The sequence below is a fragment of the Aythya ferina genome (genome assembly GCF_964211825.1).
Source record: "Aythya ferina genome assembly, chromosome: 6".
In the NCBI taxonomy this organism is placed as follows: domain Eukaryota; kingdom Metazoa; phylum Chordata; class Aves; order Anseriformes; family Anatidae; genus Aythya; species Aythya ferina.
Genome location: NC_140303.1, coordinates 14,706,314 through 15,843,949, shown reverse-complemented (window position 1 = coordinate 15,843,949; position 1,137,636 = coordinate 14,706,314). Strand labels below are relative to the sequence as shown.

Below are 1,137,636 nucleotides of genomic sequence, written 5' to 3'. Positions count from 1 at the left end.
TGGCTTCCCTGATTGTTGCTAAACTGCACTGAAAGCCCCTCATCCCACCAGTGCAGGATCCGTCTTAGAGCTTCAATCATGAGCAGCTCCCTCCAGCAAGGGAGACTGAGCAACAATAATAAAGCATTCTCAGTTTCTTTCTGCCACTCTTCTGAAAAACAGCAATGGAGCTGAACAGCCACAGCCAAACTCGTAATAAGGTTTTAATTCCCTTTTATGTGGGGATACACTGATACCAGGACTGGTGTAAGAAGGCAATTGAGTGGAAAGGGGTTGGCTTGTGTGGGCATGGAGAGTGTTCACGGTAGGCTACCCTGCGATTCGTTTGTATAGAGCATGATTCAATATGCAGTGGATGGATAGATGCTAACTGAACAAAGATGTCCGAACCCTTCTGTGCTCAGAGTAATTCGTGCTGTCTGTCATCTAAGGGCCAGATGCTTCCTCTGGACCCCTTGGGCAAAGGAGCTGGTCACGGGCTATGAAGAGCACGGTCTGGCAGCTCCCCAGATAAAGTATCTAGTCATTTGCTGCCCTGCAGCAGCTGGGGGGCTGTGGCAGCAGCCAGGGACTTGGTACTCCACCTATTGCTATTAGGCAGATAAAGCGGTTTAATTGTGTATCTGCAGGGCACTCTCCTGTTGTTTCTCTGTTTTCTCCCCATTAACCCTCTTCTGAGCACACCTGACCCCTTTGTCGTGGAGCTGAATGGTCCCACTACGTCTAAGCCTCCCAAGACAGCTTTTGGCAGCAAATTTAGGCCAGACATTTTCCTGTCTCTCTACAGTATTTTTTCTCCTGCCATTCTTCTCATCTCATGTGCAAACCCTCCCGGGAAAGGCCTGCAGAAGTTAAGAGGGATGAAACCAATAAGAGTCTACAGAAGTGTAATACTACTCTATTCTGGAATTGAAACGGAGAGCGCTGTCTTCTGCAACCTTTTTGAGCCATGCTACCGGATTATGTTCTTTGACAAAGATGTTAATTGTATTCTATTCTATAGGATGTTCAGAATGTAAAGAAAGGTTATCATTTTCTCTTAAATTCTCCAGGGCTTTTCCACAGAAAACGACATCACAGACGATATAATGCAGTCACCACATGAAGTATGCCCATGTCTCTTTTGTTAGGTACCTTTTTTATTTTTTGTATGAATTATTTATTACTCATTAATACCGGAGGAAGTGAATTGTGCTCCTGAACATGACCAAGAGAATGACAGAGGCAACGTGGCAATAATTACAGGAGTGTGTGAGCTCTCTAAATGCCTGTAAAAATGATTTAGTTGGTTGTAGAGGGGGAAAAAAAAGGATGTTTAATGCCTGTTTTTGTAGGAAGCTTGATGCCCAGGTGATGAGTGCCAAATAAATACCATATAGACCATTTTAAACAGTCCGTAAACCTCATCTTATGTACTCATACTGAGAGCAATACACAAACAGCACAATGCTCTTTGACATACTGACATCTGCTCCTAAAAGTTGAAGTGTTTGGCTGGATGAAATAACCATTGCATCTATAGATGAGGAGTTGAGCTGCCCACCAGATCCTTGGCAAATCCCTTGTGAAATGAGAAAGAGCTCTCAAGGCATCGTACTCTTTTGCGTGTCCAGAGTGTGCTGCCCCTGCAGAAAATCAAAGCCTCAGCCCATAGGTAGGGCTTCATGATCTACTTTCCTTCTGTGGTCCTCAAAGACTTTTAATGTGCCTTGGGTACTGCTAGAAAGCTTAGACCTAACAGCTTTTCATGCATTAGGGATACAATACACTCAGCACACCCGTCCTAATTACATCTTGACCTTTTCTGGCAGGTTACCCCAATAGACGAGCATCAATGAATTTAGTAGTAGACTCCGTCCTTTTAAAATAATCCAGTGTCTTCATTTCTCTTCTGTAAGCTGTTTTACATTTTTTGGCCCCATCTCTTTATGGCTGTTAGGATAATTAGTTGCTAAAATAAGTCCTTCTTAAAAATGCAGGAGTAAAACAACTGAGCACTCTAAAATAGGTGCATTTTGTGAAGCTGTCACTGAACAGAAGATGTGGCTGATCATCTGAGTGACATGAACAGACAAAAGGGTTATAGGGGGGTTATTTTCCACAGACAAAGAGCAGAAGTCCTTGCACTCTGAATAGCTCTTGTTTTAGAATAAGGCACCAGAGATAGAGGGTGAAGGGGAGTTTGATCCAGGTAGGTGGATCTACACAGCAATCCCCGTTGACTTTCTGTGGGGGTTGTAGAGGGGTCTTCCCACTTTGCCCATGTTATGCTTAGTTTCCCTTTACAACACACCAGCAGCAATCAGTAGACAGCTACTGGTGCTCCTGGCACCAGTGGGAAGTGGAAAAAAGAAGAGTGCTGTGTATGTAAGTGCACGTGTGTGCACAGATGATTTGCTCTGTGACAGTGACTGCAATGGACTTGGCTCCGAAGGAGCACTCCCTGAAGAGTGGCTGCAGGATTGCTGTAAGCCTTAATGGCATAATATGTTTAAAAAAAATGCACAGCCACACATTTGCATATTTATCTTGTACCATTAAAGGCACAGACAGCAAGTGTCAGCGGCAGAAATGAGGAGAGGGGAGACTGAAAGATTTTGCCACTGATGCTTAAACCTTCCAAGGAACCACAGTGAAAAAAGCCCCTGTGCTGTTTCCCCCTACAGCCCTGTGCTCCTGTCTGCACCGGCGCTGTCTGATCTTGAAATAGTTTTAAAATGTCTCAGGAACAGACTCAATTTCGACATTGCTGGTGCCGCTTCAATGGGAGGCCAGTTCCTGTTTTATACGGCGCTGTGTAGGTCTGCTGCTGAGCGCAGAGGAAATTAATGTCTCAACTCACCATAACATGAGGTTTTGTCATGCGTGCAAATATTTTACTTAGTGGGGTGGAAATAAAAGAAATTTTTGTCCCCCTTCCCCTTCACCCCTGAACCTCAGTTTACTTCTTTTTGTGTTTCTAATTCCAATTGGAAGCATGAAGTACAAAAAAAAAAAAAATCCAAAAAAGGCATTTTGCCATAATCCAAGTTGTTGTTTTTTCTGGTTTACAAATGCTTCTTTTGGGACTTTATCCAAACTGCAAGCCTTGGTGAGGGTCAATTTTATTCAGCACTCAAAACCTGATAGCAAAATTTTCCCCCAAATCAGGAGGGTGCTGTTAAAAACACGGATGTTTAAAAGTAATGCGCACTTAAGGTTCTTCTCTTTAGGTTTATAATTTTTCAGTTCTGTTGGATGACAGGTTTTCAGCCTTTCCAACCCCATCAAAAGGAACAGACAGCATTTTTTAAGAGAAAGCTAAAGATTCCCACAGACCCAGAGTTCAGAGCTTAAAGAAAACAATCACCAAATATGGCAAGGAACCATGAGCTGGAGATGTTGAAACATCATTATTATTATCTGCTCATTCTGTCTTTCCCAACAGGCTTCACACCAAACAAAGAGCAGAGAAAATGCTCTCACCTAGGACAGGATGAATAAGCCGGTTACATTTTAAGAAGTGCCAGGCACCCGCAGCTCTGGTATCAGTGGGAAATGCAGGTGCTCTGAGAATAAGATCCTGTCATCAGGTTTTTTTCTGCTGTTGACTTGCTTTCTTGTTCTCTGCTCAGGTGGGACACAGTCCTGCTCCGTTTCTGTGCAGTGAGACTAATGGAGACTCAAGGCTGTTCTCTGCCAACTTGATCTGAGGGCTTGGATGGGGTCCTTCAGCCTCTTGCATGCACCTACTCCCTGAGTGATGTGGATTTGGCTTAAATACCACTTTGCTTGCTTTTCCCAGTGTATTTCCCACAGTGTGGGAGGATGCATGTGCCTAGGCCTTGCCCCGCCATGGAGCTGATATTTGCCTGGCTAAACGTCTATGCAGAGGAGTGCAGGCCTCATTTAATTTCCTGCCATGACCTTACTGAACACAGCAGTGTGGTGGGAGGTTCAGCAGCGGAGTGCCTGACTCTGCAGTCAGTGGACAGTTGCCCAAGTAGGTGTGTAAAGTGGACCCCACCAAAAGTTTTTTTGGTGAACTCAGTGCCATCAAGTTGCTTTTTCTGACCTCAAACCCCAAGTCTAACTGGCTCTCTCTGAAGTCTCTTGATCTCAGTTTTTCCATGCATGGGTTGCCCTATATGGTCCGGTGGGAGAACAGCTTCAGAGTGCAGCATCTCTCTCCCTTGGCTGTGTGCAGTGCCAGTGGCACTGCTTCTCCGCCTGACGTGCCTGAAAGCTTTCCTTAGCTGTCAGGTGCTGAGCAGGGACTCCTGCCGGTGTGCATGGCAGACAAGTGACTTTGAGTCAGCTGATAGGAGGCCATGCTACCAGTCACCACAAGTGTGCTTCTGCTGGAGCAGGGAGAGGATTGAAGAAAGCCAAAATGGAAAGCGTATAAGGAAAGCAACAGGAATCCGAATGACCACTGACAGAGATGCATATATTCCCATGCTAGGAAATGGGGGTGAGGAGACTACCTTTTTCTTTCCTAGAGCTGCCCTTTTAATACATCCTCGGTAGCTTCACAAGTTGCAAACACCTGTGAACTAGCAAGGGCTGAAAAGAAGCATGGATTTCTCTCCCTGCTGGTCCTGCATTGATTGCAATTAAGGAGGAGGAACTGTAGGTAAGGCTTGTATGAGTGCATATCCTCCCCAGTCCAGATGAGTTCTTGCTGTTTGATTATTTTTTTTCCTGTCACTTCCTTCTGCTTGTTAAAGGTGCCAATTGTATAATTTTGCGCTATGATTTGAGAACACTATTCACACCCATGGTAGTGATGTTCCACTTCATTGGGCTGCACAGCTTTTAATTTCAAGTTAATACAGTATAGAGGTTTTATGTCCAACATTCTAAATGCCACGGCATGTTGATGAAAAGAAATTACATTGATGAAACAGTTAGGCAGTGATTAATATGATCCATAACTCAGAGTGATGTAACAGCCCTAGCTTTCTCTCCTACACAAAGTGATGTCCAATTACTTGCTATTGATCAGATATTGCATTGCACCAAATGGGATGCCAGCATCAATTCATTTCATCATATTGAATTTCAGCCAATATCAATGGATATTTGGCACATGTTTTGCTGAAACATTTGTCTGCCATCACAGAGCTGATGAACAGGTTGGCAGGTTTTGTTTGTGAAAGGGTGGGGAGGAGACAGAGAAGGAAGAGAAAAGAAATGCACTAATTCTGCTGGTGAATTTCTCCCCATGCCCAGCACTGACAGCACAGGAATGCCTCCCTGCATGTCCACATTTGTTTCACACAAGTGGCTGCATGCCCCTTTCAGGCGTGTTAACATTCTGTGCTGCTCAGTGCTTATTTTTTATTGATAATCAAGTGAATAATTAAAGCCCAACAGCTACGTAAAAAACACATAAATCATATGTGAGTAATGCTCCTCTGCTCAGGCGTAGCTCCTGTTGTAAATGATGGCCTAGAAATCCATGATTCATGCCAGCATGTATCATTTCCTCACACCATGTTTGTCTGTAGGACACTTTGGGTGCCAGCCAAAGCTCAGGAGTGTAGGATGGAGATACATGGGGTGGTCTTCAGATGTCTCTTTCAGCTCACTTTCCCATGGAGTTACGGTCTTGGTTTTGTGTCTCTTCTGGGCTGTTGAGGTGCTGTACTCCCAACAGACATGCTGTTAGCTCTGAGCTTCCCTTTGCCTTATTTTTAATGTGGGTTTTGCTGTTGTGGGGTGTTTTTTGTGTTTTTCTTTTGGTTTTGTTTTTGTGTGTGTGGTTTTTTGGACCTGCTGTTATTAGTTCACTTCTAACATTTCTTTTACTCTTGTTTGAAAGAAAACCCTCAGGTGGGAGTGCCCATCCTGATTAACCTCTCTGGCTAAGACCACCAGTCGTGTGACTGCCACATGGAGTACTGCTAGGCCAAATGTAACAACATCTGCCATGCATTCAACAACTTCCTTTTGGATTCCTCGCACTCTATTTTCACTTTCAGCTCTAAGCAGGAGTGAGATATGTTCTGCTGTCTCTCAGATGCCAAAGCACTGGGAATGTGCCATCCTTCCACTGCGAGCTGGGCGGGCTTAGGAGGCTGACAAATTAAGCCAAGAACTAGAATAGGAGTGGAGACGAGCTGTCCACAGCTTATTTCTGTTGACCCTCAAGGCACCTTTCTCCGGAGACCTTTCCACATCCTTGAAAAATACAGGAGATGCAAAATTACCAATTATGGAGCTGTAGCTCTGCAAATATTTACATATCTGCTCAATTTTATGCACTTGAACAGTCCTTGGGGCTGTTTGAGGGTGTAAAATTAAGCATACGTGGAATTTTTTCCAGGCTCCAGCTTTCTACCTTACAGACCAGATGGCATCTCTTGGAAAGCTTTGTGGAACATTATATATAGAAACAATTCCATTTGTTATTCTAATTATTTGTTTGCTGAGCACTGACAGCATAGTTGATACGTTGCAGATGTTGAGAAATGGCTCTCTTTTCCAAGGAGTTTGTGACTTCGGTCAAAAGTGGCTACAGGGACTTGAGGAGGACAGCCTACCTGAACTGCTTGCTTGACAACCTGTTTGATTTTTACATGATGGCCTTATTTTCTTTGTGATACTCCACTGAATTCCACGGTAGCCAACTACAGAGCCTGTGGCAAGATTGCAGTGTGTCCTGGGGACACAGCAGCTTGATCATGGTACTCAAACTGGAGATTGAGTATAAACAGAAAAAAAAAAAGGCTGAGATTGCCAAGAGAAAGGTAGATTAAGTAAGAGAAAATATGAATTTCTTTTAATTCTGCGAGCCCTTACATTTTTCTTAATCAGTTCTAGTGTTTAGCAATAGTTAACTGGTAGGAGTAGAATAATAACCACAGCTGTCCACTCAGTATTGAACTTCTAAGAACCAAAATACTTTCTGTTCTTACCCTTTTTTTTAGAATATTTTTTCCAAACCTAGTTTCAAGCCTGTGAACAAATTATTACTCGGCATGTGGCTGGAGGGAGAAATATTCTTCTGCAATAATTCAGTGGATAAAGAATTTAAGAGACGATCCCCCTGGCAAATGCTTGTTGTATTGTAGAGAGTATTCACCTGATGAATCAGTCTGATCCTTGCACTTGGGCTGCATCACACAGAGACGGTTTTTCAGAGGACTAATTTTCATCAGTTCCCCTCTGAAACCAGACCCCTTTGCAGTATTTTAGAATAGGTACACAGAAGGCAGAGCTACTCCAAATCAGGAGACACTTGTGATTTTGTAGGTTCATATATTTGTGTAATGAAAAGTATTCCCTCTCTTTCAAATCAAAAGCCAGATGAAATTCCTCAATTATTCATAAGTTGCACAAATTCATCATGATTCTTCAATATAGAGCTCTCAGGATTAGACTGGGAACCTAAACACCTCAAAACCCTTACTTGCCAGTTTCTCTCTTGAAGAGTTTCTACCTGTGATGTAAGATTGTCAGCTTTAGTCAAAAGAAAGAGGAAAATCTGGATTTTATTTATTATTTATTTATTTTGCAATACTTCTATTTTACTTATTCCTGCTTTTTACTTCTTGTTTTATGCTAAGAAAGCAGTATTCATTTATTTATTTATTTATTTATTTATTTATTTATTCTCTGTTGGCAGCAAACAGGTAAAAGAATGAAGGAGAATAAATGCAGCCACTGATTACTCTTATCAGACTTTCAAAAGATAATGAAATGTAAAACCTTTAAAACTCAATTAACGTGATGAAAATACCCCTACAAATCTCTGAAACAAACTTTGAACAAATGCACATGTAGAACTCCAGGTCTTCATTTTTTTGTACCTCTAGGTTCATTTTCAAGTGTGGCTGAGCAAATACACAAGATACACACTGGAAACTGCCCATGCACTTCATATTGCAATGTTGCAGCTTCGGCTGCTTGGTTAAAGTGATGCTCAGGTCTCACCTGTGTGGCACGAGAAGCCGTGTAGGTGGCTGTCCAACAGGCTGGGCGCTGTGCGTCTCGGAGATCGGGCTGACTTAACGGGAGGGTTGGAGCTCAAGGAAAACATAACATTGCTGATGTAGGTCCTGAAAAAGAATGGGTCAGCTCCTCCCCTGAATTTAAATGGCTTTAAAACTAGAAATTAATTACAGAACCACAGCATCCCAGCAACAGGTGAGGTCAGCAGGCAGCTCTGGAGATGCCCAGTCCCACCCTGCTCAAAGCAGGGACAGCTGGAGCAGGTCCCTCAGGGCCGTGTCTGGCTGGGTTCTGAATATCTCCACAGCCTCTTTGGGCACCCTGTGCCTGCACTCAGTCATGGTCACAGTAAAACTAGAATTATAATCTTATATTTAAATGAAATTTCTTGAGTTTCAGTTTGTGCCCATTGCTTCCTGTCCCGTCACTGACCACAGGAGTCTGGCTCTGTCTTCTTTCTCCCCACACCCTCGGGAATTTAGACACCCTGAGAACCCCGAAGTCTTTTCTTCTCCAGGCTAAATAACCCCAGCTCTCTGAGCCTCTTCTCATGGGGCAGACACTCCAGTCCCTTTACCCCATTTGTGTCCCTTTGCTGGGCTCGCTCCAGTGTGCCCACGTCTGCCTGGGCACAGCACTCAGCTGTGGGCTCACCAGTGCTGAGCAGAGAGGAAGGATCACCTCCCTCGGCCTGTTGGAGATACTTCTCCTAATCAGCCTCTGGTTTTCAAACTAGATACCAGTTCTTGTTTTCAAGCTTTGTTCCGTAAGTGTGAAGGATAAATTGGGAAAAAAGGCAAGCAAGCAAGCAAGCAAACAAACAAACAAATAAAAAAGCCTGCAGCAGAAAGTGCAAGCAGAGAATGTCAGCCAAGGCACTGCATCTCGAGGCCGGGGCCCTGAGAAGAAATATCACACTGCCACGTTACTTGTTACAGCTTAAAGAGCTGGCACTGCAGCTGCTGGTGTTCAGCCTCCATGTCTCTGGTTGCACCAGGTCTTCTGCAGGGAAGCGTCGGGCACTCAGGGCACAGCTGGCGTCAGCTCTGCTGCCTCCTGGCTTCTCCGTGCACTTCAAGCTTTCCCATAGCCTACAGAGTGAGTGTCCAGAGGCATTTTGTTGGCTCCTCTGGTATTTCAGCCTTTGTCTCTTGCTCTAGGCTGGCATAAGGGAATCAGGGTTTGGACTGAAGCTGTAAGTGGAAGCATGTATGTGGGTGTGCTGAGGAGAAATCGAGGGGAGGGATGTCACGATGTCTTGCACTTAAAAGGGAAATACTCAAATAATGAAGCAATGTGGGAGCAGAAAGTGGGGAGAACTGGGGAAACAAAATGATTTAGCTGGCATATGATCCGTTGTGGCAAGAAACTTCATGATTTCAAAAGGCTTCCCAGTATTTAATAGAAATGCAGTAATAGGCTTAAGTGGAGAAAGGCATAAGGATAGGCATCATGTGATAGCTGTGATAAGAGAGATGTGTAATTGAGCTGGAGTGGAGGTGAAGGCTCTCCCCGCACGTACAGCGATATTACATTCTTTTCCACTTGGATGCCCTCTGCAAGCACACTAATCCATGGATCTGGAGAAGGATAATCTACCAACATCCAATTTTCTGGGATTTTTTTTTTTTTTTTTCCTGGATGAACCAATTTGTTCACTGAAAGGTGCAGGTGTTAACTCTTTCCTGGCTGAATGGACCTCCAGGATTAAAAGTGAGTTGGTCCACAAGAAGTAAGCAAGCTTGTGCTTCCACCTGTCTTCCCGGTGGCATGGAGAGGTTCCCCAAGTTAGGGAGGACTTTCAAGATGGAAGATGTTAAATCACCACTGCAATTAAAATGTAGGTAAAGCCACGAGCTCAGGCTCTCAGAATTAGCTGAAGCTAAGAGAGAGGATTAAGCTAAAATGTTTTGACTGTGATCCATGCTCAGATCTATTCCCTGGAGGTCACATACAGAATTCTGGGCAAAGCCCAATTCTAACAGATATTCCTCACTCGTACAAGATGAATGCATTTCTTTTTCCAACCACAAATGCCTTGAAGCTGGGATAAAAAAGGCTATTGTGCTTGGCTAGTGCTCATTCCTCCTGGTGCTGACAAAGCCCCATTGTTCTCCCCAGGAGGAGGAGGAGGAGGAAGGCCAGGGAGCAGGGTGTGGCCAGCACAGCCTCACAGAGAGCTTTGAGGGTTGTTTGCATCCAGTCACTCCTTCGCAAGCCACAATGAAAATTTTGCAGCTGCTATTGTCGTGAGGAGAGTTTGGACGGTCGCTGGTGTGTTGGTGCATTCTGCATCCTTACAGGGTGTGCTGGGAACAGTTCTGTCATTGTAACATGGCTCGTGTGCTCAGTGGGGGGATCCATGCGGCGGTGTTGCCTGTGCAAGCAGGGGCGTGGATCAGTGACTGGGTTCTTTCCGTCCCTGCAGTCACATCCATGCAGATGGCATCTGCTTGGCATGAGGAAAAAGCAGCCTCAGGGGTGTTTCTGCCTCTGGCCAGGCCTCACGGAGGACTGCTCAAGGCCGGTGTGGAAATCTGTCGGGTGTTTGTATGGCAACAGTTTGCACATCTCCGTCAGGAGCCTCAGGCCTCCGTGTGTGTGTGCAGACAAGGTTTAGCCCTCAGTAAATCTCACCCTCAGCCAGGCCGGGCTGCCGTTTGGCCCAGCTGCAGGCCTGAGAGACACGGCCACCCCTCGAGCGAAGGGCAGCCCTCGTGGGTTGGCTTCCTCTGCTGACCTCTATCTCTAGCACTGCTGGGGTTCATTTCGTCATGAGTGACAGTCTCCCGGAACCTAATTGCTCATTAAAATCTCATGTAGCAAGTTTCTCCCCAAGGAAAAGTAGCATTTTTATAACTCTTCCCATACAAACACCCCCCCCCCCTCCTGTTTTGCTGGTGTCTGGCTGGGTGTTCCCCTTGCAGGCTGACCCTGGCCGCAGATGAAAGGGAACGTCGGATGGGAGGTAATGAGTCCAGCTTCCTCCCATGAAGCCAGGCAGAGCAGTTCCGTAGTGGTTTGCAAAAGGGCCATCATCTGAGTTCCTGGAGCAAGGAGGTTGACTTGCACCACCAAGGGGCCTGTCTCCCCCCCGCCGGGGCTGTGCTTTGCCCCCTCCAGCTGTCGGAGGACAGACGCTGTGCCCCCGCTCCCTGCACGCCTCCTCCCGGCTTCCTCTGCAGAGGGTGGGCTGGGTCTTCTCTGTGCCTGGCTGGCTCCTGGTCTCCCCTGTCTCTCAGCAGAACTGTCCCCCCTCCTGCCATAGCAGGGCCAAACTGATGTTTTCCCACCGACTCTTGGATCCCTGCTTTATGGTGGATCACTCTTTGGCCCAGAGATTCTCCCCGTTTTGGTCCACAGCTCTGTGTGAGGTCCCCAGCCCAGAGAAGTGGTCCTCTCACCCCTGGAGGAGGACAGTCTGCTGCCTCGGAGGCCAAGCAGTTTGCTCGGATAAGTGATAAACCACACAGGCATTGATGCTGCCACTTGGAGCCATTAAGAGCGTTACAGAGGGAACAAATGGTGGAAAGGGCCAAGTCATGTTTGTGGAATATTTTCTTTGCAATAAAGAGTGGTCCCAGCCCTCTGCTGCATGCCTGCTTTCTCCTGGCTGGGAAGGGAAAGGGCAGGCTGAAATTTCTCATCTTAATCTGTCCCTTGGCTTGATCATGTGCTAGCTTTTGCTGGGGGAGCAGCTCACATTTCTTTGCCAGCCCACAAGTTCCTCAAGGCTCCTAGCTCTGCTCATTTTTAATTAAATGTCTCATTTACCAGCATGCTTACTTGATGGCTTTGTGTCCCACACAGCTTACTGCTCATTCCCCACCTCCAGCTCTGCAGAGGGGATACATGCACATCAGTTTGTTTAATGTAGGATCCTAGCTAGAGGTATTACTGTCAGATCAGACAGATGGACACAAGAATGCATTTACCTCCCTCTGTCTGTGCTACCCTGCCTGGCTCGGGAGGGCAGAGGCAGCTGCTGATGAAAGAAGGAGACAGGCTTCCTTTATTATTCCATCAGGGCAGGAGACAGAGAGCACTTGACATGAAAGAGCATCCCTTGGGGTGGCCGCGGTGGGCCGGGCTGTCACCGTCTTGCTTTCCAAGAGGATGCCCATTGCCTTGCTGAGGCAGCATCCCCAGTGAGCGGAGGAACGGAGAGCAGTAATAGGGTTGGTGGTTGCTGTAGAAATTGATGAAGTAATAGGCTTAGCCTGCTGTTTCCTTTCTCATCGTTTCCATACTTGTTTGTTAGGGTGGATGGCAGCATGCCTGCAGGCGCCGGGGGCTTTCTTGCAATGCGAGCGTGGCCGTACCTGGCAGCATCTGGAAGGGCACGGTGGTTGCGGCTGCAATTCTGTATCTTTAAATGCCAGAGCTTTCAGGAGAAGGAGTAGGGGTCAGGAGCCTGATGTTGGATTTAAAAAATTAAAATTAAAATTAAAATTAAAAAAAAAAAAAAAAAAAGCAAAAATCAGTACTGAAATCGAAGGATTTAGCCCAGATTTGCACTGCTTGTCTGAGATCAAAATATGGACATTTGTTCTAAATAAAAAAATATCAGCCTCTCTTTCTGGTAAGCCAGCCAGCTGGTTAAAATTGCACAAACACATTGCAATCAAAACATATCTCCGTAGCTGTGATTTTTCCCCGTGGCCATGACGGGATGTCACCTCTAAGGGGCAGTGTGTGTGTGCATTACAAGGCAGGGATCAGACGGGCAGAGATAACATACTGCTGAGATCATTCTGCAGTGGCAAGTTGTTTTTCTGGCTGAGAAACAAGACATAATATATAAAGTTGCTTTAAGGACAAGAATAACAAACATGCTGCATAAATAATGTAAAGCAAGAAGAAAGTCCAGCACTGTTTAGAATATTTTATGAGGAATTTATTGCTGTTAATTGAAGGGGAGAGATTGATCACTGAGGAATCGAGCTCATTACTTAACAAAACCTGGATAAATGGTGTGTCACTTTTCCGTTCTGCTTAGCATTCTCCTCCCGAAGCCTTTCTGTTTATGGAAAGAAAAAAAAAAAAAAAAAGTATTTCAAACCAGATACGAAGTGACGCCCCAGGTTCCCTCCCCTATTCCCACATAAATGCATTATAAAATAGAGACAGGCAGGCTGTAATTCTCTCTCCTTCCTTTTCTTTTCCTGCTCCCCGACATTTTGAGATGCATTTTGAACCTCAGCAGATAATAAACAAGGGGGCAAGCAGATACAAACAAGAACTGGAGGGGTGGAGGAGCCCTCTGTGCTGTGCCCATGCTCCGCTCTCCAGGGCTTCCCGTGGCTGCGTGCGGCAGAGCGGGGCTGCCAGGCACAGCGAGCAGCAGGCTGCCACGCTGCTCCCAGCGCCCAGGAGCCCTGCCAGCCAGAGACCCGGCACCGGGGGCACCTCCCTGCAAGTCTCAGGGCCCGATCTGCACCCCCAGGACAGTTCTGATAACAAGGATGCCTACGTGAGGTGCCTCCAAAGGTCCTTGCTGTTAATTTGGTAGGGGAAGAAGCAGGGGGAGGTGAAAAGGCAGCACATTATGCTTTTTTTCCTTTTTTTTTCTTTTTTCTGCTTTCAATTTAGATGTATTCTCCAGGCTTTGAATAGGTGCCTGTAATGAGCTGGCTGAAAACAGAAATATTACCGGAATTAAAATAAGATGAGACTCACTTGGACATGCCCAGGGATGCTGATTACACCCAACCACCGCAGCCACCCTCTGCTGCCTGTGTAATATTCATTTTCCAATTGTCAGCACCAGGCCAGGGAAATTAAAGGGCATTGTGTAGGTATTAGAGCCTAACCTTGCTTTGTACATGTGGAAATGTGTGTGTGTGGGGGGGGGTCAGCTGAGAATTGCTGATCCCAGTCTCAGCAGCCACAGAGACAAGCGAGGGGGCTCCATCACCCAGCGGACCCCTGTGTGGGGCCTGGGCAGCACCGGGCTGGAGATGTTCAGAAGTGGGGCTGATACGCCGTGTCTGCCCTCAGCTGCAGAGATAATCAGCCCTAGACTGGAGCTACACAGGTCTGCATATGGCCCTGGGTAAGCATTACATGATCTGATTTCGTAGAAGCAAGATAATTTCCAAATAAATCTTCATTTTCCCAGCTGTGTTCAACAAAATATCCCTGAATCTCAAATCGTCTCAGTTAGGTCTGTTTTTCCTAGTGAAACACTTTGATTTTGTCTTCAGCATGACGTTTTTATTTTTGGATTTCCATTTTATTTTGATCTTGTTTACACTGCGTATAGCTCAGCAAAACTGCTCAAATCCAAACTGTTTCAACCCAAAGCAAGATTTCTTCCAGTCTTCAGTTCACCAATGTTTCACACCTAATGTCAGCCTGAAAATATTTTCGCCCCATGTTTTTCACCATGTAGTGTCATTGCTAACTCATCAAAGTTCAACTGTGGTTTCAGTGAGCCCCTCCCTCCTCCACTGCCCAGTCACCAAAGCCCAACAAACTCTTTGCAGGGCTCAGGTTTTATAAGATCCTCTGTCTGGACATCTACCAGCAGGGCTCCCAGCGCTATGCAGGGCACCACGTAGCAAAGAGAAGTGGATTTTCCTTTTAAATGGCAGGGGATCATTCTTCTTTACATTTGTCAGTTATAGTTCATTAGCATCAGCTTGTTAAAACGTTCAGGAGATGACTGTCTATTTGTCTGGATGAAAATATGTAAAGTTTAGTCACGGGCAAATTACTGAGGTTTTCGTTTCCTTTTAAAAATAAAAAAATAAAAAAAATCTATGGGACTGTGATGAAACTCAGGCCTAATTAAGTATGGGATTTTTTAATACTTTCCTTGGTTATTGCAAAGGAAATTCAAGGGTCGTAAGGGAGCGCAGCCAATTAAGAAGAAATCAAAGTCTTGGGTACTTTTTCTACAATATTCTCCTATCTCATTTCTGCAAAATGTTCCTACAAACCTAAGGAAAATCCTTGCGTCTGAGCGGGCAGCACATGGCTGGCTTTCTTCCTTGGGCCTTCAATGGCTTCTGAAGGACCCAGGGTGGAAGCTGCCCCACAGAAGGTGCCAAGTGTCACCTGCTGGGTCCCTCTGAACCTCGTGGCTGGGTTGAGGTAGGGGAGCCTGTGTCTGGGTAGGAAGACAACACATCCCCCTGCCTTGTGCTGGCTTCTACGTGCCACAGGTGGACCCAGCACTGAGGAGTCCACGGGGACTGCTCCACCTGTGCTAGGGAGCCGTCCTCCAGGCACCTCAGGATCCTCCGACGGCCTGTTTGTCCTCATGCCTGTCCCTTTCCACTGACTGCACACAGATCCCCAAAACAGCAGCCCGGGGCGTCTGGCAGACTGAATCTCTCACAGATTTTTTGAGCATAGATGCCGCATCAGGCAGCTAAGTTTGTCTTCAGCCTCACAGTTGGCTGTGCGAATTCAGCCCCAGCTGCTTGGTGATGGAAGCACAACACTGACATTTTCCTGTGTTTTTTAGAAATCGGCTTAGTCAAATGGTTACAAAGAATTTGAACTTTGGAAAGCGAACTCTTTTTTTTTTTTTTTTTTTCTGGGGGCCCAGTGCTAGAGAAGACAGGTGATGCATGATATGGCATTAGGCTCTTCATTTGCCGCGCGCTGCAGAGATTAGATTAAGCTGCTTGGACCGTACGTGTGGCTGAGCCAAAGCACTGCCAGGAGGAATCCTGTCCCGTCTGCTTCAGCGACAGGGGCACGCCACCTCTCCTCAGGAGCCCTGGTGGTGCCCAGGGTCGGGCTGGTCATGGTGCCAGCGGTGGGTCAGCGTGCGTGCCTCTCTATTTGTGTGTCTCTGCGTGTCCCTCGGGCCATTTGTCTCACGTCTGGCAGGATGGCCCTTCCGTGTCCTCGTGCATTTGCAGACAGTGACACAGAGCTGTGATATTCCCTTCCTCCACCTCCTCTCCGTGTTGAAATTGAGAGAATTGTAACAGAGTGGTTTCCAGCAGAGAACAGGAATCAAGAGCAAGGACTGAACCCTCACATGTATTCATGACCACGCACACTTTTATGGACCCAATAGTACTGTCAAGCATTTCATGGGGCTTTCTATCAAGGACACTATATAACAATAAGTTGTATTGTACTGCTCTTTCAGTGAATATATGAGGTAATTGGTGTGCAGTTCCCTAGACTAATACTGGAAGACAGGCACCTGTAGACAGAGAAAATGAAGTTTAAAAATCTCTTTGCTGACTGCGTTTCCCCGTCTGTGAGAGCAAAGCACAGCCAGTAGCAGCCGTAGGTCACTTGTTCTTAACCCTCTGCTGCCTCCCTGCCTTAGGAGGATGGAGCTGAGGGCGGGTTTCCTATAGGAGTGGAGCTTCTTCGTTCAGCTCCTCTGGGCACGGTGTAAATCCCTCTTGAACCCAGCCCTTGGTGCAGTGCCTGGCTGGGGGCTCGCCTGCTGCTGAAGCGCTGGGTAGGGCCGTGGCTAGGAGGAAGGCAGTATATTTTCTCCTCACTTTGTGAGCCATCACAGAGCCGTTTCTCTGAGATGCTGAGTCCCAAGCATCAGGAACGTGATTAGGTTGAGTCATGCTTTCATATAGATTTCTTTATTATTATTTCTAACATTTACCCACTTTGCTGTGCACAGTAATATTTATGGGGAGCATGGCCATCCATCCATAAATCCTGCTGGTGCTGTGCCTAGGGACAACCGCTTGCTAGGCAGCAGGACTTTACAAACGTAGTCAGTGTATTCAAGCCCACCCATGGTGATTTATCTCTGACTTAATCTCGGCAGGAGGAGGCCGTGCTGGCAATGCTGCCGTGCCCGCGGCGGCTGAATAGCAGCTTACAGTGCTAGCAGCACCGTGTGCCATGGTAAGCTGTGCTCAAGGCAATCTGCCACCCATTGCTGCCGGGGCTGGTTGTGGATTCAGATCACCTACCCAGGCATGGGAATGTGAACTGGCACGTCACTGGAGGCCCCAGAACTTTATTTCCACCACACTGTGTGTGTGCACCAGCGAGTGAGAGAGTGCCATCCGCTGCCCAAGTGGTAGAGCAGGTGCAAAGCACAAAGAAAAGTGACTTGGAGAGGAGACGTGTGATTCACAGGGGTTTTTCCCTCAATACAGCAATGAAAAAACAGTGGCAGGATTTTCAAAAAAATGTGCTGAGAAAAAAAGAAAGGTTTCTGTGGACGTTACCCATTGGGTCTACCACTTCATGGCAGAGCAAGAGTCTTTAGGCTGTGAATGCTCTGAAGGCAAGGACCATCTTTGTAGCCCTTGTCTGTGTAGCACAAACAAGAAAGGAAAATGGTGAGGCAGCCTGATCTGTCTTCCTGGGTGCTGCTCTAAAGCAAACGCTACCGATAGGCTAGGTAAAATAGGAAGCAGAAGCAGGTATGGTTGTCAGTCTGCTTTTCTATAACAAGGTCGTGTAGCTACCCACTAGCAGTATCGCAACTGTGTTGTCATAAGGCAAATTATGTAAATGGTATTTGGCATTTTTAAGATGGCTGCAGCGTTATGGGCTAAACAGCTCCGTACGCCCTATTGACCGTCATACCCTTCCATGTTATTGTTTAAGCGTGTCTGAAGACAAATGTTTTGTATTAATTTTAATTTCCCTTAAATTGTGTTATTTCATGCTATCGAGCAAATTAATCCACTGAATCAAGGACAATTCTTTCTGTTGGGCAGCTCATCTTGCTCATTATTCATTTCTGAAGGAGCAAAAATGCTTTATGTAATGCCATTCTTCTACTTGCAGCGTGCCCTGTAAATATGAGGCTTTTTTTTCTTCAGTCATTGTGAGCAGCTAGGTTGGGAGCTGGCTGGAAGCTGCCCTTGTAGCAATAGAAAGTACTGAATTGGTTTAACCCAAACCTGTAAGGAATCTAGGGCCCTTGTTGCTGGGAAGTTTGCCCTGGGATTGCTCTGGGGACGAGGAAGCAAGCACATCACCTTCTAGCATACGCCCAGGAGCCGCACGTTGCCTGCACTGAACTTCACAAGCATTTTCTCAGCAGAATAAAACCAAATCCAAAATGTGTTGCCGGGCAGAACAGCTGCTCTGAGGAGCTGTGATGTTCTGGGAGGCCTGGCTGCTTCCCCGGGGGTCTGGGAGCCCAGTTACCACAGAGCCAAACCTTTTAACCTGGGTGTTTGGGGAAACAACCTGGCACGTCTGGCTGCAAAATACCAGCATGGATTATTGTTGGCTATTGCAATATCCACTACAGTGTGCACTTTCTGGACACCTTTCGGTGTCCCAGTGTAGGTCACACTCCTGGTGTTCCCACTGGCTTCTCCCGAAGCACAGGGTGAGGGGACTGCGGGGTGGATTTGGCCTCGTGCACCGCAGCCCTGCCAGGGAAAGGACTCGGGGCAGGGAGGCCAGGAGCTGGGCTGGCCGTATCCCACAGCCCAGTAACGTATGGCAGATGGTGGCACAGGGCAGGGGGGACATCCCACGGATAGGAAAAGTGCCCAGAGGCTGGGGGTTGCCCGTGGACGCTGCAGCCCCGCAGACGTTTGTGCGTGTCACTCCTGAAGGGCTCCTCAGGCCTGGGGCTCTTGGCTGGGGGCTGGCAGAAGGCCCCTCCTGAGAGGGAGGGAGGCCCAGCTGAGATTAAGCTGCGCTGCTTCTCCTGGAGGTAGAAAGTCTTTGGAAGAGCTAACCTAATTTCTTACCCTTTCCCCCCTTTTTTCTTTTTTCTTCTTTTTTTCCCTTTTTTTGTTTAAGTGAGACAGGATTGCATTTTCATCCTTGTAGACTAATCTTGCTCATTCAAAATTGTTCATTCAACAGGAAAGTAAACAGCTCTCTGAGCTGTACTTCTCTCCCCCACTTCCTTGGCAAGAGAGACCTGTAAAAGAAGAAGATAAATAACATGTCAAACATGGTCTGGAGAGGCTTCAGCTGAGCAGTTTCTGGCTTCCCCTGCCTGTCCTCCAGCTGTTGTGCCCCTTGTAACTTCAGTGGCTGCACACAGGCTCAGCCTGGCTGTGGTTTCATTCAGCTGGATCAATGCTTCCAAATATTTCTCTGATTTAACAGTTTCTGCCCAGGCTGAGGCTTCAAACCTCTCCTTACACAGACTGGGAAAAAACATGTAATGACTATTTCACCTCTCTGCAATGAATGGACAGTTAATATGTGTAGGGAGAAGATTTCAGGCAAGGTGCTGGGTCAGAAACCCTTTCTGTGTGTGCAGGGGTCCCACGTGTCAGCTTTGCATGTACCTCATCGTAAACCTCCATCGCTGGGCTTCCCCGGGAAGGCAGACCTCATGCTCAAACAGCATTAATCACGTTTTTATGTGATGACTGCCAGAGCTCCTCCACGAATCTGCCCTGAAAATGCCTTTATGAAGGAAAATTACATTCAAACAAAGCTGAAAGGTATCTGCTTTCACCAGAAATTTCCTGTTATTTGTCAAAAAGAAGCACATGAACAAATCCCAAATGGCTGGGTTCTGAAAGCGCGGTGCCCTGCACCAAACCTGCTGTTCTCTACCTTGCCCCGTGCAGGGTCTGGCTCCCGCGTGGAGCAGAGCCACGTCCCCAGAGCAGGGGCAGCCAGAAAGGTGGCAGAGCACCGCCAGGCTCGGGATACAGCCAAGGTGCCAAAGGGCCAGGGAAGGAGGGGAACAGGAGGTATTTAAGCTGCAAATGCCAGAGAGGTATTTCAGAACGCATATACATGGGGGTTGGATTTCTGCCAAAAACCTGAAACTTCTCTGAAACAGATAAAGGGCAAGGTTGTTAAAAACTTCCACAGGAAAAAAAAAGATTGATTCCAGTCATCTGTAATGACTAAGCTAAATGATGGGTATGTTCTGATAACCTAATTACAGTTTAGAAAACGGATTGCGTGTTCTGATCAGGTGCTCTGCTATGCACACCTCAAACACAAAGTATTAGAAATCACCTGCAGTTTCTAAATTCCCAGGGATCCTCAAATGAGAGGCACTGGGGGTGTGATACAAGATGTGGGTCTTGAGCTGGAGCTCTGAGTAAATCTGCCCATCTGTGATCTTCCAGAGCTGTTTACTCCTTGGTGTCAGCCCTGTACAATAATATTTGGTGACTCTTTTCCCTGCCTCCTCCCATGAGAAATGTCCTTCCATAATTGCAGTGACTAAAGATTTGAGGTCATCTTTTTAAGAGTGGCACAAGAGATGTAGCTTCTCCACAAACTCCACGATCACAAATAATAACAGCTTGGTGTGTAAAGTTGTAGGATTCCAGTTAACATCCTCCTCTCAGGCATTCGGTGAATCTCATCAGTTATGATGTGCTGCTGTCAGTAAAGCAGGTAACTCCATTCATAGCAGCTGAAGCTCATACACGTGGGGGAAGCGAAATAGCAGAACCAACATTAGCTGGGAGCAAAGACGTTGCCAGAAATGTAAAAAGGAAGCAAATTTCAGTCAGGGAGCATTTCAGCATTTCAGTAAGGGAGCAAAACAGGACAGTTACAGTAAATTGTGTCATGAATGGCAATCAAGCATTTAAAGGGAAGACAAGGCAGCTTTCCTTTTTTTCCATTTTTTTCTTTTTTTCCTTTTTTCTTAAGTAAAGTAAAATCTGTCTAAAGTATAATCTGTTTCTAGCTGGCAGCTGTGAGGGAGAAAGATTTTTAAAAACTCATGTTGATTAAATTAAAAGCTTAATTTTTGGAGAAGCATTTGATATGCAACCACTTGCACTTGAAGAAATTTCCATTTCATAAGAACAAAACACAATCCTTCCCACAATTGGTTTATGGATTGATTACAGTACATCAAAAAGAAGCAAGTAGATTGATTCATAGCTGTTTGCATGCGTGTGTTTACAAGCCACTTAGTGCATGTGCAAGCTGTTTGATTTATAATAATGCGCTGATAGAATTAACTGTGTGCAAGATGCTCTGCAAGACAGGGACCCAACCCAAACAGTTTATGGAATAAATAACCCGGCACTGGAGAGAGGATGCAGTACTCTGGGATATATTGTGGCTGACTGGGACAGTTTTCTGTGTGTTTCCCTTAAGCTATAATGTCTGGAACTTCTTTTTTAAAGGGGACTCTTCAATGGTGTGATTTGTTTGTGCTGCTCAGGAGGCAGGCTGGGTGCTCTCTGGAAGTTGTGCTTTCAGAGGTGTGGGTTAGAAGGCTGGCGATTTAAGAGCAGAGGAAGAGGCAAGGTTGAAGGCTTGGAGGCAAATGCAAAAGGAGTCACAACTGAGGTGGAAGAAGGTGGCATGGCTGGTGAACTGCACAGATTAAATAAACAACTCGGGCATGATAAGTGATGCTAATATGGACAGAGCATTCCTACGGCAAGATGTGGGTTGCTTCATAAACGGGATTCTTTTAGAAAGCTGGCGCATAGATATAGCTGCTGGGAAGGTCACGTATACACAAACCAAGACTGCAGGTTATATTTGCAGTTTGGGACCAAATACTAGAAAGCAGAAAGTCTGGAAAGGAGGTAGGGGCTATTTTGGGTGGATGAACGAATGTGAACTACTGTGAAGCTGGGGCTACGAGGGCTGATGCAATCCTTGGGCAAGTAAGCAAAGGGATTAGTAGGGCTCGGGAGGGAATCACATCACTTCTTGATACAGGATTTCTGAGAGATCTGCTGGACTCTGTGTCCATGCTCTTTCTCAGACATCCAGAAAAGATGCAAAAAAAATGGAATAGCAGTACAAAAACAACTGGAAAAAGTATTTGCAGTCCTGCCAATTCTGCTTCTCAATGAGAGACTTAAAAAGCTGTTTCAGGCCTTTCCCTGCTTATCCAAAAGGTTAAGAAGCAATTTGATTGAGACCTACATGTATAAGCATTATTTGGGAAAAAAAAAATCTGATGCTAGTCTTCCATCTGGGAAAGAAACCCCAGCAGAAAGGAAGACAAACAGACAAGGTACCCGGAAAACTAGATTCCCCTGTACCAGCTGCTCTGCAGGAGCTGTTTGTCCCCTCTCTGTAAGCGTGTGTTTATCCCTCTTTCCCTGGAAGCCAGGCTCCCCTAATAAATCACCTCACCATTATTGCAGATAGCTGCAGGTAAGAGCCTGAATGGGGATGATTACCACAGGGAAGCTGACCTGTAGTAATTTTTTCCCTTGAGGTGAACTGTTCAAATGTTAAAGTCCATGGAGAGGTCCAAGGGCTGTCAGCTGAGGCTAGACACATTTGGATGAAAGATATGATGCATTTATTTTTAACGGGGAGGGTTAAATCTTTAGGTCAAGCTATCTAGGGATGTAGTATGTTCTCCAGTAGCTGCAGTCTTTTAATCAAGACTAGGTGTCTTTGTAAAAGACACGCTCATCGCTCAAACAGAAGTTACAGGTTCGACACAGAAATTCCTGGATGAAATTCTGTGGCCTGTTAGGCTAAATGATCATAATGAACCTTCCCTGGCCTTTCACTCTACTAATCTGTGAAAAATGAACAGAGGATTGAGAGGCAACCAGGAGCTGTGCAGTTCAGATCGTGGAAAGCAAGGACAAGAAGATTAAATTTGGTCAAAAGGTACGAAGAAGTTACAGAGGCGCTTGCCAGTGCAGTGGGCAGAGAGCTGGGTTTGGTCATGGCAAATCGGGGCACACGGGAGGCAGGCTTGGGAGAGCCTGGGAAGCTCAAAGAGAGCAAAGAGTGAGCAAAGGAGACGTACTGATGCAAGTGGCAGAGACGGTGCGGTGGAGAGACAGGCAGAAAATACACCCCCAGCGAAGGAAGTGACACTGCCGACCTAGGGGATTAGGCTGGAGAGCGATGAGCTGGTTCTGACAGCAAAGGGAAGAGAGACCGATCTGGGAAGAAGGGCGAGGTGAGACGGCCTGGGGGGAGTGTGCAGAGACAGAAAGTCTGAGCTGAGGAGGAGGGGGGAGAGCAGGAGAGAAGGCCTCGGAAGGGTTTTGCTTAGGACAGCTCCAGAAGTCAGCAGAGCATGCGCCTCCATTCAGACCGCACACACTTGACTTTTCTGGCAGGATTACCTGATGGCAGGATTACCTGATGGCATTAAACCCATGCTACCCAGGAAAAATACAGGAAAAGGCGTTCACATGATCTAAAAGCAGCGCGTTCATTTTTAACCGCTCCGTGACCAAAAATAAATTGTACAGTCATCCAACTCCAAAATACCAGACCGAAGGCAGAATAGTTAGAACTCAGCAAGTTAGGTAATTTTGCACTGAATATAAATGAGACGTACAAGATAAATGACATTTAGTGACATTAATTAACTGATTAAATTAAACCTGATATTTTAATCAGAATTTGTTTATGCAGAGCTCTGGATAAAAAGAAATGGAGTTTAACCTAGTTACTTTTAAAATTCCAGTTACCATAACAACTTCTTGTGATATCAATTAAAGGTGGTCTTTCCTTTATAGTATTTTTAGAACTTGAGTTACCATAACAACAGAATGCTGCTTCATTTGCAAAGAGTTAAAGTATGTTGTTGTTCTTTAGGAAACAATCAAAATAAAGTGGGATGCCAGGAATTAATACCCCAGAATGGCTGCGCAAACAGCATTTTTCAAACACCTCACTCGTGGCACGAGAGGCTGATGGATCTTCTCCGGTGTGACAGGCTCAAGATGTTCCTTGGTTGCTCAAATCAGAAAGAGATTATTTATCAATTGGGGAAGAGCGGGGCTGTCAGGCACCAGAGGTATTATGAGCTGTCAGATCTGCGAGGAAAAACAAAGCAATAGGAAATAAATTCACCTGGCCCTCAAGTGCTTCCGGAGGGCCAGCAGGAGAGCCTCTCAGAGCTGAGGCGCTGACCCCATGCCTTCTCCCCGGAGATCCCCGGTGGGGAAAGAAAAACGCTGGCAGATCATTTCAAGGACTTTCTCTCCACTGTGCCGACCCCCCAGAGGTTAGTGCGAGCATCCTTCTATTCTAGCTCCGGCTGCTCATCATCTCCTGTGAGGGGGTTTCCCATGTGCAGGGGCAACACCTGCTGAAAGAAAGAGAACAGACTTGGTCTGAACTGCCTGCAGAGGGGCCTGGATGATGTTAGTCTCTTGGCCCAGCCCCACAAGAACCTCCGTGAGACAAAAGCATGAGTAAGGTACAAGCCAGATGAGTGGCGCTGGTCAGGAAGCACAAAGGACACCACAAATACACGCACTTGTGTATTTGTGTACGTTCACCACAAAGCTAGCTCAGGGCTTACACCTGTACCACTGGGGTCCCAAGACTGACTTTAATGTAACAACTGCTCTGAATTGCCTCCAGAGGGGACAGAACAGTAACTAGAAATAATGGCAAGTGCTGAGCCTACACACTGCTGTTTGCTTGCACCTTCCCCTGGCCACTGTCAGCTGTTGGGGGGTGTCATCTGCAGGGGCTGTGCAGGTGGAGCTTTCCTCTTCTTGCAGAGGTGGATCTTGGGGATCCCGTTTACTTGTGTGTAGAGCAAGGAGTGGCCTCTGGACACCTAGAAGGCCTTGAATCTGCAAAGAAAGTGCCTTGCAGCAAACAGCAGCCCATGAAGCACAGGAGTAAGATGTTTCTTGCCTCCTAGGCATTGCTATTCAGCAGAGGACACGGCAACACAAATGCAACTCCCCTTACATTACCTGGGCCTTCCAGTAGATATGCGGGCTCAAAGATGCTGCAGGCTGTTACCAAACTGGAAAACACAGCCCAGTGTGTGAATGCACAGACTGCTGCCCCCTGAGCTGCACACCGACTGCAGAGGAAAAGGAGAATCGTACTGGATTTCTGCTATTTCAGCTGTAGCCACCTTGCATTGTTGTGCAGTGACCCTTTGTCCAGGCGAAGCTGTGCAGGCAACAGCCTGAAAGTAGGAGAGGCAAGCCTGCATTCCTCATTTGATTGCTGTCCTCTTCCCTAATGAGGTTTTAAGAGGAAGAGGAGGAAGGCACACAGGGGAATTTGCATGCACTCATGTGTCTGGGGCTTATTTAATTAAAAGACAATATAAATGTCAGCTGCTGCAGGTTGCAGTCTGGAGCACCTTCCGCCACCCCCATCTGCCCTCCTTCCCCCTGTCAAAGCAAATAGAAAAATAAGCTGGGGGATGGAGGGGATCCCAGCACTGCTGCAAAATGCCAGCTTGGCTGACTTCTGCTGGGCTGGCTAGGAGGGACTCGAGGCCGAATCCTCCTCCCAAGCCAAGTCAGAGTGCCTGCCTGTTGCAGACGTGACCTGGGGGCAGCCTCTTCTCGGGGAAGCTTCCTCCTCCCAGCGGCAGCCACCACGAGGCCGCCCCAGCTGCCCCTCACTGCTGCTCTCATGCAGTTGCCACCTCCGTGGCCCTGCTGGGGTGGCATCTGTGAAGGCTCCTGGCCCGTTTGGGCCAAGATGTGCTGCCTTGGGAAAGGCCTTCACGTGTTACACCGGGACCAGCTCATCTTCCCCATGCGGCTGAAGATGTGCTCGCACGGCCTGGTGGAGCTTTGTGTGCGGGGTGTTGTCAGCAGGAAGGGGGCCCCGAGGAGCTGGGGCCATGGTGGGGCCGTGCTGCTGCATGAACTCGCCCAGAGAGGTTGCCTACGAGCTCCTGAGGGAACCCAAGTTTGTAAAAGGGCAGGAGGAAAGCTTCATATCCACCTCCTCGCCTCTGACATCGCCTTGTGTTAGCCCCCAGGCTGGGCCGCACTGAACATATGGCACTACCTGCCATTTTATTGCTTGAGCAGAACCTGAAGAAATGTGTCATCTCGGGTTTCTTTTACCTGCGAGTTCCCCTTTCCATCAAGCCTGCGACCTGGGTACCTTGTGCTGTGGGGAAGGTGCTGTGAGAAAGGCTGAGGGCGGGCTGTAAGTGCCAGAAGCAACGAGATCGTGTCCCGGCACTCCCCAAAGCTCCTGGAGTCCCAGCGTAGGCCCTGTGATCCCAAGGCTCCCCTTTTTGTCCGAGTACACTGCTCCTATTTGAATGGCAGCCATCCTGCCCGTGGCAGGCAGGGTTTGCATATGCTGGGGCTGGTGCGTGGTTTTACTGGGCTCACGAGCAGTGCTTCAGAGCGAGCTGGCTGCGAGCAGGGCTTCCCTCTGCGGGGCTGTATGCGGCCTGTGCCAGCTCCTTCCCCAGCCTCCACACAGAGCCGGGCACTTGGGGATCCTGGCTCCCGGCAGCTGCAGTCGCTGGCAGTGAGCGTGGCAAATGTGGCCGTGGTAAATGGCCGAGGCTGTGCACAGAACAGAGTGCACAGAGTAGGGTTAACACAGAACGTTAATTTGTGTGAATCCCTCCTGTACAGCGTCCTGCGAGGTGCTAAGCTCCATAGTTTCTGTGTTTCTTTCCTTTTGCACCCTCACATTGGCTCCAAGGAAAGCTGGCCGTATGGAGACAGTGGATTGTTTTACTACTGCAAAAAGGAAAATCATGAGAAGAGGGAAATAAATGTATTGACAAGTGAGACAAATAAATGTTCCTCTTGCCTGCACTATATAGAGGTGTTTGACATACCAAATTATGACATAACTGTAGGAGTAATGGTTGCAGCTGTTGCCTTTGTAAAATGATCTGCAAACCCACATGCTAATAAGTAAGACAACATGCCTAAGTCATTTTATACCGTGCCAGAAGACTAATCCCATGCCATGCATGCACAGTGCCAAAAGTGGTCATATCACAGCAGTAGGATCAGTCCTGGAATAATCACATCCTTAGGAAAAAATCCTCTGTGTAATACAATGAAATCCCACTTAAACAAGTCAACCTCGTGAATCTATTAGAGCAGCATCCCCAGAGTACTGCTACCGTGGTGTGCTTCTAGCACAAACTGAAACGCTGGTGTGTGAAAATGAAGACAGGACCAGAATATTTACTCAGGTGAAAATAGGCTGCTTTGGGGAATCCTAGTGAGGAGAGAGACAGAAGATCTGCAACTGTCATAATGAGGATATTGAAACTTAAAAACAGGTACACAGCCAACCTGTCAGCCCAGCTTTGCGCCCCTAATCCATATAGAACTCCCCTTCTCTTCTGCAGGAATCTTCTTTGAGCTAGATGCAGGATCATCCCCCTAATCTAAAGAAGTTCAAGCCCTTGCTGCATTTTTCAATTCATACATTCATCCTGAATAGGAGCAGGATGTCAGAAAGTCCCGAGGCAGCTTTGCAAATCGCATCCTTTAGACCTACATAGTCTGGATTGCTTTTTCCCCTGAGTACTTTGCATTAGCTCTAAACACCACCTTTGAAAAAATACTTTTGACAACTTCTTTCTAAATATCACCACATGTGTAGATCTGAGAAATACATGAAAGCTGCCTATTTATTGAGTAATGAGACCAGCCTAGCTAATTCAGCTGCGCAATACAGACAGATGCTATTTTCCTAATACCTGGCGCTTAATAATTGCAGTATGTTAGGGCACATCTAAGCTTCCAAATCACAGCAGGTTTTTGTATAGCCATGCAGAGCATTGTTCAAGTTTATCTATTCCTTGCTTTTCTTCCCCAGAATGGTATTTATTACATCCATTTGCTGTCACAAAGCATAGGAGGAAGTTTATAAACAAGCCTGCAGCACGTTGGTCAGACATCCTCAGGGTGTCTTAAACAGCTGCTGAGCTTTCCACTTGCAAGGAAAGCTGGGGATTTGAATTGGCTAGGGCCAGACCATTTGTGTGACACCTCTGCTTTCCTTGGCAGGGGGAAAGCATGACCTTGAATAAAGTTTCCTCGGCAGACAAGCATGCAGCCACCAGTACTTGGAGACCTGTCCTTTGCTCTGCCTGCTGCCAGCCTCTTGGGTACCAGTTAGCGCTTGGTATTTCTGCTGTGGGGCAGCAGCAATGAAAGAGGATTTTGCCATCACAGTACTGTGCTCTCTTCTCCCATTCCTCTCCAGTTTCAGGCTGTGCAATCAACAGTGTGCGGTGGTGGAGGAGACACAGTTAGGGACTCTCAAATATCCTGGGACCTTATACTGATGGTCCTCGCCTTTGTTTCCTTTCCCTCTGGTGCTCTTCAGTCCTGATCATCACAATACAAACTATACAGATCTGGACAGATCTCTGAGGCCGGTGCCTTAGTAGGTCTGGGCATTTTTCTGCCCTGAGTACAGCCTCTGTATCCATGACTTATCTGCAGGAATTTCATGGCAAATTCACTCCAATTCAGTGAACAGTTAGGGGACGAGTACAATTCTCTCTCTCTCTCATTTTCCCCCCGGTACATTTATTGGTCACCAGACGCTGCCAGCCTGTCCCAGGAGGTGCACACAGGGTATGAAGACAGGTGAGTCACGTTTCCAAGGGAAGGAGCATGGAAGGCAGGTGCATTCCCATGGAGGTTCAGCACACAAGGTTTTCAGACAGGGTTTGATAACACGTTATAAAGCAACAGGTGGTTTGGGACAAAACATTTTGGTTTTTGACTGTAGATACTTTAACATGGAAGGGAGAATTGGCCAGTAGAAGGGAGAATGAGCCAACTCTAGCATCCTGAAGCTGAGCTCCTGCAAACTCAACAGAGAGAGGTTGGCCTCTTCTGGAAGAGGACCTGGGGCTGAGAGGAGCAGAGCCTCCCTGAGTCCCCTGGGAGGTCTGAGCCTCTCCCAGCTGAGATCAGCTTTGCAAGAGCAAACCAGCCATGGTGAATGCCCTGGAGTTGTTCAGGCAAAGCTCTTCCCAGAAACTCCTTTACTCTGCCAGGAGCTACTTTTCTGGGAGATTGGTGGGGTGATGAGCCACAGCCCTCCCATTGCAGCGGGGATGGTGCTCCATATCACAAGATACTGTTTCGGATAAACGGCTCCCTACCATTTACCACCACCTCTGCTGGAACAAGATGGTCCTTAAAGAAAAAAATAGACATTGATGACATCTTAAACAGACCCATTTATGAGGGATTATTATTCATGCTTGTGAGGCCAGAGAAACTGCTTTGCCTCACCACCCTTTCCTCTCCTTCTTGCCTATGCAAAAGCGAAGGCAGGTTCCCCGCCCAGGCAGACACGACATATTTGCCCAGTGAGTCACACAAATTCTTTTTTTGCCCAATCAGCTCCCGAATAATCTATACAGCTGTGTAGAGTATGGTGCTTTCAGGCCTCTTGCTAGTCCTGCTGTAGAGATGATACTGCTATTCCAGAAATTCCCCCGAACAGATGGCCTCTGCAGACCAGAAGTCCTATAAATGCATTGGAAGTATGCTAATCGGTTTTGCATGCAGTAAATAGAATTTATTCAGGATGGAACATTTTGTGGTTTAGTCACTGAAAACAGCTTGAAATTATTTATTGGAGAAGATTTTTGTTTAGGAGCCAGAACAATGGCTGAGAAAGATTGGATCATTTTCCAAAGCGAATAAATCTACCCATGTGGATTTTTTTTCTTCCTATCCCTCTTTCCGTCATTACTCATTTTTTCTGTCACTTTGTCCTGTTGTCTTGATTTACCATAGCTTTTCCCAAAGCAAATTTGCTAAGAGAATGTCAGCTAATTAATTATTGTTTCAGCATCATTTTTATTCTAGACCTTTGACCTCTTGGCAGCTCTGCAAAGCATTCAGATGCATTCCACATTTGCCTAGTAAATATTTCTTTCACACAATAAATTGAGAAACAAGGGAATGAGCGCATTGTCTTAAAAAATAGGGTAGAGGGGAGATAGGGAGATGGAACACACAGGCCGAAGTTGCTAATCCGATCAATGCACTAAGTCCCATGGTAAAATAGAGTGGCAGGTTCTGTACTTACTGCGTGGTAGAAAGGGACATGTCAAGAGATATTACTCTACTGGTTTTTATAAGTCACTTTCTTCTATTGGCTTTTATTCCTCGGTTCCCCATGTGAGTGCACACGCTCCCTGGAGCGGTGCCATTTATCTTTGCCCAGGTGAGGAGGGATCTTGCCTTGTGCAGCGGTGCCAGGTAGGAGCAGCTGCCACTCCGGGACAAAGGGGGCAGTGCCAGCACAGGGCATGGGGGGAATCAGTCTGCAGTCACGGCAATGCCAGGGCCAGGAAAGAGAGGGCAATCCAGCCACAGGCCTCCTCGGAGTCTCGGGACTATCCCCAGGTGGCTGAGCAGCGCTTTATGTCCCTGACCCAGTTTAATAAGCGAGGCACCTCTCAAAGCCTCCAGTGATCTGAATAAGGCACTGTACAATGGAGAGCGGGAGGCACCAAGTAGTGACATTGATGTCTGGCTGAATGCAGCCCCGCAGGCCGAGTCCCAATTTCTTTCTTAAACTGAATTTGTGCCTTGGCTGCATTTTACCCAGATTCATGGCTTGGTGCCACTCCAGCTCTCCTCCAGCTGCTGTTCCTGTACCCATCCTCATACTGGCAAGCAGGTGCCTGGCCCTGTTCTGCCAGACCATCCCGGATCAGTATGATCATTTCTTCAGAGGGATTTTTTAGCCAGATTGATTAATTCGACTAGATCTAATTTCAGAAGCTCCTCAGAAATCTGGTGAGGCTGGGACCATCTAACTTGCCCATTTGCAGTAGGCCCTATGCCCTTGAAGTGTCTCCAGCACTCCCTGGCAAGCTGCAGGCATCTTCTGCTTTTATTTTTTTGCTGGAGACTGTGGAGGGGGGGAAGCACAAGAATGCAAAACAAGGTTTCACAAGCTGTGGTCGCAGTGGTCAGGTGGTATGTGGAGAACAGTCCCTCAGCCAAAGCACAGGGCCCCGAGCCAAGCTTTCTGGATCTTTTTTGTCAGTTCTCCTACACATTTCCTGAAGGACTTTGAAGAAATCATTTAAACTAAATTGGTCATTTGCATCCAAAAGAACAACTGAAGTAGCTTGATTTTCAGAGGTGCTGAAAGCTTGCAGCTTCCGTTAGAACAGAAAGGTTGTGTGTGTGTTTTTATCCGCCAGGCAGTGCCTGCCCTCTGAGCCCCAGTTCTCATATGGTCTTCATCTCTCTTTGCCTTGCTTTCCACATCTGTAGACGGGGGAGAGCAACAGCGAACTCAGAGGGCTCAGAGAGAGTTAACTTGGTAATGTTTGCAAAGTGCTCTGAGATCTCAGATGGAAGGCACTATATAAATGCAAAGTATTATTTTATGAAGATCAGTTAGTAGCACTTCATCATTTCAAATGGCACCAATTATACACAATGTACAGTGATATATACACTCTATTTTCATAAAGTGCTGCTGCGTTTGATTCAAACTTATTTGCAGTCTGATAACTACACAGATATTAATAATGCCAGAAAGAAGAGAGTTTGGCATAGTTTATCATTTGTAAAATTATTTTCCTGAGCATTATTTTGTACGCACAGACTGCCAGATTCACTGGCCCGTGCGCTGGCCTGTGCACAGCATACGTGTCCTGTTCTGGTGACACAAAGCAGCTGTAAAGTCTCGTGCCTGCTTTGTGTCACCAAAGGAGGGATGAAATAGCCAAAACATACTTGCCAGTGAATCTGGCTCTGGACATGTTCAGTCTGTAAACGGTGATAGGTGAGATTTTGTTGTGTCCTTTTAAGCAGCCTAATTCTTCCTTGAAGAAGTAACTAAAGCTTTCTGTAATACAGAGCCTCAACAGACACTTCAAATTAAGACCATGCATATCATCTCCTATCCATTTTCAGTATACAATAGCATCATTTACCCAGCTCCAATAAAAATTTCTAGGGATGCCACCCACCCCTCCCTCACACACACACAAAACAAACACTGTTCCTGAAGCTTTGCCAGGCCTTTCTTTTTCAGACTGTGCATATGGCATCACTAAAAAAAGCTACTAAATCATATGGCTAAACTCAGAAGCGATGTGCAGTTGTGTATGACCAACATTAATTTATCTGACAAAACACTAGAAGGCAAGCCATGAGTTTTCTTTCATCTCTGTATCTCCACCTCTGTGAGCTGCATCTCTATTCCCCCATAGTATTTGTAGCCTTTGCAGTTTTTTGGGAAGATTTACAGTATTTGGTGCTTTTTCTCTTTGTCCCTTAGTTGGCACACTGCAGAGAAAAGAACCTCAGGCATCGTGGTTGTCAATGACAACTTGCAAACTTGAGCTAATGTGTCTCAGTGACTACCGAACGGACATAGGTAGGCCTCCCTAACCTGAATTTAATCACGTAGACACATCTGGTGTGGTCTCTGCTCTTCTCACAGCCTTTAAAACAGGGTTGAACAGCACCTGGTGGTAGGTGAACCAATCCTGCAAGTCACCTGTCAGATTGTCCTATGGTCAGGAGCCACTAGACCTACCCCTATGCCTAAAAGAGCAGGGAGGTGTCCTGGATGGGCTCCAGGGAAGGGGACAAGTCCCACTACTCCATCGCTCCATCTCAATTCTTTGCTGGCCCAGCAGTGCCTGCTGGCTGGCTTTTAACTAGACCAGGGGTTCAGGTGGCCGGGCACATTGTGGCTGTGCTCTGGCCTCGCTGCAGGTGGGAGCTGCCCCTCAGTGCTCTAAAACCTGCATGTAGTGGTTGAACCTCTGCCTGCTGGGGCTGCTGGCAGTGCAGTGTGCCTGGGCCATGGGCAGCGGCTGTGGTTGCATTGGAGGAGGGAGGTGACGTGCCTGAGAGGGTCCCAGTGTCCTGCAATGTCACACACGGCTTTTGCAATGGGGCACTGTGTCTGCTAGTGCAGGAGGCAGTGAGGAGATGATGATCATATGTCTCTGCTGGAAGTCTTTGACTCTGTGTTCTTAAGGAGGCAGACAGCAAGCACAGAGGGCATCGGCACCCTGCTGATCGGAATTTGCAGTTCGCTTGAGCTCCGTTTCAAAAAGCCTTTCATTTGAGTACATAACATATCAACTAACTTCCCCACTACCTCACAAGCGATTTAAGGAAAACCACTCACAGCTCTGCGGCCTCTCACAGTGGTCCAGACAGTCCTGGGCTTCAGAAAATATCGGAGAATATACGAAGCAATTATATTTTCAAATCAATTTATTTTCATCAGGTTCTCTCTTCATCTGAGAGCTGCACTCTTTGTGAGCATGATCTATGTGAGGACAGCTGAATAATTTAAGTTATTGATGGAAGTGCATGTAGGATAAAGATTTTTGGTCTTCCCATTTTTTTATTGTCCATATTTCACTCCACCCATGTCAGGGCAGAAGGTTTAGGTGTTTGATGGCAAGAAAATTGTTTTATTTATCTTATAGTTGAGAGTGAGACTCTTCTAACAATGTAACTACAAAAATAATCTCAGCAAAAGATCTGGAGCAGAAGGTTTTTATGCACAATTGCACAGCATGGGAAAATGTTTGAATCACAGAACTAAAGGCTGTCTATTGACACAGAGAAGGAGAAGCGACATTCAAGGCACAAAACAAGAGCAAATTGCACTGTGGCAGGTGCAGGCTGTGCATGAGAAGCGAGTGGGCTATGGGTTGAGATGGACACTTCTAAAAACCTGATGAATTCATCTGTGATTCCACTTCCAGGGGTAAATCTGCCATAGTTGTGGGGAATGGCACAGGCAGTTGCAGCTTTTCCAAAGAGGCCACCTTGGCTTGCTCCAGGCTATGGCGCCGGTGGTGCTGCTGGCTGCAGGCACCCCCGCAGAAGCGGTGGCATTGTCCAAAGGGCAGGCGGCTGCCATGGCATTTGGAGATGCTCAGCATCTTCTCATTCCTTGCTATAGAAAAAGGAGTCCCCAGCTCAGGTGTGAAATCATTTCAGTCCCCAAGTGCACAGGCATCTTTTTATGTCTTTTTTTTTTTTTTTTTTTTTTTTTTTTTTTTTTACTATGCATGTGCTGCATCTCTAAGCATTACAATCCAACGGTGTCTGAGCAAAAGTGTTTCAGAAGGGGGAGGGAACAATGTGGAAGGTTCATTCTTCAGGGTTCAGGTTCATTCTTCCCCTCTGGTGACCCTAAGATATAACTCAGAGGTAGATAACAAACGTATAACCTTAGCTTAGATTTTAATGGGTATATCTCCACACAGAAAAATTCACCATGCCGAACAGTCACTTCCTTGAAAGAGGCCCGGTGTGGAAAACTGGGATATTACAACACACAAAATAATGGAATAAAAATGCCTGCGCCGTGTTTGCTTGTTACACGCTTTGATCAAGCCAATCCTATTAGTCTGCTTCCAATCTTTTAATGAAGCTCCCGTGTGCAGACTTTTAGCAGGAGGTACTTGATGAATTTCAAAACGGAGATCTTTTGGTGGGGCAGGGCTCAGAAGCAGAGGCCTTTCGCACTGAATTAAAGCAGTAATGCCCGTGGGACATACAGAAGCAACAATTCATATTTTTCTCTCTACCTGGCGTTGGCTGTAAAAGGATGCAGCCGCACAGGGTCAGCTGCAAACAGCTGCATGAGATCAAGATGTAAGGAGGCTCCAGCTGCTTGTGCCTGCCCTTCAGCTGGGGGTCAGCAACCAGGGAGCAGAGGACTGGAGGTTATGCAGAAAGACGTCATCTCCTGCTCCACTTCCATCCTCACCCCGCTAACACCCTGCCAGCTCAGTGTGTCTGAATTCCACCCCCGCGCGAGTAATTTCGGCAGCACAGTTAAAATAATTGGCTGGTGACTATGCAAAACGAGGGAAAACTCAACGGGCTTGAGGTGAAGATTTTTATCCAACTCTGATTTTTATCTGAAAAGCTGAATGTGGAACTCGGAAGGAGCTATAAGCAGGCTGGGGTGCCAGGGTAGGTGCTTCGGCCTTTGGTTTCTCAGCAACTGCATGCAGCATCTTTAGCAGCCAGGCGGATGACCTCGCCAGAAATGTTCTCTGTTCAGGTGAAAGCTTGGCTTCCAGGCTTAACTACTGAGTAAACAGGAACCAGAGGGAACAACTTCCTTATTTATTTAAAGCACCTGCAGGACTTAGAAACAAAATGAATCACGGCAAGCCATTTGGTGGACCGGGAACAGAATTAGAATGCACTCAGCTCGTTTCTCAGGCTTTTAATGCTTTTCTTCTTTAATTGGACTGACTGTGGCTTCACCTCATTTGAATAAAGCTTCAGATGTGTTTGGATTTATTCTAGCTTGAATGATGCAATGTGATATTCCTGGGATTCGGAGAGGACTGTGGGATTCTCATAGGTATTTTAAGCTGAATTTTAATGGGAAAGGTGACATGGATTGTCACACAAATGGAAATTGCCATGGCTACCGGCAGTGCTAATCCAGTGCCTTGACTGACTAATCCTGGCCTCATTGTGCTCGGTAAAGAACTAAGCAAAGATTTCTGCAGGTTGGTTGGTTTTCCAACTATGATACCAGCAGCTATCTAACCCGATACAGCTTGAGGAATTTGCATGGATAATAGGCATGGATTGAACAGCGTCCCAGAAAGCTACTTTTATAAATAATGCCTTTTGAAGATCACTAACAGAGTGCAGCACAGGGCTAGCTCATCTGAGCCCTGGGATGAAATGGAGATCTTATGCTCTCCTCTTTCATACAAGAGCTCAGGGACTAGATCAACATACCAATTACTGCAGGAGGTATTGCATCTACTATCAAGTTAATGAAATTAAACAAGCCCCTGGAGTCAGCCGACATAACTCCTGATTTTGCTGCTTCATTAGAGGATTTTTTATTCAGATCCTGCTCCTGTAGCTCCACAAGATCCTGAGTTCAGGAGTTACCAGCCAAGGAGCCATTTTGGAGATTTTGGAGAAGGTGCAGGTTCACCCTGAAATCGAAGCAGCTGAAAGGCATTGCAGGTGCTCCCTCAAGTTGCATGGCTAGGTCCTGGACAGTGCTCCATGTGAGCAAGCGAAGAGAAGAAAATGATGAGCAGGGCAGGGAGCTCAGCAAGCAGCAACGAAACCACTGCTGTGCAGAGGCCAAGCAGCTTGTCCTTAGCAGCAGGAGGGAGGCCAAAGCTGGCTCTGCAAGGCTCAGAAGTCCATTTGCATTCTGCCAGTCAACTTTCAAACTGGTGTTTCCTCAAGGAGACAGTGCCTGCAACTGTATTCTCCTGAACTCCAGGTTGTGAAAGAAGGCCAGAACAAGCCCTGTGTGTTCCCAGAGTCCCTCCGGGGCTGCAGGAAGGCTGTCACAAAAGTGTTTGCCCAGTTGCCTTGGCCCTTTGCGCTGGGATTAATTTCACAAGGACCTTGAGACTCCTTTAGTTTCAGCTCTCGCAGTTATGCATACTGCTGAGCACTGGCTCTGTCAGAGATGTCCTCTGCTCTCCCCACAGTCTCTCAATTTGTGTGATTTCCATTTCCCCCTTTCACTTTAAAGGACAGTACCCGTGTGCAGACTGCAAATGAACGGGAACACATCAACGTCACAGGCAGGGAGCGTTCCTACACAAAATAAAATCTTTCACTTTGAGTGAGTGCAAAACACCATTCTGTAAAACACATTCCTTACCAAAGTGCTCCCTGCTTTGCCAGCCATTCCTCAAATAACCCTTCCTGCATAGCAAATGTGGAATGTTGTTGAGGAATTGCAACGTATTCAGGAGCTCCCCAAATTCTGGCAAGATGTGAAGGGAAAATGAAATCCAAATGCTTCCTTCCCATTTCTGGTTTCTAACAGAGCCTTTTGCATGCTCTCTTGTTCTTACCCAAATGCTGCTAATATTCTTCTCCTGAACAAGAGTGACCAGGTATCACTGCAACACACACAACACATTCTTTAAGTCTTCCGAAAAATGTAAATGAAGTGTGGGGATGAGTGATTACGATCTCCATGTGCTGATTCCTCATTAACAGATGAAGGCTCTTCCAGGTCCACAGAAAACCTGTTCTCTGTGGGACTCCTAAAACGTTGGCAAAAGTAATTAATGAAACTGTATGCTGTCTCAGTTTTTTAAACCCAGTCCAGCATGTTAATCCCAAAGTTAACTTTAACCCACACCAGCTTCCTCCATCCTCATATATCTCTTCTGGCTGCTGCCATGGTGGTTGGAAAACAGTCTGGCTGCAAACTCAGCTGATTTGGGCTATTGCCATGTAGATGAATGTGAGGAGGTGCACTTGGAAGCCATCCTCATCTTTTTGCAAATGTCCAGCATTTCAATGCAGAAAAATAATGGTGTATTTAATTCATGGGCTTGTTTCTTTATTTTTTCCAGAACACGAGGACAATGAAACTGTCCTGAGGCTGTCTACACAAGTCATGCAGGGATAGCAGGCCAGCGGACAGACATGTAAGCTACTGAAGTGACACTCAGAGGTAAGTGCTGAGCATCTGCCCAGGTGCAGAGCTGACACAGGCTGCCTCTCTGTTCAACACATTTCTCAATGGCACTTTCATTCCTCTATATCCCTTTTTTGCTAGCCCGAGGAGAGCCATCTCTGTGCTCAACTCCTGTCAGAAAAGATGAGCTATACTGCTGATTATTTGCTGCTGGGAAAGTCATTCTAGTGAACTGTAAGAGAAATCATCTGCCCAGGAGTGCTGTCGACTGCAGAAATGCACAGATCTAAAACAAAGACCCCTCCCCGCCTTGGCCAGATCTGCTGGTTTGGGACTGTAGGTGATTTCAAAGGGGCTTAAGGGTGAGAGTTCCAGTACCCATGGAAGATAAATTGGAACTGGGTGCCTAATAGTGTTATACTTTATGAAACTCGCAGCCAGCATATGGAGGTCTGTGCTTTGTCAGAATTATGCCACCAATATACTTTTGTATGGACATGTGAAATACTTGACCATAGCTGCCCAGACTATCCCTCTTACCTACCTCCTGTGCAACTCCCCAGAATTTAATCAATCCCCAGACCAGCCTGTGTGAGAAATGAGTAGACAGTCACGGAAGACCTCTGTTGTTGCATCTGGATTGCAGTCAGTCTAATATGAACGCCAGTTTTGCAGAATACTGCTGTTTGGTCCTGCCTGTGAAATACCACTTGTGGCATTGGCTCAGTGAGAGGGGACTTGGATGATACTTTAAAGAAGTGGCAGGAGGATTTGCCCCGAGGTGTGAACAGTGCTCTCGGCTCAAAACAGAGACTTTATCATCTGTTCTGAGCATATGATGCAAGACCCCTTTTAAAGCCAAGGAGACAAAATAGGAGGGCGGGATATGAAGTGGAATAGTAAACAGGTATCCAGCCCCTGAGGCCAGAACAGATGGACACCCTCCCCAAAACAGGAGCCAACACTATTTGGTGGTTCAGAGAGCAGCTAAACACAGCCTGCTTGCTTGTGATATCTTGGATTCCCAGGGACACCATGAAGCACAGATATTTTAAGAAGAGCCACTTTAAAGTGGTCCTTCTCACTTTTTACAGTGATTCTCTGCCTGCACTGAAGTCAATGTGGGCTTGATTTTGGTATTTTTGATTTCTTGACTTTTTTGTATGCCATTCCTGACAATATGGCTCAGACTTGTTTTTCAAAGTGAGGGCTTGATTTTTCTGAGTGCTCCTAGCTCTTGTTGACTTCAAGTGGAGATGTCGCCGCTCATCTCTTTTGAAAATCAGGTCCATCTTATGTGAGCATGTGGTTCTTTTTATTTGTCGCAAAACTAAAAAGAAGTTTTGATAGAAAACAAGCTTTATATCTTCTCTTTCATACAGACAACATGTAGAACTGCCCTTGGGGCTTTGAATATATTTACATCCTTTCACAATTAACCCTAATGGGACAAATATGGCATTTTTTCTTCTCTGAGCAGAAACACTCAAAGCTGCAAAACATCCCCTGTTTAAATAGATCTCATTATATCAGCTACACCAAATCTCTCCTCTTTATATACAGAGGATTAGACTTCTTTTCTCTGTCATGCAACATTAAAATAGGAAGGCATACACAAGGCTGACATGGATTTGACAAAAAATTAATGATTTGTACATCACTTTAATGCTTTAAATCTGCAATTCATGTATGCTAATTAGGTCATAATGGGGCTGTTTGAGAACAGAACTGTCATCAGGCTGCTCTGGCGGCTTCTGGGAGCAGAGATACAGCCCTGCCTTCCACTGGTTGGCTCCTGGAGTCTGTGCTGTAACCTGGCAGATCTATGACACCATTTTTTTCTTGCACAATTGTTTCCTGGATGTGGTGCTTTAATCTATCAGAGTTATGATGGCATATCTCAAATAGCGAGCTCCTGGATCCTGCAATACATCCTGGTGGAAATGGCATACAGGCGCTATATCTCAGTGATTGATTCCTTGATTTTAAACTGTCACACTCTATCTCATAGGGCAGCTGTCAGCTTCCCAGATGCATGAAGTTATATTTATGCAGCATGCTATGAAAAAAAAAATATATAGTGATTTTATTTACAGATAAGTAAGGTTGTAAAACTTAGGAAAAACAAAAGGGGATTCAAAAACATGCCTATATTTTATTTTTTAGCTGAAAAGCCTGGCATATCTCTCTGTTGCAGGAGAACAAAACTGCTCCCTCGTTCAGAGATCTCTTTAGTTTTGCACCAGTGGTGCAAAGACAAAAGCTGTCACAACAGAGCGAGGGAAAGCCAGAAAGCACCTTCACAAATGGGACAACGGGAAGCAGCACATCTTGCAAAATGATAACAGTGGAGAGTATTGTGCTGTGTGATAACACAAGCTGCTGTCTTTGCTGACAGCTGTTCTTTACAGGTTCTAGCAAAGCCCAAAGCTGCTTTGCAGTTTGTAGAAGGGTATTTTGTATGGAAAGTTCAAAAAGCAGTAACAGAGGAGAAAGTTCTGCCTTCCTGTGAGTTTCTTCAAGGGGAGTGTTACAGGTGTCATGGGGCTGATCCAAGCTGCCTGAGGGCAGCTTGAACTTTCAGTCAGCTCTGGATCATAAAGGAGCAGTTTCAAGAGGCATATCGCATTCTTTGTTCTAGAAAACTGGAAGGAAGGCTAAGTAGAGGTGAATGCTTAAGAGTAAGGGATTTGAACAATGATTCTGCAAGGAAATCTGACAGAAATAATTTGTTAAAAAAAAGTGAGAAGCAACAGGCCAAGGTAGCAACTGGATTCTTCTGCCTGTGGTACCCCTCTTTTTGACTTCTCTTTGTCACGTTGGCTTCAGTCTTGTTCTCTTGTTTCCTCTCTCTCTGTACACACGTGCTCACAGACACACACATGGACATCCATTCACTCACATTGATGGTCAGAGCTGTACTTGTGGTCAGTGTGCATCTTCTATTGCTCATAAAAGCCTGTCCCATTAGGGCATCTACAAGTCAGATCTTTTCTTGGCCTAGGTATCTCTACAGTACTTCGTATATGTGGGGTGTTCTCATCACATTAAGAGTAATAAAGGTATTCCTAATCCTTTTCTTAATAGCTATTTTTAAGAAATATAAAAGCTCATTTTCTTTTGCACTTGGCATGGTCAAATGTAGGACAGGAAGCCCTCTTACAGCATGGCTCTTCCATTGTACTAGGAAAGCACATTCAAAGCATATCTTCAAGGCAAAGCAGCCAGTTCATAATCTGACTTTTCGTGCAGAGTCAACAACCCAAATGAAAATATAGAAGGTCTGCTGGGAGGCATGCCTTGCCCATTCAGTAGGCAGAGTGCCAGGGTACATGCTGGATGATCTGAAAAATGCTGGCTTGGCAAATCTTGGAGCAGTCGCCCATTCTGACCACTCTGCAACACTTCTGTGCAGAATGGTAATGTAGACAGTCTGGACTACAGAATAGCTGTAGGTTTTGCACTGTGCCTCAGAGTCCCAACAGAGATTAAAGCTCTCCTGTGGTTGGTGCTGCATACTCATCGCATCGTAAGAGATAATCCCCCTCCCAAAGCTTACAGTCAAACAGACAAGACAGATGAAAGACGGGAAGTAGAAGAGGCACACAGAAGTGAAGTGATTTGCCTGAGGTCACACAGCAGGTCGGTGACAGAGCCAAGTATAAGAAGCCTTGCTACTTCTTGCCAGCATGATGTCCATTGCCTAAAGCTAGTGTACAGAATTTCTCTCAGGCTGAAATGCTCTCAGTCTTCTGCAGAGCTACTGCCAGCAGCAGAGTGCTGCTGTGCTGTGGAACCGTAGATGTTACTTTTCTGCAACGCCTTCGTGAAGCTTGAGCACAGGGCACCACAGTGTGCGTCTGTTCGGCTGCCCTGATTTTGCCTCATCGCTGATCTGACAACCCTATTGTCATACCAAGGGGTAAGCACAGTCCTGGTACGGGACAGGCTCTGCCTGCACAAAGTTCTCTGAAGGGTTGAGTCATCACTACTAGACACAGCATTTGCCAAGCATGAGGTGTAATTCCTGTTTCCTTCCCCCTTATCTGGACTAGCTATGTTTTATTGGTTGGCAAAATGTCTTTCTCATTGTGTTTTTCTTTAGTACTTATTCATGATGCAAAGAATATCTTTCCTTTGCATAGGGAGGCCAGAGACCGCATATGAACTTGAAATATGTTTGTGTAGGGCCATCTTTCAAGAGCTTATAGTTAAGACGCTCTGCCACTGCTAATCCAGGTCAGAATTGGCTTCCCTGCTGGGGTAAAATAAATCAAACCAAATGCCTCTGCAGCCTCACAGGTATAATTTAGCACAACATCGGGCAGGGCAGAGACAACCTGTCTAATGACTTCTCCAGCTTTCACTAGCTTTCCTGAATGAAGTCTGCTCCTGTCAGTACAAGCAGCTGGAGCCAGGCCAAAGGAAGCAACAGGGAATCCAGATAGAAGGCATTTGTAACAAGTATAGTTCAGATTGCCTTTGACTAGTAAGCTGAGGTTTTATGCATATCATCACTGATTTGATGTCTGGACCTTCTCATTCTTGCTTACAAGCTGCATGTGGTGTGGTGCACCAGAGCGGTGCAGCAATAAGAACTGACTACATGGAAAGTACGAGATGTGAGAGCAGATAATGAGATTAAGAGGGGGCAGTATGTGTTTAGGAGTAGTCCTAACTTGAGGAGTGGTGTATATGCAATCTTTAGTTTGTGTTTTGTTTGCTTTAGATGGAAATTCCCTCCAGAGTCTCCCACTGTAGCACAGTAGGAACTTGTCAACGAGCACATTAATGTGGGATCGATTTTTCCAGCAGTCCTTGTCCTGCTCATCATTTTGTGTGTAAACACACTGAGAGATAAAAACCCCACCTTCCCAGCATAAGGTAGCAGCTCTTTCTACAGGGACTCAGTGGTATTTGGTGAAGTTCACCACAAAGGACAGGAAATCCATTGCTAAAGAGGCAGGGTATGAAAATACTGGATCAGTTGCACATCATTTGTTCCCAGCATCATCACTGATGTCCTCAGAGCCACCAGTGTCACATTCCTTGTGGCAAAAGCTGAAGCCAACACTTCTGAGAATTACTCTGATGCTTGGTATCCAACTGGCGATGCCCTGGGTCTGTGTCCAACAGGTACCAAACACCCACAGCTGCAGGAGCTCTCCCAGCAGCAGCTGCCCAGCACCTGAGACACCCACGCCGAGTCTCACTTTGCCCTCACTCAGCTCCTGAACTTCCTGGGGGCCCAACTCCAGCTCTTTTAGAAATGCCTTCCCCTGCTCAAGGAAACTGAGGGCCTTTTAATACGTCTGACACTCTGCTTTCTTCTTCAATTTAGCTGCCTCCCATTTCTACACCTCTGTCAAACAGCCTCCTCCATATGCATGTTGCCTGTCATCTTACTCAGAAAATGCAACTATAAAGCATAATTAGTATTAATGATGTGAGAGATTGAGTTTCTTATTTGTATTAATTGCTGATTAATGCTTTAAATGTCTCTAGCACTTACAAGGATTTTAAATTAGAAGTATTCCTTTCTGTAGTGTCTTCTCGGAGGGGGGCTCTTACTGACTGGCACCGACTCACCCAGAGCGTGCCGTGAGGTTGTTTATATGTTCAGGTCTGTTACTGCAGAACAGGGAAAACACTGACGGAGCTCGCTTAAGGGGGAAGAATTACTTCACAGCTAGTGCTGCACTGAGCTGTGTGTTTGGATTTTAAATAAAAAATATTGCTGTGGAGCTGGAAGGGTCTTGTGTGAGCCCCTTGTTAGCACTGCCAGTCCGACAGGCTGGTGCAGGAGGATCTCAGCGTTTGCTATATCTAGGGAGCAGTGAGCTGGGGGTAAGGAAGTCAGTGTTCTTTTCTATGCTGAAAGAACTTCTATAAACCAATCTGTAGGCTACCAGCGAGCAGCCCCTGGCTCTGCTTTGACAGCAGGAGGTTAGCACAGCTTTCCTATATGTAGCTTTGATATATTGTTTAAGCATTTAACTTTGCCGTGTGTGTCAGTCTTATGAACCGGTGGACCCCAGTTTCTAAGGCCAGCCCTGTGGATAGCAATGACTGCTAAGGAGCCCAGCCAGCGACCTCCTTGGGAAGCAGAAGCAGCCACAGAGACCATCAGCACAAGAAATGTCTGCTTTTTCAAAACCTGGGCCATACATATGAATTAGATCTGTAGGATAAGGATTCTGGCTGGGGGGTATGCGTGTGTATTGATGCAGCTATTCTGCAGGAACGCTTTCCTGAGGAGAAAGGGGAATGTGCTGCCCATCAAAGGTGCCTCTTGCTTGAATTCATCCACAGGAGAGGTTGTATTGACATAACTATTTCAAGGAGAGCAACCAGTGTGAAAGACTTAGACTGGCTAGGCCTGTACCTACACACAGCACTCGTATCTTCTGTGCAGGTATCTGATGGCATTGCTTCCAGTGCTGCTTTGCACTTTAATTCAGTTTCTGCATTTCGATACCAGTGTGCGGGTCTCAGCTGGAAGAAGTAAATACTCTTATTCATGTTTGCTCAGCTGGGCTGGTTTAAGAGGTTATCACCTCCCAGTTGTTTGTTATTACACCGCAGCAGTTCACAGCAGAGTTGGCAGAAAGGAACGTGTGCTGTCAGACCACCAAGGTCAGGGCTGCGTGACACTGCTGGACCAAGAAATTAAATGGCAGAGGCAGAGATTGGCGTTCCCTTCCAGCTGTTCCAGAGTTCTTATCAGAGCCCTACATCCCATCTGGAGGGGGGCTGAGCTTAGGAAAACAAGTTTGAAATTTCCGTGGAGTCTTAGGGTGAGAATGCATTTAGTGGCTGTACCCCAGAAGGAGGGCGAGAGCCTGCAGGAAGGGGCAGTCTCTCTTCTGCTCCCAGCCAGGGCAGGAGGCATGCGTGAGGGCAGGAGCCATTTCAGGCAGCCATTACCACATAGTTTTATGTTATTCGTATAAAAGGAGCTGTGACGTGCAGGGATGGGCCTTCCCCAGGCTAGGGGCACCTTTATACATTTACCTTCCCATAGGTGAATGATTCCTAGTTTGGGGTAGGGCAGAGGGCACAGCCTGGCTGTTTTTATGTGCTAAAGCTGGCTACTGTGAAACCACTGTCCTGCACCCTCTGGGTTAACACAGAGGAGGAAGGTGCAGGGGGAGTTTAACTCTGAGGATGCAAGTGTAATGCAGAGCATCACCTGCATGCCCAAGTGCTGCAGTCTCACTGGCAATCAGGGGTCTCATGAGCTTTCATATAGAGCGTATTGCATTGAACCAAACATTCAGGTTTTGTTTTGAAAGCTTGCATGACCTTTAATTTAGCTCCCCAGTGACATGTCAGTGTCTGTGTCAGATTTGTGGCCTTTCTGGAAAGACACTGAACTCTGATTTCAGTTAATCTAAAAAGAGTTTGCTCTTTTGATCTGATTCGGGCCACTCATGTCAAAAGAGACGTCCCTGCTACTGGAAGTTGTGTGTAGTTCGTTTCAGCCCTAGAACAGCCTGGTTCTGGCTGGCCTGCAGGGGAGGAGGCCCCCCGGGAGGGCAAGTGCCAGGGGTGCCCTTAGGGGGCTGCCAGAGCCATTTCTGGGCTAGGCCGCGCTCCTGGCAGGCCTCCGGCCTGGGCTGTCTGCTGCAGCCTTGGGATGCCACATGGCCCCTTCCTTCTTGCTCTTACGGTTCTTCACAGGGACTAAAATCATACATTTTCCAACCCATTTAACTTTTTACTTCACAGAATGTTTTAAAATAGTGGGATTTTGGCAGGCTCACAGTTTTTAAGTTCTATAAATGAATCGTCCTATTTTTAAAGGCTTTTGAGCTATCCAAACATGACAAATGGACCAAAACCCACAGGCGTGCATGATGTTTAATGACAGGAGCAGCACTCTGTGTGCACCCTTGACTGTTTTAAGACAGTTAAGATCCCAAAGTTCACTATATTGGGTCAAGTCTGGTCTTTCCCTCACAGCCATGGGGCAGCAGCTCTCCCCTGCCCCCACCTTGAGGATGGGCCCGAGGTGGCTGCTGCACCCTGCAGCAGAGATGCTGCGGCCCCACCACTCCTCTGTGTGGCCAGAGCATGTCAGCCGCTCAGAGAAGGCTCTGGTCTGCGCATCCCAGACTGAGGCTCTGGGATGGGCTGCACAGCCTCCCCCAGAGATGGTCACGTTCCTGCACTCCAGGTTGGGTTCATGCAAGCTGCGCACTGGTCCATAGGCCCTTGGCAGTGCACATGGGTTAAAACACCCATTAATGTGCACAGAATTATGAGGGATGTGGGGTTGGTTGGGGTCTTTAGTCACATACTTGTCTCACCACTTGGCAGCAAGGATAAAACGCACATTTGCAATGAAGTGGGGGCTTTTTAGCAGCGTGTCTTGAGCTGTTAAGCTGACTGTCATCTGAACCCTTTGACCTCCTCTATGACAGCTAAGGGATGGAATAATTTCCAGTGTTTTCCTAAGAGGTCCTGCATATCATACAAACAGTTGGGGTTATACCACCAGAAGGAGTGTGTGCAAATCTTCACTGAAAGATAGGCTTCGTTATAGTGAGCGTGTGACCGAGAACAGACCAGGGATGGATTACATGCCCTGATGAGGACAGGCTAACATGGGCCACAGTGGCCCCAAAAACAAGCAAGCAGTGGGATTGTGCTTCTGCAGCTGTGCCCTCCCCAGAAGCACTGAATATTTCTGCTCAGGGCCTGAGGGCCCTCTGCAGCAATGCATGTCTTGAGCTGTGATTGCAGGGAAGAGTCAGGAATGGAGAGAGACTGTGGTGCTGTTTACCTTTGAAGTGACCTGCCTGAGGGGTGGGAATTTGTTTGGGCTTTCTTCTTCCCTGAGTACCTGTACAAGCATCTTTCTTTTCATGCACTGATAGCATTAATGTGGCAGCCTCCTCCACCTGCAGCACGTGGGAGGTTTGTTTGTAGAGCAGCTAGACTACATCAGATTCTATCTTAGGTTCACCACATCATGGGACATTTGCTCCAGTTCTCTTCTGCTCTCCTCCCTTCCCCTGTACAAACATGCATTAAGAGGATCCTTGTGCTGTTGCAGGAGATATTCTGACCATATCACGAGGACGCTATGCATTTTGCCCTGGCTTGCTGGCAATGTTTTACTTTCTTTGAAGAAAGCCTCCTTTTAGCAGTGACAAGCTGCTAAAAGTGTTTCTGCTGGACTGATTTCATCCAGGAGCTATGAGAGGACACTGGAGGACACTCTGCAATATCCCAGTTGAGCCATTGTTTGCGTGGTGTTGACACCATCAGCTAGTGTAAAGAAAGCAGGAAATTCCACACCTAGCACTGGAAAATAAAGAACTTGGATGACAATTTTCTGGCCATTTAAGAACAGATTTGTGATCTTTTTTATTTTTCAAACGAGAGCTGGTAGCTGGGGACTTGTTTTTCTTTTTCATTACAACTATTCGGTAGCTACTTTCTTTTCATTGAGCATGTGCATGTGCATGTTTTATAGGAACAGCAAGCAGGGCTTCCCATGGGCCCATTTCTTCGGTCCTTCGTTTTGCAATGTGATTAGACTTCACGTTCTGCAATGAATTCCTCAAAACATGCCCAGTCTGTGCAATGCTGACTTCATCAGGATTCTACATTTTCATTGGCAAGCCCAGTGCAGCCTGCCCACCAGCTTAGTGCGGCTATTGCAGAGGAAGAGGAGAGGAAATGCCAACCAGTCCAAACACAGAATATTGAAAAGGTCAACATAGTAGAGCATGCTGCTATGATTCATAGGGACTTTAAGAGTCTAATATTTCATCTCATGACAAAGATTGTAATGAGAACTGAAAATGGCACAACATTAATTCATCTTTGTGACAAACACCATAATGAGAGTGGAAGTGTACAAGCTTCAAACATTCGTGTTAGTGGTCTGTGGTCCTTGTTCTGTAACAGGACACAAAACCCAACTGCTCACTTAGAAAGCTAAAGCCAACAAAACTTCTACAGCTACTCTGAACAGCCCTAGTACATGTTGTGATGCTAGTGCAAGCAGAGAGGCACAAGCCTACCAAAAGCAGGAAAATGTGGATGGACTGGGCATCCAAATCTGTTGGGGGTTGCCCAAGCACATGCAGCACACAAGCACGCAGTTGGTTGGCTACCATGGCATGTCCACGCAGAGCTGTGTGTGTGTATTTGTACAGTTGTATAACAAACATGCTCTTTGCACAGGCTTATTTCTACAATGGTAGAAACTCCCTGTAGATACTGGGAGTTGGCTGGAGACAAAGAAGATAGGCTAGATGTTAGCAATAAGTTCCTTATTTTCTGCCTCTGACTGGTCCTTTTAAAATGGAGGGGGAGAGATGCGGGTGTTCAAAAAGTACTTCCACTTACTAGATATTTAGTCTGCATTTTCCACGTTATTGTAGGGTCAGGGCAGGTTGAGCAAAGCGTGAATTGCAAGGTGTTTTTTTTTTCCTTTGTGTTGGTTTGCTTTAAAAAAAAAAGAAGGAAGGAAAGAAATGGCAAATGGACAGTGGCAGCAGTTGTTGAAAATGCTCAAATCCATTAAATAAACAGGCATGGATTCTGTATTATGGTGATACAAGAGGCTATGGTTTCATACATCACTTACTGGCCCTGTGCACAACCTCTGGCTTCAGCTGCACCATGGTGAGCCGTTCGTCTGGGTAGAGGGCCCCTGAAGGTCCCCCACAAGGCTTCCAAGTGACCCATCACCTTGTGTACCTCAGCCTGAGGCTGCCCATCCTGATCCCCTCCCCTGAAGAGGCTCAGTCGTGATGAAGTGCCACGCACCCCATGCTTGGGATGCTTTCAGAGGGCTGGCCCAAACCGCAGGAGGGTCTTGTTGATCGCCTTTTCCCTTCTTTTCCCCCATGCTTGCAGTTGCAGAACTTCCTTCAGGCGATGGAAGCAATTTACTTGCTTAAGTAACATTAGGAAAGTATTTAACGTATATTTAGCAGTGTCACAGTGCAATTTAGCAGCTGGAAACACAGAGCAAATCAGCACCATGTGACATACCAGCTCTTAATGGGCCATCCCCAAGTGCTCCGTGGAGCGTAGTTTAAGAATCCGTGTCTTATTCCATTTTTAAAGAAATCCATATTAATAAAGTACTCCATCTCTCTCACACACATGCATACAAATCCAGGGAGATGTGTGTTTCACATCGCAAACTATATAAACAGAAGATGTGTTAGCCACTAATGAAGTGGAGCTCTGGGAAGGACAGCAGCAGCTGTTTAAAAGCACACAGTCACACTACACAGCATGCTGGAGTGGGAAGTGAAGAGAAATATTGTATCAGGTTGTAACTACAGGAGGAATTTAGATAAGCAGAAGGAATTTAGAAAAGCAGAATGTGATCATCCACACTGAAATTTAATTAGACCTCCAGAGCTTCCACCCTCTTACAAAAGGTGTCACAGGATTGCCAGCAAAGGCGAGCAGTTACTATTCTTCTGCTTGGCAATGTACAAACACGCAAGATGATACAATTTATATCCTGAAGAGTTAACAGTTTAAAGCCCCCAATTAGGGTGTCAGGAAGGAAAGTGGAACAGAGACAAGTGGGGAGAGGTGGGCTGGGAGGAGGGAAGAGCGTGTGTGGTTAACTGATGGCTCTGGCCTTACAGAGTCTGTCTGCAAAGCTTGCAAATGTGCGTGTGTGTTTGCAGGGACAGAGCTTCCTTCAAAGCCGGCTTGTGAAAGATGAGCTAAAACGGGGAGGGAAGAGAAGGTCAGAGAACGGTGGAGAACAAACACGTATATATGAAATGTAAGTTTTCGGGGATTTTGGAGGCTGAAGTTATCTGAAAAAATGTATCACGTTAAAGAGGCAACAGTCCCATGGCTGCTGAATCCTGCCCCAAGCAAAGGAGCAGAAGCAGGCAGAAGGGTGGAAATCAGGACTCAGCCAAAGTGAACTGGAGGTGAATAGAGATCTTCAGTCACATATCCACTTATTTGTAATTTCCCTTAAATGTTCCACTTACAGATGGATTATATTTTCTAACACCACGCTGAAACTTCAGCAGCTCCAGGATTTAGCTTTCCTTGGAGGTCTGATGCTCAAGTTGGGGCAAATGTGGTATGAAGTCAAAATATTTGAGGTTGAAAACCTGGCCCTCACTGAAGCTGGTTTTAAAGCTCTCTGACTTCATTGAAGGCCAGGTTTCACCACTGGTTCTTTTATGAGCCATTTTAAACTTCTGTGACATTTTAAACTGATTATTTTGCAATTGGTTTCTGAGCATCTCTTTCATGCTGGAATGTCACATTAATTCATTCTTAATTGATCCATACGCTTCCAATTTTCCTAATCCAAACAAGTCTAAAACTTGAGTAGTCTAGATAGTATCTTAAAGTTTATTACTGAAGATATAGTTTCTGTGTTTAAAATTCCCTTACAGAAGTAAGAAACAGCAGCTTTTCGTTAAAAAAAAAAGAAAAAAAAAGAAAAAAAAAAAAAGTCTTGACAGAAAGGTATGTTTGCTGGATTGTACTGTTTTTCCAAAGCCAGTTATTTTAACTCTGGTTATTTAAACTGCATTTGATCCCAGAGGATGTAAAGATGACTAAGACACCATGGTTACTTGATTTCTGCAAGCTGTAGTTGCTTGCCAAAATGCAGTTGGAAGGATTGCTATTTAGCAAAACTATTGTTAAATGCTGGGGTCTTCTTTTTTTCTCTCCTGAACAATCTCAAATATGTCCATAGTGATTAAGAATATTCAGGCTCCTACTGCATGGCAGATATATAAAATTATAATTTATATTCTCATTTGAAATTAAGTTTTAGTGGAAAATGCCTATCAATCTTACTTAGAGAAAAGAAAGATTTTTTTCTACAGCTTTATAACTGTTACAATATGCAGATATGTTTTACTTCTCATTCTAGGGAAATAGGGCTTAAAATGTAGAGGGTGTTTTGAATTTACAGTCTCTGAAAGGATAAGCTCACGGCTTATTTTGTGTCAGTAATGAACAGAAAAAATTGCTTCTCATACTTCCATTTGGCACTTATTTTGTATTTTCTGCAATTAAAGTGGGGTTATAGTCAAAGCGACTCTAAAAATGACACATTTATCCTCTCACAGAGACTCCTGTATCAAATTTCCTCTGATTATAAATCAAGAGATGATTTCTCTAGCTGTCAGCACTGCAAATTCATCTTGGGATCTCAAACTGCAAGCTGCATTCTTTACACTTATTGCACCATCACTCGTAACAAAGAGCCGGGAATATAGATGTGATTGACTGTGCAAGACTCAAAGTATAATCCAGCTCTCTCCCCCGTGGCATAGCTGGGGGCACACCAGCACGGGAAAGGGTCTGGCATAGCCGGGAGCTGATGTTCACCCACGCTGTTCTTCTGTAGGCATCCTGATGTAGCCCCAGGATAAGCTGTCTGGGCTGGGCAGCTCTGAAGGCACACAACATCTACCGAATGCGCTGGGTGGTGATGCAGCCTACCCTGTAAAACACGGCTCTTCATCAAAACGCTCACAAAAGGGAAGTCCAGGCTTTGGTTGCAGTTCAGCTCTGTCTTGCCTTTAAACAGAAAAAAAAAAAGAGATCCCAGCATCTGTTTTGCTGGTTCTCACGCTTCTAAGCACCTGCCTGGCTTTTCTTTTTTGGCTGTGTTCAGTTAGAGATCTCCTGTTGCTTGGCTTTGCCTGGCAAAACAGAGCTGCCCTTGTTGGTGCTGCAGGCACAGTTGTGGCATAGCAGCAGCATGGCACAGGGCAGCAGCCTGGGACTGTTCCCAAGTGCAGAAAATGCCTTCCCTTTGCTAGTGTGATTTACACGAGTGGAGGTGTACCTCTCTTGCTCCTTGTCATTTGCTTTCTCCCTTTTCCTGCACCATCAGCACCATGGAGGGTTGCGCCCCACGCTGCCTGTCCCCCCCAGGGCCACCCTGAGCTCTGTGCAGTGGGGTTAGCCTCGTTTCCAAGACGTGGGGGTCACTGATGTCCTTGCAGGCTGCTGCCATTCCCAAGGAGCTCTGCCCACAGGCACGTGAGTCAGAGCCCAGGGATGTGGGCTGCAGGCCACCCACATGGTTTCTCCAAACTTGCAGTCCACAGCACAGTGAACTCCGACTGGCTGAGAGACCAGCAACTGTGTTGTGTCAAGCCTATTTATCACCAGCTCTGGGTGTGGGAGTCATTTAGCTTCACGTTTTATGTAGCAATTCAGTGTGCTGCCATCTCACCGGCCCGCTGAGACATCTTGAAGCTAATTATGCTCATTCATTATGTACATACTGCCATGAATATCTCCTTCGTGCTAGAACAAGGGTAGTGCAAACTTAGTTGGCAAGTGAAATACAAAAATGGTTATTGTTGCAGGAGTGCTGGCACGGGAGAGAGATGTTAACCTGCATATGGACTTAATAATAAATGAAATGTTTGACAGAGAAAAATGAATTGGCGATGTTCTTCCATCTTTCTAAGAAACTGACAGTGTATCCCTACAGCCATGGAGTCCACAAGCTGACAGATACAAAGAGGTTTTGTGAGCAAACTAATATAGACAGTGTCAGTCTGCCATTAATTCCGGCGTTCCTTTTCTGAGCAGTTTGTAAAATCTAATCAATGGGGCATTTTTCAAAAATCTATGAAAATTGTGAGCCTGTAATTGTGCCTTCCTAAAATAATAACTGGGAATCTGGCAAGGGAAGGTGAAAGCTGCACAATGTGCCTTTCTTGCTGCTGCTGCTGGAATGTGTCTTGCAAGCACAAGCTTTTCCCATTACGCAATAGTCCCATGCAGAATCCTGAGTGATACAATGCTCGTAGGAGAAACTGCAAACTTCACTTCCACTTTCCCTTCTCGATTCCCACAATACATATAACAGTAATAAAAAGTTAGTACAATGACTGACTTTCTCTTTGCCTTTTCCCCACATAGTTTGACTGTTTATTTACATGTTTTCCTTTTATCTGAAATTGTATGGCAGGCTCCGCACATCTGAAGATGGGCTGGTTCCAGCCTCCCCATGCTTGAACTGCCTCTTGAACTTTCTCTGATTACATCATTATGTATAATGATACATTATTAGTGCCATCAAGGCATGCAGAGTTGGTCACAGTGCTTACACTCTAAATCTGACAGAAGCAAAAAAGAGGGCAATAGTTTAAATAAAGGGGGAAGTGGAGATGACATTGAGGAGGAAATTGATTGCAGAAAGCTTTATGAAATGAGCACTTAGATGAAAGAGGGCTCTGGAGGAGAGAAAAGAGCCTGTTGGACTGGAAGTTGGGGCTGTTCCAAAATGAGGCCCCTATTCAAGAAAACATTTCACTTCAGGGTAGTGTGTAAGCATGAAGTCAGATATTTGCTGGACACATAGACGTTAGGGAGGCATTTATATAAAGGCATGATGAGTTGGAAGAATCAATAGGAATGGAAGTACAGGAGAACAAGGAGGCCTCACAGCTCGTGTTCAACAGGACCAAAGTCAGCAGAGTAATGTGGTGCACGAGGGGGAGATTGGGGGTGGTCAGACCAGAGGTGCAGAAAAAAATGGCTATTTCAGTGAGAGGACTTGGAGGGAGAGGTGATCTCTTCTACTAAATAAGTCAGTATATTGCTGGGGAGGGGGCAGGTGAACTTCTGAGTCCACAAACTTTTCTCCAAGGCTTTAGAGGCACTGTCTGGAGACCTGGCCAAGAAAAAGATGCAACCAAGCGCCTTTTCCACTCTCACAGATTTTGAACTCTTCACTTCCTTATATAAATGACTTCTTGATCACATCAAGGTGCAGAGCATGGACTTGAACATGACGCTTTGGTGCTCCAGAGGGATGGATGAACTAGCCACGGGTCAGAAAGAGAGGAGTGATACCAGCAATGTCTTCACCTACAAACACAAACACACCAGTATTAAGAGATCTTGAAAATCCAAAGCCCCTCATTTGATTTCGCATGTTTCTGCTTAGCTGAACTGGAGCTTTCCAGACAGCCTTATTGTGTTGTATGGAGGAACAAACAGGAGGAACACAACTTGGAGAAAAACACAGCTGAACATTTGGAGGAAGGGAGCAGGGTGGGTAGGAACAAAGGAGATGAGAACAGGGATCACCTGATGGGCATACAGCTAATTTAAGATAAAGGAGACAATCTGCTCTTGTTTCCTTTGCCATACATTTATAGTTTGACAGTGGAGTCTGAATACACAACATCTGCCATACTAGCATTAACTGTTATATTTTTATCTGTCTTGTGACTGCTGTATAATAGGAGGTTTATTTGATTTTTAAAAAGATGGGTGACCTGGAAGGAGAGAGTAGGCTGTCAGCTAGACACAGGACTCTCGGTTGGCAGTGAAGGCCTCGATATTCTTGACTGTAACAGATAGTGCCGGCTTCAAGGGCCATGTAGCATAAATATGTAGGAAAAGTGCCTGTGAGTAAAGCCTTTCCTCCACAGAAAAAATAGCATTTAAAACTTCTATCAACCTTTCATTTGACTGAGATAGAGCACAGTGAGAGAAAACATCTTTATCCCAATTTCTGGTCCGATCAGAGTATATTGCTCACGTGTGTGCGTGGTTCCTGTGGTATATCTTGCTCAAGGTGCAGGAACGTGGTTGAACAGCCTTGTATTACATATGACACATTATTTTATCTGAATATTCTACTGAATACAGGTAACTAGGGGGTAGTCTCATCACATAAAAATCATCAGCTTTTGTAAAGCTGGCTTTAACACACCACTGTGTAATGGCATCTTCACCTGGTATTGCTGACCTGCAGGAGTGGTTAGCTGTGCACGCCTAACCCTACCCCTGCTGAAGGAACATCACCTTGCCTGAGCGGTGCAAAGCCCTGCAACTCCCCGTACCCTTCTTTCAACCTCCATCAGGTCAACCTACCAGCGTGTGCACTGAGCCCTGGTGGGTGGTAAGCTGTAATGCCACGGTTTAACCTCTTTGTCCTTTCTGCTTAAACCTTGTCATAAAGTTTTCCTGACAAGTAGAAGGTGTCTCAACAGCAGTGGGATGTAGAACAGAGTTAAAGGAAAGAAACAATAGGCTTGTGAATAAACTGTTAGTGAGGTGTGAGTTGCTACATCTTTGCCTGCCTGATTTGAGTCATTCTGCATGGTAAAAATAAAACAGGTATTTATTTCAGGCTGCATCTTACAGCTACCTACCTTGGCTGTCAGAAGTCATACATAAAAATATCCTTTTTTCCAGAGAGAGCCATTCATCACTCAACCAGTAAATATTACTTACTCCATTGATTATGCTGTGATTATATTTTCTCTTTAAATGGCTGTTCGAATTGGGTATAAAAGACCCATTTGTTTCTACTATACATAGTCTCTGTCTTTAAATGCTTCATTGTTTTGAATTAGTCATTGCAGTTTGCACAGCTGAAATGCCAAATGTGATGAGTTTCTGAGCAAAGTCTGGGATCTGTGCCTTTCTCCCCTTTACTCTTGGGCCTTCCAGGACAGCCTCCAAATCCTTTCCAAAGAGTTTTAAAGTTATTACTACCACCTCTTGTACAGAACTGCAACTTGACTTTCTAAGGCACCAGAAATCCTGAAGTAATTCTCCACAAGAAAAAGGCCTTGGCTCAAGGGAAGCAATTTTTATCAAGTAAATAAGGCGTTGGGAGACCTGGGTCCCAGGCATGGCTCTACCCTGCCTTGCTTTCTTGCAGCATTTCGTGAGCTGTCAGCTGAGCATAGTGGAGCCCCACATACAGTGCTTTAAAATGTGCAGGTGGCAGTGAAAGCTCCCCCCATCTCACCTGCTGCTCCAGATCCTGGTGCTCACTCTAGGTATATATTGCCAAGCAAAGAACTGCCTATAAACATCATGTAGCTCATGAAGATTATCAACCCGCAGAGAACCTGGCATGTGGTTAATTAATTAGGCTGAATCCTAATTAAATAAGGGGCATCCTCAGTGATTCTGTCCAGAGCCAGCTCAGATGGAGCCTGGCACGGCCGCACTGGTGCAGCCTGAGAGCTGAGCTTGCTGCCTGCCTTCACACAACACCGTGACCACAGGCGAGGAAGCACCAAAACATTGGGAGCAATCCCGAGCACATTCCCTGTTTTTTGTACTACCTGGGTGTCCCCACAGAGCAGCACGCTGCCTGAGCGTAGGACTGGCAGCCCAGCACGAAGACTGTGCACTGCTTTGTTCCTTGGCCACCTCTGTTCTTCCAAGACCCCTCTCTAGTTCTCTCTTCTACTGCTCTTCCAGTACAAAGTTCTTCCTCCAGCCAGCCGATGTTTTACCGAGTCTTTTGAGGATGCTCTCAATATCCTGCAGACCAGCAGGAGACTTTCCAGCTGCAGGCAGCCTTGGAGACCCTTGCTGCACACCAGCCTTCCCATCACTACACTTATCCTCGGCAGCCCAGAGGCTTTTGACAGAACTGGAGCTTGTCTTGCAAATGGCCAGTCCATGTGGGAAGAGGTTATTCAGGCCACAGAAGGGTAGGAGACCATCCTCCAGCTTCGCTTCCTTCCTTTAGATCTACCTCAAAGACCTTTCTTAGGCAGGTTGCTGTGTGAGGAGTCAATTCTAGCAAGGCTGTCTTTGGAAATTCAAGTTTCTCAAGCTTGGAGAGAGGGAAGAAAGGTTTAACGCTTTCTGAACATCCGAGCTCTTATCTGATATATGTGCATGTGAACAATAGACCTGTAGTTACCTCAAAAACACAGCGTGTTGTAGGTTAACTGGTGAGCTCCTGTAAAGCAGTTTCAATGGCTCTTTGAGGCAAGTGATCTGTGCCATTTTATTAAAAGACAAACATGCACAGTATTCTGTTACAGATAGGCTACGTCATGGCTGTAAGTGAAAAAAAACACATTGAGCTTAAAATAAAATCTTCAAAGGTACGAGAAAAACATTAAATGAGATAATCTGAGGCTCTGAAGCTATACTGAGATCCACTTATCCATTATCTTCAAATTAGGAACCACCTGTTCTCCATAACGTCTGTTTGTATGAATGAGGAACTCTGAGTTTAATTAAGTTGCCTGTGTGGGTGGAACAGGCTTCCCAACAGCAGTGGGATTATTAATGGACATCTATATTCGAGTTCTTTGCATTTTTGAGAGGCTAATTACAATGTAAATTTAGGTTTAAATTATTGCTTTGCTCTGGATGGGAGTTGTCATTTATTATTAGGGTGTTTTTTTCCAGATCCCAAGAAAACATTGGTTTGACTGTATAGGCACTCCAGTCTCTTATTTTTTCCTAATTTACACTTTTTGCTCATGGTTCAATGTGCTATAAAATATTCCCCCATCTCTAGTTTCATTATTTTTATAGCTTTTCATTTTATTTCTGCCCTGCAACTTTCTAAGGTTTTGAGAAAATGAAAGGCATGATTTTCAAAAAGAGGCCTGAAGCTGAAATCTGGAAACTTGTCTTCAGAAAATCGCCCACTGACTTCCTGCTACTTTAACGTTTTAGCTGCTAGTTTATTGCATGTAGCTGGTGACGTCTGCAGCATAAATCCAAGTGCACTGGGTGCTGGACCGTGTTCTGCCGTAATGAACCCAGAATAATTCAGATCTCCAGCTCTTGTGTTCGCTGTTTGGCTCTTATATATGCCTTCAGTTGTGAAAAATGGGTTTTTGAGTAGCCTGGGCACCCTGAGCCCCGCACTCCAGGAGCTCTGCCTACGCTGCCATCCGTAGCTCAGCTGCACCCTCTGTGTGGCCTGCCCTCCAAACCACAGGAGGGATAGTGGTGGCCCACATGCTGAGACGAGGTGGTGCATGATGTACTGCTCCCTGCTTCCTCACTGAAGGAAATTTGGCCAGGAGCAGGTCCGAAGAGCGAGTCCAAGAGCTGCAGGCAGTGAGATTGGTCAGGGAAGGCTCGCGCCTTGTGCTGTGGGCACAGTGCGCCCACACCGCCTTCACGGGGAGAGGAACAGAAAGGCAATGACCTGGCACACCCAGCGGGACACTGCTTGACCTGTCTCTGCAGTGATGTGGGAAAGCAGTTGGCTGAACATCTGCATGGCTTTAATGTGGCATTTTGTGCGTTGTGGTTTCTTACGTGAAGCAGCACCACAGGGAGGGAGCTGCGGCCGCCTGCGTTGGCCACAGGGTCAGCGTGAGGCTAGTAGGAAACAGGAACATCTGACTCCTCACAGGCTGCATTAAAGGCCTCTCTGCCTTGGCACTGATGGATAAGCTAAAGTTTACAGCCAGGAACAACAGGAAAAGATGCAGTATCTGGTCACATCTGAAAGACCTGCAGAGCTGGTAACTCAATTGTAGGCAATGAGCACTTCACTCGCATCGCTGCTGATAGAATTCAATTAAAAGCTATTAGCATAACAAGCGTACAAGGGTTGCCAAAGTGCAAGGGAGCTACAAAGCATCTGCCCAGGGCTGGGGGGGACTGATTTGACAATTTTGATCTTTCCTGCTCCATCCTTATTTAGCAGAGAACAGTGACAAAGTGCTGATCTGCCCTGTGGCATTTTGCTTTACCTTTTTCTTAAGTGAGAACTTCCTCACAGAGACTTCTGAGGCCACCATCCATAATCTGTTTGCCTTAAGGTGCTCTTGAAAGAAAAGCAGCACTATATAGCTCTTGTTATGAAAGTGGCACGGTTCATGTATTGCTGGGGGAAGGTACCCGCAGCAGGAGTTGTTTGATTGTGTGGGAGGTCGGATTAGGTATTTGTTAAGCCTCCTTGGCCTTATACTTGGTGACTCTGTACAATTTCTTTTCAGAGCATTGAAAATCAAACACGGCTGTGAATTAGAGTCAGTCCCTTCCTTCTCTAGTAGTCCCTGAAGCAAAATTCTCGTGGATATTGAGAAACCCTTCTAAGAGCCCCGACGAAGCAAGGGACATAGGAGCACCGTGTCTCAGGAGGACTTGCTGCTCCCCGTGGGCTGGCTGCCTTTTGGCTGCCTCGCTCCCTGCTGTCACACTCCTGGTGCTGGTGCCGCTGTGCCCTGACCATCAGTGGGGCTGCTCTTCCCCCCGCCACGGCTGGGGCTGGCCTTGGGAGCCTGCAGCTGCCACAGGCTACGGGGGTAAAAGGGTCTGCCCTGACCCTGGGGTCTGCTCCCACCCCTTCTGGGACTGGGGCTTTTGAGGTAGAAGACTGGAAAGAAGCGGTAGTTAGGCATCTTGAAATGCTTAGGAAGGTAACCAGTAACAGTTAAATGGTTAAAAGCTTAAACAAAACTGGTGCAAAAATAACCAAAGAGTTGAAAAGTGTGATTATCTCAGGGTGGGATTATTATCATTACTATTATTGTTGTTGTTGTTACTTTGCATGGCTGGTGGAGGCCTCTTATTTTGTCCTAATTTGGACAAAAATGGCTAGACAAGTGACAGCACTTTTGTAGCCGAGTCTCTGGGCCAGGCCACCTCAGTGCAGGAGAGGTGCTGTGCCCCAGGTGTGTCCCCAAGGTGCCCCTCTGCTCCTGGGGACAGTAATACTTAGCGATGCCACAAAGCCATCGTGTCCCTCATTAAGTTCGTTATGAGTTCCTGAGGTGAAAGCTTGTATACAAATACAAAATATGATTCATATTTATTTTATTCCACAGTCCAGCTAGGGTCACGTTCTGTGAAATGGCAGAAAACAATATGAGATTTTCATTTTAACTATTTTTTCCTTCTGTCTGTTTTTCATATGTACAATAAGGTTTCATTCCTTGCTCTGTAGCTGTGCAGTCGTTCCCTTCTGTGTTATTAAAACTGAGAAGGAATGCCTCTAGGTGAAAAGAGACTTATTAGTGTGTTAGGTCTTGCTCTCAGGAATAGATCCTGATGTATGTGTTACAATTTGGGAATGATATTAACTCAAATTTCCTTAGTAGAACGAGAAGGTGCATGTAAATTTCAGAAAAATAACTGTGATTAAGCAAAATAAAACTAGTTTGTTTTATCTACGCTCTCTTTGAAGCAGAAATAGCAGTAATGTTATTAAATTATCCGAAGCCCATAGGTTAATATAAACTGTTCCCAGACTGCAGCATTTTGGAGAGAATTATTAAAGAAGCAGTTGGTGTTATTCTGCACTGAGCACATCCAGCTTCGTGCACATGCAGCTCAATTCAACATAATGCCATAGTTTATTTAGGAACAGCTTTACAGGCTCACTTTGCAGTCTTAAGGCTAAGACCTGACCCCAGATAGATCAAAATGTACCAGTTATTCGCAGTTTGGCCTGGGTTAAATATTTGGGGTTAGGAGAGGAGGGGACAACATTATTTCATGCAGAGCACTGCAAAAGGCTGCGTATCATCACATTTTCTCATGCTTTTGCATTTGAAGTTTTTATTTGATTATCTTGTTGTGGGGTGGAGTCAAGTGAATATGTTTTCAATTTTGGAAGGAATTATTACAATCTGAAGTGGATTTTGTAAGCTTCTTGGCATCAATAAGCATAAGTGATTGTGTTTTTGAACCCAAGACTCGTAAGGGCAGCCATAACATGTCATGCCTCCCTCTCCACACATCCCCCAGGTTCTGCCTGTGGAATATTCTGAGGTAGCCAAAAGATGCACAAGGAGAAGTGGCTTTGTTTTGAATAAATGTGGTTCAAATGGTGCTGAATAAAAGAGGCACACAGATGCAGGGTTTGTTCCTCTAGGCTAATGCTTTCAGACTTAGTTACGTACTCACATTCACATATTTTAGTCCCTGAATCTAATCCAATTTTCTGAAGAAGATACAGCATTCTCAGCAACTCTGTAGCCATGACAAAGAATCAGGATGCTGATTTCGACAGCTAAATTTGCACCTGTAAATTTATCGGAACACTGTAACTGTAGAAAATGATGAGCTCAAAAAACGTCTTCCTGATTAGTGCCACAGGAATAATTGATTTTTTTTTTTTCATTTTGTCAGCCATTTTTTAAATTGGTTTAGATGAGACTTATTGTCCCGCTGAACAAAATTACTTCCTTTCCCTTCCCCAAAATTTTGTTTAGTTCAATTATTAAAAAAAAATCTGTAAAAAGAGGAGACAAAGACTGAGTTTCAGAAAAGTGTTTGAGGATGCAGTCTTGTTGTTATTCTCTTTTTCAGTAGCTCGGTGTCTAAGAACACTTCTCTGAATGTCAAGAGACGGGTTCGTATCCTCACTGAGAACTGGTAAACTTGAAGCAGGAACCTTGTTCAGGTGAATTGCTAACTAAGCTTTAAGCACTTGCAATATGAACACAGTCCCTTCTGAGGGAAACTGCAGCTGCTCTCTGTACCTGGGACTGCTGAAGCGTTTCATGTGGGGGAGCGCAGGCTCTGGGTTAGAGGAGCCTGGAGCTTGAGCTGTCTGGGTTTCAGCTCTTCTCCTGAAGAGTATTTGTTCAATTGAGTATATTTAAAGGTATCACTGGAAAAAGGACTACTCAGGCAAATTATCTCCTCCAACAGCAGTTCCTTCCATGGGGTGCAGGACTTGTGGTGTCCAAGGTTTTCTGGCAAAGAAGGGGATCCACACTGCATCATTTGTACTCTTTGAAAAAGGGGGGACAAAACTGCATCCTTTCCTCGTCCTGAGCTGTCCTTCTCTTCTCTGCTCTCATCAGGAATTATTTGTGGTGCACTTCATGTTAACTTGCAAAACTAAAAATAACTAGATGTTGTGAAGGTGAAATTACACTTTCAGCTATTTTACAGTTTGTTAGCAAAATTGTTAACACCCCTCTGTTCTGCTATTCTCTGCTGCTCCTTGCTGCATTTGACTAACAGATCGCCCCTTTTGCCAGAACACCCTGCAGCCGGTTGTCACACCAGTGCATATTTACCAGCTATCTTAGCGTGCCCTTGGAAGGATGAGCAGTGGGTATAGCAGTATCTTGGCATGAATATTAGATGTTTAGGTTTTCGCATGTGCTGTTTTAGGGAATGCATAAAGGCTCCTACCCGCACCTTGAAATAGTTAAGAAGTGGCATGAGGACATGTAAAAAATCTAATTGAAGAAGAGAAAGAATTTGTAGCCCAGCAGCATCATAGTGCGACAAGTCTGCTGTGTAACAATGGAAAATGGTCAGAAGGAAAGTGAGGCAGGAGGAAGAACCATCCATTTGGAAGAACCAAAGAATAAACTGAAAGCAAAATATCCAGATTCAACTTGACGATTACAGTAAGGCAGCAGCACAAAGCTAACCCTCCTTGAGCCCTTGTAGTTGACACTGCACCTACAAAAAGCTAGCAAATGTGCTAAAGCTGAGGACACCGTGGCTGTGAGGAGCAGCTGCCACACAAAGAGGTCCCTGTGCTGTCCCTTCATGCTGCCATTGCCAAGGGGTGAGGAATCACAGGAGATGGGGACTGAAGCCTGCAGTGTTGCATGCTTGCAACTGCCACAGGGATTTTTAAATGCAAAGCAAACAAAAACCACACAGGCTACGTTGAATGTAAGTTTGAAATGGCTGAGCACAACCAAGAAAACCCCTAGATGCATCTGCACCTTGTTGACAAGCCTTGTGTGGCACACAACTGCTTTGAATGCAGACAGTCGTTCCATGTTCACTAACAACACTGTTTGATGTGGCCCTGATCTGAGAAAGCCATTAAGCCCATCTTTAAGTATGTGCATAACAATCTTAAACAAAGAGGCTTTCTTTCTGAATCTGGGTCACTCGTGGAGATACATCTAACAGGAATTATTAAACACATCGCTGAAACCCGTGCTCGCAAAACTAGAGTGTGTTGAGACACACGTACACATCGAGACCCTCTAGCGGGGTGGTGAGGCCACGCACCAACCTTTGCTCTCCAGGGCAGAAGGCAGCAGTCCTGCCATTGAATTATTGACCACGTTGGCAGCCTGAAAGAGAGGCAGAGCACTACCACATCGGGTAAAATAAGCGTGGCTGGAAACAGTCTTCTTGCGGGGCTGCATGCCCCGTGCAGCGGCACTTACCTTGCCAGGGGAGCAAACCCAGCTGTTCTCTGCACGCCACACAAGCTATTCGTTTCACTTAGGTATTTTCTCCTTGAATAAGCAGGACAAAAGGGATGAGATATGCTGAATCATTTAGGGAAAAAATGTCGCTGTCAAGTGCATTATCATCAGCTAAGCGAGGCCCTGGAGGCCAGAACCTCAGCCTGTAAATTATATATGCTGAACGCCTGTGCTTTTACAGTTCTGTTGAGGCAAAGCCTGCACGGTGTGTTGCAGGGCTGTTAAAGAAAACATGCAAGCAAGGTTATATCGTAGCTGGTGTTTGCCCAGTGGTTCCACCTCATCCTTGGGAGTAACAGGTGTCCTAGACACACCGAGTCCCCAGCAGGGAGGGGGCGCCCAGAGCCTGGCTTCAGAGCTGCTGGCAGAGCTACCTGCAGGGTCACTCAGCTGCTGAAACGCTGAGCCATATAAAAGTGGGATTGGGAACTGCAAACCTCCTAGGAGAGTGCACACCCAGCCTGTGAGAGGGAACAGATGCATTCTCCAGAGGTGGGTGTCACTCTTGCTTGAGCTACTCACTTCTCTGATGTTTCCTCTGTTTACCATCTACTATTTTCTTCAGATTTTACTTTCAAAGTTACCTGTGCCCATTAGCAGATGGTTGCCTTTCTGGCTTATTTGTCCTTCCAGGAGGTGTTTTGAGTTAAGTTTTAAGTGAAAACACCCCTGTGTTTGGCTTAACACCTGACACTGCCTGGGTTACTTCACATTTGACTGTGATACTAGCAAACTTGTGCAAGTCATTTTCTTATTGGAAATTGCCCCCTGCAATTGCACTTGACCCACGGGATTATATCACAAGCCAGCTATTCTCCACTGAACTACATCATTCTAACCCAAAACTTCAGGTATTAAATTAACAGTTTCTTACCCAGGTAATTTTAGAGGAGTAAAGTTTTGAGATTTGGGTGTGCATCACCTATTCCTCTAGCACCTAAGACTTATGGTACCGTGCCTATACTCTAACAGAGGGAACCAGAGCAGAGCCGAATGTGTACGCACAAGGGTTTGACATGCCTGAGCTTCTGACCCATAGGTAACATCACGGCCTTTGCAGCAGCAAACCTTGCAGTCTGCTCCAGGGCTGGGATAATGAGCTGCCCCTTCGCTCTGAGCACTGGCATGATGGAGTCTCCTTTTGAAAACTGTATTGATTTCATTGGGAGCTTTGACAGAGTATGGGTGTTGAAGGGCTGCCAGATTTGGCTGTTAATCTTCAGGACTGCTTCTTTCTGCTTGGCTGAGCATATGCCTAATTTTTGCTGTCGCCTGTGTGAAGGATTTCGGAACTGTCAATATCTTTGTTGATTCATGTAGCACTGAACACACTGGGAGCAAGGTATGCAGTTGGGTCACTCCTGACGGGCTCCTGCATTTAAGCTGGAGTAATTTAGAAGTCACCACCTTCTGTCCCACCACTAGTGCCTCTTACCTTAGGAATACAAACTGCAAAATCTCTGGGGCACCCCCTCCTCTGCTGCTGGTGCTGCAGGCACTCTGTGGCGTGGTGGCTGCTTGAGGCCCTCCCAGGTGGCAGCAACACCGTGGGGCCCAAACTGCGAGGGTGCCAAGTGGCCACCGCTGATCTCGGTCCCACTGGTGGTGGTCCCACCACCCCTGGAAACCAACCCCGTGTTTGAAAGAGGCAGGGCGACCTGCATAGGAAGGTTTTTTGGAAACCATTTTGTGTGTCTGTCCTTGTAAATTTACCATGGGTGCTCCATTCTGTTGAGGATGGGTCATTTCTGCAAATGGTCTGGTGCTTACACTGCCATGGCCTCTGCTGGGTGCCTGTAAGGACTGCCAAGTGCTCCGGCAGAACTATAATGTTCATCAAGTGTGTAAGGCAAAGAGAGGATTTGAGGGGGTGATTCCTTTATATTTGTTTATTTTATTAAGGCGTGCCTGGCATTTTTGTCACAACTGTGGCTGACAAAGCATTTTCTGGTCACGTTGCTTCAAGACAGCACAGAAGATTAATGTTTGGAATATGCTAAGCTCTTGAAAAAATGTAAAGATAATATCAGAAAAGTAATTCAACATGTCCCCGAAGCTCTTAACCACAAGCGATGACATTCTAATCTTTGGGGAAACACAGGACAGCGCTGGCAGCCTTGCGGGGTGGTGGGAGCGTGGCGCAGTGCGGAGGGCGCAGAACCAAGGCAGCACTCGCAGCAGGATTGCTGCGCTCGCACGGCGCTCTCCACAAAGCACAACATCCGTCAGCGCAGCCAAGAAAGCGCTTTCAGGTGATGCACTGGATACCAGCAAGCTGTGGGATGTGTTCCTAGCTCAGAAGCTTCACCCTGACCCCAGGGCATGTGCATCCTGTTCCCACATCTGTGGGTACGGGCACGTGGGCTGTCTTCTGGTGCTTGTGCGCTGCTTACCTTGCAGGCTCTTTGGGACCTGGAAGCGTGCCCCACAGACAGAAGCAGAGAGGTGCTGTATTTGCATAAGTGCTAATTGTGCCGGGCTCACGCTTAGGTGCCCGACTCTCTTTGGCATGCAGACATGCAGGGAAGGAACCTGTTTGTGCGTGGTTCGCCTGGCAAGGGGGGAGTGCGGCAGGGCTCCAGCACAGCCCTTCCTGCTGCTCTCTCGTGGGCCCCGCTCTGCTGCAGCGCTGCTGTAAGGGCCTGAAGGGACACCACGTAGACAGCACCGAGGTCAATAAAGCAGGTTTTCCTGAGAAAAACTGCTTTTCTCTCTTTTACACTGGAGTGTGCTATGGAGGTGAAACAGTTGCAAGAAACATCTTCAAAGTCAAGAGGCCCTACAAACAAAGCCGCCGCTTTCTGTTGTGACAGAGCAGTTTGTGCTGTCCTTGCTGATACTGGTGAGAGTCCGGCCAGAGGAAAGGCTGTAGGAAGACTGGCCCCAGGGCCTGTGCTTTTCAGGGCTGAGGAAGGAGGGCTAAGCAAGGCCAGCAGAGTGGAGCTGAAGGGTCCTTGCCCAGAGGAGAGGTGCCCTTTGTATCTGCAGCCCTTCTGGGAACTGCTGCCTCAAGTACAGGGCAGGTGCGAAGGGGAGCACGGGGGTTGCTTAGCTTCTGAACAGCCAAGCTTTACACTGACGAATACATTACAGTGAGTGAGGAGTGAGTCTCATTCACTTTTACTGCAGGAGCAAAGCTGGAGAAGGGCCAGAAGGGCCAGGGAGCGGAGGCACAAATACCGGCAGAGAGGTGGCAGCCAAAGCACTGCTGCTGCTGGTGGTGTTCCGTTATGCTGCTCCACAGCAAGGCCTTTAGCTGTCATCCAGGCATGCATAAATAAAGCAGCTTATTTATAAATCTCCACTTAGCACAGTCTGTCTGATTTTCTTGAAATGCTGACTCTTGAAACAAATGCACACCTGTGCAAAAAAAAAAAAAAAAAAAAAAAAAAAAAAAAAGAAAAGCCCCAACCCAAGCAAAAAACGTTAAAACTTCTAAGCTGAACAAGATGACCATGAGCAACAGAAAATGTCCTAAAATTCCAACTAAAAGGAAATCTGCTCTTTAGGATTCTGAGCCTTTACTTCACATTAAAAACTTATGGTTTAGGAAGTCTCTGGCCCTGATGCTTGTTTCTTCAGAGAAAGCTGAAATGTTTGTATGTAAGTTGACTCCATCTGCTGGGCTTTATGCATGGCATTAAATTTCATGATGTTCAGTTTTGCCCACTTGCAGTTTCATCTCCAGTTGAGTTTGCCAGCCAGCGAGGGAGAAGTTTACGTGAGCTGTGAGGTTAGGACCATAAAACTGACTAACTCAAGGAAAGAAAGTAACCTGGCAATATTTCAAATATACCCGCTGGATCAGGAGTACTATATACCATCAATCGCAAAAGAATACTTCATTTTCAAAGCTATCCCCGTGGTTTCATAAGCTTTTGCCTCGACCAGAAATACAAGAAGCAATAAAAGAAGACGTGCTTCTAAATGCTATAATAGATCCGGAGGGAGCCCAGATGGGGCAGATGATTACAGCACTGAACTCCCCCCTATGGAAATGGACAATTTTGAATATTTTCCTTCAAAATTTAGCAATGAGGTTACAGCTCCCGAGACCGCATAGTGCTGACCAGTACTACTTTTCTGGCCTGGCTTTCTTTAGGAATTTCAATAAAAATACCAAATTGGTAGTAGTACCTTTCTTACGGAGACTCTTGGGGCTTTGGGTCCCAAATTGTTTGCAACCTATGTGTGTCAGGACAACTCTGTGGTTAAGCCCCTCTTCCCAAGGATCTTCCTGAGAACAAAGCATCCTGTGAGGAAAAGAGTTAAGTCTGTTAAAGCCTTGTAGTGTTTCAGCCATCAAACTGGAAATTCTTTATAAAAAGAGAGCAGCCTGATTTACAATCTTCAAGTGGGTGGTTTTAAATTATTCAAAATGTTGTATTACAAATCCAGCTGAGTCAATTCTAATTTCAACAAAAAATTCAAAGGACCATAAATTATCTGACTGGCATTATATGATTACCTCAAAAATCTTAATGATTAAAAAACATGTTTCCCTGTAAAATTGTCAGATAAATTAGGGAAACCTAAATCATTTCCATAACACGTTTCAGTTGGTGCAGCAGACATTCAGAACTGAAAAAAAAAAAAACACCTCATAGACAGGTTCTTTATCTTTAGGATTTTGCAGCACCCAAAATGTAAAATGCCTCTAGTTCTTTTCACGTATCGCTTCTAAATCTGTAATCACTGCGCTCTGTTTGTGTGCTTAAGCGCTGCTCGTCAACAGCCTTTTTCTCCGCCTGGCTGCTAAAAAATGTTTGTTTGCAGTTGCCCTTGTGCTCCGAACTGCGCCGTTCCCCATGCATAGCTTCCTATGCAGGGAGGCAGAGCATTAATACCCTGTTCAGGTAATACAGAGAACACAGTGACACATCGGCATAATTAAATAATGTCATCAGTCTCTGAAGTGTACTCCCTACGGTGATGCACCGCATGAGAAACCTCCTAATACGACACCTACGGGTTTCTTCCACAAAACTGACTCTACTGTAATGTATTCCATTAGGAGAGCTGAAGTTTAATGGGGAAATCATTATTTTATTATATTGGTATTTCATGGGTAACGTGGTATGAAGTTTCTGCCCACTGGATCTTGTTACACTCAATCCCAGCTCAATTACGGAGCTGCCTCCTCTCGGAGACGGCCTTGCCACGGAGGTGCACTCCACGGCGGTCCAGCCTCGTCAGCGTCAGGAGTTCTGCTGGTCTCTGACAAACACAGGTTTTGTAGCTCAGAAGCTCTTCACAGCCCTTTTCTGGAGCCTCTACAGTTTTTCACAGCTGTTTTGGAGTGTGGGCACCCAAAGCAGGGATCCAGTAGCGGCGTCTCTAGAATTCAATCACACCTGCCTCTGACAGTCCATCCCATTGCCATCGCCCTGAGCGTTTCTCCCACCACAGCCCGCAGAAATATCACAGAATCATTAAGGTTGGAAAAGACCTTACAGATCATCTGGTCCAACCATCACCCTGCTAAGTCCCCATCCTGAGGAAGGTGGCATGGAGAGGGCCTCTGCACAGCTGCGGCTCCGGGCAGGGGATGGCGCGTACCACACCGGTTGTGGCAGCAGGGCAAGTCTTTGGCTCTGCTATCTGCTGCCCTTGTCAGATGCTCCATATGAACTTGCTCATGGCGGATCTGAACACATCTGTGGTGCTGCTGTCTCAGAAAATGAGGGGAAAAGCCATCCCGAAAGCCAGGATGAAGGACAGTTGTCCGAGGGTGCCGTCCACTGCTGAGCTTAGCAGCTTCTCCTGGGCTCGTTCCTTGCCAAGTTGTATTGCTGCCTTCTGACCTCCTGGCCTCCTGCCCTTCCTGCTACATTACACACGAGCTTTCGGTTCCCTGCCTTTTATTTTATCACTTCTTGCAGTCAGGCATGCTTTATTTTACCGTTCCTCACTTCAGCTCCTTGCCTCTCCTTTACTATTTATTTGTCCACCCGGCGCTGTCTCATGGCTGTGGTATTTGGGCACCAGGCACCTCGAGCAAAGTGCCTGCTTCATTGGCTCGCGCTGCTCTCAGTTATGCTGGTTGCCTGGTAACAGCTCTTATAACTCAAGTTGCAAAATTTTCGCTGAAAAAAAAAGATCCCCGTGCTTCCCAACAGCCTCAGCTGGAGCAGGGCTGTGAGCAGGGCTGGAATTTTCCAGGCTCTGGGGCTCTCCCTGATCTCTTGCTGTCCGTGTGGAAAGCTGCAGCAAAACCCAGGCAGCCTCCTTAAGGCCTGCAGGGGGGATGCAGCAAACCACAGGCATCCCCACTGCCTTCACGCTGCCTCCTTGCTGCATTCACATGAACACAAATTATCACCTGAGCCCACAGCTGGCTGGCTCATGGCTGGTGGGCGTTCAAGGCTCGCCACGTGGCAGCGGAGGGCTTGTCTCTCTTTGCCTCTGCCAGGGGTTTCCACCCTGCAGGATTTGGTTTTGAAGCTAAAAGATGTTTCTAATTACTGGCCGGGGAGCTGGGAGGCTGTGTGATTTTAGTCGTGCCGAGGAGGGGAGGCAGAGGGTGCTGGTGGGTGCGCGCCCTACTCGCTACCTGGGGTGAAACCCCTCTGGCTGCGTGCATCGGAGCAGTGCAGGTAGCTCCACCTGGGCCTCAGCTTCCCATGTGCAGGCCCCCCCCTGCTCTCTGCCTTCATGGGTTGGGAAATCAGACCCAGGGCAGGGGGATGAGAACATCATTCGGCTGCCAGGAGCAGCAGCTTTGACTCAGAAGGCCGGGTGTCAAGGCGCGCTGAGCAGCAGCAGGGCGGCAGCTCCTGGGCGCACCCTTGTCCATTGGCTCCCACCAGCCCCTGCTGGGATGCCTCCCTTGCAGCCACAGCAAAACCCATCTGAGCTCCACCCCAAATGACTCCCTGATGCCGCAATACCTTATAAAACCCCAGTCTCCCTGCAAAGTGCTGAGCAGGGAGATGTTCAGCCCCTTGCCAAAAGCACCCAGAACCCCGCAGTTCATGTGAGCATCCAACTCGCTGCAGGACCAGAACGCTAACTGCTGCAGGAAACTGGGTGGAAACAGCTGAGACATGAATTGTTAACCTTATAATGAAGAATCCATACTCTAGAAATCACAGTGAAAGAGAGAAAGATTTCATGGGCTAGCTGCAGTAAAAATAACATTTTGTGCTTCGTTGCATTAATTGAAAAGCATCTAAAAACACCAATAACGTAATTTCATAGCATTAATAATGATTATTCAGTGTTCAAAGTTATTTAGTGATGAATCCAAATACAAACAAAATTAGTATGACCAGATCATAATTTATTTTTAAAAAATTGAATGAGCTGTTGAAACAGCAAGCAAAAGAAATCAGCATGTGTTTGTTTGTTTGTTTGCTTTTTTCCTTATGGAATTAGTGGGTGTATTTTATTCCCAAAGCCTAGCAGAGGACAAAAAGAACATTTTGCTATCCATTTGATACAAGTTCTGGAGGGGTGAGAAGATCTCCTTAATGCCAACATGAATGCTTTCCCTCCGTGTCTATAAATACGTGCACAGGCAGCAGCAAAGACACTTAGATGTAGAGCTGAGTGATATGGGTTAGTGCAGGGCTGGTTAGTGTTAGGTCAGAGGTTGGACTCGGTGATCTTGGAGGCCTCTTCCAACCTAGATGATTCTGTGATTCTGTGTGAAGGACGGTGTGTGTAGGCTCTAGCTGCTGAGCATCTTGGGGTAACGTTCTTAGCACAAGGAAGGAACCACTGAGATTTTCAAGCCTCAAGAAAAACCAAATGTAGCCGCTTTGGAGAAGTGGCAGATATGCAGTGGTGCTTCTGACTTTGGTCAGTGTGGCTGGGCTGGGGATTTCTGCAAACCACGCTCTTCCTGCGTGAGATGAAAGAAAAAAAACATGCGGGAGCATGATGCGAATGGATAAAAGTAAAGAATATTTGCTTAAATTGCCACGTTCCTAAATTATTTCTTATATAAAACTAATAAAACTTAATCACATGTAAGATTTTATTTTCGATCCTTATTGATCTCTGCAATGTGTGTAAACATGTTGGGGCAAAATAATTACAGCTGAAAAATATTATTTATTATTAAACAGTGTGTCTTATTTTAAATATCAATATTATGGCCTCTGGCATTAGTTTTACATCGACTAGAACTGTAAGTGCTTTTTTTTTTTTTTTTTTAATATATGGATCCAGTACTTGGTAAATACTTAACATTCACTACACAAATACAGTCTTGGTTTATTTTCTGAAAATCCCTTCAGCTGTGCATTTAGCTAACGAACACTGTTTGCACTTCATCCCCAAATTTCAGATTCCCCTTTCTCTTCCTGATGAAATGATAGCAAAGGGAAAAATTGTTAGCCTCAAATGTCAGATCTAATGAAACAGATGATAGATTTGTTTTGGGGAGCGTTGCTGTTCTCTTTTTTCTCCTCCCAGCTGTTTGGGTTTGGTCCCTCGCCTCCTCTGTTGTGTGCCAGCGCCTGAGCTGGCTGCCTTACACGCTGCAGGAGCTGACTCGGGGCAGGTTTGTCCTCGGGAGCCGCGTGGTGAGTCAGCGGTGTGGGAACCTCTTCAAAGAACATTTTGGAAGAGCCTGTGACAAAGGCGGTTCCCATTTCAAGCCAGTGACTTCAGTAGGAAATGATTTTCTTTGCTAGTGAAGGAGAGGTCGGTTTGTTACTGGAACCACGGGGAAAACTGCCAGCATTCACTTACAGCTGTGGGCCTGTCGCTGTGTCCTGGGTACGTGTGAGTCCCAGGGGTGCCACAGTCACACAGTGGGCTTAAGTGTGGAGAGGGTGAGGGCACACGGGGGCAGAGGAGAGGGCTGGCATTGCCCCTTGGTGCTGCATCCAGGCAGCGCTGGGCACCCAGCGGGCGGTCGGGGCATGGAGAGCCGTGGCAGCGAGGGGAAGGCAGAGGAGGCTGGGCAGGGCGCCAGGCACTCCATGTGGGGCTGGGGAGTGTTTTTCTCTTTGCCACACAGCCGAGCTGAGGTGGCCTGAGTTTGTTGCTCTAGCTGGCGGAAAGTTGAGAGATCCCTTAGGAGGAAGGGTGTGACAAAATGAGCGGGGCTCCTGCACGGAGGCTGGCGAGGTGTGACCAGCAGGCACGTATTAATGAGAGGGAAGCTGAGCTCTCGGCCGCTCCACCTGTGAATTCCCACCGAAGGCAGCATGAGAAGGCGTAAATGACAGGAGTATCTGCAAGCCACTCACAGTTTAATTATTGTCAAAAAGCTTCGAGATTTTGGGTGGCTGAGGAGTTATGCAGTCTGCGTGTATATCGCCAGAGCAAAATCCTATTAGAAACAGATGAAACTACAGGGAGGTGATAGCTGCGCTACGGCATAGAGCCCTATTCAGAGACTGATGTAATGTATTTTTCCACTGCAGGGCAGGAGCGAAACTTTGAGCTATTGTTTAAAGAAAGAAACTCTGGCCCTCAAGGCTGCGGTAGGAAAGATAGTTTTAAAAAGATCATTAAAGCAAAATCCCTCTTGAAGACTTTGATGTCTATTGATGCAAGCTGCTATTTGTACTCCTACTGAAGACAGATCTGAAAGACTCTGCAATTACTAATAAATCGCCTGCAATATTGAGCAATTACCAACAATGCAATCATAAAACAGTGCAATAACTAAATAATTATACACTTGTTAGGAGAATACATTATTGGGCACCTTGGAAAGAAAGGGAAAGGAGGTGTGAATACAAAAGACAGGATATTGGATACCACACAAATAGCAACAAAATACACTCCGCTGCCAGAATGCTGAATAGCTGCACATGCTTAGGGCCAACTCCCAGCCCTAGAAAAAAATCAGGGGAAGTTTTAACTATTCACAGGAAATTTTTTAACAGGATAGTTAGTCTCATTCAAAACGCTGAGCGCGATGGCTGGGAAAGGTCTTTTCGGGCAGAAAGGAAGAGGAGGGAAGAAGTACAGGGGGTGGGAAGCTGAGGGCTCACCAGGAGAACCTGCGTGTGGTGTGCGAGAGTAAGGACACTGCTCTTGTTTGGACTGCACCCTGAATGAATTTGGGATCATTCCAGAAACATCTGGAGAAGACATCAGCATGAATGAAGTGCCTCTTGGAAAGAAAGGTGTGTGTCAGCTACCACGAGTCAGGCTGATACGCCGCTGGCTCGGCTCGCTGGTGTTCAGCCGTTGCCGTAGGTGTGAACGCTGGAACGCAGTGGAAAGGAATGAGGATTTTGAAATACTGTTGGGAAATGCTGTGAAGTGTTGTAGAAACAGAAAGAACACCGTGTGCTGTATACACTGAAGAAGAATATCTGTTGTTGAGGAGGTCAAGAAATCGTAGCCGGAGGCTTTTGGATATGTGCAAGGATTAGGGACCATCTGGAAAAAGGATCATGCGAGGAGCTTCCCACTAAGGAAAGGCGGGGTGGGGTGTTCAGCGTGCCTGACCCAGATAGCTTCGCAGGCACCCTGTACATAAGCAGAGCACAGTTCATGGAGCAGTCCAGAAACTCTGATATTCCTGCAGAGCACAATGCAATTACGGGAACATTAAGTAATCGTGCTCAGTAGTGGTGGCAAGGGGTGAGGGGAAGACAGAAAGGAGCAGCCCGGCACTAGGAGGTGAGGCAAGCCTCCAGTAAGCACGGGTTTGTGCTCCCGCCCTCCCAGACAAAGGAGAGGAGGAGGGCTCTGCTCCAGTCCTCCCGCTGGCATCCCTTTTAAGCAAATCCTTTGTGGTCAAGGGAGGGGAACAGCCACTTACACACCACGCTCCTTCAGCTGCTGAAGGTCATGCAGCTGGCAGCAGGCACAGCATCTCTTTCCACCGAATCCTCTCCCTCCCTGCCGTGTTGCCAGAGAGATTGATTTGTGATCTCAGCCCCTCCTTGAGTCCTCCCCAGGCTGTGCTGGCCTGGGAGCCCACATCTTTTCCATGTTTAGAGCAAATCCTTCAGCTTCGGGGGAATGAAAGGGTAAAAAATGTTCTGTAGCTTCATATTACTGGATAGTATAAAATAGCCTGGGAGGAAGAAAGAGAGAAGTCGAAAGAAAGTAAACAGAAAACAGAATTGGTGAGAACCTATTTCAAAAACTGCACCTTCAGCTGTGATGTAAATAGTCCTTTCCTGACTTTCATGCTAAAATAAGCATTTTAAAATTGCGTATATTAATTAATGTTATATATACTGGCCAGGTTAAAGCAAATATAGATTTGCTGTTAGCAACCGCAAGCAACGGCTGCAAACAGAACAACTAATGAAACCCACGTATGAATAAAACAAAATGAAAGGAGTCAGTGCTAGGAGCTAGAAGTAAACAAAATCTGGAAACGACATACTGTTAAATAGAAACCAGCGGTGGCCCTTGAAGACTCGAGTTTTTCTCTCTCAGATAATCAAAGGCCATATTGTGCCTTTAGGCACAGCTCTGAGCAAGGAGAGATGAATAAATTGCCTTGCCACAGGAGTAGCCGTAGGGCAGGAGGAGCAGAGAGCCAGCGCAACGTCCCAGCTCCCAGATCAGAGCCGATGTGGCGCTGCGTGCTGCAGCCGCTGCGGGCACCCACGGGAGCCAGCAGCCGGCCCCTGGGGAAGGGTGAGAGTCCCCGGCCTCATGGCCCAGAAGGCGAACCACCGCTGTGGAGCTGCCATGCAGCATCAGAGCATGGCGTGGACACGGGCTCTGAAATACCTAAGACGCTGTGCTCTGTAACAGAACTAACGTCACACAGCCTGGGATCTGAGCCTGAATCTCCCCGGTGAGTGGTGCACTAAGAGGGCAGGACCTGTGGATTCCTCTCTAGTTCAAGAGTTAGATTACTCCAGTACAACTGCTAATGATTAAGTTAGAAAAAGTTAAGCTTGCCTGATTTTCAGGGCAGTCTGTGTGCTTCTGCATAACCTCAATTTATGATACTCCCCATTTGTGCGTTGAGCTACCTGGAGAAGAGCAAGATCATCATGGAGGGGTGGCTCATCCCAAATCCTAGGTAGTGGTACAGCGCTGACATTATCACAGAGTTAGCAAAGAAACCTTCAGTTTGTAGCTTAGCCTTACTTGGGAGCTTCAGAGAGCCCCAGGGCTGAGCAAGCTTTCTGTCAGCGCAAGGTCTGGTAACAAGATCGCTCTTCCACGAGGTGCTGTGTCTTTCCATGCTGTGGTGGAGCAGAAGGGCAGCCTGTTCCCTGCCGATGTATCGGGGAAACATCCTGCTGTCCTGGCCCCAAGGATGGTCCTGGCCAAGGTGTATCACAAATGAAACAAGAATGAAACCCTGGCAGAGTGATAAGCATGGCCTTGGTCACGGTCATGGACCACGAAACCACACTTCACACAAAATGAAACTGAGCTTGGAGTGAAGCAGACATTGGCAGCCAAAGCCAGAATTATACCATGAGTAAGATTTTTTAGATATGTGAACAGAAATATAAAAGAAATCTGGGGTTGAATCCACCTATACTTTAAAGTCAGCTTCAAAAGGCTTTTCTCTCTCTCTAAGTCCCAGAGATTGTATCACAGAGGTGTTTACCAAACCTTGTGGCTGAGGACCATTTTAGAGAAATCTCTAAACATGTAACTCGTGTACATAAATCTCCCCTGGGGCTCTATTTAGATTTCCCTTCCCCTCTGGATTTCTCTGAACATGCCTTTGGTGTTTTTTGAGGGACTAATTTCTGCACCTGCCAAACTTTTAAGAATGTTAAGATCCCTTTAGACCTGTTTAGCTGGAGCCATCTCCTCCCCACACTGTAAACAGAGCTTGTTATCAACAGCTCTTACCCTTCATTAACCGTACATAACTCATTATCCGACTATAAGCAAAACATTCCTTTGCACCCTGCAGGGTGGGGTTTGGCCTCAGTGCCCAGCTCTCATGCACTCGGCTGCTTCTCATAGAGGCACGTGGATATTGACAGGCATACACGATGCCAGTATGGCACGGAAGGAGGCATACGTATGGTAGCAATTTAATATTTGTAGCAATAAATGACTGTATAAGAAGGCTCTCGGGAGAAGCAGAGCCTAGCGGGCTGCCCTGGCTGAGGAGGGAGTGCTGCAAGCCCACCCTTAGCTTCGGCAGTGTGGCAGTGGGGAGTGGGGCCCTTTCCCATCCAAAGAGGGCCGGGGAGGTGTGATCCCACCTAGACTAAGTGGAGCCAGACTTCTCTCACCTGGTTCCACACTTTTATTTTGCTGCTGCAGGAGACGTAGTACTGGTGTACAGGCACACACTTCTTTTAGGTCCTTGCAGAACGTAGATATTAAAAAAAGTTCTTTGTTGAGCTAAATCAATACAGTTACATGAGCAGAAAGAAGATATAGGGTAAACTAAGGGTGGCAGCACGAATGGAAACTCAGAATTGTCTTGCTTTGCAAGTCTATATCACAGTTCCTTTATTTATTATTTCAACTTTAAATTAGGTTCAATTTAAACTTTTGCAAGAATGTGATTTCATATAGCTTGTAAATAGATTTTTTAAAATTGTATTTTTTAAAATTCTACTGCAGTTGCCAAGAACACTTGTTAGTTTGCTTTCCCTTTATTCACCAACATTGTACCATTGAGACTTGGCAGCGAAAGTGGTTTTATTGATTTTCATTATCCAGGCTAGGAGAAATGCAAAATATAAACAGCAGGAATTATGACCTTTTTTGCTTTTAGTAATTGAAGGGTTTACTGGTAACAACATTCAGTAAGTAGCAAACAAATATATTCTACTGCATTAACAGAAAAAGTTTGAAAAATCACAAATCAGATCTCCAGAGGTTATGCGACTGATTTAAACGATAACACTTTTTTTTTTTTTTTTTTTTTCCTCCTCATCTGGTTCAGCTTTATCCCCAAATCCATTCCAGTTGGCAGTCCAGGAACAAAAGATGATGCCTGTAATAACACCCTTTTTAGCACGTTTGGAATGTAACTGAGCTCCGGCTGACTCCATCCCATTTATGTGGTTTATTAACAGTAGAAGAGGGGCCTAACCAATAATGCTGTACGAGCATCTTCTTTGGCAGCCATGGCTACAGGTGCCAAATGGTTAAATGCCTAACGGGTGATAGTGCAGGAAAGAGGCACTGCTCAGAGCCAAAAAATTAAAGGTCAAAACTTGTGTTGTCTTGTTAGCAGCCAAACTTCCATTGTGTTTCCAGGCGAGTTGCTTTACCAGTCCGTGTCTGCTGGCACAGCGCTTGCAAATCTTCACTGACATTTGCTGGCTGTTTGGGTAAACAAACTTTTTTAGGTAAAGTCTCGAAGACACCAAAGCAAAGCACCAATTATCCTTACTGCAATTTCCAGCTGGAACACGGAACCTGCAAGGGCCGCTCAGCTTAGAAAGACGTGAACTGGGAAGCCTTGAATTCAAGTGTTCTGGCTGCTGCTGGGCCAGTGTGGTACCGGTGTGGGAAGGGGCAGGAGGGGGCAGAGCTGCTGGTTGGAGGTGTGAGGGGAGAGCACTCGCTGTGGTGTAGTTCCCCATGGGGACTCAGGAGCTGGGGGCTGAGGGGAGGGAGCCAGAGGGATCCCAGAGGAATCGGCTGCAGTACAGAGCAATGCAAACAGCACAGTAGGTTGGCCAGGGCAGTCGTTTGGGTTAATGCACTAAACACAACAGCTTACTGTGGTTGGTGGATGTGGAGGTTTTGTCCATTCCCCATCCTGTTCCCAGCCATGTGGCCCTGTCCTCGCCCTCAGACCTGCTCTGGGATGTTGCACATCCATGCCTGAGTGGCCTCGGCTTGCCCATAAAGCAGAAAACAACCTTTTCCTTTGTTCTTTGCTAACTTTCTACCAGACTGATGAGCTGAAGTGGCTCATGGAGCTATCCAAGAGGCATCAGGTGGGAAAGGGCAGTAGAAGGGGAGGAAGACAACAGTAGCGTCCTTCAGTGACAATAGGCTGTTAAATCACATCACCCCCTCTCAGGAAGCTGATACATGGATGTTATGAGTGTATTTCATGGATATGTGTACGCATTTATGCATGACACTCTTGTAGCTAGGCCGCCTGCCAAGCCCTGTAAGCCGGCATAAACCAAAAGGAAAAGTCAGCCGTCGCGCTGTGCCATGCCCTCCCTTGGGCCAGCGCACGCGTTAAGCCCCATTACAGAACTGCGGGCTGGTTTCTACTGATTTTCTGCTTTCTGCAGAACTGATCTGGCTGAAAGCTAATCTGGCAAAAAATTAATTTTCACAGGAATCAGTTTGCCACAGCATCTCGTTGCACAGACCTGCAACTGTGCGTGCTGGCACGTGAAAGGGAGTGGATGGGAAGAAACAGCTGGGGCGGGCAGGGAGCAGAGGTCCCTTGCAGGGCGCAGCTTTCCGCCCGCTCACAGCATTAGTTGGGTGAGGAGCTCCTCAGAGCACAATACGGTTTGGATTTCTGTAAAGAGCTAAGCAGGCAGCTCCTCCTGGATGTTCAGCAGTACAGTGCAAACAAGACCCCATTATTAGTTCTAAAAGTTGGCACATTGCACCTTAAGTAAGTGTAACTGGGCATAAGGAGGATGTGGATGATCCGTTTCTTAGAAGGTACATGTGCCTGACGAGAAGAGGTGTGTGTGGCTCTGAAGCTGCTTTGCTGTTTGGAAGCCTTAAGCTCTCAAATGTTCTTGGGGTGTTTTTTTTTTTCCAGGGAATATTTTATTGTAGTTGTTTTCATAATTCCTGACGATCCCATGCATGAACAAATGATGTAGAAAACTAATAAGACACAATTACGTTCAGCTCTCTTCAACCTCTTGGAACTCAGGCTGTAGTTTTTCAAGACGTATGTTGTGGGAACTCCAGCTGAATGCTCTTGTCCTCCCGTACTTTCCTTCACAGCTATACCAACGTGGCAGATCTTCTTGCCATGCTGTTAGCTGCACTGGGGGAACTTACTTTTGGAAAAAGTGCTGCAACTTCCTTGCCCAGCTCCAGAAGAAAAAAAAAAACACATGACAGCTCTCTGATAAAGCAAAGGTTTTATTTTCTGACAGTTGTGCAGGCTTAACGCCCAGAGATATTACAGGTAAACCCTTGCTATGTAGGTGGTAATTGTTACCTGCTGGCTTCAAAGACTTTCAGATTGTTTCAGAGTAAACAAACATGTTAAGCACCCACAACACAATCATGTCTTATTTGCAATACCGTGCATATCTTCAGACAGTAAATACACTGGTGGGTGATTCCTCTGCAACCTCTCCTCCCTCCCTGCTGACGTGTGATAATTAAATACAATCTCAGTTTCTGTGAGATGCTCAGTACGCACATGTAAAGAAAACCTCTTCTCCTCTTCTGAGATAATTTACAGGCCCTTATGGTGTCACCATGGACACTGAAACCTGCTGCTTAGGCTTTGGCTATGGAGTTGGGCCTGCAATTATTTAATTTTTCCAGACATCCCAGCCGGTCTCAGACGAGGCACTATCCCTATCAACAAGCCCTATCCACCTCCAGCTGCAGTGCTTATCACACGCACCTTTCTGAGCTTGAGGACAAGAAGCCAGATCATGTTTTTCCCTGAATGTGTCACACCTTGCTCGTAAACAGAGCTGGGGGTGGCAGGGAGGGAGAGCGAAGCCTTTACTGCCCCAGTCAATCATTAATCTCGAAGCCAAGCCCTGTAAGCGCTGGGAACCCAGGCTACCTGCTGGCACGTCACAGCCGAGACGAGGAGCTCCTGCAGCTCCTGCTGCCTCCTGCTCAGCTCCAGGCTGCTGCCTGGGACCTCTCCTCCTCGTCACTTGCTCCAGAGCAAAGAAATGTGCAAGCACCCATTGCCCCCTGCCCCAGCTGCCCCTCCAGCTCCATTGCTCTGAATGCAGCTGGCAGAACCACTCTGAGCTGCGCCATGCCTCCCCTTTACCCCCTGCCCCCCCCCCCCCCTTTTTTTTTTTTTTCCTGGGGATTATTTCCCCAGCCTGGCTTGTTTCTGGCCTGCTTCATTGCCTCACTGACTTTTTTTTTTTTTTTCCCCCCTGAAGAAGCAGAATCATTCCTCTTCCTCTGCATTGCCTCTTCGCACTACAGAAGCAGTAATTCCTGCCTCAGACCACGCCGGGGGCACATCCGCGCACTGGCACGTGCAGGCACAGGCACAGGTCCGGCCGTGCCAGGCTCCTTCCCCGCGGTGTGCCCAGGCCCGGCCGGGCTCCCGAGGGGCCGGAGAGCCCCGCTCAGCGCCGCAGCGCTCCCGGCCCGCCGCGGCCTCCCCGGGCCCGTTCCGCTGGCGGCGCACGGCGGGGCGGGGACGGCGGCGGGCGGGCGGCGCCTCCTGGCCTGTCCCGGCCCTCCGGTGCCGTCCCCCGGTGCCGTCCCGTCCCGTGGCGCCTCGGCGGAAGGAGCCCGGCGGCCGCGGCCTCGCTCCCGGCGCTGCCCGCGCGCGGCCGCGGGGCTCGGCGCGCACCTGCCGGCACGCCCCCGCCGCGGGGACGCGCAGCGGGACGGGGCCGGGGCCGGGGCCGGGGCTGGGGACAGGGGCAGGGCCAGGGCCAGGGCCGGGCGGCGGCACCTGCGGCGGGCCGGGCCGGGCCGGGCCGTGCCGGGGAGCGGAGCCGTGCGGGGCCGGGCAGGGCAGGGCATGGCGGCGCGCTGAGATGAAAGTGACCGTGTGCTTCGGGCGGACCGGCATCGTGGTGCCCTGCAAGGACGGGCAGCTCCGCGTGCGCGACCTCACGCAGCAGGCCCTGCAGCGCTACCGCCGGGCGCAGGAGAAGGTGAGCACGGGGCGGCGGGGGGCAGCGCCCGGGGGCGGCTCGGCTCGGCTCGGCTCGGCTCGGCTCGGCGCTGCTGGGGCCTGGCGGAGGCCTGGCGAGGCCGCGCACCCTGCTCCCGGGGCGTCCCTGCTGCCCCGGCACGGGGCTGGCAGCCGGGCTCCCCTCCTGCCCCGCAGCGCCGGGAGCCAGGCGCCAGCCGTGTGCCACAGCCGGCACCCGCACGGGGGGGGCTCCGGGGTGGCCCCGGGGCCGTGGCCACCCTCACAGGGCTCCCCAGCGAGTGTCCTGCCTAACCGGCCCTGGCACACATAGGGCAGGAGGGACATGTTTTTATATTCAAAATGTTTTCCCTATCAAATGTTGCATGTGTGTGATAACTGCAGAACGCCCTGAGGTTTCTTGGTGCTGTGCTGGCCCTCAGTCAGCGTGACCTTTTGCGCCGACGCGTGGTTCAGAGCCCCAAAACTGCCAAATTGTGTCCTCTCAAGGATGGGGCTCAGCACAGCCAAGTGCGTTGGTAGCGGAGAACTTGGACGTGTAAAACTTGGTTTCAGCCCGTACTTGTGATGACCCTGGAGTTAGTCTGGGGGGTGATGGTAGCCAGAAGGTGACCTGAGAGGCTTTTGTCTAAATACATCATACACCTTTCCTTCCCGCCTCACTTTTTCTTCAGACTCCTTCAGAGAGGACTGACGGGGTCTCTGCCTTTTGGGTCAGGCCCTGCCTGTTCTAGAGGGCTCAGGAAGCAGCTTATAGGGGAAAAGTCCCAATAGCCAGAGAGAGGTTCAGATAAACACCAGACCTATGCAAAACTAATTGTCCTGTAACGCGTCTTAAGGTTTTGTACCCAGTTTGCTATCAGGTGATAGTTCCAGATAATGATTTTTATGCTAAGCATTCATCTTCTATGCCTCGTTCAGGTGGTGTGAGGTCTGAAACATCCGGCCTTCTATGTAGCAAAGTGAGAGAGGGTTCACGTTTCTGATCTTGTATTTCTTGTCTTTCCAAATGAAACTTCCAGGCTTTATCCTGATGGTTCCCTACTCTGCGTCATAGATGGACCCAGTACGGGCTGCGGGCCAGTTTGTTCAGAAATGGCTGGTCACGCTGGGGAATGGTGTTCACAGCTTGCACGAGAGCTGGTAAAGAGGCAAGGAGGGCAGAAGCAACCTGAGGACCTGAAAAATACCGAACAGGTTTTCATTCAGGTCACTTAAAGTTTGATGACTTGTGGACCCTACCTCCCTCTTGATTGAAGGAAATTTACAAAGTTTGTTTTCAGGGCTTTGATTAATTGCTTTTCAGTTTACATGGTCTGCAGTGGAATTAGCCACAAAGATACGGAGACAAATTTCATCTTGTCAAACGTATTTGGAGTTGGTGCTCTTTCCAGAGGAGAAAATTTGGGGTTGGATAAGTAGATCAGAAGTCACAAGCAGTACAGAAGTCACAAGCAGTTCATTTTATTACCTTGTGGAGTGTTTCTGTCCAATCTAGCATGGCTGTCTTGCCATTTTTTTTTTCTAGCTTGTTTTAAAATTAACTTTTTTTTTTTTTTTTTTTTTTTTTACATAAACATAGACTGCCATAGAGAATGGGATTATTTCAAGATAATCAACAACTAAAATCTGTTGTGTGGTGTGGGTGCATAAACAGGTTTATGTGAAAGATAACTGAATATTTGTTTTTCTTTTCAAAATATTTAGAATGTTTGGAATACTTCCTGTGGCAGAATACTGCTGTTGCTGTTGGCACATTAAGTGTGCTTTATGTAACTTTTTTTCTGAAGCATTAACAACTTCTAAAAAACAAAGTGGAAAATGTTATTGTTAAAGTGCCCAAGCATTTGGGGAAGGCAGGAAAATTGATGCAAGGAACATCTTTGATAGTTGCAGAATGGAAAATGAAAAGGTAGCTAGGATACAAGCTTTGGGAATTTTTTCTTAGTTACAACACTGTCAAATACCCCAAAAAACATGTGTGAGAAGCTTTGTAATTCAAGGGTTCTTCTGGAAGCAGAGTTTTGCCATTACAGAGCAGTCATTTGATGGATTTCTAGTGTCTGGTAAAGGGGAAGACGTGAGATTAGAATATTAATTCATGTATAGTGTAAGATATTTGGGCTTCTGTTGTGTGTAATACTAGCAAAATTTTTAGTGGTTTACAGTACTTAGTGACTCTTTAAACCTACATTTGTAATGAGGGGAAAGTCGATGCAACAAATGGCCAAGTCTCACATTTCCATGAGACTTTTGGTAAATAGCTGAGAACTCTGCAGGCAGTCGCTTATTGCAGCCTGCTGCGTTTTCTCTGCACATTTGTTTTGGTTTCTTGGCTGGGCTGCATTGGTGAGGATTGGTCATGAAAGCTCGAGTGCTGTCATTAAAACAACAAAATACAGGGCTGTGGCTTCAGCTGAAGAATCAGACTGGGATTATTTTTTTGGGAGATTAGCAGTGAATTGTCAGGAGCACTGTTTGTTGTAGTGCTGAGTGGGCAGACGTGACTTTCTGGAGTGTTCAAAGAATTATTAAGGTTGAAAAAGACCTTCAAGACCATCTGGTCCAACCACCACAGGTTCAAATACCTGCCTGTTGCTGGGACCCACTGTCCGTGTGACAGTGTCAGCGAAGAGAGTCCTGTGCTCTGGGATTCTGTGTTGTGAATTGTCTTGGGTGGTTAAACAAATGTTTTGTTAATCAGCTTCTTTGTGAGAACTGTTAATAAATTTTCAGATAAGTGACTGGCATCTCAGAAAGTTATTTGTGTTTCAGTGAAGTGAAGTTTGATGGAATTCTGTCAGGATCTGCTTCTTCTGTTTGGTAACGTGTGATAAGGCTTCCTGCTGGCAGGTAGATTCACTCAGTAGAATTGATTCCTTGTTGTCAGCCTTTAGTCCTTTACTGTTTCTTGTAACTTGGTATTTTGGTGCCTTGGGGAGCGTTTGCTTGTTATCTGTATTTAGGATTCTTTGCGTGAGTGAGATTGGAGGTGCTGCACACGGCAGGAGGTGAGGTGTGTCGGCTGCTCTGCGGCTGTGAGGCACGGCCCTTGGATGCAAAGCAAGGTGCCTCCTCGATTGTTTTTCAGTGAATTGAGAGACCTTTTGTCTTCTGTTTTTCCCTGAGTATATGGATGAGAGGGAGAAAGAGATTTTGGGTCAGGTCTGAAGAATTACCTAAGCTCTCGTGTTTTCTGGGTCTGTGCGGTCCTGTTAACAGCAACTCCACGGTGCTTCCAAGGCTAAATGCAGCATTGTGATCATGCTTCTCCCCTCTGAGACCCCACTCCCCAAAGCAGGGGACAGTACTTGAGCTGCCAGCCTTGTAGTGAGGCCCTTGGTTCAGCTGGAGATGCTCGCTCCGGCGGCGTGTTAAAAGAGAACTAACAGCTGGTGGTACAGAAAGTGCCCAAAGAGAATGGCCCTGAGCCTAGGAAGTGACATTCACAAGGACTTTTGTTTAGCCTGAAGTGAAACTTGGAGCCCATGGAGAAATGTCTGACAGCAGCAACAACAACAAAGCTCGCTGGTCCAGATGTTCTTTATCCCTCTGGAGGAGCTGGGGATGGAGCAGTGGTGGTTATCGCCTGCCCAGGAATGTCCTCGTGTTTGGTGCTTACCTAGCGGCTTGCTTGGCGTGACTGCTGTGGCTATTGGAAGTCTGTTCTTAGAAGCCAGTTGAATGGGTGGGACAGGGAAACATGTAAAAAGTTAATAAATGCTGCAATTTTCCATTTACATACAGCTTACGATGTGCAGATTAAGCTGCAGTTCAATTCTCGAGTGGGTCATTTTCGGTGTCTGAGGGCCTCCTGTTGGGACTGCTGACACAGACGAGCACGTGTGATTTGGGCTGTCTCGCCTGGACTCGGTCCCCAGTTGTGATGGGCATTGCAGCTTGCATTTCCACTGGTCAGAAGGTACAAAAGCCAGCAGGTGGCTCTGCAATGGTAATGGTAACTTGAATTGGTGGTTGGACTGAGTGGGAAGCAGGAACAGTAGTGGCCAGGCTGATTTGAGTTGGGTGTGTTTCTGATGGGAGGGAGAACAGCGGGCTGCTGGGTTGTACTGGCCACCTTCCCCAGGTGAGAGGCATTGAGAGGGCTAAAGCTGCAGCTCGACTGTCTGTATCAGATTCTAATTCAGACTGAAAAAATAGATCTTTCCCCTTCTTTCCAGTCTTGTCTGCCCCATAACATGATAGTTTTCTAGAATTGTGTATTGCTGTTGTAAATCAGCCAGCAAGCAGAAGGAGCAGTAAATGTTCTTCAGTTCCCCTGAAAACAGTGGGGGGAGAGGGAGAGGGAAACAACAAGTTTTGACTCAAAATTTTATGCTTACAAAAAATGTTTGAAAAAACATAACAGATTTCTTCAGAAGATACCAAGTATAGCAGGGAAATTTTGAAAGAAGTCCATTGTTAGGAAGGCTTTTGTGTTTTGTGCAAATCATGAGTACTTAGTCCTTCCTAAAGAGAGAGTCATGCAACTGTGTTTCTGTGGCACTGTTGTCATGAACCTGGTCCTTATTTTTTCTTTTTTCTTTTTTCTTTTCTTTCTTTTCCATCCTGGTTCATTTTAGCAAGTTTCCTATCTTATGCTCTAATGGAGCAAGTCCCTAATCTTAGTTTTACCAAAACGATGGGTAAAGTAAGCTCTGGTTTAAGTACTTTCACTAAGGAATATTCTTAACAATTCATTGCCACGTTTGCCTAAGTATTTCTATATAAGATACGGTATGGTAGCAAATTTTTAAGTTGTCTTGGAAACTGATGCATTTCAGTGAACAGTTCATTATCACTTCTGCATTCACCTTTCAGGTTTGGCCACTATGACGGCATGCTAAAAAGCAGTATAGAAGTTGTAGGAGTTCATGGGCAACTGACTCATGTAACTGGAAAAGAAGGGAAAGAGACAAAGTATCTCAGAAAGTGTTTATATGAAACAAATTGTTATTGGCTTAATCATACTGGTGATACTTCATTGATGCTGGAAATAGCTTCAAAGTGGCGGAATTTGTGAGTTTCTTAAAGAGTTTTTGTTTCAGTTCTATTGGTAACTTGTAACTCTCTGTAATCATGCAGGAGATACTCACCACATTTTTTTTTCCTTGGCTTTTCCTCTCTTGGTGATTTCATTGTCCTAGCATGATTGTGGTTTCTCTCTCTCTCTCTCTTTTTTTTTTTTTTTGGCACACCAAATTAGGTCGAGTTGTTAAAGTAGTTCCAAGGGACCAGGTGAAACCAAGGGCACTAGTTTCCTCAAATCAGCATGTTCGTGGGCTGTGCAGTCAATGTGGTGGTTGTACAAAGCCTTCTAATTAAGGCATAGTTCAAATGAGAAGTTTCACAGTGGGTATTTGTGTGAGTATTTCCAAAGGGGCGGCTTCACAGGAACAGAGATGCTCTTTAGCTAGAACTTGCTTTTAAAGTTGTTATTAAAGCAATTGTTTTCCTAGACTGTTAATTTCTCTCTGTCCTCCGAATTTACAAGCTGAGAAATGAGTTCAGTAGTTCAGTTCCTCCACACGTGTAGTTCTGATCAGTTGTCAGAGAAGCTCTGTTAAGAAGCGTGCTTGTCCTTCAAGCTGTATAAATACTTTATGCTGTGAGAAGCAAGTTGAGAGTTTATTGTTGAATACCTTGCACACATGAATTGTATGTGTTTTACGTGTGCATGTTACATATGTGCTAGGAGGCAGAACTGTATACAAGCTGCTGACAGTGGCTTTTTCTTTGGTCTGAAGTGAGTTGAATTTGTATAGTGATCCTGAAAACTGGAGAGTTAAAAGTGCCTGCTTTTTCTATCACTTCTGCATAAAATGCTACGAAGTCTGCTTCTGTACTGTTTCATAGCTACTAGTGTCGATGTAATGAGTTTTTGGTAGGTTTCCAGTCTCCTTTTCTCTTTTGAACAGGTGTTTATAATCCAAACAAAAACTGTTGTTGGACTGGAAGTCAGACTTATGCAAAACGTCTTATGTACTTATGTAACTTGAAAAATTAGTTGTTGTATCTCTCTCTCTCTCTTTTTTTTTTTTTTTTTTTTTTTTTTTTTTTTTTTTTTTACAAAGCAGACTACTGCCAGCAACCTGTGCTTTTGGCTGAACATCGTTACCTGATGTTAATGATGTTAATGGGCTTCAAGGGAAAAGCTTGGTTGAAGGGTAGAGCTGGATAAAGCTAGTGGAAATTCGGTAGGCAAACTGAGAATAGCTGATCATGGAAATATTGCAGGTCAGGCATCAATCTACACGATAGTACAGAGTTTTCATTTTTGTTTCCTGGAACATATTTATCAAGTTCTGAGTACCCTTCAGTTGATCTCATTTGAGACAGCGAAGACTTTCTAATAACTGGGTGTGCAAACAGTCACGGAAGGAGCTGTCGAAGAGCAGTACAAAGTTCTCGGTAGTGGCTGATTCCTGTTCCTCTGCCCACGTGAACACAAGCTCTGCATGCTCTTGTACAATTGTTAAGAATTTCAAACCCCAAATGGTGTTTTTCATCTATTTATTTCCAGCTCGGGAAGCAGCATGCAGTATGACGGTTTAATGTTCAAAAAATTCCCTCCTGGCATAGGACAGAACTGAGAGATGCTTTTGCTCGCTGCATAAAATGCTGCTTTCGTTTTTTCAAAGTATTTGAAAACAGGGGGTTGTGTTCTGTTGGTGTTTTCTTTTAAAAAAAAAATCTATTTTTTGTAATAGATATAGTTGTTATCTTTTTATCTTTATAGTTTTTATGCTTCATGTTATGTGACTGTGTTTTCCTCCTCAGCTGTTCGGTGTGGGGTCGCTTGGGTTGCACCACACTGTGCAGCCTCGCGTCCTGCCGCTGAAGCAGCGATTTCCTCCCCCATTGAGCATGACATTCTTCAGGCTTTCTTAATGACACTAATGTCATAACTGCAGCATTCCTAGGCATGAAGGCTTATTGCTTCGTTATTGAAATCCCTCCAGCTCCCTGTTAGGATGCCTGTGTTTGTTCCTTAACAAATGAGATGATGCTAACGGGCTTGAGCTTAGTATTGTTGAAAACAGGTTCTGCTTTGTATTTTTATATTTCACTCCTGAGTTTTAATAAAGATGCACCCATTTGATGTTGGGGAGCTGGCTAACAGCTGTGATGGATTCCTGTGAGTGATCTCTCGATAGAAACAGACTTGTAGATGCCGCTGACCAGACAGTGCCCTAAATATGTTGGTAAACTGAGCAAGCTGCTTCATGAGAAGGTTTTAGAAAATGGGCTTGACACGAGACCTTATGGAAAGAAGAATGTAGTATGTTACCTAGCATCTCCCCTAATAAAAGTGGTGTTTGTTCTCCTCACGTGGTGTTGGGGTAGTTGTGTGAGATGTATCATCAGTAATTTATTTCTTCTACAGTATTGCTTCAAAAACTTCCACGTACAGCAAACTTCCTGTTATGTGAAATTACTGATTGCACTGGATAGGACTTCTTTGGATCGTTACCCTTACTTTAAAGAAGAAATATGTAAGACTTGTTTCTATAAATTATTTTTCTCATGCCTACTGATTGTGCTATAGATACCTCCATTAAACGAACCATTGCAATGTTTTAATCTGTCATCCAAATTTGTCTCACTATCTAGTGTAAACCTGTAATTTTTGTGCCACCGGTATATCCCTTCAGAGTCATGTCTTCGCTTTGTTGTGGCAGGTGCCATAGCACTCCTCCCGTGCTCCGACTTGCTCTTGGGGGTGCTCCGGAGTCGGGAGGTTCAGCCATGCTCTTCTCTGGTTTCGTGGGTGTGCTTTGGCAGCAGGTACTGAAGTAGGAGGCCTCACTGTGGCGAGGCTTTTCTTTGATTGCTGTATCTATGGAAAAGAAAACTACAGCCTGTAATAAGGATCCTGTTTATCTGAGTGGTACACGGGGAGGAAGATGGATGGCTGTAGGCGTGCGGAGTTAGATCTGACAGGTAGAGGCTGACAGCTGGCTGTTTGGACTTTTTTTTTTCTGGCTTGGGATTGCCTTTAGAGGTGAGGCTCCAGTGAGCCAAAAGGTTTTGCAGTGCAGCTTATCTGATGGAATGCTTTCCAGATTCCCGACAAAACACTAGTTACTGGAGGGTGCATGCTAAAAGATCACCCAATTATTTAACTTTTTACAGATGCAATAATTTCTCACTCGACAGAGCTACATAGAACATTTAGTCTAAAACAGAATTTGATGCATCCAGACAAGCTTCAAGACTTTAGTTCTTGGAAAACTGTGTGGCTTTCTGTCCAGAAGCTGAACAGCTTCTCTCTTCATCGCTCTTTTTTAAATTCTTGTAAGACCTTCAGGTTGTTACAGAGAACGTTGTTTCATTCTCTTCAGTGCATCAACATCTGAGCTGATCTTTATTATCAAATATATCCAAGTCACACATTCTCTGTGAAGAGAGAAGATTTTGTTATATGATCACGTCCTATTTCTTTTAAGGCCGTCAGTATGCAGGTCAACTGAGAACAGTTCCAGCTCCAAAGGAGTCAGAATCCAGCCTGTCTCTCTTTGGATCATTGAAGAGGACTAAGCCATGTTTTCTGATGTCCATGATCCTGTCATTCATCCTGATGAATTAACCCTGTACATGTTGGATTTGTCCGGTGTCCAAACTCTGGAGTGGATCTTGAGCACCCATTTGTAGACTGTCCTACAGTTGAGGATTATTTCTTTTAATATGGGTATGGATTTATGCTTTCTGTGTGAAAGGTAGCAGTGGGGATTAAGTAGTGTTTTTGCAGTTCCCTGAAACTTAGCATGAATGGGGTTCTGTCCTTCCCGTAAGCAAAGAGATGATCTTAAGCTGCTCCAGAAGGTGGCTGGGTGAAAAGATGTCTAGGCTGCTACGTGATGCTACTAACTGAGTGAGGAATTGGCTCAATAATACTTAGTGTGTTACAAAGCTTTGCACCGATGTTCTCTGCTGCCTACTTTTTTTGTTTCTGAGCACAAGCCAAAAGTAGGACCAGACTGCCAACTTGAAGATTTTGCTGTTAGTGGGAGTGTTGGCTGTCGACTGCTTTTGATGCAGGCCTTTTGGAAGTGGTGGGTTCTAGGAGTAAGGAAGGCAGCATGTCACCTGGATAAGAAACTTCCTCAGCCATATTTTATCATATTAGCCATATTTTGGCATATTAGCATATGCTGGCTAACCCTGCAATTCCTGCCTGGAGGTCAGCGGCAGAATCTTTCCTGTGGATTCCTGGCTGAGCAGCTATTTAAATTCTCTCTACTAGCTTTAATGTAAGCCTAACTTAAGGTTCTCTGTAAGGCTTTTTAAAATTCTTATCTTGTTCAATAAGGATTTGGATTGAGGATTCTCTGATCTTGGGTTTCTTGTTGTCTTTCTCCTAGATGCTAAACACCGTGAAGAGAGAACAGGAGTATAGTAGTGCTGAAGTAGAGGAAGCAATAAACAATGCTATTTATGGCTGCATTTAGACATTTAGTTTTAAAAGTAGAAGTAACTTGCGGGTTCCACAAATCTGATTAAGGTGAGGTTGCAGTTTTACAGCAGTTTAACCTTGGTTGCGTTTTTTTTTTTTTTTTTTTTTATGTGTAGGAAAGCCTATGCAGCTATGTAACGAAAACTGTTTCTTGGTTGCTGTCCAGGATGAAATCAAAATTATCTGAGGCAGGATAGTAAGACAGGGGAGTTGGGAGAGAGAAAAATGAAAAAGGGATAAGGTCTTTATTTAAAAGCCCTGTTGCAACTGCTGTCCAGAGGAGGATGAAAGCTAAGGTAGTGACATCAGCTTTGAGGGCTGGGGTGAAAATAGTAATTTCAGACTTAATTGAGAAACATGGGGATTTTATTTTTTGAAAAAAATGTGTTAAAGTAGTTAGTGAGACAAGTGGGTAACTTCGTCTGCTGATATTCTAGCCTCTGTCGTATTATATCTGTAGTAACTTAGATGAACATACTGAATCTCATGTACATTTTTTTAAGCTTCTGGTTTTAAAATAACCTTCCTGTCTTGCATTCACTGCTTAAGTTACTTTAATGAAGTTCTTTCTTATCAGTTATCCTCCTTTGTCTTGAACTGTGAGTTAGTCCAGATGAAAGCCTGTATGGAACCCAGAAGCGATGCAGAAGGTTTTTTTCGCTCAGTAAAGTCTCCAGAGGGCTTGCATGGGAAAAAATGTCAGTAATTGTTTAAGCCTGCAGGAAAAAGAGACAAATACATTATTGCATCAATCAAATATGAACTCTTTATGAAAATGCAGTTTAACTCCAAACCTCTTGTGTTGAGTTAAAAAGTTATTGGCTCTAATAATGATTTTTGCTAACGTATAATTTTTCTTGCTAATAAAATAAGTAAGTACTGTGAGGGGTTGTCAACAATCTATTGGATTACTTTTACAAGCTGTTTTTCTAAACTTGAGGAAATACCTGGTTTGTTTTAATCTGCCAGAAACATGTCGTGCTTTGCTTTGACTGATTGACTTCAATTGCATGTTCTTTAGGTTACTCGCTCTGCTGAGATTTTCTACAGAAGTTATCTTTGTATCCCCCTCTGGATCCAACCCATTACCTTTCTGTCCTGTCGGACAGGTTACAGCAGTATGCTGACATCAAATCACATTATCAGCATATTTTCCAGAAGTTGGGTACTGTGTTTAGTCAGTCGGTATGCACCTTTTTAACGAATATGACAGTGTTTTTTTGCTGATGTTGGAAACTTGGCTGTCCTCTTCTGCTTCTGGTACCTCAACCTGCTCTTTAACTGCCCCAAAACCAGGAGATTGGGAAGGAGACTGCTTGCTTGAGTTGAATTTACCCAGGTCTTGCATGGGGTAGAAAGACCGGCTGAGATTTTTCAAGGACTGAAGGGAGTTAACATGCTCAGCTCCCACACAATTATGCTTATGTGAAAAACCCAACTGCTGCCAAGTCACAATTAATTTTCCTCTGCTGCTTGTGCTGAATGTATTCTGAACAACTGTTTCAGGAGTTCCTGGCATTATAATATAGAAAACGAAAACTCCCTGAGGAGTTGGAAACCTGAAATGGTTGTGTTGGGCAAGAAAAGCGGAAAGTTCATTGACATTTTGCCATTGTGCATGGAGAAGGACCAGCGTGTTTGTAGTAGTATTTGTAAGGCAGGGTTTGTTTAGATGGCAGTGAAAAGGAAGAGATCTCCTTTTAGGAACAGGGAGGAGATTCAAGCATTGAGGTCTATCCTGTCAGTGATCAGTGACAGCTCTTCTGTGTTAGGTAAGAAGACTAGCACTCGAAAACCCAAAGAAGTCTTCTGTATTTATTTTTTCAGGAACAGTAATTTGAATAGCTCTCATTCAAAGTTAGTGGGAGACACTAACTTTACTTGAAAAACTCTCATAAAAAGCACTCCACTGGCTTTCCAAATAACAACATTCAGAATTAATTTTTGCTTAAAATACTTGACATGGCTTGGAAATGCATGAAAAAAACACTCATGGACTGTGCCTTTTAAGTATATTGCTTCTGAGTTTTTTTCCCCTCATAATTACTTTTTTTTTTTTTTTTATAATCCACTATTTTTTTCCAAAACTGTCAAGAGAACAGAATTGCTTTAAACTGTTATCCTTTTCATGTACTTGTACTTGATATGAGGTAGATCAGATGGGAGTATACCAGTGTTGACCCCTTAATCATTGAGTCTGGAAACATGTTGGCTTAGGCCAGCTCCCATCTAAATTAATTTTGTCAGTTTGGGGGGAGTAATTACAGCAAATCAGACACTGAAAAGAGTAGGTGATTTGCTTTTGTACTTGCAATGTACCTTTTACTATTGGACCTTTCATGTAGCATTGAAAAATGTATTGCTAACGTTGGACTACGTCTTCTTGATCTCCTCATCCCAGTCTCTGATATCTTGTAGTTTTTTTTATTTTTTGCTGCAGCAACATTTAACTCTACCACTTAGCTCTGAATATAGACTGAAGACCCACTTTGGTTATTTTTAAATATATGTTTTATACAGCATGGATTTTGCAGTTGCCTGTGTTGCCAACCTATCATTTCTTGTCTGGAGGAACAATGTATATTCATTGCTGTATTTGTTTTATTAAATAAGCAATATTCAAAGAGACTAGGACAACTAGGTAGGTCTGTTCTGGTAAGTTCAGATGTTTCATCTGTAACATACATCTGGCAGCATACACACATTGTTTATCTTGGTGTGACAGAGCCATCTTTTGCATTCGAAGGAAGTGGAGAGGTCTGGCTTATTGTTCATAATGCGGTTTATTAATGGCTGTGGATATGAAAAGAGCATCTTGCTAAATGGAAGTCTTGGTCAACCTCTGACTCTTGTCTTAAAGGTTTGAGAATAGACAATATGAAAAAATACCAGCTTCTTTCCAGATGGCTGAATGCTTGATGTGTCTTTATGTTTAGCTGTCATTCAAATGTGAATGCTGTGGTGATTATAAGTGTCTTCCATTTTTCTGGTTTGAAATGTTCCCTTTTATGCATTGTGTGTGTACAGATTAACTGTTTGGCTTATCAATGGGGATTTTAGAGCAATAAACCCCAACTTCATGGTATAGCAAAATCCAGGATGTTAGTGTTCATAGCTGACTCGAGAGTGCAGGTCTCAGCTCCACGTAACACGTTGTATACAGGAATTGTTTAGAAATAGGTCGTAGTGGACTATTAGCATTCTTTAAATGTTGCTTCAATTCTGAAACATCTTGCACGCTGCAAGTTTTATACTGTTTAGTAAAACAAAATCTGCAGTCTGGGGGAAAAATGAGTTCTAGGAAGCACGAGGAAAGGGATTTCTTAAAATTGTGAAGAAGAACAAAAGCTAGATTTTGTTATTAAGCTATGAATGTGAAGCACATTATATAAAGTTTTAAGCAACGGTGGGTTAATGCTCAAAGATACAGACCACAATTTAATAATTAGATTGTTAAATAATGCTGTAATCTTGCTAAAAATTAATGAATTTTCAGACTTCTAGTATTGCTTTTATGTTGTGGAGCCTAACTCTGTTAAGGATGTGCGTAGTGTAAGAAATACCTCTAATAATGCAGCCAAAGCTGTTCGTGTTCATCTCAACATGGTTGTGATGTGTGTGCAAATAGAGCATTTGATCAAGTTTTCTTACAGGCTGTTGTCATTTGAAGTTTCTCTTTGCGGGGTTGTATTGGCTGGGCTAAAACTGTGTAAGGAAGGCTTTGTGTGCACACTCCCCAGCCCAGCTCAGGAAAGGCCATCCTGGTCAGAAGGGTGGAGAAAGGAGCCGCAGAACAGTAACTGGGTTATGTGTTGTTCTTCATGTTTGAGCTGAAAGTCTTTTCACCACCTTTGGAGAGGCCTTCCTTCTCTTTCCTTGTAAATCTCTAACGATGTCCCATCCCAACTCCTTTGTGGTTCTGTTTTCCTGCAGGTATATGAGGGAGAAAGGATGCCTTTTTGCACTTCAGGATAAGGGAAGGGAATAACGCTTCTGTACACAAGCAGTATTGAGTTCCTATGAAAGAGTGAATAACCTCATTCTGTTCTTTGTTGTCTTCTATCTAGCCAATATCCACTTCCTTTATGGCTTAAGATTTTGATGACGTGTTAATTCTGGGATATCCTGTATTTTACTCAGGTGAAGATGGAAGTTGATCTCAAGAATGAGAGAGTTGTCTTTGTTTGAGTTTCATCTGGTTCCATCACTCAGCTCCGCCAATACCCTTTCAGATAGAGATGGTTTGGTCTATTCACAGAGTGTTTTCTGCATCTCAAAAAACAAAACCTAAAACCCATCAACCAGTAACATAACAAAAATATAAGAGAGATTATGTAATAATTCCCACTGCGTAATGTTATGTTGCTAGATATTTTTATTACTCTTTGAAATTCCTGCACACTTTTTTTCAAATGCTAGCCAGAACCAGTAAAGCTGACTAATCTTTTCAGAATTTGGCAGTGCTTGCCTGTCCTTTGTGCCGTGAGAACATTCCTCAGTCAGTCATTTTTGCTACTGAGAAGTAAAGGGAGAGGGGAGGCTGGTTAATTTAGCATTTCAAATGACAACAAACTGGCAGGTAACAGCTTCATTTAGTACAGACCTTGTTCCAACACCTGTATGGCTGAGAATCCTTTATTTCTGCACAAGCAATTCTAAGTTCTGCTACTTCACCTCCCCCACTTCTTTTATCTTTTTTTGTGTAATGAACAAATGAACTTCTGCCTCGCAGGGACCCAGCTTGCATCTTCAAATACTTCTAATGCTTCTGGTTTTTAAAGCTACCATAGCTGTCTCAGCAGCTTTCCAGCACTGGGGCCTGACATTGTCCCTAATGGCTGTATTTTGGAGCAGGAAGGTCAGTCAGGCCCTAACCCCCACTCCCCAATGTCTGTTTTGTGCAGCATGTAGGTCTGTGCTGCCGCAGTGCCACCCTACTGCTTTCTGGGAAATAGGTGAAATATTTCCGTATCAGGGGAAGAAAAAAGCCCCCCTGCCAATATACATGCTGGCTTCTCACGTGGAAGTATGGATGTACTTCTGTAATTTACTGCTGCTTTTTCCTTGCTTGAGCTTTATCTAAAGCCCAGTTTACATTACAAGGAGTTAGGGGATTTAATCATACCTGCTCTGCATTGTCTTACCAGCATTTGTATTCTGTGGTGTGGGAGTTTGGAGTCTGCTATTGCTCAATCACACGTTTGAAACTCCAGTCACCCCGATAAGCAGTCCTGTGTCAGCTGCAAATACATTAATCACTTCACCAAAGTAAAGCCAAACGGTTGTAAATAAATTTATCTTAGATAGTATCTAGATGCAGGACTGAAGTGGTGGCTGCTCTTTCTGTAGCTGCTGAGCGCTTTATCATTTTTTTTGTTTAGGATCTGGTATACCTCAGTGTAGAGTTAGCAACCAGCTCAGCTGTGTGAATTTACAGCCAGCCCTGAGTTCTTGTTTCTGTAGCTGTGTTGAGTGGTTTGAATTTAAGGTATCTTCAGTTTTAGTTGGCTAAATATCAATGTTGTTTTTCGCTCACTTAACCTGAACGTCACTTTTGAAATACAGTAGATCTGTACGCATGTCTTTCTTATTTTCTTAATAGTTTATTTTGTTTTATTTCTGCGTGAGAAATGGCTGGTAGTTTGAACGAGTAGCCTTCAAGTTTTGTGTGCTCACTTTAAGTTGGATTTTAAGAAATGATTGGGGTCCCTCCACCCTCTGGTATTTTCTTCAAAGAAACAAAATGCCTGACCAAATACTATTTAATTATTGCTAAGGTGCCTGTGGAGGTGTAGCTTATTGGCATAATAATAGCACTTGGAGTAGTTTGGCTAATACTTGACACGGAGAACTTGGGATACAGAAGTTAAAGTATGCGCTTAAAATGTTGTGGTTTTACTTAGAGATGTTTTGTTTTGGAGCTGTGGTGTCAGCTTTTTTAGGGGTGAGCCTTTTGTGCTTTTAGCTTGTTGAAGCAACTTAGTCTAAAGGGCTCAATGAGCCGAAAGGTATTAGTTTATAACTGGATATCTGTTTACATTTCTTATTTACATTCTGGCAGGCTGTCTTTAATTCAAAGCCTGGCACACAGTGCACTTCAGTTTTAGCTGAGACTTTAAGGAGCTTTTTTGTTGTAGTTCTTAGTCCTGCAGTCTGTGTGAACCTCTGCCTAAATGCATGTCTCCAAAGATCTTTGCCTGTTCTGGTTTTGCATACTTGTTCTTCACTGAAGTATGTTTCTTAAGTGTCAAATGTTGGAAGGCAGTGGAAAGGTGTGGGTTTCATGATCCCTCAGCCTTGTAATGTCTTCTCTAAATCGTATTTTATTCAGTGTTCAGATAGTATGGAGGTAGTAAGCCATACTTAGAGACTGGTTATTACTCAGATTCAGTATAAAATCAGAATGCTCTTCTTTTTGAGAGGTTGGATTTATATAGCTGTGCTCTGACCATTGGACTGTTGGGGATTCTGTGCTAGGGATCTCTGCATTTTTTTTTTTTAATTTTTGTTTTTCTTCTCAGGGAAATGTCTCTTCCCCCTCCTCCTTAAGTATTCATCCGTCAGGATAAACTAACTTTCTCTTCTTCCTGCTCTCTAGGGATAGTGGAGTTCACTAGGTGAGAAGAATAACTACCTTTCCTTCCTTGTAAGAAATAAAGACTTTCCATTTTTTGGTACATAGCCCTATTGATTTATCAAAGCATAATCATTTAAAGATGGCTACAGAACAAGGAATCATCTTCACCTTGAGAGACTGCCCAAGCTGGAACCTTGCTGATGTCTAAGTTTGGCTTGCTGTAAAAGGAGGTGGCTACTAGGCTTTTGAAACGCATGTTTTCCTGTCTTCTCAGTAAAAAAGGAATTTATTTATTGTAACCAAAAAAGAATCAGAGAAGGAAGGAGGAAGAAAAAGACCGAGAAACAGTTGAGTTTCATCCATCTAAAATAAAGCTTTGTGTATGGTGGTGTGCTGCAGAAGATAGGAGGAGAAGACAGAAGTGGTTATCAGACCATGCTCATCTCATGCTGTTGTGTTTTGATGCGTAGTTGTAGTGGCATGTAGTCCTATTAATTTCTCAAATAATTATCAGGCAAAGATAGCTAAAGAACTAGAAATATTGCAGTCCCTTGAGTGACTGTTCAGCATAATGACCATTCAGCACGTTAAATATACCTTCCAGTGCTGTGCTGGTGCTGTGTTAGCTGCATTCCGAAAGCTAAAAAGAAGCTATGCCTTCTGGTTGTACGCTGTGTCTGTCTTCACTCAGTGTTCCCTTTTGACTTCAAAGAAAAGCAAGGGAAGGCTTTTCTGCCCTTTCCCAGATGTGCAACAGTTCTTCTGTTAATGGTCTGTGGTGTTCCGCAGACCTCATGCATGAATTGTTTGTTTGTCTTTGTTTGCTTTGCTTTTTCCACTCTGATCCTGAAGAGCCGGCAGACAGCGTGAGCAGACTTCACAAAAACTTCAGGCTGGCTGAGGTGTAAAGCCCAACCTTAGTGACCAAGGTGTCTTGTTGTATCTGTTTCTGTGCTTACCCAGTGTGGTTAGTCTCCATTTTGATGTCAGGTATTTAGCACCTTCAAGAAGGGAAGCTTTTAAAATTGGATATTTAAAGTGACTTTAAGTAAAAATCTTATTTTTCCGTGACTGCCTTACTACTCTGTGATTCCACCCTTTGGCAATATCACATCCAATGATGATATAAATAAAAAGGGTGTGTGTGTGGGTGCAGTTTTCAAAAATAGTCTTGAAAGATGAAGTGAATGAATCTGGACAAAATGTTAATGTATATGGGGGAAAATACATAAAATGGGGCTTTTCATTGGAAGCTTACTTGGAATAGCTTCCTCTGGTATCATCTAAAGGCAGATCTTCTAAAAGACAGGGTAAACAGCGCTGTTTTGTAGGGATGTCTTTGGTTCAGCTCATGTTTGAATGCTTAATTGATTTCTTTTAGGAGTAAACCTCTTCTTTTGTGAAAAAATCCCTAACCTCTCTGAAAATCAATGTGTGTAGTGCAGCTGGAAACAAAGAATCATGGGTGTATTATTTAGAATGACTTTATTTCCCGTGATCTCTAATTTCATTTCCTGTGTTGAAATCAGGGCAGATAAAATAAAACAAGCACAAACAGATTAAGCATATCCTTCTACAATAAACACCTGTGCTAAAAAGCATATTGATCTTGTGAGAGCTTCTTTTTTTTTTTTTTTGTAGTTGAGGTGTATTGAATCCTCATGAAAAGATGGCTCTTCATGTTTGTTTGCAGGTAACTTCTTGCTTTTTTCAAAAATGTACTGATTTAGGGATTGTCCAGTCCTGTATGTTCCTCGTGTGCAGATCCATGTACGCTGTCAGAACAAATTGTAAGTGACAGAGGGACAGTTTGGTACAGGCTCGCTGTTGTATGTGATTAACAGGGGAGGCCTGCTAAGGGGGTATTTTAGATAGGTGGCTGCTCTTGTTATTAGGATGATACCACGCTCAGTAGTATGTGGTAATCTAGTATCCCTTTAATTTTGTCGAGGCAATTGGTCAAAGATTGGGTAAGTGATTATTAGGTGAAAACTCATTCTAAGAGGCCCTAGCAAAGCAGGTGGTGGTGCTTTTACTTCAGCTGTGTACTTCCATGTGTTGCAGGTGTGTGGTGCAGCCTGCCAGCCCAGAAGCACTTGCCCACATAGTTGAGGTGGTCTCCTCTTGCAGCAAGGGGAGCTCGGAGGGGAGGCTTTGCTGTGTTCTGCGGGTGTTACGGCTGTGAGGTGGGTCTGCCCTCCCGAGCAGGGAGCTAAGGGATGTCAGCGCTGTTAAAAGTGATGATGCTGGCAGTACTGTGTTTTTTACTTTCTTGTGTACTCAGTGTCTTTGTGGCTTATGGTAGATTAGTTTCAGGCTGCATGTATGTAGCTGTATCAGCTGAAGTGAAAATGCCTGTCCTGTCTGGGAATGCTGTGGGAAGGGAGGTGAAGTTAAGTTTTGGCAGGAGAGTTGGGAGCTTGTTAGTCAGCCCCACTAAATCTACCGTTAAAATTGAAGAATTTTGCCTTGTTTCACTGCCAAATGCTTAAAAGCAGTTTCTTTCTGAGCAGGCTACCTTCTGTCCTTTCCCTTCTCTCCCCGCTTTAATTTGTGGCTTTGAAGTCAGTCTGTGTAGATCTTGAATGTCACTGACATGAGAGAGTGCGTATCCTGTCACCTGGTAGAGCAATATGAAGAAGTTTTATCTTCTCGCTAGCATCTTACAGCATTTTCACTTCTAGTGCAAGCAGATTTGGTTTTCTTGAAAGCAAAAATTGCTACGGAATATGTGAGGCATCTATTTCTTACCATCTCACTCTTCTGTGATGTGTTTATCTTCCTTATGTTATCTTGAAGGTTTCTGCCACTTCTGAACTTCTAGCTAGAAATTATTACAGATGTCTCATTTAATTTTATTCAGGAGAACTATAGAGCTATGAAAATGAAGTAATTAATTCCAAGTATGAGTTTATTTTCACCAGTGAGACCTGGAAACATGGGTTTGTAAATTATTCTGTTTTGCTATAATACAAACTTTGGCAGTTTCCTGAGCAGTGAGACCCAAGTGTTGCTTTCTCTCTTTTTTTTTTTTTTCTGGAAGTTTGTGAAAAGAAGTCATAATGTATAGTCTTCATCCGGGGGGCTTATTTGGGTCTGGTCAACATTAGGGTGTGCTGAATTCTGTAAATGTCTGGAGTAGACTTAATCTCCTGTGCAGAAAGCTGTTAGTCTTGGCTTTCTATATCAGCTTCTTGTGTTTGCTTTTTTTTTTTTTTTTTTTTTTTTTTTTTTTTTTTTTTTTTAAGATGTCATGTCTGCAACAGATATTATTGCTAGAGAAATTATGTATTATGAATTAGACTCGGTTCTTTTTCTGTGAGAGAGGAGGAGGCGTGATACGTTTTTATTGTTGCTTCTCTGATGTTGCATACCCAGCTTCAAGTGCCTGCCTGTTCTGTTGCTGCCGACATCTGCTCGCTGTTCAGCTCTGGGTCATTCTTGAGAAATCCCTCTGCTGTGACGGAGGAGTATTTAGCAGTCAGCAAATTCAGTATGTATTATGCAAATCTTTACGTCCCGATCAACTGATGATTTTGGGAAGTCTGCCTCTGTATTCGCACAGAGCTGAAACCCCACCTCTGCTACCACGGGTGGTGGTAGCCTAACTGCTGAGGGATGAAACGCTGCCTGAATAGAAGAGATGCTTCAGGCTTGTTAGGAGGTGATGGTGGTGGTAAGCAAACAAAGTGCTAGAGGCTGTTCTAACTTAGTGCTAGGTTTTGGGAAGGAGTTAGAGATAAGTCTGAGGCTGTGACCAAGCTCATACTTCTTGTAACTCTCAAACCACAGCTTGCAGAGCTGACCACTAATGCTTGATGTTAGTTGGCTGTGGATGCTAATGCCTCATGTAGCCTTGGACTGCTTATAGAAATCATAAAGTACTTACGTGTTGGGAGGCGATAGATCACATTGCACTATGCAATGTAAAAATGATTAAATGGTAGTACCCTTCTCTCTCTCATTGACATTAACTGAAAATGAAGTTTTCAGAGAAATGGACTGCCACATTCCTACTCAAATTCATAGGGAGGAAAAAGGAATCAAGATGGTCCTCCGAGTTTTTGATGTCTTAAAAATGCGTATTTAAAAATACATAAATAGGTTTGCCTTAATGATAGAAGGATTGGTCTTTCACTTGAATCTGTTCGTTCTTGACCAAAAACAAATGCATACAAAAATTCTTGAAATTATTTCAAAGTACATGAAGGCCGAAGGAGCTGCATTAGGGGGCAACAGTTCAGTTAGGATTCTGTTGCAATGTGAACATCAAAACCACTTTTTTTTTTTTTTTTTTTTTAATTTATGTCACTTCTGCCTACAGCATACTTGTGCATTCATGTGACCTGGCTTTAATTTATCGTTTGGTAAATATTTGCATAGTAATTCCTAAAGTGTTCTACCACACATAAAGGAAATGATGATAAATAGCTTTTAAGTGGCTTGATGTTAAACACAAACATGACTTGCAGCCCTAAGGTAAAATGTGTGTTAGTGTAACTGTTCAATATTCATTTGGGAAGTGTTGGTAGGAATATACCACGTAACCTGTTCATGGTTTTCCTTTAAATATTTAGATATTCCATATCTTACCTTACTACACTGCATATAACCCTTAAGTTCTTTACACTTATGCTATTAGGATTTTTGGCACCATTTAAAAAAAAAAAAAAAAAATATATATATATATATATATATTTATTTTTTTTTCCCTAAATGACCCTGCTAACATTGAGAGCATTTGGGAGCAAATATGCTGCAAATTTACTTGAATGGATTTCAAGCCAATTGACTTTTCAGTAGTGGATTTCCTCTCCTCCCTATTTTAAGTAGAACACGTGCATGCTGAATACTGCAGTTCTGGAAGGTGGTGCTTAGCAAAGCAGGTATGAGAACATGCGAGGTAGAAAAACTCTGCTTTTGCAGAAGAAATGTCCTATGGTGCGTAATAAGCTGCTCAGTAATTGCTCCTATAGAAGAAAGGGCTATTGTGCAGAACATCCAGAATCAAAGCTAATTAATGAGATAAGTTTCAAATACAGTTTTATTGGTACCTGGGAATTCAGGTCATCCCTTTGATTTGTTAATCTGGACAGCGTTTTTGGAGGCTGCAGACCTTTGTCCTCTGCAGAGCACATGCATGAGAGCTCTTCTGCTTAAGAGCATGTGCTCTGCCAGGTGCATTTAATTGCTGCAAAGTGTCCTTGTAAGAGTGGGGAGTAATTTTTTTTGTTGGGGTGGGAGGGAGGCTTTAGCTGCTTTAATTTATTCAGTCCCTGTTTTTTGTTGTTGTTTGTTTCTTTGAAGTTGTCTGGGAGGAAAGAAACCGATGACATTGATACATAGATTTTAGTTTTGTAGTAGACACTGTATCCTGTGTGTGGTGGTGTTTGGAGTTCATTCCAGGAACAAAAAATGTCCTCTGGCTCCAAGATCTCTTTGGAAAGGGGGAGCATTTTGCTGGTGTGAGGCATTGCTACATCTGTTACTGTGCAGAGTGAATTCCCTCCACCTAGGAGGAAACTGCTACAAGCAGTTACTGTTTGTTTCATCAGACAAGTCTGTCAAAATCAATGCTCTCTCTGCCTCCATAGTTTCCATTTTCTAACTCTCAGGGATGCTGTTCCTGTTAAGATAATAGAAATACGGATGTGAAACTGGGTTACGAAGCGGCATGTATTCAGTGCTGCAGTCAGGCGGTTGCTGTGGCTGGGGGGTCCTTGTGCCCAGAAGGTCAGTGCCTTCACACAGCGTGGGTCTGAGCCGCCATGGGGGGACCAGCACCTAAACTGTGTGTTTTATTTTATTTTTTCTGCTGAGGAGACCATATGCATCTTGTTCTGTTCTAGCGTTTTGGTGAGATTTGTTGTTTCTTTCTTCTAAAGATGTGGCTCCTGAAGCTGCACTTGCTCTGAAGGCTGGCTGAGGAGTGGTGTCTTCTGTTCCTTCAGACTGATCTAGGGACTTCACTCTCTCTTTATAGGGCCTTTGACAAAAACACAAAATTACTGTATTTGTTGTGGCCCAAAGTAAAAAGATTAAGATTTTGTTAAGCGTGATGGAATTTAGGGTGGCTGTTTGTCTTGTTTGGCTTGTTTCTTGCCAACTTGCTGCATTCTACTGGGACAATACAGCTTTTACACTCCTTTTTTTTTCTTTGTTTCTCTTTCAAAGGCACATCTGGGTTGGTGCAGCTACAGAATCACAAGTAGAAGCAAACAGCAAAAGCAAAATATTCCAATCAGCTCTTTGTTTTTGTTTTTTTTTTTTACTTTCATATCAGCTTTATTCCGTGCATAGGACTCTCCAAGTAGCATAATATGTATAACAGGTTTTAATGTATCTTCAGACAAAAATATTAGCCACAGAAGTTCATCTAATTAAGAGGGGTGATTTTCAAGTATGCTGTTTTAGTGTTAATATGTATGAATATTTTTCCTGTTTGTTTAAAGGTTCAGCAGGAACATCTGTAGCTACTGATGCATTCCAGTTTGAGAGAATCTTTTTACTTTGTAGGTTTATTGGTAGGGTCAAGCAGTGCTCTTTCACAAGGTTTCAGCATTAAGTAAATTATTTGATCAAAGTTAACCTGCTTGCTTGCTGCACAGAGATACATTTCTTCTCCCCCTTTTGATCTTAGGAATTTTGTGGTTACAGAAAAAAATAGTTAAACCATGGGCTTAAAAATAAACCACCGAGCTATAGTAGTTGACTGCATTTAATCACTTTGCAGAGATAAAAACATGCAATTTGGTTTTCTAGTTAAATTTCAGATTTTTGAGCACCTGATACGTAGAGTGGGGAAAAAAAAACAGTTATTTCACAAATAGTTGGTTTCAGTGCAAAATGAAATAACTGTAGTTAGGGGTAAATTCCTGATAGAACAGACATGTTACAAATAGAGATGCTCCATATACCTAATTAGGTGGTTGTCATTCAGCCGTGCTGTACTGTACAAATACCTAACCATCAAACAAGTGCGGGGGGTAAAAAGGTTGTGGTTTAACCCTGGCAGGCTGCTAAACCCCACACAGCTGCTTACTCCCCCCTAGTTGTAATGGGGAAGAGAAGTGGAAGGTTAAAACTGTTGTTACCTCAGTGAGTTTTCTCAATTTAAGAGGTAAAGCAGCAGCTGTGTGTGCAACTCTCATCATCCCTTCCGTTCCCCCAGCTTTTTTGCTGTGCACCATGTCACGTGGCATGAAATGTTCCTTTAGGCACTTGGGATCAGCTGTCCTTGTCCCCTCCCAAGCATCTTGTGCTTGCCCACTGGTGAAGCAGTGTGAGAAGCAGAAAAGAATTTGACTCTGTGTAAATGTTGTTCAGCAATAGCTAAAACATTTATGAGTTGCCAACACTGTTTATGTTAAAAATCCAAAACATAGCAACTAAGAAGAAAACTAGCTCTGTCCCAGCCAAAACCAGTACATGTCAGAATTGAAATTGAACTGTGGAAGGTAGGTGGATCAGAACAGGAAAAACGTTCTGTGAGTTCACCAGTGAAGTTGGTTGCAGCATGATGAGCTGACCTTTTGGTATTATTAGGATTCTTGTGTGTTGTGGATTCTGTTGTTTTGCCTGCTGCCTATTAATGATTTAAAAAATAGTCTAATCAAATCGATCCACATCTGTACCTGCAATGGAATTATCTTAATTATCCTTTGTCCATCGATGGCCAAAAGTCATAGAATGGCCATAAATAAATAGGGAGTGGGATGTACGTACTTCTCAGGAACTTCTTTACTAGGGGAACATCCAAACCAGTTATCAGGAACTTGCTAGTCAGGATGCTGAACGAACCTGATCTCCTTCTATGACAGAGTGACGCGCTGGGTGGATGAGGGAAAGGCTGTGGATGTGGTCTACCTTGACTTCAGCAAGGCTTTTGACACCGTCTCCCACAGCATTCTCCTCAAGAAACTGGCTGCTCTTGGCTTGGACTGGCGCACGCTTCGTTGGGTTAGAAACTGGCTGGATAGCCGGGCCCAAAGAGTCGTGGTGAATGGAGCCAAGTCCAGTTGGAGGCCAGTCACTAGTGGCGTCCCCCAGGGCTCGGTGCTGGGGCCGGTCCTCTTTAATACCTTTATCGATGATCTGGACGAGGGCATCGAGTGCACCCTCAGTAAGTTCGCAGATGACACCAAGTTAGGTGCGTGTGTCGATCTGCTTGAGGGGAGGAAAGCTCTGCAGGAGGATCTGGATAGGCTGGACCGATGGGCTGAGGTCAACTGCATGAAGTTCAACAAGGCCAAGTGCCGGGTCCTGCACCTGGGGCGCAATAACCCCAAGCAGAGCTACAGGCTGGGAGAGGAATGGTTGGAGAGCTGCCAGGCAGAGAAGGACCTGGGAGTGATGGTGGATAGTCGGCTGAATATGAGCCAGCAGTGTGCTCAGGTGGCCAAGAAGGCCAACGGCATCCTGGCTTGTATAAGAAGCAGTGTGGCCAGCAGGGCTAGGGAGGTGATCGTCCCCCTGTACTCAGCTCTGGTGAGGCCGCACCTCGAGTACTGTGTTCAGTTTTGGGCCCCTCGCTACAAGAAGGACATGGAAATGCTTGAGCGGGTTCAGAGAAGGGCGACGAAGCTGGTGAGGGGCCTGGAGAACAAGTCCTACGAGGAGCGGCTGAGGGAGCTGGGCTTGTTCAGCCTGGAGAAGAGGAGGCTCAGGGGCGACCTTATCGCTCTCTATGGGTACCTCAAGGGAGGCTGTAGCGAGGTGGGGGTTGGCCTGTTCTCCCACGTGCCTGGTGACAGGACGAGGGGGAATGGGCTTAAGTTGAGCCAGGGGAGTTTTAGGTTAGATGTTAGGAAGAACTTCTTCACTGAAAGGGTTGTGAGGCACTGGAACAGGCTGCCCAGGGAAGTGGTGGAGTCACCATCCCTGGAGGTCTTTAAAAGACGTTTGGATGTAGAGCTTAGGGAAATGGTTTAGTGGGGACTGTTAGCGTTAGGTTGGAGGTTGGACTCGATGACCTTGAGGTCTCTTCCAACCTAGAAAATTCTGTGATTCTGTGATGCTGCATCTATTGCGCTTCACTTTGCTTCTGAGAACAGTGATCTAATAAGACTTGGCAGGAAAGAAGGGATTGAAGATACAGATACAGTAAGTAGAATCACTGAGACTGCATGTTGCACCTCAGCAGTGTTCTTTCTCATTTCTGAAGCCTTTCTTGAGGCTATATGTACATGTTAGTTTCTTGATCCTTAATGTGTATTCTGGCCAGTCTCCATACTATTTGATGGAGGTCTCAGATATGCTTTATGATCTTAACTAAGTATGTTTCCTCTTCAGTGTGCTGTAGAAGATGCCTCGATAAGCATTGAATTGATGCTGGTACCATAGATCAATCAAACGTGTGGCTGTGAGTTGGTGATCTGCCATGTGTTTGTTAAACCCCAGTACCTGTCTCTGGTAGTGCAAGCTCAGATAGAAGTGCCCCTTAGCCTGTCCTTCTGGCAAGTTGTGTCTGCAGTTAGCTGTTACAGTTTGGAGACAGTGGTTACTAAGCTGTGTGCCTGCACCCCTCTGTGTTTCATGTCTGGAGAACAGGCTCTTGAGCAGTACTGTCTGAGCCTTTTGGCTTCAGGGTCAGTGGAAGGATGGCTAAGCTCCCAGTTACTGGAGTGGAGTCGTTAATGGTTGAGGAAAACATTGGTTTCAGAAGACTAATCGCTGTTTATATGATATACAATGCTGCATTGCAATGTGAGAGCATTCACTTCTGGAAACAAATTGGGATTTACTAATTTTTTTTTTTTTTTTGCAACGGCAGCCTGAGCAACCTCTTCAGAGGAGAAAAATGGTGAATGTTTTTATACATGTTTGTGTGTGTATTTTTAAAAAAATAAATATGTTTCAGAAACTGTTAGGAGATGTGTGTGTCCATGCATACATGTATTTGTGTGTGCGCTGATTAGAACTCAAGCTCTCCAACTATCAACTACTCCAAAAAAACAACAAGCAACAAACCCATTAACTACTGTTGCGGAATTGAATTTATGCCACTTCAGCATAGCAGTGATTAAGGATTTATTCTCCATCTTTATGGTAAATAACAAGGTTAGATGGTATGATTTTTTAACAGCACTTAATCAGCATTTGATCTTCAACCAGTTAAACAGAATGATTTCAGTGGAATTTGCTACAATAGAAACAGCAACTGAAAAGACTCAAGGACGGTAAGATTCACCCAAAGCTTACTGCAGGGTCCTGGTGGGTGCCTAAATCCAGTCATGTGCTGCCAGATTACCCCCTGGCATGAGCTACTCACCTGCTTCCTGGTCGGCGTTTGCTGGTGGCCAAGCTCATCCCTTGAGGAGCTGGCCTGGAGGTGCTCCTCTCCTCAGGGTGCCCTGGAGGCATCCCAACTTGGGAAGATGAAGGGTGCCATGGTCCCTGGAGAGCTCAAGGAGCTCTTCACTTGGGACTGCTGTTTGTAGGACCATGAGACAACTCTTTGTGAGTTAAAATTTCCAGGATGGAAAAATACTACAGGCAATTTTTATTTTTTTTTGCATAGAGTTCCGTAAGCAGTGTCTTATGTCTGCAGTTTTCATTTTATCCTTCTTCAATAATTTTCAATTCTAGAACAAGCTTTTACCTTATGATTTAAGAGGGAAGTGGGTGTGAAGGAGATGGGATACAAAACTGCTTCATCTGATGGTGCTAAAAGCATGCAAGGTTAGGTTGAGAATACTCGTCTGTCTCTTACAGGATTCAACTTACTGGGTAAATATTCACCACCTGGAGTACACAGATGGAGGAATCCTGGACCCTGATGATGTGCTGGCAGATGTTGTGGAAGACAAAGATAAGGTAGAGTGAGTGAAAATACCACTGCTTTTTGCTATGTCTTTTCAAATAACTAATGCTACATTCTAATTTCTTGGATCTCCAACAGGTGAGGTGAGTGTTGAATATCCTTAAATTAAACACATCTGCCTATAGGTGCTGTAGCACTGATTCTGGAGTAGAACTGGGGGCAGGGTGAAGGGGAAAGAATGACGAAAACAATGAAGATAATCAGAGGAACCTAGCAGTTGACTTAGGACTTAACCTTTTCAAGCAGTTTTGTGTTTCCTTTTATTGCTATATGAAAACTGTGGTGAAGGAATGAGGGTTTTACAAGACTGTCTTTTTATGCCACTTAAAATGTCTTTGATCTCTTCTTCTGCTTAGAATTAAGTTTCTGAGAATCATTCAAATGTCATGGTTGAATGTGTGACAAAATGAACAGACAAATCCTGTGATGACAAGAGCAGCTGCCCCAACTGTGTTGTATTTCACAAAGAGTTTGTGGTTTGCTACAGGTGTCCTCTCTAGGTAGAGAAATAATAGATGCAGAGGAGTTCATTTTAATGTTTTTGTAGTTATCAGAAAAAAAAATTGCTTGGTAAACTGGTGACTTGTTTCACTGTAAAGAAGAATGGATATAATTTGTAATGCTTTGTGTTGCATAAAATCACAGGGAAAAAATGTTTAGTGACTTGAAACTGAGGGTCTAAATGTGGGATATGCTTATAGCTTCAAACAAATAGCTTTGTCTACCTAAGGTACCATATGCTTGGTGATTTCAAAAATAACTTTGTATGTTGTAAACAGAAATGCTAGTTCTGCATGCTGTTTTTTTGTTTTAATAAAAAGTACGTTGCTTTGGTTACAACTAATGGGATGCTGTTTCTCCGTACCTTAGCAAATTGCCTAAGAGGTGCCTCCATGACATTTTATGGGTGTTAGTACAGGAATTCTTAAAATTAGTGAAGCTGTTTTTTCGTATGTCCAATTAGCATTTCTTGTTTGTCCTTATTATTGAAAGTATACTTGAAATGTACAAAACCTTTTTTGGTTTGGAGGAAACCAGTTGCTTTCTGAGGATTAACACTGCTATACGAGGCAGAAGGCCATCAGCATAATATGTCATAGAATCAAATAATCAGAGTTAATGGAAATGGTTTACTTGTTTGTCTGATCAGTTAATAAAAGCTAACATGTCTACCCTGGATTACCTCTATTTAATACTGACAAATGTTCATGCATTTTTGAGCAGTAGTTTGCAGAATATTTGATATATCATCCAATTTTCTACTTGTTCCCAAGGCCTTACTATACTTTATCAGTGGGTATCGCTATGGTTGAATATTGTTGCTGGAGAAATTTCTACACAACTGTAAACATAAGCATCTTCTATTATAAAAGTGTTAGGTGGGATTCTGAGGTTGGCTTTTTTTTGGGAGGGGAGGATGAGGATGGAAGCAAAACAGGATGTTATTCGTTGGAGTAGACTGGGACAGTTTAGGAATACAGCAAGATCCTCAATTTCCCTTCCTGTGACGTCTCAATGACGTGGTACAAATAAGGGAGATACATTCAAGTGTGTCTATGGGTGATGCATCACTGCTGTCTTTTCTTCAGAAGGCCTTGGTGAAACAGTGATAAGTAAGAGTTACAGAACAGTGGTAGCTGCAATGGCTTTTTTATTAAACCAGAGCAGAAACATGTAATCACATAATGGGACTACTGGTTGAGGGGTCAAACAGTTCTTTCATGAGAGTGAAATTGGGCCATAGTACCTTCAGAGCATGTATATTGAAGTCATTGATACTACCTGCTTCCAGGATTCAGTATGATCAGATAACAAAGAACCAGCCCTATAAAAGGCTTACAAATATTTTTTAATGGTTTTATTGTAGCCTGTTAGCCTTTGAGCCTTGGCCAGTGCTATTCCACACTGAGGATATTGGCTATATTTTAAGCTTTGCAAAAATGGGAGGAGATGTTGAGATCTAATATCTGATATCTAATTTGGTGTTTAAAGTCCATAAATAGATGAAAGAATTTTTGGTATGTGTATCTATGCACTGATTTTCTTTGGTTAGGATTATCTGAATGTGTGATAAATGGAATAGGCTGCAGCTTTGTTGTTGCCTTATTCTTGTCATTCTTTCTTTTGTGTCCAAGACGGGAGTGCAGTCTCTCAGGAAATCAGTCAGTCTATACAAAAATAAGCATTGCACTTAACCTCAGTGCCTTTAAACAAAATTGTTTGGCATTGCTGACCATCAAGCTCCTTTGTAGTGGCAGAGGAAACTAGCTGGTGCTTTTTCTTGAAGCATTAATCTGCTCTAGATCATGGCTTGATAGCAGTAAATTAGCACAGTTTCTGCAAAGGAAAATGTGCTTGCTAATCTGTTGAAATTCTTTCACTTTAGCAACAACACGGCGAATCAGGGAGAGTTATCAGATGTAATTTATTTGGAATTTCAAAAGCTTTTGACAGTTCTTAACAATAGCCTGTTAAGGAGGCACAGCCACTCCGGAGGTGAGCGGCAGAGTGCTGTCATGGGTTGGTAATGACTGAGAGACCAGGAGGGCAGGAGGAATGGTCAGCTTCCAGCGGTGGGAAGCTGTGGTGCTGAGACACCCGCTGGGCCTTATTAGGAGTGGTGGCAGCGTTCTGCAGTTCTACGGATGTTAACTTCATGCTTTCCTCTTGAACTCGAAATTAATTAAAAACTGGATAATAGGCAGTACAGTGGATGAAGTTAATTGCTATCAGTTGCATGGTTATGCATGCTAGAGCAGGTAACTTGTTCCTTGTGCATATAAACTGGTCCTAAATCAGTGTTAGATGTGCTTGGGAACGTGTTGTGGAAGTGCTTTGGCAATTCTTTATGGCAAGAGCCCCTCGTGCTGTCGCTATAATAATCTGTGGCCTGAATGGGATGTCAAAGCTAATGCTGAACAGTTTTAAAACAGTTTGTTTTCACTGAGTTATCTAGCCAAGTGGTTTGTGTCCTGATTGCTCTGTATGGTAGATTAATTCAGATACTCAAATTTTGTCATTTGAATAAAAAGCCTATTTAAACTGTCCAGTTTTAATGTGTTTTAGCTATAAGTGGAGTCCTCTTTGTATGCTGTTCTTAACAGATCTCTCACTTGAAATTCCTTCTTTGCCTGATAAAAATGCTGTAAGAAAATTTCTGTTCCACCAAAAATGAATACAAAATGTTTCCCTTCGTATCATTGTGTATGCTGAGCCTGTGTTTGGCACGTCTGAACTCAAACTTGATGTACTTATCTAGATTTCCCTCTGATTTATTTATGGAGTTATGTTTTCATATATTCATAAACACTTAAGAAGACTAAAAGGATGTAATGGAGCTCTATGTTCATAAGTTAAAACTTGCTCAGTTTACAGGAAAAGAGTTTAAACTGCTAATAACTTCCTATAACAAAGCAGTCCTGCTCTCTGAATGCGTTAAAAAGTGTATTTTCCCTGTAGGGTTCTGTATCTAACCTGACTTACTGAAATCTTTATCTTGATAGGACTAAATACAATAGCTCTGCAGCTATCAGCAGAGCCCTTCTGAAGTAGGATGTGATTGCCTACTGTCAAGGATGGTTTTTTTTCCCCTTTTCCTCCTTGGTAAGACTCCCCATGGAGGTGCAAGTAACATTGATAAAAGTGCAGTATTGTAGCATCTACAATTTGTCCTCCAAAGCCAATGAACTTACTGGAGAAACGATATCCTCACACAGACAGTGATGCTGGCAAAAGATCTAGGCTTGTCAGCCTAGAAGGTACTGCAAGCTTAGCTTCTCTTAAGGCTTACCTGCCTTAGTTAGCAATTCAGTTGGTTTAAGCAGACCATGTGTGAGGGGAAGTGTGGTGGTTTTATTTATTTATTTTTAAGGAATGGAAGGAAAAGAGTATGTGGTGATGATTAGTGTTGTGCTGAGTGGAATAACTAGCAGGCTGTGTGGTCCTAGAAATACTTCTTTTTTTTTTTTTCTTGGACTCTTCCTTGGTTAAATACAGGTGACTTGTATGTTGTTTTTAACAGCTACAAAAGGTTTTGAAGCATGCAGAGCAACATAAATGAAATGCTGACAGTGACATTCAGGTAAAAGATTTTTAGGGATTGTAACTGTCATTTAAATGTTTCTAATGATGATATCAAGTAAATAGTATGAATCAAGTGTAGCTCGAATTATTTTAGCCAAGCTCTTAATGAAATAATAAATAGCAAAATCAATGAACTCTTCCTTCTCAATTCACTACCAGCAGAAATGTGATATTAGGAAAACGTATGCTGGAAGGTCTCCAAATGCTGGAGAAATTGTCTGCTGCTGATTTGAAAACAGTTCCTGAGCTTGCATGCTCCTGCAAAGAATCTGAAGACCTGGCTGAAGCTGTGTTTGTACAGGATGCGAAGTACCTTCCTAAACCTTACTTCAGACAGGGCTGTTCGCATGTAGCTTTAGTTTCACTGAAGAGTTCAGAGCAAGGCCATGTTGTGAATGTGAGGTTGGTTTGGAGTAGTTGCTTCAGCAAAAAGCTTGGATTCAGAGCGGGTATCAACTTCCAGGTTAAACTGTACAAAGGAAACATCTCTGAGTACCTGACAGACATGTTTTCTTTTAGCAGCCCCTGAACTTCTCTGTTTCCAGGTAGATTTAGTTACCGTAAGGGCTGTGTGGTTATAGTACTTATGCAGCATTTATTCTGTGATCCAAGTACGACTCTGGAGACCTTTGTCATTCCAGCTGTGGAGGTGATGGCACACTGTAAGATGTGATGTTATTTCAGTTAAGGTATATGGAAGCTGTTCCACCCCTGGACAGTTTCTTTTCCTGTATACCATCATTTTCTTCTCAAGTGGAAAAGGAAGTTGGAAGTGAAGTAACTTCTGTGTTAAGTAAAGGTGTGGTAGAAGGGTGTCTGAGGTATTGAAGGAAGTGACTTCATTTTACCATTGATCAACCCTCTTGTTGAAGTCAAAATAGCAAGGTGCAGAGACAGTAGCATCTTGATTTAAAAAAAAATAAAAATAAATTAATCAAAGGGCTCTGGAATTCTCAGTGAACTTCTCCTAATGGGGAGCTATGGCATTGCTGCTTTAAAATCAGTAACTGAATCATTGGCAGAGACCCTATTTCAGTTAGTTTCCAGTGGGTCAGTAGAGCCTGAAAATGTTGTGCTTTACCCACTTTTTGTCATGTGGTTTTATGCTGAAACATGTGACCCATACGTATTATGCATACTTAACAGAGAGAAATTTTGTTCAGACTCCAGACCTGCCTAATTGAGCTGTCTAGTATTTTCTCTAGGGTTTTGTAATTTTCTGATAACTGGAATGCAGAATGGAGTTTTTTATTCTTTAGTTTGTTGTACAGCAGTATATTACACTTGTATAGAAAAAACAAAGCAAGCCATGTAAGACTGTTACAGCTGAGAGCTTTGACTTATTGAAGTGTATGTTGCGGTGTATGCTGCTCTACAAGTTGTTGTATATTACTCAACTTTTCCCCAGAGAAGGTTTTGAAAATATATTTCTCTTTGATATAAGGAATGAGTATGTAAGGTATGTATCTGGTAGCACAAAAAGCAACTTTTGGTTTCTTATGATGTGGAAGTAATGTTTTAAGTGCGGAATTGATGCGGGCTAGTCCATGTCGGTGTATTGTAACTCAAATGCTCTGTCTTCCATAAATCTGCACCAAAGAAGGCATGAAATAAAGGGAAAAATTGAAAGATAATTTTTGTTGCTCCTGGACTCAGTTTTTGAGATGCTATGATATTTCATAGATTAATACCATAGCCAAGTTATTGTTTTAATGTATTTGATTTCATGGGCTGTTAAACTGGTTGCAGCAAATACACCTTCCAGAGTTTTGATACTTAGTGCTGCTGGCAGAGCCTTGATTGCGCTCCTGTAAGTTTGAATGCCTTGGTTGAGAGACCTGTTGTCCTGAGGCAGCCAGTTCTTATCTTCAGTTCTTGGCCCTAACAGGGTAAAATAAGGATTAGTACTTCAAAAGCCTGGTATGTTTTAAGGTGGGGAAAAATGAAGTTGCAGAACCTTGGCCAAGCTGGTACGTAAGGGCTGTAGTTCTTTGATTTTGATTTGACTGTGCTTTTTTGAAGTGTAGTTTTCAGGCTGTGGTTAATAATTCTGCCAGAATAAAGGGTAACTAATAATTCATTCTTCTGTCACACCCTAAATTGGTAGAAATGCTACACTTTACTTTGAGTAGCGAAGTAACAACCTCCAAAGCTGTGATAGTGTTCCTAGCTTTGTTATGTTGCAAGTAGGCTGATTCTTTCCTGTAAAAATAACTTGTAATATGATGTTCCAGTTGTATTTTCCTATAGTCAAAGTTTGCTGGGATATGAAATTGTTACCATCAACAGTAATAATTTGACAGTACTTCTTACAAAAATATTCTTAGCTAGTTCTGAGCAATGAAGATACAAACACAAACACTTCTGTGCAGCTTCTGTTCTGTCAAGGGAGTCCGTGTAAGTATTCTTCAGGTGTCCGATAGTTAGCTGAGCATCTCACGTCTACAAGGAGGGGAAGCATCAGAAAAGGGCATATTGTAAAAACCTTTGTGCTTTTGAGTACCTTAAATAGAGAAAAAAGTGAGATGCAGGTCAATCCTACAGGAGAATAGAGTAGCTACCCTTTTGCGTTGACTACAGTGATGGCTTTTCCCCTAATCTTGAGTCACAGGCTTTTCTTAACCTATTGGATTTGTTAGAAAGGACCACATTAATGCTTGCCAAAAAATATTTGAATTCGTATAGGCTTTATGTATGGTTTTATACTTCTGTATATTTTCTATGGTGAATTCTTTCTTTTGAAAGCATGTTGGGGAAGGGGAATAGTCACATTTGGGGGGGGGGATAGGAATGTGGACCTTTATTTACTGACCCTTTGAATTAAAATAGAGTTTTGTTTGCTATTGATGAAATTGTAATCAATCCTGCCAAGCTACAGCCTTTTAAAAATAATAGTAAAAATATATCGAGAGAGGAAAAAAACACACTTCTCAGGAGGAAAAGGTTTTATGCCTTTTTGAGCCAGTGCTTGTTTAGGAAACAAATATTTGACTTCAGTCCTGTGTAGTAGTATGTCATGAATCACCATATATGTGTGTGTATATATATAAATAAAATGATATTTTGATACGAATTAGTCTGTTTATTTTTGAAGTGGGATCTGAACTGTGAGTACCAGGGGTAGAAAATCACTATCACTAGGACTTACTAAGCAACACATTATTTCAATAATGTAGTTTCTTTTAGAACAGAGATTATGAAGCTTTGCATTTTTATGAAATTTGTTTTAATTTCTTGCTGCAGAGGTGCCATGCATTATTCAAGATTATAAAATGATTTGGATTTCAGGAGCATTTGGATTTGCTGATGAGGATTTCAAGCTGTGTAATTATGAAACTGAATCCACATAGGTTGGAAGTTCAGAACTCATTAGTGTAATCATTATAATAACTATTTTTTAAGTGTGATATTATGTTCCAGGGTGTGCAATTACACTATCATGTGCTCCTGGTTACTGGAAACATTCTTGTAATAAACTTCGGGTCTAGTGATATGCTTCAAGGTAAGTTTGTAGGTTTAAGAACAGACACCTGGTCAAATGTTGCTTTGCTTATTAAAGAAAATTCAGTTCTATAGATCTACAGCCATAACACAGTGCCTGTGCATAGATTAACCTCCTGTTTACCCTGGAAAATCATAAGCTTTTACATATTTAGTCCTGTATAGTCATTTTTCTTAAAATGAATATTGTCCTGGCACATATTACAAGGGTTCCTTATTTCAGCTGTAGCTACTTTACAAGTGAAAATGTGCTTTAAAGGCCCTTAACAGATAGACTCCAATACTTCTTTTTCCATTGCAATGTTTGTGTTTTAACATCCTCAACTGTGAACGCTTTCTCTGAACGTTTGTTATCACCAAAGCTTTTCATTTTGCCATAAGTATTCCATTACTTTTCTAGATTAAAGAAATTTAAATGCTGCAGTGGATCTGTGGCGCTAATAGGATTCATGATAGTTTTGGAGTACAGCTGCCTCTCTGAATGCTAGGAAAGGGATTCTCAAGTTAGTCTGTTGTATCTAAGATATGTGCAAAATTGAGGTTTGTGCTTTTCTAATTTGATTTTGTAATGATCCCTCTATTTTATTTGTATTCTGTGTTTTGTGTTTTTTGTAATAGATATTAAAAAGCAATAGATATATACAGCAGGGAGCAGGTTTGGGACCTGGATCGCTTGTGTTTTGGCGAGCATTCAGCTGTACCACTGCAATGCTTTCAATCTGAAGATGTTTTGTCATCTGGGCACTAAGTATTGTAACCAACAGGGGGTAAAACAAGTGAAGCAATTACAGTTTCTGTTCCTCAAACAATGAAAGGAATGGAGGGAGAGAGTTCGTTTTAAGCACATCTGGTCACAAATGAGATGGGCATTTACATATCCTGGCAGAAAAAAGCTCTTTCTCTTTTCATAAGGCTAGCCTGGCTCAAGTTGCTTTTTCCTCCTTAGATTTTTCTTGATGTAACATTTGGAATTCTGTCTATTCATGTTGATGTTTAACACACGTGCTTATATGAACTTGATGATTGGCAAATGAGCGATTAACCTTGCGAAAATAAGGGAGCCTTGTTGTGGCGAGTTATTAGTTCATGCTGCCATTTCTAACCACTGTTTTTTATTTTGTTACATTCTTTTCATGAAATGTGATGGTGATGAGTTACGTGGTGTGCCAAATGGAGTATTTAGAAGCTGTTGAAATTCTTGTTGAAAATAGAAGTTTATATGTATGTACAGACATTGTGTTGTAAAAGAAATTAGGTGTTAAATAAAGTTGAAATAAAATTTCAAATATTAAAACTGTAATTTCTATATTGAATATATTAACACGATACTAGAAATTTACAAGTGTTTGCATTGCTTCTTCCCCCATAATCCATTTCAGGAATATGTGTATTTCCTTGAGAATACACAGTATCTTTGCATTCTGTCAGCATGTACATGTAATTTGTAGCTAATGAATGGTGTGTAAAAGTTGAAAATCAATACTTCAGTATTAGTCTTTGATAATTAGAATTAAGACTTGAATTTGCTTAAGCTGCATATTTTTCCCGTGTAAATGTGGTATCTGCGGTGGTGTTTCGTACCAGTGGAGTTATTACTCATATTCAGAAAAAAATTGTTTGGATGTATTCATAGTTACAAAATTGAAGCTCCTACCTGGAGCTTGTATTCTAAAGATGCTTCAGATAAATGCCATCCATCTGCTTGTGTATCTTATGGAAATGCACAGTAATAGAACAAATGGCAAGGTGTTAAATTTGTAGATGTAAAAAAAGATAATACTTGGCAAACAGGAATTCTAAGAGGTGATTTTTTATTTTTTATTTATTTATTTTTTTTTTAAGAATTAGGGAAGTTGACCTGCATACACTTCAGCTTGTTTAGAGGCATTGTTTGTTATGTGTTCTTGAAAATTGAACTGAAAACAAGGAATAGTCAAAACCTAAGATGAAAATGCATGCAGAGCTAGTCAAGGAAGTCTAAAGATGTGTTGTGCCCTCCCAGAACAGCATGAAAATAGTACATGGTTTTATGCCACTGTTTTTGCCAATTTATATTTTTTCATGTGTGTAATTTCTTATTAGTTAAAAGTAACCAGTTCAAAATCTATGCCTCTCTTGGTACTGTCCCCCTTCCCCCCCCCCCCCCCCCCCCCCCCCTTTTTTGAAATACATTTCATGTCTTTGCTTTTTTTTGAAATAAGAACTAACTTTTTGATGAACTCAAGTTCTACTCTTGTGATTATTTAGCAGGATTTAGTAATTATAGTAATTAGTGTTTTTTTAAAAAAGTACACTTTTTCCAGTGTGTTTTTAACTTTAAGGTATAATTCTCAAGAGGGTAATAAAATACACTATGGTAGATCTTGCAATCAAGTTAATGCAATCAAGTTGCTAATCACTTTTTTTTGGAAGAACCTCCATTAGAGAAGATGAAGACTTGCTCTTTTGCTGAAGAAATGTCTTCATTTGCTGTTGATTGAGGTTCTAAGCTTAAACTGCTAGGTTTAGCTTGACCCAGGTCATATTAGTGGCACTTTCAAGTTATGATTGCTTGCCTTCCTGGGACTACACAGAGATTACTGACTGATAAGAAATCAAAGAACCGGGTTTCAGAGTAGTGAGATTTTCCTGATCTCAATGTTTTACATCTTTAAAATCTGAGGAGTCTTTCATATGGTGCTAATGCATTTTATATTAACACTTCTGAAAAGTTTTCCTTAGATGGCATGTTTCTTAGATCGTTTTATGTTCAGTCTTTAAGGAAGGTTTCCTAAACTTTTTTCATATATCTTAATATCTACCCCATAAGAATCAAAGCTGTAAGTAGAAACTGTATGATCAGGAAATTCCTGTAGCCTGGTGTAGAATAATGCTAACAAGGCGAACAAACAATGCAGCAACAGGAGTTAGGTGTCTTGTCTGCTGTGCCTTCGTGGCATTGAAGTTAAACTGCTGGAGTGGGTACAAAATGCATTTTGTGAAGAACTTTGATAACTGTGGGTGGCAAGTTTAGTTTTGAAATAGCAGATGCATATGAAGTCAAAACTACACACTGGCTTTATTAATAATCTTCATATGGAACTGAAGTTCTTGCTTTTGACCCTGGTTATAGTAACCGTGATGAATAGTTGAGTTGAAGGCTTTTTTTTTTTTTTCTTCAGATAACTGCTTGTTTTTTTAACTTGTATTTAAAGTCCTGTAATTTTTTTCTTCAAAATCAGTTTTGTGTAGCTTGACAGAAGTAGACTAGAAAGTATTCCTCTCCAATGTTCTCTGAAAAGAAAATCTGTGATGCTTTTATTTTTACATTGGCAAGAGTAATGATTATTTGGATCATATTGCATAGGTGACCACTTTCTCTGTTCCAATTTTGCAGTATACTGCAGATGTTGTTTTTATAATCTATATTTTAATGTTTTTGTGAATTATAGAAAATCTGAAGGTGTTTTTCTGACTTCCACAAAAGTGGTATATTTTAATGGAAAAATATTGACACTACCCATCATAATGAGGAGTATCACACTTGACATGTCTTCCCTTTTGCTCCCTGTCTTGAACCCTGAAGCACCAAATTGTTTAAATTAAGAAATTGTATGGGGTGCGTATCTGAGCACAGAATCTAAACTTCTTCTCTCTTGTGTAAACTCAACTTGAAATCCATCATAAGTTTTGATATATTCCGTATTAGAAGTAGCTAGCATTTGTTTTTTCTCCTTTCTCCTTTTAGGAGTTTGTTCTGACATGGCTGTTTAGGACACCAGCACAGATGGAGAACTTCTGTGCTACCTTTCTGCAGAAGTTTAACTAGTATGCAGGTATTTAGGCTGGGAATAGTCCAAGCATGGCTGTAGATGTTGCAGCTTGGATTATTATTTAGGTTTATTTTCAAGAACTGTGTTAATTCCACCAATGGCCTCCTCCATGTCTTCTATAGTATACGAATACCACTTTGTCCTTCTCATTCACCATAACCACACCAGGTTTGCATTTGTAGTGGTTCATCAATAAACTTATTAAATGTTGTACTCACCTTTCCCAGCCACTGCACTTCCAATTTGTAGCAAAAACTTCTTTAGGCCCACATACATGGTTGTGAAGACATTTATTTAAAAAAAAAAGGCATCTATCTCCTCTTGCTGCAGGCCTTGAGATCACCTGATAGTGGTTTTTTTTATATGCAAAGATATATTCTTTTAGCTTTATGGATGCTGTTGTTAAAACCAACTGTGTTAATGTTACGGGTTGAAGTGTTAAATAGGTTTGTTTCCACGATTCTTTGGAAAACCCCAGTAATCAACTCAATTTGGTCCAAAGCACTTTTTGGTTTGATGCCAATTGTTTGGTCAAGTAGGCAGAAAGCTGACTGCTTCCTTTACATGGCAGGGTCAAGCATGCTTAGTATCTTCGGAGGTAAAGCAGCACCCGCATGGGTGTCACACCACACGGGCATGTCACCTGCTGTACCGAAGTCCAAGGAACAGGAGGAAGGACGTACTTTGGCTCTTGGGCAGAACTTGGGAATGTTTACCTGGGTTTTCTTCTGTGCAATGGGGTAGACTTGAATGATGGATTGTGTTTTTCCTGTGAAGCCTTGTGTTGTTTAGTGAATTACTTTAAACTAAGGACGTTGTACCCATTTAATTTAATACTTTATGTAACAAGTAACTTATAATTAATTATAATTTTCACTGGGGGAACTGTTCTGGTGACTGATTTTGTGATTATCAAACTCATGAGTTTCTGCTGACCAGAGAAGGGGATCTTCTGGATATAAATTTTCATATGCTTGTTAAGAAAGATTGTAAACTGTATAAAGGAATATACTGAGGACTTTAGTTTACCTGAGGGGTGTGTTTTTTGTGTCCTTATTGCTATTCAAACCTTTGATCTGTGATCGTGACTGCAGAAAGGGCAAGTCTTTATCATATTGAGTCAGCACTGTGGTATGCCACTTGTATAACGTGAACAGATCTTGTTAATAAAGTGGCACTGCTTTTGCATGTTATTTCTTAAAACTGGACTGTTGGTTCTCTAGAGGGAAGGTTAGCTTCTCTAGTTTGCTGGCTAAATTAAACAAATAACCGGTTATTAACCCTTGCTGAGGAAGGTGCTCGGTTCCAAGGAATCAGATTATTTTGCCTGCTGTTCAGTATGTACTTCTAGGCATTTGTTCAACAATGTACTTGGTGATGGAAGTCTGTTCTTTGCTGTTGTTATTTATAGGAAAAGAGAGTGAATTCAAAACAGCTTGGTTGACTCTAACAACTAGCTCCCAGGAGAGAAATGGCATGAAATGTCCAAGGTGTCTGACTCCTGGAATTAGCAGGGGCACTGTTCCTTTGTGCAGATGCAGTCTGTTGTATGCAGTGGCCATAATCTCTTGGTAATTACAACATGGAGAAGGGTCGTACTGAAATGTACAATGAGTTTTGAGGAAATATCTTGCCCCATGGATTTGTGTGTTTGTCTTTTAAAGGTGCTGGGAGTCTTGCTATTTTCAGTGATTCAGTGGCTTTAGGATGTAATGCAAATAACCCTGGCACTCCTCATTGGGTTTCTGTCAAAGCTTTTAAAAGGCTTTAGGTAATTTTGAGGTGATTCTAATGCAGCTTAAAGTTCTAATCCGTACTTTGAAGTAGAGCAAATTCAAAAGGCTTCTTGTATGTGGCCATAGATTTTTAAGTGTTTTTTTCTGTACTTCAAAAAAATATTACATTGAATATTCAGGTTGATTGAATTACTGGCAGGGACGGAAAACAGAGCCCTGTGGTTATCCAGGAGCAGAGTGCAGCAGCTTGTAATTGTGGATTGAACAACCTGGAATGGAAAGGTGGGAAATAATGCTAGCGTTCCACAGACATAATCACAACTTGATTACTGCCTTGGAAGTGCTTGTTAGCGAGGGGCTTGATGCGTCATTTTAGCAAACAACATGGAGCATAGGTCAAATTTAAATGAAGCAGGTGACTAGTAGTGTTGAACTTTGGCTACACTTTGGAACAAGTGCCTGAGACCAACAGGCAATTCTTGCATTAAGCACAGGAGTGTTAATAATATTTACTTCACACTAATATATATATATGTATATATATTTAAATAGCATATGGCTTTTCCTTTTGCTCTATGATATAGTGTAAGACTATTCCTTATCTTGTCCCTTGTAACCTTCCTATGACTCTACAGAGCAGGGTTGAGGCTTTGAGGGTAATATGATTGTGTTTTTGTAGTTCAGCTCCTAGTTTTTTGCATTTATGAAATTGCATCTTAGGGCAGTTGTTATGGCCCCTCTAATTATTTTTGTTCTGATGACCTGTTGCTGGGGTGTTTTTCTCCACTGCCTCCACGCTGCCCCAACCCAAATCAGGTATACTAATTCTGTATTATGAAGCAGTCTGACAAAATGCAAAAGCTTGCATTTTTGTTCTTAAACTGAAAAAAAAAATCTTCAAGTGCTGGAACAATTTGAAGAAGATAGGCCTAGTTTTTGTGGTAGCATTATAGTATATACCTAACCATGAGCATTCACTTGATGGCAATTCAAGTAATACCTTCATAGTTTGTCTTCTTTTACACTTGTTTCAAACACAAATAAGAAGTAAATTTGTTTGGAGACTTGCAATTAGTCAAATATGTAGTACATTTCAGCTGTGTTGGGCAGTGCCTCTGTTCCTGCGTAACAAATAGCACTATTGAATGAGAGTTTAGGTGTTAGGGTAGGATAGGTGTGGGGGGCTTTTTTATTTGTTTTTGTATTATTATTTACCGTTTCAGTTTCATCTAAACAGAGGTCAGCAGTCAACAAGCCATTTTTCCCGAAGGCAGAACTGTGGTAGAAGAGTTGATCTTCACCTCCTTGGATGTAAAACTGTGGAAAAGATTATGGTACAGCATAAAGGGTTTTGCAACTATGCTGATTAGCTGTGCCACTTCAAAGTTTAGAAAACCTGATGATTGGCCACATGCGGGAGAGGGAAAGCTGATAATTGCAGCATTTGGAACACCAGCTTTTCTTCATTAAAACTAATGAGGATATGAATAATTCTACAGTTTGGGGGTGTTAAAAAGTAATATAAGAGCTGGAAAGAGAGTAGTCTGAAAAGAATATCCTTGTGCTGTGATATTTAATTGATCAATGGCTGTTTCATAAAAAGGAGAAAAAAAACCCACCAAAATCGTATGTGTATGTCAGCAGGCTCTGGGAGAGCTATGTCAAAGGGTTCAGCATGATCGGGATCATTATAAACACTAGCTGTAAGGTAGTGTTTGTGTGTTGCTTGCTTGTCTGCTTTAATTATCATTATTTTGGTAGTAGAACAGGGCTTGAAAGTTAATGTGCACAAATATAGCAGTCCTACCTGTATTGTAACCTCCTAGCAGATGTAGGGGAAAGGAGGGGATGGCAGTGCCCAGTGTGCTGATACTCAGTCCTAGATGCAATCTGCTGTCCCTGTATAGAAACCTAGGCTGTGAAATTCTTTTGGCAATTCAAGGGATGTATGTTTTTTTTTTTTTTTCTGGCTTATTTAATAGAAAAGTAAAAATTAGGGGGAATTCAGTCCCTTCTGAAATTGTCCCAAATGTACAAAGCACGTGAATACCTGCTATTACTTTTTCTGTTGGCTGTCTAATTAGGAATGGTATCAGCTCCGCGGAGAATAGCTGAGAACATAAACATTCTTCAAATATCTTCAAATCATATAAGGTAGAACTAAAGAAGAATAACAAACAGCAGATGAGGTATACTTATTTTGTAGTAACATTTGATTGAATGGTAAACAGTGGGTGTTATTGGGACTTCCAGTACTTGGCTTTTTCCCCAGCATGTTGCATACTCTTAAGGAGGGGGAAACAAAAATCCAGCAGAATTGTACTGTGAACACATAAGTGCTACCATAGCATTGCTGAACGCATTCACTAGGAAACTATGAAAAATAGTGGAAAACAATTGTATCACCTTAACGGAAGACACATTGAGTGGTCTAATACAGAGGTTGAAGGTGATGATCAGTTAAATTCTGATCTATTGATCATAATGCTAATGGAAGCATTTGAAAATAAACACTATTTGTTTTCCTTGGGAGATGAACAGGGGCATCTTTTAGTGATCTTTGTTCTCTGGCTTCTTGTCCCTAGTTGTCAGGGACTGTGTGCTACCCTTCCATCCGAGCCAGCCCCTCTTCCTTCCTTTTAACTTCACTTCCTTTTTATCTGAAGTGGTTAGGTAAGATCTTTTGAATCGGTTGAACTGGCTTGTTTACGACAGTAGCAATAAATAAATAAAATCAGCCAGTGATTTGCTTAGACACCAACAAAACAACCAAAACCCCTTGTCCCAAGCAGTTGAGACCTAACAGAGAAATAAGCAGCTGTGCAAATAATTGGGTCTACTGCTTGCGTTCTTGGCAGCTTCATTTTTAGGCTACCTTCTCCATGCACCTTGGAGCTACAGAGTGAGAATTTCTGGGGAAATCCCTTTTTTAAAATTGTGTTAGCGTTCCAGCTATAGCAAAATCCTTTCACTTATGAAGCCACTGCTGCTTTATTTAAAATGTAGTCTGGGCTGGGGTTCTTGAAACAAGTAGTGGCTTCTGATGTGCCACTTCTTCATAACATCATGTTTAGACAATTGACAAATTAGTGTGGTTTTTTTTTTTTTTTTTGTCTGAAAGCAAGGGGTTGTAGGATTTATTTTTATTTTTATTTTTAATCTGTGGTGTGTTATGTGAGTTATGGCAAAGTTAAGTGTTTTTTCCATATTATTTGCTTTATCAAGATTAGTCTACATTTGCGTGAAATTGTAATCTATAACTGTGGTGGCTTTTTCTTTAATGTATGTAATTTAAGTAGCTAAACAATCTAGCTTTTATGTAAGAATAACGTTTTTTGAGTAGGCTTGAGTAAGCCAATTTCAAGCAAGTTGTTTTGTTGCCATGACCACTTGTATAGTATATAATTTCAGTATACAGTTAGTATGTTATTGTACTGCGTTCTGAATTGAGGAAGCTCTGGGGGTAAGGTGAGGTGTGGGTTTTCAGTCTGCGGCTCAAGGGTTCTGTAAGGTGGATGGACTTTTGAGTACACCAGAACTGGTAATGGGTTTTGGTTTGAGGAGCTGGCCTGCTCCTCCCTTGAACGCCTGGGAACTTGCATGGTTGGTCTTCTGTGGCAGGGATTTCTGCAGCTTAACTGGGCTTGGTCACCTCCCTTGGGTTGTTTTGAAGCTGCCTCCTCCTGGTTGTTCGAATGGCTGTGGTTTCAGAGCTCTCCCTGGTTAAAGGGGAGGGGGGGGGAACAACACAAAACCAAAACACCGGAAAACCAAACCCAATGTTGTATTATGTAATCACTAGTAGTGCTTGCTTAGTTGACCTAGGGAACAATGATTTGCAGAATTTGATTAGATTCAGTGTATTCCATTCATCTTATAACCCTGAGAGCTTTTTTTTAATTATTATTATTTTTGACATTGTGAGTACCTTGCAATTTCCATTTTATGGTTGGGAAAGGGATATGGCAGTAGCCCTGTTCCTTGCACTGCAGCAACAAATGTTGACTGAAATTGTAAGAACTTGTATTTCTTGGCTCATTTAGGGTTTATTGTTATATAAATCATTACAGAGCTGGCCTATACTAGTTGCTCCTCGTTCCTGGGTTAGTTAGTCCTCATGCTTTGAACTACTAGTGTGGAGAGGCTGTTGTTTTTTTGACTGGTCTGTGACTGTTGCTAAATCCCTTTGAGTTGTGCTTTCCAGAGAATGTCCCGGGTTTCTGAATAAGCAAACCATTTTCCTCATTCCTATTCACTTTTTCATGTTAATTCCATTGTTTCCAGCTGTTATCTTGTTATCTTGCAGGAAAAAGAGGATAACTGGTTGGATGAACATACTGCAGGCAAGACAAATTCTTTATTGAAGTCTAAAACAAAATCTGAGAGGCTCTGTTGGAGTGGCAAACAACTATTTATCGAAGATTATGCTGAGATTACCAGGTTTTTCAAGAGATTACAGTGCCAAAATAAAGCAATGTAGCACGTACAGAACGTCTTAAACAATTTTCTTTGGCACTTTGCAAGTGACAGTTTTATTAGACCTTATTACCTGTGCTTTATGGAAGAACGCAGGTATGGAGCTGTAAGAATTGCAAGAGGCAGACAGTATGTGAAAATGGCCAGTTCAGAAGTGTTTGTGGCCACAAAATTTACTGTGTGTGGAGATGGTCAGCTACAAACACAGCTGCAGCACTGTGGATCTGGATTTTGTGAGTGCTCTCCTACAACATCTCTTCATCATGTCAACGTCCTCTTTCATTATGCATGGGGGCATTGTTGATAGTAAGCTGGGGCTCTGGGTTTGTGTTCTGTAAGTAAGTGTTAAACAAGCATTATATGCCGAGTTTCAGCTAGGAAGGGTGCTTCATGAGATTGAAACACATTACCAACAAGAAACAGAGATTTGTTTTTGAACTTGGGGTAACTGGGCACTGCAATCTGTATGTGTTCAAGAAATAATAGCAGATATAAACACTGGGTGTTAATTGTCTTGAAATGGCCATGCCGGTAACCTTGTAAATCTGAGCAGGGCGTCCCCAGGACAGCAGCCCCAAGATGTGCCTCGAGGAGACATGGGGAGGTGGCAGTAGTTTATGGGCGGGAGGTGATGCATGAGCCACTACTTTGGAGTGGCAGGGCCAGGCAGTGGGCTTGGAGCTTGCTCCCCAGGGAGCTTGGCCTTGGGAGCAAGCCAGCTGGAGCTTTGACCGTAGCCTGGAGAATACATCCACCAGTGGTGTGGTAAACCATGCTGTTTGAATCTTTGCTGCCGATACCACCAAGTCACATGTTAAATAGCTTGCACAAAGGGTCGGTGTGACTTCATGGAGCTGCCTGGGGGTTCACAGTCTTCCCCCAAATTTCCCATGCTTTTTGTGCCTTTCCCAAAGGTGCTGTGGAGTTGATAATGCCGGGTCTGACTGGGACACTGTCCTCATCTCTAGAAAATCCCTCCTGCAGTGGGATTTTCTCCTTCAGGTGCTTCTTCCCCAAGAGGTGTGGGTGTGAGGGATAACAGTGCATTATTATTGGGTCTCCAACTGTTCTTCTGGGCAGCGTGCACCGGGACTTGCTGCTGGTCACTGTGTACCAGGTACTGGGATGTCAGCAGTGCTAAATATTGGGGAAAGGTTTTGGCATCTAATCAGAGCACAGATTTCACTGCTAATCAAAGAAGTGTGTTGGTCCGTCACTGTCAGGTCAGTCCCCTCACAAAAAGCAGGGCTGTGGAGGGCTGGGAGGGCTTGCCCTGTGGCTTAGCCCCTCTTACTCTTTTGCAGTTGATTGTTCGTTCTTCATCCTTGTGCCCCCTCCTTTGTAACCCGGTGTCTGGCACTCGGGTGCTAGTGCAACTGCACTTCTTGCCCCCTTTGGTCATTAGCTCACTGTTAGTGATGATGGATTACTTCTGGCGAAGTCATGGTGCATTGTATTAAAGCAGTTTTGTACATGTAGTGTATGCAGAGAAAACTTTCATGAAAGAAGGCTTGACAACCCAGATAAGGGTAGAATAATAATCAGCATGTTGAATGCAGTGACGTTTTAAGCAATTAAATGTTTTCAGGAGAAGTTTGAAAAACTCTTTGGGTTTTTGAAGCCATCTAGCACTTTTTATTTATTTTGGATTATTTCTAATAGCTGGTGTTCTGTTAGCTTGCTCGTGTTGAAGAATTTGTAACAAAGCTATTTATAGTGGGTCTAAGAGACACCTCTTTTAGCTTAATAGAAAAAGCAATTTTTGTACAATTAGATATTGATCTGTTCTTCTCAGTTAATTGCAAAAGATTTTTTTAAATTTGAATTTAGCTGCTTTTTACTATATTCATTAGCTTTCAGTGGCACAAAATGTAAATAACCTTAATGGTTAAATAATATAATCACATATTTCTTATTTTTTTTAGTTAGTGTTAGTGTTTGTAACAAAGTAGTATCTCTTCATTTGTCTACCTGGATGAACATCAGCGTTTGCAGAGCTGCTCAGTGGCCAATGACTTGCAGTACAACTCCTCTGTAACTGTCCCGCTCTGAGCAGGTGCCGTATATTTCAAAGTGGTTGCTTTAGAAAAGTATAGATCTGAATAAACAGAACTAAGGGAGCTTTTAAAATGACAGGAATAGAACATACTTGTATTTGAAAAATACAAATATTTGGAGAAAAGAGTAGAAGCCAGCATATGTAGCTTCTGGGAAGAAGTTTTAAAGGTGAACTTAGGATCCTTTGATCCCCAGATGTGAGAACATATATACACAGTCAGCAGGTCCTTGTTTGTAATGCCCTCAGGCAATGCCCATGGATTCCTTACTTTTGGACAGCTGCTTGTGTAGTGCATTTTACCTTAGCATGTGATCATTTTCCCATAGCTTTTAAAACCACCATTGATTCTTATGGTCTGGGGCAAATGGTGCCCAATTTGACTTTCAAGGTTATTAAGGGCTGAGTCGTCACTGAGTAATTTAGAACTAGTATAAGGCACTGGAGAGATTTTGGGTGGTGAAATAAGAAAGGATGAGGGTAGATTTGAAGAAAAAATTAACTTCTGTCATCTTCATACGTGACTGACAAGTGGAATTCCAAGTGTTGGAGCTTGTTCCCAGTAGCTTAAGCCCTGGTAGTTTAAGACTGTTAAACAGCTGTTAGGGTACCCTTTCCCTTCTCTCAACACTGAGGCAGCTTCAGGAGATTGCATAGGCATATACCTACAAAAATGTAAGGCATGCATAGTTTGATTGTGGAAAAATACGTAATTGAGCTGGTTAGGTTCATGTGGAGTTCGCTATGTACAAATAACATACTTTTTTGATGTTCACAGGCTCCATAGGAAACCCAAAGTATGGATTCATAGCCTTCAAATCAGTCTGTCAGTTTTCTGGCTCAACAAACTTTGGAGCTTTGTCATCATCTTTGTCCCCTTCCCCTTTTCCTTTTTTTCATGCTTAGAACAAAGAATGTGCAAAACCACCCAATTTTGAAGAATGGTGCTCTCTTTTTTGAGCAGTTCTCAAGTTGTTAAATTGTTTTATGGCTTCTGTCATTTGCTTCCTGAATGAATGGTGCTGTGTTGGGTATGGTCAGCATTATTTGGAGGAAAACAAAACGGGGGGGGGGGGGGGGGGGGGGTCCTCTTCTGTCAATATGTTTTTAGTCTGTTTTTTAGTCTGTTTTGTTGGCATCTGAAGGAACAACAAGATTTGATGTGCATCCATTAGCTCTTGTTCCTTCATTTCATTTTCTCAGGTTCCATTTTCTGTGCTGTGCTTATGGGCGGGGGCTGCCTTTTACCAATATAGGCGAGAGACAAACTGAACTAGGTGTTTCTTTTTCTCAGGCGTTATATTTATTTCTGTATGACCCTTTCTTGGGAGAGAAGGGTGGACAGAAGGAAAGGGAGAGAAGAATTTCATTGTCTTACACAAATGAGCTCTAGCACAATTTTGCAGTGTCCTCAGGATAAGTACATAAGTGAACAATTTTAAGTATGTTTTGTGGCTTGCTTTACAAGTCTGGTGAAAAGTGAAATACGTGTTTAAGAAGCTAAATTTTAATTGATATCTACTTGATAGTTCTGAACTACTTCTGTCATTGATTTTACTTTTTAAAACACTGTTTTACAGCCTACTTAAAAATGATTTTCCTACATGTGGGAAATACTGCAGTAATTAAACACATTTGGGTTTATGCATAAATTTTCTAAAATTAACTCTCTCTTTCACACTAATCTTTCTTGTCTTTAATTGGGTTGAAATGTGTGAAAAGGAAAAAGGTTTGATAGGGAACTATTTTTCAAAGAGTCGTTCCACTACTGTGCATATATAAAGGACTTGCCAGATATGCTTGGGCCAAGGAGACAAGGACCCTTCTGTTAAAAGGGAAATATTTCTGTGTTGGTTTCTGCTGCATCATTTTAAAGTAATCTTCTTTTTCCTTGCTGTTTCACTTTAACTCCAGTAGAGGAATTCAGGTGTGCTGCAGTTAGGAACAAAATATCCTTGCACTCAGGGAATTAATGATTTTTAATCAGGAAATTGGGACTATCGTTTTATCCATATTACGGATATTTTTTCTGTTACATTATTTTTACATTTGCTTTTTTGTTTCCCCAGCAGAATTTGCTAAGCTACTCACAAATGGCAATGCTCACTAAACTTGAAAATCTTTAAATGTGTCTAATAAGTAAACCAATGCCTGACAAATTTGCTCAAAAAAGAGAAATTGTTCTGAAACATTTGAAGTTAGGGCACGTTTCAGGGGAAGATGGAGAAGTGTTTAAAATAGATGAAAAATATTGAGGTGTATATCCTGCTGTAGTAGAGTTGGTGTAAATTAGTGGAATAAACAGTTGAGATATTTTTATTGTAACAGTGACTTTTGCTTTATTTATAGCTGAATTCTGACTTGCGCTTTTCTTAGTAGATTTGTTTTCTTTTTGGAAACTCTTTTCTAGTGCTGAGTAAGAATCTAGCTTGTTTCAGGTGTAGGCAAAAAAAACTTTACGCCTAGATCACGCATTTTTGTCTTAGGGAACTTTTTTTAACCTTTTACTCCATTATCTTGATTTTTCAAAGTATGTTTGCTGTTATAATTTTTTTCAGTTAACTTGAAATTTATGAAGCATATCTTGGGATCAGCATTCAGTCTTTCACATACAATAACAAATTTGAGACACATGGTTATGCGTTTTGTATTCAACTTTTCACTTTTGAGTACGTGATTAATCTTTCTTCTTGTCATGTTTCATGTCACAGTAGCACTGTCGTTTTCTCCCTTTGACAGCCTGACACTGTTTAAACATCAGTCTAATTTTGCACATAAGCCAGTTTAAGAGAAGGCAAAAAAATAAAATCACGTGAGGCATGTCACAATAACTTATTTTCAGAAGCAGCAGGCTTGCAGAAGGCACAACTTGCTCTGTTCTGTCTTGATTTCTGCTGACAGCAGGCTGTGGTGTTAAGCACATAACAAAAATCAGGAGTATTTCAGACAACAGAAGCATGGAAGAGTACATATCTTCCTGTGAAATGAAAAGGCAAGGCTTAGTGGACGGATAAGATGGTGGAGCCAATATATGATTGATTTTGTACTAGTATCTGCCTTTTTTAAGGAAAAGGTCAGCTTTGTGCCATGTGTTTTAATAGTGACTGTTTTTCTTAATATGCTACAGTTCTTAGTACAAGACCTACCTGTCACCTTTGCCAATTGAGTTTTCACCTTTGAAATTATGCTTAAAGATGCTCATTTTGCCCTTATTTTTTTGAGTTCATGATAAGCCATACCAAGGTCATGCCATCAGTTATGGATGACTTCTGCTTCCCTTCTATGAAAAATTTTATGTTCTGTTCCTTATTCTTTCAGTCATCTTAGCTACAATTGTATGGCAATTCTTTTCCTTTCTTTCCCTCTGTGAACCAGCATCCCATGACAAAATGGGAAAATAACTGTCTTGTTTTCCTTTTTTAAGCAAGCTGTTCACGAACCTGAAGGCAGTGTAGGTGATGTTTCAAAACTGTAACTTCTATTTAATCTTAATAATGATTTTAATGGGAAATTGTGTGTCACCCCATTCCTAAAGGTGCATGAATGTGTTTAGAAGAAGGATGTCTAGACAATGCATGCAGTATGTAATGCTGCTCTAAAGAGAAGACAGTCCATGATATATTTTATATGGATTCCTGCATCAAGATCTTAGTGAGAACAGGGGGCAGGAGAAGCAGAAAGCCTTCCAGGTATTTTTTTTTTTTTTTTTTTTTGTATAGTAAACTGTGAACTCTTGTTCTGTATATGTTACAGCTGCTTATTTACCACTTGACTAAGGGCGGGAGAGTTCCTTGTGCTGCTGTCGGAGCACTGTGATGTACCAGGTCCTGCACGGCCTGCCCAGGCCTCTCTGTTCCTCCTGCTGTTTGGCTTGGAGTTGTTGGCCTTGCTGTGGATGTCACTGCATACTTCTTGAGCAGGTTTTGGGGCAAATTAATGGGTGTGGATTGTATGAGGCTCTCTTCTAGATGACTGTAGCTTTTTCCCCTCTGCAGTTCTGTTTGTTGAAACCCAAACCACCAGAAAAAATGCTCCAGACTGTCTGTGACGGATGTGTGGCTAATATCTTCTTTGGGACTGAGAAAGCCGTATGGGTGAGGAAATGCCAGATGATCTTCTAGTTCTATAGTTCTTGTGTTAGTTTTCCCATTTGGCTTTTCAGAGCTCACTGAAGTGATATATAAAAATAGTTTTTGTATTCCTTTTAAACAGAATTTGAATTTGAGAGATGGTACTGACCAGCAACTTACATTTGCAGGTCATGCATACATGCGCACCTGGACCTCAGGTAACGTAGTTTAGGGAAACAAGTCAGCCTTTAGCCAAATTGAGCTGCTTAATCCATATGGGACAGTGTGCTCATTGTATTGTGCTGGCTGGAATTCTGCAGCCTTCGAGCAGTAAGTTTGATGCTGAGGAAGTCACTTGAAGGAGGCTATTTCAGAGAAAATGAGGAGGGAATTACCCTACTTTTCCTTTGTAGATTTTGCTAAGATGTCTCTCTTTCTTCCTGTTCCATCAGCTGTTATTTTTTCTAATTCCTTTTAAAGTAGAGCATGGGCACTGTACATCGCCAGCCCTGGAGAACGGAGTGGTTCCTTACAGGACCATTCACTCCTAATGCTTGAGGATGCTTAATGGAAATTGCTTGGGTTGATGCAAATTTTTCCCTACCTTTTCTCTATATGCTCTCCTTTCATCTGCAGGTCAGATGAAGCAAGTGTTGCCGTGGAAAGGAGGGACTTCAAAACTCCTTTGAATTATAAATAAGCTTTTTCTTCTTTCTTTTTATAAGATGCCTCAGTATTCCTTGATCACTCTTCCCCCCCACTCCTTTGGGGTATCGCGTGCTGTTGGCCTGATCCAGTCTTAAGCTGTTGACTCAACGTTTATAGCCCTCTCTGAAAGAGTTGTCAGGAGGCTCTCTTGACCCTTAATTGGAATTTGTTACAAAGGCTGATTTGTATTTTGCTGAACTTGACTTATTTGTGAGAGAGATTCCTTAAATCTTTCAAGGAAAAAAGTGAGCTAATGAAGGTCTTTGATCTCTTCTGTTCTGAAGCTAACTGATATTTGGGTTGCTCATAATTAATTTCATCCTTCAAATTAATTTCTGTGAGCTTTAGAAATTAGCAATGAAGTAGTTCATAGCTTTGGTCTTCTTTAGTAGACATTGGGCTTAAACAACATTTCCCAAAGCTACAATTATGATAGAAGGCAGCATGCTGCCACTGGTGGAAGAGATGATGGAAGAGAACATCTTAAAGGGGCTGCTATTGTCACTCTTGCCTGCTGTTACCTGCTTGGCGTCTGTATCTTCTGGAAACTTGACTGAGCTGTTTGATTGGTCTCTTTCTCTTCATTCCCAGTTAAAGATATTAGCTAGCTTATTACAGCATGTGTCCTAAGAATGCTTAAGATTTTTTTTCTTTTTGCTTATACAGCCTTCATTGATTTAGTTTATAAATGAAGCAACTTCTGAAGAAAGGATGACAAGAGAATTGGATTCATTCAGATTTAAGTCGGTTGTTTCTACTCTACTACAAATCAGCTCTTTGTTCCTGTAGGGCCTTACAGTATTGGCAAAGATTCTGAGAATTCCTTGTCTGCCTCTTTTGTAAGAAAAAATAGAGATATCAGATTTCATGAGACTAGGAAGAAATTGCTGTTTCACTGAGCTTGAATGCAAGTGAATATAAAACTCAGTCTTAACACAAGGATCATGTTTGAAATGGCAAGATGAAACATGTTTTGAAAGCTCTTCCACTTTGCTGTTCTCCTGTGACCTCTCCCACTTGTCTTGAGTCAGTGTCTCAGGCTGCTGGGTGAAGTTGCTTGGTGTTTGTTGCTGTCCCTGAGAAGTGTTTTTTCCATGATGTTTCATTCTCTATTAGCTATTTAAAATAGCTGAACTGTGAATTGTGCTTCTTTCTGTTTAGTTTACCTCTGCACATCCACATAATCTACGTGAGATAGATTTGGATTGCTTATGGTTAAATAAAATTATCCTAAATTTATCATAAAGGAAAGCCTGGTATGAGCTTGTTTGAGACCAAAACTCTTGAAATGGTGGATTTATGAAGTTGACACTTTTGTAAATGGTGCTCAAAAATACTATTGTTGAAGTATCTCCTTCTACAATTGTTTTATGAGACAAAATAGTGGATGGCTTTTTGCATGTTCTATAGGACCTCTCTACTTCAGAAAAAACTGTTGAAAAGCCTGGAATATAAAGAAACATAGTGTGGTGGAAAGGACATGTACTCAAATGTCCTGAAACTGCAGACTTCCTCCGAAAGCATGTTGTCCTATACTTCCTTGTGGAGACAAAGTGAAAGTGAGGTTTGTCTGTTGTACCAGATGGAAATATTTACTATTGAGTGAAGTAGCTAACTATTCATTGAGAAATAATACTGTATATGTAGGGCTTTGATACAGTGTTAGTGTATGAGGAGCAAGAAAAGGGGATATGAGTTTTGTGGATTGTATTGCTGTGAATCTCTTACACACGACTTGCTTTCCTGGTCCATCGCTAGTGTATGTGCTTTCACCTTCTATACCTTATCAGCTGCTTGGCTGCAAAATGTGGGTAACTTGAAAACAAGAGCAGTGGCGTTATTTCATATTTCTCCATTTTTTGTAGTCTCCTGTTTCTGTTGAAAGTAAAAATGCTGGAAGGTTGCATTAACTTTGAGAAGAAGAGACAAAGGGTAGAAGGAATGCTTGATGGTTGTCCTGATGCAGCAGAATGACTAATAATGAAAGAAATAGTTTGTATAATATCTGATCTAAAATAAATGTTTGTGCCCTTTTTGGAGTTATATTGATTATCTGTATTTCAACAGGCCAATGAGTATTGTGGCTGAGATCTGCTGTGTAAGAAAACTAGATAGTACTGCCGTGTGAACAATTCAATAACACTGTCTCTAGGAATAACTTATATATGCAATAAATAACTTCAGAGGAGAACGACAAAGCATCTCAAGTGAATTATGTGTTTTCCTTTGCTTGCTATAAAATGTGTAAAGTGTCTTGTCACAGAACGACCCAGAACGGTGCAGGACCCTTGCACACACCAGGTCATTTCTCAGAACTTCAGATAATGCTTTGGCAGGTGGTAAAGGTGAGCAATTCAGATAGAGCAGTGCAGCAGGACAGAGACTGTGAAGAGATGAATGTAGTTGAAATTGAGAATTTTCTGTATTGGTTTATCAAAGTCTTCTGGATCTTTTTCTCTCTAAGTAGCAAACTAGAAATTATCTATTGAATTGTATTGAAGTACCTAATATTTGCTTTATGTACATCTTCAGACAATAGTAAGAGAGAAGGCAGGCTTATCTTCAAAACAAGCACATTAATGTTACAAACAAAGCTGTCTAAGCAGTGTGTTCCCAGTATAATCATGCAATAAAAATGTGGGCTCGATGTCTAATTTCACAGGCTCTATAGATTGCATTTAATAACGGCTATTTTTGTCATCTGTGGTCTGTAGAGCAAAAAGACTAATGAGGCAGGTAAACCTCCAATATCAGATTCAAAACACAACATGCTTCATAATTCATAAGATATATGATGGTAAAACGCAGCCATTAGATGACATAGTGGGATTATTCCATCTAGGGGAAAGAGAATTTTGGTAGGAGTTGGGAAAACCTCTGTACAAATCAGAGGACAGTTGGTTTGCAGATAGCTGTCAGCAACTCCAGTCTTGGATGACTGGTGATGCATGTAATTTAACCTACAGTTTACGGAAATATTTATGATTCCTCAGACTGCATCATTCCATGTGTGCATGGAAACTGCAAGCTGAGTCAGAGAAGAATCTGGCCAAATTAGACAAGTTGTTTGAAAGTCATACTTCCTACAGGTAAGGGGGAAAACAGAAAGGCAGCTACTTCAGTATCTTAAACATCAGAGTGCACTAAAAGATACTTCTAACAGGAAATCTCATGTATGCACACGGTGTCTGTATCTGGCTTTATTTAACCCTTCTCGTATGACCGCTTAGTCCTCCGAGTTTGGATTATGATTTACAGCTTCTAGAATCACACTAAATCAGAAAAGCATTCCAGAAAACACATTTTTTTTTGCGAGTAACTTCATGGTTTTACATATTTTTTTTTGAATAATTTTTTGGACTTTGTCGTAAAGTTATGAATTGTACTATTTTTGAGGAATGGGGAGAAATTCTTCAGCAAATAAAAATTAAAATAATGTGAAATATATGTGTTGTTAAGTAAGCTACTAGAATTGGGTAGGATCTGTAGATGAAAATAGCTACAGTGCTTAGGGGGAATACTGGAGAAGTGCATGCTTGAGAAAGCCCATCCTTTGTTAGTGTCTTTGCTGCAATGGCTACTAAAATTAATAAGAGCATTTAATGCATTTTTTTCCTTAATTTCAATATGAGCTCTGTTTTTTTCCCTGTCCTTGATTTTGTTGGGTTTGGGATCACTTCAGCAGCTTTTCAGTTGCCAATATGCATTATAGTTAGGTGGTTAGGTGTGCGGTGTGCTCTTTTTGGAAGTTGGAGGAAAAAAATTGCCAGCATCGTTGCAAAGAAACTGTCCTTTATATAGAACCATTTTCTTACAAAAAGTGTGGTTTAATGCTTAATTGCAGTTTGTTACAGAATCATTAAAAACTACTGATTGATTTAAAAGGATGCTATTTCAAGGTTGTATTTTTAAACATTTCTCTTCACAGCTGTGTGCTTCTGCTGTTATCTTTGTGATCTTTACAAGTGTTCAGATGGACCTCTTCTGTGACAATGTAAAAAAAAAAAAAAAAGTTATTGTGGATGTGTGGAAATTGTTTTAATATTCTGCTATAAGTAGGTTAATCAAAAAAAATATACTTGTTTCCCAGATTCTCCAAACATTTAGCAGGAATATTTAACTACTTTTGATACTGTTCTTCCCCTCCCTCGCTAGTTGGCAAAACAAAATATTTTGCTTTATTGTAAAGAAGATGTAATACTATATATTTATGGTTATCCTTTAACAAGGAAAAAAATGTATAAATACTTTGTATTTTTTAAATATCGGAGCAAAAAAATCAACCTCTCAGGGATTTGGGATCACAAGCCTTGTTTTTCTAAAACTCAATGAAACACAGGTCTGTATTTTTCTTTTTTTTTTTTTTGTCATGTAAATGAAAATAGTGGTTAGGTGTTTTCTGCAGGCTTTTAAGTTTGTATTTTGAGGGTTAAATTACTTTTCTATTTTTTATGTTCTATCACTGTAACCACAGTAACCATTTTAACTGTGTTTGATTTAGTCCCAGTAGGCAAGCAAAAATTAATATTTAGAGCAATTCATAGGCAAAGTGAACTTATCTCTTCATCCCAGAGGACTAAAGAAATGAATTAATTATTGTTGGCTTCAAAATTGGTATGGTATTGACAGGTTAAAAAATGTTTTGTTATGTTTTCAGTTTTTTAACTAGCTCTACGTTCTTTCAGTCTAAGAAATAGATTAAAAAAAAATAAATAATAAAAAAAAAAACACACACACACACACACAAGAAATAAAGGAAAAAAATCTACTGCTCATTGAAGCTACTTTTTTTTCTCCTTAAAAACAAAACCAAACCCCACCTCCTATAGAGTTCACTTGGCCTTGACCTGATTGCATTGCGGGATATGAGGGAAGCTGAAGAGGTGATAATATCCAGCAACAAGTAAATGTAGCTTTGCAACAGTTGGCCTTCTTTTTTAAACCTGAAAATTTGGCTTGTTGAATATTAGGCACATCTTTGAGTTGTTGCACACGTGTATTTTCATTGCTTACAGCTCTGCAGTTTTGTTTCTAGGACCAAAAAGCAAAAGTCAGAACATGGTTGACTGGCCATAATTCCCTTTACAGGTATAATATGTACTCTATGTCTCTGCAAGAGTGATCTGCATGCAGGCAGAAGTCTGGCACATATGAAGGTTGAGTGTCTTAAGTGAGAGCTAAGTTCTTAGCGTGTAGAGAAACAAGGGGCCTTGTTTTCTTATCATGGTATCCAATAACGCAAAATTAAGTTTAGTTATGTCCCGAAAATTGGAATTTTGGGAGGTAAAAATTCTTCCGTACTTGCACGAGGTGTTCTGAAAATAAAGGCATCAATTCATCACTAACACTCCAGAATACTATTTCTTACACTATGTGGCCCTAAGATGTTGTTTTGTTAGCCTGAGTGTGTGCGTTAAGCATTTGCTTTCTGAAATGTTTTCTACAATACTTTTGTTTTCTTCCCAAGAAAATATCAGCATATAATCTCTACGAGTGATTAGTGATTATTACTTTTCTGTATTATTCCTGGCATTGTGCAATTAAAAGCAAAATTAGGGAAAAATGGGGGGGGGGGGGGGGGAGGGGGAGATTGAAAATCAAGCTCCCAACACTTGAGCATCAATTCAGAGAGGTACAAGTGCATCGTGTTTGTTTTAATGTGCCTGCTGCCAGCTGTGGCTGGCTGGGGAGCTCATGGAGCTGGGGCTCAGCTGCTGCCAGAATCCAGGGATGCCAGCTGAAGCCACAGATCTATCTGAAAACCTGAAGCTCTTCTGCTTGCTGCTTGGGTACGTAACGAGCATATTCTGGGATTCTGTGCCATACCAGGAACTTGGTCTTAGCCTAATTAATCATTAGAGGTTGTCAGCATACTATGGTGCAGTTTATTATTAGAGACTGCCTGCATTTCAGAGAGTTTGTGACCCTTTCATGAGTAACTATAGAAACCTCAGCAACAGTAGTTATTAGCTTAAATTATGGAGTTGGGTATTTTTTAAGAATATTGGTCTGAGTTGGCGGCTAGTAATTTTGGTGTCTAAAAAGATGAAGGAAGACTATAAAACTAGAGTTCTGGCTACTTGGAGCAACAAGGTGATGAACAGATTATTAGTTTTTCACAAGGTCTCCCATATCTTTCAGAAAGTATGAAATATTTTAGCTTATTATGCAACACCAGAAAGAAAGATAATCTGCGTGTTTTCTGAGGTTATTGTATACTAAACGTCTTACTTCCATGCCCTTTGCAGCTATGATCAGGCTATGGAGAGACCTTCTACTGTTTGCACTTTTTTTTTTTTTTTTTTTTTGCTTAACCAAGGATGCAAGGAAGGGCATAATCTATAGCAGGGGTTGGGATAAAGAGAATGGGGTCTACAAATTGTACTTCAGCTTGTAAAGCATAAATATAAGAGAGGAGTGAAGAATAAACTTAAGTTTTCATCTCATAATGACCATGTGGTGATATTTTAATAGCTGGAAGGTTGGTAAACCTGTGATGGGATGTTGAGTTGGCCAAACTTGTAGGTAGTGGGATTTTTTGTGTGTGTGAATCATGCCAGCTTTTAAAGAGGAATTGGAAATTAAGTTGGAAAAACAGTGCATCTTGAAAGCTCTATTTTTATTATTTGCATGTTTCAAAGTGGACATATCGTTTAGAGTACAGACTTACAGATTTCTCCTAAAAAAATGTCTGCAGTAAGAAAAGGCCAACCTTTCAAAATAATGCTCTTTCACTAGGGGACATGAGCCACGAGCAAAAGAAATTTGATGACATAGCTAAGCCACGTAGTGATCAAACAATTTTATACGTGTTTGTAGCTGGAGAGGTAGTTGGTCGCTCTTCTTGATTAGAGTGAAGCTGTAAGACCAGATGCAGTGTGCAGCTCTTTATTTTAAAAGTTCTTCTCGTCAGGTTGCCAAAACAGATCACTTATAGAAGTGGGTGAATGTTCTCTTTGAGTTTTCTCATACAGCTTGAATAATCTTTTTATACAGTATCGATGCTTTTTTTGCTTGTTCTTATGCCTTCTCGTCCTCCTGGGGTTTAAGGTTACGTCAGAGTTGTGTATGTATGGGAGATGATCTATAGCATTGAGGTGTTGGGTTGTCATTAGAATTGTACAAACAGTATCTTACGGCTTTCTAAAACTTGTTTTAAAAAATCTATCTCTTTGTTATAGCTTATGCTGTGCCTTTGAATCACAGGGCTCACTGACAAAACAGTTGGATCTTATTTGAAACCAGTAGGTGCTTGGTAGGGAACGTTATTGATAAAGTATGTTTTTCTTTAGATATTCTTTCTAAATAACAGAGAAGACCTGAAAGATTTCACTGCTCACCTTGTGTGAGTCTTGGAGGACCAGACTAAGGAACAAGAACAACACCTTGCCTTCTGCAGGCTTCTGTGCAGCACTAGGGCAGCGCCGCGATGCAGAAACAAGGACTGGCTGCAACTGAAGCAGGCTCCTTGGTGGGAGCTGTGACTTCGGTGTTGCTGGCTAGTTATTTGCAGCACTGTAAGTACGGAACAACCATGTCTTCAGCTTTTTCAAAGTGAAAGATTTTGGAATTCAGATGGTAGTGCTTGTTCTCTGAAAACTGCAATATCAATCTAACTTTATTTTTTCAGTGCTGATTTTTCTGATTTGGTGTTGAGGGGGTAGTTCGCAGATGGGATCAATAGTCTTCAAAATAATTTCACCAGTGACTTCATTAGTTCTATTCAAAATGCAGTGGTGAGGGGAGGAAAAGAAAAGAATATCACTAAAGAATAATTAGCAGAATGAAATTGAGTTAGTAGGTGTGACATCCAATTATTTTCTGCCCTGGAGATAAATATCAAGTGAAGGTTGGAAATTGCAGCTTCAGCGTAGCACCTCTGCTTTTCCCAAATCAGACAGTGAGAAGTAGCCATGTTGTACAAAGAAGGAAGATTGTGTTTCAGACCATTGTGCCTGAAACCTGGCTTGGCTAGGAGTGACTTACTGTGATTGCTGCTTTAATAACAGTTTTCATGATACTATTAGTTTGTGGCTGGCTACTTGGCAAATTTTATTTCAGTAGTATTTCTGTTCTGTGTAGCAAAACCATTCAGGGGCGGGTGTTGGTGGAGGAAGGCTGAATGCTGTATCTGTACAACAGCACTGCCAAGCACGCGTGCTATAGAGGGCTGTTTGACTTGCATGTTCCCAGCTGCCGCCCCTGATTCCGAGTTCCTCCTACCCACCCTGCCTGTGTGCTCTGCCTCGCTGGGCCTGCGGCTCTGGGCAGATGGCTTGTGTCTCATGGTGTGACAGGCTGAGCTAGTGTGGCTTTCTTAGCCAAATTCCCTGGTCTGCTGAAGGGGTGACGTGGGCTGGGAAAGCTGGATAGGGTTAGCCTTCAGTGGGTTGGAGGCCCCATCCCATGCTTTGCAGCCAAACTCATGGTTGCTGCCTGACAGATTTTGGCAGGATTTGGTCAGCACTGTGAGCTCAACACAGCCCATCCACAGCCCTCTGCAGTGCGCCAGGCAGGATTTCATCTCCGGAAGGTGAGCACCCATCTTTTTTTTTTTTTTTTTTCTTTAAAAAAAAAAAAAAAAAAAAAAGAATAAAAGAAAAAGCACGCTGTATTTTAGAACCCTAGCAGGCTTTTTTCTAGCCTCTTCTGGGAATGTTGTAGCACTGCCTCAAGTTGATACTACACTTATGTTGTATGCTTATGTTGTACTTGGCGTTTATGCAGTGTTTTTTCTTGATTTTCACTGTTACCTTGGGATATGTTCATATATTTAGTTTTTGCTAACAAAGTGCCCAGATATTTTTTTTATTGTGAGATTACAGGTATCATTTTTTTCCTGTCTTGTTGGTTACTTACTGCAGTCTAATTCATTCTTGGACTTGTGACAATATAAGCTCATGCTCCATTAAGGAAACCTCAACTGTCTGAGTAGTTAGCTGTCAAAAACAATGTCACAAATAAATATGTTTACTTCAATGTAAATTTCTGTTTATGGAAAAACTAAGTGTTACAGGAGAAAAGAGTCATTACTACTTAGTGAATGTTGAACTTTATTAGAAATTGGATATGCTTTGTTGGAAATAGATGAAAAGTACTGTTATGAGGTTTTCATGTCTTGTGAAAACTACCTGTTTCTCCTAAACAAGTTCTCTCACTCCATATTTTTATATTCATGTTGAATTTAATGTTTTCTCCATGTGCTATTTTTCTTTAAACTTCTCCATTACGTGACTTACGTAGCCAGCCCCTTTTTTGGGTGAGAGAAGCATTTTATTGATGTTTGTACAGCTGTAAGAATTTAATGATACTGTGATAAGATGCAGAAGTATTTATATTGGCTTCTTAATGCAGTTCTGGTATTTCTCCTAATACAGCACTCCAGGCTGTGTACTTGACTTGTTATATTAAATGTAGATGTGTGGTGCAGACAAGTGTTTTTTTGGAATGAGGCTGGAGACGATGAAGCTTGGTTCACTTGATTGGAGTGGCACAGACACTGAGATCTGCCGAATAACAGCTCTTGGTTCCAGGCACTGAGACTGCAGAGGTGAAGAGGCCCTGATAGGGTGTTGAGAAAGCTGGCGTCCTTCATTTGAACAAAGAAAGCTTCTAGGGTAATGGAAAATGTAACGCTTCACAGATGCAGTCCTGAAAACTTTAATGAAATTTAAGGAAATGGATTTCATATTTGGTTGGTTAGAGTGATGAAATTTTCAATTCTTACACTTGTCACTTTCCATATCATTAGTTTTAGGGGTCATTAGTTTTGCTAGTAACTATATTAAGTTGTTGTTTATTTCTGAGAAATAAATGCAAATTCATAGGAAGTAATTCTGTAGGACTGTAATAAATGTGAAGGAAGCAGCGATCCATGCTCACAGTTACTGAGACGTTACAGTATCTGGAACTAATGCAAACAGTCTGATGGCAGTGGTACTTTGCAATATTTTTTTCAGGCTTCTACATGTAGCTGGAATAAGTATATAGGAAACTTAGTGTTCACTGTTGCACAGGAAATGAGGTCACTAAAGACTTGTTCTGCTTTGCAAATGAAATTCTATGTGTTTTCCCACCTCTATAATGTATGTACGTTTTCATATGGTGAACTGAATTCTTGTTGGAAGAGGGAACAGTAGGGGTCACGATGACAAAAAATAGCTCTTGGCAATGTTGATGTATTTTAAAATATATTTTGGATACAGAAGAAAAAAGTTCATTTTACTATTCTTGTAGCTTCCTTGATGTTTTTATTTTTTTATTTTTTTTTTGCTGGAATGGGAGCTTGAGCAAGTGGCTTTCCAGCTTCATTCTGTCTCCTGTGTTGTCCGTCCCTCTACTATAGCTCCTCACACATCAGGCATTACAATGAATTCATTCAAATCTATAGTCTTATGAAGACAGGTCTCAGAGGTAACCCAGATTCTGGTTGTAGTAAGAGAATGCGGACTTCATGCTTTCTGATTTGTTCTATTTTTATTTCTTCACACTAGTAAGAGTAATTTCTGCCTTCTTATGCTAATCAGGTACAGGGTTTATAGTGGTCTTATGGTATTAAAGCAACAACAACAAAAAACCCAAACCCAACAAAACAAACTGATGGAGTACCAAAATGGAGCAGTCAAGTGAGAGAGCTGTTTATAATGCCACTACCACTGCTGCCTCCACCTCCCAAAACACCCAAGTTTTCCAAGATCCCAGTGGCTTTCTGGGCTCCTGCCTACACAGGGGACATGACTTTCCCCTGTCACAGCACGGACGTACACAAAGTGAAATCCTGCTGCGGGTGAGAACGTGTGAATCCTGGGGTGAGGAGATAACCCAGCTTTGAAGAGTAGTTGTTCTAGTAGTTGTTGTTAGTCTCTTAGAATCAGCCTTATTAGTGCCACATTTCTCCTTGTAGCCAGTTCCATGTGTAGTCTGAACTCAGAAGAAATGTCGTAGTTTAGGAACTAAGGAATACTTGAAACCAAGTTGCAATTGTCTTTTCTCGTATTTATAACCTCTGGTAAGACTTTGTGGGCTTTCATTTGCGTTGCAATTGTTTGTTTTTAAGCATTTTTCTTAGAAATATCTAGCTTAGTTCAAAGCATAGCTCTTGTGTTTGGATGTAAAATCCATACTCTTCTCCCTTACGTTCCATTTAATTAAGTTGATACAAAGCAACTGTCTTCTGTTTTTTAAAAAATTGCTAATGCTTATAGACTTTAAATGAATTGAGATGTAATCTTAGCTCAAAAAATGCCACTTTTACTAATAAATTGTTACTGGACCTCAGTTTCCAATACTGTAGTTGGTTATATAAAGCCTCAGTTAACTGGTGTTCCTCAAAGGCTAGCCATACTTCTGCAGACTAGTGAAATAGTGTTGTGTTGGGAAAAGAAATACCAGTTGCTTGTCATATTTTTTTTCCCTAATTAGTGTTAATGATTTGGGTAATCCTTAACACGTGCACTCTTTCTAACATAGTTAGGGGTGGGAAGAAAGCCTAACTGATAAGCGTACTTTGATAAAAAGGGAAAAAAGCAAGTTGTATACATGTACATGTGTTGTAATTTGGCTCTTTGCTGTTTTTAATATTCTGGCTGCTTATGCAATACACATCAGTTCTGGCAAGTGAGATACCTTAGACTGTCAATTTGACAAATGGTACATTTTATTTTTTAAAGCATATTTGTAGCTTCATGCTGTCTTTGATTATTTTCTTTTCCATAGTCTAAGATGCTCTTTTAATGTAACTTGAAATTTTGCAATATTCACTGCTATTTTTGTTCAGTTTACCTAAACTTCCCTGCAATGTTTTTATCTCTTAAGAGAAAAAGCTAACTTGACAGCACTGCAAGTAATATTTGAAAGTTTTTTTGTTTGTTCAGTTAGGTTTTAGTGTGCCCTTACAGGATTTTAAAGGAAGTCTGTCAAAATCTGGTCTATTACTTGGCTTCTCACTATGATTGACTGGTTATTAAAACACAAATAGCTGTTAAGATGAATCTTAGAGGTATCTTTGCTTCAGTTGATGAGAGGAGCCTGTTGTTCTGTGGGGAATTGGTATGTAAAATCAATTGTTTTTTTAAGTGTCCATGTTTTGAAATGTTCTTCTGTGTGTCATCAGTCTCCAGGTGCTCTCACCTTGCACGTTCTGACTGTATTTATTGTAAACAGGCTACAGGCTCTGCAATGAAATCCCTCATGGAGGTCCAAGCTTCCAGACACATGATGCTCTTGCCCTGTGGCATTTCTTGCTCTGTGATCACAATATGAAAGGAGAACAATCAAAATTCAGACAAAGCTTTAGCTATCAAAGCTTAGCAAGGGAAGGAGATGTAGAAATTCAAGATATGGTAAATGGCAGACACTGGTTAATACGATTTTTGGAATGTCCCTGAAAATAGGAAATATATTTTAAGAGGTATTTAGCCACTTAAAGCGTGTAAGCACTTCTGTTTTGTCTGATGTCTCACACGTTTAGATCCAGATAGATTTTTTGCTTGTAGCATTATAGAGAGCATATTCAGCTGGGAGACATCTCCCTGTCCCCCAATTATTTTTGTGGTTGCGATCACTTATGCAAGTCTGTGCTGCAATTACAGTTCGATTGCCTTTTACCAGCACCTTCAGCAACAGTCGGGTTACGGCTGCGTTTACCTGTGAGTACGCTGAGAGCTCAGCCAAGCTGGTGCTGAGCACCTCCTGAGCAGGGGCCGTGGTTAATGGCAGCCCGGGCACCTGCTCCTGCCTCGTGCCGCGCTGGATCAGAGCTGCTTGGCTTGGCTGCGGAGCTTGCCAGTGCAGGCAGCAAAACAACACTGCTCCTACAACTGAGAGGGGAAAAAAAAAAACAACTTGGTGGTGTCTTAACTTTTTTTCTAAGCTTGAACACCTGAGGCTGCTCTTCTTGCCGCCTTACCAGTGGCTGCCACGCTCTCTGGTTTCCTGGGAATGCTGTGCCGAAGGTCCTGGGTGGGTGACGTGATGAGGATGTCTGAGTTAGTAAGGGTGCAGCTTACTTGGCAGTGGCAGAAGCTGTCAAAATGTTGGCTTGCAAGTACCCCTAACTGTAGTCCTTATTGCCGAGGTACATATATATATGCTAATTAGTGTTTAAGTATAATACTTTTCCTTATCAAACTCTGAAAGCCATTAAAGTAATGTTAACAAGAAGTGCTTGGGTAGTCTCATCAGTTTGCACCTTCTCCAGTTCAGCCTCCTGGTCATCAATTTCACGTGTATCTCATCATATCCATAACAGAGCTTCGGGAAGCAGTGTCACTAGGAGTGTTCTCACAGTGGAAGGCCAGATAATGTGTTATCTGCTTATACCAGCAGCACAATGTTTTGGCTTCACAGTTGGAGCTTTTCCTTTTTTTTGGTCAGAGGACAATGTCTTTGAATTGCTAGATCCTAAGTTGTTGCACCACTGGCAAACTTAATTACAGTGCAGGATTTTTTTAAAGCTCATTACAATTTTTTTTTTTCCCAAGATTTGCAGTAGTATATCCAATATTCCACTCTGATGTGGAAACATTCTCAGTTTTAATTGCTAAGAATATGCATATTATGCTCTGTTATGTCATCTCAAATCATGTTGCGCCCAGGATAAGGGTGAAAAAGAGTAGCCTATCTTTTTGTAGGTGGTATGGAAAGCTTTGCAGTCAGCCAAAATCCACTGGTGCATACCTTCATTCTGTGGTTTTTGGGGTGTTGGAAGAATTTGGAGAAAATAGCTTTTTGGTACACAAGCAAACTTCACTAATACAAGCCATTTCTATTTCCTCATCTGCTGATAAGTAACCCGATGCTTTGCCGGTGATGCTCTTCCCTTCCCCTGCTGTCCTACTCCCTCTAGATCAGAGTTAACACTTGCATTGAATTAAATGCTTCATTGAAGAGCATGAGTTTAAGACTCAGTGAGATAAAAATTGATTTAGGAAGACCAGCAGTGCTGCTCAGGAGGCAATTGGATTGCAGTGCTGGCGGTTAAGTCCTTTAGTGCTACATGAGAGAGTAAATAGCATTTCAGAGTGGACTTTCTGGTCAGAGCCCTCCTCTAGGCCTGTGTCCTGTCTGGTAGCTGCAGAGGTTTTCGTGTTTTTCACTCATTTAAGTAGATAAATCGGTTTTCGACAACTGGGTTAAACCTTGAAATAAACACCAAGCTCAACAAAGAAATGGTGAACCTTGGTTTCAAAATACATCAGTAGTGCCTTAAAGGGAAGCAAGAGATTAGATTGTGATTTCTACTCAACTTTCTCACATCTCTGTATGTACCTTGAACATTTTAGCCTTTCTCCCCTGAATTCTTACTGAAGTTATGATGCTAATTTTTAGGTTATCTCAGTGCTTCATGCTGCAGAACAGATGACTTTAAAAAATAATACAAAGGTAAACTGTGAAGGGCTGTTTTTGAATCAGGTAAATTAAACTTTGCACAATTGTTAGCAGCTTTGAAAGTCATTCTTAAAGCTTAGTGAGACTCTAAACTGTAGTTGTTATCCAGCAGGCATGTCTGTGTGGCGTTGAGCAGGAGTTCAGCTGTGTTTATTCCAGCAGGAGCACACGTGAGTGAGCCTGGGACTCTTGTAGCTCCTGAATTCATCACCTTGATTTAGCTTTTGCTCATTAGATTTCAGTCAGACACTTCTGTTTGGAGGAGTAGTTCTCAGAATCAGGTAATTTTGGTATGGGTAACATTAAGGCCCCGTGGTGTTGTAGTTTTTCACTTGGGAAATTTAAGCAGGTTTAGCAGTAGCGCTGTAGCTGCAGCTTGCCAGTCATGTTAACAGCAGCCTCAACGTGTGCGTGCAATTTGTCTGTGGCAGGCATTCAGTGGTGGCCTGGTGGTTGGTGTCAGTGATGTAGGTGCTGTTGTGGATCTCCCCACATTGGATGTGTGTCTGTAGGTACTTGGAGAAGGGGTGCTTCATCGAAGCTTTTTTTCAGCTGCAGGAGACTAACAGGGAATTAACGTGAAAGTATTTCCTCACACGTGACGGGAAGGCAGACCCCCAGAGGTGGGCTCTCTCCTCCCTCGCAGATGGGCAGGGGTGTCCCAGCGGCTGCAGCTCTGCATTGCCTGCCCCACTCGGGCAGCGCAGCTCTCCTGCAGAGCCCAACGCTGCTTCTCCAGCGCTGCTGCTTTATTTGAGGTGAAAGGAGCAGACGTAGCCTGACCCGAGCTGTTGCGGTCTTCTCAGAGAGTTAAAGCTGTACAGTGAACCTCATTTGCACTGAAGTTCCTCTGGTTTTAGTGGAGTAACGTTAATAATAAAACAGAGTAATTTTAGAAATTAACTTCCTAATATTCTGCAGTTGTTAGGAATAATGCATAAAGCATAGTGGGGTACGTGGAATTTAAATAAGTCAAGTAATAAAATTTAAGGTGCTGCGTTTCCAGGGGTCATGTTAATTTCATAGGAAATTTAATATCAGAATAACTCACTGTGAAGACTGGAAAGATTTTGAAATTATTACTTGAAAAAGTTTTATGATATGTTGTCAGGGTTGCCAGGAGATTCCTTGCCATGATCAGCATAATTCAGAAGCGTAAATAATGGAACATTTATTTTTTTCATGGCCTTTTAAATTTAGTCAGTATTTAGAGTTATGAAACAGGAGTCAGAACCTCTGGGTGGCTACTTAATTTTTAAATACATTGTCAATGGTAACTGAGAAACAAGAAGTCTAAAAGCTTGTTTCAGATTTATGTGTCTGTGAAATTAAAAGTAGATCAGGTTGTTTTGCCTTTTTTGCTTTAAGAAAAAAAAAGTGTTCTCCTAAATGGGCATAATTGAATTATAACACTTGAGAAAGAGCACAGTTTATTGACAGCTTGTGTAGATAATTATTTTAAATTGTTTGATGGATTGCTGATGGAAGTTTTTTATTTAAAAAAGTGATCCAGGCACCAAACTCAAGATCAAGTGGCTGCTCTTGTGCTCTTGCTTCTTGCTTGATTAATATGAGAGAGAGCAATTGTTCACCAAGCCGATAAATACTTGCTCTAAGTAGTCAACAGACTTTTGTTGTTGTGTTTGTGAGGGTAGCATGACCACGGGATATTGGGGTTTACCTGGGTCACTGTATACAGGCTGCTTTTGGTTTGATGCTGCTTTTAGTTCTAGTTTTAGTTCTAGTCTGCTTTTATTTTTTTATTTTTTTTTTTCAAAAAAAAAAAAAAGAAAGAAAAACAAAAGAAAATAAAGAGCCTGTGATGGTAGTCTGTGGGGATGAACCCGCCACGCTAGAGCAATAGGAATGCCAGGAAATAAAACGTTGATAAGATGCTTGAGAATAGGAGTGCTTGTGCCACTTTCGAGGAGTAGATGATGACATTCCTGTTTTCTGCGGGAGCAAAGTTTGCTTCACTGCGTTTCAGAGGGCATGCTGTGTGCTGTTGGGGACCTCAGACGGTGGGGAAGCTCCAAGCCCTAAAAAAGGGCTTCAGTGACTGAAGCCTTCATCAGCGTGAGACTTAGGCTTAAGAGAGTGAAATTCTTTTTTTAGATAGGTTGAGTAAATGCCTTTTGAAAAAAAGTGATTTGGGCAGATGTAAAAGGAATAATGTTGGATGTCTTAAATTACAGATTTTTTTTTAAACTTTAATTAAAGATTTAATGAAGTTTCCTAAAGCCCTTTAAGAAGGGCTCTTATGCATTTAGGTCTCAAGAAGGATTTCTCCTGATACTGTTGGTTCAATATTAATTGTGCAGCTGGTGACAGGGGAGCAATAACCTCATGGAGGATTTTGCTTTCCAGAGCAGTGGCTCAGCACAGGGTTGCATGTTTGGATGTGGTGATTTGCTGTTACTGCTTGTGTGCAGAGCAGGTCAGGGCGTTGCCTCAAGGGCAGCTGAAGTGGTGGGGACCCTGGGGCTCCACACCGCAGGCCCTGGGCTGCAGAGCAGTCGGCTTAGTGAGCTGTCCCTCTGCAGTGCATGCCAGCAGCTGGAGCTGCTCAGCAGCTGTGGGGCAAGTTGGCTTGCAAAGGGGAGGCGAGGTGATGCTCAACACCCTAAGCTACCTGTACTCACACTTATATCCTCTTGCAATTGCTCTGCAGCATCTAAAACATCCTGTGTATAACTCGTGTCTGCTCAGTGCAAAACTAGACGTGCAGTTCAGTGCTAGCTGAATTTTAGACAGAATTGAAAAGGGGCTCTCTTATTTCAGCCCACTCACAGTGTCTTGCTTTCTTGCATGCAAGAAAAGATGCATCTGGCAATTTTCAAATAGATTTCAACATCCCAACTTTTTCCAACTCAAAACTGCTCTCACAAGTCAGAAACACAAGTTACCATTAGGATGCAGAGGGGTTTTGTGATCTTGGGTCATGAAGAGAATGTACATTTCTGTAGAGGTCCTGCTGCCAGCTGACCCCCATTATTTGTACTGTTCAGTGGAATGGGTTAGTTCATTTTTAACCATGTTGCTTTGAAAGGCTGGAATAGAAGCTGCAATCTTAGAATACAGCACTAAGATCAGTTTTGGAACAATTTGATTAGGTAGACTGTGAATAAAAGGATTTGTGTGTGAAAGGAATTGGAAATTTCAGTTCAGTTGCTCCTATGCAAGTGTTCCCAGTGTGCTTTCTGTCTCCCATTACACTCAACATACTTCTGACAGTCTGACAGAAACACAGCTCAGCAGACAGTGAACCTGAACTGAATTTCTTCATTCTTTAAACCACTGATAAAACAGTGGTTATGAAAATAATAAGCTGGCAACAATGATTGAAAATACAGCATTCAAAATTGCAAATGCTTAGCAGCTGTGAACTCCTTTGAGTTCTGTTGAGCTGCTTTTTTCAGACTTCAGCAGCGCCTTTCACTTGGTGCTGCCGTTAGCTGACAGCACTGTCCCTACAGTTTACATGGTCCTTGTATTCTGTTGTGCAAAGTTTCACTAAAATTCAGCTGTTAAGTTTTGTGATTGCAATTCTTAAAGTAAAAAAGTTATTTTTTGAGCTTCAGTTTTGCTCTAGCAAACAGAGCGTAGTACCTTCTGCAGTGAAGTGACATTAAAAAGTCACTTTTAATATGAAATTGTTTGAACCTGGCAAATTCTTGTAGCACTCTGACCCAGGCACGTTGTTTTTAAAACTGAAGTCTTGAGAATTAACTTGTCGTCAAACGATGATCAGAACAGGGAAAGGTGAAGCTGAAGCAGATCCCCTTCTCACGAATAAGAAATTAACGCCTGGCAGTTGACTTCAATCTAAGTAGAGAATTTCTGGGGATCATTACATTTCCCAGAAGGCCAAGTCAATTTACCTTTGGCTTGTGCCTTAATGTATCAGGGACAAGTAGTAATTTTGCAGACAGACAGGTCCCTGGAGGGCCTATATTCTTAACTGTATAAAAGTTTTAATTATTCCATTTTTAAGTGCTAACTTAAATAAGTTGTGCATATAATTTAATTGCAGTGTGAGCATCCTAGATTAATCTAAATGAAGCAACTAAGTTGCACAAATATTGATTCAGATATCAGAATCAGGGAAATCTTAAAGCACGAGGTGAAGAGTTTCATGTGCTGAAATACTTCGTGGAAAGCATCCAGTTATTGCAGGATGTACCAGGCCTCCTGAGGTTGCACCAGCAGTGACTTGCTGAACAGGGCCTCAGTGTGACAGAATTGTTGAGGGCTGGTAGTGCTAAGCTGCTAAGCTAAGCAATGCTCGTCATTGTCGAAAGTAGTGCTCCAGGAAGGCCTTCAGACACCTTATGGCATTGCTGACAGCTGGATGGAGACTTTGATCCCATGAGTCCAGGGGCAAAGGTTTGGATGGTGACATGGGAAGCTGAGGCAAGCGGCAATGTCGTAGTTTTGGGCCTGTGAAACCCCTGAGGAAAGCTGGCCTAGGCAGTGGCACGGGGTTCTGCCTTAGCCCTTGCTCTATGCAAAGCGTGTTTGCTGGGTAATGTGCTGTACCGGAACGGCTGAGGAGAGGGATCAAAATGCAGCCAGTGTGCACGTTTTGTGGGATTTCCTTAAGCTGTTTTCCTTAGGTTAAAAGCAGTGTTGGAGATGCTTTCCTGCAGAGCACTCTGTGTAACTGCTTCCCAGGGGAGCAGGCGCTGTAAGGAGGTTTAATCAACACCTTCGCTACGGAAAGTGACTTAAAGACACGGTCCTAATCAAAGAATGAGTGGTGGCTACTTGGGCGTGTCCAAAACAGAAGGAATTTCCAAAATCTCTACAAATGAAACGCTAAGCGGCCACCCCTTAAGAGGGTTCTCCCTGTCACTATTCAAGGAAGAAAACTGTAACTGTGTGATGAATTTAAAAAAAAATAAAATAATAAAATAAAATAAAATGCGTTTTTCAGTTTAGTCATTTGGGGATGTTGATACTTTCTTTGACACTATTAATATTACTAAATAGGGATTACATACAATTCCTGATGATTCTTTGTTTCAGTCATGTTATAAATCATCAACACATTTAGGAATAGTGAATTCTTTGGGGAGACTTGATTGCTTTTAAAGCGCACATTGGTTAGCACTGCAGTTACAAGGTAAGAAGAAAAGAACAAAACTTAATCAGCACGCTCGGGCTGCTGCTTCAGTATGACAAATCTCCTTGTCATCACGCTCACTCATTTCCTGTTGGAACAGGTAGACCTTCAAACAGTAGAACAACTGGAAAATGTTTCATCACATGGATAAACTCTGTATAATTTTAGTGTATCGAAAGTGAATTTAACATGTATTATGTATCTTAATACTTCTGGTGCAAAATCCATTTTTGAAATGGACTTCAGGGGACCAAGTGCACAGAGCTGTAGGTTCTAAAACCAAAAACCAAAGTAGTTGGGGCCAGCGGTCTCTAGCAGCCAGTTCTTTGCATTATGAACACAATTCTACCATCACGGTTATTATTAGAACAAAGAAGCCTGGCCAAGTGTGCAGTGCTAGCAAAATCTTATTCCTAAAAAAAAAAAAAAAAAAAAAAAAGTGATATAAACTGGAGCTCTTTAATGTAAGATGGGAATTAGCCAAGTAGGCAAGGGAAGTCCCAAATAGGAGTATTCAGTTAAATGTCTCCGACTAAACAAATAACCAACCCCAACAACAAAAACAAAACCATACAACCAACAAACAGAAAACTGCCCCTGCACCTGGCCTTATGCCTAAGTTGTGTGTCTGTTCAGGTATCTAACTAAAAGCTGTTTTCCATCAGGAGGTACAGGGAGCTGTTCAACAAACATTGCTCAGTAGAAATAAATGTATTTTTAATCGTGGGCGCCAGTTTCCCTCACAACGCTTCAACAAACACGTGTCCTCTCTGCCTTGCCTTGTTCTGCCATCCAATTACTAATCACGGGTTCGCTAAATGGAACCTCTTAAAATAGCGATCGAACTGCCCGGTAACGCATCTCCGCAGCCTAGCTGAGGCGTCCGCTGTGTGAAGCTGTGCTCAATTGTTTTATTTACAGCCTTTGGAGAGCCTTCTCTGGTCCCTCTGAACTTTGCCAGCAACCCTACTGAAATAAATTATCTTGGAGCTGTTTTTCAGTAACTCTCTGCAGTTCAGGCAGTGACCTGAGCAATCAAAAAGAAAGTTATATTTAGGTTTATTTAACAGATTTGTACGTTCCTTTTCAGGCTTGTTTAGAGTTACATATGCATAGCAACTTGTTTGATAAAATTCCAAATTGCACAATTGCTGTATAGAAGAAGCACAGGATGTAAAGAAAAGCTAAAAATCATGGTTAAAGAAGATGAACCTGATTTTTTTGTTCTTGCACTTTTGGAGTCAGGAAACACGTTAGTATACTAATGGTGTATAGTCACAGTCATCATGGGTCCATTATGGCAGATTACCACTTTTTCTTTCCAAGGGCTTCAGTTATGCTCTTGAGTATCTGGAATTTAAGCAGATAAAACTGTTATTTCTCACAAATGAATCAGATGCTTGACAATCAGTTAAAACTTAATTGACGTGGGGGATATGGAGAGTGAACATGGCAGAACTCCAGATTTTTACTGCTGTTAACTTATTCTGCGATTCCTGATGAGCATCTGAGATGAGGAGCCCCCAGAAGGAGCCGGCTGCTGATGCAGACATGAGATAAACTCCTTGCCTTTAGGGAGCTAGAGCAAACCACCCTAGGGCACAGTCTGTGGCAAAGCCAAAAATTTGCTTGCTTCAAGGAGTTCCCTGGTAGCCTTAGGGAGGGTATTAATAGAACCTCTCCGGCTTAACCTTGTTATAAGCCTGTAATGCAGCCTTTATTCGCTCTTTAAAGTCAGGAATTTTAAGCAGATTAACACGGACACTAACACAGTCCAGCGCGAATCAAGATTTATGGTGGTGCTAATGTCCAGTTAATTCTAAAGTAAAAGTTGCTTGTTTCGGTGAATTGCACGTTAAATCTCAACAGTAGTTTCAGTCAAATATTTGTCCTTATGTTTTGGGGAGAGGTGATGACTATATAACTTTGTCTTGATCTTTAGCATTATGAAAATCCTAAAGGTTTTCAATGAACATTCTTTTTTTTTACAATTCAACAATGACAAATTGCCTATTTGATCTATCTTTGAACAATAAATGTTATAGTCTCTGAGGGGTTTTTGGAGTGTGCGGAGGTGCAGGAGAGGAGTCAGCCAGGTGAGCAGAAATGTGAAGACTGGCACATAGCAGTGAGAGAAGGGAGCACTGCTGCAAGATGCCACACAGTGTTGGACAAGAAATTGCTGAACGATATGTTGAAGTGGATGTTTTCTGTGTTGTTTTTTTTTTTGTGTTTTTTTTTTTTTTTGAAGCAAACTGCTGCTCTCACACAAGAGGCAACACACAGGACCTGTAGAGACATCCAGATAGAAGTGTAGCACACCAAAAATGATATCAAATAAAAATAATTATAAACAAAGGGATAATGGTTTATTAAACGATGATGAAGTGGTTTTTTTTTTTCTCTATTCTGATGGTTAGGAAGGGCAAGACTAAATTTGTGATGCCTTTTGCATGGTACACAACTAGCGAATTATGAATTCCTTCTCTGTGTAAGATGATTATTTCAGGGTTTGTTTTCTACAGCTTTTGTTTTCGTTTGTCTTTGCAGTGCAAACCCAGCCAGAGTGTGAGGAGGTTTTAGCATTGCTCCCAGTAGTGACTTGGTCGTTCAGAAAACTTTAGGAAACAAATGATGGTGTGTCTTCCCTTACTTCTCTTGAATATGTTCTACCCATTAGATTTTGCTGTACAGCAGATCTAAATGGACATTTTATTTCTGCTAGTGATGTACATTCATTTTCTTTTTGATGTTAACAGATAAGAGAGAATTATCTTAAAATATCAGATATGATGTGAAATAAATATTGACATTTTAATCAATGTATGATGTTAAATGTTTCTAAGACTAAGCAGAAACATATACTTCCTAAAGCACTGGGAAATTTTTCTGTTACCTTCAGCTTTGTATGGTGACAAGCAGTAGTTTAGCTAATACACATGAAGACACACATGATCTTAGAAGGGAAAAAGGCTGCAAGCCTTGTCTGTAGCTGTCTTTCTAAGGTCCCCCCCAAAAAGGAGATGTTAAAGTATGGAAGGACTTGTATATCTCAGCCAGGTAAGAGTAAGTGATCATCTGGAGGAAGCTACCTGTATCTTTCAGGAGCTAAATGTGGAAGATTAAAAGGAAAATTGTATTTTGATTTACACTATTGAAGACTATGGAAAATAAAACTCAAATGGAGAATTTGAGTTAAGATGTCACAAGTAAATGTGTGGAACCAGGCTATGAACATCTTATGGGGGAGTTTTTCTAGAATTGGCACTACAGAACATGGTCAGAGATTGGAATTTTTTGAACAGTAAATTTTGGTTTCCTCCCTTTTCTGCTCTGTGCAGAGGGTGAAACGAGGTCAGGTTTCCCTGCTGTCTTATTCTGGGATGAGGAACAGCTCTGCTAGCAGTGTGTCATCACTATGCATGGATTAGCAAACACCAGGCTTGGGTCTGAAGCAGGCTATGTTTTTGGTGAATTTTTAGTTCAGCTTCCTTTGGAGGGATGTAGAAGTTGTTCTTATCCGTGTTGAGAACTTCCTCAGAATGAGGTGGAGATGAACTAAACATCTAGGTGCTTTGGGAATCTCTCTGGGACCCTAAAATACTTGTGTGCTTTCTGTAGCACTGCTGAAGTGGTTCTTGGGCAGCGGCCTTGTGATAGCCAAATTTCTGTGCTGGTAAAAGCACCAGCTCCTTGGACACTGGTGAATTCACAACAGATGCCTGGATGGGAGAGTGCTTTATGGTGCTATCAAATCCAGTGGTGTCAACTTCTAGGTATTTGTAAAGATTTTTCTTCTTCTGTTGGACTTAACTAAACTCAGATCTTGAGGCATGCTTCCTCTTCACAAGAAGCATTCATGAGCATGCCTTAGAGACTTGTTATGTCTCCGTTGCACATGCGAGAAGGGGGTTTATTTTTCTCACTAATTTTCAGGCAGAGTTTCTTTCCTGATGCCCTAGAATAAGGCATGAAGCTTTAATGACCCAAGAAGATCTCTCTTCCCCAGCATCCCAGAAGTTTTCCTGTAGTCTGCTCTCCTGCTGTTGTGTGGTGGCGGTATCAGTGTGTCAAAAAAAAACATATAACTACTCCAGCGGGTTGTGCTGCTGCTTTGCAGTGAGCTTTGTGCAGCTCAGCATCACTTCACCAGGTGAGTGAGCTTCCTTTGTCTGTGACCATCTCCTGGCAAGGTGGGAGCTCTGCGTACTGCTATAAAACAATTCAGGGCAAGCTTCAGAGGATAGCTAAATGCTGGAAACTGAGGTGGAAAGTCAGGAAAATCTTTCTGTCTCTAGAAAGTGAAAACTTGTGTGTTGAAGGTTGGCATTGGTTAATAAGGATGTTGATGGCAGGCTCAGCTACTGGTGGGATCTTGGGTTGCCATCCTTCTGTGGTGGCTTTGAAAAGACAAGTTCTGTCATGGGCTTGAATTTTTCTTGCGTGACAGGTACTTTTTCTTGCAGTCACAGCATCTCAGAAACATGGAAAATAACCAGATCATAGTCTCCAAAAGAGATAATGCATGCTAGCATAGACTTGCTATTTATCTGAAGTGTACCAATTTCCAGTGTACTCCTCTTAACATTTTACGCATCATTCTAGCACAATGGTCCAATATTAACAGGTTAACCAGCAATTAAAACCTCTCCACAAGTGGTGGCAGAGATGCTTGGTATTATAGTGTGTGTTACTCCAGTTCTGGGAAGATGCACTGTAGATTTGGGATAGGCTAAGTAAAATGCAAAACACTGCTGGAGATTTGCTTTGCTTAAAGGGACCGAAATACCTAAGTAAAATTGGGAATGTTTTACTGTCTGCTGCTACTCTGATTATTCAGTGTGCTATTGCCAGGGAGGAGCAGGAGGAATACTGGAATCCACTACAGATGCAGGATCCTAAAGAATAGGTGGTCATTAGGAGCTGTAGAAACTCATTTTACTAATAAGGAAAAAAATTAGTGGTTGTCTTGAAGATGTTTGTGTTCTTTAATAGTTCTGTTTTCAAAATTTTAGTATCAATTGTAACATGAGGGCTTACGAAGATTTCCTCAGAAATGTAGTTTGCTCTTAAAAAAAAGAAAATTAAATAAAAAAATTACACATATCAGAATAAACGAAGAGATTTAATTACGTTTATGAATAGTGCCTGAAACTGTTCTGTATTTTGTTTGCTGTGTATTTTGCAAAGTCCAGTTACCTGCAACATGTCCTACTAAGTTACCAGAGTTCTGTTCCCACTTTAGAAAAAAAAAAAAAAAGTTAATCCCGCTTAGTATTTTGTCCTGATGTCATACTGGAACTCTGGAGTTGTAAAATGGGTATGGTTTTCCCTGTATCAGGAAAAAGTATGTACAAGTACGCACTGTGATGACTTTTTGAAGAATCTTTAATAGGAAAACTTAAACAGTTGAAATTATGCTGTTAATTAAATAAGCATCAACATAAATTGAGGGAAAATGTTGACAGAATGTATTTTATAAATATTCTTAAGTATTCAGGTGTTGCGTATGTTTTCACTCCAAAGAGTCAAAGTGGTGTTACTTCAGATGTGGCACAAGTTGCAAATTAGTTCAGTTAGAGAAGTTAATCTTTTTTCACAGAGTGGGGGTTAATGACCAGTTTTTTGTGTTACTAACCTTTTGTCCTGGTCCAAGAGTGTGTATATCTCTTTGTTCAACAGTGTTGGTCAGGTATCCTTCAAAATTGTGTGAGTGACCACCTTGTGGGACCTGTTGGAGTAGCTGCTGCTGCTGCACCTGCTTTGAGAGATCCCTAAGGAACTGGAGGCAGCGCCAGGTCATCTCTTGGCTTCCATTCCAGCACAGCTCTGGGGAAATCTTGGTCTCCTACCTCCAGTGGCAACCCATAGCTATAATGCCTGTGAAACAGTGTGGCAAAGACAAGCATTTTGGATGAAAAAGTAGGAAGTCTTCCATAATCCCCCTGTGTTTCATCTGTTAACAAAGCTCTTGTGCCACTTGTCAGCTACAGAGCTAAGAAAAGGGTGGTCACAGCATAGAGTAGATGTATGTGTACAGAAGTGATTAACTTATTTACCTCTTAAAATGATCACTACTGTGCTGATAGTTGGTATATCTACAGCTGGTATTCTCCCATATAATTGTTTGCGAGAGATGGCTGGGATTTCTTGGGCTTTGGGTTGCAGTTTCTTAGATGTCTCCGTGATTTCCTTCGTGCAGAGCTAGATGGAGCTATAAGATCTTCTGTGAAATAGGTACAGTGCTAGGGACTCTTCTTCCAAGAACTCTTGCTTCTGAATTTCCCTTTGGGCTGGCTGGTTAAAGAGTAAACACGTTGTAAGTCAGGAGTGCTTGCTAACTAAGAGGCAGTGTTTAACCAGTTCCTGGTGAGGAATTGAAAGGTGCCCATGGGCACCCTACTTGAAGAGTGCAAATCTGAATAGGAAATTTGCTCCTCTGGGGGAAGAAGGTGATATTAAAGTAGATGGCAGAGTTACCGTGGCAGCATTGAGCGTAAGACTGTTTCAGAGGTACTGGGATGGATTGTAAATGCAACTGACCTAGCAAATCTGATAACGATTTTGCTGTCATGAAAGGGTTGGGGTAACCTACATGGTTAACTGTCTCCATCATGAATATAGGGAAGAGATGACCACTAGCCAAATCTTACTAGTGCCTGGGTGTGAGCTTACCAAATACATTTTCTCCCATTATTTCCTCGCATTATATTCTTGTCATAACCATATTGTTGCTTTGTCCTGCCAAAGCATGAAATGTAGGGAAATAACATGAGATGCTAAATGTTTTATTTAGTGCTTAAATATGAATCCTGTGTATTTTTAAGACTAAGTTTAATAAAGGTCACCTTTGAAGTAGTTAATTGCAGTAAATTACTGTGTTGGGTACTCTAACCGGATTGCTCAGGTCCTTAGCAGTTCATGTATGCAGATAATCAAGATGGTGAGCACCACAATTTGCTAAGTGGTCAAACACTACTGAAATCAATTAAATATTTTGCATAGTGCTTAAACTCTCAAAATAGCATTCTATTTTTCATTTTTTAATTTTCCTTCTAGCTATCATTTTGACTCTGTTTGGGGCAAGTGTGGACCGTATGCCCTTTGCAAGAAGGGAAGAAAAAAATACCTTCTGCATTCCAAATTTATGTGGTTTGAATATTGCAAAAGATGCTATCTTGACAGGTCCAGAGGCTGAGTTTCTATCTGTAGAAAACAGGCAGAACCCCAGGGAATGGAAGTGCAGAGTTTTCTTCTCCATGCAATGCTCATCTGCCCTGGAAGTGACTATCCTGAATGAGGTAGCTCAGTTTTCAGTCTTCTGTAAGTTCACTACTGGCAGTAGACAATCAGCACTGACATCAATTATTGTCTGTGCTTGTCTGGAAGATTAAATTGTCATTGTTAGTTGCTCAGGAAGATAGGAGTTGCTCTTCTGGATCAGCTGTTCTTGTTTCTTGTTTATTTTTTCTGTGCTCACATGAGTACAGTATTTAATATATTTGCCCCAATGATTCTGCAACACTGTTCACATGTTACAGTCGTGAAATACTGAGCAGGTGGCGCTTAAAAGTTGCGTAAGACTTTCTGTAACAGGACACTGAGTAAGAGGGGATTCTGGGATTCTGTTTTATATCCTGATCCTAATCGAAGTAAGTCACTTTCCCTTGTTTTGGATTAAAGTGTTTGTAGCATTAGGTAGGTAGTGGTTGGTTGGTGTTAGGGTAAACATAGCTTTTACTACGTTTTCATTCTTTAATGGAACAGATGTTCCATTAAACAATCAGATGTTTTCATCTGCATAGGTTTTACATCCCACTTTAGCTTTAGAATCTGTTAGACTTTTAAGTATTTGCAATAGTGAATGGAGTATAAAATGTTTAAAAAACTTTTAAAGAAATACGGCAAGCTTGTCTAACGGTATTCAAACTTTGGAGTATTATAGATTATACAGTATCGCTGTATACTAATTATCTACAAATACCACAACACTGTACAACAGTCCTTCAGTGTTTAAATTTCTCTTGATTGATTTGGATTAATGCTGCTATTTTATGTGTCTTCCTTAGATAGCCAAACCCTGACAATACTGCTAGCTGAAGTGTTAAGCACCAGTTTCCATATTTAAGCATTTCAACATGGACAGCGTGATTTATTTATGTTTTTTTAAGGGAGGGAGAACAGTGGTTTGTGGAAATCCATGTAGTCTTGGGGCACTTCAGTCTTCTGAGCTCTGAGAATTTTCCAGGTGTGGTTACAGGTAGCTGACTTCAGCCAGTGAGTTTTCAAAGCCTGACATAATCATTAAGACTCAGCTTATGACCTCTCGTTCCTCCTTATTGAAGGTGGTTCTGTGATGCCATCCTGTCATAGGAGAGGTATTATAAGGAAGTTCTTATCAAAGAAATACGAGATGGGCTGAGTGTTTAAAAAAGAATAAAGCACTATAGTACTTTTTCCTGTATAAATGAGCACTCTCATCTGAGTAGAAAGCTGTAATTGGTGGGTGCCGACTCTGTCTTGTGTTCATGCCGTGTTCACCTCTGGGTGTAAGAGTGCATGCTGTAAACCTCTACTCCTGCAATTTTCACTGTACCAGCAATTACAATTCATTTGTTTGTAAAGAAAAAAGAAGAGGAAGTTGTATTTAGTAATGCTACAAAACGACATTCTCTTAAGTTAAAAAAAAAAAAAAAAAAAATTGAATAGAATTTCTTCATATGTTGTTTAGGAAAGAGAATACATACAGACCAGTACAGACAGTTGGAGCTGCGGAGTTTGTCATCAGAAGTTGCAAAGGTACAGCTCCACAGTAAAGAGGCTTCGACAAGTGATTGCTTACTAGGTTGTAGTGGGCTTCAGTGTCTTTGGATTTTTTTCCTCAGGCTCTTCTGTTGGGCCTCACAGTTAGGATGAGCAGGCTTCTGTCTGCGCTTAAAAGAGAAGTTACAAACTGTACATTACCTCAACTTTCAGTTACACTGAATGTTGAAGGGAATCCTCAATCTAGTTGAGGCAAAAGTTTTCCAGAATTTCTCTTAGGTTGTTTTTGCTTAGCTTCCTATCGTTAAAATTGTCTCAAGTATAAAAGCTACCTTAATAGGCCCATGGGGCTCTACTTATTTGCTTGTCATCCACACCATAACGATGTTTCCTGGTTTTGTTTCTGTTTTCAAATAGTAAAGCAGAGTTCTTGTGCTTGTATTTTTTTTTTCCCAGTTGCTGAATGATTCATTGCTGCAAAGTCCGCTTTAGCTAGCTTAGAGATGCTAAGCTGCCACTCAGCGATGTTGTTGCAGAGGGCAGATGTGGGAAGCAGGGCACTGGCATAGCACCAGCCTCTGGGGTGGCAGCAACTGCATGCAAGACGGAAGCCCCAGCTGCTCTGTTTTCAAGCAGCATAACTGAGGCAGATGTGTGCTTGGCCACAAAGAGATAAAGACTTTGTAAAGCTATATATCCCCACTTCTTCAGTGATATCCTAAATGGCACTTATCTCAGAGAGAAGAAACATTAAGTGTAGGTTTTCATACACTCGTGATTATTCCGTCCATGTGTTCTGAAGTTTCAGTTTCTTACAAGCTGGTTTCATGCACACTGGAATGAAATTTGTGATACAATGTCAGATTGCTTTCCAAGACATCTTAGAGGAGCACAGCTGGCTGCTGCATTGTCTGAAAAAGCAAAAAGATTGAAATGCTGGTGGGGACTTCGGGGTAGGGCGGTGTACATGTGCAGAATGTTGCTATGAGTGAGTAGTGGGTCTTTTAATATGTATTGATGAAGGAAATGCAACGTATCATTTAAATGAGGTGTTTGAGCTTGTTTTTCTTTAAATAATAGGACTAGAAAATACGAAAACTGGAATTTGTTTGTTGGCTATTTGTTTCCATTATGAAAGAGAAATACTAGAGAAAAAAAAATAAAAATAGATGATCAGCAAAGTGATTTAGTACTGCATAAGTACTCCTGCATTAATGTAGTGATAATGCCCTGTGTGGAACAGGGAAGATGCTCAAAGGAAGAGTTAATGATACTTTATTAGTGGGTAGCTTTTACTTTGTATGCTCCTACTGTCAAGTTTGATTTTGGTTGTGATTATTTGTACTGTGTATTTCTTATGGAGCTGAAAAAAGCTGCAAGTCTTTCTAGTGCATGTGTGGGTACGTGGTCGTTTCTGTCTCAACTCCCATCCTCATGAAATGTTCCGTGATCTACTCCTACCGAAGTTCTCTGGTTTCCGTGATGAATCCCTCCCTTGGTCATGAGACTTAGTTGGTTTTAAATGATACTTAAAAAAGGAAAAATAAGTGTCCTTACTTGCTTTGTAATTTTGCTGGTTGATGGGCTGCACTCTCAGGGTTGGAAGCATTTCTACAGAATCCAAAAATGTGACAAACTTCCTTCAAATCAAAGCTGGAAATGTCATCTCCTAGTATACGTCCCACAGCTGCAGTTTGAAGATAACATCAATTATCGTGAGATATGTACTAATGTGTTCTGGGAGCTGGCAACTCCTTGAGTTAAAAACTTCCTTCTGTCTCTTGTGACACTTTTCTGTGGGAGGGAGGAACTGGGTGGGAATCCTGAAGACTTCCTATCTTTGATGATGAAACACCCTAAAATTTAAAAATAAGAACTTTTTAAATTGCATATGGTTTTTAAAATATCAAATCTTATGCCATACTTATGACTACTGGGCTTGAGCTTCTGGTATTTGGATGCTTGCAGTGCAATCCCTTTTTAGTAACAGTATTATCTAGAAGCATAAAACTTTTGTTCCGGTTTTAGTTTGGTTAAATTCATCTTTTATAAGGGTATTCAGGAGAGGTAAGTGAACGGAGATCGCTTGGAATGGATCAACAGAGTTGTCATAGGTAGGTAATGTTATTTTTCTTGCAGTGCTGTGTCTCTTTCACACTCCAGGAAAAGGATCACGGGCTTGTCAGAAGGCTGAAAGAACTCTCCAGCAGGTGCCCACATGTGCACATAGGCTCTCGTTAACGAAATCCTGATGGGACTATAATGTTCTACAGATAATCTGGGTTTTTGTGTGCTGAGCAGCTTTTCTTACTAATTTTTGAGAGATGGAGTACTAGCAATCTGCCTAGAGGCTGCTGCATGTCGTAAGGCTGGGAGCTTGGGCCCTTCGGCATGGCTCTCGCTGGGCTTCTTGGTTGCCAGTACCAGATGACTTTGAGAAGGATCCTCGCCAGCCATATGCAAAGGCAGGCACAGTGCATGTCTAATTGGACACGTACTGATGTTGAGCAGGGATTTTGGTTTGCAGAGGGAGTGACAAGCCTGTGTGCTCACGATAATCAGTTAAACTGCACAGCGTTTTCTTTGCCTTAATAGGAAAAGATGTAGTGATTGTGTAACACTTCTTATGTGCAGTAGAAATCCCAGCTGGAGATAAATTCTTCTCTGTGTAAAAAGGAAGGGTGTGGGCTATTACCTCCCTTCACCAGACTACTAGCTGCCTTGTCTTGCTGTATAGCTTCCAGCTGAGATTTTTTTTTTTTTTCTTGTGAATGTTCTGCTGCTTTAGTGCAGGGCATTCAGAATGGTGTAAAAATGAAGGCTGGTGTGTTCCTGTAGGACAGTGACTTAAAGGAGATTTTAAGTGTTTAATGTAGCTATAGGATGTCAGTAAAGTTGGATCTTCTTTGCTTCTGTCTCCTCTGAGTAGCTGCTGAAGCGTTCCACGCGTTTATGGAAGACAGCAAAAGGCATGTTTTAAAAGCAATTGAGTGAAACTCATTGTTATTTTCAGAAACCTACGGCTGATGTTTAGCTGCACACCAATTACTTTCCCAAGGGCAGGTTATCTTTAAAATAAATAAATAAATTTGCATAACTCTGTAGGGAATAGGATAACTGATGTAATAATTACTTGGGAGCAGAGCCAGCATCCTGCAATTATTTTAAAGCACATGTGCTGCAATGTCTCTCTATATTGATATGCTTCTTGTGACATCCTTCTTCTGACACATTCAATTAATGTTTTATTATCTTCTTCCTATTTAAAAAATAAAAAAATAAAAATACAAAAACCAGTGACTGAGCTGGAAGCAAAATAGGCTGTTCACTTACTTAACAAGAATAGTTAAGTGGTTCTTTGAACCTTACTGGAAGTATCTTTGCTGAGCGAGTTGACCTCATATCATTCAAGTTATTGATCATACATATGCCTGTGGTTGGCCGAGAGCAAACAGGTTGTGGTGTTTCCTTCAGTGAGAGAGACATAATTAGATGGATGTGATTGATTGGAATTTTCAAATTTGTCAAGGATCCTCATCTGCATTCCCCATGCACGCATGTGCCAGCTACCAGCCCAGAATGGGGCTGTTCCTATTCTTCCCCTTGAAATCATTTTGTTTCAAATGGTCTAAAAAGATGACTGCAAAATAACACCGCTTTTATGGAATCTGTATTTCTGCATGCATTGCATCTCTTGCTGCTTTTCTTTAATGTGTTGTCTGCTCTGACAATACAAATTTCTCTAGCTGTTTAACTTGTTGTATTTGTTTTAGTCCTTTTTAGAGGCAGGTATGTCACAAAGGGAAAAGACGACGAAGCTGTGAAACTGACATCAAGCAGTTTGTGCTGGGTTTGAACTGCCAGCTAAGTGCCTCTAAAAAGTTGGAGGTACCTCACCTGCATGAGGAGATCCAGAACTGCCAGTGAGTAGCTGCTGTGCCACATGTAGGGGACCATAACCATGGACACTCCTTAAAACTGCTTTTGGGCTCTTTTGAAGTGGCTGGTGGCTTGCAGCAGCGCACAGATGAGATTCTGTGGCCAGATGGTTTGTATGCACAGGCTGTCTTTGTCACTGCCGTCAGAAATGAACCTAGTGTGCTGTGTGCACTTGTGCAATGAGTGTGCCCAAAACAATACACAACAGCGTGGCTAGAGGTGCCACACATGTGGAGCTATGCATACGTGTTTGGCTGTAGAGAAGGTGATAACCTCAGCGGGGTGCTGAGAACTTTTTTTGCTTGCTCAGTGAGAGGAGTTTACAACGAGAGCACCGTGACAATTTCAGTACTATGTTGTAGTCGTGGTAATTAATATTTAGCATGGTATCTAGTAATTTTCAGCTTCAGCGCACTTTACAAACATTAATTAATTGTCACAGCACCCCTGTGCAGTAGGTAAATGCCTTCTTTACTGCCACCTTATAGAGCATTCAGGAGCCCTGAGACTTGCAGGCTCGCTGGGTTTGACATACTGATCCGTAGCGTAATGTTTTGAAAAGGTCTTTGCTAAATTAGGAGAGTTTGTTATTAATTGTGGGTAAAAGCAAAGTTGTCACTGCATTATCATTACATCAGCCTCTGCAATACTGTGTTTTGTTTTAGACCCCACCAGTTACATTAGAAAGTGAAAACTAAGAGCCTAGTTATTTTACTTCTTTCAGATGCCGTGCCAGTCTCATCTGATTTCATTGTTATTTTTTTGCTTGTGGGCTGGGAAGATGATTCAGCAGCATTCTGATGGGACTCCTGCAGCAGCCTTGCCCCCGGTGGCCCTCGGAGAGCAGCCGTGCTCCCCTGGGCTGCATCCGGAGCTGCAGCGCACGGCCAAGTCAGGGGCACGGAGCTGTGGGGCTGGTGCAGGAGGAAGGCGTGCGTGCTCTCCGGATGGTTTTGTAAATGCTCCATCACCACCCCGTGCAGAATTTAGGCGGTTTAATGGGATTAGAGGCAGTCATGCGTGAGTGCTGCTCCTGTGTCAGTGCTGGCACGCGGGCCTTGTGGCTGTTCCTAGCTGCCACCTCGTGCTTCCCGCTGCAGCAGCTGACGTAGAAGGTTTGACTGAGAACTTTCAGCTGCTGCTGCAGTGCTTCGCCCCGGTAACTGCTTCTAGTTAGAGCTGCTGACAACTCATGAAAGCATTTGAAAAACATTTTGCTTACAGGAACGATTCTGCTGACATATTTTTCTTCCTATCTTTTTATTACTAGCAAAATTTGCATGAAAACAGGTCTCTGTTTATTAGGAGTTCACAATCGTCAGCTTGACAGCGTAATTAGAGCAGCGTTCAGCCTTCACAATGGAACAAGCTGAAACTCGCTGGGTTTCCCTGTGAACCTGAAACTTCTGGCCCTCTTTAGTGATCTTAAAAACAAATTTGACTTAATCCATACTCTGGAGTGTAGCCAAGGCAAGATTCAAAATGCAGCGTGGTGGACAGTGGAAGGCTTTGTACACTTTGTGCAGGGTAAAGCAGAGTCTAACCATGTAAGCCAGCACTCCCCTATCTCCCCCTGCCTAAGGGGAAACGCCAGGCTGTGCCCACTTGTAATCCTGCCTCTAATGACTAGAAACCTAATCACCCCCACAGCCCTAATTACGATGCCATGGTAGGCAGAGATACTAGGTGAGGAATAAGCAGCAGGAGCAGAGCAACGCTTGAGCAGCAAATGTCTCATTATACTCAAGTGATGGGCATTAAAAATCAAGGAGAGGGGAGACACAGAAACATGGTCCTGAAATACAACCCAGAGTATCAGGATTTTTCTGCATTTATCTATTTTTAATTTTGTGTGAACATCACAGCTCTCCAGGCAATTCAAGCTGTTTTATGCACCGTGCCTGTCCAGCTGTTTGCCTGGGAATCAGGGCATTGAGATGTGGGGTCTGGACTTCACAGCAGACCTGTGAACCTTCTGATTTTATGAAACAGATACTTGATGGTGTGCAACTGGGTTTCATCAGCTCTTGGCTGAAAGCATTTATGAATCCGGACACATAGATTGTCTTCATCTGAACAGTTTCTCTACGGTAATGCTCTTTTGAGGTCTGGGAGTATTTAGGAGTGTTATTCACTCCTGATCTGAATGAATAACAACTGGCTATAGTTTGTTTACTGCTACAGCAATTTGGAAGTGTTTTTGTGTAAAATTAAGAACACAATCTAGTTTAAGTTCAAAGTTTCTGTTGATTGTGTCCTAAGAAGCCAGGGTTAGCTTCTGTGGCTTCTGAATAATTTTCTGGATTTTCATTATCATACTGTATTTACCTTAAGCAGTAGTTAAACCAAACAGATTTTTCTAATATTATTTTTGTTTAAAGTTTTTCTTTGGACATGATGATTCAGATGTGGTAGGTCAAGTGCTTTGAAATCAGTAATAATGCTTTTGGAACAGCACTAATCTATACTTCTAAAAAATAGTTTTCTTCCATTTTATTTTCTTGAATGGCATCAAGTATTCAGTGCAGTAAACATGTTAAATATTTATGGCTCTCTCTATAGATGGTAGGATTTTTCAGCAATACTCTAGAATATTCTTCCTTTCTCCTCCTGCTATGTTTCTGTTTAAAGAAGCAGCTTCTTTAATGTATACAGAACCACTGCTGTACTCACTTCACAGTAAATCAACCAAGTGGAATCTGGTTCACCAAACGAGGTCACTCACCATATGGCTTGGTCCGCATTTTCCCAGGATTTGCATGAGCTGCTGGCCAGATCATTTTTGCTGGCCGGCAACTTTATTTTGCTTTTTTTGTATGGCCACCATAGGCCTTTCTTTACTGTAGGTGAAGTGTGTGATGACCAAAACTCAGATGCTTTCTGCCACAAAATGGTTGTAAATCCAGAGATACATGGTATCAACCCGTGGCCCATCACAGGGAGGTAGTACCCATTCCCACTGGAGTGCAAATTAACTGGTCTTACTGAGACAATATTGTTGTTCTCCTTTGTATAATTACAAAGTACTTAAATTACCTTCTTATGTCATGAGCTTTCCTGTCAGTTCTGGTTAAGTTGTAGATATGGTCATCAGATAAGGGGGAACAAAATGTGTGCCATCGGTACAGGGCAAGCTGTTGCAGCCACATTGGTCAAAAAAGCTCTGTGTGAAGAAAATGATCTGTGTGCATAGTAATTCTGACAGTAGTGCCATGAGAAAAATACCTAGTTGTTAACTCTATCAAAGTGGCTTGTGGAATAACCTATTCCCATGCCAGTGTGGGCTGGTAGGTTGCTAGTGCTGTGTGACTTGTGTCATTGGACTGTTAGGAGAGTCTCAGGGCTAGAACTCACCCCAGGCTTGTTTTCAGTGTCTCAAGCCTGGATGTCCAGGTCCCAAAACTGCTGTATAAATGTTTTTTTTTTTTTTTTTTTTTTTTTTTTCTTTTATTAGGGGGAATACTTTTCATTTGATGGAAGGGAGGAAGGGGGGGGACACAACGACGACAACTTTAAAAAGAATTATCTTATTAAAAAAAAAAACCACTTTTATTTCATGCTCAGAAATATTGATTAACAAAAAATTTAACACTATATTAGAGTGTATTCAAAAACAATTTTACATTTTCTTTAATTTGTATCAGTCCATTTTGGGACAGTATAACGAAATTTTCCTGGACTAGTTTTTGGCACAATATATTAAGATGGAGTGTAGCTTCATTAAATAATAGACCTATAAATAAACTGGAATGCTTTTAACAGCTCTGTAATATATAAAGAATGCCTCAGTGATAGATGCAGTTTATATCTTGGTTTACTAGCTGTAAATGAGATTAATAGAGCTCTAGAAATAATGTTAGTTGGTATTATAGATGAAAGAACTCAAAAGATAACGACTACTTAAAGTTAAATTTCTCTTTATAGGAATACTACAGTAGATAGTGATTAACTATGAAAGAGTTACTGTAATAAAAGTTTGCAGAACTGTAATGTTTACAAAGACATTTTTAATTGCAAGGTTATCTCTGTGTATGTCTTTCTCAAAAGTTCTGTAAGGGTTGACCAGACAAATGGCTGTTACTCAGTGTCCTGCTGTTATCCTAAGGCACTCGGGGTGTTCTCAAATAGTATGCTCTGATTGCCTCTTAGAAGTGAAGCAGAACCACTAACCTCATTTCTCACTCAAGGTTGGTTTTGGTCTATTGTCCTGGGTTATATTCTGATTTGTTGGCCATGACAAAAAAGATGCAGCACTACCTGTATAGTGCTTGTGGTTTGCTCACAGGTCTGTTAAGTCCTGCGGCAGTGGTGCCCAAAGCATTTAAAATTATAATAATAATCCAGCAATATTAAATAGCTATATATCAGCATCATTTCCCTGTGGCTACATTTATTTGATTAGTATTACAGTGGTGTGGCAGGACAATATATCAGGAGTAATCGATCTGATTAGTATGGAGATGATAAAAACACAGATAGCACTGATGTTTAATAGCAGGAGCACCAGGGTTCTGTAAGCATGGGTGTCTGTGTAGGCTGTTTAAAGGTCTCTATAACCAAGACAGCAAATACAGCAGATTTTTGAGCTAAGTTGTTTTTCTGCCAAATTTCAGAAGCAAGTCATGGATAGTTTGACTTTGCTGTGTTGAAGGTGACAGTCAGAGGGGCTGGCACAAGTAGTTTTGTTTTTTGGAATACCCAATTTTTCCCCAAGGCAGATATAAATCGTAGTTTCTTAGGCTGCCTTAGAGCATTGCAATTCAATCAACGTAATAAATATTGTAGTATTGTTATGCATCAAAACAAACACTTCATAATTTTTGTTTTTGATAACAAGATAATCTCCATCTGATATTGAAGTCTTGATCCTTGGGGCTGTGATGGAGAATTACTCCTTTTCTGTTGCTTAACTGGAGAAGGAATGTAAGTAAATAGCAATGGGATATGGATTATTGTCTTTCTGGTACTAGAGTGAACAGAAGAAGATTGCCATGAGGGAAAGCAGAATGCTGTATCACAATTACATAAGGCAGAAAGTAGAATTATTTACTGAGAAGGAAAGGAAGATTAGTTTATGTTTAGTTATGTGGAGTGTTTTACTGGGGTTTTTCCAAGGGAGAAGATGCAGCTGATGCACTCTGTGTCAGGGAATCTGCATTGTGAATTGCTGTCTTCAAGAGTGAATTCAACTTGAAGTGTTGTGTGATAAGCTGGGGGGGAAGGGAAACAATTTTCTTTTGAGTTCTTTCCTTGCTTCAAGTTTCCCCTGCTTCAGAGCTATCCTTGTGCTGCGTCTGTGTCAGCGCAGGCACCGTGACTGCCTCAGGTATGTCCTGAGGAGACCTCCAAGGCTGGGCCTTGCGGCCTCACAGGTTCTTTCTCTTTGGCCTTTTGGGGCTGTAACTTAACCTGCCCTAGGCATAGAGATTGTCTTTGAAGCCAAGTTGCATCATCTTTAGTGCAAAGCTCTGTGTCTACTGCATGCTTTCTCAATTCAAGTCCCTATCTCGTCGCAGACATCTGAGGCAGTGCCTTTGTCGGGCAGCGTGGTCACTCCCCACTGCCATGGGCAGCGCTGGCAGGAGCTGCCTGGCATCTCTGCCCTGTATGCTGGAAGCCTTGCTCTGCTTCTCACAAAGTAGGTGCTTTACAGGAATTGCCAACTGTGGCTTCTGGAAGCAGCTCACTGTCTGCTGATGAAGTTGGATTTGTTCTGCTCCCAGTATTGCCAGTGAATCAATAACCCAAACGAGTAATGTAGACTAAAACTTTGTTCTCAGGATGCTGTAGCAAGGAGAGAGGGTGTAGGAGAGAAGCAGCAGGTCATAAGCTGCAGCACCGGTCCTGACAGCTTTATGAGGTTTTTAAAATTGACAACGATGTGGAAGATGGGGAAAAAGTGATAGTTATGACCAACACTTACGACCCTTATGAATATAAAATTGTTTCATATTAAAGAAGCTTGCTTTCTAACGACTGGTCCTTCTGTGTCCAAGGTCAAGAAGCAGAGCTTCTCAACTGTAAATTTCCCTGTTTCATAGACAAAGAAATGTGTTGCATGGTAGATCAGAAAGAAAGAGAAAGAGCTGTTACACTTTTAAAGGTATGATTTTTAAACTGATTTGCTTGTTTAACTCGATCAGTTGGACAGAAAAGCATTATTCCTTATCTGCTTGGTTTAGCTAGTTCAATTATGTAAAAAAAAAAAAAAAAAAAAAAAAAAAAGGTGGGGGGAGGGAATAACTATTGGGAATTTTCCTATTTTTAATGGGAAACATTTTGGATCAGATCACAAACTAATTTGTGCCAGCCGTCTGGTATCAAATTCAATTTATGAGGGAGGGGAAGAGTTTGATTTACCCACCTGCTTTAATATCATGAAATATATTTCGTAAAATATGGAAAAATATGCACCGACTTGCACCTGTTAACACATGCGGTAGTAACTGCTGATTATAGGTATTGCTGGAGATTAACAACGTGTCAGTATTAGATTTTCAGTTCCATAGCAGAAGTATAAAACAATGTGCATGTAAGCCAAGGAGTTTAATTCATTCATATGAAATGGAAATAGTTGGTTTATAAAATATACACCCTTGTAGAAGAGTCTGTTCCCTCAATGGCTGTTTTCTTTCTTTAGTCTCAGGGAGAAATAATACATTTTATGATGGCCTGATGGGCTAGGTGCCCACACGAAGCTCTCATATTGATGCGACTCAGTGCTGCGTTCAGCAGGTACCTACTGTAATTCTCAGGAGGTTATTTTGGGATCCTGTCTTTACTAGAAAACTTTGGTACTTCCTATATCCCCCCATTCACTTTGGTTATGTTTGTAGCATTTTCCATTTTGAAACACTTGCAACATATCAATAGAAATGTTGGAAGGGGATTATATAGGTCAGCTTCCCTTTTTTTGTGTTGGTTTCAGGCTCGCATATGGACTCTGTCTTGTTGTTGCTTTGCAGTTGGGTTCTCTAGTCTGCAAACTTTTCTGTGTTTTTGGCAGCAAGTGGGTCTTCACATGCACTGTAAGTTGCATTTTTCTTACTGTGCTGTTGTGTTTTTAAGTGCCTTTTTCCAGTTTTCTCTACTTAGATCAACTGGTTAAAACTCAATGATTGTTCAGGAAGGTCATTGCGTTATTTTGCAAAAACTTTTTATTAATCTCCTTCCAAGAATAAATGCTGTAATGCTTGCAGGTATTGATTATAAAGAGGTGGTTACAATAAAGAAAGTAAAAAATGAAACTGAGGACTGTTGGAAAATTAAAAGTTAAAATCTGTGAATGAAAAGTAATTGCCTTTCATGTGGCTCACGAGTTAGAGAAGTAGGGGCTGCTCTACTCAAGCTGTTCTTGAATTTTAACAGTATCCAGAATATTATTAAAGGAGTGATTTTTTTTTTTTTATGTTGTTATTATTTTTAAGAGTACCATATTGCAGTGAGGCATCTCCTGGTTGTTCTGTGATGACTTTTGAGTCAGGTCCCTCTGTATAGCTTGGTCGAGTTTGCTTGCTTTTGCTCTGGTGTGTGTCCATGCTGTCGTGTGGGCTGTCCACATGGTCGCCGCCTGTTCCACAGCCATTTACTGAAGTCTCATGGCACTCACTCAAATACCTTTTTCTAATTTATGAATAACTGAAGGCACACTACATTATGTGATTCCTCGTAGCTTCCCAAGCAGGAGTGCTTCCACGTGTGCCCAGGCTTCTTGCCGCTTCTCGCTGGGTAAGCGGCGCTCAGCGCTGCCAAGTTTCAGCTCATTGTGGGGTTCCAGCACCGGGTTGCATTTCAGTTACTTGGTGCAGATCAATGCACAAAGTGATTTTGTGCATTGACTCTGCTGTTGGTGTTCTCAAACAGATAATGGGGAATAATTACTGCATAACTTCAGGTCCCACATGGAAGTGGAAAGGCGTTTGCGTTGTCCTTATGTTGTTTTATTAAAGTTAGAAGTGAGAAGAGCAGGCTGGTACAACCTGGGAAGCTCTCAGCAGAGTGAGTGGACTCAGGACCAGAGGGGATTTTGTTCCTGCCTTTGAGCATGTGTTCAGATGCCCCAGCAGCAATAAGTAACTGGTGAGTCTGACTTCAGGTTTTTTTTAACAGATCTCAGTAAATTGTTGTAAAACTGCGTACATCTGAGTGCATTTCCAATTTAGTACTCGTTCCAGCATTTGGCTGAATGCTGCATCCATACTTCTTTGCATACTTTTTTGTCCTCACTAAATGCTAGACTTGTGCTGCTGGAAGTGTGTAATTGTTCAGCGCTTACTTCCTCCTCCTTTCTTTAATTTGAGGATTTGTTTTGACAGCTAAAATTCTGGTGGTTTTCTGGTTTTCTGCTGCGGTAGAACCTAAGAACAGATGTCGTAGCAGAATGTTTGTGTCCCCTTTTAAATAGTGAAAATTCTATTTCTCCATTAACTCACAGTTTTCCCACTCAGATATTGTAAATTTTTTAGATGATTGTATAGCATCCCCTATCACAATTTTTGTTGTTCTGCTCCAAGGACTTAATTAAAGCCCAAACACTTTATTATTGTTCAGCAAATAAAAATATATTATTTTCATTAATAAAAAAATATTTCTGGTGATTGATCTAATGCGTGTCTGTATTTTATGTTACTCTGATACATTTTTTTTTTTTTTGGGTTAATATGATCAGTCTTTGTTCCAGAGCAGTTTCTATCCTGCTCAAAGAGCTAATGAAGAACTCCAGACTTGAAACACAGGGTGCATCTGGACTCTCATAGGTCTCAATTTTTATTTATTTATTCATTTTGTTGGCTGGGTTGCTTCTAAACAAACATTTTCTTCGCATGTTTGCTTCTAAGTAATTCTGCTTGGCCCTATTTGTGCGCTAAAATAAAAATCTGAGCATGGGGGAACTTGTGTGTATTCAGTGCTGGCTGCATTAACCACCTTTGCAAGCACTCAGCTCCCTTCTCACTGCAACTTAAAGTGGTGAGTTTATGGTGTGAAATAAGGTGATGTTCTGGGTGGGGTTAGCGGCTCTGAGGCAGGACTCATGGTGGGAGCTAGCATGGTCTCAGGCTTCCTTTAGGTGATTAAAATCAAGATCTTAGAAGATGCAAGTTAAAAACAAATAAAAAAACACAAGCTGGTGGATTGTTACTACTTCGATCTTTTGCTGTGCTCTCACTTGGTTTTAGATTTTGATTTTGGGAACCTATTTTATTTTTCAAATTTAAGTGCCAGGCAAAATAAAATACTAGGACACTGGGTTTTGTTTTTGAGAAGTGATGTTTTGCAGGATGCTTTTTTTTTTTTTTAACTTACAAAATTCATACGGAGTCCACAAAGTAAAAAATCTCACCTCATTATTGCAGGCTCAGTATTTGTTTCTGGAGACAGATGTTGACAGATATTTTTAAAAAAACTTTTCCTAATTCCTCAGACCTCCAGTGAGTTCAGAAAATACAATTTCCTGAAACCCTTGAAATCAGTAACCTGTGACAAAAGAGAAATGTGTAGCTTTACGTAAGTAATACAGATTTGGAGAATACAAATTGACTGCAAAGTGGAATTAGGCTCACTCAGAATATGTAAGCAAAACTTCCTCAGCACTGAAGTGATGAATTGGCATTGCAGGGCAGTCCCTGTGTTTTCCAACAGCATTTAACTGAAAGAAGGCTGGGAGAGCAAATGTGAGTGCCATAGTGGGGGGGTTATTTGACCATTTAATACATCTCACATGTTTTTTGTGGTTTCTCAGGTGCATCATGGATGTGTTCTGACTGTTATCTAAATGGACTGTAACTGATGCTTTGGCCAGTGTTTTTTTTTTATAAAAAATAATAGAGCTTTTCAAAGAATATTTAGGTAACTTCAGGGGTTTCTACAATAATGATTCTGTTTTCTATAAACAACCAGTATTATCCTTTGGATCAAGACATTTGGTAAGATTTTTTAGCTCATAGCAGGGTGCATAGCAACAGCATTGAAAACCAGCTTATCCCAGTATGCAGATGCCCGCTGTCTTCTCCAGAGTGGTTGGTAGGCTGCTGTGTTCATAAGCTAGTAGTTGTTTGTCAATGTTCGTGTTGGCATTTTGACTCCCAAAATAGGATAGCATGTAGTTTGTCATGGACCTGAGCGCTAGCAAGTAAAGTGGAAAGCTGCTACTTTGGGGGGGGGGGGGGAACAAACAACAACAAGAAAAACGCTGTTAAGGTATCAACACCTGATGTACTGCACAAACACAGAGGAAAGCCTGTGAGTTTCAAAGGACGAAAAATAGGCTTCGTGTCCCTTGTGGGGGTCCCTTGTCTCATTCCTGCATGATTCTTCATTTCTTCTTTGAGCTGAGAATCATTGTGTAGGACTTGTTAAAGGACTATTTTACAGGAACCTATGGCAGACAAAACTATGCTTTTGTGCCAAGGATGGCATTTTCTGAAAAGTGTAGTGGGTTTTTGTTTTTGCGGTACTCAAGTCTATTTTTAAAGCAGTTGTTTGTTTTTTTCTATATTTATCTGATGCTGCTCTCTTTACCCTTCTGTGGAACACTGTTATTTTCAGTCTTTTTAATTGCTTCTCGAGAGATAGGGCTTTTTTCTTCCCTCATCAAGAAACTCAGGGAAGTTGCTGTCCCACGATACAGGGAGACTGGAAAGCACAAACTTAGTCAATTACTACAGCGGAGTTACACTGTCGTTCTGATGCGGGCTGACAGAAGCAGAGAAATCAAAAGGTGTTGCTGACACATTGCTCACAGTTCAGTTTTGCCTGGCTTATTTTGCATGCTTACTTTCATAGTGAATGCTGCAACATTGCTTTCTGTTTGAAGTTTAGATGTAACATGAAAAGTGTAGATAGAAAGACTTAAGTTAGAATTTTCTTACCTTTTTTTTTTTTTTCCAGCCAATATTTCACCTTTAATACTAAATATTTGTTTTGGCTGCCATTTTGTCTGTCAATTTGTGTACATGTGCTTTCAATGAAAAATATTTTATAGCAGTCGTTATTTTGCTAATACCTTATTTTATGTAAAGAAATGCTTGCAAACTAGACAAGGTAAACAATTTCTTTTATCATTAGTTTTGCATTAGTGCATTTCTTTTAAGGACTGTCAGGTTTCCTTTATTCAGGAAAATCTAAAAACTTATTTTACTGGAGGTGTTGTAATGGATTTGTTCTCGTTGACTTTTCCATCTCTTTACTTTTTGTTGTAAAGGCATCTGCATTGAAAATGAAAGATTAATCTATGCAGATTAATAACCCTTGATATACTAATGCCAGGCAGAGGGAGTAAAGAGATTGGGGAAGCTGGGGAAATTCGGATTTTTCATGGCCATGGAAGTGTTGGATGTCAAATAAGCACCTCTTTGCTGAGAGTTTGTCATTTCTCCTGCTGCACCGAGCTGGCTGCAGAACCTGCTGCTGGCACGCGAGTGAGGAGCAGGGAATAAGGGGAATAGCTCCAGCTGTGGCAAGTCACCATGTGGGGGAAGCTCACTGATCTTGTTTTTATTATTATTTTTTTCACCTCACAGTGCCTCTTGGTTTCAAACGGCATGCACGGTTACATGTGAGCTCCCTGTAGGCTCAGGGACTCAGGTGCAGCAGCAGGGTGCTGGCACGCTGTGTGGTGGCTCCCAGCCCTGCCTGCCCTTCCCCGGGCCCCTGCAGCTGTTACCTGCATGCACCTCCTGTGCTGCAGCCACGTCCTCACGGTGTCAGCCTGCCCCTGTGCAGGGGCTTCCACAAGCAGCAAGCTAGCACTTGGTAATTTTCCTTCCGAGATGTTTTTCTCGAGTGAGTGATCTGTTTGCTGCTTCAGAGTTCAGCTGTTACCACATCCCGAAAGCCGGAAATCGCTGCTCTGCGCCTTAAGTGCAATTTTGCAAAGACGACATTATGGTACAGTGCTCCTATCCCACTGATTCCACGTGGCATCTTTTAGAGAAGCAGACATCTATTAGCCTCCAAACTTGCCTGAGGCTAAGATGCTTTGGCTCTTTTAATCTTCTGCATAATCAGCAGTGATGGTGCTGAGTGATGGCTTCAGATACACACACAGTCTCCTCACTTTTTTTTCCCCCTTCCCTCATCAGTGGCATCTATTTAATGTCATTGTGACTTGAGGCACTGAGGAGACCTGTGGAAAGGTGGCAGGTGCTGTCAGTGATGGTTGAGGATCTGCTCTGGTCTGGATATTGGATCGGACTCGATCCACAAGGCAAAACAGGGCTGGGATAAATCTACAGTGCTAGGACTTCGGGAATAAAATCTTTGCCTGCAGTTTTGCTGTGACCTTAGATGGAGAGACTATGTAAAGAACTGCAAGGCTCCTTTCCGTGCGTGGTGCCTGTCGCAAGGCAGTCCTGCAGCAGGCTGTAGCCCACGACTGGAGCTCTGACCACAGCTCCTTGGGTGGAGCTCACACAGGCCGAGTGAGGAGGAGAGCTGTGGCTGCACCCTGCATTTCCCTGCGGCTAGCACTATCAGTTCTCAGTTTTTTTTTGGTGTTTCTTATTTTTTTTTTTTTTTTTTTTTTTTTTTTTTTTTTTAGGCAGCTGCTGTTCTGAGTCATCTGTGGCTCCCTGGAAGAAAAGAGCAAAGTATTTGTGGTTCATGAGGGGAATACAGAGAAATTTGTAGCTGTGGTGGCACTAGGGGTAGTGTTGACCCTGTTTGGGGTCCTAGTGGTGCCATGAGTCCTTTCAGGCCTTGGTGGGCCTCAAATGCTGCAAGTCAAGCCTGCGTGCATGTGGATGAGCTTTGGTGCCACCTGTGTACCTCCTCCTCCTCTGTTTTTGTGCTCTTGCATGTTTTTGTGTATGCTGGCAGGTGTGAGATGTGCTGTGTGTGTGAATGGTCTGAGCTCTGCTACACTCCTGCCTTGAATTGCAGTCGTCTTTTTGCTAGACAGTGGTGGCGGTTTTACAAAGCTGTAATTTCTGGTGTTTTTTGCTGTGTTTAATACAGAGGTTATGAGAATTCCCCACATTTAATCAAATTGGTTACGTACTGCGGGTCGTGGTCACCAGCCTGTGCTTATTTAGTCTTACATAAAAATTTTTGGTTTTATGAAGTCTTCAGATTTGGCATTTTGAAATATTTAAGTATTTGTTGCAGTTACTTGAGCATGAGGATTAGAAATGAAAATAAATTACGTAGACTGTAATTCAGTGCTTTGCAGCTGAGCTTAATGTCTGCGCCTCTCTTCAAATTTGAAAAGAGGATAAAGAGCTCGTAAGTTTCTTAACAAGTGAAAAGTACCAGGCAAGCACTGAAAGAGTGAAATAGAAGATTAAAGGATGGAAGGAGAAGGAAGTAAAGAATGGTTAATTCAAGTCTGATCTGTTCATAAGCGTTTGTTCCAGTATTACCATATTGTCTGTGATCTGCTCCTTGTCTCAGCCCTGGGCTAAAGTTACTTTCTTGCAATAGTGAAGATGAAAAGATAATAGGAAAATGTTTTACAAAAATTGTTTTAATTGAGCAGCAGCTGTTCAAATAAGTGATTAAAGCTGGTTATGCTTTGTATCCGGACCAGTTGTGAAATTCTCAGTGGCAGCTGGACTGCAACAATCTGCTCAGTACCTTCTTGCAATTGTAGCTATAGATATTTTAAGAAAGGTATTTTTTTAACATACCTGTTCAGTTAGATGTTTTACTCTGTTTTCTTTGGTTACATACCTTAAAAGCAACAAACGTAAATGCTCTGCTCCAGGGTAAACTACAACAAGTTTAATCGTAAGCCAGGCTTTCATGGCATATTTGTGAGCTGTAATACAGCATTTCCACAGCATAGCAGGTAGTGACAAAATAAAACAGTGTGCATGCTGAAGGAGCGTACTTCTGACATACTTAAAAAGGCATTTAAAAGGTGGGAAGCAGCTTCTCCTTACTTGGCATTATCTTGTGTAGGGATTTACCATGCACTATTTCCTGTAACTTTCCTGCCACGGTTTCATCATTTTTTTTTTTTTTTCCCTGTTCTCTAGTTATACTCTGAGGAGTTCCTGAAGGCCGTATTAACTCCTACATATACAAATTTTGTATTACTGAAGGCTTGAAATTGGCTGAAAACTTGGAATTCGTTTTTAAGATGTTTGATGTAGAGGTCATGTAACAATTCTGTATGTTTTTTTTTTTTATTCTGGTTGTGTTGCCACTGATGCATACTATGCTGCCTTTTAAATTGCCTCTCTCAAGGCATTGTAAAAATCAGATATGAAAAAATTAAAAATTCATTTGCGGTTGTGACCGTGAATGTGACCGACTGAAGGTCGAATGGTTGGTTGCTGAATACACCTCAGCAGCCTGGCCTCTGGCTGCCCCAAGGTCACTTGTGCCCTCCTGGGCATTGGGTGCTGGCATCGCCAGTGCAGGCAGGACATCCTGGCAGCTCACTGGGTCGAGCGTGATGGTGGGAGAGCAAAGCAGGCCTGAAATCGGCAGAGAACCTCAACTGTTGGCTAATACTAAAACCTTACTATTTACTTTTTTTTTTTTTTTCAAAGTGGAAAACACAATACTTACAAATGATAATGAAGGAAATATTCCACTATGGAAATGCTACAGGTTTGGTTTGGTTCTGAAGATGTGGGACATAGGAAAAATAAATGTATATGGTTGCTAGAAAAATCAAAAGTTCTTGAAATAAGTCACTAAGTCTCTAGATGAACACATGGGAAATCAGTTATGCCACTACTGCTGCTCACCTCTCCCCCTTTTAGGCTTTTAAGGAATTCAGATCTTTGTTTTGGTTCTCTGCTTACCTATCCAGCAAGAAGCCTGGAGTTGGAGGACTGGCTCTACAAACACACAAGGGTCACATGTTAAGTTTAGATGGGAATTAGTCCTGCAGAAATTCATGAACAAACCTCCAGCTGGCCTTGCAACACTTAGAATTTGTGGATTTGCAAAGGAGGTGTCAAACAGTAGGTATTTTTGTGTGTGTGAATACTGAATTGTATGTATTGAAGACTAAATACTTGATTGTAGACCAGAGTTTAAGTCCTTTGGTTAAAACAGTCATGGTAAAAGAAACTAATGGTTAGAGGTAACAGCAGCGTGGGGACAGTGTTTGAGTAAGGGCTGCTGCAGGGGCACGGGCTCTGCTCTGCTGGCCTGTCTCTGCTCTTCCTGCCGCCTGACTCCCGGACATGGCGATCACTGAAATACACCTCTGAAAGGCCGCTGTTTCTCTGACCCCTTATGACAACAACAGTCTCATCTGAGAAGACTTCCACTGCTGTATTACTGCTGAGGTGTCAGATGCTGGGTCTGCCTGGCGGTCCAGGGAGAACCTTCTCTAAAGCACTGCAGAGGCCGCTCTGCTCCTGAGTTGCACGATGTCCCTTCCCTTCCCGCTTCTGCCAAGGGATGCTCCTTGGGATTTACTCCCACTCTCAGCCTGCTGTTTCTGCATCTTTTTTTTGATAGATGCAATAGCATCTATTGCACATGAAAATTTCATTTTGCTTTATGTGGCTTCTGAGCGCTCTCAGCCTTACTGTTGTTTTGATACTGCATGTCTGTGGTAAATACAGTAACCACTGCTATAATGTATCCTTGCATTAGTCATGCCTATCAAAGGCTCTGTCCAGTGTGGTTTCATGTAAGAAATTATTGTTAGATTAAATGCAAAAATCTGGTTTTGCTTTTTCCCCTCTTTTGTTTCTTTCTTCCCTCCCACTGTGTGCATTGTATAGGCTTTTTATTTACTCTGCCAGATTGACAAGATTATAAATGAGAGCTGTGTGTGGAAGCCTCTAATTTTTCATAAGTAAATGAATTAATTTATCATAGCTGTTGTGTTTTATTGCTGTCTCCATGCCAGACTGGCCAGCTTCTTTATTCCCCCTTTTACCTTCTAAATACTGAATCCATGTCATTGTGTTTGACAGCTTTCTGATTCCCCTGTCAGATGCAATTTGGTGCTAATCACGTTTTCTTTGCTTAGTGTCAATGATACAGGCCATGCATAATATTCCTGTATGTCCACTTATTTACTTGAAACACAGCTGAAATGTCTTGGGCATTAATCTGATAGAGCTACTACATTGAAATGCAAAAATGATGCTTGAGTAGTAAGATAATGCAGTGTGGCAGATGTGCAGTAGATAACACTGAGGCTAAACTACTGATCTTTACGCAGCTCTGATGCATTTTATTTGTTGGTTTTGCATACCTTTTCATAAAAAAAAGATTGTAATCAGTACTGGTTCATTAGAATGTTGTCATTTATAATTGAGGTCTCTGATCAAAATTTGAGAAGGTATTTATTTATTCTCTTCCCTCATTTTTAAATGCAGGCTATAAATTTATATGTATATATTTAAATTATAGGACACAATTGGTATATGCCTACCTTTAACGTGATTGTTCATATCTTTCATTTACTCGTGGTTTTGAATTTTTTTTTTAACTTTTCTCCAGTACATCTCTGTGGTTTTCAAAGCTGTTAAGTGACTCTTGAATATTTCTGTGAGTTCTGCCAGTTACTGAAAGCTAGAGCATACTGTAGGTGTTTATCTGTTAGTTCCCACAGAGATTGTTCTGCAGCACTTTTGCCTAAACTGAAGTGAAACTGTATTTTCTAATTTGTGTTTTCTCCAGTGACCTGTTAATGCTTTTTTTGTGTTTTGAAATCCCTCTCATACAGCAAAGAAAAGTGACTGTTTCTAGAGGATTTGAAGACCTTGAAACTTAAGTCCCCATAGCACATGTAAAGAATTTGGTCATGCATTTTTATATTAGTATTTACGTATTGAATTATGCATTTTCTTTGGTTTCTGCATTTTTTTGCCCACTCTGAAACTGGTATCTACTGTTCTGCTACTTTATAGGAAGAGTGATGATGGGTTGCGAAAGACCTAACTGCTTTATAAAGGCTGTTGAAATTTGTTCCCTCTTTGTAAAAGTGCACTTAAGTCGGAGATTTGGGAAAGGATGTAGTGTTGATCTGTCACAAAACCGATGATTTTTGAGAAATATATATTTTATGAAAAAATTCAGGCTATTTTATGCTTGTCAGCCATATAGATATTGAAGTGTTTTTTTTTTCTAACACCACCTTCTACATATGAGCCTTGCAGCTGAGTGTCTTTATTTTAGGATGTATATAGATGTCAGAGCTTCCGCAGCTGGAATTGGCAGTTCTGAATTTTCCATCTCTTGGTGTGAGAATTCTGTTCCCAAAGAAAGAAAAACTCCAGGCTGGAATCATGCTTTTTGGAGAGCACATGGATTGTGGTCAGTGATGCTCATAGGTCTCTCTAGACGTGACTGTTCGTTCTCTCAGTAAAGCATTTAATCAAATAATTGAAGCACAACTATCTAAGTATGCGTGGTGGGGTTTCTAATGGTATTTCTTAGAACAGTGCAGTTCTGTGTACTTTTAGGAAGTAGGTCGGTGTCCTTGAAAACTGAAGGTTCACCTGAAAACCTGAATGAAGTCTTCTGATTTCAAATACCTTTCTACTTGTGCAGCATCTGCTTGCTTGTGCATACAGCAGACTGGATCATGATGTTGAAGTAACATTGTCTTCTTAAAAGAGCAGGCTAAAATTTTTTACTGCTCCTTGTAGCAGGGGTGCTGACAGTGGACCACAGGGAGGCTGCAGTGTATGTGATAGTTCTGTAGTGGACCTTCGCTTTAGAGATGTTTCACTGGTTTTGTGGGCAGTCACAGGTAAAGGATTTGATCTAGTGCATCACTTTGCCTATTTGTAAAATTAAGATAAGGATATTGTAAAGCACTTCAACTATTCATGGAAACTGTTGGTAAGAAGGAAAGGTAATTTATGGATATAGAACTAACCGGGGACTTGAGGTTTAATTGCCATGTTTGTCCTGGATATCCTGTACTATCTTGAATAAATAAAACTTAAACGTTAATTTCTGAAATAGGAATGGTAATTCTTTAATTCTTCAAAAGTGTTCATAAAATTTGTATGCTGTGTGTTTTTTTTTAGTTGGTTATTTTTGTGGCCTTCCTTTGTCACTGTCTTAGTTATCAAGTGTGCCATATTGATCACATTAAGTATGCTTGTTCTGTGTGGTTTGTCTGCTGGGAGTCTAGGATATAGCTGCTTTACTTAGTTTCAAGGAACTGCTTTGTAGGTGTTCTGTATTTTTTTAGTTGTTGAAATACAAAATGCATTTATATATATGCAGTATATTAAATATATGCATATATATACATTTAATGTCTCCCACTAATAATATGGAGAAAATCTCCATTTTTTTTGCATCGTTTGCAGTAAGAAACAATCTGAATAATAAAATTATCAAATGCTTCTTATTCTTGTCTGCTAGCAGATATTTTTTAATTCATGCTTCTTCTTAGGATGCTTCAAGTAGTATTTGTGTGCTTTAAATTTGATAGATTATCAGTTTACCATAGCATAAGAGATATCTGTATCTTTATGATGATAGTGGAACCGGAAGGAGGACTTGTAGCAGTTTTGTTTTTAAAAGCATTTTATGTCTTGATTATAGGACAGTTCAATGTACCGCATAATATATAGTGAGTGTGGATATATAATATATATATATAGTGAGTGTGGATATAAATTCTTTAATTTATTATGTTGCTGTTTAGCATTGGAAGATACTGAAAAGGTTCCAAAATAAGGTTGGAGACAGTATGTTCAGCCTTTAGCTTCTGTGCTGAGCCCCCCAGCAGTGATGATGAACTGGGGATGTGAGCAGTTGTGAGGGAATCATGTGAAGTGCCAGGCTTCTCAGAGGGGCTCGCACTGGTCAGCAGCCTCTACGTTTGTAAGATTTGGAAGAAGGTTCCAGTGATGCAGGGGAATCTCCCTTGGTCAGAGACAAAGATGATGTAATTATTATTATTATTATTATTATTATTAATCTATTTATTTATTTTTACAAATTTCCAAGGAAATATTAGTTGAGTCACTTTCTGAATATTGGTAAACCTGCTTGGATGTACAGTGCATATTGAACCAATTCCAGTGATGTTTGAGGGAGACTTATAGACAAATCGAGTTTGTTGACACATCCAAGATGAAGTAATGTAACGCTAGACTCCTGCAGGGACTGGGTCTGTGACTATAACAGTGAGGTGTTGTGAATTTATGGGATTTCTGTTTACGTAGTGCTCATTCAAGAATATGATGTGGATTTGTAAGAAAGAGAATGCAAGTCATATTGACAAATGTGTTTATCACACAGGATCTACCTTTCATTCATCCATGTTCAGCTAGGAGTGAAGTCACCACTAGGGAGGAAAAGTGCTGTTTGTCAGTAATTAAATCAGGTGGCATTGTCCCCCCCCTGTGTGAAATGGCAGTATACTTGGACTATTCCCACAAACATGATCACATAGGTTTATATGCCATCGAGAAGCATGTACAGGATTGTTTTTGTAGTATAGGCACACCTGGGCAGAGACATGAGGATGCTCCAAGTCAGCTGAGGTGGCTGGGATTGCTCCTGCTGGCTTGGCCCTGCTGGAGCCTGATCTAGCTCCTCGCATGCACAAATGTGGTCCTCTTTACTTCTTTCTCTCAGAAGTATTATATTATGGTTTTAAAATGTGTTAAAGGAAACCATCTAGAGGCTTGCTGAAAGTGACTGCCAGGTTTTGGAGGCTTGCTAAAACTGCTGAGGTGTAGGGGTAGCTGTCAGGGGTATCCTACAGGAAGGGATGCCTACCTACCTGGTGCAAAGTGACATTTGGAACGGCGCATTTGGTGCTCTTGGATACAGAAGCTTTCAAAAAGGGACAGGTGTTTAATCACATCAGCAGTTGTTTCCTCTTTTGTTCACTTTTAATGCAGCTGCTAATGGATTTGTTCATTCCCCCCCCCCAACATCAGTTAATGTGAGAATTAGTATCTGATAATGGGGACCAAGAAATTTTTGAATGTTAATGGCATTATGTGTGCTCCTTCTACCCCCTAAATTTGCATTCTAATAGGATTGGAATATTTTAATTGCATCAAAAAAAAACCACACCACACTACCCTTCTGTAAAGAGGATTGTGTGAGTAAACCCTCAGTGACGCACCTTTGGATAAGAAATTTGGTACACCAATTGAGTCCTGAGATCCTTTTTCTTAACTGGAGAGTGAACCAACTCAAGTCTAAGTGATTGTGAAGTAAACAAAAATATATTTAAAGTAATTGGATTTGAATTAAATATATTTCTACATTTATTAAAAAAAACACATTGATTTTCAGTGATTGATCACGACTAAAATGTTGATGTGCAATTAAATATCTTTACATTAAATTTAACACTTTTTATGAAGAGAAAAATGCATTATATGCATATTTATGCAGTGATACTTAGCATACATTTATTCAGTCTTAATTTTTACATTTAGCTTAGGAAATGCTGAGTGACAGTTCTTATTTAGTAGAATATTAATTTCTTCATGGCTTGTGTCAAGCTAGTTTTAGAAATTGGAGTTCAATTAAAGCTGCAGAGAAATAAAATGAATTTTAGTTGAGAAAAAATGGGAAACATTCTGTATATGTATTGGAAAGAGTTTTAGCAAGAGTTGAGCATTTAAAGCTGTATTGAACAGAGGCAGTTTGTAGGTTATGCGTGATGGACTATATCACTGATAGAGTAGATGAGACCAGCAGGAGTCTTTCAGGTGCTGGAGGTACTGGTGCTTAGCTCTTGCATTTAATTTTCTTCATGGGTTGTAAGAAATAAGACTAGCAGGCTTCCTTGCCCTTCAGTTCTCGTCTGATTTTTCATTTTGAACAAACTTACTGTTGAACTGAATAGCTTAGATAAACTGAGATGAAGAGAGTGCTCTGTGCCTAGAAGAGGCAGTGATGGCCGCCAGGAGCACGCCATTTTGTCTCCTCAGGAAGCTCAAGCTCCATGTAGTTTGCTCTAGGCTTTCTCCTCTTTGATAGCTTGAGCTTCCATAAAACAACAACAACAACAACAAGGAATGTGCTACTTGTGAGCAATCCTGTGGGGGTTAGGGAGGGGCTGTGGAACCCTGCATTACCTTACCAATCGCACAGTAGCCTACCTCTCTCCATGCTGTACATTGCAGTTGAAGAGTAGACCAGAAACAATTAGTATAAATGATTATAATCCCGGGAGAGCAGGGTGGCGTGTCCAAAGATGAAAAGCCCTGCTGGGTCAGCAGAAGTTGTGGAGCTTCTTGCCAGCCTGAAAGCAGGGCAGGTGAGCAGAAGCTCAGAGGCTGGCAGGAGCTTCCCTCATGGCTGTGGTGACGTTGGCTTGGAGGCCAGGGAAGAGGATGGGGCTGCCCTCCTTGCCCCTTCCCTGTGCTCAAGGTCAAGAGGCCAAGGACTGGAAAGCACAGCTCTCCAAACATTGTTTTGATTAAAAAGTGTGTAATTTTGCCAGGTAAACAATGCATGTAAGAAATGAGAGAGAAAAAATAGATTTTTACCACAGACTTGGCCCATCATGATGTGCTGTAATGTCTTTGCGTTTGACTTGTGCTAGGCTAACATAACTTAACACTAATTCTAACTTCAAATGCCATTGCGATTGGAAAAAAATAGTCATTTTCTATTCACCCCAGGTGATAAATTACCTCTGTTGTAATGTCCTGTGCAGAAGATACTTGGCAGATTGCCTCTGTCTCTGGGGAGCAGGCGGATTTCTGTTGTGGTCAGCTCCTCATCGTCCCCTTCAGGTGCCTGCCTGCAGCCCCACACCATGGGTCCCCTGTTCAGCTTGTAGACAGAAGATAAAACAGTGAGAGAAGGGACAAGGGAGTGGCTTTTTTTTTTTTTTTTTTTTTTTTTTTCCCCTCTTAAACCTTTCTTGTTCCAATTTGTGTCAGAATGGAGAGTGGGCACCCTGGGGTTTGCCAGCTGTGGCTCCCCTTCATCACTGCAGTCTGTGTGGTTTGTTTGCTTTGTAGCATCTTGGGCATCCAGATCTTTAAATTAAGAGTGAAGTTATTTTGGAGACCTTCCTAAATGGCAGTGTCAAGTTCTGCAGTGTGTGTGCCTGCTGAATTACTAATAGAAATCTATTTGACTTACACTGGGTAGGAACCCAGGAGACTTGATTTCAGTTAAGTGTGAAAAAACACTCTTGGTCTCTTAGAAAGAAAATAATTTGACTGGAGGATAAGGATTCAAGGCAGCATGAATGTGTGTTATCTTGTCTGGAACTTTGTGGACTTTCTTCCCCCTCGGGTTTTGGAAAGCCCTGGAAGCCTTGAAGAGAAGTGTGCTGTTACAGAGGTACGGCTTGCTTGCAGAGTGCTGGAGCTGCAGAAGAAATGGAAACCGTACCTGCAGAGGAGCTGATTCAGTGGGCCACGGATGTCCCTCTCTTAATAGCGTATCATTGTTTTTTACTGGAAGGGAATAAATGTGTTCAAAAATCCTCCATAAATGTTGAGAAAGAATAGAATCAACAGTTCTGTTAGCTTTTTTTTTTTTGCCAACCTCAGGGTTCACGTGTTTCAGACCATTAGAGTAACGGCAGGTAACTAGGCAATGTGGCAGTGAGAAAGGCAAATGTAATTCTGTGATGAATCCATAAGAGAACTAATAACAAAGCTTGGAAAACACAAATTCCCTTTTGAGGGGCCTGGTGAGAACCTTCATGCAAATGGGTAGAGGAATAGCCACATTTATTTTTCTGGGGAAGGCTAAAATACTTGGCTAGTCTTGTGGCTCCAGTTCTAATGGTTTTTCATGATATTCAAGATACTCAAAAATTCCTGACACCTGAAACGCTTTGGGAGAATTTTCTGTTAGCTGAAAGGATTTTACTCCTCTCTCATTGCACTGTTTATTGAGTAGCTTAGCTTATTTTTGAAAGTGGAGCCTGGTATATCATTCAATTTGAGATTTTTTTCATAAAAAATGCTTTGCTTTATGAATAGGTCCCTTTATCATTTGTAATGAAGAGTGGAAAATGAATGAACAAGCTTCTGTGAAAAATCACATTTGAAATTTCTGAGTAATGGTCTGAATAGTCTGAAGTCATTTATTCCCAAGACATATCACTGTTTTGCAGAATATTCAAACTGCTGAAATCAATACTCAACTATGCCCTAAGCATGAAGATGTTAAAACTGAAAACTTCAGATCCCAAGAAAACAGTATTTAGGTTATTTCACCTAGTAATGTTAATTGAATTCAACTCTCTGGTAAAATTTGTTTTGTTTTTTAATTATCTAATAAAGAGTTTGTTTAACTAGTGTAGGTATGAAACCATGCTCAGTATTGTACACTGTATTCAGTATGACAGAGTTTCCTTTTATTTAACGGCTTGTCTTACAGGAGATGGTCTCAGCAAGAAAAGCTTAGATAATTTTATTCATTGTTGGGAGGTCAGACTTTACTCAGGCTATTTATAGTTAAATTCACAAAACTCTTCATCAAATACATGTTTAACAGTATGCTTAACAGGGCATTAAAATTCAGCCTTGGAAGTGAGGAACATGTCGAAATCCATTTGGTGAACAATTATAATGTCATGTACGGAAAGTATGTTTTGGTTTTATATTTTGGATCCTGTATTGCTGTGGAAGGACAAGAACATTCCTAGTGCTGTAATTTTTTGAATGGTGGTTATCTTTTCTTATGTATTTTGTTTAAATAGCCTGTGTTAGTATTTGAATAGCAAGTACCAATGTGTAGATAGTAGAAAGGGGTGTGTGTGTATATATATATGATATATATATATATATATATATATATATATATATATATATATATATATATATATCTGAAATTACGTCTGTTTGCAAGCATGGTTAGGTCCGAGGGATGTATAACATATAGGTATATATACATAGATGTTAATGACTTTGTAAATACGTTTTTCTTGACAGCTGTGCTCTGAATTTTGAGTTGGAAAACCTTGAAATAGTATGTTAAATTTTGCTGTGAATCTTGAACATGATGTCAGCATTTAATTTGTTTATGAAGAAATTAAGAAACTTAACTATGAAATTATGCTGTGGGCAGCTAATGCTTGGGTAAAAAATGACTGAAATGTATAATATGTAGATCATTCTTTTAAGGAGTATAATGAGCAAGGCAGCAGTAGGATGTCTGTTATGAACTGATTGCTGAAATGAGTAATTGTCACTGAAGGGTTTTTTGTTATTGCCAGAGCTGTGACTGTCTCTGGAAATTTTACTTTTAGTTTCATTGTTTTCACAGTAATGGTGCATTAAGATGTCAAGTCAAAATATTTTTTCTAGTCCTTCTGTTCGGATGGTTCATTTGAGAACATATATTTTTGGAACTGCAGTGTTTGGAACCACCACACTTCTTTTAAAGTTTCGGAATGTTTCACAATTTTGTGTTTTATTGATCTTCTGAGAGAGCATAACTTTATAGAAGGCTTATTCTTCGCTTGTGGTAGACTTAAACTGGTTTGTCTGTAATAATTAATAAATAAAATAGAAAAACAGTTATTTTGAGTGAAAGTGGTTGACCTCGCAGTATTTTTTAATGAGTATGGTAACGCAAAGCATGTGAACTAGACAGTTGTTACATAAATTCCAAGGATTTCCATGATGTTCCTGTTGCGCTTACATTAAACTACTCTTTTCTTCCTTCTTCTGTTTGTTTTCCCTTTTCCTCTTAGATGTTAGACATAAAAGTGCCATGACGTTTATGAGCTCATTGTAGGGACGTAGTTGCTCTAGGTCAAGGTCAGCTGCAATACACTGCTGCTGCTCAAGCATGTGGGGTCATGACTCTTAGAAAAATGAGGTCACTGCACGAATGGCAAAATTTTATTTTTTTTCAGAAGAGCGTGTATGTGTTATTACAGTGCACTAGAAACCCCCTGGGACTACTGTTTGACAGGATTAATAACAACAAACCAGTAGAGACTGATAGCATTAGTTTATCATTACAGGCAGACCTTTCCTCATCAAGGTGACAACCAGTTTTGTAAGCTTACTTTTGCCTTTCTGGAGCCTGACACGTAAACTGTCAGAGGCAGGGCAAATAATGCAGTCTAACTAAACTAGGCATCAGTAAGAATAGGACTCTTGGCAGTTGTAAATACTGAAATGTTTTTCTGCACAGACAGAAACACAGTGTGAGAACTGTATGACGTGTGGCAACATCCCAAGATTTATCAAGCCTGTCTATACTAACGAAAGTCATCGTGTGTGTTGTGCTGTACAGATGGTTTTACACTTTCTGATTTGTTTCACAATTCAAGTATTTTGTGCTTTTTTTTTTTTTTTACTCCCAAAGTTCCATTTGCCCATCCCGTAGTGTCCTCTAAAAAGATCAAAGCCGTTTAAAAACAAATTGCTAATTTGTATGCTGTCATTAAGTAACTGTGGCTGAAGCAGAAATTCTTAATTTTTAAACTAATTGATTTCATGGAAGTGACTCGGGTTTAATGGCAAGTGTCATATCTGTAGACAGAAAGCAGGTTTGCAGAAGGGCCTGCACCTAGTAGCCCAGGTGAAAAATAAGCTGAGCAGGAGTCAGCAGCATGTTTTTGCAGCTACGAAGGCTACATACATATTTAGTAGGCTAGCAGAGGTGTGTAGCCGTCAAGTTGAGGAAAGCAGTTCTACTCTATTCAGTACTTGAGACAACAGCGAGGTGGTTGTGTCTGTTTTGTTCTCCTTTGGGCAAGGGAAACACCGGCTTGCTGGAGCGAGCTCAGCATCAGGCCACCAGTGCAGTCTGGGACTGGAACGTATGGCATGTGGGGAGAGGGCGAATGAACAAATTGGGAGCATTTTCTTGCTGTCTACAGCTGGTTCACTGTCTGTAGGGAAGACTCCACCTCACCTTTTTTGAAAGTCCACAGTAAGAAGACAAGGTAATGGGTGTGAAGTTGCCATGAAGGAGACTGATTAGGTATGAGAAACATTTCTGTCTCATGAGTGTTCAAGCACCACAACAAATTGTCCAAAAAATTGAGAGCTCTGTACTTGGAGATGTGCGGAAGAGAGTTGGGCAAGACCCTGAGCAAACTGAGCCAACTTTTAAGTTTGAGCTAAATCATAGCATGGCCCTACTTCCACTGGAAAAATGGACCAGGTGATTTCCAGAGGTCCTTTCCAACCTAAATTGCTCTGTTTGTCCCACTCACTAGAGTGGAATTTAGAAAAAATATCACAGTTCAAGTGCTTATTTACAAATACAGAAATACAGTCTTTAATAGTAGTTACTACATTTTATAGCGCTATTTTAAATGGACTCTCCAAAATTAGCTAGTCCTCTGTAAAGTCTGTACAGGTGAAGGTAGCCAGCTTCAAGGTAACCAGGGAGGAACTAATCAGTTGTGAATTTTCAAGTCCTCATTCCATTTGCTTTTTGCTTGGATAGAGGAGGAATGAAAACAAAGGGCATTTGTTATCTAGCAAAACTCAGAAGCTATTTCACATGAAAACATAATGAGTATGACAGGCTACAAATAGCACTGAACATGAATCTTTTACAGAAGAAAGGAGAAACGTCCTTTGGTGTATTTACTTCAATCAACCCTAATAAGGCTTGTTTTATGTGTTTTATGCATCCGCCATCATAATTATAAATCCTTGACATTTTAGCACTAGCATTTATATCTGCCAGGGAAGCTACCCAGAGTCAACCCTCAAGGAATGTCTGTATTGTTACTATGGATCTCCGTAACAGCTCTCAAGTAGCTACTAAGTGGCTTAAAAAATTACATCTCAGTCATGCTTGAAGGGCTCATCAAACTTTGCCACAAATATCAATGTTAAGTACCCAATCAGCGGCATTGTTTGGAGTGCAGCCACGTGGCCCACGGAGGGGTAGGTTGGACAGGAAGAAGAAAGTGGGTAAGGTCTCATCAATCAGGTAGATGTTCTGCTGTGACCTTTCAAAAAAAAAAAAAAAAAAAAAAAGGAAAAAGCACACAAAAAAACACTGCCTGTTCAGCTACATTGGAATTCCAGAAGACGAAGATATCTTTCAATTTGATCACACACATGCACAGAAAAACCACCAGCTAGACTTCCTGAAAAGCATGCACGGATGGGTTTTCTCAGGCATGATAACTTAATACAGTTTTTCGAACCTTTCCAGACTAGTTGAGGACCTTCCCAAAATAACCATGAATAGCAATGATAGTAAACAAGAAATTACAACAGGCTGTTAAAGAAACTCTTGCAAACTGTGTAGAGCAGAGCCTCCCGGTGTTTGCACCGTGTGCAGTAGGATTCTGTTCTGGCGACGTATAGATGATACTGAAAGAAATCTGGACAGAAGGAGTAGGAAAAGTGTCAGGTGGTCTCTGGAAAGAGACTTTGGTGTATATAGTTCTGGCATGTAGGTAAACAAGATGGGATAATCACCATAGCTTTCCTGTAACGTATCTATAATTTGTTTTCATACGTAGGTGTGAAGGAAGGCTGCCATATGGTGTGTACATGGGTATTTTTCTTTGACAGCCTTTATTTTAAGTTAAAGGAATTCCAAGACATTCTATTTTGCAAGAATACCATTTCAAATACTTATCAGCATATGCCAGAAGAATACCTTGAAAGAACACTGAAGAAAGGCTGTAGAGCTCCAGGAAAGTTTTTAAATTGAAAAAATTAAATAACACTTTTATCCATTTTTGAGGTACTCTGATTACCTTAGTTCTGTCTGTTGTACCATTACTAGACTTTAATCTTTTAACCATTTGAACAGAAGTCTTTCATAAGTAATATATAAAATCTAATTTTACGTTAATGAATTTGTGGAACTCTGTGGAAACTGTCTCCACAGTGCCTTTCTGAAGTTTTTTGTTCACATGGATCTTGTCTTTAGCTAAAGTGTTCTTGTCACCTTGAAGGGTTACTCGGAAGGTAGAAGTCTATCTGTGAGGGAGAACAGCTCCTTTAAAGAACCACAGAAACATCGGTCCTGCTGTAGTGCTCCAGTGTCACGATGCACACATACACATTACACGGGTGTGCTCTCCACAGCATCCATCGCTGTTGAGCGAGACAGCCAGGTGCAGCTACCGCGGCCTTGTGGCCTGCGATGGGCCGAGGAGACAGCCACGTGTTGACAGGAGCTTGCTTTGCGTGGCTGGCAGAGCTGCTTTTCTTCATGGTTTGATTCCCTGAGCTGACTCCCCGTGGGCCCAGAAAGTGTCCCTATTTGTGCGAAGGGGTGGCAGGAGGCAGCGGGTGGTGAAGGAGGCAAGGTGAGCCAGCACGGCCTCTACAAAGAGGTAGGATCTTGAACTTAAGATGGCCTCTGGGAAGAGGTAACTTTGCCTTCATCATGTTGCTGCTGGTGCTTGAATGTCTTTGGGGGCAGGAAGTTGACTGACCTGGCCAAACACGCAACCTTGTTGAAAGAAATGAAGGAAGAATTAAAAATAAATAAAGGGAGGGTGAGAGGAGGGAAGAATCCCTTCTCCTTTCTGCGTTGGCCATATGGAGGCTGTTTTCAGCTGCTGTCAGCTGCAGCCTGCCTCCATCTGTGTGTGTCTGGTGGCTTGCAGGTGCAAACACCTCTGATCTTTTTATTTTTATTTTGAATTTGTGTTTGCTGGCATCAACATGGTACATATAGAAACACCTTGTGTCTTTCTCTTTGTTGTATATGTGCAGGGATATATACGTAATTAAATCCTGGAGATCCCAAATTCAGGGGTCAGAGCGTAAGGTAACATGGTACTGTGGTGAACTTAATTTTCTGCTGTAGCTTGAGCCATCATTTCTCTTTATGTCATGAAGCTTAGTGAAATGGTTGCTGAGCTGTTAATTCACCCCCCTCTGAACGGTTCTTTTGTGGAGATGAGTGCTCTGTGTGAGAAGTCTTTATTAATTGACAAAAAAAAAATAGATTTTTTTCAACATCATTTTATAAGTATCTAATTATCACTCCCATAGGAGTACTGGCTGTCAGAAGTATAGATACAGTTTTAAAAAAATATTAAAAAATACAGTTTTTTTTCTCTTAAATGAGAATTGAGGTCATGAAGTAGCAGTATCAGGGTGGTTAACAAACATGCCTTGAACAAATGGGCAATTTTACTGGCTTTCCTTGTACATAGTGAGAGAAGAAATAGAATCTATGAGTATAGAGAAACTGAGGAAAAGTTTCCATCCAACTTACATCAAAAATTCTGTACGTGTTGAGCATTTAACTCTTCCTAGTGCTTTTGAATGCATTATTCTAGCTATTGAAAGTTGTATCTCATCAGTCACATACTGGTGCTAGCTTATGACTGGGAACTTGTCTTAGCGATTTTATCCTGACAGTAATTGAAAGCTGATTAATTTAATTGCAAGCAAGTTTTTATTTTATCCCTTTTTTCCTAGAACTTCGCGTACGCATGTGGTGTTTGGGATAGGAATGGAAATAGCATTGTCTGTTTTGTAATTCAGCACAGAAAAGCTGGTAAAATACACACTTTTTAACCTTATTAACAGTAATCTAGCTGTCAAAAGTGTAGTTTGAAAAGCGGAATAATTACAAAACCTTTTATTTAACATGGTGCATAGGGCAAGGGAAAGCCAGTTGTTTCAGGCCTACCAGGTAAGCGCTGTAAGGCAAGGTTTGTCAAGTTGTGCGCAGTTTTCTGCATGGCTGCCCGTGTGCGCGGCGTGTGACCAGTGCCAACATTTCATCTCCCAGAGAGCTTTAAATGCAATGTTGCATCAGTTCTCTGCCTCCCAGTGGGCAGCGGTACCCCTGTGTCAAACAGGCTGCTGCTTTGTATTCGGACCCCTTCGCTCAGGAACATAATTTTCCTCCTTGCGTATTTACCCACTTTTTTTTTTTAATAGGAGAGTTGATCTTAACTGAATGTGAGTGTTGCTCTGTGTGTTTGGGAATAAAGTCATTTGTTTTTTTACATAATTTTCTTATACTTTTCTTCAAGTTTCCTAATTGGAATATCAATAAAATATTGAAAGAGCAGTGCCATAGGACACAATTCAAAATTAGAATTTGGCTTTACTAAATTGCATTGTGATAAGTTTGCCATGCTTAGGTTTAATGAAAATGCTAAGAAAATAGCGCCATTTGCTATTGCTACCTTATGTTGTGGCAATGTCAATATAAGTAGGAAGGAGTTCAATAACCAAAAATGACAGAAGTGTTAATTTCAATAATTTATTATCTATGTAGCTGGCAGGTTGTAGAAGTCTAACTCTTTTTAATAGATGTTATAGCAATATGCAATAAAACTACTTGAACTGTACAGAAATATATAGATATCTTCGACTGTAAAAATTGGTATGTTCTTTAAATAAACTATTTAAAAAGATAACAGATGCTGAAGTACAGCAAGCATATAAAACCACAACAGAGGATGTGCATAACTTCTGCAGTTCACAAATGTCTAGAGTACTATCTCAATTTGTGTCAAGAAAAATCAGCTGGCCTACTGAACTCTCAATATTTGTAAATATTGAACTTATATTGCAAATAACGTTATGACAGATTTGTGGGAGACTTCTTAATGCCTCCCAAAGTTCTTTGCTTTGGGAGGGGTTTACAGTCTATTCCAATTAACAAATTTTCCATACTGGAAACAAGAAGTCAATTACAACAATTATTTTTGAATAGCTGATTTACATAACTTTAATTGTATTTATTTCATTTGAAAGACTAAGGCTGATATTTGTAATGGTTTGATTGATTAGTGGTATATTCATACTGTTAGGATTGCTACTGGTAAGGTTCTCCTGCAGCTGTGGTCTTGAGTAGTTCTCTCCTGAATAAACATTTTAGAAAACAAATGGCAGTTTTATTTCCTTGGTGAGGAAAGATGTCAGATCTTTGTTACCACTACATTCAGTACGTACAGTATCTCCTTTCCTCACTCTGTTTAAGTCTAGTTGCAATAATTAATTAATGGTGTGTTCCATACCATTAAGAAATGTTTTCTTTTTTTTTTTTTTAATCTGTCAAAATAGTGCCTGTCTGTGCACTACAGTCACTTGAGGAATGGCAGTAGTAAGAAGCGCTGATGGGCTTCCATAACAGCAGTAACATGGATAGTCATTTTAATAACAAACAAGAGGTACCATGGGTTTTTTTGCCATGGTCACTTGGCGTCTGGGTCCAAATGTGCTATTTTGGCTATATGTAGTTGTGAGACGTAGAGATGGTGTAGTGGTGAATGTGGTGTGAATACCTGGGTGGTTTCCTTGTAATGCAGTAAAAAAGTACAAGGAGTGTAGTCTTTGGTACTGAAATTAATGTTTCCCATAAGCTTTGGACAAATAAAAACTAAATTGTGTGCTCTAAGAGCTATTTGTTTGGCTGTGGAAAGGAAACAGCTTCCATATGAAAAAGGAGAACCAGTTTTCTACCTAATAATTTAAGGGGTTCTGTGCGCCTCTGAAATATGCATTGGTAAATATGAGCTGACACATTTCTAGCAACCAAATTATAAATGAGAGAAAGACCTGAAAATGTCAGTTTCTTTCTTAGAAGCATCCTTCCTTCAGGATTTTTGTTTGCATTTTTTCGTTTCCTTTCCCTCTCATACACTCATTTCTTCCCTTAGGCAAATGAGGTCCTTTAAATGTTTGTCTCTTTGTTTCGGTATGCTGCTTATCACAGGATATAATTTTTGACACATGTCTTGGAAGTGTCAAAGGAGATTTGATCTACTAATATTTTTATAGAGAGAGTGTGTATGTGGCCCTTAAAATAACAGAGAGAGAGAGGCAGCATGGTTAAATCAATCCTTTAGACTTTGTTTCTATATGTGTCTTGACATTGCATAACCAGGTGTACTAGCTAAATAAAACTTTTTTAGTCCTAAGGAGTTCAGAAAAATCAAAACAAATGGATATCTGAAGGTAAAGATAACTTTTATGTGCTTACTAGGCAAAGCACTTGTCGTATGTCAGGAAAGTTGTGCCACATAAGGCATTGGGCAGGAAAAGTGCTGCTGCAGTCATCTCCTGCCCTCCTGGAGGGGGCTCTGGGCTGTCAAGTGTCTCGTTGACTGGGAGCAGCCAGTCTTGTAATTTGTGTAGGTTCATTGGGAAGTCATCCTTTTGTCTTTTAGCCAGCTCCTGGAACTATAACGGCAACAGCAAGCACGCTTGTCTGAGTCACTTGTTGCTGAATCTATCTATATCTAATATACATTATCTGATGACGTTGTATTAGTAGGGATAAAGACAAAAGTCCTTGTAGGCCAGCCTAGCTGGGGAAAAATGATTCTGGTGTTTTTCATCATTTTCACACCATCATTAATGTGAGTTTGGATAGTAGACTTTGCAGCTTGTCCATATTTAATTGTGGCTTTCCTGCTGGCCTGACGTTGTGGAAGAACTGGTCAGTGAGGCCAGCTTTCAGAAGCAAAGTATCTGGTATAAGCTTGCAGGAGGGAACGGGAAGAGGCTATTGATAGATTTATGGTGGGTGCCTACAGGTATGTGTGTGTGTGTACCTTGCACTCTTACAGAGGCGTGGGATTGGGGATTAACAGAGCTTCACCCTCTGTCACTGGGCTGGATAGAACTTGTCCTTGGAACATAATCATTATGTAATTACAAATAAAATCTTTAGCTGCGTACTCCATACAGCTTCCATGGTTGTGCTACCTCTGCCCACTGTGTCAGTCAGTAGGGTTACAATTTTGAAAAACAGAACACGCTCCCACGCACCCACAAGACTTAAACTCTGGTTTGAGTGTTTAAGTATGTTCAACTGTAAATAGTTTGGAACGACATAAGATGCTCCCTAATTGTAGCATGCTAATTCTGAGAAAAACACGCCAACACAGGGCAGTGCTGAAGCATGTACTCAAGTCATATTGGAATCGATCTATTTAAACACAATGTGCTTTCCCGAATCGGTATGCTTATGGTTAGCTGTTCTCAAATAAGATTGTTAGTTTTATACTCCCATAACTGATAATTTTTGCATTAAAAATATAAGAGAAAATTTGGGGAATACTTTAAATATACAAATGGTGTTTTCTTTTGTTTTGATAGCTGATTGCTGTTTATGATGAGGAAGAACCTCACCGTAAGACTGATGGCACCAACGGCAGTCTGGCAGACAGAAGTAGCCCAGACCCTTTTGAGGCAGAGGTAGCGGCTCAGTTGGCAGCCTTTCAACCGATTGGGGGTGAGATTGAAGTGACCCCTTCTGCCCTAAAACTGGGTATGTATATCATGCACGTTTATTTTCCAGTTTTAACCAATACGTATCACTTTTTTCTTCTTTTTTGTTTGTGATATGAAGTATTTATAGATTTTTTTAGCACTCGGTTATTTACCTTATGATTCAGTGAAGATAATTGTAATGACAAAAGTTGTGCTTTTGAACAATTGGTGCTGAATGCTGTAACTGTACATGGTGAATTTGCACCAGAGCTTTGTTATCTTACTCTATGTTAAGCCCATCCATATGGCTGGGATCTTTCTTCTCCTTTCTTTGAGCAGGTAAGTTACTGACAATCCTTCATTATAATTTTCTGAGAGCTCAAGAGATGAAACCTATTCAGTTTTTCTAACAAGAAAATAAATGGAAAAAAAAATACCATTTTTGTTTAAGAATGTTGGTTTAATGAGTGTAAACACCTGTGTACAAACATACATACATTTATTTTTTTTACCTGAGCGTATCCCATGTTTCGGAGGTCCTGGTTGCAAACATTTAATCTCTTTGTTATTGAAGAAGTTGCACAACAGTTCTGTTTGCCTATCTGACTTTCAGGTGAGCAAATTGTGACTGGGAGAGGTTTCTGTTTAATTCCCTCTTAGATGCCCAGGGAAGTGGTGGAGTCACCATCCCTGGAAGTCTTCAAAAGACGTTTAGATGTAGAGCTTAGGGATATGGTTTAGTGGAGGGCTGTTAGCGTTAGGTTGGAGGTTGGACTCGATGACCTTGAGGTCTCTTCCAACCTAGGAAATTCTGTGATTCTGTGAAATTCTGTGATTCTGTAGATCAGAGAGCACTACATGAGGTGCTGCAGCTCTGGTCCCCTGCATTGCTTCAACGGGCCTGGAAGGCCAAGAGTTCAAACGCTGGATTCAAATTAAAAAGAGAGAGTCTTGTAAGTTGGATACAAAGCTGTTTGAATTACTTTCTTGGATTGAGAGTTGGCTAAGCTGTCACCTGGATACTAGATATGGAAACTTTCAAAAACTTCCTGAGGGTGAATCCTCTTCCTGTTGTCTGTAAAGCAGTGTAGTATACTGACAGCCTTTGGCAAATGAATACTGTTCAAGAGAGACTTGTCTGCATTTCACTAGAGCTCGTTGCCCAATTCACCCTTGGCAGTCTTGTAATGATGTGCGATAAAATTTCTGAATGTAAGTGGGTGGCATAAAGATAGAAAAACTACCTCTAGTTGTGCTACTTATGTTGTAGAGGAGTCTGGTTTTGATTTCAGAAACTGAATGTTCAGTTGTCTGTTTATTTGATTTGCAATCTAAAGGAAAAGGCTGATAAAAGAATGAGCTAAAATAAAACTTGTAATGAAGTTCATTGGTTGAGGCTGCATAACGTAACTTCTGATGGAAGTCTGTGCTCATTTTTGTCTGTTGTAGAAAGTATTTTAATCCAAGCTGCATGAAACTTTTTAGATTCAGATTTCTGTTTTAATGGGTCATTTTGGTTCTTTCTATATTCTGGTGAATATAGCAAAATCTCTTTAATGACACGGGTGTTTCTCATATGAAGGTATCTTCGGAGAGGCTTATTCTTGTCATAAGAATTATGTTTTTATCTTCTATGTATCTTCACCGATTTTGTTAGCCATGATGTATGGAAAAGTTTGTGGCTAAAGGTCTGATTTTTGAATGGTTTGTCACATCATTTATTGGTTATTTTGGAACAACATGGTATAATCCATGTTTTTAGCATGTTTTTGAAAGTAGATGTACTAGTAGTAGTACATTGTTTTCCATGTACCTCTGAACTATATTAAAAACAAAAAAACATTAAAAGTAGTTTTTCTACTATGCTGTTGAACACAAGTTGAAGGCTGGAGAGAAGAGGAATTTCAACTTAATGCATTTCTATGTGAAACAGTTAAATGCTAGTGCTCTTGAGCTTACCATTAAGCTACCAGATCATTCAGTTTTCATAGCATTTATGGAATCCCTGCACTATAGAGTCTAGAGATGAAATACAGCATACTAAGAGCAGCCAATTAGGCTTCTACTTCATTTTCAGTGCTATACTGATACACATTTGAAATTAAAATGGGTGCTTGTTTCTTAAAATTGAGAGCATAAATGTAATCTGTTTGTCTTGATGGTTCTCTTCCAGATTTCCATTTACCTAGTGTAAAATAAAATTTTCTACCTGTCAGTCTTGTAAACTTGGTCTGGAGTCTGAAATGTAGTTGTTTTCTCTTCTGGACTTTTCATCACTGATAACAGTTCTTTAAACTTAAATTTTGCCTATATCTCTCCTGTATAAGTCGCTGTAACTTAAATTAAGTTCCTATGTCCATTAGAGGCAAATTGAAATATATGTGAAGAGATAGGAGAATGTGCTTGCATCAATATCATTGATGCATGAACCACAGTAGTCTGGCTGCCTAATTATTGAATTGATTCAACCTTGCTAGCAGATATAAATACTAATAATTTTTAAAAGCTATCTTTATTTCAGGAACAAGAACATGATTAAATATATACATAGTGAGCAAGCAGTGGTACTTTACGTGGTGAAGCTCTTTAAAGTGCTGTCACGTGTTTGGCCTTTTAGAGCGTATTTTTGCAGAAGGCCTTTAGGGATGATATGTAGGAAATCCATTGTTAAATCAATTGACAGATTGTGGAACTATTCTGTCTGTTAGTTTCTGTTGGATGTTTTTGTGTGCTGTGAAACCAGATACATAGTTCTATGTAGAAACAGTGAACATTTAGTGATCTGCTCAGAGAATACTTGGAGCTTGATGAAACATGAAGCATGTGAAACAACTAAGTTTTGTCATTCTCAAGCATGAGAGAATCAGCAAAGATTTTAGAAAAGGCACCTAAGATACTGGCTTCAAATTTTCTTCTTTTTAATGAATTGTTTATTTGATGCAGGTAAGTTAATTGAACGTTACACCTGATCCTAAAACCTGTACTGGCTAGACAGAGATAGCAACCGTGGGGGAAATATGTTTTTATTAGATGGTTACTACTTGCACATTTTTTTGTGACTGATATCCTTTGTGTACTGACCACTCTGACTCAGTCTGAAGTCACATTTTGGATGTCTTTCCATTGAGGGGTCTGGCAGGGCTGATCCCTACGCTGGGATAAGGGCTGGTAACGCTTCCTGGGTGACTTCAGAACTCGGGAAGAAATCCTCACTCTGTCTCAGCTGCTCTGTAGTGGAGGTATTGAAGTAGGCTTGGAGGCACTTTGAACAGCATATATTTGGTTAGTCCTCTTTCAAGCTGGTGTTGAAATGCTGTGTGGTGGATATGCAGACAGTGCATTTTTAAATAGAGAAATATGTATGATTATGCTTTTTTTTAATGTTATGAAAACAGATATGAACTGAAACTATTCATTTGACAAAATGTTGCTTTTGCTTGTATACAGCATACGTGCTGTTTCAAAGTAGGGAAGATTTTTTCTTATATAAGAGCTATTTTGTTCAACTTAATCTTGCGATGTCAGTTTATTGGCAGAGTGTACTGATGTTTGTCAGTACACTGAGTGTAATTCTCTTCTGCACAATTCAGGGAAAATTAACATTTTGTATTTAATTAAAAAAAAAAAAGCATTGTAGAAGCACATGCTGTCTTCTGTGGTTTGAGGCAACACTGTTTATTTCTTTAAGCAAATATAATTTTATTCTTTCTCTGTGCCCAACAGCTGCTCTTACAGCAGTGATATCATGCCTTGCTCTGTGCAGTTTGTCACAGGTGTTGTGAGGATGCCACTGGACTTGATGGATTTTTCTCCTCTGTGGCATTTGGTTTAATCTGGTTTTAAAGAATTGTGATGATCAATTAAAGTCTACTTGTGTTCTTAAAACAAATGGCTTCTGTTCTCAGGCAAGCTAAAGGTTCGAAGATAACTTTTCATTTCAGTCAGAGTGCAGGCTTGGTATATTTTGACCTCATGACTTTAGCTTGGTATTACTTAGTTGTCCTTGATTCATGGAAATGAGCTTTGCACCAGCATAGCTGAAGTTTATCTTTATATTGCAGCAAAAACAATACAGCAATATATTCTATGAAGCATATATATGTGTGTGTGTATGTGTGTGTATATATATATATATATATAAAATATATGAAAAATACCACGTATTTGTTTTACCTGTTTAGAAAACAAACCAGCCTGCCCTTCCTTTCCCTGTACTCAAAAATTTAGTAGCAGTGTAGGTACTAAATTTATGTGCATAGTAGGTTACCAAAGAGGCCCCCCCTTTCTTTCTAATAGCCCCTCTGCCTCTGATTTCCCCAGTGATTTTCTCATCCATTATTCCCTTTGCTTCTACTCCCTTTGCACTTGCTTTAATATATGTTACTTTGGGGTAAGGAATTATTCCCTTGAAAATATGATAAGTAAGGAGAAAAATATTTTCCATCACAAGTTCCACATTTTCCTGAAGTAGCTCGCCAGCCAAAATATTCATTTCCAGCCTTTTATTGCCTCAGGGACGGTTTTGGGGGATGGTGATGAATGGGGCTCAGAATGATGGAATGAATTCTATCACAAAGCTCTATACTGCTTTTTGATACTTGTTTATTCAGTGTCTTTCCTAAGATCTTCCTTATTTTACTGCTTTTGCAATGTTGCTGTTTGTGTGATTATTCGTCTATTATTGTGATGCATAGCTAGCTTCAAAGGTGATACTGCTTAAAAACAAACAGAACAACCCACCTAAGTAAGCTAAATATTTGCAACTGGAGGTTTGGAAAGGATATAGGGTAATATCTTACTGAATAGCTATAGTACAGTCTGCATCAGTACAGCCTGGAACTAGGCAGTACAAAGGAGTGTGAGGGTGTGTGTGTGTATTTATAAATCTCTGTGGTGCTGCATTACGAGGTAAGAGGCAATACAGTGAAATCTATTTAGAGTTGAAAAGGAGCCTACTAAGCTTGGCCGAATGATAGTTGGAAATTATTCAGGGTAAAAATAAGATTTCAAATAAAGGTCTTGAGGTAGACAGTCATCCTTTGTTTCTTACGAAACCAAATAAATACAGTTTTACGCAGTTTTGCATTGTTCATTCACCAATAGTTTTGTTAGCTGTTTGCTTTCATATGAATGTGTTCCAGTATATGGATGAACACATCTTTACAGAAGTTGTCAATAGAAAAATTACAACTAACAGTTAAATGATTCAGCAAGTTTGCCCATTCATTGCCACGTGGCTTTCTCATTGCTTTCTGTTTTATTTACCCTTCTAAGAGCCTCAGTTGATAGTTAATTTTTTTGGCTCCTTACTTTGAAGTGCCACTTGAGATTCTGATTGTTTCTCAAAGCAGAAATCTAGAATTTCAGCCAAGTGGAAAGGAGAGCTGTGTATTTACTTCTCCTGAATGTAGCTGGCAAAAGCTGCACCTCCCTCCCAATATGTTGCAGTTTTCACATGGACACAGTGGATGCTGATTTGTGTTTTGTTTGCTTCGTAACTCACTACTTCATTACGGGGAAGTCAGTTTACTATGGGCATTAAGTAAAAGCAGAATGTTGTGCTCACTAGATTTGAGATGAGGATGAATCTTGTACGGTATTTCTGGTCAACTCTTTTTAGCCTTCCAGCTAAAAGGGAAAAATGACCTTTCGGTGATTGTGTCTGGTCTTAACTTTCCTATAGAAACAGTTATCTTACTGTTTTAAATACTAGGATGGATTAATAAGGAATGATGATTCAGCTTCCTCACCACATAAAAACTAGGAGTACCAAACAAAATGATCATTCAACAGATTAAAAAGAAAAACATCCCCAAGCTACCTCTCTCATGAAGCATTCAGCTCAATTCTGTAATTCAGTGTTATGGGCCAAAAATCAATGAAGTGAAGTAGAATTAGACAAATTCACAGGATGTGGCTCATCGGAGACTTAACATACGGTGGAGTGGATGCCGCTTTGGAAGTCTTTCAACTGTTTATTTATGCAAGCTGGTAGCACACGCCACTTTGTCCTTGCTTGTATGCCCCCTCCCTGAGTATTTGCTACTGACCACAGTGAGGTGTGGGATAACGGGCTGGCCGGGTGCTTGGCCACACCAGGTATTAACTTACCTACGTGTGTTCTTATTGCTCCTCGAAACCTCACCGGACACCTTGAATTGCAGAAGTTTCACTACTTTATCTTAATGTCTTCTTTTAAACTGGCAGGAATAAGTTTGACATTTAAGGCTAAAATTGGTTTACTGTCACCAGAATACAACAGTCTTAATAGGAATTACTTTTGAGGAAAGATTAAAAAAATAGAACGAAATTTTTATTTAGATCACATATATATTTATATCGTATATGTAGAGCACAAGCCATATTTACATATTACAGAAAAGTATATTAATGCCTTAAATTGTTATACTCCTTTCAAGTACCTACCATTAAGATATTCAAAAATACATTTAAATGTTCCACTGCCAGCAATAAAATGCTACCAAAGTGATATTCAGGCTGCACAATTTAGCTGCCAAAGTTTTTAAAGAAAGTCAAGCCATTGAACTGTGGAAAAGTCACTGCCTAAGCACCTGTAACTGATGCTAGCTGAAGTGCTAAACCAGCTTTTGGCAGCATGGCCTCTTTTGCAGGTGCAGAGAGTATTTTCTTTGTGTCAGTTTATTCAACTAGTACAGTTCATTAAGTATTTCATTTGAAGTTGAGAAATGGGTTGGGAATTGAAATAGAAGAAATGCTTATTTTCACCTTTCAATCTGTGAATAAAAATGAGGTGCGAGAGCCTGAGATCTATTAGCTTTAAAATCTTGTAGGATATATTAGCCTAAAATGATTGATTTAAATTCAGATAATATGCTGTTTAAAAAAGCCAGTCTGTTTAGTAAGATGAATGCTTTTTGCTGTGTCCAGCATGTTGTAAGACTAACAAGAAACCATTTTTATTGGCGTTTTTAAGAATATGTAAAGTTTAGTTTCCATTTACATGTGAATGCTATTTGGAAGAGATTACTTTAAAAATAAAATTAAAAAAAAAAAAAAAGGGAAGGAAAACAAGTCATGTGTGCTTAGGGAAGTTATAATATAACAGAAAATAGATTTTTTTGTTTGTTTCCAATGATAACTTAAAAGAGACAAAATGATTGCAGCTGCTCTGATTTTTAATCCCTGTGCCCAAAGCAGGGAGCAGGAGGGTGTGGATCAGCTGCAGGGTGCCCGATGCTGGCGTGGGTCAGACGGGGGCTTCACTAGAGAAGAGCAAGAGGAGCCAGGCCTGTAGTGGTGAGTGCTGGCTTTTGTCAGCAGTGCTGCTGTGCTCTCACAAAGCTCATCAGTCGGCCCAGCAAGGGTAAGAGTTGTGAGTTTTGCTAGAATCCAGGCTGGCAAAACCCACGTCTCCCTGCTGCGGGCAACGTGATTGATCCCTATGCTGGGGGATGCTGCTGCGGCTCCCTCTGCTCTGCCCAGTCTCGTGCCAGTTGTTTCATGAGGCACCATTTCTCATAACAGCAGCTCCAAAGAAATGTCCTTCTGGTCGGTCAACAACTGTAGGAACAGTTCTTGTGTTTTGTAAATAAAATCTGACTTCATTTTTTCCATTGTGTGCAAACAGGGAAAAGCATTCTGTTGAAATCCATGGCACCCAGGAACACCACCCCAAAACATCTGTTTTTATAGACTTTACTGGGTTTTACTTGCAGTTGGCTGCTTTTGTTTTCCTTTGTAAGAAAAAGCACTCTTTCTTTAGAGTGATGGGGAAATACCTTGCTCTGCATTTGCAGATTTAAGTCACTTGTCTCGCTGTTACATCACCGTAGTTTGTTAATCTAATCTTTTATCCATGGGAATTTAAAAAACGCAGTATGTACCTCAGGCAGAACTGATAGCTGTAGGTCTTTGATTTTATTGCTGTTGTGAGCAATTTGAGTTAGTTTTAAACATAAAGTCACACTGTCAGAGCATTATATAGTTAATAACAATCATAATAAAAAAGTGGTGCTGTCCTGTCACAAAGTAGAATGCAGAAGGTAATGTCAGGTACACTTTAAGTACATGGCAGAACCATTACGTGGTGCCTCAGGTGGTGGTAAGCAATAAATCTGAGGGTGACCGAATTTCCTCAGGCTGATGACTTAGAGCTCTCAGAAAGCCCTGACCAGCAGAGCTGTCTGCACGCCTGCTAACGTGAAATGTCTCTGACAAAGAGAAGAAAAATGGTCGTATATTAACCACCTTTCCTGTATTTAAGTATAAATTACTATCCTGCTCGTAATGTTGTGTTGTGAGTTCCTGAATTGTTTGGCAGGGCCAGTTTAAAAGTCATTCTGACTCTACTTAGGCTGTTGTGTGGCAGTGGTTGGCATGTCGGGGATCCTCCAGCCCATAGCTGTCTGTGTTGAAGGGCAATTTCCCACGTATGTCTGTACAGATGTACCACTTACAGTGCTTTGCTTCAAAGCTGGCTTGAAATTTTGTTGAGATTTGTTCAGAAGGAGCTCTAAAAAATATTTTGACACACATTCAGGTGTGAGAAAGTAATTTGTCTGTCTGTCCTGGCGAGTGTAATGTGGAAGCAGGCAGAAGAGTAATTGTCATGGGTATGGCCTTTGGCACCTGACAGCTTGATCCACGTGTGATGGACAGCATTTTTCCCACCCTAATCAGTATTTTTATATGCAGGAGCAGAATTTAAAATTATGACTTTAACTGTGTGGGTGATTGATTGTAAGCTTCTTGCTGCCCACTTACGGTATTTCATCCAAGTGTATCCTTAGTTCTTCTTAAACATAGTTCTTCCCCGCTGGGTGGCTAAACAAATAGACCTCACAGTATTTTAGGGAGTTGCAATGGATGCAGTTATACACACGTGCATATATTGCCTATGTTCCTCAATCTGGCAGCCTACCCAAAAGCCACCTTAGTGTGTTTGCACCCAAAACCATCAAAATCAATTTTTAATATGTAATTTAGACTGCATTATAGATAGCACAGCCTACAGAAAATGCTAGTGGGTGAAAAACTCCAGTTGTCTTTATTGGTTTTCTGAATTTGGCGCTGTGACAGCAGCCTGCAGCCTGAATCCCAGAGAAGAAAAGGGTTTCAGCTAGATGTAAATTGTGCTTTCCTGGGCAAGGAGACTTGAAAGCAAAAGACAATTAAGGAAGGATTGGAATTGTCCTGTTTGTGCTCCTGGTCACTCCGGGTGATACTTTGCTATCTAGATGTAGGCATCAATTTGCTGCCAGAACTCAGAACCTAGAGACCTTGAAGAGTTTGGGGGGACCCCAGGAGGGACAGCTGCAGCTCCAGACACCCCCAACTACACTGGGGTCCTGAACTCCAAACCTTGTGTTATTTGTCTGAGATTGCCCGGTGCCTCTACACCCACAGTTAGGCAGCCACCTTCTAACCTGAAACGCTAACTTTTTTTTGATCCACTGAAGGGTTCAAATGCTGTGAAGTAAGGCAGAAGGCACTCCTGTTCAGGGAAGGTGTTAACATCTCTGTATGGCTTCTTAGTAAAATTAAAAACAAAATAAAATAAGAAAATAGGATTACATCTGGCCTGGAGATGCTTCTTTTGCCATTGTGTTGATGCAAGCTTTCAGTTTTTAATTGTGCACAAATGGCAGAAATTCTCTTCTGTTTTTTCTAATGTAACCAATTTAAGTCTAAGTGTGGTTTCTACCATATGCTTGTTTCAACCATATTTGCAGTTTAAAAAAAAATATTTCCAAAACATAAGAGTTCAGGGAAAATACACTATTAACCATGAATCTGTGTAGATACTAATCTTTGAAGGTGATGCTAGCAAAAGGAAAAAGGGTTGCTCTGCATGGCTTGAAGCTCAGTGGTGCAGAGATTTGCTTAAAGAAGGGAAATGGTGGGACTTTATCCTCAGCTTTGTCAGAGAGGATGCACTGTGAGTAAGGCTGCCCATGCACACACGGTATGTGCTGTGGTGCTGTGCTAGAAGGTACCCTGCAAATTTTGACAAGGAGGGAAGTGCCCCTGATGTAATTGAGGTTAAAAGCTGTTGTCATGAGAATAAAATTTGAGTTTGGCTCGTGTGTTTGAACGTCCGCTGTCTGCGGCTTACTGCTGCAATGCAGCAAGATGAGGATAACTTATTTTTTAAACCAGGTTCCTAAGTTTAAAGTACAAAGTGCTGCTCTGCAGTAAAACAGCGGTGCTTATAAATAGTGTGTGTGTATGATCAACTTGGTATGCAGAAAGGAGAGTGTTTTCTGTGTTTCATCATTCAGGGAAAAGAAATACTTCTTTTGTCTTAGCTCACAATGGTTATTATAAATGTTCAGCCCGAACGCCAGAGCATAGGTAGAATAGTGCAGAAATGCAACACGACAAAAGGAAAGCAATAAGGAAAAGAAAATATTGTTTCTTGAGAAAAGAAAGCAGATGGGGGTATCTCCTAAGTAAACTTCTCTCTAGTGGCTATAATAAATGGCATGAGTGATGGTTTTCCATTACCTTTTGCTCATATCTAAGGAGGGCAGTGACGAACAAATTAAAGGTATATGTATGACGGGCATGGGCCACGTATGTGGTGCGTGTTGTCAGGGTGCTTATCTATGTGTGCAGTTTGTTATTCACTATGCAAATCTTGTGACCAATGTTAGTACTGCCTCTGTCACTGTGCAGCATTGCATGGCCAGCCCGTGGTATGAGCTGGGACTGCACAGGAGTCAAACTGTACATCTCTGATTATGGTCCCTTCCAGTGACCTTCCTGAAAAGAGACTTCTTCAGGGTAACACATAGCAGGTAAACACAACTTTTGCTCCCATGCTATGCTTTGGGCTTTCAGGTTAATAGCCAGTTACTGTGTTTTGATGGGACTCCTGAAAGAATAACCAAATCAGTGTCTGCTTTTGTCCTAGCTTACTTTAATTGCAAGAATGATCTTTTTTATTTATTATTTTGGGTCATGATTAAATATTCCTCACGGTATGTTGGTTATGGTTCTGTGGTCTTTTTACTGAATTGGAAAGAAGATTCTCATGGTCACTGCTGGTGACTGATGTCGCAGAACGGGTATGGCACTGAACTGGTTTTGGAACCATGTTGAGGGTATTTTTAAGGCCTTATTATTTTACATGCTCTATTTATTTCCTGTCTTCTAGTTAAATGCAGGCACTTTAAAAAAACAAAAAACAACTGAGTTACTGTTCATATCTCCCCATGGGAAAAGAAAGAAATGAGAAGAGTGGTTGGGATGATGGCTTTGAGAGTATAAGTAGCAGTGTATTTGAATTTGGAATATGGCTTATTCAGTTGTGAAAGCTGCAAATAAAATGCCAATGCGTCTGGCTTTCTGATAGTTCAGCAAGAGCATTTCTCTGCAGAGTTTATATCAAAAGGATTTGGAGATTACATTATGCTGAATGATACAAGCGTCTCAAGATCTGTTTTCAAACAGTTGTATTGAAGAGTAACTAAAAATTGGATGCAGGTCACCAGACACTGTGTTCATACAGGGAAAGAATGATTTGAAAGAGAAAGAGTAAGTATTTATTGTACTGAAGGAGTATCTTAAAATCCAACACTTTTTGGCTTTAGTTTTTATGTGCAAATAATAAAATGTTTGTGTATCTAACTAAACTGGAACTGCTAAATGGGACTGCTAATGTATCGCTGGACATTATTTGATTAACCTAAAGCTGAGGTATTGCTTTGAGGTTGTTTTTTTTTTCGTTAGTACAGCATGATGGAATCACTTGCTGTATGGGTGTTTGACTTACCCTAATAAAAAAATGAGTATATAATTACATTGATGCTTATAGTTTTTAAAATGTATTATTAAATATAGGTCTGCTGTTTCCCTGTATGAGCACTACTCACCACAGAAGGGGGAAGTATCTATAATGCTCAGTGACACTGCTGATGTATGGTAATCATACTTTATTGCTATACTGATATTAAAGTCACTGTTGTACCACTAAATAATCCATCCTAAAAGGCAAAGATGTGATGAATTACAGACAAAAGAATAAGATACGGTTTCTGCTGAGATTTGGAATGAGTCACATATTAATAGGGCAGAATTGGCATAGATAGGAAGACACAAGGCTCAAAAACCTAAAGCTGTCTAACAGGACTGTAAGAAAATGCAGAGGCATGCTGGACAATGTTTTGCATATTAGGAGAGGCAAGGCTGTATTGAATTGGTGAAGAGTTTTTAAAATAAATAAATAAATAAAAGGTCAGCTGGAACAAGGAAATAGGAACAAACTGGAGTTTGCAGATGAGTGCTGTTGGCCCATATCTGTATTTGCATGGGCAAGGAACTGGTCAATTGTCTTGTTTTGTGGAACCTCTTCCACTGGTGAAGCAGCCCTGGCTTGAAAGGGAGGAGGGGAGCTTCAGTGAACCTCATCTGAGGGGACAGCAGGATTGCAAGCAGTGCACCAGGACTGGAGTTAGAGGGGTCCAGAGTTGTGCACGGGGTTTGTGTCCAGGGAAGCCATTTGTTTAGCTGAACATCATGCAGAAAATGTTATTCGAAGTATTGAAGTCAGAAAATGAATAATGGCATTAAATTGCATGTGTAATTAAAATATTGGTTAAAGATGTGATTCATCTCTGGGGTGTATTGTAGAACAGAGTTATTAAAATTCGACTACCTAAATTTGGAAGGTTTGCGCCATTTTAGAATAGAAATAGATATTTGCACGTGTCTGTAGTGTTGGGCCCAGAAGGATAAAGTGCCAGCAACTAGACAGAGCTCAGGTTTTGATAAGGAAGGAGGAAAAAAGTCCTCATCTGTAAAGAGGCCATTTGCTGAAGTAAAGGGTTAAAGAGGCTTCTGGGTTTTAGCCATTTTAAGGACCAATTCAGGCTGGGCCTTCAACGCTCTTATCACATGGGCTTAGAGGGAAAGCAAACCACGTGGAGAGGAGCAATGTTTGAGTTGAGGGATTTGGTTTCCCTTTGACTACTGGCAACTTCAGACAGCGGCACAAAATGGCCATTTCTTGGGATCGGTCTGTTTCTTCAGAATCTTCTGGTGAAAATGTGCACAGCTTGTTATACCAAGACGAAGATCACTCAGACCAGAAAAACATTTTCACCTTCTGATTTTTGAGCATTCATGCAATGCTAGGACTCAAATTTAAGGCTGTTTTGCTCTTCCTATTGATTTCCTGCGTAAGTGGAGATCAGAGAGATTGCCTGGGTATAAAAACTGTTGCTTATTGTGAGTAAGGGCAAGAACATCAGATGTTCTGGTCATTCCTCAGCATCAGGTGCCTGGATTTGTTCCAATTGTAACTACAGTGAAGACAAAAATTTTGCTGAGATTGAATGTAGTACAGTTGCTGCTGCATGGTTAAGTGTCCCTCTAATGAGGAAACTTTATTGCATGAAACTTCTATTATAGACCCAGCGATTATGGCTGCCATCAGTCCCAGCCACTGTAATTAATATTATAACTGTCAGTTATAATCTTTTTTTCACTTGCAAAATTTGGAAAATCATCTGAGAACAATGTTCTCTGCATTTTTTATTCGCCTAGGGACAAATTATTTTGGAAAGACTTGGAAAAAAAAAGTCATTTTTATTTAATTTTGGATAACATGCGAGTTTCCTTTCTCATGTTACTAAAGGTGTTTCCCCTCTCTCCTCAACTGGAGTTTTTTTTTTATGGCACCAGTGCGTTCTGGTAATGGGACAGCTGTGCCACCACAAGCTGCTGACTGGTCTTTGAGGTTGCTCCCAGGCAGCACACGAATAGGCACGAGTAGCTGGTGAGTCTAATTGGAAATTAGAGTTACCCACTTGTCCTTCAGCTGCCCTTCAACCCAAAAAACAGTGGCTGGTCTGTCATTTACATGCATCTATTTGGGAAGGCAAAGTAGTAATGCTGCTACTTTGTAGTAGTGCAAGAGGCAACTGCGTCTTGTGAGCTCATGGAAATAAAATTTATGACCCTGTGTATTGTCATAGCATTGTTTTCAAAGTGACTTTCCGTACAGGCTGAATGTGGGCTTGTATAATTGGTAGGGGAGAGAGCAGCAGTTGCTCGGTGTGGTTTCTGGAGATACCCAGAGAGAAAGTAAGGACCAGTTGAACTGAGACTGTGAGCCCCCAGTTTTCAGGGCCTATTGCAAAACTGCACAATGAGAGCTGTCCTTAGTGTGAAGTGGAAAGTTTTGGAGTCTGTTCTGGTCTGGTGGAATAGCCACTGCCAGTTGTAGAAACTAGTAATACTAGTCCAGTTCTGCGTGTTTGCAGTCATTCTTGATATCAAGAGTATAGTTTCCATCTCAGAACTTGTTAATACATGTGGTTACCCATAACTGCAAGTCTTTGTTTTTTTCCAAGAACGTGTGTTTTTCTTGTTTGACAGCAGTTTTTGTGTAATTTATCAGGTCACGGATAAAAATCTATATAACAGAGCTTGAAATCATCTAATTTCTGTAGCTCAGCACATCCTAAATAGCACAATTTCATCAAATCCAGTAATTCACCAGATGGGTATTGGCACGGGGAAGTTTGTATTTGACCACTGTACACCTCTCCATTAGACTACCTGGAACTCTTCCTTGTTTTCCTGCAGTACTGTTGACCTGTTGCTGTTTATTTCGTCTCTCAGGCATGCCGCTTCTGGTACGAAGGAGCAGTGATCCAGCTTTGGGCCCCCCTGCTGACTTTCACCCAAGTGCTTCTCATCCCAGTGACCACAGTCTCAAACATGTTACAGCAGTAAGTGTCCACTTCACTCATCTTTTTATTCAAGCAAAAACTGTTCTTACCTGTTGGTACACAGCTGTTTTATAAGCTAAATGTGTTTGGATCTAAAGCAAAGTGCATCATACTCGTTTTCTGTGAAGGAGAGAATTTTCTCTGCATAAAATGGGTGATACGGTCATTTAGATGATATAGTCAATTAACAGTGGTTCACTTTTCTCTGTACGATATTTACATAAAGCTTAATGGCAACATAAGGCACCATTGTGCTTTTAGTAATTGTTTCTTTGTTTGGCATTTTATTGTCCAGTTTATCATTGCTTAGCGGGAAAAAAATGTACTTACTTTTAATATGCATCACCAGTCTTGAACCTCTTTATGCTTCCCTTGCCTTTTTCATGACATTTTTGCCTGCCTTTGTGCTGCTACTATCCTGCATTGTCTCTTCTTTCTCCCATGTCTCTGTTTTACAATCACAGAATCACAGAATCACAGAATTTTTTCTAGGTTGGAAGAGACCTCAAGGTCATCGAGTCCAACCTCCAACCTAACGCTAACAGCCCTCCACTAAACCATATCCCTAAGCTCTACTCTTCCCTTCTGAGGACAAACTCAGGTGCAGCATTGTCACTACTAAGTACAGAAGCAAACCCATAATTGATTGGACATTATTGCAGGCTGTTTCTGATCTTCTGAAAGTGATACTGTGTTGGTGACACTTAGGCCATATTCTTTACTTTGCATTTTTAAGGCCTGAAGCTTTGTGTTTGCATGTGAGGAAAGTGTTCCTTTACTACATGCAGAAAGGTAAAATTGTGTTGAATTTGTAAATGTGTCGGCTGGGATACGTATGTGTATCAAGTAGAACAGAGCTTTTTGGTAGATTTGATATTTGCCTAGAAAGCTCTGCTGGGTCTGCTTCTGCACTGCTTTATGCCAAATGAACACTGGTTTAATTGATGTTGCAGATGCACCTGCATTTTCTTTCCTTGTGAAACTTCTGTTTTTTCCCCTTTCCCTTCCTTGATCCGGTCCCTGTCCCCACTTGTTGGAACTGATCTGTATCACTCCTACTTCCACATGCCCAAACAAAAAGGAAAAAACAAAACCCCAGCTTCCTCATTTGGCATGGGGAGATGTTTCAGCCTCGATCGTAGCTCGTTAATGCTGTAAGAATCCATGAACAGCTGTATTGGCGCATTAGGGAGAAAGGAGGAGCGAAATAGAAAAGTAACTAATGCTGGAGGTGGGAACCAGTTCAGCTGAAGATCTTGCATTTAAGACCATATCTTCCTTTAGTTTCACAAGAACAAGGTAAGTTTAAAAAAAAAAAAAAAAAAAAAAAGTCAGGTGACTTGCATCTAAATGAATCTAAATGACATTTTATGGGTCTCAGTGTTGACTGGAATTCTGAAGACCAACACACGATTTTAGGTCGACTGTTCGTTGTTTCTCTTTGGTCAGCTTTGGGCACATCCAAATGCCTAGTGTGCATCCGGTTCTACAGTGTTATTTACTGTTATTTGCAGAGTGGTGCAATTTAAAAATGCTCTTGACTCTCCAAGTACATTATGGTGTTTTAGGGGCTTCACGTAAATGATGTGCTGTGTCATTTGTCAGAGAGCTGAGAGGTTTTTCTTGAGGTGTATGCTGCCAGCGCTTACATATTCAAGAAATGCTGGCTTAGTCTGATAAATTGAAGTACAAAGAAGAGTTCTGTAATGTTGCAAAAAAGTTTGCAAAGTTGAGAAATTTGTCAAATGAGCATATTAGTGCTGATTCTGGTATTTCATAACTTGAACAAAAACAGACAAAATGGTGAAATCATTTATTTCATTCCAGAAAGTATTTTATGTTATGTTGTTGACTATCAGGGAGAGAAAGACATTTTCTGTTTTGGTTGTTTTTTTTTTTTTTTTTTTTTTTTTTTTTTTTTAATATTAGCAGCAGTAAGCCCTTTTAATGCAATTATATGGGGACTCCAGTTGTATCTGTAGGCTGAAGGCTCCCACTGCTTCACTGAGTTGTATCAGTACACAAGACTCCTCTAGGCCTAAAGGAAACCTCTGTGCCTAAAAGGCAGAGCATCCCTCTGTCAACTATAGGGTTAACAGCAAAAGCTGGACAGCTAGCAAGAGTGAGGAAGGTTCTCAGATTTTGAAATGTTGTGTAAGTGGGGGAAAAAGTCCCAGAAGGTTGAAAGTTTTTATTGTTAAAATGAAAATCTGTTACAGCAAAACACATTACACCAGCTCTTATTTTTGCAACAGTACTATTTCTAAAACTCTCATCGTCAATCATACTGAAATATGCTTTGGCATAATGTATTGGGAAGCATAAAAAGCTTAAATAACTTAAATTAAGTACAGATTGTTTTAAAACACAAGGAAGAATTGATATTTGACAAATGAAAAAACATGGCACAAACAGCTCTGCATTTTGAATATAGCTGTGCTCTTTCACACAAGCTTTAAAGGGGTATTTAGAGAAATTTCTTTTGTTCTGTATATTGCAGCTGAAAAATTAAAACTATTACTACATTTTCTTTGCCACATGTTTTTTTCTAATTAAGCTGCTTGTGAACATTCATATGCAAGTTGGAAGAATCAGAACTATGAGTAGTGTAAACTACCTTCAGTATACACAGTAAAAAATACATATTTGTATTATTTATGCCACTGCTATCTTAGTTTCAAATATAAAATTGTATCTGTGTTCTATAATTCACTTGGTTGTTCTTAGCACTTTGGGAATTTTGGTGTTTGATACCTACAGAACTGTTAGTTTGGTATTATGTAGAAATGCTCGTGGTTATGCTGTCTTACATGATGTGTGTGGATAGTAGGTGGTCAGGTTTTTAAGAGGTGATTGTCATATGAACATCAAGGCAACACTGGTTTGTCTCCAGGTGAGTGCAAGGCAGATGTGCAGTAGAGTAATGCATCAAGTAAATGATGCAGGTCTTATCCTATTGCACAACAGATATGCAATAGCGTAAGAAAACTGCTGCCTGGTCCAGGAGAACTGGATAGACCTGATGAACCATTTGAGCAGTACACAGTATTTGTAGAATCTAATCAGAGTTCATACTCTGTTTTCGGATGTTGTCCTGGTGTATATTCAGAGGAAGGCAGTCTCATGCCATATTACGATTACCAAAAGGAAGTGTCTTTTGAGTGACCAGGGAGCATGAGATGAATTTAAGCCATTCGTTCACGTTTTCCTCTGACACTTGTTTTGTCTTAGCTATAGTTTTAGCCCCAATTTGCAAAATGTTTCTAGATCAGTCAAAATCTGATCGTGAAGTCCAGCATCTGTTCTCTCAGACTGGAAGTCATTTAACAGATGGTACGGAATCTGAGTCTCTCGTTTCATCCAGACCTTCCCTTCCTTATCGTGATAGCTGCCACAGAAAAATCTAGAGACTGTAATCAGGGAAAAAGGGGGATAGCAAAAATCCAAATATGCTATCAAAGAAGAGGTATTTCTTACTGAATTTGTTAATTTACGAAGGCAGCTGTTAACCTCTTCTGACTAGTCACGATCGTAGTGCCCTGGCCAGGCTTTCAGAAATGTGGACTCCCCCCTGCCTCTCCAGAGGGGACTTCAGGGAAGAGCAGTCAGCGTAATGCACTCCTCTGCAAAACTCTGTGCCCAAAGCTTTGCTCTGGCAGTAGCTAAGTATTGGCCCAGCAGCTTTTTGGCTGTGAGTGTCCTGGCTTCAGGCTGTCTGGTTGGCAACAGACGTGAAGCCTTCTCCTGGGGACCCCCCTCAGAGTGAGGCCACGCTGCGGGACTGAGGCGGTCGAAGCCTTTGGGATGGAGGAAGCCTGCTTTTGCCTCCGGCCGTTCCCTCAGCCCTTGCCCAGCGTGCCTCAGGGAGCGGAGCTGGATTTTGGTGCTGGCTGCCCAGGCCCGGCTGGAGGCCACTGCCCAGGCACCGGTCAGGTGCTGATGGGGCGTGCAGTTGGGTTCACCATTGAACTTTCTAGGGAGCAGATCATGTTTTGCTGCTTTTCCTCAGTCTAGTTCGGCAGTACTGAACCGTAGTAATTATTGTGGTCTAATTAAAACATCTGAACTTCCCTTTCTGGAGCTATTACTTTTGTTTGTCTCTGCTCAGGGGCAGACTTCTCCACTCTCTTAAAACTCACGACGGATGAAGTCTTAGCCTGAGTATGGTCCCTTTTAAGTTGATGGGAATTCTGCATTAATTTAGGAGGGATGAGTATTTCACCTCCTCTTGCTAACCTGCTGATTATCATGGGGCTGCCACATTCTGGATGACCTCCTTTTCTTCTATAGTTGCATGTTTCTTCAATAAATACTTGGGTTAACTTGGAGTTAATCAATAGGAATGGCTGATTAAATTGCATTTATCCATACTTAAGGCTACAATGAGATGTAGGATCAATTGAAGAGCTGCTCCAGCAGCTCTGTCCAGTTTCCATTTTTACCTAAAAGTGACTTGAAATTGACCATATTTTATGCATTGTGGACATATAATTTGCAATTTTGTATAAGGTTCATATATAATCAGAACATTTTTATGTTTCAAGCCCTTGTTAAAAAGGGTCGAAACCTGCCCTGGTTCTTCTGGCCATTAATTGTGTTTGTAACGTATTACCCTTTCTGATTAAGAGTCTGCAGATTAGCATAATGTGAGCGTGTGTAGGGATGCAGCTCCACAGCTTGTTCCTTTTGCACGCTGTTTTATGTGCGTATGTAAACATGAAGTCATACCACAATCAGAGCTTGGTTTCGAGGTAAAGATTATCAATAGTACTTTCAAAATGTTTGGGTGTTTCGTGGTAAGTAAAAGCTAAAAATATTGTTTCATCTAATCAGGCTGTTTAAAAGCAAGGCAGGGCACGAATGGTCTCTCTTGGCTCAATGCTGGAGGGCTCAGCGCTGGAGCAGTGGTTGTGGGTTTGTACCTTGATGATGTAATGCCTGAAATCCAATGCTTTTGATGTGTTATAATTAGGCAACAAATAAAGCAGGAGTGGAAACGCATCTTAGGTGTTACAGTGCTTGTCTCAGGGTGGAAGGAAGACTGTTTCACTGAAGTGACGTGGTTTCAGTCAGTCTTTCAGACCAGGGAGGTATTGAAGTTCTAGAAGGCATTCACTTATTTTCTAGTGAAGTTTTCCTATTAATATTTTAGCTCCTGCTCTTGAAATTTCTGCTGTGTAGAACTGAACCCCAGATTTGGGGAGACTGGAAAGAACTTGCTGTCATTCACCTGGGAGGTTCTGAACAGTGCTGGGTTTTGAAAGGCAATCCTGATCTGGGAGAATCCAGTTTTTAAAGCAATTGCCGTGTGCCTGTTTATGCTGCGCGACTTCTCATCAGCGCGAGAGCCAGCCAGCGCATCGCTCTTGATGTCTGATTAGCTGATCAGAGGGACGTCTGCAGCCGGGGAGCTCTGAAGTTGTTGGAGCGAGGCGCTGCACAAACCGGAGCTGCGTGGCAGCCATACGCCACAGCAAACCGCGCCTCCTCGAGCCTTTCATAAATCCCGCTACGCAGCTAGCTGAGGGCTGTCAAATTAACAAAAGCCATTCCTCCCTGAGTCTCTCTGTTGTTTTTCCACCCTGTGCTGCTTTCCCCCCACTGCCTTTGTAGTGTGTGCCGTGGCATTTTGCATCAAAAGGAAATTACTGTACACTGTAGAGGAAAAACTAAGCAATCTAAACGAAATATTTGTAGTGCTTCAGAGCACTGAATTGATCATCTGAAACAGGACAGAAGTGCCCTGTAGTAATTTCCTTTTTGGCGTGCGCAAAGAGGTATGTGCGGGGGAAAAAGACTTCTTTGTGCTTCCTTGCACGGCTTACCCTTCAGAACAAGTGCATTGTTTTACCTGTATTGTGCAAGGTGAGCGGTGGGTGTAATTTACATATTTTTATTTGAGAAGGATAAGTAGACTTTGTGATTTCTTTTAATAAGGCTTAATGATGACTGTTCTGTGACGTTAATATACTATATAAATTATCAGTAATAATGGTACAATCAGTAAAATTTTATTCATTGTTAATGTGTTGCTTTCTAAAGCTTGTTTCCAGTGAGAGGAATGCAGGCTTTTCAGTGAATATTCATGAGAGAAAGTATCTATTATGAAAGCCATCAAAGTTCTCCATCATTCCGGAACTTATGTTAGTAGGGGGTTGAGTTTTGTTTCCTTTTTGAAATAAATTTTGGGCCTAGGCTGTCATTTCAAAGATGCCTGATTGTTTATAAACCTTCCTCCTTTGTCCTCTGCCTTGTGTAGTCAGGTAGATGTGACTGCAGATGATGGAAGATGGCTGTGAGACTTAAACTCTTTCTTTTTCCCACATGGCCTATCTTACAAAGAATGTGGAGAAATTATAGGGTGGGAATAAGAACTGCTGACAAAAAAGGAAAAAAGGTCATGCTTTCAATGCTGCTGACACATATTCATCTCTTATAGCTACATCTTTGGGGTCCTACAAAATACTGTCATTCCATCTGGAACAGCTTTTAGCAGGCAGCTTATGCAACAGGCTCCTTGCACTGAAATTGGAAGGAAACATTAGCAAGTTACTTGTATGTCTGACAGTCAAATTAAAAGTGGAAGATGGCAGTCAACATGGCTCATACATATATATCATTTACTGTCAAGCTCTAGAAACATTTAGCTAAAATAAAATTGGTTCTCAGTCAGCGGCCTATTGAAATACAGACCATTAAATGTATAGATACCATTTTCTCAAAGCATAGTAACCCAGGGGACAAATGGCAATAATGGCAGATATCTTTGATACCTAGTTAGGCCCAAATGTTGCTGTGACATTAAGAAAAAAACTATTTTTTTTATTTTTTTAATACATCATCTTGCAGTGCACAGATCTGTGAGGCTGTGCTCTTGTTCTAGTTAATATTTTTGTATTTCTGAAAATGAGGCCAGTGGCTGTTTCTCTTAGTGTTGATAGTAATTTACACACTTTTTTGGTAGAAGAGGCCCATTAGGTACTGTAAGTACCCATTGGAAAGATGTTATCCAAGGATTTGTTCTTTTCCTGTGTAGATGGTTTCTCAGCTAATCTGAATATACAGATTTTGCAGATCATCATTTTTGAAACATGCAAATTCACAATTCTGCTTTTTTGTTGTTGTTGTTGTTTGTTTGTTTGTTTGTTTTTAATGGCAGTAGGTCCTGATTTACTCCATACTCTTTAAAGCAGTTTCTGACAGTGACAACTGGAATGAAGGGAGGAATATTCTAATGCTTCTGTGTGCTGTGCGCTTTGGGCATTGCGTGTGTTTGGTATGTTGGAGTTGGGAATAGAAAGCTGAGGCCACTGTGAATATCGACTAAAATGGTAAGGGTGATTCAGCGAGATTCAAGATCTAGAATGAGCATCTCAATTTCCTTTTTTTGTCTGATAAAAAGGAAGTGATTCAATCTAGAAGAAATGCTGATGAGTTGCTGCGAAAGCAAATTTTGGTCCCCATTCCTCTGTACGATGAGGAACAACAACTGTCTGTTAGCAAGGCACCCTGGTATGCTGGTGCTGAACACCCAAAGAGGGGCATGCTTGTGGTCTGAGCTGGCACTGTTCTTACGTTGTATCCCAGATTCTAAAGTGTATTTGGAAGTTCAGGGTATTGTTCCCAAGCAATATTATTAAAAACAAGAAACCAAAAAAGTTTGGACTCAAGAGTGATCTTACATAAGAGCAGTTGTTCCCAAAGTTATTTCTTTTTTTTTCCTGCTTGGGAACCAAAAATTTTTAACATACTACTAATAAATACTGCCTTGGTTCAATCCAGGTTTCGGGTAGAACATATGGATCCCCAAGCTTCTGTCTCAATAATGCAAGTAAAACAGCTTTCTTGCTTGCACTAGTCCCAAGGAATGCTCATAATACACTATGTGCTGTGTCTGAGCCGCAGCATGCAGTGCGACTGGGCTGAGAGCACACTGTGGCGTCCCACAGACGCTCTCCTGGTTGGAGAGCCTGCTGTCTCTTTAACAACTGGCTTAAATAAGGCAGCGTGAACTTGGACCTCAAATAAAAGAGCTGCCGAGTTTTTGGTGGCTTGCTTGCTCCATTGAGCTAAGTAGTGGTACATCTGCAATGATTATACATTTAATACCTGTGGAGATAAATTGGCAACTTCCTTTTCCTTTCTTCTGTTTTTTTGGAATTCCCAAGTGTAATCAATTTCACAGTGTACCTGTCAGCTTCATGGAAACAAAAGCAAAGCCCTGCCTTTCAGCTCGCCTCACCTAGGTCTAAGAAACACGGCCAAGGCTTCTCAATTTGGAGTTCAGTTCCAATCCCCTTCTGCTTCTACCCCCCACCATGCCATTCTGCAGGAATCTTTGTCCAGCAGCAGGCTGGGAAGCAGACAGAAGACTGGGACTTTACCCCGTTGTTCGGGGGTAAAGTGGGTTCTGCCGGCAGATCGGCTGAGCACAGGCCAGTTGCTCTTCATTGCATCCTCATTTTAGGATGCCTTTCCGAAGAACCCTGATGAAGTCTCTGCTTCTAATGCAGGAGAGGTGTATTCCAAGGGGAATCTTATAAAACATTTCTATGAGAGGTTGGAAGAATGTTAAAAGGAGGAGAGGCCAGGGAATAGAAACCCACAGATTAAATGGATTTCAAGTCACAAAGAACAAGAAACTCTATTTATCAGCTGGAAGAAAGATATCTCCTATTTGGTTTTAAAAGATGTAGCCAAAGTATGGGTGTTTCATCTAAAAATAAATAATCTAAATAAATCACGTCTCTGAAGTGCTGCAGTCCTGAGATTGCAAACAGATTTGTCACCAAGTTCTTGTATGGATATTCTCTTCAGCCAAAGGATTTCTTAACACTGTTTTGGGTTTAAAAGCACAGGAGTATATTCCTCAGATCTGTGATGCGTTGGCAGTAGCTGCAGAGGCATCAGGTGTTTCTGCGTGCTTCTGCAAAGATGTGCTGTTTCTTAATTATTGGTGGTGTTGAACATTGTTCAGCAGCTATGAAACCGATGGGGCTAATGTACATTATATGGATAAATGTATCTGCATTTCCTTCACAAGAAGTATGTGCCTTCCTGATGCCCTCAGATTTCCATTTGACAGAGTGAATTCAGTAACTCTATCTCCGAGGGAAGAATATTCTACAAAAGATATCCGGAAAATATTGATGATGGAGGCAGTGTGCTGCGCAGTGGGAAGAACAGCTCAAACCAGGAACTGCTTTGCTTCTAGTGGATAAAAATGTGAAAGAGCATATGAGGCATATATTACAAGTCCTCCCCAAGTTCCTACCACAGAGGCTCAGAGGAACAGAGTGAGTCATCAAGAACTGGAAAAGTTTCTACAGTAGAAATACTTTTTAATATTATTTAGAAATTACCCTGTAAACTAGTAAATAGCGGGGCTAATTGTTGGGATAAAAGAAGGTGGCTCCACCACAGTCTTTGGGCTGTTCTGTCCATCTTTGGTTCCCTGTGAAAATGAGAAGCACTCCATGCTGTCATGCAGAAGAGAAGGGAAGTTGCCAGGATTACCCCTTATAGATGTGTCCAAACAGCCAGCAAGAGTCCTTTGTGGTGGATAATTTGTTGTGGTCAGAGTGATAGTCCAGTTAATACATAGCAAGCAACCGTGTTTCTTTTATATTATTTTTTATTTTAAAGCACATGAGAATGTAGCAAGAACCCATCATCAATAGAAGTACTTTCAAGTACCAAGTACTTTCATTTACCATGTTAATAATAGCAAAGCTATCCTTGGGTTTACAAAACACTGAACCAAATGATCACTTAATGCCTGGCTACAATTTTCTGCCTTTTTACCTTTCAATGTCTAGTTTGCGTGGAGTTGTCGTTTTCAAATGGCTGTTTTGAGAGGCACATTGATGACGCTATTCTGTTAATGTCACCAGTCATGCAAACACTGATATTAGCAGGTAAAGCAAGTTCATTAGAACCAGATGCGTGCTCCTGTAAATAAATGTAGATTTTTTTAAAGTATGGCACTGTGCCAACAGATTATAACACTTTTGGGAACTGAATCTGCTGCCAATTATACGTTTATAATACTATAAGAAGTATATAAAACACCAAATTATAGATATTAGTTCCATTAAAATTATTTCTGTACAGCCCAGTGCCAGTTACCTTCTGAGCACAGGTCTAACATGCAAGTTTGAGGTTTACTGTAACATTTGTTAAATTATTCAATATTAATAGTTTATTAGTGATATAATTATCAGGGTGACCACTAAAATAGTTCATTTTTTTCTTCACAATTTGTGAGATTACTTCAGGTCTGGCTTTCTGTTCCACTGCTGCCAGCATTTCATGAATATTTAGAGCTGATTGGCAACTGTGGGTTGCAAATACATCTATTTAGTTTGCAGTGCAAAAAACAAATGAGAAGATTTGACACATGCAATTTATAATCTGTTTCCTTTGCTTTTTAAATAGTTGAAATAATAAATTTAGACTTCTGGTAAATGTATAACATAATGGTACAAATAAGAGTTAGAAAGCAAGTTCATAGCACTCACCAGTTCCTAGGGGAACAAAAATAGTTTTATTCAAGCAGAAGGCAGAGGGATGTCTCTGTGCTGAGCGCACCATGAGCTCTTTTTAGTGGGGAAGCATGTCTATGGAAAGCAATACGAGGTGATGCTACCCACTTACCAGCATATATAGAATGTGTTCATGCAGTGCCCTTTGCTGACAGTGTCTTGTAGGAGAATTAAAATTGCACCCCAGATACATTATTGTGGAAAGAGCAGAAATGAGTTGAATATATTCAGTTCAGATAATGGAAAAGTATCTGTTCAGAGAAGTCAGAATATAACTTGTTATAGTAAAACTTATTTTCCAAAATCACTGAAATTTTAGAAGGGCTTAGCTTCCAAGGCACCTACCGCTGTTTTTTTACAGATAACCATTGGTATCTCTAACCTCCCTCTGAAATACTACGTTTAGTTTTGTGCTTGTCTTGCCTTGACATGTGGGAGTGGGGAGCCTGTTCACAGGCTCAGAGCCCCCCTGGGCTGTCGCTCTGCTGCCCAGCTCCTGCAGGGCTGGGAGGGGGCTGCCGAGGGCAGGCTGGCCGCCCCACCTGGCCCCTTGTGCCAGCACCGCTTCTCAGCCTTGCTGCCAGCCTCCAGGCCCAGCTGCAGGGGGCTGGAGGGGCTCTGCTGCCCTTATGGGAGGCCTCCTGCGGACTCAGCTTCATTCTGTGCTGCGCTTCTGTCCGTTTGGACCCCAGGCAGCCTCAATCCAAATAAGAGATGCTAGCAAACAGAATTGTGCAGCTTCATATTGACGACTTTGCCTCACTTTTGGAGTTGAACTTGCCCGTACGCTGCGACTGGGGAACAGGAGGCTCCTATTGAGGAAGACAAATTGTGTCAGGAGCATTCAGCCTCTAGTCTAATATATTTTTCCTACTGCACATAGCACTTCTGGGTTCATTATAGCTCACTCTCATAAGTCGTCATTTCTGTCTCAGGGCTGTTGTGCTTTCCAATGTAAAGCAGATTGATGCTGGCACATTTTTTCTATTTTAATTTTACAAAGTTGTCACACTGAAACTGTGCCTCATATTGGAAGTGCTTTGAAGTGAAGAGATAAACAAAGAGCTAAAATAAAATTAAAAAAGGAGCGTGAACAACATTTCATCTTGGTGTGCCTTTTTAAAAAAAATAAGCTGAATGGATGTAGTACCCTTGTGCCTCTGTAGTAAGTCTGCAAACATTAGCTGATCAATCTAAATTGAGTTAGTATATATGCAGTAAGCAGAAACAGGTGAAAATAAGGTTATCTGCGCCCAACTCTTTCTATTTGCTATGAACAGTGAGAGATAAACTAGTTTTTAGACCTGATTAGTTTTGTTTATTTTCAGAGAGGGGCAGAAGCAGAACGTGTGCCGTATCTGCTGTAGTTATTAAACCAAGAAACTACATAAAGTCTCTGGCTCAATTGTGACATTTGCAGATAAAGGTGGAAAGCCCTGCTATAAATAAATCTGAAGCAAATCCAGGAGGAAAAACAGCAGCAGTCCTTGGTGCATTTCAGTTTCATATCTATGAAAAATAATCAGCAACAGAAAAACACAAGAATTTTCTGTCCGTTCAATAACACAAAAGTCAACATCTCTGCCGGTGTCAGAAATGCCACCCGGTTTATAATCCAAATTATGGCTTATAGTTTCATTTTCTTGCTTTGTGGACTCTCAAAACTTTTCCAGTGCAGACGGTAAGCTAGCTCTTCAGTAATTTTTTTTTTAGGATCCTCTAAAAGTAGTCAAGGAATTTACAGGAGTTTGTTGACCGCAGATTGAAGGCGTCGTCTGCAGCAATAAACTACAAAATACTGGTGACAAATAATGGTCTCACTGCTAGAGTTCTTGAGTGCACAGTTCTTGCTAATTTTTGATTTAAAGGGGAATGACAACTCTATGTCCCTAGAACAGCTGTGAAAACGTGTAACACATAACAGCTTTTACACTCACATAAAGCTGTTTATACATGCTTAAATCTTTTCAGCACTGAGAAGCACCAGTTGCTCAGAAAAGCATGCTTTCTCTGCAGTGGCAGGGTGCAGTGCAATCCTTTCCTGTGCATCTCAGCCTTACCTGTGCAGTAGGATCCTCTCAGGAGACAGCTAATGTTTTCTTTTACAGAGATGCTCAATCACGTAGCTTTAGTGATTTTTTTTTTTTTTTTTAAATACATAGAACTTAATCAGCTCACAAAATGTTAACAACTTATGGTCTCTACAAGTTAATCAAGAACCCAACAAAGGTGATTCCCCAGTGTCACTTGCCACAGCTCTGAGCCCCTCTAGCTGAGCTGCCTTTTCCCTAGAGGAGGAGTTTGTGGGAAGAAGGTTTTGCCATTAGGTTATCTGGCATTTAGCACTGCTGGTGATCAGCCGTGCCTATTCTGCCTTCCAGAGTGTTGTGAGGATGAATTAAAAATCCTCTGAAGTGCTCAGGTTCATTCCATCAGTCCAAACTTCAAGGTCTGCTCCTGTTTCTGTGTCATCCCTCACTTCAAAGGTATCTGCCCTTTGGCTTTTAAGTTGAGCTGTTATTGTTGGGGCCCATTTGGGTTGCCTGAGGCTATCAGATGTCCAAATAGCTGTAACAACAGAAATAATATTTGCTTTCTTATGGTAAACAGTTCCTGTTTGATTGTTACAAAGACATAAGATGGTTCAGGCTGCAGCAGAAAGAACTGTTCAAACTTTTTTTCAGGTTGTGTTCGGCTCCCCAAGTCCTTGCACTCGTGATTTCCAGACTTGATTGAGCTGGATGGAGCAGCAGGAATTCATGCACATGCATTTCAGTCCAGATCAAGTCTAGCTGCCCCAGATGTTGTTCTGGTTGGGTTTTTCTTTAAGTTCCAGTATTGCTGTTGAAAATTATAACCATTTAAACAGAAAAGGGTTATTTGCTGAGAGAGAATGGCAAATTGAAAGCTTATTTCTCTTTCTATTAGCAGCTGGACTCACGTTGTGCTCACAACGCTGTGCTGTGGACAGCTCACGCTTGAGGGAAAAGCAGTGTTCAAACTGTTTTTGAGCTGGCATTCATCAGCCCAGGCCCCTCTGTTTGTCATCTCCAGGCTCAACTGCTCTGCTGCCATTACACAAGCACAAGCATGTATTATTGCACAGAAGTTTGGAGTAACTTAAAATTGCAGCAGCATGTCACTTTAGCAACACAGATCAGTATTACTCTGTTATTCCACTGTCTTGGTTCATCTATCCAGTACTTCCTATTGAAGTGCTGAGCCCAATTCATTGTCCTTTTATACTGAAATTTAAAGCCCTGTGTGAGATTATGCATAGATACTTGAAAACATGCCATTCCTGCCATGATCCTCTTTTCCGCTGGGAGCTACTTTTGTCAAGGATGTATTGCTTGTGGCTGCAGGGTGTACCATGTTTCAGGGGTCCTAGACTATTAAGGTTTTTTTTCAGAAGCAAGCAGTGAATGCTTTCTTCAGTAGCTTTTGAATTTGGCAAAGTTCTTATCTGAATGCAATGCCTTTCTTCAGAAAGTCTACCTTGTTCTTTCCCTCACAAAGTAACTTACTGGAGCTATTTCTACCTTTTCTTTCTAGAAGAGAAGATAGTGTCTTTACATTTGAGTACATAGAATACATTACAGTGATTTGGAGCCATTAAATATGCAGATTAGTAGTGCTCAATACACAAAAGCTGCAAGCAAAGTCTAACAGCTTGCACTGGATTTTTATAATACAATTATAAAGTCTTCAGAAAAAGCTTATTTTCTGTGTGATAACTTCACTGTACAAACTGTTTTATAAATTTGCTTTTCTAAGTAATAAATTTCAATGAACTTAAGATAAGTCATATTTTCTTTAAAAGCAAGCAAGCAAAAAATAAAACCAATTCTCCATCCCAACTAATGTAGAAATGCTGCTGCTCCTCCAGCATTTCTGGTTGAAGAGCAGTTCTGATTGTAATCAGACCTGGATAATTCATGTTGGTCTTATTCATAAGTAATAATATTTGAAATATTTAACTAGTAAACAAAACTGGTCTGCGCTATGTATGTAAGCTTATTGTAGTGAAGTTTTAAAGCCTAACTTTTCTTAAAAAGTCAAGGAAACTGTAAGTTAAGGATACGCTAATCATTAAATCAATCTGTTGCTGTATGCCTTAGCTCAGAAACATCATAAAGTATCAAAAAGCACCAAGACTTCTTGTCACTCCTTTGTGCACCTGTCATGTTCTTCAGCATGTCACAAGCACAAATCACATTATTAATTCTGACCTCCACTCTCCTATGTAGCATTAAAAACAAAACAAAAAAGTTAGCGGAGTAAAATGAGGAAATCTGAGGAATGGGGTTTGCAGTTTGGGACAAACTACAGGAGACATGTTTCGAAGTCATCAGAGGTTTGCATGGACCTGTAGCTTGCCTGAAAATTTATTTATAGGCTACTTTTACTCATATGTAAAACAGGTTTGTTAGTCACGTTATTTTCAAGAGCACCTTCACTATGTTGGCTCATGAAACAGCTTTTACTATAGTTTGCTTCACCTTCTTCTGTTTTTCACTCATTGTGTGAGACAAACTGACTCAAACATCAACAAAGGAAGGAAACAGCTTAATCCAAGGCAGTTACCAAGCACAGTAGGATTCTGTTATTTGGTGAGCTGTAATAAATGGCAGTCTTGGAGATGGCAATGCAGCTGAAACAAGGGGTTCATAAAGCAAAGCTTTCACATTTTATCTTGCTGAATGTGATTCAATGTCTTTTAAATGTTAAATGACTGCATAAATTCTGAGTTTCTTATCCCAAAAAGGTGAAAGTAAACTTTATCTTATTTTAATAAGGATTCAAAATATTTCTAAAAATCTCAATTAAGTAGAATACTGAAGTGAAAGCCTTGTGTCTGCACACTTGGACAGCATTCCTGTGTCTCACTGTGTTCATTATGCTGTAGAGTATGGAAAGTAGTTTGGGACTTTACTTTGTACTTTGCTGTGTGCACCACACTTTTGGATTTGGAGTCTTGGCAGTAGATTATCCAGGGTCCTTCATATGAAGGAACTGGAAATGAGAGAGCTGTTTTGTCTTGGTGTGTAGTTTCTCTGCTTATCTGAAACCAGCTTGAACATCTTCTGTGGAGAGGTTAGCAAGTGATGGAGCTATATTAGAGCATGCAAGTAGATGCTTGTTACTACCTTCCACTTTGCAGAAACCACTTATATACTGACCATGCCTTGGGGATATTTTGTTTATAGGAAACCAGTGATGTGTAAGGGATAATGTTTATTTAAAAATAGGAATAAATAAAAATCAGGAATTTATTGTGTAAGCCTTTATATGTGTGTGTGTGTGTATATATATATGCGCACACATTAATTCATAATTCACTTTGCTTGTGAGAAAAGTCGGAGAAACAGGCATGTTTGTCCAGGAACACATACAAGAATTAGGAGAGTTAATAGCTTATGCTATTTTTTGTTCCTGTCTTACTAAGAATTATTCACTTATTCATGTCACCTGTCGTGCTCACCTCAGGAGCAGCAATGTGTTCTGACATTTGTCCTTGCAATTAAGCATGTTGCTATCAATCAAAAACTGTAGTGCAGTTAAGCCCATCTATAACTGTAGGAAAAAGCAGTTTTGTCAATAAATACAACTTTGGAGTGTGAAAATGAAGTTAACTTCGTGATTCACTTTTACTTATTTTCTCTAAATAATTTAAAAAGGGATCTCACTGTACAATATTGCTCTCATAATCTGATCAGTAGTACAAAAAAAGTGTTATATCTTGATCTTAATCTATATTGTTTTATTATTACTGTGCTGTTTTATTCCCAGTGAATATGCTAATACATCTTTGAACGTATTTTGTTCACCCTGCTTTCTTTCAGCCATGTGATAAATCCTGTTTTCTTCCACTGCAATTTTTAGTACTGTCAAATTATTTACTAACCAGTGCTGTTATTGCAAGATGTAGTTAATAATTAACATGAATCCAGATCATTTTATGAAAGGTTATTTTCGGATGACTTTTCAAAATCCTAGGAGAGGTTGAAAATACCGTTATGATTCATACGGATTTGTTGGAAATAACAATATACTCTAAGGTGATCTGCCTCTGGTTTAAATTACCTGCTAGGTTTAAGATAAGCCACTGATAGTAATGTCTTGACTCATAGGAGTCAACTCAGATTTATTAATAATATCCACTCATAAATTCAGGGTAACACCACCGTGCCTGTAATTTTAGATCCTAAAATTAGGTTTTGTATACGGTTGCACAGAATTAAAATGCTATGCAGTTGTCTTAATTTCCATTGAGAATTAGGATCAAGATCAAGGGCTTTGTGTAGGGCGGTATGTTTTCTTACATTCAACTTTCAGTTCCTAGAAGAGATTCAGACAACATTTAACCCTTATTCAATTGTTTGGTGCTGTCTAGGTTGAGATGTTCCCATGGTCCTTTCACAATTTCTTAAAGACCTGGTTTTCCTCTGACAAGGTTTTTCTTACAGGTAGGTTTAAAGAATGAAAAATGCTAGGGTTTGCCTGTCAAATAGAGAGCTGGCAAGGCTGATTTGTGTTGGTTTGTTCTTAGGTTGTCGTGATGACTCTTTGTCCTTAGTTTCAGGGCAGGTTTTGTTGAGAATTTGGTTCAGAAAATGCCCAAAGCCAAAGGAAGGTGAGGATTTCCAAGGGAAATCCTGTGTGAATATAAGCTGTGAGACTTCATAGTGTCTCCGTGACCAGACACAATTTTGGATGAACCTCACCTGCAACTTAAAATGATATATACATAAATAAAACTATCTTTGGAGAGTTCAACATCGCTTAGAGTAGGGAGAAAATGGTTAAATATTAGATGGCTGCAGGATGATGCTCAGACTGTTACCAGTAAGCCACTTAGACTGAAGCAAGCTGATAAGTCTTTCATTAACTCAATGCCTGAATGTACTGAAGAGTAAATAAATTTGCAGCCCACAAAGTTAAGGGGGGAATACTTAACTCCCAGCAGGAATGAAAGTGCCTTTAATCTAAACAAGCAATGTAATTTTTAGTACCTTGTGTTCAAGGGCTGCATTCCAAGCTGAGGAAGCTCTGCACTAATCGCAAACTGTGGTTCCCTGGCACGCTGTGGCAGTATCTTGGGAAAACACTGGATGAGTGGGTCTCTGAGAGCATTCAAATCCCTGTCACGCTATAGATTGGGTCTCTCATGGGATCTTGATCTTTGAGTTCTGTGAAGATTTTGGATTTCATGGAGTATGGCGGGTATGTTTTTTGCCAGAGCTTTTTTACAAAACATTTCTTCTGTAAGCTGTTACATTCTTGTTTAGTCTTTATTGTTTTAGATTGCAGCATGAGCTATATTTCAATAACTCTATACTGCACCGTATTTTCAAGAAATTAATTCTTCTCATCTCTTGATTTGCTGGTCAGTCTGTATACTACCATTAGACAAAAGAAGGGATCTTCAAATATAAAATTAGTGCTTAAAGAGGATCATATGGTCAAAACATAAGACATGTCTGGGAGCTTGGTATTCATGGTCTTTCATTGCTAATGTCAGTTCAGTGTTCAGGTTCTGTCAAGGGCGAGCAGTAAAGGATGCACACCTAAGACATCTGGAGAAAAAAAAATTACTCTATATGCTTCTGTTCTTATAGAGCTGTGTTGGTGTTTCGTTAGAAAAGCGTGCTGTTTTTTGATTTTCTTCCGCTTATCACAGCGTGGTTAATAATGTTTGAAACATCTTTGACTGTTTATATTGTTGGCTACTGTGTTGTGCAGACACACCTGTGCATACTGGACTGCAGGTCATGATTTAACTGTTCTACAAAGAAGTCAAAGCTAAAATATTCACCTCCCTCTGTGCCATATCTTGTGCTTTCTCCCCTCCGTGTTCCTCAGGCTCCAGCATTACTTGCACACACACATTCACATTCTGATTGTTCTTTCTCTAGCTCTGCTGTGAAAATGTTCTAAATATTCATAATGTTATGTATATATCATGCTAGGTGGCTGTGTATTATTAGAAAGCCTGTGCTTTTAAGCGCACTGTCATCCATTGTTCAGTAAACACAATTACATTGCCCTATCTTTCATCTCTTCTCTAATGAATCCATGCTAATTGATTAATCAGTGCTGTTGCTTCACTGTGATAATCCCATATGAGGAGCAGCTGTAACATCACTAGCAATTATTAGCATTCGTTGTACGGGGAGGAAACAGACTGTAGCACATGGCCAGTGCCACCAGAGGAGGTGAGCGGTGCCCGGGCTGGGCCCCGTGCTCCTTCTGCAGGCCGCGGGTGCTTGGGGCAGCCTTGGGCACAGCATAGGGTTGTGCTCCCTGGTAGTGTTGTGCTGCTGGAAAAAGGTGTGTCTGAGGAGGAGGTGCAGGCACTGTCGGCAGCTGGGTCTTTTCCAAAGTGTCAGCTGGATGGGCTACTGAAGTGACCATCGTGCTGACTTAATGATGAGAGTGACTTCTAAGGCAAGGTAAAGGGTAGTGTTATACCACGACAGCATTTTACTGACGTTACTGTTTGGTTTCCAAAGCAGTCAGTTAAGTTTTCTGATCTAGGACAGAAGTTAACTTTGGTGTTCTCAGGTTGTGAGCAGTGCTGAGGCAGGTGGATGTAAGGTAATGATTTGGTTTTCCTTGCTGATGCAGAATCAACAGAACTAAGGACTTGTGTCACCAACCTAACCTGTTTCAGGTGATATGTTAAATGCGCAAGATAGCAGTGAAGTAACACACGTGTTCTTTAGTTCAGTCCCTCTACTGATTCTGAAAACTGGCTTGGTTTTTGAATTTTGAAAACTCTCCTTATCCCCTCCCACTGTCACTGGTGGTGGTGGTGAGGGCATATTTTTATTGTTTGACCTACCTTCCTTTTCCTTCTTCTCACTGTTTTTTCCTCTAAATATCAAAATAGGCAATGGCAGCATCATTGAGATCTCCCACATATCCATAACTTTCATTTGGACTGAGAAAGACAGCTAAATTCAATAAGGAATTTACTGCAAGGAATAGAGATGTGAAGCTAGAATGTCATTTATTCATCAAGCTTTTAGATGGAACATGTTCTTTAGCAGCCTTTAAGATAATAATGACGGCACATTGGTGTGGCTGGAGAAAGTTTTGATTGGTACAGAAACTACATTTGTAATTTGTTTCTCTTTTCTGTATTGTGTATATATATATATGTATTTTTTTCAGGTATTCAGAATTAGTGGTTTTATGTGGTGTAAGTAGAATTCTGTTTTGGGGCAAAATGGTGATGTGGAATTATATGCAAGAATGCCTAGATAAGACTTTAAATGTTGACTAAGTAATGCTTTGAAGAAATCATTGCAGTGTATTGTATAGTGTTTTCAAAGATTTAATTTTTTTAAAGGAGTACAAGTAGTTCCTCTTTGTGCAAGTGAGAGGATTAAAAATACAGATATATAGTTTGCAAATCTCTTGTAAATGGATCTGTCAATTCAAGATCTTGGCAGGCTTGAAATAGTGAGTCGGACTAGGGAAGATAATGTGATATTCTCTTGGTCTGAGAAAACTTGCTAGATTTTCTTGCAGAAATGTTTTTTTTTTTTCTTTTTTTTTTTTTCCCCATTTTTGCAATATCATTAATTGCACCATGGCAGTTTCTAACCAAGAGAAGGGATTAATGTGCATTTGTGGTGCTAATTATGAGCACTTCTAAAATGATGCTCGTTGCCATGGGAATGCCCCCAAATAATTTGTACAGTAGCTCAAATGTCCAAAGGTTGTGCACTGTCTTTGAATACATATTCTGTCTCCAAGTGGGTGATACAGAAGAAATTATAAGTTTTTGCTTGGAAACACCTACTTCTTCACTGTCTTGCATTGTTGATAGCACTGCTACATGGTCCCTGTAAATAAGAGAGCCATAGATTTCTGGACAGTAAATACAGCCTTTAATTAAAACAGTAAGAGGTAAATAAAATATTAATATTTTAACATTACACTAGTAGAATTTCAGGGGTTATCTATTTGATTTCTAACAACTAGGCACAAGAGTACTGGTGCTTTAGGTCTGCCAAAATCTTTTAAAAAGTTCTTAGCATGGATGAGCTCAAATTAATAATCTTTCTGAGACACAAATAATAACCTAACTCTCACAGTGACCTGCTAAATGCTGTCCTGTAGTGTCTAGTTGGCTTTCAATGCAGGTAGAGATCTTCTGGTCTTCAAAAGACCATGTAGACACTCAGCAACAGACAAAGGGTATTTAAATCAGCAAAACTGTCTGCCTGGTTTTGCTGCTACTTTGTCCTATGAATATAGTTCCAGTCAGGAAAAATCTCAGCATTGCGTGTAGCTCTTTCTATAGGTACTGGTCAACTGATTTCTATCTGATATTGGGCAGACCCTGACGCTTTCTTGTTGAAGAAAATAGAGGTTCATTTTCTAAACCACTGTAGACCTTATAGAATCCTAATGTGTTTTTAGTCATGAAAAGCCCTATTGAAGCGTTCAGTAACATATATATATATATGTTTGAATGCCCACCCAAGCAAGAGCAATTAAAATCAACATGATAAATGGGAAGAAGGGCTAATAAATAATTATCTGTTATAAAGTTGCCAATGGTCGTATGACTGGCCACATACCTCCATCATTGCAGTAATTATTCCAATACTGACAGCTTCTAAAAGTTGCAAACACTTACCGTATTACTTATGTTTCCAGTAGTTACTTTTTTTACTCTCCTGAAAAATTTCCTTCTACTTCAAGAATTGGTTCTTGGCCAGTAGAGGTGCTAAATCCAAATATTTATCAATATACTATCAATGCTTTTAAAAGCTGCTTTATACTATTTTGGAACATACATTGCGCACACCTCACCCTGGAAATTCTTAAAATGTTGGGCTTAAGTCCAGAGTTTTATGTGCAGGAAAGCTACTTCTGGAGACTTCACTGTGGTAGTTCTCATTTTTCTTTTCCTCTGAGCCTTTCACTGAAGGAAGTACTTACACAGGCACTCTCACTGCGCCTCTTCCTTCCCTTCAGCCATGTAAACCAAATGCCAATAAAGGTGTGAACTCCACTACTGTTGCAGCTAGTGGAAATTTCTTTTTTTCTAACTTGGTGTTAGAGAGACATTTCCCATCCAAGGACCCTTGGAAAGTTTCATGACCAAAATTAAATGCAATAGTTTTGATCTCCAGGCTTAAACCAATCCTTGCTGCTCCTAAAAAGAGGACTTTACTGTTTGTTCATGACCTTAGGAATGAAGTGTTGCTGTTTCCATGTGGTTTCAGGAGGTTCATGAGCTACATTTTTAATGGTTAAGACTGGAAATAAATTGGGTTAAGGAGGACACTTTGGAGGTTGATTTTGGCAAAGTGTGTTTTATGCTGCAAGCTGGGCATTTCCAGAAGAGCTTGTTGGAGGTTAAGAGGTATGAGACTGGTTGGTATCACTTCTGTCCACAGAGAACAGAGGCTCTTCTGGTTTGGTTCCTGCTGACTCCTGTGCTCCTTGGGAGCTGTTTGATATTGACAATATTTTGCCCAGGTACAAGGCTGTTGAGTTTGGACCAGTGGTGATTAGGAGGGTAGAGGATATTGCTTCCCATGATTAACCCCATGAGGTACTCTTCCCTGTTTTCTAGGTGTGAGAGAGACTGCTTACTGTTCCCAGTTTACCCTCCCACTGTTTTGGCAGCAGTTGTTGACTGCTACTTTAAGGTATAAACAACCATTTTGGAAATGGCTATGTATCCTTAAGATGTTCCTGTCCTGCTTTTCACAATGATATGGAGTAAATCACTTGAACTGTGCATGTGGTTCAGTTACACCTAATCTGCCCCAGTGCTAAGTTGCACGGAGTAGGTAGACCTGCCAGGGAGGGAGCTAGCACTGAAGGGCAAACAGTAAGTATGCAGTCCACCAGTACGGATCAGCCGCGAGGATAACCCTCAGCAGAGAGTTGGTAGCAAACACTTTAGTGGAATAATTTTTTAATCTACTCCAGACTGATTCCCAGGAGCACGTCTATTTATGCCCTTGGCTTAAAATATCTTTGCAAGTGCCAAGACCAGCTCACTACAACATTCAAGGCACCCATTGGTAGTTGAGAGGGGAAAATGTTGCTGTTATGGTTCCTCAAACTGTCATGTAATTGCTGAAAGCCAAACTGTATTACAGCTTGTCTTTGCGTTGTGCTAATTAAACATGAATCCACTTGCATATTGTGTTAAAAATATCTGAAGATGTACAGCTGTTCTGATTTTGAAAAATACCTTTACGAGTCCAGCAGAATACATTTCAGTTGACAACACCGAAAGAAGTTGCATGATTCTTATTTTTGTATTTGTTGCCTGCCTAAAAATCATCTTTAGCAAGTGATTAATTGCATTTGCAGATACTGCACAATTGCATCAATTATCCATTTAAAATGAATTTCGTTCTGAATAGTCAAGAGCATGATGTAGATTAATCAGTAAGTGAAAAGGAAGTATTGTAAGCTGTTTAAAAATACTCGTCACGTTTTGTGGAGGCAGAGTGATTTAAATCAAGCAGACCGCTGGAAAAGTAAGGAATACACAGTATCAAATGCTAATATTTTTTCTTTTAGCTTAGCAGCTTTTTATCGGCCTGTTTTGCCTTGGTTTCTGTGCTTGATATAGCAATGATAGTTATGGTGTGGGGATTTTCATGGTTATGAATTTTTAAATTTAGATAAATCAGTTGTGATTATAAATACACTTGTTTAAGTATGACAGCTTGCATGTCTGATCAAAATTTCTTTTTCGGACAAGCTCTGTAATGTCATTTAAGAGCATACTGAACAGCTTACTCAACTTCTATTATCGGTTAGTTTTAAAAGTATTTGTTAGTTATTTCATCACACTTTGAAGCAAAAAAGGAAAGTGATATTTTAAATTTCATCTGATTTTTTTAAAGGAATATTATTATACTAGCTTTTGTGATACCAAACCATTCCGCTTACAAATGCATTTCAGGAAGTGTTTTTGGTTATTATGTGAAGTTGTGTGGGTGAGCAGGTAACTAGGTAAGCAGGTGAAATACGGATACTGACAAAAACTTTGCTTTCCTTTCCAGCGTATGAGTGACTTTGGTTTTGTGTAGCCTACTGAAAGCTGTGGCTTGCTTCATTCTTTGTTTTACAATATGAGGGTGACAGGAGCAGGGTAACAAAAGGCCCGGGTCCCTGTGGGGGAAGCAGGCCTCCGAGCTGGCCGGGAGCCCCACCAGGCTCACAACCTCTGCGGCCTTCCAGCAGGCCGCGGCGGGGCCCAACCAGCCCCGTGTCCATGTGCTGAATGTTACATCAAGAGCTGTGCAACGTGGGTTCAAATAAGGTTAACGTATTTAACCCTGTGCCTGTTTATATTCTTATGGAACAAAACCCAGCATTTACACATGTTCCTTGAGCCAGATGGCTTGGGGTGTTTGCTGTGCAATGTCAGCTGTTGCGTTTGTTGCTGTATGTAAAGGTAAACACCTGTGTAGTGGCTACTAATCAGTTTGGGCATATTTATGAAAGTGCTGATTTTTCAAGCTAAAAATAGTGCTGTGGCTTTTTAAACTCTTTCTGGCTGTCAGAAATGCTCACATGATCCTGAAAGTGCTGCTAAAAATGCTCAGTTTTTAAATATGGAAATCAGGGCTGTCTGTTGTGAGAGCAGTCGATGAGACATTTCCTGCATTTGTAAACTAGCGTCCCTTTCACCCCCAGCTTTCTTTGCCTCCGATTGTTTGTTGTGTTGGTAGGGCCTGAACTGCCACTGAACCTTCTTGGAGGAGGATCCACATTGGCCATGCACGGAGAGCGAGCTCTGCGACCTGCCGCTCTGCTCCGCGACCTTCTGCTGCGGGGTCTGGAGGTCTTTCCTTTGTTTTAAAAGCCTGACCTCCTCTGGGAATACAATACTATGAACTGGAACTTAAGGCATATATTTTCACTTTTAACTTGGCCATTAAAATAAAGTTTGAAATAAAGATATTTTCCCTTGGGATATGCCAGACTTTGAGTGGGTACCATTTGTAATTCTTATTAATAGATCTTATTTATTTCCTTCAATTTTATCGTTAGTGTTTGATGAGTGCTTTATACTCCAAGTATACCCTGCACTCAGGATGTTCTCCAGTTGTTTACACAGAGTTACTGTTTCTCTAAACTTCCCATCTAATTCTGAGATTTGTCTACTGCTGCTTATTGTTTAATAAGAATTCCTTTTCCAAATAGAAAAGGACCTTTTTTTTTTTTTTTTTTTTTTTTTTTTTTTTTTTTTTTCCGGCTACATAGCTTTTCCAAAAGTGATATATCTGCAGTTTGGAATGAGCTGCAAACTTGCATCTTGTCCTAACAATAGTACTGGGAGTCTGTCAGAGAGGTGAATAACAGCCCTTCTATGCCTGCTGGTGGCTCTTGACTATTTCTAAAGATCTGTCATGTTGACAATGTGGTATAGTGTACTCTTGAGTGAATATACAAAATATTGCTATAGGAGACCCTCAGTGAAAAATTTCTTTTGAAGTAACAGATAATGGAAAACTACACTGTAATCACAGTTTAGTTGGAAAGCTGATCAGGTACAGATTTTTTTTTTTTCTAAGACTTGAAAATACACCTTTTCTTAGTTGTGACAATAGCAGGAAAGCAGAGCAATGGCCTGACACAGTGCAGGGCCGGTCAGTGGCCTTGCTGTCAGGCAGCCCTCTGCTGTGTTGGCTGCTCAGGGCTGCTCCCTCTGTTTGAAGTCAAAACAGGAGCTTTGACTGCTTTGAGCTAATTTTGTCTATCCCTTTCTTCTTCTCTAGCCAGAAACCAATACTTTAATCTCTCTGTTCAAAAGTGCCACTCTCATTTTTATTTAAGCTGATAGGTTCCAAGGAGTTTTGAGGTTTTTTTTTTGTTTTGTTTGTTTGTTTGTTTTTGTCAAATGAACATTTTAAAGAGAGGAAAGGGGGGGGGCATGTGTCTGCATTTCTCATACTCTAATCTCAGTATGATGCTCTACTGATTTCAGCATATTTGTTTTGGGAGCTAATACTATCCATGCTGACTGTTAAATTGGGAATATGGTGCACACTTGCAGAGTAGAAAACGTTACTGGCATATACTCTGTTACTCCAACTGTTACACATACACATGTACCTATTTCAAGAACTGTCATGCAATGAATACGGGATACTTTCAAGCATTTGGATTATAGTTGTTTGCAGAGAGCTATTATTTAATAGGATCCCTCTCTTCTGTTCCAGTCCTAATTTGAAAAACATGCTTTTTTTGCAGCCCTAAGAAAAAATGCTTAATTAAAATTATCCTTATGTAAATAAATTAAAAAAATAATAATTATGCCACTTACCTTAGATGCATGTGCCTTCTTGATTTTTCTATTTACCATACCTTTTTGCATTTACTCCTATTTCCTAACTGAAAACTGCAATTCTGTTATATTACACTGGCAGCTGAATGTGAGTAAAGTTTTGGGAGTCAGTGTCATTAATTCTGCTACTACTGAAAAACTGACAATTGATCTTTATTAACAAGATATTAAGAATTTGTGTGTTTTGGATCATTGTCTTCTAATAGCTGTGCATCATTGGCTTGCTATCATTCCGCCTGTTGGGCAGGAGATATCTGTTTAAATTTACTGTGGCTCTAATGAAATGCTGAAGTATAAAAGGAATTTGTCCGTTTGTAGTGATTATTACGTGACTGGAAATCTAATGTCATTCTCAGAGAGCCCGATTATGAATTACTATTATGATTTGTGTTTCTGCGATAAGTTAAGACTTTAAATATATTTAGCTGTGTTTACTGTTTTCAGCATGCCATAATCTGTGGTGTGTGAGCACTGTATGCCTTCAAATAAAAGCTGGGGGTGATGTTCAGGAGGGGAGTATGACACTGAACCCTCCCTGTGGCATTTCTGAAGTCTGTAAAAACTCAGCGGCCCAGCTCAGGAGTAGATAACTACTCTTTTAGGAGCCTTTACCATTGAATGTTAAAGAAAAAAAAAAAAAGCTGTAGTTTAAGTTTTGGACTCCAAACTTCATCCTCTAATTCCTCTCTGAAGCTCTCCCTTATGGAACAGTGGAGATGTGTGGCTGTCAGGCACTTCACAAGGTTGGACCACTTTTTCTAACACAGGAATAAACATGCCCTGAAATATTCCTGACACATTTTAAAGTCTGTCCTTGAAGACCTCTATTGGAGGTCTGATACCCCTCTTAGCTATAACAACCTTATTTTCCAGCTTGCTGACATCTTTTGCAGATCTTACCTTTAGCAGAAAAGAGAACAGTTGGTTGCCATCTTTGTGTAACAACCTTTTACTTATCTTGCAGTGTAGCTGTGCACTTGCCAACATTGTGCTGTGTGACTAAATAAATCTAATTCCAAGTATGACATTAGACTTGTTGATCAAAAATGGGGTTTTAAACGTGTGAATCAGTCAGCAGAAACATGAGATGAGATCATGTTCTGGTATCTATATTTGTCGTTGCTGTGAAATCTCAGTTATCCAAGGAAAGGGGGAAGGAGGACAACTATGGATGTAACCTCGCTGTACCAAAAGCAACAGTACCCAAAAGCCCAGAAATAGAGAAGTAATATAGCATGTGCAGACTTGAGTAGACTGCAAGGGAAGCTTTAAATAGCAAAACTGTTCTGAGGCATGAGTAGCAAGTTCTCACTCATGCGTTGAGCAGCACTGTGTTGCAGCCAATGTCTGAAAGAAAAAGGAGACAGGTTAATTTACAACTCCAAAATCTGCTCATGGTTTGGCTATTTTCAACTTTCCAAAATGAGTACCCTTTGTAGCACCAATGTTTTCTCTGGTTAGCTAAAAAAGGTTAGGTTTGGGAGCTTATAGTTAACGAGGTCTGTCTCCTTCTGGCATCTGCTGCTACCAAGGCTCTGTCTTTTTTTCAAGATGAAGTCAACACATGAAGGCTGTGTGTCAGATTTCTGTTGCTAACTTGCTGCTTGAGGTTGAGTTTGTGATTTATGAGGTTAGTATGGAATATGCTTCATACAACAAGAATTGCTCCTTGACGTGTGGTTCCACTGCAAAGAGGGATTGGAAGAGATGGCATGCACTCAATACCCATTTTTTTCAAATAGTTCTTCCATTAGTGACAGAAGTTACTTTCAGTGAGCTGTACTGGTTTTGCAGTGGAAGCCAACTCTGTTGGCTTGTGCTCTGATTAACATGCAAAGAGAATTGCTGCCAAGATAATAGGTTCAAAGATGTGGTGGTGGTGAGTGAACAAAAGGGGAGGGGAAAGGAGGGACAGAAATCCAGCTTGATTTATAATACAAAAGTTTGCTTGCAAGGCTGGTCATGATTCTTTTCTAAAACAAAAGCAGTCCCCTCTCCCTACAACCTTCTTTCTACTTGTAAATTGGAAATAAGTTCCTCAAATCTTTGAGAGACTGAAGCCACCAAAACTGTAAAGCTGTCTTTCTGGGTAGAGCTGTCCTTTGAGAGAAATTGGAAATGTTAATATACACCGTAAAGCTTTAGTAGAAAATAAAATTGTCTAACTAGTTGGCTTTGTTGTTTGGAATTTATTTGTAATATTTGCTACCATTTGCCTTGACACAACTTGATATGGCAAGTATATACATTGGAAAATTGTACCACTGTAGCAACAAAAAAATGGTGATTAACTTTTGGCTTTATCTAGTTAAGATCAAGCTTTGAACTGAATTCTCTTAGTGTGTTGACAGCTGAAGATTTATGTCTTCCAGCTATATTCCTGTTGCAGAGTTGGCAGAAGTGACCTCTCCAAAGAAGGTCTTTGTTACGGATTTTGCTGTGTTTACATTATTGCTGTGAGGGTTGCAACGAAGTACAGTACATTAAAGCTAATATATCACCTGCTGACAGTGGTCTTATCTCATTGGTACCTCTTTTCCCTTTTCCAGTATGGAAAAAAATGCAAACATGAAGAATCTAAGGATCAGGAAAGGAAAGTTAATAATTTTAAAGAGTGTTAGCGTTAATGTTAGGTCCCTGTGTGCACTGCATTTTTGTGCCTGGCCAAGTCGTTCCGTAATTTCGTTTTCTGTGAAGTTAATGTGAAAATGTCTTTACCAGAGTAAAGCTGCCAAGGGACAGAAAAAGCAGTTTGTTTGAGATTTCGGGGATCTATCATAAGCAAGGAGGTGGCAGGGGAGAAAGCAGTATTGGTAGCTTTTCCACCTCTGTGGAGGCCTTCAGCCTGAAGTGTTCCCTGTCAGCACGGAGCAGCTTTTTAAAGACAGGTGCCCAAGCGTACCGTAGCCTGCCCTATACAAGTTCAGGGTGGCTGGTGGCTAGTTTCATCAATCACTCTGTCTTTTTTGTAATGAGCTGAGAGATTCTGAATGTCCTGTTAGGTTGTGTGAAGTTAAGGGAAGGAAATCTACTGACTATACAGGGCCTTGTTTCAAAATCTCACTCCTCTCTTCCCTGAGGTGGTGGGAAAGGCCTTCTGGCATATTAAACCAGAATGTCAGTAGAAGTGTGGTGAGACTCTGGAGTGAGCAAACAGGACTGTAGATGTCCTCCCGTTTCTGTGAAAGTTGTTGTGTACACTCCATACAAAATGGGCCTTTTGGACCTCCCTGCCAGGGAGGTGAGGTTACTTACTACGCGTTTTCTCTTTCAAGCACTGGCTCAATAATATCCACACAGTCAGTGTTCTGTATGCATAAATACGTGCTTAGTTTCAAAATGTGCTTTGAAATCTCTCAACAGGGTGCTTCCCAGGGATCCTTCGAGGATGGGGAGATGAACCTCAGTGGACCTACAGAAGTGTTGTCATCTCAGAGGACCCGGCTCCCTGTCAGGTAGGAACATCTTCTGTGCGGCCCTGACTTGAGCATGTTTTGTCAATATGCAAGTCAAGACTGACTTCTTCCACCTGCGCCTGTGTTGTGCTCATTATCATCATGATCTCTTCTTCCTCATCCCTTTTCCCATTCTAAAAATTCACTCAGTGCATATACCGAAGAATTTATTTGCACATGGCAATCTTTTACCCTGGTTGGCGAGTATGGAAAGTTTTACTTGTGTTTGCGATATAGTAGGGTATGCAGGAGGTATGCTACTATTGTATATTTAGTGGTTTGCAATTTTGCAAGTATTTAATGTCTCCAGATAGAGGATGTTCTTACGTAGGATGTTATATCTGAAATAAACATTTGTCTGAACCATATAATCCTAAAACAATCGTTTTCTGGTTAAAATGTCACCTCTGTAAGGTTATTACTTCACTATATACTGTAGTAGATTTTATTTCTATGTTTATACACTGTGAAAACTATAGCTAATATTTGCAGTATTTCCCTGTGCATTACCTCACTAGGGTAGTCAGATTGAATGCATCTTTTTCCTCTCTTCATTTACAGCAGACCACAGATGGCTAGTGCTGTTAGAACTGAAGGTGGTAGGGTTCATATTGTTAATTTGGGAAATACCTTTTATTTTGACCAGTCTAAATTTTGAATGGAATTTAAATATATAATCTGGATTGGAAGCCAATATGGTAGAATTTGATAGCGGTATAGCTGAAATTAAGAAGAAACTAGGTGTTCTCAATAAGTTTAATATTTAGTTTTGGGGTTTATTGTTCCTGAAATCACAAGGAAAATCCTGAATGGCTGAACTGAAGTTAAAAACAAAACAAAACAAAAACACAAACACACAAAAAAGCAACACACAAACCTTTAAATAGCTGCCTAAAAAAGCATTTTACATTTGTTACTGCAGCCTGACTTCTTAATATTGGTGTATAGTATCACAAAGTCGGTCATTCAGATCCTCAGTGTTGATAATAAGGAATTGACCTGGCAAATTTACAGTAAAGTGTTTTCTTATTATTAGTCTCCTGTCCCATTATGAGCCTAAATTTTAGTTTTGAGTGGAGATTAAGGTTGTGCTAAAATAACCTTTTTGAGTAGGGAAGGGAATTCAGGTATTCAACACACTTTGTCCAGTGTATTGTGTTTGTTGAGAAACTGTAGTGATATAATAGCATGTTATATAATAAAAGTGTCATATGGGAGATGTGTGTGTGGCAGGTAAGACATCAAAAATAAATTTCCATTTCAATTTTGAGGAAAGCAAATAATCATTTACTTTAATTCTGCAACTTATAGTTGTTTGTCAAAACAGTGTAAAATAAAAACACTGTAGTGAATAATTTCTGCGTGTTGTAATCTTTCAGCACTTATCCTCATAAATACCTGAGAAAAAACAAGTGTTAATATCTCATTTTATACAGATGGGGTTCCAGGAAAGAGGCATGAAGTTATATACCCAAAGCATGTGCGAAAGTCTGTCAGAGCAGGGACTCTGGTTTTCTGGCTCATGCCAGGGTTTTGCTGGAAAGATCACCTTTTCTTTTAGAGCACATAAAATCAGTCTTTTCCATGCAAGAGAATTAATTTCTCAGTCTTGTTCTGTGTGTCATCATTTCATTTCTTTCATGGGAGATTCTTTCACTTTGGTATGGTTGTGCTTCTCAAATTGTCTGTCTACGTTTTTTCCCCTCTGAGTCCTCCTCGTCACCTGCTTTTGTATGCCATTTTGTAGTTTCTTCACTTTTTGGCTGGCACTGATGTGTATTTTTAGAATGGTCTCATCATGGAAAGGAATTGGAGTGCTCTTCCAGCTTTCTTTGCACCTGCCAGGCCTCTAAGTTACATGCTAGCTGATTAGTGTTCATCATGCAGGTATTGAACTTAGCTTAGTTGCTAATGCTTTTTTCTTTTTGGAATTTTGCTCAAGTCGTCTACAGTTTGTTTCACCTGAGGTAATTATTATGCATCACCAAATATATGCACTCATTTGTCTCTTGATCTGTTAATTTGTTATGAGGATTAATCAAGCTCTGCTCATGCTATGCTCATACTTGTTTTTGTCTTTATGCTTTTACTAGTGTGTTTTAGATCATCTAGGTTCTCTTAGGAATCTCTTAGTTCTCTCTTAGGCGTGCACATTAGTGTTCATCAGGTTAACCAAGTTATTGCTTATATTGGAGATTCTTCAGAAGATGGTGGTTGTATTCGTTTGTATTTTGGTGGTGTCATCAGAAACTTTGGCAGTGAGAAAGATGACAAGACCCCTCTGTGTTATATTTCAAATCCTGAAATGGACGGGTCTTCTCTGTTATATCACAAAGCACTCAATAATGAACCTAATCCTGTGGTGTTTTTTTTTTTTTTTTTTTTTTTTTTTTTTTTTTTTTTTGTTTGGTTTGGTTGTTGTTGAACTATGCAAACCCCCTTGGAGGGAGGAGTATGGAAGGAAAAATACAAAGGATATAGATTGGGCACCACTCAGTGACTGAGCATCAAAGTGCTGAACCAGTCAGGGAGCAGAGGAAAGACAAGTCAGAACAATGTATTCCTAAGAACCTTTCTGCGTTGGTTGTAATTTTTTGTGGGTATGTGATTCATCGTAATCTGGATTGAGATTGATGAATTCAAGAAAATCACTGACAAAAAAAAAGAAAATAAAACAAACAAAGAAAAACAATAGCAAAATTGAGAGGAACAGTGTTTCCTTAAATGCAGAATTTCAGTGAAATAGTTATACCAAAATATAACTTGCCTGCAAGTATTGGGGATAAAATGAGCAGGTTGTTGTTGGTTTTGTGTTTGTTTTTTTTTTCACTCCCTAAAAATTATGAAATATGTTAAAGTATTCGCAATACATGAATACATTCACATTCCTTAAACCGTGTAGTTACGGGGAATTCAGAAAACACTGTTCTGGAAAACTTGTTGGCGTTTCTGTGAAATTTACCAGTATTTTAAAAGTTAAAGAATATACATTTTAAGGCAATGATTTTGCTGTTTTATAGCTTTCTCCTTACTGAAGTGAGGAGTTATTTTAAAAACTGTTTTATAGAGGTATTCTCTTTAGGAGGAATTGTTTTATAAAGAAAAAATAATTAATCAACTACTAGAGACTATCCATCTTCCGTACTAGTATCTTAATTTGATTGAATCTAACTAATTATTTGCATTAGAAGCTCTTATTAATAAAATGATGAAAACAGTTATTTCCACCAAAAAAAATGTAAGTAACATCTCGATATATAATTTGGTTCCTTTTATGCTGTTCTTCGTGGAAAATAAACATAATTTGTGCAGGTGTCTGTCTTTTTATATTTCAAAGGTTTTAGGGCCATGAAAGACCACCAAGTCATGATACTGTAAACCTTCATTTAAATAAGTCATGTTAAGTTTAATGATGTTAATGAAACTAATATTTCAGCCTGAGAGCTGCTTCGTGCTATGGAAGAAAAGAAAACCACTATTGTCCCTGGTGCTTTTACCAGAAAATACTCCGTTCTGCCATTGAATTTGATCATTATGACCTATAGCACTTAAATAAAATAGCAGCTAGTCACCTAAGAAAATTATCTGAGGCTTCTCATCAGAGCAGCAGCCTATCTGAGGTCAGTGTCCCTTCTCTAACTGTAGCCAGTAATGGGTATTTCAGAGGGAAGCAAAATAAAGAACATCATGATTAATATTTTATGATTGCGAAACCTGGTCAGTTGAAGTGAAAGGCTTCAGACCCGACTTACTTTATAATTCTCATTCAAGTAGGAAAACTGTTCCATTTGAAGTAAATCGGTTCATTAAATTAAGTAGTTAAAATTAGAAAGTTGCACGTTGGGTAAATGAAATGATGGGCAGCATGGAGGATTTTCAGCTCCTCTATGAAGAAGCTAATAGGAAGGATATTTCCTTGCCTGGATTCTCTAGAAAATATTTCACTGTGGAAGTACTGGGAAACTTTTCAGGGCTGTATCCCTCAGGAGTATGAAAAATTTAATGTGACCTTCTGAGAGATAAACTTTTCTGGAGAAAGACATGAAACATCCTGTTATTAGCAGTTTTTTAAAGGAATAAATACAAGCAGGACTAATTATAATCCTCTTGTAATTTGTGAGGGTGGATTTTTTATTTTGTATTTGCTGGTAAAGATGATGTTCAGAATAAGAGCAGCTAAGTTAATACTATCATTGTATAAAATCTGGCATTTTTCCTTGCTGCCTATTCTAGATGAGGACTTTTAAAGTAACAGTGGGGGTCTCAGTACTCTACAGAAATCAGAGAGAAATGTGTTACAGCCCAAAACCTTTAGTCCTGTAGCACAGTGTACATGGAAATACTGAAACCTTTCTTCTATTTCTTAGTAAAAATGACTGGTTTAAGATACAGCAAACATGTATCTGCTTGGAAGTGGGTGTTTAGCTTAATAGCAGCGGATTAGTTGGAACTCAAAGAGTAATTTATGCATAGATAATTCATTACGTGTTTTCATTATGTTCTCTTTTGCTGTCTTCTCACTTCTTTTTAGCAGAGGTCAGGGTTAGTTCATTGGTTTAAGCACTGTAGATACATAATTAAAGCATAACGGCAGGGTTTTTTCTTCTCTGTATTTTACTTTTTTTTTTTTTTAACCACCTTCTGTGTCTTGCAGTAGTCTAACAACACAGAAGTGGAACAACTTGATTAAAAAACAAAAAAGACAAAAACCTGTGCCTGCAGGCTGTCTGATTTGTCTCTAAACTTATAGACAGCTGATCTTGTGAGAGCTAACAAATTTTAGTAGGGAAAAATCTGTATTGCAGTGACATCTTTACTAGATTAACACATTTTAGATATGAGGAGACAATTGGTTGCCTCCTGAAACTGGGAGATGATTACATTATTTCATAGTAAATATTTAAACTTTTTGTTAGTGTTTTTGTTGTTGTTTTGTTTTTTGTTTTTTTTTCCCCCTGTGTGGAATGGAACAGCTGAAACGTGCCTGACTCCCTTAGAAGCAAGTGAGCCGTTTTGGCTGTGCCTGGAAAGCTCCTTTGCGACCCTTCGCATTCAGTTGTTCTCTCCTCTCCTTGCAGGATGCTCTCCATCACTGGATATTACTCAGACTTGCATCTATGTTTGAGTGTATTCACACTACTTAGTATCTCCAGCTCCAGTTTCTTCTTTAGAGTTTCCAAGTCATTTTCCTCAGAACTTTGAGCATCTGGTTTAAAAGGGGAAGGAAAAAATGGAAAAAGGGGTAGGAGGTGGGAGGAAAATGTGTTTTATGGCAGCTGTAGTTGGGCTGCCTTCTCTGAAAAGATGGGTACAGATACTTCATTACCATCAGCAACTGACTTAATGTGTGAAAGAAGTGCATGGACAGTCATCACCCTCTTTATTTGGATAGATCTCTGTGTGCTTTCTCTTTAAAATTCCCTTTATAACGTGATACCACCCATAGCCTGTGCTCTCTAAAAAATGTGAGCTGCCCTTTTTTGTGGATTGTCTCCTCCCCGAAATGACAGCATCGGCCGGTGGGGCTGGAGGCACGTGTGAGGGACAAGCAGCCAAGAGCAGCTCAGTAACTTCACCTGTGAGTGAGCTCTCTGCATCTGAGTGACATTTGTCAGCTATGCTTATGTTTGCAACGAGGGATATGACATCCTATGCTATTTTGTTTTCAAATACAGCAGCTTGCTAACCTTAAAAATATACAAGGAATTCAGCGATCTATTGAAAGCTTGTTGTTTCGTCATCTTGCTCCTGGGTTGAGTAATTATGTGCAGGTGTTGAATAGGGCTAAAATGGAGAAGAATATGCTATTGGGATGATAAATACTTAATACTCAGGCAGTAGATCCTTGTGACATGCATATGATGACAAGTTTTACCCCATGTAGAAAACTTTTTTCTGAGGTGCTGTCTTCTATATGTTTTTAAAAAAATAAATAAACAGTTGTCTGTAGGTTGCATCTTACTGCATTCTCAAAGAGAAATCCTACCAAAATCTTCCTAGCATTGGTAATTTGGGAAGGTCAAATCCCCTTAGCGAACAAAATCCTACTGCGAAACTGCAAAACATTTACCTGTGGAGAGAGATCCCTTTTAAGCATCTGTGTTTTAGCAGTTGAGATCAGTTCCTCACTATTATTGGGTAGCTGGTAGAGGAGCCTTCAGCTGTCAAAGCTTTCCCTATTGTGTATTTGACAAATTGGTAATACCTGATGCAGTTTTCAGGAGAGGGAGCTATAATATTTGACAGCAAGGGCACTATCAGTGTGAAGAAAGACCAATGGCCACTGAATATGCAGCGCTCCATTTAAATTTTGCTGTCTGTGTTAACAATGGACTGTTGTGTGTGCTCACTACACACACACACACACACACACACACAGACTTTTTCTCTCTTCTCTAAACTGTACTCATCAGCATTTTTAATAATATGCATGGCAAGCCTTCCTGCCAAATGTGATAGACTGTAAAGAATCTGGCAGAAATCAATAAACATCCAGCACTGAAGAATTTACATAGTAAATGACGACAGCTTCTTTAGGTTAAAAATCAATAGTACGGCGTTGACCGTGGCCTTGGATGAAGCAGACAGGTAACACGGGGCAGGTGCCGTCCCTGCTGAGACCACAGATGCGGTTGTGCAGTAGCGGAGGGGAAGGGAGACACCAGCACGCATTCGAAGTAGCTGCAGTGCAGTGTTTCCAGTTGGGGTAAACCCCGCAATTCTGATTAGTTTTGCTGAAATAAACACTTTTTAAAAATTCACTTACTTTGATTGCTGTAAGAACATACCTGTACTTACTGCATTGCAAATGCAGCAGGGACAGGATTTTCTGAGGCAGTGTCTCTGCTCCTGGGGAGCACACTGAGGCATGCTCTGTGCATCTCACCTGTGAACTGATGCTCCTGGCCTCTCATCCCTAGCCTGCAGCTGGACTTCAGGTCTTTGTATGCTGACTTGATAGGCCAAAGTTGGCTTTTCACTTAGTGCAAAATGCATTTGAGATGTATAGGAGAGATTTAAAATACAAATAAGATACAAGTAGGTTACAAGTTTTGGAAGGTAGCTTTTCTTCTTTGGGGATTTGGTTGTTTTTTTTAAACGTGTTGAATATTGCAGAAAAACCATCCAATATCAATATCAAAGCTGTCAACCACAATATGGAAAGCTGCTCTACATTCTCCCCTACCACTTGCTTTCAGTTTTTTAATGTGACTCTGTCAGACTCAGAGTCCCAGCATCTTGGGGTTCCTTGTGCCTGTAGGGTTTAGTAATTAGTATCCTTAAACTTAAAGGTCATCCTGTTCAGTGTTTCATTCACCCATAGACCTATTCCCCAATTCTCTTGCCAGTGTAATTTAAATTGCAAGCCAGTGCAGACCAATATGCTGCTGGAATAAAGCTGTTCTTTTGAGCAGATGAAACCAGTTGGAAGATGGACAGTAGGAGTGGGTGATGTCAATTTTTTCCAAGTCTATAATCTTTGACATTTCTAAATCAAGAAAGCCCAATCCCAGATATTCTGCTTTAGTTATTTATTTTAAACTCTCAGGCCTTCATAGGTATGATATAAAAAAAGTATGTCCTCTAAAGTCTATTAATGTTGTCGGGAAGGGCAGTTTTCTTTTTAGATTTAAATAATAACCACATTTGGGAATGAAAAGTAAGTCAGAGTCGTAGTTTTTTCATTTTGAAGTATAAAGTACCTTTTAGATACACATGTGGTGTCCTCTTGGTCAGGATATTTAGCGCTTTAGTACATTACTTCTAGGATGTCTTTCTGTTTTTAAAAGTAACAAACGATCTGCATGCTACTTGTTTTCAGAATAAAACCAATTTTTCTCAGTGAATAGATTTTAAAAATAAACTTGTATGTTATCTTTGGCCTTGAGCTGACTTACAACTGTAAGTGCATTGATTTCAGATGACAGGTAACCTGTCTGTCATGATCACCCTCAGAAAATTCCTGCTCTATTTTACCGTTGCTGAGGAAGACATCTCTTCACAGGAGTCCTTAAGCAATACAGGGTTATCTGGGGACAACCAGGATTTATTTAAATTTCTCTCTTTACAAATTAAATCCCATTTGCTACTGTTGAATATTTTCTGGACCTTTAGGACTTAAATCCCTTACATGTTTTGGTTCTATACAAGTTCAAAAGATAATACAAGTAGCATTTTAATTATGTTTTTTGTCTACTAAGAGAATTGATGGAAATTGAAGGTGGACCTGAAAGAATAGTTAACTTCCTACATTCCTACGTGTGCATTTTGGAGTTTTTGGGAACAATCCTGAGTGGAATCTAGCTTTTTTTTCTTTTCCCTAGTGAAACTAAAAATAATAATTAAAAAGAGTTTACTAAGACCAAACCAAAAAAAATCGCACCTCATAGAAAGATTTTTGTCAGGACTTCCATGCCTGGCTCATGAAGAATTCAGGGAATTCATGAAAGAAAAATAGCAATACATGCTGATAATGCCTGTGTTATAGTAAAATGGAAATCTTTTATGTCGGGACCAACAGTGGTTTGTTGTTCAGGATTTGTCCGTTTCATTTATGTGGAATACAAATTCATTCCAGTCAGCCTTTTGCGGAGAAAAAAATTATAGAAACCCTCTCAAAACTGTAAAGCTTATTTTCTCATTCCATATTTAACTGAGCAAGATAAGAATCATTGTACCAAGGGCAAGTTGCTTCTGGTTATACAACTGGATAAAAGCTTTTTAAAAACAAAAGTATGACATTATTAGAAAGCAATGGCAGAATTTGTCTAAGATGAGTTGCAGTAATATTTGCTCCCCTTGTTTTAGGTGTACCGTGTGTTTTTCTGTAATGCCCTGTAAAGTTTTTTCTGTAAAGTCTGGTGTAACGAGGGCCTCCCTTCAAGGGTGGTCACAGATTCTGCCCTTACAGCCGTGCCTCTGTGCCTATTCTTGCATCAAATCAAAAGGCCACAGGCCAGGGCAATCAGTCAGTAGATCCCTGCAGAAATTATTGCCCAGGAAAACACCGTTGGGGAAAGGAAGGAGTCGGAGGTGTTTTTCATCTTGCAGAGATGCGCTCTCCAGACCTGTTGTAAGGTGTTTGCAGAAATGTCAGTCTTCTGCTCAACAGCAGCCTGCACTTAGATCAGACTGACTGTCTGTAACTCAGGGCACTATGTGAAGTGGTCGCTCAGTTCAGCACTTACAGAACTAGTAAAATGGCAGGATTGATGTGCAGGTTTAGGCAGAGCTTTTTACAGCTTGACTGGATTAGGCTATTCCTAATGTGAAGGGAAATACCCAGTAGCTTTCCTTTGGCCACTAATCCCGAGCGATGCTGTTCGGTGTGATTTGGGGGGAGGGAGGTGTAACGGGAAATGTAGACGAGCACAGAAGGTAGGAATTCCATGCTGAAATGTAGAACTCGCCCCCTTCTGATCTTTTTTGAAGTTCTAGCCAATTCAAGTGCCTTCCTTTTCAAACTGTGATCACCCAGAATAGAACTAAGGTCACTGCAAGGCTAGCAGTGTAAAATGCTCAATAGGAAAAGAAACGGCACCACGCCATGAAACAGCAAAAAAATTTTTGTTGTATTGTCAGAGATAATACAGAGGTTATTGGTAATGCTTTTTGAGGAAGGAAACTTCCTGAAGAAATGGGCTGAGTTGCAGTTTTATTTATTTATTTTTGCTGTGTCTGAGGTTGTATGCAACACAGGGCAGAAAGCAAGATACTTAAACATAATTCAATTAACTTGCTTATTTGTTTGATGTCTTCAGTGTGTGATCTGCATGTTCTTAATGGGTCCACATGGGGATAATTGACAGAAGCAGCTAATGTGAAACTTAAGTTAAAAAGTTGCTTTTTTCTAGAATATGTAGAATAAAATTTCTTTAATGTAATGAAGTATCCCCTGACTTCAAAGCTTATTTTAAATATTCTGGTTAATTTACTAAAGGATGCACTTAGGAAATTGTCTAGTGTTTGGTGTCTTTCTTTTTCCAAGTACACAAATCCTAATCTAAAGGAAGACTAAAGAAATTGTTAGGCATTTTGAATTTCATCAGATTTTGTACATATTAGTGAGTTCTGAGCTTAATATTGTTTTTATACTTTATGCTATTTGATTAAATCATTTGTTTTTAGGTTAGAATTTGTTTTTAAGGTAGAAAATTATGTGAAGAAGAATATGAGATGTTTTCTTGTGCTCTTTTTTTTAGTGAAATGACAAAAACAGTGGAGATTTCTGGGGAAGGTGGACCCTTGGGAATACATGTAGTGCCCTTTTTTTCATCTTTGAGTGGAAGGTAAGATATTTTCTGCATTGCTCAAGGAGTATTTTAATGAAAGGATTTCAGTTTCAGTTCTATTAAAGTATCTGCTGTATAACCATAAGGAAGAACAAATGCTTAAAAATATATAAAAATTGTTACTTGAGTCTATGACCCTGTCTTCCATTGCCAAAATGTTTACTAGTCTACATGAGTTACATGAGACAATACCAACCAATTTGTTCATATTTGTTCTTTTATTTGTCTCTGTTTTTCTTCTCTGAATGGTAAACTAGACTCTGAGTAGAACAATGTACATGCATTTCTAAGATGTCAGGGTTGGTTGTGTATATATATATATATATATATATATATATATATTTGTTTTGTTTTGTTTTCAGTTGGATTTCTCTGCCTGGGCCCTTCCTTAATGACTTGTCAGACAAGAAAAGTCAAAAAATATATATATCTGATTGCCTGGTCATGCCTCATTTTTTTCAAGCTACCTTTCAGATTTGGTTGCATAGCATTTATAAAATGTGTACTATACCATGAACTTTTCTTTGTCACAATACAATTACTTTAATTATAAATGATTTAACATAGCCTCTTGAGATCACAAAAGCCTATTATAGCAGCATGCTCATATTGATGTACTGTAGTTAAGACTGTGTCAGCATTTTCATTATAACTATTTTCCAAGCTAAGTAACTGGAATGGTAAAAATAAAAATAAATAAATAAAACATCTGGACTGAAATTTGACATGTGAAGGCTTAGCCAGAGAGTTAATTTGACACTGGCAGCCCTGTATAAGAGATGGGAAATTGCCAGTGCCATAAATGACACTATTATATCGTAAAGTGGCTGCCTGTAATACAAAGCCAATTATTGCAAAAGTAAAAATTGTCTAATCCTTAAATGTTTCTTTACTTGTCAACTTTCACGTAGCACAGAGAACACGAAGGATTAGGTTGCCTTGTAAAGGTCTATATCTGTAAATGTTTTCTCAGTGCCATCTGTGGTTGTTAGTGAACCCACATTCCTTCAGAATGTTTATTTGCTAAAGGGGAAAGGAGATAACCATTGGCTGGAAAAATGTCATCACTGTCTCAAGAAAAAAGTTGGTCTTGCATGGGAACTGAAGGACGTCTGAGTTGTGTGAGGCTTTGCAGGCTGCCTCTCTTGAGCAAGGTGCTTGTGTTCATTGCCCAGCACAAAACGCAGACAGTGGTTGTTTGGTTTGGGTATGCCATGAATGTTGGAGTGTGTACACTGTATTTCAAAATGTGATGAAATCACAAGATGTTAAAATCAATTATTTTGTAACTGTAATGCTGTTCTGTATTGAAATTTCGCTGTTTTGGATGTAGCTTTTAAAGACTTTCATAATGAAAAAAAAGAGTTCCTTGGTCTGCATTGTGTACGTTTTATTATGTCTTATCTACAAATGCTCTTGGGGATCCCTCAGAGCACAGTTGTGGGTTGTTGTTTTTTTTTTTTTTTTTTTTATTTTTTTACAAATGTCCCACTTATTTAAACAGTTATTTTGAAATTGTAGTGACCTTTGGCAGAACCATACATCTTCGTAAGAGCACTAGGGTGACTTAAATCACTCTTACCTCTTAAACACTAGACCCAAGCTTAATTAAATAAATTTTAACTCATCAAAGATGAGAAAGTACAGAAGGACATCTTTTATTTCTGTTAATGACAGGGTGCAATTTATGGGGGCACGTTGGCCATGACCAACTTGGTCTGGTATTTCAATTGTAAACAGTTATCTACTAATAAGGTAATGCTGGCTTTAGACCTAGTGCTGCTGCAGAGCAAAATTTTTCTAGAGGTAGTTAAAACATCTTATTAATTTATGAACTCTTATATAGGAATTACAAAACTAATGGAAATATTTTTTCCCTTTCTTCAGCACTTAGATATCGTTAAAAAAGGAAATTAAAATTTAATAGTGCATTAAAACAATGCTAAAATTGAGATTGTATGAAATAATTAATGGAGTCATGAATTTCAGCTGCCATAGCATGTGTAACTCAAGCCACTCAGTTACCAGTGCTCACAGTAGGTTTTAGACAAGTGTGCAAGCTTATAGCGTTACATGAATGCAGCACCTAGGCACAATAGGATTAGGGAAGATTATAGCAACTGACTTAATTTTTAATTTCTTTAATTTCCCTGCTTCTATTGGTTTCTATCTTCCTGTAATTACATTGAATTAGTTCTAAGCATGTGGCTTCTTGATTGCAGCTGGTTGGATGCTTGTCATCAGTAGGGCTGTGGGTCCTCACCTCTGCTTGCCCTTTCAGTTCTTTAGTGAAGGGTAACACAGGCTGCAAGAAAATCCTGATGTGATTTTTTTTTTGGTGAGATGTTTTAAAGACATAACATTCAGTTGGAACCAATTTTTCATTTAAAGTATGTTGCTTTCAACATAAATATCAATTTAAAATCTTACTATAAAGTAAATCTAACATCAGAATGTTACGCGTGAACAATGAATATCGTGTCATTTGAAATGGCTTGCTGTGAATATGTTGAATGGAATTAAATATGAGAGGCAGTCATGAATCTGAGAAAAAAGTGCAAGACTTCTGTTTTGCGATTGGAGTGCTGGCAAAGTTGGAAATTGCACATTAATACTTTATGGAGTATAATCAATAGAAAATGGTCTCTAAAGGTCATCTGTCTGTGCTGATGTGGTATGGAAATTTAGTGGGTAAAACTGGATGATAAAAGGTCTTCACAAACATGCAGTTGTCAGGTTTTTGGGACCTTATATCACTTGATATATCTACGCTAAGCTGTGATTTGCAATACAGATACTCCAGGTAGGTCAGGAATAGCCCAGTGTTCCTAGCAGTTAGCCACACTGGAGTTTTGCTTCACTGAATGCATCATGAGAAGTTTCTGTGCTGTACATCAGTTTTCAAGTTGCAAGTAACTTTTAAATAAATAAATAAATAAATAAAAGACAATAAGCCCAAACCTTAGGTTTTTATGTTCTGCTGCTGTCCGGCAATGTGAATAAATGGCATTGCTGTTGTGTATCACAACAGTGTCTTGAGAACTGAAAAGTTTCACAGACTTCTCAAACATAGAAACTTTGGTTATTTCCGTCTTATTCTATTGCTGGTTTAGTTTATTACAGCCTAGTTAGAACATTACCTTTTAAATCGTTTGTGATTTTCTTCAGAACAATTTAATCTTAGTGTCAGACATGTACTGCTTAAACTATGTTCAATCTTTTATCTGAATGTGGAGATCTAGGTGTTTTCCTTCATTTCTCTAAGTATGACCTACAAGATTTAATGCTTCCAGAAGTTCTAGCATCTGGATTAGCATTAATGTCCAGCAGTTTTTCTTGGTGTTTCTTGAAGTCCACTTCCTGTTAATTGAAGCAAGAACTGGAAATTCTTCCTTTAGATTAAGCACTTCATAACAGTCTATCTCATCTCATCTTATATAAAGCAGAGATAAATGTATATATTTAGTTGGTATAAATTAATACTAGCAGAATAAGGAAAGTTTTCATATTAAAAAATAAAATCTTTTGCCTTTTAGGATGCTGGGACTCTTTATCCGTGGTATTGAAGAAAATAGTAGATCTAGGCGCGATGGGCTTTTCCATGAAAATGAATGCATTGTGAAGATCAACCACGTGGACCTCATAGATAAAACCTTTGCACAGTGAGTGCTGTTTTTACTGGTATTTGTAACTAGACAAGATTTTATACGATGCTGAGTTTATAGAAATGGTTTGTTTAAGTCGATAAATATTTATTTTGGTTAAAATGATGGAAAAAATGATAACTGGCAGAAAGTTTGTGATTTTTTTTCTGAAACCTCTAAAAAGGCGTAAATTTGGGATAAGAATCTTTTTGTAATTGTAGTAAACCCTTTCTGCTTACTTAATTTAAATGACTTCATTTTTTAAACTTATCTTCACTTTCTAATTCTTCTGTTATTTCTCCATATTGTCTTCATATTTTTTTCCTTGTAAGAACTTCAGAGTGAATCAAATTCGCAGCATATTTTTGATGTCCTTTTTCAAAGGAAATTAGATTTTTCTGAGTCTAAAGCTTTTTTAGGACTTAGGTTTTTAGATATACTAGTACTGTCAAACTATGATTAGTGGAGTTAAATGGTAAATCTCACCTTTTATGACTTTTATGAAAAATCTGTTGACATTTATTATCCATCTCAAATTACTTTAAGTAACAGGTTGCTTTGATTGGCTATAAATTAATTTAACATTGTTGCAAGAAAATAGCCTCTCAAATTTCAGATATTTGCTGTAGTAATTAAATAGGAATTTGTTTTTAACTTCTAATCCATATATTTAGACAGCTGAGTGATTGTTTATAATAAAACAAAAACCTATTGAGATCTCAGGGGAGTTGAGGCTTGGCTTAACTTTCTGAACAGTAAGCAAAATGTTCAAGATTTCTAGATAAAAATACATAATTTCAATTTTAGGGATAAATATTGGCAAAACAGGCTTTGCTAAAAAAACCAACATGGTTTGGTAGTAGATACTGCCCTGTTTCTGTGGCTGTGTTTTTTTCCTCCTGATGGATTTTCCAGTTACTGCTTTCTGAATATTTGGTGGTAAATATGTTCTGATCTACCATCGTACCGTGTAGCTGCATTGGCCTTGGACCTGAGGAAAAAACTATGGGCAGTGCAGACTCAGCATCCACAGTACATGCATTTGGGGGCTAGGGGAATATTTTTGGACAAGCTCTAGCCTTTAGGTCCCCATGAATTCTCCTCAGTTACCTTCTAGAATACCTTCTGCATCATCACCCCTGACTGTTGAGAATGGCTAGAAAAAAGCACCTTTCCAGACTGAAGTTAATCTTATGAATATGCCTTTTAGTTTTCATCTGGCAAGATACAATTGTACTAACCTGATAGAAGTCCAAGTTACAAAAATGCAGCAATTCTAAAAGATGTGAAGTACTGTCCTGATGACTACTGACCCAGAAATAGTCAGCAGATTTTCCTTTGATGGCAAAATCTGTTTGCTAACTTCAAATAGACATTTCTTCATAACCTTTGTAAAATCTGTTTTAACACTTAGCAGAGATTGTTACATACTGTCTCCTTCCATTTTCAGCAGAGGCTTTCTAGTACTGCTCCTGGTGATTGCTTCTTCTGCAGCTGTAATAGCAACAACCTACTTTCTGTATTCCCACATTTATAATATTTGTATATATTGGGACTACTGGTCTGCTTTTTCATTTGCTGTTAATCTATTCAATTACATTCTGTTGTGTTGCAAAGCTTCTAGCACCTCTTTTAATTGACTCCCTTATTTCTTTAAAGTATGCGTTTGGGGTCTCCAGAAATGTAAATTTCTCCATCCATTATTTTTTCTCTTTGAAGTGCATCCAGTTATTTTGCCCCTGTAGACTGCATTTAGACTTTCCCAAAGGATGACTTGTGTTATTTCCACTATTTTTTGTTTGTAGGAGATCTTATATTTTCTCTTTCATATATTTAAAATATTCATCTTCTGAAACTGAGTTTTTAAATTATCTTGTAAAATGTAGCCATGTGTGGCCACTTGCAAGGATGGAGATGAGGAATGAGAGAAACCCGGTTAAGACTTTACATCCTTATGCTGTGAGCATGCAGTGATTTTTAAGATCAGGATAAAGTCTGTCCTTGAAAACCTATAACCCCTGCAGACACATTGGGATAGTGCAGTTAAAGTTTCACTGAAACCTAACCCTCAAGGATGATGCTGGAAGAATACCCTCACAACACTCTTCCTGATACCTTACTTCTCTAAGTTTGAGGTTTCCCTTCTGGTCGTGTCTCCTATCAGAGACAACACAATTGCTCTGACTGCTGGTGCATATATGCTCAGTGTAGTCAAGACATTTTTATCTTGCAGAAGTATCCCTTGCATCTGTTGAGACTTTGCTATAACTTCAGCATGTTCATGTTGCCAAAAAAAGCACACCCAAAACAGCCCCTCCCACCCAGGAGCTATAGCTGCAAGGTGGATGTACTATGAAGTATTGTTGGTCTGGGAAAGCACTAGGTGTGCATTCAGGATGGTAACATCTGCAGTGTCTTGTTCACTGTAGCAGTGTAGAAAACTTTGTTTACTTCAGAAGTACATTCAGCATTGACTTTTGTTTCATAACAGAGTATAAATCCAAAGCCAAGGTTTCAGTGAAATACTGACTTTGATGACAGATATGCTCAAGAAAGGTAGGAGGTGTGTAAATTGTTCTCAAAGGACATCATAATTTAGATATGTGGTTTAGTGGTAGGCTTGGCAGTGCTAGGTTAACGGTTGGACTTGATGATCTTAGAGGTCTTTTCCAACCTAAAAGATTCTACGTTTCTATTTAAAAATAAAAGTGGTCATTACTTCTCCCTTTGACTTGGCTTTTGCTAAGTAGAAGTACTTGATTTTTTTTCATTCCCCAAAAGTTCTTCAGGTACTATTTCTGTTTTTATTTAAGTTGCCTTCTGCAATGGGCTTTCAGTCCACTTCAGCTAAACCCTCAGAAGATGAGAAAGGAAAGCACAGAAAGTGTTCTACTTTGTTCTTTCAGAACTCAAGGTTTATAACATATCTTTAACTGATATGACTTGAGTCTACAGGTCGTTCAAAATCCAGGGACGTGTGTTGGAACTGTTGCTTTGGCTACATTGTCTTAATTGCCTTGCAAAGAACCATGAGTCCAAACGTTGTATTGTTATTGTATATCAAGTCAAGGGGAGCAGTTTCATGAAATACTCTGAGTTTCTGGTGCTGTACTTGAACACATCTATAAATACATTGATTAAGTCCAAGTATCTACCTTAGGAAGAAGCTGCTGCTTGAAAGATGCGAGTAATATCTACTTATTTATTCATTTATGTAGAAACACACGAACAGTTGCCTCTTTTGCAGTCATCAGATTTCTTCTGATATCTGTATATCCCATACCTTCATTCTATTTTATTGCATCATTTGCAGCCACCATGTTTCTTGTGAGCATGCCCGTATTTTCTATCCCTTCATTGTCTATTACTGTGAAGTCAGCCATGGGTTGTGTTAGGAATAGTGAAGGAATTTGAGGCATGGTTAGGCTCTAGTGGAAATACTGGAGTCTTGAGCTTGCTCAGGATAGATGTATCCACAAGAGCAATTGTTCGGTAATCAGCGTGCCTCTGTTCCAATGACAAAACGTAGCAGACAAACACTTTGAAAAAGTAGCAAGTTGTAACTTTAGTCTTTTAGAGAGCTTTTGCCCTCAGGAATTCACTACCTGATGCTTTGCATGAAGAATTGTGTTAATTATTTTATTCTGGCTGATACATTTTCCTAGCACCCTAGGAATCCTTACAGGTATTCCGTTCCTTTAACTTGAGGAAATGCTGCAGTATAGAAATCTTATTTCATGCTTACTTTTTAGAGAAGAAACTGTAGATATGAAGGTGATATTTGTCCATGTTTAAGATAAATTTTATTTTATTCTCTGTGAACAACTTTAAACCTTTGCCCATATTTTCTGGTTATGTGAATTTTCATACCTTTCATTTAAAGGGCTCAGGACATCTTCCGTCAGGCAATGAAATTTCAAAGTGTCATCTTGGAAGTCCTTCCTCCATATAATCGAGAACAGTATGAGAAGTCTGCTATTGCTCCCCTTTGTTTTCTGCATAATGAAGAAGAAGTTCCAAAAACAAAGATTCCACCTCCTGTTCATCCAAAACCTGCTCTGAAACCAGTTAATCTTTCTGGACCAGGCAGCTTGGAGGCAGGTGTACAGTCAACGCTACAACAGGCTAAGAGCCCCAACCTCCCACGTCTGAGTAGAAAATCATCTTCACCCTCTCTGTCTCCCCTTATGGGCTTTGGCAATAAAAAAAATGCGAAGAAAATAAAGATAGACTTGAAAAAAGGTGAGTCTTTAGTGATTATATTATTTTTTTTTCTGTATTTTTGTTACTTGAACTGTAAACTAGTGACGTGAAAAGTAGGGGAATGTTAGCAGTAATGTTCTCAACAGACAGCTTTCCTGTCTGTTGGAAGCATTTTTTGGAAGCATGTTACCTTGACTTACTGATTTTAAAATATCTCAGATACTGGTTATGTGGAAGGTATTTGATTGGCAACATGTGATATGAAGAGATACTTCAGCCTTTTCCCAAGTACAGAATAAAAGTGCAAAATTCCTGCTGCTGATCTTTATTAGTTTTTATTTATATTTGCTAATTGAGTAACACTGTTATGACATTTTAAAAAGATGTTTACAAATATACTCTGCATTGTTTCATACTGACCACATCTACCTTTTCCCCTTTTTATTTTCTACAAACCTTATCTTTCCATCTGTATTTATTTAGCTGTTAGTGTCCTGCTTTTTGTGTGTATATACTTAATTGCTTCTCCATGCAGATCTGTCTTTGCATAGAGTAGCAGGTTAGTGCACATCCAGCAAAATGTGTTTTAAGTGTATCCCAATTAGTAGTTGCATTTTCTGTTTAATTTCTGTCTCTGATTTGACTGAGAGTTAAGTCTGATGCTAAAAGTGGCCTTTTAAAAACCTGTCTAACTTTATTCTTATAACATATATTGAATGTAATTAAGCTGTCATTTCTTAATTTTTGTTACGTCTGAACTTAAATCACTCATTTTGACTTCTGGACTCTTCAGCTTTTTGTTAACAAAACCACTTCAGAATTATTGCCAATTTAGATGTAATGCTTTTGATTTTTAAATTGTAATTTATATTTTTAGATATGATAGGACTGTGATACTGTCATTGTATGTCTGAAAACCATTCACTTGGTAGCAATCGTGCTCAGTGAAAAAATATTTTATGGACCTTACTAGTCTTGGATGATTTTGGTGACTTACTGTTAATATTGATTTTACTACCTAATTATTTATTAAAACATTTTTCTATTAACATTTCAGGTTGTTTATTTCCAAATGTAAAATGCCTTCACTAACTGCAGCTTCAGAACACTTGTCCTTTCTTAACAGCATATAGTCAGCAATTTCTGCCTTCAAATCATGTGATACTTTTCACTGTTACATTAAAACTACTGCTAAATTATATTTATGATCATAAAAAAGCAATTCTAATTGCTCTGATTTATTGCATAGACTGTTGACATTAATGTAAAGGCTGGTGATAAAACCATTTGCAGAAAAGGTATTCTCTTTAAAATCAGAGTTCTGGTTTGTCTTGTATTATTGTGGGTTATCCAAAAGTATTTCTGTCTTTAGTTGTTGAAAGATTTGAGCATATGTGTTCTGACATTGATATAATTCTTCTCTAGACCATGCAGAAAATCTGCTCATATTTCCAGCTTTTTGTTTGCTTTCCTTCTCTAAGAGCTAACCCCAATGAGTGTCTGTGATGTATGTTCCTGACTGATTACTTATTTTAATGATCATCACTGGCTTGTTAAAACTTACATTGGGAATTTTTTTGTCTGATGTTCTAGGTCCAGAAGGACTTGGTTTCACTGTTGTTACCAGAGAGTCTTCAGTACACGGTCCTGGTCCTATTTTTGTGAAGAATATTTTACCAAAAGGTGCAGCAGTAAAAGACGGTCGTTTGCAGTCAGGAGACAGAATCCTGGAGGTTAGGATAAATATTTTATTTTCGTTGCTGAGTATCAATCACTGGTTTTAACATACATATGGTACTTCCTATAAATACTACTGATGTATGGAATTAAAATTCCTGACCTTGGTAAAAAGTGTCATGGCTTTTGTTATTTATGCCAGCAAGCTTTTTACGCCACAATTTAGAAAGTTTATTTTTACAGAGGTTCATGGGACGGTAGTAAAAGGGAGATCTGATAACATACTGGTTCTTAAAGCAGATAAACTCATCAGTTGAGAAACAGATCATGTATTGCCTCTTCAGCCATGTCCAAAAGTATGATTAATATCAAAGTGGTTAAGTGCTCATTTTAAGGCAATTTTGCTCAAATTGGTCTTTTTAAAAATTTCAGATAGATTGTGACTTAAAATCTCATTATCTAATGGACTATTTCTACTTACTAACCTCAAAAAGCTCTTAAGGTAAACAGTTTTAATAATACTTAGGTCTTGTTTTTGTACTTTTCATCTTCAAAGTGCTTTACAAACTAATTAAGCCTCACAAACCCCCTGCAAGGTGGGTAAGTACTACAGACCTGCTTTAGCAGATGGTGAAAATGAGGAAAAAAGGTTAAGTGACTTGTGCAGGGTCAGAGGAAGACGGTGTGGGAGCTGTTGTTAATTATCTTTGCTCCCAGTCACTGAATGACACCTGACTTAGGTGAGGGGAAAATGATAAAAGGACATATTCATGGATATGGCATCCTCTTTTCTTTTGTGCCTGGTAGGTGAATGGACGGGACATCACTGGCAGGACCCAAGAAGAGCTTGTAGCTATGCTGAGGAGCACAAAGCAGGGGGAAACGGTCTGTCTGATTGTGGCTCGTCAGGAGGAGGCCTTTCTACCTCGAGAGCTGGTAAACCTTGTGTTTTTTTTTCCTGGAGTGATATTGAAACAATTCCATGTTTTAAAACTGGCTCAGGAAATAGAAATGAACTGATGTTGGCTGAGAAAGCTAGCAAAGGGTAACTCTGTAAGACTTGTATTTCAGAAGTATTTATATTTAATTTTATCCACTTTAGATAGAATTCCATGAAATTTGATTTTCAGCCCAGAAATGACATCATAAGTATAATTCACAAGGGGATATTGTACATGAATTTTGTAACTGTGAGGTCAAGCATGACTGAAAGCGGATCATTCTCTTTGAGAAAAGCAACAAACTTTTAAAACAGTTTAAAGGTCATATAGTGAGTCCTGCAGCTTATCAGTAACAAGCTAGTGGTGGTGGCTGCCCCTGGGAGATGCATCTTCTAATCCAGGTTGCCAAACTGCGGAGTAGTGAGGGGTAATGTTCCATTGTGTTCCTGACAAGTTTTGGAAGCAAGCTTTTTGTTGGCTGTGAGTCTGACTTAATAGCAGAGAATCAGACATGCCAGAGCTTATCTCTAGTGCTTAATTCCCCCCCCTTTTTTTTTAAATGTGAACATGAAACTGTTCTTTTGTGTCTCACGTGGTCATAGGAGGACTACATCAACGTAAAAGTGCTATCTGTTACATATGTGTTTCCCCTCAAAGCTGGTCATCTCTTTGGTTGCCTCTTCCTTATCTTGATTGATGGCTTTACTTGACCTTTCATTAAGAAGTTCTTGGGATAAAGGAAGGACAGCATTTCCTGCTTTTGTCTCTTTTTATCTTCTCTAAAGAGCGCTTTTTTCTTAAAAGGAAAAGCAAAAGGGGGGAAGGAGTCATTTTGCTTTAAGACTGTTAGTCTTCTACAGAAATTCTCCAGTATGTTTTCTCACCAAACATTGCTAATAATTTTCTTCATGTTACCTTGTTATCAGTTGGACCTTGCCTAAGGTAAGCGTGTCCATTGCCTCTGGTAGGATGAGAAGCTGGAGAGGAGTTCAGATTCTGTCCTGTGAGCCCTTCTTTTGTTCATCTGGTGCCTGTTTTTTCTTGTAGTAAAGCAATCTTAACAAAGCTATTTTTGTTTTCCTTTTCCTTTCTGATTGAAGAATTTTTAAGGAGAATAACAGAATATTTTTCAGCCCTGTCGTGGGTTAATTGGGCATTCCTTGTCAGTAGTTTCCAAAGCAGATAAGTCAGATAAGTTTGTCATTGTAAGGCCATGTTTTGGAACGCCTAAGATTTGGAGTCAGTGTCTGTGTAGATCTGAGAGAAATTTCTGAGATTCAAATACTGAATTAGCTGTTAGATTTAGGATTTCTTTTCATATACCACCTCCTATAAATGCAAGCTTTTTTTTTTTTTTTTTTTTTTTGTAAAGGTGACTCTTCAACAGTTTTTTTTTTTGTGTGTGCTTTTAAGTTATAAAACACATTACTTGGAAAGTGTACTTTTTCTAAAGCATGTTTTCTTCTTTTCTCTCCCCTCTTCCCCTAGCATTATACATTATTCTTTTCTGTTGTAGTTCAAATTCTCCTGGGAATCACTGTAAAGTACATGGATATAGCAGGCTGGGAGAATCTAAAAGCAGTTTGTAATTTTTACCTTCCAGAATTGCCTGGTATTAAATTTGGGCCTCCACAGCAAGGATTAACTCCTTTTCAAAAGGTGACTTACTTTTGACTGGCATGATTGAAATCTAGAAATCTAGCCACATTTATCATGTTGGCTTGACCTTCGCTTAGATTGCTTTCTTTGCAAAAGAATGATGCACAGAGTGATGGCCCTAGCAGAAATAGTGATGGTATGTGAATTCTAATACTATTTTGTGTTTCTTGTTATCCAAACCAAATACAATCTAATACAAATGTGAGTTACTAAAATACATTGGATGATTTTATGAAACCAGCCCTTCTAAATTAAAAAGCCTTTTAGCAACATCTGTTTGGTAGCTCATGGCAAAAGTATGGGTTAACATAGCACTAAGCTAGCAGATGTTGATACTAACATGATGCTCGTTAAGATTCATGAGACATCTGAGAGTAGTCCTAGCAAAAATTAAAAATAATAATAATAGTAAAGTTTAGCTTTTTTGTTTGTTTTCAGCCTTAGCCATGATATTACATTAGGCTAATCCTCTGCTAGCTCAAAAGTTACAGTGCTGTTTTGATCAAAGAGAAAAAAGGCAGCATTTCAAATGTTTGTTTTGGGAGGGAGAGGCAGTGGATAATCCAGTATTTTTCAAGGACAGCTGCAACAGCATGCACAGGCTATGTAATATGCATGCAGAGTTTATCTAAATACATGGAAGTTTTGTTAATGCTTGGCAATAATAGGGTAATTGCTTTATATCAGACTTGTTCTTGACTTGAGCAGTTCTCCAGGGACTTGAATGTAATCTGAGGAACTATCTTCTTTAGATTCCTTGTTATCTGTTGTAAGGAGCAGGAGAAGACCGACTAGTAAATCTGCCCACTTCCCACAGTTTCCTCTGGCAAAGATGCCTCTGGTGATTGGACCCACTAGACACTATGCACAAAACTATACTGAGCATATTACTGCACTAGAACTTGGTTCCTACATTGATTTCTGTAAAGAATTTGACAGCTGAATGGGCACAAAGCAAATAATGTAACAAAGTAGTGGAGGATGGCATTTAGTTGTGTGGATCTGTGGTGATATAATATGACTTTACCACATCACAAAGCTGCTGTTTGGTGAGAGCTTGGTCTGGTGAATGCTTTCTCTTCCTTAAGTTAGATGAGAGAAGAGTTTGGGGGTTTCGTTACTGTGATCCATGTTGATGAATTGCTAGGAAGTAGAAAAACAGAGTAACAAACCTGTACCACACCAGAGGAGAGAGGTATGATAGGGGTGAGGATGAATCAGTGTTGCAAACAACATTATTAAATTGTAGAGAATTATGGCTTCAGTTACTCGAGCTCATGCAACATCTGAGAGTTGTACAGTTACATTGTTTGCACATAATGAGGAAATAAAATAGGAAACCCAATCTTTGTAGTGTTGTTACTGCTTAAAAAAAAAAAAAAAAAAAAAAGAATAGGAGGATCTAATGAGATTTTTTTTTTGACTGAAGCAGATCAGTGAAGTAGAATTTGGACCAACCACAGGCTGTCCTCCTTATTATCCAGTTAACCAAATGTTCCTTCTAATTCATGCCAGCTGTTGACAATGTAGCAGCTGAGTAGGGAGCTGATTCCAAAACTCAAGGGAAGATCTTGATTCACTTAATTACAGCAGTCTACAGAGTGGCCAGTGATTAGTGCATTCTGTGAGGTGCATTTGGATTTTAAACTGTTCAACAGTGATTGTTTTCTGAAGGATGGCTAATATTACAGAGAGAAACTGTCTTAATGGGTTTGGATTTTCCAGCTCTTATCAAAGTAAATGGAATACACATCAAACTGTGACTACCATTCCACTGTGTTTTGAAAGTACAGTGTTTTGATCATGTGCATCTTGTTCTTTCTCTGGGAAAAATGTATGATCTGAAGGTGTCATTTCTTTTAATAATGATATAAAGATGACTTCTTCCCTTTCTATTCCTTTATCCCTGTATTGGTAAAACAAGCAAAGCTGCTTGAATGAGAGCAGCTCTGGTGTAACCCATTCTGTGCCATGGTCCTATGCAATTCTTGGAGTCTCATTTTAGAGATACTTTTTAAAAATTCTTTTTCCCTGAGCCTTCAGACCTTTGGATATTGTACACGTAGGCGGAGAAATACCCAGGTGTTGCACTTGCCATAAATAATATAGAACTGAAAATATTTGGGAGCATTTGTTTTCAAAGCGCATACATGGTATAAGTTTTGCATATACCTTACTTGCTTTATAGATAGCTTCAACTTACCAATTTCAGTTGTAATCATAGCTTCTGTAGTTTCTTAGCATATTCCCTGATCCTTGAAGAATAATAGGGGAAAGGGAAAAAAACAGTATTTATACAACAAAAGCCAAAAGAAGAACAATGTATATAATGTAGCTGTTGATCTTTAACTCCAAGTCTCTTTTATACATATATTGTATAGGATTGAAAGAATCATGATGAAAGGCAAGTTCAATTAAGCATTTTTTCCTGCCCACTGTTTGATTAACTTTTATGTTTCAGTGTCCTAGTAATTAATTCCTTCCACTGCCTTGAACTTCTGTGCCTGAAGAACTCGTTTGCCTCAAGTGTTGTCCTTTTTTTTTTTTGTTTTTTAATGTTCAGAGCTTATTTTCTATTACTTCCTTCTAATTGTTTCTTGCCTTTTTATGTGCAGGAAATAATAGATGAGATTTCAGCATAGACTTGAGCAGTTTTGCACCTGTTTTTGTAGGTCAAACCCGTGTTTCTAATGCCTGATAAAACAGAAACGGTCAAATAATTTCAGTCACAAAATGATTCCAACAAGTACCAATTCTTTGTTGTGTTCTCTATTCAAAGGGAAAAAGTCTTTCAAAAACTAGGTCAATATATGTATTTTGGATTTTAATAACACAGAAGATTCAGTCCCTGAATTGTTCTGCATAATGAAGAGAAAGAAATAATGAATGCATATGGCATTTTCCATCTTGAATTACTTTATAAACAATATAGATAAAGTTCTGTGTTTTTTTTTTCCAATAAATTTTTCAGATAAAGTTTTTAATTTGGGGGTTTTAGATTTTATTTATGTAGATTAGTTGAGAAATCGGTGCAGACTGTGTCTGTGAAAATATATCTTTAGAATGCAAAGATTGTGTAGCACAGTCCTCAAAGGTTTTCAGCTTTCATTGATTACGTATCTGAGAACAGATACATAATCTAGTTTATTGTAGTTTACAGTATTGAAAACTATGGACTGAGGTATAGCTGATTATTTACCTTGCTTGTAGTACAAGTCGATAAGAGATGACTATTTAGAAGGAACCACAGCAGAAGGAACTTGACCTTCTTTCCTTTCACAGTGAAAAAGAAGGTGCGACAAGAAGTATCCCTTCATTTTCATTGTTTCTGGTTTCTAGAAGAAGCCAGATATATATTGGCTATCTGGTGCCAATATAGCTACCAACAAAATTTACTGTGCTTTTCATCTAGTGATGAGCTGCAGTGATGTTACTGCATCTGAGTCAACTATTGCCTTCTTTGTCAAGCCCATCAAAATATTATGACCTAGCAGTATTTTGGTTGTCAGATCCCAGTCTTACTATTTCCAACAAATTCAAGGAACCTTAAAAGGGTGGTCTGAAAACTATGGTCCTAGCACTCATTGCCTGCAACAACCTCTGATGCTTGTGGGTAAAGTAAAAAGAGTGGGGGCAAATAAGGAGAGAAAAACATCTTACTACTCATGCCAAGGGGTAATGTATTTGCTTACAGGATTATTGCCCAAGGTATGTAAGTGTTGAGGAATGCTGCCTCAGAGCATTGGGAAAGGAATACTGTTGACTGGATAGCATCAGTCTTAGTAGTGGTATTGTCTGAAATGGCTTGGCAGTTCACTTAAATCTGTGAAATCAGAATTATGTATACATCAGAATAGATGCAAAGAAAATCTGTCTCTTAACAGAAACCGAATCATTATACATCTCAGAATCATTCAACCAGACTTACGGTATTTGCATTTCATAAAAACAAAGTCTTTGGGCAATTCTTAAATCTTACTGGCAACTGCAGTACATTGCCTTTTACAAGGGTCACTGGACTTGTTCCATGTACCATATGAAATTTTTTAAGTGTCTCTGCCTTAGAATCCGTGAAAAAAGTTTTTCTAGGACTGACTTAATGTAAAATCTGTGCATATGGAGTTTGAAGTAGACATAAAAGTATCACACTACTTACTGCTTTGTTTATCAACCCTTTAAACAATAACTAATAAATCAAAATAAATAAATAAGATTTGCACAGCACAGTGTTGTGAACTGTTTGCCTGCAGTATATTCCAAAGGTACACAGTAACAGCAGTGCTAAATTCACCCTGAAAATACAGTGTAGCTTTCCATCTTTGCAAGTGATAAGATTTTCCAGTCTAACCAGCAAGGTAACTTAACTGTATAAGGATCCAGCTCAGTAGGGTGCTTGAGCATATGACTAACTTCACATCTAGGATGGAAATTGGAATTTTCACAATGTGGCGTACCTTGACTGAGGACCAAACTAGTTAATTTTTCTCTCATTTCCTACAGTTATGGAACTTATAATGTTATGTGAAACTGCATTTTTAAGGTTGAAGAGCAGTGCCACATAGAATTACAAAACTGTTTTGCAAGGACAAACCTTTTCCTTGAGTAAAACTTGCCACATGATCTTGAATAGGCATATCAAATGATTTGGAGGATCTCCGTTTTTTGGAGCACCCCGAGACATCAGATAACTAAAATGAAATGCAGCGTATGTGCCTTGGGTGAAGAATTGAATCTAATTTTGTGAGTTTTCAAAGCTCTAATTCTAGAGGGTCTACATAATTCAAAACAGGGCCATTCTATCTAATATGACATAAATGTGTAGTGTATGGCATTAATTTAAAAAGTATCCAAGTACAGCATAATATATCTTCACAGATTTGCTGGTTTTGCTGTGTTTTTTTTTTTTTTTTTTTTTTTTTGTCTTAGGGTGTGCCATTAGTGACCATTTAGTTTTTATTGCAGTGTAGAATGCAGATGATTTTAAAGATCCTGATATGAAAGCATCTGTCTGAAGACAGATACATGCAACACTGACTTCAGTTATTTACTAGATCGTGACAAGATTACAGCAGTGCATTAACTTAGAGTATTATTATCAAAAGCATTACTGGATATCTATGGCAAAATACAGTGTAGATTTTATATTGAGTCAATGAATGAACTGTCAGTGAAGTATTTCTTAATTGTGCCTAAGCTCTTGAAAAGAATAGAGAGAATAGTGCAAGTATCATCTTTTCAAGCTTTTCTGCCACTAACAGTTATGCAGTGCCACAATTTAAATACCGCTCTTTAGCTTTTACAGGTTTTGCAGAAAATAATTGCAAAAGCATGTAAATGTCTTACTTCCTTCATAAGCCTTTGAAAATAACCCTCCTGGGTCTCTTGCCTTTTGCTCTCAGCTCTGAATGGCACTCCAGGGAGTTGGCATCTCTTATCAGAAATGAGCAGCCAGGCAAGGGGCAGCCAGCATATTGAGAGACTATAATAGCATGTTGGTCAAGGGCATCAGACAGGTACTGAAAGGTCTCTTGTTGTGTTAAACAAATGCTATTTCCTTCCTGGCTTAAGTGGGAGCTAATTTTTTTTGTAAGCTTCTCTTTTGGCAAAAGAACAATAGGGATAAATAAGGCAACCTTTCCAGTGAAAGATATGCATTAGATTATCATAAATCCACAGATAAAAAGTGCAGTGGTCAATGAGAACAGGCGTGGTTAAGATTAAATAAAAGGACTAATTGAAAATGGTGTCCCATGGCAGACAGAGGATTGACACAGTATTGAATAGATACAACCAGGGACTAAACAGAAGGGGGAAAAATACAGTTCATAGTACTTTTTTTCAGAGGTTATAGTTCTGTTTGTACTATGACTGTGCAGTTTTTGTGTGTTGTGGGAATAAGAGAAGGCTAAAAGTATATTTTGTCTGTGCTTTAGAACATTGGGAATTGGTTGGAGACGATTACATACCAATAAAATTCTAGGGTGCTTTAGGAATCCATTATTATAGCCTTTTAATTAAGAAATCGGAGACCTGAGGTAGAGATGTGCTTCTAAGAATTAAATAAAATTGTTGGCAGAACATCAGTTAATCAAACGTATCCTAAGATTCCTGAATGAAGGTTTTCTATCTCTGTTGCTGAATGTTTAGTATGTATTATTAGGTTTTCTCCTCTTAAAACTAGCAAAATGTGTTCTCTAACTATTCTCTTACCTTCATGTAAACTCTTCTGAACTTTTCTATCTGTGGTAGTTCAACAAATGTCAGAATTGATTTTACTGAAGTTTCATGCAGATGTCTAGGTAAATGAAAACATTCCTGTCCTGATTTTCTTGGTGAGGAATGGTACCTGTTTAGTTGGTTATCTCCATTCTGTTTAATGGCTGAGTCTGGGCAGCAAGTGGAAAGATTACTTCTTGAACTCCTTTTGACTGCACTGTGGTCTGGGGGAAAAAAATACAAAAACAAACAAACAAACAAAAAAAGCACTGGAGAAAGAGGTGAGACTGTTGTCTTCCCTAAGCAGTCGGGAGCACTCAGGAACTATGTAGCGTGCTGGATGGTGCAGGAACTGGGACTGTGACACAGCAGGGAACACACATGGCCAGGCTGCAGAGGAAAAGGCAGGTGTGTATCAGAGCTTGTTGCAACAGAGGAAGCCATTGAAAGCTGACAGGCTATAATTTAGCAAAGTTGAAGGAAGGATCCCCAGAGCAAGGATAAAGTGAGCAGTGGAGATTGATTTTTCAAGTCTTTTTTACTTTAATCTGTTTCACTCTTAAGTACATTTTATTAATACTTAGGAGTTGAAAATCTCTTTTGCTGTCTACAGTGTACCCATCTTAAAGGAAAAGTACAGGCCAGTCTATCTCAAAGCTTTCTAGCCATCTTGAGGTCTCATCACTTGGCTATCTGGAATTTGATTTTTGTGAAAATTTCTCATTTATAATAGTGTCATTGAGTTACTTGCCTATGTCTACAGCAGGTTTTTTTGGCTGGGATAGAGTTAATTTTCTTCATAGAAGTTCATATGGTGCTGTGTTCTGGGTTTGTGATAAAAACAGTGTTGGTAACACTATGCTTTAGTTGTTGCTGAGCAGTACTTACACACAAGTCAAGTCATTTTCTGCTTCTCGTGTTGCCCCAACAGCGAGCAGGCTGGGGATGCACAGGAAGCTGAGAGGGGACACAGCCAGGACAGCTGACCCCAACTGATCAAAGGGATTTTACATGCCACATGACACAGTGCTCGTCCATAAAAATGAGAGGAAAAGGGAGCAGGGTGTTTGCTGCTGTTGCTTGGGCCTTGTTTGGCTGGTGGTGAACAACTGTGTTTTGCATCATGTGTTTTCTTTTTTGTTTGTTGGTTTGTTTTTCCCTTGGCTTTGTTTTTCTTTGCTGTGGTGTTCTCTTGTTTTTTTTTTCAACCTCTTAAAATGTTTTCCAACATTTGCCCTTCTGATTCTCTTCCCCCATCTGGCTTGGGGGCAGTGCAAGCAGCTGTGTGCTGCTTAGCTGGGTACTGGGATTAAACGAAACACAAAAGCAGGGTATGACTTCAGTGGTATACTATCATGAAATTTCTGAACTACTGAAGTATGATAAATTTGGGGTGGAAAATACATAACATGATTGTTGAGTAGGTAAATTATAACATTAAACTGTAAAAGTCTTTTCCTGGTCCAGAAATATATTTGTGTTGTAGCTCATTTCATTCATTCTGTGTTTGAGTGAATTCAAATTCTAGGATAATCTTGAGGTAAGAAATGTTTCTAATAGAATTTGAGGCTTAGTGTGTTGGAGAGGATTTTCTTTACCAGACCATAACTCAGCTGATGGAGTTTGCTCTGTCGTAAAGTATTGATGTCTTGGGATAATATTTTAGCAACGTCAGGGAAATGGAGGCAGTGGGAATTCAGCTCTGTGAGTCACTAGCAACATTTAATATTCATATCTGCATATCTAGGAACAGGGGCCATCACTCATGAAGTCAGTTGCCCAAATGAAGCAGTTAAGTGATGAGCTGTTAACTTAAGGAAGGCTGGAGCTCTTTTTGGTTATCATTGAAAAGGCACTCCTTTCAAGAGCAAATGAAGACTGTTAATATTAGGATTATAATTGGAAACCATTTAGTGAATATAGGACGAAATAAAACTTTTGATTCCGTTATTCCCTTTTTTCTCCTCCGTTCTTCCTCCTTTTTGTTTCCATCCACATTCTCCCATAAAGAAGAAAGGTTTTTCCATCCTGTATTTGTACCGAAGAGTCTTCAGACATCATGGACTGAATACCCAGGCATTTGCTGTCAGATATCATACAATGAGTAGGGTGTGAAAATTTTACATGAATCAAGACAGTTTACTCACTGTTTTTAGATGTGTCTCTCCTTTCCTGTTACCCATGCCTCTGAAATCATTGAAATGTTATTCACCCTTGCTCATGGGTAACAAACTTTTATAGTACTATTACACAATGTTCAGCATTACTTTAAATCAATGCTAGCTGGATTTTAGGGTAAGGCCAAATATAAGTATTGAAATGGGAGGCTTTAGGATAATTTCTCTGTGTTGAACAAGAAACACGTTGTGAAGGAATTTATGGTAGATGAGCAAATTTTTCAGTAATGGGTAAAAGTAGTAGTTGTTTAAATTTGCTGAAGTTTTTGTATGATAAACATTTCTCAGAGAACCGTAGCAAGGGAAATGGTAGTGAAATGTTATGTATTCCAAATTAGTTTCCTCTGTTTTTCTTAGAATCTGAGTACTGACAAAGATTTACTGTACTTGCCTGGTGTCTTGCTGAATACGTCTTGATGTCTCCACTTTGATAGATGACATGGCCAGGCATGCAGGCAATGATCTTGTAGGTTATTAACAAGAGCTAATGCATGGGATAGTTACATTAAATGAAGTTGGGAACTGTTATAGAACATTGAACAGCTTGTTACTATTTTTCAGTTACTCTGCTTTTAACAATTTATTTTATGAAAATTTAAAACCGAACTCAGTTATGCTGAAAAGCTACATGTAATATTCTCTCACTATGTTTATAGTGGGAGGCTTCAAATCACCACCTCGTCAGTCTTTTTTCCCCAGATAGCAATGGCAAAAGTTTTCTTTGAGACTCACCCAATGTGTCCTGGCCTGCTACTAAAGTGAGGTATTTCTTCATTCAAAAACTGGCTACAAAGAAAAATGAGAAAAATTTTAAAGTGTTTAGAAGATGTCTGTCATTTTTTAAGGCTTTTTATCTCAGGGTTAAACAAGATTCTCATTGCTGTCCTCTGGACTCCATCCAGTTTGTTTCCTGATGCCCTGAGCTGAGCTGAGTGCTGCCACGCAGCCTGTGCCCATGCTGCTGGAAGGGGATGGTGCGTGGCCCCCTGCAGCCGATGCTGCTGCCAGGGCCTGGGGTCAGCCAGGGATGCACAAGTGGTGTATGACAAGCAATAGTACAAATGGGAATGCTCGAATTTGAGTTGATCATCCTAGTCAATACCAGACTCATCTGCCCGGTTTATTTCATATGTTGTCTTGACGGCTGTGTATAGATCTTGTCATCTTTATCTTAATAATATTGTATTAACAAATGCTTGAAGTGCTTAGCCTAAAATTAGCATACATCTTTGAGCTTGAAGTGAAACATTTAAGATGATTCTGAGAAAGAACCTAACAAAAATTATATATGTTTTACTTGACAAAGTAGAACCTGTTGACTTGTGTCACCTCTTCCTCAAAAACTTTTTTGCATAGTAATAGCTTTTTGTGCCAGGGCTTAAATTCAGCCATCCTCATTAAAATCCGATCTGAACGTGACCAAGTTCAGTTTTAGATAAACTGCAAGTTTGTACTGAGGTAACATTATAAAGTAATTGGACAGCTGTGGTGAAGGTAGGCATAGTCATGGAGGGCCTTTACGGCCTGTGGCAACAACCCCCCAACACTGCTCCCATAGTGGTGCTGGGAGTGACCGAAAAGCTGCGTTATATACACAGGAAGGCCAAGAGTCCGGTGTAGGTGTTGTGGATTAAAGCAGAAGAATAGACCTGGAGTTGCCTTGGTCATAATCAGTAGGATTTTAGTGGCAGGCCCTGTCAGGAATATCCTGACAGTTCCCTGACAGGGCATGCTCCAGCACAGGGCTTCTGTGGGCTGTAAGAGAATCTCTGCTCTGCCATGGAGCAGCTCCTTCTCCTCTTCCTCCATTCTCTGACCTTGATGCTTCTCTCACTTTCTGTTTCCTCCTTCACTCTCTGGCCACTATTTTCTTCCCTTTGCCACCATCTTGGGTGAGGTGCTCGGCTGTGCCCTGTGGTGGGTCCATCCTGGAGGCTGTGTCCAGCACAGGGCAACCTCTGGCCTCTTCTCACAGAGGCTGCCCTGTAGCCCCCCACACTACAAACACTTTGCCAGGGACACCTTGTACAGCTCTTCACAAGGTGAATGACAAATTATCAAAGGTCCTTTATTCATCAGGTCTGCTGCAGAATTCCTAATGTGCAGAATTCCTAATTCCTCTTCTAGTAGTGCACCTTGATGGAAGGGATGACCTCTCCTGTTCAGAGGGCAGAAGCCTTTCTTACAAATCTCAGGCAGTGTACAGACCTGTGCCACAGGAAACAGTAGCCCTGTTCTGTTTCTGGCTCTGCACATGGCCTTTAGGCTGCAGGATAGCAGCACACAGGAACTGCTTACTTAGGGGACCAGTAAAATAATACATAAAAGTCTATCCTGAAGGACTGCCAGAGATATCATGTCAGGGACCTTGAGGAGACCTGAGAAGGATTTCCTCTGTCCGCATCCAGGCAGGATGTGCAATTTCAGTAGAGTTCTGATCTAAAAGTTCTAAATCAGCATACGAGCATATGTGTATTTTGGAAAACAAAAGGTAGAGCACTAAAATCTTCCCGCCAAAACCATGAGAAAGTTTAAATGCTTGTTAGTAGGCCAGTAATTTTGTCTTTCTCCTTGCACTGATTGTTCTGAAGAAAGTCAGAGCAAGAATATCTACAAACCATTCTGTATTGTTCACACACATAAGTACAAATTTGTAGTTTTCCAGGGATTGTGTTCAAAATGTGTCTGCATCCACAACTAAAAAACAAAAGTGATGGATCTGTGACATAATTGTCTACTTCTGGTGAGCAAAGACAAAAGAACAGATGAGTAGCACAGGTATCGGAGATGAGCATCAAGACAGTGTCCGTGCTGTCATTTTTATATTTGGCAGTTAGACAAATTGTGTTGACTTAATACCATGTAGTTACATTTCAGGAAGAACATGAGCATGATGTATTTTGGGATTGAGGTTTACAGTCCTAGGTCTCTGGGTCATGTGGTCTAAACAGTAGCTGCTTCTCATCAGTGAAAGGGCATCTGAAACAAATGCAAGTATACTTAGTGGTTACTGTTTTTCTTTGTTGCTGTTGCTTTAAGATTTTAATTTCTGCTCATAATAAACTAAGAATATATGGGATTAATTTGGCTGCTGAGAAAGCATCAGTATTGCTTGCACCTTTGTTGATAATTACATTATACTTGTATGTGTTGCAGCTTAGCCCCTAGAAATGATTCTTCCTCATTAGGTAAAAGGAGGATTGACCCAGCTAATACTTCCATGTGGCCTCTACATGATAGTTGAACAGAAGACTGATGCCTTTGAAAATAGACCGCAGTAATATTTTTCAACTTGTGCTTGTCTGTGTATTCCCTTTTTTATTATTATTATTTTATGCTACTGTTATGAAGAATAGAAAATGTTCAATCAACAAGCAACATAAACTATTCAATTGTCTTAGAGTTACATGGAGAAGGAAGTGTGGAATACAATTTGATGTGATTCATAAGGTCTTTTTACACTAATATCTTCTATGAACACCTTATAGTAGGTTTCTTTTTTTTAGTTTTATTCTATGTAGTGCCAGTACGAATCCTTCAGGCTAGAATTTTTTTTCTTCAATCTTACAATTCTAACTTTAAAAACAACAACAAAAGCAACCAACAACAAACAACCCTACAAAATTGCAGGTACAGTGTACAGTAAAAGAAAGTTCTTTCTGATCTTCCCTAGCTGTGGACACTTCACTTTGCAGTCTTGTAAGCAGTAATCTAATCTAGGAAAAATCTTTAGATCAATCTTTACCAGAGGGGTAAAAAACTTTTGGATGGAGTAAAAGTATGCACAAAGGGAGTTAGTGCAGAATAAGTTATTGCATTTTCAATTCTCACCATCGCTTTTGTTACACCAACTTCCCTCTGTAGACAGTTTTAATGGGGGGATAATTTTTTAAGGATGTAACTCAATTTTCAGAGGGGAATTGAATTTAACAGTACAACTGTCATTACAGTTTGTGAGCTGCATGTAAAGACGGTGAGAGTTTTATGGCTTAAATTTTTAATGCAGCTGTGTTTAGAATAAGTCTTTATTATTCTGCTGCAACATCAGTTTTATATCATGTGAAACTAAGCCATTCTCCTTTATATTTAAACATATTGCTAGCTATTGTTAAAAATAACATTTTTAAGCCGCATCACGTGACCAAATGCCATCTAAATGCATTATTGGTTGTAACACAGTTTCTTTGAGTTACTTTCTGGAAAATAGGACTATTTCTTATTACATGAACCTATGTATACAACTAGTTTATGCATTGTTTCTGTGTCTCCTTTTCACCTGTATTTTCATCCTTATTTTCACCCTTATTTTTTCCATTAGAAAGGAGAGCCAAACTGCAGTGTTCTTTCTCCAGAAACCACAGAACAGCTGACCTTTGAGATTCCTCTGAATGATTCTGGCTCTGCTGGACTTGGTGTGAGCTTAAAAGGCAACAAATCTCGGGAGACTGGAGCTGATCTTGGGATTTTCATCAAGTCCGTTATTCATGGAGGTGCTGCTTTTAAGGTATGGAATAAACAGATCAGACTATGATTTTATTAGAATTCTGGCAGTTGTATGTTCAGTCCTGAATCTGGCTTGATAAGTATTCTGAGAATGAGTAACTTTTTGTCACTCGCTCCTTTAGATGAACGGCAAATCTGATGTTTTTTTCCAAGATTTTGGTGTCATGTGCATGGCAAGGCTTTTCCCAAGGAAAGTAAATGGAAGCAGATGTTGTGGGGCATTTAAATACTGTGGGAAGGGTGGGGAGACTGAAGCTGCGTAGTTAGGAGGGAGAGGCTGCCTCCCAGCTACCCCACAGCTCACAGAAGGGAATAGGAAACTATTCTGCTGCTAAACCGTGCTGCTAGTCTCGGTGACAGTTAGATATCTACATTTATCGTTCAGTCTGCATTGCTTTCGGTTTTCACCAAGTGATACAGGCAGGCACATCAAAGAATGAAAAGAAAAAATCAATTTACAAAAAGTAGTAATTGGCAGTTCTGTGAAGTTAAGAGTTATGTATTTAATTTGTACTGTAAATAAAAACCTAGTTCACCATTTGCTTTCTGTTTTATCCAAAATATTTTAACCATTGTAGTCATTGTGACTTAGCTGAGCCTGGCATCAGTTGCGCAGAAGTTACCAATTGTTCCTGAGATGGACTGAATTGGTAAAGGACAGTATTATGAAGTGTTCTGCTCCCTCTGTGGACTGTACAAAGACTGCTGTACATTTCTGATTGAAAAGTATTTGAGGTACTTTCTAAGTTTTAGGAGATCTGTTGACAGCATTGTTTTTTGTTTTCCAAATAACAATTGGAAAAAGTAACTTTCTTAATTATTTAAAACAGAGAAGTCTTAGTTTCTGGGGCTAGTATAGGTAGCTGTTGTTGATCCATAATGTATTTTTTTCTCTTGTGTTATCTCAGCAATTTCTTGCAGTTCTCTTTTCTGTAAAAATACCTTTTAATTCAGTTTATGTAAATTCCTTTGCTGACATTAGCCTGCTGAGTAAGACAATTCACAGCATTAAAACTTTCATGATCATCTATTTACAGCAGCTGGTAAATAGCAGTAATCAAGGCTTTAGCTTTGATATGAATGTTTAATACTTTCCCGCTCCTATTATTTACCTGTCCTAGTCTCACAGTTATTTCAAAGCTTGGGTCTTCTCAAGTGTAACAGAGTCTGGCACATGCAGTGCAGAACACGGTGGTTAACTTTAGGGTAAGTGACAAGTGAGTAAACTAATCTACTTGGTGTATATCAGAACCGAGTTACGGTGCAATTGGCCAAATTATAGCTACATAAACACAGTTTACATGTGTGTCTGCTGCAGAGTACAACTCGCTTTACCATGAAAATGAGTCTGCTCTTCTTGCTTTCCCAGCTCTGTGTTCCCTGAGTAATTGTCCACAGCAATTGCAATGCCAGCGTGTCACCATGAGCAAACTCGTTGTTTTGACTAGCAAGGTTTGTGGAGCCATGTCTCAGCAGCATTAGTGTGCTCGCTACCATTGCCACGTCAGAGATGCATAACCCAACTCTTTCAAATGTGCTCTGTTTACCACTCTCTGTTCTCCTACTGTTACTCCTGTTAATTTTGGCTTGAGGGGGTCTGCAAACTAATAAAGCAGGGCTTCCTTGCCTCTATCTAGGTAAGTGGGCAGCTGGCAAAGGTGGTCACCATGACTGGAAGAATATTTTGTCTTGTGATAAACTCCAGTCCTTTGACCTACTCCCTATACTCCCTCATAACTTTTTCACCAGTTGAAACTGCTTAGTGATAGGTCTGAGTGGGTGCTCCAGAGCAAATGAGAGAGAGGCTGAGGCTCTAGCTTTAACCCCGCAGTCGTTTTGGCAATGTGTGGGTAATCATGGTTTATTCTTACACATTCAGAAAAAACAGCTTTCTTCTGTCTAATGATCTTTATATAGAGCAAAACATAATCAGTGGGTATTAAGAATTAATACAATTTCTTATATCAATTTTAAAAGTGTGCATACAATTGTGCATAAATATTTAAATGTGTTCTTATTGTCCTTATTTTTAAAAGCCTTCTTGTAACAAGTTTTTAAATACAGAGCCTTTCTTTGCAGCTGGTAGTTGTCCAGAGCATTTTCCAATGTTATTTCATAGTAATTGTCTCTGAAATTAAGTATTATGGATTTAGGCATGTGCATTTGCTTTTCAGTGTATGAAGTATTCTTAGGAAAGTATAATATGGGGAAATCAAAGTGACAGGAAACTCATCTCAGTAAGCGTTATTTCTCAATTCTACATTTAGAGTTTAAAATCTGCTCTAATTTCTGACTTTGTGATACTGTTAGGTGCTAATATAATGATATTGGGGATGGTGGGGAGGGAGCAGCTTTTTCTCTTTGTCCACACAGCCAGCACTTGTTTTCAAAAGAAAATATAATACACAGAAGATGAGCCACATTTTTTTAATTGCTGTAGATGGTCAGTAAATGTATAAAGGTTTTTGATACATTAAATTTCTTTTGCTGAAGTGTGCTTTTTATAATGAAGATTTATTTATAAGATACAGACAATTTTGAATGGCTACAGTTATCAAGCAACAGAATTTCTGAAGAGAGGCCATCATTTTTAGTATTTTTTGTTTTTCTTTTTTTTTGCTTTGTTTTGAAACATTAACAGATTGATCTAGCTCTGATCTATTACTGGTATTGCAAAGCTCAGTAAGGGATTTGTGAAAAATGTAAGGGAAATTTTTGAAGTATTTAATTTTGTACTTTAGGATTTATTTATTGTGTGCTAGTTAAAGATTACAGAAAATACCAACCATTTCTTCAGTCACACTTGCTACAGTAAGCCCCAGTGGCACTACTCTGGCTACAGAACCCAACAAAGTTAAAAATGCCTTAGTATTCTTAATTGCTATTTTAATGCTGTATCCTAAAGGATTCAAATATGGTTACTTTTGCTGATTGACTCATTGTGTCCTGTCTTAACCTCCTTTTGCAATTTTTGAAGTGTCTAGTTTTCATCATCTGTAAGAAAGGGGTTACCAGGGTTCTTTATATATGTAATTATGCAGAGCCTTTCATGTGAGGAAAACAGAATGTTTAAATGAGCTTAAATACATCATCTTTCCCCACAACTTCAGGGGTTTCAGCCTTGGTTCATCTTGAGACATCTTGTCTTTTCACTTGAGATGAATTCTTGATTATTGATTACCTGCTGTCTACTGCAGCTGTAATGCAGCAGAGTCATTTTTAGAAAGAGTGTCTTCAGCATGTGCATCTGTTCCAATCAAACATGGTGTATCTTGAACTTCCTTCAGGCTTCTGAGTGCTAGTGCTGTAAACATTGCTTGTTGTGTGCAGTGGATGGTGACTTGGATAACTCTAATAAAGGCTATCAAGGAGTTCCTTTTGAGAGAAATACCATTGATGTGCTAAGGGAAATAGCTAGGTATGCTTTGATTAAAAATATAACTCTATGAGGAACATAGCTTTATATCTCCCTGCTCTACTGTAAAAGCATGAAAGTCTCGTCTCTGAATATGGTAGCCATGTGATGGTAGGTTTTACCCCTTGCTGTGACTCTTTACACAAACTGCACTCGTTGAATAAGCTAGGGAACAGTAACTTCACGCTTTATTAGAGTAGCTCACTTGCAGTTTCAGAGATGGCATTTGAAAACTGTTTTGCTGAAATGCCAAATGTTGTTTTTCTACTCAGAAGCCACAAAGAAACCTACCTTTCAGAGATGAAAGAAGAAATGTGTTAAAACAACATTTAACTTGTTTTGAGCCAAGCAGATTGTCTTGCAGTTCAGTCTTCTAAACCAGGCCATAACACTAGTGATGTGAAAATCTGTTTGAAAACTGTTTAAACATTGTGTTTTGTTTTTTTGTTGTTGTTGGTTTGTTGTGTTTTTGCTTGTGTTTTTATTATTATTATTATTATTTTTTAAAGCAACAAAAAGTTTTCTGTGAAATACCTTCTACCTGAGCATGTTTGAAAACAGTGTTCAACTGTCTGCCAGTTCTACCTTGTACAGGTGGCTTTGCAAGAGTAGTTTATCAGCATTTATTAACCGTGTATGCCTTTTTTCCCAGATCCTAAAAGTTTAATTTTGAATTTAAGTGGAGCATGTTACAGAGTGTAAAGAACGGAGATGCATCAAAAGTTCAAAGAACTGACTCTATTAAAATGTAAAGAAATAAATACAAAGTTTCATACAAAAGTATTATAAGGGAAATTAAGAACCAGACCAATTCAGAGGTTTCTGAGACTGCAACAATTCCTGTATAGTCACATAGTCAACAAATGGAGCCATGAACAAGGTGCACTTGACCATGTATTTGTATATACTTTAGTAAGAAGCTTTTTGAGATATTTACACTAGTGTTTATCCATGGAAAGGGGATAGTAATTCAGGAGCCTCTGGGGACATGAGGACCTGTAAACTTTCAGTCTTACACAAACTTGCAGAAATTAAAATCCTCTTTCCTCAAACTCCTGTTGCCATGAATGACTCCATTCATTTCAGCAAGTTTTGATAGAACACAAAGGAATTACAACATGTGCAAGTAATAAAGCTTTCTGCTCAATAATGTTAACTCTTCTCTCCCTAAACTTTAGCATATGTGATGGCATCATTTTATATGTAGAGAAAGGGTGGGGTTAACCTATTGACTTTGGTTGTATGTAGATTTATATTGGCATGAAACATTCAGCAGAGGGAGAGGTTTCAGTATCCTTTCCAAATGGTATTGCTGTTTCCTATTCTCCATTCCCATGCTCTTTCCAGAAAAGCTTTATTTCTATTCGTCCTCCTTCATTTCATCTTCCAGTTCTGTCTTTCCATCTTTTTGCTCTTTGTGGTTTATTTTTGATGCTGCTCTGTGCTCCTGTTCTGCAGCTCTGTGGGACCTCTTTCTATTCAGGCTCTGCTGTGGTAATGTTAATGATACTGAGTTCCAATAAAAATATTCCTTCAGCAAGCTGGGTTTGTCACAGCTCCTGTAACTCACTTTAGCACAAATGCCTTAGACTTGGCAGCGATAGCAGAATAGTTAATTGAACATCTTAGTGATAGAAAAAATAGAAATTGAAAAGTATATATATTTTGGATTACTCAAATGCATGAAAAATGTAAACAATACAGATGAGTGCCTTATGCAGAGTGTATAATGTACCTATGATTGAATCAGATTCATTTTAACCTCGGTAATGTTTTTCTGTGCCAGTTCTTCTTTTGCTGTTCTTTCTCCACTGCCCTTCTGTATTGGATTTCTTCAATCTCTTTCTCTTTTTTCTTTGAGGTCTGATGCCAACCTGATAATTGTGAACTTGACAAGCTTTAAAAGAAACTCCTGTCTCTTAATTAAATAGACCTTACTTTCTTGCTAAAGAGGGAAGTCTGCAGCACATGCTTTTATGAAAAGAAATAAACACAGATTATACTGACAATACCAATAGGGCTCCTAAATCACAAAATGGCAATGTCCACAATTTTATTGCATCCACAAATGTCAGTTAGCCTTGGCAATGAAACTGAATGACTTTCTGCAAAGCATAGGCTACTTGATTCAGCTCAACCCCAACTTTGTTATTGGCAGCAGTTAATACATGGAACAATGTTAAAATACATGGAACAACGTTAACTGAAATACAGATACTTAATTCTTAGTGGCCATTCTGAACTGACAACATGGCCTGTACGGTGGCACAGTAATTGTGACAAGATAAATTCTTGTGAGGGTGTAAGACAAATTTCTGGAGCTGTATTTTCTTATCAGGCCCTAGTAACAGATAACAATGCATGTAAAATACACTGCAGTATTCCTTCACAATTGGACTGCAAATACGAATGGCTGTGGTGTGGGTCCTTTTAACTAACCAAAAGCTCCCGTTTTTGTGTTTGTTTTTTTTTTTTTATAATTTTTTTTGGAACTGATACAAATTAAATTGCATATGCAAGAAAAGCAGCAGCATGTGCCTGTACTTCTGCATTTGTAATTGCATTATGAACTCATTCCAAAATGTACTAAATGGAACAAGAACTTGGTCAGTTAATGAGCACAATGATTTTTCTCTTTAAAGACCTGGTACTATGCAGTCTCTTGTTTCTTACATTTCAGAAAGCAACGTCTGATAATCTGCATCTTATTTCCTGTATACAGCACTTCTGCCTAATAATTCTTGATTTTTAAATTTTGTTTGTTTGTTTTTGATTATAGGATGGTCGTTTGCGAGTAAATGATCAGCTTGTTGCAGTAAATGGGGAGTCACTTCTCGGCAAGTCAAATCACGAGGCCATGGAGACACTGAGGCGCTCCATGTCCATGGAGGGGAACATTCGTGGGAGGATCCAGCTAGTAGTTCTTCGGAGACTAGAGGCACAAACAGAGGTGAAGCAATAAATGTATCATTAAATAAATGACTTTGTGGTCTTGGTGTTTTTGCATAGAGGAGATGACCACTAAATTCTTGGTCACAGAGAGCACATCCTGGCAGAATGAATTCCTGTTTTCATGGAGTCAGGATTCACACAGTGCTTCTGCTTGATGTCTCCCGAGTTGCTCTTCCTGTTGAGGCCAGGCTAAAAGTTGCCTCTTATCTTAATTTGCTATTTTGACAAGTTTTAGAACAAAAGAAAATGTGATCCAAAGAAGGATTAGTTAGGATTAATGAGTTGGTGTAGTTTTGACTATGTTACCTCCTCGGGGCAACAGTTCAGATACAGATGATTTTAATTTTTCTGATTCCATTTGTTATCATAATCTCTGCTCTTAATGTGACTTGGATTTTGCTTCACTCTTGCCTTTTCATTTTCATTAGCATTTTTATTCACTCCCCATGTTTGTGTTTATGATTATACTTTTTTTTCTGTCTCACATGTGTGCATGTGCACATACATGCCCTTTCTCCATCTTTTTGTATACACAGATGTGTGTATATATATACTGGCTGCCCAAACTACTCATCCCAGTTTTAATTTTGACACTTGAGTAAATATTTTAATAGGTTTTCAACATCTGTGTGTTCCTTAGAATAAAAATACATACAAATCGAATTGTGGTATGAAAAGTTGTAAAAAAAATCTCATTACAGAATTCTAAGGGATGATTTTAAGCTTTTTATTTAATAAGCATTGCCAAAACATTTTAAAATGTTGAGAATAATCCATTTTTAAGTTTATTCAGATAAAATATAGATGGGGAGGGCCAAGAGGCTTGTAGTACAATTAACTTTTAACGTTTTCCTGATAACAGATCTATCTGATTTACTACCATTATTGATTGAGAATTATATTTAGAAGAATGCTACTGGCTGAACATTATGGTCTTTGTTGGGAGGATGTTTTGCATTGAGGGATGGGCTCTGTCAATTTTACTGGGAAAAATGAAAAACATTCATTAGTAATTCTAGAACATTTTATAGGAAAACGCTTATTTGCTTTCCTTTTCTATGTGGCAGCATTACATTATAAGGAGGAGTTTAAAAGTACATGTTGCATTTATTATGCATTCTTGCAATGTAAGAAGATAGCTCACCTTCAAATAAAGCATGATCTTGCAAGTTTTCTTCATTTAGTAAAAAACAAATTTTTTAAAAAATAAGAATTGCAACACAATTCCAAGCAAAAATCAGACTGACCTAATAAGGCTACTTTTTATAGTTAAGCGTATTGCTTTGTATGTTGTCCAGATGTATGACAAAGGTAAATAATCTCGACTCACCCTATGAAGGACAGATGATGAGGACTTGATTGAATCAAATTCATTTTAGACAGAAATTAATTTTTATAGGCCAGTCTTCAGGTTCAATTGTAATTCCATTTGAGTCTGGACACTGTAGCAGAAACGGGTTGTTACCCAGTCTTTCCCCAAAACAGCTTCCTGAGTACTGCGTCTCAGCTTGGTAGAAGCAGAATATGTTTAGAAATGCATTATTGTTTTTATTGGTCAGGACACTAATGGAGGTCTTCCGTGACAGATATGTTTTATAAGCTGAATACTCTAATTAGGCTGGTTACTGATCAGTTGTTGGGATACTGATTGTGTCGTTTATCAAAGAGCTGGAAAAGCGGATTTGTTGTTGTTAATTTAATGCTCCCTATCCCACTGAGTACAAGTCTTCAGTGTAGTAGTACTTTGGCTGCTGCAAGGCGTAATTTAGCTGGCAGTACACGTGAGAAAGAAGTAAACGTGGACCTTGCAACATAAGAAATCTTAAGTAAACTAAAGAATTTCCAGTAGGGAGAAGGAACATAATTGTCAGTGTGCAGCGGGTGCGTTTCTGTACAAAGCCTTTTCAAAGGGCTCATGCTGTGCTAAAAGGGAGGGGAGAATGTTGTGTATGCTGCCTGTCCACTGAGACCAGATTTGTAGCCGTATTGTCACCATGAGCATCCCAATATTGCTTTGTGTTTTGAGCTGAGGTGCATATTTTGCCGACTTGATTTTTGTGTTTAATTCAGGAGCTTGTAAGGCAGGTTGCAAGTGATTTAGTGCACACCTTTCTTATGCAGTGGTTTGCAGGCAATCACTTGCCAAAGCATTGGCCATCTTATCTCATTGAACAACTAAATGGTATGGGTTAGATCCATGCATTTCTTCTGTAGATGTGGCTATGTAATGTAAGGAATTATACTTACTGTAACATTTGCTGGCATGATGAACAAAAGCCAAAACCAAAACAGACATAAAATACAGAAACTTTAAAGGTTATTCTGAAAACTAGCCATAACATTCTTCTGTGTGAGTTTTCAGTTTTCACTGAATACCAAGTACAGAAACGTCTTTTTGGGTCTGTCCCAGTTGTAGAAACTGTGATTATTTTTTTCTTTTGAACAACTGCTCAGGAGAATAAATTAGGCGATATGGCATGTGTTGGGGGGGGGATGTCTCAAAAGAAAAGCTGACTAGAGGTGTGACAGGAGTTTGTTTAGCTGCTAGCCAGAAGACCTGCATTTGGGAGTTTGGTGTAACTCCTTCCTTGCAAAACTGCTCTAGTGTGTGATCATCGGAACATATGTACTCGATCTCTGAGAGAAGGGAACCAGCTGGCTGGCAGAAAAATACCATTGGCATTGCCCGTGTTCTTGTGTTGACAATGTCACAAGCTGCCCTCCCAGATGGAGAATTTGAATGAAGCCAGTTGTGGGTCATAAAGAAAACACTCTTCATTTTTGTGCATCACTCAGAGATTGTTGGTGCCTAGAGATTGTCTGATTTCATGACCAGCAACAACAGATAGTCATTTTGAAGATGTCTTTTACATTTCACATTTGCAAGTAAGCAATGTACAGCAAACACGTTACGCTGTTTTTGTGTTGTCCATAGTCTGATCTTCTGCATTGTTGAACATTTAATTTTTTTAATACAACATGTGGTTCTGTTTTTTCCTTAGGACCGCCTGGACCAGGGGGCTTTTAAAAAATCAGCATTTGATGGGAGTCACAACTTTGCAGCTGTTTCCCGACGCAATGATACTATTCTTCAGCAATTTGTAACGTGCAGTCCTCAGGAAAGAATACAAGGTGGTCTCTCATATTTTTCTGTATGCTAAAAGAAAGTTATTGTGTTTTGTATTTTTATTTATTTTTTTTTTCCTTGAAATACAAAGGTGCTAGAAAAGCAGTTAATTAGACTAAGTGCACACTTTGAGTCATGAAGATCCAGAGAGGGTGGGAGAGCTGACTCAGAAGTTGTGAATTAGATTCCTGGCACAAATTCCAGTTTAAGTAACAGTTTCTAGCTCGCTGCCCCAACACGTAAGGTTGGATAAAAAACAAATGATGAGTGCAAAATGTATGTTGTCAAAATGTTTATTTTATATATATCTTTAATGAGTACAAAGATTTTTTTATTGAACGCTTAGATTTAAGTCCCATGTTTTTATAAGCTAAATTAATTTATACAAATTGTTAAATTCATAAAGTACATGTGCTACTTTTAGACTAAAAGGTAAAATTTGTTCAAAGGTTAGAAATACTCCCTTAATTTCCAAATTGGATTTACACTAATTAATTGATTTTTAAAAAAGGCAGGATTGTACATTGTGAAAAGAAAACCTACAGGTACGAGCAAATGTAAGCATATAAGAGCATTAAAGATCATTTATTTTCCTGTCTTTTTTCATTTATGACGGCAGACTGTACTATCTGTCCGATTTGTACCTGGCTCAGCAAGGTTTAGATACTACAGATTTAGACTCCAACATTGTAAGAACAGATCTTCTTTAGATCTACATTACGTTTCTCTTGTTGGAGTTAATACTGATTCAGTAGTTAAAGGAAAATAGTGTTATCCTTAGAGCTAGCCTGCCCTGTAGAGTTAACAATTGCCAGAGGATCACAAGATAGTAAACACCTTTAAAGCCATTTGTTAAAAACATATTCACAATTGCTTTGGAGTGATTGATGCAAGTGAATGGCAATGGGTAACCTGTCACTTAAACGAAGTTTAAAACAAAATTTGTGCAAGAGTTGTACTTTCAAATGAGGATTTTCCAACTGTGCTCTGAAAATAAGGATGATTAGTTTGTAGCACATTCATAAATCAATGTTTTCAATAAACATATTTTAGTTAAATAATAACGGTAAGAAAGCGTTATAGCAAACAGGAGATTTATTTTAACGGTCGATGGTGATTGGTTTGCCCAAAGACTCTGAGAACTGCTATTCTGAAGAATTTTAGGAACACTCGGTGCATTTCTGTATGTATACTTTTAAGTTTTTCTTTCAGTATGTGATATTTATAGCATAAGACCTTACTTTACCTGTCAAGCAATGGAAAACATAAATGCACATATGACTGTGCATATTTCTTGTGGAAGCTAAAAAGAAATGGATAGGGACAGAATACTGAGCATTCAGAGTTCAACCTCATTTTTAGTTTTTCAGTCAATAATGATAATTTTTAAAAGAGGAAACTGTGAACAAGACGATCTGTAGATTTGATTTATGGTTATATTTTCCTCAGTAGAAGTTAAGTGAATTTAACAGGTGGAGATAGCAATCTACAAGTTACTTTGAAAAGCTGAGGAAAAAGGAGAAAAAAATGTGACGGCCTCAGAGGAGTGAGTGTGGGATGGAGTAAGGATGCTCTGGAGTGCTGTTGAGGGCTATCATTGGGGTGGGTTGGCATGGCCGGGGCTTCTGAGCCATGGCCTGGGAGCAGTTTGTAACTGGAGTCAAGGGACAATAAACAACAAAGGTTGTTGTGGTGCTACTGGGAACCTACTGGAAGTATCATTGTTCTGAGATCTCTATTAAAGATTTGGCATATAATCAGTAAATTTATTGTGGTCTTGATGGAGAACTGTACAGACACTTTGAGCTGAAAAGTTGTCAAAGGTTGCTGGCAGTAGGATTCTGATCTGAAATGCTTTCGACGAAAGACACTTTGGCCTTATAGTACTCCTTCCTATTGTAGACATATTTCTCAAATTTTGAATTCATACTATTAATTACTGTAGAGCTAATCTTTCTGCTTTCCATATCAGCCTGTTATTTATTTCCAGTCATTGGTTCTTTTTTTTTTCATTGTTTTTTATAAAAGACCTTAATCCTTGAAGGCATCCATAAAGGCAAAGCACTATGCTTATGCCCAACCATCATTTAACTGAGCTGTGAACTTCAGATTCTACATCTGTTAAGGAAATGAATCTCAGACAGGGTGAATTTCTTATACAAGCAAGAGCAGGCCCCAGTTGGGCATTCTCACAGTGTACTGACCAGACTTTGGAGGTGGAGGTCCGATTGGTACAACATCACAAATAACAAAGGTAGAAGAGCTTTTTAATGTAATACTAGATCTAATGCAACAATTTTAATGACACGAGTTGTATTAGGTTTAATAAAATGTCACTTTCTTAATTAATGTTTTCCAATAAATTATTTCTAGTATCATTCACTGCTCCTACCAATAAAACTCATATAAAAGCTCAGCAAAAACACACTGAAGCTTGGCTTGCTAATACTGTTGTCTGTTTTAAGAGCCTTTTTTATTATACATGAGCAAGAAAAACTAATGTCTAGGGAAAAGTGGTTATAGCCAAAACATTACATTTTGTCTTGCCTGTGGATATTTAAATAAAGGGGGAGGGGGTACTGATCTAATATTGAAATGTCAGTGTTTGTTCTATTTTTGCATGAATAATACTTGCTGCCTTCAGGTCCTCACTTCATTTGCTGCCAAGTTGTTGCAGTTTCAGTGGTTGGGTGTGTGGATTTTTTTTTTCTCCTGAGAAAGCCTCTTTGAGAAACGATACTTCAGTGCCAGGAGCATTACATTTCTGGTGCTGAAAGATTACTGGAATGTGTTTCATTAGAGGTTCTTATATATTTCTTATAACCCTTTATTATATACGGTTGTAGAGGAAATGCTGTCATCTCTATAGTTAAGTAGTAGAATAATTGTAAAATATCTCTACTACCAGTGGCTATCAAGTCCTTGTGGTTGTACAAGCATCTGTGTTTTTATACTTGTCATAATGTCAAGTTAGAAAATTAAAAATTTACATTTGAAAGTAATTTTTAGATTTTGTTTGTGAACATTACGTGTATCTTACAAATACTTACTTCCCTGAAATGCTTAATGTCTGAAAATTCGGTGCATTTTGTTAATAGTTTGGCTGTTCCTCTGACCACTTTAGATCTATTAAGATCTTTTCCTGAGGTCTTGAACGTGGGGGCGTTGACTGCCTTTTAGTTTAAGTTCTTTCTTTTTTTTTTGCTCATGTACTAATTTTGCTGGGAGTTAGTCTGCTGTCATCACTCCTGATTCCCTCAGGAAGTCTGATGTTTTTCTGTATGTTCTTATCTACTGCAAGAAAAATGCCAGTGGTAACCAGTCACCAAACACTGTTTGTGAAGAGACATATCAGTTGCTGTGAATCAAAGTTAATAAAACAATATACTCAATACTGTCTCCAACCATGGCCATTGCAGGCTGCTCAGAGAAAAGACAGTAAGACAACAGGGGAGGGTGTAGTGTCATCATGCGTATATTTTCTGCTTTGGGTGGTCAGTGCCTTAGGAACTTCCTAAATCAGAAGTTCTGTCTAGACGACTGTGATTTTGATACCTCCCTGACTTTTAGTCCATTTATTTAACATTTTCTTTTAATTTGGTTTCCAAAACATTGTCATGGCAATGAGATCCATGATTTCATTGCACGGGAAAAACTGCTGCCTTGTGTTTGTCCTGGATATGCTACTTGAGAGTTACACTGGGTGCCATGCTGTGTGTGACATGGTCAGTGAGATTCCTTTTCATAGCACATAGTTTTTATGATTTCATAGACTCCTTTATATCCCTTTTTATTGCTTGTTATTCTAAATTAAATATTTCCACTTCATGTTCCTTGTAGGAATGATTTTACATATTCTAACTATCCTTGCTACCTTTTCAGTAAGTTTCTGAATTATACTACATCCTCTTTCAGAAAGCAAGAATGAAAGAATGAAACTTCAGATGTTATTTAAAAACTAGGCATGCCATTTACTTGCAGGATGAGGTGGAGTGTTTGGACTTATTCTTAAGGCTGCGAATGTTTCTTTGCCTTTTACTTCCCTAAGCATATATTCAAAGAATGATCCAGCCCACTTCTGAGGTATTGTTCCTGAGTGGCAATCGCTAATGTAATAGCCTTTGTGTATGTGTCAAGAGTTTTCTCCTACTCCCATGTGTATCACTTTGCAGTCACTGACATGAATTTCACCTGCATTTTATTTCCTACTTGCTTAATATACTGCAGTGCTTTTGCAGAGCTTTGTAGTTTGCTTATTTTGGGCAAGTCTAAATAATTTTACATGGGTACATTTTTTCATCTTCTGATTTGCTTCATCTTTTAAATCATTTAATTACCTTGTACAGTTCGAGTTTCCCTTTGTTAAATATTCTTTTTACTTTGAGAACTTGCCATTTATTCCTCATGTTTCCTGTCCTTAAATTGCAACCAGAAAAAAATATTTAATTGCAACTATTCAGTGTGCATGTATGTTGGGTAGCATATCCGTTTTCTGTGTCAGGCTGACAATCCTTTTTTTTTTTTTAATATCCCATTGGAACTTTTCATCTCATCCGCTCACCCTCCCTTTATTCTGATGATGATGTTCTCACTTTTCCTGACAAAGGTTTTGAACTATTCCATAGCATTCTGATCCTGAACAGGTTATCCAGCCAATAGGAATTTGCTGTTTTGTAGGATCCTTGAGCTAATAGCATAGTTTTGTTTGTTTTATTTGACTGGTTTGATTCTAGGGAACAACTTCAGTGCACTTACGTAATAAATATAATCTGTTGTTGTCTAGCTTAGTTCTCTCCCTCTAAACCATTTTCCTCTCAAATCACATTAGTACTTTCAGATAGGATTGTGCAAAAAAATCTAGCAACATATACAATGAACAAAACAGGTTGTGAACATACAATGTGTAGGTATTGTTAAATCACTTATCTGCCACTGAAGACTAAGAATGAAGTATCCAAAATTTCACAGAAAAGAAGGAGGGTTGAAGACATGTTCTATGTTAAAAAAAAAAAAAAAACTTAGGGACTCCTTATAAGATCTGACCTGTTATACTGCAAGGCGTGAATTTACAAGACAATAATGAACTGGTTATAGCAAGCACAGCACTCATATTAAATACCTCAGGTATGTAAGTGTTGTTGCTTAGCAAACCACTGAGTGGTTTAATTGAGTAGTTTATGTTTTTCTTGGTTGGAAGTAATTTTCTGGTGTGAACTGAATGTCTTTTCTAGAGGTAAGGAAGGAATTGCCTTAATACCAGGAAATTGAGGATTGTAATTCAGAAAGACCCTCCTTCTTGTCTTGTCAGGAGATAACAGAAATTTTTCTTCTCTCTTCTATACATGAGGGATGGTAAATACTCCCCGTCAAAAGAAATGAAATCAAGAACCTAGAAATAGTGAGGGTGCAGATATACAGTAGAAGTGAAAATTCACTCAAATGGAGTAAAGCAATGCACTCAACTTCACTATAAGCACGAAGTTTCCCTGTATTTGTCTTTAATTATGCATATGCAAATCTGAAAATCAGCTCTTCAGGAAATCTCAAGGGATATATTTTCTGCTTGGTATGATTTTAATTCTAGTTTAGTTAGTTTAGGGATTTGAATAATTTGTGAGTCATTTCAGAATTGCTTAAGGCCTTCCAGTCCAGTCATTGATCAATGAACTGTTGTTAAGTACTTGTTTCTGTGCTTTTTATTTTATTATTTTTTTTTAACACAGACACCCTTTCTTTTTAATTTCAGAGTTGCCAGTGTCTGATCATGGCAGTGGTGAAAATGAAACCCCTCCACCTCTACCACCACATCCCACAGAGGATTTGCTGAACGAAGATTATAATCATAGGTTGGACTTTGTCTATTCTTAATATTTACAGCCCTAATTGATTGTGATAATAGTTCTAATTGATTTTAAAATCACTCGTTATTTTGTAAAATTTTTACCACCATTTTAATAGTCATCTGATCCTTTAATATATATTGATGTTATTCTAGTATTCAGCGCTTTATTCATTTTGGTTGTTCATAAGCTGCGTTATGCCTCCTCTTGAAGATACGTGGGGTTGCAATACCTTGCATGTGTTCAGTAAGACAAAAATAATCCCAAAACATAATCAAAATTTAAAGAAAAAAAGTCAATTAAAAATTATACCAATGGATGCTATACATAGATGCAGTGCCTGAAGTCTCTTAAAGTTTTAAAAGTCCTAGCCAAATTCACTTTGTAGAAAACGAAATCTTGTTATATGGCATGTCAGCCAAAGAAGTTCTTGAGCTTTGAAAATGAAGTTTCAGTAAGTGTGAACATTGAAAAGTGTAAGTGAAAAAGTTACCAATGGACACTTCACAAGTTATAAACGAGTTGGGTAGATTTTTTCAGATAAATGCTACTTTGTCTAATAGTATGGAATTCTCTCAGGTAGCACTGGTTACAAATCAAAATGTTTATTTCAGCCTATCATACTTTTAATACCTAGTATGGAAAATTCAGCATTGAACACTTCACTCATTTTGTGTATGTTCACATTTGTAATAGTCACGTGACTATTTTATTTAAATGAAATGAGGAGAGTATACTTTTCAACTAAAAACATAGGTATACTTCTGTGCTTGTGTGTATGGATGTGATTAAAAACTAGCCTTTAAATGACCAACTGCAAGTAGAATGAAAGAGTACATATATGAGTACATATATTTTATTATGGATGCCTTGAATTATTCTTTTTTATAATAACAGACAGTAATTTTACTATAGTAATTACATACTTTCTGCTCTTGCAGGTGTGTAGGTATGTCATGGTAAACAAACAAAATTCTATATAGATTAATGGAAATTTGTACTGAATTTGCAACTACAGTTGTTTGCTAGAATCAGTTGCCAATTTTTCAACAAGATGGGAGTGAAAACATTCCCTTAAATGATAATGATGTACTAAAATGATAATGTATTTACAGGTCTTTCCTCCCACCTTGACTTTTTTTTTCCCGGTGTTGTATTGGTGTTCCATTCAGAACAAAAGTTCCAAAATTGAATTCCTGTGGAAAGTCATGCAGATTTCACAGAAAATTCATTTTAGTAAGAAAAAAAAAATGGAGGAAATGTTTTGACACTGAAAAATCTGTTGTTATTGTATAGTTCAGAAATAAATCTTTTTAATTTAATCTTTGTTTTCAGAGAAAAGAAAACTGTTTCTTATTGAAAAATGATGTGGAATTTTTCTGATGCATTTCAGTGAGGTGTTTTGACTCCTCAAAGATTAAAGCTATGTTGATTTTCAATCAGGTAGAATTTTTAAATGTTTATATATTTGCCTAACTTGATATAAAATCAAATAAGTAAAAACAAAACCCACGCATTATACCTTAGGATTCTACAGAGTTTTATGGCAGTCTCCATAAAACCTCCAGCATCTGCAGAAGAGGTGGGTAGCTGTATGCTTCTAAAACAGCTTTAGATAGTGGAAGAAGTAGAATTGAAAGAGGTACATGGGTGACATCTTTTCCAGCTTTTTGTAACATGTTATTTGAAAATGTAATGGTTAAATGGAACTAGCAAAACACATACACACAAATCCCTAGCAAGTACTTGTATGTTTCTCCTTTCTTCTGCTAAATGAAATATGAATTGTGTAAAAGCAGCAAATATCACTAAGCATTTACATTTGTATTTGCATCTGCTATGAAGAACAAGTGACTAGAGGTGCTAAGTCTCAGAAATGAAACGTGAGGATCAATGATTGATTTTAAAATGCATGGCTGCAAGCAGTTGGAGGAAGAAAAACATATATATTGCATGTTTTAATTAGATTGCTTGTGATTTGAGCTGGTGCCTAAATATTTTACTTTTTTTTTTTTTTTTCTTTTTCCTGCAGCCCTATCACAAATTCTGCAATGTATTTAACAGATCAGCACATCAACTTCAGATCTTTGACACCAGCCAAGCAGTCTGAATCAATTAATCTGAAAGCCTCAAAAAGCATGGATCTGGGTAAGAAGGGGTGGGGTGACACACAGGTCAGCTTTTTAGCCTCAGCACATCTGCACCATCTCTGTTTCTTGCTTTTGTTTCTTAAACGCAAACATCAGGGAGCATCAGGGAGTAAGTTCTGCAGAGGATCTGCAGTGACGGGGACAATGGTCTGTCTCCTGTAGCATCTAATTGCAAGTACCATTTCTATTAAACTGAATAAAGGTTTATTTCTTTTTTCTTAAGGAACATTCTATCCATTGTATTGAAATCTTAGCTGCAGAAAGGAGGGAGCTTTTGTAAAACAGAAAGAATTGTTGTACAAGTTTTGTGTGTCTAAAAATATAGCAAAACAGCAATAACAGAAGTCATTTTCATATAGAATATAAATGATTACAAAACTGCAGTGGACAAAGGCTAACTTTCCTAAGACAAGCTGTATATGTCTTCATTGACAATGACAAACACACGTGACAAAAATCAAAGCATTGCAGAAAATCTTTACAAATGCTTGAAGAGTGGTAAGGTTATGGTCCCCTCTACCTATCAAAGCTGTGGAGAAAATCCTGCAGGGTGGACAAAACAGAAAGTAAATGGTTCTTTCAATACTGGTAAAACATTGGTGAGTGAAAGATTGAAGGGTTATTGCAGTTGAAAAGTGAGTCATGTTTTGATGGTAGTTCAAGGAAAAGTTCATGAGATTCTTAAGCTGCAAAGAATCAGAAACCAAGTAAGTTTGTCTTCTGCCTTTTAATTCTTCTTTGTGGCACTCATCCTTTATCTTTCTGTTTCAAGTTAAAGTGTTGAGGGAGTAACTTTGAGGGCCGTCATTAGGATGTGTTTCATAACAGATTTCTGTTTTGTTGGACCAGACGTTATAGACAATGAATGGAAACTGTTTAATTTCTTACATAGTTTCAAGGTACCGTTTTGTTGTTGGTATTTTTTTTCCTGAAGTGTTCTGATTTGACCTAATTTTGGTACTGATTTTTGTCTCATTGCTGCAATATTATTTTAATGCATCATAAAATGTAAGCGCTTCTGCAATGGAGTGTTAGGAAACTAAAGCGTTGGATTAATACCTGTTGTATTAACAAATAATAAGAATCCATTTTGAGAAGTTCTTAAGGAAGAAAAAACTTCACATTTAAATTTACTGCATGAACAGACCAGAAATGAGTCCTTTTGCAGTTCTGTTCCACCCTTTTGACAAAGAATGTGTTAGTATATATGTTTTTTCAGAATGGAAATACTGTACATACTCAACAAAGAAATCAGTTTACAAGCTTGAGTCAAAATATATACTTATACAGTCAACTAGAAAAAATATTGTTCAACCTTATGGCCTATTTTTAGAAAGGCTCATTTACAGTTCCCCCTTAAGTCAATAGGATAGAATGTTTGCAAGCAGCAGTGTAAAATTAGGCAATGGGAATGCACTTCAGAGCATGTTCTGAACTACCAGGTAACTTGTACTTCCTTTTCTCCAGATCTGTTCATTTATATTGTAAGTTTCAAAGGAGTATAAACGATCTGCAACTGCTCTTGACGTGCACAACTGATGCTTTAAGAATTACACGATTTACTGAATCAATGGTTAAAAAAAAAAGTGTGTAGATATCCTTAATGTCTACAAAAATAAGTAAAAATGTTGTATGCAGATGGTAACTGTTGAAAATACCTCTTCTGAAATGAAACAAAAAACAAAAGGGGTAATGATTAGAAATGGTAATGTTTTATCCTTCTCGTATATGATGATGTGGGAGAATTGTATGTTCTGAAGGTAGGTTTATTACTTTTTTTTTTTTGGTTCATTTCTGTTTTTCTATTTCATTAAGGAAATGGGCCCAACTGTAATCATGTAATCATTTTCTTATAAGGCTGCTAGTTACTTATTGGGAAAAAAAGACTGAGTAAGAAACCTGAGTTTAGCATTTCAGGAATAAGTTGTTTACCCAATAGAAAAATGAAATTACGACCTTTTGCAGTCCTTCTTTAGTGAGCAGTGAAACACTTCGCTCAACTTTCCACTTTAAGAAAGATTTTAGGCAGAAGCCTATTTAGTCTGGAAAGGTGAAGGGAAAAGAAATATGAAAATATGAGATAACTGCAATATAAATGCTTCTAATGCAAATAAAATTCCAATAATTTGGTATCTAAAACAGTTCTTTCAAATAGAGTATTGGTATAATGCACACTCAAAATAGATTTTTTGGAGAAGGAAAATATATTAGTTTGCTTTTATATTTTTCATATTATTTAACAACAGTCATGACCCATAGTAACTTCTCATTCCAACATTCAGCTAAGTACCCAATATTGATTTCAGTGTGATGTTTGCCAGCACAAAAGGGGTGGGAAGTGCTGCTGTCTTTTTCTTCCAGATCCAGAGATGTGGTTGTGAGAATGACTTGTTGGCTACCACAGAGGAATTTTGTAGCGGATTTGGTAACAAAGGAAGTTTTTGCTATCTGAAAATGGTTTTATAACTGCTAGGCCCCCCTTTTTCTGTTTGTCATGTGATGCTGTGCACTTATTACTTTTCTTTTGTTCTAAAGGTCTCCAATCCCCTTCCAAAATAAATAAAACTAATATGATGAACAGAAAAATAACAGAATTGAAGTCTCAGGGGAGAACTTTGAGACTTTACAAAATGTGACTTAAATTCAGTTTCTTTCCTTTTAAAACAAATTGTCTGAGTTGTATGTCACCACCGATGTGGGAAGACATAGTCAGTCTTTAAGGTTACAAGGTCCAGAAGTCACTTGGGTCTCTCTAGACCAAAATATGATCCTGAACTCTGTAGACAACAGAATTAGTGTAATATGGGGGTATAAATGTGAAATTTGTACTGCTATCCACTTATGAAACATTGTACTTTACCTTGAAATATGTGTATACATGTAATGCATTAGATGCTTAGTTAGGAGATGAAAATTGCATGGATTATACAACAGCATCCTCAGAAGGATCATCAAAGGCAGTTAACAGAAAATTTTTAACACAAGCACTGAGAATCCACATATTGCTACAGACTGGAAACCTCATGACAATATACTAAATTCATTAAATTAGGGGGCTAATGAAATTATATAGTAAGGATCTTTTGGTTTTGATCAGGGTTGATGCATGCACAAGAAGTAAATCCGTTAAGTAAAGACTAGTCTATAATTATACAAATTTACAATGAAAACCCATTTAAAATTGATGTTCATCTTTTCATTTCTATATATTTTAGGCCCAGAAACCTTTGAGTGCTTAATCTGTTTTCCAGTCATATCTGTTTACAAAATAATAATTATTGTAATTGTAAATTGGTACCCTCAGTGAATAGTATCAGGATATAAACAGGGGTGATCAAATAGTGTGCAGTAGAGTTAAGATGTAGCATCAATTTATTGTCATTCCACATCTCAAATCTAACAATGAAAGGGACTTGGCACATGCAGCAAAAGCTGTAGGTTACTCACCAATAGGAAGAAATGGTTTAGTTTATTGACTGTTTGTGTATCTCTGTTGTTGATTATCAGTTGGACAGTAGCAGAAGATATGAACCAGCTGATTGTTCAGGCAGGGTTCTGTGTTGTTATGCATGTGCCGTGAGTTATATGAACCTTAATAGCTAAATTCACAAATCACATGAATCCAAAATCGGCAATGTCTGGAGATGTATTTGAAGAACTTCTATTTGTAGATGAATTAGTTTTCACCTGAATGCAATTTATAAACAAATCAGTGGTATGTGTGTGATACTGTTGTAGTATATCTTTTAAAAATATATATAAACAAAGGATCTGTGGTAGTGTAATAGTAGTGGTAGTTTGATACTTTATTTGGTTTTGTAGGTGTGAGCAGAAAATCCTACATCATCTGTATAGACATCTTTGTACCAGGTATATGAAGGCAGTTGGAATGGTTGCAGTGTGACTGGTTCTGTGCTTTAGCATCCATTATTTAGTCAGCGACCTAAGTCTTTTTAAAATCTACTGCTTCATTCAGGATAATAGGATACAGATAAGTTCCATATCAGCTCTAAGTTCCAGTGTTCTTCCTTGCTGCTGTGTTGAGATAACAACAGCACTTTCTGGATCACTGGCAGAGTTCTTACGTTAGTTCTTATGTTACGTTACCCGTGTCTTATGGTATATCTTTTTCTTTGCCTTGTCTATTTTTATTCTGAACTGGTGACAGAAGAGCACAGCCACATGTTTTCTTTTACTGATCGTGGCACTTGAGATGTCCATTTGGTAGTGTAAATTTATGTTATGGGTGATGGTGTTTGAATATATTAGCAGGGAAAATAAGTGTCCTTTTACCATGATTTCAAGAATATGTGCAGGGCCAGCCAAAGTCTGGCTTGGATTACATGCCTGTACTGATTAGATTTAGGCTGCTTGCCAAGTTTGAACTTGTGCTTATAGCATAGTGTTAAAAACTAGCAAAACAAATGCAGAAATGCTAGAAATACATGTGTCATTGTGCCTTCCCACTCCACAAATAAGTGGTACGCTTTTTTCTGAAACTTAATGGCAGATGAAAATGAAGAAGAAGAAATCAATGGCTTCTATACAAGTCATTGGAAAGATGATTTTCCCTTTCCTTCTATGTGCACACATTTTCCTGTACATTAGCATTGGTTGTCTAGAAAATAACTTCTTTATAACCGCTCATCAGAACCCATTTTCAGTAGTGGTTTTTCTTTCTTTTAACTGTATTTAAAAGGTAATTTATGTGGAAAAAAATAGCAATATGGATTTTTTTCTTGTTGTATTAAAAGAAAGAGGAAAAGAAAAAGAAATGAAAAAAGGTGTTTTATTATTTATCTCTAATACCCTTATTTTCCGTAAATCTTTATGCACAGGAATGATTTAGTCTATGCAGAAATGTACTGTAAAAACTACAGCCATGGGCTTTGTATTCAAACACATGAAAGTGTGGCTTGTTTTAACCTGAAGCAGCATGAAATTGAATCATATGAGTATATAACTATTTTGTTGTGTATCAATTCAGGCTTTGTAGATTTGTATTTAAGGATGTTGTTATAATAACCCATGACCAGTATCCCAAGGTACTACTCAAATCCACCTTTCTTTCCTCATAAAAAGCAAAAACCCATAGATCTTAACTGATTAAGCATTAAAGCCTGAAGAAATGGAAATACCCTTTACTTGATTTTAAATGTGAGTGAAATATTATTTGCTAAAACATAATTAGACATACTCAGAATCACTTAACCTTGGAGCATATTTATTGAAAATATCGGCCAACTTCATTTGTGTATTTAAGAATAATTAGCAAGTGAATATGCAAGAAGTGGTATGGAGTTTTCTGCCAGGAAGCCACTATTTAAGTAAATGCTCATTTCTTTGTTAATGAGGGATGCATTAGATAACAGTACATAGGTTTAAAACACCTTAAAACAAAGAGAAACGAGTGTTTATAGAAGGATGTGGAAAATGCAATCAGTACTATTAGCTGTTACCTTTGCAGTTTTCTATGAACCAGTTCATTCTTATTCTATTCACAATTTTGGATATTGAAATAAATATCTCAAAAGGTAACCAAATGAGAACCAGGCAGAGCTAATGGATATTGCTCTTCAGTTAAAGCACTGATTTCGTTCAAGTGCAATTAAAAGAATGCATTTTGGTAGGTCCTCAAAAGTGGCACGCTGTTTTAAAATTGTTGTGTTGTTAACCAGGTTGTATGTAAGGAACCAACTTCAGATCTGCATTTAGAAGCCAGTTAAGGTCATAGGAACATGAATGTTGAGAAGATGGCTCAGAATTCTAATAGGCTTTTTGGCGCTACTGGACTTTAACAACAATTTAAAAAAACAACTCTTAAAGAGGACTTTTCAGAAAGAAAAATGTCATAGGTTTAGGAAAACCTGCAATGTGTATGGCTGTAATTGTCTTTGGGATCAAGGGCCAGGAGACGTTCTAAAGTTTTTCTAGCTCATGTCATGAACAACTTCATAGTACTGTCAGATTAGATACCTATTTTCCAAGGCTACTCTGCAGAACAAATTTTTAGAAATGAACACAGCACATAGTTTTCTTGGTTTAAATAATTTTCAAATTTCTTCTTGAGGCCTGCAAGTAGGGAATGAATGGAGGGACACAGTGGGACTGAACTGAAAATTAGATTGTTTTATTCTTTGTGACAAGAAAGGCTTTTAGCAAGGTCATTTCTCTTACAAAGTTTTACACCAAATCAGGGGTGATGTGTTTGAGGGGAAGGTGAATTGTGACATAAGAACAGATGAGGACAGGAGGGAATATTAACTTATTTGGCTGGTTTTGTAGAAACCTCTTAGGATTCAAAAAGTTTGCTGTGGAGCTGACTGGGAACATCCCATGAGCTGTGATGGTGGTGGAGCTGGGAAAACGGTAACACGTGGTTGAGGTGGTAATTTCTTACACAGCTTTAGTCTAAGTTTGAAGTAAGTTGATCTGTTAATGTACTTGCACTATTGAAGTATTAGAGGTAGAAAATATCAAATAAGTTAATATTTAGCTGCTATGAGAAAATACAGATGATAAAGAAGTCTTAATCTCAAAATAGTTTTAAGAACACTTCATTTTAAATCTTTCCTGCATCAATATTCTCAATCAGTGAATAATAACAGATTAGGCTAGGAACTTGTGGTTTAACCATAGGAGTGTGGAAGAAGAATAACATATGGGAGATGTGTATTGGGTGAGTTGGATCAGTTTTAGCCCTGTACAGTTTCACTGAAACAGAGGTGAGAGGGAGGTAGTGGTGACATGGATACTGGGGTGGAGTGCACCCTCAGCAAGCCTGTGGATGACACCAAGCTGAGTGGATTTACCTTTGTTACCATGTGAATAAAAGTTATCTTTAATCCTCGTTCAAGTGTTCTGCTAGCTTCGCTGCTGAAATGATCAACACTGAAGTGAACAGGAGCCTATCAAGGACTTTAAATCTTTCAGGAATGCGTAGGTGTTGGATATCCAGGAGACTGCAGAACTGGAGAGATGGGCCCCTTCTGTAAAGTTTTGCCATCGCTAGGGAGGGGAATAGAGAGAATTGTTGAAGGAAAAGATTTTAAGACTGTGCAAGATTTTCCTTCCTACTATGCACAGTTCATTGCTTCAGTAGGTTTTAATAACAGGTCTTTGGTCTTTGTACGCGGTACTACAATGAAACCCCAGAACAGCTAACAGCATTTTCTAAGTGATGGTTGTGAGCCAGGATCTGACACAATCTCTGTGAGTAATTTATGCCACTCCTCGAAGGGGGAATGTTTCACCAAGGAAATAAATATGGCAGGAGAATTATGTCATTGGCAGTGTCTTTGACTAAAATTAATTGCTGATGCAGTGCCTTCATTATGCTGAAAGGGCTGGGTATGGATACAGTGCATTGGAAAAAGCAGTGACCATTTTGTTGCCTTGCTTTATTTTCATGTGTTGTTTATACCACGGAAATTGGCAGATTCTAAAAAGCACAGAAGCATCATTTGTGTATGTGGTTTGGGAATACAGCCCTTCTTAATTGATTAATTGTAAGACATTTTGTAGTGCACTTCATACACACTGATAATGGAAAATTGTTCTCCAGGAAATTCCTTGATGTTTTAGGCGCTTTTTTTTTTTCTTCCCCATTTGTTGTAATTTAAAAATAATAATAAAAAAATCCTTCTTTGCTTCTTTTGTGAGTGCAGAACTGTAGTTGGTCTTCAAACGTATGTCTCAGTTTGTTCAACAGAAATACAATTAACTTCCACACATTTAGAAGACTTTAAGTAGCTATTGGGCAATGTGGCAAATCTAATCATTCAGAAATGAGGCACTGAGTTGAAGACTAGTGCCCTGTATCTTGTGAATAGTAGTGACTCCTTGTTTGGGGAAAAATGATATAATTGCACAGAGATTGTACTGGGAGAAAGGAAGAAAATTGATTGTCACAGATGACAACAGCATTGCTTTGCACTTCTCTAAACAGTAGTTCAGAACAAGTTTGACCTGTAGGTAAACTTGGACAGTATTTAGATGCAAACTGTTTCTGAGGCAGTGCGGAAGATCTGTTGTGTACTAAACCACTGAAAATCCCGCAATTGAAATAAAATTGCTGCACTAGTTATATTGAGTGGGGTACAGAAATGGCAATCAAAAGATTAGGTGGAAGGATGTGGATGTTTTGTGGTTGCTTTTACTGTTGCTAAATACTACGACTTCGTTTCTTAAAGCGAAACAGCATTTGGGAATATTACCATAGACGTTCTAATACAACTGATTATTCCTGACATACAGTTTTTTAACCTTTTGGTTATTGGCATGGGAAAAAAGTATCAGTTGTTTGCTATGAGCTGGAGAGACTTGTTTGTCTTAGTAATACTTCATTTTACATAATCTGTGATTTTGCTAGTCACCCAAATGTCTGTGCTTTTCTTAAATAGCTGTAGAACTTCAGTCACTTTCATTTCAGTAATTACTTCAAGTACTGACAACAAGTATCTAACTGGCTTCTGTGATAAAAATGCAGCTCCTAAATTATAGGTGTTAGTTTTAAAAGAGATAGAATGTTTTATGCTCACAAACACTGAAAACTTCATGAACTAACATACCTGGAGTTTCAGGGATGTTTAAAAATATAACCTATTTGTTTGGGTTACAAGTTAAGGAGAAGGTTCTTTGTGAATGTATTTACTCTCTTGCACTGATCCTTCCAAGATTTTTTTATTTAAATACGTTGCATGCATCAATTCTAGCCTAAGAATACGTAGTCTTTACAGTGTTCCCATAAAAATAGTTGCAGTTGAAATTTTGTTATAAACGTTTTCCTGATATACTGCAGTCTGGCACTGAGCATTCCCAAGTGTGATCCTGTTGAGCTGAAATTGTTCATAGTTAGTTGCAATGTAATTACTTTTTGATGTTGCAACAACAAGTTTTTTGTGTTTTTTTGTTTGTTTGTTTGTTTGTTTGTTTTACTTTAGTGTTAAAGATAGACAGTATATTTTCCCTGTTTAAAATACTTCAGGTGCCTTTCTGCAAAGAAAAAACAACACTAGAATAAACTTAAAGAAATTTCCATCTAGCTGGAACTTTTCTTCCAAAACCAGGAAGGACAGCCAGAGAAGTACTACTTCTGTTGTTACTGAACAATTGCATCAATTTTGAACATCATGCAGGAGAAATATTTTCAAATACCGTTTTGTGGAACAAGAAGTCTTAATGTACTTCCTATATAAAGTCTTCAGTTACAAAATTTTCAACTTACACATACATAAGGTAGTTGAAGGAAATGAGCAATTATCTCCCATTAGCCTTTTCCTTCTTTTCTGTCATCTTTTCTTTGTTCCCAGAGGAAGGGGGATACTAATGAGTGGAAGTCTCATCCAGCAGACCTGTCTGTGCCACTCGTTCAGTCTAATGAACGGTGACCATCCTCAAAGTCACTGCCCAAGGGTAATACCTCCTGAAATGAAAATTACATATGGAAGGCTCACACCACTATATAAATCTTTAATTTTCTTCTTTCCCAATTCTTGTATGTTTAAATGCATAATGCTATCCTTGTTTTCTGGTAAGATTATTTTTCATTTTTTAACCATTTTATTCTTTCTTTGTTCCTCCAGTATTAAAATCTAATGTTTACATCTGAAGGTGGTGTGTAAAGTATGATTAAGTCAGATGGTTTTACCCCTCTTAAAAATATAAAACTTAGTCTCAGGCAGAGCCAATCATCAACATAGTTTAAAAAAATGCTGTGAACATTGGTATCTATTATTTTTCAAGCTCCCATGTAGTATAACATAGCTTACTCCAAGTAATCATTGTGTAATATAGTGGTTGACATTTGGGACTATTCTAATTAAGGTTGCATATCAGTTTTCATTATGATCCCTTGTTTTCACACAATCATAACTTGTCAAAATGTTAACCTTTGGTGGTAAAGTTTTCTGTGACAACTTCGTGTTCTCCTTAGAGGTAAATTTGGGGGAAAAGAGGAACAAAAAAGATTTTGAACTGTCCTTGTAGAAAATCCTTTTCTGGTTTGAGTTACAGGATCAGTTAAACTGCATAGCAAGGATATGAATAGTTACCGTCATTTCCAGGTGCTACAAAAACCCAGAATAAAAGCTAAAGACTAAGAAAAGAAAAAAAAAAAAAAAACTAAGGAAAAGCTAAAAGACTAAGGAATACATAACCACCTTTAATTTTTACTAGCCTCACTGATATTTTGCCTTGCAGTATCTCTGCATAACATGCCAAAGTCTTACTTTCGTCTTACTTTATTTGCATCTGTCTCTCTCAACATCATTAAACTATGTAACTATGTCAATTTTACTGATGAGGAAATGGTTGACAATCAGCTTAGAAAGGTGGAGAGGAGATAAAACAGTCAGGTATTGATTCACAATTCCAGTTGTGGATTCCACGATTCCAGTCCCGAATCTGGTACTGGGTTTGGGCTTTAAAAAAATAAAATTAAAAAAAAATCAGCTTTCCTAAAAGTGAGGCAATATAAAAGAACATTTACTATGATATTTTTCCCAGGAACGGCTTCTAAATGTTAATAACTACTGCACAGCTTTTCCCTGGATAGAAAATAGCATCTCCCTTACCATTACAGATACCCTGTATGCAAAGTTTTTATGGTGACCACTATATAAAGCTTGTGTATGTTCATATTTATAGTGTCGCTGGTATGACTTGACAATTTATTTTATCATATAAAGAAATCACATTTTAAGGCATAATATAAGGGAGTGCTTGGGCAGACAGTGAAGGATAAGCTTTCAAGCCTAACATTCATTTCCTGTGCTTGTTTTATCATCCCTTACATTACATTAGCACCATTTCTTTGCATAGAATTCATTTTAAGAAATAGCGATTGGTTCTTCCACTCAGCCCTCTGGGAAAGTGTTTTAATTATTTTCATGAGATATATGATAATAAACTGAACTACAGAAAAATTACAATTTTTGTTACATTCAGAAATTGTTCGCTAGTCTGCAAACTGTTACTACTGCAAACATCTTTCTTTATAAGATGTGAAATTCTACACAGGAATGATTAGCAAATAGAAATAAATCATAATGTAAAAAAAAAATAAAAATGCAAGCCTTCCAAAAGATCATCTTTTTGGAGACCTCATTGTCTGCAGATGGTCCTGTGAGTCAGTGAGATGTCTTGCAGTTGGGAATGTTTCCACATCTGGATTCTTTTTACCAATTGAAGTCTTTGATCTGAAAATGTTACAACTCTCCTATGCCCCATAATTTGTCTGGCAAGATGAGTTATTTACAAATGCAATTGCTCTTCTGACAACTCAGTTTTGAGTGTGTAAGTGCGGAGGTCCTGATCTGTAATCCACAAGGACCACTGGTAGTTTTTTATTGGTTTCAGTGGGCTTTGATTCAGATATGTGGACTTTGAAGCACCCCAGATGGATTGGGGGGATGGGAAAGAATTTTTACAAATGATTGTAATTTAAAGATTTAGGATGCTGCGCATCTGAAATTATTTGACAGTGTTTCAAAGGCTTGTGAATTTAAATAAGTTTCTGATCTTTGTGTCTTTTCTTTTATTCCCCCAGTGGCAGATGAAAGCAAAGTTGGTTCATTGGCTGGATGCAAATCAGGTAAACTGTTCTTTTATTTTGGAGGAAGAGACAGCAACTTTAAAGTAGTATGGGCAGTAAATGAAATCAGCCTACAGAAACAGTGGGGACTAGCTTTGCAAATTAAGGTATTACTTCGTATGGCCTGACTTCAGCTTGTACAACGATTAATTAGGGATTGCAGTGTGCCAGGCAGTGTATGTAGATGAGTCATTTGCAGGAAGAACTATAACTATTTTTTCAGTAAAGGTGTCAGAAACAGAGAATAAAGGTTCAAATCAGGGCAAGTTCAACATGTCTTGTGGAGTGTGGAGACTTAAGCAATATAAATTTTGAAAAACATAAATATTACTTTTTCTTCTTGCTCTGAGTTTCACTTCTACTACCAGAAACATTGAAGATAATACAAAAAATATTCTACAATTTAAAAAGGTCATAGTTCCTTTCACTGTGTTTGTGTAGTAGATTATTTTAAAACTTTTTAGACCGTCATAACAAAAAATGAGAAAAAAAAGGTTCATACTGCTGTCATTACTGTACCTGCACAAACCACACCATGGTGCTGTACAACTTGCAGTTCTTCTATTATAAAAATTTCAAGGAAACGTCATATAAGACTGCAGTTTTTCACAAGACACAGATAAGCTGACGTGAGAAACCTTGAAAACTTTGTAGAAAACTCAAGTTATTCAGCGATCTCTTCTATTGTTAGAAAGCCCCGAAGTTTCTGGCTGCCCCTTTGCTGCATTATTGCATGTTGCCTTTTTCCACTCCTTTGATAGAACTAAAAAGCTGAATTCATGTGAAGGAAGGTCGAATATGAGATTCCTGGTTGTTTATCGTATTCCTTCTGTATGCAACTGTGTGTCCTCCTTTGGTTCTGTTATCTTGTAGTTCTCTGGTGTGGATTTTCCTTATCTGAGGACCTTTTCCTGAACTTAAAAATCGACAAATTCTTTCTACATTCTTTTGGCTTCTTTCCTTAGTCTGTGAACCTCTTGGCTTCCCTTTCTGAATAAAGGGGTAGTTCATATGCCTTGTAACTCCTGGGGGAAGAAACTTCTTTCAACTTTTTGTTTTGGGAATGTGAAAGCTTCAAAGAAATGATCTTGTCAACTAGGAGAAGCTAAGGGCGTTGCCCTTGTTTTTTTTCCTATGCAGAAAAAAGACTATAAACATGCAATATCATGCAGTTTTCCAAAGATCAGTGGAATTTACTGCTATCAAAGAATATTGGAAGGAAACCTGGTGAGATCACAGCTCTTTGGCAGTCGGTTGTTACAGATATGTTAAGCTTCATATCATTTTTAACAGCATTTGATCTTTCTTCTGCACATTTCTCCGGATCATTGAAAACACTGGCTTCCAAATTTTTCTATTTGCAGACACCTAATAATTTTTAATAATATGAAGATGTAGACCCATGCTTATTGACTTCTAGCTTGTTTGCATTACTTACTCCTCACGGACCTCTTGAATATAGCTAAAATCTTTTTTCAATAGGCTGAAATCAGTGATCACCTTAGCAATAGAGCCAAAGTATCCTACAGTTTGTGACTTTATTTTTTTATTATTCTTTATTATTATTCTCCTTTAGAATAAAAGGAGCTAGCTACTTCTGAGAAGGATAGAGTGTGAATGATTTTCTTGGTTCTGTCCACTTTAAATACTGTTCAAATACTGTTGAAAAGTGTGTGTTATGCCTCCCCTCTCCCCCATGTTCCATTTCCTATCCCTTCAAAATCCAAAATCAAGCTGTACTTTCAACTTTTTTGTTGTTTACCTGATCCCTTTTATATTGTACAGTTTTTGGAATTGTATATCCTACATGTATATGCATGTTGGTGGCATTTTATCACATCGCAGAACTACCGTTTTAATGTTTTTCATTCCTAACAATTTTCCTTGCCTTCCTGTAGGTACCTTTTTTTGTAAGAAAGCTCCAAGGGAGATATTGCAGTTTCTTGTGCTGGGAGCAAAACACTTTATTTCTCATTACATAAAGAAGAGTTTCCATCCCATTCTTGACTTAAGGAAATTAAACATATTTCTCTACAGAATTAATTATCACCTACTGACAATCAATGCAATTATCCCTTCTCTCCTTCGACATGACTTGTTCTATGAAATACACAGTTGAGTAATTCTCTCTAGGGAAATAACCTTTCTGTTCCTTCTGGGGCAGTGGCTCTTGAAGCATTTAGTCTCAGCTTTTGGTTATAGTTACTGCATTCCTTGCATATTACATGTTACTGAGCAGCAGCTCAGGAGTTGGTAGCACATATTAATTTCAAAAAGTGTTATCACAACTCTGCAGAAGACTGAGACATTAAAAGGATCTGTAGTTTAGTCCCATCTTTCTTTCTTTTTATATATTGCACCAACAAGCAGCAGTTCCATATTTTTTTCCCTTAAAAAATAGATCTGATTTTAGAAGCATGTCTGGAGACAGCCTGAACTTGTAAACATTTTCTTTGGGAAGATGGCTGGAGAACTGTTCTTGTATTTCACCTTCACAGAAAGAAGAAATGCAGTAGAAAAGAATCAGTGAATTCTGGTTCCCATAGCTGGCCTGTCCTTTCAGAGGATGAAGACTCCTGCAAAACTCACAGACGTTCTTAGTGTTGTAAACGCTTTCCATATTACTGTTGGCAAATGCACTGGAATGCTGTGTTGGTGTGGCTTACTTCCCCGTACTGGAAGAGACCAGAGTTCAATCAAAGTGTGTGTGGAAGGCATCCTGTCTTCCTGAATCCTGTAAGGAGGATTTTCTTTTCCCCCTTGTAATTTACCTGTGTGCTTAGCAATGGTGAATCTGCATTTCCTACACACAACTCCAGTAATGAGAATGAGAAGCAGGCAAGTGGTGCCTCTTTATTACAAAAGAGAAAACTTACAGAAATGAAAAATCAGTGAATATTAGTTATGTTTTTCATGAACTCTTAGCATTTTAGAAAAGCAATTACAGGACAGCTAGCGAAGGGCAGGATTGTTTTTATGTCACGTGTAACCTGATTTATATCAAATACTGAAAGAGAATACTGAATTCTTCACAGCTATTTTCTTTTCCAAAATTATTTTCTTGTTCTGAATTACTGCTTAGAACACTTTTAATATGTATTGACTGTCTGCTGAGGTCTCTGCTGACACAGCTCTTTCAGATGATGCAGTGCTGGAGAAAAGCTGATGAGTCTTTCTTTATGAGCTCTGACATATTAATTAGCAAAATGGGCAAAAAAGCTTTCCTATTTTTATTTTAATGTCACTAGACCATGCTTTTGGCTCAGATTATATTTGGAGACAGTTCTGAGACAAGATGAGTTGAAGATCTTATTTTCTTGCTGGCTGCTATGCAAGGAACGTGTCACTGGGCTACAGGTTGGTACAGGTATGACTGAATGATGTATGATAGCTCCGTCACCAAGCTGAGTCCTTGGCTACTTTGAATTAATGCTATATGGCAGGGAATAGGGTTAGGATCTGAGTTGGAAAAGGTCCAGTGGGGTATTTTGAAGCATGCATCTGGTCAAATTTTGCCCCTTGTAAATTTTGCTGCCACTGCAGTTACCCTGCTTGTGGTTCAGCCTGTAGGATCGGTGTTCTGGGAAGGAAGGTTTGAGGAGGTGGGTATGTAGCTTAATCCTGCAAGGTCAGGCCTTTGATGAGGGTTGAGTGCCGACTCTCTGGTAGGCTTCTCTGGTAGTCAGTCACTGGTGCTTCGTACAGTAACTGAGCTCTTGTTCAGACGGGATTCAGATTAGGACCGGAGTTTGCTTGGAATAAAGTAGGTTAAGCTCTTGGTGCATCTTTGCATCCTTTAATCACAGAATCACAGAATTTTCTAGGTTGGAAGAGACCTCAAGGTCATCGAGTCCAACCTCCAACCTAACGCTAACAGCCCTCCACTAAACCATATCCCTAAGCTCTACATCTAAACGTCTTTTGAAGACTTCCAAGGATGGTGATTCCACCACTTCCCTGGGCAGCCTGTTCCAGTGCCTCACAACCCTTTCAGTGAAGAAGTTCTTCCTAACATCTAGCCTAAAACTCCCCTGGCTCAACTTAAACCCATTCCCCCTCGTCCTGTCACCAGGCACGTGGGAGAACAGGCCAACCCCCACCTCGCTACAGCCTCCCTTGAGGTACCTAAAAAGAGCGATAAGGTCGCCCCTGAGCCTCCTCTTCTCCAGGCTGAACAAGCCCAGCTAATGACAGGATACATTCTGTACTAGATACATTTTACTGTAGTTTCATTAAGGCTAGGGTGACAATTAAGATGTCATGGTTTAGGACAGCAGTGGTAGAAAAGTTAGGGTTATTGCTAGATCTTATATGACCCACTGGGATTGGGTATGGAAAGTGCAGTGGATTAAGTCCCATCCTTACCTTCAAGAAAGGCTCTTCTGACTGTTGCGAAAGCTGTGGTTGCATTGGTAAATGAAATAAATTTGTGACACTGAGGTTATATCCATACAAGTATAGAACTAAATCTTCCCTTTGGCTTTAAGAGAGGATGATCCCCATCTGTGCTCTGAGCCTCCGTTGCAGGATGGCTCTGGGTTACCACTGAAAACTGTGCCTGATATATTTGAACACCAGAACCATTTTTCAGAAGTGTTTGTAGAAGAGCTGTTATAAAACTTACATACTGTAGATTATTCCATTCTAGTAACCTTAGGTATGCCTTGTCACTGGTAAGTTTGCAAATATAAAAACAACAGGATTTTAAGAACTGGATTTATTTTTCACAGGGACAGGATAGGGTCTGATGCAATCAGGATCTAGCATGCTGGAGATTGTTCTGATAAATGTGTACGTGCTAAGCTAACCTTATTGCTGCAGTTTGAGTTCAGATTTAAAAAGGAAGGCAAAACTGGAGAAATTTTCTTTTTAAACCAGAAGGATCATGCGAAGTTTGAGCTAGTGGGACACAAACAAAATCCAGTGGTTTATGCATACTTACGTTGCACAAAATGATTTCTTTTAACTAAGGATTTTGTTTGGTGCTAGTAATGAGAACAGGAGGGACTACAGAAAGCTGAGTGGATGGGCATGGGCATGTTTGGATAGAATGAGACTAGTGCCACTGCATCAAGTTTGGTTTCTGTTTGGCTTTTGATTTCCAGGTAACACAATTATGTCAGAGTGTCTAAGGAAGTGGCATTCTGCTCTCCTCCTGACAAATCTCATAATTTTATTAAATAAGCCTTCTCACAGCTCTCAATGTCATTACAGCTGAGCTTTCCAAAGGGGGCATTGGGTTTAATACAAAGTTCACAAGGATTTATATAGTAACTACATCAATCCCCACCAGTCAAAAAGACTTGTGCAAATGGCTTAGCTGCCTGGCATATGTAAGTGAAGTGCCTGTGCAGACATGGACCATGCCACTAACTGGAAGTTTGTGGCACATAGAATCTGACAATTGCCTTTGTATTTGTGAGAGGAGAGAAAGGCTGGCTTTAGTTCATTTTGTTTCTCTTTGATAATAAGAGTATGATATATAGCTATCTCAATCATTCTTACAAGTGTGAACGAGGAATAGCCTGCTTTGTGGACCACAGGATACCTTAGCAGGTACAGTAAACCTAACCCACAGGTATTGGTTTGGGTCCTGGAGGCAAGCAAACTCTGGCAGCTCCAGAAGCTGAACAAAGTGATTTTCCCATAATTCAACCAATGTGGAGCTCTGCACTATTTCAGCTTGACTGACACAAAACTAATGCAACTATCTTTCTGTGGTGGTTCAGTGCAGTGGGTTACCCATATCCCATGTTCCTCTAAGATTTGAATCTTTAAGGTATGCATTAAGATTGCTGATCTGTTGCTGGAAATATTTTTCAAAAGAATTTTATTCTTTTATTTTTTCTCTTCATAGATAATTATTTTAGCCTGTATCTGTTATTGGTAGTAATTATGATTATACTGCAAGCAAAGCATTCTTTTGGTCCGTGTATTTCCAAAGTAGTTGTTGGCATCTGAGAATCTGTGTTCATGTCTGCAGCCAAGAAACAAAAAATAAGGTTCCTTTTCCCTGCACATCACTTGCAGAGTTAATGTTTTCTTCTGTACTTATAATTGGTAAGGTCTGAAGTCAAAGATGTTACAGAGAATCTATTATGTAGTTGTGGGTTATAAGTATTTGTTAGAGTTAAAATGCTCAGCTTTTACTCAATTTCTGCCTACTCATCTTTTTTGTCTTCTTTTCAAACACAGTGTGTCTAATGAAACCAGGAAGATAACATTAACATACTTATTACTCTATGCCAAAATGGCTTTACTACCCTTTCTTTAGTGGACCTGATTTTATTTTTATGTTTATGTATATAATGATTTCCGTGTTACAGATTGTTCTGATCTATGTTGGCTAGTGCTGGGAGTGCTGGTGACTCTTAAGAGATAGAATTTGAGAAAACTTTTTCATCTAGTGTATACAGTGTTAGGGATAAAGTATAAATGTTTAGTAGGAAAAATGTTCATTTGTCTGTTGGAACTTTGTGTAGTTTAACCTGTCAGAGATAAGAAAACGTATTGAAATGAGATGAAAACAGCACTGGAATTCTTGTTGAGTTCTTATATTTTCTGATCTAGCAAGAGAAGCTCAAACTGGACACTCCAGATATCAGTCATTTTTAAGAGGCTATTAAAAAGGGGACTGATACAGCAATTTCTCTTTCTCCTATCAAATTGTATGCACTCCTGCTTGAGAAGCTGGATTTTTCATTGACCCAGGAAAAGGAAGGCTGAACACTTCAGTTCTTGTACTTCAAACAATTATTCCAAATTAACAGAATTTGTTGTATCATTGGATTTGAGTCAAGAGCAGTTTGTTATTTGGAACACTTTCCGAATGCCAGGCTGGCTGTCTTTGCAGTCCCTCTTGCCTGCCAGGCCTGTGCGGCTGATAAACAGCTCTAAAGGATAACCTAGTTAGATGGTTTTCTTCTGTGGAAGGAAACAAGCTATCACTTCTTCTCTGAGAGGAATTGTTTTGTGCCCCCAGTAACTCACCAGCTGTAAGTCTTCTTTTGATATTTTTTATTTGTTTTTGAAGACTTTATTAGCTGTGTGATGATGATTGTTGTGACCCCTTTTATGTTAGGTCCTGAGAAAGTCAACTGTTGATACAAAAAATACAAAAGTGAAAAAATCCCTCACTTGAGGGTGCAGTTTGATATTACAGCGTTAATCTAGAAGCTTGCTGATGTCCAAAGAGACTTATTTAGTCACCTTCCCACCTACCTTCAGCTGCCTGGTTCCCATTATTTCGTTTATTCTAGTCCTACAGCTTAGCTGTTGAGAGCATTAAACCAGGCAATAATTAACACAAGAAAGAAAAAGTGGGCTTACCTCCCTGAACCACTCTTCTGAGAGAGGCAAGCTGCCATGCCAGCAGAAGGGGAGCTCTGCAAATGGATGGACATGGGAACTGTGCCCTTCAGAGGCACCTGGCTAGTAGATCACCTTATCTGCCACATTAAGCTATACCCTTAAAAAATTAAAATGCCGAATTTACAGGGATCTAAAAATAAATAAATAAATAAATAAAAACAGAGGTGGTATTTTTTTTACTCACCATGGATACAATTGCTTTCTCAGTGGCAGGAACAGGGAATACAAAATGTCAATAAACCTCTGCAAAAGGAAGAGCATCCCTGCTGTCTCATCTTTGAATTGTAAGAATCAAATCATTTATTCTTTTCAATTTTATGAATTATCTTTGTGTTCTGTGACCGACTCTTAGTGTGCATTGTGTTAAGATACGGCGGAGTAGTGCCCGTTGATCTTTCTTTGAACTGCAGTCATTAAAGTGTATAGATTTGAGCTGCTGCCTGCAGCAACAAACTTACAGGAGAAACCTGTTTCCCCCAATCTGAGATTTAGGATCTAGAGCAGGGCTGAACATAGAACAACTGCAGCAAGGTTACAAAGCCAAGGGTCTGTTATTAGAGGTTTTATAGCATAGCATAGTTGATTTAATGTTTTCCTGTCTCCAAATGAGGAGTCCCATGATACCTTTGTATTCATAAATGCCTGGCCATGTGTTCCTGCCCCTTTCCCCCCGGTGTGAGCATTATTCTTCTCGTAATTCCATGGTGAGCTGTTGTGGGGAGCTTACCTAGCAGAAGAAATAATTCTACAAAAAAAGAACAGTATTCTTCTGGTTTAGCCAAGGGAGCAAGGAGAAGGAAGTTCTGGAGAAGAGAGAGCGATTTCGTAGCTGACTGTTTTTGATCCTGGGATCAGCCTGAGCTGAAGGAAGTTGGCTGGGGTGGGAGGTGGTAGAGAGATGCATCTGAGGGAGAAAGCATGGATGAAAGAAGATTTGCAGTTCTTCAGAGATGTCTTTGTGCTGAAAGAAGAGAAGTGGGGGAACAAGTTTAGTCTTCAAGACAAGAAATAGAGACTCAAACTGAAAGTGAGTTTTCTATATACTAAGAGAAATGTATTTAATGGCCAGCTAAACTTGGTTTTGTGTATTTTTGGCCATGTGTTGTTACTTGCTGGTTAAAGGGCTGTGGCCATCTTCTAGCTGTGTTCAGGCTGCTGTGCTCTGCATCTGGCCCTCCTCTGAGGAGTGAGAGGTGGTTGAGCTGTCCTGGGGAGCAGTTGAATCTGACAAGCAAGGAGAAGCCTTCCTAAGTGCCAGTCAGAGTAAGACAGCGGCTCTGACAGAACGAGGAAAGGTTTTCGTTTGGAACCATTGGGATTGGGTGTGGTGATCCAGGTGATCACAGAAAGCTGCTGGAGCAGAGAAAAAATGACACTGTAAAAGCATAGATTCAGTGGAATCCTTTATTTCACTGCCTCACCCAGCATCTGTACTACAGAAGTGGTGTAAAAAAAAAAAAAAACACAAAACGACAACAAAAAAAGCTAGGTTAAAATCATTTCCATGTTCCCACTTTAAGGACAGAAGTGCGTATACATCTACCTAAAAGTCCTGAACAACTCAAGCTTCTCTGTGAAGGTAGCTTGTGCCCTGAAAACGTACCAAAGACAGGTATTTCAATTTGACCCCCAGGAAATGAAAATTCAGAGTTCCTGTGGTTAGGAACTACACAAAGCACTCCAGCAAATGCATAGCTAGGGAAATGCCAGCTAGAGCTGCAACATAAAGCATTAAACCAAGATACTGGAGAGCAATTTTGGGTGTCAGGAATGCCTCTTTCTTCCACATGGATAAACTTAGAGTGGAAAATCTGCATGGCAGTAATGATGGTCTTTTCTCAGAGGAAAATGCCTGGTCTGGCAGATACCCAAACTGCAGTCTTGAAAAATAAAGAGGTGAAAGATTTAATTTATTTCCATCACATTGTAGCAGTATGAGAACTATGAATTAGCCAGTGTGAATTGTTGACATCTAGGGGTTGCAAAGTAAATAGCCTTTTTTCCTTGGGGAGTATTCCTCATCCCAGGGGCAGAGAAAGGGACAGAAACTTTGTATAATGCGACCTGGGAAATTTAATGCTCCGATGTTATAGTTGCTGTATGATACAGAAGAGGGGGAAGTGACTGTAGGAGGAAAAAAATCCAACACACAAAATTTTTTCCAGCCAAGGTGCTTGTGCATTTGCAGTAGTGCTACCTCCTTTTTTTTTTTTTTTTTCCTCTGCTTTCTGAAGTGATTCTGAACATACTGCTTTGTTAACTGCGGGTGTATTTTAACATTTACACTTCACAGTTGCTATTTCTTCTGCTGGTCCATATTTCTGAGCATTGTTCTGTGCAGAATTCAGTGAAGCAAGTCAAGAGATGATTAAAGAAAACCAACAACAATAAAAACAAAACAAAACAAAACAAAAAAAAACTCAACAAGCAAACAAACAATGCTGTAGTCACATAAAATTAAATAGAGGTGCAGACTTCTAATAACTATAAGGAATGTGTCTATTTACTGTAAGGCCTGATAGTATTATCTTCCTGTGGTCTGTGTCAGCTTGCAGTGGCCTGAAGTGAAGGTATTCTTGCAGAAGTCTGTAGTTGCAAGCTGAAATACTCTGGCAAACAGTGTGGTGCTGGTATAATATAACAGAGGTAGGCTGTTTGGGGCATTCATTCTCTTTCTGAAATCTGGCAATACTTTTCCCTATGACTGTTGGTGCTGAACCTGCCACATTTCGTGTATTAGCTGAAACTTTCTGCTTTAAGTTGTTTTCAACTGTCATATTTCAGGTTGTTTCTGATGTAAGGGTGGGAGAACTTGTAAATACAGTGGATGTGTCTATATGAGCAGTGCTATACCAGGCAGAAATAAAGCCTTCTCTGAAAGCTGAGGTAGTATAACTGTGTTAGGACAGTCTCACAGCATCACTATTCAGCAGAAGTGGTTATTAGAACTGGAGGTATTGGAGTCTGTGGATGCTGGAATATACTCAGGGCGATGATAAGGATTGTTACTAAATTTGAAGTGATTGCAGATGGCAGAATGTAAAACACGAAAGCTGGCGTTAATCCTAATCAAAGAGTAAGAAATGATAAGTTTGAGGAAATGTAAAGCATATGTAAATTTGGTGTGCTTTCTATTCAAACAGTGGAGATTTAAAGTAAAGCACAGCAGCCAGCAAAGCTTCATTATTTAAAATTGTGGGGACCTCTTGTACATTGGTCTTCAAATCAGACAACCTTTTTGGTGATGGCATCTGAAGAGATGGCCCATCAAAGTGCCTATATGACTGACATTTGGCTGGTTTCCTTCATGTAACTCTCTCCTTAGCCCTTAGAATAAAGCTGAAACCAGCAAGTGGATCCATCAGGTCTCCTCCATTGCTGGGATCCTGTAAGGCTCTTCAGTCGTCAGCCCTTTAGCAGCTGGCAGCAAGACTGCGTCCACTTCAGAAGGCAGAATGAGTTGCTTTAGATTACATCTTCTGTAACTGAGGAGGAAGTACAGAGGAAATGTAATGCGCCTGCGTCATGTTTACCACTCTCTGCAGTTATAACTTCCTGCCAGGCCTTTCTCTGGTTTTGTGTTCCTTCAAACACTGTCTGCACTTTTTTCAAGCTTTGTGGTGAAATGATCTGCAGATGTTTAGGAAAGACCTTCAGAGTACTAGGTACTGCGAAATTGGCTGTGATCAGTGTTGGCAGCTACTGTGGTTCTTTTAGTGGCTTGTTGTGACCAAAAAGACCAACAGACACTGACGAATCCCTCATTTTATTAATCCTTTCCCTCCAGGAGCTGGGCTTTTGCAGGGCATAATATTCAGTGCTGGCAGAGAGCATCCTGAAGTCATTGGTGCCAAGGAGTTAATGAATTTGGAAAACTTCCCAGATAATACATCTGGCCCTCTAACTTGCATTTTGGAGTATGAGATGTAGCAAGAAGAGCTGTGAATTAAATGAGCTGTTGGCTGAAGTGGGGTAGGGGACACTTTCTTGTATGGTTAAACTGGCCGACCACAAGTTGAAAATGACATACCCCACAAAAGATTGAACTGTTGTCTTAGTTGGGGGTTGTGGTGTTTGTTTTTATTTTGTAGTACCATGTATTTACCAGTTACCTTACCTTTTGAGGCTTGTATATAGACAGGGAAACATTTATAATTTTCCCCTTTTAGTGATTTTTTTCAATTATTATTTTAATTTCAAACTTCTGTCATGTTGCCATATCAATAAGAGGGATTTTGAAAGTAGCTACCAGTAATTGATATTTCTAGTCCAGCTCGCTTCTGGAATAATATCTAGTATAGTGTTTACCTTCCATAACACTTGAAATTAGGTTGTATTGTATAAAATGAATTGTTGATGCTATTTATTAATGTGCATCTTCATGTAATAAAAGCTGTGCACAGCAATATGGTTCGGAAATTAACTTTGAAGAAAAGAATTACATTGTTATTTGTATGTCTCATAAAATAGCATTATTTTTAGTGGGTCTTTCAGTACAGCAACGCTACTTAGCACTTCCCTGCACAGCACTCCAAAAGTACCCAGAATATCATTTCTGATTAAGTGCCCTACTGGAATTCTTTCTTCTGATATAATAGAAGAGTGGGAGAGTTTTTGCTGTATATATAGTGGCAGCCCAAATAGGAAGTGTTTCACAGAAGAGTAGAAAGCACTTCCTTGAGTTATCTTCAGCTACCAGCTGATGATGGCAATGGCACCATGCTGACCTTTGGAAATACACCACTGCTTACCCCCACCCTTTCTCCACCTGATGTCTCAATAGATGAAATTTCTCATCAGCCTTAATTTTGCCTGTTAAATGTATCACTTGGTGTGGTAACTCATCCTTATATGTGTTTCACATTGAAATCTTCCTTGAACAAATATGATCACAGATGCAGTAGGCTTTCTTTCTTTCTAGTGGAATTACTTCAGTTGTCACAGCTTAGTGTCGTTTCATACATCTTACTGAGGAGCTGAGCTAGCTCAGAAATTTATTTTGTTGTGTCAAAGTAAGTGACCTTGTTTTTAAACTGTTCTTATTTCACTTCGCTCATCATCAGTTATTTATTTTATCAATTTATGTGCTCATCCTTTTCCGTATTGCCACTGACTCCCTGTTTAGTGTCATCAGCAAAAATCGTAGAATTCAAATTGGGACAGAAGATTCAGGAGGTATCTAGACCAGTGTCCTACTCAAAACAGAGTTAGCTATGACCCAGGGTATTCTGGGCTTTCTCCAGAACAAGCCATTAATACATCATCAGCTCGTTGTTGGTCTAGTTATTATTTGGTGAGGGAATCACTAACTTGTGCTTGCACTTCTATTAGGGCTGTTTTTTCTCACCCAATTCTTGGCATTTATTATTACTTGTGGTGGTGTAACTTCCAATCATTTTTACCTGCAGGTAATAAGTACAATGATTGGTATCCCAACCTTATGAGTGCATAGAAGATCACTACTGATAGAAGTCCAAACTTATTTATGGTTGGTGCTCTTTTTAAGAAACTTAAAAGCTGATTTCTTTCCCTATAGGTTGGCACCTGTACCGAGGTTATTCTACATCTGCTTCCCACCCTTTCAGTTTTCATCTTGTGTTAGTTTTCACCTCTCTAGTTCTTCCTGCCTCTTCAAACTTGTTCTTATGTCTAGAGAAACCTATGTAGATCGGGTATCTGTCTGGGAGCAAATCTGTGACCTGAAAGCTTCATCTCCAGCTATCCAAGGACACCAGCAGACTTAGCACAGTTATATTTACATTTCTTTGAGTTCTTCTGGCTATGCTGGTACTAGTTTGCCTAGATTCTTCTGCCTGCTGTTCTGCTTGTGGTTCCCCTTATGCCCCATGGCCAAGAGAGCAGGCAAGTCATAGTCAGTTCCTGGGGACAGCTGCTTGCACAGTGTGTTTAAGTATTAGTTGTTTGTTTGGGAGACCATCTCTCTCTGTCTCTCTCTCTCCTGTTGTCTTGTTGCTCACTTGGTAAGTTGACAGACTGAAAGGAGTAGGACGGAAACATTCTGTTTAAGTGTGAATAGTGGGCTTGGAACAAAGCAGAGAATTCATGGGAGAGAAGCAGATGCTAATTGCCCAAGTTCAGAATAATAGTTCAGAATAATAACTTCCAGCATCAGGACCCTGACTCTTCACCACTGAGAGTGTACACAGGGTTCAGTTCCTTTCCAGTGCTGCAGTCAGGACCTGGAAAATGTGGGGGGAACTGACAGCTAGAATTTGGTGCTAGAAGCTTACATCCATCATTGAAGGCTGATTGTATTTGCAAAGACCACAAACAGAAGCCTCAGTTAACTTGCTGTCAAGTTGTTAAAACTGAGACAGTTTTCAAGCCTTTCTGTGCCGTGGGAGTGGTGCAGTGGGACCAGAACAGAGGATCTATCATTGATTTTTTTTTTATTTTTTTTTTTGGTGCAATTACAATTTTTCCTCCTATCTGCAGTTGGCATAAATTCCTGTATTCAAAAAAGGGCTGGGGTTTCTTTTGGTTGCCAGTTGAAGTACTGCTGTTGACAAACAGAAATGTTATAAAAGAGAAATCCAATATAGTGCGGTTATTCAGATGCCTTTGTTCTTATTGTTTCATAATCTGCCCAGATGCTTACTTCTGGGAGGAGGGGAAAAAAAGACAAAATTGTTTGATAGAAGTTTCCAGAGTTTAACAAATGTACCCACCAGTTTTAATTTTAAAGTACAAAAAAGAATGAGCATTACCTGCAGGACTAAATTGTCAGCGTAAATAGGTTAGTACTTATTACTGAAATATACATCACAAAACAGCTACAAATGATAGTTCACAATCCGAGTTTATAATAAGAGGCCAAATACACAAACAAAAAATCCAAGAAAATTATTTCTTCCAGTTATTCTTTTTCTGCTGACCTGTAGGAAAAATAGGTAAATGATCAGGAAAAACAATTTTGTTCTCCTACTACTCATGGTTTGCTTTTTCTTTTCCCTTTTCATATATAAAGGATTGGTGCAGTGTGCAGTTGGCACTATGTTGTCACCTGTTAACTGTCATGCGTGACACGTCCTATCACAGATTCTGCAATACCATGAGCCATTTCCATTCAAGTGTCATTTGAGGTGGGGGATTTGTCTTCCTTTTTTTTTTTTTTTTTTTCTTTTTTTTTTTTTCTTTTTTTTCTTTTTTCTCCTAAAATAACTTTGATATTTGTTTTTGTTTATGAGAGGAAAAAGTAAGAACATATGGCAAGGGCTGGGAAGAAAGCAAGCTAGTGGGGTGCCAGGGGCTAGAAGAAGATGCTGAGGGTGGGAACACAGGGAGGTTGGGCACATGGCAGGTGAGAAGGTGCAGTGTGGGAAAGGGTGGCATAAGCAAGGGAGGAGGAGGCTAAGGTTGTGCTGATCCTGGATGACCCTGCATCCAGAAACCAAATGGGAGAGAATAGGGTGGCAGCCAGCTAAACAAATTTCCACTTTTCTTAAATAAATTATATATATATAACATATTTTTTATTTTTTTTTTTTGGAAAGATCATCTAGTCCAGTCCACCTGCCAGAACAGGAACACCTAAATCATGTCACACAGTAACATGTCCAGGCAGGTTTTGAAAGTCTCTAGAGAAGGAGATTCCACAACCCCTCTGGGCAGCCTGTTCCAGTGCTCTGTCACCCTCACTGTAATATATATATTTAAAAATTCACCAACTATGTTTAAATAGTGTATGTGTTTGAAAGTGAAGGGTGTCTGAAGTAGGAAATGCTACCTGTCAGGATATGTTAGCAAGGACCGTCTGGCCCTTTTTAGTCTATGCTGATGCTGTGAGACTGTATAATCAAAACCTTATTTGTCCACAAAAACTTTTACTTCTAGAGCACAAGGTGGACCTGCTCAAGTGTAAAGAAGGCTGTTTTGTGTAAAGCTCAACCCTCACCTCATTTACTATTGAAGCTAAGTGTATGGCTGGTTGGTATATCATGGTTGCAGGATATGATGATGATAATGTAGAGGATTTTGGGGGGGGGGGGGTTGGGGGGAAGAAAACAAAACAAAAAACAAAACAAAGTTTCTGTTTTCTATTCATTAAGTACAACTTGAAATATTTTCTGGCCATACCTATATCTCAGAATTGCTGTGGGGAGAAGTCCTTAAACCAAACTGCCAAGATATGGCATGCTCTTCACTTCATTGGTGCCTGACCTGCCTGTGTGCTGATTTGCAGAAAGGCCACATCTTTTTCAGGCTGCAGCCAAAGTCAGCGGTAATAGTGCTCTGAACCCACAAAATACTAGATGCTAAGCACCAGACGAGTGCGTGGAGAGCAAGGAGAACCAGGTCTCAAGCATCTTAAAATGGGAACCTGAATTAATCTTCATCCCTTTGTTTCAGTTCATTGTCCCCGAGACAGACAGTACTCATATGTCATAAAATGACATTATAGAAATAAATTAATTAGTGTTTTGTCTCAAAAAAAGGCACCAAAGCAAAGCACCCTACAGCTGTATAAGGTGTTTCAGGGAAAGATACATGAAGAACTGCTAGACACTGTTGTCAGAGCAGATATTAAAGTGAGTCGAATAAGAAAGGGGGGAAATTGTTGTACATGTGGAAGAAAATGTTAGCAGATCTTTCCTGAAAGAAGGAAGCTGGAGGTCTGTAAATAAAATCATCATCATGTATTTGGTCATAAAAGGAAAGTGTTACACTGCGTGCATAGAGAAAGAAGTTAACAATGGACACTTCTGCTGTGGTATTCTGCAAGCCCAAGCATTTTACTTTGCAGTGCTAATAGTATTCTCTTAAGGTCTTTTTTCTTTGTATATAATTTTAATACATAGTCTGTTGCTGTAACCACTTGAATTAAAATTTCATGAGCCATTTCAGAAAATCAGACATGGAAACGCAAATAAATTATGCATTTTATTTAGTATGTAGTAGATACAGTATTACTGTATGAGTAAACAAATAAAAATGTGTCTTTATTAATATGGCACACTCTGTGCAGAAAGATCCTGCTGCACTCTATAAACCACATATGGTTTAAAGAATCATTTTGACATTAAGTAGCTAATTCTGTGCCTAAACCTCTGGATTTGGAACAATATGGAGTGGTAGTATAAAAAGATTAAGAATCTTAGCTAATGTAAATAAACTGGAGGTCACGAAATACAAGGCACAAGATTGAAGATGAAACCCTAAAGCATGTCACTTTCAGAGGACAAGTACTTAATATCTTATAAAATCTGATCCCTACTTAAATTACCTGCTTTGTCGGGTTTGCTTTTTCTTTTTCTACCCTTCTTCCCCTCATGGAAGAGCCCATAAGTCATCTTTTAAAATTCTGACCTGAGCACTCAGCAGTCAGCACGGTGGTGTGTGTCTGTGATTAGTTTAACTGTCTTTCATACTGCTCCCTGGCCCTGCAAGACACCTGAGCAACAGAGGAATTACATGTAGGCAGTGAATGTTATTAGTGATAAGAGATGCAGATGTGCACTCGATTTGCTTCAAGCCAGAATAACATATTCACCTAACTTCTGTTTGATGAGAAACACCACAGCTTCCTAGCACTGCCTAAGCAGATCAACACAACCCTCTTTCCTTTTTTTGTTTTTCTTTAATGGAGTCCTGGCATGGTTCTGACACCTATTATTATGTTTACCTCTTCATTTCAACTGAGGATGCAGGAATCCCTTACCTAGAGGAAGAGAAGCATAAAAATTATCAATTGCAGAGCTAACTCTGCCCTTGTTTTTTGTTTAGAGTGGTTGCTTACCTTGCAGGTAGTCCCACACATTTCAGTCTTCCTCAGACCTCAGTGACAATAAATGTTTCTGCAAAATTAACTCCTTTTGGATCTACAATTCTTGGAATTACAAACTTTACTTCCTTCCTTCCTCTCTTGTCAGAGCAATTTCCTTATGATTCAAAGTGAAAGAAGAGAATTTACACATTAAGAAAGTTTTTGTAGCTAAAGAAGCAGAAGCAGCAATTCTTTCTCTTGTTTAATGATGAGTTACACTTACAGTAGATGAAGTCTTCACTTGCAGTGTAATCTGCATTAGCAGGAGAGAGTGCCCATTTTGTTAGTGATTTTTAGAAAATGGAAACCAGGAATGAGCGCTCAAGTAAATGGAATCAATAAACAACGAAATGGCCAACAATACTACAACCACTAATACTGAAATGTGCTTTTGTAAATGTGTTTTTGTTATCTTTGGTAGGGAATTATTCTTAAGTTTCAAATAGAATTTCTTATTACCTTCATGCAAATCAATTATCTTTGGTTTTCAGTTAAGGAGTTTAATTGCTTAATCAGACTAACAAAACCTAGTGATTAAAATCTAACAGTCATATGCTGTAAGGCAATATTGATATTAGTTATTACTCAAGGTAGCTGTTTTAGATCAAACTGAATGAACTAAAAGTACGTTTGTAGTGTGCTTTACTATACAGGAATATCATTGTCTTCTCTATGAGATGCGAACACAGATACTGAAGAGTTACATAGTTAGCAATAAGAATGTATTAAAAATTGACAAAATACCAGTTCCAAATCCAGAAGGCTTCTGTGCTAAACAGATGTAAGGGTTGTTTTTTCAATAATCTATTTTGATTAAAAAAAAAAAAAACACAACTAATTCTGTGAACAGCAAGTAAACAAGAAAGGACTATTCTGTCAGAACTGACTTGAAGTAAACAAACTGGAAAAAACAAAACAACAACAACAACAACAAAAAACATTTAAAAGAACATCAGGGAATTCTGTGCTCAGCTCTTTTGTGCTTCTGGTCAGAAAAGGTGAACCGCTAAAGATGAGGAACGAGCTTGACATCAGCTCTGTGGGCTGATGCTTACAACATTCATTTGAAATACTGTACTTCTGCTCTCATTGAACCTGAATTGTTAAGGTGAAATTTGAGTAAATTAATACTGTGTCAAAACATCTGTGTTTTTTTCTGTTTAAAATAGAAAACATCTGAGCCACAGGAGCATAAAGGGAATGAAGCAGGAGATGAGCTATAGTTTACAAAGTGTTGACAAATCATCAATAAATCACTGCAGAAACAAAGGGATCCATAGTCTCTCCACTTAAGAGAGCCAATATTGCAGAAACACAGCTAGACTTGTTCAAAAATTATTAGAGGTACTGATTATTACTCTGTTTTGAGTTGGTGTAACAGCACAGTGAGGTGTTGGCTCATGAATACCAATTCTGTGTGCTTTTGTAGGGCAAGAACTGATAGGAAAAGGAAGCAGTATCTTCTAGCCAAAACATGGATTTTCATATATTAGTATGCATATGCTGTATTTATTTTGTTTTATTTTTTTTTTATGCTATTATAACTCTGGAAGCCTTTCTTCTGTAACACATCTCAAAAAGATAACAGTGGTCATACTGTATCAGACAAAAAGCCTATAAAAAGCCTGCGTCCTTTGTGTGATAACACTAAATGCTAGTGCCTAATAAGAAACACAAAGACATGACACGTTTATACATTATTTCTCTAAGAGTTCTCTCCTTCCTCAAATATTCAGGGACTTAAAGACTGGAGGCAAGAATAGTTTCCATGTATTAGCTAATTTTCAGCGGGTTTTACTTCTCTTGAGGTTTCTTGCTTCATCTTGAACACATGTAAACTCTTAACATCCACATCATGAAAAATTATCTGCGTATGTGTTTGTTATCAAGGATATTGCTACAAAGAGAAATTATGATTGATTACTTGTTGCTTCCTTTTTGTCTTACAGCAAGATACGTGCCCAACTAGTAGCTTTCTGCTCCTTCTTGTGGGACTGTTTCTTTGCAGGGGGGCTAATTAGGCATGTGTTAGCAGAACCGTGGCATTTTTTATTTTAATAACACTAGCCTCGATGTTTTGAAATCTCAATTCAGTTTTCTGGTCGAAAGGAAATTCTTTATTATGTTTCACGATCTAGTATGAGTATTGACATACCCATTAAAGGTCAAGAGAAGATGCTGCTGAGCAGCTCTGATTAACCGTGTGATAATATGCATGAAGTTTTGAGAATTACATAAATATTGAAGTAATTGATTGCTGTAAGCCTATACCCAACCACAGGACGGGTTGTTTTGCGTTATTTTCTTGAGGAAATGGGATGGCATGCATTTAACAGATGAAATGAATTTTCCTCTTAATGCAGATGAAATACTGGTAAACAGTGAGAGAAAGACTAAAGGAGGCAAAAATATTTCAAAAACAAGTAGGATACAGGGCAGAATACAAATGCAACTGTTCACTCTTGATACAGAAGAAACAATAAGTACAATCACATAGATGCTGAAAATTTTTGGAGCAAGGTGACCATCAAACACAAGAACTGTTTTCTCCTATGTTTGGTCAACTTGAAAAAGATAGACCGCAGCACTAGCTGGTGTAAAAAGGCAAAATAACATATTCTGGCATTGCTAGAGAAATCTGGACAAGCTATTTAATATCTTTGAAATTGTTCAAAATGTTTATGTGCTTTGTTCTTATTGTTATAAGACTGGCTTTTATGTCAGCTGCAGCAAAAGCTTATGGTTTCGAGAATATTAGTGATACTGTCATCGTTTAGTTTTAAGAATCCACTGAAGGGTTAGTAAAACAAGTAATAGTATCGTGTTTTTTTTAGTGTATTCTCATAATGCAGCTGAGAATTGACATAATTGTAGTGAGTGAAGTTTTACACTTTTATGTTGTATGGTTTTGTATATCTATAGCCAAGTATATTTTCCTTCATGTGCAAGAAAGATGTGTGATTATGGACAATATTGGATTTTGAAGGCAAGGAGAGATCGATGCGCTATCCTTTCACTATTAAACATGCCAAATACAAAGTTCAAAATGAGATTACTAGAAAGGAAGACATTTATTGTTGCAAACAATTCAAGATTTTAAATGACGTCAACTGCATAATTGCATTAGAATTTGAAAACTTTATACCTGCTAGCTCTCAAACTAGCGTAACAGAAAACAGTTAACTGAAATACATTTTCATCCTTTATTTGTGTGCTGTGTATCTGGTAACATTTCTTCATGTACAGATTTCTTCATTGGTTGATTGATGATGAATGTTAACTCCTACCTTGCACATGAATGTAATTACTTTGTCTCCATGAAGGTGTTTTGACTAGAGGTCAGGCCCTGCTAAAATTAGCTATCATTCTCAAGCAAAATCAGATCTATAATTAAGGGTCTAAAGATGAGTATTTCAGAAATTAGTGTCGCCCCACGTATTTTGGATGGATTCTACCAATCTTGTCCAAAGACCTAGCAAAACATTAGCAGAGGAGAAAAACATTACTTAAAATTAGAAAATGAAAAAAAAGTAAACCAAAACATACTACTTAGCAAATGATCTTTTAAAATGTTTGAATACTTGTTTAATTCTTTCCTTTTTTTTTTTTTTTTTTTTTTTTTAAATAATGCCGTAGAACTAGAAAAAATACAGTGAAAACTTGCTGTAAGATAAAAATAAATTAATTTTGAAAGTCTCTTACTGGCACTGCACTCACCACAGACATGCAAGAAAAGAAAGACTTGGGGAAAACACTGCAACAAACTGTTCCTGTGAGCTGTAGTTTGTAGAGGTGCTCTTGCCTCAGAATGTCCATAAAATAAAGCATGAGGTAATATGCCAAAATTCCTGATAATCTATGATGATGCATCTTTGTACTGTTTATACATTTAAAGCTATTACTTCTTTCAGATTCTTCGAATAAATAAAAACAGAGCTTTCAGAAGAGTAAATATGCTCCATTTGACCAGCATATAAACCCACTCCTTTCTTCTCACTTCTTTAGCAGAACTGGGGGGCAACCAAAGATGGCTATGTGGATTGATAAAATAATATAGAGCTTTTTTTAACCCGTAAATCATTACTTTGAATCTATCTCAGGCTGAACTTAACACTTGACACTTGTGCTGTAACTTATGCAAAGTGAGTGAATACTGGCTGACACTCTGCAGGCAGGTATGTGTAATGCCAACGTACGGTGCCAGAGGAGGGCAATGATCAAAGGAGAGATTATTTGGCTCCTAGGCTTGGACCAATTTGTTAAAAATTGGTCCTGTTCTAGTTCTGTAGTCCCTGTTAATGTGAGCAAGCTTAGGTTCTCATCCTGGAATAACTGCAGGATAGTTGCAATAATAGTTGCAGTTGCTATCTGTTGCTTAGGATACTGTTCTAGGCAAAGATTGTGGTTCAGTATTAGTTTGGGGTATTTCGTTGCAGCACTTTGCTTTGAAGGGATTGCTGTTTGAAATAACTTGAGAGAGCTGCATGATCCTGTAAAATAGCTGCCTGCCTAATTAGCAGATTTTGAAATTTCATCGATGGATCCAACCACCAAGTAGATGAAGTAGATCAAATTGGGGGCTGATGTCTGCAGCTGATACATTGTACTGTGTTAGTTTTCTGATATGGTTGATTAAGTGTCTGATTATCCAAGCACATCCAGATCCACTTGGAGCTTGACTCTGGTTCATGCTACAAGAGTGTACTGAGTCACTGAGCAGTGCTTCCAATAATACTGAGGCTCATCTTAAAGGAAACCTTGATTTTTCCAAGATAAGCCATCTTGGTTTAGTCTGAGTTAAAATGTCATTTGATTGTGCTTAACCTGTATCCAGTGATTTTGATCACAGTGGCATTGCAGTTTCACTGTGGCATTTCCCAGCTGCTGCTTACCATCCTGTCAGGCCTAGGGAAAACTTGGAATTTTTTAGGATACTGCTTTGGCTAACCTCTCTAGAAACATCCCCATTGGTTGCTGAGTGATGGCAATGATACGAATTAGAACAACTCTTTCATCTCATTAGATCCCACATTTCTGCAGCCTGGTACTGTATTATGTTTAGGAGCATGCTGTATCCAATCTCCATTTATTGGGTAAGTGAAAGGGAGAAGGTACTGTGACTTATAGACAGGCAAGGAAAATGGATAAGTTCTGGTAGAAGAATTTCAAGAAAAGTGTATGTGTATTCATTTGGCACTACAATTATATCATATTCTAAGTTTTTCCATGCAGCAGTTCTATTTGCTTTTATAACTTTGCTATTTAAACACATTGTAGCAATGCAAAACTGCATATTGTAAAGATCCTAAGCATAATTCATTAATGCAATAGAGTAACATCTTTAGGATGCTAAAAATTGTTCATGGGCCAACAAGACTTAGAGATACAGAGAGGTTCCCCTTTCCATGGGGGATACTTATGTCTAGTTTTCAAACACAGATTAGAGGAAACAACTTAAATTGATGTCTTATTCATGTTCTTACCACTTTTGTAGTTGTTTTAAATAACCTCTTTATTAAAAGGACACATCATGACATGCATATCTAACAAAGGAGCTGCAGTCATCTAAGGGAAGGGTAGTACCATATATCCCCAAACAAACATAAATTGCGAAGTAGTAAATCAAATAGACTAGGCCGCGGAGTTAATGGCTAAAACTGAAGTGGCATTTTGACTTTATTCTTAAGGAAGGCTGGGATTGTAATCCAGTCATGAGTCTTGTCTGTTAAAACCCAGAAGACTGCCAGATGTCCTTTGGTACACGTCTGTCTCTGCACACTGTAGAACAGCTCAGCAAAACCCTTGGCTGCAGCTGTTTAGAAGGAAAATTTGCTGCCAATTTTTCCATGAATTGGACATGATTTTTCTAAGGATTCACTTTCATAGAAGGAAGCACTAAGAATACTTTTCATGTTTTAAGATCGACAAAATGAATGTTCTCAGTGCTAGAGTTTTATTGTACTGATGTTGTTTCTGCTCACATGATCTGCCTTCTTGAGTTTCGTACTAAACCCTGTATCTTACTTAAACACATAGGCTAAGGAGCATGAGTGACTATTCCTTTGTAGCTTCTGATGTGTGGGTAGATGGGGTCATTGTAATCGCTGAAAATGTGAAAAAGAAATATCATTATATGCTCATGGGCCTATGGGAATGCATATGTATTTCTGCTCCTCTACTTTAGGAGCAAGTTTATGGCCAAATTTACCTAGGTCCAACTAATGTTAGAGGAAATAACCTAGACATGAAAATTAAACTTTCCTTTCTTAAACGCTGTAGTGAAGGACCTAGTTCACAGCCTACTTGTGTGCAAAGATGGAAAAGCTTTATTTCAGTCCTTTTTTTGAGTTATTGGTGAATAAGGGGGGAAAAAAAAAAGCATTATCCAGCTGGCATGCACGTTTCCCACTCGGTTATTTCAGATATGGCAGGAACCCACACAGTCTTTGGGTTTGTTTTCTTCTCAAAGCAATCCCCATCTCTGGAATGAGGCCAAGAAAAGAAGTTCTAGTACAGAGAATAGCTTAAAAAGGAGGGAAGTTGAAGCATGGAAAGTGAAGCTAGATTCAAGTCCCAGTATCACTACAACTATGGGTTTAACTGTTACAAAGCTGTTACATACTGTTATCAAAATTTTAGGTATTCAAGTGATCTTAGTTGTACTGGGAGATAAAAGAGGAACTTCTGTTCAGGGCTGTGGCTGAAAACGTGCGTAATCCTTTCAAATTCAGTATTTCAGAGATTTTGAGTCAGACATAGACTAGATACCCACTTCTTGTAGTCAGAATAAGTTTGACAAAATTTTGTAATTAGAATTCTGTTAAAGAGCTGGACTTTTGCAGACTTTTTCAAAAGTGTTCCAAGATAAAAATTGTTAAACCCAAAGCACTTAAAATAATATGCATGTTTTCATGCATACGGCCTTTGTGTGTGTGTGTGTGTGTGTGCGCGTGCCAATACAGGTAAGTGGATTATGGGTGTATTTGTACCTTTTGTGCAGGTAACCTGCAGGCAACTTGCAGATTATGTGCATTAATTTCTTAAAGTAAAAATTAATCCACATACGGTCTGTCTAAACCTCTTGAAATAAACAGAAGAAATTGTTTTTTATAACTCCTTTGGAAGGTCTATAAATTGTCTATAACTTGAACCAAATGTAACTTCGGAGTAAAAGACGCAAGCTCACTACTTGTTCTATCTGCTTTATTCTGAAGTGCAGTGAGGACTGAACCATTTTGCATTGCTGTGTTACTAGAAAATGCTAGTTGCTGCTGTAGGTGATGCTGGTTTTGTTCAAGATTTATGGATAAAGGGTTATCATTGAGAATGGTCCATTTACCCTGTGTGTGCCTGAGACAGAAAGTCTCAGTCCTCTGAAGCTTTGGTAAATGCGTGGCGGAATCTTCCCAGACGGAGATGTTTGCCTGTTTGTAGTTGGCTAATCCACGAGTGGTTCCCTGATAAGGTTAATGCCCAGTTAATTGCTCCTAGCCTTGACATGTAGTTTAATTGCTACTTGGCCAGCATACGTTTGTTGCTTGCTCTGTGTAGAATTCTAGCGGATGTAGCGATGCAAACCATGGACTGGTTGAGTGCAAACAAAATAAATACAGTATTTTATGTTCTTTTAATTCAGGGCCAAGTGGATTTGGATGAAGTGTTTATTTAGTTTGCTGGCTGCTTCAGATGCTGTGGCATATTGATTCCTTTTATTACTAGCAGCCATTTAACCTGACCCCTCTTAGATCCAGTATTTTAAAAGCCATAAATTTTAACTTTAGTTATGAACAAGGACTGAAATGCTGTGAAAGCCTTTTTATTAGCAGAGCTTTGCCTTACTCCATGTACATGTGTCACCCATGGCAACAATATTTAGAGCATCTTAAATGAGAGTGGCTGTTGGGCAGTTTTGTGGTGGTGGGGTTGGCAATAAAGAGATCACATATATATCTCAAGCATGTAGGATTCACTGATCAGTGTAAGCAGGTACACAAGAGAAATGCCTTTATTAGTAGCAAAAGGAGTCCTCTTTCCAGGTTATTTTGTTAAAATATAGCCTTTTATCCCTACACTTAATGTTGACTGACAATGCAAAGCAAACACAAAAGAAGTTGTATATATTTTTTATTTTTTTTTCTAATTGCAAGTCAAATTGGTGCAGTTGGAACTTATTTTTCTCGCCTTGGCTTTTATTTTACATTAATTATCTAACTTGTTGTAGTAGCCTAAATTAATCCCTGATTGATGCTGTAAGCAATCTTTAACCTGTAGTTTATACGAGTGTTTGTAAAAATATGTGCAGGCAAAAACATGATGCAAAAAAAAATGACATGCCATTTTTTAAAGAAAATCTGAATAAAATGGTTGATATAAGAGGATTTCTGTCTGCGTTCACATATAAATAACTCAAAAAAGCACTTTGAATTAGTGAAGAAAAGTTCTGTGAACTCTCTGCATCCTTATAATTTGTTGTTTCTGATTTAAATCAGTCATTTAAAAAAAAAATCAATTTCAGGCTTGATAATGAAGATTAAATAATAATTCAGCAGACTAGTTCAAAATAAACCTCAGGCTTACTGAAACTGATTTAACATAATCATGAATTTAACGTGAGTATTGGCTTCCTTTCTCCTGTTCAGCTACTGATGAGGTTTCCTCCTCTGTCCCACAGGTCAAATTTAACATTCTAGATCTTAGCCTCATACCATTAAAAGTGACTTTGTTTGAATGGTGCAGGGACTCTCACTTCATGTTAAACTTTGGCCTGGGAACAAAAATGTTGTTTTAGCTTATGGAAGTGTAATTCATATCAATTAATCAGAGAAAGTGTCACATTTCCCAATCGTTTAAAGCAGCATTGAAATCTTTGACCTTATCAGAGGGTGGGTGTGGAAATAGGAGTAAAGCAATCACAAGGCACTGGAATTTTTATTACTTCTCAATTCCAGACTGATCAATTTACAAGGTGCCTGAAATCACGGGAGAATCATATTTACTACAAACTGGACTTTTTCCTGTCTGCATTGCTTTTCCTGTACCTGCTTTCCTCTAGCAGGTTATAACAGCTATATCTAAAATCAATTTGATATACATAAATACCCTTGAGGAGAAAGCTGCTATTTTGTAGAAGGTCAGGTAGCTTAATTTATACTCAGACCTGTCGTAAGGGCAAGTACTTGAGTTTGCACCAGCTAGAGAGAAAATACTAGCCCCTCGGAGGAGCAGGATTTCAAATAACCTAGGAAAACTTTTCTCTGAATGTACAGCTGTCCTGTGAAGTGGAAGGTTATGGGAGAGAGGTTAAACTCATCTAGCCACATAAAGAAAACTACTTCTATAGATAACATCAAACACTTTTTTCTGCAGAGACAGACTTTGCTGCTTTTTGTCCAGTGTTCTGCACTAATATAGCAAACGTGCCGTGTCTTCAACTGCATTTGGTCAAACCTCTTTCTTCTGCTCCTAATCGTTAACAATAGTTATAGTTATACTGTCACATACTGTAACTTGCATTTTTGAGATGCTTAATGCTGTACATATTATTCTTTTTGAAATATTAACATGTTCTTTAGCAGCGTTAGTGTTCGTTACTGATAAGACTGTAGAAAACAGCATCGTGAGCACACCTTTCTAAGCTGGCAGTAGTCATGCATTTATTTTTGTCTCTTGCCTAATGACTGCCTTATTCCAACTATTTCTCGTACAGCTGGCTAAAGTTTAGCATACCTTCCAGGCTCCAAATTGTGAACCGCCATTATTCATAGTTGAAATTGAAGTTTGTGCAAATACGAGCTAAATTGCAATCATTATATGTAGTAAAATAGATTGAAATATCTGTAAATCTCAAGGCTGTAGCTTGCTCTTTTAATCAGAGAACTTGTTAAATTCCCCCATGCTTTGATTTCTCTTTCTTAGATATTTCTGTCAGGAGTGAGGCTGTTCAGCGTTCAGTATTCCTGCTTCTAATTTGAAATGCTTGGTTTGAGGTATAAAATGAGCAAAATGATACATGTTGTCTTTAATATATGAGTGCAAGATAGTGATTTTCTCTTGCTTTTTATCAAGCCCTTCATAATCTTTTCTATGCTACTTGTATAGAGTAGCGTTGAAGAAAAGGCTACAGTATTGTCTGAGGTTAGTCTACAAAAATACCCTCTGAAAGCTCTTCATTTGAAAATCACAAACTAAACGATGTAATGACTTTAAAATTCCTTCTTCCTATATCATTTTCTGCATTGAATCGATTGATAATTGAGGAGCATCTGAATATAAAAATGTGAGTGGAAAAAATCCTTTACAGTTGTGCATACTACCATAAATAAATGAAATGACTTTAAACAAAATGGTTCACAAAGTGAACATGAATTAATTTTAGTCGGTATATGATGTTGCAACCCTGTGGGCAAGAACCATGTCTGTCCACCTGTTTTCTGCTGTGTCATACAGAGATTAGTAATAATGTTGAATGTTTTATATCTCATGTTTATTAAAAGAGAAAGTTGTGATTTTCACTTTATACACCAGTTGTTTTAGGGGTGAATTTTCTTTTTGCCATCCCCTGCTCTGCAGGAGTGATTTAAGTTCAGCAATATTTTAATTTGTATTAAAAGAAACCAACCAAACGTATATGATCAGTGAATTGAAATTGTTTTCAACATATTGTGAACATATGTGTATCAAAGTATTTTAAACTTGCCCTGGTTACTTTTGAGAGAAGATAACATAGGGCTGATGGTAAGGGCAAGCAAGATCAGTTAGGGTACGGGTAGGGCTGAGGTTGGCACAGCTAAGTTTGGTATTGGGAACATTACCAAGGATGCATCCCCAAAGCAGGACAGGGCTTAGGCTGTAGCTGCTGCCTGAGACAGATCCTGTGCCGAGCTGTGCCACAAAGCAAGTCAGCCTTGGTGTTTTGTGAACAGACAGTGGTTTGCCAGCGAAAAGCACGCCCGTGCCATCTCCATTGTCCCAGTACCCAGAAGGCAGAAGCCTCATTGAGCCTCACCATTTTCTCTTCCTTAGTTTCACATGTAGCTCCGTCCTGTGCAGCGCAGTAGGAAACAGGAATGTATGTGTTCAGGCCTCCTGTAAACACAGAGCCAGGCTATCACCTCTTACAGCTCGGCGTTTATGTTAGTTTCTCAGTCGCAGCATAATTTTCCCTTCATTTTTCCTTCACATCTGGTTTTTCCTTCACTGTATACAAAATACAAATATCAAATCAGTATAATTTGTATAAAATTGTTCCTCTAAATATTATTGTTTGGGTATATTGCTGTATTTTCAGTTTCAAGAAGAATCATTGTATAAAAAGTGAAATTAATGATAAATGTATATAATGCATAAAGTTTAGGGTGTCTTAGGAATCGCATTTTCTTTCGGGTGATAACAGCTATGGTGCCTCTTCCATTCCCCTCTCTGCATGGGCCTTTGGGGTGGCTTGCCTTGCCCACAATGCAAGCTTGTTTCCCTTTGATTTTCGTGACTGACATCTTGCTTTCACTGTGTTTCTTTCTGCTGGGCTATAAAAGAGAAACCTGGAAGTATCTGAAACTAATAACAGTAATGAAAGAACAGAACATAAAGTACATATTACATAAAGAAAAAAAAATCTTCAGTAGCCATGTTGACATTGAACAGAAAATTGAGGTGTATGTAATACTTCCTTTCAGTGAAAGGACGATTGCTTAAGGATATTATCTTGGAACCAGCAACTTGTTTTCAGCCAGTCGCAGGCAGATGCTGACATCAGCTGTTGTTTTTTGAAATTCAAAAGAGATGCATAAAATATTGCACCATTTATAAATAAATAAATAAAGTGGAGGCTTTTTAGCATGATGCTGTAGAAAGAAGTAAAATGAGGACTGAAGAAATTTAAAATCCATAAAAAGAAACATTTTTAAGCATAATGAACAATTAAAATATTCCTTGCCTAACGATATTTTTGCATTCAAAATCTGAGTAGGTGCTTGATATTTACACACACATTCATGCATGCACCACCTAGAAATGCCTGTTAATAACTTCTAAAAGATGAGAGAGTCTTTTTTTTTTTTTTCTCGTCCTTTGTTTTTGTTTTGATTTTTACCTGTGAGTAAAATCCATATTTTCGGACTTAGAGCTATCTTGAAGGTCTGCATGAAAAGTCACTGCAGGGGGCACTGGGAGGGAAATTTCCCTAGCTGAGAGTCTGTTTGGTATTTATTTGTTATGGAGTCTTGGGCATTCCTCTGTGCAGTATCCAGTAATAGATGCTGCCTCTGAAAGCACGGGGACTGACTGGTTAGCCTGCTTGTGGAAGCTCCTCAGCTCCTGTCTCTTTAGTTGCACACTAAGGTGTGACTGCTACAGCCTTACGATGAAAGGAAAAGGGAATAAAAGATGAACTGGAAAAATATAAAGTTCCCCCTGAAAACCACGGTGAATATGTCCAAGGATGTAAACTCCTTGACTAAATGTTCTCCTTCTTAATAAGATTGCATCGTTCCTACTGTCATCAATAAGAAAAAAAGTAATCATTTTTCATCTGGATTCAGATGTTTTTTTTATGGGTGGATTTGACAGTGAGAAACTTCCAGTGTTGCCATGTGCAACAGTACAAATTTCAGATTAAATGATTACAGCTTTAGAAAAGGGCAACTAAATGCCTGATATTAATTTGTTACTAAAGGATCTCGGTAGGGTTTTGAATAAATGAGGACACCTTTTAAATGGTAGAACACAGGAAGATCAGAGATGAAATTTCACTTTCTTTGTCAGTGAGGAATATTGTCAATCTTTGCCATTTTATTCTATCTTTTAAGGTAACTCAATATTTGATGATAATCTCGGTGTCAGTGAAGTGACCATAAGCCAATTCTTTTGGGGGCATTAGAAGAAAATGCAATTTTCCAAGGCAGTGTTGTTCTGAACTTACTTGGTAACTAAAGAGTGCTCCATTTAATTTTTTCCTCTTTTAATAGCGAACTGAAAATACTACATGAAAGTCGTCATAAGTGTTCTCTTTACCAAAAAATGGGAAGTTATTGCTATTTATTGCTGAAATTAATTCCTTGGGGATGTTTTCATGTTAGGACAAAATGGCAAAATAAAGGCTGCTTATACAGAGAGAAACATACTTTGCCAGTACCTGTCAGTTTCCCAGGCAATTGTCTAAGGCATGTGTTTGACAGAGAACCTGTTCCTTGTGACCCTGGCTGGATTAGGCAGTATGTGACCTGGTGCCTAAAATCTGTGTCACAGTGAGCAGGCAGCAAAGGCTGGACAGACAGCTTCAGTGCTGGTACATGTCACACGTGAGTGTCACTCCAACACCTCGGATGCTGGCTTGGATTTTCTTAGGATGGCTTTCATACGTTAAGAGTAGCCTTCCAGTCTGAGCACTTGGTTTGGCTCTGTATAAAACACGATCTAACCAGCATTCAACCCAGGACTTTTTTCTTCATTTTTTCCCCAAGCAATGCAGTGTAAGGCCCTAATTTAACGTATACAGCTTGTACTGGGACATGTATATAAACAACTTGCGTGCTGGCTTTTAGCACAGCAGTTTCAGGTAGCTGGATGGTTGCAGCAGCCTGGAAGTGAGCATTGGCTGCCAAACCTCCCCAGGCCACGGGCACTGGCAGATCCCTGAGCCCTGCCGTCTGTCTGTGGCCTGTCACAGTGACGGCACTGTCTGCTTGCAGAGGTGAGGCTGTGCCCCTCACTTCCTCAGATGTGCTGCAGCCTCCTGTGGCTGTGCCCCTGTAGATACCAGTCCTCACAGGCTCTGTGGGTGAGGCACTGGGCACCAGCCTCAGCTCAGGCCTGCGGCCCAACCTGGCTGAGGCTCCCCAGGCCGCTGCAGCCTGCCATGCTCAGCCTGCTTCACTGCTCTGCCCTGTCTGCTGCACAACGCCGCCCCTCAAGGCTGTTTTCTGCCTCAGAACAAGAAAGCATTTTCTCTGCTAATCAGAATGGCTTTCAGTTGGCCACCTTTTACAGCGATTGTGCTTCCCTGGTCTGTTTTCACTTGTTCTCAGGCTGAGATAGGCACCACAGTGCCTTGTGCTGATGCACGCATTTTTAGTGATACTAAGCGTCTCTATGTTGTATGCAAGTCATTGCTCTAGCTCCATTTAGCACTTACTAATTTGGCAATAACGGTAGTCTCCAGAATGGCAATTAGTGAACAGAAGAAAGTTGCTCTGTGTGACCTAGCAACCAGGCTTCCCTTAAACTTGTTTTCTCTTTTCTTTCCCCCTTCTTTTTTCAGCTCCATATCAGTCTGCAGGGAACGGAAGTGTAAATTGCTTTACATAGACACTACTGATGATTCTCTATTTGGTGCCAGTTCTCAGCTTTTTTCCTTTTAAGAATTTGCTCATCACAGTGTTTTAGTTCAGAAATATCTGCGCTCTAGGATTGCTAAAATCACAGCATAGTTTTAACGTATCTGTCTGTCATGTGCTTCTTGAATCTCTTTGGGAGTGACAGTATTTGGACATCTATGTGAAGGTCTTCTCTTCTTATATTGTCCTGTTGCTTATGTTAGTATGACTTTCAAAAGTTGAAAACAAAAGCATTTTGTGCTCTCAAAGACAAGGTATTTTGCAAGGCAAAGTCTCTTTTTAGGTGTTTGTCACATTTACTGCTCTGCCATATAAAAACGAAGTAGGTGCTACAAAGGATTTTAAATTATGCTTTAGTTGTGAATTTCTCTGCTGCTTGGTATGCAAGTATTTTGTGAACTTTTTTTTGGTGTGTTCTACTATCACTGTATTAATACTAATTAACAGTAGTATTTAACAGTAGTATTAACAGTAGTTAATTAGTAATAGTAGTATTTTAATTAATTAAAAGCTAATTAATAATTTAACTTATTAACTAATTAATAAAGTTAATTCATAATAGTAGTATTAACAGTATATAAAAAAAACTAGCGTGGGAGAGTCAAGCATTCAAAGAGAGAAAAGGTCTGGGAGAACTGGGAAAGTACTTGCTCTTTCTTTTTTGCATGAAGTGCTTTCTTATGCCTATAAACAAGGAAAGAGGCAGCAACATCATTCATGTTAAGCTGTACTTTGCTGGAAATGTTCTCTTCTTGAAAAACCTGCTGCATATATTGATAGCACAGCACCAGTTTCAGCTTGAAGAAAAAGGTTGGATGAAGCTATGAGAGAATTTAGTATCTTCTCATAGGAGAAGCATGTTGGAAAATATCAGCCATTCAGACAACCTGAGTTGTTCTAAAAGCCAAAGCTTGTTTTGTAGTGGTGTTTATATTTGTGGGTAATCCGGTAAGGACCTCCGTGAGTCTATTAGCAGTGTCCAGTTGTCAAAGTCTAAAGAAATAACCCCATCCTTACCATTGATGCAGACTTGAAAGTGTCACAGAGAGGGGCTGCTATTGCCCATCACTGTTGTCAGGTCTGCAAATCATGTGCTATTCCCTCCAAGTCTGAACGGGGATTTCTGCAGAAGCTAGGCTTACCTTGATGTTATTTTTAGAACAAATTACATTGATTGCACACTATTTCAAAGGCCCCAACTAATAAAGTACACAATGAAATGTATCTGTCTCACTAGTTTAATTTCACTGTGTGGTTTTAGGTCTAAAAATTTAACTATTTATTTTCCAGACTCTTCCAGCAAGGATTTTGGTCCCACTCTGGGACTGAAGAAGTCCAGTTCTCTTGAGAGTCTTCAGACTGCTGTGGCTGAAGTTAGGAAGAATGAACTCCCTTTTCACAGACCCAGACCTCATGTGGTCCGTGGTCGGGGGTGTAATGAGAGTTTCCGAGCAGCCATTGACAAGTCTTATGATGGACCGGAGGATACAGAAGAGGGTATGTTGCTACTGGTAGTCTTTGAGGGAACCACCTTCATTTAGCATGACTGAGGGCCAACTCAATAAAGCATCTAAGCAAGCAATTTAATCCAATTGAATTTGATTAAATTTAACATGCTGCTTATGTCCTGCTGAAAGGGAGCTGTCTTTGTAGTACTCCATCCAACCTTGACTGGCTTCAGTGTAAAGTCTTCACTGATCTCCTTTGGGGCAGGGGTGTGTTGGAGGAATTAGAACTCAATCCTTAAATAATTGTGTTTTTCAACATCAAGAAGCAGCTGCCTTCTTCAGATTACATTAAAAATCATCTTGCCTGTTTTACAGAGCTGTCTACAATTCCCCCTTCTCCAACTAGGAAATTGTTTCCTGGTATAGACAAGGCAGAGCACCCTGCTGCTTATTCTGTCACCATGGGCTTACGGACCCCACTCTGGAAATAACGTCTTCTTTAGCATGAAGCATAAACTGTGCTTGCATCCTGAGCCCTCAAAGAGAAACAATACAGCTCTTCTCCAACCAGACAGAACAGTTTATGTATTTCTTTTTCAGCCATTAAAGTGGAAAGATTCCAAGAAGTGAATGAAAATCATACTTTTTTACCTAGGTTATTTGTTGAAGTGAGCCCATGATGAAATGTTTTTACCCCAGCATGCCAGTTTTCTTGAGCTGATGGACTAGCCAGGTTTAAAATAGAATAGTGTTTTACCGTGTCAGGATTTTCTTATCAGGATTAATAACTAGAAAACAAGTAACTATAATAATTCTGCATTTAATTTACAATAGAACTTTGCTTGAATTCACTAGATGTGTCTAGTCTGCTTTCTAAATTATTCAATTAAATGCATGTGTGTTGTGAGTCATTTGAGCACCTTGTAGACACAGATGCTGTATTTCATGTGTTTGCGTTGTGGTGGCCCCTAGCTATCCCCATTGCTTCTTTTTCATTTTGTGCAGATGGTTTTTCTGATAAGAGCTCTCACTCTGGTCAAGAAGCTCAGAACATGGAATCTGCCCCTCCAGGGAACCCTGAAATAGAAGATGTAGAAACCAAAGCAAAAAAAGACAAAAAAAGTAGAGAGAAAGAGAAGAAAAAAGAGAAGGGCAAACCTAAAATCAAAGAGAAGAAACGGAAAGAAGAAAATGAAGATCCTGAAAAGAAAAAGAAGAAAGGCTTTGGTGTCATGTTGAGGTATGTCATTTTAAAAAGCAGAACAACCACCCTTGCTCATTGTAACATATGAAACAACTGGTGCTCTCATAAAGTAGTGGAAAAATTATTTCACTTGGACTCAAAATAATGTTTATGTTATTTAAAAAGAAAGCAGTTTATACTTTTACACCAAACTTGTGGCTGAGGCAGAAGACATTTGGCAGACAAAATGTCTTTTTGTGCCTTTGAAATTCATTCCCATATGCCAGAAAAAAAAATCAAGGTTTCAGGCTAAAAACAAGCATGTGTGGGGGGTGGAGGTTTTGCAGGGAATATTTCTGAGTAATACATGACCCGCTCCCACAGTCAGACATTTGCCTCTTATTCCCTTGGTTATCTGGATTCTTCACAAGCTTTGGGGAGAGTAGGAATGCTTGTATTACTGTAAACAGTTTAGTGACATTTGTTGTTGCTGAAAAGTACTAGCTATGACGAAATCTTTGTTTCACAGCTTCAGCCATTGCCTGCAGTGGTCAAGAGTTCACTGTCCTCTCTGCTTGGCAAACAATTGTTTGGATTTTGGATTTCTTCCAAAAAAATTTGGCTTTTGTGGGTGGTTTTGCATCTCTGGAATCATCAGAGACTAGACAATACTTATCTCAGCATTTCCTTACTGCTGCTGGAGACTTTGGTGATACAAGCAGTCTGGTTGCTATCACCCCTGCCTCTGGTACCTGTTTAGTCTGCTGAGTATTAAAGTGGTTTAATTTAAGTAGATCTTTGCAATTAATGTGGAGTATGTGAATGAAATGTAATTATCTCATATATAAAGATGTTATTTGATTGTAGTTACTTCTGACACTAAACATTGTGTTAGCTTTATGACGCTATTAGCTTGATGGTTGGACTTACTGATCTCGAAGGTCTTTTCCAACCTAGATGATTCTGTGATTGGTATTTTCTAGCATGCTGTATTGTAGACAAGCCAGGTGTATACAAAAGCCACAGTCATTGCCTAGACAGAGATGTATTTAACTAATAGTCTATGAAATCCTGCTGTGACATCATTCACTCTGCAATGATCTTTATTAGGACACTGATACATGAACTTGCATTGCAGCTCTCTCTTAATATTTCCTCCGGTGTCGAATAGCTTATGTTTTATACTGTTATGGAAAATTTTAGCTGGTTTGCTTCCATGTATCATCAATAGGAATCTTCAAATTGCCCTAGTGAGTGTTGAACACTGAAGAGAGGTTGTCAAAAATATACAGGCATGCTTATGTGCCAAGTTTGCATGATTCCAGCAGTTGTTCATGTTAGTAAGATAAAGGTGTATGGGTATACCACTCTGCATTCAAATGGAGCTCTTTAGGAATGCTCGAGAGGCACATACTCACACCTGTGCGTTGCACGTGCATTTGTGTTCATACCGTTTAAAGAAATAGGGCTTAACACAGAAATGTAGTCAAAACACTGAATAATTAGGAGGGTAGCTTCAACAACTCTCTTTTTGTGTATGTTAAGCTTTGTCTATTTCCATTCTTCTTAACTCTTTGTAGCAAATAGGACTGGGGGAAGAGGAGAGTGACACAGAGATCTGACAAAAGCATAAGTATTCTGGTTTGTGTGTTGGTAGCGGAATTGATTAAATTTGAAGTACAAGGTCTTTCTTACAGGGGTGACCCAGAAAGAGCAGGGGATGGTATCAGAATCCAAAACAAGAGATTGTAGTTAAAATAAATAAATAAATCTGATAATGATCAATATGCAAAGCTAAGAACAATGGGTTACCATTCTTAGAGATTTACTTTTTCAGAACGTATTTCACATTTTAGCAGTGTGCAATCTTTATACAGCTGTTCTTTTCATGTGTGTTTTTATTTCAGTAGATAGTCTTCCTTGGAAGACAGTGGTGGTTTTTAATATTTATCTGGATGGCAGCACAATTGAGAATTTCTGTCCATTGAAAATCTGTACAAAGCCACAAAGGTGATGGGAACAGGTTATAGAGCACAGAGGCATTGTTTGTAAGAAACAAACGGCTCAGCTGGGAGGTTTTGGGAGGTCCTCTGTTCTTGTCAGTGTTTCTATCCAAAAATTTTCAAAATTGTGTTTGAAAACAAATTCCTTCTTGAGAGGGTAGGAGTCCTAGATGGAACAAGTGCAAACAGCATGGGTTTGCAAAAGAATTGGAGGGACTGTATTACCTACTCAAGCAGAACAAAACCAGGCCAGTCTTTATTCAGGGAAAAACTGCTGTGGGTGATGTGAAAAACAAAAACTGAATATGAATATTTTTTTTAAAGAAAGAATGGCAAAAGAATCAGGGAACTTAGAAGGGATTGAATACTGACTAAGTACTAGATTCAAGAAGTACTTTTCACACTAGAGTTTGCACTGATATGAAGAGTGAGGAGATTGTCAAGAGGACCAGGGAGGAGGAGACTGCAGTAGGAAGGTTTAAATGATCGAGTGTTTTAGCAGCACGGATGGAAAGAAACAGCCAGATTTTTTACAACGTTGTGGAGATGAAACTGGCATGTTTTATTGGTAGAACATCTGTGGAAAGAAAAAAAAGGAGCTGCAGACGACAAAGTTGTGAACTTATGCAGCAGGCAAGGTGACTACTAATTCCTGGTAGTTTAAAAGAAAAGTAGAGAGAAGTATTTAGAAACAGAGATGAGCTCGGTTTTTGACATGCCGAGTTTAAATTGGAAGGGAAACCTGCCATAGGAGGCACTGGAAATGTAAACACCATAAGGGAACAGAAAGCTGAGTGAAGAAGGAAATCTGTAGTGTGCCTGTTGCAGATGCAGTGGTAGCGATACTGTGGTTCCCCATGTGGGACGCTTCACCAAAATGAGGAATAGGGAACAGAGCCCCTGCTATACTGACAGGAGAAAAGAAGTTACTGAAGCAGGTGGCAGAGGTGGCAAAAGGATATATCTGACTGGGACAGTGCAATTCCACGAGTTTTTCAAGCTAGTTGAGTGGCTGCAGCCATGTAATTGATTGATCTTACTGAGCACTGAAGCCCCACACAGATGCATTTGTATTCCGTGTAATTTCTGGACTGCGTTGTTCTGAGCCATGTCAGCTCTGCAGTGCCATATGGATGCATCTAAACAGGAAAACAAGCTTGCTGAACCCGTGTCAGAATTGTATTGAAATATGTAGGAAATGATCATCAGTGGGGGAAGCTCCTGGACCAGGACAGAGAAAGTGTTCCTGAGATGTCACCAGAAAGCTCAGTGCTGATGGAGGAACATACAATTTCTGGCACTTTGGGCAGAATGACTGGCAGTCAGGTGTAAGGGACAAAGGAAATTCCAATTTGAGGCTAAAAGTCGCACACGTATATGATAGAGGTATTGTACTATAATCACTGGGCCATGTTTACAGCTGTACCAAGTTTTATCTTGATAGTATATCCATGTGAATTGGCTTGTTTCTGCCTTTTAATCAATAGCAAAGCAAAACAAGGTATTAAAACCAAACCCAAGTATTTATCTGTAGTACAAGAAAGTGCAAGTGTTGGACTTTAGTCTTTTTGCATCTGAGATTTTTGAACATATTGGAATTGCTACTGCATCAGTTTTTTGCTTTTTTTTTTTTTTTTAATTTAACAACAGAAAATAGCAAAGCTGTTAGCAGTTGCTAACAGATTTCACTTAGTGCCTCATCTGTTGCTCAGCTGCTATTTACTTGTAGTTCCTGGTCTTTTTTTACACATACAAAAAAAAAAAAAGATTAAAAAAAAAAAAAAATTGCTTTCCTGCTAAGCTTTTCCTGGATTGAAGCTTTATTTAGGTGACTGTGATTCAGGGAGACCATCAAGAAATCATGTGTGTATTTTTGTAATCCTTGTTTTTAAAAATGTCCTGTTTTCTGTAGTATGAACTGGAACTCCTGGCTGCTGTATTTTAGTGACTGCTGCTCCTGGAGCAAAGTAGGTAGATATACTGGAGATCTGAAATGCAGATGACACTGATTATCACTGGTTAGTTAAATTTCTATAATACAAAGTACTATTTTACTGCGGTGCAGACTGTATAGTGTTTGTGTTTTCTTGTTTGGTTGGTCCTGATGCATATATTGCTTGCCTTAGGATTGGATCTGCATATGTGCTGTTCAAAGAACAGAAGCTGACTTGATTAACTGTTTGTATGCAACATCAGCTAAGCAAGCATTATTTTACTTTTTGATATTTTCTGGCACATTGCACCATCATAGCTCACTAAAACAACCCAATGCTAGACAACAGACGGCAAAGTAAATTGCTAATGTATATCAGAAAAACAACTACATTAAATACCATCGTTACTGGAGCTGTGACTACATCTACCCTGCAGTCTCAGGAAAAAGTCAGTCTCTAGCATTCATGATGAAACTTGGAACAAAAATAATATTCAATTCTATGCAGATGCATCACAGGAGCAAGGTTATGCAGTACTACATGAAGTTCTTGGTTCACTCCCTTTCTTACACTGGTCTGACTGATTCTTTCAGGGCACGGTGAGTCTTGAGGGGACTGCTGTAGCTCAGATGAGATTCTCTGTGCATCTTTTTGAAGGTGTTTTGTATTTTTATGAGCAACACTATAGTGAAACAACATCTTTCGAGCCTTTGAATAAAGGCAGTCTGTAGTGTTGTTAGTTTAGAGCTGTCAGAGGCCACGTAAGGTGGCTTTGTAAGCTGTTTGGAAGGGTTAATTAACCCCTTGGTGCAGGGTAGTAGAAATCCCTGATGCTGAGCACTAACGCAAAAATGCATTGTCAATTAGCACTAGGAATGCAAAGCCGATCTAACCAAGAGATTAATCTAAAAATAAAAATATTATTCCTCTGTTGACTAGGTGATGAACACTAGATTTTAAATTTGTGATCTGTAGTTATTGCTTTGCTTTGAAATCCTGTCAAAATATTCCTTTCTAACAAAGGTAGGGTTTGAGTTGCTTTCTAAATTAAGTTGAAGAAAGACTGAACCTTTAAATCACCAAGGGAATATGACCTCTGCTGTGTATTGCATTGCTGCTCCATATCCTAATCCCATTGCAGTTGTTACAGTCCTGGCATATAATAAACCTGACTCTATGACTCTCTTACTACCCTTTCCAGATAGCGATTGTAAAAATTCTGGGTAGCCCTTTCCATTTCATGAGTATGAAGTTAAGTCAGCTAAAGGACTGCAGCCACACCAGTGACATTTTTATATTTTTATGGTTAGCTCCCCATAGGCAGAAGCCTGTATGTTGGAGTTTGTTTGTTTTTTTTAATTATTTTTATTTTTTAAAAAACACCCTATGAGCAAGTATTGGGGACTCAAAAGTAAAGAGTTTTTTGCCAAACTGGAGTGTAATGGAAGAACACCTTCTCAGTCTTTCTTTCTAGACGGGATTGAGGGAAAAATTTTGTTGGTTTAAGATATTTCTTGTCAACCTGACTTCACTAGTTCACTGGTGAATGTTTTCAATATTTGTATAGGTGAGAAAATGCATGGCCGTCAAAACCAATGCACATCAACCACAGCTTGCATACACATGCATGTGTGTGTGTACGTGCAAGTGAAGAAAGTAGAAATATGTGCATATCAGATGCATCTTGCTTTTTCTTCTTTAGATATTACACACTTTCTCACATAACAGTTCATCTTAAATTATTTACCTTCCATTTCACAATATGCGCCATGAATATTTTATTTTTTGTCCCTTTAATTTGCCAACTTTCCTTTCAGCTAAGTGCGATTTTAATTTTTCATTCTAGTTGGAAGACAAAAATGACCCTTTTTTCATTATTACTATTACAGGCCTTGTGCTCGGAATGATACTTTTACAACCAGCACCATTGAGCCCGTAATGGTATTGCAGAGTAGATCTCATAATGTACAGATACTGCCTTCCATTAAGTATAGCACTATGACAGCTTATGGAGAAAATTATCTTCTGGTCTTTTTTGCCCTGAGAAGTTAAGCACTGGGGAGGAAAAGTTAACATAATTAATAAGAGCATACAATAATAATGCAATTTGATGGAGAGGGGTAGTGTGTGTTCTTCTGTGTGTGCGTGTGTGTACATGCTCCTACATATGTACAAATATATTTATATATACACATGTATATATTGAGCTGGAAATTAATATGGACATGGATAGACAGAAAATAAAAACACCACAAGACTAGATTAAATTATAATTAATTAGGGTAAAGCTATTTTAGATTTTTGTTTCTCAATAGTGAAACAATCCAAGATGGATCATGCATGCGTATTAGATACACAGCATCAGTTAATGAGGCAAATTAGTTGTTGAGAGGCCTTGACTTCCTCATAAATATTCCCACTTTCCAAATGTATAAATTGGTAAATAAAACTCCTGTTTCCTTGAAAAAACACAAGCGGATGAGTGAGATAAGATGCCTGTTCGATTTAATGTACCTCAAGTTCGTCAAGTGTTTTAAACTAAAAAAGGACAAAGACCTTAATTTGTGTATCCCTTTTCCTTTCCTCCACTGTATTGATTCCTCTTTGGCTGCATTCATAGTCAGACTAAAATAGAGAAAATAAGAGGGTTTTGTACTAAAAATGATCACGTGGACTGCCTACTAAAGACTTATTTGTTTAATTAAGCATCTGTTCTCTTCTTAATATGCATGCATAAATCTCATTAACATTAGATGTATGCAAGTGCAGTGAAGAAGAATAGACCCCTTACTCTCATTACTGAACTTGGATAACGAGATTTATATTTACTTAACAGATCAGAGCAGAAAGTTCCCTCTGACTATTTGAAAGGACTGGAAATTACAAACTGTTTACAAGGAGCATGCTTTTTGTGAAATAGTTGCATGTTCATTTCAAGTTAAAATATCATTATTCAAGCCATTACTAAGGAAAAAAAAAAAAGCAGCATGCTTTGTCTGTAAGGATTAACTATGTGCACTAAATTCTGTGATGTGTCTAATTAAATGCATGCTTGCCTATTCGCTATTGACCTCTGGGCATGCCACACCTACTAAAATAAAAGTAAGCTCCTATTGGAAATACGAGTAGGTCCTTTCTGGAGGTGGCACGTTTCTTCTAAGTGTCTGTCTCCTCTCCCCCAGGACACCACTCTTGGAAGCGGGGGGGGGGGGGAAGTCCTAAAAAGCAAAGTGTATTTGCTCTCATCAACAACACTGTGGCAGTATGTTTTCCCTTCATTCAGTATACATGGCTGTTACCAGTTTTAAAATCCATCTCTTGTCTGGGGATAAAACATGAATACCAGATTTTCCATCTAAGTTATGGTACGTTGGGTATTTCTGTATGTAGTACAGGTGCATCATGGTCAAAGATCCTAGAGGGTTTAAAGTCATGCTACCTGAGCTGCATTTTAACTAATAAATACATATTTTGCTTGGGAATATTGTGTGAAGGGAATTGTGCCTTAAGACAAAAAAAAAAAAAAAAAAAAAAAGCAGTTTTGCTGATTTTGTGGTGCAGTATTTCTTGTAATGTGAACTTGGTAATTTGGGGATCTATGGTGGTGGGGAGACAACAATTAACAGAGAAATTACACAGAAGGGGGCTCCTGACAGATTCCTTAACTACAAAGTGCTGGCAGGTGCCAGTTTAATAGGTATTGCCATTAACAGCCATCTGTAGAGAAAATGAAATGTGCTCATCTCACTGAATTATGATTTATGCCAGACAAAGCAGTCAAACCAAAGTAATATTTATATTATAATTCAGAGTCATTGATTAAATGCACATGGCATCTCAAATCCAGTTGACATTTTAAGTTGAAATGATTGCAGACATGTAGCCATTTATTTAACTATTACTTTAAAAAATGTGTCTCTACTTGTTATTAATAGAAGAAAGTCAGACCTGGCCAATATTTCAATAGGCTGACCTTTTGTTTTGCTGACATATAAAAGGAACAAAGCTCCTTTTGGGGTAGTCACAATTTCAGAAAATATGAAGTATGCTAGGCTCAGAAAAAACTGACCCCTTTGAACCACTCTGCCTCTTTCTTCCCTCTTCTTTTCCACCCAGGATTTTTGAAAGAAAGTGGGCAGGAGATGGTTTAGGAGATAGGAAAACAGCCTGAGGCTGTTTCAAGTGCTCTGCTACTGAGTTCCTGGGTGACACTGGTTACCTCACTTAGCTGCTCTGGGCCTCAGTTATCCTTATACAAAGGTTATCTGTAATGCTTATTTAAAAATAAGGAAAGCCAAAAACATTTCCCTGCTTGGCCTAATCATTGTTTGGTGAAATGTACATAATTTTAAAAACCATTTTAGCTATTTCTGTAAAAGTATAGCAAATAGTTCTATTTTTAAGAAAATTAAAACCAAAAAGTGTAAGCTTTTTGCATGATTCCTCTCACTTCTCCTCTGGTCACTAGGACAATTCCTTCTCTGAGGACTTTTTACTCTTCCCTTTTCCTTTTTTTTTTTTCCAGTGATTCTAATTTTTCTCATTTGTCGATCTTGTACTGCCCAGTCTCTTACTTCCACAGGGCATCTCTCCATTCTCCTTTGACTTTTCCTCATTATTGCTTATAGTCCCATCAATTTTTAGCAAACTTTGGTCTCTTTTCTCTGTGGAAAAAAATACGATGCAAGCTCAGCCTTGTGCTGTTGTGCTGTTAGAAGAACAGTTGAGAGTACTGGGTAGCTCACCCTTCGCCCTCCTTGCCACTGCTAGCACATGAGATACTAAGCAGGGGTTTCGTCCTCCTGCCTCCTATCTCTAGATACTCTTACTTTCAGAAGTGCGGTTCAGAATACAACAGCGCAGAAATAAAGTTGACCTTCTATCTTTTATCCTGATTTTATGCCTTCTTGCTAGAAAAAAATGACTTGTCATTCCAAATTTAAGATGGGCAAATTCATTTTTTTTCTCTGCTAACCCTCCCTCTTTATTTCCTTGCTCTGTCATCATGGCAAATGGTGGCACCTTCCCCCCTTCACAAAAGCCGCTACATGGGATGTCATCTTGCAGTGAACCTTAAACCCTCTCTACGAGGCCGTGTAAAATTTGCTCTCTTCTTACCCATCACACTGAAGACTTGACCCCACAAAAAAAGCAGCAAAGCTTCTTCCTTTTCTGCTTGGACTCCTATCAACTGGTTGCTTCCAGATTTTTTCGGTCTCTGTTGTGGATCAGGTTGCTGGGTCGTTGTTCTGACTGCTCTCGGCTGCCCCTGTCAGCACAGCATGAACTTCATCTCCTTCCTAGTTTGGTCTGTGTTAACAGACCAGTGTGGTAACATATTGCTTTGAGCAACTGTTAACACTTACCAGCCAGCTTGTCTCAGCAGCGCAATTCCTCCTGCAACGTACTGCAGCATGTCTGTGCAGAGAGGAGTTTACATAGCCCTTCAACTTGCCTCCGATTCGTCCCTGCTGTAGAACTTCGATAGCGCGTGTGAATGTTGGCAGGCCTAAACGAGTGAGGAAGTAAGGCTTTCAGATCCCTTCCACCCCAGCTCCTGCTTTCTAGCTCCAGCCACCAGCAGGCGGAAAGAAAAGCTTTTTCCAGCTTCCTGTGCTGCACCATATTTGATTGTCCTGGTCCAACCCCACCCTGTTTTATTGGAATCTTTCAGGAAGCAAATGCAAAGGTGTGGGATTGATCCTTACCCAGCGGTCCCTGCTCATTTCAGCTGCAGTGTTAACTCTGTCTTCTCACTGCTTCCATCCCCTGACGATGCTTTGTTTGTCCCCAGGTTTCTGTCCCTGTTCCTTTTTCTTCGTCTCCCTACCTTGCACTCCACCCTGGGCTCTCTCTTGTCCTTGCTCTTACCCTGCTTACATGGAGCCTCAACTAATAAGCCTAGCAGAGCTCGTTAGCATGGGCTCTGCTGCGTGTGTTGCTTCTCCTCAGTACCTTGTCGTGAGGAGCAACTGCTGATTTCTCAGTGGTCGTGATGCTGCATGACGCTTGACATAGAAGTTAATGATGCTGTTGAGTGCACTCCTCACAAAGTATTTACATTCAAAGAGCACCGCACTGCTTGCTTCCTTCATTCATTTGAAACGACTTCTCTTGGGTCTTGGCTTGGGCCAGGCATGTTTGAGAGAATTTGCTCTTCCTCCTTAGAAGTCTTTGCAAAATTCTTGGTGGTGAAAATCAAGATGTATTCTTCCTTTTCCTTTCTTCTCTTGCAATTTTCCACTTCTGTCCTATTTCTTATTTTTTTTAATTGTTGGGAAGAATGAGTGACCAAAGAATAAAAAGGAACCTCAGCAAATAAAATGTTAAACAAATGCTGACATGATGCAGACTAGCACTGTGTGGGTGGGTGTGTATATATCTATATATATGAGAGACGATGAGATATGTTGCTGTGTAGCCCCTAGTTTAGAACCAGAAAATAAAAATAATCGTCTTACAAGTTGACTCCCAAGGCAAAAATCATCTGTCTCTGTGTGTATATGTAGTGCAAGATAAACAGATCACTAAGTATTTACAATAGTTCCTCAGCATTTAACTTTGTATTAGATTTCAAGTAAGGAACTGGATGCCTGTGCCATTCATTCCCCCCATTCAAAAGCAGTGAATACCTGGCCTCACACTAACCCTAGACAATCAGGTTGGGTGGTAATGTGCAAATAGAATTGTAAAGCTATTTTCTGGTGGTAGAAGGCCACAAGTGTTCTCTGTTATTTTTTTCTAGCCAAAGAACCCCAGTGAGTAATGAGTCAGGCACTGCTCATTCTACCTCTGTCGACTTTTTGTTTAGCTTTTTATCCTCTAATGTGGAAATCTGTATTACAGTAGCTTAGTATAACAGACATCCTCATGTTCTGTTTTTAATTAAAATTAGATTGAGGAAATAAACAATTCAAAGAAGTTAGCTTTCTTTCTTTTTCCCCTCCCTCTAAGTATGTTTTCCATATCCTCTTCTGCATTTGGAGGTGCTTGTTTCCATTCTCGTGCTACTGAATTGTTCAGCCTCCCCAAGAGGCAGTGAGGGAGGACTGTCAAAGAAGCTCGTGTTCATTCATTTAGTCTCCTTAGTGACACACATTTTTAAATTATCGATTTTTGTCTGTTTGTGTCGATGCAGTCTGCACTGTAATTCGTAATATAAGAGGTTTGTCAAAAGGTGAAGATTTTGCAAAACCAAAAATACACTGCTCTTGAGGAAAAACTTTCCACTTTGCAGCAGCAGATCATTTTTACTAGGACTAGAATATAAACAGCAGCATAACTTACTGAATTAAATTAGTCTAAAGAAATCAGCAAATATTTCTTTCCTTTAAAAAGTCAAGTTATTATCATCTCTGAATACCTCAGTTCCATCTTCTTCTTGTTGAATTCCTATTTAGTCTATTTTAGCTTGGTTGGCATTTGTTGCTTCCCAAACCATCATTCATCTGCAACAATGGAGGGTGCTCTAGGCAGGCTCAGGCAGAACTCCAGGAGCTCAGGACTGAAGTGGTTTGGGAAGTAATGTAGAGAAATTGCTGTGTATAGTTCTGCTTTGAATTCTGTCTGCCAGTAGCAGTAGTGTTTTGTTCCTGCGTGGGAGACGCATGCTAATTTCTGTAATTACAAAGTCGAAGTTGTATTTCTGCATCTGTAGTAAATGCTGTTGATGTTTTGTAAGACCATGATGAGACCTGTAAATCTTATGGTGCTAGTTCTCTGTAAACTGCATAATTTGCCTGTGAAGTATGTTATACCCAGTGAGTGGTGAAAACTGATTTGGCATGCAAGCTTGCTAATTCTGAGTGGATAACTGGCGTTAGTCTCCAGTGCTGTAATAAAGCAGATTTGGTTTTATTGCATCCTCCTACATGGAAAGTACTATTAAAAATCTGTGTGGTAGAGATATTTCAGTGCTTTACAAAGACTTGTATGCTTCTGCATGTTAGAGAGTAGGAAGGAAGCCACAATCCTACAAAATGTGCTCTGTCAGTCTAATTAGAAGCACAACAAGTTATAGGCGGTCTGAAGTATACTAACAAAAATACTCCAGTAGAAGTATATTCATTTAATTCGTCCCAAACATTTATCCAGGCTTAAATACCAGCTTCTTCTATCTTGTGGGGGTATTCAGATTGGAGAGAGTGAGTTTAATCTTTTTTGGTTTTAGGCTACAGTTTAAAGAAATTGAAAGATGATGATCCTGTCATGGTGGGGAGAAAGATCACCACCAGCCTCGACCTGCTGTACGAAACTTACACTGTACCATAAAGTACTGTCCGTGCGCTTGTGTGCAGCTGGAAGTGTAGCACAGAAAAAATGACCTTTCACTGGGGAAAATGAAATAAAAAAAAAAATGTTCCCAACAACCCTGGAGTAGAAAATAATCTGAGAACTGAGATTTTGAATAACTAGTTATTTACCTCAGTGGTTTAATAACTTACTGAAGCCTCAGTCCAGCAGATAGCAAAGCAATAAACTACAGTTGCAGTATATACTTTTCTGTCATCTTTGCTCCACATATTTACCTTTGCTATTTTAAACTGTTATTTGTATTCTTGTATTTTTATGGAACTGGTGGATTAGCACATAAATCTTTTAAAGTATTATATAATTAATTTCCAGAATATCGAGTAAACACTGGGTTTCTGTCTTTGTCAAGCTATTTCTGTCTCTATAATGAGAACAGCAAAAGGTTAGAAAAGGAGATGGTAGATTTACATGTGCAAGTACTATAAATACTCTGGGGACAGGAGCAAGGAGGTCCTTACAGCTTACATAAGTTAAAAGGAGCTTCTTTACAGAATGGTCTCATCACATCACTGTGCATCTTATGCATCTTTTCAAGGACACGGAGGGACCCAAACATGCTGAAACATCCCACATCTGGAGAAAAGCATGTTTAACAGAGCATTGTATTCATGGCTTCATCAGATACCATGGCCATTTGTTGATCTTGCCTGTCAGTTTATTGTTTTTCTCAGTCTTTGTTTATTTTGTTTACATTGGCCATTCACTGGGTATCTTGGGAGACAAATTACGTATAATGGATCCAATTTACTGGTCAAACGTTAAGTCAGTCTCATGAGGCTGCTTTCTTGTTGGTTTCTGTTGACTTTGATACCATATTAATCACAGTAGTATTGTAATGTCTTAGAACTTCCTATTGAGATTTTATTCTAATGCTCATGCAGCAGTTCCAGGTAGGTGACAGCTTGGTGAGTTCGTACTGTCATTAACTTGCGCAGGTTTCTTGCATCTTAACTTTAGAAAATGCCAGCCAGATTGAAACTGTGACTGCTGTCTTCTGTAGAGGGAGATCTGTGTCCAGAGGGGCTAATATCTTTTGTCTGGCAGTGTTTAGACCTGCTACATCATAATTTTTCCATTTGGCTTTATGGAAACTTGATGTTGAACATCTAGGTTTCAGTTTAATGATGTAAGGAAATCACCATGCAAGGCAGATGCAGTCTTAAAATAAGCCTACAAATATAAAGGTTAATAAGGAAATCTGTAAATCAGAGATTTCATATACAGCAGTGATCAGAGGAGGAAAAAGAAAAATTAAAAAAAATTAAATTGGTTGCATAAAATGTCATGCCACTTTACAAGCTAAAAGGAGAAGATTGTAAATGAAGCACTGAAGTATGAGATTTTCACTCTGTTTGTAAATATTGAATTTAAATGAGCTTTAAAAAGCAATACCAAAGACACAACCCCTCTGCCCCCAACAAAAACAATGTCTAGTTTGGTTGGTAGCCTTCTCAGGCACCCAATTTCAAAGGCTGACCAAAGAGGAGAGAGACCAAAATAATACATCAGGGAGGAGGAGAAAAGTACAAAACTGGAAAACAAATTGATACAGTGTCTGCATGAAGATAATTAAAGCCATGAGATTTAATTAAAATCACCGAGTGGCTGTTGCTATCAAGAATGAGACAGTGAGGCTTGAACAGAATTCCTCTGAATGTGTACAGGGAGCAGGATAAATAACAATTTTACTACTGGCTATAAACAAGTGTATTCAGCAAAGAACAGCCCAAGCTGTGGGTATATTACAAGGCCTCTGCACACCAAATTTCAAGGATAACCAAATGCTCTGTAAAAGCATCTTGTGATCAATTGTATTGAATGGCACAGACAAGTTTCATTGAATCAACACAGATGGCTATCCATTTGACTGTTCACAGAAAGATCGTTACAGACCTTTAACAGAGCAGTTTCTTCTCGGTATTTGTCCATTCTGGAACTTGGATTCATAATAATCATGTTGGTCTCATGCAAAAAAACAAAACTTTATTAAAGTCAATATGCTGTAGAAGTTCTGAAACAGAACAAAGAAACCCAAGAGAGTACTGTAACAAGCAGGTTTTATAACCTGTGTCTTTCAAAATGCTGCTACCATTTGTGCATTTCAATGACAACAGAAAAGTTCCAGAAGCTCTGACTAAATTTGTCTGACCAGTGATGAGGCTGAGATTAAAAATGTTTATTGTTTTATGGCAGCAGTGGAAGGAATGGGGATCAGCTGCACAAGTGATGAGACCTGATTGCAGAAAATGAAATAGAAATACAAACTGTGGCAGAGCAGAAGGAAGAGTTTTGGGAACCTAAATAACCAACAGTTATTTCAAAACAGTAGAGAGCATCCTGTCTTCCTAAAGGGGGAAAAACAAACAAACAAACAAACAAAAAAAAAAACCCAGACGTTTCAAGGAGATATGGATTGTGTTTAAATCAGAAAAAAAAAAATAAAATAATAATTTAAAAAACAAACAAACAAACAAACAAAAAAAACATAATGGCTTTGTGGCAAAATTTTCCAGGTCCAAGTCAGAGCCTGTGGAAATTGATGGAAGTCTTGTACTGGATGCAACCCACATACATCTATGAGATTGAAGTGCGCCACTCTCAAGTTGTGACTAATGCTTTTTTCCTTTGGGTTGTAAAGGTGTAGGAGAATTAACCCTAGTCCCAGCTCTATGTAGAGTTCAGAGTGATAAATGTGTTTTTCTGACTTCCTGGGGAGAACCTAGCTTGAAACTGAGTGCTCATAAGGTCCAATTCTTCCCTGAATAGTGAACCTAAAAATAGCTTATTGAGTTTCTGTGTTTCTTTCAATAACTCAGTATCAGGTTATATGTAATATTCAGAAATACCCTTCAACTGCTAATCCTGAAAACTGCTATCTAAACATAAAGATATTCCTGTTACTGATTTGTTCTCACTGGTATACTAAGATTTCTGAGACCAAATTCTTCCTTTAGCTGCATCTTTACCATCCCATACTTTTGACTTGTGTTTCATGGGAATAATAGATAGATTTTAGCCTAGCAATTCATGAAAAATAATAAAATTTAGCTTTTTGTCCATTAGTTTTGCTGATTGTTTAGGGGCAAAAGGATTAAAAAGTAGGTGAAACCTGGTTTATTTCCCTAGTTATATATGGTTGATAAATTCCCAGAGGAAGCAAATCTGTGAAGTACTATTTCTGTCATGTAGCAGTCGGTGTTGGGAAAGGAAGGAAACAGGTTTTCTGTTCCTGAGAATTTTAAAATTCATAGGACGTTTTGCCTGATATTATAAAACTCAAATATTTCTCACAGACTAAATCTGAAAAAGAATAAGTTTATGTTAATTGAAAATACCTATTTTTACACATCTTTCACTTTTAGAACCTTTCAGTAGATGGATATTACTCTGAAGAGTCACTTTAGTCAAAATCTTGAACAGTTTATTGTGGAAATACAAAGAACTTGGCAATTTTGAAATTAAAATATCAATTTGTGATGTTACTGTAAAACAAAGAAAAACGGCATACCAAATGAAAATCTGATAACCTCTACAGTCTGCTTGCTTAGTAAAATCCAGTAGCTTAGGAAAGAGAAATGGTCTTTTATAGTACATTAGGAAGAGTACCATGAACCCAAGGTGTAACATCATAAAAAGGTATGCATGATATGACTGAAAAATGTAACCTCTTTTGTAAAGTCATTACTGCTATTAATTCTGAAACTCTAGCCTGTGACGTTACTAGAAGATGGAGCAGACCTAAGAAGAACTTTAAGTGGAAACAACTCCATGATCCAAAAATGTTTGTAATAAGCTTCTGATAAAGCACTGACTCCTAGCTGTGAGGAAGAGATGGACATGGCCAGTCAAGTGCCTGCTGCAGCCCGTAAGGATCTGGTAGGATTTAGTGTGGCATTGAAGTGCTCAGAGGAAAGAAAGAAGCCTGCTCAAAGGAAAACCAAATATCATGAGCTAATAGACTCATAAGAAGGCCACTCAGCAGATTCAGCTGAAAGGTTATAGGATGAAAATGAGTAATAAAAAATAATGGCAACCCTCCAGGAATGGAGCGGGAATGCTAAATGTGAAAATGAAGGCGTATCTTTGCCTGCCTTTGTGTCTCTTACTTAGTTAAAAGTACAGCTGACACTGTGTCTCCTAATGTTAAAGAGGAGAAGAACACTAATTTAAGAGCTCTCCCAGTCGTGCTCTCCGTTCTGGGACCCCCTTGCCCCTGTCCTGGGCTCAGTGCCTTGGGCAAGGGGCAGCAAGGGAAGCTGGCCGCCCACCCTTACCAGTGCCTGGTGCCTGCAGTGCTGCTGCCTTGGGCTGTGCTTGTGGAGAGCGCGCACCTTTAGGAAGTGAGAGCTCACTCCTGGTGTAATGAGGCAGGAGAAGGAAAGGCCTCTTAAAGTGTAGCTTTTTCCAGGCACTACAAAGGAGTCCACCATATAATGCAGGTGAATGAATGAATTGAAGAAATAGTTGGGCATGACATTCAAGGTAATTGTAGAGAGGGCTAAACATAAAATATGTAATCATTTTTTATTCCCCTCCATTGAGCCTCATAGTATCAGTTTCCCATATTTCCTGTGCCAGCCAAAAATATGCTTTCTCCATGGTCTGCCTCTTAGAAATCCTGACGCTGGACTTTCTTTGGTCTTAACTGGTTACGATTGTTGTCCAGATACAGATGCCCTTCTCAGCTTGTTTTCGAAATGAAAGTTGGCATTATGCTTATTATTGTTCAGCTATATATAAAGTGAAACAGACTTTCAAAAATCATTTACAGAAGATTTGCTGTGACTATTGACGTTTTCTGACAACCTAATTTTTCTTGTAGACCTTCTCCTCTCCTCCCACCTCTCCCCACCTCCTGATTTCTACTCTGCAAACAGCAGAAAGGTATTTGGGAAAGTGAAAAGGTTATGAATCAAACTTTTTGAGGTATTTTTTAATTGACCCTGGGTAGACATTTAGATGGAGCTGATAGGTTGCAGATGGTCTGTATTAAAAACTCTCTTTATATTAGATGATGCTGTGTCTTGCATCTAATGATTGAGTAGTCTCCTGTGGAAACATGCATTTACCCATAGTACATAAGGAGCATTTTCAGTTCTGTACATATTTCATCTGTTACTGGATTAACCTGAACAGTCTATGGGTAACCAGATCCCCTGGATGGAAGGACTGATTGGATGCTTGTTTGCTACAGAGATTTTTTTTTAGTACTAAAATTTAACAGGTTTGCTCTGAAATGTGGCCACTGGTATTTCACTTGAAACTCTAGGCTATGCAGACTTAGGAGCCCAGCATATAAAATATAGGCTTTGTTTCATAGTTTGCATCATGCAGTGTATATTGTTTTGGGGCAGGATGTTCTTGTTTGGTTTCTGTTGTTTGTTGGTTTTAGGGTTGTTTTCATGTTAGTTTGTTTTTCATTTTCAATCCTGACTTAAGAATGCAAGAACGGTATTGGGCAAAAGCAACTATGGACATTTGCAGTTGTATTAAAATGTGGTAATGCTGTTAGAGAAAAATGACAGCAAGGAAGTCTAGAGACGCTATTAAATAGTGCTGATATTTCCAGCCTTTGGAATAAAACAATGTGAACTGGGATTGAGTTTCAAGCTAACTTAAAAACTAATTCAATTTGAGGGCTTGGTTACAAGCTGGCCCTTACAATGTAGTTGGGAATCAATAATACTGTTTGACTCCTATTGTATGAAAACATGATCATTTCCTTAAAAAAAAACAAACCAAAAAAAAAACTTCATTTTTAATGTTGTAAGCTTTTAATAGTGAGTGGCTGAATTATCTCTGTAATTCATTACCCTCTCAGCTGTTAGATGAATGGGATATATTATGGTTTGTCATTATTCTCGATGGTGGCATGGAGACTGGGGATTTAAATCGGCTGCCACTGCATGGGCTATAGACATGCTGATGACTTGCTGTGAGATTGCATTTAGTTCCAGGATCTCTGGTGCTTCATAGTATAATGCATTCAGTTGCCATGATGAACAAAAGCTTCTGATGGTTTGTGTAGGTATACTAGGAGCAAAACGGAAGAGAAATAGCAAAGAAAGAAAGTAAGATGCTGTTTTCTTTTACAAGTGACAAGCTAAGTACAGAGAAAAAGTAATAAATTTATGTCAGGAGGGAAACATACAATAGTTGAAATATTATACAGACATCTCTATGTGAGTGTGTGTGGAGATATATAATGTGAAATACAGTATAATCTTAACATTGTTATGTACGTACTTATGACTGCACTGGCTCATTACCCATTGCATCAAGGATGCTCAAGTGTTTATTATGCTATTTACCAAATTATAGCTATTTCCTGAACAGCCGGCCTCTGCTGAATATACTTGTATTCTGTCCATCTTTAATAATGAAGCCTGCACTTTGGGGCAGAAACATAGTCTGGCAATGATCAGCAGGAAATAGGAGAGAAATTGGTAATCTCTTTAGCTTTACTGTTTTATGTTGTTTATTTGCCTCTCCCAAGTATTCGTTTAGGGATCTTGGGCAGCATAGGTCAGGCAGTTGAATTTTAGTGGATATTAAGAAGTGGATTGAAGAGCCAACATATTTCTGTAAGTTTTATACAGAAACTGTAAGTTTTATACAGTGTTTTGTTTTTCAGTCACATCAAAGATTTAGCTAATTTGTCTTGGCAGGAGTGTTGTAATAATTGCGATACAAGATATCAGCATAACATCTGTTAAGCATTGGTTACTTACTGCGACATCTGAATGAGTACATAAGATGGATATACGTAAATGAAACAGTGCTAGAGGTAGAAGGAATCAACGGAGTTCTGCAGTATTCAGGCTGTTCTGCTACCAGGTGAACAGTTTTGGGCTGGTATCTGAGCACAGAAATCCTCCCAAGTGACAGGGACATTACATTGCCCTTAGAGGATGGACTCTGCCATTGCCACCTTGTTGACTGTGAGGGCAGTTGGGTTGGTAACATGTCTAGGCTCTCATCTGGGATGCACATCTATCCCACAGAAGGGCCTGGGCAAATGGGGACCGCCCACCCCTTTCCAAATACCTAGGGTAGTAAGGGCAATGGAGGTGTGTAGTTCAGAATAGGTCAGGAAAAATTTCTGTCACTGGTGGCTGATTGAGTGTAGCTGTCCAGGGTTTTTACTTTCTGCAGACCTTCCTTAAACAGAGTGGGAGGATGATCCTGTCATCTTGTTTACCTCTGCCATTGCTTTACAAAAGCAGCCCAGTGCAGACAATAACCTCATACTCACAACAGGAATTAAGTGGTTAGCAGATTAAGAGACCTAGAGCTGTGGGAAGAGAGACCTACAACAAAACTAAAACACATAGGTTCCTGGTTGTATGTCTAGCCACAGGTTGTTTTACATGGGGGGGGGGGGGATCTTGATCCCCTTTTAATAAGTAGTTGATGGGATTTTAGAGTGCATGAAACAAGTTAATTGTGCTCATGACATCTCTGTTTTTTTTCTCTTTTTAAATTATCTATCTTTCTAGAAATATCTTAGAATAAAGCTCAAAGCCTAAAACTACTTTAAAAATCCATTCCACTTTCCACCATTTATGTGTTATAATTTTTACTTTTTTCCATCTCATTCTTGGACAATACCCAAGTCAGTTGCACATACTGTCTTTCTTGCTTTATAGAGTTACTCCAAAGTTTAACTTTCTCAGTAAAGCAGTGCTTAAGCATAAATCTGCTTTTATTTCATTTTAACTTTCAGAAAAATATCCCCAAAAAGGTTTAAGAAAACAGTTCAGAATATAAATGTTGGTTTATAATTCCTTCAATTATTGAAAAAAATGGTCCAATCAATCTCTAGGTTGGCTTCGTGGCTCAGAATGCCTTAATCTGACAGGAATGCACTATAATCTATGAAAGGAACATCTTAATTTATCACAGAACCCATTACTTCTAAGTTATATTTTGTGCTCTGGATAGCTGTACTTAATTCTTCACAGATAACGTAGATTGAAGTCTTGTTCATGATGCATTTTAGAAAATGGAGTTTGTTTTCTCTTCCAACGAGAAGAGTGGTGTTGTGTTTATTTTTAGTATGGAGGTAGATATGTCACCTTCTAACTTCTTGAAATATGCTTGTGATTTTACAAAACAAATGTTCTCAAGATCTTAACCATCAGCTGTGGAAGCTGGACATTTTGCGGGTGAAATGCAGCTGGAGCTTCTTCAACTTCTGCATTTCCCCCTCCACCACGAAGGTCAGTACTTCATACTTGTTTCTCATGTACTGAAGAGTAGCAGTCTGGATTGGTTTATCGAATACTTGTATTTGAGTTAAAAGTATGCTGAAGACAGACATGTGTTGAGCATTATTCTGTGTGTTTGGAATTTGAAGAACCTCCAAATCTATTTAGGGTTTTGTATGATGAAGAGTTGAATTCTGTTTTAAGGTACTTGAATCTATCCTAGACTTGCTGCCAATTTTTGTTGCTAACAGAGATGCTCTCCAGTGCCTAACTTTTTACATCTGTATTTGATAAGGCTGGCAAATGTCTTTGATTAGGGTGTTTTTTTGGAGTGGCCATTCAGAGGCAACCTTCTTCTGTACTCTGCTGTGTCTCATAAAGAAAGGTTTTTCACATTAGTGAAGCACTTAATTACATTGGAGCAGCATAGTTACTTTGGGTTTTAGACTTATTTGGACTGTAAAAGCAAAACGTAACAAATGCTACCATCTGCTCTTCTCATTCCTCCCCCCCTGCCCCGCCTTTCTCTCTCTGTGCCCCAACAGACTCTATTCCTCCCTTTCATCCTTATTGTCTGATTCAAAATCTTGTCAGGGTACTTAAAGCGTGGAGTAGCTTCAAGGCATGAAGCAGGAGATCAGCGTTTCCCAGACAGGATTCCACACTTGTTCTGTGAATTAAGGATTTCTACAAAGGTTAGCCAGAACTATAACAGCACCCTTTTTTCTCCCTGAAAAGTAAACTTAGCACATCTATCGTGTCTGAGGACTGGAAATTTCTGGCTTCATAGAGGAAAATGTGTCACTGTGGTGTATGTCATCTGACCTAACTATCCTAGAGATTTTTGTTCCATTTATCTCCTACATGCTTTATATAATGAAGGAAGTCTCCGTAGGCATGATCAACCACAGAGAGTGAGTGAAACATAATGGTTTCAATCAAGCTTTCTGCTAACCCAAGTTAGTTGTTACTCTTCAGTCAAAGGTGCTATCTTTCACCTTGGAAACCAGTAATAATTATTCTATTCATTGACATTTGGTAGGTTTTCACTAGCCACTGGTCACAACCTTGTGCTTAAATTTGTAAGAAGCTTTTCTATTTTGAATTCTAATATTTTTTTCCCCTTTCAGAAAAATAACCTCCTTGACCTGAATTTGTGGAGTTTTGTGATGATCTCTGACGTGAATATCTTGATAGGAAATGCTGCAGAGTCCTTTGTGTCAGCCTGGCTCTATTCCACGCATATGTGCAATACAATTCCAGCAAAACTCAGGTTACTGCTTTTCCTGCACAAATCTGTCAGTGGCATGAAAGAGCTACCAAAGAAATTGAAGCAGAAAACCTTAAAACTCATATGTTACCCAGTTTATTGTTTCTAAATTATGTTCAGGAGCCCCTCGTTTCATCTCCAGACAGAACACAAAAATTGGAACTCAGTTAAAAATAATTGAGGGAGGGATGAAGTTAGTTTCCCTGAGCACCCAACCTTGACATTGAGATTGTTTGCCAGAGAGCCAGGAGCACTCAAAGTGGTCGGCTGTTGCAGAGTTAAGGACCCTGGAAGCCCTGGCTTCTCCCAGCAGGCTGCAGCTGCCAGAGTAGCAGCGGTGCTGCCAGCAGCGGAGCAAAGCAAAAAAGAAGAGTTGTTGGGTTTCCTCCTGGCTCCCTTTCACGACTTCCTAGCTGACTGCTTGGGGGCTCTGGACAGCTGTCTTTCAGGGCTTTGGGACCTAGGAGGGTCCGACTGCTGGGCTGCCTGGAGCTGTAGACCCTTAGGGCCAGACTCCTTCACGGTAAGTCGGGCAAGCTGCTGAGAGGCACAGTGGAGGCCTTTCTTTCTTGATGTTAGATTGACATCAGACAGGATTTTTCACTACAACATATCATCTCTGAAAACAGTGCATCAGAATTTTTCCTTCTAGCTTGCAATGGGACTGTGTATCTTACCTTCTTCAGAGAATTTCCCAAAACAAACTGCACTGTATACTAAAAAAGATCATTTAAAGCATATGTATTAAAAAAAAAAAAAAAAAAAAGTAGCAAAGCTTTCTTAGCCACTGCAAAATGTTATGAATTATCTTTGCCCACTAAACATTAATTGCAGGTATATTTTGATTTTTTAGCTTCCTGGATTTCTGGAAGCAGGTTTCATGTAATCCAGGCATGACCCTCAGGGTAAATGCATTTGCAGTTTTAGTTTGATTGTTACTAGTGACAGAATGAAGAAAAGGGTTCTTTCATCTGAACGTGTATGAATAGATACTTCTGCAGTTGTTTTTTTCTTTGCCTGCTTCTGGTGCTGGTGATCTGACAATTACCTGAATGGTCCAGAAGCTCAAAGCAGGGGTGAAGAGAGCCTGGTTTTCTCTTGGGATTTCTTTTTCACGCTGCATCTACCTTTCTCAGATGGGGGAATATCATTAGAGAAATTTGATGTATACATGCATCTGGTTGTCTTATTTATTTATTTTTAAGCTAAGCATAAACTAGAAGACCCATTTTACACTACCTCTGTGGGGAGTGAGAGCATACACTTTAGATCCTACATAATTGTTATTCTTTAGTAAAGAAGTGATAATAAATGCACTGCTTGTTAGAGGATTCGCTTTACTGCAGGCTTGTAGCATTGATCTAGTCAAAGATTCTTCACACTGCAAACAAAACTTGCATATCTGTCATAGCATTACAAGCTCCTTTTGTGTATGTGTGTGGCAATGAACTTGCAAAAGATCTTCCTTTTTATTTGAAGGCTCTTAATTTCCTTTGCTCTATCTGTGATAAAAAGGGACTTGAAATCAAATAGTGTCACTGCTGAGGTTAAAAAATATTTCACTATGAAAAATCTTGTGTGTTAGATGCAAAAGCTCCCAGCACAAAGTAGGATAAATAAGTAATGGTAAAAATATGCGTTTATAACCATAAAACAGCAAGACCTACAAAGTTAGATTTGAGAATATAATCATGACAATGTCAACAAATATGCTGAAGTTGTTTTATGATATGGCTCTTACTGGATGACTTTGTACCCCAGCTGGCTCTAAACTGTAAATTCTTCCATTCTTTGTCCTGTTTGGTTTCCATCCCACACATGCAGGTGTTAGAGTATTACTTTGAAACTAGTTTTAGAGATGACCCTAGTTCATCTCCCTGGAGCTATGCAAAACCCATATAAACAGAATGAGGATGTGTGAGAGGCATTTATAATCATTCTAGGAGGGGTCTAGGGCTCAGTCTGGAGATGGAGTATATGTCTACGGTATGGAAAGCTTAATTGATGGCCTTAAAAAAAAAAAAAAAAAAAAGGCAATGAGTAACCTGGTAAATGGCACAGACTGTTAATTAGATGTCTAAATTTACCAATTGTGTCAGGAAAATTAGGACAGCGGGAACAATATGTCCCTAAGCTGTTCACTAAACAACTGCTGTGCTACTTATTTATATTTATCTGATGAAAAAGTACGTGCTGAAAGGAACACAGGAGGAAATCTATCTCACTACTCTGAAGCTCCCAGATATCTCTCTTTTCACAAGGCCTCTGTGTCCTCACATTCCCTAGTCTGAACCAGTCATTGTAGTACGTGGCCTCAGGAAATACTAAGCTGTAAAGAATTTTGATAGTATGTTCAGGAGGGAGCCATGAGGAAATTTTGAGGCTTAATCCAATGTTCAGTGAGGACAATTTACAAATTCCTGTTCATTTTGTGAGGAATCAGATCAGGCCCACGCTGATGAGAGGAAGAGGGAAGTTAGTATCCTACTTGGGATTCTTATTTAAGTATGTACATATTTAAATAAGCGTGTTTTGCAAAACACTGGGTATTTACATATGGGCATGATTATGTGCATATTTAAATATATTTATAGCTAAATAGGCAAACATGCATACCCAAGAAAAGTGCCAGTTCATCCTCATGTGGCACTCCATTCCCAGGTGGCTGGCTGCCCCGTGCCGCGCTCACGGGAGCTCAGCTGGAGCTGGTCAGAAGCTTCATATGACGCCTCCAGCCATGGAGAAGACCACAGCTCATTTTCTGTTCCTCCTGCTTCTCTTGGCTTATTGTGTTTTGCATCTGTGAGGGTCAGTGCAGCTTATTATTTCCGAAGTCACTACTGACCCTTAATTAGACAGGCAGAAGTAACTCTTTACTTTGCTGAACCAGTCTTTACAATGCTTTACTCCGGTGTACCTGATACTAGGCAGGGCTAGCTAAGTCATAGTAATGGTGTTTTCAAAAAATGGCCATTGCTGAAAAAGAAAATTGGGCAGCACTCTTGCAGCTTCCTTTTTCAATATGTACAGGACCTTATCTTTCACATAGGTTTTTCTGGAAGAGTTCAGACAAGAAGTTATAAGGATTTCTTAAAGTACAAGTAGGCAAGAACAAAAAAAGTAATGACTATACTTTTTTTTTTCTTTTTTTTTTTTTTAAAAAAAACCTTGGCATGCACAATTTGCTCACTGCATGAAACAAGCTCTACTATACAATTAATGTCAGATCAAAATAGTCTTGTTTATTCTGATTTTAGTTCCACTTGTTCCACTACTGACTTATTCATAAAAACAGGAGGGGGGGGGAGTAATCTTTTATCAGTATGCAGACAGCGCAGTTAAAAAATTTGTATAATAGTCTCATATTAGCTAATACAGCTTTAGTAATTTTAGATCTATAGTATATACAAATATATTATAGTTTATATGTATATATACATATAGTTACTTATATAACTGTATAGTATATAGTTATTTATATAGTTAGCTCAAGTTTAGCTTCAGCCATAGTCCAGAAGAACAAGTTCTCAGGGAAGGGTTCTGTTTGCAGCCTACCCCTTTGCTGCTGTACTCCAGCTGAAGCTCTAGGCTTTGTGCATCTCCTAACACTTTAGGCTGTCATATTCTTGAGGTGATTGGGAGTCTTGCTGAACCTTGTTGGGCACAGCAGCTGTGCTGAGTTTTCTTTTTGGCTGTAAATTTATTCTGGGAGAGGCTGACAGGTGCAACAGGGAGGAGGTCAGAACCTCGAGGATCCAGGCAACAAAAGATGTTTCCACCATCCATTCTTGTCCTTTTTCCTGCTTTGTTGGTGAGGCTTCTTCCCAAGTACAGAAGAATCTGTTGTTGTACAGGTCTACCTATTCCCATCCAGAAGTGCCACTGTTGTTTTAGTGAACGTTTCACAAAGATGTTGCAGAAGCTAGAGAACAGCTTACAAAGCTTACAGAGGCATTTGTATAGAACTGACCGACATCTTCTGCAGCTTTGGGGAGGCAAGACTTTCTGCTTTTGGAAATCACCCTATACAAGCAAAATTAAGAAGGGTTAAAAGGGGGGAGGGAAGGGCATGTTTCATACCTGTCTTCAAAAGCCTGTTGAAAGTGTCAAACTCCCGTGTTTTTGGGTGGTCCCAAAGGACCACCCAAAAAACATACCATGTGTCTGAGAGCATTGTCCAAATACTTCTTGAACTCGGTGCTGTGCCCACTGCCTTGAGGAGCCTGTCCCAGTGCCAGACCACCCTCTGGGTGCAGAACCTGTCCCTAACCCCCAGCCTGACCCTGCCCTGTCCCAGCTCCATGCCATTCCCTCGGGTCCTGTCGCTGTCCCCAGAGAGCAGAGCTCAGCGCCTGCCCCTCCGCTCCCCTCGTGAGGGAGCTGCAGGCCGCCATGAGGCCTCCCCTCAGTGTGGGTCCCTTCCAACTCAGGATATTCTGTGATTCTTTGATTCTACAGTTGCTGTGTGCAAGCACAAGGATGTATTGCAATGGCCTGGCTTAGACATGGCAAAGGTTGAGGCGAAACAATATTAATAACAGATTGTGGTTTGGATCTGAGAAAGAAGGGCTCAAAGAACTGAGCTTCTTCCTGGCTATGCAAAGGCCCAGAGGCTAAGGGTGAAGGCTGGTGATAAAAGGTGCTTAAGTAGCATTTACAAGTCATCTTGTGAATACAGGCTGTTGAGTTATTTTTGGGTCCTGATTTGGTGTTATGTATAAGGTTCAGAAAAGGAGGAACACACAATTTTCTCAGAAAGGATTATGATTCAGGAGAGAAAAGGTCTAAGAGTTTAATTTCTGAAACATCAAGGGGATATGATAAGGGTTGGTTCAAAACGTTAGGTCATTAATAGCATAAATGATCTGACTAAGCTTAATCCTGTGCTTAAATTACTATTTAATGATAAGAGAGGCCTTTCCTCATTTATCTTAATGTTTTTCCTTTTTGAAGGGCTATTCTCTTCCGCGTCATGACAAAGTTGCTTTGAGAGTATTTTAAACCATTTTTCCCCGCGTTTGATATTGGAGGAAATAATGCATCTGTGAAATATCTTCTTTTGTTGAAAGGAGACATGGAGTTTCTCTGGTGTGATAACTTGAACAGAACAGGACAAACACAATGTTTGCATTTGTTCCTAGCAGCTGGTCTGTGGAATAGTAAACACTGCATCTACTGGGGGAATTAAAAGTATGGGCTAGAACAAAATAGACCTTTCTCTTTTTGGCCCTGCCTCAGGAAAAAGAACATTCCTTAGCATATGCTGGGATTGGAACCAAAAGGACATGGAAAGCCTATGTTCCATCTCCTAGGCCATGCTCAAATTCAGAAAAGGAACCACTGGAAATAGTAAAAGCAATTTCGTAGGTGGGATGTTTTTCAGGCATCTTTGTGCATTTGGTTTTATCTAGTTGTGCTGATAAGACAGATTAGAATATGGTGTCCAGTACATGTCTTTTAAAAACATAGTTAATACTGAGAAGCACGGTATTTGCAGGTGAAGATATTTAATGCACAGAGGTCAGTGATACACGGGGTATCTATCTCAATACTAGTATTTTTTCTTCCCCAGGCTTCTTCCCTTGCAACAAAAGTCATACAGTTAGTTTGATCTTTTTTCATCCCATGTGGTGGTGTTTTGTTTTTTTTGTTTGTTTGTTTGTTTTTTGTTTTGTTTTGTTTTTGTTTTGTTTTGTTTTTTGTTTGGTTTGGTTTGGTTTGGTTTTATTAAGCCTAAATACTGCATCTGAATTCTTCGTATTCAAAGTGACAAAAAGCAAATATTTTGCAATTTAGTGCAGGAAAACCTGTTGTTTACTTTATTCTCTTGTCTAGGCATTTTACTTCTCAGAATCTACGTTCCAGCTTCTTGGTATTTCTTGAGAAAAAACACAGCTTTTAGGTATCTCCACTTCTCTACCTTTCTACTCTCATTTCATTTCAAACAGTACTAGCCACATTGTATGAGTCAAAGTTACCATCCTCTACATAACGTGAAAGTTCACTCTTTGGAAACTTGTACTTTCTCATATTTATCCAAATTTCAGCCAATCTGTTAAATATTAGCAGTTTTTGATAAAGATTTCTAATAACAGCACTGGTGCATTTACTATTCTGCTTATTTGGACAATACACAAGCTGCTAGAGGAAGTATATCTGACAGCAGAAAAGATGCAGTTGTTAATTCCAGCTGATGTGAGTGGACTTGGGGGAATGTTTTTTCCAGGTGTGCAGCTTTCCAGTTATTGAAATTCAGGACCTTGGATTTGACCACGATTTCTACTTTACATTCCTGTATCCTGTTACCTCTTTTTTCCAACGATCACTGGGCTATATTTGTAGTGATACTTGTCTATTCAGCAGCAGCTGGAAGAGAGACAGAATGGCAATGGCACAACTGAACAGCTATGTTCAAGTGAGAAAGAGGATGGCAGGAAATTGTGTAACTGAAGGGAAAGGGGTAAAAGGGTTTCATTGTCCCACTGGAAGAAGAAAAACAGAATTGAGGCCAGGTAACTGGGTGTCTTAGTTCTAAGAGCATGGCAGAAAAATAGCATCATAGCATTGCAAATTAATAATGCTGCCTCATCTAAAAATCCTGTCCCATCTTCAGTGCAGTTGTCCAGATGCACAATAGTAATACAATACTAGAAGAGTGCAAGGACAACTAAAGAGTATGGGGAAAAAAAATCTGTTTTAAATATTGTATCTAACAAATAGAAATGTATGTTATATAGACATTGTTAGACACTCTTCACTTTTTCTTACAATAGAAGACCAACTATACAGCTAAAGAAATGGAAATGCAGATGGTTAAGTTATTTCACAGTCAGGTCTCTAGTTTGTTTTACAGATGAAATACTTTCAGTTAAACATAATTCATCAACTGTGAGCGCTCGTCTGGTGAAATTTGTGTTCATACTGTTGTGGGGTTTTTTATGCAGTAAATTTTTGGGCCCGAGGCCAAAACATGTTTGTTCAAGAAGTGAAGAGTGACTTCTCCTCCTCCCTGATTGTGAAGGTAGTTTTTAAAGAATGAGTCATCAAGTAAAGAAGTAGCAACAATACATATGATCAGTTGCAGTTAATGATGAATAAGCATAATGCTCATTTTAATGAATAATGATTGCATTCATTTCACAAATCACCAGTAAGCTAAACTTTTTCCTACAAATTATTTGGTGGACAAAGGCTATTAGCTAATGCATTCAGGAAACATTGTGGTTGAATCAGGCACGGTTCGGAAACAAGGTGGTGTTAAGTTCATTTATTGATTATGTGTCCTAGAGTAGTTTTTATCAACACCATTTAGTTATTTATATATACTGTTTTCTACTGGCATCCGCTGTGGCATAAGTTTTGATGAAGTCAGTGACAGACTTCATCTGTGTTCTCCAGTCTCCTATGCAGATAGAGGCTTTGAACTGAACATTTATTTTACCAGTCATAGCAGAGTTCTTTTTTCAGACTAATTTTTTGTGTTGAGATGATACTGTGTAGAATTTGTAGGAGATCTGTGCTCATTTTGGTCACTAGGTAAAATTAGCACCAGTTTTTTTTAGAATTGTGAATAGTTGAGTGCATGAGTATAACATCAGAACCTGGAGCTGTAGGGCAACTGAGAAAAGAAGCCATGCCTTTGTGTGGTGAACAAAGCATCACTGTATCTAAACAAAAAAGCAGATGAAGTTTTTTCCCTACGTTTTCACACAAAAACTAACAGGCTGGTAATACAAACATTAATAACAAGTCTTGTAAAAATTGTGTATGCACATTTGTGACAGGAAATTAGTGTGTGAAAGACAAGGAACGTGCAAAGAGGAAAAAGATTTGGGGAATCTGGACTGTTTATGTTGTTTAATTAACTTTGAGCTACATGGTTATGATAGCCAGCAAAAACAAAAGTACTTCATGGATTTAAAGCATAATTATACCAATTTTCTCTGAACTTATCCAGTAAAATAATATTTCTCTATCTGATTCTTCTAGAATAACTGCTTTTAAGGTTCAAGAAACAGTAGCAATTGCCAGGTCTTCATTAAAACCTTATAAAGAAAGTTTCTGGCGCATAGTACATGAGCAGAAAAGCAGATACAACAGATCTGTGTAGTTCACGCAATTGACTAAAAATTTCATTTGCTCAGTTCTCATATTTATTCTTTATAAAGTGGCAATGAGGAAGGATGTTTATTAAGTTCAATCTAGTTTCCTAGCCTGATAAGAGAGTGTGTTGTGTAGCAGCTGGATGAAACCTTTCCCATCCTGAGCCCCTGTCCTTCAGCTGCCAGAGCTACATCTTGTGAGGGTGATGGAGTCCTTTTGCTTTTTCCTGTTTTTGTTGGTCACTCCATTATTAGTGGAGTCCTGGAGGGTTAGCAATCTTGCTGACTTGTTTTTATATATGTCATATATTTATATATGTCATATATTTAATATATCACGTGGTACTTAGGAACATGGTTTAGTGGTGGACTTGGTGGTGTTTTGTTGATGGTTGGACTTGATGATCTTAAAGGTCTTTTCCTACTTAAATGAGTTTATGACCCTGTGCTCTGGGACTATCTCTGCTGGAAATAACTGGTAACCAGAAGCCACAATATATTGAGAACTGAAAATTTTGTAGATCATTCTTTTCAAAGCATAGAAATAACTGTGACTAATCATTTTACTTTGTAATAACTACTTGCAAAATCCACAAAAAAAATAATGGTAAAAGATCTTGGCAAATGCAGGTGGACGTCCATCTTCCCTGAACATCCCTACTTCCCAGCTCAGGCTCCTGACATTTTGCTTTGTGTCAGTTTTGCTGTACCGAGGAGAACAGGGAAGAGATCCTCTAGAGATTTGTGACACAGGTTTTTGCTTAATTAACTGGTAGAGAAGGCTGCCTGACTGACAGACAGAGCCTCCTCCAGTCCCCAAGTGAGTGGTGTTAATTTTCTGCAACATACTGGGGAACATATTCCCATCAGTGTGTCCACACAAGTCTTATTGATGCTAATGAGAGCTGGGTGCTTGTATCAAAGGCGAAATTGCTGTGTGTGTGCCAGGGTTGCATCCTAAATCAGTGAACAGTGGAATTGAATCGTTCCACTGACACTTTTCTCGTGCTTTGTGTCTTTCAGCAACTCCATTGTTTTTTCTCATGTTGTTATAACTATCCTAAGCCAAATTTTTCCTAAGCAAACCACAGAATAACCTAGTATCAGTTTTGTCAATATGCCACATAAAATGTTTTAAAGCTGGGATTTCTGAGAAAATAGCTGAGGGAATTTTGGCAGACCGTACTGGTTCTTCCTGAACTCAAAGATAGTGGTGAATTTGTTTCCTGTGGACAGCTGTTTGTCTGAAAGCTTCCTTTAGTACACTATGAAAGTGATTCACCCCCCTAATACATCACTAGAAGTCTCTGCTACCATCCAAGACACTTAAAGGAATCACATTTACAGTTCTAATTGATGGCCACTGTTTTGACAGGCAAACAGATTTCTCCTCCCAGTGGCTTCATGGAGTTGGCCTCCAGCAGACCTTACCATTAGCAAAATTCTACAGAAAAGTGTATACAAGCTAATAATAAATTTGTAGGGAAGGATTTTAACCACAAACTACTATGTCTAATTAGTGATGTACAATAGCCAAGGCCAGGGAAGGAAAGTATTATTTATCAGAAGGACTGATTTTGACAGTTTAAAAATGCAAAAGCATCTATTATTTATTATGCTGAAACACATCTTTCAAAATACAGTATATGTAACTCCACTCTTCTTTAATTTTGGCATTGTTTTGAAAGTTACTGCCTTCCAAAAAAAAAAAAGGCAACTGTCATTGAGGCTGCAGGGATGGAATTTGTGATGCTTAAACCTTAAGAGTGCACTGTGTAATCGAAGAACAAGGCTTGTAGAGTTTTCTGGTTGCCTTTACTGCCTCCCTTTCCAATTCAATATCCGTACCTCTCCCTTGGACAAGCCTTCCTTCGAAAGAGGCTGAGTCTTTTCACTGTATACTCTCCTTTAGTTCAGTTTCTTGAGCACTGTGAGCAGTGCAGAGCTCAAATATAGACTAATGCATCCTGCTGGGAAGGAATTGAGACTGTTTTTGGTAGCTCAGCTACTGTAGTGAACTCCGCATGTCTACTGCATATTGCTGCGCTGCGTCTTGGAGGCAAGAGTGCTGTTTCCCAAGACACATTCCTTTCCTTTTCTGCCTCCAGCAAAAATCTCCAGGAAGGGGTATTTCCGTAACAGTGCAGCAGGAGAGCATATGAAAGGAGTATGGAGCAAGGGGTGGGGGGAGAAGGAGTGTGTTGGGAAAGGAAAAGGAAATGAATGAGGAGAAAACTTAAAGGAGATAGGGGGAAATAGAAAAAGGAAAAAGCATCTTACACTGGTAGGAAAACAAGGCAGGTGGATATGTAGCATTACTGTAACTACAGCTCGGAGGAGATTAGCAGAGAAAGATAATAGGATTTCTTAATCTGGGCAAGTTGTTTTTGCCCTTTGTGCCTCAGTTTCTTAGATTTGTAGAATGGGTGTGGTGATACATGCTCAGCATGAATGATGATTAGAGTGTGACTACATTTCCATAGAGAAAGGGACTTCTGTGAAGGTTTAGGTGTTGTCTCAAGCACAACACAGGGGACTCCTCTGTTACTGCTGTTTTTCAAGAGTCAGGCTTTCCTGGAGATCTTGTTGGAACCTGCAATGAGCAGTTTCTCTTCATGAAAGTCAGATAAGCCCCAACAAATCCCCGCTGTGGCACATAAGGAGAGGAAAGCACACGGTGTGGTCGAGGAGGTGAGTACTGCTGTTGTGAGATAATTAGCGAGTCTGACACTTCCAAGTATCATGACTCCGAGTGCAAATGTAGCAGGTTTTCAGTTTTGTTTTGCAAATGTCATGTATTTAATTTGCCTCACAAGTTTTGTATCTGCAGTTCTGAGAATGTCACGGGTCCAAGTGTTTTCCATAGCCAAAAGGGCTGAGCAAACAATTTTCTGGTGTGAATGGAGATTCTCATATAATGTCTCAGCAGCTGAAATGATAAGAAAAGCACCAAGTACCATGAGAATCACGATGCAAGAAAAATGGAAAAATCCTTCCCCTTACAAATATGCATATGCTATACATGCATGTGTAGTTGATACATCAGTGAGTTCTGGGGCTGTATTGCTGGTAATAGGGGAAGAGGCACAAAACAGATGAGGAGGTAGCATGAAAGAGAACAGAAGGAGAAAAAAAAGCCTCTTTCCCTCACTTCAGTTGGTCTTTTCCCTGTCTCATTTACCTGTTAAGGCTGAAGGTGCTGGTGTGACACCGAGGGATGCTGTCTCTCTCTGGACCCTGCAGAATTTCCAAACTCAATCTGAGAAATCCACCGAGTCAGCAAGTAGTCCCAGAGGGGCAGCTGGCAGCGCCTGCAGACTGCACAGGGAGTCTCTGTCTCCTACTTTTTGTCTTATTGACTGAACCTCAGAGGAATAGGTTCAGTCAGAAACTGCATTTATCTTTCTCCTGCATGACAGAGGATAACAAATTCCTGGAAAAATTAATAGCTGTCCTAACTGCCTGCTTCTCGTCTCTTTTCTTCAGTGTGGGGATGAGAAAATGGGAATTAAGAAAGCAGAGTCAGGGGAGAAGACCTTAGTACTCTGTCCTTTTCTTTTTCTCACCATGGCCAAGATATGGGTGTGATTTTCTGTTTCCCCTAGTGTTGGCATTTGCTAACTTCATGTAGAATAGGGTCAGGTATGTTTCTGTGCACTGTTTCTGTGCACTGGGAGAGAATTAGTATTCACTTCAGAAGAAATTACTTTCCTGTAGGGTAGAACAGAGAGGGGAGAAATGGATAATGTTATATGAAAGCAGGGAAAAATAAGAATATATGGGAATAGTTTCTTGGGTGGAGGGTAATTACGCTGCCTGGTGGATAAGCTGGTAGGGCTTGATGGATTGGACAGACTATAAATCAACTTTCCCTTCTTCTGGCCAAGCTGTAAATCATAGCTGTGTTATATTACTGTAGGTGTTTATTTCTCTGTGGAAGTGATGTAGGATGCAGAGTTCTTGTACTAGCGACCACAAATCAGCAACATGGTCGTCAGATGACTGAAGCATCATTTCTTGGACACAGGTGGAAAGCTGTCATTCACTGTAACAAGTTTCCCAGTCAGATAATAATAACAGTGACCCCTCTTAATAAACACTATCTCCAAAACTCATACTACCTCTGCATGTTTTCTAGAAATAAGTTTCTTGAAATATTAATGATGATTCCTCAGGCTGCCTTCTGTTGTCTATTCTTGCATAGTTGCCAGGGAGAGTTGCTCCAGACAGTGGGTTCTGTAGATGTGACTTGTGGTTTTGTAGCAACCACTTGTGAGTCGGGTAGCCCAAGTCTTAGGGTACCATCATGTTCCTCGGTTTTTGTCTCTGGTCACATCATATCCTGCAGAAGTTACATTGGGTCTATGGTAGGGCTGGATAGAGCTACCCCACTGGTAAGGATTTCCTAATACCTAGTTACCAGAAAGAGTTGCAGTACTTCAGCGTGGTCTGGCATCTATATAAATCAGGGGCAAGTTCGACATTTAAACGGTAAGGATGTGGGGCATAAAGGCTTAGCGAAGATGATGGTTAAAAAGATTTCAAGATTTCAGGGTATTTATTTAGATTGCCTGATTTCGTTCTGTGGTTTGTATGCAGAAGAGGAACCTCTTGCATTTCATCCGGCAAACAATCTCCAATCATTTATCTGATACTGAAACACAGATAATATTTGAGACAATGATACTGGCAGTGAAGATTTTCTTTTGTTGCAGTCCATATGGTTGATGCTTTCAGACTAAGCTTTACTGTGTAAGTTAGGGCTTTTGTTTGACATTTCATTTCCAAGTTTCTTCATTTCATCAAAGATTAGATGTTATTTACCTGTGAGGGGTTACAGCAAGCAGTTCTTCAGGTTTGGTGCTGGGAATTCTTTCATTAGCCCTTAAGTCTGTGAACAATGCAATGATCCAGGCATTAATACAGATGTGATTAACTGTCTTTTTTCAGCTTTGTTTGCTTTGTTCTACTGATACCTACAAGTTACATAATAAGTAGTACGGAAGGCTATGCATTAAAGGCAGTTCCCCATTGTAGCAGACTTCTTGGCAAATTCATTTTCATTTTAGCACGACTTTGGTGGGAAAAAAATTGCACTGTTGATTTATTTTGAATGAACTCCTGGAAGGCTTACTAAGTATGCCATGTAGAAAGCTCCATGAAATGCTGAGGGTTAATATACTCTGCTCTTAATTTCAAATTCCAGATAAATACGGTTTCAGCTTTGATCCTATCTGTACTAATTCTTTGTCACTGTACTAATTAATTCAGCATGCTGGAGAAAAGATGCTAATTTGGGCATCAAAGAAATAAACGGGTTGGGGGGAGGTTGTGTTTAATGAGAGTTGTTAGAAAGATAAGTTTTACTCCCATTAGACTGGATCTGGAAGCTCAGTCTAGCTCCAGTAGTTAGCTATAGCAAATTAAAAAAAAAAAAAAAAAAGTACTTAGTTTAACGTTGACATAACAAAATAGGAGCAACAAAATACTGGTGTTAATAATGTGGTTTTCTTTGTATTTGCATTATCTGTATAACCTTCTCTTTTCCAGTTGACCATAACCAGTTAAATGCCGATCACAGCATTAGAATAATGTGGATTATCTCCCAAAGTGATTTGAGGATGGCTAAACATAAGCACAGTCACTGTCATAAAGCTTAGCTAAATTTGTGAAATACAAATAATAATTATAGCGCTGGACATGTTAACAAGTTGTGCCTCTTGAGTCTTGGTTGATATAATAAAACAAAGGTTAGGTTATTTTTCTCTTCCCATACAAGCTAGTTTTGATTGTCTAAGCTTGCACATACCCGCCTTACCTGCTTTTTGGGGTGGTTCGGTGGGAGCCTGATGGAGTGACCACCTGGCTGTTGGGTGGGATGGAAGGGACTCTTTCAACACCACCACAGTGCTGAGATCCGGAGTATAAAGAGGAACAAATGGTCTGGGTGTTGTACACAGCACTGCCCAGCCCCGCAGTGGACTTGCCTGCCTGCCCCTTCCTCTCCTCCTCCCTGGAGGTGGAGGCACTGCCATCACGGTTCACCTGCCTGTGAACCACGAAGCTGTGAGCAGAAGAAGCTGATGTGGCCGTCTCCAGGTCCACCATCTACCAGGGATAGAGAATTGGATGCGGTCAGTGGTGAGTGGGGGTGGCAGTGGGGCAAGGACAAGAGATGCACACATGCCCCTGGCACAGAGCTGCCCTTCCACAAAAGTTTAACTCGTGCCATGAAAGTATGGCCATCTTCTTGGATACTGGTGAAGGTGTGAACAGTGCTGCCCAGCCCTTGCCATGTGTGCTCTGCTCTCAAATTCACAGCCTTTACCCAAACATATTCTCGTCTTTCTGTATTTCTTCAGCTGTTGCAAAGCTCTCGATCCATTAGTATAATACTCAATGGCATGCTTCTGTCCAATAAGTAAACATTTAATAACAAACCTTTTAGATATTTAGAGAGCCACAAAAAATGTAAAAGAAGTATTTCATTAATGTTCCTATTAACATAAATATAAAATGAGCCTGGTCTGTAATCACAAACAAGTGTGACTCACTAAGGATCTTTATGGAAATATTTAATACTCTGTAAAAGTGTATGTATGAAAGTGATTAATCAAAGCACAGCGCTGCTTCTACGGTATTTCTTCTGCTGTAAAGCTGCGTGATAAAATAACTTAAAACACACAGCAGTAGTGGCAGTTAATAAGCTTTTTATAGTCCCTGTGTGGACCTGAAAATCATACCTTATTAGTATCTTTATCTTTCTTGTTCACTCATTCATTCTTACTCACATTTAAATTTAATTTTAAGGGTTATTTCTAGTCTTTCATAAGGGAGCTGCTTTAATAATCTCAGCATTTTTCCCCATTTGCTGTGAAATGACTAGGAGCCAGAGCTTTTGTTATATGTACTTTACAAATCACTCTGTTTTTTTACAGATCATTTCTGGAGATGTCAAGGCTTTATGACATTGTTAGGCTGTGTATCTTGCTTGACTGTGTCATATGCCCTCTTGAATTATTTCCATGCAGATGTTTGCAGTTCCATTATGTACCCTGTTGGCTGCAGTGACACCTACTGATCTAGGGCAACCAAATTAACTAAGAAATCCAAGTTGCTGAATTTAGTCAGCAAGCTGCTTGGGGTTCTACCCAGCAGATGTTTCTCCTCCTTACAAGTCTGGGACTTCACAGACCTGCCTGCTTTTTAATCCTTGAAGCAAATATCAACATGTTTGAGATCTGGAAGCTCCCAGCTCCACGCGGAAATGGTGTTGCCATGACCACAGCTTTAGGTCTTGCATATAAGACGTTTATCCCAAATATAACAGAGCAGGCCTATAGAAGGTTTGTTCCAACTTTTATCCCTTAAAATGGGGATAAAAGCCTTGAAATGAAGCATATGTGTGCTTTTATACGATAGCCAATTGAATGTTAATATGTACTGCAAGATGATGATGTACACTCGGTATTCATTTAATGCTTCTAAGGGGAAAATGTTAGTTATTTGCAGGGCATCCTTTGAAATTCAAAGAAATAGGATAATCCTTCACTGAGCTACAGTATGTTCTCAACTGTTGCATATGGACTTTTCCCGTAAGGATGTATCACTCTGATCACTTAAAGAAAATCCCTTTATACTTTTGTTTCCAGGACTGTGCTCTGAGTAGTTGGAATATTAATTTTCTCAGCTGAAAAGTACGCTAAGGTTATTAGGTTTTCTCTTCTGTAGCAGTACTACCCAGGCATTTGCAGCAGATAGTCAGAGAACAGGGACAGTTGCTCTAACAACCTGGGAAGTTACGAGTTTATTTCTTTTCAGTCATTATGATTAGAAGTGGATTCATTTGGCATAAACTGATTATAGATGTATATAGAATGAGGGGATGCAACCAATCCATTTGTTTCAGGTCTTCCTGTTACGTTTCTCCATTTGCACATAAGGTTTTCAGCATAACAATTCTGAGAGAGATTAACTTAAAAGAGAATTTTGCTGTGTTCAGAATAGCAAACAGAACTTTTAAAAAATTTGTGCCATAAATCTTTTCATCAATGATGAAAATAATGCTTCTGTCAATAGCGTATACTATGGAAGGTAGATTTTAATATATTCCAATTATTTGTTGCCTGGAGAACTGGAAACTTTTAAGTCCTAAAACCATTTAGTTTTCATAGAATTTTAATATGGATTTAATTAATTCTATACTATACTTTTGACAATAGATTTTATCCTGCCCTTGTTCAAGAGAGTAGCGGGCCTCTCACTGATTTCAGTGAGAATAGCATCAAAACCCAGTTGGGCAGCAAACTTTTTTGTTGTTGGTTTTTGTTTCTATTTGTTTGTTGTTTATTCTTCTATAAGCATTAGAGAACCATTAAGCCTGTAATGCACAAAACCATGCAAGATTACAATGGGTGGAAGTTAATTTTATCATCGGAAGCCCATGGCAATTAGAACACATCGGTGAGCAGAAGATAAATTTTAGGACAGGGTGTATAATTTCAGGAAGACGTGATACTTCTTTTCTTTTTTTTTTTTTTTTTTGTGTGTGTGTGTGGCTTAATGCTTTGTGCTCTATATTGGTTTTCTTAAGTGTTAATTTTTTGTTGTTTTTATTCTTTAATGTTTGTGCAAGATTTTTTTGAGCTGAAAACATATTACAATAATAATAAAAAACAATGGATTTTTATGATATAGCAATGTGCACAAGAGGCTAAAAACCTCAACGTTTCCTAGCCTTTAGCTATATGCTGCATACTTAGTGTAACAGGTAAAAATTGTAAGTCTTCACAAATCCCGTGTGAAGCTAAATATAACATGAAAAACAAATAAAACAAAGCAACAACAACAACAAAAATACCCCAAAACAACAGATCAAGTGTTTTCATCAAGACCAACTCACTATTCCTGATTTATAATTACACTGGAATTTGCTAATTTTTAGCTAGAGCAGCTCTACCAATGGACAGCACTATTTTTACTGAGAGTTATGATGCTTGCAGTTGTTACAATCAAAATCGTCACTATTTTATTTAAAATGTATTTTCTTCATAAGGAAGAAATAATACTAGTCTTGAAAAGAAAGCATGCTGAACATTTCTTTTTTTTCATTTCTCTTGAGTATGCAACATATTCAGCTTTAACTCCCTTCAACAGTACAATATGCCCAAGAATACTCTTTTCAGAATCAATACTTACTACAGTCAAATATGAGAATCCACAAAATCATAATTGAAAAATTGTGGGAGAAAAGTAAGCAGACTGAATACAAACAAAGTACCAGACTTGGATTACGACCAAGATGTAAGTGCTAACACAGCCTCCCTTGAGAAAACTGCCATGAGACCTTCACAGCATGTGCAAGTGTTCAAAAGCAGGGTGTTTTCAGGTGCAGCCTGCTGGTGCTCATCCCGAGGAGAGTTGTTGTTTGGCTGTCTGGTTAGGTGCTTTGTTTATCTGACATCTCTGTAGAGAGCAATATATGCAGAGTTTCACCTGGCTTTTCACATGGGTAATGAGCCTTCCTCACTTCATATGTTCTCACTCTTTCTTAACAACCTCTATCTGTCTTGTGTTTCCCAACTGCTGCTTTCACTGCTACCACCACCCTCTGATGGGTTTTATGGCTCCGCAGCCTGGTGGGACTGCTAGAACTTGGAAAGCAGCAGTGGAATCAGTGTGCTGCTCTTGACTCAGGAAAATTAGAAGCATGGAAAGTATCTGCTGTCTTTCTGAAAGCACTGATATAAGAGAGACCATCAGAAAAGAACTGAAGATGGTTTGTAGGAAATGGGGTGTGTGTGTGCATGTATGCATATATATTGATCAGAGGATCCCTGGAAGAATGTAATACGCTAGCTGTCTTGTCACATATAAGAAAAAGGCAAGAGAAAGCTGTGCACTGGGATGTGACTCTTCCTATTCCCCAGCACAGGCAATAGTAGAGCATCTCATGGTAATGCCTGTAGTATTTGCTTTTCTTCTTGTCTGCACCATAAACTACATGTCCGTCTCTTGTGCCCATCATATATACACATATAACCAAATTCTTATTGTCTGGAAGACTTGCTGAAGAGTCTGTCAGAACTTCATTTGACCATAAGCTCATAATTATTGATTTAAATGCACTAAAAATTTGGATTGTTGACTTACAAGCCTGACAAGAAAGATTTCTGCTTTGGTCAGAGCAAAAACCTAAAGTCAATGATTTACAAGTTAACTACATGTACAGTAGTTCAGCTGTTCCACTTGAGGCAGTTTGGGCTGACATGAAAAATAAAAAGGATAAAAGAAAGATCACCAAGACAATACTGCAGACTTACAGAGAAGAGTAAGTAGTGAGAAATCATTACTTTTTTGTACGTACTGTCATTGATTTGCATGAAAGGACACTAACTTACGTGGAAGACACTGATCTTTTATTTACTTACAGAATTGAGAATTTCAAATTGGGGAAGAGGTGAGGAGGTTTTTATACTTTTTGGCCCATAATTCATAAGCATATTTGAGATATGACATAGTTGACCCCAGTATTCTGTCTAGCTCCACCAAAAATGATATGTAGCTCCCTGGTTTAGTCACCTTTTACAGGCTGCATAAAACGGGCTGTTATGTTATGCAACATAACATCTCAGTGCAACATATAAAACAGTGGGACCCCAGAACTGATGGGGGTCTCCGGAGGACTTTCACTGCATAAATGTTAAAGGATAGTGCATCCCCAGGCAGAAAGGAAAACACAAGTGCTTTAAAAAGAGATCTTAAAAGCAGTCTAGTTTTGTACTTTAAAATATATCAAGATTTTATTCTTTCTGAATGCATCATTATTTAAACAAAGAACAAATCTTTAAATTAAGACAAGATATGATTAAGAGATAATAGATACTGGTAAGAGCAGAATATGTGGTCCAGTTTGGGTGCTGGCACCACAGTCACTGCAGATTACTTTCAGAGAGCTGTCCTGTGGTAAGAACAACCTTCTGCTACTTTAAAATGTGCAATAATAGTTTAGTCCTGCAGTGGCTTGCGTTTTGGGTTTGGTGGGGCTTCACTGCTTTCTCTCTCGAGCAGTATGTTTCAAAAGTTCGGGAACCAAATCAGTTCATAACTAGTCCTTCCTATTGCACACAGCCCATTTAAAAATGTACTTCTTTTGCTATGTGGGATCTATGAGTGGTCAAGATAAAAGCTTACAGTGTTGTGATTGCCTAAAATTTCAGTGCTTTATGATAGATAAGTACTGTTTTTTCTTCTGGTAATTACTTCTTCCTGACTCCTTCCTTAATACCTTAAACAGATTTGGAAAGAAAAAGGAAGATAAAAGTGGGAAAACAGATCAGAAGGGGAATCCAAAGCATGATGTACTTAAAGAAGAGGAGCTGGAGAAAATGAAAGATGAACGTGAAAGGTAAGTAAATCATGTCCGCGTTTTTGTTCATCAGATGAAAAACTGATCCAGTACATCAGACATCTTTGGCTTCATCTGGCTGTGCCATAAGATGGTAGTTTTTGGACTTAAGTATGTTCTTTACTGCACAAGAGTTTGCTGGCTAGCCCCATGTTGCAGAAGTATCTAGTCAGCAAGTGTTGAGTAGGCAGGCACAATGGGAAGAAAAGAGGCTCAGCTAGATGCAGTCAGTCTGAAGACTTAGAGGCAGGGGTCTGCTGACATTCAGGGGGTGGGAAAGGGATGCTGGGCAAGACAAGAATCTGAGGTTTGTAGGTACCACTGGGCATGTGTCAGCAGTGAGTTGCAGAATTTCAGAAGTAAGGCTCTGAGACTGAAATACAAGGAACCACTGATGTGAGTAACACCAGTTCTCTTGTTCATAAAAATGCTCCTGTTTCATGCCCAATCTTATCATTTTCATGATTTCTGCAAACAGGGGGAGCTTGCAGTTTTCTCCTTTCACCCATTTCAGCCATTCAGGGTTTGGGGTTAGTCTGTAAGTGCTGACAAGGCTCAGCAAGCTTCTTTCTCCACTTCTCTAACCCAACTCATCCAGGTGTCCTCCATGATATGCCAGTGAGGGTCTTTGCTCCCTTTGGATAGCTGCTGTCAGAAAAGTTAGAGCCCATACTTGCTGGCTTTCAAGAGGCTTCTGCAGTTGCTGCAAGACTTTTCAAGCTGTAGTATTATGGGTTGTCAGTGCACAGGGAAAGCTTTCAGAGGCTTATTTCCCTCAGTGGAAAACGCTGCTCCTGGGTGATGGAAAGGAAGCAGATACAGTTCATTTTGGGAGTTCTGGGTCTTTCCCTGTGGTACAGGCCAGCCTTTGTGGTGCTGATCAGTGCCCAGGGAAAAGATATCCTGCTTTCATTTGAGTCATGCAGTGCACAGTCAGCTGTATGAGTGGAGTGGGAGATGACGGGATGGAGAAAAAGAAATAAATCCAGGCCCTGACCACTGAAGTCTGCTGCTAATATTTATTTGACTCATTTTAAAAGCTAGTATGGTATCCAATTGCCACAGTGCTGCTTCTTGCTGCTACTGGATATGCCTAGCCAGTGTTTGAAGTATTTAGTTCATCCAAGTTAAGTAGTGTCAGGAGAAACTTTGTACCATTTGTTTTAAAATTTCTGTATCACGTCCTTGATTTTGCCAGATTGATGAGTGCCTTTATTTTAAACTGCTGACTCCCAATTTGGATACTGGCAATTTGAGAGGTATGTGTCCTTCATTTTAAAGAAGCCAGTGTCTTTTATTAGGATCCTGGCAAGCTAAGAAGCATGTATTCCATCTGTTAAAGGGCCAGTGTCATTTAGTAAAATGTTGGCAGGCTGCAAGGAATGAACCCTTCTGTCTAGAGGTCTAACATTCCAATTGGACATGAGATAATTGTTCTTAATACTTCTTTAGTGTTGTATTATTTTTTTAAAGTTACAGTCGCTGATTGACAGTAACTTGGTAAGACTGCATTAGAAACTGGCAGCTCAATGTCTTCATCATTCTGGTTTCTCTAGTAATGATTTCAGTTTTGACCTGGAAGAGTTTGTGACTGAAATGGAGAACAGCAGGTGTGTTGAGAAGTGGATGAACCAAGATGATATTTTTAACTCACTTATTTGCCTCTTCTTCTGTAATGCATGAAAATAGAAATATACCCTATTTTCTATCAGGTAATACAGCTTGTATGGCTTAAGGATTAAAATCAAAAAATAAAGAGGGGGGAGAGACGAGGAGTGAATAAAATTTCCTTGCATTATCCCCAAAGCTATGCAACATATGCTGTAAAAGCAGTCAAGTCACTTCAGCTTTCTAAGTGAAATAAGAGCATGGCAGTATATGTTTGCACACGTAAGTACGTCTACAGGCTGACTCCTGAACCCTTCTTGAATCGTAAGATGGAAGAGGCTCCATCTTTCCTGGAGGAAAATTAAATAAGGTTCTCATATATGGGTAAGAACTGTTTGGGAGATAGAGTAAAATCAGTGGAAGGAAACATTACTTGACTTAAATATAATTCAGTCCTTTTGTTTTGTTGTTGACTGTTCAGCTAGTGATGATACTCAGTAAAACACTAGACAAGTTTTATAGCTCTGTCTCAAGATTTAGTGATTGTATAAGGTAATTGAATTCCAAGATTTTAATGCAGATATTGGCAAAGAAAACCTTGTGGCACATCCACACCATAGATCTTCTGCTTCTATGACTTCACTAGCTACAGTTCTGCATACTTGGTTTCATCTTTATAAAACCAACCTTTGCTGAATTTTACTAAAGCATCAGTATGCTTTCAAATCGTGTTTTCAAACGAGTTACGTTAAAACTACTAGGAATGTAATAGTAGAACAAATGGACTACAGAAATGTTGATAGAAATGCAGCTTTTGTCCCTTGATACCCATGAACAAATCCTCTATTTAACAGTTAGAACAAAATACAAATTGCTTTTCTGACATCTAACCTTTTTCAAATTAATTTAAACACATACCTAATTTTACTTTTCCAAGATGGGCTGTCTAAGTAATTTTGTTCAGACACAATCCCAATTACTACAGTTTTAAAGTCAGTTTGTTTGCTTAAACTTCAGTTTTCTTTAATGCTGACTACCTAAATATTTCAGAATCCGTCATATCAACTAATACTTAGGATTTTCAATGGTATCTTTTTCAGAGGGTGAGCTGTCCATTTTGGACACTGGTAGAAGAGGTCAGAGTAGTTGATTTTTGGGCTGGGTGTGACAGGATTAATGATCGAGTGCATCTTAGCAGCTGTGGACCTTGCATGGTTTTGGAGGTTGGTTTTACATGCACTATATGTTTGGCAGATCTCCAAAAAAAAAAAAAAAAAAAAAAAAAAGGACACCAAAAAGAAACAAGAAAAAGAATACCATTTCAAGATATGTTCCAGCTGAGAAATAGTTTTCAGAAGGAAATGCATTTCCAGTTTACAGGAGCAGGTTGTCACTTGGAGTTTTGCAAAGGTGTTAGTTTTTTTGATTGGTGTTGAATAGGTACAATAATATCTCACAGAATTCCAGAGACAGGCCTGCCATAATTCTGTATTTCCTTGTACACAGCCTTTTTCCAGAAATTTTGCAAGATTTACAGACACGCAGAAATGACAGATGTTATCAGTGCATGATTATGGATTGGCTGTGCAGTACAAATTCAGTGACTCTGACAGGAAACATCAGATCTTATGTAGGTGTGCTTGCAGGAACATAAGTCCATCATGCTCAGACTAGGCTGGATTTACTGCTTGCATGGAGAAAGAATTGTACAGTGCATGTGCAACAAGTCTGACACATCCAGAATGTGTTAGATCTAGTAGGCGTGTGCAGACAGAGCATAAAGCACTTACTCTGTAATGCAGATGCTTCCCAAAAGGATTGAACTTGCTGCACATTGGTCCACAGCACAGATTTGCCTGGCAACCTTTTTATGGGCCACCAAGTTTCAGATTTGAACCTTAAAAAGTGAAAAAATTGAGTATTTCTCTAGCCTAGCAATTCTTATTTCCATTCCACATCTTTCAGTTCTCAGTACGACTCTCTGTACTGTACTGCCTTGTAGCTGCAGTTCTCTGAAGCAGCCCTGCATCCTGCACTAAAATGCTGACATCGTTATTATTTCTTACTGCTTGTATTCCCTAACAGTCCCAACCAAGGTGAAGGTCTCATTGTGCTCGTTGCTGTTAGGGAAGCTTGGGCCCAGCCCCAAGCACTTACAGTTGAGGTAGCAGAGACAAAATCTGTCAGGGAAAAAAAAAAAAAAAAGTGTCCCGTGGGTGGGAATATGATGTGCAGGCAGTGCAGCTGCTTATCCAGGTTCCTAAAAAGTCCCTGTCAGACTAGGAATTTGTTCCAGACCTTAGCCCCAGGCCTCCTTTCATTGCAAAGGCAGTGCTTCATTATATGACTGCTACTTCTGCAGGCTTCAAGTGGTTAAAGGGAATTTAGGATGTTAGGCATTCCTCATTTAGTAATGGCTTTATCTGTGTCCAATTGAATATGAAGTCAGCACTCTTCTGAATTTCACAATTTTCTCCTTCTCCCCCTACCTCCCGTAGCTTTCCTTTCTACTGCAGCAATGCAAAACCACTGAAACTTTACCAGAGAAAGTCAGAACTTCAGGGCACAGCTAGTTTAGGAGGAACGACTTAGCTTGTGATACAGTTCTCTGAGGTGGTGGTTTGTCCTTCCTGACACCAGTCAAGTGGTTCATTGGACTGAGGCCCTACTTCAAATAAGCTCAACATTTTGTTCCTGCTTCAAAGACTTTGGCTGTAATAAAACATGTGCTCCAAAGGTCTAGAATCTGCCCATAAAAGGAAAAAGCGAATGCTGTGTCTGAGGTTTATTTTGATCAAGCTGACTCAAATCTGTATTTTTAGTGCATTCTGTATAAATTACTCAGAATCTATCATTTTAACAATAAGATGTTCGCTACATTATTAAACGTTGGAAGGGATCCTGTTTTCTTTCCCTCAAAACAAGATTTCTCTTCCTCCCTTCTTCCCATCTTTTTCCCACTCATTTGGGGTTGCCTTTAAATTTTCTGAAGTTTGAAAATCTTCGTAAAACAAACTAGATAAATATATTAGGCACTTGAGTTTTACACATAATAATTTGTTTGCCTTTCAAATGCAAATAAAGTGACTGTAAATGAAAGAAAACTCTTTTTTTATTTATTTAGGATTATCGTACAGGAATATTCATGCTGAGACCGGAGTCTCTCTTCTAACAGAATAGAACATTTCCTTCACATGTATATATTCCCTTCACATAAATTTTCACAAAATATGGCACTCTGTTGAAAATGGGGTGATTTTGATAAGTAGCATATCATACATTGGTGAATAAGGAGGCTCCCTATGTAAAAAAAAAAAAAAAAAAAAAAAGCAAACTGTACTCTGCACTTGTTCAGAGGATAACTCATTTTGTTCAATCAGTCTGTTTTTTTTTTTTTACTACATATTAGCATTAATTGAGGATTTTTTTTAATAGTATTAAGTTGTCGAGTGGAATGTCAGAGAAGCAGAAAGAACATCTGGCCCTTGCTTTCTGAATGTCTGAACCGAATGCTTAAGTTACAGTGCATCTCAAATTTGGGTAAAATTAAATGGTTTTAGTTTTCATATTAAAGACTGAGTTGCCTTTACTTTTCAGAAACCTTCCAGAAATTGAAGGGAGCTTCTCTTGTCTTATCAGCTCTGGTGCTTGTTGCCTGTTCCCATAGTTTAAAAAATCAATACATATGTTTTTGATATTTGGCAAACTGAGATTTAATTTTGCAGCTGCAAGATCCCTGTACGAAGGGAATGCATCTTACAGAAATAAAATCATTTAGAGACCATTTCTATATGAGAGAATACTTGTGAGTGAAACTCCATTCCATTTCTGTTAGCAGTTGCTTCATTATATTTAATTACAAACAATTTCTACGTTACTGGAAATCAAAATGAAGACAAGAATAGTTACAGCCACGGCAGTGTGGTACGAAAGCCAAATTGTTCTGAGTCAAAAGTTGAAACTCACTGTTACAAAAATGAAAGTACGATTTTTAAATGTGGTACATCTCAGACTGCACTCATACACACAAAAAATGTTATCAACCCCATGTAGTTTTTGTGCTTGCGTTACAGTCTTGCAAAGTCTGAAAGTATTATTATGGCTGTTTATAGTTTATATTGATCTCTAGTAAAATGTTGGTAATTGCTCTTCTCACCATTCCACTCTGTGCTAAACCACATGTTTTTGGGACTCTGAACGTGTGCATCATTATTTATTAAGGGTTAATCCAACACTGCATATCTCTTCATTGAGTATGCCTGACTTTGCAACACAGCTAGGTCCTGTGGTTTAGACAAAATAAAATGTTGGATGTGATCCCAGTTTTAATACTCCCAATTTATTATAACCATTGAACTCTGATCAGATCACGGATTGGATTGGATCCCAGTTTTTTAAATGTTTCAATTTATTGCTGGCTTGCAACCCTGATAAGAATACATATTTGATTAAAGCTTCAGTTTTCAAAAATTCCAGTTAATTACTTTTAGATTCTTATTAGATCATAGTCGTGTAGTATGGTATGTTGAAGTTATGAAAAAGTTAGTGGATGATGTTGCATAGGTCAAGGTCATAGTTTCATTTTTTGCTGACAGTATGAAGTTATCAGATTTCTGTTTATTACTGTGGCAGCACTTGCACTGGACAGGAGGACAGATTAATCCCAACCCATTGATTCTGAATGATTCTCATTTTAGGTCTGCTGCTGCTCTGCATACCAGAACATGTAATAAAAGACTACCACTGAACACTGAGAAACTGATGCATGGTTATGAATAGCTGAGGTAGATGACTCACATTTACCTTTCACAGGTTGTGACGTGGAATCCAGAACCAAATAGCAGTTTGTGAGCTCCTTCAGAGGGCTAATACACAGCTGGAGGGCATTTGTATGAAAATATTAGGATGTGAGTTCTACCTCACAGCCTCAAGTCCTACCTCAGCATTTCGCACTGTGGATGGCAAAATGGCATGTGGAGTTGGTCCTTCTCTTAAACTATCGCAGTACTGTTCCATGTATTGGAGATTGCTGAAAATAACCCTCTCCAGGTATCATAGCCGTGCCCTCTAAGACCCAAAGTCTCATCAAAGTGTCCTTGGTTTGCTCATCTTTGAGGCACTGGTTCCACTTTGCTCTGGAGACCACTTTTCACAAGCTGTGCTACTTGCCCACCGAACCAAGAGGTCCGAGCAGCCCAGTGGCAATGGCCTGGCTCTTGCTTGCGTGGACATGCCAGTGCAGTGCTTTCTGGATGTATGGGAGCTTTATTGCTTGGTGTTTTAAAAAATTAGACTGTAAAACAGAAATACTGTTATTAGAAACTTTTAAAGACCAAATTAATACAGTGAAACTGGCCAGTGTACTAGCCAGCCTGGGTAGTAGAGTGCTTTCTAGGAGACAGACTAATCTGGCTTAGGGATTTCTTAGATGCAGTACAGACCGTAGGTCAGCTCTTGGCCTACCCCAAAATCAATAAGAGCATAAGAATGACTTGGAAGCTGCATTTCGTACCTTGCCCTTCCAATTGTGATTTATAACAATCTATCAGAAGTCCTTGGCAGGCGCTTTGAAGTAAAGCCACAGCACAGAATTCCTGTTCCTGTTTCCAGTGGAAAAAAATGAAAGTACAATTCATGGGGATTCAGTTTGCATTTGTGATTCTCCATAGCAAGCTTAAACCAAAATAACTGAAAAGCTTGAAGTCTTCTCTGCTCGGTCAAAGCTCGGTTTTGCTCTCTAGTCCAAGACTGGTAATTAGGAAAACAACAACAAGAGCAAATGTGAAGCCCAGACTGACAGACGGATATTGTTCCTGTTCTTGAACAGGGAGATTCTGTTCAATAGGTTCCAGGTTTGATGTCATTGAGTGTAGAATAAGGAAACGGGAAATACATCCTATCATGTGGAGCTAGGCCTGCTCCTTCCACTACAAGTATTTAATTCAAATTAAGGCACAGTATGTATGCGGTTGCAGAGGTGGTTTTGCAAAATCATGAGGTCTCACTAGGTGAGTGGGAACTGCACATGGTAGGTACCTGTGCAGAGATGTCCCAAGTATATTGCATTACTACCGTATTATAAATAATTAAATCTACTTTCTTTCCTAAAGGTGGTAGGACAAAGTAATCTCTTGAGGTGCATCTGTTGCACACCTCATTGGCGTGTTGAAGCCTAAAGAGGCCACATTTCTGCTTGGATTTTGATTTCTGGAAAAAAATAATGTGACATAGATTTAAAGACAGCTGGCCTAGGTGTCAGTAGAGGTGTATGACTTAATGATTTGTACAGTTGAAGCTGAACTCTCTGCCAGATCCTGTGTCATCACATCCTCCTTTTGAGTTAATTTTAGATGCTAGATTCAAGGTTCATCAGGAAGTGCTGTGATCCCAGGTCTCAGGTGATCTGTGGGCCACAAATTAGCATTGAACAAAGTTCTGGGCCACATGTGGGTGGGTGAATTCAGAACAGAAGGTAGTGGGTAGGTTCTGGGGTTTCGAAAACATGAACCTGCAGTAAAATTCACGTTATGTGACAGACATTTTATTGGAGCCCAGTAGTGCACCATGACTAGTGTTAGGCATGCAGAGTACTTACCTAATACAGGCTCTGCTGTCCTTCCTCAGGTATGATGTGCAGAATACCTGACCTAGATATTTTTTTACTGAAAAGAACATATCATAGCAGCCTGGGAATCCCTTTAAATCAGCGTAGAGAGCTAGGCCCACAACTTACTTATGGTCTGCAAAGTCCCTGCAGATACAAGGTCTTCTTACAGGAGGAGACTGAAGTTCCTAAAGGCATCAGAACATTTCAGTTGAAAGACACTAAAGAAGGAATTTTGACAAACCTGGAATGATTCCACTATTTAATCCACATTGCTACAAAACAAGGAACATCCTGTTGACAAGAGGCTGAGCAACCTGGTAGTGTAGCCAGCCTTGCTTTTTCAGCAGGAGATGGAACAGGGTGACCTTTAGAGGGTTCCTTCTACCCTATTTTATTTTTTTTAATGAAATTGGCACTTCAGAAAACAACACAGGATAGTTAAAAGCAGAGAAAATTGCATAATGTAGTAAAATACAGAATTTAATGTGATAATTTGCTTTTAGTAATCTGCTGCATTTCACCAAATGTAGAACTAATGTAGAAAAAAAGAGAGCTGCTGAAACTTTCTTAGATTTAGCAGCAAAAGTGAAGTCGTGCTCTCATTGAAGTTCATGAGCAGGAACGCACTGACCTCATTAGAACCAAAATTTTTCTTTACAGGGCAAGATCCTGAGTGACTTGGTGATCACTCCCTGTCACCCCTGAGATAAATGGAAGAACATTGAGCCATCTGTCTTTTCTGTCCAAAGCTCACACTTAGTCATCAGGAAAATTCTTGTTTTGTGGCATGAAACGGCTATGTTTCATCTTCAGTTTGTCATAAACTTAGGCTACATTGACCATAAAATTTCCTTCTTAGTTTTTTCTTTCCCATGTTTCTTTGCTTACAGCCATCAAAGGGCAGCTTTTTCAGTCAATTCAGCATTACATGGAAGGCATAGGATAGTTCTCCAGAATAGGCATTGTTTTGTGTTTAAAACTTGGTGGTTTTGATTGTTGGGCCACTTAATGCTTGTTGCAAGATCTATCTTAGCCCAAGTTAGTCTCTTACTCTTTTAAATTTGTGAGATGCCTTATTTTTTATTTATTTCCAAGACCGTTTCTGTTCTTCTCCCTGCAATTAGTATCTGTAATTGTAAATAAGTTGTTCAAATCCAGCACAATAGAATGAGATAGAATGAAGAAACACTTGCATAGTTTATGGAGAGGTTGTTTTTGACAAATATGCCTCCAGCAGAATGCCCTGAAAGGTAATGCTAAGTTAGATGTTGTTTGGATATCTTTTTTTTTATTATTATTTTATTTAGCTGTAAGACTTGCCTACCTCTAGAGTTTTCCTAGATGATGATTGAAAAAATATAAGTGAGTCTTTTCCTGATAAAAGATGCAGGTTTGAATCAAGTTATTAATGTCATTATAGACCATGCCCATCTGAAAAATGAGTGTGAAATAAAAAAAATTAAAAGCACTATACTGAAATTACTTCCTCAGATATTCAAGTGAAATATATCCATTCCCATCAGTGATTATGGCTTATGAATATCTGAAGGCAGGATGTTTTCAGTCCACTATTATGTAAATGAATGAAAATACAATATTTTAGTTACCAAAATATATTTTGCTAGCAGCTAGAAAGAAATTAAAACATTAAACCCAATGGAAATCTAAGTGACCTCCTGCAGAAATAGGCTGCTTTCCTCTAGTCAACCCGTTACTCAATATATGTATGAATTAGGTAAATGAGAGACAAAAGCAGAAATGTTATGTAAAATCACAGTTGAAGTATTAAGATACTAAATCAGATGTAAATTGAGTAATCATTGCAGTATGTAGATCTCGGGGAGAGTCACATGAGTGGGGAAAAAATCAGTGCAGCAGCTTTTATTCTGCTGTTCACAAGGAAGAACCAAATGAGTGGGAAAATGTTTAGCATCTCAATGATTTCAAAAGACTTAAAGATCAGGTTCTTTTTCAGAGTTTAGGTGCACCTCAAACTACTTGTACACACACTCACCTGCTCTTATTCTGCTCCTCTTTTTGTGAACAGGATAGAAATTCTCCTAAAAGACCTATCGCTCCCTCCCTGTTTCTGTTGCATGTTTTATCTGTTGATATTCTTTATTCTCCCCCAGGAATATCTTTCATTGACTTAGCCAGCATCTTTCTTATTCATATATATGCTTGCTCTTCAACAAAGACTATTGCTTTTAATCTACCTTACAAGAAATGTTGCTGTATTCATCTTAAGTATAGAACAAAGTCCCTGAACCACTCAGTATTTCGCTATTATAAAATACACCATTTGGTCAGCAAGTATATTTTCTGTCCATTAGTTGTGTTTGACTACTTAGATTGGCACCTTGAGGCTTAAACCGTGTCATTCTTTGTATCTGCTCAGTACTAAGCACAGTCAGTGCATGGCTTATTAAAAAAAAAAAAAAGCATCACTCTTGTGCTTTCCCTGAGAAATCAGAAGAAATAGTACCACTTGCCATTTTGGATCCATTGAACAACTTCAGTGCTGTCAATTTTGAGGGCTCTGTGCCCTCAAAAGTAAGAGCAACCTTTCTGCAGCAACACAGATTGGTCACAGGTGCTTACTGGCAACTCTGGGTTGCAAGCTACAGGTTGTGCTAATCAATTTTTTACCTTATCTTGAGATAGAAACAGAGAATACTCCGTAAACTCATAGGTATTTCATACTTGTGTATAAAAACATGGATAAAGCTGAAGCTGTAACAGCTTAGCAGAAAGTACTGGGAAAAGCCATTGCTACTTTAGTAAATAGCTAGCAAAAATTGTACTAAAAGCCACTGCTGATACAAAATGAGGCATCTGGAAGTGGCATGTGTGCCTAGTCCTGCTGGGACTTGACTCTCCTAACTTGCTGCTGAAAGCATGGTCACAACAGGGCTTACACCACCACTTCTAAAGTTGGTGGGCTGGAGCACATTTCACATAGCATCCGCCTCCAGCTCGTGTTCTTGCACCAGTAAGCCAGTATGCAGTGCTCCTGCCCCTGCTTTCCATGGGACTGTCACCACACAAGTGCTTCTGGTGGGGCTTGTGCCGCCAGAAAGCTGTGAGCTTTTTGAGACCCTCTAGAGAAGTGTTTCTTGCCAGACTTCGTGCTGACAGGACATCCCAGAGCTCATGGGTGTGCAAGGGAGACGTTCAAATGCCTCAGTAAAGACTGTGCTTTTTGTCATGGGTATATTTCTGGTTGATTGTTCTTTTCTCCCTCATCCAAAGCTGTTCTGGTGTGAAATGCAGCCTTGCAGAAGTAAAAGCCCATGGTGTCTCCTGGGCTGAGCTCCCCTCCTGTTGTCCTTACACTGTGATCAGATCTAGCGGCTGTTTGTGCCTCCAAGCAGCTTCTTGTGCCTCCTGTTGGGTGGCAGATACCCTGAGCCTTGCATGGGGGTGGCAGGACTGCCCCAAGGCGATAGCTCCTTAGATGGTGACTCCCTGCACATCTCCTTCCAAGCTAGGGCTGGTGTTGGGCCTCCAGAGCTGCAGGCTGGGTTGCATCCAATATGTGCCTGGTTGCACCTTGTTGCAAGCGGTCTTTGATTTCCAAAGTTTTTTATGACCCTGGCCTTCTTTCAGCTACTGTGCTGCTCACACTAAGTCCGGTGTTTTAGTTTTTCCAGAGTTTTTTTTCTGCATGGGTTTTAGAAGGTTCAGCATTTTCTTGTTCCCTGCTCCCAACCCAGCCACCCACCCTGGGAAGCCAAGAGATGAGGAGTATCTGGTGTGGCTTTTTCTGGCCCTCTCATGCCATTCCTGAAAGCATTCCTGGGTGTGCTCCACAAGCCACTTCTGCTCCACTCCTTTTTTTTGGAGTTTTCTTGAGGTGGTCCCAAGCCCTTCCAGCAGCTGCCTTGCTCTTGGTGAGCTGCTGTCTTCTGAGCCAGCTTTTGCCTGTCAGTGTCTCTGTCACTGATGTCAGGCTAAAGCATTTTACATTGTGTTTGTCACAGGCAGCGAATACATATGTGGTCATTGACAGTAGCTCAGCAGAAACACAATAACTTGTTAAGCCACAGTAACTCAATCGTGTGTCTGAGCTCTGAGCTGCAGCTGGAAGGAGCTGCTGGGGCTGTTAACCCTTCTGTGGCTGTTGCACTCCGGCCTTGTGCAGCTTTTCATGCAGTAATACATGCACAGTCAGCATATGGGATTTGTGTGGGTACGTCAGGTAGGAAGGTTGAAAGTAGATGAGGGCATTTACTTGATTTATAGTGCTGGGGGTGTGCTACCGAGTATTACATGAGGTGTCGATAAATGTTTTCAAAATACTGTGTCCCACTTTCAGAAGTATGTGAGGCATATTAGATACTGTCTTCATTTAACTCATTTTCAAATCATGCAACATGTTTTGAAAATGTTGCCTATGGTTTTATTGAGCTTATATATTTTATCAAAGTACTTTTTTCTACTGACATGATTTGCTGTAGAGAAAGGTTCTAGCAATAGCTAGTGGGTCTTGAAAGTGACAGAAAAGATGAAGATAGGATATGTGTTGGATGCTGTTGAGGAAAAGGTAGGTCACAGGAAATAGAAAGGGCATTGCTTGATGCAGCACTTCTGTTGCTTGTTCTCAGACTGCTGGTGTGCAAAGGCTGTGTTTTTACAGAGACACAGCTAAGGGAAGTTGATGTAGTTGTCATGCAGTGATTTAACTGGAGAGCGTGGTGTTCAGGTGGCGGAAGAGAGCAAGCAGGACTGATATGGGATACCCAAAAGGAAATATATTTAACTTCCCTTCATTCTGAGAGGCTTTTTTTTCCCCTTCCCTCATCAGGAAGTTTGTAGAAACTTCAGTGCTACACTAAATTGTTCAGATGGTGACCTGTGCCTCTCCTCATCTCTGGTTTCACTGCCAGCATCGTGGTGCTGAGTGACATTTTATCTTTTGTCACAAGTTTGCACCAGTTGTTTAACCAGACCCATCCTGTGCTTCAAGTCTTGGACTCTCTTGTAATTACTGTTTGTTCATAATAACTGTAAGCTGGTTGCTATGATAATTGTGTTGATTTTGAATGTCTTTCTTTGTGTTTTTGTGGTGGGAAATAAAGATAGTGCTTTTTCAGATGGGAAGAAGTGCAGAGGAAGATGCAGAAATGTAAAACCAATACACTGGGATGCAGCAGAAGTAACCTTCTTAGTAGGGTTGACAGAGAGTTGTAGGAGAGAGAGAAGAAATGCAACATTTATTTTTTCTATATCTCAGTAAAGGATTCCTGTGCACCAACTGGGATGTGCTGCAGAAAAAATGATTGCTTTAAAACTGGGTGAAAACATGATGCTGAAATACAGTGAGCGTATTTAAAACTTCAGAAAAATGCAAAGCAATTTCCAAGGTGAAAAATGTAAGAGAAGGCCTGGAAATCCAGGTAAATAGAGAGAAGGAAAGAATAATCAGTCATCTGGCAGTTTGTTTCCATATATTTGAACATTTGGATTGAAGTGAAAAAGAGATCACAGAGCAAACTTTATAGATTCGTATGGAAGGGTAGAAAAGAAACACAAAATATTAATGCAGTTGTAATAGCTGTGCTGAAAAGATGAAACATTGATCATGAAAAATTTGACATAACCTGGTATTGGCTGGTCAGTATAATATAGAATGGAAATAATTGTTCTTGAGCAGGTTTGGCTTACAATAGTGGAAGCAATTGGAGGTTGCATTCAGAAGAAGTAGAAGAAGGTAGACTTATTTACAGGAACAAAAGAAAATTGTGGTGACCTAATTCCAGCTTTTGTTGTGCAGAATGTACCATTATTGATAGCAGAACAAATTACTCTCGCTGTCAGACATGAAAGCAAAAATCATGTGATGCTGCTGTGCTGCGCACACTTTTGTTTTCAGATAGGTCTTAAGTACCTAGGGGACAGGTGATGTATTGGTCCAAAGAATGTTATGTCTCCTCATTTCTGAGAAACTGTTGGGACTCTTCTTGTGAATGTGTGCCGTGCCTTCCGCACTGGCGTGTGAGAAGACTGTTCCTTGATTGCAAAGTCCTCTTGCTTTTCTGCACTCTGTCATCCCACATGGGCCTATAATAATTCCCCACTGTGTGCCATGAAGCTTGTACCTCTGCTGATATATTCACGTACCAAGGTCTGTGTTAGGCTTTTTAATCGCTAATTGAGGCCAAAGCCCTTCAGTTTTCTGGGCTTTTAAGAATCACAGAATCACAGAATTGTCTAGGTTGGAAGAGACCTCAAGATCATCGAGTCCAACCTCTGACCTAACACTAACAGTCCCCACTAAACCATATCCCTAAGCTCTACATCTAAACATCTTTTGAAGACCTCCAGGGACGGTGACTCCACCACTTCCCTGGGCAGCCTGTTCCAATGCCTCACAACCCTCTCAGTAAAGAAGTTCTTCCTAATATCCAACCTAAAACACTCCTGGCGCAACTTTAGCCCATTCCGCCTCGTCCTGTCACCAGGCACATGGGAGAACAGACCAACCCCCATCTCTCTACAGCCTCCTTTAATGTACCTATAGAGTGCAATAAGGTCGCCCCTGAGCCTCCTCTTCTCCAGGCTGAACAAGCCCAGCTCCCTCAGCCGCTCCTCGTAGGACTTGTTCTCCAGGCCCCTCACCAGCTTCGTTGCCCTTCTCTGGACTCGCTCAAGCACCTCGATGTCCTTCTTGTAGCGAGGGGCCCAAAACTGAACACAGTACTCGAGGTACGGCCTCACCAGAGCCGAGTACAGAGGGACAATCACTTCCCTAGCCCTGCTGGCCACACTGCTTCTTATGCAAGCCAGGATGCTGTTGGCCTTCTTGGCCACCTGAGCACACTGCTGGCTCATATTCAGCTGACTATCAACCAATACTCCCAGGTTCTTCTCTGCCTGGCAGCTCTCGAACCACTTCTCTCCCAGCCTGTAGCTCTGCTTGGGGTTATTGCGCCCCAGGTGCAGGACCCGGCACTTGGCCTTGTTGAACTTCATGCAGTTGACCTCAGCCCATCGGTGCAGCCTATCCAGATTCTCCTGCAGAGCCTTCCTACCCTCGAGCAGATCAACACACGCACCTAACTTGGTGTCATCTGCGAACTTACTGAGGGTGCACTCGATGCCCTCGTCCAGATCATCGATAAAGGTATTAAAGAGGACCGGCCCCAGCACCGAGCCCTGGGGGACGCCACTAGTGACTGGCCTCCAACTGGATTTGACTCCATTCACCACAACTCTTTGGGCCCGGCTATCCAGCCAGTTTCTAACCCAACGAAGCGTGCGCCAGTCCAAGCCAAGAGCAGCCAGTTTCTTGAGGAGAATGCTGTGGGAAACGGTGTCAAAAGCCTTGCTGAAATCAAGGTAGGCCACATCCAGAGCCTTTCCCTCATCCACCAAGCATGTCACTTTGTCATAGAAGGAGATCAGGTTCATCAAGCAGGACCTGCCTTTCATAAACCCATGCTGACTGGGCCTGATCACGTGCTTGCCCTGTAAGTGCTGCGTGATGACACTCAAGATAATCTGCTCCATGAGCTTCCCTGGAAGAAGATTCAAATAATCTTTTTCAAACTTATCTGAAAGGCAGAAACAATCTCAAAGTGCCTTGTGAATTTTAGTAGGTGAAGAGCAGGATAATGAGAAGCAAGGACAGCTACCAGCCAGACAGAGTTATTGAGGAGTGCAGGAGCTAACGGTTATTTGTGTGAATTTTTTAAACAAAAATAGATAGATTTTTACATTTCTGATGTAATCCCATGTGGGACATGTAAAATATTAATCCTTCTGCAAGAGGGTTTCTCTTGAAGTCTCTTTATGTATAAAAGATAGAAATCAGCAATGTAGACCTCCCTCCCTGCTTCACTGATGTCTGAGGCCATATTTGCAGTGAGAATCCACCCCCATCATAGCACAATGAGTGCTCTTGGTGAAGAGCTACCTGGAAAATTTGTTTTTTGCACAAATGTCCCAGGTGATAACTTTGCCACAGATTTCTTTATGTGAATGATGAATGTGGTTTTTTTTGCACATGGGCAGACTGGTTTTCTCCACAAAACTCTGCTGTATAATCTCTCTTTTATCTTTATTCACAAGTCCTTGGAGGATAAAGGCTTCTGCATGCTTTCAGCTGCTCTTTAATTATTACTAATTTGCTAGCGATGGTTTGTGGTTTAGATGGAAATGAATGATGACCACTACTTTTTAGCTTGTTGTCATATATAGCTCCTCCATGATGACTTTTCTCCCCATACTGTTGTCCATTGTTTTATGAAGAAAAGCATGACCGTTACCAAGGTCTATACCACTTTCACTATTAGTTTTACCAAGAATAAGCTGCACATCCCATCATTCTGTGAATTCCATTAAATTCTCACCATCTCAAGAAGTCCTCAGCCAGATGAGCCAGAGCAATTGGCAGTAAAATGGGAGAAGATACACCTTAATAACTGAATTTATCACACATTGATGCCGGGCTGTGCCCTCCATAAGATTCTCCTGAAAAATTTCCCTTGCGGATAAAGCAAGCGTTGTGCAGAATCTGCTACAACTTCAAGATACTGGCATAGCCTGTGTGAGTTTGTACTTGGTGCTAGCACCTGTCATGACCTGAACCATCATTCAAATGCACAACAGGGAGTACGTGTGGCATTGAAACATGAAGTGAAAGAGAAGTAGGGTGAAGGGTATGGAAGGAGGAGGAGATTGTACAGAGTAGAGAAACTCCAGGAAGAAAAAAGGAGGAATTCTTAGGAAGCCTAAGTGTAGAAACCTGAGAGGTGTCAAGGATACACTTGGATTAGAGTTTATTTCTTCTAATTGACCTTTAATCTCTAAGAATAATGCAGTAGATTACATTTAGGCTTTGTGAGACCTTTTAATGAAAAAATAAGAAAAATAAAAGAAAATGAACTAACTGGGCTGGAATCAAGAACTTGAAGAAAAGCAGAAATGGTGTAATAGGAAAATATTACTCTCTCTCCTCTTAGTCCTTATAAGAAAGTATTTCGAGAGAAAAAAGGTGATGTGCTCCACTGAGGAAACATGGAGTGGAGAACAGACATCTCCTCTGTCAACGGCCTTGTATCGTATCATATGCAGGCTCATCCCACTGTAAAGTATGCCTACATTTTAAGCATTAAAAACTTGCCCTTTTATTTGGCACCCTCACTAGATACGTCCTCACATGAATAAGGGAGAGGTCTAACTGAAAAGCCTGCATGGTGCACATTAATGTACTCAGACGTATGTGGAGAAAAGCATGTTGTTCTCATTAGAATTATTTGTGAAGCTATAAATCATTTGAAAAGTAATAAACATTTATTTCGATGATACAATTCTAATGGAACAAAATAAGTGGCATGAATCTCATTCTCCACTTAATAGCAGCTGTCTGCCAGACTGGATCATCAGCACCAAGCTCCTGATGGGCTCTTCTCTTCTTTCAAGGAACTGTTTTCTCCATGTCCATTCAAAACTCTTGAAAACATCTTCATTTTTCACTCTGCAGAGTCCTGAGGCTTAACTGAGGGAACCAGGTCTGCTTACACCCTTTGTACTTACTCTTCTTTGGTACAAATTATACTATTCCTTCTGTGCTGATGCTGTACTTCAGATACAGTAAACAATGAATGTTGGCTTCTTCTGTCAATCACTGCATTTCTGTATCTGTCTTCCATTCTTCATTTTTTCATCCATGCTTCATTATTTTCTCTAAATGCTATTTACTGCATACTGTGATCAGCATTCTGCTTGATCCATCTCACGGCATTTAATTATGCTGTGTTGAAGAGTAGCTGAGCAGTTAGTAGAAGTTGCATGTGCCTTGCTATAGGTTGTTGTTTTTTTTTTTCCTTCAGCATGAATGTTGAATCATTGAATATCAGCTGAGTTTGAAATTTACCTGAATATGTTTTACTATTCCAAAGAGATTACACAATGGCCCTGATTAGCAGCAGCATTTTGTAATACCACTTAAGGCTTTATCACAGTGGAGTACTGCCAGTAATAGTCTTTAATTCACTTATATGCACCAATTCATCTCTGTCAGGTTTCTATTAATTTCTTTGCTGTTTTACTTTTTCCCTATCCTGTATATAGTGAGGCGTGATTTCCCCATCTATTCAGCCAAAATAAAATTAAAAAAATTAAATCTTCAGCAAATGAACTGTGGTCCTTTAATGGAGAAATGGCAGAGTTGTCTTAAATCAATGTTCACATTTAATCCACTTTTCAAAAGTTAGCTTATTTATAAGAATCTGTGTGGGTCAACTGTACAAGGGACAGTAATCATTTTATTGGCTACTTTAGATTAAGTGTTTCAGGACTGGGTGAGGTATATTAACCACAAAGTGGAGAGCAGCTGTAGAATTAAAACCATATGTATGCACAGATATGCATATACACCTCTAAAAAGCCACTATATTCAGCATTGTGTTTTTTTCACCAGAACGATGACCACCTTGGTTACAAAGGTGATTTCCAGAGACAAATGTGTGCACCATTTTGTTTCATCTGGCACCAGTTCACTGCGTAGCGGAAGATCTAAACAGTTGGATTTGGAGCTGGTGCTCCAAATTTACATGATGAATCAGTGTCTGTGGTTGCTGTTGAAGCAGATCCAACTGTATATTTGTTCTTTGTTTTTCATTGTTAGGATTGGTGCAAAGCATCAGGAGTTACGGCAAAAGCAACTGAGAGGCCTGCTTGATTATTCCACTAGTCCTGGAGGACCTGACATTGATGATGATGAGGTGGATCCAAATTATGCTAGAGTGAATCACTTCCGAGAGGCGTATCCAGCAGCGAGCATTTACAGGCCATCATCACCAGCAGTAGCAGAAACCTTTGTGTATCCACGTGATTCTGCTTCAGCACCAATGGAGAGGGAGCACTTGGAAGGATTGTATGCAAAAATAAACAAGCAGCACTACCCACAGACTCCTGGTGACAGGTAACATTGCCACCTGGCATTAGAAACAATAATAGCTTGGCAGAGGGGAGATTGGGGCTGGGCAGGGAGGCTGTTCAGATGCCCCAGGCACCTGTATTTACTGACTTAGAAAGCCATGGATTTCCTCTTAAAACTGTAATTTGCTCTAGCAATGCCCCTAAAGCATCTGAGCAAGACAGCAGTCAAACAGAAATCATTAAAGAAAAGTCCATATTTCACAAACAGAATGAATGAACTGACTTCAGTCCAATTTCTCCCCTGCTGAGAGAGTGCTTTTCCCTTTTTCACTCGGGAAAAGTTCTTAAACTGCAGCAAAAATAATCTCTGGTTTCAGATCCCTTTCGATCTTGCTGATCATCAAATGCCTATTAGTAACAGGTTTTGTATGATAACATGACATATTGCATATGTTTATAGTTTAGTTTTTCCCAGCTGTGTGATATTATGCACTTTCAATTAGGCTGGGGAGAGGACTGGGAATCATGGCATTTTTATGCAGACTGTGAAGTGTGGCTTCACAAGACTGATTGCCTTTCACAGCCTTTCCAATAACCAAGTGGGAAGGAAAGAGCAATTTTTAATCCTTACTGTCAAGGTTCCAGGTTGATAGCACCAAAGAAAGATGGTCAAGTTTTTCCCTGGGTTAAAAAGAAAACAAATTCTGTTGAGGTGATGATTACCCACCATTATGATGGTTTTAAAACTGGATGCTTCTGGAATTTGGGGCTAAAGGAACATAAGTCTTCATTAGTATCACAGTGTTAATGTATTGATGCTGGGTTTTTCAAACCATTATCTGAGTGTGTAGGCATTATAGAGAGGTGCATGTGAAAAGAAGATCTGACAGAGAAAGACACTGGGGACTTGAGGAATTGTTTATGCTTTGAGTTCATGCCCACGTATGGGTAGTGTCTCCCTGTAGCCTCAGTCTCTTCTGTGTGATACCACACTTGTTAATTTTGGAGAAATACACGAGCGCAGATACAGGAGTGTTTTCAGTTTGTGGCATCACAGTGCCTTAAAAATGTGTACTGAGTCCTTGTTATAAATAGTAATAAAATACTTCTGACATAAATCTAAGTGCCTAGCAAGGAATTGGCCGAGTATCTCTCTTTTTCACCTAAATACAGTATGGGAGAGATCTTTCCAAACATAATGGCATTGCTAATTCTCTTCTTCTGTATTGTTAACTCTTCCCCTACTGCATAAGGGTGAAGTGGGTGAAATTAGAAGCAGTGATTGAAGCTTTTTGCCATCTAAAGTGTTTTGCTTTCCTAGAAAAGGCTTGAGGTGATTGTTACTGAAGTCGCATGAACATCTGTATATAGTGAAGGGATCTGAAACCAAGTTCACGCTAGCTCGGAAACCCAGAGCTGAGAATTACCATCAGGAGGGAGTCCAAATTCAGATTCACGGATTTTTCAAAAATAAGTATATACAGATGTAACTCAGCATGGGAGTAAGACGTTGTCATAAAGGTTGCTTCATAATATCAGTTTTAACAGACACTTTATAGCTTAACATTTTAAACATGTCATCAGTTTTGAAGTGTGGTTTAAACATTGTTTTTCCATGCAGCCATGAAGAAATGCCCTAGTCTCTCCCTCTGGCCTCTTTTGTTTGATTGCTTATGTTGTGGCTGTAACTACACTGAATGAACTCTTGACTTGGTATGTGGACATGATCGCAATCCCAACCAAGTCTGGATACAGTGTTGGGGTCCTGGGTTTTACAGTGTATTTATCTGTAATTGCATGTCCTGCCATGATAATTCAGTGAAAAACTAAACAAGAAAAAAAAAAAGTTACCTAATGTCTGACCTGTGATCAGAAGTCATGCTGAGAGGCTGTTCCATCTGTTTTGGTTCTGTACTGAAAGACAAACAGTCCACAACAACTTTGCTTTGTTGAATTTCTGAGGCTTGTAGATAGTGTTTAGCCAGATTAGGAAAAAATAGGAAATATGGGATTCTTATTAGGCTGCCTTTGTTCTTTTTTTAAATCTTTATTTCCTTTGTCTCAGAGACAAAAAGGTTGTTGTTACTCACCAGCAGAAATGTGCCAAACCTGAATAATTTGATGTGAATTTATGCAGTGTGTTGTGAGGTCTCAGCCAGCAGTTGTTGAATGTAGTGGCAACTACACGCAAGGAAATCTTTCTGTGCTAGAGGGAGAGTATTGAAAGGAGAAAAGAGATGTGGAAAGAAAAATCTCTGGGTAACATGTTAATTACAAAAACAAATCTGCTTTCAAGGGTCAAGTATGAAAACTGCCTTGTCTGCCTCAGAATGATGGGAAAGGGTTATAATGGATGCTTATTAACCAAACCGAAGTTATTTTGCATTTGCAGGGTTGAACATTTATCAATGCATTTGTCATGTAATAGCTCATGTTTTGGTCCTGCTAACGCATGCATGCTCTCTCAAAGTTTTGCTATTAATTTTACTTTAGATGGATGGCTTTTTCTCCTGCCTCTGACTCTCCACTTGTAATGTGGTGTGTGGAGATTTGATCAGTGACTAGAGTAAATGCAGCTTGGGGTAGAAGGGGGATTTGAACACAGAGAGAATACTTTATTGCATTTTGGTCTGGAAATTCGTTATGTGTCATTATGATAGAGAATTAAAACTCATTATTTGAAACGGTAAGTTCACTTTTATTTTATTTTTGCAGAAGAATGCATTAGCATAATAAATGGCTTGTAGAATTAGAGGCCATTTGTAAAGAAAGAAGCTTTGTGGTCAGATATGTGCCAATCACCACTCACATACTTACCCACCTTCCCTTTTCTCATCACGAGTCCATTGAGTGTCCCCAGTTTATTCTTCTCAGTAGATTCCCAGTTTAAACTGAGAATCTCCCACAGAGATCCCACTATTGCAGAAAACAAAAGCCTGCAAGTGTATGAAGAATGTTCCTTTAATCATTCTGAAGTATGTCTGCTGCCTCCAAGCACTGCTGCGTAGGGCACACGCAGACCTGGTTCACACTGCTCTTTGCATACTAACATTCCTTTACCTACAATTGCATCTGGCATCTCAGGGATTTTTTTGCGTTGGTTTATTTTGTGGGGTTTGCTTTGTCTTATTTTCAACTGTTGTGTAACGTTCTTCTGCACTGCTTCACAATCGTTGATTTTTATTCCAACGATTACTATATTCAGTGAAATAGATTTAATTTTTTTGTGTATATTTTACTGAAAGCTTTGGGATTCTTAACTAAGAGAGGTGCTATATAAATGTAAATTGTCCTTATTAATGAATATAGCGAAATCATTAGCATGATCAGTGTATTCTGTGAATGTTAAGTTAAAGACGGTTAAAAAAAAGCTAGCAAAATCACACATTTCATTGTAAATCAAGCATTTTTCTGTTTATTTGTAATTAGACACAATTTTCTGTAATGCAAATGCCATCCTAGAGGATGGCGCAGCCTGCACAGGCACCTTGTGCAGCTGGGGAACTCGTGGATCTCTGCTGGAGACGCTGTACGTTTCCTCAGCCTGCAGCAGAGGCTTTGCGGTCTGTGGCCCATATGTTCCCGAAACGAGTGGTAAGTCACATTTCTGAGTTTAGTTATCAAGGCTGTACCATGACAGTGCTAAGTTGCACCATGGCAGAGCCTAGGTGTCAGACCAAAGCCAAAAGAGCATATGTAAAACACTTTTATCACTTAAATGTCAGGCATGTCACATGTTGTAACCCTTTCTCACGTTTTGAATAAGCAATTTCCTCTTTTTTCCTCCCTCGAACATGGTGCTGTCAAGTTTATCCAAACACTCTGAGCACATCTCCTGAAAGGTTCTAGAGACATGCTCAACTTATTTGCTCAGCCCAGAACTATGAAACATTTAAAGTCTGATGCCAAACTCTTTGCCAAGTATAATTCTTCATTTATTTATGTGTCTTATCTTGGGGAATTTCAAAGTGCTGGTCTGACAAAAACGAATACAGTTTTCCTTTGTTTAGCAAGAATACATTCAGAGCTGTATCTTGTTGCAGATTTAAGAAAAAAAAAAAAAAAAAAAAAAAAGAAAAGAAAGAAAGAAATCACTGTTTTATTGCATAGGAGTAGAGTCCAAAGCCCTAGTCTGTTCCAGCTCTCGTTTTTTGGAGATGCTATGTTGGGTCCCACTGTAGAAGATATTATGTGGAAGATCTTATCTCCGTATGGAAGATTGTACAGTGTTAATTAATTAATCAAAAAAAAATGATCTTCCTTATTTCAGAATTAAAATTTCCTCATGGAAAATTTCTTCCACTCTTCTAGCAAAATGCAAAATTGTAAATGAGGAAAACTATCCCTCTGCACAGCCCAACCTGTGCCCCTCACATGCCACCCTCAGAACCGGTCGGAGGCATGGGGGAGAGGCAAGACACACTGAGCAGTCTGTCCCCTGCCCTGGAGAGGATCAAAGACAAATAGTGGTGTGTGGATCCTGAGAAACTAAATGGTAATCATAAGCTGTGTGTAAACTTGAGAGGAAAGTGAAAAGGATCCACAGTTTTGAAATACAACAAATGGAGAATTTTTGTTCTAAAAAGCAGGCTATATGCTCATCTTTTGGGCAGGTGTATAGGTAGCTCTGGCCCTGTTCAAAGTAAGCAAGGCCTTAGGAATCCAGAGCTGCACAGAAAAGGCTTTGTTCCAAAAGTGTAAGTTTGGGTTGTCCAGGTACATCACTTGGCCCTCAGCCTGACACTGAAGGGTTTTTTTGTCAGTACAGGGCACCATGGTCATTGCCTAATGTCCATCTACAGCACCTTCTATCACTGAATGGAAAAAGCAATTCACTGCTAGAGGGGTGGGGGGTCTTTTACTTAGGAAAGGTTACTCTTTAAGGTGGATGTTGTAGAGGCAAGATAGAAGTGGAATGAGGCTCTGTGTTGTAGAGGAACAGAAATGGGATGAGGCTCTGAATGTACTGATAGCACTCAAGAAAAACGACAGTCCAGGTAAAGTTCAAAGCGCTTTTTCCCAGGAAAGATCCCTCACCCAGATCCTTCTGCTGTTGGGACCTCAGCCCTGTTGTTCACTTCTTATGGACACCCCAGATTTCACAGAAATCAGGTGACCCTGAGCATTTTAAAGCACATCTAAACAGAAGGACATTGTCAAACTTGAACCAGAGCAGAGCTGCTACTGCCGTGTAATGTGTGCATGGTTGTTTGAGGCCATGCATTCTTCAGCAGAAATAAATTCTGTCAGGAATAGTCACAAATCTGCCTACATGCATCCTGCCTGCTAGGGTTTGCATTTGGATCACCTCACTTATTGACAGATGTGTAAAATTTTATATACTGCACTCCCACAACTCCCTTGTGACTCCTGCTGCAGATGCTGGTGAGCCTGAGCTTTGGCAGCTGTGTTAAGCATTCATATGCATTCAGGTTTTTTTCCCCTCCAGCCCTGTCTTTTCTTATGTGATATATTATTGCATGGAATTATTTTACATTAATTCTGCCTATTTGTTGGTAATGTCCCATTCTTTCTGTTGTTTGGATGCAAATGCAAAAGATAGATCCCTGGAGAAAGAGCAGGTCTGTTACTGGAAGATGAGACCATACCAGAGGATACAGAGTGAAATGCAGATGGTGTTGTCAGCCTCTTAAATGTACAAATAAAGACAAAATGAGATCGTCCATACAGCTGGAATGAAATCATATGGCCTTGCATGTGTTGCTGCCATAGCGTATTTCCTACTGTGAGCAAGAGATGCTAAATTCTGCCTCATGCAGGATGTTGTTTGACCAAAAGCTCATACTTGCTTCTTTAATCAGCAGTAGAATAATGTGTGTACGTATTAACTTCTCTCTGTGCCCCCTTTTTTTTTTTTTTTTTTTCAACAAAATGCCATTTAATTTTAAATGCTAATATGTGTCTTGTTAATGAAGAAGCCAGAATTGACTATAAGGTTGGTAAGCTCCAAGGAACAGTGAGGAAGATCATTACACTTCTGCTCGGAGATAGCTATTTGCGAACCAGCTGATAATGTGCAAAATTAAGATTTTGTAAGTGGCATTTTAAATGAATGGTTAATGGCTGAAGATTAATTAAACAGTCAGAGTTGTTCAAAAGAGAAGCTGTTAAAATCTTGTTTATAGGCCAGTCACTTGCATACTTAAAGTGCAAACCTTAATGGCATGTGGTATTTCCATTTAGCAGGCAAGAAGTGTAACTAGGATATTTTTCTTGAACAAGGAAACCTACCTTACTGGATATACTGTATAGATAGATGGATGTAACGTTGTGTGCTCTGTTTTCCTCCTAATTAATAGTTGTCTGGTAGCAGTATAGGCAGTGAAATGCAAAATCCTCTGGGATTTCGATAATCCTAAATAAAATTGCTAAATCTTATTTTAATTAAAGTTTAAGGGACATGGTTAAATGTGATGTGGTTCTATTTTCCCACTACTCTCCAAATAGCCTGTTCTACTTCATACACTTTGGGGTTTTCAAAGTGCCCAGCTTTTCATTGCTCCAGGTTGTTTTCTGTCAGAATGAGTCTCCTCAGACCCATCATTAGCCTTGCAGAGTTGCTTCAGCTAAGGGAAGAAAAAAAAAAAAAAAAGTATGTTTTCAGTCAGGTTTATTCTGTACTGCAACTCGGGTTAAATGATGAATGTTAACGCAGTCCCATTTCCCTGACTGAAGAGAAACAACAAGCAGAAGGTCCGTATGTTGCTCACTATTCGGAGGCTTGTTCTTCCAACACGTTGTGATCCAAGAAACTGTTTTTCTTATGTTTTCCCCTTCTCAGCCCGGTTCCCAACTCCTTTTGTTAACTCTCTGCTGGTTTTCCCCTAGCTTCCTGACATAGTTGTTTTGGCTTACCATCTTCTAGCTTCTGGATAAGTAAGAATTTCCAAAGAAAGCCCTGATGACTTAGCCTTGTGCAAGCTTTGCTGTGTAGCCCGATGTGAGGTGAATTTACATTGCTAACCTCAGGGAACTCGCATTCTGTCCAGAACTGTGAGTTTAAAAAAAAAAAAAAAAAAATCCTTTTCCATGGTATTTTTTGAGCTCCTACTCAAATGTAGAAAGAAATGTGCAAAGTGAAAGAAAAAGGTTCTTTCACTGCAGCGATAGTCTTTGCCTAGTAAAACTGATCAGTAGATGAGGGTATGGGATTTAGTCTGTGCATATCGTGTCTTTCCTTGGAGGTGGAAGAGTACTGAGAGTCTTCAGGTGACATCCCACAAGTTCTCATATTTTCTGAAAGTAAGCAGTCAATAATAGGGGATGATGTCCACAGGGGACATCACAGACCCACCAGCATTGCCAGGTTAAATAGCCAGCAGGAACAGTGCAGTAATTTGGGGGCTTTCCAGCATGACTGCTCATGTCCAGGCATAGTGCTTAAACCTGTATGGTGTTCACACAGCTCAACTCTGTAAGGGAAGCCTTACAATGGAAAGTGTAGTGATTTGTAGGCATCCATAAAAATTGTAGGGAATTCTTAATGTTTTCTGAGTAGAATATTTATACTCTGATTTTCCTGCAGTCCCAGTTTAGTTAGAGTTTACACTGGCAGATCTTTAAGATTTTTCTGCTAATCTTAATTCTTTTGTTTCAGTGAAGTGACTTAGCTCTCAAGTTATAAAAGATGTAACAGGGCTGTGGGTCTGACCTCAGAATGAGTCAATGGGAACCTACTTGTGGGAGGTTTGAGGATCTAATAGCAGAATAAGCCAGCTGCTCCTAACAGAGTCCAGGACCTTGCTCCTTGCTTGTGTCAAGATGCTACTGGTGAAAGGTTACCCAAGGACTTAGTAAGCAGCGTTGCTGGCAGCAAGTACAGACAGAAGCATGAACTGCCTTTTGGTCAGCAGAAAACTAAGAATTGATGTTGTTTGAAAAGCTGAAAATCACTCAATATTGTGCTAGCAAAAATATTGGGAGAACTGAAGAGATGTGATGGAAATGGCTTAATAGGCAACAGGATGCAGAATAAAACGAGAATAATTGTGATTACTGTCTGACAGCTGTGCAAAGCATGCAGTCGATGACAATCTCTAAAACATCCTATTTTTCAATACGTGATCACAAACAAGTCCAGTGGTAGAGACAGCAACTCGAGGGGTCAGAGCAAGCCAAGAAATAGTTTGTTTGTCAGCTCAAGCCTTCTGATGTAGTTAGGTTGGTACATACTCTGCACCTCTGTGACTGACTGACTGTCCTTACATCCCTGAAAGGAGCGCTGGCACCATATGGAGCTCACACGTACAGTGGCTGAGGAACAGTCTCTCTGGCAGGCCATGCAGCTACAGATCATTTGTTGACATTGATCAAGGTATCTGTATTGATTCTGGGATGGTCTAAGAGAATTGTGACTATTTTGTGGAGAGTGGTGTTAGACTGTTACAGAAAATGAAACAAGTAACTTGTCTTCAACTAGATTGTGGCCTGCATCTGAAGGAAAGTGAGGTCTTTCATTAGGACAAAGGAACATGAGAAAATGATGTTGCTTCAGATAACCACACCGGTTATCTTTTTTATCACTACCTTGTCCTTGATGCCTGGAGGCCATTTTTTAAAAAGCAGTGGAGAGCAATTGCATGAAAGATTTTATACTCTTCAGTTGCCTGCAAAATAGGTAGCTGCCTTCATTTATTTATTTATTTATTTTATCAAATCAAGCTGAAGGAGAGAAAAAGAAAAAAAACACTTATAATAAAGATGATGATGAAAGAGTATGAAATACTGTTAGAAAGTGCTAAAAATCAAATAGCTTGAACATACCTGTAAAGCAATAAATGTCCTCTTAATTTGTTTTCCCCCCTTCTTGTTCCAGTTCCTTCAGTGGCAGTCAGTCAGTGTGACATTGCATCCATGTCGCACTCCTCTGAATCTGTGCTGTGGGAGATTGCTAGCCCCTTCCCTCCAGTGATTTGGCAGTCGTGAGGAGAAAGAAGCAAGTGTCAGATAGTGTTCTAACATTTCAAACAACATCTTATCGTTCAGTCTCTGATGACCTGTATTTGTGGTTTAATTTCTTCACTCACTTAAAATTTTAATCTTAAATATTTTTTTTTCTGCCTAATAGTATCTTAGGGGCATTTCTTCTGAAACCACTATTAACTAGAATACATCCTTCAGCTCTGGAGTTTATCTGTTGTAAACACTTCTGCCCTTAGGCTTTGATGTCTACTTAGTCCTGGTTATGGTTATTACCTTGTAAATGGGAATTAACTGCAAACGATCATTATGGTATTTACATAAAATGCATGGAAAACAATTACTGTGAGACCAGCCTGTAAGTTAAAGCACGGGACATGGTTCCAGTGGAAGTGCTGTGCATGGTCTAGCAGTAGAAAAGTAAGCAAATGCACCTTCAGAGGGATGCAAACAGGTTAAAGCGTGTTCTGTCGGGGGGAAGGAGGGTGCAACTATCTTCTGTGTCAGAGTTGACATAATGCTAAATTGGCTGAAAGACTGCTTTAATTGAGCACTTGCTTGCCCTAAGTGTGCTGGTAACCAGGGGACCTGGATTGCTTCAGCGCTGCTCTCAGGTAATGATAGAGGAGGCCTTCTGCAGCTCGTCCCTGCTTTGCAGGTCAGCAGGCACTTCTAGCAAGACAGCGAGGTGTGAGCTGGCGGAGGAGCATTAGGGAGCAGCAGCAAAGTAGCAATAAACCTGTTCCTAATCGTTATGGATTGTTAGTACACAGATTACAAGCAAACAGTCTGCAGTCCATCCTTCACCTGAATAAGGTGCTATTTTCTTCCTTTGACATTTTCTGCTGTTACTCATTTGAAAAAAAAAAAAAAAAAAGCAGGAGGCGGTTATATGGTGCAGCTGTGTACAATGGCAATGTTAAAACAGTGGCTGATGTAAAGGGGACTGGGGGGAAGGGATTGATCTTTTCCTCCTTTTCTCTGTAAATACCACTGTCTGCATCAGTGTTGATACTTTGACCTCTTTGCTACAGAGCTTGAAAAGTCTCTTGCACTTAGTGACATGTCCTGGCTCCAGAACCGAACAGGCAGAAGTCTAACTCTCTGTCTTTGAGCGTTGCTGCAAATAGATTATCAATCTAAATATGATAAGTGCTCAAGTATTCCTCCCCAAATTTAAACTCATTAGCCTAAATACTGGTATTTCTTACATGTCTGTGTGGCTTCAGAAATGATTAACAGTATTCCTTCATACCTTTTAGCCTTTTATCTGCATTCTGCCCACTATCTCATTACTATTAGCTATGGCAAATACATCAAATGGCTGAGCAGCTTCATTGTTCTGGTGTTTTTCTTTTAAAGACCGCAGTGCATAGATACATGTTAATTTCCCTTTTGTATTAAAACCTGCCTCTGAGGAATAAGATTGCCAGTATTCAGGTTTTGGCCAGTAAAAATACTGAGGTCTAATATTTTCTGAATGCTTTGTCTCAGTTCATGTTTTTAGTAGTGCAGTGCATTTGTAGCAGAGGTCTGCTTTTCTGTAAGCAAAAACCTCAAATTACTGTCCACTGAATTTAGGAAAATGGTTTTAATATGCTTTCTAAGTGTTTTCTTTATTTCTGGAGTTAAGAGATGATACATTTAGATACCTGCTCTTACAAGTGGGTGGAAATTGAAAATCATGCCAAGAAAAATGCTGTTTCGCATAAAAGTTTCAAAATATGCATTGTTTAGTGTGTGACATAGAAGAGATTATGTAAGGTTTGTGGGCCCTTGTTTAGGAAGAAATCACTCTCGTAGGTCTGTAGCTTTTCTGCTAGCAATACTTACTGCTTACATCTGAAAAGCACTGTATGAACTACTGTTTTCCCCATCAACTTTGAAAGATGTCTAGGAGGCTCTGGGCACTGAGTCAGCACAGTTCCCTTCCACTTTTACACCAGAACTGTGGTTGTGCTCAAGTAACAGCAGAGGATCCCAACCACTCCACTAGTAAAACGTGTCTCTTTTATCAGTTGTCAGGAGACAACTGATCGGTTTATAGGTAACAAATGTGAATTTGTGCTTACTGGGAAGAAATGTAACTGCTTCTGCATTTACATACATACCTACATAAATTTGGTGGCGCACGCTTCATTGCTATAGCTGTTGGAAGTAACACGTGGTAGTCACTGTATATGATAGGATAGCAGCAGTTGCCACAATGCATAAAAGGGATACAAGAACAAATGAAATCATTAATGCTTTTCTATCATATTCTTTCTTATTTCCAATAAGATACCATGCCTGGTACTTAATGGGGCATATCTTTGAAAAAATCAGCAGGTATGATGTTCTGGAAAACATGAAAATCTGCAACCTTGTCTTAGAGGCCAAAGTATTATTTTTTATTTGACATTTTTTTTAAGTACAAATTGTGTCATTGTCACTGTTACATAAGCTAAAAATTGTAAATTTATGTTTCACAATCTGAAAAGAAAAAGATAGCATGTGGATTTGAATCTGCTGTTCAGAAAGAAGACTGATGTGCAAGTCCTCTTTCCATCAAAGTGGCAACATTTCACTTGATTGAGGTGGAAAATCAGAACTGATTCCCATGCCTGGTTCTACCTGAAAGAATGATGAAGTGATGTTTTCTTTTCTGTTTTATACTTATTAGTTTCACAGCCAGATTACTGTAACTTGAGCTTTTTTGCCATACTTCTGCATGACTGTTTTTGTTAACCACTTTTATTACCTTTTAGCCTGGTTTTTGCATCATGCTATTGACAAAATGAGTTTTACATTTTTTTTACCCCAAAGTTTAGAGCATAGAATACAGAAGAAATCCATACAAAAAAAAGTCTGAAACATTAATTGGACTAGACTACAGCATTTAAAGTAACCTATTCTATCGTCCATTTACCTCCCACATGAAATGAAAACTCTATTTTGATCTGAACTGTCACAGATAATTTCTGCACATAAAACACATCCAGAGACAGCTTTCAAATGGAGTTGTCACTTCTTATTTAGCAGGCTGGGGACTCTCTATTGTTGTCAAACCCTCTTTGCAAAAGCATCACTAACACACTGATATGCACAGTTGTATGTAAGAGGAGGAATGGTTGCACAGCCTCCATGAAACAGAAAATTGTATCTAGGTGCTAGAATCCTCTGCAGCTGAACTTACCTACACCTTAGGAGAAAATCCTTTTAGGCTATTTTTAAGAAAATTTTCGTACTATGAGCCGGTGTTGGGAGGGGTTGTGTTTTTAGTATAGTGAGGTTTTAGTGTGAATAGTCATGATTAACATTTAAAAGCTACTAACCATTGTTCTGTTATTTTCCCTGACCTCTGTGGGACCAGAAGTTTGGCTCTAATCTCTTCACAAATTTCAGAAATTCTTCAGCACGTGCAGTGGGAATATCTCTGACTGAGTACAGAGCTGCTGCCTCAGAGTGCATTGCAGCCAGCATGCTGAGGCAGGGCTGTAGTGCGCTGTTTTCCAGACTGCTCTTCTGCTGGTGGCCAGTGTGGCCCTCTGATGGGGTTGGCTGGAAAACCCAGCTATGCCATCGTAGATGACAACAGCTTAGAGGTAGAAGAATAATATTATTGTTCTTTCTGTTCTTACAACATTGTTTGTCCTGAACCATGATGGATTTTCTCAAAAGAAATTTGCCTCCTGGCCTCAGTTGTATTCTGAGAGGTTTATATTATTGGAATATGCAGTTAAATAGCAGTAATTTAAGACTTTATTTATCTCTCAGGGTCACAAAGTAGACTGGTCCTGCACCAGGATTAAGGGGAAAGAATTTGGTTAGTGTGATGAGTTGTCCTTTTTTTGCTGTCTCCAGAGCAGGACTGAAAAGCTTGCACCACTCTTTTCGTTGTGGTAAAGCACAAGTTGCCAGAGTGCTCTTCCCACCTAATCCTGCAACCACAACATAGATAGACTATCTGATGATCTGTCTGATAGGCATGACTTTGCCAAATCCAGACATATACTTGGGAGTGAAATACAGAGACTGAGGGCCTTGCATTTTCTCTATCGGCCCAAGTCCTGCAGGTGCCTTCTGTCCTGCAGCGGGGGGTGCTGAGGAGTCAGACTGGAGGGACTGAAGAGAGAAGCTTCCTGTTGCAAAGCGGGATCTACAGAAACACAAACTAAAAGCTAGAGCACAAATACAGCTGGTCAAAGCCCAGTGCCTGTTTTAAGGACCATATCTTCTGTACTGAAGTGAGATACAGGTTGGAAACTACATTCTGGTTTCTAAGCTGCGTGCCCGCAGATCTGAGGGGGCCTTGCTCGGGGTAGGCCTCAAAGCCTCTCGTGGCGAGGGACGTGATGGCGAGTGGCTTTCTCTGTTCTGCTTTCCCTGGCAAATGTATTATATTCATGAATCAATTTTAATTGCTATCCCACGGGGAGCAGTGAATTAGATGGGAAAAAGGGTAATTTTGTGTAGTAATGGAGAGCATGCTTAAATGTAGAAAAATGAGGGAAAGAAAAATCTTATGGGCACTGTGGCTATGTCAGTGATAATGCGCCTCCATGGGGATTGCAAACAATGGCCAGTGCAGGAAAAATACAGCAGATAAAAGCAATCTCTCCTCCTGCTCCCAAATGTTGGTAGGCCACCTTGCTTTCCTCTCTGCAGGTGGGAAAGGTGTACAGAGCTGGGCTGGATACAAGATATCCTCCTTGCTCCCTCCTTGCTCCAGGAATAGCAGCTGGGATCCCCTTTTGGGCTCAGGTGACATGCTTATAAAGCTATGGATAGAGAAGTGGACGGATATTTTTCCTTCGCTGGCAATAGCAACTTTGGAGGCTGCATTCTCACAGGTATTCTGCATACACTTCTCTTCTTTCAGTTACCTTGCACCGAAGTTGCTTTGTGTGTTCGTATGGTAGCTCTGTCAAGTTGTTAGCTCTTTTAAGTCAGAATGCTAGTATACTGTTTATAGTGACTTCTTACAGAAGTGAAACTCAAAAACTAAAATTGTCTTTGCAGCCTGTATGGTTGTGATATATCTGCCACCTTCCTCAAATGCTAAGTACCACTGCCAGGCATCTTGCTGACCAGTGTTGTTTCCATATTGTCTTGTGTTCCCCACCTGCCTTTACTGTTTCCTTAATTTCTGTTGAGGGGGAACAGAGCTTTCCTTTTATTTTGCATCTGTGCAGGGCCTGTTGCACGGAGAGCCCTGTCTCTGACTGGGGCATTGCAGGGGTGTTTTGTCTGCAAGTATCCCAAAGGTGGTCTTGACAGATTTGAGGCCATCCCAAAAGTATGCAGAGATAAGGAGGATGCCTGTCAGAAGCTGGAGCGAGGCCACTCCAGCCTACAGCATTTAGCCTGGAGCTCACCGCAGATTTTGGGAAGGTCTTGTACCCTCATGTGTTTGCCTGACCTTTTAGAGGCAGACGTGTGCCTGTTTCCCCCGTGCTCCAAACCAGCCAGCTAATGGCCTGCTCCAATCCAAAGAGAACGTGCTTAGGTTAATGTTGATGTGTCCTGCTGAGAGCGCAGTACCATCCAAAAGAACTTCAAAGCCTGTTTTTCTGCAGGTCTGCCTTCAAAACACTATGCAAATATGTCCTGCAGCAATGCCAATTACTGACTCCTGGGAATATATCTCAGCAATGGTCACGCCCTCGTTTCAAAGGCAATATATGGGGCCATTATGTGAGCAAATACAGTGCATGTCAGTGAAAATCCATTGATGATGATGAATTTTGGTTGCTGTTGACTGCAGCCAGATACAGGATGGTGAGTAAGGGGTAAAACATTAACCCTTGAGCTCTGTTTTTTTGTTGGTGGTGGTTGTGTTTTTTTTTCTGTGAACAGGTCAGGGTTTCATAAGAGCTCAAGGAAAATACCAAAAAAAAAAAAAAAAAAGCTGGAGATAAGTCTTAGGAAAGAAACAAAAAAGAAAGAGGCAAGGAAAGCAAAAAGAATTACCAAAAAGAAAAAAAAAATCCACCTTGGGGAGAAAAAATCAAATGAAAAGATTTTTAAAAGAGAAGAAATTAAGAAATGGTAAGAAAAGATTTTAAAAATATGAACAGTGCCAGGAGCTTCTTTGCAGAAGGTTTGTGTAGAGGAGAGTTAATTCAGGTTTGAAAAAGTCCAAGAGTTCTAGGGAAAGCTGAGTTGTTTGATTATTTTGAAACCTTCAAAGAGAAACATTACAGGGAAATTGTAGAAGAAAGTACACTGCTAGAGTTACTCTTGATCTGCTGTAGGGTGTGTATGTTTGTGTTTGAAAACACTGTCATGACACTAAAACAATAGTGACCTGATTTTGATTGATAAATTGAGTTAACCTATATGAATCTGAAACATTTCAAGATTTTATTTTAGTCTCTTCATTTTCGTAAGTTACTTCTGTTCAGATAATATGATACTGCTAGTGTGTCCCCTTCCAATAAAAAATGTAGAGTTACAGAGACATGTTGTCTGTAGATCAAGGTGCTATAAAATTTCCCTTCATTATTACAAATATCCTTTGGTGAAAATACAGGCAGCTCCAGCTCCTCTCATTTCCATAAGTTGTTGTGGCTGCGATGTTTTGTATACTGACAGTGGAAACAGTGCCAGAACCAGCACAGGAATTGAATTGCAAAATATGGATGGATGGTGTTTTCCCTGTGTGCTCCCCTGGTTGATGGCACCAAACAAGGGAGTCTCCCTTGCTAACACACTCCGCCAATACCTGTGGTGAGCTGCAGGCTCCCGGCATACCGAGAGCAGGAGCTGCAGGAGGAGTCCAGCCCTGCCTTGCCCTGCAGCACCTCCCCGGTGAGAGGAACCTTTGCCAGGGCCCCCTGAGAGCTTATTGCAGGGGTGACCCCAGGCCATGTCCTCAGCATCCACGAGGGGTTGTTTTCTGTATTGATTGTGTTACAGAAGAGAGGCTGTGGAAGAAGAGCTTTGTTTCCTCATTCTTGACTCAGAAAGCATTTACCATTAACCACTGTCCCTTCCCCCTCCTCTCCCAGACCTTTACTTCAATATTCACTTGTCAGCCTGGGCCTTGTTCCCCAGGGTGAGATTTCTCCCCGTTCCATAATGAGGAACAGGACCTCCGGCTGCTTCTATGAGTTGCCACCAAAACTGACGTTACAGCTGGGCCCGGCAGCAAGGATGGCAACGTGCAATAGGAACCATCCCACATGAGATTTAGATTAACTGCTCTTCCGTTTGGTTCTTGTAATGCTTCAGCAGCATGATCTGATTTGCTGTATTCACATAATCCATCATTAATTGTCTGACTTCGGAAACTAGGTTCTTCTGTAGCGGGTGGAGAGATGGGCTCCCCTGCGTTCAGAGCGGAGCCTCACGTTCTCAGCTGCAGCTATTTTACTTCATTTATCTGTTTTTCCGCTTTCAGTGTGGTTTATTTTTTCAAGCATTCTGGCAGGAGGAGATGGGACAACAGCAATGCTTCCGTGAGAAATGTTACCGTGGAGGCTTACTTAGGCATAGAGGGAACTGCACAGTAGCCGCTGGCTGCAGACCTCTGGTTTTGGTGGCGACAGAGGAGAGGAGGAGTGGGTGTTGCGGCAGCATGCACTGACTGTCTCCTCCTCCCCTCTGAGGAAGCTGCTGCTGTCACTGCTCAGAGGATGCTTGTGAGGGACAGCTCTTGCACCCACGTGGCTCCATCCATAGTTTCAGCGACGGGAACAGGCTTCATGTTCTCAGCTCTCTCCTTTGGCCCAGCAGCGCAGGAGAGCAGGCAAGAGCGGCTCTCAGGAGCCAGGCTTGTTTCTGGGGCTTGTGGCAGAGAGCAGGGGCAAAGAGTTGCACAGAGGCCGGGCAGCCCACCTGCCTCCATCCCCCTGCACAAGAGGTGCAGCAGCTCTGCACCCCCTCCCTCCCCAGTCCTGGGCCTTCGCTAATTGTCTCCCACAGCCTTAAAACTTCTCGTTATTTCCTGCCCTTTTGCCATTCCCCTCACCCAAGTCTTCTGAAAGCTCCACTGCCTCCCCCTGAAACCTGCTCTATCGTTGCTGAATTGCATTTTACCACCCCACGAATGAGAGCAAAATAAACTACTTTATCCTCCATCATTTGAGCAGCAAAATGCAATTTGCTGGTGTTGCTGCAGATCTTTGAGCCAGCTCTGGTCTGGAGACTTTTATCACTTTGCAATCTAATCTGCTGAATACCTCATGCGTTGGAAGAAAATGTGTTTTTTTAAAGACAAAAAAGGCTGTGTATTTAGCATGCGCAAGCCCATATGTCCTCATGTTTCTCTGTATGTATGTACGTGCATCTATATAAATAAAAAATACATATAACACTTTGAAAGTCCACACCTAACTTGCTAATGTCAGCCATGGTTGATAGACAGCTAAGTCAGACTCTTTTTATAGTCCATTTCTAAAATGAAACCATAAATTTTAAAGCCAGGCTTCATCATTGCAGAGAAAAAGCTTTTGCAGTCTATTGATGAAATATAACATTTGATAGGATTTATGAGGCCCAGATTCGGGAGGATCATTTGCAGAGCACTTAAAGCTGCTTTTTCCTGCCCTTTGCCTTCCCTCCTCCCAAACACACATACCAAAAAAAATCCATTAGTAATGAAAAATTATTAAGGAAGATTTTTCTTGATTCCATACAAATGTCAATTTGAGAGAGAAAAAGAGGCAGAAAACAGTTGCAGGAGGTTCTACAGTAGAGAGATCTCAGTAGAGCCAGGCTGATTGTACGAGAGGAATACTAACTTTTGCTAATAAACACACAGCGTGACTCTTTGCCATAATGCAGTCATCTGTAATGTGTGCCTACATATTTTTAATAGCACTAGATGGATTTTATTTTTTGATCAGATAGAGATACTCACAAACCAGTCACAGAAAGTTAAAAATAAAAACGATACCCAGCTTCTTGGTATCTTGATAAAGTTTCCTTCTGTCTTGTATTACCAGAGTGATAATTTCAGAGGAAAAACATCTTCTGTAACTTGCGATCACAGTATCTGTCAAATGGTAGGAAATGAAGAAAACTGCCAGACAGTGTCAGATTTATTAACAGCTCTAAGAAAACCAAAATTAATGCATTTTCTCGTCTTTGATGGGTTGAAATGTCCATGTGCTGTACTTATCTTAATGGACAAGTGAAGGAAGTAGCACTCATCAATTAAGCCGCTCATTAAGCTGACTACAGCTTAATCTGGAGCACATGCAGGAGTGCTGCGAGCTCACCAGGCTGTGCCTCGGAGGTGGCTGTGGTGTGGTGGTTGTTGGGAGCGCTCACACCTCGGGAGCAAACCGGCTTTGTGCTGCCTTTGGGACCGGGAAGCAGGACTCGGTGCCAGGCACGAGCAGTGCTGGGGGGCGGGCTGGGGGTCAGTCATACAGCCCCCTACTGCTCCACTTGCCGCAGGAGCTGCAGGCCTGACTTCCACTGGAAAAAACATGTTTCTGTCTGCTAATAACCAGGCTTCAACCATTTGGGTTGAAAATGCCTATGTAGGAGGTGTGCTGAAGCCGAATTTCTCTGGAACATGATGACAGCTGTTTTGGGGGGCTGGGAGGGAGGAGGCAAGGGGTTGGTTTGTCTGTGGAAAAGGTAAAAATAAGCAGCGTATGATACTTTCAATAAGAAGCTGTAGTCTTCCCATCCTCTGGAACAGGGCCTTTATATTTAGGAAGGGAACACAGCCTAGTCTTATGCCAGACTGTGCCTTTTGCCACCCCTTGAACGTTGACAATTTGACTAAATTATAAGATTTAGAGTACTTCCCACACACATGATGGAAACTTGGCTGCTGACTTCACCAAAAGCGCTAGTCCTGAGCTGCCAGCGCCTAGACGTGCTTTTCCAGCAGTAGGTTCTCCTGGCTGCAGGGACCAGGGAGGCTCCCGGCGCAGCAGAGAGCACCGAGGTGACCTGGGTATGATCAGTGTCCCCTTGCCATTGTGATCCACCTTAGGGGAGGGAAAGGGAAAGCCGAGGTGAATGCAAAATCCTAAGAAATGCCATGGAGGGGTAGGACAGGAATAGCTGGAGCAGCCCAGGGGATGGGGAGAATAAAAGACATGTATATAGGGAGGAGCTGGATCGGGGCAGTGTGGTTGGCAGTGAGTGTGTGCCTCAGAGTAAAGGGACGTCTTTTCTTGTGAGAGCTTGACCCTGTGAGCTTAATGCTCTGTTAACATGTTATACATGAACATATATACCCTGTTAATGTGTTATATATTGAAGCAGTGCAGAAAGGAAGAAGTGTTGTTGGGTGCCCCAAACCACCTGCAGCCTGATCGGTACTGGCAGACTGCTTTGTGAAAAGCTTCTGGGAGATGGTGCTCAAGGAGTGCTGGAAGGCGAGACGCTGACCTAGATGCATCGGGGAAGGTGCTAGAACAGCCCACGGGACGGGGATGCACTTGTGTGAGAAGCTGGTAAGGGGCCAAGGAAACTGGCATCCTCGGCTGAAGGGTACGAAGGGAAAACTTCGGAACATCAGGGTGAGAACAGAGAATGAGTGCAGCGAGACAAAACACATGTGAGGATTTGTAAGTTGTTTATCTAAACGCACCACTTGAAACCATATGAGCAAATGTAAACAGAGAAAATCAGAAGGTGCAGAACAGTGTTTCCTTTTTATTTGGGAAAAGAGAGAGGAATCATTCGGCAGGGCTAGGGATGGGCCTGAACCAGAACACTTGTTTCAGGGTGTCTGAGACATCCCAACCAAATGCAGAGATGCAGGCTTGCTCTTCCTCTTCCAGGTGAGATGTATGAGGAGGTGATTGTGTGTAGCTTGAAGATTCCATGACTTTGCCTTTTTTCTGTTTTAATTTAACATTTTTCAACCCAATTACTGAAAAGGAACAGTTCTTCACCTTTCATCTTCAACACTCGAAAATCTGCCCCCACCTCTCCGAGTGGAAAAAGGGGAGTCCTTTCAGAGAGGTGCGGTGCAGCTGCAGCCACAAGAGGAAGGAGCAAGAGAAGCTGCGCATGCCTGGAAGTCTGAGAGCTTCCATGGGCTGCAGAATAAAAAGTAATAAAGTTCCACTGCTAATTTAGGCCCTTGAGTGCAGAAATATTTCTCCGAAATACAGTTCAGCTTGTAAAATGTTTAATTCTGTTGATGTGGAGCTTGCGATGAAAGCTAGCTGAAGGGAATGTGCACTCCCCAGCCATCGCAAACGTGAGCAAAAATGCTGCGCTGTGTGGGGGAGAGGTGCCCGTGGAGGGGAGGGAGGTGCTGCTGGGGTAGGCAGGGTGGCCCCGAAGGCAGCAGAACTTTGCAAAATCCATCAACTGCTTCGGCATCTGGCAGGGTTTCTGTTGAGCAATAACCACAAGCTAAATTTGCCATTTATAATTCCTGAGAGAAGCTAGTGGTAACTGTTGTTTTGACTTTTGAGCGTGTTCCTGTGAAACTGCTCAGATCTCAGTTATCAGTTGGAAACACTGCCCTATCAGAGAGCTAAAATGAATTTCCCATCAGGATTGTCCCCGTGATAAGGTCGTTACAAAATTTTTAGCCCCCTTGCACTACTACAGTGTAAGAAATATAATTAACAGTGTTCCTCTTGCACGTCTGTTCAATGCTTCATGTGTCATGCTAGTCTGTATTCAGAGCAAGTGAACTCTGCATCGCTGTAGTGGAGTTAGGGTGTTCCAAGGAGTGCGTATGGCTTCTGCTCCCCTCTGTGAGAAGCTCCGTGTATTGTGAGCGTCATCCTAGCATGCTGAATAGTGCTTTTGTTTGCTGTGCCTTCAGCTCACGGATAGTAAGATACATGCGAAATAATTTAATTTGTTATCTTTGCTTTTCTTTAGCTTGTAGTTAGAATGTAAAATGTTTTCCTTATAAGGCTTCCATGCTTCACCTTGCATGTGCCAGTGGCTTAATAAGAACATCTGCTGTCTTTCTGTAGCAAATCCAATGATTTTTCTATGCACGTATATTCAGTTGTACATATAAATAGAATCCAGGCACTGTTAGATGCGTACGAAAGCGTACGTCAAATTGAAATGGTAACATATGAGGTTTTCTGTAGTTCATTTATGAAGTATCGAGTTAAAAACAAAGCTGTGAAGTAGCCAGAAAACTTTGTATTTCTGCAGCCAAAGGCATATGCTTGTACAGCCTAACCTAATTAGATCTCTGAGATATTCTTAGAATGGTCAGTGTTTCGTGTCTTGTATCATTGTCTGAGAGTTGCTTTTTCATTATAGTTGGGCTTTTACACAGCAGAACGTAGGAGAGCATTGCTCCAGATGTCTGGCTCCTTTTACTGATTTTGTTGCTGTCTACAGCAAAACTTGCATTTTAGCTCTACAGTGTAAATTCCCTTTGAATCTTTGGGTGCCCTTAAACAGTGCAGTAGTGGAGTACGTGTAAATGTCTACAAAGTACGGTGATTGGAGTGGCTAGGTTAAGAGGGCTAAAAAACAGTTCCAGCTGGAGAGCATTCTTGAGGTAAGCTCTAAATACGCTCCAAATTGTCAGCACACTACTCAGGAAAAACACAAGAAACGACTCATCCTCAGTGTGCTTTGCTTCCTTTAATGTGCATAAGGATAGTGTAAATGGAAGCCAGTCAATTTTCAGCAGTTTGTGTAAAATAGTCCCTGGATTTTGCTTCCGTACTTCAGCCTTTGGGAATAAAGACATCACACTGGATTGTTACTCTAAGTATACCTGTGTGTATTTCTGTGAACACGCTATCTGTATTTCAGTAAGTATTGTGTATCTGTCCATTAATATTTATATCGAGCTGAGAGCTTTGGTTCTTGCAATTTTTAATAAACATTGATGGTGTTACTAGTTTATACAGAACATTCAATATGCTCCATCAAAATGGCAGCTCTAATTAGGTTCCTTGAATTAGCTAATGGATTTTGAGAAAGATAGCTTACAAAGCTCTTACAGCTGTCCAAGATATTCCTGCCATGGCAGAAAGACAAAAGGCCGCTGGAAGCTACAGACTTTAAGCTTTAGAAATGCAGCTGACAGTTAAAAAAGATAAATTACATTTGTATTTTTTTTCCCGTAAAGGTCCTAATACTGGATTAATGTTATCCTCCCAGCGATCATTTATTAGAAACACAAACAAACAAAAAAACCTTTGTAGTAAGGATGCGAATTGACTGAGTGCTATGACTTTCCCTGATGCTTTGTAGATGGTATAAATTAATTCATTTATTTATTTTAAAGCATAAACTTTATCAGTAACAGGATTACAGACACAGAGACTTCTGAATTGAGATTTGTACCTTATTTCTACCTGGGCCAGATATTATAAAAATGAACAACGTAGAGGATTAGTTGCTGCCATTCTGGTAATGACAGGAATTTTTTTGTTTGCAACAAAGAACCGAATATAGTCTCTTGTGTGAAACTTGGAGAGGTAATTTCTCAGAGAAAATGGATAGTTACTCCCGGCTTTGTAGTTTCCAACAAAGTGTGTTTTAGAACGTGGACAGCATCATCTGCTGCGAGCAAGTTCTTAGATCTTCAACTCTTCCCTCACAAGGGAGCGCAGAAATTAAGACTGCGGTGAATTGTCACCTTCTCTCCCTCCTGCTTTTGCTTTGTGTGTGCTAAAGGGAATTCCAGAGGGACTCTTGAATGGCTAATTCATTGGAAGTCTGTAAAGTACTTATTATTTCAGCTTTAGCAGTAAGTTTAATAAACTGTAGTGCAAAAAAGCAAGAGTCTGCAAATGAAAAAACCTGGCTGCCAGTCGCAGGCAGGTGTGATAGCCATTAAGGAACAGAGCTACATTTCCACACAAGAGTTTAGCATTCAGCGTTTGCTTTGTTGAATTGTTAGAGCCACAGTAAATGGAGTTGGAGGGCTGAAAATCTGCGCTGTGTGTTGATGTGACCTATCTATTGTAAATATGCCAGCTGCTTTAGATCAGGGAAGTAAAATACCCCCTCCCAAGCCGTGTTGTAATACAAAGTGCCAAAAAAGGCAATTTAAGTACTTTGCCGTGTAAATCCAGAAGAAATTACCTTGGAGAGAAGGCCCTCAATTATGCCTCACACGTGACATCTGCATGATAGATAAAAGGCATAATTGATATCATCTTTAGTGAAGAAACCAGAAACTGTTGCATTGTCTAGAGGCTACTGAAAATACCAGGAAAATCTGTTTTTCATTATTTTCATTGTGTATTGTTTATAGAGAGTTTGGTTGTTGTCAGCAGCCGAGTCCCTAATCTCCCTGCTTTCCTAGCCCTTTGGAGACACGTGCACATCTCGGATCAACAAGACGGCAGTAAACTGGTCACATGCCAGGAGCAGGCATTGTCATTAACCAGCCTGAACTGTAAGGCGTCTTTTTTTATTAGTAGTTAGTCTGGTGATTGCTTTTTTGATGAGGCACAATACACTGAGTAGAAAAGAAAAAAATAATCTTTTCTGTGAAGTAAAGATGACAAACCGGCTGCTAACAAGAAAGTGTCCTTTCCTGTTTTCCTTTTTTTCTTTTTTCTTTCAATTTTTCCCTTCTTTTTTTTTCCTTTCCTTTTTTCTTTTTCCTGTCTTCTTTTTCCTCATGTTTCTGTTGGAGTAGCAAGTACCATTCTGTTGTTACAGTGAAGTTAAGCCTTAATGTGCCCATTTTGTTTCCCTAAAGCAAAGAACTAGGCTATACCTTTATTTCTGTCCAACTGTAGCCAGCTATAAATTATAAAGGGGGGCAAAAGAGATGAAAAGTGACCTGGATTGGAAAGATGGTGCTCATCTGAATGTCTAGGCCATCTGCCATGACAAACAGGAAAAGGTGTTGTATGTCATTTGAAAGGACAGAAAAGGATGCTTTATGTCAAGCCACTGAGAAGTATTGTATAAACAGTTTGGAAAAACTGAAAGTGATACAAATCTGTTGGTCTCAATCCTCAAATAGTTCGGGTGAGGCTTCTGTAAACATATTAGGAGCTATTTGGGGGAAGAAAAGGTTAATGACACTGCTAATTCATATCGTGCAAGGCTCACTCTCCTTCTTTCTTCATAATGAGTCGGTAAGAATATCATCGTCTTTCTCTCCACTAAGCTCCTAATGTCAAGGGGTCAGTAGTGATGTTACAGGGTCAATAGGACTCGATTTACATTCAGACAAATGGTAGTCATGTGCTGCCCTAGGAGTCTTTGACCTTTTGGACATCAGTGGTTGTACTGCTTTTATGTTAGTCTGAAGAACTGAAAGGTGACAGCATATGTTATGCTGAGGGACAGTTATGACTTTGTTAAGTATTGTAAAGCAGATACAGAGTATCGGTAAAACAGACTCGGGAACTTCAGTGTACGAGTTAAATACACTCAAACAGATGTAAGTAGCTTCTTCTGGGTAGTTGGTTTTCCTGCAGTTTATTTGTGATTCCTGGCTTTGTATTTATGTACTTTCAGTTAGGGAGCTACATATCCATCTACATATCCATCTACTGCTTCTCAAGGCGGCCCATCTATGAGGGGCAACCCTGTGTAAGTGGAACTGGGCTCAGCCTTCCTTCCAGCCACTTTGCACAGTTTCCAAATCAAATGTCCTGCTGGGGCCCCTTTTGTGTTGATAAAGTTCCTACTTGCATGTGCAGGGGGTATAGTCCTGCCCAGACCAAGAAAGCAAGCATTGCGGAGACCAGTGAAATGGTGTGCATGGATCCGGTGGCTAGAGAGGTACAGCTCTTAAAGCAGGATTCGCAGACCTCCAAGGTAATATCAGTGGTGCCACTTTCTGACAAGTCTTTTCTTGCAGTATCATTCACCCAAGTGCATATGAAAACAACAAATGTTCATTTCTTCCTAAACTTGCTCTCTCAGTGGCTGGCCGAGATGAAAGCTGAAATACTGTAGGATTATGTTCTTATCATCGATTTTCTTTTTATCGCTTGCCACCATTCCTTCTTACTGCTAAGGTTCAGAAATATCTTCATAAGCAACGTAATACTTTAGAGTAGGAAGACAAGGTCTGGAATTGAAAGAGTAACATACTTGAATATTTCTTTATTATAACTCCAGAATGAAAATTTTATCCTGAATGAAATATTCTCTTACATGCTCCTTTGGACTCCTTTGCATTGTATACCTGTGCAGACCAGTACGTTCCCTGCGGTATGTAACAGCTAGTTTGGGTTTATGGCAAATTGTGAATGGAAGATTGTCCCTTCTCTTGAGTCAGTGAATTAAGTTTTGTTTGTTAATGGAAATTACACTAAAAAACACTTTTTTTTTTTTCCACTTGGAAGCACAAGTAGTTTGTTTAAAGGCTGACAGTCAGCTGGGTGAAATCAGTGTTTGAAGTAAGTGGCTGGCAAAGTGGCCTGTGCAATATTAATGTGTTTAGGAAAACCACTGGAAACAAAATGTTTATTGCCTCTTTAAATGTATGTTTATATACAGCCTTAAGTGGTTCATCTTCGCCTGTACGTGCAACACTTGTTTTTAATTTTGTGCTATCTAGAGAGCTGCAGTTAAGAAGTCATTAATTTAAAAAATGACATTTTCAACCTGAATGATTGAAATCCAGATGAGCTACTCAAAGGAAGAATGGAGGGGAGATTTTATTGTGTAAAATCTGAGCCATACGTATTAAATACTGACGATAATCTTTTGATTCTTTGAAAAAAATAACTTGTCTGTCATATTGCAAATGTTATTGCTGTGGTGCTTGCTCATCCAGCTCTTCAGAGATAAAGAAGAGATAAAATTTCGTGGTCATATTTTGCATAGGATTAGAGATAGCTTGAAGATAACAGCTGTGCCAAAGCACAGTTTACACTTTGTTTTGGGACACCTATGCCAGCTGTATGGTTGGAGTGGCTGTTTCGCAGCGGTTCTCCTTGCGGTCACAGTGGTCAGAGTGAAACCTGTATTGGGACTTAGGCGTGTTCGGGGATAAGGCAGAAAAACATGATTTGGGGCAGTTAATCTCGTTATACAGCCCCAGCAACCCAGGAATGATGAATGTTCAGACTTCTTTTTTCTTTCTTCCAAGCCAGAAGAAAGCTTTGGTTTGTAAGGCTTGTAACTGGCAAAACTACGGAATGGCTGGCAGGAAAGTGCTTTTTCCTCTTTTGATTGTTCTAGTAAGATAACTGCTATTATTGTTGTTGTTATTATTATTATTTCCAGCAAAGGTCCTTGCAGTATGTGCAGCTTATTCAAACAACTGTTGAACTTCTCTTAAGATTGCTTGCTTGTGGCTCGGAAGTTTGGAGAGTTTTTGCTACTGTTTAAAATCAGCATCTCAGTCTTCACCAATCACCTTGTAAAGTTTCTCCAAGTCTTTTTTCCACACCTATGTGTTAGTTTAAAACTTCCACAAAAAGCTTTAGGGTCCATCCCACCACCACCTACTTCTAACTAGTCTCTGTAAGTATAGCACTGTTCTAGGAAATAGTTCTGAAACCAGCCACGAAATGCAAAGTGGATGCTTCTCGTCCAGCTTTCTCATGGTGGTTGAGAAGTCCATGAGCAGGTTAACTGTTGGAGCCTGCAAGCACGCTAGGGAGAATGGCAAATGTGTCATTGCACGCTTCTCTGTCGACCATATACTGCAGGGAGCCATGTCAGAGGAGTGAGTTTTGCATGATACTGTGGATACCATGAGGACTGTAATATTTATGTCTCCTAAAGGAAGGAGCACTACATTAAATGTAAAGCTACTGTAAAAGAAATCCGTCTGCTGTACTTACTAGGCTGGGGAAAAGCTCCAATAAGTCTCCTTAATATAAATTGACTCTGATTGGAGTATTGTTTTTGTATTTCTTCTGTAAGTGCAGGTTCCTTTTCAGTATAAATAGTCATGCATCCCAAACATTTGAACTGGTATTCATTTACCAGCCCTGTCTGAGAACTGCTATCTGATCAAACCAATATTTTTTAATTATGTACTTATAGGCAGATGGGAGAATAGTTTACAGTCAATGTATGATCTTCTCTGCAAATCTTTGAAAATTGTGTTGTGTTTTTTTTTTTTTTAATATTGCCTTATCAGTTTCTTTTTTTTATTACTGATGACTTCATTCTGTTTGAATTCAATGCTTCAGTTTCTTTGGGGTAAACTAATAGATTATGTATGCGATATTTGCACAGTGCTGATTGAATTCATCTGGTGAGCTTGAATGTGGTTCATATATTCACATAATTGTCAGGAGCCAACTTGAAATTCAGAACTGTTTCACGAGCATTGCACAGGGCATCATATTCATCTCACATTACTCAGGAGTGGGTAAAACTTTCATGGTAAGCTAGATATGCAGCTCTTTCAAAAGCCAATGTCTTTTACATTTGTGCCTGTAAACAGTGATGGAGAAAAAAATGAGCCATTGAGCTCTAACTGTTTCCTGAAAAAATGAAGCTGACATTGCACTGATCGTCCCTTTTCTGATCTGTTACCTGCACCTTCCTCACAGATTTCTGATCTTGCTGGCCAATTCTGACCAGATTTGACAGATGATTAGATGTTCAAAGGATGCTAAATCAGGTAATTTTCATGAAAATAAGCAGCCTATTAGAGGGGTCCAGATGAACGCCCTTGCCCGGGAGAAGCACGGCAGCATGAACTCAGTCCCATTATCGGACACCAGAGAACCCACAGGAGAGAAGCACAGGAAATCAGGCTTCACGGAGCTGCTTGTTTCCACAGAGATTATGCTTGTGTTTTCACACTAATCCAGATGGATAACTTTCCATGTGGTGCTATCTTTCATTCAAATGTTCCTACTCATTCTCATGGGGAGGTTTTGTACTTATTAATATGGCATGGCAGAGGTTTGCCAAAGAGTAAGCTGTCAGGCCCAATTTATATACATATATATATATATATATATATATATAACCTCTTCAGCCAAAATACCTGGAGGTAGAAAGGGGTGCAGTGGCTATCAGGCCACTGGTTGCGGATGCTAACACTGTTTGCAAAGAGCAGTAGGGAGCCGGCCCAGCTGGAACCAAACCTGCTGTGTTGTGTGTATTTCAGCATTTCCTTCTCTCAGCTAGTGCTGCTTTGGGTAATGATGCTGGCAAAGCAACAAGGGTAGCATTGCACTTTGGGCCTTATCTGTATTTTAGCAGCCCTAATTAAACTCATTATCTGTAGTCACAAGTGAAGTCAGAGGATTTCACAGGTATTGTATTGCTTGTGAACTGTGGACCAAGCTTCACTGTTCTAAGTGATATCCCCCATTAGGTAGTCCTTAACTTGCGAACTGGAGGTGGTTCTCCACTATTTGACAAGAATCCATGCAAGGAACAGAGGCATTTATCTATGAAAAGAGTCTTGGGGAAAAAAGGAATATACTGTGGGCATGGTTGTTTTTTCAATAATCCACAATGTTTGCGCAAGCTTTCTGCGCTGTCTTGGCAGATCATGAGAAAAACTTCCTCTGGAAGAGGTTGATAAGTCAGCTAGAGAAGCTTGAAACCTCTGGGGTTTTGTAGAGTAGAGGGGCTGGATAGCTTGGGATCCAGGGAAAGCGAGTAATTTGTTTGATTTTTTCATGGAAACATACTGATGCTGCCAGTAAACACTTCCAGTCCTGCATATTCAGTTGCATTTGCACTCTACATAGGATCTCTCGCCATTGGTAATTAACTTTGAACCTAATTTAGCCACCATTCTAGATTGCTATTAGGTATTAGAAACTACCTATTGAACTGATGGTTTTATGTTCAGTCTTCTCTGTGTGCTTTCCTAACTCAGTTTGCTATGCAAATCCTATAAAAGGCTTACCTAGATTCTGGCACACTCATAGTGGACTGCGGTATGACAAGATGCTCCACAGAGCTCATGAATAAGTTTGTGTCTCTATAGCCCTTTGCTGGTGAGGCAGAGTTGAGGTTGCAGATTAAGAAAATATATGAATATGTGCTACACAAACAACAGTGTGAGTTTAGAAGTGGCTACAGATAAATTCTATAACAATTCCCTGTGAAAGTTCGTAAATGCTACTGAGCTATGTGGTCAGTATTTGCCCCAGCCTGGCCAGAGAAGGGCTGGAAATAGGTCTGGAGGAACATTTAATTTATTAATTTTCATGTGCCGGTATTTTATTTTATTAGAATTCCTAGGTGTTTTCAGTTTGTTTGTTTGGTTTTTTTTTTAAGTCCTTTCAGGTATAGTGGCGTGAGCTTCCACAGTTGTGCAAGCCCAGCCGTAAGGTTTTGGAATGTTTATCAGGGTCAAAAAGCACAAAGACGAGCATGTGTTTAACTTGACAAACTAAACTCAGCTACCTTTACTAGGGCAGCTTGAAGCGTAGCCAGCGTAGAAGTGAGTCTTTGTTGGATTGCTGCTTAAATACTACCTTTAAAAAATGGAATCGAGATGTGGTACTTTGCTTTCCCATCTCTTGCCTGCCCTGTATTTTCATAGATGATGTTTTAATTCTTTGTGTAATTGAGAGTAAGGTTGGTTTTTTGTTTGTCAGTTGTTTGGGTTTTTTTTGTTTGTTTGTTTGCTTGTTTGTTTGTTTTGTTTTCTGTTTTTGTTGTGTGGGGTTTTCTTGGAGGTACAACTTTTTTCTTCGCTTCTCTATGAATATAGTCTATTCTTTACCTTGAACAAATGCAATTTTAGGGAAATTCCACATTTAGCGTGGGAGCAAAAGGAAACATTTTTCTGGCAGCTTATCATCATCATCATCATTATTATTAAAATATGATAGCCATTTATAGCTGCTCATAGGAATGTTAAAAGTTTCCTTGTGCTCCCCCATCTGTCTGCATCCATCTGTTGTCTCTTGTCTTGTACTGGAATTGTTAAGTTCTTTGGACAAGGATAGCATTTTTTAAAAATGTGGATCAAGTTCACAATTAGGAGCTGTATTCATACAAGAAGGCAAAAATATTGGTGATGTGAGCCTGTGGGCACTGTGCAAGTCAAGAGTCAAACAGTCACGATCCATTTGTCTCAGGTGTGGGAATTGTGTGTGCTCCCGTGGGTATCTGATACATGTTTAGATGTTTGTGTACATACGAGTGTTATTTACCATTTTTTATTTCTCTCAGTGGCTGTGCAGGTGGTGGGAATGCTGATCGTATCCAGAAGTTACGTAAGGAGTACCATCAGGCCAGGCGAGAGGGCTTACCCTTCTATGAGGACGACGAAGTAAGAACACAGCCGTCTGATTACGACCAGCATTGGGTAGGTCTACAATGTGCTGCAAAGTGTGCTTGCAGCATTCGGGGTTTGCAGAAGGTGTCCATTTGTTTGTATTTTACAGAAAGCTTGTGTCGGCCTAACATGACTTGGGGGGATTTACAGAATTAGAGAAATCCTTAATGCCAGTATCCCCCACCCCCAAAGAAAACACTGGTAACATGAAAACTTGGCTAAAAAATACCCTGCCTGTTCACTGTCTTTGATCTAGGCCCAGGTTTTCTCTCTCCTGAGGTGGTCCAAGATATGCAGTCCTTGCCAAACTTTGTCACATGTGGTAGCATCAAGGCTTTTCAGCAGGATTTATGGTATTCTGGCAGTTCATCCAGTGATTCCCTGGATTAATGACAGCATTAGAACAACAGGCTCTCACTGTGCTTAGCTGCAAAGTGACAGGGAGGAAATACAGGCATGTCTACCCCTGCCTTTCCTTCTGTACGTTGGACAATAGCAATCTGACCGTGACACATCCTCAGTCACCTTTATAAAGTGAAAAATGGAATAACTTATTCCTTCTCTGTCAAAGGGTCTTAAAATATTTTACTGCCATAGTAGAACTGTTACAAATATGCTATTTTCTTGATTTTACACCCAGGAATTGCACTACATAGACACATATTATGTACCCTGCTAAAGAAGAGTAACCTGTGGTAGAACCTGAGATTAAGTCAAGAGTGCTGGATTTTTAATGCAACAGCTGTAATCTATGGGATGACAATTGTGGCACTCAGCTCTACCTGAGCAGACTTCAGAGTTGGACTCTGTCTCTTTAGAAGTAATTATAATCAGCAAGCATTCAAAAAACGTAACTCTGATACGATGCAATTTATGCTAAATTTGAAATTTTAGTTAAAAAAAGAGACAGAATTATGTTAAAAATCTTAAGAATCTAAATGCACCTGAGCTTTGAACTGACGTTTTTAATGTCCTCCAAACTATCAGTGCAAATGTTGAAGTGAAATCTTCAGTGATTGGGGTTATAGTCCAAAAAAATCCTGTGTGAGACTAGATTTTATTGCAATCACAGATACAGAGTGTTTTTACATAAATTAACATTTATATTTGTTCATTAGCCCCAAAAAGTTTTTGTATATATTATTCTCATTCAGGTACCCAAAATTTCACTTTCAGTAAAATAATCTTTCCTTAGAGTTGTTAACTTCAATCTACTGCCTTAAAATTTGTGGCCCAACTTTCCTGTTCTTCTGAATAGCTTTTGTAAACCGAACTGAGAATATTCATCAAATGCTTCTTTCTGCTGAAATTGTATGGTGTGTGAAGTGTTCTGCCAGAGGCCCTAGACTGGCCCAGTGGTACCTCTTCAGCAGCCTGAGGTTTTTTACTTCTTATCTGAAACTGATAGTTTTATTAATCCTCAGAGGAGGCTGATATTTATGGTCCAGTGTTGTTTCCTAAGATTCACAAAGGTTTCTCCCAGGTAATCCTTTTTAAGCCTTTCCTATTAGGTATAATACCGTGAGATTACTGATTTCCAAAGCCTTGCTTTTCCTGTGAGGCAACTTGTCCTTAATCAGAGCTGCTGAAAGGGAGCTCTGAGTATCTCAATCTTGAATTGATAAATAATAGTGGCCAGGATTGTTTCTTTTTGTCCTTCAAATGCAGAATATTTTTAAACATTTTTTGTTGTGAGGAATTGTAGTCTGCTCAAAAATCAGAGTTTACCTTGAGGGCTTTAATACACTGAAGTTTGTTGCTGAAACAGTTGCTCTTGTTGAAGCGGTTTACAAATTTCAAAGACTTCTGGTCTCTTCACTGCAACAATATCATCCATTGATCTACCCAGCCTTGCTTTCACAGGCACGGTCTTTTAGTCTGGAAAATACTGCAGCCATAGCTTGCTCCCTCTTGACTCCTGGCTGAAACACTTGATTCTACTCTGACATATGGTTTTACCCTTAAAATGTATGTTACATCATTCAATTCAAGCAAAAATGAAGGAACAAAATTAGAATCAAAATATTCAAAAGAAAACAAATGTCTCAAAGCATCTTGCCAGAAGAGTCCTCAAGATATTTTACAAGCAATGTCATCTCACCCGCCTCAGGCTGCTGACCCTCAGCAGTACTGTGGTAACACAGATTGAACAGCAGCTGAATTTTTCCACCTTTACTCATCAGTGAAGAGACATCCTGGTGACTAATTGCATAATTGTAAATAAAAACTTACTCTAATCTTCAGGACGGAAGGTCTTTCTTCAAAGAGTCAAGAGACAGCTGAGGAGGAGGAAAACCTTCTGGTATAATTTTTCTTGCTTCGCACAGGAGATAAGATCACCATGGAAGCTGCAGCTGGAAAGGAGATTGTGGGTCTCTGCATATATTTTTAATACTCAATTAGTTCTTCCTATGCTTTTGTCAGTCAGCTGTTTTACCTAAGCCAGCTTCTCTATATGATGTCTTTCTAACATACAGCAGCTGCTGTAATCGCTACTCACCATCTCCTGAAACATGCAGATAAGTTGGGAAGTTACAGAGGATAATCTGAGAAGACACTATCCTGTCACAAATCCACAGCCTCAGAAATGGACACGGGGTCTTGTCCTCCAAAAAGTATCTGAGAACTCATGAGGCGAGTTTCTCTCTGATAAAGCTGACATTGACAAGTGGCCTTTAGCTGACACTGTAATGGGACAGAATTTCTAATAGAAGGGGTATTTCTAACAATCTACTTTTTTTAAAGTGGGATAAATCAAGTTAAAGTGCAGAGCTGGTTGAAAAGCCAGCATTGTAAGGCAAAATGATCTCATGACAGGCAATTGGGATCCATAAATGTTTTAAAAATAAGGTCAAAAATTCATTTTAAATAGGCCCGCTATTCTCTCATCATCCATTCCCCACCCCCTGCATCCATTTTCCAGTCCTCTGCTGTTCTTCTCATCTGTTGCTGGATGAAATTTTTGCTCTTTTGCGCCTTCATTCTGGTCTCCCTTCCCCACAGTCTGTTCTTTTTCCTTTTGTAAGTAACTGAATAATTCAGTTTAGTGTGTCTCCATAAACAGACACATGTATATAGCACTGTCTGTGCTATGGAGCCAGATCCTTTGAAATTCATTTCCAGTTCCTTTGTGTTTTGGTTTCTCACTGAGTTTTGCATCCCTTGGAATCCTCTACACCTGCTCCCGTCCCCCCTTCATTTCAGGTTCACAGCTAGGGTAAATGGTGAGCCCAGCTCTACAGGGTGGATCACAAGGGTTAAAGTAAACCTTGGTCAGAGGGTTAACCTAGTTAACCAAAGAACGGGCTTGTGGTGAGCATAAATACTGTTAAGGAAAAAGAGTGCCAGTTGTTGTCAGTACACTATGGGATTACCCTGAAATTTTCTGACACTCAGGATGTCTGCTGGGAAGCATCAGCTCAAGACAGAGTGCATACGTATTCATGTCCTAGGAGAACATCAGATAGTGAAAGCACTCATGAAAGTGTTCTGTACAAACCTAATCCTAAGGCCATTGGAGCCTACAGAGAGAATAGGTCTATGTGGTATTATCATATAGTGCAGTATCAGTCAGACCCTGAGAGAACCCTATAAGCAATAAGCTGCAAGAACTTAGCCAGTATCCCTAGGAGTTAGAGAGCATTTTCATGGAGCATTTTTTCAGGGCATTAGAGTCGTAGAGTCGTAACAGGTCATAAGAAATACCAAAGGAGCTGTGAAGACGAGCTGTAAATTTAGCATGTATGCTTTTATTTAAAGGCATTTAAATAATGAGAAATTAATCATCTATTTGAGGATTTACTTGGATTGTCTTACAGGCTCTGTACAAATTCAAGTTACTTAATACCAGTTCCTTCCTTCAGAGTGGCAGTAAATTCTTGAAATATTCTGTGTAATATACTTTCAAGAACTATGTGTAGCACAGGCCACATTGCAAATAATTCTTCACCTGTTAGTGACCACATCAGCTTCACTGTACCAAACTTTATGTTAAGTGGCTGTAAGAGCTGCTTTTTTATTTGCAAATGAGGTTTGTAAGTTGGTAAGTAGACTAAAGACATAAGAAAACCTGCTTCTGGATGCTGACTGAACATTTTGAATGAAACAAACCCGTAACGTACTGAGTTTTGTCAGTTCCAAGTCAAGAATATGGAAGAAGAATCATGCCTGTCTGTGTTAAAGGCCAAGTACTTTATTGTGTGTGTGGCAGGGATCCAAGCCTAAAAATCAAACGGGGAAAAAAAAAAAAAGAAGAGGAACGTTAAGAAGTGCATTATTTTTCCATAATGTGTCAAAGGGTTCTACGCTTACTTCAGGATGAGTAAGGAGCTGTTTGTACTTTTCACGATCAATTAATTCCAGGTTCAGGATGTTGCATTTCAAATAGGTTAGGTTCCCAAAACTCACCAGCATTTGTGTTGGACCACAGCTAGAAACCAAAATTCCAACTTCCAGAATAATAGCATTCCTGTCTTCTAGCGCAATGGGAGAAGTGACAATTTTATGTACTTTGTGAAACCATATAGCAGAAACTGCTGTGAATTCCAGACTTTGAGCCCACAGACTGTTAGTCAGTAGAAAACATTGAATTAAAAAAAAAAAAAAGAAAGAAAGAAAAGCAATGACTTACTCTGTGTAGCTGTTTTGAAAGCTGTGGATCAGAAGTATTTGAGTATATGTTATTAAAACATCTTAATTAAGAGAGGATTTAAAGCATTCTACTAGGATGTATGATTAGCTCACCAATCAATAACTTTTTGTGGTCACTACTTACCTCTCTATACTGAAGGTTTCAGATTGGGGTATATTCTAAAAAGCTGTTCTAAGCAAGCAGAGAGATTTTGAAATTTGCAGGCTGGCTTTGGGGGTAGGTTTTGGGGGAAAATTATTTTAGAGAAATCCCTGCCAAACCTCATGTGAAAAATAAACTATTCCAAATGGTACATGCAAGGAGAGCCAAATTCAATTCCATTAATACTAGTAATAAAGAGTGACTCTTATAACTTGCTTGGAGTCATTCCTACTTACACAAAGGTTAAATTTGGCATAGGGAAACTGAACCAGAGGGGAGTCTGAAATGCTCGTGTCTTCATGCTTAATGCTGTGTACACACTTGTTTACCAAGTGAAACAGTTCTGGTGCCATATGTCGTCTTATCAAAGCCCGCCGGTACTCTTTATACCCCACAATATTCTGTGAATCCCAGAAATACATCATGCCATCTATTCCATGAGGTACCTCATCACCACACAGCTGCTTTTTGTTTCATTTAAGTGCAGGGGGGTTATTCTGAGACAGACGGACTCTAAGCTTTGCTCTTTCTTCATAGAAATAGCGGGAGGAACTTGGACAAAAGCAGGTGGTGCTGCCAGGCCGCCTGGCTGTGGCTTTCCACGCAGGCTGGCAGCACTGGGAGGCTGCACATTACCACATGCTCCAGCGGTTGTGTCCCTTGCAGCTAGCAGAGGTTCTTCTGACATTGCCCAAATTGAGAACTTGATTGTGGTATCACAGAGACCATGACAGCTGCCACAGATCATGCTGATATGTTATGAAGGGCCCTAGAGGTTTTCTGTTGTATATATTTTTCCTAATTTGCCAATATGTTTGGGGAGGTAAGAAACAAATCTCTAATTGGTAATTATATTGATGAGGGGAACAAGTAATCCATGCCATGTAGTGTGGTGAACAATTACTGTACTTGTGTGCAGAGCCTTGGCTCCGCAACTTTTATCCTTTGGGCACAGCTGGATGGGCACAGAAATGGGGTTTTCAGAGCTAGGCTTTATACTGGCCTGTGGGTCTGTGCAAAGGCTTTGTTGCAGTTGTGAGCTGCACAACAGCTGGGCCTTTGTGACTTGCTTCATTTATGGCAAGCTTCTGCCAGCATAGGCTGTCATAGTTTTCTGGCTACTTGTTGGTCACTCAGTAGATCCCTGACTGTGTGACCACTTCCCTTGAACGTGTGTGCACGCTGTCAGTCTCTGGCCAGTGTCACATGCTGAAGGTGGAAGAGGATTGAAATTTTAACACTGAGCCTTCGTGAGGGGTTGCTAAAGCTCCTACTTTGCACTTTGCCCTCAGTGATATGTACTTCTCCATGACAGCTCGGTCCCGACCCCTAGCAAGTCAGCACCCCACATACCATGGAATCAAATACAGCTGCTCGTGGGCCTGACTACCAGGGGGAAAAAAAGTACGCTTCCTTTTAAAATTGACCTCCCCTTCCTCGGGCTATTAGTAAGAGGCCTGCTTCAACTTCTGGAAAGAGGCCCCAGTTACAACAACTCTCATTTTCTTAATCATGAGACAAGTCTGTAATGCCATTTAAATTCATGTCTGAAGCTAAGCACATGCTTAAGGTATTTATTAGATTGGGCCTGGAGCCGGGCCTCAGACTTGACCCCTTCATAGGCACAGGCTGAAGGCTTTGCCTTTCCTATCAGGTATCCGGTACATTTATCAAATAGATGCTGACAAGGTTGACTTCTTTTTGAATTCTCACAGCTTAATCTCCCTCGGTTATGTCCTTGTTCAGTATGTTGCTGATTAAAAAGAAATCTCTCCCCTCAAAAATATCGATGATCCAAAGAGTTGCCTAGCTGCTGTTGTCCCAGACAGTATCCTGTAGCCCAAAGATGCTGGTCACTGTCCAGTTCTACCTGCTCGGGGTAATGTCCCACCAAGACAGAGTAGTTTTGACGAAGTATTGTAGCATTTGTCCATTTAACGTAATGGAAAGCAGAATGACCTCAGAGAGGGAAACTGCGGTGGTTGCCCAGAGTGTGCAGAGCAGGGTCAAGCTTGAAAGAAGCCGGGTCAAGCAATACAACTATGTCATTGAGGCTGTTACAGGGTACAGGTCTTTTATTTTTTATAGTTAAGTATGTGACAGAAGCCAGCTGAAATAATGGACTTTCGATTACTTTTGATTTTTGGATTGAGATCTTACATGTAGCACTTCTCATTACTGCAGCATAAGATCTGAGCTGTAGGTCCTGGGTCTTCTGGAGTTTTGTTGAAGTTCCTCACTGCAAAATGCATTAGGAGAACTGCTTGTTAAATTACATCATAGGCACAGTTTCAGCAGCCAGGGTGTCAGTGTTCTGGTTACGTTGTTGTCTCGCAGTTAAAAACACTAAAAAAGTTCAAGATTTCTTCACAGCCAAGGTGTGAAAAGCAATTAGAATGTATCGCTGGGTGCTGGGTATAAGCAATTATCTATGAATATATAAAGGCTCTATTTTTTCTCAACAAACAGGCGACATTGTTATAATTATTTAAAATGAAAAAGAAAGTCACTGACTCAGACATTGAGAGATTGGGCGGATAACTTTATTAGTTCCCAGTCTAGGGTCTGTAGTGCAGATGCTAATCTAATATCAAGATTGCATTAAAATAAAGCACAAAATATGGGAAAGAGAACTCCATTTACCCGGTAAGGCTGGTGCTGTACATGAGTTTGGTTTTTCTGCTCAAGGCTAGTTCTTCTCAACTTTCAGCTTCAACTTTTATTGTTAAAGAACGCTTCGAAAAAAGAATGCTAACCCCCCTTTTTTTCTTGCTTAATATGGGATCCAACTGGAACGCAGTCTTTCCATTGAATGTGCTGAGTTTTGACAAGTTCTGTGAAAGTTAGAAGTCAATTTCGTTTCGTAAACTTTCTTTAATGTTCTTGCTTTGATTAGTAAACTGAATTTGTCAGCAGGAATTTGCTGGTACAAAAGTGTGTCTGATGAAATACCTGCACTGCGCAACCTAATCTGAAGGGTTGGTTTTGATATATATGCATATTTTAGTCTTTTTAAGACAGTTGCTATTCAACTGTATTTATTAACAATAAGAAAGCAAAAGTGATGAATACTGCTGCTTGGTTTTGCTACTCTTTCTCTTCAAACAGCCTGGCTGCTGGGTTTCGTGTCACATTGCTCAATAGTAAGTAGAGCCATTCCAGCTGAACTGTTTGTCATAAGTCCTGTATGATAGGAGCTGCTTAGTCTTTTGTAATCCAGGTGCTACTGGATTATCTGCCTTCAGAGGACAGTGCTGGCTCCAAGGGGATCCTCCTGTTCAGGGCAGATGATATGTGAACAATCCTGTGCCCCAGAATATCACCTATTTCATGAAGTAGTATGTTTATTTCAACATGTGTATTGTGAATGCCTACTACTGAAAAGGAGGACAAATTTTGGTATCTCTTCTAAAATGTGGTCTGGTGACTAATGGTAAGATTTCCCTGTGTGGTCTTCTCATGTGTTTTCTAGATAGGCTGCAAATAATGGTCGTCAAAATTACCATTGCAAATAACGCACTGCTCTATTAGGAAGACAGTGCTGTGCATGACAAGTAATGGTAGTGGCTCTCAAGAAACACGGATTCTGGGGAGGCCTGGCGAGCCTGTATACTTTATACCTTGAGACATCCCAATAAAAGTCAGAGCAGTAGATACCCAAGTTGAAATTATAACTTTGAAGGCATGGTATGACTCAGAACAAGGCAAACAAAGGAGGGTTCTGAGGAGATCTGAGAGTTTCTTTTATTACATTAAGCATGACCATATCGCGTTCTGTTCTGTAGTTTGTAATTTGATGATAACTCCTTCAAGATAAGATAGTTTGAAATACATGCCTGTGCCTTCTATCCCTGGTCTACCATCATCAAACAAAATCATTCTGACAATTTAAATTCAATCTTTCCTGTGGAATGATTATAGGGGAATTTAACAAAATACTATCTGGCGGTCCCCACCAGTGGATCAGTATTAACGTTTACATTTGCATATGAAGCTAATTTTCAAAGTATTTCTCTTAATTTGCTAGGAAGATACCTGTCAAGTTAGCAATTAAACTGTAATTTGGTCACTGAGGTGTTTACACGGATTAATAGATCTCTCCCTTCAGCGTATGCTCCTGAGTTGGAAATAATAGCTATACTGTGTGGTAGCATGACCCCACTTGAGTTTCACACACACATGCACGAAATCAAATTCCATCACATTTTAATGCAAATTTTACCTTTGCAAATGATGGCCTGAAAAGAATGAGTTTCCATGGTAACCTTAGGGGAACACATAACCTGTTTATCATAACTTCTCCATGAAACAAGACAGGGGGTGGGGAATACGCTTTGATGTCAACTGTATTTTTCTGTAGAGATCATTCTTCTCTAGCATGTATAGAGAATTTACCAAAATGCTCCCATACTGTCCTACATAAACTTTTTTCCCTCTCTCAGAAGCAGTTATAGAAAATAATATAGAAGGGCAAGGCAATAGGAGGTATTCAAAACCATTAACTGACCTTTCAGCTGCTGTCTATAGATTGACAACTAGGTCAACGTTTTGAAAAACCAATCACAAATTACTACATATAGAGATCTCTTCCATCACTTTCTCGCTCCTTGCTTTGTCTCCACACTTCACATTTGGCCCTTGGGTATCCCAGCTGCCTTTCAAAGGCACTTTAACTTTTTTGCTTTCTCATTCTTCCACTTCAGTGCTGCAAGTACTGTTTGAGAAATGCATTGAAATATCTCAACTCTCGCATTGTGGGGCTACACCACAGAAAAGGAATGTATTGATTATACTTCATATTCGGTGCTGACTCTCAGAGTGGAGGTGGTAGCTTCTGGAGCTGCCATTAGTGAGGAGTGAGTTTGATGGCTTTGAGCATCTGCAAGGCTGTATTTTTCCTGCAGATGCATAGTAACTCCTGGCTAAAAGAAAGTATGTCTGCAACATTTTTTTAAGGTCATTAGGAGTAAGGAACAGATGTTGAGGTTTTTCAGAATGCTGCTTTGAAGTGCCATTTAGGAGTCAACTGACAGGACTGACCCTATAGGCAGTGATTTTGGGGACTGGAACACAGAAGAACCATTGCCCACAGTTACCCATCTGGTATCCATCTGGTACCAGCAAACAACAGACAGTACCAAATCGCAGAGAAACTGTACCAACTGCTAAATTGGTATCAGCAAGCAAAGAAGGTCGCCACCCAACAGCAGTTGCAAGCAGGAGAAACAATGTCTGTAACATTTACAGACTGGTATCTGAAGATCCGGAGGAACCTGATGCCATAGCATATGGAAAGCAATTCCTCTTTCTAAGCCTGCTTATGCTGATGTTGTTTGCTCAGTATTAATCCAGGTTTGGGATTTTTTTTTGTTAACCATATTGAATTTGTGGCGTGGAGAGCTTTTGTCATAATGCCATTGAAAGAGAGCCTCTCTTTAGTGGCATCTATGTCTAACAGGATTAAGGTGGATTTAATAGCCTGTGCTAGAGGCTAACCATTCAAATTCTAGCGATACTGTTCCAGAGTGGTGTCAAGTCACAATAGAATGAGTTGGGGTTAACTTCTAACTCCGTGACAATTTACTCTGCTCTTTTTCTTTGATGTGAGCTGTTCTTGGGGAGAGGTGTGGCAGGGGTTTTTTTCCCAATTTTATTACCATCTTCCTCTTCTTCCCTTTGTTCATTTTTCCCCTGTCTTCTGTCTTGTCTTCTCTTGCAGCAGTGTGCTGGTTTGTACAGTGGCTAAGTGTTTAGAATGTAATAATACAACAGTGAGAGGTTTACTGCCTCTAGGCGCTACCCCTTCCACTCTTGAGGACCTCCAGCAAGGCATGATTTTATAGACAATGAAAGGCTCTCTCTCCCCTGTGAAGCTGCCTGCCTGCAGGAAGCTTTTCTCTGTCTTTTTCCACTACTTGCTCTGCAATTTAGTTCTGTGCCCTGCTATTTCCCCCTTCCCCTCCCTCTTTCCTTCCCAGACACACATGCACATACCCCCCATGTATGCATTCAGCACCAACACCAGCTGTAGGTAGATGCGGCAAAATGGCATTATCTCGATGTATATGTTAAAAACCTCAAAAATACCCCAAACGTTTTCATTTGCCATCCTCAGCATAAGTGGAAATATTGATCTGTCCCCTGTTTGCTTTCCAGGTTCTGACACTGTCATTTCATTTTCCCTAAAAAGAATACAAGCTCATATCTGTGCTGCACAGAGTGGTCATTACACCCTGGCACTGGTGCCAAGAACTCTGCTGACTTAGCTAGAGAAAGATGCTGAAAGCCCCTGACTTGGAGAGAAAATTCAATTCAATTTACTTCATACAGTGTCTCTCATGAAGTATTTCAAAATGCCTTATATCAGGAGATAACATAATGAGAAAATGCTTTAGAGAACTGGGATTCAGATAGCAAGACAAAATGATACACAACAATGAACTAGAGTAAAAGAAAAGACGACTGTCATTTAAAAGCAGTAATCATCTGGATAAGTAGTCTTGTAAACTAATTACAGTGAGAAGAGAAGCAAAGAATGCAAGACTGGGAGGAACAAGAAGCAGCTTAGTTTCAAACAGAGGCTAAGGCAGAGTTTCCTTTGAGGCAGGGGAGAAGGAGCGGTGCACGGTATTGTAGAACAACTATGAGAGAGCCACTTAATACGTACATGTGAAAACGTTTTTTAATGTATGCTCTATATTGCATCACAAATGTATCTCTGTGAAAAGTTAAATTATTCTGTCTGGTAGCCGGGAAGAAATTAATTGCATTGGCCTGGTTCAGTGGAAGAGCAATTGAAATGCCCCCTTGTAGTTGGAAGAATCAATGCCGGTGCGTGCTGAGTTTTTTTGTTGTTTTGCTGCTTTTAAGTTTTGTGCTGAGCTCAAGGGCCTCTGTTTGCCTCTGCACTCTGAGAATAGGTTTGCAAGTGAGGGTGTCGCAAATCTGGTGCTCATTAAAGACAATTAAGAGGTAAAATTAACCAAAACATATTAGACGACTAATGGAAAAAGAAGCCACCCACAGAGAAGGACACAGGCCAGGAAATGATCTCATTTTGCATGGTCAGAGGAAACCATAGTCCTCCTGCACCAGGGATCAGGGATCACGGAGCTAAGGTTCAGAAAGCAGAATATTATCTTTGTGGGGCTGTGCAGTTTTGGCTTCACCTCCATCTCTGCTATTTTCTCTCTGCTTTCTGTTGTGAGATACAGCAAATGCTGAGAGCTTGTTTTCTACTGAGCTAAGGCAATTGCCATGTTTTTAAACTGTTATGGGAACAGCCTGTTTCCCTTTTAAAGTTCCCATCTGTGTTTGTATTTCCCTCAGTCTATTGCCTTTATAGAGAGTTTTCCTCTCTCTAAATCTAAACCATTAGTTTCACCTCCTTGAACAAGAGGTAGGACATTAGTGAGGAGAACTAAATCCTGAGATAATCAGCCTTGCTTAATTCCAGCATGGAGCACTGCTGTCATCAGTGCTTCTGGTGCTTATTGCATAGGAAGAAGGGGCAATGACTGTAAATATGCACATCTGTGTGTATATGTATATATATATATGTGCGTGTGTGTATAGTGGTAGAAGGGGAACATTTAATTGCCTAGCAATCTTGACTGACCAAGTATTGTTCAGTCCTCATACAACTGATTTTCTAAGTGAAATTTTTCAAAACTACTCACCAGCACAGCCAAGATCATCAGTAACTCTGCAGTGTGTGTCTGTGTTTCTTATGGGGAAGATGAAGGATGGTTTGATTACTGTCTCTTTTTTTCTTTTAGACAAGGATGTTTTTCTCACCCAAGGGAAATGCATTCTAGCAGCATGAACATAACTATTAATCAACACTTAAGCAATAATCAGTGAATGAAAAATGATGACCAGAAACTGAAAATGTACTTGCATAACTATTTTGGCGCTTTTCCTTTGAGATCGTGCCCTTGCATTTTAACATGAACAATTCTTATAAAATTAGTGCTGATATATTCCAAAAGGCAGTGATTTAAAAAGCCAGCACTTATTTTTCATGTTAGAAAAAAAAAAAAAAAAAAAAAACAGTGAATGATACATGAAGATCTGCATAAGTAATGGTACAAAGCTACTCAATAATGTCTGAGATAGATCCTCAATTGATGTGGACCAGTAATACCTTACGGGGTTACTTCAGAAATGTACATGCCAAATTCATCATCACTAGAATGCTGTGTTCAAGTGTGTAAAGACATGCAGAGGATACAGAGATATTGACGTTTTCCCTGTGTATTTTCACCCAAAAAGGAGAGAGAGCCATTGAGAGATGCAGGTGTATGTCAGCTTTGGGAATTCCTCCAAGAAGAATCAAATGCTATTGAAATTAAAACAAACCACTCTCATCAGTATTTAGCATGCTTTCCTGAATCGGGGCCAAGGTATGTGGTAGCACACAGCAGAAACCAAGGCTGTGAGACTCTACTAGGACTGCAGCAATACCTTCCTTCAGCTCTTGAAGATGCTTTTTTGACAGTTAGTTACAGTTCTAATAACATCAAGTGTTTTTTGGAGTAACCTCAATACCAAACCATTGTACCAAATGCTTAGAAGTGAGTGTGCACGTACATGTGCTCAAGGGAAAGAAGGCTCAACATTTCCTATGACTGAGCCCAGAAAACAGAACTTCAGAAGTCTGTGAGATCATGACTTGGGCAGTGAAGTGGCACCCACAGCAATTTGTTGGTTCGCCTTCCAAAATACCCTGTATCCCTGTATTTTCTCTTGACAAAATAACAAAAAAGTTTAAATTAGTTGCCAGACTACCCAAAACAAACTTTCATAGCATCAGACCATGATTTGAGGAGCTCTTAACAACTATACTCCCAAGACATCTGTGAAATGGAGGGGGAACAGAACTACAAGGTTTCCCAGGACCCACAGTGCTGGGAATGCATTGCTTCTTTCCCTAGTTTTGAAAACTATCCTGTGTGGAAATTAAGCATGTAACAGGGAAGCTGAAAGTGTTCTCTGTCCGGTGGAGGCGGGTTTGAGGGTTCCTATGGAACATTTCTTGGTTTGCCGTTGTGGCCACTTAATGAAGGAAAGCACCACTAAGAGTACCGAAAAGAAGCATTAAAGGTGCTGTCTTATATCTAAACAATAGTAAAGCAGTACTGATGGGCTCATATAACATTAGACTCCTCTTTGAGGACTGCTTCTGTCATTAAAATCAATGCAACTTAATTAAAGCAAATTATAGATAGATACATCTATAAATAAGATATTAAAGTGTGCTGCTGAATATGATAATTGCTGCATATTTAGCAATCAGCGTGTGTGTTCTGCTTTTGCCAGGAGGGATTTCTTTCAGTGGAATCAATGGAGCTTTATTAAAAACCATCCAAATTAGAGGGAGAAATGATGAGTGTTATAATAACGCAAAATCACTGTTTCAACTTTCATTGCAAAACCAGGAAAGCAAAATACATCCCTCTTTGTGTATGTAAGGAAAACATCGGGAAAATTCTTTTGAATCGTGAACACTGCTAGAATTTTTAATTTTTACCTTTTGATGCAAAACATAAAAAAGCTGGATGGAGGAAAACATGTTTTCTCTGGAAATGCTGGAGGTCTTGAAGGGGGGGATAATTAGGATATCATAGCAGCAAGCAATTAAGAAGACCCTTTCTATCAACTTCATCCATTTCACATGGAACATGCAGTTCACTGCCTTACATAACCCACCTCTGTTTTAATAGCTTAAAAAAAGTCTTAGTGAGTCAAATCATCCTCTTAAATTCCACTGGAAGTCACTACATCCAGGCAGACTGTTGAAATGCAAAAATAAAATGGATGTATTTTGATACTTCACCTGTGTGTGAAACATTGAGACCAGGGTGGGGAACAAATCCACTTTTACCTCGCAGTTTTTTTCTTCAGTTTTCACTTAATTGAAAACAAAAACCAACTGTGTCTCAGCAGAGGGGAGACCTGAAGGTTAAAGGGCAAATTCCGTTATACCATGGCTCTTTTTGGCATGCTGAATCTCAACCCATGTGATTAGAAACGCTCACAGACAAAAGAAGAGCTTTGAGAACAGAGGTCAAACCAGCATCTGAATCAAGTCCTTTAACAGATGATCACAAGACTATTGAAAAATGTGCTAAGCAATGCGGCGGTACTATGTGCCATGTTTATACACAGGTTTGCAGGCAAAAGGCACTACTGGGTGGGATTTTCAAAGCACTTGGGTGATGGCAGAGCACATGCCTCACTCTGCAGGCTTCCTGGGCTGGATCATGTCTTTTAGTGCTTGTCAGTCATATAACACAGAGCAGTAGTGTCGTGCCATTTTTTATGGAGAGAAAACCAGAATGCACAAGCTCCGGTGATGTTTCTGAACATACACAGTGAATCAGTAAAAAAAAAAAAATAAAAAAAATAAAAAAATAGGGAGTCCCAGCTTCCTTATCCTCATAAGCTTTTCCTGATCTCCTGTAATTTTAGGTAAGTCAGGCATGACTTAAGTGGAGTCAGCAGTATTTTTCCTTGGGTTCACAAAAGTATGGCTAAAATCAGCTCAAGCTGTATGAAGTTATAGTACTGCTACTTATGTAGTAGGCAACACAGACTGCTTCATTGTCTTTCAGATCTTAGTGATGATTGAAATGTTTGGAGGAGGCTTACTGTTCAGAACTGGAGAAAGTGAGGGGTTAAAACGAAAAAAATGAAACGGGCAAAGGAGATGTTTAGCATAAAAATGGAAAATGAATAAACCTTAACAACCCTATGTATTTCTTTTTAAGACTGAAATTCCTGATGCGGAGATACGGTTTTCCTACAGCTGGTTAAGAAGCTTTAAACAAACTTTTTAACAAACCTCTCTCTGCAAAGATGGTCGAAGTTTTCCAACAGAGCCCTGAGTAATACTTGCTGCATATGACAGAGGGATCGATAACTGCAGCCTTCTGAGACAGCCACCCTGAAAATGCCTCTGCTTTATTCTTTTCTTCCTTGTGAGCAATACACAAGGTCTTGGGTCTTCAGCCTGCTGACTTAATTTGGGATGGACCCAGAGCAGGAAGATCGGGTAGCTCAGGTGGGAATATGTGAGAGGAGGTAGAGCCCTGGGTGAAACCACAGTCATGCTGAATGCCAGCTCCACTGCCAGGGGCAAGGAGCTGCTGCTGGTATTCGTTTGTGGAGCTCTAGCTCCCATCTTGAGCTGTGGGCGGGTGCACAAAGAGTTGATTCTGGCTTTGTAAAGCATCATGGACTTTGAACGAGGTCACTGTAGTTGTTCATACTACAGCGGCTGTCCAGCACCAGATGCCTCACTCCATGTGGAAGAGGTAAGGTAGAATATGCTCTTAGCTGCTCCCTTAGCCTAGAATAAATACTCCAGGAGGAAGCCAGTAGAAAGCAGGTGAAGAGAAACAAGGCACAGCATCTCCTGGGAAAAAAAAAAAAAAAAAAAAGATGCAACCCCTTGCACTTTTAAGTGCATGTTTCAAGGTACTCTCAGTCTTTAGGATATGAAGTAAATCTTTTTCTGCTTGTAAAGAATTGTTCTTCTACAAGCCCAGCATAGGCAAGTCCTAAACTTATTTCAAGATACCTGCCTGCAGGTATACTCTACTCACACCATATAATTCATGTGCAAATACTTGAATTACCTAAGACATTTGTTCTCTGGTTTGATCTAAATGTGCATGTTCACTTTTTCTTTTTTCCCTAGGAAATTTTCCTTGGGAGAATTAGCAGGTTTGAGATACTTGCTGTTAGCTTATCGTTTCCTTGTATCAGAAGACTCCTCTGAAGTACCTTGCAGTTAGTGTATTTGACATAGATTGCACTGACACCTGCACAGCTTTTGTCTTGTTTTCTCTTTCTTTATAGTTACTTTTTCTTTCTGTCTGTTTGGGATCTGAATGTGAAATTAAGAATCTACAGTTTTCTGTCTTGAAACAAGCGTGGATTCCATTTGTCCTGGAGATGAGGGGAGCCCCCAGCCTGCTCTCCTTCTCTTCCTTCACATTAGTCCCTTGATGATGCCTGAGGATTCAGATGGCAGCGCACAGTGCCTGCACTGCTCTCCTATCTGCATTCCCCCAGCTGCTGGGGACTGGCAGGATTGTAATTGAAGACACAGAGGTGTCACACTTTTTTTTTCTGAAGTGATGTATTTCTATGACAGAAATCTTGTTTACCAATGGAAAGTACTGGAGAGAGAGATTTGAATAATATTTAAATAATTTTAAAAAAATAAAAAAAAAAACGAAGTAGATGGAAAAAAGCCTTTTTGCCCTACAGAAAAGCTTGACCAGAAAGGCATTACAATATATGGGTGTAATATCTTGCCTATATGTCTCATACCTTGTCTCCAAGTGTGGCCACTGCGGTGTGCTTCAGAGGAGCCAGCGGCACAGCTGCCCAGCAGGCAGTCAGGAGAGCAGCCTGCTGATGCCAAAGTTTCTACCAACTTTGGTATCAAAGATACCAAACCTTTCAGAGAAGGGAAGACTTCTCTTTGAGGCTGGAGCTGACTCGAACCTGTCAGAGACTTTATAGCCGTCTGTTAACCTAGTGCACCTTCTTTGGATTAATTCAAGCGTCCCAGTTATTCAAGGGTTTGGCGGTGATACTTTGCAACAGTAAGTTTGATGAATTGTTTGTTGTTGTTTTTTAGTAAAGATGGCATTTCCTTTCCTCAATTTAGGCATGCTGCTCTTTTAATTGCACTGATGGGATGATGGCTGTTTCTGTGTTTATCTCTCCCCCGTTATTTTTGCATATTCATGTTTTGCTTGTTAGTTATTTGAGGCCGCTCTACGCTAAGATGATTTCTTCTTAATGATGGCTCTTTTTTTAAGTTGATGTAGTTAATTTAAACCCTGAAAAAATACAGATGCGTGTTTCCAATCATTCTTAGTGTTGTGTATTACTGTACATCCGTGAAACATGCATTTAATCTGCCGCTGTGTTCGCTCTGTGCTGACCGGAGAGTTGATCTCAAGCCTCTGGCAGGGCCTCAGCCGAACATCGCGTCTTCCGTCGGCTCCTGCACCTCGCTGGGCACGGCGTGGTCAACATCCCTTTGCCTCAAGTGGATCTGCCAGTTTCTAATCCTTTTTGTTAGGGTTCTTGTTTACTCGCCTAAATATCTGTCAATTATTAAATATGCCATTAAAATCTGCATACCTGTCCTGAGGCCCACTGTGTGCTCCCTGTTTGGGGGAAGGAGGGCAAGTTGGAATATTTTGCTAATTAGTATCTGTAATGACAATTCTTAGCTCGGTTTGTTGTGAAGACAGCAAGGAGCCATTGCTTTGACTCGTTCTGAAGTGCAAATAATTTTGTCCATAATTGTTCCGTTTTCACAACTTCCCTCTTCGTCGGGGCAGTATTTTATTTCAGGCACCATTTTGCTTTGGCTGAGCGACGCTATGTTTTTACTGCTGCGTGGACAGATGGGGAAAGGAAAGGAAAGAAGAAATGGCTGAGTCTTTAATTAGCAATAGAGAGCCGGAGCTTGCTTTTCCAGTGCGTTTGGGGGTTTATACAGGATGGGGAGACTGAGCAGCTCGATGGAACCAAATTAGCAAAATGGTATCCACCGCCAGGGAGTTTCTATGGCAACTGGCTCTCGAGTCGTATATACAAACAGAACTGGCAGGGGGGACCTCCTTCTATTTGGTCTGTAGGAAACCATCAGAAAAGGGGTATTTTCAGGCTGTAAAAAGGCCTTGTGATATAAATATTTCTTACTTTCTGGTGACTGGTAGAAGTTTTGGGATCGCTACTGAGCATTGGCATAATTCTAAATCTGTTCCTGTTCCTGCACATTGACTGGCTCCTGCTATTCATGGTAGGCATGAAAGTAATCACTGTGAAGCTTGCACGGCATCCCGAGTGCACAGTCAGTTACCTGGCACATCATTTAGCTCATAAACATCTTGCCTCTGAACATAATTAATAGCCTATCTACTGCCATGCAGGTAGACTGTATTCTACATGGCTTTTTTGCTGAGCAAACTAAATTACATGTTCAGTTTTTTTTTCCTTCTTCATTCTTCTTCATAAATAGCAGAAATTGGGAGGTTCCTCCCTCACCACTGTACCTGATGAATTAAGGGAAATTACCAACCTGATCAAATTAGCAGTGTGAGAACAGCCAAAGCAGCTCTGACTCGCAGCCTGAGTGCATCTATCTGTGCAAATTCTCTCTACATGTCACTGTTACTGATAGAAAAAATGAATGAATGATCAATTTAGACTGCTGCCCTCCTTTTGAAATGTAGGGCAATTACTGTTACTTTTCACTCATCCAAAGTCAGGCACTGCTAGCGTAGGGGTCATTTCCAATCAGAGGTGGTTATTTCTTGTGGCCATCAGTTCCATGAGGATTCCTTTCTGTTTTGATTCAGATAAAGGGGAATTAGCAGGAGGCCTGTGATAAATATTGCTTTCGCTTAGGAGTGTCTTGGATGCTCAGTGAATGGTAAGGTGCATAATGGTATTTGTCTAGCATAATTCCTGTGCTTTGCTAGGAATTATGCCTCTATTTGCATTGCACTTGTCTTATGTAATGGGTCCATAGTAGAGAGATTGTACATGAAAATGCTGTGTAAAAGGAGATAAGACCTACTACACCTCAGTGCACAACCTGTCCCATTGTAGAAGCTTTTAAATCTCCTCGGTAAAAATGACATATTATACATAAATTACAGGACTAACAGAAATGTACTCTAACCTGTGGAAAGTGCAAAATGTTAATTTTTGTTTGTTTCTCTATAATCAGGCATTTGCAGAAAGCTGCATGTGATTTATTCTTTTCTTTTTAATGAATTGTTAAAAATGTTTGAAAAGGCATTAAATCTTCCTTTCTGCCATTAATCTGTAAAAGAGGAAGGGGATTTTAAATGGCCTCTTAGTATATTGCTTTATAAAACTGCTGATTCTAGCAGCACCGGAATAGGAATACATACTAATGTAGGAAACACTGAATGCAGTCAGAGCCTCCTGCATTTATGGAGGAAAAGACTAATAGCTCCATTTTAACAAGGCTCTTAACACTTTGGGCCATCAGCAGGCATTGAGTGAGTGAAATTGGGAGAGCTCCTGTGTGCTAAAAGCATTGAAGTTCACCATTTTGTACCCCAGTTGGAGCCTTCCTGATAGAATAGTGCTCTCCAGCCAACTCCAGTTGCCATCTTGAAAACAAACCAAGTAGTGAGCTGGCATTTTGACTGAGTACACTAATGCTTCACTTCTGAACTGCCACCAGAGCATGACAAATATGCTTAACTCCCGGTGGGATACTTAGCTTTGCAGTGGTGCTAGGGGAAGTTTCTGGATTTGTGTTAAGGATGAAAGCAATACCTGTTTATATCATGTTTTATACTTGAGCAAAACACACAAGCAAAGGAAAAACAGAAAACTTGGTACTAAAATGCTAGCTTTGACTCAGGGAGTTATGCTGCAGGAATCAGGAGTATGCTTGCTTAATTAGATTAGCTCCTCTTGTTACTGAATTCTAGGAGGAAGGCCAGCCAGGAAAGGCGAGACAGTATCCCAGCTAGCATGCAGACAAGGAGAAGTCTCTGAAGATTGTACCTGTTCTAAACAGCTCTTTGATACAAAAGCCTTTCTTGTTAGCAGTGATAAGATTATGTATAGGATGTGGAGCTTCTTTGAGCTCCTGCCTTTCTTTTGTTGATTTTGGCATGTTGCAGCATCATGTGTTCTCTGCTTATCGTTTCGAGATGCATTGTTAGTAGCTGGGGTGCATAATTGATCTTCATCTCTAATTACTCTTCTCTCCACAGGTTCCTGGAAAAGGTCCAGACGGGAGCTCATACAATCTCCACTTTGAAGGGATGGAAAGGCAGTATGCATCTTTACCCAGGTACAGTGCCGAGCCTCGGACACTCACACCCTCCTTCCAATGAGTAGGGAAATCAGCCTGGCTTCAGCAGGAGACATTATTTTGCAATTTTGTCATGTCATCTTTTGGTGATGATTTAATGCTAACTTTATAACTGTGATAATAATTTGGACTTTTGGTTTTAAAGAAAAAAATCTCTCTCATTGAACACATTAGCAAGAGGCATGATCCACAGGTAGAGAACATGGACATTGGGGAAGCCGTCTCTGTGAGAGTTACAACAGGTCATAGCAAGGCCTAACTGACCAAGTTTATAGTGGCATAACCCTAACTGGCAATAACAGAGTACTGCTGTGGAAAGTCTCTGGTACAGCAGCTACAGCTCCTGAAGTCCTGTGTTGCTGGAAAGACTATCTAAGTAGCGGTCCCATTCGAGCAGAGCATCTCTGTGTTTTAACTGAACACTGTGGAAAAAAGAGCAAATTCTCTGTAGGCTTGCTTTTTTTTTTTTTTTTTTTTTTTAGTCCTTATCAACTCAATGAAGAGTCCTTCTAGACTGAAAACCAGAAAACCAGTGGGGCATAACAAAAAGGAAGCATTTCACAGATTTCAGTCCCATTTCTATGGGAGTTCTAATAGCATAGTATAAGTTTCAGCAACCTAGAAAGAAGAGTGAGAGAACGCTAGAAGAGAGAGTGGGAAGAAAGGAAAAATAGAAAATAGTCCCCCTGTGGAATGAGGCGGCCAGGAAAGACCTTAAGGAGGTTGCACAGTCCACTTCTTGAACCTTCAAGCAAGGTAATTTGTAAAAACAAAGCCAAAACAGCTATTTACAAGCAAGAAGAGATTCTTAGTTGTGATGTAGTGCTGGCATTTAGGAAATCAGTGAAGAATTTCTTTTTGCTTCTTTTTCCCACTGACCTATGCACATTCATAGGTATTACTGCAAAGATTGATAAATATGTAATGCTCTGTTCAATTCCACATGAAAATATAAAGCATCTCTTACTTTGGAAACCAATACAAATTGTTGGATGTTCGTAGGTGTTTTTAATGCATATGGCTTCTAAATCAAAGAATGAGTCTGTAGTCTAGTTACTGTCTTCAAATGTTATTTGTTTTGGAACTTTCTTCTGTGTAGTAACTGGCTTTTCTAACTGGACCCGGCTTTCCAGCAAGGATTCTTGTATGTATTTCCTGACTGGCTGTGGATATTCTTACTGTACGGGTTAAATAGCCATCTTCTTTCAGAGTCCTTCGACACTTGTGTTTCCTGCCATGTTTTAGCAGTGAGTTTTGCAGGTTCTACACAGTTTAATTATACACAACCCCTTTTTTTAAAAATCTATTTTAAACTTAAATTTTGTTGAATATTTCCTTGTGACTTACAAGAATAAATTAGTAAGTGGTGCCCAGTGTAATTCTCTACAGCAATTTTCACATTTCTGTACCATGTCTCCTTTTATTCATCTTCCATCCAAGCTAATCAGCCTTATTTTTCCAATCTTTTTAAAATGGAAATTTCGCAGTGAAGTAACCTCCATCACCCTGAGTTATTTTTGTATCACTAGTATTCCTTTGGAGCGAGGATGACCAGAACTGAGCACAATACTGCAGATGCAGACACGTCTTTGCTTTATGCAGCAGCAAAGTATTCCACATATTCCTTTTGTCCTGTTCCTTTTTAAACCTGTTGGACCCTCAGCACATTCCCTGGGTGAATTGCTTGCTGGGGCACCCTGCATTTTTCAAAGTATGTCTGTGTTAATCAGATCGCGCATCTCACAGTGTTCTTCCCAAAACTTCCATTTAACTTGCTGGAAACACGACTCTCCCAGCTCTTCTGACAGGTTTGAGCATTTAGCTGGCTAGGACTCACTATTTAGGAAGCGATCCAAACATGCAATAAGCTTTTGGAGATCGGTGTGAAAAGAATGTCGTTTTCCTCAGAGCCTGAGAAGATAATGCTGCAGTGAGGTGTGTACTTCAGGTGGATTGTGTGCAACGCCTGACCCAAAGGCTCGCCCCGTCACACGTAGGCCATGTCACTGCCCTGTCCCTAGAGCATTTCCACCCAGGCAGGAGCAGAGCTTTGGGGTAGCACAGCCCTGGATGTGCCTGCAGCCGAGCAATCAGCGGCTGTGTTTTATACTCGCATTTTGTAAGTTTTGCAGTTTCACGTTACTGCAGTAATTAAGCCCTGGCAGTCACAAATGACTAGATCACTACAGTGAAGTCTACATCCAGAAGAAGGGGATGCAGTCTCATTGCCAGCCACTAATGGAAATGAGTGATGTCTTTTGTTCTCATGGCTGACTGCCCAGGCGTATAGAGGAATCCAGGTAAAAGCCACCTATTTGCCAACCAATTCTCTGTGGAGGATCTTGAAAGCTATGGTGACAGGCAGAGGAGAGAGAGAGCAGTAGGTGGTTCTACAGAGGTAGTATTTCCTCAAAGACCACCTTTCTTCTCCCCAGCTTTCTCATAGTCATGGTTTTCTGTCCTTCTTTTGTCCTGTCCTCACCTTGGTCAAACCACTGAGCTGTATTTGGTATGGAGGTAGCATATAAGTGTCTTACGAATTTAGCCTCTTAAGTCCAGTTTAATAAGAGAGAGTTAAGGAGGATCAGCTGAGGGTTGTAGCTGCTGGGAAGCAGTTTCTCTTTGCAATATAGCGTTGAGTCTAGGAGGCTCTGACCTTTGCCTGCCATTCTGGCATGGCACAACGCAAGGGAGTAGAGGAAAGTGCTGAGGCTGCAGCCGGTTTCCCTCGAGGAGGAGGAGGAGGGAACTTGTGCCGTGTGAAGAGCAAGTGGGACTTGCACAGGGAAACACGTCCGCTTACCTGAAGCCAGCAGGAGCCATGCCAGCACGTGTGTGGACATGGACAAATCAAGGAAGAGAGCTTTGATTTTCCTCCCTGCTGGGCAAGAAGAAGAAAAGGATCACCTGCCAAATAGCTTTATGAACGTGTGGTGCCCAAAGGCACCACCCTGTTCAGTGCAAAGGCACAAATCCTGCATGGAGGGGAAGACTGTCAGCAGCATCTGTGCTTATCTGCTGCTGGGTTTGTAAAATCTCAGCATTTAAACAGCATTGCTGCTTTGCCCTTTCGTTTTGTATTTTTCTGGCTTTCTCTGAAGCTGCTAATTTAAGCCTAGATACTATGGGCCCAATTCAGGTGCTGTGAGTCTGTTTTAACTGCGTTTGTGGAATTCAGCTGTGTCGAGTGTGTTTGCCTTTTCTGGATACTTGCAGCAAATCCAGTGTTCCAGTCTCACTGAGCTCAGTGACACCCTTTTTGCCTTTGAGTGTAAGATCTGTTCCTCTGTAAGGTGATGTTTTTAATTAAAAGCTGAAAACAGGAGGCAGCAGCCTTTGGAGGAAGGCTTTGTATGTGCTGGGTTTAATGAGTGGCCAGATGGGTTACCTAGTTAAGTTTCTAGCTAAAATAATGCCAGTCTGTAGACTTTGTTTGGAAATGTCTACAGAGGCAAACATTTGAATTGGATGATAAGTGACTGTGGCAGGAGAGTGGCAGGTCTTCATCTCAGGCTGCATTGTGCTGTTCTGTCTGCAGAAAAGAAGCAAAATGGGAAAGACAGAAAGGAAGGCTTTGCAAGAGAGATACAGTTCTGTGCACTCGGCGCTTATGTGTTGCCCTGGGGCTAAGGCTAAGTAGTGCTGAATAGATTTATTAAGCAATGTTAAATCTTCCTGCTTAGGAGAAGAATGGCTTGAATCTTATACCTCTTAGCCTCCTTTTTTGACAAGAGGAGTGTGGGAGCTAGAAAAAACATTAGTATTTTTGAACTCTTTTTAACAACTGTTTTCTTGGTGTAATCCAGAATATTTTCCTGATGGAACAGATAGAAAGCAGAAGCTGCTCTGTTTGTTGATAGCTGTATTTTTCATAGCTTGCTTTTACATATTACATATAGCTTTCATATTATATATAGCTATACCCATAGCTTGCTTTTGTGGAAGTCTGTCTCAATCTAAATCACAGCCTTGCCAATAGCAACCTTGCTCAGAGGAATCTCGTGCCCCCAGACATACTCTTTGCTGCATTAAGCTGGCTGTGACCAGAAGCAGAGACACTGAGATGGGATACTGATGGCATGATGAGTGCAGATCAGAAAGCTCAGCCATCTTCCTGGTAAGAAGTGCTAATTCCAAAAGAAAGCTAACATTCCAGACTTTCTCTGGAATCCTCAAGTTACTGAAAAATATGTGTTTTGTCAAGAAAACGGGTGCGACTGCACTAAGAACATCACAAAATAATTACCAGGATGGAAAAATGAGTTCAGGCTGCATTTCTGTGGCTGGCAGGAGACCAGTGAGCAAGCTAGCAATTGGCTCATGGGAATATCTGTCTCAAATGTAGCATGCACCTTAAAACTGGGGAACTTGCAAGTCTGTTAAGGAAGCTTTTTAAGGCAGTAGCTAAAAGAAGCCACCCACCATTTCTAAGTTTGAAGCCAGAAAGGGCACCTGTGATCACCTTCTCTGAGCCTTTCCCTATCCTCTACATTTCTGCATCAGACTAAATTTCAATTTTGATCTACAGCATTACTTTAATAAATATACTTAAAAAACATTGAACCTAGAATTAAAATGTCACAGAGTGGAGAATTCATTACACTCTTCAGAGGATAATTATTTTACTATTTGAAAATATTATGCCTTCTTTAAGTCTGAAATTGTCCCATTTCATTTTCTGAGAAAATTACAAGTTTCTGCTAGATTTTAAGAGCCAAGTGGTCTGTAAAATCTCTCCCCTTCAGTAGTCCTATGCAGTGATCATTTATTTTATCTTTTAACCTCCCTTTGAATAAATTAAATAGATTGAGCACTTAAGTCTTTCACTATAGACCATGAAAACAACGTTGACTCAGGGGGCAGGAATCCCCATGCAGTCAAATTATGAGATAGCCTCTAGAGTAGAGTTGAAAACATTTCCAACTGTTTGGATCAAAAGAATTGTTTCTGTAACACCTACGTCATGAAGAGATAAGGATCCTCAAAGAGAAGGAATGGATTACTTAGTGAGTTCCATTAGCTTTTTCTTGCAGTTAAGTGTTCTTGCCTTTACTAACCAAGTTAATTTCAAAATGCACAATTTCTGCAATTTAATTGAATCCCCAAAAACGTCATCATAAAGTGACTTGACACAAATCACCAGGAAAAGTTAATTATCTGTTAAATAAGTCATCATTTGCCATTGTCTAGCAGAATCTGAAAATAATATACTGACAATACTTAAATATGTATATAGTGTATTTGCCTGGTTAACAAAAAGAAATCATAATTTTAGTGCAGACTATAATTAGCTTCAAATCAACTTGTCAGAGCATTCCCAACCTATGGGAATCAACAAACCAAGGAACACAGATGAAAAAGCAAGGCTTCAAGTCAATAATTTAAATCAAAATTCCCTGTTTCTTGGTTTAAATTGCAATTACATTTTCTGCTTTCAATCACTTTCATTTAACTTAGTCAGCCCATTTTGCCAAAAGTCTTTCCCTCTTATTTGGGTACTTCATTTACTTTCATCCTTGACACACAGAAGTATGTTGCACAACATTCTCCCAGCAGCGCAGTCGTGGTTACAGCCACCAGCTGAGTAATGTGGTGGTGTGGTTGGTTTTTTGTTGACCCATCTGCACTGACAAGGGCCATGCAGTAGCAGGGAGGTCTTTGGTAACAGCAACAACATTGCTCTGTCCTGCCAAGTTATCTTCCAGGTGCCTTCCTAGTGCTCAGCAACCTCTTAATACCTGTCTACCTCTCAGTTTCCACTGTTCCACTCTTCAGTTGACTTCATTACATGGCTCTACTCAATTCTCTTTTTCTAATTTTTAGCCCAAAATCATGTTTTGTGGCAGGCAGAGAGTGGCAATGCTGATTGCAGGCTGCAGGAATTGCAGGCAATGCCAGTGCTGCCTTGTAGCACTGTTAAAACTGTAGGGTCAGTCTCCTGTTTCAAAAGAGCATCTGCAGATGTATCATCATAAACGTGGTTTGTTTTTGTTTTCTTAAACTGCAATGGCAGCTAACTAACTTATCATCCTAGTCCAGCATCACCAATGTCACGTTCTGTCAGTGAGAGCACATAACAAGACACACATTATGCAGATACAATGCAAAACTTTAAACTTTTTCTGTATAATATAACAAGGTATATTTTAATAATGCTCTAATTTGCCCCCCAAAGTGGTGGAAAACAGGTAAATATTTTGTAGATTTGGGTTACAGCTGAAAAACGTATGTATCTTCCCATTTCTCATGTTGATTAAAGTCAGGAGATAGGTTTGAGAACCAATTGTGAGTGGTCTTTTTACTTCAGTTTACAATGTGAATTAGTATTTTTTTTAAATATTCACCTGACAGAGCTTCAGAACTAAGACAACTTGATAATTTGAAGTCTTAGCAAAAATTAAATAGGATTGGAACCAAGTAGGGAGCAAAAATGAACGACCCACCTAATTTCATCATCCAATGTCCTATAAAATATAAAAAATGTCCAGTATATTCTACAGTACACTTGATTATTAACTTTCTCTCCTGTTTTAGTCATCTAAAGTAATATCAGTAACTCAGGAATATTTTTAAATATGATTTTTATCTTGACAGCTGTACTTTCATTGAGAATGCAGCAAAATCTTATCTGTCTGCATCTTCCAATGGAGTGATCTCATTATAAATGAAATACGTGAATGGTTTTAGTTGGTTTTTAAGTCCTGGCAGATGAATTTAGAATCAGTTTTAATGGAAATACTGGTCCTACTCAAGGACCTCCAAGATACACTGCAATAAACCAGCCAAGATGAAATACAAGCAAAGAAAAAAAAAAAAAGAGATCATTCTTACATGCTAGAGCACAAGCTTGGGAACCAAGCTGATGTGCTTATTAAAAGATTATCTTAAATCCAATATCAAACAGTTTAAGATTTACTTAACTTTACTTAACTCTGCAAGGTAATAAAACTGATTGCTGTGGAAACTGCCCAGAGCCTCAGAGATGACAGGAAAGTCATTGTATTTCAAGAAGGACAGAGTCCAGATCCAAAGTGGGACACCTGAATTGTGGTAAATGGCACGCAGCAGGGACCTGCAAGTGCTCTGTTGCATCATGCTCTTGCATCTGTTTCGGTTGCTCTGCTGCGTTGTGCCATGCTCCTAATAACACCTCTGTGTCATATGTGATGTCTGAAGGATTTCTTTTGTGCATGGTGTTAAAATATATCTGTCCAAAAACATTTGGGGTTTATAAATAATCTGTGCATATCTTCTACAGGGAGAGTCTCAGACATTAAAAGCCAGTGCAGGTAGGGAGGGATCTACATTATACTGTAGGTGTGGTTCATAAAATGCTCTTGTGTCTGAGGCAACCTAAATTTCTCTTAAGACTAGGAGGAAAGGAAACTGTAAATGAGATCACAAATACAGCAATCCATAGGTGGAATTCAAAAAGGAGGGGATTTGGTTGTTAAACATGCCTCTGGTCTTCTTAACAGAAGGAAATATCAGCTGAAATGAACTGGATGCCTCTATCCAAATTGAGTCTTTATGCTGAAAAAGTATACTTGAGAAAGTCAGAAAGGTCAAGGTTCATGACATCAAATCATGGATTGTGGCTGGCGGGCCACCTCTGTAATTTCCATGGGGATAACTAAAGAAAACTGAGCAAAGAAAATGTCTGCAACAACTGGGATATAGCTTGAAAAGAACACTGAAAGCCAGATGTCCCAGCAGAATACTTTGGAAGTGTAGGAGGAGGCAGATGGGGATGGGTTTTGTCAATTTTTCTAATAAGTCAGTCAACTCCTCGTAGCAAAGAGCCAGTTAATGCAATATGGAATGGTTTAGAAGTCAATTAATATTTTGAAATTAAACAGCCAGCTTGCTTTTTTTTTAATTCTTATTTTAAGGAGATATTAGCTGGAGTAAATTTAAATTTTAAATTGTCACATTTACAAAAAACATGGATCTGATATGGATTTTATTGTACAACCAGGCATAAGACCTCCCACTAAAACTAGGAACACCAAATTCAGCTTAAAAATATGGTAGGGGAAGAAAATATTGCCTGTGAACAAAGGGGCTTGAATTAATATTATAAAGTTTAATGAAGTCGTGGAGACATGACTCAGGAACAGAAAAGAAAGCCGTATTAGCTGTGCTTCCAATGAGCAGAAGAACAAAACAGCTGTTCAGAACAAAATTTTAATGAAAGAAGTAAGTGTCAGTAGAAAATGGTTAGGTTGAGATGAAGGATCTGTGGAAAAAAGATAACTGGATGCAAATTAAAAACAAGGAGATCAAATTAAAAAACAAAAGCATATGTCCCATAGAATGTATCAGCAGAGTGATGTGCTGAGTGAAACCTGGGGAATAAGATGTGTGCTACAAAATGCAAATAACATCCTCTGCATTGTCAGGATGAATATTGAAATGGCTCAGGAGACCAACAGACTGGGAAATTCAGCCGGCTGCTTTATAGGTATGGATATCTGGAATAAAAATGTTGCTGCTTGGGTTGGGTTGTAAGTCAGAACTGATCAAAAAGTTTGGACTCTAGGCTGCAAAAGTTTTGTTTTCGTGAGAAAGGTCCTTGTAAATTAACATAAAGCAACTCCACTGCAGTTTTTGTCGTTGCCTTTCTCTTGATAAATAGGTCTGGAGGTGTGGCTGAAAGACAATTGCCAGCAAACGTGCTTTCAAAACAGCTAGCCGAGGAGAAGCGTAGGAAGCCAACACCATCAGGTGTAAAAATACACGGAGTTTTTGAGGATGTTGGATCAGGATTTTTTGAGCAAGCTTCCTGCAGTTCTCCCACAGCGTTGTGCATAGATGTCCTGTACAGTTTGTCAGAGCTCAGCAAGGTTCCTGCTAACAAGTGGCGGCTTTGCGGTGGCTTCCATCGTTCAGAGGCAGGCTGCATCTAGCTCTCCATAATCCTGCCTGTGTCTCCTCACAGCAAAAAGCGGGAAAGGTTAAAAAGAACAAGGAAGTTGCACTGTCATGGCAAGATCTGAGTTTCTAATAACAAGCCATTAAAAGTACATCAGTTGTAAGTATTCTTGCGTGCACATTGGTAAAGAAGGAAAGGAGATATTGCCAATAAAGTAGGGAAGTGAGTTGTATGTGGACAGTTTTAAAGGCGCACTGTAAGGTAATGATGGGCTGTGCACTCTTAAGGACCCAGATTCAGTTCTGGGCTCTTTTACAAGCACATCGGGAGGAGACACAGTGAGCACCTGGAGTGCCACCCACTGAGCAACGAGAAGACGTGGGGTGAGGAGATCTGAGCCACAGAGGAACTCAGGGGCAGTGCTTTAAACAGCCCTGTAGTTGTTTATGAGTGTTATCCACTGTGAAACCCTGCCTTGTGAGGAGGGAGCTTTTATATAAACCGGTGATTAAAGGAAAGAGCTATCTAATTTGGGATGAAGAGAATCACTGAAGAAGTTAATAGTAAAAACAGTTGCTAGAGCAGCTGTTTCAATACAGCTCATTCAACTGGCAGCCAAACTGCTTCCATCTCATGAGTAGGTGACACATTTAATTTCTCTGCACAGAAGTCTCTTAAATACACATCAAGAGAATATTCTGAATTCCATGTTTTTATCCACTTTCTTTGTCCATATATTCACCTACGGTTTTATTTTGATCTTTAACTCTGGCACTTTAAAAGGTCATGCTATGGGATATGTTCATCCAGGTAGAATAACACCTTATTCTGCAAGAAATTCTGTACACGCTAGTATGAGCCTGATCCAGAATCAGTGCAATCCATGGTTGTGGTTCAGTAGGTTTCAGAAAGCAGTAGGTCTAGACTGAAATGCAGTTGCTCTAAGAGCATATTCCATCATTTCTTTGTTGTCCAGGTCTGTTTGATAGCAATTTGATAAACTGTGGTGTTATTTCTTATACCTAAATGGTATCTTTGTTTTTTGCACATGAACTCTGCAGACCAGTGCTAGCAGTCAAAATCTCTCCATATTTTGGAGGTTCTAGAAAAAGGAGTATATCCTCGCATGCTATTTTCTTCTCTACCCTGTCCCATCTTACCACAGATATATGTGAAGTAGGACTTAAAAATGAATGCAATTCAAGGTCGCTGGAGAGTCACAAACATTCACATCAGTGGCTGTTACAGGCCATTAACTTTGTTAAGAGCCAACATGGAGCTAAAACTCTTGTTGTACCCTGTTAGAGAAAATTAATTCCTGCTTTCTTAGGAATCTTTACTCTCATCTCTGGGCTTGGAAGAGATTGTATTGTTCTAACATTTAATAGTTATGTAAATTAGCTCTAATTTTGTCACTTAGCACCTGTACAAAATTTTCTACTAGAACAGTTCTTTAAAATACAGTGTAAACAAAGTACAAGATGCTCAGGGATGCTGCTCTTTCAATGATGCTTATTTAGGAAACTCTGCATAAGCTATTTACCATAGGTAAAGATGCTCCGGCTGTGCCAGAAGAACACCAGCAATATCTGGTAGGCATGTAGTTGGTGTTAGTACCCAGTTAGAAAGGGAGGTGAGGCGAGGAGTCATGTAAACTGGAAGCCGTTCCTCAAGTCACCGTCTTCTCTCTGTGCGTAGACTGGTTGATATCTCATGCACTTGCACCAGCTGAAAAAACAAAGCAGAACATGCAAACGTCCACTGTATAACATACATGGGAAGCAGGAGGAGGTGAGTGTTAACTTGAACAGAAAGTGCATTATCTGCCATCTTTGTTCCACTCCAGATGTAATTCAGCAAGAAGATTGAATCTGTGTGTTAGATGGTCTGAGACAGCACCTTGGAAATTGGCAGCCAGTTCCAAGCAAGAGAGGAGAGAGAGGGCAGTAAATGTGTGAACAAAGCCCGGCCCAGGTTATCAAGTAAAACCCCAAGCCAACGGGGGTCCTTGAATATTGAGTGGCTGGAGCTTTTCTTCATTTAAAGTAGAAAAATAGCCTTTGTTTTCCAGGTGAAAAGAAGTACTTTGAGAGCAGTCGGTTGTAGATCATGACAAAATCTGGCAAGCAAAACCAATCTCAGCAGGATTTCACAGCTGAAAATCCATATGAATGGCTTATTGCTTGGTGTTAGCATACTGTTGTACATACCCATGTGCCACGAGGTTTTGGTCCCTCATTTAGCATTTTTATTATGAATTTTGACTCCATCTGAGATGCTGTGCTTCAAAGAAAATTAATGCTTCTTTTCTGAGAACAAAGATGTTTTCAGTGTAATAAGAATACATTTTTAGAAGTCCATTTTTATGGTCATGGTGTTGGTTATGGTTTTTCCTTTTGTTTTCTTGATAGCAATATGCTCTTGAACTGAAATCAACCACCAGTAAAACAGTAGCTGGGACAAAACTAATTGAAGAAGGGACATAGAGTCTTTCTTTCAAAGATCCTCATACAGCAAATGTGCACATTAGGAGATTAAAGATCTCCAAAGTGAGCTAGAAGTTTTAAGGACACTGGTAGTCACTCGCAAAGCCCTGTGTGTCCCGTTTCTTATACTGCCTGCCTAACTCAACTTCTGGTCATCCTAATTAGTGTTTTGGAGGTCTCCAAAGGCACTGGGTTTTCTCACTGACTTGGGAATTAGGCTGAATTTAGGCTGCCTGAGCACACCGGTGCTGATTTTGAGCACCTTTCCATGAGGACCACTGCAGTGCAGGGCGTGCTGCCGCCCCTCTGGGCAGGGGAAGCTGGGGGCTGCGAGCTGTGCTGCGGTGCTGCCTGCGCCACGGCACCTGGCACAGAGCACAGAGCTGCACAGCAGAGCGGCTTGCAACGAAAGGGAATTTACAAAAAAAAAAAAAAAAAGCAAATTCAATTAGTCAGTTGAAATTGAGTTGGGGATTACAACTTGGATTTTTAGGCCCAGATCCATCAGAGCACTTAAGCACCTGCTTTACCTTGAATACATTTTGCTTTTCAATAACAAGCATTTGCCTAGCTATCAGAGACCTCCAGGAAACCTGGACTTAAATGTGCATTGTAAAACATGGGGGAAGGATGGGAGACAGTCAGTGGTACTTACATAAATTTCACTTTTTCACTCTCTGAGCTTTCTGTGGTTTAAATAATGCTTCCCTAATGTTGCCTCAATGTACTGTTTTTTGTTAAATATCCTGTAAATAATATCAAAATATCATTATATTTAATGAATAATCTTTTTCTCTGAAGAAACTTGTTACTGATCTTAACATGGGATTTCTTTAGTATTACTGAGTGGAATAAGAACCTTAATGTCATTTTAGTTTGATTTCTTTGTGTGAAGGGCTGACAGCTCTCCCTTCTCCCTCATCACCAAACATCTAAAGAAAGCTCCGTTATTGAGAGATTACTGCACTGGTCCTTGGTCTTGCAGAGATTTCATCAGAAACATTTCATTTTTAATGGACAATGGAAAGTGTTCAGCTGTCCATTATTACACTTCTTTGTACACAGTCTAAAAATATAAATGGAAATTATAATTACATCTGTAATGCTTGGTCCCAGCTGAAATCACTTTAATCCCAATGCAGGGGAAAAAAATCAATAAAGAACCCTTAACCCTGGTCTTTTCCTCCTTAGACATCTCGTTTTCAGTTGTACTAGTTTATACCACAAGTTTTACAAGTTTCTCAAGGAACTTCAGTACACGGAAACCATTTTGCATCCTTAGAATGGTGTTGGTGCTCTCTGCTTTTCTGACGTAGAAACTGGAATGTTCTTGGTTGTTGGTTTATATTGTAGCTGTTTCATGTGATGTGAAATTCCTCCCTTTTACTTTTTCATCATTAAAAAAGAGGGGCCTTTGAAATGTTGCAGAGTTATTTTAAAGAAAATCCCAGTTTACTGGAAGTAGAATTTCACTTGTTTATTAGAGAGGAACCCAAGTCAGCATTAAAAATGAGCATGGAGGTTTAGAAAAGACATCATTCTCAACTCACCACAGTGCCTCTGTCCTATATTGTGCTTTTTTCCTATGGGATTCAAATAGTAGGTCTTTCAAGGTTAAATATCAAGTTCAGGTTTTGTGTTTTTCCCTATCCCCATCTGTGAGCACATGCACATCAAGTGTTTTGTGTTTCTGCACCTTTCTGCAAAGCTGGACTTAATGCTGATAGTGGTTTTGTTTTGAATGTGTTTTGGGGAGGAGAAAGAGGACTACTTTTGTCCTGTAAGTCGTTAATTGTCTACTAATTGCATCTTCCTCTGAAGCATTGGGCTCTGGTAGCAGTCAGAGACATGGTGCATGCACACTCGGCTGCATCGCCCCAGTTGCCACATTACCAATATTCAGAGGTGCAGAATCTGTGTAGTAGAGGTGTGCTGTTCGTCTGGGGGAACGCCTGTTCCTTAGCAGCTGTACCTAAACACCTCCATCTAGGTCATGAGCACTCAAAAAGCAAAAAGTAAATTAATGGTATTGGTCTGTCTTTCCTCTGGATACCTGCAAGGGAGTACCAAAAAGGAAGTTTCCGTGTGAAGTGAGGCATTTCAGCAACTCCCATCTCGTACTCCAGCTATTTAGTTGCTATCTCAGGCTTTCAGACCTTAACTTCCTGACTTCATTCCAGGATACAGATGTCTCATTCTCTGCCTGCCCTCTTCTCCCCTTTCAGATACCATTTTCCTATACAAGAGCCTAAATCCAAAGCTCACTGAAATGCTTCCATTGACATCCAGAGGCTTTGGCTGAGTCTGGATGAGGCCGGGGGACCAAATTTCATGTACCATTAAGTTATTTCCTCTTCTCTGTCTGGTATTTGGGCAGGGCGCAGATCTCTTTCCATCTTCACTTCCCTCTGCAAAGTGCCTTGATGGTTTTTTTATGAACTTGCCACTTCAAATCTATCACATCACACAATCTGAAAATAGGCAGAATGATACTGTAGTAGTGACCTTTATTGTTCATTAGTGAATCAGCAGCCTAGCGTACTGTGGTTTTAAATGAGCTATAAAAACTGGTTATTTTCGATGATGATTCCCTTGATTTGAACATACTAGAGCATAGATAATTGTTTGATTGATTCATTATGTAAAAAATTTGTTTCAAGGTAGAGGGTATTTTTGTTTAATTTAAAAATAAATAAAAAATCCAGCCAAATTGAGACATGCTGTCTTTAGGGATGTCTGGAGTCTTTGCCAGGTTCTTACCACGTTCAAATAGGGAGGTGCCACTTCTCTGTTTCTCTCTAATGGCATACTGGGCCTTACTGGGTGGCACAGGAATAGGTACCCAGGGGTACCTCTCTGACTGCGATGGTGTTTATCATAATCTAAACTGAAACTGCTGGTAGCATTGTGACTTACACATATGACTCTACTGCATATGCTAGTCTTTGCCACATGATGTGTGTATATATTTAAAGGAAACCAAAGCCTATAGCTGGTGGTGCTTTCCAGAGCCTCTCTTTATCTCAGTACTGGCCTGCTTCTGTCTTCCAATTGTTGTGTTGTTAACTTTGTAAGGTATCACTAATTTCCAGCTATTAGCATCAGGGTCCCATTGCTACGGGAGGTGGTGTTTTGGTGCATCCTTAGAGCCTGTTTTTTTGTCCTCTGCTTTGTGCTCCCTCTTCCAGCTTCGTCATCCTGACATCTTCTGTTCTAGGTACATGACTAAGCTGATAGAAGTGTTTCCACGGGCTGTGGTTGCTCTCTCTAGAAGATTGCTGTGCTCCGAGAACTTTGCTGTTGCAAATTTTATCTCGTCATCTGGCATGCAGTATGGTGTGCAGATGGCACAGAAGAAATTTGTTTAGAAGTTGCATATCTCCTGTATTACAAGTGCTGGGGGGATGCATAGATCTGGGATATTGGGGATCGTACCAGTTCCTAAAGATCAAAGGATGCTGCATGCCCAGGGACCACACTGATATGTCCTGGATGCATGATGCTGCCTCAGACAGAAACACATGTGAAAAATCACATAGGTCTGATGGTGTCATGTTATCTTCCCTCTTTGCTGGCATTGCCAGGGGCAGTGCTGCTGGAGAAGAAAGCAAAGAAAAGAACGGTTGCCAGGCCAAGAGAGGAGTAGGACGCAGCTGCTGTTGTTGGATAGGAGAGTGTGCAGAAGGATCTTCAAGGAGGAGAAAGGAGGGGAGCAGTGGGGGCAAAGCAGTGTTACAGTGATGTATTTGGTAGCAGCGGCATGTGTGCATCTCGTACACACACAGCTACTCTGCGGGGCGTGTTGAAGGGGTGGTTGAGGAGCCAAGCAGGCTCACAGCTGTGTCTCACCTCTCTCGAATCTGCTTCTGCCACCAGAATCTGGTGTGCTAAACCCTCCTAATCTGAACAAGTAAACAGCCTGTCCCAGGCTGCCATCCCAGAGAATGGCAAGGATTTTGTAAATAAAGGAAACAATTGAATGATAAGTTCACACTTCAGCACACTGCTTAACAACCTGATAACAGTTAATTACATACAGTATTTTTAAATGCAGCAACAGGGAGATAACTCATGCAGAGATGGAGCACAGACACTTGGGCCTCGCAACTGAAGGTTAACCTCTTACTACCCATGTCCCTAAAGAGGCCAGTGACCTGTATCTCCCAAATCTCCCCAGCTTTGAACATTTGCTGGCCAGCAGCGACTGAGGGACATCCATAGCATTTCCTCAGCCCAGGTGAGTGCAGGGGGCAGAGCTGGAGGAAGCTGTGCTCGGCCCACGCAACTTGCGGGGCCCCACTTGGAAAGAGCAACCTGTGTCCTGCTGAGCAGGACACGCAGGGTGCTAAAACAAGGGATGTCTCCACCACGGGCAGCAGGTAGAGTACATCCCGTCGGCAGGCGCTGTGCTTGCTGCAGCTGCACTGGTGTTAGTGTAACAGTAGAAGCTCCTAAGGAAGAAGCCAGCATAAACACAGCTGGAAGGGGCTGCAGTCGCAGGGCGCTCGCGGCCGTCTTCATGTCTCAGCAGCTGCAGGCAGTGCTACTGCTCTCTGGGCACCGGGTGGGACGTTTCCGTCTCTCCCAGCCCTGTGGGATTCAGGGGTTTGACCCTTGTTATTTAAAGCTCAACCTCAGGACGTACGCTGTCAAGAGCGCCTGCAAAGTTTGTGACTTAATACAAGTCTAATTAACTGATTTGCTTATCCAAATGTGGAGATTTACACACTTTTGTGGAGGCAGCTGTAAAGTTATAACTTCAGCTGTTTATCATGCCCTGAGCCTTTAAATCTCAATTATTAAAGGTGGTGTTTAATGGCTGGCTGGAAAAGGGGTGGTTACCAGAGTGTTAATGGAGTGCTGCAAGCCAGGAAATCTGTAATCTAATGCCTGTATAGAAATGAATGGCTCTAACAAAAGAAAATATAAGGGAAGGGGGCTGGGAGATGGGGAGGCTCTATTTACAGGCTGCTTGTGCTGTTTAGGAGCAAATCAATACATGAGCAGTGGAGGAACAATGGGGATTGAAATACTGCCTGAAGAAACCAATAAGAGCTGCTTGTTTTTAAGGTCCCCCTCTCCCCCCCAAAAGCAGGATCTTTCTTCTTGGATGTTGAGCCTTGCCTTGACTGCGGAGGGGAGAGAAGGGAATGACACTTCCCAGGGAGTTTAACAGAATGTCTGGACCTAGAAACAAAATGAAACGGAGGGAAAAATAACCAGCTACAGTCAGTTTCAAAAATCATTTTCCTTTTTTATTGAAGCATGATTTTACTACCCAGTTTGTGCCATCGGAGGCAGAATTGACAGCCATGCTTCATCATGGCAATGGGAGAAAACGCCGCAAGGAATGCTTTAATTTAAATGAGAGATGCTTTAAAAAAAAATAAGAAAGAAAGAAAGAAAGCCTGAAAGCTTGGTAATAACATTAATAACCAGTTCTTGCGGGTTTTTACTAGCCCACTAAAGATCAGACAGCGTGTTAAGATCCCAGCGGCTGAACAGTAAAGACCCAGGCCCAGGCTATTATTTCTTAGGAAGATTCTTTTAATGACTTCTGTTATTTGTTGAAAAATCATTTTAACAGCACAGCTGAATAATCACCATGCTTTAAATTCATTCCATGTGAAAAATGAGAACAGGATAGAATTTGGTTTTACGTCCCTTTGAAAGCGCTGAACGAAAATGGCACAGATAGGAGCAGTGAATGGATAGGCTACTGGAGGAGGCTTCCCAGGGTGGTGTGTTTGTTTCTTTCTGAAGGGGAATTTGGACTGTGGCAACAGAATTGCTTTTAAATCAAATGAAAATCTCCCAAACCACCACATGACCTTTAATTTTTACCCTGGTAGCCTCTGAAAACAGCATAGATCTGCAGGAGAGCTTAGGGTGAGGTGAAGACATCTGAATTTTTGGTGTTTCTGGCTCTTGTGCTGCTGTACAGGGCCAGTGGTGGGGTCTCGCCTGTCTGTGCCCCTCTCCCTTCCCACTGGACGTCTGCTTTTTGGGACAGTAGCTGGCTCTTCTCCTGGCAGTGTTAGCGAGGTGCCCACATCCACTGGAGTTACTGCACAGTACTGTGGTACAAATATCCCATAAGAGAGACTTCACGTGAGCATTTCACCCAGGTGATGACAGTTCTGCACTTGTTTGGACTTCTCTGTATTAGTTTGTCTGCTTTGAAAGTCAAAATTCAGCTGAGAAACCTAAAGCATTTGCTTCTTCTGCTGGCTTCAGCCCTTTGAAAAGCTTTCTGTCCTCCTGTGCCGCTTGGCCTGCATCATCTTAGAAACGTGACGCAAGAGACCAAAGGCCAAGAACACTTAGTTTATAGCAAGAGCTTTTGGCCTCTGCTGATCTGCAAAACAAAAGACCAAAGGGACCTTAAAATCCCATCCAGGTCTCTCCCCAGCAGAGCACAGGGGTTCCTGAGCAACAAGCGTGCTTGCTTAGCATTGAGAGTAGGTTACCAATGCCAAGAGGTTAATGACTCGCGTGGTATTATGTTGTGTTGAATAATGAGTAACATATGAAATGACACATGTTGTAATGACTCGCTACTTAAAGTACCAATCTACTTAAGACCCCTTTAAGCTCGAAGAGATCACAGAATAGCGATGTCTTGTTCAATAGGTGCTGCTTTATTTTATGCCTCCTGGTAGAGGAGATGTGCCATGCCTGAGAGCATACAAACAAAGCAAGTGGTGAATTGAGTAGGAAGGATTATTGGACTAGTTGTTTTGAATGCTCATTGGGCATTTATAGAGCACCAGCTAACATATTTGGGGCTTGTTGCTGTTGATTTGAGTTTTTTAATCCTGATTATCACAGTTCCTATATTTGTAGGTTGGATTTAGGGAAGGAAAGAAAAGGGAGCTTTGCCTGCAGGATAGGATTATCAGAAGCTGGTCTGAGATCTTCTGTGGAAAACAAACTAATGCTGGAGCACAGGAGCAGCATAAAGTGTTCCATGGCTTTGTTGGCGATGGGAGGCGGTTTAATTAAATGGCAGCCTAAACCATGATGTTAACCAATCTGTGACATAGTCTGGGCCCTTAGGGATTTAGAACAATCAGTTTGTTTGTGTGCAGAATAAACTGTTGGTGCTACCATAAGAAATCTTAGTAATCTTATAGTAAAGTTTCAGACCTGTCAAATTGCCGTTTCCCTTTCTGACAGTTGCTTCTGCAGTCTACTTGTGTGCTTGGAAAGTTGGGACAAAAGTCTGACAAAACTTTACACTTGGCCTCAGATGTAAAGATGACTGGGGCAACTGAATAGCTCCAGTTCCTAATAACTGCCCAGGTAGCTGCTGGGCCCAGCAGCTCAAAGGGTTTGTCCCTCTGCAAATAAAAAAGACTGTTCTCCAGTCACTTTAAGGATAGACTTCAAGTGGAGTAATATAAACTCTACAGTTGCATTCCAGGACTGTGGTGTTTTTGCTGTTTGTTTCTAAATACTCAAAGCCATAGTATTGTAGAGAAAGAAAAACTGCACACGTAAGCTCTTACGTTCAGGCCAGTCAAGACCGCTGCTCAACTTTGCAAACCTGTGTGCAAGGGCAGGGAGTCTGGCCTGCATCTCATCGGAAATGTACTCTTGCTTGAATATCAAACAAACTCGTATGGATCCCTCCTTCTCCAAATCCAAAACAAATACAAGTTCTTTAAAAAGGAGAGAGATCTTTCTTCTCTTTTTTCCACTAGTAATGCAGGTCGTGAAATGATCATTATTTTTATGGGACTGCAAAGCCTATAGAAGTCAAAGCTATGTAATATACATTGCAGAGTGTTCTGCTAATCCCGTCCAACCGCAGTCGTGCCTGGCCCAGGGAAGAGGGTCTGGTAACTGGAAACCTGACACTGAAGGAATTCCAAACACAGTCCTCAAACTAAAAACAGCTCTCTCCACATGGCATGTGCTACATGAGAGCCAGGGATTGTATTCGTTTATGTTATCTGATTTTTTAGCCTTGCGTTGTTGATAAAAGAACAGGAGAAGAAAGCACCTCCACCAGCTCAGCCCATAAATAATCTGTGTGTGGTGTGTTTGAGGTTAGTATGACATTGCTAGACATCTGCCTTGTACTGAGAGGTACAAGCCTCTCTCGCAGACAGGAGCCACAGAGCACTTCCTTGCGCTGCAGATTCCTCCCAGCATTAAGATACCAAATTTGATTTCCTGTGGTTTTTTAAAATGCAAAACCTATCATTGGCTATGGGAAGTATTGGTCTGAAACAGCAAAGAATATTTGTTACAGGAGTATATCACCTATTAAGATGTGGAGACAGACTTTAATGAAGCTCAGAGTCGTGCAGTTATTTTTTTTGTACCCTGCAGGTTTTTTTTTGTATTTTTTAATGAACATGGAATATTAAGCAACAGAATTTCTTATTGCCACAGACTACAAACAGCACAGCAACGCCTTTAATACTGTATCTGGAGAGAGAGGGGCTACGTGGTCTTTTCAGTCAGTTGTTTTTAGTGTACATTGAGAACAGCTTTATAAAGACACAGTAATGTATTTGATACTCTAAGATTGTTTATTTGCATAATTTAATTCTTACATCTGCTCCTTTTTTCTTTAAAAGTAGATCCTCCTGGCTGAGAACAAACAGCTTGCAATCACAATGCCTACAATAGAGTTCTTCAGTGAGAATCTGGACACAGATAGGACCTTGTTGCTTTCTCCTGTTCTTTAATCACAGCCTGAGCTGCCTGATGCCATCACCCAGAGTCTCTCTATGTCTTGCTTAGACATGAAAGAGATTGCAGCCAAATGTGGGCTTTCCATTTGCCACTTAGTCTGTGGCTGTCTTTGAAGTTTATTTCAAGAAGTACTCCCTGACAAAGTAAGAAGGCAGTTTTTCATGTGAGATTATATCCCTTGCAAAATATTCCTGCAGCAGCTAGAAGGAGGCAGTGATGTAAGAAGGGAGCATTCCCTTCCTTGCTTTTTACCAGGTACTAAGAATGTGACCTCTGTGATTCTCCCCATAGAACAGAGGCAAGAAAAACTCTTTTGTCATGATGAAATCCAAACCCCCAACATGATGGGGCACAGCATGAACAGCCAGATCGTCTTTTTGCTTTCCTTTGCTTTGAGATAACCCGAGCATGTGTCTTTGCAGCTTATGTTAAAGGTGACCTGCAAATGGGGGTTAACAATGAAACACAGTAAACCTGAAATGAAATGTGCTCTTTTTTTCCTTTTTTTTTTTTTTTTTTTTAAACATTAGGTATTTAGGCCAGTGTGACAGGTACACTCTACCCTGTGAGACTCTTGGCAACTGAAGAATCACTGAAATGGTGTCTTTTAAAAACAAAAAAAAATGGAACTATAGAGAGCAAAAACTGTTTTGGTTAGTGTTTTTTTAAACATACAGATACCCATTTGACTTCAGTGACTAAATATTATTTTGGGTAAAAGAAGCCCTTCTTATGTATTCTGAATCCTTTCGTTCTGTTTTAAATAATTCCAGAAGCGTTCAAAAATTCTGCAGCAAAGCCAGAATATATTAGGTCTTACATGCTTTGTGCTTGAAAGGTAAATAAAGCAGAGATAGAAAAACAAACTAAACTATTTCAGGCTTTACTTGTCATAGAGAAAAAAAACATGTACTGCTAATTGAATGTCAATCGCCTGCTTTAACTGCTTTACAAACAGGTTACCTGCTTTACTTGGACAAAGCTCCTTTTTGCTCTTAAAGCTCAAAATTAATCGCAGTGCCTACCCCGTCAGTCATGTAGAAGATGAACCCATAGAGCTGCTAACCAGCATGTGAAGCTATATGGCCAAACATGTCTGCAGCTACCTCTGCGTGATCTATGCTTCTGCTTCAGGGGAAGGTGAGATTTCTCTCCCTCATGATAAAATGAACATTTTAAGGGGCACCTTGCGTGTGACATTCTCGAGGGGTGCATTTTCACACTACCCCACTAGCTTTGCCCTTTCTTGAAGCTGGTGCTTCTGCCTGCTTGCCTTCTACTGCTTCCTCGGTCAGCAGCCTCTGCTGTTAGCTAGGCGCACATCACTGATGGATCTTCCACTGGAAGCCAGCAGAGCTGAACTGTCAGCAGAAACACTTTTTGAGCTCTGAGATCAGTTCCCTCCCAGGATGTTGTGTCAACTTCCCCACCTTCTGCCTGCCATTAATTTCACTGGGCCCACAGGTCAAACAACTGACCAAAAATCTGGAAAACAGCTGACGGTCAGAGCAGCTCCTACACAGCATGTCCTCTCAAAGGACACACTCCTGGCCTGGTCCTTTTGAGTGGCTGGACCTGCTTGACCCAATTTGTGGATTTTTGATCAGTCCCCTGGGTCACTGATTTTCCACTTGAGGTTATTGGTTTGACCCCCAAACCATGGGTCACTTGGGAGGTGTGATATGGCCCCATGAACTCTGAACTCATCAGGAGCCTACAAAAACAGCAACGAAGGGGAGAAGAATTTCATTAGGGCCTCCTCAGAGGTGGCAGCGTCTGCCGAGGGGAAAGGCAGGGGTTGTTTTGCTTCTTGCAGAAATAAGCATAGCAGCTACAAGGGGCTGCCAAGTAGAAAGGGCTTGGTTTGAGTTGTTACGGCAATTTCTTTACGGGTAAACAACAGCATATACTTTTACACCATAAGCTATCAAGTGAAAATGCTGTTTTTCCAGAGAAACCCTGCTTTTGCTGCCTGGAGCAGCCCCATCTCCCAGACTCACTCCTAATGGTAACAGCATTTCTATAGTCAGAGCATGGCATCTAGAGATGGTTTTTCTACCTCAGCAAGTTTGACTTTCTGAGGACTAATTTGAAGCACTTGGGGAGGAAAGGGCTGTTTTCTCCTGTATTCGAAGATGTGCCAAATGGAGGTTCATGTCAGAGACTCCCCAGGCTGGTCGTTTGCACTGTGAGCAGCTCCCTGAGAGCAGGCTTCACCAAGCAGGGCTAGTAGGTGGGGAGGAATTAATCTTAAGGAAATAAATCACCTTCAGCATGCAGTGTTGGTCATAAAAGGGAAGCAAAATGTCATTCTTTGTGGATTTGCATGCAAAACACCCACTGGATCACCAGGGGAAGTGAGCTGCAGAGGGTGGTACAGCCACGGGGATATTCTTCATGAAATTTCCCCTGGTCATGATGACTGGAGGCTGCCTTTTGGGCCAAGTTACCAGGGTTTACCCAGCTTTTGCTCATGAGAGAGTTGCAATAGTCATTTATTAGATTCCTGATTATATTAATGCCAAGGCTGCCAAAAAAAATGGCACACCTTCCCATCCTCCCGGGGATTTCCTAAAGGATCCACGTGAAGTGGATTCAAGTCTTGTCTCTCTGCACAACCTCTCCTCCAGCTGCTACCCCCCAGCTCTGAGGAAGATACTCCAGAATGATAGCAGCTCTGGGTATTTCCCAGATAAACTGGTGTGAAAGAGAGCAGCTTGCATATTTATGTAGTTTTTAAGAAAGATTTTGCCCCTCGTTCATGTTCCTCTGCAGTCTGCCTACACAGCAAGAGGTGGTATAACTGTAAGTGAACCGATGGTGGATTTTAGTTTTCTTGCTTAGGTAACAGCAATGAGGACTGTGTGGCACAAGCTCAAGATGCTTGGGTGCATGCCTGAGGTCTCTGGCACATCTTTGCTGCACAATTCTAGGTGAGAGCTGCCTGAATGTGCTGCCTCTGCACAGACTTCCACCCAGAACTGGACTGCCTGAGCTTTCCTGGAAGCAGCCCTGCCGGGAGCCAAGCGGGCTGGCTAGATAGCAAAGCGCATCCCCCTCTTCCTGCTGCATCCAGACCCATCGTGTGAGCTGAGGGATGAGCTGTGCTGAAGGCTCGGGAGATGATGCTGGTGGCTCGGTCCTGTTCTCTGCAGTCATTTTGGTACCAATTAATCTTGATTTTGTTATTCTAGGGTCATTCAATTTTGTAGTTAGATCTCTGTCCAAAAGCTGCCTGGCTTCTTGGTGAATTCTGGATCTGTGTCCAAGCTCGGTCCCATTAATGTGATCCACAAGAATTTGGTTGATTACAGCTGCTGATGAGAACATCTTTAAAATCTAATAACCAGGATCTCGAGTGTTACCCTAATTAAAAGGTGATGGTTGTAGGTTTGACATTTGTTCTTGTTGCTTTGCTGCTTGACACAAAGCAGTTCTTAACATTGCAGAAGCCCTTTTAGATTGGATGTGCGTTATTGTGCACAGAAGAATTAAAAGCTGTGTGTGATGGGACTAACTAGTGAACAAGTCTTGATAGAGAAATACATGGAGCAACTCCTCGGCCTGCTGTGGAAATAAGGCTTCGTTGCAAGGCGTAGGTGTGTGAGCAGAGATAGCAGTTGTCTCAACACATGCGGTTAGGAGTCCTTTCAGTATCTCAGAGGGTGGCTTCAGGCCCTTCAGCACTTTGTCTGGACTGTCTCACAAGGAGAGAGAGGGGGGAAAAAAAGCCAAGAGTGCCTGTCTTTTATAATGTTCTGTTTTTAAAGCAAAAAGTCTCTGGGGAGCATGGGGTCCTAAAAGTCCAGGGCCTGGAATTCTTCCTTTTGCTCTTTCCATTTTAAACAGGAAACATTTGCACTAAGTTATTCCAGGGGGAGAATTGTAGGTTCATTTCAAGGCAGATAATGTTTGTTCATTGCCTATGTCCATGATTTACCCCATGGGCTTAAACGAGTGCAGCAGAAAACCACATGTTTTGTTTTACTTCATGCAAAACAATTTCAATGGAGTCTGGGAGTCCAGATTAAGAAAGGGGAGGTGAGCTTGTAAAATCTCTGTGTGAACAAAAGAGAGGCATTGATGAATTGTGCACACCTGATCTGCTGTACCATGAACGATGACTTTTTTTAATAAATCTATGGAAAGGCTATTTAAACAGTTGATGAGTTTAGTCCCAAACCAACAGAGCAGGTGTAATTGATTTATATTTTCGGCCCCTGTTTTGGGTCAAAGCCCTGCCTTCTTTCTTCAGCTCGCACTTGGAGAGGAGCTTCCTGTGCAGTCAATGGGAGGTTTTGCCTAAGTGCAAAGGCATTTGCAATCAGACTGGCAAAAACTCCTAATTGAGTTGAACTTTTGTGGGTACTCTGGCGACATGTCTGTGAGAACAATTATTTTTGCCATTTCGAAAGTATCACAAGTTAAGCTGTACTAGGAAAAATACCAGTCCTTCATTAGTGCAAATCATGGAATTAAGATGCAGAAAGCTACAGAGAGGGCTCGGTGGCACATCCTCAGGGATGACATGTTCACATGTTGCTTTTCACGTGAACTAGAGCTTGTCAGATCCATACTGATGCAGATAAGTTACAGACAGGTTACAGAGCTGTTGTAACATCGAGCCTTCCAGATCACAGGAGTGTTTTTTTTGAAACCCCATTGGCAGCTTGCCCGTTGCACACAGGTATAGTAGCCTGACATCCCTTGTGTTTCTTCCAGGAGTTCCAGTTTTTCCAACTGTAGTGTTTGGAAAGCTTTACGGTCTGACATGTTAGGAGAAAAAATAGTGGGAAATGGCTTGGAAAGCGTGAATATTTGTGCATGTAAAGCTTATGGGATTTGCAGACTTGCAGACCCAACTCATCTGTTTATCCTCAGGCCAGATAAGATTCAGTCAAACACGCATTGTTTAAAGGAGCTTTGTTTCCATTATGGCAAATGGATCACAGGAGGCTGAGTTTGGGAGCTGAAGGGCTCCAGTGCTCCCCCATTGTAAAAGGGCCGTGATGTGTGCTGGACCCTTCTTCCAGCGTCCTGGGTGTTGCAGACTTCTGTAGCTTGCAGGTGGGAGGGTTGTTATCCTTCAGGAGTTCTTTTGACTCATCTGGACAAGTCATGGTTGAGGTGGCATTTCCTTTCCCAAAGTACACATAGACTGTGAGCACAATAATGTGCCTCTAGGCTTGCAGACTGCCTTTTTATGTGCTTTATTGTGTTTTTCCTCCTCAGGCGTGGACCTGCAGAACCACTGGAATATTTAACAGGACCACGAGTAATATACAAAGAGAGAGATCTTCCCTACTACCAAGGAGGACAGCCCGCTGTCCACCCGTCGAAGGGGAACTACATCCGCGCACCAGACACGAGAGTGGCAGAATTGAGGTACCCCCAGTACTACCCAGCCCCGCCCGTTGCAAACCAGCACAAAGGTCCCCTCCGGCAGGACGTGCCACCTTCCCCTCCTCAGCCCCACCGTGCACCAGCTTATAACGAAATTGTCCGACACCGTGGGACCAGTCCAGACCAGTACCAGTACAGGCAACAGGATCCCAGGCAGAAGAACCCCATGACAGCAGCTGTATAGCCACGCACTGGACTTGCCAGCACAGCCCGGGAGGACTTCTGTTGGACCTCGGCCTTTTAGAGTTGTTCCACACGTGGCTGCCTGTAAGAGTGGCATTAGACCTGGAGTCGTTTGCACTGAGCTGGGCTCAGCAGAGGTGCTTTCTAACAGGCGAACTAAAGCCGCGGGAGGTACGATGTGTTTTGAGTACGTGAGGTACCAGACAGTTGAGTATTTTTTAATTCCTTTTTTAAAATAGAAAGTGGCTGCTGGAAATGAAGCGCAACACTCATTACACCTCAGGGCTATTTACCGAACCCGGCTGCACCTATGCAGCACACAGCTGGCTGCGTAAGGGCAGCGGCGTCACCGGAGTTTACTTCAGAGCACTGTTGCAGAGCCTTTAAGTGAGAACACAGCATGCAGTGCGGACTTCTTGCGGAGCTGGGGATCTTGTGTAATCCATCAGCTGACCAGGGACCTCGTGGGGTTAGCCACCACATTCCAGGCTTGTTCAGACCAGCAGCTCTGCATCTTAAGGATGCTGCAGTCCCAGATTTGTAATCTGGCCGTTGTCTTCCTCTTTCTATTTGATGGTGGCAGCAGTTTATCTTGTAGCCTTCATTATTATTTTTTTTTGCAGTTTGCATAGCAAGATTCTCCTCTTGTTGTACCTGCTGCGCTTGGAGTAAGGCAACAAGTTTTATCCACCATGCTTGAGCAGGCTTGCAGAGGACAAGGCAGCCAGCCATCTGAGAGGTGTGTGTCTGGGTGCATGTGTGTCTGTGAACACTTCTTAGTTACACAACGTGCACTCTTTACATGTAAACCCCAGAGAGCAGATCCTTAGTTGTTCTCAGCAAGTGTCGCTCTCGGATTTTCAGTGGAGCTAGCCTGTAAGAAGTGGCTGCGGAGGTGACCGCGGGCATGGAGTCCCTAACTCCTGTTAAGTTAACATATCAGGTGCTGCTTTGGCTCAGGCAGGGCAGCCCAGTTCCCAGCCCACTGGCCAGGAAGACAGCCAAGTGCCTGCCAGTGGCGTGTGAGTCGATCGAGTGCCTGCGCCCTGCCCTCGCCAGCCTGCTGCCACGGGAAGGCACCTGTCAGAGCAGGGCTGCCCGCAGCCTCCACAGAGAAGCTCAGCCTCAGGCGGTGCCACGTGCCAAACGACTCCAGTTCCTGCAGTCGGGGGCCAGCAGGGAGAGAGGCTTTTTGCAGTGAGAGGTGAGGAAAAAAGCGAGGAAAGGAACAGAAAGAGCTTTGAAACCTTGGGGCCCCGGAGGAAGAGGAGGGAATAGCTGTAAGCGGTGAGTTATTTGTAAGAGTACATGGGAAGAGAGGAGGTAGGAGGTGGGTGGGTGGGGAGCTGGGGGCACACGATGCTGGGGCTCCTGCCCGGCTCTTTGCCCCGTGCAGCCTGAGCTCGCTGTGCACCCAGCCTGCCAGGAGGCCAGAAATACACGATGGCAGCCACAGAGACATAGCTACCTGGCCCAGCAGGGCTGGGGGCCCTCAGAGGTTTATCTCAAGGATGTTGTTGCAGGGAAACCATGCAGTCTTGCCACCTAGCAATATGAAGTCGCCAAGTGCCCTTAATTCCTCAACTTCTGTCTTTTGGGAGTGTTATTAAATAGTTTGGGCTCTTCTCCTCCTCAGGGAGAGACTGTGACCTAAGCCAAGGATTAAGTGCAAGGATTTCTTTGATGTCTTTTTGACACCTTTGGTATGCAGCAGATTAAATCACATAGGTCACTTCTAGGTGTTAAATGTCACAGGAAGATCTATCCTGCCAGGAGTGTGCCCCTTTACTAGAAATCCCTGGGAAAAGGCCTCGTTAGAGTAAGAGATCCGTAAGGCGCATGGGGGGGCGGGTTTGTGTGCTGCTGCCTTCCAGGGGCCACAGCCGCAGCTCGTGGCCGTGAGAGGGTGAGCATTTATCCCTGCCAGCCCATTGTCTGTGTGCTGCCAGCGCCAGGAAGAGTCTGGGAGCATCTGCATCCACCCTGCTGGCCCGTGGGCTCCTGCAGTTGCATTCACACCGACCTCTCCCCACCAGGCAGGCTGGAAGCAGGGGGAGAAGCAGCCTTGGGGTGGTGGGGAGGGGGTGTCTCCCTGGCTCAGAGGCAGGGCTGGGCTCCCCGGGGCAGGGGCAGGCGAGCTCGAGATCCAGTCAGGAGGAAGCATCGGTGGGAGGGAGAGGAATGCAACTGATCATGAAGGAAGTATGTTTGGTTCTTGCTCCATTTCTTTCTGCCCTCTTCCCTAGAAATGTAGGAGGGAAAACCTCTGAGGGAGAGGTTGGATGTAAAGCTGGGTGTCTCTCGGTACCCTCCATAAATAAGGCACATTCCCCAAGGAAACTCTGCCTTGTCGCATACGTGCTGTACGCAGCCTTGTACTCCTCTACAAGAGTTTTAGATGCTGTAGGATACTCAGCCAGGACTTGGCAGCCACAGGGTAGATGCTGGTGTTATGAAGCCCTGCTGAAAGTGAAGCGAAAACAAATTAAAATACTTTCCTTTCCCTGCTTGAAATATAACCCCTGATACATTTGATCCAGCTGTAAAGAAACTAATATGTTTGCGACAGTGGCTTTATCAAGCCAGGCCACAATTAAGAACAGCTCTGAATGTAAGCTACTGCCTTTATAAATCACTCTCAACTAACCCTTCAGATGGCATCGCAGCACAGTGAGCAGAACTTATTTACAGTATTTCAAGAGCCAGGGCCAAATAAAATCTGGATGGAAACAGCTCCTGGGTTATTTATAGCCTTTGAAGGACCTGCGCAATTGTCTCCCCGTAACCTGAATCTTCCCTTAACAGCTCCCCTTGACTGCCTCAGCTCCGCTCGGTTGAGGCGGTCAGATCAAACCAACAACTTCTGAGCTGTTAATCTTACCCAACAGGTTATTAAGCGATGCTTCGGCTGTTAGAGCAGTACAGAGCTTCTTCCTTCCAAAAAAAACATAAAATAGCTACAAGCATAATATATGGATGCATCCTACAGGCGAGGAGCTAAGGAGGAAGAGCAGGCTGTCCTAGCTGGGGGAACAAGACCAAAAAGTATCACAGAGCATCTCCTCAATCTCTGGTGCCATTGTTCTAAGAGAGGATTGCCATTTGCCGGTTTAATATCCGATAGAGGTATGGTATTTTCAAAAGTATGATGTGTAACTACAGTATATATAGTCAGCTTCTCTGCAGTGTAAAATGTATGATTTTAGCACCATATTGTGGAAAAATATGTACCGTGCAGAATTCACGAGGTGCTACAACTGACGGTTGAAAATACACACTTGCAAAAATCCAAAAGAGCCGTTAAGTAACAAGTTGTTCTTTTCCCCATATGTCCATATGTTTGGGAAAATTATGAGTCTGAAATGCTCTTGACACGTAATTGCCTCGCACTCCCTCATCCAAAATGTGCCAGTCCAGCAGCACAGCTCCTGACGTAGGGGGTGTGAAGGGAGGGCTGGGGCTTGCGGCAGGAGCGGCGTGCCATAAGTGTGCGTGTGAAGGGGAGTCAGGGCGAGGGGGAGAGGCACGCTCCTGCCTGAAGCTGGAAGCTTTGATTTCCTGAGCTGGTGCATGCAGCCGGCAGCTCTGGCCCTGGCACGTGGCCAGCCGGGCCCAGCAGTTGAAAGATGAAGATATACGGGGAGAGCCTGTGGATTTTCTGAGTGACCACCCACTAGTGACCCGTGGTCTCGGCCTGGGAGCAGACATTACCACTGTGATATAATATAAGGCAGGAGTCTCTAGGCACCCCTTGACTGCATAAAGAAATAGCAATTGTCCTTTGTGGGGAAAAAGAGGAACTAAGCATTTTAATTTAAAAAAAAAAAAAAAAAAGCTCCTGCCTTGAAGAATTGCGTGCAGCTCTGCATTCCGATTCACTCCAGCTTCCTGAACTAGAAATAGCTTCACATGCTGCCTAATTTTTTTACAGATGAATTGTGCTACCTCCTCCTCCCAGCCGCCACAGGTTTGTTTATCAGAAGGTTAGTGCTGTGAGTGAATCCCACCACCTGCTCTGCCAGGGCCACATCCTGATGCTCTGCTCTGAGCAGGGGCTGCTTTGCACTTTCAAAAGGCCCTACACCTGTGCTCTCTGCCAGTGTTGTTCTGCAGAGTCTCTAAGCCTTAAGTGCAAAGTTAGAAGCACTCTTTACTGTCTGAATTTAAAAACACACTTTTTTAGACACTTCTGTGTTATTTTGGCGGAGAGGAAGGTGTTTATGGTCCTGACAATACCCGTATGGTTAAGCAAAACTGATTTCAGAATCATGTGTGATTGTTTTGCGGGAGAAATTCAACACACAATTTGAGAGTTTTTTTCTAGTACCACATAAAAGATTTTGATCTTTTGTTACATATGGCTATACAAATTTTACCTGTTTTATTTTGCAATAAAATAAAGGCTTTAAGACTATGTATGATTATGTATTTGCATGTTGAGTCTTTCTCTTCTTTGTGTCTACAAAGTCATCCTCACCTCTGGATGTGATTTGATGTTAGAAGACCATGTGCAATCAGGCCGGATCAGAATTGGTAAGGTGACACCAACAGAACAAACCACAGCAGCCGTGTGCTGATTGTAGAAGAAAAAAAATACAATCACCAAGCTTCACTTGATTCATCATTAAATCTGCATTGTCTTCAGTTGTAGAGACGGAGTCCCGATTTTGTAGCCCTGAGAGGTGGAGAGAGAAAGAGAGAGAAGTCCCTTGCCAACTCAACGAATTCAGCTTAGGCAACTGCATGTTCATTGCTAGAGTTCCCCAGGCAGCTTCATCGCAACACCCAGCCCTCGCTGTCAGTGAGGACCGAGCTGTTCTGCGGCCATGTAGCCTGTACCAGGTCCAGCTGGCTGCGGCTGTATTTCAGCGAGATGGCTGCAGCACTATCTTCCCAGAGATTTAGGACTCCTTGAAAGTTTTACACAGGTACTTAACTTGAGGTACGTGGGTCATTTTGCTGAAGCTGATGGCACTACTTCTCATGCTCCAGATTATGCACAAGCATAAATCTTGGTAGGATCAGATCTACGGGTTGTAGAGCATACTGAGAGTCAGGCAAGGGTGTTATGTTTATGTTAGATGATGTAATATTCAAATTAGTACATATTTAAGTGAAACGTCACTAGAATGGGAAGGAAAGAAAAGAATGTAGCATTTATGAGATGCAAATTTTGCTGTGAAGAAAACGAAAGAATAAAGAACAAAGTGGAGGGATAGAAAAGTACAGAAGGTTTACAACACAAGATATGGCTAAGTTAAAATGAAGGTGTGCTGCATTCTAAAACATTTTGAATGCAGATCTTGGCATTTATAGCAAAGACACTGTTCATGGGCAACTCTGGGTCCATTTTAGCCCATATTAAATTATAATTCATGTAGACACCAATTTTAAAAGTTATGGAGTCATGATTTGCATTCATCGCTAAAAACTGGACAGATAAAACACCGATGCCTGAGTTTCTCTATCTGCTCAAGTTATACAAAGTGTCAAAAGATAAACTGAGAGTGTATTAAAAACTGAGAACTCAGTGATCAGAATTTCAGGAAGTGCTCCTCTGGGAGAGACAGGATTGCTCTGGGAATCAGGTAGAAGTGATCAAGGAAGAGTGGGAAATGATGGAGAGGCAACTGGAGCAAAGGAGAAGGGATAAGAAATTAGAATAGGGTGGAATGGGGTGCAGGGGAGAGGGAGCATGTGATGGAGAGGAGAGAGGATTGCCCCTGACGTGCAGTTCACATGCCAACAAGGAAAATGACACTTCCAATAATGACCATTGCTCCCCAGTTCCCGCTTGGGACACCGATCCACTAAGCCCAGCAGGTCAGGAACTCTTTGCAGCACAAAGCTGTCCCTGCCTCGGGGAAGAAACAAAGGGGCAAGAAGGAATTGTAAGGAAACCCATTAACTGGCCCAGGGAGAGAAAGACAACCCTTGCTGCCCCCTCCCCTAGGTTACATCTTGCTACCCAACTCTCCAGCCTGCCTCCCTTCACCTCTCTGGGTATCACTGCCACCACTGCATCCCCTTCCCTCCCAGATTCCCCCCTCTTCTCAGATCCACCCTGAGCTCTCAAGTCCCCCCAGAGCCACATTGACCTTCAAACACAACTTTTGCCTTCACTGCTGAGAAGCCTTGGGCCATCTGTGGCTGTAGGTAACCAACACCAAGAGTTTTCCTGGCACCCGAAAGCGATACAGAGTTGAAGCATGTGGCCTCTGGAACAGGCGTTCCCGTGCAGCATGGGCTGGGGCTGAGCCACTGTTACAGACAGGGACAAATTGCGGTCACTTTCGAATCAGCTGCTTCGTGGGTATAGATTGCAAGAAAGACACAGATTTTTATCTCCACGGTCCTGGTCCTCGTTTTGCTTGTCTAGAGTGAGCCTTTGACGTGTACAAAAGCTGTTCTATTGCTGGCCTGGGGCAAAATTGCTGAACCGGTTTCAGGGGCCAAAAAGGTGATTGTAGTCTTTAAAAACAGAATTAATTCTCCAAACGTTCCCAAAATATGCCTGACAAACTAACCCAAGACAGACGAGTTGGCTGTGCTCACAGAAAAAAAAAAAAAAAAAAAAAGAAAAAAAAACTCAGTTCAGAGGAAACAGCCCTGCTTCGCTTTTCCAGAAGAATATCTGCATCTGAAAGAAAATAATTTATTGGGAAATATGTACAGTAGAGTAAAATTGCAAAATAAGATATTCAATGGGGATTCTATATAAAACCGTGCCCTTTGCCTCCAGCAGGTAATGAATAAAAATGATATAAAGAAGCAATGAACTTTCAATGTTTTATATTTAAAATACATTTTGTGAGGAAAACAATGTGCCATAGAAACAGGACTGAAAGGTTCTCCAAGATAATGCCAGCAACTGCAAGATGTTAGCAGCATTGTCGTGTAAGTTTCAAGGTGTGGGTTTTTAATTTTCTCTTATGAATCACAGAAGCAGTCGTGAAAGCTATCATTAAAATTCATTACAAGAAAAGTAAACTTACATTATAACCAACCCATTCTTCTCCAAATTCTGGGTACTGGTTAGGAAGCACTGTCTGCTTCTCTGCCAAAACCTTACCTACGCAATGAGATTTAATCTCTAGGCTCTGTTAAATCTGAGTTTTCATACATCGCATCCTTCAATCCAGAGTACAAAAAAATAAAAAAATAAATAAACCAATATTGCTAATCTAAATTGCAGCCTAGATTTTCAAACCAGCAAGCTATGATTTTAAGAGACTTCATCTGCCATAATTTTTTCAAGGAGTGAAAAGAGAATAAGTAGATCAAATATGAAGAAAGCAGATTATAAGTAAATAAAAGTAAATAAAGCAGCCCTCATTTCTTCCCTTTCCCCTTCCTGCTAGGTATGTTGCTATACAAATACATACATGCATATATATTTAGGTATTGCTGCTTTTGATCTAAAAAAATATATTTCCAGCCATTCCCTCTCTCCAAAGGAAAGAGGAGTCAGGAGGAACAGCAGTCTATGCACATGAGAAAAACTGGTGAAAACGATGTATGAGTGGATGGATGTACAGAACGGCCAGGACTGAGCCATACTCAGCGAAGCGAGCAGGAGGTGTTCAGACAGAGCAGCGTTTCCATGCGCCACGTGTCAGCCCAGCGCCTGCATCTCTGTAAGTGGCAGTTGGCAGAGGTGGGCTGGGTGTGCAGGGAGGTCCCTGCCCTGCCTGGGGAAGGGATGCAGCAGGTGAGTGCTGCGGGGCAGGCACCAGGGCCATGGCATGGTGGCAGTGTGCTCACTGGCCTGGCCAGGATGGGAAAGGTTGAAACCAAAGCATAAATGAGAGTCAATCCTGAAGCTGCTGTAAGGTGATGTTAAGCAGACTGACAGCCTGCTGGTTATTCAGTATGCAGAGGAAATCAAAGGTGCGCTTAGCATGCCCAGTTGGCAACTCTACATTCAAGTTTGGCCAAATAAGTCACAACTATGGGAATATTAGGTTTGAGTAGGGTATTTGTGTCCATGAGGAGGCACGCATACGCTGAATCATGGAATGCGTCTCTCCTTGCTTTCCTCCTTGTTCCTCGCTTCCATCCCTTACGTGGAAGCAAGTTCCCTGTCATTTTCTTTATGTATAAGAAAAGGACACTGAGGCCTGAGTCCAGAGAGCATTTAACCCAATTATGCTGCCAGGCTGCCCTTCCTGCCCCATCCCTACCTCCTAGCACTTGGTCCCACCCCATCCTCCACGCCTTTTCTCCTTCCCCAGTTGTGTGAGTTTTCATTGCTGTGAGAGGACAAAGATAACAGAGCTGCTATTGGGAAAAAAAAAATCATTTTTCTTCACTGGGCTGTTTTTATCATGGGCTGTATCCCAGCGCAGTCCCCCAAATTGCTTTAATAGCACAACAGAGTGGATAGAGCAGTGATGGGAACAAAGCTGGGAGGGTTAGGATGAGTTGGAAAGTGCTTAGGTTGTCGTTGCTACAAAACAGAAAAGGAAAAGAAAAGCAAGAATGCTAGATCACAGCCAAAGCGCGATGTATTTAGGGGCTTGGATTGGAAAAGCCAAGCACCATCTTCTGCAACGGTTACATTCCTCTGCAAGTTTACTTCTGGCCAAGTTTCCTGTGAGCAGAGGCAGCATTCGCTAAACTTGAATTCCTGAGGCTCTTGCTTGTGGATTTTCTTCTGTGTTCAGCATTAAAAGAGGAGAAAACGTGAGACTTAACTCAGGCTGTGGCTTTTCCCCTTCCTGGTGTGGTGGAGGCACCGAGGAGCCCTGGGACCTGCCATGTGTGGTGACCCATGCAGGTCACCTTGGTGGCCTGGGGACGTGGGTACCAGGGAAGACAGGGCAGTGGTGGGCCCATCTGGGCAGGACACCCTGAGGTTCCCGTCACCTCAGCTCAGGATGGTTCCCAGTTCCTGCTCTCTGTCAGGGAGGAGGTTTGGTCCATCGGTAGCTGTGCTGCTGCTGCCAAGGCCGAGCGGTGGTGGCAGTGCCATCGCTCTGGGCCACAGCCCCACTGGGACTGCCGGCTTCGCACAGGGGAAGGCGCTGCCCAAGGGCTCCTGTGTGAGGAGTAAAGGGGGCAGCAGGGCAGCAACCAGAGCAGCAGGTCACAAAGCACGGCCAGGGTGATCACAGTCAAGGCAGCGGCTCTAGCATGGTGTTTCCTTCAGCATTTTAGGGTGTTTTTGTTCCCCTGGCAGGGGCTGGCTGAGGGATGCCAGCAAATGATTCAAGTCACCCTGCAACGTGGTTTTTGTCAGTCACAGGCTTGGCCGGCAGCAGTGACATTTGGGCAGGGCTCCCTGGGCCCCGGCGGCGCCGGAGGAGCCTGTTTGCCAGCTGAGCTCCGGGGTCCTCCTGGCCCTGCAACCACCAGGAACAAAGGGGGCCCTCGGCCCAACACGGGCAGTGTTTGGGGCGATGTTTTGAGCAGGACGTCTTTTGTTTTGTCTGTTTGGTTCCATGTGTCCTCTTGGATGCTGGTGCCGAACAAGAGTCATTTGTTCTCTCACCAACTTCAACAAGGTTGAGTCCAGCTGGATTTGTGTTTTAGGTGCAGAGAGCCAACAATGCGCCCATCAGCTGCCCCGTCCCAGAGGGCTGGGTGCAGTGCTGCCCCAGGCACACGTGCTCGTCCCCGTGCTTGTCCCCACGCTCCCAGGAGCAGGAGTGAGAAGGTGCTGAGCAAACAGCCCCGCTGCAGCAGGGCCTGGCGACCGAGCCCACCAGGCAGCACGGGGCCCTCAGCTTTGGGGACGTTTTGGTGCTCTGCGTACCCATGGTATTTAGCTGCCAAGTAATGTTTGCTTTAATTTCTTAAACCTTTTTATTTAAAAACAAGCAACAACAAAACACAACACTTCCACTTAGTTCACTCCGTTCCCTGCACCTCTACCTCTCCCTTCTCCCAGTGTCACCTGTAGCCAGAGCCTGGGCTCACAAACCAGAAAGCAGATCGGTGTGAAAACACAAAATGGGCACAAAAAACACCCAGAGGGAGGACAGGCATGTTACTTGTGTCCCAGTGCAGGCTGAGGACAGGGTAATGCTTGGTGCAGGCAACCACATGCTGGGTGGCTGCTCCCTCCATCGGGTCTGTGCACGGGGGGCTCCTGTCACAGCTGGTGACGGAGCAGGGCAGGGGCTCTCTTTGCTTTCACTCCTGCTGCGAGCGCTCTCAAGCTAAGATGTTTTACGTTGTCCTTATCTTCCGAGTACTGAACGTTGTGCTGTGGAGTGTAAACACAGGAAAGGAACAGGACAAAAAAAAAATCCAAAAAATTCAGGCTGGTGCGGTGCAGTCAGGACATTTCTTTTCCTAACAGGATATGGGATCGGAGGAAAAAAACTATGCATCAAATCTCGTGTGTCCAGGGGACAGGGGGCAGCAGGCAGACTAAGCAGGCTGTTGGCTTGGCTGGGAAGCCCACGCCATGCAGCAGCTCAGCAGCAGGTCCCTGCAGCCGTGTGCCCACAGCCGGGGCTGCAGGGTGCAGGGAGGCTCCGCGGGCCTGGCTGTGGCCTGTGAGGGTCTCGGTTCAGTTCAGCACCTCCAGGGACTGGACCAGAGGGTGGGAAACCTTGGCTGCTGCAGTGAGCAGTGGCAGGAAGGGCCAGGGGCTCAGTCCACTGCTCGGCACCAGCCCCCCAACAGGTTTGGGACACCACAGAAAGGCGTTCAGCATTGTAGCTCCTGTCAGAGCCCCTCTGACGTCCGCTCTGTGCAGGCACAAGGGGCTGGCTGCCCCATGCAGCCCCTGAGGCTGGGCTGTGCTGGAGGAGAGGTGGGATCCAGGCTGCCGGGCTGCAGACAAAGCCAGGAAGCTGTTTCTGGTCAGGCATTTCAGGGGAGGGCACGATTTCCACAACAATAAGTGCATCTGATTATTTGATTAAGGGGAAGATGCGGTCCCCGCAAGGAGGGCCTCACACACAAAGGAGGAATAACTCATGTCCCCGCTGAATGGGAAGCGGCTGCTGTGACAGGGCAGAAGGGTGAGTGCAATCTCCTACTGAGGCTTTGATCAGCCAGGGTTAAGCACGGCGGCTGCTAACGTGGCTGAAATCCAACCAGCAGAAGGAGGTTCCTGCTGCAGCATCATGCCAGGCCCCCTCCCAGCCCTCCACTCCTCTTTTCCACAGTCCTTCACCCTCTGTTTGGAGGGACCTTCCCGGGACATCCTGCCACCTGGCCTCCGCTGCCTCTGGCAGGGCCATGTCCGTGCTGAGCCCCCCTGTGCTGAGCATTGCAGCACATCCCTGTATTTCTACCATTTATTCATCCCCATCTCTGTGACAAGCTGGGGAAAGAAGCCCCTTGTGTGCCCATGTCTCACCCCTCTTGCCATGAGGAGAGAGATGGTGAAGTGTAGAGTTGTCAGGACAGAGAGGATCATTTTCCAGTTCTAGCTCTCCTGAGCACTTGCACAGTCTGTTTGTAGTCACCTGAGGTTCTTCCTGTCCCCCGTGTGTCTGAGCCGTCCCCCTTCACCCCAGCAATGAGAGGCCCCTGGGGACATGGCTGCATTTCGAGGGATGATTCTCCTCACTGCTACCAGCTGCTGGTGAGCCTGTGATTAACTGATGGTCCTTGGTGGAGGCAGGACAAAGCGTTCACTGTAGCAGTTTTACAGCTGGCCCTTGCCTTCCCAAGACAGGCAGACCCAAAGCCTTGGCATCCCAATAGCTTGACCCACACAAGCCCTTCCTGCAGGAGAGCCCCAGGGCACAAAGGCACCATGTGGGTACAGAATGGGCTCAAAGATCTGAGCTGCACCCTACTCTCCCTTGGAAGGAGCTACAGTGCATGTAAAAGTAACTTGTATTTGGCCCACGGAATCATAACGCTTGGAAGCAAGAGCAAGAAGGAGATGATTTGGCACTCCACAGGGATTAGAGCTCTCCAAGATCTTTACAAACACAGCACAGTTAACCCTTGCAAGAGAGAGAAACCCTACTCTACATCTGCATGGAGGGGAGCACTGACTGCACATGAAAGTCACTGGCACTCCAAAAGCAAAGTAAGCCCAAAAAATAAGAAAAAAGCAACTTAATTCAAATACATGTCTCTACACAGAGTTGTATTGCATGGGCACAGCTTACAGATCAGCAAACAAGCCCTGAGATTTTGATCCCAGGTTACATCTAGGAATTTATCTAATAGGAAAAAAAATCTTCACCCTTTGATGTGTGTGTGTTCTGTGAGGATTTGTGTGGTCATGCTGTGGAATGCATTGGTCCAGTGAAAGCTTGTGCTTTGCATGCCTCATAGCCTCTCTCACTCCCCAAGCTCTGTGCAGCCAACGCCACGAGGTTTGCCACAGTTCATTTGTCATCCCACCCTCAGTAAATCATCCCAATATCATCTGGCTCAGAGCTCCTAGGAATCTGGACAACCTTGACAGAAGGTATGGATAATGGACTGGGAAATCCAGTGGAAGAGTCTTGGGGAACATGAGACTGTAAGATAGGACGCTTCCCTGATCTGCCTTGAACCTGAGGTCTCCTCCTAAGAGCGCAGCTAGAGAGCATCCCTTTAAATGGACACTACTTCAGAGGTATTGGCTTACCAGTGGCCTGGGTACAACTCCCCATGAAACTTCAACCTGTGATATGCGTGTCGCTAAGAGACAAACAATCCCATCTGCAGCCTGCCCCTTCTAGATGTCAGCTCTGTTTATAGAAAAGAAGGGGGTGGTGAGCGTCTGTTAAAATGTATTACTTCCTGACGTCATTTTTGTGAAGTCATATATTATGGTGGGACTAGTCAGTCAAAACTGTCTAATGGCACAGTGGTCAGTGCTCCTTAACTTCTTCCTCTCAGCGGCTGCTGCAGAGGGACAGAGATGCTAAAAATAACATTTCTGTCCCAAAATATCTTGACTTATTTAAGAGTGTATGTGTAGAGGGAGTGCTAATATTTCACGTGATTCGTGCCCTGTGACATGTGTATCCCTGGGGAAGCAGAGCTCTCTGGAGAGCTGTGGGGAGAGTGGAGGAATAGAAACCATGAGCTCAAGGAACAGGAAAAATTTTGAGGCACAAAAGGAGATGTTTGTGTCGCCTTCCCATAACTGCAGGCTCTGAGGCAATTACCAACAGAATCAATAGGTTCGGCTTAAGCTAATGAAAAAAGCAGGTAAGAAAGATTCCTTCCCCATCCTGCACCCACATTCTCATTTACCTTGGGCAAAAAGCACAATAAAACATGCCTAGATATGAATTCTCCACCAGAAGCAGTATTTTATACCCACTCGCAGAGGGTAAGTGACTTCATGTGGTATACTGCAATGGGAATTCAGGCATGTAATGTAATAACAAGAAAGGATTTTTAGCTTTGTCTCAGGAACCGTGCTAGCTCAGACGTTATAAAAGAATCCCAAACCTTCATGTCCATCTAGGTCTTAAAAAGAGTGAAATACATCTCCTGGTTCTTTATTTTGAAAAATTGCTGCAGGAAACGTGGGCAAACAGCACCTCATATCTGAACTGCACATTACCATCCCTCAGTTCTTTACTAGTGTAATAAAATCCCACAGAGCAACTGCTTAACCAACTTCTTTGCTTAGTAAGCTGTTTGCTAGTCATCTATAGGATGTGGCAGCACAGAGTCCAAGCCTGAACGGGGGCTTCTAGGCAAAACCTCAAGGCAAGCAGGAAAGGAAAAAGGAGAAGTGCTGCCTCTGGGGGTGAAACGGCAACACAACACAACAGACCAGGACAGGGCATGAAAAATACAGTATAGACATAGAGCTGACAGCCATAACGTAACGTGACCCCAGTCACAATGGTATTTGATTAGTAAACGCAAAGGGATTGGGAAACAGCGCTGCTCTTAGGAGAAAGAAATCTTTCACATTCCGATAGTCAAGACCTCAGCTTTGTGGTTTTTTTTTCTGGGAGATGGTATCTTAACGCTGTAGCAGAACAGGCTGTGCTACCAGAGTGTGTAAGTCCCTACACGTCCCTGGACGCAGGATTTCCCCCCGGGGTGCAAGCTGAAGGAGCAGTGGCTTGTGGCAGTCCCAGAGGTCTGTAGCAGGTACCGTGGTGGATTGTGAGCCCTCCTGTGTGCCGGCTGGGCTTGGGGCTGTGGCCATCACACCACAGATGGGGAGAGCTTGCAGATTCGGGTGCTTTTTAGCTTGGCTACTGGGAGCTGGCTTTGGGGAGCTCCGACTTTGTACATTCCTGTGAGTTACAGGCTGAGGCCCTCAGGCTCGTGCTCTCTCTTTCTTTGTGGAATCTCACCGAAGGACAACCAAGTCACACTCTCTGCCACCTCCTCCTCCCAGGGCTGCAGGTGGCTGGGATCATCCTGCACACAAACCCGGTCAGCAGCCAGCAGCTCTGGAGAGGAGCTGAGCATTGCCAGCTATTCACCTCTCCCCAACAGAACCTTTTAGGGCATTAAAATCAGAGGTGCCAGTTTTCCCCTTCCTCCTCCTCACCCCCCTCTCTGTACCACTTGTCTGCATCATTTTATTTCGGCAAAGCTCTATTTTGCTCCTGAAATCCCCCTCTGTCCTGGCATTTCATTTCCCGCAGAGTGAGATAAATAAATAAATAACAGCGGTCAAAAATGCGTGCGCGTAACAAAGCCTGGAGTGCCAGGAAGCAACTGGTGTGCCTGATTTTTCAGTGAAAGTCCAGGTGCAATCTCGGCAGCACGGCTACTGTCTGCCTTTCAAGCAGATGTCTTCATATAAAGCTCCCGCTGCCACCCCGCTCCCTTTGTGTGTCGGTGCAGGGAGGACGGGAGCGGGAGACAATATAAATTAATATCCATTGGAATGACAGCAGCTGGTGCCTTGCATAGCTGCAAACACGTGTCTTAGAAGTAGAGTGATTAGTCGTAAAACTGTAGAGCTGAATGTTTATGCTTGATCAATTACAGGAAAACAATGGATGGGTTTTTTTCCAAGTGGGAGGAGTGAGGGGAGGGAGTCTTCAGCCATGAGATGATTCTCTTCTTTTTTATATAATAATAGCTGCAGAGAACATGGGGCCTGCTTACCGAAGGGACTGGCAAAACAGCAGCTTCTGGAGAACCCACTGATTGCTGGTTCTCCACAGCACTTTTGAGAAACAAGATCTTTTTAGGCTTTAGACTGCAAACTTCTTAACACTTAAGAGGGACAGACTCAGCTGCCCAAGCAAGGAGCATGTGGGAATGAATTAGCCGGAGTTTTATAGCATGTGAGCACGCACCCATTACATCTAGAGGCCTTCAGCTGCAAGAAGTTATTTCATTGTCTTTTGTTTCACAGAACTTCTCCCCTCTGCTCCCCAGCTCAGAAAGAGCAGTCCTGTCAAGAGGAGTATGCCCTCAGTGGCAGTGGAGTGCTGCAAAAGCGTGGCTAGGACTTCACTACCAATTCTTTAGCAACTCTGATTGCAAAAAGAGGCCGTGTCCCTCCCCACATCTGCCAAAAAAAAAAAAAAAGGAAAGAAATTGAGTTACATTTTGCAATAATTCTAATGGAAATGCTAATGGGATGAACAGCAATACGAAGCCAGTGAATGACCCAGCAATTTCATCTGTGCTGGCAACAGATGACCATCTAAACCATGTTCGGGTAATTCTTCCTCTCATTAGCAGCACAATAACTCATACGCACAAATCCATAGGCATTTGCTATAATTTTTTAAAACAGGGCTGGAAATAGAAGTAAGTGCATGCAGTCTGCAAGCGTTACAGCATATGTTGGCTGTAAATCTGTCTGGAAGTGGCCCGATCCTGTTCCTGGGTAAACCAGTGGGAATTTTGCCACTGACTTCAATGGAAGCAGGATAGGATTTTTTGGCCTAATTTTAAAGTGGGTCTTTGTTTTTTTGGAACAAAGTTTTCAGCTTCACAGCTATGTTTCAGTACTTGGCTTGAACTCCAGTCATTTCACCTTTCATGTGTTTAACAGATGGGGCTTCTTTGCTGCTCACCCTCTGCTTGGCATCAGCACTGGAGCAGGGCTCATCTGGGTGACAGCCACCCAGGACCTGGCATGCGTGGGACCCGTGGTTGTGCTGTGGGGCTGAGCTGAGAGGAGATGGGAGCTCACGTTGCCTTCCCCGGACACCCTCGGTCTGAACGTGTTAGAATACTTTGAAGAGAGAAAACCACTGCCTCTGTATTTATCAGCACCATCGGGGGAAAGCGGCCAAAATGTTTGTTAGGAGCAAAGGTGAGTGGTGGCACAAGAGGGCTGAGGAGCCTGGGGGTGTCAGCTCTGCCCTGGGTGGGTCTAGTGGCTCAGTGCTGCATCATGTAACGTGGAGGTTATTTGCAGTCTCTGTGGCTTTCCTAAACCACCTGTAGCCCGCTGAGGTAGCACTGTGTTGGCAAGTATTCCACAGGATATACATACACACTTTCAGCTTAAGTGTGTAAGGCAAAGAGGCTCATACATGGCTATATGTAGCTCCTGCTGCCACAGTAACTTTTGAACCTTGGGGCAATTTCATCAGAAATATAAATCTTCTACAAGGCTTGAGAAAACAGCTGGGGACAGAGGACAGAGCGACTGCGCTCGTGCTATCACAAGAAAAAACTGAGCTCAACCTTTATTATACGGCAGTGGATCCAACCACATGCTAGGCACCTCTAGGAAAGCAGCGTTCATTTGTCCTATTGCTCACAGAGCTAATTGCTTCATTGATATTCATTTTTGGTGGCCGCAGCGTGACGAATCCAGCTCTTTTTTTCTCTTCAAAGAGTGCACTCTCATGCTGCTCCTTTCTGGCATTGTCCCTGCTCCCACCTGGCCTCCTTGCTGAGCACTTTTGGCTCCCCCTTCCTGGCTCTGCCTCTGTGCTGCTCCCCCCAAAGACCCCTGGGCTCCTCTGCCAATTGTCTTCGCACTTTCCCGGGAGACATTTCTTCTCCCTCAGTCTCTGGTAGCAGTGCACCCCCTCTCAGCTGTTGATGGTTTACAACTCATCCATCCACCCCCCATCTGAAATTTCCACCACAACAAAAAACTCAGGAATGAGGCAATTAATATGTATTATTTCAATAGGAGGCTTAAAAACAAAAAGCTTTTGCAACAACTTCCCAGTCAGAACCACGGAGACTATTGTAAGGCAGAAAACCTAAGAAACAGCAGCTGTAAAATATATTTAAAAGCCTTTATTCTTTCCTATCACAATGTGGCAAAAGAGACTAAATACAGCTTTCCATTTGTTTAACTAAAAGCTGCCATTCCTCAGTCTCTTTGATGATAATGATACCCACAGTTACAATCAAACTCCAGCGCACACACGGAAAACTTTGAGCTCTGTACCAACTTTGCACAATGTATTATTAATACTGAGATTTGCGAACCCAAATGCTCTGAGGTGCTGAGAGCAAGGGAAAGCCTGACTGTGCTGGGCTCCTGGTTGATGCTGATAAATGTAGCACACTGTGGAGGAAAAAGAAAAACCTGTAACTGAATATTGTTTGTATTGCAGTAGCCACCAGACCTACTACGCTACGCGTGGGGAGAGACCATTCAGGAGTTCATAATCAAGTAGAGAACTCAGAGAAGGGGTGGGAGAGAAGAAGTATTAGCAGTTCTGTTCTGCTAATGTGGAAATGAAATGCAATACGCTAAAGGACTAGTACTGCCCACAGGCTAACACTGGGTTGGGTCCTGAATCACTTGTCCACCGCAGGAAGACCGAAAGACCCTACTGATTTTCCTAAGCTGCAGCTGGATGGCCGCAAACCCACCCCTCATTTCATGGAGCCTGATAGTGGTTCTTTTAGTGCATTTCTTTACTTCAGCAGATTTTTGGTGTTAAGCCCTAAGTTTAAGCTTCTGAGAGGAACAACCTGAATTTGAGGAGGCCCATGTGCTCCTAAAGCCCTGTGTAGGCAGTTCAGCATGAGAGTGAAAACATTGCCCTGAGGTACAAGCTGCCCAGAAAACAGGCAGCTTCCTGGTTATTTTTCTGTAGGTCCCAATTCCCCCGAGGACCATCCAGTGTAGTTATTTGAGGCATGGGCCTCTGTGCCTCTCGGCAGCCATGCTGTGCCATCCTATTGACTGTGAAGCAAGCTTAGCACCATTGATTTCCATGAGAAGTTTTACTGCAAATCAATGGGATTGCATGTGCAGGATCCTGAGAAGAGAAGGAGGAAACCTCTCGGGAAAAAGGAGCTATGCTGCATTGATAAGGAAGCTGCCCTGGCCCAGAGGGAAACTGTGACTCAGAATGTTTAAGAAAAGGGAAAGGAAGCAGGGAAGAGCTCCTCTGAGACTATGGATTTCTTGGAATATAGGAAGTGACACAAATACGAGGTCTTGAGTTGAGGTGCACGCGTGTGTCAACGGGAAGATTACAAAGACAGTCTTCTGCCTGCTGCATCCAGCAGAGCTGTTCCCAGCAAGATCATAGCTTCGCTATGAAATCTTTCGGTAGGTAAACATGTACATAAGTTCTGTGCCAAATGCACTGTGAAATGTTCCCAAAACACGGGAGTGTTTGTCTGTGATGAAAACATCTCAGCCTTGCTTCTTGCTATCAGCTCGGATCCACTAGATCTGTTCCCTTCCCTGTCCTCGTCTGTCACTTATTAGCAGATACATGCCTTCTTTCTGTTGTGAAATTGCTTTTTTGGGTTACTGAAACATACTTGGTGATGGCAGGTGAAAAGTAGTGATCCCTTAGGCCTTTCAGGGACATCCTCACATAAGTGCTTTGTGTTGAAAACCCATTTCCAAACAACAGGGTATCCAGCAGTATCAGAGGAAAGTTCCTACCTCTGATATTGCACAGGCGTAGTCGTATGGCACTCTCTCCCTCAACAGTTTACAACTTGACTAAATGCAAAAGTAATCCATGGGCTTGTCATCCACGTTGTATCTGGTTCTTGGTTTCTGTCTGCTTTGTCTCTTCAGACTGTAAACTGTTTGAGGGAAGAACTGTCTTTGATTCTGTGTTTGGACAGCAGAAGGGTCCCAGTCCTTGCTGAGCCAGGTACCGTAATACAAATAAGGCACAATAATTTATTTTAAAATGAACATCAAAGAAAATAAAAGATTAAAAGGGAAAGACGACCTTTCATAGCTCAGAGCTTCCCCCCGTGATAGTGCTCCAGAAGAATGTGCTCTCTGCTGGAAGGAGCGTCTAGCCCAGTCGCTGGGAGGGCCGTGCGACGTACCGCCACGGGAGCCAGCACTGGAATGTGCCTGGGCGCAGGGGGAGAGGAGAGGTCAAAAGCTAAAGCATGATAAGCAAAAGAGAAAGCCCTTTAAAATATACACACACATTTTCTTGCCAGGATCTATCGAGCAAAGAGCCAAAGCATGGTAATGGCATTTTGTTTATAGGAAAAAGAAATCGCTTCTGGCCTAAGAATGTCTTTGCCAAGTTTCAGGCAAGGGGGAGTCAAAATGACTTGCTGCTTTAAGAATGCGTGTATTTTTAAGGTGGTGTTTTAATGAGATTGCTGGTGTGTCCCTTTCTAACACTGAGCACACAGCCCTGTAAGCATTTACTCCGGAGCACAACACGGTGTGGAAGCCAGCCCGGCGGAAGTCGATGGCAGCACTTACAGCTAAAGACATCGTGCTGGCTTTGCAGGGCTCAGCCACTTGGGTCACATCCAGACATCAGTGAAGCTGATGGATGAGCTCTCACCAGCTTCAGCAGACTTTAAATGAGGCGCTTGGTTTCTGACTGTAACTGGGTAGGTGTCCACCAATGTGCCCCTCTAATTCGGTCTGTAGAGAAGTTGCTGCTGACCCTTCCTGGAGTGAGGTCCACCTGGAGCTTCTCCAGCATAATGCTGACCAAATGCTGCAGAGACCAAGGATGGTGGGTCATTTTGGGTGCTTTTACCAGGTGAACGTGCAGGGCTTGGGTCACCTCACACTAGCAGGAGGTTATATGACTTTTCGAGACTCTTAACCACACCTTACTGTTTCAGTGGGGTAAGAAAATCAAATCCAGTTCAAAGCCCGCAATAGCGAAGCTAAGCACCAGGGTCTGATGGAGGTACAGAGGGCTCCGTGGTCCCCTCTGCCAGTGAGAAGCTGAGGGGGATTGGGCACTTGCAAGCTGGGAGCCCGTGCCAGGCCGGTGCAGCAGGAGCTTTGATGCAGAGTCTTGTTTCCACAGCACATCACCACGTACAGCCCATGCTTGGCCAGTATCGGATGCCTATCTGCAAGGGAACTGCTGAGTCCAGAAAGAAAACTCACCAGCATCTGCAGAAAAGCTGTCCTTCCTATGAGGAGCCCCTAGCACTGGTGGCAGCATGGAGCAGGGGGACGTCAGAGCGGTGCAGGAACCAGGCAGGTCATTTGTGGGGATGGATGGGGGCAGGATGGATGTCTGTAGGCTTGGGGTTTCACTTTAGGGGTTTCTGCTGCTGTTACCAAAAGACTAGGCCTGTTGGTGTGTTACAGTGGTTCCAGATCTGTCCTCTCCAGCCTGGGTCACGGTGTGACCCCTTCCCCTCTTCCACTTTCCCTCCCAGGTCCATTCACTGTACCAAACAACAGCATGCAATCATCTTGCGGGGCTTATTTCTGCCTAATGTACCCACCCAGTGGGATTTCAGTGAACATTAAAGCGGTAGATGGAGCCTTTAATGAAGTTAACCTGCTGAAACCAGGAGAGCGTTTGGTTGAAGTACACCTGAAAGCCCTGGATTACACAGCAGCTGCTTCAAAAGAAACCCATTCCCTCCTTTCATACCACTGCCGTATTGAGAAATAATACAGCACCTTTATATTCAGTCTAATTTAGTCAGCCTGCCGGAGTCTGAAAGCTTTTTTTTATTAACTCTGGAGATGCAGGGGCTTTCCTGCCCCCGCCGGCACCGCCACCCCCCCGCGCAGGCTGCAGGGAGCAGGCCCCCAGCAGCACACCCGAGCAGCTCCCCGGCCGCGAGGGATCGCTCCCCGCTAATCCAATGATGGATTTTAACTCCATTAGATTTGCTTCCTCCACTCTCTTCCCTGTTTTCTTCCGTTTCTTCATTTTCCCCCCATCCCCTTGTTCTGTCTCTTTGTTTCTTTCGCCACCTCCCTTCTCTGTTCTTCTTTCCCTTTCCCTCATTTTTTTGTGGCTTTTTTTTTTTTTTCCTCCCTTCTCTTCATTTCCCCTTTCCAGGTTGCCTCAGCACTCCCATTTCCCCTGCAGCAGTGCCACTCCCTGGCTCTCCCTGTGGCTCTGCCAGCTGCTGGCACCGTGGCAGAGCATCACTGGCCTGGTGCCCACAGCAGTGCCCGTGCTTCAGGCCACACCACAGCCAGGCAGCAAGAGCACTGGGTGTCCTCTGCATGCCAGCACTGCTCCCTGGGTGCAACATACCTGTGGGCATGAGAGGCAGCAGGAGAAAGCAGCTCCCTGCAGCTGCTGGCAGCTTAGAAAAACGTGGGGGGGTGAGTTAGCGGGAGGCGAGCAGGCTGAGGCAGCTTCTGGGCTCGCCCTCTAGACACAGGTTTTGACCACAGACTAGTAGCCGTGGTATCCCCGTGAAAAATTAACTGGGAAACTTGCTAATTAAGCCACCTCCACGCTGGAAGTTTATGGAGTTGACTGCAACGTGCCAAACTGCTTTCTCCAGGTTGGGGGATTGGCCTGCTTTTGGAATATGGACCGATTCCCAAGTGAATAGTCTGGCTGAACACTAGGGCTAATGGGATCCTAAGGTAATTATTGGCTATTTGTGGCTATAAAATGAGACCTCGTAATCATGCACCTGATAGACTAATAAAAACATTTTATACGATGCACTTAGAGCTTTTTAGCTGAGGAGCTCAAAGCACTTGCGCGGAGGAGGAGAGCTGCAGCCTGCCGAGCTCCTGCAAGGAGGCAGGGAGACAACCCGCGCCGTCTGCCCCCGTGCCCCACACTCCCACTTCCCGGGTATCCTGCCAAAAATGTCCGAGTCCCTGCTCTCCTGCTGACTGACAATACTTAAGGTTTTATCTAGGCTGGGTATCATTTTTCCTCGCTGTCATTCCTAACCCGGTTTCTGTCCTGCCGCATTATTTTTTCTGGAAGGCTGTCAAGTTCTGTACTGGAAATAGTGTGTTTTGACATAAAACTGGGGGAGAGACCCTGTTTGTCCAGCTACTCTGGAGCCCAGAGGAGGGTACAGGAATACATGACGCACTGGGGTTTTATTTTCTTTTAAATCAGGATTGAAAAAGGCTCTAAGGAAAAGCTGGGGGGTTTCCTGCTTTACAGACACCTCCTGATGGTCAGTTCACGGGGTGAGCAGGACTCATTTAGAAAGAGGAAGCTGTGATTGAAAATAAATGAGTCTGTATGATCAATGTTGAAAAACAGCTGCAATTAGAGGGAAGAGAAGAGCAGAAGTGTGCCAGGGAAAACCCTAGGTACGTGGGCCCTCGGGTCAGCAGCAGGGAGCTAGGCAGTGCTTGAGGAGGCAAAGGCTTTCTGCTGGAGGGGAGGAGAGAGATGGGGGAAGTTTCGCTACATCACAGCTCTGACTAACGCGGCTGCACAATTCCTTCCACCAAATTTAATGCAGATGGTACAATAAACACTAGAGTACCGCTATATTACGTATTGTCTCATTCTCAGTGAGTTTTTGTGGATGATTCTGACATACAGATATGGAAAAATGTGGCAGTTCCTGATGGGTTTGGTGACTTTTAAGTCCCCACAGGAGGACCAAATGGAGAGCCACGAGCAGGCAGAGCCACAAGCCCTTCGCAGAAGCGGGGCTTCACCGGCACGGAGAGCTGACGAGGTCCAGCCTTGCTTGGGGCGAGGAGCAATGCCCACAGCAGCAGCTGCCCTGGAAACAGGCGGAGGTAAGTCCAGGATGCATAGCTTCACCTTATGCTCAGTTTCTTCAAGCCCGAGAGAGGATCTGTGTCTTAAATGTTCCCAACAGAAGTATTTTTTGGCCTCTTTTGTACCCGAGCTGGACTAGCAGGTGTCACCAGCGTGGTTGTCATCCTGTCCTGAACACCTGCAGTGGTAAAAACTGCAGGAGCCCTGCCTGGTATTTCAGTTGTGCTTTTCTTTTCCTGACAGCAGCACGTTGTGGAGAGGAGACTTAAGAACTGACACGAAACACATGGCTGGATTTGTGGAGAGCTATTGAGAAGCAGCTGAGAGAAACCTCTGTGAGCAGCAGGTAACTTCATTTCCCATCGCCATATTCTTTCCTAGAGTTCTCTTCTCTTCTTCACTCAGTAGCAGATCAGAGCTGGTAACAGTTCAGGGCTGCGTTTGCGCTCTTATGTTCACCTTAAGCAGGGGAAACACCTGAATGTAAGGCAAGGAAAATTGCCCCTGCGCTGTACGGTGTGTTACAGGGGGCCATCTCTGTCCAGGGCTTGGTAACCTCTTCTTTTGTGTGCACATCCCAAGAGAGCAATGATTCATGCTGTGGATTTATATTGTGCTGCAGTATCTGTGTTATGGTTTGCGAGGGCTATTTATACACACAAAAAATCACACTTTGCTAGCTTGATAGTAGTCTAACTATAAGCAAGTAGTAAATAATAGTTGCATAATTGCATACCAAACTACAATAAATAAGGCAGCAGGCTCAGTTGCCACTGGCTTTGTGTTGACTTCAACAAGTGTTGGAGCACGTTTGAGCCACAGGAGATGCAGAATAAGGTATTGAAACACACAGGAGGAGCAGGGACGCTGTGGCCCTCAGGGTAAGGGCTGCAATATCAGATCTATCTGCCAGGCCAAATCTGTTGCTGTCAGTGAACTTCCACTGGCCTCGGAGGAACTGGGCACACTCATGGTGTGTTTGTGTGTGCTCGACAGGTTGGCATCGTGATTTCATTGACGTGAGCTGGTGATGCTACCCGCAACTGATAGACAGCAGAGTACAAAATAATTAGTCTCATCACCTTCAGTGAATACCAGTGAAATGTTCGTACTTTCCCTCTCACCCACACAACCATGTATTTTGCTTCTGCCACATGTCGGTATTTCTTCACTAATTACCAACTTTAAAGAAGTGAGGTAACGTGGCTTTCATCCCTTTGTCTACTGTAAATCTGGAAGTTACAGCCGACAAGCCAGGGACTGAGTAACAGCACCTTTTCGGTTCGGGGTCCTAGGGCTCGTTTCACCTGCGTGAAGTCCCTTTCTCCTTTGAAGTCCCGGGATGTCACAGTGCCGAGGCGTGCGCCGGGTGCTGTCTCAGCGCTGCGTGCAGCGAAGCACCGTGCAGGGGCTGTGCACCTGCCGGGCACCAACCAAGGCCAACAAACTTCCCGAGCGCTCTCCGGGCTGCTGCGGGCGCTGCTCCGCGCCGGGAGGAGCCCGGCGGGGCCGGTGCGAGCTCGGGGAGCCCCGCTCATCCCGGAGCCTCTGCCCGAGCCCTCCGCCTCGCCGCGGCGCAGAGCAGGGCGCCGCCGGTCCCCGAGGCGCTGCTCGGCGACAATCCTTGTCCTGATGCTCCCCCCTCCGACAGCTGCCGGCTGGCTGCGGCTCGCACCGCCCCGCTCCGCTCCGCTCCTCCGGCGGCTCCCGGCGGCTCCCGGCGGCGGGGGGCCCCGCGGGCTCGGCTCCCCCCGGCCGGAGCCTGCCCGGCCCCGCGGGGGGCTGCGGGGGGCTGCGGGGGGCTCCTGCGGGCGGCGCCGGGGCGGGCGGCGGGTGCGGGCGCCCCGAGGGGGCGGTGCGCGGGCGGGCCGGGGGGGGCCGGGGGGCGGCGCTGCCGCTCGGCGCTGCCAGCCACATGCCGCCCTGCCTGAAAAGGCTGCGAGGCGCCGGCGGGGAGCGAGAGGAGGCGCAGACGGCGCCCCAGCCCGCACCCACACCGACACCGACACCGCCAGCGCCGCCGCCGCGCCCCGGGGGATGCCGAGGCGCCGGCCCCGCGGGTCGCCCTAGGGGACAGGCGCTGCCCCGGCACCGCCCGCAGCCCCGCAGCCCCGCACGGCCGGGGGGAGCCGCCCCCGCCGAGCCCCGAGCGGGGCAGGGAGGCGAAGCCCGGCCCTGCACAGCCTCGGTGGTGCCGGTTGGGTTTTTTTCCTCGGTGCTGGTGCTTTGGTTGCCTTTTTTTTTTTCTTTTTCTTTTTTTTCTTCCCCGCTGTTGTTATTTATTTCTGGCGAAGGATGGATACGTTTCTCCTGGCGTGGGGATTTCTAGCGCTGTGCTTGCCCGGCTCCAGAGGCACGGCGGACACAGGTAAGGCGGGGATGCCCCCGGCCGCACAACTTTCGGGTGCCCGTGCGCGGCCCCGGGAACCGCTCGGGGGCTCGGGGGGATGCGCGCCCGTGGCTCCTGGGGCCGGGCTCGGGGCGCATCGCCCGCAGCCGCCCGGCTCCCCTCGGCCCCGGGAAGTTGCGATGCCGCTCCGTGCGGGGAGCCGCCGCATCCCGGGCACCGCACCCGGCTGCGACGCCGGGAAACTTTGGGTGAGCGGGGCGAGGCGTGTGCCGGGGCGCAGGGAGCCGCGCCGGCAGCGGGAGAGGCTGGCAGAGGGGGGCACCGGCTGCCGGGCCCCCTGCCCGCGGTGGGCACGGACCCACGGCTGTGGCACGGCCGGCCCGGGACCTGGCGGCTCCGAGCCGGGCCGTGCTGTCAGCGGGCAGGGGGATGAAGCCCCGTCCTGGCGCTTGGGCTGCTCCGGCTGGGGGCCAGCCGAGACTGGGCCCTCTGCTCCCTGATTAGCAGGTTTGGGGTCCGGCTACTGGGGGCGGTGGGGTCCCTGCTGGAGCAGGCGCTGGAAGGGAGGGCTGTGCCCACCCGGCCTCCCTCATGGGGCTCCATCTGTGGTCACCACTGCAGGAGCTGCCCGGCAGGACGGTGGTGCCAAGCCGGCAGCTGCCGAGCTGGGTTTCCCTGCCACTAGCCGGACCCACAGGACGTGCCCCAGCCGGCTGTGGGGCACGCAGAGTCCCTATCCATGGTGTGACCCAGGCAGCGTTAGGTGGCAAGGGTCTGTCCATGCCTTCTCCCTGCCCCTCTGCTTTCCCCCTGCCCTAAGCCGCATGGCCACCGCCTCCCCCTTGGAAAGGGAAGTGGGAGAGTCTGCCGCTGAGAAAGTCCCTTTCTTGCAGCAGCGAGGCACAGACGTTCCCGGCACACGCTTCTTGTGCATGGAGTTGCTGGTTGGCATCGCCTCCTTTCCTTACGGCTGTAAGGGAAAGAAGAAAAAAAATCCCATCTTTTGTTCATTTAAGAAAATAAATGAATAAGCATTCAGCAGGGGTAAAGAGAAGGGGTGAAGTCCTCCGAGGCCCCTGCCGAGTGAACCAGCCTTTCCACGTGGTCCCCGTGCCAGAGGCACTGTCTGCTCCCCTGGCGTGGGTGCTGTGCTGAGGCGCTGACCCGGGGCTTGCTCCTGAGGATGCACGGCCAGCCCCGGCTGCGATCCTTGCGGCTGCCGAGCCTGTGCGTGCACGTGTGTGTCGGTGTGACCACCTCCTGCCGTCCTCCCGCAGGCTCAGGAGCAGGACTTCTTGCCAGGAAGGGTTTTCTGAGCGAGCCGACTGTGTCGCCGAGGCCGCTCGGTCGCTGTAAGAAATGTTTATTTGAATGCGGGGTTTTCCCGGCTAAGCGGAGCATCACATGGTGTTCGAGCCAGCAAGGAAGTTGTCTCCCTGCGGCTGACACCAGCAGCTTTTTTGCCTAGACGCTGTTGTTGTGCTTGAAACCTGGTCAAATGACTTGATTGTGAGCCCAGTGAGCAAAGGTATGGGGTAGCGGGACGCGCGCCTCCGTCGGGCGAAGCTCAGCTCCAGTAAATTAGCCAGCCTAGTAAGAAAAACATGCCCGAGGTAGATGGATTTATGTTTCAGTCTGGTGTATCTGAAAGCCTTCCCCCATTACGAAAGTCTGTCTTAAGGTTCCCCGAGGGAGGTTAATAGAGAGGGGAGATGATTTTAATAGACAATAATATGATAATCCGCCTGGAAAAAAACCTTGTGCAATATTTCTACAGCAAGAGATAAACAGTGCAGCTGCCAATTTGTATGTAGCCGAGCAAACCCTGAGATAACCACGGAGGGGAGTGGGTGGGAGACCCTGGAAGATAAATCTGGAGGCTGGATGGCTGTGTGTTTTTCGTCTTCCTTTAAAACGCAATCAAGTCAGAAAGTAACAGGTTTGAGTGACCCGAGTACCGCGCCGCGCAGACGATGTTTATGCAGCTCTGAGCGAAGCTCACTCTTGAAGCCTTCCCAATAGTTTGCCTGAAAGCTGGTATTTTTAGTGGTGGCTTAGGAGCTGTAGCGAGGTGGGGAGGGGGACCAAAACAAATTGCTGCCAAGCAGGCGCACAGCCGCGCACACACAGACACGCGCACCCACCCACACAAGTGTGGTGTAACGCCTTTTGCCCGTTGTGCTGTTAACTCCGCTCTTACGGGGAACAAAAGCTTTTTTAGCCTAGGAATCAGACAGTTGTCAGGAGCATCACTGAAGTGCCTGCTACAAGCTCAGTGGGGGGCTCTGACCCAGGTTAGGATGTTGGATTTTGTTTTCCTAACTTTCCTGCCACAGCGAAATCGCCGTGTGTGGTGCCTGGAGCGACAGGCAGACCCCGTGCACGTCCCAGGGGCTCTGCGGGGCGCTCCCCATCTCCCTGCCCGGCTCCTTCTCCTCCCCACTCACACCGCCGTGGCATTTACCCCATGTTTGCTACCTCGGCGTGGCCCAGAGGTTAAAGTGGGAATGCAACCGGCTCTGCTGGGCCGGAGGAGGCAGCGCTCCCCATCCCAGCGCTGTGCTGCTCCAGGCGGATGGCTCGGTTTCCTCACAGAAACCTCCAGTGCCGCCGGGCTCTAGGACGTGGTGGCCTTGTACCACAGATAGCCCGAGAGGAGAAAGCATCCTTCATGGGGTTTAGGAAGCTGTCAGGTTCAGATAAGGCTGGGATCCTATCCTGTGGGACCCCCAGTTGTATTAATAAGGAAAAATTAATTTTTAAGCACTGGGATGGCTGCCAAATTATATGACCTCTGACAGACCAGCTGTGCTAGGAAAATAAATCGTCTATATCTGAGACCTGTGATCCTATCTGAAATCGAAATAGAAGAAGTCGGCATCTAGCCATGGTGATGGGGGCAGGTTGCAGCAGCCTGAGGGCAGGCTGGAAGCTGCTAAACTTGCTCTCCATTGTGCAGTGAAGTCACCAGCACCGCGTCCCCACGGGGTCTCGGGAATACAGTTGTCTAATCCGGGAAGTGTGGAAAGCCGATGTGCCTGCACACACCCGGGCTGGGGCTGACGGTGCCGGCACAGAGATGCGGGCAGAAGCGGGTCTGAACGTTTCCAGCTCTACCCTCGCTCTGTAACAGCCCTTTGACACGTTTCTAATTATAATACACACACAGACAAAGAGGTAGCTGGGCTATTTTCGAAATCCCTGTCTACACCCTGGTGGAAACCGCAATACTAGCAACAACATAAATCAGGGCTGTTGCTAGCAGTGTTGCACACGGCTTCGCGCTACAGTAGCATGGTTTTAATCATACTCAGAATCAAAGGGTCAGCCTTCCCCTTGCCTGAGCCAAATCGCAATCTCGGAAGGCTGGATCCCGAGCCAGGCTTGATGCCTGTGCAGCGAGGAGACACGAGCACAGACATGGAGGGGAGGTTTGTCAGGACGAGGTCGGCAGGCGCAGGGCCAAGCGCTCGGAATGACAGCTCGGATCTGTGAGCCTTTCTGCCTGCCAGCAGCGCCCTTGGATGACACGGGGGGTGCTAGGGTAACAGTGGGGGGCCAGCCCCCCAGCTGCAGCCTCGGTGGGGCTGCCCGTTCCCAAACAGGGTGGGGAAAGGGGTACAAGCTGATGGGGAAGGCAGAAAGCCAGGCTGCAGTGAGTCGGCATGGAAAATAGCTAGAAGTATTGCTAGCAGCGATGGATGGCTGCAGAGACTTTCTGTCTGAACGTTTCTCACCCTTTCTTCGTACTTAGTGAGTCAAAGGAAACGGGCCCCAGAGATGAGGTGCTGGGCTCCGGGTCCTTGAAACCGGCCCTGATTTCTGCCTGTGCGTGTGAGACAAAGGCAAGGCATCTGCCCCAGCTGTTCTGGCCGGTCACCCCTGGCTGTGAAGTGCTGTTGGTGTGGGGTTTGAATGCCTCTCTCTGCATCTCCCTCCGAGGGAGATGGTGAAACCAAAAGGATGCTGTCGTTTTCTGAAGGACCGAATTTTTAAGGGAATGCCTGTGGGCAGAGGGAGGGAAGAAGCTCCTGCCGCACTGGGCATGTAGACGCAAATGCAAACAAACCCTTACTATCTCCCTCGCTCCTCCTCTGTCTCCACCAGCACACAAGTCTGTACCTTTTCCCTCACATGCACAGCCCCGCTGGTCCCCCCCTGCCTTGCTGCCTGCCACGCGCACTCCTGCATCGTGCCCTTCCCCATGCTCTCCCTTGTGCTCTCCCTCGCGCACCCAGCTGCTCACCACAACTTTCTCCCTCGTGCATGTCCCCAGGCTCGCTCCCGCTTCCCTCTCTTTCTGTTTGACCGCTGAATATGTGCTCAGCAGGAAACAATGTGTTGGAGATGCTCGCCAGAATGTGTAATAACTTCGGTGCTGGTAGCAAGGCTTAGCAGTAGCTGGATTAGAGCAGCTCGTCGGAAAGGCTGAAGCTGCTGCTGCTCAGCAGCGTGCACGGGGGGAGCTGCAGCGGGGCCTCTCACCAGGTGGCTCCAGGGGAGCTGCTTCCTATCCCATCCCGTCCCGTCCCACCCCATCCTGTCCCATCCTGTCCCGTCCCACCCACCTGCCACCGAGGCACTGGGTTTTGCTCTGCGGCTCTGACAGCACCCCTGGGAGGGAGGTGGGGAAGGATTCAAGAGAGGCTCTGCCAGCCACATCGGGAAGAGGCAGACAAACTGGTGGGGAAAGCTTGGGATTTGAGTTTTTGTGAAGAACGAGCCCTGACAGATGGGCTCGGAAGGTGTGAGGGAGCTGGGAGAGCACAGGGAACTATGAGCGATAAGATACACTTTTTTGTTTCTTCTTGGAATTGTCATAATAACAATAGTAGTCAGTAATTCAGAGGCACTGAGCACCTTCCATCAAGCCTGAAGCGCTTTTCAGAGGAATCCTAGGTGAATCTATGGCTCTTTCTTTGATGTGTGGAGTTGGAAATGTCTCTCGTTTTCCTCCGTGGCCCTCGAACCAGTCTGGTTTTGATAGTGTTCACAGGGGTGTCTCAGCGAATTGTTTCATCCTCCTATCGGTTCCCAGTGTAGCCCACAGGTAAGGCGGCAGGCTGCCATGCAGGAAGCCTCTGCTTTGTTTCTGCCCCTTCTCTGAGCCTTCAAGCCTCCCCTGGTCTCCGTTTCCCTGCCTGCAGTCCTGGTGAGGCTCCCTCAGACACTGCCTGATCTGCAGCATGAAGGTCTCCAAAAACTGCCACCTACTCCTGGGGGATGGCAGTGTGTTTCCATGAGATTTCAAACCCCTGGGAATCCAAGATAGAGGCAAGAGGAACAGGCAATGGTTCCTGAAAGTCCAACGTGCAATTATCCCCTCCCTTGTGCATATACACACACGCTCACGCACCTCTTGCATGATTACCGCAGTAGCCAGGAGTTGTAATTCCAGACCCACCAATTACGTTCGTGGGCAAGCCAGGAGAATTGTGTGCTCATCTATATATAAAAACTAACAAAATTAAGCCAGTGGTTCTATTGGAATTGCATTAGCCTGTGATATAAGATGACAAATAACAAAGTTAGTGAAGGTGGCACCATGTAAAACCAGGATATGAAGCCTCGTCAGAGATACAAATGTTTGGGGGAACAAAAAACCAAAACCCTAAAATTACAACATTTGAAGGTCAAGGTTGCCTCAGACTCAAGTCACAAGTGGTACAGACCAATGCCTGCCCCTGGAAAGCAGCTATCCAGAACTGCAGGGCTGGAAATCAGCTGAACTCCAGTGATTTGAAAGCAAATTACCTGGATTTGCCTGCAGGATTTGGCCCTCTAGTTTTCCACAACGGAGCTCGAGTAGGTCTTTATTTCAGGTTTCCATTTAATTCCTCTGTGGATTAACATGGCACAGAAAGTGCAGGTACGAGAAATCTCCAAATCCTGTTCTCTCTCTTCCTCCCTCAAACGCTCTCTTCCTATTTAAAAATAATTTTAAACGATTTTTTTCTGCAAAGGCTCACAGCTAAAATGTTCCATTTGCTGAGCTTTCCGGAGTTCCCCTCTCATTGCTGTCCAGCACTATAAAGTGAATATATTGCATCCTTCCCCAGTTGCCTTAGGAAGTGGTCAAACGGCCGCATTCCTGAACTGATGGATTGGCGCGTTCCTTTCTTGCCTGAGCCCAGACAGTGTTTTTATGAGCCTGTCTCATGACAGGCTTGAGACGCTTTGATTCAAACAGAACCCTAGTTCAGATCACAAAAGCGGTCTTCACGTTCTGCTTTGCTGTGAGGCTGCTTTTAAGGGAAATTCTCCTTAAACTGGTGAAGACCCTGGGCGAAATGTTCAGGGAACTTGCCGTGGCTGTGCGAAATCCCCAGTTGTGGGCATGAGTGTCGCTCGGGGATGAGCTGTGCGTGCAAGTGCCTTGTGTTTTCTGGGTGTGTTTGTCCATTAATTTGTTCAGGAAGCCTTTGAAGCTTTATCTCACAATCCAAAGCAAACATGCTCCTGCTAATATGATCTATGCTACTGGGGATAAAAAAAAAAAAAAAAACTGCTAATCTTATTAGCTTCCTCTGTGCTCCGTCTCTCTCCTTGGCCAATGGCTAAGCTGTACATGTAAATCCAAGAGCTCCCAGTTGTGTCCCAGCCCCTTGTGGACGTTGTGCCCTGGGGTTTGAGGTTCAACCCACACCGTGCTGGGAGCCTGCAGCATCAGCCCGGGGCTGAAGCCCTGGCAATGAGGCAGGGTGGACATTAGCAGCAGTGAACCCCCGCCAGAAGAGATCTGTTTCTTCCATCTGTGCCGGGGTTTGGCAAAGCACATGGATGCACGTGGACCTTGAAAAACTCAGCTTCTGGAAGAGCTGTTTGACTCTAGCACAGTTTGCTGCACAAGAGCCCAAGCCAAGTTCAGCAGTTTTGGGAGCGCTCGGCCCTCCTCGCCTGGCCCCGTATCTCGCAGCGGGGCAGATCTCCCCTGCCCAGCGCTGAATCCCGGCATGTAGAAATCTTCCTTGGTGGGAAGAGACCATGGAGCTGGGTGCAGGGGCTTGTGCAGGGCAGAGCAATCAGTGAGGAGGTCAGAAAGTAATTCCTGGTGATTTGGGGCTCTCAGGACCTCGCTCCCTTGGTGCCCTCGAGGCTGCTCCTTCTGAGCAGCACAGACACTGCTGCTGCTGCCGGCCTCTGGGGCAGCAGGAGCGCCTTGTGTTCTGCACACAGCCCTGAGTTATAGCCCCAAAGTAAACGTAGCCCAGCGGATCAAAACGTGCGATGGTTCCCTGCCAGACGCTGCCGACTCTGAGAGGCTGTAGTGTGTGTGTTTGTTGTGAAACGGGCCTCTCTGGTGATGATTATTTTTGTTACAGGCAGAGTTGGCTTTAGTTTCTGTGTTGCGGGTCCAACAATAACAGCGAGCCCTGCTCTCCTGGGGTGAGGAAAATCCAGTGGGGTTTAATCAGCAGGAAATTCAAGTAGGAGAACACGCTGCTCCCGTCTGAAGGTTTCAGCATACGCTGATGAGCTACAGGGCTGAAAACCCCAAGTGTGGGTGGAGGTTCCTGGGGCCGGGCTGCTAGTTTTGGGTCCCCCTGACCGTTCGTTGCAGCCCTGGGGGGAGCTGGGGGAGGCTTTGTCCAGCAAAGGAGCGGGGGTCTCTGTGGGAGTCTGCCCCCATGAGCGTCTCCCAGTCCTCCCTTTCCGTCCCTATGCCTTGGTGTAGGTTTCCTGTTGGGTTGCTGGGATAACCCAAGCACTTGGTGGGCCATAAGGAAAGAGGGCATCTGAGGATTGCCCATCCCAACCCCTTCCCACTCCCGCACTGATGAAAAGTGTCAACCTCTGTGGCCTCCACACCAGCTGCTGGCCGTGGCCTGGCCATGGGCAGAGCCTCCCCAGCTGCACTGCCCCGCGGGCTGGCAGGGCCCCGGCTTTCCAAGCCCACGTTCACCGACTGAGCAGTGGGGTGTCCCGTGCACCTGGCAGCCTTGGTGAATGCTTCAGAATTCAATTTTAATTTTATTAAGTGAATTCAGGGCTGGTGAAAGCTGCCAGAGTCCATTAGCTGCAGAGCACATCTCACTTCCAAAGCGCACAGCCTGGGCAGTAGCCATGCCACTCGCCTTTTTTCTTACTTTTTTTTTAAATTTTATTTTATTCTTGCATGGATCCAATGCATCAGTTTTAAAAGACAGATTTATATAGAAGCTTGAACCTCTTCTGTGTGCAAAACAGACCTGGTTTTATATACAAAGCCAGTGCTTGGCATGTCTGCCGAGACAAACCCTTTGTCTGTCAGTGGGCGCAGTGATGGATTTTTTTGTTGCAGGTGTTTGTCTGCTAGATACTGTGAATCAATAGAAAAAAAGCCCAACAGAACAATTACAAAGATATTAAAGTCATTTTACCTCTTCAGATAACTCTAAGAAGCCCCTGTTTCCCTGGTACACTGTTGCCCACTGCCTAGCCTGGTGCTGTGCGTGGACGAGATGGAGCTGTACTGAAGTCGCCCTCTTCATTAACGTGGAGCTTCCTGGGGGGGATGAATGAAAGGCTGAAGTCTGCTCCTCTCAGAGAGACACATAAGCTTTCCTTCAGGTGGAAGGGCTTCCCTGCCGCAGAAAGATGGTGACATTTTCCTGGAGGTCTCTAAACACCTGAGGGACGTGGCTGGAGCTCCTGGCTGCTCAGAGGGTTCACCTGCTTGTCCCCTTTTACCCTTGAGACCACAGATGCAGAGAGCTGGGCTCTGGTCCCTCTCCCCCTGGCACCCAAGCACCGAGCTGACCTGAAATCAGGCCGAGCCTGGGGTCTTCCTTACCTCGGTCCCACTGAGCTGTGATAGCTTCCCAGGGCAAGGGGAGAGTTTCTAACATTAGGGTAGGTGAACATTACTGCTTTTCTGCTCCTGATTTCAGCTGTCAGGGAGGAGCCAGAGCAAGCCGGAGCCTGGTACCCTTGTTCACATAGCAGTTCCCCTCCGGCTGGCTGGATTGCAATGGCTCCCGGAGTATTCGTAGTACCCGGCACGAGTGAGGGGCTAGCAGCTTCTGAGCGGTGGGTGATGTTGGTGGTATCAGCCTAGCGGGTAGCATGTGTGTGAAAGCAGGAGAGACGGGGAGGGGATGACGAGGTGTGGAAGGATTGACTGTATTTTCATAGCTTCGAGACTTTGCCCTTTCCAAGAAAAATAATCCGCAGCTTGAATATTTCTCTTTGCTGGAGGGGGTGGACATGTGTGCAAACGAGGTGTGAATTTTTAGGAGAAGGTGTGAAAGTGCGTACATGAGTGAAGTGTGAATTACACGTCTATTTGTACGGCGATGTCAACAAGTCCGTGAGTTTCTTTCTTCCACGTGAATGTGTCTCTCTCCCCCCCTGCCTCCCCCCAAACCCACAGAGACACGTGTGTGGGCAAATATGCCTTGCTGAGAAAAGAGGTTTGTGCAAAACTGTAGGTTTGTAAATGTTTGTGTGTTGAGCAAGCTCTCCTGTGGAACAAAACCAGATGTTTTTTGGTATTCTCAGCTCCTCCGTGGCAGCATTGCAATTTTTTCCCCTCATATTTTTCAGGATTCTTACAGGATTTTTTTAAGAAAAAGAGAAGGCTGCAGAGATGCCTTTGGGTGTGTGAAAAGAAAGTTATTTTAAACAATGACTGTGTTAGAGGGCACCAAAAATATGGAGGAAATGGAGGCAGTGCTTTTTCAGGGCAAAGGAAGCCTGGCTCCTAGGGGGCAGCCAGACCCCGGCAGGACCTTCCTGCTGCTGCTGCACCTTTTTCCAGGAAGTGTCGCCCATGAGGGTCCTGCCTTGCTCCTGCTCCTTGCTGTGGCAGGAGGACAGCTTGGACTGTGTGGGGAGGCTCGTGGTGGGGACAGCATTTCCCCTTTGCCCCTTCCTTCATGGTGCCTGTTTCTGGCTTCTCCTCTGGTGCGGAGGCCCTGGAGCACACTCAAAGGTTTGTGTCCCATGTCTCACCCCATTGCCCAAGGGCAGGGAATGGGGAGCCCGTCTCGGCACAGGATCAGGGTCAGCAGGGCAGCACTGGCCGCTCTGTGTTCCTGGCTGGCTGCTCTGCGGAGGGGCCACAGGCTCTGGCTGTTTCTTTGCCAATTTTGCTGGGCAGGAGGAGGTAGTGCAGTTGTCTGGAGGCAGCTGTGGGGCCATGGTGCTGGGACAGGGCAGTGGCAAAGGAGAGGCACGCAATGGGGGCCCCATGGAGAAAGGGACTTTGTTGGGATTGGTAGTGCGTTATCAATTGACCCTGTGATGCAGATTTTCCTCCCAGCAAGTAATGCAATAATAAATTTGATTTGGAGCGTTCATGAGATTAAATGTTTTTTTGAAGATGAAATCACCCTCCAGGGCCTGTTCTAACCCAAAGCTGGGAGTGCTTCCTCTGCTCACCATGTAATCGTTGCCAGCAATTTGTGGGCTAGCCCCACAAAACCACCACTGCTGATTACCGCAGTCTGCAATTCCAACTGCTCGGCTTGCCTGAAAGGTTTGGGGAGGAGGAGGAGGAGGCCAGCCTGCCAAGATGGGGTCGTGCGGGCAGGCGGAGCTGTTTGGGGAGAGGGAAGCAAGCGCAGAAAGGCTGCGCTCCTGCAGCTGTCCCGAGGGTTGTTCCTGTCCCAACTTGGTGTCTCTCGAGGTGGCTGTGGGAGACTGCCATGGAGCAGCTTGCAAAGGAAGGGATAAAATGAGACAGCTCCAGATGATCTGATATCAATCTGTCTCTTACTTTATGGCTCTGTAATTGCCTAGGCAAGAGCATTTATTTCTCTTTTCTGCTCTGTGTGAAATGTGGTACGTAAGTGTGGCAGAAGGTAGAAGGAGAAAGGAGTCAGTTTCTTGCGTAGAGTAATTTCCCCTTGCCCAGAGATTGATACTGAAATGCTGGCCTGCAGGGACCCGCTGCCCCCAGCTGCTGCCCCCGGCCCGTGTTAATGCCGTGTTCCCTCCATGTCTCTGCAGCTCAGCCGTGCGGGGGCCGCCTGAACTCCAAGGACGCCGGGTACATCACCTCCCCGGGGTACCCCAATGACTACCCCTCCCACCAGAACTGTGAGTGGGTCATCTACGCCCCCGAGGCCAACCAGAAGATCATCCTCAACTTCAACCCTCACTTCGAAATCGAAAAGCATGACTGCAAGTAAGAGCCTTCCTCTTCTTCTCTAGTAAACAGTCATATTCTCCTGCTTTTGTGTGGCAGTACAGGCGTGGTGCTCCCTTGTGTGTGAAAACAAACATCAGCCTGAGCCTCTGTGGTGCTGCGTGTCATTGCCTTTCAGGGGCAGGTGTGCCTTTACCGGCCAGGCAGATGTAAGACGCTTCTTTGGACGCATAGGTTGAGCACACACAGGACTGAACTTGTTGCTTTAGCCTGAAATCACCTAAAAGCAAGAGCTAACTGGCTTTCAGCCTGAGTCTGACTTGAGTTAAGAAGCAGCTTGTTTTCTTCTGTGTTGTGGTGGCTTCGCTTTTAAACCACGCTGGGAGAGCAAAGTAATTTCCTGGTGTGTAATGAGGCAGAGGTACAGCACAGAGAGCCCTGGGGCTGGAGACCCAGGCTCGGGTCACGTGAGGCTGAGAGTTTGGGCTGAGGGTCCGAGTGTTTGGCTGGATCTGATTCTCCACAGTGCTTGCTCTGCTGTGCTTAGTAAACTCGGGTATTGGTTTTGTTTACTCTTCTTTTTCCCCTAAGAAGGGGCTCAGAAACTAGATGTCCAGGAAAAACAATTAGCAGCTAGTAAAGAATAATTAACAGCATCAAAGGGCACCATAAAAGGCTGAGTTAATAACACGGTCTCGGCAGGCGTATAAACCTGTGTGTTTCATCTGGAATCTGCAGCCAGCTGCAGGGATATCCGAGCTGTGAAGGAGCTCGGGGTCTCCTAAAGCGGGCCTGACACAGCAGTCTTGCCAGACACGCTGCTCCTGTTGATTAAAAGGAGGTTATATATGGAGAGGGGGACTCTGGTTGCAAAAAGGACAGAGGGACTGGGGAAGCATTTATGGGGCTGTAGGATCAGTCCTGTGGAGAACAAAGAATTCAGCATGGGTTTGATGATGTACTGAGGGTTATAAAGCATAGAGCTGGATCCTTAGCTACCGTAAATCAGCATAACTCCTCTAACTGTAACGAAGGTGTGCTGATTGATGTCATTGGGGATCTGATCACCCCCTACAGATAAAGCCTGGGCTAATAAGGCTCTGAGCACCATGAACTCTCCATGAAGTCACTCTGTGCGCAAGGAGTTTAGCACTTTGCAGGATCAGGCCTGCATTTAGAGAGGGGAGAAGGCAGAGACAGGCTTAATGTGGGCATAAATGAACACAACAAGGCCTTGGCAGTGCTCGTGAGAATAATGGTTGCTATCAGATTTTATTATTGCTCGTACCGGCTGAGCTGTATAGCCTTCTCAGAGCTAATGCAGTTGTCCCAAATTCATAGTAATAAAAGCTTTATAGGCCTACGTTCTCAGTCTGCAGAGTATGCAGCACAAATCGGGCAGGACAATTTGTGTAGAGCGGGGGCTGAGCTGGGCAGGAGGGTCTCTGCCTCTCCAAGGCCTCAGGCAAGCAAAGCCAGGTCAGCCAGAGAGCCAGAAACCTCCACGGGCACCTGGCTTCTCCTCTACATCTGTGAAGTTGTCGCTTACGGCTCTGAATACTTACGGCAACTTTTGCCACGTTTTGCTGCTTGAGAAAGAGCAGGGCCTGGTCCTGAGCTGCGGGTGCTGCAAGCTGGGAGGGCTGCCCCGACCGCTGGAGCTGTTGTCCCTTTGCTGCTTCCTGCTTTGTTGTGGCAGATCACCCGTCGATACTTTCCTTTTCTATGTGAGCGCACAGGGCAGCCTTGCAGGAGGGTTTGTGAGGAGGCTTTTGGTCCCCAGAGCTCTCCATGGGACGTGCATGGTGAGGAAAGTTTCTCAGGGGCCTGACTCAGCTGAGCAGCAGCATTGCTCTCTAGAAACCAGAATTACCATCAAGCCTCTCTTGAAAGTGAAGTTTGCCTGCATCTCTGTTCCCTCAGCAGCTGGGTGTGTGCAAGTGAAACAGGGCTCAGGGCTCATCCACAGTGCACCTGGGCTTTTGTTGGCCCCCCGATACGAGCTGGGAGCCCAGCAGCGTGCGGGTACCTGCCCCCAGGGCAAGCACCGGGTTTGGTTTGAAAGAACCTGATGGGAACCGTAACTAAATCAGTGAAAGCAATGCGAGAGGAACACTGCCTGAAAGGAACAGATGGGAAGGAGACTTTCTGTTTTTACATGACCTACCAGAGAGAGACAAATCTTAACAGAGTGTAATTGCTCGGACATGAAGCAGTATTAACAGGTGACCGTGCAGTAAATAAATACCATCCGAGTGTCAGAGGGTTTGCTGTGAGGAAGCAAAGGTCTCACTGCAGCTGCGAGTGGGAACCTCAGCAGGAATGGGAGTTCAGCACAAAGGAAACATCGTCTCAAGGCAGAGCCTTTCTTCTGCCATCTGACCTTTGATATAACGCACGCTCACACCAGGATGACAGGCTGATGAACCTGGCTGGCACTCGGTCTCTGGGCAGACGAGGTTCCCCCTGGCCCGGTGTTGGTACCTGGCAGCTCTGAGCGGGAGCAGGGCCAGCCTGTGCTCCGTGCTCCAGCTGCCAGAGGTAAACACCATAACCACTTCCTTTGTTGCTTCTTCCTTCGCCATTTATTTTTCCCTTATTAGGCTAAAGTTTCTTCCTCATCGAGCATAACATTTACATTCCAAAACCCCATCCTAAGGCCTACAAAAATATCTGTGAAAATCTCCTCGCTTTGAATGCGTCCCCTCTGGCCATCCTCCTACCAGCCTCGGGCTTCCCTCCGGGACAGGAGGCGTTTCCTCCTGCACTCTGCACAGCTCCTGGCACCCTGGGGACCTGCAGGGAAAGGTCAGCGACTTCCCCTCGCCGGGCAGCTGGCCGGAAAGCGCCGCAGCTCCGCATCTGGAGCTGCCTGGCTGTCGGAGCCTGCACCGAGCAGGCTGGGCCCGGGTGGGTGCCCGGGGGTGGCAGCGACAGGCGGCTCGCCGGGTGCTGATTATAGCTATTGTTTCTCCAGAGACACATCTGGGCTTTTATTTTTCGGCTGTGTCCAGCTGCGTGAAGAAACTGCACCCCCCTCCCCCCCACCAGCCGTCATCAAAGGAGTAATTGGGTATAATTGAAGCCCCAGAAGATGTTTCTCTATCTCTGTGCTTCATCTGCGCTCTGAGGAAGCGCCTTACTTTGGAAAACACTTCAGATAAAGAAAATTGGCCACCTCCTGCAATTGCAGCCCTTGTGCTCCAGTTGTGGCGGGCCTCCCCTTACAGGGGGGCGTGAGAGGGGCCTGGGACCCCGGCCGCTGCTCACCCTGTCCTGCAGCCCCAGGGACACAGCGTGACAGCACAGCCAAAAAGGAAGCTTGATACTGCGATGAGACACTGCCAAAGTATTCAGAAGTAATTGCAACAGCCTGTCCACTCACCCTTCTTCCTCCCTGCGCTGCGAGCACAGCTGTGACTCAGGCAGTGGGACCTGCGCTGTTGGTGTCTGCTCCACTGGTGGCACCCAGTGGAAAAGAGCACGCTGCTGCTGCCCTGAGAGGTTCTGACTCTGCCTCACGGCATGGCACGGTGGTGGCTGGGTAGCCTTGTGCATGCCAGGGTTTATTTCTGATCCCAGGAGCGACATGAACCATTTTTCCCAGTGGGGCTGTGCCCCAGCTGCCCAGTCCTTTCCAGCTGCCACTTCTCTGTTCAGTCTGTGCTGCTCGCTTGGAAAATCCATGTCAGAAACCTCAGCTCAGCGTGAATCACTGCCTTTACAACCACCTTTTCCATTCCCACGTCCTTCCCACTCCTAGATTTCTCTCTGGACCATTAAAAGCTCCCTCCAGAGACTGGCTGCCGGCTCTGCTGTCCCCAGCTGCACTCGCTGGCTCTGCCGGGGCACTGGGCTGTGCAGAGGCGCGCTGGGTGCCGGGACGTTCCTGCCTGCACGTGGCAGAGGCACGCTCTGCAGACCGCAGCGCACAGGCTTACACTCGCTCTGCGAGCAGCAGACCTTTCGCCTGAGTCATCGCATCTGTGCCAGTGGGGTGTTATTATTTAAAACGAGCCCGACCTCCAGGCAGGCCACGCCACCAGGTCTTGCCGTCGCCCTTTCTGGCAGATCCTTCCCAGCAAGGGATGCTAACTGGGGCCGCTCTTCCCTGCCTGGGCAGGATCTGGGGGAATGCAGCCGCGGCTCGCAGCCCCCTCTGGTGGCACTTGCCAAATGCTGGCGAAGGTCTCTGGAGACAGGGCTTGGGCTCCAAAACCAGGCAGGAGGCTGCGAACTGGGGACAGCTCCAAGCTGCAAAGTCCGATTCTTCTTCCTGTGCTTGGATCCCCATGTCAGGCCCTGGGGGTTTCCAGAAAAAGGAACTGCGGCCATCATTAGGAGGAAATTTGTGCAGTTGTGACTGTGGCCTCATAAAAGCCTGCAATACAGTGATGCTGAGAGAGGAGAACCACATTGAGCATCCTGGTGTGCAGCAGAGATGGGGCAGACGCAGCAGGAGATAGCGCTGCTCCCAGCTCACGGGGCAGAGGGGACCAGGGGGCAACGTCAGAAGGTGCCACGCACCCGGTGCCCATCTTGGGGGGTTCTCCCCCAGGAGATGCTGGCAATAACACACCGGTGCCCTGCCAAAGGTCTGACACATGGGCACAGCGAGGCCCCCAGTGGCAGCATGCCATCACCTGTGCTTCCAGGAGCGGGGCGCTGGGACGCGACGCAGCTCTGTGTCCTTCCTGCAGAGCAGCGCAGGCGCTGGCCCCAGCCCCGTGCCCGTGAGCTGGGGGAGTTCAGGGGGATTCTTCACCAGGCTGCAGTGGGAAGCGACTGGGTCTCCTGCAAGGCTGTGACTTTGCGGAGGGAGGAAGTCAGAGATGAGATGGTAAGGAAAGCATTTGCTTGCTCATATGTTTGTGGCATGGGTAGCCAGAAGCAACATTTCTAACGTACAGGAAATAATTCAGTCTGGGTAACATGACACTGCAGCTCAACTTGTCTTCAAATGAGCTTCTGCTGGTTTTTAACTCCGTGCAGTATCCGCTGTATGCTTCATAATTCCTGTCCAGCCCCAGTCATTTCCCAAAACAAGACAAAAAGAGCGGGCTAGCCTCAGTGACGTTTGACCAGCTCGGGGCGATTCACATCTCTGGACTCTGCTGCCCATCTGCGGAGCTGAGAGGGCTCAGCTCGCTCTGTGGCTCTCCTGAGGGGATCAGGCTGTGTCCAGCCTGTGAGGTGGGCAAGGGCATGCTCTTGGGGTCTCCAATGTCACACTGCTCACCAGCATCCGGTGCGTCCCCTGGGTTTGTAGAGGCTCATCCCAAACAGGTGGCCTCAGGAGCCTAAGTGCCAGTAGGGATCTGAGCCTTCATCACTTTTTTGGCATCATACAGTGGGGTTAGCAGGCACTTGTGTGTCATGGGTTTGCTGTCTGGATGCAGGAATTAGAAGGTTTAGTGGTGTGAGGGGGGACCAGAATGATATTTTAGAAAGCATCCTTTTTGGATAAGAACCAGATGCAAAGCCTGGTAAAGGCAGCAGGAGGTTTTACCTTGATTTCCATAGGAACTGAATTAGGCTTTTAATGAGCAACTGTTTGCCTTAGCTGCACGCAGCCTTTTTCATGGATATCATGCCTATTGTCAGGCTGTAGCAGAGGAGTGACAGACTCACCAGCAGCATCAGGGCTGGGAGTTGTGAGATTTGGGTCCTTCCCCTTCCCTGCTATTGATTTACTGTTCCTGCATTCACAAATCATTTTAAATTCCTCACCCTATAAAGAAGAGGTGCCCACCTGGGCATCTGCAGGCACAAAACCCAATCCAGATAGCAACAGTGCCTTACACATCCCCTGCCAAAGGCTGCCGCGTTGCAGCATCACTCAGGGCCAGGTCAGAGCACCACAAACGACAATTGGTTCCTTCCCAGCCTTTCTGGCTGGGTGTGAATCCTGCAATTAAATATGAATGCGAAATAAAAAGAACAGACTGCGAAGAGCAGACTGAAAACAGAAGAAATTGCTGGCTGCTCTTGGCCGGAGCTCAGCACAGAGCTTGTTTGAAAGACCTGGGAGAGGTGAGGTTTGGTAGGAGGCAAGTTCTCCCTTTTCTTTAAATCAAGCGGCTGCACATTACGGTGACTGGCAATGTAATGATACGTTGCAAAGCACAGCCTGGTGATTCTGGAATTCCTTATAAGTTAATAGCAGTCATGGTCCACTAATCACAGCTAGGATGTTTTAAGCAACTGTCTTTGATATATCAGCTCAGACACCGCGGAAAGGCCTCCTGATGCTGGCCTAGCATGTAGATCATTAGAAAGAGTGGGTGACCTGGTTGTGTGGTTGTTTTTGCGTTGAATCCCAAAGGGTTTGTGGGACCCACGTACAGCATCGCTGAGCAGTCCCAGTCCAGCAGGATAGTGGGGGTTTCGAGGTAGCACCAGGACAGACGTGGAGATACTCGTGTCTCACAAATGGCTATAGAGGCAGAGCCTGAAGTAGTGGGGTCTGACAGCAGAAATCCTATGCCAAGAATTTACTAAACCCTGATACAAATGGCACAGCCAGCGGCAGGGTCTCACTCCCTTCAGAGGCACCGAAGGCAGAGGTGGGTGTGAGGAAAGTGGTGTGGGAGAGCCCCGTGTGGGAGCTGTCGAGGCCGTGCTGCTTGCACGGGAAGCAGCCGATGTGTCAGAAACCCCCCGGGAGCCCGCAGAGCCGGGGGTTGTTGACGGATGTCCAGCGAGAAGGAGGACCCCCCCCGTCGCCTGCTGCCAGCAGGAGATTTTATGCATGTGTTCAGCTTCCTTCCTCTTCTGCGAGCGTTAGTGTGAGGCGTTATTTATGTTGTTATTTTGCAGAGAGAGGGGAAGGTGTAACGCCTGGCTGGCACACGTTGTGCCTTTGGTAATGCTGATGTTTGGCTGATAAGCTGAGCAGGAACAAGGTCTGGGATCTCCATCAGCAGAGGGGACTGACTCCCCATTGATCTCTGCTCACTGCACCTTGTTGAAGTTTTTTGACCCATTTGATTTCTTAGGTTTTCTTTTGTGAAAACCCTCTGATTTTTCTGCCGCTCGGGAGCAAAACATATCTCTGTGTCTTTAAATATGGCAGATGGGGATTTCTTCAGATGTCCAACAACTCAATTGATGGAGACCTCAGGAGACCTCTCCCCTTCCCTGTCCCCCTTCTCAGCCTGTCTTTTCATCTGCAATCTGGAGATGTAAGGGCTATAGTAATAGAGTGTCAGAGGAAGTAATTGATTCATCACACGCCGAGAGAGGAGTCTGTTGCCTTCGGTGTCAATGGAGCTGAACCGCAGCCGGGAAGGGTGAGGGCGGCTTGTAAACACTCCATGGCTGAGCTGGCAGGACAAAGCAGGCGCGCCGCCGAGGGGGTGACACAAAGGGTAGCTTCAAAGCAAAGCTCCCCGAACAAAGCAGCGCCGGGGCCGCGTCTGGGGGAGAAACGGGGACGCTCCCATCAGCTTGCACCCTCATCCGGGCGTTCAGTGTGCTCAGCTCCTCGGCGAGGCTCGGTTCAGCTGCAAGGATTTAGGGGCTGAAGGCGGTGGGAGACACCGCACAGCATGCAAGGTGGGGTCGGGCAGGATTGGTGCGCTGCTTGCCCCAGGCTGCTGTCCTCTGAGCCAGCTCCATGAGGTTTCAGTGGAGGTGCCTGAACAGCAGCGGCTGCAGGCAGCAGGCTCTGCTTCTCAGCCTCCCAGCCCTGAGGCTGGGCTGCGAGCTGGCCCTGTCTGAGATGCTGTGGGGTCAGAAAGCTGTCCCGAGGCGGGCCGGCCGCGGGGAGACCCCTCGTCATTAAGGAGGGATGGAGGTGGCCAGCAGCGGGAAGGGGCTGGTCAGGGCGCAGTTCCTGCAACCTCGTTTCTACCATCGCAGCCTAATGATGTGTTTGTTTCGGGTCTGTGCTGAGAAAAGCCAGTGCAAATGAGAGGTAGGTGGAAAGCCGAGCTGCAAAGCTCCCAGCTGATCCTGGTTATTACCAGCTCCTTCGTTCTTCATGGCGTGTTGTGTCTGAGGCCACGACTGACACCGTGCCAGTGAGGCACAACGGGACTTGGCCCGCTACATCTCCATGGAGGGTGTTGTCCTCGGGGTGGGGGCGGCACAGCAGAGCTCGTGGGCATCCCCTCCTCTTTCTTAGCAGCCACCAGCCAGCCCCGACCTTCATCCCTGTGGCCAACCTGGCCCAGGGCTGGTCCCCATCTAGTACCTGGGCTGTTGGGCACTGCTTGCTGGCATCAGGAGCTGGAGACAGGAGCCTGCTCACCTGCTTCCCCCACTGCCAAGCGAATGTTTGCCCTCTCCCTTCTGCCTGGTCTGCTGCTGTTTGGCAGTAAATTTTCCTCTCGTAGTTGTTATCTTTTATTATTACATTTTTTTTCTTTCTGTTAGTGATCAAGTTGCCTGCGAGTGGTGACAGTAAGATGACACAGAAACCAAAGTCTAATTTTTTCCACAGATGGATTGTAGCAGAAGGAGGAAAGTGCAAATGTAGTTTCTCAAGTGTCCTGCATTTTGGGGGTATGAAAGGGCTGTGAGTTGCTTCAGTTCCCTTGCAGCAGCAACAGAAGGCAGAACGCCATGGGAAGGGGGGCTATTCTTAACACACTTTATATATATTTTATTCGTGGTCTCACCGTGATTTCCCCCCTCCCAAGAAAGACTACTAAAGACATCTTGCAACGAACGACCCCTGTAGCTAAAGATAGAAGGGTGAGGAATTTATAGAGATGGTTTTGGAGACAGAAATAAAATTAAACAGCCATGTGTAACTCCTGAACAACAGCCTGCAGAAAACCCCTAAAGTGCACATTAGCACATCTTGTTTTCTTATATAATGAACGGTTTTCCAGACATGCCCCAGATGAGAGCACTTCTCTACTCCAACGCGCCTTTCCGCAGCGATCTGGCAACACAGCTTGAAGAAGGCAGCCTGAGGATGAGCGGCAACGCGTGGGGAGCCTTTGCTCCCCCGCCTCGGGGGGGGCAGCAGCATGCAGCGTGGTAGGAGCTGAAACTCCCTCCTGAATCAGAACTCGCCACAGGAGCAGTTTACAGATCTGTTTTATTCTTTCCTTTGCAAGCTGTATTTTGGCTACCTTTTTTTTTTTTTTTTTTTTTTTTTTTTTCCCTGCATAACTTAACAGTTACTGCTGAGGCTCTTCCTATCAGTGGTGCTTGTACGGGGGTGAAAACAGTCCAAGGAATAAAAATAGAGGCTATTTGTAGTTTCCATTTTTTGTCTTCAAGACATTTTTGAAGAAGTTTTCCAATCTGTTAGGGTTATTTTCTCTCTCCCTGTCTCTGTCTCTCTCTCTCTTTTTATTTATTTATTTTTTTTATTGGATGACTGGATTTTTCTCATTTCTCAGAAATTCTGGTTAGATTTTTGAGGAGATGAAAGAATCCAAAGCACAGTGGAATGATTACAAAACCCCACAATACTGCGGTTACACAAGACATAATTGGGTGCAACAAATTCAAAACAAACTTCCGAGAAACCCTAAGCAATTATGCACCCCCCAGGCCTGCCTCTCCCTCTGCTGCCACCAGATTTTAATAGTTTTAGTCTCTAAAATCCGGTGAAATCCCTTCAGATGCAGAGCAATGATAGCCTCTTTGTGTCTGTTGTTGCCAGGGGTAGTTACTTATGAGGGCAAAAGCAGGGCAAGCTCTGGGTGCATCTTTTGCCTCAGTATGGGGACAAGCAGCCCCACAAGCTGCAGGCTGAGCCCAGATGCACCTCGTGCCTTCAGCCGCCCAAAGGTCAGAGCAGGGGAGCAATTAACCCTGTCCCAGGATGGGTGCAACGAGTGTTTCCACTGAGAGCACCGGGCATTCATTTAGTTGGCTGAAGCTGGATATGATACAAGCTTTTTAGGTCTGTGCAAATCCGTATCAGGCTCCATGAGGACTGATTCTCTTCTTGCCCCAGGATAAATTAGGAGTGATTACCCTTAAAATGATGAGTTACACAAGTGTAAAACCAGTTCAAGTCAAAGGAGAATCCAATTCATCTGCTGTATTTATAATTAATTACTCTGATTAAGGGCTGGCAGCTAGGATCAAACTTCATTGCTCTTGTTTCATCAGACAGCAGAGGTGTTTGCATCTGCTATTGTGGCTATGAAAAAAAATGCTATTTCAAAGTCCCCAGTAGTTTCTGCAGCAATTTAACCTTTGAAGGGTATGTCCTGCAGTTGCTCGAGATTGTATAAACATCACAGAAAAGTTTTCTCGTCTTTCACAACGTAACCACCCATGAAATGAGGATTTGGTTTGAAGGTGGCATAAGAAAGAGCATGAAGATGGGTGGTGACACAGAAAAATTGACTAAGGCAGCTAGCATGTAATGGACATTAATTCTAGCCGCCTCTTGATTGCAAAACAAGCCCCGTGCTGCTGGTTCACCATTTCTTAACCATATACACCGCAGCTGCTATCTCATTGCTAAGAAGCAGCCTTTTCTTAGAGCACATTTAAAAAAAACTTAAGCTTTTTATAACAATTTCTGAGAAACAAACCAGCTTTTCAAAGGGAACGATTGCATTTACCAGCCGACATTTGTGGCTAAGCAGGTTCTTGCCTTCCCCTAGCTATCCACAGAATATTAATGTCTGCTCAACTTCCCTGGCATTGCAGTTTCTCTTCGTATCCTTAGCAGATGCATTCGAGATATGGCGACATATGGTTCAAGCAGACCAGAGGTCTCGAAGGCTCAAGTCAACACTGGGCATTCCCAAATTTGGGGCTGTTGGCATGCAGTCAGTACCTATTTGTCTCTCCGTCTATCTAGGCCAGACTCCTCTAATATAATATAATCTGTCTAATCAAGGCTGGCTTCTATTCCTGGCTGTGCCGTGAGCTTCCTCTCTGACCTTGGGCTAGCCACTGCTCCTCGCTGCCTCCCCACCTCGCGGGGTCTCGTGAGGATCCCTTCATTAATGTTTGCCAGGTGCAGTCGTGAGCCCCATGGAAATGCCTATAAATAACAGCTCCAAATTAAACATCGGGGAAGTTCAGGTTAGAGCCTTGCAACTCTCTCCCACCCTGGCAAGCCCTGGAACTGGGCTTTAGCTGTGTGTGAGCCCTCACCTCCTGCAAATGATAGCTCTGAGAAAACTGCCAGCCAGGCCAGAGCTTGGTCTGGGAAGCCAGCCCTCCTCAAGCTTTGAAGCAAAGCTTGCCCACATTTGTGTGTTGGGAGGACCGGTGCTATGCCTGTAAACATATAAATGATTTGTCATTCACATTTCTCTCCATCCTAAGCTAACGTCCCTGTAATGCCCTTGAAGCGTGTGTTGGTGAGGAAGGACTTGGCGTCTCCCAGGATGTGGGGCTCAGGGGCAATGGGTTTGTTGATTGTCGTGGAGCAGTCTGGGTCCCAAAACAGTGCTTTTTGCCAAATTGCGTGCCTCGGGAAAGGAGCACCCAGAGGAACGGCGCAGGCTCCGGTGCTGCTCCCCAAGTGGGTCCTGGTGCTCCTGAGCTCACGGGTGGGCGCCTGGGAGCTCTGTGCTGGCCTCAGGGAGCCGTGGAGCACGGCTGAGCAGCCAGGGAGCACATCAGCTATTTCACAACAGAAAGGGACTGAAAAGGTGGAGGTCTCCTCACCACCGCAACTGGGGCTTGTTGGCCTTTGTTGTGCCTCGCAGCCTTTCTGCAGCAAAGTGACTTAGGGAAAATAGAGAGAAAGAAGAGACTGGGAAGCAGGGAGGGCTGACTGGGGGAAAAAGCAAGCGAGCATGAGTAATACACGCATTAGAAGTGCTTTATAATTAGTTTATAAAAGCTCTCTTAACATCAGCAAAGCACTTTCTACTAAAAACCTTTAATAAAAGCGCAGCAATATTTGTAAGCATTGTATGTTTTCCGTTTAATTCTGTTAAACAGCTACAAGAAGAGCGTCTAAGCAATGCATTTCCCTCCTTTCTCAACCCCCCATTGTCTGGGAAGTTAAAAGCACTCCAGCTTCGCCTCCCTGCCTTAAAACTCCCCAGTGAAAAGCACTGCGTTTGAGGTGGTTTCAAACCAACTGGCTGCCCTTCCCACTCATGCAGCAGCCGAAAATACCCTTCTGCTGGAGGAGCAGCCAGCTGCGGTCACCTTCTCTGCGAGAAGACTTGGTTAATCCACTGACCACAGCTGTGGGTTACGGATGCTGCACCCTGCCCTCGCGTATTTACGGTCAGCTCGTGGGAGCAGTGCCTAGACGGGGAGAAGTGGCCATGAAAAGTGACCTTGGAAGTGGCAGCCTGCCCAGCAGAGGGGTCAGCCCGCAAGGATGTTGGTGCACATTGACCGAAGCAAAGGATCCGGTTATATGAGTGAAATGCAGATTGCTGGGTGCTGGTCGAGGCAGTGTGGATGCCTTCGCTGCGTAAATGTGTCCCACCCAGCCGTGCACTACTCTGTAATTATCTGGGAATGAAATGGTTAGAGCAAAAAGCATCCCCAGGGTGGGGTTTTCTTCCTTCCAATTTTTCTTCTTGTTTTTCACACGGGAAGAACGAAGCCTGGAAACGATGCTTATGCCTAACAGAAGCAAAGGCCTGGCCAAACTAGATCTTAACATGGCCAGTGACCCAACGTGAGAAGAATGGGGTTTATCAGCTTGTGTGATGGTGGGCCAAGGCATGGACACGACTGAAGCACATGGTGCCAAAAGAGCCGGTGCCAGGGATTAGCTGGTATTCTCACTGAAGTTTGCGAGTCTCGTGTTTTGGACCGGGTGCCTTTGGTGTTTCATTTTTAAAGCCTAAGGCTTAATCGCAATGTTGGAGAGAAAGGAGGTGCTCCCCCTCCTCTGGGCAGGAGTTATCTCCTGACTGTAATACTCTCCCAGTTCACACTCTGTTTATATGACCTGAAGAAAGAGAGTTTTGCCTTATGAGGAACAGAGGGCTTGGGCCAAGTTTCTTTAGCTAGGAACAAAAACTCTTACGTGTTTATATTCATTTTATATTTGGCAAAAACGATTCCCTGACCTTCTCCTAGGGGCTTTTTTAGTTGTTTGTAACATTTGATTTATTAAGGATTAGCTCCACTAGGAGAAGGCTCGGTTAGATGCTTGGATGAAGCCAAACAGGGTTTAATTCAGAGAGAGGCAAATATTTCCTGATGGTTTACATACTAGATTCATTCTTTTAATTTTCCATTTGCGGATTGCCCAAGAGCAGCTTGCAATATTCCCAAATTGTACGTATTATTGGAAGTTATTCACCCATTCAATAAGCAAATATTTCTTGGTCCAGAATTTGCTTCTGAAATTGCCAGGGCTGCTGCAGCACTGGGTGGTTTGGGAAGCCCCGTGAGGAGCCGTAGGGTGTTTGGTGTTGGCTCCAGCAGAAGCTGTGATCGTTGCAGGCCAGGAGCTGAGGCTGTGGCTGGTGTTTGCGGGTTACAACCCCATGAGGACACAAACAGATGTGTTGCCCTGGGATGCAGCTAGCTAACCTGTGCCTGTGCCATGCAAATGGCAGCTTTTCCAATTCAGTACATTACCTGTGTTTTGCCAACGTTCATATTTTTAACAAATGCATTTTTGCTGCTTATTCACCATTTCACTAGTCGCCAGCAGTCCTGCAGCCCAGACGTGTGCTTCAGCTGTGGAAGGGCTGCACACACAGCGAGATCAAGCAGTTATTTAGAGAACAAAATGTCCCTGCTGTTTGTTCAGCGCTACTTTAAACAAATAGACAAACAAGGAGGAAAAAATTCTACTTAAAAGAAGCACTAACACTGCCCTCTATGTTCTTCTCCCTGGGGAGAGGACGGGAGCAAACCACAGATGATGGACATTAGTGGGGTCACAGGGGGTGCCGCTGGATGGTGTTCGGGTAGTGAGGGGTCAGGAGGTGATGGGGAGCTGCCCAGGGTTAAGAGAGAGCAGGGGAGCAGACCATCAGCTAAGCCAAACACTCTTCCTGTGCCAGTGCCTGGTTTCAGGACCGCTTGGATTTCACCTTGGCCAAGCCGATTGCGTTTGTAACGAAGTTAAGGGCTGGGTGATTAGAGCTAACTCAGTGCTTGGTCCAGCGTAGGCAGGATTTTATCTGCAGGCATTTTGCTTTTGGCTCCCAGCCCGATTCAGTCCCAGAAAGGAGCGAAAGCGAAGCTGTCCGGGCCATCTTTCTTTGTGGAGGAGCACACCGAGTCCCTATGAGTTTGTTTTGAGGTTGTTGCCCGCCAATGTGTGCTGTGCAGATCAGGAACGAGTCACATGAGGATCACTCTGTGTCCTGCGAGCTACTTCTCCTTTCAACTCTAGATTCCCGAGCAGGAGATCTCGTGACAAAGAAGAAAGGCGGATTTCTGGCAGCGAGGAGACGCTGCTTCCCTCCGCAGCCCCGCGAGGAGAGCTGCAGCGTGTTGTTCAAACAGGTTGATACAAAGCGAGTAAGCAGTAGAGGAGAGATGGGCAGTTTCTGTAAATAGCAGCATGCTGGCCAGAGACAGGAGAAGAGGGGCGGGAGAGCGCGGGTGTTAGGAGGCAGCTGAAGAACAAGATGTTCACAGAAAAGCTGTTTGTTTCTTCGCAGCACGCAGAGCCTGATACTACCTTGCCGTTAGTCACGGCCTGGATGAAAATACAAAGGGATCTGTGGGAGTTTCCCCTTCCAGCCAGACTTTGCACCAAGCTTTTGTCTCTGCAGCGGGAGGCAGTTCTTCCAAACGTGCCTGGAGGGCAGGAGGAGCCTTGCCAGGTGGCAAAGGCAGGCAGAGGTTGCAGGAGGGACGCCGGGTCAGGCAGTGGTGAATGTGGTTACCCAGCTCTTCGTGCAGCAGTTCTCACCCACAGAAGACTTTGTTGGCACTTAATAGAAGGGCCTTACTGCCCAAGTGCTAAATAAATATGCTAGCCACACTTGTTAAGGACCAGTGTGGTGTCAGAGAGTGCACAAAGTAACTACCCGCTCGCATTGATTGAACATCGACTATTTCTTTAATGTCTGTGCGTGTTTGGCCAAATCCCACCTGGAGAGTGGAATAAACTGAGCTGTGCTAAGTGGCACAGCGGCACTTACAGAGAGAGGTTAGGGAAGGAGAGCAGCCCGGGAGAGCTGTAGCTGAGGTTCCCCCACACCAGAGACTTGTGACAATACAGGCAAATTGTGTCCTAAATTTTGCAAGTTGTTTCTGAAGTGGATGTGGGCACAGTAAATTGATGATGAGCAAATTGATGAGGAGCAACAGGGAAAGGGCCTTAAATGTAGTCAGCCAGACAAAAGGGAAAAATGTAAGTGTGTGCGTATGTGTGAGTGACGGGGTCCCAGGAACCTGTCTGGAAGATAGTTCTGTGCAACATGCAGATAAAGAAACGTTTTGTGTTTGTCCCCAGCATCCTGCAGCATCTCCCTGGCAGATGGTTTTAATGCCTTTTCACCTGCCTCCACAGGTACGACTTCATCGAGATCCGAGACGGGGACAGCGAAGCAGCAGACCTGCTGGGCAAACACTGTGGGAACATAGCACCTCCTACCATCATCTCTTCTGGCTCCTCTCTCTATATCAAGTTCACCTCGGACTACGCGCGGCAAGGTGCCGGCTTCTCCCTGCGCTATGAGATCTACAAGACAGGTCAGTGTCCCAGTCAATGCCTGTCTCCCAGGCCGTTTGTCACAGTCGTCTTCACAAGGAGATATTGGCCACCTTTTCAATGTGATTTTTAGCATGTTCTCCACAGAAGAAGGGCTTTTTTTTTTTTTCCTTTACTTTAAGCAAGTCTATTCCATCACAGTTCCAAGAAGGTGAAGATGTTAGTTGCACGTGATAGTGCATTTTTGGATCGTAGTGTGGCATCAAAAGCAGGATTCCTTGCTAAATGCCCTCTTGAATTCAAGGACTTAGAAACATCTCTTTTCCTCATGGCATGTGTAAAGCTTGTTAGGGCTAAGTGGGGATTGTCCCTCTGTTAGGAGCGTACGGAGCTCCCCCTCCTGTGGAGCTGCAATTCAGGACTGATTAATGACGCTCTGTTTTCTCTCCCTGGAAGCGGGGTTTGTAGCTGGGGAGGTCTGGCGCTCAGGGGACTGCAGTCAGCTGTGCCGTACGGGGGCCGAGACGGCGCCTTCCCGGGCGGATATGAGAGGAACTATTCATAATTCTGTTTAATACCAAACTATTATTGAGGAAAGTAAAAGCTGCTCAAAGGCCTTTTAATAGTGTTTCTGTCTAAATATTTGTCAGGATTGTGTGTCTGGGAAGGAGGCTTGAGAACATAAAACCCGCTCTGTGTGCGCTGTGTGTGTGCGGGTGAGCGAGGTGTGCCTGGTGCCGAGGGAACGAGAGCATGTTCCGCATGGAGATGCAGGTGCCCACTCTGTGCCCACGTTCTTGTGTTGTGCGTTGGAAGAAAACACACACAGCTTTCACGTCATCGCAGCCAGCAAGAAAAAAATACCCGTGCCTGTTAAGGAATCAGAAAAGAGCACCAGAGGGTGACTTACCAGTGCCCAGGGTTCACGTTGAGGACAGAGGTTCGCAGGCACCACCCAGCGTGGTCACAGGTGGATGTGAATGTGGAGACCTTGCTGCACAGGAACAAGAATAGGATTCCCCAAATTTATTGTGAAATGGTGAGGACGGGGGGTGTCTGGAGGTTCTCGTGATTTAGGAAAGTGCTGTTGGTGATAGCTGCCTGGGCTGCGTAGCCAACCATTGAGCTGATCTGCTGCAGCCACCTGAGGCCACTGCTGTTTGTTAGTGGTGGTTGAGATGTGGACTGGTCCTGGTGGAGTTTAGTGGCTCAGCTGACTGTTGGGATTTGCTGAGGCCAGTTGCCAGCAGGAAAGATGGCAAAGAGTGCCTGTGTTCGGGTGGGAAGACAGCTGACTCTCCTCAGCATCCCTTGCCACTCCCTCCCTGTACACACACACCCGTCTGAGCCCAAAGACTCTGCACTGAGTTGTGCTTGTCCCAGGTCAGGTCCACCTGGGATAGGATGGGGTGGTCCACCTGGCAGAGGTGGCCAGGCCAGGAAGGAAGGGATGGGACAGCTGGCAGGAACACTGCCTGCCAGGGTGGGAGCCAGGAAGCCACCAAATTCATGGGAGAAGGAGATTTTTTTGCTGCTGGCAGGGAGGGAGGGGAAGCAAGGGCTGCTGTGGGAGATGGTCTTGGTTGGAGGCTGGAGATGAGCTTGTGTCCCCTGATGTAGGTCCTGCAGAGCTGCCCCCACAGCTGAAGTCGTGCTGGCACATCCCCAGCCACCATTCCCCTGTTGCCAGCAGCCATCCCTTCCAGAGATAGCCACGCTTTCTTCCAGCCACAGCCCGTGAAATCCAGGCTGGCAAGGCAGGTTTCAGCACAGGGGCAGGGGTGAGTGTGTGATCAGGAGCACTGCAGCCCTCCTCGCCTGCATGGCCCCTGGCCCCGACAGAGCTCCCAGGAGAGTGGTGGCCGTGCTGCTGCAGGGCCACTGCATCCGAGCCAACCTTGCCTTTTGTTTTCAGACACAGGCAGAGGGAAGATTCAGTCTGAGCTGCCAGGGTAGCCAGCAAGGGTGTCATCAGCTTTAAAGGTCATCGGATTGTTATTGTCCAGATGAGTAAAGGCAGCGTTGCAGCAGCTTCTTTCTTCCTTACAGGTGACCTACAAAAACAACACGTTTCAACTGAGCATTTATTTCCACACCTTGTCTAAATTTCCCTTATCACCGTGTGCGAGAGGAGCGATCTGCATACAAACAGCTGCATACCAGCCTCCGAGTCCCCTGATGGGTATCAGTCAGCGGTCTGGGGGCTGACAAAGGAGCCGTCTGCCCTGGCTGGTTCAGGCTCCCTGCTGCTCGCTTTGTGAGTCAGCTTGGCAGAGCTGGCCTGAGCCCTCCATCGCTGGGCATCAAAGTCTCCTCTCAGGCTGGTCGGTGCTGCTGAAGCCAGCAGGACTCCTGTTTATTATCTGCAGCTTCCTTATGAAAAGCTGATCCTTGTTTGCTGCTATCAGCCAAACCGTAGACAAAGATGCCAAATCTGATAAGAGCCCCACACGAGGAAACTTGTTATCGAACACGGTGACATAGTTACGTCTCTCTCCTGTCTCCAGAGGACAGTCCCTGACTCCAAACTCTGGGTTTACTCTTTGATTTTCTCCCCAGCTCGGAGCTTGCCTTAGTTTCTGTTTATCTGTTTGTCTTGTAGCTGTTCAGAATGAAGTACGCCCTTATCCCCATTCACAGCATTATGCTGTGATTTGCGTTTGGCCTCATTTTTTGCCTCTGTGTTTTACCCCACAGGTTCCCACCAGAGAAGCCAGTTGCTTCATTAGGTAATCAATTAAGAGACCCTCCTGAGCAGCTCTCCAGCTAGGCGCTGCATAATGCGGGGCCGGGATCCTGCCATTACTGCAGGCTGCTGGCCTGACTCCTGTAGGTTAATGCAGAATTGAATAACAAGTCTCCCATTAGCCCGGGGAAGGCTCGTGCTGCCTGGAAGAGCCGGAGCAGAAGGGTTTGCAGAGGAGAAGGCGGGTGTCCCAGCTAAACCGAAGCAGAAACCTTTGTTAGCGCCGGGTTGCAGCCGTGGCCGCAAGCCCCTGCAACATCTCCTCTCCCCTCCAATAGCTCCAGGCTGCAGATTTCTGTTGGCCATTGTCCTGCCTCCACAGAGCAGCGGTTTCAAAGTCACCGTGGTATGAATAAGGCACAAATTCCCCTTTCCCCAGCCACCCCGAGGCACCTTGGCTCTCGGAGAGGGGGCACCGAGCTGCGGCAGGGGCCAGCGCGGGGGTCAGTGATAAATAAGAGGCGACATTGTCCGCCCGGCTCGCGATGCGAGGGTCTTCCTGAAGGATAGAAATAACTTGCATTTCTGGTGCGGGCGGCTGAGCCTGTGAGAAAGAGGGCTCTGTTCCCCCTCTCAGCAGAGCCCCCGCCACGGCCCCGGTACCCCCGCCTCGCCCCAGACGTAAGCTGGAGCTGCAGGGCTCAGGGCACCGCAGGCTGACCACGTGCCTCCCGAGGGTTTCCGAGGCTTCCAGCTGACAGTGGAGACATTGGCACTCCCCAGCCCCTCTGGGTCCTTGCGCTGTCTAAATATTTGCGCTTCCGGATTTTCTCAAGAGGAAACTGAGGCATAGATGTCCCTGCCAGAGGGAGAGAGGTTGCAGGAGAGCAGCCCCCGGGGAGAGCTTTCTCCAGAGAGACCGTGTTCCCATTGCTCTTCTCTTGTCCCCTCCCAGGGCAGTCCTCTCCCTGGATGGGAGCTCCTCCATCTGGGCTTTGGGGTGGGGGACCCAGGTCTCCCAGCAGGTCACTGAAGCCCAGCCTGGCTCAGTGTGGCCTCCCAGGGCCACCACCTGGGCATGGGGGACACAGCAGGGGTTGGTTTGGCACATCACAGCCCTGGCTTTGAGTGGCTTTGGATGGGATCTCCCTCCTAGACCCATTTTTGGAGTAATTGGCAAGAGGATCAACAGAGGCACATGGGTTATGTTTCCAGAGCTGTCTGAGGGATTTAGACACATACTGTCCACTCCAGTGAGTGCACAGACTTTATTTCTCCACCCATGGAAAGCTTGGAAAATCACACTCTCCATCCTTGCAGGCAATTCACACAGCTCTTGGGCCACAGAAAATGTCCAGAAGTGAATGCACAACCCATCAAAGATCAAAATGGGGTTTCCACAGCATGTCAAGCTGTCAGGATGAAGCTGCGTTGTTAAGACTGTGTTTTTTTTCCTGCCACTACAGGTTCCGAGGACTGTTCCAGAAACTTCACTGCCTCCAACGGCACTATTGAGTCTCCAGGTTTCCCTGACAAGTATCCACACAACCTGGACTGTGTCTTCACCATCATAGCCAAGCCAAAGACAGAAATCCTCCTCCACTTTCTGCTCTTCGACCTCGAGCATGATCCGCTGCAGGCAGGGGAGGGAGACTGCAAGTACGACTGGCTGGACATCTGGGATGGCATCCCTCAAGGTAAGCTGTGTGGTGCCACGCCAGCATCTTCAGCTTCTCTTAGCGTCTCACAAAGCTCCAAAACTCTGTGGTCTGTTTCTTAAGACCAAAGGTGCCTAACCTTAGGCATGACTGCAGCATTGCCTCCCACTGGGCACACTCCTTGGTTGGCCATGGGAGTGATGTGCTTGCAGAAAGCTGCATGCATTAATCCTGAAACTGCTGCTCTGCTGTAACCGCTGATCTGAAGAGTCCCATGGGACACTCCCAGGTGCCACTGGTCCTCTCTAAGAGAAGGGCAGAGAGTTCATGCGTGCTTATCTCCCTACGCTGTACCAACACTGTGAAATAGAGCAAATTGGAGCGTTTCCCAGCAATTGCAGAGCAATGTTTGCTGCAGTGGATATTTCTGCACAGCACGCTGCCTGGCACTGGGCCAGAGGATGTAAAAAATAACCCATCCCCAAAGCCTTTCTTTCATCCCGATTGGTCCTGCTAAGGCATCCCTGCTGAGAGATGCCAATCTGCTGCTGACCCAGGAACTGGTGGAGAGGCAGGCATTACCTTTGCTGTTCTTTCTTTTGCAGTTGGCCCCTTGATAGGCAGGTACTGTGGCACTAAGATGCCATCGGACATCCGCTCAACCACCGGCATCCTCTCGCTCACCTTCCACACTGACCTAGCGGTGGCTAAAGATGGTTTCTCTGCTCAGTACTACTTGATCCAACAGGAAGTTCCTGAAAGTAAGTTGGGAATGTGGGAGTGTGTCTTGGGTAGTCGTGTTGCCCATTTTACCCAAGTTCTTCCTTTGCAAGAGTGTGGCAGGCAGAAGTGTGTCCAAGGGCTTATTCCCCGCTGGCAATAGTGACAGAGTTATGCTGTCTGCTGTTTCTCACAGAAATGAGATTAAGGAAGAATCACATTCTCAGACCTTTCCTTAACTTTTCCCTTGCTCACAAAGCCTTCACACTGCTTTGGGATAGAATCCCTTGTGTATGTGCTCAGCCCAAAGGATTTAAGGCAAGACTTCAGCCTAGCGGGTTTGGCAGAATCATTAAAACATTAGGGAAAATCTCTACAGTTTTCCCAAAATTTGCAGCCCCAAAGTACAAATTGTAATTTCATGTCTAATTAAGGAATGCCTAAAGCTCCAAGTTCAAACCAAAATTTGTTTTAAATCCCTTACTAAGGGAGATGAACTGAAGTGGTGTGAGGACAAAAAGTTGTGTTTTAAGAATGAAGAGCATTTTGATTCTTTGTGGTAACACTTGCAGCCTAGGAAAGATTCAGTTGGTTTTCCCTTCATATTTTTTCATCAGAGCTACAGTTCTCAATCTCTGTTAGCAGTGAACATGTGATACAACAGAAGAAGCCTTCAGGACACCCTTCAGTCCCAGAGAAAGAGAGGAGGTCTCTGCCCCTAGGCTGAGTCCATGACAGAGAGCAGGGTAGAGAAGGGGTTGTGCAAGGCTGGGGGCAGCTGGGTTACAGTCTCTTGCTCCACAGCTGAGTTAAGGATGTCTCTGCTGAGACTCTGGGAGTTACAGACAAGCACGAGCTCTTCACCGTTACATATTTCCACACTCTGTTGATCTGTTCTTTAATCCCCTTTCTATTCTGTTCTTTAAAAAGTCTGGGAAATAAAACATTAATAAGACACAAAGCTTGAGAAATCAAGCACAAGAACTCTTAAAGGGTTAGGCCTGTTTTGATTCACACTGGTGTAAACTGAAACTTTAATGATACCACTGAGCTCTTAACTTGGCCCATCATTTCCACATGGGGTGGACTTGGCCACACTAAAAACAAACAGTTTGGTGGAGCCCCATTGGCTTACAGCAGCGGCGGGCTTTGTCCCACACAGTATTTCCTATCACTGTTTTCTTTGTTATTGTTTTTATAGGACAGCTGCCATAAAATATATGAGATGTGCAATAAGATTGGTCTAATTGTGACTTTTAAAAGCCTTAGAAGTGAGGAAACACAAATAAAAGCATGCCAGAGCCTTTCATGTCTGTGGCTGGTCAATGCGCATGGGCCTGACCTCCCATATAGCACACGCACACATCCACACACATCCAGGCTCTCACATGCATGCAGAACCATGAGACCTTCCTGCTCTAGGCCTTGACGATCCTTGGCAGCACAGCAGTGAGTGCCCTCCTGTTGTGCCTGCCCACACTCCTTGTCTTGTTGGTGCTCAGTTTTCACCTCCAGCCTTCCAGAACTTCATGGCAAGGGGACCTGGGGCAGCTTGCTGGAGATGGGGAGTGGGAAGGGACAGAACAGTGTGTCAAAACTGTGCAAAGGCAGACAAAATAGAGAAAAGGAGACAGATCTGCACTGTATTAATTTTCCGAGGGCCATGCAAACATAAAGCTGCCCTGTCTTTAATTTTGCAGTGCCATCTGTGAACACGCACAGCGCACAAGATGGTGCAGATCTGCTCATCTTTCCAGGCAGACAGCTTCGCTCGGGGTTAGCAGGGGAGGATAGTTCAGGGCTGCCTTCCACTTGGGAGTGCAATGCAGAGACTGTAAGCTGATCCGTGCGTGTGTGTATGTGTTCCCGCTCCAGACTTCCAGTGCAACGTGCCGCTGGGGATGGAGTCTGGCAGGATCTCCAACATGCAGATCAGTGCCTCTTCCACCTACTCGGATGGGCGATGGACGCCCCAGCAGAGCCGGCTCAACAGCGATGACAACGGCTGGACCCCCAATGTAGACAGCAACAAAGAGTACCTCCAGGTTTGTGTGCTTTCCCCTCCCCTCGCCTCGTCCCACTCCACCAAATGGAGTGTCGTGCTGTTAAACTGACCCTTGACCATAAGGCTTGTTGAATTTTTTATTGCCTGTGTGGCTCACGGGGAGCGAGCAGCAGGGGAGCTGTGGTGTCTCCGTGAAACAAGGCGGGCTGGCTCTCCCATTAGTCTGCACAAGGGCTGGCTCGACCCGCTGTCCTTCTCCCACCCCCCTCCTTCCTGCCCAAAACTTTGATGAACTTTCCAGCGTACTGACAGAATGGAGAGACCTCTGCCACTTACAAGGGCCACTGACTGCAACTGGCCTGAGGACCAATGTCTCCAGGAGGCACGTGGAAAAACAGCTAAAATGATATTTATCTCATCGGAGAGTGAGCGGGCTGAATGTCAGGCAGGGGGTTGTCAGAGCCAAGGCTTTCCCTAGGACCTGGTTAGATCCTCTGTGTCTGTCCGCACGAGGTTTCTGGCTGTCTCATTGCCGTGAGACATTGCTTGCTAAAGGGCACTAGGAACGGGCGGTGGTGAATGTCGCTGCCTCAAGCAGATATCTCATTCTTCATTCATGGCAGTGCTACTAAGCCAGCTCTGCTAACCTTTCTTAACCCACACTGTAAAAAAAAAAAATGCACAAAAGGGAAAACCAGGAGCTGTAGCACTTGCTAATTGGGCATCATGCTTTTATTTTACATGGAAAGTCAGCCCTTGTCTTGTTTCAATGGACATGAGCTTCCAGGTTCTGTGCAGATCCTGTTGCTTGGTCTGAGGCAGGAAGAAGGCTTTGTGGTGGTGCCATGTGGCCAGACATCAGGACAAGTTACTCTTGTCCCATGGTCCTACCTGCAAGCATCCTGCTGAAGTCAGCCTGGGGCTTTTGTGCCTGTTGACATTGGTTCTTACACGCCTGTGTGCCTCCCCAAAATGTTTTCATGGGTCAGGAAAAGTAGCCAGGAGCTAACTGGGCTCTCAGGTGCTCACCACTCTGTCTCTTGTCCCTTTTTCCCCTGGAAAGGTGGACCTCCACTTCCTGACTGTGCTCACAGCCATCGCCACACAGGGTGCCATCTCCAGGGAAACCCAGAACGGGTACTATGTCCGTACCTACAAGCTGGAGGTCAGCACCAACGGGGAGGACTGGATGATGTATCGCCATGGCAAAAACCACAAGGTAAAGGCCTTTTTGTCTCTTTTGTAAGTGCCTTGGTGGGTCTTGCAGTCGATGGGAGGGAAGAGAACAATGATTTTACAGGACTGCAGGATTTAATCTGTGAGGGACCCTTTTACTGATGAGGGCTAAAAGACTGATGATGCTTTGAGCAGAAATAGTCCTTTCTCCTCTGCACAGCAATGAGGAAACACGATTCCTTGGAAAACCTGGCTGCTGTTGCATCTTTCGTGGTGGCGAGAGTATGTTCTTTGACTGCAAATGAAGGAGAAAATGCTTTCACAGCCTGTGTTTTGCCATACAAGATTCATTGAGCTTTTATGGCCGTAGCCCCGTCTGCATGCTGGGTTAACAATCACAAAACCACATGAAACTGTAGTTCAGGAGTTATTGAGGCCTGGAAATGAAAGGGCACAAATCCTAAGAGGGGATCGCACCATCCCAGAGAACAAAATGAACAATAAATAACGAGGAGCAATTCAGGCTGCCAGAGCTCTGGGATCTGCACGAGCAGGCGCGCTCGGCAGTGGTGCATCGAGCCCTGGGAGCTGCTGCGTGCTCTCACCATGGTCCTGGGAGGCTCAGAGGGATGGGAGCAAGGTGGGAGAGGGTGTCTGGCCCTTCCAAGCCCTGTGTGGCCAGGCGAGCCTGGGGCAGTCTGTGCAGGAGCTTTGGTGTGTGGGGAGAGCCAGCCGTGGAGTTAGGGCAGCCGTGGTGCTGGGCTGCTCCTGCTCTGTCACTCACCTTAGTAGTGTGGTTGTCCTCTGGTTAAGGGCACCTTGGAAAAGCCTTTTCCTGCTCTGCTGTGGAGCCACCAGCGCTGCTGCTGCAGCTCAGGTCCTCCCCGCTGCCGTGCCCTGATCTCTGTATGAAACGGGTGGCCGGGGGCCCGCCTGCCTCCCCCCGCATGCACGTCCCAGCAGTTTCTGCTTCCTCAGCACTTCTGTTAAATTAACTGTCCCCTCCCTTTGCTGGCACAGGCGCTGCTGGCATGAACTGCAGTAGCCTGCCTAGTCCAGGATTCATCCAGACATTTCCTTCCCTTCCGGGCCATGCGATTTCCCCTTCCCCACAAGCGATTCAAATTCACTCTGCATCCCAGAACGAGCCCCTGCCATGCTGAGGCCCCTAGCAAGGCTTCATACCTGCAATATTTGGAGCATTTCAGCTCTTCGCGTGCCAGGGAGGTGGTGTTAGTGCTATTTTAGAGGTAGGGAAATGGGGACGCAGGACAGCAGAGCATCCCCTAGGAGAGTCCTCCCCTGGCTCAGGCTGGCTGCGTTGGCGCTTGCTGCCGGATAAATTGCATCCATGGGGTCATGACACACCAGCTCCCCCGGGACAAGCCCCAGGGCTGCAGCTCGTGGCAGAGCTCCTGCCATGCTGTACGGTGGGGCTGTGCTCTCGTGTGGAGGCTCCATGGTCTCCCCTAGGCCGCTGGCTGCAGCAGGCCCTCCTGTGAGCCAGGGCCTCTCTCCTCACCCCGGGCAGACCACAGACACCAGTGAGTGTGAGGTCTCACTGGGGCCGTTGCTGCCAGCCAAGGCAGACAGAGGCTGGCAGTGCTCCAGCTAGCAAGATGAGCTAAACAGTTCAGCCAGGCTGGCGTTCCCAATAGCCACGTGCAAGAAATTCGCCTTTTGGTGTCTAACCGAGGTGGAAATCTGTCCTACAGAGAGATTCTGGTCACTTGTGCCAGGAGACTGCCCATCCTCACGATCCCAGGCCCTTGGTCCTCAGCTGGGGTGGAGCAGGATGGCACACGGCTGCTTTCAGCACCGCCAGAGCAGCGTGCATCAGTCTGCAGAGAGCAGGGCCCTACAGCCTGGCTGGTGCTGACCCAGGGCAGTCCCACAGCCACCATGCCTGGGTTTGGCCCTTGAGCCCTACCAGCTCTTTCCTGCCCTGGTTTCTCTCTTCACAGAAAAAAGAAAGAAAAAAAAAAAAAAAAAGAAAGAAAAAAAAAGGGGGGGGGAGGAAAAATCAAGCCTCTCTTTTTTTGCTCCTTTATTCCAGTCTCGCCTCTTTCCCACATTCTGGCCTCAATTTAGCAGGCACCTCCCCAGGCTGGAACACAAATAATTGCTTTTTGGTGCTGTGCCTACCCCTCTAGTCAGGGACTGCTCTCCCTCCCCGCTGAATGACCAGCCTCAGGCAGCCCAGGCGCTGCTCCTGGGGCCATGGGAAAGCCCCTCGTTCAGGGGCCTGGCCAGGGGGGCTCCGGCCCCATTAATCTCAGCCCTCCCTGTGCGAGGGAAGCTCCCGGCGCCTGCATTGAGCTTGCAGGTACCGCCCTGCGTCAGTGCAGTGCTCTGCACACTGCGGGCTGCAATGGTGGAGTGAGCCATGCCAAGGAGATTTGTCAAGTCTGCCGCAGCTTGATTTGGTGCCACAAGGAGCGGGGAGGGGAGAGGAGGGATGGGGTAGGCAGACAGGGACTCCAGTCCTCTCTACATGCATACACACACACACACATATAGATAAGTGTGTGTATATATATATATGTGCAGATGCACACACACATGCGGGGTGTATCAAACACTGCTCTCAATTCCTGCTGCCTGTGTGGGCCAAAAGCAAAGCTTTGCTGTGCTGTGGGCAGGTCAGCTCACATTTACATCTTCATCAAAGCAAGAGAAAAGCGGTGAGTGCAGGAGGGGTGGGCAGAGGACAACATCTCTGAGCTCCCCTCCTCCTTCCCCTGCTTCCCCTCCCGGCGGTGTCTGGGAGGAGTGGGGCCAGGCTGTTTCCCTGCGAAACATGAGGGCTCACCTTTGGATCCGCAGCTGCTGGCACTCAGGGCGAGGGAAACGGGAAAGGCAGGATGGAGCGGCGGAAAACAAGATTAATATGCACTCACAGCAGACGGGGCTGGCGGGGCTGTTTCCTTGCCGAGCGCTGCCGCGCTCTGGGCTGGGGAGGCAGCGGAGCTGCAGCCGGCAGGAGAGGCACGCCGAGCTCACAGCAAGCTCACGCCAAGCTCACACCTTCCCCGGCCCCCCGCACCCCTGCCGGGCTTCTCCACTACCCCAGCAGCTCACTCCCTGCAAAGCCCAGGCAGTGCTGCTGTCCCAGTCTGGGGGTGGTGCCCAGTCCTTGTTGGGATGTGGGACCAAAGGTGCGGGGCTGTCTTCCCGTGTGTCCCCCTGGGACCAGGCCCCATGCAAACGTTCCCAAGCTTGCAGGGCCCAGGGTCATTGTCCCTGTGTGCTGGCAGCAGTGTCAGCTTGGGTCCTGCTGTGTCACCTGGGGCTTGATGGCCCCCAGAGGTTATCTTCCAGGCACTGACCCTGCAGCTTGTGCTGAGATCTTATCTGGCTCTTGAACCCTAGGAAGGAAAAGAGCACCTGGCAGGATTTGGCCTTTTGTTTCTGGCCATTTTCTTCGGGCAGATTCTGCGGCGAGGACTTTATTGGAAAACAAAGTGCTCATCCGTTCTGATCCACTTCCTTCTTTGCAGGGTCTCGGGTTCCTGCTCCCGTGTGGTCCGAGCTGCTCCAGATTTGTAATTGCAGAGTTCATATTGCAGGGATCGTGCAGTGGGAGGGTTGGGAGGAGCGCTATCCCTGCCTCTGTTTCTGGTGTGAAATGGGAAGAATGCACCTGAAACATTTGCCTTGAGAATCTGAGTCAATGGAGGAGAAGTGGCAGAAAGATCCAGCTGATGCACATTTTCGATTTCTGATTCATTTCGGTACCTTTGTGCTTTTTATCAGCTAACCTTCGTGGGCAGTATTTCAGGTGGATGCAAGGAGGCAGGTTGAGTTGCTGCAAAGAGCTGCAGCAGTATCTCAGCTGTGCATGGAGCTGGGGACATCAAAGGTGTTCAGTGCTGGCAGAGGATGTTGAGGATGACTCTTTGGAGACCTTCATGCCTTCCCTTAGGAGCAGTCCTCTGTCTTTTTAGTTCTTAATGAGGTCTCCTGTGTTTATTCACATGGGGAGAGTGAGAAAAGCTTTCACTCCTGTGGCTTGTTTATCTGGAAAACTCAGGAAAAGCTCCTGTGATCGGCCAGAAGGCCACGAGTGCTTCTGCACAGAGACATCATGGTGCAGTTTGCCCAGAAGCATCCCCTGGTCCCAGCCTGCTTCCGTTGCTTTCGCAGGCAGGACAAAGACATCAGGCTTTGGGAAAGGCAGCCCTGTGCATTCACCCTTGGTGCAGTACCAGGGGAGAATTACAGCCTTGGCTTTTCCAGCACGGCTGCAGCTTTGTATTTCTGAGCCTGATATCTCCTCTGCAGGCTAGTAGAGCGCTGCTCATCATGTCTCTGGTGGCTCCCGGATCTGAGTGGAGTCTCTCAGAGGCACCGTGCTGGCAAGCCCACCCCCGCACGCTGTGCCTTGCCCTGGCCGCTGTGCTTCACTGCCTATTGCCAAGTATCATTTTTCTTTTACCTCCTTGTTCCTGGATTTAATAAATCCCGGACTATCCACCCTCCACTTGAGCCAGAATCCTCCCACCATCAAACATGCCCCATTTTGTGCCTTCCCTATCTAAAGAAAAATAATCTTCCCTACTTTTCTCCTTCATGCTTCTCTGTCTAAATCCTGAAGCCCTAATCCTGTTAGCATGCTCTGTTCCAGGGCTCTGTCTCCACGGGAGTAACATAATCCTGCCATAAATCTAGTGGGTCCAGAGAGACACATACATACGGATGAAGGCAGAGCTGCTGCCATCCTTGGCCTTCTCCTCTGCCTCCCCAAGCCGCTTTCTTTCTTTAGCTCCACAAGAAATTGCGCAGTGGCCAAGCAGCCCTACAAATGCGGCAGGAGAGAGGCTGCCTGCTGTCCCCTCCCCGATGCACTGCCTCTTCGACTTCATGGCCCTTTTTTCCTCCTGCCCTGCTCCGCAGCTGGCACAGCTCCATGCCCACCGGCACTGACGCAGCTTCAGCAGTGCCCCCGTCACCTCGGGGCAGTTGCAAAGTATCCGAAACACGACTTGGGAGCGTGTGTGCACGGATAACCTGCCCAACCCTCCCCTTGCCTGGGCGTCTTCTCCTGCCACTTGCTTTCTGCAGCAAATTAATTAAGCTGCATTGATTATCAATTTAATTGTACATGTCGACCTGCCGACTGGACGAGAAGGGAAGTAACCGTAAAATATGTGGGGACGGGACTGGCGGCTTTTTGATGTGGCGGTGAAAATGAGTTCCCTTGGCTGCTTCTTGGAAGGTGCTTTTAATTTGTTAATGGTTCTCCCATCCGTCTTCTGGCTCCGTCACCCGTCAGCGAGTGCGTGTGCACGCGCGTGCGCGCTCTCTGTTGAGTGTGTGTGTACATATATCCCTAGATTGCAGCCAGGTTTTTTTTTCTGCTGGTGTAAATTAGTGTGACTTCTTCAACTCCGACGGTGGTATGTTGATTTACACCACCCGAAGACTTGGCTCAAAATATGTGCTGAGTGGGAAGGAAAGCAGATAGGATGGGAAGAATAGCAATGTTCTATTTTGGTAAGGGGGAAGAAATCTTTGCTTTCTTGGCGCTCCCGATTTCACACATTTTCCTGCTAGTTCTTCCCATGCCGTGAGTGCTAATTTGAGGCAGGATGAAGAGCCTGTTCGAGTCAACGGGGCTCTCCGCACTGCTCTTGGGCTCTGGGAGCAGCGTTTGCGATGTGGTCAGCCACGGGCTGAGGACCAGGCTCTGGGCAGCAGCGTGCGGAGCTCATGGTGCCTTCTGCCTGGGGAAACAGGTTTAAAGGCCAGGTGTGCAGCAGGGCCCTGCTTTTCTAACAGCGCTGAGCACCTGCCCTCTGGAGAGTGGGCTCCTTTCTGTTGTGCTGAACTGGTTGGAAGCAGTGCCTTGCTGTGACCAGCTGGGGCTTTCCAGAAACAAGGTATGTCGGGGCAGATGCTGCCAAGGCAGCTGATACCGGAGCTGGGAGTCAGGTGGCACTTCTGCCCTCGGAAATTGGGAGTCTGCGGCCATAAGGCCCCGGCAGGGATTTGTGTCGCTTGTGGGACGCGAGCCAGTCAGAGGAAATTACTGGGCCCCAAATCCAAAGCAGAACTGAGGTTGCTCTTCTTGGAAGCAGGTGGTTGGGACTGAGGTCACACAAGAGATGCTTTCAGCAACGCATGTGGTAGTGATAAAATTTTTGGGCTCAGTCCTGCTTCTGCTTTCTGTCAAGCTTGACATTGCAGAAGTCAGCAACAAATTACATTGGTGTAAATTTGGATTCTGGCCCCTGATGCTCGTATGTGCGAATTGAGCTAAAAAAGAACAAAGCTGCAAATATGCGAAACCAAAAAGAGCAGCAAACCTCATCAGTGACTGTTAAACATGCCGGTCCATATGCAACCTTTGGCTCGTGGAGCCTTCAGACTGCTGCCTGCGGGAAGCAGGGGGAGGTTGCCAGGAGCAGGCTCCCTCCAGGCTGCGGCACCCGGGGGTCTGCCAGGGCCACCGCCAGGAGCTGCTCCGGGGACAGGGGCACCTTTGGGCTGACCCGAGGTGCCCCTCTCCGTGCTAAAATTGTGGCACAGGCTCAGACAAACATTTCCTGTCCTCCGGTGTTAGGTTCAGAGGTAAGGTGTTGTGTGTCAGCTTGTGTGTCGACGCAGAGCCGGAGGCTGGGCTGTGGTGTGGAAATGTGTCCTTTCAGCCTGGGCGTGTGTGTGTGTGTGTGTGTGTGTGTGTGTGTGTTCCCACACGTGTACAAGGCGCACACACACACGCCTAGGGAGCATTTCACAGTAACCACTTCTCTTCCAGCCCTCCTGCTGGAAGAAAGGGTATTTGGTGTCTACTGAGCAAGGCAAGGGATGGGAAGTGGGGTCAAACAGGATAAAATAGGATATTAAAAACACATAAACCATGCTGTGTTGCTAAACAGTAGCAGCATGATGCATATTCTCCAGATTAGCATTTCTGCTCAAGTTCACATCGGCTCCAAATCCTAATTACCGGCCAGATTTGCAAGCGAAGCCCTCTGCGGGCGGCTCCCCGGCCCTGACAGCAACGCAGCCGTCCCGGGGCAGGACTGTGCTGTGCAGGGGCAGCCCCGTGAGGCCTGTGGGGCTGCGAGCACCACGTCCTGCTCTGCAGGCACCCCAGTGTGCTGCATCCTCGCAGGAGAGCAGCAACACATGCTGCCTGCAGACCTGGAGCAGTGGGAGACCTATAAAATGCTTCTTAACTCCTCCTCGAGGCGAGAGGCCCACGTGCGGCCTCACCCCTTGTTCTGTCCTGACTCACAGGGATCTGCGGCTGGATTGTTTGACTCCTGCCTCTGACAGGAGATCCGTGCCAGAGACTGCACTCCCTTGCTTCGCTCTGTGATAAACTTAGCGGAAGCTCCTGTGCTTAGCACGGCATCTGCAGGGTAGGAGACTGCAGAAGAGCCCAGCCAACATCTCAGCGCGTCTGGTGCTCCTGGCTGAGATCAGAGGATGCTCCAGCCCTGTCCTGAAAGCCTGAGTGCTTTGAGGGAAAGAGAGGAAGGCGTGCAGCTTCAGTCTGGGAGCGTTAGTGCTCTATGCTGCGGGCAGAAAAAGGGTTGGAAATTGCCCTCAGATTGGGTGTCGCCTCTTCTCCCCTTTTTGTTCCCCCTCGTGGCACCACAGCCTGAAACAGAAGCGCAGCTACCCAGTTCTTGTCCGGCCTATTAGAATAATGGGAGGGAGGGGTGGATCTAACATCCATCTGGTGGTTATTGATTATGGCCATCTGGTAAGACAGCAGCCTTTTCATATCATGTCAGATCATAAACTCTCCCGAAAAGCTGTCTCTGTGTGACGGGCTGCTTGTGCACTGGCGAGCAGGAGAGGGGCTGGGATGTAGCTCAGTGCCTGGGGCAGAGGCAGCACCCTGCCTGCTCCTGCACCGCTCGCACACAGTGCTCCCCGTGGAGCTCGGTGCAATATGTTGGTATGGGCGAGCCCCTCAGCCCATGTGCAGTCCTGCCACCAGCTCAGCTCCTGCTGCCTGCCCTGGGGCTTGCCGTGGCCAGGGGCTGGCCCTGCCCAGAAAGCCTCTCCCCATTTTTCCCTGCTGAGGTTGTTTCAGCTGCTGAGCTGGTTATTTGCTTTGACTGCTGAACTGGTTATATCTTTCCTCCAGGACATAATTGTATTCCTGTCCCCTCTCCCTTGCAGACATTTCAGGCCAACGAGGATGCCACGGAGGTGGTTCTCAACAAGATCCACAGCCCAGTGCTCACGCGTTTTGTGCGCATCCGTCCCCAGACCTGGCACAACGGCATTGCCCTGAGGCTGGAGCTGTATGGGTGCCGCATCACCGGTGAGGATCCCATTTTCCCCTCAGCCATCCCCTCCATCCTTCCAGCAGCCTGTCCCGGGGTGCTCCCGACCCTCAGAGAGGCTGTCACGGCTGCTTGGGGCAGCAGCAGTGTCACTGCAAGTAGCACAGAGGCACCCGGCCCTCTGGTTGTGCTCTGGGGAACCAGGACCCAACCCCTGGAGGCAAGGGTAAAGTGCCTGGTGCTGGTTTAGCACCCTGAGTTTAAACCTGCAGGGAAAACCTCGAGTATTCCCCTCTTCTGCCCTAGCTGCTCATGCCCTCTCCTTCCTTGCAGATTCACCCTGCTCCAACCTGCTGGGGATGCTCTCTGGCCTCATCCCTGACTCGCAGATCTCGGCCTCCTCCATCAGAGGCTACGACTGGTCCCCCAGCATGGCCCGCCTGGTGAGCAGCCGCTCGGGCTGGTTTCCACGTGTCCCCCAAGCCCAGCCAGGGGAGGAGTGGCTGCAGGTGGACCTGGGTGTCCCAAAGAACGTCAAGGGCGTCATTATCCAGGGGGCTCGCGGCGGGGACAGCGTGACCACCACCGAGTCCCGCTCCTTCGTGAAGAAGTTTAAGGTAGCCTACAGCATGAACGGAAAGGACTGGGACTTCATCCAGGACCCCAAAACAATGCAAGCCAAGGTAGGCACTGCTTGGAGCAGCTGAAAAATGAGATATGTTTCTGACTATCTTCAGCCTGATGGTGACTTGGGAAATCAGCTTCCACTCCCTGCACAGTGATCAAGTGACCAGGTTGCATCCCCTGGTCCTGCTCCTAAGCTGCACTAGAGCGTGTAGGTTCCACCTTGCACCAGGGTTGGCAATTCTCTTTCACTTTTTGCTGCAGACCAGGCATGGGGTGTGGACATTACCTTCTGCTCTTGCCAGCCCCTGCAGGTTGGAGCCCACAAGATGGTGTGACAAATTTTGTTTGCCACAAACTAACGGCATATTTTAAGGGGAAAGGTGTTACTGTCTTTTCTTGAATCTCTGGAACAGGAGGATGAATCACAATTTCTCTTTGGGAAATTTGCTATATATGAAGTCCCTTTTACCACACCAATGTGACCCTGAAATTTCCTATATTTCTCCCAGATTATGGGCAACTCCAACAATATGTCTGCTTAGTACTGTGGGGGTGGCAGAGGGCTTGAGGAATAAATGATTTCTCTGCTACTGCCTGCTTTGTTTTTATGCAAACTCATCTGCTTCTGAAAAATTGGGTATGTTTTAATTTTTCCTGATCCTAAAAATGAGTCTTAGAAGGCCTGATGCTATCTATAGCCCTGTGTTTATTCCCCACAGACTTCAGTTCATGCACGCAAGCTGAAAAGTGGCTGTACTTAGACTGCGAGGAAAACTGAGTGTTTGCACTAGCCTAGAACATGCAGTAGCTTCTTTATTTGCCAAAGGACAAATCTGATTTTATTTATACATGAAGTTAGTGGATGTTCCACAAGCTTTCCCAATGTGGCTTGGATCAGAATCTGACCCCTGGATATAAAGCAGAGGCCAAGAGAGATTGTGCAAGTTTCTTACAAACAGCCTCTCTGGTCCCCTTGAACCAAGGAGGAACAGCCCACTTGCTGCTCAGCTGGACGCAATGGCCTGGAGTCAGACAGCTAAACTATTTCAGACTGCGTCTGCATCCTGCTAGAGCCAGACTATCAAGGCTGGTGGAAAGCAAGTGGGATGTGTGCATCGTGCTTTTTTTCTCTCTCTCTGCAGCTTTTCGAAGGCAACATCCACTACGATATCCCTGAAGTCCGGAGGTTTGACCCCGTTCCTGCCCAGTATGTCCGAGTGCACCCAGAGAGGTGGTCCCCAGCAGGAATAGGAATGCGCCTGGAGGTGCTGGGATGCGACTGGACAGGTAGGACACCTGCTCCTCTGCCCACCAGCTCCATCGGGGCAGCATCAGGGGCTACAGCAGCAAGGCATGAGAGTAAGGTTATTTCTCTCCCTGCTGTCCCACCTTCAGGCCATGCTGTGGCAGGGTGACTCCAGCCATGACCGCAGGACTTGCAGAGTGGCTTGAGCCCATTTTTTTTCCTCCATCTTAAAAACAACTCAGGTCTGGGGCTGGTCTTGACTCCAGACATAGTGCAATGTTTGGATCCAAAGAGCCATGTGTGAGATTTGCCCTCACCTCCCTTCTACCCCTTTCAGGTCTTTTATCTGGGTGTTGTATAGGCTTTCCCACACTCAGTGTTAGATAATGTTTGGGCTTTCCAACCTAAATGAATAAGACAAAGAAGTAGGAAGATGAGCAGAGAGACAGAAGGGGTTCAGTGACTACTACAGGTATCTCAAGCTGCCACAACAAGGCTTTGCCATGAAAACAACTGCCCCTCTAATGGAATCCCACGTGGAAATCCTATTGCAAGACAGGGTGGGGATTTAACTCTACAACATGCCTAAGAAGAAGGATATTTGCTCACTTTTGCCCACCTGTTTTTCACAAGTGAAACGTCTTGCAGATGCCATTATTTTTAAAGCAGAGGTGAAAACTGTCTAACACTCACTGGAATGAATAGATGCTGTGCTTCTGACCCTTCTGAGGCTCAGTGATGATTGATTGCTCCATAGTTTCATCCCCAAAAGCCAAAAATGCACCCAACAGTTCATTGTGTCTGATGCTTTTCAGTGCCAGGGGCTAGTGGTCCTTTCTTTTTCTTTTTCTAAGTGTTTTAATAATCTGCTTAAATCTAAATCTGGTGTCCAGATGTCAGTGATAAAGAGGTATGATTTCCATTTTATAAACACATATGTAGAAGGCATTTTCTTATACGAATTCCTGTTCTCAGAAGCTTAAAATATACAGAGCTTTTTTTTCCAACCTGTTGTGTAGTCTTTACTACCCTTTCCTCCTGTGAGGTTCTGTGAGATGCATTGCAAACATTAACAGCAAATCACAGAACACACGTACACACAATTAATAATGATAATTTGTCACCTTTGAAATCAATGGCAAATTTCCCCCTGGACTGGGAAACCATTATAGGCAATCTAAACTTTAAATCAAGATAAAATCTTGTTTTAAACCTTACAGTATCATCTTTGGGAAGGCAAGCACCGTGGTTTCCATGCAAGCAACAGGAGCTGAGCTTCTGCACAGAAGTGCTCAGGCAGCCCCCTCACTGCTGCTTCCTGCAGCTCCCAGGCATCTCCCTGGCCCATTGCTGACCAGCACATCAGAGCACTGCAGCCCTGCTGCAAAGGGAGGCAATTGCACAAGACCTCCAACTATGTCCATGTCAGCCCCTCAGGAGCACTCCCCTGGATTAAAAAAAAAAAAAAAAAAAAAGGAATTTGGCTTCAATTTTTTGTCTTATTTTTAGTCCAAATTTTCTTTTATGGCTGTGTCCACGTTCAGTTTCAATATCAGCAGCAACAGACGATGTTTTTTCCAGGCAGGGTGCTTTATGGTCATTTCCCAGTGTGACTCTCTAATCATTTGCACGTTGTAATGTTTAAAACTCAACTGCCAAGCCATAAATATTCTTAGCTTTATTGATCTACAGGCATTCAGCTTTGTAATCAGAGCAGGGCTTGTAATCTTGTGGATTCACCATGTTATAAAGAACATTTAGATCCCTGATGAAACCTGGGGAGCAGAGATAGCCATGGTTTTATCTGCATGCTAAATGCAGGCTGGCTGCATGCGGCAGCTCCTGACACGGCCAAGATGTACAGCCTTCCTTCAGTGGGAGGACCCAGGCATGTTGCACAACTGGCTGTGAAGACTCAGGCAATTGTACTTGCTTGGAAACAAGATTAAGAGATGGACTAAAACAAGCTGATTTAAAATATTTTCAAGTGAGGGACAAAGCCGATGTATACCCTGCCCAGCTGTTTTCGTTTCCTATCAGCAACAAGCATCTTAATTACTGAGTCAACCAGGTAACTTGGCAGCAACAGGGCTCACAAACTAGTTGGCTAGTAGCTCAAACATTGTGAAGCAATTGGCTTCTTTCAAAGACCTGCCAAATTTTTTCCTCTGAAGAGTGGAGATTGATGAATGTTCACTTGCAGCTGGCTTTCTCTCCTTTGAAGTTCCAAACATCTGGTTTCAATTGTTCAGTGACTTTGCATTTTGATCATCCATTACCACCAGTTGCATTGACGCTTGCTGGGCCAGGGAGAGAGAAAGCAAGCAAGAGAGACCTCTGTTTTTCACTTTCCATTTCACACATCACGTTGTCCTCCCTGCTATTTTCATTATCTCGTGTAACCATCTTGTTGCAGCTCTGCCATGGTAACTGATTTTTCAAGATATATTTCTGCTGCTTGTCCAGGGCAATACAACACTGCTGATTTACATCCTCTCAGCATCTGTGTCCCGTATGGGACTTGGCTTTCAAGGTCCTTCCACATTGTCACATTTCAGCTATAAATCTCAATATACAAGAGCAACAACCTAAAAAATGTACCGGCTTTAAATAACATGCAGCTTTTGATATGTTGCCTTCACCTGCTTCTTCCCTACCCCCTTCTTTTTTATGACATTTTTCTGTGCCTGGCTGCTTGCAATTTGCTTCTTGGTTGTGTTTGGAGTTTTATGGGGCTGTAACAAATTTGAACTTACAAATTAAAAGACTTTGAGGTTGTTTGGCATTTTACTCTGAACAAAAGACAGCCATTGGAAAAAAAAAAAAAAAAGTGGAAAAAAAATGAGTTTATGTGCAACATGTTTAATAACAGGAAAATAAAAGGGGAGAAAGGAGCCTATGGAAAATATTCAGCGTATTTAGCCATTTCCTCCTGCTTCTGGCTTTATTAAATGATATCCTGAAGGGTGCCGACAAAGAAACACAATCACACATAACTGAGCAAAGCCGACTCTTTTTCAAAGTGGAAAGAATAAAGCCTGCTGTACTCCAGTTAACACACCCGTAAAAGGAAAGACTGCTGGAACCTAATGTCGTTTACTGTTGATCTTAATATCCTTCTCTTTCTTGCTTAAATTTCCCCTGACACCTACTTTGAGGTTGTTTCACACGGGCCATGTTGGAGAGAGGGAAATTGGACAGAGATGCTTTAAAAGCGTAGTCAGAAGCCCGGAGTGTGAAACCAGATGCTTTCTGCAGTGAGCCAGAGCGCGCTAGGGGATTCTCTGGGTCCATTTGTGGTTACGTCATTTGTGGGTTTGAGTGACTTGTTTTATAAATTGGCACAATTGGTGGGAATGTTGTGTGTGTTTTTTTCATGTGTCATATGCCTTTATGAAAGGAAAAGATGTTCCGCCTGTGATCTCTGTTATCCAATAATGACAGCCAAAAGGATTGCCAACACCCATGTAGATTAAAAAATGTAGAAAAAAAAGTAGCATGTATGTCTAGAGGAGAGCCTTGTCCAATGGGGACTCTAAATCAAAGGAACTGCCATATGGAAACAGCCAGTTCACACCAAGTTCAAACCATGCTAGAAATTGTAGCATGTGGAAATTTCATGGTACTCTTGTCCTATCTCTTCCTGACATTATAAGAACATGAGAAAAAAAATTGCTTTATTTCCTCCTATCTGTTTTTGTTTGTTTGTTTGTTTTGTTTAGTGTCTATTCCAAACAGCATCTCTGCTCCATTTTTTGCAGACGTGAAGCCCACTGCAGAGACACTTGTGCCCACTTTGAAAAGTGAAGAGACCACCACCCCGTACCCAACTGATGAGGAGGCAACTGAGTGTGGTGATAGCTGTGGAGAAGAGGAGGGTATGTATCAGAGCAGCACATCTTTATATCAATAAATGATGGGTTAAGAGCTAAGCAAACACTGTTATCTTCCCATTTGCTCCTATACATGGGGCTGATTCCTGGAAAGCTTTGAGTAATGTTATTAGCAATAGGTTGAGATCAAAAAAAAAAAAAACAAAAAACAGCCAAGATCTGATAAGTTATATCAAGGAAGGATGCAAGAGCAAGAGAGATAGGAGCTAATTCAGTCCCTAGGGTATGAGATTTGAAGAGCTGCTCTCCCAGCTTCCTTACGTGACCCGAAGTAGCTCACTTAGGGCCCTGTTTAGAGCCACGTCTATACTAGATCCCTTCGGTTGCAAGTCAGAAATTCAGAAAGTGATTCAGGGGAGAGGTTCAGACTGCCTATTATGCAGGGCTCCTTTTACAGAGGTCACAACTGTGGGAGTAAATCACACCACACAGAGAAGGCAGGTGTCCTGAAGACAACCTGTCCTATGAGGATCACCTTGCCTAATGCCAGCTGCTTAAAAATTAGGAGGACAGCCTGAGCTCCTTGTGCAGGCAGCAAAGAGAGAGAAGTACAAACTGCGAGCAGGAGTTTGCCCCTCCCAGTCTTAGATGGCTGTCAGATAGTTCGGTATCTGTGGCACTTGCCTGCCTCTTCTGACTGTAGAAGAGGCTGAATGTTAGTTTAGACCATACGCTATGCTTCAAAAGAGCTGATGCAGCAGGGACACTAATCCTCTGTGCCTCGGATACCTTCCTGTAAAAACAGACATCATATTCTTCTGCTCCTTGCAAGGGTAGTGTGACCATCTAAGCTGGGAAATGTCCAGATTAAGAGGAGAGGGCATGGGAGAGCTGTGCAGGGTTAGATGTAGAGTGCCGTGCACAGGAGATGCACACCCCTGGACACAACAGCAGCATGTGCCCCAGCAACGGGGCTTGGACAGTTACACAAGGACTCCAAGGAAAAATCTCATGCGGAAATGTCCTTTGAGATAGCTTCTAGGACATCTGTCACTGCAGCTTCCAGTCCCAGAGAAAAAAAATAATAATAATGGGTTTTAAAATGTATAAATGAAAAAAGAAGAATAATTAATTGGCCTTTTCATACCTCCTAGCGGGATTCTGCTGTAGTTCAGTTCTGGAAATGCAAGTTGCAGAAGTAGCTCAGAGGGCCTGCTTCTCATTTCTTTGCCTCGATGATGAGCCTGTGCAACCCTGCTACCAGTGAGGCACTTGGGAAGCTGCCGAGAGGAAATTTAGGCCAGTAATAGTCTACGCAGCAAAACAGTTCCTGAACGCAATCCAGTGCAAGAGTGAGCAGAGTATGCTGTGGAGCATGGAACCAGCCTCCATGTCAGCTTCCCTCAGATTTAGCAACAATTTTCTTTCTCATACTCCATAAACAATGAGCGTGTTTCTCTGGACAATCAGATTTATGACAGCCAAACAGAAACAATGCTGCTCTCCAGGGTATGAGATTACATTGAAATAAAGGGATCCATGATCTGCATTGTTTTATTTCAAACTGGGAGCATGTCAAGAAAGCCCTGTGCCCCTCGCAGCAAAGTTCCCTAATGCCTATTGCTCGAGTCACTCACCTCCTTCTGGCTATCGCTCGCTTTGCGAGCACTGTGATTTAAAACTTCCTCTTTACCCAGGAAAAACCCTGTCTATAATTGGTCTCTGACGTGCGTGTCCGCTGAGTGCTTGGGATGATCTCAGACCATCTCTCCAGCCTCCGTGCCTTATGGCTGCTTCCCCTGCTGAAGGAGCCAGCAGCTGCCTCACTGCTACATGCAGCCCCTGGCATGTGCCCTCCTGCCCACGAACTTGTCTCTGCAGGAAGGCTCTCCAGAGCTTTTAAAGCTCTTGACACAGAGGGATTAGCTCTGCTCCTGTTTCACAGATAAAAAGTTAAATGACGCGCCCAAAGACCATGTGGTGAGTCCATAGCAGAGCTAGAAATAGAGGCTGTCTCCTTTCACTCAGAATCCAAAAGCCTGAGCTCATAGTGGCCCCACATTTCCCCTGGTAGCATTTCCACGACAAGGTAGGAAGCAGTGAGTGACAGCTCACCACGTTGACAGACAGCTCCCGTCTGGTGCAAGTGGCTAGATCTGTCACTCAGGAGCTGGGTTTTTGGAGCACTTGAGATTCTCCTTTTGGAGCCAGAGCGGGAACTGATGAGTACAGGGGCACTCAGGAAGTACTCTTCCCTGACATTTAAGAAGGCATTTAATATTTGACCACTCTAGGGGATGAAGAGAAGGTGCTGATTAGAGTCTGGAAGCATTTGGTACTTGCTGTTATATTTGCTTAGTTTGGTGGATTAGCCGCGGGATGTGGTGTGAGCATTTTGATGATGCAGAACTTAAGGCTGATCCCTGGAGCTGACGAAATGTGAGATAGGTTAAAAGCATCAGTGTGAGTGAGATTTCATGCTTTCTTCAGTATTTATGGCTTGCTAGCTATTTTAGTTTGGGGCTGTTTTTTAAATAGCAACCCTTTGTGGGTAGGTCATTTTTTTTTAATTCAAGTTTATTTCGCTTCTATTTCTCTTTGTAAGATTTCCATCTCCCTGCAAACTTCAATTGCAACTTTGATCTCCCTGAAGACCTATGTGGTTGGTCACACGACTTGGCAACGGGGTACACATGGTCTTTTCAGCCTACGAGCACCTGGATTGGCAACTCTGAACCAAGTCTCGAGACCGTGCCTGGTAAGATGATTAATACCATACCAACGTAGGGAAGAGGGAGCTGATGGGCCTTTCTCCATGTGAACAGTATGGCTGATTATTGCACAGCTATTAAGAGTTGTGAAGGCTGTGCAGAGCTGAATGTTTTCTTTTGTGGAAGCTTTCAGATGCTTTGTTTTATGGGTTCATGACTTATTTATAGGACTGTGACTGCTGGCACTGCGCTGTACTAACTATCCTCTTGAGATAGTCTTGAAGCAGACACTGGGCTTTGAATCCCCTGTGACTGTGTAGGCTAGTCCGTGCTTTGTTCCATGTCCTGATCCAAATGTTCTCCATAGGACCCAAAGTTTTTTTGTTTTTTTTTCCCCAGAATGCATTTCTTCTTTTGTTAGAGGTGCATTTCTTCCTCCCATATGTTGCTCAGATTGCATATAGACTTCAGCTATTCTGCTCTCGGGGCTTGCATAGGCTCCCCTAAGTGAAGGATGATGTAAGCCCTAAGAATGCAGAAATATGCCAGCTTCTTGCTGTTTGACTTTTGCTCTTTTTCTCTTCTGTGCTTTGAAAGCAGAAGATTTGCATGTGTGTGGCAGAACCTAATTTATGGAGGACCTCACTGAGATGTGCTGGCATGGAAAGGGGCCTGCCTCTGGCAGTGTGGTTGATAGATCAAGCTCTTCAGCTTCTCATCTCGGAGCTCGCTCTGGGACTAGTGCTCTTTCCTTACCCTCCTTGACTTGGTGGCATGGGTGGCATGAAGGACAGTTGCTGGTTTCCGTATGTTAGTAGCCTGTGTCACTGTACCATCTCTTCTCTGCACTTGTGTTCAGTGCCTTGGCAGCCCGAGGCTCTCCCCAGGAGAGCTGGCTGATCCTACCTGCCTCGGCTCAGCCCTGCGCCCGGTGACTCTGGCGTCAGCCCTCCGCGTGCCCAGGGAGCGGTGTGTGCCACGGGCTCCCCCCTGCTCTCCCCACCCACCCCAGGAAGGTTGGGTCTCGAGATGCAAACATTCAGGCGAACCTGTTAGCCACCTGGCAGAGGCACTGGCCAGATTGGCAGTGCTGCCAGCCAGTTGGAAAGCCGTGCAGCCAACACCTGGTAGGCAGTGCTAAAGAGGAAAATATGTATTCCAGAAACATATGGGAAGAGGAGAATCTGCTACATCTCCACACACAAATCACCCCCACACAAATGCACACATCATTTTTCTCTTCGGCTCCTGAGGTGCCCAGCATTTTTCTAAGAGACACAGTCATGCCCTAAGTGCAGCCTATACAGACATCTGACAAATTCTTTGGCGTGACATAGGGTCACAGTGTCTGCTGTGGAGAAAAACATTTTCATATTTCAAGTGTTTATCTCTTCAGCATTTGAGTGCTTTAGAAGATTAATATCTGGAGATCAGTGGAGCCTCAGGCAACAGGAGAGAACACTTACAGCCAGCCCCAGACTTAATAACCCTCCCCATCTCATTCGCTGTAATAATGTTTAATTAATATAAGCCTCCTGCAAGTAGGATAAAAATTACTTATTTTTATAACTCAGACTCAATTTTTCATTTCATTTCCTCTCCCCCGAGTCTCCCTACAATTAGTTGGCCATAGTTTCTTAGAAGACTGTGTGTGTATGTGCATGCACAGCCCAGGAGAGCCTGATGCTTCCTCAGACATCTCAGCACACGGTTCTGTTTTTCACCCTTCTTCTACCCTTTCTTCTCTTTCTTAGTTAGGAATCGCCAGGCCTCATTGCTGCAGCCAGGAGGACTTTGTCCTGCTGAGTTCAGTGATCCAGCTGGGGGCCGTGTCCTGCAGCAGGAAGCTCCGATGGGCGCGTGCCCGGGAAGTCACGGTCCATACAGGCAGAGGAAGGGGAGGAGGTGGCAGCTCCAGGGAGCTGAGGTGATTTGTCTGTGGCCACTGAGAAGACAGCACCAGAGCAGGAACAAAAGAGTTTCCGAGCCCCCAGTGGGTCACCTCAGCTGGTGGGGAGGTATCCAGCTGCTCACGGCAACCCAGAGCCAGGCTCTGAAGCAGCAGAGGCGTCCCTCGCTCTGGTCACATCCTGAGCAGCTGTGGCTGTGACACCAGCCACAGGCTGAGGCGTGGGTGTTGGCACTGCCAGAGACACCGGCTGGGTGGGTGAGGGATGCAGCCCTGCTTCTGCCCTGCCCACACAACGCAGGGCCGCAGAGGGGCTTGGGTCCTGCTCAGAGAAGTTAAGAGGACGAGACACGAAGGGAAACAACTATTTGCTTTTTTCTTCCCTGCACAGCTTTTAAAAAAAACCTTCGAGAAACATGAAAAAAAGGCAGCTCTAGCCCCTCGGCAGGGACAGAATCGAAGCATTGTTTGGTTCACACTCCCTCATTCTTCTCCTGGCTTTCCCTCACGCTCCCTCCAGCACTTTGTTTCTACTTACAAAATTCATCCGCAGACTCCAGGGAGCAAGGAATGAAAAGCCCTTGTTTGGGGTGGTCTTTTCTTGTGAATTCCCCACCCCAGGGTGAGCAGTTGGGTGAAGGAGAGCAGCTGTGCTTGGTTTAGAGGCAGGGCAGAAGCTAACAGGAACTCAGAGCCGCTGGAGCCCAATTTGCTTTCATTTAAAGGTGCTGGCCCTGGCTGGAGCCCGCGGCTGCTCCACGGTAGCAAGGAAATGTGCTGTGCCTTTAAGAGCCATGTGGGATGTGTTTCTGTTTCTTCTGAAAACGGCAAAACAAAAATTAAAATTAAATGGAAAAAATAATAATGAAAGGAGGAGCCCTGGCTCAGTCTGCATGAGAGAGAGGGGGAAGGAAATGACCATGTTGAAATATCCTCTGTGAGGCGCTTGATTAGAAAAATCTGCTGAGAGACAGGCCTGAATTCCTCAGATATCTCCTGATTTCATTTTATGTGCTGCATGCAATTCCTCCTTGTCTTTGGCGCAGAGAACTTCTTCTCGAGACTGACAAGACACCCACTGCTCTCGTTCCACTATTTTTATTTCCAAGATACTCTTTCAGGCAGCTCTGCATTTCTTTTTTTAGCCCTGTGTTCCTTGGGCTCTTCGCACCGTGGATTAGCTCCACGTCTTCTCGTGCAGGCTCCCGTTACATGTCTGGGGACCCCGTTGGTGAACGTGGACCCAAAGTGCCCAACTCAGCAGAAACCTAGCGTGGTTCCAGCTGTAACCCTGCCCTTTGCAAGCCTGAAAAATACTCTTGCTCCCTTTCCTATGCCCCCGTGAGAGATTGCCAGGATTTTTCCCTCTGCGGATTTTCAGATGCTTCCCATCTGTAAAAGGATTCCCGAGAGCTGCACCTAGCAAGCCTCAGGGAGCAACAAGTTCAGGTTTCAATGAAGGTTCCTGTCTCCTGCTGCACGCAATGGCAATATGCCATTGGTGTCATGACAGAGGTCTTAAGGACCTGAAAATAAATCTGGGTTGGTAAGTTCGGCACCTTAACTCTTCACGGTCTTTGAATTTCACCACAAGGCTTGGTCCTGAAGGCTGTACAGATTGTCAGTCACATCCCTAGCTGGCAGGTGCAGTTGCATTTCTCTCGGTGCTACGCTAATAAGCTACTACTGAAAAGCTGGATTAGGTGTGTTTTGCTCCTTTTTTCCCCTCTCCTTTTCTTGCAGTCATTTTGTAAATACCTCGTGATCCTAGAAAAGCACCGTGGCATCTGCACCTCTAGCACACGCTGCTTCACATCTGACCAGAGCCCTGTGAACCCCGTGTTTTTCAGGCCCTGGAGGCTGTGTGTGAGAGCAGAAGAAACAATTTTAACCTTGTAGCTCTCCCGACATGTAGGTCCCGGGATGGGCTGCAAAAACCCACTGAGAGCGTCTGTTGTGGGCCGTGGCCTTGTTGCCTTTGAGGGCGAGGAATGCTGCTCATTTGGGTTGCAGGCACTGCAGGGAAAGGTTTATTTGTTTCAAAGCGTTTCCAGCAGAGGAATGTTTGCAGAGCTCTGAAGTTTTGTAAGAGCTTATTTTATAAGGAAAACAAATGCTGAGCTGTTTTTAAGCTGACGGTGACCCTTTACCGTTCCTGTGTTTTTCCCATGGGATCTTTCAGAGGGGAGGTTTTATATTTTTCCTGCAATCTATGAGAACTTCTGCCTGAAGGCCTTGATCCTACTCTGCCCAAACCAGCAGAAAGGTTCTTGTGGTGTTAACAGATTGGGACTGGACTGGACTGGGTCTGCACTTACTGTCATGGGGTCTACTCTCAGGGCTTGTGCCCTGGGGACACACTTTGAACTCTTGGGTTAATCTTGTCCCCTTTGAAGCAGGAGGGAGTTTTACAGCATGGGGTGGTGTGAAGGTCAAGCACTTCTGTGCCGTGAGCGAGCAGCTGCATGCTGTGGGAAGGAGACCACATACCTGTTCCTGTTTCTCCCTGCTCGCCTCATGTGGGGTGCAGACTGCATATCAGCAAAGCTATTCAAGGCTCTCCTTCCTCTGGGTTGCAGAGTGAGGACAGCAAACCCTAAAAAGTCATTTTTGCCTTGGCTTTCCCTGTGGTGTGATGGAGCTGGGATGCCCTGGCCTCAAGTCATGGGAGGTTTGATGAGCAGTGGCCGGGCTCTGCCAGTCCCCTGGGCTCAGGCTAGGGCCAAGCTGAGGCCAGGCTTTGGCGCTCTCTTGCCCATTCATGAGAAAAGGGGCATGGCCGCCGTCTGTCCCTGCACTGAAGAAACCATTCCTCTTGAGCTTACCCATTTATTCTTCGCTCACCTTTCTGAGTCCTTAGTCACTTTTTGGACCCAAAAGCCCATGACACATGCTGGCTATGAAACCAAGCTGGAATACTCTGTGAAAAGCAAGAAGCAGTCTCTCAAACCTTAGCATGTACATCTCTCTGGAGCTTCGCAGCCATGCCTTAGCAGCCCGTGAGTCACAGAGCCTGACTCGGAAAAGCATGCGTGAGCGAGCAAGCAGAAAAGCAGGCGAGCAAGCTGTGCTGCACGGCGTACGCGGTGGAAGCGCTCGCTCAGTGGGTTAATGCCTTTAATTGTGCATGCACAAAAGCCGGGCGCAGGTGGGTCCGCGCGCACCCTTTCATGTAGCAGCACGCACGGTGCCTGCCGGGCTGGAGGTGGACGCCGCGTGGCGGTGAGCGGCTCACTTAGCATAAATGTCAGGCTCTAATTGGCATTTGGTTCGTCAGGGACACTGTGCCCTCCCTGCACTCTCCGAGGGAGGTCGTAGGACTCGCAATTGTGCCGCGCTGTAGAGGACACGAGGCTTAATTAAGAGAGAGGATGTAATGGCCTATCCATTAGAAAGGCTCCGACGTGTAGGTTGAGGGCTTGGTTCTGGGCAGGTGTGGGGTTTTATGCCTTTCCCTGAACTGATTTAGAGACTGAAATGGCAAGGACTTGGCAGGCTAATTAACACATAATCAAAATTGAGGGGATTTTCCTGCAGACGCACTGATCTAGTTAATATAAATATTAGTTTTACGGAGGATTGATTTCCCTCCGTAAATGAAAGTCTGTCATTGAGGAGAGGCCTGTCACTGCAATTACAGTGGCAGCCTTTTGAGGTGAATTTGCATGATTTGCCAAAAAAAATAAAAATATAATAAGTACCCAATTTCAATCTGCATATTCATGTGGCTGTCATTCCCTGCTACCAGAGCACCCTGCAGCCACAGGGGGGATCTGAGCTCTTCTGTTCCCCCAGGATGGGTGAGGGCTTCTGCGGCCTCCAGCTCCCAGGGACAGCAGGATCAGGCCCCACTGGGATGTCCCCCTGGTCCAAGGTGGCATTTGTGGCTGTGCAGGGAGCGGGCAGGGCCTGGAGCAAAGATGTAACACAGGGATTTGGCAGACAGGAGGTGGCTGCCGGTGGGCTGCGATGCTGTTACTAAAACACACCCTAAAACAAGCTCTGCAATAAAGAAGAGTGCGGTGACCTTTGGAGGGATGTAAGTGAAGGCAATTCAGCGTGGAGCATCCATAGGAGCAGCAGCTGTAAGTCAGCAATATCCAGTGAGGGGGAAATGCTAGGGGAACCTGCAGCCTGGGTAATTGCTTGTGTACATCCTGCCCAACACGTTTTGCTGGAAAACCTCCAGATGTGCTGCCGAGACCGATGAGGGAGAGCGTGTTTCTCGGGAGAGGGGCTGAGATGTGCAGGACCCAAGCACGCAGGCAGGCTGACCTTGGGGAGGGAGCAGCTGCCGTGTTCGTGGCTGCAGCCTGACCTGAAGTGCAAGGCTTCATCCCCCGCTGCCCCTAATGGCCTCTCAGATGGCTTGCTAGCAGGAGGGGACGGGCACGCCAAGAGGAAACCGCGTTGGCCAGATGGTTTATTTGCAGGGCCCGGCTGGTGATTTATCTGGGACGCTCTGCCATGCACGTACAAGTGCCTCCACCATCGGCTGGCTGGGGATGGTTGCACGTTCACGCTCCTCTGCCTCCTCTACGTCCAGATGAACCCATAAATCTTCCATGAGATTTTCGCAGTAGCCTCAGTTGCAGAAGCAGCAGTAGGTTAAAATGCCTGAGCAGGTTTGCCCTGCCTTCCTCCCAGCCGCATTGTGAGCTGCCAGTGCCACCTGGGTGGGGGCTGCGACGGCCGCGTGAGCTGGAGCACAGGCTGCGCAGCAAAGTTCTGGGAAAGAGATGAAAATGCATTTCTGATCCTGGAAGAATTGATCAGCTAATCATTGCAAGACTCCCTTCAAGCGTTTTAGCAGGGGAAATCAGCCTTTCAGGTGCTTTCTGTGCCAAAGCCTTCCATTTACTGTATCAAACAGCAACTGCTGGAACCTCCAGGCTCCCACGTGCGGTTCCAACAATCAGCTCCACAGAGCCCTGGTTCAGTCAGTCTCAGCAAATTCGTGGGGCTCTTCAGAGGGTCCAACCAGCCATTAGAGCGATCCAGCCATTTCATCTTCAAATGACACAGAAAGTCGTGTCTGCTTCTGCCCAGTTGTCTCCTCCAGAGGCTGTTATCAGGAGCAGGAGAGTGTGGTAACAAACGCAAGTTCAGTTTCATCCCTGGCAGGAGAGATGTGACTGAGGGACAGGCAGGCTCTCGTGCTAAAGCTCTTCTGCCGGCCGGGGTGGTGTGAGGCCAGGCTGAGGCAGTGACACAGGTACCGATCACGAGGGGTTTCCAGCTGCACAGTTAACACAGTCCCCTGTGACCAGCTTTGGGTGCATCTGAGGATGGCTCATGTCCCCCTGCACAATCAGGCTGCCTAGATCCTGGCACCACAAAAGTCAGTCGTGAACACGGAGGATCTGGGTTTGATCATTGTTGAGCCTGGCTGGTGCTTTTAGTAAGGACTTGCCTGTGAGACCCTTTCAGCTGTGAGATAATTGTGTAATCGTAGTTTGATTTGCTCTTCCACCTTGCTTGTTGCTGCTTTTTTCTTGTTGTTGTTGCTTTTTTCTTTGAAGAGGCTTGTAGTGAATTACAGAAAGAGGATTTTAATTCAGGAGACCTTGATGACTTATTATGCCTTATCGCTGCTCAGGCATGGAGTACAGCTCGTTCTTTTTTTTTTTCTTCCTCCACTTGTTTATCTCCCACATCTCCTCCTGCACCACCAGCACTCCGAGGTAAATCACAAGAACACTCCTCCATTAGAGAACGGCATGGTACTTTCTCAAGTGATTCACTCGAGCAGGAGTGGGCAAACATGCTTTCATCTTTTTTTCTGCTAATGTTTGTTGGCATAAAGTGCCAAGTGACCCAAGTGCATTTTGCAGGTGCTGAAAAATAGTGCTGGAAAATGTTTCTCTGTCTTTATGTGGCCGGTCAGAGACAGATTTGTCCTTCATGCAGCAAAATCCCTGAAAGTTCATATGGAGTGGATACGCTTTTGCGGTACTTTGGTCATACATCCCAGGAGCAGAGTGATGGCAAGGCTTTCTGCTCTCTTGCCCTACATTTATTTCAGAAAGCTGTGTGGCTCACGGTGCTTGTTCCAGCCCATCTCTCTGGCAGTGACAAGCGTGCAGCAGGCCGGTGGCTGTGCAGCCACCGACACAGGTCACTCAGGCTGGGATGTCACCCAACTGCTGCGGCGCCAGCGAGGTCAGCTCCAGTTTTCTGGATGGGTTCTCCCTGCCAGTGTTCAGGAGCTGGGCTCTAAGTTCAAGTCTCTCTCTGTTTCAAGTTTTCAAGGTATTTTGGGTGCACTTTCAAGCACTCTCAGCGTCTCAGTTAGACACTGCTCTTCAGCCATTGCCGTGGGCGCTGAAGCAGCGGAGGGAGCAGGGCAAGCAAGAGGCAGGCTGCTGCTCAGAGCTTTGCCCATCAAATGCAGTGGGATAAGGTGTGGGGGAAGGAAGCGACAGACCCTCAGGCATGGCCTGCGGCAGGGGTAACCCTCCACATGCTGGCATTGAGCACCGGTTGCACGAGTAAGCGTGTTCGTCTCTCTGTTGAATGAATGCGAAGTGCAGCAACATCTGTCGTTGGCTTGTTTGCCTGACCTCGTGCTGCAGACGCTGCAGTCAGAGCAACCCAAGGGACCATGCCACACCGTTGATCATGATGGGGAGAGGTCAGGGAAGGATCAGATCAGCTGCATGGTTGGCTTTCAGTCTGTGCCGAGAGGCTTCAGGAGTCCAAGCTTCAAATGGGAAACTCCTGAGGGGGCTTCTCATCAGAGAGGATTGGAAATCACTGATTCCAGACCAAACCAGCCATGCCCGGGTATTTTTATCCGTGGTCCTTTGCTGCTATCTGTATTCAGATCAAGCATCTCCTGAGATATCAAATGTACCAAATCTCCTCCCCGAGGACTGACAAAAAGCATGGCACAATTTTAAAAATGACATTAAAGAAAGTGAATCCCCTGCAGTCTCTCAGCCGCCTTCAAGTCTGCAGCTACCCAGATGTCACCTGTGCTTACTTCACTCACTGGGACTCTGGGCTATGCTTAAGGGCCTGTTTTGTTGCATTATGGAAAAAACAAGAGCCAGGCTTTCATTTTCTCATGGATATCCTCAAAACAAAATTGTCAGCGAGATCCTCGCTGAGGAGGAGTATTTATTGCTGGGGATGAAAAGAGGCAGGAAGGCCATGTCATGAGACCCCATCCCAAGATGAATTTTCAACACTTGTGGTTAGAAAACCCCCCTCCTCAGGTGTGTTCACCGAGCAAATTCTCAGAATAAATGCAACTTCCCCTCCAATGTCATTACCGTGACTTCCGTTCCTCTAAATACTCTTTGATTTCTCCCATGTCAGCATTTGGCTTTCTGCTTTCTGTGGCTGTGGGTCTCCCACCAGCCGGCAGAGGCGGGTGGGGAAGGCATGCTCCTGGCTGCACACACACAGGGTGCTGGTGTGAGACCCCAGTCCTGCAGCACCTCCTGGTCGCGTACCGGGAGCAGGCATGGGAGCCTGCTGAGCAGTGCCAAAGCCACCCAGCAGGAGGTGAGACGCTTGTTGCAAGTGGCCACATGAAATAATATAACTGTGTCTTCTTCCTTGAACAGATGGCAGGAATTACCTGCAGCTGCAGAGCAGTGGAAGGAGGGAAGGCCAGCGTGCCCGGCTCGTCAGCCCCACCATCTATCTGCCCCGCAGCGCCGTCTGCATGGTGTTCCACTACCAGGCATGGGGCAGCAACGGGGTGATGCTGCGGGTCTGGCGGGAGGCCAGCCAGGAGCACAAGGCGCTGTGGGTCATCACGGAGGACCAAGGGGAGGAGTGGAGGGAAGGCCGCATCATCCTGCCCAGCTACGACATGGAGTACCGGGTAAGGGGGCACGGAGCACCGGGTAAGGTGCTCGGGGCAGGTGTGGAGCCAGGCAGCATCTCCAGCATCCTTATTGCAGCGGTGCAGAGACAGGGCCCATTCATCATTAGGGAGTGTGGCTGAGTGGGGCTGTTTGCATTGTGTTTCGTGGGTTACTATAGTAACTAAACGACACTGTTTGTTATTCAGACAGTGCCTGTCTTCTGCACAGACTCGGGCCTTTGTTCAGCCTGTTGCCTTTTATATTCCTCAAATCTCCCACTTTGCAAATATTTTTCCTTCTTCTTTTTTTTTTTTCTTTTTTATTTTGATTCCATTCTGTGCATTTCCCCCCTTTCTGATGGCAGTCAGACAGCCAGACCAGAGGCAGGCATGCTGCACAGGGAGCAAGTCCAGCAAGCAGCCCCTCTGCAGCCTGGGCATGGGAGAAAGGAGGGGAAATGGGGGCTGACGTGGGACCCCCCTGCTCGGATACCTCAGAGCAGCTCAGAGGGCTGGGTGCAGCACTGTGGGTCAGGATCAGGGCCCAATCCTGCATTCAGGAAATCAGTGGGAGAGGATCACGGGCAGCACCCCGCAGAGAGGCAGCGTCCTGGGGTGCCTGTGGTGCAGCTGGACCCTTCCAGGCAGCGCCTGTCTGCCAGGGAGCCTGGGCTGCTGCTGTCACTGATGAGTGAGCATCATCAGCACAGCACCCAGCTCTGTCAAACACGGACAGAAGCACGGGTCTCACGGGCTGGAGGCAGCACTTCCACAACCACCCCAGTGGGGAGCCTTGCTCCGGCCGGCTCCCAGCCCTGACCCAGGGAGGTGCAGCCCTCAGGCCACCCACTCCTCCAAAACGCTGCCTTCCACGGGGGTCAGTGCACTGTGCTTGGGACCAATGGCTCTGACATGCCCTGTGCACAGACACCTGGTTTTGGGGGGAGGTCTTGTCACAGGTAGGCACAAGTCTGGGTGGGGAGAGATCTGTGACATACATAGCCCCGGGAAATTATTTGCACCCTCAGCAGAAGGCAGGGAGATGTACAGCCAAAGCTTTGCACTGGGGCTGCGTGGCTCGTTTGCATGTGTTTGTCTGGCTTTTTAATAAAATACCAGTAAACACAATATGCCTACAGATAAGAATGATGGGCACTGGCTGACTACTTTGTGCATTAAACATGAATATACAGGCATTAGCTAAATAACAGCATCATTATGTAAATAATGCAAGTCTCTCCACTCAGCAGTTCTTAGAGCTAACGACTCTATTTATTTTTGTAAATATATTTTGCCTGTGATTAAGCAGGAATAAATTGACCCTTCTGTAACATTTCAATACTTCTTATGTAACGTTGATGGGAACAGCACTTTACAGTTAATGTAGCTGTGAGTTTCCTGACCTTTCTTAACTTTTTCTGATTGTGGCCTGGTTGTGGGGCCTCTGTTAACACCACAGCCCAAATCTGCTGCTGCTGTAAGTCAGTGTTGTGCCACTTGCATCATTTGTGCAGAAGGGGAGGAGGTGGCCTCCAGTGCTGAACATCGATTCACTGAGCTTTCATTCCACGTGAGAGGCATTTAATTGAGCAAATTGCAAGCTGAGTGCTGCCAGGACAGGTAGCAATCTCCCTGCAAACCCACCCCTGCAGAGCAGCTTTCCCCAGGACAGGAGTGGCAGAGGCAGGGGAAGGAAGCAGGACTGGCCTCAGTTCCCCGCAGGTGTGCAGGGAAGGCCAGGAGCAGATTTCCTGCCCTCTCCCTCGGGAGCTGGAGCCGCTCCCCGTGTCCCAGCTTGACGCTGACATTTCTGTCTCGATTTCCCACAGATAGTGTTTGAGGGATTTATACGGAGCGGCCACTCAGGAGAGCTCGCCCTGGATGACATCCGACTGGGCACCGACATCCCACTGGAGAACTGCATGGGTACGTGCAGGGAGCGCGGGCAGCCGGGGCTGGGCAGCCTGTGCTCACATCAGCCACCACTCCTGTGCCGTTAGTTACTGGCAGTTTCTGCATCTCAGCTGGGGTTTTCCTTGCCCCTGGAAGAAGCGAGGGGGGAAATCAGTCCCTGGGGGACACGAATCTCTGACTGTGTTGGTGTGACAGGCAGGAAGCACATTGCTGCTGTGCAAAGCTGAAAGAGCAGCTGAGGGTTACCAAAGACTGTTCTGTGTGATAAGGACATGCACCAAATTTAAAAGGAAAGTACTGGACAAAAGAAACCAGCTGTCAGTCAATATTACATGCTTAGAGGAGCTGATGAGTTCAAAAGGAGTCTTCTCTAATAAGAAATAAAATAGCAGAGGGGTTTTACAGCGATGCTAACAGAATAACAAAAGACATTCTTGTCCTAGAATTATTCACCATTCCCCAAACCAGGCCAAAAGCCAAGTAGGTTCACTCAGTATGAAAGACAGAGAGGACTTTGAGAGGGAGAGAGGGAGGGAGAGAGGTATTTTAGCAGTTTGGTGCTGGTGGAGCAGTTGCCCTGCCCTGTTCCTCTAGCTGACATATCCACACACACACTCCGATGGCTCTGCTCACCATCTAGTTTGGATGTGCACTTAGAGCCCTCCCAGCTGAGGATGGGACCAGCTGTGTTCAGTCGGTGGGATTCGTGCCGAAAGCTGCCCACAGGAGGGACACCCTGCTCTTCTGCGTACCCTGGGGGAGGCAGGCCTCACTATGAAACCCCTGCAAACTCCACTGAGGGAGGGGAGTGTCCTGGTGCCCCCTACCCTCAGTGGGATGGGTGCTCCCTTCCAAGGTGTGTGTCTCGGGAAAAGAGGCACGGACGACTTGTACCCGGGAAGGGCTGGGCACATCGCTTGCTGCCCTGGGCAGGCAGGTGATGGTGAAGATGGTGCAGGAGCCAGCATTAATAATAGAACAGAGGAGCAGGACTGCCCCGGAGACGCTCTTGAGCACCGTAGGTCCCAGTTCCTTTGATGCTTTGAACTCTGCTGGTCTCCTATCTGCCAAAGGAGCTAATGCTCCATATGTCAAATTCCCCGTATTAAGGCTTGACAGCAGTGTTTTAATCCCTTGCCTTCTATGGCATTAAAGAGAAGCAAGACTGATGATTAACACGAAGAGCATTTCCTATCTGGCTTCTTTTGAGTGCAGCAATTCACCTAGCTCGAGTGTTATTGTATCTCATGATATTGGGCCTCATGAATGTAAAGCTTAATATTTCAAAACAAATGCATTAATAAATTATAAAGTTTCAAGCATTCCCTGTCCTAAAAATAACACCAAACTGCTACATTAAATTATTTCTCCCATTCTAGGAAGTTAAACGGGAATCTTAAAACCAATAAGGATAGTTTGTTTCAGATCATTTCTAACAAAGAGCTTCCACTGCAAACTTTAACATAAATCATGGGTCATTTCCGATGTCACCAAAATAATAATGAAGCAGTAGAGATACATCACTGCTCTCTCTGTCACAGCCATGAGAATAACTGACTCCAGCACAGGCTACTGTTTTTCGGATGTAACCCTGGGAAGTAATCTGATTCCTTTTAAGCGTGAAAGAACTTTAATAAGTCACAATAATTTTTTCCTTTGACAAAAGTGTCCTTCTCATTCTGATCTTGAGTGATGATTTCATAGCACTCAGCAGAGCCAGAGTCTGCTTATGTGACTCACAGGCATAATGCAGAAGTAATCTAAAAATAATCAGAAGTCTATTACTTCTGTGAGAAAGTAATCAGTAATAAGCACTGATTATTGCTTTTCAGATCCAGTAATTTGTAATAGATTACTTGTTCAAAGTATCTTGGAAAAAGAAGAAATCACTTCCTTTGTTTATTGGTACTGTGAGATGGAGAGGAACATGGCATGGGTACTCAGAAATGACACAGTTCCCATGTGAATAATGATGCCAGAGTCGAGACAGAAACCAAACTGTTCTTGGAAATTTTAGGGGGATTCAGAGTTTCATTATTGGGCCAGATTGTCTTCAGATGACTCAGGCGAACCAGCTGAATCCAAATGACCCTCAACCTAACACACTTTTTTGTCTGAAGTCTGTGTCCAAGTCAAAGCTTTCTGCACCCGGTCAGTTCTTGCCCAGGACAGGGTTTCTCCCCAGTGTGGGGCTGGCTAGCACCCCACACTGCTCCCAAGTCTGTGGGGCACAGCCACACACCTGCTCTTTTTGGATGCTGCAGATCAGTGGAGATGTGAACTGTGGCCTTGCCTGTAATATCTCCCTCTCTAATTCTAAATTTTTGTTTTCTTTTGCAGAACCCATCACAGCTTTCCCAGGTGAGAACTTCTACTTTCCAGGTAAAATTGCACTTCTCTTTGTGGTTTCATTCTGCTGGCATGGGCTTTTAAATCAAAGGAAAGTTAAGTGCTTGCTTGTACAATAAGCAAATGTTCTAAGCAGTGAAATGGCAGGTGTGTGCTAAACCTCTTCTGGTGCTACAGCAGGGGGTGGCACCCTCTGGCTCTTGCTGGGTGACAGGGAGCAGGCAAACAGACAAGTCCCACTGTCCTGGGGCTGAGCAATGTCACGAAACCTGCCATCAGGGGTACCTGGCCTCCTGAAGAGCAGCAAAGCCCAAAATGTGAAGGCAGAGGAATAAAGGAAAGTTATCAACTCAGTTAAACAAAAATAGTAGCCAATTAAAAGTGAAATGAGGTGGCAGTGACTTACACATGTGTGGAGGAAGGCTGTTCTCTAGTTCCTGGATGCCCTGGCAGTGGTGATGTTTGAGCTGCTGGTGAAGGATGGTGGGGTCGGCCTGCTTGGAAGGGGAAGGGAATTGGGAGGTGGAAGTGGGAGAGCAAATTGCTGTGAGGAGCTCTGAAGGTGACAGTCAATAAAAGGAAAACAAGGTGAAATGGTGCATTTAATAGCTTAATTCTAGCCTGAAGGATAGAAACTGGCATTTCTCTGATCCAACCTACAGAGTAAGATAAAAGGTGGGTAATTCAGAAAAAATGCTTCACTGTTTGAGCAGTGGGGATGCTGTTTGTCTTGCTCTGGGGTGGGAAAAGCTGTCTACTTTGAGGGAAAGATCAGTTTAGTCTCTTTCCATTTAGTCTCTGTGGGGTTTTTTCCCCTGTTTTGGTTCCTGGATTTTGTTTTCCTTCCTGCCCCTTCACAAATGCATCCGGGGATGGGCTGTGATGAAGAGCAACCTTGGGGCTGCCCTTAACTCTGAACATTGCATTGCCACTTTGGTCAGCGTGCCTTTTGCTTTCACTGGTCACGGCGTCCTCACTCGTTCTGTCCCCTGCTCTGCTGATGGTCTATGCAACATGTCTGGGCTCTGCCCTACAAGCACCTGCATTTCTGTATGGGGGAAGGCTGTGTCGGGCGGGTGTGCGTGCTGGGAGCTGTGGCAGTAGCAGGAAAGCAGGCACCAAGTAATGGAAAGTAGGCACTGAGACCCATGGCAAGGGAGCTGCTCCCTCCCCGGGGCACTGCCAGCGGGGGCACACACACGGGGCTGTGCAGGGCCTGCCTGGGATGGAGTTCCCTTTCCCTGCAGCATCCCACAGAGTGCTGTGCTCTGCTCTCACAGCTACAACAGCCCTGGTGTCACACTGGTGCTGTGCCTGTTGCTGAGCAGTGCTGGCACAGCACCAGGACCCCTCCAAAGCCCCACAGCCAGCAGGCTGGGGGTGGGCAAGAGCTGGGGAGGGAACCTCACTGGGGCAGCTGACCTAAAGCAACCAGAGGGATATTTCGTACTGTGTGGTGTCACACCCAGCAATAAGAGGTGGGGAAGGGGAAGGAGGGAGGGGGGCTCTCGGTATGAAAACGTCTGTCCTCCCAAACAACCACTCTGTGTATTCAGGTCCTGCTTCCCAGGACGTGGCTGAACATCTCTCGTTGATGGGAAGTAGAGAATTTCTTTTTTTCTCTCTCTGTGCTTCCGCATGGCCTTTGCTTGTTTTTTTCCCTCTTCCTTTTCTCTTTAATTAAATCATCCTTACCTCAACCTGTGAGCCTTTTTTTCCTTCCAGCGTACTTTCTTCTCCCCTTCTTCTTCTGAGGAGGGGGAGTGAGAGCGTGGTTGTGGTGGAGTTCAGCTGCCCGGCAGGGTAAAAACACCACAGTCCTTTATTCTGTGTGTTACACTCATAATAACTAGGAATTTGGGCTTGCTCTTTGTTAGGCTGCTTATTTATCCTGCTGCTCAGGCTTGTGGTGTTACTGAAAATCTGCTGCAATGTTCTCAGCTAGAAGCCAAAGCCTCGCAACCATTCCACACTCAAACCACCTCTCCCTGTTCTCCTGGGCCTGGTCTGGGACCTATTTTGCAGACAGCATCCTCACCTTTTGGGGCTTGTGACGTGCATCGTCTTAGTTTGAACCTCCTCCTGTGTCCTGACATGGAGTCTGCCCCAGAGTCCTGCCAACACGTGTTCCTTGGCAGGAGTAGATAGGACAGAGGGATGGAATGAGCAGGGAAAAAGAAAAATGCAGAGGGAAAAGATGAAAATGAACGATGAAGATTGGAGAAAGCATGATAGATACGAATGAGGTGAAGAAAGACACAGATGCCCAATAGACAGAGAGGGCAAAAGGAGGGTAAGAAATCCCTGGCTGTAGGAAAAAAGGAGCTTGAGAGGAAAGCCAGCAAAGGAAGTATTGAGATGGTTCTGTAGCCCCCGCTCCTACAATTACATGTTGAGCTGAAAAAGTCAGGTGCCATTAAAAATAACAAATCCTTGCTCTTGTGGCTCAGGAGCAAAGCTGAAAACATGTACCTTGCAGGCTCCGGGATCACAAAGCAAATAATAAGAGAATTGTGTGGGAGGAATATCTTCCAGCTAGTGGGTCGGGATCTTAGAAGACCAGTCAAGTGTGCTTAAACTGCGCTCCATTTGAGAGTTGATGCATCTCACCCTGAAAGGAAAGGCATAACAAGTGGCTGGCAGCAAGGAGTCAGATAAATAGCAGGCTAAAAATGAGAGACATCTTCCAGGAAGCGTGGAGACAAACCGCAGGGAGAACGCACTTTTGGGACTGGTGATTCTCCCACACGGGGTGTCCCGGAGTCAGGGCAGGGATATCTCCCTGGAGAAATGGCAGGTAGCAATTAGGGGGTTGGGGCCAACACCGGTTCTGATTAGATGAGTTTAACACTTGCTTTCATCTGTGCCATCTGTACAAATTCCAGCTGTGGTGCTTGTCTGCAGCGGTTTATGTCAGTGATTTTGGGAGAGGAACACGAGCTGTGACACGGCAGTGGCTGAGCAGGGCAGGCTGCTCTAGGAGGCTCTCTGGAGAAGATTTTCTGCATGTTTCCCAGGGTGAATTTTGCTGCTGCTTGTTTTGGGTTTTCACATCTGTTGCACAGCTCAGAAATCACCACCCGTAGTCCTCAGTGCCGGGAAGAGGAGGGGTGGCCCTGGCCAGGCTGGAGGTGTGAGCACAGCAGCACACCCACGTAAAACCCTCCAGACTGCAGGGATATTCAGCTGGGTTTCCCCTGACCTGTGTCGCAAGTCATGCCTTCATCAGAGCACCCACTGAGCGGCCAGGAACAGAGAGAGGCATTGCTTTGGTAAGACGAGAGCCCCAGCGAGTGGATGAGGAAGGGCAAGTGTGTGTGTGGCGGAAGGCAAAGGGGAGTGGAAGAATTATTAAGTTACAAAGATGGATTTTTTTTTTCCATCTCCCTGAGCAGAGAACTTTTCCACAGATATAAAAGAAAACTTCCAGCAAGCAGCAGAGCCAGTAAAAACAGAGCAGATAACATCAGCTCTGCGCTGAGTGGACTGGCAGCTATATTTAGTGGCTGACAGCGTAAAGAACAATCGTTAATGTTGGGAATTGGCTTTGTTAAGAGCTGGAGACAAGCGAGTGTGATTCCTTAATGAGTGCAGTTGCTAAATGAACTCTCCAGACGCTGCTATCTCCCCAGCAGGGCCGTGAGGTGCGGAAGCGGGGGCTGAGGCCATGTCCAGCTGCCTTGGTGACCGCAGCACCCCTCGGGCTTGCTCCCAGCGCAGCACTGGGACATCAGGAGCAGGTCAGAGAGGACCAGAGGTCGTCCCAGGCTGGCAGCAGCCTCCAGAGTCCCCGCAGGATCCTTCCCACAAGTGGGATCATCCCGGTGCACCACGCTGCCTCGGGAAGGGTCGGGGGCACAGACTGCGTACCACGGCATGTCTCCCCTCGTGCCCCCACCCGGAACACACCAGCCGTGCGGGAGGTCATGCTCTGCAGCTCTCTCACTGCAGGAAGGTGCGATGTAAGCGCAGGCTGTCACCAAGCGTAAACACGAGCGGCCCCTGCTCCAAGAGTGAACCCGTGGTGCTCCCCCCACCCCGGCGCTGTCAGGCTCTGGCAAGGTGTCGCTGAGCCAGCAGGGATGGTGGTGAGACGTGCACCGACCCGCTGGGGCTGCGTCTGCAGCGGGACACAGCGGCGGGTTGGCAGTGACACTCGGGCTCTGTCCCACGCGCTGGCCCCGACCCTGTCAGGGGCATCCCACACGGCCCCATGCAGTCGGGTGAGGGGGCAGCAGGATGCTCAGAGGGGCTGTGGGGACATGGTGCCTGCGTGCTCCTGTGCTGGGGCAGCAGGCAGAGGGACAGGAGGAGGTGGGGGGCTGCTGCCTCCACCCATCAGCCCACCCATCAGCCAGCACAGCCTGGCCCCCAACACAGCAGGGATAGGGGAGGCTGGGGTGAGACAGGGTGAGGGTGGCGCAGGCTTCTCATGAGACATCCGAATTTCTTGCCTGCAATGACAAATATGTGGGTGGTTCCCAGCCTCCTGCTTTTACAAAGCAGGATTTGTCTTGTCCATGTGGTTTTTCTTTGTTTTGGTTAGGGGTTTTCTTTGGTGGTTTTGTTTACTGTTTTTTTTTTTAGTGGTGTTTTAGCTACACATCTGGGTGCAGTTTTTGTTCTGATTTTCACTCCCTGTGCCCAGGTTTTGGGGAGATGGGGAGTGGAGGAAAGCCTTTTGACTAGCTGAGGAAGCGTTATTTTGCCTGATCTCGTCAGCTAGCAACAGCAGAAAAGCCATCATCGTCCCGCCTGTGCAGCCAGTGGCTGTATAGGGAGGGCAGTCAGATGCCCTTGCTGCTTTCCAAGCCGGGTCCATCCTGCACCATTTTGTTCTTTCCCTTTGCCATCTTCTGAGCCTGCTGAGGAAGCCTGTGCCCTGCAGCAGAGCAAGCCCGAGCCCCTCAGAAAGCTTCCCCGGGGACCCCATTCCCCGTGAAGCAGCGGTAGATGAACGCGGTGCAGAGGTGCGCCTCTCCCGAGGTCCTCACGGCTCGCCCCCGCACGCAGAGCTGGGGAGGTCTGGGCAGTGCGTGCAGCAGGATTAGCGCCCGGCCGCTCTCCAGCCGTGGGCGGTGTGAGCACAAACACCAGCGCTCCCCTCCCCGCGCCTGCCCAGGACGTGCATGCTGCTGCGGGCTGGCAGCGAGGCCCCACACGTCTGAGCACCAGATGTGCGCTGCCGGCCCGTCCCGGCACGACCCGGGCAGCAGCAGCAGCAGCAGCAGCAGTGGCGTGCCCCGGCCTCCCGGCACGCTGCGGGTGCAGGAGGGGCTCACCCTGCCTAGGCTGAGCCTGGGCGCTGCGTCCCCCCGCGCCCTGGAGGCAGCTGCTTTCCCAGCCCTGGCCGGGCAGGTTGTGTTTGCCTGCTTGAGTTTGGTGTCCTGGCTTGCTTGAGCTGCCGAGAGCGTGAGCTGCTCGTGTGGAATGTCGCAGCCCACGCCGTCGCAGGATGTCAGCATGCATCATCGTGCATCATCGTCCCCATCCTTCCCTGCTTTACAAAATTGTAATTAAATGTGAGGCTGTGGACGGGGCACCTAGTGAGAAGCGAGAGCAGGTCTGTGTGCCGAGCACGTTCAGAAAGAGATCTTCCTCCCTGTCTTTGCCATAAGAATAACAAATGTTTCTCCCTGTAATTTCTTTCCCAGTCTCCTGCAGTAACTTCCTTGGCCATCTGAGATTACGCTCTTCCTCCAATTAGGAACGTGATGAGTTTTGTCACTGCTTGACAACATCTGCCATGCGGAGACAAAACCAGGCGGCTGATCTGGGGAAGGCTAAAAAAAAGAGGGAAAAAAACATTTGTTGATGCCAGAAATAACAGTAATAATAGCGTGCATATGGAATTTGCATTGTGAGCCAGGCAGGCTGATTAATTAAAAGGGAAGAAAAGGCGCTTTGACACGCGGCTTGGCAAACACCAGGCTGCACGCCCCGCTGGAGCACGCCCCGCACCCGGAGGTGGCCCCGGGACCTGGTGTTGCTCGGCGCTGTACTCTTGCAAGCATGTGTGTTTCTGTTTGTGCGTCTGCATGCCTCCCACCTAGCAACCCTGTTCTGTGTCTCCTCCCCAGGGGCAACCCTCCTGCCAGGGACCGAGCCCACAGTGGACACGGTGTCAGTGCAGCCCATCCCAGCCTACTGGTATTACGTTATTGCCGCCGGAGGTGCTGTTGTGGTGCTGGTCTCCGTCGCGCTGGCCCTTGTGCTCCACTACCACCGGTTCCGCTATGCGGCCAAGAAGAGCGATCACTCCATCACCTACAAAACCTCCCACTATGCCAACGGGGCCCCCGTGGCCGTGGAGCCCACCCTAACCATAAAACTAGAGCAAGACCCCAGCTCGCGCTGCTGAGAGCCGAACAGGAACGAGAGTGCAAACAAAACACAAAACAGACAGACAGACAGAAACTAAGACTTCAAATACGTTGCCTCAGTTTTGCACTTTTTTCCTTACCTAGCATACGTGTGAACTCTTAGACATCTCTGTCCCTTCTCCGTCCCCCAGCCCTCCCCGAATCTTTTACAAACTTTAAACTAATGCTGCATCTTGGATCGCCAGAAGAGACACACCGCCCCTTCACTTCACAAGTGAACGCTCCCTTTCGATTCCTTTTTGAGGACTGTTGGGGTGTCGGGTGGGTTTTTTTGTTTCGTTTTGTTTGTTTGGGGAGTATTTTTTTGTTGGTAGCCTTGTTTGGTTTGTTTTTTTTTTTCCTTCTCCCAGTAGGCAACCTGCAAGGAGACTTGATGGCGAGCCTGGAAGTGTGTGTGTGGCTCGTGCGCACGTGTGCTCGGTCTGGGTGTGTGTGAGTGTGCATGGGAGTGCGTGCATCTGCCTGACTGACTGAATGTATATTTAGAAACAGCCCCTTTTTAATTTGCTTGTTATTGCTTCTACTTGCACAGGGAATGCTTTTTTTCTTTTTAAAAAAAAAATATTTTATTTTTTATCCCCCCCCTTCCCGCCTCCCCTTGGAAGGACTGGGACAAATTTATGGTTAAAACCCTGATTTGTTTACTTGGGGAAGAGAGCAATGCTTTTTTGTTGCCTTATGTAGCTTTGGCTGGGTTTCTTGTTTGATAGCATTAATGTCTTGGGTGCAAAGTCAGAAGAGAAGGCCAGGCTGGACAGTAGGAATGTCCACCTCAGATGGCTAGAAGAATCCAGAGAGGTTCATAGACGTCCGAACAGTAAGATCTCTCCATCTTATTCTTTCTGCAGCCAACGTGATAACACAGCCATTGTTGGGAAGTGGGGGATGACCCTCCTCTTCCCCCACCCACAAGTGAATCTATTTAAAGTTGCCTTATATCAGAGAAGCTCATATTGAATGTTTAGTTTGTATCTGTTAAAGCCAGCCTTAGGGTAACACATAGACTTCAGCAGGTCTAAGGTGGATGCTAAATACTGTAGTTTCTTGAGAGTTGGAGGCTTATTTATTTTGTAAGTATCCTCGCTCTGGGTGCTGACGGTTTTGCTTTTACACGGGGAAGGGGGAGAGGGCTCCTCCTTGTCTTTCTGCTAGAATCGTTGAAGGGACAAGTATAATTCCCCTTTCTGGGTTTTGGCTTTGTTTTCTTCCTCTGCCCAATTCATAGCTGCTGAATCATAAAAACTGCCAGTTGATTTTCTAGAATGTCAATTAGTTTCGCATCTGCTAATGTTCTGCTTCTTAAAGCATCGGTAACACCTAGCGAGCAAAGCCTAGCGGGTGCACTGGGGGGGCCGGCCATCGCCGCTGCCTCGGTGTGCCCCGACTGTCGAACGGTCCAGCGAACTGTCGTGGAAATGCCTTATGTAAATTACTGAACAATGACATGCAAAAGTGGTTCAAATTGTTAACCTTAATCCGTTTGCAGGCAAAAAAAAATGTACCTCCAGTGAGCGAGGTTCTCCCTCTTGTTGGTGTTCCTTTGTGGTGAGCGATCACGTTTCCTCCCCCTCCTAAACTTGCCAGCACTCCCCACGCCTCCCCTGCCCGTGAATATTGCATAAAGCGAATCCCAGCACGCAGCTCCCTCACTGCCCCTGCCGTCTTGAGCTTCCTCTTGGTCTGGGGAAGACGTGGAGACACTAAGGGTGCTGCTGTGTGTCCGTAGCATCGGCCCTCTTGTGGCGGAGCCCTGTCCCCAGGGGATCTCTGCCGAAGGGGGTGTCACGCTCCCCTCTCACCCCACGCAGCCCGCGTGAGCCCCTCGTGCTGCTTACCGGGTGGGTTTCAGCAGGACCCCTCAGCTGCCCAGGGCCACTTGGGCCAGTGGGTGCTCCCTGAAGCGCGCAGGAGCCCTGACGGGTGGCAGGGACACCGTGCCTGTCCCCACAGAGCTGGCAGAGCCCTGGGGAGCACTGCCACCCAGCTCCCCACGACAGGGCACACCAGTCCCGGCCCTTCCCCGTGAGTCCCATCTCCCTCGGCCAGACCGTCCCCTCGCTCAGAGCAGGTCACCCCGTGGACTTTAGCAAGTGTGCCTCGGCGTGTCAGAGGAGAGTGTGGCACCCTGTCTCTAAAACTGAAATCACCAAAGACAAAACAGGTCACTTCAAGGTTTTTACTCCCAGTTCTCCCCCGCTCCTAGAGCCGTGACATCCCCAGCGTTGCCCAGTTGCCTGTGTGTGAAAAATATCTTGTGGAAATTTGAAACTCTTTGAAGATGTATTGTGTGGAATGTAATAAAATGATGATATTTTTATACAAATATCTGGGGTTTTTCTTCCTTCTCCTTTCTTTGCTAACGAGAATGCTGTTGGTGGGAACAAAACGGTGCTGCAGAAGTTGACATTTTCTGTCAGAGCTTTAGGGCCGCTTCCTTTTGCCGAGTGACGCCCCCGTTGCTGCAGGGCACGGGCCCGCGGCTCCTGGCAGCGCAGCTGCTTCCTGCCCGCCAGCTCGCTGCACTCAGGGCCGGGCCATTAGCAGCGGCTTTTAGATCCATTACGTTTGTAACAGTCCTTGGTGGGAGTTTTGGGCGGCTGGCCTGACGCTTAGGATCGTCTGGGGATTTCGCTAGCGTTGCTTAAGTGCTAAATAGCTTGATGTGACTGTGCAGCTTCTCTTGGCCAGGGCCCCTGGAGACAGGGCATCCCGGGGCAGCTGCGCTGCCGGCTCAGCCCCCGAGCACCACAAATGATGGGTAAGCTGTCACCAAAACTAGTGGTGGTGATTGCAATGCGTTCCTCTTCTGTAAAATCCTTTCTGTGCCTCTACATTTGGTTGGCAGTGTCATGGTGCACAGGTTTGGAAGGAAGCGTGCATCATCCCCTGCCTGCCCTCCAGCCCCGTCCTCAGCCCGTTAAAGAAACCTCTGCTGCAGCACTGCTCCTTCCCATCTTGAGGAGCACCTTCTGCCCCTTCAGAGGAGGCAGCAGCATCACGTTTCATGTGAAATCTGTTTTGCTGCCAGTTTGAGAGTTTATTCTTTCCCTCCTACATTTGTTTTCCTTCTCTCCTACTCTTTACCCTGGCACTGAGCTTAGCTGTGCAGTGAAACTTTGTGGCTTTACTCGGAATTCGGGCCATCAGCAAAAAAATAATTCAGCTGTGATCCCTCGCTTTGGCTGTTCAAACACGAGCAAAGCTGAGGACCCATGCCATTGGGGTGGGGGGTGTAGAGGGACTAGGTTTGGAGGGTTTTTTTCTCTAATTGTACAGCAAAGCCCGTGCACTTGTAATTTGCATTTTGTACACTTCAATGACTGTCCAAGCAAAATTCAAAACAAATATGCACATGCGAAAAGCAGGGAGGGAGAGAGTGGCTGATGGCTTCCCAACAAGGAGGAAAAAAAATCTGTTAAGTAAACAGAAGAAAAGGGAGGAATCGTTCCGGGTTTAATTATTCCTTCTGCGCACCACAGCCAGATTGACCGGGGAGCTGGGTGCTGCTCAGACTGCAGTACATCACGGAAAGAAAAGCAGCTAAAATTAGCACGTTTTGTTTAGAAAAATTAAATGCAACTTCATGTGGCTGGGATGCAAGCTCCTCTGCAGGCAGCTTTGGGCGTGTAGAGGTCTGGGCAGGCATTGGCAAGGTGACGCGTGGCGCAGCGCTGCTTCCCCTGTCTTCCCCTGTCTTCCCCTGTCATCTGCCCAGCCGTGCTTGCCCACCTTCTCTGGGCATGGGAAGCCTGAGGGCAGCGAGGGGCATCTCGGAGCCCCCACAGTGTAGATCTGAGCGTTTTTACTGCGCTGCAGAGGGCCGTGGGTCGAGGAGGAGAGGGTTCTTGTTTGCTTTCCTCAATGCTGAGCTCTAGCCAAAGCACGCTTTTAATTTGAAATTTGGCAGGGAGTTTTGCAAACCCAAAAACGTTCTCTGTTTCTGGAGGGGTGGGGGAGAGAGAAGTGAGGCAGATTTTCAGCTGGAGATGGAGCGGATGGATCTGAAGAGCAGTTCCTGCCCGAGTGCCGGCGCTGCTGCGAGAAGCGCGCTGCCGCCCTCCCTACGCTGCCGAGAGCAGCCGAGTCACAGCGAGGCCCTGGTGGCCGCCCCGCTGTGTCAAAACAAAGCAATGTGTGTTGGAATCGCACTGCTGCCGTGGGGAGAGAAGGGCTGGAAGTGAGCAGAGGGAGAGGAGCGAGGGTGAAGCTCAGGCTCTGTCCACCTGGGCTGGTAGCAGTAGCTTCTGGCTGCGTGGTGGTGGACAGGGCCCTGCCCTAGGATGCAGGGACCTGGCAGGAGGCAGCACTTGGTGGAGAAAGAAACAGTAATTTTTTTCCTAATGGTGGTCATTTGCCTTGGAGGAATGCATCTAAGCTCTTTAAATTGGGACCTGGTGTCCTTGCCCACCTTGCCTGGTGGGAGGCTGCAGACCTCCTCCGCTGGTGTGCCCGCGGCCTGCCCTGGCGTCGTGCCGAGCACAGCAGCTGAGCTCCTAACACACCTTGCCCCGTCCCCCTGCCACTGCCGCTGTTTTCCAAGAGCTGTACATTAAAGCTCCCTAATCTCTGCAAATACTAATTCTCTCCTCTCTCCCCACGTGAGCTTATAGCACTGTGGTACTTAGGGTGCTCCTTGTCTTTGATTAGAATCTCATCTTTCATTTTTCAGGTCCCATAAATTAGCCTGTTAGCTGGCAGTGCTCTCAGATCCAATATATAACAGCCTTTTCTCAGCATCCGGATGTTGCCAGCGACATCGCTAACATCATCTTTTCGGCATGAAGGGCTAGGTGCCCAGCCAGCCTTCAGCACGTGCCTTTCGCTCAGGAGAAAGCTCTCCTCAAGTTTAAATATGAATCCCCTTAACTTTCTTGCCTTTCTCTGGGGTGTTTTTTATTTTCATTTTATTTATTCCTCTACATTTAAAATGCAAAGTGAATTATGCCAGAAACTTGCCCTATAAGACGGTCGCTCTCCACAGCCCAGGGAAATACTTTTCCCATTCAGCCCAGCAGTTTGCAGGGCTTTTCTAGGGACTGCTTTCGGGGGAGGCAGCTTTCATGGCCTGCCGCTTGTGACAATATTGCTGAGATTTGTCACAAAGGAGCCCAATTAATGACAAATACCAAGCTATTTTCTGTGACAGGATATCATCTCCACTAGGAACTGTGCTGCGACCACCGGCTTCAATTCCCACAGACAGCCACGCAGCCAGATCTGATTTTGTTAATGACTCAAGAAACCCCAGGATGGAAAAAGATCAGCCGAGTTATTTTTTTTTCCAGGGGCAGTGCAGAGCCCTGCGTGACACAACACGCAACCCAATAGCAATAACGTGGCATGCAGCAAATGGAAGAATAAGGGTCTACCACCAGCCTGAGGAAAAAGGAGAAAAGGCGAGGGGGAAGAGATCTTTTAAGCAGAAATTGGAGTCATATTAGCATAGGGAATTGAGAAAATTGCTAGGAGAGCAAATAGATTTGGGGCTGGGCTTTTTGTATAAGCATTCTCTTTTTTCAAGTTTTCCCAGTGCTCTTTTCTTTCAGGCTTGAAGAATTGGTGTTCTTTCCTTGATTAACTGATACTTTGTTTTTTCTGGCCTTTCCCTCAACACTACCCTGGGAAATAAAAAAGCACCAAATTGCTAGAGTGTTCTCAGATGAAATTTAGAGGAACTAGAATATGGAAAGGCAAAACACTTCCCACTGCTGCTCCCCTGTACGTGGGGTCCCCTGGCAGACAGCGGTCCAATTTCTGCCTCTGCTGATGTTGACAGGGCCGTGCGGGTGGCGCAGTGGGATGGCAAAATGTCACGGCTTGTCCTCCGGCTGAGGACCTGCGAGGCAGGCGGCTTTGTGTGTGAACTGCTTTGCAAGTTATTTTCCACATGTTCGGCTCTAAATGTTTGCAAGAGGCCCTCAGGCAGTTCTCCCAGCCCTAAGATGTTGCCATCTGGGCCTGTCAGTTCTGGAAGCGTTGAGACATCACGTGAAGTGGCTGCTAAAGTGAGGGCTCACAGAACCTGCGTTGTGCACCTATGTTTCTTCACCAAACTACCTGCAGCGTAGTCGCTTAATTCCTTGACTCACCAGATGCAAAGCTCAACATCAGGAGGGGCAAGTGCTGTGTTTTGTCTGTTCGTGTTGCCAGGTTCACTTGAAAATTCAAAGAAATCCCTTAATCCTTTGAGTGAGGAGGGCAAAGGACACTTCTGCAAGAATGGGTATTTGGGAAGCTACCAGTGCAGGGGATTATTGCTGTCAGTCTCCGGTGGGGAGTCCCCAGTGAACCGAGGCTGACATGCCCTGGGTTGCTGCTGCTTGCCACAGCTTCCAGGACGGCGCCAATACAAGTTAAGGTAAATAAAATGCAGCTTTAGACTTCCAGGGTAGGGAGCTGGTCAGGGATGGGTGAAATACTAGATGGTTCAGTGGATGCGATGCATGTTTTTCCCCTCCAGCTCAAGATGCTGCCACGCTGAAGTGGAGGTGGCGTGGCCACCAGGGTTCCAGAGAGTGAGGTGGGATTTGGGCAGCGTGGCACTCAGCAGAGCCACCCTGCTCTCAGAGCAAACCTGGAAATGTCACCGATAGGGATTGGCCCATACCATTGTCTATGACAGCAAAAAAAAATGCATTTCATGATTCAGGAAGCCTTTCCCAGCCCTAAAGCTCTGTGCAAATACATGCAAGTACTCTTTTATATGGTTTCAAATAATTTCTTCACATATGGCTTTTTAGGAACAAGTTATGTTCTTTGGGTTTAGTTGTTTTTAAGTAATCTCATAAAACTCTTCTTGCTGTTTCCGTACAAGACACAAAATAGCCTTGGTTTTCAACCACAACTATTTCAAGGATGTGACTTCTACTGCTTTCTAGCAGTCCCTGATTTTCTGCATTCCTGATCTGTTGAAGGTGCCTTCTCAGCTGAGCACCCTGAGTCACAGTCGGCTTTGAAAAATCTAAGCAGATCGAAATGAAAGGGCATTTTCTTTTGGAAAACTGAAAAGAAACGTGGTTGCTATACATAGAGATAATGCTAGGAAGACTACACAAAAAAATAGCTTTTTCTCAGATTACAGCATGTGCATTTGGTTACTAGTGCTTGATCTGTGCTGAACAATAAAAAGAAATGTCATCACTAAAAGGAATTTGATCAGAGAGATGTTAACATAAATGCCTAGATGTGGATACCCATTTGCCACTCTCCCCATTTCAACCAGCTTTTGCATTAAAACATGTAATGATGATACATGGCTTCCTCAAATTATTATGAATTTATCTGAAACCCAAAGAGAAACTGGGTCATTGGAGCTCTGTGTCCAGTAAGATGTATGGAGAAAGATGAAAAGTAGAGAGTGCTAAATGGATCTAGCATTAGTGGCAAGTAATGATAGGCACTAAGATCCTATTCAAAGTTATAAGGATAATACCCTTGAGCATGTTAATAGTGAATTATAGCCATTATGTAGGCACCAATGACAATATTTTAGTGCTATTCAGGTTATCTGGTTTCTTTTACTTCATTTTCTTTTTTTTTTTCATCTTAAAAGCTGGTCATTTGGCAGTTGTGAAATGTGATGTAGCAGGAAGGTCCTATTCTCCTGAGTGCACAAACATACTCATTGACTTTGGCCAACGGAGGAAAAGGAAGAGCTCTCCCTCCTTCTGTGAGGAAGAGCCTTGCAGTAGTTTAACTATTGTTTTCTTCTGGCCAGCCCCATAGTCCGATGACCATTGGCGATAATGCCCCCAAAAGGCCTCTTTAAACAAACAGTGCTTCCCATTTTGTTGTTCTAGTGAACTTCCCAAGAATGGAGGATGACTTTCCGATCCCTGAGCAGGACTTTGAAGACAACGACGATACCGGTTGGTACTCAAAAGCCACATGGGCTATTTATCTGGGGGAGCTTGTGTTACAGTATTAGATGCTATGGTTACTCACAAACCTCAGCTTTAATGAGGTTTAGGAGCTAGACCATGCTTGAGAACATGCACTGAAGTGGTGGCTTAGTGTCTGGACAAAGACATCAGTTTTCTTTTCTTGTTTTCCTTTTTCAACAGCAAGCAACCTTGCAAAGTCAATATATTGTATTTGTGTTAGGACAAGTGGAACTGATCTTTCAAGCATTAATTGCTGCTTATGTGGCATTTTGACTTGTAAATGGAGAAAATTAAGTCTGGGATCTGTGACAGGTTGTTGCCATAGTTTTGAACCCATTTGAGCGGCCAGAGTTTCAGTGGGTGTAAAATGCTAGCATGCCATTAACATAGCCTGAGGTGTAAAACAGAATTAGGGAGCTTAACTTGGCATTTAGTTGCTTCATAGTAATTCTGAACCTGGGTTAGAGAGCCCTGCCAAGAGCCATCATATGATCTTGTGAGGCCTTCACAGCTCCAAGTGAGAAATGATTCAAGGTGAAAAAAAAAAAAATGATCCCTGGATAATAAGTGCCCATTCCACTGCAGATTACTTTGGATCGGATAGGAACGACACACTGTTCTCTACTAACTCTCCAGGAACCCCGAAGCTGGACAAAGAAAAAAGCTGGCTCTACACCCTGGATCCGATCCTGGTGACCATCATAGCCATGAGCTCCCTCGGCGTCCTCCTTGGGGCCATCTGTGCCGGTCTGCTGCTCTACTGCACGTGCTCGTACGCAGGGCTGTCCTCGCGGAGCTCCACCACGCTGGAGAACTACAACTTTGAGCTGTACGATGGCATCAAGCACAAGGTCAAGATGAACCACCAGAAGTGCTGCTCAGAGGCCTGAGGGGTGCCCTGGGGATCACCCTTGGCATTGCGCCTGGTGAGGTGGGCTGGCAGGGGGTTACTTTTTTTGCTGTTTTCTATGGGAACTGAATGCCATAATGGGAAACGAGCGGCGTGGGAGGTGCGAGGGGAGGCACTGCTCCCACCGCCAGGTCCCGCCAGCGGGTCGCGCTCCACCAGGACCGAGCGGGCGTCCCAGCAAACCGGACTGTGCCGGGCAAAGGGGCACCAAGACCCTTGTTTGTTGGTTCATCTTCATTTTCTGCTGATGTGAGTGGCTGAGACATGGTGAGGGAGGCTGGTTTTCCTTTTGGATGTGAGAAACTAGTTGTCGATCGTTATTTTCCACTTCCTTTCTCTGATGAGTTGCTGAGAAGGCTGAGGGCTTTCTTCAGCCGCCCTGTCTTTAGAAATGACACACACACACACACATGCACACAGAGACCCTGTCCATTTTAGACCCTGTCCAGATACTGGTTTGGCCGTAGGATTTGTGCACTTCATACAAAACCCAGGAAGCTGCAGTTTCCAGTCCTGCATGTAAGAGCCTGTTGTTACCTTTCACTTTCCTTCTCCTGGCAGGGGGGAGAGATAGGATGCTGGGTTTGGTGTCAATGGTAACAACAGCGCTTTCTAAGTCATTAAGAAATAAAATAGAAAGGAACCCTATGTGTAGAAGCACCTCTTTGAGAGAAGCTGAAGAGCCTTAAAGTGATTTGTGAATAAGAGCCATTTATTAAATCCAAATCTTGGATTGAAACAGCCGAGGCCTTCATCAGGAAGGCCCTTCTTTGAATCTCCCACCCTTCTTGATCCTGCCCTTTTTCCTTTCCTTTTTTCTTTTCCTTTTTTTTTTAAATTTTATTATTATTTTTTATTTTTGTTATAATGAGAAAATTGCAGCAAACAAAAGACAAAGTCTGCCAGGTTCCCTGCGCTCAGGCATTCAGAAGGGGGCTTTGCTGGGGCTTGGACTCGAGGCACGGCACCAAGGCCTCCCACAGGTGCCAGGGAGGGAAGATGAAGGGTAACAGAGGCCAGAGCTGTGCCCACCGCCCCAGGGTGCCCTGCCGTGTGCCCCCTGCTCCCCGGGGCTGCAGGGCACCAGCTGGCACTGCCAGCACCTATGGACCAAATTGCTGCCATCTTCTCATCCCCTTCGGAGTAGAGCGGCACCGCTCCTGGTCAGTAGCAAAAACGTGAAGTTTTATTTCTGAGCTGTGTTTTGTCTTAGTTTAAACAAGTGCCTTAGAAGAAGTATTTTTCCTCCATCTGATGATCAGTGCTGTATCGAACAACAAGTGAGGTCTTCATCCTTCCCCGGCAAGATGCTGTTCTTCATGGCTCGATGCTGGGCGCAGCCTGGCTGGGGAGCCTGGTCCTTCTACTTTCAAGTGGTCTGGCTACATCGTCCACAGCTGACACCTCCCCACCCAGCTGTGCTGTGGAGAGGAATGCTTGGAAAACAAGCTAATGGAGAAAAGGAGTTCAAATGCTGGGCCCCAAACCAATGAATGCCTTCATTTCCAGGTTAGTACAGATGGATCGCCCATATCAGCTTGCACATACTTAAGGAAGAAACTTTTCCAGCATGCTGGATTTGTTTTTTCAAAAGCTCTTCAGAAATACCTGTAACGTCCTGGTTTTACATTTTGCCTAGCATGATATTATGGGTTGGGGATGGATTTTTTTTCTCCTTACTAACTGCGGAGCACTGTAGGTGTGATGTGCTGCAAAGCTCAGTTTACACAGTCCCTGCAAACACATCCTGCAGCAGGCCAGGTGTTCGGGGAGACAAGCAACATCTGGAGGGGAGATGAGCACGGACAGTGCCACAGATGCTCCTTGCTGCTGTGGGAATAGAAACATTTGTCTAGTGTTTCATGAAAAGCTCCATCAGACAGTAAGTTTTTAGGGGGGAAAAAAAGACTTACCCACTCTAAGAAGTATGCATGTTTTACTGGTGAAGCAGATGCTAGCAGCTGTGTCAGCCAGACATCCACATTTCATACTCACACACTGACTCAGACACACACATGGTCCTTTATTTTTTTAATTCACACTGTGTGCCCGACAGGAATGGCAGTAAGCCTATCTCAGATTCTCCTCTCGAGTCACCTTATTTCTTCCGGCATTCTTCATGTACAAATTCCACGAGTGTTTTGCTATGCGGAAGGAATGTGGGCAGTCAGAGGAAATGTACCAGACCATTTCAAAGCTGGATTGCTGCTGCTTGATGGTTTTATCCCCTTCAAATCACAGGAAAGGGGAAGGATGAATGGAAAAGGACCATACAGTAGAAAGTCAACTTAGGCAAACAATAGGTGAAAATATATAAGTAAAAAGGTAACGTTATGGTGTCTAGTAGGCGTACAGAGAGAAGAGTTCGTATATACATATATTCAGAAATAGTGTGTTTGCACACGCACGTGGATTCTCTGTATGTATCGTGTACGTGACTTATTCCGTGGGACTGACTCGTGTTGCTGTATCTCTTGATCCGGGGCAGGAGAGCACGGCTGGTCCTGGCGCTACCTTGGCATGGGCCTGGGGAAGCTGCGCACGGGGCTGGAAGCGGCCGCCCCGCAGGTCCCGCTGGCCCCTGGCAGGTGGTGCAGGGACCACGCGTGCACTTGCTGGGCAGGAGCAGGCCGATAATGCTGCAAAGCCGATACCTCACTTACCTCTGCTGGGTGCTTTACTGTTCTACTACAGAAAACTGTGTTTGATTGTAACTTCAACAGGGAAAAAAAAAAAAAGGTCATCAGTGCATTCAACTCATTGCATCCTCCTCTGCAAATATATTAGGTTTGCTGATCTCAATTCCCTTTGTAAAATTCAGAAGAAGAAAAAAATAAAAAGAAATCAGTGTTAATGCCTTTGCTGAAATGGGCCACTGCCTCCACACCCTTCTGATGGGGAGGACGTGTGGCCAGCAGGCAGGCTGCAGCGCAGAGTGATTTCATTTTGTGGGAAGGTGCTGGGGCTGAGCATGGGAATTAAAGCATTAAGAAATTATATGCAGAAATGGAACTTCTCCAAGGTTTGCAGTTCAAGGTGTTTGACCGTTCACTGGCTGAGCCAGGACTTATGGACTTAAAGAGCTTTTACTGTGATTCTTCGGTGTAAAAAAAAAGAGAAAAAAAAAAAAAAAAAAAAGAAAAAATCAAACTGTGTTTATATGATTTGTATAAAAACCTTTTAAAATTACTATTTAATAAACATTATGGTAGAGATTATGTCTCAGTGGCTTTTTTTTGTTTATGGAAGAAGAACAACAAGAAAACCAAACCGAGAGCTTTGGGCAGCCTGAAACCCCTGGGAAACCACAGCACTGCTGGAGGTGCATGGCCCTGGGCTGCCCATCACCCCGCAGCCACACACATCCTCCCCATGACACGGCCTCTCCTCCCCGGAGCCAGGGAGGGCACGGAGGCTGCTGTTTCTGTAGGAAACACCACATCAGATGTGGTGTGGGCTGCATGTGGGGCTGGGGAGGCTCAAAGCACCCGCTCTGTCCCCGTCTCCTTCCTGCCAGCCTCGGGGCACCTTCCCAAAGCCGTGCTCCCCTCCCAAAGTGCACACACACTAAAGAGGCTCCTAAAGCGACGAAGGGCGGGCGGCTGGCAGCTTCGATGGAGGTGGCAGTGTAGCTGCAGCCCTGACAGCTCCTCCTCACCCGGAATAAAGTGCCGGTGTGCGGATCGGTACCTGGGGGAGCGGCTGTCAGGGATGTCAGTGGGATGCAGCGGCTGATAAGTGACTCAATCAGTGTCAGACCTGTCTTGCCCTAATGCCGCCCGTAAATCTCCCCAACAGGAGATGTGCCTCTGCCAGCACGAGGAGGGGGAGAGCAGGCGGCGGGGAGCCGGGCGGCGCAGGGCTGGGGCTGAAGCCAGAGAGCGGGGCCACAGCTGCTGCCCGGCACCAGGGGCAGGCATGGAGCCGCTCCACACCAATGACATCTCCAAGGGGTTCGGCAGGAGCTGGGATCCCCCATGGGGCCCCGGCTGGCAGGGTGAGGAGGTGCCGGGGGATGTTTTCCACCCACCATGCTTCCAGCACAGGCAGGGGTGCCTGGGGGTGGCAGGAGGTCAGGGAGCTTCATGTGGCACAAGAGCCATCAGCGGCACAGCAGGACGAGGGCTGGCTCACTGCTGGTACTGCTGGTGCAGCCTCGCCTTGAGTACTGTGTGCAGGTTTGGGCACCCCAGTATAAAAAGGACATAAAGTATAAAAGGACATAGTATAAAAAGGAGGGTCCAAGGGTGAGAGAAGATGGTGATAGTTACAGAGGGCAAGATGTGTGAGGAGTGGCTGAGGTCCCTTGGTTTGCTCAGCCCCAAGCAGAGCAGGCTGAGGGGAGGCCTCATGGCGGCCTGCAGCTCCCTCACGAGGGGAGCGGAGGGGCAGGCGCTGAGCTCTGCTCTCTAGTGACCAGCAATAGGACCTGAAGGAATGACATGAAGTTATGACAGGGAAAGTTCAGGGTGGATGTTAAGGAAGGGTTCTTCACCCAGAGGGTGGTCAGGCACTGGCACAGGCTTCTGTTTCACCGTTCTCAGCCTGCTCCAAGAGGGTCCAGCCGCTGCCACATGTCCTCCAGTGCCAATTGCAGCCTCATTCATACCCTCACCCCTGCTCTCCCCCTTCTTTTAGCTGTGCCTTTGCTCTCTGTTTTAGCAGAGAATCTTTTCAAATAATGGCTTGCTGTCTGGACAGCTGGGGGCTTGGCAGTGAGGGGGAGCCATGGGGCTGCACTAATGAGTAGATTCTTAATTAATTAATTGCAGGCAGGTGCAAACAGAGCCTCCTGTCGCCTCGCTCTCCTCTGTCACTGTGAAGAGCTCCGTTGCCTCTCCAAATCTGCCACTTGGGTGTCCAAGGGCACTGAGCAGTACCAGGGGCTGGCCGGGCACTGCCCCTCCAGGTACACAGGACCAAGGCTGGAGCTCCCCTCCCTCCCTGACACGGCTTCTGGCCTCTGCCCCCCGTTCCTGCCAGGCTCCCAGAACAGCAGCAGGCAGCTCCCTGGGCAGGGCTCACACCACAATGTGTGCCTGTGTTGCACAAGCGGCCACCTCGCACGTGAAGGCAGCCGGGGAGGCGGTGAAGGGCCAGCGCTGCTCCCTGGCAGCCGCCACGCGGGGTCCGCTGCCAGTGCCCGCCACACAGCGACGTGTTCGAGGCAGCAAGCGCCCCGTGACTAAAGCAGCTTAATAGGGAAATAACTAATCCTTGATGTGTTGAGAGGGAATGACTCCTCTCGAGGCTCCCGTATCATAACTCGGCTGCACCACTCATATCCGAGATGGAAAGAGCCGAATTAAACACTTGGCCTGGGTGCCAAAAACCCAGGGAAGAAATATTGCCCCGCTGCCTTGCGCTGCTGCAGTGGGTGGAGGACAGCACAACACGCCAGCTCCGCGCTCGGGACTGTTTGCTGCAAAAGGCTTTGCGCACATTTCCTTGGTTAAACGTTCACAAAACCAGAGGAAATGGTTCTCCCAGATGCTGCTGGTAATTTCCTATCGGCTCCCTCCTGGCCCGTGGCACGGGGCTGCTTTGTCACCCCCGCAGGGGAGCTGCCCACCTCGTGCTTAATGACGGCACTGACTGACTGCTGTACAGAGGCTGTCAAGACTTCTAGCACTGTTTCTGCCCTCCTGCTCCCTGGGGCTTATCCAGAGAGCAGCCCTGCCCTGGCTTCCAGCCCATCTCTCTTGGCAGCCCCGGTGTCATGCCCCTGGGCAGCACAGGACCCCTGGGCACAGCGATCCAGAGGCGGCCTGCCTGCCACAGCCCCCAGGGTGGCCACTGCACCCTCACATTTTCAAGGTGACCTACAACGTGCTGAAGGTGCCGGGGTGCCCTGGACACTGCAGCAGTGGTAATCCAGCTCTGCAGCAGCCTGACGGCCTTCCCTGCTGGCCGAGGGGGCTTTGCTGACTTGGGGTGAGAAAAGTTTCTGGGAGCCAAAGCATCCCTACCTCAGAGAGAAATAAGGATGATTTAAGTAGTCTGCTTGTGTCTGTGGTGGAGAGTGAGTCCCCAGCTGACACATCAGAGGGAAAAGCTGTAAGCCACGGCTGCGTTTATTACAGAAGGAAGTTGGGATCTGCAAAGCCAACCTTTTTAAGCACTCCGCGATAGCATTTTAATAAAAAGCACAACAAGTCCACAACAAATCACAGCTTTGAAGAAAAAAAGCGTCAATTCCTGTCAAGTTTTGAAGAATTGTCTGAGCTTGTGGAAAGTGAATTCATGCTACGTTTCCCTCACACTTTGCACTGAGCAAATCCACAGCACAGCCGGGCATGTGGCAAAGCTGCAAACCGTGCCGGGGGCGGGGGGCGCAGCCGCCGATCCAGCCTCTGCAAGTCCTGTGGAAGGATTGAGGCTTAAAGAAAATGAAATTTATGGTCCGAGCATTAAAATATTAAAGGACCTTAGGAACAGCCATGAATCTGATTTGGGGGGGAAAGGCAAGTCTGTCATCAGGCAGAGACAAACGGCTGCGGGACTTGACAACTCACATAAATCTGGCAGAGGAGAAGAAATAAAGCCCAATCAGACTCAAAGAGAGAAAAAAAAATAAAAAAAAGGTGATGAAAAGATTTTAGGGCATAAAGAGTGAGAACCAGAGGGAAAGCTAAAGAAGATAAGGACTTGAAAGCAGAGAAGCCATTACAAAAATAGCAGCAGCAGTAGGGCTGGAGGTAGAGCAGGGAAATGATTAAAAATTGCCAAAAAAGCGCAGATCGCAGGGGTATTTTTGATGATCTCCCCCAGGAGAGCGCAGTAGGTGTCTTACTGCAGAGCGTGCTTGAGCGAGGGGTCAGACAGACAGACGGACAGACAGACGGACAAGATGTTGGGACAGGTGCCAGCCCATCTCTGACTCCCAGTGGCCCCAAGCAGGCACGGCGGGGCGGGACGAGGGCTGCGCCGAGCAGGGACTGCAGCTGGGAGCCGGGAAAGGGTGCGAGGAGTGCCGGCGCTAGGGAACACCGCCCGCGAGCCAGCCCTCCAAACGCTGAACAAAAACCAACCTTCAGCTACATTTCGGAGGAAAACAAGAAGCATCTGGTTCCCTTCGCTGGTGTACATAGCGAGAGAAAAGTTGGCAGTACATTTGATTACCATAAAAGAGAGAGCTATGCACAAAAAGCCACATTAGAGTAACATCGCGCAAAACAAAGTTAAATGTCTGCCTTGTTTTGGACGTGCTCATGGTAGAAATGTGAGCAAAGGTCAGCCCCAATTAACGAGGGCTGCAAATGAACTGGCTGGGCTGGGCCTGGCGCCCTGCCGCGACGTCTCACCCAGCCATTTTTATTTATCGAGTTATTTGTTTGCTTGGACGAGGAGGCATCCTGCAAACAGGGAGGAAGCCAGGCCTGCTGCTTCCAGGGGATGCCTGTCCCCATCCCATGCCCGCCTGGCTGCCCGTCAGCAGGGCGGCTCTTCTGGGGTGGGCAGAGGATGCTTCCCTGTGGGTTTGTGGCACAGAGGGGTTTGTTGCACCCCTTCCTGACACACTGGCAGCAATTTACTGCAGAAGTAGCTAAATATGGGGTTTGGTTTGGTCTGGGGAGGGAGGAGCAGGAAGAGGAGCCCAGCCCTGGCTCGGTGAGGCTCCTGGAAAGGAGAAGCCGTGCTGGCAGCCCTCGTGTTCCTGAATTTGAGCAGGACACAGCTGCTGGCCCGGCTCCTGCAGCAACGCACCCTGAACGGCCGGGGGCTCGGTAGAGGATGGAGCAGCCACAGGCAGAGGCAGCAGCACCAAGCCCTTCCTGCAGCGTGCCCTCGCTGTGCACCGGGGTACATCTGGCCCCAGCCCCACAGGGCCAGGAGCAGGACATGCCAGCGAGGAGCATCCTCACCTGGCCCCGTGCAGGATGAGTGAGTGACGGGCCCCACTCGGGCGGTGTTTCAAAAATAGCCTTTGTTGTTTTCAAAGGAAGAAGTTATCGCCGCTGACTTCGGGATTAGAAATAGTCAGCTGGGTTCAGCGGGTGGTTCTGGAGGACGGGAAGGGCTGCGGTGCCTTGTACTTCTGATACCAGCAGTGTGAAAAGCAGGACACTGCTCAGTGACTTTAAAAATGAACACCTGTGCCTGAGGTTATCAGCCTCGGGATAATGACAAGGTGGTGAAGGCAGCAATGCTGCTTGAATTGAAGAGATTCAGGAGCCTGGCTGGGGAATAAGTTGTGATGATTCCCCCAGATACTCGAGCTGAAGTGCAGATAACTCCGATAAACCACACGGCATGGAGCGAGCCAAGCAGTGACAGTGCCTCATTGCAGCTGCCTGGACAATTTGGCAGGTCAGAACAACATTTTTGCAAGCGTGACCGATTCTCATCCATGTTTTCCTGCGGCACCTGAGGGATGCCCAGAGGAACTGAGGCTGGATGAGGGCGCAGCCGCTGTGCCCGGCCAGGAAGCCGCCCAGTGGCCGGGAACGCCTCTTCCATCACCCCCAGTGTCTGCCAGGCTGAGGTCACCAGCTCTTTTTCCAAAACCAGAGCAACCCTGCAGTCAGACCCAACCATAATCCTGTCCCTGGAAAAAACAAATGTGTCTCTTTTAAATGAGGAGGCTGATTACAAACCACGGCCTCCTGGCTCCCCCATCCCACCCAGATGGGGTCCATGCCAATTCAGCCGGCAGCAGGAGCAGCACGGCAAGCAGCTCGGCCCCCCGAGCCTCCTCCCCGTGCATGTACCTGCAGGGGCTCTGGCCCACCACAGGAACAAAGCCTCCACGGAGGCTCCTTTACAGTGCCCCTTTGTTGCATCACTTTACAGTGGAAATTAATTTAGAAAAAAGCCTTATTAAAAAAAAAAACAAAAAAAAAAACTCACACCTCTTTCTCCTCCAGCACCCTCCCCAAGCAGTGACGGGGGATAATGAACTGCTGGGACTGTCATCCACAGAGCTCTTAATGACAGTATTCGCCATGTGTGAGTGTAGCATCGGCTGTTCTCAAAGCTCTCATTATGAATAGTTTTCAAGCTGTTTTGACTATTATCTGCTACAAAGAGAAACTCACTGCTTGCTGCCTGTTTCCCTCACTGAGGCTGCCCAACGTGAGCTGCGTGGCACAGCAGCACCGCTCCCCTCCCTCTCCTCCACCCATGTGGCACCAAAGAGATGGACAAACGCAAAGGGGACAGACCCACTGCCCACCCCATCCTTCTCAACAAGGGTTTGGGCAAATCCTCAGGGCACTGAGGATTTACCACTGTTTTGGGGACTGTCCACTTTGGGGGCTGGAAGTCCCCACCGCAGGCTCAGCAAGTGGAGGGGGACCCATCCAGGCTTCATCTCCACTACAGAGAGGCCACAAAGATGCACTAACCCATCTGTTCTCCCATCTTTCCCTGGACCCTTTGCCATGAGATGCAGTACTTTGGAGGGGCAGCTGAAATTTTTCTGGCATTAATTTATTTTCGGTCTGCTCACTGTTAACTTCGGGCTTGCTGTGCTTTTTGTGGCTTCTTTTCTTATAGCAAGCTTATTTTCTCTTAAAGCAGGGAGAGAAGCAGCTTGGCACCACAGACACTTTAAAGATGTTTGAACATTTGCGAGAGGAACCGAACACATTTTCTGAATGCTATGAAAACCACCTTGACCACCGATGTCTCAGCAAGAGCCCTCCACACACACACACCTCCAACTCAAGGTCACAAAATGCTTCCATGGTGTCAAGCAACCAGCACTTCAGGTCTGTAACACCACCCAGGGCCATGCAGGGATGTGGGTTGGCTGGGAGATGCCAGCACCCACCACCACTGACCCCGTCCCTGGCAGGGGTCTGGACGCACTGGTCCCAGCAGCGGGTGGCCGTGCATCCCCCCGGGCACCAGCCGGGTTTAGCCGCTGAAGCATGCTGCAATGTGCTGCTCTGCTCCCTGACGAGCAGCTGAAACAAACCTGCAGGAGGCTGAGTCTGTCCAAGAGGCTTTTATTACACCAGCCCTGCCCGTCTCCACACAGGTTACAGCTACCTTGGCAGAAAATTGCAAGCTGTTCCCCTGCGCGGGGCCAAGCCCGAGACGAGTTTCCCAGCCACACTTTGGGACTGTGCTCAGATATTAAGGGGACCAGAGAGTGTCATTACTGCCAGGTGATAAAAACAGCCACTATTTGTGAAGACTGATGGCCTTTGTAAGAGCTCCCAACAGAAGCTCTGCTCTGCACAGTGGATAATAACAGCCGTCGCGGGCTGACATCCCAAAGCAGCTGCATTTTCCAAGGCTACAGAAGTGACTTCAGGATTCCTGGCGCCACGTTTCTCGAGCATCATTTTTTGGCAGTTGCAAAGCCAGGATCAGTTAATATTCTTAGACGATCACAGCTTTAGGATGTCGCCTGCTTTCCCCCCACTCACAGCTCTGCTTTCTGGATTTCCTCCCTGGCCCAGCAAGGCTGAGGTCTCACCATGAGCAGCGGCTGCTCTGCGTGGGAGTCCATCCAGCAGCCAGCAAGCAGCGCTCCCTCTCTACCTTCCCCTGTGACATGCAGAGGAAAGTTTAAGCCTCCTTCTCTGTCAGTAACATAGGTGCCAGATCGCACTGTGACATCGTAAAGGCATGGCTGCATCATGCTGCAGACGTCACCCTACAGCAGTGACACCTGCACCCTCACCGCTCTCCCAGCCCCTTTTCACCACCTCTGGACACTGCAGTTCCCCGGCCACATGGGGACCGTCCCCGGCCGTGTCGCCCTCAGCCACCACACGCCTCCCCAGCCCCCGGCACACCCAGCAGGGACAGGTCCCAGCCATCCCCACACACCAGATGCTGCCCACACCGGGGACAGCTTCAGCTCACGCTCACCACAGGCACCTCGCTGCCAGCATCCAGCCCTGACACCTTTTCATCCAGCTCAAGCGCTTTCTTCTGCGCGGGTTTCCTTGGCTGAGATGAAGACTTTGTGAAGACTGCTGGTTCCTTTCTAACCTTTCAAGGTTCCTTTCGGTATGAAGTTCCCTTCACATCATCCCCAGCAGATGCAGGTAATAAAATCACAGCAGATTTATGACTTTGAGAATCTCATTATGTCTATCTATCCATCAGGAAAAGGAGCTGGTTTTGAAAGAGGCAGGAGATGGATTTTGCTGTTATTATTTATTGTTTAAAAAGGAAAAGAAAAAAAAAAAAAAAAAAAAAAAAACTTAAATCCTTCCCAGCCCCAACTGTGGAAAAGCATTTTCTTAACTTACCAAGAGCAGCTCCCACTTGTGCTGATGCAGGACGTGGCACCGTGACTGTTGGAGAGACAGGAGGCACATGTCTGTGCTCCTCAGCCAAAGTGTCTCCCAGGACCTGCTTCAGCCCCAGCAATGGTGTTGTTGTGGATTGCAATCAGCCCAGGAGGGTTGTGCTGCTGGAAACCCACAAGCGACAAGCCTGGACTGCTTGAGGAAGGATCATGCTGGCCAGTCACTGCTGCTGCCTGCCCATGAAGGTGCTCACATCACTGTGGGGTGGAACGGAGAGAGCCCCATGTGTTGCCTTTGCCCTTGAGGAACCCCAAGGCCACGTTGGCATGCCCAGGTTTTGGCTGTGGGGCCCAGGCAGGCCTCATCCCACGTCCCTCCATGCCAGCACAGACACCATGGCACAACTCCCCCCGGGCAGTGCTTTGCCAAAGGGGTCAAAGGCTGCAAATGTAGGACTGGGTGTCAGGAAAAGACCAGGAGGGACCAAGCACCTTCAGAAGCTGTCACACACCAGGGACAAGGTGACAGCCCCAGCAGCATTGGTCCTGGCTGGCGGGCGCAGCCTCGCGCCGAGCAGCCGCCCTCGGCTCTCTGTGGGACAGCACAGGAGACTCCTTGTCCTGTTCCCATGCTCTCCACCGCTGCTTTCCCAGCTCTCCTCCAGGCATATCCCATCTGCCCCTGCCCACAGGGATTTGGGATTTTGCGCCACGATGCTGGCTGCCTCGCTGCTCAGCAGCAGAAGCTTGTGGGTGGTGTCAGAGAGGGTTAAATAAGTATTTTAGAAGGATCCAGGCTGATGGAGCATGGTAACGGGTCATGTGTTTGCCATGTCCTCTGACCACATCAATAAGGGATTCATCACTACTAAAGTTCCCACTTGGGAAATACATTTTCCAAGCTTCATTCCAGCCAAAAGAAGGCTTTGCAGGCCTATTGTCAACATGATTTGGCAGCTTGCTTGCAAATGCTTGAAGACCTCTCTAGCATCGCTCCCAGCAAAACCCATTCCCAAAGCCCTCAGCAGCCCCTGGTTTCCCAGCCGAGGGGAAAAGGAGCACAAAGGGCCCGGTACAGTGCTGGGTTAGACAGACCCGGGCACGTCAGGGGCAGGGACTGGGTAAGACCGGGATGTAATAGACACCTGGTATCTGCAAAGTCAACAGGAATTTGGTCATCAGCTTGCCACCTTGTTTTCAGCTCCAAAATACTACTGGGGACTAGGGCCTGGGACTAGGGCCTTCAGTCACTCCCTGCTCTGTTTTGTGATGCAGAGCCCCTTTCTCTGAAAACATAATAAATCAGTTTTGATCTTTCCCATCAGCCGCTTTTGCAAACACACGCCCTGCTCGACGTCTCTGTTCATACATCAAAACACTTGGCGAAACAAAGCAGAAACCTGCTCTTCCTGTCAACTAAAAAATTAATTAGGAAAGAGCCCTGATTCTGTGGAAAATAAAAGAAAAAAATAGAAAAAAAAATAGAAAAAAAGACCTCCTTTAGCTCTTTAAGCAAAAAAGGCCATGCAAAGAGTAACCACTGTTGAACAGCCATGGCCATTTTATTTGAAAGGTGATGTGTCTGTAGCTAAAGTTTGACAGCCTGCTTTGAGAACCCTTTCTGTTTCTTACAAAATAAATAAATAAATAAATAAAAACTCTGATTGTAAGGTCTGATTCAGAAAGGAGGAAAAAAAAAATCCAAGAGAAAGAGACAGCAGCTTTGGACAAGACACCATGGGCTCCATTAAACAAAAACAACCTGTCATTTGCATTCACTTGGCAAGTGACTAGACCTGAAGCTGGCTGCACACTTGGTGCCCCACCATCACTTTCCAGGGAGGAGGCTGAAATACTCTTATCCCTGTTCATTAGGCTAAAGCAATTCTCTTAATGCCACTGAACCAGCCAGGGACCAGATCCCACACGTAGCATCATTGGCAGAGTCGCTACACGGACTCCCCCAGCAAGCAGCCAGGGGAATTGATCCTTGCTGCCCTGTCCTTCCACAGCCCCCTCCCACTCCACCCCACTCCCGTGTGGCACCCAGCCCTGCTGGCTCCTTCGGCCTCAGCCGCATGAGGGGCAAGGATGTCTGGGTGCACAGCAGAGCTGAACTCCCCGCTGTGGCCTAGCAGAATGAAGGGTGGTCTCTGTACCACACAGCAGAGGAATCACGGCTTTTTCCAGTAATTGGAAATGTGACGAACCCTTCATTAAATTATTCTCCAGAAATTCGACTTCTGCTAGGCGAGGCTGCCACGCTGCGGCAAGCCCTCGAGGCTGTCGGCCAGCACAGCGCCCTGAGCTCCTTGCGCATCAGCTGAGTAAGTCCTTACTGCTTCCTGGCCTGTGTGTTGGGCCACGATAAGCAGCAATATCGCAGCGCTCAGCGTCGCCCGATAGCACAGCAAATCATTAGCGGTGGGTGAATCACTGCGAAAAGGCTGGCAGCTCCCTCATGCCCTGTGTGAATGCGCTGCTACTGCTGCAGCTGCTGGCGGCTTGGGGCCAGGCTGCGCGTCCCTAAACCGTGACCAGCAGTGTGTGGCCACAGCAGGGTGGCAGGAGGAGGGTGGCCCCAGACAGACAGCGAGCTGCGCCCAAGCTGCACACCCATTCCAAACACCACAGCCAGCAGCCCTGCATCCCACCCACGTGGGGAGTAGAGGAAGGAGCCCCTTCCAGCTCCCCCATGCATTTCCCTTTAGTGTTCTGGCCAGTCATGAAGAAATATATTGCTTCATATATTTTCTTCAGTATTACCAAGTCCAAATCCTTGTGTTTGTCTTCTGCTGGCACAATAACTTAGAAATGTGTTGCTGCAGAGAGCCTCGCCTGCCTGCCAGCATCTCCCGCAGCGGCGCGCCAGCAGCAGGCAGGACTCCTCACAGCTCCTTCACAAGCTGCTGGACCTCACCGAGCTTTCCTAGAGACACAGAGGGGACAGAGCCCCAGCTGAAGTAAACTGCTGTAATCTCATTGCTATTCCCTTGTTGTTGTTGGTTGTTTTTTTTGTTGTTCGTTTGTTTTTATACTGGCCACCAATTTAGCCTGCTCATTCAGCAGCAATGCACAGCCTTTGGCTCCACTGTGTGGAAAAGCTGCCGCTTTCTCCCACCAAGGCAGAAACTGGTGTTACCTCCTCTGCCAGCAGGGACGGGAGGTGATGGCGGGCTGACCCTGCAGCCTGGGAGGGACTGATAGAAAAAGAGAAGTGTGTGAGCAAAAACCCTTCATTGACACAACAGATCTCCTTACTGGGTCGGCCTGATGCTGCATCAGCACGGTCAGATGGTGTGTATAAAGAGATCCCACAGCTGGTTTGGGATAACAGCCTCACCGGGCGGGTTTCGGGCTGCTCTTCTCACCCAGCTGCAGAAGGCCAGCACCAGACATGTCAGCGAGCACCGTAGGCAGGGCTGTGCTTCCCACTGCCAGGAGAAGACTCCCATTTCAGAAAGCACCTCATGGCCTCCACGCTCATTTTCCCTGCTGCCAGAGATAAAGGCTGCCACAGATGTGCTTACAACTTTGATATATGTTTTTTTTTCAAATCATTTGAGAAAGCATCTTGTCAGAGAACAGCTGGAAATGATTGTCCTAAGCACAGTTGGCTCAGCTGGCAGCCTTCAAAATACGGCCATTGTACCAAGAGTTTAACATGGAGAAGTTAATGGTCTGGCAGCGAGGCAGTAGATGGAAAGCCAACGCTGTCCTGGGGTCTTGTGGTCTGAGGTAACCCCACTCCTCATTACTTTGTGTGTGCGTGCTGTGCTGGCTGCAGGCAGGGGCAGCCAAGCAGTGGGGCAGTGGCCGGGGGCAGCCCACAGGGGACAGCTTCTTCCCTTCCTTCAGTTCCTCACAGAGACAGGAAGGCGAGTGCAATCAGCTTGGCGCGGATCTATTTACTATGAGCACATACGAAAGACTCACAACAGATCTCCTCCCCCACCTTTGGCAGGCAGCCTACGTGTTGGCAAGCAAAAGATGTTATCTTAAGGATACGCTGCAATACCCTGAGTCATGCTGGAAGCCTGAATCCGCGAGGAAGCCTGCTGCAGCCAAGGGCCTAGCGCAGGGACGCCATCTTCTTACCTATGGCTTGCGGGGCACACGCTCCGTGCCAGAGCACCGCGGGGCTGACAGACAGCAACACCTCACCACCAGCGGCTGGGAGATACGAGACTCAGGCCCCAGGCTGAGATGACAAGAGCACAGCTCCACCAGAGACCTTTTGCTGATGTCCCTGGCTAAACCACACCGTCCCAGCAGGGCCGCAGGGTGTGTGAGGCGGCTGCGGGGTCAGCCTTGGGCACTGGGTTTGTGGGCTGGGGCACTCACAGAGGAACGAGGCAGCAGAGCGCAGCTGAAGTACATCAGTCGGGGAACTACCGCATGGTTGGGCAACAGAGCATAGTGAGGAATATCAAAAAGCGAGGAATATCTAATGCAAAGCCCAGCATTAGCACAGCACTCAGCTTAGCAACTCCAGGACTCCAAGGAGAGGGAATTCAAGCCCTGAGGCAACTTTAAATGAGGAGAAATTGGCAGCCAAGAGCTTTAGGGGCATTCCCCCATCAGGCAAATTTGGACCTGAGCATCAGAAACCTGAATATTTCCTGGGGGCAAGAGAGGACTCCCTCTCCTGGACTGTAAAGTTTTCTAGACAAGCTGGTATTGGCTCCTACTGTTTCAGTGATGGTCACATTTAGGAGTAGCCAGAGAACAGCACAAGCAGAGCCTCTGCGGGTGATGCTGTATACTGCAAGAGTCCTCAGCAAGCAGCTGAGCCCAGACCACAGAACACGTTTTCATCAAAGAGTGCAGCAGCAAGTCCTCATGCATCCCTGGGCAGACAACTGGAGAAATGGTGCACCACTGAAATGCATTCAGGGGAAAAGGGGCACCCTGATGTGTGCAATGATAGAGCAGTCCCAGTGGGGCAGCATTTTGGGGTGAGATGGACACAAAATATATCACTGTCATCTACAAACTGCCAGATGGAATTAGCAGGTTTTGTGGCAGCTGCTAGCTACTGCACGTAGATGTATAGATTTTCAGGCCAAAGGATCAAATAAAATCATTTAATATGAACTCCTACAAGAACCAGGCCACAGAATCATGAGTCCATAATTTCTGCCTGACGCTGGGCATGTCTTTTAGGAAGATTTTCAATCTGGATGTAAAGATATTGAAGGATGCAGACTCTACAGTCCCTGAATACATTAGCAGATAACCTTAAGCAGTAACAAGGGAGATGTCACTTTTTTTGCCTGTCTTGAGCTTTCAGGCATTGTGTGTTGTTATGCCTTTGTCCTCCAAATTAAACAACCCTCTGCCCCCATAAATCTCATTCCTAAATAAGTATTTCGAGATGATGATCAAGCTGCCTCCTAACCTTTCCTTTGTTACACTAAATTAGTTTAAACTTCCTTCACAGCTCCCTCCAGGGACAGTTTTCCAGGCTCTGAACCTTCTGCTCCCTGCAGCAGCCTCCCCTTGGCTGCCTCCCCTCGCTGCCTCTGCAGCGGGGCTGCCAGCGGCGCCGTGATGAGGCAGGAAGCCGGGGCTGATGAAGTAAATCACGCTGCTGGGCCAGGAAGTGGCTCCTGGTCATATCACTGGTGTTCAGAGGTCTCCAGAAACCACCTTGGCCCAGCACGGACAGGCTAAAGGCCAAACTTTACTCCTCCGGCCCTGGCCTCTGCCCCTCACCGCTGCCGTTACCCCCACGCCAGCCGGCACCAGGCAGCGCTGTGTGCAACCGAGTCTGCAAAGCAAATAATTAACAGCGGTAATTAACCTCTCTGCTTGCTTTTATGCAGTCCCATCAAAACTCTGGGGTGCTTTTGTTTACTTGCTGTGTGACAACAGCTTGATGGATTTATATGAAGAAAATTAATAAATAGGCAGTACCCACGGCAAGAAATAATTGGGAGGACTTAATGCCACTGATTAAATTACCCATTCAGAAACCAAGAGCTCTAGCTAAGCCCCCCTTCCTCTCCCCTGCCTTTCCTCCCGCACCTCTGCACCTGGCGCCCTCGCAGCAGCCCTGCTCGCCCCTCGGCTCTGCACAGCCCTCTCCGTGTCCCCCATCCCCGTGTCCCCCAGCTCTGTGTGCCCCCATTTCCCTGTCCCCCCAGCCCTGTCCCCCAGCTCCATGCCCCCAGTCCCGTCTCCCGTGAGCCCCGAGCTCCCCCTAGCGGGGCCGGCCCCGCCGCTGCCCCCCCCCGATGCCCACCCCGGGCAGCTCCTCCCGGCACCGCCGCGGGTTGCTCGGATCCTGCTGGCTGTGCAGGTGTGGTTCCCACATCTTGCCTGTGTTTTGTTTTCTCTGTATGCCAGGAGAAGGGAAGCACACGGATTTAAGGCGCAGGTGGGGTTTTCAGGCACCGTTCTGCTCTGGAAACGGCAAGGTTTGGGCTTTGCACCCCATTGCCCATGGAGAATTAACACAACACGTCCCTCCCCTCAGAAAAGGAAGGCTAGTTACTTCTGACAGCACTGCATCCCGAGGGCCACACTATTTGCTGTTCCAATGGGGTCCTGAGTGCACACTTTGCATTTACCCCAAAGGGCGAGAGGAGCTGCCCGGGCACTGCTCCACGCTCCAGGTGGCTGCTAATGGGTGGGTCGGGTCTTGGGTCTCCTTCAGGGCTGCGTCTCAGAAGTGGTGGAGTCACCAGCTCTGGAGGTCTTTAAAATAAGTTTAGATGTAGAGCCTAGTGATATGGTTTAGTGGAGGACTTGTTAGTGTTAGGTCAGAGGTCGGACTCGGTGATCTTGGAGGTCTCTTCCAACCTAGATGATTCTGTGATTCTGTCTTCTTCCCCCACTGTCTGATCCACGGTCTGGCTCCTTCCTCTATCCAGAGCTTCAAGAAAACAAGGTTCCAACCTAGAACATGATGAGATTGGTCCTAAAAGTTAAAGAAAACAATGAGAGTTGTGTTTACTTATCCTAAGCCTATGGGGCGAGAGTTTTGGTTTTTCTCTCCAGCCACGAGATCAGCCCCTTTTTCCCTCCCTACGAGAGAACAGAGTTTCTCTCTTGGACCTCAGGGAAGGTCCGGCTGTTGGAAGGACTGATGGCAGAGAAGCCCACCTTGCTGTAGGATGGAGAAGAAATGCAACCAGCCTCTGTGTTTCTCCAGTTTTGTGTTGACATTTCTATTCCGCGTTGCTCCTTATCAGCTCAGGGCCAGCCTGGCCCACAGGCAGCTGATGACATTTTCAGTCATCGGCATTTTTCCAGTTGAGCTGAGATTAAGCCAGAGTCTTCTCATATGGTGGATGGCTGAAAAAGCACTAACAAGGGCCTCGTCCACAGCCGAGACAGTGCTGTGGTTTCACAGTGCTCTCACTACCACACACGTCACATTACAGAGTCGCAGCCACACACAGCACCTGTACCTGGGAAGGGCAGCACCAGCACACAGACCTCCAGCGAGGCAGAGACCTCGGCTTGCTGCTTCCATTGGTGAGTCAGCTGGATCCAGGCATCCCCAGGACATGTCTGTGGTCGCTGCCCATCTCTGAGGGGTGTGTGGGGATCCCCCAGGTCCTCAGCAAGAAAGGACGCACAGAAAGCTGCTCCCAAAGCCACTGGAGGGCAGGTTGAGAGCAAGAGCTGCTTTTCCAGCCAGGACCACGACGCCAGGTGTTTGCACGGTGTGCCTGATGTCCACGGCCAGCACGTCTGCTGAGCAGATTGCAGCTGCTGGTGTGCTTACGATACGCACATGCATGAGGGCACAGGCCTGCGATCCCCAAATACCCGATTGTACTTGCAAATGAAGCCGCACGGTATCTAAGTGCACATAATTTGCAGGTGCCGTCAATTTTCTCCACAGTCTGGTTTTAACTGCAGGCAAAAGAGTTGTCAACAGGAGAGCGCACCTGCGGGTTTGGAGGCTGGCTGAAAAAGCAGCAACAAAGCAGCAACCAAAGGCAGGACCAAGCAAGGCAGCCTGACAGAGCACATGGGAGAGCTGCATCAGCAGGACAGAGCTGATGCTGCTGGCAGAGCTGGACAGGCACAGTCCCCAGAACAACCATGGGACCTGCTTACTTGACAGCCCGCTGACACTGGAAGTGCTGCTGGGGGGTTTGTCTTCTCACCTGAAGGAAAGCCAAGGTGAGAAATACCAAACAGGAGCTTTTTTGTCACAAAGGAGGAAAAGAAATCTATCAGAAAGCAGCACACACATCCTGCAAAGCCTCACTCCCATCAGACTGTCATGGGGAAGTGCCAAGATATGTCCAAAGTGGAAAATAAGACAAGAAGCAGCTTGGAGAGGTTTGTGATGACTGAAAATGAGCTGCACGCTCACAACAGCGGCTGGGAAGGGTGGCATCCAGTGCCACCAGCGGGACTGGTTAAAAAAGTGAAGCTGAAACTTTCTCCCAAGTTCTTGGAGCGTGAACGAAGGGGAGTAGCTGGGGGACCTGTTGCAAACTGATTGAAAACAAGGAAGAGGCTTCCTCTACTTGAAAATAGGATTTTGGCAACCGCAGACAATCGCCTGCATCAGGGCAGTGGCTGGGAAAGGTAAGGATCTGCAGCTGTGCTTCAGAGGCTTGTGGAGTGAAGCAGTTCTGAGGGAAAAATGGGCCGCAGGGGAACCTCGGACTGCAAAGGCCACATCAGCTCCCTGGGTCTCAGGGTGTTGGGAGGGGACCCCGTCTTTCCCTACACACTATAATATTGCAGAGGAGGGAGGAGAGCAGCATGCAGACCTTGGATTTTTGGACTGTGAATGAAAGCCCTTGTAAGAGTTCTTTGCAAGGTAATCCATGGGCTGTCCTCCAGGCAGGTTAGGTGGCTCTTGGACTAGGCAGTGCTGAGGAGGTTCCCCTGCAGTTCACCTTTGATAATGCTCTCTTTAAGATCCTGTTCTTTTCATAAAACTTGGCCATAAAAGTAAGCTTAGTGCAGGAATGGGCAATACAAGTCCACCCGTGGAGATCTCTTTCAGCCCGAGAACCACCACTGCACCTTTCTGCAGAGGAGAGACAATGAAATAGCTCTTTGCAAATATTCAGAATCAGCATTGTAAATCATGTCCTGACACCAAATCTCCATTGGCAGAGGTAAGAAACATCCCAAATAAGAGGTTCTCTCTGGGCAGGACATGATGGATGACAGACAGGGAAGTCTCAAGGAAAAAATGTGTTTGTGGGGACGGCAGGAGCCTTACCCAGTGAGTCTGGAGCTGTCAAAACCCGGGTTGTCAGGATAATTGAAGAAAAGCAATTTCCTAAAGCGTAACGAGCTAGAGCGAAGGAAATGTATTTCCTCAGCACTGGAAGCAGGATATACTGAATTATCACATAGTGGAAGAACCTAGGGAGACATTTTGACACACGTCACTCAGGCATTATAGAGCCGCAGCCTCTTTAGGAAATTAAGTAATGAGGTTGAACAGAAATAAAGGAAAGTGCCTGTTTGGAGAGGATGAAAGGCATCCAGATGTGCATGCGGCCGTGACTGCTTCATATTGTTTGGGACTTTCAGCCCCGGAAACAAAAGAGACAATCCTGATGAAATATGTAAGCCTTCACTTGAATGCTATCAAGACAGAATCAAACCTAATGTTAAAGCACAAATATAAAAAGGAAACGCAAGAGGAAATGAAAAGTGAAAGAGAAACTCCCCTTGAAAAAAGTAATAAAGATATTCCACTTCCCTGTGCTTCCCCTTATCTGCTCCTGCTTGGGGAGCATCAGTTCTGCATGCAGCAGCCTCCGCACAGACCACAGGGAATTTTGTGGGGTGCGGGAAGAGCAGCCAGCTCCGGCACCTCGTCCTGCCCCTCAGCAGCCCCGCCGTGCGCAGGCCCTGCAGGGCATGCACCGGCAGCCCCAGCACAGCGACTCCGGAGCAAACCCAGAGCAGGTCAGAAACCACTTTGTTTTGATTATTAAAAACTCAGGCAGTACATAATTGCATCTCAAAGGGTATTCTAGAAATATATTCTTTGAAATGGGGCTCTGCTGAGTGCCTGACTTCTGCCCTCGTCTAGCTGGTGCCTCCCTCCTCCACTGCAACCCCAGAGCAGCATTTCCCTCATGCATGGACCATGACAGTAAGGTTACTATAAGTGGAGTCCAGTACATCAGTGGAAAGGAACAATCCCTAGATAAATCATTAGCGAATTAACTGCTTGAAAATAGAAGCAGAAAAATTAATTCTATGTTGTTAGCAGCATGGCATCCTTCACACAAAAATAACAGCCACAATCTGATTTTACAACACAGGCCTTGTACAATAATACTTTCCTTTGCCAAGCCATTTTCCCAGAGTAAACGAAAACCTCTGTGAATGCTTATCTTGGTATAAAACCTTGCAAGAAAAATAAACAGAATGATGCCCAAAATGAAAAATAAAACAGGACGTGTTGGTTTTATCATGCTAGAAAACCCATAAAACTCAACAGTCCAAGTGTGAGAGGTTGATGCCGTTTGCTCTGATCAGTGTATCCCTTCCATCAAACACTACCTTCCATGGCAAGTCGGGTCCCAAGCAGCTGCAGGAAAAACCAGAGACAAAACAAGGCTGAATTATGAGTGATACGAATGAGTAGATTTATTTTCATGGCATTCACGACCAAAGTAAAAAGAGTTTTTTTTTTTTCTATTGTTTTGATATACATGTATTTAAGAATTACACACCACAGGCACAAATCTAAATCACAGGGCCACAGAGTAACATGGAGGGGGCCTGATGTTTAACAACATACCCATTCTCCTGCCAGGGAGTCTCACAGCCAGCTGGCTGCCTATGGAGGACAGGGTGGGCAAGGTGGGATGGGAGGGCTGATAAGGCAGCAAGAGGGTCAAAAATACCGTCTGTGCTAGCTCTAGGGACTGCAAAACGGAGCTTTGGACATGAGACCAAAGCAGAGTAGAGAGAACTGTTAGCAAGAGCTGGGCTACACTGAAGCAGGCTCAGCAGAGCAGTGTAAAACCCGCAGGATGCCCATGCCAGGGGCAGTTGGCAGGCAAGTAGGAGGATGCCAAGTACAGTCACTATGAAAGGTGCTGCTTGCTGCTGCATGATGCCTGTGTGATTGCAGCAAAGCAGGGATTGATGATAGCAGGACTGCTGGCTTTAAAAGTATTTGTAATGGGAAACAACGTCTGATAAAGGCATCATCATTTTTGGCATGTCATGACAGGAAATTTGCTACAGGCAGCCAGCTTTGCAAGGCATGCAAAATATCACAGAGGCTTGGGTTAATTTTTCTAAAAGTGCGGGAAAGATGGCTTGTCAAGATCCTCATCTCCATCATCATAGAAGGGATCTAGTCAGACAACATACTTATTTGTACTAGACTGTGACTGATTCTGATTTCATAATTGCGGGTACAAGGAGTAGCTGTGCCAGCCATGGCCATGTACCTGGGCAGCACTGACAGAAACAGCAGAGCTGTACGAGGAGGATAAGGTCTGGCAAGGAACAGCTCTGAGCTCTAAGAATCTAATTTTACTCACCAGACTCTCCACAGCAGCAATTTTAGTTGTAATCTGAGGGAATGGAGGAAACAAAACAAAAACATTATATTGAACGGGCAAAACACTGGGCAAAGAAGGAGGAAAAAAATCAAAAGCTATATTAAACAGCAGGACCCAAGGGAGAGCAGAAGAATGAGATTAATAACAAAGGTAACTGGCTGGATCCACTGAGCAAATGCTGGTTAAGAGAAAAATAATTTCTGCGGGATTAAACAAGGCATTAAACTGGTCGGGGCAGGGAAGAAAAAAAAAAAAAAAAGCCAAGTGCTCTCAGATATAAGTCAAGTGGCTTTACTGACTTTGAACACTCAGCTGGACTGAAAAAGCTCTTTACTAAAGCAGCCGTAGCAAATGCATGCAAATTGCCAAGAGTAAAAATTATAGAAGCCTACACACTTGGGGAGACAGCCTCTGCTGATGCTAATATGTGTTGCTCTGGATTCAGGCAGCAAGTTCAAACATCTGCAGCAACAGGCAGCAGGAATGTGCACAGAGGAACCCAGACGCCTCACGTACCCTGTGTTTAACCTGTTTGCATGCTTCCAGAAAGCAGTACCCCTCAAACCTCTCTCCCCATCCCACTTCAATTCTTCCTAATATGGCGGTGGCAAAGAATATTTTTTATTAGCAAATGGAAAATAAAATCTGGCAAAGGCATGATTTTGAAGACCTACTCAAAACTGGTTGAAAGAGCTTCAAGGGCCCCAGCCTCAGCCAGGTCTCCCAGGGAAGGACCAGTACCAGCACCATCCTGGCCATGGAGAGATAATGGGGAGTTGTCAGTGGGTACCATGGGCTCAGTGTAGAAATGATGACAATATTCACTTTGCAAAATACTTGTGAAGACTTCTAGCATCCATCTACACAAATTTCACGTTCACGGCTGTGGACCAGCTCTGCTGAGGTGGCAGTATTGTAATTGAGACCCACAGCTCAAAATCAAACTTTGGCAGAGTACTTGCCCATATCTGACGTGAATAAGTATCTGTGTTGCTCTCGATGCTTTAGCAGCAGCCGAGTGAAGCAGGGTTGCTCCTATTCCTTCGGCTGGAGTTTGGGCCCAGTGCATCTCCTGATGAGCACTGCCACTCAGTGCATGGAAAGCCACAGTACAAGAAAGGCACTTGGAAAGAAACGCTCCAACACTTCAAGGTGCAAAGGAAAGTTGGGAAAATAGCCTTTATGAAGAGTAGAAGAGCTTTGCAAAGCTGCAGGGAAATGGTCATGGTGCTTTAGACAACTTCCTGCTTGGCGCCATTTCACCTGGCATGGGGCCACTGCCAGGAGTAAGACAACAAACTGTGTGGGCTCTGAAACCAAGGCTTTTGTGCAGTCATGAAGCTCTTTATGGCATGAGCAGTACAACAGGTAACTTTTAGCAGGGAAATGCTGGGATGCATTGATGAGGGATTATAGTTCTGAGACAGAGAAGGGAGAATGCGTCAGACAGGTTAGCCCTACCAAGAGCCTTCTCTCTGGTGTGGAAGGCCTTTGCATGCAAAGGAGGTGCAAAAGGTGAGTGGACATGGAGTTGCTAAGACCATTACACCCTCAGAGGAAACACAAGAGAGCTATGAGAAAATACTGATCAGTATGACAGCATTTATGCCTGTATCAGTGGCCTAACCCCTGTCCGTGTTCTAGGAGGTGTCACAGTACAGAAAGCCCCAAAGATCGGATTTGCAAAAGGCCACCTGTATGGGGGTGTGTGATGGGGTGTCAGTATTCCTCCACCAAGTGTTGCACAGCTTTAAGTTGTACGTTTGAAGAAGCAAGGACGTGAAGCCGGTGTACAAGCTGAGCACAAGCAGGTAGCAGGGCCAGACTAAGCTCTGGTGACAGGACTCCCCTCCCCTCCCCCCAGTGGTGGCTGTCAGCCTCCACAAGTGAGATGTAAAGGGCGAAAAGGACCCACAGCCCCTTTTCCTTCAGGGACATTTTAACACAACACTTCAGTTTTTACCAAGTCTATTCACTGACACCTTCCACAAGCCATAAATTAGCTACAGCAGTAAAAACAAGGCAGCCATTCCTGGGCTGAAGCTCATGGCAGTAAACAAAACAATCACCTCCTAGCCCTTCAAATAAGCATCATACATCTCCAGTTCAGATTTGACAGCTGCAGAGCACCAGCCCTGTGTTTGGGCAGGAGGATCCCGGAGGGAGCGTGGAAGATCGGTCCCATTATTTTCCGCAGATGGGACAACTGCTGTGGCCATGCGGGAAGAGAGAGGCTGTCTTCACCTCTGCAGGAAGCCAGCTCCCACATTTAGTCAAGGTTTCTCCTTCCAATCACTTCACTGAACATGAGAGCAACACTTGCTCTTGTAACAAAACTTGTCACCTGCTTTTCCAGCACAAACTAAATGAGCTTTCCTGAGAAAATAACTGCCAGCTATTGTAAGGCTACTGTTGGAGCTCGAGAAGACTGGCACAATACAATGAAAGATGTACCACATTCTTCCTGAACTGATACTTCAAATAAAATCTATTTGTGTTTTGAAATGCAGCACTAGAGAAATGAGTGCTTGGTTTTGTAAAGTTGCAGGCTGAGAGTCATGCAATCATTTTCTAAGTGTTTCTTTGTTGCTCATGGAAATGTTGGAAGAAAAAAAAGAAGGGAAAAAAAAAAAAAAAAAAACACACTTGTGTGATTCAGTTGGTTTCTGCCTTACTCAGTACAGGAGCCTTTCTCCCCAAACACGTGCTGCAGCACACCTGACCCAAGCACAGGCAGCTCTTTCTCCTGAGAAGTTTTTCCCAGGGAGAAGCCTGTATTTTCCTAACTTCCTCTTTACTTTTCATTGTGGCCCTAAATCTTATATCAAATAGCAACTTTTGCTTTCCTCTTAGAAGCACGTTTTTAGTAACTATTTATTTCCCCATAAGAATCAATTATTCCACTTTTCGCCATTCTGTTGTCTTTTCAAGGGCTACTCCTGTCTCCCACAAAGGCAAGATATTACAGCATAAACCCGTTCAGCCTTTGCTGTGAGACCTTTGCAGCGTATGTTCGCATGGAAGACCACATCATTCACTGTCACCAGTTAACCCTCAGCAAAATGCAGCTCTAATTACACCATCTTGAGTGGCTGGGCCACTTTTTAAAAAACACTGTTTTTTTTCTAAAAAGAAAAGTCACATTACTGAATCCCCTCCTCATCAGTCTCTGTTGATAGTCATTCTGATGACCAGAGCAGCATTAAAGGAGACCGCCTATAAAAACCAGAACCTACAGCATGGTCTCACTGAGGACGTAACTGCTTCTCCCTTGCAAGACAAGTCCAAATGCACTGGGGAAGGAGACTAGCAAAGCAAACATCAGTGGCAGCACATACCCTCATGACAGAAGGAAAAGGAGAAGACTTCACAAAAGAAATACTGTAATGAAGATGCAGCAACCATCTACTTACTGCAAAGCGTCCATGGCACAGTTCTGGTTAAAACAGCACATCCTTTGTGCTCCCATGGAAAAGCTGCTCTTGGAGAGCAGACACTGCACGGGAAGGTTGGTACAGCCAAGGCGGCCGAGCTCATGCCAGGAGCTGCAGCTTCTTCCTCATGCAGAGCCCTGTCAGAAACGTGGCAGTGGGGGTTCCCCATGCTATGCATCCAGGCAGCCTCCACGTGCACCCTTGCCCAGCCATCCTGCCTGGCGCTGAGCCGTCCCCAGTGGCATCTTCAGCACCAAACTGCCCAGTTCCAGTAATGAAGGAGGTGTATACATATTTTTTAAAGTCCTCAAAAACATAACATCATGTGATAGAATTTTGTCTTATATACCCCTTAAATAATATTTCAAGTACAGCTCTGCATCTGACAACAGAAAAAGAGGATTTGCTCCCTGGGTCAGTAATTCAGAGCTAGAAAGCACTATAATTAGAATCAGGAGTGAGACTGAAGACCCCAGTTTGTTTGCAAAACTAATTAGCTAATGTTATTAAAAAGCAACATAGAATAAACCAGAGCACAATCAGACTCTACTGCTACCAAACAAAGGACAGTTGTACTTAAGGTATTTTTCAAAAAAAAAAATACAACAACAGCAACAAAAAACCCACAACAGTTTATGGATTAGATTTCAGCCTGGGCAATATTCATACAACTTGGGAGTTAGTAAAATGGCTTGGAGAAGAGGGTTTCATCATAGAAAACACAGCTACTTCACAGCAAGATTTATTAATACATCCAAAAGAAAGAAAGAAAATCATTTTGTCACACTATATACAGATAATACATACAGTGTTTTATACACATATTACATCAGTTTTTACACAAGAAAAATATACATAAAAATGTAAACTTTTGTATACAAAAACCCTTAAACAAATTAAACAAGGACCAGATAACAAAAGGAGACCAATCTATTATCATTTCTTTTTTTTTTTTTTTTTTTTAAATGGTAATACAGTACATTCATTGAGAAGTATGAGGAACACATGAGCCAACTTTTCCTATTTAAAGGGAAGGTACAAACAGGAGCTCTCCTGCCCGCCCCTGGAGTGCTGTTGGCAAGCGCTCTGGCACCAGGAGCAGCGCCAGGAGCTGCTGTCGCTGCTGGGACTGCACCAAGCGACCGCTCTCCTCAGACACCCCCATGCTCTGCTCTCTCCAAAAGCGGCACACGTCCACAGAAGCAAACACGACTGGGCTTTCTGTGCCCATTAGCTGGTCTTCCAGCTAACGCCGCAGTATGGGATGCAGCCGTGCAAGTTTGTATGTTCCCTTTAAGCAGTCACTAGGTGGATTTAGCTTTGCTGTAGCAAGTTGTTTATTTTTCCCAATGTACGGTATGCTGAACACATGTCGGGGATGAAAGGGAACAAGGAAGGGGTGTAAGAGACTGCTAATCCTTGCTACCATGCAGTTACTTCAAAATCAGTTACGTTTGCAAGCTACAATTCACTGGTTCAATTACACTGCCTCACCTTTTCTTTCCCACTGCAACTTTATGCTTTTAACTCTAGTGGCCAAACAACTGTATGAGGCTCTTTGTTACAAGGCTGTTTCTGATATCAAAGTGTGATCAAGCTACCTTTAAAATGACACCAAACACAAATTTCTCTGAGACAGCCTTAAAAAGAGTGACCATTCCATTCCCTCTAAAGCACTTCAGACTGTCCATTTGCCACCTTCTCTTTCATTAAACCTAGGACAAAGATATTTACTGTTAATTGCAAAAAGGATATTGGTTGGGACTCTGACATCTGTTTTTCTCCACTTGCAGATAAATATTTTGGGGAATTTAAAAACAAAACAAAGCAAATTAAGGAAAACATACACAACAATAAAACCCAAACCCTAAAACCTCAGGCATCAAATAAGAAGGGAACAACTATTTAGTACGATGGTGAAAAAACAGTTGCAGAAACTCTTTGGAAACAACCAACAGATTCCAATGAAGGCTTCTCACATTAAATAAGTTAAAGACTTGTTACAGACATCTTCATAAAAACATCCATCCTCCACAAAGTATGTTAAAATGTAACACAATAGTGATGCACTGGTATTTTTCCTGGAAAGGACAGAAGAAATAAGATCTCCTTAGTGCTATCAGTACTGCTAAATTTAGTAGGTGAACAATGATTAAAGAAGTAATGGGGAAAAGTAATGGGGAAAGCTGTGTAAAAGAAACCATGAATCATTAATTATATTTGGACAACAGGGAGATGGGGCAGAATGTGATTACAGTATGCCTCAGAAAACCCTGAAGGAAATAAATACTTGGGAATTTGTTTTTTCCATTTCTTTCTTACATCCATCTAAGTGATGGTGGAAGTAAGGGCTTGTCTGCTTGTTTTTGTTATTTTCCTTTTTCTTTTTTTTTTCTTTTTTTTTTTTCTTCTTTTTTTTAATAACAACCCTTCTAGTAAAAATTCAAAAGACAATTACAAATGGCTTTAGATAATTAAGTCTCCTTTTTAAAATAAAACTTTGATAACACATTTCTCCATTTCTTCTATATAATGCAGCCTCAGTGAAAATATTTCATAAGGGCCAGCAACTTGCAAAAAGTAAAAAAAAAAAAAATAAAAATAAAAATAAATTGCCAACCAAGGTTCATAACATATACACATGTATATGCAGGACATCTACACTCTATATACATATTTAATATACGTATGCATGAGTATATATCAGGAGAGAACCAACGAGTATGTTCTCCACATACATAAACTGAAATAGCGTAATAAATGTGTGCATATAAATATGTATTATACACACACAGTACACAGACATACCCATACACACGCCCAGACATATGTATCATAGAAATTGTCATGTATGATTGCATGAAAGCTCAGATGGAACAGTACATCAGTTACCTTTTTCTAATAGAAATGCAAGGAAGACAAGAATTCCATGGCTGAATCGTGGCCAAGAAAAATAGTGCCATACCCAGACTGAAAGCGTGGAATGCAGGAAGGGCTTGATGACAGAACTGGAACAGTGCTCTCCATTGAAACCGAAACGTAAGCTAGCTATGAGTTTCAACAGTGCTTACATGTGACTGAGCAGGTTTCTGACAGCTGCTTTCTGCTCAAAGGATCTGGGAACCCAATTTAGCCAGAAAACAGAAAATAAAATACTTAACACAATTTTCTTGCATAAGCAAAATCATTCAATACACAATGAGATGCAAAGTACTAGCATACTAATGGTCAACTCCGCAGCTCATTTTAGAATGTTTAATGATAAAATGTAATGAGCTGTGTTTCTCTTGATATGTTTGACGACACCACCACTGCTCAGAACACAGCACAAGGCTGCCTTCTGATTGCTGCTTTCCTTACGGGAAACACATACTGAGCTCCCTTTTCTCTCTGGGGCTGAAAATTTAAGATCTTTTTCAGAAGGTTTGTTTTTCTAGTTTTGAGTATTCACCTCTAAATTATGGTGCTGGGTTAACCTTTTACTATGCTAGGTAGCTTTGCATCAGTTTTCTAAGAAAAGCTGGTGTTCATCTGCAAATCAATCACAGTCATGGTCAAGCACTATTGAGTATCTGGAAAAATCTGCCTAAGATCAAGCAAGCGCTCAGGGCCCAATTCAGCTGCCACTACAGTCACCAAGAGAATTTCCCTAATGCATAAGAAGAGCTGGATTGGGCCATTAAAGCCAATTACTGCCAGCAAGATAAGCTTTAGGGATACTGGGGTAAAGAGGAGCTGGAATAGAGGCAATGAAGCAGCGAAGCAGAAGAGGTCGGCATTGCAAGAGGCCTCAACACGCATTAATATAAACAGAAGCAAAAACGTACCAAGGAAATTACACTTTGAGGGCTGAGGTAACAAAAAACCAATGGTGACCAAGATCAGACCCATCATGGATGTCATCCAAATCCTTCAGAAGAATTAAGACCACCTTGTTTGGCACAAGTGCTTACCTCTTACGCATAGGCTACACAGATAGTCTCTCTCTTTAGCTCACACACTTATTCATGTTACAACTAATGTGTGTGATACTACATATATTCCATCTACATATCTGTATGCTTGTATATATAGACTTAGATCGATTGCATTCGTATGTATTTATTGTACATCATGAGGGCAAGTCCACATTCAGCAAAGTGCTACCAATATCTCATATACAGATATCTCTCTGTACAGGTATACACAAAAATGGGCCTATTTTTCCCCATAAAGGCATAAAGATTTATGCTGCTAACTCCCATAATACCACCAAACGACGAGAAGGAAAGGCCTCTGACAACTTCCACCTCCCTGCCTGTTCATTCGTACATGCACATGCGCAAGAGAGGAATTGCAGGGGGGAGAGCTGTGTCTGGGGGCATTGACATACTGGGAGGGAGGGGGATGTACAAAAACATTGATGTTCAATTTGCAACTGCACTTCAAAAAAAAACTTTAAAAAAAAAAAAAAAAAAAAGTCTGTGCCATATTGGAAGCTCTGTTTTTCTAAACAGATTTTGAAGTCACCAGGATCACCATCACTAGAAGTGATACTGTATGAATGAATAACAATTAGGTTTTCGTTTTCTCCCGCCTAAATATTGTAACTGATGAACAGTATGAAGAGTAAGCAAAAGCATGAGTTTTTGAGTGAGAACTCCCATAAAGAAATTTTGCTTCTCCAATTATGAGAAAAGCTAAGTGGCCAAAATTAAATTCAGAATTTCACAGCACAAGTGAAACTCCCTGGATTGTAAGTATATATCGCTCTGCAATCCACAACAGCAATTTTTTTTTTTTTTTTTTTTCAAAAATCAATACACACAAAGACCTTCAGGAGAGAAAAGAATCTACTTTGAAAACAAGATGCTTTTACAGAATGGAGATCAGTCCATAAACAGTACCCCTTACAACCTAATTTGAAAACACAAGTACAACTGATTGACCACATTTTCTAAGTCAGACCGTGGGAGATTCGGGTATTAATTTGCAAAAATACAGTAATTCCTCTGTCACACCATCCCACCAAATACAGACCTTCCCATTTGAATTTCTTCTGAAAAATAACACTGAATTCCCCCATCCCTTTTCCTCCCCCATTTATTTTATTTAAAGGCTGTCTTTGGGAACTTGGTATTTTCATGGCATTTTAAACAGGGCTCAATGCAACTCATTTAAAAAACAGTAAAATTGACATGATATCAGAGTTAGCCTTATAACAGAAGATTATGTAGTAGAGAGTTTGAGTTATTTATACAACAGTGAGGACATAATAACCCCCTACTAAATAATCACATTTCTACAATACATTCCATCACCTCTCAACTACTTCTCTCTATACAAAACTAGGACCTACATACAATATACACATTCATATCGCACATACATCCCCCCCAATGCATATTTTTTGTGTGTATATATAATACATACATGCACACAAGCAGTCTAATTCTATTTATAAGTCACAGTGGGAATTCCTTTTGTGAGGAAAGGAGGGGGAAAATTCCTGAATAAGACACTGTAGATTCCTAATGTTCTGACTTTTCAAATTCCAACTCACAGAGCTAACTGGAAATAAATACATTAAAAAAAAAAAAAAAAAAAAAAGGTCTTAAAACTTGGTTCACAACTTCCAGCTACAGTAGTTGGATTTTTTTAATTTGATCTATTTACCCTGTAACTAAATTTCTAATCATAGGTACAAACCACAGATAAATTATTGCAGAATGTAACACTCAAAATAAAATTTAAAAAGAGTTATAGGAACAGTAATATAAGGGTTAAAAAGAGTTCTATGCTTTGTTGATACAGGATACCATTTTATTTTATTTATATATATATATCTATATATAGATATAGATATAGATATCTGCAAGGTAGCAAAGAATAGCTGTACACCTTGACACGGCAAAGATCCAGTGTAAAAAGGTGCTTCACTAGTTTGTTTTTCCAAAAAAGCTTGTATATAATTTTATAGCTATTAAAAACACATATGCAACATAATTCATTACACTCAATACAGCTTTAGTATAAAACTTATAATTTATGAGGTGATGTTAATAGCATAAATTAATATACCATTTCTCTTAAAATCTACAATAAGTATTCTGAAAGCTCATCGGGGAAGGGTATCTTTAAATAAAAAGTTTAAAGCTGAGCGTGATGAAAAAGATTTTGTATGTTGAACTTGAGATGAGAGCCCCGAGAAGAGAAAGAGTCCCTAAGCCAGACACTGGACTAGAAAACTGAACAAGGATTTCTCTTTCTTGCGCTCTCACTTAGATGACGCTCTACCTTAAATTATTATTTACTTTTAAAACTATTTACTTTTTTTTTTTTTTTGTTAACTGCCCTTATTTCCACAAGGAATCCCTGAGACATACCCAAAACTGTACAGTGAAGGTAATCACTGTCAGAGAAACTGGTTCAACCCCTTCTGGTAGGATGTAGGTATTTTGCATGAGAACCGAACTGTCTGTCACTTCAGAATGAATCTGTTTTCACTGGAACCAACTACGTGCTTCGAGACGCAGGTTAGAGTCATTTCAGGGTAAATCAGTCCACTCCAAAGTAGAAGCAAATGACATAGCAGTCAGCTACATTAGAGCAATCTGCACCAAAGTTAAAGTTTTCCAGAGGATATCTGGGGACATCACCTACCCAGAGTTCACTTCAGTGGGCACCGGCTGACAAAGACAGAAATTGGGTAAAACAATAGCGTTGCTGGACCAAGTTCAACGTGCGCACAAAGTTCATACGCATGTACTCTGTATACCTCACTGTGTGTTTGGGGGCCTAGCAAGGGAAAGGAGTATGAAGAATGCATTTTTCTACATCAACTATGTACAGTTTTAAGGTCAAAAGCCTGAATTTCATCCTGTTCACTTCCAAACTGAATTCTGTGAGCCAGGGAAGACTGAAAAGGTGCCAACACTTACTTTAAGGAGACGGAAAAAGAAAGATGCCTCCAACTACTGATGTCCATCTACAGCCAAACCCAATGTCTTCTCTCATGCTTCCACTATGTCACCTTATTCCAAAGTAGCCGGAGAACAAGTATGTGGAAGCAGAATAAAACAAGGAAAAGCAAAGAACTCAACAAGCATGAGACAAGTAGCAGAACAGAAAAGCAAAAAGCTCCCAAGACCAAGTCATTGTTTTTGTGTTTTTTTTTTCCCTTTTTTTTTTTTTTTTAAGAAGTGGCTGAAGACATGAGTGAGAAAATTGTTCCAAGACACTTCTGCAATTCCTCTTTCTTCCCCAAACTTTTCTTTTCCAACAACATTATTGTCTAGTTGTAAAGACAAAAACAAAATATAGCTGATGGAACTAAGGTCTCTCATGACCATGACCTCACCTAAAGTCCAGGTTTAAGCATAGTAAACACAAATGTAGATTTTTTTCGCCACCAACTGTCCTTACTTTTAGTTGGACTTCTTCATGCAGGTTATTAAAAAGAATAACCTAAAATTTTTCTTCATTATTTTCTGCTGATGCACTTCACAAAACAATAGGAATCTGTGAAAAGGTAGATGCTCACTAAAAATGCCTACATGTTCACAGCTAACGTGTTCACTCCTGGGATCAAGGTGGCACCTCAGCATCTAATTCATTACATATCACTCACTGTGTTATGAAAAAAGATCTTACTCACTGCTCTGAGAAATATTTCAGGTCATTCTAGCACCCAAAAATGCGTGCTATGAATTGCTGGAATCTCTCCTCCTTTTCATTTTACAGTCACATTCTCTCAAGACCAAGCCACAGAAGACTTACTGGTTGGCATGACTTATATTGGAGAAGTATCTGAGAATGGGAGAATAAAAAAAAAAGAATGGTGAAGAATGCAGAGGGGAAGGAAACAAAGGACTGGGGAGAGGGGAGATGGGAGATAAGACGAGCAGCCCACAACACCCCAGTACTAAATGTCACCCAAAAGATCAGAACAACCGTATGATAAGACCAGAAAGACCTAAAGATATGGCTGGTGCATTAGCCCGAACTTATTCCTTCATTTAGTACTTCCATCACCATAGGGCCTTGCAAAAGACCTATACTAGGAGGAGACTCCCCTTCACATGTAATGGCAAAAATACAAAAGCAAAGAGAAATATCCCAGCAGGAAAGCTGCCCAGGCACCCACACAAACGCCTCACTGCAGGTTAAATGGTCAGAAAACAACTCCTGTCACTGTCCCTGCCCTCCAGAGTCTGCAAAAAGTCGACACCAGGACCTGGCTCTGCTGCTGCTGAGCTGGTGCTCATCAGCGCTGCTGAGGCCTAAGGGAAATGCAACAGCCATGCTGCTGCAGTGGGGGGAGTAGCTGGGGCTTTGGATGTGGACCAACAGCACATCCTTTTAACCACTAGGGCCAACTTCTCAGTGAAGACACTTTCACAGGGTTTATTTTACTTCTTCTTGAGACCCTGGCAAGCCAATTCAATTCTAGACTGCATTTAGATGTGGTTACAGCAAACTGAAGCTCCAAAGGGAATTTGGCTACCAGTCTGCATGTTCAGCTGCAGGCCCTTTGCCTCGGCCGTGTCCTGGAGCCAGCTGCATCAGACTGTACGTAACAGCTCACACCAGGGCTTCCAAATTTCTGAACTAACAGCTCCTCCCTCTTCAAAAAAAAAAAGCAGCAACTTCCCTTGGCTTCCCTTTCCAGTTATGGATGGCTGTTAATATCTTTTTCCTCGCATTTGTATTTGTGACACCATCTCTGATTTTTACCTAACAGGCTGTAACCTTCAAGGCATTTTTCAATGTCTGCAACTGAGAGGTATGATTGCTCATTCGCTAGCCTGCTGGGTGAAGTGGGACATCTAGCTGTCGCAGTCTTCTCCGCAGGTCAAGAGGCAGACCTACACCTGTACTACCCCTCAGCATTATCAGCATAAATGTTTCACTAACTTCTCTGCCCAAAGATACAGAGAAGCTTGCTACCAACAAGAGAACTAAGCAAGAACCTGAGGGGGACTGGAAGGCAGGAGAGGACAACACAATGCATCTTTTCCATCTTCTTGCATCACAGCAATTACAAGTCCCAAGAACAAATCAACCTTGAGGTATCAAAGTACATACAGCTCCCCTCAAAGTTGGCATGAAATCTCCCTAAGTGAAAGGAAACATCAAAGCATGTCTAACAATGTCTTAGACACCAGGTAAGCATGAGGCTGCTTCTGACCAGCCTCCATACACCATTACATGTCATTCTGTCAGTACTTACACTTTTGTACAGAGACTAATTGAGGTGCTGCTATTAACCAAAACTAATCTTACTGATATTTTTTTCTAGGCCTCTTCCCCCCCCGCCCCTCCCCTTCTAGTCTTTAAAACTGAAATCTTATGTAAGGAAATTAACTTTTAAGTTAAACTAGCTTTATTCAATTTGTTAACATGTAAAGGACGAAATAGATATTGACCATCTCAAATGAATGGACTGAAATTGCTACACTGACTCTTTGGTGAAAGGGTGATTAGAGTGCTAATTGCTGTACGAGGAGATGATGTTCAAAAACCTCTGCAAGAGAGCATGGACTCTGTTAGGGAACCACTTAAATAGCAGCCTTAAGGACTACTTTAACGAGACCTGCAGTGTGTCCCAGAGGAAGAGGTGTGAAACATCTCTGGCTGCACAAACTCTCAAATTGGGTCTCTCATACCCAACGGTAAGATGCTGATTCACTGAACTCAGTGAGTTGTGTTGGTGTAGAAGCCCACCTGCAGGATTCATCCTGTAAACCTAAGATCAAAACCCCTAATGGCTTGGTAGGCCATACTGGTGGCAGTGACAAAATGGGAGGTGAACCAGGCAAAGGCAAGAGTGGTGGCCCACTTCAGAATTCTGTATCAGACCGGACAGAGGGATTCCTATTTCAAATGTATACAAACAGAAATTTATTTTTAATAGTGCAGCTTTATTGCAAACTTAGTTTGCTCATTGAAAAATGTTACGTAGTCACTTTTCAGGGAAAAGACATCTAAGGATATACAAAACTGAAGTCTAAGTGGGGGAAGACAGTTGATATCCTAGGCTGCCTTAAAGGAATACAGGTACATAATGGCCATTGATTTCAAATGGGAATTATGAACCCATGTAGCTTTGACAACTTTTAAAATTTCCTGACTAAATCAATGCTTAGGTTAGGAGCTGGATTCTGTTCTGAGTTACAACAGTATAAACACAGTGACCTTAAACCAAAGAGCAACTTGGAAATTTATACCAATGTCAGCAAGCAGAACTTGACTTTAGGTTCCTCTCCTTCCTTCCCACCCAGCACCTGCTAAGAAAGAGAAATGTAATGCGGGGCAAATTAATCTGCATGAGCTGCAGCTTCATTGGAGAGTTTGATGGGCACAAGAATCATTTCAAAGTCCTGAAACCAATTTAAGAAATTAACATCCTCTAAAATGACATGAATACACAAGCAGATTAAAGAATTAACCATTTGGTATACTAGTTCTCCACTCTTTTTCAGTCAGTCATCCAGAACACATTGAAGAAGGTATATGGACACAAGGAAAATCATTTGCAAATCAAACAGTTGTCTCCTCAACAAAGTGTGGGGAACATAATACAAAAATAAATAAATGCCTTGTCAGATTTGCCTCATTTCACAATACCACTGGGCATTCCTCAATCAGCAGGACAATCACAAGCAGGAATTCATAGGCTTCAATTCAACTTTTTACATGATTTAAAAACATTTAAATGTTACAAACATATTTAAATCACCACTTAAAAATATTTGGCTTATATTATTAAGATCTATTTTACCAAGTATGAAATAAGGACTTCATAACAACAGAAGCATCAAAATCATTTTTGTTTCCTCCACCCACATACACTTGCAATTTCAGACAGGACATACGCATCATCCATACTCCTTTATGTTTAAGGAGGACAGATCTTTCAAGAAATGGGATAGTATGATTGCTATGATAGTAAAAAGACAAGACCTGTCCCATTTAAACTCCATTCCTTAACAAGACGAAAGGAGAGGTTTGGGTCAGAGATTTTGGTATGGGTCTGACTGCTAAAAAATGAATTTCTATACTAATTAAACTTAGTTCAATGATCCCTTGCTCTAACAATGTACTTGGCCTCCCTATAACATGTGCTTGGTATCTCCATTTCCTGGATTAGACTAGGATACATGCAGGTAGGATGTTTTATTGTAAGGTAGAAGGAAATGTCTTCTACAGTCAGAGACTGAAATGTGGATTTTTCTATTCTCTCATCTGCATCTCAGAAACAAACCAAGAAGAAGAGTAGAGACTTACACTAATTAAACAAGTTACTTTTACAGTCCAAGTCAGAGTACAGTAGCAAGTTTGAGCCCTATAAAGTCACAAGCAAATTCCTTTTCTCACTTCCTGATAAAGAGATACAAGCGAACACCTCAGGATTTATATTGCTGTTATCCCTCGGATTAATAAAATAAATCTAAAAGCTAGTGGACTCCATTCTTTAAGAACTGAAATTGCTACCAAAGAGTCTTAATACTATCTTCGGCAGGTAGGCAGTAAAAGCAGAGCTGTCCTGCAGACAAGAGGAATTCTTATCTCCCTATTTTGCTTTAGAGATTTCTCTTTTGGTTAGCCATGACTACTGATAGGTACCTGCTAGTTCCTTACATACATTCAGCTTCACATACAGAGCATCACATCCCACAAGTGTCTCAAAAACTATATGGCTCCCAGGGGAAAAAAAGCTAACCAAGGAAGTTTCAGTAGCTAGTAATAATTTGAGAAATGCATCCATTTGGAACTTACCAAAGGGTCTGAACTAAACTTGTGTGGATGGGCAGAATACCAACCAAATTCTTCCAGTTTCAGCTGGGAAATACCTGTCAGCCTGTCAGACAAAGAGTCTGGGACAAAGCCACACTTGAAAAGGCAAATCATCAATGCTACAAGGCCACAGTAATTCAGCAAGGGAGGGAATTTCTGCACAGGAATCCTCACTGTACCATGATTCTGTTTAAATCTTTCTGGTTTTCTTTTTTTTTTTTTTTTTTTTCCTCTTTTCTTTTTCCCTGGGCTAACTTTGACATCAGCCTTCAGATTTCTGGGCAACCAGTCAATTGGTCCCCTTGCTGCTCGATGAATTAAAAATCATCATCATAAAAAACAAAAGTCAGCATGCAGTAAGAACAGTGACCAGTTCTGGAAGGGAATAACACCCACTTCTTCACCAAAAGAAAAGGAACTGCTGCTCCCTGCACCCCAAACACACACACACACACACACGGAGGAGGTCAAGACACTATTTTAAGAAACTGCCAAACTCATCCCGGAACCATGGTCTTGTTTTAGGACTTCAGTGCACCATTCTCAAATCAATGTGTGCAGCCAAGTTTTCAATGCCAGATGCTACCTTTGGAAAAAAAAAGTTGTGGTTTTTCTTTTCTTAAAAAAAAAAAAAAAAAAAAAAAAAAAAAGAGAAAAAATCAAAAAATCAAAATCAAAATAAAAATCAAGACTTCTGCCCACAGGAAAACTTTCTAGCAGATGCTAAGGGGATGGCAAGCACTGATCCGAACCCTAGGAAACAGTAACATGCATCAGTAATCTGAGGTATCTTCCCATTTCTAGGTCTTACTGCTAAGATCAATTACATCCAGTAACTGTGCTGTATCCTTAAGGAATTATTGGGGAACGGTGAACCTGCCTGCAATAAATGAGCACCGGTGCATAACAAGCACATGTGAACGCTACAGCAAGGTTCACAGGGGGCTAACCCTGGTCAGTACTGAAGCAGGGGTTTTCTTCTTAACCCCATCTTAAGAAAAAAAAAAAAAAAAGAAAAAAAAAAGAGAGGACAGAAAAAATAAAGAAAAGGAAGAAAGGAGAAAGGAAAGATAGAAAACACAGGTCCCCCATCTACCTGCACATAGCCAGGCAGACAAGCTCAGTTGGAGGTGGTGAAGGGCGCGGATGCGTTATTGGTACTGGTAGCGGTGGCACCGGTCACTGCGAAGCCCGTGGGAGGAGCTATGGAGCTGTGGCTGGGCTGCAGGTCCTTGGGGATGCCACTGTGGGAGCTCAGCTGGTGCCCAAAGGCTGCGCTGAACTGAGGGAGCTGTTGCTTGGGGGAGGTGGAGGCCATGAGTTCAGCGGAGGCAGGACCCATGCCACTGAAACTGGTCTGCGGTAACCCCGGGAGCACACTGGAGCTGTTGGGGGTCACAGTGGCGAAGGCAGGCTGTGTGGTCTCTGAGTGCGAGGTGGTAGGTGGTGTGGACAGGGAGGTGGACAGGAGGTGTCCATCTGCACCAAGAAGGTTGCTAAACGGAGAGGGGTCCCCAAGATTGACAGGAAGATTTCCCCAGTGAGTTCTGGGGTTGACCACCCCGCTAAGTGGCACATCCAGCTGAGTTGGGAGCAAGTGCTGTGCCATCATGGGCATCTCTGCTGAGAAGGTAGCTGCCAGGTTATCACCAGGAAAGGATGTGGTGTGAGGGGATGTGATATGGTCACTGTAGGGAGACGGCACATGCTCGCTATCATAATGGCTTCCATGGGGTGAGGAGTGTGAATGGTCACTGCTGTATTGCTGTCGTGAGGTGATCAGGTCATCTGCCTTGCTCAGCAGCTGGGCAGGGTGGGGCCTCTGGGAGGCATGGCTGCCATCATGAAGTCCATGAAACTGTCCTGGGAAGGCTCTCTCCCCAAGGCCACTCTGGCTTATCAGAGTGGCAGAAGTAAGGCCGACGTTGGCTGGGGCTGAGAATTGCCCCTGGATCTGCCCTGCCAGGGGCGTAGGTGGGTTGGACAAGGTAGCAGAACGGAGCAAGTTCTCATCCAGCTCCAGACCGGAGAAATTATCGTGTACTATACGCCCATTCAACAGCTCCCCCAGATCCGTGTTAACCTCTCGACTCAAAGACTGCATTCCTGGAGCTCCAGCACCTGTAGAGAATACCCCTATCCCTCTATCTGACAGCTCCTGTACTGGCACACCATCTGTCTGTGTAAGTACTCCAATGGTACTCAGGCACTCAAGAGAAGTTACAGCCTGTAGGGCCCGTTCCAGTTCTTCAGCCTCTTCTGTAGTCGGAAGGAGATCTCCATTTTTACCTGCAGAAACAGGGCAACCAGAAATTAGAACACTTATCTCAGGTAAGCCCTACAGTGGTACTCTAAGGATGCAAAGGTACAGAGAGCTCAGTATAGAGCTGCAGTGTATGATAAGCTTCCAGAATGGCTTTGCAGGACAGAGAAAGTTTCCTTCACGAGCATTAACTAGGTAAGCAGTGTAAGAAAAACTAGAAATTACACCTTCGTCTCCTGTGGAATTCTCCCCTTCCTCTTCCACATACTACAGTGCAAGATACCCCCTGAACTCACTAGATTAAAAAAATCAATGCTGCAATAACACAAGCAGTCCACAAAGTCCCTTCTGTTTACCACACAGCCTCAAATGTACACAATCAGTACAATTTAGGTTAATTTCAAGTCAAACACACACTGATGTCATATCAGATCTGAAAAAGAGCAAAGAAATCACATTCCCCAAGTCTGGGCTGTTCTAATTTCTTTGTTACCTGTGATAGGTACTGAACTTCAGAATCCAGAAATTCATGCACAGTTCTGATCAAAAGCTAGTTTCAAAAATGTGTTTAAAGATTTTATTTTCACTCTCTTCTCCTTTGATAAAAGGCCAACATTGACTGTGATTCCAGCCCCACTCAATGGCAGAAAGATGCCATTACTGTGAATATGCTTGATTAAACTGCAAGGCTGACAGGCAATAAAAATGCAAAATGAATTATTAAAAAGCTAAACCAATTAGGATTTACAGAGCAGTAATTGTAAGAGCAAGCAGTGAACTACACACACCAGCCTTTTTAAAGTCTGGTTTATTTCAGAGCTCACAAACAAACAATAAGGCAGATGCATTCTCCCTTGTCTAGAAGTTATTACCTTTCTGGGAAAGCAAGCAATCCCTCAAAACGTACGTTTCAGAAATACTTGCTTCTTCAGTTCACAGACTGTGTTCGTGCTAGCGTAGAATAAAGTAAAATAAAATGGTACCTTCAAAGAAATCAAAATCTTGCAAGTCATCAGGCAGCCGTGGCAGGACATCAGAGAAGTCCTCCTGATTCAATTCCAAGTCATGTGGAATGTCTGTAATTTCATTGGCGATATCATCAGGCAGCTCATCAGCACTCAGCTCTGGGGTGGAGGGGCTCCTGTACAGAAAGTACCATTAGTCCTTCGTTCTCAACTTTGATTCCTCCAAATGAAAATTATAAATGCACAGCCAACAGATGTTTCCCCATACTTTTCTTTTAAAATTATATGGAGAAAAAAATGCTTTTAGAAAGTTTACAGTTAGCCTAAAGATTAAATACCCAAGATGTGACATCAGAAGCAAGGCATTTTATCCATCAAATTTAACATTTGCTCAGATCTAAAATTATCCACTCTAAGGTTTTTTCAACAGTCACATGGAGATGTAGCTTCTAGTCCTGAAGCATCTTACTGCTTCAGATGCTGATCAGCACAGCAGCATCACACCTTTCTATGCTCCTTTACAGCTTTCAAGCTAGCAGTGAGCAGAGTGGGGCAGGGCTGCCACTGACCTTATGTGGGGCATCTCTACTGGCAGTGAGACACTGGCGGGCATGGTGAGGTTCCCTTGGGGCACTGCAGGAGGAATAGGTTTCTGGGGCCGGCGTGGGCCTCGCCTTCTCTTCTTCTTATGTTTTTTGGTAAGTGCAGGTGGCTTTGTTTTTTTCCTGGGTTTCCTCTGCTGCTGGTGCTGAACTTTACGGGAGCTGTCCCCTCTCAAGAAATTGTCCTTTGGGAATAAAACAATAGCAACAGGAGAAAATTAAGAACAAATATTACTTTCCTTGCCCCTGGTCATTCCACATATATTTACACATAATGCAAGAGAGATTGCTAAGTTACACCCAGGCAAGATACACAAAATAAACTGTTTCCTTCCTCACTGATCCCAATGGCAAAAATCACACAGACCAAAACATGAGGTATGGTCAACAGTGTGTAACGTCACTTAATAAAATCATCATAGCAAACCCTAACCAAATCAGTGCAAAAACTGTAACCTTTGGGTGCATTCCTGTGATGAGGTGGCAATAATGGGTATAGTGCATAGCAGCTGAAGCCACCATCCTCAAGCACCCACTGCCATAAAAGAGGGACACCACACTAGGGCTAGGGACTTGTAAAGGGTGTGGGTAAGCAACTGAAGCCTCATTGCTTCTGAAGAGCAACCCACTGGCCAATTACAGAATGAAACAAAACAACATTAATTTTCAGTTGCCGTTATACTGGGGATGGCAGAGGATTTTATCTGCTGCAGAAGTAAACCTTGAGAGACACAATAAAGATCGCCTGGGAGAGGGGGAACCAGCCTACACAAACCTTTCTGTGCAGCAGAAGCCCTCACGTTTTAACCCAGAAAACTCAATAATTCACAATTATTGGAGATTAGCAGACAAAAACCATCATCAACAAAAAAAAAAAATGCAATCCAAAAACAGAACAAACAAAAAGGGCAGTTTTATGCTTACTGCCTTGAAGAAAAGGCAAGGTGTGTGTGTGCGAATTATCTGAAAAGTTTTGTTCTGGAAGACTGAGAGCATAAAAGGTGAGTAGAGGACATCATCTTAATTTGTGTAATCTCTCAACTTGCTGTAGGCCATTACTTTTCCTCTGGGATGCACAGATCCCTGAAGGGGATCAAAGACAACTTTTTTAGTTGCCAAATGGTAAATGAAGAAGCAAAACCATTATCTTTATTCTTGTAATTGTTATCTACACTTCCTCTAGAAAGTATTTTGGGCCCTGTATAGTAATGTTGCTTGAGAAGAAATGCTCTGACCATAATACACTCATGCTACATTCAGATCCAATAGCCAGGAATTAGCCCCAAAAAAATGACCACAGGATCTCTCACAAAGATTTCTTATTTCTTGATTCAGAAGAGGAGTCAAATATCTTTCAGTGAAGGATATTCTCATGTGGACTTTATTATATCAACAAAAGTATATAAAAGATTTTTACAGCATACTTTACACTAATTGGGAATGTCTTATCCTCTTAAAAAATAAAAATAAAAAGGAATGAACTCTTAAGTTTGTAAACTTGCAGTCTGTCAGGCAAGAGGTCACCCAATACAAAGAAATAATTACATTTTTGGCTTTGTTCTTACCATTTTTTTGGCATGTTCTTCACACAGAGGTGTCTGATGTGTAATGTCAAAAACTGGCACAGAGCACTGTTGACCATCTGCAAACTTGGCTGTGCAACTTGAGAAGAGCTGCTGAGAACGGTTCAATAAGATATCTGTGCATTTCTGCATCAGGAATAACACACAAGGCAACGATGGAGAAACGCCCTTTGATTTATCAATCTGATAAAGATCAGAGCCTTCAACTCTATCTGTCCATAGATGCTATTTTTAATGAGTATCTTAACTTTGTTATTCAAGTTCAAAGCTAGGTAAGTCTCAAACCCAACTTTTAAAGTGAAAAACTGCATTCATGCAGAATGTCTAATGATTTTATTATATATTGAGATAGTTTTATGGAAGCAGCTATTTCACTAATGAGTTCTTAGCAAAAAGAAGCCTTTTCCTGGAGTCTTAATCAATAGATCAATAGTACCAGTTGAAGCAGTGTAGTCAACAGGACTATTTCCTTACAGACTAATGACAATCCTTACTGAAACATTAAAGAAAGACTATTTCTTAATTCAATCTTTTGAGGTACATTCTTGGCATTTATCTTTAGAGCACAGACAAAGAAGTTTCAAGATTCTTCCTGCTACTCTGAAAAAAGATGTGCAATCAGACAGAAAGGTCAAGTAAATCTAAACGTAAGCTCGCTGAGACTTTCTTCAGAAAAATCCCCTGCAGGAGTAAAAATGTTTCTAGTCTTAAAGCAAATCAAACAGATATTTCATTGTGTTTTTTCAAACATTAGAAGTATTCTTTCCATCTTGGAACAGTTCTCAGACTGATTCTAACCTCAACATCACTATGTATGTTCAGAAAATGTTAAAATGTTAAAATGCAAAAAAGAAAAGACAAAGAAAATGGCAAATGCCTGCAGAAGGCAGTCTGGATTGCAGACTTTGACAGAAGGGCCAGAACCAAAAGCCTCCTCATTTTAGGAGAGGAAATTGGACATTTCTTCTTAGTGAAGAAAATGCAGAGGGAACAAAATGGGAATGAATGCAAAAATCACTATTCTTGACTTCTCTACACTACATACACCCACAAACAAGACCTCTTGACCTTAGAAATAAAATAGAATTCTAAATCACAAGGAAAATCCCCAACGCAGCTGCACACCATTATACTCTCTCAGAGAGGTTTTTGAACTATTCTGCAGACAACTTTTTTTTTTTTTTTTTTTTTTTTTTTTTTTTTTTAAGACCTGCAAAAATCCCCTAAGAAAAACAAGGCATTTGTAAACCTAAAAACCTGAAAAGGTGCTGCTGTCTGATAGCAACTGGAACAGATAAGCACTAGTCACTTAAAATACCAAAAACCAAAGGAATTACTCCAACAAAAACCTCCAACAAGTATTCATCTATAAAAAGACAAAGCCTGTAGCATTCTTAAGTATTCCAGGTAAGAGGCAAGCCTGTCTATAGCCTTCAGACTCAAACCTCATATCTAGTGTGCCTCCTCCTTTCTGTGGGGTTCATGCATAGGACAGGACAGATTCCTCTCCTGAATACAACTCTCAAACTTAGTTAAGAGGATACGCTGAAAACAATGCCTGGTGAATGGAAGGGCCTTGTTAGTGCACTGTTCTCCCTTCGAAGTCCCACTACAGGTTGTCGGTTCTGCATCCCTCTGCCTCGCTTGGCTTGTGCTGAAACAAAAGCATAAAAGAGTTTGAAGTCAGAAACGCAGCCTCAGATGGTAATTTAGCATGACTATTCAACTGAATGTAGCACAGTAGAACTAAACTTATAGCACATGTGTGTGTGTGTCATGATCCAGATGGGTGCACACTACTACCACATTCTGAACAGGGATACAGAATAGATGTCGATGACAGGTGAAGGTATGATGCAGTTAACAGGATTATTGTTTATTTCATGGGGCATTAATTGTAATGAGAGGTGCTATGTGCTGCTACCATGTAAGTACTACTACACCCTGCAACAGAGCCCAGAACAGCAGTAGGTGAGTGTCACCACAGGTGACCCTTTAAAATGAGGTCAACCTTCAGAATACGATGTATTGGGTATGCCCACACAGGCAGTCGAGTGCACTTTCAAGCCTGTTCATAAATCAAAACATGCCGAGCATCCCCAGAGCTTACATGCAAGCATGTGCTCAGACAAACTTAGACTGAGCTCTGGAGTGGCAGAGCCTGAGCGTGCTCAACATGGGTAAAAGCTCTCCTCCATCAATGTGCTACAGCCCAATCCACCAGCAGGTGCCCGGAGCTGAGTGTTTGTTCAGCACAGCCTCAGTGCTTTGAGCCTGAACTGCAAGCAGGCAACCAGTCAGCAGTGTGGATGAGTACTGCAAGCGTTACACAGCTCGCTTGGTGTTAGCCTGCTCTCAAGGCATTTGTCACCTTCATGTAGATAAAGCTGGCGGTTCCAGGGCTGAATTTCCCCTCTGTACACGTTGTTTTCTAGGTTGACAAAAAGCTGTCTGTAGCCTGACTGTTTTCATTCAGTCATTACTGTCATCAACTGCACTCTGACCGAGCAAAGTTTTAGTTAGCAATATTACCCCTGTGAAACATTTCATAACTGAAAAGACTGCAGTTACTTAATTCAACCAGAGCAGTGATGACAGACATACCTGGCTTTGCTAGTCTACCCAGAACAATTGAATTTTGTGAGATAAAAGGCCTTAATAATGAAAAACCCAGCAAGTGTTGTCAGTTATGTCGAGGTTTTTACTGTATCTTAAGTTTGTAGACTTTTATGCATCTTCATAAACTAGTCATGTACCTCTACATTACACCTCTGAGCAGCTCTCCCAGCATCACTCCACTTCCCCAGCAATAAACCCTCCACCTGCCACAAACTACAGCCCACTGTTCAGCAACAAGAGCATCCCATGATCAGAATATACCCTCAGCACCCTGCCTGCCTCTCATGTCAGCTCTCCCCACCTCCATAGTCACACACTCTGTAGAGCAAAACCAGAAAACCAAAGGAAACTGCTGGCACCCAAGACGTAACACCAGAGTTCAGACTTACTCTGTCTCTGTACACATATGAATCAACCAACTCTCAGTACACCGAGAGCTGGAGGGATGTTGACATTATCTAGAAAGAATTCCCACAGAAGGTAACCTTCAGAGTTGTTAGAAGATATTTATTTTGTTGCCGAGTTTCATTTAATGTTAGATTGAGTTAAATCTAACAAAAGGCATCAGTTTAAGTTTGATTTGCTGGGAAGAGAATTAAGAGGAAGTATTGACTTCATAAAAAACAAAACAAACACAAAAAAAAATGCTGTCTGAAAAAAGAAACCTATTGAAGCAGGGAACTAAAGAACCAGACTGGTCACGCTCTAAAGAACTGGACTTATTAAAGTACCAGATATTTGTAGCTAGCCAAAATACATAGATTAACTAACAACAATAAATTTTAGCAGGACACTAACTTCTCTCATGACATTTCAGAAGTCAGGCCCAGCTACAACTGAACAAACAATCCACATTTTAGAACAAAAAGCTGAAAAATGCCTGTCTGCATGGAAAATACTGTATGCCATGTTTATTTTACCCTGCAGGCAGGCATTTATATGCCATGGCTGTTCTTCCTTGTGCATGCCTACCAGTTTCACAGTTCAGCATTTCAGCTGCTAGATACTCTGCCCATCTTCGTCTTGCCCTGACCCTGGCTTACTGCAGTCACACAGGAAGGTCTAACCTGGTACGAGCACAGGTCGCTCTCCGGAGCTCTTGTATCAGTTGCCCAGCACGCTCCGGCTCTCTGCTGGCCGCCTGCAGCAAGGCTTTCCGGAGTGTGTGCCGGCATTTCTTCTGACGGGATTCTGCCCGCTCCAGGCGGCAGAGGTGCTTGTATTTCTGCTGAAAGTAAGTGCAAAGTCTGGTCACCCTGGAACTCCTGTCATCTGCATTGTCATCATTGGACCTGGAGGAGGGGAAATAAAAACAGGTGGGCTTTAAGTATTTTTTTTTTTTTAAAGGAAGTTGATCTGTCAGTTTAATAGAACTTTAAGTTGGTGTCCATCTTCTAGTCCCACAGACATGCACAGGCTGGTATGAAGCAGGGATGCTTGAGAAAGGGTAAGAGCAAGATCCTTTTTGAATTCTAAAGGTACTTACCCTTCTTAGTATGTCATTATTAGAGATTACATCAATTTATCATCAAGTCTGACACATTTAAATGTCTGGAGCCTGCTGTTCAAAAAAAAAATCTATACTGTTAACCTTTATTTACTGTAAATGTCTCAGCAAATGAGACAAACTCTTAAATCAAAGTGCAATTAATGGAGAAGATAAGGGTGGGGAACTATGTAGTGGAAATTTATTGAAGAAAGGTCATGTGGAGATGATAGTCAAATTCTAACAAGTACCAAAACTGCTGACCTTTACCTTTTCCAATTCCTCTTACTTTGCCAGGCAGTGTTTTCCCTTCTAAACCAAAATACACTCATACAGCCAGCATGAGGCTCTACATGCTCACTCCTTCTCACACTAGATATATACCAATGACATGCCCACAGCTGTAATGGAGTTACTTCAGCCTTCTTCTTAAGAAGTGTTCAGAAAGCATCTCTCGATTTTATCAAACTCAGCCCTGCAACTTTCATAGTCAAATGAACCTGGACTGATATCCCAGTCCCATTACAGTCAACTGCAAAAATGATGTAGGGGACAACACCCAAACGGGACCAAAGTCCCCATAATTCCACCAAACTGTTTCTGAGACAGTTAAAAAAAAAAAAAGTGGGGGGAGAGTGATTTAAGTACCAATGACTACTCTCTAAGGAGATTTTAAGACAGTTGATGTAGCTTTCCCCTTGCTCCAAGGTTAAACTTGAGTTATCCTACAGCCACAGAGAACTAATTAATGTTTAATTCCAAAGTTACTGAGGAAAAAATCAGACCAGTGCTAAGCAATGATCAGAAGGAGGACTGGTCCCACTCTTTGTTTGCTTCAGAAAGCCTTTCCCATTTATCTTGGCTTTCTGAATGTCCAGGCACATATCAACAAGGCTATCAAAACCATGTCAACATGTTCATAAAAAAAAAAAAAAAAAAGAAAGAAAAAAAAAATCAGCAAAAAGAATGAAATTATCACTGGGACTTGTTAAAACAGCAGGGTCCCTGAAGCTGCCAAGCAGTCCTACACACCAAGCACTCGTTTGCAGAAGGATGCTCTTGTTCCCAGAGCAACGGAGTGAGCTGAGGCTAAGTGAGGCAGACTTTGTTCAGTTCTTCCTTTAAGTTTTTTCTTATAGAAATGAGGAACGTTTTACTAACTTTCCCATCTGTAAAACAATTGGAGGGCAGGGGCGAGAAAACAAATCCAAACAAATGAAACAAATCCAATCCTCCTAAGGTTCATACTGCAGGGCTTGGCTGGTGTGACTGAGTCAAGTGACATCCAAACCTGCACACGGCAAGGCAGACCACAACTGGCTGATAGCAGAAGGATGCAAAATACCAGCTGCGATATTTAGCAAATAAACTAAGATCCAGAAAAGCAGACAAAACAGCTGTCCCTGAAAGGCAATATGAGTAAGACCTACTTTCCTTTGTGGAAAATCTTATTCCATACACATGCAGGCTAAATTTAAGAATCTATTTAAAAAAGACTGGCCACAAAAACTCCACATGAGCAAACACTGCCTGGGCATAAACACACATTTTTTTAAAGTTTTATGTAAAGCCAACTATACATTTTGCCTGTTAAAATAGATTACAGATTATTTTCAAGAAATGCAAATTGCAAGTAATTAACCTCTGGAATAAAATGCTAAGCAGTAAACATAACCTGTTAAAAGTGTTTAATGTATGCAATATTTAAAATATTGAAGAAGAAAATACACTTTTAAGCTCTCTTAGGAAAAAACGCCTACTGGGAAAACAACATCATCAAAAACCCACAGCCTGATTTGAAAAGTTTAATTATGTACTATTTATAAAGTTTTTCCTTCTTTTAATGTATTAAAAGAAAGCAAAAATATGGACGGGGTCAGTTACACATAGATAGGTCTAGGGTCTTAAATGTTTTGCTATCTGCTCTGGGACAAATTACTTAAAGAACTTTGCAGACATATTAATTTAAAATATGGTTATAAAAGTTAATTTGTAATGAAGAAAGGAATATTCCTTAGGAAAAAAAGTGTTTCATTTTTTGAGGGAAAAGTGTTTTTCAATGCAAATTTGAGACCTCTGACCTGCCTCTCATTGAAATGGACAGAAGTCATGGTATTTTAATGCATTTTGAACTGAAATTTATGAGATCATTTTAAAAAGCAAGATTAAGATATATTTGCAAGACAGAAAAAAATCGTGCTTGCAACAAACAAGGATTTATTTCAAGGCTAACAGCTTCTAGAAGTCTATTCTGAATTTTGTTTCCAGGCCAGTTAGGTTAACCAAAACATATTTATTTGCAGGTTCAAAGAGACCTAAAAATAGCACAATGACACTTTTTTTTTTTTTGTCCTAGGCAAGTATTGAAACCGAAAGATACTTTTTACTGCCGTCTGTTTATAAACAAGTTTACCAACTTCTATTTAGCCTATTCTCTTAAGGGGCATATATGATTTTTGAAGTACAATTTAACGTGTGGCATTTCATTTTTTAAAAGAAAACTCAAAATGCATGCAAATGATCTGATAAATAATCCAAAAAGCTTCTTCACAACCCTTCCCTTTAAGGCTGTCACGTGTAAACATCAAGGGAATTCTTGCTGACTTCATGAAGAAAACAAAGGCAGCGCAACGCAGCAAAAGGGTAGAGCGAGCAGGCAGGCATGGTGACAGCGCCGTCAGGGGAGCAGGAGAGCAGGCTTTCCTTTAAAGCTGTTTGTTTTCCAGTACTTTCTGAGCTATAAGACCCTGTGCTGGAATCACCTGGGGGGCACCCTCCTCTCTGGCTGCAGGGAACAAGTCTCATTCCCCCACTGATGCCAGTGTCCCCGCCAGCCCGCTGCCTGCAGCCAGCCTCGCGCCGTCACTCCCACTGAAACGCCCGCGCATGCCTCCAAGGAACCCTTTTTAAAAAATAAAATATTGAAGGCAAGAAGAGTGAAAGCAAGCGTTTGGCCTGTGTTTCCACAGATGATGGCAACAGCATGAATTTTATAGATTAAAAGGGCCAGAAGGCAAGCGTACTCAAAACGTATTCCTGTTTAAGCATTAATTTTAAACCAATCTGGGGATTTTCTGAGAGTTTAGGAGCCACTACAGTATCTCATAAGAAGTCCAACAAGAAGTCAGAGGATTCTGTCCTTTATCACCCAACCAAAAATGCTGAAAACACCCTGTCCAATAATGCAGAAATGAGCTGTTCGCTTTCTTCTTCTAATCTGCTCTGAGAAGCATCCTTCCTGCTATCTTCCACGGAGTCAAATGGAAAAGGACCACAAGAGAAGACACAAATGAAAAAGCAACTATCTTTTAACCAGCTTTGCTATGGAAAACAGTAAGTAAATATCCAAAGAAATAGTTTGAACTAATTCATCTTCAGCAGCGGACAGACTATAGTGCAAAAATGTCGAAGTAAAACATTGCAGGTAATAACATCCTCTACATAAGCTTGTAGAATAGAAATAAAAGTTTTAAAAGGCTAGCATCAAGTGAACACGTCTGTGTTTATTCATAAACAAAACTAGGAAAGCTGCTGAAGAGCTAATACTGGGCAGACTGATTGAAGCACAAAAGCAGCTAGTACTATACAAAAATGTATCCATCGTGATCAGTTAACAAAGTGTTTAATTGAAATGCATAAAATGATAGAATAGAACAGAAAATGTCAAGACAAGGTATCAGTGTGTGAAAACAAGGAATAATTCAAAGGAAGTTAAGACAAATAGAAGACAAAACACACACAGATGACCTTTAGAAGTTGATGAAAAAAGAGGGATCTGTGGAAGAACCAGATCAAATGTCAAAGAGAAAAGAGTCATTTGATAGATATATCTGCTTTGAAAATTATCTGTGATTTAAAAGATGAACTGAAATTTTGTTCATGTTTCCCCAAAACATTTTGGTTCAGAAGTTACCTTTTAAGTACAAATAATGTTTGTAGGAGTTCACTCTCTGACTACTGATTCCCTAAAACCAGTGGTTTTTCATAACTGCAGAAATCCTTTCTTCTAAAGAAGAAAAGTTAAAAATCTACACCCTGCTACTAAGCTTTGATTCGCTAAAGGCTCTCAGTACTTACTATCTTGGTACCTGTCTTGTTAACTGAGATACAGCTCTCTTGTTCACCTTGTGGACAATCTTTAGAGATGGCTAGAAGTTCTGGTGAGTTTCAGGATTTCCAGTTAATCATGAGAATAATGATGTTAAATGTTACTTAACTGTGATATTTAAAGACTAAACAAATGGAAGAGAGATGTACTATCAGAAAGTCCATTTACACAGGGAAAGAGAACCCTGTTATAGAAACCACAGTCAAACCTTACTGAGATCCCCATTACCTTTCGTTATCAGTTTCTTTACAATACCATGCTCAGGATGATTTGCTTTATTAATGTAAATTTAAAGGTGCAAAGTTAGAGACATGTATTATCATATCCTGGTGTAAGTCTCATGGTTTATCAGAATAATTATAACACTGCAAGTCTTTCCACATCAGCTGCTAATACTTGCTCTGTTTATCCCTTCAGTCACATCACTTCCTTGCAGTGCTCCGAAATATTTGACAAAGGTTTATTCAACACTTATTAATTAATAAAAGAAATACTATGCCCTTTAAAAAAAAAAGACACATTAAAGCAAATATCCTACCCAATTACCATAAGGAGTAATAAGTAAAATACAGCAGGTTTACTACAAACCAAGCACAATTCCCCCCACTTAGTTACAATTCAGGAAACATCTCTACTCAGCAAGGAACACAAGTTCATGAATAAACTTCAATACACTCAATTAAATTTAGGCAAATAACCTTGAAATTTTTTCCTGGTGTATCCTAATAGCAGACTGCACAAAGGTCTCTAAGTTAGGTGAAAGCTGGGACTGAAGATGGAAAGCTGTTTTGCAGCTCTTACAAATAAATGATTCAAACAATCCTTTGTCTCAGCAAAGGACTTAAACGGGTGCTTAGGGGCCAGTGCCTCCACACACAGTAAAGCTCACATTTTCATGATTTACTGCATCAAGGCCAACATGAATACTGAAGAATCATACTCACTCATGTCTTTCATAGCCGAGGCTTTCTCGGATAGACCATGCGACCTGGTAAGGGGAGGTTTGCTCTGAATCCTCGAACTCTTCTCCACTGTCTTCAGACCAATCCAGCCCTAAGAGAATTGAAAACATGAAAGCTGAATGAAAAGCATATCCACCTCACACAACATTCTGAGCAACCTATGGCATAAAGGACAGATGTGTAGTATAGTTGCAAACAGAATTATGCTTCATTTAACATATAACTTCATCAATTACACTGGAAAGTTATTGTAGCAGCTTCATTGTGGTATGCAAATGGCATGCACTATTTTTTTATTATTTTTTTTTTTTAATATTTTTTCCAAATTTAAGTTTTCCTTTTAAAATTCTTTTTGGCCATAAGCAGTGAAAGCAAAATCACTAGCTTTCTTGCCTACAGAAAATATTACAGCTTCTGTAGCAAGCACATGGAATCTTTAGAGATGAGGTAAGAGAGAAGTCCCTGCCACAAAGAACTGACAGCCTGGTAATTTTTAACGCTATATGATCTAAATAGGTCAATTCCACTTCTGTTTATATTCTGACCACTGCTCAGTGCCAAAACACTTGGAGAATAGGAAAACTAAGACAGAGCAGCATGGACAAAGAGAGATAAGGAGCTACGCAGGATGTTCCTCTGCTCAGTCTTTGTAATTGCTTGCAAATGCATATATTAGCAGGAAAAGAAAACTATAAAGATATGTGAACATAGGAACATAGACACAGAGTGGCATGCTTTTGCTGAATGATGATACAGTAGGATCAACTCATTGTATGCACCAGGAACCTCTGTTAGACAAACTAGCTGAACTCTGTTTCTGGCTTTCCTGTTAAGTTCTCAGGTGTAAAATTTTAGCTGAAGCATCATCTTTTGCATTTTTTCCTACTCTCTTTCCCCCACATCCAACGATACTCTTGGCAATCTCTTGCCGTTGGTGGGATAAAAATCCTGTAGCCACATTTACAAGCCATCGTTATTGCTTTTTCACTTCCTTGTGTGCTCCTTGAAAATGGAGCAGCAATTTGGACAGAATTAAGGAGAAGAATTTTTGCTGAAAATAAAACAAATATCTCTTTCTGTGACAATTCTGAAGTCAGATGCTTTCAGTTTGGGAAACACATCAGTACTTGGTCACCTACTTTCCAAGTTAGAGACATACATACACATTTGAAAACACTCATCAGGAGCCCCTCCAACATTTAGACACGAACACTAATCAGAAATATCAAAATCCCTGTTTTTCAGTAATATGAAGCACTGAAGACTGCAGCTACATTAATATCCAGTAACACGCCTCTAATAGCAAGTACACATAAAACTGAGTGCATCTCTTTAAAGATTCTGTGCAGCCATCTCTAGTGCTACTCCATCATTAAACAAATCCTAAAATTTTCTGAACTGGCCTAACTAGTCTTTAATATTAAGGCATATTGTGAGGAAGTAACGCATATATTTTCCTGGTCTGCCTTGTTTAATACGTGAATTCTGTTACTTTGCCAGATATGAGTGTTCAAAGCATATATATTCATTTTCACATTTATTGTAGCATGGTATTTGCATAACTCTACATTTTTAGGTCTAATCCATTTTTCTACTAAGCCTCTTTTTTTTGGGAAAACATATTCCATTCAGTGCAAACAACACTTGAGAATGTAAAACATTAAACGCAGAAAGTGATCTTTCTCAAGACACAGGTCACTTTTTAAGCTATTTGGGTCTGTGACACTTGAAAGTGCCTCTAGAGTTGCCGTTCCACAGAAGACCTGCATTACACAGAGGACCATCATACAGGATTTCTGAAGAACAATGTCCTTTAGAGAATGCTATGGGATGCTAATTATCTTCTAAACAAATAGTCAAGCTATCCCATGAGTGCCAAAGTGCAGATCTTAACTGCAAATTAAAAAAGGTTAATTGAAATAGCAAAAATTACAGATGTTTGCAATGAAATTAGATGTGATATGAAGTACTTCCAACTTATTTGAAGTCTTAAAAAAATATATCAACACCCACAAACGCATCATAAATGGCATTCCTGCTCTAATATCAAACACTGACCTCTATTTACCTTTTTCCTATCAACATTTAACTTGTTAGGAAAATACAATGTAAAACTAAGCAGAAAAGTATGGTAACTTTGGAGAATGAGGGAGACGTTAAGGACAGCTAGGTGTACCTAAGTCTGCATTCATAGTCAGACAAATAAGCCCTAAGGTCGGCTGCCTTTTTTGAAGCTTCATAGAGCACTACAGCCACAGCAGCAGGTTGGCTATTTCCACTTACAATTTTGCAAGCAGCAATTGATTAGCATGGTTTCCAGATAATAAGGAAGGAGGAGACTATTTCTGCACTGATATGCAGACAAGACTCCACCTCTCCAATTACCCATGTAACGGCACTGCTTTCCTGCCTGGCACAGAGACAGCCTTGGGCTTTTGTTAGCCAAGTTCCACATATGAACAGGCCCAGTCAAGAGAAACTCTCTTGTGCTCCAATTTTCCTAGCCACATTAATCAGAAATTTAGATCTCCACAGAATGATGGGTCAATCTCCATACTTTTACTAGCACTTATTTTGTAATCTGCACTTGTCATATATCTAACATTCAATCTAACCTTGTCTACCCATGTAAGTAGAGTCTGCACTACACTTTTACTACTGCAGTTGCAAACTGTCTATACAGTGCCTATGCCATCAAGCAATGTTTTTCTATACCTCAGCTTGATTTCTCAAACAGTTAACGGAACATTAAGAAGAACAAACAATTAAAATATCATAAATCATATGTGGTAGGTCCAGGCATTCCCTTCATAGAGAACAGGGCTAAAGAAAACATCAAGAGTTCAGGTTTATTTCGTAAGGACCACATGTGAAAGCAGGACGGAGCTAGGAAGACATTCCTCTTTTGTGTTTTGGTCTCAGGTTAAAAAAAAAAAAAAAAAAAAAAAAAAAAAGTGCATTTATTATCTACCCACCTAGATGTGGAAACAAATCAGTGTCCAGCTGCTGTTTTCGAGTGCACAGTTTCACCAGTCTCTGTAGCCGGCTCATGCAGGATGAGTGCGGAGAGAAGGCTGTGGCTTTCATTAGGACCCGATCAGTCCTCGGAGGGTCCGTGACCGGAGCCCTAGCAGGTGGCAGGAGGGGCAGAGGTCTCTTGTTAGACAACTGCCGGGCTTGTGCTATAGTGTGTGTGGTGGGTGCCACTCCCTGCATTGGTAGGCTGGTGTTCGGAGGTTGAGGTGACTTGCAGACTAAGCCCTGCTGTAGCCCTGTCGGCTTTAACGAAGCTGATGAAGGTGGCAGATGGGAGTGCTGCTGCTGCAGAGGCTGCTGCTGCAAAGGTGCAGGAAGGGGGCTAAAGTGCTCTTGGCGAACTTTTAAAATCTCTGTCTCTCTCTGGCGCTGCCGGTTTTGAGCCAACTTGCTCTGCAACTTTTTCCTCACCGTTGCCCCTTTCTTTAGGTCATCATCCTCCTCGTTGAAAGCAAAGGGGTCTTCTAGTTCTGCCTCCAGGTAGTGGAGAGGAAGCCTAGCCCCTGGAGGGGAGAGGGACATCCCATCCAGCCCATTGGGCATCTTCAAGGCCAAGGTGGGCACTGTCAGACTGAAGGCCATAGTATCCATCTGATGCCTGACCTTCACCTCCTCTATGGGATCATTCTTTTTCTTCCTCTCCTTTTTCGGTATAAAGCCAAGTACCTGCAGGTGGCTGTTGCAGTACCTTTGAAAAGGAAAAGCAGACAGTTCTTAATTCAGTTCTTGTAAGGAAAACCTGAAGAAAACAGTCCACTAAGGGCAAACCCACATACAACATGAAAAATTAATCAAAACACAAAAGATTTTATAAAAAGTGTACACAATCACTTCTAATACAACAGATAATTGTGGTGTTCCCAACCTACAGCTGAAAATAAACTTTTACAAGTGACAATTTGAAATCTTAAGATATAGAAGCATTCACTGGTTATTCATTATAGGAGATTCACACACTGTATGCAAAATATTTACTCTCTAATAGGGAAAATACCACAAAACACAGTGAACAAAACAAACGGCCTGATACAAGCACGGTAAGAACTCAAGTCATTAATTCTGATCATACAGAGCCATTTCAAAAGCTCCTATGAAAGACTACAGGGAAGAATACTTCTTTCATTTGGCTGTCCTTTCATTGGAAGTAGTTAGCATTTTCATCAACACTCACATCATTCTTATGAATCCCAATTGTAGCAGGGAGCAGTTTCGCACAGGGACAATCTTGCTGGAGATACCTTCTCCAGAAGGGTCACTACTTGCTCTTAGTGAACAAGTAGCTTAAATATTAAGCCCTGTTATAGTAATTTAACATAACAATTTTGTAGCCAGAGGATTAGCTGAATGTTCTTCAAATAAAAATTCAGTTTAAAAGAAATTCTCTGTTCTAGGAAAATGTTTACAAAATGCCAGCAGTATGTATACATACAATCCACAAACACAGACTTCAAGCTTCATCTAATATAAAAATCTTTTAATATAATATTATCTTTTTTAAAAAATGAAAGCCTTTAGTAGTTTGTTACAATTTATAGACTCAGATAACATACTAAGAAGTAAACAATTTTTGTCTGGTTAAAACAAGCGGGTGTTAGGAATACAATAATCACAATCTGATCCTTTTCCTGCCTCTGCAGAATGCCCTCAGCAATCAGGCTTCTGCCCTTGCAGGATCCTATTTACAACCTGCAGCTTACAGCTGGAAACAAAGATATGAGGAAAGACTGATGTCTATATCATGGTATTTATGGACAGGATAAGGGAATATCCATGTAAGTATTCTGAGTAGAGTAGAGTAGAACATGATCTGAGAAAATTAAGTTTTGTGGAACAACTAAATAAAAAATAAATTATTCCTAGTCTTAATGGACAAAAAAAAAATAACACAAAAGCCCAAATCAACTTCGCAAAAGTTATAACACTTCAGATTAGTAACTTTCAATTTGTCATCCCACTCCTAAAGAAGCAATGCATGAACTGCTTCCAAAGGGTCCATAAAAGGTAAAAAAGAAAAAGCAAATTCTGATATGCTCTTTAACAGTCTCCATATATGTATTTTCTTGAAGGATCCACACCCATAAGTTTTTCAAAAATCATAAAAGGCTGAAAAACACTACTACATGTTATTATCTAAATGATTTCTTCATTACATTAAGTTGTAAGTAATAAATGTATCTGAATGAGACAAGCTGAAAGCCAGCAAAGAATGGAGTTCTTATTGGAACAGACTAGAATACTGTAAGGTCATACCAAGAGGTGCACTTTTAAAAATTAAAATTCTGTAATGAGGGCTCAATAAAACTTCCATTGAATTCAACAACAATATTCATGTAATTAAAATTAAGCATTTTCTTAATTTTTTCTTTGAGCAAGACTGAAATCAGTTAGAATAGCACTTTTAGTATGACAGAAGAAAAACAACAAACAGACAAGAAAAGCACAATGGATTTTTTTCCCTTAATCTGATAAAAGAGTGTTGCTCAATTTGAATGTTTCCTTTATATTGTTCAGAATTTAAATATCTCCATGCTGTGTTTGTGCAGGAGTGAGAAGGTAAAACTGTGAAAACCAAGAAGAAAGCAAAATATAGAAAAGGTGAATAAACCCATGAAAAGGTAATTAGTTTATCATTCTTCTCTGAGTTTTAGGCAGTTATGCGTTTTGCTTGTTTGTTCAACTCTAACAGGATCATTTTTATACGACAGAGAATAAAGCTTTGGTTCTTACAACCGACCATGCCGCATTACTGAAAGCCAACAATATCTTACACAGGCATCACCCTTGGGCACAAATCCATAGATACCGGACTACAGCATAAGGAAAATACAGATCACACACTTGCAGACTCCAGTACCCACTGACTTGGCTCTGCATCAATTCCCCGTTTTCCAGCATAATGGAGGCTGATACACTTTGCCCACCGGACTAAAAGGAACAGGAAGAAATGGGGACTAAGTCTTCTCTGGGTAGCTCTACATGCAAGCAGCTTTGGCTAGGCATCATTTACAGGGACCAACTCCACCTTGGCCTTGCCAGACTCTGGCTGGTCCCACGTGGAGCCAGGTGGGCACACACACTGAATTACATCCCTCTCCTGCAGGCTCCAAGGCAGCTCTTTAGCTGGCCCTGACCCAAACTGGCTCTGGCTATACCTGGTGCTGCAGAGTCTGGTGCAGATGTCAAGTGGCTCTGCTGGAAGCAGCCAAGAGCCAGCTGAGTTGAGGCAGGAAGTTCTTTGGATCAGAGGCGATGCCAGGGAAACAGCTCATGCTCTGTAGCATACAGACTACCGGGAAGACGGAATAGCTCCTGGAAGTAGCACAGTGCTTTCCATGTGGATTTGAGCTGGAAGATTTGAGCTGGAAGCCCAGGAGGGCGAAGCTGGCCCTGCACAGAGCCAGTGCTGGTAAGCTGCCATAGTGGCACAATTTGTCCTTTCTGTAACCTGCCAGTGAGTTTTTCTCAGCTGACAGCACCATGCTGAGTACCTAATATAGTTTCTTCCCATTCCTTATTCAGCGCTAAAGGCACCTATTCCGGCACAGGTAAGGTCAAATGTAGTCAAAAGGTACTGCAAGGGCAGTGGGTTGATATCCATTAAAACCATTGTAATGCAAAGCCCACAAAAGGTGATGGGCCATGAAGGCAGCTTCTGGACAGTGCCCCACATTATGGGGAAGTTAAGAATCCAGAAAGTAAGGTTTTCTACCTACACCTGCATCATGCTTCACAGTACATCCCAGGTTTGTGTTGGGTTTGGCCACTTATTTCAAGGAAGATTTAATTAAACTGGAGAGTAGCTTGCATGTTAACAAAGTATTTACACTCACTTGAAAGAAGACAGATAAAATTATGTTTAACCTACCTAAAGTATAACAACTCTATAATAAAATAATAAGCTGAACTTTATTATCTATGCATGTATTTGAACAAGAAAAAACGAGGAAACGCAGATTCACAGCCCATGTTAGTATATGTTCTTTCAAAACAAAATAGTGAATAGAGAAACTAGACTTCAAATTCGGCAATGAAGTCATGCACTATTAATAGATTTAATTTCTAGAATGTTAATGGTTAATAAGAAACCTAATAATATAACAGAATATTAAACATCATCGTGGTTAGTGGCATCTCATTTGTCCAGGGTCAAGGAATAATTATTTTTAATTATCTGTGGTAAGACTGAGGTTTTTGGCATATAATGCATGAAACCTGTTAAGACTTTTTACTTTTCATAATCTTTAAAGATATATAGGAAGATAGCTGTCAGAACATCCTACAGGCTGCTTCTGATCATGTAGTTACATGTCTGAAACTGACAAAATGACCATCTGACAGAAAATTTGTACACAGAAAATTAAAAGCTGAGAATGAAGAACTCAGACAGAGCAAACATTTTTATATTGAACAGAGTGTGAAAAAAGTCTCCTAAGAAACAGATACAGGTTTGCCTGCCAAAAAAAAAAATGCTTGGAGCAGGCACAGTCTTATCACTAGTATTCATCAAGTTTTATTGTTAAAACTAAACTCTGCCCTGAGAAGCAGTCTTTTAAAATATTCTTTCAAACTATCACATCCTCTCATTTGAAATTAAAAGTTTATTTTCTCCTTCAGACACCTGCTGTCCTCTTCAAGTACTGTAATGTGACACTCGACATGCAGTTGAATTATTCTAATATAACATACACCAGATGTCATGACCACACTTCACTTTAACTTGAGAAAAATCAAAAAGAACAAAGTGTGAACTCGATTCAAGGTGTAAAGAAAAATCTCAAATTCCATGGGAACATATGAGACCTAAAAAGTGTCATTAAGTATTATCATTTCTATTGTATTTAAGTATGAATTCTTGTAAACAGCAACTCTGTCTGAGTCCGTTCTTACATCAGAAATTACAGCATATTTGCTCTAACAATTTCTATGATCATTTTTACAAGCTTACTTCCAAACTGCCACAATTGTACAGAAGCAAAGAAACAGTCACCGACTGTCAAATTACAGCTTAAAGTTATTCATCTTGTGCCATTTGAGCATTTGCCCTACAGCTTTTGACAAACATTCATGTTTTTTTTTCTCACTTCATCAGTCTCCTCAACTGAAATGGCAGGTGAAGTGCAAGTTAATTTAGAGCACAGTCCAACTGTTATTTCAGACAAGAGAGGGAGCTGTGAGCCGAGAAAGAAGTTATATGTAGGGCACAGTGGGAACACTGCTAATAATGCAAAAGGTTAGTGAATGGCAGCTAATAATGTGAAAGGTCAGTGAAGAGTGGTTTGGTTCTTTTTTGGCATATTTTGTTTACATTTTAGTTTAAAAAAAAAAATATGTTTGTAACAGAACAAACCTCAGGTAGTTAAACACATTAATTAAATACTGTGGTACTGGCAAAACCTGTAGCAATGACTGAAAATTTAAAGTCATATTTATGAGCCAAGATCAGAAAAATTCTGCTATTTCACCCCAAGCAGCACCAATGAGATTTGCCTTCAAGAAGTCTTAAAGAGCAAGAAAAAAAAGCCCTCGTGGATACACTATGGGCTGCAATTTAGGAAAACTTGTTTGAATTCCCAGCTCTCCACCATCTTCAAGCATTATCTCTCACAAGCCATTTAATATGTGGGCACCTCAGGCATCTTCATTTGGGCAGGGAGAGGGAGAGAAAAGAGAGGAAGCAGAGAAGAAAGGGAGCGAACAGCACTTTCGCAGTTGGCTGATTGTTATCAAGCAGTATGTATTTTATTCCAGTAATATACCACCACAGATCCATACTAAAGCAAGATCGCTGAACTGTAATTCCGCTTTCGTCCCTGTGTGTCACTGTTCCCTAAGCCCAGAAGGTATGTGTTTTCAACTGTTTATCCTGAAAAAGGAGTTGAAAGTGTGCTTTTGCCACAGCTGGCCAAACAAGTGAGTCCTTTTAAGAGCACATACTGTGAGTGACATGGCAAATTAGTCAGATCTGCAGATATTGTGTAGCAGGTTTGATCCACAATTTATAGTGAGTTTGAGCGAAGCAATAAACTCTTCTGAAAACTTGGGAGTACGTTCCTTGGGAGAAAGTTACTGCCTCCTTTGTGTACTTGATGCCCACTGAAAATAAAATAAAGTTTACTGGTCTTACAACAAAACCCTCAAAGAAACATCCTGGAATTCAATTCACTCAGGCCAGTTCCTCCCTTATCCTGAAACCAGGCACAGTCGTAAAAGGAAGCTCATGCCTACGGCCCAGCCACTTCCCACATCGCAGATGGGCAACCGCCACTCACCTACGATCCTCAGATTTGGGGATGGGGTTGGTGCAGCGTTGGCTGTTATACTTGGCCACATATTCACATTGCTTGAAGGGGGCAGTCTTGTCCTCCAGAACGTGTCTGATACAGAAGGCGTAGCCGTTAAGTCGCCTCTGCTTGCACAGTTTGGGGCTATACGAGCACAAGGGCTTATTGTCAACCTCAGAGAAGTGTATGTGTTTGCCTTCATACATCACGTGACTCTATTCCTTGTGAACATCAGCTGAAAGAACCAAAATATTAAGAAAAATCACATAAGGAAAAGGAAATGCATTCAGTTATACATTGTGTATTTCATGTTGGTGGGAAGGAGAGACCCAAAACAATACCTGATTTTAAATCTTCTGTATCATATCAATGTTAAGAGAGAGCCCCAAGGACACCACTATCCTGGAATGATGATGAATCAAGATGAAGCAGATTGTCTACGGAAAATATCAAAAAGGTCAAAGTCAGTCAGAATACAACAGATAGGATCATCCTGCTTAATAAGTGAGTGGCTAGAAGCAGCCACTTAACCTGTGATTCAGGTAGCATCCAATAAACCAAATTCATTAGCACAACAGTTTTCAACTAGCAGTCACAGATCTCTGGAAACTGTAAAAGGAAATTATTGAAGAAAAAAAGTTTACCATCACCTTGCTTAAACCTGCCAAAAAAACCTCCACTCATCTACCAGTAAATTATTAGGAGTTACAAGTTGAAAAAGGTTAAGCAACAAATTAGATTACCTGTTTTCAGGAATCACGTTGAATGCTGGCATAACATTAACTCATTTGATCACAAGAAAGGTTTTTACTTAAGTATCTTTGCTCTACCAAATATTAATTTTATCATGCAGTGCAGGATTTTTTCTTTTTAATCTGTCTTTATCACACCTGGTGAACAGACTTCACATCTTAAAGTTGTACAAACTTTTGCAAGCATCAGTATAAAGTCCTTCCTAAGGTCATCACAATCCTTCAGAGCTTCACCTACCTTATTGTGTTTGTTTTATGTAAATGCTGTCCTTAATGATTACTCCCATTGACCCCAGGAAGGCTGAAATGTCATTTCAGCAGGAGGCCGTTTTCTTCCCCATTGCCCCAAAACAGATTCCCACACTGCAATGAAATACCAAATTCATAAAAACTTAAGGTACTCTTCACAGGGATCTCCTGGAAAGAGTACAGCAGAGGGACACAAAGATGATACAGGGCCTGGAGCATCTTCCCTATGAGGGAAGGGAGGTTGTGGAGTCTCCTCTGGAGATATTCAAGGCCCATCTGGTCACCTACCTGGGCAACCTGCTCTAAGGAACCTGCTTTGGCAGGGGGGGTTGGACCCAATGATCTCTGGAGGTCCCTTCCAACCCTTATAATTCTGTGATTCTGTGATTTTCCACCACTATGCAGTCTTTAGCAATCAATTTTTTTTTAAACACACACACAGAAAAAAAAAAAAAACAAAACAACAACAAAGCAGCATCAAGGAATATTTAACAGTACATACAACCTGCAGCTCCTTTGCTAGAGCCAGCTTAACCTGCAAAAGGCAGCTCTTACTCAGAAAGGTCATCCTGAAGCACAGGAATAAACTCTTGAAGATGGTGTGTTCAGTACAGTTCAGTTCCATACGCATTATATACCAAGCAAAGGAACATACATAAAGATGATATTGAGGAAATATGTAGTAAATGACATGGGACAAATGTACAGATTACCACCTCAACTGACTTAGTTATTCCCAAGGCCCCAAATGGCAAGGGAAGGGAACCTATGGCCTTTACAGAAAAGATCCCACTTCCTCTGGTGAAGGAACAGGACTTCTCTCCCCACTGCATAAAAACACCTTGAGAAAACAAAAAGTAACTTTCCTGGATCCCCAAATGCTGTGGTACTTGAAGTCACTATGACAAAACCAAACACCCTAATGTACCTCTAGCAGTAAACTGCATAAAGCTGACACTTCCATTAGCACACATCTAGCTGTACAGCCAGGACAGAAGCACTAAAAATTCAAAGACACACTTAACAATTATTTAAATAGTTTTACAAGTACACATGCAGCACATACAGCATGCAGATTGGAGACTTGCCACAAAACGTAGGTGGCATGAACACCAGCGACCTGATTAATCATTTGACATTAACTAGGATCGCCCCATGTTTCCTCTTCATACACAGTTCCCTTTCCACACTCCAGGGCAGGGGCCTGGCACTTTGTTTACACCAAACAGCCAAAACACAAGCACAGACATCAAAAACAGTTCCTATCACCTTTCCCTTGATGCAGGGGAGCACAGGAAAGCAGAGTGCATAAATTTAAAACTGATCATTGGCATATGGCCCTTCACAACATATCTACCCTACAAGCAACTATGTGAAAGAAAAGAAATCCCACAGCCTAGCAATAGGTGGTGACCTGGGTTTGAGTCCCAAATGCTTGATAAACAGCTTTCTCTATTACTATGGTAGAGAGAGTAATCAAATGGGTCTCAACCAATTGCATCTCTTACACAGAGTGCAACAGACAAAGTCTTTTGCTCTGGAGTTTGCTGCTCTTAACAGCTACCCAAGGCTTGTATTTGTGACATGCTGGACAGGATGAAAAATTGGAAAGAACATCTGAATCTTCAAAGATGGGGTAACTCACACGCTGCTCTCTTTCTCTTGTATTTACCAGCACCTTTCAAGCTACTGCTATTATGCTTTGTAGAGTTTTTAGATTGATCAATGACCTCCTTCTCTTTTGCACAACCCAGCAATATTTCTTTCCTGAAGGTTATCAAGCAACAGACCAAAAAAAGAGTTTTTCAGAGCAGTTCCAAAGTAAACAACAAGAAACACATATCCGGGGTTCCTAAGTTAGGTTTCTGTAAGAAAAATACACTGCAGTTCTCAGCCACTATAATCCTGGATTTATTCTTGTGTCCCCAGTCTTATTTTTGGATTTAGCTTGCAATTAAGTCTTATTTTTGCACTTAACTTGACTGTGTCAAGGAAGGCGCGGTATTTTCCATCTCACTTGTCAGAAAGATGCAGGACACAAGTATGATGCCATATGAAACATTTAAGCAAAAATACTAAAAGTAATCCTCAGGGAAACCAACGAGCTCAAGCATGTATTTGGGGTCTATATATACACATAAAAATATAACCATATTAAAAATCCTGATAGGAATCGAACAGAGCGACTACAGAGTAATGAACAGAAAGAGAGCTGATACACCTGGCAGACAGGGTTATATAGAAAAACTACAGCAATTCTCTCAAACTGCAGTGATATCTTTATTGGCAGACTCCTATACAGACCTCCAAAAGACAGCAGCACTGTGCGGGTGCGCTGCTGGAGACTGAACTCATGCTATGCCTAAAACGAGCCTTTTCATTTAGTTCCATGCTACGTACATATACACACACAAATACAACAACGACTTTTTAATCTCTCAATTCTGATTTAATCTGATGTAGTATTTTATTTCGAGCAAAAGAGACAGGAGTTCTTAACAGAGCTTTTTGCTGCTACACAAAAGTGGCACAAGCATGGAACAGGCACATGTCGCCTAACTGAAGAGAACTGAAACTACACTTAGCTAAATAGTGGGTGGGGGAGAAATTATTTTTGTCCCACAGGATTCAGTAAGAGATGACGGAAACATGGACTTCCCCTGGAAAAATCAAAAGCTTAAGCAGCTGTACTTCGCTGCAAAAATATCAGGGTAGAAAACCTTTTGGAAGTAGTTTTGGGGTTTGCAACTACACTCCACGCTGAAGCTGCAGAGAGGTTCAAAACAAACATAGTTCATGCCTGCATGTGCTCAAACTGGCTTAAGCCACAACTCATGAATGAGAAACCAGAGGCTACTTCTTGAGGAATCTACATTTTCCTCAAACTGGTTCTAAACAAATGATTTAGAGAGTCTGAAGCAACAATGCAAAGAACAGAAGAGAACCCAGAAATCTTGTCATTGCGAAATAATGTAGGTAGGACATGAGTGATGCTGAAAAACATGATAGTGGTAAGGGATAAGGTGAATACAGAGCAGTCATGTACCAAATCATACAACATTAGAACTAGGGACACTTGAGAAAGCTAGATTGACTCAAAATATATTAAAGAAATATTTCTTTATTTTTGCTACTCACAAGTGGTGAGCTGCTGAACTTGCTGTCATGGGAAGCTATGGAAGCAGACAGCATCAGCAGGTTCAAAAAGTTCACAGACAATGGGGACAGATACTAAAGGAAATGGGCAGTGATATACTCGCCAGCATGCCTAATTTCATAAATACAGATGTTGGAGGAGCAAGAGGAAAAAAATAAATAAATAAATAAAAAGCAGCTGGGCTTTCGTACTGTCCATAAATAGCATCAGTTAGTCCCACTGTCCAAGACAGAACAGTAGGCAGGATCGACCCCTAATCTTACCCAGCAGGGTACTCCTTATGTTCTTATAACCTTACCCCTAACATTTGTAATTTGATGACATTAATTTCTCCCCTTCTCCCACTTTTTATACCTGAACAGATGACTGGAAGAGAATCTACTTGCCGCGGTAAAAGCCCTATCTGGACATGTAAAGAGCAGCAAATTGAGTGCCCTAGTAAGGCTTTCCAGCAAGGACAGGCAGGACCCAGAGCAGAGTCACACTCTGTGACAGCACCACTTTGAGCAGAACTACTTGTCCTGCTGAGTGCAGCCACTGGTGGCCTGTAAGACAACAGGGAGTGGTTTGCAAGGTGACAGTGAAAGAGAAATAAAAGACCTAAACACACACATGCACACACCTCTGCAACTGTCAGTGCCTGCTGCCAGGCATTGGAAGAAGCCAGCTCACAACTGCTTTTAGCACTCCCAAAGAGGTGTAATCGGTTTCCTTGCAGCACACATCAACTCCAAGACAACTAAGCTGTAGCTCTGCACTCCACGTACCCTCTCCCCAAACAGTTAAACGGTCCTTCAGAGAGGTCAGGAAATGCTGTCACAGCAAACTTTGGGGAAAAATCTTTGCTAGATCATACTGAGTATCTGTATCATGTCACACTGAAATTTGGTACCTTCATCATCAGTATTTTACAGATAAGTTAATGGCTACTAGAAAGCCTGAAAATTTGCAGTCCCAAAACCCAATCAGTAATCCTAAGAAAACCCTGAGCATAAAATAATTTAAACCATGTGGGTTAGACACACTCTTAAATGTATGCTCAGAATTTGACATTCAACCTAAATGAGACCAAATTTAGGCAGTGGAATCCCCAAATGCGTTGTAAATTGCAACACAATTACACATCCGTGGTTAAAATATGTATAATTAAGAGGACAACTTAGAGGTTCACAGACTGCATCCAAATAAAAGTCACGACTAAAGACATCTTAACTGCCTTGGTTTGAATTTCCTAACACCAGTGCAGATTTAATGCTATATTGCTTGGTGTGTTCATGAGATTTCACAGACAAAGTACAACAGTCTACATACGCTTCCAAAACCATCAACCTGAGGCTAGAAAGCAGAACTCAGATCTCCCTGAAGCTCAGCTTTTCCACAAAAACAGGCAGCATAAATAGTAGCTTTACCAATTCTTCAATTTGACCAAGAGATGAATTCCCTGTGTTCCACTTGCCTGACCCTTTTGCTGGGACCAACAGTAAATATATGGATTTTAAGGTGTTTTGGCAACATGCAATCTAATCCGTTCAGAGATGAGCAGAGACCATAAAAAATCATGACAAAAAGACACACATTTAAAGCTACCTTACTGTAAAACCTTCCCATCAGTACTAGTAAAAATATAAGAAAGAAAGAAAGAAAAAATACTCCTTTTTCTTTCCATTTCATACCAGGCAATGAGCATCTCTCTGGGAAGTGCTCTGTTCTATCAAGAGAAGCTACACCACATCTAATTGTGGTCGACATCAACACCACAAAGCTGTAACTTCTGTTCCCATCCTACAACCTAACCATAACTTTGGCTTAGCTCTGGTCATTCAACAACTCAGACCTCTACCATGCTCAGCTACCAAACCGAGCCTGCTGTAATTCTAGAAACAAAACAGTCTTATTAGTAAAAGCATCCAAAATGAGATAAAAAAAAAAAAAAAAACACTTGGAAGCAACCAAAGTCAGCTACATGGATGTTTATAAGGGACAATTTTATTAACCTGAGGAAAATGCTTGTTCAGTAAGACCTCTGAAGAGCCCCACACAAGTACAGGCATTGCATATGTGTGCCTGTACCCAAATAGATCTACCTGCAAGGCCAAGGCACTTAACATATAAGATAGTACAACACATTTTTAGTTGCCACCTAGAATCATATTTTCGACTAATTTTGCATGTGAAAATCTACCTAGGAAGACAGAAGCAGCAACAATCGTCCTCACTCTGCCTTTTTAGAAAGCTTCTACTCTGCAAAAAGGCAATTTATATTGCATAAGGACATCCAATATATTAACAGAAAAGCAGCACTACATTTTAAGCAACACCAACAATATGAATTATGCTTCATAATATAATACAATAAGCACAGAACTAAATTTTAGTATTATTCCTAGTAATAACTAAATAACATGTAGACTGGTAACAAGTTCCAATCAACAGCAGAAAACATAACTAAGGAGGGGGGGAAAGGCACTTTCTATTCTAAACTGACCAGGTTGTTGGTTTTGTTTTCCTATACAAAATGAACTTCAGCAGGCAAGTTAATTTCTCCTGATTCACCCATCTGATAAATAGTACCTTAAATAAAATGTGACAAAGACAGCCCAAAATCTGAAAACCAACAAGCTTTTAAGACTGCAGGAATTTAAGAAACTTCAAAGGATTTCTTGGGAGGAAAGATGCTCAGTAGAAAGATTTGTAACTGAAAACCATAGCTACGAGTACACTCCTATAGATTTCAATAAAACATTTCCTAAATATGGTTATTCCTGATCTAAGTAAGGCTCCAGACTGGTTCCATATCACTGGAAGTCTTTTGAACAAGGATTTCTCTATTTGACCTGACGGTCTAAGGCCCCAGTCCTGCAGTCCTATCCACACAAGCAGATTTTCATGCTTGCACAGAAACACGCTTATTTCAACATGGCCATAAACAAGACCAGGGTTTGCCAGGGAGACTGGGGCTGCAGAAAGAAGGCCTTCAGACACAGCAATAAATGGAACATTTAGGCAATTGCAACATCACAAAAAATGCACTTTAAAATGTTATCTCAAAATATCAAAACCATGATCCAGAAAGAAACCAGAGACTGAAACATACCACAGGATACCTTGCATCTGTACTTGAATTAAAAAAAAAAAAAAAAAAAAGCCATAAGTCCAAGTCTTTTATTTATTCAAATAACAGCTAACCTGCACTTGCATATGAAGTTAAATAAAATGCCTTAGCCTCATTTCTAGTCCCAATGGTGCAAAGACAAACAAAGTTATTTTCACACAATACCAGAGTATCATTCTTGCTTCAGTGGGAATACTCAATAAATAAAATAAAGCAGCAGAGCTCCTCACAGAGCAGCCTTTTAGCAGTTGTAAGCTATCAAAGTTTCAATATGGTATTACAATAAATTTGTACCTCCTGAGGATCTACCATACTGCGAGAGCATGGTACATGCAACTCTGTAGGACCAGGCCCTACATAAAACTCATTCATTCATCATAGAAGTACTGAAACATCAAAATTACTCCTACTAAGTAAATTTGGGGTTGCGTTCTGTAGACAATTTAGCTTTACAATTAAATTTATCTTACATGCTTATACATTACAAACAAATCACATAAAAGGTTGAAGATGGCTGTGAAAATGTCACTGGCCTGTGAGTGACAGCTACACGCAAAACATTAGTGTTAGGGTTTATCCATCATCAGCACTGCCCGGTCAGTAAGGTCTTAGTATGACACTCCGACAGTACAACGGTGCCCACAGGATAGGACGCTCAGCTGTAAGGGAATGATGCACTGCCCTAAATTTGCCAATTTTAAGTATACCAATCCTCAAAAATTGAGAGCATCCTTAAAATAAACCCTCATCATATGTTGTTAAGTAACAAAGTTAGAACTAACTATAGATCTACATATTTTAATCAGATGGTGTAATATAAGGCTTTAAGCTAAGTGTTGCTGTCATTCCCCAAATTTATTCAAGGTTACTTGTACAAAGCAATTAGCCTTCTAAACTAAAAGACATTTTAAGGAACATTTAATCCAAACTACACATCTCCAGCATTAGAAACCAGAACTATTTCACCTGTGCTGGGTGAAGCGTGTTGGCTGGCTTTCCAGTGGGCTCACTTCACAACTACCAGACGTTCCTTTCCCTGAAAAAAAGCATCCTTTCACTTCCAGCTCCCGGCAGCAGCACCGAGAAGGCGACTCCTAACCCCACACCTGCCCCAAGGACCGACCGGGCCCCGACCCACGCTGGGACCCCTTGCCACGTTTGGGGACGCGGGATGGGGCCTGAGTCCGAGTCCCACTGTGCCCTGGCTGTTGAGGGGAGCCCCTTCCCCTGGCTGGGGTCTGTCCCCCCAGCCCACTCACACCCACCGGCCCTGGTGGGGCTGGGGGTGACCATGGGACCCCGGGCAGGCCAGGGGCAGCCCCCAGCCCTGGCACATGGCAGGGCAGGGAGGCGAGGCTGAGCTGGCCCCTCACCCCCCGCCCTCACCCCCGGTTTTGGGGGGCACCCCGATACGGGGGCACAGCACCGGGGGAGGGCACTACAGGCACTCTGACGGCCTCCCCCAACCCCAAAAAGCCCCCCCAAAAAAGTTGCGGGGCGAAACCACCCGGGGCGAGGGGACACAACGGGGACGGGTGCGGGGGGGGGGGCGGGCAGGGGGGGGGCGGCGGCCGCGTCCCGGGGCACCCCCGGCGCATCCCCGCGGCCGCCGAGGCGGGGGCGCCGAGGGGGGGCGAGCACCCCAAAAACGCCGAGAAACTTTCCAGGCCGCGGCCCCGCACGCCCCGCGGGACCGGCACCGCCTCCGCCGCGGCGGCCCCGGACCGGGCTGGGGGCAGGGGTGCCCCCCACCACCACCACCACCCCCCCCCCGCGCCGCCGCTCATTAAAAGTCATTTTGGGAAATTAATGCCGCCCCCGGCCCCCCCCGGCCCGCGCCCCTCCCGCCGCCGCCCCCCCACTCCCCCCTTCGCCGCCCCGCGGAGGTTGGGGGGGGGTGGAAGCGGCCCCGCCGCGGCGCCCCCGCCGCCTTCCCCCCGGCCACCCGGCTCCGGCTCCGGCAGCGGCGGGGCTCGGCCCGCTTTGGGCCCGGGGCCCGGCGCGGGGGGCCCGGCCCGGCCCGGCGGGGCGGGGAGCGGAGCGGAGCGGCCAGGCCGCGCCGCGCTGAGGCCTAGCGCCCCCCCGCCCCCGTTCTCCCCCGCCGCCCTTCACCTCCCGGGCAAAGGCGCCGCAGCGCCGCGCCCCGAGCCTCCCGCTGGGTCCCGGCCACCGTCTCACCCCCCTCCGGGGCTCCTCTGGGCGCCCGAGAGCCGCGAACCCCCCCCGGCTCCCCGCACCCCCCGCTGCGGCCTACCCCGCCCCGGCCGAGCCCCGGCCTCGCGTAGCCCGCCTCCCCGCCCGCCCTGTACCCTTCGCACCGCCTGCCGCGCTACGCGAGCCCGGGGATGCAGGCCGGGCCTGGCTTACCTTTCCAGCTGCTTTTTTTTTCTCCTCTCTCTCCTCTCCCCCCTTTCCCTCTGTTGGGCTGACAGATCAGAGTTTCCTCCCCAGCAGAGGGACTGGGAATGGGCTCGGGCTCTGTGCTGAGGAGCTGCTGCCCCCCTGGCTCTGAGAAGATCCTGCTTTTTGTGGGGAGGAAGCTTTGGGGGCTCTTTATTATTTTAAAACTACAAAGTGCTCAGAGGGTAGGTGATTATTAAGGGGAATCCCTGAATATATTCTCCAGCAAAGAAGGCAGGGCTGCTGGGGCTGCTCAAGAAGAGAGCCAGCAGCCTCCTACAGCACCACTACAGGCACCGAGAGGACATAACATCAGAGAGCGGTTCCTCTGCCCTCCAAAACAACAACTTTCCTACCATCTTGGAGGTAGTAGAGGGAGAGAGGGAGGGGGAAAAAAGTACAGAAGGTTTTTATAAAGTGTCAATTTGGGGGAGGGAGCCAAATGGCCAAAAACAATTTTTTTTTTAATCATTTATATGACTTTTTATTTAAAATAAAAATAAAATACAAAGGCATGAGGCTTAAAGAGATAATTTTCTTTATAACGAAATAAGATCAGCTTTCTGGGAAAAAAAAAAAAAAAGAAGGTATGGTCATTTTTTTTAACTTTTATTTTTCTTTAAAAATTAAAAAAATGTATCTTTTTTCCTATAATTTAAAATGTAGATAAGTTTTTATCGTTGTTGATTGATAGTTCTAAAAATTAATGTACAAGTGTGAAGTTGGTATAACTTTTTTGGTGCTGCTGCTCTCAGTAGAACAACTGAAATTGATGTGGGACTGGTTGGTAGAACTGTGTCGTTATGTCTTCTCTCTCGAGGCATTGTAAATAAAACTGAATGTACAGGTAGGAAAAAAGCTCTTAATTTTTTTTTTTTTGGGGGGTGGGGGTCGTGTAAAAAAGCCTTGGGGGATTTAATGCAAGTGAGTGGAGCCTGTGATATATATCTTAAAAATTCTGCAAATCTGTCGTAAATTTAGCATTGTCTGCCCTTCAGTATGGGATGTGAAAAATAGAGCTCACAGAAAAAAATTGGAGGTAATAATTGAATTTTCTTTTTAATATTTTCAAAGCACTTTATAGCCTTCTAAAAATCTGTTTTGGTTCTAAAAATCTGTTTTGGTTCTTTTTAAGTTACTGTTTTGATTTGGGGGCTTTGTTCCTGATATTTATGAATAGCATTATTCCTGACTTCTTTCTTACAGAGTTGAGAAATGTTATTAATTTATACTACAATACCTTGTAATGCAGAATGGTCGTTGTGTTTTTCTTTTTTGCAGAAGCCTTTATTAAATTGTTAAAAATGTATGGAAAGCTGTCAAAATAATGTGAGATGCCACTGTATCCATAGGTGAAGACACTGATCACTGTGTTCAGCAGACCTATGATAATATTGCTTGGAATAGGGTTATACTCAGCCCTGTACAGGGATGAACTGCTAAAATATCTATTTATTTCTCCTGAAAGAAGATAAAATAATCAGAAAACTAATGAGCTATATGAGCTAATGAGCATGAAAAAATGCATTTAATTTTTTTTTCCATTGTAAAAATTAGTCAGGTGGTATAGGCTAATTGAACTGCAATCAGACTGAAGTCATGTGAATGAAGGTATTGAATTTTTATCACTTCCTCCCTTGCCTCTGTCAGATCTGAAATATATTGCATTATCTCAATTACTGTAAACTTTTATTTAAAGATATATGTTTTTTTCTGAATTTAGATACATTCCCTTATGAAAACATGCATTGTAAGTTGCCTTGCTAGTATTGTGAGCGTAGTTCGTGTGTTTATAGTGGCATTTTCATTTAGATAAATTAGTTTGAATTAAAATATAATTAAAAGTCAGTTGGTCTGTGCATCAAACTGCATATTTTTGCTCGACTGGATTATTTTTTTTTAAAGATTATGGTTGGTCCAATTAGCGTACTTAAATAATGCTGAGTGTTGCATTCTGTGGAGTTAACTGCAAAGGTTTTTTTAATCATATTATTAATTTATTAAATGCATTATTCTGCTCTGACACTAGGAAAAAATAGTAATAACCAAATGCATTGCTCCTGCATCTTATTTAAAAAGTTTGTGTAGAAGGCCACATAAGGAGGGCACTTCATAATCTTACCAGTCATGATTGTGTTGTTTGAACCATGACATGTAATGATTATTTTTGTAGGATATTTAAACAAAAATACTTTACAATTTTATATTTAAAATTCACTACAGGAGTGATAGGGATTGCAAATGTTGCTCATGATCTGGATGATTTAAAAAAAAAAAAAAAAAAAAAAAAAACTTGAAATATTACAAATAATTGATCTCCTGTGCCAATGGATTCAGAAATCCAACAAATGCAGCATAAGCTAATATTTCCTTTTATTCTAGAAAAAAAGTAAAGGACCAAATTCTCAGACCCCAGTTTTTCAAATGCTTGGAGGCCTGATTAATAATTGAAAGGTGTTTGAAGAATTACTCAATACTTACTTGCATAAAACTCTTATGAAGTCATTAGAATACAGAATTCAAGTTTCTGCATTGTTTTTTGAAAAGAATTGCCACTTCTAAGTAGATCAGTAGTTTAGTGTAACTCAGATGTAAGTTTGTTCTCTTTATTGCACAGTTAAGAAAATTTTAGTGTTTTAGAGAGAGGCGTAACACAAACAACTGATCTGTACTGAGACTTCTGAGAACGCCCATAGAGCACACTGAGGACTCTTTAAAAATGGGACACAGATGATACAATGTGTTAGAGAAAAGGCTATGAAAGCACTTGAGAATCCAACTACAGAGACAATATTAAACCCTTTCTTTGGCTTATGTACTTGACTTCGCGGGTACTGACTTTAATCGGATTACGTGCATGCCTAAATTTAAACATGCATCATAGTAGCATTACACATTTTGGTGACATCCTGAGATCTGTTTGATGTGTGTAAATTGCAAAACCAGAAGCTTAATGCTAAAGAGAAACATTTTGAATCTAATTTGTAATAGGAAAATTGGAAAGGGATGTTTTTGAGTGTCTTTTTCTAGGAAAAACAAAACAAAATGCACAACTCTTTAAGGAGGATAAAGAGGAAAAAATCACTAGATCTTAAATACATGGACTGTTGTGTAATTATTCAACAGAGAAATGAATATCTCCACACTATGTACAGAGGAATTTATTTAACACAACTTTATTTGCCTGAGAGAATTCAAAATATTTACTTTTTAGCTACTTGCTAAAAATTGCAAATATTATTTTATTTGTTTTTATTTGCTCACAACAAAATGTTAGACTAACACTTCAAAGGAGCAAATTCTATTAGTTCTAGTAATGTAGAATCTTAAATATCTAAAATATTTTTTATGGACAAGACTCGTAACTTGTGAGTCGCATAATTTTGACAGACTGGTTCAGCACTCTGGAATTATTTTAGAGAAGAAAATTGGTGTCCATGACTCCTGTACCAGGACAGCGTGTGACCCCAAAGCCAGAAACATTCCCTGTGCAAAATGCAGATGCGAATTCTGGAGATTTCATTTCCTCGTTACAGACTAGGTCTGCGTGGCCAAACCCCTGGACCAACCGCTCCAGCCAGTAGACATGCTCTGTGCTTGAGCACGGAGTGGTCAAAGAAAATTAATGTTCCCTAAATCACTAGTTCCTAGCTAATGAGGCATACTTTGCTGATGTGCCTCACTAGTATTAATAGTGAGACAGAGGGCAGCATCATAGCGAATAAGCTTTGTGAGTCTAATAAAAGAAATGGAATAAATGCTTTAGGTTGTAGACCAGTTATTGGAGGAGGCCGCTTCAAAGAGGAAGTTTTGACTCTCTCCCAAAGTTATATGCATTCCAAATGCAGACCTCTAGCACCTCTGGAGCTTGGCTTAGACTTGGTGCACATAGTGAAGGTCTTGGCTTTTCAGCAAACAGCGTTATGATATTGGTGGGGTGGTATTACTGCTTGACAGACACATAGGTTCTGAGGAAACGGTTCCAGTGTCTTTAAATGCTTGTGAAAGTGATCAGCAATGTATTTAAAATACATGAGAGTATTGGAAAGGGGAAGAACAATTCTGGGCGGATTGTTAGAGATTTTCATGCACAGAGCCACACTTATGTATAAGATTTTGTCTTTAGGAGTTTAAACACTGATGAGGAAAAAAAAATCTGATAAGATCCATTCATCTTAGTTAGACCTTGAGCAGCAGTTTTACGTAGTGTTGGTTTATTTAATTGTGGTGAGTTCTGGAGTCAAGATATCCACAGGACAAACCATTCGCAGAGCTAAGTCATTTTGCTTTACTTCCTTTAGTCATAAATGCTAGCAAAGCCACACAAAGTACAGATGACTATCCTTGTTTTTCAGTCTTAGGATCCACATTAAAGCTTATTGGAGCAATGGGAATTTTACTGCGGATTTCAGTAGGAGTAAGGTTGCGGGAGTATTTAACCAGTTGGGAGCAGACTTGCTAGCATGGTAATGTAATTAAATGATAGTGAACTGAACTGAAAATAGTAATTAACTAAGACTTTACTAATCTATTAATTATCAATGTGTATTTTAATCTGCATTAAATAAATGGTATTGTCTCCTGAATCACAGCAAAGACAAAATAACGCGACTATCAGTGATAGGAATGTTGTCCAGAGTACATTGCAGGCATCTGTGGAGATTTCTTTAAATAGAAGACAAATTAATGGAATAAACTGTCCCAGCAGAATGCTCTAATACAGTCCTATTTGACTAGGAAGCCCACTGTTAATTGAAAGTATACTACTGTATTTTTACTTGTCTATCAATATTTCAGTAACTGTAACCGTGGCAGTTAAGAAGCTACACACTTTGTTAGCAGACCTTCTTTCAGTTATTCACTTACATTCAGGTTATGGCAGGTCTTGGTCATCTCTGCAAATTGGACAGAGGAGAATTCCCACTGCGTACCAAATCAGCGATCTGTTAGTCTTCTGACAGTTACCTGTATAAGATGCTTCAAAAAAGCTGTGGAATATCCCATGATGGATAACTGGGAAATGAAAAGCATGTAGGAAAGGATTTTTCAAACAGTTTAGCTAACATCAAAGCATGAGGCTTAATTAGTTCCTAGGGTCATGAGATCCCAGTGGATTTTGAAAAAAATTATATGTTAAGCTCTTTGGTTTTAGTATGTTTCTTTTTGATGTTTGTTTCTCATCTCTGATCTCTTTCAAACATAGACACAGATGTAACAGAAGGTGACAAGAAAGAATGAAAGTGTTTCTTTGAGATACTGGTTGCGTTTATCAAAAATGTTGAATTAGCATTAGAGTGCTGGGATGTCTCTACCAACCAGTATTTCTCAGTAGACCAAGAGGCCTTACCAGGTAAATACAGCACAGCGTTAGGTGCTGTGGTAGAATGAATGTTTGCATGCAGCCAGAGAAAAATATTTATTAACAGCATTTAGCATAGGAGGCTTTGCAGATTATGGAGTCACTCATAAAGAGTTTAATTTGCCAGGTTTTAGGTACGTCTCATGACTGCATGGGAAGCCCCTCTACTGTGGGGAGTTTTGGATACCCAGACACTTCAGGACACATTGCTGACAACATCCCCTCAGTTAACATGCATCACAGTAAAACTTCTTTTGGATAAAACATTACACAATGAAGAGGACTGTGATTTGTACTTGTCCTCAGTGTTTTGTTTTTGGACAAGAAATTTCCTTGTGACTCTGTAAATTTAATTGCTTCTTTCCCCATGGTACCTTGCCTCATTGACATTATGTGCAGATAGCTGCAGGAGATAAATTACATATGTATTAGTGGTTTGTTTGTTTGTTTGTTTTTGTTTCTAAACAGGAATTACTTCATTAGGCAAGACAACTTTTCTGTTATCTCTGAGAGCTTACCCCACAGAAAGTGTTCTTGTACTCCTGATAACAGCTTGTGTTGTCATTGAAGTCAGCTTCCAGGTGCTCTCCCTTAATCACTTACTACTTTATATATAAATTTCCTATGATGGTAGTCACAGTTAAGCTTTCTTCTATCAGCTTGCTTGTTAACACCTTTTCTGTTCATGTCATTTGTGCTCTGACAGAGTCAATCTTTCTGCCCTTCATCACTGTAGGAAATACCTATTTAAATGAGATCACAAGAACAAAACATGGTCATTAAGAGGCTGTTGCGTTTTAGGAGAGGATGTTTTGGCTTAGCCCTTCATTGCTGTATTTTATGAGGTGAAGTGTCTTGGGACAGGGATAGAGATGAGGTTTTGTTACTTTTCTCTTCGGATTAAGGCTGATGTTAGGCTGCTGCTCAGTATGATTTCAACAGTAACATACAGCACATCCCCATACCAAAGATTCTTGCAAGACAGTGGCTGCTGTTGGTCTCAGATTGAGGCACTGATCCCAAATTTTTCCCTTCCTGGGGAAATGCTACAGACACTTCCTTCTCTGCCCTTAGCTACACTTGAATATACGTTTGAAAATGAGGCAGTTACAACTATTTTTATGAACGGGCTATTTTTTTGGCTGTTTCAAAGTCTTGCTGAGAGCACACTTCAGTTTGACTCGACTTTCCATTTGGGACCACTTTTTTTCAGTCAAAGCAGCTCAGTGAATTGCCTAGAATGTAAAGTGTCCCTCTGGAATTACAGGGATATCTCTGGGAGCTGCTGGTGCTTCTGGGAAGGTGGATATTGAATGCTTGGTTGGTGTGGTGTTTTTTTGTTTGTTTTAAATCACACTTCAGACTTGTGCTTAATAGGGCTTCACCTTGAGTTAACACACCCTTTTCCTGTCTCTCCACAACCCTCTACTGAAGACAGGGCTAAGTAAAGGCAAGGTTTAATTAAATTGGGGTTAATTGCATGAATATAAGAGCTATGTTTGTGTAGCGCTACACTAAGAGAAGAGGGGGCTTAGTGGTTAAACCCATCCATCTCTCCCAGACACGTGATTGTTCTTTCTCAGGCTGTCTATACTGGCAACAGAGTACAGGAAAAAGGAAAAAAAAACTTTCTAATTTCTGTCTTTGAGGTTTTAAGAATTCTATAGCAGCATTCGCATGCATTTAATATTATTCTACACTGGAAAAATATAGATTTTCCTCTTTAAAAGGAAAAAAATGTTGTTTTTTCTTCAAGTTGGAAATGATGGCTTCGTGAGTGTTCCAGCCTGCATGATTTCTAGAAGGATTACTTTAAACCTATTACCCTAGTATTTCATTGAGGGAGTAGCTAGCCTTCTTCCAAGCTTACAATATCCAACATTACAGAGCAGAGACTCACTGTTCTGAAGTCATTCTAACACTTCAAAAAGAAAGCCCACAGCCCCCTCCCCCACTTTGCTATAAAAAGAGCAGTCCACACAGAAACCATACTGAGATCTTTCCTCCCTGTACTTGTACTGGTGTATCTGAAGGCCTTTAGTATTACAAAGCTGTGTGAAAACCACTTGCTCTTTTTCATGACATAAAAATGAGTTGTATTCTCGAGTAGTTTCTGAACTGCAGCTAAACAGAGAAACATACAAATATCTAGGGCAGGGGTAGGTGAATACTGACACAAACCAGGTATGTTTGACTCAAAAGAGGGACAACTTGTTCTGAAAGTGCATGACAAAAATAGCACGTTCACACCCTCAGCAGCATTTAAAGTAATTGAATGCTCTGGAAGAAAGATACTGATTCTGAGTTTTTCTCCTGCAAGAAGCATGAGCTATATGAATTACATAGGTAACAAACTGTTTAATATTATAATTTATTTGTATACAATCATCGTGTACTCTGCCTCTAGGTACAGTAAGTTGAATGCTGCACGTTGTCTCCAGCCACAACAACAGTCCTATATTAATGGGACTACTTGAACTGATGAAAATGTGGAAAGAGAAATACCACTGCCTAGCAAATAGATTTTTTTGGAAAAAAAAAATAGTAGCCGTCACAGTTGTTAACTGCAGTAAATACTTGGATGAAGTTGGTAGCAGTTTGATTGTAACTAACTAGCAGCTGGCTGGCTCTTCCACTGCATGAGCACCTTCAACAACTGCTTTCACACACTTGGCCATAGTCTGGGATGCTCTACTGATTGAATCTGGAAAGGAAAAAAATAAAACACTTTTGTGTAAACTGTTGATTTTCAGCATATACCGATACACACAGACAATATAAGAGATTTAGTACAGGACTGCATACAGATACAATATAGAAAAACACTTAGCTGAAAGTACAGCCTTATGGTTTATGCAAATTCCATATAATTTTATCAGAAAATCATGTTTGAAGAAAAAGATAAATCCTACAGATCTTAGTGGAAAGCTTCAAATACCTCAAAAATCACGCTGTAGAGCAAAGTATAATGTATTGGTGATTTTGGATTGGAAAGGCCTTACTATACATACCTGTCATATAGAAATCTTTTATTGTGAGCTGTGGTGGAACAAGAGGATCAGCAAGAAGCTGCTGCTTCACTAACTGTGGCAGGAAAATTAAAAAAAAAAAAAAAAAAAAGGTCAGCCAGCTGTATGATAGGAACTCGGTACAAAAGTATCTGTTTAGTGAAGTTTGCATTCACTATTCAGTGCAGACCGAGGTATGTTTACAATACTATGTATGAAGAAGGCCCATTCCTTTAAAAAGCATCAGGCTACGTAGATCAAGCTTACATGCTTTGCTTTTGATTACCTTTGATAATTCATTTGCCTGCTTGAAGTAGTTAGCCTCTTCCACATCATCGTATCGGACCAGATTAGGAGATACTTCTTCTAAACGCTTCCGTATCTGATCAAGGTTTTCATAAGGCAGGGTCATACCAGCCATCTAAGAGATTCACAGAAAGAAATGCCATCAAGTCTAGGTGTTTAATACATAGTTTTTTTCAATTACCAATCCACTAACACACCTAAAGTGAAAAATCAGGAAAAATCTACACTTCTGAACACATAAGCAATTATAATGTGCAAACTAAAGCAAATTTGCAATATTCTGTTGGGCTTTTGATGCCTACAGTTAAAATTACCCTCTTTATTAAAAAAAAAAAAAAAAAAGTTAGGCTTGTTTGCTACACAAAGGAAAAAAGACAAAAAGTACTTTTCTCCTTCCATATAGATAATCTCATTTGTACTTTCCCTTGCTTACCACCAAATATGATAAATTGATGCAATTATTAATGCATCATGTTTCCAGTGACTTGTAAGCATGTATTTGATCCTGTCTGATACCAAATCCTGTCTTAAGCGTTGTTTTCTTTCTGAAATTCAAGGAACTATCCTCCCACCAGTTTGTTCTAAAGTGCTTTGTGAAGACCAGCAGAATTTGCAGACAAAGCTTCAGCCATTATGCATTCCAATAGCAAGCAGCAACTACAACATTAGTGCTAGCTCCAAAAGGTAAACAGTATAATTTAACTCACAGAATTATGTAAGGATTCGATACAAAACACTACTACTTAAGACTACAAGTGTGCATTTCTCTGAAAATGTACCTCATTTTGGAAACACTTTTCAATATGAAAGGAACTTAACCACTCACTATACTTTTATTAGAAGCAATTTATAGCAGAAATAGTACCTCAGAGACAGCTCTAATAATTCTCCAGTCTTCCCTTGCCATCCCAGGTGGTGTTACTGCTACTCTTGTCTGCTGGGCCCTACCTTCAGTGTTCACATATGTGGCTGCCTTCTCTGTATATGCTGCTCCTGGGAGGATAACATCAGCCATGGGAGCTCCCACATCCCCATGATGTCCTAAATAGATGGACAAAGGAAACAGTAAAAACCATATAAGACATAAGTTAGTCAAATTAAAGAGGAATGCCTTACTAAGGCAATACAGAATTTCCATGTTCCCAGAAAAAAAAAAAAAAAAGTTTGAGGTTCACTTAAACAGTGACATAAAGCCTATTAGGCTGATTGCTCTGTTTTTTCATGCCAACGGGGGAAAATGAACAGCCAGCAAGCCGTGGTTAAATGTGGTTCAGCCTCTGTAGTTATTCAGCTTTGGGGGAACTTCTGGAACAAGGATGCTTAGTGAATTAAGGTAATACCATGTTTTGGTAAGATAGAACAGCTGGGAACCAACACACTTTTGTCTGCCAGGTTTGAAGCTATGCTCCAAACTATTCTATATTCCCACATTAGTCATCAACGTTTTCTTATTTTTACCTAAGAAAATAGATAACCAGTATCTCAGTTGTTACTTGGAAGTTTCATTTCATGGCAGAAAATAAAGGCCGTAATTTATGAAAGGGACAGATATGTTTGTAAGAGTATAACACTGTTAAGGCGTTCTCTCCAGCTTTTAGATGGTAATATTTCTAAAGTTACATCTACTAATTACCTTGATAGATGATAAAGCAATCCTTTGGCAAATCCTGCCGTGTTATACAACCCGAATCTGCTCCCAAGAGGTACAATACTTTAGGAGGATTCTTCCTAATTGCTTCCACTCCTGGTTTGAAACCCAGATCCAAAGCAGCTACCTGGCTTGCAACCCTGTAGGAACAAACATATTGTAACTGCAGGTTATTTCAGAATTCTCCCTCTCCCATCAGAACAGGCTTAATTTCTTTTGACCAAATATTTTTTTTGGAGTGACATTTTTTTGGAGTGTCTGTAACATTAATAGGACAAAAATGAAGCTTAAAGGCAGCTGAGAATTTTGAAAAAAAAAAATCAATAGAATATTAGGTTGATTTTGCTTTTTGACTAACTGATGCTGTCTTCTTTGGGGAATCTCACCTATTTATGATGGGATAGCAAAATAAAGGTAGGCATTACAGGTGAGGGCCTAGAGGCAGACAGCTCACTTGTCATTTAGAACACCAAGGTTCACATTTTGGCCATGAACTGAGCTCAGCAGGATTTTAATTTAGGGCACTCACATGGTAGATGAAAGACTAATTACTAGCCCATCCACCACTCCGAAGCATCTTAAGTCCACCATTCCATTGCTATTCATTTACTCACACACACAAAACGTTTTAAAAGAATTAAATCATCATTCTTGTTTTCCAGCAGTCTCTTTCTTTTCCAAAGAAACAGCTTTGCATAATCCTACATAATCAGGTGCCAGGTTTGTGATTATATGTAAAAGAAAAAGTTACCTCTGTAGAGTACAGATCTTTCCATTTTACTGTTGCAGTAAGTAAATCAAAAAAGAAATGTTTTTCCTTTCATACAGAATAATGATTTTTTAAACCTATTAGTGTCCCTCAATCAATTTTGAGTTTGGCTTCTAAAAACAACCAAGTGTGACTTTTACACCTTTTGAGTCCTTTGCTCCTTATGTTTTTCTGATACAATCAACAATACAGGTTCTATCATGTTAAATTTCTTTTTACACTTAAGGCAGATAGATAGCACACCAAGAGCATAAAATTCTTGATAGTATGAAAGACTGGCAAGCCACATATGAAAAAGGTATTGTGCATGTTCTTTAACTAATCAACACCTTCATATTAAATGTTCCGGTTTCAACAGTGGGGTTTCACATTCAGGTTTTCTTCAGAGGACCAAACCTCGTTCTCTCTATACTAGTTTTACATCAACAAAGCAGCTTTTGGCAGGACTTTGTGTCTCCAAATCTGAGAACAACTGTATTTGCTGCAATCATTTTTCCTTTATAGAAGTTGTCAACTTGACAGAGTTTTAAGAAGAGTGGGCAATGACTGTCACAGAAGAAGCTTGCCTATCAAAAGGAGTAATAGTACTCGAAAAGCTTTAAAGCACACCAGCCACTCAGTTAAGATGCTGCACAATATAAGGAATCTTATAAAAACCACATTACTTAAATATAATTGCCATTTTGTTTTTCTCCCTCTAGATAAAAAAAATCATTTACTTAGCAAGTGACACTGGTGTCACTGTCTTTTACTGGGCACTGTGGTATGATATTAAGCTCTTTTGTATTCTGAACCTCTAAACTTAAGCATTTAATTCTGCATTTAAAAATAATAGAATAAGAGAATCTAATATAATCTCATTAAGACCCTGAAAAGTTTGCGAGGTCAAGAAACCCATTTTTACTAATAAGTTTCTGCTAATTATATTCCCTGCAGGTCTTAACCGGGTAAGGTGCTTGTGTATACATAAAGAAATATACGCACATCTATTACGGTAACTTGTGTAAGGCCCAGCATTAAGTGAATTAAAATGGCTCTGAAAAAAGCTTTAAAGCAAACCTGTGAAGGATGTTCATGACTTTCCAATCGGAACCAACACCACTTTTAGTCCTGGCGTTTTGTGCAATGGTGGAAACTGCAGCATGGATAGCTGCTCCATCGCTGCGCTGCAACGCTGCACTACCTACCACCACCACTGGCTTTTTGGCCTGGTCGAGGACCTGTTAAGAATCAAGACATGAATTCTAAGGCTCTGAAGACAACTCTTGGTGCAGATAATATAATAAATCCTATAATTTCTACAGAAGTCTGCATACAAAAAGTACAGTTCTGGAATGGTCATTGTTTCGTGTAGAGATAAACCCAAGAGAAATGACTGTAACAGTAAGCTACTTTGTCAGTACTGAACTATACTCTTGATAATCAGACACCTAAGTGGAAACAGCAGTGACTGAAACAGCCTGTTCCACATCAAGAAATATTTCAGGAGTTTCCTGCACTGGAAAGTTTTACAAACTTGAATATATTAAACAGTTCACGCATACTTGGTGCTCACCAATCATTACCTCATCTCTGCATTTGATTAAAAGCAAATAACCCCGTATACAATGTGGTACTTCTGATCAAATCTGTCTCTGCAAGGAATCTAGGTTATTAAATTTACCTGGACTGTAACAGTCACATTCTTAAGTTGTGCATACCTTGCAGAACGCATGTTTTCCAGAAGCAATGTCCTGTAGTATTTGCGGAGACTCTCCTAGATGATCGTATGTGTAGGTCAAATTCACGGGAGAGCCAACAAGGGCCACATGCAAGTCATTGTGAAGCCAGCTGAAAACACAGCAAACATTTTATAACATCAAAAGGAATACAGTTTCAGTCAACCAAGCCTGCTAATGTAATTTCCTCAAATAGGACAAATTCTTTCAAAGCAGTTTAAATGTCATTTACTATTTTCGTAACACATAGCTTAGTATTATTCTGACTGTTAGGCAAGCTCATGGTTTTTAGATATATTTCTCTGTGTACATTCTGGAACCAGTGCTGCAGTACACTTTATAGGAGAAGTATATGACTCAGTCCCTTTCTCCCTCAAACTTTTGCCAGTTCAGTAGAAAAAGGATGCACAAAATGAAGTGCTACACCTTTCAGCCATCTTTTACAGTTTTAGGCAAACACAAACAAAACAAACACCTACAGCTAATATTAAGTTTATTCTTTTGTTTAATTCCTGATCACCTTAAAATTTAAATTAAAATGATTTGTACAGGGGAGCATTTTGAGTTTGACAATGCTCACAATTTTAGAAATCCAGTTATTTCACACAAAAACCTATCAGGTTATAAATTTCTCATTTATTGCAGCTTCTCATAGTAGTTTTATAACAGACAAGTCTTTCATAAATTTAAATGCATCTTTCTTTTCCCCTCAACATTTTAAGGTTGTCATTGTTTAAAATCGTGTATTTTGGAAAATCCCTGAACATTTGGTAGGACAGCATTTTTTTAAACCTCAGTTACCTCCTGCTGACGTGTCTTGTTAAAGATGAATTAGCAGTGTTCAAAAGTTTGGAAAATGGCCACATTACTTACCAGAGAAAACATTAATGTTGAATTACTGCTTCTAAATCAGCAAGTCTGATGTGTTATAACAACAATACAAAAAACAGCAAACTGATACTGAAAACTGTTCTTAAAAATATGCTTTAACAAATGTCTGAAAGATAGAAAGTCTGAAGTGTCTACATTACCTAACAAAGGAATAAATAAGTGTGTGGACCTGCCTAAAATGTCAGTGAGAATGAACAAAATACAGCTTACACACTACAGGGAGAAGAACTGTGCTTTGTCTACAGGTCACCATCCCCCTTTCCTAAAAGGGTGAACAAAATTCCCCAAGTCCACCTGGATGAATGCTCTCAACTTACTGCCTGCGGCTCCAACCAAGCATTGTGCCAAATCCAGATGCATTTGAATGCTCATTCACCACTAAGGGATACATACCTCTTTCGAATTCTAGCATTAAAAAGCGGTGCCTCAAAGCGTGGATTGGTGCCAACCAGGAGAAGGACATCTGCTTCCTCCACTCCAGCAATCTTGGTATTAAGCAGGTAGTTAGAGCGTAAATCTGTGCTATAGCAAAGTGATAAAAGAATGAAAGAAGCAAGGCAAGGAAAATTCAGTACAAGGAAGAAAAAAACAAATAAGTGAGAAATAAAGATTCTAGATCACAAAATATGTTTTCATGTCAGGAAGAGAAAGAATTTTTTTTTTGGATCTGAATTACTAATCCAAATACAATCAAAAGCTTCTCTCTTTCCTGAATATGAAACAGCAAAACATTAAAAGAATTACAACATAGGTATTTTCTACGTTCACAGTTATTATCAGCCTTCACAAATTCCCATCTGTTATTACACAGCTTAAAAGACTGCAATGTCCTGTGGTTTCCACAAAACTAAATAGAACTAGAATGACTGAATTATCAAACTTTTTATAAGAGTATAAAGCTAGCTTGCAGTAGTGTACTGCTGAACTGGAGCAGCCTCTATATATATAAAGCAAACAAATCTTGCTGTAGTGGAGACTTTTGCCTCCACAGTCAATAAATACTCTATAAATGAACATTGGAAACTCATACAGAACTTGCTAATACATATGCAGTTACTATCCTTGGCTCTTTCAACATCTTACCACAAACTTTCCAGTCTGTGAGTCAGCTCATTAATACAGTAATTAGGGTCAAACTTTCCCTGCATTCTTACCCAGCTCCATCAGTAGGGAAGATCTCTTCAGTGCAGAGCGTATCACTATTTACTCTATTCAGCAAGTCTTTTAGAGCTATTAGTGCTTCCGCATCCACCAGTCCTCCTACAATTGCTGCTACATCCTTACCTTCAACGGCCTGTAGCTGGAAAGACAAAAGGTATAAATGTGAACAAAAGAAACCACTGAAATGAATTCCCTTTGGACTTGGTAAATGTTTGTTATGTTAGGATGAGCCAAAGCCAACTGTGCAATCTGCTAGCCTGGAGTAACACAAAGTAATCGGCAGTATCTGACTTCCGCAAGGCAGCAATTCCAGCTCCTTCAGAACTCACAGCTAAAGCAAACAACAGCTCCTTATGCTATGCAGATCTCTCTTGGTTGAATTATTGTTCAGATGTGGCTGATTTTTATTTGGTGTGGCGAGGTTAGGCAGACTGGTTAATGCTTTTATTTTAATGAAGCCACAGTATAGACAGAAAACAAACTTCCAAAAGACAAGCTCAGGTAGTAAACTCAAAAGATATTGTCTGAGAAGCAATAGCTTTCATAACAAACCCTGCTACTGTACCACTGGGAAAAATATCCTTGAGGAAAGTTCAATTACAGTTATTCAATTCTACTTTATCCCACATAAAATTTTTAATCAAAATCCAGAGCAGTCATGCAGCACTTCATTTGAGCACCAGAATCAATCACTGCTGAGAGAAAGCAATGAGGCAAGCACAATTCAGATAAGTAATACAGAATTAATGGCTTTGATGGCAAAAGTGTTGGTAGCACAATTTCAATAAATTTACAGATTCTGATAGATCAGAGTAATTCAAGAAAGTCACTTTCTCCTGGATTTCTGAAGTAGTTTAGCTTCCTATTTAAATAAAAGTAATTTCTCTCCTAATACCCTAAATTATGCGCTGCCTGCGTGTTCCTGAAATAATGATAAGACAAAGTTCTTCAGATGGTCTAATCCACAAAATAATAAACCATATTCAAAAGATAAGAGATTTAACTGGAAATAAAATGGAAGCCAAATTTTCCCTACTAACCTTAAGGAAAAAAGCCCTTTCCTATATGGCTGTTTTCCTATTAATTCATTTTAATATGCCCAGCTTTAGAAATTAATTTTACAATACATATATTGAAAATTATTCTTACCACACCAGCAACACGAGTTAACACATCCTCCCATGAGGCATAAACAAACAGTCCTTTCTCATTTTTGATCATTGGCTGAGTAAGTCTCTGACGCTTCAGACCATCATAAGCAAACCTGAGTGAACACCACTAATATTAGTAAAGAGCAAAGACAAGGATAATTGTGTTTACTAAATATTTTGTAGGTTTGTGCTTTTTTTAAAGAGCTTGCAACAATTAGAAAAAAGCACAACAAATATTTCCTCCAAAAATCCAATTTTCTCAAAAACATGCAAAAAAAATCTGACAATTTTGGGGAGAAAAAGAGGCTACAAAAATGAAAATATTACATAAGCCAATAGCATCAATTATCATATTAAACCTATTTTTTTTTTTAACCAATTACACTTAATTGTACCTTCACAATAGTAACAATGGAATTCAGAAATCAGCACTTCTGTCCACATTTATGATTCTGTACATGTTGCACACATGTGCGAACACCTCCCACTCACCTTGTTTTGTCAGATATCCATTCCTCATTGATATCTTCATGCAGCCTTGGCAAAATTCTCATCACTTCTCCAGTCCTTGTGCTTACTACAATGTTGCTTCCAAGTGCATCAAGAACATCAATTGACTCTACCTTTCTGTTTAGGAGAATAAGTAAACCATTTTCGGTTTTCTATATACCACCAGCAGCAAACTGCTCAACAACATTTATAAAAAAAAAAAAAAAAAAAAAAAGGTGCTATAGGTTTAGCTTCAGATAAAGTTAAGAGCTTAGTTTCACAGATATTTAATATCCTCAACAACTACTGAGTTAACAAATTTGAATTTTACTTTATACACATTTTTTCTAATACGCAATCAGCGTAACCTACAAGATCAGCAGTATAGTTTACACACTATACTTCACAAATTATAATATCTTTCCTTTCTGGAATGATTTTTGAGTCAATAACAGAATTTGTGTTAGATTAAATCAGAGAAAGCCCTTGGTATCAGGGATGGAGTGATGGGTGCATTCTTAGATGAAGTATGGTAAGAAAAAGAGAGAAAGCTGCATCTTCAATGTGAGTTGAAATACACACCTTGTCTCCCATGGGCGCGCAGTAAAGGCATACGGCTTGGAGGTCAGAGCACCAACTGGACAGATGTCAATAATATTTCCTGATAACTCAGACATGAACATTTTTTCAACATAGGTGCCAACTTGCATATCATTTCCTCTTCCGGTTGTTCCCAAGTCATCTACCCCTGCAACCTCACTAGCAAATCTGGTAGACACAGAAGGAATGAAAAACAAATCTGGAATGTACAACAACAACGTGGCACATTTTTCAACTCTTATTTTCTGAAGATAAATAAACAAATCTCGCAACTACAGCTGAGGACATCGCCAGTTCTGCCTCACAGAATCCTGACTTTGTTTTCGTGTTTCGGCCATCTCTACTTCCTATATGACAGCTGTCTGGTAGCTCTGGGAAACCAGTTATCAGTCCCTAGCAGAATAAAATTCTTAAGCACAATCAGAAAATAAATTAAGTTTGACTACCCCTTATGTTACTTTCACAAGTAATAAGTTAATACATATACCCTTGCTCAGTATCCCTCAGAATCCAGTGAAAAAATAAAGGACGTTACCTGATACATCGAGTGCACTGTATACACCGAGTCATGATCGTTTTGACTAATGGGCCAATGTTCTTGTCCTCAACAGCACGTTTACCCTCTCTAAATCTACTCCTATCACTGCCAAACATCATCGATTGATCCTAGAATAGACAGAAAACAAATGTATCCAGGCTGCTGGAGAGCACCTAAGGCAAGAATATAAATGCATGTCTACACAATTTAATTGGATGTTTTACCTGTAAGTCACATTCTCCACCCTGATCACAGATAGGACAGTCCAATGGGTGATTTGCCAGCAGGAACTCCATTACACCCTCCCTGTTGAGTTCAGGAATACAGTTAATGTTAGCTTTATACCCTTTACCAGATAGTACAAGTAATCAGCTACAGGAGGCTAAAAGAAAGGTACCTTGCTTTCCTGGACTTCTCAGAATTTGTTAGTATGTTCCAGCCCTTCATAACTGGCATGGCACAAGCAGCTACTGGCTGCAATCATCACAAAAAGCAGGAGTGAGCACAACATATTTCTTCCCGGTATGGGCAGAAATCCCTGCCTCCCCCCACAACATTCGTACATAGGCATCTGTTATTAGTTTAATATGTTGCAGAAATTAAAAGGTATCTGCAAAGGAATAAAAAGAGGAGCGAACCAATACACAGCCACTAGAAGTCATACTTAGTAAATAGTTGATGCAAAGTTGATGATTTTGAAAACCTCTAGTAGTGAAGTTCAGAGCATGCATCATTTATTTACTGGGTATTTATTTGTACACAGCATTTCCCAAGAGTCTTAGAGTAAGTTTTTCCCCAAGATTACTGCAAGATTAATAAAAACTCCTGCTCAGAAAATGAATCCCTCCTACTTTTCTCTCACTTCGTGACATTGACTATCGTGACTTCAATCTTTAGTGATGATTGAACATTTCCAGAAATGCAAAGCTCACACTATTGAACTCAAGTTGAGGTAAGCTAGAAAGCTTTACATGTGTGTGTATTTAAAGGTGTAATCCAAGACTGATCTCTAAAAGAATGCCTTAACTATCCAAACAGACTTCTTAGAACACCACTGCTGAAGACAGTATACAATCATGATTACTATTTCACAGCAGATTTCATTGATACAAATTGCATTAAAATACTGAGTAATAAGTAACTGCAACCTCCATGTAGCTAGAAAAAAGCTGTGAACGCTAATCTCACAGCTGCATTCAAACATTATCTGAAATTTACTACTTGTGTAACATCAACTGAAAATCTGCAACTGAAGCCTTAACTACAGAACATAAAAACATATCCAACTAAAAATACACAGCTATCAAATGCTCATCTCCAGTAGCAGGACAATCCATAAGAAACTGAGTGACTTTGATCCATAGGTCTAAAAGTAGACAATTACTATGGTCCAGCATCATACTTCACCTTAACGCATATAAGACACAGAGATGAAATTAAATGCAGAAGGGAAAGACCTGCTTGCAGCAGTTGAATTACAGCGATTTGTGTACTAATAGTGCAGAAAATTATTTATATGATAAAAGCAGGCCCTAAGCACAGCAGAAAATTGTAATTCCTATGAAACACATACAATACCTTTGGAGCTTTCTCTATTTCCACAAGACACATCCTGCAGTTTCCAGCAACAGAGAGACGATCGTGGTAACAAAACCGAGGTATCTGTATTCCAGCCTTTTCACAGGCCTACAAAGAAAGAAACAAAGGAAAATTCCATTTGAGTGAGATCTTTCACTTCCACCTCAAAAAAATTAGTGGAATTTTTCAAGGAATAGCAGTTTTAATGCTCAGGAATACGGTGCATTCAACCTTTCAACTTACGTTGACTAAACTTTTAACTTTCATAGGAACAAATTTTAAAAAAATGTTGTCAAGCAGAAATACATAAGGTTATTAACTATATTTTTTCCACAATGCATAATTGAGGAAATGCAAATTGACTTTTCTTCATTCTTTCCTTTCCGCAAAGAACAGAGAGAATTATTTTTAGTAGATAGGACACCAAAAGTAAAAATCATTTTTAAGGAAAGCATGCACTATTTGAACAAAAGCACATAAAAGAGGAAATTTGGAAAAATATAAAAGAAACAAGGGGCATAATGACTTCAGATAATTCAACAACAAGGACACTCTCCATGAAGGTCAATCTTCAACCTTAGTAGAACCCCAAGGCCGAAGAAACATTCTTCCATGCTGGGTCTGAAGAGGGGACAGGAGGACAGACAGAAGAGACTTCCAGAGAACAGGGAAAGGCTTTTCTTGTGTAGAAGCACCCTGTCTAATGGGATCAATGCTATAGCACTAGCTTCATCTGCCAGGTGAAAAACACAGAATTCAGTAATTGGGTATGGGCTACCACTTCGAGATCAGCAAAGCACACTCTGGTTAAAAATAAATAAATAAAAAGACCTAACTTTTCTGATGATTTCTACCAAAAAAAGTTACCACGTGTAAGCACAAATAGCTAACAAGAAAAAAAAAAAAAAGCATAATTTAAGAAAACATTAGACTCCAGCTGGGGGTGTTCTAAAACCCAGCTGAGTTAGTAACTCCTATCCAAAGGTGCAATTTCGACTAGAACTTAACTAAGTCTGCTATTGTACTGCTTAAGCTTTGCAGTTTGGATTCAAGCTGTATGGATCTCCTTTCACACAGCTACGACAGATGCTTCTCTATCAAATCCTGAACTCCTCCTGAAGGATCTGCACCCACACAAAACGTCACTACAGTAAGTTTTCACACCCCTACAGAACTTCAAGAAGCAAACAAAGAGGATTTTTGCTACTGAGAATCTGTGACACCACCAAGAAGTGAGACGGGGGGGGGTCCAAGAAAAAATGTAGGCGTGCCATTGGCCACACCTGAAGTACTGTGGTGCCCGGGTTCACCAACACAGGCTGACCGTCCACAAACACCTCTATTTGGTTGCTGGCTGCCGTGGCAGTTGTACGTCCTGAAAAAAAAACACATGGAAAGGGTAAATATAAATAAACAAGCGTCTGTCAAGTGCTGCTAGAGGCGAACTGTCAGCCCCCACGCTCCTCATTATACCCCGTTACCCTCAGTTATACACCACGGATATAACGCCAAGCGTAAAATGCACAATATAAAACCCCAGAGCTGCAGATGAAGCACCCATACGCGCGTTTTACGCCGCCACCACACGCACTTACCAGACGCTCCTGAGGCGCGGGCCAGGGCCCTGCGGACGGCGGGCAGGCGGAACATGGCGCTGGGCAGGGCAGGCGCCGCGGTCGCTGTCGCTGTCCCTGCAGCCGCTGGGCTCTACAAACAAGCAGAGCACACGGGCCGCCGAGCCCGGGGTCACCTTGGGGCCGCCCCCGCCGCGCCTCCCGCCCGCAGCCCCCGACCGCCCGCCAGGGGAGGCAGAGCCCGGCCCGGCCCCGGCCCCGGCCCCGCTCCCCCCGTGAGGCGGCGCCGCGGACCCCGCCGCGCCCCGGCCGTTACCTGCTCGGAGGCCGCCGGGCCTTCCCCCCGCAGCCGCTATGGCGGCCGCTTCGGCTCTTTCCGCCGCCGCTTCGGCTCTTTCCGCTCCCCGCCCTCGGCTCTTTCCGCCGCCTCCTCGTCAATGTCCGTGACGCGCACGCTCGGCGATCTCCGAAGCTGGAGGGTTCGGGTGTTTCCGCCGCCCCCCGCCGAGCCCTCTCGGCCGCCGTCACGCATGCGCGCGCCGCCTTCGGACGTGCTCGCCCCCTTCCGCTGCCACCCGGGAGGCGGGGGGGGGGAGGGGTCAGGACGTGGAAGGGTAAATTTCTTTTTTAAGGCCTCAAAGCGCCCCGGGGCCGCCCGTAGCGTGAAGCGCCTCGCTGCCATCCCCCCTCCCCTCTGAGGCTCAGCCCCTGCGCGCCCCGCGCCGCGGCGGCGCAAACCCCGCCAGGGACTCTTTTACCGTCCCTCCGCGCGGAAGCGTACGCGCGCGTTCGAAGCGGCGGAGGGATTCCCAACGCTATATAAGGCGGGCGCAGGGGGCGCCGGACCTCTTTGCACGGCGGCGCGGCCGAGGGTGCGGGCGTGGGGCGCGCCGCTGCCGCCATGGGCTTCGGGGACCTCAAGTCCGCCGCCGGCCTCCGGGTCCTCAATGATTTCCTGGCCGATAAGAGCTACATCGAGGGGTGAGGGCGGCCGGGCTGCCGCGGGCGTGCCGGGAACCGGGGGGGGGCCTCGGGCCGCGGGGGGGCGCTGGGCCCGCGGGCCTGTGCTGCGCGGCCTGCGGCGGCTGGGGCTGGGGCTGGGGCTGCCCCGGCGCCGTCCTGCCCGCGGCCGTGGCTGGGCGTGAGGAGAGGGGCTAACCGGGGCTTGCTTCCCGCAGGTATGTGCCGTCCCAGGCCGACATAGCCGTCTTTGAAGCCATCGGTGCCCCGCCTCCCGCAGAACTGTACCATGCCCTTCGGTGGTACAACCACATCAAGTCGTACGAGAAGCAAAAGGCGAGGTATGGGTAAAGTGGGGAGCGAAGCCGGGCGCCAACAGGCCTAGGAAGCGCTGCGTTTGGTTTAGAGGGGTTAAACAAAATCGTGCTTTTCGCCAGTACCACGTGGGCTTTTCTGTTAGTGTTGGAGCAGGAACAGCGCTAGAAGCTGAGCAGACCTCTTCTGTCAGTACGTTACACGGGTCACTTCGAATTTCAGGAAGCTGAATTTGCCTTTGAACGTTTGCTGACACTTTCAGTTTCTGTGACTTGAAGTTCTAGGAAAGGCTCGAGTTGCGTTGCTGCCTATTACCACAGATAACTGCTGAAAGCTGAAATTTCTTACCAGTAATCTTACATGGGTCTGAAGACAAACATACAAATAGTAGATGACAAAGCATTTTTTAATCCCAGCAAATTAAGCTAAATCAAAGATTTGCAATGCAAAAGCCCATATGAAGAAGGGAAACCATAAAAGCAAATGTTATCTTTTCTCTTTTTTAGAGATTTTAGTGTTCATGAAAGGTGCTGTATTGACATCCATGGAGACTGCAGGCCTCTCTAAAAAGGTACAGCATAGGTAGTGTCAGTTGTTACACTGCCTCCTTTATGTGCCTCAGTCCTGTTGTTGAGGGAGTTTTTGTAAAGTTGGGTAGCTTGATCAGTGGATTTTTGAAGCCATCTTAACTCTAAATGGGACTGAGATTATAAACTTGCTTGAAAAAGTCCATTCTATGGAAAACACTAAAAGTTACTGAAAGCTAAAGCTGGTTTTACAACATTTGTAACAGCAGTTCACAGTAACAATAGACTATGGGCTTAGAGTGAGACTACAACACTGTGAGCTCTAGGACATTAATTCATGGGATTTTGGCCCCACATATACTGTCAACGTGTTTACTGTTACTGTTAATTTTTAAATAAAAATATATTTAGAAGTTCATAATATTCTACACAGGATACATACTAAATATATTATTCCATTATAAAAGGTTTTTCTATCCCTACACTCACACAGGGCAGCACAATTGTGCAGGATCCATCACTGCTTAGACATGTTTTGACTATAGGATTTGCTGTAGTTTCAACTAGTGTATTTTCAGGAGTATTGGCAATCGTTTTGGGGGATTTCTGTTTTCAAGTAGCAGGATTAATGTGTTTTTAGTTCTTAACCATGTTCTTTTGCTATGAATGTGCTTGTCGGTTCACTGATAAATTGGCAGTATTTGAACTGACATGTGAGAAGCTTCTTAACACCTGCTGTTTCCCTTCAGTTTGCCAGGAGTAAAGAAGGCTTTGGGGAAATACGGTCCTGCTGATGTTGAGGACACAACAGGTGCAGCCACAGACAGCAAAGATGATGATGACATTGATCTTTTTGGATCTGATGATGAAGAGGTACTAGTGACTTGTGATTTTTTTTTATAATTTCCTGTATTTGCAAATTCTTGCCTTACTAGTTTTGGTCACTGTAATTTGTGACCTCGATAACGGATCCTGCTCAGGATCCTCAAATTCTTCTATCTTTGCATAATACAGAATTCTGAAAGATAAAAATTCTGGGTTAGAAAGGTATGTGTTCTGATGGGATGAAATGTTTGACTGGTTCCATGATGAATAAAACAAAATCACCATCTTTCGGCTGACAGTTGTGATGATTTGTTTTTTTTCCTGAGTAGATGCCAGTCAATCTGGTAGTGATTTAAAGATCGGGGTTTTGGTGCTTTTCTATGACTTTGTATTTCTCTTTTTCAGGAAAGTGAAGAAGCAAAGAAACTGAGGGAAGAACGTCTGGCCCAGTATGAATCTAAGAAATCCAAAAGTATGTCTGTGAAGTGCTTTTTAACTCTTTATGCTGGGGTTAGTTTTTATGCATTTGAACAGGATGGCTAAAAACATAGTTGTAATTGATAAACTTGACTGTAGCGAGACGCAAGTAATTGTCTTTACTTGAGTTGTCTGTCAACTTTGCCTTTCCCATAGCAAATCACTAAACCTGAGCATAGTTTTTGTCCTGGCTATTATACTTCTGTTTGTCTTAAAAAGACTGGGCTTTCTCTATATAAAGACAAACCCAGGATTTTATCTGATTTACACCAGTTTTACATCTGTTGTAAATATGTCTGCATGGGAGTCTCTGCAGGTTACTGTAAGAAAGCTGAGTTTTTAAAGGAAAGGCTGTAAGATGCAAGTCCTCCACAGTTACTGGTCTGAAACTGTTAGGTACTGTAGCAGTTGCAGTATTCCCTCTGTGGAAAATAAACTGTTACCTAGCATTAAGCTCCTTCTCAGACTCTCCGAGAAGGACTTCCTATGTAACAAACAGTGTTAGCTTGCTAATGTTTATTTTCTTTTGAGTATTTTTTTAAAATATACACCTATATCTTAAACATTGGGATATGTATGTCTTAAGTTCTCCTCACATGTATGTTGGTGCAGGAGGCCTGCCTGATGAAACAGGAAAAGTTAGTCTTTTAAAGCTAGTTTTGTAAGTGTATTAATGAGTTTTTCGAAATTTCTTAGCTGTTGATGGTGATTCTCTTCTCTTTTTCCTCCAGAGCCAGCCGTTGTTGCCAAATCATCAATCTTGCTTGATGTGAAGCCCTGGGATGATGAGACAGACATGGCCAAACTAGAGGAGTGTGTTCGAAGCATTCAAGCAGATGGCTTGGTCTGGGGATCTTGTAAGTAGGACAGAATTCAACACAGGGAGAGGGAGATAGCATCGTAACAAACCACACTATATGAATAGGTAGCACTGTGGTCACTGTTTGCCTGTGAAAATGCAGGCAGTTATAACAGTGAACGAATTGCCATGCTACAGTACATGTAGCTTGAGCTGTGTATGTGTGGTGTTTGAACTAGCACCCTCCAAATAGCAAACGGATGTTTCTCTGCAGAATCTCACTTCAGTGATAATACAAATGGGGTAGTCAAAAAGGTGTAGTAGTACAGCAGCCAGGTTAAGATTCAAATACTAATCACACCTTTTGAAGCAGCTTGTGATGAGTGCTATTAGCCAGTTAAATCTTTGGTTTGCAATTGAAGTTCTACCAATCAGATTATTAAATGTTTTTTTTTGTTTTGTTTTTCAGCCAAGCTTGTACCAGTTGGCTATGGTATCAAAAAGCTCCAGATTCAGTGTGTTGTTGAAGATGATAAGGTTGGAACAGATATGCTGGAAGAAAGAATAACAGCTTTTGAAGATTATGTACAATCAATGGATGTAGCTGCTTTCAATAAGATTTAAATCTGATATATCTAGAATAAATGTAATTGCAAAAACTGGGCTGTGTCTGTGGTTAATTCAATCATAGAACCATAGAATGCTTTGGGTTGGGAGGGACCTTAGAGATGATCTAAATTCCAACCTACTGCCATGGGCAGGGACACCTTCCACTGGAACAGGCTGCCCAAAGCCTTGAACACTTCCAGGGATGGGGCATCCACAGCTTCTCTGGGCAAACTGTTCCAGTGTCTCACCACTCTTCATAGTAAAGAATTTCTTCCTACTATCTAAATCTACCGTCTTTTAGTAATCCAGATTATTAATGTAAAACTTGGCTGGCAGGTAAAGTAGAAGGTAAAATTGAATTTCAAGATTGCTCCAGCACCATAGTACCCTAAACCAAGAGTAGAGGAGATAGGAAGCTTATGTTCACCATTAATCTAGACTTCTATTCAGCATTTTAAACAGGAATATAAATTTTGTTTCAAAATATTGGTGAATAACCAAATAGTTGTATGGTGGATCTTTGTTTCTTAAAGCTAAAATTTAGCTTTTGCTAAGGGAATGGAGACAAGTTGAAGGAAATGGAGGACTTCAATGCACTGATGGTGATGTGAAATTGAAAATAGATTTATCTGAACTGATACTGCCACAGTAACTTTCCACCATCTGCTGTGTGACTTTGGACTTCTTTCCTCTCAAGCATTTAAAAAAAATCAAAATTATTCCAATTTTTGCATCGTTTTCAGGGCTTCTTAATTAGTACAGAAAATAAGGATATTGATAAAATGGCGATAACTTCCTGTTTTCATATTCCAAGGACCTGGTGCATCTGCACCTCACACATCGCAGACAATCACTTGGTGAGCCTGAGGAGCAGGGCTGTGATCCGTGGAAGGTGCTATTAACTTACTGGCGACTAGGGGGCAGCGCATCCTTTCCAGAAGGGCTCTCGAAAGCTCTGGCTGTCCAACCCCACAATGTGCTTGAGGGAGGATTAAGGGGGTATGGTAGTTAAATGCTATAGCTACTGCAGGTGGATTGTGGTTTGATTTATAGACTAATTTTGCTAAAACAGTGTTGCAAGCTGTCCATCTGACCTACACTGGGATCCTTCATGCGTGCTTAGCGTGCATGTACAAACTCCAGTTGGTGGGCGTTTGTTCGTGATTTATTCCTTTTTTTCTGAAAGCAGAAGGAAGCTTGCTGCATGGGAACAACAAAAAGTTTGAGAACATGGTCTCCCCGGTTACAAAATAGACAAGTAGGCAAGAATGCATTATTCCTGAATGACTTGACTGGTTATGGGTCTATTTACTATTTTTTTTCCCTGCAGTATCTTGCAGCATAATTGGATAGTTCTCCTTCCTTTGGCTTTTTTTCCCATTGCAGAGTTTTGAAGGAGCATTCCTCAGACAAGTGCCGCAGGAGAATAATTGGTATTTTTGTTTTTTCTTTGTAAGCAGAAACCTAGACTGCTATCTGTTTTGTTTAGGTATCTTCCATTACTCTTGCAGAAATTATTTTGGAGATAAAATTCTGTAGCAAAGCATTGCAAAACATTTTCTGACTGTTCTCCCATTTGAAAATCAAGCTTCTCTCTGTATATCTTGGTATCTGTGCTCATGTGGCTGACATGCAAGGAGAAATCTGGAATAAACCTTAATTCCTTCAGTAGAAAAGGTCAGGGTTTGATTTCATTTTCTAAAACTGTTGGGAAGGTGCGGTTCTAAGAGTGGACAGTCACTGCAAATTGCTGCTGAGAAAAGTAATGAACACGCTCTTTGGAAACAACAATTTTATTACTCCACTTGGAGTACAGTCAGGAAAGGAGTGCTAACACATCATTCTTAGAAAGATGTCAGGGAATATGTGAAGAAAAACTGCAAGCAGTTGATGTAGGCACATTCAGCTGCATGGTACCAAAACATTGAGTCACTGTACCAGGCAGCGAATGACTCACAGGGAAGAATGCTGCTTACCAACTTTCCAGCCCAAAGTTAAACACATTGAAATTCCACTGATCCTGCCTCACTCTTCCAAATTCAGACCAGAGCCCAAAGAAACAGTTACAGACCACAATCAGACAGTTTCTATTTGTACAGCTACCAGTTCTGGATGTGCTCATCCATGCACACATACATGCTTTTGTATAAAATATATTCACATATAAGACCTAATTTAAAGTATGAATGCTACTTACAAGTGTTGGCATGTAGATTATCTGAAAGGCAGTCTTACTCTAGATACTTAGGTCAGTAACAAAGGAAAAACTAGTTTGCATTTACCTAAAGCTTTATGCTTTTACTTTTAGCAGAGTTTTATCCTATGTACAGCTCCTTAGTTAAGTGGTGTTGCCTCAGAAATTGGTTCACTCAGCATGTATATTTGCATTGGTGCATGTGCGATTCTACAGCACGCAACAGGTTCAAACAGAATATAATACAACTGGGACTGCTGCCTGTTTCTTACAGGAGTGGACAGATTACAGACTTGTCAAACAATATTGCTGAATTCACTTAATGTCACTGAATTCAATTCACTGATTTTTTTTTTTTAGAAGATTAGCATTAAGACAAAATGTTCAATTGTTCAAAATGTTCAAAATACAACTTCTTAAACTTTCTTTGCAAGACCAGTAGAGAGCAACTAGTAATTGTAAACCTCTATAAACCTGAAAGCTTAAACATAGAAAAACAACATGTGACAGGGACATCTCAAATTCTTTGGGAACCATTTCTACTAACTGCAGATTTCAAATGAGCCAAAATCCTATATGAAACGGTTACTCCGTATTTTGTACCCAACCAGTATTAAAAGCACAAGAATAAGGGACCAGAAACGGCAGCCTCCTGGTATAGCTTTGAGTATAAGACAAAGAACAATGGGAGAAAACACTTTATTTCTATGTTTCTCTTGATAACAGAAGGCAGCAAGTTAGTCTTCTCTGTCCTGGGACACCTCTGATTGCAGAGCAGAGCTACTGACAACTTCACTAGGCTGGGATGGAGCCAGGTGGTTCCTACTTTAAACAATACTTGATTATCAGGACACTCACAAGCCACTGATGTATGGCCATGACCTCTTGGAGGAGGATGTCTAGATCAAAAGTGTTATTAGTGAGGATCAGGGGAATATTTTTGTGTATTATTTTAATATCAATAAGCTATAGAACCACAAAACAACAGGATTACAACAATGTTCCTGATCAAAAACCCAGTTAAAGCAATTCCGCTTATGCTGACAACTTTCAGTTCAGGGTGTCCACATTGCAACCACACCACGCCCAAATGATGTGTCCTTTAAAAACATTTAAAGGAAAGCAGCAAGCACAGTTAAGCCAGCTGTTTATCTAAAACTGTATTTGCAAAGATGCACATCTGACTGGCAGATGTGAAGTCAACTACACCTCCAAATCTGTCAGCTATTTCAGAGACTGATGGTGACAAGCTGTCACTGAGCAGTTTCGCAATAGTGCACAGGTGCATGGGTGTTCTCTGAGCTCCACAGCTGCTCGCTGACAGTTCCTGAGCGGCTCACCTCCCACAGTGCCAATTTTAGCACCTCAGAGACTGTTGTCTTGACCTGGGCCTGGAACTTCTTGCTGATAAGAACGTAGAGGATTGGATTGAGGCAACTATTGATGAAAGCAAGGCCAGTGGAGAGGGGAATGCCATCCTGCAATAAGTCATGCAAGTTTTCGTCATGGTGAACAGAAAGCTCCACAATGCTGAATATGTGATACGGTGTCCAGCAAAGAAAGAAAGCTACAACTACAGCAATAATGGTCCAGAAAAGCCTGCTCGAAGTCAAGACAGTTCTCTTCTTCACTTTAACGAGCAGCAATGAGTAGCAAATGACCATGGTCACTAGAGGAAAGAGGTAACCAAATGCAAGCCTCACCCAAATTAGAATGTGATGTCTCAGCATAATGAGTTCTCTATCATGCACATGGAAGTTGTTGTAGCAAATGGTGACATTGTTGAGAACTGTAGCTGTATCTCTAAAGTATAAGGCAGGGCCACCAATAACTGCAGCCGATATCCAAATGATCCCACTGAGAATGAGGGTGTTCCTTATAGTCCGATACTTGTAGGAAAAAACTGGGTGGACTAGGCGGATGTAGCGGTCAAGGCTGATGAAAGTCAGGAAGAAAACACTGGCAAACATATTAAGTAGTGCAATGAATGAGTTCATTTTACACAGCCACTTTCCAAAAGGCCAGTGGAAGCCCATTGCTACATACGTGATATAAAGGGGCAAAAAGAGAACAAAAATGAAATCTGCAATGGCCAGATTGAGGAACCAGAGTGTAGAGACCGATTTATCCCACTTGAAGCCCATAAACCAGATGACAATGGCATTACCTGGGACTCCCAATAGAAACGCCACACTGTAAAAGGAAAGGGAAATCATATGGGCAATGCTGAGGGTGGACTGGGGTGATTCTTCTTCCTCAGGCAGGTCATAGAAATAAGAGTAGTTCTCAAAGTCTTCAAATGTCATGTTGCACAGCTGCTTTCTGGAGAAGAAAAGAAATGGAACAATCAAATGAGAACTGTCCTATTGCATTGTAAATAATAACCTGCAATTCCTTTGAATTCATTTTCACGTACCTATCGCTCCTTAGCTGTCAACTGCTAGTACAAAGCTGGTGTAATATCCTGGCTGCAGACATTTCAAAAAATACTCAAATCTAGACAAGTATCACTTGAAGTCTTCAGGAACTGTTTTCCTTGCATTCATTTCTTAAGAGGGCTCTGACCACAATATCACTGGCAGATTTCTGTGAGACCAGCTGCAAAGTTTTACTCCAAGTGTGTGATTTGTATACTTTTCTAGTTGGCTTTGGTATTTTACTGCTCTGATCCTGTTTGAAACAAGTTTTATGGACAGTATCTTTGCCAGAAATTAGAGAAGCACCAGGAATCTACACAGGCAGAAAAATGCCAGAAAGAAAATGTTCTGTTTTGGTTTGGTTTAGTTGATGTCCATCCCCACACAGCAGTTAATATAATATAGACACCATTTTCTCCAGCAACTGAAAGTTCATAGGTTTATTTCTATCTATCATGTATCTGTCTTTGTATCAAAGAGCACTGATTCTCAGACTCAGTCAAGGTGTTAGATTCCCTAAGGCTGGGTGCTGTTCTTGTCACCTAGCAGTGTTGCTGACTTTAGGATGACTTATTTGGGACACAGCCCAGTTATAATATAGCAAAGGATGTACAGAAGGAAACATAAGGAATGCATTTAAGGGCAATGCATACAACTGTGGTACTCTTCCATTATGATGAAAGAAAAGTTTCTTAGGAGAATAACACACCCTGTAAGAGCTATAGCTGGAAATATGTTGTGGGGTTTAGTTTGTGCATTTTATTGATTTATTTAAGACAAAAACAGACAGACAGTCTCTGTTTTCTTCTGTTGCAAAGCTTCTGGAACGTACAATGCAATGTTTCAAATAAGAATTTTCCTCTAAAACCAAAGCAGAAGAGTGTAGGAGGGCAAGGAGTGGTAAAAAGGAAAATACAAACCACCAGTAAAATCAAGAAGAGAGAAGAAGAAAAAAAAAAAAAAGAGAGAGAGAGACAGGAAAACATCAAACAATGGTTGAACAGGAAAAAGCACTTAGAAATTCTGTATTCAATCTACAGCATAGATAAAGAATAGCACAGATGACCACAGTCTGACAGAAGTATCTGCTGTACTCAAAAGAAACATTCTGCTAAATTCTGTTTTCATTTAAAGCTATGTTGTTTGACTGGACTCAGCTGCACTGAGAGCAGGATGTGACCAACCCATTGGCCGTACAATGGATAAGCTCAGTGGTACATTTCTGAGCACTAGCTCCGTTCTGAAACAGAGCTTCAGCCTGAACTTTTGGAACCCAGCTCTGCATTCCTGTAATTCCATTAATTTTCGTGTGCTAAAGGACAACAGGAGCGGGATGTTGGGAGTGTGCTGCCTGCAGAAGCACATCTGCAAGTTTGTATTCCTGTTTATAACTTTCCTCCAAAAAAGTAGTTTGCTTACTTTGAAAGGATTACTCACATAAGCTACATATGTGCACACGCATTGGTAGGATTAAATTTCTTATTTGTAAATGAAAGGAACAAGGTTAAAAATAAATACAAAAATTGTGTAATTTTATATCTCTTTAAAAAATGTAATAAAAGTCAATACAGTCTGTTCTATCAAGAGGCTATGATAACATTTGCCCTTTGCAATTTACATCAGGCTGGAGGAATGTTATTTGGTTTGCTGTCCTGATAAAATGAAGTTTACTGGCCTGCATTTATGTAATTACTTGCCCCTTGAGGATAGATTCTGCATCAAATACTGGTACCACCCTTCTGAGTAATTTTTTTCAAACAGCATAACTTCTGAGAAATAGTATAAACAAGAAGCAGTACCATTAACATCTGGAACGACACTGTATTTGGACAGCCTCAGAGGACACTAAGATTAATAATCCGATTTTTAAGGGTCTTTGCCTGCATACAAAATTATACCTTCAAACTGAATTTATGCAATTAAATAAATCGATGCAATTTTTCAGTCTCTTGCTGATTAGCATCCTGTATCCTAGTCACTAATCAGGTTTGCTTCAAAGTTTCTCAATAGCTAGTGCAATGTAACAATACTTGGATTCAAGAATTTCCTCCACATATGTGTAACCCCAAAACTCTTCTTTTCCCCTAACAATGCTAACAATAATGGCAATAACATTTGCTTGCCTACCGCCCAACAATGCTCCTTTAATATTACAAAGAATAGAATTTCAAAGATGATGTATAGCAGGGGAAAGAAAACATCGGATAACATAGCTCCCGAGGTACAGATACTGAGACCAGGCTCTATGGCTAAGGCTTGGCAGACATTGCCAATTACACTTGCAAAGTCCAGAAACTTCTACATTTAACACATACATAAAGCACTCCTACAACAAGATTCATCACGTTAGGCGCTGGTCTGAAAAAGATATGCCGTAGGGGATATTCAGTGGAGCTATGTTGGTTTACTGCAGTAAGGACATAGATTTCTTTTCTTCTGGGCTGTTAGCCATCATTTAGCAAGGACGTTTCTTTGTATTACGTGTAGTCCCAAATATGAGCTCATTTATTAATAAACATTTAGAGGCACAATTGTCTTGCAATTCAAGTCCAGATCTTGAAAGTGAATAAATTTAATTATATTGCTTATTTTGTTTCTTATTTCCTGCATGATCTTTGACAAATGTCCTTATTTCCAGGCTGGGAAGACACTTTGATGAACCTGTCTGCAAACTGAGGTTCAGCAGAGAAAAAAGACTTTTTGCAAACAGTTCCCATTTGGCTTTCAGGCCTACTGCTAGAAAGTGCAAGGGAGATGATGCAGTTCACTGTCTCAGTCCCTGATGGTCCAGGGTTGTAAAAAGGGGCCAAGGTAGGAAAATATTTTTCAATAAACAGGAAAGTGTGGTCAGAGGCCTGGCAGTAGTACTTGGGGGCAGCTACAGGTTACAGAACAGTGTTGTATTGCATTTGTATGAATATAACCAAGTTTAGACTTCATCCTGCTTCTTTTTAAATACACAGTCTGTGTAAAATGTATGCTTAGCAGTTGTCCTTTGACTGGAGTCTTTTCCTGTTTGCTGAGGTCACAGGCAGCTCTGAAAACTGAGCCTCAGTTGCCTTGACTCAGTTGCTTAATTATGAATACAGTTGTTTAATTTTAAGTAAATAGGTTTCAGAATGTTTGACTAGGAGGTTTCATTTCCTGTCCTCTTCGATAAAATTGAAATTAATTACTAAACGACTTCATAGGAATATGTAAGAAACATCCCTGCCCCACCCCTGGAAGTGTTCAAGGCCAGGTTGGATGAGGCCCTGGTGGTGTCCCTGCCCATGGCAGGGGGAGTGGAACAGGATGATCTATAAGGTCCCTTCCAACCCAAGCCATTTAATGACTCTATGAATATCACAGGCTGGCGCTCAGTGCTAGTGCTTTTTAGATTCTAGGACAGAATGGCCTAAAGAAACACATATTATAAATAAATATATCTAAAATATAAGGTCATCGTACTGCTGGGAAGAGATTTTACTATGTAGTATGCCTTTCTCTGCATTTCAGTGTGGGAATCCAGAATCAGATCTCAACTGCCAGATTCACAGCTTTTTAATTGCAAGTACCTGGAGTTTTTCTCTGCAACAATTATAGTATTTTAGAAGGTTGAGCCATAATGACAGCTCAGATAAATGACTGAAACTGCTTATAACAGAACAGCTTTTGTTACGGTAAGAATGGCCTTGCAGTTCTCACATGGGACCAGGGCTATCTATGGGCTCTATTCCTGGCTATGCCACATGCATCCTGTTTGACCAGGGAAAGTCTTTTGACCTCTCTGTGCCTCAGCCTTGAGGTCAGTGGAATGGCTTTGGAATGAAATTAGAATGGGTTTTCAGTCTAAAATAGGAGAAGACAAACAAAACAGTTGCAATTTCCTTTCACCTCACTCAATGTAGTCTTCCTGGGGGTTCAAAGTTCTCTGGGCACCATACAAGTTAGGGTTATGGCACGTGTTTGGGCTGCGGCCCATGCAGCCTCTACCTCACATTTGGCCCTTATTATTTTAGACATTTACAGAGTGGTCCAAAGGAAGAACTTATTTGTTGTCTGTGTTAGTTAAAAGTTAACACAAATATTTGAGTGGCAATCTCTAAACCTATTTGTTCAGTGTGATGAACAGTGCTTGGAGCCTTTGGGCAGCTAAACTGATTTCACAGGTCACAATGGTGGACCCTAATTTAATAGGAAAATTATGGAACATGGAGTTGGCCGTCTCAAAAGTTCGTTTCAGAAAGGGCATATAATGTACAATCCCTCCTTTTAACGTCTTCATGAATAATTCTGAGCATATCACATTCCACATGTATGATCTATGGCTAAAGGAAAGCTTGTTTGATTGACTCACTTCAGCGTTTGCCATTTGCACAAGTCAGATGTTGGAGAACAACTAGCTTTCCAAAAGGTCACCCAAAGCCTGCTCGTCATGCTGTGTCTCAGAAGGTTCATCTGGGTATCGAATTCATTCAAGAGCCCTCAGAAGAAAAACCGTGGAACTTTCGAGGTGCTAGATTTTGAATGTACGTAGCTTCAAAAACATAAACTACTGGGTGAATTTCATGTTTATCTGTGAAGTTCAAAACACAGATGGCTGAGCAAGCTTGATAGAAGTATATATGTATTTCTGGAAAGTATTCTACAAACACATAATACCCTAAAACTCACAGGGAATACTGATGAGATTACAAACTGTCAGACTCCTATGTATGTATTTCTCTCTCAGAAGCACAAAACCAAGATGACCGTTTGCCCCCATTCTTATAGCAAGAAGCGCCTGGTACACCCATACTGCTAAATTAAATCATAGCTATGCTATAATTAAGCCTAAAGCTAACCCTGCAGACAAAACTACTAGGAAACTGGTATTTTAATCTAGTTTACAAAAAAAAAAAAAAAAAAAAAGCAGAATCAAGGTTTCAGTGCATGTTTCTCTTCCACAGAAATGCTCGATTGTTCTAATGGTCAGTATGCGTATGGTAACAAAATGACTTTGTAAGCTGTTCTGAATTCAACAACTAGAACAGATCATGATAGATACGATATGTGATTTGAAACCTTTTCAAGACACAATATAGATGTATTTGTTCTAGCAGACAAGACAAGAATGCAAATAACCATCATTCACCGCTATGTCTCTCAGTGAAGCACTACTAGAAACACATATGCAATGTGCTACCTAGATATCTCCTAAAGTGTATGCCAAAAGAAACTGTCTTTGAGCAAGGCTAAACATGACCTTATTAGTTAAAACACGCCACTTCATCTGTGGTATTGAAGTCACCAGACCAGATAATAGCCTCATAACATTTTACACAGACAAAGTGAGTGTTAGAGCAGGATTAACAAACTCTCACAGAGCAGACACAGTTAATACCAGTAAAGCAATGATTTCAGACCAGGATTTTTGCTGCCACAGAAATGTTAAACAACAAATGGAAACCCCAACTTCATATCTAAATCATGCTGCTGTAATAGGAAAAATATCTACTGTGGGTCTGGCCTGAATATAACAAATCATCCAGACAACTGTGGCAATTGAGCAGCTTACAATTTCCACAATCAGGTAACTCATAAATGCCTAGAATGAGCAACTGCATTTGGTAAAAAGTGATTTATTTTCATGCAGATCCCAAGCACCAAGATTTTCCATCCCCAAGGAAAACAGAAACTCTGATGTCCTTGGGATATGCACTGCGGAGGGGGAGGAACCTGGTAACCATGTTGTTGGCACTGTCTCCTGCTCTCATTTTTTTTCTGTTAATACAGCTAAAAGTACAAATATCTCTCTTAGTAACCTTTCTAGCATAAGGGGTTGCTGTAATCTCTGCAAGTCCATGATGCGACCATAACAAAGAAAAACCAGAAGTTTAGAGAAACAGTTCCCTCTGAGATTTAAAATATGGTCTTATATCCTATATGTCAGCACTGACTAAGTATTTACAAAACCAGTCATAACACCTAAGCATTCACAGGCTGCAGTGAAACTGCACTCACATGGAAGTATCGTTGGTCTGGTGTACAGACAAACAAGGTTGAGAATGACCTACAGGAAGTATCTGATCAAACCAGGTGCCAAACCTAGAATCCCTGCCTAGTTCCTGAACCACAGTCCAATCCTCCTTTCTTAAACATAACACTGTTCCCTCACTCATGATGAAGTAGAGAAACCACAGCTTCACTTCTGGGAAACCTTCATCCTCCTGAAGGAAGGCCCTGCCCTGTGCTGGTGAGAGCCAGCACCTACCTGGGCAGCCCTTGCAGATTCTGGTTGGCTTTCTCCTTTTCTTTGGAAAGGAACCTGGATCTCTGCCATTTGTCTCTCATATGCATTAATTTGACTCTGCAAATCCACGATATAGCTCAGAACCACTCAGCACATCCCAGATGACCAAGCCCAGCAGGGGCACCAGATATAGTATTGGCTGTGTCCTCAGTACGCGGCATGTGCACACCAATGAGATATTGTTCCAGAGAAGTTTTATATGTATACTATTCCTCCCCAAATGCCATCAGTATTTTCTTTAGCTATAAGCCACCATAATAACTACATACGTAGAGTAACAGAGACAGCCATTTTAATTTTTTGAGGTGCCTCAGCTTCACAGTGACTGGATTTCTACGGATTTGCATTTCTAATTGAGTATGACTTTTTATGGTGTTGTTTTTTTTTTTTTTAATGTAAAGTTTATATGCAACTTTTACTTTGCAACTGTTGCATGTGTTTGGAACAGAAGAATATTTTTATTAGCTTTCCTATGATCATTATATAATCATGCAATTCTGAGCATGTTTTTTAAGTGGTTGTATTCCTTCAGCAAACAAATGCATTAATCACGGTTCCCTCCTAACAGGAAATAGCAAATGAGAACAGAGAATAAAGTGAAAAGTTCAGACTATGAACTGTTGTCTCAGCAGACTGAATAAAGCCAAATAAATATATGCTAGACAACAGCCATTCTGAACTTACTGAAGGGTGACAACAGGTCTCTTCAGAAAAATAAAAATAACCTTCTCCAGCAAGATATAAAACCTCTATCAAATAACAGATAGACAATTTACAATCTACTATACTTATAGTCCTTTTAACAAGAAGAATTAAGAGCTAGTCCCAGGAAAAATTAGTAACACAACTGATGAGATAACATACTTTATTTTGCCCACATAGTTAATATACTAGAATCACTGTGTCCAGGAGACTAAGGGTTGTCTATATCTGTATCAGTATACCTCTAATATTCATACAAAGATAATTCTTTTACTGACTTCAAGCTCAAGTCTAAAATAAGCATGGCCTCTATTCTTGCAAAACTGAAAAAATCGTATCAAAATAATTTCAGGAGGACTGGATTTTTATCTGTGCCCCAAATATGGCACAGGGAACACTCCCTAGCAGTGATAAGCATAGATGGAGCCTATGACTTAGGAGCTTGGAAACACCGGTTTTACAGGCTTCCCATATTACCTTTTCAAATCACTTCTATGTCATGTTGAATTTGATGCCACCAGATATGGTACAACGCCCTCCAGTAAGAATTTAAGACACCAACATGTTACTCAGTTTTCTTAAATGGACAACAGATCTGAATATTTCTGAAATGTCTCACTAGAATGATCAGATCTCTTTAAAGAAGATCACCAGAAAGAAGAAATGGGAATACAGAAAATGGTGTTACATTGATGCTTCAGGGCTTACTACTCAGCATCTTCTTCTCTCTCTCTCTCTCTCACCTAGGTGGCTTCAAAAGTGAACAAAACTTGCTGTGCCAGGCTCATACTTGCTGAAAGAGGCAAGTATTTTATGTTGGGAAAATACCCAAAGGCCCTACCCTTTGAGATCAAAGCTTCACTGGGTCTAGGCACAGTACGCACATAATGAGAGAGAATTCTTGTGTTGTTTATAATTACATGAGAATAAACAGCCACAAGAATAACAAGAAAGGAACAGAAGCATCTTGCCCAAAGCCAAACAGTAAATTCAAATGTAGAGTTTGAGGCAGAATCTAGACCTGGCCAGAACAATGAAGAGGCAAATATCTTTTGTGGATAAAGAGAAAAGGTGCTGGTTCTTCATACCTGTGTCTTATCACTCTTTAAACATATTCTCTGAGAAGTGAGAAAGTGACAGGAGAAAGATATTAGGGTAGGAAAGAAAGAAAGAGAAAAAATAGGGGGGAAGACAAATGAGGTTAATGGAGACAGGAATACATTGTACCCCATCTCCCAGATAACCATTCTGTGATCTAATCATGAATTCCAGAAGTGAAATTAAAAATATTAATTCACTTCTCATTAGACTGTGCATGTTTTTCTTCCCCGTGTATAGACCTTCAAGAAACCCCCAATGATGCCTCCTTTCTCTGTAAGTGGTGTCCAGAAGTTTTCTATGCACCTTTGATTGGCTAATCTGCCAAAAGGGTAAAAACAACCAAACAAAAAAAAAAAGCCAAAAGAAGTTAACAGATGATGAAACTTTGGGCCCCACCATGGGAAACCTAATTGGTTTGGCTTCCATTCTTGTACAAGTAAAGCTAGGTACTAGATGGTCTACAGCAGTGAATATGTTAAAATTGCATCTACAAGTCTCAATAGCTTTAGGGTTAGACAAATACAAAAGTTAATATACTAGTCTTTTCTTCTCTTGCTAACTGATGATAACTGATGAAATGTTACTTTGACCAAAGAAACAACCAGAGAAGAATCCCACAGAAGAGAAGGAATGACTAATTTTCTCTGTGTGGGTTTAAGTCATCTCTAAAATGACCTGGATTTTTGTAAAGAGATGTCAGAAAAAGAACAACAGTGGTAAATACTGGGAGATGAGGGAAGAATAATGGTTTTGACAAATAACTTTGAGGAAAGACCTAGTAGTCATGTTGATGTATTGAGTGATCACATCTGGGGAAGGAGTAGGAAAGACGGATAAAACAGACAGAAGGACGCTGAACCTTGGCTGGTAAGCAGAGGTAGGAGAAGGCTGCATACTATTTGGGAACTAAGGTTTCTGTCAAGGACTAGAGACTTCTGGAGTGCTGGTATCCTTGAGTGTTAGAGCAGGATTTTATCCTTGCAGATACCCTTGAAATGAAACCTTACTTCTAGTGATGTGTTTTGTTAGCTTGCCTTTAAGCCCGCTAATGAAAAAGTATCATATCTGAAGCAGGCCAGCTCATTTCCTCTACAGAATTGTAATACAGTAAAATTGTGGGTCAGGTAAAAAAGACCTGCAACAAGCCAGAAAAAATGATCTCTCTGGAAGAGAGCAGCCATGGGCTCATACAAGGCTTTTTGGTCCTGCCCTAAGCCCAAGACCTCTGGAACATACTGAAGATACGAAGAGCATATGCTGTGAAGACACAATTTTTCTTTTTGTCTCAGGAACTTCAAGCATATAGTGAAAGTACCAGTCTCTCCTAGAGAGTTGTTCTGTGCATGATGGTATCTTCTCTTCTAAAAGCAAGTATCTCCTGGTCACTGCTTACCCCAGCCTCAGCAGTTCCTTCTGGTACGGTGCCATGAGAACTGTTCCTCCCACTCAATTCTCTTTTGCAAAGCCGTCAACAACAGAGCCCTGCACTGTTATGAAACTACTAGTTTCAGGCTGAAAGAACACAAATCAAGCCATTATCAGAAATAATGAGTGAAAATTAGCCTGACAACCAGCCACCACAGTGAGAGAGACAGCTGAACTGTTGGCACATTCCTGAGACAAAATAAATAAATAAACTGATAACAAAAGCAATCATCAGATTGTAATCTTCTGCAAAACTAGCTCCTTGCTGTTTGGAATAGCAAAGTTATTCATAAAAAAATAGTATCTAAGAACAGATCACAAACTTTTAAATTTAAATGTAAGATCATTCAATAATACAATTTTATTCTGCTGGAACAAGATTTAATTCTTAGAGAATGTATACATCTTCTGTAAATCTACAAACATAATTCTGGAATATTGCTTCATTTTGCAGGATTGCATTTATAAAGGCTACAGGGGATAATGACATGGTTATCACTAAGTCTGAATATATGGTAGAATCCAGTTCATCTCATTACACTGCTATAAATAAGGTTTCAAAACTCATTGCTTCCTAGAAAACACCATTCTGTGGACTCAGTGACAGCTAGATCCACAACCTTCTACTTATTTCATGATGGTTAAGGGAAACACACACACCTTACATCTCAATTACAATAACCTTTTTTTAATTTTACATGGCTAATTATTCAGAATGTTTTTATTAGACTGTTCATAATTCAAGATTTGCTGATTGTTAGTTAATTTCTTACTTGAAATTGAAATGATTTCCAGTTTCTGTTCTAGAAGCTGTTCAGATCAGAACCAATGTACTTATTTTTAATAATACTGCAATTTGTGATAGCTGTAGGAGATGTACTACCACTAAGCAGAGCAAACGAATTAAAACCAACACGGTGAGGGGAAGATACTTCAGCCAAGGTCAGCTGGCAGGATAAAAGGCTTCTTGAATTTTGTTTAAACACATACAAAAGTTATTAAAAATTAAATTCACACATACTTTCATATCGTTTCTTGCTGCAGGGCTCCTTCAAAATACCTTTGAAACAAATGAGAATCACGTTCTTCATTTTAAGTTTTTTTTTTTGCCAGCATATGCTACACTACCTTACAGAATTTGCCTGCAAGTGTTGTTTTGTCACACATTATTTGGAACAAAGTGAGAGAAAGATTTAAAACATTAACAGAAAGATCAACCTACCTTCTTTATTCTTCAGAAGGAAGCACACTAATTCAGAGATATGTGCTCTGTAGCAGAAGGAAGAATGAAGTGATCCGTAGAGTTCAGAGTGACTTCAGTGTGATTCCAGCTGCTTCACTTGGCTACTGCCTTCCTTCTAATAAAGCTGCAGAATGATATAATGACGTGTTTGTTTTCAGCTGTGAGGAAGTTGTTTCCAACTTCCCTTGGTTTCCTAAACCCAGTTTTGAAATATTGCCCTTCTGTATAATCCCACTATTTCACCAAAATAAATGTTAGACGTGAATGAATCATTTTGGCCAATGTCCACGCAAGCAACAGATGTGGTGGCTGATGAATGGAAATGGACCTTACAGTTGCAGGCTGCTTTTTGTTATGCAGAGAAGAAGCTGAACAGTATTTCTCTGTTTCTAACAACTCTGGTTTATAGAAAATAACGTTGAATGAGCACAAAGATGCTGAAAAAGCTACACCAAAAGTATCGCTTTGTAAGTGCATGGTGAGATACATTCATTTATGTATTTATGATCAGTAGCTTCATCTCCTTTTGTATGTAAGAGAGAAGTGAGCTTCTCAAACCACCAGCCGAAGTCCCCTTGCCCATCAGTCAGTGCAACTCTGTGGTCAGACATTTGAACTGCATTTTAGGAGACTTGGCTTGAATCCCAGTTCTGTCAAGAGCCTACTGAGTGTTTGTGGTCAGGCCTCGTGATCCCCATGAACCTTAGTTTCTCAGTCAGTAAAATGGGAATATTATTCAACTAGTATGTACATACCATAGCTTCACCTGATTCTGATGTTACTACACTCATCATACCATTCACTCCTTCCAGCAAAACTACCCTGCTTTGTCTTTCCTCCATGCCAGCTCTTCCTGTCCCACCAATATAACTTAAAATGCTGATAGCTTGTATGTGAAGGGAGGAAGTATGAATGAAAAGAGGATGGACATTATGCTATAGTGGGACACAAGTGTCCCTGGACCAGGATGAAATGACAACAAGGGGACATGATGTCTGTGAATATGTAACACAGGAGACAGACTAAAAGATTGCTTGACGAAAGAGCACAGAATTACTTGAGGACCTCATGATTTGGCACCTAACTTGTCTATTTCTTTCTGTTTAAAGATTTCCTCTTTTTTCTAGGTAACAGATAGGTGAAACTTGATGAAAACTAAAAGCAGTTTAATAGTAGCTCTCTCTCTCTGGTAAATATTGGGATAGGGTAAACGTAGGCACTATTTAACTGCAGATGTGCAGAAAATTTTGCTTGTAATGGCACATGAGTCTGTCTCTAGGTACTTTGCCAAATGCAATTAATGTAAGGCAGTTAATTCAAGGGCTCACTCAGCACTATTTCAGTAAGACAAAAGCGAAAATTACTGGGTAGAAATGCTCAGACATAGTAAAAACTGGAATGATGAATCCAAAATTACATAGTTTAATATATACTTGCATGCAACTCATTAACCATGGATCTTTTTACCAGTGTGATCTTTTCAGATATTTTTGAATGTTATAAGCTTGGAAGAAAGTTAATGAAAAAAATGCACCTTATTTGCTTTTATGTCTTCTCCTTTTTCTACTTGATTGTATTTTATTTTGCCATATGTTAATGAGGTTTAGGAGTTTTAACTCTATACGTTTGGGTAAGTGTGACAATATGCCAGTGTTGTTCTGAAGTGGGACATGCATTCATGAACATAAAATGCATGTAGGACTTGCAGAAAGACAGTAATTTCTACCTGGTTAAAAATATTTTCATACAAATGACAGATGTTGGGTTGTCCAGCAGTGAATAAACTAGGTTTATTGAAAAGCAAACTAGTTTTAAAAATACTTCTGATTCTTTATTGTTAAACCCTATAAAACAAACCAAAAGCAGAGAATGGCCTTCAGAAAAAAATACCAGTATTAAACTAAAGCACAAATTACAAACCAACTAACAAAACCAGCTTTAATTTACCCAGATTACAAACAATTGTCTGATAGTTCTGATAATTATTTCCCACTGTAGCACCACTGGTTTTTATCAAGATGCATATTAGTATGTGCACATAATCCCAGCATTGAAGAATACTCCAGACTAAACCCAATTTGCATTAATTCAATTAAGTCATATCAACCACGAATTTCTAAATTAAGTCTAACAAAATATATTTAGTTTTTCACTCTTTCAATTAAGCTGAACAAGAGAAGAAAGAAAGAAACTACTTACCTTTTGAGAATTCAGCTATTTACGGTTGTTTGTTTATTTTAATTCTTCCCTGTTCCTTTGTCATTACTTTTTGAATTAACACCTCATGGATTAAAATCCACTCTGGAAAGACAGATTTTAACTGCCTGACAATCGGGATCAGGAAAAGTGTAATTTCCTCTCTTCCTGTGAAACTAATGATTATTCACGCCTATCCTTTTGGTAAAGCTGTAATGTTTACTTGTGGTTTAACTGTGCACTATGTCCCATAGTCAGCAACTATGACAACATTCTCCAACGACACATTTAAACCAAACTAGCTGGTGAAGGGAGGTTTGGCTCATTTAGGAAGGTCTGTATCCTTTTTCTATGCAGATTTTAGAAACTTGAGTATTTTCATGCATAATGTGTAAAAGATATTCAACAATTGTGCCAAAGGCAAAATTCTTCATTTAGCTGTTACTTTGGTCTGGTAAAAACACACAAGTGTAGAAATGAATTACTATATGTGGGTGTATACATATAAAATGTATATACATACAAGTTGGAGAAGGATCTGTAGAAGCAGCACTCCATGCAACTCCTGCAAACACAAAGAACAGTGTTTCATTCTATGAAATCATTAATATTGGATAGTAATTTACAAAGTGAATGAAAAACATATATTTTGATGATTAAGATACCTTGAAAAAATACTATTAGAAATAGCCTGTTTCTCACAGTTTGCTTTTATACTTGCACTTTTTCCTCCCTTTCTACAAATTAATAGGAATGGTTTTCTACATAACTTTTAGACCATAGCTATCCAGATTTTGTATTCACATGACAATAAAATAAGAGATTATATCTGCCACTTTGATAATAGTTGACATAAATGGAATTTTCAGAGTACAACAACGTGAACATTTTGATATGTCATTGACAACTAAAGATAAGTTACTGATATTCAATGACTGTAAATAGCCAACTTGACAGCACTTTTTTTCCATTTTAGCCAAAGTTCTGTCTCCTTCCATACAAAGGAATGCTGTTTGGAATAAGTTCAGAATAAAACTTATAGAGAGTACTAGAGAACTAGAGAGTAATGGAGAACTACTGAGATTACAGAAACAAAAGGCAAAGTGAACTATAGTTGTTTTACTATGTATTTCACAATCTTCAGTACTACTGTAGGAATGAATCAAGTTGCACATTTTCACCTTACATAAATTAACAGGAACCACAGAGTTACTCAGAGATCTTAGGAAACAAATGCTTAGAAAGGAAGCCAGAGTTCACTGTCATGCATCTAAGGCACCCTGGATTTATATCCTTTATGGATTGAGTCATATGTCTCAAAAACTGCCCAAAACCAAACCAGGCTAGGTTAGAAAAAACCCAAAGCACAGAGATGAACCTGAGCCACACCAGAATTTTAGCTACCTCCATCTACCCGAGATCCAAGACACCAGTATAGCTGCCTACACCTATTCTTCCAAAGAACTTAAGTCTTATTTTCCATTTAAAATATAAGTCCTGAAGGTTCAGTTATCCATCTTTTCTATAACAGGTCTTTTGATTAAAAACACAAATCCAAAATTCAATTTGGGATTGTATGGGCATTGTGTTATTAATGGGATTATATCCTGGTGAGGCACACAACAGACATGACTCTCACCTAGGAGGAAATTTAATTTCATGTTCTGCAATCATCCATTGACAACTCACAGCTAAGTTGTTGAAGTTTGTTGCGATGAATAACAATGTAGAAAATAAGCAGGTTCATAGGGAGGAGAGGATAACGAGTACCAGTCTGCACTAGACTGGATAACAAGTACACTAGCCTGCAGTTAGACTGCTGCTCCTAGCTGCTGTGCTAGCTGTGACAGAACTGCTCTGAAACACTGAAAAAAAATGCAAGCAGCAAAACTGAAGGGGAGTTCTTGTCACCTGCAAAAAAACACACAGCAAAGCTGAGCGTCAGCACAAAATTAAATACAGCTCCCTGAAAAATACACACTAACAGGCTGGGTGCCCATATAGCACACACGGGTGATCAAGTAAGGTTGCTGCTCTACTACTCAATATCTTAACCAAAAGGCACATCTACATATGGAATTGTGGAGCCTGCTGGTTACCCTCTACAATACTGTCTAACCATTGACATTCCTTAGGATTCATGGAGATGCAAAGGCTTTAAACTGGACAGTAGCTCCTTGCAAACAAATGGAGGATGGTTCCTGAAATCTAGTGCCAAGCCAGTGCTAATCAAGTCCAAATCAAGCTCAATCAACTATGCATGCTCTTAGAGGCTGTGGTCAGTGGTTTAAGCACATATTCATTTGTATTTTTAAAGTTGTTTTTAATAGTCAGCTACATTTGTCAGATTGTTTTTCTGCTTAGTGGATGTAAATGCTTTTTGTGAAAGGTGCCAGGTGACCTTGACTCCTCGGGTATTTAGGTTATTTATCCATAGCAATGAATGTGAGACAGGGAGAAGCAATGCGAGCTCTGCTTACTGCTCTGCATTTGCCCTCTCCTCTGTTCACTCCCCAGGGAGAAAGCGTAGTTTTGCTTCTACAGCCTACCCAGCCCTCAGCCTCTCTAATGAGAAGGGAGCTGATAAATCCCAATAAGCATGCTACTTGTGATAAAGTTAAAGCAAATTATTAGAAGCTCTGAAAAGTGCTTTGGTAGTTAAGGGCTCAGTTTTCTGTATGAAGTCCATATTAACTCTTCCACTGCCTTCAGAGAAAGCAAAATTAGCATCATCTCTAATAAATTAAGAATGGGCTCAGGGAAGGAACCGCAGGAAACCAATTCAACCAATGAAGCAGCTAAAAACCCAGCATTTATTTGTCCATTCCAGTTCCTTAAGCTGAATCAAGATGCACAAAGGTTAATTTTAACTCCTTATTAATTCACAATTATTATTTTTTAAGAAGGCTATAAGCACCAAATTCAGCACTTAGCATGAACTTGAAAGTAGAATTTACTGGAATATAGAGACTAGAATTGCCACATTTTCTGTAAAGGCAATTTAAGTAGCTACTTGTCTTTTCAAGCTTATTAATTTCAGCTATAACTGGGGGCATATCACAGATCTTCTGCAACGATTAAAAATATATTCCAGTTTCCTGAAGATACTACTGAAATCCTTTGAGGAAGAGAAGAACAATTTTTAAAATGTTTAGAAGCCTACAGCTCTGTTGTCTGTCATTCAAGAACAAAAGAACCCAGCACTGCCTTGCCATGAGAAAGCAGAGTTCGGTACAACACGGCTCAGACACTACTGGCTGAATACTTTGCTGTAAGAACATTTCCTTGCTGTGCATCACACATCCCACAAGATGGGAAAATAGGCAAAAGGCATAGCTTGGGTCCAAAACAGAAACTGAACCCCAGTCACTTCAGTATTACAAACATAGACCATCCGACAACGTGGAAGAGATTTTTGTTTTTATTGATGGACCAGAAAACAGAGACACTAAACTCTGATCCAAAGAACTACTACAGTTCCAGTAATAGCATGCAAAACGCTGAAGAAACACAAACCATATAAAAAAAGCTTTTTGTTCAAAAGGTCTTTTTCTTTCTCCATGTTCAAAAATTTCCATGAAAACATTTCTATATTTTCCAACTATAAGAGGGAAAGAAACCTCTTTCTTTCAAAGGCTGCTGTTTTTGCTTATCAGTGTTGCTAGACTAAAAGTAAGTTTTGTCCTTGGAGGAAAACAGAACTTCTCTATTCTACCTCATTTAACTTCCTGCTTTTTTTTTTTTTCTTCTTCTTTTTTTTTTTTTTTTCTTCTGAATAGGATAAAGAAATCTTTCTTCAAATTATTCCTGAGGTAAAGCAAGGTTGAGAGTCTGCTCGCTCTCAGATGTAAGAAAGGACTTTATGTGGTTTATTGTGGGAACAGAAAAATATATATATATTTTTTAGAGCAGCCAATGTGGGGGAAAAGAACGCTCATTTAACTGTCTTGGGAATGTATTTTGACCCCATCTTAAATTGGCTGCAGAACATCCACTGACTCAACATAATAGGATATACTATTTGCAATTCCTTGACTCTATAAATTACACTATGGACAAAGAAGCTGCAGAGGCATTTTACACTCAGGGTCATCTTACATTCATCTGCATCTATTTAAAACTGGAACAGATCCATTAAAACTGATGGATATAAACATTTAATTCAGAACATTCAATGGAGGCAAGGCAAGTAGTCAACTTCTGGGAGTCTGAAAACTGAACATTCTAGAAAAAGAGAATTAATAAACCTCCAAGAAGCTTTGAGAAAATTACCTCTATTGGAAATACATTATTCCCTGCCTGTATAATGGGAATTAATATTTACTTTTGTGAAAATGCCTTGGAGTTCCTACTGTGATAAACAGTGAGGTGAGCTAGAATTCACCTACCGTTAGTCATCTACCATTCTTATTTAAAATATCTCAAGAAACTCACATTAGCTCCTCCTATAAAACCTGCATTAAGTCTGTGCCGATACCTATATTAGAAAAGAGGATGGTTTCAAACATGCCAATCAAAACATTTTGCCACACAGATGAGAATAACTCTGTTCTAAGTGTGTTTCACTCCCCTCATCTGGCTGTGGTTAATACTAGAACCTACAGTTCTTTCTGTTTCCTTCATAGCTGAAGGCTGTCAAGTTGTATAGCTCCCTTCAGCGTGGGGGAATGAAGTCACGTTTCTACTTTCCACAGCATTTGCTAGCATGTACCTTTCCAAAATTACTGTATATTTCACAGTAATTTGGTAATGAACAACCATACTTGAAAATGCTGTCAGTTCTCAAGGGCTGATCTGACTATATCAATCAGGGAATTTTATACTGTGTCATTTTTGAAAATAAATATAAAACAAAAAGAAAATAGAATTAAGAAATTAAAATTTAGGGACCATTAACATAGTCCCTTGGCATTAAGGGACTATTATTTCTGAAGCTAAAAATAATTCCATGCACAAGCTGAAGGTGAAAGAATATCCTGCAATTCATGATCAGTCACCAGTGGCGGCCCCCAACCTACTTCCTGACCTAGTCCTGTTCTTTGTGTCACATTTCTAAAAACAAAGGCTCAATTATTTCAGAGGGATGAACTGGCTGAACAACTATTAGCAGAAAGCAGAAATAATTGTGGATGCAATTCTAAACTATTTAGCATTTTACGATGAACAATGCATTCTCTGAAAAAAAATATTCTTTCAGGTTACAAACGGGAAAGGGATCCGGAGGTGAGAATTTCCCCTTTACTTTAACTCCAGTGAATTTTATTTGGCTCCACAAGGGGGCTGCCTGGACACCAAGACAGCATTTTCCCCATGTTCTCCTAGGTAGTGTGGTTATTTGGGTCCAGTAAAAAAAAATAAAAATTTACTGTATAACTGGATATATATGTATATGTATAACTGCATAACTGGAGTTATGCAGTAAGGAGTAATGCATACAAACCTCTCAACTGCTGCTTTAATTTCTTAGCAGAAATTCTCTTCTGAATTCCTGTTTTAGGACACAGTGTCCTAAAAACATGTTAAGCTAAGCTATTGGAAGTGTTTAAAACAATTGAGCACTGTTAGGGTATGATTTTGAAAAGTAAATTAACAAAATAATAATTAAGAACATTAGCAGACCATTATGCAGAAATTTTCTGAAAATGCTGAATTCTAATAAATTCTATAGCCTCACTGTTTAGTGACACATTTTGAGCTGTCTCATCAGCTGTTCCTTCTGGATGATTTGCCAGCAAACAAGCAGCAACAGCAGCTGTAACAGCAATAATAGGCTCTGGAATGAGCACAAATACCACACAATGTTACTCAGCGTTATTATAATCAAGATCTCTGTAATCTCTAAAGTACATATGTACAAAAATACGTTATTCAGAGCAATTTTAGTGCAATAAATGAGGTGTTAATCTAATACCCCATATATTTGGGAAGTTCTTCTCACTAACTCTGATAAAGTTGTTAGTTTAAAATTTACGGAACTTTTGCTTTCTACACTTAAGAGGAATTACTCTTTTCTACATAACTCCAGTGGTTACAAAAGAGATAAAATACCACAGAATATCAGATCACTCCTCTGTTTAGCCTGATATCTGATATTGAGCAATAGCCAGCAGCAGGTTCTTTAAAGATACCAAAATTTCTTGAAGAGAATTTTGCACTTCTTAGTAATTAAAGGTTGCAATATTATGCCATGTATTATGGAACACTCCTTCCACTACAGAGTTGAAGAGATCCCCCTTTCCCAAGCCTACTCAGAACTGAGGTGCCCTACAATCTATATATGTTATTTATTGGACTGTCTTGAAATTTGCCATACTTTTTACAATCCGGGCTAGGTCTAGCAATCCACAACTGTGGACATTTGGCAGAAATACTCTCTGCATTCTTCAAAGCCCAGCCCTCAAATGCTGTTGAGTCATTCAACCTTTTGCTCAGATCCTCTGAACAATTTTACCAAAACAACAATTCAAGAATAAATTAGGCTTTTAAAATCACAATGGAAAGCAGATATACAACAATCTAAAAACCTAGGCAAGTTTCCTTCCTGATAGTTTTATCAACCTTGATTTTCATTTGTTATATTCTCACTTTACTAGCTGAAGCATGCTGCTGGAAGAAATTTGAGACTCTAATTTTTAGGAAAATATCTATTGATTGTCAGAAGCTACTTTTTTCTTAATTTATTTATTTTTTCCAGAGGTATAACCTTGACATGCATTTGGCTAACAGGAGCAGAAAAGCATATCAAATCAAAGCAAAAGTAAACAGCAAAGCACTGAAAGCTATATGGGACAGTTTATGCAAACTTGATAGATGATACCAGGAAAGGGAAAAAAGTGGGATGCTTGGATCAAAAAAGAGTAATTTTTAAAAAGGCAAAAGGAAGTTTCTCAGCCTTGCTTTAATGTTCATGCACATGTGTGAGGAGGAGGTTAGCTGTTCCTATAGAGAAGAGGAGAACAAAGGGATCTTTCTCAATACCTTACCTGAGCTCAAATCAAATTGCAACCTCAAGTCGATAAATACAAAGAGTTGGAAGGCAAGAAATGGCAGAACTTAGGCTTGTGATGTCAGGTATCTTTGATCAATAGTCCAAAAGATAGAATATTCCAGTCTAACCTTGCAAAAAATACACAGGAACATTCCAAGGGCAAGATACACCGCACTGTGGGATGGACTCTACAACCTTCTCTTTGTCAGAACTTGAACTACACTGAAACCTCTGACAGGTAACTGAGCTTACTTTGTTTCAACAAGTTATGAAGGGATGGTTGGTGATCCACATTAACTCACAAAGCTTGCTGCAAACCCATCACAAAGGTAAACTATTTTAGCCTGAGATAACATGTTTCAAAGCGTCTTAGCCACAGCAGTACACACCTTCAAACACCGCAACTCTGCAGACAAGAAGTAATTTGGGCATGTGCCTGAGCTTTCACATACGCAAATCTTCTCCACAGAAATACTGCATCTGCAAGATTTTATGACTGCTTTTTACAAATCTCCACTCCTACCCACAGGATTTCTAGCCTTTCACTTGTCCATCACTGAAATCAAAAATTATTTCCATGTTACTGAAGTGACTGATTCCCCCCACATATGCTTGTATCACAGTCTTATGTCTTTTAAGATGCCTCAGCTACTCCATCATCTTATTCATTTATGTCCAACAAAATAAATGTAGCTAGAATGAGTAAATAATGATTAACAGATCCTGTCAGCCTTAAGAGACATAAACACTATGCTATACCTACCTCAGTGTTGTATCCCCCACCTTTTTAATCAGTTTGAGCTTTGCCAAGTTGTGTTAAACCAGGCAACAAAGTATCACCAGGCAACTTAAATTCTGCCCTAGCTTCTTTGTTGGCAACGAAAATATCTCCATATCCATTCACATATCAAAATAATTCAACGGCAGTTAAGGCAGTTTCCCTCCTAAAGAAAAGCCTTCTCCTGCTGTTCTCCCATTTGTGACTTTTTGTGTTCAATTACTCGTTCAGCGTGGGTGGACACTTCTAAGCTATGGTTTCATAATCACACAACAGCAGCCCCTTTTTACAGCAACCTCTGTTTAAATCTTCCTTATTATGCTGAAGTCAACTTCTTTTTTCTCCCCATTGCACAATCCAAGCCTGCATCTGCACCTGTCTTCACACATAAGTGGCGATAATCTTTGCATCTGCCCAGATTGCTTAAAAAAAAAAAATCCTGCTTCTTCAGCATAATACGAGAGAAATGTGCAATAGCTGCTTTCCCACAGGAGATTAGATAAACACTGAATACCTACAACTGAAAACAAAAGATAACGTGAGCTGTGGTCGCATTTGGATTCCCATTCCTGAGGGGAACAAAACCTTTTCCTTTTGTATGGAAAGCGATCTGGCACTAGGTAAATCCAAAAGCCAAACCAAGACTTTTTGCCCTGTGGTAGGAGCCAGCTACCGTGCGACCGCGGCTCCCCGCCATGAAGCCCGCCGGGGCTGAGGGGAAGGCGTGGACCCGAGCGGGCGGAGCGAGGCGCTGAGGGGACGGCGCTGAGGGGAAGGCACCGCCCGCCGCCCCGGAGCAGGAAGCGGGGGATGGCGGCCCCTGACCCCGGCGCGGCACGGAAGAGCTTGCGGGGAAGGGACGGAGGTGAGGCGGTGCCGGGGAGCGAGCCGGGCGGCGGGCGGGCAGGGGAGGGGCCGTTGGGGCCAGCCCGGGCGGGCGTTAACGGGCGTTAACGGGCGGCGGTTGCGGAGCCCCCTCAGCTCCCCGCGCGGGGCGGGCGGAGCGCTGCGAAGGCGGCGGGGCCCGGCCCGCCTCGGCTCGCTGCCGGCCCCGGCGCTGCCCGCCGGCCCCGGGGGGGGACGGGGCGTGGAGCCTGAGGCGGCCCCGCGGGGAGCGGGCGCTCCCGGGGCGCTTCCCCCGCGCTGCCTCAGCGAGGTCGGGTAGCGGAGGCGCTGGGGAGGAGCGGCTCGGGCCGGCCCCGCTGCTCCTTCGTAACTTGTTGTCGGCACGAGGCTTGCTCTGAGGCCTCCGATGCGCTGTCCAGATGCGCTGCTGGCTCCTCTTTGTGTACGTTTCGTGCCTTTTGTTGGTGTTCAGATACAAGGGGCATAAATTAAACTTATGGCTAGAAGGATCTATGAAATCAAATGCTGCTGTGTGGAGCCAGTTGTTCTTACATTCACAGTTTACATTTTTTACCAGTGTTAAAGCGTTTAAATGAAAGATTATACAAATTATTTTTTAATCCATCAGTTTAAGATATTTACAGTTGGAGTACTCTTAGCAAAGCCTGCAAATGTGAAAAATCCTTTGTGCGTTTATAGATGTAGGGTCTGCTTTGATAAAGTAAGGATTGCAGTCAGGCTTGCCAGATTTTATTTGTATAACTAAGGCATCTACATAGGATGCTTCCTGTACGTTACTAGGCCATGATTTGAGCTTTTCCTCTGATGCCAGGTAGGATCTGTGTCCCTTCAGATTTTCAGCTTGTTCTGCTCATCAGGGTTCTCACAAAACACAGAGATAAGGAGAATTGTTTTTTTGTCTCCTGTCAGCTTTGCAGAGAAATATCTCTGACAGACTTTCCTCAGATGTTCACCTCTCCTTTACTTAGTGGTAACACAGGCTTTTACAAGTTTCCCCTAGCATGACCCCCTCCACAGTGATAAAATCTGGTCCATCCAATCTCCTTGAACTGCAGAAAGTTGCCAAGGAGATGCAGACTGGAATAACTCAGCTATTTTAGTAGTCCTGCACAGTCTGGAGTTACTGCACTTTAAATGTGAGTTTGCATGACTCGACTTAGGGGTTGTTGCTTGCAGATGAATAATCTCTCAGTAGAGCACCACCACCACGTAAATTATTCCTTGAAATAAGAAAGTAATGAACCACTGTAGTAGTTATTCTCCAACATACTGTAGTTGCTGCTTTCTGGCATCTTCTGAGATGAAATCAAGTGTTTTTATGTTGAGGTGTTGTAATCCAGTTTTGGGGCAGTGGATAAATGTTTGCGGTGCCCTCTGCTGACTGAAACGAGCGAGCACTTCCCTGTTTCTCATCAGTTGGAGTGAGTGGGATAGCCTCCTCTGTGGCCATTGCACTCTTGCTACATTACATAGTTGCAGCTATATCTTAAGAATATGTGTATAGTAAAACCTTAGATTTGCAGTCAATTGACTTATTTACAAACAGAAAGAACAAGTTATTTTCCATAGTGCATTATTCACGAAAGATAGTGTTGTGGGCTTTTTCTTCACATCTTTCTGGGTCCCAGCTGTGCATAGGGCACTGAACAGGGTGACTTAGACCTGTTGATATGTCAAGAAAGCCTTTCTTGCTTGACAGATGAGCTTGTTTTGCCCACTTGCAGGATCAGATTGATTATCAGTAAGTAGTTTTTCATGGGTCAGGTTTTCAGGGCCACAGGGGATTTTTTATATTCTCCTGAATTCTTGGATATTGCTTGCTTCCAAGTGTTTTCCTGTCTCGTGATTTTCATATTGTTCTTGGAGCTGTGGGCACTACATGTTCTTGCTGTCTGACAGTGATATGCATCAACTTTACTGAAAGCCCTGATGTTGTTGTCAATTTATTACTTTCAGATACAAAATGGCAAAGCTAAAGTGCTCTATCTTCTTGTGTATAGTTAATGTATGTCCACCCTGTGCTGGAGTAATCACCTTTTATTAAAAACAAACAAAACCAGAAAAACAAATGCAAATTGATGTCAAAGATCAAAAGCACAATAACAGTTGTACATATAGTCGTATTTGACTCCTGCTCTGAACTCTGATGTGGAAGAGACAATTTCCTGACCACATGCAAGAACACAGGCTTCTTGTTGCTCTTAATTAAGGATCCTAATGTTGGTGGTGTAAATGTTCCTTATATGCAAACTTGGTGGTGGCAATAATGTAGTCAGAGCAAGGTTTCTAAGAACAATTATTATTATTTTTTTAATTACATTAATTAGTACAATATACTACAGGAATAGTATGGGGGGGTGTCTTGGAATTGACATTTTAAGGTATTCCTTTTTAACCATAACTGCTCTAGCAGCCCTCCTATTTTACATGTATAATGTACAGTGTGTAGTGAGGAAAGAGCCAAACAATTAACAACAACAAAAACATAGTTGTAAAAAGTAAAAGTCACTGATTTGAAGCTCTAGGTTTGTCATTTCACAATCACATAAATGGTAAGCCAAGAGCAGGTCTAGGAATTACTAAGTCCTGAGTTTTAAGACAGGATGTGGTACTTTCACTGTGATGCTAGTAACAGGGATTGTGGAAATTACTGTAGCCTTTCCCAGTCTGTAACATGGAAATTATGATACTTCACTGAGTATGCAATAATTAATTCATAAAATGCTTTGAATGTCCAGGATACTGTAAGAGTTCAAGTTAGTGTTTTGCTGCAATATCTAGTGGATTTACATAACCTAAATGAAAGAAAACTTTTTTCTGAGTAGGTTCATAAATGATGCTCAAAATATGTTCGTTTCAATTTGGTTAATATTGATGAATTTATTTTCTGTTATTGTGGAAACATACTTAATTTCATGAACAATAGCATCAACAAAATTTAATATGTAGGGTCTATGAGGAGAAAAGAAGGAACAAAGTTATTCCAGAAGGAACAGTTATCGTTTAGGGAGGAAATGCTGTCAGAACTACTTCCATAATAAAAAAAGAAAGATATACTGCAGACTTCAGAAAGATATTCATTAATTTTGCTGTTTGCAAAGTGGTACAGAAAAATTTACATGCCCAAGGGCATGGAAAACATACATTACTAGCTCTATTTTAAAAGTCTCTTTAACTTTATTGTTGACAGATGGGATGAGAAGAGATAAGTGTCCTGCACTGCAAATGGCCTCCCGTTTGGCATTTACTGGGTGCTAGCCCAGAATCATCTTTGGTGGAGGAAGAAGGTTGATGACACTAAGGTTTGTACAAGAAGGCTGACTTTTTTTTATTTTTTTTATTTATTCTGTAACATAAAAGGGCTGTGTGAATCTTGGAAGCTTTTTGTGTTTGGGAACCCTAAAGTATGTTGCTACAGTCAGGTTTTAATTAAAAATTGTGGGGCTCATTGTTGGTTTGCAGGTATTCTGAACAGTGAGGATTACTTTTCCAGCCTTGATGATTATTTTGTTTGGTCTAGATCTTGTATGGTTTTTATTAGCATACCTCTTCCATCTTTAATGTAAAGACAAGAAATTAAGCAATTAAATGAATTTAATAATATTACTGCTTAATAACCTAACACAGTCTAAGCTGTATTCATAAATATAGTATTTGATTTAATTAAATAGATCATAAATTGTCCCATTCTCCTGTCAAAGCTAGCATGAATACTTAAATAGGTTTGGGTAACCTAGTAAAGCAGAAATTGTTTTTTACAGTAGATTAAACTAAGTCAAGGTCTATAGTTGAAACAATATAGTGCATCTGAATAGCTTGGAGCTTGGACTAAAGGATGAGCTTGAGGATGGGTGTGGGTTTTTTGTTTTTTGTTCTCAGTTTCATTTTTGATTTACAGATGTTTGACAGAATCAAACGATCTGATGAAGCTTCTGCTTCTTCAGCACAAGGTGAGGAGATTAAAGTACATATTTTTTGTTGCAGTTATTTATTAACATAATAATAGTATTATGTTAATTAGTTTACCTGAAATTCAGTTGTGTAAATCAGTTTTCAAAATTTCAATATGGAGCTTAGATGGAAAAAGTGACTTCTAAATTATCCACAGGTTTCCATGCAGACATAATTTTTGTGTCTTTTAATAAGCTGTTTAAGACACTACATTTTGTTTCAGTGCTTGTGGATATATGAGTCTATCAGTACACGTTGCCTAATCTTGATCCCAGACATATCAAAAATATACCCACTCACCTCAGCCATGAAGGCATAAAGTTTATTTTATGTACCTCACAGAGCATCCATGAGGATGAAAGGGTCTCTCTAAATGTTTTTTTTTGAATTTCTAAACTTCTTAACTTCCTTTAAAATGATAGTTTTGACAAGTAAAAATTAAAGGAGTTAACTGACTTCCTCCTCTTTGTTTTCCTGTGTTTTTTACTACAGGAATGGAAAGACAGGGTGTTGAAGGTTCGCTACAACAGGACAGCAACAGCAGGTGAGTTAGGTGATAATCTAACTGGCATCCAGTTTACTGCTAGCACAAAGTAAAACAGGAATTACCCATTTTTCAATCTTAACTGTCATCTTGTGTAATGGATGACAGTGATGTGATAGAGATCAAATATATCATGGAGGTCTTTTGTCTTGTATCCACACTTCTTAAAACTAGGGTAAGGGGCACTGTGACTTTTTCTGGAGAGATGATTCTCTTCAGACTACAGTCAACTCAAATTAGAATTTGTGTTAGCTGTGCCCTCAACCTGTTATCCTTTGTTCTGCATTTAAGAAAAAGTTTTCTTTAGTTAGATTTGCTTGGGAATAGCCTAAAATGCGTATTCTTATTTGGTATTATAATTCTGAAACAGAAATGTTTATCTTGCAAGTTTGTTGCAGCTCTGTAGTAAGATAGATAGGATAGATAGGATTCAGGATTTCTGTGTTAAGAACTTGAATTAACAAACGAATGTTGTTTTTTGTACTGAAATGTCTTGGTAATATTACCTGGTTCTTTCAGTTTGCATACAAGAGGGCAAGAACATCCTCGGCCTGGAGTATCCACCATGCAGAATAGGCAAGGATACTGCAACTGCTGCCATGTACACTACAGTAATCTGGAACAGGTAAGAAGCCTACAGCATAACACAGCAGCAGATAGCAAGAAGTACAAATAGGCTTTATCAGCTTACAAAATGTCATTCTCTACACTGAACAACCAACACTGAACAATGGAAAATTAGCAATTTGTAAATTGTACTGAGTGTGCACAGAGAAGAGGAATCACTTTTACCTGTTAAAAAGAAGCTGGTGGAATGGCATGCTTGCTGCAGTTTGTTTTTCTGAAGTGTCACCCTGCTGTGCATTACACTTATTAGGTTTATTTCAGTGGCTTTAATTTTAAGATTTGTATAGACTGTGTCAAGTATTAGGGCTAATATATTGGATATAAAAGCTGAAGACGTTTGATCAACTACTTCTCTGTGTTTAACTCTGTTGGTCTCTTATGTTTTAGACTTTTCTAACTAGAGAGTAGGAGCCTATTTAATCTTCTATGCTATGAAAAGTCTCCACAGTTTGAGTGAATTATGGGATGTTTGCTCATATGAAGTCCAAAAATATTTTTAGTCATTGTTTATAGATATGTTTAGAGTATCTGTACCAATCACAAGAGATTTGTGAGCATCTCTCAGATCTGCTAATTTAGATTCCATTTCAGAAGGGGTTTAAGCACATTTTAGTATATTATTTGTGACTCCCTAAGCATTCTTATGGCCTTAATGCAATGAGAATTTTAGTAGAAAAGACTGAAGATTTTCCTTTCTACTTAAACATTTTCATTGTAAGGAGAAACGTTTAACCTGGGAAGTAACTTTTCTGAACATAGGAAGTAACTTTTCTGAATAGGTCAGTGTGTCAACAATGATATTAAACTAGCAATATGTTTTGTCTTTCCATCAGCATATTTTCAGCTCCCAGCACAGACATTTTACCACTTACTGCAGGAATCGTATGGGTACCAGTAGCTTGATGGAGCGTTTCCTGCAAGATGTTTTGCAGCATCATCCCCACCGATACCATGACAGCAGGTATAATACAGTTCATTTGTTTTTAAATGTATCCTAGTAGAATGCATGTATTGTGAATTCTTATTTCTGTTCCATTTCTGAACAGTAAGTTTTGCCCATTTGAGGTGAAATTTCCAAATTGCTTTCAATATGAACAAGAGTGTATTTATGTAATTGTTGTCCAGTGTATTCCAATTGTGTTCTCTCTGCACTTCCAAACTTCATTACACTGCTTAAGGATTTGATATAACACCATTGATACCAATTAAATATGAAGACCTGATGAAAAGAAGGAGTATACTGGTCAGCTAGAATATATACACTGTGGGCTTAATTTATATATTTCACAGTATATTTTATGGTATGTATCGAGTTCATAATTTTGGCTTGCTGAATGTGGTGCTTGTCAGGTGAATACTTATGGTTATTTATCCATTATTATTGGAGTTTTTTGTTCTTAGAGTTACTACGTGCATGAATTAAGTTAATTGGCCAGTTCATCATTGCTCAGATTTGAAGTGTTCTCTTTATCATGTGCACATTTAAGAGTGATAAGAGGGCCTGTAGAAAGGCCAGCTGAAAGATCTGTTAAGTCTCATTCCTTGTTATGTTCTGAAAGGCAGTCAAAAATCCCAATCTGAACCCAGTATATTGTATTTTGATAAATAACTTCTTTTTTTTTGCTACTTTTTCTGTATCTCTCATTATTGGAAAATGCAGGATATACTTTAAGGCAACACCCAAATTAAAAAGGTAGATATCTCTTGAGGTGTTGCTAATACAAGGTTATTTCATTTGGTGAATAAAATCTGCTAATTAGTAAAAAAAACAAGCTATCCGTTTTCCTCTAAGTTGCTGGTAGAATGAATAGAATAAGCAAAATAATGTACAAGGCCTGGATAAAATAGGATGGCAAGTGGGGGAGGAATAATTCCAAATCTATACAGAGTTTGGAGGAAGAAAACCAAAGATGGAAGAGAGCGTGAATAGACTTTTGTTGTGATTCTGCTCTGAAAAAGACTGAGTCAGAAAGTGATTTAAGTAGCATCTGGGGTAAGGATAGGATTCTCTTTTCTTACATAAAATCTCTTGCATTGATGCATAGTTTCACAAAGTAAATGCTTATACAAACCATGCAGAAGCTGAATTCACACAAGGGATCTTAAGACTGTAATTTAAAAGGATTATACAAATATTTGTGAGCCTTGATTTATTTTGCAGAACCAACCAGTATCACTAGTAGTGATGTGGCAGAAGGAAAAAAATTAATCTGAGCTTTGCCTTTTGCTGAATTTCAGAGGATATTGGTGTTCTGCCTTTCCTCATGGTCCAAAAAAAAAAAAAGGAAAAAAAAGAGGATGAGGGGGGGAGGAAAAACTATCCCTTCCTCCAAACTCTTGATATGATTGTTTTTTCGATAAAGAACTAATATTGAAATATTGAGCATTTAAGAGAGTAAATCTCTTTGATTTTTGGTGTATTTTGTCATAAAACTGCCAAAAGTACCTAACTTCAGAACTGAGGTTTTATTTCACCCCCCAGAAACATTTGTTTGTAAATAATTTCTGAAAATCACATGTTCTGGTAAGTGAGCAAGGAGCCTGGGAATTTGCTAGCTTATCCACATCAAAATCCATTTAGTGCTATATAGTTTTCTAGCAGCATCCAGACGCTGAGTGTTTCAGACAAAGATGGAAGAACTCTGAGAAAGTTAAAAGATTAAAGGAAAAGACAAAACCAGTACAAATAGATTTAATTCTGATCTATAAGATTTTGAAGTTGACAAAGATTCTTTACCTCAGTGCTTAGGTGTGTGCACCAGTAGGGCACAGCAGTTCAGCTGACAGGCATAATTTGATCATCTGATGCATTTCATTACCTTGCATTCAAATGATGATAATCCTTTTTTAATTTCTAAAAGGTTTCTTCTTGTGCTTAGTCAGTCCTAATAACTCTTATCTGTACTCTTATGAATTTATCACCCCCCCCCCCCGCCTTTTTCTTTTTAAAAAAGAATTCCACTGTATTCTATATCACACTTCCTCAGCCAGTGGTGTATAATCACGTTTTTGGAGTTACAGAAGGAATATTACAGATTGTGTCATAACCTGTATTCATTCCTTTTACTGCGTCTTGAGCAGGGAGGAGTTGTGTACTGCTGTTCGTAAATTGTTGTGGCTTGTTAGGCTCATGCAAAGTGTGTTGTAAGTTGTATCCTTTGTTTTTTATCAAAATTGAACTCAACCTCTCCATTGCATTACTTTATTTGTTCACAGGATCCTTACAGCATTTTTTTTGTCATCTGCAGATTTTAATACTTTACAAAAATTTTGAAAGGGCAAGTGAGTCATAAAACTTAGCCTGAACCAGAGGGTATTCTGCTTCTGATCTTTTTGTCATGGTGAAGATTGCTTAATCTATTTGATACTAGCAATCAATTTGTTTTTTGATTGCTTTTTTTCCTCCACCAATAATTTTTTATTTTTTTAATAGACTCCAAAGGACCTTAATGAAAGACTCTTGCATATCTAAATAGTCCATCTTTTCTTCTTTACTCACTCCTTTATTACTGCCTAATGCATCTAGTGTTTGCACTTAAGAAAAATCTTAAATGAACTTTATCCATGGAGCCATAGGTAGTGAGTCTGTAATAACAAACTTCTTTTCTTTGGGTGTGTTAATGCATATATTGACAGCCAATATTTGATATGTACATCACTCAACTGAGTGAAGAATAATATACCAATTGCCAAAGTAAAATACTCTTCAAATTACCTTGTTATAAATGGCATACAGTGCTTCATCACTTTTTTATATAGCCAGTGTGTGTTGTTTTTTTTTTTTGTTTTTTTTTTTTAATGAGTTGAATTGATAGGAGGGAACTTTGATCAATAAGATGTTCATGTGAATGCTGTTGTTTCCTTGGAAGGCTTTTTATGTTTGATGAATGTTGCTTCAGTCCCTGCACTGTGAAATACCATAGGTCTTGGTCTTCTAATAACTTCAATTTCAATACTATTTTGCATTAGAATGTTGTTTTGTTTATGGCTGTTAGTGACTCTGTAGTTCTCCTCACATGACTTAATTAATAGAGATTTCAGCACTCTGTGAAGGAGTCTCAGAGCTGTTAGTAATTATTTTTGAGAGGCCACAGAGACTGTGTGGGATGTTTCAGAAGGACTGGGGAAAAAAAATGTAAAGGTTGTCAATTTTAAGTAAGGGCAGAGAGGACCTACTTGTAGACTTCTTTGCTTAAATTATGGTATTTCCCTGGCAGTTGAAAAAATGAGCTCTTCATAAAAATCCAGAAGACAGTGAATTGATGAGTAACGGTTACTGCTGATTTAGTCAAGGAAAATCACATCAGGTCATCTTTAACAGGGTAACAGACCTTGTGAATAGAAGAGAATCATCCATTTCGGCACCATCTGTCCTGTTGCATCTATCATGCCATCTATCAAAACCCCAGATTTTGGCATGTTCTTGTATGAGACTTATTTATAAGCAAGCTAAGGAAAATGTGATTGGAGATTAAACAATGATTAAATGAGTAACTGGCTGGAAAAAAGTATTTATTTCTGGCTTGGGGGTAGAGTGGGAGAGAGACCATGAAAGATCCAACAAATCTCATGTTGGATCATGAATGAGTCCTATCCTGAGCCTTGAAGTATGTGGTTTTGAGTATGATTTACTGGTGCATTTTTTTCAGTTTGTTTTGCTTTGCTTTTTGTTTCTGTTTTGGTGATAATCCTATGAAGTATGTTTTTTATTGCACTAAGTCTTGTCATCTCTATAGAGGCCAAGTCAACTTTAATTTTTTTTTTAAAGTAGCCAAATCTCTCTTTTTTTTTTTTTTTTTTAATTTTCAACCATAAAACAGTAATTCTAATGTGAGAATTCTCTCTCTTCTATTTTTCACAATCAAAGACTGAGACATAGCTATATTCAGAAAAATTCTGTGATTGTTTTTCAGTATGAAGTAGGCAGTTGGAAATACTTTCTATAGGCTTACTTGGTATCAGCAGGCTTAATTAATAACTTTAGTAAAATCAGACACATTAATGTCTGAATCCTTCAAGGAGTTCAACATGTTGACTACTGAATGCTTATAACCAAGGAAATTACTATGCAATAGAATTTATTCACAGTATGTCCTTAGCAGATGAATGCACCACAAAAGATGCATGGCATGCATTAAAGCACACATCTCTTTTGGCTCTTAAAAGGCCTAGTCAAAACTTTCAGGGGAAGCATCGTATTCTCCCTTTAGCTATATTTGCTACATTTTAAAACTTTTTTCTTATTTTATTTTCAGTTGTTCCAATATTTGTAACCTTGTGGGTTCCTGTGGTATATAAGAAATGGTCCATGTCTGTCTGTTCTGTTAATTCTGCAAGAAATAGGCATTTTATTCTAGTCAGTCCTAAAAACAGAGTGGCCAGTCCTAGGATATATAAAGGTGCGCTGTTTTCACAGTGAGCCTGAACAATCATAACTTGGCTTCTTATAGAAGTGAGTTAGAGCTGTGGTATGTCTGTGAGAAGCAATAAGCATGGAACTCCTTGGTGGGAATGTGTACAGAGTTCCTATCAGGCAAACATGTTTTTCAGGGAAAGAGGCGTTCATAGTCAATAGTATTTTTAATGCTGTGCCTTATTATAAAGTTCCGTTTCTTTACAAAAGCTCATTATTTAATTAATTGTAGTTTTACCAAGGAAAGAACATCCTTCTAAGCTCACAGCTTTGAACAAATGAAACCTCTTCAGTTTTCTTGCTTTATTGTATTTTATAAAATTATTATAACGTAAGTTTGGCAATTCTTAATGGATAGTTGCATGGAGAAGGTAACCAACCAATGCCCGGGTTGTCTTTTGCTTTGTGGAACATTTCTTGTTTCACTTTCTAATGGAATTTCTCTGTTAAAATAGTAGAGCTGGAATCCTGTGTTTGTTCATTAGGTGTGATGCACTCTAGGTAATTACTTTTTAAAAGCTATTGTTAAAAAAAAAAATCTTAAACATATTTACAGTGTTTATATAGTTGATTTTTTTATTTATTTCTTTTAGGCCAACCTATGATGACATGCCACTCCAAATCACTCCAGCATCTGCTAGGATTGCTTGCCTGTCTTCAGAAGAGACGGAGAAAAAGAATAGAGGCACACAGGAGATTTCCAGCAAAGACCAGGAGTCCAGTGATGAAATGTGCTCTTCTGCTCCACGTCCCTCTCATGAGGGCCCAAAGGAAACTTCTGTAACACAAACACTTACTCAGAAATTAAAAACTGAGAAGGAATGTGTTGTAGGAATATCCCAGCAGTCTACTGGCATTTGTAGCAATGAGAAACGGGATGTCCTGAAAGATGCTCAAACTGCAAATCGTAGCCATGAAGACCAGTTTACAGCTGTGAGCCCCATACCTCAGCATTTGTCTGTCACTCCTTTAATACCTAGTTCTTCTGTTAATCCTAAAATAGAAAAAAATGCTGAGAATTTGTCGTCATCAAATAAGATTCCACATAGTGGATGTGATGAAACAGGAACAGAGATAGGCGATAGGGATGTGTTATTGAAACCATGCTTGAATCCTGCTCTGGCGCTGGCTCACCCCAAATACCCTTCAGTTTCACAACAGAATCCTGTATATAGGCACAGGGATTCTTTACTTATTACCTCAGGTCAATCTCTTTTAAAACAAGATGGTTTACAAACTCAGGATGAAACTTCGGTGTCTGATTTCCATCTCAGGGATACTGTGGGTATTAACAGCTCCCTAGATCTTGGGACTTCCCCACAACTAGCAGGATGCAAAAATGTGAAGACAAACATGGGTGATGAAAGTTCAGTGGATGAAACTATTGAAAATGTTATTCTGAAGTACTGCCATGGAACCACATATGAAGAACTTCATTTCAAAGAGGAGAACAATCTCTGTTTAACTGTTTCGTCGCTTCTGGATCGTACTCATTTAGAGGGCTCTGAAATGAGTTTTGACTGTGATGCACCTATTCAATCAGGAACAGACTTACCCAAGGCAGCTGTAAAAGACATAGAGTTGCTAAAAGAGGTCCAAATAAGTTTGCAAGATAAAGATTATGGAACACAGCTCTCTTCTGTTTTAAAAGGTGAATCATTGCAGCAAATAGAAACAGTGAAGCGGGATGTAGTAGCTCATACTGAAGAACCAGTTCTTCCAGCTCTGCCTCATGTGCCTCCTTCTTTTGTGGGAAAGACTTGGTCTCAAATAATGTATGAAGATGATATCAAAATTGAAGAACTTGTGCGTGATTTCAGGGAAGGTCGTTTTCGCTGCTACTTTGACAGCGAATCCACAGCCAACTTTACTGGGAGGAGAATGAAGAAAAAAAAGCAGAAAGACGAGAAAAAGGATGATGCTGCTGAGGGTAACAGAGTAGAAAGTACATCAGTTAAAGCACTGCCAGAATTTAATGATGCTTTAAGTGGTGGCTCTGATTTTGATAACCAATCTGTAGCTTCAGATCTGCTATGCAACCAACAAATTCTTAAAATGCCTAGGAAAAGGACATGGCGCCTAGCTTCAAGATGCCAGGTGGTTAAAGTTAGCCATGGCACACAAACAAGTCTATTGGATTACCCTGTAACAAAAAGAAAAATGGCTAGAAGGGAGTCTGATCAAGCTGATCAGAAAGAAAGCACCATGTGGTCAGAAGGTGAAAAGACTCCGAACATGAAAACTAGACTATGTGCCCTTAAACTTCCCGAGTCCTATAGCAAGATTATGAGCCCTGTGCAACCCAAGACAACGGTGTATGTACTTTCATGTCCAGAGATTAAACAGTGTAAAGGTAAACCTGTAGACATTCCTAAAACGAGGAAAAATCGTAACTCCACAGATAGCAAGGACTCTATAAGGTATAAATACAAACAGTGTTCTTTGAAGTATTATGACCCACTGACAAATAGAGTTCTGAAAATGCCTCCCAAGAGTTCTGTTGGAGAAAAGGTCAAAAAGCCCTCCCATGTTAGACAGCTTTTCAGAAGTCTCAGCTTTGATGCAAACATGAGGAAACTAGCTGATGCACAGAGAGAAGGCACACCATCGAAGTCCTGCAATTGGTCAGACCTCTATAGCTCATCCTCGGCAACTCTTCTGGCAGACCCAGGTAAAGGGAACGATACAGTATCAAGTCAAAAAGCAGATGGATCTCCCGTGATTTCTGTAGAAAGAACAGATTGTCTTGTATCTGGTCACTCTGAGAACTCTATGAAACACCTGTCCATTTCACCTTTGAACTCTCACCCGTCTGTGGTAGAAGGAGACTGTAGATTAGCTCCTTTGAACAGCAGAGTTACCAAAACTCCTCTGACCTCCATCAGGAGTGAGCGATTAGAGAGGGAGAATCCAAAAGCAATGTGGAAGAGAAAAGAAGGCACTAGTATAGAACCACTTTTTTCCAAAAAAGCTGCAGGAGCTATGTCTGTCAGATGCACTGTTGGGAGGAGGGGAAGCAGAGTAAGCACAGGCAAACAAACTTCCAGAACTATAAAACAGCAAAAAGAGGGAATGAGAAGGAAACTTTCTCCTTGTGCCCAGAAATCTTCTGCTTTTTCCATACACAGGCGCCAGACAGGGAAAACTACAGTGGGAAAGCACCTTAAGAAAGAAAAGCCTGATGCTAAAAAAATAAAGGTGAGGAGGAAACCAAAAAGGACTTTTCTGAACTCAACAGTCGTCACAGGGATTCCTGAAAAGGGGCAGAAAGTCTCGCCAGGATCTTTTCCTAAAAAGCCAGAGAGCTTCTTCCAAAGTCAGAAGCTGGGAAGTAAGTGGAGATTGGGGTCACCCTAGCACTGTGAACCAACCCTCAAGAAGAACTGCTGTACCGTTACTTCGAAACTGTCTCATTCTACCAGGTGAGAGCTAGCCACCAAAACATCTTTTTTTTTTTTTTTTCCTTTATAGCCAGCACCTGGAAAAGAAGGGAACAAAAGGAGGTCATAGACAAAGCAGCTGAAGTGTTAGAGCTGCAGAAAGTGCAAAGCCAGTCTAATGTGAAACAGGTACAACTTTAAACTGAGTTCTTGTTCCTGATATATGGGACATTATATATGGGGCATATATTGCACTGTTCTACTGTGTAAAGCTGCAGAAGTTGTGCATTTGAGTTAAAAGCACTTAACCCTATTTGCTAAACTTCACTTGTGCATCAAAACAAATGAGCTTGAATAGTATCATATTGTTTTTATGGTATTATCAGTGCGTCATAGTGCACTACAATAGGGTAAATTAGAAGCTGTACTATTGTGCCTATTCTCATTTTTTTCCACATAATTTTAAAGTGCAAAACATAACTCATGCTAAAAATTAATTTAAGGTATCTTAATCTGGGGTGAATTCTGTGTATGTATTTTGTGTTTGTATATATGCACATCTTGTTCAACACGTATGGTATATACTTGCCTATGGAGTGGTATTGAAATTAATACAGTATGATACAATTCAGATCAATTCAGTGTTTTCTTGAAACAAAATACAATTCTACGTGTTTTTATACCAACTTTTTCTTGAAACCATGTCCAAATCAGTTATTTTGGGCAACAAGTCACTGTGGGCTGTTATCAAGCAATAATGGACCATGCTGGTAAGGAAATATGTCTCCCTTGGGTACTGTTCCAATGGTGGTGGCTATACTGAAACCTCAAATTCAAAAAGAGAATACAGTTTTAGGGTTACTTTATTCTGCTTTTTTTTTTTTTTTTTTTTTAATAGCTTATTACTAAAGTTCATAGGTTAAATTTACATTCCTTAGTGAGGGGATGGAAAAGTTAGAGACAAGTAGCAGTGAGTTGTTCTAACCTTAAATTTGACATCCAGTGGTTGTTTGTTTTTTTTTTTTTTATTTTAATTGGGCATACTGTTGGTTTAGTTTTTGTGTGCTGTAGTTGAAACTACTTTTAAATATTCAGTAAAACATTTAAATAAAACAAACCTAAAGCGACATCCATCTAAATATATTAAAATTAAAATATCTGTTTTATAACAGATATTTAAATAAGCTGAATTTAACAAATAAATAAATTGTATTCAATTAGTGATTTTTGTTAGGCCATTGATCTATGATTTTGTCTATGGCAAAAAAAAAAAAAGTAGTGTTCTGTGGCTTCGGGTTATATTTGTTTCTGGCTTTTGTTTTGGTTTCTTTGGGTATGTTTTTTTTTGTTTGTTTGTTTTGCTTTTGTTTTAGTTGTTATGATGACAGCTTATTTAATTAACATGTGTTTAGGAGACAAACCCTAGTTTTGAAGATGTTTCTATACTTTAAAATCAAAATTAATTGTTCACTTGTATTAAATTAAGCAGAGAGTTAAACTTTGTCACAGTCAGGGCTCTGGTTTGCAAATCTGCAATTTGGTATATTATATAATCTGTTGTACAAGTATACAAATTGACAAATAACTTTACAATACATCTTATATGCTAAAAGAAAGCATATATAAAAGACCAAGACCCTGCTCTCTCTGCCATTACACACTATGTGTGTGCTTTCTCCCCCCCCAAAAATAAATTCAAAACACGTTCTTGATTCGCTTTCTGAAGTGCCAAGGGTCACTAGTTTGTATTGAGATAAAGCTGTGCTATGAAATGTTGTATTTTGAAATACAGCGTCTGAATGAAATGTAAAAGCTGTCATCATAAGCCACTCATTGTTAAAAAAAAAAAAAAAAAAAAAAAAAACTTAAAAAAAATAAAAAAAATCCAACTATATAAATGTGAATATTTCCCAGGACAAGTCAACGATGTGCATGTACTTAAACCAGCTGGAAACTAAATTGGAAGTCCAATATCATCTGACGCTTCTTTTTTTTTTTTTTTTTCTTTTAGTTTTGAAATAAAGTCTGTTTCTATGGATGAGTTTTCCTATGGTTGTCAGTTGACAAGAATCTTATGACTGGATTACAAGTCACTGGAAAAAAAAAAAAGGGGTTATGCGTTCTTATAGCTCTAAACTAATTGTGCCTGTATAATTTAATATTTTGTCTAATATAAAACTGATTTTTTAAAGCAAAATTTTAATGGAATGGTTTTTATAGAAAGCCTAATTTTTAGATTAAAGGTTTAAAGCAAAAAAAAAAAAAAAAAAGATTTTTAAGATAAAGTTTGTTTTAAAGCAAAGCTTTAAATTAACTCTTAAGTCCCATTCTAACATATTTTTATGATACAAGAATGTTTGCCTATCTAATTTCTTCAATCTAATTTTTCACAATATTGTACATATGAAAAGTATAGATTGTTCTGTTTGAGTAAGGTTTAATGCACATTCTACTTTGATTGCTAGTGTGTATTTGTTTACACTCAAAAATACTGTTTTCCATACTCATTTATTGCAAACTTGTCCAGCACAGAAATTTCCTTGAAACAATGAGAGTAATAAAGTATATTGTGGACTATACAATGACTAACTTTTTTAGCATCTTTTTTTTGGGCGGCGGGGTACATAATAGACCCCTTTATCTAGGTGTTGAGCTGTTTACTTTTTTTTAACAGAAAAATTTTATTTAATTAAAAGTGTAAGTAGCTATATATTTACCTTTAAAAAAAAAATAAATAAAGATGAACTCTAACAACATTTATTATAGCAGACTTGAGGTCCAAGTCTGGAAACAATTCTGTGGTTGACAATGTAAAAGTGAGATTTAATGTATGCTCAGATTTTATTCTATGCATCTCTTATGACTGTTTTAACACCTCTTCTGTGCATGCTCAGTGACTACTAGGAAAGAGGGGAGATTGTGGTATGAGAGAAGCAAATGCAGAATCTGCCTTGGAAGAGGAGTTAATGAAAATATGTGTTTAAAAAAAAAAAAAAAAAGGCAGATGTACTCAAAATACCATGTGCATGAAGGACAAATGAGTTTTTGGGGGATCTTGAGGAATTGTTTTACTAATTCCTCATTAATGTTATATATTCTGCTGCTGTTATTGAGTAGCACACTGTTCATTGACATCATGGCCGAAACTTCAGAACATGGTTGTAGAGGCTACAGCAATGGAAAAATTGAATGCTGAAATGCTTTCTCATGGAAATTGAAAGGATGTTTTTTTGTTTTCATCATTGGACAAACATACTTACCAGTATAGTTTCATGTCTTAATGTGCAAAAGCAAGAAAAGATGTCTTGACTAAAGAGGAACAAAGTCATGCTTTTAGAATCTAACTCGCAGCAGTTAGATGCAGAATAGCTTGCATAGAATAGAAAATAGAATAGAATAGAAAAATGTTACTATTTCTTCTGTGCATGTCATTTTTGACCTTCCATAATTTCATACTTGTAATTTTAGTATATTTAATAATTTTAAATAAGTCCCTCTCCATAAAGTACTCATTCAATTTTTTAAACCTTATTCTAAGCAGCTTGATCTTTATTTTTAGTATTCTGATCCTTGAGTGTGATCTAAACTCTTACTGTGCTAGGTGCTAAGCAAACAGAATAGTAAGTCCCCCCGGATTTAGATGTCTGATGTTTGCTTCTTAGCAGTTCTTGTTTTCTTCTGATTGGATTTTTCATTTTCTAGTTCTTTTTGTGCTTGTAGTATTGAAGCGCTCCTCTCTGGGACTCGCATACAATGAGGTATTTAGTTGTCTTTATAATGTGATTATGATTTAATCCAAAGATTCATGCTAAACTTGTGTCTGAATGAGAACACATCTTCGTGGTTTTCACATTCTTACAATTGGGAATGTATTTTGAAACATTTTTGCCTGATGTAGTTTTTTTTTGTAACTTTTTTTTAATCTGCTTCTTTATCTCTACTGTCTGTGGTCATTTGACATAGTATGTGTTTGTACTAACGTAGTGATGTCACAGACTTTTCAAGTGATATTGCTGGATGTTCTTTCTTTGTATCCTCAGCTCTCAGACATACACTTGGATTTTTTTTCTTAATGTTATGAAGAGCTACAGGACATGATATAGTACCTGGAAATAAATTAGTGACAGGTAACAGAAGTCGATGGTGTCCTGATTTGAAGTGTAGAGGAGAGGTTCATATTTGTGTTTCAGTGCTTCAGAGTCTTACTTCACTGACTAGTGCTAAAAGGATGTAGGATGACAAATCTTAATTTATTTAGCTGTTTTCCCTTCTCTTTCACCTAGGGTAAATCTGCCTCACAATGGATCAATCTGAATTCATACAGAACAGTGTGTCAACTCTTGATGTTTTGGGGATAAGAAAAGTAAAACATACCTCACTTGCTTAATGCAATTGAAGTTCAGCAATTTTTGTTGTCAGTGACTTACTTGCTGTGATTCACAGTATTCCAGATGATAACTTTCTGAAAACTCCATACTCACATAAGTCTGAGCATGCCCAGAAGCAAAGGTTTTGTTCCTTGTTTGCTTATATTGTTATACAGTTATGAATTTATTCATTCCTTCAGCAGAGTCAATCTTGTTTTAATAAAATAAAGACCGAATTCATGTTTTTGTAGTCTTTTTTTTTTTTTTTTTTTTTTTTTTAAATTCTGGATGTATTAATTAACTTGAAAATAGTTGTTATATATAACTTGTTGGGGATAGAACACCACAAAGTGTCATTCAGTCAGCTATGTTTCTGAAGAAAGCTCATCGTAATTTAAACAGCTGTTCACAACTACAATATGTTGATCCAGTGGTGTCTTCTGTTGACTGCAACGAAGCCAGGATTCATCCCATCCTGTGGTAAATGAAGCAATGACATCCAAGGATAGCACTGAAAAAGCACTGGAGATATTTTAGATGTCTTCAATTGCATTTTGGCAGCAGGAAACCAAGAAAATCAACCAGCTGGCAAGGTGCCCGCAGAACTTCATGAACAGTGTTGTTTTTTTGTTGTTTTGTTTTTGAGGGCATGTTTATTAAAGAGGGCAGTTGCTGAAAGTATCATAATATTAAATAGTTTTCTACTTTACAGAGAAGCCAATCGATTCTGCATAATTGTAGACTAAATAAATCCTGATTATGATGATCTTGCAATGCATGCAGAAGAACAGCCTTTAAAACTGTGTAAAAATAGTTTAAATGTTTTCTGGTAAATAGAATACCAGAATTGTACTCTATACAATTTTATCGAACAATAGACTACCTTGCATAGAACACCTTGTTCTTTAAATTTAGTAGACATTTTCTGTCTGTAACAGTGCCTGTTTGAAACAGCATAATCTTTTGCAGGAGAGATGCATGCAAATGTGTCAGCTTGAATGGACAAATGGTTGAAAAGCATAGACATTATTTCTTGAGGCTTTAATACATCATAAAATTTCAGGATATGCTTTGCAATTTTCAATCCATCCTTAATGATTATTATATATTATATTATCTGAGTGTAATTATCTACTTAAGCACTGTTGTGCTGTCAAAAAGTGCCTCATTAAATGCATAAGATATAGTTCTACCTTCTAAACCTGGAATTACAAATATCATACTGGAACCAAATTTTAAATCGGGTGATTGCATCTTTCCTGGGAGATGTGAGCAATTCATAACTTGCTTATAGAGTGTCAAGTATAGTAGAGGTCTAGTTTAAACTGGAATATTTGAGAGTTATGATGAAACTTCTGGTTTTAGTTGGTTTTGGATTCATTGGAGTCATTAGTGGTTTAATGCATGAAATTATTGTATTTCTGTGTCACTGGAAGTCGTAATGATTTCCTTGAAGTTCAGAACTGTTTTTGATGAGACACGAACACAAGTCATTATTATACATTATTATAGCTCATATTATTTGTCAGGCTTTCTCTGTCAGTGTTCCTTCTTTAAGGAATACTGAAACAGTTTTTCACAAATATTAGCATTTGTAAATAGCTTTTTTGATCTCTTGCATCCTCAAAAATGTATTTTAGTGTATTAAAGCTGGTCAGCTTTTCCTATTTGCTGTGTCATATTGCATTGACATTGGCACTAGTGCAACTGAAAATGTTTATTATAGTCTACTTAGTTATTAATATTGCAGAAACAAGTTGTAGAATCAAAACAATGAAAATATGTCCTTTCTAGCTCATGCTGAGAGCTGTCTGCTGGTCTGAAGATTATGCTGAGAGAATTAACAGTGAAGGGGATAGGCTTAATCCTCAGAATGAGTGTTGCTTCCCTTGTGGATACAATGCACATGCATGACTTGCCTTTTAATACACTAAAGTGCTAAGAAGACATGTAGAAATGAGGAGTAAGAATTACAGTTGTAGCAGGGATAAAATGAAACAAAACCAATGAATACGCAGTTTTCTGTCTTTGTCTTCCTTATACGTTAATCTCTGTTTTGTCTGAACCTTTGCAAACAGTTATAAAAATCCATTTACTTTCTGTGGTGATTTAGTTCAGATTCTATCATTCTTCTGGTATTTTACATTTATTTGCTTAATACATAAATAATAGCTCTTTGGTAGTGCTCTTCTTTTTCCTTTCAGCAACTTTTAGAGGGGAAAAAAGATTATAGCAAAAGTTGTGCACCTATTTCTTTTAGAAGAAACAGTTTAATAAATAAAAGCTAGAAGTTCAAAGGCTGTATGTGGCTACCAGTGGGTTTCTCCAAACACTGGAAGCATCTGTTGTAATTCTGCCCTAATGATGACTAATCAGTCAGTTGTCCAAAAAATGATGGAAATGCTTGGGCTTTTCTTTTCTTCTTTTCAATAGCATTAGACTCAGTCTGCATACAACAAAAAGTAAGCATGCTGAGTTTTTGGCAACAGATATTTCATGGCCTTGGATTTTTAAATATCTAATGCTTTCGTTTTCCACGCTATTCTAGCAAATCATCATTTTCTGAGTTACTGCCAACATATCATATATATGATGGAATTTGGGGTCAGGATAATGTTGGAGTCAAAGTCAACATATTTTCACCTACAACAATTAGTTAATGTTCATACAGCACTTTCTGTGGATGTAAAGAACTCTTCAGTGTTCAATATTACCCAGAATTATCTTCAGTAATCTTACTTTAGATGTCAGTGTTTGTTTTTTGTGAAATGCATTGGTAAGCATATGTACTTCTTTTTTTAAGAGCTTAGAAGATAGCGCAGTAACAGAATTGTGTATTACATGGTGTTTTTTTTTTTTACTTCCAAGTTTATAGAGACTTTTACAATGAATATTAGTGTTCATTTTTTCTGCATGTAAAATATTTTTCTCCCTCATGCTCCTCCCTTTTAAAATAAGAATTCCATCTGCAATGCAGAGTTCTCCATCTTTACTTTCTCTGAGATTAGGGTGTGATGAGTGTCATTTGGCTCTAACATGAATATAGTAATTATGTAGCTATTGCTCATGCCTTCATACATCTGAATTTTCAAGAAAATTTTTAAAGGGAGCCAAGTATCCACATATGTCTCTGGTTAAAGCATTCTGTTGGCTACCATATCCTTTTCATCTCCTTGGTGCAGCTAGTGGGTCAAGTCCTCTGTTTTCCTTTATTTCATTTAACTGTGGAGTGTGCAAAACTGTAATTTACAGTTTTTTTCTGTAATTCATCCACAATTTTTTCTTTATAGATTTTCATTCAGGGAAGGTGGGGGGACAGAAATATTGTGGCCTATGAAGCATTTTATTTAACAGAGATTTCATCATAAATATCTCTCAGTTGTATTCTGGCAAGCCATGTGTTCCCATCATCTCCTCTAAGTTCACAGAGCCATTTGTTGTTGCGTGAGATTTCTGTATTGGTTAGCTTTGCCATGTGTTCAGTAATTTGTTCTAACTAGCTTAGTGTTAATTAGATTTAATGAGTATTTTGCAAATGTAATATTCAGGGTAATATGCTGTGGCTTATTTCTTTGGAGCTTGTTTGGGGTTTGAGCTTATTATTATTATTGTATTTGCTTGCATATTTCTTTTGTATGTTCTCACTTGCCTGTGTTTGTAAGGAGATTGTATTTTGGCTTCCTATTGCTGATAATTAAATGAAATAGCTTCTTATGAGAATGGGTTGCGGAACAGGATTTAAAATGGGGTTCCTTTGCTGACTTGTGCTGCCATTGCTTTCTCCAAAGCAGATCGGTGGAGTTGTGCAAAAAGGCAGGCTGCTGTAAGGGGGATTTTTATACTTTATCACTTTATCTCATTTGTTAAACTTCAGCGATGTCTAGCCTGTAAAGCATAGGGATGTGTGTAAAATAAATAAAATATAGAACAGCTAGGCCAGTAATACCAGACAGATTAGTGCATTTTTCTATTGCATTCTACTAAATTTGCTATTGGTAAAACCTTGATAAATTCCTATTGGAGAGCTGAAATTGCAAATATTTCTAGCATGTGTTCACATCGTTTGTCTTTTCTTATTTAAGTTTACTTTAACATGGGGTTTTGTTTTCATTTTCTTGTTTGTGTACCATGGCATGTCTGTATCATCAGTTCAACCTCCTAGTCTGTTTTCAGTAGTGTGGTAGTGCTTTATTTTTTCTTTGTATTAATTTATCTCAAGTTTACAAGGGGAAAGAATTAACATTTGCCAAAAGCTGTCTTGTGGATCTGAGCTCCATTGTCATCAGGCTGTATGACTCTTACTAAATTCTTGAATAACATCTGGAGAAGGTGAAAAGACATCAGCTACCAGAGGAGTATGAGTGACGTGGAAATTTTTTGCAAAGTATTTAAGTTGTGTGGTTTTTTTTTTTTTTTGGCTGGTTGGGTTTTGATTGTTTCTGTGTTTTATTATTTATTATTGTTTTTTTTTTTTAATTTATTTTCCTTCAACACTTTTAAAGAGCTACATTGTGCAATTATCGATGTCTCGACAGTCAAAATGCTCAGGTTATAAATGGATTTGAAAGGACTGAGTGCTGAAATTCAGCACAAGTTTAGACATGGTTAACTTTTTCATGTTTCTAACACTTTGAAGTGAAGAGGACTATCACTTATATCACATTCTCATGTTTGTACTTTCAAGGAAAGCTCACAGTTTTGTTTCTAAATGATGAATTCTGATGTATTTATATACTAAGTGTGGATGCTTTTCTGGGGAAAAGTGTTTTTTTTTTGTTTGTTTGTTTTGTTTTGTTTTTTTTTTTTTTAATTTTTAAGTAAACATATAAATGTTTGAGGGTGACAGAGCACTGCCCAGAGAGGTTGTGGAGTCTCCTTCTCTGGAGATACTCAAAACCTGCCTGGATGCCATCCTGCACAACATGCTCTAAGTGATCCTGCTTGGCAGGGGTTTTAGACTAAATGATCTTTAGAGGTTCTTTTCCAACCTCAACTATTCTGTGATTCTGTGAAACTTTATGCAATTGATGTAAGTGAAGGTCACATAGCATCTCAGACTTCAGGAGATGATTTTGTAAGCAGTGTGTGGGAGTGTACCTGCTCTTTTTCAGCTGTTTAGCGTTCTATCACTTGGCACACATGGAATTTTTTCCTCTTGTGATTGCAAAATATATGTCTATTATTCTGAAAATTAATGCTTGAAGAGGCATTAAGTAAAGGGGCAGGAAACATGGTTCTTGATTAGAAATTTTTGGATATAGCATAGAAGCCCTTCATGGTTTTTGCTGTTATCAAGCCTTCATCCATTTGTATTTGAGCATACACTGGGCTTATTTGTCAGCTAGAATGTGTTTCATTTAAAGATGGATCTGAAACAAATTACACTGAAGTAACAGAGTTTTGGGAAAGTTTGGACGTGGATCCTAATTTTGCAGTTTGAATATATTTTGTTTTTTTATATGTATTAAATTGCTTTGGAATTGCTGTGAATGCCCTGTTCAGCAGAGGTTAATATGACATGAATACAGCAAATAAGAGTCCAAATCTAATTAGAGATTACCAGCAGCTTTATGTCAGTTCTGGGGGACCTGATTCTAAGCTTCAACTGAACTCTTTAAGGCTTTTTACTGTTTTAGAGCCAGAATGCTCCAGTTGTGGCACAATATTCATCCACATGGTTGGTCTGAAATCAACTGTCAGTGCAGAAGCCTCCAGTGGCAGAAATGAGCCTATCTGTCCCTAAATAGGATTCCCTGTTCTATGGGGGGTGTTCATAGCACTGTTTGTAATTCCAGTAATGTTTCTGCTTGTTCATTTGATGCAACTGTCTAGCAAAGTAATTTATATATTTATCACAGTGAAAGTGCTTTAAAACTAAAAAATAATGATAATAACAAAACCAAGCATTATTTTTACCTGTTTTGCACCAAACCAGCCAAGAAAGTTAATTGCCTTAGAGTTTCTTATCTGCTGCTTCCAGTTAGGAATCTGTCTTGTTTGCTTTTGTTCAATGGTTTACATGTTGGGTAACAAAATCAAAGACCACTTCCTGTCGCTGTGCCTTGAACCAAAATGCTAATTCTTGCTGTATTCTTAACGGGTGTTTTGATAGCATGTATCACAACACAGGCGACTGCACAGATAGGCTGCCAGTGTACGTGCTTCTCCCAGCTGCACAGCTGCCTCAGGCAAGCTAACTATAGCTTTATTTTTGTGTGTGGTATGTCAAAACCATCTATTTATAAACCAAATCAGAAAATGCCTTGGAACCATGTTTTTTTCTTTCAGGCTTCACTTTCAGCTATCCAGAAGCTCAGTACGCTACATTCATAAATTTGGTTATAAAATTTAACTTGTCTGAATAGTAATAAAACTGTTCAATTATTAACATTTTGGAACACAGATATCAGTCACAAAACATTTTAAAATATATTTGTGCTTTTACCCGCAAGGTGAATGTAAAGGGTGTTGGGATGTACTAACCAGACAGTGAAAACACATATTGATGTTTTTCCATTTTCCATTTCCAGTTAGTTATTCTTGACATTATTTCTTCATGATAAACTGGTGACATTCATGTTTTAAAGGTGGGAAAAGTGAGGTAACTTGTTTAAAAGCAACATGCTTTTAAATGTGAAAATGCTCATTACCTTTGACCTTCTTCACTTTCAAATCAACATACACGCTGACTTTTAGAGTCTGGTTGTCATTCCCAGACTTTGCTAGGTGTTTATGAGGATTGGGTCCTCGGTGATGTGAAATGTATATATAAAAATTGGCATTCCAAAATAACTGGAAGTCCTTGAAAATTTGGGGATTATCAACCTTTCAGAATCTGCTGAAGAAACACAAACCCTCCAGTTCTTCAGATTATTATTTTCAGATCAATAAACTGGATTGTAGGGAGCCAACGTTTCTCATGATTTTGTTGGGGCCTTGGTAGGATGTTGGAGTTGAGATCTTAATTGCATGGATCAAAGTGCATTAACCTCTTGTAGATTAATATTTCATCTTGTAAGTAGCCACTCTTTTCTCAATGGAACCATTCATTCTCTAACATGAGAGCAATCTGGTTAAGGAATGAATGGTCTATAGTTACCCATAGGCAACTATAGGCAGGTAATATTAGGAATCTATGCAGATGGTTTGAAAGCGTTTACTTTACTAAATAATAGTCCTCTCTCACAGATTAATCTCCTATAACTAAGCACTTTCTTTAAATATAAATGGCTCTGTGCCATTTTTAGAACACTCAGATTACTTTGTTAAATTATTAACCAGTTTTTATCATCAGTAAGGGAGTTTATACAGAAATGAGAACAAGATCTTACTCATGGGTTATTTTTAAAATGTGTCAACTTGAAGGCTTGTACTTGTGACAAGGCTCATGAAGTGCAACAGAGCTGCTGTTGTATGGATTTTAAAGGAATTACAGAAATCAGAGATAGGGAAAACTTGTTTTAGGCATAAAGCTCTGTCCAAGCTTGATTCCTACAGTGTATTTTAATGTTCTGCTTCTGAAATCCTTTGATGCTGAGTCTGCTCAGCAGCTCTTGGAAGGGGGTTTTTGTTGCTTTCTTTTTAATCATATTTCAGGATCCAGCTAGTAGACTATAAATACTGAAGGAAGGGGAAAAATGGTATATGAGGCTTAATTTACTGGGAAGCATTTTCTGTCCTGACTTAAGACATGGGGTTGGCAGTAGGTTATATATCTTCATCTCTCTCTTATCCAGATTATTTTGTTATTTGCTTTAGGAGCTGCAGGTAGACAAACATTGAGGTCCTGTTTTGGCTGGAGGCCTGACAGGAGGAAGTCCCACCTGCAGAGCTCCTGCATAGGGGCAGCAGAGCTGGCGGGTTGCAGCAGGGCCTACCTCCCAAGCTCTCCATGACTTGCCTGGGGGATACACCAGTGTACCTGGTCTCTAGCAATTCCAAATTCTGGGTAAGCTAAGCAGCATCAGTCATGGATAAATCCAAATAATGATGTCTGCCAGCTTCTGAGCAGCTCTTATGTAAAGGAGAGACATAGGCTCAGCTAGAGCCGAAGCTCCATTCTCCTTGGTAGGAAACTGGAAACAAAACAGGCCTGTCTTGCTCCAGACTGCAAAGAAACATAATGTAAGAATATTATCAAAATACAGCAGCAAATTGAATTACCTTTCTGTAGAGTAGAACTTACCTGATGTCTTAACTGAAAATACTTTGGTGAAGGACGGTGTGACAAATGGGAGTTGAGGAAACGTGGATGTCTCTTCCTCTTAAGGCATAGAGCATTATTTTCTCCAAATCAATTTCAGTCTCTCTTCTTTTTTCCTCCATCTAACAAGCCAGTTCCAAAGTTCCAATTTTCCTATTCAGCTAGTTATCAGGAGTGTTTGCTGAGCAAATACGGATGTCTTGAAGGTGATTTGTGAAATCGCTGAAAACTTGCATTGCATGGCCATTTTTTCTCCTAGTGTCAGGATGCCCAAATTTAAAATTTATGATTCAATAACGTCATTCTCTGGTCTTGTTGTGCTGTGGTGCATTTCCACTTTTTGTACTAGGCCCGTATTTTATTTTCAATGGAAATCTACAGAATTTCAGCATGGAAGGTAGATGTATTATTCTTGCAGTTTGTATAGTAAAATGCTCTTCTTGCATTGGCAGAGCATATTCAGCAGATGGCTGGGCAAGGAAGGCTTAATCCTTTTTCTCCTGGCACAAGGTATGCTAATTACTATGTGCCCTGAGTAGAGAATCTTCTGGATATTTCAGCCACCTTTTATATTTGGATAGAAATACCTGATGAGGAAGATGACGGAAAGATTCCCGTGTGTAGCTGAAGAAAACTATACTGTAAAAATGAGAGGGAGGAAGAAAATAAATCTGATATCTCCAAGAGTTAATTGGAAAAGTAACAAGGCTTGCTGTCAGCCCAATTCAAATCCCACCAGGGATTTGTACTGTGTGGAAGTTGAGTTTGGCAGGATAAGTGGGAAGAGATTACAGCATCTTCCATCAAAACAGTGTTGATTTTCAGGGAACGCAGCAAAGAATCTCTGTGTCTCCTGATACAGTCATCTGAGACCTGTGAAAGACATGGTATGAGGCTCGCTGGATGGGCATTTGGCACTTCTTGTCTCATTATTTTTATATTGGAGTGACTATGTAATATCACAGCAGAAGTGCCAGAAGGAGGCCAGGAAAAAAGCTAACAAAGGAAAATTGTTTGAAACCTGAGACACTCCTCCATGAACCCAGAGAATTCCCATTCTTCCAGAGCTGTTCAGAGGAGTGGCAATTCTAATACTGTTCCAAAGTCCTCATTCACAGGTGCCTCAGTTCCAACAGAGAGATGAGGACAGTAAGCTGAGGGATGGTGAAGACAAAAGTACCCTGTGCTTGTCCTGGCACCTGCAGGAGACCTGAGTGCCCTTGCACAATTGCTGTGGTCACTGAGCTTTCAGGTGTGATCAAGTTTTGGATATCCTTCAATGTTGTTGTAGACCAAAAGATTAGATATAATTAATGGTGCTTCTATATTCAAATTTTGCTCTAGCACATCCTGAATTGTAAATCAAATATATTTTTATCTCCAAGCCAGAATCCAAAGGAGATGGTTCCATGTTTAAAGGCCACTATGAATATCAACCTTCACATCTGAAAATAGTGATGTAAACATCACAGGCTTTTTTTTTTTTTTTTTCCCCCTAAGTGACTGGAAAATCTGACAAAAGTCAGGATGGTCTGGCTGCTTTATCTGATTCATTATACTGCAATTGACGGGAATAGCAGGAAGGAAAATTAGTCTTATAAGACTTAGTGTGAACCTGGTTTCAAGTAGTGTAATTTTATCTCAAAGGGAATGGAAGAGAACACATTCCCCATTGGATACAGATTAAGTGATGTGTTTACCCTGCTTGCTTAATTAAACATTCAGCAGATGATCAAAGACCGAAGGCTTTTCTCAGAATGAAATGTGTTCAACTGTTCAAATTGGTAGTTACCTTGAAAAATCTACACTAAACACCATGTTTTTATCTCCAGTGAAAGAAAAATTCTGAAGTGAAGATCATTTTTTCCCCAATATTTGGTCTTTTTAGAAGTTCAAGTTGTTACCACCTGGTATTTTAAATCTTAATACTGTAGTGTATCTGACCACGCTGCAAGACCTTTGCTGCTTATGTTCTCTCTTGACACCAGTAGGTTACATTTCTACTCCTGGTGACACCAGTGGAGAAGCTCTTAGAGTTCATCACTGCTGGGTCATGTTGCTGCTGGTCAGGGCCCTGTGACGTTTGTCACTGCAATCATGGTGAGAGAAGCTGAGAGGCAAGCAGGGCAGTTCCAGCTGCGGTAGCCAGCTGGGAGATATTCTAACTGTACATTCAGAATGCTCCCCTGCTGTTTGAGCACATTGCTTCCTCAGTGACGTAGTTTTGTGAATTAAAAAAATTTTCTTCATGACTACAGCAGCCAAGAATTTTATTAATGTTTGCTTGTATAAAGGTTACAGTGTCTTAATTTTACTAGGTTGCTTTAAAACCTATAACATCTTATGGATGTTAGGAAATAGCTTGTGATCAGTTGTCAGTCCTATGTGCATGCTTCTTCTAGAAATGAGTCTGTAGGGATGACTCAGGCTTGGCAGCCCAACAAAAGATGTTCCGTCTGTAAAACAAATAGTTACATCTGAAAATGTAAGACTGTTTCTTCATTGCTCTCTTGGAGGGGAAGAGAAAAAAATACTGTGAGGATGATCATGAATATTTTAAATTTGAGCTCTGCAGTTCAGCTGCATGACAGCTCATATAGACCAAGTTACATTTTATACGCTGACTGGATAAGCACATTAGTGATTCCAGGACAGGTTCTAGTTTTGGCTCTGCAACTCGTTACCTTTGCACATATGTCTGGTAAGGAAAGGGTTCTAGAAACTAGCATTTAAACGTTACCTTAAGCCTGTTTGTATTCTAATCTAAGCCTACACTGAGGACTGTTACCATCTGGCCACATCTATAAGGCCACTAGCAATTGCTAAGCACAGCTTCCCCAGCAGCACAGCAGCAAAGAGGAAGTACCATGGGAGTTCTGTCCAGCATTTTCCCTCTTTAAATGGAAACCTTAAAATAGCAGTGAAGGCAAATCTAGGATTGCCGTGCAGCTGAGGATAGGGCCACAGAGAATCCTGAAGCAGAAGTAGAATTACACAGGTTTCTTGTGGTTGTTACTTGCAAAATAATGCAAAAGAGATTACATAGCTCTGGCTACATTGTTTTCATTCTAAGCATGATTTCTTTTTTTATTATTATTATTACAGTGATACTTCATGCCTATATTAATTCATCTATCTGTATTTCCCCTATAAAAAATGTAGGTGGTATAATGTTGTGAAAGACTATTGTATTGTTTGAACAGTGGTCCAATCAATACATGGTTGTTGCTGTTTTCTGTAAAGAAAAGGGAAAAAAATAAACTCAATTTATCAATAGGCAGAATGAAGAAAAAGACATTTTGTGCTCAGCAAGATCTCTTTGGTAAATGGAAGTTTCATTTATTATGCAACTGTGTTTGAGAGCAACAATTTTGGGATAGGGCCAAGACAATATAAAAGTAGGAAAGCACTGTCCAGTGGGAAGAGCCTTGAACTACCTTTGGTCTGCAGAGGTCAGATAGTACTTTAGACTGTGCAATTAATCTGCTTTGTATCTTTGGTCATGTTCCCCTGCTGTTTTATGCTTCAATCCACCAAGCTCTACCAGTTGAAGTGTAAGAAGATTTATTTAAGAAATTCTTCTGCGCTTCAAGCCTGTGTGCAGCATCAGCATATAGGAACAGTTATAAAAGCTAAGAATAATTCAAGTTTCTGTGACTAAGGTCTTGATTTTTGTAGCCCTAGGAAGTTTGGGGTGTGCCTTTGTTATGGAGAGGGCTTGCTCTGAAATCCAATTTAGTCAGGTGCAATTCCTTTTGATTTTTAATTTCTTCAGCAAGATAATGCAAGAGAAGTTGAAAGATGGTTAAAGTTTGGATCTCATCCATAAGATGTGGATGGAATTTGAGAGAAAAGCAAATTCATGAATTCCCTGTAAGAAGTAGTTTTGCAAATAATCATTGAAAAATGTATTTTGAAGTATAGGTTTTGAATCATAAATGTCCCTCTCCCACCCCCCAGCTGGGACTTTGGGGGGACGTGTCATAGGAAAACTGTCACTTTTTCCTTCATGTACGCTGCAAAGAAACTCCATGTAGAATACAATAATGCTGTCTTAATTTCCACAAAGTCTTCAAAACCCACTATGTTTCCATAATAACAACCCATAATAATGCGTGTTTAAACTTATGGTTAACCAGTAGGATAAGCAACCCCAAACAATCATGGGGAACATACGCATGTAGAGAAATAATAAGACCTTTGAAAGGTGACTGAGTGTAAGTTCATGTGGGCGAAAGGAAGAATGGAAGGAGCAGGGTGAAGGGCATAATTTCAAATCCCCAAGTGTGGGTTCTTGATGTGACAATCCACGTGGTCAGATTGTGTGTGGCTCTTGTGGCGGAGAGAAGGGAGTATCTCCTTCCATAGTTGTGAGGGCTAGGTGGGTTTTTATGCTGTTTGCTTTTTTTTTTTTTTTTTTTTTTATACGTGTGTTCTAAAGGTTTGTGGCTGAGATTTTTGTCAAGAAAATTAGCAAGACGCTTGAGGGTTGTGTACTGCATTGGGAAAGACTGTTGGGCTTCATTTACCTATGTGCCAAAGTTACAAAATGGAAGACATAATCCCCTAAAAGTATCCACTGTATTATTGTGCTGACAGCTTGAGTCTAGTAAACTAATAAATATTATTGAGTTCAGATTATTTCTGATCTTTGGGAAATAGAAAAGCTTACTGCAGCTTCCTTAGGAATCAAGAATCTGCTCAAGGAATTAACAGCAGAAGTCATAAAAAGCATTCACTGGGATCTCTGAATTATTTTATTGTGATGTTGCAAAACTATGTTGACATTAAAGGATACTGTCTTTGGCAGGTAGGTGCTGAGAATCACCAAATCATCAAAATTTGGGGACCCGTAGGTCCAGACTGATTGGTGGGGGAAAGCTGAGAGACTATGTTCTTTATTTGCATCTCAAGATTGTAAGGAAATGAGCTTAGAAGGCCAGGGCAGGGAGACAGGGCAGGAAGGATGATAATGCCAATCTGGGATCCATATCTGATGCTGAAACTTGTTTTCATGACAAACCCTATCTTCTAGTAACTCGAATATAGGGGACACCCTAGGCCTCTCATGCAATACTTTGATATCACTTTGCACAGATTTTTCTTAAAATTTCAGACTTTCCTCTCTCGAGAAGTGATGGTTAGATATTGTTTTAGGGTCTCTAGAGGAGTCAGTCCTAAATCCTAGATGTGTCCTCAAATAGGAATCTTTCAGGGTAGCGTGTTTCGTGTCTGATGATTCATCCCTATGCCTAATTAGGAAAGGAGCACGGAAACCGGTCCAAGTTTATCTATGGAGAAAAGGCAGGATGCCTAATTGGGTGGAGCAGTTTCTATTTTTTTCCTATTTTTGTAGAGCTGCATTTTATGGAAATTCCAGGATTTTCCTCTCCTGACTAACACAGCTGTTCCTCAGCATTTTTACCTACCTCTCATAACACAGGATTACAGCACTGATGGCTGCAGCATCAGAACTGGTCACTGCTGAATGCACACAGAAATCCAGTCTGTAAAAGTGTGTTACCTGAGCAGCAGCCACAGCACCTGCAAATACTGGAGAAAGTGTTTTTTAGATTTTTGGGCGGGAACATGAGAAAATCAGTTATTGTACCTTTCTAAATGCTGCATGTCCATATCCAGAGAGACAGCTTCCCAGTAACTAGTGCCTGTTTTCAGTGAGCTTTAGTAGTTCAAGCATGCATTATATTGGTGTGGCCATATTCCTTCTGCTTCTCAAGCTAATGCAGTCCTTGCTATTCTGGGCATCTCTCTGCTGGAGATAACATCCTTAATGTTTTCATCTACAGTTTCATATTTTCACCCATCTCTTCTAGGGTTTAGATGCTGTAAGCATCGACAGCCTGGTCATTTCTACCAGCAGGGGGAATGAGCTGTTACTGGTAGCCCTGGCACAAGAACAAACAGATTTCTGTTAAGCATGAATAAATTTAGGCTGGGAAGTAGGAGGATTTACGTAGTGATTCAAACAGTGAGCTTCTGGAGCAGCTTTCCAGTGGTATTGGAAAGGGCAAAACCCCCAATTACTTTTAAATGCAATCTATGAGAGGAATTGTTAGTGGTAGCTGGGGGCTGGACAGGATGCCTTAGGAGGTCCCTTGCAGTCCTTTTCTCCCATGTGCATGCGTATGTGGGTCAAGGAAAGCAATGATACCTTCCCTCTCCTTTGCAAAGTCACACTGGAGCAGCTGCAGTCTGGCTTTTTCACAACCTACCGTTTGGAAGTATTTGATCAGCTGTAGCAAGTCCTTGGGGTGTGAACTGTATTTATTTAGTTTTAAGAAAGTATAAATAAAAGTACGCATTTAAGTAAGATTTCGCCTAACACCCTGTCCTTTTTCCCTGACACTGTTTTTCATGTTAATGCGCAAGAGTGAAAGGAACTAGCAGGGAGCGGGCCTGATGTCACAGCCACAGTTAGAACTGCTGAACTGCTTGCTTATTAAAAGAGCAGCACTTTTTCTGCTGGCAGCATATGTTTTACTTGCTAAGTTTATCTGTATTGGAATAGATGACAAGTGTGTTCTAGATAGCCTCATTGACCAATGTGTTTCTGCTGCTGCTCTGTTTCTTATTAACAAATTGGTCAATGTGGTGAATAATTGGAGCCTTTAGAATTTGAATGTTTCCACTGGTGGCAAAAATACCTCATTGCAGTATCTTGCATTCAGTGACTTACATGCAGTAGTTTCAAAATTGCTGAGGAATCCTACTGAACAGCTTGTAAAATCCTTTGGTTATGAATGCACAGGTAATTACACAAGAGTACACAGCGAGTGCAGTCTGAAATTAGTCTGGTGTGGTTTATTCAAAATAAATCTTTACTGCAATCAAAAGTAGCTTACTGATGCTACATTTCACCTGAATACAAATTGAACTGTACTTAATAAAACATCTGACTCACTTGTTATTAGTGGCACAGTTGTGTTCTTCTCTCTTCCTTGCCACATATTGCTAAGTTATATTCTATTTATCATTTTACTTCATTTGACCTTACCATTAATATTTCACAATATTGAAGGGAAGGGGATGGAAAGTATATCCTAACTACCATGTATATTCTAACCTGTAGTGCTGGAACATATATGGTACTCATAAAAGATTTCATTTGTGTAGTAGCACTGGTGAGAGGAATAGCTAGCAGTAATGCTAAGCATGCATAGCTTGGTAAATGAGTGACACTGGGAATGAAAAAGTGGCATTTCAACTGTACTATATTTTATAATATTAATCTAAGATAGTATTGTGCCCAATAGCACACAGGGTAAAGCTGGATTTAGGGCTCTGTTGAACTACTGACCAACAGGAGAAAGCTCTTCCTCTGAAGAGTCTGTGGTTGAAATAAAGAAGATGGCAAAGTGAAGAACAGCAGAAACCGTGTTCTGCTAGATCTACAACTTGGAAACCGATGCTTGCTTCAGAAGAATCTAGAGCAAGTACTCCATTTCCTGAACCTCTTATGCTGTTTTGCAGGGTTGCTGAATTTATTTAATGAAACTAAGTGGAACAGTAAAAGTGGAATGTATTTTTTTTCTGACCAAATGCTGGGTTGCTGCAGAGCAGTTAGGTGGTGGGGTGTGTAGCAAGAGATGGTTACATTATATGTAAAAGGAAAAAAAATAACAGCCATTATTACAGAAATATTCTTTCACACTAATGACTGAGGAGCTATTTGAGAATAGCTGAACACTGAGAATCAGTGAGTATTCAAATGTACGATTTTAAAAAAGGTTATACTAATGCATTGCATTGTTCATTGTAATTACCAGGTTTCTTCTAAATATAAATTATTCATACTTACACTGCACACGATATTTTTATATGTGCTGTAGTGTATTTTATGAAAGTAATGAAACATGAGCTGCATGAAGTTTCAGCACAGCTTTGTCTTAGCTGTTAGTCCCATGCTGGGAAACAGAGACTGGCTACTGCCTTCTTTTGCGTGCACATTAGAGGTTTGTGTGGATTAGTTATTTGTCAGCCATGAGGTTCTACTGTTACTCAGTGCCCATGTGTAAATATTGCTTTTTAGGCCTGCAGTGTGCTTGGTACCCCTCCTGCTCAGGACTCTTATATTTGTTGTATCGTTTACAGCACTGGCTGATTTATGTGCTCCTGCCAATCAAAAGGAAATCTCTTTCACAGATCTATCACGTTGTCCAGTTTTTGTGCAGCCTGTGGCTGCGCCTGGTAGTGCTGCAGGCACGTACAAGTAAGACATAACCACACCTGAGAACTGCACTCGCCTGATGGCACAGTTCAGCAATGGCTGCTTCTATTCTGCTGCTTGTACTGCCTGCATCCTGTGGTGCTATACCCTTCAGTCACCCAAGGACAGTCTTAAACTGCTGGTTGGTATCATTGCTATTACAGAAGTAACTTCTGAAGTTCTTCTTTGCTTGGAAGCTCCCCATTGAGCTGAATATTTGAGATTCCAGTTTCCTCTTCTGTAATGATCATCGCTATCATTAACTTGATTGCAAGAATGGTGTGAGAACACTGGCTAAGGCTTACTGCTTGATAAATCAGTCATCTATGTTTGTATCTCCTGAACTTCTCTCCTTCATATTCCATCTACAAGAGAAATATTTCTGTTTCTATTAAACCAGGAAATAGTTTGTGTCTGTGAGCAATATCCAGGAATACTCCGCAGACCCCTTTGTTACAGGACCTAACAGGATTCTTGAAATAAGTGTTAGATATTTGAAAGTAGGTTGTTTCACTGATGTTGAAATCCAGAAATTTTCTTCATATCCCGGTAAGACACACTCCTGGAATACTCAGTCAGGAAGACCAATATTATTTATGCCTTGGGTAAGGAGCAAGTTCATTAAAAACATATTCTATATAGAGACTTTTCCAAGTCAAGCGATACAGTGACACTTTACTTTCTTTTTTTTTTTCTTTTATTTCAGGAGATGCTGGAAAAAGAGATTAGATTGCGTTGAAAAGCTGTGTCTTTTACCACTGAGGTAACAGAGCCTAGACTGATATTTCCAGACTAGCTGACAAGTACAAATAGCCAAGACTACTATCAGCAGTTTTGCATCTGAAGCCTTATGATTTGAATTGCAACATTACACAGTTTCATTCCACACGTTCCCTGACCCCCATCCTGATAAACAAGCAATTAATATAAAAGCTCTGGACAACAGTCTGCAGCTGTGATGTAAGATTTATTTATCACCCAGATTGCAAGTATGTGTGTACCTTGCGTAATACACATTTTTCTCAGAAGCACTGGCTATCAGCATTTTTCTGCATGTCGCTGACTCAGAGGTTCCAATTTATTTCATTGGAAACAGATGTTACCACGATAATCCATGCTTTTGATATTTTGCTTTTGGACATTTGCAGTGCAATCTATTTGAGATTACTTCATAAGGTCTTTCAAAGATGAAAGCAGGTTAAATAAAAAAGGCACCTGTGGAGGCACTTAGTGGAGTATTTCATCTGGAGCTGATTATGCTCCTGAACTGCACATGCCCACCTGAAGCTTTTTAAGTTTTATAAAATGCAGCTTGAGCTACATCATGATCAGCACCTGGGAGACTGAGCATGCCTGCTTGAAATGGTGCTACGTGATTGCTTCTGCTGCAGACTTCTGCTTGAGTCAAAAGGGCTCTAGAAAGTATTTGTGGTAACGGACCTTTGTAGGAAGAGGTAATCGTTGCTTTTTCACCCCATTTTCACCACTGAATTTGGATAGTAAAAATAAGAAATGATAGTTTGAAGAATAGCATTCGCTGTTGTTAGACTTATGTTTTTTTGTTGTCTTGCGGTTAAAGTTAGTTTCTGGATTTAAATTTTTAACTGTATGGCCTACTCTTCGATTCTAAGATATGTTTCGACTGTACTTATTTTGGATCTAGGTACACTGACATAACTGGTCCTTTGGTATGTTTACATGTTTATGGGGATAAATGAGGAGCTGCTGTTGGTTGAAAGGTTCCAGTGATATTTAACGATGAATATCTGGGCTAGATGGACTGCATGAAAAGTGTCTGGGGAAAATGGGCGTTGAGGAATGCCAATTTTATACAGAAAATGGGTATAGGTTTCTCCCTAGGCCGAGCCAGCAGAAACCCTAAGGAGTTTCCTGTCATTTCTCACCCCAGGTCATCCCGTGGCTTGCTGCTCTCCGCCATTACGTGCCTGGATTCTGAGCTTCCACAAGTAGCACCTGGCTGACCAGCGTGAGGTAAGCAGCATGTGCAGATGCAGAACGATTTTCTAAAACAAACAAACAAACAAAATACTGCTATAAACTCATCTGCATAGCAATCAATGATTTGTCAAACTGCTTATTCTTTCTAAACTAGCAATAATGATATTAGTGATACAAAGCCACGGTTAGTGCTGGCTGGGCTCTAAAGAAAAATTAGGAGAAGCAGATAAAGCTTGTCTTTTTGTAAAGCGGTGTGGTACTCAGATGGCTCTGCTTTGAAGGAATGACAGAAATAAAAAGGAACAGCCAGGCAAAAAAAAGAGAAACATCTTTGTTTCCTCAGCAGGGAGACCTGCACCAAAATAAAACGCATCTATTTTGGGCCGTTGGAGAAGTCTGTGGGCAAAACGCGTGCTAAGAGCTCGGTCTCTAAACTGCTTTGAGGAGAAATCAACAGCGAGGCTGAACACGCAGCTTAGCTTTCCTCCAGCCTCCTGAAGCCGCGGGGCGCGCACGCAGCAGCGCCCTGGGCGTGTCGGCGCCGTTATTTCTGCCTCATGGCGGTGGCTCCCGGGGCGGGGGGGGCAGCAGCACAACGGACAGCGACCGCGCGGCGCGCGTGCGCCCGCCCTGGGCTTGGCGGTTGGCGGCGCGCGCGCGTGGGGGAAAGGGCGGGTATGGGAGAGGGGGGGAGAAGCGGCGAAGGTGCGCGCGCGCCGCCCGCCCTCGCGCTGAGGTAACGGGTAACGGCTGCCCGTAACGGCGGCGCGAGGAGCCAGACGGGCGGGAGCCGCCTCTGCCCCCCCCCTCCCCTCAGCCCCTCAGGCGCTGCCCGCCGGGGGCCGGAGCTCCGCGCTGCCCCCCGCCCCGCCCCGGCCGGCCGCCCCCCGGGGCGCTATGAGCCATGAAGCCGCCCGGCAGCATCGCCCCGCGGCAGCTCCGCTGCTGCGGCCGCCGCCTCCCCGCCGCCGCCTGCCGCCCCGCGCTCCTGCCGCTCCTCGGCCGCCTCGTCCGGCTGCTGCTGCTCCTGCTGCTGCTCCGCGGCTCCTCGTGCCCCCCGGCCGCCGCCGGTGGGTATGGCGGGGCGTCTGTCCGTCCGTGTGTTTGTCTGCGGCCCCCCCGCGCCCCTACCGACCCCTCTGCCTCTTCCCCGGCCACTGAGCCCCTGTGAAGCGCGCTGCCGCCGAGCCCTTTCTTCCTCCGCCCCTTCCAGCTTTGTGTACGTGCCCGCTCCGGCGTCTGGAAGCCCGGGGCTCGGATAAGGTTTCCTTCGCTTGCTTATTTAAAAAAAAAAAAAAAAAAAAGAAAAAAGAAAAATGTCAGATTTCCCTGCCTCCGCTCTTCTGGGGCTGGTGCTGCAGTGGTTTAGGTGGAGGGTGGCGTGAGGAGAAACAGGCCGGTGAGGTATGCGACAAAAAGCAGGCGAGCATAGGTGGGCTTGGTGTGCCGCGGGGTGCGCGTCTGGCTGGGAAGCTAACTTGTTTGGGGCCGGATTTTGTGTGAGCGTTTCGCTTATTCGCTTTTGAGCGATAACGATAACGTGGAATGCTGGATATTGTCGTTTTGCGCATCGTTGCTGTCAATTTTACATTGCACGTTGGTTGGGCGCGTTTCGACATTTTAACGAGGAAGGATGCAGGATTTCAACTGACAAGGTGCCACTGAAGAAAAGGGCTCTTGTCAAAGTTAAGAGTAGGAAACTTCCCATTATGTAAAGAGAATGGATTAGCATTCAGAGTGCATGAAGTCGCAATTCAGTTTGTCTTGGGAATATAGGAAGTATCCTTAGCGTTTCTACAGGCGTGTGTGTATGTATATGTATTTTTTTCTGTGCGTATACGTCTCCTGAGAGGGAAGAGAACTTATCCCCTACATCTTTCTTTGCTAGCTAACTACATATCCATTAAGGTTTTTTCCTCTTGGTGATTGAAAGGCATTAAAATATTTATAATCCATGACTGTATGTGAAAATATACATGCGCTTAAATAAGTAATGTTATTTCTGAAACCATTTTGTGTGTGAAAAATGAATCAGATCTCTCTCCGTGAATAAGCTGTCTTTTTGTTTGCTTGAGTTATTAATGAAATATTAGAATACTGCAAGCTAAGTATGTTGCTTTTTTATGGAAATAAACATATTCTGCCGTATAATTTATGGCTGGCATATCTTTCTTTCTCAGACCTGCATTGGAATGAAACAGCAGGCAGTATAGAGGGAGTCCTGGCAGATGAAGAGAGTACATTTCAACACAATAAAAGCAGCAGCAGTAAAAATAACAGCTACAGCAGTGCAATCCAGAAAGAAATTACACTGCCTTCAAGACTAATCTATTACATCAACAAGGACTCTGAAACCCCTTACCACATCCTGGATACTAGGGCAAGGCACCAGCAGAAACACAATAAGGTAGGATAAAAAGAGCCTTATCTGCAGAATTCAGGGAAAAAAAAAAAGTGATGTGCAACTGTGTTTGAATTTTGCAGATTTTCAAGACTTAATGTTGGTCCTCACCACCATTTTTAGGCATTAAAATAGGATATGTAATTAAACAGGAATGCCATTTCCCTTGTTTTAATTAAAAAGTTATTTTAGATTTCAGAATGGTTCAGAACCTGAGCTGTAGATAAAAATGAATGGGATTTATGCAAGGCTGGCTTGTCTTACCAGTGTATATTCCAGTGGCTTGACTTACGTTATACTATCATCAGCAAAATACTTCTTCCAAAATAACTCCATTCTGGAGAAATGTTTGTATAGGGATTTTCTTTAGAATCCTGATCTTAAAGCATGAGTTACTTGACATTGAGTGCATCATGCACTACCTAATAAATGCAGTATTGATTTTCTGCCATTGTATGGCCGGTGAAGACCACTGTAAAGTGTTAACAGTTTGTGTCAAAATCTGAATACCCATTGCTGTTTGTTTGTTTGTTTTTGAGGGGGGAGAGCTAGTGTTTTATTTTGTACAGATACAGATAATAAATAGCAAAACATATTTTCTGAAATTGTATGGACTAAATGATTTTGGTTTTGTGTGATAACTTGTTGAAGAGGTAAACCTTTTCTAACCTATGTTACTTAAGAGGTGCCCCCTAAAATTATTCCATTATATTTTTATAAATTTATGTTTTAAAAAATAATTTCTTACAGCAGGTTTAAAAAAAAAAAAAAGCAAAGTGAAGGTAAAGAAGATTTGTATAGGAAGAGGCTGCCATGGTAGAAAAGAGAGACAGCAAAGCAGATAAATGTGTAAGATATTACAGAAAGACTTAACTATAGGGAAACTCTTACCAAGAAAATTACATTTCTTTTGAAATCCTCAGAAGAGGATTTATTATGCATCATGTATGCTTTTGTTGATATTGATTATGTGAAATTAACATGGAGTTACTGTATAGTCTTTGAAATAAGCTGTTGTTGTATAGTTTCAATATTTTAATGAGAAGAAAGATTGCTTTCTAACTTATTCAGATGTGCCTTTGGGTACATCTAAATATACCAGTCTGCTATGGATGGAACAGAAAAGCTGTCCCATTGTTGGAAAATGAAGTTACTTAAAAGAGTACTACCTTCAGAAATAGCACCCTAACCTTTTTGAAGCATGCATGCTTTTGGCTTGCAGAGCAGTTGAAAAGGTCTCAGATGTTATTTAGGAAGGAATAAGCAACATCAGTGATACATAAAACAAAACAACCTTCTTTTCTTCCTTACCCTCTCATTGCTCATGCTGAGAGAATGTGCTGTTTATACAAACATTAGAAAAATGGGAAAAGCGTAAGTTCTTTGAAATTGTATCTTCTCTCCTAAAGCTGTTCACTATAATGGTGTTAGTATTTCCTTTCTTTGGAGGAAAGTATAGACTTATCCCCTGACCCCTGGGGAGTTGCCTGTGAAGCAAGACCATTCTTTTCAATAAACTTGTACACTGGGGATTTTCTTTGTCACTTCTTTGGAGAGCGATATGGGAAGAAAGCGATTTACTAATGGTTGGAGACCTGGTTTTGGGAACAGTGCTTTTTCCATGTTTATATGTGAGGATTTTCTTGGAAATCCACAGTGGGGAATGCCTGCCAGTCTCTTAACTTGCCCAGCATTTCTACAAGAACATTGCTGCCGTTGCCTATCCTTCCTGCGTCCTACCATATCTCTCTACCTGTTGGGGTAAAGCTCTGCAGAAATCAGTGCTGACAGAATTGGTATTGATTTCCCTGAGTATGCATGGTGCTGAGCCTTGTGTAAAGTGGATCTTTCCACTCAGTGTCCATTTTAAGCCTAGGCATTGCTAACACTGCAGTTTTCCCAGAGAAGGGTTCTTAAAGTTGGGTCTTCATGGAAACTGACATTATGTTGACTTCATTCTTCTGGCATGAAACTTACATTGCTTTGATCCATTTAATTGAAGGAGAGGGTTGTTTATATTCCTTGCCTGGATTTTTTTTTTGTTTTTGTTTTATCTTCTGCTCTCAGAGCACCACAAGGGGCTTCCCCTTCACCTCTCTGCCCCCAGCTCATGTCTTTCTTTGCAATGAAGTCTTTGCTCTTCCATCTGTTTCACCAATAATAAGATGCTAATCAATATTTTGTTTATTTTCTTCTGTTGAACATTCACTCTAATCACCTCTTACATCCTAGGCAGATTTTTATTTCCCTGATTACAAAGGAAGACAACCCTCAAAGAAAATACAAAGCAATTGGCTTGTGAAAAATGTGCATGGCGGGGGAATTGATGATTTGGGGGAAGAGGACAGACGTGAATAGGGGATGGACTTTTTAGTACTTGCTTTTATCCTTTCCCAGGATTGAAATAAATGCTATATTGTAGTAAATCCTGATGTGAGATTTTGCTGCCTCCCACACTGCTAATGAAAGGAAATAGCAGAAATACCTTTGTAGCTGGGTAAAGAAATAAATCTATATTTAGGATTCATTGTTTGCACGTGGGGGGAAAACATAAAGACAAATTTGATGACCTTATATACATTGGGCAGAAGTGGAATTAAAATACTAATATTTTTGGAACCATACATCCTTTAAGATGAATTTTCGTATCAACCTTAATGGTCTCATTTATAGGCACATGATGTGGATATACTCCCTAACTATGTATATTACTCAGTGGACCCCCTTTCAGTGGCACCTCATTATTGTGGCCAGAAGAATATAAACCATGTGGATAGTTTGTGGGATTAGGCTTGAATGCCTCAGAAATGCTGAATCACTATGGAGAGCAGAGTGGTACAGGAAGTTATGTATGCACGTGAAGAAAGAAGGAAAGCTATAAAAATATGAGAATGATTGAAATAAAATTTGTTTTTCTTTAAAAGCCTCTTCCTAAAAGTAAGGATCTGCAACCTTCTTTACATATGGAGAATTGAAGGGCTGGAGAATAAAACAGTACACTGGAGAATCCAAAATTTAATTTTTATTTTATTTTTTTTTTTAATGCTGATCTTCTTTATCCACTTTCTACTTTTGAATTTGGTGAAATACCATTATAAGAGGGCATATGTGATCTAAACCGTGGGTAGAACCTCTCTCATTCCTTCTTGGTCTTCCAAGATTTTTCCTGGTGTTAACAAGAATGAACATTCAGCATAGTTTTGACTATGTGAAATGGTGTCTCTCCAAGGCAGACAGAGTTCTAGTGTATAAACTCTTTTCTCTTTATGCTCTAAAATATATTTTGGATACTTGGTACTTGAAGACACTAAAATCTATGCACCTCAGTTTCCTCATAGTTAAAGTTAGCTGTTTTCTTTGATTTCTTCTGAAGTTATTTTTAGTGTGAAATGCTCAAAATAAAATAAAATAAATGAGCACCTGCTTATAATAATCCACTAAAGAAGCTTGCAAGAATCCTGAAACTTGCTGAAGAGCTTTGAGTTATCTGCATTCTACTCCTTTGTCAACTTTTGCAGATGGATGTAGCCTTTTGATAAGCTCTTAATTGAACCAGAGGACTGCTTTCATATGTTTTCATAGTCTGCATATACCAGATTGCTAGGACCTAATGGGAAGACTACATGGGTCATGATTTGTCACAGAATGCCAGGAGCAAACCCTTATGGTGGCCAGCAGAGGGAGAAATCTCACAACATCGGATATGATCTCACAAAAATGGAATTGGTAGAGAAAAACAACTCAGGGCAATCATACCAAATTTTGAGTGGAAAATAGCTTGAATGATACACTTATGAAGGAAAGCTGTATCTGCTGGGCAGCTTCTAACTTCTTGAATTACTGGAAATTGTAAGTTCTCATAATTCATAAGGAAGCAATGTATTTTGTCTTAATAATTCTAAGCTGTTAGTGTAATTTTCAGAAGGAAAGGGTTTTTAAGACCCTAACAACTGAAATAAATGTGTTATAGTAGTTTTGACTGCAAAGACAGGACAGTTATACCTTCCTTCCCCCCCAAGTTCATTTTGTGCTATTTTCCTTGGGGTGAACACTCCACTTGTGGTTCTGTTCAGCTTAGCTGTTCGTCGCTCAAATTACGATGATATTCCTGCCAGGCTTAATTCTATGTTACCTTGTTTTAAAGGTTTTGAAGACTAGTGGGTCTCAGAGCTTCTTATGCAACTTTAGTATGTAGCATGCTCAAATTGAGAGGGAAAGCATTCTTAAGATGAAATGAAAAGAACATAGTAAAAGAGGTGGTATTGAAGAAAAAGCAGGCCTGTTTTGTGAAAGATGAAAGATTATGTGTGGTTAATAACCTCTGAGTGATCATGTGAGGTCTTAATGAAATACGGAGAGAAGTCCTATGCATTAATTTTATTCCCTTTTCCTATCTTAGGATAAGTCTTCACTTTTATTCCTCGTGTAATGAAAACTGATCAAATTAGTGAATGAACTTCATGTAGATTATGTCTATGAGTTTAATAGACTGTTGGAGAGTCCTTGTAGTATTTCAGCTGACATTTGCATTTTTTTTTTCTGAATTTTCTATGGTGCGGCTTCCATTTACAGTACTTGCAAATTGATGATTTTGTGTGCTTTGTCTTTTGATACTATATCGAATACGTTTTTATATATTACTAGTGGCAACACTAGTAATCCTAGCATCTGGAACAGTGAAGAACAGTGTTTGTCTTTTTTTTTTAAATTTGGATTTGAGTGCAGGAAGATGTTTAAAGATTCACGCCCTTCCTTAACTTGCTCTGCTATACTTGATTAGTAAGTCTTTGCTGCAGAAAAACTTCATGTAATTTTGCTGCTTTGCAGTTGGAGCAGCCCACAGCTGTCAAAGCAGGAACCTCTGCAGAGGTTTTTATATAATAAACATGTACAAAGGTACTTGGTCTCCTGCATACATAAGTAAAGAATGCTCATGCAGGTGTGCGCAGCTGCGTGTATGGAAGTGGTACAGAAAGGTGATGAGTAGTATCTTTCATATGAGTACACATGGCGTAATATCTAGTCTGTATATTCTTCAAAGTGTATACTAATCTACTTTATATTCTTGTTTGAATTTATGTTTCTGTGTAAGTCAGAAGAAGCCCATATTTCAGATTATACTTTAGTCATTGCATTACAAGGTAGCTGATAAGAGAATACTGTGAAATGATCAGGATGTGTAGCAGAATTCCATTGATAATTTTTTGAAATATTTCTTGCCATCATGATGATACATGGCAATAGTAATAGCTAAAACACCTGGTGACAACTCACTGGTGGCTTTCTGCTAACTTGTTACAGGAAAAAATGTCAGTTTCAGGATGAAACATTTTAGTTTCATTATTTTTATCTGATTTTAGGCTTATGGCTTTCATGGGTGGGTATACATTATTAAACTGGATTAACAAGGTCTCTATTTCACTGCAGCAGTAGAGTATCATGTTCACCTGAATTCAAAACAGTGTTTTTGCTAAACAGCAAGGATTTAAAATCTCGTGTTCTTTTTATAACCAATGATTTGAGCTGAGTTTGGTGGAGGACGTGCCCTACGGCAGAGTAGCAAATTACCGTCAGTTGCTTTTCAGTAATTGCTTATATGTAAGAAACTACATCTATTGTTAGTGACATACAGTAATAGATAGCAAGGGTGTGTTTTTATACAGAAGCAATTGTTTTCAGAAATAACATTATTATTACATCTCATACTACAGGATGATCTTTTTCTGGTATTACTATAAACTGAGAATACAAGTTCCTTTAAGTAACTTTAAATTTTGGAAACATAAAAAAATATTTGATGGTTTAGAAATGACAAGAAAGGATATTATACACGTGTCACCAAATGGGCTTGATTGGACCAAAGAAAAGCTATAGCAGATCAGACTGGACATCCACCTAGCTGTCCCTAAGAACAATCAGTAGCAGATGCCTAGGCAGGGATGGAGATGCCTAGGCATGGGATGTTCACAAGCTGAACACGTTTTAAATGTCTTTGCTTTCATTTACAACAGTATAGAAAAGAATAAAGTACGTGATTAATATATTTGAGAAAAAATGAATGTCCTTCAAGTTAACTGCCTATATGAGACTAGCTAACTTTATTTATTTATTTATTTATGTTGAGCAGCATCAGTCTTCTATACGTTGGCTTGGTTACAATGCCAAATATAAAGCCTTTAATTGTGAAGGGATTACTTTGAAAGAAGTCTTTCATAACATGTAATAAAAGCTTTGCTCTGATTTTCTTACTTGCAGCTTTGTATCACAAATGCTTTAATTACTTCAGGCCTTTTAAAGTGAATGAATGCAATAACATAATTAAATGAACAGTGTACTCTGTTACTTATTATTTTGTTACATAGCCATCTGGCTATGGCAAAATACAGACATTTATATGAAACTACATTTTTGTTTGTTTTTGTGAGGAATGGGTGTGTATATTTGAAAGTACTCTTTTCAGGTACTATTTCAGGTACTTCTCTTTTTTCCTGTACTGTCTAAAAAGGCAAATCCTTTTGAATGTGAATTTGGTGCAAGGGCAAAAGTTTTAGTGATGCAATTCATGAAAATAAGCATTTTTTTCCATAACTTTGCTTTTTGCAGTTGTTTCTTAAAAATACTTGTTGCAGTGATTATTTTAATAACTTTATATTTTTAATAAAAATATATTTTATATATTTTTAATACTGTTATGTGTTCATGTTTACAGGCTGTACATCTGTCCCAGGCAAGTTTCCAGATTGAGGCCTTTGGCTCCAAATTCATCCTTGACCTCACTTTGAATAAGTAAGTGCACAATTTCAGGTTTCTTTCTTTCCTGTTCTAATTGTCTTCAGCTTATGATACAAGGTCGTAGCACATGAAATTCCAAGATCTATGGAAAATTATGCTGTTGTCCAAGTTTATTAATACAAAATAACAATTAGTGTATTTTAAGCAAGGTAGATGTTACCCTTACTGACATCCGTACTGTACCTTTAAACTTTTATCTCTCAGAAAGAATAAAGGTACCTAAAGATGAAATATATAAAGCAGTGTCTTGGGCTTCAGAAGCCTAAACCTGACAGTGAAAATGCAAAGCATTTGAAACTTATATTTACTCTTACATTTGTAAATGATCTTTATGATTACTAAGTATGTATTAATATATTGTTATAACTATGAATTTAAAATGTATTGTTATAACTATGAATTTAAAATGTATAGTTCAACTATAATTACATTGCCAGCTGTTAAAATTTAATTTCCAGTAATAAAAAAAACACCCCGATGATTAATAATAAAGGACTAGCATTTTCTGTGTATTCTGTCTATGGTATTTTTCTTCATACTTCGAGGCAACAGAAACAATTGCAGAATGATTGACTTTTGCTACCTACTGTTTCTGAACCGGTGTGTAGTAACATCATAAATCACAGTAAAATACAGTGAACATGCTTCATATGTAGTAGAGAAATGATGATAGCTATCAGTAATTTAGTTCCCATATTGTAAATGCAGTAAGCATGGAAATGTTGTAGAAGAGAGATTACCGTGAATAATGTTACAGAAAGTGATGCAAGTTGGTCTACATCATTTCTATTTATACCATGGTAAAACATAGTTCAGTATATTGGACAGTGACTGGAGATGTTTGCCATCATTTTTGCTGTTTTACTTGCTTGTCTTCTCAGATTGATTTAGGACAGCAAAGCGTTTACTTGAAAGGGCAAAGACCAGATGTGTGTAGATGTGAGTGACTTATGTACTATTTATAAATCTACTTATAGAGAGATTCTGGTAGAATTAGTGTTTGAAAGGTGTGGATTTTTTGCTTTGTTTTTAATATATATCAATGAACTGTAATGTAAATATTACTTCAGTTGTTCAAGGCATGTAGGAATATTGTAAGTATTTATATGACTGGCTCATCTTTAATGATTTGGAAACCATACTGTTGATGCTATCATCATGAAGTTCCTAATGATGTGGGAATCTTAGTGGTTTGGCTGTACTGAAAGGTACAGCCTAGAGTTTGTTTACTTGTAAGGTAAACACCAATTTCAGATAATTCTCCAGTCTGGAAGATCTGACTTGTAATGCAGATCGTTGTTGGTTTAGTTGTTTGTATTGCCTCTGTTTATATCCCCAGCTGAAGATGGAGAGCTATGTTTCTCTAAAAAATGTAAGAAAGTTTTTGTGCTACTGAAAATTTGCACCCATTAAGTTTACGAATAAAGTAGAAACATAAAATCAGTACTAAATGCCAGACAGATAAAATTATCTATAGTATTGCATAAAAGTCAATTGTATTTTGGGCTGTATAGAAATATGGCCATTAGGTCGAGGGAGATGCATCTCCCCTGCTCTTGTGAGACCCCACTGGAGCACTGTGTTCAGCTCTGAGACCCCCAGCACAAGAAGGGCATGGACAAATTAGAACAAGTCCAGAGGAGGGCCACAAGGATGATCAGAGGGCTGGAGCACCTCCCCATGAAGGCAGGCTGAGGGAGCTGGAGAAGAAAAGGCTACAGGTAGACCTTAAAGCAGCTTTCTAGTACCTAAAGGGGGCCTGCTGGAGAGGAACTCTTTACAAGGACATGTAGCGATAGGACAATGGGTAATAGTTTTAAACTGAAAGAGGGTACATTTAGATTAGATACAAGGAAGAAATTCTTCACTCAAGAGTGTGGCGAGGCACAGGGGTTGCCCAGGAAAGCTGTGGATGTCCCATCCCTGGAGGTGTTCAAGGCCAGGTTGGATGGGGCACTGGGCAGCCTGGTCTAGGGCAAGGTATCCCTGCCCATGGTAGGGGAGTGGAATTAGATGATCTGTAAGGTCCCTTCTAACCCAAACTATTCTATGAAAGTATATTTGCAGCTTCTGCTGGCATTGAACTTTTCTGCTGTCTTAAAGGAAAAAGCAACAACAACAAAACAAAACACTTTAAAAATATGTTCAGTAGTTGAAAAAAACACACAACATTTTTATCCACAGTACTGTCAATTAGTTTAAACAATGCATTTGTGTAATCAATGTTTCTGGTATATCTGAGCAATTTCTCATTTTTTGAGTTAAAAATGTCTGCTTCCTGTTTTTTAGTGATGAGGGCAGTTGGCTATATTGTCTTTGTCACAGAAACACGGGTTTTTGTCTCACGGTCTAGCACAAGCCTCTGAATAATGGAGTCTCCTGCTCTGGGAGCCTTCACCTACAGGGATTCATTCTAACGGCTGTGGCACAAAAAAGAAATGGGAAATTCAGTACCAGAGCTGACAGAAACAGAATGTTAAAAACAAAGACTTCCCACCTTTCCCATTGAAAACTAACTTCCTTCAAGATTTAGGGGTGGGATGGGGGAGTAGGTCATATTTTTCAGCTTTGCTTTCTTTTTTCTGTAGAAGTCCATCTAAATTTCCATTTTTTTTTCCTAATGAAGAGATTATATGAAAAAAAAAAACTGGTATCTTTGGCATGAACTGAAAAAAAACATCTGACTGTAATATGACTTAAATATTTGAGACATTAAAATATGATGATTTGTGTGAGCAGTCATTCCTTATTATGTGAGAAGCAGCATTACAGCCAACATGTTGCAGCCAATATTATCCACCAGTTTTACGCTTGTAAATGGGGTGTTGTCTTTTGTGTGTGTTTCTGAAAGGCTGAATGACATTGGAGAATAGTCACAGAGCAGATAACATTGTTAGCAGAATTTCAAAAAGAAAGCCAGTAACTGCATTTTTTGTGAATCTATTCTGTTCTTTTTTTTGTTTGTTTTCTAAATTGGAAATTCAAAAACTATTCATAACTTTTCCAGAAGGAAACTTCAAATATTTATAACATTTTCTTAAAGGCTTAGGGTGCTAAATGGATCCTATGAGATACATGAGCTGCATAAATTAAATATGATAGTATTACTGTGGCAAGTTTAGCCTGCTTTTAACAAATTTCTGTTACAGATGAGGTGCAAATAAATCAGTGTTAGGATTTTAAAACAAAGTGTGTGTGCTCCTGTGAGTATCTGTGGTCTTGAGTCTGAGCTGCAGGTAGCAGCTTTACTGCCTCATTTCCAACTCCCAGAACAGGAGGCAACCTATTCAGTTACTTGCTTCAGTGGGTATTCCGCATGTAAAAAGTGTTGAAGGCTGACGCTAGAAACTCTCCATGTTTTTCAACACACAATAATGTGAAAAAAAGTTTCTGCTGTCTTTGCAAGAGTTAGAAATGCCTGATAATGTGGAGAAACTTAGTTTTCAATTATTGTATTCAGCTGCAGACTAGAAACATAAATTGTAAGCAATATTTCTGTTATTCTCTCCTCTTAATATTTTGTTTCTCTAATTTTGTGTATGTTTAGCATGATTCTCTTCAGCTATTCTGTTCCATCCAGTCATTAAGGCTATGATAAAAATGTGTATTTATAATATTATGCATGCATGAGCATTTATATGTTCACTAATGTGCACAGTCTTGTGTTTTACTTAGTCACTATTCCAGAAGTTCAGTGGGAGGTAGTACCAATCCTGCCACATACCAAGAGGCTGCACTCTTAGCTCAATTTCTCAAATGTTTATCAGCAGTATTTTCAGCTCTTCTTTCATTCCTTCTAGAACTTTCCAGTTCAGTCTTTTAAATATTTTCCTTATCTCATTTTTCTTTATCTCATCCCTTTCTCTTTGGCCAATATCTATAAAATGAAAATGTGTGTGTGCATTTGTTTCTGTATGAGTTTTACAGAAGAGGACTTATAACTGCAGCCATATAAATTAATGTTAGAGTGCCTGACTTACAAGCACTCAAGTTTTAGATTTCCCTGGAGTAATTAATGCCCCTGTGCTTGCTGTGCAATGAAAGTCTATCAATAAATTCACAGACAGTATAGCTTGTTTCAACAGAACTATAGGAAACTCAGGATAGGCTCATTTCTGTTAGAAGTTCCACTTTATTTTACGTGCTCCTGGGAAGTATGTTCATGCATGGAACATAGTGGAAGCTTCTGAGAAGAGATACCTTAAAGAATTTGGTTTAAAGAAACAAAAATCTGAGAGGACATGCATGCTGTTTGTCTTATTAAAATGCAGACATTGGTGTTGTAAATGTTATCCTTCTTGTCTGACATTTTAAGAGTGAAAAGACTTTTTTATGTGTGTTCTTTATTCTGGAATTAATCAAGTGTGGATATCACACCCTTCTAAGCAGGGTATCAAATAGCTGTCAGCTGAGATGTGACCACAGCCATTGGACTGGTGGATTGTTAGGGTCAAGAAGCTCAGGGCATTGGAAGTGTACGTATGAGGAAATAAGACAATGTTACTTAATGTTAAAATTCTACCTGGCAGGAGGAGGATGTTTATTGCCTCTTCCAGTGTAACACCTACAGACATCAAATAAAGCAGGTGCTTTTCACAAAACATAAAATTAAAATATTGTAGACTAATGTGACATATTAAACAGTTTACGTGAGTTTTAAAGAATTACAAAGACAGAGAAGACGTCTACTGAGAGCCATTAAAAACAATTATACTAACTCTGGTTTAGGAAACCCTAGCGTCACAGACACTACATGCTGAGAAAACACACCCCAAAATCGCTACACGTGTGTTTTTGCTGTCAAACAACTTACTGTGCCTTTGCCTATCTTGTTGTGTTTTAGGGGGAAAAAGCTATGTCCTTGTACTCTTTGCTTACTTGTAACCACTGTAGTGTGGCAGTGCTGAAGAATTATCTTTCTAGCCTTGCAAATTTTTCACTGTTTTGTGGGATGGTCCAGACTTGTCAGCTAGCTCTCTATGCTGAAGTGAATTACTGGGATCTCCAATTTTTCTATAATCAGGCTGAAATCTTTGCCTTTGGAGCTAGTGTAAAGCCTGCCTATGCTCTACGTCTGGTTTGTCACACTAGCTCCTAAGAGCCTGTACCGCAGGCTCTTACCCGACTTGATCCAAAGACAAAGCTAAAGTTACACAAAGTAGTTCAATATGGGAGCATGGATTAAGGGAACCAAAATAAACTTTTAGTTTGCTGGAGTACTAGAAGGAATCTCTGATTCTGCTGTAGTCATTTATCTAATCTGAAGGCAGTCAAGTCAACCTCTATAAATAAACTTACTTTGCTAGTTTTAGTAGTAGAACTAAAATAAATTTAAAATTCATGCTTGGCATCCAGTTGGATTTTTCCTTTGTAATGAGAGTTGGTTTAAATCGGAGTGTTTTCAGGGGATACAAAGGAATAGAGCATGTAGATCCTTTAGTGAATTCAGTAAGAGGAAAAGAAACCCAAGTTTGTATTGTGTGCAGAAAAAGCTTGTTTTAAATTGAAGGAGGCTTTGACAAATCCAATTACCATTGAATGAGGTCATTCTGGCAAAGATGGCATCCCTCAGCGTTATGTTACAGGATAATAAAATTCATATTGATAATTCAAAATTACCTGATTCCCAGCTGGCTATGGAAGAAAGGGATCAATTAAAATGCAGTATTGAATGAACTTGAACAGTTGTTTAAATAAAATCTTTATTTTGTCAATTGCTCTTCTAGGAAGACTGTCGTAGTGAATTACATTGAAGTATTTTCCGTAACACAGTCCTCATACCTTCTGTAATGTTGTCTAGCATTTCATTTATTCAGATCCTTTCAAGTAGCACTTTTTAAAGTGGTATGATCGTTGGTGCTGTGGTAAAGGGAGATCCTGGTAGAAACTGAGCAAGATACTGGTCTTAATATTCTTCAGAATTCTTCAAGCTCCTACTTTAAAAATGCTTATTGAGGTAGCCATTAAAATATAGCATGCTCCATTCTGAGCTGGAAGGTTTTAGGACAGAAGGTTTCACTAGAAGTTCCTAACTAGAGGATCGTAAATTGTTTTCTGAACTCCTTTGAACAGATTCAGGGTTTCTTTAACTGGGGGAGGCAGATTGATCTAGTAAAATAGTATGTAGCATTTTCTGTACTTTTCTATAAGAGTTCAGAACATGCTGCTTTTCTGTTAGTATGTTCAGGAGATATTTCCCCACTTGAGGACTTCAAAACAAAACAGCAAAACTGAACACCTAAAATATTACCTAGGGAATTTCAGCTTACCATATTTGTTAGTTTTTAATTTTTTATCTGAAAGACAAGCCAAACAAAAACACACACAGAACATAGAGCCAGACTGTGCATGAAGTGATTTTTAAACGTGTGCTATTTACTGTTACAGAATCATTATGATGTTAGTAGTAGAGTGGAGACTTCCTTTCATTCCATAACTGTGAAGAAATTGACCTATATGCCTGAATCATCAGGTGTTACTTCTAATTGTTTTTAAGCAGACATGTTTAGTCTATGGTGTCATATTTTGATTTTTCACCTCATCAAGATGATGTAAAAAAAAAGTAGTGAATCCTTTTTTGCATTAAAAAAAAAAAAAAATATTTCCAATATAATTATTCCTTGAAGATAGTGCGGTCACAGGAGTTTCAAAGGCAGCAGCCAATGAAGTTTATTGTAAATAGATACTAGGAACTTATGTTAATAATACATTCACATAAGAGCAGGTGTTGTGTTTTTTTTCAACAAAGCTTGTAGATATAATTGAAACTGATAACTGAAACAAGGCTGTAGATGGCCAGTTCATTTGATGACAGCATCTTGATGATGTAACCAAATGCTGTAGAAAGCTCCAAGTTTCTTTTCACATATGTACGTGCTACTAACCTGTATCTGTCAAATAAATGGTCAAAAACATTTGATGTGTATTCTGTTACATAGTTCACAAGATGTTTCTAAACTGGATTGCTGAGATGCTGCTTCTGAGCTTGAAGCATGTCACAATACTTCAGAAAATCATTGATCGGTAGTAGGTTAGTATAAAGGAAATTTAAGAAGTATGTGAGAATGATAATTCCTCTGTACTCAGATTTTTCCACATGCTGCATACTAGCTGCCTGGAAACTAACATTAGTTATTTGTGTATGAAATTTTTAAAAAGTAACTTTATGGTGTTTACCTAGCCCAGTCATTTATTATTTTTTTCTGCTAGGATAGTTAGATGTCAGCTGAGGTAAGGCATTTCTCACACTGCAGTTGTCCTGCTATTGGCAGCAGCAGCGGTGAAACGTTGTGCCAGGGAAGTGGATATGAGCTCTTCAGTAAGCTTATGCTGCTTTAACAGCTGGCCTGTGTCTTTGAAGAAGGCAACTGCCAGAATAGCATTTCTGTTTGCAGCTTATTTTGCTTATGTCTAAAGCCATCTCTCAGCATGACTCTGGTAGAAGAGGTAGTGATGCAGAACAGCTCAATAAAAACAGTTAATCTAGGGCAAACAAGGAGGGGTGGAGGGAACTCTAGAAAACAACATGGTAGGCACAACTCTTTTTTTTTTTTTTTTTAATGAATTCATGAACCATGTCTAATTTTGGATTGTAATGTGATATAAGTGCTTATTACTAAGATGTACTAACATGGTACTAGTCTAAATATGCCTTTGTCTGATGTGATCACAACTTACACAATTATTTTTGTTTATGTTCATGATTTCCAATACTCATAATGTTGAAAAAACAAATTTGCTGTACCAGTTGCATTTCTGCTGAACCAAAATGTAAATGGATCAACTGACAGGTGACAAAACACAGTCCAGTGTGGACGTGAAAGGTGACAAAACACAGTCCAGTGTAGATTAGGCACAATATATATTTTCTAAAATTCAGAGCTGCCTTTCAGAAGCAAATTTAGTTATTCTGTCAGTGATAAAGAAGAAGAATTATTTTGTTATGTGGAGACCTCTACTTTATGCATGAGTTCTGTATCTTATTCCTAGGGCACATGAGCTTTTAAATGATACATTCCAGGCCTTTATTACAGTGTTCTTTTGTGTGTCTGTCTTTCATGTTGGGAAAAATGTTTGAAAGTTATTCTGGATGTTTTTGTTGTTGTTTTTTTTTCCTTCCCTCTTCTCAGAGTATCCCCCCCTTGGCATTTGGGAATTATGTTGTTAGTAGCAGGCCCCAACATTCTTTGGAGGGAATTTGCTCAGCACAGAGAATTTTGTTGATAATACTTTGTATCTAGCAGGTCCACAAGACAGTGGAGTTGTAAAGTCAGTGGTGGCAAAAGTGAAGTGTTTGCTGGAAAAGCCACTGTCTGCTGCATCTTTGCTTTATGCATGTAAGATATAGATAGGAATATTCCACCATAAGCATGTCATGTTGGATACCCTATCGTGTAGAACTCTGTTTGTTTATTACCTTTACAGTTGAAGGTAGTGAGAAGCTGAAGAATGGAGAAGGAAACAATTAAATTACAACAGTAGCCCAACCAAAATCTGGGAAAAGAGTGCTGAAGTCTGGATAGATTCTGCAAAGGGTGGATAAAAGAACTTCTGAGCAGCTCTTACATTATGTGAAGTGGGACAAATCAAAGGGATCCTCTAATTAAACCACAGTTAGTTGTGAGTCAGTAGACCCAGTGGGAATTCACTCACTGGAAGTCTTAAAGATGCCAAAAGTACTGGAGAGCACTGAAAGCAGTTCTGAGATCGCTCATGTAAGGTTGCTAGAAGAGGATAAACAACGAGAGGAGAGAGTGTGTGCTTGATTTGGAAACTGGTAGATAGAACTGGATCCTGGCATTGGTTTGAAGAAGCCAAATGGCCTCTGTGGATTCAGGCAGAAGTGACTGTAAAAATCTGAGTCTAAGTAAGCAAAGTGCTAGTAATCTTAAGGTTTGTAACTGGCCTTCTCAAGCAGTACTAGCTTATCAAAGTTTAAGAAATTAGCTTTAAGACTTCAACTTCCAGCTGAGGAAAGCTTATGTATAGCTATGTGAATGCGACTTAAAAGAATAGCAGATTTATTCTTGTGTGTCTGTTCAACCTCACCTCATGAGGTTAACCTCATCTGCTGTATTAGATTGCAGTGGGCTGTGATGAGACTGAGCAAAGCACAACAATTAAAAACACAGAACAACTGAGGTTGGAGTGGGGATGTCCAGTCCAGCTGAATCCAGTTGATCAAGGCTGTTTCTAGTTGAGTATAGTACTAGGGTTTAAACATCCTCATAATATATATATATATATATATATATATATATATATATATATAATTTACGTCTTGTCAGAATTTTCCATTTTCCTACCTGCGTCAGTTACTTCCAGCGTTGTCCAAATTACCCTGTTAAGTAGTTGAGGAAAGCAGTCCTTATATTTGTTAAATAATCATGAAAAAGACCAAGAAGAAAAGGATATTATCAACACTCTTCGGTTTCAATGCTTTGTATATGTAATCCTTTTTAGAAGCTTCAAACCTTGCCACATTAAATGTCGTGAATGTTTGTATTGAGGTTATGGACTTGCACTATTTATAAAGTGTTTTCATTTTCTCACAGAAAATGTATAGCTTACCATGATGTATATAGAGAAAGTAAGAAATGATTTTATGCAGCTAAAGTTATTTTTATATCAGCACTTTAAACGTATATCTGTTAAATACTGATATCAAAGTGAAGGTTAAGACAAATGATGAGACTTCAGTTATTATTCATAGCTATTGCTGTTGGAGTTGCAGGCACGGAGTGCCCATACTGTGGTCTCTCAGTGCCATCAAAAAGGGCTTTTAAGAGAACCACTGGTAACTGACCTCTGCAGGAGCTTTTCTGATAGGTATAATGCCTGATAAATGCAGCACGAAGAAACGATTTTATGAGACAGTAGTCCCTGAGTTACTGTCTTATCAGGACTGCTAATAGCCTAATCTCAGTTTGAGATACCTATTATTATAAGTTGTTGTTAGTCATGAATTCCCATTAGAACTATTTCGTCAGACCAGGCTTCCATAATGATGATATTTTTTATTCATAGCAGCAATATTTTTCATATCTGTGTCACTAGCAGACCCTTTCATGATTTTTTTTTTAATTTGTAAGTGTACAGGCTCTGCTCTTAGAGGCCTGAAAAGTGCTGGGAAACCTGGACCACATTAAGTAGCATATTTATCTTCTATATAAGATGATGCCACAGTTAACATGTTTAATTGTTTTGCTGTCCTGAGGCTACTGTATTGCAATCCTGATTTTAACTGGGTGAGAGGTGAATGGGACATTGAAATGATTTATGGATTTTCACAGGTTAGATAATCTTACTTCCAAAAAATAAAAATAAAAAATTGTAAGTTATTTACAGTGTATCGATTTTTTTTTTTTTTTTTTTTTTTTTTTTTTTTTTTTTTTAGAAAAAGTAAAACGAAGAAAGGGGGTAGTACATGTTTTTGTTATTTATTTATTTTTTTTAAAGTTTTTGCAGATGTGCAAATGAGGTCTTCGGGACAACCACATATTTATCTGTCCACTCTTGCATATATTGTATGTGATTTTTAGGTCAAATATAAAATGTTTTTGAAAACAATAATGAACTAAGCGCATGTTTTGTCAGTAATAATTACTGGCAGCAAGAAAAGTTCTAAAGTCATTGGATTCATTTTTTTTTAAATACATATTTTAAATGCTGATAAGATTATTCTAAATCTAAAATAGGATTGGATTGCAGAATGAAATTCCTCCTTCTGAAACAAACTCTGACTCCCAGTGCGTAATCAGACTCTTTGCTGGACACAAGCTGCCTGAGTTTTATTTTTTAAACTAATTTACAAGGAAAGAAAAAATAGTTTGAAGATTTTAACTAAAACATCTACATAACAGTATAGACTATTCGGATTTTTCTCATCTTGCTATTTTCTTTTTTTTTTTTTTTTTTGACAGTGATTTGTTATCTTCCAATTATGTGGAGATTCACTATGAAGATGGAAAACCAAAGTTTTCTAAGGTATTGTGCTCTTAAAATGTGTCAGAATGGTCTTTCTGAGGGAATTATGACAATTAAAAAAGAAAGGGAAAAAAAAAAAAAGAAAAAAAGGAGAAAAAAAAAGATTTGCAAGACTTCTTAAAACACCAGAAGCCTTTTTACAGACACATGAGGAAACTCATCTGATCCTGTAAAGATATCTCAGTAACACAAGAATTGTACAACGAAGGAGACCTGTGTGGTGGGGGTGGGAAGTGGGCAGTGATAGGTGGCAGTAATTTAGATGATCCAGGTAGTTCCGGAACAGTTATGCCTTGTAAAATGTAGGGTAGTCTTCATGAATTATTTATGTATCCTTAGTAGAAATTGAAAGGGAAAGAGATAATGGAAATCTAAGACTTACAAACAAACAACTTGCAGTGACTTTTCTTTGCAAGAATTATACAGCTGGGAAACAAAAAAGGAAAACAAACTGAAACCTTAACCTCTGGAGTTACTACAAAAACAGCATATTACTTGACTTCCAATTAATTTAATTTGTCAAATTGTCTCCTACATTGAATTCAATGCCAATAAACTATTGATCCAAAGACAAAAAGATAAAGTTATGTAAGATAGTTTAGCATTAGTGAAATCAGAATAATTTTTTTGTTATATTAACAAAATGAAGACTTGTAGGTTCATAGGAAGATTATAAAATGCATTTTCAAGGAATGACTTATTTCATAGCTGATCTAAATGCTGCATTATTTGTTGTGAGTTTATTATATATGAAATATATCTCAATTTAGAGTGAAACTTGAATAGTTGCATTTATGCCTTCAGCAGAGTGGGACTTGTTTGTTCAAATACTAGATGTCTCATTGATTATTTTGTCCTTGCTTTAGAGAATCCCAAAACTACGTCATAGATAAGGTCAAAATAAAACAAGGACATTGCAATATAATTATTGTCACATACTTTTTGGTATTCTACTGAAATGAAGAAATTGTTTCATGTAACATACTAAGAAAGTGGTTTCATTTCATTGAGACTCAGTACTCTGCAGAATGGGCAAAAAAAAGCTAAGTGATGCAAAAAACCAGTTCCCTCTGGAATTTGGGCAAGCTCATGCAATTGTTAGCTGCAGCACTAGCATTGAGCACTGCGGTTGCTGAATCATGAGTCTGACTAGAAAATTATACTGGAACTTTAAACTGAGCAAAAGTACTGCCTTTGTGTGCTGCAGTAACTTGATTCAAACTTCCCAGGGGATCTTCTCTGAATTGATTTATTTAGAAACAACAGTATTGCTCCTGAGGTCACATTAATGTCATAAAGGCTTAATTATAACTTCAGAAACTATACATGCAGTTAGTTTAGGAGGTCAAATAAGGACTGCATCCTAAGCTGCTGCAGTATCTTGTAATCCTTTTTAGACTTGAATAAATAAAGGATTGTTTCCTGATATGGATGCAAAGAAGTGAGATCTCGGCGAAAAATAATGTGTTTTCTAGAAGGGGTTGATTTGTTTATAAGAGTGAAAACAACAGAGAACAAACAGTAATTTCCTCAATTGCACAGCAAACTTAAAAAGTTTGAAAAGCTGCTTGTGCAAGAAAGATGATCACAATTTAGTTGTTAAAAAGCATGTTATATGTATTCTTTCACTGATGGAAAAGTAAATACATAGTGATTGCTTTTTGTGTAATACTTTGATTAAATTGTGCACAATAGAGTCTATTAGGGAATTTCATTCAGTATCTGAATAACTCATTAAACAAGATGCAAAGTCGAAATAATGCTTTGCATAGTTAAAGAGTATTTACATGTTTTACTAATTCCTCAAGTTATAGTAATTGCAGAAGCAATGGATTCAATATGCTTGTTGGAATTCGGATGACATGATATCAGAATTAATATTTTGATTATGAATGCTACATTTTCAAACAGTGTGGGAGCAAGACAACTGTACTGAAAGGTTTTTAATAAAACTTTTTAAGAATGTTTTTTATCTTTAGTTTAGCTAGTGTTATCATTGATAGACATTAAAGACCAGCTATTAAAATGAAGTAAATCAGTGTCATTCAGTTTTCTTTATTTAAGCTTCAGTGACATGTAGCACCAGAATTTCTGTTATTTAAAAGCTTCTAAATTCACTAAATTCTTCTTCTTTCGTATATGCTTTAGAAAATCAGAGTAATGTTGTAGCTGCTTCTTAAATGCTAAAAGCCTAAACAGTCTGTTAATGTTGTTCTTGATGCTTTTTGTTGATAGACAATAAATATACTTGTTTAATTCTATCCTTAGTCAGAATAAGTAGTTCTGTAAGCCTTTAACAGTCCTAAACACGTTATTCCTCAGTGATATTAGGGTTTAGTAATTCTGCTGTCCAGCAATTAGGGTAGAATTAAATTCTGCATGAGAATAGAGATAAAGGATTTAATAATGTGATTTGTGGCTGCCTATAGTAAGTATTCCTAAAATATGCCAGAGTTGTTCATTTTTTTTTATACATACTTAGCTATTTATGATCAAAATAATACAAAACTGTTAATAGTGCAGTGTAACCCTACCTGCATTAAATGGAAAAATTAAACATACAGATTTAGGACATAGAACATTTAGAAAAACAATAGCTTGTAAAGCTGTGGAAAGTCCCCCAAAAAACAGATTAAAAAAGATCTTCATGAAGTTATTTTAACACTAGTTATTCTTGCATGTGAGTAGATGATGGTTTGACAAAACAATTATTTCTGAATCTCCCATCTAAATCATTTATTTGTTGTAGTCTGCTGTTAAGATGTTTCCTAGAAGCTTCCTAGCCTCTGGGGAATAAAATTGTGCTTCCTCTTTCTGATTTCATGAATCTCTGTTTTCTACAAAAGGAAACTGCCTCAGTGTGATTCACACAGGGTACTCTGACACAAAATAGCCAGTAGCTTTGGAGCTAGAGCACGTTTCTGGAAAGTGAGGAGCTGGGAGTCAACTCTCCTCAAGGTGACCTGGGAAATTGTTAAGAAATGAAAAACTTGTGTTAAATGTTGAGAAGGGCATTTTCATGTAATGCTCTATACTTAATAAGCCACTGCAACTCTATTATGTGAGGAACTTAACCTTGTCACTCTCATAGATGTGTTCTGAGCATGCCTGAAGTCCCCTTCAACGATTAGGTTGCTTCTTTGCCCACTTTAAGGAGAGCTTAGTCAAGAGCCAATTGCTTTAGGAGAGGGGTGGTCAGTGTAGCGCACTCTATGATGAGGATTGGGTAGCAATTCTCAATCCAGCAAAGTTGCACTTTGAATTCGGGGAAAGCATGTAGCATTCACTAGAGTTCATATGTTATCTGAGCAAGGCTTTTGAGAATCAGAACTTGAAGATTTTAAGTATGCACCAAATGTTTCCTGTGGTATTTTGCTTCTTGTTTTGTCTTGTTCCTCCATATTGCAGCTTCTCTTATCTCTCTGGGGAGAAATGGCAGACTATATTCAGTTTCATTGAACACCCATTTGATAGGACTTCTGAACAAATTCTGTTCTGCCTAATCCCTGCAGCTATTGACTGTTCAAATCCTGCACTGTAGCATTCATCAGGGTCTTCCTCCCTTATTTCAAATAATTAAGGCCTTTCAGAACTGAGGTTTTAGTTGTAGTTTGCGTAATATTTTTTTTTTGTTGTTGTTTAAGTCTCTAACATTTCAACATGCTTGTAGGTAATTTAAATGTTATTACTTTTTCAAAGCCAGGATCTTGTCTAAAATATGACTGTTAATTTGCTTAGAAAATCACAAAAATCCTACCTTTTTTGAATAATTGGATTTTGCATCAATTTTGAATTTTATGTAGTTAAACTCAAGAGTTGACCTTTATTACCCTTTTGATCTACAGAGTAAAAATGCAACTGTACATTTTAGTGTTGATAAGCTGTATTCACCTTCTGGCTCATTCATCATCAGTAATACTGGTACCTACATTTTAATGATACAACATTTTAATTAACAAATTTTTAGAGACATCAAAATCAAACTTGAGTTGGTAGAATCTAAATCCAAGCCAAACACATGCCAGCTGATTGATGAGCACTGTGTTACTTGTAATTTGAACGGATCTGGAAGGTATCAAGAAATAACTCACTACTCATATAACCTGCATTACATAACGTTTTTTCGGAATCAATTTACAGCAAAAAAAAATGTGTTTTAAAAAAAAAGATGGAGAATGCTGTGAGAGCATTGTAAGTACAAGAGAATAACTCACATTATGGCTTGAACATTTAAGTTAGTCTTTACTGTGCACAGTTTTTCTCTTACTAGCAATTTTCTCTTACTAGCAACTTGTCATTGGGATTTAGTTTAGCAATCACTGCTTTTTCTGAAATTTTATCTGATGCAAGATGTTAGAACTTTTTTTCTCCTTGGTTTTAAGCAACAGACAGGAAATCAGAGTAATTTTCCATGAGTTTTCCATTTTCTTTTTTTTTTTTTTTTCTTTTAATACATGAATAGGGTGGAGAGCATTGTTACTACCATGGAAATATCAGAGGTGTCAAGGACTCCAAAGTTGCTCTTTCAACTTGTAATGGTCTTCAGTAAGTGTATTTCTCATTTTTCAAACAAGGCTATTAACTAATTACTGCTCTTGAATATTATCACTTAACGCGTGATAGACTGAAATTCTCTAGGCCCAAAGATTTTTGGGGTTTTGATTTACCAGTACCAGCTATGCCAAACTGCTAACACATTTTTTAGTATCATTGGATTTAAAGTCTTTTGATACTGTCTCATGAAATCTTTTGAGTATGGCAAGCAGCAATAAATATTTCACCAAGATGCCTTATTAAGGTGGAGGATAAACAATAATTGTACTTCAGCAGTATGCACAGTATTCATGCATGATTCTGTTAGCCTACTGAATAATTGATCTTTTTATTATATTATGCAGGGAAAAAAAATGTGAGATATTAGTCCTTACTAGGATTTGTTACTCACCTCATTCTGCATGCTAATATGAGTCTTAGGACTCCCTTTTTCCAAGGTCAAATATTTACTCTCTGGTATTTTATCATTACATCACCACTACATGCAGTGTTATTTCATGAAAATGTGCCTGATTTCTGGGAAAAAAAAATACTAGTTTTTGCTGTATAGAATGGAAATGTATTTATATGGAATTTATTTTAATATTGATGATATTTTCAGCCCCAAGTTTGGTTTTATTTAGTCAAAAATCTTATGTTGGAGTCAGGTTAATTCCCATGTAATCCTAACTATCACTTCTGTTTCCCTATGTTCTAGTGGCATGTTTGAAGATAGAAACTATCTGTACATGATAGAACCAATGGATTTGACCCACAGTACAGTAAGTTTATTTTGATCTGATTTTATACTTAATTTGCTAAAGAGAGTGCTCAAGAAATAGTAAATAGAAGTATTAGAATAAATCAGTAAACATGTGACCTGACTTATCCGTTCATAAGGAAAACAAAAGTATTGTAAAATACCTGATTGGAATTTACTTAAGGCAAGAAATGTGCAAGCATGAGCTGCTTAAGATCTTTCTTTTCTTTTCTTTCTTTTATTGTTAATCGTTTAGATATTGGAAGTAGAGTAGTAAGATACATTCCATAGCAAATGGCTATGGAATGTCAAAAAGTGTTTATTAATTTGCTCTAGTACTTGAAATAAAGGATTTATAAATTCATAGGAGGGATCTCTGGAAATCATCTATCTTAAAGCAGTTGGATCCAAATTTGAAGCTGAATCAGACTGCTGTTTGATCTATCGTGTTTCCAGAAAGAGTTTAATGAAGTAGATAATTATATCTGGGTATCTTAGACTTTACACGTGTTAAGTCACTGTATAGCTTAAATTATTCTGATCCAGCATAGTCACATTCATATATGTGATTTGGGATTTTACTTACGCAAATATATTACCTATAATTATTTTTTCAAGTATTCACTTCAGTCGTTAAATACAACTGTTCCTAGAACTATCTGCTAATAGAACTGACTACATTTCACAGGTGATAATAAAAACAGGTAGGTTTCTATCTTTAGAGTGGTTCAAAGATTTGACTGATTTTCAGCAGAATGAATCTGCAACATTGAGACAATGTTAAGGTTCATATCATTCTTAGTCTGTAGGGTCTGTTCTAGATGCTGTATCACATCTCTCAAATTTGCCTTGTTTTAGTACTTACAGTATATGATAAGTAACATAATGCTGCAGAACTGATTTGTTTTAGTGACTATAAAGATGAAATTGTAGCCCAGAGTAAGATCTACAAAATCTTTGACTCCTGAAGCTTTCAAGGAAATGGAATCAACATTCAGAGGAATCAGTATCATTTGGATGGTCAACTCTTGGATTTTAAAGGAAACAATACAGATGCTAAAAAATGTTACATTTAAAAAGACTGACATTTCTCAGTCTCCTCAAAAAACATATTACATGCCGTGTGTTAAGCCATGTAATGCATTTTGATGTAACATGTATTCATAGGTTGTAAGGTTAAAAACTGATGGTACAGATACAGTAAATTAATGGAAATGTTATTTATACAATGGTATAAATATAGTAGTCAGAGGAGAAATTAAAGAAGTGAGACACCATCTGCCAATTTTGTTGAGGATTCAAGTGGTAGAATTCTAAATGATAAGAGGACAGATAAGTATTTTTCTCAAAACTTTTGAAGATCAAAATAATACAGCTGCCAAGTTTTCAGTAGCTCATACTTTGATTGTACTATGTGAGATAAATATCTTGGGCCACAGGCTTCAGCATGTAGGTTAGTCAGCTTGATTAACCTTAACTGTGGCAGGTGTTACACAAAACATCTTTTTCCAATGGGGGGAAAAATAAGGCAAAAATATGCTGTATTTTCCTTCTGTTCATTGGGTATTTTTCACAGAAATTACAGAACAGTAGCATCTTACCCTTTGAAAAGAATTGCTTGTTTTGGCAGCCTCTGCAGAAGAGGTGTTATAGAAGAAAAGACAGGTATCTTCTAGAGCAGATACCAAAATGTGATAATTTGGAGCATGTCAGACTTCTAAAGAAAGCATGCATTAAAAGTGTTCTTTTTATTGGTGTACTCAACAATTAGGGTGAAAAAAGCCTCTTAAAGATACCATATTGATTAGTTTCTTGCATTTTGCTGCAATTAGGAAGATAGATTTTTGTCATAAATAGTAAGCATATCCTTGCGTTTCTTCTGGGAGAGGAAAATTTCATCTAAATATATATATATATATATATATGTATACACGCTCTTTAACTTGATTTATATAAGTAAATGGTTTATATTCTCTAACACAAGGATTTTAAAGGAGCTTTTTTTCAAGTAATCTCAAAACCAACTGTGATATGAGTTTTGCAGGACAGTGAATGGGCTGAAGCAGAGAAGCTCCATGATTTACTTAGGATTGCAAGCATTTTTTCAAATTAGTGCTATGCCAAATCAGTACTATGTTTGCATGCAAAAAATAACAAAAAATATAAATAGTGAAAGAAATACCTCACTTTTCACTTGCTAATTATTAAGTAGAATAAAATATCATATATTTTTCTTACCAGGAAAGCAAAAGTAGGCCACATATGATCCAGAGAACTTATGGAACACAAGCCTCCAAGCAGTTGCGGGACCTTGGTATGTTTTTGCTTATGAGTTTTTCAATATTGGATATAATTGTACGTATAACTTGAACGATTTGAATATTAGGCTAATAGAGTCTATTTAAAGTTGCCGATTATTTAGAAAAACTTGAAAAATAAATACTAAAATTGTTTCACAATTATTGTAGTGGAATCAAAAGCAGATTAAAAGGCTTATAAAGACACGTATTTAGAGTTCTGCAAATCAATTAATTTAATCAGTGATGTTAATGCTATTGAGGACAAAAAATGAAAGAAAACATATGTCCTAAGCCAAATTTGCAATCTTTCTACCTCCCCTTGCATGCTTTAATTCTAACTCTAGATTTCTGAATGGCTTGTGTTTTTATATGAAATATTTAATGTGTATTTTAAAAGAATGAACTTTTCAATATCAAAGGTTATTCTGATTTTGGTGATCTTAATCCACGTTTGGTTTAGACACTGTATATCAGTAGTTTAAAATAATGCTATGAAATTCTTCAATTCTAATTTGTACAGAGACTGATTCTAGTTCTGAATGGCCCTTTCTCTCTGAACTACAGTGGCTGAGGAGAAAGAGAAGAAAGAGAGCAGTGAGTAGAAATGTGACCCCGCGTTAAGACCATTTATAAAAACATGGCCAGAAACATTCATTTTCAGACTTGAGTGAAGAGGGGCTTTATTTCATTATTATAATTAATTTTTTATTATTTAATTATTTTGGTAGCTTAAAATTGATATATAATACAATTATCAATAAAACAATAAAATTCTTCTAAAAGCAAAACTCAGAAGTTCAGTAGTGAAAATGAGTTTAGAAAGTGGTGAGTTTTAGGTTTTGAGTCTCCTTGTTTATAAAGATTAATTTTGGATGAGGTATTGCTATTTGAAGGTACGTGACTTCATTTTCATTTGGCATGTTAAGTAGTATGATCAAAGAAGAACTCCAAATAAGGACATCTCATTTGACTGGGTTATTGAGAGAACCCAGTTGATAGTCCTAATGATCTGAGTGTGCATATGCGTGAGAGCTTGGGAAATAACTGAGTTTAAGGAAATTAATTGGTATTTTTCCACTGTCTTATACAATCTTGGTATATTTTTTAAGGGCCTATTTATTTTTACTAACTTTCTCCTTAAATCTGTGATGAATAGTAAACTAAGAGTTTCTAGTGTTTGAGATTTTTCTCCTTTGTGAAAATCAGAGAGCAGAGAAGCAGTGGCAGCTTCTGCACTGAACCAAAAAGTAGATTCTAAACTTATTCCTAATGATGTGACTCAGATTTTCAGCCAGTGTCAATTATCAAAACTTGCTAAGTTAGTGGAGCTATGATGAATTACTGTAGTTAAAGGTCTGACCCAGTTCTTACAGGCTTGCACACCCTACATAATAAGTAACCCTGTTATATCAGCAGCTGCACTTATTTTTGAAAATCACTGCATCTTTATGATTTCTCAGAGAATTTCTTTAATCCATCAGGCATCTCGTGGTATCTTTGAAGAAATGAAATATTTGGAGCTCATGATAGTCAATGACCATAAAATGGTAAGTATATCAATTCAGTGATTTCTTTTGATTATTATTTGTAAAGTGGTATACAGCACTGTACATTATATATACTTTTGTGTCAAAGATCTCATTTATGAGCATCTGTTAATGATAATAGTGTAAGATCTAGTCCAGGCCATAATAACTAACAAAGCTGAATGTAACTTGAGTTTTTCTATGGCACTTTTGTTTTTAAATAATGTCCGAAACACCATGGTATTACACAGAAAATTTAGTATGCCCATAATTATATCCTGTTTTCAAAGAGGTAAAGTAAGAGGTCAGAATTTGTTACTTTGACTTTAGTTTAACTAACTTAAATTTTAATGCAGGAAAGCCTGTAGACAAAACTATCTCATGATTCTTCATGGCTATTCCATGCTTATAAACACAATTTGTGAAGTAGAAGATAAGTGGTTTCTTTCATTCAGGAACTGTCTGTATGTATTTTTTTTAATATATGACTTGTTTCCTCCTTTTTGTCCAGTGGGATAACTGGAAAAAATGAGATCAGATGACATTTGTTATTTAAATGTATTGCTCTTGCTATATATGCCAAGTAAGGCTATCAAAGTGTCAATATGATACCCCTGTAAAAATCAGAAGAGAGCTGACTGGAGAGTAATATGTTTTGTAAGGGTGAGATTCTTGTTCAGTTTCCACATCACAGGAATCCTACGTCTTCGTAGTGAAAGATTTTAACCAGTAAACTACTGAATAGAAATCAGATTGTTGTTGATACCAGTCTTATTTTTTTTAAGTTACATATTATTTTCTCCTTCAACCTTCCTTCCCTCAAATTTTCTCTGAAATTTTTCTGGTAAAATGCAGATGTCCCTATAAATTGGTGAAAATACCTTTTTTCCGTAAGAATTATGAGGAGAAAAAGTGACCAGCTGTGTTCTTCAGGGTCTTTCCTTTTAAAGAGGAAATGTCATCCCTTTTTCTGAACTACACCACAGAAGTCTTACTTGTACTGGAGGATGTAGACATAGGTTCAAAAGAAATAGCTGGGATTGTAGAGTGTTTATACGTAAAAGTCATAGAACATGTAACCCTTGAGCTGTGCTTTATTCTGATGAGTAGTTGTCATTTTGTACTATGGTAGACTAAACTGCTTTGGTAGTCTAAAAATATGGTCTACAGAACTTTTCTGAAGTAATTCCTTCATTGAGTCCAACAGCTATATTTTAATCAGAACATATTTGCAATGAAAATATTCAGTATAGGTTTAAAAGTTTTTTTTAGTAATGAAGAATATGCTGCAACCAACAGCAAGTTACTCTGTATCACTTATCTTTCTCAATGATTATTTGACTTAGAAGCATCTAAGGGTCATCAGTTGGCTTAGTCTTAGTATTATTTTGATTCTGTGTGAGGAAGACCTTTTTATAAATCAAATTCTGTTGATCAAACAGTTCAAGCTTATTCTATGTACAAATAAAATAAACTTAAATTTCTGTAAGAGCTCATTAAATCTATCACTCTTGCATATTTTCCCAGTGGTTTTATGTTGTTGTAGTGTGGGCCCTTTTGTCAGTGCTGAGGGACAATTTTAAAGAGCCAAGAATAGCTGGTATCAGAGCAGGATGAAGTATTTTGTACTCGTTCCAGTGCTGAATAGACAGATAATATAACCTTCCTGCTTCTGTTTCATAAATTATAGAAATACTCTGGGCTAAAAATAACCTATATTTAATCTGTGTCAAATCAGCAATGTGGAGGGAATTTGAATGGGTAGGAAGACTAGGACAGAACTTCTTCAACTGTTTTCATTTACAAAGCCAACTGGTAGGAAACTATTCTAAGAGTGCTCACATACTAGTTGTATAGTGATAGGGTACAGTAACTGAACTTGTGGATATTTTGTCATCTTGTTTGAGGTCTGTGGTTGGTGTTTCTTATGAACGGATAGCATTTCTATGTCTGTTTCCTCTGGCCTCTCTTGTTACAGACATGCTTAACTGACAACCATCCTTTTCCCTGTGCTTGTTACAGACACTCACTGGTGTCTCCTTGCACGTTTTATTTGTTAGAGCTTCAGAACACAAACACTCAAGATTATTTGCTTCAGAGTTGTCAGTGACTCAGAAGCAGGTAATGATTTTTTTTTTTTAATGAGTAAATTGGATATACATAAGGAAGTGTTCACACTTCTTAAGTCCAGGAATTTAAGTGTCCTTTTAAGGTTTTCTGCTTACCGGTAGAGGGCAGATTTCTCCTGCAGCAAGATTATATGTTGGAAGAAGTATCGAACCTCTTTGGACATTGTCTTGTTAAGTGGTTAATATTACCTATTTCCACACAGTTTTAATTTCCTGTAGCACTAAAGATGCACCTAAATGTATTTAACTAGGTTGTATTTTTTACAGACTTAACTCTGCTTTATTTTTGTTAGAGAAGCTGCATTTAGAGACGTTATGTCATATGCTGGTATTGATTTTGACCTTTAGTCTTCTGAAACCAAGAACATGTTCAAAGTCTGTAATTTTACCTTTCCACTCTGTGAAAGTTTAGGATTGCCTCAAAACAAAACAGCAACCCTTTTCGCCCCTTATTTTTGTTCAAGTATCCTGGATCTCCATAGAGCAAACAGAATCCCATAGCACTGCAGCTAAAAGTGTTTAGGTTTGAGAATAGTAATAGGGGAGCTTTGTGTATTAAAATTAGCTGTGCATATACTGGTAAGACAGCATTGTGGAACTTAGCAGTGAATGACAGTGAATGTAGAAAATACTGTAGTCGAATGAATCTCAGCCATCATTAAAGAGTTTGGTGAACTTTGTTGTCTCTATGGCGTTTTGTCTGTATAAAACTAGATTGCTTGTGCAAAAATAACTGGAATTTACAGGGGTGGATAAAATGTTACCTAATGTGGTGGAGGCGTCAAATTTCTTGGTAACACTCTTTTGACTTTCAATTTGAGAAATACAGATTATTTAATTTTTAAAATATAGATGTCTTTCAAGTTTAATTTCACCTTGACTTCAATTGTAATTCTGGAAACCAGGGAGTTTTTGTCTGTAATTCCAGTTTAGGAAGGTAGTTGATCATCTAACTAACTTCTCTTGATGGGAGTAACTCCTGAGATGTTCAGAGAAGAGTGTAGACCCTCTTGTTTCAAGGACTCCGAGGTACCATGTTTCAAAGTGGGAATAGCTGGCATTTTCATGGAACTTGATGATATTGCTCATTAGGTAATGCCATGTGCTGTTTTTAACCAGTAGCTGAAATTAGTAAGAATATTTTTTGAGAAGATTTGTTACATTCTTTGTTCTGTGCATCGTTTTTGTTCCCTTTTAATGAAATTTTGAAGACTTACTTATCCTATTTGCAAATCATAGTATAATGCAAATTCCCTTTTTAACTTTACAGTTTTTCTCAAGTCATGGATTCACACTCAGCTTCTATAGCATGTCTTTGGTAAAAAATTGACTTTGAATGGAAGGGTCTGGTGGGCCAGCATTCTGTCATAAGGTCATATTTATGAGCTCTACAGGCAATGAGTTTACCTTGAATTTTGTCTTGAACACCTGAACTTCGATTCTAGATGGGATATTTTTTGTGGCTACGTGTTTGTTTAATAGATGTGAAAGGCTGTCTAGCAGACATGGTTTCCAAAATTTTCCAGGGATTCTTGAATATGAGTTATAGGCTGTGATCTGCAAAGTTTTTGAGTTTGTCCCTTTGTCTTTCCTAAAATATTATTTTTTCTTCTTTGCTATAAAAGTAATGAATTAGTAATAAATATTTAAATTCTCACTGTGTTCTACTTTTTCTTCTCCTTTTAGTTCAAAAAGCATCGCTCTTCAAATGCATACACAAACAATTTTGCAAAATCTGTGGTAAACCTTGTAGATGCTGTAAGTATCAATTTGTCTTTGGAAAATGGTATCACTAATTTCATTAGTTTAGTTCTGTATTTAAAAAATTAACATTAGCAGATACCAGATAAAAAGAAAATGAGCGGCTATAAAAATTGCATTTTAAAACTCATTTCCAGCTTCTCTGCAAAAAAGTAGCCTGGGGTGAATGTGTAAGAAACCAACATTTTTTCCTTGGCATTTTTCTCAAAGCTTGCACCTTCCAGAGTCTACCTTTGGCAGGGTGGATTTCAAACTTGAATGAGCTTTCAGCATTATCCAGTGCATAAGAATGAGATGCAATCAAGTTTAGATTCATGAAATAAAACTAACCTAAAGTAGTTGAAGCTGCAGGTGTAATTCAGAAAGGATATACATATCTATTGAGAGAAAAATAGAAGGTGTAAATAAAAATTCTCTTTTATAAATCTATATAGCTTAAAACTAAAATCCCATTGTAGTGCATCATAAATGGGTACCACCAATACAGATACCATACTCCTATTTGTGAAGCACACAAACTACAGGTAAGATTTGTTGGAAAAATTTGACCTTGTCTCTTTTCAGAGCTGTGTCAGTAGGGGAAAGCAGGATGGATTCTCTGGTAGTGATGAATGCAGACTAACCAAATTCTGACTCAAAGTCCCCATTGCATGTAACGTTATCAATACCAATAGAACTGTGTGATAAGATTCAAAGCAAAATATTGTCAATAGTTTGTTTTGCTTGGAGGAAGCAATAAAGTATTTGTATTTAATGTCTTACATAAGAAGTATTACATGTATTGAAAATTTAGGTGAATACAGAAAATACTGGAAGTGGGAACTAGGCAAGTTTTATGTAACCGTCTGAAAATACTAAATATAAATAATAGAAAGAATATTGCTACAATTCATATTGCACATTTCAAAAGGCGGTAGGTTCATCTTCTTATCTGATCATTATTTCTTTGTATTTCTACTGCATTTAAACAACTATTTAACTATTTTTCCTTTCTCTGATTATTCCTTCTGTTTTTCCATTTTTATTTGCCGTGTGTATATTTACAGAAATATTCAGCTTCTTTCCAGTGTAGAATTCAGTCTAGTCATAGAGATTTTGCAAAATGATGTCCTAGGGGCCTTTTCTTTAAATGGAGCATGAAAAGGAGCAGGGATTTCTGCCTTATTATTCCCTTATGTTCATAAGGAGGTAGCTGTATTTCTTACTGAATATTATGGGAGAAAGGATACCGGCTTTCAGGGACTTTCAGTTTCTCTGCTCTCTATGCCATCCTTTCCTTCCTGTTCACTTCAGGAAGTATAGTTTTCATCTCAGCAAACATAAGTAAAGGCTTTATTGATCCAGCCATATATAATTTCTGAGTTTTAATTTCATTGATTTCTTTCAAGTAGTTAACCACTTCTGTGGGTATGTTCTTAGACTGCCTCCCTCACACTGAAGCATATTCGTATTCTTTTTCCTTAAAAGTTCTTGGACAAAACTGAGCTTGTCTGGTTGTTCTCCCATTTTACTGTTTATTACCTTTTCTTCTAAGCTGAATATTATGCACTGACTTTTTTTTTTTTAATAAGGATAAAGCTGCCTTGACACAAAACAGTAGGATGCAAGCCAGTGTTAATTTATTCAGTATAAATGTCTATCATAACTGCAGGAGGATATTTGCAATTCACATTGTGTAGTGTAGGTATGATTTGGAAAAAAATATAATTAAAACATTTTAAATGTGGTGCCTTATGGAAATGACCAAGTAACTTTTGAATATTTTTATAGATTAAGCAGCTAATGGATTAATTATGAAAAGCTTTTCAAATCATAACTGAGCATATTTGGCCAGTAAATGTTCTTCATGTCCCATGAAATACTTCAGATTGGTAGGCTGTCTATTATAGGTAAAGAATCTATCTCTCGTAGATTTGCAGTAACCTTAATTAATAAAATTTGGCATCTTATGTCCTGATCCTAAAGTGAGCAGCAGTTTTATTTCAGTAGCAAATACCACGCACAAAGCTAAAAATGTTATTTTAAAGCTGTCTTGTAATTGTTAGGGCCTGATTGTAATTGTTAGGGCCTGGTTGTCATTTACTTGCCTCCTGCTACAGTGACATTAAAATCAATGTAAAATCTAATATTCTTAATTCTCACGTTGCTTAAGTGGCACAAAGTGATCATAATATAAATGAAAATCAAGCTTTGTGTGTCTTAATTTTTGCATCTATTGGAGAAAACTGAGAAGTTACTTAATCTTGACTTGTAGAGTTGGCTTTGGTTTTCCTTTGTTTTTTGAAATCTTTTCTTTTTCTTTGAGATTATCCTGTGCACGTTTCCATTTCTACTTTATTGATTTTTATACAGGTTTTATGCAAAAATGAATAGTGAAATCATTTGACGTGAGAGTTATAAAGAGAATTATAAAGAAAATTGAATAACTCAAAAAAAAAAAAAAAAAAAAAGGAGCAGCAAGTTTTTTTGTTTGCTCGTTTATTTTATTTTATTTATTTATTTATTTATTTTTAATATAAAAAAAGGTTTTAGGTTGATTGGATTATTAACTTTTAGGAAATCCAAGGCATTACCAGCTAACTGTTTTCCCATGTTTCCCTCCTGATTTATCCCTCTTGTCCTTCCGCTTTACTCTTACTGGCTGACTGTGCATGTTTGACCCAGTGTTCTACTCCTGTGCCTGTCCTGTCTCTGCCCTCAGATATACAAGGAACAGCTGAACACCAGGGTGGTCCTTGTTGCTGTGGAAACTTGGACAGACAGAGATCGTATTAATATTCACCCTGACCCACTGCAGATGCTTCACGATTTCTCCAAATATCGACAACACTACATCAAACAACATGCTGATGCTGTGCACCTCCTCTCGTATGTACTATTATACAATGACTGAGACTGTTACAGTTTTATATACTTTTCTGTATATACTGGTTTTGTCTACCTGTGTCATATTGCTTACTTTTTTGCTTGGTAGTCATTACATCAATACATGTCTTCCTCAGCAGGTTCAATCTATTTTTTAATGTGTTAGTCTATTTTTAATACGTATAGAATCTACTATGGTTTTGTTGATATATATATATATGCAAAATAAAATGTTAATGTTTTTGCAACCTGGAGACAGTGTCACATATTGGTAATGTCTCCTGATGCGCCCTTAAGGACACTTAGTTTTGCTACTCATCTATAATGTACTGCTTTTCCAGTAAAGAGCAGGAGAGGGCAGAGCTGACAGTATTATGTGTTGCCACAAGAGCATTCCAGTTACTGTATTTGTTCATATGTGTAGCTGCAGTGACATTTATTAATGGAAGGTCTCCTTCTTTAGAGGTAAAGTGATTTTTTTCTGTCATGTGAGATACAGCATTTTGAGGGAAATTCCACTTGAATCATTAGACACATCATCAACCTTGAGTAACAGTATACTTTAATTCACAGCATTGTAATCAAAGAGGAGGAAGAAGTGAGTTCTCCTGTGTAGCATAAAGATTTTGAGCCTTCTCCTACCTATGCTATGGAGGATGGAATGACAAATATTTTGTATGAGATCCTATCATTCTACTTCTGCAACAGAAGATACAGATAGGGGATGAAGAATTTCCTAGAGCCTCTGCCATAGCTGCACTGTCTTAATACAGGCATTGCAACACAATGCCAATTTTGCTTCTTATATGATATGCAAAGCACTGATGATGTGCTCTTTAATTATTTTTTGCATGGGTTGTCTCCCTTGCTGAATAGATGTACCAACTCGCTAAGTGTTACATGACTGTGAGGCAGGATTCTTTTTTAAATAAAGTATATTTCTGTTTCTAACAATGATAAGTGAGTGAAGACTGCTACAGGAATCTTGCCTGAATTTCTTCACTTGAGTAACTGAATTCTAAAATTGCTATTATGTTATTTTATAAAATAATCTCTGAAAAAAATGACTAGAAGAAGTTAAATAAAAGTTAGTGGTGCTGCAGGATGAGGTTCCAAAGAAGATGAAATCATAGTTGCTGTTTGGAATGAAAGAGGAGAGTGTTCAAAATAAAATCAAGTCTGGAAAGGATAATAGGCCAAGGCTGGACCTGATTTTCCTAAAGATATCTCAGAGTATCTGATAAGATTCTACCTTATGAGTACATGCTGATAGATTGTCAAATTTATTCCTTTTCTTGTTTATCTTATACATTTTAGTACAGAATTCCTTCTTGACAGATGATAAGTTGGAATATATTCATTGTTATCTTTTTAAAGAAAATGTTGTTACTGAATTTTCTTAGGAATGTGGTTGGCTTATTTCTGGTTGGCTTGTTTATGGGTTGGGACTAATACTGACTTTACAGGATAAACAATACTTCGGTTGTATTAACTCTTTTAATGAGTTTACTCTGTAAACAATAGCTTTTGATGTTAGATGAGGATTAATGTGCATGTAATGTGTGTGAAAGTTTAATCTTTCATTAAGTTCTTGGTGCCCAATCTTAGTTATTTTCACTTTATTTTTATTTGTTCATAAGGAATGTGACATTTCATTACAAAAGGAGCAGCTTAAGTTACTTTGGAGGGGTTTGCTCTGTCACCAGAGGAGTAGGAGTGAATGAGGTAAACTTTCACCACCACTAAAATGAAGTAAAATAGAAACTACTTTATAACTACAGAATTCATATGTTACAGTATTCAGAGCTTTAAAGATAATTTATTTATTGAAAAGTTAAGACATCTCACAGGCAATCTTGTATCATCACTAAAGTACTGCTTGCTATACTTTTCTTTTTAAGATTAATTTCTTCTGTCTGCATTATACTCTCATGAGTATCATAAACTGTTTTTTACATATTTGTCAAGTATAGACCAAAAATCTCAGACTAAAGAATTTGAATACAGCACTGAAACTCCTTTGGGATTTTCTCACTATAAGAGGGTTGATCTTCTGAGGTGCTGATGGCATGTAGCCATTACTAATTTATTTTAGCTTAAAAGCTAAAATCATTAAAGCTAGTATTGATTTTTTTTTTCTTAATAATATTTTTATCCTCAGAGTAGTGTTAAATCTAATATGAAAATCTCATTTTGATGTGGGTTAATCATATTACACAAAAACTGTATTACCTATACAGTAAGAAACAGACTCCTTTCTGTAGGTTGACCACTGGACAGGGATTTCCTCAGAATAAGAGGAAGATTTTTCCATTAGAGACTTAGTTGTGTTTATTTTCTTTATATGCACACAGAATTGTGATTGGCTGGACATAATTACTTTGTGATGTAGTAGGTATGTGGTAAACCAGGATGAGTTGGGATAATATTAATTACAATAGTTTATGCTCTTACCCTTTTTTTTTCTTTTTTTCTTTTTAAATTGCTTGCCTCTTCATACACAGTATGGCCTTCCATTGGCCATGGCACAGGAATTAGCACAAAGTCTTGCTCAGAACCTTGGAATACAGTGGGAGCCAGCTGCCAGGAAACCGAGTATGTACATGGAGTCACCTTTTGTCCTCCTTAGCTAAATCTATAAATACTCGTCCTTTGTAATATTTGAAATGAACACCAAACTTTTAACCATAGAACAAGACATTCTATTTTTGGAAATATAACTGAAAACGTTTCAGTTTAACCAAAGTGAGAGCCACTCATTTTGCAATGACCTCAGCAATGTCCTGATTTAGGTTAGATTCATAACCAACATTCAAAGGTGTAATGTAAAAACAACATTAGTTTAACTCAGAATTCCTTACCTATCATAATGTAATCTACAATTCCTACAGAACTGTTACTTTTTTTTTTTTTTTTTTTTTTTTTTTTTTTTTTTTTTTTTTTTTTTTTTTTTTTGGAAAAACACGTTATTTATAAAGAAGTTGCTCAACTTGGTATCTGGCTGCTTCACAGCTGGATTAGATTGACATGGTAAAGCCTGTCTGGGGAGTAAAGAAACTTTTTTTTTCCCCCTTCTCACTTGTATCTTGTAAGCAATTTGGCTACATTATCTCTTTGTTTTTTTTTTTTTCTGTAAAACTGTGAATGATAGTAGCAACTTTGTTTTGGAATCACTTCGGAGATCTGCGAATTAGGAAGCAATGTGAAGGGAGTATTGTTTTGTAAAGCATCACTTTTAAACTGCGTAAACTTGGAAATAGCTAAAATATTTTGTTTTCTACATTGTTGTTTTCTGGTTAGATAAAGCAGTGTTTATCTAACATGGAAATCAATATTTCTTTTGTCTGTAGGGTATAAACATTTTTAAAATGCTAGCTTAGTTTCCTTATTTGGATACGCTTTATAGAGGAAGATTAATGAGAGACCTGGATAGAGGAGAAATAGCCATAGAAATAATTGTATTTTCCGTCGAGGAAAGGTTTAGATTTAGTGCAGTAACCAGAATGCAGAACGTTAATCTTTAAGACGTTCCTTCTTTGGTAGATGATTTTTATGGGTAGTCTATAACTTCTGGTTTACCAACCATAATATATTGATCTTTTGGTTTTATTTTATGAATTTTGTCACTGTTGACTTACATGCTATAGCTGTAAGTAAGCTGTAAATCCACTTTCACTTAACTACTTTTTATAATGAATTTTGGTTTGGCTGATTCACATATTGTTAGTTGCTATTAATACCTATATGACAAAGAGGAAAAAAAAATATATGGACTGTCCTGTAACAATTTTCCTTCATGGTGTTCTGCACGCATTTTAGGTTGGAGGAAGTGGCAACATTTTTAATCACCAGGATTGTATACTACACAGAGCCTTGTGCTGCCTGTTTTGAGAGCATGTAGGGAAGAATGTTGCCAGCTATTTTTAGCTTTTTATACTGCCTGAAACTTAGTGTTGAGTCAAGAATGTGCACATATAGGAATGTGAAATGACCACATTCCTTGTAAGTATATTAACAGTTTTTCAAGTGGGCTGTTTTTTAGGGCTGTACAGCAATTCGATCAGCTAATCTTTGTATAATTAGTCAAGGTCCATTATTATAGCGAGTATTTCATTGTAAGCGTATTTATAACTGTTTTCCTTTTCTGTTGTATGTTGGTCTTGTCTGAGAAGAGTGTGACTGCACTGAATCCTGGGGTGGTTGCATCATGGAGGAAACAGGGTAAGTCCTAACTATCAGTAACTGAGGGCTCTGGAATAAGTTCATAGTTTACATTATGACATAAATATTTATGTACTGGACTATGTGCATGTGTTTTATTACCAATAAATGAAAATCTAGTAGCCCAATCATTAGGATAATTGGTTTTGTCTTTTCTATTTTTCTTTGTTATTGCCATTTTAGGAAGATACTCATAAATCTTAGATTCTGGAGTTCATAGGAGAGTTATTCTGAAATGGTTTGTTACACTTAAAACGATTCAAGAGTAAAGAATGTGAATTTTCAATTAAATAAACCCATACTTTTTCCATACAGTTGAAAAGAATCGCAATACAGTTTTGATAAGTGGTATTCCTATTTTCTTCATAATTTTATTTTTTTCCATTTCCTTCAAAATTCTAATTTTGAATGAGCAGATCTCTCTTCTGTTCAAGTGAATAAAAGTAGAAAGCTGCATGTTTTCAGCAAGTGCTCTCAATCCTTAACTATACAGTTGTTAAAGTCTGAGGGGGAAGCATATCTATATAGGACAAGACCAAGTTTCATTGCACTCTACACACTGCCAAAGATTCTTTTCTTTATATTGTATTCTTTCTTTGTATTGTAAGCAATTTGGCAGAAAAGGAGAACTTCTGAAACAGGTTTTTGAGTCCTGAGGTCCCTTCCTGCAGAATTCTTTCCCGCTGCAAAAATCCTGGAGAAAATTAGTTATAAATAAGACAGAAGGAGCTTAGTTTGTTCATATACGTTATCTGGAATTTGATTCTGCAGTAGAATTACTGTGCGGCTTTCCTGTGAGCTTGTGTTTGCCAGCTACCTTATGAATGCAGCAGAGAATTACATAATGTTTGTTTCTGTAATACGAAGTAAGGCATAGATCAGAATAGATACTAGCTTCATTCTCATGGTGAACTCAGCAAAGTAGCTGTCTCAGATGGAAATGTCAGTAGAAGATGTTGTGGAACAAACCTCTTCTGCAGATAAAGTAACAGTAAAAAATTGCTAGAAGCAGATTATAGTCACCCAGAAGCTGAAAAAGAAGCATAATGTAAAATATTACACTTAAAATATTAAATAATAAAATAATAATATAAGCGTAATAAATAATATTACACTTAAAATATTAAATAATAAAAGTGAAATGGGTAAATAATTAGCTGCAGTGTAAAGCCTTTAACTTAAATCCATCAGTACCAGAATACCTTTTATTTTAACACAATAATTCATTGGGGAAATGTCAGCTCAATAGCAGTCAAGCAAAGCACCCTTTTCCAATAACATTTGGGAAAGGAATGGAGAACATCCTTACAGCACTGTTACCCCCCATCTTTCAATGTGAATAGTTCTGATTCCCAGATGTCAAAACATGGCTATTAAAATTATTTGATGTTTTCTATATAAGAAATGACTAATAAAATCTGTTTTCATCAGGATGGGAAAGAGATGGAGAACAGGAGATAGGAGAGAAGCCATCATAATCAGCATAGTAAATGAGGGAGAAAATACAATGAAGATTTTTAAATAAGATTAAACAAGGCTTCCCAAGCAAGTCCTTGCGCAGAAAATTGTTGAAAGATGGAAAAATATTCTGTCAATAGTAGTACGCTGCTGTTCTGGATGCTTTCCTGGGCATTTTCTCAGGGCCAAAGTCTGAGATGAGATTTGGGAAATGTTTGTTGTTTTTATTTATTCCGACCCTGTGCAGCTACAAATGGCTATGAATTCTTTTTGCTTTAAAAAATCAACCTTATTAACAGGATCAGATGACTTGAACAGTTTTAAAACCCTGGCATGAAAACAGGGATCAGGAATGTAATCCATTATTTAAACTGAAGTTGCAGCGAAAGAAACCATAAAGCAATTGGATTATGCATACAATCAAGAGGGTGCATAGCAGCTTTTTATGATAATGTGGTTTCATATTATTAAGAAGATTTGAAGACCATGGTATCCATAGATAGACCATAGATCTATATAACAAAGATACAAAAATGCAAACAATTCTAAAAATCTTTTTCTTTCATTCTGATTTTGTTGTTTGAAATATAAATCTGAACTGACAATACACAGTGGCTGTAAGAAACAGGGATTTACAGTGTAAAAAATGTTATGACCCCTCTGCCCTCTTCCAGTAACTGTTGATGCATTTACTCAGCTAATTCTTTGCTATTTTAGGGTTTATCATTCCAGGAAATTCTCCAAGTGCAGCATTGCAGAATACAAAGAATTTTTACTTCGTGGGGGAGGTGCTTGTCTTTTCAACAGGCCAACAAAGGTAATAAATGTTTAGCAGGGGTGGTGACTACCAACACATTATAATGAGAATGTAATTGTTCCACTAACACCCATCTGGTTTCAGATTTGTCAAAATATCTGTGTGGGTATTTTCTGAGGTTACTTGTAGTTAGCTGAATGTTCATCCATAACATTTAAAAATAGTCTTGAGGAATCATGCAACTTGTTTTCCATTAATTCTTCATGCTCAAATAATGACAAATCTTGCAGTTGATTTGCGTAGCTAGATGCATCCCATTTTAGAATAAATGTTCTACCTATTAATCTGAAAGTAGTGCAAAATAAATCCAGAATTGAGTTTGTATAGCACATCTACTCTATTCTTGGGATCTTTGCTTGACGTTGTTAAAAGGAATTTAATTCCTAATGTGGTAATTGGCATATCAACAGATTTTACATCATATAGAGAGTAGCAGTATTGTTGAAGTTAATTTCATTTTATTTCAGGTATACAGCTAACAAAGTCCATAATTTATAACAATTTCCTCGTACCATCCACATTCCTTTTTTTTCTACAAAAAAAATCAAGGTCATTTTTTTTTTTTCTTTCTTCCTAAGGCGATATGAACATGACATCCCTCTAAAGCAACTAAGTAGTGTAAAAATACTCCATGTGGCATTTTTTGCAATGTAAGATCAATCTGAAGTATTAATACTCTATTTAATGACAATGTCAAACTTGCTGTCCTTGTAGAATTTAATACTGCATGGACTACCAGACTGTTCTGTTGGCTGTGCTGTATCCTTTGGGGACCATTACCTTGTACAATTAACAAAAAAAAAATGTGCTTCTTAGAGTGTTTTGAATCTTTTCCTAGGGTAGCAGTTTTTGCTTGTAGAATAAGAGTGGGAGAATTGTTACAGAAAAGAGTAAGTGGGGAGAAAGAAAAAATTTCATTTTTGTGATTAGAATAGGATGATGATAAGGTAATGGGAAGTAATTGTGAAATTGCAGACAGAATAAAAATGCAGTTTACTTCAATGAAAGTGATCCCAGGAGAATGGTTGAATTATCTTTATATGTTATCTGTGTTAGTGTTTCACAACTTCAAAATTAAAGGTCTTTAGGGAAAAAAATCATACATCATTTTGAGTCTTATTATTTGGAGGTAGGTAAGTGAGGTGGAAAATAGCATACTTAATTTTGAGATAATTAAAATGTAGTTGTGTTAAGCAGTCACCATGATGTCATTTTTAATTTGAGCTTAATTTGAGTCTGTGACACATAGGAACATTTGATGGTGTTTGTGTAATGCCACAGGAAGTTTGTTTGCTTTTGTTCTTGAAATTCTCTGATTGACCCCTTTGCATTATCTTACCAGCTGCAGGTCAAATAACCAGGTCTGTTTGATAGAGAACTAAATTTCAGGTTCAGAATATCAGATGTTGAAGTTTCCACAGAAGCATAGAAATAACAATGGCTTATAGAGAGAACGAAAAAATAGTTTTCTCAATCATGTTGACATTGCTACTAAAGAAAAGTACGTGTGGTTATTGTTTCAGTTTAGTTTTGCATCCAGCACCCAAAATTACAGGTGCTGTTGATTATCTATGCAGTTTATGCAAGAAAAAGAAAATATTTTCTTTCTTTTTAATGAGGTAATATTGTTCCTCTTTTTATTTTCTTTCTTTTTTTTTTTTTTTTAGGAGTTTTAAAGCAATCTTATACGATTAAGCTCTTCTCTGCCTGACTTGATTATAATAGAATTTACCAATCAGACCTTACCAGCAGAAAGTATCAGGTTGTTACTAGCAGTGAGTGTTCTGAGAGAGAGAGAATAGGGAGTGAGTGGAAAGATGTAAAATGGACATCTGACCAAAAAAAATGCAATAAGAATAAACTAGTTAAAGATTGTAATGTAAGAAAATGTAAATAAAAAATACTGACTCCCATGGTGGTTTAGTGTACAATGTCTTAACTGTCCCTTTGAACAGCAGAACCAAAAATAATACAAAGAGACTTGAGATTTTAGTCCAATGCTAGGCTTAGAGGTCGACAATAGTTTTGTTTTACCTTTTAAAAAATATTATACTTAGAATTATTCGTAGATTTTCTTTTTTTGCCAGTATCAGAAAACATGGTGTAATTTGTGAATTACTCAAGAGTTTATTTCCTGGTTATTAATTGGGGAATGTATTGTTTTTCTCATTTAATTTTCATCCTGAACTATAGAATATATCTATATTGTATATATCTGGTCCTGGGAGTATCTGCTTAGCACGATTTATATTTATCTGTGTTATTCCAACTTAGTTATACACACAGTAGACCAGGTAGTTTTAATAGTATTTCTTAGTGTTATTATTTTCACGCATGAACGCATTACACTGGAATAGATGGAAGGTAATTGCAGGAGCAAGTATGGGTGCCTGAGTAGATCCTAGAGATCATATTACTGTCTGTTTTCTTAAAGGAATTGTCAAATTATGCAAGTCCATGAAATTAGAATGAAGTTACCACTTTGTGATCTATTTTACTGTCTCAGTTTATTTATTTTTTGGGAGGTGAATATTCTCTTAAAGGGGGCTAGCAGACAGGTGGTTTAGCTGTATTACATTTCATGTATTTCATGTCTGCATGATTCTGACTAGCTGCACTTGAAAGCCATGCAGCATGCCCTATCACTGTAGTAAGGGATATATTCTCTGTGTGAGAGTGTGTCTGTAGCATTGCAGAGATGGGCTATGTATGATAGAAAAGTCATTTGATACTATTTTTATTCTTACTTTTGGGGCCGGGGGCTCGGGGGTGCTCTTTTGCTTTCAGCTCTTTGAAACTACTGAGTGTGGAAATGGATACGTGGAAGCAGGAGAAGAATGTGATTGTGGTTTCCGAATGGCAAGTAAAGAGTTCTTATATCCTATTCTGCAAGTCTGCCTCACAAAATACATTAAGATAATTTATATGATCGGTAAGAGAGGAGGAAGGGTTATGGAAATTAATCTGTTTTGCCTTTTGCTATGGAACAAATTAATTAAAGGACTGTTAAAATATTTTTTTCCAGTGAGAATGAGTGCAAAAGTAAAGTCTATACTCAGAACAGTCTTCCTGTCATTTTAATGAAAAGGAGTTACTGTTTTCTAGCATATTTTGCATTGCGCTGTAGAAATGTTTACCCCTTTCCTTTGCCTGGGTAGTGTGTCTGGAGTGTTAGGTTCCTCATCAGTGTTCTGGAAATATGTGTCTTTGTTCAGACAACGAGTAAGCTTTTGTTTTATTCTCTAATGTAGAAATATTTATGGAACTTTTTTTTTTTTTTTTTTTTTTCCAAAAATCTGTCCTGTAGCCTTGAGAGCTAGTTCTAGTAATTAACTATAGTTACAAATATAATTAGTTTTCTTAATTGTTTTTCTGCATTTAACACAATTTGACTACGCAGTATGCATTGGTACAGGCTATTCCCCACCTGTGTAGAGGCTTTGGAAAGTGTGAATCTACTTATTACTATAGCACGTATGTCACCATTTTCCTCTTACTTTACAATTTGAGCATTGTAAAGGATATTTTCAGCTGATAATTTCAAGTCATTAGTGCTAAAGTGAATCTTTTGTCTGCTGGTACATTATAGTTGGTTGGAAAGATTGGGAAAAATATTTAAAATGGGAAATTAAAAAGATCATTTACTGTTTTCTTCAGGAATGCTATTCAGACTGTTGTAAGAAGTGCTCTCTTTCTAATGGAGCTCATTGTAGTGATGGACCCTGCTGTAATACCTCATGTCTTGTGAGTGTTCTTGCATTGTATCTATTGTTCTTCTCAGTTGTCTGTGGAAGTCATGCACTTGTTAAAGTTGCAAGTGTAATTTATGGACAATGAAGAGAAACAGCTCAAATACAGGCTGAGACTATTATTCCAGACAATATTCCAGTGGTTACTGCACCAAATATAAAGGGAGTAATAATTGCATTAGATTCGTGTTCATGTAAAAATGACATTTATTTTTATTTATCTATCATAGATTACAAAATATATATATATATTTTGGAAGTATTACATACTTCATTTTAGCCTTTAAAAGATTAAGAAACTGGAACATTTTTTCAATGCTTTGAAATAGCTGTTGAGGTTGTGTTGTTTTGTGGTTAGACAAGCAAAAAAAAGAACAAATATATGTGAGTTTAGTGTTTAAAAAGCATTAAAATGAAGAGTAATTCCAAACAGGAACCTTTAATTTTGCTGTTACATAATCTTACTATATTCTTCATTTTCTAGTTTTTTCCACGAGGCTATGACTGTAGATATGCAGTGAATGAATGTGATATTGCAGAATTCTGCACTGGAGATTCTGGCCAGGTATGTAGGCAGCTCTCTCTGCCCAAACTATTGCTATTTGCTTGCACTCGCTTCACACCAATTTAAGAGGAAAACCCAGACTGACAATCAGTTCTGTCATATGCCCTCAAATAACTGTACTCGGGGAAGGGAAGAGTTTATTATTATTCTAACAAAATTTCTTAGATATAACAATACAAACTAATATAAGCAAGCAAACAAAATCTAGTGGTCTCAGAATATGACACTTTTGGGGGTTGGTTTTTAAAACTCATTCGTTTTATTTTTTATATCTGTATAATATTTGTGTCAGAAATCCTCCTGTACTCTCTGCTTTGTCTATAGTTTAATTACTAAGAATATAATGCAGATGTGAATGGGTTCAAAGTTAATAACAGTAAGATTTCATGAAATAAAAGTTTAAAATGCAGATATAGAAAATACAGACAATTACAACAAATTGGGAATAAAATGCTATGTTTTTAAGAGTGCACATGTGATTATTTTATAAATTGTACACATTTCTCTTGAAAATACTTCTATAATTCTCAAAAGTACAGGAATAAAGAGCAGACAAAAGGTTAATTTGAATTCTTTTAAATAGTTAACATTCAGCACATCTTCCATTTTCACAGTAGTTTTGACTTGTTAGGTCATACATGTTCCGTTTCAATACTGAGTATTTATCGCCGAGATTATATAAGAACTTTATAACTCTGCTGCAGCCTACTGTATCAGGTTCTTAACTTTGAAGAAATAAGATCTCATAGTTCTCTTTGGGCATTGGCTGTATTGTAGATTACAATAAATTAACAGTAACCTCTTTGAATATTGTCATCCGAGACATTTACACTTACAGATAGTAGCTATTGGTGAGATTTTATTGTAAATCTTTCATTCTGTAGGTGGAGACTTCTCAGTGGAGGAGAGAGGCTTTTTTTATCTGGAATGGCTGCCCAGAAAGTATTGGCTATGATGTACATTGCAGCACCATGCCCTTTCCAAATCTTCACCAGTCCCTTTTTTGTTGAAGAAAAGCACTGATGCTGCTGTACTCCTAGCTTTAATTATCTGAGACTTCTGGGGCTAATGAATAGTTCATATCAAGAATTTTTGCAATGCCAAGAGAACATGACAATTAACATGATCATAATACAATATGGCTCTGTAATCAACAGAGTGGTAGGCTACAGCTAACTGTTCTCTCACGTTCTTAGTGGGACTGAGAATGTAGTGGCAGTGTTGCGTATGAGAACAAACACAGACACAGTGTTTGTTAGGAAATATCCTGTTACTGAGCACACCTGTTTTGCTTTTTATTTTGCTTCACCTCCTTAATTTCCATTGGAAATATGCAGAAAGTTAGAATCAAAGCTTGTATTTTATGGCTGAAGATGTTAATTTTTTCATTTTTATAAATAGCTATAAAGATTCCTCCAGTAATTATGTTATCTACCTCCTTTGTATGTTTTGCAATTGTCACTTAAAACCAGGAATATTCCATATGTGATCCTTTGATGGATTGCAGTAACACAGTTTAAAAAAAAATGTACTCCATTTCAGTGTCCACCAAATCTTCATAAACAGGATGGATATGCCTGTGATTCTAATCAGGTATGTAATGTTCTCAGATCTCTGCACATCAATTAATACAATTTGACCCAATACAAGTTTTCATTTTTGTAAAGATCCCGTCTTCTGTATTTCTGCATAGATATTGTCTTTTGGACATTAGTGTCATTTGTGCTGAATGCACTCTGTGAATAGTAATGATTTGTAGTTTGAGTAAAATCTGCTTGGAATCTTTACATTTTTGCATGTAGATATGAAATTATAATCCGTGTTCTTTACAGCTATGTAAATGAGAGATATAAAGCAGCTGCTGAAATTTCAATGCATATTAGACACCAACTGACTTTGAGAATCCAAGCCCAAATGTGTGGTCCATCTACCCAAATTCATGAAAACTATTATACACTCCAAGATGTGGATGAAGAATCAAAATGAGACTTTTGTCAGGGGAGGGGAATGAAAGGAAACAGTGGTCAGTTCTCATTACTAACATTGTGTTCTGTTTAGGGCCGTTGCTACAACGGTGAATGCAAGACAAGAGATAATCAGTGCAAATATATCTGGGGATCTAGTAGGTTGACTTCTACTACCTTAAATGTATTTTATTTCTACTTCATTCTTGCCTTTGTTTTATATTTTTAGTGTTTTACTTTTTTGTTCTTCCCACTGTAAGTTAAAAGGTTTCTGCTCAGTAGACAACAGTGTGAAACTGTGACTTGATTGCCAAACAGAATGTCAGGTTGCATGCTTGTTTGGGAGTGGTGACAGTGAGATTGTTCTGACCTGATGTGGTTGCAGACATAGACAGGGTAGCAAATGCTGGACTCTGGTGGAGTTAGGTGAGATTAGCAAATTTGAGTTACTATTACCAGGGAAAAAAATGGGTTTCAGGATTTATTTTGTTCTATAGTTTCAAACATGGTTTTGGTTGTTAGGTTGTTCGTTGTTGGTGTTGCTGCTTTGCTTTTAATGGTAGTAGTCAATTCCCTTATCCCATCACTGGTTCATGCTAAAGCTGCTCCTACCCTCTTTGTTGAATCATCCTATATTCAGGAAAATTCATACATTAGTATGTATTTAATTATCCATATTACAAATTTAAACATAGATGTAAACCTGATTGAGTAAAATAGAATTGTACTTGTGATGGAGTTTGCTTGCAGCTGAGAGGGGTTAACTACTCAGTTTAATGACTTTGAGACAGTTCAGCAGAGCAGACCTATCAGGATGTCCTGTACTCTAGCACTTAATGTTTTCTTGAGTTTTGTCTAACCATAACTGCTACTGCTGCTTATGCCTACTTGAGACTTGATTTTTTTTTTTCTTTCTTTTTTTTTTTTTTTTTTTTTGGGGAGGGGGGGAGCCTGAGAGGTGAGGGATTTATTGTATAACATTTATTTGTTTTTACTTTATCATCCTCTATATAACTGTGGTGCTTTTTTTCAGTGATTTTCAGAAGAAAAAAAAGAAGTGTGTTCGCAAATAATTGTGGTTTTAAATCTGTTAGTTCAGATTTTTACTCCTAAGAAGCAGTAGAAATCACACTCTGACTGTTCAACCTTGATTTGTGTGTGAACTCCTAAAACAAACTGAAAAAAAAAACAACACTTAGAGTTGATTATCAGGTGTTGTTGTATGTCATAGATATAATTTTTGATCTCCTGAAAAACAGATCAGGAATAAATGCAGTGAGAACAAACAGATTAATGCTATGTGTAGATGTTATGAGGTGAACCAAATAACAAATAGAGTTAAATTCAAATGGAGAAAACAACACAGTTACTTTTATAAAAGTTTAGAGCAGATTTTGAATATAGGGGGTTATTTAGAAAAAAGCATCTGTAGGTATTGCAGTTCTGTCTGTGTAGGTTCTCACTGTGGAAAGTGCTATCTCTGTATATATAAATGGTTAGATTTTGTGTTAAAAATAATAATGATCCAACTGCAATAGAATATTATGCAAGTTTTCAAAGCACTTGTGTCACTATTAAAAAGTACAATCCTTTTCCTTTCTTCATCAACAGAGTCCTCAGGATCTGACAAATTTTGTTATGAGAAGCTTAATACAGAAGGCACAAAAAAAGGAAACTGTGGAAAGGATGGAGACCGATGGATTCAGTGTAGCAAACAGTAAGTGTGGTTTAAGTAGAGACAATTGGTATTTTATAATATATTGGTTTAATTTTTAAATTTTTAATTTTTAAAACTATTGGTTTAATATTTCTGCTTGTTCATCAATGCATCAGCAGTTTGTTTAGCATTATTTTGAATATTCACCTCACAAGGTTTGCAGCTTGAGAAAGTTCCATGTCTGTTTCTGAAAAGTCCACAGGTGACTCAGCAATATATTTCTAAAGAATTCTAGGTTTTAAGGATAATAGTGTGTAATTTTTATGCTCTCAGATGGCATGGGGTACAAGGCAACAAAAAGTCACAGGTTTATGTGTAATATACAAATGCCTTAGAATTGGTGGGGATAAATTAGGCTGCAAATTAACAGTGTGTTCTTGCTTGAGTGGCTCTAAGACTGTTACTAGGTTATGCTCTTTCAAGTATGTTCCAACCTTTATTTTGACCAGAGAGGAGTATTAGACATTTGAACAAGCTATATAGGAAATGGCTGATTTTATTTGTATGTGCACATTGCTAGATGAATATTTGATTAAATTTCCTTTTCAAGTCAATAATTTCTAATGGGTAGGCTTAACCTTCTCCTGATTTACTAACTCTTCTGTAATTTTTTAGATTTTTTTTTTTTTTTTTGGAATACACATAAAAATTGTACTGGCTAAACAGTGTGTTCCTTATTTGACTGATGTTAGTTACATGGTGTTATTTTTTCTTTTGGGTTACGTGATTAATTTCAGATCAGAAAATTAATATTTCAGGTAAGGGAGGAAGTGGTTAAATGGATTTTTGTATATATGAAGAATGGTGGTGTTCTGATATGCATATCAAAACCCTAATTTGCGTAAAAGCTTTTTTTTTTTTGTCAGTAGAAAGATGATGGTCTAACTGAAGAGCTTTTTAAAATCTTTGCAGTTTTAACAAATACAGTTTCTAGCACTCATCCAGCTGTTTGTATGACTCTGGGCAATTACAGAAAGTGATGAAGCTTTAAGCAGAGACCCTTCCGTTGAAGAATGCACATGTAAAATAACAGCAAATAAAGTAGATTCTTTCCTAAAATTCATGCACACCATCATCTTATTGATTGTCTGCAGTCCTGCAAGGGAAATAAAATGCAATGAAAAATTTAAACTTCACATTAACGTATGATGTCCAAGCTGTTAGATGTAGGAAAATGTAATGTAGTCTGACAGGACAAAGCCGTGTACAATTCGCCTCCTTTTCATTGTATTGTATTTAGAGCACAGATGAAATTTGTTCATATGAACATTATGTAAATACTGTGCACTGGTACATTAGAATGCATAACTACTGGTTTCTGCCTCTTGTCATTTACACCAAATAGCATTTTATTTCTACACTTATACTCTGAAAGTCTGTCGCGTGATTTACTGTCCTATGTTACTTAATGTGATCAGCAGCAGCATTGCTGGTCTTTCTGTTTTGTAACTTTATTTCATACTATTTCAGTAAACTTCATGATTTTTGCTTTCATATTACAGTGATGTTTTCTGTGGCTTTTTGCTCTGCACTAATCTTACTAAAGTTCCACGAGTCGGTCAAGTTCAAGGAGAAATTATCCCAAATTCATTTTATCATCAAGGACGAATAGTGGACTGCAGGTAAAAGATAATTTTGCTCTGTCAAACCTAAATGAATGGACATAAGAATAAATGTAAAAATACATGATTTAAAAGTAATTGATACCTTACAGCAAAATTACTGTTCTCAGCATTGTTTCTTCTGATTAAAAGAAAATATTCCACATTTAAAGAGGGTGAAATGTGGGTTGTCCTCCTCATTATTCTGTCTCAACTCTATTAGCAGTACTTCACAGTCAGAATTTAAAGCTCAGCATTATATTTTTCTGGAAAAAATAGACCTGTAATTACCAAAGACCCATGAGTTAAACATAATATCTTCAGAGAAATAAGTGCTTATAGAGAAAGTGAAAGTTCAGAGGGAGAGATCTGTGAAGAGCTGTGGCTGGATGTTAAGTTACAGTTCAGTTAAGGGTCAGGTAAACGGATTTTATTTTGCTGTGCACAGTATTGGATTTGTATTTAAAGACATTGGAAACATTACTGTCACACTAAGAATATTCTGTTATATAGTTAGAACCTGAGTGAACAATGTTTCTGAACTCTTCTATTATTCCACTGATGTTTTTATTTAAATGTCATCACCTGGGAAGTTATTAAATATTTTCTAGTAATAGCAATCTGCAGCATTTACAAAGATTTAGGTCATTATCTAGACCTCTTTTTAGTCTGACAACTGAAACACTTTGTCAATCCTGTGGATGGAGAGAAAGACTTGATAATTTTGTTGTCTTTGTGTATGTATGGACGTGAGAAAGGTATGAAACTTTTATTACCTAGACTGACATGTTTAATATTTTCAAAAGACTGCAGTCATAATACTAATATTATCTTTAAACTTATTTCTCCTAGTGGTGCTCATGTTCTTTTAGATGATGATACAGATTTAGGTTATGTGGAGGATGGAGCTCCATGCGGTCCTCACATGATGTGTCTGGACAAAAAGTGCCTGCCAATTCAGTCCTTGAACATAAGCAGCTGTCCCATTGGTTCTAATGGAAAAGTCTGTTCCGGTCATGGGGTGAGCCTGTGCTTGGAGTTAGCAGCTATGCTTCTCTAGCTATCTCTGTTACATCTGATCTTAATGTACCCTGTGCGGTTCTCTACTTGAAAGTGTTCCTGAGGCCTGCTGATCTAAAAAGCAAATGTTAGATTCTAGGGAGCACTAACATTCTGTGAAGCAAAGATAAAATTTTAGAAAGTGAAGTTGTCGAATTACTTCTGCAATTATATCCAAAGTGTTGTTTTTGCTACTATCAAGAAAGTTTGACACTAGTTATTGTAAAGACTTCTGTAATGCATTATACCTTTATTAAGTTGGCCCTCTGTTCATGGAATTACACCTGATGACTTAAGTTACTAACATTGTAAAATGTTGGACCTCAACAAAGATATGTTCTTCTTGAACGCACACAAATTGTATCATTTTATATTCAGGTACATTATATTCTGTTATTATACCCATAAGTCCATTTGTCTAAGATGTTGATGTTTTGAAGAACATATTCACTGTTCTATGTCTTAATGGTAATATTGTTAAAAGCTGTAGGATTCAGTGGGCATGTATGTTCCTAAGGGGCTGGACTTTATATATTAAGGTGTTTTTTTTCTTGCTAATGTGGAACTGAAGATCAGACGTGAATTTGAACCCTTCAAAGAAATGTTAGCTGGGTTCAAAGTTAACAAGAACTTTTTTTAAAACAGATAATAGAGGGTCTAGAAGAGATTTAGAGATATAATCTTGGTACGTTTTGAACAGTGGCATGAATGGTGAGGGAATTATGCTACATTTTCTGTTTTGCTTTTGGTAATTTTAAAAGAATACTTCAGCTGATCAAACCTGTCATAAGATGCATTTATCATCATCTTTCTAGATAAGTTCCTTTAGTGAATACTTCCAGAAGCAGAGTGAGATAAAAAAATTGAAAAACACGTGCTTCTTCCAATTATTAGTGTGTAGGTTAATTAGTCTTTGGGTTTGTTCCAGCATCCAAAACGTGTTATCAGCTGATGCCTAATGATTGACTTCCCTTCAAATCTCACAATCAAAACTTCATTCTTTGTTTTGTGTCTTTTTCTCATGTCAAGCTTTTTCTTTAGTAACTTTTAGCAAGACATTCCATATTCTTTTTTGTGTGAAAAGTTTATAGATACTAACTTGTGCTATTGATGTGATATTGTAGGTTTTCCTGGTTGGATAGATTTTCCTATATCTGTGACAAATATACTGCCAATTTTAGTGAGTACATCCTCTTTAGAGGTCATTCAACTACATGTAGACTTAGAACTATTCTTAGAACAGAAACAGCCCTCGTTTCTGCTTAGAGAAAAACGAGGACAAAAGCACTGAAAATCTTACAGTTTTTTCTCCATGAGAACAAACTGTAAGTGAAAGGTTGTAAAGCATGACTGGCTCTTACATTTTTAAATGGAAATGTTTATATTCCTTCTGAACATCCAGGCCAAAAGTCTACACAGTTTGTTGGTGAAGAGATAATGAGCCTGGATAGTTTCTTGGTGGACGAGAATTTCTGTTCTCTCTCACATCCTATGCAGCTGTGTAGTGCAAGTGATGATGGAACCACTAGGAACTTTTCTGCTTTTCCTAGCATCTGAGTGTATTTAGAGGGCTACAGCAAACTTCCAGGCTACTGATATTTTGTACTCTTTCTGAACATTCAGTGCTGTTGCTATAAGTGGATGAATTTTTACTGTGTGAACTACCTACCTATTTACTTTGAATAAATTTAAGAAAATACAGGTTTAAAGCAGCTGTTTCTATTTATTTTCTTTTCCAGGTATGTAGTAATGAAGCCACTTGCATTTGTAATTTCTCTTGGGCTGGGACAGACTGCAGTATTGACGATCCTGTCAGGGATACTGGTAACAAGAAGGATGAAGGACCCAAGGGTTTGTGTGATTTCAGTTGTAATGTTCTTTCAAATATTTATGATATTTTTTCAGTCGATATGTGCTAGTAGAATTAGCATATAGTAAGAGAAAAATACTGTGCAATCCTATTTAGAGACAGACAGTAAAATTCTGCTTCATGTAGATGATGTAGGTTTTTCTGCTTTGAGAATTGATTAAACTTTTAATTTTCTAATTTTAAATTTTGGGAAGATTTCAATAGGTAATAGTACATATTTTCTGATTTTTCCATTGTCATCTACTCTCAGTTTTTTCAATAGTTATGATTGGAAGCTGACTAAATGTAACTCTTACTTTTTATTTATTTGAGCATTTATGTTTTACTAGAGATTTCCAGTTCCCATAGCTATTCTCAGGTAATTCAGAGAGTTGTCACATAAAAAAGGGAAAAGTTAAAATATCCGTGGTTGAAAATAGCTTTGGTTCCTTAGCATCAGATTTTAATGGGAAGAAAAATAAGATTCATATGGATTTACATTATTTTTATGACCATTATTGCTTACCTGTATAGTAGGTATTTCAATCTACTTCATATGTATATGAAGTAAAAATACGAAGATGAGTTACTGTCAAAAATTTGTCAAAATTTTTCAGAGAGGAAGAAAAGCACTTGAGATTCTCACTGACTTCTCTTCCAAACAACATCTTTGGATTGTGCTGTCTAAGGTTTTTAAGTCTTCCCTGTTACCAGGACATTATCCAACATCAGACTGTATTTATCCAGAATCATGTATGCATTTACAGATAAAGTTGCCAATAAACAAATGAGAAACTGGGGGGGGGGGGGGTGGGGAGAGGGGAGGGAGAAGACTTCAGCTAAATCCTAGTTCTAGAGCATTCTGTCCATTCTATAAAGCTGATGGAAAGAAGCTTTAAAATGTAGTCCTTAGAGGTCACAGTGCAATTCATTACACTTTAAAGTACCAGGGCTTCAAGGGAGTTGGACTCAATGATCCTTGTGGGTCCGTTCTAGCCCAGGATATTCTGTGAAAGGAAGACAGGATTTTGGTGTGTCCCTCCGGAATGGCTCCACTTCTGTCACGTGTGCCATATTCCTTTGCCCCTTAGCAGAATGGTTCCAGTAGTTGTTTCCCAAGAAGTGTCAAAGAGATCATCTTGCAACAGGTTCCTGCTGTGAAGGAAGTTCTCTAGAACAGCCCAGATTTATATTATAGGGAATCTTTGCAGGTACTTCCTGGATTTATAACCCCCACCATAGTTAATTATTTAGCTGTCTATGTAAGATACTTGTCATTCCATTTCCCATAAAACTTTCCAAACTTCGGAACACTGCTTACAAATTTTTAATTGCTTACTTCCAAATCCTATAGGTAAGAATTAATTCCCTCATCTGTAAAAACGTCTATATGAAAGGCAGCGCAGAAAGTGTATTTATCTTAGTTAGATTCTTGTAATTCAAACTAACTTGAATGACTTCAGAATGGAAATACCTTTATGAAAATTCATGTATCAGTGCTGAAATATTCTGGGAAGAAAATCTTAAATGAAGAGTATCTGTATGTATTTCTGCTAGGTACAGTTGTATAGCTTACACTCCAGTTTTCAGTGGATTCCACTGAAAAAAGGAAGAGTATGTTTTTGTTACAAGGTGGCTTAAAGAATCTCAAAAGATGAGTTATTTTTGTGTATGTTGTTGCAGTAATTTATTGATGTTGAATCACCTGGAAGTGAATTTAGGAGCCTGTACACTGACAGCCACTATAACCTCTTTTGGTGTGCTAATAGAGGATTCCTCTGGGAGATGTCAAAAGAATACAGAAGTAACCTTCTGTACTTCTGTAAACATTCAGAAACAGAATATTCGTTTTTTTTGTTGTTGTTGTTTTGTTTTTGAGAAAAGTGTAGCAGATTCAGCTGCGAGAACATCGCATCTAAACTAAATCCAGCATCACAAAGTGACATCTGATATGACCAGAAATCTAAGGAACAAGCTAGAATGAATATAATCTGACTCTCAAAACCAGGGCAGAGAAAATCCATGAAATCAAGCCTAGACAGAGTGAGTAGCCATACCCATGGTACTGATATCAAACCTTCGATTTTTACAGTTTTGACCATGAGTACTGCACTTTATACATGAAAGTTTTTAAGTGGTTAGTTATGTTCACGTGATTGGAATACAGCAATTTTTGTTTTATTTGTTCTTTAAATGTGGCCATATCCAGATGTAAAGAAAATTGGAAAATGTTTCAGTATCACATTGAGAATGTATTTTATTTTTATTTTTTTTTTACAAATTAGAAAACACTGGATTTTTCTTCTTTACATAAGCATATATATCATTAAGAGTAGATCCAAACTAGCAGATACACTTCTTGTTTTGAGTGTCAAGAGATCAGATATTTGACAGATTCAGACTGAAGATAAAAAAAAAAAAAAAAAAGATTTTATATTGTAGTAGTAACATTTTTACAAGAATCTATTGGAAGTTTTTGTATTGCTTACACAATTAATTTACAAATCTGTCATTTAAAATAAATCCCCATCACTTCCATCTACTTCACACCTTATGTCATGTTTAGACAGGGACACCAGCTCTTTCTGACAAGAACAATCCCTTGACGATGAGTTAATTCTTTGCATTAAACTGAATTCTTATACTTTGATATAAGGGGAAAGGAAAATATTTTGTAAATAAACTAGAATCACGTTCATGTATTGTGAGAAGCTTTGATACAGAAAGATTTGCTTAAGTCAGTATCACCTGTATGTTACATGATTCAGGGTTTAATTTCTTCCTATTTCAACTACTTACCGTAGTGTTTAGTGCTGAAACCTAGTACTTAAATAGCATGACAGCAGATAATTATTTAGGGAGAGTTTCTATACTTACACAAGTATATATCTTTTATACAGAGATGTGAAATTTCACATAATAGGTTTAAGATTTTTCTTACTACAATTAGATTAAGTATAGCAAAAAAGTATTGCTATTTGTTTTTACATTGTTATAATTGATAATTGATTACTGCTCCTACTGTACTTTTCAGACCTTTGCATCATCTGTCAATTGCCTTTGCCTCCATAGTGTACTTCAGGATTTAAAAATTGGTCATCCTTAATTATGTTAATTATGTTTATATTAATGCATAACTCTTGAATTAGTCTAAACTCAGCAACCTGTACTAGCAGACCCACAGGAGAGCAATTCATGATGGTAACTGGAGAAGACAAGGAGTTCTTGCTGTTAGTTTTTGGTTACTGCAGAAACTGAATTATTTTACAATGCTGGCTAATAGTTTTGAAGGCTGTGGGGCTCCATATGCACGTTACATTATTTCTTTGCAATTTCACTGCAGAATTGGGCCTCTGTTTTGACTAGCGGAATTGTGTTTGTTTTTAATATAAAACTTACGTCTCAAGTGTGTGTGCGTGTTTGTGTATATTTATGAATTTTTTTAAAAAAGAGGAGGTTTCAAAAGAGACTTCTTGATGAAGATTATCAAGTTTTTGTGCCCTGAAAAAGTTCCCATTAGAGAATTCAGATGCTTGTTTATGGTCTGTTACGACACAGTGGATCTATCCAACTTTTAATCTTCTATAACATGTAGGAAGTGCAGTTGTTTTTTTCTTTCCTCAAAAAAAAAAGCTTCCTTCAAAAATAAAAAATAAGGCCTCAGTGTATTTAAGAGTGTCTCTGAACATACTGAAGTTCCGAGCTGTTACCTGAAGTACATTACTAGGGTAGGTTTTTCCTTTTAAAAGGTGTTACTGTCTTTAGGTGATATAGATAAATAGGGTCCTGTTTGATAAATGCAGTAAAAAATGAAAACATTACACACTTGTAAAGGGCTTAATTAAAAGTTGTTTTGTTTTCTTTTCCCTGCAATTGAACTGTTTCCAAATAAACAGTTTTTATTTGCTTAGTTATACTCTGGGTACAGTATCTATCTGGTGATCAACAGGAAGTTTTCTTATTGGTGATTTATTTACATTTTGGCTGTTCTAAAATTACCTAAGCAGCAGGCTGAAGATGTTCCTTTTTTAAGTAAATAATAAAATCACAAGCTAAAAGGAATAGTCTTATGTTTACAGGGAATTTTTTCACTGAAATGTTTGCAGGAGTTCAAATAAAATCACATAAAGCTTACTTCAGAATTTTTAAAGCTACAGTATTTGGTAAATAAAAGTTTAGTTGGAGGTTTGGATTGCTTATCAGATGATGGATTATAAAGTAAAATATTCCTTTGAGGAATTATTTTGTTTTCATTTCAGACATATATGATGTGATCATTTCCTTAAAAAATCTTCACTTTTCCCTCCACACAGTGAGCATGGCCACTAACAGGCTAATAGGTGCAGTTGCAGGGACCATTCTGGCCTTGGGGGTGATTTTTGGAGGCACAGGGTGGGGAATAGAGTAAGCATTTTTCTTAGTTTGAGTTTTATGTCTGGTGCCTAGTGTGTGAGGTAACCGTATGCACCTGAGCCCTCTGTGTATTATCCCTTTAGCTTTGTCGTGTGGTGACCGTATTTGTCGTGTGATTTGACTGTGTCTGTGTTGTGTGATTTGCTCATGCAGTGTTGAACCTTCTCCTGTCTGGGATAATGTGGGGCATAAAACAAAAAGTTTGTGAATTTTTGCATTGTCAAAGTAAAATTAAATGTCTGAATGTTCACATTATGCCAAATTACAAAAGTAATGGAAAAAATGAGTTTGCTACTATTTTGCAAAATAGAATCAGGGTAACCTGGACTACTTGATAAAAAGCAAATTGTTTATTACACTCTTTGGGGCTTTCAGTCTAATAATAGTTCACACAATCTAGCTAGAAAAATGAAAGCTGATAATAGTGTATATAGCTAGTTTTACAGTAAAGCTTCCAAATATCCTGTTGCTAAGATTCTGTTACCTGAAGGCACCTGTAGTCAAGTGGCATAGAGCAATGGTTTTAAAACTGAAAGAAGATTGAGATCAGCTTTAAGGAAGAAATATTTTACAGTGGGTGGTGAGACGGTGGAACAGGTTGCCCAGAGAAGCTGCGGGTGTTTCATTATTGGAAGTGTTCAAAGTCAGGTTGGATGTTCCTTTGAGCAATCTGAACTAGTGGGAGGTGTCTCTGCCCATGGCAGGGAGATGTTGGACAAGATGACCTTAAAGGTCCTATCCAACCCAAAACATTCTATGAAAAATAGCTGTTTAGGTTCCACTTTATTATGTAACACAATTTGGTAAATTTTCCATTAACTTAGCCTGATTGTCTCATATGTTGTCTTATGTTTGAATTTTCATTGAATTATTCCATATTTAAAGTGAATAAAACCAGTATTGGCTTCCTGTATTGAAAGAATAGAAGTTTGTTTGTTGTTGAATGAGTGTCCACTACAAAATAGACTTTTTTTTTTTTTTTTTTTTCCAAACATTTAACAACCAGGGAACACAGGAGGAAGAGAGATGTTATAAAGTAGCCCTTTGGTACTTCTGTATCTAAGTTATGAATGCATTACAGTTAATTGTTGCATCTCTTTTGTGGGAAGATAGCATTTTATAGCTAGAAATAAATCAGCATTAGAGTGCATCAAGGCTTCTGAAATTTCTTACAGGTAAATTACTTGCTGTGTTTTCAGTCTTTTTGTTGTGTGCAATCTGATTAAAATCCAAAGCAAGATGCACATCCAAGTGAAATACAGTAGCTCGTTAAGTTGTGAACTGTTCATAGCAAGTCTTAGTTGGAGTATAATGCCTGTCACATGGCATTCATTTACCCTCCACCATGCTTATTCCTGTTGATTTAGAGCCAGGTGTGACTTTAAAGGTAAGTAAGTCCAAATAAGATATTTTCTTCCAAACTGTGAAAAATTACCTTTTTAATTACTGTTGTCCAATCTGTGTACTGCTCATACCTGTAAAGCTCACCTTATTTCTTTTCAGTCTAAGTAAGTCTTTTATTAATATTCCTGGATACTCTGTGTATGAATTGCTGGAAATGATTTTTAAAGCAAATGTTTGAAAAGATTTGGGAGAATGTTTAAACCCCATTTTGCTACACTTCATTGTAGCAAACAGTCTTCTGGAAGTAAATGTACAGTGCTCAAAAAAGAAATTATTCAGTTTAAGTTCATGGCAAAATCTGGTTTGTTTGTTTTCCATGAAAGTTGAGTGGAAGGTTTTTTTTTGTATACCTGATTTTTGTGTATACTAATTCAGAGTGCTATATCATACTTACTTTCAGCAGTATTTGTATACTCTTCAATTCCTGAATTGTATAGTGACATGAATCAGTTCATGTCATGTTTGCAGAGTAATTCTTACATACCACTGAATGTTACAAACACAATCTGAGGAAAAAAAATGGTTTTCTTTTAGCTAATCTTACATTCAAATGCACTGATACGAAGTTAGGTGACCCCGCTACATTTTAAAACTTAGGGTATTTTCCTATTGCAGTGTCTGGAACTGGACAAAAGGTTTTGGGATACTGACCTAACAGCTTAAAACTTTGAGCTATTGCAGTTGCCCTTTCTCTTTCCTTTGCTGATCTCTGGCTGCTACTTTTTCTTTTTTTCTTTTAGCTGTCTAATAGCTTTCAAAACTCAGCTTCAGAACATTTAAAATAGTAATTTTTTTATTGCTGTGTTGAAGTGTTGATTTTGAGAGACTGGGATAGGAGGTAAGAACTGTTTTTGAAGGCTATTCCTGGATATTTAAATTTTTAAACACAGTGTGCAATATGCTGCAAAAGAACTGTTGTGTTGGTTTTGTCTTGAGCTCAGATGCAATTAGCTTTACATCAAAGAGTACTCAATAGGTAATTTTTGTGCACAGCAATTAGAACGGTAAAATACTCAAATCTACTGTCTGTTTTCTTCCACCCTGTGTAAATAGAGCACTTACAGGTCAATTATGAATTTCTTATTTAGGTGTTCTCTTGCCTCTTCAGAAAAGTGCACAAATATATGTTGTGCTGCTGCTTTTTGTTGCTTTTTTTCCTGCTCCACCCTTCCCCACTTTGTTGTTAAGTAGCTTCTTGAGGATGATGAAGAGATGCTTTGATGTTTGGAAAGCTTAATGGGAATACAGCTTTTATGTCAACTTCTGTTCCTTATTATATAATCCTTTCCTTTGTCAAACAATTGTTTGTAAATTTAGCATTGACGTTAACGGTAGGGAGTCTGGACTCTGATTAGCAAGTAGTGCTAGATGCTCTCAGCTCAAATTAAAACGTCTACCACCTTTCAGGGTCTACTTAAAAAAAAATATGGGGGAGGGTGGTGATTTTTTTTTCATTTGCTGTAGTCATAAAACATATAGCATTTATAATGTTACCTTTCAGTTAAGGTAATTTACAGATTTCTTAGTGTCCTCAGTTAAAGTTCTATTACTAGATAATGGAATAAGTCACAATGGAATTTACTGTCTAATACTAGATACTATCTGTGGTAGAAGTCAGCATAGCACACAGGGCAGAAACCAACAGTTTTGTTCATTCTTGCTATTAAAAGTAAGTTGGGCCTGCTGAAATTGTCTACATATACCACCTTGTGTGGTGTCTGTACTTCTTGAATTGTTGACTACCCTTCAGTTGCTTCACTTAATGTGAATACAGTGGTTGGTTCTTATGTCTTTCTTACCGTAATCCTTTATCACAGGTCCTAGTGCCACCAATCTTATAATAGGCTCCATCGCTGGTGCCATCCTGGTAGCAGCTATTGTCCTTGGGGGGACAGGATGGGGCTTTAAGTAAGCAATGCCGCATGTCTTCTCTTCAGTGGCTATGGCATTTCTATTTCTTGCTTATATCACTAAATTTTGAGTTCCTGCTACAAGATTTTTAAGTAACTCCCTCCCACAAACAATAACAAACTGTTTTACAGAGAGAGAATTAGGCATGTGCTGAACAAGAGGAAGAAATGGATTCAAAACCAGCCAATGTCATCAGGGTGCAAAGTTGAAGAACAATAAAAGAAACAGTTTAACATTCATGAATTCATCCTAGCAATTAGCAAGTAAGCTCTTTTTTAAATTTCCAGTTAGTAGTGTTGTTCTCTTTCAATTGAATACAGTAGTTAAAATTCCCAAAAGATAAATTTCTTGGGAAGTTTTTATTTTTGAATGCAATAGTACTTTAAAACTGATTTTTATTTATTTATTTATTTATTTTTTTACATATAACATATAACATATTATTTTAAGTGAAAAACGGTAAGTGGTGGCAGTACATAAATAGTTTAGAGTAACAAAAATGCATTACTGAAACAGTTGTCTCAGAAATACCAGAGCTAACTTTTGTTTCTGGCTGCTTGCTTTTTATTACTGAATCACAATTTTAATAATATTTCAGCTTAGCTTTTGAGGTTTCAAAGTGTTCTCTCTAAGTCTCTCCTGAAAGGTAAGAACTGTTCTCACCTGTTTCTAGTTCAGTGTGTCATATAGCTATCAAGAGTAACATAGTCATTCTACTTGTGACCATTAAAGAGAGTCATGTGCAAAGATACTGAATTACTGATTTTTTTTATAGTCTCAGGTCTATATGCATGCATGGTCCATATTTGGTAAAAAGATCTAAGTTTAGAACTAGTGCTTTAACCTTACAATTCAGGGAAGCACAAAAAAAAAAAAAAAGTAAATTTCCATGCTATTCAAGTTGCTATTGCTTTTCAGTAACATGAATTAAGAATAAGTCATGATAGGACAATAAGCCATAATTCCTCAATAATCATTTTTTTATAATAATTGAAATAATGTTATATATTATCTATATTCATATTCCATGTATGACTTCAGGAAAAAAAAATCTTAGTTGATGAAGAAAGATATAAAAACCATAAAGATGACCTGATCATTATTTTCTCTCTTCGTTCACTTTCAGAGGTCACCTGAAAATGTTTATTTCTGTTTGACTGTTACATTTGCATGGAGTCTGGTGACCTTAATTACACCTGTATATAGAAGCAAAATAAATACCTTTCAGCCCAGCTGAAAACAGAGTTTGCACACACTGCTGGAAAAGACAATTATTCATTCCTGTTGCACTGCCTGTCAGTATCAGGGTTTGCAGAAAGACCCAGCCTCTGCTGCGTTCATTCTAGTATTTCTCTAAACACTTGCTCAGGGCTTCATGCCTCGCACCCAGAGCTGGCCTGGAGCAGGTGGAATCGGCGCTCCCTGCGTTTCCTGTGGCACTGGCACAAGCTGCAGAACTCTGTGTGTCCCTAGCAGGACTCAGAGCGCTGGTGTTCGGTGCTCCTCATTTACTTCAGTAAGAAAAGATTAAATACAAAAATGTATAAAAACATCAGTCAATTTTTAGCCCTGGGTGTATATATATGATCTTTATAAGCCTTTTTAATACCTGCTGATAGACTTACCTTGAGCTGCTTTATTTTTTTTGTTTTTACAGTTTCTCAGTTAAATAAATTAAATCCACTTTCGTGTACAATAAATACTCCTGGTTCAGTCTCCACTATTTGTAAGCTACCACAGGACATCTCAGAACAATGTAGCTTTAATATAGTCCCATACCTTTACCATTGTGTCTCATATTATGACAGATAAATATTTTCCATATTTATAAATAGTTAAATAATTGTTTTTAGTATTTATGCATTTTTATTGTGTTTCTACATCAAATTTGTGTTCAAAAGGAGAGATGCAAATGAGGTATGTATTTTAGAACATGCAGTGACAGATTTGGATTCTTTTTCGGTGTTAGCAAATTAAGGAATTTGGATTCTTCCCATTTGGTGGATCGAAAGATTTCATGTCTAAAGGTCCAGTCTGTACCTTAAGCTTTTTACAAACTTTTTGTACATATCAAGTATACTCTGTAGTATTAACAGATGTATTTTTTTTCAACCATAACCTATAAAATGCAGAACTATAGGATAGAGTTGTCCTTTTACCTAAATAAGTCATATAAGCAGTGCAGAAAGTTTTCAGGTTAGATGAAGAACTGATTGTTTTTTATTTTTACATTTTACTGCAGTTACCTTTTTAACTAAATACAGCCAAATTTTCTGCAAGGCTTGTGTAAAAATATTTTTTTTTTTAAATTGAGAACAACAATGTATGCACTTCTAACGTGATAATCTCAGAATCACCACTATTGCAACTTCCCATGGGAATTAACCAAACTATAGTTTGTTGAGAAGTATTTTTGGGCTAGTATTATGCCGTCAGACATATGTCTGCTTAACAAGAAGTCATATAGTTTCTAGACAGAGTATTTATCCCTAAATTACTTATTGCATTACAAATGTATTATTTGTTTAAAACACAGTACAAGCTATTAAAACATAAAAGCTTTAGGTGATTCTGAATTTTAGGTAAACTCTAAACTTTTTTTTTATCTGTCTTGTGCCTTACCAGCCTTTGGCCTGGACTGAAGCTCTTTTTCATCAGCACTGTAGCACCTGTTCTTCTTTGCATTCTGCTGTCAATCTTTTACCCAAATATAAAGCTCATTATACCTATAGAGGATCTGTATTGGAAAAGTCTCAAAGTTGCTATACTCAAAAGACCAAATACAAGCATTCATTCTGTAGCAGAACCTCAAAAACACTGGCCTGGCCTAGCTCACAGCTTGAAGTGCATGTTTCTTCTGGGGGTTGGAGGCTTTTCAACTTGTATATGAAAGAGGTCTTGCATATGCAGACCCTCTGATACTTTGCTTTAAATATATCTGGAGGGACAGATGAGGATAATAAAGGACTTTAACTTTTCCTTTTTAAGCAAGTGATATGCAAATATGAGAGAAGGTAGCTAATGCTTTACAAACTGGGAGATGTGATTTCTGTTTCACAGGTTATCAGATTTTCATATGAACATACGGTACTGTGGTGTCAAGTCCAAATCAAACGTAAGCTGCAACTAAGCAAATTTTGTTCATGAACTGGGCCGGGGGGGAGGATTGCAAGGGAAGCATAAAAATAGGCTTGATTCAAGTTTAGAGAAATTAGGTAAAAATTTACAGTCAATTTATAAGAATGAATTCTAGATTAGTTTTTCTAATGAAGTCGACATGTGGATGCAATAGGGAAGGAAAAAAAAAGTCTGACCATCTTTGGGTGCATAGAGCCTTACTGAACCTTTCTGGTTGTTTGGAGTTAAAGGCAACTCCAAGCAGAGCTGTGAGTGGAAACCTTGTTAGGAAATAGATTTTATTTCGGTTGAGCTTTGCATAGTACTTTTAAAGCTGCTGGGGTTTAGACTGCATTAAAGGAAGTCCTGTATATTTCTGTCGGAACTCTGCTAGGCAGTATACAGAAATAAGGCATTAATGAAACGTGACATTGATTTTGATGTAGCAAGTCTGTGCAAGATTTCAGTATATGGCATCTTATACAGGACTGACACAGGGCAATTTTATGATGAGAGTATTTTTTATGTGGGCCTTCTGCATTGGCTGCAATGTCAGTTTCAGGAACATATGCTTATTGTATATATTCATGTACATTTGCAAAGCTACTGCAGTAATATAAGCCAATTAAATGCTTTTGTTATCAACTTTAACAATAAGACAGTTTTTAGTAATAAAGTAATGGTGCTAAGAATCAATGCTAGTAAAAGTGATGTAAATGTGCTTGGAAAAACTGATTCTTGTTATATCACAAGGCGTAAGTGGCTGATAGAGAAGAATTGATAGTAAGTACAATTCTGTGTAGTTCCAGCAATTGTTTCATAGCTAAACAGCTCCAGGTTTTTCTGTTTTTTAAATGGAGCATTAACGGTTGAATTAAAAAGTTGCTTAGCCCTTAGAGATGCCATATTTTTGTCTGGTCCATGCAGATGCATGTAGACCCCAAAAGCTTATGCAAGGTAAGGTGCTAAGAATGCTATTGGAGACCTTGTGAGGAAGTAGGTTTCATGCAGCACTGCCTTAAAGCATGTATCATGACCTAGATACAGCCACTACCTACATAAACATCAGCATCAGAATCAAATTATGTATTTTCTCACTTTTTTTTTCCAAACTAGTACAATAAACAGCAGGTCAGCATTTTATTCTAAGCTACTTATATTAGCCTCTCATTTTGTTAATTTCAATTTTATTTTTTTTAATAGCAAAAGGGTCATTTATTTAATTTCTTGACCAGCATTTGAACCATGCTTTAAGAATGCTTATGAAAGCATTGGCTATTTTAAATGATTAAAATACTGGCTTTGGACAAATCTTTAAATACTTCAGTAGAGGATTTGCAAGTAATAGACTGTGTAACCACATGCCTAATTAGTGGGGAAAAGAAATGCAGAGGATTACAGAAAGGTATTTATTGCATATATCCAGCCTTTTTTAAAATCATTTTTCTTCTCTGAAATATTTTTTCCTTTGTAACAATAACCATATTATGCAGTGTAATGCTTTATCATATTACAGTGTAGTATGTTTTTTTGGTTCAGAATCATCTATGATTTTGTTTTTGTTAGAGATTTTTTTCTGGTCAGATTACAGACTGGAAGTCTGACTATCATTATTTAACTAGGCATTAAAATGTTAAATGCAAAAAGTAGTTAATACGCTTAAAGATTTTCCACATGAAACAACAAACTAGGAAACAGCATCATTCTCTTATGTGGCCTTCCCTACAGGTCTCTTCTGCGTGCCCTGCTATTTGGTTTCCCCACAGATGGCCCCAGTTTGCTCGGAATACACTGTTTAAACACAGCAAACTTGTTTTATTTTCAGATAGAGGGAAGAATTTTAAAAGGAGTTTAGTTTAGTAATCAGTTGGAGTCGTGTATCACAGATAGTTGCTGTCATACATTGAAATACCCCACTGATTTTTTTAAGGGAGACATCCATTTACTTGTGTCTTGGGCTCTATCAGTACTGTGTTTGAAACAGCTTTCAGCATGCACTAGTGCAGAGCAGCGCCACTTGTGTCCTGGGCCAAGTACTCACAGTCTCTGTTCTACAAATTCTACAGTTGCCTGTTGTCTGACTGGGCATGGACACGGGCCCAAGAATACAACGTGTATGAAACAGGCCCTGGAGATGTGTCTAGTTAGATAATGTGATTGAATCAGAGTCAAAAGGATTTTGCTGAAGCTTACTTGAAGTTTAGCTTAATACTGTGTGAGAACTTTTGCTACTCTAATACATAGCTATAAAATGGTGTGGGCTGCAAATATCCAGGATTTGAAAATCACCTAGTTCCATTTCTGTTCGTTCTAATTTTCTTAGGGAAGATAGCAACTGGTTCTATTTGCTGATTTAAGAAACACTGCTGCCTTCATTGTAGCATTAAAATCATCCTGAATCATCAGCCATTTTAAGGCAGGTCAGGGAAGCACCTGACTGCTTACTTCTGTGAAGTACTAAGACTGCAGCAGAGATCTGTGGCAAGTTCTTAATGCTTTGCACATGTACTATGTTGCCATATAGGCACTGTAAGTGATGCTCAGTGTTTCAGAGGCTGTTTCAGGCTAATGTCTTCAGTGTTCTTTTGGTTCATCAGGTGTTGTTTTTTTTCTTCCCCCTCTTACAACATTCATAGCAGAATATCCAAAGTGAAGAAAGGCAATAATTTGATTAGTATCTTATTCCTTGAAATGTGTATTTCAGATGGATGAAATACAGATCTGGCCTCTGTAGCTTGCTCTAAGAATTTAAAAAAAATTTACTTGGTTTAATTAAAATAAGTTCAGATAACAGAATGTAATTTGGTACAAGGTTTTAATGACTTGTGCACTTAAAACTAACCGGAACATGATACTTTCCCTAGAGTAAGAGGACAAATTATGTCATCCAGATTTTTTACATGCATTGATTATTTGCTTTAAGGGATTGACTAATTAGTTGGTCATCACTAGTGTTTGAATTTGGGTATCCTAGACAGTGTTTAAAGGGGGGACGGGGAAAAAGAAGCAGATACCCTTCTCACATTGAAACAGGCAGGATAAACATATGCAAAACACATTTTAAGTCACGTTTAACCAAGTTACTGTATTCATACTACTTACCATGCAGCTTCTACAAGATGGCCTGAAAAAAATAAAAACAAAAACTTACCTTAGATTTAACTGTAGTACAGAGGAGGATGGATTGAGGTATTGAAGTAAAGTCAACTTCAATCAAATGAAGTGTTAGTACAGTACTCCTAGAGGGGAAATGATTGAAAAAAATAAAAATGAATATTGTGATATCTCAAAAGCCAACAATTCTTACAAAGCATGCACCTTACAAAAATGCAGGCACTGGTACCCAAAGAAAATACAAAACAAAGGATGCCTACTAGTCTTTGACAGTCTTCTCAAAAAGAAGTTGCCTTTGCAAGCATGCATTAGTGTCTTAATCCACTAGGAAAATTTTGTGCATTGTATATTTAATGTGACAGCAGTGATGCTGAAATTGCCTTTCTAGTGGGCTGAAGAAACTAGAAAATCCTGGGGATGATATGTAGCTTTTAGGGAATTAATGAATTCCTGTTTCATATTTTTTGCATGTCAGTTTGGTGGCGGTAGTGGTGCATATGCCCAATGTGAGAACTAAATGCATGAGCCCCTTGCTTGATGCCCCACATAAAGCCAGATACTGGGGAGGTTGCACCTAACTTTTATTGTTGCTTTGTGGTGTCTTGCTGTTTGACATAGGATATCAAGTATCGTAGGAGACTGGATATCACCTACCAGGCTGCTATCCACTATTAACATTAAATTCTGACCGTGCAATGTGTAAAGCTGTCCAGTCTCCTTCGAGTGCAATGTCTGCTATATTTTGCACCTTACTGAGATTCTCAGCAGTTGTGGTCAATAGTGTGGTAAATGCTCACAGAGGTTCTCACGTTTTCCTTGCATGAGAACATGCAAACTAAATTCTGGAATAACCAAAGATGGGCACCTGCTATGAGAACTAAAGTCTTTGTGTGCTTACATATTTACTATTGACTTGATTCCACTTAGGTATATGCATGCTTTCTTGGCCTAGTAGACAAACATTACTATGGTCTGAACATTTCTACAAATTTAGAGCATTGAAGTGCTACAGAAAAAAAAATTGAATTCCATATGCCAGTGTGATCTTCAAACTTCACAAGGAAATTAATAGTTGATACTGTGCTACAGGAAGCCTGCAACCAAATTCCTTGAATTGTTACCTCTTGGAAAGGTGACTTGTTAAGCTGACACAGTGTGAGCTTTTTACTTTACTATGACCTTAGCGTTGGCTTTGTTCATGTAATATCTAACTAATGTTTTGCTTTTTTTTTTCCTACCCCTCTTTTCTACTCCTTTTGATGCAACCTGGAAGAAATGTCAAAAAACGAAGGTTCGATCCAAGTCAACAAGGCCCTATCTGAAGAAATGTAATTCAAAAAGCTGCTTCTTGCACTACCGGATTTTGGGTATGGTATCTTTGCTGTGGCTGTGCAGGAACTAAATCAATATGGAAGAACATAAAAAAAACAACAGCTACAACCACAATGTTGGGATGTTAGGAAATGAGAAGATAAAAACTGTCCTTTTTGGAGATAAGTTCAAAATAATTCCTCCATTCACCTTTCTCTTGTTAACATTAAGTGATAAGCATTACAAGCAGTTTCACAATCAGTTTGTTTTTTTTTTTTTTTTTCCTTTTCTCAAACAAAGGAGGAGACACACAGACCAAGTACAATAAGAGAACTATTCCAAAATAATGAAATAGCGAAAGATTTTTTTCCCAGCCTGCTGGCACTCTAACTTCACCTGAGTTCGCATGACTTCCTTTTTCTTAACAAACTCCAGTGGCATGAGGAGCTAATTACAAAAGGGTAACCTGCATGGCTCACATCACAAACAACTGACATAACAAGCTGACCCCAAGCAGAATCTGCAGCCCGATAAATACCAAACACGAAAGATGGTACCAGGCTCTGGCAAACCTCACAGCCATACGGTGTGCTCTGTCACTGGACTTCAGAGCTCCCTGCTCTATGAGCTCGCTGTCTGCTTTGTTTGGTCTCCTGGGCCAGGAGCCTGTTGGGTACAGAAGCTATTGAGTGGTGGATGTAGTTCTTCCAAGAAGGAAAAAGTGTAAATATGGAAATAAGATTTTGATGTATCATTTTCACAGATTATATATATACAGAGAGAAAAAGGATTTCCGTATAAAAAGGTTCTATTCTTTACGTAAATCTATTTTTGATGTTGGGTTTGTTTTTGTTTTCTTTGCTCCCCCTTTTTTCTGTAGCATGTTGTACAGCAAGTGTTCTGGGCTTGCTCAAAAAAGGCAGAGAATAGCATGCAGATGCAGGGAGTTGTGACACCAAACATACATGGTCTAATGTTTGAATGCTTGAAACCAAAAACAATGAAAGTGTGTAAATGCATATCTATGTATTGACTATAAGTCTGGATTACTTCTTATTTTGGCTGTTTTTTGACAGATCTTCCGTAATACCATGTCAGAAAGTGACACCCTCAAATTAATCACAGAAGTGCCAAGCTTTTTTTTTTTTTCTTAAACTATAGCTTTGTGTGTTTTTGTCTAGATTCTGTGAAATAAAAACTTAAATAAGCCTTAAAACACTAAAAATATGAACAGCTTGGAGCAAGTTATTCTTCTCTTCCCTTTTGCCCACCAAAACCAACTTGCAAAGATGACTGACGCTTCTGACTCACTCCCTGTATCTCCTTGATGCATTCCGTTTTTCCAGGTATAATGCAAAATTAGCATTTTGACACTTTGCTACTGATACTTAGTAACAAAATGTGTAAAAACCCCATATAATTGTAGGGGGAGGTTGCGTTGTAATTATTGTTATTTTTTTTTTTGGTATACCTTGTGTACAAACAGATTTTTGCAGAGCAGCAGTACTGCTCCTGTAGTAACCAGGCTACCCTGGGTATATCTGACATGAGAAAGGTATGAAGAGAGCTAGTTTAGGACTCCCTTAAAGCACAGATCTGTAAGGTCTGGCTCACCCTTTTTATCTTGATTTAAAACTTACATGAAATAAATTATGTAAGTGAAGTGGCCTGAAAATTTAATTGCTATAACAGATAATCAGAATTAAAGATTCTTCTGTATTTTTTTTATTTAAACGTTGAATATTAGTAACTATGGAAGTCCACTTCTACAACATATTCCATCTTAGTTCAGTGAAAATCTCTCTTGAGTAAGCTTTAACAGTCAGAAATAATGCTGCAGATTTCTTGTGACTTACTAAAAAAAATAAAGAAGAAAACCTTTCTCATTTCAGTTATATTTCTTATTATGATGTTGGATCCAACAGTCTCACAAGAGAACTACAATGTATTGTTTTGGTTGACAGTTATTATTAAATGTTTCTAAACAGCTTTAACATAATCACATTAAACACTTACTACATTATGGATTAAAGGTGCTGCACACAGGTAGTCAATATTGACATATAATATAAATCATATTCTGAAAAATTCCTGCCTGACTTCAAGCAGAATTAAGTTAGTAACAATAATTCTATGGCAAACCAAAAATACTTGCAAATATATTAACGGCCTCTAAACTTAGTTTTGTTGGGAACATAATCCCCAACTTTAAGAGTTCTGCTCCCAGAGTAGGTGTAACCGCAATTGAAATATCAATTGTTACCAAAAATGAAATAAATCAACTGAATATATATGTAAGCTACCTGTGTAATAAACCTTTGAGGAGCATTTCACAAACAACATTGTAAATGTGCGATGTGATGTTTTAAATCAGACCACAGTGGTCCCCAAATATTATGTACATATATTCAGTGCTGGAGTAACTTTTAATTTACACCAGCAGTTTCATAGGAATTATGATTTCTTGACCTAGTTTATGCTCCACTCACCAGCCGTTGCCTGTATGTGGAAGAACACATTCGCTTTCTGCCCCGTGTGTACAGAATGTAAGTGATAACACGGCACAGAGTGGGTCCAGGTTGAAGTGCTTTCTGCGGTATTAGACAATAAAAGCTGTTTTAGCTAGGTGTTGATTTTCTACATCATGTCTTTGCTGTGCTTTGGGAAGTATATACACATTTAATTTGTTCATCACAGCGCCATCAAAAGAAGACATGGTCAGCAATGTTTGCATTTTGCCCACTGTACGTTTGCTTCATTATTTCTTGTCCAGATGAACAGAAAAACTGGTAACTATAGCTCATTCCAGTTTGCTGCATGATCTCACTGAATTGATCTGACCCTCCTAAAAGAGAAGTCTGCTAGGCAAATTAACAGACGTATAGGTGCATGTTAAAAGAAACAGATTACTTAAGGCTGGAATTTAACTAATTTTTCTTTACTATGCAAAGATGGGTATTGCACAAACAAATTCAAGACAAATGTCTGAGGAAATGCCATAGAATACTTGAAGTTATGTTTTAAGCCTACTTAATCATGTTTTATATTCATTATTGCTTCCACGGTTATTCTTTTTTTAAAAGTGATTTGTAATTATTTTTTTTAGTGCACAACTTGATGTTATAAATCATTTTTTGTTTGCGGTTAATACTCATTCATATCTTGTTGGCTGCTAACGAATGGAAATTCAATAGTCTTTGTTCTGCATCTTAGCAAGATGAGTATTAAAAACATCATGAACATGGAATGGAGGAGTTTTTAATTTTCAATCACTTTTTCCTTATTTATTCTCTCAGTTTTTGTTTAATTTTATAACATTACAGTTACAGCAGTGGAAACTGACAGGAATTTACTTTGACTTGAAGATCTCTCAAACTTTGTCACATCTCACAGCAAGGGTCCCTCTGCAAGAGGATGTTGTGCACACGCTTTCTGACACAGGTGGGGCTCAAGCCTCAGAGCACAGTGTTGAGCAGGCAGGGAAGGGGGGTTTTTGTGCCTGCTTCAGGCCCCCCTTCAGTGAGTTGAAGGAAAGCTGTATGCATTAGTTAGTTGAGGAGAGCCTTTCACATTTCAAAAAATCTGAATAATTGAAGTCTAAATGAAGCAATTTAAAAAAAAATGTTTTAAAGGCCTCAGTAGATACTATGGTCATAATTTTAATGGATTATTGAAAGAAACTCCATCCATCCATCCATCTCCCCTCCCCTGACTAATTCTGCTTTCTCCAGCTCCAGACAGGGAAACAAATTAGTCTCTTGTCTTAGTCCTGCCACAGTTACATACGGAAGCATGCTCATTTAGAAGTGCAGAGCAAGGGAAAACTATCATTAATGGATCTATCATCCACTTTTATTTCCTGTCATTTGAACATAGAAGGATTTGTCTATGAACAATATTACCATGCAGACATTCTTGCTATAATTACAGTAGACAGTCAGTCCTAAGATAGGAGTTAAGCCCTTTGCAGCATACAAACACAAAAGCAATAACAGAGATTCATAAATGCTTTTGATTTTGCAAGAAACATGAATTGTTCTTTAAAATTTAGAAACCTTTCACTAATACACCAAGAAATATTGAAGAGTGATCTTACTGTTAAGAACAAACCAACAAAACGCAGCAGCAAGTCATGTTGTACAAAGCAGAAAAACCCTCTTTTATTCCAGATTCATTTATTATAGATTCCTACCCACAAGAGCTGAAAAAATAATTAAACATGATTCATCAGGAATACAATAGAGACTGTTTAAGTGCCTCCAGAAAGCTTCAAGAAAAAAAATTAAATAACTAGAAATTTTAGTAACTAATAATGCTAAAACCAACACTATTGAAAGCAAAAGGTCACACAATGAGATTATCTTAAAGCTGCACATACTACAGTTCTGTTCAGAGCTCAGCAAGCAAAGCAGCGCATCTGCAGATGTTTGGTTTTTGGAAAAAGTTATTCAGTGGAAGCATGTAATGCAAGAAGATAACATGGCTTCTGGGTAAGTACAAGGACTCTATCAGGCTAGTGCAGGCATCCCCTTCATGTGTTACTTCTGAGCAACTGCGCACTGCTGAAGGCAACATCGTTCCGAATACTCTGATTGCAGAAACACAGTAATCATGTACCAGTCTGCTTAAAATCCCTGTTACAATTGTCTTTTAAAATAGCTTGTTTTTTTTCATAAGTTGCAGGATGCCCCCCAACTTTACCACTAGTAGCATGTCAAGCTGTGCTGTAGTACGTGCCTTGTCCAGCCTGGTAACTCAAAGCATGAAACAACTCTGTGGTTTTTACCTCCATTTCACAAGCACAGCCGTACCCAGCTCCCATCGCACAGCCTGGGGAGGTGTCCCCATCCCCCAGTAGTCTCCTGCAACCCCAGAGGCCAGGTTTAGCCAGATGCACTGACCCAGGGAAATCGGTCCCCTTTACGTGACACTTAACTGGGGAGAGGCAGAAACCAGAACAACTCTCCTGGTCCAAGTCCAGTTCTCAGGCTTCACAAGCACAACACTGCACCACTTGAAAAAATTCCCCAAACTGTTCACATATCATACATTTACTGATTTCCTCAGCCATCAGACCAAAGTTTATGAACTTCGAATCTGCTTTTGGGACCGAGAAGTAGTAAGTTTTAATCTGCAGGTTTTGTCTATTGCTTGCAGTCCTGCACAGAACTTCCTGAACACAGAAAAGTCCAGAGAGAAAGGCAGTTTATTAAAGCCATGCTTTTAACTGAGGACCAAGGAATGAGCACATGGCACACACCTCACTTTGCAGGCTAGTTGTGTGCTGTGGGTCCCTAACATCAGTTTCCCCTCTCCTGCAGGGAGGAGTCTCCACAGTCTAACCTGGACAGCGTCCAGCTAAGTAATGACACAAGCGAACAGCATTTTTGACTGGTTTCCCATTTCCAGCTTAAATGATGACCACTTCCTTCTCAGGAATTAAAAGCACCTGGCTAACTCAAACCTAGTGCTGTTTGCATTGCTTAAGTTTCAGAGAATACAGGAGAATTTGAAAAACAAGGACTTCATGGCAGCTGTGCTAAACTTGTTTCCACATACCCTCAAGCATTTTGCCCTCACACATTAGATCCGAGGTATAATTTTGAGAATTTCCATGAAACAGAATGTGCACTGACCTTAATAATTCAAGATTGTTTCCCATTGATTTGGTCTCTGGACCATCGAGGCTGAGGTTTTAAATATCCACCATGTATCCACTCTTTAGAAGAGACTTCAATACATATTAGGATGCTCCAGAACATTGAAACGTTCTTAACTACTACATGAAAGCTCCAGTATTCCCAGAGACATGCATCCAGTATTCCAGAACAGATCAGCCACCAGTGTCCAATGCAAACAACAGCAGCAGGACGCCTCGTGGAGCTGCAGCACAGCTAAGTGACAGGACTTGTAACAGCACAGGCATTTTCTTCACTGAGAGAGAACTTTTACCCCCAGCTAACTGTGTGAGCTCACAGGGGGCAGAGCTCCCGGAGGCGCTCCCAGTTGCTACAGACCTGCAACGAGTGCCCAGAGGAAGAAGCCCTGTGCACCAGAAGGCTGCTGGGCACAGCCCCGTGCAAGACCACCTTCCTGTGCTGCTGGCAAAGCGCCAGGGCCTCACCCAGGCAGGAGGGAGGGCAGGACCCCCTGCTCACTGCCAGAACCCTCCTTGTCACCCAGCTGACACAGAGGAGCTCAGACAGGAGACGTGACACTCCCTGGGGCAATGAGCACACTCCTCCCCAGCCTCGGGGCTACCTGAGCTACAGGCCTGCTCCAGCAGAAGTGCTGCAGGGGTGCCCAGGGGGTTGCAGAAGAAAATGGCACTAGAAGCAGCAGCTGATTTTCTGACACTGCAGCTTTGACCCACCTTGGACAGCGTCCTAAGAACCCTTGCACAATGGAAACGGGGCCTGTGCTGAATGACACCTTTTGCTATCAAGCCGAAGGAAGAGCCCGGGCTGTGCTGGCACAACACCCACCTTACTTTCCACTGGTGCTTGTGCCAAGCTGCACGGCAGCAGCATTAGGGACACTGAGTTCCATCTGTCTGCAGCACTTATGTTTGGCAAGGCCTGAACAGCAGCCTTAGCGCAGCCACACAAAGTATGCTTCCAGCCATCTCTGCAGCTTATGTAAACAGAGACGTGTTTGTCTTCCTAACAAGAATCTCTTCCCAAATCATTGTTTAGAGCAGTCTAGTTTCCTCCCAAACACACCAACAACTATATAGAGAATGACTCTAGAGAACTTGCTACAGCAGTGCCTGCAGTAGTGTTAAGCAGTATCGATCAGCACTTTCAAAGAGAAAGCTCAAGTTACTTTCATAATACAAGGACAACAGTCTAAGCCTCAGTACTCCACTTAGACATTTATGTAGGCATTTGACATATTCTGACCATCTGTTTCCTCCCCAGACCTATTCCCTTGTCAATGTGCCCCGCTCTAAAAGTAAGGGTGGCACAACAATGAAATCAGATGGATGCAGACATAGTGCACAAGCAAGCCTGTTTGTTTGGAAATCATTCATTTCTCCCCTATTTCTTTTCAGGTACATCTGAACCCTATATTGCTATTGCAAGACTTGCTCCATTATGAAGTTACTGTTAACAATGGCATAGTTTACAGACAATACATGCTTGACTAGGATTTCTGTGTAACGAGAAAGCAGTTCCAAGAAACTGGAACTATTATAGTACCCTACAGCATTCACTGAAAAGCTTCAGGAAATTAAAGATTTTAAATTCTCCCTTGTTTAATGAGGAGGCCCTGAACTCAAAGACTCAAAACTGCCTCATTCACGGGAAGTAGGGAACAATTCCCTTACATAGCAGGATCCTGACTACAAGCTGTTGGATCAGAGGGCTTGACAGGTAGGCAAAAGATTCAGGTCCCATTTTATTTTGCTTCAGTTTTCTTTCCTGATTTGGCTGGGTGTTCCCCACTTCAACCACAAGATCTCTTTGACACGAACCACATTACTCAAACGTGATCTTTAGCACCTAGACCAGAGAGCTCTGATTTTAGGCAGAGCCAGTTGCCTAATACGGTTTTCACAACCCTGCACAGAGGCATTCAAAATAATACCTTTTCACAGAGTATGCTGCTCTTTAGGCATGCTTAATGAAGAAGACCTTGTTAAATAAAAGTAGAATCTCTCCAGATGCTCAAGAGCTGATTTAAAGATAAACTCGCTACATAGAATTTCCACTCTAGTATCACCTTTGTAACATCTCTTTGAGAATACGTTTCAAAGGATGTTTGTGAAAGAAAGAGGGGTTTCAAAGGCCTTCTCAGAGTGAACTGAGCTACTAAGTAATAACAAATAAAAAACAACGCTTCATCTGCCTCTATCATACTGCTCCTTACTGAATTTTTTTTTTTTTTTTTTTGTCTGGTCTAACTACTCTGACTAACAGAGCTTGTACTACAACTCCTGGAGTTGTGGGTTTTTTTAGTGCCTGAGAATACTTGAGGAAGGAGAGAGGAAAATCAGGGAGAACTAATGCCTTTATTCTTGACCATGGAGGTATCAGAGCAGCACTCAATGACAGGGACATCTCTTCATTCAGAAGCTAATAGCTGTATGAATATAACTATTTTGAATGTCATTAAAATTAAAGAATGTTTCTCTAAAAACTACACTGAATGGTTAAAGGGAGACAACCTGCCCATAAGACAAGAATAGTGAGCTTTTAACGTGTTCCTTAACCAAAGGGGTTTATTTTTATTTTCCTGGAATGTTTTAGCATATCTAGATAAAATATGGGATATTTATAGTCATATTCTTTACAAAGGTCATTTGCATTTAGTGTCATGTCACCAAACTATATTTTCAAAAAAATATACACTAATTTTCTAATCAACATACCTGAGTTTGCACTTAAAAAATACCTCTTCTGGATGTATTTTCAAAATTTGTGTTAACTACATTTGATGCAAGAAATATTACCTTTTTCACAGATTATTTTAGATCAGTGTCACTGATGAAGCCACTTCAAACATGACTAATTTAATTTTGGGAAAAGGCCCCAAACATGCTACTGGTGACAGAGCTGCTCACATTTAGCAGCTGGTAGACAAGAAGAGATAAGACAACCTCTTTATTAAAGATCACTTTTAATAAAGTGACCTGCAGCTCCTCGGCAGTTCCTCACTCCTTCTAGTGGAAGCAGAAGCCCACGGAGAAGAATGCACACTCAACCCATTTACAGTAAGTCCAAAATTTACCAGTGATTCAAAAGACCTTAATACCCAGAGTCCCTTCACACTCCTGGAACAGGACGAGAAGATCTAGCAATAAGAATTAAACCTCTAAGGGCTAAGATCTATTTATCTGCCACAGTGGAAAAAGCAGAACAGGAGTTAAACCGATTTGATGACAAATGGGGAAAACAAACAAAACAGACTGAGTTGCTTGCATGCTACTCCACTAGTCACCTAGCATGAGATTGATGCAGATCAAGAAATATAAAACATTAGATTGACTTTGACCCAATTTGCTTACGTGCAGTACTACCTGCACACCGGCTCACAGATCTGCATGCGTGTTTGTCTGAATGTTCAAAAGCAAGTACCAATTAGTAGCAACAGGCAAAACAAAGAGGTATTCCAGACAAATACCACAAGCCCCTGTGTTCTAAACTCTAGAACAGCCACAAGTCCATGCATTCAAATCATCCTTTACAAGATTTCACATTCTAGGCAGTTTTAAAGACAGGATTTATCAGGAATGAAAATGTTGCCTTCTAAAGTTGTAGGCAAGGAGAGATACAGGGTGGACCAGGAAAGAAATACCTGAGCATTGCAGCTTGTAACTGGCTAAGGTGCAGCCAAAGAAGGTGACAAGCTGTCAGGCGAGATACTGAAGCCCTTTGTTGACTGCACTATTAAATGTTCACACAGGAGCCTAAAGCATGTGAAGACAGTTTGAGGTAGCTTAGCTGGTTGGGTCTAGCAAAGAGGACACTGAAGAATGATTTAATAGATGTCTGTAACATCTGTTCATTTAACTGCAAAGATAACAGCCAAATTCTTCTTGCTATACAGGGACAACAGTCACAAATTGGAAAACTCAATCTAGACAGTAGGAAAACAAATTTCCACCAGCAGCACGGTATGGCACTGGAACAGGTAGCCAATGAGACTGTTGAAATATCATCCCTGGAGGCCTTCAAGAGTTGGCTAGAAAAAGGCACAGCTGACTTGATCTAGTGCTGGTAATAGATGTGCCTGAAGTCAAAGTCTGAACTACAGACCTCCACAGGACTGCTTTCACCAACAGTTCTCAGACTTCATCAAATCCAGCAGAGCACAGAACCATGTGCTGGTAGAGGAAAACAGCAGAAGCAGAGCACCACAAACCTTGCATAAGCCATCAGGGGCTTGAGTCCACTTCTCAAGCAAGGCCAGGGCCATCCCAGAGAGTCCCAGAGGGCTCCAGTTCCTGGCCTACAAGTACGCAGGTTTCCTGCTGGTCCCATATTGTGTCTGCTAGCTCTACAAAGACATTCCAGGTCATCACCAATAGCGTATAACACTGAAGACATCTCCATTTAAGCAAATATATCTCCACTAGTTAGAACTGGTTAAGTTTCCACCCACCACAAACTATTGTCCACCACATTTCCTGCTGGCCATTTAATCAGAGTAAAAAGTCCAGAGGATCATGAAGACCAGTGCAGGGTCAAATACTTTTTGCAGATTCAACCCACCAGCTTGTGTCACAGGAGAAACTAAGAAGTTGATTAGGAGTGTGACATTAACAGGAGAGCTTAAGTAGATGTGGGGGATCCTAGCCCATGTCATCTGCTGACAGGGACAACCTCAAGGCTGTGCCTCCAGAGTTCCTCTGGCTAGCATCGCTAATGGGCTTAAATAATGATCTTGTGAAACAGGGCACTGAGTAGGCACTAAGCCCCTGGTGTGATCTGCCAAAGCTGTACAATACTAGGAAAGAGTTGCTGCCTTCAGATGACCCACCTGAGCAGCAAGAATGGCACTATGAAGTCAAAGATAGGATGCAACTCTAAGCAAACTGAGCTGGAAACAACAACAACAACAAAAAAAAACAAAACAAAAACAAACAAACAAAACACAACCACCCAACCAGTGCTTCAGTACACCCACCAGTATTCAGCCATCAGCTTCAAGTCATTCCAATAAAAATCCCAGCACAGGGGGTAAAATCCATCCTGGGAATTTGGCTGCTGACTTTTGCTAGGGCAGGTTCCCAGACAAAGTCACAACAATGCCCTCCACAACTTGCCAATATGAACATCTATCTATCTATCCTCAGTAGCCACATAAACTATTTATTGTGAGCAGCTTGCAAGAACCCCTCAGCAAGGAAGGCAGAGCACTCATGCTACAGCTGTGGGCTCAGGAAAAACTGCTCAGAAACCAGGACGCAGTAAGTGGAAGCTGAGAGCAGGAAAACAAAGCACTGCTCTGTGCAGGAGACTGAGCTGTAGCAAAGGAGAAACACAGGCTGCTTGGAGGTTTGCTCTGTGGAAATAGAGTTAGAGCTCTCATTACTCTGCTGGCAAGTACAGACACGTGGTCTTCGCAACTTTATTACACTTCGTCTTTGGGTTTCTTGCTGCATCCAATGCCATAGGTATAGTGGGACAAACACCTACATTGCTCAGGAGGACACTGCAGTATGTACTCCATCCCTCAGCTAAAAGGGCTGGAAGGCAAGGCATCTTTGTGATACCTGCATCCTCCAAAAACAAGAGATCTTGCTGCACACAGAGGTAATCAGCCAAGCAGGACAAGCACAGTCCTCTCTAAAGGCTGTCCACGTTTGCATATGTCATGCATGTTTGCCCATATTTTGAAAGCAGACACAGGAGAGAGGAAAAAACAAAATACATTTGACGTTGAAAGTGTAAGAACCACGCTTTGTTACAACACTAGCACTTTGTCACAGACTATTTATCAAGTTACACACGCCAGCCTGGGTGGAGGTATAGGTGTGAGCAAAGCATTTGGTGAAGATTTTCCCCCCAACACTTTTGCCCCTCTTTCTACTTACAGAATATCAAGTTCCTACTGATGGGATACAGACTGCTCACTAGCCCATATGACTTGCTAGCTGAAATTAATTTTTTGAAATAGTTAGTGTACTCTTCATACACTTTCTGTATTCAGAGGTTTTCACTGTCCTTTACTAGGCAGTAGTGAAATTCAGAGTTCTGACTCAAAGCCCTCTAACTACCGTTTTAAAAATTAATAAAAAATATCCACAAACAGGCTTTGGATTGAGCGTAAGTATTTCATTTCCAAGAAGCTCTTAGGTATATTTGTCAGGGAGCCAATTTTAAGCAGTTTAATCTCCTGCTTAAAAGAGAATTTGCAAAGGTATAAGTGGGAGTTAGATCCTCATTTTACCTTTGTGGATTTTGAAGGAGAAAAAAATAATTAAAAATAAATAAATCAAGTCTCTCCCATGTAAAGCAGACTTACAAACTAACCGACCTTTGGGATTCCCACCCTCCCCCTCAAGGATCCTAAGTTTTGCTTTTGCTGTCACTTGGCTTGATTTCATACAAAGCTGGGATAATTTAGAACCCAATTCAGCAAAACAAACTTTCAGCTAAGAGTATTCCTTAAAAGCTTTTTTTTTTTTTAGCTCCTTTATCATGCAGATAATTTTAGCAAGTTTAATGTTGCATTCATGTGCCCATGGAATCTACAGGCAAGCAATATGCAGCAAGTACCATCATACCTTGCTGCCTCTCAGTCTCAATGCTGAACTTAATTTTTATCCGTAAAAACGCTTGCATTGCTGAGCAACTATAAGCCAGTGCCTATTAACTGTTAATGTAAACCAGGTAAACCACTTTGGAGAGTTTGAGGAAGCAAATACAAGCGAGCAACTCTGCACAGATGTTTATGCCTTTATTCAAAATAGAGATACCCATGAGATACCATTCAACTTTTCTCTCTTCTTACTCCCTATTCCTATAGCCCGACAATCTCAGCATTTGCTTATATTTTGTCGGTATTTTTTTCTGGTAAAACAAACAAACAAAAAAACCCACAACTATTTTTTATTTGAAATATCTTTTGCAGCTATGAGTTCAAGAATAAATTTTCCTTGATAAAAGTCTGCTTTTGCAAATGTCCATTGATCTGTTCTACAGCCCATCTGAATTAAATCCATTCATAAGATACGGAGACCCACTGAAGACACGAACATCAGCTGTCAGGGGAATACATCATGCAGTACAGTGAAGTAAAGATTATTCATAGCCTAAAAAGGACACAGAGAGCTTTACTGAGCTCATGGAATTGAATGAGAGGGCCCACCCTTCTATGTTTCTTCTCCTCTAGAAGGCTGAGGTGATGAATCCAATTAACAAAAGCGTCTTTCCCAGAAATAGAATGTGAGTGCTCTGGTTCAGAGGGAACAGAGGCTCAGGAAGTATTTGTGGAGCTGAGTATTTTATCTGTAGCAGTATTTCCCTTGAGCAGTGACTCTCATTTCTCTGAGAACCCCTCGTCCAGCACCCTTGGGTCTACCCGAAGGATCCTGAGTGGAATGAAACTGATGTTGTTCTTGATCCAAAACCAGATAAAGTGCTCCCCAGAAGGGGACTCAATTAAATAAACTCACTTCTTAACAATGAATCCAGAAATGTTCCAGCTTGGCAGACATGTATCAACTCACAAGAAACATTTTGCCTTTTCCTTTCCAGTTGCAGCCTTTTGCTCTACACTTAACAGTACAGAGCAGATTCCTTAGAGCACTTCAATACAGACCCAGCAACATTAAGAAAAAACACTGCTATGGCGCCTTAGTCCTACACCGGTCTGGCCTTCAGTGCCCAGGCCAAAAAAAAAAAAAAAGAAAGACACACAGAGCCTTTTCTACTTTCGAGCTGCCTTGGGGTTAAACCACAACACCCATGTCTTACAGCAGCACTTCCCTTCCCTTCCCTCTCACCCCACTCCACCCCCAAACACCAAGGCTAAGAGAAGCAGGCTGGTTACTCAACTATTCCTCTTGCTAAGGGCACCCCAGATAGCATAAGGGCCCCAAATCAGCTCCTAAGGAGGTGACTTAAACATGCTTCAGCATCCCTTTAGTCCTAGAGCCTGGGAGAAGGCAGGGTACTGGAATAGCCCATGTTTGTTAGTACAAAGAAAAGAGGTTGGAGTTCCTACATGGAACGAGGCTTCGCTCTGCCATGTTTTAAGGGCAAGCCATTGCACTCTTCAGCTCCTCCTGCAGTCTCTGTCTGCAGTTGGTGCTCACCATTCCCAACCCCACACTTTCTGAGGAATAAAAGGAACATCTGCAAACTTGCCAAAGCCCTAAAACAGAGTTACCTATTGGTTCAGGTCAGATGCTCTCTCACACTCCCTAAGTTCCTTTTCCTGTTGTTATAAAGTACTACTACAGACACAAAACACTTTTACATGGATTGCCATAGACAATAAGAAATAAAGCATTGGAAGAAAAGAATAACTGTTTATTGCCATGGGTACATTTTAAGATCATTAGTTAAGTGAAGAAGCATATTCTTTTCCTACATGGACCGAGCTCATAGGAAGATGTAAGTTAAAAAGATACAGATGGCTAACAGAAGAACCAGTGTTTTAGGCTAACTTGTCAGCAGACCCGCTAGTGTGGCCCCACTGACTTTAACAAAGAAAATCTTGATACTACAAAGCAGGGTTACCTCCTCAAGGGGAAAGGATTACAGATAGAAGTACAAAGACAGAAGGGAACAGCAAGGTAGTCTTGAAAAGGAAAAAAAAAAAAGGGGGGGGGGGAGGACACTACTTCTCAGCTGGTATGAACTGGTGCAGCTGCACTGACTTCAGGTGCTCAGCAGAGCAGTGTGCTACGTAATCTGGCCTGCAGACTGGAGTTATGAAGAATGGTCTCACCTGCCCTATTTGCTTCAAATAGCTACTGTTAAAAAAAGTTATGCTGGACACTGGTTAGTAGCCTGTTCCTGGAGCCCCGGCTCTTTGGGTTGGTTGCATGGTTTATGCATGCCATGGGGCACACTGAGCACAGGGAGAGTTGCCACTTACAGAGCTGAGCACAGGCCTTTTCACCAGTGCCCTCCTTCCATTTGCCTACTAGCACAGCCTATTCTGGCAGGTGCATCAAGATTTCGCAGCCATTTCAAGTGGAGGGCAGTGGAAAGGAGATGCAGCGGAGAACCTCACAGAGAGGAAGTGCAGGAGTAACAGAGCACGTCAACTTTCTGTGGGAGAAATGTAGCCTTTTTGGAGGGCACACAGCCAGCCTGCATGTGGCTCTCCTCTGCCTTGCCTTGTGTGAATTGAGCTGCAATTAACAGCTCAGCCCCACAACCGCAGTTAATTCCTTCACTGGGTCTTTCTTTCCTTTTTTTTCCATTCTTTCCCGGGTCTCCACCTCAGTGGCCAGCAGAGCTGGTCCTGCCGCTGCTGTATGGGCTGAAGCCTGACCAGCGAATACCCCTAGCTTTGCCACACAGACCCCTTCTCCAGGGGAGAGTGGAGGATGGAAAGGAGACGCCTCCAGCAGCCAGGCACAGCAAGGACGGTGCCAGGTGGCCGAGCCTGGCCCGGACCCCTGGAGCTCCAGCACGGGGACTTGCTTTTACCCTGCCCCTCTGAGCGGCAGGCAAGGAGAGGGGGCGAGGGGCCGGCTCCTCTGCCACCGCCGGCGCCGGACGAGCCCCCGGGAGGGGACACGGGAGCGGAGCGGAGCGGGAGGCAGGGAGCGCCGGGGAGCAGCGGCCGGGGCCCGGGGGTGGGGGCCGCTCCTCGAGCCCTGACGTAGAAACTAAGCGGGGCTGCCCGCCCCGGCTTCTTAAGGAGAGCGGCGGCGGCGGAGAGCGCCCTGCCCTGCCCTGCCCGGCCCGCCCCGCACGCCGCAGCGCCGAGGTAAGGGACGGGGGTCGGAGGGGGGGGAACGGGCAGGGGGAGCCCCTGGGGCCGGCCGCGGCGGGGAGCGGGCGGTGAACTTTTGGGGTTGGCGCTGCGCTCGTTACGGGAGAAGGGATGCTGGGGGGTCCAACGGCGGCGAGGAAAAAGAGTCGGAGCCACGAGGTGCAAATAACACGCGCACACACACGAGAACTTCAGTTTATGGGGGGACTGACCCTGAGAACTGGTGCGCGAGGGGTGGGATTCGATGGGAGCGCTCAGCATGAGCACCAGTAGGGCACTAACGCAAGCCGAGATTTCCTGGGCATTCCCCCGGCTCTTGGCCGCTGAAACAAAGCCCGTGGCTTGCAGAAGGCTGAAGCGAAGTGTTCCCCGTGTTCAAGCAGATTGTAAGGACCAGGAGTCGTGGCTGCTGGCCCCGAGCAGTGCCTGAAGCAGGACAGTCTCTTATTAATGCCTCGGCAGGAGCAGCCCCTCCATCCACCCCTCTGACAGGTCCGGAATCCCTCCTCCCTGTCTTACAGAGTTTTGTAACTTAGGGAGTTTCCAAAAGGGGGCTGGGGAGGCAGAGAAAGTAAAGTGACCAGTTCAGCTGTTAACCAGGGGAAACCAAATAACCCCTACCCAAGTGGCAGAACCCTCCTTAAACCCCAGTTTTAGTAAGACTCCTTAGTTCAAACTATTTGTTTGGGTTCCCTCCCACCCCTATGATCCTCTACCTGAGAGTGCCAGGTTGTTTTGAAGACTTTAAGCTTGCTGAACAAAGTTAGTTACACCCCTTGAAAGAGTCAAGGTAAGCAGATGTAGGTGCGCATTGCCGAGCATCTATGCACAGGCGCCTGCTGCCCAGCGTTGGGCTGTGATGCACCAGGCAGGAGGAACGGGGCAGTGACCCACAGGAGGGCTTCAGCTTCGCCTCTCAGAGAGCAATCAAAGCCTGCCTTCAGCAGCAGGGTACAGAAGAACGATGCTTCTGGAGATCCTGGTAGCAGCACAAGGACAGCCCCATTACTACCACCGCTGCTGTGAGTGACAGCCCACTAAGCAGAGCAGCGTGGGAAGTGTGTGCTGTCCCCCTTGATTAAATGTGAGGCTCAGATCCGAGGCTGTCAAGCCACCATTCCTCATGGGATTCTAATTCAGACTGAATATAGACTTTACTCTCCAACTGCTTTACAGTCAAAAGCCTCCAAAATGTTCCTAAAACTTGACCATGTAGCCACATAGGGGGCCAGATAAGAATATCACTGTGAGGACTAAAATCCCTAAAAGTTCTTTAGAACTGCAATGAAACACACTCCTAAAAGCAGCCTAGCGCTCCCTGGTCTCACACACTGGCTGTGGCTGGGCTGTATTTCACACACAGTACCTCTGCACACACACCTCCTCCTGCCTTGGACATTTTTCCATCACATAGAGACGTTGCTTTTGCTCTTGATGAGCACTTATGGAGGAGGCTTTCTACATGAAGAGCCAGTTGCTTATTAAGATAGTCTAATTGAGAGGTAGCTTCTTCCTCAAAAAGAGGACACACACACAAAACAACCACAACACGTGTGCTGAGCTGTTGCTTTTTAAACAGAGTTGTTTGTCCTAAAAGCTCATTTTGGATGTCTCTGATTTCTACAAATGGGAAGTTCTCCACACACCATGATCTAGACTAAAATTAAACTCCCAAACTGTTCCACATCAGAAAGGCGTATCAGAAATATACTACAAACACTAGAAAATACACAACATGTACTAGAAATGAAGTCTGATGGAGGCAACTGAGCCTTTCTGTCCCCCAAAGGTTATTGTTCTCCACATTTCTCCCTCTGCAGCTACTTATCAAGTTTCACAATGTTAACGTAACAGCTCTCTCTGATAAGCATCCGTACATCTATATACAGCATGTATATATGCATGTACAATAGAGGTGTTACGCTGTGGCTTTGTTATGCCTCTTTTCAGAATTGTTCTGCATTTTAGCAGGTAAAACACTCCTGGTAAATGGATGATTTTACAAGCTACCATTAATTTATTAGAACACACTTTCAACAAATAGTTTTCTCTTTGCTGCCTGCAGATCCCTGGGAGTATGCAGAGTATTTTAAAGGGCTCATAAAAATTGGAGAAAAGCAAGACTTTCAAAAGGCTTAAATTTTCTGTAAGAAAAAAAAAAAAAAAAAAAAAAAAAAAGATATTTACTGGAAAAGTTCAAGAATCTGCAAATCAAAAAAGGCATCATCTAGTGCCTTCTACATAATGTAAGATGCTAGGGTTCTGTTCCTGCACCTAACAGTGATGCAGGAACAGTTTTTCAGCTTATATTGGTTTTGTTATGTTTCAGTAACACAATGGATCTTGGTAACAGAGGGAGGAGAATCCACTACAACATGAGGCTCACCTGCTCTCTGCTAATCATGGGAGTGTTCTGTGTGACACCTTTCCTCTGCCATAGCCAAATTGACCCACTGGCTCTAGGGCGAGCAGATCCTCAATGCTGGGAATCCTCCTCAGCGGTCTTACTGGAAATGAGGAAGCCTCGTATTTCTGACTCTGTCAGTGGCTTTTGGGACTTCATGATCTTCCTGAAATCATCAGAGAACTTGAAACATGGGGCTCTGTTCTGGGACCTGGCTCAGCTCTTCTGGGATATTTATGTGGACTGTGTGCTTTCCAGAACCCACGGTCTAGGAAGAAGGCAGCTTGCAGAAGCTGAACAGAAGATCACTACTCTACATTCCCAGTACACAAGGAGAAACCAAGGTTACTACTTGTTTAATACACATCTCATAGGCAATAGTGTCTAGTAGGAAAGGAAGGAGGCACAGGCTTATTGTACTATGTGTAACAACATTGAAAGTCAGTGCCACACAGTCCAGTACAGAACTCACGTTAATATGCAAGGTGACTCCTGTTAATATTCAAAATTTGACCTCCAAATAACATGAACTCTAATGACAGCTTTTAAGTCTTATTTTGGGGGTGGGCTGGGAGATAGAGGGCAGGAGAGGCAGCAGGAGTAGAAAGTAAAACACAGGAAGATTCAAACAAACATGACAGCTCAGCAGCTGAACATACAAAAGATATTCTTCAACACTAACAGTTAACCGCTGTTGTGCCATGGACAGGCTAGTTCCAAATTCTCCATTCTGAGGACTGAATTAACCCAGGAACAGTCACACCAGTGCTGCAGGGGAGAGTGGCACTCTTTTAGCAGAAGAGTAAGGATACGTTTAATTGCCATCTGGTAGTCAACCACTAGATGGTTCCTAGTTCTGTTAACTTATTCCAACACACAAACACACAAAGGACTCAGGTGCAAACATGGTTTCAGGGACAGCTACGGATTCAGGAAGAAGAACAGGATCTATGAAACTAAGTGCTGCAGTTCCTCACCGCCAGGTTCCCTGCCCCAGAGCAGAATACGTAGGGTTAAAGCATCCCCACACGCAGTAAGGTGAGAGCTGGTACTTCACAGTAGGATGTACAAAAGGTAGCATGTCACTTAGCCTCCCCATTCCCAGCAGGAAGATACAGCACAGCTTTTACTAAGCCTTAGTCTTCTCCAAGGCTTCAGTCCTAACCCTGCTACTAGCAATGCATCCTTCCCTAGAAAGTATCCTATCTCAAAAAGAGGCAGGTGCTATGCTTTGATGGAAGGGTAGGAGTGCTGCTGCTATCACCAACAGTTTAGTGCATAGGGCCTATGGACAAAAGGTAGAACTGCCTTTCCACTTAAAAGGATTCAGACCCTTATCTCTACTTCCTAGATAAGAGCTTTAGTTACTAGGATTTAGGGGACAGTGTCTATGGAATATTGAAGAACCTCTCTGGGCAGTTACCCATTAGGGTGTCTCTGAAGAAGCGACATGAACTCAGGATTTGTCTGCCCCGGGGACTTTGTATCATTGGCCAGTCCAGCTATTACCCATATATATCTGATTTTTTGTGTACACTGGAAGACAGGACTCGATAGGAAGGATCAAGAGGTCCTTACACCCATTCTCTGCAGGGTATTTTAGCCATTAAGCTAGGAGTTGTACTTGAATCAATCTCCCAGACTGAAAAGGAACTCATGCAGTGACAGATTCTAAACTGAACAAATCACCCCAGGTGCATTTTTAAATGGCCTTAGATATCACAAATGCAATAAACTGCTCAGTCTTGACCAGGCTAATGAACTTCTGGGTGCAAGCAGAACACAGCTTTACACACACAGGCCAGAAGTAATATCAAAACTAAAAGGACCACCATGCTAAAGCACCAGACGCTTTTCTTCACCCCTCCCGCCCCTCCCCAAAGAATATATTTTCATATGTTGCTGCCTAAATTCCCTCTAAGCCTTTTGTTTGCAACTAGTTCTTAACATCCATATCACACAGCGATTTTCCTAAACAAACAACTTCTCTTCAAAGACTAATAGTCAAGATTAAGAGTCACAACATGATGTGTTTCAAAGTACCATTTTTTTTTTGTTTTGTGATTAATACTGACTTTCGTTTACTCCTACACGCAGAGATTTTAAGACACTACTACTTATTCTCACTTTAAGAGAAACAAGGATTTCCAATCCCCCCTTCCCCCACACACACTCTTTTACATCCGTTTGGTGACTTGCAATCAGCTCATCTGGTTTCTCTGTACCTTTGATTAACATCAGTTGGTAGCAGGCAGCTTATAGCAGTGACAGACTACACTTTATTTCTTGGAGGAACTATGTAACCTCCTCTCCAAGTCTCCCAGTTTCTTAACAAAGCCAGCTGCTAAATCTTTGTAACCCTTGACCTTACTGCCTTGTTTAGTCAGTAAAAGCAGAAATCAATTGTTAATAATAGCAGATAGAAATCACATCCTAGCAGATAATGAGGAATTGGATTACTGCTCCTTACGCATAAAGAGACATACAAGTTTGTTTTCATAGGCCAAAGAGAAACATTAACAGCATTTAAATGACCTAATACTCTATTCCTATTCCACATCTACACGAGCAGGTACAAATAGCTTTCAGTAGGCTTGTTTTAAAGGAGTCAAACAGTAAAGCAATTATTATTTTTTTTTTCTTTATATCATGACTTTTACAACTGTTCATAACGTCTTTATTTTAAGTTTTTCTCTCTTCTTAAGTGTTTACAACAGTTGCAATTTTTTTTGAATGTCAAGATGTCATGAATCAGGGGTGATCTATAAGCTGTATTCACTGCAGTTCCGTAAACATACTGAATAGAAAAATCAAGACAGACCTAGGCATGGCACATAATAATAATACTTTAAACACAGAATTTATTACAACAGTATCAGGTTTCAGAACTAAAGGATAAATCCCATGAGGTCATTGTGATAACCAAGTAGCAGAAACTGAGCTTGCCTAAGAAAAATGTAAAAACCCTCCAAGCCAAAACCAACCAAACCAACCAACCAAAAAGCAACAAAAAAACAGTAGTCCTTAGTAAAGCTTCTAGGTAGTACTGAACAGAACTATCCCATCACACTGAAGAAACACCTCCTACAGTTCCCTCAGACTTGGCATTTTAAGGAAACAAGGTTGTCTGACTGTACACCAAAACAGCAGTAGAAGTATCTGAGGTCCAGGCTTATAGCTTTAAACACTGTTTTCTGAATCAATATAGTCCTGCTAGGCTCTTGATTGTAGTTACCAACAGGTCCAAAGATATTCTTCAAGCTCTACACAATCCATGAAAAACAACAAAATCAGAAGTGCTATCCAAGTTACTTGACAAACTGCTTCCATTCACTAACACCACACTTAACCTAGCAGTATAACAACATGTTTAATCCCCTAGACAGCCTGCAGAGAAGTGCTAGTCAGCTTTAGATTGAGACAAGTGGGGAAAACTCCTTTACAGTTACCTGACCAAAGCATCTTTAGTCATCCATTCCTTCCCCCTACCAGAACTTAGACACTGTGAAAAAGCAGGTTTCAAAAAAGCACTTCTAACATATCACAACAGAGTAATTAGATGCATCATAACTGTAACAACTCTCAATGAGCCAAAATTAGACTTAAAAAAAAAAAAAAAAACACAAGAAAAACATAACTTTCGTACTCACAGCAAATCTTCCTGAAGAGTAATTGTAGAAGGTCTTCCTCCAGAAGACACATACCACAACCCTAGCATTAGTGTTTGAAGAATACAAATACAAAAAGCCCTCTACCTCCTTTCTACCTCTCTTCTCCTGCCCCAGCAGTCTGCCCTCTAAGAGTGCTAACAGCTGTGCACTCCTCCCCTCACAGGTGCAGGAACTGGGCTCAAATCAGCTCTTGTATATGGCCCAGCTGCCAGGGATAAGACACAACTTGCTGTCTCAGTTCTGCTAGGGTTGCAGGGTGCCAAGGAGGGTTGTGGGGAAAAGGCTGCTGTATTAAGCTTTTTTAGCTTGATAATTAAATGTACACTATGTTAAAATGTTACTTTTTGAGAAGAGGAATTGCTAAGAAAATATCCCACAGAGTTCCCTCAAGGAAATCCCCAACATGCCGCTAAATGGTTTGGGAGATCTCATTCACTGTGCAAAGACAATGATAAGCAACTAAGTCTGTAAGACTGAGCAGACTCTGACAGACAAATGTTCTGACCCCATTAATTACACGTGGAAAAGCTTTACAGGACGGCTGAAGGAAAAGGAAAAGGTCTGTGATGGGGGGGAAAGACCAGAGTATTTGTCAATGAAAGGCAACTTGCAAATGGAAGGACATAGCTTATCATCAAAACAAGAGGTCTGGGGCCGTGACGGACATTTACTGCTGATAAAATAGGGACAGTAGCAGCTAAAGATGGGGGAAGCATGAATGTGGGAAACTGAGACTCTGCCATTTGTAAACTGATTACTTATATGTGTTTTCATGTCACTTTTCAGGGACATTTTCTCATATTCAGAGGTCACCAGTTCTGAAGAAGAAAGACATGTTTGAAGATTTATTAAATATACATGTACGTAAGAGTAGATCTACATTACTTGGAAGAATCGTGGGAGAGCTAGGGAAAAAGAGGAAATGATAGATTTTCTTCAGAATCTCAATCTGTAGATTTTTTTGAACTGTTTATTTTGGAGTTTTGCATTTTAATCCTCAGTGATGTTAATTTATATAGTTGTAGCCATTCTTCCACCATGAGCACTGTATTTCTGAATAACTTTGTGTGTTTATTTGTTATTTTTTGTTTTTCTTTTTCTTTTTTTTTTTTTTTTTTACACTGCCTATGAATTTAGTCTCCCTAATAAACTGCATGGTTTATAAGCAGTTGCCTACTTTAATCTGTATGTATATCAGTCTTTTTGTAACGCACATGACCTACTCAAACCATTATCTTTTGGGTGCCCAAACAGGAAGCAACTGATCCTCCAATAACATATAGACCAACAGAGCAGGAAGTTGTCAAAAACCTCCACCAGCTCACGGACAGGATTTGAGCTGAGGTGGTGATGTTTTACTGAGTGCACAGTTATATACACATGCAAATCAAGTGCTGCAGAAAGACACCATCCTGTTAAAGTAGTATGTATTTTTATATTAAAAATATCTTTAAAAAATCTTTTCAGTTCACCAGCAAAAATACAAATGTTAACAGGTGTTACCAGCTTCTCTATTTTCACAGAACCTCTTTATGGTATTTCCCCCAGATTTTTATTTATAAAAGTGCTTCTTAAAATGCAGTCAAATTATGTAATCAAAAGAATTCTCATACACAACTTGAATTTGCTCCTTTTTTAGTCTGCAAGATCTTTGTGGCCAAGTTTCTTCTGACTGTTACTGATAACTCTAATAGGCAATTTGATATAAACTGAATGTAACAAAACTTTGGGCATGTAACATTTGATGCTTTGATGAATTACTTTCATTGCCTGGCCACAGATGAACACAAACACAAAATTCAGCTTTCCAGGACAAGTCCATTTAGTTGCTCATTCAAAGTTTCTTTCCTTGAGCATGTGGCAATTTATTTACTTGTTTAGTTTCAAATTGTCCAAAGAAAACCTCATTTGCAGAAGCATTTTGGGCATTCAGCATCTTGCAGAAATAGGTTTGAGTAGTAAAATGTTTAAATGAATTCTTGAAACGGTTACTGGGCCCAAACAAAACAAAACTTAAACATAGTTCCATTGGATGAAATCCTGATCTAATGAAAGCAGATGGCAAACCTCAAGAAGCCTATCAACTTCAGTGTAACTGAATTTGTGCTTAAAGTTAAGCATGCAACAAACCATTTAAATGTTGAAATGAGGGAACATGTTCAGAGCAGGGAACACTAAAGCAGTATGAGTACAGGAGCACATCCCTGCCTGCAGCCACTGCCTGCAAGTGTTCGGCTACCATGTGGGAGGGAGGCAAGAGCACGGTTACAAGAGATCTGATCACTCTTGTTCTACTGTTGTTAATTATCTAAATTATATTAATATATCTAAAAGCCCCATTATGCACAGCTTTGTATTAACATGAGGGAGAGTCTTCACCCACAGTCCTTATAGCTACTAAGAAAAACAACGAAGTATGATAGGGGCTGGATGCCAGTCAAGTAGGATTGGTATTGTACAAAAGGACGTTATCTCTTCCCATATGCTCTCAAACTCTACAAAACATAAAAACAGAACCTGAACAACTACTGTTAGACTCTTCCACAGAGCCCTTCAGGAAGAGGCTAGTGCTTCCAATCTTGATATCCTCCTCCTACAACAGCAGGATCCCCAGAAAAGGGCTGCTGGCAGCCTTCTTCCTTCTGTCAGACAGCAGCAGAAATGGAGAAAGACCACTGCTGGCCAAGCTTACGTTTAGCTTAAACAAATTCACAATACTGCTCTGCTTCAGCAAGTTCCTTAATTAACAGGCCGTAGCATCATTTGGCCTTTGAGGGAACGGGCAGGGAAGGATTAGTATATGGAGGAAAGACTAAGAAAACAGATGAATCTTTAGCATAGGCCACCCTACGGAGAACGTTTGGAAATTACTTATGTAAAGGAGACAACCTGTTGTTTTTAATTGTGCTGAAATAAAAAAGGGGATGCAATTGTATGTAAACCTGCATGTGGTAAAATTCCTAAAGGAACTCTTACCTCACATATTTTCTTCTCTCTGAAGGACTTGGAGCTAAAATTGTTTTGTAACATAGGTCTTACTTATTTTTATTCAGGTCTTAACAGTTTGTCATAAAAACACAACCAGATGATGTTGTTTGCTACTGATACACTCATTATAAACTGGGGCTTTCTAGGGTGGCTGTGTTAAGAAAAAGCAAGTGCTCTCAGTATGCTGTAGTGCTCTCAGGTTTGCTGTACAGTCTCAAAAGAATAATTCAAAGTTGTCCTGTGGTTAAAGACGGGATATTGTCTCCTATCTATCTCCCCTGTGAACTCCGTTGCAGAAATTAGGGTGAGCCAGGATTGTTTTTGCAGATACTGCTCTTTGCTTGCTGTTTCTCAGTCTGAGTGTGACAGGAGAAGGATGGGATGAACGTTTCTGACTGAGATTGCTTCACTGTCAGCTGGACCAAGTGACAACAAAATAAAGGTCTTGAGACTTTGCCCCTTTCATCTTACAGAAAACTAGCAGCTAAATAGCTGCTTATTGATGTGGGAAGACATGTCGCTGAGCCTTTACCTGCTGCCATGAAATAACAGTTAAATACTAAGAGGTTCAGGCATATCTATCTATAAGCATTTGTGTTCCATACCTGTCCCATACTCCATCTGACCAAACCAGTATTTGTCATCTGTCACTGCTTCCAATCAATTTTAATTCAGATGCTCCTACTCTGAAGGGTATTCAAAGCCTCATCAGAAGCTGCTGCGTATCTTCTCATAACCATCAATTATATTCCTTGGATCATTGTTTTTATCTCTTGTCACTGGTATATCGCAAAATCTACTAAGCTTCTATTTCACACCACATTCTATTCATGTGATAATATGGATATATGCACCTCCTAGCAAACTCATCACTATCTATTTCCTGTTTTCTGGCATCCTTCTCCCTCAGTTATTTCCTTTACCTTTCATCCTCTTCACCCTTCATTTGCTACAGAAAAAACACTTGTTAGTTTTCAGTTGCATACCACTCTTTGTTGCTGTAATTCTTGGATGTTTGCATCATATGTAATCAAGGGTTTCTGTGATTTAAAGTATCAGAAAGAACCAGGAATGTTCATAAGCACCACTGCCATAGCGTAATGTCTTTCAAGAAGGTGGCTGAGGTGTTACTAAAAGAAAACAATGCCTCTAGCCATTTTAGCAAGAGCCAAACAGTTCCTTTATCTTGGTGAATTTAATTTGTTATGAAAAATAGAAGAGAAGGAAAACATGGAATATTAAGTGGTCTGTTGAGCAGCTTTTCTTCAGCACTACACTTTTCATCAGCCTTTTTCCTATTGCATTCCCTATTGCACATTATACATGAAGCTAAGCACCAGAATATATGATTTACCTGTTCCCCCCCCCCCCCCCCCCAGTTTCCAAAAATATTTTGTTTTCACCCAAACTAAATTTGTTTTCTTAGTAATCACAGACAAATTCCTGTAAAAAATTAGGAGTCTTCTCTCTCTTGGCAAGCTGGAATAGCTTTAATGACTCAATTAGAATCCTTAAAACATGCAAATTATTCTTGAACTATGAGTGTTTTTGAGCCCACATGCACATACTCATTCACTATTTTTTGTGCACCTTCTGCAGAACCACGATAGTACAATCTACAATTTCTCTCTCTGAAGTGGTTCTGAATCATTTCCTTTTCTCAGATCTTTAAAATACTTTTGTGCACTGTGTTTTCCTTGCTGCCATCATTATGAAGAGATACAGCAGTTCCTGTGAAGTAACTCAACCATGGCACTGTTGAGGAATTTTGCTTGGCAAATTTGCCATGAGTTCGTATTGTCTAGTTCATACAAGGAAGTCAAACATCTAATAATAACATACAAATCCCTATCTTCACCCATTATCTCAACCTTCAGAACTGCTGTCTCTAAGACAATATGCAGTTGAGGACCCTCTCCATCATTACAGATTATACCAGAGTATCTCACTGAAACGACTGGTGTTGCACTTCTATAAAACAAGCAGCAACAAGAAATGATGAAATGAAAGCAATGAACACCTATTATTTTTCTCCTAAGTAAAATCTAAGTTCTTTCCAAGGCTTTCACTCACCCATCACCGTAAGATAGATAACATACGGTAGTATGAATGGATCAAAGCTGTATGCAAAGTTTCTTTTGTCTGGTACCTTTCTTTCTCTTCAAATCCTAGACTGTTTGCTGCTGAGGCCTAATAAATGCTTTCTTAAATTCAACAAATGCAATCTGCTACCTACAGCCAGTTATCTATTTTTAAACTTCCATATTGTAAGTATATTATTATATGCGTATATATGCCTGTATGTATGCGTACAGGCTTGGTAAGTATTTTTAATACTCCTGAAGTTTTAGATTTACAGGGCTAGCAACTAACAAAAAATGACTTCTCACACATTTTTGATACTGCAGGTAACATCTTCCTAATAACCATTCTATACTAAGCATGATATTCTTATTAACAATTCTACACAAATACATATATTAATAATGTAAAGGCTCCTCTAAAGCAATCAGCTTCCTCTAAATGTGCAAAGAATCTTTTCCATTAATCATGAATTTATCAGTTTGGACTAACGTGACTATCTAAGTATCAAGTATTGAGAAGTCTGATAGTTAAGAATTTACTCCTTCCTAATGACTAAGAAAAAGTGATAGAAAATACAGCATTGAAATCAACTGACTCAAGCTGTCTCTTATAGAAAAAAAAATAAATTCTTAAATACAAGCCATTATCAGTTAAATAGCAGTGAAAAAAATAGTAGAGGACAGTTGTGAATGCCAGTGTAGCATTAATGAAGACATACTTTTTTTTTTTTTTTTTTTATCAGTTGCCCCTACATCTACTACATATGAACTAGAAAACACTAATAGAAAGGGAACCTCATTCTCTAACACTTTTTATGGTTCCTGGTGAAATCAGTAAATGCAGAAATCTGTTATGATTAGTTATTACAGTGCAATATTTGAGATACTGTGAAGTGTCTGACATGGCTTTAGTTACCTTTGATAGTTCAGAGGAGCTGTAAAGTGAATGCCAGTTTCTGTCACTTCCAAGCTGGCAAAGTTATTTGGTTGATGAGGTCAGAGAAGGATCTGCAAACATGTTCAGCTGCAGAGAAGAAATCCTGCTTCAAAGCTGACTGTTGAGCTGAAAAGAAAGGATTTTATGTGTTTCAGAGCATTTGATTGCTGCCAGAGCTCTGCAATACTCTTTATAAATCTCTATCACAATTCCATATGAACAGCAGCTTTTTATGTTGCTCTCCTCATTACATCCTCATTATCAAAAGTGAGGCATCATGAGTATTGAACAAAGCTCTGCTGTAGTAAGACCACTGATTACAAAGGCATTTGGACTGCTGCAATTTTGCCTGGGACTAGAGTCATTATGTCACAGCACGGGCAACAGAAGAGACCTCCAGTGGCCTTATCAGTATGAGTATGCTCCTTAATTGACTGCTGAGACTGACTTCCTCTTACATGCTTTAACTTAACCTGTTTCAAATTACTCAAGCATTAGGGGCTATATTCCACCTTAAAGAGAAGTGTTCCATCCTATAGTATAGCACTGGAGTACTTCTACAATGGCAAAGGTAAGATTCCTCTGAGAGTTAAATTATTTATGAGGGTTTCCTCTGAGGGTTAAATTATTATGAATGATATTGTAAAGTAAACTGGATGAAGGTGAGAAAACATGTCTAGATAACCAGGAGAACTTGTACCTGATTGGGCTTGAAGAGACAATGCATCCTTCAATTTCATCACTAGCTGCTGCAGTTCCACTTCCTCACTGACTTCCTTTTTATCAGGTGGTATCTGTATTGCAGTGGGAGTGAGAACTGTATTCCCCACAATGCCACTGCAGGAGTTTTCCATCAATTCAGGCAGGTAAGTTTGATTCTCTTTTGCTTTTTTACATTGTCCAATCAAAAGTCCGTCACGCTGCAGGGTCAATGACTTCACTGGGTCTTCTGAGAATATAAAGTTCATTGTAGCAGGAACCTCAGGTGTCTCTAAAAGCTGCATTCTGTTTTCAGAGTTGGGGCGATTCAAAGCTTTCCAGTCCGCACATGTTCTGGAAATGGGATTTATTTCAGCAGGATTGAATCCACCCTGCATTCTCCTTTCCAGAAGGACATGCTGATTTCTTGGCATCATATTCTGATGCAGTGAAAAAGAAGGATGTGTGGTTGACTGTAACATGGTCTACAAAAGACAAAACACAGAAACAACATAAAAATAACTTATGTTTTGGTTGCTGGTAGAGATAAAATAGGTGGGAAAAAATATTTGGAGTCATAATAATAATTATTATTATTTCTTTAATTTCTCATGTATTAAAACCAATTCTTTCCACAAATAAAATATTTCTCTGCAGTGAAATGAAACTTTGAGTTTGGACAATCTATGTGTCCACTTTTTCCACAGTTCTGATCTGAGGACATCATATGCTTCAATGCCATTGAAAAATGGCAATAATAATGTTCAAAGGCTAAATTTGCAGGAAAAATCATCCTAAAATAATTAAACTAAGGGAAAAAAAAAAAAACATATTAAACATGTATCAAAATCTCAAACCTTTTAACATCCAAAATTCCAAAAACAGTCTGTTTGTCAGTGCCACGATTGTAGTTGGAATTTTCTAGTCAGAACCAGGATGGCAAATACCATTATTGCACGAACACTGAATCTGAGTAACTGGAATGCGCTGGACACCTAACTGCACATGTGCAGCCAGCCCTACAAGTTGGGGACAGACCAGTGTCATAGCATATACAGAGGATGGTATGACACACCAGGTCACAGTGGACTCCATGTGCTAGTGATATTAAGCTGTGCACTACAGATGTGTCTGGCCTTCCTATATGTTTGATCTGAAAAACACTCTAAAAGTAGCATGGTCAAAAATGGTACAAAATGCTGCAAGTGGCACACACATATGAAATCCCTGTAAAACAGGGCCTTTTCAGAACCTTAGAGATTCTTTTAAAATACATTAACTCTTGTTCATTTAAATTAATAAAATATTTTCCATAAGACGTCTGTATTACATCCCAGTACAAGATAAAAGTTAGAAATGACAGAGAAGTATTTTATTTATTTTGTGTTAATATGGGACTCTAAAGGAACAACCACAATGAAGTATCTAACACTTCTGTTGGAAACCATTTTCTCACTCTTATTGGAAACCCCTGTCATTATTTTAATTGCAGTAGTATCCAAACAACCCAGACACATCTGTCTGGGGTAGGTGCTAAATATATACAGAGTGAGAAGAAAATCACTGCTGCAATAAGCCTATCTGCTTTCTCTGAAGACAAAAAATGGAGCAGATAAGCAGAGAATGTATGAAATAGTACCAAGATTTCTGATCTGCAAGAAAAGTAGTAATTAGTGTTCAGTAATTGTCCATAGTTGTAAAGATTTTTCATACATTTATCACTATACCTTTATATCTTGCTTTATTTGCTGCAGCTCCATTTGCAAGTTTTCATGGCTTGCTCTCAAGCTTTGGAGTGTTGTCTCTATTTTGCAGCTTCTGTCTTCCTGGCAGCTGTGAAGAAATTGCACTTTGTCCTTCCATTTATTGAATTGCTTCTTCATGTTCCTTACAGGGACACAGAAGGGTGGGAATTTTGCTGGATCAGATAACCCATTACACACACATATATACAATCACAGAATAGAGCAAACACTGTAGCACAAACTTTCCTTTCTTTTACAGTTCAGGAAACAGCTTCTGGCTTAGAGGCCAGTATTTCAAGAATTAGGCTGTATAAACAGAATTATCAAGAACTGGAGTGTTCTAGAGGAAAGATGTGAGCTGAGTGGAAGTGCAGCCAGGAACTATGCCCTGCATCTTAGGGTTTGATGTTTCCCAAAAAGGTGGCTGAAACTGGAAGAGATGTCACAGTAGTCCCTCTAAGAGCAACTATTCTGGCAACTCTTATCGCAGACCTCTGACCTGCAGACTCTGGTTTCAGTGGTCACAGACACAATTACATCCACAGCACATTTGTATATATATACAAAAAAATGGAGGGAAAAGCAAAAGTGACAGAAAAAGGTGAGCATGGTTACAGCTAAGCCCATACCATACACAGAAAAGAAAAATGAATGTGAAATGTGTCATATTCTAATAGTAAGTATTAAATATCAATATAATATCCTATGTCAAAGGTTTGAACACCAGAAGGGATTTCTGTAGTAATCTAAGCCATGATTTTTTTTGCAGCAGTTACTCTGTCAGGCCTGTTACCTCTATTTGCCTTAAAGCATATTCTTTATAGAGATACCCTACCTTGATTTAAAAACTTGAAGTGAATTATCAAGTTGACATTATTTAAACTAATAATTACAGTAATGCTGATGAAAGCAAAACAAAATGTTGACATCAGGAGGGGGTTCTTCACAGAGAGGGTGGTTGCACACTGGAACAGGCTCCCCAGGGAAGTGGTCACTGCACCGAGCCTGTCTGAATTTAAGAAGAGATTGGACTGTGCACTTAGTCACATGGTCTGAACTTTTGGGTAGACTTGTGCGGTGTCAAGAGTTGGACTTGATGATCCTTAAGGGTCCCTTCCAACTCAGGATATTCTATGATTCTATGATTCTATAAATTGTTTTTCCAGTGATCTTCACTTGTGATTTTTGTTGCTGAGCTACTTCATTCATCCCCATTTGACACGAAATTATTTAAAATCTCAACATTTTTCACTGGAACAGTATTGCCCACCAGTCTTCAGTTGTATTATTGCATTTACCTACCTGCTTTCATTGTGAATACTTCTGAGGGAATCATGCATTTTTAACATATCTGCTTCAAAAGAGGCTATTGCCTGTAATAAAGAAGAGAAAAATATCTGTTCGCGATTTTATCAGCAATAAAATTTTATTTTCTAGGCAAATTCTGCTATAGACAGGCATGGTAAATTGGGGAATTGGCCCATTTTACAGATTTACTAAACTTATCAGCTGATTGCAACCAACATACACATTAATGCATTTCTAATGGCTATTAGAAAAGACTGGAAAATTTACTCAATATAGAACAAATTCTTTGTCCTATGGCACATTCTAAGTGTTTTCAGAATTTGTTTTGTTTTCAATCAGAATAAAACCTCATACCTTTGAATTTCTGCAAAATAGAATATTCTGATTTGTAAACAGTCTCTCCCAAGTCACACAACTGCTTTGGAAGAAGGAGATGGAAGGAGACAGACTGGATGCATAAGGAAGAAGAAAAACCTCTGATCTTTGGATTAAAGTAGAAATCTCTGAGTCACACAGGACAGTAGTTCCAGAAGTCAGGGATAAACTTTCAAAGTAAACTGCCTTAGAGGCATGGTATAAGATGGTCTGGAATCAGGTTTGCCATTTAATTGTAAGACGCATAGCTGAGACCTCAGGACCTTCAAAAGCTAACGGATTCTTTTAAAAGCTACCTTGCATTGGACCTACAATCTGCATCTTTTTAAGCAATCTGCACTAACAGATTTATACTCATTTTCCAATATGTTGGAAATCAGTATAAAACTGCTCAAAAAGAATTTTCATCCCAGAGGGAAAATGAACAAGACTGCAATGCATGTGACAGAGTACCACTACAGTCCTGTCTCAGTGTTTTCCAAAATGACAAATGCCAGCCATCAAAATGACATGCTTAAGCAATATTTGCCCACCATTGCTACTGCAGATATGTGCTTGCTGGCACATAGCTCATGCTGGACAGAGTCCTAGAAGACAGTTATTCCAAGGAGTAGCACAGGAAACTGCCAAGGAAGTGACCTGACACATACAGGGTAGTTCTCAGTTACTGCATTCTTGGCTTCTGGGAAGAACAGGGTAAGTGGATGACACAAACTGGTCTGAACACAACCCACAACCCATTGTTCTGTATATTCCAAGTATGGACAGAGCTACCAACCTCTCAAATAAATATAGAAACACAAAAACTGCTATGTACTTATTTTTATTTACACTATCCTTTCCACTCCTCTAGCATTGTTTCTATGCAGGGAACCTGGAAATAGATTGGTGAAGAGCTTTTATGCATGAGCTATTTTAGTTGGAGTGGACACTACTCTGGGTTAATCCTTAAGAAGGGCCCATTCTGTCCTCTTATATTGCTATGGTGACAAAAAAAAAAAAAAAAGGTCCAAGCCTATTAGGAATTAAGATGTCCTTCCTTGACATTTGCTTGCAGTGGGAGGACATGATGGCATTTTTTGCTGTCAGAATAGAGAGAGGGCTCTAGCTGAGGCAGTCTTTATCATGCTGCTTTAAGACAACTAGAAAATAAAAAAGTTTACAGAGCAAATATTCCTACAACTGCTTCTGACAGTCACGGAAGTCAAGGAGTCTTGTTCACTAAGTTTTCAGATTCCCCATTTTTTTCTATATGTGAGAAATTAACAAAAAGGTGAAGCTGTCCATTCTTTTTCACTGGTCATTAGACATCAGTTAGATAGTTAACATGGTAGGTCTTCCTCCCAGCTTTAGTATCACTACACCTTCATGTTTCACTCACCTGAATTTTTGTCTTGTCTTGCTCTGGCGTCTCACTGTTATTCTTACTCTTGTGTGTTACAGTTCTGCTTTTAGATACAAGCATGGGTGACTCCAGGACAGGTCTGTCCACTGGGAGAGACAGGTTTTCAGGGAATGATGAAGTACTGAGTTCTGCAAGGGGACTGTACACCAACAAAGAAATACGGAGTAGACAAAAGATCAAGCTTTACATGGTTTTGGTACCCAGAACAATCAAAATACAGCTAATGCACTGTGTATAGACAGACAGCCTACTATTGACTAAGAAAAGGGAATGATCTGTCTATGCCTGCTAGCATATTTTGGCTGAAAGAATGAAATTCCTTAAAACCAAATTCCACTCTTTCAACAGAACTTCAACAGCAGATTCTTCTTTCCACCCATTTAGCATCAGTGCAATTTGCTACTTCTCTTTTTAACTTCCAATATTAAGAAGGAGCTAAAGATATTACGAAATTCAACTACAAAAGGATAGCAAAGGGCCAGATACCCTGCTGTGCAGGCCATTCTATGCTGGGAAAAGCCCAGATACCTGTCAGTGACACCTATAATGGCAACTCCAAATTCTGTTTTTTCTCATTGACTGCTACCCAAGCATGAGGTAAGAAAAAAACCCACAGAATTGCAAAGAAATTGCGACTGCCCACAGAAGAGTTAAATGATATTCAGAACATAGAGTGAATTTTTGTTGCTGAATACAAGTGGGGATAATTTAACAATGGAAAATATTTTGCATTTCACCACATTCTAAAGAATGAACACTGAAATATTCTCTACAAGAATCACTGTAACTATCACCCACTGACCTTAGTGTATATAAAAAATTTGGTTTCTAGTATTTACCTAGCAGTGTAGCAAAGAGTTTTATAACCAGATTTTTCTCTTCCTTCCCACAAGGATGAAATTAATTTAATTTAATTCTTTTAGAGAGGACTGACCTTTTTCCCCTTTTTCAGTCTCACTGAATCCTCATTTGGAGAATGTGAGATGCAAGAGAGTTGCTAAGGCTTTATATAGCTAGTAAAGAATTTCCCCCTACATATGTTTTTAGTGCTTATCTCGTATCATTGTTCTCTTCACCTAAACATCAACCAAAAGGCCAGAGCAAGAAAGGAGTAACTATACGGAAAATCATAACAACCTCCAATGCTCATTATTAACTACTATGATCAGAGGAAACACAGTAATGAGTTCACAAATTAACTAAAAGCAGGCAAAACAGAAGTGATCTAAAGGAACGGTAATGGTGATGCAAAAAATCAGCTACTCACTATTGTGAGTAATCCCACAGGACTGCGATTCAGTAGGACTTGAGTAGAATGACATTCACTGAAAACACTGTGGTTCAGATGCAGGAACCATTCAGTCAATTTCCAATGAATTTGTCATGGAGGAGGTGCTTAAAAACCCACTCAATGACAGGTGCTAAATATTTGCAATGCTTGACCTTAGACTGAGCATAAGAAATGGCACAGAGAGAAAGAGATGCTAAAGGAAGGAGGGAAGGAGGACACAAGCATGTGATGTTCTATAAGACAACTGGTCATTAGGTTGTCAGCACTGTAATCGTGGTTAAGCAACAGAACAATGTGCAGCAATTTCCTATTTATGCTTTCTATTTTTTATGGAAAAATCATGACATGGTCTGTCACAACAAAGTCATTTACTCAAAGGACACAATCAAGCAATATCCTACAGCCTGACACTTTATTCAGAGAGTATAGATTCATTGAAAACAGAAACTCACACAATCTTTTTGTGAGCAGGGAACTGCCTCTCCTCTGTTATCTCCAGAGCTCTCCTTCTCTGAGCCTCCTTTCTTCTGCAGCAGTCTTGAAACAGGTTGTTCCTGACAGTGCAGAGAAAGTGCTTTGCACTCGCCTTTGCTGACATCTATTGGAATGAAGGATAAAAGAGAAAGGAGTGAATTTTCAAGCAGCTGCCCAGAAAAAAAAAAAGGCACACCCAAGGCAAAGGCAATACATGTGCAAGCAAAGGTCTGTTCGTTCAACAGCTGAAGCTGCTGTCTGAGCCCTAGAACTGGAGCTGAGGTGGACGATGATGAAGGACCACAGGCAAGATCAGCTCCAATTCTGGTATGTAAGCAAAACACTGTCCAGGATAAATTCAGGCAACCTGGAAATGTTTAATACAAGGTTTTGACAATTACAGTGATAAAGTTCAAAGGCACAACAAGAATTCTGTCCAACTAGTACCTAAGTTCTCCTTTCATCAACAGAAAGAAATACTCTTACTAATTATAAGAGGTGTTAATGTATACAGCTTTCTGTGTTTCATGTTCTCCTCTTACACAGTGAAAACCATACTTCAATTTGTCACAGCAGTGCCAGGCTCATGTATAGCTATGCTCCGTAGTTGTTTTATGGGAGGACACAAGCCAGTTCTGCCCCAGGAGACGATTGGTAACGAACATTGGAAGAGCCCTGACAATTGAACAGGAAAAAAGAAGAAAATACACGGCATGCGTCCTAGTTGTTTCTTAATATGGTAATAAAATTACCACAAGGTGTCAGCACAGTAAACAGAAACAGTGCTGAGTTTTCAAATCCTGCCTCAGCAGCCCACTCCCTGGTACAGACAATGTGAAAATTTAAACAGACACAGTCTCCCAGTGCTGAAGTCCATTGCTGGAGCAATGAAAGCACAAGTTGCCCCTGTGATGGAGCTCAAGGAGGTGAGCTTACTTGGGCCTATGCTGGCTCTTCATGCTGTCCCCAGCTGACAGGGACAAATGAATCTACAAGTTCTACAATAAAGTTGAAAATGTCTAGAACAAAGGAAGTTTCATGCAGGAGTTAGTACAACTTCAGGATGGATATTAATTTCTGAATGATTCCGCAGTGGCACTGGGAGGAAGGAGCAGTGGGACACACTGTAGGACCTTTCCACAGGTGTAAGGAAGTGCTGCAAAAGGCAAATCTGCCATACAGCAGCCTGGGAAGAGGACTCACACTATGACATTTCATGTCTCTGTTCAGTTATTTCAGAACAGAACATTCCTAAAGTTAGAAGCCCCCTTTTCTCCTTTCCCTGACTCACTGTTCCCAGATGAATAATACTAATGTCTCATGGGCACCATGGCTGATATATACATAATTTTATAATCAATGTAGTTCAAGAGTCTCTTGCCAAATTGCCCACATAAAGAACCTGAACAGGGCAATGAATCAGTACAATAGGACTCTACCTGCACACAGTGTTCCACAACAGGATGTGACCTCTTATGTGGTTTGCGGAGACAGCCTGTGAAAAAGCAGACTTGGCAAAGGTCAAAATTCAGGCACTTCAAACAGCGATACCTATGAAGGTAAACAGACACAGACACATACACAGACACGGAATTTCTAGGTTGGAAGAGACCTCAAGATCACCGAGTCCAACCTCTGACCTAACACTAACAAGTCCTCCACTAAACCATATCACTAAGCTCTACATCTAAACGTCTTTTAAAGACCTCCAGGGATGGTGACTCAACCACTTCCCTGGGCAGCCAGTTCCAATGTCTAACAACCCTTTCGGTAAAGAAGTTAAACAGATTAGGTTATTTCCCTGCAACAGAGAACTTGGTGTAAAAGTAAGATTGACTACTAGAAGTCCAGACCCCTGGTTTCTGAAATGCAGAGAAGCACCTCTGTTTTAAACAAAGACTTTCACCAGCATTCTTTGAATGCAAGAGTTATTTTGTCCAAACGACAACAGACTAATCTCCAGAACCCACTCATGATTTTGATATTATTAATTTGCTCCATTGAACTCAATCCAAGGAAGAAACACCTGTTCTAGTATAGTTTTTGAGATTGCAGTTACACCTTCATATGTTTCTTATGCACCAGATTATCTGTATCCACTGCTCTTATGGAAATGTAATATTACTACATTATTGATGTATGATTTGTGACTATACAAAGAGCTAAAAATGAAAAAAAAAAAACAAAAAAAACCCACAACAACAACAACAAAAAAAAACAAACCTAACATTCTAAGCTTACTATTAGCAAGAACAGACTAACGGTAAAATGTTCATTGTTTAATACAGTAGTTATAGCCTGCAGAGTATGCAAACAATAGTAAGAACTATTTATGTGGATGCTAAAGACTACAGTAATTACTGACATACCTGAGGCCTCTAATGGGGAAATTCTTGCAGACTCTGCATCTAACCTGGTGAGAAACTGTTTCTGAAGCTGATAATCTGTAACATGTAGAGAGCCACAGCAGAAGAGCGGGCTCTGATCTCAGCCAAGACAAGAATTTTTCTTCAACAATTGCTGAATTCAGAACCTGGAAAAAATATACATCTCAACTTCAGCCATTTGCTTGAAAAAAACTGGTGTCTCATCTCAAGTTCCTAATAAAAGCTCTGATATTGCTAGTGTAATGTTTTTCATTCACATAAAATGCTGCTGGGTTTCAAAGGCTTTGGAATAAATGCAAGTCTTCAGTAGTATCTGTAGATATCAATCTCCCTATACTGCAAGACTGATGAACAGCCCTGCTCCTTAAAAATAGGTACTGGTGTATGCCACATGGTAATACACTTGCAATTTTAATTTACCAGCTACATTCAAAGTCATTTCTCAGGACATCAGAATTTCACTCACCCCTTGGAAACAGCTGTGAGTAGCGATTTCCACACAAGACAGAGTGCAGCTTTCTTCCACAATGGCTGGGATCTGCATCAAGAAGAAATGCTTAGAAACACCTCAATAAAAAACAGATGTTCCTACCATGCTCTGCTGAGATGGTGACAGCACACAGGTGGTGAAGCTTCGATAGAAATGCCACTTTACATACTATTCTGAAGAAAATCTATTCAAATTCATGCCACCAGTGTGCAATTTCAGAGTTCAGCATGTGTCAGAATGATTTGCTCCCAGCTCACTTACTCTAATGGATTAACACATTATGTTACCATACTAGAATACTGAAAGACAGTAGGTTTGAATCTCAGGGGTCATTTTCAGACCCCAGAACTGGTGTTCAGCACCAGATCAGCTGGAAATACTTGTATGCTAAGGCATTATTGTGCAACTGCAAGCTATTCTACTGAGTAGACATCTAAGTTAGGAGTTGCTTTAGCAACAGCTGCATGCAGCTGTTCCCAGGACCTTTAAGCTCAAGCAAAATGAATGTATAGACATACTGATGCCAGGCATTATTCAGACTAAGAGGAGCTACAGGGTTTTATTCTTTAACCTACTCTGCATAGCAGATCCCTACGTCCACACAGTACCCTACTGACTTCAGTTCCATAACGTTACCAAACGTTACACATCACCCATGTGTGTTTTTCTCCTGGATTAGAATCCCCCCTACAAGACCTGTTGTCTAATAGCACTGCAGTGGCATTACCTGATTTAAGTCTGTTAGCAGGCTTCTCAGGGCACTACGAGTAATCAAGAACTTCTTCCCATCAGGAACAGCATAAAACTCAAAAAAAGCTGAAAATAACCAGAGGAAAGAAACTAGAATACTAGCAGAGCGTGAAGAGTCTTCTAGCTACTCATTCTCAGGCAATCTGCATGATAATTGTGAATTACCAAGTAACCTTCTCAAAAAAGTTATTTCCTTGTCTACCTAACGCAGGCTCTCAATGACTGCTGTAACAACACTTTCCCCTACTGGCAGGGGAAGGAGAAGGAAAGCAAGGAAATTATGGAGGTCCCTTGTCCATGGCAGCTAAGACTGGTAAGGGTGAAGGAAACACTGAACTCATTTCCATGGCTATAAGAAATACATTTAAACAAGTTTACACAAGATATGCCCTGTTTAAATTTTGAATTGTCAATTCCAAGTAATTTGAAAGGAAATACATAATGTGCAATGGAAGAATATGAGACCAATATGCCACTTGTGGTCCATTTATTCTCTGTTTTGAGCACTTAACTCAGGCAGAAATCTTTGTGCTGCCCATTGCATTGGGCTGCTTTCATCTGTTATGTTTAGCTCTTTAAGCATTTTTTGTCTAGTGTTAGAAGGACTCTAAAAAAAATCCAGGATCTAATATACAAATATGTTTTCTGCTCTAGTGAAACTTAAAACTAGGGCGTTTCTGTTCATTTTTGCTAGGCAAAAAGAAGTTGGCCTTTATTTTTGAGCTCTGCAATCTTAAGCTGTATTATGTCTTTTTTTCTGAGACTGTTTATGCAAAGACGAATATGAACATTAATGAAAAAGTATCCTTCCACATCAGCCCTACAACAACGCAGTTGACATAATGTACTTTTTGCATGGCAGAACTATATTCTCTTTTAAATGTTTTCCTCAACATTTGGTATTTTAGGCAGTATATAAAACTGTACACTTCCCACCTCTGTATTTAGCAAGTAGAGTGTCTCTTGAAAGAGCAATTAAGGCAGCTGCAACAGATCTAGTTTTGATATAACCCGTTCCAGATCTAGGAAAATAAAATAAATTACACTATATTCACCAATAATGTGAAAAATGCAATCTCTTAAGAAAAAATATTGCTACATTTGAAGACAACTCCAAATCTCATATCCTTTTGTACGTATATAACTGATGTAGCATTTTTGTGATACTTTATGTCTAGGACCCTTTGTCATTGAACACGACTACAATATTAACTGTTCAAAATACCATGCAATTATAAAACAGACAGTACCTCCTTCAAAGACCTCACATTCCACTTAAGATATAAATTTACTTTTACAATACTTACTTTGCAATACTTTATTTTTACAATACTTTCACTTTCCTTAAAGAAAAAAAAATAAATCCTACTCTTCACTTGTGGAAAGCCTTCCCAAATATGAAAGAAAAAGTAGGACTACAAAGTGTTTTTTCTACTATATCATCAGCCAGCTTCATTGTGGCCCCAGACCTGCCCTGAGCAACCCTTGGGTTGACTTCCTTTAATTTCATTCCAACTTGATTTAATCACAAGGATATATGCAGGAGAAGGACCTTCATTTGACCATTGAATAATGCAAGTCATAAAGAATAAACCTTATTTTAGAACCCAACTTTGCAACATAGGCACTAAATGAAAAAAGCTTCTTTATGTGAAGACAAAACATATTAATGGGAAACCATAAATCCGAAAATCTTACTATTCTATATTTAAAATATCACTTTTGCAAAGCAGTTTTACTTTAAAATTTGTTACGTAAAGTTGTCTTCAAGAATCTTTAACTAAACTGCATTGTTACAGAGCAAATTGAAGAAAGCTGTAATAGCTTCCAAAGTATGATCTATATGGGAAATTGTTGGTCAAAAGTTTCTAGATTTTCAATTATACATTTAGTTTTCCCAGAACTTTCATAAAGGAAAATCCAAGATTAAAGCTATGTAAGACTAAACATTCACTGAAGAGAAAGGGAATACACACAGAATATTAACTAGGCATTGCTGTTTAATGAAACTTAGTAAAAATGTCTCTGTGACAGCTACTCTCAAAACTCATAAAGGTTTTCAATTGTATACCTTATTGTACTTTAATAAGCATATAAGTAAACAACCACACAGACATGGAAAAGCCCCCATATACTCTTGACTTGAAAGACTTTCCATTGTTAAGAGTGGAGAACAGCACTCTGCGGAGAAAACACACTTAGAAGAAAAGCATAAGATGCTTTTTCTATCCTATATACATGGCCAAAAAAAAAAAAAACTTGTGAAAAAAGTTCAAAAACACATTATAGCATGAAGAAAATGATACATTTTCTGTTTTACCAGGAAAACAGAAAAAAGGATCAAGATATGCAAAGAACATTCTTGTGAATGATTTCCTTGGGTTCGTACTTATAGCACACCAATTACAAAGCACTGTTGATGATTCTAGCTTGTTTTGAAATACACCCATTTATTCTTAGCCTTTACTCTCGTAAGTACAAAAAGTTCTTAACATGGGATCTTAAATATCATGTAATTAATAGTAATTCAAGACAAAGTCCTGCAGACCACTTACATCATACTCACGCTCCCAGTAAAAAAGCTTTACTCTGATGTAGGAGGGAATAAATTTCATCTGTAGTGAATAAACTCAACAATGAACTTAACCTTTTCTTTTAAATCTGATACAGTCATGAACCAAATTTGCCTTTAGTGAACTAATAAATTATTCACAAACAATATATGAGAAAATTACGGTCTACAAGCTGCTTGCTTATTATCCCCCCCCAAAAAAAAGATTTGCCATTTGCAGGAGCAAGCTGATCAGCTTAGTTATGAAACACGGGTAGTGTTTTGTAACTGGCTGATGAATATTTTAAGCTGGAGAAAAATGAATAATGAAAAGTGACTGGCAAATTCTTGACTTGTGTATATATAAAGGCAAATACGGGTTATTTTTCAGGAGTGTAAGAAAATACCTTAGCAGCCAAAAGAAGAGCCACTCTTTGTAGAAAGCTGCTCACAGAAAGTTAGTATGGGCAGGAAGACATCTAGATTTCCAGGTATGTCTGGAAACATCTAACCACTGTTCTTCTGTTAAAGCTTTGTGCCTCATCTTCCTATACCTGAACTACTCTCACTATGTGTAACTTAAGCAAAATACCATCAATAAAGGAGTTTCACATATAAATGACATAAGAAGAGTAGAAACAGACTTGATCTAGCAGTACTTTGTGATGGATTCATATTTGTGCTTCTTCTCACCTGTCATACATGGCTTTTAGTAGGCTCAATGTGAATTTGGCAGCTCTTGGATCTACCTGGCCTGGTTTTTCTAATCTTGCCCTTTGGAACAGTTCCTTCAGCATTCCAGAGAGCTGCTGCTCTTTCAGAGAAATCTGCTTTTCCCTCTGTCTCTGTTCACTTGACAAGATGTGCTGAATCAGAGAAACATCAAGCAAATCCACTGTGAGAAAACAAAGGGAGAAACAAATGAGGATCCCTGCTTCCTCTTGAATGGAAGGTGGACCTTTTTTTTTTCTGCTCCAATTAAAAGTGCCTAGTTAAGACAAGTCTGGAAAACAAAATCTAAAACACTATTCGACATAAAAAGGAAATAAACTGGGAATGGTCTTGCTGGGTTTATTTAAAAGTGTCTGGATGTGATTTTAGAATAGTTAGGAAGAGAAGGGAGATAGCATGCTTAACTGCATCCAAATTATAGAGGAAATGCAATGGCATTGATTGGATTCACTGGCAATGATTGGGAGTTTTCATCAACAGACTGTTTCCAGTGGAAGATTCAAGATATCCATGCATTCTAGCTCAATATAGAATTTATATCCAGTAATTTCAAAACAAGCTAGGTGCCCAGGGCTTTGTTCCACAGCTCTTTGCTTGCACAGAATTCTCACTTCAAACCCAAGGGGTTTTCTGCCTATCATATTTTAGTTTGTTCACATTAATACTTATAATGTTACTCATTAATACTTGCAATATTATATTACAGTATATCCATTATAATACTTATAATGTTATAGTATAATAATTCTCATTAATATTTTAGTGCCTGTCAATGCTTTTTGATGATACATGATTATTTCCAATAAATCATGTAAGAATTTGACACTTAACAAGTATAATAGTATAAAGATTCATAATTGCCAGTGATGTCTATGTACCAATGTTGTAGATAGTAACAGTAACTCAGTTCTCCAATGCCTTTAGAATTGTAATGTATTTCCACTGACATTCAAAGGCGGGTAAAAATTGAGCTGTATATGAACTACTATCTGGCTCTTCACTGTTTATAATGCACTTTGAGTTTCCCACGTGGAAAATGAGAGAGCAAAGTAGCATAACAACTCATGGTGACAGCAACACAGAATGTTTACGGATTTATCTCCCTGTCAAAGTATGAGATCCTCTTCATCTACTAACACTGGCACAGACTTTGTATTGCGCGTAGTTTCAGGGCTGTTCTGTAGACAGAATTCTGAACATCATTGAAATTCTGTTCATTTTGATAAAAATGTCCTTTTTTTTTTTTTTTTTAGCCAAGATCATACTGAAATAATATTTCTAGGCAAAATACCTTCTTGATCAGAGTAGAGATGCTTTTTCTACAAGGAACAGTTTGCCAGTCTGCACAGCAGGGTTATTGTTTGGGATGCATATTGTTTCAAGACTTAAACAAATTTTCTGTCAAGATCAACATCTGGGACTCTCTCGGAAGATAAGCAATTTACCAGAGCAACTGGCTTTTGACATCTCTGCTTAGTAATTCCACTCAAGCTGCTTGACTAAATCCTATGCCCTTAAATGACTTCAGCTCATTCCTTTCACATCAATAAAGCATGTTTTTCTGAGTGGGAAGTAAGAGCTTCGGAACTTGATCTATAACTGCTACTTTACACGCATACTCAGAACTTTATGACAGGAAAAACAAGGCTTGATCACAGTAGCTTTAGTAACTACAATGGGACTTAGTCCTGCCCTCAGAGGCTTTCTTGATGTAGTTCAGGGAGGAAGAGTTACTCACAGTTGATAAAGATCAAAGATAAATAACAAATATGCACAATTGAGTAGAAATAATTTACAAAACTCTCTACCTGTTTAGTCTGGAAATGGTCCAATCTGTGTGCAATGGCTCTCCACAAATGTGCCAGACTAATGTTAATAGCCAGCAAATTATGGGCTCTGCTGTTTCCCAGATGCTGCTTACGATATAGAAATAAGCTGTATCAGCCATACCATCTGTCTACTCCTGCTCTTGTCACATTATGTTTTGTAATATTATTTGGAGATGTAGTATAGCATGTCATACAATGTGAAAAATGAGTTTTTACTTCCATGCAGCATCAGTTCTCTTTCTTCAGTAACCTGATCTAAAGCTTTTTTGAAAGGAACAGGCTGACTCCCACAGTTTTCCATAGGCTATGGATTAAGTCCCAAATGCTTATTTTCCTTCTCTAAGAAGGAATACAAATGTTAGAAATGTGCATATGATCCAACTTGAACATCTTCCATGTGCAAGATGACTTTCTAAATGGAGGGAGTCTGTTTTAATAGCCATCTGCTATTCTCTTGCTTTTACTACATCTGTGATTCAAGCTCATCCTTATAGATGATATGTGGCTTCAAAGTAAGGCATTTTGTGCCAGTCAAGCAATAGTTCCAGAATTACCTTGCAAGAGCACATAAGTAAACATCAGGCAAAGAAAAAAAAGCTCAAATTAAATCAAAATGTTTTAGGATTATTATTTATGTGAGGCTTTTTGGCAGCTCAGAACAACTCAATGCTTTCATTTCTCATAGGGATGGAACTTTCCCCTTGGACAGAAAACTAGCACACAACTGGTTCTGCAGTGAGTCAAATTTTACCTCAAGACTCATAAATGCCCTTTGTTGAGAAGCTGACAAAAGAATTCCTACACAAACAGAAAAGAGTGCACTGTTTCTTGGCATTTCCAGCTAGTTACCTGATCTGCATTTTGCACTACCTGTTATATAGCAGATGAAGTATCACCCAAGATTTTACACTTAAAAAGGGAATGTATAGCTATCCTTCACACCTATTGTAGAACATGTGAAAAAAAAAAAATATCATAAATTATAAATTTGGAAACATGACCATTGTGTGCTTGACCATTCCATGAGTCAAGGTGGTAATGGCAACGGAAGATGAAAGAACAGATCCAAAACCACAGGCACCACAGCAGTGTATGTTATTTATATGTTATAGCACAGAGATTCCATAAGCGGTATGACTTCTTTACAATTCATTAGTTTCTGTCCAAACAGACACAGAAACATCTCTTGAGAAAAGCTGGGGGGGAGAGAGGAGAGAAAAATCCTTACCCTGCAAGTCTGGATCCATTTGAAATGGACAGATGGCATTAGGCATTCTATAATGAAACAAATCAAAGTGTAAAACCACATTATCTAGACAGAGACATATCGAACCATTCACATCAAACCTTTTAATCTGAACAATTTACTGGATGAATTTCAGAGATGAAATTAAACAGAATTACATAAAACAACATAATAGCTTTGGTGTTAGGTGCAGAGAAACTCCAGAAAATTGCATGGTATCTGCTCGGGATAAAACAGAGGTAATTCCAGTAGCTGCAAAATTGTACGAAAAGGAAAACCGTCCCCAAAGTTTCAAGTTTCAAGTACAGCAGATGAGATCTTTCACTACCTAGGAATCCAGTATTTACATATAGGATTACTACACAGTCCATAGTGTATAATTTCAGCATAGACAGAACATACCTTTACACTAGACTATTCCCAAGATCCATTGATTACAATTGCTTACAAGTCTATTTTCTAAAATTTTCAAACTTGAAGGGTTAAGCTGAGCAGACATCATTTCTTTCTGAGAAGGAAGTGATAAAGAAATCATAACCATGAATCTACTTCTTTATGCAGCTCTGAAAACAAAAGTAATTGTGTCACTGATAATAAAAGAAACAAATTCTTCCCTCAGGCCTTAGGTCGTTAACGTTCCAGTCTACATTATATTTTTAAACATAAAAGTATAAATACGAATTCAATATAGTAACTCTCAGCTAATACTACAGTTGAAAAACGCTAGCTGTAACAGATTTATGTTACATGAGACAAAAAAAGGCTTATAGTAAAAAAAAAAAACGGAAATTTGATTAAATAAATAAAAATTAAATAATTGGAAACTATCTGAAATGTAAACAATGATTTTGGTATTAAAACTATACTTACCTGAACTTTCACTTCATTTTTCCAGTGAGAGTCATTGATCATTTGTCATAAACATTACAGAATACTAGACAATTATCAAGGATAAATATTCAGTCATCTATAATTCTTGGATCATAAAGGTGTTGCTCACCATCTTAATTGGTGAAAGCTGCAACTTTGTCTTTCAGTCTCTAAATAACCTATAAAAAAAGCACCTATAATGTAAGTCTTCAGTGAAAGCCAGGTGTAGCAATCTAAACTCTGCATATTTTCTAAAAGATAGACTTTCAAAGACACCACTTGCCTCTTTCTTCCTCCTTTTGTCTCTTTACCAAAGGCACATAAAATAAAGCAAGAATGTGAAAGTAAAAATACAGTCTAAACGTAAATAAGAATTCAATTTGCTCACTCACATGAGAGTAGATCCACTGACTTCACTGAGTTATACAGCATGCGTAATCTATTAATACTTGATGTTGTAAGATGACAAGCTCTCTATCTAGTACAAGGTAATGTTTGCCCTTTCAATTAGCCATATGGATAAACACATTGATACTACAGTATTCAGGATCTCAAATTAAACTTCATCTATTTTACTGAACTGGTCGTCATTGTGCAACATCACAACATTGGATGTTTTATACCCATGAACCCTGCCTGTAAAAAGTTATGAAAGGCATTCTTAACATATATACAATCTATATTTTTATATAGGACACTCTAGGAAGAGTCCAGATCTTGACTGCAATAGGAATGTTTGGATGAAATCAGCTGGATCTACTCCACCATTAGCATATCTACTTTATAACGAAAGCAATATGAACATAAAAGAACATCTATCTACCAAAACACCACATCTGAACTAACAATACTCACTGATACACTATTTCAGCCAGGGTGCTGTATTTTGTCTACTTTTGCCCTTTATTAATATTTAATAGCACTTCCACAAAACAAAAAAGAATTATAAAATTAATTCAAAGTGTACAGGAAATATATTATACAATTATAAACTCGGATCCCATTAACACAACTATTGTTAAGAGCAGAACAAGAACAGTCTTACTCTTAAAATCCTCTTGGAATGTGCAACAAAAGTAACATGCTTTGATTACTTAGACATATTTTGTTTATCTATACAGGTCCTCAGAATATGTACCTTAGGAAATAAAATGCATTTTTAAACATACTACGTAATTAAGTTACAAAACAGATGAAGTAAGACAGAAAACTCAACAGACCAATTGACTTATCAAAGAAGCCGTCTTTCAAAATCAGAAAACATACCATCAACATTGGAAATATGCATAAAATAAACTACAATTACATTTGTTTCCTGAGAAGAGTGAAACATCCTATATTGTGTTCAAAGGCTGAAATTGCCATGTCTCCTCTTAAACACAGTAATGGTGCTTACCTTTATCTCAGCTACTTACTAAGGGCCCAGAAGTCAGAGAACACCATCAGAAAAGTCCAGTAGTTTTATAGCACTTAAAAGTTGACTTCAAGACACAGTTCTAAAGGTTTTGCTTTTAAATAAATGTTGTTCACAACAAATGCCTGGCAACAGCCCAGATCAAAGTATCAGGTAATTGTCTAAGCAGTCAAAACAGAGAATGCTAATTAATTAGTAATAAATATCTTGAATTATTAAAGTTAAAACTTCTTTGATCTTTGTTTCAAAGCCAATATTTCTTATCATTAAAATGCAGTATTTCTAAATTGGGGGGTCTTTACTAAGCGTCTCCCAGTTGCTGAGAAACAGTGTTGCTATAGAGACTGAAAAGGAGGTGGAAGCTGGCACACTAATGCAGAGAGCAGTGTGCTATAGCAGTTGGTGCAACAACACAGAGAAGAAATAGTAAGCTCTAGCAATAGTGTCCTAGAATAAGGATTGTTCTGACCAACCAAAAAGCTTACATACTCTTCAATAGGCTAAAATATGAAGAATATATATATAACTTTTTAAAGATATATCCATTTATCTTAAGGCCTTTTTTCATTCATTTCTCAATGTAGAATTAGTCAACGCTAACAGTATCCTGCATATGTATAATTACTCAGTAACTTCAAAGAAAACATGTACCAGAAATTACTTACTCACGTATTGACAATTGTAGGTTTTCTATAAGTCTATCACTATGTAACCAACATTGAATATATTACCATATTTTAGATTTCACATTATTTTCATTCATTCTTTCTCTCTTAGGCAAAAGCCAAGGAACTTCAATTCCATTCTGTTATGTTTCCCTGATGAAAGATCCCACTTTAATTTCTTTCCAGGCCACTATGCACACCTCATTAGAATAATTTAGGATATAAGAGACATCCAAGACAATTTGTTTTGTCTTTCTCCTTCAGATCTCTGAGATGAAATTTGTGTGGTCTCAAGTAGTGACTCAGAAGTCCAGTAAGCCTGTTTAGACATGAACTGTTTCTGCAATGTATTTCTCATTAACAGCTGTGCAGTGTTGGTAGTTGAAATGCCCAGTCAGTTGAACTAGTATTTCCACAGGTAGAATAAAAGAAATCCAATGTTAAAAGTACTGCCAAATCATACTCCACACAGCAAAAAGTAAATTCAAATATGTTTTAGAGAAGTTAATTTTTCCTCTCTTGTCTTGGAGAACACTAAGCCATGAAACAAACCAGATATGGTTTATAAAAATTACTGATAGCATCCTTCCTCGTTCTGTCCATACCAACTAGTAAAGAACAAATAAACTCCTCTTGCTTTCCACAACTGAAATGAAATCTATCCCTGCTAAGAGTTTGAACCTGCACATGAACAGAAATAATGAATTTATTTCAATTGCATATATCAGATTCAAAGAACATGAAACTTTTTATTTTGCTTTAAACATTCAGATCTGATAAAAAATTAGCAGATACAATGATATTTCACTTAACAGTCTCCATCTTTTAAGACACTGAAGACATGCAAATGAAAGTAGTTCCTCAACAACCATGTTTAGCCAAGAACTAATTAATTGTATAGCTGACTTGAAACATATGAGCAGTCCCTACAAAACTAACAAAATAGAATCATGTAGACAAAAATGATCTTGTCACTAAGATGCATGCAGTTAAATCATTGTGTTAAAAATCAATCTTGCCTGAGAATGTACATTCTCACACAAAAACTGTTTTTCATTACATTTGCAACTACCAAAAGAGGTATAAATTTGTTGAATTTATGAAACTACTACTGTGTGTGACAACTTTGATCAAAATTGTCCTAGTATGCACTTTTCAGACCTTAAAAGATATTTTTGAAAGATTGTATTTGTTTGAAGTAAGTTATTTGTTGGTCATGAATGAGATTCTTGACTTGTTAATAAGTCAGAAGTTTTGCTTTAGTCACCAGATTAAAACTGTTATATTTACACCATTTTTGAGATATTTTTCTGCCTACAGACTCACAGGGTTTTGGATGAAGAAGGCAATATAAAAGCAATTACAATGTTTAGCATTTCTTTGTAGTTTGTTTTAGAATGTGTATTTTCACCATTTTCTCCTGAAGACATATCTGGCTAAACCGAGCCAGCAGGAAAGGTTTCCATCCCTGTAAAAAAAACAAAACAAAACAAACAAGCAAAAAAAAACCAGTACATATTTTTGCTAACCTCCCAAAATAGTTACACCTGCAAGGAGATAAGCCAGGCACTTAGGTAATACTTGAATAGTATGGCATTTGATACCAATGTCACGAGTAGGTCACAACTAAGCAGTTAGCTGCTAGCAGAGGAGTGTCTCTCTGCTTAGCAGTTAAAGCAGCCACAGGAAGAATGGGGCAGCTCTAGAAAAGGAGTGCCAAACAAGTAGAGAGCAGAGACAAGGACACTCCTATCTAAGTGAGAATCTACTGTCTGAGTTAATCAAGATTCTAACTACTGGAATAATTAAGTTATGCATTTATCAGGAAAAATCTTACTGCGTCAGTGGTCTTTTCCTATTTACAGTATTTTTTCCAATTTACAATATTTTTTCCTCTGTTAGAAATTCAATTCTATTTCCAGAGAGTGAAAAAGAGTAAAGAATAGTTTCAAAAACTTAGGGTATCGGGTGAAAGTTCTTTTCTAATAATAGTTACTTGTTTTAAAAAGATTTTCTATTTAATTATCATCTAAGATAAAGCATGTCGTGTACTTTATGTTGGCAAAATCTTTTATTTTTATGCTAAATGTATTATTTATGCTTATTTTTAATATTCATAACATGTGAATGACACAAAAGAAACTTATCAAAATAAGGCTTCTATCATGCAGATTTCCCCTTCCTATGGCATGGGTCAGGATATATCTGACAAGCACTTGCTACTTATGTTCCTCCCTGAAGGGTTTTATATTCATTTAAATGGAAAGGGACATCAAATTAGAATTCATTACTTAAATTCTCACTTAAAACTTGGTGTTATCTTTTATGGGAAAAAACCTACCTTAATGAGATTTTTTTTTAGTAGTGATTTTATCACGTCCATATGGATGCATTTCTTTTATTTTCTTTAATGCAATGAGCTTTTCCTGAATAATAATAATAATAATAATTTTAAAACCACCCATTCTTGTTAGCCACTGAAATTTCTCACATAATCTTAAAATATGGTCAAATGAAAATAATCCTTATATGTTACTACCATGACTGAAGATCACAAATATTTTAATTATGCCAGGATGTGGAATTTGGGACTAGTCCACCTAGTTTTATAATATTTAGACAAATTAAATTCTTTCTGTTTCACTAAGGGGCAAGAAGCTCTTAATGCAATTATTCCTTGCTGATTTTGCATTTTCTGAAAAATCCCTTATTATAATAAAATCTGGCCTTCATTCTTGCAGAGTCACAGCCATAAGGATCCCAAAAGATACATTTTCTGGCATAGAACTACTCTGAATACAATATATGCAAAATCAAGATCAGCAGGATAGAATGGAGAAACATTAACTTAAAGTTAATATTTCAGTTTGCACAAAGCCTGTAGAACTTGAGAGTGCAAATTCTACATCTCCATATGTAAACATTTTTTATCATCTCCTTTTTGGGGAACACAACAATAGTCTGTTAATTTCCATATATAAATACTACATTATTTCACAATACCCACCCAGTTTTACACATGTATAAACACATGTACAGCTTGAACAGCTTGAACATGCCTAACATTTCTAGTAAGGTGCTCAGTATTCAAAGTTACATTGCAATGTACCCATAGGTGGCAGAATGGGCATACTATCAGGTGTAAGAAATCATCACCTGTATCAGATCATGGGATAAGCGTTCCAGAGCTTCCTGTGTAGTTTCATTAATTTCTAATTCTGCCATGACTTCCCAGCTACCATTCTGGAACCTCACTGGCATAGAAAAGACAATCCCTTCAGGAATGCAAAATTGTCCTGCAGAAGAAGGAAAAATTACTCAAACATACTATTTCTGATTAAAAACACATTTTCACAAGTGTTGAGATTAAGCCCTACAAATATGCAGAAGTGCAAGCTGTGCAAGAACTTAATATAAAGACTGATTTTTTTCAGAGCACAATTCAAGGACCAACAGGCTCCACTTTTACTGTAACTTCGAAGATTAGTTTCATCTACTCATAACAGTTTTATGTCTTAAAAAGTGGAAAAATTACATCTTTTATTTCATGTAATGTTTAAATGACTGCTGTGAAAATTTTCATTTATTGGTCCACCCATCTACATAAGAACCTGCTTGTATAGGTTAGGCTCTAAGAACTATAAAGATTCCACGTGCAAAACATATATATAAGAAAAGCATTTAAATTAAGTCTAAAAGACAAACTGTAACAAGACAGTATTAACATAAGAGATGCTTTTAAGCAGTAAATATCAAATCACAAGCTTGGGATAGGATAACTGCTTAGATATGTAGGCTCTTGTGCTGAAACAAACTCCCAGCCTATTATTATATTATGATCTGATTTACAATTGTTTACTAATTTGAAATTTTGATTTAAAAAAATCCCATTATACCTATTGGGGAAAGCTCTAAGGAAGCTATTAGAAAATACATGAAGCAAAAATAGATTTACCTTCACTAAGTATTCCCACAGAAACAATCTCCCCAGAAGGAGAACCATGAAACCAGTATCTTAGTACTGTAGCTACTGCATGAGCGGGTAACATTCCTGCACAATGACAGACACGGGAACTCAATGAACTCTGTGCAGACAGAAATTCTGAATGGATCCATTCGCTGCCAACAAAAGAAGGAAAAAAAATAAGAAGGAAAAACAACAAACTACTAAGATGACTGTAAGAAGAGTAGTTTCCTAGAGGATAAAAGAACTAAAACCAAGAGAAGATAATAGTTAAAACTTATTCAAACTTTGCTGGAGGCAAGGCACTTAAAGACAGAAAATACGGGCAAGAAGTAGCTCAAGAAATGACAGCAGGCATTACTTGTCTATGAAATATCATTTAGTCAAGTCAAAACTGTTACTATTACTGTTTACATTTGTTACCTCTTATGTAAGGACCCAGCCATGAACTGTAATTCCCCTTTGCTAGGCACTGTGCAAGTATGGAATAGAAATGTCAGCTACCCAGTAGATGCTGGAAAGTTTATACCAGAGTGGGAGCTCCACACAGCCAGGCCTGAGTATGTCACCTCTGCTGCTCACTCACTCCAAACATCTTTTCTCTGCTAATTCTCTTTCCACTAGAACCTATCTAGATGCCATGCATCCTTTTAATACCTGTAAACAAATCCTGTTTTGGGAAATTGTCAATATTAGTTCCATCAGGTCATAAGTTCTATGTAATTCAGGTACTTCAAGAGGCAGATATGTGTTTAGTATCATTTCAAAGTTTTGTCACGCACTTTAGATACTTTAGTCACTATCTGGCTTTTCTTTACTTCTTAAAGCCTCTTCATATGATACACATGCAATATGTAGGAAAATATAGTTATAAACAAAGTTGGCAGGGGAGTCAAGACTACACAGCGCTACAAACTACTCAATTTCTTTTGCAGACTCAGCACTTCAACTTAGGTTCTTCTTTATGTACAGTGCTAATCAATAAACAAAAATCTTTCTGGATGTTCATTAAACAGTTCAGATAAAACAGAAATGTTTAAAAAGGTATTTGATTTTACTTTAAAAAACAAATTTGTACATTACCTATCATAAATCAAATTCATCAAAGGACGTGAAAAATTAGCTGGGCCCCAAACAGCACTGTCACATCCGTAAATTTTTGTATGTGACAAATCAATGTAGTGACAGCCAGTAATATTGCCCCAAACAATCACATCTTTAACTCCTGCAACAGAGAAAAATACATAAATTAATTAAAAGAAAGACAAACACTTTCACAATATAGGTTGGACTAGATGACCTCTGGAAGTCCCTTTGAAGATGAATTATTCTTTAATTCAGTGTCCTGCTTTAATAGCAGATATGTTTTCATCTGAAAAATGCATCAATATTCTCCGTAACATTACATGAAACCTCAACAAAAGCTATAAAAGGAACTTTAATTAATATAATGCTATTATATGTATTAGACAAAAAACTAATATTTAGCTGTCGGAAAACAAATAATTTCACAAACATATAGCAATGTTTCATTTAAAGTCCTGTACATGGAAATATTGACTGCTGAAAAGCAATCTGAAAAGGAAAAAAAAAACCACATTGGTGCAAAAAGAATTTCTCAAATAATCTGCTGATAGGCAAATCAGCCTATCAGTTGTTCTATGAAATACGTGCTCTCAGAGAAGTTCATCCACTGAAATCCCCAAATGCTACCAGAACACAAAAACATTCACCTGCTGCATTCATATTCAGCTTCCTGGCCAGCATGGCTTTAGCTGCGGTTTCCCAGGATGTTGCAACAGCAATGACATTTTCAGGATTAATGGATGGGCCGTATGTGATAATCATCATCGCCTTAAGGTTTACAAAGGTTTTTCCTGCTGAAATTACTCTGACCTCTTTCTTTGCATTCTTCTCAATCAGGGGAGCATACACATGGCAGATCTCACTCACTTTTCTGATGTAGTTCTCAAGGGACTGGACTTCACTTTTTAAGAGGATATCATCAAGAACAATGATAACGTCAGCTTGAAGAAAAGCCTTATCTATTTCAGTGTGCTCTGAAATACCACGGAGGAGTGGGAATGCCATGTCTTCCACTTCCATTACAATACCGCAAAGAACATTCTTAAACTCGTCAGTGTCTAGCAAATGGATACTGATTTCAGTTGTCATCCCAAACACTTCTCCATTCGCCAACAGAGGTATCAGCTGATAGCATATAGGAGCTGATGCACTAATAAAAGAATGGTACCAAAAAATCATAGTTAAGCACTGTATACTGCTCGTTTCAAAGTATTACATAAATAAACACAAAGACCTTACCTTTACATTTGATTATATTTAAATAGAGCAATAAAAGATCCAAACTAATGGTCTTTCTCTGTTCTTAACATGTTAAAAATTAAAAGCAGTTAGGGCATCCTTTCATTTGAAGGTTTTTCCATCCTATACATTTCAGGCCATAATGTCATTTAAAGTCTAGCATCTTACAGAACCACAAATTTTTAAGGTATTTTGTTAGGATTAAGAGAAATACATAAATTTCTACAGGTAGACCTGCTAGGAATTGATTACTTATTTAAATATTTCCAAATACATTTAATGTAAGATACCTGCATTACAAAATTTTGTAAATACTTGTTTTTCCTTCCAAGGTGATCTGGTGAGCTCATTGACACCTGTTCACATCCCTCACTTAAACTGGAACATAATGTAACGAAAATAGAAATACTTTTCAATTCATATGTTGAATGCTCATAGTGAAGGGTGCAGAACCTAACTCAAATCAGCAAATTACATGGATTCATGTATAACCTCAGACAGTTATACCTCATATGCATTGAGAAAAAATGCATTCTTCTGAAACTGAGTGAAACTTCATACTCTTTTTACTTTCACCTGGTGATCCAGATCTGCAAAGGGTTGGTAAGATTTCTAATCTCCTCCTCCTCTTTTTCAGCTTCCACATGTGCCTGTAGGTTCTCCTCAGCAATGTCTAACATTTCCTCACTCAACATCATTGAGGTGATGCCATAATAGTGCTAAGAACAAAAAAAAAAAAACAAAAAAAGTGATCTCTAATGAAATGACAGCTCAAACACAGCAAGGTGTAGGATAGCTTTATTTTACATTTGAAGGAGGAATAAAGAACATTATAAGAAAATGTAAAATATGGGTTTACAGAATAAAAAGCAGCTCACTACCTGAGCATATTCCAGAAAATCATTAACTCCTCCCAGAAGCAGACCCTTCCCTCCACGGTCCAAAAGTTCTCTCCAAATGATTGGAGATTGTCTGTGCTGCCATCCATTCATTTCACAAATGTCACGGAGCCACTGCTAATATAAATACCACCCCCCCCAAAAAAAAAAAAAAAAAAAAAAAAGTTTTAATACTTGTTCACTTATGATAACAGTTAAATGTTACAGTTAGTAACAATCTTATTACTTCCTGTCAATACATGATTACAAAGTGTCTCACAACGTACCCACATCCCAGTGTGCAAAAATTGGCAGATTGACACAAAGCAATTCATGATGATACACTGCAATATTTCAGCAAAAGAGCAAAACGTCCTATGAACTTCTGCTTGGTTTTAACTCTGTAATTTTTCTCCATTGTCTTAATGACACTGAACATAGGAATGTTGTAAAGCAGCGAAAAATCTGAGGATTCCTTAAATAGGTAAGAAGTAGGTAACCTCTGCAGAAGGGTCGCTAGGCTGAAGAGGTTACTTGCCATTCACTTTACTGTTGAATTGGCTGAGGTATCAATCAAAAGTATAAGGGGGTAATATAAAGCACAGTACTGCCTGTCTCATGAATACTGCAGTTTTTCATTTTTATATGGACTACAGTAAAAAAAACTTCAAGTAAAATGAACAACTGAGCATACAGCAAAATAATTAAAAAGGCCCACTCACACTGTAAACCAATATATGAGATTTATTTTTATATTTCTGTTATAATTCAAAGCCTTTGAATGCCAGAAATCCTCTTGACAAATAATGGCTGTGAAAGTATACACAATCACAGTGTGCAAAAAATTTACAGAAAACAGCAGGCTGAACAGTCACATGTACTTAATAAAACATAAACTTCACTTTCTTGCAAGCAAAACACAGTTTCAGTGTGACCTTCATTTTATGTACGTATTCTGCCAGTCAGAATGTTGAAACTTTTCCTCAGGCTGGCGCTCATACCCAAAACTGCTTTTGCAGCACTTCCATCCACGTACCCAGATGCTAACGAAAGTAAGAGACAGACTGCAGCCAAGCACACTCCTTGCCAGGCGGAGCACTGGGTTGGGTTATCTACCACGTTTGGACTGGTAGCGCCTTACCTCCCACCTGTCAGGGTGCTGGGTGATCTTGTGAACCCTGAAGTCCGGCAGGTTAGCCTGGAGGTAGTCAGCCAGGAGCTCCGCTTTGGCATAGTAAGGGCAGTTTGCCCTGCCTGTGGAAACACCAACCGCACGCCCAGAGGCAGATGTGGTGACACGGGCTGGTGAGAACTCGACCAACACAAAACTTTTGGGAATTTTTCCACACACACTCACCTCCCTCCCCCCCCGCTCCCCTCAGGCGCCTCACCCGCCAGCACCAGCTTGGCCATGCACGCGCCGCCCTCCAACGGCCGCCGGCTTGGGGCGTCGCGCGGCAACGCAAGGCGCTGCACGCGCCGCCACGGCCGTTTGGCCCTCGGCGCGCGCCGTCCCCTCTCGCGAGGCTGGCGGAGGGCGGCCGGGCGGCAGCATGGCGGCGGCGCCGCGCGCCGGGTAACGGCCGCCCGCGCTCCTGAGGCAGGTGCCCAGCGGCTGCCCGAGGGACGCGGGAGGCTGGAGGGGGCGGTCGGGGCGAGCCGAGCCGAGCCCAGCCCTCAAAGTCCCCCTTCGCAGCAGCTCTCCGGGGGGGTTGTCCCAAATCTTCTCCCTGCAGCTTTACGTGAGGAGTCGCAGGTCTGCTCGCTGAGCTGTGGCTTCCCTTGGGCTTCACACACAAGTGACTTTGTGCTCTCTTTGCAGGCTGGTTTCCGCAGGAGGAGTTTCATCGGGTCCCCTGCCTTGAGTTGGCGCGTCAAATCTGCTCATGAAACGCTCGGCAAAATGAATAACAGGATAAGTAACTTGTTGAACACGGTCAGGTGCTTGCGTCGGTGTGGTTCTGTGCTCTCTCCCAAGTACTCAGGCGCCACAAGAAAACACGCTTTGTGGGTCGGCGGGCACAAGGATCCCCTGGAAAATGTGAACTTCAGAAAACCCTTTCCAAGTATTTTTCCCTCTCCACACGGGTCATCTCTTCGGTTTCTATCTCAAAAGACAGATGTTTTTAGCGCAGGTGATGAAATACAACCAGAGAAGAGTACTGAGGCTCTGGGGAGTGAACAGGTTCCCCAGAGCTCCTTGGAACTGAAGAACTTGAAGGATGATTCTGGGGGCTCCAAGGCGAAGCCTGTTGTGGATCACAATGAACAATTCTTTAATAGTCTCCGGAAATGCACCTGTCCTAGCGATGTGCTGGATTTGGCTTCAGAGTCTGCTGTTTCCCTTAAGCACTTCACAAACTGTTTAACTACAGCATGGAGACTCCTGAAAACCCTGTCCGAAGACCAGCAGCGTTACGAGAAGCAGCTGATCTTTGAGCACCCAGTCTTCGTCAAGCTCTGTCAGCACCTGCTGCGAGACGCCAGAAGGATGACACGGGCTGACCTGGTGTTCAGTCTGCATGCTGTGGTGAACCTCGGTGTTCCTCAGAACACTCTCCTAGTCCAGACTTTGTTGAGGGTATGCCAGGTGAGTATGAAAAATCTCTCTTCTAAGTTTGAGCTAAAGTGTCGGGACTAGTTTTGGGAGGCTGCCCAACATCAGAGAGATTTGGCTTACATCCCAGGTTTAATCTGATGTTCATTGGAAATTGGGCTCCCTTAGTTAATCTGTGTGTAATTCTAGTTTCCTTCATTTTTGAAACCACTGGCTGATTTCATACGGATTTAACTGACAAATCATTATCCTTTTCAAATCAACTAAATGTGGCTGATAGGAGACCTTGTAGGACAATGTAGTCTCAGGAATTGACTCCTCGGGGGGAAGGCAGGATGGCAGGTGGAAATTAAGAGTGGCCAGTTTCCTTCTCTGAAGTAACCTAACATTGTGGAACTCTTCAACAGGAAAAGCTCAATCAACTTGATAACCGGTGTATCTCGGTTTTGGCAACTACTTTAGCAGGGCTGGATAAAGACAAGAATGTGAGCGCTCTTCAAGCTGGATTACTGTGAGAAAAATACATTTTTCACATGTTCTTAATATTTAATTATTGTTTGAATGTTATGTCTTATGTAAGTCACGGAGGGAATATCTGCGCATAAAAGACGCGTTTTGGTTTTAGGAATTAGATGATTACATGAGATAAAAGCTGTACATGACAGTGATTTTTGGCATTGTCTTTGCAGTTTCAAGCAGAAAGGCTTCTGATGGCATAGGAAGTTAGACCACTCTGCAGCTGATACATATTCTGACTGCATCGCCACCACTGTTTTTTTGTGATGTTGGTCAAGTCCCTTTGCATATCTATGCCTCTGTTTTACCTGGGTGTAAAAAGGAGGTAATAAGGCTAGCTTAATTCATTAACTGTTTTGATTTAACATGATGAAAAATGGTGTTCAAAGGCCAGGGATTATTTCCTTCGAGTTTAGTAAGGAAAAATTAAGATGAAAACAAGTTTTGACTTCATCTTTTTATAGAGCAAAGCCTATGTCTAATGTTTTGTCAGAATAACTTCTCTGGTTTTAATGATTTTCTCTAGAGTGATGAGATGTACGTGGGTAACCAATCTGCTTACTTTCATGAGTTTTTTACTGAGGCTGTCACAAAACTTGAAATAGATTAGAACTTTTGGTCCCAAGTCAGGTCCTGCTTTGAAAAGGCAGATGTGCTAGTGATACAGACAGAACACGTTGTCCTGTAAGCTTAGGAACGTGGTTCTTGTAGGTTGGTGGAAAGCAGTGGAAAACAGAAACTCCTTCATCACATACTTATGATTCCTCTGTTCTATGATACCCCCTTCTGTTCCTGCAGCTCACAGCGCAGCTTGTTTTTTTTTTTTTTTTTCCTCAGTTGCTCCAGGTCATAGTCAGTGTCCATTCCCAAGTTTCCTGTCTGTTTCAGAACTTGTCTCCATCTAGATGATTCTATGATAAAAACGTGTAATGTTTTCCACAGAAAAGTGTTAATTCCATGAGGCTTAACAGCACTCACATCTGCACAGTCACCTGTAGTCTGGGCAGGTGACCCTAGTGTTCAGAATGTGTCAGGGACAACACTTACGTATCAGGGAACATTAAGAAACCATATATTTATACCAATATAATTATTTCCATGTGGGTTAACATCTGTGCTGCAGCTACATCAGATAAAGTTGTGCCAGCCTTGCAAAAAGTAGGCAGGAAAGGAGCAGGGAATAACAGCTGTAACTTGGGAGTATATCAGTGAGGGAGAATGGGGGTACATACCAGTTCCTGCTGAAACAAGGAAACCATCTCAAGGCTTTGCATTTCTTTCTTCATCAGATTACTAGCGGAGCAGCGAATCCCAAGTATCAGAGACATCTTTATACTGCAAAACCTGATGAAATGCATGGGAAAAGATGCTCCAGTCTTTCTGAAAAAGAAATTAGAGGTGAACTTGGCTGAGGGGTCATTTTTACTTCCAAAAAGCCTGTGCTCTTGCATTGTTTTCTGAACTGTGTATGGTTCTTTCCAGATGCACAAAGAGAATGTATAATACAAAAGTTAACTGCATTTGCTATATGAATCATAGTCCAGCTATATTTGCAAGAGAAACTTAAATTTGGAGCTGGGAATATCACTGAAAGGGGGCAGGAAGCAATGGAGATGGTACAAAAGGAGTTGAGACAGTAAATTAGCAGTGCCTTCATCTCTTGTTTGGGTTGGCCAGATGGTATTTCATAGAAGCATTTACTGGCTGTTCTGTGATTCCCTTGCCCAACCTCTGTCTGGAAAACCGACGTAATACTGTGTAATTTCTATTGTAGATGCATTTTGCATTTACCCGTTAATAGACATGCAGTAAGAATATTGTATTTTAATAACAAGTAAAGCTAAACTCTGTAGTCTCATTTTTACTGTCTCTTGTATCAGTCTAACTGCTGCTTCTGTAAATGAAGTGTGTTCTGCAGCATCGTTGCCTCTGTTCACATTAGTAGCTGGGTGTTTGTATTAAAGATATGCCACTCTGTGCTGTTGGATTGTGCTGAAAGCTTACAGCTCTTGCACATGTCCAAAATAGTAATTGCAGTCATAAAGTAAATCAACTGTGGTAATTATATTTCTGCTGCTTTTTTAAGAGTTAGTATATGGTATCACAGTATTTGGAAGTGAGTTTTACTGAGACTTCTTTAAAAAAAATCCATATAAAGACAAATTTCTGGGAAATTGCTTAGTGACCTAGCTATAGAACACTTGATCTCTTCTGATTGTATATTGAGAATCTGAAAGAAGTTACTTTATGCTTTTGCTTTTTGTTGCTCCTTTTTCTTTCATTTAAGTCTGGACAGGCTAATGGATTTGGGAAAGTTTTGGTGAAGATTCCTTCACAATAAAGCAGTGGTAACATGTGAAGAATGAAGGATTTAATAAACTCTACTTCACTTTAGATGGCAGTTTTGAAAGAGATTGACCACCTGACTTACCTAAATGCTCGGCGTGTGTTTTTGGGTCTTGTTGCAATGAATTATTGTTCCATTCCGATCCTGAATGCCTGCAGTAAAAAGATCCAGGGTAAGAAAAATGTTTATTAAATCTCCCTCCTTTATGCCAAATTTTTCCCTTTCATGTCCCTTTCCTAATTTCCTTTAAAATTCAGGAAATATCTTTGCTTTACAGAAGAGAATAGTAATGTGGAGTCATTTGACAAGTGGCAAGACAGAACGTTACTGATGGACAATGAAACCAAATAGTTCTTGCATTCTGTACCCTTTTTAACATTTCCCTGAATTATATATTTTTCTTTGCTTTTCTTCTGAATGCATTATTTAGGAAAAAGAACTGAATGCTAGAAGTAAAAAGTAGATTTCAGATACGCTTTTAAAACAAATCTGAATTGGAAATAGATAGACAGGCGGTCTGATGCTATTAGTCTGAAGGGAACATAGTGTTTCCCCGATTAACTGGTTTTCAATATTGAATGCTGCAGTCCAGAAAAAAAAACTTAAATGAAAGGTAGTGCTCTCACCTCTCTCCAACCTTTGCAATGCATTTCCCAAGTATATGTAGTCAGTACGTATCAATTCACACTTAAAATGCATATGAATGTGTGTCTCAAAAAAAAGGAAGATATCAAAACAACATTTTTAATATTTAGGAAACAGGAATATTTGGGCTGTTTGTACAGTCATTATTTGTCCTGATGTTCATGTGTGTTAGGACACAGTCTTTAATTACATATAGTGGCTTCTACCACAGGAGTCATGCCGTGCTCAGATGCAGGCTACATAGCATGCATAGAGTAAGCAGCTACTCAGTGCTTTTTTCTGCACTTTTTTAGTGCGTATCGTCAGGACTTACATGCTATACATTGTGCTCTGGGCATAGTCATTTATTTCTTGACACAAGTAACCCCTTCTAGAGTATGGAGATGGAACAGGATGAGGAGGGAGGGTTATCCATTGGGTAAGGGAATTTGCCAGCGTGTTTTCCAAGTCCTGTGCTGTTGCTGGGGCTTTCAAGAAAGTAGCACCCTCTTCTGTATCTCAGGACCTGAGCATAATTGTAGTAACCGTGTGTTTCATAAATTGAGTTAGTTTTTGCAGCATTGAGGAGATGACCCAGTGGTGATACTAGTTTTCTAATTACACAGAGGAGAGATTCAGGTCAAAGTGTCCAGTAACACGAGATTTCCTTTGATCTGTTTTCTTTAAGAATACCTAGCATTACCAATCACTGAATTGGATGCACAGATTTCATTGGCTTCAATTGCTGTTGTCAGTGCTGAGCACCTGAAGAAATGTTTCATACTAAGCATGGAAACAGTGAAGAAACAGTTTCATACTAAGCCTGGAAAATCATTGAGCCACAGCTTACGAGAAGGGTTGAACTCATTTATTTTCCTACTATCCTCTTGAGTCTTCATGGAGAGGAAACAAAGTCTAGTTGTAGCTGTGCCTTCTCCTGCAGTCACTGTCTTTTAGGACATGCATGTCACTCATTGAAGCAAACAAGGCAGGATGTTCAAGAGAGAGCATTGTTCTTTGGTATTTAATCTTCAACTCAGGAGTAGGTCCATATTGTGTGGCAGATGAAGTAGCAGTGCTGTGCTACAGGTCTGTTGTGATCTGGTACTCAATCTGTGTCATTATGCTCATATGCCAGGAGGTTATGTTAAGGTTTTCCAGTCTGACATGTGCTAGTGCTTCAATGCTTGATAGCCTCAGTCCTTTTTAGAAATAGACACATATTTATGGTTACATGCAGTTCTGTAAAACCAAATCAGAAAAAGTAAATTTCATCATGTGCCACTATGCCTCCAACCTACAGCTCCCTTTGCTTTGTCCTTTTTATCATTTGTCCTTTTTTGCTTTTCTGTTACAGAGAATATTCACGATGCTCAATTTTGGCATTTAATTCTTATTCTGGAAGCTTGTCACAATCTCCAGTACCGTAATGTAAAACTGTTTTCAACAGTAGCAGACTACGTTAATTCCAGTGTCTGCATTTTGGACAAAAAACAGGTGAGTTTGAGACCAAATAATTTATAGTAGTAGCAGTAGAATAGGCAGTTTCTGGTGCTTTTCCATGCTACCCTTTTAGAAATACCATTATGATGAAGTTCATACAGTTAAATTTTTAAAATGCGCTTCTATCTATTGACTTACAGAATAAATAAAGAAATAGAATGAATGTTATGGTTTGAAAAGTTTGCTTTCATTAAAAATGCCTTTTATGAAAACAAAATGTAAGATCCACTTTACTTTTTCTCTTGACCTTATAAAAATACCTTTTGTTTCAGATTATCCTTTTTCTGTCTGCCTTCGAGATACTTGGCTTTCAGCCCAGTGAACTGATGGGTGTTTTTGCTGAGAAGGTGACAGCAGACTCTGAATTCCTGGACTTGAAAAGCCTTTTGATTGTTCTCCGAGTGTATTCACGACTCAACTACCTTCCCAAAGGCCAACATAATTTGTAGGTTTTCATTTGAGAACGCCTGATGTTATGTTGTCATCAATAGAGTAATATATGGAAATGTATGGAATGGCAACTGGTATTTGATATTAGTTGTGAAAAAGTCCATAGTTCTGTTTTATTAATCTGTAAGGTAAATTTTCTATGTCTTCTAGCATTTTTTTCTATATAGGATTTCTTTTCTGAAACTGAAAATTGATATATTCTTGGTTCTAGACCGATAAAGGTACTAACTCTGTTGATAGGTAGCTGTAGCCTCAAAGAAGATTCTAAAGCTAATGCTGGATTACTCAACATGTGATTGTACAAAATGTAAAATTTACTAGCACATAATTCTGTTTGAAATCCATTATAGTCTTGTATATTTAGATACTTTTCTTCTGCTTTTGGAAAAGGTTTTTTGAGACTCTTCAGAGCTGCTTGAATAAGTACCTTCCCCAGATTTCCAACACAGAACTGCTGAAGGCAGTGTATTCACTTTGCATCTTAGGATACCTTCCTCATCGTGCACTTGATCAGCTGCTGCAAAAGGAGAGCTACGAAAGACTTCTACCATCAGGTTAGGCCTTATGTTGTCATGTTCTTTTTCTTTAGAAGGACAGTTTGCCTACCTAAATAATTTTTTATAATTGTGTTAAACCTTATAATTTAAAGAAGGCAAACACAATTAATACTGAAGTTCACAAGAAAAAGCTGATGCAGTAATGGTGATTTAAGTGACACCTTAGTCTCTAATTATGCACTAGGGCATCTAGTTTATTGTCCTGGGCCCCATGGTGGCAACTGTTTAATTAATAGTTTGTGCAAAGAGGTGTATGTGAGATTGGTGGAAATTGTAGAAATGCATTAAGAGCTAGGGGTTCTTTGTGCAACAGATATTCAGACACTTTTAAAAACACAGGAAGTCTTAAGCTTCATAAACCAACTTCGGTACCTGGGATCATGAGTAAAATTTGACTTTGACTGCTTGGAGTTACTATGAGGAATTTGGAACACTGTAGTAGAATTTGGTTTCCACATGACATTCCTCTACAGTGAGTAGTGTAGTTTATCAGAGTAGGAATTCAGTGTAGAATAAAACTGCCTTGATATTGAGCCTCCTTTGACTGAACCTGAAAGCTGTAACTGCTTAGTTTGGGAAGGCTAGTACTCTTAAAACACAGTTTCAAAATGATGGCTAAAGTCTGATATCCCTTTGTTTTATAGCCTTCTACTGTCTGGATTTTACAAATGACTTGTATGCATGCTCTCTTGTTCCATGTTCTTAAGGCTTCTGTAATAACTGATGGCAGGCATAGAGCTGTGTACAGTAGAGGGGAAAGAGTGGATAAATGGGAAGGTACTAGCTGTAGACCTTACTATTTTAGTTAGTGAATTGACAGTGTATATTTAAAAGAATATTGAAGATAACAAAAATCATTGGGAAAAAAAAATTGGGGTTTGACTCCTGTATTGAAATTCATTTGCTCTGAAGAGACTGTAAATGGTAACAAAATGAAATGTTCTGAGAGGTAATACTTAGGAAGCAATATTTTTTTGTATTCTTTTTCAGGTGATCTTTACAAAGAAAAAAAGGAAATGATGCTTCGCTGTGTGAAGACGTGTATGGAACTTGATAGCCCTTCCTTCACGAAGCCTGAATTTGTGCCAAATGAGAATTTCTCATCATTAGTATCTCTTAATCTCAGAAAGGCTCGAGAGGCACTGCTGGAACTTCTGGGAGATGAGAATATGTTTCGGCAAAATGTTCAGCTGCCATATAAATATCACATTGGTATGAAGACACATTCATATTGTTATTTTTAATGTAAATGTATAATCCCTAAAATAATAAGGTGGTAACAAATTTGCATAGCATACAGGTGATTAAAAGATATTTTTTTTAAGGTAGTCATTTAATAAATTATATCCTTGATTGTTGAATTTATTTTGTAGGATGCTTTTGTAAAGTCAATTTACTGAAATACTATGATTGCTTTTATTTACAAAACTGTTTTGGACTTCTTGTCAAGCATCAGCGAGCAGATTTTAACTGCATGTAAATCCTGAATGGCCAACTGTTTCAGACAGTTGATACCTTAGTATTACACTTGAATTAAAATGAAACAGTGGTCCTCTTTTGTTCTCTGACTTGTTTCTCCTCTAAAACTCTGGATAACGTTTGGTTTCTACTTCCATTTTATGAAATGGGATATGATCTTGACAGGTGATCATTTCATAACATTTAGTTTCTTTTATATTTTGATATTGCTTATTCTTTTGCCAGCCACCCAGATAACCGATTTTCTTGTGATATTTGTAATAGTTTTCTTCCTAAATATTTCTAACTGGGGATCAGATTACAGGAAAATCTGAGTAGGTATGATGGACTCAGATCAAAACGAGTTTCTTTATGCGAGTGAATTGTAGTTTAAAGTTACATCCACAGTTTCTAAAAACTTTTTTTTTTCTTGGAGATGTGCAAGCTTTGGCAGTTTATGTTGGTTGCAGGGAGGGAAAAGCGATCGGTAATGAGCAAACTACAAGAGAACAGTAATTAGAAACACAGCAGTGACAGTGTCTGATATCTTTTTCAAATGAGCTACATAGAATATTAATTGTAACCTCGTGTAATGTTTGTTGTTGTTTTGCTTTCAGATTTTGAAATCAGGATGGATTCAGACAGAAAGAAAGTGCTCCCAGTAACCGCAACAGATAATCATCCTGACACAAGTGTTCAAAGGTGTCTTTTTTGACTGTCTATTTTTTCTAGTAGGCTAGTTTTGTTTGTATGTATTCTATGCACTTATGATTTCTACTGATTTGCAGAAGCAAGCAGACAACTTGTTTGTGCTCCCAGAAATTGCCATGCATGCTACTTCAAAATAACACCTCATCCAGCTCATTAACTTCTAATAGAGGCTAAAAAAAATTACATTCCAGAGAAAGAGGCAGGAAACCTTACAGTTTGGATAATCTCAGCCTCCTGCAATGGATACAAATTTTTAAGTATGATTAAAATCCCTTCCAAAAAATTAGTACATTATGATTGTAAAATTCCAAGCATTACTGTGTTTAATTAAAAATTCAGTTATTCTCTTTATGTCTCCAAAATTTGCATCCCAGTGGTATGTTTTAGCAATGAATTCAGCTGCTGAAATGCAATTTGAATAAAATGCACAATCATGTCCATGCTTTAGGTGATAATTTTAATCTTGTGGAAAAAAATGACCTCTCACTGAATGAAGTAGGACATACATCAATTAAGTAAGCCTTAACTAGAATTGAGTAATGCTTAAATTTGTGTGCTGGGTCGCACTGCACAGGAACATATTTTGTGTAGTTTGCTTTTTGAGAAAAAGAGAGCTAGTGAATTGAGTAACAGAAACTCACATCAGGTTTTCAAGACATTCAGCTTTCCTTACCCTTTTGAGTAGGTTTTATGGCAGGAAGTAACTGATCTTGAATATTAGCAAAGGATCAAAGTAAATGCACAAGCTGTCAAAATAATGTAGAATTTGGAATGATCTATTTCCTTCCCATTATGGGGGAAGTTGATGTCTAAGGACTTAATTCTGCTGTAGTAGTTTAAGTAGATGCTAGCACTTGAGTGAAGCTCACCGAAGAAGAGAGGGTCTAAATTAATTAAGTCTGGAGAAAGAAAAGGATAATGAAATTTGTGCAGTCCTGATACTCTGCCTTCCGGAAAGACAGCTCTATATTCTGCAATGTTGAAGGACATCACCGAATCATTGTCTTAAACTCTTTTTGTTTGTAGATTGGCGTTTCTCTTTGTTCCTCTGTCTGCATTTTGTTTGGGTACAACACACCCCCAAGGGAAGCTTGCAATGAAGAAGCGGCATCTAAGTAAATTGGGCTATCATGTGATTCTGGTAAGAGTTCTGTTATTCTCTCTGTTTAGGTCCTGTTATCAGCACAGTGATGAGTATGTTTGTTTGGCAGAACAGGCCCTGTAGGGAACGATGAGCTTTCTCCAGAGTGATAACTGCGTAGCATATCTGCTTTTACAAGGTGGTGATTGTGTCATAAAGGACAGAGGAGCTCTAAAAGACAAGCTACCACTTAACATTGTCAGTGAAATAAATGTTACCATAGCTCAGGTGGGAAAAAAAAGTCAAGCCACTGAATTGTTTGTACCTAGAAACCTGTGGGACTTTGACTTATTTTTATTTTTATTTTTTACAGAATGAATGATTCAAATGAACATGTTTCTCAAAATAGAGCAAATCCCTATGGCTTTCCCATCATTGAATGCTTTGTTTATGGGACATAGTAGTTTGCTAAAGACACAAGAAATAATGTACCCTTTCCTTTTCCTTTTCTACAGGTCCTGAACAAGAAGTTTCAGGAAATGACAAATGAAGATGCAGTTGAGTTTTTAAAAGGAAAAATCTATTCTGAAAATGCTTCCCCTATTTTCTAAAGTGAATGTGCCTGATAATAATTAAAGTAAACCAACAATTTTGTGTCTCTCTCTCTTTTTTTCCTGTTTAACTAACAGACTGATTTTAATGGAAAAGGGAAGCATGTTTTTTTTTTCTGCACAACTGTGTGCTCCAAGGTATTATTACAGGTTGAGAAGTTTGTAAAGTCAACAATTTCTGCTGGTAGTGGTGGTTTTCTTTAGTGGAAACAACTACTTGATGAATCTGAAAAACATCCTGGCATCTATCACTGTTGAAATTCTCTAACTTTATTGTTATTTCTGCTCCTCCCATGCCCCAAATAAAACTCCTCTCTCCTCTTGAGCTGGGTCAGAAAAAGGAAGTGACTATTTCAAGTGGTATTAGTACCTCGCCTACAACCAAGCACTAGAGGGATTTCCTCCAACATCCAGTCCCCTTCATCCCCTGCATTAATCCTTATGCAGAGCTCTAGCAAGTAACTAAGCCTAAGGTGTATATTAAAAAAAAAAAAAAAGAGTTGCATGAAAAGTTTCTGAGAAATCAACCTCACTCAATTTTCAGAAGTTTGGGACAAAAATGGTTCCACAAGCTGTATGCTTATTCTTTTGAATCTTTTGCTCCACTACTACTGTAATAGATTTTGAGGCTTCTGACTACAAGATTACAGGTCTGTCACATCCTTATGAACTGACTCTTGCTCTCCCTTTATGATTGTCTCCACTGCTACTTAAAGAGATTTTACAATACTCAGGTTTGTTCATTACATATTATGATGCATCTCTACTACTAAAAGGTAAAATGACAGCATGGTGGAATTCATTATATTGACAGGCCTACAAGCTCAAAACAGCTTTAGGAGTTCGAGCTCAAAGAACAGAGAGAAGTGGTACATCTTTTCTGTTACTGATAATATTTACTGGTAAAAAAACATGTATTGCACTGGAATTACTGGAGTACTTAGCAAGAGCATTGGAATGTTTGGACCTAGATATATTTGCCAAGAATAGGTTGCTTGTTTCTGCTGTACAATCAGATCTTCAGTCATCATTTTGCTCTACCATAATCACAGCCAAATTTTCACAAAGGGAAACAGCAATACTCTATACAGTGACCACATGTTACCTAATGGTGGTGCCCTTGCTTCACTTGATAAGCTACAAGAAGTGGGTTCTTTGTCTTTCTGAAGTAGCATGCATGTATGGATAAGGTATTACAATAATGAGATAAGGTCAAAAAGAATGCTTAAAAAATTTGCTGTGCAATTTCTTGCAGAACATGTGGATAACAGTATGGTGCACATTTATGAAGGAAACCAAGTAAAAAGCATCACAGTCTGGCACAAAAAGCATAGAGCACTGCTCAGCATTTCAATTTCTGAAATACAGCAAGTGCTGAAAAACAGATTTTTTTTTGCAATTGTAAAACTTAACAACCAGACCAGAGTTAATCTGCTTAACTTGATGTGAGGTTTATCGTGCCTCTTTTTTTTATCTGCTACTTTAAGGAGGTATTGTCTGCATGAACTCATCTGTAAAGCAGAATGGTGAGGACCATTCTGATTTTCTGAGCTAGCCAACTGACTCATGGTCCTTGGCCAGTGCTGAAGGAGGTGTGAAATATTCTTGTTCATGCTGGAGTGCTGGCCGGAGCTCACAGCTGTGTTTGAGACAGCATTTTATGCTGTTCAAAGGTGAAGCCTTGCAAACCAAGCTACTACAGTGTCATCTGCAGCTCTCACCTGGTCTGGGGAACTGCTGTTTCTGCTTCAGGCTTTCCAGTCAGGTTCTCAGTAGCAGGTACATAGCTCCTTCTGTTCAGTGACAAAACAGCAGGCAGGAAAGTATCTCTAGGGTACCAGCAACCCAGACAGAATTAGCCAACAGTGAGCACACAATAGCATACATGAAATTAGTTGATTATTTTCTTTTGTTTCTTTTAAACATCTTGTAAGTGTATGGACATTTACACAAGCCGGATGGAAGTGTAGTCCACCATAATGATCACCTTGCTTGCTAAAATATCTTGCTTTATGCTACCATAATAATTTATTGTTATCGCCTACACTGATTCATAGTTCCAAACAATACAATAGCTGCTGCCAGAGACTTAGGAGCTGTGGGTTTCTTCAGTCATTACTCCCATTAAAAAGCTACTCTGCTGCAATGTTGGAAATACCCTGATTTCTCAGGAGTCCAATTCATGCAGTAAGGCAGATCTGATCCCCTAGTTTGTGTGACAGAATGTATTTCAAACATTCTCCTCTTTTCCCTGAATCACGCTTATTAAAGTTAATGGGAGACCGTCAGTAGATGATTTTGCTTTGGTTTTTGTCACTGTGTGGACTGCTTAGTATAAAAGCTGCAAAATCCCCTTTTTGGGGGCTAAACATGTATTTAGCGGACCTGGCAGTGAGGCTAACAGGGGTGCAAGCTGCACCATTTTTTTTTTAAATACACCATTTTAACAGTCTGCCTGCAGTCTCAAGACAGGCATGTGTTTCTAACTTTTATCCACACTTAGAACACATTATAAGTGCAGTAGATGGAAATTTTTTTCTGAACAAGGAGTGGGGACCCTGGAATCTGAATATGGCTTTATTTTATAGAGCCTAGGAGCATACCTTATTAACAGAGGGAAAACAGATACCTGCTGTGTTGTTTGTCTTACTAGGGGAATTTTAGGCATATACCTAATCTAGCATGGACAAAGGTTCTTAAGTCCATGTAAAGTGAAAGTAGATCATTTACTAAGTAAACTAAATTGTTCACAGATCTTCAATGAATTGACGGCTATTTAAAGAGAAATTAGCAAGTGTACAGCTTAGAGTAAATATGTAGCAGCGACTAAAAGATAGTAGACTCAGTTGCACAGATCCACAAAAAAACTTCCTTTCATTCCAAGCTATGAAATACCAGACTTGGGTATCTGTACTGCTAATCTCAAAGAAAAAGATACTGTTATTCCTGTTTTTTTCACATACCCTATTATACCTTTTTTAATTCATAAATCTTACATTGTTACAAAACAATAAAATGCAATGATAAAGCTGGCTTATCTTTTTGGTTTGGTTTGTATCTTTCAGTGAATAAGCATAAACAATAAGCAATTAATGAATAAGCATTTTGCCATTTGAATTCTTCAGATTACTTGAAGGACATCCACATACAAAAGGGTGACAAGCTCGGACCACTGTCATGTATCATACAATCAAGACGAAAACATTGTGGGAAGAACTTACAAGTTATATAGCAAACTTCGCTGGCTCAGGGATGACGTTAACCACTGCAGGATGTATGAACAGATCTAAAATGAGAGCGTGAAATGGGAAGGCAGAAGATGCATGCTGCAAGGGTCAGGAAGGCTCTTGCAAGAACAGAAAATAAACTAGTACCATCTGAGCAAAAATGAAACAAAGTTTGTTAAGTAATGCAGAATGAGAACAGCAAGGGTCTGGAAAATAAAGCACAAACAGCTGGATTTGCAGACCTCTATGACCTGTGTTTCTCTGCCGCTTGGATTTACTTATGTCTGAAAACACATTTGAGCCCTAACTCCAGTCTTCTCAGGGGTATGAAATATCTCAATCACTCAGCCACTCATTCTTGCAAAACATCCAGGAACTCTCCTTAGAGTTTCCTCTTTGCTCTCAAACTGGCCAAGAGGTTCAAAAATGACCGGGAAAGAAGGACTGAGTGCATTGGAATAGCTTGTTTTTTGTTAAGGACATCAGCATTTAAATAAACTTAACCTTGGAATTAGGGAATGAAAGTCTGTTTCTCAGCTATTGCAACTGTTTCTGCATATGCAAGAGGTTGAATAATGCTCTGTATGTGGAGGTCTATTGTCAATTCCTAAAGTGGAAAATTTTAATATCCAGAGATGATACTAAGATCTCCCTCTAAAGCTTGTTTTGTTATTCACCATTGCAACAGGAATGATTTTTATTGCCATTTGTTAACACTAAGTTATTCCCATTCCATGTGAATCTCATAGCACACAAGCTGGCATGAGCAAGGTATCAGTTTCACTTACTCTTTGCTGGCAGGAAAATATCTGAACTCAAGAAGAACTGCAGATGTTATGTAGAACTCAAAAAAGGTGGAGTATTTACTCCAAGGACAAATGTGCTGAAATTAGTTATCTCAGAACAAAAGCAGAGCCAGTAAAAAATAGCAATGGAATACAATGGTTATCTGTTCTTTACAGACATACTTTTAAAGCAATTATGATATTTAAGCACGTTTTACTGAACACATAATTCTGTGTTTCTGTTCTTTGCTAGTGACCATAGCTGCTTTAGAAGTTCTACATTGTTCTTCTCTTTTATGTGATGCCAATGTAATGGGTTCCTATATTCAAGACCTGTCCTAACAGCTGCAGTTTTTTGCTTTCTTTCTCTATTTCTGGATAATGGCAATATGGAGTCAAAGTATGAATGTGGCTAATACTGTAAATAACAGCCCAGGAACAAGAAGGATAACCTGTCTTTGGGTCTGCAGCAAGTCCTTGTGTCCACAGACAACCAACAAGCTTTCCATTTCATCCTATTTCCTCTCTTTGAAAGTATTCCCATACTATACTGCAATAACATTGTTGCCATGGCACCCATCAAAACCCAGATATGCTCCTGCTTTAACGCAGCAAGATGCAAATTTTGATAAGAGGAGGATTTCTTTTCATTTTTCACTGCTATAGGTATAGGATTCTATCCATGCCTCCAGACAGATGCAATTTACTAAACACTCTTTGTTATTTCTGAATACATGCCATGGATTATTCTTATCAGTTCAACTCACAAAGGGTTCCTGCTAAATCTTCTGTACTTGCCTGTTTGATTTTCATGGTACAGATTCCTCTACATATGTCATCTGCACTCGACCACCCTTTAGAAAGGTGGGGAAGTGTGTGGGGAAAGGGGGAGTGGCTCCTCAGCTGGTTTAAATTGAAGTCAACGCACCACAGCAATATACACCAGCTGAGGTTCTGGTTCTACATCTTCAAAGGAGGAAACTTGAACTGATGTGCAAGCCCAGATTTCTTCTTCTGCAACAGAGAACAGCTGGTGAATCTGACTCTGACTATATGCAGCCTAGTGTAAATAGTGGTAATTGCCACTGAAATCTTGATTTGTGCTGATAAGAGTTGATTGTGGAAGAGATTATATGTGTGTATGTTCAGACTTTATTGCACACAATAGCTTAGGGAGGGAGGAGAGCCTGGAGCCCACATCTGAAATCATGTTGATTGCATCATAAAAGAATACTTAAAGTATATTTATTAAAGACAAATACTGTGTTCCTGCTTGCCCTTTGTGCTGGCTCAGCAGTTAGCTATCAGCTTTAGTGGAACAACAGACAGTTTTGTGACAGAGGCAATTCTCTGGAAAGTACAAGGGAAACCTAAACCCCTTACATGCGGGGTGTGTGAGGTAAGAAGAGGGTAAAGACTGCTAATGCGTTTGTCCTTGTTGTCTTAGAACATGTTCCATTCTGAGTAATCTGTTCAGGGAACATAATCTCTGCTAAATGAATCTTCATTCTGAGTTACTTTCATATAATGTAAGGAAAATGATGGAGATCTGAAAAGTTAAGCTGGCAAAAAATAGACGTGTTTGGAGATTTCCTCTGTATCAGTCTGCTGAAGGAACAGTACAAAACTACGAATGCTTCACTGATGTCAGCAAGATTTCATTCTCAGTAGAGTCAGTACTCCCCCTAAAGGGTACTACTGATGTGGATGAAGGCTGGTGTGATTTCTGGTAATACAGAATAAAAAGAGAACTTTCCCATCTTTTTGTTTCTGCTGTTACTTGATACTCATTTGCCTAACCTAACAGCTCAGTATTTGAAGGAGGAAAAATGAGGAGAACAACAATAAAGGTATCAAAACCACCTTATCTGAACAGAGGAAAAGAACATTGGCACCACGGCATTGGGTGGAGACACAGACAATCCGAGTTCAGCTCCCTGCTTGCCATTGCTTATATGTTTGCGCATGGGCAAGTCACTTAGGAAGATCTCATAGTACACCCAGGGACCTGTCACTTGCACGCATCTCGGCTGTGCCATGACACCAAGGAATGTCCTGGTTGCCAACAGAGGTAATAATCACAGCCCAGCCTGGTGCCTGTGCTCCCGTCTGTATAATGGGGATGTTCCAAGGTCAAGATGCTTGGATTTGTTTGCTCCCCCAGGCAGAGCTGGTTGATGTTTTCAGAGCTGTTAGCCATGAGTGTGGAGAAGGCCTTGGCTAATTACACAAGTAACAGCCCCCTTCACTGAAGAGCCCCCAAACTTGTGACTAGAACTCTTCGCTGCAAGCCATGTCAACAGCCTTACTGCGAACTTAGTGTCACAAGCATGTCAAAATTACACCATCCAGTCCCCTCCCTCAGATACTATTAGCAGCAACATTTTTTTTTACAAAATCAAACACCAAAATGGAAGTTATTTCTACTGCACATCACATTTGTACACATATAACACACTCCAAACCTGGCTTACACATTTTTTTAAGACTTATTTGCAAAAATACCCCAGAAATTCTACTCAGGATAAGCTATGCAGAATAGAGACTTCTCTAACTCAGACAAGATTTGCTTCAGGATCTTTTGCCAAGTACTACAGGTTTCAGCAATCATTCCTGTGATTCCTCAGGGAATTCCTCATCATAATATGCAAGGTGAGTACTACTCACCTTGCATAGCCTTACATCCAAAACTGCAAGCACACGAGCAATACTGTTATGCTTGGTGGTGCCGGTATTAAACAGAAAGCTGAGTATGGGTATCACTGCTGATAGAACTGAGGCCAAAGGTTAATATGAAAATGTTTCATAGCTGCAAAAGCTAATTACTTAACTTAAAGTGAGTATAGTATAGATTGTTTGAGTCTAAGAAATTGTGTGCAAGGATATTTGCATCTAATAATTTATGCCATGTTTAAATAGTTCATACAGTATTTTAGGGCTTGTAATAGAACTCATTAAAATAATGTTAGTTTTTCTAGAATGCGGTGCAGTAAGCTTGTTTTTTTAACCATTAAGCAGTAATAGAGGCTTATGTGCAGTCTTTCACAGTTCTGCTAGTAGCAATAAAGTAATATTGGTTCATTTACTTACAAAGGTAATTACTGTATTTAAAAATACAAGCAAAATACACTTACAATGTTATGTGACATCTTCGTTAAAAAGATCTCATCAAAACAAACCACACTTTGTTTTGACAACGAAAAAATTACAATATGTTTTGTTTCTTCATACCATCAAGGATTCTCATCTAATTCTTGCCCACTCAGAACCTTATAACAGTATCAGACACTTACGAAAATCCTTTTGTCCCAAAGCAGAACCTTTGAAATCATAAGTTCTAATCATGTCACCAGGAGCTATTCTTAGGAGTGAAACTTTTCAGGACTGGAGAAGGTGAGTGTGAAAATTTAACTGCTCCTTATGACAGCAAATTCAGACCCATTAAAAACTGCCAGCAAAAGGAATCTTTCCTTTGATCAAGCTAAAAGGGCATTATTTTGCAGCCAGCTTGTATGCATGGAATTTAGGTTCAATAATTTGCCACTGCACCTGAAATACACTACTAGTGTTTTTTTTCAACTGCACAATCCTCATGCAGACAAATTTCCTACTGGAGTTTACATAAGGGCTCTAGGATTTTGCGCACAACTCCTGGTAAAGGGGATCATCCTTCACTCCTAGAAATAAACTTTGTTACTCCTGAGCAACAAGCTGTAAATACCACCTTGAATTCAGGCTCTATGTTAAAGGAGCACCTCAAGGTTTCTTAGCAGTGACATTTTGTTGTTTGAAAGATGAAGGTAAAATAGGCCAACTAAGGAAAGGCATTTTGCTAATAGCATCCTCTTTTCCTGCTTAAGGAAACTGGTATCTGAGGAAGCTGCTGCCAGCCTCATTAAAGCAATACAGATTTTGCCAGCCTGCTTCCATAAGGAGCTGCTTACCGAATGGGTACTTGATGCACTTCTGAGACAATGAAGTTGTCTAAAAACTGTATCATGGGACTGGTGGAGAAAAGGCAGGTGTTATTTCTTACAGTGACACAATACACTTAAACTTCCAGTTTTGAATCAAAATATCTGAGTATGCATGTGTGTAAGTGCTATAAAAACTGTGGAAAAATCTTTGAAAGCATTTGTAAATGTGTATGTCTTGAAATCATTAGGTCATGTACCAATTGTCAAATTAGTTCCAGTCAGCTAAAGCTTAAGTGTCCTATGCCAGTCAGTGATCTGCAGGACACTAACAGTTGGCTTAGTGGAACTAATTTTAAGGTTTGCTAGTAATGTCATTCTAATCTAGCGTATGTTGGCTGGAATTTATTTAAGATTATTTTTAAATCCCAAATGTAAGTTTAATGGAGTGTTTTCAGTATCAAATCAGAGAAAGAGAGAGAGAGGAAAACTCAGCTTCCAGTATATTCCCATCTATGCTAGAATTGTGGCTGGAGGTAATGAGGCTTGAGAACTGTTAACACTGTCAAATCACAACAGAGTCCAGAGAATTTCAGACAAACCTTTCTCTAACAAAGTTATGAAAGGTGAAGACGTAGTATACCAAGAGGAACAACGAATTGAATTGCAAACCACACAGCATATTGCTGAAGATGCATGCGCTACAGAATTAAGACCATTCACTTAATATTGTAGAATGCATTGGAATATTTGGAGTATTGCTCAGAAAGACAGAGAATACTTTTAGTACTCACAGAAAAAGACAGTAACTATGCAATAAGCTATCTGCTATGACAAGTCAATGGGAAACAGATCTATCATTTCATTGTGTGCTTCCTCAAAGTGAAGCCACAGTGATAACCAGAGGATATTTTAGTAAAACAGTTGAATTACCCAACCCACTTCTTCACTGGAGCAGAAGACTAGGATTTAAGGCACATTACTCAGCATGTTACTGTATTGACCCTACTGAGTGATGATTCTGACTTGGACATATACCATGAGCTTTCTGCAGCAATGAAAGAGGGAAATTTACTGGAAGATTATTTTGCCAGAATTAAGGTGATGATTAAAATAATGATCATCTTGAACTCCATCTAGTTCTACTTTGTTTTTTAGTTCAGATGCAGTCAGTATGGGAGTTAGCTGTGGAACTGGGAAAGCTTGATGTGGTGAAGTGATGTTTGTGGAGAGATACAAGAGCATATTTTTTTTTCTTTTTTTTTTTTTCTTTTTTTTTTTTTTCATCTTAATAAGCTCCTTGTCCTTGAAAGTTACATGCAGCTCAGGAGGAAATCCAGGTGCAGGCAGCTACCAGGATCAAACTCACCGCTGTTTGATAATTGTTTAAAACATGTGCTACGCTTCAGTATGGAATCTTTAAACAAAACAGTTCTAGCTTGTGGCTGTTGCTAAACAGACTGTATGCAGATAAGTCACAAATAGCTGAGCATATGTGTGGTGCAAGGTTAAAACAATAACAAGCAGGTCGAATCATTCAAACACTGGAAATCACTTTGACTCCAGGCCAAAAGCTTAGCTTGAGATGATATCAGTATGGGATAAAAAGAGGATAAACTAACAGGCTTAGCAGCCAGCTTGTTGGAGTCAGCATATAGTATCTATACTTCCAGCAGGAAAGCAGATGGTCATATATTTAAGGAAGCACCAGACAGGGAGTCAGGAGATCTGAGTTCTATTCCTGGCTCTGCAGCAATGTTCCGATGTCACCTTGGGGGAGTCACTTTTTTCCCCTTTTTTCTTAATCTTCTAAGTAGTGGAAATAATATTTGCTTGTCGAGGAGGCGGTTAAGAGGCTAAACTGATGCTGAAAAAATGCTTTGAAGCTCTAAGAAAACGTATGCAAGTACTGCAGAGCAAACTTGTTTGGAAGAAAGGACGCTGCATGGTTTCACATGGCCATATACTTATGACCTTTCCTCTCCTCAGAACATACCATGTCTTTTTACACAGTTTTCCAGGAGGGAATAAATGGATTAAGCTGCCTTCCACATTTGCTAGAAAGATAAGCAGCTGCCAGTAAGAACCTGACCAAAGAACAGGCTTTATTTCTGAGAGAGACATTATTTATGCCCAAGAGGGCAATAGGCTTGTTGACTCTAACTGTTTGTCCCAAGGTAGTTTTGCACTGGTGGCAGAATAATGTCTCTAATGGCATTTATTCCAAATTCAGCAATGCTGCTTACAAACTGAACATTAAGTACATACTTCAGTATCTTCTTTTATGAACAAATCTTCTGCCCAAGTCCCCAAACAAGTCCATTTTTTAAATCGGTGAGAAATGTCCATGATTATTTGTACAGGACTTTCATCTAAAGCCCATTAAAATCAAGTAGACTTCAAAGGAATTTGAATCTAAGACCTAACAAGCAACTGTCATTTCTTCTGAATCCCATGCCCGAAAAGCAAAATGACCCTATCTATCTTAGTTACTCTTTGGCATCAGAGGAGTAATGATTTCACCACCAAATAAATAGATTCTACTTTCAGGATGAAGGTGTAAGGATATGGTTGGAGTTGAATTTTATCATATATCATGATTTGTGCCATTTGTGTATACCTTTTTTTTCAAAAGAAAAAAAAAAAAACACATAATGAAGCCTTTTGTTTTTTTACTCTATGCTCCATTTTTCTTGTCTCTTGATTCTGAGTCCCTGTCAAGGGACTGAGCTCCCTTCAAAGCCAGTTCTGGTAAAAGGGCACAGACACTACCACAGGAAAGATAATTCAAAACATTAGTCTACCTCACATAGCTATAGTGTGGACAAAGGAAGAACAAGAAAAGGTTATCTGAGCAGAGGTGTCAACATGGAATATGGACTTTCAAACATGAGCTTGTTTTTCTGTTTCCTACACAGATGGAGTTGCTGTAAGGATGGACAATTATCAATCCTGTGAAGGTGGACTTCCTTCAGCTCTTCTGGAAGTCACTGTGGGTTGGGTATCTGCATGGAGGGAAATATTCATCATTTTTACAATCAAGCAGTCGAGCAAGTAACAATATGAGGCAAAAAATGGGAAAGGTCTGGTGTGATTTATGAAGAAGAGCATATTTTTCTCTTGAATGCAGACTGGTTTTGTGAGAACACACTTCTGAGTTAAGCTGGTCAGTTTTGCTGTCTGTTTCCTTGATGACAGCCTTGGCAGTAATGTAAGAGGACTTTGCTGAGAAGGATACTATGATTACAGTTAAAATTCATTGCATGTGTACACAAACAAACTGACTTACTGGACTTTCTTCACTCAAAATCCATGCAGTCTGCTGTATTAAACGACAATGGGATGGCTTTACTCCAAGAGAGAAGTTCAGTGAAGCAATTTCTTTCTGAAGAATTGTGCTATACGTCTAAATGTAGTCTACTAAGGAAGGAATTCAACTGCTCACTCGTGATACATGAACTAAATAGGGAATGAAGTATTTCAGACAGTAACCAACCCACCATTTTGAGCATATCAAAACACTTTTTATGGCAGTGTAAAGTTGATAGTGTGTGGCCTGGGACTGATTTGGCCCAGGGCTGATTTGGCCCAACTGAATGTGGTTTTAGGTGAAACTCTGCAATCCCCATATCTTTCCCTCTAAAACAAATATTGGTTGTTTCTTTTACATTCTCTTCTCGGCTACCCAAGTGACAAAACTGCAATCAGAAGGTCAGGGAAGTGCTCCACAAGGACATACACATGGGAAGGAACAAAGCAAGGATGGAGCTTATTTTTCCAGTATTCTCTTGTTCTTCCTACCCCTGTAATTTTTACATAATCCTCACTAGTTGCCATAGACCTTGCAGGTAACATTTTCTTCAGACTGCCAACGTGGTCATATAACATTTTTAAAGGTTTGAAGGTAGCATATATATAAAAAAAATCTTACTTCTTAAAAGGGGTGCTGCAGTGAGAACAATGCTATTTGTATATGTTTGTATTTTGGGATGTGAAACAGAAAGCTTGAACAATTAACAAAAAGTACAACTATATCAACGTGAAGTTAATGATTGAACAAGGGTAGGTCTGGTTATATAATAGAATTGTGCAAATGAAGCTTTCAGTCCAGATCTATCCTCATCTATTCTGGATTGTTTGCACAAAAATGTGGCTTTTTCTTGGGATGACCTTTTCTCTGGGGATTCTAATTCCTGGAAAACTCTGCTCGGATCTGCAATATGATGGGTGAGTGTGAAGGGGGTCATGAAGAACTATGCAATCACTGACATTCTCAGGAACTGTGTAAAAATAGTAATAACATCTCTGAAATGAAAATGTGGATGAAGGGTTACTAACCTGTAAATTTGTAAGATTTGAAAAAAGAAAACATACAGACAAGAAATGAGAAAGAGTGAATCAATCCAAGCCAACAAAGATATGGTGGCAGCTACAGGAGACGCAACATGTCCCTGCAACGCATCTCTGCTATCATTAGCTGAAAATCATTTGGCTGATCCTCTTTCAAAACTTCTGAAATGAACTTTTGAAATCAGATGCTGTAGGAATAAAATACTTTTTCGGGGTACAAAATGACTGAGCAAAATTAGATCCATTAATAAAAGAAATCTGGGGTTATGTGAAGAGGATGCTCAGATGCTGAACTCCTGTTTTAAATCTGTAAAAATAATTTAAAAAGCCAATGAAATTGGTCCAGACAATCTTCATCCAAAGGTGTTCATAAAATGAGATTATCACTTTTTTTAACTGCAAGTATTTTTGAAAAGTCTGAAATGCCTGCTTTTGCTGTATTCTCCATTCTCAACTCTGCTTCGTAAGAAATGAGTGATATAAAATTGTGCTGTTTGCCTGTCTAAACAATTCTGATAGGCATTAACCCTCAACTTTACAAGGAATGACAGGTCACTCTTCGCCTTTACAGCAGCTGTGATTTGCAGTAGGGGCACAAATACAGTGCAGAGACTAACTATCCATATAGAACTTCATATATGGAATTTTCTAAAGTCAACAGGAAAGTAGACCTGTGATTAATACCTCTGGGTTAATTATATCCCCTAGATACAGCTTTAAAAAGAGCACAAAACCAAGCAAATAAGCTCCTTCACAGTATACCTGTTCAACACCTCTCCTGGCAGAGCATACACAGTCACTACATCTCCCTTTACAGCGCATTATTTCCCTTTAATCTTTACATTTGTGTCAGGGACTTGCTCAGAGCCTGATGTTTTCACTGGGCAGAATTCATGGACCCTTGATTATGTAGTGTTCAATTTTGTTTCTAATTGCTCTTCAGGACTGAACCTGTTGAGTACTTGCATAGGATTTAAAAACACACTTAACAGAATGATCTGTGTGACTTTGGACTAGCAGTACCTGCACAAAGATGAAGCAACTGGTAAAGCCCAGCAGGACTAACATTTTCGTCATAATTTGCTCTATGCAACAACTGAAATTAAATATCAGAGGCGTGTGATCTATGAACATCCAAGGAAATGCAGCTTGTGCTGAGAATGGTCCTTTAATTTGGTAAGAAAGCTTAACCATAGCATTTAAAAAATGTTGTTCTTGCATGGTCACATGGGCTGACTTTGCACTTCTGCACTGAGAATCCTAGTCCATAATCATAAATGAGTGTGTGCTTTCTAATTTTAGTGTACTATTAAAAATGATCTGTCTCCACACTGGCTATTGTAAAAGGTTTATCAGTAAATAAGAGCTGGCCATCTGGCAGCAATCTGACTGTCTGGCATTTCTTTCATTTGGTGTAATTAAGACATAATGTCAATGAGGATAGAAAGATATTACAGGATATTGTTTCCCTTCCTGACAGACAAAGCACGAAGCAAGCCCAGGCATTTCTGGAGAATAAACACGGAACTGCAGCTGAGATGTTTATTCTCCTAGCAAAGATGTTTATCCTGCATCTACAAGGATCTATTTCAAAGATACCATGGTTGTTGTATCAAACCGTTAGCAATGCAAATGTAATCATTTTGCCCCATAGATAAGGCTGCTGCTATGTGCTAACAGCATCTCCTGAACCAGTTGCAAACAGCTCACTTTAACTATCAGGTTCTGTTAGTCCATCAGCAAAGGTGATATATTCAAGAGAGAGAGAAAAAAAATCCTGCCCTCCTATTTTTCAGTGGATAATGCGAATAAATTGTGAATTCTATTTGCATGTATATTCAGCTGATAATAGTACATTTGTATGGAAGCACAAATGATAGCAGTTGCAGTTCAGATGAGAGCATATTATATTGATGATCACAATGATTCACCATGCAAGGCTTTTGCAATGAGAGTTTCTATCACAGAAGCCTTAGCAAGTAAATATTTTTTTTTTTTTGTACTTGACCTGTAAAGGTTTCAAAGCCTACTGAAGTCACTGAAGAAGACTGTGAAGTTGTGCTTACTAACAAGTAAGCACATTTCCCAGGTTCCCCATTTGACCGCATCAGTAGTAGATAACTGCCACCTCACCTTTGAGAAACACGACATAATTGTCAAAATCCACTTGTTATTATGAAATCCTTTCATTAGAAATATCACACTTGTTATCAGACCTGGAAAGCTGATCTGTGAACATCTCAAAAAAAAAGAATTACTTTTTTTTTTATTTTTTCTATAAAGCATACAGATTTGTTTTCTGCATTTCCAAGCACTTTAATTTGTTCTTTTCCAACTTTTGATTTTTTTTTTTCTTTTTTCAGATGAACTCTGCAGTAAATTAAAGTTTCATGGGGCCTAAGGAAAATATATTCCCAGACACTGGATCTGTGTGTCATTTTTGGAATAGTAAAACGATAGATCCTGTACAATACATTTTTTGTGTTTTCTGCTGTTTGAGTAAGAATATGTGCTTCTGGAGACCACTCTATTCACTGCTTGTGGAATAAATTGGCAATTCTTATGGCGAGCAGTTTGTGAACATCCCAGTCTCTTAGCAACTGGTGATATCATGGCAATCTAACTTTTTTTTGCATGTTGAAATAGATTAGCAAAGCACAAAGCCTATTTGGAATAATTGAACAATTCCTGAACAGGAGGAACAAAAAGAGATTTTATCAGTGATCTTGTTTTGGCCCCAGTCCTGCAGAGGCAGAAACACACACCAGGGCTCATGCAAGCTGATATGATGAATAAAGGACTGCCACTAGCAAGGAAGCAGAGCTAACCTAATGCCCCAGCAACAGAAAACCCACATCACTTAGTCCTGTTTGTAGCTAAAACATTCCAGAAATTCATCACTCAGACATGCTTTTCTTAGAACATTTACATGTTTTGTCTTCCTTCCACATGAGAAAATACCTCCCTTTGATTTATGGCAATCATGCCTACTTTAACAAATATTAAAACCTGTCTTGTTTCTGTACTTAATTTCCAGAGATCAGGTTTTGCATATTGTGCCAGAAACATTTCAGCAAGTCCAGCATCTTCAGCATCTTTGCAGCACTTTAATGGTGAGTAAGAATAACCAGGTGTGCCTAAAAAGCACAGAGGGGGCTTGGAATGTAAAACAGATTTGCATGTAAGCTTGGACAGGAATGAAGGTGAAAGTAAACTTTGAAAAGCTACACCTAAGACGTTTCTCTTAGTGTAAGGCTAAATTGCCCCTCCACTAGATGAAAGAATTTATGGGGAGACGACAGTTTCATTGCATGGCTCTGGGAAGGTGCTGCTACTTATCAATGGTGCCTCAGACAATGGAAGCACCGAGCCTGTGCTGCATGCTCTAGGAACAGATTCCTGGAGAAAAGTTAAGAAAAGAATCTGAAGAAAAACTTGTTCCATTGTTTTGATACGCAACTACTCTAAATAAATATATTTTCTCGTTCTGAGAACAGAGCGTGATTTGTGCATTTCCTTATTGTCCTCTGCCTAGCTGGATTTGTGGAAGCCCCAGCTGCTTGAAGACATCCGGGCTGGAGAAGACCTACACATAAGGGTCCCAGCTCCTCTGGTGCAGGAGGTGAAAGACAGCTTAGATCAACATATGATCTCTTACAAGTACGACCTCTAATTTCCTGATAAGAAAGGCTGGCTCTAGCAATCTTCTTTGCTATTACAGTAGGATCAAACCCTTTCCAATGAGCAGTCAGCAAGTACTAATGACAGGACCCAACCTTTGTTCCAACTGCCTCCAACTTATCTTATCTTGCCCGATGCACAGATATTATGGCTACCTCTGAGTTTTAAAAGCATGTTCCTCTATGCCCTGTTTATTCACCTTCCACTTAGCCTGGACTGCGAATTTGGAGCTGGAACAGAACAGAAACTGCAGTCTTCCTAACTGTTCTTCCCTTGACCAGGCTAGGGAGAATTTCCAGGCAGCATCTAGTGCAAGAGAAAAATCCCAGCCTTTAACAAAGGTCCCAGTGGCAGGTCCCCACTGCGCACAGGTGAGAGCCACTAGCTGCGTTATCACAGCTATCCAGCCACTCATCTATGCCAAGGGCCACGCTTTTGTTTCCAACCAGAAGATCTAATTCAGATACAAAGAGTGATTATAAAGCTACATGGGATTAAATAAGATCTATTCCTCATCCAATCTCACTCCCATTTGGAACTGACTTTTCCAGGTAACCAGCAGCTAGCTATATTTCATATAAACCATCCTGCAGTCACTCAGGGCTGATGACAAATGGCCTATGGACATACACTGACATTTACCAATGAAAGATAAGCTAAAAGAGGATTGGTGCCACTTCAAAGCTGTTTAGAGTTAAAGCTGATCTTGACATCCTGCCTGACAAATTCTTTTTAGTAAGTGTGATGCCCTGACAACCAGACGTGGAGAGAGATGAGGTGGCAGCCAGTATGCATGATCTGGCATCAGGTTTAGGTATTCAGACCGAGACGACAACCCAAAAGATATTTAGCCTCAATCAAGGCTCTTCATTTTCTAATGGCTTCAGCTGATTCTAGGGGAAAATTAAATATTAATCAGAAGTTAGCAGCTTAATTTTTATTTTATTTTTTGGATTGGAGCCAGAATAGTATCCACCTCGTGTAAGCTCCTAAAGAGAGAGGCGGGTAATTTAAAAGTCAAGCTGAAATTTTGGCTTGAGGGATTGAGATAAGGAATAAGGCAATGTTATAGTTAAAATTCCTGCGACAGATTCAAAGCTGGAGACATCTTTTAGAAGGTGGTTGACATGCAAGGAAGGTAATGTGACAGTTAGGTGAATAAAGATAGAGACATAAATGACAAATTATAATCAGGACATAAATATTCTGACTGTGTCAGATGCTGGGACTTCTGTTCTCCAGAGCTCTGATAAGGCATTTTGTGTGTGGTTTCAGTTCAGGGGAATCTGCACTGCTACATTTTAGTCTGAAGTTCAGATGTGAATAAACATCAAAGCCCAGAGAGACAGTCAGCTGTAACCACTCTTAAAAGTTAGATGTGCAGTTTCCAGAAATGCCAACTGGTGCTAGTGTCAGCAGAATAGCCTATGAGCACTTATGGTGTTTGAAATCAGTGTTTAAGCTACCTTTGCAATTGTCTTATCAGAAGCGCCTACAATGAGCACAGATTTGTGAGTGTTACAAGTGGCCGCTTTCAGTAAGAAAGAAAAGTGTCTGATATGAAGTCCTCTGAAGCCAAGGCAAAAGCTTTATGGATTGCTCTTCCTCATGGAATCAGCCCTATGCCACACTCTTTTCTGAACGAATTCCGAGATAAAAAGCAATGAGGTCTTTTTAGAGAAAAGATCAGGGTTTGTTCTGATTTTTTCAAAGTGCACCAAACACCTACATGAAGTCTTTGCAAATTGAAAATGTCTCTATAAAATACAAAGAAACAGTAATCTTAAAATTTTCAGTTTCCCCCTGACTTTCCCCAAAAGTGGTATTTTAGAGTTTTGCCCAAGAGCAGAACTGGTAAAGGGAAGTAAGATCTTGAACTTTTTTTTTTTTTAAATCGTCAATGGTTAAAAAAAAAATCTAATAAAATTATTATTCATAAAACCCAATGAAGACTTCAGCACTTGGAACTTTCTCTTACAAAAAAGTAACCATTTTGTTGACGGTGATGAATTTGCCAGGCAGCTCAGAACCTAAGGGGCTACAGCTTTTTATTTGTTAATATAAGTTGTGTACCCACCACGACAGTTCTTCAGTAATCATTAGGGATTTTTTTTATTTCCTATCTCCCAAATTTCCCTCCTTTCAGAGTCCTGATAAATGATGTGCAGGAGCTTGTGGACGAGAGTGTGCTAAAGGAGAGAAGCCAAAGGCAGGTCCCTGAAGGTTACAACTACACTGAGTATCATCCGATGGAAGAGGTAAAGATGAACCTGAGTTTGTTTGCTTTCTTTGTTGCTATTTTGTATTTGCCACAGGAAGCAGCTCCCTGCTTACAGAAAGCTATACTGGAGCTCCTTCTGGCTTTAGGGGTCTTTTTTGAAGGATCAGTCCTTACTGTTTGACTAGAATCTCGTCCTCATGTATTTTGTTGAAGTTACCCCTAAATTTCCTACTGAACTTACATGTGGAAAATAAATACAAAGATGGCAGATACTGTAATGCAGTTCTGGAGATTTGATGGTGTGGTTCTGCATCCAGCAAAGACAACAGAAAGACACCCAATGGGGTGGGCATGTTGAATAAGATTCGGGATAGAGTATCAGTGTTGTATTGCAGTGATGTTGTCTTTTACCACCCAGTGATATATGGCCATGTCTTTGCCTGCAGGCAAGTGAGAGACCTTCTGTAAGCATTAACTGATATCACAGATTGATATCACAGCTTAGGTCTGAAGAAAACATTGCTTGTCTAGGAAAATCCTTTAATCTGGAAATAGAGGTGGATAAGAGAAGGAAACTCCCCCTTAGCACCAAGCGCTCTCTGTGACTGTTTCAGATTTATGAATGGATGACTCAGATCGAGAAAAACAGTGAGCTGGTGACTCAGCACTACCTGGGGAATACAGTCGAGAATCGAACAATTTATTATCTGCAGGTAAGGCAGGAACTTTATTAAAATAAATAAAAGTACAAAGGAGAAAACAGGATTCAGATCTTCCCTAAGACTGTACCTATTCCAGTTCACTGAAATGAAGATGGTTTTGCTCCCCCTACAGTGCAGTAAGATTTCCCAATGTTCATATACACTATCACTATAGCCTTGCTATTGCTGTTATATTGCAAAAGCAGACAAATCAGCTGGAATCGAGTTTAGAAATATCAGTCAAGGTGAAACTAGCTTGGCAACAGCTGTGTGTGAGGACCAAGAATTTTATTTTCCAGTTTTTATTTTTCACAGCATATAACATTTCTTCTACAAGTATTCCATGATACTTTTTATTGGTAGCTCTAGTAAAAACTGTAATCTTAATAATTAGCTTAGTTATTGTCTAATACACTCTTATCACTGAGTAAAATTAGATTCCCTGCCTTTCTGTGCTTCCCTGTCTAAAAAAAAGAATCTCAGAGTAAGAACAATCAGACCTGTGAATGACTAATATAAATGAAGAAGAAACTGTTTTATTGAAACTTCTACTCAACAGGCACTTTAAAACTCTTGCCCTGAGTTACTTCAGAGATGGGCTCATTAGGAAGGAGAACTTATCATAATGATGTCTGCAATAATAATTATCTCAGATAACTCAATAGTATATCCAGGAACATCCTTTTCTTCATGTATTAGGCTAGGCTATTTTATTGTAATGTAAGTTAGCCCAATGACCATTTTTATACTCTCTCAGATCAGTCAACCATCAAATAAACCCAAAAAGATCATTTGGATGGACTGTGGGATTCACGCCAGAGAATGGATCGCTCCAGCCTTCTGCCAGTGGTTTGTGAAAGAAGTGAGCCCTATCTTTTCCACCAAAATAATACAAAACACTGATTGTTTTGAATGCTTCAGTTTTCTTCTCTACAGTGGTACCAAGCATTATGCTTTTCCTGTTAAAATATGATGTTCAAAAATAGTACACAATACAGAAACCTAAGTCCAAATCACAGTTTGAGATGGGATACGGGACAATATTTGTTAGCACGTTGTATCCTCTATCTAAACTGATTCCAAAGACACTTAACTAGACAGCAATTTCTACCTTTTCCATGGTGGCTTTTGGATCAAGCCTCTCTATATCACAAAGACACAGTCCCCCTGGAATGAAACATCCCTAAAAATGCAGTACAGCAATGTTCTAAAATACCTGGTGCACAATGCCTATGGCATCGTGTTTTTCATTCTCTGCACCCTAGGAAGTGCACTACAACTGGATACACTGTCACTTTGTTAATGGCAGAAGGTAGATCTCTCAATATATCTGGGGATCAAGTAGATCTTGGATACCACAGTAATATCCAGGAGTGAGTGATTCTTTGATGACGTTTCTAAACAATTTCTTTACAATGATTACCACTATATTCTCTTCTGTTCAGTCCTTTGTATTTTTTATTTTCAGATTCTGCAAAATTACGAATCTGATGCAACGATAAGAAGATTTCTTCAGAATTTGGATCTCTACGTCTTGCCAGTCATCAATGTTGATGGTTATATCTATTCCTGGGAAGCAGTAAGTAGTGAAAATCCAGGACCAGACTGAAATTTAGACGTGCACAGCATGTTTTGTTCATTTTAGACACAGTCATAGCAATTATATTTAAACAGAGAACAGTGACAGAATCATTACTCACACAAATCCTCCTGTGGCAGAGAGGTTTTTTTTCTTCTGGTAAATCAGCAGTCACTTGAGATCAGAGGGCAAAAAATTCCTAGCAAATGTCATGAGCCTTGGGAAGGTAGAAAGTCAAAACCACAGGATCCATTGCTTTCAGGCTTCTGGGAATGGACTGACTTCCCTGCTAACAGCTCAAGGCTTGAATGATAGAGTTAAGCATGTCTGGAGGAGTCAGTCGTACTTTGCAAGAAATCTCAACTAGCAGACAGATCTAATCACCTTCGCAGCATAGGGCAGAAGACTTGGTCAAATGTTAGGCTATCTGGCTTTGAAATAGATGTGCTCTCCCAAATAATCTTCCTTATCTGCTATGGAGAATAACGCGAAATATAGAAACATCTTTTAATTCAGAACATTAGCACGGCCCAAAATGTTCAGTCTACTGCCACATGGACCCTACTGTCTCTCCACTTACTCCCCAGCAGGTTGGGAGCACACCACACACTGCATTTGGATGCACTGGTCATTCAGCCAGGAGGCTCATACAGGCAGTGCAGTGAGTTCTGCAGGAACCAAACATGGCAGTGAGTTTAACAATGAATCAAAGAGCAGCTAGATTAGATGGCAAAAAAAGCATTCATCTTCCTGAATCTGAAACAAATGTAAGTTCAGCTATCATCTCTTTTGGACAAAGAAGTATCCCTCACAATGTCAGGTCCTTCTTAGAAGTGGAACACCGCACGGAAGCAGTTCGGTACTACAGAAATAACATTGTTGTTTTTTAAAAGCTCAGAAGCTCATTTCAAGGTGCATGAAGGCTTGTGGAAGATATCAGCATGGCAGTAATAAATAAGATGTTTGATCACTAAGTTTTATCACCCTTGAACAGAGTCCCCTATAATGCAAGAGTTACTCAAGAATGCAGAGGTCTAAATAAAAGGTGTGCAATGCCATACTATCATTAGTCTCTTTGGATCATCAAGTTGCAGTTATTTAACTGGAATTACTTTTGTTTAGGAACGTTTATGGAGGAAAAACCGTGCACCATATATGAATGGCACCTGCTACGGGACAGATCTGAACCGAAACTTTAACTCCTCCTGGGGCAGTAAGTTCCAAGTGTTTCATGTCAGCTACATATAATAAATACATGCAGTATTTATACAGTAAATAAAGCAAGAATAATAACAAGTCTCTGAAATAAGATGAAATCCTATATGAAAGGAATACTCATCCCACTGTCACCAAGATACACGTAAAAGTAAAAACCTGGTTTGTAAAAATATTGCTATTGACTTTCAACTGGCATTTACTTCTGGAAGCAGAATATTAGTGCTTACACAACTGTACTTCTAATTCACTGCAGGAGCAAGCATCACCAGTGTTAGGAGTCAGTCAGTTAACAGCCAACATTTGTATCTGCCATGAATTTCAAGGGGCCTCCAAAGGTTTGCTGGCAGGTTGTATACTGTTGTTGTGTCAGTGATTTCATTGCAGCCAACCTGGAAACGCGTGTAAAATAATTCATAATTTTCAAATTTTAGTTGCTAGCAAGAGAGTAAAGCATTCGAGTCCCTCTGAGCTTTCTAGTCTGACTGCCCACATACACACACACCTGAACACCTCCAGGTAAATTTCCCTATGAAGTGGAGTTAATATGTTTCTCCTTTAATCCACTTTTTGTATTCCTCTCCAGGTGTTGGTGTTTCTTTTAACTGCACCAGTGAAGTTTTCTGTGGATCTGGACCAGAATCAGAGCCTGAGACGAGAGCTGTGATCCAGCTTATTGAACAGAAGAAGAGTGACATTTTGTGCTACTTAACAGTACACTCCTACGGACAGTACATCCTCACTCCATATGGTTCCACAACCACACCTCCAAGTAACAACGAAGAACTGGTAGGGCAAAACATTCATCTTTCACACCAGTAGAGAATTAGTACAAGCAGTAGCACCTGGCACAACTCTTTGAACTGTTGATCTTTCTTTAAAGAAAACTTCCCTTGAGGCAAGTCTCCAGGGCTTTAGCATGCTCATTGCCCTTGTGCTGGGCTGTGGTCTCCTCAACATTCTCAATTGTCTCTTGAATGGGCAGTACCAGCAAGGCTTCTCTGTCTCAGAATTAACCCTAATCTTTCATCTTAAAGTAGGAAAAGTGAATTATTACAGTGTTACTACAGTGCAGTATAGGTAAGCAGAGAAGAGCACCAAGTTCTGCCTGCAATCATTTGCTGCATGCAGGAATGTGTTTGCACTTCAGGATGCTAGTACGTTACATGCATGTGGTTGTCAGGGTTGTATCCAGAATGGGTACAAACATGTTCATTTGGAGAATGGGAGCAAAGTAGACACCTACATTTTGGTTACTATTCTCCCTTAGTTTTTGAGTGGTTTAAGTTCACTAAAATGCATATTTATGAACATTCCCACAGCTGTTGCACTAGTGAAGAGCATGTAGGACCTGGGTTCAGAGTTCATACCAGACACTGGAGAAGTGATTCAGTCTGTCTATGGTTCATTTTCTAAAGATGGTGAGACACCGACTCCATGGCAATAGGAGAAGTGTAAGAGATCAATAACTGCTCTAGTCAGTCTCAGTTTGCTATGCAGCATAGGCTCTAATTCTCCAAAATGCATCTCTCCAGCACTAAAACAAAACCAGTATCTTCTCCACCTAATAACAGTTATCTTTTTAAAATGTAATTTGCATTAAAAAAAAATCAAGACCGTTTTGCCCAGATGTTTGTAATGGGTTTCTCTAGAGTCCTGAACTAATAGAAATAAAACTTGAGGCTGATCACAAGTAAACTTATAGCTGAAAGAGATACAGATTTTGGACTACTAGGAATAATTGCCAACTTTACTGGTACTGACAAAAATGCTGTTTGTATTTTGAACATACAGATGCAAGTTGCACAGAAAGCAGCTGCTGCCCTGATGGGAAAGTATGGGACCAGTTATAAAGTAGGATCAACCTCTTTAATTTTATGTAAGTTTATTTTCCCCTTTAATTGCTCTGTTTTTCAAAGAAGAGAGTTATTCTTGCGTCATAGACATCAGCAAGTGCTGTTTTGCCAAGGTCCTTCTTTGAGTAATATTTAATTGCCTGGTTTGGTGGAACATCCAAGTAACAGTCATTTGAATACAAGATAATACTGTACCGCATAAAGCTGACTGCAAGAAGGAAAGAAGCATTGATCAGAAGCCAGTTCTTACATGAATTCCTCACAGATACATCACAGGGGACAGAAAGAGATTGGTGATAGATCATCCTGACCCTGCTGAAGTCAGCAGCAGAACTCCTATTTGTCTTCACTGGAGTCAAGCAAAAATTAAAATCCCAATCAGGTCTACTCCATAAGACATTATCACATTGCAGCTGCCTGCAGTTCGGTGCGAAATGCGTCAGTCTCAGCCTCATTCCTACCAGACCAGATAGCCACATCACGAACACACCACGACAGCTGATCTTAGTTGACAGTCTTAACACAGAGGACTTGAGGGCCCTAGAGACTGCCTGGTAAAAACAATCCTTTCCCACCAAGCAGGAAGTCATGCCAGGCACTCAGAACAGTAAGTAGCTGGCTTCAGTACACACGTGGTTTTGCATATTCACAATGTCTGTCTATGCCAGTCTCTGCATTAGCAATGTGGTGTAAATCTAAGGTAACTTGTCCATGCCTAGGACTGCATGCTGCCAGGGTTTGTACTTAAACTGAATGGGTAAGAAAAAAAAGATCCATGAGGCAGATAAACAATGATACAAGGAGTAGCCAGAATTTTTTTCAGGCTTGAACAAAATCATGTTTAAAAATATATGTGTTTAAAAATATACAGAGAAGTTCAATGTCAATGTAGAAAATGAAATACCAGAACAGAAAAATGGCCTATGCACCTTGTATCCAACACTGATCATGGCAAAAAGCTATAAACACAGAATCTGTGGAACTCATCTCTTGTACAATATCATCTTATGGAAAGTTGTTTCACTTAGGAAACTCCATGGAAGACTTTAAGAATTGGAGCAACTAGAAATGCTGGTCTCCATGTCACAGTGATGTATGATTACTGCTTAGCTCAGGGATTCTGGTATAACCTTGCATTAACAAGAGGTATTTCAAAGAGCAATGCTAATACATATATCTCCCCTCTATTTTTAAATTCACAGACAGTAACTCAGGCTCCTCACGGGACTGGGCTCACATGATTGGCATTCCTTTCTCCTATACATTTGAACTGCGAGACAATGGTACTTATGGATTTGTTCTACCTCCTGACCAGATCCAGCCCACGTGCGAGGAGACTATGTTGGCTGTGACAACCATTATAGACTATGTTGACCAGAAGTACTTCCCAGGTGGGGCTGTGATGCTGACCTCAGGCAGCCTGAGCCTGAGCCTTTGCCTGAGTGTTGTATTTACATGGATTGCTTCTTAAAAACACTACCAAAAGCCCCCCAAGAGACACCAGACAAGGCATAACATCCCTTTGAAATGACAAAAGTATATTAGCAGAGAAACTAAATGTCAAGTATTTCAATAAAAGCTCATTCCAGAAAATTCAAGCATTCACTTGTGGTTTTGATAGCTCTGTTTTAGGGACTTGTTGGATGAGGTGCTATTCCTACCTCACGGAGCAGATCAGAGAGCATTTCTTTGCATTCTCAAATTCCAGAAGCTCGACAGAGTGCTAGAGGACAGGAACCACTGCAGCTTATCGAGCAGAGACCCTCAGCCTGGGCCACTCAAAAGGAAGTGCCAAGGAACGAGCTGCTGTATGCGTTGTGACAGCCAACAGCAGAGGGTGCAGGGCGTTCACTAAAATAGAGAAAACCTATTTTAAACATGTATTGTCTGCTTTTGAATCCTGGAGTTCTGCATCCCAGAACTACGTCCACCAGGCTTGGTTATTACAGATTTTTTTTTTGATAGAAAATGAAGAGTTCAGGAAAAAAATGCTATGTCTAATTTTCTAATGCAATGTCTAATTTTCTTAGCAAACTTGAAGTTTCCACTTGAAAATTTAAAGTCTTCTTTAGACTAGAGATTTTCAACAAAATATTTCCAACTTTGGGGAAGAGAATATTTTTTTGCTTGTTTATTTCTAATGACTGCTTGAAAGCTAGTCGTGGCAAATGTAGATCAAAAGCTTCTGGTATAAAACAGATAAAGCACACGGAGATGACCATAATATTACTGTCCTCAAGCTATAAAGTACAACAAAACTCTGTGACTTGACTATGATCTCATCGATATTCTGTGGCAGAATCTGGAAAATTCTTTTGACAAATTCCCTTCCGATGCTGGCAAGAGAAAGATGCATCACACTTGACCATGATACCATTAAAGAGAAATAAAGACAAAAGCTTGCAGTCTTTTTTCCAAAGCACATCTTATTGTTTTGTCTGTATGGTTCATTGTCAAACCTTAGCTCCTGTGTTCACTGTCCACAGATTATTACCCATCAGCGTAGCTAAATCTGTCTAACTCCTGCAGGTTCCCCAGAGCATAGTCCTTCCAGACCAACCACTCATTTAGAGTAAGACCCGTCTGTCGCTGGGCTTTGTAGCAGAAGGTGTCACTAATTAGCACTTCTCCCCACAGGAGCATCACTCCCCAAACTTATGTTTAGTTTAGGGTGTAACTTGTAAGGCTTTACATCTACGTTTGTATATCATGCCTTTGGAACAGTAAGAAGCAAGACAAGGCTATCTGGCCCATCACTGGGAGCTGTCTTTAAGCAAATGGGTTTTGACCACGAGTGTTTTGTAGCCTTCTGCTGGCAAGTGGAAGCAAAGCCCCCCAGTTCCACCAGGGCTGCCACCAGCACCAGATGGTGGTGTCCTCTGGTGACCAGTGCCCCCACGTTCACCTTGCCAAAGCCAACCCAAGCTTGGGCTTCCACCACGTCATTTCCAAAACTAGCCCATGACTTTACTGGTACAAACTGCTGCTGGGCAGGGCCCCTTCCTGGATTTGGAGACACCATACAGCCTGGGTGCCTAGAGACAGACTGGAAGGGAGTTAGTTTTGTTGATCTTAGGGATCTTTTGATAACATTGTTTGCAGCTACAAGATAAAACCAGGTGTGTCCCAAGGTTAATTAGCAGATTTCTGTGGACTGGCTCATTTCCTTATTAACTCCCCTTGCTGCAATAACCACCAGCAGACAGGGAAAGATGCACCTGGACGTGGGCCCTAGGCAGGGGGATGAGGGGAGAGTTTGCCTCCAGCATTCCAGAACCACAAAAGGGGAAAGGAAGACTGCCAGGAAAAGAAAAAAAAAAAAAAAGGAGGGAGAGAGAGAGATTTAGCAATAATCATTATTTAGAAGAACTTCTGCTACTGTCAGCACACTGATCATCCTTGGGCACACAGCTCCCTGGATCCATCAGCAATGACTCACCCACTTCGCATAGTAAAACCACAAATGAAGGTTGTGTGGAAGCAGTACCTTGCCCTCCCTGCCACTGCAGAACTGATGTCCCACAGTGAGTGCTTACAGCCCCTTTTAGGAGCGGTCGTTGCACAATCAAGCTACAACCACTAAAAGGCCAAGGCTGCAGCGAATTGATCTTTACAAACATTACACGGGCTCTTATTTCACACACCTTCCCAGTTTGCTGACATCTCCGTGTACCTTTTGTGCTTGTAGAAGGGTGATAAGTGTGGCTGACAAATGACTGCAGAGAGGGTGCATTTTATCAACCACAGTTTGCAAATAAAATTTTTAAAGAAAAACATACTACGAATGTCTCTTGAAACTCCCCTTACTTCATGAATCCACTGTCTGGCTCTGTCCCTCCTACATTCCTTTTGTTTTCTCTTTGACTTCTGCTAGTTTCTGCTTTAGGATGAGTTGCGGAAAGAGCCACATTCTGATTTCTTAGCAGAAGCACTGCATTATCTTACTGAGACAATTGTGTGGCTTTCACTTTACTCATGTGTAAACACAACAGAATTTATCATGCAAAACTTATTCTTTTATTGATTGTTATTTCTCCCCAGTAATTTTACCAATACCAGTGTCTCTTCTCTTTCTCCTTCACAGTTATCCAAATCATGCTTGCTTTACTCGTGTAATTGTTATTGAGAAGGATTAATTACTTTTGGTCATTCAGGTTACTGAATAAAAACAAGGGCATCTGATTTTTGAGTAAGAGTGTTCTACATTATCCTTATTAATATTTCTTCCTTAATATAGAAATAAATATTGAAGGAAGGGCCAGTGATCTCATTCAGTTTCATGCAAGGAGCTCCTCTTTGTTAATTTCTCCTACACACGATGTTAATTTCATACAGTCCTCAGGCTCCTAACAAGTTAGCAACACTGCCCTCATTAAGGAAAGTGAAGATAATCACGAGGGAGCTATACTATTAAATGAATGTGTGCAGCCTCATTTCTTGGAGCTGTACATGATACAAGATCAAAAACCTGCAGTTTTGAAGGGAGTATAGCAAGCAGTAAGAGCAAGCTCTGTCAGCTCACCTTCTAGGGGAGGCACTTATTCCCTGGTTGTTATCTCCTGATAAAGTGCTTACGCTCCAGAAGTCCACTCAAACATTTTTCTTGGGTGCAGGTTCTGTTCCAAGTGAAAAAGAGAAGCTGGGTCTGAACAAAACTCTCAGACTTGAACATCTCAACTGTGTATCAAAATTAGCAGCAGTCTTAGCTGCTACAAGCTCGCTCAGAAACACAAAAAGACGGTCTCAGTGTGTCCCAGGTATGATTGTAAATGGAAAGGTACTGATTTACAACAGAAGACCTAGCCATTCGGGTCTCAAATCTCTCTAGCTAAAACTACTTTTTCCAAAGTAAGCTGGGACCAACTTCAGATGGAAAGGTCAGACTCTGAACGGAAATCAAAGCATCCTGAGACGGTCTTGGGTTTCCTCAGCCTACAACTCACAAGCATTCATGGTCCTGGTAAGCTTTGTCTCAGTCCCTGTGCCTTTTTTGGCTTCATCTAGAGCTTGGTTTTCTTGACTAGATGGGTTTTCCAGTTAAACCATACACAAATAATACAGCAGAGCCCACTGCTTTGATGACAAGCTGTGCTCATGATTTGCTTCAACATAAATGGCTAGCCAAGGCTGCTTTTTTTTTTTCTTCACGACCACTAAGCTGAGAAGGGACCAAAAATAAAGATAAAGATAATAAAGAGAATTCTAAAGCTGAGACGATTGGGCATTAGAATTAGCAAACTTGGGTACTCTCGATTAAAGTATTTTCTAAAATGCATTTTCTATTTCCAGTATCTGCTTTCCAATGAATCTGGATGATCCTTGTTGGTAGAAAATATAAAGGAATAATTTGATCACAACCTGTCATCACTTGCTTCTGTCTGCCAAATCTCACAGTGTCTGTTTATGTGCATGGTAGGCATTCATAAAACCAGCTTCTTCTCTGAAAGCTGGCAAACAATACCATTGTACTGTTCCCAAGGCACCCTGTGGCAAGCAGTGAGAGCAAATGCAGTGTCACGCTCACACCTTTTAATTCTCCTCAGCGTCTTGACCACAAGTTACACCCCATCACAGATGCCCTCTTGTGTGGGGAAAGACTCAAATGAAGGCAATGTAATTTAGGGAGTGCTGTTTAGGATTGCATAGTACCTACAATAGAAAATACATAGATAAGGGAGAATATTTGCAAAAATGATGGAAATTTATTCTGCTGACAAAGGCTTTAGAGGGAAAGAGGAAATAGGTCACACATGGACTAATAATGTCATCATTGCTAGCTTTAGTTCCTTTGCATGAGTGTCTGAAAGAGACAGACCTTGTTTGAAAATCCAATCCCTCCCATTTCTCAAATACCCATCCAGCCTTGCCTGAGGATCACCTAACACAAGAAAGTAAGTCTGTATTTAATGTCCACATTCCTAGTCCCTAAACACAAAACACGGGAATCTATGACAAAGGCCACTTTACCCCAGATTTTCTCTTCTCACTTCAGTCACTGTTTCTGTATATTCCTTAGATTTGCACATTGCAACTTTCTTTCCAGGCTACCTCAGCTAGAAACAAATCAAGGGCTTTTGTTTGTTTGTTCTATGCTTTAGCTTCTACTTGAAAAATAAATCTTGCTCGGGATAAGCAAGATCTTTTGTGGCCATACACTTGTGATATCAGAACTGTCTTTGAATTTGCCATTTTCTTCACCAGTTACCCGGGACATGGACCTGAACTAATCAGTGTGTGATTTTGAAAACACTGAAAGGGGGTAGAAATCTCAGAAAGCAAGTTGTGTCAAATGGTTTACTAGGAAATACTATAAAAGGGTCATTCTCAGGGGTAACAAACCCTCCCAACACCAGGGGAATGTAATTCCATCAGGAAAATGATTGCCTAAAAGTATCACACCCAAAATGCCTTACTTGGCATTACTCCCACCTCAGAGGCAGCATCAAGCCACTTGTGCATCCATCCATCCATTTTGCCTGCTACCTAAAGAATTCCATTACTCTGATAAACCTGTTAGTGCCTGAAATCCCCAACACATTATCCAAGGATATCTTAGTGACCAAGGAACAGGGAATCAATAATAGGCTCGTGAAGGGACAAGAAGGGGAATAAGGGTTAATAGCAATTATTCATGAAAAGCAATTTAAACCACTTTTAAAATTTAATTTTGTGTGCCAAATTTAAAGGATTCTTGAATGCTAAGGCCTTTTTAATCATGCTGATCCTATGTCTTATTAAGTAGGACCGGAACATTACTCTTTTTTTTGTGACCCTCAGTTATCAAGGACATGCTGGGCAAACAGCCAAGGTAATACACGCTCAATAATAATAATCTATACTTAAAGGTAACATGATGGCTATTACATGATGGCTGTGCCGATTGGAGGAAGGTTAGATCCTCCAGCTCTGGTAACTGCTTGACTTAGCACTTGTTTTAGTGCATGAGAAACATTATAAAATAAAGCATATATCTTACAAGCAGGAGAGAAGTCATGAAATGTAAGCAGCAAAGAAATGGGAAGAGGTAGCAGAATGATGGGGGCGGAGAATCCAAAAGCAGTTTGGACATGCTTTTTTTTTTTGTAAAAAACAACACAACGAAATACAGCACTAAAACTCCCCTGACTCCATCTGCACAGAGGACTGTCACTGTGTGTGCCAGGAGAACAGATCAAGAGATTGATAGAAGTCCTGTTCTATTTAAAGGACGTGGAAATGTACAGAATCAAAGAAATTAGAAATGACAAAAAAAGGCCAGTGAAAGACTATCTATCTCCTAGGATTGCCCTCTAGGGCACACTGGGGACAGGCAGGTTGTCTGGTTGAGTCATTAAGGTCTCAAGCTCTTTTCTTCCATGTCCCCATTCAAACTGTAGAGTTGTACTTTTATCTTCAGTTTTCAACCTTTTCCTGTTCAGCACAGGAAATACATGTTTTATAGATATGTATATTTTTACATATTTGTTTTGTTTAGCAAAAATAGGCCTTTGGCAATAGGCTTATATTTCTTAGATAGTTGTGTGGATCCCATGGACTCTCAAGGATCCAGAGACAACGGCTTGTCAGACAGCGGCCCATTAGTCTTCGGTCTTGTGACCCACAGCACCCTTGGGCTGGAAAACAGCAAGTTCCAGAAATTGTCTCTTCCTTTAGGGTTTATTGGTAAGATGCTCCTGAAGCCTTTTTTCCAGCCATATTGCTGCTTTTGTCCAGGTTAGTAGGAATCTGATGTTATCTACTGTACACTTTCTTTATGGTATCAACAGAAAATTGAGCTCTTTGACTACCTTCCAAGGAAAATTGGGAACTCCAGCTGAGTCCTCTAAACTACGATAGCTGTTGAAACAAGACTTGCTCTAACCCTGTGTCTACTACATGTTCAGGATCACTCAAATTTGGCATGCTGCTCAGTCCCACAGATCTGGCTAAGTTATTCTTCAGGTCTCTGCCAGGTGAAGGTCCTTTCAGAGGGGCTATTTGGATGTAAAAGCAGCCATGGTGCTGAAAGAATAAACTATTTATTTTCTGAATGGGCTGAAATGACACTTTCCCCTACTGCAAGCACACACCATTTATTTCACCTCCCTGTACAATCAAGTACAATGACACCTGCTGCAAAACTCTTTTGGAGTTCTAAGATTCTGGACAGCAAAAATATTGTCTTTCATGTGACTTGTAGTACCTCATTTGGTGCCACTTTGAGTGAGGCCAACACACAGCTATTGAAAGGCTTTTAGTGGCAAGAGAAACTACTTAACAAAACACACATAATCTGAGGGGAAAGAAAAACAGCTTGCGTAAGGGTACCTAGGAAGATGAACTGCAGGAATACAGAATGGACCCAGATCCTCTGAGCCTCAGTTGGCAACCTGCTCGCTAGCCTGCCACATTCAGACCGCACCACTGAGCTTTAAAATGAAAAATGGCTTCAAATGAAAAGAAACAGTTCCTAAGCAGAGGTCTACTTTAAAAACACACAGCGCTCTAGTGCTAATCAATATTTTTTGTCTATAACATTTGTCTTACATAGTTTTTTTTTTAGTAGTACAGTGCTGATTTCCCATTTTGCTTTTCTAGAGAAAAACCATGAAAAACACTTGCAAGTATCTTTAACAGGTGTTCTACTGAGATACACACTGCTTAAAGGTCACTTTTTTTTTTTCTTTTGACAGAGACCTTAGACTTCTATATAAAGTGCAGCAGGTTTTCCTGAGATGCCTGAAAACAAATGTTGACATGCTGCTACAGCACTCCACTTCTTCCTCAGCTTCAAAACACAAAGATGCTTTAGAGAAACCTACCAGGAGTGTTAATACGATGATGTGCCAGCAACAAACTGCAGCACGTCGTGCGGAGTTCTGACCTCAAAGAAAGCCTGAGTATCTGCAAGGGCTCTTCACTAAATAACAGCAGCATTTTCCAAACACAAGAGTGGAAAATAATCCTCTTTGGTGAGCAGTCATTTCTTCTAGATAAGGAAGAGAATTTGCAAAACAGCACCATACCTCCAATACGTTAAGTGTATATGTATATATATTGTTTAATGCCTTGTTTTTAGGAGAAAAGACAGTTTACTAGAGTTTAAAAGACAGTGTTAAACTTGCTGTACAGACTAGTCCAAATTTAAGCTTGAAATTAGTCCAGCACATCAACTATACTTCAGAAATTTCTAAGGTTTCTTTCACTATGGGAGCTAAGTGGCAATGGGCTTAATCCTGCACTCCCTGACATCCATAGTAAAGCTTCTGCTGCCCTCAGCAATACTGGATCTGACCCTGTAAATCCCAACATGCTTGTGATCAGAGCTTGATTTCTAAAACCTTTTTACCCAGTTTCTCACGGCAACTTGGGCTGGGAATTCTGCAGAGACCATTCACTTGAAAGATGTCTGAGCGAGATTTCTTTCATTCAGCGACAAATCCCTGACTGATTAAAAGACCTGTGCTGACAGCCCTCCAGGAAGCCATGCCATCTACTGCTTGGGCAGCAGGCACTGCTGGCAACATGTGCCAATTTAGAAAACAGGGAACAGTGAGGGCGTGAAATCAGGAGTCAAAGTCCCTGCAAGCTTCCAAGCAGTTTAAAATAGAAGGGAATTTTTGTCTTGGTTAAACACAGTCCCCAGCCTCTCACAGCCAGCTAGATAAATTAACCATTATCTAAAACATTTCTATCATCTTCAGTGGGGCACGGTAAAATGTTAGCTCTTCGGTTATGTTGGGTTAGGTTAGGTAAAATGTTAGGATTGTGTAGTATGTTGGAGTACACTCAGTAGTTTCTCTACAGAATCACCAGCTCTGTGGTGTAAACATGCCTCCAAAAACACATATCCATGGACAAAAAAATTTGGACTCTAATTAGGTTGTGTTTTTATCCTTTCTTTCTGTAGAAATACAGCTTAAGAGATCATGCTGCCTGCCTCTCAACCTCTCCATAGTGACCCTTGAACCTGCTGGCTGCCTTCTGCCAAACTGGCAACGTGAGAAAGGTCACAAAAATGAGAAGCTCCTACCAAAAAAAAAAAAAAAAAAAAAAAAAAAAAAAAAAAGTGTGTGGGTGGCATACAGAAGTCCACATTGGCACCTTTGAGAGGGAAGGGGGTGTGTGATGAGGCCAGTAATATGGTCTTTTAAAAATGAGCTGGGGGGGCGGGGGGAAGGACTCTCTAAGAGGAGAGCAGATGAAATTTGAGGGTGTTTTCTGGCACACATGATGGAAATTGACAAGTGGGTTACAGACTTGTGTGGGCAGAAACGCAATTTCAGAGGAAACTAGACTTCGTTAATTCTGCTGCTTGGTTGTGTTACTGTTTTCTGTGAAAATTATTAGAATTATTAGACATAGCAGACTCAATTGCATTACCACTAGAGAAGAACTGAACCAAAACCACAACAGGATGCTGAGAAAAGGTCAATTGCTGAGCAGCCATGTACTATACAAAGTAAGAGCCAATATCAATACATTAATTAATATGCAGTATAAGTTAAGTAATATACATAATGAAAGCTCTAAAAAAAAAAAAAAAAGAAAAAAGAAAAAAAAACAACAAGGAAAGAACCTGCAAAAGAACCTGCAGGGCATTTAGAACAAAGGCGGCACCTTTTCCTGCAGAAGAAAGGACTGTCTCATTCTTCAATTCTTAAAACAGTGTTTTCTTATAAGTAAGCAGAATGAGAAGCAAGCAGGGAGCTTTAGGAAGAGCTGGTAAGGACATACCCTGCATCTTCAGCAGGTGGCAGGATGATAACCGAGAACATATTCTGTTGAATATGTGTGTCACAAGGCTCAGGGGGACTGCTAATTCCCTTTCCTACAATGACTCAGGCTGGGATTTCCCCTAGTTTTGTTATTAGCCTAGTTGCTATTTTTCTTCCTACCCATTTTGTTTCTTAGGAGACTGATAGTCAAAGAAAAAAGAAACAACAAAAAAACCCAGGCCCACTCCTACCAGTGTGATCACAAGTTAAGAAATACCGAGTGTTCTTCCCTCCTGAGATCTGCCAGCACAGAAGGAACATGCTTTGTTAGTATAGAGCGTGTCCAGGGAAGTAAATTTCCAGGCACAGCCACGCTTTGCTCTCTGAAAGCCAAATAGTATGGATTTATTTTATTTTTTTTTAATGTTTTCAGGGCAGTAGCAGAAGTTTCTCCAGTAGAACAATGTAACTGGGCGATGATTTATGGCGCAGAGCAGTGGTTACACGACAGAGTCATGGAGCACAGCAGCAATTTCCCTGCCACCCAGGACCGTGCAGTCCTGTAACAATTACACTTACATCTCTGTGTAAATATACAAATTCAGGGACTCTTCTTCCTGGGGAGGATCTGCCAAGCCCATTTGGACATATTCTAGGACAGAATGAATATGGTGCCCCATAATAACTGCTGGCTCTTCTGTCTCATTTTCACGAGATCACAATCTGCTTCATTAATCTGGTCACCATGATTTCCTCTTCTCCCTGTCTTTTTACTCTCCCTCCTCATCTTTCATTTTATTTAACATGAAACTATAGCCAAGAGAATAGAACAACAATAAGAGGTGCTGAAAATTCCCAGACCCTAGCCCAGTCCTCTACTGGATGAATATTACTCTAAAGAGAAACTGGTGCAAAATCCTGAGATTACTGAAGAAACAGCACACTTCACACAGGCTAGAAACTAAGTCCTGCATTATAAGCCCTGTCTCTTGTTATGTTCTGGCTTCTCAAAAGGACCAAATACCTCACTCCTTGATGTGATGTTGAAGCTCTTTAGTCTTCATCCCTCTTGAAAATTCTGGTGCTTATTTTTAGGATCTCAGCCAACGGTTTAAGAACTGATGTTAAGCCCCTGTGCTTGATATGCTGAATGTGTGGGTTTCTGGCACATGTATTTAAAAAGAGATGTGTTATTAATTGGCTTCCTAGGGGCCGCAGGACTTTGGAAAAGACTTAATAAAAGATATGCAGCATTGGAAAGCAGAACACCTTCAAAAAGTGCTGCTATAAAAGATGACTCATCAGGTGATACCACTGATATTGCACCTGAGGAAAATTGTCCCAGATCAAAACCGCCCAGACACAGTGGACATGTTTCTAAGAAAGATGCATAAAATCTTTTACCAGGTTGCTTCCTCAGATGAATAAAGCAACTGAAAGAGTAGGCAATACATGGATATCCAGCGCAAGTGGTAGGTAATGGGGGCTTAAGTTCTCATGTCTTGATCCTGCTCTTATTTGGAGATGCTGACACATCTCCCTCAGACTTTAAGGAAAGTAGGACTGGCACCAATAGAGCTGTTCTTAATTTCCTGCTTTCTCCTCCAATCTGTTGTTCCTATCTATTGCTCTCTGTGACCAGGCTTTTTAGCTCATCCCTCCATGAAGCTTTGCTACATCTGCTTATCTGTTTGCTTAAGCCAGCGAAGCAGTCTAGGTAGCTCTTTGCCTTTCTATAACATTTGCTTACTGTCCAACGGTATCTTTGGCAAAGCTGACATATTCATTGATCTATCTGAAGCGTGTACAAGTGATTGATCACTAGTGCCCTTTCAAAATTACTGCCCACCCCTGACGGTGGGGATGGGGGGAGGGATTACATGTGGATCAAAATATAGGACCAAGAAAGAACAAAGAGACAGAGGCACTTTCCCACATAGAGAAAGCTTTTGAGGTTGCATTTGAAAGATGGTAGGTAATACAAATTCTACCCTGGAGTGACGAGCTGGGGCTGAAGACTCCCTGGAAGGGTGGGAATATGTATCAGAGGGTCATGACCACTCCACCCTTCCTTTATTGTTAAAGGGCAAGGATTTATGTATTAATTTCTGTTACTGCAGTTCTTAAGACCAATACCAATGGGTCAGGGCCATGCTGGACGAGACATTAGAGTGACATTTAAAACACAGACAGCACTTCCACAGCGTGCATACCTTGTTATCTAGGCAGCACACAGCACGAGGAGGGAGTGGCACATAATGGGGAGACAAATGGGGGGCAAAGCGAGAGCTGAGCCAGGGGCACTAGGGCAAGCTTGCTGCTCCGTCACAGGCAGAGGTGAGCACCCTGATTGATGTCTGCTGCAAGCTAACGGGGTCATGCTGGCTGAGGGGGGGGGAGGAGGATCTCATTTTGGGTGCCATCCTGCCTCTGCCACAGAAAGCAGTAATAGCGTAAGTCAGAAGCCCACAGACAACTACCTGGTGACCCCAATACAATCTGCTTGCCCCCATCAAGTATGAGCACTCTAATTCCCCTCTCTGTCAATGTGAGCAAAACCAGCTGAGTCAGATTTGAAAGTCAGATCTTACTCAGGCTCTCGGACTTCAAGCTCTCTTCTGTCACCTCCATTGGGAACTGTTCAGCTCAACTGGGAGCACTTCACATTCATTTTCTCCACTGCTCTGCTTTGTAAACCTGTTTTGCCCCATCCCTTTAGATAATAAGCTCTTCAGTAGTCTCATTCTGGTCTGCACATACAGCACCAGCATGACATGGCACGAGATCCCTGATTACATTTTCCATGCTTCACTAAAATCCACATGGAGCCATAGGAAGGACAGAGCAAAGAAAAACAACTCCAAGCAGTTATGAGGAGCATAGAAAGGTCCAAATTTACCTGTGTCCCATTAATTTTTGCCACAAGGAAGGGGGCAGCAGCATCTGTAGTAGCAGCTACAAAGAATGTCCTTGGTGAAGGAAGGGAGGTGGTAACTGTGGCTGCTGGTAAACTGCAGGGACCAGAATATCTCACAGCCACACTCCTTTTCTATTCACTTCAGCTTTTGACAGCTTCCAGCTTTTTGTTGTTGTTGTTTTGTTTTTCATCAAACAGAAGCAGTATATATCAAATAGGGGGCACTTCTCAGTGTCAGATGCTTTGTTTAGTAAAGCTTGGGAAATACAGAGTCATCTCCATTTTTTTTCCTGAAAGGGATAAAAGACATCACAGACCTTACACATCCTTGTGGGTTGTTATTGCAGGGTTAAGGCCGGTGTTTTAAAAATGGAGGAGAACTAAGCTTGTATTATAAGTACCTCCAGGCTTTTGAATTGGTTTATAAAAATAGGTGCCTGAAGAAGAAAAAGGAAAAAAGAAATCTGAAAAACAAATTCAACACCAAGTAGTTTCTAGTGTGCCCATCTATTTCAACTAGTGTGATATTAATAGAATACACAACAGCAGGGAGTGGGAAAATAAACGTATTTTCACTCACATAAAGGGACTGACTAAATGACTCACAAATGCAAAAATAAATAAATGGCTCCCCATGATAATCTGAAACGATATTATACCCACTGAAACAACTCTGCTTCTTAACTGTAACCTAGCATGTTAAATTCAATCAGTTTTATTTGAGGCCATGGTCAGACTGAGTGATCAATCTCTATTACCATGGGCTTTTTTTTTTTTTTAATCCTGTCTTTACAGTACCATTTTTCTTCTCACTAGACATTTCAGTTCATTTCCCTGAACCTTCATCAGCTTAATAGCTGAATTTCAGACTTACAAAAAACAAAAACAAAAAAAGCTCAAACTTCCAGAGCAAAGCAAGCAAGCGTGTGCTGTGCATGGGAAGGGGGAATATAGCTAAAAAATGTAAAATAGGCAAGGCAATTGTTAGCATTGCATGTCCTGCACTTACTGGATAATAGTTATGTATTCTAGCTTAATAATGCAGATATTCAGGGTCAAACAGGTGCTGGCTTCAGATGGTGTAGAAATCAAGAGGCAGGGTTTTTTTTGGTCCTGTATAATTGGCAAACAGGTATTCCCCTAGAGAAATGGAATGAGGACACAGCAATTAACTCTCCCAGTCCTGCAATCGGAGTGCTAATCACATCCTTAGCAACTGCACGGTCACTATGGTACCGACACCATCTTTTGCTCAAATCCTTTCCGATTCATTCTCCTGGTAACTTTGGTGCTGGTCAGAGCAGAGGTTACATACACTTGCTGACACTACGCTGAATGGCTCCATCAATATCCAGTCTGCAATATTGGACTCGATTGCAAATAAAAATCAGCTGGGAGGCTAGAAAGGAAGGAAGTAAGCGTCCAGAGAATCTATGCTGTTTGCTTTTCAGAAACACTGTGCAAATGACAAACACAATGCCTCACTACAGTCTCTCTGCTCTAATAGTCTTAAATGTGAGGCTAATGAACTTTATCTTTCAACTCCATTGAACCTCATTATACTGTAAATACCCTTTGTGTAACATCTTCTCATGACTCAGCTGCCAAAAACAATAATGATACTATCAGAAAAGAAGGAAAAGAGAAAGCCATGGCTTTAGAAATGAGCCAATCAGATGCATCTTTCCACAGCAAATATTTGTCCTGGGAGAAGCAGTGACAAATTACAGAGGTTGTAATGGAAAAAATGCTAGATGTTGAGACATTTTTGAATGCTATCAGAATCAGAAAATAGCACACAGGAAACAGACTAACGATCTGTCCCCGATGGAATTGCGGAGTAGACAGTGAACCTCCCCTCTAAGAAGTTCTATCCCATGCACTGCAGGCACAAACAACAGGAACTGTCTTTCATTCGTGTTTGGGGTTTGAGTAGCACATCTCCTCAGACTGCTTTGGATACCCCAGTGACACAGAAGAGCTGAGCTCCAGTTCTCACCATGTGAAGAGGGGACGCTGAGCTCCTTGCGCTGCTGGCGTTACAAAGTGTCGAAGGAGAACTTACTCAAGATCCCAGCCCCTTAATTTCAAATGCCAATGTTTTGGTACATGGGAAGACTGATCTTAGCATTAGTCAAGCAAAGAGAAAGGAAATGAGTGCTTGCAGGAAGAAAATGGATGTCATCTAATCCAAGTGTATTAAGCTTACGTCAGGACACTGTGCAGTTAATGGGAATAGGACAAAACATTCCCGGGGACATATTTTCAGTATCTCCTCAGCTGCACGATGATGCCCTCTGACAAAGCTGGTACTAATCACTTTTGGAGGCAGAACAGAGGACTAGGTGGATGCTGTGTGGATCTAGTGTGATGACATCTGTTTTCACAGGTGGAAAATGACATTAAAATGGAAGGTACAGATACTGGGAGGTAATCAACTGGAGTGACAGTTTCAAGTGGTACTGACTGAGACACAGATAAATGCATAGCTTCCAAAAGATTTGTAGAGTGGATATTTTCAGTAATGTCAGCATTTATCATATATTTCTAATTGGAGGACCTCAATTCTCCATTTTCCTAATTGATTACTGTAACAAAGACACCTTGAGTGCTGTATATTGCTCACTGATTGCTAGGCAAACATTATTGGAGTGTCAATATTTGCTTTTTCCTAGAGCTATCATTGTTTGAGAGGGTGTAAGTCATTTGGGATAATGCTCCAGTAGCGTTTTATTAAACACGCATGGAAAGCATCTGGTTTGCTTTGTCTCTGTTTTCTTTTCTTTCTTTTTCAGCAAAAACAACCACTAGTCACTTGATAAAGCCAAGAGACAAGATAAGGCATATCAAAGGAACATATGATATTCCTGTCCTATTGGCATCACATTACTTAGCTTTGGAAAGGTTGAGAATTCAAAATTATCACCCATTTTACATTTGCATACCTGGTCTCTGTAATGAAGCATTCCCCTAAATCTCCTTCTACCCCAGTTGCTGATGTTTTATCTTTAACTAGAAGCCAACATCACAGACTTTCATTCAGAAGTTTGTGCATCACCTGGCATAGCAGGGATCCTGCTCCTAATTAGTGCTTCTTGATGCTACTGTGATATAAACCTATGTTTTTATGTTAGGGGTGAATGCTCTATTTCTTGAATGGGTGAAATAAAACTCAACTGTTTACCTGGACAAAATGAGGAGAAAAGTACACAATAGTTTCTTGCTAAATTAGAGGGAGAAATAATTTTCTGCCCTAGCCAATATTTAATGAGGCTTTCCAGTTCTTCCAGGGGTGCGTCTTTTTAAATAGCATAAAGATTTTCTCTGTGGTCCAAGAGCTTGGGCAATAATCAGCATAGCTGAGTTCGAAATAACTCCATAATTGCAAGTTTGGCCAACTTATCCAAAGCCCTCACCACAAATTTTATGAAAAGTACTACTTGATATTTACATGAAAGTCATAGTACACAGAGTATGATGCACTTGGCAGGGTGGCTGAGGTGCATAGCTGTGGAATAACACTTCAGAACATCTTATTGGTCCTCTGGTCATTCACTATGTAGGTAACTACTCACAAGAATACTGTCCTGAGGTAGAGAGAAGATCACTGGAATTGATGGTAATGAAATGCCTGGAGAGTTCCCTGCTGCACTTGGGAAGCAGACAAGAAAAGTGGATTGCAAAATCCAAAAGAATGGCCTTGGCTCCCTGACACGGGTCAAGAAGAGGTTGACCATGTATTTCAAAACTAGAAATCCACACCACACAACCAGGAGTTTTGAAAGGACAGCATTGTTAGCCGTTTTTTTTGTTTGTTTGTTTTTGCTAACTTCTATCCTGGTTATAGAACAGGATGAAGGAAAAACATAGAATTTGGCCTTCTATATACAAAAAATAGTGCCCTTCAACGGTTGTTTAAATTAGACAATTATTCTTGTGCAAGCCAATTGGGAAGGTGTATAAATACACTGTGCATGTCTTTTCACACATGCAAAATTTAATTTCACAAATAGCAACTTCAGGCATCTGGAGTAGATAAAAATCTATGGAAACGATCTGAGAAGAAACTTTAGTCTGTTCAGCACTAGAACTCACATGTATGAACCATTACCAATATCTTGCTGAATAGGAATTTGTCTTGACATTACACTGATTGTTTGGGAACTGCTGGTCAGTATAAGTCATGTTTTCCCTTTCTGTATAATCTGAAGAGAATTACAGTCTCATAGTTTCAGTTGCAGAGTATAAATTCAAGTCTAAAAGCTCATGTTTTCAGCTGTCTGTACATTCCTGTGACATTCCCCAGTGGATCAGCGATTTCAATGGCCAATCACAACAACACAAAGCTCCTTACTTCCTCTTTTTTCACTTCTGATGAAACTTCCTCTATCACAGAGCAGAGCTAATGGTCCACATTTAATCAACAACAGCATTTACATTTCAAAATAACGAGAGCCACTCAGCTGGTAACTTGTTAATTAGTTCTGAAGCATTCTCCCTTTCAGCCTTTATCCTCTTGCACTGCAGCTCCAAATAGACCTGGCTGAGGCTGACAATCCTTCCAATAATAAGAGAGGTAACTTGAGCAAATGTTATCTCAGAATCCTATCTTGCTCTAAGCTCACTTTACACCAATCTCAAGGAGAACTACTCCTGATTTACCTGGGGGTAAACGTTTTAGTGTATCACATCATCTTTTCCCACTAAATTTTTTTTCCTACTATTTTTGAACGATGAATGTCTGCAAAGCAATTACATGCCTGAACTTAAACTTCTCTCACCCCTTTATTTTTTAATAATGCTATTCTATTTGAGGACAGATTCACATTTGCAGAAGAGCTATTTCTACCACCTTATAATTCAGTGCATTTTTTTTCCTCAATTCTAACATGAAAGCACTTTTACACAAAGCTATACAAAGCTACCAGAATATAAATAAGAATCTCTCCTTTTTTTTTTTTCTAGCACCCAGATACTTGCAATTGAGGATGAATGCAAAGAATGAGGATCTGTTCCTAGTTTCTATCCCTGTGCTAATAAAATCCGCAATACAAATGCTGGGTCTCACAGTCTTCCCCAGCATATTCCTTAACTGCAGAATTCCACCAATTAGTCCCCAGTGCAGGATATGCCTCAGCTGACCTGCTGCCAATCAGTTGCTCCAGAGCCTAGATCGATTTTGTCCTGTGATTATCAATTTTCCTGTCAGACAAAACAGACAAGATCTTAAAGAAAAGAAGACATTTTAGGAAATAAAATCAGGATGTTCCACTCAGCACGTAATTTCCTCCTATATCCTAATTTTGCATGGCACATAAGTGTGTGCTTAACTTCAAGCACTTGATTAATCACCTCTTTGAGAAAAGGAAGTCTTTCCTGAACTGGAGGCTAATTCTTCTCTTCTGCAGCTCTACAGATGAATGCTTTCTTTAATTCTGTTTTCTTTCTTTCTTCTTTTTTCCTTCTTGCTTTATTTCCTAATTTTTCCCCCTCTTCCCACTACTTTTTTTTTTCCCCTATCATGTATAATAAATCTTTGCAAAGATTTTGTCTTTCCTAAACATGGTGGGTGTTAAAGGAGATGGCTTATTTAAATAAGGTAGGGGAATACATGTAGGTTATAACAATAGCAAAACATTCCCAAAGTTAACAGGAATTTGTTCTTTTGATTCATTTCAATTTCTTTGGAAGCCTGAGGACAAAATATATGTAACATTGAGCCTGGCATTTTCATTGATCTTTGTCTTCTATAAATGAACTACTTCACAAATAACAAATAAAAAAAAAACAAAAGGAAAAAGAAATAAAACTGGCATGTAAAACTTTCCTAAGTCTCCAGGGCATCTTTTGAAAATTATCTAATTTTGTCTGCTTGTGACCACCATAAAGTACGTTCCCATACATTGGGAATTTGGAAAAATGTTGCCAATAGTTTAAAAATACATAAATAAAGAGGTCATACATTTCAATCAGACATTTAGAGTCTGCACGTGTTGTCTGTGAAACCAATGCAATGATTCTGATTTTCACAGAAACGTGACCAAGCCTTAGGGTTGGCAGAAGCAGTGAGTTTGGATCTGAGCTCCGGGAAACACAGTTCTAGAAATGTGATCTGCAGAATATCAAGATTGCAGAATCGCAAGACTGAATACATTTCATTTGAAATACTTGTTTAATCATTTTCTAAAAGATAATCTCATGTGCTTATACATATTACTTACAAGAGTTTGTTCTATCACAAAATTCACAGCTTGATAATCCCTAGGAGGCATAAATCCTGAAGATCACTTGATAGCCAAACTTGAAACATCCAGTGTACAAACTGCCTGTATCTGCAAAAAACACTTGTCTGATTAAAACTGCCTAATTGAAAAGAAGGTTTCCTAGAACAAAGGAAACAAGCGGGAGGGTGTGCTTAATTAATTATTTTGGGGGACTAGTAAGATTTCTGTTCTCCTTGACTCCTCTTTCTGTACTTTTAAAAAATACTCTGCCAGTAACAAGCAGTCTCAACATACTTGCCCAGAGGGGCTCTGATCCAGTTAAGACAAAACTTACATTGATACTAGTGAGCGTGACCCTGGATTATACATTTGTGCTTGACTTGTCAGAATTCATCTCTGCTGCCCACTTGGCATATCACACCATGCAACTTAGGTCCCCGATTCAGAAGTGAGAGTTACAAAAAAATCTGTTTTAAATTACTTTAGTTTAATTTAGGTATTTGTGGGATTCGGACAGCGCCAGCAAGACTAATTTGGTTATAGAATAAGAATATTAGCCATTGCAAATCAGGCTCTGGCAAATTTATTTCTCAAATATAAATAACCTTTCCGTTTTATGTATGAATATATAAGTGTTTTGACTTTTGTGTGGGATTTGGAGGCTCTGTCCCTATAAAGATTTGTGCATACGTTTAAGTCAAACATCTAAGGAGTAGTGTCTGTTCCTCCCCTCTCCCCCTTGCAGTTTTAATTAGATTCCTTGATTTCTGCATGTGCAAGGTATAAGGTTAAGCAGCTCAGGGACACTTTGAGGGATTTTAGGCTATCATCTGGGCAATAGTGTGGGAATCTTCTGCATATATACACAGCAGCAAGAAAACAGCCAAACTGTTACCATAACAACAGTTTTGAGGGAGGGAGTTATAAAAGGGAACAGCAGGAAGAATAATTTCTTTGAAAACATTTCAGTGTAATGTTAGGGCGTGAGGTGGGAAGGCACAGAAGCAGGCATTAGATAATCTAGTCTTTAAAATCTACTGTATGCCGTCTGCGATCACTGTGAGTTACTAAGGAAAAAAAAAAACAATAACTCCCTGCTGAGACTAAGGCTATGAGTATCCCTACTCACAGTTTTGTGGCTTGTTGACTAGTCTCCATCGGATTGTGTGTTTTTTAGAAGAAAATACCCCCTTTCCACATTTTAATATGCTTTCACCTGTTATTATTTTTAAGCTTGTGGCACACATTGATAGCAGTTATTTTTAGCCATCCACCTACCTATTTTTAAACAACTCCTCTGCCTCACTCCCTACCTCAAAATATACCACGTTGACTTCAGTTCAGTTATGTTCAAGGTCATCCATCACCCCCGTTCCCATCTTTTGGAACTACATACAGTCACTGTTATACTGGCTGTACTTGCTGATGTGGGGGGGGGGGGGGGGGGAAAGCAGGCACGTGGAAATGTAGGCACTCTTTTACCCAGACTTGACTCTGACCCAGTGCTAGACAATGCACTGCCTGGTTCTGCACGGCATGGATGTGATGAGGTCAGAGCTGTGTGGCCGCAAACTCCTTTCTGTAATTAGATCTGGGCTGTATTTTCCCTTGGAAATGCTCTCTCTTTATCATCAAGACATTTCAAAGCTCAGTTCTATTTTTTTTTTTCTTAAAGCAGTGAGACAACTGATTTTTTCCTAGCAATTTTTTCCCCGTCACAAAAATGATAATGAAAAACAATTTAAACTTTAAATTTTTTTCAGCTATTCCATTACTGATCTTTCCATTGGCTCAGAGGAAACAGTGAGAGAGGGTTTGATTCTTTTCTGTGGAAAGAACATCAAAAACCCTGTTACGCTTTTTGTAGAAAAAGAACATTTTTTCCTCTTATCCATTATTTTGCTAGCAATTTTGTATAGCATTTCTTTGAAAATACATGTGCCAGTTTCATTTTAAATTTCTTTACTCCATTCTGCTACTGAAAAGGCTGCAGATGGAAGGGGGAACTGGGAACTCCCCGTGTCAATCAGCTCTATTCACTCAATGGCTGTATTTATTAGTTTCATTAAAAACATATTGAGCCGCCCTGGTTCCTCAGTTCCGCACGCCTACACAATCCCGACTGCCTCACCATCCCCCTGTCAGTTCGCACTCTGCCCCGAGGCCTCTCTCAGCTTGAGATTCCACATGAAACATGAATCCAAGAGGATATCACATGTTTTTAGGTCTTGCTGGAAAGATTTCACACAGCTTGATAGGGCGTGTGTGTCTGTTAGTGACCCACGAGATGAGAAAAAAGAAATTCTTTAGTTGGAGTGATATATATATATACACACACACACAGAGGTATGTATGTTCTAAGAAGAAACAGAAAGAAAAAGACTATGTGAAGAAAGAAAAAGACTAAGCTTGGAATACATATCCACTGTTAATGTCATTTGGACATGACTGTATGTGTAGCATCTGACCAGAGTATTAGTCATAAACCAAAGTTTTGTAGGAAATACGGCACACTGGGCTGTCATCATAATGGAACAGCCTTTAGAGGAGATTCTTAATTTGTTACATTATTAATGCTGAGGCATAGACTGGAAAACATGTCTCTCTCCATTTGCCTCCTGTTCTTATCAAAATCAGAACCACATGGAAGAGCAGAACCAAAGGACAAAAGAATGGATGCTGACAGAAATATTACAGTTAGACTGTCTGTCCTTAAATGTTTTTGTTAGTGTTTTTTTTTTTTTTTAAATCTATTTTATGACAAAATAAAAAGGTGTGGCATAAATCTGTAAGATCTCTGTACAGAGGATCGAGAGCTGAGGTTGCAGTCTAAACTCTATTTAAGTCGCAAGCCTGGTCTAAAGACAAGCTAAACTACTAAGCAAATACCAGGCTAAGAATAAGTTTTCAGAAAAGGATTTTTTTTTTCTTCCCTGAAGAGTAACCCATACAAATCTATCTGCTCGAATACATTAGAACTGAATTTCTTCCTCTTTTTGGAAATGATCTCTCTTTCCAAAATCATCAGATTGAGAAACTGCTACCTAAACACACTAGTTTTCTTTCTCCTTTCCTATATATCTATAGGCTTTGAACTTTAATTCCTGAAACCTACAACGTTCCAAGAATGGAAGAGACTTGAGTACACTCTGATGTTCTTATGCACTCCAAAGGATGTAGAGCATACAACCCCTTCCATAAGTATCTTCTTTTTTCCTAAGCACATCACAGCATATTAGCACTGGTCTCAGAATCTTTTATAGAAAAATTACACCTTTTCCTCTCATGACAATACAGATTCAGCAATACAGCATACAAGATCTGCTTACTATCAAATAAGTATTTTCAGCAGTTACGCAGCCCTCTCAAAATGTTTGATCCACACAGTCATCCTGACAAGGAGTTTATAGTATTATTTACCTGTTTCCAAATGAGAAAGCAAAGGTAGATCTGAATGTATATTTGTATATTAAATTGACACAAACATACTGGTGATTTTCTCCCAGATTGTTAACTTTTCATCAGTTCAAGCCACTTCCACGCAAGTCCTTCCCTGTATGGAAAAGCAGCCCTTTGAGGAGCAAGAGACGAATGGCCAAAACTCCTCTGACACAAAGGTTCACTGCCAATAATTTCTGATTCATTAGGAATCAGAAACATTCATATGAATTGTTCTCTCCTTTGTATGTGCAAAACGTAATTCCCACTAACATCAAAGAAAAAACTGACCTCCTTGTCAAGCAGCAACTGCATGCGGACTGTTTTGTTGTTGCTCAGGGGCTCAACAACATTTCTCACTTCATGGATATTTCACACACCTACCCAGTGTGGTGGTCCGGCTTCCTCCTGGAGCGTGCGCTGATCTCCTGCTGCCTGGTACCACCAGGCACGCATAGCAGCAGGTAAAGGAGGCCTGCCCAGCCTGGCGGAGCCCGTGCTGCAGCCACTGCTAGCACGGGCTCCATCTTGCAGCTTCTGTGCCACAGTGGACATTTGAGGCATCAAGCCAGAAAAGCCCAGCTGCCAGAGACTATGTTTGGAGAACAGCACAGCCACTTCCTCCCCTCCCAGATAAATTACTTTCGGGCAACACCTGATCACAGTAACAGCTCCCCAGGCACTTGTCCTGCTCTCCTCACAGACAGCTGCAGTCACTAAAAGAGCCCAACAGCACCTGCTGGGGGAATGATGCGTTATGGGAGTACTGGTGGTGTTCATATGAACAAATAAATGCTCTCAGCATCTTTTATGTCTGAAATCTTGTACTTTTCTCCACATGATCTCCCAAATAGTGCCCATGGCCTGACTGACTTCAGGCTCAAAGATAGCCCTCAGCCATACCCAGGTGGTTTTAGGGTGCTCTGGTGGGGCCATACCAGGAATTCAACAATATGGGTAACTGGGATATGGCCTTGTTGTGTTTATAAGTAAAAACATGATATGGACATGCCTAGGTGGATTTTTTTTTATTGGTGCAGTGGCCTGAAGGGGCAGGTGCCCAGCATCAGAAATGCTGAGAGAAAAGCAGGCAAGGGGTTAACAGCAATCCCCACCACGAAGCATATTTCAAATGGCAGTACTTTTATAGTTGTTTGGTAACTATCAGCAGAAAGCCTGGCCAGCACAGAAGGGGATGACAGAATTGCTGTGTGGGGAGAGGACAGCAGGGCTCCCGTGTGTAGCGCAAAGACCCACCTGACAGGGCGGAGCACATATCCTCCTGCACTTCCTCTCAACATTAGAGCTGCTGCCATTTCACCAACGTTGCTCAGGGACAGACCCAACTGTCCTGCTCCTTCACAGCCCGACAGTGTGCCCCAACAAGGCTCCTGAGCGGGGTGGCTCACCAGAGAACGGGCTGGCCGCTGTGGGGAGACCTGAGGGGAGAGGCGCCATTTTGAGGGGCCCTGTGTGTCTCCTCAGCGCCTCAGCACTATGGCGGCCTGAGGTGTGCCTGCCTCAGCCATGCCCGGCCCTCGCGGCACACTGCTGTTCCCAGTGTTAGCTGGGGGTGAGGGGAAGCATTTTGCCTCCTCTGTCACGGGCTGCAGGGCTGGTGTCATGCAGGAACACAAAAATCCCTCTCATTGCTTGTGGACAGGGAAGGAAATCGCCTGATTCTATGTGGAAATAAAGATCTGTAACTGAAACCTTCCATTCTCCGCCACAGCTCATGAACTGTATTTAGACTATTTCCCTGAGCGTTAGGCAGTGTTCTGATTATGGATCTGTTCCATCCTTCCTCTTCTAAATTACCTTAGTTGTAGCAGCTCTTTCTGCACCATCAGCCAGCCACAGTATTTCTGAGTCACAGGAAAGGAGGTAGAAAGAAATGCATATTTTAGGGATTAAAATATTCACCTCAGAAGACCAAGGTTCTCATCACTGAATTTTAGGAACTTGTATTGTTATCCAAAAGGCTAAGAGGCTTTCGCTGAAGGATACAAAAGTTCCTGTTTTCAAAGATCCTTCCTGAAAATCAAAAAATACTGTTTAAATGTTATCACTCAATCATACCTGTCTTTACTTATGGGATTAGTACTTTTCCTAGGTTTGCTAACACCAGTTAGACTGGACACTCAAGTCAAGGTTACGTTCTGAGTACCTCAAAAAATGAGAAATACTAGATAGGAGCTTCGAATCAGAACATATTTGCCTGTGTTGTGATGCTGGCTTCCGGTCAACACTAGGTATTATTTGGGGAATTCAAGTTGTATTTGAGGCATGCCTATCCCCTTCCAAAGGTTTGAGATGCTTTTGCTCTGCTTGTACCTCAGAAAAATTCCGGGGGAAATTCAGCACTAAGATCACATAATTCTGGTGGCACACCTCACTTTCATTAACTCTCAATTTTTCTTTCATTATTTACTCTCTCCAGGAAAATGTGAGGTAAAAGGCAAAAACTAAACATACAAGCAAAAAGAAAATCTACACTTGTAATATAGGAAGCATTTTCTTTTTTATAGCTCCCTCATGTTTTTCCTGAGATAGCTTGGAAAAGAAGACGCTTGAGAAAACTAATGAATCTGTTAGAATAAGCTGCCTGCCAGATAACTACATATTGCAGATTCCTGCCTAGAAAATGCTAAGCTCACTCCGCCTCCTTCAGCCTGAGAATGGAGTAAGGACTGACTCCTCGTCCCTGTGCTTGCTGCTCCTCTCTGCTTCAGCTGAGGTGCATCTGAAGGAGAGGAACTGTCTGCAAAGTCATGCAAAATTGTGCAAATTTTGCACAGATGTGTCCAACAAGATGCTGATTTGCAGTCTAACCCTGGAAGTAACTAATTCTTCTTTTCTTTCCTTAGAGAACTCCATTCCCCAACAGTGAGAGTAGCCTAAGGTGTGTGATTGTCTGCTGCCTGAACAATTTCAGAGGGAAATTTCTCTTTCATGGTATCTCTTTTTCCTGGCCTCTAACCTAGGGAAGTGTTTGAAAGCTGTTCTTGCATCTTCTGAGAGGAAGTGCATGATAGTAAAGCACTGGATTTTCTGAAAGTTCCAAGAAAACAGATTGTTTGTATGGTCATCTGTAATTGATAATCCTCTCTCCAATTCAAGGTAGTTGAAAACAGACCAAAGAACCAGCACTGCTACTCCAAAGTTTTCTTCATAAAGGTTGTTCCAGATTTCTCTGGAAGTACCTCTCATATGTGGAAAGCAGAGGACTAATTTACATTAGAATTATCTTAGGCTAGACATACAGACAATTAACCATCAGAAAACTCAAGGTAGGTGACATGCAAAAAGCTTCCAGAGGTTTTCAAGGAAGAGAGGAAGTGAAGCAACCAAACCTTGTCTTTATAGAAAAATAAATAAATAAATAAATAAATTTAAACCAAAATTTTATTTCCAGGGGGAATTCTATATTGTATATAATTCCAGACATACCTTCATTGTACAAATCCATGTACAATAAAGACACTTTTAAGAAACTGTATGACAACTGACTGCCTCAGTCCCTCAAGCCTTGAGTGACATCAAGATACTCCTGCTGTAGTAAAGCTGCTAGAGCACTGTGAAGTTTTGACCATTTAGAACACCAGCCAAAAATTTTAGCCTAAGACAAGTTCTTTTCCAGTGCTCAAGAGCTGTTTGTAACATACACCCCAACACTACAAATTATGTCCATTGTCAAACATCTGGCATGACCTGAGTGACCAGAGCAGCTATGTGCATCACTGGAACTTTTGTCTTCCAACTTACCGTGTATTTTTTCAGTAACGCCTGATGTAACTTCATCTCCTTTTGCATTCAACTCATCACCTGGAGTTAGTCACCTCTGGATGTCTCTCTCTTTCTTCATTAGCTACAGAGGGAGTATAAATGAGTAGGTTAGAATGGTAATCTGACTTTTAGATGCAGGTATCAGGAGGGTAATCCTACCTTCTGTCTCCCATGAGTAGTCCTCGCAGGTCTTCCAACAGGGAAAGTCGAGCATGTTGCTACAGAACTAAAAGCTAGCGAGTTTGTATCAGATGAGCCTTACAGGATGTTCATACATGGTGCCATTTAGGTCACTGCTGTGTGTGATAACAAGATGGCAAAAACCTAAATGGATACAGGCCTGGCTTGACAAAGTCAGTCGTTTCATTTTATGGCATGACACTGCAAAGTAATTGTGCTCAGAATGACTGTCTTTACTGCCTAAACACATTTTCAGTACTTGAGCATCCAGGTGGATTCAATTGTGCTTGCAATTTTGCAGACATTAAAGAGAGAGACTAAATGATTGAGGCAGGGGAAAGAGAACAATACTGCGCTCAGCTCCTGTGAGACTGTGTGATGCACAGACTAGAGCATCACACTAATGCTCAGGAGCCTCAAAGTCTAGTCCTGTTTTGACCACTGACTGACAAATGTTTTGAAAGCTAGGCATGGAAAATGCAATGCAAGTGCTCTCTGTATCTTTTACAAAAATAATACTGGCTAAAATCTTTAACCAATGCTAGCTTACAAAGAGCAAAAGTCACTGACTCCAACAGAAGCAATGTTACAAGCCAGATGGAAATCTGGTCAGCTTTTAAGAATATGAATTTCTTTCTTGAGTATCTTTTCCAAAAGCAACATGTGTTACAGCATGAATATAAGCAACACTTGAACTGTTACAAAATACATTTAAAAAATATTATTTAAATTCAAAAATGTGATTCTCTTAAGTTAAAGCATAAGCTATCTATTTATACCAATATGTGTTTTTACATAACCATAGCCTTAACTGATATTCAAAAGCGACTTCGCTGTTCACGGAGGTTTTCATAAGGAAATAATATACAAGGCACACTAAACACTGTCGGGCCAAACACATTCTACTGTTTATTACACATATTACATTCTTAAATAAAAATGCGTCACATAACATTTTTGCATAGATATCTTACAATATACCAATTTAAAAAAGAATTATGAAACAGACCAGTAACAAAAATAAATTTTTTCTTCATTAATAATTTTGTAACATTAACATACCACCATCATATAATACAAATAATATTTTTAAATCTTAAGACTTTTTGTACAGCAAAAAAACTGACAAAGTAATATATTTATATATATATATATAAAAAGCTTAAAAAAAATAAAATGTCAAAAAAAGGCAGAACTGAGGGCTACAAGATTGGGTACTTCTGTGATATACTAGAAATACCAGAGTAGGCCTGAGAGAACGTGACCGAGGGCATCTCCAAAATGCACTTGTCAGACACATCTGGTAAAAGAAAAATTATAGTGCAAAATGAAAGTCCTTCAAGCAATGTTGTTTGTGTGTGTTTTTTTCTTTTTTTTTTTCTTTTTTTTTTCTTTTTTTAATAGGGAGCATTCATCCTTTTGTTGTTGTTGTTGCTAAAAAAAATCCCCCAAACAAAAATCTAACATGAAGTAGAGAGCAAGAAAGGTTTTAAAGGATAAGAAAGAAAACAGGACATTTTGCAAAGCAAGACAAAAAAAAAATAAATCTCAGCCTGCTTTATTATTTTTCCAATCAGATGAGCAGACACGCTAAACTAAGGCCTTGTTTCTAAGAGAAAAGCTGTCATGGTTTATATGCAGTGATTTCAAAACCATACACTTGGAATTGGTGCAAGAACCCTTTGGTCGAGGTATCTTAATTGGTTGAACCATTTCTTACACTTTATCTTAACTGCATAGGATGCCAATGCAAACACAGTCCAGGCGAACAAATACTAGGTGCATCCACAAAGTGATTTTAACTAGACTGATATTTTAACATAGGGCAACTTCCCTGGTAGAGACATGGCCTTGGTAACACAGTAGTGTGTAAACCAGTGTTTTGATCTACTTCCAGAATCTGACAGGCCTGGGTTTTAAAATACAGAGGGATGGGAAAAAGGCATGTTGCAAAATATAAAGTAAAGATCAGCCCTTCAGCCATCAGGCCTTTCAGGGACTGCATGTTAGCTTTTTATTTCCCCGAGAGCCCAACAATAAAGGCTAAAATTGTCACCTTTCTGTCCATTCTAGTTCACTTTTAGTGTGTACATGCTAAGCCCTCATCCCCCTCCCTTCCCACCTCCCCTCCCAACCCCCAATTTGCAGCCTACTCATTCACAGTACACAGCAACAAGTATTTCCCAGACTGTTGAAAACTTTCCTACAGAAGCTGACATGATTCCTAAAATGCAGTGGCAACAGTAAGTGCCCTCCCTAAATCAAAGCAATAGGCACGGTTGGTTACTACACACTGTAAGTCAGTAGCTCAGTTTTGTCTTCTGTGTGAGTGCATACGGTATACGGTTGCACCTCCACGCTCACACAGAGAAACGGTGTAGAACCTGTTTTTCTGGCAGTATATAGAAGTTAGGACCAAAGCACTTAAAAAAATCATCAAAGCTTTCATTTTGAAAATTGTGAAGAGTTTCAACTTGAATTATCACACCAAAAATGCCATTAACAAGCATTAAGGAAAACTATAAAACCCTGTTTGAAAATAACACCTGCATTTGAAAGTTTTCAGGTAGGGAAACCTATTTTTGAGGTGATAAAGGCAGCCTACCCCCCTATCTCCACATTTTAATGTATATAATTTATATATACAACTACATCATTATATATATAACTTATATAGTACAAGTATGTCTTGGACTTATTCCTCTAAGGGAGGAGGAAAGTCTCAGCTTTTATGAGAGAGACCTTAGTACCTGGTGGGCCAGACCCTCCAGTTCTTGCTATGCTAAATCTTGCCACTGAAGCCAATGTAGAGCTGTGAGGAGAAAGACTGCAGTAATCATCCCTAAACTATTAATAAAAAAAGACACAAGTGTGACACAAGGAAGAAGAATATCCAAGCTTGATCTGGAAATGATCATTCAAGAAGGTGTAGGTTTAATGCTAATGAGTGACAGGCAAGACTTATCAATGAGTAGTTGTAGAATCTTGGGAAGAAATAATTTTCGTTTTTTCAAGTCAAAGCCATAGAGTTAGTCTAGCATGGTCATTGTTCTTCATATGTGAGGAGCTTTGCAAGTGCAATTCTATCTGAAATCAGCAAAAAGTACTTCAAAAGAGTGTTGGGTTGAATGCATAACCCAGAAATATGAAAGCTTAAAAACAGTCTGGATGGAATGAAAGGATTTGCTAAGTCCCAATTAAAATCAAGAATAAAAGCCCTTGATCCACTGGGTGCTGGCCTGGTAACATTAAATAACGTCCAAAGTTTTCCTCTGTTTTTGTTTTTTAAATGTAAAGATTTTGACATACATTCCAGGAAGGTGAGAGAAAAGGAAACCCTTAAGCATGTTGGATTTTGATCAGTTCCATCAAAAGCACCAAATATGACTTGTTCTATACACAAATAAACAAAGCATGTTAAATAAGAAGAGCAACCTTTGTGTTAGGGGCAGCTAAAAAGCCCAAGTTGTCTACAGCCAGGTAAAAATGAAGGAGAAAACCTGATTCTATAAATACTGAAAGGTCACAGATAACACACATTCAATCACTGCAACCATCATATTGTTCAATTCCATTTTAGCCATACATCTTAGTGATTATCCTTTTTACTCCTGAAGGTAAAATAGTTCCAAAAGCAAAGGACTGGAGGATATTCTTGCATTCAGGTTCTTCTTCCCCACCTGTGTTTAGTCAGTGTTTTCCAGGTATTAAGTGAAAATGTGCTATTTTAAAAAAGCAGTAAACCCAATTCCAAAAAATCTGAGTCAAATGAAAAAAACAAAAAACAAAAACAAAAACAAAACAAAACAAAACAACAAAAAAAACACCTCTGTAGAAATGTAAGTTGGCTAAGATTTCAGGTACCGGGAACCATTTTTGAGACACTGCATGGGTCTTCCAGGCTAGCAAACTTGTTTCTGTAATATTTGTTTGGTTCCTGCAACTGTGACACATCTCATGGTATGATATTCCTTCAAACTGCTTTGCTAAGCTTTTTTTTCTTCTTCAAGATTTTTTTCCTCTCTACATCTTGCTCATGAATAAACCTTATAACGTTTGATATGGATGAATCAGAGTTTGAGAGTAACCCTACGGACCCATTCTACACTCTGGGTAGAACCAGTACACATAATTAACCAGACAGCTCTGATATGAATCACAGAAACAGGAAAAAATAATGTTGGAAGGTATCTGTGGAGGTCACCTAATGCAAGCCTCAGCTTAAAAAACAGTTCAGTTAGATCACTCTGCTCAGGGCCTTGTCCAACACACTGAATAAATCCTGGATTTCAGTCCTGGAAATAAGCTTTCTTTTGTTTATTTGCCTAGACTATCCAGGTGAAATCATTTTCTAGACTGAGAACTGGCTATTGAAAGAGAGCAAGTTTGAGATAATGAAAAACACTCTACTCTGGAATCTCCTTTCCTGTTAGACTATTCTTTGTAAAATATACATGATGGTTTACGTTGCTCTTCTCCTAAGGGGGAAAAAATTGCAGAACAAAGATGCGCTGAAGTGTTGCTTTGTTCTAAAAAGTGACTAAAATGCAACATCATGTGTCTCCACGTTTGATATAGTATGAGTGATACGTTATTTTAGTTTAAGGTAAAAAAGTGATGATTATGTTAGAAAAGCAGAATTTTGCTTGCCAAGCCTCAAGCTGGCAGTATAAAAAGCATATTTCCATAAGCATAATTTTATACATTCAGAAAATCTTACTAGAAAAATCTTGATACTGGTACTTTCTAAATGATTTTTCAACACTGTAACATATAAAGTACATCTTGATCTGGGATATTCTGTTCAATTTTGGTCTTCCCCATACAAGAAAATTACTGACACACTGGAGCAAGTCTAGAAGAGAGCCACCAAGGAGATCAGATGGCTGGAGCACATGATGGATGAAGAGAGGCTAAGAGACACAGTTAATTCTTAGGAAGAGAAAGGTAAGGGTAGATCTTATTGCTGCCTACAAATGCCTAAGAGAAGGTGTGGAGAAGATGAAGACTCTTTGCAGTGGTGCACAGCGGAATAGCCAACAAACACAAGTTGGAACATGGGAAATTCCTACTTGACATACAGATTTGTCCTTTTTTTTTTTTACCACAAATTTAGTCAAATATTGGACCAGCTTGCACAGAATGGCTGTGGAATTTCCATCCTTGGCAGTATTCAAAAATCAACTGGACATGGCCCTGAGCAACTGGCTCTAGTTGAAGGTTGGCTGAGATAGTCTCTGGACAGTCCCTTTCTACCTGCATTATTCTATGATTGACTACACTGCTCCAAAACATTATTTAGCTACTCACAAAAAAAAAAAAAAAAAAAGATATTTGATTTAGTTGTTTCCTTTATGTATACTATTTTGTGGGACATTTGTCTCAGTTTGTTCTCATCCTACAGTTCCATGGCCTTGGAAACCACATCTGACTTTCTTCAGAAAAGCCAGAAAAATGTGGCTTCTGTTTTGCAAAGAGACATAAATCTAGCATGAAAGAAACAATGTTAAGCTTCTCCTTTCTAAAGCTCAATAATTTTGTCCTCAACTGTTACCAAATCATCCATTTAGGGTTTTGCTTCCAAAGACGCCTTACAGAAAGGATTAGCCTTTCCTTATTAGCCTGTTTCTATTCATAATTTATAAATAGAAGATGTCTGTACAACTTTAGCAAGGAGACACAGGCCCAAAAATGATCTAGCTATACTGAATTGCTCAGGTTTGAAGTGCACAGCTTGAAATATCTGCAAAGAAACAAAACTTTTAATTGTAAAAAATGACTCCTGGAACGTGTCACTAATTAGGCCTTTCCAAAATGGAGACTCCATCTACAAAATACAAGCTATGGTTCAAAATTTTAGTAATGACTAAGACACTTGTATATGAGCACCCAGAAACTGAAGTGCAGAGATTGACAGAGTATACAACATATTCAGGTGAAAAATACCTCCTGTTACAAGCAGAAGCGATGGTCCCAAAGCCCAGAATTTGGCTTCAGAGTTCAAGACCTGCAACAAAAAGAGCCTGAGAAATCTGAAATCTAGTTAAGGCTCTTATCCCCTTTTCCTCTATGTTTGGCTATACGAATCCAGGATTTAACTATAGGCCTGTCTCTAGAACAAAATAATCACACATTTCAGTATGTTTCTTTCTATGGGGCCCTTGTTCTGCCATATTTAAATAAGACATCAACAAGACCACAAATGAAAACTGGAATAAAAGAAGCAGTCTTGCTTAATTTTTTTCCCTTTTAAATAGAGACTGGTACATACACTGTCATTTAATAATTATTCTTTGTAGACTACTGTTAGCATATCTAAAGGCAGGTGTGTCCAGAGGTCAAAGGAGGATATTTATGCAGGTTCACAGCCAATGAGTATTGTAGCAGTGAGTTTGAGAGCACATACATTAGGATGCTACACTAATGAAATTCTAGGATTTTCTTATTCTTTTTTTTTTTTTTTTTGATCTAATGCACTGACTGGATGCTCTACAGTTTCACACAGCTGAGGTTTCAGTTCCCATTAGACATCTGGCAGGATGCTCTATATATTCCAACACAAATTGGATTCTAGGGCCCTCAGTCCCAGTGGAACAGCTGGATGGAATGGCCATAGAAGTATGCAAACACAGAAGTAGAGAAATACGAGATTGTCAGCAAGCAGTGCTCCGCAATTTTTGTATATATATATATATATATAAAATATATATATATATGTATATATAGTACGGTTAGTTTTAAATCTTTGGAATAAACTCAATTTTCTTTCTTTCTCTCTGTTTTTCTTTTCTTTTCTTTCTTCACACTCTCTCTTGCTCTCTCTCTCTCTCTCTCTTTCTTATCATGAATGTTACATCATTGCCCCTAAAAGATGGTTAGATTTTGGTCCATATTTCATGCCATATGGGCCAGACATCGTATTTACCCCCTGTCCCCAAAGTGTTCAGTTGACAGTCACAGTGTTTTGTGAAAACTGTGAGGAAAAACAGCATCTTTTGAGTAAATTCAATCTCTCACTGGAACCAAAGGTTGCAAAATGCTGAGAATTCAAGTGCCAAGGATCCTGGTGACAGCTCATAAACATCTATTGAGTTTCTTGTTTGTTCTTTTTTCCCCAAGAGTACAGTTTTACCTCCCAAAACATAAATTAAGGGAAATATTTAACAGTCAATGAGTCAAAACAGTCAAAGAAGGGCAGTTGGCTAATACAGTATAAAAGAGCAGCAACCATTTGTGGACCATGCGCCATTTTGTTTCATTTCTAGACACATCTTGTAGGGATGGTCCCAGAATATACAAAATATACAACCTAATGACCACCTGCCTGCTTGCATAGGCCATTTTTATGGTCCTAAATGCAGTCTTTGGAGTCAGGGCCAGTGCCAAATAGTTTCAAATGCAAGTTATAGTAGGATACATTTTTCTTTGTTTGTTTTTCTTTTGTATTGTAGACTTTAATCCACTTTAAGCCCAACGAAATCAAATTATCAATAGGACTGAAGGGTGAGCATGAGACCTCCACTTCTCCTTGGTGGTTCACATAGCAGGCCAAAATGGACCTCTAGGTTAGTAATACTTTAGAGCAATCATTTGGAAAAGCCTCATTGTTGTATGTGAAATCCAACCCTTCCTTCACCATTCACACCATTATGTTTTTTCATATTGGAGTGGGCTACAGTATCAACTTGATGAGTGGAAAAGGAGGACTTTGATAATTTCTTTAAAAGGCTAATGCTGAATGAAGCCTTTGTACTTGGAAGAGGTTCTCGATTTCCCACTCAGAGACTAGAGCAGGATTTTTGGCTTGTGTTTTTTTTTGAGTGTAAGATGTTCAAAAAACATCAGGTTTAAATAAAAATGTCTGCAGGTGCTCTTTACACAAACAAAAGTCTAATGTTTTAAATTGGTTATTAGAAGAACAGCAAGAAAAAGCAACAAAATTCATCTCTAAGTCACTGTGAGTTGTGGCTAACGTGCTCACATGATGTGGAAGGAATCCTGTAGTCATGCCTGTGTGGTGTGGCCAGTCCCAGACCGATATCCAGGTGAAGACAAGGAGTTCTGAAGATCACTTGTTCGTGGAGAAAAGAGAAAAGAAGGTTTAAGCTTCCAAATAAGCTTTTAAAGTTTTCATTCAACAAATAAACAAGAAGTCCTAGCTATGGCAATAAGGTGAGGCCTACAGAGATATTAGGTGCTGTTTCTCAGGGTTTATCCCTTGGCCACTTAGCCATCATGGCAGCAGCTTCCAGAGTCCCTAGTGCATATGTTGTGCAATAGCCAAAACAAAAATTAAAATAAAAACAACCAACAAAAATATAGTCCTCCGTGAAGTCTACATAAACTCAGGCCAAAGAGAGGATATTTGTGTCACAAGTGTCACTCCACAGTCTACTGCCATTAAGGCCACTGGTATTGACTTAAAAGGATCTCAATAGCTCAGTTCTAGGAAGAAGAACCAAAACCAAGACAGGTCAAAGTGTCTGTGAGAAGTCTGACGCACTGAACATTAGGAATCCTCAGACAAAGAACAAACGAACCAAGAGGTTAATTTTGGCTACCAAACTGGGATTTGGTTTTCTAGGTCATTGTTTTCCCCCCATCTATTTAAAAAGAAAGTTAGTGCTACAAATATGCAACTTCAAGACGACTTATTCTCCTATTGAGTTGCATTGAGAAGCAAGTTAAATAAGCCCCTCCTGTTGCCGTCCACCTGCAGAGAAGCCTCCTCCATTTTCTTTGACTTCCATTGGCAAAACCAGGAAATAAATCCAAGAGAGACAAAGTACTGTACGCAATTGTTCTTCTCATTGACTTCACCTCTATACCATTTCTTCGCCTGCATCTTCTCCCATCCAGCTGGGGCAAGGCATAAAGAACCGATGTATGTATTGAAGTATAACTGGGTGCATGACAGTGCGAGCATGTGGTCTCTGTACAGAGGATTACACGTGATCAAGTTCTCTTCTCCTGCAAGGCAGCATGTTATTACTCGAGTTCCACTTTCATATCACAACACTTAGATCAGATGACTTCCATGCCAAGCTGACTGATATTTAGATGTGTCTCTTCATGTGGAGGGCAAGGTGATCAGACCTGGAAAAACACCTGCAAAATAAACCAAGTGGGAAATTAAATAAATACAGAATTTTGGAAAACAAGGTTCCTGCTCCTCCTTCTTTATGTATAGGAGGAAATGCTTATCCAGGTTCAGTGACATTCTTTAGATTATCGATGGATCAACACCAAACGCTGTGTGCTTCACCACTATAGAACCGATGGCCAACTATCCTGGCTTTCAGCAACTAAATAGACTATTCTCCCTTCTCTGTTCCTCTCCCTCCTCCTCTTTCACTGAGTGAAACTTCAGGGAAGGGTGCTCATCCATGCACCTGTAGGATAAAATCAAATATTCAGTGTATGTGTGTGTATAAAAAAAAATAAAACGAGTCAGTTTTACTCAAATACTTAGCAATGACAATTTAAAAATAAGAAAATAATAATTAAAAAAAAAAAAAACCCACAAACAAAAACACAGAAAAATATACCTTTTTCAAGTGCCCAGTACCTGCAACAAACACCAACAGAAGATGCCAGTTTTGAAAGCTAAGTTCCCATTCTTAACTACAAATCGGAAGAAAAATGGTTCAATGCTTGGGGGCTGGAAATCCTTCGGGCTACATCTCTCATTTTCTCTCCATTGGGAATATCATTGGTAATATGTGGATGCTGATGAATGCTATCTCCCTAAATGATGTTGAGAGAAGACAAGGTATTATCCCTATCTTGTAAGTGTGAAAATTGAGACACAAAGAAAGCAAGGATATTGTAACACAAGAAGTATGGTAAAACCAAAAAAAAAAAAAAGGGCAAAAAAGACAGGACTTTCGCTTTCAATTTCTGTTCTTCATCCACTAACCCATCTTTCCTCCATCTCATCACACAATATTACATTTTGACATTCTGAACATTTAGATGGATACTGATGAGACGGACTTAGAGCATCAACCCTGGAGAACTAGTTGAGTTTTAGGGCAGGTCTAAACATGCATTTAATTGAAGATAAGGTAGGGCGTGAATTTGAAATGACACATCTACTCTTGATTAACTCCCTCTCCAAGGGCTTATGACTGCATTCTTTTGAAATTACTTAATCCACTTGGGAAGTGGGTTAAAATATTCAGAATAAAACACTCCCGAAGAAGAGCAGCCCCAAAAAGAGTTAATCAAGAATTATTATTCTAGAACAGCTGTCTTGTAGCAGACATGCTTCAGGGCATTCACTGCAGCAGGAACAGCAGCCCAAAATCTGTGACTTTACACCATTAAGATATTGTCAGTAACAAGGGGAATAAATTCTGAGGAGGACAGGTGCTTTTCTTCCCTGTCATTCAATACGTAAACCCATTTTATCAAAACTGCCAGTAAGCAGGAATATTTATTCAACTTCATACCCAATAGAAATGGGATCAAAGGCACCAATCCATTTCACACCCACGATCACAGTGTCATTAAAGATATGTATGGCACCAGAGAGTAAACTGCAGGACAAGCAGGCAGTGGTTCTGGCTGCCTACCCCAAAGCCCTGAAATGGAGCCTGACTGTCAGAGAGGCAGCACTGAGGCACTCTCAAAATTCAAACTTCTACTATGGACTTTGTACTTGTTTCTGAGTACTCAGAAACAAGAGGTTTACAATATCCCTGCAAATCTTGGCTTGTCTCCTTTCTACCCTAAACCAAAAAGCACTGGCACAATTATTTTTAGTAAGAGGAAAAAACATCTATTATAACACAAAAACACAAATTCATGGCTTTTGAATAAACTGGTTTTGTAGGGCTTTCAAAACAGAAAATATATATTCCAGAACTGATTTGCCTGCAATGTCTTTTCACTGCCCCACAGATCTAGAAAGAGACACCAATGGTTAGAATATCCAAATGGCTTATCATGAGAATCTGGACAGCTCATACACAGGCACTGAATCTATTTCTAAAAAAGCAATAGTTGAGGATTTTTTACTTTTCAGAAAGAATGTAAAAGAACAAATTCAACTACGTAGTCAAAAGGAAAAACACAAACAAACAAACAAAGAAAAATAGAAGTGCCCTCAATCTAAAAGCAAGCACCCAGAGAATAAACACACTAAGCAGAAAATAAATAAGAAATATAGAAATGAAGAGATTTTAAAATAGTTAGGGAATCTTTTCTGTCCCACTGGCAGCATTCCCTTGTACGGGCAGTCTATCTCTACCTATATCCAGAGATGATTCACCAAGAGGTAAATTTTTAAGACAAAGAGGCCTTGTATGAAGGCAACTTTCACATGAAAAAATAAACTCTCATCATCTAAGGATGAGCACAGCTCTGCTCCAATCAGCTGTTCTCTACCAATCCGTAGCAGCTTACAAAGGGGTTAGCACCCTTCTAGAGTGGCAAAAATTCAAAAGAAAGACTTCAAAATGGGCTGGTGGCTGCATTCCTCCCAGCTCCTGCCTGAAGTGCAGTGAGACAGATGAGGAGCTGACAATGGACACTTTGCTTTCAGCGCAGCAGGCTCAGCACAGCTAGAATTTTCTAGCCCAGGGGTGCCAAAATCCACCCTTGGACCAACATCTCTCCCGTCAGTCTCAACTGAGAAAGCAGCATGCTCTGGCTACAGGGGCTGCCAAAACAAAACAACAGCTTGAGAGGCTGCCAAAAAGACATGCACCAGCTGGCACTTCAGTCTAGGACTAGTCATAAGACCACCACCCAAGCACGGCTTTTCCTCTCTGATTGTCTCTATGATAAATGCATCCGAGGAAATGTATGCTGAGTCACAACACAGCAAGATCTGTGAAAAATACGAATCCCAAACACTGTTTCACATCAATTACCATAGTATAAGTATCTAGTGTATTTTTCAGCCCTATAATATTTTTATAGCTAATAAAATGGCACCATTCTTAGCTAATTTATAGCTAATAAAAGGGTACAACGCTAATTGTTCACGTCCTCCTGCTGACTGATTTGGTTAGTTCTAGCTGTTGGTAAGGCTGGTGGATAGGGACGTTTATTTTCAGCAGTATAACAGTCCCTACTAAAAGATACAGCTAAAACACGCTGTCCAAAAAAAAAGGTATTGATTAGTGGGCATATTTTTTTCCATTCTGGAACAAGAGCTAGCAGTGGGGGAGGCTCCACAGGATACACTGACAAGATAAACTCCTTCCTCCACAAAATTAAGAAGCAGCAGCTTGCTGGTCCCTAGTCCTGTCTATGAGGCAAGACTTTGCCCCACATCTCTGGCTCTGTGCCTCTTCCAGTCCTAGAGCAACACTGCACGTGGTATGTGGGCCATCACAGTCTTCCCCATCACCCCTCCCCTAATCCAGCTCTTCCTAGGAAGGACAGTTTATGCTAGATTAAGACACCCTAATTCTGAAAGTCATACAGTGATGCACAATGCAAAAATTCCCAACTCCCTTACATGATTCTCTCCCTTCTCTTTTTGCTCTATCTCCTTAGCAACACAGTACTGCTCAGCACTGAAGCCTCCACAGGAGAAAGAGGGAAGGTAAGAGTATACATCGCTCAGCCATCTTTCTTACCAGCTGTGGAGTTCCCACTGTGGGATTTGTGCATTTCTGCCAAGCACGCTCTTAACTTGCTGTCAAGAGAGGACACCAAGCACATACACTTACATTGGAGTATATACCTCAATAGGCTGGCACTGAGCTGCTATCTCCTAAGCACGTATTTATGCAGAAGAAGCAAGTGCCACTGCTCTGTCATCTTCTACCCTTTGGAGTGCTGAGGGCTTGCACTGTGTGAGGAACATAACCTACCTGTGTTTCTGAAGAGCATAACTCCTGGGGAATGCTAATAAACAGCATACCCCTGGTGTCTGGAAGGCACGAGGCACCTGTACGCTGCTTTCTGCACCACTTTAGCTGATTCTCCTTTCTCCCCTGCTGCCACCAAACCACATACCATTTGTTGTACATATGGTGCTACTCAAACCAGTGGTAGCTTGCCAGCTATAACTAACAACGTGATCTGTGGGGTGAATGGCATTTGGGCTGGGATAGGGCTGGGGACAGCAGCAGAAGAGAATCAAGTCTTCTCATCTCTTATGTTTTAGAATTTTCCTGTACACAGGGGGCATGAATACCCCTTTGATGCTGGCCAGGAGGTCAGAGACACAACTGCATCTGAAAACAGACTGGAAAGGAATTGCAGCCACACCATGTGCACAACACTCCCCTTCTTTACTATATTGATCCCTACTTTAATGCTCTGATTGCCAAGGTATGGCCTTCCCTTCTGAACAACAAGAGCTGTTCCCGTCTGAACAAAACAGTATGTTTTGTGCGATGTCGATGTTGTGAAAAGTAGATCCAAAAGGTTCCTTAAATTTTAGCACGCCTGGATGTCTGAGGGAGTGACCACAACTCTTGTCAGTAATGGTGAGTGCAGAAGAGGGCAGCAGTTCAGATATGGAGCAACTGTTCTCCAGCTGGGAGCCCTGGCTCAGGAAGGAGAGTCTTTAGCATTAAATTCTGCCTAAGTGGCTAGGGACAGATTTATGCACATTTCAGTGCTTGCTTGAAGTGACATCTCCAATAGATGCGGACAGATGAATGAATGAAAAAAGGAAAAATAGTGGTATGGCAAAGCGGGCCAAAAGAATACGCACCGGCACTCTACAAGCTTGCAACTGATTGGAAAAGTAAATCCAAACCTGACTCCTACCACCGCACGCAGATGGCTTGTGCATGGAGTGCACAAATCCCAGCAGTCTTATTAATATATTTTTTCTTTTATTTACAGATTCAGCTGAAGAGCAGAAGTATTAGATGGTTGCAAAAATGTATCTCTTGACTGCAGTAACTGAGTTGGCTGCCAAATAAAAATATATATATAAAGGCAAGGATAATATGTAGATGGAGAAGAATGATTACTTAAAAAAGGACTGAAAGAGGCTGAAGAGTTGAAAATACCTATTTTACGTGTTAAATCTCTGCTAAAAATACTGTCTGTCCTGACACAGAAACCCTGCAGTTTTGCACTGCTTGTGTTTGTGTGCTTGTGGGGCTGGGGGTGGTTACTCTGTTCTTCAGAGAAAAAGAGAAAGGCAATGCCTTACATTCAAAACAGAGAACATAAATGTCCTCCTTCACAAATGTGCTTATACCAAAGCAGAACTCCAGAGGTCCCTACTTGGTTTATCCTGTCCCTCACTCTGAGCAAACAAAAGATAATCCAGGGATAAAACAAAAGATAATCCAAGAGGAAGCTCTCTGTGGCAGAGGGGGGGGCAGGAAGAGGGGAGACAAGGGGAGAAGAGTGCTCAAGGAGATGAAGCTCTTGGAAAGGCAGGATGTGAAAATGATCGAATTTCCTTCCCATAAAAGGATGGGGTCCCTTGTTTATGTCCCACACATCCTCTCTCCACGCATGTTCTCTGCTGGTCTGGTGTACCCAGAGGCTTCCTAGAGCCTTTATTGTATTACAAAAATGTTTTCTTATCAGAGCAGAGAACCTTAGTGCTGCATTAAAAAGATGGGTAATTTTCTTAAGTCTCTTTTAAAATATATATATAAATAGGATTAGCCGGATAACATGTTCAGATGCAAGCGCATTATTTGATTACTCAATACTGGATCCAGGTTTTACCCAGGGCACTGCCAGTCTCCAGCTGGGGGGGTTCGAGGGGGAGAAGTGCTCATTGTTTGATCCTGTCAGTGCTGTCAAGAGTCATTACAGGGGTAATTGCTTTTGCTCCACCCTAATTTCTTATCATTTGGGACTGGAGATGGGGAGGAGGTTTTTCTTTTGGTTTTGTTTCTGAATTCAAAGAACCCAGCTTTCAAAGGAACCAGCACCAAGCAAGGACAACCAGAATTTTCAGACGACCTCATCGTTCATTCAGCAGCTAAAACGGTGAGGACTGCGAAAAGGTCGGCAATGAGCAGCAGCTCCCACTGCTCTCACTGGGAGCTGCTGGGTACCCAGCTCCCCCAGCAAAACATTTCTGAGTCCCTGGAGGATGGCTGCATGACAGGCTCTTCAGAAAGCCTGGCTCTAGGCACCCACCAGGCTTTTAAATCTGTGCCCACACAGAATGAAGGGGCAGAGTATTTCCCACATCAAACAGACACCAAGGCTGAGATTTAGAACTGGAGGAAAAGATTCACTCATTAGCAGAAATTCACAGCAATCACTGATCCTACTCAAAACAATCCCATGACTGTGAATTGTCAGACTTGCCTAAAATACTACTGTGCTCTCGAAGCTGAAGCACTTTGCTGTCTTCTTTTGACTCTCAGTTTCACCTGGGGAAGCACTGAGCCCTCGACTCAGTGGAAAGAGAAGACAATGATGTAGTAACTTTGTACAGAAATTAAGTGCTCTTTTCCCAGACTATTCTGTAGATTTTGGGCACCTGTGACATAACAGCCACACACAGACCCCATGTGCCCTCTCGTACACCCAGGTATTCATGAGGCCCGTCAGCTTCTGCAGACCACCTTGAAGTGGTCTGGGGCCCTCTGGACATCCTCTCTGCTTACAGAGTATTAGAAAAAGCTGTCCTATGGACTGAATCCTGTGCCCACAACAGACACTGGCACGTTTCAGTCAGACCTTTACCCGGTCCCACCTCTTTCTTTGTGCCCTCCGTGGCTCAGGGACTCAGGCAGTGGGACACAAGGCCAGGAGAGGCCTCTGTGCTGAGGGCCAGGCCCTCTGCTCTCAGGGAGCTGGCAGCTCCGTGCCGCCCACCATGGCCACATTTTGCTCAAACACCGCGTGAGGAGGCAGCATTACCTGTCACAATGGTTGCATTTAAAGGGCTTTGCACCCGTGTGCTTTCTGTAATGCCTCGTGAGCTCGTCGCTCCGTGCAAAACGCCACTCGCACCCTTCCCACGAGCACTTGTAAGGCTTCTCACCTGCAGAGGGGAGGAGAGAAGAGTCAGCACGGCAGCAGCATTACTGAGCACTCAACTTGCAAATCCTGTGACCGCCCCCCTCACCCCTTTCCCACTTGGGTAGTTTAACCCACATTGAGTCATTCACAGCCAGAGCACGATGGGCAGGCTAACCCAAACTGAGTCACACGATTCATGGCCAGAGCACGACGCAAACCACTTAGGGCTTATGAGGCATTGTACTGGGGATGGGTCCAGCTCCAACATTCCAGCTGTTAAAACATCCAGTTTCCCATTTCTAACAAAACCCGTCAACTGCTCTTCAAACAAACCCTCAGGATGTCCCCAAACCTTGCCCTCTGTGCTGCTGGGGCCTGATTTCCAGTCAGCCTTTCAGCTCGCTCTGTGCTCGCAGGCTGAATTACTGTGGTAGCTGTGAGAGGCTGTACCCATGCCAAAACCCCACAGGTGGAAGCCGGTCGTACCGCCACCTGGGCACCCCCAGGAGCAACCACCTCTGGACAGGGAGTGCAAGAGGAGAAACGTTTTCTTCTTTAAATGAGCTGCTCCTTCAGTCTTTTTGCACTACACCTGGATCAGCTGTTATTCCACCCCCAAAATATGAACCACACCACTGAAGCAATGAAGTGGTATGTCAGGAGAGTCTGGTCTTCTGTGTTCACTTTCACCTATCTTCTGACACAGACCAGCCTCTGTGGATCCATGGTGTAACATCCTTGAGTCCCTCATGCCTTCTGATGGAGACTTCCAAGGCCTCATGGCTCCCTTCTCCTCATTCCGTGCCCATGTATTCATGCACATGCACATTTATCATCTCCCCCCAGAACAAATGCTCCAGTGCTTCTCCTCGAGTATAAACTCAAAGTCACGGCTGCCCACACTGTCAGCACAGTGTGGATGCATTAGAAGAGGAAGAAGTTGAGATAAAATGCTGACAAGAAATCACTTTCGCTACTAAGCTACTAAGCCAGCAATTATAAACAGAGAAGGGACTTATTTATTTGTTCTTAAAATTGCTAAGAAGGCAATCTTTAAAAAAAAATGCCACTGACCAAACTGAAGTTGCAATACGTATGACCTCTCTACTTGGCCACAGCAGATAAATTTCTCAGCGCAGAGAGGCAGATTTCTATATTTAGCGTGTCTATTCAGCAGGTAAAGGACTGAGATCTGATTATGGGAGCCCTACGTATTTCAAAGTGACAAATTGGAGAGGCCAAAAGAGCAATAAAAGTGAAGAGGGCAGGATAATTGCATGAAAATACATTTTAAAAACCTGTTTTGTGGTGAGTGAGTTTCTACAAACTTCTCATTGCACAGGCAGCTCTGCTGCACTCTGGTCCCCTGCCCCAGCAGGGTGAGGTGTTTGTGAACTGGAGTTGAGCCATTTTAACAGACTCTGAGAAGTTTGTTGGGCACAGTAACTCAATTAAAGGATTTATTGGGATGAGGCAATGGAGAGGGTGCAGCAGCAGACAAGACTTCACCAAAATACTGAATTGTGCCCTCAGTCCCCCAAACCAGAAAGGCCAGCCTGGATGTCTCTACTGTGTGCCACAATCCACCATGGGGACGTGGCAACAAGACAATGGGCTGAGCCAATAATAACCCTGTCCCACTTAGACTCAGCCTGTCTGGTCAGCTCTGCAGGCTTGCATATTTTTATTGAAAAAACAAAACAAAACAAAACAAAACTTTTTTCACAGAGGGACAAAAAAGGGGGAAGAAAATTCTTGTTAGTGAGCCAAGTGCTGGTGTCTTGTTTCTGTGCTGGTTACTCAGCTGTAATTCAAACACTGCTACCAGCGCTGTCGCAGACACCAGAACTGCAGTTGCTTCAGCACTGTCCCCTCGACAGCCCGTGACATCCTACCTGGCACATTGCATTCGATCTCCCCTTGTCAGAGGAAAAGGATTTCCCCAGCCCTGGTCATGTCTCTGATGGTGCAGCGGTTCCATGTGAACAGTTCCTGCATTATTTTTAAAAGCTGTCAATAAATGGGCCTCGGTGATAATCCAGCTTCCTTGGTTCTCTGACGCTCTCTAGTGCCTACCTCAGAGTGGAGACAGCAAGGCAGACAAACTGCCTTGTAGTGCGTTTTCTACACACACTGTAAAGAGAAAGCAAGGGACGAATGCCCAGCCAGATCTGGCGGGAACAGCCAGCCTGAACAATACAGCCGCCTACGGAGCAGAAGGGTGAAGGGAAAACATCATGGGCTTTCTATGAAACAAGGGCTATTAGGACTGAAGCTGTGTTTGGCTTGTTAACATTTGTCAAGAGCTCTGAAAATGTACAGTGCTATATATAGGTTACGAGAGACAGAAATGCCAAGCGTGATTACTGGTAAACCCACGGGATGCCACACATCTCCATTATTTGCTCCAGGGTCTCCTCTCTCAAGTGTTCCTGATTTGGCCTTGTGCTGCCCTGAGCTTTTTGTTTTCGGATGCTTTTCCTCTGGAAGCGAAGCCCCGCTCCACAACATGCCAGAAGTACCTCTTTGTGCTCCCAGGCAGCACGCTGCCGTGCAGAGCTCCGCGTGGCACAGCATAAAGGCGAAGGAGCACGGTGACCTTTAAAGCCATGTCAGACAGGCTCCTTGACCCAGAGACCTCAGAAAGGTTAGATCCCCTGCCCTCCCGCAGCCACTCAAAAACACGAGAGGGCACAAAGTGAGAGACCTCTGTGTCTCTGTACGTGAGGATGAAAAACAAACTGCTTCCTAATGGCTGCTCTCGTCTCACCCGCAGATGAAATGAAAGCTTTCTTGCCAAGGTGTGTGTCAGGAGGAAGCGTGGGAATGGAAAAGGGGGAGAAGCCCCTCCTACCTCACTGCTGGCAATGGCAGGCAGAAGAAACGGGAAGGATCGTTTCCATGTGCCAGGCTGCTCTTCTGTTGTTGTAGAGGATTAGCGAGAATAAAAGGATAGATGGCGAAATCCTCCTCTGCTGAAGGCAATGGCAAAACTCCCACTCTCTTCTACTGGGCCAGGATCTCCCCCTTTCTAACAAATTAATTATGAGCTTCAAAATCCAATTAAAAATGGGAACATCACAGAGCTGTGCCATACTGACTTTTTCCAGGCTCTAATTCCTCACAATTAAAAACCACACTTAAACCCCGTGCCTGCGAGCCACTCCCTGGAAGGAGGCTCTCCTCTTTAAGTCACCTTTACCCAACACAAGGGGCTGTGCAGTGCTTATACAAGTCCATAAACCCACATTTTTCCACGTGCACTCCACAGAGGAGCCAGAGCACATCTAAAAAGAAGCTGATGCCCAGATACGCAGCTGCTAAAGGCTGTGCTGCTGCAGCTCAGGACGTGCTCCACACCACGGGGCCGGCTTAGCCTCCGTGCACCCACGGGCACACCGAGGCAGGGCAGGCAGCCAGCGACGTGGGCACACTTTGAAGCATCAGATTATGCAGTTTTCTGAGACGAGCATGAGTGTTCCCACAACGTACCACTTGTTTACAGAAAAATCCCAGCAGTGCCCCAGAGCAGTGGCGAGGTGCAGAGCACCGTGTAGTGATTTCGTACCTGCTGACCGCACTGGTTTCTCAAGGCAGCATCACATTGGTGAGCAGTGCAGAGCCAAAAAGGTGAGCTGCAGAGGGAAACCACGGTCAGGCTTCCCAGCACGCCTGCTGCATGTGCTTCAGGAGTGTTATTTCTGGCAGTGAATGGGGGCAACCTGGAGAGCGACCCCAAAAGTGGATTTCTGAACTACAGAAAACGCTCACATGGACACATCCTTAGTTGCATGCTGAGGGCGCCTGAGGAGCAGCCCGCAGATGCTGTGAGCGCACAGACCACTAGGCTGAAAGCTACTGATCAGTCCCTGGCCCATTTTTATCTTTTCATGTTTCCAGAGCATATATTCATATCCTGAGATGGGGCTGTTTGGGGAAGAAGCTCTCTGTTCCACTTCTATTCCTGGCATTTCACACAACTTAGCTCTCCTTCTAAAAACTCCCCCAAAGTACACTTCAGTAACAGGCTGACCCTCCATCCCTCTTCATTTCACCCACCCTTGTCTAGTCTTGTAACTGGAGGACAAAGAATTCTGCAAATTTATGGGAAACATGCAATGATGAAGCTAAAATCTACGACAACCTTAGCAACAATCCACAAGACTTTGGTACCCCTGAAATCAGGTCACTGTTCCTTTGCTGACTAAGACAAATGAAAGACTACACATTAAGCACCCAGTTATAAAAAATCAGCAGTGATTGGTACAGGTTTCGCTTAAAAGCTAAAGGTTTTTCATTTGAAAATATGACAGGGTCAAGCACACAACCCCAGCAACACTGCAACACTGGTAAACACACACCAGGTTCCCGGTTACTGTTGATAGACCTGGGCTGGTTTTACAATGAAGCCACTTCACCAGACTTCTGGACTTGTCGGGTCGTTTTCCAGTCTCAGACACACTTGGTGAGCTTCATCTCATGCAACTTCACGTACCAAAAAGCATCATTGGAAATAATCACCTACTGCTCCTTTTGATGTTAACGGAGAGACAACGGCGTGTGCAGAGTGGGACACATCAGGCCCCAGTTACACCAAAGCTGGAGGTGAATTTCTCTCCCTTGGTCGTACAGGGGAGCAGCTCCATCACAGGCTGCTGTGTCTTGCTCTCCAAGCACAAAATGGAAACCATCAGGTCTTCTCTCCCATACGCTTAGATTGCAAACCCTATACAAGCCTCAGCAATACAGACTCTCTCACAAAACAGCACAAAACACTGAAATCCCTTGTCCTTGCCACCTATACACCCCAGAACCATCTAGGTGCAGGGCATATTTCTTTGTACAAGGAGTAAGAAGAGTCAGCTCACTGCAGACATCTCGGAGCGGCAGTTTCAACAGAGACCAGTTAGTAAAAACATTATGGTTATGGGAGACAGAGCAACACAAACAGGATCAGCTGAGGACATTGTCATGACCAGAAAACTGCTGCACAAAAGAAGGAAGCCAGGGATATTATACATCTTACATTTTACAGTATTTATTGCCAACCCTAGGGGTTTAAAAAGTCTATGAGTCCAGTCTCCCACAAAAATAATGAGATTTTCAAGATGAAGACAGTAAGACAGAGAGATCATTTGCCTTCTGGTTTGGAGATAACCTAGGGTCATGATTTTAAACTTCTCTTTGCAGCCCTGAAGACTAGAAACATTTGTTATTAAAAACAAACACATGCACATACACACACAAACAGAGAAAGGAGGTTGTTCCCTACTCCCTGGATTTTGGGAGGGGTGAGTTCAGAAGAAAACCCTACAGATTTGGGGATGTGCATGATAAGATCAAGCAATACTGCAGGGTGAAACCCTGGCTTCATCAATCGTTGGAGAAATGCCCATTAAGGCTTGAGTTTCGTCCTGCATCTTTACGGAATTAAAAGTAAACAAACATATTAAGATTATCCTGTGTGTCTGTTTCCTTCTGCCTCCCCATGCACCCCAACTTAAACACCACAGCACAAATACATGCTGCTTACAGTGTGCTTAGTAAAATAAGCAAGCAGTTTAAGCCCCGTGGTCCTGCAGTAACTTCAGTAAGACAGATCAACAGTGGAGAATCCCAGTGAAAACCCTCGCTGGTATACCTCACCGCTAAAACACGGTACAGTTAAGAGCCCCCTTTTGTCAGTATGCCTCAGTTAGCCAAAAAGGCTTAAGGAAACTGAGGAAAAAAACAAGTCCTGTCTGCATACACATTTTGAAGGCCAGTCAAATAAGATGTTTGTTACGCTGTGCTTTAACAGCTCCTTAATATGTTATGTAAGTACATAAAAATAGCATGTGAAAGTCTTTAAAAAAACAGGAACACCCCCTAAAAAATCGCCCTGTGTTCTAATCCACAGTGAATTATTTACATACAGTTTCAAGATCCAAAAAAAAAAAAAAGTTTTCTGAAAGAAACACAAAGCATCTCCTTCATTTTTAAAATCCGTGATTAAAATACTACTCAAAATGAAACTAGTTCTAAAAGCCTCAATGTCTAAAAATATGTCCTGAAAGACAGCTTTAGCTACGCTTGCTCTAAGACTGGCGTTCTTGGAGAACCAGACAAACTGCAAATTACTACTGAAAAAGGAATTAAATGCAAGATTTCTCGCCTGGATTTCTCCCATAAGGACGCTCTGGGGGCCCGAGTCGTGCAAAGAGAATGTGTGAAGAACCACGTAGTCCCACTGGCTTTTTCAGAGAGCGTTTTAATAACTTTCCTCGCCACCCTCTCCGAGAAATCCTTCTGGGACCTACTGTTCCGGGGCTGGTGGCTGGGAACGTGCCGTGACGCCGAGCCGCGGTGTCAGCGCTGGGACGGGGCCACGCAGAAGGACACCGCGGAGACGCCGGCAGCCGGTGGGTTTTTGGTGAGAAGCAGCCCCCCGGCTTGCCTCACGGAGTAACGCCAGGCAGGCGCTTGTATTTGCTTTGCAGTTTATTACAAAAGTCTGCCACGGCACAATGGGAAGCCTAATGTGGAACATCACATTAACAATATTTTATATTTATGTAGCACTCTTCATCTCTAAGGGTCCCTGAGAGCTTTACAAGCTACATACGTGGCATACCAATGAAGCCGAGCCATAATTCTTCTAATTAGCTGAATATCAGCACACATCACATGGCACAACAGAAAATGTTGCTGGTCACTCCTGTCTTCATATGGAAAGTGCTACGTGATATTTACCAGCAGCACGTTGCAGAAGGGAATTCAGTTTTAAGGACTCTGGAAAAAATGCAGTCTCCTAACCAAAGAGGTCTCCTTTACGGCCATGTCTGTCCCCCCACGTCGCATACACACACTCCCCAAATACGAGACACAGAGGAGGGGCCCGAGATCTGCTGCTTGTTGAATGGCCCCACTTCCACACTAAATTCAGCAAGTTACCATCGGATGCATGGCTCAGACAGCTGCTTTGCTGGTGTGGCTACAGAAAAGCTGGAGAGCTGCTGCAGTTCAGTGCACGACAACATCACCCTCCTTTTAATGCCACTAAGTTCATTTCTTCAGCAAAAAGGACGAGCAGGCTATTTAATACACACAGCCTCTGGAAGTCAATGCCGCCATCTAAGTGTATGTGCATGCAACCCATCAACCAGTAAAACTAATTATAAAAATCAATTTCAGATACTTTTCGGAGCCTTTCATTCCTCAATATACTCCTAATTGATTTTTGTTGGAGAAATAGAAAGGGTAGTTATTATTTTTATTATTACAAAGGAAGGCAGGAGGGGCCGTGGTCAGTGTTTTAAGTGGCTCACTGATTCTTTCTACCCAAAAAGAGAAAAAAGGAAAAACAGCATTTTATTCACAGTTTTGCCACCTGCTGGAAAGATGGAAAAGCCTTTGAAAGGGTGACAAAGCACAAGAGAAAAGCTGGCAGTAGACAGTACAGGGCAGAAGAGGAATGTGACAGGATTGTGAAAAACACAATGTGAGAAGGTTGTACCTATTTATAGACGGGCAGGGATGATCAAGTGTAAAAGCAGTACATTGCCGTGAACGCTGTACAGCTCCTTTCATCCAAAAAGGTCAGAAGTGCCCTTATAGAGAGATGGCTCTAATCATGTCTGTATCAGAGATGGGCGAAAAGAGGTTAAGAACCAGCCCCGCTGTCCAATCAGTCTTTCTACCAGCTTCAAAGCTCCGGACTAGTCCCTAGGGGCCTTGCCAAAGCTCGTCTACCAACCCGGCAGCAGTCTTCTGCAGGCAGTCATTCAGGACACAAAAACAAATGAATTTTTGCAGCCTTATTTCTTGCACACACACACACAAGCACCCAATGCACACGCAAAAAGCCCGCTTGCCTAGCTGAAATGCAGAGTGAAGCGAAGCACGCGGCAGCGCTCCAAGAAATGGAAATACTCCTTTTTGTACCCTCCTTGAGCGCCAGCTGGGGCGCACAGCCCAGCCTTGTGCCCCCTGAAGTGCACAGCCCAGCCTTGTGCCCCTGAATTGCCGGCGCATCCTCGGCCAGCCCGGCCCACGGGACGGCAGCAGGGCAGCCGGCAGCATCCCCGGCAGCAAGGCTACCCAATTAAGCCTCCGGAGCGAGTGAGTGAAGGGGGAAGGAAAATTAAAATTAAAAAAAAAAAAAAAAAAAAAAAAAAGGAGAAGAAGAAAGAAAGGCAAGGCTGGATGGAGTTGCTTGGCAACGCGAGGGCAGGAGCAGCTGTGCAGCAGGTCGGGCTGGTACCCAGGCGCCCGGCTGGCCCATCAGCATCCTGCACGCCCCGCATTTCGTGCCGGGGTCTCCTAGTAACAGGCGGTGCACGCCGGGCTGCTGCGCATCCCCTCCTCGCCTCCTGCTTCTCCCCGGCAGGCACGGCATCGCTGTTTGCCCTAATTACACATTCTCCGCTGCTTCAAGCTGCCATTACTTTGGTCCCCAGAGGAGCAGCAAGAACTTTAAAAAAAATCTCCTCTAATAAGGGTTTTTAGTTTCGAATGCAGCGGAGCTCTGCGAGCTCAAAGATGCAAGGCGAGGCAGTGGCGGCAGAAGCAGCAGATGAAAAGAGAAAAATTCAGCGGTTCACCGGGTCAGATTTTTGCAGGACCCCGCAATAGATCTTTTCCCTTTGTTTTTTTCTAAATTATACCAGAGGGTGAGCAGTGATGAGAGCCCTTTATGGGCCCTGGCGCCTATTTATATAATCCAGAGCGGTGTAGTAAAGGTCTGCTCTTTGGACACTTGCAGTTTAGGCCAAGAGTTTCTGAGAAATTCCATGCAAAAAGCAAAGGTAACGTCCCAGGCAGAATATAAAAAATATTTATCAGTGACCAGAATTGACAAAAAAGCAAGTGAAGAGAAAGAGACACCCCCTGTCCCAAATGCTAACATTTTAAGTTATTTTTGTTCCATATTTTTGCTAACGAACGTGGCTTTTCATTTACTCAAACTATTGCAGTGTTGATGGGTCTCGCTATTTATGTGTCTCTTCCTTTCCTCCCCTTTGCCACTGAAAAATCAGGGATGCAGACTGGCAGAGACAGCACGGGAATAAAACACGAGGGGAAAATAAAATATCTTCCTTTCTGTTTCCTGGTTTTGTCAAGAACAACAAGAAGAAAGGAACAAGACCCAGGATGCTTTCATTCATTCAGATACCAGCTTTGATTTGGGGGGCGGGAAGCCGTGTGTTTGGCTGTATAAAATACACCCTGTGCCAGGGCCAGCGGTGGCAGGCAGGCGATGCTTCGGCAGGAGACGCCGTCCCTCCGGCTGCTGCCTCCCTCGGGGGCTCGTGGCAGCTCCCAGCAGTGCAGGCAGCAGGAGCTGCTCACTGCTTCGTGAAGCACGTCGTGGTCAAAAGGTCTCAGCAACACTGCCGGGCAAACCCAGGCAAACCGAGGGGCCTGGTCTCCAGAGCACGAGGCAGCCAGTAAAGGTGATGAACTCTGCCGGCTAGGAAGTGTACTTGTCTGCATTTGGGGAAAGTTTGCACGATGATCACCTTCCCAGAGCTATGACTCCAGAGGCTCTAAGCATTAAGGGAGACAGAAGCACCCTGCTGGAAATCCCCCAGGCCATCCATGCTGCCGGGTGAGTGTAAATGAGGAATGATGCAAGTGCGCTACAAAACCCCACTGCTGGGTGACGCTGCATCTTCAGAGGGAAAATCTTAGAGAATAAAGACACCTTCTGTATGAAATGTGTTCCCCAATACACGTCCAAAGTCAAAACAAAGCCCAGGAAACCACCTGGAGAAACCACCGTTGGGACTCTCTGGGTTTCATGAAGAATTAACAATAAAATTGCATCACGTGTACCACACTCATACAAAAGTCATTTCACAACAGATCAGAGCTTAGTCCATTCCAGTTAATTTTCACCCAGATATTCACAGATAAAGGTCTTCTACTCAAAGGCTATTTTCCATTACAGAGGCCAAGTTTTTAGCTTAACTTGTTACGCTGAGCAAAGCTCTCTTCTCTCTGCCCATGCCCAACACACATGCCACATTCTCCTAAAAAACAAGTATTTTTCCTCCAACTTCTAAAATAACAAACAGCAGCCATGCTGGAAAAATACCAAATGTGGAAAAATTCAGCTTCAGGGAAAAGCTTAGCAGAGTGACACGTGACCAACACGAAGATGCCCAAATGGAAGTTCATGCAAAATTAACCGTAACAGGTTCCGTGCACTTACATATCGAACAAAAGTGTATGCAGATAAGCACGCCTGTATTTTTATGGCATTCATTTCCAAGAACTAATACATGCTTCTAGTGCACTAATGATCACTTATGGTCATCATAAAAAACTAGAATGACATTGCAAAATTGTCCAGCTAATCTATTAAGTTCCCTCTGTCAGTGGTAAGCGCCCAGAGGAATCGGAGCAAGGAAAAAATCCCCACTAAACTCCGCATGTGCACAGTTCAGCAACAGGGACACCTTTCCTTCAGAACTCAGCTGGTGATCCACTTTCATCTGGAAGCACAGGCTCGTCACTGTTAGCTTGGCTAGCACGCCTGTAAATGTTTTTCCAGCTTTCAGTTCTTCAAGCCCCAGTTTTCGGTCCCAGGTTTCAAAGGCCAGGCACCCCCAGGCGCAATCTGCCCACGGCAGCACGTGTGTGTCTATCTACAGATGGGGCTGCTAGGGCTGAGAACTGGCCCGCACATTTTTTAAAGGCTTTCAGTTCTTATTCAGCCTTCTATCACGTATAAAGCTGGCCAACAGAAAGATTTGGGGTCTCCAGTGAAACAAAGAGACTGTGGATAAAGAGGGTCCCATGCAGGATTTTGTCCTCCCCTTTCTAACAGGTATGCACCAGTCTTTAAAACTCCCTTCGCTTGAAGTCCTTCTTTCGTATTCATTTCACTCTACAGCAGTGCACTACAATTTACTGCTTGACATTTGGTAACCAACTGGCTTTTGGCAGCGGTGTTAGACAAAAAGTTTTCTGAAGACACAAATAGAGTTTTTCCCTGAACTCCAGCAAAACAGAAACAGACAGTTTGACACATGAAATCCACCCTACAGTCTCGGCATCAGATGCTTGCCCTTTACCTACCTTGAAATACATTTTCTCAGACATCATTCCTAGTGCTAGTGCAGGTCTGTGCCATACCATGGGCACCATTTACTCCGCGGTGGCCACGGTGTTACCTGGCTCTGGACCTCTCCTGGCAGAAGCACGGACGCGCCCGCTGCGTTTAGGTCAGCTGAGACAAAGCCTTGCAGCTCAGCTGTTCCTGCGGGCAAAGCTGTACGAGGGGTGTGAAGGGCAGGCTCTGTGCTGGGGGCAAGCTCCTTGCCCTGCACACTGAGCTCCTGGGCTTTTGCCCAGATGTAACCTAGACTTAGACACCCCCGCTGTGCTTAGAGGACTGACCTGGAGCCTGCTTTTAAGACATGTGGCAGCACATTTGGCTTTTTCTGCCCAGAGTGCTTCAACTCTCCCAGGCTGCTCAGGCCCTTCTCCTCCAGCAAGCCCACCTCAGCCTAAGATGGCACCTCCACACACACACCTCTGTTTCAGGCCCAGTGTGACTTCAAATATTTCACAAGCACCAGTGTTTTTCTTTTTCTTTTTTTCAAAGCAAAGTTTCTCATCCTTAACCTGCTGTTTGTATCCAGTGCGGGACACCAGCAACATGAAGGGACCCTGGCAGAAAGCAACTGAGGGTTTTTAGTTTGAGGTCTTACGCCATGAGCCATATCCTTCACCCCTTTTCTTGGCTACCTCCGAGGGGCTCAGGGATGGATGTGAAGAAAACACGGGATGACAAACTAGAGGGGGCTTCTCCGTGCCTCACTGGGGCAGCCTGCCCCAGCACTTGGAGGTGCCTGCACTCTCCCTTCTGCAGCTGCCAGCAGGCAGCAAACAGCACTTTCTAGGTTTCCCTTGTGCCAAAAATCATCTCACGTGGCACACAACCAACCAACCAACCAATACCTATTTACATTTCCAAACCCAAACAGTCAGACTGTCTCCCTACCTGTGCTACTGAATTGCAAACGATGGAGCAGAAACAGAGGAGGGAGAATGCAGGTACCGGCAACCAAGCAGTGGCTGAGCACGGGTGTTTCAAATGGCGGCGGCTCCTTTTGGCAGAGCCCATCCTTCTGTCTGCACCGCTCACAAAGCTCGCTCCTCAGCCTGAGCTCTCACTGTAGTAATGACGTGAGGCTCTGGCCCTCCGCACTGAAATCACAAGACTCCCCTCCCAACTTGCCAAGTGGTTAAACGGCTTCAAAAAGAGAAAGTTTTTTAAAAGCTTGTGATCAGGTCGGGCTTATTTCAACCAGCTTTGATTAAAAACAAAACCAAAAACCAGCAACACACATCCTTCCAACTTGGCAGTGCAACTGAAAACAAATCCAGCCACGAATGAAGGTCTTCCTCACACCCCTTCTCCTTCCCCAACTCCCTTCTCTCGTTTCCAGCACCTAACTCACCCGCTGCTCCAGCTGCTGCCACGGGATTTAGCACCCTCTCCGTCCCTCCGTGTCCCCTTGCTGGTCTCAGCCCTGCACACAGAGCTGGGGACTTGTTCCAAAGCTGTGGATCTCTCTCTTTGTGCAACAAAAAAAATCCCAGGCCTTGGCTTTCATTCCTCCCATTGTAGCTATACTGTTCTCCCAAATGCTTTTCCCTAACTCATTATTCAGAATCTTACACAACTGGTGCTTTGCTTGGCTGTTTGTATTTTCTTTCTCATCTTTGGCTTTGTGTTCACTGGAGGCACCGCATTAACACTACACAGCACTGCAGCTTCCCATTCATGGGTTATCACTGGCACAGACAGTCTTTATTTTCTCTATTATTCCTTTACCTCAAATTAATCGTCTTCATTTATCATCCAGCCTTCCCAGCTCAATTTGCGCTTTTCCAGTCCTTTCCAGATTCTGGACATTTCCTCTTCTAGCCCCAGCGCTTTTGGAAGACTCTTCTCTGTCATTTTGAATCCCACCTCAAAAACCTTCCTGTTCCTTAATGCTCTTCTAATACTCTTGTGTACCTCTCGCTTTTTTCTTTCAAGCGTAGTAATTTGTTTTCCTGCAGGGTGGATTTATTTGTTCTTGTTGCTCTCACCCAGCACTTTGGATCAAAGAACTATATAATTTACAATAAGATATCATGACAATGTAAAACAAACTCCACTTAAATAAATGCTACCTTCAGACAGTCTGTAGACTCGTACTATCTATTTACACAGGCATCCTCCACTCATTTTAGGCTTTAGTAACCTAAATAAAGATGTGAGATGCCCAATTGCTTTATTTTTGCTTTATTGATCTTGGGTTGTATCAGATCCTGGTTTTAGATGCATAAAGAAAAAAAAAATCAAAACCTTCTGACACTCACAAAATGCAAGCCCCAGCAAAACACTCTATGGCTTATTTTTTTAATCATCATTGCAATCTTCAGGATTTCCCAGTTAGTTTATTTGTGATGTTTTATCTCTGGCCATGAAGCATCCGTGCCACCTCATACCTTCCCCTGCACATTACTGCAAGGAAGGCTGATGTGAGTTGTTTCATCAGGAGATAGAAATCTCCATGGGTCTTTGATCCAGGGGACACGACGACTTCCCCATGACTAATCTTTCCAAAGGTCGCAGGCCAACTCCCCCTTAGACGTATTTGCATCCCGACACTCACCAGCAATATCCTGTTTTCTAATTTAGGAAGTACCGATGACTATACATTTTCTTTGGCCCATTCTAATTCCTTTCCTCTCCACTCTGCTCTGCATTGGCAATTCATCTCCACATGTGTGAAGGCTGGACTAAAATTTCTGTTTCTCAAAAGAGACATTGTCGTTTGCACTGATGCCTGCTCCATGAATAAGTGTGAGAGAATGTATTAGGGCTGGATTACAGCACCAGCCCTGGTGGCTCCTTTGTTATTTTTTTTTTGCCTCACCCCCATGTTGGCAGCACAGCCTTTCCAATCCTACAGCTCACCTTTTCCTCCTGTTTCCACACACAGCCCCTATTTCTCCCGAGTGGCTTCTTTGCTGCCCTCTGACAGACAGACACTTCCACCACTGCTCTTAGCTCCTTTCCGTACCCTTCTCTTTAGATGCCCCAGCTTGCTTCGAATCCAATCAAATATTTTCATTTCCCTTTCAACCCAGACAATGTTTTTCCCTTTCCCTTCCAGATTAAATTCTCTCCCACACAGATAATTGTTTTTCCCTCTCCAAAGGTCGTCCAGAAGGTGGTTTCATAACCAGTTCAACCATTGATGGGCCTTCCAGAACTGTCCTAAATCTCTAATGGAGGAGATGCGAGAGAATAACGAGGGAAGCTTGCACAGCACCATGCACAGTGTGGGGTCTGAGTGTCCCTGGGCTCCCCAGCGAAGTAAAGCCCCAGGAGAAGCCGGGTTCCAACCCAGCAAGCTGCTATCAGTCTGTGTTGCCTCCAGCCCAGTCTGGCTCATCACGCTGCGAGGAAGGCCAGCCAGCGTCTGTCTGGTCAGCGTTACGTACGAACGAAAGGAATGCAACCTCCTTCCGCTGCCTTCCACCCCCCGGCTCCCCAACCCATGGCTTTCTTGTCTTCCTGCAGAGCAGTAAATCCCTTTGATCCAGCCAGTGGACTTTGCACATGGAAGTTGGGTGACCGGCCCACATCTGCCTCCGGACGGCAAGCCCCACACTGAGAGCTCTTTGTCTGCCAGGGCACTCCCACCCCTTCGCACAGAGCCCACTCTGGCAGCCTGCTCTCACATGACACACTAACGAGCTACCAGCCAAAGGAAAATATCTCACAATCATCTCAGGCCCTCTGGCTCAGCCAGTGAGTAAGCCAAGTGGCTAGTAGCCATGGGCGCTGCTGGGCGCATTCACAACCCGCAGCACACGCGGCTCCCTGCGGCTCCAAGGCGGCTGCGGAAAAACAAAGCGCCGATGGAGAAAAGGGCTGGTGGAGAAAAGGGCTGACAGAGAAAAGGGCTGCTCGGCCCTAGCCCCGGGGCGGGCATGGGAAAGGAGGCGGCCCTGCCATTCACAGCTCAGTCCCAAATTTCCATCACTGGTCGCTGGTCGTTTCTGTCCCTCTCTTTCACAGGAAGCTCAGGAGCTCCCTGCGGGGACACCCCACTGCCCAGGGCAGAGCGAACAGGTTTGATGCCTTGATTGTACCAGCTCTAATTATGGCACTCATGGGCTGTGGGTTTTAAGGGAACAGAGCACTTAAAGGGGACGTATGGGTCCAAATGACTTGGTTCTTGTGCCCAAATAAGCTAGTTACATAGGCCCCTCCCCACCACTGACTCAGACCGCTCCCAAGATGTAACCTAAAGGTATTCAGGTACCTCTGAACACCCAGGTGCTTTCCACTGAAATAAACCTGCTCCCAGCTTCTGCCTCAAAGAGTCCAGTTTGATTTTAACAACAGGGCTATATCCAGTCCGCTCTGCAAATGAAACCGTCCTTCCTACACAGCCATAGACAGCTAGGATGTAACCAGGTACAGGATGCTTGTACGGTTGCAAAGACAGGATGGGACAGCTCCTCATCTAGCTTTGGTTTTTGCCTCTTCTCTTTTACCTTCCTGCTTTTTCCTAACAACCTTTGCAACCTTTGAATTTGGTGGATCAAAACACGAACACCTCCTTAAACTAGGAAATGGTTTACAGACTGTTTGAACTACTGCTGTTTAACTGGCAAGCTCGGAGGGATAGCTGGACCCACTGGGTGAGGTGATGGCAGCGGGACATTTGGGCACGGCACCTGCACAGCCGCAGTCTCATCACTTGATGCAGGTCTCCCCCATCTGCCAGTAAAGGTGGACTTGCCTTGCCCACCACACACATACACCCCAACTAAAGCTATTCAATAAAAGTATCACGGTGCCAGTGAGAAATGTTTCTTGTCATGGAATAATTGCAAAACACAGTATTTGACATGGTGATGTTACCTAGGGGAAAGATACAATATTCAGCCGGACCTAAGACTTGACTCAAAAGCATGTAAAATCTTGCAAGATCTGGACTCCCATGGTAGAGGTCTTGCCAGAGTGGCTGTATTTTCAAAAGCTCCCTCAGGACTCCTTGTACCCATTCACACCTACTGGGTGACCAAAACAAAAAATTGCACAAGTTCACCCCTTTTAGGTGAACATGTCACATCCTTGGCCAACTTCAGAAAGAGCTGTATGAGAATCATCACTTCCAGCTTGAGGAGGAACACGGGGGTCACATGCAAACAGTCAAGGCCATTGCATCAACAACTCACACCCTGGAGCTGTGCCCTGATGGGAGCCCCTTGGCCCACTGGAAGGTCTCAGCTGAGATGTCCTCCTGGACACCACAGCAGAGCCTGCTTTGCTGTGGGTTAAGCTCACGGTGGCTTTGGCAGCACAAGGAGTCTCCTGACCACATCACTACAGGTTTTAAAATGACTGCTCTACTTCCATTGGCTTTCAAATCACTGGATCACAAGTGAGGTCACTCCTGGTAAGGCGGCTATCCCCAGCAAAAGCACTAGAAAGCCCATATTGAAAGATCAAACCCAAGGCCTTTTATGTCTTAACATGATTTATACCTCAGACCATGTAACTTTTACAGTGCTGCCTAGTATATGATGGATGCAGCTCTCTTAACAACCCACACATTTGTTTGATTTACTGCACTGGTCCAACATGTTATTTTCTACCTTGCAAGAACAACCTCGCTTCTAGGAATACGCCTGCATGATAAGATCGTGAATTAAATGTGCAGTTATCGTAAGAGACCACACATTTTACAGTAAAATTGAGAAAACTGATTACAGCAATCCCTCTGGAAACAAGAATAATCACATGATAAGATAGTGCTAATGGGAATTTATCATCTCTCATCACATGTGAAGCCTAGAACAAAGCAGCAACACTAGCAAACTGCACAGCTATTACTGCCAATGAATACCAGCTGAAAAGCTACTGGGGACTATGAACAAATGACAGGAGAGTAGGGATGCTGAACAGCCAAACTGCAGCCAATTTGGTATGCTTCAAGATGCTTACACAGTAAAGCTTATATGCAACACTAATCAATACTACCCAAAATAACTGTCTGATATCTTTCCATACATCCCATACCCTTTCTATCCACACTATTCCAACCAAGCTCCATGTCATTGATTAATTTGCTCTTGTAGCATTGGCAGTACAAGGAGTCTCCTGACCACATGCTGTATTTAGTCACCAGAGTAACCTGAAATAGTGAGATCTCAAGTGTACATGCATCTGTGCTGTACACGTCTGCATCTACACACATGCTCCCTCTCACACAAACATTATTCCTAAAGCGCCTGTCTCAGTTCTGAAATATGCTTGTTCCCTTCCCCCATACAAAAAGCAGCAAAAACCTACCCACGGTATTTTCTATTTGAAGCAATTAACACTTGACTAAAATTAACATTTTTAAAGCTGTCTTGGGGATCTGAGTGCGGAAAACCCAAATTGGCATGCCCACAGTTTTAACATGAATGATACATCTACAACCCTTAGGTATCCTAAAATTACTCTGCACCAAGCCCCATAAGACACATGAAAGCTCAACATATTAATGGTAGGCAGTGAACTCCTCCGTTCTGTTGAAAAGGGGGTACATTTGCTGCCCTACCGTATTTTTCCGTTGCCCTGTTTCACAGATATAGGCTTGAACTTTCAGAAGAGCTTTTTTTTTTTTTTTTTTTTCTTTTCTAAATGAGAATAAAAGAAGATGGTTACGATTAGGTGGCAGGAGGATAAGATGAGAGAAGCATCCTACACAAGTACCTGTATGAGTCCTCTGGTGAGCCTTTAAGTGGGAGCTCTTTGTGTAAACCTTCCGGCACCCATTAAATTGACAGCGGTGAACCCTCTTCTTGTTTTCTGGGGACGCTTCCGCCCCTGGCCCTCCTTGTTCACTGTCACTTTGCCCACTTTTTATCGTCCCTGCGGTTGCTGCCGCTACACCCACTTTCATGGAGCCGAGCGAAGCTTTCTTGGCCACCAGTTTCAATGTCACCGTGCCGTCCACTGCTGAGAGAGTTTGTGAGGTTTTTACAAGGTGGCGGCTGAGCTCCGGAGAGGAAGGGGGTGTTAACGAGGTTACTGCATTGAGTTGGGCCTGGTTGACGGCTGTGTAGCCTTCTGTGGAAGAGCTGGTGGACTGCAAGCTGAGGCACGTCTCAGACAGCAGCTTGTCCCGTGAAAGGATAATGTCCATGTTGGCGCTTTTGTCACACGTACTCGTCTCCACCGGTAAAAGGATGGGGTCCAGCCGCCGGATGGTGTCCTCCGCATCTGGAGCTGAGGAGGCATGAAGGAAGCAGTCTAAGTCCTCACCAAAGCTCTCGGAGATCTTCCGTGGTTCCGTCTGAAGGTATCGCTCCAACTCGAGGCATGTCTGCAGGAGGGGAAGGGAGAGGGGAGGGAAAGAAACCGCTGTTAGAGAGAGATCACAGCATAGCTCCCACCGAGGGCAGGAGAACAATGTGGTCCAGAGCCACTCAGAGACAGCACCCATGCACACCAGCACCTTCTTGCCAGACGGTCACCTTTTGGCACACATGGGGACTTGCACTAGTTTGAAGCTGCTCAGAGACAAGGTATGGGAATATCTGTGTATGGTAGCAGATATTAAGGCAGAAGTGAAGATACGACAAAGCATCCACTAAATTTTCATGGAAATCTGCACATTGCCCCATGGACACCAGGCTCTTTCCAATTTTAACTGTAACCTGGCCAACAGTCACCTCTACATGAAACTACTCAATCTGCCCAATTTCCCGGCCACATAAAAACAAAAAGTCACCTCTCCAGAGAATTTCCTCCTCTTTCTTTCCAAACATTAAATTTAACTGCAAATTTTACCCAGCATAGCTGGCTGGGGCTCAATCTATTCCTGGAATGGCAAAATTCTGAAGTATATCATTTTAAAACAGAAGGAGGAGACAGAAAACCTTCCAGTGACACCATAGCTTGGTTGAAGGGGCTGAGAGAAGATGTAATAAGAAAAAAAAGGGACCTAATACCTTTCTTAGAGGGTTTTTGGCACAGCTGGTCAAGCAGGATTTCCTGTATACAGGACACCACACTTGCACACCAGCACACACACACAACTGATTTAAAAGTAGGTGATGATGCAGGCAAACAGCTGCCACTTAAAACTGCATTCCTGCACCTCCACAGCAGTGATCATCAGCACGAGGATGGGGTGAGCCTATTACTTGAATGTACCTTGTATTAGGCACCCTGAGCTCATATATGGAGGCCCAATAAAGCCTCCAGGCACCTTCACACTGCCCAGTGTTCTCTATAACCAACATTACAGACTTTTATTATTTATAGAAAATGGTTAGCTGTAGTTTCAGGAGCATTTAATGGAGTTTATTAGTGCTATTTTTCACTTCTTGCTGCCCGAAAGGATAGCTGGTTTAATACCATCACTGCAATTTTACGGGGCTTAGAAAAACACACATTCTAACTCAGATTTTTTAGAAACCTCTAAAAACAACTCCTAAGAGAACACTTCTAGAGATATGAAAGAAGGGACTTTAGGCAAAAATATTCAATGCAGCCTACGGGAGCTGATGGCCCAACTACATCTCAACCTGGAAGCCAAACATCTGATCAAGAAACAAAAACTTCCTATCACCGGAGGCGAGACGGAGACTCCTGCCTTCTGGGTACAAATGTCAATAAGAGTGTAAAGAGGCCCCATTCACAGCCCTCTGGGAGCTACCCTGTAACTCAAGATTACTCCTGTTAATGCAGCCTGGAAGCAACACTGCTGTTTGCAGATACAATTGGGTGAGATGGCTTCCAGAGTTACAGAAATAATCTGTCAGACTGCTATCTGTGTTTTCTGTTTGTTTCTTTTTGGTTTGTCTTTTAATGATAGCTGCTTATAGATCTGAGCTGTAGAGATGGACTTGGACAAAAAGCAATAAAATGACAACATACGCAACTGAGACATGGGGGTTATTTTCACAGACATGATACTGTACATGCGATGTGCCTGCAGGTGGGACACTTACTGGTCAGGAACCTTGCCATAAGCAAACCCCCATACAACCAAGCTCCCCAAACTTAGTAGGGCGTTTCACTTCTTCACCTACCACAAACGGGACCACTGAAGAGCTGTTTTTTTGTCAAATACATGGGAGATTAAGTCAGCAAGCTTTAGTGCTCCTGACACTCAGCAAGGGGAGGTCCAACCCTGGAAAATGGAGGGTCAGCACGCCCCTGGGAGCTGGTACCAGCGGGCTGCAGCCTGCTGCTGGGGCTCCTGTTGGAGGCTGCCAGCTCATTTCTCCAGCAGCCTGCTCCAGGAGTCACAAGAAACTGTTTATTTGTGCTCCCTCCTTTCCCCACCGCTCTTTCAGCTGGGTTTTTCTGGACAGGTTCCTATTTCCTGCTGCAACAATGCAACCGGCCCGCACGTCCGCCCGGCTGCCCCCAGGGCTTCCCCGCTTCCTGCAGGCAGCAGAAAGCTGGGAACAACGGGAACCAGCCCTGAGCTTACTAGCAGTGTCACAGCATCGCATGCTGCTGCTAACTGACTTTGCCAGCTCGTGTGACTGCAGGAGAAGCTCTTCGCCCCGAGCCCACCTTAACCCAGCACCAAGGACTTCCTTCTGGGGGCAGGGACAGGGGACAAGGCTTTCAGCTTTATTTACGAGTCCCCTCTCCCCTGAAGGTCCATCTGAACAGGCTCCTGAGGAGGGAACAGACAGCCTCACTGCTGTCTGTCCCAGGGGACCAGCACCTACTGACCCTGCTCACACTGCTCCCAAGCAGAAACCTTGGTACCAGCACGGCAGAAAGCTGCTGTGCTGGGGCTGCTCTCTCAAGGGAGAGCTGCTCTCATGGACACAAAAAGCCTGGCAGGTTTTAGGGGCAGCCTTCCAAATGTGCCCCTCAGTCTTTCAGGACTGACACCCACAAGTGCACCAAAAGAGGTGATGCTTTTGAACTCCCCACATCATGTAATTTGGGCTTTCTGGCTCACTTAGCCTTCATCCAGTGGGGCAGAAACAGGTCTAGGGGCCTAATAAATGCAAGGCTTCCAAAGTGACGAGTGAGCATAATCACAAATTAGGGATAGAAAGGGAAAAAAGAGAGAGAGAGAGAGGGACTCAAGGCCATTAAACGTGATGACAGTGACATGAGATTTCAATGGCTGGGTCCAGAAAGCTGCACACTGGCTCCACGCGCCCGTGGAGGCAAGCGGGAGGTGCTGCTGCTTTAAGGCATAACTACCCCGACAACAATAGTAGGCCTGACAGTTTTTCCAGCTTCACCATTAATTTTCCATAAAGAGCAGTTTCTCGATGAGCCCTTTTCAGGCAAAGCCTGATGCTTCAGAAACCTGTAATTATTCCTGGCTCCCCCCTCCCGCAGCCATTGCACCTGTGCCATTTCAAGACACCAGCTGGCCATGCCTTGCCTTCTGCCTCAGAAATCCAAAACCAGTGGATCAAGCCCATCTCCCCATAGAGGGGAAAAAAAAAAACAAAAAAAAAAAACTCAAAGGCAAAGAAACAATATAATGAGGTCCCTCCCTCCTGCCCCCCTCAATCCCTCCACCAAGTCAACAGGGGGGCAGAGCCTGGCAACGCCGAGCCAGAAAGGGCCTCCGGCTCAGCTGCATGGCAGACAAAGCCCAACGAGGGTTAAGGCCACAGCCCCTCCTGTGCCCCCCGCTAGGGCCCTACCTGCTGCTGCCGTGGCCGAGGGCAGGCGATGGCAGGCAGGAACAAAGCTTCTTTCCCCATATGCGCTCCCCGGCGTGTGCCAAGTACCTTACGTGACCTTCCCCTCGCTCCGGCCCAAATCACCCAGGGAGCGGCGAGGCAGCGTTTGGAAAACAGCTTGTTTTCTTCACTCCTGCCCTGGCAAGACCTATGATTTTTAGGTCAAGTAAGCTCACCCCCTTGTCTTGAGCTCTGAGCTGGTGAAATCACTCGGGCTGAGACCACCAAGGCCTCCGTTCCAGCCCTATGGGCCGTCAAGAGGTTCTTCGGTCTCCGCTCCCACAAAGTCATCTGCCAGTGAGTGCAGCGAAACCTAACAATTTTGTGTGGGAGCAGCAGGATGTTGACAACTGCCCACAGAGATATGAATGCACATGGCAAGATTCAGACACTGGGGAACCTCCATACATCTTCTGCTTCCACCACCGGCCTGGGAGGAAAGCGGCCCACGGAGCGGCCCAAGAGGCTGAGACAGGAGCCAGGTGCTCCTGTCATGATCATCACTTCTTCTGGACGTCCAGTTTCTCCTCAAACGTTCATGCAAGAGAGGGGAAGACTGAAGTAACAGATGTAATAAATGTCACATTCGAACTAAATCCTACCGTGCTGTAGGTTGACACGCTGTGGGTAACTTGATGGTCATTAAAGTTACCCAGCGCCCACAGATTTGCAGTGACAAAGGCCTCAAAAAATTTAATGGGAAGGGGAAGATGGCTCCCTTCAGGGACACAGGAAGACGATATGCAAGACTGCTGACCGCTGTCAAGCTGTTTTTGCAGGCTAGGGATAAAAAGAGACCCGACCACTTCAACCCATCTGCCCTGACTAACAAGGGTCATGCTCTTTGCACCTTACACCTCAATTTAGCCAGTTAAAAGAAATGATGATTCATGGCTGACAAATAACAGCATATGACTTTGCTAAACCCCATGTACTTGCAGAAAGCCAGCTAGCAAAGGATGGCGGTCTGGCATGTGGATTTTTCAGTTTTGGATACAATCGCAAAAAGATTCACTTTCCAAGAAGAGGGACATTTTCGTCACCTAACAAAAATATTGTGTGTCTCCTGCCTACACACCTTCAATCCATGGCATCTCTTCATTCCCCTTCTCAGGCCTCTGGGGCACATAGAGCTGTAGAATCCACCGTGACACTTCCACATGCAAGACCAGATCCTTCAGACACTTCATGACGACCCCTGCAACGCTGCTCTACTTGTTAGGAAATACAGTGGAAGAGAAACGCAGTGTCTGCCTCTGAGAGTAAGAGGTGACCCGTACACCATTCTCAGCAGAGGTTAGCACTCCCCTAACTGCAGCCAGCAGAAAGTTTTTACAGTACTCAACCTCCTGTGTGTTTTGCAGAGCTAAAGACAGAACAGCGTGCTGAGAGCAAAGTTCTGTCAAGGGTAAAACAAAGCCCCAGCACTTAAAATGATTTGAGGTCAGCCGGGGAAGACACCTAATCAACATGTTCAGTGGGTTTCTCGGTTTTATTGATGCTGAAGTATTTTATAACATCTTGATTTTGAATTTTTCCAGCAGACATCGGGAAGTTCTTATCTGGAAGTGCTAGTTACTTCTAAGTGCCATTTTACTGCAGATAAAATGGAACATCAAGCACCGATCTTGGAAGTTATCCAAAACCTAATTAAGAAGTTGGATACTTAGATCAGGCTGTGACAGAGAATGAAAATGTCAAATGTGGTTGACAAGCAGGCCTGATCTACCAGCTCTGTTTACAATACTTGAAAGGATTCTCTGAGCAGCAAAACTGAAACGAGTGAAGCAGAATTATACATGCAATTGCTGAGGTGAAATTCCAACCTCCATCATGACCCCATCACTTTCCACTGGCACATAAAAAAGGGGCCTCATCCGTAAGTTGAAATAACTGTGAAAGTCTCAAGATTGCAAAGGAAGAGAAAATTTCCCCAACCTGAAAGCACCCCAAAAGAATCATCCTAAGGTGAGCGTCACCACGGTTCACTCAGACCAAACTACAATGGGTTGCTTCCAAGTCCAGCATCTGGTGTCAGTCTGTCATTCTTCAGCAGGACAGCAAAAGCTCTGAGCTACAGCACCACTTGCATTTTGGTTTCCAGATACGGAACACGATACTGTGGGGCAGCCCTGAAGTTCAGAGGAGTAAGAGGTCCAAAACTCACCTGCCTTCCCTGGAATGTCATGCCATGTTTGTCCTTAACCCTAAAGCAAGGTTTGAAAGATTCATCTTCCTCCCACTGCCAAAAGCCTTCGTTACTTCCTGAACAACAACAAACCCCAATATTCTTGTCCATCTATTCCAAGATTGTCATCTGTTCCCAGCCAGCTGCCAAAACCTCCAGCTTTTCCTCTTGGCAACCTTTACTGGGCAGTTGCTAGTTGTCAAAAGCTGCAGCACATCAGAAGCTTAACATTTGGGACAGCATAAAATAAACAGAATTTTAGTATTAAAATAAGTAGTTTTGCTAAATACACTTGGGAAAATGGGGAAACCGCAGTCTGAAATGAATGAGTAGTAAGAAAAAGTTTCAGGCAGGCAATAGCAAATAATTTCTATTGCAAACGATTTAAGACAAAGCTCCCAGTAACGTGCCGGCACATCCTACTTACATTTTATATAGTTCATTAAGAAAAAGACAGCTAAAACCAGGTACAACAGTAAGCCACTTGCTGACAGCTCACAGCAAATATCTGCATGCATGTTCCCCCGTATAGACAAGGCAAAGCCAAGTTAACTGTACATTCAGCTACCCAACAGGCTCTTGCCAAGAGCAAAAAGCAGGCACACACATGGTCAGCAAAGATCAGCTGACACGCAAAGCCTGGTTTTCCTGTGGTAACTTCACCATATGCTCAAGCTGACAGGCTCGTCCTCTCTAACACTGGCTGAGTCTCAGCAGCCAGCAGAGTCTGGGCCAGGCCAGCCTCTGAACTCTGTGATTTCTGGTGAATATGCTACGCACGACCCAAGGCTCTGCTTGCAAAATTCTTCAATATAATTATGACCCGCGTCCATTTTTTCCCCTTGGTGTCAGCACAAATAACCAACTTTTAAGGAAATGTATTTAGCCAAACCAAGCCATTCACTATTATTCATGCACAAAAGCACTCCCAAAGAATGCTCCCGTATCACGACCCAGACAGCCTTCTCCCTGCACGTTCTTCACAGCCTTTTTCTTCAGCACATAAAAGATGCTGAAGTCAGAAGCCTCAACCACATTCGGTAAAGACACAGTTTAATGTAAAAAGTCTGCAGATTTACTGACAGAGCAGAATCACCACCTCCACATAAACACAAGCCATTTTCCTGTTGCTCTGGGGCATGGTGTAACCAGGGTTATCAAAGGCTTTGATCAGCCTCTGAAGCTCAAAGGATCAAACCCACTTTTGCCATAAATTAGCGATTTTTACCAACAGAAATGGGTAGTGAAACAAATGTCTCGAACAGAGTGACCTGTAACTCTGCCCAAGGAGTCGAAATCAAGATTTGTAGCCAAACTCAGTGACAATGAAGTAAATCGTATCTAACAATTATTTTTGGAAATGGACAAGCCATATTTGTTCACTAAAAATCCCTGGTATTTGGGCTCTAAGCATAGAGTTTCAGTGCACTGGTTGTGAGAGACTGAACAAAGGACTGCAGCTAAGCATGGCTGAATTTGATAGGCATCTAGATAAAAAAATGGATGAAAGAAATCTGCAAACACTCAACCAGGGCTTTGGAGGGCTTTTGTTGTTTTTTGACTGTTTAATAAAGATAGAAAAAAAATATCTGCGACCAGTCACAACAACAAAAAATAGCATCAGCAAAGGATTAAGGACGGCCAAATCAAGAATTCAAAAGTGGAGGCTGCCCATTGTGCTAGTACCAAAATACAATAAAACCCATGTGTGCTTCCACATCAGCGCATGCACTGTCTGCTGCCATGCAGTCCACACCACAGGTAGCCATACAAAAACCGTTTGAGAAATTATAATAATAACCTAACAGAAAAGAATAGAGAATAACCCAAGTGTGTTTCAAAATCTTTCTGAAGAGATCATTTATTTGTATAACAACCTTGGATGGCTTTGAGTGAGTTGGCTAGTGTCCCTCACTGCTAACTTTCCTCTAAACTTCATCAAGTATGTGTTTAACCTGTTGCTGTCCCGTTTGGAAGCAGCTTTAATTTAGCATTATAAATAGCAAAACGGGACAATTAGCTCCTTGAATTGCCAGTTCTAGCTCCCACTGAAATCAAAGGATCAGGTTCAAAGCATGCCCCAGAGTGTGGTAAACTTCTCACAGGAAATGGATATGCAAAAGCAAATGCTGACGGCTGTGAAACGTACAAAGTAGAGCAATATTTTAGGTCTCGATCCTCAATTAAGATTCACCCCTATGAAGTACTGCAGTGGGGTTACACGGCAGAACTGGATTCCTTGTAATTACTCCAGATTGGATCATGAATGAAAAAATGTACTAGTTAGAGATGTTTCATTAACATCACAGATAGCTTAACATTTCCTCCTCGGCAGCTGACACAAATGTGTACATGGGCTCAAGCAACACCATATTCACAAGCACAGTTCTTCACAATTAAGTCCTATATGAAGAAGAGGTGTCATCGCTACACTCCATATATGGTACGTTTCGTAAGAGGGATTTCTGGGTTGTGAGTCACCTCTGCTCTGACCCAAAAGCATATTAAACGAGAGTGTACGTAACATTGAATTCCTAACCCAAAGACGTGCTGTTCCTCACCTTAACTTTGTATGAGCAGTATGTGTCTGCTGGGACAACTGAATCTACCCTGCACATGATGCCCATTCACTATCACATCTCATGGCTCAAAAAACCTTTTGTCTGTTCCCTTTTGTATTATTTTTGGCTGCGGGGAGGAAGAGGTGGGGACCTGTCTGGGAAACAGGAAGCAGGCTACAGGAGGGGAATATGTTGTAGAACAAGGTCAGAACAAAAATAAATAAATAAATAAATAAATAAATAAAAAAGCATTACCAAAGCACTTCTAAACCATAATAAACATAGGACCAAAGTCCGCCTCAAGCCATGCAGGGAGCAGTGGGCTGCTTGGCTGAAATTTAAACTTCTAATGGGAGCACAGCAACTGTTTGATCACTTTTACAAAAAGCCATTTGTTGCTTTTTTTCTTTTTTAAAATCATTTGGGCAATTTGTTATCTTACAAGAACAAGAAGATGCGTGTGCTGCTGTGATAAATATGCCAGTCTGGGCAAGGAAAAGAGAAGACAGCAGCCTCGAGTTTCACTGTCAAACTGAGAAAAAACCTCAGACCAGAAACAAAGCGATGGAAGCACAACCGGATTCTCAGCTGGGGTAAATCAGCAGAGAGCAGCACTGATTTCATTGTTCCTGTTTACATCAGCTGAGGACCTTGCCAACACTCAAACTCCATGAAATTCTGCTCTTGATTAGCGCCATTTAACTCTGGCTTACGTGAAGCAGAATTTGACATGTTCTTTGATGGCTGGAAACGGTTATTTTATATTACAAATCTTGTCTACTTTATTAGGAACAATGTGACCCAAATGGAAAAATGGGAAGAATTTAAAAACACCACCATCTTCAGACATCCTGATGCTTGTTGTTGTTTTTTTTTTTCTCTCTCTCTCTTTCTTAATTTGGCCAGCAGTGTATTTGGAGGTACTCACAAACTGGTTACTACCACTTCTGTACCAGAGTTTTCATCGTCAGTGTGCAGAAACAACAGTCTTCATGCTCGAACATCCCACTGCAGGTAAATTTGCCTCTCACTCAAATGCAGGTGCCCTCTAAAGGGTGCTCCATCACCGCCAAGGGTGTTTTTCCATTGCTTTTATTTTCTACACTGCACTGCCAAGGCATTTGTTCCAAAACTTTAGCCATCAGGGATTTAGAACCAGCCTCAAATCTCACAGGCAGTGCACTTGGGCTGCCACACACTCCGATAAAAGCAGCACAGTTCTCTTTTAAGGCAATTTGTTGGAGCACATTGGGAAAGATCCTGCCAGCATTGGCCTATCCACTCAGCAGCAACACAGGCAGCTGCCCACAGGCATCTGAGGAGATCTGCATCCCCAAAATGCATCCGATGAAACAAAAAGGAGACATGGCAGGGCCTTTTGTGGTTACCATCTGCAACTCAAGGTGCGCTGTCAGACCCAGAGCAGGCTCTGCTTCCTCCCTGTGGAAGGACGGAACTCATCTCTACGTCAGTGCAGTTTGCAGCAGGCCGTAGGGCTAGCAGCTGCAGCACGGGATGGACAGCCGGGAGATGCCACCAAGAGCCCTGCTGTTTGTGGACTTGGCAAAGCTCAGCAGGTCCGATCAGCAGCTGCTGAGAGTCAGCACACCTCTGTGAGCCGACTTACAGCAGCAAGGCTCTCGTTCTGGCTCGCTTTCTTCAGTCTGTTGACTGTGGACACCCACCCAGTTGTTATGGATTTTAATATGCTGCAATATGAAAGTGCTATTTCAGGACAAAGTTATTAATAGCAGTAGCAGCCAGAAAATAGCCTAGAAGGAATGCAATGTCTTGGTATTCCTGGAAGATAAAACAACTTCCCAGCATCCAAGCAGCCATGGTCAATTCAAGACTTTTCTGTGAGACTTTGTAGTTCACTACAGGATCAATCAACCATAAGCCATCACGATACCCTTCACAGAAATGCCCCATACAGATACCTGCCGAATCCTAAATCTGCAGAGACTACAGCACCGCAAGTCCCAGAGGGTGGTTCTGTGTTACCGCAAGCAGGCTGGTGAAAAGCAGAGGCTGGGTGCTGTGACAAAGCAGCTGTCTGACACAAGGACCTCCCAGAGGCTCTTCTCAGTCTCTCCTCTCCCACCAGCACCTCCTCCTTCCCTTATTCCTTCACGCTGCACCTCCTCAGCAACACTCTTCACTTCGGCAGGAGGTTAGCTGGCAAGGCAAGGCACTGCCCCTTTTTATGCTCTCTCTTAAACCTACTTTTTCTCCTGGCAAAACTTCCCTGAAAACATATTGGAGAATACTGTGCAAGTCCGCCAGACCCTGTCTCAAGTTTTTGCTGGCACTTGTCCCCCTCAAATTAATTGGGAGAGTTCCCAGATTAATTTCAGGTATGTCCCTGAGCACAACACTCAGCACCACCTTCCGGAGCTGAGGGCATCAGGCAGGCTTCTCTCTGCTGACACTGCCACAAGGCTTCCAGCAGCCACTCCGCCGAGAGGCCCTTAGAAGGCCTTTGGCTTCCCAGCCCCATCCTCAAGTATCCTATTAGAGTAAGTTGGATGAAACCCGACACTGTGCCTTTGTCCAAGACGAAAAGGCCCTGCTGATGGTGCTGGGAACTGGAAGATGGCACGTCTGCAGCATGGGAGCCTTGCTGACTAAGCCACCACACATGGCTCCAACACAGCACCAAACACGCCACAGGGAGCTCTGGTCCCTCAGCCATCTCCAGAAAGGAAACAAACATAACCCGTTTACCAACAAGGAAAAGAGAAAACACACTGTAGGCATTATAATCCCAACAGCAGACATCATCTGGCATATTTCCCACTCAGACGTTTAAAAAATTCAGTTAGTTTACCTTAAGTGTCCTATTTTCCCTGATTTCCCTTCTTCGTATCTACTTAAGCCTCCTGCGATAGGCCTGCTTTTGTGTGCTGGCAGCATGCCCCACCTTCCCTCTATTGTCTTTCAGAGAAGGGATGGGAGTCTCCACTGTCATGGCCTGGAAGGCCGCGGCCAGGCTCTCTTGGCTGGGGCTGTGGGAAGGGGAAGAGCAGGAACATGTCTGTGCCACTGCACAGCCTCTTCTGCTGCAGCAGCAGCGTCCTGTCCTCTTCCTCATGGTACAACCAACTCTCCCTGTCATTTTGTTTATCTCCAATATTGCTTGAGTAAAGCTGTTTTTAGTAGCCCCCAAAGGCGGGGTCTGTTGCCAGCTATCGTCAGCCCAAACACTTTCAGACCTCTGTCACTGCTATGGCAGAATCCCTGCAACAGCTAAACACAAACATTATGTTCCCCCAAGTACAAATTACAGCTTTCAGGAGCTGCAATTTTATTTTGGTTATAAACATACAAAGGTAACCTTTATGCTGGGCGAGGAGGAGCAGCACAAGAGACCGCAGGCCGAGCCTCTGCCTCATGGGGAACATTCCTTGGGAGCCCTTTGCTGCTTCTCCTCCCGCCGGCTCCTCTTCCCAGGCGGCTGCAATGATATCAGAGCCAGAGCAAGAGCCAAAATCCCTGGTGCTGGTAGCTGCTGGAGGGATCTGCTTCAGTCCCGCCAGTCCAGGAACCAAGACTCAAAAAAGGAGAGAAACCAGCCCAAAACGTGCTGCTTTAGCTCTATGCCGGCAGCATACATGTTCAGACAACAGTATTTCAGGCACAACTCGTGACTGTTGCCATCCTTCATCCCTGCAGAAGTCAACACAGCAATTAGCAACACACAGACATGTTCAGGAAGGCAGTGTGAACATCCCAAAGACTGCTTCCCATTGCAAAAGCAAGGCATAGAGGGATTTCCTCCATTTTACATCTGTAACCCTTCCCTGTCCAGACCACAGGTATCCTCGCTCTGCAGATCTCCCATCACTACAGCACCGAGCACACGACATCTGTCAAAGAAGCATGAAGTCAAATTGACCCTGCAAGCCTCTGAGCGTCCCCTGGGGCATTTCAGTCCTCCTGGAAGACTGCTAATGTGTCCCTTCCCCACCACAACTAATGATGCACTCCTGGAAGCAAAAACTGCATTAAAAGTCGTCTTTACATGCAAGCTAAGAGCTTTCTTTGCCTCGTACCATTTTTACTCATAAATATAATATCAAGGTGATTGTGTTCTCCTCAGACTACTCAGAGTGTTCTGTAAGTAAAACCTGCAATTGGCAATTTATCAGATAGAAAAATAAAAGCCACATTTGGTTTCTCCCTACACTTAAAAATGACCACGTGCAGTCTCTGAAGCAGACCAATCTTTTTAACAAGGTCATGAATATCAGCCTGGAGGCGGAGGGAGGGAAACAAAACCACCCTGCACATGTTTTCCTTCTCCGCAGCTTTCTTACCGATGTTTTGCTCACTTTCTAAGCAAAGAGGAAGCCTCTCCTGTTCCCGTAACCCTGTGTTTATCCACATTCCAGCGGCCAGCGGTGCTTACAGCCTTGAGGAGCTCTCCAAGGGCAGAAAATCAGACCTTGCTGCACATTAAGATTGAGACACGACCAGTTCTGTGTGGGAATAAGGTGGAAGCCGTGAGAGCAGAAAAGATAGAGGCAGTAGGTGGTGGGACACCATGAAATCTTTTGAAAGCATCGCTCCTGCTGGCTGGGACAAAAAGCACAGCACTCCCTTCGCCTAGTGAAAGGACTGGAAAACGCTCTTTAGGAGGCACAGCCTTAAGAGCCTGAACAAATCCCCCCAGATGTCCCTGGGGACAAAGCAGCCCAATTTGATCAATACAGCGGCATTATTAACACTGCGATACCTTGCACGTGGCCAGTCATATGTTCCAGGCTCTGCTGAGCGTGGGGGAAGGGGTGCAAACTCCTGCAGCAGCTCACAGGGGAGCCGTCTCTCCATATCCTCAGGCTGCACAAAGAATCTCTTCCCCGTTCCCATGCAAGCTGCTTTTTTGGGAGAGCTCTGCTTCAGTAGTATTGATCAAGCTCAGGTGGAAACCCATAAATATCGTGTGCATTATGTGCTGTTTTTTTTTTTTTTTTTTTAAGAGATTTTGCTTTTAATTGCTTTAGGATCTCTGCCTTCAGGCTTTCTTTCTGCAGCCGTGAAGCCCCTTCCTTTGTGGGCTGGGGACAGGCACATAAATGCAGACAGTTAACAATAATGTGACTGCAGAAGGTGGGACTTTATGAATAGCAAATCTTGTAAAAATATTACGAGGATTAGGGGTTGAGCTAAGTGCGTTTGGATTCACACAGGGATGGTAGTAAAAGGGGGTGTGTGTGTATATATATATATTGCTGCTGCTGCCAAGGCCCGGTCAGAGCCGTGGCCCTTCTGTTTGGCTCCTCACAAACAGAGTTTACAGACAATCCCGGCGAGTAGCTCAGGAATTGGCAGGAGAACGGAAGGGGAAGAAAAACAGTCCTAGCTAATCATCTGCTTAACCACGGCCAGCACATGTGAGGCTCTTGTCAAAGCCGGGCCCTGCGCCTGCCGCGTGAGGAGCCTGCGTTTTGCCCCACACCGCCCCAGGTGATGCATGGAGGACCAGAAATAGCCTTTAAAGCCAGGAGAAAGGCCCTCTTGCCCACGGAAGGAAGGTTTCATCTACTGCTGGAAAGAAAAACCACCCCAGAACTGCTGCATCTGCACCAGACGTCCTTCTCTGGCACTCAACTTGGACATAGTATTAAAAAAAAAAGGAGGTAGGTGAACAACAGACTCTCTCCCCCTCCATAGGGAAGAAATCCTGCCACGATTCCTCTCTGCCACCTCTCCAACACAAAAGCACGAAGACCAAAGCCAAATCCTGCAGAAGGAAGGTGAAATGCTGAGCCTGAGCACCCTGTGCTGTCTCCACACTGTGTTTACCGAGCTCCTCTCACCAGAGAAGTGCGGTGCTGCTCCAGAGCTGCTGGCACCGAGTTCTTGCAGAAAGGGGTGCTGTAAAAGTGTCTAGACAGACTAAAATTAAAAAGAACAAATTATATGACACTGCCCACTGTCTGCAAACCAGGGCCAGATTCTCAGAGGGAGGAGTAAATCGCTAGTGCTGTAATCATAGCTAGTGGAGTTATCTGCATTTACGCTACGCGAGGATCTGGCCCAGAAAAATACTCCTGTCAAATCTGCAGCCAAAAATTCCTCTGCTAGACCACATTCCACCAGCTAAACTGCCAGGGAAGACAATTGCAAAAAGAATTTAATTAAAATGGAGATCAGGGAACGGGTATCCTTTTCAGGCTCTGCTCTCGGCTCCCTCTCTGTGACAACTGAGCACTGGGGTGTCCCAAATTCCCAGCCTGCAAAACGGGCACGCTACAGCTCCCTGTTCTCCATGGGCAGTGGCTGTAAGGCATCCTATTTGTCCAAAGCTCGGCCATCACATCAAACATCTGAATGCTCTAAAACGCTGGGTGTTGGATGAAAATGTACGCATTTTGCGCTGCTGAAACAGCTCTGTCACTGCTCTTGGAAAATCTGAGCCTCAAAAAGGCAACTTTGCAAGACTTGCAAGACTGCAGGTATCAGGTCTGTGACTCACCAGGGTACTGCTAGCGAATTTTGCTGCCCCAGACTACACAAATCCACTGGCACAGTGGTTAAAGTAGAAAGTCCCTCCTCACTGTTGGTGCCTAGTACTGAAATAAAGGTACGCACAAGGAGTAGCGCTTTACCACTGTTTTCTAGTTCATATTTTATCTCTGAACTTAGACTTTTGTATTGATTAGTGCCTGGATGGAGAGTGGGTTTTCTGCATATCCCTCTGCTTTCAGCTCCACCAAGAAGCTATTAAATTGAAGAATACACCCACGGTGTGGACCACTGAGTGCAATCACGCCGTAAGGATGATGCTATGTGGTACCTCATTGTAGCAGGTCCTTCCTTCATTTTTACTCCTTAATTTTTGGTAAAACATTTAGCTTTTTACATGCTGGTCTGCAAGAACATCTGCAACAGCACACTGTTCAGAACACATTTCTTTATAGTCCTTGTGCTCCACACAAACATCCCTAAAAGATGCTCACAACAGGACCTCTGCACTGTTCATGGAAGTGCTTGCTACCACATCTGCGCTTGAGAAAGCTGCTAATTCCCATACATGACTAGAGACCCAGTTTTGTACACCTGGTATGTGCGCTTCTGGAAAGAAAAAAATGGTTACTACCCCGCAGGATTTTATTTGTTTGGCCAGCCTAGCAGCAGCATTGATTATGATGTTATTTTGTATTGCCTGAAGCTCTTCAAGGACAATCTCTCTTAAAGGCTTGCTGGATATAGAGGAGAAAGACGACAGTTTTTGTAAACAGTTTTCACAGAGGCAAAACCCAGCATAAACCAGCACAGCTCTGCCGCCCTCAACCAGCTGTGCAGCTCATTACTATTTAGTGAGGCCCCACTATTTTGTTACAACCCCAGCAGACACTGCATGGGGCAAGCAGCTTTCCTCCTGCGCAGGAAGGAAAGGGGACGACGCATCTTCTGAAACACCGGAGACTATTCCTTTGCAAGCCTCCTCCTGCAAACAGCCCAAGCTTCCTCAAAGGAACGGCGATGGTTAAAGGCAGCAAGGCAGACAAGCAGAGCAGGAGGCTGCAGCGTGCGGGCTGACCAGCCAAACTCACACCAAGTCCCGCAGTTCACAGCAGGGAGCTCCTGCCCCCAGCTCCAGAGGCTCCTCTGCCTTACGCTAGCGGCTTCCTCAAATCCTCCTGCAAGGCAGTGGGGCCAGGATATACCGGTCCTGCCCCTCTTGGGCCTGGTCCAGAACCCGCTTGGATCCCGGGGAATTATTTCCATCGCTTCCAGCAGCCTTGGGACGCCGCCGAGCTGCCTGCCCAGCACTGACTCAGCAACGCGGCCGCAGGGAGAGGTGGAAACGGTGCCGGGGCTGCTCCAGGCTCCCGTGTTGCAGGCTTCGGGGCGGTGCAGTGAGCCCGGGGAAATGCTGGAATGGTTCTTAGTGGAAAACAGAGCCCAGAAACATATCCATGGCTTCGCAGGGCTAGCCCACATCAACGGCCAGCAGGATTTATGCTCCCGATGGCACCTTCCAAGCCCCCTGGGCGCTGACCCCAGCATCATTCCTCTGCTGCGGGATCTGCATGAGGGTGCTGAAGGGAAGGGCAGAGGTGTGCTGGGTGGGCATGGAAATTCAAGGTGCTGTTTCAGATGAGCTGTGATGAAGAAAAACTTTGGTGTTCGACAGCCAGCAGCACATGGATGCTGTTTTCTGAACAAAGGACAGCAACTCACAGCAACCCTACTCTTCCCGTCACTACTATCACCATGCAATTTTCAGCCCCGTGGCTGTATTTGTTTTTAGACTCCTCAAATGCTGAGGGTTTCCACTACCTGCTGTCAGCAGCCAGCTGATTCTGAATCAGCTACCATCACATCAAATCATCAGCGCCGTTCTGACTTCATCCCACTTAAATTCTGATCTGTTTCCTTAAGCAAACAAACAAAAACTTGGCCTCGTTTTTTTGTTTCCGTTTACTTTGATGGATCACAGTCCCCAGTATAAAAACATGCTTAATAAAAACAAATCAGAAAACTAAGGAAACTGATAAAAAGCTTTCATTGTGAAGAAAAGCAGGGAAAAGGGCTTAAGGAGTAAATGCTAAAGTTTTCTTGTCATGCCAACAGAGAGAGGCAGTATATAAAGGAACCCACACAGGGGCAGGAAATAAATCCTTGAGACTGAATTCGAAGAAAGACAAATTAATGCATTTATGGAAAAATAGCAACACAGCATGCACACTAAATACAAAGCAGAGATCCAGTCAGGCTGAAAAGAGACCTTGCGCAGATAAAACAGAGAGAAGACCACTGTGGTTTTGGGGATACATTCTTAGCATCTGATATATAGGAAAATTGGAGGAAACACGAAGATGGAAAGTATGACAAAATTGAAAGGGACACGCACATTTGTTCCTATTTATCACGTCGGCTCCACAGTCAGTATTATAATCTCCAGTCAATGAGCAGGGGTCTCGTTTCACAGTTAGATACAAATCCTTGAAAGAGTTAATAAAGATGGGAAAAAGCATCACATTACACAGCTATGAATTGGATAAACTCAAAGCCATGGAGGTCCTCATAAAAAACAAGAGACAATACAGGAGTGTGAGGAATTAGACTCAGGTAAGAAAAAAACAAACAAGCTTTTAGATATTCTTCCCCTCAATGAGGCTTTAGCACATGCTTTCAAGGCTTCCAGGGCCTCGTGCTAGGTGGATTTCCAATGAGAGCAGAAGGCTCCACTGAGGCATACAGTGAGAAATGGCACCTGGGCAAAAGAATTTGATGATCTTACAGCATTTTTTTTTCTGTGCTAATTTCTGAATTAGCAATTTCTGAATTAGCAGAACTGCTAATTAGCAATTCAGAAATTCAGACATTAGCACCGGACCAGATCTGCTTATATGCACAGTTTATTGTTGCTGGATGAAGGCAGTGGCAGAAAATGCCTTTTCATCATGTGCACCCTGCTCTCAAACCTCATTTGCCTTTGGAATGAGGCAGTCACATCCCACTGCTGAACACAGGCTCTCCTGCGACCCTTCTCAACCTCGGAGGCCACGCTGCAGTCAGCCTCCGGCCCAGAGGCTGTCCATGACACGACACAAGATGACACAGCTTTGCTTCAGATTCCAGCCAGCCAGGAGGAAGCCGCCAGCTCCACAAACCCGGCCTCTCCTCCGACCTGGCACAGAGCACGTGCACGATGGGTGCTGGAAATGGGCACACACGGGGCCTTCCTTCAGCCCAGACTCACGTTTACAAAAAGGCCTCGAAGTGGATTTACTTACAGAAGCTGATTTTAAGGTCAAAAAGACCATTCTGCTCATTTAGCTGATCCCTGGAAGAAACTGCCCATGGAATTGCACAAAATGCTCCTCCAGATGCTCATTTACACCCGCTTTCAAGTTGGTTTCCACTGCTGAATATGAGAGCCTGAGGGCAAATTGGAGCAGGATCCTTCTGTCTTCCCATGCACTGAGACTGCTCGGAGACCTCTCTCATCTGTCTTCGTTTCACAGGCGGGTGGGTATCTGCTGTCCCGGGGGAAGCAGTGCCCACACTACCTTGCAGCATTGCACAGAGTACGTTTAGAGCTTAGAAACATCTCTTCCCTTCCCACCCCCACGTTTTCTTCATTTGAAAAACCAAAGCAAACAAACCATGCTACATCCTTTGTTTTATAGGGAGCCACTCAAGACCTCCCACTCTTTTCATGGAAAGAAAATTTATTTCCGGTAGAGTTTCCATTATTTATTAGCTGAAGGTGGGGGGAGAAACGGTATTTATAGGATGCCTCAGGCCATGCTCACTACAAAACAGAACTAAGCCGGTGTGGTCAGAGCACGATTTAGCGTCCTATTGCGCAACAGTTTAAAAAATGCACCCTCTCGTTACGGCACTTGAAACCATCTCCTCCCCTGACACCGCTGGAAGCACATTTATGAGAGCCATAGAGCAGCAATATTGTTTTAATCAAATCATTAAAATGGGCGTGCTGGTTTTTGCCCACATCCTGGTATTTGTTCCACATCCTGACAATATTTGGGATTTGTATAGACCATTCTCCTCTAAGGTGTCAAGTGACTTTGTAGACACTGGGCCAGCATAAATCCGCGTACCACCACTGGGACTTTGGCTGATCTGCATCAGTCTGCATCAGCCCAGGAGCTGACTCACCGACTGCTCTGCACTTCCCTGAGTGATGGGGATGCTATCCTGCCCTTTTACAGAGAGAAAAACCAGTTCAGAAATGGATGTCGAAGGTTTCCTTGGTCTTCTCCACTTAAACATAAAGAAATGGAAAGGAGAAAGAAACTCCCATTTATCACAATAGTACATCTGACGAGAGACACAGATTGCTCAAACAAAATGCCAAATTTCAGGGCCTTGCAGCTGATCTAACTCTCACTACATGGATATAATCCATGTGAGGCAGTCCCAGTAAAGAGGAATCTTCAACCTCCTCTCGGAGGGTAACCACTCAGTGTCCTGTTGAACAGGCACTCAACTCCCAGACGATTAGGTTTTCCTACGATATGTAGGTGGAAACCACCCTAGGCTGTGCTTACACTACACCAGGTGACAGCCACTTACTCTAAAATTCTCAAACTTGCAACAGAAGCACCTTACAATCCCTTTCACCAGGTCATGTCAGCACTCCACAATCTACAGCAATCTACCTCTTCTTTCAATAGCAGAGACCTCTGGCACTGTAAGTGCCTCCTTCCTCTGGTCTGACCAGATGGAAACCCCTTCCTCCCAATATTTGACTGCAACCCCCCTGCTTTCATGTGTTTCTGAAAGCCACAACACTCAGAGGCTTCTGGTTACATCAGAAGTGCCTTTCTCAACACCAAACGCAAGCTTCTGTTTTCCTTGATCGTGCAGGAAAGCCTACAAACATGCTATTATACTATCCCAAAATAGCACAAACCAAAACCAAATAAAAACAACATGCACCTTGCCTGATGTACAGCAAATCTCAGATGTTCACAACTATTTGGAGGTGCTGGCACAGTTTATGAACAGCTGGGGGAGGGCTGTCTGCGGCTGGGAGAGCATCTCCGATGGAGACGGAAAAGAGCTATTCTGCTCAAACTGGTTGTAATCTCCGTCAGTCAGTCCACTGCCCTTGTTTCTCCCTTATTATTTTAAAACGCAGACAAATTTAAAAATAAAAGCTAGAGACACTGAAATTCCTCCCCATCTGATCTAGTCACTAATGAGGGAGGTTTCTTTTCACTGGCACAGATTTTCCATTGAGCAGCAAATGCAGCCTCTCCACTGTCCACGTGTCGGAAACAAAGCCACTTCTGGCCTGATGCTTTCCATATGAAACACCAGGTCCCATCTTTCTTCTCCCTTCTCCCTTCCTCCCTTTCATACTTTATTACTCACACAGCAGCTGTAGTAGCTTGCAGATGAGTGGAATGTTTCCTTCAGAGCAGCATAAATTTTCCAGACTGACATGGGAAGCCAAAAGAAAAGAAAAAAAGAAAAAAAAAAAAAAAAAAAAAAAAAAACAACACCCAAACCAGGATTATGAAGGATTATTTTCACTAGTTCAAAGCAGGCAGTGAGCCCTGCGGGGCTGTCACCCTTTAAAGGACTGTGCACCCACAGGTAAAGATGAAAGCCCCCAAGCCGCCCACCTCACCCTGCACCCTGGGACATGAGGCACCTCAGAGCCAGACATGGACCAGAGGTGTCAAGGCAGGGCGAGCACAGATTCCTCACCAACAAGATGCACAGCACCTCGCCAGCAGTGTTTGTGAGCGGTCCTGGACAAGCAGAGCCAAGGAGGGCGAAAAGTGACCAGCAGCTGTGAGGAGCCGATGGAGGCACGTGAATGCACCACTCATGCATCTCCTGCACCTGCACGCCTCACCAGACTTGCATGGGGAGGGAGAGCAGCCCCCAGGTTACAGACCAGAAGTGGTCAGACATTGCTTACAGCACCACGAGGTGCTGTGGCCGCAGTGCTCACAAGATGACAGTCACGGGTTGTAACGAGTCTAGGTACCTTTTACTAGCCAAACTGATACTAGCTGGGGAAAATTAATCAAGCTTTAGGGACGCAGGACAACAAAGGCAAAGGTGCTAGTCAAACCAAGTCTCTCACACCACAAAGAAGGCCTGGCCCTGAGGGAAGCCTCTAGAGAACAGACCCAGTTGAAAAATTTCTACTAAACAATCTCTAGTCAAAACAAAACAAAACAAAACAAAAAATAATTTTTGTTTAATCTAAAGTGTTTTATTGGAATGTATTGATTTTGAAGCACCACACAATCAGCTAAAGTTTCACACACCCAAGATGTAATCTAGAAAGACAGACCTGAATTAAGCAGGAAAGCGATCCCAACCTGGGTCTCTCACAGCACACCTAGGAGCTGTGATGTGTCCAATGCCCATTTTGAGTGTAAAAAGCAGGCAGACAGGAGCAGCTCTCTCCTCTTCCGCTCTTCCACTTACTGAACACTTTCACTGTGGCCTTTGCTCACTGGAACCTTTGTTTTCCACCCAGCCCTGGTGGAGAATAACGGCAGGCAATTAAAGGCAGGCCCCTACTTCACCCCCAGCAGCACAAAGCGACTCGGCGCGATGCCGCTTCCCCTCCTGGGCTGGCGTTAAGACAAGTCAGCAAGGGGGACAAATTGCAAACGCTTGCAAACCCAAGAGCTCTCCTTATGCTTGAAAACGAGGTTTGCCCATTGAAAAATCAGGATTAAAACCAAATGCCTAGCAGCGTAGTAGCCTATTAGTAGTGAAAGCATTTTTCAAATCTAATTTACTTGTCATGCTGCATGCCTTTTCCTCACCGCGCAGTCCAAACAGTTGCTCCCACTTCGCTTTATTTCAGATGCACAGGAAGAATGCTGCAGTGCAAGAGCTGCACAGACAGCAGGTGGGCAAGATGATCCTGTCCAAAAAATGCAAACCCTGCTTATGCCTTGTTTTGTTTCTTTTAATTATATAGATGGAGGTAATTCCACTGATTGCAGTTTCTGTCAGAACATGTTGATTTACAAACCTTCATCACAGTCAAACGCCAACCCTTTGCCACGTCCCTTTAAAACTGACCTTGGGAGGCTGCAGATTTAAGGGCAGGATTTGTAAATCAGGACACTAATTGGAACCTCGCAGAAAAGCCTCTCACAAGCCGGTGTCCTTCTCCTTTGTGTGCCCCCCCATCAATCACATTGTCTCCCAGGCTCACCTCTGTCACCGGCTATTTCTCTACCCCTTGCCGAGCAGGAGCTGCTGACACCCCCCGTATGATTTAAGCCCTAGCTTTGCACGCAGGTCCACAACGCTGGGAAATAACCAACAGGATTAGGACGTGTCAGACACGGTCTATAAGCCCCGTGTTCAAAACCATTATGACACTTAAATGCGTACGTCTGCAGGACCTTCAGCAAGCATTAATACGCCGTTTATGCTTAAGTGACTCAGACTCTTTAGTGTACATTGTAAAGTATACTGCATGCATCTTAATGGTTCTCTAAACAACAACACGTGTGAGGAATACACAGCTGCGCTGAGCGGAATCGCCCTGGATTGGAAAGGATCCTTCATGTGTGAGAACAAAGAGAGAGAGGGTACCTGCTTGGAAACAATTAAGAGCATCAGAGCACTCTGCCAACACGGTAAAAACCATTAAAAATAAATAAATCCTGGACTTCCTGACTGAGTTTTCTACACCCAGTTTGACCCATTTTCTATAAACTTAGAGATGGGGTCAAAGTTGTGCTACACACAGGCTGTCTCAAAGGCAAGGCAGACCTCAGGGAAGGGGTTCAAGCTCACCTTTCGGCTCTTTATTTTCATTATTTCACACAGCCGACCCTGTACCCGTGGAGGGCACCCAGCATGGGAGCCGTCCTGCACTTTCAGGGCCTGCCCCACGACCCGGGCCTGGGGCACTGCCTGTCCCCTGCCCTCAGCCCCGAGCCCCCGACACCGATCCTCACAGCACCAGCAGGCAAAGGGAAGAGCTACCCGCCGATCCCGTGACTGAAGAGCCGCGAAGGAAAGGCTTGGAAAGGTCCTGATGCGATCCAAGCTGTCTCACTGCCCTGGAGCACAAAGGCTGAGGCGATTTCGTCACAGCAGGGAAGGGAGCCGTGGCCCCTGCTGCGCCAGGCAGCCCCGTCCTCACCAGATGCTGCCAGGCCAGGGGTGCAAACACGGCCCGGCTGGCACAGGGCCGAGCGGGCTCCTTCTGACACGTGCACACATCTCCCTACCCGAGCCAGCTTTCCAGCTGATACAATAGCAGCACTTTCTTAATGCTGCTGGAATCAAGTAACTGCTGGAAAGCCTGTCTTTTTGGTTTTTAAGAGTAAAAACACAATTTTTGAACTCAAAGTAGCAATGCTAGGAAGGAGACACAGCCGAAAGAGTACCAAACTCAGGCACTCAAACACACGTACTGCCTATCAAGACTGACGTCAAGAGAAGAAAACTTGGCTGGTCTCAAATACATCTGGGGAATATACCTTTTTAAGATCTATGCTCCAAACCTGTTCTCTACCCAGCAACTTTTAGGAGGAAGGGAGGTTCTTTCCCTGGCGGGTTTGTTTTGTTTGTTTGCTGCAGAATCAGCTGAGGCCGGCAGTACAAGTGAATCCAGACTCGTCTGGACCATGTCAGCAGCAGTCACGCACAGTACAAAGAGGACCTGTGCGGAGGGGGAATTCATAGATGACCTATTGCTATGACTTGAGCCTGAAAGAAACCACAGAAATGGGCACTCACTGCTCGTGAGCAATGCTGGGAGTTTGGAAGTAGTGGGGTGTTGTAGATGAATATGTATGAGAACAGGCAGGAGGCACCTGAGAGTCTAGAGAAACTGAGAAGAAAATAAGAGTGACTTAGCACCACTCTTGAAAACACTTTATTAACACTCCAGAATTCAGCTTTACCATCAAATAGAAAAACTCCCACCAATTACAATACCCACAAATGATTTTTATGACATTTTGAGTGTGGTGATCAATATCCTCCAGTGTTTTTTCCCCTCTGAAGGATGTGACGAACTTGGTGTGAGGTATACTATTACACTTAACACACTGTACGCCAGTGTTGCTCAGCCAGTGAGCAAACCCCCTTTGTTTTATAAGAACAATTGCAATCACGGTTGTGCATGTGCAGCTACAGAGTCAAACAGCTTCCTTCTTGCTTCCCTACAATGTGTCCCAATGCAGAATGGAGATGATGCTTCTCAGTGGAAAGTCATTCGGAAAAGCCTCAAAAATATGACAATATCCAGAAAAAATAAAAATAAAAATAAATGTCCCCCACCCTGGAAAGCTTAAGTGTGAAATTACTGCATTGTACTGAAGACCTTCTGCCATTTCCATGTGGAAGTATTGCATTGCAGACTCGCTATATATCACAATTTTTATGTAACCTACTCAAGTCTATGCACTGCCTATTTAATAGGACATAAAGACATGGGTGGGTTGGGGGCTGTGAAGGTTAAAGCATCCCAAACAAATAAAAGAAGGCATTTTCTAGTTAATATCCACAGTATGATTGTGCATTGCTGAAAACTATGTACCCTATTTCAAAAGCACCTGCCACACACAGAAGCCACACACAAAATCAGCTGTTTAACATTTACAACATGGATTGCAGGGCTCCACACTTTCACAACACCAAGAACTAATCATTTCTAACAGACTCTGCAATTAAGGAATCGCAAAACAATACAGGCTGCAGTTTCCAGTTTGACTTTCTATTTCTCCATCTCCTTCTATAGTGTGAAAAGAGCTTGCTTTCAGCACATGGAGCAAGTGGAGAGCCTGCACGGATAAATGGACTGGTGCTCAGAGTCTGAAATACACTGCAGTACACATGTGGCTGTTCTTGGAAGTCAACCATTTCTGCAAGTTATTCTCAAGAGGCATGATGTACTATAAGCACTTAAGAAATGTGTTACACTGTGACTGGAACCAAGATGAAATAGCAATATTAAAAGAGATGGTTTAGTTTATGTAGTGGCCAACTATGCCATTAAACTAGAACAATGGAGGCGATGGGCAGGCAGGAATGTTCTCCAGTGTGATTTATGCCTTTCCAGTAGCAGTGGAAATTTTTCCTATAGGCCTGAAAATGACGTTGTCTCCCAAATAGAAGTCAGCGTTGAGATGTAAGGGTTCTACCAGACCAGTCACCCTGGGATACTCTGCTCTCACACAGCACAGGGACCTCAGAGCCCCTTGCCAAGATGGGTCATTTCAGCCTCCCGGCCCCACAAAGACCATGCCTCTGTAGTGTTGTTCTCAGTCATTTCAGAACAGGGTAAAATGAGGCCTGAAGACCTGATTAAAAATACACAAAGGTTCTACCACAGAGTCAAGGGCAAAACAAAGGTTTCCTTGATCCCGTGCTTTACAGGAAATGCACATCTCCCTTAGAAGGATCATGGCTTGCTGCAGCTGAGAGCAACTGAGTCAGCCAAGGCAGGAGGAAATGTTATCGGGCAGTGGTTATCAAGCAAACAATACAAGGCTATTCCCACCAGTAAGGCCTGTGACACGTGTGGGAAAGGCTGGCTGCCTTTTAGTGTAAGCCAGAGCGTGACACTTAAACCCTGCTGATTTTGTACTTCTGCTGAATCAGCTGCACTCACAGCAGCCGGGTGCATCTACCTGCTCCTGGTGCCGCTGTGCTCTGGCAACACAGGGATCGCCGTGCCAGAAGTTGCCCTGTGCCCCCCCCCGAAAATGAGGAGAGCCCCCAGATGTCTCCTGATCACACCTCTGAGCACACACAGAGGACAGCAGGGGTGGGCTGAAGTGCTGCACCTAGAAGAGACAAATCTGACTACAGAAGATGCCCTCTGCTGTTGATCTTCTAATGACCCCTCACACAATGTGAGGGCCCAGCACGAGGAACAGGCTGAAGCCCCGAGCCCAACCCTGCAACCACCTCCCCCAAAACCAGCCCTCGACAGAGCCACGAGGCGCTCCCCAGCTTTGTGCTGCTCTCTCCACAGCCCACTCCCAGTCCTGGGGACACCTCGCCAGACACCTACCCCTGAGCAACGTGCGTGGGATTACAGCTCCTCACGCTGCACAGCCGCAGCCACGCAGGGGCTGGGATTTCCCCTGGGCAGGTTATAAATCACCGAGCAAGCTCACAGGGATGGAGAGCAGCGGGGACAGCGAGCAGCTCGTGTGGTTCACAGCACGGCGAGGACGGAGCGCCAGGCAGAAGCAGACAGACACTGAGACACCAGCCAGCTGGCGTGCAGCAAGCGCCGGGTTTTTCAATGCCCAGCCCACCTCTTTCTTTAATCTCTTGTAGTGCCATGGCTGCACGAGGCTGCTGGAAAAGACCAAACAAAGTTCTCTCCCTCTGGATGAAGCTGTGCTGTGGACTACTCATCAGATCCTGACCTCTCCACTCCAAGACGAAACCCTCCTGACCTCCAGAGCACTTCACCTGAAGGAGGACACTCAGAGCTGACATAGCAAAGCTAAGCTTTTGTTGCCTGAAAACCAAGCCCACCAACACGTGCTTTAAAAATAACGTGAAATGCATCATGGATTCAGTTCCAGCTTCCACTCCAGGTATTGCCACTTTTACTATGTGTACTACGTCCAGGATGGAGTGAGAGGTTTTTTGTTTGTATTTTTCTCCTGAAAAGGAAACCTACAGAAGAGATGACAATCTCTTCCTCCCCCGAATCCACTTGCGTTACACATAGCGCGGGGCTGCTCTCATGCAACTCCGGCGCTGATTGGTAAATGCGTAAATGCCAAACTTGCTCACATTTCTCTTGTAGTAGGAAGGAACAAGGGAGAGAGGATCAGCTGACCGCACGCAAGCATTTAGCAACCTGCCTGTGCTGTCAGTGCCCCCTGTGAGTGATGGCTGTTTCCCAATCGGAAACATGAGCAACTGCCCCAGCTGGGTAGTCCTCAGCCAGCAGCTACAAAAGCGTGGTCCTGACTCAGGAAAAGAGGCAGACAGACAGGACTGTGGCAGCAAGCTCACCCCAAGGCGCTCTCCAATTTTCAGCAAGGCAATTGCATTGTTTATGGTATCACAAGAGCCCCCAAACCGAGCGGCAGCAATTGGCACGAGCCAGCCTCTCCCCATCGAGGACGGACAGCCGGCTAGCACAACAAACTTGAGCTCACAGCCTGATGAGGAAGCCTGCTCTTGACCCACACAACTACTTCCCCCCATTTCAGAGACTCTGAGGCAATCTCCGGGGGACGCTGCTCTGATGCTGTCAGGAGCACTGCTCTGGAGCCTCCAGGGAGCTCAGGTCTTTTCATGGGAGTGGAGGCAAGACCCCTTCAAGCACCTTCACCCCGAATTAAAGCTGCTGCTTCCCTACCCCAGTGCTTCACACAGGGGTTGGCAACTGCCCTGCCAGCTGTCTTCCTGAGGGTCTCAACTGCACCCTGACAGCTCTGAGGGGTACCTTTGGGTACACACACATGCACATGTGTGTGCCCTGTGTACCCAGGTTGCTATGGTTTGCCTTAAGCAATCAAATCCCTAATACCAGGCTATGTTTGCAAGCAGTTCAGCAGACTGAAATCGGGGTCTCTGTGTCAGTGGGTCTGCCAAGCCTGCATGCTAGCACGCTCTGTGCAGCTCCCACTAGTCACCTACTGGGTCAGCTCCCCTGTTGTCTGCAAGGACGGTCCAGGCAGCAACAGGGGAAAAAATTAAACTGCAAATACAGGATGCATTATGAGACATCGGGCACTGGTTGGAAAATCTGGGGGAAAATAAGGGAAAATGTAATAAATTATTTCCAAGTTTTCCTTTTCCAACATACGTGGGGTTTAACCAGGAGAGTATTAAGTTTAAATCCTGTCAGTAATAGCGGGCTCGGGTAGTACATTGCACTGTATAAACCAAGCTGCTGCTCTTCCACACATAAAAGAAGGCAGCAGGAGACAGAGTATCATGCACAGCACTGCCTAGAGCATGCTGGCTATGTCAACAGATTATCTCGCTTTGGACTGCCTGGGCTGTTACTAATATGCAACTGATCCAACAACAGCGATGCTATGAAATTATTTTCCTTAATGAAATTATATCAACCTCTTCAGTTTAATTAGCATGTTAGAATTATAAAAGGAAAGCAGATGTGACCACCATGGATGTGCGAGCTGAATATTAATAACAAAAAGCACCCCCACCCCCTCGGTGGAGAAAGCAAAGTTGGATCGGTCATTTCGCAGATGAAATCCCGAACGTGTTCACACCGCGGCTGTCAGTAAGCCTCTCCCAGGTGTGCGTGTACACACAAGGCTGGAGCCCACACAGTTTTAGCAGGGCGAACCTTTAAAGACCCAGCCACAGTCCAGCGGATGACAAAGCTACAGCCCCTGCCGAGCGCCCGTCTGCGTTTCTGCCTGCACACACACCGGCAAGGAGCACGAAATGAACGTCCCAGGCTGTCACTGGAGAACTAGCACACGTTGCCCCTGTGCTAGCCAAGCCTAACGGGAGTGCCTGCAAGACGCAGCCCCGTGGCTCCTCATCCCCAAAGTGACAGTGCCGTGGGGCCGGGCAGCGTGCTCACACATGTCATCCAGCCACACCGCTGCTCTTGCCAGCCAGCACGTCTTGTTTTTCTTTTAAAAAGACACCAGTTCACAGACAGACCCCCTCTGCCAGAGCACCACAGCAGCACCCAGCTCTGCCGCTTCCCTCGGCATCCCAGCAGAGAGCTGTTCGCAGGGCTGGGCATCTGGGCACACGGTTTGTTTGTACAGCTCCTTTCTGTCACCTGCTCTTCTCCTGGGTGTTACTCGGTCACTAATTGTCATTTTCACACGTCGGTGAGGCTTGATTTCCCCTGTCAGAAGTGCCCCAGCTCTCTCTGCGCGTTAACCCTACGGAGCCTCCGAGCACGCGGGCTGGCTGGCACCAGCCTGAGGCGGCATTGTCTGGCCGCACAGCCAGCGTGCGCTGCTCCCCTCCTTCCAGAAGAAGGGAAAACATGAAAAATTAAAAAATCACTCGCCCCCCTAGCCAGGGGATTCAGCCTACAGCCCTCGCTGGTGCCCCCACACACCTGCCCACCTCGTCCTGGTTTCTGGTGACAGGAACACCTGAACCCCGGACGATCCGTGCCGGTTGTCAGCACCGGCTGGAAGTGATCAGCCTGGAAAGACCAAGCAGGAAGAAAACAGTAACGAAACCCCAGCCGAAAAACGGGGTGAGGAGAGCGGTGCTCACCAAGCCAAGCCCCGGCGGCTGTCAGCGGCCCCCAGGTTCCCCTCGGGGGGGGGGGGGGGAAACCAGGCAGCTGAGGGTCTGCCCACGCGGAAAAAATAATAATAATTAAAAACAAAAAACAAAAAAACAACAACACAGCGACAAAAAAACCATCCTGACCGACCAACCCTGAACCGAGGAAGCAGAACGGAGCCGCGGCCGCAAAGGCACCGAGGATGCGAAGCGAAGCATTCACCTGCTGCCAGTTCTCCTCCAGGGACGGCAACGCGGAGAAGTAGCCGGTGTCGTGGACGAGCTGCAGCTCCTGGAAGATGCTGTAACTCGCCAGGACATCCATGCTGCCGCCGCCGAGCACGGCCCCCGCTCTCTGCCCGCCTGTGCGTGTGTTTGTGTGCTCTGCTGGGGCTGGTCGCGAGCATAAAAAAAAAAATTAAAAAAATAAAAATAAAAAATAAAATAAAAGAGGAAAAGCGGCCGACGGTGGAGCCGGCGGCCCCGGGGCTTTGTTGTGTTTCGGGCACAGTTTGGGAAAATAAAAGGAAAGGGGGGGAAGGGAGAGAGGGAAGGAGGGAGGGAGGGAGGGAGGACGGGGGACCCTCAGCGCCGGGGGCCGGGCGCGCACCGAGCTCCGAGCACCCCGCGGCCGCCGCACCGGGGCTCGCGCTCGTGCCCGCCGCCGCGCAGCCCCGCGCCGCGGCCATGCGCGCTCCCGCGGCCCCCCCCCCTGTTGTCGGGAGCCCGCAGCGCCCCCCCCGGCCCCCCCTCCCGCGCCGGTTCCCTCAGAGGAGCAGGCCCCGCCCCCGCCGCCCCGCCCCGCCCCCGCGCGCGGCCCACTCAGGCCGCGCGTGACCATGTAAGGCAAACGGCGGGGCGGGAGGGGCGGGGCCGAGGCGCGCCTGAAGTCACTGCCGCCCAATGGCGGCGCGGGATGGCGGGGAGAGGGGCGGGGCCTGGCTTCGGATTGGGCGGCGGCGCGGCTCCCGCCTCCCGCCCGCTGCTGGCGGGGCGGTGCGCGGCGAGCTATTTTTAGGGCGCTATATAAGGGGGCGGCGGGGCGCGCGGCAGCGGCAGAGCGCGGCGGGGGCGGGCGGCGGAGGATGGTACGGGAGGCTCTGCGCCCGCCACAGCGCCCGGCCGGCTGAAGGGCCGGGGGCGCTGCCCCCGGGGGGTGCTCTGGTGGCCTCTGTGGTGTGTGGTGCTCACTGAGCTCCTGTGGTGCTGGCTTCTGGTGTTTGTACACGTGGAGAGGCCGCAGAGGATGTGAGCATCTGAAGGAGATGGGCTCAGCAATGCCATAAACCCCTTGTCTTATGTGCTGTGGTGCCACCAGCCCCATGGCCATAGCCCTATCCTGCCACCAGGCTGCTGGTCCAGCATCACCCGCCCCCATGGGGCCAGGTGTCCCCTCAGCAGATGCTGCAGGGCCATGTGGTTTTGCAGCAGTCCCTTCACGCTCTCCCTGCTCCCCATGCCCATGTCCGTGCTCCCCGCTGCCTCCCCCGCAGCCCAGTGAGCGTGCCTGGCCTCAGCTGGCACAAATTGGTGCAGTGCTGCTCCCGCATGCACGGCTCGTCCCAGGTGTCCTGCCCGGATTGATGTGAAAATATGAGGCAGCAAAACTCATCAGCGTTAATTAGTTCATGGTATGTTTTCTTTCCTGGTGATGAAGACAAATTGCCTTCTCCAAGACCGGGCCCATGTTAACAATTTTGAATGCTGCGTTTGGAGAAGGCCTCTGAGAATAAGCCTCCCGCTGCCCACGCTGTGGCTGCACCAAGCCACAGATCCTCCAAGGTGCTGTAGGCTGACACTGCTCATACATCTTTTTATATAAAAAGAGTGAGCACCGCACCCTCGTTTGGGGAAGCAAAATGTGGTGGGAAATGGAGCTGTAACAGAAGGCTGTAATTGGGAGAGACCAGTCAGAGACTGTTAGTTTTTTCAAGTAAATGTTCTCAGCTGTGTGGAAATACCTCTTGTGCGGACACTTGTGCTACAGAAGTGGCTGGTGGCAGTCTGCATATGGCTTTCACCCCTAGGCAAAGGCTCAGGGTGGTCTGGGGGCAGCTCACCTGCAGCTGGCCGTGGCAGGGATGCCTGCTTCTCACCCTTTGCCTCAGGAGCCGTCAGTTGCCTCCAGCAGGCCCACCTCCAGCACCTTCAGCTTTGCAGAAGAGCCGGGTGTGAGACTGGACGTGAATAATAAACTGATCATTCTCATCAGTACACCCACAGAAGTGGAAATGCGCATGTTAGCGGGAAGGCGAGAGGGAAGGTCAGCGCGGCGTGTGCTGCTGGAGGTCCTGCAGGCGGTCGTTACCGATTCCAGGCATGCCTCGGGCTGGCACAGCGACACATTCCTGGGACACCTTGAAGACGGAGGAGGGAACTGATCTGAGATGGTCAGAGCTGGTAAGAAGCAGCACCTGGGTGTTGTAGCACAGCTCCTGCTCCCAGAGGTTTACTTAAGAAATACCAGTTTCAGAAAAAGCTTCTAAAAGCATTGCTCCTTAAGAGCTGGTCAGAATAAGGCCATATGCATATGTAGAGGCTGCTTCTGACCTCAGCTAGGCAACAGGACAAAAGCAATAAAGGTTTATGGCGAATGCTGCTTAAACATACACTTTTATCTTCAAATTCTGTGATTCCTGTGGTTGAAAAACATTTTGGTACTGTAATTCTGACCTTGTTAAGCATACTACCCTTTTATTTAATAGGATGTATAGTGCTCTGATTGGCAAGCCTCTGCTCTAACACAGGTGTGAAAGAAGTGGCCTGTGTGAGCTGTGGGTTGGTCAGTTTTGGTTGCAAAGCTCTGCACCTATGAGTTGCTGTGTGCAGACGGCCCAGGGATCCCCTCTGCTGTGATAAAGAGTCATGTCTGCTTGCTACCGAGTAGCCCTGGCTTGGATTGACACTTAAAATCCCTGTTAGCCCATCTTGAACTTTCTGCTGAGGGCATGCCCTTGTAGGAGCAGCCTCTCTTCCCCCCTCAGGGTGAAGGTTGTTCTCTGGTGGAGCTCAGCTGCTTTTCCCCAGCAAAGAGCCCTGCCTGTGCCCAGGCACAGCGTAACTGATGGCCGGATCCGGTGAGCAGATGCTGGTCTGCTGCTCTGGCTGTCTACGTGAGGAATTGTCTGAGGGCAGGATTTTGGCTGCGAGCCGTGAGGTGAAGAGCTGGGCTACAGATCTGGCCGCTTGCCTGGGTGGTTTCCAGGCAGACATTGCATTTTTATTGTCTTGGATACTCTGCTTTGGAGGTCACTTGAAAAAAGCAGAATGGGGTTATTGCTGTGCAGAAGTAGAAAAGTCTGGACAAAAAATGAATGTGGTGATACGCTGGGTGTTAACGCTCTCGCTTCAGCATCTGGGGTAGCATATACCTGTGCTAACCCAAAGGTAATGGAAAGCAATTTTTACCATGCTCTTGTTTTGCAGGCTGTGCTGACCTTACTCCTGGCAGATAGCCACTCAACCCTCTCTGGCCCAACCACGCCACCCACCAGAGAGCAACGCAATCAAATGTGGAGGAGGAGCACCACCACTACGCTGCCGGGCTCAAGGGCACAAAGGACTGTACAACACTCAGGTAAAGCTGAAAGCTGGACCTGTGGGAAGTGTAAGGAGGAACATTTCAGCCCTAGCACAAAATTGTCCTGAAATGAGTAAAGAGAATAATCTGGAAGGTGAAAGGATCTCTTTAGGACAGCTCCAAACTTCATCACTGCTGTGACTTGTGGAAATGTTGGGAAGATGCAGGGAGGTGGTACCCAGCTAGCTTAGTTCTCTGGGCTGTGCTGAAAAACAAAGCCTGATGCTTTGAGGGAAGTTGAGATAATAGTTGGACGGGCCTGTTCTGGTTCTGAACTGGAGGCTTTTGGCCCCCATGGTCCTGAAAGGGCACTGCACACTCAGAACTTACCAGAAATGAGTTTTCAGTTTGGGGAAGGAGTCTTCATCTGCTGTGGTTGGTTCACGTGCTGTAAGGTTTTGCATTGCTTGCTATCATTTATATCTTAGAACTATGTCTGTTTGCATCGATATCAGTCTGTAAAGAGTAAAGCAGTGCTGTAAAGGCAAGTAGTGTAGCATACTGCTGTGCACAGACCAGTATGGTGATGGGTCAAAGCTTCCAGCAGCGTGTAGTAGGTACAACCACAGTGTTAGTGGGAGGACATGTGAATTCCTTTGGGTCCTACTGAGAGCTCTGAACCCATCTGCAGCTAACCAATTCTTCTGTCTTACCAGTCCTGAACCTTTAACCAGCTGTCTGTCCTTCTCAGAGAAGTGATGTGGCTGTATAACCCTCCCCCTCACTCCCCTTGTCCTCCAGATTGTGCTACAAATCTATAAATCATATAAGAGTAGACCGGTACTAGAGGAGTAAAGTTGTTCTCAGTTCCTGGCTGTACCTGTGCTCCCAGCCTCTGGGGATGACAAAGGTCAGCGTGTGTGCATGCAAAGCAGAGACCTCCGCCTCTTGCCCAAAGTGATCTTCGTGTTCCTGAACCTCTTTGCAAGGGCAGTTATCATTACTATTCAGCCGGTGTTCAGCATCTGACATAAACAGTCTCTGATCATATTAGTAGGCTCTCAGGTACTTCTACAGTACAAATAATAAATAATAATGAGCTGCAAGGAAGACCTTTGAGTTTTGGATGTCTGCTCAGGCTGGGCTCTTACAGCTTCCACCTGATGCATCTGCTTGGAAGACCCTTCTGGGCTGCTGTTGCTGGCAGTGCAGCAATGCTGCCCAAAAGAGTGGGCTGGGAATAGGGCCCCTTTGTTCTTGGCATGAAGGAAAAGGTGGTCCTCAGCCCAGGGAAGTCTGCTTGGAAGTGTGGTAGGGTGGGTTCCTGTGTGGTGGTGGCTTGGTTGTCTTGATGGTCACGCTGAGGACAGCGGGACTTTTCCTCACGTGTTGGGTGCGAAGAAGTGCCAGCCCTGGGCAGAGGCCATGGCTTTTTGTCCCTCTGCTGCACACTTCAATGTAAAAATACAAACTGGTGCCATGGGAGATGTTGTGCGGCTGTTACCAGACATGAGAGAGACACATTTGTGCGTGGAATCTCTGGGCTGGTGGCCTTTTAATGACTGAGCTGGATTACACTCAGGAAATGTATAGGAAACCTTCCAGTAAAATAGAAGGATACTTGAATGGTTCAGCAGCTGGTAACTGGGGACTGGCTTGCGTTATTACATACATTACTCTGGACAAAGTGTTGGTTCGTATTTGCTGTAGCCAGCAGGAGCTCTTTTTAGAAGAGCTGGCGTTGCAGCACAGGTAGCACATCCAGCACGGGGGGCTTGCTGCGCGTGGCTCTTTGGTGGCACCGCAGGGAATACCTGTGCCAGTTGGTGCCTGTGCAAAGGAGAAGGCTGTCCAGAAAGCAGGGGTTACAGCAGCATTGCTGGTTTTTTTCTTTCTAGTCTTGTCACAGATGAAAGAAATGCAATGCATTCAAAGCAAAACTTGTCTTCAGCTGGAAGCTGTGAGACTCTCTTACTGTGCTGTTTTCACAGCCTCTTGGGGTTTCTCTCTAGTCCCGTTCCTTACAAAAAGCTGCTGAAGATGTGGCTCTCAGTAAAGCGTGGATGTGTGAATTAACGAGGAAATGCCTGAGTGCAGGGAATGAAAATCAAGGCTCCGAGCTCGCTTGTCAGAGCCAGTCGTGCTGGGTGCAGGCAGGTGCTGCAGCTGTTCCCATGCACAAAGAACGAAATGCCTGGCTTGGCACCAGCACGCACCTCACAACAGCAACCAAGCCTTGTACAAACAGTGAGGACCAGAGCCCAGCTCAACTCCAGGCCAATTTCCCTGCTCTGGTTTGTTGGTTGGGCTGCTGTCTCGACATCACCTGAGTATTGCAGCATTTCTCCCCCTAAAGAGCATCTCTTTGGGGACTGATGTTGTATGAAACGAGACAGAAATGGTTTTTCCCTTGGGCAGCCCCTTCCCACCCCAACACCAGCTGTGCTTCCTGCATTTTTCCATCTGTCAGCACTAACCCTACCTGAAGACAGACCTTTGACCAAGGCCCTGCAGCCATGGTCCGTAAGAAGAACTGCTCACAGCCAAATTCTTCTTGGGGCTCAGCCCTCACAGCCAGGCAGCTGTGGACTGCTGAAATGGAAGTGGAAGGATCTTTTTTAGAGGGAGAGCCTGTCCTTAGCCTGTCTCCCACCGTGCTTTTTGTTCCTTGGGATTTCCCAAGAGGATCAATGGGGCTCTGCTGAGCATCTCATACCCATACAACCTGTGTTGCATAGGGGGTCAGGTGGATACCTGGCTGCTGGTAGAAAGGCAGCAGCATTGATCCTGGGGTATTGGTTGCACAATATGAGACCTCATGGGTTAAATGCAAGAGAGACAAAGCTTTGTCCAAACTCACAAAGTGAGTCAGATCTCAGAATGAATCTGGATCCTCTCAAAGGGCAGATTAATGCCCAGGGACTGGCCTGTAGCTGCTGTACCTGCTCCCTCGGAGCCTTTTGTGATGGGAGAAAACTCCTGGCTCCCCGCGTCGATTCATGAGACAAGAGCTCTGCTGAGCTGTCGTTTCCTCCAGGGCAGTGCTCAGCAGGGTAGTCAGCAGTTTGTCATCCCTGCCCTTTCTACCCGTAGCAATTGCTGCCACCAGTGAGTAATTGGTTATTATTATTAAAGCCATGGGGAATGTTATGAGATTGTTTTATAAGGGGTGGGGGGAATTGTTTTATAAAATGGAGGGCACCAGCACAGCTTCTCTTCTCTGTAACGGGAGGTAAATACCTGCAGAAGGTGAGCTGGGAGGTTGTTCTTTCTGAGGAAAGAAGGAAAGCAAGAGGTGATACAAGTGATAAGTGGCAGCTGAGGAGATCTGAGCCTTGTTCTGCAATCCCCTGCCTCGAGAGCTGATTTATGGGTAGCTGAGGGTAAAGATGCTGGGCGTAATCCTTCCTGACGGAGCTCTGTACAGCCAAAGGCAGGTGCCGGTTGTGTGTGGTGGATTCGTGCTGATTTCTGAAGCCAAGAGTTAAGAAACTGAGAGGCAGAGCCTTGGAAGAGCGAAGGAAGAGGGAGATGTGCATCTCTCCAGAAACTCTTGCAGATTCCTGGAAGCAGGCGAATGCTGGCTGCCTCTGACATCACTTTTTTCCATGGCAACACAGAAAGACATCATTGGGGTTTTGACAGGGGAGTCACAAGGGCTTGCATGGCCTGGACACAGCAAAAGGCCTGGACGTCACACGAGGTGACACACAGCAGTACCTTGGAACAGCCTCAGCTGCCACCTCACCAACCTCTGGCTCCTCCACCCTGCGCTGCCTGGGCTTACCAGGAGCCAAGTGGGGAGCATAAATGCAGGGGCTGAACCTCTGCCCTCTTGCATTTTTCAGGTGTTGTCCTGCTGTGGTGAGAAGTGGTTACTTGCCCCTTTTCGTGCATGTATTTTTAACCATTTTTATGAACCCGCTGGCTGAATTCTGTGTGTATTTGGGTATGTTGTCCATCACTTGCTATGATGAATTTGAGCAGAATATTCCTGCAAAAAACGTCCCCCAGCTTTTGCAGTGTTAAGCGTGACCATGACTTTATAAATGGGCAGGGCTGCAAGCCCTGTGCCAGAACTGGGGATGCACAGTCATCCTCCTTAAAGAGAGCCACTGCTGCAGGAGCTTGCTCCGGCTTGCTTTGAAGTCAATGGCAAGCTTCCCATTGACTTAAGTAGGAACATGTGTTTAAAGAAATGAATAATGCTGCTCCTCGCTTCTCCAAGTTTTATATGGTCAGGGCATGGCCTGATTTGACCTGGAGACTCAGCCTGTGTTTTACTGCTACTTCAGCCTCCACCTCAGCTGCGCAGTAGGTGGTACGAGTTTGATTTGTGTAGAAGAGCTGCGTACTGTTGGTAACGTATATTATGAGCATTAATTGGGTAGGGCTGATAAACTGTAAAGGTTTCCTTGTTTTCCACCAGTAACTTTCACTTTATATTGGATTTGGACAGAGCACACATCAGGGTGCACAGCACCTCTATTTTTCCTGCACGTGTTGCTCCTGCAGTTGGATGACTGACTTGTGAGGGTGGAGTTGCCACAGGCCCTGTGGAGGGAGGGAGCCGTCACCGCTGGCACAACCCTTTGAACTGTGCCAAAGGTACCCAGCTAGCCCCAGGCAGGAGCAAGCCTTGCTCAGGCTCCAAGCTCCAGCCAGGGCATCGTGGTGAGGCCAGCGGCACGTCCCTGGGGACTTGTCCCCCCCTCCCCAAGGGCCGCCCCCTCCCCACTAAAGCAGAGGGAGTCTGAAAGGGCATTACCGTTTTTCTTGGCATTGATTGCAGGACGAATGCTTATTGAAACAATTGCCTCTAATAGCTCAGGAGAGGCCTTTATGTTCTGCTGTGGCAGTGATCTACAGATAATGGCTCCCTCCGAGATTCTCGTGCTCTCCTGTGATCCCCATGCTGGATGCATTAAAGCTGACCCGCAATGAAAAATATGTATTTCTTTTTTTTTTTTTTTTTTAGTGCTTCTTAGAGTTCTCTGAAGTACCGCTATTACCGGTGCAATGCTCGTTGTTTCTTGGGGGTGGCACTGAAGGGTGAGCCTTGGTTTTTGTGGAGTGAGGAGGCAAACTGCTTGCTTTTCACCTCAGAATCAGGACTGTCCTGAGCAGAGGGAACATGTGCTCTTGGGCAGGGGATCTGAATCCCTCACCAGAGGGGCAGAGGTGCCAACGTGTGACCATAGAGACCTTCTCTCCCAGCCCCTCAGCAGAACTGGCTGCACAGGTTTCCAGCAGAAGTGAGTTTTCATCAGAACATGCAGCTTTTTTTTTTTTTTTTTTTTTTTTGAAATTGAAGCGTTTCATGAGAATGTGTCAATTTGAACATAATTTTCAACAAGAAAGTCAAAGTGAATCATTTGGGCTTTTCTGTTTTGTTTCATTAATGTCAAAATGTCGTGTTTTGATAGAGACAAAATTGTCATTTTTGTGATGTAAAAATGTTTTACTTCCACCTGCTCATTTTATTCCATTTTCTACTAACTAGAAATATACTGTTCATAAGCTATTAATTTATCATTATCTTTAGATGATATTTAATACCATACCTAATCTTGATGTATACTGTTGTTTTGACATCTAAACCAAGCGTCTTTTTATTTTAGTGAAATGAAATTCAGATGCCAAGACAAAACAATTCACTGTTTGTTAAAATTAAATATTTTCTTGTTTCTGAATCCAAACAAATTTTTTTATTTTTTTTTAATTTTTCACTTCCTAATGGGAAATACAGCTATGTTCTGGGGTGTGAGGCTGTGGAAAGCAGCTCTGTTGCCAGTCAGTGTGCTCTTGGGCACTTGAGTTAAATCAGTGCTAGCAATTAAAAAGCAAGCAAGCAGGTTAAAACAATCTGGGCAGCAATAATTTCCCTTTCCAGTTAATGAGGTTTCACATGGAAGAAGATAGGATGAAGGGCTGTAGTGTGACCTGTTGTGTAGCTCGTGCTGGCCGAAGCGACTTGAAGGTGTTTGTGTTTGCCATCCCCAGCTCATCAGCTCCCAGTCTGGTGATTATGAAGCTGTACCTAGAAGTGATGGCATCTCACTGTCGCTTCCCAAGCGAGAAGGCAATACCTCGGCCTGGCACTTCTCTCATGAGATGCTGAAGGCACGTGGATGTGAGGTCCAGTGGTTGGGAAGGGAGAAATGACCGCTCGGCTGAACTCCCTGAGCATCAGGACCAGCGCCTACCTCTGGGTGCCGGGACTCAGCTATCGGTGCTGCTAACTTGTTGTGTGATGCTTCCAAATTACGCTGCGATAATGGCACTTATACATCACGCTTTGAAGATGCTTTTTATTGACTTAATGTGAATATTATTGCCATCGTTTATTACGGGGAAGTATCTCATAGTAATTGAAATACAATATGGTGCCATTAATCACTCTGAATACGAAATGCTAACTTTAAACTGTTCATAGTGTATTAAACACTCCTCTAACCATAAAACAATTTGACTTCCAGTCAGATAGTTTAGAAATGGCCGATGTTTCAGATTTGCGGTGATTGGCATTTATGTAGTGGTGTTTACATTTCTGTCTTTCTTAGCAAAGTGTTTTCTTTGGAGTTTCTGCAAAGGAGTCAGGACTTGCAGCTTTCTGTTCCCTGGTACAGAGCTGTAAACGGGTGTAAGCTGAAGACACAACTGCTGTCTGCTTAACAGCATCTCTGCTGTGCACCTGAGATAGCAGTGAGTCTGAGCGCGCTGCGTGCTGCATATGGGGAGCATTTCTCCTAAAATATCACTAGCACTCTTTCCCCAGGGTGCTTGGTAAAAGAAAAAATAAAAAAGAGCCAAACTGAAATACTGAGGTTGTAGGCAGTGGCTGTAAAAATAAAGCCCCTTTGTTTCATAGGGTGCTTTTGAAATTTAATTCTCTCTTCTGTGCTGCTTAGAAATGAAAGGGTTTTCCACTTTGAAAAATAATTTTCAGTTTAAAAAAAATGCCCAAAAGAAAAAAATCATTTAAACTGCTGTCATAGCAAAACTACACCAGTGCCATCTACAGTGCTTGAGCCAGGTGTGATAAATCTCCTCCAGACGTGCCCAGCTCCTGGCCTCTGATGCCCCTTTGCTGCCTGTGCCCAGGTAGGGAAATGAAAGCCCCGCCGAGCAGCTCTGGTCCTGCTCCTGCCCGCACAGCGCTGCTGCAGCTCCAGCATTGCAGGATGGGCACAGGGTGGGTTGGACAACATGCAGCGGTTGGGAAAGCTCCAACGTTTGCTCTACAGAGTCTCCGAGGAGCCCTGCTATCCAAATGGTTGCAAGAGCCTCCTTTTTTACGGCCGGGTTTTAAAAGCGTACTTCAGTGGTGCACACAGGAGGTGGGGAGATGTGTAAGGTCACTTCTCAGGGCACGTTTTAAAGATTTTCCAAGATGAGCCGAGCAAGGTCTTTCTGCTGAGGGGAGGGGGAGGGGCTTTTTTTTTTAGCTGGAGCTTTTATTGTCAATATGTATTTTTAATAAAAGGGAAGCGCTAGAAGCGGTAGCAGGTGACGGAGCCCTGTGCTGTTCAGCTGCTGACATTTATAAGACAATGCCAACGTCTCTTCAAAACAGACTCCTGCTTGCCACTACTGTATTGATGTACACATTTATTGTAGAACTGACAGCAGTGAGATGAAAATGATAATGTATGAAAAAATCCCAGAGGCACAAACCAGCGGTTTTGCAACGCAGCCTCTTTGCCTTTGGCATCGTGCGGAGGGTAACGCTCCTGGATGAGTCACTGTGAAGCAGCACAGGCTACTCTCATACATCCTTGATACTCATTTTTCCCGGTTGCTGGTGACACCAGCTGTGTATATCTTAATCATCTCGGCGCGTTTACATTTCTTTTTCGATTATCTATAAACAAAGCGTGGCAATTACATGGCAGGTGATGGCTGGAGGGAGCTGGTCAACTGTGAGGCTGTGTGAGGTGCTGGGCACGGGAGAGGTGAAAAATAAATACACTCCAGGCGGTGAAAAGGGAGCGGTAACCTTCCAAATAGCATAGAGGAGCAGAAAAAATTTACTGCAGAGGATCAATATGGATCGGAGGGCGAGTGAGTGCCAGGCGTCCATCCGCAGGATTTGGCCCCGTGTTCCCCAGCCCAGCAAGGTCTTGGTGCAGGGCACGCTTTGGTGGGCTGGGAGTTGTGCTCAGCGCCCTGTGCCTCGGGGCTTTCCTCAGCCAGCACGGAAATGAAGCCGAGGAGGAAGTCGCATTAGGTTGGAGCCCAGTCCTGCTGATCAGTTCTCTGTGGAGCATTTTTGGTTGCGTAGGAGCAGTCCCCGTGGCAGCAGGCTGACCTTCGCTGAGGGAGGAAAGCTTATTCACGGGGCACGCTTTGTAGGATGCTCCTTACCGCAAGGACATCGATTCAGCAGTGTTATGCCGATGTTGTGCGCCAGCCTTTATTTCCTGATGAAAAATGAACATAAAGAATATGCCGTATCTATTGATTCTTTGAATTTGCATATTTGGGTGTATATGTTTGATGTCTGCCTTCTGTGTGTAGCTGTTTGCCAAACGTGACAGGATTTGTTTTTTAAACCTGGGGGCGAGTTCTGCCCTGTGCATTTAAAATAAGATTTCTCTGAATTATTGAATATGTCAATAAATAAAGCAGAGGAAGCAGGCAGGGAAAAACCCAGAGGTCCTTGGTGAAAGGAAGTTGTAGATGCTGGTAATAGGCTGTTAGAGGCGTTTAAAAAGAAAGAAAAAAAAAAAAAAAAGGAAGAAAGGAAAAAAAAAAAAGGGCAACTTTAAAAAAAAAATGGAAGGGACAAAGAATCGGATCGAATGTCTCTGTTCTGTTTTTCTCTGTGTTTGATGGCAATTATGAGCTTAGCCCTGGATGGCATTTTGTGTTTTTCTGTGAATTTAATTCCACCTCATGGTGGAGGGTGAAGGAGAGGATAAGTGTTTGAATAGATGCTGAAGCAGAGGGAGGGGGGTTGTGGGGGATGCCCATGAGGTGGGAGATGGCCCCGGAAGGATGTGCAGCTTTCCAAACAAATGGCCTTTAACCTGCAGCACAGCTGAAAAAAGGGAAAGGAAAAGGAAGGGGAGGTCGGGCCCCAGAAAGGAGCTTGCCCACGCAGGACATGACCTATGGGAGGCTGCAGCCACCGTGGGCTTTGCTGCTGTCTGTAGCATCATCCTGTGCCCGTAGTGGCTGTTACCGAGAGGCTTGGATGGCTCGTCTGAGTGCTGGCCTTCCCCACTGTCCCACAGATATGTACAGAAGGAAGGGGGCTTCCTGGCAGTAAATAGCTCTGCATGCGGGTTCGTCAGTGCGTGGGGCAGAGCGTGCTGTAAGCCAACAGATCGCTTCCTTAAGTAAATAGAGCAAGGCAATTCTGCCGTAATTGTTGTGAATTGGAAACAGCGTTTGGTGCATTAAGTGTGTTGTATATTAGACAAGTAAAGCATGCTTGCTATATTGGGAAACACAAAGTCGCAGGGTTTTACCTTAATTGTGTGCAGCGTGGAGGAGGAGGAGAGAAATGGGGGTGTGAGGGCTTTGTACACAAGGCTTCTGGGAATGGTCGCGCTGATCTCAGCGGGAGGAAAGGCATGCCCTGTTTATTCATAGGATAGGTGCAGCAAAGCTCCCCCCCACCCCGATGTGACCCCTCGCCTGGTGGTGCTGCGGCACGAGGTGGGTCCCCAGGGCTCGGGGCAGGGCTGGGGACTGGCATCAGCGCCTCTGCCTCTGCTCAGCTCCTGGGGGACAAAGAATAAAACACCGCATTTTGCAGAACATGTGTCATCCCGTCCCCAAAACTACAGCGTCCCTTATGCTCCTCTCAAGAGATCTTGCATGAGCAACCGTTTACATGAGTGTTACATTATTTACAACTTTCGCTATTATTAAATTAATGTCACATTCATTGGGGTTTTTGTTTTGTTTTGTTTGCAAGGCAGAACTGTAATTTGAGCAACATATTCATCAAGTCGGAAATGGTGGCTCCAATTATTTTAACATTCATTTGCCCATTCAGCTTCCTCTGCATCTGCCGGTTTCTTCCATGCGGCAGTGTGTCGGAGCGCAAAGCGTGGCTGGGGACATTTTTGCGCTGTTCAGCAGCGAAATCTCCACGAGGGAGCTGATGGGAAGCATTCAATCCAGCACAGCTGAGGCTGCTGGAGCTCTTCTGCAGGGCCATAAGGCACCGGTTGCAATGGCAGCGCGTCCCCAGGCGCAGATTTCCTTTCTCTGCAGGCAAATCCCTCCTGACTTCAGAGCATGGGATACGGGGTAGCAAGTTTTTTTAATTCAGGCTGGGTAACAAGAAGAGGCTCCATCGATTTGCTGGCACAGGAGCCTTGGTACAGCAGTCTCACGTGGTGGTGGTGCTTGTCGAGGTGAGTGTGGGATAATTGGTTCAAATCTGAAAGGATACTTTTGATTGCTGGGTAAGCAACCATAACAAAGCTTCAACCCTTCAGCAACTGCTGAAAATAAGCCAGAATAGTCCAAAAAACCCACCCTGTTTCATTATTTATTTTGATCCTGGAAGTGTAAGCTTTCCTGACATGGTCGTAAAATCTTGTAGTTTATTAATGCTGCTCTCTTTGAGACTACATCCCATACCACCCCCAGGCATCTGATGTTTCTGCCTCTTTGGGCCCAATCCTGCAGCTCTGCTCTATCAAGCAATGCTGGGGTGCTGCTGCACTGGCCCCCAGCATATGAGTGTCAGGACTCCAGCCTTCCTCGTCACGGGGCTCTCTTAAGATTGTGGTTTTTTGTGTGTGTTTTTAAATACCAGGAAGTGTGTTCTCCTTTTCCTTTGTTTGCTTTCTTAGTCTGTGAGACTCACTTGAGCTTTTACCAGCAACCACGAGAGTTAACTTCATGCTTTAGCTTTTTGTTTTTTCTTTCCCAGAGGAAATGGGAGACTCTCAGATGATTCTTGGCCTGCAGGAGCCAGGGTCTCTAGGGAAAGCACAACCCAAATACCAGAGGGCTCCTGATAAAACTGTGGGAGGAGATGGCCTTGATGTGTGAGTGTCCTTGTAGGACCATGCCTGCACCCATCTAGGTCTTCAGCCTGCAAAAAGGAGTTCCCCTTCTGCCTTGGCAGTGCTGCTGAAGTGCTGGCATCCCTCTGCTTTTGTCTGTGTGTATCCCATTTTTCAGCCAGGTATTTGCAATCACACATATTGAATCCGGTTGCTTGGTGTGGCCGGATGGCTCCAGGCAGAAGTGGCATCTCCCTTTCCATTAGATCCAGAAGAGGAGATGGATAACCTGCGCCGAAAGGCAGGAAATACAAACCTGTTATTCAAAACTTGATTGTGCTGAATTCCTCCCATTTCTCAGCAAGGGACAGCACAAAGCAGCACTGCTGGCAGCAGCACCGTGCACTGCCAAGGCCGGGGGCTCCTCCATGGGTGCAGCAGTCCAGGGGCAGCCAGGCCGAATTTTGCAGGGACTGGCTCGAGCGCAGCGTGGGGGTGGCAGTGCGCAGCCAGATAATGAAATGTGGCCGTGCAAGACCCTCAGCGACGGCTTGTCGGATGTGCCTGTGCTCTGTTCATTAATCTGCGATAATTAGACTTATTTGCAGAGGTTAACAGCAGTGGCACATGGTAATTAACCACTCGTTCCCCGCCGAAGGACTCATAAAGCTGCTCACGTGGCGCAGGTCCGGCTGTGGATATTTTTGGTGCTGGAGGGTGCCCCCAGGGGATGATGTACCCCAAAACCCCTTGTCTGACGTGCCCCAGGGACAGGCTGCAGGAGGGGGCAGGAGGAAAACAAATCTGAAACCACTGCTGTTTGCTCTGCCATGCCTCGCCGGCCGGCTGGGAGCTATGATTTCCCCAGGGCAGGGGCAATATTGCTCAAACACCTGCTGCTGCCATGGGCAGGTGTTTTGGCAGGGTGGGAGGGAAGGGGCCAGCGTGCCCCTCAGTTTTGCAGAGCATTGGGTAATGCATTAGAGCTAGGACCAGCCTGGAGTTAGGGAGCAGAAAGGCGGATTTCGGACAGGATCCCCCCCTCCCCTTACATTCCATCTTCCTGCATCCCCCCCCAGCGAAACCGAGCTAATTAGTCAAATAGATGAGGATAGGCCGGGCGGGGAGAAGCCCCGTTGCGTGCCCTATATTAGTAACTCATGTGGGAGCAGCCGGATTGGAGCGAGATTGAAAGCGAAAATAGTAGGTGTGCGTGGAAGGATAAGTGGGCTGAGCATTTCCCCTGGCGTGGCGACGATGCTGTCCTTCCCCGTGGCTGGCCAGCCGTGCTGGATCCGTCCCCTGCTCGCCTGGTGGGTTCCAGCCCATGAATAAATGAAGCCCTGCTGGTGGGGAGAGGCCAGGCACAGTCAGACACCCCCATCCCATTGCTGGGCTCAGCTTCAGACATGGAAAAGATTTCAGCCCTCAGCACCTGGGGCTTTTTGCAGGGCCACTCTGAAATGGGCACTGAACGCAGGAGCAGAGGGCACCTTCCCGGAGCACACAGCATGGTCCCCTGGGCTTTTTCTCTGTGGAAGTAACAGGGTTTCTCCCTGGAACAAGAAACCCCTTGCATTGTGCACAGCAGAGGGTAGGGCATGTGCTGAGTGAGGCAGCGAGTGGCAGGCTGCTGAAAAGGGCAGCTGCCCACACCTTGTGCCCTGCCTCGTCCAGCAGCTGAGGATGGGATCCTGGTGCCACCAGAGGCTGTGATGAGCATCCCACTGATGCAGCTGAGGCGCTTTGTGTTGTTGGACTGGAAAACACAAAATGTCGTGGTGAAGACGCAGGAATTTCAAGAGAAACAACTGTGTGGATGGCAGCAAAGGAAACTTCCTGCAGGCCCCAGGTTGCTTGATCGCAGTATGGCAGGCGCTGCTGTGCTAACAGGCAGCAAGGAGAAATAACTGGCAAAGTGTTTGCTGTACCAACTCCCATTAAATGCCTCAGGCAACACAGTTTGGCTTCTGCTCACACTGCCTCGTGTGTCTGCATTTGGCATTTTCTGTCCATTGTTTGGAATATTTTGGGTATCAGATAAGTTTATCAACTTCTTTATCCCAAGTGACAGGACACAAGAACTTCCACGGCCCTAACGCAAACCTTTGCCAGTGCACAGGCTTTCCAGTTCACAGGGTATGTCACTGTACCCAGAAATGAAAAACAAAAAATCCTCCTGAATTAGTCCGAAACTTAAAAACTATCTGCATTTCCCCTGAACTGGAAGAACATTGTGAATAAATGTGGGAGGCTCCTCCAACCCTGGCTCTGGGCTGGCCCACCAGAAACCTGGGCATGTCCTTGCAGATCTTTTTTTCTTTTTTTCCGGGTTCAGTGACAGTTCATCGAACAGGAGATGACACGTTTCAGGTTGGCATTTTGCAGACTTTCTGACTAGCTGCAGAAATGAATGCTTGCTTCTGAAGGAAAAACATAGATAGGCACATCTGCAGTGACGGGAGCAAGCATTTGGTGAGGAGGACAGTTCTTTCCCAGCCTTGCTGGCAGCGCTCCTGTGGCTCAGGATCTCTTTTTACCACCTGTCTCCTCAAGAGAGGTGATGTAGGTCCCAGCACACAAGGCACAACTGCCAGACCAAAGCCCCCAGCAACACCTCAGCAGGGCAGGGGCTTGTTGCACTACCTGTCCTCTCCTTCCCCAGGGCAGGCTTTTGTCCTGGTCCCCAAGCTGCCTAGGAAAGGCCTGGGGCATCCTGCAGACCTGTGCTGTCCAGGTAGGACACCTTCCATTGCTTGTTGTTTTTTTTGTTTGTCTGTTTGTTTTGTTTTGTTTGTTTGTTTTGTTGCGTTTTTTGTTTGTTTGTTTTTGTTTTTGTTTTTTCAGAGGCAAAATGTAACATGAGAGAAATGGGAGCTACACCAGGCCAGCAGGGGAGGTGTTTAGCAGCGAGAGCACTGATAATACAAACCCATCTTCTCAGCCATGGTTCTACAGATTTTTTTTCTGGAAAAAAAAAAAAAGTAGAAAAGTAGAAATAGCGTCAAACAAAAACTGCTCCTTTGTGAGGCCTGCAGAAGGAAAATGTCTCCAGTGTTTCAATTTTCACTTCATGAAAACAGTTTCCGCATTTTCCAACCAGCTATTGCAAAAGGATTTGCCATTAGTAAGAGAAGAAGCCTCACATCTGGTCAGGGTTTCACCACCAGACAAAGGGAAGGACGTCAGCGAGGCATTAAATGCAGATAATGGATTATCAGCAGGGAAAGCAGCCCCTGGGGGTGGGTGCGGGGAGAGGGGCCGGGTGTCCTGAGGCACAAAGGCAGCCAAATGAGACATCTGGGAGGGCTGTGCCTCCTTGGGCTCCTTCTGATCCCCTGATGCCTCCCAGATATGGCCTTCAGGGGAAGAAACCAAGTGTTAACTGGTTCCTGCTCCCAAACCTGCGTGAGGAAGAAGATGAGTGTACCAGGAGGGAGACTGGGGGAGCCAGGAGAGCAGTAGGAAGCCAAGCAATAAATTATTAGTGAGCATGAGTGGCAAAGCTTTCAAAGGCAGCTTTGACAGGGATGCTAGCGAAATCCCCAGTGTAAGGAAGAACCTTTGCTAAAATTAGCGTTAAGACCAAAGAAGCACCTTTGGTGGGTTCAGAGAGCAGCCCTAGGATAGCAGAGGGTGAGAGGGAAGGAGCTGGGGGACAACGAAATGCAACAAAGGTCTGGAGCATCCATCTTTGCCTCAGCACCTATTAATGTATGTGTTGCCCTCCTTCTGCCTTCCCAGGACCTCTCTGCCTTGAGATGTGGGTTCAGCAAACCTGCAGTAACTGCACCTCCTGCCCTCTCTGATGGTCACCAACCAGGCCCTTTGCTCTTTTCTTCTCCTCGCTGAGCAGCACCTGACTGCTGTATATGTTCTGTATTTAAGAAGCAGAGATGGGATTTGGCATGAATTAGGCAGCAAAGGACTAGGAAAGGCTTCATCACAGGATCTTGTCATGGTGTGCCTCAGCACCAGCGGGATCGAAGCGGCATCCTCAGCCCCTGCCCTGCTTTCATCCTCCCTGTACAGTGGGACTCCCATCATGGCCAACACAGATGCAAGTGCTTGAGGGCCAGCACTAGCCTTGGCCCAGCAGCAAGGGCTGCAAAGGGTGGGGACATGGCAAGAAAATATTAAAGGCTTTTCCCGTTTGCTGTTTTAGCTCGTGGAAGTGATAGTCAGTGTGTTTTGCTGAAGCAGATGGAGGGTGAGGCCATGGAAAACGTATCAGGGAAGTGAAGGCTGTGCAGGGGGAGGGACGCTGGTACTTTCACAAGGGCTTTTTATCCAAAATGTCACTTGGTCGTGGAAGTTACGTGGATGTTAATAACAAAACAAAGAGGAACACCAGATAGTAAACAGCCTGCTCTGGTCACCTCTCTGCCACTCAGCTCACAGTTATCATTTTTGTAACTGAACCATTTATGAGTTGTTTTGCCACCCTAAGGTCTTGAGTTAAGCAAGGATCCAAATTTATAATGCACAAAAGTAGCTTTATCAATATACGTACTTCCAGGTCTTTTTATTCAGCACAGGGAAGTGAACACTGGGCATGACCCCAAATTTTACTTTCCTTTGTGGGTCACCTTTAGGAACCGAACAAATGGAGGATCTCAACATTAAAATAGAATATGACTGGAAACTTCATCAGCAGCTGCGCTCACCTTGGCGTGCCTCCAGCTCGCAACTCTGAAAAGCAGGAGCTTGACAATATGGTGTTATCCTGGAATTCGGATGGACAGGCTGGGAAAGGGCTCCGGGCACCCGTTCATCATTGCGGATGTACCGCATCAAGGAGATGCGCTGTGACCTTTGCAGGGAAAAAGCCATGTCCTTGACATGAAGGGATGACGAGGGGCACCAGGGATGACACAGGGGAACCATCCTCATGTCTGCTGGTGCCCAGAGCCACTGGCAGCAGCTGGAAGCTGCATAGACTGCTCCTGTGCCCCATCGCCACACAGCCCTGGGCAGGAGCTGCCCTGCAGGCAGCCAGGCTTGGCTCTCACAGAGCCTCCTTCTGCACCAGGATTTTGCCTCGGCCAGGCCAATGTTTTCATATCCCCCGAGGACATGAAATTTGCATTTTCCCTGCAAAATCTGAAGCCATTCCATTGCAAACCTGAGGCCAGAGGGACTGCTGTGGTCACCCCATGTGCCCCATCGGCTCCCCAGGTGCCTGTAGCACCGGGCTCTGCTCCCATGGGCTGCTGGTGCTGCTTCCCAGAGCCTGGCCAGCTGCACGCCTCCCTGCCTCGCTCGCAGCCGCAGCCTCCCCCTCGCTTACTTCCAGCGAGCAAATTAAATAAATCCTGTATGCAACCAGATTTATAACTTAATTGGCTGGCTGTAAAAAGTTATTTCCCTTTTCAGCCCTCGTGCAGTCAGATTGCCCCTCCTCTCCTCGTTTATCTCTTGCTGTGAATATCTGATGGCTGGCTGTAACAAGGAGTTTAAATACCTAAATTTGTTCTCTGGGACAGGCCTGCTGGCCGTCTCCTGCCCCGGAACAGCAGCGCTCTGCTCTCTTCTCACCCCTGTGAGGGGCTGTGGGACACACACATGGTCAGCCAGCAAAAAGGAAATGCATCCTGATGGTGTTTTCGTGTAGGATATTGGTCTATAGGAGAAAAAGGGAAGCGTTTCCTTATTTCTTACTCAGGCCAGCTGCCAACTCTGCAAATAAATGGACATTGTGGTCAGCGCTATTGTCTTGTGTCAGGTCTGGCTTGCTCTTAAATCAGGCACAAGCAATGAGAACAAAAGACCTGCGGTCCGCTCCTTGCTCCCGGGGCGGTTTGTGCACCCAGATTTGCATAGATTTTCTCGTGCAGCGCATCCTGCCCGCTCAGCAGCTTGCCCTCACGGCACGTTTCTCAACATCGCCGCCTTTTCTCATCCTCTCTGCCACGCAGAAGCCAAGCCCAGCAGCCCCTGTAGGAGGACCCACCGCATCCTGGGTTTGGCGCCTCGTGTCTCAGGCACTGCACGCGGAGGCTGGCTGCTCCGAAATCACAGGGCACCCGGCCGATTCCATCCAGATTAATCATCAGTGCCTAGGAAAAAAAAATCTCACATCAAATTGGTGGGAATTCGGCTTTGTTTTCCCCACGCCTGGCTTCCTGCCAGCAGAGCAGAGCAAAGCCAGCACTGCCTTCCCCTCATTGCAGGAACCTGCAGTCGCTCTCGCGCAATTAACTAAAGGTCTGGTGGGTGCAGGGCATTAAAACTACAGTGGTGCTTCCCTTCCATCCATCGGGCCATGCTGGGGAAAGCTGAGCCCGTTGCCAAAATAATTGGAGCAAAATGCCCTCTGGAGCGGCGCAGCTCCCATGGGATGCGATGGACCCACAGCCACTGAGCCACCCCGAAGGCTGAACTCAGTAAGGGGACACAGGGCACCGCAAGGTCCCAGCCTGTCCCCATGCGGGGGACCTTGCAGCCTGTGCCTGCCCCGAGCACGGAGCAGAGGCTTCCAGGGCATAAATAATTCAAGAGCTGTGAAGAGGATTTCTCCCCCCTTCCTCCCATCCCTGGCTTGTAACAAATGCTAATTTAATCAATCGGCAGTAAATCTGGCTGCTTGCTGACTCATGGCAGATGGTGCCCCTGCGGACTGGAGCAGCAGCTTCGCTATCTCCTTTGGAAGCGAACAATGCGGGAGCCGGTTTCGTTGCTCCTCACCTTTTCACTGTTTTCCTCGAGGTGGTACAAAGCAGAGACTATGGCAAAACACATCCAAGGATGCAGGCAAAGGTGCTGGGTTGGTGGCAGGACCGAGCTGGCCCTGGACTGGCTCATAAATAGGGCTGGCTAAAAAAAAGGGGAGCTGATGGGGAGGGAACGGGCTCGCTCCCCATTCCTTGCTGCTGCTGATCCCCAGCCGGCTGCACGTGGGTTTCCACCAACAGCTCCCTGCTGCAGCAGTGCTTCGGGTTGACCTGCGGTGGTGCACAAAGGAAAGCAGCAGGACGACACTGTCTGGGAAGGAATATAAAAGTTCCTGTTACTGTTAAAGCAACTTCACTCATTTGGTGTGTTTGTCAGTATCCAGCAAGGCTCTGCCCCGTGGAAGAGTGGTGCAGGGAGCGTGCTAGGAGGCCAAACCAAGAACTGTCTGGTGAAATGTTTTCCCAAATGAAAATTGGTTTACAACGAAATGGATTTTTTCTGCTTGATCATGTCCGGTTTTGCTTCCAAAAAATCAATGACAGCTTAAAAAAATTAAAACATCTCCTCAAATGTTTAATGTGGGGAGAGGTGGAAGCCCTTCCCTGCCTGATGAAAGCAATGTTTTCATCAGACAAAACCTATTAATATTAGCTATAAGGCTTTTACTTGGCAGGTTAAAAAAAAGTCCTCCAGTGGCCTTTTTTTGCTGAGAGCACAACCAGGATGTTTCCAATCCGACAGCCTCTGTCAGGAGGCTGCAGCCTTGGCAGTGGGTGCAGCCTCTTACCCCAAAACTCTTCCCCACCGTGGAACATCACTGCTGCCGCATGGGGTGAGAGGGGGAGACCCAGGGTGCTGGTGGGACCCCCACAGGGCTGTGGCTATGTGGGGTCTCCCCAGGGCTCGGGCAGCTTCTTTTACACCTCAAGTGTCATCCGGCCCTGGGCCAGCAGTTAATTAGCAACAAAAACCAGCAACACAGCTGATCTTTGGTTGTCACCTGCCTGGAAATTGGACGAGGACCAGGGCTCTGAAGCAGCAGCACCCTCGGACGCTTGATGTAGCAAGCACTCGTCCACCACATTGATTTTGTGTTGCGCTGCTCCCGACGCAGTGTGCAGTCTTTGCTTGCAAAGCTTTGATTCAGCTGATCAGGAGGATTATCTGCTGCAGCGTGTCTTGGGGCTCTCATAAATGAAAGGAATTATGGAAGTATATTAATAAATTACATCCTCTATTTGCCGGCGGCTTCTGGCCGGCACAGAGCTGGGTGCCTGTCACAGGGGACACCAGCACTGCTGCCAGCACCTCCAGCATCTCCCAGTGCAGAATTTCATCCCCCTCTCTTTCTAGCACGATGGTGTCCACTGAAGCAGCACGTGTTTGCTGCCCCTACGTGCAGCCGCACTGCTGTGCAGAAACGATTCCTTCCACCTCTACGCAATCTGCTCTTGAGGCATAGTACACATGGCATCATTTCTGTATGATTTAAAAAATGTGCTTTTAAACCCATGTGTTTAAACCTGCCATTGTTCTGTTTCAATTAGAGGTGTTTAATTGCCAAGTCTTCCAAGGTTTTTCAGCTAGCCTCTGGTGAAAGACTGCAGCAACGCGCAGCGATGGATGGTGTTCATGTGTCATCTTGCACCCCGGCACACATCACAACAGTTATCCTACTGCAGCCACATTAGACTATCATGTCTTGTTTCTTTATTTCTTTTGTCGCTGTTGTTCATTACCAAAGAGCTCGGCTGCTGTTCAACAAAGCACTTAAGGCCCTCCTTAATTTGCATTGAAGTCAATTCCCTTTGCAGTGCTGCAGCATGTCTACATTAAGGATCTGCACAGGAACCACACCAGATCTCTGCTAGTGTCAGTCCTCCCAGCCAAGGATAACTGGAAGAGATGCCTTGCCACCCAAAGCAACGCAGGAAGTGGGGTTGCTTAAAAAACACGGGTGCATATTTTGCCAACATTCACCAAATTACAGAGCCATTTCCTGATCCAAGTGGCTGCCTAAAACACACCAATGCCCAGCACAGGAGGCACGACAAGGGCTTTGTTGTTCCTTCTCATTTCAGTCCCTTTCTTGGTGGGACCTGTGAGCATCACTCCACCACCCAGAGAAGTTCCAGCATCTGCATTTATCAGCTTCACAAAAGCCCTCATGCTCCGCATCATGATAAACATGTCTGCTGCCCCCTCAGTGGGGTCTGTGTCTGAGCAGTGTGCATGTACGTAAATGCAGAACGGATTTAGTCCAAGGATCCTTGCAGTTTAGGGCAGCCTACATGGAAGGAAGGATCAGGAAGGATGAAGAAGGCAATCAGAAGAGCAGATGATCTTCCTCAAGGCTCCTGTGCTGGGGAGGACTGGGACAGGGCAGCTGTGGTGGCAGTGCAGGAAACCTCGGTGACACCTGGCCTTGAGTGACACACTGGAGTCTCAAACACCTTGCCGATGCCCTGTCATTCAGCCCCAGGCATTTCTATGAGAAAGGCTAATCGATGCAAACCACATTTTTCCACCAGCATGTGCCCAACAACCGCATATTATATGCACACAAAGCAACGACCACACTCTTGCACAGTGATGGATGCGTAACCAGAGCTGCTGGGGGGTCAAGTCAGCTCAGCCTCGGGGTCCAACCTGCAGGTTTTGTAGCAGTGCCTTGCAAAGAATCGGTGCTTGCACAGCTCGTTTCACTACGAGGCACTCGCACATGTCTTTGAGCATGTTCTCCCGGTAATTGCACAGGGAGAGGACACATTTGGTCCTGTTATGAATAATGCATAGTGATGGAGGGGGGGCAGAAGCACCGAGCTGCTCATGTTTAGATGGACTTTGCTATCATTGTTATTTAGATGTCGCAGCCGTTCTCCAAAAGAGCTATTCCTCGCCTTTGTGACTGCAAAAGTGCGCTTACTTAGGAGGGGGGAAAAGCAGCAAAACAAAAAAATAAACCACAGACTAAAACTAATCTGAGATTATCCATGCAAATTGGCAGCTGAGATTCAGATGTGAAAATCTCACCCCAATAGAAACGGCTAAGAGGATTTCTGCTGAATTTTGGTTTTCTCCTGACTGACTAATCCATGCTGGGGCAAAATCCTCCCATCCATTCTCGTTTAGGCTAAGGAACATTAATAATCTTAAATTGAGGGTGGTAGGTATTGGGATCCATGTTAAGCGCGTGCTGCTGCTGCTGCTCAGCTCACAAAGCAGAGGCTTTGCCTTCTCCCCTCGGTACTCCCCACATTCTCCTGAAATCAAATGGTTAGCCGGCACAGCCTGCTCTTTTGCTTTCAGCCTGCTATTTCTCTCTTAAAACTCCCACTCTCGAGGCAGAGTCAATTCAAAGCCCAGGAAGCCTAAAGGCTAAGCAGGACGCCCAGGGAAAATACAGGCCGTATGTATTCGCAGGCTGAGATTTGAATATCTCGTACGAGGCAGAGCTCCAGCTGTGTCTGGATTGCACCTTTGCAGCGTTAGCATGAAATAAGAATGCCTCTCGGAAGCGGGGACGTGCTGGCTCTGCGCAGCGTGAGCAGCCGTGGCAGTGACAATGTAAGAATGACTCCCAGCCACGCAGGTAATTTTGGTTGCCGTTTCCAAGGCAAATCCAGCATGCTCGTTAGGTATTTACTGCGCACCGGTTCGCATCGTGCATCAGATAATGCCGGAGCTGCCACCAGCAGCGACGCTTAAACCAGTGCAAAGGCCGAGAGGCTTTGAGGAGCGGAGGTGGAGGTTGCACGTGTGAGCGCTGCTGTACCCATACCCAGCAGCAACTGCCTTTGGCTGCACCTCCATAGTGTGCCTCACATAAATGGCTTTCCTCAGATCAATCAAGCTAAAATAGATAAATAGCTGTTGCTGGAGGTGTCCTTTGTGCAGGTCCAGGCGAGCTAGCTGTCAGTCTGCCCGTGCCCTAAAGCCCACAGGAGCCCAGAGCGCAGGGGCAGGTACGCGCTGCGGGCGGGAGCGTCTGGGCCTTACGGCTCTGAGGAGAGGAGAACAGTTCTTCTTGGGCCTTTGTCCTGACATTGTTCCCTGTGGCTTACCATTTTTAGCTATTTATTAATACAAAGAGCTTTATTTCCCTGTGGCAAGTCTTCATGAGTCCCTTTGGACTCAGTGCCCTTCCCGCAGGACCTGGCAGCCGGCTGCAGAGGACGGGGAGATGCTCACCCCAAATCCCACACACATGCATGGAGATGGAGGCGAGGACGGGGCAGCCACACCATGCCACCCCCGGGTGCTCTCAGCTACCCATCCCATGTAGTTTGGGGGCAGGATGGGAGGGAAATGGCCATTTGTGGATTTTCTGGCATTTTTCAAAGGGTTTTGGGTCCGACTGCTTTTAATTTCATTAAAATCCCAGATATTTGGACTCGTTCCACAGTTGACTGAAAAATGAGGGGGCTGGAAAGGCTTATGTGAAAAAGTTGTCAACATATTCCTCTTCCCACTCTCTGCGCTTCCCCCGAAGTGCCCTGAAAACCCCCGAAATGTCAGTCACCGCTAACGAGCCCATCAGATACAGGCACGGCAGCGCGGGGAAGTGCGGGGCGGGCAGAGGCCACCCCGGCCGAGTGGCTGGGCTTGGTGCTGGTGCTGGTGCCACCGATCCCCATGTCCCACTGGGATGTGGGGGCTGCAGGGGCGGGTGGGTGGGCAGGCATGGGGACAAGGGCAAGCAGGGATGGGGAAAGCTGCCCAGAGCACAGAAACCCTCTTGGTTTTGGAGTGGGTGTTTTTCTGCTCTCAGCTCTTCTTTATCCAATTAACCTCCAGAATGGGAAAAGGAAAAAGAAATCATCTCTGGCAGGAAAACCCAGAGGAAAGGACCCTGAGCAAGCTCGCAATAGCCCTTCCCTTCCCTTCTACGTGCCCAGGGATGACTGGGTGGCAGCAGCTTTTAATTTCTGCTCTGCCCCAGCTCCTTGCAGCTCTCACTCCCTCCCTGTCTCACTGCTGCTTCACCTGCTCAGTGCAGGCACATCTGTTGACACAGCATTATTTTTTAATCCCGCAAGACAGCCAGCTTTCAGGAAAAGCTTCGAAAGAGCTGCCAGTGCTTGTGCCAAAAACGTGTGGGAGTGAAAGAGCGTTTCTCCCCCCCTGCTGCTGCCTGCAGACCCCACCACTTGCTATCAATCACACGTTGGTGGTGCCTGGCTCCGGTTCAGGATTTTTTCTCTGAAGAAATTCCCCCGAAGAAGCAGCCGCCATTTAGCTAAGTGCTTCAGAGGCCTGCACCAGCCCAGGAAGAAGTGCCTGGACAGCACCCCACAGGGGGAAGCAGGGGCACGCTCTGGGCTGATTCACGTTGCCATGCTCCTCTGTTTGGTGGTGAGATTGGGCAGCACCACGCAGCGAGCAAGCTGCCGAGCCTCGGAGACAGTGGGAAGCCAGGACTGGATGTAGCTAACACATCGCATGGCGAGAGGACACTTCATGAGATCTTCCTCTCCTGCTTTAATTTCTGACCGTTTGGTCCCCCGGTGAAGCAAGACTGAGAAAAATGTGGGAAAGAAGGGGAGGGCTGAAGCACCATCTCTCTTACACCAAGCTCGATGAAGCGCCTGTGTGTCCCGAGGGGCCCTGGAGCATCCTGCACCCGTGGCCACATCCAGCTTCCCCGAGCAGGAGGTGCCTGCCTTGTCCCACCCGCGCGTGGAGTCGTGCCGGGGCTAATTGCAGCTTCTGGGGCTTTACCAACAATTAGCTCAGCATGGCTGGTTACATTTCTGCACAGCACAAGCTGTTATTATGGGCTAGGCTGGTAACAATTCTGGCTACTGTTTTTCCCTGGCATTTCCCATTATAAAATCTTGCTTTTGGTCACTCACAGCATTGCTCAACTTTTAACCCATTTAGACAGAAATTCTCCATCCCAAGAATTTGCCTCTGAGGGTTTGGCTTTTTTTTTTTTGGTTTTGTTTTCTGGAAAGATGTAATTCAGGCTAAGAGCAAGAGGTTGCTTTGCTCATCCAAGCCACGCTTTAGCTCCAGTCAAACACAGGGTTTTCCTATGTCAATATGGCAATTGGACACTTTAGGTTTTTTTTTGTTTTTTTTTTTTTTAGCGTGTGTAACCCTTGTAGCTCACCCCTCAGCAACCTGGGAAGTCAGAGGGACTTCATTTTGTTTCTTGGCAGAGCAGGCAGTGGTCACATCATCTTGTCACCGGGGCTTCTGCTTTACTGCTTCCCTCTGGAGCCACCAAGACTTGGGGTTTGCTGCCATTAAATACCAGAATGTATGGCTGCTTTCCTCCAGCACAGTCTACACTGCAAGAAAGCCAGCTCTGCAGTTCGGTGTTCATATCTCATGCAGATCTCTACACACTGCTGCTAACACAGTAGAAAATGCTGGCAACGATACCATCAATTTTAAAGTAACAAGACAGGGGCTGCGCAGCAAAGCCCCGTGGTGCCTGGGGGCAAGCATCTCCTGCAGGGGGGTCTCCTGGCCCCTGTGTGATGGGACAGGCTGGGATGGGTGCTTGGGCACGGGGGTGAGGCGAGTGTGCCCAGGGGCATCACTTCGAAAGCTGCCGGGGAGACGGGAGCTGTAGAAAACTGTCTGGGGAAGAAAGGGGAAGAGCTGATGGGGGAGACGTAGCAAGGAATAAAGGGACAGGGTGGAGACACGGGGCTGGCAGGATGATTAGCGCCAGATGGCAGGTATCAATTATTTACCATTTATGTACAATAAAAAAATACGCTTTAACGGTGGGAAGAGCACAAAACAAGCTCAATAGCAATTTAAAAGCATATGGAAATAAAATGCGGCAATTTAAGGGGTTGTAATAAATGTGCATCGTTCGTTGTAATGCCCCTGCAAGAATTACAAATGTTAAGCCTTAGTGAATTACACTTAAAAATAAATGTAACATAAAAAAGAAATTAGGTACACAAATAACTTTACATTCAGTCATTTATAAAAGAAAATCTGTTTGCAGCAGCTAATTAGAAGAAAGGTTCTAATGAGCACCACTTCTCCTTACCTTAGGGACAAGGCTGAAATGTTAAACGTGGATATAGGTGTGGTGGGTGCCATTAAAAACTCAACTTTTGTAACTTCTCAGTGATTTCAGAGATGAGATATCTCTTTTCCAGAGAGAGGAGCTGAAGTTTTGGTCCCATTAAACTTCCTTTGTGTCTGGAGGGGCCATCTGTACCTCTCTGCACATGCCTGCTTTGGTGTCGCCACTGGCACTGCAGCACTAACCAGGATATGTGGCCCTGTCCCCCGGGCACTGAGTGGTGTCCTGCCCTAATCCCTAACCTCTAATCCCTAATCCCTGCCCTGTAGCACCCCTGCTTGATGGGAGAGAAAAGGCCATGTGTTTCCCAGCAGGATCAGGGAGCAGAACATCAGTGCTGGCAGAAGCACCGTCGTGAGCATTTCCTTACTGGTTTACTGGTTCAAGGTCTCTGGAGGGTTTGGCAGGGCTGGATGCAGCCCCTGGAGCCAGAGCCCCCTGCTCCCAGCCTGGGACAATCCTCGCCTCTCTGCTCGGCTGGGGCCGCGTTGGTGTCTTGGGATGACATGGGAAGCAAGAAGGGGGAATAAAGAGCCTGGGGAAAGAGAAGTGTCTGGCAGGGCTGGGGAGGGGAGGCTGCAAGCCCTGCGACCCCCCCTGCAGACCCATCCCCACCCGGCATGGCACACGGGCACACGTGGGGCACAGCGCGGCCCCAAGGGCTTCGGCACAAGCACAGCCCACACTTGCATTCGCCTCGCGCGCTGGCAGCACTTCCATATTTTTAAATATTTAATCTTTGCAGCCTGGTTGCCATGGGAACCTGCACGCAGAAGGCTGGACTTGGGGTCAATCGGGAGAGTCCTACCCACAGGCGTGCAGTAGTGGGGTGTCCCCCGCGGCCAGAGGTTAGCACTGCCCCCGGGCAGGTCAATGGGTATTTCAATATCAGCTCCTGATGTGCAATCACCAAGGTCTCAGGAAATCCCCCTTCCTGATACTCTAATAATTCATATTTAAAGTCCTGGGATGTCTCCGGGTGCTCTCTGTGGGCAGAGAGGAGCAGCCTGGCTGGGATGCTGCAGGAGAGACCTGTGCCAGCTGCCCCCGCTGCCCCCCAGTTGTTTCACGGGCCCTTTCCCCTGCACAAACCAAGAGGTGCCCACCGGTGTGGCATCACCAGCACATCTCCATCCCCCTCGGCTGTTTTGAGACTTGTCCTGTTCCTGTTTGAACACATTGCCCAGGCCCACAGCGCTTGGCAGCTGTGGGTGGCAGCGCTGGATCGCAGGGTGCCCGCGGCATCGACACAAAATTAGGCAGTGGAAGGAAACCGTTCCAGCAATTATGGGAGAGACAACAGTGAGCCAAAAAGAAAAATAAATGCAAAAGGTGTGCTCTTCTGCCAACAAATTAGGTCTAAATTACAGTGTCCAGGAGTCTTCAAATAAGTTAAATGCTGTAATACAAATTTAATTTCAATTAACAAATTAAATAGAAAAACAAGCTCACTGCCTAGCAGCTACTGCGCACGGGGAGGCATTTTGCAGTTTTTTTGACGTTTTGCAAAGGGCTTCCTCTGTGCTGTGGGACTCTTGCCTGGAAGAAACCCTCTGGGACAGCCGGCCACCACTGGCACCGGGGACACTGGGGCACCAGATGTGGGGATCGGGGCCAGGGTGTGAAAAATCCCCCTGGGGTCAGTGGGTTTGGTGCTGTGGGAAGCGGGGACACCACGTCCCCTCCGACAGCGCTTCAGCAAACAATCCGTGGCCGACCGCCCTTTTTTATTACTTTACTGCACAGTTTTTCCTCGAATTTTATGGCATTTCATTAAAGCCGCCAGAAGGTGATACTGCCCCCTTTCCAGAAGTGAAATAAATTCAAGTTTTATCGCTTCTGGAAATGCTGGAACAGCTGTCAGGACATTTGATGGATTTTCTCAATTACAGGACTTGTGGAGCATTTTATACTTACATCCGCACTGAAGTCTAATATACTGTACGAGATGTTTGTTCCCCCCTGTCCCTTATCTCTTTGCATCTCCCTTCCTAATAATGGTCAACTTGTTATTTTTCTCTTAATTCCTTTTTTACTATAACCTTTTTTCCTCCCCGATAATGATCTAACACTTTCCTTCTTTATTTCCCAATAACACTGGGACTTAACTTTCCTATAAAAGCAGCCAGGGGAGATAGTCGGGGATGCTGCCGCTCCTGCTTGTGCCCAGGTCATGCCACAGGGCATCAGCGGGGCTGCTACCCAAATGTCAGTTCCCTGATGCTGCAGCATCTTCCTTAATGTCTTTAGCTCTTTGCAGAAAAGTGATCAGTGGTCCTCACAAAATAAATGTGTTTCTGGGAACGTTCGCTTGCACCTCTCAGGTTCCCAGCGAGAAAGTTAATGGCAATTTCCTCTTCTTTTGGCTCACCAGTGAAGCATGTGAGGATGCCAAATTGCACCTTCCCTTCTTTCGGGCTTTAATCTGAAGCAGTGTGGCAGATCAGGGTCTGCGGCTCCAATGGCCCTGAGCAGCGCAGGGGGTCAGACAGGAGCATTGGCTTACAGGCAGCCACGTCCATCCCCAAAATGAGGAGAGCGCAGAGGATGGCAGAGTTGAGCTCTGCTGGGAAAGGTCGTTGCTGCTGTGCAGAGAGAGAAAGCCCTGCAGAGGCGAGCGCTCCAGCACTGGATCGATCAGTAGAAAAAGTTGCAAATGTCAAAAAAAAGCACATTTAGATTTTGAGAGTCACCTCCTTTTAACCCAAACCCTCACCTCTTTGAGGAAACAGCAACAGCAAGGGGGAAGAGGTGTCTGCTCCCTGTAGGAGCAGTAGAACAGTGGAGATAAAGCCTTAAGCCAAGCCTTCTGCCACAATGAGGCCGCAGTGGTGGCCATGCAGGAAGTTGGGATGATCGGCATGGGCTCCTGGACAGGGTGGGCACAGGAGGCCCTCGCCCATCACAGCTGGCACAGGGAGGCCTGGACCCGCACCCACACTTTGGGTCCTCGGCAAGTTTCAAGAAGCCGAAGTGTGATCCCAGATTTATTCAAATTAGAACAATTAAGGCAATTAAATGCACAGAAGTGCTTGGGGGAGGGGGGAACTACTACCAAGCAGAATTGCTATTACAGTCGATCAAATTGACACAAAAAGATTAAAAACCTGATTTACATTTAAAAAAAAAAAGTCAAGCATTCGCTAAAATAGATAACATATCCTGCTGAGAAAATCACTCCATGCATAAAAGAGAAGCAAAGGTGATTATATGTAACAAAACTAATCTTCTCTATTGCTTTAATCACCTCAGACCATTTCACCTGCTTATTTGGAAACTGTTAACCCAAAGAAAAAAATATTGTGAGGACGTCCTCATTTCCAGCGCCGCGCTCCAATGGACTTGTTTTCCTCAACATCCATCCCCACAGCCTGTAGCAGCGGCCATTGCTCTGCAAGATAAATGTTTGCTTAAGACTATCATGTGGTTAATACATTTATTCATGATCTGAGCTCCACATGCAGCAAGGGAGGAGGGTGCCAGGAAGCCAGAGCGACCCACTGGGGTCTATCCTGCCACCTCTGATGGCCAGAGTACATTTTGCCCAAATTTTAGGGGAACAGAGGACAGGTGCTTTTTCTTTCCACGCATCCTGTCTCACAAAGTCAACGCAGTGCTTACGGCCACGCTTAAAGGGATGGAAAGGTGCAGTAACCAGTGTGGGCATGGGAGAGGACTGCAGACTGCAGCGACATGAAGAAACTACAGCCACAAAGATCAACGTGTTGGCCACGTGCTGTCTGTGCACAGCTATCCGAGTGCTAATCTATTTGATGCTGAGATACAACACCTCTTTTTGGCTAAATCGTATTATAAAGCCCTGATTCTTTCCTTACCCAAGCAGTAGCCTGTGAGATTGTATAGATGGTTCATTTTTATACATCACAACTCTGACTCAACGCCTGCTGAACCCCACGGGAACCCTCAGGCACGGGAGATGTTGTGCCAGACCCATGGCAAGGGTGGCTCATGCAGCAAGGAGGCTTTCACACAGCATCGCTGGCACCCAGGCACAGCCACCAAAACCAGCAGCTCCCTGTTACGGCAGTAAATTCTTGTGGGTCTCCATAATTCACCCCAAATGCCTGACTCGTTTTTCTTATAAATGCAGTTTCACTATGATCTCCGAATTCGGGACTGGCATGAGTGATACTTGCTATTTCAGGCTGTCAGCAAGGGCAGGAGAAAAAAATTCCCTCTTCCGTTTATTGGTATACAAACCAGTTTAGGCAAGAAATACGTTCAGTCTCCTTCCAGAGACTAATTACTCCTAAAACTCAGAATATTCAGAAAAGGGGAAGAAATGGAGTTGGGGCGCACGGAGGAAGCAGGAGGACAGTGAGCGTCCTCCTCCTCACCGTAAATCATAGAAATCAAATTAGATCATTTCAAATCGAGGGACAAAAAGCCAGTTATAGATCCATTTTGCAATGCCAGCCGACGTGGCTTCCATTTGTGACTCACTGAGTGACATTACTTATCCTGAGTGGTCCTCTGACAATATAAGCACTTAATGTGAAGACGTGTAAAATTACAGCAAAATGAATGAAACTCGGGAAATTATGTAAAGTTTATGGGGTTGCTTTTTTTTTTTTTTTTTTTTTTTTTTGAGGCCTCCTCTCAATTTCTGCCTTCTGAATTAGGACCCGGGCAATGCATGAACTGACAGCAGCTTCCTGGAGCAAAGGGCTCTTCTGCCTTTGATGCATCTGAGCAACTCCAAACTAATACCAGCACATGCCGAATGGTGAATAGACCTTTATGTTGATGAGGCAAATCCTGAGGCACTTAAAAGCAAGCTACACTGAAGTGTCCCATGTATCTCTGTCTTCAAAGTGCAACACACGTATGGAAATTGCAGATGCTGTGGTGCTATTTGTCTGGAAGGAGACATTACGGATGACATATGAACCTGATTTCTCAAACAGATGAGGTCTGTGAGAGGCTTAAGGAAACATCTATAAATTAAGATGCAGAATAAAGTTCCCTCTGCCTTCCTTGGCCCCTCTCTCGTTGGCTCGAGAGCCAAGTGCTGGCAGCTGTGTGCTTGGCAGAGCACCAGGCATCCTCTTCGCCCCATGCCTGACCACGGGCAGGCTTCGTGATGCAGCAGGCACAGCCCCAGCACCCAGTGCTGCTGGCCGTTCCCCCTCCCCAGCTTCAGTCCCCTGCAAGCAGGACTGGTGCTTGCTCAACGTGTTCATCCTGAAATGCTTGGCCCCATCTGTGCTCCCCCGCAGCCTCCTCGCCCGGCCACGCTTCCTAAGGAGACACAAGGCGGTGGAGTGAAACCAAATTCCTGCTGCCATCTTCAGCTCTGCCCTGATAATGCACGAGCTGTGGAACAGCCATGCTGGGGTATCCCCCACCCCAAAACCTCCCGCAGCCAGACCCCATCCTGGCTACAGCAGGGAGAGCACCCAGCGCCTTTCCAGGGACCAGGGACGTGTGCCAGCCGGGCACTGCTCCCAAATCAGCGCCGAGAAGTGAGTGTCGAGAGTCCTGAGGTGTTTTTATGACTCCTATCCAGCACTCACGGTGACAGAGCAAATGGGAAAGCATCAAAATCTGTTGATTTTTCTTCAAAACAGATTTTTTTGTTGTCGCAGTGGATATAGATGGATTATTTTTAGAAAGGGTGAGATAAATCAAAGCCGTGAAGGTCTGTATCAGCCAGAACGATCTGGATCAGTCTGAACTGCATCTTTTTCCCTGACTCGGTCAGAAAATGCTCTGTTTATGTGACTCCATGGACTGCATAAGGGAAAACACACAGCAAGAAATCACTCTTTTCTTTGTGAGCACAGACCTAGGTGTGTAAGGCACATGATGGAAGGCAGATAAAGGGACAGCAATAAGCTGGTTTGATCATGGTTACAGCAGTGCCTTTGCCAGCCCCCACATTTGGCTGAAGCAGCCCTTCGGACAGCACTGTCCCCTCAGGACCACACTGCCAGCACAGGCAGTAAGTAAGGAAGAAGAGATAGAGGAGTTTGTCTTTGTCTTTCATGTTTCACCCATTCTGACTGCACACCAAGTCTGGAGCAACCCCTAAAAAGCATCCCAGGGACACCCAGGCTGCACCCACGACGTGAGCCACTTCACAGGTCAGCTGCAAGTGGTTTCCTTTTTGTCAGCGCAGTCTGCTTCACGGAAAGAAGGAAAATCTCCAGATCTGAGACATAAAAAAGGGCATCAGGCAAAGACATAAAGGTATTTCCATTTGTTTCATTGCAGATAATGGGTGGCAGCTACCATTTCAAGATCAAGTCTGCTGAAGACCTCCAGCTGACACCACCAGTTATGTACGATCTGTCATTAGCCATACACGGTCATTATATCTCTTCTTTGCTAGCTGTCACCTCAGGACTTTTCACTTGGGCTGCACGTAAGTTCTTGTTTTGGAAGATTTATGAGGAAAAATAAAAAATAGGAAAAATCCTGCTCTCCTAGAAGCTGTCCTGTGTGCTGGGGGCAGCAGCCCTGTCCCAGGCACAGCGCTTACCTTCTGCACAGCTCCAGCCCTCCAGCCCATTCCTGCCCTCCTACAGCAGAAGCAGGTCTGCAGGGGAAGCTGCAGCTCTTTACCCCAAGGTTGTACCACCTGGGGTGGGACTGGTGTGCCCTGACACACCCCATACCATGCATATAGAAACAGGAGTTCATGCTGCAGCACTGTGCTTCCTCCTGCATTTTTGGTTTTCTGTGGCTCTTGCTCTTCTGCCTGGCTGAGATGTTTGTGTCAGCCAACCCGTGAAAATCTGGCACTGAAATGGGACCGTGCTGCAGTGTTTTCTCGCTATGTAGCTCACGATCCCTCCTGTTCCCAACAAATCACAGTAATCGTAAGGGCTGCCAAGCCTTGCTACGTCTTCCTGAAGCCAAAAGCAGCTCTGGGATATTTATTCCACCAGTTCCAGCAGTTTGACACGCTGTCGTTGATGCTGTAGCCATGATGGAAGTGGCTCTGAAGGCAACCCCAGAGAATTAGAGGCTGAAATTCAGCACTGAGGAGCACAAGACCTGCTTTAACTCAGGGCCTGCTGTCAACCATGAGAACCTTGGTGGGAGACATCATCAGGGGGCCAAACCTGGCTGTGGCTTTGCAAGCCACAAAGCGCCTGCTCCATTTCCATTTCACAAAAATGACGATTCATCCAGATGTGTTTCACCAGAAACTCCAATTTTCAGCAAGATACCTAGATAGACACTGCCAGATTTGCTCCCTCTCTGCTGAAAGCATCCATGAGTGAAACAAAACTGTTGCCACAGACCCTTGCAATGTTTTTGTTTGCTTGCTATGCTGCCACAAGCTGCATACACTGGGCAGACAGAGGCTGGTCTGGTGGAGAGAGCTGGAGATGGCCCACACCCCAGTGCTAAACAGAAGTGAGGAAATATTCTCCACTAACAAACCTCAGGGCTCTGCATGGTGCTCTCAACCAGCCTCCTTGCTGCTGCACTCGTCCTACGGAGGGGAGCAGGAAAAAGGATTCCTTTCTCAGCATAACCTCCCTTCCAGCCAGTCTTTCTAACCTGAAGCTATTCAAATTAAACTGCAAATCTTCTCGTCTGGGTATAATGCTCTGCTGTCTTCCCAAACCTGTTCTCATTTTCCTTTGCCTTTTTGACACCATTAGCCTTCCAAAAGTGCTAGCGCGCACACAGAGATAATGCTGTCAATTTTAGTGTGCTTGGAAAGGCACAGAGCAGCCTAAACTCAGCCAAATGCTTGGCTTTGGCTTTTCCCTATCATATAATATCCTTTTGTCCATAGCTCTGCATGGCAGCTCATTTATATCAAATTTGACCAGTTAAGGGAGAGGGAAGAGGGGTAATCAATAGTTATCTTGACAAAGAGATTTGAAGTCAATAGACTGATGTTTTTCACCAGCTGAGCATCAGCCCCTTTGGTTTTCTTCCCAGTGTGTGGCAGAGCCAGCCTTCTATACACCAGCAAAACTCACATCATCTCGTCGGCCAGGCACAGCCTCACTTGCCTGCGGAGCCCCGAAAGCTGCCCTCTGCTTGGCCAGCTCTGGGTACCTCGTGGCTAGGGGGAGCAGTGCATCAGGGGGAAAACGTGTGTTGCAGGAGCTGGAGCCTTCCAAAAATAAAGGATGTGTTGTAACCAAGTCGTGCATGAGGAGCTGGTCTTCAGGCACTGCTTTCTCGTATGGATTTTCACACGGATGGTCCCAGGCCCCGGCCATTTCCCCACCCCTCACAGCAGGTCAGCAGAAGCAGCCACAAGTTGTGGCCCCACAAACCCCTGGAGATCACCCCCAAATGGAGAGGTGGGAGGAAGAAAGCAAGCATTTGTCCCTCAATTAGGATTTTCTAAATCAGCAGATCCCTTCTGTATGCACAGTTTTTACATCAAGCACGGTGTAGAAAAAAAAAATCGATTTGTTTTTCTCAGTCCAATTCCCCTCTGTCTAATAGGTCTGTTGTAAACGCCAATTTTACTGTCATTTACACAGTGCCCATTTGAGCTATTTTATCAATAGTTAAATAAGAATACTTTAAAGTAATGTGATTTTTTTATTTGAATTCCAATTTATGTTCGGATGGTTTGACACAAATCTAGTAAGGAAAGCTCACTATTTTAATAGAACAAATTAAATTATATGTTATATAGCCGCACAAGTAAATATGTTATGTAATTGGATAAATAAATACTTGTGATTAGATACAGTATCTCATTCTCACCTACACATAATAGCAAGGTTAGTAGAAGTGTTGTACAAATCACCACGTTTTAATAGTTAGCAGTCCGTGAGAATCGACCTCAAAGACAATAAGCAAGAACAAATACAAGAAAAGGCTAAACCTCGTTATTTAAACCGAGCCTGTTTAAATTGCGATTCAGATCAGCTTAGAGACATCTTCACTCAAAGCAGAGCATCCAGGCAAAGGTCACGGCATAGCTGGTGGTGCAGAGGAAGGTGATGGAGGATAAAAGGTGTTGCTGGAGGCTGCCAATGGGACAGGTGATAGGAACAGTGTTGGATGATGGGGATGGGGATGGATGACAAGGATGGGGATGGACGATGGGATGGGTGAGGGACAACAGGGATGTGCCACCAGTTGCAGGGCACGTTCAAAGCCTGCAGAGTCGCATCAGCACCTGGACACCCAGATGCTTAAGATTGCCCACTTGCAGGGAGTTTGAGGGAGCATGTTGATCTCAGTTTGTGTTGTCAGACAATGCTCTCCTCCTGGCTGGAAGAAAAATTCAGTTCCTTTTGAGCTGATAAACACAGCCCAGCTGGGAGCCCAATTTGTTGTTTGGATACTGCAGGCTGAGAGACAGACCAGAGCCCTGGCATGTGTGAAAGGAACCGTGGTTCCCTCGTGCAGCTACATTAAAATAGATAGCACACACTTGTAATGGAAAACTAAGGAAGACAATGGTAATTATTCCCCTGCTTTTCCACCCACCCTGTTTTTTTCCTGTTTTGCTTCAGATCAACCTGCACTACCCTTTGAGTGTTCTTACTGGTGTTTTGGTTCTCAACAACCTCCCCCTCCTTCCCACTACTCTGGCAACCTGACTTCATAGTGAATGGACATGCTAAAAACTGGAGCAGCTCAACATACGCAGACATTTGTTAAATTACAGCGAGACGGTGAGATAGCAATCCCGAAACCAAACACCACACACGCAGGCTCCCGTCTTCCTGCCACCACCAAAATTATTCACCAGATGAGTGTTTGCTAGCTTCTCGCATGGCAGAAAGACAGCTAGGGAGGTGTAAGATTTATTTTTTCAAAGTGTGAAAGTCACTCTAAATAATGTTTTTTATATGATAAGAGCTGACTCAAAGCCAGCAGGCTGTGCCGATAGAAACGCAGAATTTACCAGCAGAGCAAAAACCCCCGGCAGCCAACTTTGGGCTAAAATGCAGGCACTTGGGGCCAAAGCTGGCCAAAAATCAGTGGATATTTCCAAGAATTATTCCTTGAAAATTTCCACCCCTCCTCCCCATTTTAGTCAAACTGCAGTCACTAGATTCGGTGTACTTTTTCATTTCAGCTTTGACTTCCACCAGGCCTCCTCCGACAGCTTTTTCCTCCACATGTGGTAGATAAAATCCTGTTATTGTGGGGAAGGAAAAGCTCCTGGATGGGCAGCTTCCCAGGCAGCCTCAGCTCTCCCTCACCTCAGGCTGGTGTTTCCTCACCCCACAGCACACCCCAGCACATGGGGTCCCAGCTGCAGACCCGTCCTCCTCACGTTTGCCATGCCTGGTTCTTTAGTGAGCGCTGCCAATATCATTCATCAGTTTTTCTAGTTCTTTAAGCAACAGAAGGGTTTTGAGTATGCCCACAAGCCATGAAATATGTGATAAAAGAGCTTAATAGACAAGAAAAATGTCACCGTGGTTTGGAGTGCAAGGATGTGTTTGCAGCATTTCTAAGCCCCTCGCTGGTCAGCAATTCATTTTAGCTCTTCCCTCCGTGTGACAGTCCGTCACTTGGAAACACGAGATGCTCTTCAGAGCCCTCGTGACCTTTAGATATTCAGCCCGCGGTTTTGCTGACACCTGGCACAAGGGAGTTGCCATCAGGTGCAATGACAGCGATAACCAAGCTGCTGCGAGGCCGTTTATCTGTCAATCCCAAGGCAAGAACAGTGGCACGGTGTGAACCTGCACCTGCACTGCTGCACCCAGGCAAAATCCCACCTTTGATATATCACCAAATGGCTTCGAGATCAGGGCAAAGGACGTAGCTTAGCAGGAAGAGGACTCGGTGGGGGAATGCAACATAATATTTGGATAAAGAGCGGGGCAACATCTGTATCTGAACTGCACAACCCAGGGCCGTGGCTGCTGGAGACCTGTGCTGGGGGATGCACAGCACACACCCCGCACCTCTCCCCCGGCACCACGCTTGGCTCAGGGACAGGCCACTGCTGGAGCAGACGAGTCCTCCTGGAGTAGCCTGCGAGGCATGGCAAGGAGCAGCATGTCCCTGGCTGGGGACATGGGATTTCCCCTCCTGGGCTGCTCCATCCGTGGGAGAAATGTGACCGGCGCGGCGGCAGGACTCCGTATTTCAAACGGCAGGGGTTAAGCCAAGCGAACAATTTCCCTGGGCTAATTGAGCATGCAATCTGCCTGCTTGTAAAGCCTGTATTTGGCCTGGAAGATTTATTACTTTTAGCAATGATGAATGTCCAAGAGCAGGAAGGGCAGACCTGAGCTGCAGTTCATTAACTTTAAGTGGGATGATGTTGAAAAACCATTTCTATTTTTGGTTACTTTGTTCTGAGGTAACTGTGAATTTAGACCTACTTCTGTAATAAAGTGCTCAGGGAGTCCAGTGAATCTTACGCTCCCTGGCAGATACTAAACCTGTAGGGCTTTGTCCTTATCCTGATGAGTAAGCAGTTTTAGCTGGTCCTGAGAGGCTATGAAATGATAGAAGATTGCTCTGTATGGGAGTTGGAAGCTAAGCCTCCATCCATCTCAGGCGCAGAGACCGAAATGGAGGACTGACATGTCTTTGCTTGGGTTTCAGAATAGCACCTCTTTATTAACTTCATTTTCTGCCCCAAAACCCGTCATCGGATCAGTGCTCCTGCATGGCCGTGTCCATCACGGGGGCATGGTGGCACCCCCTGCCTCCCCCTGCATCTGCTTTGAAATCAGCTGCAACATTTGCGTCGGATGGGAAGTGCAATGCGATACCCGTTACACTGAAATGTGCTGGGCACTTTGCTAACCGTCTAATGTAACATCTGCCCCCCTCCACATGCATTATTTGCAAACACTCTCCTTTTGTCTCTTTCCTTGGGAGAATATCCATTAGCGAATGTGGCTGCGAAGCCCTGGAGCACGTTCTGCATCCCTGCCTCCCCAGCAATACTCGTGCTGTACGTTAAACCATCCTTGTACCAAACACCTTCTCTCTGCCCCTGTACTGCCAGACCACAATGTTCCTGTAGGAATTAGCAGCGAGGACTTGATGCCAAAAGACTATTTTGTTATAAATCAGTCACGGAGGCGGCTGTGTCCAGTAGAAAATACTTTGTGTTGCTCTCTTCACAGCAGTGTGTAGACCAGAGTGCCGAAAATGCATGCATCTCTGTGTTTCCACAGTAAGTATTGTCTTGTGTGGGAACAGCATCAGTAGCCTTGGATGCTCTGAGTGGCTCTGCTCGCTGTGGCTCTGCTGCACCTTACAGCCAGGCGCCAGCCCTGCTGGGTCTGTGTCACCCATTAGCCTCTACAGGCCCTGGCCCAGGGGCAGTCAACCTGCAATGCCATGTGCACGGAGCCCACTGCCCAGGATAATCTGCCTGGCAGCTGCAAAGCTCATTCATTTGCCCCTGAGGCTTAACTGTAAAAAAAGTAATTAATCTGGCTGGGTTTCACTCATCATCAAGCAAAGTTTTGCTGATGTAGAGGAAAACTGCTGAGCATCCCAGTTTGCTCCCCAAGTCAACCTCTCCCTCTTGGACTTTGTGGGTAATTGGCACATCATTACTGTCCCGTTTTATTAAAATTCCCCACAAGGCCATGGTGAAAGGAACGCATGGATGCCAGGGAGGGAAGGATTTTGTTGCAACTCAGATGTTCACTCCCACTTCCAAAGAAGTTCCAGTTTTGCTTAGTGTCCTGATTCTGCTCAGATCTGGTGAGAGGAAAAAAAAAAAAAAAAAAAAAAAAAACTGGAAAGAAAAGAGGAACGTGCAAAACAGCTGCCAGGTTTCAAAGCAGCTGCACACGAGATGTTCACCCAGCCCTTCCACTGAACCGGTGTGAGTCCGGGCTGAAGCCAGCTCCAGACCACATATGGTCTTAGCCTCGGCCGTGGGCAAGAGATGAAGATACCACAGAAACATAACATTGGCGCAATCTCAAATGACTCCAGGCATCTGACCTATCTGAGGCATCTGTTCTGGTTTGAGATAAATTGCACTCTTCGGCTGTGTGTTACACGGGGAGCCTACGCCGTCTGGAGCAGCCACCCCTGCACTTTGCCCTTTGCAGACTCAGGGGTGAGCTGACAGAGACTGAGAGCACAGCTGAGAGCTGCGTGCGAGCACAGGGCTGGGGAGGGCCAGCGGGATGCCAGAGGATCGGCCTGGCCTTAAATGGGCAGCAGGATCAGAGCCACGCAAGGAGCTGACTGCCTGAGTAGCTCGGGGACCGGCTGTAATCTGGTCCCATCGGCAGCCCTCCTGCTGCTCTGGCTGAGCATGCAGCCCAGGTTGCTGGTGGGAGCTGCTCACTGAAGCCTGCTTAGTGCCTTTCAGTTGCCTTTCGAGGACTGGAGTTTATTCTCCTAAAGACTTACTGCCATGATCCTTGAGGCTTGCTGCTCCAGGGTGGGCAAGGCAGTTCTGGGAAATGGGAATGTGTAAACAGCATGCGTGATGCTGGTCACTAGGGGAGCAAAGGAAGCTGATGCAACACGAATGTGAACACAAAGAGGAAAGAAGGGATGGGAAAACAGTTAAAGAAAAGCACGAATCAGACAGGAGACACTCAGATGTCTACATTTGTTCTGCTCATTGTAGATATTTTCTTGCATAGGCTCTTGCAACCTTGGAGTTCCTGCTTGCAGACAGGTCGGAGGGAAAAAGTGCAACAGAAGTGGAAAACAAGATGTGGCCCAAGCCGTATTTTGTGCCATCAGTAGCACAACATCCCAAATCAAACGTGGTTTATTTCAGTCCGCTTTAGAATGATTGCAATCAACAAAAGCAAACAGGCAGCAAACACCTAATTGAGGCATCTCTTTTTAATTTTTGATGCATTTAGCTACCTGAATAAAACCTGCCCAGCCTCCCTGAGCAGACTCGGCCGGCCCAGCGCCCGGTACCGCGGGCTGCCTGGGGCAGGGGCAGCGGTGCCTGCACGGCGTGTGCCGGGCCAGCCGCCGCGCAGAGCGGAGCCGCACGGCTTGTCGCGCAGTGCCACCTGCAGGCTCTGCGGCGCACGAAGCAGGGCCGGGGGGCTCCAGGAGTTGCTGCCGGAGCTGTTTCACCCCGCGGGGGGACGAGGGGCGCCCCGCCGCCCCCTGACCCGCTGCAGCCGTGCTGGCGGTGCCACCGGCTCCTCGGGACCCCCCCCAGCACGGCCTCGCCCAGCGGTTGCTGAGAGCCCCGCAGACGCCCCGCGCCCCCCCGGTGCCCACGAGCCCCCCGCGTGCCCCCCGCGCCCCGCGCACGAGCAGCCCCAGCCCCGCGTGCGCCCCCGGCCCGCCGCCATTTTGTGCCCCGGGGCCGGGCGGCGCGAGGGGCCGGAGGGTCCCGCGCGCCGGGCGCCCGGGGCGGAAGCGCCGTTCGCGTCTTCCCGCGGCCGCTCGGCTCTTTCCGCCTCCCCCTCCGGGGCGCTTCGTTCGTTTCCGCGGCCGCTCGGCTCTTTCCGCGGGGGCCGGCGGCGCGCTCGGCCGTTCCCGCCGCCCCGCCGCGCGCTCGGCGGTTTCCGTGAGCGCTCGGCGGTTTCCGTGCGGGCCGCGGCGCGCTCGGCGCTTGCTCCCTGGCTGGCGCTCCTCAGTCGGCCGCTGCCTGCCTGTCGCCGGGCTGGGAGCGCCTGTGTGTGCGCGAGTGACGCGGCGGAGGTGTAGTTTGACGCGGTGTGTTACGTGGGGGAGAGAATAAAACTGCGGCGAGAGCCCGGGCGCGAACGAAAGCAGTGACGGAGCAGCCTGGTAACCGGTAAGAGGAGGACGGCGCCCAGCGAGCAGGGGCGGGGGGGAGGGAAGCAGCCGCAGCCCGGCGGGGCCCCGCGGCCGGCAGCAGGCAGGCGGGGGGCCCGGCCCCGCAGCGCCCCGCGGGAGGGGCGCCCGCGCTAAAGATGGAGCCGAGCCCCGCAGCGGCCCCGCCGCGAACAAAGGATAATGGCGGATGCCAGACGGCCCCGGCGGCGGCCGACACGGCCGGGCGGAGGCCGCTCCGGCGGCAGCCAGCGGCGGCGCTCGGCTCGGCCCCGGCCCCGGCCCCGGCCCCGGCGGCCGGGCTGGGCTCGGCTCGGCCGGGCCGGGCCGGGCTCGTCTCGCCGCGGCTCCCCGCGGGCTCGGTGGCGGCGCCGCCCGGCCGGGCCGGCGGGATGTGACCCCTGCGCGGATGGCAGCGCTCGGGGCCGGCCTCCGGGGGCCGCCGCCGCCCGCCCGGCTCCGCGCTCCGCCAGCGGCGCCCGGCCCCGGGCAGCCCCGGGCAGCTCCCCGAGCACGGCCGGGGCCGGGGCCGCGGCGCCGGGCGGCAGCGGGCGAGACTGACGTGGCAGCAGCCTCCTGCGAAGGGGCTTCGGCCGCAGGTGCTTGCAGCGCTCACACACACACACACGGATATTTTTTATTTTTTAGATCATACGACTTTTTTTTTTTTTAACCTTTTTTTTTTTTTTTTTTTTTTTTTTTTTGCTCGCCCTTTTAAATACCGAACTGCTTCTGGAGCAGCACCTGTTACAAAACCATTTCTTCCAGGGGTTAGCGCCTCATTTCCCGTTTATCTAATAAAGGACCAGAGCCGTGTTTAGGAGCACTGGAGAACCCGTTTCAGACCTGTCGTAACCACCAAGCACTCCTCTTTGCAATACAGCAATGCCCCGTTACCAACAAATGCAGTTTTTCACATTAAAATACAAGCCACCGAAATAAGTTCTTACTCAAGCTGAATAGCAGTGATTTCTGCGTGTAGATAGGCCTGTCCATGCTGTGTGAATTGCTCTTCTCTGTCCCTCACTTCTTTTGGAATGAAGGCCAAAGGTGCTCTACATAGCTCTCCATAACGGCAACGTGCAAAGGGGGTTTCTGAAGTTGTAATTGATTAATAGCTGCCTGTGGACTTCACGGAGCAATGTAGCTGTTGACAGTGATTAAACAAAGCGTAGTGGCTGGTGTACTTCATTCATTCTCGGTCCGATGGAATATGCACTTTTTAAATACAGAAACATGTCGTTAAATCCTTGCATGTCGTTTTTCTGTAGCTTTAGAAACGCAACACCTTATTTATCCACAGAACATTCTGTCTCATGATAGCATACAGGACTGTATGATCCATGTTTTCTAATACATACACCTGCATCTCCTCGTGAGCTTTGTGTCCTCATGCATCACAGGGAAAAGGGAGCAGGCAGGTGGTTGTGTGTCTGCTAAGCATCACTTCCAGGTGACCTAAAATCAAATATTTAAATGTAGAAAAGTGTAATAATTTTTAATTCAATTGATAGGGCGCAAATATTAAAATGAGTACTCCCAGCTTTATATCCAGATCTGCTGTAAGTCGTCTGCATCTGATTCATATTATTTCCCTCCTCCCCCAGCTTTGGTGATAAAGGTGCTTACTTTCCTGGGTGATTAAAAAAAAAAAAAAAAAAGGTTTGAAAGGGGAGAGTGATCTGTCGATGAAAAAAATTTAGGAACATCTAATTTAGACTGTCAAGTCATCAATCTGTCCACGTCCTGGAAGCTTGCACCCGTGTAGCTATTGCTGGACCTGATATCAAATATAAAATATTCTGTAGTAGTTCATCTTACTGCATTCCTCCGCGGTAAGAAGTGAACAGCCTCTTGCCTATATGCAGCTACAGCTCTGTAGGTACAGATTTCTATAGTAGACAAGGCCCTCGTGAGGAATTTCTGTTGACACCCTTGTGAAACAAATGGGATATTCACACTTCACCTCTATTTTAGGATCTCTGTAAGCAAGTGGAGATCAGTTACTCATGCCACACGTCTCAAGGCTTTTTTGTAGCGAGAAGGCCTTGCTAGCGTTCTGCATCTAAAGTTAGTTTCATGGAAAATGACAGTAATGCTCATCCACAGAAACAACCCTGCTGAATTCGGCTGGAGCTCTCTGCTGCCCTGCCTGCGTGCAGCTGAAGTTTCGTGGCAATACCGTGATTTTTCTCTAAATCAAAAATGGTGTTGCCTCATCTGCAGTCTGTGTGGTCACACTTCATGGTGATTATAAGAACCTGACCGCTCTGTGGTTAGCGATTTTCTTTGTGCTTCTGCCAGCACTAAGGCACTGGCACCTGGTTTATTTTTCAAAACTTTTGAGTCACTTGGTAGTGCCGCAGTTACAAAGGTGAGTGAGAACAAGCACGACACCTTCCATTCTTGGATGTTTCTGAAACAGCCTTGTGCGCTGTTATGTAGGAGATAGACAAACATGTGGCTGGGTCTAGTTGCACTTTTAGGTTTGCCAGGTAAAACAGCATTTGCAAACAGACGAGGATTTTCTCATTTCATGCTGCTGCTGTCTTTTTTTTTTTTTTTTTTTTCTGGCAGCACTAGGTTTAGAGAATCTCTTGAGAAGTGGAGGGAATAAAAAACTGCAGGTGGTGGAAGAGCCTCCTAATGGGAGGGGGTAAAAGATTTGAAAGAAGCGTGTTCCTGTATGCATGTAAATTATTTATATTATTTAATTATTTATATATGAACTTACATACATGCGTTTTTAAAACAACATAGATGCTTTTTTATGTAGTATCACAGTGAGCCCAATGCATAGTACAGGGATTTTTTTTTTACCCCTTAAGATAATAAGCATACCTCTTTTCTCTTGGGAGCATTTTCAGACTTGATCTTTATCATAAATCTTAGACCATTAGGAGAAGGATGTAAAAATAGTTGCAAAGATACAAGAGTCCTGCCAATTGCTCTTCTGGATTTCATTAGGTGTCGGTTTGGTCTTTCAGACTAGACAACACCAGCTTCTTTAGATAAAGCTGCAGAAAGCCTTAGAATGAACTATTTTAAAGCAGCCTTCTTGCAGGAAAATGAAACAAAGATGTCTGCCCTTGAGGTTTTCACACTTTTGGGGGGAGAGTTTAAGCAATGTCTCTCTGATCCTCTAAGCGTTGTTCCAGTGACAGCTTGGTTGGTCAGTGGGGTTTATCTGTAAAACTTGTCTCTGGTTTGGAGGAACTGCAAGTCTGGGTTGTGTTTTCCTCTTCTGGTAGAATTTTTTTGAGATAAGCTTTCTAAACTTAGCAGGTTCTTTTCTTGAGCAGAGACTCACCTGGGGAGCAAGGAGCAGTACAGCATGGTAGCCTGAGAAATCCAGGGATGTCTGAAGTTTGCCTACTGCCTCACAGACCAAAACCATGGTTCCACATACATTTTTTGGACAGTAATACCGGCTTAAGCACCTCCACACCTGGTGATTTGCTCAGTCTTCTTCACTGCCCTGTCACAAACGTTTGGGTCACTACATAGTAAGACTGGCTGAGGAAGTGACCCTTGGGGGGCTGGATTAGTTTTCCCCAGGCCCGTTCCCTGCTTGCTGCATGGTAGTGGAGCCAGCACGATCAGGGGAAGGGACGGGACTGCAATGAGCAGGAAGATAGGGGCAGCCTGAACAGCAGGGCTGCTAAATGAGAAAATGCAGCCTGCATAAGGCTTTTAAGGTACTGCTGTGTCCATAACCAAATGGGATCACATGGATGCTGCTCTTTGTGATGCAGCACTGGGTCATTTAGCTATGTTTAAGTTTTTGCATGTGTTAGATGAGTAAATCAATGAACACAAGCAGCAACTGTTCCTAAACTTGAGTACCACGTCCACATACTGTTTGTTGCACCACCTATTTGCTTGTGCGCTTTAACAACTGTCATGCTCACTTCCTCAGTCCTGCTCTCACATGCTTTGTTGTTCATCTGTTCATCTTCTACCCTCCTGTCTCCGTCCTCTGCAGCGCCTTGCTGCGATCTTAATCATTTCTCCAGCGCCTCTACAACCTCCTGTCACATTTCACCTCCAGTATTGCATGTGTTTTTCTGGTAGATGCTACCCTAAATCTTCTTCCGTTCTCTACAGCTGTTCAAAGAGCAATCCAATTTTTTTTTCCCCTGCACCTTTCCTAGGGCTGAATGTGAAATCTCTTCTCATGGAGCTGATCTTTTATACCCTGTAGAATAATAGGTAGGAAATGTTATTTTTCTTGCCTTTCTCTGATGACTCCTCCTCTGGCGCTGTATAGCTGGCCCTGCCTCAAACTCTGCTGGTGCCTGTCCACTTCTCCAAGTGCCTTGGAATATGCACAGGGTTTGTAAATTTAAGCTTTTGTAGACTGTAGAGAGCTTTCTATTAAAAAAAGCCTGGAGCATTACTATAAAAGTAGTAAAGAGGGCCCCTGGCCCTCTTTGTGAAACTCACCCAAATTTTTTTCTTTTGTGCTGATAGGAAAATTCTGGACAATAGCAAGGGAGGGAAGATGTGAAAAAGGGCAGTGTGTGGTAACACCGCAGCATACCAGCAGCAGCAGTCTGTTTCTCTGTTTTCCTCTGAGCTGACAGAACTGTAAGTGGCTCTCAAGAGACAGACATCTTACTCCTTCCCTTTCTCCTGCTGCCGGTTGTGTGGTGTGCCTCCATCCCTTCTGCTGGCTGTAGTGCTGACTGTACAGCTTAACGAGACCACTAACCCAGGGGAAAGCTGTGCGCTTGGCAGGTTAGTTTTCTGCTGCGTGAGCGAGCTGAATCAGTCGGTGATGGAGATCCTGCTAGCACCGGCTCTGGTACAAATTCGCAGTGAGAGCACAGAAAGAGGAAGGAGGAACACGACTTTCTCCCTTCAGCAGCAGAGAGCTGGGTCGCTGTGCCCGTCACAGGGAGCTGCAGCACATCCTTGTTTCTAGTGGCAGAAGGAGGAGTCAGCTCTGTCCGTTTGTCTTTGCAGCTAGAAAGCTGTATCACAGTAAGTGGTGTTTCAGTTGAAATTAAATAGAAACTGAGAGGAAAGTTTCCCTCTTCTGAAAGCCTTGTGAAGCTGTGTGGTTGAACTAGCTACTCCTCAGCAAAGGTAGGTGTTAGGCTTCTCAGGACGTTGGATCAGCATTACTTAGGATAGTTTTAACCAACCCTGATTTGAAAGACAAAGCTGCAGAAGGGGTTCAGGTCCGACACCTCAGTATAAATCCTGCCATCCATCCCAAGGCACCTGGGCAGTGAGCTGGCTTTGCTTTCACTGTTACTGCAGATAAATGCTTCGGCCTCTCCTCCTGATTTTAAAAGTAACAACTGTGGCTGAAACTACTAGCATGAAAGTTGTAGTAAAAGGTTAATGTGGATTATATAACTAGTGGATAATATTCTGGGCAGGGTGGAGGAGGAGGCACGTTACCTGCTGCAAACAACTGCTTGCTTGGAGATGGAGCTGTTTGAAAAGCGTGGCGCCCTGCCCAGTCCTCGGCAAGCTTGTGTAGACTACATAAGAACTAATCAGCCTGGTTTTAGCTTCCCACTCATAAGGAGAGTCATCAGGAAAACAGAAATACTCAAATTACAGAATATATGTTTTCTTCAGCCTGTCTGTTCATTTCCTCCAGACATAAGACACCTGTGTCCGTGACCTGAGCTGTACTTCCATGGGTGGGTGAGGCATCAGCAGAGCAGGCTCTGCTTTCGCCTTCTCTGTTGCTGCTCCCGTGCCACTAGTACTGGTGCAGCTGCTTGCTATGTGAGGTGAATTGGATCAGAGAACAGGTCCACGTTGAAGATATTTTGTGTTTGCTGGTCTGTTTCCAGTCCAAATTGGTTCCCCAGCCCCCTTTACTGCACAGCCTCACAGACAGCCCTAAGGGTGGAAATAAATAAGGAGGAAAGCAGAGCTGGAGCTGGCAGTTCTACCGTCAGAAATGCTTGTAAGACCATAGTTGCAGAAAGCAAAATAGAGATTTTCTTTTGTGTGCTAATGCACTTTTGTGTACGAATGTAAGGCACAGACTGTTTCTTTCTCTGGCCCTTTTTGCTTCATCAATGGCTCCCCCATTGCTTATTCAGGGTCATCGTTCTGCATTTCAGAGTTACCAGCAAGTCGCATCTCTGTTCCAGCAAGAGAGCTGTGTTGCCCACAGGTAATGCAGTTCTCAACTCTGTTTAAGTATCTGAGAACCAGGATAAATTATTCTTGGTTATGGAGATGGTACTTATGCAGAGCAGATCTGCCTGGCAGGCACGGGAAAGATCTTTTTAATTTTAATTTTTCCTGCACTGTCCATGCAAATATAAAAATACATAGAAAATAAGCCAGAATCCACTGAGGTGATAACATTGCTACAATATTTGGTCATAGTTTAAGTTCAGTTGTTTTTTAGGGAGAGGGTATGTCATTGATGTAATTTTGGTACATTAAGCAAGATAAGGTGTCTTCTATTGCTGCAAGACCAGTCCTAATTGACCAATTAACTAACAATGATTTCAGTATAACTAGAAAAGCCAGAACAATTTTAGGATTTAAAATATTTTCAAGTCTGAGTGGTGGCTTAAGCCCCAAATCTTTCCGTTTTAATGTTGCAATAAATTTTGTGAATAGGAAGCATTCAGAAGTTGGACAAGGACAAGGTTTGTAAGGAAGCGCTGTTTTTCTTGTGCATACCTGGGCATGTTCTGCTGTAACACTTAGAGAAAATTCAAAGGCTTTCACTGTAGAGCATTAAAGCAGAAATGAGTCTGTGCTGTCTGGTAAGAAAGAAACAAAGCTATTACAACAAAAAAATACGTTGCTTCGGCAGATATAGCTTATTTTGAATTTGTTTCAGACGTTTGACTTTATATCTGGTAATTATGAACTTTGTATGAATAATTCAGTCTTATTTTCAGATGACCAGTTCTAATGATAATCTGTTAATAAAACAGTGAAAACATTGGTCTGAAACATCCATTTTGTTGTGTTTTCTTTCCGAATTCATTAAAAGTGGTGGTGTTTTTTAAACAAGGCTTCCCGGTATTTCCAAGTTATAGAACTTTGTGTTCTTGAACTCTAGAAGTGCCACATGATCCAAGCATCAATCAGAATTAACAGTATATTTTTTAATAGTTTACACTTATAAAACTTTAAGCGTAAATATCCGAAGTAGCATTTTTAACACATTAATCATTTAGCCACTGACATTCACGAGTGGGTTACAAACATTTGGAATGGAGCCGTCCATTCTTGTCAACAGACAAAGTCTCAGCACAAACACAAATTGCTACGTAAAATTCTTGTCAAGTTTAATTATATGTTGATAATACTTAAACCTCCCTATTTTGCCCTCAGCTTCTTAACTGATTGATAGTTCTCTGAGAAAGAAGAACAATAAGAAAAAAGATGTAGTCTATCACCTTGGAATATCCAACATCTGACCCTTTTCAATGTGCAGTGTTTTGCTGAGCTGACCTAGTATTTGAACCTCAGGCTTTTTATTTTGTTTTTACATGAAAAACACAAGTGGATGATGAAATTCAGGTGTCTAATTTAATATTTTAAGTGACCAAATAAAGAGCTGACAGTTGCCCTCCATCATTATAGGATGGGAAAGGAAACATTTACTTGATTCATGGGAAAGTCCCCTGAATTTGTGGGACTTTCCAGTAGATTAAGCTTCTTAATATAAAGTTAAATCCATGTTATATTAGAATGTCATCTTTAATCACTGTAATCTCTAAGAAGCTTCAGTCCAGTCTTAAAGTACGCTATTCTGATAAGTGTGTATTAATATTTTTGTACTATAAAATTAACCCAGACACTGAAAATGAGCTACTTCGGAAATGAAAGATTTCAGGTAATAATAAACATGTGTTTCTATGGATATCTGTCTTTGTCACATTCCTACATATGCTTCCCTAAATCATACCTGGTATGTAATTTAAATTATAACATTTAAGGAAACACCTGTAGTGAGACGATTCCTTTCTCTACTACAGCTGCAAGATCACTTCTGTGTTGCACTCTTGGCCTTTGGGCTTGGAGCACTCTGGTTAGCCAGACTGGTGTGACTCTGTGTAATGATCTATTTTTATTTTATTTTATTTTATTTTTTATTTTTAGTGTGTTATTCCTGATCTGCTCGGAGCACCAAAAGAGAGATGGATGATCCTTATGTAATTTCAAAGTAGTCATAGGTGTTCACTTAAGTATTTGCTAATGGACCCAGTGATCCAGTGATAAAATATTCTGCATATTTTAGAGCAAAGCCCGTGCAGGAAGTCCTATTATTAAATACCCTTGTGCTGACCCCATGACATCATTGTCCGAATTCACATTTTCTAAGAGAGTACTCTTGTTGAGCAGCCAGTCATTGCTGCAGTAATTGTTTGCTGAGAACAAGTTTAGTGGTTTCCCTACTGGAGAGACAGCCGTGCACTGAACACAGATGTGCGTAGTGTCTCCCTGCAGAGTTCCACGCTGCTGCACGCTTGGGATTGCCACGGTTCCTTCAGCTGGTGCCTCTGAACTGGGATGTTTAAAGGTTGCTTGGCACGTGGACAAAGATCCTTGCAACACATCGAAATGTTTTCAAATATGTCCCGCAGCAAAGTGTGCCTTGCTCTGCCAGAATGACTGGTGGGGCAGTTAAAGGCCATGAGACACAGAAGTGCATATGGAGGAAAACAAATATGATCCGGTTGAATGACTGTGCCAGGTCAAGAAGAAGTTTCAAGCCCTTCCAGATCTACACCGTGGAAAAAAAAGGAACACATGCACCTTCTTAGATGGGTCTTAACCTTGCTAGCTTTGCATCATTTTCTGCTGCAGATACTACTTGCGTCACTGGTATGGACACAGTTTCTCTGTCTAACACCACCTCCCATTTTCTCCCTCTCACTGGGGAGGAAGGAGGTTTTTTGTCTGTTTTGCTTTCCTTTCTGACATTCTGGACTGTCTTAGCCCCTCTCTCGGAGCACTGTCACGTGCCAGTGTTTGTTATGAAAGGAGGTGGCCAAAACATTCTGCCTCCTGTTGGCCAGCATGGCAGGATAAATTACTGGGCATCTCTGTGCTGCTGAGTGTCACCAGAGCATGGTTTCTGAGTTACTCAGTGCCAGCCAGGTCCAACCTACTTCCTCAAGGCAGAAGTCATGCAGCTGCTTTCGTGTGGTGCTGAGCCCAAGCCAGTAATGCCTGCTAAGAGGCCTGGTGTACCAGCTCAGGCACAGGGCCTCATTAGCAGAACAGAGATGTTTACTTACTGTTGTACTCACATTATTTGGGTTCAGGCTGCATTAATACACCACATGACTTGGAGATTGTTGTTGGTTCATTTCCAGCCAGCTTTCGCCATGGACTCAGCAGATGCAGTCCCCACCCTCTCTGAGGTACCTCCTGTTTGCAGAAGTGAGCGTATTCAGTAAGCTGCAGCATCTAGTAGCATCACAGAGGCTGCCTTTGGAGTCACAAAACAAAACCAAAAACAGTTGTATTAACACAGGTGTGTCTTCCTTTTTTATTAAAAACTGCCATCAAGCTAGTGAGTGGTTACAGTTTAGCACTAAAGTGCAAAAAAGTGACTGATGTCATTGCTACAGTCAGTCATGTTGATAGGTCAAGTTCAGATCTCAGGGACTATTTACTCCTCAGTTTTCCACCCACAGTTCAGAAAGAAATTAAACACAGTCACGAGCAATTGTGCTTATTATTAGTTCTCTAGGCCCATACCAATTGCTAAGAGCTTGCTTCCCAACTTCATGGTATATTAAGTGGGACCTTTGGCTCCCAAGGGCTGTCACAAAAATCATTTGATGCTTGTGTCTTGTGTTGTATTAAAGATGTCTGCATACAAATAATACTGTACAGATGTATCGTTGTGATCACTTTTGATTTACTAACAGCTACACATTGCAGAATAAGACACATTACTTACAGTAGACATTTGGAGAAAAGAGCGCTATACTTTGATATTTTTATGTTTTGATTTTTTTACTTTCTACAGCTAGTAGGAATTAAAAGAAATGAGTATAGGTTGAAAAGTAGGTGCTTACTATATTCCAAAAGTGATCGCAGAGAAAAGATGGTAAAGTGCCATCAGTTTGTATGTAAATGTACTTTATAGATAACATTGGCAAGAAACATAAAAGAACTACAAGATTTGCTAAATTCTTAGAAACATGCAAGTTCTCCTGAAGTCTTTGTGAATAGATTGTGTATGCTGCCTAGGTCATCCTTAAAAATCTCTGTTTTCTCACATATTTGCTAAAGGTATTCATAAATATTTATCATGTTTCTGTCTTATGATAAAGATCACAGGCATAAAGCATATGAATTACTCTCTTCATACCCTATGTGCATTCAGTATGTGGACAGAACATTTATAAATAGAATATATTTAAGGATTCTATCTTCAATAGTAATAATGATAGCTGGCAAATGACTTTATAACCTGTCTTGAATTTGTTTTGACGTTTTGTTTAAGTAAAGTCTGACAGTGGTAAGGCATTTGTTTTCTTTTCATGGTTAATGTCTTAGGCTTGCTCTCATCTCCTGCCCTCTGGTTCTAGAGGGCTCCCTGGCAAAAGTGGTGTATTCACACAAGATTCATCCCAACTATTAGATGAGGTTTGTAGTTTAAATAGAAACTATATTATCAGCTGCACTAAAATACGTTTGCTTTTTTCTCTTTTTTTTTTTTTTTTTTAAGATGGGCAGGAGGATTCACCTTACATTTAGCACCCAATTCCTATTCTTGAAGGAAAAGGTTATAATTCAGTTAGGTCCCTTGGTGATGCTATAATGAGCAAGAAAAGGTGGTACAGATTAATTATGAATGTGTACAGGTGCTTGCTGGATGCGCTTGTATTTGTTCACAGAATTCATGTATTTGTTCACAGAATTCACATATTCAATAAATAAATTGCAGTTAATTACTGTCAGAGTCTCTGATCCTTTAAGCAAGCTTGAAGGCAGGAACACTGGATACTCATACAATGCCAAGAGTGTAGAGTCGAACGAGGAAAATCCAGCACTGAAGAATGCTAAAGCATCATTCATTCACACACTGCACATGTGCATATCGGTTCACCTCTGCCTAGTAAATGTAAGCTTTATTGTGTTACGCTAACAGAAAATAAAAAAACTGATGCCTGATTTGAGTGCTCTATTTTGTAGGTATGAATTCAGATTTTAAATTTCCCTCCTTTGTTTTAAACCCTGAGACAGCTTTTTCACTAGTAAGAGGGAGATTGAGCATGCAAACCAAATAATTTGTTCCGATACTGCCATCACTTCGATACCTAAATCTATTAATTGTGAGAAGCTTACACTGACTTTGAAAGTACAGCTACAAGTGCATTAGAAGTTCTACTAAAAAAGTTATGAGACAAAAATGTTTGTTACGTGTAATAACCAAGTTCCCTGGTTGTATTTTTCAGTGATCTATCTGTATGAAAATACTACATTGTTCAACTCACTTGCTTTGGCTGCTACAGTTTATATTCTGTAAACAGTGTTCAGAGGCATTTCTCAGTATCATATTGATGTAGACAGAGGTGGGACTGTGGGTATTACGTTCAGCTGATGGTCTGATTCCACTTTGTGTGACAACTATTTAAAGTGAGGTTCAGTTTTCCGTCTAAGTCCAAGATCAAATATTTATCATCACCAATAAGAAGAACCTTTCCAGCTTTTTATTCTTCAATTTGCAAGGCAGAATGCTGTACTTGAATGCAAATATCTGGGGAATCTTCTCCATTTTTGGCATTTTCAACAGAGGTGATTATTGAGGCCATTCTTGTACTCACACTTAAAGTTGGTTTGCATGGCCCTCGCGCTGCCCTTTCTAGAAGCCAGCATAATCGTCAATTGGGTGTGTGATGAACCAGTTCAGAGGAGTGGTAAAAGGTACTTTTAAGAACAATAAGCAAACTAAGTTGTGTTCACAGCATGGCGCACAGTCTTCAGTCACCTAAAGGAGAGAGCAAGGCATGAGCAAATACTTGAGAACAGTGGCAGTTTAGGATGAGAGTGAAGCTCTGGTAAAATTGCAATTCCTGTGCCAACTCATTGTAGTCATTAGTGACAGAGATAATTATGGGCCTGTCTTGTCCTGTTAAACATTTATTGCTAGTTATTTGAAGTCCCATGTGTTAGCTGTAAATAAAATTATTTTTCTGTGAACATTTTCAGCCTGGCAGAGATTGAATGGAATTCATAGAGCAGCTGCTCAGCCATAGCTGAAAGGGCTGCCACGCTGCGAGGTAATAGTAGAAATGTTTACAGATTTGAAGTGAATGTCCTCAGTAATTACACTGAAAAGGTGAAAACAAATAATAGCACACAAGAGCCATGTTTTATGACCTTTTCAGTGCTTTCATGGTGGATCTTTGGCTTTATAAAGCCACATGTAGTAAATACAGAGTGACTTGAATTCCTGGAACTGTAGACTGGAGCTGTATTTGCTTTCTGAACAATGGTGCTGGTATGCCTGCTATGAATAAATTGAAATACAGTCTCTAATGAGCACTGCTTGAGGAACAGACTTGACGTGCTCGCTTTGGAGAAGCTTTCCAGAACTCAGAACATCCAGTGAAGTCAGGATTGGTGCATACACAATGTTTGTTTAGCTGCCTGACACTGGTGTTAAATTGCCATAAAACAAAAGCTGTTACCATATTTACTTTCTTGTTTGAACATCCCTGAATCCATCTCATGCCAAATATTGCCAAAGATAATAAAATGAAAGGTGGTATGCAGAAGGGGGCAAAAAATGTATTTAGAACAAGAAGCTATAAGTGATACATGTGAAAGGCAAGTGCTTTGTGGAACAGTTTATTCCATTTAATACATCTAGACCTCTCTATTTGTAGCTACTGCATTTTAAAGATATTTTTGAGGAGAGGTATTATTCCAATTTTTGCTTACAAATGTATTTTAAAGAACCTCAGTCTCACTCTGGTTCACAGCTTCCTTGCAAGTTAACCTGAGCCAAGCAATTTTCCCTTTTGCTGGAGAATTTCTTGATAGCCTCACGTCTGTAGAGTAGGCCTTTCTCACTCCTCCTTATGAGAGGCATCTTTGTGAGCCTTTAACAAGTTTTTATCTGATATGCAGTAGCTGAATGAGACTGTTGAGGGTTGTCGAATATGCTGAGGTGTTCCCTCCTTCCTCTTGGGGTTCCTCAGACTTCAGAATCAAAGGAAAAACAGAGTCATCTACTGGTTGTCCATTTGGGAACAGCGACTTTTCTAATGTAGGAGTTAGGCACGCATACCTTTTACAACACAAGCACTTCCTAGGCCCTAAGCACGTTATGGTGAAACAGAAAGCACAGGCCTAGAGGAAGCAACAGAAAATCACCAGAACAGAGCATGGAGCAGCTGTTGCTGATAGGCTGTAAGGGGGAACATGGGGTGCTTCCACTGGAGCAGGCGCCCTCCCTTCCCTCAGCCCCCACACTGCCCTGGCCCTGCGCTGCCACGAGCATCCCTTCAGCTGGGTGTTGAACTGGGCCAGGAAGATTGTGGCCATAGCAGTGGCCTTTGCAGGTGATGTCTGTGTGAAGGTGTGACTGGATGTGGCTCGTGTCAGGCTCAGCAGGCCTGGGTTTGTTGTGCCTCTGCTCTGTGCTGATGTTGGAGGCTGTCATGGTGCTCTTCAAAATCTGTGTGGGTACTTGAATAAAGTAAAACCAGAAGCCATCACCTAGTTGTGGAGGAGAAGGAGACCTTCCAAAGTTGCACAGAGTGTGACATGGTAAGTTACAGGTAATGGCTGTGCCTTTTGGTGAGCAGGCAGTGGCACTAAGTCTCAGGTGTAGACTGATGCATATTGCCTCAGAGCTTTGGGGCACTCCATACCTTCCTTGCATAGGTTAGCTCTGCTGTAGCAGCCACAGCAAGGTATTTTGCTTCTTGATATTAATGGTGGTGGTTGGGAAGGGGCCCCTACGTGTTTTCCCCACTCTGGTCCTGAATGATGACAAGCTGTCTTTGCAGAACAGGAAAGCTCTGTGGTGCTTGTGAGTGAGTAAAAAGAGGCCTCTGGTTAAATGAGGAAGGAGTGGAAGGAGTGTTCCTGGGAGTGGAACATCACATTTGGGTGAGATGTTGGAGTTTCTTGGGATATTATTTCAAATAGGAGATATAAAAGGAGTCAGGAAACAAAATATGCCAGGGAGACCAAATAGCTGCCAGTAGGTGAGTACTGTGGAATGAAGAAGCTATGAAAGCTGTGAGAAAAAGTTACATCTTCTTGGCTCTAAGGGACACGGGAAGGGAGGTGGCTGTACTCATGCCCTGAATAAACAGCATTGGTGCTCACTTTAATTTACAGAGAATATGGGAATTACTGTTAGCTGCAGAGCACCTTGTTCAGCATCCAGTCTCTAAGATACTGAAGATCAGAAAGTACCTCAGGACTGTACTGGAAACTGCAAGAATTACATGCGACATAATCTGCCCCCCTCATGAAGACTTTTTTTTTTTTTTTTTTTTTTTTAAGGATTAGAAATTGATTTAAAGCCTGACTCATGAGATGTTATCTTCCTTTCAGTTCTGCACATTTTTTTTGTGTGAAAGAACCATAGAACATCCTGAGTCGGAAGGGACGTCTAGTTCTGGATATTCTTGTTGTCCTTCTGCATGTCTAACCCTTGTTTGCATTCTGATAAAGTGCTTATCAGCAGCAGCATCCATGGCCTTTTTGTGTAGTACATGAAGTACCAATTTTCATATTTTTTAATCATTTTAATTTTTTTTTATATACTTTAAAATTTGTCACCTTTCAGCTTCACTATTTTGCATTCAGCCAGTGAACATTTCAACAGGTTTTCATTCCCCAAATGCTTGCTTTCTCTGAACACCCAAATTCCACAACATTCATTTTTTAGATGGACCTGCACTGTAATCCAGCTGATGTATAGGGTCCATCTATAAAAATAGAACTTGTAAGGGCTACCCTGTATCTTACTACTGTTCTGACATTTAAACTATTTTGCTAGCATTCTAAATTTTCAGCTTTTCTTGTCATAGGTGTATGTTAAGCAGAAATCTGAGTTGAACTAGCTGCAGTAGTGTCCAGACCCCTTTCCCAGGGTTATGCTATGAATGAGACAGGTTTATTTGGATTATTCTGCAGTGTATGTAGTTCAGAATTCCCTGTGCATTCTGCAACTGTTTGTGTTCGTTATCATCCATCTTATGCTGTCATGTTGTAACTTTGCCTAGTACAGTTAGCTTCTGCTAAACTTCTTTCTCCTAGTCCTGATGTGGTTAAAACAAATTGCTGTGTGTCAGCTGCATGTTTTGCTCTTCACCTCTGAAACTTCAGATCATTAGTAAGTATGGCAAAAATGCTAGTTCTTTCGAACTAATAAAGAAATTTATCTATTAAATAAAAGTGTTGAGTTAAACTGTATCTCAACAAGTAATCTCATCAGCTTTCTGAACCTGTGTTCTGAGTTCATACTTGGAGTGTTTTGGGCAAGCAGATTCCTGTCTTTTTCAACTCTACTTGTTACAGCTAACTTTTTTTTTTTTTTTTTTCATCATTTAGTTTCTTTTAGGAATGCTTAGGTCAAAATGCACTACACCGATTACTATTTTTTTCTCAAAGTGGGAATGTGAGGGTTTTTTTTTGACAAGTTGGAAAGCAGCCTGGAAACAGGGAGCAGTTGTGTATGAACTGCAGCTGTGAATTGCAAGAACTAATAGGAATTACTAACCTTACTAACCTAAAAAAAACAAGACTCAGAGCCTGTCCGAAAAACCCTGCAAGTCACCCTAAAAACTTGTTTAAACTGCACATGTCAAGATGGAAATCATGCAGGCAGCTTCCTGCATTGCTTGATGCTTACTGGACATTAGGAGGAGGTTCCTTCTAGGTCTTTGCAAGATGGGTTAAGAATTTGATTTCCAAATTATTGATGTTGTAGAGGAGGGAACACCTTAAACAGTTAATACTTACACTGATAAATACAAAAGATGATGCAGGCATAGAAACCAAGCTTGTAAAACCAGGGGTCCTTTGCTTAATAATGTGTGAGAAGATTGTAAATCCTTCCTTGGGTCTGTTTAGGTAGACCTTTGGCTGGTGTGACCGTGATACATACACAGGAACTGGGAGAATTTTTTTTCTGTGTTTACCTTGACAAACTGGCTAACACACAGAGAAAAAACCTGATCAAACTGGACACCTCCTTAAAAATGATAAAAATCCATGGGAAACCTGCAGTACTCTGTTTTGTAGTTTGAACTTTTGAAAACATACGATACTCAAAAAAGTTGGGTATATGACAACGGAAACTAAAACTATTAAAACTCGGGTTAGAGAAAACCAATTAAACTGGTGTCACTAATAACATAATTAAGAACTGTTTGGTAATGTGTATTGTTAATAATAATAGTGCAGGGGTTTTCATTTGTGCTTTCTGGCAGATGAAGTGCAGCATGGCAGAGACTTGGGATTGTAGAAGAGAATGGAGTTACATGTGCATGGGCACAGTATGTCAAGTAATCTTGACATTCTTATAAAAAGTAATGTATAGATTACTTAAAATTAAGTGAGTTTACAATGAATTTCTTTCGTTGCCAGTTTGCAAGTATATAGTTATAAGTAGAGTATTATTCATCTGTGAGCATTTGTCAGACTAATGTCTGTTTTTGTGTGGAACATAAAATCATGACGAGGGAGAGGCAGAACAAAATCCCAGATGCTTGGGAGAGAGAATTCAATTTTCTTCTTCCAAAAATTTGTAATTTTTCTTTTTTGTTTGTTAGTTTTTGTTTGTTTTTAAGGAAAAACAGCTTTAATTATTTGCTTCTTTCCACTTCCTAACAGTTTATAAACTGATGTTGGAACTAAATATTTGGTATGTACACATTTCAGTGTTTTCACACACACACAAAGGCTCATTTGAACAGTCACATTCAGTAGTAAACATACAGGTTTGGGTTTATATACATTGATTTGCCTTCTTTTTATGTTAGATGTAGTTACTACTTTGAAATGCTGTTTTATCTCGATTAGCAGTCATTTACCATGAGATGGAAATTTCTTATTATACTGGGATTTGAAGTGTGACCCTACTGCTTTAGGCAATGCCTCCAAGGAGTATTCTCTTTGCTATAACATTGAAGCATAGTTTGCATTGAAATGTACGTTTCCCTGACTTTTTGTTTAAAATGCAGTATCTCAAATGTGGTCATGGTGCCACCACGTCTATATTGACTCTTCTAAATCTTTTTCTCAGAGGGCCAGTAAAGTTCAGGAGGGAGAGGGGGATTTCTCCTTCTTCCCACCTTCCTACTGATCTGAGCATCCTCTGCCTCCAGGCCCTTCCGAAAGCAGAAATGCTCTACTGGTGGTTTTGCTCCAGCTCTGGAGAGGTGTGGTGCTGCTGGGTAGAGAGAAGCCTGAGTAACTGGGCAGCACAGAGCGGTACACAACATTGGTATTGTGGCTGTGGAGGTAATGGCCATTCCTCTTATTTGGTATTTGGAGTTCTGTATATTTACTATTGTATTGCCGTATCCCTGTTGGGAAGATTTCCTTGTATTTTGAAGTTCTTTGTTAGATATTAAATACTTTCATATCAGTATTTAAAGAAGAACTGAAAACTAATTCTCACAGATCAGCGCAGAATTTAGCATTCATTGCACTCTGCCTACATGCTGGTGTTTGGAAGTTATGCAACCTCTTTTTATAGAGTTGTGTTTTCTGGTGATCTAGACTTACTCAGTTATTGCTTAAAAATAAAAGTTTGTCATGAAACGTGTAAGATACAAAACTGAGGTCATAACAATACTGTGTACCTCTTAGTATAAAAATAATTACTTGCAGTAAGGTTCGTATAGAAATGCCTTCTATCTTTACATGTATGATCTTAAAACTGCAGAGTAGAAAAGACCTGTGGCATAGATAGGCCTATACACAGTCTGGTTGTGGAAAGAATTTGGATGGAGATGTTGCGTATTTAGCTCAGATGGAAGACTGAAAGCTAAGTACCCAACACAGAAACAATTGCTGTTGGTTACCTGCAAACTGCAGTCTCGGGGAGAGGGAGGGCTGAGCAGGGAATGCCTTTCAGACTTGATTATGGCATATTTTTACCTTGGCACTGGGGCTTCGTGACAAACTATGGGTCACTGTTCCAAATTATGGAGGTACTAGATCATCATAGTACAATTGCTCAAGCAATTTTTTTAACATGAGCAAAACACATTTTTTTCTGATCTCATTTTTGGAGGAGACTGGACCAGTTTTTTCAGAAACATTACACACAGAAAACTCAACCTGAGGCAGACACATGGCATGCAAAACTTTGCCTGAATGCTAATAGTTTGACAACATTTTAATATGCAAATGAAACTAATATGTAGTAATGGGAATTCAGCTGCAGTGATTGCTACCAGATCCACCAAGCGTAATGGAATTGCATACCAACACAGACTTATGACAAATATTGTGATTGTAGGTAACTAAATGACCATGGAATCTGGAGCAGAGAACCAGCAGAGTGGAGATGCAGCCGTTACAGAGGCAGAAACCCAACAGATGACAGTACAGGCACAACCACAGATTGCAACGTTAGCCCAGGTATAAAATGATATGGTATAATAGTTTTACCTATTGGGTAATTTTTTTTAGAGGGATAATGTCTGCTTATGGGCCTGAGAGAAGGTCCTATTGATACGATTCTGAAACAGGTGCTATGTATAGTTCCTTTAATGTTTGTCTTCAGAATTTTATAGCAGTAGAGATTTTTAACTTCACATCACACATCTGAAGAACCGTGTGTATGTAAACTGTGCAATTTTAACAGAATAATTAAAGTTTTCTAGCATTCTTCACCACAACCATACCACTGAAAGGTGTGTTTTGTTTTTTTTTTTTTAAACATGTAGTTTATTGTCTTTTTTTATATTGACTGGATTATTCTGCTGTTGTTTTTTCTGTTAGAATCTTGTCTATAGCAGATTAATTCTGGAGGAAATAAACTCAAAATCTAAGATGAATACTATAAACATTATGACCAAGTGGAACAAACTGGTATCTGACAGCTCATGTTACCTATTGAATTTCACAGAATTGTTCGCTGCTCAGAGAGATAGTAGATCTTTTATTACCCCAAATTTATTTTGGAGAGACAAGAAATTATGTAATCCCAGCTACATCTCTAATTTTGGAACCTGGGGTCATTCTTGGATACATTGATGGCTGGCAGGAGCAACTCCATTGTGTAAACGAGTACAGAGTCTGTTCTTCTCTATCACGTAACCATTTCATTTTAAAATTAAAATTTTGCAGTCTGTAAAGAACTAACAGGTTTTTTAGTTCACACAGTCTGGGGAATTTAATGTATTTTAAGTGGCACAAGTGTTGAATCACTTAAATTTTATAAATGATTAATGTCTGTAAGAACTCTATACCATTTAGTAAAGCAGAGATAGCACACTTCCATTCAAGTGATATTACAGAGATCAGAGCTGTTGAAATGAGCAGGGTGGTTTTTGTTCAGTGACCTGTAGTGTGAATTTTCAGGCCACCAGCTGCCTTGCACCAGCTTGCCTCTTTGGGCAGTTTTCTCACTGTCTAACTTAGGCAGAGGATGTAGGTGGTGTGAATAACACTTAAGAGTCAACTAAGTGGAAGTCGTTTATTTCTCTTGCAAAACCAGTAAACTGCTTCTCACTTTGTATGCATTAACATATAGTCCAGAGAAGCAAGCATGTTTTAAATTTGTGTGTTGACATACTACCCTCCAGGTAGCTAAATTTACAGGTACGTAGTGGATTGAATGCGCTTTACTCAGGCAAAATTACCCTGGCACTTGAATGAGAATTTTTTTCTGACTAAGAAGAAGCTATACAGCTATGGTTAAAACCCATGCAAACTATAAGCAAATACGTAATATTTTCCCTAATTTCCCCTATTGTGATTTACTGTATTATTTGCACCTTGGCTATTTCCCAGACTTTATATTCCTTTTGGAGGTGACTGAACAGTCTAAACGTAATGCCTTGTCTTGTTCTGATCAGCAGTTTTATGTTAGTGTGTTATTTTTGATATGTGATGCAGCAGTGTTTGGCATTAGGGAGTGCCCTCAGAGGCTTAGGCAAATCTGAATAATTAATTATGTCTATTTAATTCTTTCATTATCTCTTGTAAGATCACCCCCTTTGTAAGCTGAGTTTAAGCATTGCATTTTAGCGAGTTCAGGGTAGTTTTCAGAGTCAAAAGGAAACTGTTCCAGTTCCACAAGGTATGAGTCAGAGACATCTGCGGAAGTTGCATTCTGCTGTTGGCTTCGTGAAACCGCAGAGTAGCCTCCAGTTGATCAGCTTTGCTGTCATTGCCAAGGACTGTTCAGTCAGGCACGCAGTATTAAAAAAGGTCGCTTGGTGAAGGAGTGTGATTTGCCAGAGGAGAGTTCATGCTAATCTCAGTCCCAGTTTCTCTCAGATGTGAGTTAAGTACCGCCACGTAACACCGTAGCCATTTTCAGGAAAAAGGAAGGGAAAGGCAAACACAGATTGTGGGTTAGGAAGGGACAACTGTGGAGGAGAGAGGTCTACATGTAATTCCCCTTAATTTTGTTGTTGAGCAAGATTTCTTTGTAAATGACGGATGTTTATGGGAATTCAGTGGTCAGCTGTTGCAGCGTTTTGAGAGCCACGTGTCCATGAGGACAGCAGAGGATTTACTTCTGCGGTCCATACGGCATTCTCTGGGACTAGGTGGGACAGCAGTACAACCCCTTCTCCCATTGGAGCTAAATGGATTGAATTTCTTGAAAATGCCATTACACGTAGGAAGACTTACTTTGTTCGGTGCTCAGGAGCAGGCTGCCTAGTGAGGAACCCCTCAGCTGGCTGCGGCCTACGAGTCCTTTCTGAGGGCTACGATGGTGAGTCAGGAGCCAAGGAGCCCCAGGAATGGCCACGTGCATCGTGTCACCAGCTTGGGGCTGAGCACCAGCATCTGCCCAGCTGCAAAGCAACCCCAGTGCACGGCCTGTCAGTCGCCCATCGCGGTTCTTGTCGCCTGCCACAGTGAAGAAGCAGGACTTCCCTGCATGGCATGAACAGCTCTTTGGGTACCACTGTCCCCAGGACTGGAGCTCCTGTGACGGGGACTCCACAGCAGCAGTTAGCTGCTGGCATAGCCACTGTGCCTGGGGGTCTGTGCTTTACAACAGAAGTTGCGTTTAGAGACTGAGGTTTTAGGACTTGGGCCATTTTTCCTCATAGAAATAAAATAACTCTAAGACTAGAGGATGTGTTGACTCGTTACACTGGATCAAAATAACTGCCTACAAACGGTTTGTTCTTCTTCAGACCTGTTTTTTCTATCTAAACACATGGTCAGTTTTCTTCATTTGAATGGACTTTGCCAGCTGCTCCGCGTGGTTTAATCTCCAGAAAGTCTGAAAGATATGACTCCCTAAAAATTCTAACTTCTTACATCTGGCAAATAACTGCATTTTCTTGACTGAAAACAAAAATAGCTCCACTCCCATATGTTTCTGCCTTTGACTCAACAGTGTCTGTAGGAGTACACCCAATTCTTAGCAGTGTGTAACTGAAGTAAGTGAAGGTTAATAATATGTTTTTATTAGGTTACCTCAGAATAGATGCAGTTGTGTTTTTATCATTCTTTTCAGTGTTTTTACAAGTGATGTTTTAAGCCTGCAGAAATTTTGCATTAGATTAATTTGTAAAGTAGGTCAGCTGTTGGGCATAGCAATTCAGAGGTTTTTGTGTTACACTGAAACATTTGGGTCATCTAGCGGGTGTCTAGAAGAGACATTCTTCTTTCACCAGAAAGTGTTCCTGATCATGAAAAAAAAATATTTTGCAATAACTTAATTTATGCTCACTGTCTCTTCTTTGCAGGTATCTATGCCAGCAGCTCACGCAACGTCTTCTGCACCCACGGTGACCTTAGTTCAGCTGCCCAATGGGCAGACGGTTCAAGTGCATGGAGTAATTCAGGCTGCCCAGCCATCAGTTATTCAGTCTCCACAGGTCCAGACAGTTCAGGTACTTTCTGAAGAACTTCCTAATACATTAATTGTGCCTTCAGAATGGTTCTGCCAGTTCGCTGGTTTCTTAGTGGGCTCATGTCCTGGATTATGTTTTCACTTCTATAAACTTAACAGCAAAATCTGTACATTATTTGCTACTCTGTGACTATTTTCTGTTCTGTTTTAACCACTTTACACTTTCATACATCACTGAGTATCATTTCCCTCTAGAACTCTGTTGGTGAGTTTAACAGCTTAATGTTTTTTCTTACAGTATTTCTCTTTTCTTACATTATTTTTCTGTTCTCTTTACTGTGTTTTCCTACAGTAAGAGTATGACTAAGTGTTCAAATTATCCTGAAGTGAACAACAGCAATTTTTCTTATAATGTAACCTGTTAATCGTTAGTAAAGCTGATATTCTGGGATTAGAGTCTTTGCTGCTTAGAAAATGTTTGCATTGGTTTAAAAAACACATCTGTATGTTAATGGTCTTTAAAATATACTTATTAGTCTCCTCATAAAAATAATTTTTAATTTGCCGGCTGAATGTTGTCTTTCTTCTGTAAAGCAAGAAAGTTAATGCAATGTGAATGAAGAGAGAGCTTGAAGAGTTAGGAGAAAAGTAGTCTGAAATCCATGGCCCCTTTCCTTCCTTTTCCTTTGGAACCACTTCAAGTCCAGTGTTACCGAACACAGAAGTTGGTTGGAGTATGGTAGCTACACAGGGCAAGGACTGTACATCATTCCTTAGTTATTAGTACATTGAACACAGAAAAAAAGGTTAATTTTAAAAGGTAGACATTGTAATTATTTGATACAGACATCTAGCTGGGTATTATTTGTAAAAATAATAAAGCATGCATAATTTAAAACTAGGTCATTCTGATAGTAATCTTTGTGTATTCCTTGTCAGCTTGAATGATGAGTTTCTGGCAGGCTCTACCCTCTTCAGCTGCCGGAGTCAGAAGTTTAGGGTTTTAATCTATTGGAGACAAGCAATTTTCAGATAAGTGCACAAGTTACTAGCCCAGGGGTGGAAGATAAGAGACTGACAATGAAAGCATGGTTGGAATTCACCTGGCTCAGTGCAAAACAAGAATGTGTGTGGAATGCTGCGATACTCAAAGCCTGGTAGTTCACAATCAGCCTTGGACCCATCCAGGCCATCTATCCGATAACTGAGATTTGGGAGCCAGCAAGCTTTTTGAGCCTTGAGGTATCTTCCCTACGGTGCTTGAAGTGTCAGGCCGCGAGCTATGTTCACATAGGCATTTTGCCCTTCACTGTCATTAGCTTTTGTATATTTGTAACATGAGTATAGCCATTTGGAAAACAGTCTCTGTATTTTTATGCTGGAGATATTTTATATTTTTGGCACACTTTGAATTTAAAATTATGGAACTATAATTGATACAAACATTCCAGATTTCTGTCATCAATTTTTGTAATTTTTTTAGCACAGATTTTCAGAATTGTATCACTGCATTATTTTGTAGCATCTTTAGTTATGAAATTTTCCTGACAATTTCCCCAAAGAAAAGGTAGTCTTTTTGTAATATATCCCTACAATGATTTATAAGTTAATGTTTCTCAATTTCAATATTTTGCTCTTTTGTTTTCTAACCTTTCTGCTTTCTATCTTAATTTGTTTTCAGTTTTTCTCTCCCTAAATCTGACTACCTTTTTGTTTCCCTTAAAAAGGATGGAAACAAGGTCTTTCTTGAAAAGGAAAAGAAGTATATAGGATTACTATTTGTATTGTCTTATTGGGGCTTTTAAATTCTAGGGGACACATTAAATACCTGGGTATCTCATGGGTAAATACCTGGCTCTGCTTGTTCTTCACTGTATCCGTTACCAAACAGCCTGCCCTTTATGTTCATTGCCTAGGTAATAGTTCTCTTTAATACTTGCATTTTAGTGCTTTTCACATATCAACAATTCCTTAAAATACAGACATCGGAAACGTCCTGTTAAATTTGATTGCTGTTCTTATTTTCAGATCTCCACTATAGCAGAAAGTGAAGATTCACAGGAATCAGTGGACAGTGTCACAGATTCACAAAAACGGAGAGAAATTCTTTCCAGACGACCGTCCTACAGGTATGGGGGTCAAAAGCAGATGCATTTTGCTTGATGGATGGGTTCTTCACATGGGGAATCAAATGGTGGGATTCAGTGGTTATTTTCAGATCTACTGTTTTACCAAAATCTCTCTTCTGCAATGTCTTCTTCTGTAATAGGATATAAAGAGATAAACAAATATGAGAAGGAAGAAACCTCAGCTGTTACACTCAATTAAGACAGAAATGAGCTGAGAATAAGCTGATTGCAAAATTTGTGAAACATTGAGGTTTCACTGTGCTCGGTGTCTTAAAAATAAATTTATTGCATACTTAACACACGCATTACTCTGAAGCTTTGCAAGAAAGTGGCTTCTGCATAATCTGTAGTCTGCATAAAATCGATTCTATTGTTTATCACTGTTTTGAAATGCTAGCAGCCATCAAACTTAATTCCTTTCTCCCATGTAACTTTCAATGAACACGGGGTGTTCTGTGGCTCAGAGAGAATTTCTATCTGAGCGAAATTATGATTAAAGTTATATTTAAAGTTTGAGAAGTCAGGATGTGTTTAATGGAATGATAGACATCTAGTATATGTTACTTTATTAATTAAGCCTATCCACAGCTTTTTCTGGCTGTACTAAATCTCATTTTTCATTCTTAAAACATGCTAAATAGTTTCAAAGAATAGCTACGGAGTTCAGCAGTTTTTAAGTGACCTGTGGATTCCTGCTGCTTCAGAAATTTCATCTGCTCCCTTTTTTCATTATGAACATAGCCTTAGAAATATAAGACAGACTCTAGTCTAAGCATATCTCACCCATATGTTTGTGTTTTTTTTAGCACTTGGAGATTATTTTCTACATTCTATAGGAGCCTTCAAGGCTGTCCTGCTGAAGATAGTGCAAATCTCTGCTGAATATCCCTAACCATAATATATCTGGGAAAACACTCTTATTTGTGAGGAGCAGTTAACATTACTGCTCCTAATGTTAACATTAATGTTAACATAAATGCTGTTACAGACTTCCTTGCAGTCTGCTTCTGCAGCGAAACACTTTTACTATATATGGAAGAGTAGCTGAATATCATGAGACAACAGAGCTAAATAAACAAACAGCAAAACTGAAAAGAGGGGACTTGTGCATGCTAACTTCTCATTTGGATTGTACTCCCATGCCTGCACTGATGCCACACCACAGCCTCTGTCCTTCAAATCAGATCCTGGTAACTGCAAAACTTAGTGATTGTAAAGCTTGTATACACAGCTCAGCCTCTGGGCCAGGCTCAGCCAGAAAGGTTGATCCAAACTACAGCTGTATTTGGTGACTTCCTATTGGCTTTATTCAAGGTGTTGTAAATGGCCCTAGAGACAAGATTGGTACAGATAAGTTCACAGAACTGAAGAGCTGTACCTCTTCCTCAGAAACTCCACTTTGATCCTGGTACTGACATACATCATGTGTTCTCCATGTCAGTTCATATCTCGTATATTTATATAGCTATCACCTTACCTTCTACTTTAAAACCATCTTTAAGAATGCAAAGATAGAGTTTAACTATCAAATCGTATCTGGCATGAGTTTAAAATCGGGTGAGCTGTAATTTCTTCTTTTCTATTTTGAGCTTCTTGGATTTTGTTCTTCCTCATCCTGCCCACTTTCTCTATATTTTTAATCTGTTTTGTCCACTAACTTTTCTAGTCTAACACCTAGATTGCAAACTCTCTGGGCGGGAATTTGTTATTTGTCCAAGTGGTGCTTGGCACAGTGGAGTGCTTGTGCAACGCTGGGGTTCTTGCATGCCCACAGAGCTGAAATAGTAACAGCAAAGCTCTGTTTGTCAAGTTGCTTAGCAGAGTGACCAGTCTCCCCAGATAGCTATATGTACAGAAGTTCTAGTTCCCAAAGCCTTAGGAGCCTTATTTAAGCAATGACTGTTGTCTTGGAGCTTAGGATCTACAGTTGTTTTCTTCATCACACTTTGAGCTGTAGAGACAGTTCACAGTAAAGTATATGAGGAGAATTAAGAAAAATGTTCCCTTTCACCTAAGTAGCATTTTTCAGTGGCATAGTAGAATGTGCCAGTACTAAAAAGGGCTTGATGGTCCTCTCTGAGGGACAGTGCTTATTCTAAATGATGCAAGTTACAATTGCTATGGTCAGTCTTACAATCTCAGTCAACAGGACCTGTAGCTGTGATGTTTTAGCTGTTTGGTCTTTGGATAATTAACCCATGGACGTAATTAACAAACTGTTTTTTTTCTTTACCAATGCTAATCTCAAAGCTTTCCCAGGCAGGGTTTTTACCTCACTGTAAACATAATAGTGTGACTCCACTCGAACAGTCAGCATCATCTCCCAGGAAGCTGTTCAGTTGTAAGCTGGTTGCTCTTTACAGGCATTTCTAACTTCCTTTATTTCTGGCTCTCTGGCTGAGGCCTTTACAGTCTCTGAAATGAAGCAGTTCCCCCTGATGTAAATGAGGAGATAGTTTTTTGCATACTCTGCTTTCTTCAAATCTTTTGTGGGCAAAAGCAGGAAACAAGTAAAAATGCATGAGATAGAAACATGTTTTTAAGAAAACGGGAAGGTTGCAATAGTTGTCTCTTGGGTTGAGAAGTACCTGCATTGTTCTTCGCTGGCTCCCTTGCCCATCTACGCATGGCACTTTGAGCAGTCTTCTCCAATAAGAGTTTGAAGTTAGTCTGGGTTTTTCATTCCATATTTACCTTGCTGGCTCACTGCATTTTGCAGTTTTCCTCAGAATTACGTATCAAAAATACTTTTTTTTCCTCCCGCTTTTTATTAAAATCTCTACAACACACTGTCTTTGCCAGAAAAATTTTGAATGACTTGTCTTCAGACGCCCCAGGAGTGCCAAGGATCGAAGAAGAAAAGTCTGAAGAGGAAACAGCAGCACCTGCCATCGCCACTGTTACGGTGCCAACTCCCATTTACCAAACCAGCAGTGGGCAGTACAGTATGTAGTCTGAATTTCTCGGTGGTGCTAGTAAGTGGGGATGAGAAGATGAAGAGCTATCATTTATATAATTGCTTGGGCTAGGACAAAGCAGGAGATGAAAATAAGATTACTTGAATTTGACTGTTGGATGACCATGCCCTTTAAACACATTGCTCTTGTAAATATTCAAAACGGTCAGTGAACATTCTGGGACTGCTTGCCAGCTAGTGCAGCTAATGTGCCCTGAGGCAAAATATGAGTTAACCACAATGCTGTTATAAACTTTTTAGCTTCAGGAACCAGATGAGGTAATTCAGAAGTTTCCTTTTTATCTGACAGATTATTAATCCCAGGTGACCAAATTGTTGGCTACTTAATAGAAAAACCACTAGTCTGCCATTGCATTTTTAGAAAGTCCTGAAAAAAGAAGGACTTAGCAACCTTTTTTAAAACATGTAGTAAATCAAAGTTTCTGTGTGTTTTCAATGTCTTTATTCATTAGATTTTATAGATACAGTCCTTTGACTTAAAGGGTTGAGGATACAGCAGTAAAGCTAGAATCCACATACTGTTTCGCACAAGCAAACTCAGTATTAAATGTACAAGAGGGAGAAAGAACTCTCGGTTCATATCTTTCTCTTAAAATCTCTTTAAAATGTTGTATCTCTGTTTACTCCTTAGCCACTTGTACCCTTCCTAACTTTATTGAAACTGATGTGGTTAACTCTGCTTTCTTGCCATAACTGTAAAAACTACCTGGTCATGTAGATACCTAAGATTTTGGTATGTCTGTATATAGGAACACAGTGAAATTCTGTGGAAGTAGAAATGAGAAGTGATGTCTCAGTGCACCTCAATGACAGGATTGAGGGAAAGGAAAAACAAAAACAAAAACAAAGACTGCATGAAGGAAAGAAAATAATGTGTGAAACTGGACCTGTATGAGTGAAAACACTGCTAGGAAGGTGCTGAGGAAGTTGTAGACAAGGGGAGGAGATACAATCAGAAGAAAAAAGTGCCAAAGCAAGAAGAAAGTGAAACACAAGATGGATAGCAGTAGCAGCAGAGGAGACTGAAGGGAGTAAAGCATGGAAGAGGCGAGGAATTTCAGATGAGAAGAAAAAGGCAAGGAAAAAAACCTAAACCAACCAAGAAGAAAATACTAACTAATAAATAAGAAGTATTCCCCAGGGGAGGATTGTAGCTCCTCTGTGTGATGTTGTTAGAGTAACTAATTTGTGTTTTAAGCTGTGGTTTTTGTGTCTCCCCCAAAATGAGTCTCATGAAAAATTAAAAGCTTACTGTCAAAGTATAATTTCTTTAAATGTACATTAAAGTCATGTATCTGATTTGAAGGTGTATAAGGGTTCAGAGGATTTAACTTGAACCAGTAGTCTTCTGCATCTAGGTTTATTACTATAAGTTAATGAGTGCATTAATGTCTTAAATACTGTATCCCATTGCTTCATCTTCAGTTGCTATTACGCAAGGAGGGGCGATACAGTTGTCTAACAATGGCACAGATGGTGTGCAAGGTCTTCAGACATTGACTATGACCAACGCAGCTGCAACCCAACCTGGCACCACCATTTTACAATATGCACAGACCACAGATGGACAGCAGATACTTGTACCCAGCAACCAAGTTGTTGTACAAGGTGAGATACTTCACAGCCAGTCATTCTGTTTAACATTTTCTTCACGTGGATATAAGTTGCCAACCTAACTCCCTCAAACGTGTCAGGAAACAAACAACTTTGGTACAGAATCAGTCTCCAAAATGATTAAAGAAAATTCTGGACAAAGCTGTTTGTCACATTTTCTCGGAGCCTTTCACTTCAGATCAATACGTTTATAGATATTTGGGTCTTACTTCTTAAAATGATATATTCATTTTTGGTTTTCCATGCTGTATTTCTGCAGTCTGCCTACATGATTTGTGTTACATGTTCTACAAAAAATGATAAGTAAGTTTTCCCCCTTTACAAGTGGAAGTCATAATTCCTTTCTGTTGTGGGTTTGCAGCTAGTCACCAAATATTTAATCATCAAGTCTTAGAATCGTAGAATACTTCAGAAAAGTGCTCTAGGTCATTTCATCAAGACCTCCACTTAGAGCAGGGGTACTTCAGTCTTAGACCAAGTTTCTCTTTTTTATTAAAATACAGGTTTGTTTGTTTTTAATTAGGGGGAGGCTATTAAGAAAAATATTTATTATAAATAACAGAAAATTGTATCCCTGCCTTTATGATTCTAAAGCAGGTAATTTGAAGGTTATCCAGTGGAGAGGTCTCCAGGCACCAGTGAAAATACATAGCTGAGAAAAATACTATTGTTGCATTAATTTTCTGTTTTTTGTGTTCTTAACGAAGTGTGGTCTTGTTAGGTGGTATAATATTTTTTATACTCAGGCAAGTATAATACACTCCTGGATTAAAACAAATGAAAGAAAGTCAAGACGTTTTTCATTCTAGAGAAGTGGTGGAGTAGTGTGCCTAATTTGCACTCTCTTGTTGGAGTAAATGCTACATTTCTATACGCTTCTTTCTGCCCCAGATACCTGCACACGTAGTTTCTCCTTTTGCAGGTAGAAATTTGGAGCACAGCTAGAAATACCACTTAGCATCCTACATTTTCTTACCAATGCTAAAACTGCCTAAAATCAGAGAAATAAAAGAAATGTGCTCAGGGAAGAAGTACAGCAATGCAGCAGACAAATCAAGTTACCAAGCACAAGTGAAGACTTCTTCAGCAGGAATGCCCAAAACTTGCATATGGTTAATAAACTAAGAGTGAGATGACAATGACGACACACCCAGGTGATGGTCATCCATCCTGTATTGTAGCTCAAAATATGTGGTTAGATAGATGATTAACGGTACTGTCACCCAACTGATATGGTCACCGGTGTTTTTTGTCTTTCAGCTGCCTCGGGAGATGTGCAGACCTACCAGATTCGCACTGCCCCTACCAGCACCATTGCACCAGGAGTAGTCATGGCATCATCTCCAGCACTTCCAACCCAGCCAGCAGAAGAGGCCGCACGGAAGAGAGAAGTGCGTCTAATGAAGAACAGGCATGTACCTTTAGATCCTTTTTTTTCTTTCCCGATCAGCTCTGCATAGAACTAGAGTGTTAAGCAGTAAGAATCGTGATCTTTCTTAGTCATTTAAAGATGCAAAGCAAAGAAACACATCTGCGAGGGCCATGCATTGATTAGGACACCTTAAGTAACGGTGTCAGACTCATTCTGTGAGGTGAGTGAATTACTCCTTCCCTTTTTTTGTTGCCATAAGGAGAAAAGTCAGTGGTGAGAGAGTTGTTTGATTGCAGGTGTGTTGTCATGAACACTGAGGTGAGTTGATTTTTTAAAGTTAATACATTCATGTAGTTTTCTTTCCTGAAATCTATAGCTTAGCCTCCTGTGTGCATTATCCTTGCTACTGGCTGACTCACTCTCTTCATGAGCGCTTTCTATCATGTCTCACTTGTTCTCTTTAGCTGCTTGCCCTTTGGGTTTTATTCTCCAGAGGCAGAAAGACTCAGGGGGAGGCTAAATGAGCAGCTATGCTTTGTGGAGTCAGTATTGGCAGCAAAGGGGCTGAGAGAGGAGACTTGACCCATAGGAGTTAGTGTGTGGGGAGGAGGATCCACCAAGCCTCCTTAGGTGGGGCTTCGTGGGGGCTGCCAAGAAATGGAACTGCACGGGGAAATCAGGCTGATGCTCCTTAAGAGTACCTGCTGTGAAAGAGGAAAGTGGTGAGCCTTAGAGGACCCATCATCACACCAGGCTTGAGCTCCCTCCACAGGCCAGAGATTTGAGCCTGTATGTTACACCCTGATGGGGAAAGGGCTGTGCTTCCCTCCCCAATGTGGAGGGAAAGCCCCAGGAAGTGCTGTTGAATTGGTCTGTCAGTCTGTTATGTCACACAGTTGCATTTATCTTCTGTGGATTGTTAAGTTCTGAACACAACAGAAAGCCTGAGCAAACCCATTGCTTGTTTGGGTAGTTTGAAAGAAGAGGTAAATAGTGCTGAAGAACAAGAGTTCACTTTTTAAATTTTTGTTTTTCTTTTTTACATAATCTCACCTGTCTTCCCTTTTTACATATTTCTTGGATATCAGTAAATAGTAGATGTCATTGTTCACCCATTCTAGCTCTGCATTTGTGAAAAATTTATTTAAAATTCTGAATCCCTTCACTGAGTCAGAAACCGTACTCCAGGAAAAGACAGCTTTGCTGTTTGGAAAAGCCAAGAAAAACAGTGGAAAATTATCTCCATTTGAGTTAAATGGACAGCTTTTGCAACAGTATCTTGTTGCTTTTGGTGCTTTTAGCCTGCCTACTTAATAGGTATTTGCAAATCTGGGCTCCACAGGGAAGCAGGGGAGAAGGATGTAGAGGAGGTATATGGGGAGGTGGTACTTAATGAAGGATTGGAGTGTAAATATTCATAGATATTATTGTGCAATTTCTCTGTGAGCAATTTTTACATTTTAAAAGCTGTTGTGTAAACTACTGTAACTCTAGCTGTTCATAATGCAAACCTAATGTACACAGACTCAAAGTGGCTTAACACGCAGCCCAAGCTGGCACAAAGTCACAGAAAGAAAAAGCTGTCACCCAAGAGACAACTTAGTAGCTCACCACTGGGAGGCACAACTCTTTCCTGATGTAGTAGTAGTTAATCTATTGGTGAAACAAGTAATAGAGTAAAATGACTTTAAAATACAAATGTTCCACGTGGCCCACTGAAGTGCTACAAGCACATGAACCTGTGATTTTAGGAGTGTAAAATGGATACCTGAGTCCTTTCAGGGCCTAGAAACTAGATTTTTTTTTCATCCTGTTTCATTTGCAGAGCTGGCTGAATTTCAAAAGTTGCTTTTAGAGTTGTCTTACTAGATAGATCCTGGAACAGATGCTCTTTTTTAACTTGTAGTACAGTTACTACTTACCTAATGAGTGGAAGAACTGGGTTCAATTTTGTCCTCTCATTTCCCAGAACATTGATGTTATCACCAATCTATGCAGTATTTACAATGAAGGAATATTCGCTCTCCTTTTGAAGTTGCTCTCCTTTGCACCTCACAATTCAGGGCAAACAAGCATGTCTGTTACATGTATCTACAGTATACTGCTTTGACAAGCCATGATGCTGGAAGAGAGCCTAACATAGTGGGATCTATATGCTGAAACAAACCGTGGATCTTGAGAAATTGTTATGAAGTCAGCCTTTTTTACTAAATCGTGAATGTTTCTTCCAGTACCTGCATATTGTAAAAATGACAGTATTAGGTAAAGGTTTGACCTGAACAGTTCAATAGCTGGTGTCTGCAAGTAATTGTTCTGGATTTGAATGTCCTTTTTTGCTTTGCAGAGAGGCAGCACGTGAATGTCGCAGGAAGAAAAAGGAGTATGTGAAATGTCTAGAAAATCGAGTGGCTGTGCTTGAAAACCAAAACAAGACACTGATTGAGGAGTTAAAAGCACTTAAGGACCTTTACTGCCACAAATCGGATTAATTTTGGATTCCCATTTTCACTTGTCCAGGTGGGATAGAGACTGGTTCTGGCTATACCCAGAGAGACAATGTAAACTTTTTATTTTCTAAACATTTCTTTTTTTCTATGCGCAAAACTGCCTGAAGCAACTACAGAATATACTTCATCTGTGCTTTGCATCAAACTGTGAATGTTCAAATACTTGCCTCCAGTTCTCCCCTTACAAGATTATTTTCATCGTCAAATAATCTCAGCGTGAAGAAGAACAGGCTCCTTTCTCATCTCCCCATCCTCTTCAAGGAATAACAGTGGTCACTTGGGAAGTTACTGTGGGGGAGGGTCCTTTTGTAATGATTTCAAGAATTTGTGCTGAGTTCTTTCCATTGCCTTAGAGACGGAACTACCCCAGCCTCTTGGCCCAGAGAGCTGTGGGCCGGCATACGTGGAGCACGCGTGGTGCAATTAAGAAGCAGTGGTTGCCAAATTGGTTTCACATACTTGTTTTAAACTATAAAAATACATGTCTAAGTGGCATGCCAAAGGAAAGGCACTTCACAGTCACATGCTGTGTGTGGAGCTAACATACCTTTTTTAAACTAGCACAGGAGGGGTTCTGATGTGTAATCTGCATTACTAGTCCCTCCTGGACTAGTGAAAACTCTATTCCACAGAAACAAATGGATTGAAATGAGCTTCACTGGTCAGTTGTTGCTTCTTGCAGCATATGTGTGCAAGTGTGTTCAGCATTTTGAATGCACAGAAAGAAAACACCAGCTTCAGAGGTTATTGGTTGGCAAATGATATTTAGATGGGGACGGAATTCAGAATTAAAAAGGTACAATAGTGACGTTTTGAAAACAGATGTGTAGTAAGCAAGGGTAACACACGAAAGCACTACCTATGTGTATGCAGAACAACTAAACAGTTGAAGCACGGCCAACTCCACATACATATTCTCTGATGGTTTGTCCCAAGTCCTCTCAAGCGATCAGGTATTTCTGTTTCCCTACCACTGTCTTATGTAATTGAAATTATTGTACTTAATGGAAACATTGTCCTGGTTTGCTAGGTTATTTTTCAAACTTTGAGGCTGCGCTTTCCATCCGTTAATTAAACTGCAGTATGGTAACTGCCAGGACAACCTCAAATATCGAAGAGAACTTCAAACATGAATATTCCGACTGGCTTCTGCTTCTCAAGAGACAATATTATTTGAACTTTCCCAGGCTAAACAAATTCTTAATTTATTCAGAGGATTTTTTCATGCAAAGGGTCAGATTTACCAAGTAGTTTATTCATGTAGGTAAAATTACTTATGTGCCTCAGACATTTGCAAAATCAAACTTCTTGTGTGTACTGAGGAAACATGATCTTTCACAGATTTACATTGTTAAAAAGGTAGATCATGTTAAAAATAACTACTCGGCATTAGGACTTCCATTGTGTGTCAAAAAGAATCATGCTCAGTTTGTTTACTGGCCCTCTGAAGCCAGTCTCTTCATTTCTCAACTTGGGTCATTTGATGGAGTATGTTTACTTTGGGCCTCTGGTCCAACTTTTATGTATAGAGACATATGAATAAGACTCTGGTCTATACTAATGCCTTGCCTAGCAAAGTATTAGCTAATATTTTTTTCCCATTTGCTCTATCTGTTTTTAAGATAAATTTCAAACATGAGCTTCTAAAAGGTTATACAATCAATGTGACGTAGGAAGAACTTTTGCAAGACTCTTGATAGTTGAGTCTCAAACAGCTAAGCAGTATTAAAAGTTCTAGTTTTCTCATTTGAGAGGGCATTCAGTTTCCAAGAGACTTTAAAAGGAGCAGGGTTAAACTTGTAGCATTATTGTTAAATCTAGAGTTATCAATAATTTCAAATTGTTTGTATTTCAAATAAGAGAAAATAAGTATCAGAATTATGAAAGAATTCATTTTCAACTTAAGTTTTGAGGGGGTTTATAAATGGTCTATTTTTATCTGTCATGGAGAATTGATTTTCATGATTTTATTTAATGGAAAATGAATTTATGAGTTTAGCAATGCAAATTTAAAGAAGACCCTAAATTCTCAGCAGTGCTTTTCTAACAATTGTCTGATTTTTGAAGACAGAGAATATGTGCATGTATGACGGTTACCAGTTGTTCAGAACTAGCGCAAGAAATAGACTGTTGATAATGCAGGAGTAATTCTCGTAAAATATTTAACTTTATGATGGCCTGATTTACACAGTTACATGGGATGGTTTCTCCAGCTTTGAGAAACATGAAGAAAAGATGTACATTCCTACATGAAGGCTTTCTCTTTTGCAGAACCATCTGTCTGCAAAAGCTTGAGGTTTTGTACTGAAACTGCATGAGGCTAGCCGAGATCTGGGAGCTGTTCCTAGCAGGTCATGAGCACTCACTGGTAGTCATGCAGCAGAAAGCCTGGCGGCTGAATGGACAGGGGAGCCTAAAGCAGTTCCTGGACATGGTTCTTCCGTTGAAGCCAATTTGTGAAGCAGTGAGAGGAGAACTGCATTACCAGTTTGTCTGTGCGTGGTCTGTGAGTAGTCTATTGTGTTATTAGTGTAGACTGCGTTAGCAACTAGCATTTAATTGAGAAAAAGAACATTATTTTAAAGTACCTAGGGATCTGCGAGAATCTTTATTTTTATTTATGCTGCACTGAGGATTTAGGGACTTGAATTTCTTTAATGGAAATTTTAAATGATGTTGATAAAAAATGTATTAGGCCAAGTATAAGGCTGGCTAGGGTTACCCATACATACTTTACTACTCATAGTGACCCAAAAAGGGAAAGGATATGATGCAGGCATTCATTCATATGTTACTTACCAAGTAGTGAGGTTGGGGTAATCAGCTTCTATAAACTAAGGCCATTTGGAAGTAGGACAGCAATTATGCTGGCAGGGGGGAGGGAAGGTTAGTTTTATATCTCACGGTTGTGAGTTTTCAAGAATTGATAGCCTGTTTTACCTGAAGAGAGGGTTAGAAAGGGCTAGATCCATTATGTTCATAATAAACAAGAATTGATTTGAAATATAATTTTTGTAATGTCATTATTTTGCAAAACAACAGCACCAGTCAGGCAGTTAAGATATTGTCAGAGGTGCTCTTTTAATTTAGATATTCTTGGAAAATACATATGTATAATATATGTACATATATATATATATACACACAGTATATAATCTACAGCTCTGAGAGCTTTTAAGTCAGGAATGCTGAGTATTATAGTATATGGAGGTCAGAAAAAATTTTTACTTCTCTGTGTGTGTCTGGGTGTGTGTGGATGTGTGCGTGTGTGTGAAAGCTTCCCCTGCCCCAGTAGTCCTGGGCTGCATTATTCTAGCGCTTATTACTGATTTGTTTTGTGCTGTTTCTCAGTTATCCATTTTCAAGAATTTTATTTTCATCTTTCATGATTTTTGTGAGTTGGTTTGTTTTTATTTTTTTATTTTTTGATGGAGAATTTTGAAATTATATAACCAGTTGTTTTAAAACAACTACCACCCTGCAGAATAATTCACTTTTGTGCTTTTTCTCTTTGGCAGCTATATATCAAAGGCAGATCAATTGGAAAGGTTGTTAAGGTGTTGTTTTTAAAAGGAACCACTGGTAAGACTTCTGTTTTCCTCCTGGGGTAGTGGCTGTGCATTTTTATTTAAGCAGTGATTTCACCAGTGAATCAGATAGTTGCTGGCACCATTGCTTGTATCTGAAAGCACAATTTTAGCCTGTCATTGTCAGGACTGTACAGACACCTATACGTTCTGGCTCTTGTGTAGTTCATGTTTGTTGCAGACCACTATCTTCTCTGGTACTTTACATTGATCAGAAAACTGGTGGGGTGTTTGGAATCATTAAGAGGCTCAGGAAAAAAAAAAAAAGTTAGATTTAATAAGGAAAACAGCCCTAATAGTTTCTGATCTAAATTTGTACTATAGTTTTGTTTTGGTTTGGTTTTTTAAATCCGGGCTTCCAGTAAACAGCAGCTGCAAGTAGTCATCTATTAGTGAAAACTGGCCTCTGCCTTTTTTTTTAATTTTATTTTATTTTAGACAGATAGCCAGTGCTTTTTATGGGTTAAAGACAAGTCTCCCCACCAAAGCAAGTTTATTATCAGTGGTTGCGAATCTACGACAGATCAACAGATCATAGGGGATTTCATTGGTTTCCTAAGACCCTGTTTTTATTGTCATTTTTTTTTTTACCCTGAAGCAGGTTAGTGATGTCACATTTGCCAATGATCTAACCAAAAGGTCATGTATTTATTTTTGTTACACGGTATTCTTTGTAAATGTTTAATTAAAATGTGCACTTTTTAAAAAAACACAAAAAAAAAACACAAAGCAGAACAAAAAAAAAAAAAAAAAAAAAAAAAAAAGAAAGAGAGAAATTGGGTTTGCTTGAGAAGCTCCCTGGCAGAATTGCTATAGTCCTGCCACCTGCACACAACTCACTCCTCTCCCCACAGCAGTTGACTCTTTCAACAATTTAACTTGCTGATTAGCACCTGGCTTCCAGTAGGCATTGCTTCAAAATGGCAGATCTGGGCTGGCACTACTGAAGACTGGAAAGAATTAAGTGTATGGTGTCATAGCAGTAGGCATAGGATGGTTATTAAATTGTTTTTAGACAGAGTAGAACTAGTTCAGTGACCCCAAGTGAGAAAGGTAAATTAATTTGGAAGGAAAACTAAATTCCTTCTCAGTCACTTTATTCCCCTTTTCTTAATTTGAAATTTGGCTGCAAATTTTAGAAGTTGCATTCTAGGAAAATAAATCAAAATCACAATTCTTTGGCACCAGGAATTGAAGATGTAGTGATAGCGTGTCAGCCTGCTTTAAAAGAAAAAAAGCACAACTAACTTCCTTTTGCAGGAACAATGATAATTATCTACAATCCTGAAATATGTCACCGTAAGCAGGTTTTAAAAGCATACGGTACGTACATGGTTCTCACGTACTGTGCCTGGGAACTCAATTTCCTAAGCTTTTGAATTTGCTAGTCGTAAAAGACAGTGATTTTGCAGAACGCTGAATGTATCATGAAGCTTGGTCACTCTGGGAGGAGCTGGACTGGTAAAGAGAAACAGGGTGATGAAAACCTATCTGCTGTGTGCTTGTGACAGGTTCAGGTTTGTGGATGGATGTGTCTTAAATCTGTGCATCTTTTAGGAAAAGGGACCAGATCCAGTTGGTGAAGGGGGGATTACATTTCAAGCATTTTGCCTTGGAATGTATTTTTTACGTGTATTTAAGCTTTGGCCTGCAAAGAGACTTGCTCAGCCTAGTTTGCGTAGCACAAATTGAAGACATTGACCTGTTGTGGTGCTGCAAGTGCAGGTTTTGACTTGTGTTACTCAATGGTGAGTTCAGGTCTTGTTTTCACCAGCAGTAAGGACAAAAAGCCAGCTGTCACCAGGAGCTGGGTGCTGGCAGGGGAAGGGCGAGGGATCGGCCGTAGTGATCCACGGTTAGTGCAGTTCCATAAGCTGACCGTTTACTGTACTCACGACTTGGGAGCAGTCAGTTCACTGAGTCTCAGCCTCAACTATGTATTTCTCTAAATTAGGGGATAGCTGAGTGTGAGACCAAGGGGAAGGCAGGCCTTGAGCCAGTCAGTTACCTGGAAATGGCCGCTGTTAAGAACTGGGGATGTTTGGATGCTCTCCACAAGTTGTGTTTTATCCAGGTGCCACTCCATTTTTTGTGTGTGTAATGACGTTTATTTATATAAAAACATGAAGTTTAAAAAGTTCTAGAACTGCGAGTTTGTATGAGATTTGACGCTGTGCTGCTTATATGGACTTCTAGGGATGGGATGGGGAACAGGACAAGAAGAGGTGCTAGTTGGCAGCCAACCCCTCCACAGACTTGTCCACAGGTTGGTTGTTCATTTCAAAAATGAGTTACTTGTAGTCTGGATTTATAAGTTGAAATTGTTTTGAAACAGTGTTTTTCAGGGAAGCTTCCAGAGCGAGGGTGGTTATTCTCCCTTTGTAATGTAAGCTGGAAAGAGCAAGTTCACCTCATCTGCATTTCTGATTCTTTACCCAAACCATGTCAGCACAGAACAGGGTATTTGAGCTTGACTCCCACGTTCCTGTGGAAGTTAAAAGACTAAATGAAAATCCATTGTTGGAGGAAAATAAGTTCTTATTTACATTTTCCCCAAAATTTAGAAACATCCCTGTTGTGTTTTTTTTTTTTTTACTTTTTTTTTTGTGCTTTATCTGTGTTTTTAAAAAAAAAAATGTACTGGGTTATAATGCATTTTATTAACACTATGTACATATTAGCTGCTTTGTGTTTCAGAATGGTAGTAATTGCTTTGTATATTAAAGTGATTCTTGTGAATTTGTGAATTATTGTCATAAAGAAGTGCTTTTTCTTACTGTAACCTTTGTGGTATAAACTGTCATAACTCCCTTTTTACACAAACATTTATGTGCAGTCACATAAACATGCTTTTAAAAACTCTTAAAGTCTCTTTTTTGGACAGGATGATCAGTTTACACTAATTTAGGGGTAAAACTAGAAAGGAATATGTGAAAAGGCATATTTTAAGCCAATGATGATGTCCTCTCATGTTCTGTGGCCTGCTGTGAGTATTCATGAGATAATTTTCCCAAATAGAAGGCTTTTTAAATCTTAATTAGATAGAATTAATGAGAGGTTAAATCCTGAATAACAGTTTCTCTTCCACTTCTGATACTTATTTTTAAACCTGCTTTCTTGTATCTGCTTTGGTGGCAATTAGTTTTGTTTTTTAATAATGTGTGAAAGATTTTTTTTCTTTTCACAGTTTAAATATGCTGTCTTTCCCACTTTTAAGCATTCCTGAAAGCCATGTACTACCAATTTTAAGAACAGAACAGAAGGCAGCAAGCATTGCAAAGATTGTAACTTGATTATGTAATCTGCAAGGCTGAATCAAAACACTGGGATAAAAGCCAGAAGAACAAATTCAGCACTGATGCAAACACACCTCTAGTGAAATCAAGGCAAAGAAGAAAGGTCAGCTCATTATGGCTGGGATTTTGTAGTTCTCACAACTAAGCACTTGCATAATGTCAGTCCTATACTTGTTCACAAAATCCACGTCTCGGTAATGAAGGAGAATCAAGCAGGGATTAGTCCATAAGATAAAAATGCAGTTTGTCTTGAATTTCATGGTGAAAGAATCAGGTAATGCAGGTCCCTCTGCAGTCAGTAGGTCATCTGGTAAAGCTGATTCTTCTGATACTGCACCGCAAAGCTCTTTTGTCCATAAAACAGAGTTGAATATCATAGTCCATGTCTTTATATTAATTGAATACCACTTCAGTGTTGCAATGACATTTCAGAAAAGTTTGTTTCCTCACAGCATGACATGTTTGAGGAATGACTACAGAAATTCACATCACGTTCATGTCTATCCAGTCACTTTCCTGTGTCTTGGATCCTCTCCCAGGGGTGAGTATTTTTTCTCTTGCAAGTCTACTTATGCACTGCCCTACTGCTCAGGGACTGATGCACAAACAGGTTCTGCCTCCAGGTGAGTTCACATCGTGTCACAAGGCAGGACTGATATAGTGGAACCACCCAAAAGGGAATCATGGCGATTTCTCTAGTTCTAGGATGAACACAGTGACAGAAAGTGCTTGGGCAGGGTGTTAGCATAAATACCATACAGCTGCTGAAGCACTGATGTGCATCATCTTGTTCTGCATCAGAAGCTCACCTGGGACTGATTGGTCAGGACACCAGAGTTTGCTTCCACCTCAGGCTTGCAGGTGTCACTGCAGAGAGGTGCTCTCAGTGCTTGCTGACTGGGCAATTACACCTGTCCTACTGCTGTCCTGCACATCTGGAGTGCTTCACAGCCAGCATTTGCCTGAAGCTCTGTGTAATGGGAATATAAAAAAAGCTCTGTAGCCTAGCTTTGGATGGCAGAAGGTACTGCTCATTGGCTAGTGCAGAAGGGTGAGAGCACCACCCCAACAGGAGTGGGGTATTCAGCTGAGTTGTTCTCACAGGTGCTGCCTGCCACTGAACACTGTAGCTTAAAAAGCAACCAGAACTGATGTGCTTGGGGTGGTGGCCCAGCAGCAGTGTTTCTATTCTCCCTTTTTCCTTCTCTCTCTTGGCTCACCCCACAGCCTGCCTTTCCTCAGATTGCTAGTTAACACTGGCAAGGGGGACCCCTGCCCTTGTATTGCTGCATGAACTCATGTGCTTTACTCTCTTCTGTTATGAAGAGGTGGGGGGCATCTTAGAAGACATGGGGCATCTTAGAAGACATTGCCCTGTTCTGCCCTGCCATAGCTTGCTGGCCTCACTTAAAGCAAAATGAGTGTCTGCAGGCACGAAGGGACTGCTAGGGGAGGGAGAGGAGGCAGGCCCTGCTTAGCCTGCCTAGATTTGGGTCTCATCTGAATCTAAAGGAGTGCCTGCACCCCAGTGGTGGTCAGAAGACAAGGTGTCCCTTTCAGGGGGTGCCGCTTTGTACTCGGAGCTCACTGAGCGGCATGGGGCCACCAAAATTTCTGCTCTGCAGCTCAGGGCAAGGCACTCGCCTGAGCTGCCAGCATCTGTCTTATGCTGTGCTCCATGGGTATTTACTTATGAGCAGCAGCATTTCTTTAGCAGTGCCTTCGAACATACTCCCTTAGCTTTGCAAAAGCTCCTGTGCAACAGCAGCACTGCAAAAGTCAGGCCTCATCTCTTCTGCCACATTCCTGCTCTCAGAAGGCTATGGGTTGTAACAGCAGCTCTAGGAAAACATGCTGTGAGCTGCTAAACCTTAGAAAGTGATACAGTTAAACTGATTTGTTTTAAAAATGCAAACCTTCTACTGTCAAAGCAATGCCTGGAGCAAAACCCCCTTCTTAACAGCACGTAGGTTGTTACACTAGGCTTTCTTCTATGCTGTTTAAGCATTTTACACAGGTTCCTACTAAGGCAACAGTGCAAGCTGCAGCTTCTTGCAAGAGCTGAGCATGGCTAGGTAGCAGACCTTCCCCATGGGCCAAGTCACATGCACACCCAGGCACAAGAAAACAGCCCTCTGCTTTCTGCCAGCTCCAGCCCCAGGGGAAGCTAAAATATGCAGTGACCACAGACAAGCTAAGAGAGAAGGAAGCACTGGTGGGGAGGAAAAGGAAGAGGAGTGGTGAGAACTTAGTCACATTCCAGAAACTGTACAGAAACAGAGTGGGGAGGGCTTGTAATTTTTTTTCCCAAGCATTGCTCACCCAGTTGATAGGACAGAAAATGCTATGTCTGGCACATTAAAACTCATTCTATGTTCTGTTTTTAATTAAAGCTGATGTCCTCCTTCCCTCAAAGGACTTAAGCACTGGTTTCAGACTGCAGATTCCCAGCAAGCTGTGTAAGTACTGTTTTAGTGACACCATGTGGCTTCTAAACAGACCAATGTAAGCAAGTGTTTTACAAAACATCCACCCTCAGGCTGAGTTCAGAGCCAAGCAGAGAACTTCAGCTGAAAACAGCTGACAGACTCTCCAGTGATGAAACACAAGACCTTTGGGCCTCATTGATCGGAGCTGTAATGACAAATGTGTCATTTCCAGATTGCAGTCTACCTTTCATTTCTGGACCACAGACCCTCTGCATCTTTTCCAGTTGGGAAGTTTGATAGAAGCAGAGGAGATATAGAGCTTGTTACATCCATGGCCCAAAGCAGCTGCTGGCTTTTGCTGTTGTCAGTGCCAAAGACATGCATGAACCTGACCTGGGTTAAGTTTAAAGGAAAAAAAAAAAATCTAGGCCACTGCTTTCACTAGTTTCCTGCTTCTACCATTAGAAAGAGATGGAAATCTGCTAGTGGTGTGATTCAGATTCCCAGCTGCCCTATTTATCATGTAGGTTTTATGGGATAAACACACAGGTATTTCCAAAAGCTAAAGATAAAAAAGCAGGTTACTTAAAACAGCATCTAACTATCACTGTGCACCAGAGGCATGCCAAAATCTAGATGCTGCCTCAAGCTCCCCAGTAGTAGAAGAATACATTCCCCCCAACTCTAAAGATTTTATAGCAGCAGTCTCCTCTCCTAAATAACTGCCCTCAGAGACAGTGACCCAAACAAATTGAGGTAGAATGTAAGAAGTGGTACTCTGAGAGTCAAGGACTGGTATTTAAAAAGCAGTTTGAGTCTCCTTGTTTTATTTGCCCTGCTGGCATGCATGTGTTTCTGTCTGCTCAGAGGAGCCTTGATCCGTGTGAGGGAAAGTTAGACTGTTAGGGCCAACCCAGGAACCAGGACTGCTTCAGTACTGCAGGCATAGCCTCCACAATCGCAAGTCAGATATAATCACCGCTAATTTCCAAGTTGGCTTACTCTGCAATGCTGCTCTTTCCCCCCCCTGCTGACCCACCCCTTGTTTCCCTGTGCCTCTTCAGTTCAGCAGTGGCAGCAACAGACAAACTTTATAGCATCTGCCTTTGTTGGTTTTGCCCTTTGAATGGCTTCTTTTACTGCAACTTTAAAGGTGCAGAAGGTTTGAAGAGTTAAAGCATTTGGAGCTGCAGTCTTAGTTTATATTTCTTCCATATTACTTTACTTTTCTAAAGCTGAAATTATAAGGAGGAAAAATCCCACTTTATCTATCCTAATCCCCAATCTAAGTTTCCCACGGAAGTTAAGTGTTGTTTGATTTTAAACAACAGGTCTTTTTATGACATTTTTCATGCATGAAAATTTCTGAAGCTTAAATCAGCTTCAGAAATTACATTTGATAAAAAGTCAGTGGAAGACCTTATATGTTTGTTATTGAGGAATGAAGCAGAACTTTAACTTAAACAAGCAGAAGGTAAGTACAATCCTTGCTGTGTCAGACCAAGTGGAAGAAGATGGTGAAATAACAACCTCTGCAATTATATGCTTAGGAACAATTGTATTTAATAGAAACTAGGAGAGGGTTGAACAGGATCAGTGGCTTATTAACAAAGTATAGAGTCAAAAGTCATCCTTGTGACTGTGTCTCTGTGCTTTGTAGATATGAATGTCCTTATTGGAATCATAGTAGACCTCGTATACAGAGAAATGGCCTTTCAGCATCTTCAAGAAGTTGTTATCCCGTTCATAGCGGATACGACAGGAAAGAAGAATCACAGTTTGCTCTGAGCATAGATGCTCTAATGTCTGAAGCAGTTCCCCAAATGTTTCTTCCAGATAAATGATGTCTGCACCGAAGATGAAGTCAAATGCTCCTGGAGGGAAATTATCCAGGTCTTTTCCCCAAGTCAGTTCCTTCACCACAGCTCTTGGATGGAGTTCAGAAGGTAGGTTAGCCTGTACGTTTGACTCCAGGAACTCCAGTGCTGCTTCCCTGTCTGTGATGGTAACACGAGCACCTAGGTGGTACAAGAGTTTGTCTCAGGTTAATGTCTGTAAACAGCATTTGGAATACAGTGCTCTAAGTCAAGCAGCCTCCTTAGTTCCTGTTAAACACTATTAATTCCCCTAAGCTGTTTGACTAAAAACAAAAGAGCAAAACAAGCAGAAAGCCCGCTGTCTCCACACATCCTATTCTTCATCAGTCACTTAAGAATATAGAGTATTTTTCACACAAAGATTGTCAGATTAAACAAAGTGTCCTGGAGTTTTTTCTCAGTGGGAAAGTAGTTACTTTCTGCCTTTCCATAGGTGACAACAAAGTTAAAGGGATTGCTACAATTAACCTGCTCTGATTCCTTACTTGTGCTGTTGAAGAGAGGCAGCTAGAGAGCCTATTTCACAGGTCAGATTAAATTTATGGATGTGAGATTTAGCAGTTTGACAAAATGTGGTCATGCCACTGCTTCTATTATTTCAATTGGCACCTTCCACAGTCACTAGAGCTTTGAATTACAAAGCTAGTCTGGGACAGTTAGCACAAATTTAACATCACACCCTGTCCCTGCCTCAGCCATGGATCCCAGGTAAATCATTTCTCCAGACCTTGGTTTCCCTGTTTGCAAGGCAGGCCACCAAGGCTCACACAAGCACAGAGTGATTTCTGTCTGGAGCTTCATCCGTGCTGCGTTTTAGGACAAGGGGAAGACAGCAAGTACAGCTCCTGCTCCCCGGGGGAAGAGAGCTGCAGAACTCCGTGCTGCCGAGCTGCCTACCATGGTAACAGGCGGCAGCCTTAGCAGGGTCCCACCATAAAGTACACTGCCGTGGCACCACCGCCACAATAAATAACGCAGCAGGCTCCGAAGGCTGACAAGAAAGGGAGATGACTCGGGCAGGATACATCCCAGTTCACATCGGTGGCTTTGGTATTAACTTCTGTACCAGGCATGTAGCTGTAAAAGTGGCAGTTTTAGTGCAGCTGTAAATCGCTTCAGGCAAACAAACCAACCCTTACCCAACAGCGTGGCCACTATTCCCAGCAGCCCCGTCCCAGCTCCCAGCTCGATCACCGCCCGATCTCTGAGATCGACGCTCCCCATCTCCAGGTACGCGCACAGGACGACAGCCTAAGCGGGGAGACAAGGCCAGTTCAGCACGGGGCTCGCCTCAGTCAGGTTATCACCGCGCTGCTGATTTACGCCGAGGGAGGAGGTCGCGGGAAGGGCCGGGCACACGGGCTGTGCCCCAGCAGCACCTACCGCGTCCCACACCACGGCCGCCACGCCGAGCCGCTGCCAGTCCTGCCGCAGGCGCAGGGTGCGCCCCGCGAAGCGGAACGTGGCCCAGGGGCTGCGCAGGCCCTGCAGGCCCCAGCCCTCCGCGTAGGGCACCAGCGCCATCCCGGGGGCCTCCCGCAGGCACCGGGGGAACCGGGGGAAGGGCCCCGCTCCCGGCCCGGCCTCTCGCCGCCGCCGCCGCTCCCTCCCCGGGCGCCTGAGGCGGGGCGCGGCCCGGCGGCGGGCTCGGGGTGGGGGTAGGAGCTGCACAACGGGCGGGGGGGAAAGGAAAAAGGAAAAAAAAAAATGAGGGCGGAAGTGGAAAACACGAAAGAAAGGAGCGGGGGAGGGGGGAACACGGCACCCAGTGAGTATCTAACTGGTACCAGTTTGTCGGTGGGCTTCTCTTTTTGACACCTGGGTGCCATACCGAAAGGTAAGAGGTGCCAAGCGCTCTGTGAGGCGCTGTCTGCTGCCACTGTTGCCTCTCTGTGGCTTCAGCTCATGTCTTCTGTTTCAGGGCTCTGAGGTAACGGCCGTAAAGGAAACAGATTTGTCCAGCCTGCCAGCCTCATCGCTCACTGCCAGCTCTGTGAACGTGGTCCCTGCAAGTACTCATTACCAGCCTGGAAGCAGCCCCTCAATAACCAGGTAACCATGGCAGAAACACATCTCTCTTTGTGCATCTGGCCAGAATACTGACCACGGCAGCAAAGCCAGAGTTGCTCTTGAGTGGGAGTGTGGCGCTAACGCTCCTGCTGCCTTGTTTGTGCATGGGTTTCTCTTCACCTTTGGCTCCGTTTAATCTTGTTTGGCAAAACAACACAGTGCTCCTCTCCTTTGTCTGTCTTCATAACCAGTTACTTGAACTTGCTCCAAAGCCTGCTAAAGGCCATGGGAGGGCTGGGGAATCGTCCTGGCAGCGCTTGCACTCCAGCTCGCTAGAAGCACTGCTGCAGGTATTCCACCCACAGGCAAAGAAGCTCCAGACCTGTTCTTCAGCCCGTGCAAGGAGCCAGACCTTGTGTGCAGAGGGCCACAAGAAAAATGCCTGGGGGAGTGGGGCCATGGAGTAGCATGGCTTCCCTGTGCCCATCTCTGGCTGTGTGGCTCGGCACACAACCAGAAGTCACCACCAGAAAGAAGAGTTAGGCCAGCCCTCAAACTTGAGGAGCATAACCAGCTCAAAAAAAAAAAACCCACACTTTCCCACAGGAAGCAGTGAATCTGGCTGGCAGACGAAAGCAAATGTGGTTACGTGTGAAAGCTGTTGATTTCGACTGAATGGCTCAAGATTCATGAACCTTTGTGGAAGAGCATTACAGGCTGCACAGGGGTAGCAGGAATCAGAGCTTGTTTTTAGGGTTCTGCTACTGTAGGGGAATGAAAACCAGTATTTCATTTGCCCCAAACCAGTTTGTACTTGTCTTATGGCAATACAGACTTCTTCTCATAAGCATGCCAGAGCAGGTGAGATGATTCAGCTTACTGTGGTTTTATGTCCTAAAGTGCTGGTCCCTTGCCACTGCTTCTGCTTTTCAGAGTTTGAAGCTGCTTGTGCTATTATCTCAATTATTTTTTTTTTAATTATTTATATAGGCAATGTGGGAAAAGCTAGGAGAATGATTGCACTTGAAATAAGAGCTCTGCTTGGGTGAGTTTTTGATTCACTTACACTGTGCTTAAACTACACCATCAGCCAAATGGAGGGAAACTCCCACATGGCACACATCTTTTGCCTCCACCTCCTAAATCACATGCCAGCCTTGGGATCTCCAGTCTAGGAGATGTGGATGAGTGCAGCAGGGCTCCAGTGCTCCTAATTCCCTCCTTCCCCCCACCCCACCCCCAGCAGTTTTCTTCCCCAGCTGTATTTTGGAAGATGTAGAATCTGGCTAGATAGTAACTAGAGCGAAAGGAGGCTGTACATGAAAATGTACGCGTTTGTTCTCAAAGACAATAAGGTAGTGAGTGTTTTTTTTCTCAGGAATGTGTTTTTGTAAGGCAAATATCCCTGAATATCTTTGGAGATCAGCAGGTTCTCTAGCGATCCTGCTTTGGTTCCCAGAAGTATTTTCCCTTCTTCCCTGCTAATGTTTCTTTGGCACTGACTTCCATGAGCCTTAGACAGAAGGTCAGGAATTACTTTCCAGATTAGTACTGGATAGTGAAGCTATTAAAAGGCAATCAAGTGCACTAAAAGCTCAGAAAGCTTTTAGTTAAATTAAACTTAAATTTAACTTTCTCCCTGTCCAAATCTATTTTTTAAGTTACAATATCCAACTACTATAGTGGCAAGAAAGAGATGTGGTTTTTTTCCACCCTTACTGACAGTAAAATGATAAGGAAAATGAAACAACAGAGAATTTTAGGCCTAAAACAATTGTCCAGAACTGAAATGCTTTTTCTCCCAGCAGGGTGAGAGCTTAGCACAATGATAAAGTTTCAAGAATGTACCTTGGTTCATCCTTTTAAGACTGCAGAAAGCAAGAGAGACACCTAAGCAGCAGATAAACTTTCAAAGTAGGAAACAGCTCATTTTATGGAAAGCAAGGGTGAGTTAAAAGAAACACTGATTCAAGTCTGTTCTTATCTCATTCAACTGCTTAATAGAACAAAGGCATAATGTGTCCAACTGTAAGTAAATTGCACTATACCAATAAGCTTCTTCGGGTAATTTTAAAAAGTGTTTCAGAGTAGCGGTCCTTGTAATACTCAGAAGATCAAAGAATCAAGTTGATGAGTTGGAAATGAGTGCAAATTATTTTGGAGCTATAGTAATATACCTTCCTTACTGAAATTTTCTCCTTACTGCTCAATGTTTAAAATCCTGCCTTAGAAATGAATGCAACAGTTCTTGTGATGGCTCTGCAGACACTGCATGTACCACAGTACCATCCCCAATGTGGGGAAGATACTGCATCCATCTCACAGTCTCTGGTTACCAAGGCAAAGGCAGGTATAAATAGAAGCAATCTATTTTTTTTTTAAACTCTGTATCTGGAAACTTGTGTTGTTGATAACCCTTTGACAGCAACGCCTTATCCCAAATGGTTCTGTTGTACAAAAGGCTAGCAGCAACTATTTGTGTAGAAACTTCTGGTCATACATGTTTAATCCTTCCTTTCTAAATAAATATCATCTACGTCTGGTTGTCATTCCACTGAAAAACAAAAGCTGTCTTTGAAGAAAAGTTTTGACAAATATCTATTTTGTGAAGAACTTTCATCAAGCCAACAAAAACTAGCAAACACAAGGCATGGAGGAAAACTCGGAAAAGAAAGTGGTCTTTCTCCCTAACTGTCACTGTAAGTGGCCATTCAAAGGACTAGCAGCGAAATGGTTAAAAACTTTTACACTTAAATCTTCACCAGGAGCTTCCAGATTCTCTACACCACTGAGATAGATGGGGTGGTGAACTGCTTTCTGTTAAATGAAAAGGGAGTAAACCAGAGATTAATTTGGCTCTTCACAGCTTGCAGTTGCAGATTTAAGACAGCCTCATCTTGAACTGACTTGGATCATCTTTGAAACCAACAGGGTGAATTAAAACTGAAAACTTAAATTTCTGCAGAAACTGACAGGTTATCTGTAGACATTATAACTTGCTGGTCCAGCAAGATCACTGAAAAATTATAAATATCAAAATAATATAAGGTATCATCCACTGTATCATTTTCTTTACTCACACAGTTACATTAAACAATGGAAGTAATGAGAGAAAACACAAAGATGTATAATTTCATAAGTGAATGAGCTGAAATACAGGATGTTTCTGGGGCCTCTGAAGAAGGAATAGTTCCCATCAGTAGTATTGCATTCACGCCTTAAACCTCACATCCTGATATACTGTCAGACATAATCACCACGTTTATTAACTCTCTTGCTACAGAAGAATCACTTAGCTTTTAGTGGAATTATGTGACTGATCTCTCAAATGCCTTGCAGTTCTGAAAGCTGACATTATTCTGAAATTTTAATTAAGCAACAAAAAGCAAAATGAGCCAGATCTTCCTTTCCATAAGCAACAACTGCACTTCATTTGCTGGAAACCTCCACCTCTTACAAACGTGCTTGTGGATGCTCACTGATCTGCAGCCTCTTGCAGGTCTCTACTAGCCAGACTTCCAGGCCACAGGATGCCACATGCTGGGCCGTGTGACAGGAGCACGCCTCACCCACTGGAGCATGAGCGACGTGTGAGTGGCCATCAGTGCACACACAGGTGGCTTTTGGGCAGTGCTGGGCCCTCCGGTGCCCTCCTCCTCCTGCAGCTTCTGTGCTTGCTGCAGCTGGCTGATGGCCACACACCGGGCTGACGTGGGGCTGGCATGTGGGATGCTGGGGCAGGGAAAATGCTGCAAAAAATACCCTTTTGTGGAGTCTGAAGACGGATCTAAAGGCTTCATTTTAGGTGCCCAAATTTCTGATGAGTTCTATAGGTGCAGTGTTACGTAATTGGAGGGGAAATTACAGTGCAAGCAGTGTACTGTATTTAAAACTAGTTAACAACAACTAATTAAAACCACTTTAAAACCAGTATTTGTCTATACGTAAGCAGACAGCCGCTAGAACATTCATATGGATGCAGGAGCATTTGCCACAATGCGAAGGTTACTCTTTTTAAACCAAGCAGAAACCAAGTTTTAAGAAAAATGGTTTTTGTTTGTTTGTTTGTTTCTTTTAATTCATGATGATATTAGGAGCTTTTCTCCACTTTTTAGAAACAAAATCCTTCAGACAATGGAGAAGAAAGCAAAAGTCAAGTCTGAGCAATTTCATGTACCTTAGACCTTGCAGGAAGGGTTCCCGCGGGCCTCTTTCCAGGCTTTGGCGGCCCAGGTTGGAATTAAACCTTCAGAAGTTTACCGTAAACAAACCTACTGCAGGGCTTACTCATGCAATTTGCCTTTTCTGAATGAAGTCACACATCCATGTTAATGTTTGTGTTAAAATACTGGAAAGCGTTTTCCTTTTCCTCGTAGGAAAACTGTACACATGACCTGCAGTAACAGCTACTTCTAACGCTTGGCTCATCAGAATAGTTGTTCGATCAGCTCTCTGCCCGGCAGCACACAAAGGACAGCTTTGCAGGCTTTGCTCTTTCTTGACTTCAGCACATCTCAAATTCTCTTCTCAGGCATTGAAGTCTCCATTAACTCTACCGGCTGCAATTTGTTCTCCTTAGCCTTTGATAACTGCAAAGCCGGTTTTATTTTTTCTTAAGACAAAATAAAGGTAGGATCAGAAAGGAGAAGCTAAGGTCAAACAACATTCACTGCCGTATGTTTGTTCGATTGGCATCACTGCAGTGATCCAGATGTTTGCACGCTAAGAAAGAAACCCCTGCACTGCCTGTAATGACATCTTGGATTGCTGCGGAGACAAAAGTACGACTTTAATCAATGACACCGCTGCTGCAGTCTGTCTTTGTGCTACGAAGCACAGCCTCCCAGCCCCGGCTCGCTGGGTAGTGGTGAATACATCCTAGCCAAGAATACTCCAGGAGGTGATTTCAAAACTGAAAATTTAGGGCTACTAAAAACCCACCCTGTGTATTCTGAACAACCTCGCCGGTTACTTTTTATTCAAGTCCTCAAGGAAGCATTGGATCTATTTCCCTAACTACTGTTTTGCTTCATTTTTTTTCCCTTAAATGGCCATGGTCTTATGTTACGTGTCAGCTTCAGAAGACAATCACGCCTGCAATATTTTTGTCCCGTCAGCTGGTAGTGGATTTCAAAACAGGATGCCTATTTTTCCCCCCATTATTTGCAGCAGTGAGGCACAGAAGCCTGAGCTTTTGTTTTCAGTTGGTTATACAGGTTCAACCTGGTGATTCATTCTTCCTGCAGCTATGTTTCCAGGAAAAGACAATGCCGTGGCCCTCCTCCAAGTTATCCACAGACTGCTTGAGAGCCAGATCAGAGCGCTCTCCTCCTCTGCAGCCGAGACACTTTCTAAGAAGGGATAAATGGATGAAAACACGTCTCGGCGCTGGTGTCATCTCCCCACAGACGAGGAGACACCCAGCCTCGGAAAAGCACACGCAGCACTACCCCGAGGTGAAGATCAGCGCACAACTGAGAGGATTTGAACTCATGGGCCCTGTGAGGCACAGCCATTAGCAGCGAGCTGGCCTCCGCTTGGGACCGATGCTGAGCGTGCAGCTGAAGCAGAACCCTGCAGCTTCCTTGCGGTCTCTTCAGGAGCCTCTCCGGGCTGCCTGGGCGACAGCGAGCCTGCGGATGCGGGAGCTCCTCAGGAGCCCTCGTGCAGACGGGAGCGGGCGGGGGGCAGCGCTGAGCACCCCCCGCCGGGCGCAGCCCCGCCGCCATCATGCGCCCGAGGCACGTGTGCTCCCGGGGCGGGGCGGGGCGGGGCTTAGCGAGGGGGCGGGGCTTGGCGAGGGGGCGGGGGATAGGAGTCCCGGTGACGACTCCCGCGCCCATTGGCGGGCCGGCGTCACGCGGCGGGCCGCTGGGCGGGAGCGAGGCGCGGCCCCTCCCCGTGCCGGGGGCGGGCGGCCGCGCGCGCGACGGCCGTTGGTGGGGGGCTCGCGCGCGGCCCCGCCCGCCCTCAACGGCCGCGCGCGAGCGGCGCTGAGGCGCTGAGCCCCGCCCCGCCCCGCCCCGCCCCGCCCCTAGCTGCGGCCCCTCCTCCTGCCGCCGCTCCTCCCCTCCCCGGCGCCTCGGCTCCCCCCGCCCCATCCCGGCAGCCGCGCAGCCGGGGCCCGGCGGGGGAGCTCGGAGCCCCATGGGCAACACCGTCACCTGCTGCGTGTCGCCGGACGCCAGCCCCAAGCTCGGCCGGGCCCGCGGCGGCGGCGGCGGCGGCGGCGGCGGCGGCGGTGGGGGGGGAGCGGCGGCGGCGGGGCCCGAGCGCTGGGCGGACGCCTACCAGGCGGCGGCGGCGGCGGCGGGCGGCGGTGTCGGCTCGGCGGCGGCGGAGGCCGACTCGGGGGACTCGGATCCCGGCGGCGGCGGCCCCCACCTGCAGCACATCAGCGACCGGGAGTTCCCGGATGGTGAGCGGCGGCGCGGGCCGGTGCCCGGGGCGGGGAGGGAGGGAGGGAGGAGGGGGGTGGCGGCCGCTTTGTCCCGGCCGGGCCCCCCCCGGCCCCCCGCGCTGTCACCGGGCTCTGCCCCGCCGCAACGCCTCCGCCCGGGGCTCGGCGCTCGGGGCCCTCCCTCGCTGCCCGCCCCGGGCCCGGCCCGGCCGCCGTTGAGGCGCCCCCGGCCGCGGGGGGAGGCCGGCCTCCAGCGCCGTGCTCGCGGCGTTCCCAGGCTGTGCCGGGCGGGAGGAAGGAAGAGGGTGTGTGGGGAGCGAGGGCACGGCGCCGGGTGCCTGACATCACCGGGGGCTCGGAGCCCAGCCCTGCGCCGTGCGATGCTCGGCCGGGGCTGCCTGGCTCCCAGGTTGCTCGCCGTGCCGCTCGCCGTGCCCCCGGTCTGCCCGTGGACGTGTTGCTGCGCGCATCCCCTCCGATCGGACCTGGGGTGCGGGTGTCGCAAAGGCTCGCTCCCGGCGTAACTCCTCTTGAGACGTGCTCGCGGGTTTGTGCTGTGCAGAGTTACTGAGACAACAGGTTAGGGGTGCTCCTGTCTGCCTGTCAGCTCACGTGGTTCTGCAGGCATATGGCATAGTGGAAGAGCTGATTGTATTCAAAACTTTCTCTAATTAAGTGCTTTGCTATTCCTCTTTGTAATTATAACCACGCCTACATGAAATATATTCAGCTGGAAAAATAAATAGCCTGACATCTTTAGTGTAGGATGCGTACAATAACAATTGTTACTGGTCCTCCGTGCTCATATCAAGCTTGTGAACAAATTTTGGTGGTGGTAGAGAAACTGGCTGCGTGACGGCGAGGAAACCTTCAGAAATGGAGTTATTAAACTTGTGTGGTTCTGCACAGCCCTGTATGGTGCAGCTGTTACAGAAATGAGATGGAGCAGTCAGCTCCCTGGGTCTCCTTTGAGACAGCTGTGCGATACAGCAGAAAAAATTTTATTTGCCATTTAGGAGAAATAAAACTTTATTCTTGCGAGAAGATATTGCAGAAATGTCTGAACTCTCCCATGCTCATTAAGTGGGAAGGAACTAAACTCTAAATGTTCTAATAAGCCAAGCAAAAATGCCTAAGCTAAATAAGCCTGCTCAGGAATAAGTGTTGTATTTGATTGACTCCTTAGTATGTGATCATGTCAGCAGTGCTAAATAATTAGGTTTAATTTTGATCTCATTCAGATGTCAGAATTGGCCTCAAAGTAGGGAAGTACTAATTTATTTATTTATTTATTTGTTATAATTTGCAGACATGAGTAAAAGTGTGTAGGCCAGGAATAAGGTGGTGGTTGTTTGTCACAAACTTTAGTTTTGTGGCTGTGGGAACCTTGATTTTGAGGATGGCGGTAATCCTAAGGTTAGTACTGATAGTTTGCATGTTAGACGGTTTTAAAGATCACTTTTACTATGCTGTGAGGTTCCTGACTGCATGGCCTCAGAGGTAGATCTTGCTGCAAGTAATGAGTGCTGTTTGTCTACTGTTTTCTGACTGATGTGACTGTTTAGGGTTGCAAAAAGTATCAGAGTTTGATACATTTACAAAAATACAATTCTGTTTGTTGAATGTTAGATGTAAAGTATCTTGTGTCCATGTTTTGAACATGCTGAAGTGCTAACCAAATAGGAATAAGTAATCAACTTCATAATGTAAAACATTATTTGTGAAGAGTCTGAAATTAAGTGTTACAAAACAGACGTTGTAATGAATTTGTCAGCGATACTGCTGTCTGTTTAAGACCTCCTATGAAAATGTTAAATCTGTAAACGCAGCACTTACACATACCAGGTACCTATGCTTATCCCTCTTAACTCTAGGATATAAAAGCTGTCAGCATACCAAACTGTGCAGGCAGCCTACACGTTTCTGTGCTGCTGGCTACTACAGAACATGACTTTGTTGGTGTAGTGGTAGGTAGTCCAGCACTTCAATTTGAGGGATAATATTACTTCTATATTTTTTTTTAGTGTATAATACGATGGTTAGCTAAGATAAGACAGTTTTGTAGTAAAAGAAGCCTCATAACCAATTAACTGGCCTTTTGTTGTATCCTTTGGAGAAAAATAAAAAGCTACAGGGGAAAAGAAATCAATATAATCTTGACTATTTCTGTTTTGTGATGCACAGTTCTACGAGTTCCTAAGAACACAGCTAAATATATCAGAAAACTTGCATCCAAATGTCATGGAGACTTAATTCCTTAAATGTCTGCCTTTAAAGTTTGTTGTTCCTGAATCTCTGAATCCTTTTCCACTTGTTTTGCTAGAATTGAATATGTTGGTTATCAGGAATGCATAATTTACCAGCTGAGTTTGGGATTTTTTGGTATTGTTTTGTTGTTTTTTTTTGTTTGTTTGTTTTTTGAGCAAGTGGAATGTGGTCCTCACAGGTCTACACTCTTAAATGGGGATTATTCTGATGCTTCTCCAGCTTACTGCTTAACAGGCACTGTATTTCGTAAGCATTACATTATGGACGTTAATTTTATTTTGGGGAAGAAAAGGACAAATATACTGTGTGAAATACAGTAGGTAAATACAGAATATAAATCTAAAATACTTATGTTACATCTCATTGCTAAAAATATAGAAGTAACTGCTGTCGAAAATTGGAAATAGAATGCTTATCCAAAGTACTCCTCAGGGAATGGAGTATGGTTTATGGTGGTCAACCGGCTCCAGAAGCTTTCCAGTCAGAACTGCTTAGATTGTCTATATCAAAGCAGAATTAAACAAGGAAGGTTATGAGGTGGTATTTATATAAGACAAAAAAGGAAGGGTAAGTGGGAGGGAGATAAAACATACTGTGAAACTGAAAATGTAATGCTTCAACAAAAGTTGATTCAAATGGGAATAGACTGTCAGTTCCGCTGCTAAGAGAATTTAAAGGATGACTTTGTATTTTATTGTTATCAAGATCCTGAGCTATAACCTATTCCGTGCAGATTTTTTTTCTGAATGAGAAATAAGCCTGCATTTGTGGTTTGATATTCTAAGCCAAGCTGCGTTAAGTAAATGGAACAAACACAATTTGGAAAACTGATAGTTTCTTCTAAATAGGTTCATGCCTCGTGTTGATGTTTGATATCAAAAGCTAAAAGCAAAATCTAAAGCTGTTAGTTGGTTGTTCAGCCGAGCATTAAGTGTTCATTGCTTCTGTGTGAAGCAGCAGTCCAAAGCAGTTGGAATTGACCAAGAAGGCTTTCCTGCTTAGTTTTACAATCAGCAGCTCTTTGATCTTAATGTTGTGTTTCAGTTGTGTTGTGCTGACTACTGTTTTTTTTCCAAACAAGTGTCTGATAACCTTTATTTTAGGGAGTTATTATTTTTTTTCCTCTGTTTTTTTTTTTTTTCTGGTTATTTTGTGGAGAACTTCATGCAATTGACATTTTCTTGCCAGATCCCTGTGTTTAAACATAGATCTAGTTTTTCATAAATTCCTTAATTCTTTGATAAAACTAGAACAAGGCCTCACTTGGCAGGCTTTTCTCATTTGTACTTGAAAATATCTCCTTTCAGCACTGCTGTTTGCTGAGTGCAGCAGTTTGATCAGGGGCATGCCTGATTCCATGAACCAAGTGGAGGATTGCTGACCTACTGATCTGATGGGACACAATCATGCGGTACCTTCCCCTGAAGAGCTGGGGGCTGGAGAATGAAGGGAAAAGAGGATCAGGAATGAGAGGGAAAAGCAAACAGGATCAGGACGGGTGCTGAGTGGGACAAGATAATTGCATGGAGGCTAGATGGGAAAACAAATATAAGGGGACATGAGAGAGGAGAGTTAATAGAGAATAAAGTGAGATTTACCTGAACAGGCTTAGACTAGTGCATAGCATAACTCTTACAAGCTACCCATGAACTTGCTTTTCCTTTTTTTTTTTTTTTTTAAACAACCTCTGGCTGTCCAGAAACTGTGCTGCAGTGAAAGGGGCAAGCTTCAAGTTGTCTACATACCAGTGCTGGAGATGAAGAGATAATCAATATATTTGACTATCTGTGATCAGATTTCACCAATAACTTGTCTAAATCTCCTTGCAGAAGGTGTAAGTTTGTTCATCTCTTATATAATGTCAGCTTGCTTAAAGCATATGGATGTTTTTTTAAAAATCCTGCTTTAAATGTTATTTTATTTTATTTTATTTTTTTTTAAGATGAACACTGATGCAAGGAATCAGCTTTTTTCTGTGCTGAAAACTGCTGGCATCAGAGACTTAACCATCTTGTGTTGTCTTTTGTGGCTCTGTTCAGTTGTGTGCTTAGATACATATGAAACTGGGGATGGAAGCCAGTAGATACATTTGTCCTTGTTATTCCTGCTCCCCTTTTCCCCATATTTACTGAGATTTTTACATAACTCTCTCTCCTTTCCCAAGGAGCATCAATATCCCTTTCCTACCGCTGACTAGGAATTACATGTAACTAGGTATTTGCGGCAGTTACAAATAGTGTGGGGTCTTGACAAATGAGAAAGGATTGACTCTTACAAGCCTGAAACACCTTCCACCTTGTTGGCTTAAGATGCCTAATGCCTTATGAAGTGACCTGAAAAGTGCACAGAGTGGGAATGATGGGATTGGCAAGTCCTTCAGAAGCAGTGCTGAAATTGCCCTATACGTTTGGGAATAGAAGAAAATATTGCCATACTACAATGTCTGTATTTCTGTTCTTATGTGTAGATACTGCTGATGGCTAAGGAATCCTCTGTTTCTCTCCACCAAATCTTGTGGATGTCTGTAACTAGCAAGTTTATGTAAGCCTTAGGTTTTTAAGAACCACTGATAGGGAATGTGTATACAGGAAGCATACCTGGAGGGAAGCAGATTTGTTTGTTTTGGTGTCTTTCTTCAGACTTACAGTGTAGCAGCTATTATAACTCAGATTTCCATAAAATGACAAATACTGAAATATACAGCTAATCTGAGGGTTTCAATGAAACTTAGGGAGTTAAGGAAACTAAATTCATTTTCATGTTAACCTTTTTTTTTTTTTTCCAAATTACTATGTTTACCATGTAACTTATCTCTCGGATCCTCTCCTTTTCTGGCTTTCTTTATGATACTTGCTCTTTTTTCTTCTACCTGTTGGGGTAGATGCTGTAGAACACCAGAAGTATTGTAGCTAGAGGTATCTTTTCTCTCCGATGTGCTCAGTGTGCTGAGCTTGTACTGAGACGATGACTAACAGGGGAACTAACTCTTGCATGAGCCAACAAAAAGCAAAAAACTACTCCTCCCAAATTCATATCACACGTTACATCAAGGCTTCCAACAGTCTTCCACATATAGGAAGAAAGAGGAAGTTACTGAGTGTGGTAGGAGGGAAGCACTACCAAATATTAAGAACCGAGACCTTGGATCTGCAGATCCTTGAAACAAACTAATCTTGAGACTTCTAAATCTTACTGTTTTGTCTTTGTTACAGATAGAGTTCAAATGTGCACTCTTATTCCACTTGCTATGAAAATCATGTTTTCAGAAGAAAACTTTGAATTGTTTCCACTTGAAGGGATGAAAGAAGATGCAACTGTGCTTAAATAGCTCTGCTGTTTTTTTCAAATGGGTAGTGAAGCCAGATGAATAAAACTGAAAATCCCACTTGTAGGTGATACAGGTGTCAGGGTTTTTACTTCCACAGCTGATACAAATATACTGCTATCAACCTGATAGCATTCTGCAGCGCTTGATGAACTGTGCGTGTATAGCACAGTTTTGCCTGTGGAACTCGGAAAGGATATTCAGTCACTGCAGTAATCAAACATAGTTGGGTTTTGATTTTTTTGTTGTTTTACAGTGTGAAAAGTAACACTGGCTTGTCATCAATCATGTCAGTCAGACTTGGATAATAAACTGTTGAATGCTGGTTTCTTTCAAAGCCAAAACCAGCTTTCCTCTAAAACCATTGGACGTGTTTTGTATACAGATAGTTACTGTTCTTTTATTGAACAAAATGAAGGTAAGCTGAGAACTCACAAAGCCACTGTAAAGAGCGACTGTGTTTGAGCTTGTGCCTCAAATGGCACAAAAGATGTGTTGAAACCCTTTTAACTTTAATAAAAATCCAGACTTCATGTGAAGCTTGAATTAATGCATCCATGTCAGCAATTGGAAGAGGAGAGAAAAATGTAACGTGCCACCTGATGGACTGGCATGTGACACCTAACACACAGGACAGTGCGCCATAGTTGTGTTACCTGTAGACACTACATGATACAGGGATTTGTGATACTCATCTGTTTTCCTTTCTGAACCATGACTTGTGAGAAGGAAGGCAGCGTGCATGCAAAATATTGGTGCGGATAAACCTTCCCTTGAACTTATTGGCATGGATTTAGGAGTGAAAGTTAGGTTGATCTCGCTTCAATGTGTAAAGTGTAGAAAAATTTATTGTAATGTTGTCGTGGTTCCACTCGAGTGGGCAGCCGAGCTCCACCACAGCTGCTCTCTCACTCCCCCTCCTCAAAGAGGAATGGGGAGAAAATATGTGAAAAGGGCTCAAAGGTTGAGATAAGGATGAGAAAATCACGCAGTAATTATTGTAACGGGCAAAACAGACACGGCATAAGGAGATAGTAAGATTTATTGCTTATTACTAACAAGCTAGAGAAGTGAGAAACAAAGGAAAGAAACCAAAAGCACCTTTCCCCCCCGCCCCCCATCCACCCTCTTCCACCTCCTCCCCCCGAGCAGTGCAGGGGAATGGGGGTTATGGTCAGTCTACAGCACTTCTTCTCTGCCGCTCCTTCTCGGTCACTCTCGTCCCCTGTGCTGTGGGGTCCCACCCACGGGATGCAGTCCCTGATGAACTGATCCGGCGTGGGCTTCCCACAGGCAGCAGCTCTTCCAGAACTGCTCCAGATATGGGTCCGTACCACGGGGTCCATCCCTCAGGAGAAAACTGCTCCAACCTGGCTCCCTTACGGGCAGCAGCTCCTGCCGGGTCACCTGCTCCTGCATGGTCTCCTCTCCACGGGCTACAGGTCCGGCCCAGAATCTGCTCCAGCAGGGGTCTTCCACAGGCGGCAGCCTCCGTCGGTGCAGGGCCACCTGCTCCGCCGTGGTCTCCTCCACGGGCTGCAGCGTGGAACCCTGCTCTACCGCAGTACTCCATGGGCTGCAGGGGGACATCCTGCTTCACCATGGTCCTCACCACAGGCCGCAGGGGACTTCTGCTCTGGTGCCTGGAGCACCTCTCCCCCTCCTTCTGCACTGACCTTGGTGCCTGCAGGGCCGTTCCTCACTCCTCTCACTCTCCCAGCTGCTGTGTGGCGCAGCGTTTTTTTCCCTGTCTTAAATATGCTCTCACAGAGGCGCAAAACAACATCGCTTATTGGCTTGGCTCAGGTCAACAGTGGGGCCCATACCAAACATGGGGCAGCTTCTAGATCCTTCTCACAGAAACTACCCCAAGTCCCCCTGCTACCAAAACCTTGCCACATAAACCCACTACAAAATTTTATTTTGACTTAGAGCAGAAACTCCACAGCTCCTATTTTTTTCATTATCTTATCATGGTAGTGAATCGTGATCCACGTAAAAGTCTATATGGGCAGTGAAAAGCGGGCAGTGTGGAAGCAGTTCTTCCTTGGCTTTGTTAATGGTTCTACATTGGATGCTGTCCAGAAACACCTTTCTAACAAAATGTTAGCTACTTTTAAGATTTTACTTGTGAACTATTGTTTTCCTTCTACTTCCAATATACACTTCTATAGACATTTAGTTTCCTTCCTTCTCACTGGTCCTGCCTTCACTGTGGAATTTTGGGTGCTCCTGGCATCCTGCTCTGCCTAGTTAAAATGTGTGCACGTGATTGTAACACTTGCAGGTACACAGCCTGAAGCCTGATTTCTTTGCGTCCAGAAGCAGTAGGTACTGTGTGCAGTGGAATAGATCTCTTACCACGTTTCCCTGACAGGGGCTGTGACCAGCGTGCGATAGGATCGTGCTGGGGTTGGCTGCAGGGGCTGGCCAAAGCAGTGTGGATCCTCCTGCAGTTTAAGAAATGCAAAAGTAACGATCCGTAGAAATAACCAACTAACAACGAGGGTGGTCAGCCTCTAGAACCTGTTGCCCAGAGGGGCTGTGAAGTCTGCGTCTGTGGAGCTTTTCAAAACCTGATGGACTTGGGCCTGGGCAGCCTGCTGTAGCTGTAGGGGAGGAAAGCTGGACTAGCTGACCTCAAGAGCTCCCTGCCAACCTCAACCACTCTGTCACTCTGTGAACAAACACCAACTGTGTAGGTTGTTTTTGGTTGCTTTCCTTAAATAAATAGTTGATTTCCTCTGGGCAGTGGGGAGTTAGGAGTGTTTTTAAAGGACCTGTATATAGGAAAGTATTAGTTAAGATTAAGTCCTCACCAAGATTTTCCCTCAAAATAGATACCCTGTCTTAGAGCTGGTTGTGCTTAAAAGCACTGCTACACCACAAATCAAGTCCTTTATGTATTCAAATTTGCTTGTTTAGTTACTAAAACAGCAAGTTTCATATATTTTGAGTCCCTCCTGTTATGGAAGAGAGAGATTTTCTTGAAGATGAATAAACGAGATGCAAATGTTTTAATTCTGCCCAAATCTGGGAAAGAAGCCACATGTGGAAAATTGAAAAGATAGATTAAGCTGTGTGTCACTGAGGACATAACAGGGGAAGGCAAATGGAAGCAACCTTTGTGTGCTTGGTTCTGTGGCATGTTCTGTGTGGTTGGCACAGAGTAAACAAAGCAGGTTGGATTTAGAAACCAGAATTATAATTTGGTAGGTAAATTGTTGGGAATAGAGTAACATAATTTTAAAGAACAAATTACTTTATGTGAAGTTATTGTTAGGAGTAACAGGCTATGTGAAATGGATGGGCAAATTTGTTGGTCTGATTTGGTTTAATTCTTAAATCTTTATTGTGAGTTAAGTAACTCATATTTTATGCACTGTTAGGTGATGAAATAAGGAAAGCTCAACCATTAATCAAAACTAGCAACCCACTGAGCAAGGGAAGAAACTCAATTTACAGCAGCGATGGTTTTATGATTTAATGCTTTAAATATGTGCTCTATCAAAATGTTATTGCTGTCTAGTGAAGCAGAGGATGGGGATAAAACTGTCACAGGAAATACAATATTTTAGTGTCCAAAAGTAGTGAAATCTTTGAAGGGCTGCTACTTAGTAACAGTGACATCTTTGATTGTCAGCTTTATTCAGGAGATAATGTAAGTAACATGATGTGGTATGTAAAATGTGCTCTTCATAGTTAGAAATCACCTGTGGAGGTGTGTAAGACAGTAGACAAGTAGTTAGCATTATAAATTCCTAAAACCCACATGCATTCTTACGTGACAGATGAGTAAAAGTACTCTTCATGCAGATTTTGTGTCAAGGAAAGGATGTAAGAACTTGAGCTAAGAATGGAGGTTTGCTCTCACAAGCAATGTGATCTGCCCCAGGGGAGCTGTGTGTCCTTATCTGTGTGCAGCAGCAGGAGTAGCTGAGATTGTCTGGAGGGCAAGCAAACTGCAATGATTCTTTAAAACAAGGATGGTGAGAGAGGGAATCGAGTTTTGGCTTCTCTGGGCTCTAATTGGAGAGAGAGGGGTTGATCTGACAGGGCTGGTAGTACCCTGAAACTGGGGGGGGAGGCTGCTTTTGATATGCAGTTCTTGGAGAGGTGGAGGGCACCATTTCTGTGCCACTCCCACAGACTGCATTTCTGGTGGGAATCTTCCCTTCTCACCTCGGTGTCATGAAGTGTGAGGTTCTGATGGAAAATGTTTGACTTCTACTGAGTTGGTAGCCATTAAAACAGCGTTTTGGAGTTTTTTCTTGCCTTTTAGCATCATCCTGTTCTGTCACTTCTGTCATTCCTGTTTCTGCATGGTTTAATTTCTACTATTTCTGTTCACCCCATGGCATGCCACTCTTCCCCTTTGTTTTTCAGCTAGCTACCTGTGAAGACTGAGTGTTCTGTCATATGTCTTCTGATGCAGCTCATAAACAAGACATTCTTATTTTCAAGCTAGATATCTTAGTTTGGGATTTTTAAACGCTACAAAGATGAAGTATTAGGAATTATGGTTGGATGTGAGTCGAAGTGGTTGCAGGTGGATTAATCGCTTTGTCTGGCTTTACTTTTGCTGTGTTTCCCATTGCATTTTGCCTCTTCTCACATCCTTGTTTGCCTCTTGCCTTATGTTTCCTTTATCAATTGTATTGCTGTTCCTTTTTGCTGTTTCATGATCAAAACGGGCAGTTTGGGAGGAGCAAACCATGTGATAATTTTTCCATTGCTTGGAGAAAAGCTGTGTCCAGGGAGAACAGTAAAGCAAAGAGAGTTGAAATTCTCTGGCTGCATAGAAGGGGGAAGCTACGGGCAGGCAGTCTATAAAATGCATCTTTCTTTCTTCACAGTGTCATGCAAGACAGATCAGCTGTGCTGTTTCTGTTAATGCCACGTTATTTTAGTTTAAGAAGCCTGGTTACAGTTGGTCCTGATCACGTTATAGTGTGTTGTACCAGGAACTGCATGGGGTGTTCTGGGGTTCACTAGTACCATGACTCTACCTGGTTGTGTGACGATGTGGGTTTGGTGTGCTGTGGGTGCTGATCTACCTAATGTTGTCTAGCAGAAAGCATCCTGTGCCTAGCAGAACCACTGTGGAACTGGAGCCAGTGAAGTCTATTTTCCTTTCACTGCTGTTCTCTCTTCACGTGTGTCTGATTAGGTTCAGGAAGGCACGCTTTCCTTGTGTGACTGTGTCAATATGCTGTCCCTTGATACATCCGACAGTGCCACCTGTTACAGACCCTTCTTGTGCAGGATGAAAGTTGGTTGTATTTGCAGGTGTTTTTCTTGTAGTGCTTTTTGCCTGAGACCTGACTTCTAACATCTAAGGATGGATGTAAAGACAGACAAAGCACAAGAAGAAAGCTGTATCAAGAAGTGTCCTTTCAAAGTGAATCAAGACCTCAGGGAAATCAGTGTTTTAACCGTATTTTTCTTTGGGGTGAAAGAGGATGGATGCTATTTAACTCTTACTGTCTCTTCCCTGAAAAAAAACCACTGTCCTCTGTAATGTTTATCAGTGACCTGGACGAGACAATGGAGTACACCCAAATTGCAAGTGACACCCTACTGAGCAACAGTCAATATGCTGGAGGCTGCTTATTCAGAGGGACCTGAGTAGGCTGGAGGACAACAGGAACCTCACGGAATTGAGGAAGGAGAAATGCAGTCATGTTGGGAGTTACCACATTCAGTAGCCTGGTAGTGGGGAAGCTGCTGCAGCTGTAGGTTCGTATAAGGCTTCCTAAAAGGCACACGTGCACAATGCATACACAGCTGGTCATACAGATCAGTGCAGGCAGAAAACACGACATACAGGCATAAACAGCATCAGAAGCCTCATCCTGTTCTCCTCCGTGGCTGATCAGGATGAAAGCCCATTAGCAGAGAAGATGCAAATATACAGCATGGGTCCCTCCAGCACCCGGTGGTAGACGCACAGTCTGTCCAGTTGCTGACACCTGGACACATGAACTCCGAGGCCTGCAGACCTGAGCTCCAGTTGCTGGTGCTTGGACCTGCACAGACAGGACAGGCTGCAGTGATCAGGCACCATGCCTGGCCAGAGAAAGCATGTTGACCAGCAGTCTGTTTACAAGTCGATGCCACTTCCATCCCTTTTTCTCTCTCTTTTCCTGTGCTTGTTCCTCTCCAGTCCACCGTGTTCTCTCCCTTTCCCAGCCTTCAGTCTTTCCCCTAAATATCACTTAAGTCTTGTGTACAGTCCCCAGATGCTCTTCTGCACCATTCAGTAGCGAGTTCCCTGGCCCTGTAGGCATTAATCCCCCTCAGGGGCCTGGAGACAGGTGAAGAGAAGCTGAGGGAGCTGGGCTTGTTCAGCCTGAAGGAAAGAGGGCCAAACCTTGCAGGCGCACTTCACAGGAGTTTATCAGTACCTACAGGGAAGTCACTGGGGTGATGCAGTCAGGCTCTTTCCAGTGGTGTGTGGCTGGAATATAAGACAGCAAGGGATGTAAGTTGAAATAAGAGGTTCCAACTAGGCACAAGGAAACACTTTTTCTCATGAGGACAGGTGGGCATTAGAACAAGTTGCCCTGAGAGACTGTGCAGCCTTCCAGCCCTTGGAGGTTTTGGAGGCTCAGCTGGGTAAAGCCTCAGAGCTGACACTGCTGTGAGCAAGAGGGTGGGCTGGAGACCTCCTGAGGTCTGTTCTAACCTGACTTACTCTGTTTCTCTAAAAGTTGCTGCTAATTTGTAAATAAATAAATTCTGAATGATTTTCTCTGTTTGTGTCTAAACTTAAAAATAATGTAATAATCTGTATTTTAATTCTGCATTTTGCAGTCCTCTTCCATCTGTTGATGACACTTTGGTCATTTGGTAGTCTAGTAAAATAATTCAGTTCCTGAATAACTCCTTTCACAAATCCCAAAAGTTGTTTAAAATTTGCTATTATTAGTGAATTCCTTGGTTTGTGTCAGTCTTTTTTTTTCTTTTAATAGAATGCTAGCATTAGAAACTAGAATTTGTGTCCATATTGCCTTTTAAAAGTGTTTTTAAAAGTGATTTTAAAAGTGTTACAACATTGTGGACAAGTTTTAAATAAGTTAAGCTATTTGTTGCAATATTATAAGTAGTAGTTGGAATGTGCTGGTGTGGCATACTATTGTATGCTGGATTTTTTTCAGAGAATCAAGTATGTACCACCAGTACTTGAGGTATAAGTGGTAAGGTAAATTCTGTTCTAGGACTTCTAAACTAGGGCTTCTTACATTGTAACTACGTGATTAAATACATGCATCTGTTAATTGAATGCCAGGAATGAGCACAGTAAAGTGGAAATAGAAATACTGTTTTGCTTTTCAACCCTGCTCAAGAGGATATGCTTTTGTAGTTGACTGTGGCCTTTTTTGAGAGGGGGAAATTCCTGGCTGAAAAATCATCCTATTCTGTAGTACACGTTGGTTACCCTATTTGTACAGTAGAGATTCAAAATTACAGTGGTCTGCTTCCTGGACCAGTGTCAGAACAACACGGTTGGACTAAGATCAGTGATGTGAGCCAAGTACTTGGAAAATATCCAGGCCTAGATACTGATGTTGCATACCAATGGGAATCTGGAACGAGAAGTCTCGGGCATACACGCACTTTGACAGTGACGTTCACTTGCTGACGCATGAGGGCTGTGGCTGTGCTGTGGGCTAGGTGCAGTAGCACAAAACATTCACATAGCTGAGACTTCCAGCACCAAGAGTTTGCGCATACTTTGACTACTATTTAATCAGAGCTCTGTTGGTTCAGTGCATAAAAACCTCTTAAGATTTTTTTTTTTTCATGAAAAGTTGATGGTGCTTAGTAGATGACTTTGCAGTCGTGACACCCTTAAAAAAGTATTGGCATACTGCCTTGAAACAGTAATGTGCGAGTTTGTGAGCTTGCTTGCTTTTATGGTTAGTGTGGCATAAATAGCACAGGTGGAGACCAGAATGTAAATTGCTGAGAGTTTGCTCCTTCTGGGATGTACAGGATCATAGCATTAGCAAGATGGTTCTATTGATATACTCACAGAAATTGGAGTGTTTGTGACTTCCTCAAGGAGCTTCTTTTGCTGTCAAAGATTAAAAAAAAAAAAAAAAAAAATCATTATGATGTTTACGGATTGATCAGTCCAAACTCTTTTAGTGATCACTTCCATCTTAATCTAAGGGAGTAATATATCCTCATCTGATGCCATCACTGCAGCAAAGGATTAAAGAAACCATTTTGTTTTTCTGTAACTATTAGCTATGCAGAGTTTTACTTGAAAGTCCAAAAGAAAAGAATAGCGTTAGTGTCGTGGTTCCGCTCGAGTGGGCAGCCGAGCTCCACCACAGCCGCTCTCTCACTCCCCCTCCTCAAAGAGGAATGGGGAGAAAATATGTGAAAAGGGCTCAAGGATTGAGACAAGGACGAGAAAATCACGCAATAATTATTGTAACGGGCAAAACAGACTCGGCATAAGGAGATAGTAAGATTTATTGTCTACAACTAACAAGCGAGAGAAGTGAGAAAACAAAGGAAAAAAAAAACAAAAGCACCTTCCCCCCCCATCCACCCTCTTCCACCTCCTCCCCCCGAGCGGCGCAGGGGAACGGGGGAATGGGGGTTATGGTCAGTCTACAGCACTTCTTCTCTGCCGCTCCTTCTCGGTCACTCTCGTCCCCTGTGCTGTGGGGTCCCACCCACGGGATGCAGTCCTTGATGAACTGATCCGGCGTGGGCTTCCCACAGGCAGCAGCTCTTCCAGAACTGCTCCAGATATGGGTCCGTACCACGGGGTCCATCCCTCAGGAGAAAACTGCTCCAACCTGGCTCCCCTACGGGCAGCAGCTCCTGCCAGATCACCTGCTCCTGCGTGGGCTCCTCTCCACGGGCTACAGGTCCGGCCCGGAATCTGCTCCGGCAGGGGTCTTCCACAGGCGGCAGCCTCCATCAGTGCAGGGCCACCTGCTCCACCGTGGTCTCCTCCACGGGCTGCAGCGTGGAACCCTGCTCCACCGTGGTACTCCATGGGCTGCAGGGGGACATCCTGCTTCACCATGGTCCTCACCACAGGCCGCAGGGGACTTCTGCTCCGGCGCCTGGAGCACCTCTCCCCCTCCTTCTACACTGACCTTGGTGCGAGGCTGTTCTCCCACTCCCTTGACTCTCCCGGCTGCTGTGTGGCGCAGCGTTTTTTCCCTGTCTTAAATATGCTCTCACAGAGGCGCAAAACAACATCGCTTATTGGCTCGGATCTGGAAAACAATGGGGCCCTTCCCAAACATGGGGCAGCTTCTAGATCTTTCTCACAGAAACCACCCCTATGGCTCCCTGCTACCAAAACCTTGCCACGTAAACCCACTACATTCCACCCCTCGCCTCTGTTAAAAGCATATTTAAGACTACTCACAACATACTCTCACTTTACAATTATCACAACAACCTTCACAAAATTCACTTAAATCAAAACAAAAAAGAATTCACCACACCAAAATAAACATAACATCATCACAGCACCGACAAGGTGGACATTTTACACACACACCACCCCTCGTCCCTTCACCACACTAACATCTCACAGTTACTGCTTTCTTAAATTCTTCACAACTTGTACATTCCTAACAATCATCCTGCACATATTTTTGCCCGTTACTTCTACTAACTATCATCCTTATCTCAAATTCCTTGAGCCCCACGTTGGGCGCCAAAAAAGACTGTCGTGGTTCCGCTCGAGTGGGCAGCCGAGCTCCACCACAGCCGCTCTCTCACTCCCCCTCCTCAAAGAGGAATGGGGAGAAAATATGTGAAAAGGGCTCAAGGATTGAGACAAGGACGAGAAAATCACGCAATAATTATTGTAACGGGCAAAACAGACTCGGCATAAGGAGATAGTAAGATTTATTGTCTACAACTAACAAGCGAGAGAAGTGAGAAAACAAAGGAAAAAAAAAACAAAAGCACCTTCCCCCCCCATCCACCCTCTTCCACCTCCTCCCCCCGAGCGGCGCAGGGGAACGGGGGAATGGGGGTTATGGTCAGTCTACAGCACTTCTTCTCTGCCGCTCCTTCTCGGTCACTCTCGTCCCCTGTGCTGTGGGGTCCCACCCACGGGATGCAGTCCTTGATGAACTGATCCGGCGTGGGCTTCCCACAGGCAGCAGCTCTTCCAGAACTGCTCCAGATATGGGTCCGTACCACGGGGTCCATCCCTCAGGAGAAAACTGCTCCAACCTGGCTCCCCTACGGGCAGCAGCTCCTGCCAGATCACCTGCTCCTGCGTGGGCTCCTCTCCACGGGCTACAGGTCCGGCCCGGAATCTGCTCCGGCAGGGGTCTTCCACAGGCGGCAGCCTCCATCAGTGCAGGGCCACCTGCTCCACCGTGGTCTCCTCCACGGGCTGCAGCGTGGAACCCTGCTCCACCGTGGTACTCCATGGGCTGCAGGGGGACATCCTGCTTCACCATGGTCCTCACCACAGGCCGCAGGGGACTTCTGCTCCGGCGCCTGGAGCACCTCTCCCCCTCCTTCTACACTGACCTTGGTGCGAGGCTGTTCTCCCACTCCCTTGACTCTCCCGGCTGCTGTGTGGCGCAGCGTTTTTTCCCTGTCTTAAATATGCTCTCACAGAGGCGCAAAACAACATCGCTTATTGGCTCGGATCTGGAAAACAATGGGGCCCTTCCCAAACATGGGGCAGCTTCTAGATCTTTCTCACAGAAACCACCCCTATGGCTCCCTGCTACCAAAACCTTGCCACGTAAACCCACTACAGTTAGACATGTGTTTTGATATTTAGCAGCACTCGAAGTTACTTATTAAGCTCTTGTATAGGACCACAAAGATTGTTTACTGACATCTTGGACACATAAAGTATAGAGTGAAAGTAAGGTCTGTAGTGTCCTTTATGTTATTTATTTTTTTAACTTAAGATCTTTATAAAGTTCTAGTTTTCTGCTATCTACTGAGCACAGGCTCCACATCAAGCTATCCTAACATGCTGGGCTGTATACTGACTTCTGAAGGTATATATTCATTTCTGAGGTCTACCTTTCCAGATTTTGTTTTGATGGGAACTGTAAGCTGCTTCAGAGTTGCATGGCAGTATAAAGAAGCCCGCATTTTTTTCCCAGTAAAAAGGAAGATGACAATTTTTTTATTTGTCTTGGCAAAAGAGAGATTTTGCTTTAGAGAACCTGTTCTATGCATTTCTAATCTTGATTCTATCACCATGCTTGAATATTTTAAGGCTGGGTGGGAATCTGCAGTAATCGTCATCTTCTATTGATGGTCTTCCTTTTTTTGTCCTTTCTCTTTCAGATTTAGCATTGGAATCTAATCCATCTGATCATCCTAGAGCAAGCACAATTTTCCTTAGCAAGTCTCAAACAGATGGTAAGCTAAGTTCTTTCCAATTAAAGTGGGGAAGAAAACTGGAAAAAAATAATTGCCTATTTTAGTTATACACCTCAAGAATACCTGAATTAATTTAATTCTTTCAAAGCACAGGCTTAGTAACTTACACTTTTACACAGAAATGTGTTCATAGGCTATTTACTTAACACTTAAAAAATACTTGTTATTTCAAATAGCAGGAGATTTCAGAAGCTGGATTCCAGTAATCTGAGGGAACAAGGCTTTATCACTTCACTAATGTAACTCAAGCTTCAAGAAGTAGTTTTGTAGTTTTTTTTTTTATGACCCAAGGACTTCTTAAAAAGTTTAAAAAGAATGAATAGTAAGGAATAGTAAACCTAAACCATCAGTCTTCATCGGTTACTTTTGAATATGTTGTTTTAAAATGTTTGAATAGTTTCCATAGCATAATTACTCTTGATTACTGTTTTTAATAACAGGGATATATTGGGATTTCCAGTTCCCTTGCAGATCCTTTATTTAAATCAGAAAGCCAATTTTGAACAATTACTATAGCTATTTATAACTACTGTACTGTAGCTATGTTAAAAAGCAGAGGCATTTTCATATTGCATAAATTAAAAATTATTTTTACTGTATTAAAATTTGAAGTTGCAACTGAAGAGGAGTTTAAGATACTAGTTTAAGAATGCTTCTGTACTGTTTTATAGCTGGTTCTTGTTTGAAGCATTTTCCTAAGCTAGTGTTATGCTTGGGTTGATGGAAAGCTACAGTGTGTCTTCCACCTTGGCATAGCTTTGCCACAGAAAAGTAGTATTATTTTGACAGGTCTGTCACTTGCAGTCCTGCTGATACTGTTATTGCAAGTAGTAAAATTGTCAGTTATATCAACTTCACAATGTTCAGATAATCTCTAAGCAGTGGAAACAAGCAACAGCATGATTCACCAGAAAAGATGATACCAAGGAAATGTAGGCCTCTTTTCTAGAGGTCTCTTAGTGTCAGCCTTCAGACAGAAGGATCTGACCTGCCGATTTCAGGCTCCTTATTGGCAAGCTCTGTTTAAGTTGCAGCTACAAGTTGATGTAGTTCTTGAACGTTGTAGTGTAGTTTCATTGAGTAGTCTTTAACTTTCAAACTATATGAATGTCCTTGTTGAGAGTAGTATTGCTTTTAAACAGATTCAGTATTCCTCAATTATAATGTACTGAAATGTGTATGCTTGTATTCATGCAGAAAAATGGTCTGCTAGGTGAGTTAATAGCTATTAAACTACTCTCTGAAGTTCATATTAGTTGGATGAATTGTGTTTTACAGGGTATTTTTTACCAACAAATCAAGCATAAGGATTTATTTTGTAATTTCACTGGATCTTCTTTAGTTAAACTTCCGTAGGATCAGTAGAATTAATATCCTTAAGTTCTCTCTCACTGAGATGTTATCATAATCATGAGATTTTTTATTTATTTTTTTATTTTTTAAAAAAACAAAGACTAAATTTTGACATTCTCTTCAATTTGTTATTTTTTGAAATGTGTAAGAGAATGTGTCCTTCTTACAAGTGGTAATAATTTAAGGTCAAAAGGTTGGAGCAGGAGGTACAGTTACCTGTCCAGGCTGGCCACATTTGTATAGGTTGTTTCACTTTTAAAACTACCTGTGCAACTCTCAGCTGTCATCTAACAACAGTGTTTTGTTTCACTGCTATTGTTACAGCTGGGAGCTAGTCCTTGATATTTTCTTTAAGTCTGACAGTCTGAGGTGATTAAATAAAATGGTTGCAGTTACCTGATAAATACCTACTTGTAATTTGTGCCAGCATCGTCTTTGTAGTGAAATAACTTTTTACCTTCTGCTGTCTAATGGGAAGAGAGAGAACATGTACATAAGGCACTTCGGTTCCTTCTTAGGTGTCTTTGGCAAATTGGCTATGTGGTGGTTTTACTTCTCTTCGCTAAGTGGTTGCTGTTTGATATTAGACATTATCTATTCAAACTATCTTAAAATCACCCAGCTTGTCATAGTGACTAACATCTGTTCAATGCTGAGATGTTTTCCTGTCAGTGTGATGGGCAGTAGTTATTCCGCAACATACATGTGGAAAGCTGGAAGTAGTGCGTAGTTTGCTAGGTTGATAAAATTTCACATTTTTGCTCAAAATTTACTTCTCTAGAGATCTAACAGTCAAATTAGAAACTTCTAATGCTCACGTACTTCGGAAGACTAGGTTAATAGGATGACTTGATTGAATGTAAATCAGGATTCTATTTTAGAAAAGTTCACATTCTTTCTCCATTTTTCTAGTGAGAGAGAAGAGGAAGAGTAACCACATCAACCATGTAAGTAAAATTCTTAGAGAAACAACTGTGGTAGTTGTATGTGTATGGCCCTGCATACATTCTAAGTCATTCTTAGCAAGATAAAAATTAATTATCTTTGCCCATCTTTAAAAATAAAAAATAAATAAGCAGGCATAGTATTACAGAGCATAGAGTAGCTAATGACAAAAGAATAATAACGGCTTTCTCTTTTATCAGTCTTAAGCATTTCAAAACAGTAAGGAATAAAATACAAGTCAAACTGCCTATGTTGGTATTTAAAACAAATAAAACTGGATTAATTTCTCAGCTGAGATGACAAGTCTTAAACAACTTACTGTTTGAGCATCACTGTAAGGCTTATTGTAATGAACATTCAGCATAAAAAAAGAATGAAGAACAAACAGTATCATCAGCATGAACAAATAATAAGCTATTAGCTTTAAAGTTTGAAAATATGCTCTAAGCTGCTTCTGCACATGGATATTTTTCTTTGATGTGACTTATCTTCCATCTTTTTTATTAATAAGTGGATAAAATAATGACTAGTAATGGAACATACTAAAACAAAGTTTAAAAGTGCTGCCTAGCAGAAGTGTCTACTGATAAGTTACTAGTAAGATAATATTTCAAATGTATTTAATACAGTTATGGGGTTATCCAGCCCTCCCTCCTTATAATACCAGCTTTAGTCTGCCAGCACCAAGGTGAACTGTGATTGGATTGTTTTTGGTGGTAGTTCTAGACATGGCTTTTAAAAATATGGCTGCAGAGACTAATACATCTTGAATTGCTAGATTAAAACTCTTCTCTCGATTATGATGATATATCTGAGTTCAAGGAATTCTCTAAAAATGCTCAGGGAAGCCTGAGTTAGTGTTACAATAACATAGGAAAATTTCTTAAAGTATAAAATCTACAGCATTAAGACAGGTGACAAAATAGAACAGTTGTTTATTTCCAGATTTCAGATGCTAACCAAGACATGACTGAAGAGAGCAAATGTTAGGGAGAGGTTTACTTTTTTCTAATATATAAAAGAACTCAAAACACAAAACTGTCTATACAGGAAGAGATATTGGATAACTAGAAATGTAAAGGAGTAAGATGTGGTGTAAAGAAAGGGAGAAAATGATGATGGATATAAAAAGAAAAAAAATCTAAGAAAATCTTATAAGGGAAAGGCCGAGACCAAATCTGGCAAGAGTAGAGTGAAAGAACTGAGAAAATCAAAGGACTTGGCTGCTTTAGCTGCAGCTAATTCTGCTGAAAATTACTCATCTAAAAATATGTATATTACAAGGGATAGCTTATAAGCCAATTTTGCACAAAGGCTTATTCTGAGCAACTTGATGGCTATGAGGTAGCTTACACACCAGGAGCAATCATCTACAAAGACCTCTCAGTAGCTACTTTAGCTGTAAAGCTGGTATTCACTGTGGTTAAACCAAAGCTTACAAAATCAGTCTTTTTGAATTTATTTCCTGTTGTTTTCTTTTCCTCCTCCCAAAGGTTTCTCCAGGGCAGCTTACGAAAAAATACAGCTCATGCTCAACAATATTTATAGATGACAGCACGGTCAGTCAACCTAATCTTAGAAGCACAATAAAGTGGTAAGAGCCATTTATTATCAATAACGGGCTTAGTAACACACTGCTAAGTTTATTTGGGATTTTTGTGGTGGTGTCTGTTCCAAAGGTAGTCTCACACTTCAGCGATGGGAGCATTATTCAAGTTGGTCATGGAAAAGGTGTAGAGGTCTAGTTAATTAAATGACTGCTGAAGTGGACTTTCTTTTCCCTTTTCTTTTTTCCCTTCCCCTTCCTTTTTTTCTTTTGTTACAGAGCTAATGTATCATATTTCAGAGTAGTTGTCATACACTTGAGAAACTGAACCAGTGTTGAAATGTGTAAGCATTTTGATTTTAAAACTGTGTATTGGGGTGAGTTCAGAGTCTTCAAATTCAAAGCCACATCAATAAACTGTAGATCTGGGAAAACTTGAAGTGTATTTTGTATGGAGTTTCAGGAAAAGTTTCTACAACTGTTTGCTACTTCCTGGTGGTATTAGTCTGCCCTCTAGTTGTGGATAACAGTATATTGCTGGCTTTGATTTTAGTTCTAGTGCCCATTTCTTCCTGGTATGTTTCTTATGTTAGATGGGTGAGTTCGACAGTTAGTTGTCTTGGTTCTCCAGTAGAAATGGCGGTTTTAGCTGTTGTTCTGGATACCACAGAGACTGTTCTTCTCATCTGGAATACTCTACATGAGAAGTGCTTGAAGGGAAAGGAAGGTACAACAGCTTCAGGCCCAGAAAGCTTTACTGTCTTAACAGTTTAGTAGAGTTTGGAAATATCTAAGATGATTTTTTGCTTTCAAATTTGGTTTCAGACAAAGGTATCTAGTGTGTTATTTATCTTTTTTTTTTTTTTTTTTTTTTTAAAGAAGAACAAATGTAAAAGATAGTGCTGATGCAGTTTTGAAGTAGCATACAGTTGGCAATAGATCAGTGCTTGTCCATGATGATTTCCTGTGATGGCAGTATTCCTGTTGTCACTGTGAATATCTGAAATTTGTCCGCAGTAAATGAGTGTCAACACTGGCGAGCAGATGAGTGTCAACACTGGCATTCTTTATTTTGCAATTTAAAAAAAAAAAAAATCTTAAATTAGACAGCCAGAGATACAGAGTTGAAACATAAGCAGAGTATATGCAACATCAAATAGAACGTCACATTTTAGTTATGAATAGTCCACATTTTCAGTAAATGTCACCTAATCAGGAAATGAAGGTACGTGTTTAAAATCCAGCATAATGTTATTTCTTTCAAGGCACAAATATCTCTACATCAAATGTAAAAGTAGTTTGGCTAGCAAGTCTGATTTGGCTAGTTTTTCTTCAGGCAGGTAAGGATCAGAAATGGGGTAACGGGTATTCAGGAATGTGGGAGGATGCTAATAGATTATGGGTTCTGAACAGTTTGCCCTGAACAACTTTTGCATCAGAATAATCTGCACAGGATATGCTACAATATGCTTTGTTAAAACTGTATTTTTCTCCTTTTTTTTTTTTTGTAGTGTAACATTAGCAATATTCTACCACATAAAGAACAGGTGAGTGTGCTCTTCTTTCTTTTTTTTTTTTTTTTTTTGAGCCAGGGATATGGTCTTGGTTATTTCAGTAACAGCCAGTTATAAGAGTTGAAAAAAATCTGGTAACTTCATGATGTATCTGCTTCCTCTTCGTACCCCTTTTTGAGTTGATACGCAAAGGTCCATAATACACCTATCCAATGACACGTGCTTCAAAGCAAAAAAAGTCAAAACAGAGGGAGTGAGGAAAATACACTTAACTCACCACGCGTCAGCCTTTGGACTTGGGTTAGCTGTACCTCTGAATACAGAGGTACAGATCAGTTTTGATATGTGAAGGAACACACTATCCCATGTACAAATAACCATTGCCATTATAGCTAATTACAGCATGTGCTTCAAAATTGCAGCTGTCTTTTTTGAAATAATGATATTAATGACATGGTTTCACATTTTAAAGGAGAACTGTACTAAGTATAATGTGAACTATGGCTTCTGTATTTAGAAATTCAATTTGACTTCCTGGTGAGAATGTGGATAACTTCACTGTTCAGCTTGTTAAATATTCAGTTGTAAGATCTTACCATTAAATGCTTTGCAAAAATGCAACATAATTTCACGCATTGTTCTAGGAAAAGATGAACTATAAAATATGTTCCTTTATTCTTTAATAAATAATACTTTTTAGTGGAGCATAGCATTACCAATTAAGTCTTGTTGTTAAAACATAGATTTTTACTTTGTAGAGATTCCGACAGATCATTGGATATTTTTGATGAAAAATCTCATCCTCTCACAGTAAGTGTAGCTTTTTTTGATCCTCTGAATGTGTATTAATATACATTTTTTTGAAAAATCTTGTTCCATAGAACTTATAAAAAAAAAAAAAAAGTCTTAGCACCAGGTCAAAAGCAAATTGATGGTAAGTTTTATCTTTATACATAAAATACAGTGCAGATGGTGTCTGCTGGATTTCTGATATCAACAAGATCACGAACAGAAACTAGTCTTTCTGAATATTACAATGTATGTTTGGTTTTCTCTGCATTATCTGAATCTGTCTACATGAATCAGCATGTGCTTGCTTTATATACTTTTCATACCAGAGCTGTCTTGTCTGACTCCTTCCTTTTTCCTCTTTTAACGCTACTTTAGTTAAGTCTTAACAATTTATTTGGGAAGACATAGTAGGTATGTTCCTAGCCTTTTAAGGTTGTAAACAGGAGTATTTAATGTGTGAAGCATCACACAGAGTAGGAGACAGCAATCCTTATTTTAAAAGGCAAAAATTTTAAGCCAGTATGTTTAATGCTGTTTGCACTAACATCTAGGAGCATTCAGTATGTGATTCCAACGTAAACGGTTCTGGTATACCTTTTTAGGCAATCTTTAAGATGCAAAACCTCATAGTACAGGCTAGCTCAAGATTGGAGGAGTTTGTGCTTTTCATGTTCAGTTTGAGCACTACTAGCTTTCACTGTCCTGTAGGACAGCTTACTCTATTTTCTTTCACCTGAAATAAATTTAGCAAAGCTATAGTGTCTTTAAAAATTCACAGTTCACTCTGTGACTTATTAGAGTGAATGCAGCTTAATTTAGCTCACCTATTTGGCTTGTTAACAATCAGTTTAAAAAAAAAAATGTTTAAAGTTTTGGTAGAGGTTCATCCATAAACAGGACCTATTGTGCTGGGAATTGTATACTTTAATAAACATAACTGTTGACTCAATCAAAATAATGAATTTCAGAGAAAAGCTATATAGATTTCTTGTATGAAATGTGGCACTTCAAGAAAAATACCTGGTCCAAAACTGTTTTAAGTGCCTCAATCAGTTGATTCATATTGAGAATTATTTATGTAAGATGAACTCCATCCACTTCATCAGACGATTAGTTTTCTTTTTTTAGCAATCTGACATGTTTTGATCAGCTCGTATAGCTCCCCTCCTAATTAGTGAGTAGGAGTAGAGGAAAATCATTGTATCCTTTAGGGAACACTTAAAGGTTTCTTCTATCCTAGTGCAGTACACAGACAGATATGTAGTGTTAAGGCTCTATGTCATACTTTTGAGGGGAAAGGTATAAATTACTTCTTAGTGTCTTTAGCAATAGGGTTTGGGGCCTAGTATCTACGGTTCCTTTAAAGATTAATTGGAAGAAATTTTTGCACAACTTGTCCTCTATAAAGATTCAGTTACAAGGAAGTCCAAATCCAGATAACTATCCGGGCTCTCTTGTCCTTCATTACAAAAGTAACAAACTGCAAGTTACCAGCATCACAGGGCTCAATCACTAATACTGGTCCTAGACTTTTCCTCCTCAGGTCCAGTCAGCAAAAACATGTTTCCATGTGGTTTTGTACTGCACATACTGACAGGTTCTGGAGGTCTCCATTTGCTATTCTGCATGATGCTTTTGTGTTTCAGTCAATTCTAGTATCTTCTTCACTTGTCTCTTTATCACAAGTTTTTAGGTACAAGATCACTAATAGAATGTTGTGCTTCCACCTCAGAAATCTTTATTTTTGGGAACCTGGTGTTGCTCAGGAACAGCTTTGTTCTTTGGGTCTACATGCTTCTAGTATTTCCTTGTTTATTTAGCATGTTGCATCCTTCATTTGTGAGGACCTTAACATCCCCACCAGAGAAGTAATGTGGAAGAGCACAGATGCAAGTTACTGAACTGTGAGTGTAGCTGGGCCTAGATACTTCTGTATCAGTAAATTAAAGGCTATACTTGCAAGTACATTCCCATTGGAGAAAACTAGTGTTCTTGTGAGATCCTTTTATAATGCAAACCCTTTGAATTGGCTTTTAAGTTTGGCTGGATGTAGGAAAAAGAATCTTAAGCACTGACTTATGAGATCTTGTCTACTTGTTGCCTGTTTCTCCTTGCTGGTGAAGGGAGAGAGAGCAGACAATTTATTGCACCGCTTTGGATCCTCTCAGAGGCAAAAGGGGAAAGTATATGTGCCGAGCACTTGTGGTTCTCTTCTGTCCATGAGAACTTGTCTGTGGTCAACAGTATGTTTTTGTGAATAGTAAGCCCCAATGGTAGTGCCAGGATCTGTTGCTGCATGCTGGTTCGTTTTTCAGAGTAATGCTCAGTTATAGGGATAGCATGTCTTCCCACCTCTTTGCTCCCTTACAAAAGCCCTCTATGCTGACTGTTGGTTCTGTAGACAAATTATAAAAGCAAAAAGTTTTAATACATGTGAGCTTGAGTTCAGCCTCAGTCACACAGGGAATTATGCAAGGGGGATTCTGCCCATGTTATTTATAATGTTGGTTAGTGGTCTATTAGAAGGTTGTGTAGACAACTTACCTCTTCTTTTACTTGACACTGTTATCTGGCTATTTTGAACTACAAAGCCACATGAAAATACTTGCTTCTTTGCTTATGACTACCTGTATAACATAAAGTAGCTGTGCTGTTCTCACCTGGTTCTGTATTGCACTATACCTGTAACCTGGAATACAGGTACCAGTCTTGCAGAATAAATGTGCAGAGCTGGAGTTCTTCATTACTCGTTTTAGGATTGTTTTCACAAACTTAATTATTTATAAGCTTTTCTTCTCTTCTGTATTTAGAAATAAATTTAGCATTTAGTATTTAGAAATTTATATTAAAAAAATAGAAATTAGAGTTAGAATTAATTAGAATTAATTTTAAATTAGAAATAATTCAAATTTAGAAATTAAATTTAAATTTAATCTAATTTTATTAGAAATTTAAATTTAGAAATTTAGTATTTAGAAATAAACTTAGTATCGTGTCACAGTTAAATCTAGCTGTTCATTAGCTTTGTCTTTCTGAAATTTCTCAAGAACAAGTCTGATGAAGACAATGTAAGCTACCATCCAGTTCTGCCTGTGATGAAATTATTGAAATGTGTTCCTATGCTTTTCCTCAGCTGAAAAGGGGATCTTGTGAACTTAATCTTGCTTTTTGAAAAGTCAGTTTTTCCCTTGTGTGTATACACCTGTGATTTTCTTAACTTGGAGAAACTTTCAGGGTTTTCTTTTTAACTTTTTTTTTAGTCTGTAAAAAGTTCCATCTGCAATAGTAAGCTCCTTTAATAATGACACTGGTTCATGTTCTTTCCCATTAGTCTTACAGATCAAAAAAGTGTTGACAACACAGACTTTATCAGCTAAATCTATTCCTTTTTTTTGTTTTGTTTTGTTTGCTTTGATTGTAATACTCATTATTGCAAGTCTATTTATTTCTTTCAGTATATGATTTTGTTGTAGCTCTTTGTGACATGAGCATGGCTGTATGAGCTTCTACTTGGTGAGAAGAAATAACTGTGTGTGGCTGTTCTTTACAGTTAATAAAACAAACTTTCAGTAATTCAAAGGACTTTATTTCAGCGGGAAGAAGTTCCAGATGACTACTACAAGCATGACCCTGATCACAAGCACATCTACCGGTTTGTTCGGACACTTTTCAGTGCTGCACAACTGACAGCTGAATGTGCAATAGTGACATTGGTAAGAGATGCCTGATTACTGAAATTTAAGCTTTTAGAATACTTTAGTCCTGTCAGTGAGTGAACTGGGCCAAACCACAGTTTAAATAGTTATAGTACCTCATGAAACCATGTTAATTATGAAGACAGTATACAAACGAGTTAATTGGAAAGATTTCTAAGTAGTCACAGAAGTGGTTAACTTTAAAGGAACTACCTTTCCTGTTTATAAATATGTAATGCTTTATTACTTGTCCAATCAAACATTTGTTTATTTCATAATACGTAACTCGGTGAAGAAGCTTGAAAAGGGCAGATAAAATGGTATAAGATAAACAGCAGGGTATACCAAGACGCGATGCAAAGACATCTTTTATTTCAGAGGTATGGAGGCAAGAGCAGGAGATTTGACCTCATGTTAAGAAAAGTGCACAAATAACACACCCTAAGGGGTTAAGGATCAATACTGCAGGAATTCCATGAGATAAACTTCCTCATTATGTCCTTCAGTCATTGCCACCTCTCTATCTGCCCCCTTTCTTTTCTTTTTTTTGACCTCTTTCCCCAGGTGATGTGGATGTACTTGGAACTTAAGAATACTTGTAAAAGGATGTAAGTTCACTACAGGTGTTCGCTTTCCAAAACAGAGATGGGATTAAGAAAAATGATGATACCGATCACTTTCTTTATGCACACACATTTAAGTTTGTCTGCACGTATGTATGTGTGAATATACGTGCACATATGCACACACATGCAGGTATATACCTGTAAGTACGTAAAGGGGAAGGAAAAGACACAACCTATATAATGACTGCATTAGAAAATCTCTTAAACTCTGCACTTCGTTGCACACTAGACTTCAGTCTTCATTGTGGCTTCTGACTGTTAAACAATTTGAAAGGAGAACAGAAAAGAACTGTCACCAAAAGACTGTGGCAACTAAGTAGACTCAGCTTGAAGGACTCTTTATTAAGTAAATAAGCTAATTAAAAGGGCTATATAGTTAGAGCTATTGAAACTCAGAGTAGTTTGAGGTTTTTGCTTTTCCAAAGATACACAAACGATTTGACAGAATAAGATGATAAATAACCCCAGGCAATCTAGCCAGCTGAAATATTTAACAAAAAATAGTTGTTTTTAAAGTGGACTTTACCACTAGATGGCTCTGTTATTATAGGAACACTTTTAGTCCACTTGAAGGTTACAAGAGAAGGACGGGAAGAAAGCATAAGGAGACCCTGGTAATAGGTATTGACCCTGCCACTGGACCTATTCAGCAGCTTCCTGTACCCACCAGGTTTAGGGAATGTGATGTCAAAAACGATCTATATTCAAATTATATATATATATATATAATATTATATATAATGTAATATTCAAATTTGAAAGTGCTAGTTATTTAGTACGCAGACCATTACAGGAGTGTTAAATAGTAGAAAACTTTTAAGGAAGGCATTGCTTCAATATCTTTGGGCTAATGTGAGATTGCATGGGAACATATCTTAACATATCTTTGAACTTGGATATCTCACTGATGTAGATGAAAGTGGAGGATGACATTGTTGTAGGTAAAGGAATGAAGTCTGTTTCTTGGAGGATGAAGCAGAAATAGTACTATAATGCCTTATTGTGGAGAGATATCAATTAATGCATCTTTGTCCAATGACTATAGATCACAGTGCTAGTTTTAGTACTTCCTGTTAAGCTGCGAGTGCTGAACCTTAACCGTGATAAAAAGTTAGCGTGGTGTTGAGTGATTTACTATCCCAGATAGGCCCTAATAGGCCTTGTCAGTGACTGACTGAAAGAACTCTAGCAGTGTTTCACTGTAACAGCAGTACTTGCTGCTCAGAACTGATTCTTTAGTATCTTTATTTTATACCTTGGTGGTCCAGTTCACTTTTTTCAATAAAGAAACAAACCTCTAATTCTTGAAAGCTGAGATTCTAAAGTGTAAGTAGTTACCCACTGATACTTATTTTTATACACTTAGGTGTAATGGGATAAAATATATTTGCATATTTGATCAGCCAAACATGCTAGTCACAACTCAGCTCTAGATCTTAATTACACATGTAAAACTTTTTTTTTTTATAGGTTTATTTGGAAAGGCTTTTAACCTATGCAGAGATTGACATCTGCCCTAGTAACTGGAAGAGGATAGTCTTAGGAGCTATTCTGCTGGCTTCTAAAGTCTGGGATGATCAGGCTGTTTGGAATGTGGATTATTGCCAAATATTGAAGGACATTACTGTTGAGGACATGTAAGTTGCAAGGTTTGAATAATCTGTTCTTCCAGAATGGTAATTTTTGTGATCATGCCTTACTGAAAAAAATGTCTCTGGTGCTATGATGTCTGGTGTCAGGCCTCATTCCCTTTTTTAACCTAGGAAACTTGGGTTATCCTTACTTTGAGACAAATCTAGTTTAGTATTTCTGACTACTGGGCTGAGTAACTTCAAAATTAGTTTTCTTTTAACCTTTTTCCTCCAGTGGTGAGCCATGGGACTGGCTGCTTTGCATTGGTGTAACTTCAAAGTGCCCTACATTTATTCTTACCAATAGTCTTTCTGGGGAAAAAAAAAAAAAAACTGTTAGAACTAAACTTGTTCCTTGCGTATTGTGTTTTAAAATTTGAAAAATTGCAAGGTAAGTTGTCACTTGTGACTTAGGCTTTGGCTAGATGTAGGAGCAAACATTTAAGTATTTTAAGGTGGCAGACAGGTGTCATTTCTGTTGGTATCTATGGCTCTGTGTGTTGCATCTAGCTGCTGCTACAGGTCTTCCTCTTTGGGTGAATTCATAAACTTGCCTACATTGCTGAGAACAAATTTCTCAGTCTTACCACTCCTTGTTTATGTAAAGCTGTTTCTTGTATATATTCTTGTCTCCGATACTGGATCATTTTTTCAAAAATTTTGAATCCGTTCTCTTTTCCTGCTGCACTCAGCTTTAAACCCTGCAGTTTCAGAGGATGTTCATCCTTGTGGCTGTGGGCCCAGGCTACAGGCTGGAGGTGTGTTTATGTGGAGCAGATTTGGCCCATAAGATTTCTGTTAAATTCCTTCTTGCGAAGCTCTTTCTGAAAGCTTAGAGATGTCAACATTTCTAGTTCTTCTAGCCAATCTCCTGCATTTTCTTTATCATGGTGGTAGAAATCCTAGAAAGCTAGCTTCGCATCACACTTTCTGGCTTTAATAAACTTTGTGAAATGCTCTGTCCTTTTTTGAGTTCCATCATGCTGTTGTGCTGTGACTGTGTCCAGGCTTATGTAGTAAAAGCCAGTTCTAGTACAAGACAACACTGAGGTGGTAGCAGTTCATACACAGCACTAGTAGGCTACTTAAGTTAAATACTCTGTTCTTGCCCAAAGCTTTCTTCCCTGGATTCAGCATAGAGCTAATGTTTAAAATACAGTAAGTAAATATCTATCTAGGGTAAATTCCTTTAGTAGGAGGAATATCCAGATTTGTTCCTTTTAGGTTGCTTTTTTTTGGGGGGGAGAGGGGGGAGATTTTTCTATTCTAAAAATAGAAGAGTTTGTTTCAATGAAACAGTTTTTGTGTTTCAAATTATTTTGTTTTGCAAATATCAACAGCAAACATAATATCTTGTTTTATGCATACCCCTTGCCTGAGAGTTCTTTGTCTCCAAAAGCAGGGCTGTGCCAGCCTGCTTTCTGGAAAGCATAATTAGTGATTTTATACAATGTACATCTTCACTCAACCTGGCTCAGAGTGCTCATCTATCTGAGGAACATACTTGAAGCATTGCTGCAAATAACTCTGAGATGGCTGAAGTGGGGTCAGCGATGCTAGGAGTGCTGGAGTATACATCTTGCTCTTTTTGATGTCCCTTCTTCTAGCCCTATTTGGGACAAATCAAATTGATAGCACTGAAAATATCTGTAACAAGCAGGATGTTTATTCTCTATTGCCAGTGCTGGGTCTCCTGAAATTGTCAGTACTTACATTTTCAAAGCAGTGATGGTGCTGGGAAAAAAAAAAAAAAAGAATTTAGGTGGTTTTTTCCTCCCTAGTTTGAGGATGGGAATTTTGTAATCTCTTCTCATTCCAAATGATTTGGACCTTTGAATTTAGATGTGGGCAGAAACTGCACAACCCCTTTCTGATAGTGGCCGGGGTGTCCAGCTAGGCCCTGTGCTGATACAGCTGGGCAGAGCTCACTGTTCATGGATTGGGCAACATCACCACAATCAGGACCTTGGCAAAGTGCTTAGACTAGTCAGCAAAACTGAGTTTTAAGCTTATAACACTACATTCTTTAAACTAGCTACCTGATGGTGAACAGTAGTTATTCTGAGTACAAGCATTTCTGAGAGAAAAGCTGGCAAAAGATGTCAGGCACAGTTGCATTCTAACGTTGGACATGGTTGATAACACTGTCAGGGGTGTGTGTGGGGTGGTGGGAGAATTGCCCCAAACCCCAGCAGCTCCTGAACTACAGGTCACTTGTAGACTCTACGAGGTGGGTCATTCCTGTTGCAGTAAAGGTCTGTCTACAGGGACTGCTAGCAAGTTTTGTTTGTGAATTTTCCTCTGCTTGAAATACCTAGAATGATCTTACTAACCTAATGCATACTCTTGTTTAGCCACTGCAAGTCAGGCCTAGGATTTATACCAGTCTGAAACTGGCAAAAGGATTTTTATCAGTTTCAGGTCAACCAACTTGCATGCATATGCATCTGTGTATGTAAACATCTGTACATACACACAAGCCATGGGACCACAGGCAGCCACCTCTTCTAAAGGCAGGGTAGGTGCAGCTCATCCTTACCAAACACACCCCTTGCTGCTTACAGACACTCATTCTGCAGCCTTGCCTCACAACTCTCTGCTAGCAGCAAGCTGTGTGGCTGTCAGAGAAACTACTTGTGTGTTAGTTTGCTCTCGTGAGAGCAAATCTGGAGCCCTGCGTTCAACTCTGAGGTCCCCAGCACAAGAAGGACATGGACATATTGGAACAAGCCCAGAGGAGGGCTATGAGGATAATCAGAGGGCTCGAGTCCCTCTCCTATGGAGACAGGCTGAGTTCAGCCCCAGCAAAAAAGCCCTCAAGGAGACCTTACAGCAGCGGCCTTCTAATACCTACAAGGGGCCTACAGGAAAGGTAGAAAAAGATGCTTTGTCAGGGAGTGGAGTGATAGGGCAACGGGCAATGGTTTTAAACTAAAAGAGGAGAGATTTAGACTAGACATTACAAAGAAATTCTTCAGTCAGAGGGTGGTAAGGCACTGGCACGGGTTGAAGCTGTGGGTTGAATCCACAGCTTCCAGAGAAGCTGTGGATGCCCCACCTCTGGAGGTGTTCAAGGGCAGGCTGGATGGGGCTTTGGGCAACTTGGTCTGGTGGGAGGTGTCCCTGCCCGTGGCAGTGGGACTGGAATCAGATGATCTTTAAGGTACCTTTCAACCAAAACCATTCATGATTCTGTGATTTGCTAAAGAATGTGTGCTACTGGCCTCGTGAGTAACAGATGAATTAGTTTGCCTTAGTTTCCTTCCACTCAAGATAGATAAAGTGCTCATCTTCTTTTTTTCCTACCACAAGCCCTTTCTCCTTTGACCAAAGCAAAGTTTGTGTGTGTTTGTTTTTAACTGAAAATGTCTTTTTGGTTGTGGTGTTCTTTGTTTGTGTGTTTTGTTGTTTTTGTGTTTTGTTTTTTTTTGGGGGGGGGAGGGGGGCATGTTTTGGTTTTGCTTGCTTACTTCTAATGGGGGAAAAAATCAAAGGAAATTAAACTGATATTTGGAAGTCATCCTTTGTCAAAACTTGCTTGCTTTGATTAGAGTGAATCCATAATCACTGAAAAATTAACTGTGCAGCTGCTAATCTTGCTGTGATTGCTTGTTAAGGGGACACATGCTGTTCATTCTTTCAGCTACATATATTTGTAAATAAGGCACAGCAAACACATGGGCATTATGCTTTCCCAGGTTTTAAACCACTATTAATAGTCTTGTTAATCCAATGAAGAATTGTATTTTTATACAATTAAAATGTATTAGTGTAGTGAGTACAAAAGGGGCAGTGAAGAGCATTTATTCACAGGGTAAATCAAGCTCTGATCAGCTGATCATCAAAACATTATCTGATTTACATTTCTATAGGCTTATGACCATATGAACAGGAAATTAATTTTGGCACTAGGTTCAATGGTGCTCAAGTCCACTGTGCTAGACACAAGCACAAAGCTGCTATTGATATTGAGACCCACCATCCAATACAGGACACAACCTGGATGATTCCTTCATTTATTTCTTCCCTGACAGGTAAAACATCAATTTTAAAAGCTCCCAAAAAGCAAGAACAGCCTTGGCACTGAATTTGTGCAACATATCTCCTGGTGTATTTACACTTGACTTACACAGTTGCTACATCCTATAGATAAAGGTCTGTTGCCAGTAGGAACAGTCGCCGTGACTTAGTGTTGAACTGAATTGCTTGGTTTGGGTACCACCCGGTTCTCCCAGGTTGATTTGTTTATTTAAAATAAGTTTTTCCTCTGTAGAACATCTCTGATATACTTGACCATGGTACAGTAGCTGAAACAGCCTTCTTTTTATGTCACAGCTCTTTCCCCACTTTCCTCCAAATATTTTGCCCAGTGAAAATAGACGAGTGAGTAAAAACTGGACAGTGCCCTTTGACACAGTACTTTGTTATCCTGCCTAATGCTATTGAGGAGAAAATTCCTTCTCCCACCTAATGCTGCTTATTTATTTATTTATTGGAGATGAATCCATGTTGCTTCAAGAGGCTTTTTTCTGTGAGATAATAGCAGCAGCTCTTCATAGATCCATTTGTTGCCGTGGTGATCTGCCTACTCCTTTTGTTAGTCCGCCTCTACTTCAATAAACCCCCTTCCTGTTATCAGCCTGGTGAAAATGTCTGCAAGTTCTTCAGAGCTAATAAACAGCATACATCATTCCTTTCATCTGATCACTATAGTGTGGGGCCGTACAAGAGAGTGAGAATGGCGCATGAATTGTACAGCTGCACTAATGGAACTCCGAAGAATGAGCCTCCTGGTCAGCCGAGCGAGTGCACGACAGGGCACTACCTTTCTCTCTTAGCTGAAGGTGCCAGGACTCAAAAGCTGCACCTTGTTTTGAGCACCAGTGAATGAACTGTCTCTTGAAACTAATAATGCAGGCCTCTCAATGACTATTTCAAAGTTACTGGTTTTAAAAACTAGCCTGAGATCTCTTCAGAAATTTCTGCCAGCTGAAACAATCTTTTTTTCCTTTGTTTTCTGCCTCCTAGGAATGAGATGGAAAGACACTTCTTGGAGCTACTGCAGTTTAATATCAATGTTCCTGCCAGTGTTTATGCCAAATACTACTTCGATCTCCGCTCCCTAGCAGATGACAATAACCTGAGCTTTCTGCTGGAGCCTCTTAGTAAAGAGAGAGCACAGAAACTGGAGGTAATGGTCTGAGGTTGGCTGAGCAGGGGATTGTGTGTGTGCGTGTGCATGTGTAGTAAGAGCATCTGTTGCTAATCATATTAAGTGGCGGTTAGAAAAACTAAAAAGCTTTTAGATTAGTGTATTACTATTACAGGCTGATTTAACCCCTTTATAACTACAGTTAGCGCTTTTAAAATCATACCTAGGCTAAACTAGTATCCTGAGGAAAGGAAGGGAACAGAGATCATGGAAGTCTAGCAGATCACTAAATAAAATGGATTTTTGGAACTGTAGTTCAGCTAGGCTACTGAAGATTGAAAGGATTAGTGTCATATGTAATGGATTGTCTGTCCTTCCCTGGTCACAGTCAGTATTCCAAGCACCTAGAGACAGTCACACTTGGACCTTTCTAAATACTACCAGCTGAAGGTTTCCCACTGCATCCCACTGCACAGCTGCTTTTAAATTTAGAGGGAGTGCTCTTACTGCTCTCATGGTTTAATAAACCATTTGTTAGGGGGGCAGCTGCAGAAATAGTATGTTTCTTTTCGCAATCTTTAGAACCTCACATTTCCAAAGAAATGTTGCGTTAAGACAAACTTTTGGGATAGCTGCTTCTTAGGAGTACTTCAGCATGTCCAGAGGAGTATAAATATAGATTACTGACCCTTTTTGCTAAATGGAGAAGGCTGCCCTGCTGCAAGTCCCCACAGCATTCCTTCATACGAAGGCTTGTTTTGAAGACCTTTTCCAGTGTCAGACTTTATTCCTTGTTGGTGAATATATATACGATACTTTGGAAATATCTAAACTACCTGGGTTCCCAGGCAAAATTTCTTGTTGGATCAGTGCAACCTTTCATCTGTCTGGGTTTAATTGATGACTGTGCATGTTGTTTTGTTGACCTTTCAACAAAGGCATTAATGCAGGCCCTGTGTACACTGATACCATAACCCCTTTCAAAAAGGGGTGTGCTATGGTATTCTTGTCTATTGTCCACCCCCAATAATTCTGCCAAGTGCCTTTTTTTTTTTTTTTTTTTATTTCATCCCAAAGTGGTTGAACTTTGGGAATAAGTGTGATCCCTCCTGGTCCTTTGGAATGATAGGTATGATATGTCTACAAATTCCTTTATTTAAAGTTAAGCAATGCAGCTCTTCTGCTTTGTCTCACCCTTGTTACTTGCACTTTAAGCTAACACTGTCACTAATTGTAAATGTGGTTGTAGGGCAGTTCATATTCCACAGGAAATTGTTTACTGAACTGCTCAGTGCCTATGGCATAAGTGGATGATTTACAGATTGTGAGCCTGTTTTGTTTCTTCTTTGCTAGCATTTGGGAGCTTGGTATTTAAAACCAGAGTAATTTTCAGCATGGTGTGTGATTTGCCATAACACACCTACTAACACACAGAGGGCATTTTGATTTCTAATTCTGAAACATGATAAATATTTAAACCATTTGCTAAACTTCTTTTTAATTCTACCTTTCTGTTAGAAGCACATGAGAAGCTGATAGGAGCCCTTATGAAGCAGTGAATTAGTATTCCAGGGACTGAAAACTGATTTACAACATGTGGGTGACTGGGGCTAAATATGTCAACACAGGTTGCCTTATGATTGATGTGCTAGCATTAGAACAGGATGGAGAGTCTGTCTGGTCTTGCACTGGGAGCTCATACAGCCAGTGTCTCAAAGAATGCCACTCTTGAGCCAAATGCATGCCTCCAGAAGGTCGGCAGAAATAAATGTAAATAATTATTTTAAAATACACTTAAGAGTTTATTCATGCTCAGAGTGCTTTTCACCTTTTGAACTTCCAGAACACTTGGCTGTGCTGAATGGGTTCTGCCTTAAAGGGAAGGTGTAGGCTTGTAGCTTATTGCAGGACTCTGAAAGTTCATCTGGTGCTAGATGGTAAATAATTAATGGAAGTAAATGTTCAGAACTGAAATTCAGTTCAGCCTTTTATTACTGGCATCCTTACTTGTTTGCATTGATCATGTCTGAAAGCTTCAATCAGAAATAGACTTTATGGGGAGGATACACGTTATTTTCTGGACAATTTTGTTACTAGAATTGAAATAATTTGGCTTGATACTAGAAAAGCTGCACTGGACTAAAAGCTGCTTGAAATAGCAGAGAAGAGGTAAGCCAGTAAGTGGCTGAAAAAGCCATTAAATATTAAGTTGTCCACACGTGCTGGTATTTAATAGCTGTGTTAGTGCCATGGTTATTGCTGTGCCATTGAGCAGTGGGCTGCCCTCCCTTCTTGACCTGATCACATGAGTGATCTTGGGAAGCTTGGGGAAGAAGGTGTAGAGAAAGTAAGGGCAAAACTAGAGGTCCTAGTACAGCTTTGTTTTCACTGAGTGGCCAAGGTACTTGAGGAAGTACAGAAACCATTTTAGCTTGAGCCTTTTCTCTCATAAATGAGAAAATTTTGCTATATGCATTTTTGTGCTGTTAAAAACCTAAACACTAGACCTAGCTACTGTGTGCGCTTCTGTACATAACTTGCACAAACTTGTAAGTCTGAAATGAATCCAAGTTTGCCATTAGGTAATGAGACTGGCAGATGAATGAAGATACTCAGATATGGAAACCACTCACCTTTCTAATGTCTTAATTCCAGATGGATAGGATTCTTGTTAGCATGGGGAGGGACCCCCTCAATGTTTTCCCTCCAAAGTAGTTCTTATTTACTGTCATTCTTGGTTTAAAAAAAAAAAAAAATCACAGCTACAGGGTGCCTGCTGTGTTGGTATGACACTTGTAAAAGCTTCCTTGAAATGTTCCAGTTTTTCTAATGTGTATTTTTGTTTTTGTTTCTGAACATGATACCTAGGCTATCTCCCGGCTGTGTGAAGATAAATACAAAGACTTGTCAAAAGCTGCTATGAGACGTTCTTTCAGTGCTGATAATTTAGTTGGTATCCGCCGTTCTAATGCCATCCTCTCCTGAGGAGAGAGAAAGGTGCAGCACCATGAACCAGCATCCATATCAATCGGAGGAATACCACCACTCCATGCACACAAGCCAGCGGTGATGGTGTCTTCCAGCAAAAGGAGGAGAGGAGGGGTAAAATTAGCCAAGGGAGCCCAGAGCTTGAGGAGCATACTTGGTGCAAAAGACAAGACCTTTATCAAATCAACTCTCTCCTCCTCTTAATTTATCCAGAGGTGCAAAAACAAACTTCTCTCCATCTTTTCCCCACAGATGTTTGCTTACTATGTAGGCCTATAGCTGTGAACTCTTGAGGTTTTTAATAATAAGTAGTTTTAAATTTTAGAAGTTAAACACTAACCACATGACTATAGTTACAATGTTCTTCCCTCCTCTCCCCTGTCATCCAGAGTCTCACTGCATTTGTATTTCAGGCAAATGCAGTGTTAACAAAAACAAAACAGAAAATGGGACTCTTTAAAGTATAAAGCCACTCTGGAGCTGAAAACAATAGCATAGACATGTGTTGATGGTTTTTTCCCTGGTTTGGCTACTAAAAGCTGCTATTATTGGTGATCTGTTCGTAACCAAGAAGCTGCACAGCAGGAAGGAATCCCAGCTCTGCACCAACTTCACTCCAGTAGAGATTGTCAAAAGACTTTGAATGTTTTGTCTGGGGGCAGAGAGATGGTTTTATGTATTGTTAAAATATATAGGGTCCATGCTGCATTTCTTGTGAATTATGGTGCTTCTCTCACTTTCTAATACTTACTATTGCTCCGGAAGAGACGCAATCTGTATATTTTTTCTGAGGCATTGAATGAGAAAGTTGGTCTGGAAACATCATCACCATCCCAAACAGTGTAGCAATCCAGTGGTAAATGGCATGTGTGCAGCACTGCTTCTCGAGTTCTACTGCAGATCTCTTGTGCTATATACAGTGGAGTTCCTAAAGCTGATATTGTGCATCCATCTGGCTCTCCTTGAGTATTTGTTTCTTGGGAGGAATTTATATTCATAACGAGACAGTAATGAGTTTGAGAATCCTGGACTACCTAACAGGGTAGGTTTAAAAAAAAAAAAAAAAAGTTCAATTTATAATTGTCAAAAATATTTCTTTAAAACTTTTTTCCCCCTAAAGTGAATTTTATCTTGTGCAACTGCTCTTGGGTTTTGTTCCTTCTGAGACTTTGGAATGGGACCTCACTATCAGGCTCTGAACCTGAACTCTAAACAGGATAAGTATTATTAGACTCTTCCTGTTACAAGTCTTTGTAATATCTTCCCTACTTGGATCCAAATAGATTCTAGGCAGTTTGTCCTAGGAGCAGATCTCCCTCCAAATGGCACGGTTTCTGTGCACTTCCTCTTCCAGCCAAGGTCCAGAAACTTGCACTGAATAGCAAGTCCATATGCTTTTGAGAGTGGGGATGTCTGAGTGCAATCGGTTTGGCTGCACTCAACTGTTAAAATGATGCATAAAGTCTCTTGTGGTATGCAAATATGCCAGCCCCTGGCTCTCAAATCCATGGAACTTGGCACTTCAGGTATTGATCACAATTCAATTTTGAAAATAATGCTACATCTTCAGGTGGTTTTCCTTTCTCATGTTTGTATTAAAAGAAAAGCTAATAAACTCTATTTTAATTAAAGTTAAAGGTAAATGTGTGTTCTGTACAGTTGTCTGATTTCATTCCCCTCACAAGTATTTGGTGCTGTGCAGTTTCTTTCAAGTTACGGCAAAAGCGGGGGGGGCTGGGGGGGGGAATCAGTGGTGTGCATTAGAGCCTTCCCCTTTCCCCATACCAGCACCCTGTGTTCATTTTACTGCAGTTACTTGTGAACGTCTCTGGAGCCGGCAGCAGAGGTCATTTGGCAACTGTGAAGTGCTCAGTCTGCAGCATCGGGCAGGGCCCTGGCAGCTGGCTTCAGCTGAAGGAGTGGCAGGAGCCTTATGAAGCTGCCCAGCTATTCCCCTGCATCGCTTCCACTTGGAACTGGGCTCAGGCTGCTCCAGTAACTAATCACTGACAGTTTCTTTGCACATAAATGACCTTTAAGTAGGGTGAATCTGTCTGGAGGTGATTTTATGTTTTTAAGTCCTCCCTTGAGTGCTAAATTGGAAGCTACGAGTGACCAACTCCTGGATTGACTTGTGACCTAATTGCTAATGAGCTTTTCTTTCCTTAGCACTGCCAGGTGCCTTCAACTTTGTGAGGTCAGTCTGGATTCACTTCACTGCGGGCTGGCACGTGGTTTCTGCAGATACAGCCATTCAGCTCCAAGGTGTGCAGGAGACTCGTGGCAGGCCCTTTACCTTTTTGCCAAAGGAGATGAAGGCTCTTCCTGCTGATCTGTCTGGCAGGTAAATGACGACTCAAGCTGACAGCTGCTTCTGCATCCTGTCTTCCAGGAGACTGCTGCTTATAACTTAATTTTGTCTAGAGCCTTAACTGGCTCCAGTTTTTCTGTAGCTTAGCCCAGAGCACTTAGTCGATAGGATTTTGATCTGTTCAGCAGATACTAAATAGAGCTCAACTACTACATGACCTCTTAAGAGAGGGAGAACAGCAATTCCATTTAACATTTAACATTCTGGTCTATCAGAAAGAGAGCCTGGAAAACAAACCTACAGCATTTCTTAAATAAACAATAAGAAGTAAAACTTACAGAGCGCGCTTGAGAGGAAGAACAGTGATACTGTTTCAGAGAGAATTCTATTTAGGTGGATCTGCTGTGAGCTGAACTGGGGTGGGGTATAGATACCCTGTAACTTCCGCTATTCTTAATGTTGGCAGTTCTGTTCTTACAAAGGCAAAATAAAAATTAGAATCATAGTAGGATTAAAGTGAATGTTACCTACCTCTGCTCCTTCTGTTCACCTACAGGAATGACGTATCTTGTGACAGGAACGCTTGTTTCTTGCTACCCAACAGCTGAATAATATTTAATCTGTGGTGAGCTAACCTCTGGCTGCGTTCAGTTCCAGGGTAGTACTCCTCAAATGGTAGGAAAATAATTTGCTTAGACAGTAGCTACATCGTGGTCCATCAAACATAATACAAGCATTGTGTGTTTGTTGTCCATATGGGGAGCAAATCACTATTTCTGGGCTACATTTGGCCCTTGGGATTCAGCAGGCCTCTACCTTTGTGTATGGAGACTGTGTATTTTGTTTCTAAGGGAATTTTATGAGAACTACTTCAGTGTGGGTTTGGCAGTTAAGAGGACAGGCACTTCAGGGATGGAATAAATGTCAAGAACATTGCTTCTGGATAAGAATATAGGCATCAAGACTAACCTGAGCAAGCAGAAGAGGCCACAAGAGCAATTGAGGTGAGAGCTTGCGCAGTGGAGCTGGCAGCCATGTGTGGGCAGCCCGCCCTGTTCAGAGCTCAGCACCGGGAGGGCTGCTGCCCTGTCCTGAGCTGCTGTTCCCGCAGAGCAATAGTGCAGCAGCAATGCTTAGGCCTGGCTTTCTCATAACATTCTCTGTAAAAAAGGCAATCACAACAAATGCAGTGTGACACTACAGAAGTGAATATAAGTGCACTGCTGTACTAATACATCCCCTCCCCACCCCCCCAAGTTTAATAGCTGAGGAATGCATGTGGCTGACCGTGGGTTTGTTTGCCATAGAAGTCTCAGGCTGCCTTTGTGGACAGGCATTGCTAGAAGAAACCACCACGTTGCCTACTGCTCCTGTGATGTAAGAACCCCATTTGTGAGGACACATGCTCCCTGTGCTGTCAGGTACTGTCATTCCCCATACCACCAAGTAAGTGAACTTTTGCTGCATTTGCACTGTTCAACTCCAAAGGAAGCCAGTGACTACCTCAAGGGTAGCCTGAGTTTTCCAAATGGGGCATGGAATATGCGCTGTCAGGGTGGGCTCTGTGCTGCCATACAGGAGCAGAGTCCTGCAGGTGGCTCACCAACAGCTGCCTGTAGCAATGGCCCTTCCCTTGCTTGAAATGAAAACACTGTCTTGAGGTGGCAGTGGATGGCAGCTCTGCCAAACTTCTGTTTACTGAAGAGCTGAGGACGTGGAGGCTTCCTGGAATGTGAAGGTGGTAACGCTGCTGCCAATGGGGTGCTATTTCCAGAGGAAGGTGGTGGGTGTCTTCAGCTCCTCGCTCAGTCAGCCTCTGACTGTTCTGGCTGTACCTGAGCGCAGGGCGGAGAGCAGATCACCAGCACGGCGGGATCAGGTGAGTCAGGCTGCGCTGTCGGCTCTCCGTCAGTTTTATCGCTGGGCGCTGGAATGCTGCTTCCAGGTAAGAGATCCTATCTGGTGGGACCTGTGTGTGCCTACACACCTAACTAGATAGCAGAGTCCTGCACGATTAGTCACAGCGCAGCCAGCTTAACCCCTTGCTGTCCTCATGGAGTGCTCTTCCCAACACAGGAGAGTACACAGCAGGTGGCAACATGGATGCTTAAATCAGTATGCAACATCCTACTTGCCTAAGAGCTGTCATCCCTTTGGCCTGGCACGAACCAAAGGGCAACTCTTCAGCACCTGATCTCAGTGCGGGGTGAGGCACTGATACTGAGCAAACTGCAGAACACCAATAAAAGTTGATCGTTAACCCTCTGCCACCGCTGAGGTGTGACCTTGGACCGTCAGGGAAATGCTGTCAGTGAGGCCGTGGGCACCTGCTGCCGGCACCTGCTGCCAGCACAGCAGCCCTGAGGCCCAGACCAGAGCCAGGCTGCTGCCACCGGGTTGGGACTCACCGTGCCTTTTTGGGTGCCTCCATTCCAGCACTGCTGGTGTGTGACAGCCCCATGCCGAGGGCAGAGCTGCGTGGGGTTCAGCACGCCTAGCAGGTGAGTCTCACACCGTGCCAGCACAATTGCCTCACAAGTCCCATACGATCCCTGCTGATAGGAGACTGACACAGCCCTCTGGTACACTCCTCCTCCTTCCCCACAGTAAGGTTTTGTGGTAATTATTAGTCTAGCAGAGCAAAGAAAACAACACACATTTTTTTCCTCATAAATAACTAATCTCTATACTTCTCTTTGAATAAAACTTCTTCAGCTTTTCACAAAATATAATACAGTTATTTTAACAAAGTTGAACATCAGTAACTGAAGACGCAAAACCAAGATGTAAATTACCTACAGCATATAGGGCATAAGACAATGTTCCTTCTCTCCTGCCTGCAATTTGTTGCTGAGAAGCCAGGTTCAAATACAAGTTGACTATATTAACCTGCCATTAGTCTTGCATTTTTCAACAGGCAACAGTTTGCAGCTAACCGTGAATTTTTCTTTTTTTTTTTTAAAGATTTACATAGTCAGTTACACTTTAAAAAAAAACAAAACACAACCTTTGACATGTTTTTGTTCATTGTATTGCATGGTGTGTGTTTAGCTGTATCTACAAAAGGCACTATAGAAAGAGACAAGTCCAGTGAGGCGTGGATTGGATCAAGTTAGAATTATTTAATGCCCGGGATTACAACATGAGCCTACCCACAGCATCTCTGCACCTGACCTGCCCCGCTGCTGAGAACACACCTGTCCCAAACCCGTATCAAAGTTCACTACGGCTCCTCTATGTACAAAACAGGCTATAATACAACTATTTACAGTTTGTAACAGAACATGGTGCAATTCTGTCCAAGCTGAAGTACTGCAACGTGCTGGAGAGAGCCAGCCCTCTGTCGTAAGAGTGCTGATACCTGCATCTGAAAAGTTTCTGCAGAGTACTCCAGCCCTGTGCCACCAGCTGCTCTCTACAGTGCCACAGGGACACGCATGCAGCGTCTTGGCAGTGCCTCTATCAGTAGATGTGCCATTTGAGTGGCCCCTCGCTTCCCGGGCTTTGGTTTTAAAATGAGGTGGAGAGCTCCTTGACTGAGGTGGTCTGAGGGTGTCAAGAACAACCTCAGACCCACGCTGTCCCACAGGAGCAAAGCCAGCTGCTTTTCTCCTGTGCTTGAGCGGCCAGGTCACAGTGCCACGCTTGAAAGAGGGCAAAAAGAACTCGAGTAATCACTGGGAGGTTATGTACATGACCGCTGTTTAGGGCAGGGGGAAAAGAATCACCAATCCCTCAGGTGCTTTCACGGGGGGACTGAAGCCAGCCACAGACACCTCTCATCCCCTGCAGCCTCTGGAGCTCCCCCAGCCTCACCACTGTTCCGTGAGGTTGACACAGGGCCCCTCAGCGTCCTACTTATTGAAGCCCTGCCGTCATGGTGGCTTAATGCCATGCACTGCTTCTGTCAGTGCCCTGCTCCTGCCAAACCCCAGGGAAGCAAAAAAGGTTTGTGGAGCTGGGGGGAAAGGAGTATGAGTGCTCTGCTGAGCTTTCCTAAGTGAACTGGTAACTCCTGAACCTGGTGCTGTCTCTGACAGAGGCATAGCTTTCAAATAAGCAGCAAGAAGAGCTGAAATCGGCTGGCTGCTAGAGGACCCAGCTGTTTCTCAAGACAGACGACTGTCTGCCTCGGAAAACCCCCATGCACACACAACCCAGTTCAGAAACACAACCGCCCCGGCACGGCCGGCTCTGCCACGCTCAGCCGCTGCGCTGCGTGCCCGGGCGGGCAGGCAGGGTGCTGGGGCCCCCGCCTCAGCCCAGGCAGCCTGCACAGCGCCAGGGAGACGCCAGAAACTCGCCCCAACGCAGAGGCGCGGAGCAGCGCCCACCCTTCCCACAGCACCGGAGCCGGTGTGGCCCCAGCACCAGCCCTGACCGTGGAGCCAGCACGCACCCATGCAGAGAAAGGGACCCTGGGGTCACTTGGCCCCTGGCTGCGTGGCAGCAAGCCGGGCCCTGTCCCTGCCCATCCCGGAGGCCAGGTGGCAGGTCCTCGCTGAGCCCTGTTCTACCTCTGCCTGTGTAACCCCCAGCCTGTGCTCTCCTCCTGACACAGAGCCCTGCTCCCGTTCTGCTGCCCGCGCCCCGCACCAGGGGCCCCCAGCCCTCTCTGCCATGACACAGCTGTGCCCGGGGATGCAGGCGCAGCAGGGCAGGGATCACCCCTCTCCCCCCCAGCCAGCTCTCCCGGCTCCAGCAAGAGGCTCAGTGCCGGTGCCAGTCATTGCCTGGGCACAGGGGCCACTGCCAGCCCTGCCTGCTCCAGCTCTGCCCCACGCCCTGGTACCAGCACAACCTGCCCTGAGGCCGCAGGGCTACCTGCCCCGGCCCGGGGCTGGGGCTGCTCCGTGCCCCCCGGGCACACGTGCTCGGTCCTGGGCAGCTCCGCTGCGGCGGGGCTGGGGACACGGGGGTGGCTGTGCCACCACTCCCTCTTCTGTGGCACGGGGTCTTTGCAACCCTCCGTGGCTGGGGTCACCGAGGCTCCCTCCGGTCACACATGGGACAGTGGGACCTGCTTGTGGTAGGAGGCCATGCTGGGCAGCACCGTCCTGCCTGCCAGCGCCGGGCTGGCCTCGCCGTATGCGGCGGCACCCGCGGGCTTCCTGGGCCTGCAGCAGCGGGCTGTGAAGCGCCTCCAAGACTCGAGCGTTTTGCCAGACCAGATCCAGACGCCAGAGGTGATGCCCACCACAAGGCACATGAAGTACTTGAGCATGAAGACAGCGTAGTCGGGCTTGGGGCGGTGGGGGTCCCCTGGGCAGGAGCAGTTCTGCGCCCGCTCCCACGCCTCCCGGTTGTGCTGCTCGTAGATGTAGCAGGCGATGACGATGGTGGCAGGCACGGTGTAGAGCACAGTGAAGATGCCGATGCGGATCATCAGCTTCTCCAGCTTGTCGGTCTTGGTGCCACCCTGCTTGATCACGCTGCGGATGCGGAACAGCGAGACGAAGCCGGCCAGCAGGAAGAGGCTGCCAGTGAACAGATAAACCACCAGCGGTGCCAGCACGAAGCCCCGCAGGTTCTCCAGGCTCTGGTTGCCCACATAGCAAACCCCAGCCACTGGATCACCATCCACAGAGCTGAGTGCCAGCACAGCTATGGACTTGGCACTGGGGATGAGCCAGGCAGCCAGGTGGAAGTACTGCGCGTAGCTAGCGATGGCCTCGTTGCCCCACTTCATGCCGGCAGCCAGGAACCAGGTGAGGGACAGGATGACCCACCAGATGGAGCTGGCCATGCCGAAGAAGTAGAGGAGAAGGAAGACCACAGTGCAGAGCGCGGGGCCCGTGGTCTCGTAGTGGATGTGGTGGTGCTCGGGGTTGCAAGCCACGTTGGCGTGCCCTGCCACCAGCCGCACGATGTAGCCCACAGAGACAAAGAGGTAGCACGCGGAGAGGAAGATGATGGGGCGCTCAGGGTACTTGAAACGCTCCATGTCAATGAGGAAGGTGGCCACGGTGGTGGAGGTGGACAGGAAGCAGAGGATGGACCAGAGGCCAATCCAGAAGGTGGCGAAGGTCTTCTCGTCCTGGGTGAAGTAGGGCTGGTAGCAGGGCATGGCGCAGTTGGCCACCTGCCCGGTCCTTACGCGGTTGTACAGCGGATGGGACTCCTTGGAGATGGGGATCAGTGGCGCTTTGCACTTGCAAGTCTGCCCGCACTCCGTCCCCGCGGGGCGCTGCCCACCGAGCGGCGTCAGGTTTTTGGCTGCGTCCTTGGCCGGGCGCGTGGGCTTCCCGAAGAAAGGCGGCAAGGTGGTGGCCTCCGTGTGGTTGTAGCCCATGCAGAGCACCTCGGTGTCCCCCAGCACCGGCAGGCTGTCGCAGCTCATCCTCTCGGGCCAGGCGAAGCCGTACTGCTGCATGATGGGCGAGCAGCCCGCCTTGGCCCGCTCGCAGACGGAGCGGCAGGGGGGCAGCGGCTTGGTGTAGTCAGGCAGGCAGATGGGGGTGTACATGCTGCAGAGGAAGAAGCGCAGGTCCGGGGAGCACTGGATCTCCACCAGCGGCCAGAACTGGTGCACCTCCAGCCCGGCCTCGTCCTGCGTGTCGTGGTTGAACTGGTTGGGCATGTAGGTGAGGTTGTAGCCGATGCCCTTGCACATCGGCACCGTGATCTCCTGGCACACCAGCGCCTTGGAAGCGGCGCGCCCCGCCGCCGGCAGCCCCAGCAGCAGCGGCAGCCCCAGCAGCAGCGGCGCCGGCAGAGCCCGGCCGCCCATCGCCGCCGCGCTCCCTACCGCCGCCGCATGCCCCGGGCGCCTGCCCCTGCCGCAGCCGCCGCGCCGAGAGCGGGGCCGGGAGCGGGGCCCCGCGGGACCGGGACCGGGACCGGCGCCGCCGCCGCCGCCGCCGCCGCCGCCACCTGCGCTCTGGGGCGGCCGGGAGCCCCCGCACCGCGCCGCGCCGCGGGCCCCGCCCCGGCCCCGCCCCGCCCCGCCCCGCCCCGCCCCGCCGGGCTCCCCGGGCCGCCCCCGGCCCCGCCGCCGCCGCCGCCCCCGCCCCGCCGCGGCAGCGCCCCCCGGCGGGCCCCGGCCCCGCCGCCCCAGCGCAGCCCCGGGGCCGGGCGCGCTGCGGCTGCCGGCGGCACAGCGCCAGCCCCGGCCGCCACGCTGCGAGGGGCTCGGCCAGCTGCAGGCCGCGCACCGACACGCGCCGTGCCCACGCGTGCGTTTGGCGCTGTCCGCCTGGGAGCCGGGCAGCTCGGTTTTTAAAACAGGCAGAAGCAAAGCTCGGCTGAGCCCCCTTGGCACTTGGCTTCACGCTGCAAGTTTTGGCAGCTCCGAAGCTGTGCGGCACGGCGCTGCCAGTCACGTGCCCCGCTGAACACAACTGCACATCCCTGTAGCAGGAGTCATAACTTTTAATTCTCCTCGACGATGAGTTTCTGTGAACTAGCAGCCCAGCAGAAAGCAATCACAGACAGTTTCATTACGGCTTTCAGTTGATTATCCAAATTACAGCTGAGAGCAGAGGGCAGCCTTTTTATTATCATCATTGCTGTACAATTAGAAAACGCTGATGAAGCTCCGCAAGAGCAGAAATTCTCAGTTTTGCTGGTATTTTTCATTTTTATAATCATTCCCTTGGGCAATATCTTGGTTTGATTTGACACACAATGAGTAACAGGTACGCAGGGGGGAAGGGAGAAGATAAGAAGGGGAAAATGGGGCAGCTCTTCATTTCAGCTAATCTATCAACCCTTGTAGCCTGCTTGAGGTTTCGCCTCGCCTCCAGATGTATCTAATTCTCAGAGCCTGGCTGTAAATAATGCTGCATTTGCTACACTGGGGACACATAAAATCCAATTAAGAGACAGGTAGACATCTGTTGACTTGCTCTGTGCTTCTGTTTCCTTTTTGGTTTTATGAATATGTACCAGAGCAACCAGAACAGGACTAAATATGGTGTAAGTGCAAGTACAGTTGATGGGCTTGTTATTCATCTCTACAGTACGGCGCGAGAGTACAGTGCAGTACGTGCATCCAGCACCATTAGTGACAGAAGCTGTGCCTGCACGAAACCTACTGTGCCAAATCCTGGAGACAAAAGAAAAAGTGTTTCTCACCCCTAAGACCTTTCTGCCATTGTTAATAAACTACAAATTATTAGGAAATTGCTTTACCTTTAATCCCTGTGCAGAGGCGTTCGTGAAGCTCCACCATGTCAGACAGGTCTGCTCGGATGCCTGGCCTGGCCCTGCTCATGGCTCCAGCCCGAAGGGCAGCGGCAGGGGCTGGCAGTGCGTGTCCTCACGGACGCCCCTTCCAATCATCATTGCATTTCCAGCTGAGATGAAGTGAAGTGGTTTCTGGTAGAAACAGAGTGAAAGAAGATGGTAAGTATTTCTGCTTTTGGTTCTTTCTCTGCTTTATTGTCAGCATTCACTGTTTACCGCTACCAACTACTTTTGTGAAGGATACCGTGACTTTTAAAACACTTCAGGGAAGGGCTGAGCGAGCTTCCTTGGCAAAGGCCAGCTGTTGCTCTTGCCCTTGTTGGAGAACCCAGCAGACATCTGCAAAAAGCCTTTCAGCCCAGGCTGCGGGCAGGGACAAAGCTGGGAGCAGCGACCTCGCTGTACCCACGCCGGGCTGGAAGCACAGCCCTGCCGCAGGACCCGTGAGCCGACCCTGGCCCTCAACCCCTCTTGCTTGGTGCAGCAAATCCCAGTTTTGCCTGTGCTGCTGCCAAGTCCCAGGCTGCCAGGAGGGAGGTGACTCGGGGCTCCTGGTGCCGGCGGGCAGCCTGTCACTCACCCCAGCTGGAGGCCGTGCTAGCTCAGGCGCTGCTCAAATTAGCAGTGACCCCTGATAACCATGGCTTAGCGAGGGCTGCGGCGGCTTCCAGCCCTTTGCGTTCCCACCTGAGACACGAGGCCTTGGGCTGCCAGCACTGCAAGCCCTGGCACCAAGACCGACCTGCCGGCCCCAAACCCAGAGCAGGGGCCCCATAAGGGACCACGGTCCCTGCCTGGGAGGGACCTGGCAGGCAGAGGCACAGGGTGATGCTCTGAGAGCAGGCAGGGCAGGCGGAGAATTGCTGCCAGCACGTGCAGCAGGACCCTGGCACCCGAGTCCTACCCAAGTGCAGCAGCAGCGGGGGGGCAGCATTTTCTCATGAGCTCAAATGATTTGAAAGCTGTCGGCTGGGGACAGGAATTCGGATTTAAATCACTTGAATGCTTTTCACCATGAGAGCCTTGCTAAACTTGAAAACCCTAACCTGCATCACTACTGTTTGTTTTTATATCTACCTGCATGATTACACATTGTAAAATACTGTGAGAAAACAAACCCATGCCAAATTGGAGTCATATTCAAGAAGCTACATGGCACTGGACACTTTCTGAGTGAATTAATGCAAAACCTGGTTTCTAACAGTGACACAGATTGTACCAACAGCTGATGAGAGTGCTCTGGTTTGTAAAATGCAACCAAAACTTCAGATAAGGAAGATTAATGTAAAATTGGCAAGAGCAACTTACTTGAAGCTCATCTTGCTGGACTTGTCAACTATTACTTAATATTATTTATGTGAGCACATAAGAAGCACATGATTAGCTTTGTTGGTGTCCACAGGGACTGGGACCAGGGTCTGTGAGGCGTGCTTGGCGCACAGAAGGGGTGTTCCTGTCCCAAGGTGCCACCACCACCACACACAGAAGGCAGAGGCAGGACTGGGGCCATGGCCCAAAGGGTCGGGGGTGCAAGGAAAGGTCCCTGCCACCCCACAGCCCAGCCCCCAGCACCACAACCACACTGCTCTTCAAATCTCATGGCGATTCACACCATGCCAAGATGGGGAAGAGGCAGTGAACTTTACACTTGGTTTTCTCGGTGGGCATTTTCTAGCGTGAAACTTCTTTTTGAAACACATCGCACCATCCTTTGCCCTCCCCCTCAACTGCTTTATTTTTTTTTTCTTTTTTTTCTTTTTTTTTTTTTTTAACATTGGCCTTTGAAAACAGTCCCCATAGAGAAGTTGACATGATAAATTAGTATGGCCCTGGCAAAGCCCTCACTCTTCATTGGGCAAATACTTATTTATGGACTTTCAAATTGTGCCGTATGTAACAACATGGTGAGTGACTTTCAAAAAACCTCTACCATTTATTGACCTCATAGTGCCTAATGGGTCCTTCAGAGCAATTAGGATTTATTGTGTTAGTGTCTATTGTGTATAGAGACCATTTCAAAAACATGTGTTATTTACCCAGAAGGCAGTAATGACTGTTTAAATACATAGTTAGACTGTTTCTGAAATGCTCGCCGCTCCATATATTGCAAAGCAGTTACTCCAAGTATTTTTTCAGAGTTAAATAATTTGCTCTGCTGGGATTTCCAAGCAGGGTGATTGTACTGCACACCATTTGCATGCTTATAGCTATAAATGCATCAAGCTCTCAGGAAAGACGCCAAAGGAGCAACCCCGAAGCATGAAATCTGGGATTTTTTCTTGACCAGGGGGACAGCACTGGCCCCTCTAGTGGTCTGAGCAGCTCAGGCTGTTTCCCAGCTGACAGCTGTGCATTTCCTGCAGACCACCAGAATTTTGCCCTGTCTGATCTGAATGTCCACCAAAGGAGACTTTAACAGCCATGAAGGTGTGGTTTCCACCATGGCACGTCTAACCCTCTACTTGCATGTGAGGTGGGACTGTCAACACTGTCCTGTAGCCTGCTGGGGGCTGGCACATGAAAATGCAAATGCTGGCTGTGGTGGTGC

At 42.0% G+C, this 1,137,636-nt stretch overlaps 19 protein-coding genes and 4 long non-coding RNA genes across 89 annotated transcripts; 13 read left to right on the top strand and 10 right to left on the bottom strand.

Moving 5' to 3' along the window:
* Positions 1–79,114: 79,114 nt before the first annotated feature.
* Positions 79,115–476,665, top strand: PARD3B (par-3 family cell polarity regulator beta). Of its 3 annotated transcripts, none has more exons than XM_084522835.1 (23): positions 79,118–79,543; positions 106,290–106,391; positions 195,947–196,118; positions 210,671–210,780; positions 240,034–240,125; positions 250,328–250,414; positions 253,954–254,079; positions 257,945–258,303; positions 259,858–259,997; positions 260,749–260,877; positions 275,253–275,438; positions 281,632–281,802; positions 284,807–284,936; positions 290,678–290,777; positions 292,804–292,919; positions 304,470–304,514; positions 337,290–337,496; positions 338,453–338,687; positions 379,759–379,869; positions 398,718–399,014; positions 428,888–429,023; positions 449,580–449,659; positions 474,983–476,665. In XM_084522835.1, the coding sequence occupies exons 1-23, from the start codon at positions 79,424–79,426 to the stop codon at positions 475,335–475,337; spliced, it is 3,606 nt and encodes a 1,201-aa protein (XP_084378961.1). In that variant the 5' UTR covers positions 79,118–79,423; the 3' UTR covers positions 475,338–476,665. The 3 variants fall into 3 exon arrangements, with proteins under 3 accessions (XP_084378962.1, XP_084378961.1, XP_084378963.1); XM_084522837.1 differs by lacking the exon at positions 79,118–79,543 and adding an exon at positions 97,602–97,762; XM_084522836.1 differs by lacking the exon at positions 304,470–304,514 and having other exon boundaries at positions 79,115–79,543.
* LOC311438452 lies at positions 346,345–348,200 on the bottom strand. Its single transcript, XR_014694115.1, has 3 exons — positions 347,934–348,200; positions 347,686–347,836; positions 346,345–347,231 (listed from the first exon to the last, which is right to left on the bottom strand). It is a non-coding gene; the product is annotated as an uncharacterized lncRNA (long non-coding RNA).
* Positions 476,666–481,539: 4,874 nt separating the features above from the next.
* LOC311438453 lies at positions 481,540–491,487 on the top strand. The gene is made up of 3 exons (XR_014694116.1): positions 481,540–482,233; positions 482,775–482,973; positions 491,235–491,487. It is a non-coding gene; the product is annotated as an uncharacterized lncRNA (long non-coding RNA).
* Positions 491,488–500,020: 8,533 nt separating this feature from the next.
* On the top strand, positions 500,021–584,321 carry NRP2 (neuropilin 2). Of its 7 annotated transcripts, none has more exons than XM_084524172.1 (17): positions 500,021–500,446; positions 511,361–511,538; positions 526,885–527,066; positions 531,178–531,408; positions 531,975–532,130; positions 533,965–534,134; positions 535,158–535,313; positions 543,413–543,557; positions 543,853–544,202; positions 545,289–545,433; positions 549,154–549,270; positions 551,831–551,983; positions 561,420–561,682; positions 563,494–563,590; positions 565,919–565,960; positions 580,110–580,178; positions 580,830–584,321. In XM_084524172.1, exons 1-17 carry the CDS (start codon positions 500,374–500,376, stop codon positions 581,081–581,083), a joined length of 2,781 nt encoding a protein of 926 aa, XP_084380298.1. In that variant the 5' UTR covers positions 500,021–500,373; the 3' UTR covers positions 581,084–584,321. The 7 variants fall into 7 exon arrangements, with proteins under 7 accessions (XP_084380298.1, XP_084380296.1, XP_084380300.1 ...); XM_084524170.1 differs by having other exon boundaries at positions 580,779–584,321; XM_084524173.1 differs by having other exon boundaries at positions 500,022–500,446; positions 565,919–565,939.
* Positions 584,322–607,997: 23,676 nt separating this feature from the next.
* On the bottom strand, positions 607,998–654,909 carry INO80D (INO80 complex subunit D). Of its 4 annotated transcripts, none has more exons than XM_084524137.1 (13): positions 652,592–654,909; positions 651,191–651,260; positions 643,296–643,391; positions 642,943–643,189; positions 636,613–637,361; positions 633,620–633,728; positions 628,149–628,373; positions 626,007–626,116; positions 624,445–624,578; positions 622,847–623,064; positions 622,296–622,453; positions 620,146–621,338; positions 607,998–619,667 (listed from the first exon to the last, which is right to left on the bottom strand). In XM_084524137.1, exons 4-12 carry the CDS (start codon positions 643,158–643,160, stop codon positions 620,170–620,172), a joined length of 3,090 nt encoding a protein of 1,029 aa, XP_084380263.1. In that variant the 5' UTR covers positions 643,161–643,189; positions 643,296–643,391; positions 651,191–651,260; positions 652,592–654,909; the 3' UTR covers positions 607,998–619,667; positions 620,146–620,169. The 4 variants fall into 4 exon arrangements, with proteins under 4 accessions (XP_084380263.1, XP_084380262.1, XP_084380264.1 ...); XM_084524136.1 differs by having other exon boundaries at positions 607,998–619,635; XM_084524138.1 differs by having other exon boundaries at positions 607,998–609,352.
* A 121-nt stretch (positions 654,910–655,030) lies between these two features.
* LOC311439008 lies at positions 655,031–660,612 on the top strand. The gene is made up of 2 exons (XR_014694505.1): positions 655,031–657,974; positions 658,111–660,612. It is a non-coding gene; the product is annotated as an uncharacterized lncRNA (long non-coding RNA).
* NDUFS1 (NADH:ubiquinone oxidoreductase core subunit S1) lies at positions 660,322–673,945 on the bottom strand. Of its 2 annotated transcripts, XM_084524151.1 has the most exons (19): positions 673,731–673,945; positions 673,436–673,547; positions 673,124–673,215; positions 671,841–671,948; positions 670,660–670,736; positions 670,487–670,568; positions 670,260–670,390; positions 669,707–669,892; positions 669,128–669,262; positions 668,634–668,748; positions 667,478–667,623; positions 666,717–666,845; positions 665,415–665,544; positions 664,774–664,934; positions 662,931–663,085; positions 662,163–662,338; positions 661,278–661,412; positions 660,995–661,067; positions 660,322–660,687 (listed from the first exon to the last, which is right to left on the bottom strand). In XM_084524151.1, the coding sequence occupies exons 2-19, from the start codon at positions 673,488–673,490 to the stop codon at positions 660,596–660,598; spliced, it is 2,178 nt and encodes a 725-aa protein (XP_084380277.1). In that variant the 5' UTR covers positions 673,491–673,547; positions 673,731–673,945; the 3' UTR covers positions 660,322–660,595. The 2 variants fall into 2 exon arrangements, with proteins under 2 accessions (XP_084380277.1, XP_084380278.1); XM_084524152.1 differs by lacking the exons at positions 670,660–670,736; positions 673,124–673,215; positions 673,436–673,547; positions 673,731–673,945 and having other exon boundaries at positions 671,841–671,937.
* Positions 673,946–674,233: 288 nt separating this feature from the next.
* EEF1B2 (eukaryotic translation elongation factor 1 beta 2) lies at positions 674,234–677,976 on the top strand. The gene is made up of 6 exons (XM_084524167.1): positions 674,234–674,395; positions 674,593–674,715; positions 675,966–676,089; positions 676,447–676,513; positions 677,250–677,375; positions 677,787–677,976. Exons 1-6 carry the CDS (start codon positions 674,316–674,318, stop codon positions 677,939–677,941), a joined length of 675 nt encoding a protein of 224 aa, XP_084380293.1. The 5' UTR covers positions 674,234–674,315; the 3' UTR covers positions 677,942–677,976.
* Positions 677,977–679,703: 1,727 nt separating this feature from the next.
* CMKLR2 (chemerin chemokine-like receptor 2) lies at positions 679,704–704,006 on the bottom strand. 2 transcript variants are annotated; one of them, XM_084524165.1, is made up of 5 exons: positions 703,763–703,992; positions 696,002–696,043; positions 695,482–695,583; positions 693,262–693,406; positions 679,704–682,442 (listed from the first exon to the last, which is right to left on the bottom strand). In XM_084524165.1, the coding sequence occupies exon 5, from the start codon at positions 682,424–682,426 to the stop codon at positions 681,374–681,376; it is 1,053 nt and encodes a 350-aa protein (XP_084380291.1). In that variant the 5' UTR covers positions 682,427–682,442; positions 693,262–693,406; positions 695,482–695,583; positions 696,002–696,043; positions 703,763–703,992; the 3' UTR covers positions 679,704–681,373. The 2 variants fall into 2 exon arrangements, with proteins under 2 accessions (XP_084380291.1, XP_084380292.1); XM_084524166.1 differs by lacking the exon at positions 695,482–695,583 and having other exon boundaries at positions 703,763–704,006.
* Positions 704,007–704,029: 23 nt separating this feature from the next.
* Positions 704,030–741,359, top strand: ZDBF2 (zinc finger DBF-type containing 2). 17 transcript variants are annotated; one of them, XR_014694492.1, is made up of 10 exons: positions 704,030–704,109; positions 707,302–707,413; positions 708,010–708,061; positions 708,555–708,606; positions 709,126–709,231; positions 710,067–710,194; positions 715,240–717,844; positions 718,118–718,215; positions 739,530–739,586; positions 740,733–740,798. XR_014694492.1 is itself a non-coding variant. In XM_084524133.1 (10 exons), the coding sequence occupies exons 3-9, from the start codon at positions 708,010–708,012 to the stop codon at positions 740,778–740,780; spliced, it is 3,222 nt and encodes a 1,073-aa protein (XP_084380259.1). In that variant the 5' UTR covers positions 704,030–704,109; positions 707,302–707,413; the 3' UTR covers positions 740,781–740,815; positions 741,126–741,359. The 17 variants fall into 17 exon arrangements, 8 of the variants coding, with proteins under 8 accessions (XP_084380259.1, XP_084380258.1, XP_084380254.1 ...); XR_014694497.1 differs by lacking the exons at positions 739,530–739,586; positions 740,733–740,798 and adding an exon at positions 720,038–721,042 and having other exon boundaries at positions 715,240–717,317; positions 717,775–717,844; XM_084524133.1 differs by lacking the exon at positions 739,530–739,586 and adding an exon at positions 741,126–741,359 and having other exon boundaries at positions 715,240–717,977; positions 740,733–740,815.
* A 241-nt stretch (positions 741,360–741,600) lies between these two features.
* Positions 741,601–814,352, top strand: ADAM23 (ADAM metallopeptidase domain 23). Of its 14 annotated transcripts, none has more exons than XM_084524140.1 (28): positions 741,601–741,852; positions 742,963–743,189; positions 749,893–749,969; positions 760,898–760,961; positions 765,424–765,506; positions 766,213–766,276; positions 768,496–768,568; positions 769,075–769,148; positions 770,036–770,101; positions 772,103–772,201; positions 773,896–773,967; positions 776,672–776,838; positions 778,476–778,560; positions 779,340–779,430; positions 781,008–781,056; positions 783,232–783,331; positions 786,119–786,190; positions 786,989–787,075; positions 787,565–787,645; positions 789,188–789,238; positions 789,704–789,767; positions 791,221–791,326; positions 792,829–792,948; positions 793,780–793,948; positions 795,726–795,837; positions 803,470–803,560; positions 806,624–806,678; positions 811,068–814,352. In XM_084524140.1, the coding sequence occupies exons 1-28, from the start codon at positions 741,687–741,689 to the stop codon at positions 811,194–811,196; spliced, it is 2,694 nt and encodes an 897-aa protein (XP_084380266.1). In that variant the 5' UTR covers positions 741,601–741,686; the 3' UTR covers positions 811,197–814,352. The 14 variants fall into 14 exon arrangements, 11 of the variants coding, with proteins under 11 accessions (XP_084380266.1, XP_084380273.1, XP_084380269.1 ...); XR_014694501.1 differs by lacking the exon at positions 803,470–803,560 and adding an exon at positions 803,695–803,826 and having other exon boundaries at positions 741,602–741,852; positions 811,068–811,225; XM_084524147.1 differs by lacking the exons at positions 803,470–803,560; positions 806,624–806,678 and adding an exon at positions 800,149–800,239.
* On the bottom strand, positions 809,586–855,919 carry DYTN (dystrotelin). The gene is given in 16 exon segments (XM_084524169.1): positions 809,586–809,919; positions 838,574–838,632; positions 838,635–838,720; positions 839,295–839,778; positions 841,021–841,180; positions 842,341–842,411; positions 844,103–844,265; positions 845,870–846,015; positions 847,331–847,442; positions 848,261–848,424; positions 848,745–848,816; positions 849,496–849,584; positions 850,455–850,540; positions 852,763–852,964; positions 853,939–854,013; positions 855,859–855,919. Coding segments are annotated over 16 exon segments (2,142 nt in total). The 5' UTR covers positions 855,905–855,919; the 3' UTR covers positions 809,586–809,792.
* FAM237A (family with sequence similarity 237 member A) lies at positions 826,474–833,556 on the top strand. Its single transcript, XM_084524168.1, has 3 exons — positions 826,474–826,504; positions 828,840–829,258; positions 833,372–833,556. The coding sequence occupies exons 2-3, from the start codon at positions 828,847–828,849 to the stop codon at positions 833,509–833,511; spliced, it is 552 nt and encodes a 183-aa protein (XP_084380294.1). The 5' UTR covers positions 826,474–826,504; positions 828,840–828,846; the 3' UTR covers positions 833,512–833,556.
* A 3,638-nt stretch (positions 855,920–859,557) lies between the features above and the next one.
* On the bottom strand, positions 859,558–870,316 carry MDH1B (malate dehydrogenase 1B). 6 transcript variants are annotated; one of them, XM_084524155.1, is made up of 10 exons: positions 867,735–867,962; positions 867,134–867,246; positions 865,996–866,130; positions 865,691–865,833; positions 864,523–865,025; positions 863,873–864,014; positions 862,781–862,944; positions 861,982–862,121; positions 861,167–861,251; positions 859,558–860,293 (listed from the first exon to the last, which is right to left on the bottom strand). In XM_084524155.1, exons 1-9 carry the CDS (start codon positions 867,838–867,840, stop codon positions 861,168–861,170), a joined length of 1,530 nt encoding a protein of 509 aa, XP_084380281.1. In that variant the 5' UTR covers positions 867,841–867,962; the 3' UTR covers positions 859,558–860,293; position 861,167. The 6 variants fall into 6 exon arrangements, with proteins under 6 accessions (XP_084380281.1, XP_084380284.1, XP_084380282.1 ...); XM_084524158.1 differs by lacking the exons at positions 861,167–861,251; positions 867,735–867,962 and adding an exon at positions 870,298–870,316; XM_084524156.1 differs by lacking the exons at positions 861,167–861,251; positions 867,735–867,962 and adding an exon at positions 867,384–867,587.
* FASTKD2 (FAST kinase domains 2) lies at positions 867,896–878,445 on the top strand (the record flags this gene model as incomplete). The annotated part of the gene is given in 12 exon segments (XM_084524154.1): positions 867,896–868,582; positions 868,957–869,060; positions 870,355–870,463; positions 871,461–871,584; positions 873,394–873,533; positions 873,812–873,984; positions 874,380–874,543; positions 875,537–875,758; positions 876,622–876,706; positions 877,742–877,856; positions 878,312–878,398; positions 878,400–878,445. Coding segments are annotated over 12 exon segments (2,043 nt in total). The 3' UTR covers positions 878,433–878,445.
* LOC311439006 lies at positions 872,890–925,788 on the bottom strand. 2 transcript variants are annotated; one of them, XR_014694503.1, is made up of 3 exons: positions 925,597–925,788; positions 880,129–880,236; positions 872,890–873,278 (listed from the first exon to the last, which is right to left on the bottom strand). It is a non-coding gene; the product is annotated as an uncharacterized lncRNA (long non-coding RNA). The 2 variants fall into 2 exon arrangements; XR_014694504.1 differs by lacking the exons at positions 872,890–873,278; positions 880,129–880,236 and adding exons at positions 900,339–900,472; positions 925,264–925,327.
* Positions 890,409–903,529, top strand: CPO (carboxypeptidase O). The gene is made up of 11 exons (XM_084524164.1): positions 890,409–890,560; positions 893,721–893,796; positions 894,219–894,343; positions 896,511–896,622; positions 897,200–897,298; positions 898,044–898,148; positions 898,755–898,865; positions 899,988–900,078; positions 900,667–900,869; positions 901,875–901,959; positions 903,139–903,529. The coding sequence occupies exons 1-11, from the start codon at positions 890,427–890,429 to the stop codon at positions 903,405–903,407; spliced, it is 1,410 nt and encodes a 469-aa protein (XP_084380290.1). The 5' UTR covers positions 890,409–890,426; the 3' UTR covers positions 903,408–903,529.
* Positions 925,789–930,062: 4,274 nt separating the features above from the next.
* Positions 930,063–992,896, bottom strand: KLF7 (KLF transcription factor 7). Its single transcript, XM_084523711.1, has 4 exons — positions 992,492–992,896; positions 962,861–963,473; positions 944,992–945,115; positions 930,063–938,286 (listed from the first exon to the last, which is right to left on the bottom strand). Exons 1-4 carry the CDS (start codon positions 992,591–992,593, stop codon positions 938,235–938,237), a joined length of 891 nt encoding a protein of 296 aa, XP_084379837.1. The 5' UTR covers positions 992,594–992,896; the 3' UTR covers positions 930,063–938,234.
* A 468-nt stretch (positions 992,897–993,364) lies between these two features.
* Positions 993,365–1,027,275, top strand: LOC311438951 (uncharacterized protein). Of its 7 annotated transcripts, XM_084524037.1 has the most exons (4): positions 993,365–994,668; positions 995,695–995,845; positions 1,009,427–1,009,498; positions 1,011,357–1,012,466. In XM_084524037.1, the coding sequence occupies exons 1-4, from the start codon at positions 994,588–994,590 to the stop codon at positions 1,011,455–1,011,457; spliced, it is 405 nt and encodes a 134-aa protein (XP_084380163.1). In that variant the 5' UTR covers positions 993,365–994,587; the 3' UTR covers positions 1,011,458–1,012,466. The 7 variants fall into 7 exon arrangements, 1 of the variants encoding a protein (XP_084380163.1); XR_014694456.1 differs by lacking the exons at positions 1,009,427–1,009,498; positions 1,011,357–1,012,466 and adding an exon at positions 1,026,728–1,027,275; XR_014694457.1 differs by lacking the exon at positions 1,009,427–1,009,498.
* A 7,679-nt stretch (positions 1,027,276–1,034,954) lies between these two features.
* Positions 1,034,955–1,074,198, top strand: CREB1 (cAMP responsive element binding protein 1). Of its 3 annotated transcripts, XM_084523081.1 has the most exons (9): positions 1,034,979–1,035,167; positions 1,052,482–1,052,617; positions 1,053,624–1,053,745; positions 1,057,045–1,057,191; positions 1,059,180–1,059,280; positions 1,062,083–1,062,225; positions 1,063,683–1,063,865; positions 1,065,132–1,065,282; positions 1,067,588–1,074,198. In XM_084523081.1, the coding sequence occupies exons 3-9, from the start codon at positions 1,053,632–1,053,634 to the stop codon at positions 1,067,730–1,067,732; spliced, it is 984 nt and encodes a 327-aa protein (XP_084379207.1). In that variant the 5' UTR covers positions 1,034,979–1,035,167; positions 1,052,482–1,052,617; positions 1,053,624–1,053,631; the 3' UTR covers positions 1,067,733–1,074,198. The 3 variants fall into 3 exon arrangements, with proteins under 3 accessions (XP_084379208.1, XP_084379207.1, XP_084379209.1); XM_084523082.1 differs by lacking the exon at positions 1,052,482–1,052,617 and having other exon boundaries at positions 1,034,955–1,035,167; XM_084523083.1 differs by lacking the exons at positions 1,052,482–1,052,617; positions 1,053,624–1,053,745 and having other exon boundaries at positions 1,034,981–1,035,167.
* Positions 1,074,199–1,078,600: 4,402 nt separating this feature from the next.
* METTL21A (methyltransferase 21A, HSPA lysine) lies at positions 1,078,601–1,087,372 on the bottom strand. Of its 2 annotated transcripts, none has more exons than XM_084523085.1 (3): positions 1,087,241–1,087,372; positions 1,080,079–1,080,190; positions 1,078,601–1,079,080 (listed from the first exon to the last, which is right to left on the bottom strand). In XM_084523085.1, exons 2-3 carry the CDS (start codon positions 1,080,161–1,080,163, stop codon positions 1,078,683–1,078,685), a joined length of 483 nt encoding a protein of 160 aa, XP_084379211.1. In that variant the 5' UTR covers positions 1,080,164–1,080,190; positions 1,087,241–1,087,372; the 3' UTR covers positions 1,078,601–1,078,682. The 2 variants fall into 2 exon arrangements, with proteins under 2 accessions (XP_084379211.1, XP_084379210.1); XM_084523084.1 differs by lacking the exon at positions 1,087,241–1,087,372 and adding an exon at positions 1,080,323–1,080,596.
* Positions 1,078,901–1,126,221, top strand: CCNYL1 (cyclin Y like 1). 10 transcript variants are annotated; one of them, XM_084523075.1, is made up of 13 exons: positions 1,078,901–1,079,008; positions 1,080,861–1,080,991; positions 1,081,940–1,081,994; positions 1,082,758–1,082,895; positions 1,104,253–1,104,327; positions 1,106,614–1,106,648; positions 1,108,140–1,108,240; positions 1,109,704–1,109,739; positions 1,110,465–1,110,516; positions 1,114,092–1,114,211; positions 1,116,290–1,116,456; positions 1,121,479–1,121,641; positions 1,124,471–1,126,221. In XM_084523075.1, the coding sequence occupies exons 4-13, from the start codon at positions 1,082,883–1,082,885 to the stop codon at positions 1,124,585–1,124,587; spliced, it is 879 nt and encodes a 292-aa protein (XP_084379201.1). In that variant the 5' UTR covers positions 1,078,901–1,079,008; positions 1,080,861–1,080,991; positions 1,081,940–1,081,994; positions 1,082,758–1,082,882; the 3' UTR covers positions 1,124,588–1,126,221. The 10 variants fall into 10 exon arrangements, with proteins under 10 accessions (XP_084379201.1, XP_084379205.1, XP_084379204.1 ...); XM_084523073.1 differs by lacking the exon at positions 1,078,901–1,079,008 and adding an exon at positions 1,080,661–1,080,776 and having other exon boundaries at positions 1,082,755–1,082,895; XM_084523079.1 differs by lacking the exon at positions 1,081,940–1,081,994.
* FZD5 (frizzled class receptor 5) lies at positions 1,125,572–1,133,755 on the bottom strand. Its single transcript, XM_084523069.1, has one exon. It carries the CDS (start codon positions 1,133,629–1,133,631, stop codon positions 1,131,901–1,131,903), a length of 1,731 nt encoding a protein of 576 aa, XP_084379195.1. The 5' UTR covers positions 1,133,632–1,133,755; the 3' UTR covers positions 1,125,572–1,131,900.
* Between the last annotated feature and the right edge of the window lie 3,881 nt (positions 1,133,756–1,137,636).

Coding starts and splice junctions, on each gene's coding strand:
- CMKLR2 (XM_084524166.1), bottom strand. CDS start 682,426: ATGACATTTGAAGACTTTGAGAACTACTCTTATTTCTATGACCTGCCT.
- NDUFS1 (XM_084524151.1), bottom strand. CDS start 673,490: ATGTTCCGCCTGCCCGCCGTCCGCAGGGCCCTGGCCCGCGCCTCAGGA. Junction 670,391..670,486: donor GTGGAGAATGTGACTTACAG/GTAAAACATCCA, acceptor TGTCTATTCTAG/GATCAATCGATGATGTTTGG. Junction 662,339..662,930: donor TTGCTTTATCATCTATCAAG/GTAATTAGTAGA, acceptor CCATCTATTTAG/GACATCATGGGGATGTGGGA.
- PARD3B (XM_084522835.1), top strand. CDS start 79,424: ATGAAAGTGACCGTGTGCTTCGGGCGGACCGGCATCGTGGTGCCCTGC. Junction 196,119..210,670: donor CCCTTCTGCCCTAAAACTGG/GTATGTATATCA, acceptor TTCGTCTCTCAG/GCATGCCGCTTCTGGTACGA. Junction 399,015..428,887: donor CCACAGACTCCTGGTGACAG/GTAACATTGCCA, acceptor TATTTCTCTCAG/TGGCTGTGCAGGTGGTGGGA.
- ZDBF2 (XM_084524128.1), top strand. CDS start 708,010: ATGTTTGACAGAATCAAACGATCTGATGAAGCTTCTGCTTCTTCAGCA. Junction 710,195..715,239: donor CACCGATACCATGACAGCAG/GTATAATACAGT, acceptor TATTTCTTTTAG/GCCAACCTATGATGACATGC. Junction 718,216..722,309: donor GCCAGTCTAATGTGAAACAG/GTACAACTTTAA, acceptor TCTTTCACCTAG/GGTAAATCTGCCTCACAATG.
- CCNYL1 (XM_084523071.1), top strand. CDS start 1,087,097: ATGGGCAACACCGTCACCTGCTGCGTGTCGCCGGACGCCAGCCCCAAG. Junction 1,108,241..1,109,703: donor CTTAGAAGCACAATAAAGTG/GTAAGAGCCATT, acceptor TTTTTTTTGTAG/TGTAACATTAGCAATATTCT. Junction 1,114,212..1,116,289: donor AATGTGCAATAGTGACATTG/GTAAGAGATGCC, acceptor TTTTTTTTATAG/GTTTATTTGGAAAGGCTTTT.
- FAM237A (XM_084524168.1), top strand. CDS start 828,847: ATGGATCTTGGTAACAGAGGGAGGAGAATCCACTACAACATGAGGCTC. Junction 829,259..833,371: donor GTACACAAGGAGAAACCAAG/GTTACTACTTGT, acceptor GTCACTTTTCAG/GGACATTTTCTCATATTCAG.
- FZD5 (XM_084523069.1), bottom strand. CDS start 1,133,631: ATGGGCGGCCGGGCTCTGCCGGCGCCGCTGCTGCTGGGGCTGCCGCTG.
- CPO (XM_084524164.1), top strand. CDS start 890,427: ATGAAGCTTTCAGTCCAGATCTATCCTCATCTATTCTGGATTGTTTGC. Junction 893,797..894,218: donor ATCTTTGCAGCACTTTAATG/GTGAGTAAGAAT, acceptor TCCTCTGCCTAG/CTGGATTTGTGGAAGCCCCA. Junction 894,344..896,510: donor CAACATATGATCTCTTACAA/GTACGACCTCTA, acceptor CCCTCCTTTCAG/AGTCCTGATAAATGATGTGC.
- METTL21A (XM_084523084.1), bottom strand. CDS start 1,080,463: ATGGCGCTGGTGCCCTACGCGGAGGGCTGGGGCCTGCAGGGCCTGCGC. Junction 1,080,191..1,080,322: donor CGGCCGTGGTGTGGGACGCG/GTAGGTGCTGCT, acceptor CTCCCCGCTTAG/GCTGTCGTCCTGTGCGCGTA. Junction 1,079,081..1,080,078: donor AATAGTGGCCACGCTGTTGG/GTAAGGGTTGGT, acceptor TGTACCACCTAG/GTGCTCGTGTTACCATCACA.
- EEF1B2 (XM_084524167.1), top strand. CDS start 674,316: ATGGGCTTCGGGGACCTCAAGTCCGCCGCCGGCCTCCGGGTCCTCAAT. Junction 676,090..676,446: donor TTGGATCTGATGATGAAGAG/GTACTAGTGACT, acceptor TCTCTTTTTCAG/GAAAGTGAAGAAGCAAAGAA. Junction 676,514..677,249: donor TGAATCTAAGAAATCCAAAA/GTATGTCTGTGA, acceptor TTTTTCCTCCAG/AGCCAGCCGTTGTTGCCAAA.
- INO80D (XM_084524137.1), bottom strand. CDS start 643,160: ATGTATGAAGGCAAACACATACACTTCTCTGAGGTTGACAATAAGCCC. Junction 633,729..636,612: donor TGATTTGTTTCCACATCTAG/GTGGGTAGATAA, acceptor CAATTCTCTTAG/GGCTGGATTGGTCTGAAGAC. Junction 628,374..633,619: donor CTCGGCTATGAAAGACATGA/GTGAGTATGATT, acceptor CCCCTCCTCCAG/GTCCAATGATGACAATGCAG.
- CREB1 (XM_084523082.1), top strand. CDS start 1,053,632: ATGACCATGGAATCTGGAGCAGAGAACCAGCAGAGTGGAGATGCAGCC. Junction 1,062,226..1,063,682: donor AACCAGCAGTGGGCAGTACA/GTATGTAGTCTG, acceptor CTTCATCTTCAG/TTGCTATTACGCAAGGAGGG. Junction 1,065,283..1,067,587: donor GTGCGTCTAATGAAGAACAG/GCATGTACCTTT, acceptor TTTGCTTTGCAG/AGAGGCAGCACGTGAATGTC.
- ADAM23 (XM_084524140.1), top strand. CDS start 741,687: ATGAAGCCGCCCGGCAGCATCGCCCCGCGGCAGCTCCGCTGCTGCGGC. Junction 786,191..786,988: donor GTGATTGTGGTTTCCGAATG/GCAAGTAAAGAG, acceptor TGTTTTCTTCAG/GAATGCTATTCAGACTGTTG. Junction 789,239..789,703: donor ATGCCTGTGATTCTAATCAG/GTATGTAATGTT, acceptor TGTTCTGTTTAG/GGCCGTTGCTACAACGGTGA.
- LOC311438951 (XM_084524037.1), top strand. CDS start 994,588: ATGCCTCGGGCTGGCACAGCGACACATTCCTGGGACACCTTGAAGACG. Junction 995,846..1,009,426: donor AAGGACTGTACAACACTCAG/GTAAAGCTGAAA, acceptor CTCCTTCCCCAG/GGCAGGCTTTTGTCCTGGTC. Junction 1,009,499..1,011,356: donor TGCAGACCTGTGCTGTCCAG/GTAGGACACCTT, acceptor GGTCACCTTTAG/GAACCGAACAAATGGAGGAT.
- NRP2 (XM_084524170.1), top strand. CDS start 500,374: ATGGATACGTTTCTCCTGGCGTGGGGATTTCTAGCGCTGTGCTTGCCC. Junction 500,447..511,360: donor CAGAGGCACGGCGGACACAG/GTAAGGCGGGGA, acceptor ATGTCTCTGCAG/CTCAGCCGTGCGGGGGCCGC. Junction 549,271..551,830: donor TAGCTGTGGAGAAGAGGAGG/GTATGTATCAGA, acceptor TCTCTTTGTAAG/ATTTCCATCTCCCTGCAAAC.
- KLF7 (XM_084523711.1), bottom strand. CDS start 992,593: ATGGATGTCCTGGCGAGTTACAGCATCTTCCAGGAGCTGCAGCTCGTC. Junction 963,474..992,491: donor TGGAGGAGAACTGGCAGCAG/GTGAATGCTTCG, acceptor CCCCTCCTGCAG/ACATGCCTCGAGTTGGAGCG. Junction 945,116..962,860: donor TCACCAGAGGACTCATACAG/GTACTTGTGTAG, acceptor TCCCCTCTGCAG/GTGAGAAGCCTTACAAGTGC.
- MDH1B (XM_084524155.1), bottom strand. CDS start 867,840: ATGAAACTCCTCCTGCGGAAACCAGCCTGCAAAGAGAGCACAAAGTCA. Junction 865,834..865,995: donor ATTTTCTGGAATATGCTCAG/GTAGTGAGCTGC, acceptor TTTTGTTCTTAG/CACTATTATGGCATCACCTC. Junction 864,015..864,522: donor GCTGAATATGAATGCAGCAG/GTGAATGTTTTT, acceptor TCTCTGTTGCAG/GAGTTAAAGATGTGATTGTT.